Source organism: Dryobates pubescens, chromosome 27 (genome assembly GCF_014839835.1).
Source record: "Dryobates pubescens isolate bDryPub1 chromosome 27, bDryPub1.pri, whole genome shotgun sequence".
Taxonomy (NCBI): domain Eukaryota; kingdom Metazoa; phylum Chordata; class Aves; order Piciformes; family Picidae; genus Dryobates; species Dryobates pubescens.
Genome location: NC_071638.1, coordinates 10,267,668 through 11,400,640, shown reverse-complemented (window position 1 = coordinate 11,400,640; position 1,132,973 = coordinate 10,267,668). Strand labels below are relative to the sequence as shown.

The 1,132,973-nt window shown below is 46.0% G+C and overlaps 5 protein-coding genes and 2 non-coding genes across 23 annotated transcripts; 3 read left to right on the top strand and 4 right to left on the bottom strand.

The window, feature by feature from the left end:
• Positions 1-75,666: 75,666 nt before the first annotated feature.
• Positions 75,667-90,786, bottom strand: PTHLH (parathyroid hormone like hormone). Of its 6 annotated transcripts, XM_054173865.1 has the most exons (5): positions 90,763-90,786; positions 90,100-90,191; positions 87,371-87,493; positions 80,777-81,199; positions 75,667-75,857 (listed from the first exon to the last, which is right to left on the bottom strand). In XM_054173865.1, the coding sequence occupies exons 3-5, from the start codon at positions 87,469-87,471 to the stop codon at positions 75,848-75,850; spliced, it is 534 nt and encodes a 177-aa protein (XP_054029840.1). In that variant the 5' UTR covers positions 87,472-87,493; positions 90,100-90,191; positions 90,763-90,786; the 3' UTR covers positions 75,667-75,847. The 6 variants fall into 6 exon arrangements, with proteins under 6 accessions (XP_054029840.1, XP_054029841.1, XP_054029844.1 ...); XM_054173866.1 differs by lacking the exon at positions 90,763-90,786 and having other exon boundaries at positions 90,100-90,209; XM_054173869.1 differs by lacking the exons at positions 90,100-90,191; positions 90,763-90,786 and adding an exon at positions 88,652-88,689.
• A 104,596-nt stretch (positions 90,787-195,382) lies between these two features.
• On the top strand, positions 195,383-300,409 carry CCDC91 (coiled-coil domain containing 91). Its single transcript, XM_054173897.1, has 13 exons — positions 195,383-195,510; positions 216,730-216,772; positions 216,910-216,988; positions 218,771-218,928; positions 220,735-220,923; positions 223,304-223,408; positions 238,727-238,804; positions 249,932-250,039; positions 260,550-260,642; positions 260,822-260,890; positions 262,755-262,931; positions 275,921-276,034; positions 298,708-300,409. Exons 2-13 carry the CDS (start codon positions 216,743-216,745, stop codon positions 298,828-298,830), a joined length of 1,323 nt encoding a protein of 440 aa, XP_054029872.1. The 5' UTR covers positions 195,383-195,510; positions 216,730-216,742; the 3' UTR covers positions 298,831-300,409.
• Positions 300,410-465,260: 164,851 nt separating this feature from the next.
• On the top strand, positions 465,261-593,143 carry FAR2 (fatty acyl-CoA reductase 2). Of its 6 annotated transcripts, none has more exons than XM_054173827.1 (12): positions 465,261-465,390; positions 528,891-529,114; positions 563,385-563,560; positions 565,543-565,722; positions 572,096-572,273; positions 573,527-573,571; positions 579,478-579,596; positions 582,253-582,320; positions 583,187-583,358; positions 588,018-588,147; positions 589,915-590,042; positions 591,119-593,143. In XM_054173827.1, the coding sequence occupies exons 2-12, from the start codon at positions 528,926-528,928 to the stop codon at positions 591,279-591,281; spliced, it is 1,548 nt and encodes a 515-aa protein (XP_054029802.1). In that variant the 5' UTR covers positions 465,261-465,390; positions 528,891-528,925; the 3' UTR covers positions 591,282-593,143. The 6 variants fall into 6 exon arrangements, with proteins under 6 accessions (XP_054029802.1, XP_054029805.1, XP_054029804.1 ...); XM_054173830.1 differs by having other exon boundaries at positions 465,381-465,470; XM_054173829.1 differs by lacking the exon at positions 465,261-465,390 and adding an exon at positions 465,914-465,994.
• A 6,927-nt stretch (positions 593,144-600,070) lies between these two features.
• CDHR3 (cadherin related family member 3) lies at positions 600,071-651,147 on the bottom strand. The gene is made up of 25 exons (XM_054173789.1): positions 651,041-651,147; positions 649,136-649,238; positions 647,628-647,704; positions 645,943-646,240; positions 636,397-636,490; positions 635,377-635,579; positions 634,059-634,227; positions 631,576-631,661; positions 630,398-630,492; positions 630,188-630,292; positions 627,064-627,212; positions 625,820-626,003; positions 624,265-624,454; positions 622,934-623,033; positions 622,711-622,809; positions 619,914-620,140; positions 617,718-617,889; positions 616,032-616,276; positions 612,104-612,285; positions 610,214-610,227; positions 609,707-609,738; positions 608,848-608,890; positions 606,664-606,934; positions 605,459-605,462; positions 600,071-600,187 (listed from the first exon to the last, which is right to left on the bottom strand). The coding sequence occupies exons 1-25, from the start codon at positions 651,145-651,147 to the stop codon at positions 600,071-600,073; spliced, it is 3,366 nt and encodes a 1,121-aa protein (XP_054029764.1).
• A 1,023-nt stretch (positions 651,148-652,170) lies between these two features.
• Positions 652,171-1,103,980, bottom strand: NAV3 (neuron navigator 3). 7 transcript variants are annotated; one of them, XM_054173933.1, is made up of 39 exons: positions 950,135-950,462; positions 864,944-865,061; positions 864,160-864,212; positions 824,535-824,607; positions 821,755-821,932; positions 806,832-806,900; positions 803,410-803,549; positions 794,385-795,423; positions 786,581-786,696; positions 769,825-769,933; positions 768,286-768,669; positions 762,799-762,918; positions 715,752-715,890; positions 711,884-712,160; positions 709,787-710,492; positions 708,079-708,233; positions 707,745-707,958; positions 697,683-697,724; positions 695,326-695,486; positions 693,212-693,400; positions 688,628-688,680; positions 683,865-683,888; positions 682,007-682,084; positions 678,069-678,152; positions 675,571-675,682; positions 673,898-674,019; positions 671,915-672,087; positions 670,085-670,238; positions 667,097-667,271; positions 663,593-663,690; positions 662,847-662,942; positions 662,040-662,208; positions 661,076-661,311; positions 660,386-660,540; positions 659,442-659,513; positions 658,648-658,844; positions 657,872-657,990; positions 655,997-656,200; positions 652,171-653,448 (listed from the first exon to the last, which is right to left on the bottom strand). In XM_054173933.1, the coding sequence occupies exons 1-39, from the start codon at positions 950,375-950,377 to the stop codon at positions 653,329-653,331; spliced, it is 6,966 nt and encodes a 2,321-aa protein (XP_054029908.1). In that variant the 5' UTR covers positions 950,378-950,462; the 3' UTR covers positions 652,171-653,328. The 7 variants fall into 7 exon arrangements, with proteins under 7 accessions (XP_054029908.1, XP_054029909.1, XP_054029910.1 ...); XM_054173934.1 differs by lacking the exon at positions 950,135-950,462 and adding an exon at positions 1,103,580-1,103,980 and having other exon boundaries at positions 707,745-708,233; XM_054173935.1 differs by having other exon boundaries at positions 707,745-708,233; positions 950,135-950,571.
• On the bottom strand, positions 994,419-994,490 carry TRNAG-UCC (transfer RNA glycine (anticodon UCC)). The gene has a single exon. It is a non-coding gene; the product is annotated as a tRNA-Gly (tRNA).
• On the top strand, positions 1,027,909-1,027,980 carry TRNAG-UCC (transfer RNA glycine (anticodon UCC)). Its single transcript has one exon. It is a non-coding gene; the product is annotated as a tRNA-Gly (tRNA).
• Positions 1,103,981-1,132,973: the final 28,993 nt, after the last annotated feature.

Sequence of the window (1,132,973 nt, the reverse complement as noted above, 5' to 3'; positions counted from 1 at the left end):
AGGCAGCACAGCAGTTGCTTTCTTTCTGGGATTGCTCTGTGAGTTTCATTGTGAAACCTGAGAAGCTTCACTTCTATCTCCCTGGCAAGGTTCCTTAAGTTTCCCTTTCTGCTCAGTCAGCTGACCTTCTTGGGGCTTAATATTTGTGTTTTGCATTCTTTGAGGACTTTGCCTTTCTTCATCAATGTCCAGCCTGTATTGATGGAATGATTTGGTAGCAGTTTGTTGGCCTTTTCCATTTGTTAGTCTGATTGTCATGATGCTCTGTGACTGTCAAATCACCATGATGAAAAAGTCACTCATCATTGAGGCTGAATCTTTTCATTTGTTCAATTCTGGGCTCTTGGAAGAGAAGTCTGTGAAGTTACAAAAGTGGGGTTTTTTTATTTCATCCAAGTTTTAGTGAGGAATGCTGCTACAGGCATTCTGTGTGTGGAAGCTGATCTGCATCATGAAGGTGACAGCAGAAATCAGAGCACAAGGACATACCAAGCATGAGGGATGCTCAGAGCCCTGTGCAAGCAGAGATTGCTCAGCCCTGTCATCCCTGAAAGGTAAAGTACCCTCTGTGGCTGGTGGTGAAAGCAGAGATGAGCCTTGCACTGTCTGTAAGACTAATGAATGTGTAGAATTGTAGAATCAGAATTGTTAGGGTTGGAAGGGACCTCAAGGATCATCTAGTTCCAACACCCCTGCCATGGGCAGGAACACTCACACTACATCAGGTTGTTCAGAGCCACATCCAGCCTGGCCTTTGAAAGCTCCAAGGATGAGGCTTCTACCACCTCCCTGGGCAACCTGTGCCAGTCTCTCACCACCCTCATGGGGAACAATTTCTTCGTAACATCCAATTTGCATCTACCCATTTCTATTTTTCACAGTGTCACAGTATCACTAAGGTTGGAAGAGACTTCAAAGGTCATCGAGTCCAACCTGTCACCACAGACCTCATGACTATTCCATGGCACCGAGTGCCACATCCAATCCCCTTTTGAACACCTCCAGGGATGGCGACTCCACCATCTCCCTGGGTGCTCCATTCCTCCTAGTCCTATCACTACCTGACACCCCAAAAAAGTCCCTCCCCAGCTTTTTTGTAAGCCCCCTTCAGATACTGGAAGGCCACAATAAGGTCTTCTCTTCTCCAGACTGAAGGTGGTTCCAAAGGTCCCTCGCCAGACCCCTCAGCAGCTGTGGCTGGTTGTGTCGGGTGCACTTACAGCGCTGACCAAAGGGTGGCTCCCCACGCTCGCAGGAGGCCTGCGGAACCAGAGCAGATCTTATGTGGTACAGAAGGCTTACAAGTCCTCTACTGCGGTATCAACGGTGGCGAGCTCGGGCTGTGTTTTATAGCTGATAAACTTAGAGCCTGTTTTAGTATCATCTCTGTCTTTGTTGCCCCCGAAGGAGAGTGGAGTCTGGAAAAGGAGTCTGGATTTTGTGAACTGCTGGGGACCCTGCACTCACAGCTTAAAAATTGCTGTCCCAGTTCTGTTTTGTGGATATTTTTGTTTGTTTGTTTGTTTTTTGAAAGCATTGACATGGGGTTGTTCAGTCTGAAGAAAAGGAGGCTGAGGGCGGACCTCATTGCTCTCAACCTTATTGCTCCTGAGAGGAGGTTGGAGTGAGGAGGGGGCAGCCTCTTCTCCATGGTGTCAAGTGACAGGACCAGAGGAAATGGTTCCAAGCTGCTCCAGGGGAGGTTCAGACTGGATGTTAGGAAATATTTCTCCACTGGAAGGGTTCACAAACATTAGAATGGTCTGCCCAGGGCAGTGCTGGCATCACCATCCCTGGGGATGTTCAAGCAGCCTGTGGACCTGGTGCTTAGGGACATGGTTTAGTGTTGGACCCTGCAGTGCTGAGTTGAGGGTTGGACTGGTGGTCTTGAAAGTCAGTTCCAACCAGATGCATTCTATGACACTATGGGTGAAGAGATATTGCTGTGTCCTGTGAATATCAGTGCCTTCTGAAGTAAGTTTGAGTCTCTCTATTGCAAAAAGAGTGAAATGTTTCATTTCTGCAATATGAGTTGTCTGGTGTGAAAGGAATTGCTGCAGTTAGTCCATTGCTAGTGAAAGATAGATCAGAGAGAGTTCACTTTTGAAGAATGAATGAATGCAGATCACAGAATTACAGAATGTTAGGGACTGGAAGGGACCTTGAGAGATCACCCAGTCCAACCCCCCTGCCAGAGCAGGAGCACCTAGAGCAGATCACACAGGAACACAGCCAGGCAGGTCTTGAATATCTCCAGAGAGGGAGACTCCACAAACCCCCTGGGCAGCCTCTTCCAGTGTTCTGTCACCCTCACATTTGCCTCCTGTTTCCATGGAACTTCCTATGCATCAACTTCCACCACTGCTCCTTGTGCTGGCATTGGGCATCACTGAGCAGAGCCTGGCTCCAGCCTCTTGGCACTCACCATTTATGTATTTATAAATATGAATGAGGTCACCCCTTAGTCTCCTCCTCTCCAAGCTGAAGAGCCCCAGGTCCCTCAGTCTCTCCTCATAAGGAAGTTGTTCAACTCCTTTCATAATTTTGTGGCTCTGCGCTGGTCTCTTTCAAGCAGCTCCCTGAGGTCCTTCTTGAATTGAGGGGCCCAGAATTGGACACAGTATTCCAGATGTGGCCTCACCAGGGCAGAGTAGAGATGTATGAAGCAATGCACATCTGCAACTCATGGATGCTTCAGTAGAGAAGAAAGATGTTCAGCACATGAGCAAGGAGATTTCCTGTTTGTTGGTACTTGGAACATCATTTAAGATTCAGCAGTTAATGCAAACTCTCCAAGTCCTGCTTCTTTCACTGTGTTTTTTGAGCTGAATTTTATGGTTATTCAATCTGTTGATGATTTTTCCACTCTGTGATGTGTTCCAGATGTTTCCAAGGGTGTACCTTGTGATAAGACACCATTTATAAATAATTCTGAGAAATTAAAGTGGTTTACTCTGTGACTCACTATGAAGATTTTACCTAGCCACAGCTCTCTTACTTTTCTGCCAGCATGCTGCTCTTGTGCTGCATTTGCTCTGATCATGATAATGTCCAATATGTGTTCCTCAGACTGCTAGCATTCTTGGAGGAGGCTAAGTTGATTAGATAATAGCTTCTGTTTTGATGCAAGTCCTCAATTCATTTCCCTAGACAAACCTTTAATGCACTGTTTCTACTGTACAGTAACTGGACTTATAAACCACTGGCAGTCCAGAGACCACTGTAGAAAACAGGCTTCTCATGCAGCTGTTATCTTCCTCCTCTGTGCTGAAAGCTGCTTGTCTCTTTCAGAGTCATACCCAGCCTTTCTTGTTCTAGACTCCTGTAACCAAGGGCAAGTCAAGTGTAAGAGAGTCCTTCTGTAGGGAATTCCTGGGAATACTACACTCAAAATTCAAATTAGAATCACAGAATCCTACAATGGCTCAGGCAGGAAGGGATCTCAGGGCTCATCTCCTCCAACCTCCCCACCATGGGCAGGGACACCTCAACAAGGCTTGACTGCTCAAGGCCTCATCCAACCTGGCCTTCAACATCCCCAGGGAGGAGGCAGCCACAGCCTCCCTGGGCAGCCTATTCCAGAGTCTCACCACCCTTGTACTGAAGAACGTCTTCCTCAGATCCAGTCCAGCCCTGCTCTCCCTCAGCTTCAAACCATTCCCCCTTGTCCTGTCTCTAGACACCCTCAGGAAAAGTCCCTCTGCAGCCTTCCTGGAGGATTCCTTTAGGGATTGGAAGGCAGCTCTAGGGTCCCCCCAGAGCCTTCTCTTCTCCAGGCTGAACAACCCCAGCTCCCTCAGCCTGTCCTAATGTACATTATACTACTTTCTTTTCAAGATCTGTGGAAAATTTCCTAGGCATAGCCTGAAACTACCACACCTCATAGCAGAGCTGCTCCAGCCTTTGGATCAGCTGCTGTATAGTTTTTGATCTTCTCATTCCTCCCCTTTGTGATACCCCTTTGACTTATCAATGGACACACAGATCCATTCATGTCTTCTGTCTGCTGTTTTTTCCCCTCAGATAACGTTTTCCAAGAAAAGAGACCTTTTTTCCATTCACCTTCTATAACCAGAAAAACCTAAAATCCTTGTTCCAGCAATCTTCTTTATTCTAAGTCCTTGCATCTCCAAAATGCCTTAGCCTAAGCTTTCCTGTTTGCTTTTCCTGCTCCTGCTTTGACAAATGTTTCTGTAGAACTGTTAATGCTTTCCTGTACCAAGAATTCACAATATAAGTGATTTATACAGTGCAAGGGCAGGGAAGTCTTATCTGTAAGTCTTCAAGGATGCAACTTCAGCTCTGCAAGGTTTGAAGCATAAAAAGTGACATTATTAAGTCTCCTTTGGAATTTGGACCAATTTCCAGATGCACACTGTTCACTGAGGTTAAAAAACTTGTGCAGTGCTTTGGGGGGGAGGGGGAGGTTGCTGTTAGAAAAGCTCTGTGTTCATTTTGGGGTATTGGTATTAAAGTTTTCTTTCTCTGCTGGGGTTGTAAGGGAAGTGTTGCCATGTCACAGGCTGAGCCTTGATTTGCTGTGAAGACCCAAGCTGTGTCATTTGAGAGTGTGCATTTTGCAGTTGTAAATTATCAAGGGGTGCTAACTGTTCTGAAGCCTATAAAAACATGATTTTGGGTGGCAGGGGTGGAGATAAAGTCAGAAAGCAGACGCTTAGGAGCAGCCATTCTGTAACCTCCAGGCATAAGCAATTTTCAAACACATAAGCAGGCAGAAGTTTGATACGGGTTTGAAACAACAGCTCCTTTCCCCCCCTCTTCCCATCTCTCCCCTTGCAACTCAAACCCTTTCAACCACAATAATTTGTGGCAAGGCATCTGTGCACCTGGAGGAGAATGTGAGTGGTGAGGTCTGAAGGCACTGCTTGGGCAGGTGTTCCCTTATCAGGACTGCAAGAAGCCTTCCTGCAGCTTTTGTGACTGACAGCGATGACCCTTAATGACATGTTGGTTATCTGCTGGCATATGCAGAGTGACAGTGAGGCAGAGAGAGGAATCACAGAACCCTCATTGTTGTACCTAACAGCAAAGGCATAATAGGCTTGTGGAAAGAACAGAGCTGCATTCAAAGCCTTTTGATGTGAAGAAAAAGAACCAGCTCTGAACTAGGCACATACCTCAGTGAAGTAGAGAATTTTGAAGGAATCTGAAGAGATGGTAACTGTACAGTTGGCTGCTGAAAGAGGAGGCACAGACAGATGTCCTGCAGAATCTTGTGGCAGTGATCTCTGCCATGACCCACCTGTGCTCTCTACAGGGAATTTCAGTGTGAAGCTCTCCCTGTCTGTTAACATAAGTCTAAAGCAGGCAGAGGAGTGGTGTTTTCCTAGGCATGTGTGGGGAGAAGGTGAGCATCTCTGCAGGTATGCTTTTGGGAAGTCACTGAGAAAACATTGCTGATATTTCATGACTCTTAACAGCAGAGCCCTGCTCCTAGACTCTGTCCTCTTGCACCAAGAAATGTGTTATAGGAGTTTGACTTCAGATCATGTTGCTGTGAGATTTTTGTTTGGTTTAGCCATGGTTTAGTTAATCATGAGGTGCTGGGTGACAGGCTGGACTTGATGATCTCTGGGATCTTTTCCAACCTTGTTGATTTTATGATTCTGTGATTCTTTGTTTCCACAGTGTTCCTTTAAAACATAAAGAAAAAGTAGTATTTTGAATCTTAACCTATTGGCATTTGGATCCTTCTGTGCTATAGCAGTGCCACAGGGTATGGTCATGTGGAACAGCCAGGCGTCATTCCTGCTTGGCATTGTCAAGATTGGTTTGCATGAGGATTGCAGCTTTGGCTAACATTCCCTGCAAGGTGAAACAGCTCCAGGAACTGTCTGAAAGCAAACTACCTCAGGGATACAGCTTTACAGAAGAGATGAGGGTGTGTCCCAATTAGTGAGTTGAAATCCTTGAGGAAGAGAATGGACTTGGTCCCAAATCTCTTCAGTCTTGGCAAGTTCACTGAACACTGTCCCTTCTCTCTTCAGTTTGTAACTGTAACTAGTTTTTGTTACTTGCTTAAGCCATTTTTTTGGTCAGGCTTTATTTGTGATAGTCAGAAAAGTGTTTAAGCTGTCTGCATCCAACACCCCCAAAACAGGCTGTTCAAGCTTGATTTCCCATCTATTAATCTAGCTGTTTACCTTGTCAGTGTTTCAGCCACCAGTGTATTCAAATGAATCACATTAATGCTGTCTACTGAGTGCTTTCAAAGCAGCTGATAAAATGAGAGTGTCTTTCTGCCCACCAGCCTGGTACAGTTGTACCTGTCTCTGAGGAGCAGGTGTGGGCTTCACTAGCACAGTTGGTTAGAGTGGGTTGAACCAGCTGTTCAAGACTAACTGGAAAGACTATCTGTGATGTTGAGGAGTGGTTGTTGCTGAACAGTGTGGCTGTGGTGCCCCGCGAGCACCCCCTTTCCAAGCAGCATAATCACCCTCCACCACCTTTCAGTTGGAGAGATCTTCTGCCAGCTGGGTTACACAAAATGTTCCACTCTCTATGTGGCCTCTAAAATCTGGAATAAACATACAGGAGCATAAAGCCATTCACCTTTCCTGGGCCCAGTGCTCAGTGGTCACCTCACCACTCCAGTGGTCAATAGGAAAAAAATAGTAATAAAATCACATCCAACCTGGGATCAGAGACCCCTGAGTCACTGGCAGCCAGAAAGATGACTGATTTTCTGCCAAGCCTTCTTCACCACAGCAAGGCTTTCACTGGCAACAGCCTCCATTGCCTTCAAGCTGCTTGGTTAGCTGGGGACTCAGCCTGTCAAGCTCTTCCCTGTCAGCGTAACACCTACTTCCTTCAGGTGCTGCAAGGTGGGACAGATTAGGAACTCAGCAGCCCATTAATTCTTTCCTGATTTCTGTGGGAGGTCTTAGCAGAAGTTCAGGAATTTTTTCAGAGGGATTTGAGTTCCAGCCCCTGGCAGGGACTGTGCATAGCAATACACACTTGGACTCAATGATCCATGGTTGGACTCCAGGATCTTAAAGGTCTTTTCCAATTTGAGATTCTGTGAGTCTATGAAATGCAGCTACCTTTTTATCAGATTTGAAATGCTTTTCTACTTTAAACCAAATGAAGGCAAAGCTCAAGACACCATTGTGGTACGATGAAGACATGAACTGGGGTGCAGAGTGCCCTGGCAGTCGCTGCTCACAGGTATGTACAGCAATGGCAACTAAGGAGATGCAGACTGCATGAAAAAGGGGCAAAGGTTTTTCAGCATCATCTACACTGCCTTAAGCACTGGGGCATTAAATCTCAGGCACTTCTGAGTGGACTCGGATGTTTCCTAAGTATAGCACTTCAGTGCTTTCTGGAATTGTTTCTAATCAGGCCCCTGGAAGTTGCGGTTCCTTGCTCTGAGCTGTTGCTGTACAAAGCGGCTCTCTGGATCTTCCTCTTTTGAATGCCCTGAAACTTGAAAGCCCTGTTTGCTCAGTGGAACAAATTGAGCTGTGTGGGCTTCCCTCAAGCCATATTATCTGGAGAGAAAGAGCGAGGCACTTGCGTCACTTGCAGGGTGGAAGGCCAGTTCCTCCAGTCGACATCTCTGCTGGGGCTGTGCAACGTATTCCAGGGAAGGGACTGGAAAATGCACTGTGTTTGTACTGCCCATTGAGACCTCCTGAGCAGTGATCAGTCAACAAGAAGAGCATGACACAGGAAAACCTCTTGGCACTGATTTAGTTAAGCATTAAGCTGAGTACCAGAGAGGTGGTGCACACTGGAAAGCAAAGACAGCAGTGCTTGAAAGTAAAGGGTCTCTATCAGTGCAGCTAAATAGACCTGAGGATGGCTGCACACTGCTTTTGTGCAGGTGTTTGGCTACCCAGCCACATATTATCATACCTCCTTTAAGACAGAGTTTATTCTGTCAAATGCTGCACACTGTCTTTTCTTCTTTGACCCTCCCATTTCATCTTCCATGGCCTGTGTTCCTTCCTCCCATGATGTGGGTGGTGTTGGGAAGAGGGGGCAGCCTTGCACTTCTGTCTCACTAGTACTTTCATACTGCAGTAGCCCATTAGGGAATATTAGGGACCCAAACAAAGTTCTGTACTGCACTTTCTAGCTGTATTCAATTAAAGCTGCCCTTCTTTTAGAAGGAATGATCTCTTGATGGGTGACTCAAATCTGCAGGATTCAATTCTGATGTTGTGTGTTGCAATGCTGGTGGAAGCCCAGAACCGCCAACAACTGTGATAATTATTTAGCTGATAGTTTGCTACAAAGACCTGCCAGGGTGGTGGGATATTAAAGAGGCTTTCTTTGATGACCTCAGAAATACCTTCATGGGTGTTCTCTGTCTGCAGATGAGTTACATGGGTAAGAAGCCAACAGAGAGTACCAACAGCAGAAATCTGGGGCTGAATCTCACTGATTTGAACCCAGGAGAGTTGTTTTAAAGCAGCAAGGGGTGATTGCATGGGACAGGCAAAGATGTGTTTCCTTTCCTATAGCCCTGGAAGTGTTTCACAGTGGACTTTTTCCAGGTAGCTTACAGTTAAATCTGTGCTGGGTCAAGTAGGTTGTGTAGTGTTCAGGGGGTTTTGGTATGCAGAAATATCACTAGGCAGGCTCAGACAGGAATTAATCTGCCTTGGTGGAAGCAGCCCAGTGAAAGCAGGAGTGAAAGCTCCCTTTTCTGCATCTGTTTCAACCATCTCTGCTTGGCCATGGCACCAGAGTACCTTTTGTGTCAGTCTGTGGTATCTTTGGCTGTTTGGTCAGTGAGGGTCTATAGGAAGATTATGGTTTCGTTGCATTTGGTGTCTGTGAACGTATATAGATGAGTCAGACATTCATTCAAGCCCTTGCTCCAAAGATCTTTCTTAGACTGGTATCTCCACAAAGCTTTTCCTCCAACTTTTTGGGCAGTTTCATCTAGAAGAGATCCCTTTCCACGTAGTCTCTCACTCAAGCTGACTTTTAATGCCTAATTGCAAACGCCACACTTCCAGCACATCAAAGTACAGAGAAGCTAAGATACTCATAATCTGAAATAGCAAAACTTAGAAATGCTCAGATTTTATAGGGATCCACACCCTAAGTGAGATGGTTTAGTGGCTTCTCAGTGGCACAAGAGAAGGCTGAGAGGGGATCTGATCAATGTCTATCAATACCTGAGGGGTGGGTGTCAAGTGGAGGGGGCCAAGCTCTCTTTGGTAGTGGACAATAATAAGACAAGGAACAACGGGTACAAGCTTGAACATAGAAGATTTCACCTCAATATGAGGAGAAACTTCTTTACAGTGAGGGTGACAGAGCCCTGCAGCAGGCTGCCCAGAGAGGTTGTGGAGTCTCCTCTGGAGACTTTCAAAACCCCCCTGGAAGCATTTCTGTGCAGACTACCCTAAGTGATCCTGCTCTGGCAGGGAAGTTGGACTGGATGATCTCTGGAGGTCTCTTCCAACCTCTAATGGACTGTGAGACTGTGATCCCTGCCCCACACAAGCTTGCAGCTCCAGCTGTGGTTTTGACACAAACTGCCATTTGTCAGACGTTACAAAAGTGTCAGGCTCTGCATTGTTGAAGAGCATTCCCAAATGCAAAACTTGCCCAGCTTGGGTAAACACAACTCATTTATTCCACACTTCGAGCCTGCTGCTTTTGAGAAGCATAGACTGCATTCTGTAAACATTTATCATAGCATACATTTCCTTTAGTAAATATTTAAGTAGCTATCTAACCTATTCCAGCACAGATGGAGACTTCCCCATGGTTGGGAGGAGATGTTGCTAGGTGTTGCTACCCCAAGTGCAGAACCTGCTTTTGCAGTAGCAGAGCATTTATTACTTAGAATAATTGGGGGGCTGTTTCTGGGGCAAGATTCATGGTATGAAATGAAAAGCTTCGGTGAATGGAGGCCTATTTTAATTGTGTGTTTCTGCAGGTCTTGGTGGAAATCTCTTTTCTTAGGCTTTTCAGTAAAAGGAATAACTCCTGTTCAAGGAAAGAGCCAAACTGTATTAAAGCACACCAGGAGGGTTGGAAGGCACAGGTTTGCTCAACAGGACATGGCCTCAAATGCCATCTTCCCAGGGGTTATCTTACTGGCATTTTTGGCACTTGTGCTAGCAGTGTGGTGACTGTGTCCTGGGTTTAACTGTGTGACTGTTCTCTGCCCTGTGTGGCTGCTCTCTCTGCCCTGTGTGGCTGCTCTCTCTGCCCTGTGTGGCTGTTCTCCCTGTCCTACACTTCCATTTCTCCTCTTGTTTCTAAAGGTAGGCCTCTGACTTTCCTCAAGCAAAGCCACACCTCTTGCATGGAACTTGTTTATTGCTGGACTGTACAATCCTCAAAGGACGTTCAGGGAGGTTAGTCCTTGGTAGCTGTGGGAGACTGGAGATGACATTTTCTTTCCCCTCTAGTCAAAATATTCCAGAGGCTGGAGATCACTGACAAGAGCATGATGTGTCTGCCTGAGTTTTGCCATGATGTCATCACAGGCTTGTGATAGCAGCACTCCAGCAAGACACAATAATCACACACAGAAGGATGGTCACGGTCTGCTTTAGTTCTTGAGTTTATTCTGCTTTTGCCTCCAGCACTTTTTCTGTCTGATTGGAAACATTTCCAAGGGCCCAAGAGCAAACCCCCAGGCTCTGGCATCCCTGGCACTCTCTGTTCCCTTGCTGGCTTATTAGCAGAGTCTCTTGAATGTGAAGCTAATCACATTCTTCTGAACTGTTTATGACAACCAATTGGATGTGAAATAATAAACATTGGCAGCGCTTTGCAATAGGGGAGGTATCCTGGAACTGACACAGCTCCTAGTAGTTCCCTGAAGAAAGGAGGTGTAGCCTTTTAAAGCAGTTTCTCCATGAGTGAACAGCTTAAGAAACTCTCCTTGAGAAGGGCTTGAGAAGCTTTGCTTTATTTTTTTTTTTTCAAATCTAGAAAACCTTTCAAGAAAGATAAATATAGAACCACTCTTGAGTATTTATTCCATGTCTAGTAACAGTGTGTGGTTAACTGGGCACCACAAGAAAAATACCTTCATTTTCTTGCTTCAGGTTTGAAGGAGATTATTTCTTTCCACCTCCTTCCAGGATGGCTACAGAAATGTGCTCTTAACTGACACTGGCAAAGACATTCAGGTACAACAAGAAGAGCACTGTCAATACATAATGAGTTCAGAAGAAATAAGATTGCTATCATCTTTTCCAGTAGAAATATGGACTCTTACACTTCTCAGAGGGTTTGCCTGCTCTAGGTACCTCTGTGGTGCTTAAGCAGCTGGAGTCTGTGGTTAATACCAGGATATTTCTTCCTTATGTCTTCACAGTCTTCTCATGAAGATGATCATTAAAGTTGCTGCAAGCAACATCTCCTGCCCCCACTAGATTGCAGTGAAACTGTGATGTTTGGCAGAATTCACCTTTTGGTGCATAAGCAAACGTTGTAAAGCAGGCAAATATTGTCTCACAGGGGGATTTGAGTTGACCACAGACTATGGTAAATATCAGTTTAGAACCATGCCCCAAATTCAGATTTTCTCCTTACTGCTTAGGAGACTTTTTTTTTAACCTCACTAGCATTTTTAACACATTTCAGGTTAGTCTCAGCTCCAGATAGTATGAAAGCATTTCTGCTAGCTGTGCAAGCAGCACATCCTGCAATAACCTCTTCAAGGTTTGAAACTGGAGGTGTGAAGTGTTTCAGAGAGATTCTGCTGTGCTATGCTTGTAAGAGTGGCCTCAGTCTTAGTGGAAGCAGAGGCTTGTCTTGGTTCTGCTGTGGAAGGCAGTAAGCTGAGTAGTGCTGCTGCTGTTCCACAGCACTACCCACTTGGCTGTGCCAATGGACCACTTACAGAGCCACCCTGCAAACCCATTCAGAGAATCTGGGAAAGGAGCTGGCAAGAAGCAGGGGCGTGTGGAGGTGCTGATGATTGCAAGATGGCTAGCTGGTTTTGTCTGAGGGCATTGGTCTGAGAGATAGTATGGCAGCAAAGCTGGCTTGAAGTCATGCACCTCTCCCCTTTGCCCACATGGCAGCTATTCTGTGTTCTTCCAGGGGTGCCCTGTCCCCTCCACTAGGTCAGCAAAGCCATCATGCAGCCAGGCCTGCTGGCTGGGGTGTGATACTCTGGATGTACAAACCCTCATAATGCCATAGCAGAGCTGCCATGTGTAAGGCCTCTCCTGAATGGAAAGGCATGGTCTCTCCCATCAGACCACCTGGTGATTGGAGATGTTTGTCCTGTCATTTCTGTGCCAAGAAGGGACCTTGTGTCTTCTGACCTGAATCTTGAGGTCCTGCCAGTCTGCTGGCAAGCCTTCCCCTTCTGCGTCTCACCCTCACACAGCAGAAGCAAGACAGCCTGCTGCTGTTGTGGTACCCAGGGTTGGTGTCCAGACTCCTGGACTGCAGTGGGAACTGCAGTCCCAGCAGAGCAAGGGCCAAGGGCGAAGAGCCTGTGTGGGTGAGTCAGACCCTGATCATACCATAGCCCTACCCAGTTAAAGCCTGGATACTGAGCTGCTGAGTGCCTGCTTTGCTTCCACCCATGTGAGTGGGGCAGCTGCCACAGGCAGTGCTGATACAGGTGAGGATCCTGTCCTGTGAGCCACCCACTGCTCCATTCAGTTGCCCGGTTCACAGTGTCTTGTGTTTCTGGCTCCAGCTTTTCCACCTCCAGTTTTATGCTTTCTCTGAAGACAGGGCTGCAGGCTGCCCCACACGTTTCCAGGTTTATTCCTGGTTGCAGTTGGTCTCCCCAGGTAGGAAAGTCTGAATTTGCAACCCTGTGGTTATTTTTATGTAAGAAGGTCTTAGTCCATGGTGGATGTTTGAGTCTAGCTGGCGATGTTTTTCAAACGCTGTCTGTATTTTGATTTTTAATTTGCCTCTGAGCAAGACTGTCTACAAACACCGGCCAAATCTGCCTATCTGGGACCTGGAAGGGGTCCCTGGAGAAAGCACTTCAAGTCATTTATTCAGCACTGCCTGCTTTTACGTTTGGCTTCCAGTCCAACAACTTTCCACCAGACCTGCAGTGCAGTAAAGCACATCCTCTCTCCGACAGTGGCAGAGCCAAGGAGCTAGCAGGTTGCAGGAGCGGCTGCTATAAACCAGATGTTGTTAGCGGGCTTCGCCGAGGGTGGGAGGCTGAGCACAGTAGCCCCATTGCAGCCTCCGGGGTGGGCCGCAGGATGGCTGCCTTGGGAGCCAGCTGCGCCTGCAGCGTTTGGCTGGGCCTCGCATCCTGGAATTCCGGTGCTGAGGAGCACTTCTGCGCCGGCAGCTAACTGTCAGCTGCGGTGGAAAGGAAAGGGCTCGATGGAAATCAGCATTTCAGAGCCTTCGCCTGGCGGCTGGCACGGCCGTGGGGATGGACACCCTTGGAGGCTCTGCGGCAGAGAGGCCCCAGGGCTGTGCGCTGGGAGCGGGTTCTGTCCGGTTGCGATGGTGCTTTGGAGCAGCCAGACGAGAGAAAATGCTGCTGATTGTTTGCACGTGGGGACAGGTTCTGCTCCCATGAAAGCCGGGGGCAGAGTTCCTCTCGAGTTCCAGGGGTGCCTGCTTGGAGATGTTTGAACAGTGAAGACGTTGTGCTGGGTGGGAGAGCAGCAGAGGACCCCCCTGACAGCCTGCTCCTGGTGCGGCAGACCGCAGGGGCTTTCAGCACAGGCTCACACACCCACCTCTCATTTACAAGTCCTCCAACCACCATCTGTGGCCTTACTGCACAGCTGTCAATCAGAGCTGACAGCTGGGATGGTATTAGCCTCTGTTTCTCCCTGTTCTCCCTCTCTGTAGAATAGTTTTGTGTGTATGAAGATCAAACACAGCAGAGGCACAGGGAGCTCTAATGTCAGATACCAGCACTTGCTCCCTGACTGCTTTTCATCATGTAATGAACCTCCATGTACACTGGCTTCACTGACATGACATGAGCTGGTCTGGGATGGATTTTTTAGTGCTGTGGCTTTTGCTGTATATCAGAGTAGCTCTAAAGAAAGAGACTTGGGGGTGCTGGTTGCTGAGAAGCTACTCAGGAGCCAGCAGTGCCCTCATGCAGCCCAGAAGGCAGCTGTGTGCTGGGCTGCAGCCAGAGGAGTGTGAGTAGCAGGGCAAGAGAGGGGATTCTGCCCCTTGACTCTGCTCAGACCAACCTTCAATCCTGCCTCCAATTCTGGTGTCCCCAGCAGAAGGACAGAAAACTGTTGGAGAGAGTCCAGAGGAGGCCACAAAGATAATCCAAGGGCTGGAGCACCTCTGCTATGAGGACAGGCTGAGGGAGCTGGGCTTGTTCAGCCTGGAGAATAGAAGGCTCTGGGAGGACCCTAGAGCTGCCTTCCAATAGCTGAAGGGATCCTACAGGAAGGCTGCAGAGGGACTTTTCCTGAGGGTGTCTAGAGACAGGACAAGGGGAAATGGTTTGAAGCTGAGGGAGGGCAGGGTTAGACTGGATCTGAGGAAGAAGTTCTTCAGTGTGAGGGTGGTGAGACTCTGGAATAAGCTGTCCAGGGAGGCTGTGGCTGCCTCCTGCCTGGAGGGTCTTGAAGGCCATGTTGGATGAGGCCTTGTGCACCTGAGTCTAGTTGAGAGGTCTCCCTGGGCATCGTGGGAGATTGGAGGAGATGAGCTCTGAGGTCCCTTCCAGCCTGAGCCATTCTAGGATTCTGTGACTTCCCAGAGTGTGCTCCTGGCCATGGAGTGTCGTCACAGCAGAGGTGCTCCAGCCCTTGGTTCATCATTGTGGCCTCCTCTGGACTCACTCCAACAGCTCCATGTCCTTCTTATGCTGGGGACACCTTCTCCTCTTTGACAGATGGTGCTTCCCAGGGATACAATTGCATAATGGACAACCTGCATATCCCAAACTTTTTGGTCTTAGTAAACTAGATTTCTTCTATCTTCTGAAATATGCAGACAACTGTCCTGAAAGGGGAAAGAAATAGATGAGGAATGGAGGAAAGGTCTTTGATTACCAAGGTAACTAGAGGGAAAGAAGGGAAAAAAAAAAAAAAAGAATGGGAGAGGAATAAAAAAGAGATTAAAAGAGAGGAATGAATAAAAGGAACAAAATGCAAGTAATCAGCTCAGTTCCTGTGCTTCTAATACCACTCAGGTATCAACATGTCCTTAAGCCACACACAGCTGACAGTCAGTTGCAGCACCCTGGAAACTGTAACCTTGGAAATAGTTTTGAAAATGCTTCTCACACTTTTTTTTTCTTTTTCCCTTCCTTATTTTTTCATGCTAGTGGAATGCTAAACAAAGTGTGGAGCCTGTGCAGGCAGTTTGGAGTAGCCTAGGACCATTTCTTGTAGAGTGAAATCAAGCAGCTACGTCAAGCCAAGAGCTTAGCAGTCTTTCCTGGTCACTGCAATTAATTTGGCTGCTAGCTCTCATGTCTGCTGCAGCCACTCACAGAATCACAGAAACATTCAGGTTGGAAAAGACCCTCAGGATTACCCAGCCCAACCCAGAAACCTACTCTACAAGGTTCACCCCTAAACCATATACCCAAGCACCACATCCAAACACATCCAGGCTTGGTGACTCCACAATCTCCCTGGGCAGCACATTCCAATGCCTGACCACTCTTTCCCTGAAAAAATGTTTCCTAATACCCAGCCTAAACCTACCCAGTCACAGCTTGAGACCATGCCCTCTTGTTCTGTCACTAATTACCTGGGAGAAGAGGCTAGCCCCAGCCTGTACACACAGGATTGCTGGGGGTGTAGCTGCCTCGCATGTGGCTCTGCACTTGTGAGAGGGGAATGCCACTTCTGCTCAGAGGTGATGGAGCCCATGGACACCTCCCAAAAGGAAGCAGTGAAGAACAGAAGAAATCAGAGCAGAGGAGCAGAGGCTTTCATTTCCCACTGCATCTCCTAGGTCAGCTTATACTCCTCTTGGGATCATAGCAGCCAGCATGGAGACTGAGAAACCTTTGTTCCTTCCAACGTTTGATGTCTCAGAGGGTGCCCTTCCTGGGTGCTCCCACACTCCTGCCCTGTTCATTCCCAAGAGAGAGAGCCATGAGCACTGGCCCCCACTTGTTTTCTCAACACAGGAGGAAGACACAAGCCTCACTGCAGCTCTGGTGCTCTTGCAATGGAATGGTAAAGAAAGAACTCGCCTGGTTTACAGTGCATAAACAAAGATCTCCACAGGTTGTGGTAGCAAAGGTCCCTTTTACAGTTCAGCTCATAAGAGCAGTGTCTTCAAGTGGTCTTCAATACTTTGCAGAGTCAGATTCACATTTTCTTGTCAGTGCTGTCAGGAAGTGTAAGATAACCCCAGGGGTTGGAGCACCTCTGTTGCAAGGACAGGCTGATGGAGCTGGGGATGTTCAGCCTGGAGGAGAAGAGGCTCCAGGGAGACCTAAGAGCAGCCTTCCAGTACCTGAAGAGAGATACAGGAAAGATAGGGAGAGACTGTTTACAAAGGCCTTCAGTGACAGGATAAGGGGCAATGGCTTCAAACGAGAGCAGAGCAGATTTAGATTGGGTATTAGGAAGAAGTTCTTCACTATGAGGGTGGTGGAACACTGGAACAGGTTGCCCAAAGAAATGGTTGAGGCTCCTTCCCTGGAGATATTCAAGGTGAGTCTTGATGAGGCCCTGGACAGCCTGATCTAGCTGGGGATGTCCCTGCTGACTGTGGGGAGGTCAGACTGGATGAGCTTTGGAGGTCCCTTCCAGCCTGGACCATTCTTTGATTCTAGGAAGAGAAGCTCACATTTATTTCCTTACTTTGGCACAACTTGCTCCCTAGTCAGGGTTTTTCAATCTCTTCTCCTTTCTGAGGTAAATAAATGGTATGCCATGTGTCTCAGTATGTATGAGCCTTTCACAGAAGATGTTAAACCCTGCACTGTGCAGATGATAGGTGCATTGCTGAAGGACCAGGCTGGGAAATGGCTGTACTGGGTTCTTCTGGAGGTTCTCTCTCTGAGTGGCTCTGTGGGGGTAAGGAAATTGCTGAGCATTGGAGCCTCCATCTGTGGCAGCCTGTCTGCTAATAAAGCACTTGAGGGTGTAGATGTAAGAGTCACCACACAGGGACCCATCTTCCCATGTTGCTGTACAGGAAAATAAGGCAGGAGTTCTGGGTGGGGTTTTTTTGGCTTCTACTTTTCTTTTTTTCTTTTCTTTTCCTGAGCCTCCTTCCCTCTGCTGTGCAGTTTCTCCTGAAGTTGAATGCAGAGTGGCTTTCATTGATGGCTCAGCAGTTTCTTGGTTTCTCAGTCTATTGTACTGATTTCTGAGTGTCCTTATGACTGTGCTGGTGGCAGCTTGGTGTGAGAAGCACTGCTATGGCAGTCAGTGTATCAGGACAAAGCAGTCTCCCAGGGTTGCCTTCCTGTGCCCACAAAATGGCAACAGCACTTCAAGGCCACCACAGGGAACACTGAAATGTCCCTAGGGAAAGGTAATTGGATTAATACCACAGGTTAAAAGTTATTTGTGCTTGACTGATTTTCCAGCATCTTCATTCACAGCAGTCTGTTTGGGTATGATTGGCAGTTTGGTAGCTAAAAAAGAGGTACAAGCTACACAAATAATGAGGAGCACTTCTGCTATGAGAACAGGCTGAGGGACCTGGGCTTGTTTGGCCTGGAGAAGACTCTGGGGCTACCTTTCAATAGCTGAAGAGATCCTCCAGGAAGGCTGCAGAGGGACTTTTCCTGAGGATGTCCAGAGACAGGACAAGGGGGAATGGTTTGAAGCTGAGGGAGAGCAGGGTTAGACTGGATCTGAGGAAGAAGTTCTTCAGTCCCAGGGTGGTGAGACTCTGGAACAGGCTGCCTAGGGAGGCTGTGGCTTCCTCCTGCCTGGGGGTGTTGAAGGGCAGGTTGGATGAGGCCTTGAGCAGCTGAGTCTAGTTGAGAGGTGTCCCCTGGGCATGGTGGGGAGATTGGAGAAGAGCTCTGAGGTCCCTTCCAACCTGAGCCATTCAGGGATTGTATGAGTCACTGTGACACTGAAAATGTTATCTGTTTGGGGCTCTGTCTGAAATAGTTTAACTCCTTTTTATTAAATTTCACTTCTTTTTTTCTTTTAAATCAAGTGAAAAAGCTTGTTTTGAACTAAAACTCTGACATGTTTTAATTAGCATCAGTGCAAAACATTTCAGCTTTCCTGGGTTTAAATCTTTCTTAGTAAAAAGTATTTGTGTCATTCAGCAGAACGTTTATGAAATGTTTCAGCCTTCCCAGGGCTGCACAGTTCTGTGACCAAGCTATTGATCAAGAAGCAAGGAAATCAGTCTGCTGGGTTCTGTTTATCAACCACCCAGAGAATTCATTGTTGTTCTACAAAACTCAATTTCTAGAGCTGTATCTTGCTGCATAAGTTGACTTAATTTTCTGTGTCTGCTCAGAGTAACCAGAGCAAAAGGCCTGGATGTTTCTCATAGCTTGGAGCCTGTTGTCAGTCATGGCAGACTGTTTGCTGGCTGTGGTGGCCTGGGTATTCTCCACACTTCTCCCCCTTCATGAGGAGGAGGGCTTCACACTTCTGTCACTTAGGTTCAGGTTTTGCTTTCTTCTTTTCTCTGTTTCGTTCATTGAGCTCTCCTGATTGTGCCCACAAAATGGAGACAGTGCTGCAAGGTCACCAAGGAGCACTAAAGCATCTCCCAGGGAAAGGTAATTGGATTAATGCTATGGATTAGGATCTGTTTGTGCTTGGCTGATTTTCCACTGTCTTCATTAGCACTGGTGTTGATAACACGGCTTTTAATAGCTTTTAGAACCACAAATGTGGCGTGGAATGGAGCAAATAGGTCATTAATCCCTTAAAAGTACAATTTAATGCAATGCTTCATGACAGGAAGTGAAGAGGATCATAAAACCTTTACTGTTTTAAGCCACACTTAATATTTTTACGGTACAGTTGGCTCGACAAAATGCTCTTTGTGAGTCACCACTTCAAAGCAAGGTCCTGGGGACCAATTAAAGCTGTGTCTGCAGCCCTCCTGCATAACTGCATGCAAACATGGGGTATTTCAAAACATCTCTTGCAAGTAACAGGAGCTGTACCCAGAGGAAGCCAAAGGGACCTTTTGCTTCAAGCCTTGTAATTTAATATACCCCTGTGTGGAGCAACCCTCAGGGAATGAGAAATTGATTTTCATTATTTACATGGATCCTACAGTAATTTGCACTGTCAAAACACTCCTTGGAATTTGTCCTCCAGAAATTACATCCTTGACAGACAAACACCAGCCAAAGAGATTGGCCTTGATTTCAAGCTTTATCTTGTCAGTGGCCAAAGTGCCCCTATGACAGCTGAGTGAAAAGTAGGAAACCTGAAAGTAGCTGCCTTGCATCTAGCTTGTGGGTGCTGGGCCACTGGGACTGAGAGGTTTAAGGACAAATGCAGGGATCAGAGAATTTTCTGTTCTGATTTCATCTATGCCCATGACCTGCTGTTTGTCCAGGCAAGGTGTTTCACCACCATTGGATTGATTGCCACTTTAGTAGATTGGAAATATGTCTGTGTTTTTCTGGTGCTGCTGCTGTTACCACATGCCCAGTGTGAATGTTTTGTAGGTTTCTGGAGAGTCAGCTTGGATGCAAGCTCTGCAAGTAACCTGATGGTTTTCACACTGAACAGTTACCATCCATTCCTTTTGTTGCAGGAAGAATCATCCGGGTAGAATCTGATTCTGAGACTTAACAAAGCCAAGTGCTGAGTCCTGCCCTTGGGTCACAACAGCCCCAAGCAATGCTGCAGGCTTGGAGCAGAGTGGCTGGAAAGCAGTCTGGTGGAAAAGAATCTGGGAGTGCTGGTGGGCAGCTGAACATGAGCCAGCAGTGCCCAGTTGGCCAAGAAGGCTGAGGGCATCTTAGCCTTTTACCAAACCCAGTGTGCCCAGCAGGAGTAGGGCAGTGATGGTACCCCTGTACTGGGTCCTGGTGAGGCCACAGACTGAGCACTGGGTTCAGTTCTGGGTGCCACAGGACAGGAAGGACATTGAGGAGATGGAGGGTGTCCAGAGAAGAGCAACAAGGCTGGGGAGGGGTTTGGAGGACATTATACAAGGAGAGGCTGAGGGAGTTGGGGTTGTTCAGTCTGGAGAAGAGAAGGCTGAGGGGGAACCTCATTGCTGTCTACTGCTGCCTGAAAGGATGTTGGACTGAGCCTGGTGTTGGTCTCTTCTCCCAAGTAACCAGCAAAAGGATGAGAGGAAATGGGTTTGAGTTGTGCCAGGGGAGGGTTAGATTGGACATGAAGAAAAACTTCTTGAGTGAGGGAGGGGTGAGGGGTTGGAACAGGCTGCCCAGGGAGGTGGTGGAGTCACCGTCCCTGGAGGTGTTCAAGAAGCTGTAAATGTGGTGCTTCAGGAGATGGTTTAGTGGTCATGGGAGCTGGATTATGGTTGGACTGGATGATCTTAAAGGGCTTTTCCAGCGTTAGTGATTCTGTGATTCATTGCTTTGCAGACAGCAGGTGTGTGATGATAATTCATGAGAAAGCCAATCTGTTACTGTGATGCAAGCAGAGAATAAATGTAAGGTGGAGCTGTGTTTTCTGACAAAGCCCATGTGTGCATGGAGTAATCACTCTCTGCTGTAGCAGGATTTAATGTTTTCATTGTGTTCATGCTGCAGACAAGACAGCTCATGGCAACACCTTCACTGTTCATATAGCAAATCACAAGCACTATGAGGAGAGGCTGAGGGAGCTGGGATTGTTTAGCCTGGAGAAGAAGAGGCTCAGGGGTGACCTCACTGCCCTCTACAACTACCTGAAAGGTGGTTGTGGCCAGGAAGGGGTTGGTCTCTTCTCCTAGGCAACCAGCACCAGAACAAGGGGACACAGTCTCAAGCTGTGCCAGGGGAGGTTTAGACTCGAGGTGAGGAGAAAGTTCTTCACGGAGAGAGTGGTTCGTCGTTGGAATGTGCTGCCCAGGGCTTCCCCATCCCTGGAGGTGTTCAAGAGGAGATTGGACGTGGCACTTGGTGCCATGGTCTAGTTATGAGGTTTGTAGTGACAGGTTGGACTCAATGATCCTCAAGGTCTCTTCCAACCTTAGTTATGCTGTGATACTGTGATACTGTTGACAGACAGAGATAGAGGGACAGCAGGCAGGAAGGAATCAGAGGAGAGAATCTGTAATTCCTGGGTTCTAGTCTGGAGCTCTGTTTGTAGGACTGGAATATCTCAGATGCTTTGGCTTCTTTTTAAAAGCTTCTACACTACCTGAAAAAAAACAAACACCTGAGCAAGCATACACTGAATTATTTCAAGATCCACCCACTTCTCCCCACCAGCTCCTGACAGCTCTTCCTTTTCTTTCAGAGTTTCCTTGGGTTTGGGTTGTGGAGCTTGTTTGTGAGTTGGGTTGGTGAGACAGAACTGAAGAAGTGACTTACTGCTCTAATAGAGGAATTTTCTGTGTGAGCATGCTGACGAATTCGAAAGCCATGTGCTGTGGGGCCACAAAGAAAAGACACTTAATGAGTAGTAGATATTTGAGATGCAAATGAGAGAGCTCACATGGGAACCTTTCGTTTTCTGGCTTCTATCTAGGAAGCATTTTTGCAGGAGTGTTTCTATGAACAACCAAATATTATTTTTCCTCACCATTCTCCTCCTCACACTTCCTAATTATCCACCCTATCCATCTCTTTCTTGTGTCTCAATTCAGTGCTCTAGGAGCATCTTGGGAGCTTGCAAGTAGACAGCTGTGGTAATGTTTAGCAGTGGCTCATGTTCAGATTTTTGAATCCAAGGAGTTTCAACCCGTGGGAAAGTTTCAAGTCCCATCTTAGGCCTAAGCTCCAAGAATTGTTAAATGGCTGAGGTTAGAAAGAGTGAGAAAAGTGTAAATAGATGCAGAGCAGCAAGTCAGATCTGTACCCCCTTTTTTCTTTCCCCCTGCCCACAGCCTTGCCTCCTGCGCTGCTGTTACATGAGTCACTCTGTTCCTCCCTTTGCAACCCCCCTCTAAGTGGGAATGGATCTATAAAAACTAATAGAAACGGGGGGGGGGGGGGGGGGGGGGGGGGGCGAAAAACCACCAAGAACCCAACCAACTCTTGATCTTCAGACTGAGAGAGCCTGAGTGAGAGCCAACCCTTTCCAACAGCAGCCCTTTCATAAGCAGAGAGCTGGGGCGAGACCCACCAGCTGTGCGGCACAACCACACAGCGCTCAGCGCACGCCAGCAGAACTGATAACCAGGCTGTGCCACTCAGCCTGCCCTGCAGCACAGCTTGGGCAGCCTGCCAGCCTCTCAGTCCTCATTAGCATGCTGCCATGCTGCCCCTGCAAGGGCAAGGCCACAGCCTTATTTACTGCAGGGTTAACGGGCAAACAGGGCTTAATCAAAACGTGGTGAGACAAAATCCTTGCAGCACCTTTTTTGACCTCAGCTCTCCCAGCAGACTTCTTGTCATGTGGAATTCACTGCCTGGTCCCAAGCACTGATATAGGCTAGGCAGTAACTGGCTTGAGAGCAGCCCTGAATAAAAGGACATGGGGGTGCTGGTGGATGAGAGGCTCAACATGAACCACCAGTGTGCACTTGCAGCCCAGAAAGCCAATCACATCCTGGGCTGCATCAAGAGAAGTATGGTCAGCAGGGCCAGGGAGGTGATACTCTCCCTCTGCTCTGCTCTGGTGAGACTCCACCTGGAGTACTGTGTCCAGTTCTGGAGCCCCTATTACAGGAAGGATTTGGACGTGCTGGAGTGTGTCTAGAGAAGGGCCATAAGGATGAGCAGAGGGCTGGAGCTGCTCTCCTATGAGGACAGACTGAGGGAGTTGGGGCTGTTCAGTCTGGAGAAGAGAAGGCTCCAAGAAGACCTTCTTGTGGCCTTCCCATATCTGAAGGGGCCTACAAGACAGCTGGGGAGGGACTTTTTAGGGTGTCAGGGTGTGATAGGACTGGGGGGAAATGGAAAAAAAGTAGAAATGGTTAGATTGAGATTGGATGTTACGAAGAAGTTCTTCCCCATGAGGGTGGTGAGACACTGGAACAGGTTGCCCAAGGAGGTGGTAGAAGCTTCATGCCTGGAGGTTTTTGCAGCTGGGCTGGATGTGGCTGTGAGCAACCTGCTGTAGTGTGAGGTGGCAGGGGAGTTGGAACTGGATGATCCTTGAGGTCCCTTCCAACCCTGACAATTCTGTGATTCTATGATTCTATGGTTCACCAAAGGACTTTGGTGACACTGTAGATTTCCATCTCTGACCAAATGAAGAACAATAACAGCTTAACAGACACTTTTTTGTGCTACATCTGCATCTGATGACATCAGAATGCTGCTCCCAAGAAGCAGGGGATCTCTTTATTACCCCTGGACCTCAGTAACTGCTGTGGCCCATGCTGACCCCTCAGCTCTGGATGAAGTACAGGAGCCTAGTCCTGATCATAGGATGTTAGGGGTTGGAAGGGACCTCTGCAGATCATCGAGTCCAACCCTCCTGCCAGAACAGGATCATACAGCTGCTGCATCCAACTGGCAGCCAGTCACTGGTGGTGGCCCCCAGGGATCAGTTCTGGGCCCCATGCTCATTAATATCTTTATTGATGATCTGGATGAGGGCATTGAGTCCATCATCAGTAATTTTGCAGATGACACCAAGCTGGGGGCAGGAGTTGATCTGTTAGAGGGTAGGAGAGCTCTGCAGAGGGACCTTGATAGGCTGGACAGATGGGCAGAGTCCAAGGGCATGAGATTGAACACATCCAAGTGCTGGGTTCTGCACATTGGCCACAACAACCCCATGCAGTACTACAGGCTGGGGACAGAGTGGCTGGAGAGTGGTCAGGCAGAAAGGGACCTGGGGGTGCTGGATGACAGTCTCTGAATACGAGCCAGCAGTGTGCCCAGGTGGCCAAGAAGGCCAATGGCATCCTAGCCTTCATCAGGAGCAGTGTGGCCAGCAGAACCAGGGAGGTCATTCCGCTCCTGTACAGAGCACTGGTTCAGCCACTCTTGAGTCCTGTGTCCAGTTCTGGGCCCCTCAGTTTAAGAAAGATGTTGAGATGCTGGAATGTGTCTAGAGATGGGTAACAAAGTTGGTGAGGGGTTTGGAGCACAGCCCTATGAGGAGAGGCTGAGGGAGCTGGGGTTGCTTAGCCTGGAGAAGAGGAGGCTCAGGGGAGACCTTATTGCGCTCTACAACTACCTGAAAGGAGGTTGTAGCCAGGTGGAGGTTGGTCTCTTCTCCCAGGCAACCAGCACCAGAACAAGAGGACACAGTCTCAAGCTGCACCAGGGGAGGTTTAGGCTGGATGTTAGGAAGAAGTTCTTCATAGAAAGAGAGATTGCCCATTGGAATGGGCTGCCCAGGGAGGTGGTGGAGTCACCATCCCTGGAGGTGTTTAGGAAGAGACTGGATGGGGTGCTTGGTGCCATGGTTTAGTTGATTAGATTATGTTGGATGATAGGTTGGACTCGATGATCTCAAAGGTCTCCTCCAGCCTGGTTAAGTCTATTCTATTCTATTCTATTCTATTCTATTCTATTCTATTCTATTCTATTCTATTCTATTCTATTCTATCATAGACTCTAGCACAGGTCACACAGGAATGCATCCAGATGGGTCTTGAAAGTCTCCAGAGAAGGAGACTCCACAACTTTTCTGATCCTTCAGAGATGTAGGCATGTGCTTAACTTTCCATCTTGTGAACAAGCATGTAACCTTGATAAACTGACCACTCACAAAGGTTCCTACCCATGTGCTGTTTGTTTATCATGTTTGAAGCTTTAGAAGATACCTGGCTTGCTCAGTTTTAGTTTGTAAAGACTGTGGAAACCCACCAGTATAAAGTGATTCAGCAGTAAATTTCTTTTTGCTTAAGTAAGTTGGTGCCTCAATACCCAATTTATGGTTTGTCTCACACCCAAGCAGACAGGGAATCCTTTCAAGTAGACCCGGGGGGAGACCAGTCTTAATCTCAGTGGAACCACCACAGTACAGACAGGGTTGTGTTGTAGCTTGGTGGCCCACCAGCAGCACCTGCTTCATGCTAGACTGTTCATGAGCGAGGAGTGGCTTGAGAGCAGCCTGGAAGAGAAGGACTTGTGGGTGTCAGTTGGTGACAAACTCCCCAGGACCAGCAATGGTTGCTGGCAGCCCAGAAGGCAGCTGTGTGCTGGGCTGCATCCACAGCAGTGAGAGCAGCAGGACAGGGAGGGGATTCTGCCCCTTTGCTCAGCTCTGTTGAGACCCCACCTGCAGTTCTGCTTTCAATTCTGGTGCCCCAGCATAAGAAGAACATGGACTTGCTGGAGTGGGTCCAGGGGAGGCTACAAAGATGATCAGAAGGCTGGAGACCCTCCCCTGTGGGTACAGGCTGGGAGAGAGGGGGCTGTTCATCCTAGAGAAGAGAAGGCTTATGGGGAGACCTTAGAGCAGCCTTCCAGTATCTGAAGGGGGCTACAGGAGAACTGGGGAGGGACTTTTGGCAAGGGCTTGGAGTGACAGGATGAGGGGAAATGGATTGAAGCTTGAGCTGGGCAGATTTGGACTGGAGATTAGGAAGAAATTCTTTCCAGTGAGGGTGGAGAGATACTGGAAGAGGTTGCCCAGGGAGGCTATAATGGATGCTCCCTCCCTGGAGTGTTGAAGGCCAGGTTGGATAAGGCCTCAAGGAAGCTGGGCTGGTGGAAGGTGGTATTGATATCAACCACAGTGGGTCAGCAAAGAATTTTAAACACCCATTTAGACATGTTCCTGTATCTTACAACCTGCAAATTGTGATCCATACAAAAACTGATCACGAGAGAAAGAAAATGGTTCCTAGTCTGTTCCTGGAACTTACTAGAACTCTTGGTGCTGTTGCTACGGCCCAGTTTTATCATGGTCAGGTGTATGTCAACTCCTGGGTACCACAGACTCTGCAGCTTCTGCTGTGTTAGACTTCATGTGGGGGGTGATGACTAGGAGCTGATGCGTCACAGAATCAACCAGGATGGAAAAGACCTCAGAGATCAAGTCCAACCTATTACTTAACACCACCTGACAACTAAACCATGGCTCCAAGTGCCACATCCAATCTTCTTTCAAACACCTCCAGGGATGGTGACTTCACTGCCTCCCTGGGCAGCACATTCCAATGGCCAATTACTCTTTCTGTGCAGAACTTTCTCCTCACTTCGAGCCTGAACTTCACCTGGCACAGCTTGAGACTCTTATTCTGTCACTGCTTGCCTGGGAGAAGAGACCAACCCCCACCTGGCTACAACCTCCTAGAGAGCAATAACGACTCTCCTGAGCCTCCTCTTTTCCAGGCTAAACAATCCCAGCTCCCTCAGCCTCTGCTCATAGGGCTTGTGCACTTCCTGTGCTGTGTGAGGCAGAAGGGCAGGGTACACTTGTGAGCTGTCAGCAGAGCTGTGCAGTTTAGATGGGCTGAGCTGAGTACAGGAATCCCTGCGTGTCGGCTGCATTCCTTCCCTATCCCTCTTCCTGATCCTCTGAGCATCTCCCAGCCCTCTGAGAGGTGTTTCCTCTTCCAGTTCAGCCTGTGCTAAAGCTGGAATTGAGTGGGAGGAATTGCAGAATAAAGGAAGCTTTGTGGAGCTGGGCCTGGCCAATGCATTTGCAAAATTCCTCTGCCCTCCTACGCGTTGCTCCTGCCACTGCCTGTGGTGTTTACCACCTGTTTGGGTATGCCTTGTGACACAGGAAGAACCATTGCACCGCCTCAGGTGGGCATTCAGCTGGGGGCGTGAGACTGGCTTGTGAGGATGGGGTTGAGTGAGGAACTGGGAGTCCAACCTTCCACGTCCAGCCCTGACACTGACTTGTTTGCATGGAGGAGGAAATTAGTTCCTGCGACTTCCATGCTCCTCAGCTTTCCTGAGTGCAATGGAGCTAGTGGTGCTTATCAAGAAAACAGGAGTGGCTTGGACCAGTTGTGGTGTTTGGGGAAAGCTTCAGTTTCTTGGATTCCAGGTCCCCTTGGAAGTGTCAAGCAGCGTTAATGTAAAGGGAATCTGGTGGGGTTCGCTCACACTTACTGTGTGATTCACTGCTTGGCCTCGGCTCTGGTGTGCACATCCTCATGTGTGCCTGCGCCAGCTCTCGCCTGGCGCTGCCAACATGGGTTCTGTGTCTGTATTTACAGTGTGCAGCCTGCATACCAGCTCTGTGAGGGAGTGTGGCAGCAGAGTAGCAGGGGAGGGGGAAGGAGCTGTGTGTCTGTCTATAAGATCATATATTTGTACAAAGTGTGTGTCTGTGGGCTTCCGAGACTGAGGGGAGTCTGTGGTTCAGACAGTCTGCCTGCTTTTTTCTTTTTTTTTTCCTTTTTTTCTCTGAAGGCAGCAAAATATGTTGATAGGGAGTTTTTTTACAGGAGGTTTTTGTGTCGTGAGTTAATACATTTCCCTCGCATCAGATCTTGCCAAACATCGTTTACTTACTAGGGCTGTGCAAGCAGGTTACCCAAAGGCAGCGCCGTTCCCTGGCGTTTTCTCTTCTTCCAAGCTGCTCAGAGACAAGCTGTAATGAGACTGCTGGTTACAAACAGCAGAGTATCAGCATGAAAAGGGGAGCAAGGATGCCTGTGCTTGTGCTTAGCTGAACTGGTGCCAGGGCTGGGAGTTCATACAGCAGAAATACTGCCACTGGACCCAGGAGCTTTGCTGGTCCAGTGTGATATTTGTGTTCTGTATTTCTGCTGGTGGAGCAAGGCTCTTACCGTGTTGCACGTGACAGAAAAGTAAACAATGGAGTACACATTTTTCATTCATGGGAATGATGCTTGTGATTTTTTTGGTGTTTGTTATCTCCCAGAAAAGAAATGCCTGCAGTAAGAAAGTAGAACACAAAGGAAGTGACCTCTTTCTGACTGCTGAGGTTGCTGGTTGCAAGGAATGACCTCTTTCCAACCTCCCACCCTCCCTTTTCTATCTCCCCCCCACCTTTTCTGTTAGTGGTTTTTGTTGTGGTGTGGGGTGGTTGTTTTGGAGGTGGGGTTTTTTCTGTTGTTTGGGGAGGGGGTTGCTTGTGGGTTTTTTGTGGGGGGTTGTTTTGGGGTTTTTTGGTTACCAACTAGCAAGTCTCCGCAGTGGAAACAAGTTATTCAGTCTGTGTATAGATCCTTCATCAGAGGGACTGAAATGCATTCTTCAGAAGCATGCTGAACATCCCCAGCCATTAATAAAGCAATTTTTAGTGGTGAATAAAACAAAGGATATCACAGATTGCCAGCAGGGAAATGGATTTCTCTTGCTTGGGCTGTGTGTGTGTGTGTGTGTGTTCAGAAATGTCACGCATATTCCAAGTGTTTTGCATAGCTAGTGAGTGGTGTTTTGCAATATCAAAGTCTCTGCTAGACAATATTCTGGCATCTTTTTCTTGACCTCATGTCAGCAAGGAAGCAGCTACCAATGCAGTATGGTTGGCCATTTCAAGATGTGGATGGTTGTGCCTGTCCGGAGGGATTTTGATGAACTACAATCATAGAACTATAGCATGGCTCAGGTTGGAAAGGACCTCAGAGCTCATCTCCTCCAACCTCCCCGCCATGCCCAGGAGCACCTCTCAACTAGACTCAGCTGCTCAAGGCCTCATCCAACCTGGCCTCCAACACCCCCAGGCAGGAAGCAGCCACAACCTCCCTGGGCAGCTGTGGCAGGGTGAGGGTTGGTTGGACTGGACTGGATGATCTCTGGAGGTCCCTTCCAACCTCTGATATCTTGTGATTCCTTTTTAACAATACTTTTAACACTTCCTTTCAGATCTGTGTGAACACAGCCATTGAGCATCGTTAGGCTAATGGCTGGACCTGATGACTTCAAGAGTCTTCTCCCACCGGACTGATTCTGTGCTTCTATGCCAATGTAAGTATTACAAAAATTTCCCCAGTACCTCTTCAAAGGCAGAAATTGTCAAAGTTGCATCCTGAAATCAAAATTTAATAACCTTAATACATGAAAACTTCCTGCATTCAACAAATCCAAGTGCCAGGTGCTGCACTTTGGCCACAAAAACCCCATGCAGAGCTACAGGCTGGGGTCAGTGTGGTTGGAGAGCTGCAAAACAGAGAGGGACCTGGGGGTGCTGATTGACAGCTGTCTAAACATGAGCCAGCAGTGTGCCCAGTGGCCAAGAAGGTCAATGGCATCCTGGCCTGCATCAAGAATAGTGTGGCCAGCGGGAGCAGGGAAGTCATTGTGCCCCTGTACTCTGCACTGGTTCGGCCACACCTTGAGTCCTGTGTCCAGTTCCGGGCTCCTCAGTTCAAGAAGGACATTGAGACACTTAAACGTGTCCAGAGAAGGGCAATGAGGCTGGGGAGAGGCCTTGAGCACAGCCCTGTGAGGAGAGGCTGAGGGAGCTGGGGTTGTTTAGCCTGGAGAAGAGGAGACTCAGAGGAGACCTCATTACTCTCTACAACTACCTGAAGGGTGGTTGTAGCCAGGAGGGAGTTGATCTTTTCTCTCAAGCAACCAGCACCAGAACAAGAGGACACAGTCTCAAGCTGCACCAGGGGAAGTTTAGGCTGGAGGTGAGGAGAAAGTTCTTCCCAGAGAGAGTCGTTTGCCATCGGAATGTGCTGCCCAGGGAGGTGGTGGAGTCACCATCCCTGGAGGTGTTCAAGAGGGGATGTGGCACTTGGTGCCATGGTTTTGTCATGAGGTCTGTGGTGCCAGGTTGGACTTGATGGTCTTTGAGGTCTCTTCCAGCCTTGTTGATACTGTGATACTGTAATGGTCAGATTTGGGTGGAAGGGTTTTGTGGTTGGTTGGTCATTGTTGATTTCCCCCCCCCCCCCCCAAAAAAAATTAACACTTGGAAATCCTTTATCATGGATGATTTTGAGTCCATTAGAGCAGAACATACATGGATTTTTTTTTCCCCCTGTGGCTTTTTCTTTTTCTCTTTTTTTCCATTTTCAGTGCTAACATAAATAAACTGTTGAACTGATTTTTCATAAACTTTCCAAAAAAAAAATCTGAAGCATGGAAAATTTCAGCCCAAAAAGGAGTTTATTTCAGAAAATTACAAGCAACAGAAAGAGAGGGTTAGAATGGAAATCTGAACTCCTCATTAACTACAGTTAAGAGCCAAGTTAAATGCCAGGGGTTTTTGTTGTTGTTGTTGTTGTTTTTCTTTTTTCTGTTAATATTTGGTTTATAGTTACAAGTTTGGAAGAGCAGAGCTCTTTTTAACCCTTTTCTGTTGCTGCCCCTGACTTAGCATTGCTTGGAAGTGCTGGCATAGCTTCAGGACTCAGTAGCTGCCTTCACCACAGCAGGAGCCATACTTGCTCACTTTTCCTTTCAGTGCATCACTTGAGGCCATGTTCACACAGCCTTAAATTCCACCTAAATCCCTCTCTCTAGCACTGACTCTTGGCTGGCTGTGAATGTCTAGTGGCACAAGCCAATGGGGATCATTAGGCCGAGGCAGGCTTGAGGCTGTGAGATGATGGCTTTTGGTTTCCATTCCAGCTGTGTGGCAAAGAGAGGAGGAGACAGGAGGGGTGCCTAATGCGGCAGCAAGGTGTTCCTGAGAGTCAATGCAATAGCCTGGAGCTCTGTGCTTTCAGTCCCTAGCTGGGGCAGAAACCTGCACAGCTTCCTCTCTGAAAACAATGGCCAGGGATGTTTGGAGCATGTGGAGTCTCATCACGGGATCTCAGGAGAGGGAGGAGATATATCTTATTTGACTGCTTTTACTCGTGGTCTAACTAAATCTGGAGCTTGGTGTGGTCTAATGGACAGGACCTGCATCTAACTCCTCCTCAAGCAGCTAGCTCTGCTGCTGGCTGTGCTGCAAATTCCCTCTGTAACCTCTGGCAAACTTTCTCTTCCTCTGCTCCTTCCTTTGGAAAATTCCTCTGAATTCAGGGGGGCATTTTGCTGGGGAAACGCAGGATGAGGAGTCGCTTTACCAGATTTGGAGTCTCTTTTGCTGCTTGAAGGTTAGCCAGTTCAGTTCTGAGACCAACAATGAATGTCTCCATTCCAGTTCTTAAGAGAATTCTCTCTTTTTCCAGTGATGTAAATTTTGTTTACATTTCGTGCTTTCTACATTCAAAAACCACCCTGCTCTGTCTTTGTTCCCAGTTTCTGAGTCCAAAAGATCTTTATTAGATATACAGAAGAAGAGGTCCAAGTATGTATGAAAAACAATTTTAAGAACTCTTCATTTCCAAAGTGCTTGTTGCAAATCCTCAGCAAACACTGCAGTGGTTGGTGGCATTGCACTGAGTGTGGGAGTGCATGCTGCCTTGGCTCATGGGTGATGGAAATGATGAACTCTTTTGTAGCTGTGAGGAGAGAACTGGCAGCACAGGCACCTGGCAGAGCAGACACACAGCTTGGTGGTGCAGCTCTCAAACAGCTACCTGATGCTTCAAATTAGACAACAGAAAGGAGGCTGCTCTCAAGGACTGTCTGCAGAATCATACAACCCTGGAATTGTTTGGGTTGGAAAAGCTCTCTGACATCATTCAGTCCAACCATCAACCCAACACCACCATGGCTGTTAAACCATGGCCCAAAGAGCCGTGGCCACCAATTTCTTGGACGCCTCCAGGGATGGTGACTCCCCACCTCCCAGAGCAGCCTGTTCCAGTGCCTGACCATCCTTTCAGTGAAGAAATTTTTTCTACTATCCAATCTAAACCTCCCCTGGTGCAACTTGAGGCTGTTTCCTCTTGTTCTATCACTTGATACTAGGGAGAAGAGACCGACCCCCTCTTTACTCCAACCTTCTTTCAGTGAACAGTGGAAAGCAATGGTCTCCTCTCAGTCCCCCAGGTCCCTCAGCTGCTTTTCACCAGCCCTGATTTCCAGACCCTTCACCAGCTTTGTTGCCCTTCTCTGGACACTCTCCAGCACCCCAATGTCGTTCTTGGAGTGAGAAACATGTGTGCAGACTAGATGGCATGGTGCCCATGCACCAAGGCCATAGTCAGGCAGCCAAAGTCTCATGAGTGCCTGGGCCTGGGTTTTCCTATCAGCTTTTTTTCAGTGTCTCCACCTTTAGCTTACTTCAGTCCTCTGAATCATGCTTCATAGGCCTTCAGAGGTGCTTGGCTTTCCCCATGGAGTAAGCACAGGAATTTAAGTGGATTCTAGGCCTGAATGTGGTCCTTACAGCCTAGACTAAATGATACCAAATAATTTCTCTGTCACTAGTGAAAACTGAAGCGGGCTCTGGTTTCCCAGTGGCAGCAGCTGTCATTTGTTAAAATAGCCATAAGACACTGATTGTCATTTCTGATCAATTCAGATTCTTTGGAGAGGTTCACTGCTCCTTTAAACATATCTCTACATTTCTGAAGGTGCTCTAAAGCTTTCAGCTGTTTTCTCAACAGCACACCTCTGTTCAAGGGGATCTGGCTGCCCAGAAAGCTTGTAGGTGCTGTAACAAACTGCTTTGTGCTGTCTCCATTTCTCAGTACCCTGAACAAAAACACAATCTATCAAGCAAAATGTTTAGTTTGGTACAAGACTGTTCCTGCTGCTTAATGCTCTTTCTTGCTGCCTTTTTTCCCCCCTAGAGTATATGGGTTTTTCACATTGGCAGACCATGTGTGGACATGAGCTGAATATATCTTTGCTCTTAAACTCACTAGCAATCACTAAATTGTTGAACAACAGTGTCTGCATGAAGACAAAACTATGCCAGGCAGCAGGAACTTTGCATAAGGTAGTTACTGACTGCCTTGAGTAAAGGGGCATGGGTCCAGCATTGCCTCTGAAGCAGCAAGACTTGTGAGGTGAACACCTAGTTTGCACAGAATCTACAGCTCAGACCCTGAGGGTTGTTTTTTGTGTTGTTATGAAATGCAGGCTGCCTCTCAAGGTGCAGAGTGTTAACTTCACCATGCATCCTAAAGGACAGTCCAAGCTCTATGCTGTAGCTCCAATTGTACTTAATTTTTATTCCTGTTCTGGTGTCACCAGCATAAGATGGACATGGAGGTGTGGGAGCAGGTCCAGAGGAGGCCACAAAGATGATCAGAGGGCTGGAGACCCTCCCCTGCAGGGACAGTCTGGGAGAGAGGGGGCTGTTCATCCTATAGAAGAGAAGGCTCATGGGGAGACCTTAGAGCAGTCTTCCAGTACCTTAGGGGGCTACAGGAGAGCAGGGAAGGGACTTTTGACAAGGGTTTGTAGTGATAGGATGAGAGGGAATGGATTGAAGCTTGAGGAGGGCAGATTTGGACTGGAGATTAGGAAGAAATTCTTTCCAGTGAAGGTGGAGAGACACTCGAAGAGGTTGCCCAGGGAGGTTATGGATGCCCCCTCCATGGAGGTATTGAAGGCCAGGTTGCATGAGGCCTTGAGCAAGCTGGGCTAGTGGAAGGTGTCCCTGCCCATGGCAGGGGGGTTGGAATTGGATGACCTCTAAGGTGCCTTCCAACCCAAACCATTCTATGGATCTATGAATCTATGAGTACAGCCTTTCTTGTGGAGGAGATGCAAAAAACCCTCGACCCATATAAAAATACATTTTGGATATATTTTCTTCCAAGTCATATTAGCTCCTTGAATATACTGAATGCTGTTGCAGCATGGCATGATGATTAAAGTGACCTGCACTAGGAAATGAAGGGACAGTTCAGTGCTGGGAGACCACAGACTGGTGGTTCTGGAAGAAAACTCAAGATAAAAGCTCAGCCTAACCATGTCATTCTTAAATACTTGTCCAGACAGCAGCAGCTCCCTTCCTAGTGCAGACACAAACCTTAGGTTCTCTTTTTTTTCTCTCTGCAGGAAGCTCTCAAGCTAAGGACTGTTAGCAGGGACCTGTTTGCAGCTGGGAGCACTGCTGTATGTGGCTGCTCTCAGAAATGCTCTAACTGGCACAACATTGTTCTGTGACTGGCTCTGTGTAACATCCACAGCTGAGATATTTCCATGCTCTGAACAGAAAAATCTCAACTGAATCTCTTGATCTGCATGGAAGGGCCCCTTACAAAGGCACTCCATCCACGCTGAGGTCCACCTGAATGCAGAACTTCTTTGGTGCAAAGGTAAGCAGCCTGATGTGTTTACCCTACTGTAGATATTTCCTTCTAGTGGTGAAAACAACTCAGAATGGCAGACACCTTCTCTTCTTTCTCACAGTTTCTTCCTTTTTGCCCTTTAGGAGATGCTGATGCTGTCTATCAGCTTGGAGCTTCATCCTCCCATCAGTTATTTACCAGTCCTGCTGCTGCTTCAGCCTTGTGCAAATGGTGAGCCCTTGTATCACAGTGACTGAAAGGCAGGCAGGAGAGAGGTGACCTTGCACGAGCTCAGGAAAGAGGTAGGGTCTGGTGATGACACTCTGTTGATAGTTTCACATTTGCCGAGAAGCAGAGCATGGGTCAGTGCCTTGTCTTTTCTCTCTGTCATTCCTAAATCTCTACTTCAAGCCTATGAATCTTCCTTATGAGGAGAGACTGAGGGACCTGGGGCTCTTCAGCTTGGAGAAGAGGAGGCTGAGGGGTGCCCTCGTTTCTGTTTATAAATATGTGAAGGATGAGTACCAAGAGGCTGGAGCCAGGCTCTGCTCAGTGATGCCCAATGTCAGGACAAGGGGCAATGGTGGAAGTTGAGGCATAGGTAGTTCCATGGAAACAGGAGGGAAATGTGAGGGTGACAGAACACTGGAAGAGGCTGCCCAGTGGGGTTGTGGAGTCTCCCTCTCTGGAGATATTCAAGACCTGTCTGGATGTGTTCCTGTGTGACCTGCTCTAGGTGCTCCTGCTCTGGCAGGGGGTTTGGACTGGATGATCTCTTGAGGTCCCTTCCAGCCCCTAGCATTCTGTGATTTTGTGACTCTCTGACTCTGAGATTCTGTGATTCTGTTCTGAGAGCCCAAAGTGTTGAGTCCACTCTTTTGCAAATAGTGTTGCCCTCCTGCACGAGAACTCTTGGCTTTTGACTCAGGATGGTGGGAAGCTGTCATTAAAGTGTTTTGATCTTCACAAGCTTTTAGCAACATCATTGCCCTCAGCGTTTCCCAAAGTTCATTACAGAGGGTGTGCAGAGAAGACGGAAAGTCAAACTCAAAGAATATTTCCCAAACCCAGCCAAACTCTGATGCTTATTTAATGACAAACTCTGAAGCTTATTTAATGACATCTCCAGTTTATTAAAATGGACTCCATTTTAAAGGCTTTTGGTTTGTTAAAGTGTAGTAATTTACAAGTCCTAGTAGGCGCCTGGCTGCTTATTCAGGTGCTTAATTGCTTCTTAAAACCTGGTCATCAGAGCTTGCTTTCCACACAGATCTGGGGGCAGTTTTTGCTATGTCAGAGCTGTCCCCACCCCTTGTTTTTCTGTCACCTGTAAAGAGGAGGCTGCGTTTGCTGCTCATAACTACCAGATAACCTTTCAGAAAGCCTAAGGAAAGATGAAGAACTCTAATGGTACATAGTGGAAACATGGCTACAGCATCACTGTTGCTGTGGGTGCTGAAACCCAGCCTAAGGTGCTTGTTTTCCCTAGGGGCCTCTGAAGCTGACACTCCATAGGTGTAGGAATGAAGCCAAGTAACATGACAAGGGAAAGGTGGATCTGGGAATTTCTAGCAGGCTCCTGGCCTGCACATGTACTGCATGTGAAAGCGTGTCATGTGCCTGTCCTGGCTGATCCTGTATCCAGCTGTTCAACTAAGGTATGTGCAGGAAAGCTTGCATGCAAATCTCTCCTCTCTGCGCCAAGCAGAGGTGTTTTCTTTCCAGCTCAATTATTGGGGCTGGGCAAGGAAGTGCTTCCAGAGAAGGACTTTTGCTCTGAGGAATGGCAGGTTTTCCCAGGCAGAAAAATGAATTTTGAGTATGTCTTCAAGTTCTGTATTTTGGACTCGATCTTTGGAGGCCCCTTCCAGCCCCTAACATCCTGGGGTTTTATAGGGCAATTTGTAGTGCGTATTAGTGCTGCTATCAGAAAGCTTGGTGCCAAGGAAGAAAGCAACAGCCTTTGGGACAAGACAGTGAGGCTGAAAGTTTCCTGAGGTGTATTGGAATTTTGCTTGCATCTATCTGTTTGGTAGGGTAGAACGAGGCAATTACAGGGCTGGTACTGAAGGAGAGACAACTCAGTGCACGCTCCTTTTAATTGCTGCTTTTTAATTACCTGAAATTGAGCATGCCAGGCGTGACATTCTGCTCCCTACTTGTAAAGTTGCTCTTTCCTCCATCATCAACATTTCTCTGAAGTGACTCATTGGAAACTGCAGACACACTCAGAGACTTCAGTTTAATGCTTGCTTTGCTTATAAGGAATCCCTGCTCCTCGGTGTGCTATGGATTATATATAGAACTGCAAAGGTCACAGTGTCTGTGTCTGCACAGCATCAGACCATCAGCATGGCCTTGACCCCTCAGCTCCTCATGAATCCTGTCAGATGGAAATAAAGAGCGAGACATGGAATGAAGTAGTTTATGCTTCAAGCTGTTTTGCTGATTATGCAAAAATGATCTGGAAAAAAAAAGATGTGACTAAGACACTGCTGAAACAGGGATCATGCTTTTTCTTGAAGCTTCTGCCCAAGCCAGTGAGTGCATGGAGATTGGAACCATCGCTGGCCTGTGATTTTAGGGAGAGCAAGGGATGGTTTGAGACCCCTTCCAAAAACCTCTGCCATTTAGAGTGGCTTCAAACGGTGACAGAAGCGTTGAGAAGCTGTTTTATGGGAAGGTTGAAGAGGCAAATCACTAATAATGCATAGGAAAGAACATAACAGTGGATTTGAGACTTTGGTGCCCTCCCTTGAACAATAAGCAATCCATCCTAACAATCCTAACAATCATGAGGTGTTAGCCTGGTTCAAAACCAAAAGGATTCTTCCTTGATCAGTTAAGCACTGAGAAGCCTTGGTTTCTTAAGTTAAATTTTTCCCATGGCTTCTCTCACCTGCAAGGTTCTCCTGGCTTTTTTAAGTCAAGAGAAAAACAACATTCAAGAGTGGCTCAGCTCTGCTGATCAGGGAAGCAGATTAAGATGATGTCTCTGTCAGACAACAAATGTGACAGTTTGTTTTTCTATGGAGTCAATTTTAAGAAGTCTTACTTAAGAAAACACAAAGAAGAAGTGAAGCTTAGTCCATGACATTTCCTTCCTTCTCTCCCTAAATTTGTAGTCTGTAAGTACTCCCAGAAATCATTGCTTAGAGTGACCTTGAGTGGGTTCTCAACCTCTGATAAATTGCTTTCAGGTTTTCTTTCTGAGGACTTTGCCCAATCAAAGGAAAAAAATCTGTTCTCAGGGGATTCCCTAGGAAGATCTGTCTATCTTGTTACGGGATCCATTTCTTGTGCTGCCACAGGATGAAATGAAGGGCTCCCCTGACAAGTATAAAAGTGATGTGACAACTCATCTATTTCCACTTGATTTAAATCAGTGAAGAGGGGAAACCATTTGTTTCCAAGACTGTAATTTTCCAGATGACACCATTTTATTGCATGGTGCCATACCATGAGAAAGAGCATTCTTGTGGCTTTTGAACTGGAAATCCTGTAGGAATGCTATTTCTGGCATTTATTTGCTGTGAAGCCAGGCACACAGAAAGAACAGACAGGCTGACCAGATACAGTTTGTGGTGTTGAGGCATTCAGAAAAGTCCCTGCTGCACAGCCCTTTGCCAGCATGCAAAGTGTTGAGTGAAAGCTGAAAAATTGTCAATGAAGATCTGATCTGAAGGCCACGATCTGACCAGCCAGCCAGGCTTGCATGCCATTAATGTAGTCCTTCCTCTTTCAACAATGCTGTTTTGAACATTCAGCTTTTCTGTCTTCACACACTGGTGCTTATAAAGTCATTCTTGGTAGCCAACAGGACTTTGATACAAAGTGGGAGTGAAAGTTGAATGCAGACTGCAATGAAAACACCAAATGTGGTCACTCCAGCTGAAGTGGAAAGATGTTGGGGTTTGGATTTTTTTGGTTTTGTTTACCAGAGTACCATTATGAGCATGCAAAAAAAACCTGTTGAATGAAGAATGGACACAAGAATAGGCAGCTGGACAGCTTAGCTCCATTCTTTGGTAATCTCTGGAGGAGGCAATCATAGTGAATTCAGGATGACTGCCCATGCAAGGAGAGCTTGTGCACGGGTAAGTGCTCATGGGAAGCAGCCCCCTAGAGCTTCAGAAGCTGTATCTGCAGATACTTTCTGTACTAGATTTTTCCAATGTAGAAGAAAAAGAAGCATGCTGTGAATTTTTTTCTTGCCTCTCCTTGTGTCTCTTCAGAGCCTGTCTCACAGGAGCAGCTCCGCAATGATAGTCTGCCCGAACGGAGCAAAACCCCTAATAAATATGGTGCATTCCTCTTTCTAAAGTGTATTTATTTAGTAAGTTTAGAAACCACTCTGAGGTTAGGTTACAGCTATTGGGATTAGAGGGCGTCTGGTGGGCAGTTCAGACATCGAGCTATAGGTTCACGGAGCGAAGCTGAGCTGTTTCTAGGCTGATGTCTGAATTATGAATTAGGTTCACTCTAATTCCGATGGGGTAAACCTCAGAGCAGTTTATATACTTACGGCTAAGTGCTCCTAAAATACAGCCTATTTATTTAAAACATCCATAGAAAATGTAAGATGTCTGGCCTGGGGATGCTGCAGCATGGCAGCCCAGCCTCACGACATCTGAATTCCAGCTTCGGAGCTCCTGCAGCAGTGGGCGGCACGGCTGGCTCTGTGCCACACGCCGACCATCCCGGCTAGGCCAGATCCCTGCTTGGCTCAGGGTCGACCTCAACAGCCAGAAGACAAAATCCATTTCCCTCAGCCTGGGGCGCTTGCCTCTTCCTCAGCCATGCCTGTCATGCCGAGGCTGGGAAAGCCTTGGGTCACAATGTCCTCCCTTGACCAGTCAGGAGAGTTCCTCAGGCCAAGAATACTCTGCAGGGTTGGCTCCTCTCGCTTTCTATTGCTGGAGTTGTGCAAAGGAGCCCAAATCTACTTTTTAGGCTAGTTGAATATTTGGGGAGTAGAATAGAGTTGGAGGGTTGGACAGAAAGCACAGAATTTATTAATAGCATCAGCAACTGCTTCCATCTGGAGGCACCCTGCTCTCTGAGCTCATTCTAGCAGCAGTGCCAGCTGCTGAACCTTTCACCTTAATCGTGTGTCTTTGACCCCTGCTGCTAGCAGGCAGGTAGCTGTGCCAAGCAGCAGTCTACAGCTGGCTTTTACACTTCTGACTGGCTGTCTTGTGGGGAGTAGCAGTCAGTGAGGGTCTCTACAGGAGGCTAAGCCATCCCTTCCTCTATTCATTTTGCCCAGGCTACCAGAGAATCTCAAGCAGAGACAGCATCTGATGTTATTTTCCTGGAATGGGAGTGGAACAGAAACTCTCCACTATTTTAGGACAGCTGAGCTGGATCCATCACTACACAAAAAAAAAGAGTCAGTTTACACTCTGGTTCTTTCTTCCATCCTCACCATCCTCCTTCAATTTCCATTCCAGGAAATAAATGGGACAAAATACTTCTCATTGAATTACTCCTGCCTTGGCACTGAGAGGGATGTAGAGAAATCTCCTGGAAATTACTATTGCTAGGTTTGGTCTGAAAGCGCAGATGCCGAAGCAGCAGCAGAAATGGAATGGACACAAAGGGCAGATTTCTTTGGGCACTGAAGAATTCTCACAGGGCTGCAGGAGTGCATAATGAGCTCATAGGGGGATCCTGAGGCCAAAGATCACTTCATACAAAGTTGCAGGAGTTGGCAGAACTAAATGTCACCAGTGAGCTGGTGGGAGTTAACAACTGAACGTGGACAAAACCCACAGTTAGTGTTCTCTGTTTTCAAAGAAACTAAATCTTGCCATTCTGTGTGGCAGCAGAGTGCTTACTCACAGCTTCTGGATGCCTGAGGCTGACCATGTGACACTAACTATGCGTGAGTGCAACAACAATATTGGAATGGTTCTTCTCCCTCAGCTCTCTCAACCCATTCAGAAACACTTGGGAGACAATGCTTCATCTGGAATCACTGAACGTGGGGCTGGGCTGCACTCAGTACAGTGGTTTCAGTGGACTGTTGGGGTAGCAGCAACTTCCTGCCTCGCTGATAAGCACAAAGGGGACTCTGGTGGAGGGGTTTGCAGAGAGTGAATCCTGCCAGGAGCTGGGGATTGAGGGGTTAAACGGCATGAGGATTTGCCCACCGAAGCTCTGTGTCATTTTGACTGACCTTAGAGCAGCCTTCCCGTACCTGAAGGGGCTAAAAGAAAGGTGGAAAGGGATTGTTGTCAAGGGCTTGGAGTGATAGGATGAGAGGGAATGGATTAGAGCTTGAGGAGAGAAGATTTAAACTGGAGATTAAGAAGAAATTCTTTACAGGGAGGGTGGGGAGACACTGGAACAAGTTGCCCAAGGAGGCTGTGGATGCTTCCTCCCTGGAGTGTTGAAGGCCAGGTTGGATGAGGCCTTGAGCAACCTGGGAGGTTGGAACTGGATGATCTTTGAGGTTTCTTCCAATGCAAACCATTCTATGAATCTCTGAATCTGTAAGATCTGAAGATCTCCATCCTGTCTTGCTTCTGTCCTTTGATCTATGGTTCTAGCTGATGTCCCTCCGTGGGCACATCCAAATGTTATAAAGAGCCTTTCCCTGCCCTGTGGCCTTCAGCTTAGGTGGGCAGTAACAGCAAGGTTGTACTGAAGCCTTTTGTTCAGAGGCACTCCAAGAGAAAGATCATGCCTGGAGCTGCTTGACTTTTGGCTTGCTCTCACTCAAGAGTGTTTAGGCAGTAAGGTTTAACCAGGTGAATGTGTCTTTTGGTTTCATTTCCTTTTGACAGGCTGCTTACCTGTCCTCAGAGCTATCTGGGTTAGTATCTGGGCTACTTGGAGGAGGTAGAGCAGGTTTCTTGAGGTCTGATGGCACTGTGGAACAGATGTGATGGTCTGGGAAGGACTCAGATGTTGTGCCTGCAATGTGTTAGAACCAGCTGCATGCCTGGAATGTTATTTTCTTTGCTGATGACCAACACATATGGCGAGGGGGAAAATTCTCCAGGCAAGTGTCATAGGAGAATATGCATCAGACAGTAAAAGCAGAATAACAGAACTAAAATAAATGAAAAGCTCCTGCTGTAGCAGATTAAGGACCTATCAAGGGACAACAGCTAAGATAATGGATACACTCAGACATAATCCTGCCCTCGAGTGTTTCAATTCTGAGGGCACTTCTTATCGAGGACAGTTGTCAGGACGGCAAAGTGCACACAGATGGAAACAGTGTCCTAAAGCTGACAGGGTTTCTACAAGGTAGCCTGACACCTAAATTAGCTAAGGTGGCTTGCAACAAGATGGAAAAAAAATGAAAAAGGAAAAAAAAATTGCTATGAGTCAGTGTTTTTCTTATTTGATGTGTTTTGCAGTCTGTGTGTTCACAGCCAATACAAAGGGTGAGAGGGTTAGGACTTGTTTGTTTTATTCTGCCTCCCCAGTCTGTTAACTGGATAACCAAGAAAGCCCCAGGTCCAGGTGGGTGTTCACAGCCACTGGTAATTTCTCTTTGCCCTCCATGTTTTAATGGAAAATGTCCTTTATTAAGCTCACAACTCATCCTGTGCCCTTGAAACAAAAAAAAAGACAAATGGAACAGGGTTGAGCTTCCATGTCTCTTGGCCTCTTGCTGTTGATATTGTAGGCATTGCTTACCTGTCCAGGACAGAAAATATAGCAAATGCACTTCTATATTGTCTGCAGGTGACCAAAATCACATCTGTATGCTGATACATGGGATGCTAATGTGACCAGACTTGCTTCTGTATCTCCCTAATTTCATGTGTAAGGAGAACATTTTTTCCTAATCAAATATTTGCAGGTTATTAAATTCCCCAAGTAGGCTGTTGAGGCCTGCAGAGTGTTTCTATGGGACTGCCTGGGTATGTTCTCAGCCTAAGCAAAACCAAAGCTGTGTGATTCCAGGGCCACCCAAGGGGAAAATTGGATGCTTTAGAGAGGCACAATTACTCTGGTGCTGCCGACTTGCTGCAGGTGCAGAACGTATTGCTTTGGTGCTAGCCCACACTATCAACAGCCCTCCATGCAGGACATGAGATGCTGTAATGAGAACTGCATGTCTGCAGCCTGCATTCTTGGTTCAGCATGACTCAGCCAGGCTGTGTTCTAGGTCAGGTCTATGGATTTCAGAAAACAAGAGGCTTTGAGGTTGGAGAGCTCAGCTTACGTTCCTGATGTGTAGTTTTCCTTTTCAGCTCATATGAGATTTTATTTTCCTTCATTTGCACTACAAGTAGTAAGATTTGATTCTCTGTCTTCAAGGGAAGGGGAGGAAGTCAAATGTAAGAACTAGAGAAGGACATTGGCACACACACAACCCAAAAAAGGCATAGCCAGCCTTTCTGTGAGCATGCTGGTTGGAGTGAAGGATTGCAAGATCAGAGGATGTAAGGGGTGGAAAGGGACCTCCAAAGATCATCAAGTCCAACCCCCCTGCCAGAGCAGGACCATAGAATCTAGCACAGGTCACACAGGAATGCACCCAGATGGGTCTTGGAAGTCTCTACAGAAGGAGACTCCACAACCTCTCTGGGCAGTCTGTTCCAGTGCTCTGGGACCCTCCCAGTGAAGAAGTTCCTCCTCATGTTGAGGTGCAACCTCCTGTGCTGGAGTTTCTATCCATTGCCCCTTGTCCTATGCCAGGGTTCCAGTGAGCAGAGCCTGTCCCCTCCCTCTTGACACCCAGCCCTCGGATATTTAGAAACATTTGTTAAATCCCTTCTCAGTCTTCTCCAGACTAAGCAGCCCCAGGGCTCTCAGCCTCAGCCTGCTCCAGTCCCTTAATCATCCTGGTAGCTCTCCATTGGACTCTCTCCAGTAGATCCCTGTCCCTCTTGAGCTGGGGAGCCCAGAGCTGGATGCAATTGGGATCTTCACCTTCTCTCATGACATCCATGCTTTCAGTCTCTTCCATTCAAAACCTTACTATGACAGGTAGAGCAAGACAGTGTAGTTTGGAGGGGGGTGATGTTATGAATATAAAACTGAAACCATCTCCATAAGAGCTAACAGAAGAGCTCTCTGCTGTCTCTGTCAGCACGTCTAATGCGTTGAGACAGTCCGGAAGAGGTTTCCTAAAGCAGCCTTGCATGGCTCATTGCTTTAGGTTGATTACTCATTTCTCCCTTTTGTAGCAATGTTTTTCTAAATGCATTTCGCTCAACACAGTCTGTCTCTGGCAAAAAGGAGGAAAAGAAAAGGCAGCTTGTTGTTGAATACCTCGCATTGCTCTGATGATTGTACTGCCTTGCTGCCCGTTTGCATAGCAGAATGCTCAACAGAGCTAACGCAGCCAGCTCCGTGTGGCAACTGTTTCCAAAGGCTGAGCTTTGGGAGGGCAATGGCTTTCAACAGCAGGAAGATGAGTGCTTCACCTCAGAAAGTGTTTGGGACAGCCCAAGGAAAACTAAAAAGACCTCGTGAAATAGTTCCCCAACCATCACACAATCACAGAAACATTCAGGTTGGAAAAGACCCTCAGGATCACCAAGTCCAACCCAGATCCCTACTCTGCAAAGTTCACCCCTGAACCATATCCCCAAGCACCACATCCAAATGACCTTTAGACACATCCAGGCTTGATGACTCCACCACCTCCCTGGGCAGCACATTCCAATGCCTGACCACTCTTGCTGGGAAAAAAATCTTCCTAATGTCCAGTCTAACATGTGCAAAGACACCTTGGGACAGCTAAGAGCTACTCAGAGCACTTGTGAGGATTTGTGCAGAGTGGCCTAGCAGAGCTTAAAACCCAGTTTTTTACACCCCAGCTGACAGCCCCAAGCAGTAGGCTATTAACTAGTCTGAAGTGTGGTCAGCGTTTTTGGGGTCTCTTTCCTGTCTCAGAGCAATGTGGTCCTTGGTTTTCCTCCTTCCTAGGCAATCTGATCTCCTGACACACAGTAAGAGGATTTGTATGGTATGGAGCTTTTTGCCCTCTTCTGGGCTTGCTCCAACAGCTCCATCACTCCTTGTAATTTCTCACATCCATCTAAGATAACCGGAACTTGCCTCCTTAGCTTGAAAACCTCTTTGCCATTAGGAGCTCTTAGTTATATGGCCAACTCTTGTTCTACTAGGATGGGAGCTGGGTGCATTGTAATTAAGTGGACACTTCCATTTATCTCTTTGTGGTGGATCAGTGTGGTAAAATGATGGCTTGAAAGGCAGTAACTGTTGAAGAGACATCTAATCAACCTGTGGAATTTGTTGCTGTGGGACATGGAGGCAAATAGCTTGAGAGTCAGAGTGGGATTAAGCACTTAAATAGGAAAAATACCTGCAGTTAACTTGTGAGGTTAAAGTATTATGAGGTTTATCTTTTCTTCTTCTTCTTTTTTTCTTTTTTTTGCTTCTGGGTGTAAACTGCCATCTCAGCTTGTGAAAGAACTCATTTCTGCTGTGCCTTATTGCTCCAAGCTGTTTGTGAGATGTTTTCCCAGGGTGTGGGGCACCCAAGTAAGTTGGTGCTGGAGGGGAAGACAGCAAACTGGACTGGTCAATAGCCCTATTGTGGAGCAGGGGCTGCTGCTCTGGTTTTGATCCCCTTGCTTCTGAGGGATTCCACAGCCCGTGTGGGAGGCCAGCAGTGCAGCCAGTAGGCTGCCTCATATTGAGTTTTGTTTGCAGAAAATTGTCAAGGCTGGGAAGTGATTTATTGTCCAGTCATTGCATGGCCACTTCTCCATACCAAGGAGCAGCCCTCCAGTCTGTGTGTGTGTGTGTGTGTGTCTTCTGACACATGCCTGGAATAAAGGGAACTCAGATCCTCTCTCCATTTGCTCTGAGGTCACACCACTCTGCACAGGCTCTTTCTGTCTCTCTGGTAAATAAAAGCTAGAAGAAGGCAGCTTGAGCATTCCTGCCTTCTGCTCCCAGCCAGAGAGCATAACTGTGCATGTTGTGGCTAGAAGGGAAGGCACAGGCAGTGGCTGCAGCAGCAGGTGTCTGGGGCTCCCTCACCTCTGCTCACCACCGTTTGAACGATTAGCTGCTTGCCCTCAGGGGCTGGGGTTATAAAGTGGAACACTTCACAGCAAGGGTGCTTCTCACTGGAAATGGAGAACTTTGTTCTCAGACTTGAAGATGAAGATGAAAACATATACGTAGAATACATAGAATACATAGAATAAACCAGGTTGGAAGAGACCTTCAAGATCATCGCGTCCAACCCATCAACCAATCCAACACCACCCAAACAACTAACCCCCGGCACCAAGCACCCCATCAAGTCTCCTCCTGAAAACCTCCAGTGATGGCGACTCCACCACCTCCCCAGGCAGCCCATTCCAATGGGCAATCACTCTTTCTGTATAGAACTTTTTCCTAACATCTAGCCTGAACCTCCCCTGGCACAGCCTGAGACTGTGTCCTCTTGTTCTGGTACTGGCTGCCTGGGAGAAGAGGCCAACATCCGAAGAGACCAACATCCGTCTGTCTACAACCTCCCTTCAGGTAGTTGTAGAGAGTAATAAGGTCACCCCTCAGTCTCCTCCTCTCCAGGCTAAGCAACCCCAGCTCCCTCAGCCTCTCCTCGTAGGGCTTGTGTTCCAAACCCCTCACCAACTTTGTTGCTCTTCTCTGGACCCGCTCCAGCAAGTCAAAAACCTTCACTGCCTGGCTTGGAACTCTGAGTGTAGCCTGCAGATCTGTGTTTAGGCTGCCAGAGAGCAGAGAGGCTTCCTGTTGGTGACAACAGTACTTGAGAAGGCAGGGTTAAGAGTGGCTCTTGAGGCAGAGACATGATGTCTTCAGATAGCCTTGCAGGAGCATCCCATGCTCTTATCTCATAGAATTTAGAAACCAGGAGAACACTCTGCCTGCTTTGAAGGATCACCATAATCACCAGTGTTCCTAAGAGGTCTGGCTGAACCCAAACAAAAGCAAATGATCCTTTTCCTCCACTTGGCTTCATGGAGCCAGCCAAGACCTTAAATATGCTGATCTTGAAGATGAGGCTAAAGGGCTGAGAAACTCAGTGGAAATGTTTAATTTGTTTTCATATTTCTGCAAATGGCTGTCCTCCATTCACAGCTTTCTTCTTCAGGGGAGGAAGGTGTAGGAGATGCCACAAAATCTCTCTGTTGATCTATATGTCTGCAAAGAGATGCTGGGTTCTCTGTGTTTACCACTTGATTCTTGGGGGGAGGTAGATGGGAAAGCACTAGATGCATGCCTGACAGCTGCTGTCTGGAGAGTTCAGACATGGATCTGCTGACCTTACCAATACCTTGAGGAATCATCCCTTTGAGACTGTGCTGAGGTGAGTTGAGCGATGGGTCAGAGCACTGCTAAACCCCTGAAGGACAGTAATGCCCTCATTTTGCAAGCTCTGTTGCCAAGCTACCGAGGTCAGGGACCTGAGTGCACCAAAAGCAGCCACGCAGCCCCTGCCCATCAGTCCACAAGTGTGGACTCAAAGTGCCAGACCAGCTTCATTTGCTTTCTGATTTATTTACATTCTACTATTTTCTGTTCAAGATCTGTTGAAAATTTTCAAGGCACAGCCTGAAACTACCACAACAAGCTTCCTTAAGCTCAGTCCTGGGCGTGCAGGCTGCCTGAGAGATGTTGCATGTGTGCCTGCCTCTCACTATCCTGAGCTGCTGACTGGCATTCCAGGACTGACACCAAGCCTGTGTCCTGTTTCTGACCCCGTGCCTGATCTGAGCTGCACCATTGGTAGTCTTGTCCCTGGCTCTGTCTCCTGCCTTGACTAGATGATTTCCTGGATGCATCCCAGACCATGTAGGTAGCCTTGTCTCCAGCTCTGTCTCCAGAGACTCCTGTTAGGCAGTAAACATGGGATAATGCAAAGCACATTTGGCATTGTGCTGTAGCTGTGAGGAGATTCCCTGGCACAAAGTCAGAGAGGAAGGGAGAGAGAACTGCAGCTGTGGTGATGTGCTGGTCAAGGTACTGTAGACTGACTGACTTGTTTTGAACCACTGAGTGGCTTCCAGGTTCATTGTGTCACAGAATCACAGAATGCAGGTTGGAAGGGACCCTAAGGATCCTCTGGTCCAACCTCTCTAGGTGATAGTGGACTTGAAAGGGACTGACCCAGCATCCTGCCAAGCTGAGTCTTAAAACTGACCAATGCAGGGGAATCCACTGCTTCCCTTGGGAGATGATTCCAATGTCCAACTCTTCTCATGGTGGGAGTCTCCCCAGCAGTGACTTGTCCCCATCAGCCCTTGTCTTTTCCATGTGACTCCTTGTAAAAAAGGAGTCTCCATCCTCCTGGTAATCACCCTTTATGCCCTGGTTCATGATGATAAGGTCTCCCCTAAGCCTTCACTTCTCCAGGCTGAACAATCCCAGTTCTCAGCCTCTCCTCCCAGGGCTGCCAGGCCTCTGAGCATTCTCCTGCCCCTTCTCTGGACATTTCCCAGCCTGTCCCCATCTCCTCTGTACAGCAGGGACCAAAACTGGAGGCAGTGCTGACCAGCACTGAACAGAGTGGGACAATGACTCCTTTATCGCTGCTGGCAATGCCCTTGCTGATGCAACCCAGCATCCTGTTGGCTTTCTCTGCCCCTGCACCTCCCTGTTCACTTGTACCGAGCTTGTTACCCAGCAACACTCCCCAGGCTCTTCTCCACAGGGCTGCTCTCCAGCCAGATGGATCCCAGTCTGAGCTGCACTCATGGGGGTATGTCTTCACAGGTGCAAGGCCTTACATTTGTCCCCACTGAACTACATAAGGTTCTTGGTAGCCCACTCTGGCAGCCTGGCCAGGTCTTCCTGGAGGGTGTCTCTCCCAGGTGGTGGTCTTCCAGACAGTGTCTGGGCAGTCCAAGGCTCCCATAAGAACCAAGTTTGGCTGACCTGAAGCTTGCTTGAGGCACTCCAGAGGTTCCTCACTGGTTGTGTCAGCTTGGTTTGGGGGTCAGTAACAGGCACCTACTGTAAGGTCTCCCTTGGAGACCACCCCTCTGATGGTGACCAAAGGCATTCAGTAGGGCTTCCACAGTTCCTGTAGCTGACTTCAATGATTCCAAGGCTCTATTTAGTAGTGCAGCTCCACCACCTCTTCGACTCTGCCCATCATTACCAAACAGCCTGTAGCCATCTATCACGATCCTCCAGCCGTGCCTATTCCTCTGCCTCAGACATGTAGCTAAACAACATCCTGACTCTAGTAATGTGCCAGAAGGGCAGCTTATAAACCCTGCTCAGACAACGTACAACCTCCTGCTTCCTTCCTCTGGAACCTCCTGGGGCTTAGCATGTGCGGGGGTGATGGAAAGTAAAGGGAGGGAGAGAGGAGGGAGAGTGAGAGGAGCGACTCTCCATTGTCAGCCGTTCCTGCTGGAGAAACCAGGCTGTGACAGCAAACGGTGCATTTTATGGCAGGCAGGAAATGCCTTCAGCCCAGGGGCTCTGGAGGCTTCTGAGCACCCTGGCTAGGGTTCTGGCTACCTGAGGAGAAGGGGATAGGTCCCTGACTGTATTCGGGCAGATGAGAAGCCTGCAAGGTGGGAGGTGGTGTCCCTGGTGGCTGTGAAATACTTACAGGTGCTTCCTGCTGCCTGGTTCCAGCTCCAGCTCTATGTCAGGAGGCAGGAGAGCTGTGAGCAGATGGTAGAGTTGTATCTGGAAGTTCTCAGGTGGTAGATCACCCCACAGGGACTGTCCCAGCACAGCGAGCCGAGTGTGGGGCTGTGGAGGGCTGGAGCTAGAACAGGCTACCGAAAGGACACAGGCAAGGAATGTCTGCAGGTTTTTGTGTTTCTGTTGTCATTTCATGTCATCTGAGAGGCACTCCCAGCCTTATGTTGAAGTGAAACTTTTGGATGCTCACTTGGAAACATGCCAAAAGGATGGTCTGAAAGCCCTGCAAGGAAGATCTCTGTCATTGTAGCTCTTGTGAGGTCTGAACACAAAGGCTTGCACCAGGCCTAGCAAAGTTTGCAAGCAGAGCTTTAACTCTTTTGCAAGGAGGAACATTTTTTTTTCTCAGCCAACAGGGCTTTCCCCCCCCAAATTTCTTCTTCATTCTATTTATAGCCTGCTGTAGTTTAATTTTTCTTGGCCATCAGACAAGGAAGCAAGTCTTTTCTCTGCTGATGTCGAGGTGGAGATTGTTTATATGTACACAAGATCTGTAATTACATGGCAGTGTGATTCCCCACCAAACACCCCCCAGCTTCCCCTCCCCAAATCCATCCAGGACTTCTTTTCTGCAAGGCCAAACACACGGCTAGAATTCCTAGCCAAGGCTCTTTTGTGTATATATGTTCCTCCCATATCTGCACTTCCTTCACAAAAGGAGAAAAAGGACTGGGGGAAAAAGAAGAAAAAAAACTAAGAGAGGAAAAGACACAGGCAGGGCAGCTGGGAAATCTTAGACTGAAGGGCAGATCGCGTTTCAAAACAGGGTGAGCTAAAAATGACAACGATGATTTCCTCTTCCCTCTCTTTCTCTTCCCTTTCCCCTGCCCCTTGTGTCACTTCAGTGAGGCTGGCTGAACATGCAGGATGCAGTAGTGATTTGAAACACTTGGGAACAGGCTAAGAGCAAGCCCAAGACCGTTGCAGCTTCCTGCAAGCCTGCAGCACCTCTGCACACATGCGTGCGTGGGAGCAGCAGTGGTCAGGCTGGGACTCCTGTCCCACTTCAAGTCAGGTCAGGAGTGGGATGGTGGGGTAGTTTTAGGCTGATGCCTAAGAAATTTTCCACAGATTGAGTAGAAAGTGGTAGAATGTAAATAAGTGACCATTGGATGTAAAAGGGAAAATAATGCTAAGGTCTAAGTAATCCCATTGGTCTGATAACTGACATCAAGTCAGTTGTATAAACTAACTTCTTTTGGCTTCTCCGCTCTACTAGAGCAGATACTAGCTGGTGGCTTCTGATGGCTTGCTGACTTTGGCTTCGTTGCTTTGTTGTGGCTAAGTGCTAAGAAGCTACTCTCTGCTTTTCTCCTCCTTCTTTTACCCTTGTACAGTGGGGAAGGGAGCAGAGAGGGGAAAGCTGTCAGTAAGCCCCTGGATTTCTCCAGGGGGGTTCTTGTTTTGTTTCCACATTGTAAATACAAGGAAATGTTGTGCATTATGTACATATTCAATGCATTTCATGTGTCTAGGTTTTAGTTTGCTTGTAAATACAGCTTCATTTGCTTCCACAGAGCTAGTCTGGCAATTTTATTTTGGGGGGTAATTTCAACCCACCACAGATGGGTTTATGGATTTCACATGAATCCATATTAGATATTTTGGCTCTGTGGATTTCCTTGCGGCTCTCAGAGGCTACTCCTCCTGAAGGCAGCGGGTCTTCCCCTTCTCGTGTGAGGCTGAGAAGCTTTCAGTTGTGTGGATGAGGTGGGAGGGGCTGGGTTGTTGGGTTGGTGGTGTTTGTTTGGCCAGTTTAGCTTTCATTAGTGTTTTCAAAAGCAAAGAAGAATTTTGCACCTTTTTGAGTGCCACTCTGCTGCAGGTAAAGAATGTAACAGCTTGTGAGAGCGCAGCTAGAGCCAATAATAATCTGACTGACATGGCTTGGCACTGGCGTGCCCATTAAAAATCACTCCGGCCTTTCAAGATGGAGATGTTAATGCTGCCGCTTGTCTGAGAGCAAAAATTCCCTGCCTTTTATAGATCCAAAGGGCCTCCATCCATGGAAGGTTCTTGGAAAGATCTCCAATATTTCTATCGATGAGAGAATAAATCCTGCTATTGATGAGAGAATAAATCCTTCAGTGTCACAGAGTTTCCAAGCCATGGAAGTTTCCGAGCCCGGGTACCTACTGCAAACATGTTTCCCATATGTAACACTCCCTGCTTTTCCATACCAGATCCCAAAGATTCCTTGGAAAACCGCAGTGGACAGTTGACTAGGATAACCTGGGAACAGTTTAAGGGGGGAAAAAAACCCCCACATGTATTCACTTCTAACAATTTCTATGAAATATGGCTTAATCTCTTTAGGGGTTAACTGGGAATTCTCCCAACAGCACAAAGGTCGTCAGGGGAACAAATGTCTGCAGACAGCTGGCGGGCAGGGATCCTGTAACAAATAGCTTTGGAACAGTTGGGCAATTTCTACGCTCCCCTTTCACAGCAAGGCAACTTTGATGTCCTGTAAGATATTCAGGCTTTGAAAGCCAGGTCCAAAGTCAAAATCACTGATGCTCTTTCCATGGATTTGAGAGAGTTCCAGTGGGTGGGAGGTGAGCTCTCCTACCTACACTGCCAGGACCCAGGAGAGGTTTTTTTAAAGAGCTGTTTATTACATGGAATGGCAGAAGGTTTCTCAATACAACCCCCTGTCTCCTGCAACTTGCAGTGCTAACACAGGCTTGTGGTGCCTGCTGGAATGTGCCAGGATTTGAGGACAGAATTTTCACAGACTCAGGTTGGAAGGGACCTCAGAGCTCATCTCCTCCAGCCTCCCCGTCGTGGGCAGGGACAGCTCTCAACTGGATTCAGATGCTCAAGGCCTCATCCAACCTGGTCTTCAGCACCCCCAGGGAGGAGGCAGCCACAGCCTCCCTGGACAGCCTATTCCAGAGTCTCACCCCCCTCACACTGAAAGACTATTTCCTAAGATCCAGTCTAACCCTGCTCTCCCTCAGCTTCAAACCATTCCCCCTTGTCCTGTCTCTAGGCACCCTCATGAGAAGTCCCTCTGCAGCTTGGTGCCTCACACATCACAAGAGGTTTGATTTATCCCTTATTGAGAAGTCAAATGGAGTTATTGAAGAGAGTTCAGCATGCAGTTTTAGGGAAGGGTTGGAAGGGTAGTCAGGTCCCTGGAGCCTTTGCACAGATGAGTGTGCAGGATTCTTCTGAGACTGTTGCAAGAAGTACTTAACTACTTCCAGCAGCAACTGCAGCACCACCCCGGAGGAACTGGGTGCCCAGAATGAGATTGTACAATGGCTACTACTGGTGTCCAAATCCCACGTATGTGAGGGCTTCTCATCAACCCTCTGTGGATCCTACTGAGGGCTTGGCTTCTCACAATGGGAAATGCTGTTGGGGGAGCTGTAACCCTAATCATAAATGTTCAAGAATGAAAGACAGCACAGAAAAATCTCTTTGGCTAGGGAGCCTGGATCTTCTGCAGTCCCCCAGTTTGTCAAAATCCACATTTATGGAGCAGAGAAGAGCAATTCATGGATCCATAGGCAATTGTTCTCCCACAGCTGCCCACAGGGCTCCACAGTGCACTCAGACACAGGCTACCTCCCTGCTCTGCAGTTTGCAGTGCTGTAGAATATTGGCGTGGAGAACAGTGTAATAGTCTTGGTGATGTTCATGGATTGGATTCATCTTCCATGTACTTTTAGTTCAGGTTGCTCTCTGGAATTTCTGTGTGGTTGTGCCACAAGCAAAAGAAATTTTACCCTAAAGCAATAATGATAACTGTTGAAATTCATTGCACCTAAACAAGCCTTCCCTGAGGAAAATGTTGTCTTCCTTTGCCTTTCCAATGCACAGTTTAACAAACAAGTGTGTGTGCTGCACAGACTTCTTTGGATTGGGAACCCTTCTTGTCAGACCTGCAGCTCTGAAAATCATTCCTTGAATGAGCAGAAAGTGTTTTTAGCTGAGGGAAGGAGAAAAATGGCATAGGCTGAAAGTTAGGCTAAACTAGGAAGAACATTTTAAGGGGCTGTGGTGGGTTGAAAACTTCCCCCCAACATTAGATTGCCAGCCCAGCCCAGTTGGAAGCAAATGAAGCTGTATTTACAAGCCAAACTACAATCTACAATGAAATGCAATGAATATGTACCAAATACACAGCATTTCCAATAGTCACAGGTATTTACAGTTTATAAACAGCACAAGAACCTCCCTGGCCAAAAAAAACAGGGGAGCTGTTAGTAGCTTTCCCTTCTCTGCTCCCCTCCTTACCACCCTGGACACAAAGGGACAAGAGAAAGAGCAGAGAATTGGGGGTTTTTAGTACTTAGCCAAAACAAAGAGCACAGCCAGGGTCAGCAAAGCCAGCCAGAAGCAAGTTAGTGTCTCCCAGAGCGAGGAAGCCGAGAAGAGAAACAGGTAGTATATACAACCCCACTTTATTGATAGTGTGTCCAATGGGACTGTTTAGAACTGATCATTGTTTTCCTTTTCACAGCCAATGGTGATTTATTTACATGTTACCACTTTTTGTTCAAGGCCTGTAGAAATTTTTAAAGGTAGATGCTAAAACTCCCACGGGTGCTTGTGATTTCTTTCAAAGAACTCAGGCCAGGTTGTGCCTAACTCAACCTGAGCTCCAGGCTTTTTTGTCCTTGCAGAGGTCTGTGGGGTCTCAGAAGTTCCAGCTCGGTCACTGTGACTGTGGTTGTCACTGTCCTTCTGACAGCACTTCAATTGTTTCACAGGGTAGGTGAGAACCCATCCTAGCACTAGCCCTGCATCTCTAGCCCTAGAAAAGGGGTAGGAAGCTCTTAGCATACCACTGGTCTCTGCATGCCCACTTATCTTCCATCAGTGATTGCCCTGTGGTTGTGCTGGGAACCATCTCTGAGGTTTGGTTGGTGTGAATGGGGGTAAAACTTAGGCCTCATTATCCTTAACTCTGCAGGGAGAGAATCACTACAGAATTATTTCAGTTGGAAAACGCCTCCAGCATCTGGTCCAACCATCAGTCTAGCACCACAATGGCCATTAAACCACGACCCAAAGTGCCGTGGCCACAGGTTTCTTAAAGACCTGCAGGGATGATGACCTCCCTGGGCAGCCTGTTCCAATGCCTGACCATTCTTGCAGCAGAGAAATTTTTCCTAGCATCCAATCTAAACCTCCCCTGGTGCAACTTGAGGCTGTTTCCTCATGTTCTGTCACCTGATACTAGGGAAGAGAAGACCAACCCCACCTCATACAGCCTCCTTTCAGGGAGTTGTAGAATGTAGTGAGGTCTCCCTTCAGCCTCCTTTTCTCCAGGCTGAACAACCCCACTTCCTTCAACCACTCCTCACCAGCCCTGTTCTCCAGACCCTTCACCATCTTTGTTGCCCTCTGGACAGTCTAGCTCCTCAGTGTCCTTGGAGTGAGGGCAGGACATTAGCTGTCACTGAGCTTTACAACAAATGAACAGAATCTGTGAGAGTCTGCAGCCAGCAGTGGTGTGAGAGCTGCATTTCCCTTGCTACAAGTATGACAGGGCAAGCTCCTTCTGGGGTACCTGGCTGCAGCATTGAAAGACATATCTGAACTGGTCACACTGAGCTCCACATAACAGTCAGGATCAAATTGATGTAATTAATGGTGCCTAGCACAGAATCTATCCCATCCAAAGCTAGGTAACTAAAATGGGTCTCTAAAAGTGCTGCTTTCTCCTCACTGCTTGTCAGGGGAGTTCAGAGTGACTGGTTTGGCTATAGAATGAAATCTCCTGTGTGCAGTGCTGTGGAGGTGAGGGGAGATGAGCCCCACCTCAACTCTGCTGCTATTGGCAGGCACAGTGAACGTGAACTGCAAATTCAGCTTCCATGTCTGTCCCTAACACAGAGCATGTGGCAGAAAAAATAGCTGCTAGCACTGGCTGGGACAGCTGATGGTGGTGATTTGCCTTCTTCCATTAAACAGATGACTCATGTACAATTTGTTTTTAGCTTGTCTGGATTCCATGTACTTGAAGACCTTTGGGGGGTTGCAATTCTGCATTTCCTCTGTGACAAAAGAAAGGGCAGGTGTGCTGAGCACAGGGAGATGTAGAAAGGAAACCTGGAGCTTTCCCAGGCTCTGTGAAACACAGCCAGGTGCCCTAAGAAACCAAGTGGCACAGGGACAGAAAATCTTCTCTGGTGTCACAGGATCACAGGATGTTAGGGGTTGCAAGGGACCTCCAAAAGTCATCCAGTCCAACCTCAGGGATCTGTTTTCTAAAGCAGCAGTAGGAATAGGCAGGTGGGATTTCTGGAGCTGCTTTTGGGATAGAAGCAGCTACAGAATGAGTCTGTTGGGATCACTCTGCCTTGTGAGAAGAGAGAGGGATATATAATGTCTGCTTTCTGGGAGAATCAGCTGGTGGAGGAAGACTTCCTCACTTTTAGGATCAGAAATCCATACTAAGGCTCATCTAATGACAGCCATCATGCAAACCTTTACCTGTGCTCAAACACCTGTTTCATGGCATCCAGACACGAGCTGTACCCTGGGTGCTGAGTTCTCCTCAGCATTCTTTCTGTGGCTTCAGAAGTGTTGCCTTTCCTGCAGGAGCGCCTGCTTGAGACTGGAGCACATCTATCCACTGTCTCTCCAGAGACCTGCCTCTCTTTAGGAAAAAGGGGGGGGGGGAAAGAAAAAATACTGAACCTTCTTTCTTCCACACTAAAAGACCTTTGTCCCAAACCACACATGTAGATTTTAAACAGAAAATAATATGAAAGCACAGTGCTTCCTTTATAGCAGACCTTATGTGCCTTATGCAGCTTTCTGAGTTCCTGTGTCCATGGATTTATGATGTGCTCTACACTTTCCACATTCTCAGTGTTGTTTTCCCACATTTGAAGGAGAAATGATCAAGAGATTTGTGCTGGAGTGAAATTTATTCTGTCTTAAGCTGTGTAAAGGTTCCAAATTCACCACAGCATGGAAAACAGAAATGCTGTAAGCATCTTGGGCCCTCCTCAGCCGTGCAGACACGGTGCCTTCTGTAGAAGCGAACATTGCATTCTTGTCATTGCTGCTCTTGTCAGAACTGCCTCTGACAGAGAAGGCAAATATCAACTGAGCACATCTTGTAAAGCCCAGGGGGGTCGTTCCTGCATGGACAAATAGCCCTAACCCAAGGAAGAGGTGCACTCCTCTGCAGAGGGGTGCCTTGGGGAGCCTTTCTGGCCATTCGGAGTGGATTGCAGGGGTGCCCCACCAGCCCTCTGCAGCCTTTGTTTTAGCTGTAATTTAATGGGGGTTTTTTTTAGTGCTTTCAAAAGTGTTTCAGGACTGTGGTAAACAGGGTCACACTGTCCAGTTTCCTCTGTGTGTGCTAGAAATCTCTGAGTGACTATCAAGGCTCAAGTGCTGAAGCCACCTCCTGGCTGTGCAGAAGGCATGGTGAGGCCACCACTTCCACAGCAGGTTTGAATAGCAGCACTGCAAGACTCAGCTCCTTGTGCTGAGCAAGGAAGCCCCTCTCTGCCTCCTCAGTAACTTCAAGGATTCCTTGGAAATGTTGCTCATGACACTCAGAGTCCTTGCCCCCCATGCTGAGAAATACTCTAATTGTGCTGAACTTCCCCAGTGCCCTTTCCATGGAACAGACAAAAGCCACCCAAGTGAAAGCCAAGAATGGATGTCTTTTTCCTCTGAGATTAACAAGAGAGGTACACAGGAATGAAACTAAGCCACTCTTGGAATGATCCTTTCCTTATATTACCTGTGAGCTAGCTAACCAGCTTACATAGCTGTGATCAGTCCATACTCAAGATTCCTGGGCATTACTTAGATGGAAAGGAATTGGGAGCTGATGAGGAACTTCTCATAGTTCTGTTTGGTCCTTGGGCAAGTAGCTGCAGCTTGGAAAGCGGTTTGTAATTCATAACTTAATTAGGATGAAAACTTTTCTCAGTGTTATTCTAAGATTCCTGATTTGCCCTGCTTAATTTTAGAACTGCCAACATCTTTGTGGCATGTCTGGGTGGATCTATTTCTGATCAGAGCATAAAGATATCTCATTAATGACTGCACCAGTGCTTGCAGGCTGCAGGTCTACTGACAGCCAGGAAGGAAATCTTCCTGCCTTGGACTGTGGGATGTACACTGATGTTCAAACATCTGTGTGTGGTCAATGTACACAAAAGCCTAGAAGCCAGAGAAGCATAGAAATAGGTAACTATGCTGAATGCTCTGTGCTGAGATCGCATGGAGAGCCTGATTCACTGTTACTGCTCACCTCCCGACAGAACGTGACAATGATCGATCAGATCTGCAGTGAGAAGTGGGCTGGGCAATGGCCATGCCTTGCTTTGACTTTTGAAGTCTGATATGGTCCCCATTCTGTTCCTTCCTTTTTACTTTTTGTTGTTTTACATTCTACTCACGCTTCTGGAGTGAGGCCAGAGCGGGGCCACAAAGATGATCCAAGGGCTGGAGCACCTCTGCTGTGAGGACAGGCTGAGGGAGCTGGGCTTGTTCAGCCTGGAGAAGAGAAGGCTCTAGGGGGACCTTAGAGCTGCCTTCCAGTAGCTGAAGGGATCCTACCGGAAGGCTGCAGAGGGACTTTTCCTGAGGGTGTCTAGAGACAGGACAGGGGGGGATGGTTTGAAGCTGAGGGAGAGCAGGGTTAGACTGGATCTGAGGAAGAAGTTCTTCAGTGTGAGGGTGGTGAGACTCTGGAACAGGCTGTCCAGGGAGGTTGTGGCTTCTTCCTGCCTGGAGGTGTTGAAGGGCAGGCTGGATGAGGCTTTGAGCAGCCAAGTCTAGTTGTGATACAGTCTAGCCAGATTCTGGACAAGTGCTAGGTAAGTGCCTCTCTGGCTGCATGTGCCATGGTCAAAGATCAAGCTCCCTTGATCTTGCCATCAGAACTGTGAAGGATAAAGTATTGTCCTTTTCATGACATAAACCACTTATTTCTTAATTATATTTTTTCTTCCACATTCTAAGGCTAATAAACTGAGATCCTGAGGAAGCTTTTATTCCAGCTATGGGGTTGTGTTGTCAGCTGGTGATGATGTTCACTGACAAACATTCCTTGTGCTGTCTCACTGTGCCCTGCATTTTCCCTGAAAGACAAAGCTGGAAAATCAGCTAATCACAGAGTATTAACCCAAGGCCTCCACAGCCCACTTGCATCACACTTCAATACTGGCATCCAAATTCCTCCCTAATGGCACAAATAACAGTGTCAGAGGAAAAAGCATCACTTGTGAATCTTGGTCGCTCTGATCCCTGCTAAGCAAGGAGCTGTGTGAGGCCACGCTTAGGCTGGCAGTCAGCACTGGCACTGCTCTGCTGCTCTCAGGCTGAGCAGTGGTGCGTTGCTCTCTCCTCATCTCTTGCTCCCCAAGGCCAGCAGAAGCTGCAGAGACAACACATTTGGCTCCCTCAAGAAAGATGTTGGTGCATTGTTTGGTTTGAGTCTCTCACCTCACCCTCTAGCCAGTGAAAGTCATCATGGGTAGGCTCTGCAGGGAATTTTCTTGAGGTCTTCTTGAAGCAGAGATGGTGCCAGTGATCTGGCAAGGGGAAGCAGTCATGCCTCAGAAACCAACACGACTCTGCCACACCTACCCCAACCAAACAAATCATTACCTGGATGGTAAATTTAGGTTTGGAAATAAGCAGTGCAATACTGTGACCACAAATCTAGCACAAAAATGAGGTGGAGGAGCTGGCAGAGGTACAAAAAGTGCTGGGATCTGCCTAGAAGGAAAAGAAACTGGAACAAGTCAGGAAGGCAAGATCAACTGGGAAAAAAATAGCTACATTTTCCTGGCACTCTGCAGCAGATGGCACTGTGGAATTCCCAGGGGCCACCATGGCTTAGGAGACTGAAGGAGGAGTACCTGAAAAGGTTTTCTTTTTCTCTTCAAGGAATGTCATTGAGGACATGAGAAATAAAAACTAACCTAGTAAGATTTAATAGAAAATAAGTACTTAGAAAAAGCCAACCAACAAAACAACATCAAAAAACACCAGTCCAGAAGAACTTACAGAGAAGTAGCCTTCAAAGAAGGAACTGGGTGGATATCACTTGGTTTTTACATTAAGGTCTATCATGTGTGCACCAAAGACACTTTGTAGATCTCATCTGTTTGTGTGAGGAACAGGAAAGTAATCTGGTGCAGTTCAGATCAAAAGAGAAACGATAGCTTCAGGAGGCAGCATTCAGAAAACAAACCCTTTCTTTGTTTTTGAATGATGGGTTTTGAACTGCAGGGGCAGGCAAAGCTGGGCAAAGCTTCTCCATGACAGGTTTCCAACTGCAGCACAGCACTGCAGTCTCAGGCCTGCTGACTTCTGGAGCCCCGGGGGACATCATCTGTGAGACAGAAGGGCTTGCCAGAGCCCAGTGAGAAAAGTATGGTTTAGGTAGCTGAGACAGAGCTGGCAGCACTGCCTCTTGGAGTAACAGCCTGCAGTGAGTGGGCTTTGGATGCATAGAACTGCAGCAATTCCAGCTGCCACCTTCCACAGCACTCACCTGGCTCACTGCACAAGATTGCTTCTGAGTTTTATTGCAGGGAATACAGGAGCTGTGTGAGGTTAGCTTTTCCTGGACACCCAGTGCCCCATCAAGTGCCTTCCTTTGGTCTGCCATTGCTCACATGGAGGTCTCTTCCAGCCTGGTTGATTCTGTGATTCTGTTCAGGAACAGTGTGGCCAGCAGGAACAGGGAAGTCATTGTGCCCCTGTACTCAGCACTGGTTAGGCCACACCTTGAGTCCTGTGTCCAGTTCTGGGGCCCTCAATTAAAGAAGGACATTGAGACACTTGAACGTGTCCAGAGAAGGGCAACGAGGCTGGGGAGGGGTCTGGAGCACAGCCCTGTGAGGAGAGGCTGAAGGAGCTGGGGGTGTTTAGCCTGGAGAGGAGGTTCAAGGGAGACCTTATTGCTGTCTACAACTACCTGAAGAGAGGTTGTAGCCAGGAGGGGGTTGGTCTCTTCTCCCAGGCAACCAGCAACAAAACAACAGGACACAGTGTCAAGCTGTGCAGGGGGAAGTTTAGGCTTGGTCTTAGGAAGAAGTTCTTCACAGAGAGATTGGCCATTGGAATGTGCTGCCCAGGGAGGTGGTGGAGTCAGTGTCCCTGGAGGTGTTTAAGAAGAGACTGGATGAGGCACTTAGTGCCATGGTTTAGTTAATTAGATGGCGTTGGGTGATCGGTTGGACTTGATGATCTTGGAGGTCTCTTCCAACCTGGTTGATTCTGTGATTCTGTGACATTCTCCTCACAAACATTCCCTTGCATGCTAGAACTGTGCATGCAGATCAAGGGCAGCTGATTGCCCTGGCGCTTAAAGAAAACTCAGTTCCAAGGCAGAGTTTTAATTTGCTCAGTGCCCTCAATCTGGGTTTAAAGGCCTATCAACCAGATTTCCTGCAATGGTGATAATAACCTTTCCTGATTCTCTGGATTTTCTGATTGTCATGGTTTCTCCTTACCTGTGCTTATGAAAATCAAATGTCACCTTAAGAAAAAAGGGATCTGACTTTGTTTCTGACTGGCTTGACACCAGAGTTGGCTTTTGCTAGGGGAGCACATAATCTCTGCTGCAAGGAACTTGGCACGTCAGAGCAGCCAACATGACACTAATGTGAAGGGCATATGCACAAGACTCCACTTCTAACAAAGCAGGAGAACTTGGTGAGGGAGATGCAGGGCTTTTCTTGTCAGTCTTGTGGTTCCTTAATAAATTGTTAGTGTGGGAAGGCCTGTCAGAGCTGGGCTTTTCAAGAGTCTACTGGTTGATCAAGTGTGAGCGCCTGCTCATTTGTTTATAGCACAGGAGGTAAAGGAAGAGCAACAGATCCTAAGGCTTTTGGTTGGATCAATTAAGCCCTTGAATGTCATGGATAAATAAAACAATTTAAAAAAATAAATGCAGGGAATTTACAAACCTCATCTTCTAGTTGGGCAAGTGAAGCAGAATGAGGATGAACAGATTGAGCAGTGCTTTTTAGGGCAGCCCTCACCTGTCTGTCTGAAGTCTCTCTCCATGCTGTCTGTCTGCAGACACTATTTCCCATCTTTGTTTCTCTTTCACGTAGTTTTCATATGCCAGGCTCACAGGATGTTAAGGGTTGGAAGGGACCTCCAGAGATCATCAAGTCCAACCCCCCTGCCAGAGCAGGACCATAGAACTAGCACAGGTTGCACAGGAACGCATCCAGATGGGTCTTGAATGCAAGGCTGAAAGATCTGGGGCTGCTTAGTCTGGAGAAGACTGAGAGGGGATTTAATAAATGTTTCTAAATATCTGAGGGCTGGGGGTCAAGAGGGAGGGGACAGGCTCTGCTCACTGGAACCCTGGGATAGGACAAGGGGTAATGGATAGAAACTCCAGCACAGGAGGTTGCACCTCAACATGAGGAGGAACTTCTTCACTGTGAGGGTCCCAGAGCGCTGAAACAGGCTGCCCAGAGAGGTTGTGGAGTCTCCTTCTGTCTACTCATGAGGTCTGTGGTGACAGGTTGGACTTGATGATCTTTGAGGTCTCTTCCAACCTTGGTGATACTGTGATACTGTGTGACTTTCAAGCCCCATCTGGATTCATTCCTGTGTGACCTGTTCTAGATTCTATGGTCCTTCTCTGGCATGGGGATTGGACTCGATGATCTCTGGATGTCCCTTCCAGCCCCTAACATCCTGTGAGCCTGTGATCCTGTGGTGTGTCCTGAGATCCCCAACCACTTCTTCATGCTGCTTGTGTGACTCAGCAGTTGATGGAGCAACAGAAAGATTTCTTTCTCCTCATCCTATTTTAAAGCAATGTTTACTACAGGACCAAGGGCAACTCCTTAGGTGAGCTTGCCTCTGCTTTCTGAATGTTTACTATCACTGTTCAGTACTGAATTCTCTGATTAATTAATCCTCAGTGACAGCAGCTTCTGGAAAGAACTCCACAGCTCCAGAAAGTGTGTGGGCAAATTCATGGCAGAAAATTCTACTAACTGGAAAACCAGAGCAGTCCCTAAACTGCAAATTGCTGTAAGTTGGAAGAGTGTTCCAAGGAAGCATCACTGTGACTTTTGCTTACAATTTTCCCTGGGTATCTGCTTCTGGCCAGCTGTTGGAGACAGGGTGCTGAGCCAGGCAGAGCTCTGGTCTGACTCAGTGCTGTTACACTCTACACAAGTGTCCCAACAGAGGCATGATGGATGCAGAGCTGCAGGTGGAGAAGTGGTTTTGTGTGGGGTTTTTCTTTCCTTTCCTTTTTATTTCTTTTTGTTTGTTTGTTTATTTTAAATTTTTTTTCTTCCCAAGTAATTAATAAGCTGCAGCTTGCTGTGAAAAGCCATTTAGCTTCAACCTTTGTTTTGCCAGAGCTGGTCTTTGCAACTTCAGCCTCGCCGCAAATGTTGTGGAGAAAGAGGAATCTCTCTGTCCCTGGAGGAATTAAAACTCTCAGTGAGACTTCACTGGTTTGATCCTTTGTGTAACCACAGTGTTGTTGCTCAGCTCCTGCTCTCTATTAGCCTCCTGTGCAGGCTGGGGTTTGACTTGGCAGAACTCAGGGTTTTCAGAGCAATTGGTTCAGCTCCTTAACCATCCCATTTTGCAGCCCACATGCACAATCCCTAAACACCAGAAGCTGTGGATACTTTGAAAGCACATGAAAACCCCTGACTCATGTGACAGCTGTGGCAAAAATGCAGGCTGGCAGTGTAGAAGTTCAGGTCAATTTTCAAATCAATCACTTATGGCCAATGGCAACACCTTGAAACCTTTGCTATAGCTAAGATGCAGCTCTCCCTGAGTGCACTTCATCTGCAGATCTTTTGAAGTACAGAATAATATTTTTTTTAAACCAAAACATTTGCCTGAAAAATACTTTATTTTTAGATGTATTGTATTCATTTGTGGGTTGGAGAGGTCTTTGTGAATACCTGCTACTCAGAGATATACATTTTATCTTTTTTTTAAACCCTCCTTCAAATGCATTGACATGAATGCCAGCAACTGCTAAAAGGGGGAAGTCTTCAGTCAGCTGTTTGATGGGTGGTGGAAGCCCCATTCCTGTAGGTCTTTAAGGCCAGGCTGGATGTGGCTCTGAGCAACCTGATCTAGAGAAGGGCAACGAGGCTGGTGAGGGCAACGAGACTGGTGAGAGGCCTTGAGCACAGCCCTATGAGGAGAGGCTGAGGGAGCTGGGGTTGTTTAGCCTGGAGAAGAGGAGGCTCAGGGGAGACCTCACTGCTCTCTACAACTACCTGAAGGGTGGTTGTAGCCATGTGGGGGTTGGTCTCTTCTTGCTAGCAACCAGCACCAGAACAAGAGGACACAGTCTCAAGCTGTGCCAGGGGAGGTTTAGGCTGGAGGTTAGGAGAAAGTTCTTCCCTGAGAGAGTCGTTAGCCATTGGAATGTGCTGCCCAGGGAGGTGGTGGAGTCACCATCCCTGGAGGTGTTCAAGAGGGATTGGACATGGCACTTGGTGCCATGGTCTAGTCATGAGGTCTGTGGTGACAGGTTGGACTTGATGATCTTTGAGGTCTCTTCCAACCTTGGTGATACCTCCAATGATGGTGACTCTACCACCTCCCCAGGCAGCCCATTCCAATGGGCAATCACTCTCTCTGTGTAGAACTTCTTCCTAACACCCAGCCTAAACCTCCCCTGGTGCAGCTTGAGACTATGTCCTCTTGTTCTGGTGCTGGTTGCCTGGGAGAAGGGACCAACTTCTACCTGGCTACAACCTCCCTTCAGGTAGTTGTAGACAGCAATAAGGTCACCCCTGAGCCTCCTCTTCTCCAGGCTAAGCAACCCCAGCTCCCTCAGTCTCTCCTCATAGGGCTTGTGTTCCAAACCCCTCCCCAGCTGTGTTGCCCTTCTCTGGACACCTTCCAGCAAGTCAACCTCCTTCCTAAACTGAGGGGCCCAGAACTGGACACAGGACTCAAGGTGTGGCCTAACCAGTGCAGTGTACAGGGGCAGAATGACCTCCCTGCTCCTGCTGGCCACACTGTTCCTGATGCAGGCCAGGATGCCATTGTCCCTCTTGGCTGCCTGGGCACACCGCAGGCTCATGTTCAGCCTACCATCGACCAGCACCCCCAGGTCCCATATTCTTATTAAAGAGGGGTCTGAAATATCATTTTGGGCATTTCACCCCCAGGAGTAACATTTCCTCATTCCTTGTTTGATTGCTGTAGTTTTCTTCCTCTTGTGACTTCTCTTTTCCCTCATTCTGGGTGTCGGTGGAAGGTTCTTCTCCACAGGAGACATGAAGGCCGAATGCAGTTTTCTGCTTCCCATGTCAGTGTGTGGTAGAGCCACACACCTCCGAGCAGTCCCTCCTGAAGACCTGTTAGCTGCTTTCTGGCTTTGACTTCTCTTTTGGGGAGAAACTGTAACCTGTTGGGCCTTAATTATCATGACTCCAGGATTCTCCAGCTGCCTTGGATTTTATTATTTCCTCTTGCTGTGTTTCTTCCACTACTCCACCTCTTCTCTGCCTCCAGCTCTTCTGCTCCTCTCCTGATGCACTGAATCAGAACTTTCACTCGCAAGAATTACGGTGTGCAGCTGTGCACACCATTTGCTGATTCCAGAGTCTTTCCCTCTGTTTATCCTTTCCACACAGATTGTTGCTGCCCCTGGAAAAACAAATTCAATAAAGCTGGCACCCAGCTCGCTCGCAGTAAACAAGCTGGGGAGCGTTGGAGCCGTGCGATGGCCTTAAGAAAATGAAAGCGGTCCAGCTGCAATGAGCCGTCCGGCACAAATGCCTAGAAAGTAGTGAGAAGGTGAAGTGTCCCAAGGGGGGTGGCTGTGGGCTGATTTTTATTGAGCCTAATAAGCTCCAGTGTCTTTCTCCAGGTTAGGGAGCTGTCAGGTTGACTTGGAGGCCCTGGGAAGGAAAACTTGCTCCTTCTAACAGGGCAGGGTTTCTAGTGCAGGGCTTATTTCTCTTCTCCTGTCCCCAGCAAACTACTTTCCTTGCTGATTAGTTGATGAGTATGGAGAATAAGGGGAAAGATTCTCTACTCCATCTTAAGGTACACGGGCAGGGGGCTGCTGAGGCATTTCAAGCCTGGAGCCTAGCGGGCAGAGTGCTGGGTACCCTCCAACATGTGTCGCCAGCTGCATGTGAATATGCATCCCTGAAATGCTAGCATTTGGCAGCCACAGAGATCTGCAAATATTAAAGTATTCATTCTTGGATCTACCTATATGTTTATAACTTGCCTCCCCCAGCTGTGTGTGAGAGTCCAAAACCAAAGAATCCCCAAATACCCTTTATATGCTCTCTGGCTCTCACTCCCACACACACTCGTACGTGCATGTGCATGCATGCAGAGTTATTAGGCAAAAATACATGCAGGCAGGCACAAAAAACAAGGCAGAAAGGAAAGCTGCTCTTGAAGGGCTGTCATTTGCAATCTGCACTGCCTGTAGCTTCTTTTTCATTGTTTTATTTGGTAGCAGTTCTTTCACTTCTGCTCTGATAAGGTGTTCTGTGCTGAGGATGAGGTTCACAGCTTCACAGATTGCATTGGGTTGGAAGAGACCTCAAAGGTCATCTTGTTCAACCCCTTCCACTGAGCAGGGACATCCTCCACTATTCAGGCTGCCCAGGGCCACATCAAGCCTGATCTTGAATGCCTCCAGGGATGGGGCCTTAACCACATTTCTTCCTACGTCCAACCCAAATCTACCCTGTTCCAGTTTCAAACCATTGCCCCTTGTCCTATCCCCACAGGCCCTTCTGAACAGCCCCTCCCCAGCCTTCCTGTAGCCCCCTTCAGATACTGAAATGCAGCTCTATGTGTGGAGCCTTCTCTTCTCCAGGCTGAACAACCCCAGCTCCCTCAGCCTGTCCTTGTAGCAGAGCTCTTCCAGCCCCTGATCATTTTGGTGGCCTCCGCTGGACCTACTCCATCAGGTTCATGTCCTTCCTGTGCTGAGGGCTCCAGAGCTCAACACAGCACTGCAGGTGAGGTCTCACCAGAGCAGAGGGGCAGAATCTCCTCTCTCCATCTCTGCCATGTTGCTTTTGATGCAGCCCAGGCTGCCACTGGCTCCCATTGTGGAGAGCAATTGGGTGGATTAAGGGCACAGCAGAATCTGGTTTGAATGAGAGACTGTGGGCTAGAAAGGAGGCTGCAGGGTAAAGAGGAGGCTTATGAAGGGCAAAACCCCCAAGTCTTTGTATAGTTTTTTGCACTCTTATCCACATGGACTTGCAAACCTCTTATCCTGTGGGTTCAGCCAAGTGATTTTCAGCTGTTGCAAGTGATGACTGCTGTGTCACAGAGACAGCAGGTATCACTGCAGAAGCGTGGGACTTAGCAGCTGCTTGGGGGAAAGGTGGAAAAAGCACAAAATGACCTTTTACATTTGAAAGGCCTTGACCTCCTTGCCACCACCACACTTCCTTCCCTCCTTCCTACACACATTAATAAAGTGCAGAAAGATTTTGAGCTATGCAGCTCTTGGAAATAGGTTGGTGAGCTGGTGGGGCTGTAACCCATCTGTGATTCTGCTTTGAGGAGTAAGTCACAGAATGTTAGGGGACCAAAAGGACCTCCAGAGATCATCCAGTCCAACCCCTCTGCCAGAGCAGCAGCACCCAGGGCAGGTCACACAGGAACACATCCAGCTGGGTTTGCAATGTCTGCAGAGGAGACTCCACAACCTCTCTGGGCAGCCTGCTCCAGGGCTCTGGCACCCTCACAGGGAAAAAGTTTTCCCTTCTGTTCCCATGGTACCTCCTCTACTCCAGCTCGCCACCAGTGCCCTTTATCCTGTCCTTGGACATCCCTGAGCAGAGCCTGGCTCCATCCTCCCCACACTGCCCTGCACATCTTTATCACCAGGAATGAGGGCATCCCTCAGGCTCCTCTGCTCCAAGCTCAAGAGCCCCAGCTCCCTCGGCCTGTCCTTCCAGGGAGATGTTCCACTACCTCCAACAGCTTTGTGGCTCTGTGCTGGACTCTCTCAAGCAGTTCCCTGAGGTCTTTTTTGAATTGAGGGATCCAGAACAGGACACAATATTCCAGATGTGGCCCCAGCAGGGCAGAGCAGAAGGGGAGTCCCTCGTACTGTGTGCAGGGCTGGGACACAAAAGCCTCACTGCCAGCCAGGGCAGTGGCAGAGTATCTGGAGCCTTTGGTTCAGGTTGCCTCGGTGTTGGGCAGAGCAGCATTTCTGAGAGCAGAAGGGTGTCATGGATCTCGTGGGTACAATGGGAAGCTGTTTCTCTCAAAAAGCTGCTGTTGAGAGCATCGTGGAGCTAGGAGGGGTGAGCAGGGAGGGACACTTCACAGTCAAACTGAAGACGGTAAACACACACAGGAGATAAAAGCCTGAGACTCTGTGGAGGGAAAGCCAGTCAGAACCAAGGTGTTTGATGTGGACAGGAGCCTCATCTGCTGCCTGGCTCCTGTAGCCGGTGCCCCCGGGTCCCAGCACAGCCTCCGCCACTAGCTGTCGGCCGGGTGGCCGGGACGCTGCGGGTCCTGTTCCAGCTCCTTCTCCTTTTCTGCCACAGTGACCTCCAGCGGTTCCTTGCACTCATCTCCTGCCGGCTGTGGCCGAAAGACAACGGGCTCGTTCTTTGCTTTTATTCTTTTCTTTTCTTTCAAACATCCAGATAGGGAGAACCTGCTGAAAGGAAGCAACCGGGAGGCATCGGATTTGTAATTAGCCTGTTGTTGTGGCTGGTGTGGGCACCGGATTGCTCCTGGCTGGATGTGCAGGAAAGGCAGGCAGCTGTGAGGCTGGGGAAATAATTAGCTGGGGAAACAGACCCATTATTTGTGACTGTTACATGAATGAGTAAAACTGTTCTGGGATCTGCCAAAATGCTCACAGAGAAAAATCAGACTGCTCGAGGGGAGGGAGGGGGTGAGAGGCTTGGAAAATCTGATTTGCTCGAGTTTGAAGCAGGTCAGGGAAGACTGGGGGAGGGGAAGGGACTAACTTCATCTCTGAGGTGGTCTCACTTTCAAGAACGTTGTGAGCCCTTCTTTCTGGAAGTGCTTCTCTTTATACATTCAGACTTGGCTGGCAGCGGTCACCTTGCTTGGCCTTCCCTTATTTAAAGGCACAGCTGCCTGTGGCAGTGTTTTGGTTGCTGTCTCTTTGTAGCTTGTGCCAGGAGCTCTGAAGCTGTCAGCCTGCTCACCTTATACTACAGCACATAAATCTGCACTCTAGAGAGGGCTGATGGGACAATCCCAGAGGACAGGAATGAAAGGAAAGGGCATCAGTCTCTGGGACTGAGACAAGTCTGTACACAGAGAAGAGACAGATCCTTGCAGACTGGAGGAGGAATTGTGTTGAAAATTAGTCAAATAACTCTGAGAGGCCCTCCAGAATATTTTTTATTCAGGCAAAACTAGCAGTGAACTCTCTGGAAGATTCAGCTTATTAAGGGCAAAACTAGCAGTGAACTCTCTGGAAGATTCAGCTTATTAAGGGCAGCTGAATATAGCTCTGGAGCATCCCTTACCCTGCCTGCCCAAGCCAAACAAGAGAAGCAGAAGTCTGAATGTTAAAGACAATTACTGTGAATGAATTTGTAGTCTGCTCTTGAAATCAGTAGCAGGGAAAATCTGCACAGGGATGTCATTGCCTGGAAGTGCCTTGGGTGCTCACTTTTGTCCTGAGACAGCTGTGCATCTGTGCAATCTGTTCTTGCTAGCCCTGTCTAGCAGCAGAAGGAAAAGCACTGGTGAAATGCAGGATGGCTCCTAAGAGTCCACTGTGAGATCAGCCTCTGGTTTATGTGCTCGCTCCTGAAGGTTTTTTCCCAGCTGGATGAGGAGCCTGCCCTCAGACAAGCTGAGTCCACCTGTGCAGGTGAGGCAGGTGATGAGTAGGTGAGCACAGCCTGCAGTGCAGCATCTGATGGGCAACAAGGGCAACAAAGCTGGTGAGAGGTCTGGAGTACAAGCCCTGTGAGGAGAGGCTGAGGGAGCTGGGGATGTTTAGCCTGGAGAGGAGGAGCTCAGGGGAGACCTTATCGCTGTCTACAACTACCTGAAGGGTGGTGATAGCCAGGTGGGGGCTGGTCTCTTTTCCCAGGGAATCTGTGACAGAACAAGAGGACACAGTCTCAAGCTGTGCAGGGGAAGTTTAGGCTGGATGGTAGGAAGAAATTCTTCACAGAAAGTGATTGGCCATTGGAATGGGCTGCCCAGGGAGTCACCATCCCTGGAAGAGTTTAAGAAGAGCCTGGATGAGGCAGTTGGTGCCATGGTTTAGTTGATTAGATGGTGTTGGGTGATAGGTTGGACTTGAGGATCTCAAAGTTCTTTTCCAACCTGCTTAATTCTGTATTCTGATGTGTGTGCTGGCCCCAGGCATAGCTCCTGCTGCCATCACCAAAAGCTCTGGGGGGTGTTTATACACCTAGCAGACACTGGATTACACCACCAGAGATTGCTCCATCCAACCCTACCTAGGCTCTGCAGAATCAGTCCACAGCACAGGCTCCTCTTGACCAGCTTCTGACCACTTGCCCTTGTGTTCTCTTTCCTCTTAATGTGTTTAAACCACCTAGGATGAGCCACTCATTTTCCTGAGCTCTTTTTTTTTCTTTTTCCCTTCTTGTCAGAGAGTTGTAATTAGATCCCTGTGGTTGTTGTGCATTCTGCATGCATGTGTTCTTACTACAGTGCTGTTAAATAACAGCATGCACAACAAATTGCTCCTGTAAGTGTGTGCTAAATTTACTGTGACACTAGCTCCTGTTGTGTCTGTCTCTCTTGGTCTCTGGCTGCTGGCTTTTTTTTTAACAAGTGTAGCTATTAATAGTCCAAATGGCTTGATCTTTGTCTGATAAAAACATCTCTCCATCATTGGAGCTACAATCAACTCAAGTGTTCTCCCCGTGTCACTTCATCGTTATCTGAACAGCTCAAACGCGATGGTGTCTGTCAGGGATTTGTTGACGTTTTCTTTAGTCTCCTGCCAATAGTGAGCCTCTGAAACTGAACAAAGCTGGGAGCTCTGGATCTTCTTAGCCCTGTGAAGTCCTGACATGGGAGTAAGTGCACTGTGAAAACAAAAGGGAAATCAGAATCAGTGGATGTCAGCTGCACTTTAGTAATCCAGACCGCATTTGCTGTCTCTTGTTTCATGATCTGGTGTTTCAAACGTAAACACATCTGCTCTGTCCTGTGAGGAGCTTCCTGTGTCCATTGCAACAACAGCTAGACTACTTAGAATCATAGAATCATACAATGGTCCAGACCAGAAGGGACCTCCAAAGCTCATCCAGTCTGACCTCCCCACAGTCAGCAGGGACATCCCCAACTGGATCAGGCTGCCCAGGGCCTCGCCCAGCCTCACCCTGAATATCTCCAGGGAAGGAGCCTCAACCACCTCCCCGGGCAACCTGTGCCAGTGTTCCACCACCCTCTCAGTGAAGAACTTCTTCTTGATAGCCAATCAAAATCTTCTCTTCCATACTTGGGAAGAAGCCTTCGAAGAGCCTCTCTGTGTCTTTCATGGTTTAAAACCCCAGAAGTCTGTCAATTTTTGATACTGGTGCCAGCTCCTCAATGCATATTGCTTGGAACTGCCATCCAAGTGACTGTCAGTGATGCTGTCCTGCCCTGCCCCATTGTACTGAGAGATGAGCTTTCAGATCTTCCCAGCTGCTGCTGGTGGCTCTGCTCTGGCTCTTCTCAGGAGTGCCTGGCTTTGCTCATGGGCTCATGCTCATCTGGTGCTCATGGGCACCATCAACCTTTCCTTATTTACTGACTAAATAATCCCGTGGGATTCATATGGGTGCAAGAGGCTCAGACTCCTTGTGACTGCACAGCAAGCCTGTCAACCCAAAGTGCACTTAAGCTAACTTCTCAGTGAGTTACAAGGAGGCTTGTCCTTCATCTCATGTGATTTCTGTGTGACTGGATTGCCATCATCTCCCAATAAGACTCATCATTGTCCCCCAAAGCACCATAAGCTCATTTTGTCTTATAAGAAATGTGTGAAGTCTCTGTGCTTTCCTGGTAAATCTCTTGATTATTATTGGAACAAGAACTGGAGCAATGCAAAAGGTAGAAAGAAAAGAATCTATTTGCAGACACTTCTTGCCTGCTGGCATTGAGAGCTTCAGACATTTCATGTGGGTTCAGAAAGCACTGAATCTTCCCTGGTTTGTCTCATAGCTGTAAAAGCAGACTGCACTTAAAGCCTGACTGAGGAGTTGGTTACTAATACCCCCAGCTCTCAGGCTGAACAAGAGGACACAGTGTCAAGCTGTGCCAGGGGAAGTTTAGGCTGGAGGTGAGGAGAAAGTTCTTCCTGGAGAGAGTCGTTCGTCATTGGAATGTGCTGCCCAGGGAGGTGGTGGAGTCACCATCCCTGGAGGGGTTCAAGAGGGGATTGGATGTGGCACTTGGTGCCACAGTTTAGCCATGAGGTCTGTGGTGCCAGGTTGGACTCGATGATCTTTGAGGTCTCTTCCAACCTTGGTGATTCTGTGATACTGTGTGATGGGGCACTGCTCCTATGAGCTCCAGCCTGAACAGCAGGAGCCTTCTGGCAGTCAGCAGTTCATAGTGGGTTGATCTGGTTGCACAACTGAAGCATGGACAAAGCAGTCTGCAGCTACTTTGTCTTCCTGTTGGGAGATCTCATCTGGGCCAGAGTTTAGTGGCAAGCAGTGATTTCCTCTTCCGTGCTGTTGTGTTTCCATGTCATTTCAGCTATTGGAGGGTAAAGAGGGCAAGAATGGGTTCCTGACCCACAGGTACAGTGACTAACAGTAGTGTGAAGATTTGACCATGTATCAGAGCAGGTCTTCAGGTCCTCTTTACTCCTACAGAGTAGTCACAAAATGGAAAGTTTGGGTACATACTGGAAAACTCAGGTTACAAAGTAGGATACATCTGCCCTAGTCATGCCCTAGTTTTCTGTTTGAGTAATCCAGGTCTTATAAACTGTTGTTCTAATGACATTAATCCACAAAAGTCCCTCCCTCCTCTAACATGCTTGTGCATGCACAGTCATGGTGAGCAAAGGCTCCAGTATCTTGCTGTCAAAAAGGGATTTCCATTAGTGCATGTGGAGAGCTTCCCTTGTAGCTCCACAGCTGGGGAAAAAAGTCTCTTTGAATGTTCTAAAGTTTTCCTTAAGGAAGGCTTGCCCATGACACACAGAGTGGTCTTCCACATGCTTTCTGAAGTCCATACAGGGACACAGGGCAGCCAGTGAGGGGCAGGGAATGCTCACCTGCGTTGTCAGAGAACAGGATGGAGCTGTGGGAGCAGAACAGTCCGTGGCATGTGCATTGCACCCCACTCTCACCAACCCGTTCTGAAGGAGAGGCATGGAGAGGGTTAGATCATGGATATTTTCCACAGTAAATTAGTTAACATTGGCTGTAGGAAAAAATTACTTCTGAGGAGAAGAGTCCAGGAAAGCAATTAAAAGAGAGGACTCTAGGGGGTATATATTCTAAGAATTGTGTGGGAAGTTGTGTGCATAACTTCCACTGCAGGCAATGTCTAGAGGGGCATCGTGATGGATGGGTGATGAGAAACTCTCTTTAAGCGTGGCCACCTTCATCTGAGGGATTGCTGCAGCCTGTGACTTACCACCTGGTGTCTGTGCTCATAGCATGAGTGAAGGAACTGGGAGAGCCAACCAGGGGGAAAAAGCCTCCACAGAAACAGCCAGCAAAAGCCTTGAGGGGTGGGCAGGAGGAGGGCTAGCTGTATGATAACATTTTGCCTCTCTGCACCAAGCTCTCAGCAGAGCTCACAACAGTTTAGAAGAACTAGAAGATAGTGCTCTGGTGGCCTCCACAGAGCACAAATGTTGCTCAGGTGACCTGCCTCCTCCTGCTGATGGTTTCCATTTTATTGTGGGAGGAATTGTGATGAGGTGCTCCAAAGGGAGTTTGTGCTGCCTACCCTCTACCTGTATTGATTTTGTGATCCAGTAAAGACCGTTAGACACCAGAGAAACTACTCAGCACCTTTCCTCTGCAGCAAATGATGGCCAAGTAGCAGAATGTTTGAAACTCTGAGAGGCTGTAACTGAACACAGCCAGCATTCCCTGCTTTCTGAATTACTGCAAGGGAGCCAAACTCTCTGTGGTAGCTCAGCAGATCAAAGGCACTTACTCATCAACAAACACACATGCTTACTACACTGTGGGGGCATTGTATTGGGATGGTAAGCACCTAAAACTAAGCCAAATAGTTCCTGTGCCTGAAATCCTTTCCTTGAGAGCACAGAGTCATTTCATAGCTTAGGTGTAAACTACCTTGGCTTTTGGTCTGTCTTGAATGCCAAGTGAATGTCTGCACTTACAAAGGGCACGGAGCAAACTCTGAGTGCAGCTTTACTGGTAGTGAGCTGCCACTGCCATGTGCAGCTCTACTGAGAACCCATCTCCAATACTGCCTCCAGTTCTGGGGTCCCCAGGATAAGAAGGACGCAGAGCTGTTGAGGAGAGTCCAGAAAAGGACAGAAAAGGATCCAAGGGCTGGAGCACGTTTGCTATGAGGACAGGCTGAGGGAGCTGGGGATGTTCAGCCTGGAGAAGAGAAGGCTCTAGGGGGACCTTAGAGCTGCCTTCCAATCCCTAAAGGAATCCTCCAGGAAGGCTGCAGAGGGACTTTTCCTGAGGGTGTCTAGAGACAGGACAAGGGCGAATGGTTTGAAGCTGAGGGAGAGCAGGGTTAGACTGGATCTGAGGAAGAAGTTCTTCAGTGTGAGGGTGGTGAGACTCTGGAACAGGCTGTCCAGGGAGGTTGTGGCTTCTTCCTGCCTGGGAGTGTTGAAGGCCAGGTTGAATGAAGCCTTGAGCATCTGAGTCTAGTTGAGAGGTGTCCCTGGGCATGGTGGGGAGCTTGGAGGAGATGAGCTCTGAAGTCCTTCCAAGCTGAGCCATTCTAGGATTCTGAGTATGTTGCAGTTAACTTCAGTTATATAAATCCAAGCATTAGGTACTATAAATAGGAGGATGTGCAAGGAGGCCTGTCTGTAAACGTGCAGGAGCTATGCCCTTTATTGCTTTAATGCAGCCCCAAAGTTGTGCCACATTTCATTGTGTATAACATTTTTCACTGGAAAGGGGAAAAGACCTGCCCATGTGCTCTGTGGCTGCAGTGATGAACTGGAAACAGTGAAGCCTTGGGTTTTGCACTGTGGAGGAGCAGACTGGGGAGGGTTAGGGGGGGGCAGGGATGGGGGAGGGGGCAGGGTAATGGTGATGTGTGATAGCTCAGTTTTTCTCAAGTTTTCCTGCTTTTAGTGCTTTCTTGGAGGTAGTTTTCTGCAAGGTTGGTAGAAAGCAGAAATACATCTGGTTTATATTATATGATGGCTGTAGTTTGGCAGTGGAAAAAGATGGCACTTTAAAACAGAGGAAAGAAGAACACACACACACACACACACAGAGTAAAGCTTGGCAGCCAGGGAATGGAGCAACTCTTACAAGAACTATCTGAAAATTCCCAGGATTTGTAATTTCTTTTTCCACGCTTGCATTTTTCTGATGTTGCTGATGTTACAGTGAGACAGAGGAAATCCAGTGAGATTTGACAAAGCACAGATAGCTCCCTGGAACAATCCCCTTTGTTCAGGTTGCCCCCACAGCAGCTGCTGCGATTTACGTGGGTGGCAGAGAAAGGGGTAGGCAGCAGGGCTCCCATGCCTGGTTTCAAAAGGTTAGGTTATCATTTTTTCTCCTGTTGTTTTCTTCGGTGGCTGTGGCTGTGAAGTGATGAAAGTGGCCTCTCCCTTAACTGTAATTCACTAAGGGTATGAGGCAGAAGTAATATTAATGCACGCTTTTCACAAACAGAGCCATGTGAAGCATCTTCATGATGAGAGAGGGGAGAAGTTACCCAAGCAATGCAACAGCTCCTAGTGATGTGCCACCTCCTGCCTTTTCTACTCTTTCTTTCCTTTGTATAGTCACTCTTTTTATTATAGTTTGTTTCCACCCCTCACATTAACCCAAGGTGCTCCCAGAGTCCAAAGAGCTGAGATTCTACTCGTGTACTGCATCTTTGAGTAAAGCTGGTGGGAGCCCAGGATGCTGAACATCTGTCTTTACCTGCACAGGACTTGGGGTGTGACATGCGAGCACCTTCCAAGTGTGCAGTGAGTGCTGCATCCCATGGGGGTGCTTTTCACGTCCTCTCACTTGCGGATGCAATGCTTCAGCCTTTGCAGGGAGGGAGGCTGGAACTGTGCTGCCCCTGAGGCTGGGTCTGAGCTGTAGGACAGTATCTGTTTGCAAAGGTGATAGGCAATGGCTTCAAACTAGAGAAGGGCAGATTTAGATTGGATGTTAGGAACAAGTTCTTTACTGTGAGGGTGGTGGAACACTGGAACAAGTCACCCAGGGAAGTGGTTGAGGCCCCTTCCCTGAAGATATTCAGGGTAAGGCTCGAGGAGGCCCTGGGCAACCTGATCTAGTTGGGGATGTCCCTGCTGACTGCAGGGAGGTCAGACTGGATGAGCTTTGGAAGTTCCTTTTGGCCTGGACCATTCTATGATTCTATGATCTTCAGGTTGTACAGCAGCTTAGCTGACTGGAAATAGAGCCCTGGAACAAAATCTGTTCTGAGTGGCTTTTAAGTAAAAGCTAATGTGAAAATGAGGGAATTTGAACCAATGTAAACACATAAAATTGAAAACCATTTTCAAATACAGTAAAGAAAAAAGGGGAAAAAAAGAGAAAGAAATTGCTCCTGCCCTTGATATTCCTAAAGGAGACATTTTTCTTTCTGAGTCTTGATTTAATTAGATTATGTTTTATTAGACATTCTTTACAAATTTCAAAATACTGCTATTATACATGCACAAAGGAGAAGCAGTTGGGACAGCTGTCTGTAGGCATCGATGGGAGACAACCACAAAACACTTCCTAAGTCAATGTACACTCCATATGGACAGCTAAAGTGCATTTATGTTACACAAAACAAAAAAACCAAACCAGAGAAGGTCAGCAGCACCAAGATACAGTCACAAAATAAATACACCAGTCAACAAAATAAATTATGGTAGATGTGACAATGATAATTGTCTCAGCCATAGCAAACAAAAAAAAATAATAACCAAAACCCAAACAAAAAAGGAAAAGGGCAGGGGGGGAAGGGGGGGAAGAAAATTCACAATAACCAAATGTGCAGTTTCAGAGAGCAGGGGGGTGGGAGGGGGGAGGAGAAGGTTTTATTCTGAGCATTTACAGTATTTACAGGTAATAAATATTTTAATACTTCCCATATGTTCACTATTACAGAATACTGCAATAAGTCTTCCAAGAATCGCTTGCTGGAAACGTCAGCGCCTCCTGCAAAGGGGGAGGGAAAAAATAAACCATGAGAAAAATCAAATTTCACTTCAAATATGGAGACAGAAAGTGAACAGCAAGAGGGTCACAGGCTGCAAGGGGCGTGCTCTGCAGTCACAGGGCCTGCAGCTTTAGACGTCCCCGCAAGACCTTCAGCGCAGCTCAGCTGGCAGTGTGGAGCCCTGAAGTGTTGCCTAGACGCTGAGCCCCACTGCACTGAACACCCAGTGGGATAGGAAGGGGCTTGCTTTAGTTTTCTTCAGAGCCTAGGGCAAGGAGTTTCCTGAGTGCTACAGGTAACAAAGCAGTGTCAACCTCTAACAAATACAAGTGCTAAAAAGCGTTCCTTAAAAAGGACACAGGTTAGAGGAAGGAGAAATTTGGTTGAAAGAGAAGGAAAAAAAGGTACTTGTTGAAGTCTGTGGCAATCATGCACCTGCTGGGTGTAATACATAGAATACATAGAATAAACCAGGTTGGAAGAGACCTTCAAGATCATCGCGTCCAACCCATCAACCAATCCAACACCACCTAAACAAGTAACCCATGGCAGGCTTCTGACTTCAACAGTTACAGTATCACAGTATCTATCCCAGTACATTAGAGGTTGGAAGGGACCTGCAGAGATCATCCAGCCCAACCCTCTGCCAAAACAGGATCACCCAGGGTAGTCCCCTCAGCAGTGCATCCAGGTGGGATTTGAAAGTCTCCAGAGAAGGAGACTCCACAACCTCCCTGGGCAACCCGCTCCAGTGCTCCCTCACCCTCACCGTAAAGAAGTTTCTCCTCATGTTGAGGTGAAATCTGTGTTCAAGCTTGAATCCCACAGAGCTATTTGTTCTGCCTTTCCCCCTGGAAAACCTCCTGCCTCACAAGGCTCTGCTCATCACCGAGGTGTGACAGCTTTCTGTGATGCCATGTGCAGGAGTACCACAGGAGGTGTATAGTAAAGGCTGCTCAGGTCTGGCAGTGAGCGGCTGCTTTGTAGCCTGTTTCTTTAAGTGCTTGGAAAGACTATAATCCTGAAACTGCCCTCTGGGAGCCACCGGGCTTGGTCCTGAAAGAAAAGGAGCATTTCAGCCTGTTGAGCTCAGCCCAAGCTGACACAGTCAGCTGCCTACAGCCCTGAGGTGTGGGAGCTTTCTAAGGGATGCTGGCAGCCTGGAGGCAGTTCTCTGCTCCTCCCTTCCCTGTGAAGGCAGAAAAGCAAAGCATGCTCCTGTCTTGTCCTTGTGCACTTTGTGAAGTCTGCTTCTCTGAAGACTTTCAAAACCCATCTGGATGCATTCCTGTGTAGACTGCCCTGGATGATCCTGCTCTGGCAGGGGGGTTAGACTGGATGATCTCTTCAGGTCCCTTCCAACCTCTCATGCACTCTGATACTGTGATACTTACACAACAATATTATTTTAAGCTACTTCTTAGGGGTGCTGCAGGAAATGCTGAAGAGTTGGGTTTTTTTTTTCCTTCTGCCCCTGTGAATGGCACACTTTACTGCATGCAGGTTCCCTGGGCTAGAGCTGTAAGTGGAATGCAAAGCTAGAGAATGGAGCAGGATTCACTCTGCTGCTGGACTGAACATAGAGACTGCATGGAGATTGCAGGCAGTGCTCCACAGGGCAGATGTGTGTAGGCATGAGACACAAAAGAAAGCAATTCCTTGAGAATTTGGGAAGGGCTTAGTGCATTGAAAGCAGGACTATGTTTGACATGCAGCCTTCCAGGACCTGAAGGGACTACAGGAAGTCCATTTACAAATCCTGCAGTGATAGGCAGTGGTTTTAAACTAGAGAAGCGTAAATTTAGATTGAACAGAAGGAAGAAGTTCTTTACTGTGAGGGTGGTGGAACACTGGAACAGGTTGCCCAGGGAGGTGGTGGAGGCCCTGTTCCTGGAGACACTCAAGGTCAGGCTTGATAGGTCTCTGAGCAGCCTGGTCCAGTTGGGGATGTCCCTGCTTACTGCAGGGAGGGTGGGCAAGGTGATCTCTAGTGGTCCCTTCCAGCCCAGTGCATTCTGTGATTCTATGATTAGGGAGTTTAGGTTTCTTAGGGAATTAGGTAATACCAGCTTAATTGAATTAGAATGGAAGTGTAGCTGCAATACCCACAAGAAGGAAGTTTTTAAGCACCTCAGATGGAAATGCCAGGGTGAAGGTAATTACTAACTAGTAGCATTAGGGTGTTGTACTCAGTCTGCATTACAATAGGTGTAATAAGGGCACACAATTCCTCCAGCATGACTGTAGAGCTGTGTCTGCCACACACAGGCCTGGTTTTAAGAGGGAGCCATTTTCAATTTGGCCTCAGCCTCAGGCTTTTGTTTTAGAGTCTGGGCTAAGCCACATCTTGACATCGGGCTCCGCACTAATGACAGCTTTCAAGCAGCTTTCTTGTGATTTGGTCCTAGATTTTGCAAGACTGGTTTCTTCTATGAGATGCTTCCTGTAGTAAGTCAAAAGATCTAGACAGCACATTATTTTTAGTCTTGGTTGGTTCTGTGATTTTCTGACCTAAACCCAAAATTTTGGGATCAAGACTGGACAGAGGGAATGGGCACAAAGACCTTGATTCAGTGCGTGGAGCAGAAAAGAAGCACAATGCTACAGTGAAAAACTTGCTTCAAGTTTCTCTTCCATTGCCCTGACATTTACCCTACTGCATTATGCACATCCACTTCCCTGTAAGGCAAGAATGCTTCTTCTAAGCTGCAACTAGCCTGGGGGCGGTGTACAAAAGCAGCTTCTTCTGTCCAGGCCCATGGACATCCTGTCTGCACACCTTCCTTGCCCCTCACCAGTAGGTAGAGTAGAAGAATCAGCTTCATTCAGATGTGGTCACCCCTCCATTTCAAATGTGCTTGCCCACCTTGTGCTAATAACTGCATAGGCAACTCCCCCTACTTAAAGTCCAAGTCAAGGATCTGGTTCTTGCTGTCAGTTAAACTTTAGAAACTGCCTGTTCTGCCAGCCTGCTGGGTTAACTGCAAGCTGGCATACTAAGAGCATGGCATGCTCTGTACTGGTGAAGGAGGAATTGAATTTTCCTATTTCATGGCTTCTCTTTGTTTAATCATCTTTAGTTTAGTATCTAAGCTGTAGGTCATCTTTAGGAATCTCTTTCTTGCCCTGGAGAAACTCTGCACCTCAAGCAATAATATCAGTGCTGGCTTCAGCATTCTGGACTCCACAGTGAAGCTGCCTGCTTTCAGTCATCCAGCCATACTTGGAATAGAAAGGGTGAACTAGGAAAATCAGCAGAGTTATACCTGTAATTCTTCTGTGTGTTCCTTTGGATGTGCAACCAAAGGCAGTGTAGTGAGGAAAAGAAAGAAATGTTCAAATGCCCTACAATGTTTTCTTCCCTACATTGGAGGTTTCTGTGTGCCAAAGACAGATGTTATTTATTAGCCACCACAGTTTCTTAACATCTGTGGCAGTGGCAGGCAGGCAGCTCCTGACTTTTCCTAAGGTGCTGAGGCAAAGCAGCCTCTCTTAGTTCACTACTAACTGTTCAGCCATGCTGACTGCTTTATGGTCCCAAATGCTGATAACTCCTGTGGGATGCCAGCAGAAGCTGAGGCGATGGAGCACAGTGCAAGGATTAAGCCAAGACTGGTTTTAGTAAATCCCACAGCTGGCATCTCTTGCTAAGGGCTTTACTGTGAGCAAGTGGCATTTGTGTCTCTATTCTGCTGAAGTGGAGAGGGAGAGAAAAAGGTGGGGTTCTGCTGCTGAAAATGCAAACATCTGGAGAGAACTGAGGAGCAGACCATTTGTCTTTGTCTGCAAGCACGCAGGCTTCCCCTCAAGCAAAGATGGCTGCAAGGGGATGAGTCTTTTAGGAAAGCTAGGCTGAAGCCTCCAACTCATTACTGCCCTGCAAACCTTTCATTGGCACAGAGGAAGGAAGCACATCCTCTCCTACAGCAATGCTCAACATTTTTCAGTGGCAACGTCGTTGTGTCATGAGCTGACAAAAAAAACGATGGATCTGAACTAAAAAGTCCTAATGACAGGGAAAATGTGATGCTGAGAGGCTAGTCTGCCTTGCTTGCAGGTATTGCTGAGAGAACTTTTCCATGTTCTCCCCTAAGGTTAAACAGTAAAATGAAAAACTGTAAAGTAAGGGTAGGAAAGCTGCCAAAAAGGGGAGGTGTTGAGAGGCAGGAAAGAAAATTTCACCATTTTATAGACGCAGAGCCTTAAATAAAGCTTTCAATTGTCTGAGGCCCAAGTGTGGGACAAAGATCTGATGTGGGAGACAGAATCACAGAATCAACCAGGTTGGAAAAGACCTCAAAGATCATCAAGACCATCAACCTATTATCTAACACCTCCTGGCAACTAAACCATGGCTCCAAGTGCCACATCCAATCTTCTTTTTGTTAACACCTTCAGGGATGGTGACTCTGCCACCTCCCTGGGCAGCACATTCCATTGGCCAATTGCTCTTTCTATGAAGAACTTTCTCCTCACCTCGAGCCTAAACTTCCCCTGGTGCAGCTTGAGACTGTGTCCTGTGTTCTGTTGGTGGCTGCCTGGCAGAAGAGACCAACCCCTACCTATCTGCAACACATTTAAATGGGGGAAGGAGGTTTTAATGGCTATGGTGGGCTCTCTTTTTGCAGGAGTAGGTTGACTTGCTTTTCACTCAGCCTCCTTTTGACAGTAAACAGTTTACTTGGCTTGTTTGTCATAGGAAGGACAGACTTGGTCACCAGTGTCTGGTGGAAAGGGCACTCACCTACCTCCAGAAAGCACCTTGAGACTGTGTGCTGCCTGAAAAGCCACTGCCCAGTCATGAGCAAAAGCTGTGCTATTGCTCCAGGTTTGAGTGAGGCCCCGGCCTCTCACACCAAAAGGAGAACAGTTTCAGTGAACACCTGGCCTGACCCCCAGAAGGACATATGAAAATTACCTCCAGGTGTGATTGTGTGTAGGAGCAGAGCTGCCCAGGAGCGGGCTCACAGTCCCAGCTCTTCCCAGCGTGCTGGGGTTCAGCCGAGCTGAGCGGGCTCGCCTCTTCTTCTTCTCTTGCTCCTTGCGCTTCCCAGGCTTTGCTTTCTTCTTCTTCCCCGACACCTTCAAGGGCTGCTCCTTGTAGGTCTGGGATTTGTTTGTCTCCTGAGTTAGGTATCTGCCCTCGTCTTCGCTGCCGAAGCGGACAGGGTAGTTCTTTGTGTTGGTGGCAGGCTTGGGGTTAGGCGACACCTCGGAGGTCGCGCGGATTTCCGCCGTGTTGACGCCTTCGATTAAATTCTGAAGGAATATTCTTCTCCGTAAGTCTTGGATCGACTTGCCTTTGTCGTGCAACAGCTGGTGCTCCGAGACAGCTCGTTTGCTAAAGACAGGGAAAAGAGGAAGGGGGGAAAGGAAAGAAAAAAAACAGACAAACAAACCACATTTTAGATTTGGTTATTGCCAAGCACTTGGCAGAGGTCCTCTCTGCTCTGGCAGTGGCAGCCACAGTGACTTGTGGAGCAGCTCTTCAGCTTGGAGACATCCAGCTGAAGTCAGGCTGCTGGAGCAAGTCTTGCTTCTCAGTGTAGCTGCTCCCCACAGAGAAGGGAAAGACCTAAGCGGGTAATAATTCTCAGCTGACTGACTGCACACCACTGGACCTGGAGCTGGATTAGTCACTGCTCTGTTCTAGGAAAGCATTACAGCTCTTAATATATCACCCTTCAGGCAGGGAAAGCAGGAAGGCGGTTGTCAGAGATAGGAAAACTGAAAGGGTCAGGTGATGGAGCACCGCAGTCAAGTGAGAGGGAATGAGCAGGGCTGAAGCCGGAAGCAGTGTTTATACAGTATCATTCTAATAATTTTCTTCTGCTCAGTCATGCACTTCAAAAAGGTAAATAAACACACCAAAAAGTACATCTCCTTTTCTAAATTTAAATGAGGGCAACTGCAGGAGTGTAATGGAAAGCTGTTCCAATTCGTGTGTTTGCAACACGGGCACTTCAGTCCCTGATGAGCTATCCAGAGAGGCAGCCTGAGCATCAGCGCAGAGGACCCTCAGCCACCCCTGAGGGTTTTACTGCTTGGCCACTTGTGTCTAATTATGGCTTTCCATAACTTTCTAGTGCTCCTTCCAGTGTGAGCTGCTGCTGCTGCCAAAGGGCTTGTGCACTCTGCTCTCTGAGCTCTGCACTATCCCTCTGCACTGATCTTCTTCAAGAGCATGCTGGTTTGTTTGACTGGGATGTCTTCAGTCCTTGGGTTTGTGTCTGTTGCTTTGCCAGAGCTCCTAACCTTTGGGTTCAGTGACCTCTGTCTCATTTTCAAGGAACTGGGAGGTGGTTGGCTGGCTGTCTTTCAGAGAGGTTGCACTGCACTGCCAGAAGAAGATACAAGTGACACTTAGATAATAAAGAACCCTGAGGAAACTTCTGCTTTTTTCTTGATGTGGGATGGATGCAGAGCTGCACTTGGAACCACAGAAAGAGTAAAAGCTGGGATTTTAGCTGTGTTCCCATGAATTCTATCACCCAGTTTAGCCTTCCAATGCCCTGCTTCAGTGTGCAGAGACTGGCAATGTATCCCCTCCTCTTGCATCAGGGTACTGCATGGGACTGAGTTCTTGTTGGCCAAAGAAAATTAATTCAGTGCCTTGTCTGTCACTTGGGCAGTTAGCTGAATGAGAAGTTATATCTGTGTCTGGGTTAAGTGGGAGAGGGCATAAGTCTGAGTGAATATTCCTCCAATCTCAGCCCTACTTGTCCTGCTTTGCTACCAGGTTTCAAAGTGTGGAGGAAAAAGGTAGCATGCTAAATGGTTGGGGGGTGTTGTGCAACTCATTTTTTCCTCACTCCCTTCAGCTGAGCTCTCTAGATTTGTGATTTGATCAGTGCTGGAGCTATTTGAAACAGGCAGCTTTAAGCAGCACTGGTTTCAGAGCATCACCTTCATGTCTGTCACTGTAGAGTAGCACTTTTGGAGTATTGGCTTCAAGCAATGGCTTCAAGTGATGCTACAGCTCTGCTATTCGGTGTAAAATTCAAACAGAAGCTTTTCTGCACTCCACAATGAGACTGAAAGGTGACTGTTGTTTTTTTGCATGAAGTCAAACAGTGCTGACACTTGCTCCCCATCAGCCCTAGATATACTCAGGTTTGTGAGTTCACATTTGTCCAAACATTGGCCATGTTCTAAGAGTCTCCAAATCAGGTTCAGGTTACTTCAGGCTTTAGGGCAAGTATTTTATGCCCTTCAAATCAATGGTCCTGAGCAAAAATGCAGTGTGATAATGTGATCTGAACCCACGTTGTTTCTTTCTCTTTGGTGCAGCTGTGGCGCAAGCTCAAGATCTGCTTAGGGGAATGTTTTTTGGTCAGCACACTCCCTGAAGCTCTCCAGGAGCCATCTCTAACATCCTTCACACTAAGGTCACTCTGATTTGCAAGTAGACCAATAAAGCTAGCACCCTGAGCTCCTCTGAGTGGCCATGCTTCTGTGCTGCTTGTCAGGCTCTCCATTGTGGCTCATGTTACATTCCTAGCTTTGGTAATCTCTTTTCCCAGGATATCTGCATGGGAAATACAGTTTTCCTTTCACTCTTCTAGTTTATGAAAAGCATACAAAATCTCAGTGCTTTACTGAGTCTAAAACATGATGAGCAAAGCTTTCCTACTGCCCCTTGTAAACTACCAAGGATAATCGCCTTTATCACAGACAACCTAGATCTGCCTTGATACTGTAATGTGAATTTGGTCAATTTAGCCACCATGACAAAATCTTGAATCTCTGAAGCCTGTTATTAAAATTCTCTTGATTGAAAAGCTATTCCATGTTACAGAGCTGAAACCTAAGGATTTGGTTCCAGCAGGCGCAAGGCAGTTCAGGAGCAGCCTAAGAGCTGCATCCCGAGCAAGGATGCGTTGCCCAGCTAGTGCCAGGGCTGACGCATGAGGGCTTCCTGTGCCAAGGAGGGTGGGTTGGTGTTTAAATGTCTGTCTGATATTTAGCATCAGGTCTGGCCCCAGAGAACATACTGCTGTTCCAGATGATTGTATAACATTACATAGTGTTACGTTTCACATGACTCCGATTACTCAGCTGGGCTGGGGGATGACATTCTGCCTACCAGCTTCCTCTGTGTGCTTTGCATCAGAAATCCCCTTAAAACTAAGAAGATGTATTAGATGTGTATCTCCCTGACCTTCTGCCACGGTTATTCAAACCATTTCCGTGTTTGTAAATTGGGGGAAACACTTGCTCAAGAAGGCTGATGTAAGAAGAATGGAGATATCAACAGTATCTCACCCACACACAGAGAGCAGGAAGGCAATGGAAACCGGACTGATTGCATTCACATGTTGGCTAAGAGATGAGGCTGTTAGGGTTAAGACGACCCACTAGAGGTCCCTTCCATCCTGCTGTAAATGTACCTCTCGTTCAAGGGAAAGGAGCCCGTGCCCAAATCGAGTGCAGTGAGGGCTAAGCTTGCATGTGTTCGGCACGTCTGAGGGAACGATGTTGCTGGTGACCAGAGAGTCATAACTAATTGCTGTATGCAAGCACACTATGCATCTGTGAGACTCACTGTCTCATGAGGGGCAAAATAGCAGAAACTCTTAACTTGGGGTATCATGACTTCATGTCCCTCCAGATAAGCTGTTCTCTTCAAGCACATTCTTTCTTAATCTTTTGCACTAGATATCTAGCGTCACTGAGAGGCAGCATTCTTCAAGTGACAACTCTCTGTCAGAGGCAGTTCTCTTACTTAACTGTTGTTATCCTTGACTGTTCACACTGGGTCTCACCAGAAGTTCAGCAAAATAACTGCAAACAAGCAAAATAACTCGGTCATCTCTCTGCCCATAGTCTTCAAGACCGAGTGCCCTTGCCACTAGCTGCAAAACCTATCTCAGAGTTAGGAAAAATATTTTGGACAGATCTGGGGACATGATGCTGCAGTGTCTGGGCACACTGATAAAAATATCCAGCTGCACTTTGAGGCATTACTGGGTTTCTCAGAGGTTCATTAGCAGCTAAAGTGTTTCTGCAACAAATAACGAGCCTGGCAGTCTTTTCTGAGGACAATTTGCTCTTGCTCTCCGTGGGAGATTTCCCTCAGTACAGTCTGTAGAGCCAGGCCTCTGTCATTCTGATTATTTTTGCATAGCTATAATAATGTGCATCAGTATTTTCAGCCGTTGCTAGTTTAAGCCTTTGACTGAAAAAAAAAAAAAAAGGATAAGATCTCTAGGCTTAAGTGAGTTATTAACCATTAACTCTAGAAATGGTTTGTGGTGATATTAAAACAAGACACATGTTTGAGTGTGGTGTCTGTGTTTGTGCTCTGCCCACAAACAAAACTATGTGAATGCCACTAACTGACAACTGGCTGGTTTCTTGTGTGTGTTTTACATACCATAGCAAAGAGGGAGCTGAGAAATACATTCTCAATGTTTAGTTTCCACTTTTTCTCCTCTGCTCTCCCCCCCACTCCCCCCCCTCACCCCCCGTTGGGATGGAATAGAGATGTTGGGAAGACCTCTAATCCTGACCTGTAAAAACAAGTGTTAGAACAACACTAACTTCAAAAAGGGAGAGAGAGCATTTTGTAGCAAATCTATCTTTAAAAAAAAGGGAAGGGAAGGGAAGGGAAGGGAAGGGAAGGGAAGGGAAGGGAAGGGAAGGGAAGGGAAGGGAAGGGAAGGGAAGGGAAGGGAAGGGAAGGGAAGGGAAGGGAAGGGAAGGGAAGGGAAGGGAAGGGAAAGGAAAAGAAAAGAAAAGAAAAGAAAAGAAAAGAAAAGAAAAGAAAAGAAAAGAAAAGAAAAGAAAAGAAAAGAAAAGAAAAGAAAAGAAAAGAAAAGAAAAGAAAAGAAAAGAAAAGAAAAGAAAAGAAAAGAAAAGAAAAGAAAAGAAAAGAAAAGAAAAGAAAAGAAAAGAAAAGAAAAAAGAAAAGAAAAGAAAAAAGAAAAGAGAAGAAAAAAGAAAAGAAAAGTGAGAAGAGAAGAGAAGAGAAGAGAAGAGAAGAGAAGAGAAGAGAAGAGAAGAGAAGAGAAGAGAAGAGAAGAGAAGAGAAGAGAAGAGAAGAGAAGAGAAGAGAAGAGAAGAGAAGAGAAGAGGAAAACCAGATTGCCTTAGATCCAGTTCAGAGCTGTACTTATAGATATGGGGATTTTTTCTGAAACTGAAGTTTTGTCCCTCTATTTCCAAAGAGATGGAAATGGTCTCAAATGAAGGAAGTAGCTCAGCAACAGTTTGCAGCAGTACAAAAGAGCTGAGCATTAATGGAGTGGGAAGAATGCACCACAGCATTATCAGCACTAACATGTTCTACACAAATTGCTCTAGGAAACTTGTAATAACTGTCTGCCTGCTCCCAAAATTTAGGTGTGTCAGAAGTCACTTCACCTGGGGGATTTTTTTTTTTTTTGTTGGTTGCCTAAATGGCAGAGAAAGTGATATTTGGAGATCTTGTCCTTTGGTATGTATCAAAACATTTACAAGGGAAAGGCATCTGAAATGATTTGCTGTGATTGGATTTTCCAACCCTCTTTCTCCGACCTGACTTCCTTATGGGCTTAGCAACAATAGAGCCTCCACAGTATGACTGAGGTGTTTCTTCCTTAGAAAATCTGATGCAAGTCCAGTGAAAGCCAGTGAGTTAGATGTGTGAGACAGCTGCTCCTACATCAGCCCAGTGGCTCCTCTTCTGCACTTTGCGTAGGGGTATTAATATAAACCATGCTGATTATTTTGGAAGGAGCAAAAGAGTCACTTCCTGAACAGACTCTCTTAAGTTACATTATCATTTATCAAAAAAACATGCTTCTGCCTCCAAGCCAGATATCAGAATCCCCTCGGATTTTTCTTTTTCTTTTCTTTTTTTTTCTGAGATGGCAGATATCCAAAGAAATTGTCCAGTTCTTCATTTTCATGACAGCCTCGCTACTGAGTGTCATCCTTATCAATCCTGGCTCCATGCCAGGGCCAAGGGAGTATATGTTATCTAGTCTGGTATATAGCTGTCCGATAAAATGGGATGCCCCCTACCAGCACCCTCCCAGGGCACAGAAAGGTGCAGAGGCAAAGGGGCAACAGCAAATGCTGGACGAGCACACAGACGCACAGCTGCTACCCTCAGAAGACTGCGAGAACCTCATCTTTAACATCTTCCCAACAGAGTTATGAGGTCAGCCAGCTGCCAAGTTCCCTTGCCCCAGACGCCCTCTGCCTAGCGCCTAAACCCCGCCAGTGAGCACCTGGGGCAGGTAACCCGGAGCCGCTCGGCTTGCAAGAGCGGCGCCGGGAGCGCTGCTGAAAGCTGCAAACCTTCTCAGGATGCTCCCGATGGGGGGCCCGGTCGCCTCCCTCCCCACCCACACCGTCACCGAAACGACTTAAAACTCCTAAAACTAACCAACCAAACCAAAACCACAAATAAACAAACAACGATAATTTAAAACAAACAAACAAGCAAACAAATTATTGTTTAAAAAGAAAGAAAAATAAAAGAAAGAAAGAAAGAAAGAAAGAAAGAAAGAAAAGAGGCACTCACAGTCTGCGGCTGATCCCCTCTACTGATCTGCCGTAAGAGGGCACGGAATAGCTCAGCAGAAACACTGCAAAACTCCACTGCTGGAAGAGTTTAGTGAACATTGTATCCTCCGGGGCTTAGAACCTGCAAGGAAAGGGAGATCAGTCCCGCGGGACACATGCGCCAGCGCCGTCCTCAAGCAGTCTCTGCTTTCAGCTCTCCCAGCTCCCAGGCTATGAAGGAAAAACAAACTTTCTGAGCTCTCGGCAGCGGCTCACTTCTTCCAAACTTCGCTCCGTCTCTCTCTCTCTCTTCCTTGCTGTCTGTCTCTCCCTCTTTCCCTCCCTCCTTCCCACCCTCCCTCCCTCCCTCTCGCTCTCTCTCCCTCTCTGTCTCTCGGTGCCCGGAGGCAAGTTCTCTCTCAGTATGAGCTGAAAAGCCATCTAGCTCCTATTTGAACCGGATTAGAGAGCGCGTCGGTTTGTCTCCCTGAGCCCTGCTCAGTTCTAGTCGGCTAAGCCTCTGTCTCCGGGCTTTATGTCACAGGAGAAGCCTTCTGTGCAGACAGGGAAAGATTCCCGAAAGTTATCTCAGCTACCCTCTGCTCGCTAAATAGAGAGAGGTTCAGGCGAGGGGAGGGAGGATGTCTCTGTACATCTCTCTCTAAATACACCTCTACAATACAAAAAAAAAAAAAGGTCAAGTTCACGTCCTCTGCTTCCGGAAAGTTGGGTCCACAGCTGTGACAAGGGAAGGGAACGCAGCAAAGAGCGCTGCCAGGCTGGAGAGCCCGAGATGGCTCAGGGGAGCGGTAGCCCGGGGAGTCTGAGGGGCTGGGAATCACGCTTGGCTCCGCAGGTTGGACTGGGCTGAAGCCTGCCATGTTCACACGCCCCGAAGCAGCCTTCTGGGAGAGCTGCGGGAGGACGGAGAGGTTTGCAAAGAGATGGCGCCCTAGGAACATGTGCGGAGAGAGCCAGAGCCCGGGCTGGATACCCACAGCCAGAGAGGGGACTAGAGATCAGCGCTTCCCAGCATCGGCGTCAAAAAGGAGCGAAGCAAAGGGAAACACCCGGCAGCACTCAGCAGACCCTAACGACTCCGGCCAAGCTCTTCGCATCTTCTGCAGCCGAGCTCCTCTCGCTCTCTCCCGCTCCACCTCTCCCTTTTTGTCCTTACCCTTCTAGGTCAGCACAGCCCCTACCGTGCCAAGGGCGATCGCCCCATCACTGGGGACACTTTTCAGATCGAGCCCAAAAGTCCAGCCTGGGAGCATTGCCGCCTTTCCTTTCACACACCTACCGTTGTTCGTCGCAGCTGCCTTATTAATTGGAGGGTTGCTTCCTAATGATGTTAATTGTAGGCTAGAAACGGGGGGAGGGGGGGCGCTAAGGGGGAGGGCTGGGGGCAGGACTCGCAGTCTATGATCAGAGGCGCTCCCGGCCAAAAAAGTAAATTAGTGGAAAGTTTTCTCCTCCTCTCCCTCTTTCGCCTTCCACTTCGCCCTGCGTCCTCCTGACCAGAGCCTTGAACGTCTCCGTGTCAGGTTGCGCTGCCGGGCAGCGGCGGCAGTGCCCGGAGCAGCAGAAGCGCGTCTGGTCCCCCCCCAACCCCACGCCCCGCCGGCAGCCCCGCACCCTCCTGACGGAGGTACCAGAATTTTTTTCCATCACGGGAAAGCACTTATGTAAAAACCAAAGGCAACACAATCCGCCGCTTATACAGCCTGCTTGCGCAACAAACTGCCCCCGGCTGTTAGGAAGAGAGAAAGCCTGGGAGGCGGGGGGAGGTTGGTGCACCTCTTACCCCACCCCGGCGGCTCTTCGCAAGGTAGACACTTTGCAAGCCAATCTCTTGTTTAGTGCCAGGGGATGGGCTATCTTGCTGTGGCCCTGCCCAGGCGAGCAGCAATGAAGACCTGGGGGATGGCGGCTGTAGCATCCCGGGACCCCTTCTCAGCCCCTCCGCGACCGCTCACCCTCCTCAGGGCTCCGCTCCGCGTCGCGCTGGAGCCTCCCTGGAGAGATCCGCTGCCCCCGGGTACAGAGGGGTCGCTGGTTTTTGCCCCTGACAGTCTGATTTACAGCTAATTCTTTCCCAACGCCCTCACAAGCCGCAACAAAACACTGAGGTGTGCCTGCTGGTTGCTCCTTCTCATCCTCTCCTCGTATTAAGGGACGCTTTCTGCAAAGTCTAGGTGCAAAGCAAAACCCTTTTTTCTACCTGCAGGTTATTTTGCGTTACACGACACTTGCTGCCACGATTTAAAAGCCCAGCTCCTCGGCCAAATTTCATACCACACAGGCAAATAAAAAACGAAAACATAAGAGCTGAAAGAGAAATCATGCTGAAAACATTAAACCGTTTATGCTGTAAATAAATACCCTGAACACCTGGTAGGCTATAAACTAAAATGTGTAGCTAATAGGCTTCTTTGATTTACGTTGCCCTTTCGACCAATTAAAAATAATTGTGAGATCCCCTGAAAATAGCCCCCACACACTCACAGGTCTGTTGCTCATGTTAGAGGTAAAACGTCCATCAAATATTTTTAGAATTGCCTTTGCCCCAGAAATTAAATAAAAAAAACAAAATACACCACCACCACCCCCAAAACACCAACACACAACCTAAAACCCAAACCCAAACAAAAAAACCCCTCCAATGCCTCAATCCTTACAGGCTCAGGAAAAATAAATAGCCTTTATAAACTTGGAGGACTGAGGTTCCTTCGCAATTTATTACTTCACCTTTTCCTTGAATTACAGCCCTCTGTGCTTCTCAGAGATCAGTCTGGCCAACAGTGGTTGATCTTCTCAGCAATCGCTTCCAAAACTATGTTCTATCCTTGAGAAGAAAAGAAGGGAAGGGGGAAAAAAATGTAAAAAAAAAAAAAGAAAGAAAGAAAGAAAGAAAGAAAGAAAATAAAGGAAAGGGAAAGAAAATGAAATAAAATGTTTAAAGTAATAGTTTTTCGAAGGAAATCCAGCCCTAGGAGTTTTTATTCTGCCTGCAACAGATTAGTGCTAAACAGAGGCTGTTAAAAGCAGGTGCTTTCCTCCCTTGCTGCTCTTATTCATAATGAAGAACAGAAATTCTCCTAATATATATAGTGAGAGGGACCCTTCTCTATTGCTTTTATTGAAAAGACCAAACTTGTGACATCACTAACCACCTTCCTATGGCTGAGTTTGCCTCATCCCTGAAAAAAAAAAAAAGAAAAAAAAGGTACAACCCCGCCATGGCTTTGCTAATACAGCAGGAATTGAGCAGCGCCAAACCCGTTTAGGAGACTTACTATCGTACCAGGATACCGTGCACTTCCCACCCCCACCCCTCCCCGCGGCCCTCGGAAGACCGCTTGTCATCTCCAGCAACCGGAGCAGCACTTTTTTTTTTCTCGTGCCACCTACACAAATGCTTAACCCGTGAGCCAACTCCTCCTGGTACCTAGCCTCTCCGCAAGCCTAAGCCCTCCTCCTTGCAGGACGGGGTGAAAAAATCCCCTCTACCGGCGTTTAACGTTCCCCCGACCCCCCGCCCTTTCTTTGCAGGATGGAGCCTGGCCGGCGGAATGCGCACCCGGGGAAGCGGCTCCCGGGAGGGATCCGCCGCCACCTGTAGCATCTCACCCCGTCGGCCCCGGCCGCTCCCCCCTGCCAAGCCCAGGTGTCCTCTGAGCTCGGAGTGAGGGGGGTGTGAGAGTCTGAGGCTCGACGAGAGACAGGACCAGCGGAGCGATGCTTTTGCAGCGGCCGTGGCGCGGTTCCCGTCCCCGCACCTGTGCCAAAGCATCGCTCCGCCGACGGGGCATTCCCTGTGAGGCAAAGCCTTGTGTTTGCCTTTCTGGTCAAGCCCTCCCTGCCGCGACAAGGCGAACCTTATCATTTTAGGTTTTCTGCCTCGCCTTTCTCCCCTCTTCCAGCCTCAAAAACAATGAGCTTTTGGAGGGATGCCACGCTTGGCTTCTGCCTCCTTTTTCCATATGTATGAACAGGCATAAATCAGCTTTCCTATGAGGAAGCTGACCTGGGAGCTTGGCTAGGAAGAAAAGTCCCTGCTCCAGGTTTGGCACATAATTCCCGAGCGAGGAATAGGGCCAGGGGCTGTGAGCGGGCCCTTCTCAAAAGCCGCTCAGGAGCGAAATCTTCCCTTGAGAGAAATGTGGGACAAGTCCAGCCAGTTGGACAGGAGGTGCCATCGCAGCCTTGGAGAGACAGAGGGGAATCATAACTAACCCCCGCCCGGTGCTCAGAAACAGGCTAAACCCTCAGCTCTGCAAACTTCCCATCCTTCACCTATGTGAAGTTCCGCTTCTCCCTCCTCCCTCTTGTTTTATTCACAATAAAACGTTTTCGTCATTTCCCCTCCAGGAGTTCTATAACCTCAGTTGCACTCGTTCAGTGCTTCGGTTCAGACGGAGAGTTTAACCTCCCCAGTCTTCACAGGGTGGAAAAAGTGGCGCTCAGCAAAAATAACCAATCAAACACAGGCGTGCTGACTGCTTGGGAGCTTGGCGGGGAAGGGAGCGGCAGAGCAGCGAGCTCTGGACTCGTCCTGTGAGGACCCGAAATCCCCTGGGACGTGCACAGCCTCTCAGATCTTGCCAGGTTCAAAGCCAGCGAGCGCAGCTCTCTGCAGGCGAGGTGCGAAGTCCCAGAGGTTGTTGTTTGTTTTGTTTTCACCAAAGCTCCCAGGGTGGTCTTGAGGGCCAGGCTTTTCTGCAGCTAGCGGCAGACGCGATTGCTTGCAGGCTGAGGCAGGCGTTATAGCACATACTGGTTCCTGCCCGCAACCTAGCCCTGCTGTGCTCTGCTGACCCCTGCTCTCATTGCCATCCTCCTCTCTTGACTCTCCCGGGACTTCCAAGGATGGGAAACTCATTAGCACACCGCTGACGTGGTGTCATCTTCTAACTGGGTGGACAGATAGCTTGGGGAGAAGGAGCGAACCGTCGTTTTTCTTGTTTGCCTCCCCACCAGCGAGACCCAGGCGTTTCGTGGCGCTCCCATCTGCACACAATCAACTCCTCTATTAAACAATGATAGAGCGGCGGAGCAGCGCTGCCTCTCCCACCCGGGGCTCCCCCTGCTCGCCTATTGACACAATGCGGGCTTTATTTACACAATGTGCAGTTCATTTAATGCGCTCGGGAGAGGCGGGCGGGGGGAAACCCAGCAAAGCTGTGCAGAACTGCAGAGGGGCTTTGCCAGATCTTCCGTCTGGTTCCTAGAATCCAGTAGACACCGGAGGGAACAATTTTCAAATTTGAGGGCAAGGAGTCAGTTCTGAGTTCAGAGCAGAAGAGCGCGGGGCTGGCGGAGCCGGGCTGGCGAGTCCCAGGGAGCTGTGAGCTGTCCATGGTGGTGCCGAGACCGGCTTCCCGCTCCTCCCCGCCCCTCTCCGCCCGCCCGGCCCCGCCGCCGGTCACCTTGCCCCTGGGCGCCCCCCGCGGCTGACCCCCGGCGGGGCGCTGCCGCTCGGCCCCGGCTTGAACCCTAACCTGCAGAGAGGTGACTTGAAAGAAACAAGCAACTCTCTCAAAACCCTGTGGAAGGGAGACTTGCCAACATACCCCCTCCAAATGCTCCCAAGCAGTGGAAGTGGTGGAGTCATCAACCCTGGGCATATTCAGAAGTGTACAGATGTGGCACTTCAGGACGTGGTTTAGTGGCCATGGGTCGACAGTTGGACGTGGTGACCTTAGAGGTCTTTTCTAACCTTAGTGATGCTGTGATTCTATTTTTCAGTCATGCCAGTGTTTTCAGTCAGAGCTCCAAAACTTTATGCTGCCTCTCCCTAGATCTGCTCTTCAGCTTTAACTATCTCTTTCACTGAGTATCTGTTAATGACCAACAGGAACAAATGTGTCTGGTCTATTTAACTTACAGAAAAGTGTTACCAAGCTGGGCTGGCTGGAGAACAAGAATTCAATTTAAAGAGGGAGGACTGGGGGTAGAAAGAAGCTTTGCAATTTGTTTTTGTGCTCTGTTGGAACAAAAATCCATCCCTTTAGACATTTTTCTGAGAGGAGACAGACTCACCTCCTGCCGTGGAATAGCTTAGTGGTTAGTGTACTTGTTTGAGATATGGGACACCAGAGTTCAAGTCCTTTACTTCTCTGACTCAGTGCCCTAATCCATGGACTGTTGGCTTCTTTCAGTTCCATCCCAGGCCTAAAATCCTTTCCAATGACATTTGTGATGAATTAAGTATTTCCCAGTGGTTGAAAAATGAATATTAGATTTTTTTGTTTGGTTGGGGGTTTTTTTTGGGGTTAAACAAGGAGAAGTCCAGACTGGCATTGTCCAACAGTTGCAAGTTGTGGAAAAAACAAATGGTATTCTAGGCAAAAGGAAGGTGTCTCCTCCTCTGGTGAGACATGGGGCTAATGCAGTTAAGACATACTTTCTTTAGCTTTGGGTTTGCAGATTATCTTGGAAAAAGGAGGACCCTGTCCTTTCCCATGGCCACATGGTGCTCTGTGGTTAGGTATGCTTTCCTTAGATACAGTTCAGCTACATTTTTGCTATTTCTCTGGCAAATGGAACAGGAGAGAAAGTAGCACTTAGGATTGATAGGATTGAATTTCCAGCTTGGAAGGCAGACTTCCTTCTGCCTTGGAAGGCACACACTTGGCTGAGGGAAATAACTTGTTTGTGTGAGGTCTTGCCCATGAATCTGGATAGCAAGGTACTGTAATGCGCTCTGCTATGAGCGCAGCCTTTATTTCCTAGCATTTCTTTCATACATATCTTTGGTTTATGCATTTTGTTTGCATTCATCTAATTATATTTTTGTAATATCCTACATGCCTTCCAGGAACTCTGCTGCTTCTTGCTCTTTGCTTTAAAACACAGATGACTGGAACTGTGATGTGCATCCTCTGCTTTGACTTGCATCTGCTCTGCACCTTCCTCTGCTCCTTTACAAGTAAAATGATCCTTCATTCTCCCTTTTCATACCACAGCAATCATCCCTTTTCATATTTCTAATTCCCAGTGCAACACACTGCATCTTTAAACTTTTCCCAGAAGCCATGGGATCTGGTCCAGCTCTCGCTGAACCCGAGCTGATTCTCTTCATTCTGTTTATTTGGATGGTGGTCAGCATCTTACATGACCATCCCTTCTCCAGATTTTGAATGCTCTTTGATCTTGCAGTGTGGTTACTTTTCCAGACATGATGTCCCCTAGGGTGTGAAGGCTAAACAGGAACAGTCAAAGGGGAGTGACCACCTGACTTGCTTTCAGGAGGCTGAGCATAGTGAAGTGTAGCCCATAGGGTTGCCCATGGCATGCTGCTTAATCAGCTTCCACAGCAGGAAATGTGAGCAAACACATTTTTAGAGGAGCTTCAATTAGCCCTGGCAGGTTAGGGTTTTCAATTTACTAGGTAATCATTTATGAAATTCAATTAACCTGAAGGAATAAATAAGGACCAACGATAAAAGTTATACATTGGCTGCTGTTTGTTTATCCTAAGATGATCAAACGCTTTCCTATATCATTCTAATACCTCATCTTAGAAAACAGAAGCAGTACTCTGTGTGTTTGATCAGACCCATCACTGTTGCTCTCTAAAAGCCATCTTTTTGTTTCATAGCAATATTGGCTGCATCATTTCTGCCAACTGCGCGAGGAAATTTCACCGGGAGATGGAAATGCAAAGGTGTCAGAGAGTTGGTAAAGCAATGCTTGGCTTTAGCAAGCCAAGATGTCAAAGTCTGATTTTCTGCTAAAAAAAGAATTAAAAAGTAGTTAGTTTTGGCTCTGAACAGGACTGGACATTGACAGTCAGAGTTCTTGGGGTTTTGCTGCCCTTCTCAAGCTTGCTCCATGCTCCCAGCCCTGGAGACAACTTGAGCTGGTAAATGAGGGAATGGCACACAAGAAGGTTTTCTGAGAGCAACCCGTATGACTCAGGGGTGGCCTCTGTAGTCATAAGGCATGTGAAAACAAAGCAAGCTATACTTAGTGCAGCTCTAGGAAAGATCTCTAGGTTGCTGTGCTGGCAAGGACTGAGATCCAAGGGTGCAATACACCGCCTTGACCAAAGGAGGCTGCAGGCATCGTTTCAACCTGTGTAAACCAGAACAGCAGCGAGGGATTGGCTTCTGCTTTATCTGGAACATTTAAATTTCTCAACTGCTTTGCAGACTACCAGGTTAGAAACAAAACCTTTTACCGGTTTTCCCATCTTTACCCTGTCAGAGTATTGCACTTGCTGTCCAGCTAACTGTACCCTCCCAATAATCCTTGCCCTTGCAGTATGACAAGCATGCCTGAAGTAGCCAAAATGTGCCTGCTTGATGTTGCTTTCTGGAAAGTGCTGAGCGTGGCACCGTGACAAGCTTCTCACTTCCAGGTCTGAGTGCTGAATTAATTGTGAAGTTATGCACACACACAGACAGAACAGGCTCCTGGGCTTCTCACAAAGAGTTAAGTCATTCAGGGCATGTGGTTATTCAAGTCCTTTTCAGAGATCCTTTCAGACCCTAGTTATTGCAGAAATTCCTTATATGTGCCCAGACCTGACAGAGCTCTTCCTCACTTTATTATTTCCCATCTTTGAAAGCGCAGCACTGAAACTCCTACAAGAACCTCGTGCCAGGGCCAGCAGATCAGCAACACCGACATTAAAATTGAGAGATCCCATTTGGAAGAGCTTGCAGGACTCAAGGGAGAATGTTAGCCCTGATTAAATCTGTTTGGGTTTTCATTAACAATCCATGAAGTCACAGGCATGAATAGGGGAAAATTGTGCAACAGGTGGTGAAGCTTATCAGATGGTGGCTTATCACTAATTACCCCTGGGATGCCTTCAGCCTCTTTTCAGCAAATAGCGCTCTTTTTGCAGCAGCAGTCCAAAAGGTGATGAGTGACAACAATGGACAGTGCTGTCACAAAGGCAGGGTTTGTTAGACTTGTTTCTGGGGTGACAGTCACTGTCAGACTACGCCTGACTCCCTCCACCACCTCCTTTGAGGGCACACTCATAAACTCCTTCCATGAAACCAGCCAGCACCAGAGGCTGGGTCCATGTGTGGGAGGGAAGGAGGCAAGCTTGATTTCAGTGACTGTGGCTATCAGAACTCTGTGCAGCCATCTGCAGACTGTGCAATCTGTCCTCGGTGCAGCTTCCAGAGCAGGTGGCTTTTAATCAAGGTCTCCAGGTGCTTGTTTATGAAACACTGTGTTTGGAGGGACACGCGCGCCATGTGGGGAGGAGCGCGGGATCTGTGCAGCCCTCTGGAGTCATGTACTCATTAGTAAGTAGTGATGATGTGCTTGTCAGCACCTATAGAAAAGCCAATTTGTACTAAATTATTTAAACCCTACTCAAACAATGATGATCTTATTTAAGCTGCAGGTGCTCAGCTTCAGGCCCAGGCTTGTGTGAGCTGTTTACTCACTAGTTCTCAAAATGCATTTGCTGAAAAATAAAAAACAAAACCACTAAAAAAAACAACCCAAAAAACACACCCACCAAACCCAAAACAAACCCAGCCCCTGCATGTAAAAATGCACAGAACAACTTCTGTGTTAAATTTTAGGGCCTTTTCCCATAAATGCACAAATGCTGACATAAGGCAACCTTGTCAAGTTTTGCCAAGCACTAGAGCTTTAAAGATCCCAGGCATTCTCTATGGAACCTTTGCACAAGAGATAGCATTTGCAGGCTGCAGGGGAGCATTAGGGCTCTGCTTAACAATCTGGTTTAAGCACGAGTTGCAATAGGGAAACAAAACCAGCAAGCAGGGAGAGGACAAACAGAATCATAGAATCACAGAAATGTTAGGGTTGGAAGGGACCTCAAGGATCATCCAGTTCCAACCCCCCTGCCATGGGCAGGGACACCTCACACTACCTCAGGTTGCTCACAGCCACATCCAGCCTGGCCTTCAAAACGTCTAGGGATGAGGCTTCCACCACCTCCCTGGGCAACCTGTGCCAGTCTCTCACCACCCTTATGGAGAAGAACTTCTTCCTAACATCCAATCTGAATATACTCATTTCTAGTTTTGCTCCATTCCCCCCAGTCCTATCATTACCTGACACCCTAAAAAGTCCCTCCCCAGCTTTCTTACAGGCCCCCTTCAGATACTGGAAGGCCACAATAAGGTCTCCGTATTAGCAATAGCAATAAACCCAAATGCATCTCAGTTATCTTTGTGTTGGTCCAGCCTGCTTTCTGGGAGGCAGTAACCACTAGACATGGGGGCAGAAGGAAAGCTTCAGGTGGAATTTAGCAGTGTGTAAAGAAGTGGCTGAATGGTTCTGTGATTCTGTGTTAGGGAGGCCTCATACCATGGGCCTTCATCCACAGTTAAACTTAGCAAGCACATGATCATAAAGGAAGGGTTCAACAACAGCACAGTGTAAAGCCCAAAGGAAAGGGGGAAAAGAGATGTTGTGGATAAGGTTCTTCATGGCCGATTAAAAAGAAGCGCCCGGTGCAATGTGGAATTTAAACATAGAGTGAACAGCTCCCTAGGGAGGAGCTTTAGGAAAATCACATCCCTTAGCCAAGTGAGAGGCTGGAAACTTATCTGATAGCTGCATTAGTCTAAAGAAGAGGTTAGAAGCCAAACTAGAGAGAGACAGCTGAGGCAGCTGTTTAATAGTATTAGTGTGAAGGATTCTAGGAGTAGGATTTCACAGTATCACAGTATCACCAAGGTTGGAAGAGACCTCAAAGATCATTGAGTCCAACCTGGCACCACAGACCTCATGACTAGACCATGGCACCAAGTGCCACATCCAATAAAAGGCAGGCCTCCTCCTTTGAGGTGAGAAAGAAAATGGGAATATGGTCCAGCACAGGTTTTTAAAGACAGATAAAACAACAGCATGTTTAAAATAGTGCTGTGGCTTTGTTTGTGTTATTTCATCCCATTAGTGTAGGGCAGGAGTGTTCTGCCACATGCAAAGTCCATAGGTATATAAATTTGCTTGTAAGCTGTAATTCTTGCAATGAACGTCAGCCAGCTTCAGCTGGGTTACGACACAACATATTTCTGTCTTCCTGTTCCTGACCTTTTTTCTTTGGTATGAAAAGTTTGTCTTTGCTCTCCTTTTCTAACCCCTCAAGTCCATCATTGTCCTGTGCGGATGGATGTCTCACTTCTGTTACAAGTTTGTCTCCTACAGCTGGTTTATCCCCAAGCTTTCTGTTGTGGCTTAATTGGTTTTGTGTTCAGTTTGATGATGCCCCTCTGCTCTCATAGCTGCTTTAGAAACATCCTCAGTTTTACACTACTGTGGTGGGTGATGCTCATCCTGGGGAGGGTGGTGTTGGTGTTGTTTCTCCTCTGGGAAACTGACTTGGTCTGTTCCACTTCCCCCTCTCCTTGTCCAGCAGGGGTATAAGAGGGAGGAGAATTGTGGCCATTGCCCTCTTTCCTGCTGCTTCCACACTTTGCAAAGGACTGGTTCTGTAGCTCATAATTTTTTTCCCTTTCCTTTTCCTTCTCCCATCCATCCTTGTTCCTTACCCTTGTGAACCCTGCCTGTCATTGTTACCTATATACATATATATACACACATACTGTTTAAAGAAAAATTCTTTGTCTCTCTACTTCCAAGCCAAACCCAAATTATTTCCTGGTGGATTTGCTCCCCTCCCTTCCTTCTCTCTCCCTGTTGGGGAAAGGGATTCTTCTTGGCCTTGCCCCCATCTGAGCTTTTAAGCCCCAGTTAAGGCTCAAACCACCGCAATTACCACCTTCAGTAATTTGTATGGGTGATGCTGAGTCTTCCAGGTTGCCCCAAAGAAGCAAACCAAGCTGGCCAGTTCACTGACCTAAACTCCTTGCCCAACCTATCCTCTCTACTGAATGGTTCCCTAAGAATATTGCCCAGGGGGCACAGCTGAAGTCTTTTTCTGCATTTCTGTCATTATTTTCAGGGTCTTGCTGGAAGCACTTTTATAAATTACATAATGACACTTTGAAGTCCACCTACAAAGTTTCATGAAAACACTGCTGTGTGGAGTAGTCCTGGAAGGGTTTTTCCAGCTGCTTTTGCAGAAGTTCCATTCCAAGTTTTGTTATGTTAAGACAAGGCTCATGAATACAGCTCTTGGCCATAAAACACAGGGGCAGCCTTTGGAACAAATTGTATTAATTATTATTGAGTCATGTAATCTTCTTTATTTTTGCCTTATTCATCATGCTGTTATAGTTTTGATTCTTTTCATGCCATCACACAACAGACAAACTCCAACAGACACACTCCATCTTTCAGTCGTATGGAAAAGGCAGTGGATTGCTGTTTACTGAAGCAAGCGGTAGCAGTGGAGCTGCCCTTCACAGAATCATAGAATGGTCCAGGCTGGAAGGCACCTGTGAGGGTCATCCAGTCCAAACTCCCTACAGTCATTGGGGACATCCCCAACTACATCAGGCTGCCCAGGGCTTTGTCAAGACTCACCTTGAATATCACGAGGGAATGGGCCTCAACCACCTCTCTGGGCAACCTGTTCCAGTGTTCCACCACCCTCATAGTGAAGAACTTCTTCCTGATATCCAGTCTAAATCTGCCCTTCTCTAGTTTGAAGCCACTGCCCCCTGTCCTGTCACTGCAGACCTTTGCAAACAATCTCTCTTCCAGGTGCTGACAGGCTGCTATTAGGCCTCCCTGGAGCCTCTTCTTCTCCAGGCTGAACACCCCCATCTCTCTCAGCTTGTCCTCATAGCAGAGGTGCTCCAACCCCCTGATCATTTTTGTGGCCCTCCTCTGGACCCACTCCATCAGGTCTATGTCCTTCCTATACTGAGAGCTCCAGAGCTCCATGTGGGGTCTCACCAGAGCAGAGTAAAGTGATAGAAGCACTTCTCTGGATAAAGAATTAGATCCTATATTTGAAGTGAAAGATGAGCAAAACCACCCTGAACGCTTGTCCTTGCTTTACCTCATGTGTTCTCTGTCTCTCTAAGTATGCTACAGAGTAAAACATGGACAAGATTATTTGAGCTCTGTGATTAGAAACAGATTTGCCCAGCACCACTTTTGTTTCAAAGGGTTGAAATCTGTTTTTATTTGTCATATAGAAGAGCTCATTAGTGTAATAGAGGCTGCTTTGAAAGATGAAGCTATGCATGCTTCAATCAGGAACGAGAAGTAATTGAATCATTATTTATAGTATTGTCAAGAAGTTGATTATTTAAGCCAAATAACCTATTTGGTAACAATAGGAAATGCAACAAGGGTAACATGTAGAGAAAATTCTTTGCCAAAAAGGAAGAAGCCCGTTGAAATGGTTCCTTTGCTGATCAGAAACATGGCACATTTTCAGGCTCAGGAAGTTCATTTTTGTTGCAATAAGGCAACAGTCTAGAGATGTATTGTTCAGTTTCCCTTTCCCCAGAAGCAATTACACAGTGTGGCAGAATAGGAGGATGAGAAAAAATGACTGTACAGATCTCTGCCACCAGAAATCTATTTCTGATGAGGAGTGGTGAATCTGCAGCTGGAGAGTATTTTCTCTGAGCTCGCTGTGTGCCTACCCATTTGCAAAGTAATGTAAAGTGTTTGGAGATGTATCGCTGGAGCTGCTGACATAATTAATGACTTCATTAAGAGCATGAAAGGAGGCTCTTGTATTTCTCTGGCATTAGCAAGCCAAGTTCATGTCCAGACTCTAATAACCAATAATAACCAAAGTCACTTTTGCTGATCTAGGCTGTTGGTCCTCTTGCTGCAAAACAAAAATGCAAAGGCCAAATATTGTACCGGGCTGTGAGACTTCCCAGCGTGTCAGGAGCGTGGCGTGTCTCAAATCTGAGCAGCTCCTGCGGGTTATGGGCTGGCAGAAAACTCACCAGCGTTGCACACAACAATGCCCACGGGAAGGATGCTAACAGAGTAATGTGCTTGCAGAAGTTCAAAGGGAAGCAATTTAAAAATTCCCACTTATCCCTCCCAGTTTTCACCTAAGATCCTCACTTTGGCATTCTGCACTCCAGAAGCAATGCTGAGCCTAGAAAATGTGTGGCGTTCCGAAGGAAACTGCAGTGGGATTTGTTAAGAATGAATTATGAACCTTTTATTTACTTCAGTGCTCTTTTAGTTATGCCCTGACTGACTTTTCATCTCCTATGAGTTGGGCTAACATTCTGAATGAGTTGACATGAGTTTGGTTTCTTCATCTTGATACCTAATGAATAACAAAGATTCAGCTGCCATGAAATCCATACTTTGAGGCAGTCCAGAGAAGTGGAGCAGAAAGTGTGCTGAAAGCCAGATTTTTGTGTTAGACCTGTGAGAAAACAAAGCACATAGGAAGCACAAATAGCCAAACTGACTTCACAGAGACTACCCAAGTGCCTAAGAAGTCAAGGAAAGGCTGCTGAGCTTTTCTGGTTCAGAACCAAGCACAACAGTGGCTAAAATACTAAGAGGGCTGGAAGCTCTGTCAAGGTTGAGAAGCATTACAGGGCTGCATGGAAAGCTTCCAGTGCATACCTGGCCTCACACAGTATCAGCCTGTTCCATGACCGTGACGGTCACAAAATGTCCTGCATCACTCTAGGCTGTGTGTTTGGCAATTTTATAAAGAAGGCAACTCTTGGAGGATATTCAGCTGTAAAACCGAGGACACAAAGCAGCCTGAGCCCACACCCAGCACGAAGCCTGCAAATAGCTCTTTCTAAGCGGCATTCACACGTCAAAACATGCGCTCCTAGCCAAGGTGAGCAACCTGTGGAACTGCAGAGACTCAAGGGAGAAATAACCCTCTACCATGTCTTGGGAAGGCTTTTGCTGGTTCAGTCAATATGTGTGGGACCTTCCTCTCTTCATCAGTGTGGTAGTTTCAGGCTGTGCCTTGAAAATTTCCCGTGAATCTTGAACAGGAAGTGATAGAATGTAAATAAATCACCATTGGGTGTAAAAAGGAAAAGAATGGTAAGTGCTAAACAATCCCACTGGATAGATAAGAAATGTGACCTACTTGTGGCCTTCCAGTATCTGAAGGGGGCCTACAAGAAGGCTGGGGAGGGACTTCTCAGAATCTCAGGTAGTGATAGGACTAGGGGGAATGGAATGCAGCTGGAGGTGGGGAGATTCAGGCCGGACGTGAGGAGGAAGTTCTTCAGCATGAGAGTGGTGAAGCCCTGGAATGGGTTGTCCAGGGAGGTGATTGGGGTCCCATCCCTGGAGGTGTTCAAGCCCAGGCTGGACGAGGCTCTGGCCAGCCTGATCTAGTGTGGGGTGTCCCTGCCCATGGCAGGGGGGTTGGAACTAGATGATCCTTGTGGTCCCTTCCAACCCTGACTGATACTATGATAAGGTAAACTAACTCACTCTCTTTTTGCTTCCTCTCTCCAGCAGATACTGACTTATGCTTCTGCTGGCTTTTTGCTGACCTTGAATGCCTTCTAGTTTTGTCTGAGTATAACAAATAGCTCTCTGCTCTTTTCTCTCCTTTACTGTGTGTGGGAGGAAGGGAGCAGGGAAGGGGAGGCTATTAGTAGCTCCCCTGATTTGTCCAGGGGGATTCTTGTGCTGTTTATCAATTGTAAATACCTGTAAATATACATAAATGTTGTATATGTTATACTTATCCATTGCATTTCATTTTAGACTGTAGTTTTGCTTGCAAATACAGCTTCATTTGCTTCCAACTGAGCTGGTCTGGCAATTTAGTGTTGGGATATTACACTGCAACAGAAAGGAAAGGAAGAAGCTGTAGTTCTCTTGTCACCTGTGTTGTTTCGTAGGTCTTTGTCCTGGTTTGAGTCAGAACAGAACAAACTTTGGTGATTTTACTTTTCATCTCAGTCTCTTCTCAGTGACTGCACTTTCTGCAATTAATGGCATGAAAAGATTTTATTTGCTGCAAGAGTGGTCAGGCATTGGAATAGGCTGCCCAGGGAGGTGGTGGAGTCACCATCCCTGAAGGTGTTCAAAAAAGGTGTTGGCAGGACATCTTGGGATGTGGGTCAGTGGTAACAGTGGGTGTTGGGTTCATGGTTGGACTTGATGACCTTAGAGGCCTTTTCCAGCCTTAGTGATTCTGATTCTGTGGTTTTCACAGACAGTGCCTGCTTGATGTTTATAGTTAGTACCTAGGACTGGTGTGCAGGCCAAGGCCACTGCTGAATCATGGGTACCACACTGGGGCTCAGAGTAAACAGCCACACATGTGGGGAGGAGTGCACAGGCCAGGTGACCCCCAGGTATTGCGTTCCATACACATCAAATTCAGTGTAAAGCTGAGGGATTGTAGGATCAAGACCTCTTCTTCAATGGCTCATATCTGAGAAGGATTCTGTTCATTCTGCCTTCAATCTCAGTCATAGAATCATAGAGTTGTTAGGGTTGGAAGGGACCTCAAGGATCATCCAGTTCCAACCCCCCTGCCATGGACAGGGACACCTCACACTACAGCAGGTTGCTCAGGTTGCTCACAGCCACATCCAGCCTGGCCTTCAAAACCTCCAGGCATGAGGCTTCCACCACCTCCTTGGGCAACCTGTTCCAGTGTCTCACCACCCTTATGGAGAAGAACTTTTTCCTAACATCCAATCTGAATCTACCCATTCCTAGTTTTGCTCCATTTCCCCCAGTCCTAATCACTACCTGACACCCTAAAAAGTCCCTCCCCATCTTTCTTGTAGGCCCCCTTAAGATACTGGAAGAGCAGTATAAGGTCCATGAGTTCCTGAGTCCAGTCCCAGAATCCAGCTACTGAATCCAATTCCCATCTGTCCCTGACCCTTGTCAGGTACCTCTGCCAAAGCACCAGTGGTGATGGTGACTGCCATCAGGGGGCTGGATTCAGTCTTAGGGCTGTATGTAGTTCATTTTGTTGCTGTTCTTTCCACACAAGTAGTTTTGGTTTCCTTCTCCAGTGCGAAAGTCTGGCTCCCTCCTTCCCTTGCTCTTTCTCTTTGGGAAGGGGTTAAGCAGAGAGTGCCTGTCAGTGGTTGGGTGGCCAGCCCTGAAGGGCTCAGAGAGGCCAAGAATAACCATATTAGGTCAGAATCAAGGTGCAGCTTGCCCATTGGATTGCCTGTGGCAGGGGCCAGCAGCAGACACACAGGCTAATATAAAATGAATCACCCCAATTAAATCCTCCTGCCTCTCAGTAATCCCTGATTTAGAGAGCAACTGCGGCTGTGCTGCGCTAACCTTTTGAGCAGCCACCAGCAGGCTGACTTGCACTAAACTTTCTGAGCATTACTAAAGCCTTTTCCGACCTTGGTTACAGTGCTGGCCTCCACAACATCCTGTGGTAGGCTTCCACAGCTAAATTATGATGTTGTGCGAAGAAGCACTTCCTTTTGTTTGTTTTTAATGTGGAAGGAACTTAATTCTCCTTATTTTTTATGTTATGAGAAATAGGGAATAGTCATTTTCTGCTCATCTTCTCTTTGCCATTCATCATTTTGTAGATCCTATTATATTTCTACACTGTCATCTCTTTTTTTCCTTTTCTTTCCCAGCAAGGAACTTGTAGCCCATTTCTCTTCTCTTGCCTTATTTTTCTCAGAATTGTTATGCTCTGTGTCTTTGCCACTTTCCTGGCCTGCATCAGGAACAGTGTGGCCAGCAGGAGCAGGGAGGTCATTCTGCCCCTGTACACTGCACTGGTTAGGCCACACCTTGAGTCCTGTGTCCAGTTCTGGGCCCTTCAGTTTAGGAAGGATGTTGACTTGCTGGAGTGTGTCCAGAGAAGGGCAACAAAGTTGGTGAGGGGTTTGGAACACAAGCCCTGTGAGGAGAGACTGAGGGAGCTGGGGTTGCTTAGCCTGGAGAAGAGGAGGCTCAGGGGTGACCTCATTGCTCTCTACAACTACCTGAAGGGAGGTTGTGGACAGGCGGGGGTTGGTCACTTCTCCCAGGCAACCAGCACCAGAACAAGAGGACATAGTCTCAGGCTGTGCCAGGGGAGGTTTAGGCTGGAGGTTAGGAAGAAATTCTTCACAGAGAGAGTGATTGCCCATTGGAATGGGCTTCCCAAGGAGGTGGTGGAGTCACCATCATTGGAGGTGTTCAGGAGGAGACTTGATAGGGTGCTTGGTTGCATGGTTTAGTTGATTAGGTGGTGTTGGATGATAGGTTGGACGTGATGATCTTGAAGGTCTCTTCCAACCTGGTTCATTCTATTCTATTCACTTGGGCCCTGTCATTATCAACAAGGCACACTCAGAATTAGGACATTGTTCAAAAGAGTGCAAGAATGTGCAAAAGTCAGACTGCTTTTCCCTCACACACTTACAGCATTTCATCTCCACAGTAATGTCCAGGTCCTCCCTGTTCTACTGAAGCTCATGCATGCAGCTGCAGTGATCCTTGTCTTCAATGATTTCTGCCTACTCTGTGCTACTGAAGTATTTGCAAGGAAAATACCAAATCTATTGTCTCTTCTAAGCAACCCAAAGGGATGGAAAATAGGGATTTATTATTATTGTTGTTTATATGTCTGTTAGAATCAAATAAGAGAAGGAATAAATAAATGAATGTCTGCAATCTCTTGATGTCAGTTTCAAAACTCTTGGGGAGCCATCATCAGACATGACCTTTAGAGAAGCACTGAGATTTCAAAATCCATGTTTGATTTCCCTTCTTCAGCATGAGGGTGGTTACCCAGGAAGGTGGTAGAAGCCTCATCCCTGGAGTTTTTGAAGGCCAGGCTGGATGTGGCTCTGGGCAACCTGATCTAGTGTGAGGTGCCCCTGCCCATGTCAGGGGGGTTGGAACTAGATGATCCTTGAGGTCCCTTCCAAGCCTAACAATTCTATGATTCTATAAGTCCTGTTCCTAAAAATCTGTCTCTTGGGTTTTGCTTGGCTGTTTGGTTGTGTATGTGTGTGCCCATATGTGTATATGCTGGTGTCTGTGAGCTCATTCACTTGGTTAATAAGATATGAGGTCATTCTTTCTTGAGAAAGGGTTTTGTGGTCTGGCTAGAGAAAAAAAACCAAAACATGCCCAGCATTCTAAGCTGTGTCCTGCTGGGGAAAAGCTCAACCTTATTGAGGAACTTGGCACAGAAAGATTTCTCATGGAATGGAGTGCTGTGCTTCATGTTGCTCAGCACTGATCCCTTGACTGTATGGGAACCAATGTCTAAAAAGAGAATGTGATTTTTCCTAATCCATATCAATGTGTCCAGACAGGGTTTGCTTTAGGTGTGACAGGAAAAATAGTGTGTTTCATTTGGAGTGTGTGTAGCACAGACACACCTGTGCTCATCCTTGACACATGCATGCTGTGTGGGTATGAGGAGCTTTGCAGAGAGCAGTGAGTGTGGGAGCAACAGGAAGCTTTTCTGTGTGGAGAGACCCTCTTTGAGGTAAGCAGCTGAGCTGTAGTACTTGTGTTCACTCCACTTTTGAGGATCTGACATAAACTCACATACTGCTCACCAAAGCTGTGCTTTGGTAGTGCTAAATGCCTCACAGTTGCAGGATGCATTCACTCTCTTTTTAGTTATGGTTTCCCTCATTTAGGGTATTCTTTTATTCCCAGCTCCTGAGAGACAGAGACCTGCTGGAGAGAATCCAACAGAGAGCCACAAGGGGCTTGAGCATCTCCCCTGTGAAGAGAGACTGAGAGCCCTGGGGCTGTTTAGTCTTGAGAAGAGAAGACTGAGAGTGGGTCTGATCAATGTGTATTGATATCTGAGGAGTGGGTGTCAGGAGGAGGGGGCCAAGCTCTTTTCAGTAATATGCAATAATGAGAAAAAGAACAACAGGTACAAGCTTGAACAGAGAAGATTTCACCTCAACATGAGGAGAAACTTCTTTCTGGTGAGGGAGCCCTGGAGCAGGCTGCCCAGAGAGGTTGTGGAGCCTCCTTCTCTGGAGACTTTCAAAACCCACCTGGATGCATTCCTGTGTAGACTACCCAAAGTGATCCTATTCTGTCAGGGGAGTTGGACCTGATGATCTCTGGAGGTGCCTTCCAACCTCTAATGTACTGTGACACTGTGGTACTGTGATACCAGTTATACCATTTACTTGAGCTGTCCCATTAAATCTGTAGCATTATTTGGTGGCATTTTTCACGTCAGCAGGAGATGCAGGAACCTTTGCTTGCATCCACAGGCAAAGTTACAGCTTTGGGTCTGATTTTTAGCTATGAAAGTGCAAGACTTTATTTGGAACATAAGGGAGGCATGTGAGCTGAGAGAACAGATACACAGAAATGAGATTTGCATGTACAGAAAGGAGATTTGCATGTACAGAAAGGAGATTTGCTCAGACTGAAACTAAGCCACAGTGGTTGGCTTCTGGTAGAAATTTGGCACAGGGTATTTCATCCCAAAGTGAATTGACTTGGGAAAGTTTTAAGCAACCAAAGATCCAAGATTAAAAATGTGTCTAGAAGGAGAGGACTCTGGGCTGATATGGTTAGTGAGAAAGGGTTGGCAAGGGGTTATGAAACCTCATGTCTGAGACTGCATCTTGTGGTAGGGAAATATTTACCACACCAACCAGTGTGTCCTTGAGGGAGCTGCAAGTCCTTTCCCCTTTCCTCCTTTCCCTCACTAAATCCACTTAAAATGGACTTCAGCTTTTGCTCTCCACAATGCTAATCTGTGCTGTAAATTGCACATCTGCCTCTAGAAAGCATCCACTGGGAGTTTGTGCTGGTTTCTCCCAGCACATCACACACCTAGCAGTATGCAGTACTGGTGAGCCAGAAGATCAAGAGGTAGACTCTTCTGTGTGCTTAAATAAAAAATCCTTAAAGCAAACCTGACATTTAATGTGATAGTAGACTTTTCCCTTTTCCTTACTCTCCTTTTCTTTTCCCCTTCCATGTTTCTTCCTTTTCCCTCTTCCATGTTTCTTCTTTTTCCCTCTTTCTTGCTTCACCCCCCTCCTTTCCCCCCTTTCTCACTTTTTCTCATCCTTCATCCCTTTTCCCACTTTATCCTCCCTTTCCCTCACTTTCCCTCACTGACAGAAATAAATAATCAGTTTTTACTAGTGATGAGACTGGTGAGGGGGCTGGAGGGGAAGGCTGATGAGGGAAGGCTGATGAGGAAAGCCTGAGGGAGCTGAAGGTGTTCAGCCTGGAGAAGAGGAGACTTAAAGGGGATCTCATCACTCTCTATAACTACCTGAAAGGAAGTTGTAGCCAGGTGGGGATCAGGCTGTTTTCCCAGGCAACCAGTGACAGACAAGAGGGCATGGTATGAAGCTGTGCCAAGGGAGGTTTAGGCTGGATATTAGGAAGCACTTCCTCACAGAAAGGCTGATTGGGCACTGGGATGGACTGCCCAGGGAGGTGGTGGAGTCGCCATCACTGGAGGTCTTTAAGACAAGATTGGATGTGGCACTTGGTGGCCTGGTTTAGCTGACGTGGTGGTGTTAGGTCATGGGCTGGACTTGATGATCTCAGAGGGCTTTTCCAGCCTCAATAATTCTGTGATTCTGTGATTGATTGTCGGGTTCTGACTACGTGCCTCTTTCCACCGGCTGTGCCTTGGAGCTGCTCTGCTGTAGGCTCACCTTGGAGCTGACACATCCACGGAGAAACACCTCATATAACCGCACGCTGAGTCACTGCTAATACTCAATGGGAAAAGAGGAGCTGTTGCCTTTAGGTATTAAAACAATAGCTGAAGTATTAATCATTCTCCATTTAATGCAGAGCTGAACAAGCCCTTTCCCTAAAGTTAAATATATCTATTGAACCATTATTTCCATGCCCTAATTGCTCCGGGTCCTCCGCTATGCTCTCACTGCTGGATGGAAAGAATTAATTTGGAATTATAAAAAGGAGTGGGGGTTTTTGTGTGTGTGTGTTGTGAAATGATGATTAATGCGCACTGAAACAAACTGTGGGTTTGGGGGTTGGATTTGATGGATTGGAGGCTGCTTTGATTTTTCAGTTGAGAGGCAGCCCTGCCCATGGTGGGAAGGTTGGAGTAGATGATCTCCAGAGTCCCTTCCAAGCTGAGCCATTCTAGGATTCCATGAAAATTCATTATGTAAACTTTAAACATTATGAAAACTACAGTCTGTATTCTGTATTCTAGTCTTCAAGAGTGACTTATCCTGTAAGAACAGCTACACCTGGTCATGATTTCTGCTCTTTGCAGAGCACCTTTCTTCCAGGACCGTTTAAAATACCGTGCAGACTTAAAACACAACTTGCAAGTCTTATTGTGACTTTGATCTAGAGCCCAAGGATTGTTTTTTGACATCCATTAGCTTGGATGGCTCTGTCTTAAATATCATAACTTATTGTTCAAATTGGGATGCCACAGAGAAACATTTCTGCCTGGCAGTACTCAGTAACAGTGCAAGGAAATGCACACAGGGAAATGATCTAACACTCATCAAAAGCTGCACTGCAATTAAAGCACAGTTCCTCATGAACATTTCAGTGGAACATGGACATTGTGTTCTCCTAGTCTGCTTAACACATGCCATGGATAAAGAGGGTCAAATCTTTGTGCAGCCTTTGGCTAACCAAAGGATTAGTTCAGAAAACTTACATTAGCACAGCCCCTTGGGAAGATGGTTTGGAATATTCATAAAACCTCAGAACAGCACAGGTTGGAATGGGCCTCAGAGCTCATCTACTCCATCCTCCCCACCATGCCCAGGGACACCTCTCAACTACACTCAGCTGCTCAAGGTCTCATCCTTGTCAGTGACATGGACGGTGGCACTGAGTGCACCCTCAGCAAGTTTGCTGATGACACCAAGCTGTGTGGTGCAGCAGACACGCTGGAGGGAAGGGATGCCATCCAGAGGGACCTGGACAGGCTGGAGAGGTGGGCACAAGCCAACCCCATGAGGTTCAACAAGACCAAGTGCAGGGTCCTGCATCTGGGTCGAGGCAATCCCAGGCACAAATCCAGGCTGGGCAGGGACTGGCTGGAAAGCAGCCCTGAGGAGAGAGACTTGGGGGTGCTGGTGGAGGAGAAGCTCAACAGGAGCTCTCAGTGTGCACTTGCAGCCCAGAAAGCCAATCAGATCCTGGGCTGCAGCAAGAGAAGTGTGGCCAGCAGGTGAAGGGAGGGGATTCTCCCCCTCTGCTCAGCTCTGGTGAGACCCCACCTGGAGTACTGCATCCAGTTCTGGAGCTCCTATTACAAGAGGGATCTGGAGGTGCTGGAAGGTGTCCAGAGAAGGGCCAGGAGGATGAGCAGAGGGCTGGAGCACCTCTCCTATGAGGACAGACTGAAGGAGTTGGGGCTGTTCAGTCTGGAGAAGAGAAGGCTCCAAGGTAACCAAATTGTGGCCTTCCAGTATCTGAAGGGGGCCTACAAGAAGGCTGGGGAGGGACTTCTCAGGATCTCAGGTAGTGATAGGACTAGGGGGAATGGAATGAAGCTGGAGGTGGGGAGATTCAGGCTGGAGGTGAGGAGGAAGTTCTTCAGCATGAGAGTGGTGAAACCCTGGAATGGGTTTTCCAGGGAGGTGGTTGAGGCCCCGTCCCTGGAGGTGTTTAAGCCCAGGCTGGATGAGGCTGTGGCCAGCCTGCTCTAGTGTGGGGTGTCCCTGCTCATGGCAGGGGGGTTGGAACTAGATGATCCTTGTGGTCCCTTCCAACCCTGACTGATACCATGATACTATGATGGTACTATCCAACCCGGCCTTCAACATCCCCAGGCAGAAGGCAGCCACAGCCTCCCAGGGAAATAATTCATATTTAAGCATTGCTTGGAAAAGACTAAACAGTAATCCCAAAGGCAATCCTGATAGGCTGAGCCAGAATGGGAATTGCTTATTTCCACACTTTTAGTTGCAAATTCTTCCCTTTTGTTAGATAGTCCAAGGAAGTTCAGAAGGCTTCAGCAAGGTTTGTTTGTACATCTGCTTTTACAGCATGCTGAGTGTGAGATTTTAATAACATTGGTCTAGAAATGAGATGGAAAGCATAGGAACAGAGTTTTCCTGTCCTGTGCCAAAGCAGGCCACTCTTCCTTCTGCCTTATTGGAATGTTTTGAATTCAGCCCCTGCTGAACAACTACAAAATCTAACTACAGGCTATCGTCGTACGTAGAAATCTCAGCTAAACCAGATGTACTCAATGACTATAACTTCTGTTAGAGCAACTCCATAACTGGCTTCCCAGTTGGAAACATGCAGCTGAAGTCCTGGGGCTCCTGGATTTTGAAGACAGTAGCAGACAAGAAGTGCGTGCCAGAGTGCTGGGCTGGGGAGCACTGCTTGTTCAGGTTTGGGCAAGAATTGCATGTAGGCTGAAGCTGGATGTGAGTCCCCAGGGCTAACTGAGCTAAAAGCAGCAGTTGTGGCTAGTTCAGAGCAGACTAGGTTTCACCCCTGCTTCCCATTTTCTTAGGCATAGGTATTGTGCCTCATTCATGACGCTTTGAGGGTTTGCCATCACCTCCACTTTCCACCATCAATGTGACCGCTTCACAGTTCACTGCTTTCTCTTAAACATGAGCTCCGCTCTTCCTCTCCATCACTTTCTGTTGCTGCTTTGGGGTCTACCTTTAAGCACAAAAATGTATACAAAAGAAGCAAATGATGACCACATATGTGGCCTAAGGAGATTTGTTGTATTTCCTTAATTAATCCCCTTCCCTTCCCTTCCCTTCCCTTCCCTTCCCTTCCCTTCCCTTCCCTTCCCTTCCCTTCCCTTCCCTTCCCTTCCCTTCCCTTCCCTTCCCTTCCCTTCCCTTCGGTGTATTAGGTCCAAATTAATTTGGTGGACCAGATTGCAGTTGCCACTGGGTGACAAAGAGCTAAGTTGTTTTCCAGGCTGACACAGGATTCCTGTGAGAACATAGGACACCCTTCTATTGTTATGCAAGTCATTTGACTTACTGTCAACAAATTGAACACAAAAAGCTATCCTCTAACAGTCATTTATTGCTCTCCATTGATAAAAATCTGACCTCCAGTCATGAAAAACTAAACAACTTCTGACTGAACAACTGTCCTGGGTAGGATAGGGTTAAGGGTTTGTTTGTTTGTTTTGTTGTGTTCCTGAGAGGAGCCACAGCCAAGACAGGCTGCTGGGCCAGGCAGTGGAGACTTGATCCTATGCTGCCTGCTATATAAGGGAAGGGCTGGCTGTGACAAGTGTTTGTGATTGTGGGGTGATGGCTGCTGGGCTGGGGCATTGCATCAAGGTTAGTGCTGTGTTTTCTGTCCTTTGCAGTGTTTACTATTTCATTAGTGCTACTGTTCTCCCTAACTGTCCTTATTGTCCTTGTGCTGTTGTATTAAACTCTCCTTAGGCTTTGCCTGATTCTCCTTTCCATCCCACCAAGGTGGGGTGGTGGTGGAGCAGTTGTGTGAGCTGCTGTGTGGGGCCTGGCTGTTGGTTGGGCCTGAACTGTGAAAGCAACCTCAAACAGACAGGTTACTCAGCTTCTTAGACAAACTTTATTCCTGGTGTGAGATGGGCATTTGAGGGATGTGTATGGTGAGTTGTAGTTCCTTGGGTTAGCTTTACACTGAAGCCTTTGCCACATCTTTGCCCATTTCCCTCCTGTTTCCTTTCAGGCTCTTTTCTTCACCAGCTGCTCCCACACGCCACAGCTCATCCCAGAGACTTGTTCTTTCTTGTCTCCTTCTGTAGCTGCTAGTCTACCATGTCTTCATGCTGGCCACTATAATGTTGTGCCTATAGTCCACCAGTCTCCTTGGTGGACTGGTAGGGCTGTTCTGACCATGCCAGGCCAAGAAAGCCATACATGGAGATGTTGTAGGTACAGCACAAAAGCAGATACAGGAAACTTTCTGGGGGCTTTAGCTACTTGCCAACATAACCCTGGGTTCTGAAAAATACAGTGAAAAAAGTGGTGATTTTCAACACCTCTGTTACTTGTCCAAATCTGAATTTATTACCAGTACCAGCAGAAGGCATGACATTGGCCCTAAGGCAGTCTCTGCTGCTGCCAGGTTTCAAAGGCAAACAATAAGAGGTGTTAACATCACTCAAAAATTGATTGCAATAATCTTATAGTGGAAAGCACCAAGAGACTCGCACAGAGGGGCTGCTGCCAGCTCCTGCTACAATAACAGTCTCCTCTGTCTCACCATGCCCAGGCACTAGAGGCTCAGATTCAGGGCAAAGACTCACCTGCACTCTGCTTTTTACATCTCTTTCAGCATTTCTCATTGCTCACTTTGCTTTACCAAATGATCTAATCTTGGGGAGGAAAGTGGTGAGACAGAGATGTGAGGGACAGTTTCAGCACCTTGGAAGAATGGGCACTAGTGGGTTGTGTGGCATTGGATACCCTGTGGTGGGTTGGAATTAACCCCCAAAATAAAACTGCCAGACTAGCTCAGTGGAAGCAAATGAAGCTGTATTTACAAGCACAGCTACAATGTAGACATATGGAAAGCAATGAATATGTACAAAATATCCCATATTTACAATTTATAAACCACACAGGAACCCCCCTGGACAAAACCAGAGGGTTACCAACAGCTTCCCCCACCCTAGGTAAGGTAGAAGAGAGAGAGAAGGGCAGAATGTAGCTTGTTAGTAGTTTGCCACAACACAGAACACAGCCAAGTCAGCAACAGCTAAGCAAAAGCACCAGCTAGCATCTGCTAGAGCAAAGAAACCAAAAAGAGCTAGAGTTAGTTTATACAACTGACTTTGTTAGTTATCAGACAATGGTATTATTTAGACCTTATCATTATTTTCCCTTTTACATCCAATGGTAATTAATTACACTCTACACTGTCTGCTCAATCTAGGGAAATTTTTCCCAGCCTAAAACTACCACACACCCTGGCAGAGAAAACAACTTTGAAAGCTTTGTTAGGCTGCTTGGTGCCACTCTTTTTGAATGCTTTCTCCTCTCTGGCCTCCTTAGGACAAGAGTGACCGGTGACGTTCCATTGGAGTGTCATTGAGTTGCCTTCCTTTTGCTCTGTGCTTATGTTCTCTTCTCATGAATTTCAAAACTGCCTGGTGTCTAGGAGTGCTTTTTCCCAGGTGTACAAATGGGATGCCTGTCTAGGATAAATAGAGTTAGGAGATTAGGATCCCAGGATGTTAGGGGGTGGAAGGGACCTCCAGAGATTGAGTCCAACTCCCCTGCCGGAGCAAGATCACAGAATCTGGTGCAGGTTGCACAAGAATGTATCCAGATGGGACTTGAAAGTCTCTACAGAAGGAGATTCCACAACCTCCCTGGGCAGCCTGTTCCAGTGCTCTGTGACCCTCCCAGTGAAGAAGTTCCTCCTCATGTTGAGGTGGAATCTCCTGTGCTGGAGTTTCTATCCATTGCCCATGTCCTATCCCAGGGTGCAAGTGAGCAGAGCCTGTCCCCTCCCTCTTGACCCCCAGCCCTCAGATATTTATAGAGATTTATTAAATCCCCTCTCAGTCTTCTCTTCTCCAGACTAAACAGCCCCAGATCTCTTAGCTTCTCCTCATAGGGCAGTGCTCCAGTCCCTCAATCATCCTGGTAGCTGTATTTGAGCATCTTCACAGCACATTCTGACCAGCCTCTCTCCTGTTTTTTTGGGATGAGTTGGGATGACTCCTATCAGTCTCTATTTATTAATCTCATTTAGTGACAGGAAATGAGTAATGAAATGCAGCAGTGACAGGCTGCTTGCTTAGGCCAGATGGTTGACAGCTGAACAGAAATAGGCCCAAACCATCACCTCACTGAGAGATTTGTTCTGCTGATTGCTGTGACACATTCAAACAGATGAAATAGAAAATTGTTAATGACAATGTTGGAATATTACTAGGAAGCAATACTAGAAAGCCTCAGCTCTTTAGAGCCTACAACAGTGGGTTCTGATAGCTACATCATAGTATCAGTCAGGGTTGGAAGGGACCACAAGGATCATCTAGTCCCAACCCCCCTGCCATGGGCAGGGACACCCCACACTAGATCAGGCTGGCCACAGCCTCATCCAGCCTGGGCTTAAACACCTCCAGGGATGGGGCCTCAACCACCTCCCTGGACAACCCATTCCAGGGCTTCACCACTCTCATGCTGAAGAACTTTCTCCTCACCTCCAGCCTGAATCTCCCCACCTCCAGCTTCATTCCATTCCCCCTAGTCCTATCACTACCTGAGATCCTGAGAAGTCCCTCCCCAGCCTTCTTGTGTACTGGAAGGCCACAATTAGGTCACCTCTGAGCCTTCTCTTCTCCAGACTGAAAAGCCCCAACTCCTTCAGTCTGTCCTCATAGGAGAGGTGCTCCAGGCCTCTGCTCATCCTCGTGGCCACATCCACTGCCACCAGTGGCAATGGGATGCTGGCCAGAAAGAGTCTGTGGCATGATGGGCAGAGTTGAATTAGCAATATTTACTGCTTCCCATAAATTCCAATTGAAGCAGGCACACCTGCTGGGATAATGTCTAAAATAGTGATTTTAAGTTTGTTTCCACCCTCCTTCATCTGTTGTATGTCATTTCTGAGCCACAATGAAGGGGAAGGAGGAAAAGAAGAAGCCAGATGAAGTGAAATATTTTTTTTTCATTTAAATGTGAAGGTATTGCCTGAAGATATTTCCAGCTCCAGCCCAGGGTTTTGGAATAGAAGCTTAATTGATGTGATGTCATAAAATAAATAGAATAAATTTATGATTTGCTGGTGTCTCAGTCTGGGTCTCAGTGGGTGGCAGGTATCTACATTGCAAAGACCATCAGGACTGGCACCTCTCTTGGCAGTGTCAGCTGGGAACCTCAGCGTTCATTTGGCACGGGGATTACACTGTTCTTCAAGGTGGTCTCTCCAGATGATGGCTTCAGCACCATGTTGTATTCATGAGGGGAGGTCTGAGGGATAGCAGAGGATGCAAAAAGGACTATCAGTGTCTAACTGGAACCTGTGCATGCATCACTGAAAGCTTTCTTCTCCAATAGGGTCAATCTGACCTCAGCCCCCACCATCAAGTGAGCTATTAACGTTTCAAGGAAGATGTTTGTTTGTTTGCTTTTGTTAGGGTGTTTTTCAAGTGCTAAAAGGCCCCTTGTTAAGAAAGTGATGGTGAGGTCAGAAAGGTTCACTTTGCCATATTAAATATGGTCTCTATGATGAAGGACTCTGTTGTGTGACACCAAGTTGGGAGCAGATGTTGATCTGTTAGCAGGTAAAAGGCTCTGCAGAGGGACCTTGACCGGCTGGACAGATGGGCAGAGTCCAACAGGATGGAATTCAACAAATCCAAGTGCCGGGTGCTGCACTTTGGCCACAGCAACCCCATGCAGAGCTACAGGCTGGGGTCAGAGTGGCTGGAGAGCTGCCAAACAGAGAGGGATCTGGGGGTGCTGATTGACAGCCACCTGAACATGAGCCAGCAGTGTGCCCAGGTGGCCAAGAAGGCCAATGGCATCCTGGACTGCATCAAGAATAGTGTGGCCAGCAGGAGCAGGGAAGTCATTGTGCCCCTGGACTCTGCACTGGTTAGGCCACACCTTGAGTCCTGTGTCCAGTTCTGGGCCCCTCAGTTTAAGAAGGACATTGAGACACTTCAGCGTGTCCAGAGAAGGGCAACGAGGCTGGGGAGAGGCCTTGAGCACAGCCCTGTGAGGAGAGGCTGAGGGAGCTGGGGTTGTTTATCCTGGAGAAGAGGAGGCTCAGGGGTAACCTCATTGCTGTCTACAACTACCTGAAGGGTGGTTGTAGCCAGGAAGGGGTTGGTCTCCTCTCCCAGGCAACCAGCACCAGAACAAGGGGACAGTCTCAAGCTGCACCAGGGGAGGTTTAGGCTGGAGGTGAGGAGAAAGTTCTTCCCTGAGAGAGTCGTTCATCATTGGAATGTGCTGCCCAGGGAGGTGGTGGAGTCACCATCCCTGGAGGTGTTCAAGAGGGAACTGGACGTGGCACTTGGTGCCATGGTTTAATCATGAGGTCTGTGGTGCCAGGTTGGACTCGATGATCTTTGAGGTCTCTTCCAACCTTGGTGATTCTGTGATTGTGTGTATGTGTGTTGTTACAGTGGAGTGAGTTAGTACTGGAAGGGTGGAGGCCATTAGGCAGTGTAGCAAAGGAAAATCTCAAAAGGGGATTGTGGCCATCATGAAGAAGCGATCCCAAAGAAATGAGCTGGTCTTCAGGCAGGGGTGGACTGTCTGAGAAGAGAGCTGACAAGCAAGATGCTCTGGGGATTCCCACACAAACCCAGAACAGCTGGGCATTTCAATCACCTCCTGAGGGAATCTGTGGATTCCCCTACGTTGGTCAGTTTTAACATTCAGCTTGGCAGGATGCTGGGTCAGCTCCAACATCATCTAGAACGGTTGGACCGTATGAGCCTTGGAGTCTCTTCCAACCTGGCATTCTGTGAAGTTAGTTAAGCCTTGAAGGGGACAGGGTTGTGTGCAGAAGGACTGTTGGCCAGAACATACCCTGGGACTGTAACCATGCAGATGCCTACAGACACAATTAGAGCTAGCAGGGCTTATCCCCATTCTTGTAAGATGAAACTGTCTGTGTGGGTGGGGTCAGCTGTTGTGAAAGCTGAACTGTTGTAACCAAACCCAAACAGTAATTTGCTTTTATGGTATTACATTGTATACTCCAAATTAAGGTCTGCAATTCCAGTTGTTTGGAATGTGAAAGCAGGCTGCTGGTGCTCTGCACCTCTATGAAGTACCTGCCAATATCCTCAATCCACATGTACAGGGTGAGGTCCAAAGCTGCTTTCTTTGTTTTGTTTCACTTGGCAAGGAGTGAAATCTGCACCTTCCAGGGGAATTTTCCGGCAGTGCTCCTCACTCTGGCTTTTAGGTTATGGCAATGCTATGATAACAGATGATGAGGAAGGGGAGGGACACCATTTCCAACTAACTCCTGGAGCCTTAATGAGGGTATGTTTGAGAGTATCTATCTACACATTCTATCTTCCCCATGTTGAAAAGAATTTACTATCGAGCAACACATAGCACAAGAATTTTATGTAGCTCTATTACACTGAAGATCTTTGCCCAGGCAAGCATGATTGTAGGGGAAAACTTTGTCTGCCCATGCTCATTCATGGATTCCTCTGACTGTATCCACCATTATTGCTAAATATAAACAATGTCCCAACAGAAATCTTGATCTAAAGAGGTGATGGAGACAGAGGGCTTGTATGGTCTGGGACATTACTCACTGCCTTCTGAAAAGGCTGAGCAGCAATACCTGAGTGAGGAGACAATTGCCATAATTACCCCTGGGCTGCACTGCTATTTTATGCCTTCCCAGTACAAAGGAGAACGACAGGACTGCAGTCAGTGGGTGCTGTTGTGGCCATTCCAGCACAGAACGCTTGTCCCTTTCCAGCTTCATTCACTTTTGGTGTGCTCGTTGCTCTGCAGACTTTGAACAAAAGCAAATTGCTAGGAGTGGGATATAGTAAATCCTAGGTCTTAGCTGCACAGCTCTCACTGCCCTGCCTCTTTCCTCACGTCTTTATACAGTTAGCCTGTGGAGAATCCTTGTGAAGTGGCAATTACAACTTCTATCATCTGCACAATCAAAATAAAGCACATCAAACTTTATGAGGAGGGAAAGAAGCCCAGCCTGTGACAGTTTTGTTAAACCAAGCTGTTGCTAAAGCTCTCATGGCCAGGTCAGTGGACACATGCCGAGTCTTGACTTCTGTTAAGGCATTTATATGCTTTCAGTAGGGATTTTATTGTGGGGTTTTTTGAGGAGGTGGAAAGGGGCTGCCTCTGGCCATGGTCCACCCACATGAAAGGCTGGGAGAATTGTTTTATTTATTCCTTTTTTTGCCACACCTCTTCTGCTTTTTGTCTTCTGGAGTCTTAATCTTTGCAACAACTAATTGCTCTTGAAACTCTGCTTTGTGGCCGCTGTTATGAATTAACTAGTGAATATTTCCTTAAACATCCTGACATTTGCTGAAGTTATTAATGTGTGTGCATTTCCACGTCTGCATGAAGATTAGCATCAGAAGGAAACCATTTTATAAACATTCTATTCCAAATGCAGTGAATGGAACTGCTCGTGCTAAGGAAGGAATGAATACCTGTGCTGAAAGTCAGAGTGAGGCTCGTGCAACATCGGAGCCCCAAAAACAGTCTCAAGGTAGAATTTTAAAGTGAGATTTCACCATAGAAAGGTATAATGAGAACACAGAAATATTTATTTGCCTGCAGATAGCCATACACCAAGTTGGGAGCAGATGTTGATCTGTTAGCAGGTAAAAGGCTCTGCAGAGGGACCTCGACTGACTGGACAGATGGGCAGAGTCCAACAGGACGGCATTCAACAAATCCAAGTGCCAGGTGCTGCACTTTGGCCACAACAACCCCATGCAGAGCTACAGGCTGGGGTCAGAGTGGCTGGAGAGCTCCCAAACAGAGAGGGATCTGGGGGTGCTGATTGACAGCCATCTGAACATGAGTCAGCAGTGTGCCCAGGTGGCCAAGAAGGCCAATGGCATCCTGGCATGCATCAGGAATAGTGTGGCCAGCAGGAGCAGGGAAGTCATTGTGCCCCTGTACTCTGCACAGCTTAGGCCACACCTTGAGTCCTGTGTCCAGTTCTGGGCCCCTCAGTTTAAGAAGGACATTGAGACACTTGAACGTGTCCAGAGAAGGGCAACAAGGCTGGGGAGAGGCCTTGAGCACAGCCCTGTGAGGAGAGGCTGAGGGAGCTGGGGTTGTTTAGCCTGGAGAAGAGGAGGCTCAGGGGAGACCTCATTGCTCTCTACAACTACCTGAAAGGTGGTTGTAGCCAGGAAGGGGTTGGTCTCTTCTCTCTAGTGACAGCACCAGAACAAGAGGACACAGCCTCAAGCTGTGCCAGGGGAAGTTTAGGCTGGAGGTGAGGAGAAAGTTCTTCACTGAGAGAGTAATTTGTCATTGGAATGTGCTGCCCAGGGAGGTGGTGGAGTCACCATCCCTGGAGGTGTTCAAGAGGGGACTGGACGTGGCACTTGGTGCCATGGTCTAGTCATGAGGTCTGTGGTGACAGGTTGGACTTGATGATCTTTGAGGTCTCTTCCAACCTTGGTGATACTGTGATACTGGGCTGACAAGCCTACATTTTCTGTCAGATTACATTCTAAGCTGAGGCTTAGTAGGGGATGTGATGAAGGAAATTATTTCTTCTGCACGAGGACTTGTCCCTAGGACTACTCTTCCCTGGTAAAACCCTGTGTGATAGGTGACTAAGGGGAAATAAAGAAGGTGCTTACGTGACAGCAGAAGCTCTGCTATCAAAATGACATCTTGTTTTTGTAGCAGTCACCTTCCCATGGTGACTGATAAGGGCTTTATGTTGCAGTCTGACTATGTGCAATGCCTTAGTGTGTGCGCTGATCCTACAAGGATAAGGAGCTGTTGCACTAGAGAAAGGAGCAGTCAGGATCTACCTAGAGATATAAATGCAAACCCAAATGAGACCAAGCTGTATGGATTTACAACTTGTCTTGTTTGGAGCCTTGACTTTCCCAGTCTTTCTCCCACTTTCCCTTTTCCTTCCTCTCCTTTTCTTTTCCCCTTCCAAGTTTCTTCCTTTTCCCTCTTTCTTGCTTCACCCTTCTCCTTTCCCCCCCTTTCCTTTTGCCCCTTTTCTCACTTTTTCTCATCCCTTTTCCCATTTTATTCCCCCTTTTCCCCCCTTTCTCCTTTTTACCTTTTAAAATCACAGAATTGTTAGGGTTGGAAGGGACCTCAAGGATCATCTAGTTCCAACCCCCCTGCCATGGCCAGGGACACCTCACACTACAGCAGGTTGCTCAGAGACACATCCAGCCTGGCCTTCAAAACATCCAGGGATGAGGCTTCCACCACCTCCCTGGGCAACCTGTTCCAGTGTCTCACCACCCTCATGGGGAAGAACTTCTTCCTAACATCCAATCTGAATCTAACCATTCTAGTTTTGCTCCATTCTCCCCAGTCCTATTACTCCCTGACACCCTAAAATGTCCCTCCCCAGCTTTCTTGTAGCCCCCTTCAGTTATGGGAAGGCCACAATAAGGTCTCCTGGGAGCCTTCCCTTCTCCAGGCTGAACAGCCCCAACTCCCTCAGTCTGTCCTCATAGCAGAGCATCTCCAGCCCTCTGATCATCCTTGTGGCCCTTCTCTGGACACCTTCCAGCACCTCCAGATCCTTGTAATTATTTTCCTTTTTTCACCTCTTTTTCTTTTGCTTTTCACATCTTCTTTGAAGTCCAGCATGACTATAGTCCAGTTTAGGAAACTGTAGCTAGCTCCCCCTTCCACTAGTAATTCTTTGTGCATGTGCTGCATTGAGTATCAGAATTCAGAAGGACTGGGCCATGACTCCTTCCCTGAAGGTGACAGCACCCACTGTGGTTCTCACAGATGTATTAGTAATCTTGATGAAAGGAAGCATTTAACTCTGTGTCTCGGGGCAAGGGTGGGGAAGGTGTTTCGCTTAGTTCAGAGCACGATAAAATGCAAAACTTGGGATGATGCAAAAGTGTCCTGCTCGGTTTTCCTGGCTTCTAGAAAATGTCTGCCAATGCTCCTCTGCAGCCTTTCTCGGAGCACATGGAGGGACATGAACTGCCAAGAGGTATCTTCTGCGCCAAGGTGCCTATCTGAGCCCAGGAGATACAGCAGGAAAGCTTTAAGGACTTCCGCTGTCGTTCATCTGGCTCGCAGAAAAGGTGCTTGAATGTGTGTGAGCTGACATGTGACAATCTTGAGGCATCATGGAGCAGAGCACCTTGAGTGCCATCATGCAGTATGTGCAGGACAGCCAGTGTCTGGCAGAGACATGAGCGTGGTCATTTAACAATCCAGAAGTTCTGGTCCTAACAAGCCTCACTGCACAAAGAAGGGTTCAAGAAGGCTGGGGAGGGACTTTTTAGGATGTCAAGTAGTGATAGGTCTAGGGGGAATGGAGCAAAACTAGAAATGGGTAGACTCAGATTGGATGTTAGGAAGAAATTCTTCCCCATGAGGGTGGTGAGAGACTGGCAGAGGTTGCTGAAGAAGGTGGTAGAAGCCCCATCCCTGGAGGTTTTGAAGGCCAGGCTGGATGTGTCTCTGAGCAACCTGATGTAGTGTGAGGTGTCCCTGCCCATGGCAGGGGGGTTGGAATTGGATGATCCTTGAGGTCCCTTCCAACCCTAATAACTCCATGATTCTATGACTTCACTTGAAGGCTCTAGTCATGCCTCCATTGCAGTTTCAGCAGCTGAGTGGGACCATCTCCTCTATCAGATAGTTTTGCAGGCATTAAATGTGTTTACATTTGTGGTTCCTTTGAAAGCCCCATGGAGGCTCTTTCTTTAATTAAATGAGCACACATTCTCCTCAGTGAAACATGAGGTGCACTCTCCCTTTAGAGCCATCCTTCACCTCGGGCCATTTGGATAGCATGGTTAGGTTGTTAGGGAAGATTAGCTCCAGTAGGATTGTGCTAGCTCTGCGAAATGTCTGCTTTCAGATCTTTTGTGCTCTGCAGTTTGTTTGGTAGAGAATGAATCAAACAAATCATCCTGTAGGCTAGAATGCATCTAATTGCAGCCTCTCGGATTTCAAGGGAGCTCAGTCTAATGAGTTATTTCCCTACGCATTAAGCATCTTGCTTAACCTTTTAATTGCTTAAAACAAAAGGGGTTTCCTAACTGCACTCTGTGGTATAAATAAACCAGGTAGAAAACTTACCTTTGCTTCATGCTCCTTATCTTTTTTTTCCCCCCATATGAGAATATATTGATAAGTAATAGTTAGTGCTTAGCCTCCATTGGTGCAGTACAAGGTGAGCTCAGACTGGAAGTCTGGTGGAGTCATCATCCCTGGAGGTATTCAAGAAACATGTGGATGTGGCACTCTGGGGCATGGCTTAATGGCCATGGAGGTGTTGGTTGCTGGTTGGACTCAAAGGTCTTTTCCAACTGGAATGATAGGATCACAGGATGTTAGGGTTTGGAAGGGACCTCCAGAGATCATTGAGTCCAACCCCTCTGCCAGAGCAGTACCATAGAATCTAGCACAGGTCACACAGGGATGCATCCAGATGGGTCTTGAAAGTCTCCACAGAAGGAGACTCCAACAACCTCTCTGGGCAGCCTGTTCCAGTGCTCTGTGACCCCTCACAGTGAAGTTCCTACTCCAGAGTTCACAACTATCCTGATTTATTGCAGGTTTGTTATCCCTTTTGTAACATGCGCACACACACACATTTAAAAAGCAGGCAGAGCAATCTGGGTTGGCTGAAGCTGTTTCACTCAGTCTCTCAGAGTAGATGGAGCTGCCCATTTTCTTAGAGGAATGAAGCAACATTGGTCTGTACTTCACAGAAAGCATCCTCAAGCAAGGAAGAAACCACCTGTAGGAAGTGAAAGTCAGAGTAGCTTTGTAACAGAGAGAGGGATTGCCCATTGGAATGGGCTGCCCAGGGAGATGGTGGAGTCACCATCATTGGAGGTGTTCAGGAGGAGACTTGATAGGGTGCTTGGTGCCATGGTTTAGTTGATTAGTTGGTGTTGGATGGTAGGTTGGATGTGATGATCTTGAAGGTCTCTTCCAACCTGGTTTGTTCTATTCTGCTTAGGAGAATAATAACCTTGTGGCCAGGCATCAGAGCACTCTGTAAATAAAGGCTTGCAAATGGTTTTTATTCTCCTTCTTACTCAGCTCAAGGGGGCTATAATCCAGGTTGAAGAGTTAGCCTGTTTTGAAGTATTCCAGTTCCCCTTCAAATTTGCTCCTGTGGAAGTAAGCTTTCAAAATCTCTTTCCAGTTTTTGAACCTCACAGTGGCTATTTAAGACAGGAGCGAGGTCATTGCTCTTCTGAATGAGCACAGGATGATGGTGTAGGGAATTTTGTAACTAAGGCAATTTCAGTATGTGCAATCAATGGGATTTGTAGATGATACACTTCCTCTACTATGAAGTCAGTCCTTGGAATGGATGGATATAATCCCAAGGATTTGGTGTCCTTCCCAGATTTCCTGCTCTTCTTCCTCCTTTAACGCCACCACTGCCTCTTGTAAGCCTCTCCAAACACCCCCCTCCTGTTCACCTGTGTGTCCACTGCTTGTTCCTGCATGGAATTTGCATGCCGAACAAAAGAAGGGGGATTTCCTTGTGCCATTGCTTAAGCTTGAGGAGCAAACAGGTTTTGCAGCTCCACCTGTTGTCATTCACCAACCTTCCTCAACTGCAAGGGCCAGATTCTGCTCCCATACTCCAACTAACTGAAGTCGACACAAAGCTTCCCTCCAAGGGGTCACAGGGAGAATGTAATGTATCCAAGAAGAGATTTCAGGAGACATACATAAGAGAGCCAGCAGAGAATCATCTGAAACTACTGATTTTGTTGTTTATGGAAAGTGCTGATCTGCTGAAGTTAATCTTTCCATGAAATTACATCAGTTCTGAGTCAGGGGAGGGAAAAAAAAGTCTCAGGGTTTGAAAGAGGGATAGAAAAAGGGGTTGGAAGGATGAGGCTCCTTGGACCACATGGCTCCTGCTCTAACACAGTGTGTGTCAGGGTAGGTAAAAATAAAGCAGTGCATTCCTCTTGTGTGCTTCCTTTGCATCCAAAACTCTCTGGAGGAGATGTCTTTGAGCAACTGTTTGCTAAACCTCATAGACCAGAAATAACTTTTTCTCTTGTTGACCCTAATGTCTTTGTACTGAAAAGAGCAAACTCTTATGGTAGTCATTCAGCAGCACCATGCTAAGACGCTTTTAAAGACAGAACAATTGGTTTTAATCACTGGTGTTTGTCAAGGATCTTTTTTCATTTTCCTTGTGTTTTTTTCTCCCATTTTCACATTTCTCTGGGAAAAATAAATTTCAGAATGAAAGAGCTAGGCTAACAGTTTTCCCAATTTCTGAAAGGATGTCCTGAACAGAAGTATTTTATTGCCTTTAGTCTTGCTCCTCTGAAGAAGAAGTGGAGTCATTGGAGCCTAGAGAATGCTCACTATGATCCTGCTCTTTGCTTTATTCTTCAGGTTTGTTTTGTCACTATAACTCACAAGTACTTTCTTCTCATAGTGAAGGTCTGATTTTACTCACAACTTTTTCACTTTGCCCTCACATCCTTTCCAACTTGGAGTGTAAAGAAGCCCATGACTGTTTCTTGGAGGTTTGTGCAATATGTGCAGTTACACACTGAAATCTGAGGGCACTGACTAGTTAGAGTGAAATTGTTAAATAGCTACAAAGATACTTGGATAGGGTCTGTACTTCCAGAAGCTGGAGATGGAAGGTTCTAAGGAAATCTTTTGTTGTTTGAAGAACCCTACTCATAGAATCATACAACGTTAGAATGGCTCAGGTTGAAAGGGACCTTGAAGCTCCTCTACTCCAACCTCCCCACTATGGGCAGGGACACCTCTCAACTAGGCTCAGCTGCCCAAGGCTTTGTCCAGCCTGGGCTTCAATACCCCCAGGCAGGAGGCAGCCACAGCCTCCCTGGGCAGCTTGTTCCAGAGTCTCACCACCCTGGGACTGAAGAAGTTCTTTGTAAGCTCCAGTCTAACCCTGCTCTCCCCTAGGTTCAAACCATTCCCTCTTGTCCTGTTTCTCAACACCCTCTCAACCTCTTCAGCCTTCCTGGAGGATCCCTTCAGGTATTGGAAGGCAGCTCTGAGGTCCCCCTGGAGTCTTCTCCAGGCTGAGCACCCCCAGCTCCCTCAGCCTGTCCTCAGAGGTGCTCCAGCCCTTGGATCATCTTTGTGGCCTCCTCTGAACTCACTCCAACAGCTCTTTGTCATCCTTATCCTGGGGGCACCAGAACTGGGGGCAGGATTGGAGGTGGGTCTGAGCAGAGCAGAGTCAGAATCTCCTTTCTTGCCCTGCTGCCCACACTCCTCTTGGTGCAGCCCAGGACATGATCTTTGTTTAGTTATAGTGCTTCCAGATGACTCAGTCCCTAGACAAATGCCTCTGGAGTTTGCACATGTTGGAACTTTTTGGGGGTTGTTTTCAAAGTAGTCTGTTTCAAGTTTCAGCACAGAAATGGTCACCCACAGCACATCCATCTGCTGTGTGTGTGTGAATATCTAAGTAAGGTGTTTGCTTGTGTGCTATGGTCAAGTCCATGGGAACACCCAAGGCTGGATCAAGGGGGGGGGGGGGGGGGTGTAAGCTATATTAAATGTGTAGATAATCCTAGGTGGACAACCAAAACCAAACTGCCAATCTGTGCACAAATTACAAAAGTGACATTTTTGAAGAGCCTTGAATTCTTTTTGTTGAGCATGGACTCCCAAAGCAGAATAAAATAGCTGAGGGATTTCAGGCTGGGCTTTTTTTTTTTGGAGGGGGGGTGGGGGGTGGAGGGAGGGGGCTCTTTTTAGAGCAATTTTACTAACATTGGTCTCAATCTTTAATTAGTTTTATTTTGGGCCCTTACATGGCTAGAAGCAACAGTTGTGTGTTGTGTTGGGATGCTGGGAAATTCCCTCTTCCAAAAGATAAAGTTCCCTTATCTAACCCCAGAGGGCTTTAATTTATCAAACTTTAAGATAATTAAATGTTTCTGTGTGTATGGATTATGTACGTGTAGGTACAGAAGCTGTGGCCTGCCTCAGAACCTTGCCCAAGTTGAGCCTCCTGTAAGAATATCCGAATTTTTTGTGGTTTTCCATCTCCCACACTAAGGAAGATGGATTGGTGTGTTGGGAGCCAATTATCCAGCTGAAATTAGCCTGCTGCAGTACCTTTCATGATCCAGGATAAGATACTTCAGTGTTTGCTGAGGAATGAAATAAAGCTGGCATTTGAAAGGAACACAGAAGCACTATAGATAATAAATTGCAGGTTGAAAATAAGTCAGTAACAATCTAATGGTCTCCTGGGGTGCAGCAAGAAAAGTGTGCCCAGCAGGGCTAGGGAGATTCTTCTCCCCCTCTGCTCTACCCTGCTGAGACCACACCTGGAATACTGTGTCCAGTTTTGGGCTCCCCAGTTCAAAAGAGACAGAGACCTGCTGGAGAGAGTCCAAGGGAGAGCCACAAGGAATGTTAGGGGACTTGAGCATCTCCCCTATGAAGAGAGACTGAGAGCCCTGGGGCTGTTTAGTCTTGAGAAGAGAAGACTGAGAGGGGATCTGATCAATGTGTATCAACATCTGAGGGGTGGGTGTCAAGTGGAGGGGGCCCAGCCCTTTTGGTGGTGAGCCATAGTAAGACCAGGAGCAAGAGGTACAAGCTAGAACATAGAAGATTTCACTTCACCGTGAGGAGAAACTTCTTTCCAGTGAGGGTGAGGAGACACTGGAACAGATTGCCCAGGGAGATTGTGGAATCTCCTTCTCTGGAGACATTCAAACCCCACCTGGATGCATTCCTGTGGGGACTACCCTGGGTGATCCTGCTTTAGCAGGTGGGTTGGAACCAGTGATCTCTGGAGGTCTCTTCCAACCTCTACTGTACTGTGATACTGTAATTGCAAAACCAAAACAATCCCCCTCTCCACCAAACAAACAAAACCACAAAGGCAAAGGTCCCACTAAAGTTGTGTGAACCTGTGTGTGCACCTCCTGCTCTCTTTGGCTTTGCACAGGCAGAGGAAGCCAACAGGACTTCGACAAATATGATTTGGACAAAAAAAGTCACATACAGAAAACTGAGTTGTGGATGAGCAGTCTACAGAAAACAAACAAACAAACAAGGTAGCTCAGCTAGGGATTTTAAAAGGCTGCTGCAAGACCAAGGGAATCACTTCTGATGTCTCTGACAGATAGGACTAAAGGAGGCCAAGCTGGAGGGAGGAGCGTTCCATCTGCACACGAGGGAAAATCTTTCCATTATTAAGAGGAACAGCTTGTGGTGGTTACACTCTGCAACAACAGGTTGGAGGCACCTCAAGTCAAGGTTGAGTTGGTTGGTCGTGTTTTGGATTCTCTAACCCCCTGAGACATCTTCCAGGGTTATGCTTGTATGATTTTACCAGTGTGTTGAAGTGTGATCCCCTGGCCAAATGGTCCCAGGTAGTGAAAGGGGCCAGAGCTGCACTGATTTGCAGGCACAGTTCCCTTGCATTTCCTTTGCAGAAGGTCCAGTCTACTTGAAGACAGTAGAGAATGACTTTAAAAAATGTGCATATCCAGAGCACAAAACCAGGAGGGGAAGTCAGCTAAGATGCTGTTTTAACAATAAACCTTTGGCTAGGGCCTAGTCAGAGTTTATAGCTGTAATGCAGAGTTCTGACTGCCCAGCCATATGTGAGTGCTTCCCTGGGCTTCACTGATACTCCCAATAAGCTTCAGCTGCCTTAAGCTCTGTGCTGTGACTCTGTAAATGCATCTCCATGCACGCATGGATTTGTTAACACTCATGAATTTGATGGCATCGAGCTCTTTCTCCTGTCTACGAGGCAGGAGTATTGTCCCTGCAGCTTGAGCCTGTGTCATTCCTGCTTTTTGACCCCAGTGAGAGTCTCAATTATGAGTTTCCTTGAGCTGGAATGACATAAAACCATAATGGAGAAATATTACCTTTTCATTTTGTTTAATGGAAAACATCCAAGAGTGCCCCTTTGGGAGACAGCATCAAAATGCCTTGCTTCTGTTAATAAAGCATAGGATGGAAAAAGAAGTGTGCACAACTTCTGGGTTGAATTAGAAGGGGTGTAGAGGGCCTGTGGTCAGTAGGTCAAGAGAGGTTCTCCTCCCTCTCTACTCTGCCCTGGTGAGGCCACATCTGGAATATTGTGTCCAGTTCTGGGCCCTTCAGTTCAAGAAGGACCTCAGGGAACTGCTTGAGAGAGTTCAGTGCAGAGCCATGAAAATGATGGAGTGGAACATCTTCCTTATGAGGAGAGACTGAAGGAGCTGGGGCTCTGTAGCTTGGGGAGGAGGAGACTGAGGGGTGACCTCTTCAATGTTTATAAATATGTGAAGGATGAGTGCCAAGAGGCTGGAGCCAGGCTCTGCTCAGTGATGCCCAATGCCAGCACAAGGGGCAGTGGTGGAAGCTGAGGCAGAGGAAGTTCCATGGAAACAGAAGGGAGAATTAATTCACCGTGAGGGTGATGGAACACTGGAATGGGCTGCCCAGGGGGGTTGTGGAGTCTCCCTCTCTGGAGATATTCAAGCCCTGCCTGGATGAGTTCCTGTGTGACCTGCTCTAGGTGATCCTGCTCTGGCAGGGGGGTTGGGCTGGATGATCTCTCGAGGTCCCTTCCAGCCCCTAACATTCTGTGATTCTGTTCTATTGGAGCAAAGAGAGATACTAAAGCTGCTTTCTTTCCTTTTTTTATGTGAGAGTGCCCTTCCAGTATCTTGTCTCAGTAAGGTCCCACATGATTTTTAGATCAGAAGCTAAATGTAAAGAGCTGAGATCCAGACTGCGGAGAAGTTACTGGGTCACTGGGAGTACCCAGAGCTGCATGCTAGCATGCCTGTAGTGCAGCCAGCAACAGGAAATGCCTCACTGCTGCAGGGTGACAGAGTTCAGGGAGCTGAGCTGCTTGGTTTGCATGACACGTGCTAAATCCTTTGGAGGTACAGGTAGCATGCAGAGGCCTCACTCTTCTGCCTCCAGGCACATACATCTCTTGCCTTCTTTGAAAGCTACACTGTAGTTACCTGCATGGTATTTTCCAAGCTGATGGGGCTCTGCTTGTGTCATTCCAGGAGCATCACAAAGCTTCCTCAGCTCAGCTGGAAGAGAAGTGTTATTAGTTTTGGCATCGCTATATTAGCTTCAGCTCGTCACTGACTGCTTCTGGCCTGGGCAGCTCGGAGAAGGAGCAGGCTGGGCTGGCAGTGGCTCAAGATGCTTGCAGTCCTGGCTCTGGGCTGCACACTGAATGCCATGTTGGCGTTCCCACTGTGTTAGGTGAGGGCACGAAGGAAAAGCTTGCTCAAAGGCTTAAAGAAGTGGTTGACTATCTAAGGCTTGCTGTGGAGAAGGCAAGGGGTAATGGATATAAACTACGACACAGGAAGTTCCACCTCAGCATGGGACAGCTGGAACAGGCTTCCCAGAGAGGTTGTGGAGTCCTCTGGAGACTTTCAAGACCCACCTGGATGTGCTCCTGTGTGAGCTGCTCTAGATTCTGTGGCCCTGCTCTGGGAGGGGAGCTGGACTTGATGATCTCTGGAGGTCCCTTCCAACCCCTAACATCCTGTGATCCTGAGAGAGCCACAGAAGGTGAACCCGTGGTTTCACAGGCTGAGCAGTAGTTTACTGAGGTGTACTTAGAAGACAGGCTAGATTTGTATCATTACCAGCTTACCCTTTAGATCTTGTCCTGCTTCACTTGAGAAGGTTTCTTCTGAGGGGAAGAGATCTCAGTCTGGTAAAAAAGCAATTGTTCATTGTGTGGTTTCTTTATTGTGTGTTGGCATGAATCAGAGCCAAGCTTCCTCAGGTTTGATGGGCAACCAATGTCTCTGCTATTGTGCTTTCACCAGTCAAGGAGGATTTTCATAACCCTTGGTGTGCTAGATATCTAGGTGTGAAATCCGCTGTTAATCTGTCTCTACAAACACGCTAACATATCTCTAGCTAGACCTTAGGCGCTAATGCCTGAGGTAATGTCTGGATTTGGTGCCCCTCCCCTCCATTGCTTCCTCTTCTACACAAGCTTCTTGGCTCAGCAGTGAGTCTAGTCCTTCATCCTTACAAGAATCCTTTTATTCTCAAGAGAGCTTTCATTTCTTGTTTGTTTACAATGAACACCAGCAATGCACCTGCAGAAGGAGCAGATGTCAGTTTCTCTGATGAGACCTTATGGCCCCAGGGTGGAAAAGAGAAGGCTCCAAGGAGATCCTATTGTGGCCTTCCAGTATGTTAAGGGGCCCTACAAGAAAGCTGGGGAGGGACTTCTGAGGGTGTCAGGGAGTGAATGGACTAAGGGGAATGGAACAAAACTAGAAATGGGTAGATTCAGATTGGATGTCAGGAGAATTTCCTCAGCATGAAGGTGGTGAGAGTCTGGCACAGGTTGCCCGGGGAGGTAGTAGAAGCCTCATCCCTGGAGGTTTTGAAGACCAGGCTGGATGTGGCTGTGAGAAACCTGATGTAATGTGAGGTGATGGAACTAGATGATCCTTGAGGTCCCTTCCAACGCTAACAATTCCATGGTTCTAAGATACCTCAACCAAAGAAGGAAGAGCCTTTAGAGTGCCTGGTAAGAGTGCAGTATGCTAGGTACTGATACTTTTCTTAGATTATCTGGTGACAAATGTGTCCATAAAAGGGTTAATCAGCCCTCTGAAAATGGTCTAAGTATGCTGATTGGCTTTAAGGAGTCAGATGTTTGGCAAAGCTAATCACAGTGAGAAAGCAAAACTACCTTGATCATCACAGGTCTGGCATAGCTCAGGATTGGTTGGAGGTATCTGTTGGTAAGCACTGGGTTTTGGAATAAGCCAGCTCCAAGGACAGTAGTGCAGCAGGATCAGATGCTGCCAACCTTCTGCTGGAGCTTGTGAAGAGTAAAAAACGCAACAACGTTCTCTAGCCTGCCAATACAGGCAGCTGAAATGCATTCCAGTTGTTTTGTTGTCGAGTTCAAAGGCCAGACAGACAAACTTCACTTCCAGATGATGGGAAGGAAAAAAGTGGACCTCTGAGTAATTCTGGTCAGTTAGTACTCCCCACTTCCTTTTCTTGGCCAGCACAGGGTGGCATGGCTGTGGTACATTAGCCAGTTTGCAAGCCTGGCTCTTTAATTACTGCTCTACCAGCACAAGCATCAGGCTGTGTAAGCCTACGAGGTGGTGACTGATAGTGGGGCACATGCTGCTAATTAAGTGCTTGCTCTGCTAGTAAGGAGAAGGGTAGATTGTGCCTAATGAATGTAGTCAGTGCTGTTGTTACAAACAGTGCCCAGCCTTGCACACATGTTGTAACAGCAGCTTCTCATCACCCTCTCATTAATGCATGGAGAAAGCTTTAGCGGCTCCTGTGCTCTTGTGTAACTCAGCACTGACTAGCAGAAGCTGCTGTTGAGACAGTTGAATGTGGGCCATCTCTGCAGACACAAAGGCTCCTCTTTGACACCAGGTAGACTATAAAAGTTTTAACTCTTTCAAAGAACAACTGACTGCTGGCCATGGAGCTGGCAGAGCGCAGCACCTGGGAGCCAAAAGCCAGGCTGCTGTTGCTGCTTTCTGCTGACACACAAGAGAAGGCCTCAAAACCCAGTGGAGAGCTGGGGGTGGGGTTCAGATCTACTTTAGCCTTTTAGTCTAGAGAAGTGAAGACTGAGAGGGGAGGTAATCAATGTTTATAAATACCTGAGGGATGGTTGTCAGGAGGGAGGGGACAGGCTCTGCTCAGTTGCACCCTGGGATAGGACAAGAGGTAATGGAGAAAAACTCCAGGACAGGAGGTTCCACCTCAACATGAGGAGGAACGTCTTGACTGGGAGGGTCACAGAGCCCTGGAACAGGCTGCCAGAGAGGTTGTGGAGTCTCCTTCTCTGAAGACTTTCGAGGCCCATCTGGATGCATTCCTGTGTGACCTCTGCTAGATTCTGTGGTCCTGCTCTGCACTCAATGATCTCCAGAGGTCTCTTCCAAGCGCTAACATCCTGTGATCCTGTGAAAATGTAGTGGAGATAGACTGGAAGTCTTTAAGTCCTGTCAGGTAGTGGTCCCTGCTTGACTAAGCTTAGGAAAACTACAAGTTTGCCTATGTGTGTAATTGAAAGGGCTACCATAGACAAAGGAGTAGCTCCTGCAGCTCATGGGAGTTATCTTTGAAGCCTGCACAATTCCCCCTTGATTCGCCTGGAAGCCTTAACTGGCCTTAACTGCTAAAGCAGAATGATGGAAACGCTAGAACCACAAGACAACTTGGTGTAAGACACTCTTTATTATGGTAATTATTGTGTTGCTTAATGGCAGCTGGATAGCGTTGACTCTTACAAAATGTGTTTTTCTTTAGGAAATGTTTGTCTTGCCATCCAGAAAGGGGGTTGCAACCAAGATCTGTCTCACAGCTGTTACAATTCCTTAGACCTAACAGCACTTTATTGTGCAACAGCAGTGGATTAAAACCCAGCATAACCAGGCAATGTAAAATAATCTGCATGGTCCTTGTCAGTTGAATTGTACAATAGCAAAAGATGTTTCATGGAGCCACTTTCAGCACACCTTTTTTTATTTTTTCCTCAAAGAAGAAGGTAAAATATTGCACATGTCATCTAGGAGCACACAGAATCTCTTATGCAAATGAAGCAGATCCTTCCCAGTGGCAATTCCTGAACCTGAACTCCTTGGTTAGAATCTATAATGGCTGTGTAAACAAAAGCAGTTCTTGACACCCCCATGGTGGGTGGTGACCTGGCAGCATGAAGTAAGAGCAAGACTGCATCTGTGTGAAACACAGCCTGAGATGTGCTTAGAAGCAAATTCATCCCTTCTGCTGCTCAAGCAGTTAGGAGCAACTGGAAAAGTAGTTTCTGCAGAGGAGACTTTCATGGAGCACATGACCTTTTCTCACTAGTGGTTTCACTGCACTACGTAGAATCATAGTATGATTTGGGTGGGGACCTCCATAGTTCATCCAGTCCAACTCCCCTGCAGTCAGCAGAGATGTCCTCCACTAGAGCAGGTTGTTCAGAGCCTTGTCCAGCCTCACCTTGAATATCTCCAGGGATGAGGCCTCAACTCCCTCCCTGGGCAACCTGTTGCAGTGTTCCAGCACCCTCATGGTGCAGAACTTGTTCCTCACATCCAATCTAAATCTGCTCTGCTCTCATTTCAAACCATTGTCCCTCGTCCTGTCCCTGCAGGCCTTTGCAGACTGCCCCTCTGCAGCCTTCTTGTAGCCCCCTTCAGGTACTGGCAGGCTGAAGTTTCACTGTTTTGTGGAATTACTGCAAGTCGTTAAAGAATTTATCGACTGCTGAGTGAGATAAACCTGTGAATCTCTGAGGCTGCAGCTGGTGTGTAGGGAAAGTTGTTAAAATGCCTTAAGTACATTCACAGAGAGCTGCTGGGCTTCCTCAGGCACTGCAGCGAGGTGTCCTCAGGAAGAAAAGCCTTGCAGAGGTCACTGCAGTTGTTTTGCTAGGTCTTACGCAGCAGCTCTCTTGGGAGAACACTCCAGCAGTCTTAGGAAACTCTCTCTGCCCACATAATTTAAGATGTGAGTATGGAGTCTAAGGCAGCCTGTGATGTTAGAACTGAGAAAATGGGGATCCCCTTTGCTGATTTGGTTTGAGAGGCAGAGGAAAGCTGCGATCTCAGGAGTGCAGGAGCTGCCCCCAGCTCTTTTGGAGCTCACCTGGGGACTGGCAGAGGTAAACGTGCCTGCCACTGCTGGCTGCTCCCTGTGAAACCAAGGGCCTGCCAAGCAGGGAGTGCCTGTGGAGACTGCCCACCGCCTCTCAGGGGGAGTAAGTTGCTTTTGAGGAAACCCAGTTGTCATGGAAAGACCCAAAGCAGTAAAGACAAATGCAGATCTAACTGCAGAACAGGAAAGACATTAACCCTACTCACGTTTGTTGCCTTGCTTTTAAATAACAAGTGAAGTTAATAGAATATTCAAGGTCTGTGTGACTGAGAAGCAGGAAGACAGCATCCCCTGGGGTGTTTTTTGCTATCTGGCAGATGTGCAAGGTGCTACCTTGTGGTACCTTGACCACAGAACAGAACTGCATCTCTTCCTTCCCCTATCCATGGTCAGGACTTGGAAGAAGGCGTGTGTGAAAGGATTGCAGCTGCTGTGTGTGTCAGTGCAGTGTGTTGTCAGGCATGCTCTCCAGAGCGTCAGAAGCAAAGCTTTTTCCCTGGTTTTGTTCAAGTAGTAGAGTCCAAAAGGTAGCAAACAGTTTTCAAACTATGAAGAACTCTGATGGAGGAAGCATGGAACTCTGGCTCCAGCAGTGAGGCAACCTTGATTCCCAACATCGTGGCAAAGGAGGAGGGCATTTGGAGAAGCTGAGGAAAATGTGCTCGATGGAGGGAAAAGGAGGAGAGAGAAGAAGCTGGAGGTGAGGCAGGGCCAAGTTACGAGGCCATGACAGAAAGGTGCAGGCAAGCACAACAGCACATCAAGATACACTGCAAAGCCTTTTCTTGAGCAGAGCTACATCCACTGAGGACAACACATCCAAGGGCTCTGTCAGTAGGACAGGAGGGGTCTCCAAAGCACATCCAGTATTTATTCAGGTTGGACAGGTCGTCTGCTGTCACCATGATGGATTATAGAGAGAAGAGAAACTCATCACTGTGATCATACCAGTGCTCTTCTCTCTGCTGATGTCCAGATGACTAAATAGGAAGCAACATCTATCCTTGAAGACCCCACAGGTGTACTTAGGGGTCAATAGACAAAAGTGAAGGACCAAGCTGCACTATGTATTTGGGTCAGAATTGCCACAGTAAGCCCATAAGCAAAACCTGGCAGGATATTGGCAGACATGCAGGTACATGGTTTAAACATGATGCTGGTAGTGGGGATTGGATTCTCTCCTAAAACAGATATTGGATTTGGGGGCGGGGGGGGGAATGAAATCTAAAAGGTGAGCCAAGCTGTGGCAGTTGAGCAGCACAGGTTATTGAGATCCATAGATTCTGGCTCTGAGGTCAGAATAATTTGGAGGCCCTTTTGACATGTAGCAAACTGCAACTCATTAAAGCTGCTGCAGAGCTGGGTGTGCTGAATGGCAAGATGACATGGTCAGACCCACCAGCATGTCACCACCAAGACCTCCATGAAGAATTTGGCCATTGGGCAGTCCATGGCCAGCTGCTACATTGCTGAGCAACAAGAGCATGCCTGTGGAGTTACATCCATGCGCTCAAACTCACAACCTCTGAGACATGGTGAACATCAGCTTGGTGGGAGCACCCTGAATAACCTAGGTGAGCTTGTAACACGTGAGAGTGGCCTTCTTGGAACAGGCCAGAGCAGCAGTGTTTGAACTTCATGTTTTCTTGGTGCCAGTGTCCTATTGCAGTACAGTGCAGTGACAAGAGTTCTGTGAATCACAAGATCACAGGATGTTAGGGGTTGGAAGACACCTCAGGAGATCATTGAGTCCAACCCCCTGTCAGAGCAGGACCACAGAATCTAGCACAGGTCACACAGGAGTGGATCCAGATGGGGCTTGAAAGTCTCCACTTTCAAGTGGAAGGAGACTCCACAACCTCTCTGGGGTCCCTGTTCCAGTGCTCTGTGACCTTCACAGTGAAGAAGTTCCTCCTCATATTGAAGTGGAACCTCCTGTGCTGTAGTTTCTGTCCATGACCCCTTGTCCTATTCCAGGGTGCAAGTGAGCAGAGCTTCTTGACCCCCAGCCCTTAGACATTTATTAAATCCCCTCTCAGTCTGCCCCTGAGGCAGCACTGAATGGGGCTTCTTATAAAAGGCTCTGTAGCAGATCTATCATCTGAAGACAAAGGTAGAGCCACTAAATAAGAGTGCTAGAAGTGCTTTGTTCAGTGTATTGCAAGGACTTGCAGAGCAGTGGATAATCCCAAGGCCAGCTCAGCTTTTTACAGTGCTTCCATGCCTGAGGTACACTGGGGGACAGAGGCCACCAGAGGCAGGTTGGCAGCATTCACTGAGGCAGTTCTAGCAGAGGAGGCCAGATACAGCCAGGATGCCTGGGCCAGAAATCCAAAGCTGTTTTGATAAACCTGGTGGTTCAGATAGAAGCCAGGAGAATGCTGAACAGTAAATGCAAAGGACCTCATTGCTCAGTTTAGCAATGACAACAGCACTGGCAGGGCTTGTTAGCAGAGCCAATGCACCTACATAGAGAGGACATTTTCTGATAGACAGCAAGTGCTCCTGAAGACACCACAATGAGGTGATGAAACTGGATATGTGTGCTCTGGAAGTTGAGGGTGAGTTTTGGAAACAGCCTATCAAAGGTTTCCATGGATGGATAACAATCAGCCAAAAGTCCTCACAAAGCTGGATTTTGCTCTCATCCCTCTTTTCCCAGGGCTGTTTGAATACCAGTGTTACAGCATCTTTCTTCTATCAGCCTCTGCAGTTCAAAACAAAGAAGTGGAATCGACTTGCTAAGCTTGTCTGAAGATTTACATCCTATTAACTTCACATAAGCAGTGCCACTAACAGGAAAAGAATGCCTTTTCCAGACACTTGCTTCAGTACACCCCCTGTAGGAAATCAAGGTCTCTATTTTAAGAAAAGAACATAAAGTGATAATTTACAGGAGAGGCTGATTGCTTTACAGTGAGAGCCTGGAAGCTTCATTTCAAGAAAAGCAGGTGGCTGCTCTGGGAATGGGACTGTTACAGTTCTCAGTCAGAAAAAGCTGCAGGAGCATTGGTCTGCTCTACCAGCTTTTAGGTTCTACAGCTTACAGGTAATGCTTGCCAGGGATTTAAAGAGAAGCTTTTATGATGCCACCATTGGCACTAATCTGACTGTTAAAGTGAAAATTGTTGTTAGCCAGAAGCATTTCCAAAGGCTTGCACTCTGTATCAGTGAAGTAGTATACCTCTAGATGAGTGAATCACAGTACATTAGAGATTGGAAGAGACCACCAGAGATCATTGGTTCCAACCCCCCTGCCAGAGCAGGATCACCCAGGCTAGTCCCCACAGGAGTGCATCCAGGTGGGTTTTGAAAGACCCCAGAGAAGGAGATTCCACAGCCTCTCTGGGCAGCCTGCTCCAGTGCTCCCTCACTAGAAAGAAGTTTCTCCTCATGTTGAGGTGAAATCTTCTGTGTTCAAGCTTGGACCTCTTGTTCCTTGGCTTATTAGTGCACACCACCGAAAAGGGCTGGGCCCCCTCCACTTGACACCCACCCCTCAGATATTGATACATGTTGATCAGATCCCCTCTCAGACTTCTTAAGACTAAACAGTCCCAGGGTTCTCAGTCTCTCTTCACAGGGGAGATGCTCAAGTCCCCTAACATTCCTTGTGGCTCTCCCTTGGACTCTCTCCAGCAGGTCTCTGTCTCTCCTGAACTGGGGGGCCCAAAACTGGACACAGTATTCCAGGTGTGGTCTCATTAGGGCAGAGTAGAGGGGGAGAAGAACCTCCCTAGACCTGCTGGGCACACTTTTCTTGCTGCACCCCAGGATCCCATTGGCTGTCTTGGCCATAAGGGCACATTGCTGTCCCATGCAGCACTTGCTGTCCACCAGCACTTCAAGGTCTTTCTCCATGGAGAGCAGGGCAGCTTCTAACCTGTCCTGGTGCCTGCTGTTATTCCTCCCCAGATGCAGGACCCTGCACTTGTCCTTATTGAACTTCATAAGGTTTGCCTACACCCAGCTCTCAGTCTGTCCAGATCTCATTAGATGGCTGCACAGCCTGACAGGTGTCAGCCACCCCTCCAGTTTTGTACCATCAGTGAAACTGCTGAGGGTACCCTCAGTCCCCTCTTCCAGGTCGTTGATAAAGATATCGAACAAAACTGGACCCAGTACTGATCCCTAGGGAACACCACTGCCCACATGATGTGTTTTTCCATGGTCCAAGTAGAACCAAGATTCATTTGAATACATTGAAAGGTTGGCTGGCTTCTTAGAAGATCTGATCACACAATTGTGTTTTTCATCAAGTGTTTCCTGTCTTGAGAGTCCTGCTAACTGGGATGGTAAAGCCACTTCGGTTTGTTCCTCCATGCAGGCGTGCCAAGAGCACTTGACCGCCTGCACAGATTGGATTGCAGGCTTGGGATCAGCTATTTGCATTTCTATTTTCACTAACTTAAGGTCAATTCTTTCCCATTCCACCTTTCAAACTCCTGTTAAGAGGATGACTAGTTCATAGCATAGCAGCCTGTGATCCCTTCAGAGCAGTTGCAAGACTTCCTCAGTTAAAGGGAAAAATCGTTGAAGGCAGGGAAGAAAGAAATATTGTTACCATTCCTATAAAACTTCTGAGGCATTATCATCATCTGGGCCATCACAGACAAATGCTAACATTCCTCCTGGCCATCTGAATTTGTTATGCTGACACAAACCCAAGGGTTGTGACTGTTACTGCTTGTCTTGTACTCTATGGAGAGGATTATTACAGAATGTTAGAGGTTGGAAGGGACCTCGAAAGATCGTCTAGTCCAACCCCCCTGCCACAGCAGGATCTCCTAGGGAAGGTCACACAGGAATAGTGTCTCTAGTGAAGGAGACTCCACAACCTCTCTGGGCAGCCTGTTCCAAGTGTTCTGTCACCCTCACACCAAAAAAGTTTTTCCTTATGTTCTCGTGGAACCTCCTATACTCCAGCTTGCACCCATTGCTGTTTATCCTATCATTGGACATCACTGAGAAGAGCCTTGTTCCATCCTTCCAGCACTCACCCTCCACATATTTGTAAACATTAATGATATCACCCCTCTGTCTCCTCTTCTCCAGGCTAAAGAGCCTCATAGTATCATAGTACCAGTCAGGGTTGGAAGGGACCACAAGGATCATCTGGTTCAAACCCCCTGCCATGGGCAGGAACACCCCACACTACATCAGGCTGGCCACAGCCTCATCCAGCCTGGGCTTTAACACCTCCAGGGATGGCGCCCCAACCACCTCCCTGGACAGCCCATTCCAGGGCTTCACCACTTTCATGGGGAAGAAATTCCTCCTCACATCCAGCCTGAATCTCCCCACCTCCAGCTTCATTCCATTCCCCCTAGTCCTATCACTACCTGATATCCTGAGAAGTCCCTCCCCAGCCTTCTTGTAGGCCCCCTTCAGATACTGGAAGGCCACAATGAGGTCACCTTGGAGCCTTCCCTTCTCCAGACTGAACAGCCCCAACTCCTTCAGTCTGTCCTCATAGGAGGGGTGCTCCAGCCCTGTGATCATCCTCGTGGCCCTTCTCTGGACACCTTCCAGCACCTCCAGATCCCTCTTGTAATAGGGGCTCCAGAACTAGATGCAGATGGGGTCTCACCAGAGCTGAGTAGAGGAGGAGAATCCCCTCCCTTGACCTGCTGGCCACACTTTCGATGCAGCCCAGGATCTGACTGGCTTTCCAGGCTGCAAGTGCACATTGAGAGCTCCTGTTGAGCTTCTCCTCCACCAGCACCCCCAAGTCTCTCTGCTCAGGGCTGCTTTCCAGCCAGTCACTGCCCAGCCTGGATTTGTGCCAGGGATTGCCTCGACCCAGATGCAGGACCCTGCACTTGGTCTTGTTGAACCTCATGAGGTTGGCTTGTGCCCACCTCTGCAGCCTGTCCAGGTCCCTCTGGATGGCATCCCTTCCCTCCAGCTGTCTGCTGCACCACACAGCTTGGTGTCATCAGCAAACTTGCTGAGGGTGCACTCAGTGCCACTGTCCATGGCACCCACAAAGATGTTGAACAAGCCTGGTCCCAGGACTGATTCCTGAGGGACTCTGCTTGTCCCTGGCCTCCACTGGGACATGGAGCCATTGACAGCCACTCTTTGTGTGTGGCCATCAAGCCAGTTCTTTATCCATCTAGAGGGCCACCCATCAAACCCATGTGTCACCAGCTTGGAGACCAGGATGTGGTGCAGGACAGTGCCGAAGGCTTTGCCCCAGCTCTCTCAGCCTGTTCTCGGAGATATTTTCCACTCCCTTCATCACCTTTGTGGCTCTGTGTCGGACTCTTTCAAGCAGTTCCCTGAGGTCCTTCTTGAACTATTCTCTATCATATAGGATTCTGTTAGATAAATGCAATGACAAGTTGAGATGAAGGAAAAGCCATACAGATGCAAAGTAATGCCAAGGTAATTAAACCTAAGAAACAGACAAATAGATGTCACTCCATCTTTTCCCTTTACCCCAATTCACATTGCCTCCTTGTGCAAGAGTGTACTTGCCCTGCCCAAAAAATAAAAAATAATCCATGCCATGTGCAACACAGATGTTGAAGAAAACCATCCTTAACTGCAGGAAGCAGAGCATGCTGAAAGCTGCTGCATCGAATGAAGAATGTCTCAATTAGGCCTGCTGGCATCCAAGGAGCAAGCAAATTACTGGACCATTGTAAACAAAATGCTGAAGCTCTCCTTTACCTTAGGTTGTTGTCTCAGCAAGGAAAGCAAGCAGCATCTTCACAAGCAAGGCTTGTCTTAAAGCCAAATACAAAGAAGCTATGGAGTAGTGGCTTTTAAAGGCATCTGACAGCACATCAGGATAGGATAGAGTAGAGTAGAGTAGAATAGAACAGACCAGGTTGGAAGAGACCTTCAAGATCATCGCATTCAACCTATCATCCAACCCACCTAAACAACTAACCCATGGCACCAAGCACCCTATCAAGTCTCCTCCTGAACACCTCCAATGATGGTGACTCCACCACCTCCCCGGGCAGCCCACTCGAATGGGCAATCACTCTCTCTGTGTAGAATTTCTTCCTAACCTCCAGCCTAAACCTCCCCTGTACATTGGCTTGTGATGCATTTTGGGTCTAGTTCTATTGCTTTACCAGTGCAAATCAAGCATAGTGGCTCTTCATCCGCTGAGGGTCCTCTTTAGCACAGCGAGGTTGATAAGGCCTTTACAGGTGTAGATGCACTCCTGAAGACCAATGTCTTTATGATGTGTTTCCAGTAATGTTAAGCCAGGGTATTTTGGCATCTATTTTCTACAAAATACAGAAGCCCTTTAGGCAACATCATCAAATGAAAGAATTCAGCTCCCTTGACCTCTCCATTCATTTATCTTTCTACTATTAGTCGCTCAATGTCTGAGCTATACTCAAGATCCATTGGAATTTAAAAGGGGGGGGGGGGGGGGGGGGGGGGGGGAGGGGAATAAAAGCATTCTTCACAAGGGCTGAGTGCATTCAAGCAAGCTGAATTGGCTGTGTGGTCAGGCTTTCTAGCCAGGAAACAAATGCAGTGTCTGCTGCCAGAGCTGCTGTTGCATCACAAATCCCTGGGAAGCTGTTTAGTGCTTCTTCTTCCCACCCCTCCTCCCCCCCCCCCCCCCCCCCCCCCCCCATATTTGTCATTAGATCTTGTTGTTGCATCTTCGTTCATGCAAGGACACATCAGTGCATCCTGTTTTAATTATCCTAATATTCCTATCACTCACAGTATGATTGAAAATTTCCTGGAAGGATAGAGCTGAACTTAGGGAGGTGCCTTTTGTGGGCTCCAAAAATGCCAGTTTACATTTGGTTGATTTGTAATTGCAGAATGGGCATCTTTCAGCCCACAATTTTGAAGAGCTTAGGAGGTTTGGGGTTTGGGTTGGGTGCTTATTTTTTGTTGTTGCTGTTGTTTGGGGATTTTTGCTTGTTTGGGTTTTTTTTTTTAGGGGGAAGGTTTGTAAACTTGTTGAAACCTTTCTGCACCGCATTCAGTAGCACTAAGCGTGCCCCACTGTGGTGTTTCACATCCCCGTCGTAGCAGAGAGCAGGCTCTGTGGTTACATGAAAAATGGCCCCTCTGCTCCCCTCTGCGTGTGTGCCCCGTGGAGTGCTGACAAGCAGTCAGCAGCAGAGATGACACTGAGTTGCCATCTTGGTGTGTGCCTAGAAGAGTGATGAGAGAAGGAGGCTGTGCTGGCACTTGGGCTCAGAAACCTCTTTGGAGGTTGGTGGTGCTGCCTGCATCTCTCACCCCCAGCAGCCCAGACGCAAGAAAGAGAATTTTTGCAGATGTATCTTCTGAGAAGAATCTCTTTTTGCTGTGGTGCATTGCCCAGAGAGAGAAGAGCAGCTGTTGGAAGGTGCTGAGAAGAATGGAATGGTAGAAATAGTCCCAGGAGAGGCAGCTTAGTAGGGAAGGGCCAGATGAGGTACTCAGAAGCACATAATAAATTGTGAAGCCATCTAATAAATATTATTGAGTGCACGGCTCTGCAGTGTATCTCATTATCCTGAGCTCACCACGAGGATAACACCACTCATATATTCATGCATATACTGGAGAGAATATTTACACAGAGATGTAAAACTCTTCTGTAAATAGGACCCTGTTTCTACCTAACTGTTCTGCTGGCTTGAAACACTCCTGCCTCTTTTTTGTGTCATTAATATAGAGGCAACAGCACTGTGAATCCTCAGCGCTGGCACAGCTTCATCTTTGGCTGTTTACAACTTTTACACACTTGTGTAAACCAGCTGGGAGCGAGTTTGAAAGGAAGTCATATCAGTGACTGAGCAAAACCAAAACAGATGCTCGTTGCATTTCTCTGAGATAAAATTAGCTGAACCTGCCACAGTGCTTCTAACATCTGCAGAGCAAAGCAGATGTGCTTAATTCACTGCAGCCTTCCGTTTGTAGGGCAGACCGGGCCTCTCAGGGCTATTGGGTTTGTACCTCAAAAGCTTAGAGTAAGCTTGAAAACAAAGAGGTTGGAAATGTTTATTTTTGTGGTTTGAGATGCTCACCCATCCTGAGGTTCAGGGATTCTAATACAAGGTTTACCCTGGGATAGAGTAAGCAGACTCTGTGCAGCTGGGTGGGGGGAGAGGAACTCACGCAGGGAATTAATGAACTTTACCTCTTGAGACTGGAGAGGAGCCTCTGGCTTAAATAACTCTGTCTCAGAAGAAAGACATCCCTATGTATCTCCAGAGGAGGCAACTGTCTTTATTGCTGAGCAGTTTGTCATGATCCAAGGAAGGGCTATCTCTGCCAGACAAGAGAAAGGCATATTGGTGGGTCTGTAACAATGCCCACTCTTATTCTTCATGCTGAAGGTTTTCTAAGCAGTGGGACACTTCACACAATCATCTCTCATTAGGTATCTGGCCACTGCCATGCCGAATTCCATGTGGTATTGCTGTGGCTGGGTTCACACAGGGAGTTCAAGCACACTGAGATGAAACAATAAAAGGTGACACCTTCAATTCAGTTAGGGTTTCCACATAGCTTCCATAGCAGGCTGGAGAGGAAACTGCAGGAGAAGGGACTGGGTGTGCAGAGTGCAGGGTGGGTGAATATCAGCCTGGACTGTTCTGCTTGGAGGGTAGTGGTGAGAGGTTGGAAGATCAGGTGGTTGCTGGTTACAGGGACTGATGTTTTTCTACATCACTATCAACCAGGCTGTCAGGCTGGAGTGAGCCCACACAAAGTCCACAGTTTGAGCCAACATGCAGGAGTGAGTAACATGTTGGAAAGGAGAGCACCATGTCAACAGGCTGGAGAAAATAGCAGTCAGAAAGCTGATGCAGCACTAGTAAGAGCCAGACATTGAAGAGAATGTGAATACCAGTGCAGCACTCCTCATCCAGCAGGTCATGGAAAGGATTTGATTCCTTTTCATGGACTTTGGATCGTGTTCAGGGGGCCTTTGGCAACTCCTTTGGTTGGGTGATCACAAAGAGTTTTCTTTCTCATCCTTACAGGTACATCATCTGCTTTGGCAGACTGACTGGTGCTGGGTTTTGAAAGATCTTGTGAAACCCAATGAAAGGAAGGAAGCATGAGACAGGGTAATTTTCCTGTGATGAATTAGGGCTGGGCATTAATCTGTTCTGAGAAATCTTTGGTCTGAGTTGTCCTTGATGGGAAGCAAACTGAGACTTTGTCAGGTAACTATGAGTAGGGATAATACCTCTACCCTACCATGGCAGGAGGAGGAAAAGAAGGGAGCAAGAGTAGTACAGCTCAGCACTTGAGGCCATATTACAAACTCTGGCAATCTGAACTGCTGCATTTACTGCTAGGTTCTACCAGATGACACAGCCTGAATCACAGCATGCCTGAGTCTGCACAGCCCTCTGACTGCACTGAGCTCAGGGCAAGGAGGGGCAAAGGCATTGGGGATTCTCTTGTCTCCTTCCTCAAGAGGCCAAAATGTTGTGTCCAGATTTTTTACACCTCAATACAAGAGAGATGTGGAGGTGCTGGAGCCAGTGCAGAGGAGGACAAGGAAGCTGCTGAAGGGTCTGGAGAATACATCTGCTGAGGAGGACTGAAGGAGCTGGGGATGGTTAGTTTGGAAAAGAGGAGGTTGAGGGGAGACCTTATTGCTGTCTACAACTACCTGAAAGGACATTGTGGAGAGTTTGGTGCTGGTCTCTTCTCACAGGTGATAGAACAAGAGGGAGCAGCCTCCAGCTATGCCTGGGTAGGTTTAGACTGGACATTAGGGAAAAAAAATTCCCAGCAAGAGTGATCAGGCATTGGAATGTGCTGCCAGGGGAGGTGGTGGAGTCACCAAGCCTGTGAAAGTTCTGCCTCCTGCCTTTTGGTTCTCTGAGTTTTGCCACAGCTCACTCCAGAGGTTCATGGTTAGTGGTGTGTATCCATTTCCTTCTGTTGGTGTTTCACATATGTACAGATTTTCATACACACACTTGCTGGAGCAATACCCATTTCCTGACTTCCATGTTTTCAACACTGCTTACATATGTCAGGTGTGTGAGTGATGTTGTAAGGAGCATCACCGTGACTACTGGTTGACAGTAGGCTGAACATGAGCCAGCAGTGTACCCAGGTGGCCAAGAAGGCCAAAGGCATCCTGGCCTGGATTAGGAATAGTGTGGCCAGCAGGGAAGTCATTCTGCCCTGTACTCAGCACTGGTTAGGCCATACCCTGAGCACTGTGTCCAGTTCTGGACCCCCCAGTTTAAGAAAGATGTTAAGTTGCTCAAACGTGTCCAGGGAAGGGCAACAAAGCTGTGGAGGGGTCTGGAGCACAAACCTGTGAGGAGAGGCTGAGGGAGCTGAGGGTATTTAGCCTGGGGAAGAGGAGGCTCAGGGGAGACCTTCTTGCTGTCTGCAGCTACCTGAAGGGAGGTTGTAGCCAGGTGAGGGTTGGTCTCTTCTCCCAGGTGACCAGCACCAGAACAAGAGGACACAGTCTCAAGCTGTGCCAGGGGAGGTTTAAGCTGAATGTTAGGAAGAAATTCTCCCCAGAAAGAGAGATTGGCCATTGGGATGTGCTGCCCAGGGAGGCGGTGGAGTCACCATCACTGGAAGCATTTAAAAAGGGACTTGGATGAGGCACTTGGTGCCATGGTTTAGTTGATTAGATGGTGTAGGGTGATAAGTTGGACTTGATGATCTTGAAGGTCTTTTCCAACCTGGTTAATTCTGTATTCTGAAGGCAAGGGAATGAGCTGCCATTGCTGCAAGTAGGCTGCTGGTGAACCCTGCCTCTTGCCTGCTCAGAAGGTTATGTCACAAAAAGGTAGTGAGGAAGACAAAGCTCAGCAGCCTTTTCTGAAAGACAGTGTTGCCCTTTGGCTGATCTCATTGCTGTGCTTGAGTGACTGGCAGCACTAACCTCTTAAGAAACAGCGTGTGCATGTTGCACCCGAAGATCTTTCAGAAACACCCATCTCTCAGGGCTGCTTTGGAGGAAAATATTCTCCTGCTATCACACCTGGCACCTTGGAAGAACACTGCACACCGCTTGGTTCCCTGACCTCGCCAGCTGGGCCAGCTGTGTGGAGAGCTTGGGAAACCCAAAACATGGTTCAGTTTGGAGCCTTTCCCATGAACTCTTCTCTGCCTCCTTGGGAGCTGTTACCAACAGTCTTCTTTCATGAGCAAACATTTGTAGCATTCCTATGGCCTCATTCAGCTTTTTCCTGTAGGTCTTTTTGAGACAGGAGGGTGAAAACAAATACACTTCTAGGGTGAATGGATGGCTTGGAAATTTGCAGTAGGGCGTCAAAGATTTCTTTTTTCCTCTTCCTTGTTTGCAGTCCTGGCTAGACTCCTCTTGCATATGTAGCAATCACCTTCTGCCTGAGATGAGGACAGTAGTGTTTAAGAGTTTTGTGGATTCCCTCCCCTTCACAGCCTACAGAGCCCAGATCAAATATTCTTCTGAAAACACAAATGCCAGTCTTTGAGTTACGCCAAGCCTACATGAGAGCACAGGGAGGGAAAAGTCGAAGTCTTGATCTTAGCCAAAGCACATCAGGCACCCTCTGAAGGAGTTTCCTCCCCATTCTTCCTCTTCACCTCTGCTACTGCTGGCTGCCATCAGATGCTGAGTGCACTAGGCAATCACAGCTTCTTCTGGAGAAGGAAAGGGTAAACCAGGCCCCACAGAGCTCAGTTTGTACCCTGAACTCTGCTGAGGGCTGGGCTTACTCTAGCCCCGTGACAGCTTTTTCTTTCATCATCTGTTTTTCATATGTTCTATTTCCATTTAGCATTAGAGGGGCTTTGGAGGGGCTGCTCTCTGAGAGGGGGCTAAAGAATTCATTCTCCAGGCTGCCTTGAAAAAGATCCCAAGAGAAGCATATTAGCCTGAAAGCAAACGCTGGCTTTGCTTTAATGCCTGGAAATGGGGTAGCAGAAACAGAGGTAAAAATCTTCTTTGAGTTAGTCTTTAGTCTCTCTACTTCCCCTCTTACAGGAAGTCAGAAAGCTTGAAGCAAGTCTCTGGCAGCTATTGCCAAGCTGGATGGAGATACCCTTCCATAGCAGGAAGAACAATTCCATGCTATCATTACTTGATCCTTTGTAATTAGCCTTTGGATATCTATTCTAGAACTCAGTTTATCTTTGATGGCATGAAATGTTTGGGTCTGTTCTTCCCTTCTGTTCCTCTGAAAGCCTATCAACCCCACACACCCTCAATCAGTAAGGATGGAATTCTTCTCACCCCCCCCCCACCCCCCCCCAGTAGTTAGCCCTAATGCCATGTGTAACTAAATAAAAAGATCAAAATGTTGTGCTGAATTTGTAAGCCACTGCTTGAGCAGTTCAGGGTCACATGCAGGACTTTGCAGCCGCTCAATACTGTTCAGTTCTGTACCAAGAGGAAAGCTGAGGGGAGAAAAACACGAGGCTAGGAAATCATCTGAGGAAAGGTGTCAGGAGGAGTGGAGGCTGCTAACAGGAAGATAAGAATCTAGGGCAAGGTTTTGCTGAGGTCTGATGTCTTGGTTGTGTTTGTAAAGGCAGGCTAATTTTGTGTCAGAATGACCCAGAATTGCAGCCACTTTTCCATCCATGCACTAAGGAGCTATATTTTATCCAGTTTTTATGTATCGGAGTTCCTGTATCTCATTTCACTACCTTCTTCTGCTTAAAATAAGGCTTAGGCAGATAAATACTTGAGATTTATGGACTGCTCTATGGTTTCAAAAAGTCTGACAATGCACTAATCCTTAAAAGAAGGCAAGGATCTTTCAGAGCAGTTTTCTACATCACCACTCAGAAAAAGTCCCAGTAAACTCCACAGCTCAGACCTAATTAAAACCAGCATCAAACACAAGCCTCACCAGCTTTGATTCAAAAATCAAACTGGGTTCTGCTTTCCAAATCTAAATGAGAAGCTGATTCCATAATCACAAAGCACAAATGCGAGAGGTTCCAGCCACCAAACGTTTTCCATCTTTGTTTAGGACAAGTTAATAAATCAGACTCTGACCTCAAAGCGTAACTGGAAACGTGAAGTGGCAGTCAGTTACAGGGATACTCTGGAGTAATGTGAAGAGCTGGGTGAGTAAACAGGAATCCTTTACAATAGCAGTATGAAATACTGCTGCTCACTGATGGGAGCTTTGTAGTTCCAGGGTGGTTTACTCCAAGTCTTTTCCAGACTTTGCTTTGCAGCTGTGCTCCTGCAGTCTGGAGGCTGCACTGTTGTATCAGTAAGTCAGCTGGAGCTATTTGCAGAGTACCAGCTCTGAGAGGTCTTTTAAACCAGTGCACAAAGACTTGAGCTCTAAATGCCACTGGCAGTGTCTCTGAGTGATCACAAACTGGAGCTGGAGATGTCCCAGCAGCAGCAGGGTGATCCTTTATGGGTGGCATCTTCTGGGATCTCTGCACACTCTGCCAGAAATAGATTTTTTAATCTAACACATTTCCAGTCTTAACTGAGACAAGCAGAGTATCTCCATCTAGAATTCCCTTGTGGTCACTGTGTGCTGGAGCAAGTGTAGAGGAGGGCAATGAAGCTGGTAAAGGGCCTGGAGAATAAGTCTTATGAAGAGCAATTGAAGGAGCTGGGGATGGTTAGTTTGGAAAAGAGAAGGCTGGGGGGAGACCTCATTGCTCTCTGCAACTACCTGAAAGGAGGTTGTAGAGAGGCTGGTGCTGATCTCTTCTCCCAGGTAATAGTGATAGAACAAGAGGGAATGGCCTCAAGCTGTGACTGGGTAGGTTTAAACTGGACATCAGGAAACATTTTTTCCCAGCAAGAGTGGTCAGGGATTGGAATGTGCTGCCCAAGGAGGTGGTGGAGTCACCAACCCTGGATGTGTTTAAAGGTGCCTTGGATGTGGTGCTTGAGGATATGGTTTAGGGATGAACCTTGTAGAGCAGGGTTCTGGGTTGGACTTGGTGATCCTGAGGGTCTTTTCCAACCTGAATGTTTCTGTGGTTCTGTGTCTCAGGCATGGAATTCATCCCTCTGCTTCCCTTGTGCACTGGAAAGAGCCAAACCTGCTTTTTAACTCACTCAGTTGTTCCTTTGCAGCTCTCCAGAGAAAAGCAAGGGTTTCTTGCCAAGCACTGCTGTCAGCCTGACATAACTGTGGGCTTGATCACATGAAAACTGAAAGTGTTTCTCTCTTCAATTGATTAAATGATTGAACACAGGCTTCTTTAATAGAGCAGTCAGCATAATTCAGCCATAAACTCAGCATGGGGCCCTGTGTTCACCATGCTCTAAACTGCTGACAAACCCTCTATGGTTTGTCACACTTGGCAATTCCTGCACAGTCTTGGGCTGGAATAAAAATAGGTGCTTCAACCAAAACTTGGAAACAACTCTTAGGATGAGAGGTTGTACAGATACACACCAAACACGTTGAGCTTTTCATTTCTCACTTGACTAGCCGTGTTTTGTACATCATCACAGCTGTCCTCTCCAGCCATCACCTGTAGACTGTGTGGTGGAAATGATAGTGAGAATTGCTGTGGTGTAACTTGATGATGTTTCTAACATATTCCCTTAATGCTGGGCATTAGTCAAGTATGATGGGAGCTAAAGGAGTGGAGAAGGTGACCTCCTCCTCTACTCTGCTCTGGTGAGACCCCACCTGGAGTACTGTGTCCAGTTCTGGAATCCCTATTACAGGAAGGATCTGGAGGTGCTGGAACGTGTTCAGAGAAGGGCCACAAAGATGATCAAAGGGCTGGAGCACCTCTGCTATGAGGACAGACTGGGGCTGTTCAGTCTGGAGAAGAGAAGGCTCCAAGGAGACCTTATTGTGGCCTTCCAGGATCTGAAGGGGGCTACAAGAAAGCTGGGGAGGGACTTCTACGGGTGTCAGGTAATGATAGGACTGGGGGGAATGGAGCAAAACTAGAAGTTTGGATTGGATGTTAGGAAGAAATTCTTCCCCATGAGGATGGTGAGGCACTGGAAGAGGTTGCCAAGGAAGGTGGTAGAAGCCTCATCCTTGGAGGTTTTGAAGGCCAGGCTGGATGTGGCTGTGAGCAACCTGCTGTAGTGTGAGGTGTCCCTGCCCATGGCAGGGGGGTTGGAACTAGACAATTCTGTGATTCTATGTGTATCAAACGATCTTCCTAGGAGAATTCATCTGTGGCACAGGGCGGTTTGGACTCCATGATCTCTGGAGCTCCCTTCTGACCCCTAGCAGTCTGTGATTCTGTGATTTGCAAAGGGCTTCCTGTTTGGGAAGCTCCTATAGTTCTGAAATGACAGCAATTAACCTGATTTTGCTGCTGTTCCTCATAGTCAGCTGGACCTTCTTTGTCCTTTCTGTACTGCATTCCCTCATTTCAGTCTGGTACAACGGCTCTGCTCTACGAGACTTCTCTTTTCACATCTAACCCTCACACATGTAAGCAGAACACAGAAGGACATTCTTTGCCTCTGACACAAGAAGGAGGAAAAGCTCCATCACCGACCACTTTCCTTACATCGTCTATTTTTGAAGCAGTTTACAGATGCTACCAGAGTGTGCTGGGTGTCATCCAGATTCCAGTGACATAAGTGAAAAAACTCCCACCAGTCAGTGACCTCAGCAAGTTCTGGATGTTGGATGAGTAACAGTCACTGCATGAATCTGGCCAACTTCATTCATTAAGCATTTTTAGATGTCAGCTTTTCTGCACGATTCATTTTTGGAATGGATTCTCTTTCCTCTAGAATGTTCATGTTCAGCTTCTGGTGCAGGTCAGAACAAAGTCAGACAGCCTTGGTTATTTCATGACACTGATGACTTTCTCAGTCTGACCAGTAGAGCTACTACACAGCAAGAAACTAAAGTAGTCTAAGCCTCAGGTGGTTGGAGAGATGAAAATGCTGACCCTGTAGTCTCCCAGTTTTGTGTAAGATATTGCATTTTGCTCACAGATTGGTGAGTTTTTAATACTATGGAGTAGATGATCTCTGGAGTTCCTGCCAACTTTAAGCCATGCTATGATGTATTTCCATAGAAGAATTATATATGGACATGATGGAGGGTGTCCAGAGAAGGGCCATGAGGATGATTAGAGGGCTGGAGCTCTTCTCCTATGCAGACAGATTGAGAGAGTTGGGGCTGTTCAGTCTGGAGAAGAGAAGGCTTCAAGGAGACCTTCTTGTGGCCTCCCTTCCACCCCTAACATTCTATGATTCTGTGATACATCCAGGTTGCCGGTTGAGGCTCCTTCCCTGGAGATATTCAAGGTAAGGCTAGATAAGGCCCTGGGCAGCCTGATCTAGTTGGGGATGTCCCTTCTGACTGCAGGGAGGTCAGACTGGGTGACATTTGGAGGTCCCTTCCAGCCTGAACCATTCTCTGATTACAGTATCACAGTATCACTAAGGTTGGAAGAGACCTCAAAGATCATCGAGTCCAACCTGTCACCACAGACCTCATGACTAGACCATGGCACCAAGTGCCACATCCAATCCCCTCTTGAACACCTCCAGGGACGGTGACTCCACCACCTCCCTGGGCAGCACATTCCAATGGCGAACGACTCTCTCAGTGAAGAACTTTCTCCTCACCTTGAGCCTAAACGTCCCCTGGTGCAGCTTGAGACTGTGTCCTCTTGTTCTGGTGCTGGTTGCCTGGGAGAAGAGACCAACCCCTTCCTGGCTACAACCACCTTTCAGGTTGTTGTAGTAGTTGATTCTGTAGTTGATTCTGTCTCTAAAAATAACTCCTCTAAAGATGCAGCAAATACAGGCACGTGAATGCTGGACTTGTGTTAATTTAAATGTGTTTATTTTGTTGCTCTATTACCAAAGAGTTAACAGAAACTCAGAAAAGGGCAGCAGCGAATGAGAAGAAGACTCCTTTTGGAGTTCCCTGCTGTTCTTTAAATAGAATAGCTGTTTGCTAAGCAGTTTTGAAATGATTTTAAATCATAAAAGTTATTCTAGCAAACGTCGCATCTGCTTTGCAGCTTTGAAAGCATTCCCAAGTGAACTCTCTAATACCATGGAAAAATGTTGTTGTGGAATGTGCCTGCACCAGGACAGTTTCTGGATGGTAAATTGAAAGACTTCAGAAAATGCTTGCTGCATTTGATGGGAAGCCTTCAGGAATGAGGAGCCAGAGGTGGGGGTGTTTAGCCTGGAGAAGAGGAGGCTCAGGGGAGACCTTATTGCTTTCAACAACTACCTGAAGGGTGTGTAGCCAGGTGGGGGTTGGTCTCTTCTCCCAGGCAACTAGCACCAGAACAAGAGGACACAGTCTCAAGCTGTGCCAGGGGAGGTTTAGACTTGGTCTTAAAAGTTCTTCACAGAAGGAGAGATTGGCCATTGGAATGTACTGCCTAGGGAGGGGGTGTGGTCAACATCCCTGGAGGTGTTTAAGAAGAGACTGATGAGGCACTTAGTGCCATGGTCTAGTTGATCAGTTAGGGTTGGATGATTGGTTGGGCTTGATGATCTTGGAGGTCTCTTCCAACCTGGCTGATTCTGTGATTCTGTTTTGGTAACCAATTTTTCAGCCATAAGTCTTTGTGTAAGTTGAGCAGAGAGTGTCGCCGAGGACAGGGAATGGTTTTTGTAAAGGGAGAGCTCAACAGTGTTAAAAAGCTGGAACAAGATGGAATGGCCTCAGGCTGTGACTGGGTAGGTTTAGACTGGACGGTAGGAAACAAAATTTCACATCAAAATTGGTGAAGCATTGGGATGTGCTGTCCAGGGAGGTGGTGGATTCACCAACCCTGGATGTGTTTAAAGGTGGTTTGGATGTGGTGCTTGCGGCTATGGTTTAGGGGTGACCCTTGTAGAGCAGGGTTCTGGGTTGGACTTGGTGATCCTGAGGGTCTTTTCCAACCTGAATATTTCTGTGATTCTGTGAATTCTATTTAGGATTCAGTATCCTGTAGTCAGTATCTAGAACATTAGCAGATATCCTACACAAACAAGTTACTTTCAAAAGCATCCAAATAGGAAGAGTTGGAAGCAGAAGTAATAATACATTTCTGGTATCTCTTTATGGCAGCTGACAGAAAATGCTGACTCTTTTGGATTTATTTTAAATGCTAACCACCCAGTCCAGGTAACTCAACTAGAAAGACTCACTCCAATTTAGTCCAGGGAAAAGAAACTCAACATGGCTGTAGACATCTTCTGCTCTGAACTGAAACCTTGGAAGAGTTATGAACCATCAGAATGTGTAGGACACCTGAGAATAGTCTGAATCTGTTACAGGGTGGACACCACAGTAAACCCCTAATGCCTTCAATGCACTGGGCCTCTGACAATAGCTGTAGTGGCATGGGAAGTCCACAGGGTTTGAAAGGAGCAAAGCTGGTGATTCTTGTGGGTATACTGCTGCTGTTGGCAAGTGAAGCCTGGTCAGAAAAAGACTTCGGCACAGGCAGCTAAGGTTGAGCTTCAAAAGGATCCTACTTCGTGATGATGAATTCCATGTAAAGCTTTCTGTTACGGGTTTGGGTTTGTTTGGTTGCTTGCAGTTTTCTGTGGTTTTGTTTCTTTTGTTGTTTGTTTTTTTCAGTTTTGAACCAGAGCTCTCTTCAGCTTTGGCTTTGCTTCTTCTGTGTATCATGCACATGGCAGAATAGCACCTGGAAGTTGAGAGCATTGCTATGTTGTGCTGTGCTACGGAGCATCCAGAAGCAGTGGGCACTGAGCTGTCTGGCTCTGGCTCATTTGGAAGCCAGGCTTTTCCTCCTGTCCAGTAACTGAACCACATGAATCACAAAGGGGGAGAAGCTGTACTTGGCACTTCTTGCTTCTCTGCTTTGTATGTTATAGCATTCCTCTTCTTCAAACTCTTCATTAGGTCCTGCGCATGGGGGCTATGTGGTTCTGCTGACCTGCTGCTCAGGGCAGAGTCCTTGTGGGTGCCATCATGAGTTACCTGTCCAGGCTGAGCAGGCTTCAGGATTGCTAAAGAAGGAGGAAGGGAAGGGAGATGAGTAAGGGAGTGGCAAACCAGAAGTGTGCATAACTGGGGTGAATAGTACCTCCTCCTCCTCCTCCTCTCACCTTGCTGTTAATAGTAGTGCTTCTCTCACTTCTTTTCCTCATTAATTACACTGTCATGAGTGGAGTTTGGCCCTTTAGAAAGAAGTTTTCCCAGAGGGGCACCAACTATGTTGATGGGCTGAGATGTGTAAAGGGCAGCCTCTGGTCTGTTCCTACAGAGACCACCCCTGCAGCTCCCCTGTTGCAAAACCTTGCCACATGAACCCAATGCAATCACAAACCCAAGGAAAGGTCACTGCAGCTGGGAAAAGGTGGAGTTCTTCACTCACTCCCAGTTTTTGCTCCTTGAGAGTTACACATGGGAAGCTTCCTCCCAAGCCAAAAGTTACAGGTTGTCCTCACACTGCATTTCCCCATTCCTCTGGCTCACTCATGCAATGCTCTACAAGTGAAGTACCAGAAGGAGGGAGGCCTCTGGGAGAGTGGTCGTTAGACACTGCCAGTCGAAGACACTTCCAGGCAGGATTTGTACATGAAACAGCTGTTTGCTGTGCATCCATACTCAGGGGAGTGAGAAAATTCAGTTGGCAATCCCATAAGAATCAAATGTTCTGCAGAGAGGGACAGCACCTGACTTTACTCCTGCACCTCCAAAGGAAAAATGGAGCCACCTGAGACCACCCTGAATGCCTCTAACAAATCCTCAGCTTCTCTTCAAGCAGAAACAGCAATCCTGCTGTGTATAAGAAGTGTGTATCAGCCAGAACTGCTTTCCAGAGACTGACTTAAGTCTTCTGAAGCCATTTAAAGAATGCAGGCAGGAGCACTGGAAACACCTCTTCTAGTTTTGACTGCTGCCATCCTGATCCTTTGCGTGGAGGCAGATGCACTGAGCACCAGCTGCGATGAGATAGCTGTGCTTCCTCTTTCCCCATTGCAGATTATTGTTCAGGGACTTCTTTCCTCCTTCTGTACCTCCTGCTGCTCCAGCTGTTCTCAGCTCTGGGTTTCTGGAGGCTTTCCTCATCTCTACACTTTACTACTTGGTCCAACTATTTCTTATTTTTCCTTTTCCCTGGTGATCTCCTTGTTTTGTGCTCTGGTGTCTTTGCAGGCATTATTCTTCTCTTGCTCTTATTTGGCCACTTTCTGGCAAATCTTTCCTCTTTTCCAGCTCATATCACCCTGCTTTCCAGCCTCCACTACCTGCTTGGTTTGGCAGTGGCAGTTGGAGCAGTAAAGGCAAAGCAGGCATCATACATACTTACCCCTACATGGTATCCCTGGAGTGATGGTCGTGGTGTTTATCCCACCCTTGCAGAGGTCTGCTCAGGACACGTGTTTACACTGGCCAATGGGTCTAGAGAGAAAACAAGCCCAAGCCCCAAGCACTGTAAATCAGACCAATGCAGCAGGAGTGTTTCTGATCTGCTCCTGTCAGCTGCACAGAGCTGCCCAAAGCGGTGTCGGTCCTGGTTGAGCTGCTTGTATGTGCAGTTCCAACAACCAGCTGGGAAAAGGCACTGCCATGGAAGAACAAGGTGCGGTGGGGCTGAATTCCCAGCTCCAGCGTTGCACCAGTCCAGTGCCTGTGAGATCAGTGGCACTGCTCTAGCACACAGCTGTAACAAGCTGTGGGGAATGAAGTCCTGGTTTGTTGCTTCTGAGAGCTTTTGGAGGCTGCCCGATACAGCATGAGTCAAAAACATTTTGTTATTCACTGCTTTTTCTAATTATCAGATTTGTCTCCAGTCCATTTTGTGGTGTTGGCCAGGCACTCAGTTCTGAGTCAAATTTTCCATACAATCCACACTGCTTTATGTTTCAGTGTTGGGTTTGGTTGTTTTTTTTTTCCTCCTGCTGCCTTAAAACCAGAACAGAGGAGCTGGCTACGCGTGTGCAAACCTGCCTGATGAAAGGACTTGTTTTTCCTTTTCCCTCACCCCCTCTTTTCCAGCTAATCTTAGTTTCAGAGATGAGACACAGTTTAGGCAACACAGTGGTTAGGGTTCTGAGTTAGGGAAAGTGATCAGCATGTTTTCAATCTGCTCACTTGCCAGTGGACCACTTCATCAATGCAAGTCATCTTAATTAAAGAAGCCGATCTCTTGGCCACAGCATTGATTTACAGAACAAGGAGCTGTGCTGTGTGTCTGCTGGTGTTTGGAGAATGCTTCTTCTAGCCTCCCTTTTCCTTGCTGGGATTAGTCTATGGAGAGTTCTTGAGGGCTGAAAACCATTTCTAGTTGCATAGAAGCATATGTGAAACACACAGAAGTGGAAGGAGTAACAAATCCTCCCGTCCCTCATCACTGGGGGCTCTCATTGCGTGGCACAAGGTCCTCCTTAAAATATTCCTGTTTGACACTTGCTCCTGGCATTGTTTTCCCCTCCCATTCCTGCATTTCGAGAAAGGATGTCAGGAGGGACAGGCTGAAGGAGCTGGAGGTGTTCAGCCTGGAGAAGAGGAGGTTTCAGAGAGACCTAATAACCTTCCAGTACCCGAAGGGGGCCTACAAAAAGGATGAAGATGGACTGTTTACAAAGGCCTTCAGTGATAGGACGAGGGGCAATGGATTCAAACTAGAGAAGAGTAGATTTAGATTAGATGTTAGGAACAGGTTCTTTACTATGAGGGTGGTGGAACACTGGAACAGGTTACCCACGGAGGTCTGGAGGCCCCATCCCTGGAGATATTCAAGGTGAGGCTCAACCTGATCTAGTTGAGGATGCCCCTGCTGACCGTAGAGGGGATTGGACTAGATGGCCTTTGCAGGTCCCTTCCAACCCAGACTGTTCTATGATTTTATGTTCATTGTTGAAGCTGAGGTGAAATTTCACATGCAAGTTGCTTGCTGCCAGTTTTATGTGGCTCTGTGATGGATAATTTGGTGGAAGAAGGAGGTTCCTTGGTCTCTGTAAGATGATAGTTTCCCTGGGTTTTCTGAGCATGGGGTATCCCTAAAATGCCTCACTGCAGGTGTTGGTTCAGACAGTGAAGAGCACAGCCATAGCTATGTGGTCCCAGGCTTCCTATGTTGCCTTATTTAGTGGAAAATATGCATAACCCCCTACTTTGATTTCCAAGCCATGGCTGAAGGAGCTCCAGTGATGGCACTGCAGCTTCATGACCAAAGTCTCAAGCTGTGCCAGGGGAAGTTTAGGCTGGAGGTGAGGAGAAAGTTCTTCACTGAGAGAGTCGTTCACCATTGGAATGCGCTGCCCAGGGAGGTGGTGGAGTCACCATCCCTGGAGGGGTTCAAGAGGGGATTGGACGTGGCACTTGGTGCCATGGTCTAGTCATGAGGTCTGTGGTGACAGGTTGGACTTGATGACCTTTGAGGTCTTTTCCAACCTTGGTGATACTGTGATACTGTAAGATGGTCTCTTGCTTATGCATTATCCTGCAAAACTGCCCTGTTGCTGGCTTTGCTAGAACATTTCCAGTGGTGCTGGCTTTGGACACCAGAGATTATCAGAAGCCTGGCTTGAAACTCTGCTGTTGTAAACTGACTTTTCCTGACAGTTCCAGCTCACTGGGAATCAGAGGACCCCATAGCTGCAGTTGCACTTCAGTTCCTTTTTTTTTTTGAGTGTGTCTTGAGTTGTGTGCTGCTTTTTTCTCGTCCAGGGTCAAAGACATCAAAACAAACCAAATGTTTCTGAGGTTGAAAAAATAAAAAGCCCATCAAGCTTCTGCTCCAGGTGGAACCTCATTTTTTTGCTTTTTCAAGACACCAAATAGATCTGAGTGTTACATCCGGCCTTAAATGCTCTGCTTCAGCTTTACACTTTTGAACTAAAATCTTTCTCTTACCCTGACTGATGTCAGCTTAGAGGAAGTTCCAAGTAAAACGCCCTTTACAGTGCTATTTTAGGGCTGAGGCCATTCTTCCTCTCTTCTCTTAGTCTTTCCACTTTCCTGATGCAATCCTCAGTCTGGCCTTGGGCTCACCTCACAGACATTAAAAAACAAAACCAAAACCAAGGAAAACCAGAAGGGACCCTTCAAACGTCAAACTTTTGCTTTCATAATAGGCTCACAACCTAGTGATTAGTTTCCTCTGAAACAGCCTTTCTGATTCCCAAGCTTAGAAAAATTGGAATCAGGGAAAGGCCTGGTGGCAGATACAGATCTCTCCATTTTTTTCCCCTCTCTTTTCTTTTTTTTTCTTTTCTTGGAGTTCATAACTCAGTCTGGCAATGGAGAAGTCTAGAAAAGAAACACTGCAGAGAGAGGAAGTAGCTCAGTAAGGCTTGGCAGATACCTTCAAAGAGTAACTTTGCTTCCAAGTTTGATCACTACGGACACAAGCAAACACACATTAGGGTACTGCTTTATCTGGGATTTCTCTGGTGAGCAGAAGGGTTGCTGAGGGGGTGCTACCCTACCAAAATGACTCCTTGCAGCAATTAATCTTCCCCACTTGGCTTTACACTGCTATACAGTTGGCCTCACCACAGTGCCAAAAGGTCGAATTGCTTGTCTGAGGTCACCACATGACTCAGTACATTAAGTGAAAACTGAACTCCAAGGACCACCCTGTTTTGTGTTTTAGGGGCTCACCCTCCACAGTTTTGTGCATGCCACTAACCCCACTGGCTGTCAGCCAGGAAGATATCGCAGAAGGATGCAATACATGCAAATGTGCCCAGTGATCTGTAACTTCAGGCTTGGAATGGATGGAAATGGATGGAAAAGAGGTTGGACAGGCGTGATTTAGTTCCTCTGCAAATAACCTTCAGGCTCCAAAAGAAAAGAATGAGAATGCTCTTTGTGGCTTTCCCTGCATTTATTAAGATGAATAAGATGAATCTTTCATCTTACTTCAATCTTGCACTAACCACACATATTCAAGATCTCAAATTTTTGTCTCCAACTTTTTCAACTTGCTCCTATCTGAAAAGGAAATGAGTAGGTTTGACTGTAGTGACTGCTCTGCTGCTGATCTCCTCAGGGTGCGGAACAGATACATTCCCAGGATCAGGATAAGGTCTCCATTTACAGTTTCCCCATTTGTGAAAACTGAGGGCTAGAGATATGGTGAAGTTCTCAGTCCCTCAATAAGGAAAGCAAGGCAATCTGTCAGTGAAGAGCTTGTTCCCTAGCCAGTTGTGAAAGTCTTGCAAAAATGAGAAACTGCCTCATTCTGAAGGACATCAGAGTCTAAAGCAACGGGATTTGGACATGCAGCAAGAGAAGCACAGCCAGCAGGTCGAGGGAGGTGATTTTCCCCCTCTACTCCACTCTGGTGAGACCCCACCTGGAGCACTGTGTCCAGTTCTGGAGCCCCTGTTACAAGAATGATCTGGAGGTGCTGGAAGGTGTCCAGAGAAGGGCCACAAGGATGATCAGAGGGCTGGAGCACCTCTGCTATGAGGACGGATTGAGAGAGTTGGGGCTGTTCAGTCTGGAGAAGAGAGGGCTTGAAGGAGATCTTCTTGTGGCCTTCCAGTATCTGAAGAGGGCTCCAAGAAAGCTGGGGAGGGACTTCTGAAGGTGTCAGGGAGTGATAGGACTGGGGGGGATGGAAAAAAACTAGAAAAGGGTAGATTCAGATTGGATGTTAGGAAGAAATTCTTCCTCATGAGGATGGTGAGGCACTGGAAGAGGTTGCCCAGGGAGGTGGTGGAAGCCTCCTCCCTGGAGGTTCTGAAGGCCAGGCTGGATGTGGCTGTGAGCAACCTGCTGCAGTGTGAGGTGTCCCTGCCCATGGCGGAGGGGTTGAACTGGATGATCCTTGAGGTCCACCTTCCCACCCTAACAATTCCATGATTCTAAGAGTTAAGAAGCAGCTGCTTGTGATGACATTTCATTAAAGAGCAGCAGCAGCAGGTGACCCTTCTGAAGCTGGGTAACAGAACGAAGCCCTGTCCTGCTGTAGCTACGTCTGCAAGGAAGTCCCAGAGCACTAAGTGGCAAAAACAAAAGGAGCTTGCTTCTTTACAGCAGCATCCTTTAACTTCTCATAACCAGTGAGTGTCTCCCTGACCTGTCAGCTTGCAGAAACTCTCAAAATAGTTTTTAAATCATCTGGAATAAAGAAAGTTGTCTTCTGTATAATCCACTTTGCACAGCCCTCTGCAAACCAGTCCAGCCTCACTGGGAAGCTTCTTTCTCTTGGAACCTTAGGGAGAGCATCCCATGAGTGGGCTCCCTGCTGCCATTTCCAATAGTTCAAACTTTTCTTCTTCTTCTTTGGGTTCTGTGTCAGTTCCTGGCTAGTTCAGGTGTTTTCTGAGCCATTTTGCTGTCTGATTTCCATCCATAAGAAATGCTCCCATCAAGTGCGGGTGGTAATCAGCTCCTGGAGTCCTATACGGGAGTTTTTCTTACCTTTGGGTGTCCTTGTTGGTGAGAGGGCAATGAACACAGCACTAAAAGCATTTCGAGCATGTTGAATGGTCTGAAGGTGGTGACTTGTTAGCCAGAAGAGGGAGTCTCTGTGTGCTGCAGGAGTGCTCCACATCTGTGCAAACAGAACAGATGAGCTGCCAGCACTGGTAGCTGAGTTCCAGAGTTTCATGGTACCGTTGGATGGAACTTCCTGTGTTCGAGTTTGTACTCGTTGCCTCTGGTCCTGTCACTGGGCACCACTAAAGAGGTGTGTAAGGTGTATCCTTTGATTTATATCTGCATGCCTTCTCGGAAACCCCTTTGCTTCCTCTATCTCCATGAAGAAAAGATTGTCACTGACAATCTCTGCATGCACCCTGGCTGCATCTGTCTCAGATGTGCCCAGAGGGCCACAGTCAAAGCTCCAGGGGGGAACAGACTTGCAGGAAATCCTGCTGCAAGTTCTGTGGTCCTCCTACATTACGGAGCAAAAGGTATGTACAGAAGAGCTGCAGCAATGTGTGTGCAGTGAGAGTCCCACTGACAAAAGTGCTTAGGAGCTTGTGTGGATCCATCAGGCAACACTGCACCATTCACAGCTCTGTGCAGGACTCCGAAGAGTACAGCCTCTCATGGGATGTCAGTCAGTCAAAGAGGGCAAACTTGAGTGTAGCTGCTGCCATGGAGCCCTAGCTAGGAATTGATGATGTGGGGCAGAACCACAATCTTCAGCAGCATGGATCCCAGTTCCCTGCTCCATTTATTCTCTCTGGGACTCGATTATCTTGAGGTCTTTTCCAATCAGGTGATTCTAGGATTCTGTCTTTTTTAGCAGCTCGGTGGCTTGGGAGACACTTGCATGACTGACTGTTTGGTGCAAACATTTGTTTTGGAGACAAGTGGTGAATTCCAGTGATTTTTCTTGAGCACAGAAAAGTGAAACCAATGCTTGATTAGAGATGGTCTTTCCAGGACAGGCATGTGAGGACTTGTTAGAGAGAGTATGGCTGTGGAACGAGAAGAGGTGGGCTGGCCAAAGAACAGCCACGTTAGATGAGGTGGGCTGACCTGCAGGTGGAGCCTCCCAGGTCTACTAGGAAAGGCTTTCACTGCATTTATCCATTCACTTGCCTTGTTTAGGTTTTATTTCTTGGTAGCTCTGGAAAATTGTTTCAGTAGCCAAAGAATCTGTCCTCAATTGGACACACAAAACCCAGCAGACAGGAAGTCTATTTCCTCACAGATACTGTGGTTTATACACGCTGCCCTAATATGAACAACTCTGCTATTATTTTCTGATGTCCTTCTTGTCTGAGATGCTCTGAATTACATGGAAGCTGCTTTTTTTTTTTGTCAAGATACAGACTTGCTGGAAGTTTCAGTACTGGATGGTGCCTAATTCCATTTGAAAACCCCTTCTGATTTAATTTAGTAGGAATTGGTCTCGTTTAAAAGTATTTCAGTGTAACCATGAACATGTGTGCAAGCTCCGGGGCAAAACCTGATAATGACTCTGTACCACTGCTCCCACCCTGAATTTCATCAGCCTTCTAAGTGTTATTTTGTTTCCTTGTGACTTGGCTTTAGTCCCAATATTCAGTGACTGGAAGCCGTTCAGGACAAGGGTTACGTGTTCATGGAGCATCTCCTAGGAAGGGCCATCAGAAAGCTGATCTGATTGAATAACTAAATAGTCATCATCAGCAGTTCTCCTATGAGGACAGACTGAGAGAGTTGGGACTGTTCAGTCTGGAGAAGAGAAGGCTCCCAGGAGACTTTATTGTGGCCTTCCAGGATCTGAAGGGGGCTACAAGAAAGCTGGGGAGGGACCTTTTGGGGTGTCAGGGAGTGATAGGACTGGGGGGGATGGAACAACAAAAAACCCTAGAAATGGGTAGATTGAGATTGGATGTTAGGAAGAAGTTCTTTACCATGAGGGTGGTGAGACACTGGAAAAGGTTGCCCAGGGAGGTGGTGGAAGCCTCATGCCTGGAGGTTTTTCAGGCCAGGCTGGATGTGGCTGTGAGCAACCTGCTGTAGTGTGAGGTGTCCCTGCCCATGGCAGGGGGGGTTGGAACTGGATGATCCTTGGGGTACCTTCCAACCCTAACAATTCTATGATTCTATGAAATCCAGCCAAAACCAGGTGAGGTCTTACGAGGGATGTTGATTCTCCTCTCTTAAATGTAAGAGTTGTGTGGCAAAATTGAAATCTGTACCCAAAAGAATGCTTGAGGTTGCTTTAGGGATCAAAAAAATCTCAGAATTTCACTGTGGCTTCTGATTCTGTTCAGAAAGTGTCCAGATCTTAGAGGATGAGTGGCCATGCAACATCCAACCTCTCCAAGCAAAGGAGGAAATTGTTGTGGGTTAGAAACTAGCACAGTTTCTGAAATATGAAATGCAAATGAAGGTCTGGAGCAAGGCTTGCATGGCATGACAGATACAAATAACACACTCTCACTGTGCTATGGGTTTGGGGTTTTTGTTTGGTGGGTTTTGGTGGGGTTTTTTTTTGGGGGGGTGGTGGTTATCTTGGTTTTGGTGGTGTTGGGTTTTCCCCCATTTGAGCTTGTTTTCCCTAGGCTAATTATTAGAGTATCATTTGTTATGTCTTTGAATGGGTTTGAATTTTTTCCCTATGATTCCACAGACTTTCCACTCTGCTGTGGAAGTTTCTTTCATCCAATGTTTGCTCCACTTGTACTCCTCACTCTGTCCTAGCATGATGTCTCTGTTACTCTGTTCCTTCAGCCTCCACTGTTCTGATTTCAGCCTTCCTCCCACAGAGCTGAGACACAGAGTATATTCTATGAACACTGAGAAGGGAAAACAAAAACTGGCTTGAAGGTGAAGCCAGTGTTGACAGTGCTGGGACAGGAGCTCTTGACAATCTGACTCATGCCAGGAGATGTGGAAACAGAGGTGAATCTTTTACCCAGATCTCATCCTACTCCATCACTGCATTATCCTCAGACTAGAATCACCTATTTGATATTTCCTACCTGAAATCACAGCTTTAGGTATGTCCAAAGCAAGTCCTCTTGAGCATGTGGGACCCCTCTTCTCTCACAAATATATTCCTTTTCCAACTGATGCTGGCTGGCTGTGGAGCAGCCACATGGTGGGAAAACAGCTATGGCTTGGAAAGAGCCTGTGTTCATGGCTGCTCTGCAAGGCACTGCCACTGGGGCAGCCAGTATGACTAGAACACAAATGGTTAGTGAAGGTGATACAGCCCAGTGTCTTCTTTCATCTTACATCTGTGTGACGGGGTCAGGGTGAGGTACCTGCCCCATGCAGGGCAAAAGATGTGCATGTGGAAGCAGCATTTCAGTCTCTCAGTGGTTCTTGTCAGGCACATTTTGGGCTAGGTCCCATAAATTCTCAGACTTACTCCTCTTCATAGGTAATTCTTCCGGCAGGAAAAGAACCAGTGAAGCCCATTTGCTAAGTTCTGTTCGTGTCCATGCGTGATGGCAACTGACAGCTTCAGAAGACAGCCAGGTCCTTACCCATTGATGCGGAGCTAGCCCCCTGGAAGGCAGCAGACAGACAGGCAGTGCTGGGGCTGGGCAGTGCCCTCTCTCCATGTGGGTTTTAGATCCAGAGTGGGGTATAGCTGAGACTCGCTAAACAGCATTTAGCGCATCCAGCTTCCACCCTCTTTCTTTTTCCAGAAGAAGAGTTGGTGCTTGTTGATGGCATGTGAAAATCTAATCACTGCTCACCCTAGATTCTCCTTTTATGAGCAGTGAAGGAAAGATGGGAGAAAGGTAGAACTTTTACCCACATTGTCCTGGACAAAGAAGGAAAAAAATGTAGCTACTGAAATACCACTGGGCTCTACAGTCCTTAACTTGGTAAAGACAGTGCAGGCCAGTGACATTTCCTCCAAAGAGAAGCATGCTCTGAAGCAGACACTGAGGAGTGTTTTGAGGCTGGGTGTGCTGCAGGCTGCTCTGACAGCACCCCTGTGGTGTCTAATTCTGGTGTGTTCTTTGCCACGGGCAAGATAAGGGGCCTGAAAAAAACAGGCCCAGTGGTAACATTATTGGAAAGCAGATTCCTGTTCAAACATGCTGGAGATTAATAAGGCAGATTTCTAGTGACTAGACTCATCCCTGGGTTTTGTCTTCCTTCAGAGTAAAGCTGAAGACAGACAGCTTGATAACGGGAAGCTTGGCACGGGTGGATGGCAGCGGTGGAGTGCAGGAGCCACAGCATTCTCCTGAGCACTGGCGTGCAGAGGGAGCTGGAGGAAGGTGGCTGCCGAGCCGCCCCAAAGGCTGCTAGGAGCAGCTGCAGCACTCTCCCCCAGACACACACTTCAGGCAGCTCAGATCTTTCTTTTCTCTGCACAAACCTCTGTGCAACACATTTAGCCCCTCTCACAGAGGGATGTTCCCTTTCAGGGCCTCTTTGCCTTACCTTCTTTCCGTGCTTTGCAGTGAAGAAAGCAGGTTGCTGGTTGTGACTTTAATTAGTAAAGGTTTTTTCTGGTGAGTGCCAACATCTCACAGTCCTCCTGGGGAGCCTGTTGTCTTCTAATGAAAATGCCCTTCTCTGCCTGCAATTTACCAAAAGAATTACCACCTCCCTGTGTCTGTGCTTCAGAGTAACCTGACAAAACAGGTCCTATTTAATTTCCAATTAAACCTGCTATGCAGTAATTGCAGATGTGCAGACTGCACACTTGTCTTTCCTAAGGATATCTTCATGTCTAGAGGTAAGGCACTAAAAGGTGCAAAGCTGTTTGAAAAGCCACATAGCTGCACAAGTTTTACAGCCATCAGGAAAAGAGATTTGAAAATGCATTGGTGCATTTCCTGGAGAAAACAAAATGTAGATTTGACATTGAAGAGCGCCAAAGAAAGGTGGGGAGAGATAAGAATCTGGAAACTCAGAATCCACTTTCAGTGGAAAAAACAATAACACTTTAAGTATCTCCACTCAAGCTTCAAATGACATATGAGGTAACCCTTTCTTTTTCTTGGTGACAGACATCTGTGGTGTGAGGGGGAGGATATTTCCCATGCCAAGGCACTTCTGTGAGCATCAGAGCCATTTGTGCCATAGATAAGGCTGATTCAGCAGTAGTGGTTACAAAAGGTTTCTTCCTTGCCCTCTAGTAGCTGTTTCCATTTTGGAATGGGCAGTCTTGTTATCACATAGCAACTGGTTTAGTACTTCAGTTATCAAAAGAGACAAATGCAGAGAATAATCATTTTAGGCTAACTAGCAGGCAGGGTACTCCTGGTCAAGTAACCTGTTACACATCTACACTAACTGCTTAACATAAAGAAGAAGAATGCCACAGCAAGGGTTGTACTCAGCTCTGGTGAGGCCACACCTCAAGTATTGTGTCCAGTTTTGGGCACCTCAATACAGGAGAGGAGGTCAGTGAAGCTGGGGAAGGGCCTGGAGAATAAATCTTATGAGGAATGACTGAAGGAGCTGGGGATGGTTAGTTTGGAAAAGAGGAGGCTGAGGGGACACCTCATTGCTCTCTACTACTACCTGGGAGGTTGGTGCTGGTCTCTTCTCACAGGTAATTAGTGATAGAACAAGAGGGAATGGCCTCAAGCTGTGCCTGGGTAGGTTTAGACTGGACCTTAGGGGAAAAAAAAATTCCTAGCAAGAGTGGTCAGGGATTGGAATGTGCTGCCCAGGGAGGTGGTGGAGTCACCAACTCTGGATGTGTTTAAAGGTGGTTTGGATGTGGTGCTTGGGGATATGGTTTAGGGGTGAACCTTGCAGGGGAGGGTTATCAGTTGGACTTGGTGATCCTGAGGGTCTTTGCCAACCTGAATGTTTCTGTGATTCTGAAGGGTTGTTACATTGGTTTGTAGAACCATTGCATGAAAATGTGACCACTGTTCATAGAAGTTAACACAAGCTGAGGTTGCTTTGAACCTGAGGACCACATCACACTTCAAGAATCCATACATTTCCCTCACAACCCCTTAAATATTAATTGATTTGGGGAAAATAAGACTCCTACCTTGCAAATATCTTTGCATAGACTTCTGAGATGCTAGAGCTGGGATAAGGTAAGATAAATGAACAAATTAGTGTGCTCAAGGCTGAGCATGTGCAGTATTGCCAGTCCCAAATCTAAGATATCAGTACTAAGTCTAAGCCACCAGTGTTTGCTTTTAATTAGTGTAATTACCCCTAGATTCAAAGAGATACACTGGGGAGTACAAAAGGCATGAAGGTATCTAACTTCCGCTGAACTACAGCTTTAGAATGCCTTAAAAGGTAGGGAAATGAATGTCTGAAAGCTCACAGGAGAGCTGAGGCTGTGCTCAGACCTCATGACTTGGATTGCAAGCTTGCCCTAGGTGTGCCTCCCCAGACCTTTTCCCACTGCAGCAATGCCAGCAGGGCAAAGGATGGTTGCCATCTTAAGGGAAAGCTTTTGGCTTCCATAAAAACTGAGCAACTTTGTATAAGGGACAGCCTGAAATCCACCAGCTGTGCATGAGGTTTATCATTGGGCCTTAGCCTGCAGCCTCCAGAGTGGCTTTCTCTTCAGACATGTATCTGGTAGCTTAGAAATGTGTTTGATAAAGTAAGAGGCAGCCAGCTTGTGAAAGGAGGAGAAAGAGAAAAGTGCTCAGCAAATGAAAGGGAAAGGGCACCTGAAAGACTCCAGTTACGACAGACTCCCTCAGGCACACACCACTTCTGTGCCTGCAGGAGGAGTTAGCTCCAGCTGAGCTTTAGTTTGCCAGCTTACTGCAAGGGTACTGCTCTGAGTAGTATTAAACAGTCTTGACTGATGACCTCTCTCGTTTGCAGGGTGCAAACACTTCCTTTCGACAGCTGACACTTACTTTCTCTTAACCATCTCCTTATTTGAGAGAAAAGTCTATCGTGGCCTGTGCAGACAACCCTGCTTTTGAATTGTGTCAAGGGCTTCCTGCGTCTGCTAGACAGCGTGTGAGAGCCTTGAAACACATCACCTGGTTCCCAGGACCGGCTCCTAAGGGGTTTTGGTTCTCCTTTCAATCCTTGTTTGCCAAAAAAGCAATTCCTGGGAGCTGTGAAACCCCCTCACCTTCTGCAGTCTCAATTCACTTCCTTCGTTAATGTGTTAGGAATCCGAGCATGCTGCCTCCTGCTTCTTATCAGCTGCATACAGGCAATTGTACTAGAGAAAGAACCTGTGAGTGCTGCAGTGCTGCTTCATCAGAAGTCATCATGTAGGGAACACCTCTGCAAGCAAATGGTGCCAAGCCAAGAGACAAGGCTGCTCATTGACTTGGATTTAATAACCACCTTATTTATATCCCACATGCTAGGAAAAACACTGTCATGGGCTTGGATTAGGTAGAACGTGAGGAATGGAATAATTGGAATCATTAATGGAATCATTTTTTTGAAAGCACTCTGCTCCTGAGATACCTTTTGGAGACTGGTTGACTTGGTTGTAACAGTGGAATGCCATCAGTGTCAGACTCCTTTTACTTTCCTATGTGATACAGTATCTTTGCAGAAAGAACTTTGAACCCAGGACAGCACTAGAAGAGATTTCTTCGTCTTGCAAGCCAATCCGGCTTGCTCAAGAGTGTCTTGTCACACAGTGCCCCCTTCAGCAGCTCTCTTCCAGCAGGGCAGTGCAAACAATGTGCACTCTCTCTCATAGAATCATTTATGTTAGGATTGTTGAGTCCAATCATTAACCTGACACTGCCTAAACTATGGCCCTAAGCCACACATCCGCACATCTTCCAAATACCTCCAGTGATGGTAACTCAACCACTTCCCTGGGCAGTCTTTTCCAGTGCTTGCCAACCCTTTTGATGAAGAATATTTTCTTGATGTCCTACCTAAACCTCCCCCTGGCACAAATGAGGCCATTTCCTCTCTTCATATCACTTATTAATTGGAAAGGTGACTGATGCCTGCCTCACTCCAGCCTCCTTCCAGAGAGCTGTAGACAGCAATGATGTCTCCCTTCAACCTCCTTTTCTTCAGTTCCCACACCTGCTCCTCAGAGGACTTTTTCTCTAGACCTCTCATCAAGTTTGTTGTCCTTCTCTGAACATGCTTCAGCACCTCAATGTCCTTCTTTTAGTGAGCAGCTCAAAACTAAACCCAGTACTTCAGCTGCAGCCTGCCCAGCGCTGAGTACAAGGCCACCATCACTTCCCTGGTGCTGCTGGCCACACCATTGCTAAAGCAGCCCAGGATGCTGCTGGCCTTCTTGGCCAAGATGAGCACACTGCTGGCTCATGTTCAGATGATTGTCAGCCAGCACCCCCAGGTCTTTCTCTACCAGGCAGCTTTCCAGCCACTCTGCCCCAGGCTTCTAACATTGCCTGGGTAGCTGTGACCCAAGTGCAGCACCCCGCACTTGGCTTTGTTGAAGGTCACACCATTCTCCTTAGCCTGTCAATGCAGCCGCCTGGCCAGGTCCCTCTGCAGTGCTTTCATACCCTTGAGCTCCTAGCCAGCTTGGTGTTATCTGCAAATGTACTGAGGGTGCACTCAACTCCTTCATCCAGATCACTGATAAAGATGTTAAACAGAACTGGCCCCAGTACTGAACCTTGGGGAACAGCACTGGTGACTGGCTGCCAACTGGGTTTGGCTGTGTTCAACACCACTCCTTGGGCCTGGCCATCCAAGGCTTTGCTATAGTCCCAGCAGACAAAATCCACAGACTTCCCCTCATACACTAAGTGGGTCACCTTCTCATGTGTGCCCCAGTGCCTTAAAGCTCTCTGAGAGTGTCTTTGCGGCAGTGGAGGGCAGGAGGGTGATGTCCTGGCTTCCACATTTCTGCCTGTCTCTCTTTTGCAGATTAAGGGAATTTTTGTGTCCCTGACTGCCACTGAGACTTCTTTCATTAGTTCTAATCAGCTAGGAAACAATGAAAAGCATAAAATGTGTTAAGACTTGCAGAGGTATCTGATGCAATCTGAATGTGAGACAGCCCTGCTGCATTACCTAATATGTCTGCATGAAGGTCCCACAACCCATATGTTTGTGCTGGGGACCTGCTGATTGCTGGGGGTGTTCATTACACGAGGCTGTATGTCTCCAGGTGGCAATCCAGCCAATGTATCACTTTTTAAGCTGCTATATTTAACGTGCAGTTTCCTTGTTTAAGGACACCAGGAACACTGAGTGGTGTTCCACCAAAAGGAGATTTGCCCTGAAGTTCAGAGGGGGCACTTCAGCAGAGTGGGGATGAGCTTTGCACTTTGGTCACAATAACCCCACAGGCACTACAGACTGGGGGATGAGTGGCTGGAGAGCAGCCTGGCTGAGAGGGACCTGGGACTGCTGTGTGACAGTAGCTGAACATGAGCCAGAAGTGTGCCCAGGGGCCATGGAAGGCCAAGGGCATCCTGGCCTGGATCAGGAATAGTGTGTCCAGTGGCACTAGGGATGGAATTCTGCCCTGTACTCAGCACTTGTGAGGCCTCACCTTGAGCACTGTGTGAAGCTCTGGGGCCCTCACTTCAGGAAGGATATTGAGGTGGTGGAGCAGGTCCAGAGGAGAGCAACCAGACTGGGGAGGGGGCTGGAGGGAAAGGCTGATGAGGAAAGGCTGAGGGAGCTGAAGGTGTTCAGCCTGGAGAAGAGGAGACATAAAGGGGACCTCATCACTCTCTACAACTACCTGAAAGGAAGTTGTAGCCAGGTGGGGATCAGGCTTTTTTCCCAGGCAACCAGTGACAGACAAGAGGGCATGGTATGAAGCTGTGCCAGGGGAGGTTTAGGCTGGATATTAGGAAGCACTTCCTCATAGAAAGGCTGATTGGGCACTGGGATGGACTGTCCAGGGAGGTGGTGGAGTCGCCATCACTGGAGGCCTTTAAGACAAGACTGGATATGGCACTTGGTGGCCTGGTTTAGCTGATGTGGTGGTGTTAGGCCGTAGGCTGGGCTTGATGATCTCAGAGGGCTTTTCCAGCCTCAATAATTTTGTGATTCTGTGAACCCTGCACTGTCAGGTTCCTTTGCCCTGCAAAAGAGCTCAGACAGGCTTTAGCATAAATAAGAACCAAATCTTTATTTTAAGTACAAGTTGGAAAGGGCAGAAGGCTTTTGATAACCTAAAATAAACCCAAAGTAGGACACATTTAGCATGGTTTTCTGGGTGGTTTTCTTTTAAAGAGGAGCATGATAGAGCAGATTAAAAACCCAAACCACGCAGAGGTAGGTGGTGACTGTGCACTGAAAGACCCAGAGCAGTCACTGACTCTTTATTAACATGATGATTAAAAAAATCTACATTTTGTAATGCTCCTGTCTGGAATCCACACCTTGCTTTGTGTTGGAGACAGAGTATTAAAAAACACCCCCAAAACTACAGCAACAAAAAACCCACCCCAACAAATGAGGTATTTGATCCTGGAGCCCAAAAAGCAGTGCAAGCAGCGTGTGTGCATGCTGCAGTTGGGTTATCAGGGCTCTCTGCAATGTTATTGCAGGCTGGGCCAAGTTACCATGTATGAAAACAAACCACAGTGGTTCCAGGCCTCAAAACCAGGGGAGTTAGGGAAATATAATCAGTGCAGCTGTGGCAACAATACCATTGTTAAAGCACGGGGAGATTTCACAAACAGTGAGTAAGAAGTCAAGGAGGAAATAGCTGTAGACAAAATCATTGCAAGAAAACATGAAAGCAACTCTTTTTTTCCCATCCCATCCCCTCTCCACCCTGTGAAAAGATTATCCATGGAAGGGGAAAAAAGGGTGAGGCTGTGGGTGGTGTCCTACAGAAGGCCATAACACACAAAAACTATGTGTGCTTTTTTTTCTCTTGGAAGAAGATGAGGGAAAAGGAGGAGGCTGGAATTTCTTTTGGAATAGATGCTGTAGTTCCAGGTGCCATCCGTGGGCCATGTGCTGTCTGAAACAATCTGAGTTAAAATGAGCAGAGAAGAGTGAAAAGAATATTCCACATCCCACTGTAGCCATGGCTGGTGGCACGACAGAGAGGTTCCCCAGGTGGTGTTAAATCTGCCTAGGTGTAAGAGCTAGGGGCACTCAGTGTCTGTGCCAGCAATGTGTGACATGGGGCCACAAGCACTAATGTGGCCTGAAGCTGCAAAGGCCTTAGGATGAAAATAAAAAGAGAGAAGGCAGGGTCCACATCTGTGCTTTGCAGTGGGTTCCATTTACTTTGCTTTGGCATTACAGTTAGAACGACAGTGGCATTCCTCCTGCTTGGCATCACTGCAGAACTCAAGGTTTAATCCTAGTGGGCAGCAAGTTCTGTATGGGGCAGCAATGTGCCTTTGTGGCCAAGAGAGCCAGTGGGATCCTGGGGTGCAGCAAGAAAAGTGTGGCCAGCACGCCTAGGGAGATTTTCTTCCCCTCTGCCCTGGTGAGATCGTATCTGGAATACTGTGTCCAGTTTTCAGCTCCCCAGTTCAGGAGAGACAGAGAACTGCTGGGGACTTGAGCATCACCCCTATGAAAAGAGACTGAGATCCCCAGGGCTGTTGAGTCTTGAGAAGACTGAGAGTGGATCTGATCAATGTGTATCAATATCTGAGGGGTGGGTGTCAAGTGGAGGGGGCCAAGCTCTTTTTGGTGGTGCACAGCAACAATGAAACAAGGAACAACAGGTGCAAGCTTGAACATGGAAGATTTCAGCTCAACATGAGGAGAAACTTTACAGTGAGGATGAGAGAGCCCTGGAATGGGCTGCCCAGAGATGTTGTATAGTTGCCTTTCCTGGAGACTTTCTAAACCTATCTGGATACATTCCTATGGGGACTACCCTGGGTGATCCTGCTTTGGCAAGGGGGTTGGACCTGATGATCTCTGAAAGTCCCTTCCAACCTCTAATGTACTGGGATACTGTGATCCCCTGGTGATACCATTTCAGAAGGTATTGATGGTGCAGCTCCCCTTGGTACGAGGGAGGCAAGGCTATAACTCACTTCAAACTGCTTCCATCAGCCAGTCAGTGAGAACCTGATAAAGATGAACCTTGACTGCAGTATCAGCCATTAAAATAATCTTTCATCTGCAGGGAAATGCTCCTCAAGCCTGAAAGCATAGGGAATGTGAGAGTAGCTGTCTCCTTGTCCCACCAAAGCTGCAGATAGCTGGACGGAGATTTCCAGCCTAAGCACTTTTCACCTGAGAATTTCTGACAGTGCTTGGCTCCTGCACCTCAGTGTAAAGCATTTCTGGGCTGTACTTCACACTGCTGCTCTTCTCTGCCAAGGTAAAGAGAGGCTGTCACCATTTCTTTGGAAGTTCAGACTCCAATAAGCAGCAACATAACTTACACAGTCTGGAGAAAAGGGTTCTGGTGAAGAGTCAGGAAGCACAGGGTGACTCACTGGGCAATGTTTGCCTTTTGAGGTGTGCCCAGCAGGGCTGTATTGGTCGCAGCTAGGGATGTCCACTGAGCAGATGTGTCTGCTGCTGAGTGATAACAGGCTTTTGAAAGATAGAACTGTGAGTGTTCCTTCAGGTGTCATCTTTGACAGGGTGCTGGTATTCAAGGCTGGATCCTTGAGGTGAGATGTGCAATGCCAGTTCCATTTTGGAAGCTGAAAGGCTGGCTAGACCTTCATGCTGTAGACAGTCAGAGGATTTTCCATAAGAGATGTCTCTTGGCCCTCAAGATCACAGAATCACAGAAATATTCAGCTTGGAAAAGACCCTCAGGATCACCAAGTCCAACTGATAACCCTACTCTGCAAGGATCACCCCTAAACCATATCCCCAAGCACCGCATCCAAACCACCTTTAAACACATCCAGGCTTGGTGACTCAACCATCTCCCTGGGCAGCACATTCCAATCCCTGACCACTCTTGCTGTGAAAAATGTTTCCTAATGTCCAGTCTAAACCTACCCAGTCGCAGCTTGAGGCCCTTCCCTCTTGTTCTATCACCTGTGAGACTGTCACCACTATCTGTCCCTAGGACCTTCGCTTTACAGAGTCAGGGCACTTCCCCTCCTCCCCAGCCAGCGTGCAAGCTCAATGAAATAATTCCAGCTCTTTGTGATTGTGCTTTCTCTCCGTTACCTTCAGCATGTTCTCTGTCTTCTCCCTGCCAAAAATGTTTCCTGTTCCCCAGTCTGTAAAGCTGGCAGTGCAGAGGCTGGGTCAGCTGTGAGATGATCTCCATGGAATCGGTTAAAGCCTTCTGGCAGCGGGACAGCAGACACTGTGGGATGTGGTGGGACTCATTTCACACAGACTTGTGACCTCATCCAGGTTTTAAGAGTGCACTTTGACCTCCACCCCAGTACCTCCACCACTACCACTGCCCAGAAGTTCTGAACACAGAGTTCCCAGACAGACCAGGTGTGCAACCAGAGCTTTTAACCTCCCTTTGGTAGCGGAAACTGGCTGGGCTCAGTGGAGCCCCAGAGCAACAATTAACATTGCTAATTTTTCTGGCGTGAATATAAATGGCTTAGGGCCAGACCTAGCATCAATACAGTTATTGGCAACTATGAAAACCAAATAAATCAACCACACTTTACTAGAAGCCCTGTCTCCTTTTCTAAATGAGATCAGTATATTGTGAGTGTTCTCAGAGAACATCTGAGAGAGCTCATCTGGATGAGGAGCAAGAGTTGTTTCATTGACATAACTGACTGGGAGTTTTAGAGCACTTTGAAAAGTATACTCACAAGAGTCTAGTGAGGAAATGAAGAAGTTGTGAAGTGGGAAGTGCAGTTGTGTTTTGATCACAGAAAGGCTAAAAGAGAACAGAATCCCATGGCCAGCCTTCACTATGGCAGTGCTTAGTAACGGAGCACCTAGACTACCAGAACATCCCTGTTAATTAACCTTCTGGAGAAGGCTTAATCAGCATGGTGTCAAGATCTGCCACGGATGTGTTGTTTTAACAAGTGACAATCATTTCACTGAGCAGTCACTGAAGTTAGTCAAGACAAACCTCAGCAATTAGGCAAGACAAACCTCAGCAATTAGGCAAGACAATGGCAGAGGAAGTTCATGATGGAAAATCCAAAATAAGGTGTGTTGGGAGGGAGGATATTACTAATACACATTGTTGGAGCTTGCATTTACAGTAACCACCCAAGAACATGACCTGTGTGTCACCTTGGAGAGCTTCATGTGGAAAGGCCAGGAAAGCAAATGAAATGTCACCATGGATAAAGAAAGGGGTGTGGGCCCAGAGAACCTGCTCTGGCCAGGACTCCCCAGCATGCAGAAATACTCAGAGCACTTTCTCACCCCACTCCACAGTTCCTAGGAGGAGTTGGCTGTCCCCTGGAGGGAAGTGCTGAGGCTCTTTGACATCACTTTCCATTCTCTGTCCCCAGCTTTCTCCAAAAGGCTTTCCTGTTGCCGAGAAGCAGCTGTTCATAGACTTGTGCTGTTGGAAAGAAAGTGAGTTCAGAAAGCAAGCCCACTGAAATGTGGCTGTGTAACAACTCACAGCACTTCAAACCACACTGCACTCATGAAACCAGCTGGGGAAGCAGAGACACTTGGTGCAGTCGTGCTGGAAATGGATCTGAATGCAGTGGCTGATGCTCTCAGGTAGGAAGTCCAACAGTGATTTTGTTTTAATTCTCAATGGAAGCAAAATCAAGCAGCACATGGGCTCAAAAGGTAGGAATAGATCTTATTTTTGTGATGAATCATGATTAGCTACCACAGGGCAGTGGGTCTCACTCAGCTCTAAAAGCCTAAATTCAGAGATCCATAGAATTGTTTGGGTTGGAAGGCACTTCAAAGATATCTAGATCCAACCCCCCTGCCATAGGCAGGGACAATTTCCACTAGCCCAGATTGCTTGAGGCCCAATCCAGTCTAGCACTGAACACCTCCAGGGAGGAATCATCCACAGCCTCCCTGGGCAACCTGTTCCAGTGCCTCACCAGTCTTGCTTCTTTCTAATCTCCGGTCTCAACCTGCCCTCCTCAAGCCTCAAACTATTCCCCTTGTCCTGTCACTCCAGGCCCTTGTAAAATGTCCTTTCCCAGCTTTCTTGTAACCCCCTTCAGGTACTGGAAGGCTGCTCTAAGGTTTCACTGAAGCCTTCTCTTCTCCAGGCTAAACAGACCCAACTCTCTCAGCCTGTCCCCATAAGGGAGGTTCTCCAGCCCTCTGATCATCTCCAGGGCCACCTCTGGACCTGCTTGTAGGAAGAGGTTGTTTATGGATAACTTTGGAAGGCTATGGGGAAGATTAGCCTTTGCTCAAATTAGAGAAAGCTATGGTTTGTCTTGGACTCTGAAAAGAATTTAAGCACCTTGTAACTGAAGGAGAGAAACTAGGCAGAATATGGTTGGATGTGTTAAAATACTGTTTTGTTATTTTGACCTACTGTATGCCTTAATTACAGGCATGCCAGTAGAAAACAACCAATTCAGATGTGACACATGTGCCTTCTGAGAGACTACACAGCTTTGCTGTATAACGTAATAAACGACTTTGCCTGCTTGCATCTCGTCCTGGAAGCATTGCTCGAGGTGAATCTACCATCTATATAAAATCTATATTATAACACCTGCTGCCTTTCAGCTGCTTAGTGAGCATACTATCCTTGCCTTAAGTGTTTGCCTTAGGACTGATGCATTAATGCCTACACCTTGGACCATGTTTGACATGTATGGAACCTGTGCTTCGAGCACATTAAGCACGAGATAGTATCATAGTATCAGTCAGGGTTGGAAGGGACCACAAGGATCATCTAGTTCCAACCCCCCTGCCATGGGCAGGGACACCCCACACTAGATCAGGCTGGACAGAGCCTCATCCAGCCTGGGCTTAAACACCTCCAGGGACAGGGCCTCAACCACCTCCCAGGCCTTCACCACTCTCATGGGGAAGAACTTCCTCCTCACCTCCAGCCTGAATCTCCCCACCTCCAGCTTCATTCCATTCCCTCTAGTCCTATCACTCCCTGATATCCTGAGAAGTCCCTCCCCAGCCTTCTTGTAGGCCCCCTTCAGATACTGGAAGGCCACAATTAGGTCACTTCTGAGCCTTCTCTTCTCCAGACTGAACAGCCCCAACTCTTTCAGCCTGTCCTCATAATTCTTGATATTTTGAAAAGCTCTGCTCCTAGCCATACAAGACCTGGCCCACACCATCAGAGCAAACTTTTGACCTCAAGATCTTTGTGCTTTTATTCCTTACCTATAATCCTGTGTTCCCTGAGACTGTCTTGTGAAAATAATACCACAGACAGCTGCGAAGCACTCATAAACTGTGGACATGGATATTAAATAAAAAGCCAGAGAGAAATGAGCAATTCTGGTTTGACATCACAGATTGAACAGCTTGCAATACACAGCCCACAAAATCACCTGCTGAAAGAAAGCCCCCAGTAGAGATGCTCCATGGCTGTTCATTACCTGAGCACTGTCCACCCTGTGTGCTCAGTGAGACAGGGGTTCCCCTGGAGAAAATGAAAACCAATATGGTCTTTAATCTCCTGACCTCAATGGATATGCAAAAGGTCACCCAAAACTCTGCCAGTCTCTTAGTTTGAGCACTTTATGACTTTGCAATCCTCTGTGATCTTTTAAGCCTTTTAACTCAGTTTTCCCTGGGTGAGCCATGTGCAACAACTGCTTTAGTAACAAAGAACAATGGACACTTGAAGCCCAGTGACTTGATTAACTATCAACCTACTATTTGCATTCTGCTTTTCATTAAAAACACAGCAGAGGCTGTGTCAAAGGGAATTCCCCATGATCTGGTTATATCAGAGCACCTTGATCCTTCCCAGCCCCTTTATTTGCATGGGTAGGGGAGGAAATTGCACTGGTTCCATGGATGCCAAAATGAATTATGGCTGCATGTCTGTGGGTGCACTGCCAGACTGCTTGTCCCAGGCTCACTGCCTTCCATGTGACACAGCACTCGTGAGCACTGCCTTTAAAATGCTGATTTCTCTCCTAGTTTGCTTTTCCCTTAATGTGAAATTCATTTCTCTCCCCTCAAGGTACTGGGAAGGGGAGAGGGAGGGGTACACTGGAGATCTGTTTTGTCACCTTTCCTGTTCAGTGTGTATTTGAGACTGCTGAGTGGAGAAGAGGAGGATCCAGGTACTGTTTCTGGGACGTTAGTACTGTCATGCTCCTCCACCTTTCAGTGCAGTAGTGTCTCACCCAGGGTCTGGAGAAACTGCAGGCTGCAACTGAGATTAAACTGATGGCATTTAGGGCAGAGTAACTAAATTGCAAACCCACTAAATCCATCATCATCATCATCTCACTGTTTCTTACCTTTGGTTGCAAATTTATAGTTCTGTTGGATACCAGCTGCTCTTCCATCATGTAGCAGAAGCCACCAAAATTGCTGTATTTTCTGTGCTTGAACCTGAAAGTTGTTGCTGGGATCCATGATTCCATACTTCAGGACTGGATTACTTCAGAGGAGCAATCCAAAGTTCTGTAAAAGGCATTATACCAAGAGAAGGGCTGCTGTTGTCAGCAGCAATCTTTGCCCCTGGTGCTCCTTGCTGTGGGATGGCTCCTGAGCGGAATACAAGAAATTGGTTTCAGCTCTTAGGTGGTGGTGGTGGTGAGCCCTGAGTGCCTGAGGTCTTGTGGCCTGCCCAAACACATTGTCAACAAAGGCTGATTGTGTGGAAACTCTCCAGTGAAACCCTTCTTGACTTTAAAGACAGAAGACTAGGCACAGAGCATCTGTCCTCTCTAGGCATGCAGCAGCTTTTTTTCCTCTCCTACTGACCCCCCTTGTTTGCTAGAAGTAACATGCAGCTGGCTGCCATGGGAGTGGAATTCTGAGGGAGATCTGGGCCTTGACTCTGATTTGTGTAATATAACGTGTGGCCAGCAGGGCTAGGGAGGTTCTTCTCCTCTGCTCTGCCCGATGAGACCACACCAGTTTTGGGCTCCCCACTTCAAGAGAGACAGAAACCTGCTGGAGAGAATCCAAGGGAGAGCCATGAGGATGATCAGGGGACTTGAGCATCTCCCTTGTGAAGAGAGACTGAGATCTCTGGGGCTGTTTAATCTTGAGAAGACTGAGAGGGGATCTGATCAATGTGTATCTTGTTTCAGTATTCAGTATCACTAAGGTTGTAAGAGACCTCAAAGATCACGGAGTCCAAACTGTCACCACAGACCTCATGACTAGAATAGGGAGGACACTACTGCCCACTGCAGGCTTGAACTCACGACCTTCCCATTAAGGGTCTTATGTGCTACCAACTGAACCACACAATTTTTTTCTATCAATATTCTCCTGACAGCATCTTTCTAGTGCTGTGGTTTTTTTGCAGCAGTAGTTGACAACACAGCAGTGTTTTGGCTGCTGTCCAATCCAGTATCCAGGCTGTGTCCTTTCAATATTTCCCTGCCCCAAGAGTACATTGAGGGGTAGGCAAAATCTTGGGAGGGGACACAGCTGAGCCAGCTGACTCACACTGGCCAAAGAGGTATTCCATACTGTATGACATCAGCTCAGGTATAAGAATGAAGTGAAAGAAGGAAGTGTGGGGATTCATCCCCACAATGGATTCATTCCATTCCCCCTAGTCCTATCACTACCTGAGATCCTGAGAAGTCCCTCCCCAGCCTTCTTGTAGGCCCCCTTCAGCTACTGGAAGGCCACAATTAGGTCACCTGATCAGCCCCAACTCCTTCAGTCTGTCCTCATAGGAGAGGTGCTCCAGCCCTCTGATCATCCTCATACTCCAGGTGGGGTCTCACCAGAGCTGAGTAGAGGGGGAGAATCCCCTCCCTTGCCCTGCTGGCCACACTTCTCTTGCTCCAGCCCAGGCTCTGATTGGCTTTCTGGGCTACAAGTGCACAGTGAGAGCTCCTGTTGAGCTTCTCATCCACCTGCCTCCCCAAGTCTCTCTCCTCAGGGCTGCTTTCCTGCCAGTCACTGCCCAGCCTGGATTTGTGCCTGGGGTTGCCTCGACCCAGATGCAGGACCCTGCACTTGGTCTTGTTGAACCTCCTGAGGTTGGCTTGTGCCCACCTCTCCAGCCTGTCCAGGTCCCTCTGGATGGCATCCCTTCCCTCCAGCATGTCTGCTGCACCACACAGCTTGGTGTCATCAGCAACCTTGCTGAGGGTGCACTCAATGCCACTGTCCATGGCACCCACAAAGATGTTGAACAAGCCTGGTCCCAGGACTGATCCCTGAGGGACTCTGCTTGTCCCTGGCCTCCACTGGGACATGGAGCCATCGACAGCCACTCTTTGGGTGCGGCCATCAAGCCAGTTCTTTATCCATCTAGTGGTCCCCCCATCAAACCCATGTGTCACCAGCTTGGAGACCAGGATGTGGTGCAGGACAGTGTCAAAGGCTTTGCTGAGGTCCAGGTAAATTACATCAATTGCTTGTCCCTCATCTGTTAATGTAGTCACCTGTTCATAGAAGGCCACCAGTTTTGTCAGGCAGGACTTGCCCTTGGTGAAGTCATGCTGACTGTTCCAAATCACCTCTTCACTATTCTGCTATCATCTTTTCTTTCATTATTTTTACCCTTCTGCTGCTTTCCTCTATTATGATTATAGGGTCAGAATCTCTTTTATGGTGGCTGAGCAAGCTGTCTTAGCTATATTTCCTACCACACCATAAATTAGTTACTTTTACCCTAGGTTAACCTTGTACAAATATGTAAGTACAGATCTGTCACTTCCTACAGGATTATTTCAAAGTAACATGCTGCATAAATTAATGCAGGCTGGATGATCTGAGGTAAATCCAACAGGTTTGATCAGGTGAGACTTGATACTGCTGAAAGCGGAAAAAGTAATTTTGTCTTCAAATACTGGCAGTTGTCATCATGCTGGGTGCTGCTTCCAACAATGCTCAAAAGCAGCACAAATCTGAACAGTAGTTTCCTCTCCCCAGAGAAAGCTTTTGAATACTAAATCCACAGAATCACAGAATCACCAAGGTTGGAAGAGACCTCAAAGATCATCAAGTCCAACCTGGCACCACAGACCCCATGACTAAACCATGGCACCAAGTGCCACATCCAATCCCCTCTTGAACACCTCCAGGGACGGTGACTCCACCACCTCCCTGGGCAGCACATTCCAATGGCTAACGACTCAGTGAAGAAATTTCTCCTCACCTCCAGCCTAAACTTCCCCTGGTGCAGCTTGAGACTGTGTCCTCTTGTTCTGGTGCTGGTTGCTAGAGAGAAGAGACCAACCCCTTCCTGGCTACAGCCCCCCTTCAGGTATTTGTAGACAGCAATGAGGTCTCCCCTGAGCCTCCTCTTCGCCAGGCTAAACAACCCCAGCACCCTCAGCCTCTCCTCACAGGGCTGTGCTCAAGGCCTCTCCCCAGCCTCGTTGCCCTTCTCTGGACACATTCAAGTGTCTCAATGTCCTTCTTAAACTGAGGGGCCCAGAACTGGACACAGGACTCAAGGTGTGGAAATGAATAGTGCCTTTTAGAGATGATTTTCAGGGAACCTTTCAAAATATGTTTGGATAGGTTTACAAATTCATGTTTAGTATCCATGTGGGTTTACAAGGAAAGAGAATATCAGTAAATCCCAGGGACAGTTCTCCTTGCATCAGCCTCCTCCACATCAGTGCTCTTTAGGCAAAGCAGCTATCTCATGTTTTCCATCTCTCATGCTTCATGCACCACTCGCTAGTTTGGTTCTGTAAGTTGTAGCTCAGAATGGCAGTGATCAGTGCTTTTCTACTTGCACAGAATAGCCTGAAGGAGATGTGGATTTGTGGATTCATTCCCCAGTAATGCACAAACCTTACCTATCAACATAGAATCATAGAATTGTTAGGGTTGGAAGGGACCTCAAGGATCATCCAGTTCCAACCCCACTACCGCCATGGCCAGGGACACCTCACACTACAGCAGGTTGCTCACAGCTGCATCCAACCTGGCCGTCAAACCTCCAGGGATGAGGCTTCCACCACCTCCCTGGGCAACCTGTGCCAGTGTCTCACCACCCTCATGGGGAAGAATTTCTTCCTAACATCCAATCTGAATCTACCCATTCCTAGTTTTGTTCCATTCCCCCTAGTCTTGTCATTACCTGACACCCTAAAAAGTCCCTCCCCAGCTTTCTTGTAGCCCCCTTCAGATACTGGAAGGCCACAATAAGGTCTCCTTCGAGCCTTCTCTTCTCCAGACTGAACAGCCCCAGTTCTCAGTCTGTCCTCATAGCAGAGTAGCTCCAGCCCTCTGATCGTCCTTGTGGCCCTTCTCTGGACACGTTCCAGCAGCTTCAGATCCTTCCTGTAATAGAAGCTCAGAACTGGCCACAGTAGTCCAGGTGTGGTCTCACCAGAGCAGAGTAGAGGGGGAGAATCACCTCTCTTGACCTGCTGGCTATGCTTCTCTTGATGCAGACCAGGACATGATTGGCTTTCTGGGCTGCAAGTGCACACTGGTGGCTGATGTTGAGCTTAACATGCTCAGTTTTTTCCCTCCGTGAGCTTTATCCCTTCATTCGAAATACACAGGCAGCATTTTCTTAGCATACTCAGTGTCTGAGAACATAATTTTAACATGACCAGGTCCCATGGAGATGAGCTTCCTCAAAAAGCCATCTGTAACCTGTTCCTTAGCAATTTCCTGCTGTTATCACAGTGCCAGCTGAGAAGACAGCAGCAGTGCTTGGCTGGCTCTCTCCCATGAGCTCTTCAGTCAGTCATTCTCCATCTCAGCTTCCCCCCATCTTCACCCATGTCCATTTAGAAGTCACAGAACTGATCAGGAGCTCACTGACACTGCTGGCCTTTGGCTCAGGTCTCCCCTGCAAAGGAAATGTGTTCAGGTGCCAGCAGTGCTACCAGAACTGAGCAGCACCTGTACAGAAGGTGTGGTAACCTCACTGATGGTACCAAATCCTCACTTCCACACTTAGCTGAGCCTTGATGGGTGCTTCCACTAGACTAACATTTTTCTCTGGGTCTTGACCTTTTCTCCTCAGAACATTACTCCTAATTCTCAGTCATTTACCATGCAAGATAAAATCCTTACAGAACTCACACAGGACTCAAGCAGAGTTTCTGCTGCTGCTGTTTTCACTTGGTTTCAGTTTGTTTTTCCAAACCCCACATTACCTTAGACCTTGCCAGTGGAACTCGTTTGGAAATAACGGATTAATTCAAACACTGTTTGTTTGGAGGAGCTCTCTGATAGCTTTCAGCTGGCTAAACACACTTAGATAGCATCCTGTTGGCTTCCAAGACAGAAGTGAAAGGCTGATACGCTCACCAAGTGACAGCTTTGATGCAGTATCCTTACAATACATGAGTGCTTACAGCCCTGTATTACCAGTGAGAGCTTCCAGGAGCCCTTGAGTGCCAAAGTTCATGCAGTTCATGTTTATATTAAAGTAAAACCTCAACTAAAATATTTGCAGACAAATGCTGCATTCTGAAGCTTTACAGAAGCCATGCAGACACACCTTCTGCACAGATAACAGGGTGGGCTAAGGAGATAATTCTCTCTCAGGTTATCTGTACTGATGTTTATTTTGGTAGAAAGTACTTAACTAAAACTAGTTTTGTGCCTCTAAAATGAAATGTAACCTGGTAACACACACTGAAAACATGAAACAGTTCAGAAAAGGAACTTGAGGTCCAGATTTGGTTGAAAGCCTTTCATAAACTGCCTGATTATTTTTGTTTTGCAGAGGAAACAAAAGCCTAAGTGTGCCATATGAGAAACTCAAAGAAACTCAGTGTGCTTCTAAAATGAGCTGGAAATGCTAGCTGTTAAATACAGTGAATCATAACCCTGTTTTGATAGGGGTTTTCCCTTCTGTTCCCCGAGAGATTTGCAGAACCAATCAAGGGAAGTAATTAGACACAAATGGATGTTAAATGCATGAAGAATAGCAGAGTATCTCTTCAGGGTAACAGCCTTTGCCCTCCCTTTGAATAAAAGTGTGGTCATTTTACTGCTGTGGCAGCAGCATATCTTACTATGTTTTATCCAAGCTCAAACCCTTAGAGTTTAGCTAGAGAATGGTCTAACAATACAAAATACCTTTATTATGGCACACCCACACACCCAATATTTGCTTTTCTAGCTGCCTGCAGGAACAGCACTCCTTTAAAGTCATTTCAAAAAGGAAATATCTAATGATAAATATTTTAAGTATAGGGAGATAAAATAAATCTTACATCTCTGTGCTGCTTGCTGCTAAACCACTGGCAGGTCAGGTTGATCAGGGCAGCATTAATAGCTGGTCACTAATTAATCAGAAGTAATGTTATCTGGGTTCCATGGTGTTAAAACAAACTTATTCCAGAAAACTGGCAGATCTGGTATCATTAGACACCACCTCTCTGTCTTGCAAATGCCTTCTCCTGTTTGTGAGGCTTGCAGAGAAGGGCATCGTGTGAAGGGTGGTGGGCAGAGGCTTTGCTTCCCTGCCAGGGGAAAGGCTTCATCCAGCTGCCCTGCTCTGTGACCTTGCAGACAGCTCAGCTGTAGATGTGTGATGCAAACCATACAGAAGATGAGTCACATGAAGAATCCCCAGGTTGGGAAGAGGAAGACATTCCTGGAAACTGGATGCAATTTCTCACCAGACCCCTTCCCTTAGGCCTCTGACAGCTGTCCAGGAATGCCCATGGCATGAGTGTCCTGAAGTGCCGAGTCTCTTGCTTTCAGAGTCTCCATAAGAAGCCAGGATGGTCACTGACAATCCCCCACAACCAGACTCCACACTCACACATAATTCATGAAACTTTTCTTCTCTCATACAATCCTAGAATGGCTCAGGCCAGATGGGACCTCAGAGCTCATCTACTCCAACCTCCCCACTGTGGGCAGGGACACCTAGACTCAGCTGCTCAAGGCCTCATCCAGCCTGGCCTTCAACACCTCCAGGCAGGAGGCAGCCACAGCCTCCCTGGGCAGCCTATTCCAGAGTCTCACCATACTCCTACTTCTGCCTAAGCTCCAGTCTAACCCTGCTCTCCCTCAGCTTCAAACCATTCCCCTTTGTCCTGTCTCCAGACATCCTCATGAAAAGTCCCTCTGCAGCCTCCCTGTAGGATCCCTTCAGGTACTGGAAAGCAGCTCTAAGGTCCCCCTGGAGTCTCCTCCAGCCTGAACAACCCCAAGTCCCTCAGCCTGTTCTCACAGCAGAGGTGCTCCAGCCTCACAGCTCATTTAATCTTTTGGTTCACCACAGAATCATGGCTGGCAGTGTTGATGTAGACTCACCATTTCTTTCAAAACAATGTGCCTGATGAATGTCTTTGCTTTTTTTTCCTGGTGCAAATTTTGGCCGAAAAGAAACCTCACTGAAACCTCAGCACAGTTACTGGAGAAACCCACCCTAGCCAAATTGGCTTCTCTGAGAACGAGTCCCTTCCCAGAACTCACACCACCTTTGTTCCTGTGTTCCAAAGCTGCCTTCTTGCCATACCTGCTGTCACAGAGCAGTGAAGCTGGAGTGTTTCAGGGGCCTTCAGAATGAGAGCTGCCTGCTAAACAAAGGCTATTTTCTGTCAGCAGCCTCTGCTCTGGAGCATCACCTCTGCTGGCTCCTTGGGACAGGTCTGCACTGCCATGTTTGCACAGTCCCAAGCTGTAACAGCCTTATTAGCTGCATGCTGCTGCATGTTCAGACCCAGCTGTATCCCATGCCAGCTTGCTTACTGGCAGAGAAGCTCTGTGCTGGAGAAGGATCAATGACAAAGGCCTGAGAGCTGATCTCTGCTTCCTCTCTATTGCTACAGAAGGCCACAGGCATGGCAGGACCAAGTCACCCTGGCTCTGTTCCTCCAAAACTGCTTCAGCTTGCCGCTGCCTTCCATCACCACTCAATAGCAACAGCATCTCTATGTTCTCCTACCAGTCTGCCAGGTAGGATCAGCCTTACTTCTTGGAGCAGTCTTTCTGTAGTGCTGTAGCTGTTCTGGGATGTGGGGGTAGGAAACAACAGGACAGAAGGGAACACACAGGCTTAGGAGAACATCTGGAAATAGTTAAAGGAAGAGAAGGTTTTCTGGTAACAGATCTCTTACCAGGAGAGAGAGAAGGCCACAGAGGGAATATGACTCCAATCTGAATACAGCTACAGGGTTTATACCTGAAGGCTATGTCCTGGTACACACAGAACTTCAACTGGCCCTGCAGGGACGTCCATGACAGGCAGACATCACCTAACTCTTGAGCACCTTATGTGACTGAGTGAAACATGCAAGCCAAGCCACAGCCCCCATAATACATTCAAGGTGTGAGACCATAGGACCTTTGCCCCTAACCTGGGAGCCAGAAGGCTGAGTTTGGAAATCTTCTTGTCACGGGTGCATGTCTTATACTTTCTTCAGCTGAAGACACAGATGTGGGGATGTCAGGAAGACTGCAGTATAAAGGGAATAACAAGTCCCAACTCCCACTGTGAACATTCTCTGTCTGAGCTTAGGATGAGTCTAAACCTGAGCTCTGGGAGCAGTTTGTGCACAACTCCAGTGGCTGTACCTTTGCAGATCTTTGGTATCTCTGACAAATACACAGAGATGCAGACACAGGAGAAGGGCAAAGCACCAGAGAGCAGGTATCACAGGATAGGAAATAGGCATTTAAACAGCCACCTGATGAAAATTCCTTAGATACCTTTCTGAAGTTTCTTGCCATGTGCCTGAAAACGAATTTTTGGTAGTTCCAATTAGGACACCCCTATCACATACAAACCCCTGGTAAACTAAACCTGAGGGACAGCACAGGAATGGAAGTCACATCCCATTTTGCTTTATACATGTTTAAACACTGTAGAAGAGCACTGATAGTAATGTTGTCAGAACTGAAAATGCTCTGGCACACACTTAGCATGAATTAGCTCTTCACATTCCACAGTGAAACCGAGGTGGTGGCAAGTCTGACAGCCTGTGGGGTCAGTCTTGCCCCCAGCCACGCATGTGTGTCCTTTATCTGCTCCAGTTCTAGGCAGCTCTTGTGGGTTGTAGAAAGCATGTGCACACACCCGTGGGCAAGACCCAACAGTGACTTTGCAATCTGAAGTCTCCTTACACAAATGCAAACTCTTTTTGCAATTTGATTCTAATTAACAATGGAGTCATTCATCCATTCATCAGCAAATGAGCAGAAATCCCCTTCCTGTAGCAGTGCAGACATTTGATAGCAATGAAATATTTGAGGTGATTATGTGTTACAAGATCTGTCCTGGAGACTCAAGTCCCATTTCCATCTCGGCTCTAGACCACAAAACCACTATGCTGCGTTACTTGCTCAGGGGTGTTGGAAGGAGAAAGCTTCCCCCCACAGCTGTGAAGAAAGCAGTGGAACCATTTTGTTGCAGTGAAAAAAAATTCAGGGTTGTAGAATTATAGAATACCACCTTGGAAGGGACCTCAATCTGGTCCAACCTTTCTTGGCAAAAGCACAGTCTAGATGAGATGGTTCAGCACCATGCCCAGCTGTATCCTAACAGCACCCAAGGATGGGGAATAGAATCAAATCGAATAGAATCGAATAGAATAAACCAGGTTGGAAGAGACCTTCAAGATCATCGTGTCCAACCTATCATCTAACACCACCTAATCAACTAAACCATGCAATCAAGCACTCTATCAAGTCCCCTCCTGAACACCTCCAATGATGGTGACTCCACCACCTCCCTGGGCAGCCCATTCCAATGGGCAATCACTCTCTCTCTGTAGAACTTCTTCCTAACCTCCAGCCTAAACCTCCCGTGATGCAGCTTGAGACTGTGTCCTCTTGTTCTGGTGCTGGTTGCCTGGGAGAAGAGACCAACCTCTGCCTGTCTACAACGTCCCTCAAGGTAAACTCCTGAGCTAGTTCCTAATGTACAGAACAGATTTCTTGTAGGCCCCCTTCAAGTAGTGAACGGCTGCAGCGAGGTCTCCCTGGAGTCATCTCTTCTGAACAACCCCAAATCTCTCAGCATTTCTTCACAGCAGAGGTGTTCCAGCCCTCTGATCATTTTGGTGGCCCTTCTCTGGATGTAGAAGGCTGCTGAGCTGGTCAGGGAAGACTTGTCCTTGGCAAAGCCACGTTGGTCATCTCAAATCACCATCTTGTCCTGCATGTGCCTTAAGACAGCTTCTAGGAAGATCTGTTGCTGACCTTTTGTGACCGTTTCAACCCACCACACCTTTGCAGACACAGAGGTGAGGCTGACAGGGCACAGGTTGTCAGGGTACAGTGAGTCCTCTCTGAGTACAGTGTTTTCATTTCTCCAGTCATTACATAAGCTGTGTGTGCTGACAGAGCCACCATCAACAGAAGGCTCACTGGTGGCCGGGAAGCTTACAGCACACCAACCAGCAGCACTGCCGCTGCTGCTGTATGTTAGGAATGTCACAAGCCTGCAGCGCTGCTGGCATTCCTTTGCTTGGCAGTCAGGTCCTTGGCTTACACTTTGGCATTAGCAAACATTTGGTGCTTTATCTGTTTTCAATAAGGCAAACCAGCATCTTCTTTTTTATTTATTTATTTTTTGCATAGCAGCTGGGTTATTTAGAAGTGCTTCTAGTGGCAAACCAAGCTCCACTGGATCCATCACAATCAGGAGTTGGGTAGTAATCACCTGTGTGCTTGATGATTATTCCTAGGATGCTGTCCCAAAGCAGGGCTCATCACAGGGCTGCAGATACAAAGATGTGATTTATTCCAAACATTGCTGTGTGCATGTCAGGGGTTCTCTGTACCAGACAGGAATACAAGAAATTATTATTATTATTGCAGGTGTTCATGCCACAGGTTTTCTTGTTTTCCCTTCCACACAGACCACAGCTACATGGGTTACACAAGGCCTTTGCTAAGCCACATCGATTCACAGCACTAAAGTCACTTTAATTAATGGAATAGAGATTAATTGATCACAGAATCACAGAATCACCAAGGTTGGAGGAGACCTCAAAGATCATCTGGTCCAACCTGTCACCACAGACCTCATGACTAGACCATGGCACCAAGTGCCACGTCCAATCCCCTCTTGAACACCTCCAGGGATGGTGACTCCACCACCTCCCTGGGCAGCACATCCCAATGGTGAACGACTCTCTCGGTGAAGAACTTTCTCCTCACCTCCAGCCTAAACTTCCCCTGGCACAGCTTGTGACTGTGTCCTCCTGTTCTGGTGCTGGTTGCTAGAGAAGAGACCAACCCCCTCCTGGCTACAGGACTGAAGAATAAATGCAATTATCCACTGCTGCATTTCAGCTCTTGGCACTTAAAAGATAAGTTACTCCGAACTCTATGTACAAATCCTTCCTATGGCTAATTGGCAAGTGGGCAATCAGCAACAATAATTAACCTCTTTGTCTCTTTCCAGAGACAGCTCGTTATCCCTAAATGGTAGCGTGAGGAGATAGAAAAAACGATGCCTTCATTCAAGAAGCAGGGAGGGAATAGAAATTTGCCTTCTTACGGTATTGCAGTTTCCAGCTCAGTCTCTGCCTCTATCTAGCGACGGACACAGGCAGCCAGGCTGCCGCTCCGCGGGGCTCCCGCTGGGCTGTGATGCGCAGCTCACCGCCGAGGGAAGGAACGGTCGGGCCTCGCTGACGGCCGGCGGAAAGAATGCCACTGCCTGTGTCACACCTGGCCAGCAGCCAGGGCTGAGCCACCGCTGCTGACAAAGGCCAGCGCTCACCAGGGACCCGGGCGTCCTACCAAGGGAACTAAGTGAGGAATTCTAGCTGCAGTGTGGCGAGCTGCCTGCCTGCCTCTCAAACACAGAGCAGGGCCAGGGGGTTATAAATAAAGGCAGGGCTGCAGATTATAATGGGAGATAGTAAGGAACTCTCTTGGAGGCACTTGTGGAGTTCATCTGCAATGCACTTGGGTCTTACTGCAAGCTATTTTTAGGAGTGGCTGTTAAATAAGGAATTCTATGCTAACACACTGACCAGTGTGATTCAGTACCTGCTTCCAGAACCTCTGGTGAGAGAGGATTGAAGGACTAATGGGGTGGTGCCTCTGGTCCAGCTACTGCACAGGACTTGTGCTCTGCTCCGGAGGACGTGCAGCCCCAAGCATTTGTCCTTCTTTGGTCTCAGATGATGATCTTTACAGATTCCTGCCCTTGCTCACTTGTGGCATTCCAGCTCACCCCTGCCTTGGTAACTGGGACAGTTCCTCACTCAAGTTCTCTGAACAATCTGCACCTAGCTGTTAGTCGTTCAAGCACCCACCTGAGATCTCTGACATTCTGTCTACTGGAATTCTACAAATGGTGTTGTAGAATGTGTCCAGAGAAGGACAACAAAGCTGGTGAGGGGTCTGGAGCACAAGCCCTATGAGGAGAGGCTGAGGGAGCTGGGGATGTTTAGCCTGGAGAAGAGGAGGCTCAGGGGAGACCATATTGATGTCTACCACCTGAAGGGTGGCTATAGCCAAGTGGGTGTCTCTTCTCCCAGGCAACCAGTGACAGAATGAGAGGACACAGTCTCAAGCTGCACCAGGGGAAGTTTGGGCTGGATGTTAGGAAGAAATTCTTCACAAAAAGAGAGATTGGCCATTGGAATGGGCTGCCCAGGGAGGTGGTGGAGTCACTATCCCAGATTGTGCTCTAGCAACATGTATGAGTTTTGCTTTAGTGCCAGATGTGGTAACAACAGTGAGAACTTAGCCAGGTGGTGATGGGAGTAGTGTCCTCAGTGTGGGACAAATCAGAGATTTAACTGTGTCCAGTTCTGGGCCCCTCAGTTTAGGAAGGATGTTGACTTGCTGGAACGTGTCCAGAGATGGGCAACAAAGTTGGTGAGGGGTTTGGAACACAAGCCCTATGAGAGGCTGAGGGAGCTGGGGTTGCTTAGCCTGGAGGAGACTCAGGGGTGACAACTACCTGAAGGGAGGTTGTAGACAGGCAGATGTTGGTCTCTTCTCCCAGGCAGCCAGCACCAGAACAAGAGGACACAGTCTCAGGCTGCACCAGGGGAGGTTTAGGTTGGATGTTAGGAAGAAGTTCTATACAGAGAGAGTGATTGCCCATTGGAATGGGCTGCCCAGGGAGGTGGTGGAGTCACCATCATTGGAGGTGTTCAGGAGGAGACTTGATGGGGTGCTTGGTGCCATGGTTTAGTTGATTAGGTGGGTTGGATTGGTTGATGGGTTGAAGGTGATGATCTTGAAGGTCTCTTCCAACCTGGTTTATTCTATTCTATTTTTGGCTGATAGAATTAAAGTTGATGAAACAGACTAAATTAGCCTACACACGATAGGTAGCCTCAGGGTTGACATGGGAGCTTCTCCTGCCCATCTGAACCATTGAACAGCTTGGATCCTGTTCCTAATGTTGGCCATGAGAAGAGAATGTTGGTTCCTATCATGGAAATGAAGAACCATTCTTTCCCGCTGGTCTCCAAACAACAGATCCACAAAGACATTCGATGCTCTAAGCCTGGACTAGGTTTTAACACACTGAATGGCATGGTATTAAAACAGTGGTGATCTTTAAAGGACAGAAGGTTACTGTCCTGTGTCCCACTGTCTTTGCTTCAGAACAAGAACAGTGACTACTTCATTCTGTTGCCAGATGTATCACCAATTCCCCTCTGTAAGGAAGCTAGCCCTTTTGGTTAATGATGGCATTCAATAGTAGTAAATCCATCTATAGCCACTGCAGAAACCACCCTGGCTCAGCTGGGTTTTTCTTACTTCTCTCCAAAGATTTTCAACAGCATCCAGTCTGAAAACACTGCAAACATTGCTTGTTTTGGAAGACCCACAAATATGACTGGCTTCATACCACACAAAATGCAGGGTGCTATTACCCACTTATTTATAACCACCTCATCTGGCCATGGAAGGCTGAATCCCTTAAAAAAAAAAAAAAAGAAAAAGAAGAAAGAAAAGAAAAATAAAGTCACAGAAGTGACAGGAATCTCTATAAACTTTGCTCTCTAGGAGACATAACAATAACAAATTAGGAAGTTTTTGGTCTTGAATTGGTTCAAACTATTTTGGGTGCAGTTCTGCTGCTCTGTCTTTCAGGTATCTAAGTGTTATAAAAGGTCTTTTTTTCTCATTTCATCAAAGAAAGGTAAGAAAGGTGCACAGTGTGCAGCTGAGTGTAGCTATCAGTAGCTTCTGTTAACTGCTGCTTTCCATCTCAAGTCCCAACAGAAGCCTCCTTTACAACTTCTGCTGCCCGACTCCTTTTCCAAAACACAATCAGTGCACAGCTTTAAATGTGCCTCCTCCTCCTCTTTATCTTAACTTGCTGGGTTTACATTTTTTAGATTGCCCATGTCAGTCTTCAGAGAGTGAGCGAGGCAAGTGGATTTTCTTGTCTCACTTTGTTTCTTCGTCTTTTAGTTTCCCACAGCATGGTTGCTGTCAAGAACCCCACCTAGTCTGGACCAATGCCAGCAGATCATGCTGAGGTTCTGTCCAAATGGGGGTATTCAGGGAGCTGCAGTGCTAGGCAAGAAGAAAGGTTTTGTGCTGTTGCCTTGGGGTGCATTCTAATAGGAAATATTCCTAAAATATAATGGGCACTATCCAGGGAGCTTTCCCAAAGCAGCCAAGCAGCGCTTTCAGACGGGTCAGCTGAAGTAGCAGTTGAAGCGGCTTCACCAAAAGGGTACAGTGTGGCAGCCCAAAAGGGCAGATGATTATCAAAACAAAACCACATCAGACCCCAAGGAAACCATAAAATACAGACATTTAGAAAATTATAGACTTGAGGGACTTGTCCCACTTGAGTTGATCTGGGGGGGAAAAAAAACAAACAACCAGAGACAGGCTTGTGTTACAACAGTCTACAGATGATGTTGAAACTGACTTTGGGACAAGCCAAGCATTATTGTAGCTGAAAAACCTGAGTATTTTATTCCTTTTGGAGCCAGGGATTCCTTCTGGAGCTAGAGATTCCTTGTGTCCTAGCGATGCTTTCATGCCTTGAGATGCTGGTGCATCAGTTAAGGCTAGAGGCTGCTTTTGCACACTGCTTCAGGACGTGTTTGGAGCACCTGACATGAGGGAAAGAGACATTTGATAGTTGATAAACTTGACTCTAGACCAGGGTGAGTTGACTACACATGCACAGCCGAGTTGCCTAACCACAGTTTAGACACTAAGAAGGTTTTGAACATTGGTGATTGTTTAGATTGTGTGCTTCGAGGGCCTTTGCAAGACACGGTAATCTAACTGCATATCTGCTTCACCTCGCAGCATCACTTTCACCAGCCTTCTGCACCTACTGAGGGAATGGCACTGGTGGTGTCGTGATCTTATCATGGAGAAAACTGAGTGACTACAAGGCAGCTTTCATTGATCCTCATTACCTGTCGCTGAAACATTGTTCCAAAGCACTGAGATGCGATTGCTTTTCAAACCAAAAGTCACTGTTTTTTCTCATCTACCAAATTCTGACAAGAAAAGTCAGAGACCTCTGGTAATGGTCTCTATAAACCTTTAAACCTGGGTGGTGGTGGTGAATCTTGTAAGTTGTGCATTTATTGATTTTCAGAATGGAGAAAATGAGCTAATTAGGGAAGTTTGCAGCTGGCAGGGACATTTTCCCTTACAGAAGAAAAGTATAAAGTGAAGTGTATTATAAAGTAGTTCTCATAACCCCAAAGATACAGCTGTGCTTTAAAAACAGGGGAAAATGTAATTCCCTAATTTAGCTTGGTAACAGCTACTTTCTCTTGGCTTTTGGCCCAGAATACGCCCACTCCTTCTGCAGAAACAGTGTGGCAACCTCTACAAGAGAAAGTGTTGCAGAGAGGCAAACCATGACATGCTCATCATAAACCTGACACAGGTAAGGATGGCTGCCCGCAGCAACCCACGATAGAAACCTGCATGGATCTGTGCAAAAAGAGTCATCCCTTGGTAGTAAACCCAGCTCAGTCTTCAGAGCATTGGCACTCCTGGCCTGAGAGCATGTTTGAGCACCAGTCTGGAAAGGATCTCCCGAAGTCCTGAGAATCTGAGTAAGGTAACTGCTGACTAAATGTTCTGAATGTCCACATCCTAATTGAGAACAAGAAAAATGTTGTCTCAATCAAGAGTTTGTCCCCTTGCACATCTCAGCAGAAACTCTGTCCATATAATGCTGCAGTGGAAGATGAGCTGCTGCACAACACAAGAGCCCCTGGAACTCCCGCTTCCATCTAACACAGGTGAGTGTTTCCATTGTGCTTTTAGCTTTTCATGGACTCACAGAATGTACTGGGTTGGAAGAGACCCACAAAGGTCATCTTGTCCAACCTCCCTGCAGTGAGCGGGAACATCTTTAACTTGATCACATTGCTCAGGGCCCCATCAAGTTTGACCCTGAATGTCTCCAGGGATCACAGTATCACAGTATCACAGTAACTAAGGTTGGAAGAGACCCCAAGGATCATCAAGTCCAACCTGCTCCAACAGACCTCACAACCAGACCATAGCACCAAGCGCCACGCCCAATCTCCCCCTGAACACCTCCAGGGACGGCGATGATGCCTCCACCACCACTCTGGGCAACCTGTTCCAGTAATTCACAATCCTCGCTGTGAAGAACTGCCTCTTGATGTCCAGCTTAAATCTGCTCTAATTTCAAACCATTGCCCCTCATCCTATCACCACAGGCCTTTGTAAACAGTCCCTCTGCAGCCTTCCTGCAGATCACCTTCAGATACTGAAACATAGCTAAAGATCTCTGTGGTGCCTTCTCTTCTCCAAGTTAAACAACCCCAGCTCCCTCAGCCTGTCCTCATAGCAGAGGTGCTCCAGCCCTCTGATCATTCTTGTGGTCCTCTGGACCTTCTCCATCAGGTCCGTGTCCTTCCTGTGTTGAGGGCTGCAGAGCTGGATGCAGCACTGCAGGTGAGGTCTCACCACAGCAGTGGCAGTCAACTCTCTCATCCTGCTCAACAGGCTTCTTTTGATGCAGCCCAGGACAGAGCTGGCCTCTGGCCTGTTAGTGCACATTGCTGGCTCATGGAACTGTTTCAGCTGGAAATAAGATCAAGTCCAACCATCAATCCAACACCAGCATGGCCACTAAACCATGACCCAAAGTGCCATGTCCACACGTTTCTTGAACACCTCCAGGGCCGCTGTTCCCATCCCTGAAGGTGTTACAAGAGGCAGAGATGTGGTGGGGGAATGTGGTGGTTTAGCACCAGACTTCAGGTAGTTAGATAATTGTTGGACTCAATGGTCTTGGAGGTCTTTTCCACTTTAAATGGTTTTACGATTCTGTGGTCACTGTCCAGTCAGTTCCTGATTCCGGTACTGTGGTGCGGCAGGAGGCTGGCCGCTGGTGCTCACTGAACTTGTTCCTGCTGCTTGAGGACGCAGGTTGAGGTAACGAGCTTAGGGCAACGGTCGACACGAATTTCTGACCGCAGAACCGAAGGCCAGGAGGCAGGGGCTCCACCCACGGCCCAGGGCTGCTCCGAGCCCGGCGCCAGGCGGTGATTCCAGTGACGTTCCATCTCCGTGACGAGCCCGGTAAGGAGCAGCACGGCGCCGTGGCGGCCGGGAGAGCCGTTCGAGCCACTCCCCGCGACACTCACCAGCGACGGAGGCGGCCCATGCGCCGCCGCCGGGCACGGAGAGCAGGGGAGAGCAGGGGAGAGCGGTGGCAGCGGGCGCCGTCCCCGGCGGCAGCCCCGCGCCGAGCCCTCGCCGGCGCCCAACCGGCAGCGCGCGGCGGCGCGCGGGGCCGGCAGCACGTGACTGGCGGGCGTGGCACGTGGGGCGGGAAGTGTCGTGAAAATCAACTTCCGGGTGAGGCTGCGCGGCCGCGGCGGCTGTCTGGGAGCCGCTGTCCCGGGGCGGCGGCGGGAGCGGTAACCGCGGCCGGCGCCGCGAGGTGGTGGCGGCAGAGCTCGGAGCGTCCAGCGGTCCCGCCGGCTGCCGGGCGGGTTGCAGTGAAGAGGGGAAGCCGCTCCCAGCCCTCCTCTGCCGGTGGCTGCTCACCGCGTTAGCCTAGCGGGGGGAAGCGGCAGGTGCTGCTTCCAGCTGGGTCATTGCTAACCGGGATTGCGGGGAGTGTAGCTGGCCCCGTGCCGGCCGTGCTGGAGTCTGTTTGCCACGGTTGCTGCAGGTGGTTTCTCGGCGAGGGCTGACTCCTCCAGTGCTGCCCCCAGGCCCTACCTGTGCCCCAGCTGAGGCCCACCAGTATTGATACCCGTGTGCTGTGCTGGCTGCTTTAGCGGTGTAATTTAAGGGTTGCTACCAAGGGAGCTTTAAAAAGTAGCTTAGAAGAACAGCAGTTTCTCTTCCCTGCTCCAGAAAATTGATATACCTGTCAACAGAAGGGGAACGTCGTGAGTAGCTCTGTAGCCTGAGGGTTTGGAAGTCTTGGCTGTGACTTCTCTGCTCTTCCACTTGTGAGGCCAAACTGTGCGGCCAAATTTTCAAGCACTGTCAACAGTCTGAAGCTGTGGGGAATATGTGGTCTGGTGTTTCAAAGGTGCCTGTGTGCCTCATATCCATGACTAAAAATGGAGTTGGGTGCTGAAGTATTTCTGCAAATCTCTCTGAATCTTCAGGCTTCTAAACTGTTTTCAGTGAATCTGGGCTTTCAGGAGTGCCATTTTTGAGGCTTCTCGTGTGTAATAGGGTTGGCTGTATCCCTTTAATACCTCAGCACCTGAGCTTAGCTTCTTTTGCTCTGGGGTGCTGCCCTGATGAACTGTCTGCAGCTTTGTTTTTTTTCTCAGCAGGCTGTAGTTTATTTTATAGGCAGTTTTCTTACTTTAGCAATTCCTTGTGCCTATCAGTTACACTTTGTAAATGCCTTTCTTGCTGCCTTACTGCGGTGTTGCAGTGCATCTGGGTAGTTTTTGCCAGTGCTTGAATGTCTCTTTCTGTAGGCTTGCTGGATTGCTTGTTCTCAGCACTTTCTGGCTGTGTTGCTTTCTCCTACCCTTCATATTTTGCTCTTTTGCATACGTTTTTTAAGCTTAGGGGTTTGTTTTGAGTGCCTCCCTAGCTGTGATTTGTCACTAATGCAGGAAGCTGGCTACTGACTGTTTTCAAATGGTTTATAGGGTAGACAGTGCCTGTTCACGAGTGCAGTGATGAACTCCATGCTGGCAGAAAAGGAAAGGAAATGCCAGCCAGGTGGTACCTGGATGCTGAATGGGAGAGGATTGCAGAGCTTTTTGCAGAACCTTGTAAAGAGGTTCTTGAGAATGAGCTGTAAATTCATTTCATGCTGTTTTGAAAGGAAGATGACTAGGAGAGTAACTTCTGTCCCATGTGCCTCCACGTGTCTTGGCGAACAGCTTCACCAGTAATGCCTTCTGGTCTCAGCCTGGCATGGTACAGCCTCCACACACTGACTCCTTTTACCTTAAAGGTGAGGTGGTGGTTTAATGCAGCTCATCAGAGGAGGTAGGTGGATTTTATACACCCCAGATTGAGACAGTGGACCTGAAGATAGAGTTACTCACCTTTGGACATGTTTTAATCCAAATCTGTACCCTGACCTTTGCTGTTACTCGAGGCATTGATCAGGAGAGCTCTCAATGCAGTTTAAGTGTTTGTGCATTTAATTATGTGCTCCTTGCTTGTATTCTGCATGCCTTGGACACCATGGGCTGTTAGACCAGCTGCTTTGCATTTCTTTGCAATTGACACACCTACTGTCAGAGGCTGCTGAAGAATGTGTGTGCCTGGACAATGGTAGCTGCCTATGTGCTGTCAACTGGTCCTCAGGATGAGGAGGGTTCCATAATTTTGTAGCTGCCAAAGCACAGCTGTGCTGTAATGCACATTTCTTGTCCTTATTGCAGTCCTAAGGACCATGACTGGCACTTTCTAGGTGCTCACAGAACTTCTAGGATATGTTAGCATGCTGTGTGTCTGAGAAGTGGGCCAGATTCCTCCTGCCCTACTGAAAGCCAACTTCCAGGAAAGCCTGCAACACAAAATGGAAGAAGTTTTGTGGTGTGACAGAAACTTTTAGTGACTTTTCAGGCTTAGCAGTTCTCACTGCCTTCTGCCTGTGTTCTTCTAAGTACCTTCAGCTTCACAGGGTGGTTGTGTCAGTCTCCAGTGCTCTCATTTTCTTGTCTGGTTCGTAAACTGCTCTTGTCCCTTTGTGCAGTTTCTGATGCTTAAATCCCCTTAACAAGACAGTTCCTTCTGCTTATGTAAAACCAGTTAGATCATAGTAATGGAGCAAAAGCTGGTTAAGCACTCCTTCAGCTATGTTCTTTCTGTTGTGTAGGGTGCTTTCCCTAGCATGCTAGAGGTTTTGGGGTACAAACAGTGTAAATATGAAGTCATGCAAACTCCATCAACCTTTAAACACATTGTAAGGGGTAGATTTGTTAGGGCCTGGAGAACAGGCATGGTGCCCGAGAAGTGGAGGAAAGCCAATGTCGATGCAGCCTTTGAAAAAGGCAAGAAGGAAAACCCAGGGGACTACAGGCCAGTCAGCCTTGCCTCCGTCCCTGGGAAGGTGATGGAAGAGCTCATTCTGGGCATTTTCTCAAAGCATGTGGAGGAAAAGAAGGCTATCAGGAGTAGTCACCATGGATTCACCAAGAGGAAGTCATGTCTGAATAGTCTGATAGCCTTCTGTGAGGGCATGACTGGGTGGATGGATGAGGGGAGGGCAGTGGATGTTGTCTACCTTAACTTGAGCAAGGCTTTTGACAGCATCTCCCACAGCCAAGCTTAGGAAGTGTGGGTGAGATCAGTGGGCAGTGGGGTGGATTGAAAACTGTCTGAAAGACAAGCACAGAGCCAGGCTTTTGTCAGTGGTGCCCAGTGACAGGAGAACAGGTAAGGGGCACAAACTTGAATATAGGAAATTCCATCTAACCACAAGGAGAGGAGAAACTTAAGTTGAGGGTGGTGGAGCCCTGGAGCAGGCTGCCCAGAGAGGTGGAGTCTCCATCTTTGGAGACATTCAAAACCTGCCTGAACACTGTCCTGGGTGATGCTGCTTTGGCAGGGGGTTGGCCTGAATGACCTTTTGAGGTCCCTTCCAACCCCTGGCATTCTGATTATCTAAAGACTGTTGGGAGCTGACTCTCAGAGGTGGTGCTTTACCATCTGCTCTGTTCCACTGCTCTGCTGGTATTTGTAAGAGCAGCTCAGAAGTTCAGTGTGGGGTTGTTTTACCTTTTTGGTTATCTCATGCTTCTGAAGACTTCAGATTTGTGTAAAAATGCTCCTTGCTGTGTTAATAAAAATAAACACCTTGAAGTGTGAAGTTGGAGTTAGCTTTTCTGATGAGGCCTCTTTTGGTGTCCATGAAGGAGTGGTACCTAGGTAGCAGCAGGGAGCCTTCAGCAGTGGAAGGAATGGAGCTGGTGGTGTTCTCCTCAGTGCACAGTACCACAGTCCCCAGGCTTCCTTCATCTGTGACAGGATCCAGATTCTCTCTTCCTGGAGAGTTTGGGGATGGTCAGTGTGAAGTTTTGGTTTTCTGCTATAGCAGGCTTGTCTCATTTGTATTGTTCAGCTGACAGATTGATTTGCAGAGTAGCTGAAATGGATTCTGGGGCTTCTCTCCACTCTTCCAGTGAGACCAAGCCTTAAAAATGTAAATTGTCTTGCAGAGTGTGGCTGGAGAAGCAGAATTATGTGTGCATCATTATTAAGCAATTGCAGAAGACTTTTAAAAGAAAGTGAATTGGATTTATTACTTTCCATGTGCTGGTGTGTTTAAGTGCTGATGGCTGCTCCTAGACTGGTGTTTTCAGGGATCCTTTCTGCAGATTTGCAGCAGCTGGATGTGGCCTTTGTATGCAAAAAGGGCAGAGGCAGACACGAGGCTAAGATTTCCTGCTGGCTGCATCATTACAGATGCTGTCTAGTAAAGATTTCAAGCCTTTGTGACAGAGCTGCAGGGACAGACACAATGTCTGTAAAGGTATTTGGGGTCCTCAGGTAGAAACACATTCCCCATGCCTGTGTCATGCCTTGAAGGAATGCACCTTTTGCTGTTTGCCACTGAAGTGACCACAAGTCAGACTCTGTCTTCCAGAGAGAAATCTGCCCATGGCTTTAGCTTCACCTGCTGATTTCAGTCTGTTAAATGTGTCTGCTGACAGATCTGCACAGAGTTCTAAGCTTTCAGCTGCAGAAACTCAAGCCTAGGCTAATGAAAGGCTGGGTCAGGAAGAAAGGAGTGAAATCTCAGGCAGTTGTGGAGCGCTGGCTTCAGAAACCTGCACTGTCTGAAAGTGATACAGGGTTGGAATCCAGAGGTTTAGAGGCTCCCACTGGCAGCTCTGGTGACAGAATGGGAGGGTTTCATCAGTTCAGTGCTTTTCTTCATCAAAGAACCAAGTATGTGTGAATTAGTGTTTGTACATCTCTGCTAACATCTGGCATGCTAATGGCCCAACAGTAACTGCTCAGGCACACTTTTAGGGGCAGTGAAAGGCTGAGTCAGGTGTTGTCCAGCTCGGTCACCTTTAGACTCCTTCTAGTGCAGCCCTCCTGTCAGGTTTGTGCCTGTACCTAAGCTAATCCTAGGGGACTGCAATGTTAATGGCTGGGGCTTTCTGTTTGGCTTAGGAAACAGTAGTTTAAATAATGATATTGCTAGTCTTGGTGGTTCCAAATTGTGGCTCCTGCTTCTGTTCGTCATCCCTTGGGATCATAAAGCTGTAGCAGATGTGTACAGGGCAAAGCAATCTGTGCTGCACAGGAGACTGTTTGCAGTCTGTGCAATACAGGTGGAGCCTGGCACTGAGGGTTAGCATTACAAACTGTTTTCTTTGGAATCAAAAGAATAGAATGAACCAGGTTGGAAAAGACCTGCAAGATCATCGTGTCCAACCTATCAACCAACACCACCTAATAACTAAACCATGGCACCAAGCACCCCATCAAGTCTCCTTCTGAACACCTCCAATGATGACTCCACCACCTCCCTGGGCAGCCCATTCCAATGGGCAATCACTCTCTCTGTGTAGAACTTCCTCCTAACCTCCAGCCTAAACCTCCCCTGGCACAGCCTGAGACTCTGTCCTCTTATTCTGGTACTGGCTGCCTGGGAGAAGAGACCAACATCTGCCTGTCTACAACCTCCCTTCAGGTAGTTGTAGAGAGCAAGAATGTCTCCCCTCAGTCTCCTCTTCTCCAGGCTTAGCAAGCCCAGCGCCCTCAGCCTCTCCTCACAGGGCTGTGTTCCAAGCCCCTCACCAACTTTGTTGCCCTTCTCTGGACACCTTCCAGCAAGTCAACCTCCTTCCTAAACTGAGGGGCCCAGAACTGGACACAGGACTAAAGGTGTGGCCTAACCAGTGCAGTGTACAAGGGGAGAATGACCTCCCTGCTCCTGCTGGCCACACTGTTCCTGATGCAGGCCAGGATGCCATTGGCCCTCTTAGCTGCCTGGGCACACTGTAGGCTCATGTTCAGCCTACCATCGACCAGTACCCCCAAGTTCCTCTCTGCCTGGCTGCTCTCCAGCCACTCTGACCCCAGCCTGTAGCTCTGCATGGGGTTGCTGTGGCCAATGTGCAGAACCCAGCACTTGGATGTGTTCAATCTCATGCCCTTGGACTCTGCCCATCTGTCCAGCCTGTCGAGGTCCCTCTGCAGAGCCCCTCTAGATACAGGGGGTGCAAGCTCCTGTTGAGGTGCCAAGCTTCCGACCCCAAATTCTTCTGGTTGCAAATCTCCTAATTGTGAGCTTGAATCTGTTACCAGAGCAGTTGTTTTGTTCCTGGTGCTATTACCTCAGGGAATGTCCTGAGCATGCTGCTTGGGTTTCAGGTGGTGTAGGCCCAGAAGAGCTGTACTGCAGTTGTAATGCTTATGCTCCCAGGAGTGCTTGTGGGACAGCTCAGCCATGCCAGGGCACCATAGCTGGGTTTGGAGGGGTGGCATTTTTATCTGAATAGAAGCACGCAAATAGACCATTTGCAATCATCTGTTTCAACTGTCAATAAATGTGTATGAAAATACAAATTAAAATATATGAATATAATGAACTTGGAGGAATGCCTTATGAGGAGCAGCCAAGGACTGGATTCATCTAGTTTGGAGAAGAGAAGGCTGAGGGGTGGCCTCATTGTTCTCTACAGCTTACTGAGGAGGGGAAGCGGAGGGGGAGGCGCTGGTCTCTTTTCTCCTGTACCCAGTGCCAGCACATGTGGGAATGGCTCACAGCTGTGCCAAAGGAGTTTTAAACTGGTCATGAGGAAACATTGGGTGGCCAAACACTGGAACAGCCTTCCTCAGGGAGGTGGTCAATGCCCCAAGCATGATGGTGTTCAAGAAGCATTTGGACAATGCCCTTAATAACTGGCTTTAACTTTTGGTAAGCCCTGAAGTGGTCAGGCAGTGGACTAGATGGCCATTGTAGGCCCCTTCCAACTGAAATTGTCTATTCTGTTCTGTGAACACTCTGGGGAGGAGATGCAGCTCTGGGTGAGGACAGGAATAAATATGAACGGAGAGGGATGACAAATACTGTCTCTAAGCCTTTTTCAAAGATCCCTGCTGCAGACAGCCTGCTTCTTAGCCATGCTCTTATGGGCACACTGAACAAAGGTAAGAAGAGGGGCAGGTGAAGAGGCATTTTATCTGTTCTGTACTCAAAATAGGTACCTGCTTTCTGGAAAAACCTACTAAGGAGACATTGCTGAGGTTGGGTCTATGCTTCCCTGGTACTGTGTGGGGCTTTTAATCATCTGCAGGGGTTCTGTCTGTCAGGAGCTGCCTCCTGAGCCCGACTGCAGAGGATTGGGGATCTTTGTTACCATCTCTGAGGGCTATTTTGGAAGGACTGGAAATTGCTCAGTGGGTGCCCTGTGCCTTCACTGGGCAAAGTAAAGAATGGGGTATGCAGGTGTCTCTTGCAGATGAAGAGCTGGGCTCCTAAGTTCTCTGTCCATGTATTTGCGTGAGCTGTATCTTGTGCGCAGAGCCACACCAGCCCAGAAAGCCAATCATGTCCTGGGCTGCATCAAAACAAGTGTGGCCAGCAGATTGAGGGAGGTGATTCTCCCCCTCTCTCTGGTGAGACCACACCTGGAGTACTGTGTCAAATTCTGGAGCCACTATTACAGGAAGGACCTGGAGGTGCTGGACCGTGTCCAGAGAACAGCCACGAGGATGAGCAGAGGGCTGGAGCTGCTCTGCTATGGGGACAGACAGAGAGGGCTGGGGCTGTTCAGTCTGGAGAAGAGAAGGCTCCCAGGAAACCTTATTGTGGCCTTCCAGTATCTGAAGGGGGCTACAAGAAAGCTGGGGAGGGACTTTTTAGTGTCAGGGAGTGATAGGACTGGGGGGAATGGAGCAAAACTAGAAATGGGTAGATTCAGATTGGATATCAGGAAGAAATTCTTCCCCATGAGGGTGGTGAGAGACTGGCACAGGTTGCCCAGGGAGGTGGAAGAAGCCTCATGCCTGGAGGTTTTTGCAGCCAGGCTGGATGTGGCTGTGAGCAACCTGCTGTAGTGTGAGGTGTCCCTGCCATAGTGGGGGGCTCCTGCCTAGATGATCCTTGAGGTCCCTTCCAACCCTAACAATTCTGTGGTTCTATGATTCTCCAATGCTGAAGAAAGCTTAAAGCTTTGGACATGTCAGTGGAGAAATGAGGTTTCTTTGGGTTTAGATCAGTACCTAAAGGGTATGAAAACCTCATGACAATGAGGTTCTGCAGTGTATGGTTGTGTAAAGTGCTCCCAGTTTGACTTGGGCTACGTGGTGGAGCATTAGGGAAAATCTGAAGGAGCCAAAAGGGATCTCATTTTTTCTGGACACAGATTCATTCTGAGATGAGCTGAGTCTGTTTCAGACCTGGGTTGTTGAGCTGGGAGTTGTTCCCTGAGTGGATTCCAGTTAGCAGTTTGGTATTGTGGAGTTCTTATGGTCCCCATTTCCAGTCTGCTTTGCTAAAGTGTTTGTGTATCATTAGTGTGACTAAGAATGAATTCATGAAATGTAAACCAGAATCATTGGAAGGTTAAATAAACATTGTGATAGAAGTTAATAAAATGTAACTGAGTGTAAAAGCTATTAATAGATGTTTTGCTGATAGACAAACTCATTCATAGTGCCAGGAGGACTCCTGTTAGCAAGGTTCAGGACTGCCATTTGCATATGAAGATACAAAAAAGCCCTGGCAGGATCCTGTCATCGTTGTGCCAGTGCAGATCCTGCTCTCAGCAGTAAAGGACTCAAGCTGAATATCTGGGCACTGCTTTTCTGATTGCTGGTCTCCTGCAGTGGAGGAAGGGACTAAAAGGTTGCTGATCTAAGGTGCTTCTGACTGTGGTGGTACCTGCAATGTGTGGGCTGTGAAATGGAGGAGAACTTGCTGAAGTGACTCTGCCCTGCCTGTGGGTGTTGGATTCGCAGACCAGGGAAAGGCCATCAGAAGCATGCCTTGCTCCCAGGAGGGTAGCTGGGATTTAAAAGCCCATGGTGCTCAGTTTGTGGGTGTTGGATGAACAGTTCTGGTGCTGTGTGCTAGAAATGCTTTGTTCAGAAGTGGCAGCCTACTCCGAAATGACTCTCACAAAAAAGGCAGAAGAATGGTTTTCTGCTGAAGGCTGGAGTGAGCTGTGATACTGCAGTGCCAGATTCACTTAGGTGGGAAGAGACACAGGAGTTTGTGCTTCAGGATTTCTGTGAATGCTTTCTAGTTTGTGAGTGAGCCAGCTGTCCAGCTCTTCTGCTGTTGGAGTCACCCCTATACATGTAAGCATGAACTGCCTTTTAACATTTGCAGAGGGGCCTGACTTGCCCTTCCTTGGGGTTGAAAGAACAGTATTTAAGAGCTGTCTGCTTAAGGGGGAGACACAAGTGCCAATGTGCTTGAAGATCTCAAAAAGAGAGTTAAAGGGTATGTACTTTTTTTCTTCTGAAACTATTAAATTTAAGATTACTGTGTGCTGTAAAGACTTGGGTGTACAGAGACTTTGGGTAAGTGCATCCTGTCTTTTTTTTCCTATACATCAAACATACAGGCATGTAGTTTTATACATAGGTTCATAGAATGGTTTGGGTTGGAAGGGACATCCAAAGTTCATGCAGTCCAACCCCCTGCAGTCAGCCAGGGGATCCTCCACTAGAGCAGGTTGCTGAGAGCCTTGTCCAGCCTCACCTTAAATATCTCCAGGGATGGGGCCTCAACTCTCTCCTTGGACAACCTGTTGCAGTGTTCCAGCACCCTCATGGTGCAGAGCTTGTTCCTCACATCCAATCTAAATCTGCTCTATGTCATATCAAACCATTGCCCCTCATCCTGTCCCTGCAGGCCTTTGCAAACGGTCCCTCTGCAGCCTTCTTGTAACCTCCTTTGGGTACTGGCAGGCCACTCTTAGGTCTCTCTGGTAGTTTAAATAATGATATTGCTAGTCTAGGTGGTTCCAAATTGTGGCTCCTGCTTCTGTTTGTCATCCCTTGGGATCATAAAGCTGTAGCAGATGTGTACAGGGCAAAGCAATCTGTGCTGCACAGGAGACTGTTTGCAGTCTGTGCAATACAGGTGGAGCCTGGCACTGAGGGTTAGCATTACAAACTGTTTTCTTTGGAAACAAAAGAATAGAATGAACCAGGTTGGAAAAGACCTGCAAGGTCATCGAGTCCAACCTATCAACCAACACCACCTAATAACTAAACCATGGCACCAAGCACCCTATATCAAGTCTCCTCCTGAACACCTCCAATGATGGTGACTCCACCACCTCCCTGGGCAGCCCATTCCAATGGGCAATCACTCTCTGTGTAGAACTTCTTCCTAACCTCCAGCCTAAACCTCCCCTGGCACAGCCTGAGACTCTGTCATCTTGTTCTGGTGCTGGTTGCCTGGGAGAAGAGACCAACATCTGCCTGTCTGCAACCTCCCTTCAGGTAGTTGTAGAGAGCAATAAGGTCACCCCTGAGCCTCCTCTTCTCCAGGCTTAGCAACCCCAGCTCCCTCAGCTTCTCCTCACAGGACTTGTGTTCCAAACCCCTCACCAACTTCGTTGCCCTTCTCTGGACACCTTCCAGCAAGTCACCCTCCTTCCTAAACTGAGGGGCCCAGAACTGGACACAGGACTCACGGTGCGGCCTAACCAGTGCAGTGCAGGTTCCTGGTGACAGCCAGCCAGGCTGCTTTCTGAGCTGCTCTCATTAGATGCACTAGGCTTGAATTTCTCACCTTGGCAGTTTGGAATTGAAAAAATATTTTCTTTTGTTCTTCTGTAGTGAGATGTTTTATGCTAATAATTTTCTGTGTAAGTTGTGCACTCAGCAAGATTTGTCGTGGGAAAAGTGGTGGTTGGATTATAGAAGTAGCCCAATGTGCTACTTACTGTGAACAAAGGAGAAGAGCTTTGTTGATGCTTTTCCAACAGCCTGATACTTCACAAATGTCCAGAGCAGCTGAAGTGCTCCCTTCACAGAGGGCTTTTTTTTCTTCAAATCTCTACAGAAAATTACAGCAATTACCTTAAACTTGTGATTGTGAAATGCGGTGGGGTTTCATTGTTGTTGAGTGCAAGTGTAGGTATGAAATGGCTGTTGTTAGAGTAGTCAAGCTTTTTCTTGCTTGATTTAGTCCAGCAAGACTTGTCTTCCTTGGGAATTCTGCTGACTCAAGAGGATGTAATTGCCCAGCAATTAATGTAGTTAAAAGATACCACTCTACACATGGTTTAGTCTTTGGAATCTGAGCCTTCTGCCTCTGTTCTCAGGGTTGCCGGAGGGATCACTTCTGCCTAAGATTTTTGTTGGATAAATGTCAGTAATTCTCTTTTTAAACAGTGCTGGTTTCAAAAGGCATTGAGCTATGTGAATATTTGAGATCCTTGTTAATGAATTCCATGTATTCTCCAGCACATTATACACAGATTCATTATATCCATGTATCAATAAATAACTCTGCACTACAGCTTGGCGCTGTTCTTTTCTCCAGACATGATGGTTAGGATGACTATCTGGTAGGCATGCATGCTCCTGCCTGGGGCTGTTCAGTCTGGAGAAGAGAAGGCTCCCAGGTGACCTCATTGTGGCCTTCCAGTATCTGAAGGGGTCCTACAAGAAGGCTGGGGAGGGACTTCTCAGGATCTCAGGTAGTGATAGGACTAGGGGGAATGGAATGAAGCTTGAGGTGGGGAGATTCAGGCTGGACATGAGGGGGAAGTTCTTCAGCATGAGAGTGGTGAAGGCCTGGAATGGGTTGTGCAGGGAGGTGGTTGAGGCCCCATCCCTGGAGGTGTTTAAGCCCAGGCTGGATGAGGCCCTGGCCAGCCTGCTCTAGTGTGGGGTGTCCCTGCCCATGGCAGGGGGGTTGGAACTAGATGATCCTTGTGGTCCCTTCCAACCCTGACTGATACTAAAATATTTCCAGTTTAGGAAAGGGGTTGGGGGATATACCACACTGTTTTAAAACCGGTTCCATTAGTTTCTGTGAGCCTGGGAAGCTGTGGAGCCTTTTGAATTGGGCACGGTGGTGAGCAGAGGCTGGTCTGCATGGATTGCCTGTACCTCACAAGTGTCGTGCATCCAGTTGTGCTGCCAGCCAGGGCATGCTCTCTGAATTACCTGGGCGCTGTGTGTGCTGGTGTAATGTGGGCATGGAGCTCCTTACTCCTCTAACACCACTCTGGCACCAGTGCCCCCAGCGCTGCAAAGTGCTGTAGGAGGCAGAGGTGTTCTGATCCCTGTCTGCTTGGGGTTTGTTCTGTTTGTGGCAGGAGCTGCTTGCTGAAGCTTGTTGTTTGCTGATATTTTAACTGCTGATAGAATTGAGGAGAACTTGTGCAGAGCTTGGATAAAACCAGACATTTGGGTTGTGTTCTGGGGCATGCCTGACATGCTCCCTGCCTAGCTTTGTAGGTTAGCTGGGGAAGGAGATAGAATGGAATGGGGTATAAGGTGGGTGGAGAATCTGACTGGTGGCTTCTTGGCTTTTGGGGGGGAAGTTTAACTCCTCTTGAATGAGAAATAAGTTTTGCTGAGTTGTTAACTGATGAGTAATATTCATGATATCAATGCCCTTATCACATCCTTGGTACTAAAATGTCCTGCTGAATGCTGGATAGGAGAGCTTCCAGAGAATGCCTTCCTGAAATGCCCACAGCAGAGCCTGCACAGCTCTGTCAAATGCTGTGGGAGTAGAAAAGAATGTTCTAGGAATGTGCAGCGGGTATAAAGTGTCAGCCTGGAGAAAGGAATGGTTTTCCAGCATTGTGTTCTGATTGAAAGGGAAAGGGCTGAAGTGTTGAGGCTTAATCCCACCATCGCTGTGCTCTGATCCATGATCTCCAGTGCCAGCTTCCTCTCCACACTACAGAGGTGTTGGTGGCAATCAGCCTTTGCCACGGGAAGGAAACATTGTTCTTGAAGACAGCAGAGGATGTCAGTCACATCTGTTTGGTCAGAGGGCATGGGCTGGGAGCTTTGTTGTGTGCTATTTGTGGGAGCAGAGCAGAAGTGCAGGAGCCAGAAGGCAGGCTCATGTCCACAGCCATCCTGGCAGTGATGCTGCTGGAAAGCAGATGGAAGTTTTCCCGTTGCTGCTTGGAGGGCTGGGAGTTGAGCAGCCTGCAGCCTTTCCAGATTGCTTCAGAGGACTTGTATGGAAATGAATTTAAACATGTCTTGCTTCTCCATGAAGGGGAGTAGGAGAAGTCAGATTCATCTGCTTGATGTGTGAACAAAAAGGCATAGAGACTTCAAGTACTTAGCAAAGGGAAAGAAAAGTCAAGGATGATGCATTCTGCTTTGTGTGGGAAGGAGCAAGGCCTGGGCTTTCTGCTTCTGATGGTGCTTGCAAAGCAAAGGGTTCCAGTTTGTAATGAGCAGTCATGGCTTGTTTCAGTGGTTGGATTAAACCTTCCCAGGATCTGGTTGGGGCTGGGGGAAAAGAGAATATTATTGCTGTGATTGAAGATGTTCTGTTGTAAGACTGAGGCATGGAAATCACTAAGGCTTGAAAATATGAGCTGTAATTCTTACTCTTTTGGGTAGTAGCATCTCAGGCCAGAGAAACAGGTTAGCAGCTTTTTTTCTTGCCTCAGGTTAACCCTGTGACCTGTGGAAGGCAGGGTTTGGAGTAAGCTGACAGCAGTTTTGTTAGTTGGGAGAAGTCAGTCTTGCTCTCCACGGGAAATATAGGGTAACAAATGAATGCTGTTGACTTTCATGGAATCATGAAATGCTGGCATTTGGAAGGGACCTCCAGTGATCGAGTCCAACTCCCCTGCTGAAGCAGTATTACCTAGGGCAGGACACACAGTAGCACATCCAGGTGGGCTTTGAAAGCTTCCAGAGAAGGAGACTTCACAAGCTCTCTGGGCAGCCTTTCCCAGTGGTCTGTCACCCTCACTGTGAAGAAGTATCTCCTCATGTTGAGGTGGAACCTCTTGTGTTCTAGCTTGTACCTGTTGTTCCTTGTCCTACCACTGGGCACCACTGAAAAGAGACTGTCACCTTCATCTTGACATCTACCCTCAGATATTTATAGACATTGCTCAGATCCTCCCTCAGCCTTCTCTTAAGACTAAACAGTTCCAGTTCTTTCAATCTTTCCTCACAGGAGAGAGATTTTTAAGTCTCACAATCATCCTCATAGGTCTCCATTAGACTTTCTCCAGCAGATCCCTGTCTCACTTGAACTGGGGAGCCCGAAACTAGACGCAGACTTTGGTTTGGGGGCATTGCTGTCATATCCTGGCTTGCCTAATAATTAGAGCTATGCTAAGTGGCTTTGTTTTAACTTAGTGTGTGACTGGCCACCTGTCAGCTTTTCTAACAGAGGCAGAAGAATATTCTGTAAGCTGCCAGTCTTGCAAGCTCTGCTGAAGAGAAACAACAACCCTTCAGAATAGTTTACTGCCAGGCTTACTGAGCATCCCTTAGACTTGGACCTTTACTATTTTGTTTGTAACTAGGAGAGAGAGCCTCATTTAAGTGCTTAGCAAGCTGATCTACTGATTTAAGCTTTATTATTACTAATTTGTTTTTCATGAAAGATTCTTTTTCTGTTGAAAGTCATCTTGGTTTTTAGAATCAGTGATGTGTTCAGCACTGAATTCTCCTAGGCTGGGCTGACATGCCCAAAATCTAGTACTATTAGAAGAGGACTCCCAAGTTCTAAACCACAAAGTTCTTGTGCAGTGGATTTTGCAGACTCCTCTTTTTGTGGAAGGTCAGAGACTTTTTGCTCATACTAGCCCAGGGCTTTCCAGGTGGCAGTGACTTGCAAAGGATATTTGCATTCTAACTTCTTGTGTAAGGACTCCATCCAGGTAAGGAAGGAATTTCCTTCCATTTGTGCTTCTGTGCAGTTGTTGAAGGTTTTGCCACTCTTTTGCTTATAAAAGGTGCATTTATTGGTGTTCAGTTGTGTGCTGGGGATCACTGGTGTTCTAAAAATGTTCTTTGAAATACAAGACACTTGAATGTGTCCAGAGAAGGGCAACAAGGCTGGGGAGAGGCCTTGAGCACAAGCCCTATGAGGAGAGGCTGAGGGAGCTGGGATTGTTTAGCCTGGAGAAGAGGAGGCTCAGGTGAGACCTTATTGCTGTCTGCAACTACCTGAAGGGAGGTTGTAGCCAGGAGGGAGTTGGTCTCTTCTCCCAGGCAATCAGCACCAGAACAAGAGGACACAATCTCAAGCTGCACCAGGGGAGGTTTAGACTCGAGGTGAGGAGAAAGTTCTTCACTGAGGGAGTCGTTCGTCATTGGAATGTGCTGCCCAGGGAGGTGGTGGAGTCACCATCCCTGGAGGTGTTCAAGAGGGGATTGGATGTGGCACTTGGTGCCATGGTTTAGTCATGAGGTCTGTGGTGACAGGTTGGACTTGATGATCTTTGAGGTCTCTTCCAACCTTGGTGATTCTGTGATTCTGTAGTTTTAGGCTGTGCCTGAAAATTTTTCCACAGATCTTGTGTAGAAAAGTGGTAGAATGTAATTAAATTACTACTGCATGTAAAAAGGAAAATAATGATAAGGTCTAAATAATGCCATTGGTCTGAAAACCAACATGAAGTTAGTTTTGTATGCTAACTTTCCCTCTTTTTGGCTTCTTACACTCTAGCTAGCTGCTTCTGCTGGCTTTTCTGACCTTGGCTGTGTTCTTTTTGTGGTTAAGTACTAACAGCAACTCTCTGCTTTTCTCCTTTCTTTCTCCTGTCCTCTGTACAGGGGGAAGGGAAGGGAGCAGGGAGGGAGAAGCTGTTGGCAGCCCTCTGATTTCATCCAGAGGGGCTCTTGTGCTGTTTATAAATTGTACATACAAGTAAATGTTGTATAGTTTGTATATATTCATTTCATTCCATATTTCTAGATTGTAGTTGTGCTTGTGAGTACAGCTTCATTTGCTTTCAGCTGAGCTGGTTTGGCAATTTTATGTTGGTGGGAATTTTCAAGCCACCACAAAGTGGGAAAGGCATTTAGAGTGGTCCTGTGGGTTGCATGAGATGTTCCTCTTGTGTGAAACTGTGGCAGTTTAGGCTGGGTGCCTCCTGTTGCTGCCACACAGGTTACACCTCCAGTGTCTTGAGTGTCCAACCCCGTAGGTGGACACAGGACATAGTGTATTTCTACCAATAAGATCCTGCACCCTATAAATCCAGCTGCAAAGGCTTTCTCTTCCTCTTTCTTCCCTCTCTGCTCCCTATCAGGTAACCATGGGGGAGTATCTCAAGGCCTCTTAGGTCTGGCTAGGCCTAATGCCAGGAGGACAAGTTGGTGGGGGGAAGCATGGCACAGTCTCAGACCTGGCCAGCCTGAGAGTAGCCTAACAGTGGGGGGGAAAAGAGCCCTGGAGGGTCTTGGGTATACCCTCAGGTGGGGAGAAGGGAAGTGTTGGGAGGCCTTTGGGTGTACTGTAAGGGACTCTGTGCGCTTTGGGATTCTTTGCCACTATGCTTTATAGCTTCTGTAAAACACTAATTGCTTTTTGCCATTTAAACTTTCCATCACTTTGCAATCCATTTGTGAGAGTGTCATTAGGGCAATAGAGGATCTGTCCAGCCTCAAACCAGGACAGAAACCCCTCTAAACACTGCTGCTTTTGCTGCTTCTGGTGGGATTACAACATTGCTTCTCCTCCTGATGGTTGGAAGGGGGAAAAGAGACTTTTTTCCTTGCCTGTATTTTTCTGTCTTATTCCTTGTGAATGGCTCCTGCTCCTCTTGTAGTCAAAGCCATGATTTTGGTGTGACTGACACAAATCTGCATTCCACAAAGTCCTCTCTGACCTGTGTGAAGCTGATAGAATAGAATAGACCAGGTTGGAAAAGACCTTCAAGATCATTGTGTCCAACCTATCATCCAACACCACCTAATCAACTAAACCATGGCACCAAGCACCCTATCAAGTCTCCTCCTGAGCACCTCCAATGATGGTGACTCCACCACCTCCCTGGGCAGCCCATTGCAATGGGCAATCACTCTCTCTGTGTAGAACTTCTTCCTAACCTCCAGCCTAAACCTCCCCTGGTGCAGCTTGAGACTGTGTCCTCTTGTTCTGGTGCTGGTTGCCTGGGAGAAGAGACCAACCTCTGCCTGTCCACAACCTCCCTTCAGGTAGTTATAGAGAGCAATAAGGTCACCCCTGACCTTATTGACCACCCCCTATAGGCAGGGGCTAGTGACTGCATCATCAGTTGGGAAGCTTGCCAGCCTCTCAGCTCTGAGTTGCCTGTTTGAATATATCGGTTATGCACTTTATCAGCCATAGAGAAGGGGTTCTTGAGCATCCTGAGCTGAAGGCACTGCTGACCCTGCCTTGAGCAGGAGTTTGGATTGGGTGACCCGCTGCTCTGAACTCTGGCTTTGAAGTGTTTTGTGATTTGAAGAATAGAAATGTGCTGATAACATCTCCTGAAAATGCAGAGCCCTACCTGTTCATCATCCAGGAAAAGTTTCCCGCCTTCTACGAGAGTCTGACAGGAGACTTGCCTCAAGCCCCGTAGGATACAAGTGGCTTGAGGAGTAGCGTTTGGAAACGCCCTGAGCTGGATGCCCTCCTGTGTCTTTTCCAGTTATAACTTCTATGAATCTGTCATTTTAAGGCTGGCTTCTCCTTGCCCAATTTTACAGTTACTTAACTCTAGTATCAGACATATTTTAAGAGCCCACATTTAGCCGTGGTGAGACTGAGAGCTGTTTCAGGGTTTTGTGCTGTTTTGTAAGCCCTCCTGCAGAGTGTCAGCACTTAATGTGATTCTTCCTCTTCAGTGCCACAAAGTGTGTTCCTAGTCTGTGAGGAAAGAGAAGTCTGATTACTCCTTTTGGATTAAGAAGTGCTGCTTCCCAGCTCTGTGTGAGATGTTAGGCTGGTTCTGCTCTTGGTTTATGCCAGAAATATGGTTTTGGTTTGGTTTTTGACTTCACCAGAATAGGGTGTGGAATTCAGAGTTGAGTATTTGGCCATATTTTTAGCATTGTTATCTAGGTGATAAATGAGTCAAACATTTCTTAGAGCTAAATGCTCTTGTGCTGTTCAAGGCTATCAAAGTGTTCCCCTCGGTGCTTTCAAACACAGCTGAATGTACTTTCTCCAGTTCTGAGGCCATGGAAATCTTGCTCTGCTGGGAGAAAATCTGCTGTGGTCCTTTGGAATAACTCTGGGCTGTGGGAGCTGCTGTTGTGACCCATGCTGTGTAGGTGGATGCTTGTTTGCCTGTCTGAAGTCTCTCTACAGCTGCTCTGATTGCTGCTTGAGAGCTGCCTTCTGCAGACCTGTAGAAGTCACCAGTCTGGTTAGGGTGGCAGTTCACAGAATCACCAAGGTTGGAAGAGACCTCAAAGATCATCAAGTCCAACCTGTCACCACAGACCTCATGACTAAACCATGGCACCAAGTGCCACGTCCAATTCCCTCCTGAACACCTCCAGGGACGGTGACTCCACCACCTCCCTCTCAGTTCATAGCAGGCAGTGTGACAGCAGTGACATTCTGGCCTTGTTAACTCTGCTGTCTGCTTCAGCAAGGCTATTCCAGCTCTGCAGCTCCGACAGCAATCATTTGTGTCTGCATGGCTTAGTGTTTTGAGTTCTGTATTCTACCTCTGAATGGTAAGAGGATGTGTGAGGGTAGCACTGACGGGGAAAATACCCAGCTGCCTTCTTTCTCTCCTAAAAAAGAAGCCAGCACAAACCCAGCAGAGCTCTTCCAAGTCTCTCCAAATGTATTTACCTGCTACGTGATCGCTGGGCAACGCTCCGATTTCACCAAGTCTCTGCTTACACAGATTGAACCAAACCTGCTTGGAAGGGATTTTAATGAGTGAGGTCTGTCAATAAGGACTTGGAAATTCCTGAGTCACACTTTGGAAGATGCGTGTTTGGGTTCAAGTCTATCTTGATGGTGACTTTTGGCAGTGGATATAACCTGAGTGTCCCCTTCTGACATACTAACATTTCATTGGCAGATTTGCTCGAACCCCATTGGATTCTGGTGTTTCTGAACATGTACTTTCACAGTAAGAAATATTTCTCCAGCCTGTGGTGTATTCTAACTGAAGACAATTAACTTTACAGAGTTCAGACCTCCTCTAAAGACCCTGAAGGTTTTTTGGCTCACCCTTCGCACACCTCTCAGAGATTGTCACCATTTTTTAATACATCTGATGCCCTTCCTTGGCCAGCCATGAATATCCTGAGTTCCTGTCATTTGCTGAGAAAAATACCCTGTATTTTTTGTAACAGGAATTGCAATTTAAGTGGAAATAGATAAAAATTCAGGCTGCAACTCAAAAATGCTGCTCAGTTTGTAAATCAGCCCCTCCACAAGCCTAGGGAAGGACCTCTGTGGTAGCAGAAAAATGTCCAGAAATTCACCACAGGCTTTTTCTGCTGCAATTTGTGCTGATGCTGCCAGACAGCTAAGGAGAGATGGGAAAGGCAGGAAATCATTTGGATTTAATCACAGTGCTGATTTGGAAAAGCAGCTTTGCAATGGAAAATGTTTGGCTCTTTTTGCTGCTAGGCACAGAACTATGCTGCAGAGGGTAGGTCTGGGCTGCGCTGCTTTGGGTCATCTTCATTGCTGCTGCAGAAGGCTCCTCTGGGCAGAAGAACCTGCTGGGCAGCAATCCTGCTGCTAGATCTGCAGCCAGCCTGGGTTATTTCCTGCTTTCAGGGCCATGTGTTGAGGTACTGGGGACTTGACTGCTCTGTCTGAGAGCAATAGGTACAGCTTTTAAAGCACCATCTCTCTGTTTCCCTATCTTGGAAAGCTTTTTCTACAGTCTTAACTTTCACAAGATATCTGACAATCCTGATGGAATCATGGAATTGTTTCAGTTGGAAAAGCCCTCCAAGATCAGTGAGTCCAACCATCAACCCAACACTATTGTGGCCACTAAACTCTGTTCCCAAGTGCCATGGCCACATGTTTCTTGGACACCTTCAGGGATGGTGACTCCACCACCTCCCTGGGCAGCCTGTTCCAATCCCTCAACACTCTTGCAGCAAAGAAATTTTCCCTAACCTTCAACCTAACCCTTCCCTGGTAGAATTTCAGGGAGCTGTAGGGAGCAATGAGGTCTCCCCTCAGCCTCCTCTTCTCCCCCAGGTCCCACAGCTGTTCCTCACCAGCCCTGTTCTCCAGACCCTTTACCAGCTTTGATGCCTTTCTCTGGACCTGCTCCAGCCCCTTAATGTCCTTGTTGGACTGAAAGGTGCAAACTTGAACCCAGTATTTGAGGTGTGGGATTCCTAGTGCTGTGAGTAAAGGGGCATGATCCCTGCCCTACTCCTGTTGGCCAGACCATTGCTGATGCAGGCCAGGATGCTGTTGACCTTCTTGGCCACCTGAGCATGACCAGTGCTTGTTTTCCCCTTGAAGACATTCAAATCCCATTGTAAAATACCCTTTTTTTTCATTTATCTTGATCAGTTAAGTAGTGCTTTTCTAAGAGAAACTTTCTGGTGCTATCTGAGAAAGTTCTCATGCAAGCCCCTTGACTTTGGGAGACCTTGGAGATTAGGAAGACTTCAGGAAAGCTGTGGAGATGAGTGCTTGGGTGAAAGGCTGGATACTCATTTCTGATTGAGAGTGTGATGAGGTTAGGAGGAGCACATTGGTGAGCCAGGTAACATCCAAATGGAGATTCAGTCTGAAAGAGACTGTGGATGACACCATGCTGGGGGCAGGAGTTGATCTGCTGGAGGGTAGAGAGGCTCTGCAGAGGGACCTCAACAGGCTGGACAGATGGGCAGAGTCCAGTGGCATGAGATTGAACACATCCAAGTGCCGGGTTCTGCACATTGGCTACAGCAACCCCATGCAGAGCTACAGGATGGGGTCAGAGTGGCTGGAGAGCGGCCAGGCAGAGAGGGACCTGGGGGTACTGGTTGATGGTAGGCTGAACATGAGCCTGCAGTGTGCCCAGGCAGCTAAGAGGGCCAATGGCATCCTGGCCTGCATCAGGAACAGTGTGGCCAGCAGGAGCAGGGAGGTCATTCTGCCCCTGTACACTGCACTGGTTAGGCCACACCTTGAGTCCTGTGTCCAGTTCTGGGCCCCTCAGTTTAGGAAGGAGGTTGACTTGCTGGAAGGTGTCCAGAGAAGGGCAACAAAGTTGGTGAGGGGCTTGGAACACAGCCCTGTGAGGAGAGGCTGAGGGAGCTGGGGTTGCTTAGCCTGGAGAAGAGGAGGCTCAGGGGAGACCTTAGTGCTCTCTACAACTACCTGAAGGGAGGTTGTAGCCAGGCAGATGTTGGTCTCTTCTCCCAGGCAACCAGCACCAGAACAAGAGGACATAGTCTCAAGCTGCACCAGGGGAGGTTCAGGCTGGAGGTTAGGAAGAAGTTCTACACAGAGAGAGTGATTGCCCATTGGAATGGGCTGCCTGGGGAGGTGGTGGAGTCACCAACCCTGGAGGTGTTTAGAAGTGGTTTGATGTGGTGCTTGGGGATATGGTTTAGGGGTTACCCTTGCAGAGTAGGGTTATCAGTTGAACTTGGTGATCCTGAGGGTCTTTTCTAACATGAATGTTTTCTGTAATTCTGTGTAATACAAAGGCCTGGCCCAGTATGGCTTTGGGTCTCCCAGCTGACCACAAAATCGTCAGGTTCCTCTTACAGGAGTGGTAAACAAAAGCTCCTATTTCTCTGAAGTACAGTGCATGGTGTGAGCACACTGCTGGGGCTTGGGCACAGTGACTGCTTCTACCTGAGCCTCTCCTTGGAGACTCCCACCATGCCTGTAGCTGTGCTGTGTTGTGAGTGAAGGGGGTGTGACAACTCAGTGGGGTTGGGTTTGCATTGGAATCAAGATTTCTGCTCTCTTCCAGGGCCAGCTGAAAGATGGACGACGATGACTTCGGAGGGTTCGAGGTACGTCCCTCCAGTGAGTTAATTTGGAAATGCAACTGTTTTCAACTGGTTCTATAACAATTTGAGCCTTTGGTGAAACAGTTACCAGTTTTGGTGAAGTATTTACCATTTTTTGGTGTGTGTGTGTGTGTTTGTAGGCAGCAGAGAGTTACGAGTTTGGAGCTGGTGAGAAGCAGACAACATCCCCTGCCATTGCCTGGGCAGCATTTTCCACAGGTATTGCTAACCCTGATGTGAAAACCAGTGATGTTTGGCTGGCCTGTCATCACTGCTATTGTTAGCACACAGAAGAGTAACAGACAGTGGTGACAAGCTGCTGTATTTGTTCATTGTGCTGGAGGGCTTGCAGGGGGCTGGGCTGTTGTGTTTGGATGGTGATTTTCGCTTTTCTCTTCATAAGAAGTATTTGGCTTCTGCATAATACAGGGAGGTGGAGAAATGAGAAGCAGTAGCAGAAAGCTAATATGTCCTTAGGGAGACTGGACAGGGTTCCAGGGTCTCTGCTGGTAATGGTGCAGGGCTTCATTCAGTTCTGGACTGCTCTTCATTGCCAGGATCTGTGGGTTTAAATGTGAGCCACAGAGCTTTTCAGGTCTGGCTCTTTGGAGTTTACATACAGTTAAAGGATTGTCTTGGTGTGCCTTTACTGGATAACCATCTCCTCTGGCTCATCCTTCCAGCTGCCAAACTATCTTAAAAGACAATTGTTGACAATACTTGGGCAGCTCTCTGGAAACCAATTTCTTTAAACAAACCAACCAACCCCCCCAACAAAGCAGAACAATCCAGCAAAAAGCAAACCCCACAAGCAAGCAAACAAACCCCCCAAAAACCAGAAGAACCTAGCAAGAAGCAAACTCCACAAACAAGCAAAGCAAACTAACCCCAAAGCCACCAAGGTAACAGAAACAACAAATACAAACCAACCCCAAATAAATACAAACCAACCCCAAACCAAGCCAGGCCTTTTATGTTTTGTGGTCACTGGATGCTGAAATGTTTGTTTCTGAGCTTTAGCTAAATGGTTGCAGCTTGTAAGCATTTGGAGGCTGTTTTTAAGTGTTACTTAAATAAGAAGCTGGGAAATTAAATTTGCATTTTCATACAGTTCTGGATTTACCAAGTTGCAATCCTAGGCTAATTATTTCCTTGAAGTGTTTGGCTTTGGAAGAATAAAACCTGGGGGAGAGCTTTCTGCTGTGAACTGTAAGGCACCATCTTGAAAGTGCACCAGAGTGGTTTTCCTTCCTCCCTCTGCTGTGCTGCTGCAAGAGATGTGTGTGGAGAAGCAGCCAAGTGTTCCCTATGGGGGGGACCTTCATCCCAGCTGGAGTCCACAACAGCTGCTGTCAGCTTCAGCACGAAGGAGCATTTGCCTGCTGATCCTGCTGCTCATTGCCCATTAGCTGGGGAGATGCAGGTCGTGCTGGTGAATCCCAGATCTGCAAGCACAGTGATGGAAAGTGTTGGGTTTGGAAAGGGGAAAACTGAGGAATTTGCTAAGCTAAAAAAGGGGAAAATAGCTGAGGAAACCACTAAAGCTCCCCAGTTTTGCATAATGCTGTGCATGCCTTTGGAGGCTCTTTATGCACTTCTGGTGGTACTGCCTGTTAATTGATAGCTGTTAATGGAGCCACTCATTCTGTAAGCAGCTGATCACTTCCTAGCAGCTCTCCATTCGCGCTGAGCTCAAAGCAGTGTAAGCACAGGAAAGAAGTTTTCTATCCTCAATTAAATGTAGTACTTGTGGCTGATCTGTTTTTGTTGTGGTGGTTTTCTGTTTGGTTGGGTTGGGTTTTTTCTTTGGTCTTGGTGGTTTGTCTGGGAAACAAGATTATTTCTTTTCTACCAGGCTGTGAATTAACTTGCTTCTCATTGACAATGCTGAGTTGGAGTGGGAGGGCTTTTTCTTTTTTCAGTACAGGTGTCAGAAACAGTAAATCTTTGACTGCCTCTTCCTATTGTGCATGCATTTTCTGTTTCCATTCCTTGCATTAGTATCTGAAGTCCACGTGTCTCCTGATGTTCTTCTGGAGCACTCTGTGCCTTCTGCCTCCCTGGCTCCTTCTGACTCATTCAGTTTATCAAGTGATAACGTGGCTGAAGCTCTCCAGAGGGCCAGCAGTGCTACAAACCCAGCAGCTGTTGAAGAGCAGGTAAAGCCCCAGCTGACAGGGGACCTCGGTGTGTTCAGTGTCTTTGTTCTGCAAATGTAGGTGGAATTGCCTTCGAAGAGCACAGGAGTACTGGATGTCTAGGATGCAGGCTTTGAAGTAAAATGCTCTATCAGACACCCCCCTGTGGACTGCAAGGGGGGTCGGTGTGTTAAAGAGCTGTTCAAAGCTAAAAGCATGCTGCTAGTGATAGGGAACAACAGCAGGAGCTGTTCCTCTTAACACTGTAAAGATTCCAGGTATGTGTAGATGTCATACTTCTTCCCAAGGACTTTTAGGGTTAGAGAATTAGCATTTCAATCTTTACCTAATTAATTTAATGTTTGTTGTATTTTTGGGGTTGCTTTATTTTTTTTCTCCCACTGCCTCTGTGGTAGCCTCTGAACCATGGTAACAACTCAGCCAAAGACTGTTAGAAAATCAGTAGGTACCCAGACAGAGTTGGTGCATAAGCACATAGGTGTCCAGGCTGCTAGCTGCAGAGAGTGCTGGAACCTGGCACTTGGAATGGAGGGGGAAGGAGACAACACCTGTGTCAGGTGTGCCCAGGTGAGTTTTCTCCTTTACCTGGTAGCTGAGCTTAAGGATGAAGTGGCTGAGCTAAAGGATGAAGTATCTAGGCTCAGAACTATACAAGAATGTGAAAGGGAGCTAGATGTGTGGGAACAGGCTTTGCAGGGAGGTGAGGGAGGTGTCCCCAGAAACAGGGAGGGATGGATACAGGTCCCTGTTAGGGGAAGCAAGGGGAATCCATACTGGCCCTCCCTGCCCCTCCCATTGCCCTTGCACTAGAGGTATGAGGCCCTGCAGGCCGAGGGCAATGTGGATGAGAAGGTGGAAGAGGAACCATCTAAGGAGATACCTAAGGCAAAGCAGCCCCCACCAAATTAGAGAGGCAAAAGCCTGGCCTTAAACTCCAGGGATGGAGCTTTCCCCACCTCCCTGGGCAACCTGTTCCAGTGTCTCACCACCTTCATGGGGAACTACTTCCTAACATCCAATCTGAATGTACCCATTTCTAGTTTTGCTCCATTCCCTCCAAGTCCTATCACTCCCTGACACTGTAAAAAGTCTCTCCCCAGCTTTCTTGTAGGTCCCCTTCAAATACTGGAAGTTCACAATAATGTGTCCTTGGAGTCTTCTCTTCTCCATACTGAACAGCCCCAACTCTCTGTCCGTCTCCATAGCAGAGGAGCTCCAGCCCTCTGATCATCCCTGTGACCCTTCTCTGACATGTTCCAGCACCTCCAGATTCTTCTTGTAACAGGGGCTCCAGAACTAACACAGTACTCCAGATGGGGTTTCACCAGAGTGGAGTAGTGGGGGGAGAATCGCCTCTCTTGACCTGCTGGCTATGCTTCTCTTGATGCAGCCCAGGATTTGATTGCCTTTCTGGCCTGCAAGTGCACATTGGTGGCTCATAGCTTCTAGAATCCATCTAGAATTACTGGCTACATTGTTGGATATCTCAGCTCTGGAAGCATTTAAGCCCTGGCTAGATGGGGCCTTCAGCAACCTGGTCTAGTGGGAGGTGTCCTTGCCCATGGCAGGACCTGGAACCGGCTGATCTTTGAGGTCCCTTCCACCTTCAGCCGTTCTGTGGTTTCTTTCTGGCCAGTACTCCCTCAGTATCAGTGTGCAGGGCAAGTTTCAGAGACGTGTTGTCAAACACTTCTCACAGGATTTACAGTTCCTAGGTTCTGTGCTGGCATCTGAAATGCAATTTGACTTGGGGTGGTCAGGTCCCTTGACTCTCTCCTTTGCCATTCTGTTTCCCACACAAATTAGATTCCAGCAGACACTGGAGTTGCCTCTTCAAATGCGGCTGAGGACAAGGCTTCAGGTACACCCAGCATAGCTTTGGCTGATGCTGAGGCACAGAGAACAGGTGAAGCAAAGAGGTCTCTTCAACAGCCTGGTGCAAACTCAGAAATCAAGCTGTGTTCTGCTGAAGAAGAAAAGCTAAAAATCAAAAAGGTATGGGAAAGCTTTTTTAATGAAAGCCTTTTGCATTTATATAGCAGCCAAATATAGCCAGAGCTGGCAGAGATTTGCAAGGCATTTTCTTGTAGAAATGAGCCAAGTTTACCCCAAATACTGTTGTTAATGCCTGATTTCTTCTGAGATTTCAGGGAGAAAAAGCAAAGTTTTGTTAGCATGCAGCTGTTTGTTTGGTTGGAGGGCACAGTGATTTCTCCTGTGTTTTCTGTGTGTCACTGAAGCTGAAAGTGTGAACAGAACACACCAGACATTGTTCTCTCTCTCTTTTTTCTTCCTCTATTTTTTTCTTCTGGGAGCTCTGGTAAACTAAACTCTTGATGTTCCTTCTGACCTGGCTGTGAGGAATAGCAGGCAGGACTGTGGCTGTAGGTATGTGTCTGAGTTAGCAGAAGGTACCTGAGGCACAACGCAGTAAGTTTAGTTTCAGCTGTTCTTAGAAGTGCTTCTTGGTAACTATCAGGGTGTGCTAGGGAAGGAGGAAATGGCTTGTTGGAAGTGAAACTGAGGATGAGTAACTAGAGGGGAGGAGGAGGGAGTCTGGAATGGATTGGTTTTGCTAGGAATTAAGTGTGCAGAGGAGGGCTGGAAGGGAAGCACAGCTGCAGGCTGAAGAGGAGATAGTGGAGAGGTAGACTTTGGGCTGAAGTGTTGCTTGACCAGTTTATGCTTCTGTCTCCACTGTTGAACCAAACACTTTGAATCTCAAGAACTGATTTTATTATTTCATCCCAAAGCAGGACTGAATTAAGCAGACTTCTTTTTGTCCTTCTCATGACCTTCTCAGTTGTGCTGCTGTTTGATTAGCTGCAGCGTGCTCTGGCAGCCCCTTAGCTTCTATTCTGCCTTCCTGCATGGCTGCAGAAATCGTTGTTCTGGAGCAGCTGAAAGGGTGCCAGCAGCTTGTGTAGAGGAGGAGTGAGTTTGGTGGGAGCAGCAGCTGCAGTGAGAAATAATAAAACCCTTGAGCTCTTCATGTAGTAAGTAGCTGTGAAGTTGTCAGAGTATCTTTCTCCTTCCTCTTGACTGGTTCATGCTGGGCAGGCGCTAGAAGGGCGTCCTGTGAAATCACAGCATATTGAAACTGGGTTGAATATCGGAGCCATAGGTAGAGGTCCTGAGGACCCTGTGGCTTTTGAGTCAAACCCTGTGTTAAAAGCACATTTAATGTGCTGCTTTTCAAATGCAGACAGACAGAACAAGCTAGTACAGATATAAAAATGAGAACAGAATAGTGCCAATAGGAAGGGACCTGCAGCAATCATCTGGTCCAGCTGCTTCAGCATCTCAGGACTCACCAAAAGGTATAGCATATAATTAAGGGCATTGTCCAAATGCCTCAAAGACTTGGACAGGCTTGGGGCTAGCAGGAGTAGGGAAGTCATTCTTCTCTTGTACTCAGCACTGGTTAGGCCACACCTTGAGTCCTGTGTCCAGTTCTGGGCCCCTCAGTTTAGGAAAGATGTTGAGTTGCTCAAATGTGTCCAGAGAAGGGCAACAAAGCTGGGGAGGTGTCTGGAGAGGCTGGGGGTGTTTATCCTGTAGAAGAGGAGGCTCAGGAGAGACCTCATTGCTCTCTACAACTACCTGAAAGGAGGTTGTAGCCAGGTGGGGATTGGTCTCTCCTCCCAGGCAACCAGCACCAGAACAAGAGGACACAATCTCAAGCTGTGCCAGGGGAGATTTAGGCTGAATGTTAGGAAGAAATTCCTCACAGAAAGAGTGATTGCCCATTGGAATGTGCTGCCCAGGGAGATGAAGTCACCATCCCTGAAAGTGTTTAAAAAGAGACTGGATGAGGCACTTGGTGCCATGGTTTAGTTGATTAGATGGTGTTGGGTGATAGGTTGGACTTGATCTCAAAGGTCTCTTCCCACCTGGTTTATTCTGTATCAAGCACCTGTCTGAGAAGCCTGTTGCAGTGGTTGCCCACCCTCTGTAAGGAAGTGCTGCCTTATGCCAAGGCTGAAACTTCCCTGGTGCAGCTGGGAGCCATTCCCATGCCTTCTATCACTGGATCCCAGGGAGAAGAGACCAGGACGTCTCTCTGCATTTCCCCTTCTCAGGAAGCTGTAGAGAGCAAGGAAATTGCTGCTCAGCCTCATTTTCTGTAGGCTAGACCAAACCAGGGACCTTGGCTGCTGCTCACAGGGCTTGCCCTTGATTTTTATACACTTCAAAATACTGTCTCCATGTAAAGGCTGCAGGCAGAGCTTTATGGCCCCACCTTTTATCTCTGTATGATGGCAGATGTCACTGTCTTCAGAAATGAAACCTGTTGCAGCCAATAACTGCAGCTGGATTTGAAGCAGTTGCAAATATTTGTAACTGCCCATGTTTTATTTTGCAAACTTTCTAGGAGTTGGAACATTTGCTGGAAAAACACAGTGTTCTGGAGATGGATTTCTTGAAAGAAAAAAACCAAAGGGTAATTTCACACCAAGAGCATCACAGGACACTCCAGGTAACTCATTTCTTGTAGTATCTTACATCTTTTTCGGGAGGGTTTTGAGTAGAGTTAAGGATGAGGCTCTGGCCAGCTTGATCTAGTGTGAGGTGTCTCTGCCCATGGCAGGGGGGTTGGAACTAGATGATCCTTGTGGTCCCTTCCCACCCTGACTGATACTATGTACAGGCCTCCTCCAAAGCCTATGGAGGTTAAGGAATTTCTGAGGTCCTGGCTTTGGACATTAGTGGCAGTCTAGGTGTAATACCCACTAGCACAAGTCCCTTTCTGTTACTGAGACCACAACCTTACTATGATCTGTTTGAGAAGTAAACAAACCCCTTACCATAGCAGATGTGTCTAACAGGAATGACTTCACACCTTCTGGAGTAGCTGTGGGCAGTTATTTCAGCATTGGCTGACTGGAATATGGAAAACTTTGTGCTGCATAATAAAAATCGGTGAAATGCAATTAGATGATGGACAATGGAATTAAAATGTCTTCCCCTGTAAAAGTCCATGAGAGAGCTGTGAAGTCTCACATGCAGGACAAGTCTTTTATTGTAGTCTTCAGTCTTCTTCCAGTGTTACAGCAGGCCAAAGTCTGACAGGCTTGCATTTCAAAAGTTTCTTGTTGGTGGTTCCTCCTAACTTCACTCTTTTGCTTCTGTTGATGGTCTTTAAGCAGCTGCTGCGTTGCTGTAATGATGTGTCCTGGACTCTTGGCTGCTGTGCTTCCTACAACTTATGTTTATATAATCATCCAGGCAGTTAATGCATGTAACATCCTGCTCAATGAAAGAAATGTGTGCTTGGCTGTGTTGGACTCACAAGTTTTCCTTCAAAGCCTTCTGACTGATGGAATACCCAGGGGCTGAAGGTGATGGCCATCCTGTGCTCCTGGCAGCAGTCAGTGGCTGTAGCTTGTAGTGCTCACATGATGCTCTTTAGTAGAAGGATCAAGGCAGCAGAGATGCTGGTGGGGTTTACTAGGGCTGTCTCACATCTCTGAGTCAGGTCCTGCAGTTTTTCAGAAAGGCAATGGAAGGGTCATAACCTTTTTCAGAAAACTTCATGTAGCAACTCATGGCTTTTGGTTGCAGCCAGAGCCAAACCAGAGAGGAGGAGTCATTGAATTATTAAATTCTTAGGGTTGAAAGGGACCTCAAGGATCATCTAGTTCCACCCCCCCTGCCATAGGCAGGGACACCTCACACTAGATCAAGTTGCTCAGAGCCACATCCAACCTGGCCTTAAAAACCTCCAGGGATGAGGCCTCCACCACCTCCCTGAGCAACCTGTTCCACTGTTTCACCACTATCAGGGTGAAGAATTTCTTCCTAACATCCAATCTGAATCTACCCATTTCTAGTTTTGTTCCATTCCCTCTAGTCCTGTCATTACTTGGCACCCTAAAAAGTCCCTCCCCAGATTTCTTGTAGGCCTCCTACAAGCTTTCAAGAGCTGACAGTCAGAATTCCCTTTGTGGGACTGGAACACTGGGTGCCTTCTGCTGGCACAGCTTCTAATGCCAGCTCCTTTTGTCTGTCTCCTTTGGCTCCTCCACCACCAGGGTCAACACTTGTGGCCACACAACAAGTAACTGGCAGCTACAGAGCACATGCCTTGCTAGCATTTCTTTTTCCAGCAGAAACAGCTGGTGGTTAGTGCTGCTGGCTTGAGATGCTTCAAAGCAGACAGTTCTCATGGCTGGCAGAGCTTTGGGGACTCTCAGGGTAAGACTTCAAACTGAATCTGGCATCCTGAGCTGTAGGTGTGAACTGACATCAGCACTGCTCAGGCCACACCTTGAGTACTGTGTCCAGTTTTGGGCCCCTCAGTTTAGGGAAGATGTTGAGTTGCTGGAACGTGTCCAGAGGAGGGCAACAAAGCTGGGAAGGGGTTTGGAGCACAGCCCTGTGAGGAGAGGCTGAGAGAGCTGGGGTTGCTTAGCCTGGAGAAGAGGAGGCTCAGAGGAGACCTTACTGCTGTCTACAACTGCCTGAAGGGTAGCTGTAGCCAGGTGGGGGGTTGGTCTCTTCTCCCAGGTAACCAGAACCAGAACAAGAGGACACAGTCTCTAGCTGCACCAGGGCAGGTTTAGGCTGGATGTTAGGAAGACGTTCTTCACTGAAAGAGAGACTGGCCATTGGAATGTGCTGCCCAGGGAGGTGGTGGAGTCACCATCCCTGGAGGTGTCTAAGAGGAGACTGGATGAGGCACTTGGTGCCATGGTTTAGTTGATTAGATGATGTTGGGTGATGGGTTGGACCTGATGATCCAAGGTCTTTTCCAACCTGGTCTGGTCTATTCTATTCTTACATGGATTTTCTGTGTTAGGATTTGAGTATAACAGCATACAAAACAAGAGGTAATGCTGAGAGAAATGTCAGCTAAGCAGTCATTTGGGTGGTTTCATCCTTTCCTGTTGATTCTTGCCCCAGCCAGGACTGTCAGTTGTGTTACTTGCAGCTTTGTTGTCACAAATAGGGTTTCAATGACACATTCATAGGTGGTTTTTGGGTTTGGTTTGGTTTTAGATAAGAAAAATACTTGGAAAGCCAAGTTAGGAACATGAGCATCTTAATGCTGCTTGAGCAGGTTAGCATGCTGAAGTGAATTGTGCTCTGGACCAGGAACAATCTGGATTTGGTAGCACTGACAGTGGAAGACTGGAAGGGGAGTGATAATCACTGCTCCTGATCAGGGGGGCAGACCTCCAAGCCTCTGTTATGGTGTCAGCAACCAACCAAAGGGGGCCAATGGAGTGTTGTCACATTTATGCCTGTGTGCAAGAGAGGAGCAAAAAGCTCTGCTTTTCATCTAAATACACTTAGCTTTAAAACATCAGTGGTGAGCAGAGCTTGCAGTGTATTCATGTTTTTAATGCTGCCATATGTGACTACAAGGAGCAGAGACAGCAAAGAGAAGCAGTGGGTTAATAATAGGCTAAACATATGGCTAGCAACTGCTTTTAGAGTTGTTGGCTATTTAATGCAGTGGTCTCTTGGAGATCTGGACCTGGGAGTCCAGGTGGATAACAAGTTATCCATAAGTCAGCAATGTGCCCTTGTGGCCAAGAGGGTCAATGGGATCCTGGGGTGCATTATGAGGAGTGTGTCCAGCAGATCTGGGGCTGTTTAGGCAGGAGAAGAGAACACTGAGAGGGGATTTAAATATCTGAGGGCTGGGTGTCCAGCAGGAGGGCACAGGCTCTGCTCACTTGCACCCTGCGATAGGACAAGGGGTAATGGATAGAAACTCCAGCACAGGAGGTTCCACCTCAATGTGAGGAAGAACTTCTTCACTGTGAGGGTCACAGAGCACTGGAACAGGTTGCCCAGAGAGGTTGTGGAGTCTCCTTTTGTGGAGACTTTCAGGATCCATCTGGGTGTGTTCCTCTGCAACCTGTGCTAGATTCTATGGTCCTGCTCTGGCAGGGGGATTGGACTCGGTCTCTGGAGGTCCTTTCCAACCTCTAACATCCTGTGATCTGAATTTATACATTCTCAGGCTTGTGATTCCCACATTTGAGAGTGATTGCCCACTGGAATGGGCTGCCTGAGGAGGTGGTGGGGTCGCTGTCGCTGGGGGTGTTCAGGGCGAGGCTTGACAGGATGCTTGGTGCCATGGTTTAGTTGATTGGGTGGTGTTGGATGATAGGTTGGACATGATGATCTCGAAGGTCTCTTCCAACCTGGTTTATTCTATTCTATTCTATTGCAGCTTTGGTGTTGGTAGCATTTCAGAGGCAGGACAGCATCCTGCAATTCTCGCTTCATTCATGCAGAATGGAGCTGAGTTGTAGTTGCTGGGGGAAGTGTTGATTTGGGTTTTCTTCATTTTTGTGTGGTGGTGTAAATAGGAAGTTGCATAAATGCCACATTAGCCTCAGAATCCCCCACTTGGGAAGGAGGCAGTTGCAAAAGTGGGTCTGATTTGTATATTCCTTTTGTCAGTGTCAGTCTTTTTGCCCCTTCTTTTGATCACAGTCACATACACTCTCCTCAGCTTTTAACAGCTCAGCACCAATATAGGCTGGGCAAGGACTGGCTTGAGAGCAGCCCTGAAAAAAAGGACTTGGAGGTGCTGGTGGATGAGAAGCTCAACAGGAGCCACCAGTGTGCACTTGCAGCCCAGGCTCTGGCTTTCTGGGCTGCATCAAGAGAAGCATAGCCAGCAGGTTGAGGGAGGTGATTCTTCCCCTCTACTCTACTCTGTTGAGACCCCACCTGGAGCACTGTGTCCAGGTCTGGAGCCCCTATTACAAGAAGGATCTGGAGGTGCTGGAATGTGTCCAGAGAAGGGCCACGAGGATGAGCAGAGGGCTGGAGCTGCTCTGCTATGGAGATAGTTTGAGAGATTTTGGGCTGTTCAGTCTGGCGAAGAGAAGGCTCCAAGGAGACCTTCTTGTGAACTTCCAGTATCGGAAGGGGGCTCCAAGAAGGCTGGGGAGGGACTTTTGAGGGTGTCAGGGAGTGATAGGACTGGGGGGAATGGAGCAAAACTAGAAAAGGGTAGATTCAGATTGGATGTTAGGAAGAAATTCTTCCCCATGAGGGTGGTGAGACACTGGAACAAGTTGCCCAGGGAGGTTGTGGAAGCCTCACCTCTGGAGGCCCTAAGGCCAGGCTGGATGTGTCTCTGAGCAACCTGCTGTAGTGTGAGGTGTCCCTGCCCAGGGCAGAGGGGTGGGAACTGGATGATCCTTGAGGTTCCTTCCAGCCCTAACAATTCTATGATTCTTCTGCCTGTTTCCAAGACTCTCAGTGCTGGTAGGTAATCTGTGGCTTTGGCTGAATGTAGACTTAATGTGCATTTGAATCCTAGACATCTGAAACTGTTACTGCAGCCCCATTACAATTTGCTGGAGAAACAAATCAATGTGGCATTGGAAACAGGCCACCCCCAATCGGTACAGTAGTGAAACCCACACAGGCCTGCTCAGGGGGTGATGGCTTGTGTGCAGCGTGGGAGCATGGGACTGGAGAAGGGAAAGCAGTGCCTGGGCTCTGGCTCCCTGAGCAGGTGCTTCACTCTTTGGAGAGGTGTAGCTGCTAGGGCTCTATCTGCAGACAAGTGCTTGAGATCACAGTATCACCAAGGTTGGAAGAGACCTCAAAGATCATAGAGTCCAACCTGGCACCACAGACCTCATGACTAAACCATGGCACCAAGTGCCACGTCCAATCCCCTCTTGAACACCTCCAGGGATGGTGACTCCACCACCTCCCTGGGCAGCACATTCCAATGGTGAACGACTCTCTCAGTGAAGAACTTTCTCCTCACGTCCAGCCTAAACTTCCCCTGGCACAGCTTGAGACTGTGTCCTCTTGTTCTGGTGCTGGTTGCTAGAGAGAAGAGGCCAACCCCTTCCTGGCTTCCCTTCCCTTCCTACCCTTCAGGTAGTTGTAGAGAGCAATGAGGTTTCCCCTGAGCCTCCTCTTCTCCAGGCTAAGCAACCCCAGCTCCCTCAGCCTCTCCTCGTAGGGCTTGTGCTCAAGGCCTCTCCCCAGCCTTGTTGCCCTTGTTGATGGTTCACTAAGAACTGGATCCTCCTTTTCCTCTGCTGTTTCTGTGATGTACTACATTGTCACACATTAAGAAATACTGCACTGCTGCTGGAAAATTCTAGTTGTGGTTCTAAATATCTTTTCCCATCCTCAACCCTTTCTGGGAGTGCAGCAGGCTGGGTTTTAAGGGAGTAGTGCAGCTGATGGGGGGTGAGCTTCATGTTGAAATAATCTCTTTCTCCTTTTGGCCATTGACATCTCTTCTTCTCATGCAACAAGTCCACAGCTGCTTTGAAAGCACCTTTTGGGATCCTTTGTTTCTACTCCACTTTGTTTAGGGAATGTCTTGACAATTTTGATTGAAAAAGTGACTTTAAGGTTGTCTGTGTTATTTAGCAGTACTCCTGTTGCTGCAAAACAGTCATGGTTAAAAAAATCAACGAGCTTAGCTCTGTATTTTCATTTGTTAATGGTACTTTATAGATTGAAAATGAAAGCCAAAGACTCATTGCTTAAATCATGCCTTAGAAAGGTCAGAGAGGAGGCTGAAACTGAGGCAAACATGAACAGCTCAGTCCCTTATGATGCAAAGAAACTTGGCTAAGTCATGCTCTGACACCTAGCTGGCAATAAATGGCATCAGCACAGCCATCACTGCTTTTTGGATGCTCTTTCATTTCTCTGTTGCTGTAACTGTTACTGTGGGGGGGGATTTCTCATGTGCAGGTGTCGCAGTGAAACTATGAAGCTTCAAACTGAGGCAAGTATTTTAAGTGCAGTTAAGACAGAAAAAGGTAAAATGCATATTTTGGACTAATTTCTTCCCTCCTCATTCTGAGGGATGAATTTGTGTTCTGATGAGCACTGCTTGTTAGTTTTGGGGGCTTTATGTGGTGCACCCCTACATCACACACACAGTCATTCCTAACAGAATGTGCACTTAGCTGTGCCTGTCTCCATAGGTTTGGAAATAGTGCTTCAGAGCTTTAAAGTGTTTTATAAGGCACAGAGGAATGAAAACTTCACGTCAATGCCAGGTTCACCACACCAGTCTGCCTTGCAGTAGAAGTGTACAAAAAGGGATTTGGATGTACTTCCATGCAGGACTGAAGAGAATGTCATCTCCAAAACTGCACCTGGTGCATGTAAAAATCTGTTCCTCTTCAGAAGGAGTTGGAAGAGGAATGTTCAATAGTGTGGCTTGATGTGATCAAATTTTTGTCCCTTCCCCTGTCTTTGTATTCCTTCTCTCAGTGTTACCTAAGGGATAAACTTAGCCCTTCTGAGCCTTCTGTCTGCTTTCACAGAACCATAGAATGGCTCAGGTTGGAAGGGACCTCGGAGATCATCTACTCCAACCTCCCTTCCATGGGAGGCTCTCTATGCAGCATTGACAACTGGAGAGTACAATTTTGCCTCTAAATGGGTTCTTCCCAGCATTGGAGAGGACAACAACCTGGGGTCTCTGATCTCCCCAGCCTCTCCTTTGCTGTTGATACAGGAATGCTGTCTATCATAGACCTACAAAGTGTGATCTATCAACTGTCCCTGTTGTGTGGTGTTTCAGTGGCTGAAACCTGAGGACACAGGAGAGAAATCTGAGATGCTCACCTTCCTCAAATGACAGACCTGTTCTTGGTGACAATAGGAAGGTGTCAGTCTGTCTATTTGGAATAAACACAGGTGAGGCCAGGGAGACAGCTTCTTGTTCTGGAAGACCCTAGTGTTGTGCTGCTTCTGCACATAAGCAGTCCTGGGCATGCCTGAACATTCACCTCCCAAAGGAATTTCATGAAGCAATCTTGCAGCTGGAGGCTTGGCAAAAGTAGCTCTTGGGAGCACTTGCAGTTGAAGGATTGGGTTGGAGGGACCTTAACAGATCATGGCCCTGTTCTCTGATGCTAGCTGGCCCTGTGATGAGTAAGGTCTGCATTCTGTATTGGAAGGCATAACTTCCTCTGGAGGAAGCATTCCCTGGGGTTGGCACTCCAGTGGATGCAGTGTACCCCTTGCAAGCAGGTATTTTTTTGAAGAGACCAATTTTTATGTTTGGGGGCAGCCCTTGGGGGTGGGTGGGAAAGGATAGTGATGGAAGACAACGTCTCAGAATTCTTCTGTTGCCATTTTACTGAACCTAAAATAAAGGACAGCATGAGCAGTGGTGCTCCTCCTTCAGACTGCAGGTGGCCTTTGGAGTGAATTTGGTATAGTCTGACTGCAAAGGTGATCATCTGCCAGAGAGATGAGGAAGAAAAGACTGACAAAGTCAGCTGTTCTCCAGCTAAGGCTGCCTGCTAAGCTGGAGTTCTTTACCACCTAGCTTTTCACATTGGGATTGTCACTAGGCCTAGCTGCTGTAAAACCAGGATCTTGTGAAATCGTTGGGAGGGCAATGGAAATGGACAAGGTGTCCTGAAAATGAGGAAACCCAGACAGAAGAGAAGGTTGGGTAAGGGTAGCCACCAGGGCAGGTCTTCTGGGTCAGTTCTGTTCTGCTTGGAGTGCACTTCCTTCAATGGAGGAAACAGGTCCAAAGCAGCTCCAGGTTACAAGTCCTGTCTGTGTTCAGTGTAAGATACCTGAGGTAGTGTAACTCTCCTGAGTACTTGAGCAATGCATGCTAGCAAAAGACTCAGTTTTAGCCAATAGTAGCAATGTTTAGTCAATTTTCATATCATGTTTTTGGACTTGAGAAAGGTCAGATGCATGACAAATGCTGGGATACTGTTTGGGGAAGAAGAATTATCTTTTCATTGCCCCTGAACTGCTTAATCATCTTGTTTGGTTCATAGTTCACCAACAAGCTAGGAGTGGCTGCAGCACGCAGCTTACTGCATGGGTGGCAGTTGTATTGCCTAATTAACCTGTTACTGACACAGCTTTGCATCCATTTATTTAACCTGTATTGAATTTTATTGAGATTTAGTACACACTTGATGTTTGAGCAGGTTGATCAGAATTTGTCAAGCACTGAACACCTTTATTCCTATAAACGTGTTCTGATCAAATTCACACCGTGGAGGTTAGCACACAGACAAACTCTGGTGATTCCCATGTCAGAGTTAATTATTCTCCTGCATTCCCTGTTCACACCCTTATTAATTATGCCTTTGAGATTTAAGTTCTTTTTGCTTGAGTCAACTGCTGAAGTTTTAATCCCTGGGCAGAACACCCAGCACCTGAATTGCAGCGGGTCACTGGTGTTGTGAACTGCTGCCAAGGTGTGCAGCATCTCACTGATGCAGTGACGATGCATTAGTTGCTTGTGGAGATCACAAGTGTCCTCCCCACGTTGCCCTGCACATCTTTATCAACAGGAATGAGGGCAGCCCTCAGGCTCCTTTGCTCCAAGCTCAAGACCCTCAGCTTCCTGAGCCTGTCCTCACAGGGAGATCTTCCATTGCTTTCAGCAGCTTTGTGGCTCTGTGCTGGACTCTCTCAAGCAGTCCCCTGAGTTGTGAGAGAAGTCAGTAGAATGAAGTGACTTCTCCATTGAAAATCCAATTTCCATTCATTCAACTACCTGAAGGGAGGTTGTAGACAGACGGATGTTGGTCTCTTCTCCCAGGCAAGCAGTACCAGAACAAGAGGACACAGTCTCAGGCTGCGCCAGGGGAGGTTCAGGCTGGATGTTAGAAAAAAGTTCTATACAGAAAGAGTGATTGCACATTGGAATGGGCTGCCTGGGGAGGTGGTGGAGTCGCCATCACTGGAGGTTTTTAGGAGAAGACTTGACAGGGTGCTTGGTGCCGTGGGTTAGTTGTTTGGGTGGTGTTGGATTGGTTGATGGGTTGGACGCGATGATCTTGAAGGTCTCTTCCAACCTGGTTTATTCTATGTATGTATATTCTATGTATTCATTGACAGGGATTGAAATAAGGCTGGGTAATCTCAGGGAAGCTAGGAAGGAAAACCATGGTTTGAGCTCAGCAGCTGTAAGCAATGAGAAATATTCTGGATGTCCCTTACATTCAAACAGAAGATCCTCCTTGTCAGTGCTGAAGAGGAAAAGGTGATAGCTATTCCCACCCCTGTGAGCTAAAGCAGCACCTCAGGCTGTGGTTCAGTTTGCTGCTTCCTTTTGTGGCACTATTTTGTGAAACTGCTTGGTTAAAAAAAGCCAAAAAACCCCACACCCAGAAAATCCCAACCCCCAAAGCAAACCTAATAACTGCTGTTCAGAGCTACTGAGAATATCTTCATATCACAGGCCTACAGCGGTACAGTCCCTAAGACCCTTGCTAAGACTCTTGGTGCTTGCTTCCATTAAGGAATATTTAATCTCCTGCTTTTATGTAGCAGATGCAATTTCCATTGATTTGATTTTTAGTTTTTTTAGCAATGAGTGGTGCTGAACACAGGAAAATCACTACTAGAAGAGGGTGAGATCAGCTGCTTCCAGGGAGGTTTTGCTGTCCTTCCCTTCTTGAGTTTTCCAGTGTTTATTGGGTATTTTCCAGTATTATTTGTCCTGATGGGATGCAGCCATGAGAGCTGAAGGAGCTGGCTGAGGTTATTGCTCAGCCAATCTCCATCATTCTGAAATGTCCTGGAGAACAGGAGAGGTGCCTGAGGATTGGAGGAAAGCCAATGCCAATCCAGCCTTCCAAAAGGGCATGAAGGATGACCCAGGAGAGTACAGGCCAATCAGCCTCACCTCCATCCCTGGAAGGGTGATGGAGGAGCTTGTTCTGGAGGTCATCTCTAAGTACATGGAGGAAAAATTAGATTGTCAGGAACAGTCAGCATGGATTTTCAAAGGGGAAATGATGCTTGACCAGTCTATAGCCTTTTGTGATGGTGTAGCTAGCTGGGTAGATGAGGGAAGAGCACTGGTCTTGGAGCATCTGTCTTGCAAGTAGAGGCTGAGAGGCTGGAAAAGAGAAGACTGAGAAGGGATCTTATCAATGCTTATCAGTAGCTAAAGGATGGAGACCATGAGCATGGGGCTGGGCTCCTTTCAGTGGTGCCCAGCACAAGGGGCAGTGGGTACAAACTAGAATGCAAGAAGCTTCACTGGAACTTAAGGGCAAACTTTACTTTGAGGCTGCTGGAACAATGGAACAGGAGGTTGTAAGGTCTTCTCTGGAGACTTTCAGACCCCATTTAGATGTGTTCCTTGCAATCTGCCTTAGCAGGGGGGTTGGACAATGTGCTCTCCAGAGGTGCCGTCCAACCCACACCATTCTGTGAGGATTCCACTGAATCTGCTTCGTTGGGGAACTTCCCCCTTGCAAGTAGAGACAAAGGTAATTTTGCTCACTTGAGGACAGGTCCTGACCTTCGTATGGGCTGTGATCACTGTCCAGAAAGCAGCTGCACTGAACTGGAGTGGTGAGAAGTTGCTTCAGTGAATGAATGCTTAAGGTCTTCAGGTCTTTAAGACAAGACTGGATGTGGCACTTAGTGGCATGGTTTAGCTGATGTGGTGGTGTTAGGTCACAGGCTGGACTTGTGATCTCAGAGGTCTTTTCCAGCCTCAGTAATTCTGTGATTCTGTAGCTCTGCTGTAACAGCCTGCAGGAGCAGGCTGAAGAGATCTCCTGTTTCACACACTTCCATGAGATGGCTCTCACATGGACGAGGGCCCTCTTAAATCAATGCTGTCTGCCTTGTGCATTCTCGTGAGAGCTGAATATGCATGGAATAGCAGCAGGTCTTTGATCCATGCTGCAGTTCCTGTGACAGGATTTCATCAACTTTCAGCACATGTCTGTTCTTTCACCACCAGTTCAATTATCTCATCCTGTACCAAGTGCCGTCACAGCTGATGAGTCTCCCCTTGCACAATAGAAACCCAGTAGGATGTTTTTTTAGGGAGAAACCCTATTAGTAAGTAATTTGATGCTATTTTTGTGTATTTAGTCTGTGCTGCACTACTTCAGATTCGTAACTGTGGTCTCTTACACACTGTGCATATCCACTTGGGGAAGGCTGAATTCTAGCAGGCTTTGCTGTCGCTTGTTAGCCAAGTGGAGGCAGTGTCTGTGCCCTCCAAAGCTGCTCACAAGAAGAATGTGTCTTCAACATGACTCTTCTCATCTGGATCAGCCCTGCTGTGGGAGGTCTGTCGTAGCGCAGAACACCAAGGAGTCTCAAGCGAAGTTAAACACAGCTCAAGCTTTCTGTCAAACCCAGCCCAGCACTGCAGCCCTGTAAAATCTATTTGCATTTTAATTTGTCTGGTAGAACAAGGCAAGTGTGAGCCTGCTGCTGCAGCCCTGCCAGCTGGCCTCTGCAGAGGGACTGGGGGACTCCAGAGAGGGCTGCCAAATGGACGGGCTTGGGTTGGAGAGTCAGAGAAAGTGGTGTTAGGGCCCAAACTGGAATCACTTTGCTTATCCTTCTCACTTTTTCAGCAGCAGAAGGGTTCTTGCTGTCATTTTGTCCTACTCTTGTTTTTTTTTCCATTTTTTTTTTTTTGGGCTGGACAGTGTGATCTCTGATCTTGGTGGGGGGTGGTAGTTTCACTGTGGGGATTTGGGCACAGTGGGGATTTGGGTCTGCTTTTGTTGCTGGAGAGTTTTGTGATGTTTCGTGGGGTTTTGTTATAGCGTTTCCTTTGGGGGATTGTTGGGTGTTGTTTTGTTGTTGTTTTTAAGCTGCAGCATATTGAATAGATTAAAGACAGTTATTGGTGTCCACTGGGGGAAAAAAAAACCATGTGGAAGATGAGAGCTGTGGCTTAGCTGTCACTGGAGGGAAAAGGGACAGTGAGGGAGGGAAGAGTCTGTTCTAGAAACAATGTGGTAGCATGAAAAACCATCCAGGGTGAATGGATGTAGGGATCCAGGTTTGCTAGGCTTTTGGGACAGTCATGGCTCAGGTGCTCTTGACAGCCATTTCTGGGCACATGAAGAAGGTGACTGGGAACAGCCAACATGGATTTACCAAGAGATAAATTCTTCCTGAGCACCCTGACTGCCTTCTGTGATAAAGCGCCTAGGCTGTGAGTGAGAGGACTGCAGTGGACATGGTGTATCTTGACCTCGGCCTGAAGAGGAGAAGGCTTAGGGGAAGCAGAATGTCCAGTTCCTGCAAGGCTGTGGAGAAAAGCAGAGCCAGGCAGGCTGTGCAGAGATCCACAGCAGGAGGAGGAGTGGAAATGGTGATGAATTGAAGCATGGGAAGGAAAGGCACTGTTGTTTGGGATGTTGGGATATTGCAGACGCTGAGGCTATGACATTTCCCTTCTCGGAGGCTTTCAAGGTCTGACTGGACAAGAATCTGAACAATCTGGCCTGAATTCAGTGCTGCTCTTGCCTTCAGCAGGAGGTTCAGTGAGGTGGCCTCCAGAGGTCCCTTCCAACCTGAAGGATTGTGTGATGTTGTGATTTAATACTTGGGTCATAAACTGAGAAAAATAAATAGCCCACTCCCAATCACTGCAGTAATAACTTGGATCCAGGGGATACTCCCCAGGCTGAGTGCTTTGGAATATTTTACTCCAATCTGGCCCTCCTTACTGCCAGCAAAAAGACATTAGCAATGAAGGGCAGGGCAGCAAAGCCTGGACCAAAAAGCTGATTAATGCAAGTGTTTGAAAAGCTCAACCAATTGGAACATGCTACAGCAAACTTAAATCACTGCTGTATGGAATGGAACATTTGGGGCATTGAAAACTATCCCTGCCTGGTTAGAACAGGAGCTCACAGCCTGCATCCTGATTGTGTTCAGCAGGAAGCATCCTCACAGCTCTCTTAGGAAGCTGCTCATGAGAGTTTGTTTGCTGTCTCATCTCCTCCTTCACCCCAAGCCTTCTCTTGCTATATAACCCAGGTAGTAGTGATACTGACTGGTATCAAATAAATGGCATTTCCTGGTCCCTGTGCTGAGCTGGCCCTTGTGCACACTGCTTATTCTTGGGGTTATGGAGGCAAATCTGAAAGGTTTTCCCTTCCCATAAAAATGCTCTCTCTCTTCTTTAGGTTCTCAGCTGTAGCTTCCCCTAGGATGCTGGTGACCCTTTGCTGTAGACCTGGAGGCACTCCTGTGTCTGTGTTGTAGGGAGCTCACACTCCACACTAGAGCATTGGTGACCCCTCTGTATTTCATGTCCAACAGCACACTCTAGTGTGTAGATTAATAACCATTACAGAACCATGCTGCAGTCCTTTGGCTTGGAAAAGATCCTTAACATCCAGTCCAGCCATTTTCTAACCCTACCAAGGCTGGGGCTAAGCCACATCCCTCAGCACCACATCTCTGCCTCTTTTAAACACCTCCAGGGATGGCGATTCAACCATCTCTGTGGGCAGCCTGTGCCAGGCTTTGAGAACCCTTTCTATGAAGAAGCTTCTTTGGATGTCCAACTTAAACCTCCCTTGGTGCAACCTGAGGCAATTTCCTCTTGTCCTATCAGTTTTTTCTAGGGAGAAGAGCCCAACCCCTGTCTCACTGCAGCCTCTTTTCAGGGAGCTGTGGAGAGCAATGAGGTCTCCCCTCAGCTTCTTCATGTTAAACAACCCCAGTTTCCTCAGCTGCTTCTCACCAGCTCTCTTCTCCAGACCCTTCCCCAGCTCCATTGCCCTTCTCTGGGTGTGCTCCAGCCCCTCAATGTCCTTCTTGAAGTGAGGGGCCCAAAACTGAACACAAAGTAATTCTCATCATAACTAAATCAGGTTTTCAGTGCTTTCAGTGCTCTGTTTAGTAACAGAATCATCAGGGCTGAGAGGGGATCTTACTGATGTCTACAGTATCTGCAGGGTGGCTGTCAGGAGGATGCAGCCAGGCTCTTTAACAGTGATGCACAGCAATAGGATGAGGAGCAATAGATGTAAACTCAATCACAGGAAATTCCACCTCAACATGAGGAAGAAAAACTTTACTGTGAAGGTGCCAGAGCCCTCAAGCAGGGAGCCCAGAGAGGTTGTGGCGTCTCCTTCTCTGGAGATCCTCAGAATCTGGCTGGACATGTTCCTGTGTAACCTGCTCTAGGTAGGCCCTGCTTTGGACAGGGGTTTCTCCACACTGAATGCTTTCCCTTTAGCTTAGATGTTGTTGCTTTGGAGTTTTTTCACCTGGAATAGTTAATGACCATTGACCTTCTCTTGCTGTAGAATCCTTCATGTGTGTGAACCCAGGATGTGCTGCTCTAGCAGTTACAGCTTTTGCCCCGCCCCGATGCTCACTTCTCACAGGAAGGCTTCTGTGAATGATTTTTTTGAAGCTCTGGAGTTAAGCACTGGATCACAATTTTCCTCCTTGTACTAATTCTGTAGCCTTGTGCTGTGAAAAGTTTTCTGGCTCAGCACTTTTTTTTTTTTTACATCTACAACCTTCGAGCCTAACTGGTTTGGCACAGCTGTGAGAACGTTCATGTGGGTGTTATTTTTACACACTGCTATGAATGAAAACAAAGGAACCAGCAGAGCTTTGTTGGAAAAACGTTCAGGAGATCTTAGGCAAGAACCTTAGGAATAAAGAATGAAAATAAGGAAGGCTCTATGTCATGAGTAGAAGGGAAGCTGAATCCGAAACCACTCCATTCCAGCATTTTTCTTGATACAGGCTCTAAGTAACATTTGCTCAGGGAGTGATTCTGAAGTGCTGCCAGACAGGTATGCCAGAAACCAGAAAAATCAGAGTGACAAAGGGAATTTTAAAAGTGTTTGGAGAGGGATTTAGAATTGTCAGGTCTAATAAAGTTTAGTACTGGGACTAACTTGAATGGAGCATGTAGATAATATATGAAGAGCCAAGATGTCTGCATTTCTGCATGAAAGGTAACCCCAAATGGGGAAAAGAAGTGGTCTTTACTCTTCTCATTAAAATGCTGTTGGTTGCCTGTGCTGTGTATAAGGCATACCCTGTTTTTGTACAGGAAAAGCATAAGCAGGAGTTAGAAGACATGAGGAGAGCTGGACACGAAGCCTTGAGTATGATTGTGGAAGAATTCAAGGTAAGTAAGCTGCCAAGACACCCCAGTTTCCCCGTAACAGCATGACAATAACAAGCAAGCACTACGGGCAGTCTGCTTTAGCACTGCTGCTTCTGATTGCTCAACCCCCTTTCATTTCACACATGTCTCCTGTTGCTCCCAGTTCAGCCTCTTTGGGCTGCAATGTTGTGTGGCATGGTTTTTCACTGCGCTTTGGGGATGTTCAGACAAAGTATGTCAGCCATTTTCACTAAGGAAACTTTAAAGCTGCTGTGGTGAACTCTGGGTTTGACTGTTTAACACACAGCCTCATTTCAGACCTCCTCTGTCTCAAACTGCACTTGCAGGGAAGCAGCCTCAGAGTAACTGATCAGATTTTATCCACACAGTACTAAGAGGAGTTAAAGATGAAGCAGCTGCATCTGCAGTTGCTCTCACCTTGTTCCTCGTTGCTTTCAGCTGGTAAGATGAGGGAACTGGGTGTTGTGGGAACACTAAGAAACACACAGGACACAAACTGAGCCACTTAGGAGAAGTAATAGGTAAGGCTAAGAATTCCAGTCAGACTGAAGGAGGTGAAGCCTAGCTCCAGGCTAGCCACACTTGGATGTTTTGCAGGTTTGTGCTGACAATGTGAGCTGCTATTGGCCAAGCAGCTGGGCATGCTGTGTCTGCTGCCCAGGCATCCTGCCAGGGACCCATGGCAGAGGCTTGCAGGGCTTTGCTGTGGAATTCAGCATGCATGCATGCAGCTTGCTTTTCTCCATTCTTTATCTTCAGTTTATTATAGAATGGTTTGGGTCATCCAGTCCAACCCCCCTGTAGTCAGCAGGGACATCCTCCACTAGAGCAGGTTGCTCAGAGCCTTGTCCAGCCTCACCTTCAGTAGCTTCACAGATGTGGACTCAGCTACCTCCCTGGGCAACCTGTTGCAGTCTTCCTGCACCCTCATGGTGCAGAACTTGTTCCTCACATCCAATCTAAATCTGCTCTTCTCTCATTTCTAACCACTGCCCTTTGTCCTGTCACTGCAGGAATTTGTAAACAGTCCATCTGCAGCTTTCTTGTAGCACCTTTCAGGTACTGGAAGGTGGCTTTTAGGTCTCCCTGGAGCCTTCTTTTCTCCAGGCTGAACAACCCCAGCTCCCTCAGCTTGTCCTTATAGCAGAGGTGCTCCAGCCCCCTGATCATTTTTGTGGCACTCTACTGGACCCTCTTCATCAGCTCCATGTCTGTCCTGTGCTGAGGACTCCAGAGCTGGACACAGGACTGCAAATGAGATCTCCCCAGAGCAGGAGGGCAGAATCCTCTCTCCCTATGTCTGGCCATGCTGCTTTGGATGCAGCAAGTTATTCTTCAGGGTGCCAGGAGAGCTCTATTCTGCATTCCTTGGCTTTTGATCAGATACACTGATGCAGGTTGTTCCAAAGCAGTGCTTGCTCGTGGCTCAGGGTAGGTGTTGCTGGGCTGTTGGCATTATGAGCAAACCTCCCTGACACCAGCCAGTTATGGCTTTCTGCTGCTCCAAGCAGAGCTGGGGTGTGAGTGAATGTGATGCCCAATGTTGATTGTGTAAGGATAGCTGTATGAAAACAGAAACCATTCGTGGTGAGCCCCAGAAAATCCTCAGAACCTCTCAAGCCCCAGGTGCTCTAAATGAGGAACTGAAACTGCAGTGAACAGAAATGGTTTCTGTATTGCTGGCATAGGTGAGTCTTCCTGCTGGGAAGTTTGTGGAAGTGCCCCTCTCTTTTCATACAAATGAAAAAGAGAGTTGCCACTTTTTCACTTCTGTCTGCAGGGCTGCCAAGTTAGTCACCAAAGCCTCACTGTTGTCTTATTTGAGTGCTAATTACTGATCCCTGCAGACCTTCTGTTGCTGCATCTTTCAGTGCTTGAAAATGGGTTACACTGCTCTGTGGTGAACATATCTCTCTCCAGGCTGATCTGTCATTACCATGGTATCCCCTCAGCACACCATACACTCCAGTTTAAGACCAAATCCTTTCAGTTCCTGGTCATTTTTAAGAGAGCAACAGTGTTGAAAATGGAGTTTACACAAGAAGGGAGATAGTGAATGATCCAGTTTCAAGGACTCGAGAATTATTGCAGTTGTCTTTGCAATATTAACTTGACAAATATGCTGGGAAATCCATTAACAGGGACCACTAGACACTGCAGCACAAGCCCTCAGATCCATTGCTGAGCATCCTGCATTCTTATCCTCCTGTCAACAAATACACAATCTACAGCACAGGCAAAAAATTGTGTTGAAAACCATGAGAAAGCAAATGAAAAGTGAACTTGGTAACCTGTGGAGGCCAAGTTTCTCCTTCTCAGGTTCACCCAATGTTGTTTAATTTCTGCCTTTCATGTCAGTGTTTTTTTACACTTTTATCCCTGTAATTAACTACAGTAGAGAAAAGTAAATGTAGCTCTTGGAAAGGGTGCTGGTGGGATGGTGTCACCTTTGAAGAGATTTTCCACAAGCAGCATAAGGGTTTTGTGCTCTGCTTGTTTAGTCAAGCTTTTGTTCTGAAATGGTTGGAGTTCTGTAAATAGACAAGTGAAGATTTTTAATCTGCTTTGTTTAGATTGCTCACCATACAAAATACCCTCTAATGGAAGCTCTCAAGGAGATGAGGTTACAGGCAGGTGGATTTACTTGATGGCATTTCTTTCCTTAGATTCCTTTGTGCAATCATGAGTCTTCTAAAAACCAGCTTGTGTGAATCAGATGTCTCCTTTTATGGCACTGCACTTCACGATGCAAAGCCCTTTGCAGCCCTTCCTGCAGTGAGAGTCTTGGCTATCAGTTTTTAATGCTAGGTGGTCAGGTTTTCCAGCCTTCCAGAATCTCAGAACAGGCAGGTTTACAAAGTGTGGGACATGTGGGAGCCATTCCATTGTCTCTCAGAAATATTTGTCACTAATAGAGCTCTGAGCTGGAAGTTTGCCCTCTGATGAGCAAAGGAAAACGTCAAAGATTTCATTACAAAAGAAGATCATCTAAAACCAGGAGAGCTGTAACTAGTGGAGTTCCCCAGGGACCAGTTCTGGGTTCAGTCCTCTTCAACATCATCTTCAATGACATTGATGAGGGGGCAGAGTCTGCTCAGCAAGTTTGCAGATGATACCACATTGGGAGGCTTGGCTGAGACTCCAGAAAGCTGTGCAGCCATTCAGTGAGACCTGGACAGACTGAGAGCTATGCAGAGAGGAACCTAACGAGGTTCAACAAGGGTAAGTGCAGAGTCCTGCATCTGGGAAGGAAGAATAAACTGCACCAGTACAGGTTGGGAGGTGATCTGCTAGAGAGCAGCCCTGTGGAGAAGGACCTGGGAGTCCTAGTGTTCTCCATGGGACAGCAATGTGCCCTTGTGGCCAAGAGGGCCAATGGGATCCTGAGTGCATTAGGAGTGCATCCAGTGGATCGAGGGAGGTTCTCCTCCCCCTGTACTCTGCCCTGGTGAGACCTCACCTGGAGTATTGTGTCCTGTTTTGGGCTCCCCAGTTCAAGAGGGAGAGAGTCCAATGGAGAGCTACCAGGATGATGAAGGGACTGAAGTACTGCCCTGTGAGGAGAGACTGAGAGCCCTGAGGCTGTTTAGTGTGGAGAAGAGAAGTATGAGAGGGGGTTTAATAAATGTTTCTAAATATCTGAGGGCTGGGGGTCAAGAGGGAGGGGACAGGCTCTGCTCACTTGCACCCTGTGACAGGACAAGGGATAATGGATAGAAACTCCAGGACAGGAGGTTCCACCTCAACATGAGGAGGAACTTCTTCACTAGGAGGCTCACAGCACTGGAACAGGCTGCCCAAAGAGGTTGTGGAGTCTCTTTCTCTGGAGACTTTCAGGACCCATCTGGGTGCATTCCTGTGTGACCTGTGCTAGATTCTATGGTCCTGCTCTGGCAGGGGGGTTGGACTCGATGATCATAGAATCAATAAGGTTGGAAAAGACCTCGAAGATAGAGTCCAACCTATTATCTAACACCTCCTGACTACTAAACCTTGGCACCAAGTGCCACTTCCAATCCCCTCTTGAACACCTCCAGGGATGGTGACTCCACCACCTCTCTGGGCAGCACATTCCAATGACAAACGACTCTCTCAGTGAAGAACTTTCTCCTCATCTCGAGCCTAAACCTCCCCTGGTGCAGCTTGAGACTGTGTCCTCTTCTTCTGGTGCTGGTTGCCTGGGAGAAGAGACCAATCCCCTCCTGGCTACAACCTCCCTTCAGGTAGTTGTAGAGAGCAATGAGGTCTCCCCTGAGCCTCCTCTTCTCCAGGCTAAACAACCCCAGCTCCCTCAGCCTCTCCTCACAGGGCTGTGCTCAAGGCCTCTCTCCACCCTCATTGACCTTCTCTGGGCATGTTCAAGTGTCTCAATGTCCTTTTTAAACTGAAGGGCCCAGGACTGGACACAGGACTCAAGATGTGGACTAACCAGTGCTGAGGACAGGGGCACAATGACTTCCCTGCTGGCCACACTATTCGTGATGCAGGCCAGGATGCCATTGGCCTTCTTGATTGACAGTGGGTGTGCACTTTGCTTCTACAGGAGTCTGAGAGAACAATACGTGGCAAATATAAAGAACTTGTGCAATCCCAAGTCAGCAAGCCTGAGCTGTCTGGGTAAATAAGCAAGTTGTTGATCATTTCTAGTATAGCAGAAGAGGCTGAAAATAAAGCTGGAGGAGTTGTATTGTTGTCCAAGACAGATTGCTCTGTTCTTGTGTTTGGTTCAAACATCTGTTGCTTTGAAACACTCGACTAAAATTCATTGCCCACTGTAGAGCTGGCAGTGGGAAGTGAGACCATGAAGCTTCTTTATACCCTGATGCACATCAAAACGCATTGAGCTTTTGTACAGAACAACTTGAGAGAAGAGTTTCCCACAGAATCACTTTTTGAGTTGCTGGGGAAGATGCCACAGCACAAGCTGTGTTTCAGCCCTGGGTAGCAGGCTCTGATGAGGAGTGGAAACAGTGCAGGAAACTCAACTCAACCTTTTGGTGTATTCCACTGAGAACTCCCTTTGCTGTCAATTGCAAGCTAACTCTGACCTCAGCAGAGTGCAGACTTCTGCTGTTCCTGTTTGGTCAAATTCCACCAGTTGTAGTCCTGATGAGAGGAGCGTACAATAGTTTCTTTAATTTGTTCTTGAAAGCAAGATAATACAGCTGTACATCAGCCTGCAATCCATCTGATCCCTGGGAGATTCTGGGCAGGGGCCTGAAGGTGTGCTGATCCATCCTGAGAGCTCCTCATCACTTTTTTCAGTCATCTTTACTTCCTCTATTGAAACTGATAATACTGAGCTAGATAAACTGTTAAAATAGGAGAGATTTTATTCTGGTTGAATAAAGTCCACTGGATGCCTTAAGTCAGTGTGATTTTTGGAAGCAGTTCTGGGTGTAGAGGAATTAAATATAGATGTGTTAATCTGGCACACTTTTCTTCCCCTTAATAACTTTCCCACTGCTACTTCCTACTGTAATGTTCTTTTATTGGTCTAAAAGCCAAAAGAACTGTAGAGAGAGGCTTGAGGCTTCAGACTTGACCAAATTTTAGCTTTGATTAGCTGAGATTATGCCAAGTTGAAATTTGATTATAATGTAATTATAATTGAACCATATAACATAGAACGATGTCAGGGTAGACATTAACTCTTGGTTTTCTCAGTAAATGTTGGTTTTGGTGTCCACCCCCCCATTTTAGTGATGGTAAAAGTGTCAGATGAGATAAGGGGATGAAGGAAGTGTGAAACAGCTATGTGTGTATGTAAAAGAGTATGTTGGTCTGAGTAGCTGGAGCTGTGGCCATGTTGTTTGTTTCCTTTTCAGGCATCAGAGGAAGGATGTCCCTAATAATCTTGGTTTATTACACCTAACTAGACTTTATTTTGTACCTCAGCCTTGTGAATTCTGTCTTTTATTTTGCACCTGTGGAAAGGCATCAGCTCAAATGATGATGTGCTAAGGTCTGAACTCTGGTCATGTAGCTGCAGCTCGTTCTTGTGCTCATACCAGCCTTGTCCTTCAGTTGTAAGCAAACCACTTTCAGCAGTTGTCTGTCTAAGGTACCATGGCCCTTTGAACTGTTCCCTGCTGCCAGGACTTGCTTGGGAGGCAGAAGGTTTTTGTAAGTCAAGGAAAGGACAAATGGGTAAAGCAGATCTGGTAGCTGCCTGAAAGAGGTGACTTTATTTGACTCTAGGGTAGACCTAGAAGGGAACCTCACTTCTGGTTAAGGACAGTCACAGTTAGGACTTGTGAAGAGTGTTGAGCTGAGGAAGTGAAGGTAAGAAGTAGTAAGGGCTACTTGATAAATGTAAAGACCTCCCGAGTATCTGAACCTTCCACTTCCTTTTGACCATGATGAATAGAATAGACCAGGTTGGAAGAGACCTTCAAGATCATCGCATCCAACCTACCAAACCGTAGACTGAGGCAGCAGATGTGGTAGAAACAGTTCCACATTTTGGGTGTGGACACCTCTTGTCATCACAGTCCTGTAGTTGGCTGTTGGTACAGGATGACCTTTGCCACCCTGTGTCAAGGAATTTCATTACACAATATACAGAAGGACAAATTAATTGCCAAGAGCACCTGTATTGAAATCTTACCCTTTGACTTCAGAGAATCCTAGAACGGTGCAGGTTGGAAGGGGCCTCAGAGCTCACTCGCTCCAACTTCCTCACCATGGACAGGGACACCTCTCAACTAGACTTTGCTGCTCAAGGCCTCATCCAACTTGGCCTTCAACACCCCCAGGGAGGAAGCATCCAAAACCTTCCTGGGCAGCCTGTTCCAGAGTCTCACTACCCTCATACTGAAGAACTTCTTCCTAAGATCCAGTCTAACCCTGCTTTTCCTCAGTACTCCATGCAGCAGATGCCAGAGACTGCATTGCTGCTTCAGTGAACTGTTCAAAGGAGACTGCTTCAAGAATGCCAGCTTGGTATTAGGTCAGTGGCCACGGATCTGTGGAACATCAACCCTCCAGGATCCATTTGTAACTGGGTAAGGAGGAAAGAGATGCTTCACCGGTGGGCAGTAGTTGCTTAGAGGAGCAATTAGTCTGAAGAGCTCTGGTGCCATTGTCTGAAGGAGGTAACTACAAAAGTTAGAGACACCTGTTGGTAGGTAACTAAGTTTAGTAAATTATGTAACTTGCATACAAGGGTTTTTAATTAGTAATTAACATAGTTGATGATCTTGGAAGCTCTCTCTGAAGTCCTGTGCCACATAAGGGGATGCTTTTTCTCTCTCTGCTCAGCCAGCCAGCTAGTGGGACAGTTAAACCCGGGATCAGTTCTGTGGTACTAATTCCCTTAGTAGCATGTACGGTGGAAAGGGAAGGCTTTTCCTTCTGAATATGGAATGGATGGATTCTCCAAAGAAAATAATCATAAAAACTGCATTTAAAATGTATCAAACTCCACATCCCAGCCAAGGGACAATCATTAATTCCTTGGAAACTGGAAGTTCTTTATGCTGTTGAATCAAATTTAACAAGTTGCAAAGTGCACAAAGTGACTCAGCCCTTGGTGTGAGCAGGAAGCTGAGAAAGGGCACTGCTGCCTCATGACCATTCTGGTGCTTTTCTCCCTAAGATCAGGGTTTTGTTTGGGTTTTTTGCTTTCTGTTTTTCACTTGTGCCAGTTGTTTGAAACAGTTTTGTCACAACAGTTCAGGCAAGAACAGCCCCTCGCCCCAAAGGACAGATTTAGTTTGTGCAGTGATGTGTGGCAGTGGTAGTTGTGTAGACAGCAGGGTTTAGCAGAGAAAGTTTTGCCCTCCAAGAAGTCTGACTTCTGTGTGTGAAGGTTTTGGTTGCCTTCATTTCTGTCAGTAAAAGAACTAAAGGTGGAAAGAAATTGGCTTTTTTTTTGGGAGGGGAGGGGAAAGTAAACTTCAGGCTGCCTGCTGCCCTGCAGTGAACACATTGTGGCACTTTGGTTGGGTTTGTGGTAAGCAGCATTTCTTACCTTTTGAATTGCTGAACCTGTGCTGAAAAACCATTGCCACACAATTTCATTGCTCAATTCAACTGCTGCTGCTGGCAGCAGCTTCCCTGAAAACACAAAGGGTAACAGTTTGTTTATTTAATTCTTCTGGCGTGTGTCAGGCCTCAAGACATGAAAAATCCACTTGAGGTATTCCACCATTTCCCAGATGTTTGGTGGCTGTTTCCCTCTTCTCACCAGGTGCATTATTGAGCACTTCAGGGCTCCTCAGTTTAAGAAGGACATTTGAGATGCATGAATGTGTCCAGAGAAGGGCCTGGAGCACAGCCCTAATGGGGGGAGGCTAAGGGAGTTGAGGGTATGTAGCCTGGAGAAGAGGAGACTCGGGGGAGACATTATTGCCCTTTGCAACTGCCTGAAAGGAGGTTGTAGCAAGGTGGGGGTTGGTCTCTTCTCCCAGGTAACCAGCACCAGAACAAGAGGACACAGTCTTAAGCTGCACCAGGGGAAATTTAGGCTCAAGGTGAGGAGAAAGTTCTTCACTAGGAGGGTCATTCACCATTGGAATGTGCTGCCCAGGGAGGTGGTGGAGTCATCATCCCTGGAGGTGTTCAAGAAGGGATTGGATGTGGCACCTGAAGCCACAGTTTAGTAGTCAGGAGGTGTTAGATAATAGGTTGGACTTGATGATCTCTGAAGTGTTTTCCAACCTGGTTGATTCTGATACTCTATTACTGACGAGCACTGTTTTGGGCAAAAGAGGCTAATGAGTGGAAAATTTGGGAAGGTGTCTTGGAATTGTGAGCAGATATTTGGGGTTTATGCATTCAAAAGACTATTTACTGTGTGTTCTGTGCTGTTCAGTAAATACCTAAAATACAGCTACTTTGAAAGATGAGAGTCTTGTCTGTGTCTGCACCTGGGTCAGAGGCCTGTTGTCTACAAACCTCTGTCTGTTTGAACTCGCAGTCATTTGAGCCACTTCACCCTGTTGATTGCTGGGTAAAAATAGTTTGCTGCACAGTGTGTAAATAACCCCAGGAGTATTGGGAATGTGACATCAATATTTGATAATGCTGGGGGAAAAGGCTGACAGAACATGAGTAAATCCTGGCTCAAAGTAGCCCTTCTGCCTTAGAAAGCCTGAGGGGAATGCCTCCAATCATACCTGGGGCTTTTTCACCTGGCTGCATGGGTTGAAATTTCTTATCTTGTGGTCAGGTGCTGCAAATTCTGCAGGGCTCAGTCAAGCGCCTGGGGAGGCCCTCCTGTGCACGAGCTCACACACAAGCGCCTGGGAAGGCCCTCCTGTGCACGAGCTCACACACGAGCGCCTGGGAAGGCCCTCCTGTGCACGAGCTCACACACGAGCGCCTGGGAAGGCCCTCCTGTGCACGAGCTCACACACCAGTGCCTGGGAAGGCCCTCCTGTGCACGAGCTCACACACGAGCGCCTGGGGAGGCCCTCCTGTGCACGAGCTCACACACCAGTGCCTGGGAAGGCCCTCCTGTGCACGAGCTCACACACCAGTGCCTGGGAAGGCCCTCCTGTGCACGAGCTCACACACAAGCGCCTGGGAAGGCCCTCCTGTGCACGAGCTCACACACGAGCGCCTGGGGAGGCCCTCCTGTGCACGAGCTCACACACGAGTGCCTGGGAAGGCCCTCCTGTGCACGAGCTCACACACGAGCGCCTGGGAAGGCCCTCCTGTGCACGAGCTCACACACGAGCGCCTGGGAAGGCCCTCCTGTGCACGAGCTCACACACGAGCGCCTGGGAAGGCCCTCCTGTGCACGAGCTCACACACGAGCGCCTGGGAAGGCCCTCCTGTGCACGAGCTCACACACGAGCGCCTGGGAAGGCCCTCCTGTGCACGAGCTCACACACGAGCGCCTGGGAAGGCCCTCCTGTGCACGAGCTCACACACGAGCGCCTGGGAAGGCCCTCCTGTGCACGAGCTCACACACAAGCGCCTGGGAAGGCCCTCCTGTGCACGAGCTCACACACGAGCGCCTGGGAAGGCCCTCCTGTGCACGAGCTCACACACGAGCGCCTGGGAAGGCCCTCCTGTGCACGAGCTCACACACGAGTGCCTGGGAAGGCCCTCCTGTGCACGAGCTCACACACGAGCGCCTGGGAAGGCCCTCCTGTGCACGAGCTCACACACAAGTGCCTGGGAAGGCCCTCCTGTGCACGAGCTCACACACAAGAGCCTGGGAAGGCCCTCCTGTGCACATCCAGCCTGAACCTCCCCTGGCACAGCCTGAGACTGTGTCCTCTTGTTCTGGTACTGGCCGCCTGGGAGAAGAGACCAACATCCGTCTGTCTACAACCTCCCTTCAGGTAGTTGTAGAGAGCAATAAGGTCACCCCTGAGTCTCCTCCTCTCCAGGCTAAGCAACCCCAGCTCCCTCAGCCTCTCCTCGTAGGGCTTATGTTCCAAGCCCCTCACCAACTTTGTTGCTCTTCTCTGGACTCGTTCCAGCAAGTCAACCTCCTTCCTAAACTGAGGGGCCCAGAACTGGACACAGTACTCGAGGTGCGGCCTAACCAGTGCAGTGTACAGGGGCAGACTGTGCACGAACTCACACACAGGTTCCTAACTGAACCCTCTTCTATTTTTTTGGTGTTACTGTCTCGGTACCTTGCCTTTCCACACTTGGACGTGCACTGCTTCACCCTGGGGTGTGAACTTCCCTCGGGGGGTGGGGGGGGTGGAGTGCTCTTTTATATTTGAAATGACTCAGAATTTCCATCTGCTTTTACTTGCCTTGTGGTTGTGAAGATCATGCTTGGCCCATGGGGGCTCTGCCAGTGCCGAGAGGATGTGGAGTTTTGTCAGCCAGGGAAGTCTGTCTGGCTTTTTTTCCCCTTCAGCAGCTTTCATTTGCTGCTCTTCGTGTGTGGTCTCCCCTGGCTGAGTGTGCTTGTCAGAAATACTCTCCTCTATCTGCTCTCCACTGCTGCTTTTCAAGCAGGCTGTGCCTAAGAAATCTGAGATCCAAAAACCTGCCAGTCCTGGCTGAAAGCAAGGTAGTTGCACATAGAAAGGTACTTCAGCAGCTGTGCATTCCAAATCCACAACAACATTCCAGAATCGGGTTGCACACAAGCCTTAGGACACCGACACATAACAGTTCTGCCTCTGAATGTGCTCTGCTTTCCCTTTGCAGGCGCTGCTGCAATCCACAGTGGAGCAACAAGAAGCAGCTATTGCCAAGCAGTATCTGCTGGCCATTGAAAAGCATTCTCAGAAGTGTGAAGAACTTCTTAGTGCTCAGGTATGGATCTGCACAGACAGGCAGCTGTGATTTTGCTTTTAGTTTCAGCTCTTCCCTGTCTGAAAAAAATATTAACTTCTGTGACGACCAAAGAAGAGAAGCAGTCTGCACCTTATGTCCTCAGCACAGCAGTGAACACCTGCTTAAAAATGTAAAATAAATGATGGCTCTTGATCTGGGGGATCCAAGGAGGTTTCTAACAGTTAAACTTGTTTAGAACAGAATGGAGAAGGGAGAAGAGCTCTCAGAGTAACTCAGTTCTTTCTCCTTTGACTGCTGCCACTTTCTGTAGTCTTATAGAAAGCATTCAATTATTTGTAATGGGTGCAGTTAAGTGCAAGATCTGATTGTGTAGGATTTGGTTGCATTTTTGGTGTGGCTCAGGTGGTTGACACAGACATCTGCTGGCCAAACCTATTTTCATTTCACAGAAATCTTGCATCAACCAATAAAAAAACAGCTCTGGTGGATGAGAAGCTGGGCATGAGCCACCAGCGTGCACTTGCAGCCCAGAAAGCAAATCGCATCCTGGGCTGCATCAAGAGAGTTGTGGCCAGCAGGTTGAAGGAGGTGATTCTCTCCCTCTGCTCCACTCTGGTGAGACCCTACCTGGAGTCCAGCTATGGAGCCACTATTACAGGAAAGATATGGAAGTGATGGAATGTGTCCAGAGAAGGGCCACGAGGATGATCAGAGGGCTGAAGCACCTCTCATATGCAGCCAGACTGAGAGAGTTATTACCCTGACACCCTAAAAAGTCCCTCCCCAGCTTTCTTGTAGCCTTCTTCAGATACTGGAAGGCCACAATAAGGTCTCCTTGGAGCCTTCTCTTCTCCAGACTGAACAGCCCCAACTCCCTCAGTCTGTCCTTATAGCAGAGGAGCTCCAGCCCTCTGATCATCCACGTGGCCCTTCTCTGAACATGTTCCGGCACCTCCAGATCCTTCCTGTAATAGGGGCTCCAGAACTGGATGCAGTACTCCAGGTGGAGTCTCACCAGAGTAGAGTAGAGGGGGAGAATCCCCTCCCTTTACCTGCTGGCTATGCTTTCTTGATGCAGCCCAGGCTCTGGTTGGCTTTCTGGGCTGCAAGTGCACACTGGTGGCTCCTGTTGGGCTTCTCATGACCCAGCACCCCCAAGGCCTTTTCTTCAGGGCTGCTCTCAAGCCAGTCCCTGCCCAGCCTATATCAGTGCTTGGGATTGCCCCCAGGAAGAGTGTCTTGCACAGAGCTACCATAATCCAGTGCTTACTCTAAAGCTCTGCTTACAAAGCAAGTACAGATGAGTTTGCAGAAAACAGGTTGAGTTTTGAAATGAACATACTGCTTGCTAGCCTAATATCATTCTCTGAGTGTTGAAAAGGGCTGGAGCGCATGAAGTCTGGAAACATTCTGGGATGACACTGTGACACTGTGCTTACAGACTGAGCAAAAATACTGCTCCTGTGACTTGTTTTGTTGGCAGCACAGCCCAGAAGGTACAGCCAGAAATGCAGAAATGTGTTCAAGACACTCAGATGCACCTGGGGAGAACCCAACAATGTAAAGGCCTTGCTCTGGGTTGTAAGCAAGGGCCTTAGGATGTAACACAGTGCCCAGTTCACATCACATCTGCATTTAACATGTTTAATACTCCTTTGGATCCCAAAAAGTTCTGTGTTTTGTTATCCAGCTTTCAAGTCAGTTCTCACTCAACTCACTCAAGGTTTATCACCTTTAATTGTAATATAAAACTGGGGAGTTGAAGCCTAATCAAGCAGACAGGTGTGAGTTCTTAGGCCAGGATTTCTAGGTCTAATAGAATCTACACTGGCAGATTCTGTTCACTCACAAGCTGTTGTAGGAGCAGATCTGAGAGCTGTGTGGTATTTCTCCACAGTTTTAGTTTCTGTAGCTCATCTTTGGTCCTTACAACTGAGCTCTTGTAGAATGCTGGCCAGCTATAGGTGACATCATCCTCACCTGCAGGAGGACACCAGCAGCCCATCAGCACAAATTGTCTTCATGAGTGCTTCATATCAGATCCTTTCTTCTGGTCTGGCTGCAGGCTTGTGGGGTGGGAGGGGTCATCTTACGGCTGGCTGCTGCTGCTGCTTTTGCTTTTCTGTGAAACAAGGCAAGGTAAGTATCCATTATCTTAGCCCAACTCTCCTTATTTCGGCCCACAGGCTTTTCTGTGTCACTTTTGCTGCCGGTCTGAGGGGGAGCTTACTAGAGCAGAGGGCCTTAAACCAGGCCAGGTTGTGAAATGAGTTAGAATTCATTTCACTGGTCGTTTGGATGTGATGTTTGGGGGTATGTTTTAGGGCTGAACCTTGGAGAGTAGGGTTATCATTTGAACTTGGTGATCCTGAGGGTCTTTTCCAACCTGAATGTTTCTGTGATTCTGTGAACAAAAACACAGAAGGGCTACTTAATACTTTCTTCTTTTCCTTTATCTTTTCTTTATCCCTTCATCCTTAGTAGCTCAAAGTTTGTGGGATTTCTATAGTTTTCTGAGTTGCTCTAACTGCTTTCTGAGCAAAGCATTCTTGCTGGTGGATGGCCTTCTGTAGCTTCTTTGGTATACAAGCAATGAAGAAAAATGCTTTTAAGTTTCATTTCAGTTTCTGATAAATTATAGCCTCCATGTGCTGTCTGTATAGCACTGAGTGGAGCCCTGAGTCCAAGCCCAGACTGGGTTCTTTTATTACCATTTTTATCATTTTTCTTTGTATTTTCACTGTTTTAACTTTCCTGGTCTAATAAAGCTTTGCTGATTCCTCAGCTTTCTCTTAGTAAAGTTTTGCTGCTTTCTTAGCTGCTTGGACCTCAAACTGGCAAAAAAAGCTGCAGCTGAGCCATGCAGTAATAAGTCATAATTTGAGGAAGTGGAAATATGTAACAGATGTTGGAATTCTTCAGAGTGATTTTCCACCTTGCACTGCCAAGCAGTCAGATGCCACAGATAGTGAGGACAGTGTAGGAAACCAGTTTTGGTTGCCACATCTTGTCATTGGGCTGGGACAGCTTAGCAGTGGTGCAGCTGCCCTCTAAAAGAGCATGCTGGTAAATGTGGCTGGCCTCTGCACAGCAGCAGAAAGCTGTTGGTGTGGCAGTAAGGTGGATAATGTTTTGAATAGGATGTAGGACTGGGCATGTTTGGCTTAACATGACCGAGTCAGGATTCTGTAGCTGTGTGGTATTTGTTAGGTTATCTCCCTCCTTGCACATAGACAGTGTTTCCCACGACCTCTGTTATTCCATCTTTGGAATCCTTCATGAGGGACAGGCAGGAATGCAGAACTCTGTGGGTGAAGAAGAGTTCTCATTAAAATAGGTGAAAATGTTGGAACCCAGTGAGTTCTTCAAAAGCCTCAGTAGGTCATTCTGCATTGCTGCTGATGAGTGCAGTGCTGAAGCATTTTCCCCAAACCTCAAGGGACAGGGATTGTTCTAGGTCCATATATTATAAAGGTTAAAAATATCTATCTATTGGAGATGGGAAGTGAAGTTGTCTTCTGGCTGTGTGTTTTCTGTTAAGCTGCTAACTACAGTGCTATTTGATGAGATGAAACAATTCAGCAGGTCCTTGTTGCAAGAGCTGAGGGTGCATTTGGACACTGGGATGGACTGCCCAGGGAGTTTGTAGGGTTGCCATCACTGGATGTCTTTAAGACAAGATTGGATCATAGAATCAATAAGGTTGGAAGAGACCTCAAAGATCATTAAGTCCAACCTGTCACCACAGACCTCATGACTACTAAACCATGGCACCAAGTGCCACGTCCAATCCCCTCTTGAACACCTCCAGGGACGGTGACTCCACCACCTCCCTGGGCAGCACATTCCAATGGCGAACAACTCTCTCAGTGAAGAACTTTCTCCTCACCTCGAGCCTAAACTTCCCCTGGTGCAGCTTGAGACTGTGTCCCCTTGTTCTGGTGCTGGTTGCCTGGGAGAAGAGACCAACTCCCTCCTGGCTACAACCTCCCTTCAGGTAGCTGTAGAGAGCAATGAGGTCTCCCCTGAGCCTCCTCTTCTCCAGGCTAAACAATCCCAGCTCCCTCAGCTTCTCCTTCTAGGGCTTGTGCTCAAGGCCTCTCCCCAGCCTTGTTGCTCTTCTCTGGACATGTTCAAGTGTCTCAATGTCCTTCTTAAACTGAGTGGCCCAGAACTGGACACAGGACTCAAGGTGTGGCCTAACCATTGCTGAGTACAGGATGTGCACTTGGTGGCCTGGTTTAGCTGATGTGGTGGTGTTAGGTCGTAGGCTGGACTTGATGATCTCAGGTGTTTTCCAGCCTCAATAGTTCTGTGATTCTGCATTAGGCACACATGTGTCTTCACACCCTGGCTTTTCAGGAGGCTGCCATTAGAGGAAGATTCCATCTCACTAATGTGTGAAGATTGTTTCCTCAGATAAAAGATCTGTGAATCTGTGCAACAGCATTATTTCATTGCAGGGAGACTACAAATCATGCAAGCTTTATTTTCTATTTGGTGTTAGAGTGTGAATAGCTTTGATTGTTCCCTCATCCTGCTTGCAGGTTTGTTTGTTTTTTTGAATGATGATCTGACTGCTTATACAGAAGCTCTAATTAGCAGCTAACACCAGGGATTTAAACATCCTGCATTTGCTGAGCAGTGCATGATGGTTTATTCGGGATTGTGAAGGAACCAGTTTGCAGAAATGCAAGCTGGCTGCCTCTCAGTTACAGCAGGAGAACTGCACCTTTCTTTGTGGATAACATCCTGTACCTCACACCTTTCAAATGCAACAGAGCAGGACCCAGGGAGACACTACCTATCACAGTATCAAAGGTTGGAAGAGACCTCAAAGATCATCAAGTCCAACCTGTCACCACAGACCTCATGACTAAACCATGGCACCAAGTGCCATGTCCAATCCCCTCTTGAACACCTCCAGGGACAGTGACTCCACCACCTCCCTGGGCAGCACATTCCAATGGCGAATGATTCTCTCTGGGAAGAACTTTCTCCTCACCTCCAGCCTAAACTTCCCCTGGTGCAGCTTGAGACTATGTCCCCTTGTTCTGGTGCTGGTTGCCTGGGAGAAGAGACCAACCCCTTCCTGGCTACAACCACCTTTCAGGTAGTTGTGGAGATCAATGAGGTCACCTCTGAGCCTCCTCTTCTCCAGGCTAAACAACCCCAGCTCCCTCAGCCTCTCCTCACAGGGCTGTGCTCAAGGCCTCTCCCCAGCCTCGTTGCCTTTCTCTGGACACGTTCAAGTGTCTCGATGTCCTTCTTGAACTGAGGGGCCCAGAACTGGACACAGGACTCAAGATGTGGCCTAACCCATGCAGAGTACAGGGGCACAATGACTTCCCTGCTCCTGCTGGCCACACTATTCTTGATGCACACCAGGATGCCCTTGGCCTTCTTGGCCACCTGGGCACACTGCTGGCTCATGTTTAGGCAGCTGTCAGTCAGTACCCCTAGGTCCCTCTCTGTTTGGCAGCTCTCCAGCCACTCTGACCCCAGCCTCCATGGGGTTGTTGTGGCCAAAGTGCAGCACCTGGCACTTGGACCTGTTGAATGCCATCCCTACAGTTGTTTAAAAGCATTTCAGTCCCTGCAAGACATCCTGCTTGCTTTTTTTTTTTTCCCCTTTAAATATGCTGGTTAGGATTATTAGGAATATGCAAGGAATTGTAACTGTACTAAATTAGCTTTAGTTAGTAGTAGGTTTAATACAGGGTTGTAGCTGTAAAATAGGTCATATCCTGCATCACTATAGAATAAACCTGGTTGGAAGAGACCTTCAAGATCATCACGTCCAACCTATCATCCAACACCACCTAATCAGCTAAACCATGCAACCTACATTCCCTCCAGGAGTTACAGCCTGTGTAATCCTTCAAAAGATGCTTGCCTGAAAGAAAAATGCCAAAAATAAATCTAATCTGTAAGAATAACAGAAATAACCAACCAACCAAAAAACCCAACCCAACCAACCGAACAACAAGAAAACACAACAAAAAACCCACAAAACAACCCCCCCAAAAAAACCCCAAACCCTGACTAGTTGCTATTGCAATTAAAGCTGTTTACAATGTCTTCTGTGACTCACATTCCAGGGGGAAAAAAGGAAAGATTTTCTTGGGTTTTTTTAATTTCTTTTTTACAGGAATCAAGACAAACCACAGGACCTCTGTATTTATATTTGAACCTACATCAAAGGATTCTCATTTGGAACCATTGCCCAGAGAACTTCTGGCAGGGAGGAAAACGTTATAACCTATTTTTTTGGAATGCCTTTTGTTTTAAGCTGGTTTTTCAGAAGGCTCTTCTTGACCCTCTCCTGCTATTTTGCAGGGAGTATGGAAGGAGCAGGAGCACTGCTGTCCAGTTTGCAGCACTGTCTTGCTGTGAGTATGGCAGGAGTGGGAGTACTTCTGTCCACTTAGCAACATCTTGCAGGGAGTATGGAAGGAGCAGGAGCACTGCTGTCCAGTTTGCAGCACTGTCTTGCTGTGAGTATGGCAGGAGTGAGAGTACTTCTGTCCACTTAGCAGCATCTTGCAGGGAATATGGCAGGAACAGGAGCACTTCTGTCCAGTTTGCAGCACCTTTCTGTGAGTATGGCAGGAGTGGGAGTACTTCTGTCCACTTAGCAGCATCTTGCAGGGAGTATGGCAGGAACAGGAGCACTGCTGTCCAGTTTGCAGCACTGTCTTGCTGTGAGTATGGCAGGAGTGAGAGTACTTCTGTCCACTTAGCAGCATCTTGCAGGGAATATGGCAGGAACAGGAGCACTTCTGTCCAGTTTGCAGCACCTTTCTGTGAGTATGGCAGGAGTGGGAGTACTTCTGTCCACTTAGCAGCATCTTGCAGGGAGTATGGCAGGAACAGGAGCACAGCTGTCCAATTTGTGGCACCTTCATGCAGGGAGTATAGCAGGAACAGGAGCACTTCTGTCCAATTCACAGCACTGCTTTTCTAAAGTCTGGGGTTTTCCTTTGGTTTGTGGTGATGTTCCTGTGCCTCATTGGGACACCATATCTCACCACAACTTGCTCTTCATCCCCTGGAGGTGTTCAAGAGGGGATTGGACGTGGCACGTGGTGCCATGGTTTAGTCATGGGGTCTGTGCTGACAGGTTGGACTTGATGATCTTTGAGGTCTCTTCCAACCTTGGTGCTTCTGTGATTCAGAACTTTTACACAGCCCAGTTTTGCACTCTCAACTCTATACTCCCTAAGGAATAACAGGAAACAAGTGACAGCTCTGTAAGAAAGGTTCAAATGATGCATTTGATCCTTTATGTAGCTAGGAGGAAGGTCTTTAAATCAGGTGGAGTGTCTGCAGCTTCCATTTGGAACCTTTGTGGACACTGGCCGATGATCAGCACAGCTCAGGTTCTTGTTTGCAAATGTAAGGCTCCATAGCAGATCTCATCATAACTTCCACAGGAAAGCTGGAGTAGGCTTGATTTTTGTTTTTCACAGGAATGTAAGGTCTGATGAACTCACCCATTAGCCTGCTTGCAGGAGGCTGAGAACTCTTTCCTGGTTTGGTTTGTTGAAGCAAGGGCCATATCCTCTGGACAGGTCCAGTTACCATCCCTGACATCCAGACAAGCCTGAAAGAATGTGGCCTTTACAGTGCTTCAGAATCAAAATTCAGTGTCTGGATAGCTCAAAATGGGGCCTCAAGGCTCAGGTGCTCTTCTTTCACTCTAATGCTGGCTAAGAGAGAAAGGAAGTTGTTTATAATTCTTACCTTTGGAGACTGGAAATGCTGAATGAGATTCGTTCAACTTGCATCATTTTTGTAGCTTTTACTTCTGTTGAGCAGGGAAGTGGGACTGTCACCTTCTCTATGTTTTTAACCTTCAACTGATGTGAGAAGGAACTTTGAGGGTGTTAGAGCACTGGAACAGGCTGCCCAGAGAGGTGATGGAGTCTCCATCTCTGGAGACTTTCAAGGCTCCACTGAACGTGATCATGTTCTGGCAGGGGTTCTTGGACTCAGTGACCTTCAGAGGTGCCTTCCAGCCCCTAACCTGATGGTCAGACTGAAACTGGAATTACCTCTCTGCAAGCCTCACAGTAGAAATCCTAGTCTTGCCAAACAAGACTGCCGTTCTGTTGCAGGGACTTTAAAGGTGGAGGTGGTTGTCTCTCATGAGTTCTCCTTATGAAGGGCCTTGTTGATTCTTAACTGAAGCAGACACTTCCAGTCTTTTCACTGATATTGGTAAACTCTGATCTGTGGCATGGCCAATAAAGTATTTGCATTTGTTTGTCTTCTGTCATGCTGCTCTTTGAATGGGAGTGAAATAACACAGCTGTAGTCTGTGCAGTTGGTTGGGTGAGGGGGCTGGAGGGAAAGTTGTATGAGGAAAGGCTGAGGGAGCTGGAGGGAAAGTTGTATGAGGAAAGGCTGAGGGAGCTGGGGGTGTTCAGCCTGGAGAAGAGGAGGCTTAGAGGGGACCTTATGACTCTCTACAACTACTTAAAAGGAAGTTGTAGCCAGGGTGGGGGTCAGGCTCTTCTCCCAGGCAACTTGTGACAGGACAAGAGGGGATGGTATGAAACTGGGGCAGGGGAGGTTTAGGTTGGATGTTAGGAAGCACTTCCTCACAGAAAGGCTGATTGGGCACTGGGATGGACTGTCCAGGGAGGTGGTGGAGTCGCCATCACTGGAGGTCTTTAAGACAAGATTGGATGTGGCACTTGGTGGCATGGTTTAGCTGATGTGGTGGTGTTAGGTCATAGGCTGGACTTGATGATCTCAGAGGTCTTTTCCAGCCTCAATAGTTCTGTGATTCTGTGTAATGATGATGGAGATGACTCAGCTGGTAAAACCCATTTCTTGTTTAACCTCTGAGTTACTGGACAAAATGATTTCTGGAAGTGCCCTGACAGTTGAAGCTGATGGCTGCAAACAGCGAGTGCCTGAGAGCAGTGAGCCTGCCCTGCATCTGCCACAGGTGGTTCCCATTAGAAACTGTCTGCTTCCTGCAGCCCTGCTTTAAGGACATTCACAAGGAAATGCCTCTTTACATGTTTATCCTGGGAGGGCAGATAGCTGGTTTATTTTATACAGCAGCCTACAAGTTTGCTATTCTTCAGAAGGCTACAGTTTGGAAAGGGATTGCTGCTGTCTTGGAGGCACTTGTGATTAACACACAGTGAAGTCAGGAAAGACAAAGAGCAGCTTCCTACCAGTGCTGGGTGAAGGGGTGAAAGAAGCTTAATGTTTGTGTATACACCTGTGTTAAAGTCAGACTGTTATACTCTCCTTTTGGTGGTCTTGCAAAGAATTCTCAAGTATTGCTGCTAGAGTAAGCTCATTACTCTGCCCTGCTGAGGCTGCATCTGGAGTATTGTGTCCAGTTCTGGGCCCCTCAGTTCAGACAGGGAACTGCTTGAAAGAGTACAGTGCAGAGCCACAGAAATGATTAGGGGAGTGGAACATCTCCCTTATGAGGACAGACTGAGGGAGCTGGGGGCTCTTCAGCTTGGAGAAGAGGAGAGTGAGGGGTGGCCTCATGAACGTTTATAAATACATAAAGGGTGAGTGTCCAGAGAATGCAGCCAGGCTCTGCTTGGTGATGCCCAATGACAGGACAAGGGGCAGTGGTGGAAGTGGAGACATAGGAAGTTCCATGGGAACAGGAGAAAAAATTGTTTCACTGTGGGGGTGACAGAACAATGGAACAGGCTGCCCAGGGCGGGCTGTGGAGTCTCCTTCTCTGGAGATATTCAAAACCCACTCAGATGTGTTCTTGGGTGACCTGCCATAGGTGATCCTGCTCTGGCAGGGGGGTTGGTCTGAATGATCTCTCGAGGTCCTTTCCAGCCCCTAACATTCTGTGATTATCTGTAGCCTCTTAAATAACATGCAAAAGCGCACAGACCTGCTAGGAATTCTGTCTTGACAAATGCCCAGCATCAATCATATCCAGTTACCATTTTTAATTCTGGGAAACAGCTGAGTTCTTACAGCCAAGCCCACAGCTTTCAAGTGCTGCTCTTGGTTTAATGACAGGCAGATAGATGGGTGGTGCCTAAGGACAGTGACAGGTCATACCTCTGCACGCAGACTGCCTAGTACCTTCAGGGGTCATTTTCTCCCTGAAGAGTTTCTGATTACAAGGAAGTGGCATTCTCTTTTGCTCCCATTTCCTGGCTGTCAAGTTGATGGTCTCACAAATGGTTGAGTAAAATCCTTGTCTTCTTTTCCCTGTACCTACTACTGGGAAGCAGTAAAAGCATGTCATGAATTCTGCAGCTGTTTGAAGTGTGGTGTTGCTCAGGCCATCTTTACAAAGCTTGTAAGAGCTTTGCTTTTATACAGTAACTATTTTTTCAGCATCTTTCCTCATACTCTGGTTTTTGTTACAATCTTTTTTTTCATGACAAGAAATCAGTTAAAGTGCTGTGTGTCATGCAGCTGAATCTACATCTGAGGTCATTTTATAAGCAGCTGACCAACTTCTGTTCTTTGGCTATTCTAGTGGACTGTGCACAATAATGTGAACCTCTTCTCTCAACAGCATTGGAGACTTCTTGACATCTTGGAAGCTGAGAAAGAAGTGTTATCAGAAAAGATAGAGGAGGCTTTACTGCAGCAGTCACAAAAGCACAAGGTACTGCTTTTACCTACCCAAAAACTGGGGGTCTGATGTGCACTGTTGAGTCCTTTGGGCATGATCTTGTCAGACATTAACATGAAGAGGAAGCAATCCCAAGGACTTTGGCTGACTGAAATTACTTCCAGCCACTCCTGTGTTGTGTGTTGCAGTTGAATTTTTCATACCATTCGCAGGAATTGCTTGACAAGTGCTTGGATGAAGAGAGACAAAGAAGCAAGGAGGCCATAGCAGCTGCTGCAAAGGTATCTCTCACTGAGCAGTAGGTACACGGCGTGGGTTGCCTATGCGGCATCACAAAGTTCAGCAACTCCTGCTTGTTTCCCAGCTCCATTTGTAAGGCTGTGCTCTCATCCCTTTTTGAAAGCAGCTAGTTCTGTAAATCAGAAACACATCTGCCCCATCCTGTGCCTTAATGCAGCCACTCTGTAACTTCTGATTTACTGTGTAACAACTATTGGCATTGCAGCTGAATTGGTGGTGGTACCTGAATGTCTGGGCTCGTGCTCTTTGAGTTAACAATGTCAGTACACCTTGGCGAAGTAGGCAGCAGGGGCAACTGATGACAATTAGCATTATGTCTAATTTAGCACTTGTTAAATGTGGTGATTTCCAGGAAGGATAGGACTATTCTATAGATCATGTGTAAATGTTGACACTTTAACAGGCTTTCAATGATTTTATTTGTTGGTGCTTGACTAAAAGTGAGTGTTCACTCTTTTATACGATTTTCTTCTCTTTTATTAGGTGCATTTGAGTTAGGACAGTCATGCTGGAAATGGGAGGCTCTCTCATCTGTCTGTAGTTCAGTACAAAAGCTCAGCTGTGTGTGCTGGGAAAACACTGGTGTGATGATTTCATGTAATAGTTAAATAGAAACACCGGACGGGTGTTCTCAAACATCAAACCAATAAGATACTTATAAACTATCACGGTCAGAGTAGAATATACCAAATGCCACAGAATCCAAAATAGTTTCATTTTGCTTCCCTTATCTGAGCAGAGATAAATCAAGCAATCTTGCCTCACGTTGGGCACCAGTTCTTTTATGTGATGTAATGGTTTGGAACTTTACCACCACATTAACAAAAACTCGGCTCGCTCAGTTGGAGAAAGCAAATGGAAGCTCTTATTTACAAGCAAAACTACACTCTACAATGGAATGCAGTGAATATGTAGAAATATACAGTATTTACAATACTGAACAGGTTTTTACAATCAGAAAACAGCACAGAAATCCCCCTGAACTCCTAGTGGGATCTCCAAAAGGAGCGGGGGTAACTGCTCCGCTTTCCTCCTAATCTTTTCCCCTTTTTGTCTAATTAGAAGAAAAGAGAAAAGAGATGTTCAAGAGCTCAGTTAGTCTTGTCTGCAAGGTCAGCTAGTAGCAATAAAATCCTCCCAGCCAAAACAGAAGCAGAAAGCAGCATGCCAGCGAAGGAAGAAAGGAGTGAACAAAACTGTGAGACTGTTAGAATGCATCCCACACATCTGACCAAGGAAATTCGTTTAGAAGAATCTGTTGTTTTCCTTTTTACACCCAGCTGTGGATTTGTTTGTACTTCTTCACTCTTCTGCTCAAAAATCTGCAGCTAACTTTTAAAGGCATAGCCTGGAACTGTCACAAGGGGGAAGGGTGAAACTGCTTGTAGGACGCAGAGATAATGAGCTTTAAGAGGGAGGATGCTTTTGTTTTGTGCATTGTCTCAGTCTATTTGTGGACTGTAGATACTTGTAGCTAAGGCCAGGATTAATTCCTGTATCTGAATATTAAGCAGTGTACTGAGGCCAAAGCTGTCCCTGCTCCTGCATCTCTACTGTGTGGGTTTTGTTTTGGCATGAAGCAAGCCAGTGCTCATTATAACAGATTTTCAGTAGGTGGGAACTGAAGATCCTTGCTTTAGCTTTCTGTAACTAAGTCATTGTCTGGTGGTGACACCTGTTTAGTAGCACCTTTAGGTGAATCCAAGCTGATGGTTCAGGAGTGAAAAAATCTGTGTGACCCACATCTTGTCAGCTCATCCATCTCCTTAGAAGTAGTAATATAAGTGAGTTAGTCACCCATGTGGGCTGTTTTGGTCATGTATTTATGCTTGGTTTGTTTCAAAGGCTGAAAAAGAAGCAGTGCAGGAAGCTGTTCTGAAAGCTGTAGAAGAGGAGAGGAGAAATATGGAGAAGATTCACGCAGAAGAAAGAAAATCATGGGAAGCAGAACGTGACAGACATAAAGAGAAGATTGCCCAGGCTGTCTGGGAAGCCATGCAGGAGCAAAGAAAGCATAACCAGGTATATTGTACCTTTGATTGGACCTGCTGTGTGTCTATCTCCCTAGTGCTGGGGGGGATTCTTTTGTGACACCCGTCGTTCTTCACCGCACTGAGTTGATAGCTGCAGTGCAGAGCTCTTGTTACTTTCCCTTAGGCTCTGTGTTTGGGAAGAAATGACACACACAAACCCAACTTCTGCAGCCTTTTCAGGCAGCTATTGAAATTAGCTGACTTCTGCAGCATCTCTTGCAGGACAGGCTGTCCAGGTGCTCCCAGTGCAGCAGCAGGAGGCTTCAGTGCCCTGTAATCTGAGCTAGCAGTCAGTGGCCCAGAGCACCTGCTCTGGAACTGCCTGGCCCAGTAGTGCAGAGAGAGATCTTGGTGTACAGGGGGTTTCCTATGGTTGTCCTTGATTAGGAAGCATCAGGGAAGCAGGGAGACCTACCAGGAGACAGCAGCTCTCGTAGGCCAGGCTGATGAGGCATGGGTTTTCCCAGTGCAACAGCAGTGACACTCACACCATTATAAGGAGCCTTGAAGGGGCACAGTGATCTAGCTGCTGTGCTCTGAGCAAACTCACAGGGCATGTGACATCATCTGGGGTATGGCTGGGCATGGCACAGCAATTTGCAGAGAAGGATGTGCAAGGAAGGTGCTGAAGCTTGTCCAGCTCAGCCGGGGAGCGATGGTGTGCACCCAGCAGAAGGCCATGGCATTCCTGAGTCCTGCGGTGATGCTGCTTCTCAAAGATGCTGTGGGCACAGCTGCCAGCCAGGCTTCAGGCTGCAGGGTAGTGCCCCACTCTGACACCAACAGGAGCAGTGACACCTGTCAGAGCTGTGATCAGGAGGAGGACCTCCTCTGCTCAGTGGTGGAGCTCCAAGAGGAGGGAAGCAAGCTGAGAACCATCAGGGGATGCGAGGCTCTCGAGTGTCACCTTGTCCCCCATGAGAGAAACCCAACAGGCAGAGGCAGGAGACACAGGTATTAGGTTTATGTTTTCCCATAGGCTGGATTTTTCGGTTTCTGATGCTGAAAGACTGGGAGGAACAGCTTGCAAATTCATTGGGTTATTTGTGTTCTGCTATAGGCTGAGGAATTGGAAGCAAGATCTGTTTCATTCTGGTGTTGTCATTTGGTGTTACTGATTTGTAACAAAAACTTTTATGTCCTGAGTAACAGCAACTGAAACCAAAACATTTGGGATCTGAACTTAAAATGGCATAGCACAGAAGTCCTAAAACCAGCCCTTAGGAAACTTGGCACTGTTTCCCTTCCCAGAGTTACCTTCAAACCCAATTGTGGTGGTGAGTTTTGGTGCTAAGCCATCATTATACTCTGTGTTGGTTAGACAGCAACACCTGCCCAGTCAGCTCTGCCATGGCCAAAAGGGAAATACACATCTGACACCTTGGGGAAATGCCAGACTGGCCTTTGCCTCACTTAATTCTTTACACTGTGCTCTTGATGCTTCCTGCTTCAGAATGGTCGGTTGATACTACCGCTGTTTAGTACCAAGTCATGAAACAACTGAGTGTAGCTGAATGTGAGTGAACAAAGTGATCTTTTGCTATCAGATACATAACAAGAGCTTGAAGAGCAGTGCAGTTACCTCAAGAAAGGTTTCCTTCTGACTAACACAGAATTTTGGAACCTAATTTGAGCCTAAGTTGAGGAAGAAGAAGCCTTATGTATTTGTAACAGAATTGCTCTTCTCTGACTTGATCTTCTTCAGCTTCTCCCAGAGGAAATAATCTGTTATGTGAGAAAAAGAAAATGTGGGCTTGTATTTATTTTTCTATCACACCAGCAACTCTCTTTGCAACTTGGGTTAAAATTGAATTTTCTGCTGCCCTAAATTAATTTGAAGAGGCTTGCTTTACCAATTGGAACTCAAAGAAATGAAGTGGTAGTGTTAAAGAGAAGGAATTTTCCTTCCCTAATACGGTAAGGATGCAAAATGCAAAGCTCAGACAGAGACACTTCTGCAAACAGGTAAGGTGGAGTGGCTTCCGTTCTTGGTACCCATGAGTAACTCCAGGAATAATTAATGGAAAGATTCAAAGACACTCAAACTTCTTCAGTTTCTTTGAGATAGAAACCCACTTTGTGTGTTTTAAATATGTTTTGGTCTGTATCAGAGCTGGGTAAGACCAAAGCCTGTTGTCTGAATCCAACATGCAAACAGGAAGTCAAAAGAATTGACTCTGGAATACATAGAATACATAGAATAAACCAGGTTGGAAGAGACCTTCAAGATCACCGCGTCCAACCCATCAACCAATCCAACACCACCCAAACAACTAACCCATGGCACCAAGCACCCCATCAAGTCTCCTCCTGAACACCTCCAGTGATGGCGACTCCACCACCTCCCCAGGCAGCCCATTCCAATGGGCAATCACTCTCTCTGTGTAGAACTTCTTCCTAACATCCAGCCTGAACCTCCCCTGGTGCAGCCTGAGACTGTGTCCTCTTGTTCTGGTACTGGCCGCCTGGGAGAAGAGACCAACATCCATCTGTCTACAACCTCCCTTCAGGTAGTTGTAGAGAGCAATAAGGTCACCCCGGAGTCTCCTCTTCTCCAGGCTAAGCAACCCCAGCTCCCTCAGCCTCTCCTCGTAGGGCTTATGTTCCAAACCCCTCACCAACTTTGTTGCCCTTCTCTGGACTTGTTCCAGCAAGTCAACCTCCTTCCTAAACTGAGGGGCCCAGAACTGGACACGGTACTCGAGGTGTGGCCTAACCAGTGCAGTGTACAGGGGCAGAATGACCTCCCTGCTCCTGCTGGCCACACTGTTCCTGATGCAGGCCAGGATGCCATTGGCCCTCTTGGCCGCCTGGGCACACTGCAGGCTCATGTTCAGTCTACCGTCAACCAGCAGTAGTGGAAGTTAGAGTGATAGTGGAAGTTAGAGACACTGAGAACTATGGACCAAGAACTTACAGCCCTGGACTTCAGAAAGAGAATTTCTACCAAGTGGCTGCTAACTGAGAACAGAAAGTTGCACATCAATGTGCAACACTGAGCAGTAACACTCGATGAGCCAGTAGGGACAGGGTCCCTGTTCCATGCCATGGGCAAGAGTTGGGAAAGGCAATGTCAAAACATTGTAGCTGTAAAATACTTAAGGGATGGGAATGAGGGAAAATCAGTCTCTGTGGCTAATCTCATGAATCTGTTGCCTTCTCCTTTGTCTTCCAAGCTAGAAAATATTTGTAGGGGGTTCGATCCTTTGTTTAGAAGAAGGAATCCACTAATTTTCTTTACTTTATAAAAGATTTTTTTCTCGATTGTTGTTGTTTCCACCATTTTTAACACAAGCACTGGGAGAACCTTGTAGAACTTGGTTGGGAAAAAACCCCTTTAATTGTGCTGGTTCACATTTTTTTTTCATTCAGGCAATTTCAGCAGCAATCAAGCTGTGAGGATCACAGCTCTGTGGAATCATGTGGTGAGATCTCCCTTCCTCTTCTCAACAGCATGTTTGAAAGAAGAAAACTCTCAGTTTTGCTGTGCAGGGGTGGCACAGGGGTTTCCTTTAGCCTCTTCTGGTGGTTGATTTGTTGAGAGCCATAGGGGATGTAAAGCCAGAAGCTTTATGCACAGTTGGTAGCACATAAGACCCTTAATGGGAAGCTCGTGAGTTCAAGCCTGCAGTGGGCAGTAGTGACAGGTTGGACTCGATGATCTTTGAGGTCTCTTCCAACCTTAGTGATACTGAAATACTGAAATCTGAGTCTGCAGATTATTTCTGCCTGTCCTAAAATAGTCTCTCCTCAGCCAGATCCATGTTGAGGCCATGGAAAATTTAATTACTATAATGCTGCCAGACACAAATCCACAAGAATACATAGAACACATAGAATAAACCAGGTTGGAGAAGAAGGATATGGACATGCTGGAACATGTCCAGAGAAGGGCCATGAGGATGATCAGAGGGCTGGAGCTCCTCTACTATGAGGACAGATTGAGAGTTTGGGCTATTCAATCTAGAGAAGGATCCAAGGAGACCACCTTGTGGCCTTCCAGTATCTGAAGGGGGCTACAAGAAAGCTGGGGAGGGACTTTTGAGGGTGTCAGGTAATGATAGGACTGGGGGTAATGGAACAAAAATGGAAGTGGGACGATTCAGGTTGCATGTTAGGAAGAAATTGTTCCCCATGAGGGTGGTGAGACACTGGCACAGGTTGCCCAGGGAGGTGGTAGAAGCTTCATCCCTGGAGGTTTTGAAGGCCAGGCTGGATGTGGCTCTGAGCAACCTGATCTAGTGTGAGGTGTGTCTGCCCATGGCAGGGGGTTTGGAACTAGATGATCCTTAGGTTCCTTCCAACCCTAACAATTCTATGATTCTGTCAAGTCTGGGGATGGTTTATTAAATAATTCCTGATGAATATCAAATATTTTGTTACCAAATGTGAAGCAGCAGAGTAAAGATAAACTTCAAGTGTAAGTAAGGACAGAGCCATAGTGAGTTACCATGCAGCAACCTGAACGTGCCCCAGCTTGTTTTTATTACAGCAGCTGAAGAATTGGAAGTCAAATGCATGCTGGATTTCCTTGTAGAACAGCTTGGACTTTTCCAGTGACTGGGGGTCATTACTTAGGAGGCATGAGAATTTGGGGTAAATTGAAGATACCGTTCTTGGAAGGCATGTAGCTCTGAAGGGATAAATGAGCTGTGTGGTAACAGCTGTTCTTGGGCACTGTCTCTGGGAGCTGTGTGAGCTAAGAAAAGGCTTTCCTTCAGTTGAGACTGGCAGCATCTCCAGGTTCCACACACATGTTACCTCTCAGTGCCTCTGCAATAGAGATGGGGTTCTGTTGTTCAGAAGAGGACTCTTAGTTTTGGGACAAGTGGACTTGTGTTTGAGATCAGGGTGAGTAAGCTCTCCTTGAAAGACTTGAGGAGCCTTTGATGGAAGATGGAGTTAATTTGCACAGTAACCTCATGATCCTTTTACAGGACATTGAAAAGTCATTCTAAATGAGGAAATAAAGTATATATCCAGCAGGCTTGATGTAGCCTGGCCTTGCTCCAGGATTTTCTGTTCTATTTTTGTACATTGTGTAGGGTTTTTACAGTGGTAGCCTCCCTTCAAGGGAAGTTTTGTCTGTCTGGTAGTTAACAGCGTTGAGAGGAATGCTTGGTGAAACTCTTCTGCTAGAGCACTGATGTGTTTCTTCTTGAACACATCTTTTGACTAGAGAATTGGCCCCCCTCTAGATAAGGAGAAACTCCAGCAGGTTATTTGGCTGGAGCTTTCCCCAAGAATTCAAAACTGAGTGAAACTCCTGGGGTGTGAACTGCAGTGAACGAACATGGACAGTGCTCTCCACTGGCATCTTCTTGCTTTTTCTCTTTGGAATAAATAAAACCCACACATTCTTTGGGAATATCCATCCAGTTCTGCATAAACCAGAAGGCTGATTTGATCAGTGGGCAATGCAGAGCAGTTACTGCAGTAGCTGCTGCAGCTGTGACACTGTCCTGCACTGTCTGCATTTCACAAAGCTGAGCACTAAATGATGTAAATGAGGTGAACTCAAGGAGGAGGGAGAGGTAGCAAGAGAAGCTGAAGAGAATTTATGCCCCACAAGATTTGTTCTGAAGAAAATTCATTGCAAGTAAAATGAAAGCTGGCAGCTGCAGGGTGAGCCCTGGAAATGTAGGTCCATGGCATCACTTGAAATTAATAACTCTTGTGCAGCACTCGAAGCAGAGAATCATCTTTGTCATTTCCTGAAGGTTTAAGTTTTACAATCATGTCCTTTACCCTAATTCTCCAGGACAAAAGAGCCTGAGTTCAGCACTGCCATAATCCACGCAGCAGATACATTTGAGACTCGGTGTTCTGATGGCTGCAAAGAATTAGGAAAAATAAAGTCAGAGCTCCTTTAATTTATGAAAAGAACCAACATAAACTCGACTTCCTCTTGAACATGAGCAAAAAGCACCAAGGCAAAATGATCTTACCAATGGGAAAGCATTGCAGGAAAACTGAGGCTGCAGCGTTTCATTCAGCCAAGCCACAACTTAAATATCCTGAGATATGCAAAGAAAAATCACTTTTCACAGGGAAAGTTAACTGAAAAGCTTGGGGAGGGGGGAACCCAACAACCAAACAGGAATGTGACCTTCCCAATGGCCTTTGCTGTGCAGATCTGAGTGTTCAGGACAATGGGATGTGTTCTCACTCCTGAGGGTTCATGTGGTGGTGTTCTTTGCACAACGATACGCTTGTGATTTGTGATCTTGGAATGCATTAACATCATCTTATTGGCAAACATCAAAGCAGTTGGGGAAAAACATTGGCTTATCTGGACTGTGTGGGCTTGAAAGTGCTGAATGCTCTGCAGGAATTGATGAAGCAGGATAGGCTATTGTGCAGAAGGTGGAAGCAGATTGTCTGGGACATGTGGAGTGGCTGCCTACCTGCTGCCTCATCACCAATGCACCAGGCTGCTCAGCTGCTTCAGGCAGTGCTGCTGCTGACAGCTTTGGCAAGCTTCACTTCCTCTTCTACTCAATATCTTAAGGATTTCGTAGAATCATAGAATTGTTAGGGTTGGAAGGGACCTAAGGATCATCTAGTTCCAAGCCCCTTCCATGGGCAGGGAAACCTTATACTCAATCAGGTTGCTCAGAGCCACATCCAGCCTGGCCTTCAAAACCTCCAGGCATGAGGCTTCCACCACTTCCCTGGGCAACCTGTGCCAGTGTCTCACCACCCTCATGGGGAACAATTTCTTCCTAACATCCAATCTGAATCTACCCATTTCTACTTCTGCTCCCTTCCCACTAGTCCTGTCATTACCTGACACCCTCAAAAGTCCCTCCCCAGCTTTCTTGTAGCCCCCTTTAGATACTGGAAGGCCACAATAAGGTCTCTCCAGACTAAACAGCCCCAAATTTCTCAATCTGTCTTCATGCTCTCCAACTCTCTGATCATCCTTTTGGCCTTTCTCTGGACACGTTCCAGCACCTCCAAATCCTTCTTACAATAGGGGCTCCAGAAGTGGATGCAGTATTCCAGGTGGGGTCTCACTATAGTGGAGTAGAAGGAGAGAATTGCCTCCCTCGACCTGTTGGCTGTGCTTCTCTTGATGCAGCCCAGGCTGTGATTTGATTTCTGGCCTGCAGGTGCACACTGGTGGCTCCTGTTGAGCTCTCATCCACCAGCACCTCCAAGTCCTTCTCCTCAGGGCTGCTCTCAAGCCAGTCACTGGCCGGCCTGTACTGGTGCCTTCATTTCCACACTGTCATGTGGAAGTAAAAAAAACAAACACCAAACCACCCAAACAAACACACACAAACCCCAAAAAAACCAAAAGTGGGGAAGATGAAAGCATTTGGTGCACACTTAAAAGAACTGGCTTTTGTTTCTTTCCTGCTGTTGCTTAAACTAATTGTGTGGGGGTTGGATTGGTTGATGGGTTGGATGTGATGATCTTGAAGGTCTCTTCCAAGCTGGTCTGGTCTGGTCTATTCTATTCTAGTCTTCTCTATCTTCTACCTATACAAAGTTGTCATTGCTTTCCTTTCTTTTGTGGTGCTTTGGTATTTGGGGGGATTTCTGTGTGCCATATATTAATTTAATTCCCTTAAACATCCTCCAAACCCTTCTCATCTCTGCTATAGAGAGCAGTGAGTGTGCAGCCAAATGAAGTTAATTGAAACTAGTATCAGGTTATCAGTCTCTGTCCATTTGCTCTTTGTTTCTTCTTACAAATAAGTTACAGAATCTGACAGGGGAGGCAGGTTTGGAATGCTCCACTAGTTCTGTGTTTCTGCAGTCCCCAGCAGAATGGCAGATTTGGTGTTGTCTTCATTAGACTTTGTAGGGTGTTGACTGAGTGGGAGAGTGTTAATCTTTGAAGAACAGTAGCTACTGTTTTCAGCAACAGGCTTGGGCTAGCAGGACATTGCTGTGCATGTTCAGTGTCTTCTGGGCTGATACAAGACCTTTTGTGGTGGGGGTTTTCACTACCGTGATTCCCACCCAAAGAGGCTGTTGCTAGAGAGGACCTCCCCCTTCAGAGGACATCTATTTCAGTTCCTATTGCCTTTAACACGTTGAGTGTTGACTCACATTTCTCTGGAGGGGACATCCAACCGTTATTTTCAGCTTCATTTTCTCCTTTTGTGGAATTCCATCTTGCAGGCGTTTGTGTCCAGTGCTTCTGGAGACTGTGGTGATTCCATAAGGACAAGGAAAAGCATTTCTCATGGAAATAAAATGCTGTGCAGTCTTCAGTGTGTGAGGAAGCACTGAGTGGAGAGAGATCCCTCCCATTAGATCAGTTTATTTTTAATGTGGTGCTTGCAAAGACTGGAGAAGGAGCAGCCCACTGCATGCAGACTTTACCCATGTCTGCCTTCAGAAGGAGTCTGGAGCAGCCCATAACCACAGGCAGTATAACTGGAAGGTTGCTGTGTTCTGAAAAACCACAAACACTGCAGGCTGTGGTTGCATTTCCTAGATAAAATTCAGCACTGCCACCTGATCCTTGTGTGGAAACACCAGAATTTTCCTATGAAACTGCAAACCCTCATGAAGCTTTCTGATTCGAAAGCACTGCCTGGAGTGCCCTGCTTTGTACAGTGCCCTGGTTTTCCTGTCTGTCTCGCTGCAGATGGATCCTTTGTGGTCATACAGTTGTGATTCCTAATTGTTGAATGTGAGTTTTCAGCTGAGTGCTTGAATGACTTTATTTTCCTTTTCTATTAGCTTTCCTAATCCTCTGTCTTGTGTCAAGCACATGTGTGTAAAGGTCTGTAAAGAAGCCAAGATTATGTCTGATGTACTTCAGCCTCTGATCTGGGTTTTATTTCTAAAGTAAAGAAGGAGCTGCACATGAAGTGCAATTTGTGCAGTGTTCTTCCTCAGCTTCTGATGGGAAACTGGGCTTCCCTCTTTTCTTGAATCTATCAAGTATGGAGCATTCATGGGGTTCTAATAACCCAAGTGCAGGATCTCGTTGAACCTGATATGATTGGCCTTGTCCCCTTAATGCAGTCTGTCCCAATCCTTCTGGAGAACCTTCCTACCTTCCAGTAGATCAGTACTCTCACCCATAGAATCATAAGAGTTGTTAGGGTTGGAAGGGACCTTCAAGGATCATCTAGTTCCAACCCCTTTGCCATGTGCAGGGACACCTTATGCTGCATCAGGTTGCTCAGAGCCACATGCAGACTAGACTTAAAAACCTCCAGGGATGAGGCTTCCACCACCTCCCTGGGTAACCTGTGCCAGTCTCTCACCACCCTCATGGGGAAGAACTTCTTCCTAACTTCCAATCTGAATCTACCCATTTCTAGTTTTGCTCTATTCCCCCCAGTCCTATCACTACTTGACACCCTCAAAAGTCCCTCCCCAGCTTTCTTGGAGCCCCCTTCAGATCCTGGAAGGCCACAATAAGGTCTCCTTGGATCCTTCTCTTCTCCAGACAGAACAGCCCCAACTCTCTCAGTCTGTCTCCATAGGTGAGGTGCTTCAGCCCTCTGATTGTCCTTGTGGCCCTTCTCTGCATATGCTCCAGCATGTCCAGATCCTTCCTATAATAGGAGCTCCAGACCTGGACACAGTACTCCAGGTGGGGTCTCACTAGAGTGGTGTAGAGGGGGAGAATCACCTCCCTTGCCCTGCTGGCTATGCTTCTCTTGATGTGGCCCAGCTTGGGGTCATCTGCAAACTTGCAGAAGATACCCTCAATCCCCTTGTCCAGATCATTGATAAAGATATTAACAAGAACTGGTTCCAAAGCCCTGGGGAACACTGCTTGTCATTGGCCACCAACTGGATTTATCTCCATTGCACACCACTCTGCACCTGGCCATCAGGCCTGTTCTCCTACCCAAGCCATGAGGAGCCAGTTTCTCCAGGAGCATGCTGTGGAAAACACTGTCAGAGACTTGGCTCTTGTGAAGCTCTGGCTACTGTGTTCACTTAAAATTAACACTGGAGTGTGGTGTGGAGTTGTGCTCACTCAGCTGGGAGGCATCCTCTGGTAGTTTGGAAGAGCCGAGAAAGACCAGGGGCTCAGGTGGGAATAGCTCTTCAACATGCTCATTATCCCCAGCACCTTCAGGAAATAGGCATTTGCTTTTTGAACCTCTGGGGTTTTGGGAGTATCCCACTGATTCAGAATTACTCACATTTTTCTGAACTGCTGGATATTGATAAAATATAGGAAGAAAACCCCTCAATATTTCTGCTGTAGAGTGAGGCACTGAAAAGCAGTGAGGGACTGGGCTGAGTTCTTCACTCTTCCCTTGTTTTTGTTCTGTTTCTAGTGAAGCTGAGGCCTCTTGGATCTTTTTATTATAATATTATTACTTTGTGAGTATGATAAATGTCACAAACTAACAACTAAGGCAAATTCTTTGAATAGAGTAGGAGCAATCAGTAATCTTGGAGTCCTTGTGATAAAACAAATAAGAGGGTGCTTTGTATTTTGATCTGCTTGTAGCTCTTGAGAAAAGCTTGATTGCAAAGAGTGAAACCCAGTGTGGTGATGGAAGGTTTTCCTTCTCGCCTCCACGAGATGCTGCTCAGCTTTGCTTTCACTGCTATTGGTAGCTGTCTGCTCTTCAGAGAATTAACACTGCTCTTGATTCTGTGAACTTGCCATTGTAGATGGAGAAGGACCAAGTCCAGAGCAGGGCCACAAACATTATCCAGGGGATGGAGCACCTCTCCTGTGAGGACAGGCTGGGGGAGCTGTAGCTGTTCAGCCTGAAGAAAAGGCGCTGGGATGGGGACCTTAGGGCTGCCTTCCAGTGCCTGAAGGGATCCTCCAAGAAGGCTGTAGAGAGACTTTTCCTGAGGGTGTCCAGCAATAGGACAAGGGGGAATGGTTTGAAGCTGAGGGAGAGCAGGACTGGATCTGAGGAAGAAGTTCTGCAGTACAAGGGTGGTGAGACTCTGGAACAGGCTGCCCAGGGAGGCTGTGGCTGCCTCCTGCCTGGGGGTATTGAAGGCCGGGTTGGATGAGGCCTTGAGCAGCTAAATCTAGTTGAGAGGTGTCCCTGCCCATGGTGGGGAGGTTGGAGGAGGTGAGCCCTGAGGTCCCTTCCAGCCTGAGCCATTCTGGGATTCAAGGAAAGTATTATTTTCATTGTCATTTTCTGCTTTAATCTCTGTGTAGTAAAACCCTCTTCCATCAAAGTGTTGCTGCTTGTTTCTGTTTTCTTGCCTTTTTTTTTTTAATAGACTTGTTGACTTAAATTCTATTTTTATTTGGACTTTGGCTCATGTAGTGTTTCACATACCATGACAGCAAGGGCTGTCAGCACACTCCACTTGATTCTAAGTATATTTCAGTCATTTAACATTTTCTACATATTAATATCTAGCACCTTAGCAGTTCTGTAAGAGTTTAATGGGGTAACTGTTGGGATTGGGTTTTTTTTCCATTCCAATACAAGACAGCATTTTGGGAGCTTTTGACAAATGAAGCTGGCATGAGAATATCATTATGAGAAGGTTATTTCTATAATATATAAATTTCTGCTGCTTTTTCTTTGCAGTCTTGCCAGAGTTCTGTAGTGAAAGAGGCCTTTGTCTCAGGATTCTTCTTTGCTAAACTGAATTAAAATAGAAACAAAATCCTAACAGTTTTTCACTGCTATGGTTCTCATGTTTGCTGTACTCCAGAAAAATGGGGACCACATAGTTGAGCATTTCAAATTCAGGATTTGAGACTCTTTCTGCTATAAATACAGCAAAGTTCTGCTTTGGGTTTTGAAGGAAAAGAAGTAAATAGGAGGTTTTTCACCTGGAATAATGAGTGACCATTAGCTAGCTAAAGGTAAGAAATAACACTTTCTTTTATGAGTAGCAAGACTTCCACTGGAGACTCTTCTGGGTTTGGTTTTTGCTGTTGTGTATTTCTCTGACACTGTTACATTGCTCTCTGGTTTGTTTTCAGGAATCTTATCTCTGTCACTTCATTTTGCCTTCATTATGGGAACAAAACATATGGCTAAATCCTGTTAGTACCTATTTTGAGTGGATTTGGGAGGCTGGGACTTAAGTTCTAGGACAGTGACTTTGGTGCTAAATTTGTTCCCTGAGCTGATAACTTAGGTAAGTGGAGGATAGGGAGGGGTGTTTTATGAAGAGATCCCTGCCTTTCTCTGCTGTGATGTGTTTCTAGTGCTGAATCACATTTTCTGTAATGATAATTGGGGATCCAGAAATGCTAATAAGGATCTGTGGTTGCTTTTTAGTCCTCTGCACAGAACGGCCCTGGCAGGTCCCACGTTTTGGAAGCAAATTAATTGCCATTAGGATTCTGCTTAATATGATGTTAGAGTAGCCCTTGCAGTTTGGAGTAAGGAGGGCAGAGTGGTGACCTCCCTGCTCTCTATAGCTTCCCGAGGAGGGCAAGAGGAGGGAAGGTGCCAGTCTCCTCTGCTTGGTATCCAGTGATAGGATTCATGGGAATGCCTCCAGCCTGCATTGAAGAAGGTTCCTAACATCAGACTTGCTCTTAGGAAACATTTCTTTACAGAGAGGGTGATCAAACACTGGAGCAGGCTTCTTAGACAGGTGGTCAGTGCCCCCCTGTCACTGTTTAAGAGGCATTTGTCCAATGTCCTTTAGAACACGCTTTGACTTTGGTAAGCCCTGAATTGATCAGGCAGTTGGGCTAGATGGTCATGGTGGGTTCCTTCCAGCTGGAATTGGTTCTCTTCTGTGTTCTTCACAGCAACCAGTACACCCCTGCTTGTGTTGGGCAGCATTTGCCTGCACTGCTTCCTTACCCTCTGCTCCCAGGGAACAGCACCTTTCTGTTGCCAGAGCTGTGAATGGATCTCTGCTCTCTGTTGCAGGTCCTTTTGTGCTTGCGGGACTGAATTTACACATCCTTGTACAGATAATTGTGTGTGCTGAGGAACACTCATTGAGGCAGGAGCGTGGTCCTGATTAAAGAGACAGCCTGTGTTACATTTTGCAATTCTGCCAACATTTACACTTCTGTGTTGTCCTTTTGAAAAGGAGATTGTCAAGGAAGCCTTAATGGAGGAGCGAAAGCAAAGCGAAAAGGCAATTGAAGCAGCAGTGAAAAGGACAAGAGAGGAACTGATGGAGTACATTAAAGAGCAGAAAAGGGTGAGTTGCTACTGGCTCATTTCATACAGTGAGAAACTGAAGTTGGTTAATCCTGTCTTAAAACTCATAAGAAAATAGAATCAAGACTTGTGTCCCCAGATTTGGCACTCTGTTCTTCAAACCATTTTTTCACAGGGATATGTTTTATCTTAGGCGTTTGTAGAGTTTTAAGATGACCATAATACAAAGGGCAAGGGGGAATGCTTTGAAGCTGAGGGGGAGCAGAGCTGGACTGGATCTTAGGAAGAAGTTCTTCAGTATGAGGGTGGTGAGGCTCTGGAACAGGCTGCCCAGGGAGGCTGTGGCTGCCTTCTCCCTGGGGGTGCTGAAGGCCAGGTTGGATGAGGCCTTGAGCAGCTGAGTCTAGTTGAGAGGTGTCCCTGCTCTTGGTGGGGAGGTTGGAGGAGGTAAGCCCTGAGGTCCCTTCCAGCCTGAGCCAGTGTGGGAGTCTTTGATGATTCTATGACATTTTATTCTTCTTTTTCTAGGTCAGAGGAGGAACTTGGTTTAGTTTTATTTAATGCTCAATATGTTCAAATTCTCATTCACTTCTTGTTTTAGTACCTCTTAGATCATTTCAATCAATGAATGGAGCAGTTGAAATGCACAGTGTTTCTTTATTGCAGTAACTTAAAGATGGGGCCCAAGTGCAGTATTGTCAGATTGCACTTGTGATGTGAGTTCAGGTCACTGACAGCATTGCAGTGTTAACAGGAGATGCTGTTTTGAGGTCACAAAAATTAACTTCACTGTGCAGCTTGCATGCATGCAAAGGCCGTGAAATTTCCCCACCAGCATATGTTGGCTGACAGTGTGCAGGTGTCCTGGTGTTACGGTGAGCATGTTGTACAGCCACTGCGCTGCTGCTGGGAGATGGCACCTTCTGCATGTAGCTCAGCCTCAGATATTTCCTTAGTGCTGCTTAATGCTTGTGGGTCAACAATAAATGGCACTTAGAGCACACTTTGATTTGCTTTCAGTAGGAGGAGGGAAAAAAAGTTACCTGTGCTGAGGTTTGTACTGGGGGATCCTTTGAGATTAATGACTTGAATTCTTTTCTCTTTGTGATTACCTATGTGTACTGGATTTTGTGCCAGACTTTTGTGCAACATTTCCTCTTTGGGTTTCATTGGCTTTCCATTCCCATGGTTGACTTCTTGCTGTCTGCAGGAGTGTGCAGTTTGTGTTTTAGAAGAAGGATGCCTGGCAGTGTCAAATCAATGCTTGACCTGGGTTCCACAAGGGTGGCTTTGCAGGAACTTAAAATGGGAGGTTACACCAGAGTTAAACTATTGCAACCTGGTGAAGATATTTGTATCTCCTGTAGTTTTTCAGATTTCTACCAACTTTTCATGTACAAAACCTTCTCTTTATTTTTTAATTTAATTAAGCCAAGAGGAGGAGGAGATTCTGAGATATTCTTCCCACTTCCAAAACACTGGAAAACTGTTGGAAAAACAGCCTAGGATTCTTCTGTTCAGATATCTAAACTTTGATGCCCACATGCCATCTGAAATGCTCTTTTGTTTTTGTGTTTCTATCTAGACATCTTTATTCTCCTTTGATTATTTCATGTTTTCAAAGGAGCTTTCAGGGGGAGCCAGGAATTCATCTCTGCAGATCCCTTTCATCGCACTTTCTTTCTTTTTACAGCCATAGTTTTTATGTTTGATGAATAGTTGGGTTTAGTAAAGATTTAAAAGGCTGCAGAGAGACTTTTCATCAGGGTGTCCAGCAATAGGACAAGGGGGAATGCTTTGAAGCTGAGGGAGAGCAGGGTTGGACTGCATCTGAGGAAGAAGTTCTTCAGTGTGAGGGCAGTGAGACTCTGGAGTAGGCTGCCCAGGGAGGCTGTGGCTGCCTCCTCCCTGGGGGTACTGAAGGCCAGGCTGGATGAGGCCTTGAGCAGCTGAGTGCAGTGGAGAAGTGTCCCTGCCCATGGTGGGGAAGTTGGAGGAGATGAGCCCTGAGGTCCCTTCCAGCCTGGGCCATTGTGGGATTCTTTGATGATTCTATGACATTTTATTCCTCGTTTTCTAGGTCAGAGGAGGAATTTGATTTAGTTGTATTTAATACTCAATATGCTCAAATTCTCACTCACTTCTTATTTTAGTACCTCTTAGATCATTTCCATCAACGTGGCTGCTGCAGAGAACAGTCACAAATGTGAGCATTCATAAGTAAATCACTCAAGCTAGAGTATGATATTTTTATTGTGATTTTTTTTGTAAGATGAGCTGAAAATTGCTGCCATCTCTGTTACAGCGTGGCAATAATCTGTATGCCTCAGTTTCTTTACCAAGTGTTAATAAAGCAATTATTTTATGTTGAAATACACTCTCAAAGCTCCCCTTGCGTTGAGCACTCGGCAGTTGTGGTACTCTCAGCACTTTCACAAGCCGTTCTCATCCTGCTTGAATGACATTGTACTTCAGAGGAGGTTTCTCTGAAACAGATGCTTGGCACCAGCCGAGATGCAAGGTCGTATTTTCCATTCATTTCAATTTTATTGACATTTCTTGGTTTAAGAAAGAAGCATCGTTGTATGGTTTTGTTTTCTGCATGTTTCATGCAGCAGCAGCGCACAAGAGCGTGCCTTGGGCTCACCCCCTGCTTTGTGCTTGGTTGGGTCTTCTGTGCAATGGAAGCACTGAAGTTGCGCACTCTGATACTTGCTTTGTGTACGTGCTTGAATTTTCCTTCACCATTTTGATGTTCTTAGCCCAGATACCACACTTTTAAAGTAGAATAGAATAGAATAGAATAGACCAGGTTGGAAGAGACCTCCAAGGTCATCACGTCCAACCTATCGTCCAACACCACCTAATCAACTAAACCATGCAACCAAGCACCCTACTAGTGTGGCCAGCAGGAGCAGGGAAGTCATTGTGCCCCTGGACTCTGCACTGGTTAGGCCACACCTTGAGTACTATGTCCAGTTCTGGGCCTCTCAGTTTAAGAAGGACATTGAGACACTTGAACGTGTCCAGAGAAGGGCAACGAGGCTGGGGAGAGGCCTTGAGCACAGCCCTATGAGGAGAGGCTGAAGGAGCTGGGGTTGTTTAGCCTGGAGAAGAGGAGGCTCAGAGGTGACCTCATTGCTCTCTACAACTACCTGAAAGGTGATTGTAGCCAGGAAGGGGTTGGTATCTTCTCTCAGCCAACCAGCACCAGAACAAGGGGACACAGTCTCAAGCTGCACCAGGGGAAGTTTAGGCTGGAGGTGAGGAGAAAGTTCTTCACTGAGAGAGTCGTTCATCATTGGAATGTGCTGCCCAGGGAGGTGGTGGAGTCACCATCCCTGGAGGTGTTCAAGAGGGGATTGGATGTGGCACTTGGTGCCATGGTCTAGTCATGAGGTCTGTGGTGACAGGTTGGACTCGATGATCTTTGAGGTCTCTTCCAACTTTAGTGATACTGTGATACCTCCAATGATGGCAACTCCACCACCTCCCTGGGCAGCCCATTCCAATGGGCAATCACTCTCTCTGTGTAGAACTTCTTCCTTCTTCTTCCTCCAGCCTAAACCTCCCGTGGTGCAGCTTGAGACTGTCCTCTTGTTCTGGTGCCAATTGCCTGGGAGAAGAGACCAAAACCCAAGGAAAGGTACAAAGACTCAGAAGCAGTTGTGTCTTAGGCTTGCTCCTCTTGGGTCTGCTCCAAGGAATTCCTTTGACCTTATTTTACTGGAGGCCTCAAAGCTGCTGTCTGCTAAGATGCTCAGTCCCAAAGAATCTTCTCCATACTTGGTTCATTCTGTTTGGGTGCAGACTTGTTGCATTGCGCAATTAATTAAGGAAGTCCTGCAATTAACAATGCTTAAAATATGAGATTAATAATTATGTCTCAGAACAAGAGGACAGTCTCAAGCTGCACCAGGGGAGGTTTAGGCTGGATGTTAGGAAGACATTCCTCACAGAAAGAGAGATTGGCCATTGGAATGTGCTGCCCAGGGAGATGGTGAAGTCACCATCACTGCAGGTGTTTAAGAAGAGACTGGATGAGGCACTTAGTGTCATCATTTAGTTGATTAGATGGTGTTGGGTGATAGGTTGGACTTGATGATCTCAAAGGTCTTTTCCAACCTGGTTATTTTGTATTCTGTATTAAGTGGTCTAATAAATACAGCTTGATGTCATGTGCAAAACAAGCATGAGGAAATACTTCTTCCCATGAGATTCCTTGCCACTAGTTGTTGCAAATGCTAAAACCCTCAATGATTCTTCTCTTAAGAGAAAAACAAACAAACAAAACAACAAAACAAAAAACAACTCAAAATAAACACAATGACAACAAAACAACAAAACCCCCAACCAAACAAAAGGAGTGGGTAAAGGTATTGGGAATGCCCTTCCATCAGGAGCTGCTAAGTGCAGGTGTAGTTTGCTCTGGCTGAGGCAGCAGCTGTTGTTGCATGCTTCTGCTGCACTTCATTCTACATGGCTGCTGCTGCCTCTAGTGAAGGCAGATGCTATGCTAGGTGGGCACTGGTCTGAAAGGTACCGGCACGTTGAGGACAGCCTATTCTGGTGTTCCTGTGATGAAAACAAGGTGTTCAGGGGGTTGGAGCACCTCTGCTCCAAGGACAGGGTGAGGGAGCTGGGGGTGTTCAGCCTGAAGAAGAGGAGGCTTTGGGGAGACCTAAGAGTAGCCTTCCAGTACCTGAAGGGGATGGAGAGAGACTGTTTGCAAAGGCCTGTGGTGACAGGACAAGAAGCAATGGCTTCGAACTAGAGAAGGGCAGATTTAGATTGGATATCAAGATGTACTTCACTATGAGGGTGGTGGAACACTGGAACAGGTTGCCCAGGGAGGTGATTGAGGCCCCATCCCTGGAGATGTTCAAGGTGAGACTGTCTCAGTCCAGAGAGGGAAAGAGCCTCAGTTCTTTTGAATATTCCCATGTTACGAAACTAGAGGCACAAATGAGGCCAAAATATCAACAGCAAGGCTATTTTTTAACAGAATAAAGTGGATGGATCAGAAGGAGAGAGAGAGAAAAGAGAGAGTGAGAGAGAGAAGAGGGAGAGAGAAGAGGAAAGGAATTATATTACCACACCCCTCACCCTCCAAGACAGTTTGGGTCTGTGGGGGAAGGCTGCTGGAGTTTTGGTGTGGAGGAAAAGTCATCCTTGTTGTCTGTGCTGTCCTCTGAGTAGCCTCTTCAGCTCCATGAGTTGTAGCAGGCAGAACTAGGACACAGAGAGAGGGTTCCTCTTGGTCTGCTTCTTCCAGGCTACATGGTGATGTCTCTGTCCTTTTTCTCTCCTGGTATTCTCTCTGTTTTTCTTCAGAGCAGCATTGCCCCGGGCTTTTCCTTCTTCTCCAGCCAGTAGTTGCTCAGATCTTTTATACAGTTTTTTTAGGTATGTATATTCCAGAGAGTATGGATAGCAGTGGCCTCTGCCCATTATTTCCAGGGCAGCTGCAGAGTCTGGTGAGCAATCTTTATCTGTGCACCTTCCAGAGAGTTGTTATCCAATACACATCCGCTATTGTCTGGGCAAGCAGCAAAGGTGGTTTTATCTTTGTTGAGTCACATCAAGAGAGACAAGATTTAGTCCCTCACAGAGGCTCAAGGAGGCCCTGGGCAGCCTGGGCAGTTGGCGATGTCCCTGCTGACTCAGGGAGGTAGGACTGGATGACCTTTGGAGGTCCATTCCAGCCTGGGCCATTCTATGATTGAGCAGAGAGCAAAACCAATTTACACACCTGTGCATTTGTCAAAACAACCAGCCCACAAGATCATGTCTGTAAGAAGTGCCAACCCCACTGGCTTTGTGCTGTGTCATAGGGAACTACTAGGTGCTTGGTTGTTCTCCTTGAGGGGAGCAGGGCAGCAGCAACAGCTACCACAGCATAGGCCTGTGTACCATTTGTGCTAAATAGGGATATTTCTGGTTTGAGTTCTTAGTTTAGCATTTATGCAATCAACTCTTTTGTGTCTCTCAGAAAAGGGGGGGGGGGGGTGGGGAAAGACCGAAGATGCTAAAAAATGAAGTTATTGCCCAAGGTCTGATCATAAATCTTGCCACTTTTGTCTCAGGCAGCTTGGAGAAACAAGCTATTCATAAATCCATGATGTCTTCATGTCATGCAGCAATTCCATGTCATGCATGGAATTCATCAGGACTTTTTAAAAATGAAATGGTGGCCTTAAAACCTGGTACCTAGAAGTAAAAACTCCTGGATCACGTGCTTGCCTTCAGCACATCCTCTAGACCAGGAGAGTCACTTTGTACTTTCAAGCATTTCTGTAAACCTGCTGAGGGATGGAAACAAATAACAGTGTTAAAAGTTACCAGCTTGGCAGTCTGTTCTAAATCTTGCCTCTTCATGAGCCATGCATCTCCTCAGGCACTGTAAGAGAAGCTTGCTTGGAAAGAGAAGATCACGTCTCTGAGCGACTATCTGAACCTGGATGTGGGAGCACTGCCACAGGTGTTCCATGAATTCAGTCATTTTACTCTAGGCACTCTGTGTTTTCCATGGGAGATGCAAAGCCATATATGAGATGAATAAATGCACTTGGTGTTATTCCAAGGTGGTAGGCCTGCCACTGTCCTCTTTTTGCAGCAGCAAGTGGAGCTTGCTGTAGTTATCCCTGTGTGGTTCCCTGTTCTTCTTACCCACAAGCTCTGGAGCTGTCATGTATTGCACCATTTTTTGTGGGTGGAAAATAAGTAGGATTGTTTTAGGGTAAAAAAAACAGCACTTCCCAGGACCCATTTTGGAAATTACTTTCATTATAGGCTTAGTGCCACAGCTCCTGAGGAGGGAAGAGTTGCATGGAAGGCAGCTCTACACAGTGGAAATAGTGCTGGTCTTGGTCTTCCTCAGACAGAAGAGAAAAACACCAATAAAAACAGTAAAGTTCTTTCATTATGACAGCAGGAGATGGACTCAATGGATGTTTATGCTACCAAAGGATATCTTTCCCTGGAGAGCAGTCACTCAAAAAATCTGCTCTTCTAGGCTCCTAGCTGAGGCCCATTTGAAGCTGCCATGTGATGCCTGTTTGTCAGGGAAGAGAGACATCTGTGCAGACCAGGATGCCCCCCCAGAGAGCTCAGGCTGAGTTTGAGTTCCTCCTCATACTAATTCCTCTCTGTTGCATGAGATGGCTCCAGATGAGCACTGTGCTTGCTTCCCAGTTGTGTGTGTGCCATCTTTCTGCCCATGGCTACCTCCCAGCAAGGAAGGGCTCACGGTTTCCACAATAGCTGCCTTAGCAGCGAAGGAGAGCTGGGAAAGGGAGAACTTCACTCATGGGTTGTGCTTCTGGCAGCCACTTCTTTGGCTCATGCTGAACTGAGCAAAATCAGAGAATTTTTCTTTCAGCCTCTTCTTGTTCTTCCCCTGTGCATTAAGTGCAAAGCAGGAAGGTGTTTGGAGTTGTCTTTGTACAAAAGGAGTTGTTTGGGTTTTTTTCACTTCAGTGGTTGCTTACAAGTGAAAATGAAACTTTCTGACAGAAATTTGCTGGGTTTTTTCATGTTGATGATGTCTTTGTAAACAGACAGGGACCTGGGGGTGCTGATTGACAGCCACCTAAACATGAGCCAGCAGCGTGGCCAGGTGGCCAAGAAGGCCAATGGCATCCTGGCCTGCATTAGGAATAGTGTGGCCAGCAGGAGCAGGGAAGTCATTGTGCCCCTGGACTCTGCACTGGTTAGGCCACACCTTGAGTCCTGTGCCCAGTTCTGGGCCCCTCAGTTCAAAAAGGACATCGAAACACTTGAACGTGTTCAGAGAAGGGCAACAAGGCTGGGGAGAGGCCTTGAGCACAGCCCTGTGAGGAGAGGCTGAGGGAGCTGGGGTTGTTTAGCCTGGAGAAGAGGAGGCTTAGGGGTGACCTCATTGCTCTCTACAACTACCTGAAGGGGGGCTGTAGCCAGGAAGGTGTTGGTCTCTTCTCTCTAGCACCCAACACCAGAATAAGAGGACACAGTCTCAAGCTGCACCAGGGGAAGCTTAGGCTGGAGGTGAGGAGAAAGTTCTTCACTGAGCGAGTTGTTCACCATTGGAATGTGCTGCCCAGGGAGGTGGTGGAGTCACCATCCCTGAGGGGGTTCAAGAGGGGGATTGGACATGGCACTTGGTGCCATGGTCTAGTCATGAGGTCTGTGGTGACAGGTTGGACTCGATGATCTTTGAGGTCTCTTCCAACCTTGGTGATACTGTGATACTGTCCAGAAACTGAATAAGGCTGGAGTGAAAACAGAAGTGAAAAAGGTAAACCCCAAAATCTTTCCAAGTGTCTTATCAAAGTTCTAATAATTAAATCAGTTAATTGGTCACTGCTATACTTCATGTGAGGTGTTGCCAGTTACTCATTTTTAGAAAGAAAGGTCAGGAAATTCTTTAGTCTGCTTCCTCCTTTTTTCAAACTTGAATGGTGTTCAGGCAGCTTCTACATGATCTGCAAATGCCCAGGCATTGCTAACTCTGTAAATCACGCCAGTGTTGGCAGGTTTTGTGTGCAGTGGGCTCTACAAAAGTGCTCTGTTGTCCAGATGCAGCACTCTTGCTGTCGGTGTGCAGGCTGCCAGTTGTTTATAGGTCACCGGTCAGTAACTTCCTGAGTGCTTCAGGACACCTTCATTCTTCATGCTCCAGTCTGCAGTCTATGGCAGACAAAGCCAGAACTCTAATATTGTGCCTAATATTATGTATTTGTTCTGTTCTTGTCACCACTAAAGTGAACTTCCTGTAGTTGGCATGCACAAGAGAAACCCTTTTGCTGAATGGGTTATTTGAAAAACCTTTCTAAATGACAAGGATTTCCTTCAAGAGGTAAGTGCTTAGAGTGAGCCTTTCTTACGTGTGTCCTGCTGAGCTCCTACTCACAGAGCCAGCCAGCAAGCAGCCTGGGATTTCTCCTGTTTGCATCGACAGTCACCTTCCTCAGGACAGTGTCCTGCTTGTTCTGTGACAACAATGCTAACGAAGCAGCCACACTCTGTCTGCTGCGTTGTGCAGCTCTCATGGACTCTAAAGGGCATATTTGGGCCTACAGGGGAAAGCTTACGTGTTAGGTCTTGAGTAATCACTTAAATGTCAGGCTTGTTTTCATGCAGCTCATGTTTCCCTGAAAGACACAGTCACTTGTCACAACTGCACTCCCATCCCCACTCCAGGGGCAGAGATGCAGCCATTGTGATGGAATGCGCTGCACTGCTCTGTGGTCCCATATGGTTTGTGCAGCTGTGCCTCATAACCTTTAGAGGAGAGCACAACTCAGTGCTGCCTTTCTCTGACTAACATTTACCAACATGGAAGCAAACACTTCAGGATTAGAAGCATCCAAAGGAGATATCCTTGGAGTTTAATACTGGCCTGATTTCAGACAGCTCTTACAAGCCAGCCTCCCACACATAGATCAGTAGGGAAAGTAACACACAAAACCCTCCTGGGCTGAGATAAGGATTTGGATGAGATGATGCAGTGTTGCGGTACCTTAGCACAGCAAAAGCAGCAGCAGCAGAAGCCAGCCATAAACTGAGCCCCAGGCCCACAGCCAGCCCAGCTGTAAAGCCCAACACCCCAAAACCAGAAACCAGAAGCAGCAAACAAAATAGAAAGCCTCTTATGTTCCAATCTGAACTTCAGGCCCTGTGATGCTTTGCTCCAGCCTGCGCTTCCATGGTGAAACTGGCATGACAGCAGCCTGCTGTTGAGTATCATCAGCAGATCCAACTCGAGCCATGACAAATAATCAATACATGTATCTCTTTTTCCTAAGGACCTATCTCAGCCACAGTATTTCCTTTATATTTAAGAATCCCTGGCAAGCTGGCATAAGCCGTGTCTGTCTTACCATAAAACGAAGAGAAAGCTGGCACATTTCACAGGTGAATAACTCCTTTGGTTTGCTAATAACACCATTGCTTTTGGAAACATGATTTCAGGCTCTTGTCCTGCCTCCCTGACCAGGTGTTTGCTGTGCTGTTCTGTCTAACCAGCAAGATGCCTGGGAAGTTACCTCTATGGAGTTGTGGTATGGCTTAAGACAGTCTGCTGAGCTATTTACATGAAGTGGAAATATTTGTGCTCTTCATTGAAAAAATACACTTGGAATATTTGGAGAATGCTGGAGTTTGCCCTAGTAACACCCATTTCTAGAGTGGCTGTCCATAGAAGTGCCAAGCCCTTCATTTTCCCAGCTTCAGTGGGGTTCTTCTGGAAACAGGTCCTTAATATTTGGAGACAGAATTGTGCATTCCATTCTGTGCACAGGCCAATTGTAGTCACAGTGCTTTTTAGGGCAGGAAAAGCAGCGATCAACTTACACCTAAAGCAGCAGGAGTTATCTATTCATAAATGAAATTAACACTGCTGATTTCCTCCATGCCCAGTCCTGTGTAGCAGGGTTATTTTCGTTGATGTACTAGATCTGTGGGGTGTGCTTTCTGTGTTCATGCTGTCTGAAGAAACAACTAGACTGTTCTTCTGGCCTTTTGAGTAGTCATCTTCTTGAGGTGGGTTATGATACGAAATCAGTTTGTTGAAGTCCCATGTGTTACATTTCATAATTGCACATGGTCAGACAGATGTGATTTGGCATGAAGGCATTTCTAGAACATTGAGGTTTTTTAGCCTTTGATTTTATGGGTCAGCTGCAAAGCCTATACAGTCTTATCTTAAAAGCTTCTGTACTAATATAGAGTATCTTGTGCTCAGTTATTCAAGGTAAAGACTGTGAAAGGATGCTTGAAGTTCAGGATAAATGTTCACTCTTAGATGTGTCCACCCTGTTAAGGAGAGGCAGCAAATCTGTTTAGGTCATTCAAACTGTCTGAGGAACTGTCCTCAGTTGCAGTTGTAGGCTGTGCCTAAGAAAATTTTCCACAGATTGAGTAGAGGAGTGGTAGAATGTAAATAAATTACCACTGGCTGTAAAAAGGAAAATTATGATAAGGTCTAAATAACTTCAACCTACCACAGGCAGGTGTACCTCTACAGGCTTGCTGTGTTGCTCATCCATCGAAAACATCACAGAAAATGCTCAGTGAAGTTTTCCTTAAACATGTATTAGTGCTGCAGTTGGAGTCATAGTTGAGCTCTTGACCTTAGTGAGCACATGGTTCCTACAGCCTTCAGAAGGACCCTTTTGTAGTACGAACTAGATCAGACTAATAGGGAAGATCAGCACAGCAAAAGAGAGATAAGAAACCTGTCTGGTACCTGCCACTGGCTGTGTTGTAAGAAGTCCTTTAAACCCCATATTGTTAGCAGAAAACACCTCCAAACATCCCTTTAGTAGAAAATAGCAAGGACTTTTTAGCCCCTGCTCTCAGACAGGTACACATGTATGGTTGCCCTTGATATTTCTGGTTATGATTATCAATTTCCTACTTTCAAAGGTGGCATTACCTCTTCAGAAAGATCTGCGCATGTAGGTGGTGTTTGTGCCACTGAGAAAATGTCACAAGGCTGCAGCCATGCTCATCGTAGCTGTACCTCAGTCTTCAGGCTCATTATCGTGCCTGTGGCACATTGCATTTGAAACAATCTTTACAGCACTTTGGCTTTCCATCCAGCTGAGTTGCAGAGTCCAGCTATTCCTTTTCTGTGTTGTCTTTCCTGAAGCCAATCCTTTGGTGGCCTTCCAGCCCTTTGGTGTGTAGGTAACATCTTTCAGCTTTGTTTGGCTGAGAATTCCTTCACCTCTCATTAACTGCACCCTTGCTTCTGTGCAGCTGTTGACAGGAACTATTTGCCACTCGTGCTGCAATGTGAGTAAATCTCAAGTCAAACCTCCTGAAACTTGAATCCTAGCGTGGCTTTTAATCTGTGATAATTGGACTGTGAGAGCTCAGCTTCTCAGGCTGACAATTACAATTGGATTAGAAATTAGAAAATCTCCACTGTGCCCATGCAGTCTTGCTTTCTTTTTCACTCTTAACTAAACTTTCACAGTTTCTCAGAAGGTCTGTGTTTGTGCACTGCCTGGCATGGTGCTGAGGGGAAGTGAAGCCCTTTGCCTACCTTTCAGTGGTGTGCTGCATGTGAACCTGAGATTGCCTGCTTGGAAAGGCTTCTAGATACTGCCTGATGGATTGAACAGCTGTTACCAAAACTGCTGCCCTGGTGAAGGTGCTGACTTCCCCAGCTGGGCTGTGCACATATCATCTGCATGCTTTGCATTGACTTCATCATTCCGAGAGGTTCTGATGTGGTTCATGGAGAGCTGTCCAGCGGAAAGGGACCTGGGTGTGCTGATCAACAAGAGGCTGAATGTGAGTCATCAGTGTGCCCAGGTGGCACAGGAAGCCAATGGCATCCTGGCTTGGATCAGCAATAGGGTGACCAGCAGGAGCAGGGCAGGGATTGTCCCCCTGTACTCAGCACTGGTGAGGCCACCTCTGAGTGCTGGGTTCAGTTTTGGGCACCTCCATACAAGAAAGACATCGAGGTGCTGGAGCAGGTGCAAAGAGGACCAGCTAACGTAAGGAAGAGCCTAGAAAACGAGTTTGAGTTTTGGTTTGGGTTGTGTTGCAAGGATGCCTGATCCTGAGCATCAGGCACAGCCTTCCTCTGAAGGTTTGTTATTTGAAGACAAGTGTAAGTGGGAGCAGGTAGGAAAATCAGTTTCTTTTGGGTTATTAATCTCAGATAACTGATTTGACTCTGGGTTTTTTGTTTGTTTGTTTTAATACTTGTTATACTTTAATATGACTTAGAACAAAATAGGGTGTCATTACCATTCTTGTTCCTGAGTGTTTGCCTTGGCATTTGATGCAAGGCCTCAATTGCAGGCTGAAGTGCCAGCAGCTGAAGCTGAAAACAAGACTGCGGTGGGCAAACTCCAGATTTAATTTCAGAAAGAGTGTTTATATTTTCCCTGGAGCCACATTAATAAGAGTCCAAACCCTAAATGTTACCACCAACACATTTTAACAGACAAGCTTCCCAGTTTTTAAAATGTGGGATCACCTTGACTGTTTTGTTGGGTTTTTTAACTCCCCCCTCATCGTTCTCCTAACTTTGAGTGCAAGGCTGTAGCCCTTCCCATTTTGTGGTGAATTCAGTGTCACCTTCAGGGAACAGAAAGTTTGATGTAATGCCACAGAGTCACACTTAATGTTTAATCCTATCTCCTGTTTCTGCACCAACTCTGAGTAATTCAGCTTGAAATGTCTGATACATAACTTGATGTCACTACAGAACACACCTCCTGAGCTGTTTGTATATAATACCTCTCTGGAGATATTCAAGACCTGCCTGGATGAGTTCCTGTGTGAGCTGGTATAGGTGCTCCTGCTCTGGCAGGGGGATTGGACTGGATGATCTCTGGAGGTCCCTTACATCCCCTAAGATTCTGTGATAAAAGGAGTCTATGTATTGATGCCCTAAGCCAGCCTGATGTCAGAACATCCTTGCCATGCCTAGAATGAACTCGTAGCCTGCAGGTCAGTGCCAAGTGAGGCAGCAGTGATAGGGTCATGGAGAGTTCCGTAGTTCAGTTTCCTGCTCCTTTGTCTGGCTCTGTTTTGTTGTTTTGATAGGGTTAAATAAACATTTACATTGAGGCTTTTTAGGAGCAGTTTCATGTTGCTATTTTACCCAACTCAAAGAAGTCCAAAGGATTAAGTAAGAGATTTGTGTGATGTTGTAGTGTGAGGTGAATTGATGCACCTAGCTGTGCTTTGTCTCTTCTCTGAATATGGCATTGCAGCAGTGCACCCTGTGTGATGCAGAATCAACCAGGTTGGAAGAGACCTCCAAGATCAAGTCCAACTGATCACCCAACCCTAACTAATCAACTGGACCATGGCACTAAGTGCCTCATCCAGTCTCTTCTTAAACATCTCCAGGGACTCTGACCCCACCACTTCCCTGAGCAGCACATTCCAATGGCCAATCTCTCTTTCTGTGAAGAACTTCTTTCTAAGACCAAGCCTAAACTTGCCCCTGCACAGCTTGAGACTGTGTCCTCTTGTTCTGTTGCTGGTTGCCTGGGAGAAGAGACCAACCCCCACCTGGCTACAACCTCCTTTCAGGTAGTTGTAGACAGCAATAAGATCTCCCCTGAGCCTCCTCTTCTCCAGGCTAAACAGCCCCAGCTCCCTCAGCCTCTCCTCATAGGACTGTGCTCCAGACCCCTCCCCAGCTTTGTTGCCCTTCTCTGGACATGTTTGAGAAGGTACCTTGGCATTTCTCCTGAGCTTTGCAGTCTTTGTAAGATATGGCATTGCTTCTAAATAGTCAAGTGGAATGGGGGCTGCTTATGGAGGCAAATGGGATTGCAGTCTAGAGATGCTTCTAGACGATTTTCTTCAGTGGATTTTATGGCATTTTTCTGACACTTTTCAATACTGAAACCATGCATTTAAGAGAATTTTCAGTGCTGGAAGTGCTGACACTCTGTCTTTAGAAATGGGAAGGGGAAAAAAACCCACACAATTTTCTGCCACCTACTTAAATTCATTTAAACCCAACACAAAAGGTTAAATAACTGACATTTGAATTTTCAAACACCTTGAGTAATCATTTATGCTGATGAGAACAATCTAGTTGCAACTGCATAGGTAACCTGCTGTTGATTTTTTGCAGTTACTTTAGAGTAAAACTGCCAGAGTCTGATGTTCTTTGCTGAAGCTGAAACTGTTTCCTGTATTCCTTTGTACCTTCCTGCACACATCTACAGGCTGAGGTTGTGCCCATACTCTAATTTAGTCAGGCTAGGGTCCCATTGAAACAGCAGTGGTGGTTTTGCTGAGAAAATGTTGTACTGTCAAAGCCAAAAGGGGACAAAATAACAATAAACGAGACTGTGCAGCAGCAAGCTAAGTGGTTACCACACCACTTCTAAACTACTCTTGTCCTTTAGATCTGTGGTGGTTCTGATCCAGTGTGCATCACTGTGATCCCCATCAAGGGTGGACCAGCTTTGGCTTTGTTCTGCAGTCACATCACTTCTCAGCCTGCTTGCTGGATACAGACTGCTCACATTCATGAAGGTTTGCAGTGCACACTGTGCTGATGTCACCCAGATGCACCCAGCAGTGGACGGTGGTGCGGGTTTTCTACACCAGCATATGATTAACCATGGCAATAGAATAGCACTTTAACAACTGCAGGAAGATATAACTTGTGGTTGCCCAGCCAGGCAGCTTTAAGGGTGGTTTGTACCCACTGCAAATACTTGGGATGCAGTCATTATTTCTATCTCACACACTGACACCCTGACAGTGTAGAAGACTTTCTCCCAGCCATAGAAAATATTGTTCTTGTTAATGCTACTTGTTTTCTTTTTGGTTAGGCTTAATTGATGCAGGGGTGTAGCTATCGATGTGTAGCAAGGTGACTCTGTGAGCATGGCTCACCACTGGCCCTTCAGACCCCATTTGTGATTTGCTTTCAGAACCAGATCAGGTTTTATCATTTGGAACATGTATGCATGCTGACAAACAAAGCAGATCCTTGAGACCAGTCTAGAGCCCAGCACACAGGGTTTTCAGGAAGCATGGTCTGACGTCTTCAGGCACTTTTCTTGGAGGAATGGCAATGTGCAGTGATGAAGCTCCCCAGAAGCCCTGAGTCATCTTTGCCAAGTCCCTTACAAGTGACATGCTACCTAAGACTGACTTAGGTAGTTCAAGATTTAAAAAAGGAAAGGCTTCTGTCCTCTGTCAAGATTTCAGACCATCTTTGCAGCCCTCCTGTGGGCTCACTCCAGCTGCTCTGTTTTGAATCTGCTTGCTGCAGCACTCAAGCAGTTATGGTAACTCCAGGGTTTGTGTGTGGCTGTAGTCTACAAAAGGTTGAGGAATCCTGTGTTGCTGCCCGGGGAGGTGGTGGAGTCGCCATTATTGGAGGTGTTTAGGAGACTTGATAGGGCGCTTGGTGCCATGGGTTAGTTGATTAGGTGGTGTTGGATGATAGGTTGGACACAATGATCTTGAAGGTCTCTTCCAACTTGGTCTGGTCTATTCTAGTCTAGTCTAGTCTATTCACAAAAAGCAAGCAGCACAGAAATCCTCTTTGGGCAGGAGAATTCCACCTCACCTCCCCCCAACCTCTCCCTGCCTTTTCCCTCTAGTTAAAAGAGAAAAAGGAGAAAAAGTTAGAGGGATTTTTGTTTAGCTCAAAAGCATCATTAATATGTCAGTAATGCTTATCTCAAGGTCGTTAGATAACTCCTTTGCAAAGCAGACATGCCAGCAGAAAGAGATGGAGTGAGAAAAGAATGTAAGATTGTGAAACTACATCCCACTCATCTGGCCAGTGGAATTCATTGAGAATTATCTTTCTTGTTTCTACACCCTTTTTGCACCCAACTATTCAGCTAGAGAATTTGCAGCTATCTTTCTTGAAGGCACAGCCTGAAACTATCACACCATTTTACAGGAAGTTGGAGCTGTGTGGTAGAAGCTAAGAAAATGCAGAGCTAAAGTGGTTCTGAACTTCAGTTTGAGCTATGGCTTTGTGAAGCAACACAGGGGAAAGTGGAGTGACAAAATTCAATGGAGCAGCCTGGGCTGAAAGCAGTGCCCTGGTGGCCTCATTCTGCACAGTAACTCTTACATCCAGGTGTGTCTTTTTCTTTTGCTGTTTCCTGCTGAACTTTGAGTGGCAAAGGTAAATGGGGAAGTTGGCCTTATTGCGTGTTCTGATGAATCTCCCCTATGGCTCATCTGAGTTCTGCTGAGGCTGGCGCCTCCCTTCCAGGCATGGCTTGTGTGGTTCAAAGGCATGGGCTAGGGATGTGACTGAGTTGGGACCCCACAGGGAGTCTCATGCAGTCATCTTTGTCCAGAAGGATGCTGGAATCGCACTCAGACCTCTGAAGTGGACTTAAGGTTTAGGCAGAAGGGAAAACCCAGCAGTGAATGTGTTAGAATATCCTGCAAGAATCAGCTCCTTTTTGGAAAAGAAATGTCCTTCAGTGACTGTGGGAATTTCAGGAGGGGTGCAGACCCTGTGGTGTTCAGGAACTGCTTTTCCCAGTCTTGTAGAGCCAGCTGCTCACTAAATTCCATACAAATAGAGAGGCAATGCCTGCTTATTAGTAAAGAAATCATAAATAAATTCTGTACAGGGTGATAAAGATTCTGTTGAGTAACTTTAATGAATTCAGGAACTTAAAATGTGGAGCTCAGGAAAGCTGTGTGCCAATAGGATGCAGTGTAAGGAACTGAGGCCTTTGAGCTGCAGAGATGTCCTGTGGTGGAAGAGGAGCCATGGGCAGCAGTGCAGCAGGGATGGGGTAGTTGAGGAAGCTGCCCTGTGGTGGCAGAGCTGGCCCCCCACCATGTGGGTTCCAGTGTCTGTGGAGCTGGAGCAGCTGGGGCTGTGTGCGTGCCCCATCCCGCACACGTTAGTCACACCGGCTGCACTTGCACAGCAGCCCCATTGGCTTTCCACTTCCTAGATGTCCATTGATGTTTATTTAAATAATGAGATCATTCCCTGGAGTGAACAGGACCTATAAATACAGAGGGAAGGCTGTGGAGAAAAATAAGATTGAAAATGCCTTCCAACTTTTCCCATCTTGTAGTCTGTTCCGCAGGCAGCAGCACAGCCATGCACTGCCGCTTGCCAGCGCTTCATTAACCAGTTGCCTAATGAAGCTTCACTGCCTTTGCTTCTGTTGCCCAGTTTCTTCACTAATCATAGAATCACAGAATTGTTAGGGTTGGAAGGGACCTCGAGGATCATCTAGTTCCCAGCCCCTTCCATGGGCAGGGAAACATCACACTAGATCAGGTTGCTCAGAGCCACCCATGTGCAGCCTGGCCTTCAAAACCTCCAGGGATGAGGTTTCCACCACCTCCCTGGGCAACCTGTGCCAGGATCTCACCACCCTCATGGGGTACAATTTCTACCTAGCATCCAATCTGAATCTACCCATTTCTACTTCTGCTCCCTTCCCCCTAGTCTTGTCATTACCTGACACCCTAAAAAGTCCCTCCCCAGCTTTCTTGTAGCCCCCTTCAGATACTGGAAGGCCACAATAAGGTCTCCTTGGAGCCTTCTCTCCTCCAGACTGAACAGCCCCAACTCTCTCAATCTATCTTCCTAGGTGAGGAGCTCCAACCCTCTTGTGGCACCCTTCTCTGGACACCTTTCAGCACCTCCAGATCCTTCTTGTAATAGGGGCTCCAGAATTGGATGCAGTACTCCAGGTGGGGTCTCACCAGAGCAGAGCAGAGGGGGAGAATCACCTCCCTTGACCTGCTGGTCACACTTCTCTTGATGCAGCAATGTTCTCCTTCCTAATAGGCTCAAATGTACTGTTTTCAAAGGCAGCATCAGTTTACTCCTTCTCATTTGGTGCTATGTGGAGATCCCAAGCCCTTTCACAGTGTTTTGTCACCTTCTTTAGCTTTAAAATGCACTGCTGAAGGCAAAGCTTGTGCAGAACCTGAGCAAACGAGCATTCTCCATGTTCATGCTGTTGAGGTTACATAAACTGCTAACAGGCAATAAACTTTTCTTATTCACAAAGGGAGACTACCAACTAACTACTGGAGTTCAACAAAGACTCCTCAAATATGTACTTGATTCATTTGAGACCTTTGAAACTGTTCTCAAGCCTGGAGAAATGGTGTTTGCAGCCCCTGGCTGCACACATGAAACATTTGTATTTGGTGAAAAAAAGTCAACCATGTGCAGTTTGAAATTGCTGTCCTGTTAAAGGAAGTTAAAAGCAGCATACCAGAACACACATCTGGTGAGCTGCTTTGATCTCCTCAGAATCTGCTAGGAGAGTCTGCAAGAGAAGGAAAGGGAGGGTTTAGCCAAAGTCCTCGCTCAAAGCTCAGTGAAGAGCTATGCAGTAGTACAGATGATAAAATGTGCAAGCAAAGGAAACCATTGGCAATCAGCTTCATGCTAAGCTTCTCCAGCTGATACATCTACCCAGAGGCAGCAGAATTCAATGACATCATATGTTTAGAGAAAGAGGTTTCCCATGTTTTCTTAAGACATAACAGATGATATTCTGTGAATTGCACTATGTCTGCCCATTCCCAAGAGACGTGTGGCTTACACGCACAAAAACATCTCCTAGCTTCCCCAGATTCTGGGGCAGAGAAGAGGAAGGGGCAAGATCCCAGACTGAGAGAGCTTGGGCTATTCAGTCTGGAGAAGAGAAGCTTCCAAGGAGCCCTTATTGTGGCCTTCCAGTATCTGAAGGGGGCATACAAGAAAGCTGGGGAGGGACTTCTGAGGGTGTCAGGGAGTGATAGGACTGGGGGGAATGGAGTAAAACTAGAAATGGGTAGATTCAGACTGGATGTTAGGAAGAAGTTGTTCCCCATGAGGGTGGTGAGAGATTGGCACAGGTTGCCCAGGGAGGTGGTAGAAGCCTCATGCCTGGAGGTTTTGAAGGCCAAGCTGGATGTGGCTGTGAGCAACCTGATGTTGTGTGAGGTGTTCCTGCCCATGGAAGGGGGTTGGAACTGGATGATCCTTGAGGTCCCTCCCACCCCTAACAATTCTATGATTAAATGCACCAGCACAGCAGTGTCTTTCTGTTGCCCATTTGTTGCAGACTTGTCTTTTCTAGATGTAGCTTTCTTAGAACTTGGCTGCTGTTTCTGAGTCTTTCATTTTTGTTTCAGTATCAGCTGTTACTTAAATACATCAAGAAAATACCTTTCTGAAATTCGTTTGGCTTTAAAATCTGTTGTCACCAGTGGGATAGGTTCACACCAGGCTGTTTGTGGTGCACTGATGTCTGCTGTTGATAAGAGATGCAAAAATTTGCACACCAGCTGGAAATTTGCAGGAAGAGTGGCAGTACAAGCAGAGGTACTTGCTTGTAGAGTGTAGTGATTGTGTGGACTCTAGCAAGTAGCTGTCTGTTGGGCTTTGTGACTAGACTGGGCACAGCACAGTCTGTTCAAAGAAAACACCAAAATACTCCAGCTACCAGAGCCTGGCTTTGCATTTTAGAGGAATCTAAAGATCAGCAAAGCATGCTGTCATAGATTTGTCTCCCTTTGTGCAGTCATAGTGCTGCAGCTGTACCCTCAGTGCACTTTGGAAGGTGTCACCAAGTGTGCCTTAGGTTCTGGGTGATCTTTTATGAAGTCTGTCTTACAGAATTAACCAGATTGGAAAAGACCTTCAACATCATCAAGTCCAACCTATCCCCCAACACCATTTAATCAACTAAACTTTGCAACACCTAGTGGCAAGGAATCTCATCTTATGGGAAGAAATATTTCCTCATGCTTGTTTTGCAAGTGACATCAAACTGTATTTATTAGACCACTTAATACAGAATACAAAATAAACCAGGTTGGAAAAGACCTTTGAGATCATCAAGTCCGACCTATCACCCAACACCATCTAATCAACTAAATGATGGCACTAAGTGCCTCATCCAGTCTCTTCTTAAACACCTGCAGTGATGGTGACTTCACCATCTCCCTGGGCAGCACATTCCAATGGCCAATCTCTCTTTCTGTGAGGAATTTCTTCCTAACATCCAGCCTAAACTTGCCCTGGTGCAGCTTGAGACTGTGTCCTCTTGTTCTGTTGCTGGTTGCCTGGGAGAAGAGACCAACCCCCCACCTGGCTACAACCTCCCTTCAGGTAGTTGGAGACACCAATAAGGCCTCCCCTGAGCCTCCTCTTCTCCAGGCTAAACACCTCCAGCTCCCTCAGCCTCTCCTCATAAGGCTGTGCTCCAGACCTCTCCCCAGCTTTGTTCTCTGGACTCATTCCAGCATCTGAACGTCTCTCTTGAATTGAGGAGCCCAGAACTGGACACAGGACTCAAGGTGTGGCCTAACCAGTGCTGAGTACAGGGGCACAATGACTTCTCTGCTCCTGCTGGCCACACTATTCCTGATGCAGGCCAGGATGCCACTGGCCTTCCTGGGCACAGCGCTGGCTCATGTTCAGCTGCTGTCAACCAGTACCTCCAGGTCCCTTTCTGTGTGGCTGCTCTCCAGCTGCTCTGTCCCCAGCCTGTAGTGCTGCATGGGGTTGTTTCAGGGTCTGCTACAGACCAGAATGTTCAAGTGCCTGTTAGAACAGCCACCTGCGCTGCTGGATGGTGAGCATGTTGTGTGCAGAGAGATGGCCTAGGGCGAGAGATTCTGGTGATAGCCAGCAGTGTGCTGAACTGTTTGTTCTGCTCAGCTCAGGCAGCGTGGCCTCACACTGGCATTTTGCTGGTGTTACAGAGTTCAAGGCTTGGCTCATGGGTTTGTGCATGACAGAAGTGCAGGGCTGGGCTTCTCCCAAGGGGTGTGGCTTCCTTTCTCTTGAGTGGCAGAGCTCTCCTGGCCTCTGAGCCTTGGCCCTTCCAGTCTCATCCATGTCAGTGTCAGGCTGAAGATATTTCACTTGTGATAGTGTTTGACACTTGAACCTGAAAATTCAAAGGAATTCAAAGAAATTTCATTTCTTAATGTTGTTCTCTTGAGCAAGCTCAAGCACCTTTTCACAAACTCAATCTGTACGACAGTGGTGTTACTAGTGAGTGCTTATCTGTTGTGGTGGTGAAGAGAGGGCCTCTGTCTTTACTTGCAAGCGTGGAGTTCGCAGTTTGACAGCAGGGGACTCTGATAAAATGTTGGAATGAGCTAAGTATGCAGAAAACTCTGCCACGTGTCCTCATGGAGCTGGTAAAACCTGCTGCCACTCACATCAACAGCAGGCTTGGAGCTCTTGACTCTGCAGCTATCTGTAGCATTCTGTTCAAAGCAGCAGCTCCAGTTTGAAAGGATGCTGCAAGGCTTTACCCAGTGTGGCAGTCAGAGCCTGGTTGGCTTTTTCAGCTTTCTTGTGTAGAACTGGACAACTTTGGGGAAGTTCCTTTTAGCTTTACGTACATTTTATCTTCAAGAAACTGAAATACTTCATTAAGAGCTGTTAGTAAATTGCACATGTAGAGGTTACTTGGGTTCTTTTCTTGCTGTTGCATTTCCTTGTGGAATGTTGTGGAATGTTTGCCAAGAAACCTTGGCATTTATTTCCAGGTTTCCTTAAAATTGATTGTAGTATCATGGTATCAGTCAGGGTTGGAAGGGACCACAAGGATCATCTAGTTCCAACCCCCCTGCCATGGGCAGGGACACCCCACACTAGATCAGGCTGGCCACAGCCTCATCCAGCCTGGGCTTAAACACCTCCAGGGATGGGGCCCCAACCACCTCCCTGGACAACCCATTCCAGGCCTTCACCACTCTCATGGTGAAGAACTTCCTCCTCACGTCCAGCCTGAATCTCCCCACCTCCAGCTTCATTCCATTCCCCCTAGTCCTATCACTTCCTGAGATCCTGAGAAATCCCTCCCCAGCCTTCTTGTAGGCCCCCTTCAGATACTGGAAGGCCACAATTAGGTCACCTTGGAGCCTTTTCTTCTCCAGACTGAACAGCCCCAGCTCTTTCAGTCTGTCCTCAGAGGAGAGGTGCTCCAGCCCTCTGCTCATCCTCGTGGCCACATCCACTGCCACCAGTGGCAATGGGATGCTGGCCAGAAAGAGTCTGTGGCACGATGGGCAGAGTTGAATTAGCAATATTTACTGCTTCCCATAAATTCCATATTACTGTTGTTGTGGTGGTTATTGCTCTCACTATTGTTGTTGTTAGTGTTATTATTTCTGTTGTTGTGGCTGTTATTATTGTAGTTGTAGTTGTTGCTGGTTTTGTTGTTATTATTATTATTACTACTACTATTATTATTATTACTATTATTTCAACAGCTTGACCAAGTTGTCCGCCAGAGAAATTTGCACAGCTTGGAACTCTTCCTCTCCTGTGCTCAGAAGCAGTTAAGTGTTTTGCTGAAGGAGGAGCCAAGCACTGCAGAGGAAAGCAGAGACTGACCTCGGTACCACTGCTGCCATGTGGTTTGTGAGGCTGCAAATCTCCACCCAGCAAAATGGCAAATATCTTCTGATCTTGTGGGATTGTGTCATGGCTTCAAGGCTGATCTGAAATGATGCTTGATAGAAGTATTTGTGGTTGGTGTTCTTTATTTATCTTACAGGTGCTATCAGATTGCAGATACGGGAGAGGGATAAAAAAAGCTCTGGAAAACTTTGGGTTTATTTATGATTTTTCTTTCATTGTATTTTCTAGTAGCCCAGGGCTGAAGTTCCAGATAACTGCAGCAATGATCAGAATGGTTCCCTGTTCAGTCTGTTTTGAATTTGGCATCCTGTGTTGATGTAACTTACGAGTCTTTTTGATATCTCTAAGCTGGGTAAAGCACTTAACTGGCTGTAGATACAAATCTATCTTGACTTCCAAAGTGTGTGCCCAAGTGCATTGCCTCAGCTGAGCCTGAGGAGCTCATTGTTTCTTGCTGCTTGTGATGTGGACTGGAGCATAAGAATGTTGGCAGGCATTTCTGCACTCATTTATAAACAACCTCAGCTCTAGTAACATGTAGTTGAACAACTGAGCAGCGTGTCTTTTAGAGCAGTGCAAAACATTTCTATCGCTGATGTATGGCATGGGTTTGATTTCTGGTTGACAAAGCTAGTTTGGTTCCAAAACTCATTTTCTGATTGAAGCAGGATTAATGTGACTGCCCTCAGTTTCAGATGATGTATGTAATTATGTGGAGACTGATACTGCTCTGCTGCAGTGGAATTTCTGACAGAGGAAGGAGTGCAGCTCGTTGACCTCAGATGCCCTGTTTAAACTCCCCACCGATGCTGCTGGACTGTGGATCAAGCCGTAGGTGTTTCTAGTCTTGCCAACAGAAGGATAGAGGGAAATTTCTGTGCCTAAGCTCTGTTGATTGTAGATTTGGGGCCTTAGTTATAAGATCTGTAAATGAAATAAGGGAAAATAAATGTTCATGCTTGGGAATGTAACTGTGAATGTGAATATTGAATATGTGATACCATACAGCCCTACACATTTCTGTTCTATTTCTATGTGGTTTTGTTGGTTCTCTCTCTGCTTCCATTACAGAACTCTAGATAGCTCTGAGGCTGTGCACAAGTCATAAGCAGTGAAGAAATAATTTGCCCCACAGTTTCTGTATGCTGCCTATAGACAAATATCTTCAGATATTTGCATTTCTGCCTTGCTCCAAGAATCTCACTGACAAATGATGCTTGGATTCCTTCCCTCCATCATAAGAAGGCAAAGCAAAGCAGCAGCAGTAGCCATTCTGGAGGCTGAGATTGCCTTAGGGGGTTGAGATTTTGGTGCACCTTGACGTTGGCATCCGATCAAAAGTTGCTTCATGTTCTCCCAGTGTCACTTCCTGACTGGCTGAAACAATCCATGCAGGCCTGTCCTCAAGGGCCTGCTTTCTCTTTACACCAAAACTCCCTCACAGCTCCCTGCACCTTCCTCTTCTGCTCTGTATTTTCTACATCCACATACTTGAGCTTAAAGGTTTTTGCCTGCTCCTTGGGTGAATGGAATATGTGATAAGATTTCATCTCATTTCCTAGCAGGAAAGAGCTGCTAATAAGAATTGTTGTTCAAGACAAGACGTACAATTTATGCTCACTTTCAGGTCACAAACAGTGTCAGTGTAGTTATCAAATGGACTGGGGCTCAAACCCAATCTGCCTTCCAGCTTGTAGTTTTCTTGATGGGTAGGTGTTCAGTCATAGAGCACAGAGTGATCAATGGGCCAGTGTTAATGGGATGAGCTTCAACAAGGCCAAATGCCAGGTCCTGCGCTTGGGTCACAACAACCCCAAGCAACAGTCCAGGCATGGGGAAGTGTGGCTGGAAAGCCATCTGGCAGAAAGGGGCCCGAGGGTTCTAAGCAACAAGCAACTGAATATGAGCCAGCAGTGTGCCAAAGTGGCCAAGAAAGCCAATGGCATCCTGGCCTGTATTAGAAATGCTGTGTCCAGCAGGAGTAGGGAAGTGATTGTCCTCTTGTACTCAGCTCTGATGAGGCCACACCTTGAGCATTGTGTCCAGTTTTGAGCACCTCAATGCAAGAGAGATGTGGAGGTGCTGGAGCCAGTGCAGAGGAGGACAAGGAAGCTGCTGAAGGGTCTGGAGAACAAATCTGATGAAGAGCTGGGGCTGTGTAGTTTGAAAAAGAGGAGGCTGAGGGGAGACCTCATTGCTCTCTACAACTACCTGAAATGACATTGTAGGGAGGTTGGTGCTGGTCTCTTCTCACAGGTAATTAGTCATAGAAGAAGAGGGAATGGTCTCAAGCTACAACTGGGTAGGGTTAGACTGGACATTAGGAAGAATGTTTTCACAGCAGGAGTGATCAGGCATTGGAATATGCTGCCCAGGGAGGTGGTGGAGTCACCAAGCCTGGACGTGTTTAAAGGTGGTTTGGATGTGGTGCTTGGGGATATGGTTTAGGGGTGAACCTTGTAGAGTAGGGTTCTGGGTTGGACTTGGTGATCCTGAGGGTCTTTTCCAACCTAAATGTTTCTGTGATCTTGTGAACTGATGGCCTATCTGCTAGTACAGCTCCAGCACAGATTTCTTTATTCATTTTCAAGCCCACATAAAACTAACACCACCGCTGTGGGGTTAGGGTTGCACTGAACAGTTGAACATCCTGGTAGCCACATGAGTTGCACTCTCTTCTGCTCCAGTGTGATAGGTGCCTTTGAAAGCTTGAGTTTACTAACTAAAGGAGAACTTGAGAGATGTGTAGACATTACCTAAGCAGTTTGCTTGTTGTGGTGAGGCATGCCCAGCCTCAGTCCCTCAGATGTGGAGCAGAGGGTCAGTCTTGCTTGGCACCATCTACTACGTGCCCCAGTGTGGGCAACAGCATTTGTCTTTCTGTGAGAAGCATTGCTAGCATTCAATTATGCAGACCTGGAGTGATGTCCTGAAAGTGCTGAGAGCCAGCTGCAGGTGCTGGTGACAACACAGGATTTAGCAACAAGAAATACAGATGACCACAGTGGCCATGGCAGCGACCCTTCATTGGTTTGCTGCCTGCATTTCTGTTGCATGGGCGGCCAAACCAAGAATGAGAGACACCATTAATGACTCTGCTTGAAGAAGCCACTTTCTCTCTTCCACAGCTGTGGTCAGGTGAAGATGTTCTTGTCTGGATATGCCTCATTAGAAGAAAGAAGGCAGAGCCAACAAGCCTGAGAGACATCAAAGCCTGGAACATCCTCCTCTGCTCACTCCAAAGTAGCCTTCAGTCACTTGGTGACACAAGGATGGAAACAGAATTACCTGCATGAGGAGAGAGGGACTCAGATCACCTGGAGATGAAGGTGGGTCCTGTCTGCACACTCTGCTGACTTTGAGTGTGGACATCTGGTAGTGTCCAGCCTGGTGGCTTTTGGTTAAGTTGAAATAAACACATCTGGTATGCATGACCTCTTGGGTCTCCTGCTGACCACAGGGAGCCGAGTTCACCCTCAGTGAATTCACCCATTCAGTTGGCCTTGGTCAAGCAGTGGGGTCAAAGGGGAAAGGGTGGTGGTCACTCCTCTGTCACCCATCTGCTCTTCAGGGGTGCACTGTATGTGGATAAAGTCATACAGGCGGGCTATGAGGATGATGAAGAGACCTGAACATATCTCCTGTGAAGAAAGACTGTGAGACCTGGGACCATTTGGTCTGGAGAGAAGGCGGCTGAGAGGGGACTTTAGCAGTGTCCAGGCTTTTTTTGGTAGTGCCCAGTGACAGGACAAGGAACAAAGGGTACAAGCTGGAACCCAGGAGGTTCCACCTCAACATGAGGAGAACCTTTGCTGTGAGGGTGCCAGAGCCCTGGAGCAGGCTGCCCAGAGACATTGTAGAGTCGTCTTCTCTGAAGGATGTATTCCTGTGTGCCCTGCCCTTCATGACTCTGCTCTGGCAGGGAAGTTGAACTGAATGATCTCTGGATGTCCCTTCCAGCCCCAACCATTCTATGACTCCATGATTTTTTAGTTTATTTTAAACTTGTATCACCTTTCACTGAGACAACATTCCTGTGATAGTAATAGCTGTTGTTATTAGCCAATATGATAATACCAATAATACTACCACCCATTTCACAGAATCACAGAATCACCAAGGTTGGAAGAGACCTCAGAGATCATCAAGTCCAACCTGTCACCACAGACCTCATGACTAGACCATGGCACCAAGTGCCACGTCCAGTCCCCTCCTGAACACCTCCAGGGACAGTGACTCCACCACCTCCCTGGGCAGCACATTTCCAATGGCAAATGACTCTCTCAGTGAAGAAATTTCTCCTCACCTCCAGCCTAAACTTCCCCTTGTGCAGCTTGAGACTGTGTCATCTTGTTCTGGTGCTGGTTGCCTGGGAGAGGAGACCAACCCCCTCCTGGCTACAACCACCTTTCAGGTAGTTGTAGAGAACAATGAGGTCTCCCCTGAGCCTCCTCTTCTCCAGGCTAAACAATCCCAGCTCCCTCAGCCTCTCCTCACAGGGCTGTGCTCAAGGCCTCTCCCCAGCCTTGTTGCCCTTCTCTGGACACATTCAAGTGTCTCAATGTCCTTCTTAAACTGAGGGGCCCAGAACTGGACACAGTACTCAAGTGTGGCCTAACCACTGCAGAGTGGTGTCAGTGTTTTATCCATACCTTACATGCTGTATAACAACTCCAGTATGTGCCAGGGATTCACATTGGTTTTATATTGCTGTAATTCCTCCTATTTCAGCCTTACAAAGCCAGGGGGTTTAAGATGCTTCCTTCTGTCTGGCATGGATGATAACAATCCACAAAGGATTATTCAATACTTAGTGTTCCTGAAGGAAAAGCATGAGCTGCTTAGCACACCTATCTTACAGATACAGTTATCAAAATGCTATAGATTTATCTCTGGGTTTGGGTGGGATTTTTTCAGATTTGGCAATAAATCTGTATCAGTAGATTCAGGTCCCCACCAGATGATGGCAAGTCATTGACACTCATGCTCTTTCTCTCAGTTATTTTGTCTTCTCATAAAAGCCAAAGGGGTTTTCGACCACCAGTTTGATTTGACAAAAAAACAAAATCAAAACAACAAGAGGGTGAAATGCTCTGAGTCTCTTGGAAGTTCAGCTGGCTGAATTGTAGAACTGCATAGGAGTTTGAGAAAAAGCTAGGCGAATCTTACTAAGTTTGTCAGGACAAGGAAAAAGAGGGTCCAGGAGACTTAGAGGGGATTTTATCACTCTCTGCAACTACTTAAAAGGAAGTTGTAGTCAGGTGGGGGTCAGGTTCTTCTCCCAGGCAACTACTGACAGGATGAGGGCATGGTATGAAACTGTGGCAGGGGAGGTTTAGGTTGGATATTAGGAAGCACTTCCTCACAGAAAGGCTGATTGGGCACTGGGATGGACTGCCCAAGGAGGTGGTGGAGTTGCCATCACTTGAGGTCTTTAAGACAAGATTGCATGTGGCACTTGGTGGCATGGTTTAGCTGATGTGGTGGTGTTAGGTCATAGGCTGGACTTGATGATCTCAGAGGGCTTTTCCAGCCTCAATAGTTCTGTGATCCACATGAAAGCATATTGCTTTTATGGTGAATTGTTGTTAGAAAGAGCCAAAATCTATCTGGGAGTGCCTGTGTCCATGGATTTCAGCAGAACTGCCTTTGGTCTGTTTGAAACAATAGCAGTGACAGTAACATCAAGATTTCAGAAAGCTGCACATCTCCTTTTACCAGCTGGTGTCTTTAAGGGGGGATTGTGTGTTTTCAGGTGTTCTTGTGGCAAAAAGAGCAGTGGTTTCTGAAATGGTTGTGGGCCTGATGGTGAAATGAAAGAAGAAGCTGTAAGATAGGTGGAAGTTCCCCATACTCTTTTGGTAGTGAGGACAAGGAAATTTGAAAGAACATAATTTCTCCAGATGCAGAAAACACAAAACCATAATGTTGTGATTTATGAGTTGAAGGGGACTTGGCTGGAAAGAAGAGACAAAGAATTGTTCTGTTACGTGAACTTTGTGTTGTACTAAAAGAAAGCAAAGATGTGATGTTGTGGAACTGGGAGGGATGACAGGCTGAAAGAAGTGCAGACAGGAGGTTCTGGATCCTTTAGAAAATATTCCTCTGAACCTACAAACCCTTCAAATGTAAAGAGCAAACTGAGTCAAGAGGAAAAAAGAAGGCTGAAGAGTCCCAGTTCTTAGAGTAATTGGTTTCAGGACTCAGAACTTCTGCAGCTTTACAGCGGTTTCTGCTAGGACCCGGAGACTTCAAGCAGAAAGTCTCATCTCTCAGAAACCAGTGCTCCACAAGAACCTGTACTTCATATGATACCCAAAACCTCAACATAAAACAGAATAAAAGGTTATGTTTTGTAAAGCTTGCACATACTGCAAGGCTGATGTGTTGAGGCCTAGATAATATTAGCCTGACAAATGTCAGTTAGGTATTTCTGAAGGTCCTGGACAAAATGTTTTGGGACCTTCTCTGGAGGAATGATGCTCACTGCAGGTACCACTGTATCCTTGCTTGGCTGCTAGACTAGTATTAAACTAGTGACAAGGTCATCCTCCAAAGGGATGATTGATGGGTTTATTGTATATTGGGGCCAAATGTTTATCCCTCTTCTGATACACAGGCATCCAGAAGGACGTGCTGAATTTCACCCAGCAGTCCTGAGGCACAGCTGTCTGTACCCATTCCACCCAGCTGGAGTGCATGTACACTAATGCACACAGTATGGGTAATGAACAAGAGGAGCTGGAAGCTTTGTTACAGCAGGAAATTTGTGATGTAGTTGCCATCACAGAAATATGATGGGATGACTCACATGACTGGAGCATTATAATTGTTGGCTGCAGGCTCTTCAGAAGAGACAGGACAGGGAGAAGGGGTGGAGGGGTGGCCCTGTACATCAGGGACACCATGGAACTAGAGATTAAGGATGGTCAAGTTGAGTGCCTGTGGATGAGGGAAGGCCAACATGGCTGACATCCTGGCTGGAGTCTGTTATAGACCACCCAGCCAGGATGAAGAGGTTGATGAATTATTTTATAGGCATCTAGAGGCTGTCTCAAGATCGCCAGTCCTTGTTCTCATGGGCGATTTTAACTTGCCAGATATCTGCTGGGAACTTAACACAGCAGAGAGGAGGCAGTCCAGAAGGTTCTTACTGCTCTTTACAACTACCTGAAGGGAGGTTGTAGACAGGCAGGGGCTGATCTCTTCTCCCAGGCAACCAGCACCAGAACAAGAGGGCACAGTCTCAAGCTGCAACAGGGGAAGTTCAGACTGGATGTTAGGAGGACATTCTACACAGAGAGAGTGATTGCCCATTGGAATGGGCTGCCTGGGGAGGTGGTGGAGTCACCATCACTGGAGGTGTACAAAAAAGGCTTGGATGTGGCACTTCAAGCCATGGTTTAGTTGTCAGGAGGTGTTAGGTATTAGGTAATAGGTTGGACTTGATGATATCTTGAGGTCTTTTCTAATCTGGTTGATTCTGTGATTGCAGGAAGTCTCATTTAATACCATAACCAAACACAGATTCAGTACTGGAGTAAGACTGAGGGGAGAAAGTTAAGGGTGAAGATTATTTTGCCAACCCTCTGGTGTTTAACATGTGAGACCCTGCAGAATGAGGAGGCTGCACTCCAGAGTTGGTTTTACTCCTGTGCCAGGAGGCTTTGCTGCTGGACATTCCCATGGAAAGTAGCATTGTGGAGAGCAGAAGGGAGGTGGAGCAGGTGGCTCATCATCATTAGTGATCTTACAGGGACAGAGTAAAGGTAGATAATCTAGCTCAGAGTAATCAGGCTCCCCCGGTGTCCCCTGGGAGAGGCCTGTCTTCGTTCCCGCCAGGCCAGCCTGTGGACCAGTGTCATAATGCTGCGTTGTGCTGCACGTGTGAGGTCCACTCATTTCAAAGTGAATTCAGTGCTTGAGAGGTCCTTGGGCAGCAAGACAAAAAGTGATGATTGCAAAGAGTGTTCTGAGTTATCACAGGCTGTGCTTTCAGGGCTAGTGAAACCACAAGAAAGTAGAAGTAGTGTCAAGCAGATGAGGGAAATGGCAAGCATCCAAGGAAAAACTCTGCTTAGACAAATAAGATAGTCCAAGAGCTATGGAGTGGCACAGGCCAAAACTGGGGGGAATGTGAAATAAACCCAGCAAGGTTAAACAGCTGTAGCCAAAGTAAGAAACAAGCTGCTAGGCAGTGCTGTACATATATGCTTCAAGCAGGCTCCAGCGGACCCCCTGCAGAGCCTGTGAGGAAAGCAGTGGTGAGAAATGGCCTTGTGGGCACTAAGGTCAGAAGGAAGAGGCGGAAGATCTCCAGGCCCTGGAGCAGATTCCCCTGCAGGTCACAGAGAGGCCATGGTGAAGCAGAGATTGCTCTGCAGCCTGTGAAGAGGTTCATGCAGGAGCAGATACTCGCACTGCAATCCTTTCCCAGCCCCATGCTGGAGCAGATATTCATACTGCAGTCCTGCCCCATGCAGGAGCAGATGGATATTTCCTACAGGAACTGAGGCCTGTGGGGAGCCAACACTGGAACATACTTTTCCTGAAGGACTACAACTCATGGAGAGGACTCACACTGGAGCAGGGGACTGGTGTGAAGGGGAAGGAGCAGCAGAATGGATCTATTGTGGGCTTACTCCATAACCTGATGTTCTTCATCTTCCTACATTGCTTGGTGAGGAAGTGGTAGAGGAGTTGAGAATGAAGAGGTAAGGTAGAACCTGGGGTAAAAAAGAAAGAGGGGAAAGCAGTTTTAAGTTTTGTCTTTGTTTCTGATCATCCAGCTCCAATGGTATGAAGGTGGTGAGACTCTGGAATAGGCTGCCCAGAGAGACTGTGGCTGACTCCTCTCTGGGGGTGTTGAAGGCCAGGTTGGATGAGGCCTTGAGCAGCAGAGTCTAGTTGAAAGGTGTCCCTGCCCATGGTGGGGAGGTTGGAGTGGATGAGCTCTGAGGTCCCTTCCAACCTGAGCTGTTCTAGGATTTTGGCTGGCCATAAATTAAATTGATTTTCAGCAAGTTAAGTCTACTTTGCCTGTTGACAGTAAGATGACTTCCCCATGACCCGTTAAGGAAAGAGAGTGAGCAAAGCGAGGTAGTTGGCCAAGGTCAACCCATTAGACGTGGACTGACACTGGACCCTCAGTAATAACCTGTCTAAGTTGGTACCTCCTATGGTCATAGAATCATAGAATTGTTAGGGTTGGAAGGGACCTCAAGAATCATCTAGTTCCAAGCCCCCTGCCATGGGCAGAGACCCCTCACACTAGATCAGGTTGCTCAGAGCCACATCCAGACTGGGGCATGTCAATGGAGCCAGAAAACCAACACAAGTATCCCATAGGTCCTTCCTTATCTCACAATTGTTACATTGTCAGCAGGAGCTAGAAGCTTAAAAAGAGGGGAAGAGGGAGAAAAAGCAGAGCCTGGAGGAAGAAGCTGGTGTGCAGTGCCCATGGTGAGGAGAGGCTACTCTCAGCACTGGAGTGCTTCCAAAGCAGAGTCCTGGCAGTGCTAGAGAAGGGCAGAGGGAAAGCTCTCAACTAACATTGAGATACTCAGTCCTGAAGGTTGGAAGATAAAATAAAGAGGCAGAGCAAAGCAGCTGATAAGAGGAGGGAGCAGCACTGAGAGGTGACAATGAAGCCAGCAAAAGGCCTGAGCTGAAGGCAGAGCTCAAGGCTGCAGTGATGGAGAGCACAGGCAGAGATAACTGGGTGAGTAATGCTGAAAGGAATGGAGATGGAGGTCAGTGCAAGAAGGGCTGACAAGACTCATCAGGGAGGGAAACCAGATTTCAACCATTCAGATGCAGAGCTAGGGTTGGGGTGGGGGCAGGGAGGCAGGGGACCAGGAGGGGAGAATGAACCTCTGTGTAATATTTGCTTCCACTCACGCACTATTAAAACTGGAGAGTGGTGCTGAAAGAGACTTAAATAGAGTCGATTTCCTGAACTTGTAATGAGTCCATGCACTCTGGCTTTGGCTGAGGCTTTTTCCATTTTTTTTGTGTGTGTGGTGGGGTTTTTTTGTTTGGTTTGGTTTTTTGGTGGGGTTTTTTTTTTTGTTTCCACAGGAAGAAATAACATTTTCAAACTGACTGTAGTTCTGGTCCAAATCAGTTTTGAGATCCTAGTTTGGGAATGACAGGATCAAATTCTCAGAAGCCTTCTCAGGAGATCATGGCCTAGCAAAGATTAAGATATTTCTGCTGTCTTGATCTGGATCCAGAAATTCTTTCCACTTCTGAGTCTGCTTTCCAGCCAGTGCTGCTAAGGTGTATTTGAATCAGAATATTAGACTCCAAGCAGTTGTTTTTCTCTTTCTTTTGTCCTCTTCTCCTCCCATGTCCTAACCCCCTCCACTTGCCAAAGGCTCACTCCCTTCTGTCTCTACCTTGCTGCCAGAAAAAAGGAAAAAAAACAACCCTTACAGCTCACCCTCCTTTTTTTTTTTTGCATAAGATCAAATTTTGAGGGTTTGGGTTTGACTCATGTCTATATGAGGTAAAAGCCACTCAGCTTTTTCCCCCCAGTCTGAAAAGCCAATGTTGCTTTGGGTTTGTGGTGAAAAGGAGATTGATGTCTTTGTGTACTTCTCAATAACAAATCTTTTCTTTTCCTTTTGCATTGGTTCTACAGGAATCACACAACCTACTGGGCTAGATTGATAGCTGGTCTTAAGCCAACAGATTTTTTTCCTATGATCTTTAGCATTTCTGCTGACTTCTGTGTTCTGATGTGTCTTTGGGTTGCCGTGGTAGATGCTCTCAAGCAGAAATGTAATTGTCTGATTGGTTTAATTCTATTTTTTTAATCTGCTGTCAAAATGCTGCACAAGGTGGCCCTCAGCTTTCAAGGCAGGAAGCACAACTGCACATACAAAAGACACTCATGCACCCCTCTCAGAAGTTGTCACATTGAGATAATTATGCAGTCTGTTTAGGAATCTGAAGGCAGAATTGGAGGTTTGCAAATCAAAGCTTGACTGCAGAATCACTTGGGACAGTGACTCACTTGAGCAGTCATTGTGAACAAATCAATCTGTGCCTCAGTTTACTGCACTGTGAAAATCACATACCGTGGAAGGGTTTGGAAGCTGAGGCACTACTCTCAGAACGTCCCGAGGTGCTTTCTAATTCAGGTGATTATTGCTGAGTGTCATTTTGACTACAAGCTCCCTGAGAAATATACAGACTGGTGTTTGGAGAGCTGCCACTCCCAGTAGCCATGCACTCCGAACATTCCTGCTTCTCCACCATCTCAGTTTGTTTGTAAGGGACTTCTTGGTTGCTTTCCTTAAGGTGGAAAAGTTGAAACAGAAAACATGCACAAAGCAAAAAAAAAATATCTTTGCTCATGGGTGCTAAGATGAGCAAAACAGCCAGGATCTTATTTTAGGAAACATTTTCTCCATCAAAAAAATCTATGTCCTCTCTTTATGGGGGGAGGTAGAAATCAAGGAGTTTGGGAGTGAGGGGCAAGGGGCATGGGGTAGCTTCTAAATGAATGTTAATGGTTAAATATCAGCTTTGGGTCTGTTTTTTTTTAAGCCTGCTAGGAGCTATGTACCATGGTGATACATAAACAAGAAGTGACCAATTATTCATGTGAAAAGAGGTTTCATGAATCACAGGAAAGCTGTAAATTATGTGGAAAAGCACATTTCACACTCTTTTCAGGGTATAATTATGACAGCATGGAAGGACTACAATAACTATGCATATTATTTTTAATAAGGTTTGGAGGAGGTGGGAGAAGGGGTTCTGATAGTACTGGGATGGTTTGCAGCAAGCTCTCCTTTTGAGAAAGTAAAAAAGCCTGCTTGAGCTGCCTGCTGCAGTGAGGCTCATTGAAGTGTGTGCCAAGTGTGTAAACTAAACCCTGGCAGAGCTGGCAAGCCTGCAAGAAGGTCAAGCCCTGGAGCGTGTTGTTTGTTAGCAGAAGCTCTAGCAGAACACCACGGGGATGGCGGCTGCAGTGCCACCAGGCAGCTGAAGATGAAATAGCTCCTTAGGCAGTGCAGCATCTCTGCCCACAGGAGTGCATTTTTGCTTCTTTGGTGGTACATTGTAAGAGAGGATTCTTTCCAAGTACAGAGGAGAAGTCTCCTCCTGCTAGAGAACTTGCGTCGCGTGGGTTGTTCCTTGCTTGAGGGACTTGAGTTCCAGCCTCCTGCGCTGCAAGTCTGCTGGCATAAACACCCACACTCTTGCAATTGGCTCAACCTGAGGACCCACTTGTGCTGAGGTAGGGTCCCTCTTGACTTCACTGTCTCTAAGATGATGCATATCATAGAACCATAGAATGTCCACTAACCCCAGAGGCAGTAAGGAGCTGGTGCTGGCCAATACCTTTTAGGCAGCAAGGAAGTCTTTTCCCTTCTTCTTTTAATGATGTGCTACAGAAATCCGTCAGCTGGTTCACTGCGTGGATACCATCCAGCTAGAAGTAGCAGTGAACCTCACCCAACTGTGCAGCACCTCTAGCAGTGTCAGAACTGTTTGGTTCTCAGGCACTTTGTGTTAGCTGCTGAGATTGCTGTTCCTATCTGAAACACTGCTGCAGAATGCAGAGTCTGAGGAGCATTACCTGCCTGCTTGCTTGGAAAGCCAAGTGGCAAATCTGACAGAGTTCATGGTTCTGGAAGTGTCACTCCACTGACTTGATGGAGAAAATATACCTCATGGCAAGGGCTTCAGGAATAGTTTTTCCATTAGGACCTAGATTCATAGAATCACTAAAGCTGGAAAAAAAACCATCCTCACTCCAACCTCCTTTCAGGTAGCTCTAGAGAGCAATGCGATCTCCCCTCAGACTTCCCTTCTCCAGAATGAACAGCCCCAGCTCCCTCAGCCTCTCTTCATATGATGCCCTCCAAACCCCTCCCCAGCCTTGTTGCTCTTCTCTGGACACCCTTCACCCCCTCAGTGTCTTTCCTCTCCTGTGACACCCAGAACTGAACCCAGTGCTCAAGCTGTGGCCTCTCCAGGGCTGAGTAGGGAGTACCATCACTGCCCTACTCCTGCTGGGCACACTGGGTTCAGTACAGGCCTGGATACGCTTGGCCTTCTTGGCCAGCTGGGCACTGCTGGCTCATGTTCAGCTGCCCACCAGTACCCCAAGATCCTTTTCCACCAGGATGCTTCCTAGCCACTGTGCCCCAAGCCTGTGGTGCTGCTTGGGGTTGTTGTGACCCGTGTAGGACCCAGCACTTGGTCTTTTTAAACCTCATCCCACTGACCACAGCCCATGGATCTAACCATAAATGGCATCCATAAGGATGAGGTCAGAATGGACACAGAATATGTAGGATTTGAGACCCATCACTTGCCATAAAGTGGTAAGGAGAAAAGGAATGACTTTAGTCTTAAATCAGAGTGTCAGGACTTCAGAACACACAGTTTCTGGATCTGGGAGCTCCTCCCAGTGGAACGCTCATGTGCAGGGATGAGGATACAGAGAACTGTGTGCAGACAGGAAGCCTCCTGCTTGCAGCCTGCCATTGGAGGTTGCTCTTCTTTCTTGCTCTGTGTGCGTTGGTTGGCCAGCCATGGCTTTCAGCAGCAGGGATAAAGTTCTTCCTGTCAAAGGAAACTGATTGAGAGTCCTCATGAATTTTGTTTTACAGTGGCTTTGCCCAGGATGAAATGATTGCACAAGGTGCCAGTGACTAGACTGGAGTATCAGTCCTGTGATGTGACCTCCTTTGAACTGAGAGTCGGTGACAAGGAGAGGAGCAGCTAGCTGAAGGGGAGGATTCCAGCTGCTAAGGACACTCTTCACATCAGTGGTGCTGGCTCTTGTGCCATGGCTCATGAAGAGCAGCCAAGATGCCCACCAGTCCCCACTTTTTGTTCCTTATCACAGTTCATCAGGTGCCATGTCACATTTAGTGTTTTCCATCTGCTTATGGTCTGGTACTGCGCAACAGCGCGGTTGATTCTGGACTGCTAACTACTACTGGCTGGCACACCAAGGTGGAGGGTGACTTAACTGTGGTGGAAGACAGACAGAATTGTTTTCAATGTACACCTAAGGAGGCCCTCAGTAAAGCAAACATTGATTTTGGAGAAGGGCTTTTTGATATTTTTTTTTGACCTGTCTGCTGCCAGCAGGCTGTAAATAGGATCCCTATATTTTTCCTTGTTGATACTAACCCACATTGGAGCTCATCAGCAACTTTGATGCCAGTAGAAGTTGCTGAGCGCTGCTAGAAGCCTCACACACCTTGGAGAAGAGCAGGTCTGTACCAGTTGTCACGGCCCAGTTACAAGGAGTGAAGGCACTGCAGGCAGCCCATGGGTGGCCTGTGACTGCTGGTTCACTGGGTTCATCTTGCCTTCATGGACTACCTACCACTCTAATAAATCACATAGGTATGAGTTTCTTCCTGGAGCAACTTGTTTGCTTTATTTATTTGGAAAATTTCAGTCACTGCCCTCACCACAGCTTCTTTCCCTGCTCTGAACTTGCCATGGCTGTGCTCACTCAGGACCGCTCAGTCCCAGCAGCGAGTGATTTCCCCTGGTGGTTTCTGAACACTTACTCAGTAGCTGTGCTGCTGGGGCGTGCTGAGAGCATTTCCAGATCAGCTCGTGGTATCTCAGATCTGACCCCCTTCTCAGGAGACTGAATGCCGCTGATCTGAGGCACTGAAAAGCCCTGGCACTTCCTGTCCCATTCCCCTCCACCCCAGCTTTAAGATAGTTAAACATTTAGAACAGAAAACAATCTATTTTTAGCACAATCACACAGGCACTCTGGGTATTTATATTTAAATTAAAACCAGCTTGTAGGCCTTCAGCTAATCCAAAAACACTCTGAGTTGTTTAAGGAGGGCAGAAAAGATGAAAAAGGAAAGGAAAGAAGAAAAAAGAAAAAGAAGAAAAGGTTTAAAATAGCTAAATAATGAAATAATTGCTGTGAACCTGACATCACAGAGAGGGAGAAAAGCCCTAGCAGCTACTCAGGAGAGGTGGTGGGAAAAGCAGTCTGCTGTGCTGTGCTTTGCTGCATGAGTAGCTGCCAGCTATGGCTGGCAGCAACACCTGTGGGCTGTAGTGGCAAGGCAATAGTTAAAGCCTTGCTTGGGCTGAGTCAAAGGCCCGGTGGTGCCTGTTTGGAACATTTTCCTTTGAGTCACTTGGTTTGAAATGATCAAGCTGTTGTTAGAGCCTCTGTAGTTGTTGCCTGGAATATTATTCCAAAGTGTTTACTGCACAGAGGTGTCTCCTGAGCAGTGCCTCTTACTCATATTTGTCACTCTCTTAGGAGGGGTGAGTTGAGCTTGAGCTGTATTTTTGCCTGTTCAGACAGGCAGGGTTGTTTCCTTCAGTCACCCTGGCACTGCATTTACTTCCAAGGTGAATTAGGGGGCAGATGTAAAAGTGACTGAGGTGAGCAGGAAAACAAATTCAAATCAAGTACATTCACAATAACTAACTAACTTCCAGTACAACCAAGGGGTCTGTGAAAAGGGGAAGGATTTAGTGCTTGTCCTGACTGGTCATGAGAAAGGGTCAGTGGGAGGTCCAGATCCATTGCAGATTTGTCATGGAAGTCATGGAAGGCCTTGAGAGAACAATCTCTGGCATTCCCCAGCTTCCAAAGGTGTGAATGTGTTTTAGTGCAGTGTCAGGAAGGTTTGGTGTGTGTCTGAGGCAAAGGAGGCTCTGTGTGATTCAGCACTTGCTGGATCTTTACACATCCATCCTCTGTGCTTCTTTAACAGCCCACCTACTCCTGCCACGAACTCTGAGAGCAGAGGGCAATTGGGAGAAACACGGGGCTGATGTGTTAGACCTGAACCTTCAGATTGCATGCACTGCCAAGTTCTTCTGGTAGGTGATGGTGAGCTGAGGTTTGTGCTGGTGCACAGTGCCTGTTTGAACAGAGCAAGAGCTCCAGCAGCATGGGAAGCATCAAGACCTGGGATGTTCTTTGGCATACACAAAGGTAGGTACCGTCCTGAGTTGACTGGCAGCTTTTGAGGCTCAGGCTCCTCCTGTAAAAGCTAACATACATGCCTCACTGCCTGCTGGACACACTCTAGGATTGAAGACCTGGCTGTCATAGTCCTAGCAGACTGCCATTACTTCTGCCTTCAGAGTCAGGTTGCATTCACGATCTCCTCTTCAGTGTATGTGGTCATGTCTGTAGCTGCTTTGGTTTAGTTGTCTGCAGAAGTGTGCAGGGGACTCAGGGAACATCCTGCACTGCTGTCCCTCATGGCAGAAATAGCACTTGAATCTTCTGATTGCTTAGAAAGCTCCTCAGTTCGTTGCTGAGAAGACCACCATTGTGCAAGGAGTGAAGCAGAATGTGATCTTAGCTTTGCAGCTAAAGGCAGCTGCTGAGCCTGAGTGATGATGCTGCAAGCATTTCGTTCAGGTTATTTGCTGTAGCTGCAGAGAGGTTGGGCAGGAAGCCCTCTGTCCCCACAACATGTCATCTGTTTGCATTGATTTGGATCAGGTGGCCAACAAATATTCTGTCCATTCACTAGCTATCAGAGCAGTTTTCGCTGGGAGGTTCTTTCAGGTTGTTTTGTATTCAGAATCAGTCTCAGTTGTTCCTTTCAAAGAAGCTGTCACTTGTGCTTGATACCAGGAGTTGGGGTTGAATAACTGTCCATGTCAGGTAGTAAAATATTGGGGGAAAGACTGTTCTCTTTCCCACAAAAAATGCCATGGATTGCCATAAGGGACTCATTTTCTTCTGTCATTTTAAAAAATGCCATCCCTTTATGCATTTGGCTAGGATCTCATCTTGCTGGCTCAGGCAACTGGAAGCAGTGTGCCAAGCTTTGCAGGTGTAGCAGATGTCAGTGTCACACCTCCTAGCCTGGTCTGTCACAGTCACAGGGTCAGCTTGGTGGGGGGTATCAGCTGGAAAATGCTCTCATGCTGTTGGTGTTAAAGGCTGCCAGAGTTACGAGCTGTCTGTGTTACAGCAGATACTGAGTTAGTGTTGGGTTACACAGGAACTCTGGAGAGTAAAGGCAAGGTCCTCAGGTGAAATGATCCTGGAAAACATCCTGGGAAAGTGCTGGAATCTGTCCTGCTGTCTGCTCTGAGAGTAATGAAGTGCTGCAGTCTTGCTAGGAAGGGGAGATGTGAGCACCCTGGCAGTATCCCAGGGTTACACCTGAGGCCACGCTTGCAGCACAGGACTACAGACTGCCTCTGCTGCTTTCCCTCTGGGCATAAAGTTGGGAATTTTAGAGAAGTGTGATACTGGGTGAAGGACTGGTGTGAAGCCTGTGCTGTGGCAAGGGCTGTCCCTGGGGATAAAGCACCCTGAGACCCTGAAAAATCCACACCTGAACTGGAACAGCTTGCTTGGGAGGAGGGGGCAGCTGAAGGTGTCTTGCGCTGAGGGAGTGCTTGGAGGGTGACCATTTCCCATCTCTTGATCAATGCGCCCCTCTCCCACACACACTCACCCCTTTGTAAATCAAACAGCCACGCAAACAACAGAGAGCAAGTGTGCTGTCAGGCCTGTCTGTGAGCAAACTGTCTGGTAACCGACAGGAGGCAGTTGTAATTGACAGGAATTAGGTATAATTAACAGGAAGTAATTGTAATTGACAGGAAGCATTTGTGAGCTCATCTGGATAGGCGTGAAACCCGTTCTAAAACATGGTGTTTAAACCAGTGCCATTGAATTGGTAGCTGCCAGAGGAGGACACACACAGTCTTTGTTTGAGTACAACCTGATTTTCAGCATGAAGTATCTGGAGCTGTTTTGACATATTTATGTTGTGTGATGGACTTGTTAAACAGGAAGTGAGAAGTCAACATTTGTTCTTTAAGCCCCCTATTCATGTTTACATCTCTAGACACAAATTAACACTATGATAATGCCCTGCTCCACTTTTCCTTGCCAGGGTTTTGTCTTGTGTCTCTGTGGTTTCCCTTCCAGTTAATCTGGTGAATGAAGTCAATGTCCTCATTGTCCTTCCTCGTGTAAAGGCAACAGCAGAACTGTAAACTGTAGATTTATCAATGACAAGTCCAAAGCTTCCAAGGCCACCAGCAGTCAGGATGGGAAGATGAATCCTGCCCAGGCTGCAGGATTCCTTTCCATCTTTTGTATGCTGAGGGGAAAATGTCAGAAGATGTGGGCACCATCATGGAAGCCTGAGTCTGACATTCTGGGACAATATGCAGTGGAAGTAACAGCTTGGGGGTTAGCTGAGATGGGCTCAGGGCTAAGCTTGGGTTGTTAGAGCGGGAAGGTGTCTCTGCTTTGTCCTTATATCCCCTCAGCTGTAACTGGTTCTTATTTGGAGGTAGGAATGAGCTTGAGGGACATCTACAGCAGCTTAACTAAATCCTTTGCTAAATCCTTTGGGCCCAGGTGCCTGTTGTCTTTGCTAAGGATAGTCAGATGGCAAAGCATTTTTAACACTCTTCTGCTGCCACTGCTGTCTCCACATGCCTGCACCTCAGTGGCTGGTTCAATGGATACTCTACCTTTGTGTTTGGGAAGTTCTTGGCTTTCCTTACAGTAGCTCTGTCCTTCTTGTCCCACAGTGGGGAAAAGTGAAACAGGACTACTCTGGTTTGTTATTTAGAAAGTGGTTCAGGGTCTGCTCTGGAGTTTGAGCTCCAGATTAAAGAATTGTAGAAGCTTTCTTAATTTCCTTGTTCAGCTGTATCTCAGAAATATCCCCATCACTCCTTCATGACATTTGCATTGTTATCCCTGGATTTTAAGATGAGAATCTAAAGAATTATCTCATCTCCAGAGACAAACTCAGCTCTCTCTGACTAATGGTTCCCTAATTGTGAGCAGCTGTTGGTTCAAAGGGCCATAGGAAATACATGAAACCTTGCCCTTGTGCTGCAGCAAGCAGGGAAATAAAAGAAGGACTGACAGTTGTCCAGAAATCTCAGCAAGAGATAAAATGGTGGAGGCAGTTGCATGGGCAAGGGAGGAAACCACTGTTGGAAGCAGAGAGAGAAGCAGAGGCAGAAAAAAACTAAGGCAAAGGTGAAAGCCCCATTCCCATTGGGAGCACAGGTTAGAGAATGTGGAAAGAACAGTCTCTGATCATCTCAGTGTGAGGAGAGATGAGGCAAATTCAGAGTGCAACACAATCCCCACTTGCAGGGGACACTTTAATAAGCTGGAGTCTCAGAACCTTTGCTGCAGTGCAGAGATTTTTACCCAGGTTAAAAATAAATCCCTTGACCAAACAAAGGCAGAAGTGCCAACATGTCAGGCCGTGGTTGTGTGATGGAATGGTGCCCAAAAGCTGCCTGCTCTGCAGGAACCTCAGCTTCCAGCTGAAGTTTTCAGTGATGAACACGACTGTTTAGAAGCGGCTTCTAAGAGCATTTCCTCAGTGACCTTCCCAAGGACTGAGGTTATGATGCCCCCGAGTTCCTTGGATACTTCTTATACTTTTTGGGGTTGGTGCAGCATCTGCCTTATTCCAGGCATTAGGAAGCTTCTCCAATTGACATAACCTTTCAAAGGTCCTAGAGGTTAGTCCCGCAGTGACATCAGGCAGCTTCTTGCTCTCTACCTTATTGCTCTTTACAACTACCTGAAGGGAGGTTGTAGACAGGCAGATGTTGGTCTCTTCTCCCAGGCAACCAGTACCAGAACAAGAGGACACAGTCTCAAGCTGTGCCAGAGGAGGTTTAGGCCACAGGTTAGGAAGAAGTTCTACACAGAGAGAGTGATTGCCCATTGGAATGGGCTGCCTGGGGAGGTGGTGGAGTCACCATCATTGGAGGTGTTCAGGAGAAGACTTGATGGGGTGTTTGGTGCCATGGTTTAGTTGATTAGGTGGTGTTGGATGATAGGTTGGACGTGATGATCTTGAAGGTCTCTTCCAACCTGGTTTATTCTATTCTATTCTATTCTTTAGTCCCCTGTCTGGTCTGATGGGCTTGCACATGTCCAGTTGGGTAAAGTGATCCCCAACTTGTTTTCCTTTGGCCATATCTCTGGAATGTATTGGAGACTGAAACCTGGGAAGCCTAAGGACCTGGGTTACATGTGAAACAACTACAGAATGCTTGGGTCTTCACTGTAGGTCCCTTAACTGCCTGAGTAATGGATCCACAGTGTCTTTGGCCTTGCTTCCACCAATGCACACAGAGAAACTGCCAGTTTTTCCTTCCTTGCTAGTTTCAGCTGCAGCTGAGCCTTGGCTTTGGCCTGACTGCATTGGTGCATGCCCCACAGGCACGGCACAAGCAAGCTCAGCAGTTTGTCATTTGTGATAGGTTTTGCTGTGCTCCATATCAGTCCTATCCAGCCACACCAGCTGTCCAGAAATAGAATGGGGGGAAAAAAGGCTGTTGTGATTTAGCTGATTCAGGCATGGTGAAATGGCAGCCCATTTAGAAATGTAAATTAGTTTTATTTGCTTTGGTCTCATCTGTTCCACCTCCGAGAACTGAATCTACTCATCAGTCATGTCACAGTGGGGGCATTTCTCTGTATGGCCAAGAGTAATGTGCAGATCCTAACTGGTGCTGTCAGAGTGCTTCAGCCTCCATAAGATGCTGTGAACAGTGTGGCTTTACTGGTGTGAGCTACCCAGGTAAATCCTGAAGTGGGCCTGAAGAAGCTGAGCATCTTTAACAGAATCCATCTGGTTGCCTGCAGTCCATAATCCATCATCCTTTGCAGTCTGGTTCTGAGTCATTCAAACCAAGAAGCTCTCCCCATTGTGGTAGAAGTCCTGTTTTGAACCAGCCCAGTGTGGTGGTAGCAAGGGAGAGGCTGTTTGTCAGAGGGAAGGGAGCTGCTTGACAGGAGAAGGAACTGACTTGGAAGAGCAGATGAAAGGATATTACAATGTGTCAGTAAGGCAAAGGAGACCCCAGGCAGCTCTGATTTAGATTCAGTTGTTAAAGCTTCTGGAGGGAATCCAAGCCTCCAAAGCTTGAACAGAGATAGAAGAAGCTGTGTCATATTAGACAGGCATGTAAATCTCTACTGAGAGGGAAATCCAATTGGAAGAGGGCTTTTCACCCTCTCCAGCCTGTAGCTTGTGCTGGAGCGGTAGGAGACAGTCTTGGGCACTCTCTGGAGCCTACAAGTGCCCCTGCAGTTTGAGTAGAGAGAGAGGAATGCCTCTTCTACCTGGGAAGCCCTTGCCATGACAGGCACTTCTAATGACTTTCTGTCAGGCCTGCTCAGGCTGATTGTCACTTCAGACTCCTCCAGCAGCTTGTGTCTCTGAGCAGGAAGAACCAAGGTCTGCTCCTGAGTCAATGCACCTGACCCCCACAGATGGGCTGAAATGGTTTGCCTAGCATAAACACTGCCTGTCTCCTGGGGCTTTTGACTCTGCACTCCAGCAGCTCTGAGAATAGGAAACCACCACTTTTATCCACAAAAGCCTGGCCACACTTGCTCAGGAATGTTACAGGGTTTGTCTTTCAGGGAAGCAGCAAATGCTACCTCCTTACATAACAGCAATGGTGAAAGGGAAAAGGAAGGTGACTGAACCACTTGGGCAAGGCTGGGCTGAATCTCACAGACTGAAAGTGCCTATTTAAGTATCAGGTGTCCACTTGGAGAAGAAGGTGGGAAGCTGAGGATGTCAGTGTCAGGGGAGGGAAGAAAGAGAAGGAGACAGAAAGATAGCTTCCCCAGCCCCAAAACTGGGGCAGTTAAGTCAGAGAAGAGCTGAAATATAGTTTTGAGGCAAGCTTAAGGCCTGGAGCCAGGAGAATCCTAGTCGAGCCCTTTCCTTTATGTAATGCTGTGATCTGGATGCTAGGAGCTTCCCGGGGAAGGGAGACTGCTTTGTTTTGTTGATCCCAAGCCTTGAGAGGGAAATGGCTTATAGGTTAGAAAATGGGATCGCTATCTTGAAATCATGACCAGCCCCAAAATATTTGGTCCTTAAGTTTCCATTCATGGTCTCTAAGACAGCACTTGGGCCACAGCAAAAAAAAAAAGATAGAGCTGAAGTGTGGCTTACCACAAACACTCCTTGAAATACCAGCTAGCAGTCTGGCACTTTCTCTAGCTCACTTATGTCTCCAAGCCACTCATCTATCTGCTGATCATGTTAGGCACGAACAGCATCCAGAACTCTCTCCATCTGGATTCTCACATATGATTTTTAGAAAGGCTCCAACACAGACTCTGTTTCTTTTCTTTGTTTTTGTTTCTGCTTTGTTATTTTTTCCATGTCCAGATTCAGAGTTTAGATGTTGCTGTGGTTGCCTTTCTCACAACGACGCTCTCGTAATGAATCCCTACGCTTTAGAAGCACCAGTGCCTGGATTAGGGTACAGCAAGATCTCAGGCTTAAAATATTTACATGCAGAACTGCCTGCAGTTAAGGAGGCAGCACCGAAATCCCTCACCTAAACTTCTCCTCACGCAGGGACCTGCACAGAGTGCCAAGCCAGAATTCAATTAGTTGCTCGAAGACTTAGATTTTCCCCTGTTTTCTGTTGCTGAAAGGTCATGATGTTTTTTAAAGGTCTCTGCTGTTCCTGGGCTAGTTTCTTTTGCAGCAACCTGTAGGGAAGTCATAATGTAATGTTTATGGTGACATCCCTTCCGTGCTGTGGAAGGAATCTGAATGTCATGAGTTCCACCTTACGACTGGAGAGACAGGCTTGAGCTGGAACATTGCAATCACACAACCCCAGTCTAGGTGGAATTTGAATCCCCAGCTGAACTCACGTTTTAGGAGCCAAAACTCTGTTTTCATCCCCCATCTTCCAGTCTTTGAAGGAGTTTAGATCTGGGATTCTCTGGCTCGGATGCCTGTCTAATGGTAGCTTCAATGCCAGAACAAATGGCAAGGAGAAGGCAGGAAGCGTGGAAATAAATAGAGCCCCTAGATGGAAAAAGTGGTAATAAGATCTGTAGGATAACAATGGACAATGAAGAAGCTGGTTTTTTATCTGCTGTTCTTAGTGACACAGCTTTTAAGACCTCACCATGCCACTTTTTAGGCTTAGAAAAGCACCTGTGAGTTAAGGAAGGAGGGTGGCAGCATCTCCCCTTTACAAAGGGTAAACCACAGCATGGGGAGGTTAAACAGCAAGCCTAAAGGTCACACTGGGAGGCCGTGGTGGGGGAGGGACTCAGTCTGTCAGTCTCTGTAGCAATGTCTGAATGATGACACCAACCTTTATGGCTTTTCAGATGGGAGCCCCAGTCTTCACCTCGAGAGGGGACAGGTGGCCTGGTTGCCGTTCTTCCCTTTTAGAAGCCACTTAGCAATGTTCGGATTTCCTGGCAATGTTCATCAGCCAGGATCTGGCTGGGTGGGTTGTTTAGGGAAATGGACTCAGTAAGACCCAACAGATGACAGAATGCTATCCCTACAGGCGCACTCACTCTTCTGGGTACTTTGCCACATCTCTTCTTGCACAGTCTTCCATTAAAGTCCATAGTCAAGTTCTTCACTAAATCATGACTCCAGAAAATGAAGAGCTGGAATGACTTGCATTAGATTTCAACACTATTAAGAAAGGATACTTTCATCCCAGAGAGAAAGCAGTCCTTATTACTCAGCAGGGGGAGTACCCAGCAGTCCTAGGAGCTATTCCAATCCAAAATGAAGAACTGTAATGTGCTGTGCTAAGAGAGAATATACTTTTGGTGACATTAGGTAGTTAAAGGTTGACTTTTACACCTTGAGGACTGAAACATTGTAGTCTTAATATTTGGTTCTTTTTAATTCTGCCTCTTTGGTAGCTGCTTATCCTCAGTAGCACCACTGTGACTGAGCTGCCCAAGGAAGTGTGCAGTATTAAACTACAAAAGGGTTCATTTCATATTGGTGGATGTCCTCTAGGCCCTGTAAGCTGAGAACAGAGCAGCATTATTATTGCCCTTCCAGCTTTTGACTGTGTGCACATATGCCTACCCTCTCCTTACAGACCTTCTCTCTAGACTAGGCTCTCTCATAGTTCGCCCAGCAGGTGGTCCTGGATCCTTCATCTCCCCTGCTGCCTTCTGCTCAGAGATACAGACTTTAAAAAGGGCTTCACTGCCAGAAAGAATTCTCTGAGGGGAACACACATCTGGCTTTCAGGACACTTCACTCCCTCACTAGCAGTCCCATACTGACATGCACACCCTCCCTTGCTGCACTGGCTAGCACCAGGGATACAAAGCCCTCTGACCCACAGGCTCCTCTCAGAAGTTCCCCTTGGACCTGCACACACACACGCACACAGAAAAGAGAGCCTGGCACCCAGAAGCAGCAGCTTTTAGGAAGACAAAACAGATCTGTGCTGATCAGGCAGTGGGGCATGGCCAGACAAATGTACTGACAAGAAAGAGTTTAGACATCAGCAACCCCTTTTGACCCTATCAGACCTTTCATCCTCTTTTTTTCCCTGGTTTCCACACTTCCTTCTTCCCAAATGTCTTTGATCTCTCTCCTTTCCAGCTTTCATTTCTTCTGCTCAACATCCCATAGTAAATTTTGTTAATCCCAAGATTCCTCTTCATGTTGTAGTGTCTCATATCCCCAGGCTGTGACCCACCTTGGTCTGCGAGGTGACCAGGAGAGCTTTCCAGGTGATTCATGGTAATGGGTGTCACTGGTGGACCTTGGAGGTGATGCTCCTCTGTGGCAGCCCTTGGAGGGACTGGAGTGAGTGACTAGGTTTTTGGGATGCCTCCATGTGTTGTGTCTTCCTGTTCCTCCATGTGTGTGTGGAGAGGAGCCACTGCTGGGCTGATGACTCCTGAGCCGTATCAGGGTATTAGCTAGGTCCCCTACCTGCCTTTACCTCTGTGTGCCTCATCTGTGTGGAGATGAGCTTTTACCACATAAGCCAACACCAGGAATAAAACATTTTTAGTGTTACCTCTCACTTAGAGCAACAAATGGCTCTAAGGTGTCAAGAGCTTCCATGACTTTCCATCTTGCAGCTCTGCCTCTGCCGGGAGCTATGGAGGCCATCGTACTGTAGACAGCTACACTGCTGGTAACTTGTGTGAAGGGAAGGTGATGACAGAGACACAACACTGTTTCTCCTCTGATGTTTCTAAAGCCAAGTGATGGTTCCCCAGTCCAGACATTGCCAGCAGTGTTCTTGCATGCTTCTGAATTTGTCCATCACACCATGGTGATACTGCCTGGTCAGGGCAAGGTGTGGACAAGGTTTGTTCCTGAGCCATGCTGCTTCAAGGTACAAGCTACATGTCCAGATTCTTGTTTGGACAGCACCAAGCATCTCTCTTGCAGTGAAAACAAGTTTGGATACACACTTTTGTTTTATCCACTCTAAGCCTTTTGCATTGCTGGAGTGGGGCAATGCTAAACCCTGTTCATTACCTCAGATTCCATAAACCCCCTTCTTTGCCTCAGATTCCATAACCCCCCCTCTTTACCTCAGATTCCATAACCCCCCTTCTTTACCTCAGATTCCATAATCCCTGTTCATTACCTCAGATTCCATAACCCCCCCTCTTTACCTCAGATTCCATAATCCCTGTTCATTACCTCAGATTCCATAACCCCCTTCTTTACCTCAGATTCCATAATCCCTGTTCATTACCTCAGATTCCATAACCCCCCCTCTTTACCTCAGATTCCATAATCCCTGTTCATTACCTCAGATTCCATAATCCCTGTTCATTACCTCAGATTCCATAACCCCCCTTCTTTACCTCAGATTCCATAAACCCCCTTCTTTACCTCAGATTCCATAAACCCCCTTCTTTACCTCAGATTCCATAAACCCCCTTCTTTACCTCAGATTCCATAAACCCCCTTCTTTACCTCAGATTCCATAATCCCTCTTCTTTACCTCCGATTCCACTTTACCAACGTGCCTGCAGTCTAGAGTAGTTTTCTAGTTCCTGGATCATAAAGATCATTGAAAAAGGGGTTCCTTTTCCATCATGCTCAAATTGCAGTGACTTTCATGTTGCTTTAACTTTAATTTTTTTTCCCCTTCTCTGTTTTGTTTTTCTAAGAGATGTAATTCATGTAGGACTCAAGTGACCTTTTCTTAATCGTGTTTTGGTTTGCTTTGGGGTTTTTTTTTCTGTGTAAAATATCACACATGTTCCTGGTTTGTTCAGCTCTTTAGAAAAGCAGATGATATATTCTGGTGTCCCTGGCATGTTGCATCAGGCTCAGCTGTGAGCACAGAGACTCCATTTTGCCAAGCTCAAGGCATTCTCTTTCAGATCACGCCTGCAGGACACCCGAGATACGCGCGCCCATGTTTGCCGTGCACCGGTGCAGGGGTAGCTGTGCCCTCCATGAATGCATTAGCAAAGCATTAATGTTTAACACACATCACTGATGCATCCATTACCTTCATCAGAGCTGGCCTCTGGGATGATTGTGAGTACTTCCTTGTACAGAATGTTCCTTGCCTGCCTTTGGCGAGGGAGGCCAGCCAGAGGAACTGCCTGTTTATTTGTGAACCAGTGTAAGAGCAGACTAGCAGCAGACACCTCCTGCTGCAGGCTAGACCTGACAAAGAGGTCATCTTTGTTGCACATGGCTAAGGAATCACATCCCCTGCTGAAGATGGGGGCTATTTTTAGAAGCAGGCTAGAACCCTGCATTCTTGAAATTGTTTTAATTTCCATCTGAAGAGTCAGACTTCGTGGCTAGGGAAAAAAGAGGCAGGAGGCTGCAGGGCGAGTGTGAGCTGCAAGCCCCTGTGAAAAGAGACATGATGAAATTACTTCTCATGTTGCCCTGGTTGCCCTGTAGGCTGACAAAGAGCCATTGCCCAAAGGCAGCCTGTAACATTCATCTGAGTTTTACTGAAGTGCATATGATTACAAAAATTTCCTTGACTTTGAAGAGCCATTGTGCTGCCCTGTTTATAGAGCAGTGCAGATTTAGTGGCAAATTAAAGCTTTGGGGCTTGGGAGGGGGGAGGTGGAGGAAGGGAAATGGTTGGGCTTCACAGTGTATAACAGCCCCTGGAGTCATTCTACTGTACCTGTGATGCTCAATCATACAATTGTTAGGGTTGGAATGGATCTCAAGGATCATCCAATTCCAACCTCCCTGCCATGGGCAGGGACACCTCACACCACAGCAGGTTGCTCAGAGACACGTCCAGCCTGGCCTTCAAAACCTCCAGGGACGAGGCTTCAACCACCTCCCTGGGCAACCTGTTCCAGTGTCTCACCATCCTCATGGGGAAGAGCTTCTTCCTAACATCCAATCTCAATCTACCCATTTCTAGTGTTTTTTCCATTCCCCCCAGTCCTATCACTCCCTGACACCCTAAAAAATCCCTCCCCAGCTTTCTTTTAGCCCCCTTCAGATACTGGAAGGCCACAATAAGGTCTCCTTGGAGCCTTCTCCAGACCGAACAGCCCCAATTCCCATAGCCTATCCTCATACCAGAGGAGCTTCACTCCTCTGATCATCCTCGTGGCCCTTCTCTGGACACATTCCAGCACCTCCAGATCATTCCTGTAATAGGGGCTCCAGACCTGGACACAGTACTCCAGGTGAGGTCTCACCAGAGTGGAGCAGAGGGAGAGAATCACCTCCCTTGACCTGCTGGCTATGCTTCTCTTGATGCAGCCCAGGCTCTGGTTGGCTTTCTGGGCTGCAAGTGCACACTGGTGGCTCCTGTTGAGCTTCTCTTCCACCAGCACCCCCAAGTCCTTTTCTTCAGGGCTGCTCTCAAGCCAGTTGCTGCCCAGCCTGTATCAGTGCTTGGGATTGCCCCTGACCCAGTTGCAGACTCAGGTCTGTCACAGATGCACTGGGTTCAAACAATCCAGTGGAGCACCTTCCTTACCTGGCTCTTGCACTCTTCAGTCTGCAGCCTGCACTTCAGCAGCTGGCTGCATCTCTGCTGGAGACCCAAGAACTTTGGTCCTGTTTCACATGAGTAAACTGAGGTGGTCAGAGGGGAAAACTACAAACTACCACATGGGGAAACTGTAAACTATTCTGGCTCTTAGTGCAGGCTACAGCATCTCACCCAGAATTTTCTCCTTCAAGTCCCCGAGGACCCAGGTGACTGACCTCACATGTCCAGATCTGGGTTGGATTTCCAGTTCTTAGCTGAGAAACAAAGCTCCCTTCTCCCAGGCGGCCAGTACCAGAACAAGAGGACACAGTCTCAGGCTGCGCCAGGGGAGGTTCAGGCTAGATGTTAGGAAAAAGTTCTATACAGAGAGAGTGATTGCCCATTGGAATGGGCTGCCTGGGGAGCTGGTGGAGTCGCTATCACTGGAGGTTTTCAGGAGAAGACTTGATGGGATGCTTGGTGCCGTGGGTTAGTTGTTTGGGTGGTGTTGGATTGGTTGATGGGTTGGACGCGATGATCTTGAGGGTCTCTTCCAACCTGGTTTATTCTATGTATGTATTCTATGTATGTATTCTCCAGTGGCTGATTTGTCACTGTTACAAAGGCAAACTCCAAGCCTGGACTGTGTCTGACTGCAGCTTCTAGTCAACAAATCTTGTTTGTGTCTTCTGCTAGATTAGAAAGCTATGGGTTATCTGAAATTGTTTCCGGGCTGTGGTGGTTCCAAACCAGTCTCACACTGTGTTGTGCACTGCTTAATCTCAGCTCATTCTCATCACTCTCTCTAAACACTGTCTGAGTTTGCTGCTTTGTTTTGGCAGGGTCCACATCAAACTGGAGAGCTGACTCTGAAAATGCTTTCCCTTCTGCCAGAGGGGTCATATTCCTTTTCTTTTTTACTCAATAGTCTCCTTCTTCAAGAGCTCTGATAAAGACATCAGGATGCTTTCAGTACATGAGAGAGCAGTTGAAACAGCACTGCTTGCTGCTCCTTTATTTTGAGACTTCTGTAATCTGTTAAAACTTGACATATTCACAGCAGCTACACTGATGGTCACTTTTGCTGCATTATTTATTCCTTTTTTTTAGGTGAAAAGCCAAGTCACACAGGGCTGTATCAAGTGCTTTACAGAATGCTAAAAAGGATGCCTGCACAGCTCTTTCTAACAATGAGCCCTTTAAAAGAAAGGAAATCATCCCCAGCCTTTCCTGACAGCCTGTCTTTCATCGTGATGGTAACGTTTCTTCAGGCCTTTTGGACAGTGTCCCCTAGCAGCCTCTTTGTGATTTTGCTTCATCAGAAAGTCAGGGTCTGGAGTAGCTCTGGACTGGGTTACCCTGGCACAGCCTGGGTGGGAATGGTCCTCATCTGCAAGCCCTTATCACATTGTGACTTTAATGGGACATCTCAGCCATCACTTTCACTGGCACAGGGTTGACCTAGCTAAAAATGCAATCCAGTTTGTAGGTCAACAGATACTGCTTGAAGCAGAATTCCTGTTTTGCACAACTGCATGAGCTCAGCTCTTGCATTGCTGGAAAGGAATCCAGGGAATGGTTTGGGGTCAGTGCTTGAGTAGTGAGTTTGTGAGAGGCAGTGTGGCTCCCGGCGTTGCTCACGTACAAGGACCTGCCCCGGCTCCATAGAGCAGTTACGAAAGGAAGTTAAAAGAATGCAAGCAATGTGACAAAATAGGCAGAAAGAGCTCTTCAGGAGAGTTAAGGTTATTTCAAATTTGACAACCAATAGCTAAGACCAGTGTGATTATTCTAAAGTCATACACTCTTGTGGGAGAAGTGTGATTTTCCAGTTCTCTCTAGGATTTAAACTGGAACAATCCCATTCTTCCTCAGTACCTTTCAGCAGAAGTCTCCTTGGGGATGAATTTAATGTAAGATCTCTACACCAAGGTGCAGTCTTTCAAAGCAGGAATGAGACTCCTAATGTCACAGGACAGAAATGGCTGTGGGGGGGGCAGCAGTAAGGCTTTGGCCCTGCAGGTGCAGATATCAGTTGGGTTTGGCTTTACACATCTAGGCTTTGCTTATTCTTTTGCTGCATGTGCACGTGGTGCTGCTGCAGGAACCTTGGATGCTAGCAGCCTGACTTCCTGTGTCATGTGTGTGCCAGTGTGGTGCTGCTCATTTGATTGGAAGGATTTCTAACTTGTAAGGGAATTCCAGCTCAAAGGGGAAGGAGATCTTTTAGTTTCCTAGTTTTACTGTAGTCAATAATTGAAAGCAGCACTCAGAAATACTGAGGTGCTGTTGTGCTAGACATTCAGCAGTGTCAGGGTAAACAGTTCTTCTCTAATCATGCTGCTGAAAGAGATTCTGATGTGAAAATGGTCCTAAATGGATACCTTAAAAAAGATGAGGTCGAGTGAAAGGTGACCTGAGGATAAGATTGGAAAATGAAAGGAAATTAGAGGCAGCTGCTTCCTTTCTTTTGCCTAAAGGAACTCATTTACATTAGGCAGCAGAAGCAGCTGAGCATTGATGTCCTGGTGACGCTTTGGAACACCTCCTCTATGTATGAGTTTTGGTTGTTCTCTCTCTGTATGGACAAGTGACCACCAGGAGTTTCTGGAGAAGGAAAAGATGTTACAGCACAGTGCATTCCAAGGAAATACCTGATTTTACTTCCTGTCTATCAGTGCCCTTCATTAGCTGCTGAAGAAGAACTACACCGAAATGACTCCAGAGATTCTGGTGTTATGGGGGATTTTAACTCATGCAGATTCAAGAAGTGATATTTGTGCCTAGGAAAACATGGCCTACACACCTTGAAGCATTTGGAAACCCCTTCATGAGCTTTCTTTTGCAATATATACAGGTGAACATATGACTGGAGCAAATCATACCAACAGCAGTGGGAAGGTGCCTTAGCTGCTTTACCTGCATCTTAGGAAAAGCTTTGTAACTGGCATATGCAAAGAGAAAGAATGTTTGGGGCTTCTCTCCTGTCAAAGCAATGCATCCACTGTCAGCTCCTCTGGAGTCAGTGAAGGGAGACAAGAGCTGCGAGAAAATGATTCATCACACTTATTCTAGCAACCTATCTCGAGAGAACTGAATCAGCGTCTGGAAGGGTCCAATTCTTCCCTTTGATTAAAGGGATCATAAAGACAAAAATGACTCATTTATGTATACCCAGCAGATGATTTGTTGCCAAAAGTCAGTTATTTGTAGTGATTAAACCCATTTGTTTTGATTTTTCTGTCTTTCCTTTTCATTAATTTGATCCTAACTCCTCTTTCCCTTGGCCAAGGTCATTCACAGGCACACAAGACACTGACTGTTGCAGTTGGCTGCTCCTGTGTTGTTTTGGAAGGTGCAACAATTATATTCCTAAAATAAAAGAGACAGGATTTATAAGCCAGAGCACACAAGGGAAATCCACTTTCCTTGAAAGGCTTGGCTGCTATTTAAGTTGCCTCTTGACACAGTTACATAAAAGACCTACTTTATTTTTCCACTTTCTGAGTCAGAAGAGCTTTGGAGAAAATTCACAGTGGCCCTACTAAATGTATGGAGCTGGACTTCCAATGAGACTTGAAATACACTCAGAAATTTACATTCTACCATAAGATTTGTTTTGCAGGGGGAAAAAAAAAGGTGGTTTAAAGATAGTAGTCAAAGATTCAGGAGCTGTGGATGCATGGATTCATTTCCTCACCCTGCCACAAGCTTCCTAGATGACTGGGAAACTCATTTAATCTCTGCTTATCAGTTTCCTGTGGTAAAACTTGCCGGATGTCCATGAAGATAAACATATTAAGGCAGATCCTCTGAGAACAGAGCCCACATGTCTGCTGAAGAAAAGCAGACAGTTTCTAGTCAAATGTTATTTCCATATACAAATATTTGACTTATAACAAATGAATTTAAAACGATCCCCACCACCACCTCACACTGCCAGCATCGCAGCAAAGATTAAACTCTCGCTTAAGCAGCTTTCCCCACACACCAAGAGCTCCAGCCGCCATGGAGCTCCAGAGTGAAATAACCACACAGCAAAGCCTCTCCCTCCCTCCCCTTCTCCCCAGCAGAGAAGATCCACATACCTCACCTGTGTCCTGTGAGGAGCATCCCATCCCCTTGGAATTCTTCCTTGAAAGATGGCTGTTGCGATAAATCCAGGGGACAGACAAATACTCAGCAGGCTGACTCCAAAGGACTAAAGCTTTCCCAAGCAAAACAGTCATTGCACAACCCTGTGCCACCACTTCCCTCTCCTCTGGGCCGGCAGAGCTTGCCGTTAGCAGCTTGTGCTGCTCTCAGCAGCTTGGGGATGGACCAGGAAGATGCTGCCTGTCATGTGGGACACTGCAGGGCCACATGGGAGATGATCAGCTGGTTGTGCTGAACAGCAGCCCTTGGGCACAGCTCTCCTGTCAGTTTCTGTTCTTTTCCAGCTCACCCGGGAGGCACGCTCGCTGTGTTGGAACTGCTTTTATGAGGTGGGAACAGTTCACCTGGGGTAGGTCTCCCTGGCATGCTATGCGATTTTGTAATTTTTTTTCTTTCTTTTTAATTCAGAAGAGCTAAACACTGCCACTGTCACTGCCTCAGCAGGCTTTTCCCTTCTCCAGGTGCTAATGACACACCAAACCCATGGTCATGGCTGAAGGAATGTCAGCTGTTCTTCGCTGGGTTGGCACGTTACACACCTGTGGCAGCAAAGCTGAATCTTAACTCCAACCTATGCCTTTCCAAACCTACAATCCAGTTCTGGGAAACTGCTTCCCTTCACACAAAAGGCAGATCTCTCTTCTTTGGGTGGCTGGTTTTACTGAAAGAGGTAGGACCGTGCCATGGTGGCCAGGGGTGCTGATGAAGGGACTTAATGTTCAAGTCTTTTATAACATGGCCTCCTGCCTCAGATGAAAAACTCAAGGTTGGTGAGTGGCCTAGGTTATGTGATTTAAGATTTGGTACTTTTTGTTTCAGGGTCCACATAAACTGGAAGGCTGATCTACCTCTGTGTCTCTCTTTCTAGCAGGAGCAGAAGTGGAGGATCCTGACTCAGAATAATCTTGAGTCCTGATGGAAAAGCTACTCCATGGCAACCTTTGAACATCCCAAAGGAATCTTCTCCCAGGAAAATGTGTACAATTGAGGGATGCACTCTCAGGGGACCATCTACTGGTTAGAGGATTGTAAGAGTGGGAGAGGTTTGATGGAGCATCAGCGGCTCTGTATCCCCACACAGAGGGGTTGGGGCCTGGAGGGGCAGCACAGTGGAAAGAAGCACTGTAGAGCTAAGAATACTCTGGGAATGCAGCACTGCCTCTGATTTCTGAGCCACTGACTGCCAAATCAGATGTGGTTTTGAACAACAGTTTGGACCAGACTGGGAGCCCCCAGCACAAGAGACGTGGACCTGCTGGAGCAGGTCCAGAAGGGGCCACATAGATGATCAGAGGGCTGGAACACCTCTGCTGTGAACACAGGCTGAAAGAACTGAGGCTGTTCAGCCTGGAGAGGAAAAGACTCAAGGAAAACCTTATAGCTACATTTCAACAGCTGAAGGGGTTCTACAAGAAGGCTGGGGAGGGACTGTTTAGAAGGGATTGTAGCAATAGGATGAGGGGCAGTGGTTTGAAACTGGAGCAGGGTAGATTTAGGTTGGACATCAGGAGGAAGTTCTGCACAATGAGGGTGATAAAATACTTGAATAGGTTGCTCAGGGATGTGGTTAAAGCCTCATCCCTGGAGACATTCAAGGTCAGACTCCGTGTGTCTCTGGGCAGCCTAATCTAGTTGGAGGTGTCCTCGCTCAGTGTAGGGCATGATGACCTTTGAGAGTCCCTTCCAGCCCAGTGCAATCTGTGAAGCTGTGAACCACCCCACTTCCAAGAGAAGGTGGCTGAACTTGGGAGTTCAAATGCTTGTCTGTAGCTGGGACAGGGCTCTGCTGCCTGGTTTAGCTCAGAGCCTGTGTACAGCCTGTGGCATGTGGTATGTTCATGGGCATTAGTGCTCCTGCTTTGGAGAGGTGGCATGGGCTAAATCCATCAGAGCAGCAGCCAAGAGCAGTAAAGAGATTAAACAACAATGAAGTTAACTACTATTGCTAAGTATAAGGGGGGAAAGCATCGAGGCACTATGAACTGTTAATTATGAGCTGGCTTCCCAAGAGTCTATGAATTGGGGCATGAAGTTCGTCCCACCCAGTTCAGAGGCTATGGGTAGGAGAAAAGTCCTCAGCTAGCAAACAGAAAGACCTGAGACATTTCACTGTCTAACTTTGTTGATCTACTCCTATAATTTATTAGGCATGGGAGGATGGATTTGGATACAATAAGGACTGACCTTCCCATACTTTCCAGTGAATCCAAAGCCTCTTCACAGAATTCTGGTTAACTGTTTCCCCTCTTACTTTAATTTCCCACGCCTCTTGACTTCCAGGCCCCGCTTGTGACCGGAAGCCAAAATGCCATGAGAAAAAACTCTTCCTGTGGTAACCTCAGCCCTGCCAAGCATGAGGCCTACAAACCACATGGAAAGCTTGTTCACATACAATTCACTGCCCAAAAATATCCAAAAGCCTTTGGGAGAAGGATCCAACTTTAGACATTAATACAAACCAAACTTCTCAAATATTTCAGAGTCAGCCCTTTTTGCAGTTTTTATCCAGAAGTAAAAAGCACTTCCATTAACCATTTAAAATGTTTATTTGGGATGACAAAGCCATGAATCAAGTCATCTATTAAATATATTCCTCTGCTTAGTGTATTTCAGAGCACTGAGTGTTTTAAGCAGCATATTTTGATCTGTTTTGCACAGAGCTGTGGGGCCGCTAGTGAGACCCTGCAGATGTGCACAATCTAAGCACAGTTCCTGCCTGAGCTCCGTTCAGGCTCAAGCAAATCCCCTGTGCCTGAGCACTGTCTTTACAGCAGTATCACATCTTCCTTTACAGCAGTATCACATCTTCCTTTACAGCAGTATCACATCTTCCTTTCCAGAGAATGCAAGCTGCTTCTCAGGTTTGTCAGGTCACATACGAGCAGATGTGCTAGCAAGATCCAACAGTGGCCATATTGCATCCATTGTAGATGCATTGTAATTACCTTCAAATAATCACACTACCACAGTACAGTAGAGGTTGGAAGGGACCTCAAGAGATTATTGAGTCCAACCCCCATGCCCAAGCAGGATCACCTAGGATAGTCTGCACAGGAATGCATCCAGGTGGGTTTGGAAAGTCTCCACAACCTCTCTGGGCAGCCCGTTCCAGTGCTCTGTCACCCTCACTGTAAAGAAGTTCGTCCTCATCTTGAGGTGAAATCTTCTATGTTTGAGTTTGAACAGGGCATCTGCCTTGGCAAGGATTTTAGCACAGGCTGGGAAAAGTTAAAAAGAGCCCCTCAACCTCACTGGGGGCTCTGGTGTGCCAGGACTGCCTGACCAGTTGTTCTCAAGCTAACTAGTTACAGGTAGCTCACAGCTATATCAGAAGCAATTCTGATAGCACCTGCTCAGCAGGTCTGCTCTGAAGCAGCTGGTTTAAGCAAGTGACAGAGTTGTCTTGGAACCTACCCCAAGCCAGTGGGTTCATCAGATTCATCAGATGAATCAAAGACCATGATCAACCTCACTGTATCCCAGTTCAAGTGCAGAGAGTCCCCTGCTTTTATCTTCCTTCTCAAACAGCAGCTCTGTGTTGGAAATAAAAGAGCAGAAAGTCTGTGAGTTAGTTCAGCTTGCCTGTAGGAGCCTTGGGCAATGCTCTTCAGGGCTTCTTCCCCATTTCTTTGCACAGGCTTATGTCAACCGCTACTAGACTTTTCTTAAAGGCCTAGGAAATGTATCCTCAAGCTCAGGCACACCCATTCCCTAAGTCACTTGTTGGTTAAATACAAAAGATTTCTTATTCTCAGAGATTTACCTGGATTTCCCTGCGAATGATGTGCTTTGACTTGTCACGTTTACACCGCTGCTCAGATTGTAAGTGAGTAGCTGGTCCAAGGCACTGACTGGCTTAGGAAAGCTACTCTGGACATTGCTGAGATGCTGCTGGGAGTGGCATGTCCTTTTCCCCCTCTCCTTTGTTTTTACCTTCATATTCTTTTACCAGAGGGACACAGTCTCAGGCTGTGCCAGGGGAGGTTTAGGTTGGATGTTAGGAAGAAGTTCTATACAGAGAGAGTGATTGCCCATTGGAAAGGGCTGCCTGGGGAGGTGGTGGAGTCACCATCACTGGAGGTGTTCAGGAGAAGACTTGATGGGGTGCTTGGTGCCATGGGTTAGTTGTTTAGGTGGGTTGGATTGGTTGATGGGTTGGACGTGATGATCTTGAAGGTCTCTTCCAACCTGGTTTATTCTATGTATTCTATTCTATGTATTCTCATGGAGATGTCATTGCAGTTGCAGCCCTAAGGCTTTGGGGTTTGTTTTCTGTGATCATACTTCTCATCCTACTGCAAAGTCACTCCTTGGGAGTGTCCAGAACACAGACTTCTCTGGGTTGGGGTTTTTTTTTCAGTCTGGGGGAGGGTTCTGAGTCAAATACCTGTGTCCCCAAGGGTTTCTGCACATGGCTACATGCACTGAATGAAGGCCACATATCTATATCTATATCTATATGCCCTCTGCCCCATGAAGAGAGGCTGAGAGCCCTGAGGCTTTTTAGTCTGGAGAAGGTAAGACTGAGAGGGGATTTAATGCATGTTCATAAATATCTGAGGGCTGAGTGTCAAGAGGCTGGATTCCAAGCACATGCCAGGGTTATCTTGCTCTGCCCCTGGACAGTTTCTCAGCGTTGCAGGAGGAGCCAGACAGCATGACCCTTTATAGTCTCCTAGATTATTCTGGACTGGTGCAAGAAAATTATTCCCCAAATGAGGAGTAATAGAGATAGGCAGGTGAATTAAACTAGTCAGGTGATTTCATATTTGCTGCAGTGGAGATGTAAAGGTGGTCCAGTCAGGCCCTTGAGAACAAGACTTTGTTTTGGCTGCTTCAGAACCCATCAAATATTTTAATGGATCATTCTGTGAAATAATTAAATCCTTTAAAACAAACACAAAAGTAATTATATCCTTTAAACCACTCCACATTCTGCTAAGATCTTGCCAGCCAAAGTGTGGATTCCCCTGGTGGGACAAGTGGAGGAAAACCTCAGTGGTTTGTAAATGGCAATGTGCATTCTAGCCCAGGGTAGCACAAAGACCCTCACCCAACTGAAAATTAAAAACTAGATTGGAATGAAGTGAAGTGAAATGAAATGAAATGAAATGAATAGCCTTGGAAATGCAGCATGCACAGAATGGTTGCAAGTGGGTGGCAGTTTCACTCTCCTGGGCTGTCAGGACTGTTTGGAGGTGGTGTCGAGAAGGTATCATTCGAAATTACTTGGCAGCTGCTAAAAGTATTCTTGAGTAATTTGGCCTGGTGTCTAAAAGAGAGTGTTGGATTCTGTGTAGGGAAACGTGGAAAAATAAATGAGCAGCTTAGCAGTGATACCACAGAGTGTATCTCCAAGCCCACATCAGAGGAGAGAGAGAGAACTGCTAAGGTGGGAAAAAAATCCACTATGGATGTTGCTGACTGTGATTTTTGTCATGTGTTCGAATGGCTTAGAGCTGCAGAACAAGGCTGCAGTTGTCAGGATACGAGGTCCTGCTGCTTCAGAGGTGTCAAATTATTACTCCTCAGCTGGAATAAACAGGACCACAGTGCCAGGAGCCTGTAGACTTTGGCCTGTGTCTTATCCACTGCTGGCACGTGTTCTTTGTTGTTCTTAATTTGTTTTTTAGAGTTTTCATTCTGACGTGTAGAGGGGAGATCGTTGTTGGTGCTGCTGATACCCAGGGGCTGAAAGCTGAAGCCATGAGACCTGATAAGAGGTAAGGAACTTGTCTAGGCTGCCTGGTTTTAAACTAGCTCAGGTGAGAGCAACTGGAAGTTGCCTCCTTCTGATGAATGGTGTTGGCCTCCCATGTGTAAAACATCTCCATTCAGGTCATAAGTAAAATGTCCCAAAACAAGAGATGAGTTGTACGAGTGTGATCCTTGCTTTGTCAGCTCTGGAAGTGAAGAAGGGCTGGGCTGTCCAGTTCAGCAAAATGTATGTTCAGATTGAAAGACCTTTTCTGAACTCAGCACTTGACTTAAACTTACAAGGACAGAAATATTTCTGCATTGAATGTTTTCATCCTTGAGTCAGCCCCTGAGGTCATCCAGCTGCATAGCAATGATAGCATTAACGTCATCTATGGAAATAATTTCCAGTCATCCTCAAAAATCCATGGGAAGATGGACCTCTGCTGAAATGAGTGCAGGTGCTGTTAAAGCACGTCTCACTTTACACTCTGTGGAATTTCAATCATTGCCTAGCCTGATCTGAAATCAGCCAGGCCAGATAAACAAGATTTGCACACCCAGCTCATCCAGTATCATGAAGAACTTTCCACCCTGTGGTACCTCGACCCCAGCTGGCAGTTAAACCCCCACTCAGGGGCACTCCCTCCTCTGCAACAGGATGGGGAAGAAAATCAGAGGGGCAAACATGAGGAAGAAAAATGCCCTTATGGGCAGAAGGAAAAGCAGGTTAATAACTGAGGGGGGGAAGAAAGTAGAAAAGGAAACAAGTGGTGCAGATGTGATCACTCTCCAGCAGCAGGGGGATGCCCATGCAGCCTTGGAGAAACAGCTGCTTTGGAGAAGCTGCACCCCTCCAGTTTTATTGCTGATTGTCATACAGGGTGGACTGTCCCTTCAGCCAGTTTGGGACACCTGTTTTGGCCATATCCCCACTCAGGCTGTTGTCCACCCCCATCCTCCTCACTGGTGGTGGAGCAAGAAAGAAAAATGGCTCTTGGGGCTGTGCAAGGTCTGCTCAGCCATAGTTAATTACTTGGGGCATTATCAACACTGTTGTGGTCACCAGTCTAAAGCACAGCATTATGTGGCTGCTAGGAAGAAAACTCCATGACAGCCAGACCCAGGACAGAGATATGTCCAGAGATTACTAGGCAGCAGCCTAAGTGAGTGGCAGCATAGGGGACTGCTCACTTTCACTGGGCTTTCAACACAAAGGGCTTTGTCTGGGAGCTTTGCATTTTGGTTTCTGGCTTCAGGCTGGAAATGAAGAGGTCTGACAGTGATCTGATTTTTAGGCTAAGGCCTTCTGTTAACCAAGCTGAATAAAAACCAGTGGCTTTCTGTTAACCAGATCCAGTAGGCAGCAGTGTCTCTCAGAGCTGCTCTCCAGGCCCTTACGGCACATACCCCATTTGAGAAAGTTGCTTTGGTGCACCAGCTGCAGGAAGGAGAGGGAATTCTGCAGTGTTCTGTGTTGGTTTTATGTAGGAAAGGCAAATCAAACCTTCTTTGAGGCAGGTCTGCTGGAGTCATGAAGCTAATACTTTATTGGAGGGAAGATATGGAGACTTTTCTGTGAGCTTTACTCAGCATGCCCTGTTCCAGCTCTTACAGTCCTAGAACTGCCCAAGAGGGGCAGTGTTCCAGGAGTGAAGGTAAGGGGATCTTTTACTGTTTGACCTCACCTGAGCTGAAGTTTTGCTTAGATTTTTTCCATCCTAGGCTTGCCTTTGAAAGTGTTGCAGTGAATGGGATTTTTCTCTGCATTTATTGCATCTCTTCCCACCCCCCCAGGTGTTTAGCTCATACTTCCAGCTTCCACTTTCAAGCTCCCTGTTTCTGACTGCTGTGAATTCCTGCCTCCTCACGCAGGAAATTCTTTACTGCTTCCATTCCTTTGTCCCTGTCTGAAAACATCTCATTGTTAGCACTTCTGTATCAGAAATGCTGTGTCCAGCAGGAGCAGGGAGGTGATAGTCCCCTCATACTCCGCTCTGGTGAGGCCACACCTTGAGTATTGTGTTCACTTTTGAGCACCTCAATACAAGAGAGATGTGGAGGTGCTGGAGCCAGTGCAGAAGAGGGCAATGAAGCTGGGGAAGGGTCTGGAGAATAAATCTTATGAGAAACAACTGAAGGAAGTGGGGCTTTTTAGCTTGAGAAAGAGGAGTCTGAGGGGAGACCTGACTACCTGAAAAGATGTTGTGCTGGTCTCTTCTCACAGGTAATTAGCAATAGAACAAGAAGGAATGGCCTCAAACTGTGACTGGGTTTAGACTGGACATTAGGAAGAATTTTTTCCCAGCAAGAGTAATCAGGCTTTGGAATGTGCTACCCAGGGTGGTGGTTGAGTCACCAACCCTGGATGTGTTTAAAGGTGGTTTGGATGTGGTGCTTGGGGATATGGCTTAGGGGTGAACTTTGCAGAGTAGGGTTCTGGGTTGGGCTTGGTGATCCTGAGGGTCTTTTCCAACCTGCATGTTTCTGTGATTCTGTCCCTGTCTGAAAACATCTCGTTGGCATTCCACAGCTATAAGACAGGCAAGTCCGTTTGTAATGAAAGGGAGATTTTTCACACCCTGTCTTTCTCTTGTAGGCTGCCTGTGCCAGCATTATTTCATGCTCAGAGGAAGCTATAAATCCAGAAGGGAAGCCTTTTTCAGGCGATAGCCAACTGCATTTTTTTACTTTCTCAGCCATAGTTCAGTATTGCAAAGCACTGTGTTTAAGCAATGCAGATAGTGCAGGCAGTGTGTCACTTTAAATGGCTGGCAGCACAGCTTCTGCAGCCCTGGGTGACAGACCTAGGGCTGCTAAAGTAACTTCAATAAATGAAACACAGATGGGGCAAGGCTTATTAAAAATTACATCCTTCACTGTCTAAACATGAGTTTAATGTGAGTCAATGGTGTTTTCACAGCTTGCTTCATAGCCTGGCCATAGTGGTGGTCCAGTAAGGAAAGATAGAAATGATTAACATGTCTCTCTAAGTAGCAAAAAGCAGGTCTGCTTTGTGTCATGCTGTGGCTCTGTGGCCAAGGAAAGAGACCCATTGCAGTGTGTTCTATGAGCAGGAACGTCGAGCTGGGCAGCCCTGAATGACTGCAGGGCTCATTCTTTTGTCTCTACCAGAATATGATTAGTTCACAAAAACTGTAAATGGTTATTCATTGAATTTACAGACAAGATGGAAAAAAAAAGGTCAGCTCTGAAATAAAATGCTTCTGAATTCATTGTTTACATTTGGACAATTCTCACTTGCAGAGTGCATGTTGCTGCCAGACCGAATTGGCTGGTAGCTGAGCAATGGATTGGGTCGTTTCAAAAAGTACTCTGTTTCTCAAGAGCACTTACATCGAAAGCAGGAGCAAGAGAGGCTGAGAAGGATGGTTCCAGGAACAACCCACATGTTTCCAAACATGTAAGTACAGTTTTAAGGCATTTCCGTGGCCCTCCTCTGGACCCTCTCCATCAGGTCCACATCCTTTCTCTGCTGAGGGCTCCAGGCTAGACATAGCGCTGCAGGTGGAGTCATAGAATCATAGAATCAATAAGGTTGGAAGAGACCTCAAAGATCATCAAGTCCAACCTGCCCCCCAAGATGTCATGACTACTAAACCATGGCACCAAGTGCCACATCCAATCCCCCCGCCCCGAGTCTCAGCAGAGCAGAGCAGAGGGGCAAGATTCCCTCTCTCCACCTGCTTTTGATGCAGCCCAGGCTGCTGATGGCCATCTGGGCTGTAGGTGCCCATTGCTGGCTCCTGTCCAGCTTCTCACCCACCAGCACCCCAAGTCCTTACTGCATAGTTATTAGATGAAATAAGGAAACCTCCTGTCTGGAAACATTGTAGCCCCTGCACCAGGGATCTCATTCCTGTCCTTGTGTACCCAAGCAGTCTCATGCAAATGTAACTTGTGCTGCACAGCACTTGGTGCTTGCTGGGAGCTGAGCAGAGTACTCTGTGTTGCTCCATAGCTCTGCAGGCTCAGTGTATGGAACTACCTGAGGCATGGCACAGATTGGTCTAGAGGACACGTCCAAAGCCATACAGGAAACAACACAAAAGAATCTCTGTTCCTCACATCCATGTCGAGCCAGAAAGCCTTCCTCTCCTTCCAGCTCCTAAGGTCCTGTGGCTGGAGAGCGGCCAGGCAGAGAGGGACCTGGGGGTACTGGTCGATGGTAGGCTGAACATCAGCCTGCAGTGTGCCCAGGCAGCCAAGAGGGCCAATGGCATCCTGGCCTGGATCAGGAATAGTGTGGCCAGCAGGAGCAGGGAGGTCATTGTGCCCCTGTACTCAGCACTGGTTAGGGCACACCTTGAGTCCTGTGTCCAGTTCTGGGCCCCTCAGTTTAGTTTACCACCAAATAGTAAACCCACTGTTCCAATCTTTCCTTATCATCTTAATTATACTGAAATGGACACTATTTATTGCAGGTTTGTGCACATGCTCCTATAAAACATTCCAGTTCTGGGCCCCTCAGTTTAGTTTACCACCAAATAGTAAACCCACTGTTCCAATCTTTCCTTATCATCTTAATTATACTGAAATGGACACTATTTATTGCAGGTTTGTGCACATGCTCCTATAAAACATTCCAGTTCTGGGCCCCTCAGTTTAGGAAAGATGTTGAGATGCTGGAAGGCATTCAGAGAAGGGCAACAAAGCTGGGGAGGGGTCTGGAGCACAGCCCTGTGAGGAGAGACTGAGGGAGCTGGGGTTGCTTAGCCTGGAGAAGAGGAGGCTCAGGGGAGACCTTATTGCTGCCTACAACTACCTTAAGGGAAGTTGTAGACAGGTGGAGGTTGGTCTCTTCTCCCAGGCAACCAGCACCAGAACAAGAGGACACAGTCTCAAGCTGCGCCAGGGAAGGTTTAGGCTGGAGGCTAGGAAGAAGTTCTACACAGAGAGAGTGATTGCCCATTGGAATGGGCTGCCTGGGGAGGTGGTGGAGTCACCATCATTGGAGGTGTTCAGGAGGAGGCTTGATAGGGTGCTTGGTTGCATGGTTTAGTTGATTAGGTGGTGTTGGATGATAGGTTGGACGCGATGATCTTGAAGGTCTCTTCCAACCTGGTCTGGTCTATTCTATTCTGTTCTGTTCTGTTCTATTCCATTCCATTCCATTCCATTCCATTCCATTCCATTCCATGCCATTCCATGCCATTCCATTCCATTCCATTCTAAAGAGTTACGAGATTAAAAAGTGTGTGCCACCATTCTTTTGTCTGCTGGCTCACTGACCATCGGTGTTAATATCTGCAGATCACGGAGCTGGAGTGCAATAATCACAGAGAACCTCACGTGTTCGCAGAAGCTCAAGTGCATCATAAAACCAGGCACTCATCTGTGCTCCTTAGCCTCAGCCACCAGTCAAAAATATGACCACTGAGGACCTATTTATCCATGCCTATGACACAAAATTAATATATGTAAAGCCTAGCAATAGAATCACTTCATTTCAGTTCTTAACATCTCTTTTAATACTCTGTCAACACATTATGACTAGAAAACATGGAGAATATGGCCTGCTATATTTCAGTGGGCTCAGAATTTTACTGCTGTAAGAATCTGTGCCTCAGTGGGGAGAGCCAGTGGATGATGTTAGCTGCTTCCATTCAGCAGCAATTTTGCAGCGGAAGGCAGAGCACAGAAGTCATTTCTGCTGGGCGATGTAAGTGTCATGAGGCAATATGTTATTGTGTCCCTCCCTCTCTGTGCAGTGTGCCACACAATGGCCACCCAGACCAACCAGCCCCTTTTATAGCTGCCACGACGTGTAGAGTTGTTACCAACAGTCAGCACAGGAGGGTGTTACACTCAGCATTAAGTGCAGCTGGGGAAGAGAAGGCTCGAAGAAGACCTTATTGTGGTCTTCCAGTATCTGAAGGGGACCTACAAGAAAGCTGGGGAGGGATTTTTTTAGGGTGTCAGGTAATGACAGGACTAGGGGGAATGGAACAAAAATGGGTAGATTTAGATTGGATGTTAGGAAGAAGTTCTTCACCATGAAGGTGGTTGCCCAGGGAGGTAGTGGAAGCTTCATCCCTGGAGGTTTTGAAGGCCAGGCTGGATGTGGCTCTGAGCAATCTGATGTAGTGTGAGGTGTCCCTGTCCATGGCAGGGAGGTTGGAATTGGGTGATCCTTGAGGTCTCTTCCAGCCCTAACAATTCTGTGATTCTGAGCTTTTCCATCTTAATTCTATTGCTTCAAATTCATTTTATGTTGCAATTTGTTCTATTTGTTTGCTTAAAGAAAACAATATTTTGGCTGCATTACACTGTAAATTTTCAGCTGATTTGGTCTTGCAATCCTTTCTGATTTATTTCTCTATCAGGTTAAATGGAGGGATTGGAGAAGTGATGGAAACCACAAACTGAATCCGTAAGATTCCAAGTGAATAGCAGTGCAGCAGCCTCTTAGGCTGTTAGAGATTTGTCATAATCTGAGCCACAGAGCTGTAGACTTGATAATGGAGTGTATGAAATATGGTTTCTGGGTTGCAGTATGCTGCTTTGCTAATCATCCTGTGACAATGACTACAGAACAGAGTCATTGCCAAGAATTGCACTGATGGCAGCCACATTGCATCCAGTGCTGCATTGACCACTATTGCCTTTTGTTTTAAGACTGTGCCAGGTATTCCCTTCCTTTTCTCATTTTTTCCTTCCCTATTTCGAAGATCTCCGAAGTATTTTTACTTACATGATCCAGGGAAAAGAAAAAAAAGAAGGGGAAAAAAAGCTTGCCAGCAAGTCTGATAGTGCTGTTCACAATCAGAATGTTTACATATTTAAACCAGGACCATGACTAGAAAGTGACCTGACATTGAATTAACTCATGAATTATTTACCCATCAGAAAGAAAACAAATCTCTTTCCTTCAGGCTTCTTCTCATTAGTTCAGACTTAATGCTAAGTTACAAACAGCCACTCAATGCTCAAGGCACAGAACTCTTCAGCTTACTCCACCAACAGAACAGTAATTCATAGCACAGAGTCAGAATATGAAACTGCTTTAAAACTGATAGGATTTAAATCATCGAGAATCAAGGGGCTGTGATGAAAATAAGATTTGCATCTAAGTAAATTACCTGGATTTGTATTGAGGAGAAGAGAGCAAAAAGGATGAAGTGGGCACCATGTGGTAATTCTGTGCAGTATTTCCTATAGAAATAAGACTTACAAACTTGAGGGGAAAAAAAGTGGAAAGAGTTGTAATATTCCTTCCAGTATTTGAAGGGGGGCTACAGGATAGCTGGGGAGGGACTTTTTACCATGGCAAGTGGTAAGATGAGGAGTAATGACTTGAAGAAGCTCAATTTAAATTAGACATTAGGAAGAAATTCTTCCCCATGAGGGTGGGAGGGCACTGGAACGCTTTGCCCAGAAAAGTTGTGGAGACTCCAAGGTTGGATGGGGCCTTGAGCAACCTGGTCTAGTAGAAGGTGTGGATGATGGAACTAAATGATCTTTATGGACTCTTCCAACCTAAGCCATTCTATGAATCTAAACCCTATAGAAAACTTTGAATAAATGCAGGCATCATGTGTCAAGAAAATGTAGCCTACCACAGAAGGTAAGAGCCTGGTCAGTGCCAGGATGTGTTAAGAAGATCCATCAAGGCTGTATTGAGGCTTGCTTTATTGCAGGCAACTGCAGTATAATGCAGTGAAAATACTTTTTGTCCTTGCTCAGTTTGTGCATTTCAAGTCACACTCTGAATGCTGTCCATCCTTCACTCGAGTAGACAGGGGTTTATTTTTTTATTTCCCCTAGAAAATGATCTACCACTCTGAAAATCCTGACTCAGCTTAGGCTGATTTGGTAAGTGAGAGGACACTGCAAGTAGAGGATGCTGCTGGAAAGCAGCTCCATGGAGAAAGACCTTGGAGTGCTGGTGGACAGCAAGTTCTGCATGGGACAGCAAATGTGTCCTTGTGGCTAAGAGAGCCAATGGGATCCTGGGGTGCATCGAGAAGTGTGGCCCGCAGATCTAGGGAGATGCTTCTCCCTCTCTGCTTTGCCCTGGTGAGACCACACATGGAATACTGTGTCCAGTTTTGGGCTCCCCAGTTCAAGAGAGACAGAGACCTGCTGGAGAGAGTCCAACAAAGAGCCATGAGGATGATTAGGAGACTTGAGCACCTCACCTCTGTGAAGAGAGACTGAGAGCCCTGGGGCTGTTTAGTCTGGAGAAGAGAAGACTGAGAGTGGATCTGATCAATGTCTATCAATATCTGAGGGGTGGGTGTCAGGCGGAGTGGGACAAGTTCTTTGCAGTGGTGTGCAATAACAAGACAAGGAATGACAGGTACAGACTTAAACATAGAAGATTTCAGCTCAACATGAGGAGAAACTTTTCTTTACAGTGAGAGTGAGGGAGCCCTCGAACAGGCTGCCCAGAGAGCTTGAGGAGTCTCCTTCTCTGGACATATTCAAAACCCATCTGGATGCTTTACTGTATGGTCTACCCTGGGTGATCCTGCTTTGGCAGGGGGGTTGGACTTGATGATCTCTGGAGGTCCCTTCCAACCTCTAATGTACTGTGACACTGTAAAGGGAATGGCCTCCTTGGTGAATAAGGGTATTCTGCTTCTGTCTAGCAAATGGTTTCAAAAGGCACGCATTTTTATCAGTATTCTGAAAGCCACATATTTCATCATATTCAATATTCTATATCAATGCATAAAAAACTCCATCAAGCTCATTTCTCCTTGGAAAAATCTGAATTGAAAGGGAACTTGTCTCTATGGTCCAAATTCCTTTTGCTTGTTTATGCTTCAGCATTTTTGGTGTGTCTGTCTCATCAGCATCTCCTCACAAGGTTCTTGTTTCTTAAAGTGCAGCAAGGTTGCACACAAGCCTGCCTGCCTCATTAGCTGCAGTCATCAGGCAAGGTGCAAGCACTGGCACAGGGCACCAAATGCCTTCTTTTGATGCCAGGTCTTAAGTATTGTCTAACTATCTACTTCTAGTCACTTCTCCACAGCAACAATCTCTTTACTTCATATGGATACTAGAAAATTTTACATGGATAGTTGAAAGTAGGTAAAGAGCCTGTAATTCCTGAGAGCCTACAAGTGAGAGCTGTACTTCATGTGTTAAGGTATTTGAGATGTCAGTAGTTGCTTCAAGAAAACCAGGGCTTGTAATCTCCTAGATGTAGAGTCTCACAATTTTTGCTACCAAATCACAGAATCACAGAAACATTCAGGTTGGAAAAGACCGTCAGGATCACCAAGTCCAACCCAGAATCCTACTCTACAAAGTTCACCCCTAAACCATATCCCCAAGCACCACATCCAAACCACCTTTAAACACATCCAGGCTTTCACATCCTTTCAGGTAGTTGTAGAGGGCAATGAGGTCTCCCCTCAGCCTCCTCTTTCTCAAACTAAACAGCCCCAGCTCTTCATCAGATTTGTTCTCCAGACCTAGCTTCCTTGTCCTCCTCTGCCCTGGCTCCAGCACTTCCACATCTCACTTGTACTGAGGTGCCCAAAAGTGGACACAATACTCAAGGTGTGGCCTCACCAGAGATGAGTACAAGGGGACAATCAGCTTCCCCCTCCTGCTGGACACAGCATTTCTGTTGCAGGCCAGGATGCCATTGGCTTTCTTGGCCACCTTGGCCCACTGCTGGCTCACATTCAGCTGCTTGTTGCTTAGAGCCCCGAGGTCCCTTTCTGTCAGATGGCTTTCCAGCCACACTCCCCCAAGGCTGTAGCATTGCTAAGCAAAGTATTTTGTTTAGAAGCAGGCAGCATATCTGAGGACAGGAAAGGCTTCATGAGCTTTGAGAAATCTTAGGGTTAACCAGCACACAATTGTTCTTCTGTATTTGTATTTGGTTCTTGTCAGCATCTGCATTGCACCCACTGCTATCAGGGACTCTCATAATATCTGCACATAAGTCAGCTTCTCTCTCTTCCACTTCTGACCACTCTGTGAAAGTGTTCCCTTGGCATTGCAGTTTTCCAGTTCTTGCTGGAAAAATACTTTTCTACCAAAAAAAAAAAAAATGAAAAAAGAGAGATATTTGTTTGCACTTTGCTGCAGGTTGGTAAAAGCTTGGCAGGGAAGTGGGGACCAAAAGGTTTGCTGGAAACTGGAAGAGCCACGCTGAAAATGTCTCCAAATCAGTCAACTGGTTTGCAGTTGGTAGAGCACTGCTAACATTCCTGTGAAGGGAGGTGGCCTGCACTCAATTACAGCAGAGGTAACCAAAACCCTGGTTTGCTTCACTCAAAACTGCGCTTCCCCACAGGGAGGTCTTTCTGTTCCTGCATGCAGCACATGAGGCTAAAGAGCTGTTCTGATGTGAATCCCTCAACATACCTTTCTGACTGATGACTCTTCCTGTTGTCCCATCATCTGTGGGGGAAAAATCCAAATCACCTCCCGTTCTTGTCTCTGTTTGCCAATGACAAGGAGACAAAGCCTTCAGCAGGGGCTAGTGATCGGAGCAGGTGAAGGAATGAGCTTCCTAAAGAGCCTCCTTCCAGCTGAGGGAAGCTTCCCCTCTCGCTGGGGCTACTGTTCCTGTGACACAGAATCACCAGCATCTTCATCTGAGTCTCTTGCTGCTTCTTCAATGAGGTTGCCATGATTTTTTAATGTTTTCTGTATTTTTCTGACCATGCTGCAGCCCGGTTCCAGCACCATCGCTGCTCTTGAGAAGTAAATACGAACACAGGTTTAAGGCTTGAATAAATACAAATTTTCATGAAGAACAAGACGCTCATTGTCTGGGTTGGGAAATTTACCCGCAGCTGTTTTTTTGCTCCTTGATTGAAAAGCTGAGTCTGCAGTGGCCAAAACACACACTGGCTGCTAGAGACACAGGGGCACCGGCATCTCCAGGAACCCAGCAGCGGGGACTCCAGCCACCGGGCTGGCTTTTTACTGAAAGCCTGCCTTTGATTTATTTCCATAATAAAGAGCAAAGAGCTGCAGCATCGTAGTGATCTGAGATTTGTTTCTAGCTCACAGACTTCTGGTGGCCCATATAAGTTTGTTATGGAAGCACCTATTCCAGGAAATGGAACCTGTCCAACGGGATATCCGACATGAGGCTCAGAGGTGGTAGAAAACAGGCTTCTGACCACCTCCACAAGTAAAATTGCCCCAGCACGCCTCTCCCTTTCTAGACCTGTGATCTTGCAACCTTTCCATCACGCATGCTCTTCTCTACAGCTTTACAGGGAAGTATATGGATGAATTTCACGAGTTTTCACCCGGTAACACCCAGGCAGAGCATTCTGACTGGCTGGAGACAGCTCTACGGGAAGCTGAGAGGAAAAGAGGGCACCTGGAGTTAAAGGAGTGATTAGCTGCCCTCCCAAGAAGCCACCAACCTAATGAATAACTGTGGAAAACTCTCCTGCCTGGAATATGGATGTTGGAAATACCCAGCAGAAAATGAACCCTCTCTCCCAAAAGCAGTAACATTGCCAGGCTTCAGGTCATGCCAGCTCAGAGCTCTGATCCATAAATCTCTCTGAGATACACCTTTTTTTCTTTTTTTTTTCTTTAAATGCCTTAATTCTTTTTTATAATGAGTTGTACTTCTCAAAAAGCTTTTAACTCACACAGGGAGGATTCATGGGTGGCTGTGTGTCAGCACCAATGAGAACTGGGTCAAGCAAATGCAGAGCAGCTGAAGTTTGCTTTGGCCTGAAGCATCCCTGGGAGGAACATCATTTAAATCAGGTGTCTCCTGTGTTGTGTACTATTCATTGATGCATCTGAGGCCAGCTTCAGGAGCCTGTGTTTGCTTTTGTCCATTGCGTTCCCAGTGCTCTTTTGATTCAGCTAAGAAATCATGAGTTGAGCGCAGACACGGAGCAGCAGCCTGAGCCATATGAATGTGCACTGAGTTTCCTGACAGTGGTTAGCAAAGTCCTCTGTGAGGAGAGGGATGCATTAGGATCTCCTCCTCTTTAAAAACCAAAGAATTCATTAACGAGGCATGAGGCTGGAGGAAGCCAGGCTGTCTTTGTATCCTTCTGCACTCATTTACCTTTTCCTCAGCCTACAGTTCTCCTCTTGGTGGGAATGCACAGCTTGCTGGACAGTGCTTTATTACTTTTTTTCCCTTGTTTTTTGACAACAATCCAAAATAACCTAATTTAGTCTCTTTTTAATGTTTTTGGCATATCCATGAGGAACTCGGGGTGTTCTTTGGTTAGTTTGTTACTTCGTTGTTCTGTAAAGCCACGTCTTTATATGGCTTGGATGGCTGCTTGTCCTGGTTTGAGTTGAGAGAAGCACTGCTCTGTTCACTGACCTCCCTTGTCAGTTCAGTCTCCTTTCAGTGACTGCGCTTTCTGAAGTTAAGGGCGTGTTTTTGCAGACACTGGCAGCTTCTGGAAGTGATAATACTCGATGGTTATAGTTAGTCCCAAGGCTTGGTATGCAGAAAGGTTCTTGCTTGTGCTTTCTCCCACAGAATCCAAACCTGCTGCTAAATCTTGCATACTGCACTGGCATGCCCCAAGTTAAAGGATCCAGAATAAGTAAAACAGCTGCAGCTGCAGGGAGCAGTGGACAGGACAGGTGACCCAAACCTGAGCAGTAAGGCATTTCATTCCATAGCTGTTGTATTCGGTATAAAGCTGAGGGATCACAAGGGTTAAGCTCCCTTATTCAATGGCTGGCCTCCAAGGAGAGCTCTGTCCAATTCTGGGCTCCCCAGTTCAAGAGGGACAGGGATCTACTCGTGAGAGTCCAACAGAGAGCTACTAGGATGATTGAGGGACTGGAGCACTGGCCTATGAGGAGAGGCTGAGAGACCTGGGACTGTTCAGTCTGGAGAAGAGAAGACTAAGAGGGGATGCAATAAATGTTTCTAAATGTCTGAGGGCTGGGGGTCAAGATGGAGGGGACAGGCTCTGCTCACTTGCACCCTGTGACAGGACAAGGGGCAATGGATAGAAACTACAGCATGTGAGCTTCCACCTCGACATGAGGAGGAACTTCTTCACTGTGAGGGTCCCAGAGCACTGGAACAGGCTCCCCAGAAAGGTTGTGGAGTCTCCTTCTCTGGAGACTTTCAAGCCCCATCTGGATGCATCCCTGTGTGACCTGTGCTAGATTCTATGGTCCTGCTCTGGCAGGGGGGTTGGACTCGATAATCTCCTGAGGTCCCTTCCAACCACTAACATCCTGTGATCCCAGTTGGTAAGTTCCTCAGTCTAGTTCACAGTATCACAGTATCACAGTAACTAAGGTTGGAAGAGACCCCAAGGATCATCAAGTCCAACCTGTTCCAACAGACCTCACAACTAGATCATGACAGTATCACAGTAACTAAGGTTGGAAGAGACCCCAAGGATCATCAAGTTCAACCTGTTCCAACAGACCTCACAACTAGATCATGACAGTAGTTCCTGAATCCAGTTCCTGAAACCTGTTCTCATCTGGCACTGAGTCCAGTCTGGGACATCTCCAGTGCCTGCCCATGGCATCAGTGGTGGTACAATCATTACTGGGGGAGTTCTGTACTGGGTTTTGTATTTTTCTATGTATTTCATTCTTTTTTCTTATTAATGTTATTATCTTTTTCTTTTCATTTTGAATGTTTCACAAAAGCTGTTTCAGGAGGTATTTTTCCAGCCCATAAATCTCTCTCCCTTACTCCCTTTCCCTTCCCCTTCTGGGATGAGAGAGGTGTAAACAGAGAGTATCTGTCCTTCATTCAGTTGCCAGCCCAACCCCAGTCTGTGGTCCTGCTCTCTGCTCAAAATTTTAATCTCTTCTCTTCCAGCCCACTTTGGGTGCCTGAGTCTGATGGCATTGCTTGGTTTGGAATAGATCTGTGCAGAATGAGCATTCTGAATTCATTCAGCCCATCTGACTTAGGAGTTTGCCTCTTATGAGTACTCTTACGGTTCCTTAAAATCTATTGAGAATCTTCCTGGCAACAAAAGTGGTGTCCATATGGCACCCATGTAAAAAGCACCACATCCAGCACCAACCTGCACTGGAACTGCTGGCTTCAGCATTTAGTTGCCACACTGGTCTGTTACAGTCCAGAAGCCTCTACTCCCTGTTGCTGCACAGCATTAAACAAGATTCTTGTCCCAAAGGTAATACTCTCTGACTTATGTCTGTTATCTGTTTTATTACTTCTAGACCACAGGAGCCCTGAGTCTCTCGTACCACACTGCTGTAACAGAACAACAAATGTGTGCAAGAAACTTAGAAACAAAGATCTCTGCCTGTACAGAATCTTGGAGGTAATGCTCTGGTTAAGAGCTTCTCTTTGTAGGGCATTGGCTGGAATAGCTACAGAAGTAAAAAGATCCTTCTTCAAACCCCATTTTGAACCATTCTGGCTTAAAGGACTTTTCTTTCACATGATTATTCCCTTTTAGGAGTGTATCAGTTACTCTGGGGTGCAAGTGGCTTTCATTCCAAAATGATATCTACTGTAAGATGTTCCAGTACTACAGAATAATTGTTGTCACAATTGCTGGCTAGTTTGCTGCTGTAACGGAGAATTCTTTGTTTATGTCAGAATTCAGACTTTAAATCATCCAGGTTTTCTGCTTTCCATAAATAAGCTGTAATTGCAGATCATCACTGCAAATATTCCTTGAGGAGCTGTGTTGTGGATTAGAGCACTAGGAATTTGGGAAACAAGGAGAGAGAAGACCTAAGTGAGGGCCAAATGCTACATCCAGGTCTTCATAAGCCGACTCACAGTATCACAATACATTAGAGGCTGGAAGGGACCTCCAGAGATCATTGGGTCCAACCCCCCTGCCAAAGCAGGATCACCCAGGGTAGTCCCCACAAGAATGCATCCTGACTGGTTTTGAATGTGTCCAGAGAAGGAGACTCCTCAACCTCTCTGGGCAGCCTGTTCCAGGGCTCCCTCACCCCCACTGTAAAGAAAAGTTTCTCCTCATGTTGAGGTGTAATCTTCTATGTTCAAGCTTGTACCTGTTGTTCCATGGCTTATTAGTGTGCACCACTGAAAAGAGCTTGTCTCCCTCCACTTGACACCCACCCCTCAGATATTGATAGACATTGATCAGATCCACTCTCAGTCTTCTCTTCTCCAGACTAAACAGCCCATGGGCTATCATTTCTCTTCACAGAGGTGAGGTGCTCAAGTCCTCTAATCATCCTTGTGGCTCTCTGTAGGATTCTCTCCAGCAGGTCTCTGTCTCTCTTGAACTGGGGAGCCCAAAACTGGACAGTGTTCCATGTGTAGTCTCATCAGGGCAAAGCAGAGGGGGAGAAAAATCTCCCTAGCTCTGCTGGCCACACTTTTCTCGATGCACCCCAGAATCCCATTGGCTCTCTTAGCCACAAGGGCACGTTGCTGTTCCATGCAGAACTGGCTGTCCAAGGTCTTTCTCCTTGGAGCTGCTCTCCAGCAGAGCAGCCCCTAACCTGTACTGGTGTCTATTGTTATTCCTCCCCAGGTGCAGGACCCTGCACTTGTCCTTATTGAACTTCATGAGGTTTGCCTGCACCCAGCTCTCCATTTGTTTCTGTGTAAAGAAGATGTGAGAAGTGGATCAAAAGACTTGAGCCTTGTGATCTAATGAGCTCTCTTTCTCTAAAATACTTGATGCAGCTGCAGAAGTGTTCTGCCACAATCCTGTGTACCACCTTCCTGTGAAAATATCAAGGTTCAACATGAAGAACTGCTTGGGTGCATTTCAGGGGTGGGTTCTTTCTTATTAACTATTATCAGAGTTTCTCAGTTTTGCCTGTGTTGGAAAATTGCTTCAGAACCAACACTGAAAATGTTTTCACTGCAAGCACAGGCCAAGGTATGACCTAGTCAATATTTAGTCCAGAGCAGAGTTGTAAATATGTTTTATTCTCACCAACACTTTTGTCTAAACAGCATCCAGCCACCAGCTGTGTTCATTTTGGTGCCAATAGTGAGAGGCAGAGAACTCTTCTGCTCTAGACAAAGCTTGTACTAGAATCTTCTGATACTGAGATATGGCTTGAAAGCTCTAAGCTTTACTGTAATGTCATATTAATGGCATATTGATGGCATAATAATAATGCAACTTTTGAAAGAAAGTCTTGAGACTTAACACAGTCACACAACAGTTATCAGAATTATCTGAGGAATGTGCTGAAATGCATGAAGGCATCAATGGGCACTCCCAGGCAAGGCTGATTCTCCCCTCCCTAAAGATGTAGATTAGTTTTGGCATTGGGGAGGCCTGAATGTCACAGTTGACAGCTGTATTGTGGCCATGAGCAGGAACAAGTTATTTTTGCACCCAGCAGGAGGGGCTGAGAACTGCTCATTTTGCAAGAGAAGACAAAAATGTTAGTAAAAATCCTCAGGCAGAGATGTGAACATCACCTGGGGGCTAATAAACTTCAGGTTAAACTGCAGAATGCAGCTTAAAGCACAGTCTCAGTCACTGCCTCGTGTAGCAATGCAAAGCACAAAAACCCCCTCTAACATCAGCAGGTGCTCCAGCTGTTGTCTGGAGCTCTAACAGGAATTTGACATGCATCACAAACTGTTTCTTTCAATTGGTGGATCCTTCCCATCCCAAGAAAAAGGAAATGAAGCACTGAAAAAACAACCAGCTTTAACTCTGTCTTCCCAAACCCCTTCTTTTTTCCCCTTTTCTTGTCAAAGCTGGGTCAGAATTCGGCATAAACAATGAACATCTTGGGTTCACGTTGACATACCGGCCTCTGAAGTACAGAGAGAAGGAGGAAAAAGGAACAAGAGTGAAGTCTTCAGAATGACAGTAGGCAAGCTGTTTGCCTTAGCTGGGAGCTTTTGTGGCTTTTGTTGTTCTTGTGTCACTATTACTTACTCAAACATAAATTTGAGACTTTTCCTGCAGAAGAAAAAAAGTGTTTTGATTGTCAGGGTTTTCATGTTGGTATTTGGAGCTTGGAAAACTTGTTTTCCTCCTGGTTCTGCCAGGCTAGTAAAGAAGAAGAATTAGGTGGTGTGTACATTATATTTACTGGCAAAAGATCTCAAGAATATTGAAAGAAGCCACCGCTCTTTCTCTTTTTTTTTTCCCCCCTGCCTATTTCACCTCAGCAGGTAGAGCTCCATTTGTTCAGATGCAGGGTTAGTAGAAGGTGGGCTGTTAGACTGAGCGTGGCTGTCATGACACACAATCGCATTTCTGTGTCAACTCTGCTGGAGGAGCATGTTTTGCTATCAAACTACACAGCCCAGAGTGAGGGGAGTTGTCAATCTGCCGCACCACAAGCATCACGGGTAGCCAAATATTTTCTGTAACAGTACGTCAGTGTAATTAAGGCTAATTATCTGCAACTCCTGAGCTCTGCTATTGGCACAACAATCTGCTTCCATGACAACCTGAAATTTCCTTTGATCTTCCTGTGTTTTGAAAGCGTGGGGAATTGAGCTTTTCTCATGCCCAGGGCCAGTGGAGTAAAAGCTTTTACAGTTATTTAATTAGATAAAGACTGCGACCATCTCGTGGGCTTCCATCAGAAACCTTTCATTTGGCTGCTGCGGCTCAAAAAGATTCCACAGATGGTAAAATTGTTATGATTTCCTATTGTATGAAATTCTGTGGGTTTCCTGTTATTCTGCAGGTCTAGTAATCAACTCTGTTCCACCCAGGGGAGGGATAACAGTGTGTCTTTGGGCTCTAGGCCAAGTGTTCAGGAGAAGCACAAAATTCGGCCAGGTTCAGCAGCTGTCATGGAGAGAGGGCAAAGCAGTCTTGTTCACCTTGCCATGTCTGGCAGGGCCATATAAATTTTTCATCAAAACATGTCACTTCCAAAACAATGTGGGGAAAAATCACAGAATCACAGGAACATTCACATTGGAAAAGACTTTCAGGATCCCCAAGTACAACCCAGAACCCTACTACAAGGTTCACTCCTCAACTACATCCCCAAGCACCACATCCAAGCTATCTTGAAACAGATCCAGGGTTGGTGAATCCACCACCTCCCTGGGCAGCACATTCCAATGCCTGACCGCTCTTGCTGGGAAAAAATTCTTCCTGATGTCCAGTCTAAACCTACCCAGTCACAGCTTGAGGTCATTCCCTCTTGTTCTGTCACGAATTACCTGTGAGAAGAGAGCAGCACCAGCCTCTCTACAATGTCCTTTCAGGTGGTTGTAGAGAGCAATGAGGTCTCCCCTCAGCCTCCTCTTTTTTCAAATTGAACAGCTCCTTCAGTTGCTCTTCATAACAACTGTAAAGTTGGGTAAAAAGTGGTGTTCCTGGCCTGGCAAAATGCTGGATATTTCCAAAGTATTCCTAAAAGAGACTACAGGGCAGGGGTCATCTCCTTGATATCTCCTGTACAGAACAGCTTCTACAACCTGACTTACTCTGTCTTCAAAACAATAAACATGTTGAGTGTCCCAACTTTGAAATGACACCAGCTACAGCAGTTCATTACAAAAATTACTCCTGAGTTAAATTGATTTATTAACTGAATTAATGAGCAAAGCAGTGATGTCATTCCCCCTCTACACCGTTATCAGCAGTCTGATAGCAGCAGTGCTATGCCAAGCCACTACAGAGTGCTGTGAGTGCCTGCAAGGCAGCATCCCTGTGGAAATCTAAATCTGCCTTAAATTTGTCCACAGCCAGTTCCTAGAAGCTCTGCAATCTAGGCAAGGGGTTGGCAGCTTTTCACAAATGATGGGAAAGAAGACAGCTAAGCTGGATCAGGAGCTCAGAGAGGGTCCTGGCAGTAAGAGCTTCAGCTTGAAAGCATCTCCCATGGGAAGGGGACTGGTCCACCCCTTTCCCAGCAAAGTAGTCTGGGAGCAGTCCCCCAGTGTCATGCAGGCAAAGGGGCCACCCTGAGTTGTGCTGTTGCTGGGCTAACCCCAAGCCTGGGCAGCACTCCCCTGGGTAGACTAGAAACTCAGACTGAATGCATCCAGTCACTGCTGCTGCTCCACGCCGGTTCTGGGCTGCTTGGCTTGGGAATGTGGTGCATGGCCTCATACCAAGGTGGCTTTAGCTGTGCCTGCAATTTTCCAATTGTGTGAAGTTTTTCTAAGCTGTGGATCTTTTATGTCCACTTCTGCTTTTGGCCTTATTTTGCTAATTTTGGCTGAGTATAGATTAACATACCTGACTCAGCACCTTGTCTTGCCTTGCTTTAGGTCATTGATGGACCCTGTTATCAGCACCTTGCTCTGACCTGGTTGTTTAGAAGCTCTGGAATTATGCCCTGGTTGGCGAGGGCACCATCACTGCCTGTGCCAGGGTTGTCCCTGGATTAGGGCTTGTTCTGCCTTACAGAGCAGTCCCAGTCTTGCTGATGTCTGAGACCAAGAGCTCCGGCTCTGCTGACAGTGTTCGGTGGTAGGGGCAGAAGAGAGCACGGCTGGCTGGTGGAGGTCTGGCTGTGTTTGTGGTGTGTATTTACTAGCTGTGTACTACAGAGAGAGTTCTGTTATTCATTGTGACGTGATGTAATGTGTCAGCCTGGCCTTTCAGATCTTTTATGTTTTGAGACTATGCCAACAAATGATCTCACCTTTTGGTGGGAGGGGTTTTGTTAATGTACTGCTGGAAAACCCACCGGGCTCCTGCACACCTGGTGTAAATGGGGTGGGTGGCTCCCTCAAAGTTATTGGGGCTGTGCCAACCTATTCCACTTAAGAATGACTCAATGTAAGGACAAATCCCTTTTATGCCAGGTCCTTATGTGAAGGATACTGATCAAGAGATCCAGAACAGATCCTGAAGGTCAAACTGGAAGATTACCAGATAGGCAGGGAGCAACTTTAGACTCTGAATCTTTTTGTCCTGTAATAATTTGTAGCTGATGCAGGATGAATGTAAAATAACCCAAGCACCACAATGTCTGTGTGTTTGGAGGTCCCTTTCCAGCATTAGAAAAGAACTGCATCAGAGGGAGGGCAACTGAAGCTAATAAAATCAGTGCTGGTGTGCTGTACACAACATACAAGCAGACTCTTCTTCTGCAAATGATTCATCTGTTTGTTAGACATGAGTGACAGGGCTCAGGGACAGGGAAGTGTTTGCAAGCAGCTGAAACTACCACCCTTTCCTGAAACAAGCTCTGCCTTCTGCTGGGTGAGGTATGCCCCCTTGCTGGCTTTTGGCTTTTCAACAGCCGCAGTAAGGACAGAGCCAAACTATTCTTCTCAAGCTTAACTGTTCTTGGAGCTTTCTCTGGGGGATTCCTTGGTTGCAGCTGTAAGTCTCCTCTGTTTCAACAACCCACTCCAAATCCTCTTATATCATGCTTGGAATAAATAAGGTCTGTCTGCCAGCATGAGTCAGCTGTAAACACCATCCCTGTGCTATTTGGTGAGCAGCTGAGTGGAGGGTGGCACACCACAAGCTCACTCTATCTGTGTGTAGGGTCCCAGAAACTGCCATGTTCTTGGCAGTTTAGCTAATTCCCAACAGCATCTGAAGCTTGTTATTGCAGCTTTTCATTTGCTGTGTGCTTCTGGGTTGAGAAACTGCCAAAATACCACAAGCAGCAATCCTGGTAGCTCTATTCTCCTGAGAATTCCTTTTTTGCCTTCCTTGATCTCATGCAATTCCCCATCTATTTTTCACATGCTCGAACGATCCAGAAACCTTGGACAAGACCTGTCAGTTCTGAGTGCTCCTCCAGGATCACAACACAACATTCTTCACCCACCCTTACAGTGTCTGTCATGTGTTATTCCAGACCTGAGTAAATGAAATAAACCATCACCTGTCACATAGCCATTCATTTAACTGCAAGAATGTGCTCCAGGTCCCTTGCTGTATGCTTTTACTGAATTCTTGAGCTTTCCTAGCAGAATCCTCATGGAAAATGCTCTCTACAACTACCTCAAAGAGTGTTGTGGAGGGGCTGGTGCTGGTCTCTCCTCACAGGTAATTAGTGACAGAATAAGAGGGAATGACCTCAAGCTAAGACTGGACATCAGGCAAAAAAAATTCCCATCAAGAGTGGTCAGGCATTGGAATGTGCTGCCCAGGGAGGTGGTGGAGTCACCAACCCTGGATGAGTTTAAAGGTGGTTTGGATGTGGTGCTTGGGGATATGGTTTAGGGGTGACCCTTGAAGAGTAGGATTCTGGGTTGTACTTGGTGATCCTGAGGCTCTTTTCCAACCTGAATGATTCGGTATGTGATTCTGTGTGAGTTTTGAACTGTCCAGCAGAACCTGTAACTGCAGAGCCAAAAGCAAGGTGACTTTCCATTGCTCCATGCAAGTGTGCAGTCTGTTGTGTGTGCTGTAAGCGGTGAGCTCTGTAAGAGTCCTTGGAAGTGGTGTGCACTGCACATGATGACCACAGCAGGGACAGCCTGCTGATGTTACTCACAAATGTCTTGAATGAAAATAGAGGAGGAGTTTGTAAGCTGTACTCAAGCCTCTCATAACATGCAGAGAGGGAATTTGACAATGTGAGAGGTTTCTTTTGGTTTGCATGGTGAGCTCCTTTACTTTTGCACCTTTACTTCTATGATAGAAGAGTAGCATTTCTATATCCTTAGTAAAACGAGGAGCTGTGGCTTCATCTTGAAAACGGTACCTGAAGTGGCAAGCCTTCCAGAAGTCACTGGTGGTTAGACTCTTGTGTCACAGTTCCACAGACAACTTTCTCAGTGACAAAACCAATTTGAGCTGTTCCTTGCCCTTCCTTCCAACACCAACTGCTCATTTCCACTCCCTGACTGTTCTGTCAATGGCTCTGCACAGTTAGTTGTGGACTTTCTTGGTTGATAATTTTCAGCCAACTCTTCTTTTCCTTGATGGTTTCTTTTCAGTTTTTAGCTTTTCCCTAAATCAGTTCATCTGTTTCATTATGACTCTGCAGTACTAGCAGGGTGGGTTTGGGGCGGCTGCATAGGCAGAAGGAAAAGGAGTGAAGTATCACAGTATCACAGTATAACTAAGGTTGGAAGAGACCCCAAGGATCATCGAGTCCAACCTGTCTCCACAGACCTCACAACTAGACCATGGCACCAAGTGCCACGTCCAGTCCCCTCTTGAACACCTCCAGGGATGGTGACTCCACCACCTCCCTGGGCAGCACATTCCAATGATGAACGACTCGCTCAGTGAAGAACTTTCTCCTCACTTCAAGTCTAAACCTCCCCTGGTGCAGCTTGAGACTGTGTCCCCTTGTTCTGGTGCTGGTTGCCTGGGAGAAGAGACCAACCCCTTTCTGGCTACAACCACCTTTCAGGTAGTTGTAGAGGGCAATGAGGTCACCTCTGAGCCTTCTCTTCTCCAGGCTAAACAATCCCAGCTCAGTAGAGCTGAGCAAAAGCCTGGCTTTACCGCTGAGAGTAACTCTGATGAGGCAATGGTTTAAGGCACTGGAACTGATCTTTGGTCATATCTAGATCAAATTTTGGGAAGGATGGGGTAATTTTAATATTCATCTGTATGAAATCACCACTATCCCAGGTCTGAAGACCACTTCTCAAGATAAAGAGGGTGGTGAAAAGCAGTGCTGCACTGAGTGGACTCTTGTGTAGAAGAACATAGCCTTCAGGGTGAGTGTTTTGAGTCTAACTTGGACATGACCTTCTTCTGACAGAAAGTCCAAGTCATGCCTGCTGCAAAAGGCTCATGATACTCAGTCATAACCAGTGTGTTAAAATGTTACATGGCTGCTCTGGAACACAGAGAAGGATGAATGAGCAACAGCTGCTGAGAACACATTGCTGTGTTCAGCAGGTCTTAGTCAAGTCTATGGCTAAATTCCGTTTGGCTTTGATAATTAAAGGAAATGGAATCCATGTTTTCCTTGGTTTGTGCTGGGTTTTGGTGGGGGAGGTTTTCCAGATTTTTCCTTCATTGACTGGGCTCTTCTATTTTTTTCTCATCTGACTTAGCTTTCAGGGTCCTCAACTATCTGCCCAGCACAGAAGAGTCTTCTTCAGGTCTCCACAGAGCATGTGAAATGGTTCATGTGATAGATGGGAGTAATTCCTTTAGGATGAAGATACTTGTTTAATGCATCTGCCCAGCAGATTGCCGGGTTGTGAATCTCCCCTGATGATCACAGGATCACAGGATATTAGGGGTTGGAAGGGACCTCCAGAGATCATCCAGTCCAAACCCCCTGCCATAGTAGCACCATAGAATCTACATAGAATCAACAAGTCTCAGCTCCCTGCTTTGCTAGACCTTTGTATGGTGGAAGGCCCTGGCTACCTCACGGGCTTTGATGAAAACTTAAGAAGTGTGAACAACAGCTTCAGAAACCAAACAGATTGCCACCCCAAGACAGAAGTGTGGCTGGCAAAAGGAGATTCCTGGACTGCTATCATGTGTCCTCCAGACCCTGAGGCAGCTCTTGACTGACTGCAGTCTACCCATGCACCCTGCTGCTAACACTTCTGACATCAGATTTCAAAACCAGGACAGGCATTTAAATTGTCCCCATGCACAGGATGTTAGGGGTTGGAAGGGACCTCCAAAGATCAAGTCCAACCCCCCTGCCAGAGCAGCACCATAGAATCTAGCACAGGTCACACAGGAACACCTCCAGATGGGCCTTGAAAGTCTGCAGAGAAGGTAAGATAGGATTCCTACAGAATCAGTAATATTCATTTGTTCAAGATCACAGAATCCCATAGACTCTCATAGCAGAATTTATAATGGTGGTGATCAAAGGATGAAGTGATGGTAGGCATTATGAAGCTGCAAAGACAGGCTGCTCTTTCAGGAGCCAAGAGTCACAAAAAGGCAGGCAGAGGCACAGATCCCACCTACAAGGGAGATGACCCACCATACTCAATGAGGTCCAGGGACAGTAACCATGTCCAGCCAACAGTACTGATTGAAATTCCACATTGATGAGGCAAGCCAGGTCAAGCCAGAAAGTCAAATCAAGTGAGCTGGGATAAGAGCCAAAATTAGGAAGGTGTTCAACCTAGCACAGGTGTACCAGCAACATAACTCAGGTGAGCGACAAGGGCCTGGGCAGAAAAGTGGCCCCTAGGCAAAGCAGGGGAAGAGGCCCACAAAGGAGGACAGCTCCTTCTCCAGAGCTGCTCTTTCCCAGCTGTCTGAGCCAGCAGGCAACATGGCTGTGGCTGTGGGACTAGGCAGCAAAACGCTATGGGATGGGGTGATGCACTCAGGGACCTGACACATGGTTTTCTGGGAGCTGTGGCTTTCTTTTTCTCAAACCAAGTGGTGATGCAGAGAGAAAAACACATGGGCTTTTGTGTTCAGTTTTCCTGTCCACACACTGCATCTCCCTTTACCTCATCTCACTCCTGACACCAGTGATGGAGAATGGTGAAGTGAAATGTGGGGACACAGCTACAAAAGTGAGGCCCAGCAGACTGGGAACTTTAGAGCCCCAGCATTGGTATTAAATTGGTGAAATGATTCCAGTATGAGATTATGGTGATATTATGAACATCACAGCAAGATCTTGTGAGATCTCACAACATTGTTTTGGGGCCTGTGTTTTGATCAATAACCAAGCCAGAACAATCCTCACTATCAGTACAGACTGGGGGACAAGGTGATAGATAGCAGCCCTGAAGAAAAGGACTTGGATGTGCTGATGGACGAGGAGCTGGACATGTGTAGACAGTGTGAGCTTGCAGCCAAGAGGGAAATTGCATCCTGGGCTGCATCAAGAGATGTGTGGCCAGCAAACTGAGTGAGGTTATTCTGCCATTTTGCTCTGCTGAGACCTGACCTGGAGTACTGCATCCAGCTCTGGAGCCCTCAATATAAGAAGGACATGGAACTGATAGAGAGGGTCCAGAGGAGGGCCACAAAAATGATCAGGGGTTTGGAGCACCTCTGCTGTGAGGACAGGCTGAGGGAGCTGGGGGTGTTCAGCATGGAGAAGAGAAGGCTCCAGGGAGACCTAATAGCAGCCTTGCAGTACCTGAAGGGGACTACAAGAGTGGAGAGAGACACTGTGTTTTCCTTCTACTGAGCCAGTAGTTGCTCAGATCTTCTATACAGTTTTTAGGTATGAGTCCAGGTGGTGAATATGCATATTCCACAGCAGAGTATCAATAGAGGTGGCCTGTCCTCCCTGCTCTAGTCATGAGGTCTGTGGTGACAGGTTGGACTTGATGATCTTTGAGGTCTCTTCCAACCTTAGTGATACTGAATACTCTGCCCATTATCCAGGGCAGCTGCAGTCTGGTGAGCAATCTTTATCTATGCACCTTCCAGAGAGTCGTTCCAGTGGTGTCTGTCCAATACACATCAGCTATTGTCTGGGCCAGCAGCAAAGGTGGTTTTATCTTTGTTGAGTCATTTAGAGATCACAGAGTTACTTTGACGTGAGGAGAAAGTTCTTCACAGAGAGTGTCATTCATCTTTGGAATGTGCTGCCCAGGGACATGCTGGAGTTCGGGAGGGGATTGGATGTGGCACTTGGTGCCATGGTCTAGTCATGAGGTCTGTGGTGCCAGGTTGGACTCGATGATCTTTGAGGTCTCTTCCAACCTTGGAGATACTGTGTGATATTGTGTGATATCAAGAGAGAGACAAGATTTAGTCTCTCACACAATGGAGAACATGACAAATGCCCAGTTGAAAGATAAAACACTCCTGTTTATAATGGCACCTGGGGCAATGCCCTTTCACCCAGAGAACTGCCTTCTGTTTAAGTGTGGCAGCTGTGCCCACTAGCCAGGGGTAATTCGGGAATGAATACTTACTTTTTTCTCTTTTTAAACAAACAAACAAAAAAGGTAATAAATAAATCCTTCAAAGGAAGAGCCAGATAAATGTTTTGATCAAATTGAAGAATGCAGGAGATGCACTCATTCACAGTGTGAATTCTTTTGGAAGCACAGAGTCCTGATTGTTGGAATGGAAAAAAATCAACCATCCCAGAAATGTAAAAACCCACTTTTTATTTCAGTTTTGTAACACGGTGGTTCCCTGAGCCAGGACACACAACTTTTAGCTTCACCTTCCAGGGTTTGGCATCTCCTGTAGCCTGGCAATTAGTTTGGCCTCCACAGTAGGATTCTAGGGCCTGAGCTTGATTAAGAGAACATTTATGAATAACATCCGCAAACAAGATGAAGGCCACTGCCAGAGGAGGCCACAGTGGCGCTGAGGTAGATAGCAAAGCTGTTCTGTGGAGCAGAAGGTCCAGGCAGCTCTAACTCTTTACCCTGATGGCAGTCATCATGCTTCTTTCACAACCTGCTAAGCCCAAGTGGAAATTCCTGCATTTTCATTTCACTTCTTTCTAAGTGCATTTGCTAATTTCAGTGGAAAACCCCAGACTCTGTGGTGTAGTTATGAATCTGCTGCTATTGCCATGATGAATGAATCATGGTTTTACAGAGGGAGAGAAAGACCAACCTATTTAATCCCTCTTAAAAAAAAACCCCAAACCAATTGGAAATTAAAAAGGCAGTTACCCACACAGGGCATCTCATGCAACCCCTGCTCCCACAGATGTGATGGAGAAGCAAAGAGGACTCCCAGTCTGGTCAGTGTCTGGATCTTCCTGGATCTTCTCAAACTTTGATAGCCATTTTCTGCAAATGGTTTTCAGTCACCAGTGCTCTGTGTAATCCTTCATCAGTCTGGCTACTGAGCTGGCTTCTTTGACAGCAGATAGGTTTAACTGAACTGTACCTTCAGAAGTTGGCTTATTGGACAAAAAAGTCCTCAGAGGTGCCAGTGGGACACTCCCTGCAATCTGAAGCAGTCCTGAAATCTGCCTCACTGTGCAGAGCATAGTGAGGTAAGGGTACAGTGAGGGTGGTGATGCCCTCCAAACACCCCTTAAATCAGGGCACTGGCAAACAGCTCCCAGAGAGTGAGCAGCAAGGTTGCCATTTCTGAGCATCAGTTCCTTCCTCCTCCCATTGCACATTTGCTACATTAGAGGTGAGGGAGCCCTTCTCAGGTACTGCTGAATAATGAACTTTGGTGCTTGTTCTCATGCTGTGCTCTGTTAAGCTGCTCCTTCTGCCCTCAGATCAGAGGTGCTCTGACAGAAGGCAGAGCACATCTTGACAGTGCCCTGCTGGCAACATCAAATCCATTTGTAAAGACACACTAGTTATGCAAAAAATGCCAGAACTTCTACCAGGAGGGCAGGAGCTGTGCTGTACACAGCACTGCACATGAAAGATGTGGCTCATAGGACCTAGCTTGTGCCATTTTATGTTAGAAATCTTTTCTGCAGTAGTTGTGTAGAGTCTTTCTGTGCTCAATGAGGAGAAGTGGTCACTCTCCAGACCTTAGGATCCATGTCTGGGCTAGGAAGGCTCTGGGGTGTGTGTGCACCTCTTGGTTGACACAAAGACACAGTGCTTCACCTGAGCACCTTACTTTCAAAACCTGATGGCCTTGCTGCAGAGCTTTGATTGTAGGCAGTGGGGTAACACCAGCCCTTCCCACACTGCCACATGGCTCTGAGCATCACATCAGGAATGCTGCAAATACAGAGAAAAGGGTTGTGATGTGTTAACCCTGGCTGAACACCAGGTGCTAACCAAAGGCTCTCTATGACTCCCCCTCCTCAGCTGAACAGGAGAGAGAAAATATAACAAAAGGCTCTTGAGATGAGGTAAAACCAATTTTAGTTTCAGTCCTCAGATCTTTGTCTTTGGAAGGGCCTCAGGCACTAGTGGCAATTCAGTCTTTCCTTGGCTCCATTTGTGGTACTCAGACTTAATCTCTTGGAAACAGCAACTTCTCAGCTCAGGTGTCTGAGTTTATATTCTGAGTTTGCTGGGACAGATCCCAGGCCAGCTCCAGGCCATTGGCAGTTGTGAGTTACCCAGCACAGCTGACTTGAGTTGGCTACAGGTGTGTCCCAGAGCATCAGCACCACATAAAGGAGGAAGTTTGAGGATGAGAGGACGTTTGTTTGTTCTGCTTCTATCCCTTTCTGTTTCATGCTCCTGAGACCTGCCTTCCTGTTCAGGGTGAGTGCTGCACTTTGCTGGGCTGAGTATGACTTTTATCTACTTTGTATTGCCTTTGGTGCCAGCTTGGATATCCCATTAAATCCATTTTCAGGTCAACCTTGGCATTTTCTCTGCTCTTCCTGATCTCCTTTCCCTCCAGGGGAGGGGTCATCAGATGAGAGAGTAAATGCTGGAGTTTAGGCCCACATTCAAGCTGAACCTAGGCAGTTTGGTGTGAGAGGACTTGGGTGACAGTGAGTGGCACTGTACAGGAGAGAATTTGCTGGTCTCTTGTGATTTTCTAAATGTATAACAATCTATCTTGGTTTATCCAGCCCTCCAACCCTAATGTTATATCCCTGTTCATTATTATTCATATATAGATACATATAAATCTTGCTTACATCTTGTGAAACTCTTTGTTTCAAGCACTTTATGCAGCAGTGATCGGTTATGTTCTAAAGTGTTTGTTTCCACTGCATTTAAGTGACTCAGCTTTTAACTTCCCTGGGTGTGCTTATGCTCCCTTTTCAGAGCATCTGTCATAGTATAGACTTTCTTCTTGTCCCTTTTTACTACTTCTTTAAAATGAAGAACACCTTTCCTAAAACTGACCTTTGAGACCATCAAGTCCAACCACTTGCCTTGAGCTCCCAATTCCATGATTATTGCTAAACCACTACCATTGAGCCCCAACCCTAAGTATCAAGTGCACACAGGTTTTAAATATCTCCAAGGGTGGTGACTCCACCATCTCCCTGGGCATCCTGTTCCAATGTTTGATAACCATTTTTGTGAAGAAAATTTTCCCAGTATCCATCTTGAAGCCCCCAGGCACAACTTGAGGCCATTTCTTCTTGTCCTGTCAGTTGTTTCATGTGAGATGGGACCAGCTTTCAGGTAGCTGTAGAGGGCAATGAGATCTCCCTTCAGCCTCCCCTTCTGAAGACTGAACAATCCCAGTTCCCTCAGCTGTTTCTCATAAGGTTTGTGTTCAAGGCCTTTCACCAGCTTAGTTGCTCTTCTTTGGACATGCTCCAGCACCTTGATGTCTAAAACTGAACCCCATATTTGAGGTTTGGCCTCCCCAGTGCTGAGTGGAGGGTGACAATCACATCCCTAGACTTGCTGGTGATGCAGTTGCTCATACAGGCCAGGATGCTCTTGGCCACTTGAGCACTCTGCTGGCTCATATTCAGCCAACCATCAATCAGTCAACACCCTCAGGTCCTTCTCTGCCAAGTAGCTCTCCAGCCACTCTTCCCCAAGCTTGTAATGCTGTGTGGGGTGGTTGTGGCCCAAGGGCAGCCCATGATGCTTGACCTCGTTGAACCTCCTACGTTAGCCTTGTCCTGTCTATGTGGATCTCTCTGCAGAGCCTTCCTACCCTCCAGCAGATTGACATGCCCACCCAACTTGGTGTCATCTGCACACTTGCTGAGGGTGCCTCGATCCTTTCATCAGTGATAATGATGTTAAACAGAACTGGCCCCAGCACTGAGCCCTGGGGAACACCAAGGGTGACCAGCTGGATTGAATGCCTTTCACCATTCTCTTTTCACTAATTCCCCAGAACTGGAAGTTCTCAGATATCTTTGCTGGAGCAGGCCTGTTTACTGATAAGGCTGTGATGTACCAGGCATAGGAATTATTTATTGCTTGTGTCCTCAGGTTGCCCGGCTCTGCTGCCTGACAGCTGAACAATGCCCTCCCTTGCTATGAGAGTGGGGGCTGGGAGCACCAACCAACCTCAAGTATTTCACATGAACTCATTTAAAAGCAGAGCAAAGCAGATGGAGTATTTGAATAGCCCTGACCACTATGTTTCAGTGTCAGAATTTTTTGGTTTTTAAGGGGTGCACCCATGGCTTTAGTGCCCAAACCATCAGCCTGCAGGCTCCTGCCAATCCATAAAGCATGTGAAATGCTGCTTTTTATGGTTCTTTGTTTGCAGAGAAACTTTTGTCCCCCAGCTTCAAGCACAGTCCCATCTCTACAGCATGCTGCTGCTTCTTTAGAAGCTAACATTATAGGGGGGAAAAAATTACCAATAATGTTAATCTAGGGTTTTTTTTTGGAACTTGCAAGCTGATTCCCAGGAAAGAAAAGGATCTTTATTGCTAATTGGGGATGGGGTGGGAAGGCAAAAAGACTTTGCCTTTTTCAAGACCTCTCTAATTTACTAGCATGATTTACAGTGTCCTCAGCATGCAGCTGAGTCCAGGCTATGACACAGAATAAGACTGTACAAGAAAAATATTTTTCATTTGATCTCTTTTCCCTATGTATTTGGTTTATTTTTCACCCTCAGTTAATTACATTGTTGGCCATTAAGGGATGGCCAAAAGAAGATGGAACTAGGGCATGAATCTAGGAGCTGGGACTATAATGCAACTCCTTTCTTTTCTGTGGACTTCAGCTAAATCCTTGGCCTGCAATCCCAGTTTCTCAGATGTACATAAGTTATGAAATATTCCTGGAAAGTGCAGAAACTGGATGTTTCACCCAGATCCTGACCTTGAGAGCCTTCAGCCCTTCATCTGAGAAACAGAAATAAAATTGCTTTCCTACCTTGCAGAGCAGAAAATGTGGTTTGTAGAAAACACTTGATGGGTGGTGAAAACCTTGGAACCTGCTGTGATGCAGAACCAGGGTTTAGAGGGTCCTGCATTGTACCCATGCAAGGCATTCCTGTTTACACAGAAATGCCTCTTTAGGTGGAAAATCCATAGGAATCTAAACCTGTTTTCACTGATCACCCTGGCAGCCACCTCAGGGGACTCAGAAACAGATGAGCCTCGCCTATGTAACTTTAGTTACATGAATCTTAGGAGAAAAAGAATCCCCCTGTATCTGCAGCTGACTCAGTGCACCCGTGGATAACTGTAGTTTTGATCGGGGTCTTGACTGCTGATCTTAGAAGTTTCTGTGGTAGGGCTATTTTTAGGCTGATTTTGTAAGCAGGTAATGTCTCTGTGAACACATGAGCCATCCATCCTTCCCAAGAACCTTTGTACTCGATGCTCCATTCCAACTCAGTCTGGCAGAGGGGTAGAAGTGAAGACAAATGCCTCAGAATTCTCATGAAAAGTGGTGGAGGAAAAAGACTGAAATGAGAGCTTTCACTGAGGAAAAGCCAATTCAAACTTGGTTGTCATCCACCTGAAAGAGTATCAGGCGGCACGTGGATTGCCTTAGAACCAGGAGCGCTGCCCCAGCCGACTGCAAAGGCGTGTGGCATGCCACTGTGGAAAGAGGAAGGAAAGGAGATGCTGTGCATGTGATAAAAATGGTGGGGATGGGGAATATGTAATCAGGGGATGGGGCACTATTCCATAGGAAATCAAGCATCCAGAGCTGTGAGGACAAGGAGAAAGAAGAGTATAGCAGGTGCTAAAAGCAGGGAAGCAGAGCCAAGACTGGTGCCTGTGGCAGTGGTGGTCCTGGTTAGAGAGAGAAACCAGCTGCCCCGCAGGCATGTGAGTTAGAGGTCTGGTTGGAATGGGAGAGAGGATATGGTGGCAAGCCCCCTATGTAGTTTGTGGGACTCTAGCTTTGTTGTGTATCTGGGGCCCTCAGAGTATTGTCTGTGTGCTCAGCTCTTTCCTCAGGGTGAAGTAAGGACAAGCTTGCAGTCAGACCTTACCATGTTTCCCAGCATTTCTGAGCTGCAGTCGGTCAGCCCCTTGTAGTTGAGCAAAAGGGAATTTTTTGGCTGTGGTTGGAGTGCTTAAGGAATATGCTGTAGCTCACCATTGTCATTTCACTGGGTTTGCATGTTAGCCTGATTATATAAGCCTTTGTTTTTGCCTTCCAAAGGCAGGGAAGTTCATTAGACAGCCTGTAAGATTCACTCCCTCCATCTCATTCGTAGCCGCAGGGCGGGCAGAGGAAAGAAGAAGCTATTGTGTGAAGTAACAAGAGATCCTCAGTGAGATGTTGTGATGCATGTCACATTGCTGGAGGGAAGCAGTGAGAGCCCTGCTTAGAAGCACAGGGCATTTTTCGTATCCACTCTCAAGTCCCTTTTCCACCCTTTGTTCAGGCAGGAGCCTGCAGAGGCAGCCTCTGTACAAGAGGGTCCCAGCTGCCCAGGACAGGTCAGCCAGGGAATTTTTGAGTACCCAGCACTTCACGCTTCACGTTTATGGAGCTCAGGGAATAGCAGCAGTTGGCTTCTCACCTGGGGCTCACTTCTCTCAGGTGCTGCCATGCCGCTGCAGCTGCACAGTGCAATTGTGCCTGTGCTTGCTTTCAGCGGGAGCAGGGCCATTAGTGCAGGTTGCTCACTGCCTGGTGGTGCAAATATTCTTGGAGGAAGGATGCGCCCTTGCAGCACTGGGACTTCCAAGTGGCTGTGTAGCTCTGGCCTCTTCCACAGCATTGTCCAAATACACACAATCTGAGGATCGAGCCCAGAAATGCCACTTCTCCTATCACCTTCTCTCCCCACACAAAACATCACTCATTTTTATTGTCTTGGGAAGAAAGACTTCTCAGAATCCCCTTTCTACAGAAATGAAACAATCCTTTTTCCATTATACTGGCATATATCTCCATGGGAATTGCAAGGGAAGGAGCTCTGCCAAACATTCTGCTTTTTCTTTCTCTTAACACATGTTGCCTTGAATCAGTGAGAGGTCTCCTATGCCCAAACCTGATTAAAACTCATATAAGTTAAGACTTTTTGAGCTGAGTGCATGTTATAAAAGCTGCTGTGAGTCAACAGCAATTTTACAGTCGTAGTTTTGTGTGGTCCTGGTTTGGAGAGTATTAGGCATAAAGTTGTCATACTGCATCTCTAATGGGTGCACTCAGTAGGTGTAATTTATGGGACTTGTTGCCTTTGGAGAATGAAGTCATGTAGTGTATCAGGGGTGCCCTGCAAATAAAGCAATTAAATGTTGTCATCTTTCTCCCAAGGTGTCCCAAGCGGGGCTAAGAGCAAGCACAGGGGACGGCAAAGTGGGGAGGGAGGGAGGTGATCCAATTCTGTCGCTTGATCAACACTCGCAACGCTTTCGAAAGCCTTTAATTGAATTTCATTTGCTGAAGCCCAATGCTATGTCTGGAGGCAAAGAGCACATCTTTTCCTTGCCAGTTCTATTTATATGCCTGTGAACTAGATCATTGTAATGAATACAGATGGGCAATAACTACAAAGTTATTGCATAATTTTTCAAAACTTTATGATTGCCTTTCCTACTTCCTCTGAGAATAATGGCTCCACTGTACAGCCTGCAGACCATTCACTGTATCTTTCATACATTTTACCACTTCAGCAGATTTTAATTTATTGGAGACACACTAGAAGTGGTAGGTAAACAATCTACAGAAAGAATCCGATTTATAAGACAAGGAAGACTTGAACCGGTATTAGGTTGCTTTGGAGATCTCTTGGTGAATGCAGGTCTAGGAGTTTTCATCTTTCTGACTTGGCAGCCAAGGGCAGTGGATGTGTGTGGGGGGAGGAAGTCAACTGAAAGCCACCCACCGCCAGCTTTATGGAATATAGAACAGGTTTGTAACAGGATGACTGCTTGGATGGAAAGGGGTTTTGCACCGCTCGGAGGAACTTTCAGGCCTGTTGGGAGAAATTCAGTTCTCTTTCACAGGGATGATGCAGGCTCGCTTTTGCATCTTGGTAGTAGGTGGAGTAGTCTTGGCCTGTGTCTGGCATTCTGTGTTCTCTTCGCTCCAGTCCAATCCATTCTTCTTCTGCTTCTGAAGTAATGAAGTGAAGCCCTTTACCCTGAGCTGTGATTATGAGTAAGCTTACTTCTGAGAGTATGAGCCATTTCCTATTTAACTCAATGGAAGCCTCTGAGGTAATAAAATGAATTCTGGATGTGTCCTTAAAACAAATGGGTTTAAATCCTGGCCACACTGAAGCTGATGGCAAAAGGAACGCGGAGCTTGGCCTCAGTGTCTGTGCATTGGAAAAGGTCATCACAAAGTCTGCTTCCCCTCCAAGGCAGAGCTAAGTGCTTTTGAATCACTCAAACCTGTCCCAAGGCAAGAATATAGTCCTCAAGACCACCAGTAATGAGCTGTATGAATGCCAGTTAAGCTGGTCTTCGAAACATGTTTGGGGACTGGTTTGTGATTGCATAACTGACTCTCAGAACCAAAGGTCTTGGACCTCAATGTTCAGAACTGTGTTATCAGAGACACCATTTTCAGAACGGTCCCTGCATCTAAAAACCTCAGTTTCTCAAGCTGCTTCATGGCATGAAATAGGAAATGTTGCTACCTCAGCCGCTGTGACCGAAACATCCTTTCCTTTATCACATTTTCACAGGGCACAACACCAATGAGTGCTTACACTGCCGAACTATGCTTTGGGGTTGCATTCTCGTGTATATTTCTTTGGCTCATCCTTCTAAAGGAAACAACCAGGGCTGATAACTGATTTTGGTGGCAAAAATGGTTTGGTTAAGCTGGTTTTGCCAGCATGGAGAATGCTGCATCCCCAGCTAGCAATACAGTATTGTTGTCTACTTTTTGTTCAAACCTCGTATGCAAAAGACCGTTGCTCACTGGTGGCTGTTGTTTCGTTGGGGTTTTTTTGCTGTTCCCATCATTTCATATTTTTTTTTATTATCTATGATCATAATAAATATGACCCTCGGTACCCACTTTGAATAAAGGGCATCTGCTGTGTTTTGTTTGCCTTTCCCTGCAGCATGACTCCAGCTTTGCTGGCTGAATTGTCTGAACAAACCACAAGCACATACTTCATCCTGCGCCAGCAACTTCACAGCACTGTTGTCCAGAGAGCCAAAATCTCTTTTGATGTGTTGGTGTTTCGTTTGCTTGATTTTATTTATTTATGTCATTCTGATCAACAGTTTGAACTTGGAAGATGAATTCAAGACACCAGTTTTCACAGTCCTTCAGTGGCCTCCTGCCCTCTGACTGGAATCTTTCCTCCTTCGACCGGGATCATGTGTCAAGCAGAGGAAGGTGAGTCTGCCTAATCTTCACCCCTCCTCCAAACCCTAAGCCCTGTATTGTCAGCATTTCAAATCACGAGTTTCCCTATTTCATGTAGACAAACATTTCCTTTGCACCAGGTCACAAGCGTTTTTACATTCCTCAAAAGATTTTTGTCTCGCTTTCCCCCTCTTTTAATGCTTTTTAGTTACTTTTTAGTGCTTTGGCATAGTCGGTTCTTTCAGCATATGGAACCACTTCTACCTCCTTATCCCCTGTACCCACTTTCCCACTCAGCATGATGACATGTGACCACTCAACTCATAAACAGGAGTTAGGGAAACAGAAGTTAAACCACGGGCACCAAAAGTGGTTTTGAGCATGGAAATGTGGAAAAAGTGGGATACTGCACAGGCATGTGGTTTGTTGCCATCTGCCTGGCTCTCCGAGTGTGTGTGTGTGTGAGCACAGCCACCCAAGGTTACAATTGAAGGGATTTGGTTTTTTTCCTGGTAAAATACTGTGCATTTTGGTTTGAAAAGTATGCTTGCTTCCCTCCCCATGGTGAGATTACAGGTGCTGCACACTGCTATTATGGTTGATCTTTTGCAATAAAGATACCGCACAGGCCAGGATGCTAAATAGGCAACTGGGCTCGGCGCTGACAGCTCGCCTGCGGTCCCACAGCCATCTCATTCCTCCTGGAGCCCCATCTAGTGGCTCTGTCCTCCCGCACATCGACCGTGCCTGCCGGCTGAGGACCTGTGCGCTTGAGAAATGCATCAGTAAGGGCAGATGTCTGTGCTGAGAGAGTCATGGAACCGTGCACTGGGTTGGGTCAGAGGGCACCAGCCCCCCTGCCACGAGCAGGGGCATCTTCAGGGTCCTGTCCAACCTGATCCTGAATGCTTCCGTGGGTGTACAGTTGGGCAACCTGTGCCAGAGTTTCACCACCCTCACTGTAAAATATTTCTCCTTATCTAGGCTAAATTTCCCATCTTTCAGTTTGAAATCATTTGCCCCTGTCCCGTCTCAGTGTGCGACGCTGGCAGGTGTGTGGCATGGAGCAGATTTCAGAAGGTGGCTGGCATTACTTGGGCACTGTTTTAGTTACTGGTAGGTGCTGTGCACAGGCAATGAACTTGCTCTGCAGTGACAGGGAGGGACACAGCCGAGGCAGCATAGTCTGTAAGGTGCTACAGAAGCACCCCTGGGGTGGGCTGCTCTGGGGAGCGCTGCTGTGGCACTGGGGCTGCATCAGAGCTGGATGGTAAGGGGGGTGCTGAGCTGCTGGCCAGTTCTGGGGCTGTCTGCACCACTGCTGTGTGGATTCACCTCAAAACTGAGCTGGCTTTTCAGAAAGCCCATGCCCAGTAGAGGCTGATTGGCTTTGGAGCCACAGGGGATGTGTAGCTCTGAAAAGGAGTAAAAGTTGATGTGGAGCAGCGTGTGCTAAGAGGGGGAAAGAGGGACATCTGGAAAGGGAAGGAAGCAGCTCCTCAGCTTTGGCATTTGGACTTTTTTTTTCTGCTGTAGATGTCCATCCCACAGATGAGCACTGAGAGCTGAATGCTTCTTTCCTAACTGTTTTTGTTCTTTTATTAATTTAGAGTTTTCATTGAAAATCTGCTTAAGGTTATTAAACTGAGGAAGAAGACTGGCTAAGGTGATGGGAGAGTGTAGGGATTAGAGGGGTGTCTGATGAGATGTGTGGTGTCTAAGGACTTAAAAACAGATAATGAAACATGGATCTTAGGAGGAGCTGGTGAAACAGCTCTGCTTTGGGGAAGCAATGCTTGGTGCCTCTTCTCAAAGCATCAGTGCTCAGCTTTAGACTCCCAACTCTTTCAGCTGGAACTTGATGCCCAGCAAAGGTAGTCCTGGGAGCATCTCTCAGTATCAGCCCTCAGTACCTTGTCTTCTGACACTCAGCAACTATTTCAGCTGAGACACTTTACCATGGTCACTTATCTGGAGGGAGGGGTTAACTGGAAGCAGAAGAGGGAAGCTGTGTGAGGCACCTGAAACAGAGCTCTGATCACAGACTACTGGAACAGGTGCCCCCAGAGGTCGTGGAGTCTCCTTCTCTGGAGACTTTCAAGACCTATCTGGATGTGTTCCTGTGTGACCTGTGCTAGATTCTATGGTGCTGCTCTGGCAGGGGGGTTGGACTTGATCTTTGGAGGTCCCTTCTAACCCCTAACATCCTGTGCATGGGGACAATTTAAATGCCTGTCCTGGTTTTGAAATCTGATGTCAGAAGCGTTAGCAGCAGGGTGCATGGGTAGACTGCAGTCAGTCAAGAGCTGCCTCAGGGTCTGGAGGACACATGATAGCAGTCCAGGAATCTCTTTTTGCCAGCCATACTTCTGTCATGGGGTGGCAATCTGTTTGGTTTCTGAAGCTGTTGTTCACACTTCTTAAGTTTTCATCAAAGCCCGTGAGGTAGCCAGGGCCTTCCACCATACAAAGGTCTAGCAAAGCAGGGAGCTGGGGAGTTGAGACTTGTTGATTCAGGGCCATGGTGGGTTGAAAATTTCCCTCCCCCCCCATCACAACTCAGTTATCAGACCAATGGGATTATTTGGGCCTTATCTTTATTTTCCCTTTTACATCCAGTGGTGATTTATTTACATTCTGCCACATTTCTACCCAATCTGTGGAAAATTTTCCTAGGCATCAGCCTCAAACTATCCCAGGGCCTCAGGTCTGCTGGTGACAGACTTCACCCAGGTCATTTCATCCTGTGTCACAGCCTCCCGCTTGCAGTTAATATTTAACTACCTCGTGGGACTGAACTGCAGCTTAATTAATGGTTTGCAAAACACTTTGAAACGCTCACTTGACATAGTCAAAGGATGTTTAGCATCACATATTTGCTTAGTGAGTTTTCCTTGCCAGGTGCAATCTTCCTGAAATTCCCCTTGCAGTAACTGTTTGCACTGTTCTAGCAAAAGTCAAAATGGCTCAACCAGCCTGTTTTCTGGGGGGGGGGACTCAGGGCTGCAGGAATCAAGTGCTTGAAACTTGAGGAGAGCAGCTATCAAGGTGAGGAGCCAACATGGTCCTGGACAGGGCAGTGGGAGATAAGCAGGTGCCTTAAGTGTGTCTGCTCCTCCAGGGGTGAGTGCATTGGACCAGGCAACCTGCATGGCACAGCTATGAGGCTGTTGCTTACCCTGGCCAGGTGTGGTGGCTTGAGTGTTAACTGGAATGTTAGCGCTCAGATGGGGGTCAAGACTGAGAATCCCTCCCCTGCTTCCCACCCCCACCTCTGAAAATAGAGGAAAGAAAAGAGGATAAGGAAAAAAGGAGGAGGTGAATCTACCAAGAAATAATTTGGCATTGGTTTGGAAGTAGAGGGGTAAAATTTTCTTTGACCTGTATATATGGTGTGTGTGTGTATAACAGGAAAGGTTCCCAAGGGTAAGGAACAAGGATAGATAGGGAGAATATACAAAACCAACAATCCTTTGAAGATGCAGCAGGGAGGAAGGCCAGGCTCAACCATGTGGCAGAGAACTAGGAAGCAAGCAGCAACTATTAGTCCTTTCGTCCTGGTGAGGCAGAAGTCAAAGGGCAAATGGCTGCAGTGTCTTCCTTTTTATGTGCTTCCTGGACAGACAAGGGGAGTGGAACAGACTAGCTTGGTTTCCCAGGGGGAAAACCCCACCCTGGGGACAACAGAGTTCTCACAACCCCCTGACCCACTTTCAAAATGGGCGTAACCCATCACACCAAGGCAGACCCTGGTTCGTCTCGGGGGCTGCTGACATCAGCTAGACAGCAAGGTCTTTAGAGATGGCTTGTTTCTGTGAGAGATTTCATACCCTCCCCTCACTGTGCTTTCCAAATTTTGATGAGCACACAATGATGGCCTCCAGCCCAGGACTGGAAAAATCTTGTATCGGGCTCACTCTTAACCTCCTCCCGGGAGAAGACAGATCCAGACAGAGTGTGACTTGGTGTGGCAGCTGTTTGTGCAATGGATGTGGCACACATGGTGCTTATGATGCAGCCCCCAACGGCAAAGAAGACAGCAAACAAGAAAACACAGCCTGGCTGGGAGTTTCTGAGGACTCCCGAGTTCTAGGTGTGCCTGCAGTGTGGGAAGGAAGGCTAAGTGCTAAGTTTGCTTTGAAGGAGGAGCAAATAATTTTCAGTAGGAAGGTGTTTATTCTTGGGTAGGACTGTGCAGACTGAATTTTAGTTCACAGAATGTTAGGGGGTGGAAGGGACCTCCAGAGATCATCCAGTCCAACCTGCCTGCCAGAGCAAGATCACCCAGGACAACATCCAGGTGGGTTTGAATGTCTCCAGAGAAGGTGACTCCACAACCTCTCTGGGCAGCCTGCTCTTGGGCTCTGGCACCCTCACAGTGACAGTTTTTCCTTACATTCATATGGGACCTCCTCTGCTTGAGCTTGCTCCTACTGCCCCTTGTCCTTTCATTGGACAAAAAGTTCTGAATGTTGAGTTGACCGTGGAGAGGTCACAGTCACTCACTCCAGAAAGAAATTAATAACCTTTAGTAACTCCCTGCTGATGCTCTCCTTTTTCCTTTCCTCACCCCTGAGGTGAGGCTATTCTGGCAATTTTATTTTGGGGGTAATTCTCTCAAATTAGTTGGGTGGTAATTTCAACCCACCACAGGAGGAAATACTCAAAGAATTCCTACAACCATCTCTTGGCATTGTGAGTGAGAAATGGGAGGTTCAGAGCAAACAGGGGTTTGATGCTAGGCCAATAAGGTTTTGCCTGGTTAGTCTGTGCAATAATAAACACTGCAGGTTGCTCTTGAGGCATACTGTGAAATCTTGCCTCTTAATGGGGATAGAGGCTTAGGATAAACTAACTGCATCTCAGCCTTAGTCTGGGTTCAGGAGCTTAGTTCTATAGGTCAAGTCTTGAAGAATGGGGAATGGGAAATGAAGCCCCATGAGCTCACTGTGCATGTCCTACTAATTTTGTGAGACTCTTTCAAAAGGATCCCAGCACAAATTGTGCCTAGAGGTGTCTGGATAAAACTAGAGCCATTTCATTCAGTTTTGTTTGCTTCTGTCTTCATGTGTGACCTGAAACTTCTGTAAAGTGAGTCAGCATCCTCAAGATAAGGATTATCGGTTTAAAAATGATGGCGTTTCTAAAATAAGTATGGCTTGAGTTTTCACCTTCTAATTTTGAAGTGTTTAGATGTCCTCTGCAAGCTTTCCTCTATAATCACACAACATGCAAAGGTGGAGGGGGTTGTGGCTTTCTTTTTGGTGAAAGCAGAAATCATAATTTAGCCGGATGCCTTTGTCAACTGAAACTGTAAAAGGACCAAATGTAGTCAGACAGAAGACAAAACCAGTGAAGCTGTCAAAACTGTGACATCTGCCTGTTGCACTCCACATTTCGGATCCCCTACCTGCCTTTGATCCAGCACCCCCAGCTCCTGGGTTGGGAGATCAGAAACAGAGCCCCTTCAGTACAGGGACACAGGAATGCGGGGCAGGATGGGAGCCCACAGCTAACCTACTGACAAAGCATCAAGTCCCAATTTTCCCCTCACAGCAGGTTCTGCCTTACTCCAGCATCAGCTGTGATGAGATCAAAGAGGCTGCCTATAGAAAGAGTTATTAATCTGGGTAAGGCTGAAATAGATCTCAGGTTGCCTCTGAATTCAAGCATAATGCAGCCAGTAAGGTCAGATTTGTCTCTTTCTCTGACTTAAGCCTATCATGAAGCAGAAGTGCCCTCTGATGTTGTTCATGAAATAGAAGGCCTGCATGCTGCAGCAAAGCTCCTGATAGCTGCAGGTGTATTTTTCTTGGGCAGCTAAATTGCTAGAGAAACAAAAGTTTTGGTTAGTTTAATTTGGCAAGACAAAGATGCCATCCTAGGGGAAGACTTTATTTAGAAACTTTATTTTTCCCCTGTTAAATTATATATTTGGGGGTGGAGGGAAGAAAAAACCCAAAACTTTTAAAGGGTCAAAAGTTCACAAGAGACTTTTTTTTTTATTCCCTGTTATAACAGGGGGAAAAAAAATAAATGAATTCCCAGTTGGGCAGGATGAATTTGTTGTCAGAAAGCATGCTGAACCACAGTGACATCTCCTTAGTTGTTGTGCTGTAATTTTCGATCTGCTTCTGTATAACACATTTGTCTAAAGCTCAGCCGGAATCCGGAGGCTCAGTGCAAAGGAAAGGGGACTGCTTGCTTCTAGTGAACACTCCAGTTCTGCTAGCCTGAGGGGTGCCACCTAGCATTCTGCCAACCCTTCTTCTCCCTAAGTGCTGTGAGGTCTGATTTTAATTGATGTTTCCTGAGTCTAATTAAGAAATACTCTTCACCATTAGAATCCTGATCATGACATGAATGACACTTCTCCAGACAAAGTCAAGAACTTTCACCCAACCTTATGGGAAGCTACTAGGTGACAGCTTGAAACCAGGAGACAAAAATAATGCAGAGCCTTCATGTGTGACAAATGGGCAAGGTGGCTGCAGGCTGGTTTTGGTGGGGGGAATATGGAGGTCACCTTGGAGTGACTGCCTGGATATGTTCCTGTGTGATTTACTCCAGACGGTCCTGCTCTAGCAGGGAGGTTGTACTAGATGATCTTTGGAGGTCCCTTCCAACCCCTACCACTTTGTGATCACAGCCTGAGGTCACAGAAACTGAAAAATTGCTGCATGTGGTGCCTTTTAATATGACACTAACAATAAAATTCCCCTAGCAAGCACAACCTATCTCATACTGGGTACTTTGGCTGGAGGAATACTGCAAGGCAGGCTTTGGCAATTAAGAGAGAGCCCAGAAAATACAAAACTGGGGTTTACTACAGTCTTAGAAAACGGTCTTAAAGAAGCCATCACCATTACAGGTGTGAGCTGGAGCAGAGGAGGGACACAGGGAAACATGGGGAAAAACTCTTTCAATCTGAGGGTGCCAGAGCCCTGGAGCAGGCTACCCAGAGAGGTTGTGGAATTGTATTCTCTGGAGAGTATAGGGTAAGGCTTCTGGCCCTTTGCATAAATGGCAGGAACCATTTGAGCCACCTCCTCTGATCAAACTGGGGGTGAATGTCATGGGGAGCATGGGAAGCTGCTCCTTTGCGACTTGGGAGAACCTGGAGCTCTCTCAGAGGGAGCCCTGACCCTTGGCAGGCAGCTGGGAGGTATTGCTGTGGGTGGTTCCTCAGTTTGTTTCCTCAGAGAATCCTCAAATGCCTCAAGCAGCTTCAGCCAGCTTGGTTGACCTGCCAGCCTTTGCAATTCCCACCGTGCAGCAGGTGAAACAATACAAAAAGTATTGAGTAAGGAATCTTAATCTGTGTGCAGAGCTTCTTAATCAATGGTAAATAAATCGGGCTGCTCCGTCCCTTTGAATGCCGTCCGCTGGTGTTTAGCTGTGTGTTTTTAGTGGCAGTGCAGCTCCCTGTGCCGTGGGCCCAATCAAATCACGAGATATGTTTAAAAAAATAAAAATAATCTGGGCTGGGATTTCAAAAGGGTGTGGTGGAACAGCCAGGGTGAAAAGTTTTATGGTGTATCAGTAGGCAAGTGGGACCTGCTGGCAATCCCTTCACTTCCTCCTCGGCGAACACGACCTCTTCACAGAGGTGCGTTTTTTTGCCGCCACAGTTTTACGGCTTCCCGTCTCAGCCCTGGTTTCTGTGTTCCCCAGCATGAAAGCAAGGCTACCTCTTCCTTCTGAAGAGGTCCCATGTCGCCTTTCATCTTCTGAAGAAACCTTTTCCTCTCAGGTGCTGTGGCTGGAACAGAATGCCCCAGAGTTCTAAATTTAAAATGCGATTGTTCCCTTTGGTGTTAGGTTTAACTCCTTGTGGCAGAAGAGCTGGGAGGACAGTTCCAAAGTAGCTTCTGGCCTGCCTGAAGCACAGGAAGAAGACAATGTGGTACTCACAGGAAAGAAAGATGTGGAAGAAGGGATGTGAAACAAAGGGAGGGAAAGCTTTGGGGGAGATGGGGTAGGTCAGGGAATAGAGCATAGAGGATCCATCTGATGAGGAGGAGGGAAGAGGAATCCCAAAGGAAACCTTAGACACCAAAGCAATCTCACAGCACAGATGGGCCCCTTCAAGCCCTGTTTTCGTTCAGCTCCACCTGGATGAGGGGTGGTGTGAGTGCTGTGTGAGCTGTGTAGGGCAAACCAGAACAGCCCTTCTCTGCTATGCTTGTGGCAGTTTGTGAGCAGGTGTCAGGACCACAACTCCTGCCCTGTCTCCTTGAATACTATGTTGGTGTGGAAAACATTTGTAAATCAGTTAATTCGGTAAAAAGGTAGGGCTTGGTGGTTTACTCCTTTGCAGTCTCTCTTCCTTCTCTGTTCTCCTTCTCTTTTTACTTCCACTTTTCCCCTGAGCCACATCTGTGGGGCTCTGGCCTTGTATCTAGGCATGGCAAAGGCCAAAACAGAGGCAGGAAGAGTGATGGTGAAAAGGATGACATTTTATGAGGGAGAAAGGGAGAACCGAACGTGCGTCTCTATTTCACTGCTGTTGTGGGAAAGTGTCTTGTTTTTATTTAGGAAGCATTCCTAACATGCAGCATTTTTGTGTTGGCTGATGTTGGTATCAGTGAAATTCAATGCCATTGCTTAAAACATTTCAGTTATTTTTGGTGAACTGGGCATCATTTTAGGGTTGGGGGCGGGGGGGAAGCCATAGTGCTTCCAGGCAGCTATTTTTCCTGAATTCCCAGGAGCATATTCTTTTTCTCTAGGCAGGAAACTCTAACAACTCCAGGTGAATGGGCCAAAGGAAAGCAGTGGTTTTGTACACTTCCCTAACATTCATGTGGCTTGGGCCATTCCAGAGGCTTGGAAGTCTTGCCTGGAGACTTTGAAACTTGCATTTTCAGAGCACTCGACAGACATTTTGGATAGATGACAACCTCGTCTTTTCCCTAAAGCCCTTCTTTCTAACTTTTCCATTAATATTTACTCTTTGCAGTCACCACATCTCACAGAAGGGCTGGGCATGTTCCCTTGCTGCTGAAGCTGTCAGTCAGAATTTGCTGGGGCTCTTGCTTGTCTCTAGATGTCTCTTAAGTCCATCCTACAGTCTCCAGACATACAAATTGAAGCTGGTGACAAGGCTCATGCCCTTCAAACACTGCATCTTTCTTCTGTGCAGTCTCTCTGATACCGACACCTCCCCTCACACAGTTCAGGCCTTGTTTATCTCACATTCAGCTTTCTTCATGGTTTCTGGCCTCCAACATCTAGCAAGAGATTGTTGGCTCCTTTTTCATGCACCCATGGCAGATTAAGTACTACCATACTCAAACCTGGGGTGAGGCAGACACCAGTTGCCTATTGCCACCTCAGAAAGGAAGGTCCTGGTCTAGCAGGGCAGATCAAAATGAAGTCTTGGACACTTACTGAATACATCTGAACGCTATTCCAGCTCTCCCTCTCCCTCCCCTAGTGTCAAAAGTAATACCCTTTTTTCCCAGGTTCTCACCTCATTCCCACTGTCCTGAAAACATTTCTTTCTTGTGAAACTGAACACTTAATGAAAATGTTCAGAACTGATTTCTTAAGGCTGTAAGCCAGTTACAGAACCTCCAAGATGTCTCTAGGTTGTTTTAGTGTTTTTTTTAATTAAGCTGTGGTGGCCTCAAGAGAACTTCTTTCAATTCAATTGAAGACCATCAAGAGAAAACAGAATGCTGACAGCTGGGACTTTAGGTAAACCTTCTATAAACCTGCAGGCTCGGGAGAGCTCCAAGATGTGGCTTTGATTTCTTCTATGCTTTGCTTAACCCTTTTATTTACCAGGGCACCATGCTGCTTGTGTAACTGTCTCCCCCTCCATGTCTTTCAACTGGTGTACATTCTTACAAGGTGCTTTTGCAGTCAGAATCTTCTTTCTATAACAAAAATAAGAATGATTTAGAAGTGGCAACATGTGATGCGCTTCCAAAACTGTGACTAACACCAAAGTGATCATCCTGGTTCTGTCCTATATCTTGTCTTCAGTAAGGCTTTCAATACTGTCTCCCATAACATCCTCATAGAAAAGCTCAGGAAATGTGGCATAGATGAGGTCCATGAGGTGGATTGAAAACTGGCTTGACAACAGAGCTCAGAGGGTTGTCCTGAGTGGCACAGAGTGAACTTGGAGGCCTGTGGCCAGTGGTGTTCCCCACGGATCAGTACTGGGTCCAACTTTGTTCAATATCTTAATTGATGCCCTGGAAGAGGGGACTGAGTACTCTCAGCAAGTTTGCTGAAGATACAAAACTGGGGGAGGGGTGACTGACGCCTGTCAGGCTGTGCTTCCATCCAATGAGATCTGGACAGGCTGAGAGCTGGGGAAGGCAAACCTCATGAAGTTCAATGAGGACAAGTTCAGGGTCCTGCATCTGGCGGGGAATAACAACAGGCACTAGTACAGCCTAGGAGTCATCCTGCTGGAAAGCAGCTCCATGGTGAAAGACCTTGGAGTGCTGGTGGACAGCAAGTGCTGCTTGGGACAGCAATGTGCCCTTATGGCCAAGAGAGCCAATGGGATCCTGGGGTGCAGCAAGAAAAGTGTGGCCAGCGGGGCTAGGGAGGTTCTTCTCCCCCTCTGCTCTGCCCTGATGAGACCACACATGGAATACTGTGTCCAGTTTTGGGCTCCCCAGTTTAGGAGAGACAGAGACCTGCTGGAGAGAATCCAACAGAGATCCATGAGGATGATCAGGGCACTTGAGCATCTCCCTTGTGAAGAGAGACTGAGAGCCCTGGGGCTGTTTAGTCTGGAGAAGAGAGGGCTGAGAGTGGATCTGATCAGCATGTATAAATATCTGAGGGGTGGGTGTCAAGTGGAGGGGGACAACCTGGTTTTGGTGGTGCACAGAAATAAGACAAAGAACAATAGATACAAGCTTGAACATAGAAGATTTCTCCTCATGTTGAGATGAAACTTCTTTAGGGTGAGGGAGCACTGGAATAGGCTTCATAGAGAGCTTGTGGAGTCTCCTCTGGAGACTTTCAAAACTCACCTGGATGCATTCCTGTGTGGACTACCCTAAGTGATCCTGCTTCTGGCAGAGGGGTTTTACTTATGATCTCTGGAGGTCCTCTAACACTCTGTGATTCTGTGATCTTGCTCCACTGATCTGTACTTGGGCCACTTGTTAGCTGGCACAGTGTAACCTGTCTGGGCCATGATTAGCACCGCTTGAGCACCGGGAGTCAAGCATGTCTAGTAGGTGACCCCAGCTCTGTTGAACATGCTAATCCCTTAAAGTTTAGGGGATTGTGTAGAAGAATGGAAAAGCAAGGATCATCTTATAACCAGCTTTCAAAAGTTACATTGATGTTGTCTAGGGAAGGACTCATCTTCTCTCTGAGAATTGCTCTAATGCAGATGTGTGGGAATACTTAAACCACATGTGACATCTGGTGAGAATAAAGATTTATTTTGGCCAAACTGGCTGTATTAGCAGATAGAGATCCTGCTTTGAACTAGATCTTAGTTCATAGCCTGCTGCTGCCTTGGGATCAATTTCAGAATTTCTGTTTGTTTTTAATATGCAGAAATTACTTGCAGCTGATTTATTCAGGTCCCTGTGTTCTTCAGAAAGGCGCTACTGAAAAGAGATGGGTATCTCAGAAAAGACCAAAAAATGACAGTAATGTGAGATGATATCTACTACAACTTCTGGGTTTCAATTGTAAAGAAGGGTTGTCCTGATATGGCAGAAATTAACAGCTATCTTGGCAAGAGCTGGAGCTTCATGCATTTCCTCTCACCATGCTGTGTCTTCGCTGGACAATGCTTTGTGGTTGTGTTTGGGCCACACCACTTTCTTCGCAGAAGCTTTACTGTGACAATGCACAGATGTGTTTTTAATCTATGTCCCACTGTCTTTTGCTGTGAATCTCCTTTCCCAAGGCATTCTTTGGCCTGTTGGACCACCTTTGTCCAGTCTACACAATCCCAGCTATCCTGGGCTAGTCAGAGAGCAAGACTGGCTCGTTGGTGAAGAATCCTTTCTTGAGGGCCTTCTTAGATTGATCATATGCCACTGACAATCTGATAACTGGTCTGTCTGAAGACTTGCCTGTGTGGTCTGTATGAAATTAATTCATTACCTCAGAGTAGTTCCATATGAACAGCTGCAGCTTTATTCAAGGTACCATTTGGGGATGTATGCAGGAAGGCTGTCATTTAAGGGTTAGCTGTTGACAAGATTGTCTGCCCCTTTTCAGGGCACATTTGCTGGGGAGATAGAAAGGGTAAAAGGGTTTATGTGGAGAGTGATGAGAGAAGGGGATATTCTAAGGCTATCATTTCAGACAATCATTTTGAAATGCAATAACTAGATGTGGTCTTGTTAGAGGACTGGCCTGACTTGATGTTTTTACACTGAATTTAGAAGACATCAAAGAAAGAGACTGGACACTAATGAAAAACAAGGAATTCTGTTCTATGTTGCACTGTAGAGACAGGCAAGATGAAGATCGTTGGGGAAGACTAGGCTTAGAGGGCATGGGAAGAATGGGCTATGCTTTGCTCTTTGGCTTCTTGGCTGCTTTGTTGCCTACAAGTTATTTCTAGACATACCATTAACTCTTGAATGGTAGAGGTTTCTTACTTTAATTTGCATTTAAACTTCAATAGGTCAAAGACAGACATTTGCTGTAGTCCTTTTCACCCTGAAAAGAAACCTCACTGGCAAACACCCAAAGTGATCAAACAGACACAACAGTCTTATCTCAGGCTGACAGCCACAGCAGTTCATAACTGCTAAAACCAAACACAGAAGGAGACTTAGCAATTTACTCTTTTATTCTCACTCCTAGAATACTGACTCCATTTCAATCACAGCTGGGGACAAAGACAGCCAACAACAACACTCCACTCCTAGCATGATACCTTTTTATGTCCTCTTCTGGGATGCATCAAATGTTGATGACCAACTTATAACCTTTTCCACCTCCCTTCCCTTTGCCAGAAGCCATCTGCCAAGACTTTAAAAAATTTGAAGCTCAGGATTATACCTAAAATATTAAACACCTTCCACCCTATCAAATGAGGTGGTTCAGCTGCTGGTGACCTCAAAGCTGTCAAGTACTTGGCACCTTAAAGTTAAGATGACAGTTAGGTATTGGTACAAGTTGACTGTGTCAGTGTCAGGTTCCTTCTCTTTGAAAATTTCAGGCTGGTGGCCTTAACCCAACCTGTCACTTTCCTTACAGAAGGGTAGTAGCATTTTTAATCTGCACAGGAGGGACAGAGTCAAATTTTAACAGAGAAAATGTGGAGCACTCCTGTTTACTTAACAAAATTGTGGTGTACTTGTGGCTCAGCCAGTGACACATTCAATATTCCCTGGAGGAAAATGGGACAGGAGATGTCACTGAAGTTCATAGAACACTGACTGAGCTACTGGGATCTGTGTCATCCTGCTCTCAGAAGTGACTAAGCACTGATAATGAATGATCTGACAAAAGATGTAGAGATAAAGCTTAAAGAATAACTAAAACATTCATTTTAACAACCTTACAGGTTATTCAAACCTTTCAGCCTTTCTGCTTCTGCAGAATTGAGTGGAGGAGTTTATGGGAATAAACTTTCTCATGAGGTTAGAATCAAATTCTGCTGCAGCTACTGCAGAAAAATCTTCACATTTTCTTCACAGTATCACTAAGGTTGGAAGAGACCTCGAGGATCATTGAGTCCAACCTGTCACCACAGACCTCATGACTTAGACCATGGCACCAAGTGCCACATCCAATCTCCTCTTGAACACCTCCAGGGATGGTGACTCCACCACCTCCCCAGGCAGCACATTCCAATGACGAACGACTCTCTAGGTGAAGAACTTTCTCCTCACCATGAGCCTAAACTTCCCCTGGCACAGCTTGAGACTGTGCTTCTGGTGCTGGTTGCCAGAGAGAAGAGACCAACCCCTTCCTGGCTACAACCACCTTTCAGGTAGTTGTAGAGGGCAATGAGGTCTACCCTGAGCCTCCTCTTCTCCAGGCTAAACTACCCCAGCTCCCTCAGCCTCTCCTCACAGGGCTGTGCTCAAGGCCTCTCCCCAGCCTTGTTGCCCTTCTCTGGACATGTTCAAGTGTCTCAATGTCCTTCTTAAACTGAGGGGCCCAGAACTGGACATAGTCCTCAAGGTGTGGCCTAACCAGTGCAGAGTCCAGGGGCACAATGACTTCCCTGCTCCTGCTGGCCACACTGTTCCTGATGCAGGCCAGGATGCCATTGGCCTTCTTGGCCACCTGGGCACACTGCTGGCTCGTGTTTAGGTGGCTGTCAATCAGCACCCCCAGGTCCCTCTCTGTTTGGGAGCTCTCCAGCCACTCTGACCCCAGCCTGTAGCTCTGCATGGGGTTGTTGCGGCCTGCCACTTGGACTTGTTGAATGCCATCCCCTTGGACTCTGCCCATCTGTCCAGTCGGTCAAGGTCCCTCTGCAGAGCTTTTCTGCTCTCTAACTGACCAACATCTGCTCCCAACTTAGTGTCATCTGCAAATTTGCTGATGACTGATTCACTCCCCTCATCCAGATCATCAATGATGATGTTAAAGAGGATGGGGCCCGGTACTGATCCCTGGGGGACGCCACTTTGTTTTCAAAAATAGTCTGGGCTAAGGAGCAAGGCAGTGGTGGAAGCCAATAACCCAAACCTTCCCGAACAAGAAGGCATGTTGGCTTTGGCTCAGCATTCATTCTCCCATTTGCTCTGCTCTAGTTAGTTGTGAGAAGAGCTGTCTACAACCAGAAAATGTCGTTTTGCCTTTTTTTCAAAAAGCAGATGAAATTGTGTGGAAAACTCAGTGTGTGGTCAGTGAGATAGAACATCTTTGAAGGGCTTCTGAGGAGCAGGATTTAGGTTGTGGGGCAAAATCTGGAGTCCAATAAAGTCAAAAAACTCTTGACCTTTAAATTAAAGCTTTACACTTCTCTCTGCCATCTTGATACACTTCGTTTTACTTCCCAGCCTTTCCCAGAACAGAGCACAGAAGTAAACCACTCCCCACCCAAGGGATCTTTTACAGCTATCCAATAGGGGGGAAAAAAGAAACAGCAGAACAATGTTGAGTGTCTGGAGAGTGCAAAACCTCTTTGTAAATGATGAGTTGGTGCAGGCTGCTCTTTTTGCTTTCGACTGCTTCTCAACTTCTCGACTGCTTTGACTGAGTCTCAAAAAAATCTGTGATAGTATCAGCAAAGCTTCCCCAGCCAGCAGCAGGTTAATCAGGTCCATGCATCCTGGTGGTGTTTTGGCTACTGAAAGCTTTACTGAATAATGGCATAGGGAATCATTCAAGGTTTTTCTTTGATTTGTTCTTGGTGAAGTAGTTAATGATTCCCCACCCCCAGCTTCAGCCGTTCTATAGCAGCCCTTGGGAATCTTGACTCTGAAAATGTCTGTCTTTATAGAGCTGTGTTTCTCTCAATGAGCTACACACATTAGTCTGTCCCTGCAGCAGCAGTGAGCTGCTCCCCAGCTGCTGTGCTCTTCGAGGGCTGCTGTAGCACCACTCGTGTGCACTCAAGCGTGGAGATCAGTTTGGTTGAGGGACTGGTTACATGTGCTGAGATACATGACACATTGGCTGGCCTGGTTTTGATTTTAAAACATCATAACAGAGCAACCACTAACAACCTTTAATCAACGCCTCAGTTATTTAGAGTGCATAAAAAGAAATTGCAGAGAATTTGTGAACTACACAAAGCCCCACTAGAACGTCTGAATTTATTACAGCTGTGGGACTAGGAGTCAACTGCTTGAACTGAAAAGACTTAAATTACTGTGTTTTAAGTAAATTCAGATAAACTAATGTCTCAAATGCAGCAACATATGATGTCTGTCCCGTAAACTATCCGCAACAGATGTTGGCACAACCACTCTAAAGATAGGCCTCTTCCTTTAGTATGGAGCATATGCAAGAGATTGCAGTGTCAGAAGAAATCTGGAGAGCAAGTGCAAGGAGTACTGGATCAGGCTGCCCAGGAAGGTTGTGGAGCCTTCTTCTCTGGATGCATTCATGTGTGGATTAGCCGAAGTGATCCTGCTTTGGCAGGGGGTTTGGACTTGATGATCTTTCGAGGTCCCTTCCAACCTCTAATGTACTGTGATACTGTAATAAACAGGTGACATCTGAGCTGTAGTCCTGCCATTGCAGGGAGACTCACTGCCCACTAAGGAGATAAGTTAGCCAGGAGCATCCTTCATGACACAGCTGAAAAATGTGTCTGATGCATTGCTTTTTCAGTCAGGTGCCTACCACTGGACCTTCATCTTCATCAAGCACTGAACTCCTTCCTTGAAATAGAGTTGTTTAATTTTATACTTCCTACCCCTTTCCTGTGTTTTCCCTTTGAATGTGGTGTTTAGCTCTTTGTTTCGCATGGTCAGGCATACTTGCTTCTTCCATACATCCAGGGATTGCAGGGTGAGATTGATCTTGCATTATCACAGTACCACGTAAGGGTTTAAAAGGAGGAACAGAGCTGGACTGAGCTACCATCACCTGTGTTTCTGCCACAGAACAATACAGCATCAAATCTATTTATGAGCATAGATCAGATTCAAGAAACTTAATGAATAGGGCATGGCCTTGAAGTAGTGTAGTCTGCTAGTAGTGTAGCCAGAGGAGAAACACAACATAGAAAAGCGGATTGGTCCTGTTTGGACCGTTGAATGGAAAACTGTGGCCCTTCCATTCCTTTCTGTAGGAGCTCATACAGACATGAGACGTGAATGTCTTAAGGGAAATTTTTTGACAGCTGAGCTATTTGACTCATTAGGTAAAAATTTCTGTGCCCACCCCGATCTCCTCCTCTTTCTACTCCACTCCCTGTTTTCAAAATGGCATGCTGAACCTTAAAGCAGAGGCTACCTCTTGCTAAAACACAGCAAAAGGGGGCAAGATCCCAGCAGAATCAGAGGGACTGTAACGCATTCCAGGCTGCTGTTGCCCGATTCATTTTTGTTTGCTTAGAAGGAGGTGCAAACACTTGTAAGCTTTTCCTCAGGTGCAAACAGAAGGAAAATAACTATTCACTCAAAATCTGATTAAGGATATAAAGTCATCCAGCCATCCCACGCTAGACTGACTCAGCCTGGTCTGTAAAATCCATGTATGAGCTTAAGGAAGCCACAGACTTAGTAACACCCTAGTCCCGAAGCTTTATCTAAAGAGAATGTTGTTTGGTTATTTCAAAACCATTTCATCTTTTTTTCCTATTCCCTATGAAGTATGAATTTCAGAGGACATGAAGTCTCTTCCAACCTTGGTGATTCTGTGAAGGCATTTCAGGGTAAGTGCTTGATCTAAAGGCCAGATCTAAAAGGCATTTAGTCCCCTAATGTGCATTTGAATACTTTTTTCCACTCAGAAATTCCTGTTCTCCATGCTGAGTGGCAAGACAGTGAGAATACCAGTGGGAGAATTTTGAGGGGCTTTTACACGCACAGCTAGAACCTCCAATTGTTTGTTGTTTGGGGTTTTCCTCGCTGAGCCAAACTTCAGTAGTTAGCTTCCTTTTCTCCTAATCTGCAGCTGCTCTATAGACTATCCATCATCTTAATTACGTTTCTATACGTCATTCTCTTACACTAATCAGAAGCAGACCAAGTGGCAAACAAATTGCTCCACAGGGATGAAGCCTGTTGCTGTGAACGGTATGTGAATTAAGAGTGGAATTCAATGCAAGAGACACAATGCTTGTTTGCACATGTTCAGCTGATGTCATTTATCTGTAGGACATATTGCAGCTCTTTCTTGTGGTCATCAGTGGCCACAATCCAGCAGTGCTCTGCAGAAAACCAGCCCCACTGCTTCCACTATTGTTGTTAAATTGCGTGAAGCCAGTCACCCACCATAGTGCTGGGATGAGCTGGGGCCTAGTAGCTCGGAAACAGGGACTGGTCTGTGAGCACTCAGCCTGATGGTACCTAGTTTCTTACAAACACATGTTCTGCATGCCCTGTCTCCTCACTCTGTGGTTGCCCCAGCCTTTTCTACCACCTTGAATTTTCTCAAATGTCTCAATGATTTGTTCCACCTTGCTCAACCCACCCATTCCCATGATAACTCTTCAATCCTTTCCACCTCCTGCTAACTGCTGAGAGTGTTGCTAGCTCAGCAGGAGATGGACATTGCCAGGCAACTAGTGACAGGACAAGAGGCCATGGTATGAAGCTGCACCAGGGGAGGTTTAGGTTGGATATTAGGAAGCATTTCCTCACAGAAGGGCTGATTGGGCACTGGAATGAACTGCCCAGGGAGGTGGTGGAGTCGCCATCACTGGAGGCCTTTAAGACAAGGTAGGATGTGGCACTTGGTGGCATGGTTTAGCTGATGCCATGGTGTTAGGTCATAGGCTGGACTTGATGATCTCAGAGGTCTTTTCTAGCCTCAATAATTCTGTGAGAGCTCTAGACTGTTGCTTTTCTGATCGCTTGACTGACTGCTGCTTCTCACTTTGTACATACAGCAAAGGCAGCATGTAAAGGCCAAGCCCTTCCCTTAGGGCTCGGTCAGGGTGTCGCCTTTCTTCCTGCCCCCAAGATACCCGTTTTCACAAGTAATAGTAGCTTACTGTCTTTGAGACCATTATTTCTCTGTCAGGTTTACATGATGGATTCAGCCTGTGGGTTCAAAGGTTCTTAGAAAGACACAGCTGGTCCAGCAGATATCATGAGCAAAAAGTCCCATTTCTTTAGAATACCGGGCTTCATTTTTAAGTCATGGTGTGATTGAAAACAAGGATCAGCAAGACCAGATAGGACATTGCTGAAGAAATGGAAAGAAAAATCAATGAGGAATAGGAAGTAAAAATAATTAAACATCATCAGAAAGACAACCTTGGAAAAAACCAAAGAATTCTTTAGGCTGTGCTTTAGCTGTTTGGGCCATGACTGGCCAACTGCTACTTGGACAGGCTTCAAATATTAAGGAGAATAGTAATAATAGGTAGGAGCTTAATGCATATAACGCCCAGTTGTACACTTTCTTCATGGTTTGCGTGTTACTAAATAGAATGGCAATGCTTCCAGGCCTTCCCTGTGCTGTCTAAACCAAATCTGTTTTGTATAAACTCCCAGGTGGTGTTGGAGCCTTTCTATCTTTATGAACGAGTGAGTGACTCTTAGAGTGTAGCAGCAGTTCTGTGAAACTCCCAGTGCCATCTGTAAATAGGTGTGTAATTACCCACCTAATGAATATGGTTATAAATACACAGAATAACACAGGTAGAATACGGAATCAAGCTTACTCAGCGCTGCTGACAGGCATGCTGTGATCTTTGAGTTAATCACCTATGCTTTGCCACCCACTGCTGCTGACAAACCTTCAAAGCAAATACTCAGCTGTTAAATGCTGATCTTGCATTCAATTGGGCCCACTGTAAATTTGATTTGTTGCTGGAGTTCAGCAGTTTAGTCCTTAAAGGCTGGATGCATAGCAGGGGTATCTCTAGGATGTTCTTATTTACAAAACTTCCTGAAGACAGGTTTTAGTAAGGAGGGGGCAGCCTCTTCTCCTTGTTGTCAAGAGACAGGACCAGAGGAAATGGTTTCACGCTGTGCCAGGGAGGTTCAGGCTGGATGATAAGAAATATTTCTTCACTGAAAGGGTTCTCAAACATTGGAATGGTCTGCCCCGGGCACTGGTGGAGTCACTGTGTCTGGAGGTGTTAAGTGGCCCGTGGACCTGGCACTTAGGGACATGGTTTAGTGTTGACCCTCTAGTGCTGGGTCAAGGGTTGGACTGGATGATCTTTGAGATCTTTTCCAGCCAGTTATATTCTATGATTCTGTAATAGACCCACTGCCCAGTATAAGTGCAGAGAAGCAGTAGGACATCAGAAGGGAAAAAGAAAGCAGCAAGAAAAGCATACTACTCTCCTGGCTGTCTAAAGTCACAGCTTCTTTCTTGGGCAGAAATTATAACCTCATGCAAGATCACATTGGGCACACTGTCTAAAGCTGTAAGGGAAGACAGAGCTTTCCGTTCCCTTTCAGGAACAAAAGCAGGGAACGTGGGCGTGAGTGAAAAACTAGTAACATATCTGCTGAGGGAAGGAGACTCTTCTTAAGCAAGAGAAATGCCATGCCCTGAAGCCTGGGGGCGTGACATTAGGCTGCTCACAGAAAGAAGAAAGGAAATGATGTATGGGGAGCTCAGTGGTAGTCCAACAGCACTCACTCCAGAGTTTATTAACCTACAACACATTCTTCTAAAGACCACACCAGCCCCATGGGGCCTGTTTTCCTAGCAGGTGTCAGGCTGTTGTCTAGAGAGGCCGTGTCTTTTATGAATGGAACAAATGTTGCCTGACCACCAGCACAACGGACTTGCTCTCCTTCCTCCTCACTTTCATCCCCAAATTCTCACCAAGCAGCTCTCCTGCGCTGGTGAGAGTGCACTTCAGTCCTTGCACTGCAGCTGCCAAGGAGTTTGTAAATGGTGCTTGTGGTTTCTGTAACGTGGACACCTGCCCTCTAAGCTCTGGCCTGAGACCACCAGCTAATTCTGTGCTGGCCACCCGGCAGCAGCACACAGCCATTTGCCTTCCTGTTGGAGTGTGCCTGTGTGCGTCTGGGGGTGCGTGAAAGGCTTCATTTCGTCTCTTTTATTGGTCTTTTTTTCACCTGCTGCCAGACAAACAGCATGGGCTAAGAGTCTGTTTCATGCCTGACAGAATTTTGAATTTATTGACTTGCCATTCTTTTTAGTCTTGATAGAACTTGACAGGCGAGAAGACAAGCACCTAAATTATCTTAGCTCCTAACCGGCACCTCGGCAGGCCAAGAATAACAGATAAATTGGAGGGGTTGAGGATGGTGATGGAGGTGGGGGGGTGGGGAGATCATGAGAGAAGGGAAAACAGTGAACTTTGGACTGGAGAAGCTTTGAAATAATAATTTTACAAAGCATAACAACATGAGAGAAGGCTGCCAGAAAAACCTCATCTGTGTGAGAAGGGCAGTTGCATATGCAGTGGGGAAAATGCAGACGCACGCTCGCCTCTGGGACACCACGGGGTGAAGCAAAGGAGGCTTTGTAAAGGGAAATGAATGCAATGACCTCAGCTTGGGTCGCAAGAGAGTAGAAGCCCACCAGGCTGTGAAACTACTGCTGAATTAGGCATGTTTGGCAGCCCAAAGCGTTTGGGAGAGGCCCAAGGATGAGCAAGTTGTGAGGATTTGATTTCATTTTGGAGGGTGGTCTTTCCATTGCAGGGTCAGCAGCAGGACAGCCTAGTGGGTGTAGAGGTGGAAAGGGAAGCACGCAATTTGGCTGACTGTTGTGACCTCTGGATAATTGGAGATTGAACTTTCCATGTCTCAACACTCCCTAAATCTTCCCACACAAGCCAAGTCACAAAAAAAAAATAGAGAGGAAAATCTTCCTAGGTAGAGGAAGGTATGTAATGGATGTGCTGTGACATTCTTCCTTGTCACCTGTCCTGTCACAGCAGACACTAGGTATTGAAGTGTGTAATACAGGAGAGGGCATTTGGTGTTCACAAGTGAGGCTGTGGTTGATAACCATGTTGAACGAGAAGTCAACGTGAAGTCCAGTGCAGAGCCACAAAAATGATTTAAGAGAGTGGAACATCTTCCTTATGAGGAGAGACTGAGGGAGCTGGGGCTCTGTAGCTTGGAGAGAAGGAGACTAAGGGGTGACCTCATCCATGTTTAGAAATACATAAAAGGTGAGTGCCAAGAGGATGGAGCCAGGCTCTGATCAGTGATGCCCAATGAGAGGACAAGGGGCAATGGTGGAAGTGGAGGCATAGGTAGTTCCACGGAAACATGAGGAAGAATTCTTTCACTGTGACGGTGACAGAACACTGGAATGGGCTGCCCATGGGGCTTGTGGAGTCTCCCTCTCTGGAGATATTTAAGGCCTCCCTGGATGAGTTCCTGTGTGACCTGCTCTAGGTGATCCTCCTCTGGCAGAGGGGTTGGACTGGATGATCTCTCGAGGTCCCTTCCACCCCTAACGTTCTGTGCTACTTGGCACATGAGGGTAGAGCGTGCAGTGGGTTAGACTGGTAAAGAACAGCAGGTCATATGGAGCATGTACACTTGGGCCTACAAGTTGTTTGAAATGCATAGCAGCTCTTTCAGAGGGGTCTTTAGGACTTCATCCCATGCCCCTCCGTGCTAATAAAAGGCAAAAGCAGTTGCACAGTGACAATTACAGGGCACCTGTCCTACAGCTAAAGCAAAGAGAATGAAAAGCTCGGCAGATGCTGATCAGAAGCAAAACTCACAGCTTCACAGATTGCGTTGGATTGGAAGGGACCTCAAAGGTCATCTTGTCCTGCAGTCCCTGCAGACAGCAGGGGCACTCTCCAGCCTGTCCAGGTCCCTCTGGATGCCAACCTGTCCTTCAGTCTTATCAGCCACACCACTCAGCTTGGTATCATCTGCAGACTTGCTGAGGGTGCCTCAGTCTCACTGTATCATTGATGAAGATACTGAACAGCACTGGTCCCAGTACAGACCCCTGAAGGACACCTCTTGTCGCTTGTCTCCATCTGGACATGGAGCGTTTGACAACTACCCTTTGTATGTGATCTTCCAAGTAATTCTTTAATGACTGGACAGTCCACCCATCAAGTCCATCTCTCTCCAGCTTAGAGAGAAGGATGTGTGGGGGACTGTGTCAAAGGCTTTACAGAAGTCCAGACAGATGACATCTGTTGATCTTCCCTTGTCCTCAGAGCTCACAGAGGTTAGGATGAAAAGAGGGCTTCAGAACTGTTCTCTTTACTGTAGGAACACTGTAAGTTGGTGCAGTGGCTAGTGAAAAGCAGTGAACTTTAGTGATGTAGGTACATGTGAGAGAAGAGGTGGAACTTGAATTTTATGAAGAATGAGAGAAAAATGTCCTGGCCAAGTTTGTGAGTTTGCATTTGCAGGACTTGTATAAAGTACTGCCACTTTAAATGTTTTCTCAGGAGAAGTAAATATTTAATGTTATACTTAAATATCCTCAGTAATTACCCACCTTCCTTTAAAGAGTGCCCCACAGGGTGTCTCAAGACTGTCTCTTTCTGATAGAGGGTAGCTCTGCAGAGGCACCTCATGCTGACATCCTGTTTCAGGATCTGCCAGTGAGCTGGAGGGTGAGGATGACTGCTCCAGCAACAGCACATCCAGCTGCACACATACGTGCTCCTCTGAGTTTAAGCAGAGGACAGACAGGGAGGTACAAATACCTGTGGTGACAAATTACGCATGAGAAAATGAGTGGCCTCCTTCCTGTGGGTGCTGTCAAAGCTGCTTTGCCTCTGCCAGTAGCACATTGGATGTTTGAGCATGCACAGAGGCAAAGAATTTACCAGTTGGACACATGATACTTGACCTTTGTTACTTGGCAAACTGTGGAACCAGTCTTAAAAGACTTTGTTGTGCTCTGTCAATGTCTTGTGCTCCCTGAAATGCAGAGAGTTGTATCACTGTAAAGACAGACCTTGCAGCAGATGAGGCAGGTTCCCAAAATGTTCTGGTTTGCATCACCTGCAGTTTTGGTCTATTTCTGCCTCCCACCTTCTCCTTCCTTCATTCCCTACCAAAGTAATATATAAGGAAATTCAATGGCTAGCTCTACAGAACTTTTTGCAACTTGCCTCAGTGTACTGAGGCCCGAGAGACCCATCAATGCTATATGACACCATAGCTGGAGTGGTAGAGGGTAGCCCATGTCAGAGTATTTGCCTGTTTCTCTTCTGTTTTCCATCTCCACAAAAGGGCTGTCCCTCAGAAATAGGTTGCCAGTGGCATTACAGGCTTGCTTCCTCTTCTAAGGACAATGCTCACAATCTATTCCCTTCTAATTCTTGAATGTGACTCTGAAGAAGCCAAGCAAATGATTGCCCCTGGAGAGAATTCCTCCCAGGTTTTCTGCTAATTAAGTTCAAAGCATGCTTGGGCAGGTCTGGGAGAGTTTAATCGGTGCCATGTAAGAAATGGTGCAGGGCAGACAGAATCCTTTAATGCTTGTTCTGAACAATCTAGGATGTGTCTAATGCAGGAGCCCAGGGCAATCTTGCTTTACTTTTTAGCAGCAAAATTGTTAACTTATTCATCTGAGTATGGGGAGACACCAATGTCTTATTTGCACTTCAGCAGGTTTATTTTGATATACCAAATATTAGGAGGGGAAAAAAAGCTGATAATTCTTTTCCCCTTGCATGGAAAACTTTAATGATGCTGTCTCTTTATTGTCTTTACCTTCTTCATGGGAAGAAGACACACTGCACAGCAGTGATGTGTCACACTCCTGATACAAAAGAGCGAACAGAGAGCAAATGCAGTTTTAGGTCTTAACTTTGGCCCCAGACAACAAATAAGGAAACCCCACTGGTTCGCTGTGATGTTGCCTAATTTCTTATCTTTCTGGGAAAGGATTAACTAAAACAAGTGTCAGGGGGCAACATTTAATGGGACTGATATATCTGTATTATCACTGACTTGTATGTCCATGCAGTTAGAGAGTCAAAAGATCACAGTATCACAGTACATTAGAGGTTGGAAGGGACCTCAAGAGATCATCGAATCCAAACCCCTGCCATAGCAGGATCACTTAAGGTCACCCTTGAGTCTCCTCCAGGCTAAGCAACCCCAGCTCCCTCAGCCTCTCCTCATAGGGCTTGTGTTCCAAGCCCCTCACCAACTTTGTTGCCCTTCTCTGGACACGCTCCAGCATGTCAACATCCTTCCTAAATTGAGGAGCCCAGAACACAGCCTCTCTAGGCAGTCTGTTCCAGTGCTCCCTCATCCTCACTGTGAAGAAGTTTCTCCTCATGTTGAGCTGAAATCTTCTATGCTCAAGTTTGTATCTATTGTTCTTTGTCTTATCTCTGTGCACCACCAAAACCAGAGTGGTCCCCTCCACTTGACACCCACCCCTCAGATATTTATACACATTGGTCAGATCCCCTCTGTTTTCTCCAGACTAAACAGCCCCAGGACTCTCAGTCTCTCTTCACAGGGAAGGTGCTCAGGTCCCCTAAACATTCTCGTGGCTTTCCATTGGATTATCACCAGCAGGTCTCTGTCTCTCTCGAAGTGGGGAGCCCAAAACTGGACACAATATTCAAAGTGTGGTCTCATCAGGGCAGAGTGGAGGGGGAGAAGAACTTCACTAGACAAAGACACTTCTAGTCTTGACTGACTGGTACTGAGCTTGGCTTGAATAAGAGCTGGGCTTCACCCAGCTGCTCACAGACCGTTTGGCTGTCCAGACAATGTTGTTCTAAGGTACTGTGTCACAGGGTTCACGGCATGTAGAACAGCACGACATTCCCCTTGCCCTTCTTACACCTGCCATCTGGATCTATTTATAATTGATGTAAAGTTCCTAGGAAATTACTCAGTATCACTGGAGGTTGAATGTACCCTCCTAAAAAAGCCAATGTAGACAGCAACAAGTGATGAGTTTGACTGTTTGCGGGATCACAGGATGTTAGGGGTTGGAAGGGACCTCTGGAGATCAAGTCCAACCCCCCTGCCAGAGCAGGACAATACAATCTAGCACAGGTCACACAAGAATGCATCCAGACAGGGCTTGAAAGTCTTCAGAGGAGACTCTACGTCTCTGGGGACCCTATTCCAGGGCTCTACGACACAGTGAAGAAGTTCCTCGTCATGTTCAGATGGAACCTCCTGTGCTGTAGTTTCTATGCATTACCCCTTGTCCTATCACAGGGCACAAGTGAGCAGAGCCTGTCCTCTCCCTCTTAACACCCAGCCCTCAGATATTTAGAAAACATTTATTACATCCCCTCTCAGTCTTCTCTCAGCCTCTCCTCACAGGGCAGTGCTCCAGTCCCTCAGTCATCCTGATAGCCCTCTGTTGGACTCTCTCCAGTAGATCCCTGTGTCTCTTGAACAGGGGAGCCCAGAACTGGATGCAGTATTCCTGAGAGGTCTCACCAGGGCAGCATAGAGGGGGAGGAGAAGCTCCCTGGATCTGCTGGACACTCTCCTCTTAATGCACCCCAGGATCACATTGGCCTTCTCGGCCACAAGGCCACATTGCTGACCCACGGAAACCTGTTATCCACTAGGACTCCCAGGTCCTTCTCCACAGGGCTGCCCTCTAGCAGGTCGCCTGTGCATTTTCTTATTTCCACAGTTGATAGTTTAAAATGCTTTCAGCAAAGTTATAGGCAGAGTTAAATTCTATATCAAATCCACACCCTAGATTCAAGTGTTGGCTTTTCTTCTGTTTACCTTGTTAAAACTTTTGCCCCACAACTCAGCCAGCTCAGCTAGGCTCTGAAAATGGCTCACCTCGGGATCAGGACAGAGCACCGCCTATCTTGGTCTTGGCTTCACCTCAAGCATTCTGTTTCAAGTTGCTGCAGTCTGCTTTCATGGGGAATGTTTTCCCCATCAAATGTAGCTGTAGGAGAATATCTGGTTCTCAGTGATACTCACCTGCCACTTCTCACACTGTCAAATGCTTGTTCAAATGCAGACATATTAACTCTGCATGTAGTTGCCTTTTAAGTGTTTGCAATATCTGAAAATGAGGAACAACCTGCCTGGCCAATACTGCATAACAAACGAAGGGACTCAACACCTTATTGAAAATACTTAGGGGTAGCCACAACATTTGCTACTTTCTCTTCTGCTTTTTGTAGCCACAGCTGGCTGAGCTTCTGAGCTCAGGGCATGGTCTGCTAACATAACAAGTAGGTGAGCTCCATAGACACCTGTCGTGACACTCGCAGCATTTCTCGGGTTGTTGTGCCTGTTTACATTCATTTAGGAGAGTTTTACTCCAGAAGCTGACCTTTTCTGTTTCCATCTGGAACCATCAATGTAGAAACGAAGCACCACTCCCATATAGCCAGTGACTTAGAGTGAGGATCATTCAGAACTAGGTGGTAGCCGTGCTTCCTGAAATTTTCCATGACTGCTTTTGTTACATCTGGAGCCAAATGTCTGTAGCTGAAGGCGCTGAACCCATGCAGGGTTCCACTTAGTAACTCCCCTGAGTGGCCCTTCACTTGCCTTTGGTCTAGTCTTCACACAGGAACATTTTATTACTTGCAAAAGGCAATAAAAGTGCATTACTGTTCTGTGGCATTGTGAAATAGAGGGGAAGACATGATGCAGAATAAGCACTGCTTAGGCAGGGGGAACAAAGTGTAAATCATCTGTGCTCAAAATATGTGAGCGCATTTGCTCTCATGTGTGAAGGTACAGGGAAGAAAGCACAAAATCCAGAATAGTTATAGAAAGAATCAATTACTGTATGTGTGAAGATGCTAGAAGTTTAAATCTTGTGACAGGAATAAGGAATGCAGACAGACTCAACTATTTCTCAGAGCTTTTCCCCTCATCAGCCTCCCCAGATGTTATTTATTTTGCATGCCGTGGGGAAGGAGATCTGTTTTCCCTTCCTTCCTTCCTTCCTTCCTTCACTCAGCATTGACTTCCATCTGAGTGCCTGAAGAGTTGTGGTGCATCACTGTCACTTCTGCTGGTAGTGTCTCCAAGAAAAGCTGTGAGCTCCTGCATTCCCTACTGCCTCTGGCCCAGGAAACCTCCACACCACAAATTGCTGGGGATGTGGGAGGGTATTCTGAGGAAGTGTCATTGTATTGGCGCTATTACTCTCTTCCTTAGGGAAGTGGTTTGATTGCTGGTTGAAACAAGGTGCTGAGCCACTTGGCTGTTGCTGTGCCTGATTTTTGCTTCACTCAGATTTTAAATTCTAATAGAAACCCTTGGTTTATTTGCATGTTGAACAAAGGGGTATCCCTACCCCAAGGCCACCAAGAGATTCACCAGTATATGTTCACAAAACAAGACAGAGGTGCCTTCTGTTTGTTGTTGGAGGTGATTGCTCTTCCAGAAGAGGTATTAAATGGACAGCATCAGCCCTACCAGCACAGCTGCCTGGCTGAAAAGGCGCTATGACACCTGATAAATGGATTATAAAACCCTTGGGCAAGCCTGCAGGCAAGCAGAAGAGCAAAAATGCAGGGCACTTACTCCATGTCTCATGCATGTTTGAAAACACCTAGCCCACAGAGCCTTTTTTGTGCGAAGTGGGGAGTGGGTGCTAGCCAGTGTTTTTCCATACGTGGATTGACAGACAAATATACCATGTGTAAAGGCTGGATGATGAGGTAAAGCTGGATGATGTAGCAATTGCACAACTGCAGGACAGTAGTCTGACTGTGAGAAAGAAAGGGGCCTTGAATCTCTCCCTTTTCACATAGCTCTCCATAGTTATAATAAAGGTTGCATCAGAAAACCAGGCAGTCTATTTAAACTGGTTTCAGGCTGCACATCTACTAACACTTGTCCAGAGCTGTTTGTAAATGTCAGTTCAGTGACAAGAATACTTTCTTTATTTCTTATTATCTTTTCCCATCTGAATTTAATCCTATTACTCCACCATGTAAACCCTCTAAGTAATTTCTTTCCTTTCTAGGGTTATATTTTTCAAGCTTCTGTAGATTCTTACCTTTCCCCCCTAACACCCACCAACCAGTCCCCCTCCTTCCTCTCTCTTAGTTCTTACTAAAGCCATTCTGCAGACAAGTGTGTGTTTGAATCCATCAGGCAAGTTGTGGCAGACATGTCTGACACAAAGCCACGTTCACACACCCTGCACCGCCCAGAGCACAGACAGCATGCAGTCACAGCTCAGCAATTACTGCTCCTCACAGCCTCAGACCTCCACACCTAATAGCATGCTCTGACCTAGCTGGGAGTGCCCCACTAATCCTAGACATTTTTCAGTCTTTCACTTGCACAAATGTAAGAAGCTGACACCACTCCAGATTGTATTAAAATCTGGAGGAGGGAAAAAAACAACAAACAATGAACAACCCAACACTTAGAAACTATAATAAAATAGATAGAATGATAGACTACATCAGCTTGGAAGATCATCAGTCACATAAATATGCAGAGGCTGCTCAGGTGTCCGTTTATCTAACTTTCAAAGCTAGGCACTTCTGAAAAACCCATCTCAAAATTCACATTGGATCTCTTTTGGGGGCATTCACCTTTCCCCCTGCTGGCAAACAGGAGCCCCCAAGTTCTTTCTTTAGAGATGCAGAAACTACATGAGAAAGCTCACTGAGGCTTGAATCAAAAAGAGAAGCTTCTAATAATGGGTTGAGAAGGAGAGTGCTTGTATCAAGTGTGTTCTGTCTTGTATTGGGACCTTCACAGAGTGCTTTTGTTCTGTATTTATTTTTAGTTAATCTCTATGTAATTAGGTCACTGTGTTCACCTTTTTAACTAAAAAGTCTCTTATTTCTTCAGCTGCAAAAATAACTCTTATGACAGGGAAGGCTACCAGTGAAAGTCAACAGTGAAGTACGTAGCCTGATGCTTTGCTGAGAACACAAACTGCACAGGAAATTGGTTCTGGACTTGTATTTGTGGAACATGAGATCATTTCTCACCATGGCCATCCTTCTGGTTTAAGCTGGAAATCTCTTATCCACCCATTCCCTGCTTGATCTCTTGTCTGTTCCTAGGACTATTCCTCTTCCTCTTTTGGGTCCCAGCTGATTAAAGATGGGAAGTTAGCTGTGCCTGTTTCTAATTACAAAATCAGGTTCACCTCAGAACATTCATGCCCTATGACAAATGGCTCTTGAATGAATTCCAGCATGTTCAAATTGCTAGATTGCTAAATTGCCTCGTTCAGGCCTGCCTTGCTAGCTGCAGTCCTCAGGACTGCTAATAGCATTAACAAATCCCCAGGGAGCACATATTGGAGCTGTCTCGGGAGGAAGACCTTTGAATAAATAGCATCCAGCTGAAATGGTTAAAGCAGGTTCTAGACTTCAAGCAAATTCTCCTGTCAAACACAGATACATATGGAAGCAACTGGAATAAAAGCTGATCCCAAATTAGTCTTCCCTGGAAAACTAGAAAAGTCCTTACAGAAGGACTGTCTGTGAAGACTGCATACAGATTTCACTTGCTTGCAAATACACAGAGATGCCTTTGCTGTTCTGTGACTAGTTTGACTTCCCCTTCACTGCACATCTGTTTCAAAGCATCTGGACACGCTCCTCAAAAATGCAAGTAGGACCCACACTAAAAAGAAGAAAATAAAAGTCAGAGTGGGATCAGTGAAAGTCTAGAAGAGAAAGAAATCTGTCTGCTGTGAGTGCAGGCTTGTAAGTATATTGAAGGAATTTTCTAAGGCAAATGTGGTCCTGATAATGTTTATCTGGGGCTTTTTATTCTGGAGAAGAGTAGGAGGGGATTTAATAAATGTTTCTAAATATCTGAGGGCTGGGTGTCAAGAGGGAGGGGACAGGCTCTGCTCAGTTGCACCTTGTGATAGGTCAGGGGGTAATGGATAGAAACTACAGCACAGGAGGTTCTACTTCAGTATGAGGAGGAACTTCTTCATTGTGAGGGTCACAGAGCACTGGAACAGGCTCCCCAGAGAAGTTGTGCAGTCTCCTTCTCTGAAGACTTTCAAGCCCTGTTTGAATGCATCCCTGTGGGACCTGTGCTAGATTCTATGGTCCTGCTCTGGCAGAGGAGTTGGACTTGATCTCCTGAGGTCCCTTCCGACCCCTAACATCCTGTGATCTGCAAAAGTGTGATCAAACAGCACACTGTGCACAGCAGCCTTGCTGTGGTGGTACCCACAGACTGTGGGAACTGCGGTTCTTGCTCTGCAGCGCTGCCCTCTGCTCACTATCCCCTGCTCCCTGGATTCTCGTGGCCCTCCAACATCAACAGGGCTGTATCTGCCTGTACTTGCCCAGGTGCATGTGCTGGGGATGTACACCACTGTAGCTGTCCAAACAGCTGTTCCCTAGGGATGGCTCCTCTCCTGTGAAAAATGCAGATAAGAGAGATGATGTTGTTGTTTTCTCTGAAGATTTAAAAAAATACATATTCAGAAGTTTTCATTTTGTGGAGTTGTTTGGTTTGTTTCTTAATGTTTTAAAAATACAATGATGACTCTTTGATGAACACTTTCACTTTCTTGACACAAAGTTTTCCTGAAAAGTCAAAACTGACATTGAGACACTTGAACATGTCCAGAGAAGGGCAACGAGGCTGGGGAGAGGCCTTGAGCACAGCCCTGTGAGGAGAGGCTGAGGGAGCTGGGGTTGTTTAGCCTGGAGAAGAGGAGGCTCAGGGGAGACCTCATTGCTCTCTACAACTACCTGAAGGGGGATTGTAGCCAGAAGGGAGTTGGTCTCTTCTCTCAAGCAACCAGCACCAGAACAAGAGGACACAGTCTCAAGCTGCACCAGGGGAAGTTTACACTTGAGGCGAGGAGAAAGTTCTTCACTGAGAGAGTTGTTCATCATTGGAATGTGCTGCCCAGGGAGGTGGTGGAGTCACCATCCCTGGAGGGGTTTAAGAGGGGATTGAACATGGTACTTGGTGCCATGGTTTAGTCATGAGGTCTGTGGTGACAGGTTGGACTCGATGATCTTTGAGGTCTCTTCCAACCTTGGTGATACTGTGAAAATATGTGATTTGTTCCACTCACTGGAGGTAAAGTCCTATGAACATACTGACTGATCATTAGCGCTTCCTGTTGCCAGTAAAACAAAATCTTGTGATCAGAATTCTCTTTCTGTTTCTTCCTGTATGCAATCTTTCTGATGTCACTCGTAAGACCTGGAAAACAGTTGACAAAAATACATCTTTTTTTTTTTCTTTTTTTTTTTTTAAGGCCTATAGCCAAGCAAGAATAAAGATGGGTCTCCTTTTTTCTGGGACAAGAAAACTATGTCCAGTTCTGGGCTCCTCAGTTTAGGAAGGATGTTGACTTGCTGGAACAAGTCCAGAGAAGGGCAACAAAGTTAGTGAGGGGTTTGGAAGACAAGCCCCTTGAGGAGAGACTGAGGGAGCTGGGGTTGCTTAGCCTGGAGAAGAGGATGCTCAGGGGTGACCTGATCACTCTCTACAACTACCTGAAGGGAGGTTGTAGACAGGCAGATGTTGGTCTCTTCTCCTAGGCAGCCAGTTCCAGAACAAGGGGACACAGTCTCAGGCTGCGCCAGGGGAGTTTTAGGTTGGATGTGAGGAAGAAGTTCTATACAGAGAGAGTGATTGCCTATTGGAATGGGCTGTCTGGGGAGGTGGTGGAGTCACCATCATTGGAGGTGTTCAGGAGGAGACTTGATGAGGTGCTTGGTGCCATGGGTTAGTTGTTTAGGTGGGTTGGATTGGTTGATAGGTTGCATGTGATGATCTTGAAGGACACTTCCAACCTGGTCTGGTCTATTCTATTCTATTCTATTCTATTCTATTCTATTCTATTCTATTCTATTCTATTCTATTCTATTTTATTCTATTCTATTGCTGTATAGTAAGAAATTGGCCTGAGCATAGATGTCCCTTCTTGTCTACACTCCTCAAAGAAAATCTTTCCTGTCCTGCTCCAATTAATTCACACACATGCCCCCCCCCCCCCCAAAAAAAAATAGCCTTGTCACTTTTTTTTTTTTTTCCCCCAGCTGATCATTCCTTCATTCACAGGATGTTAGGGGTTGGAAGGGACTGATGGAGGTCATTGAGTCCAAACCCCCTGCCAGAGCAGGACCATAGACTCTACCACAGGTCACACAGGAATGCATCCAGACGGGGCTTGAAAGTCTTCAGAGAAGAAGACTCTACAACCTCTCTGGGCAGCCTGTTCTAGTGCTCTGTGACCCTTACAGTGAAGAAGTTCTTCCTCTTGTTGAGGTGGAACCTCCTGTGCTGTAGTTTACATCCTTGCCCCTTGTCCTATCACAAGGTGCAGCTGAGCAGAGGCTGTCCATTCCTTCCTGACACCCAGCCTTCAGATATTTATAGACACTCATCTTCCCTCTCAGTCTTCTCTCCAGATTAAAAAGCTCCAGATTCTTAGCCTTTCCTTACAGGGCAGTGCTCCATTCCTTTAATCATCCTTGTAGCCCTCTGTTGGACTCTTTCAAGTAGATCCCTGTCCCTATTGAACTGGGGAGCCCAGAACTAGATGCAATACTCCAGGTGGGGCCTCACCAGGGCAAAGTAGTTCCCCCAACCAATATTAGCAACAGTAGGCTTTACATGAAAGCACTTACTTTAAGTTGATGTTTTCTCTCAGTGTGAGTTAGCTTGTCATTTAGCCTGTTTAACTTCTGTTACCTCACAGCTTTGTTGCAAAGATAGAGTGGCTTTCTGTCTAGGCCATTAACAAGAAATCAATATCATTTGCAAGCTTGTGGCTCATTCCAGCTATGAACAGTTTGTCTGGCAAATGCAAGACTTTGAGTCCAATATCTCGGGGTCCTCTTGTCTTCTCCAAACACTGAACATTGTCTTAGACTGTGGTGCCTATCACAGCTCTGTTTACTGATTTTTGTGACTTCTGACAAGCTCTGTGAGGCATTCTGCCATAAATCTCTGCTTTCAGCACTCCCCCAGGCCCATTTTTTACAGCTTTGGTCCTTTGCTTAGAGGAGTCAAACTACATGTTTTATAGATTTGTTTTTAAACTGCTTTGTTTGTGCTTCCCTTTCTCATGTATTTAGTACTGCCCTGTAATTAAATAGCCAGAAAATACTGAAAACAGTAAATACACTAGAAGGAATTACTGTCAAAAATCATCTGGCTGGTATCTTTTGTTTACAAATCTCGACTAAGGCGTTGCTCAAAATATGATCAGTTGTCTGGCATGTACCTGAGAGACTCAGACTCCACCACAGTTGCTGCATTCTTAGTTACTCAGTTCATTTCACTGCTGGTATTATGTATTACCTAACATTGAAGTCTGCTTCAAATGTAAGCTTACTGGCAGCCCAGAGCATCCTTTTGCAAAGCAGAACTAGCAAACTTGAGTCAGTCTCTTGAAAGTGCAGACCCCTGTGGCTGCCCGGTTGAATGGTGACTGTTAGAGGTTACAGCAGGGATGCTGATGAGCAGTAAGAACCGAACTGTGAAAAGTCTGTAAAACAGTAAAATTGCATTCCATGGTGTCTGAAATGCCTCTGGCATAGCTAAAACTGGGCAGCTTTCCAGAAGGTTTGGGTAGATTTTTCAAAAGACATGGGTTTGTCAATCTGAAGGAAGGAGGGGTGTAGGAGTTTGGTCTTCTGTTCCATGTCACCATCCTCCACTTCAGCTTCCGGAAAAAGGGACAGTTGGGGCTGAGTCATTGCTAGTCTCCAGGAGAGCACTTGCCACATCAAGGCTGACTTTCAGGAGCTTCATTTGTAGACCAAAGGAACTGGTATATTTCAGCCTGGTGTCATGCCTGTGCCTCCTCTCACTTCAGCAATACCATTACGTGACAGTGGCATAGTCACTGGCTCTGGAGAAGAGAGTTTTGTTATGCAATTACAGCAGCTTGAAGCAGTTTAGTGAAGAGGTTGGTCAAAACACTCTTGGGTGTATTTAGGGAAGCATGAGAAATGTCCATATTCTATAAAGAAAAGAATGAAACAAGCCTTTATCTCAGTGACTTGGGCTATGCAAATAGAAGGTAAAGAGCTTTTAAAATGCTCTAGGAACAGCAAGGGGATCCAGTCTGTGGGGAGAGGGAGGTGAGGAGAGGGGAGTTTAAATATGTAATTTAAAGAGCTTCCAAGAAGAAATTGAGCTTTTCAGTGATGCTGGAAATGGCAGCTGCTTTTCTAACACCATACTGCCATAGCAGTAATGGAAAATATGCCTCAGTGGAAAAAAAAAAATAAATAAATGAAGGAGGTTTCATCATTAAAGGTGTGGCAAAAGGTTTTGTAAATTAAATCATAAATCAGTCAAATTTTACTTCAATTAACCCAGCCAAAAATACTCCTATTTAAAAAAAAAACAAAACCAAACCAAAAAAAAAGAGGCACTTCAGAGTTTAAAGAAAGCCATAAATCATTGCCTAATCACAGATTTTAGTACCTTAGAATGACGTGCCCTCCCAGTACTGCCCACCAGGCTGCCATGTGAGTGGGGTTAATAGGGAGATTGCCAAAAATTTGGAGTGAAAACCGTAGGGGTATTACTCTTTCATTCAAAAAACACATTAGAGACCTTGGCTATAAATCTCAGCATGACCTGTGGTACTGTTTAATCAATTTACTTTGTGTCCTCAGGGGAGATAGGGCACATGTTAGCCTGTGGTCCCTTTCTGAACATGTACAGTAGGCCCTTCTACCTTCCTGACAAATGCAGCTGCTAATTATTGAATCCATTCCCTCTAGTACTTTAATGAAAGCACCACTTCTTTTAACTTCTGACACTGCACCAAGTTCCTCAAGGCTCTGTGTAAAGTGTAGGGACTATGTGGATCAATTTGAGATGTTATGGAAGTCAGCAAGCTCCAAGACATAAAAGTTGGTTCCCTTTCCAGTTTGCACTGGTGTGTGTGTGGTGTGGACACCAGCCTCGTGTGCTGCTGGTGTGTGTTGTGGACACCAGCTTCATTCACTTGATTCTGGATAAAACCCACATCCACTTTTCAGAGAAAATCATCCACACCTCTGATGGTTCCTTGGAAGTGGATAATGGGTATCTGCCAAATAACATCAAACATTCTTCTTCTTGAATCCAGCTGGTTGGCAGAGATGAAAGTCACAGAAACACTGCAGAAAAAGCGACTGTTGTGTACTGTACCTTTGCTTAGTGACAGAGATGAATGTATTTGATCCTCTTGCTGACAGTGAATGTCAGCTCCCCATTCACTGCAGAAGGCCTGCAACAGTTATGCCTGCTCCTCACCCCGCAAAGCACCTGACAGCTAAGTGTTACTCTTTATCACCCAGCATGTATCTTCCTGCTCTGCCAATCACAACTTACCCAGGGCCACCTCCATCTACGCCTCAGTATTGACAGTACCCTAAAGCCCATATCCTCTGTCAGGACAAAGGAGCAAAAATGGGGGAACCTATGGCTCAGAGTCTCACTATGGTGCCAGTGCTGCTGAAATTTTCCTCAGATTTTTATACAGGACTCCACTGGCCTTCCTCAGGGCAATAGCTTCTGATTAAGCTGAGAAAAATGGTAATTTTTCTGTCTTTGCTCAGATTTATGATGAGCAACTTCCCCCTCTGAAGCCCTTGGGAGTGGACAGCATGTACACAATTTCACCACCTTGTTCTGCAATTAGAGAGTGTTCCAGATGGCAACATGAAACAGTAATGCAAAGATCCCCTACTCCTGATTGCTGTCACAGCAGACATGGATAATTTGCTATCTCTAAGCTCTTGGGGGAAAAGAAGCTCTTCAATAAAACCTGTCTTCTAATGTGATGTGGTCTTCAATAAAATAAATCTTGGTCTCAACATTTTATGACCATCTGAAAATTTGATTTTCTACTGAAAGACAGACATTTCTGACCAAAACAAATCCAACAAAACTACCAAACCCAACCCAAAAAAAACCCCAAGCAAGCAAAAAACAATCAATCCAACAACCAAAAAGAAAACCAGCACAACCAAAAATGAAAGAAAGAAAGAAACCAAACCCCATCCTTTCCATTTGCAAGTGGGGGTGGGGGGATTAAGGGCATCCTGATGGATTCAGGATTAGTCATGAGGATTCACCTCATGAAGAGCAGTCCTGGTTGTTGTAAATTTCCTATATCTAGCTATCCAGTTTCCTTCTAACCTATAGTTAGTCAAAAAATCTAAGGCTTCAGCCTTCATATTTGAGGCTTGATATTGAGTGGCAATTTATGACCCCTTCCTGGCTGAGGATCCATAACTTCTTTTCTGTGGAAAGTCCACCAAGTCCCTTCTGACTTTAACAACCATTAATCTTCAAAGCTCTCCATTGTTCTGCATTCCCACCAGGCAGAGAGCGCTGTGGTCGGGATAAGTTGTGTGCTGGTAGAGAAGACTGCAAAGTTATTGTTTGATTGGGTTTTAATTCCTCTTCTAACATGTATGGTTTTCAGCATGCAGCCTCCTTTTGTTTCAGCCCTAGGGCTGGGGGTTTCTTTCAGGCATGAATGACTTGATTTAGTTTTCTCTGTTTCTATTATGCTTTATAATACTGTTGCCTGCTTTGAAGGGAGATGGATTTCCTTCATGTTATGCTTCTAATGCTGGATTTCTTTCATAGTATATTTTTAAATATACTATGACTTTTGACTTTTTATTCTTTATAGTGGCTTGCAAAATGTATGTGCTGTTCATGAAAGGTACCAGACCATGACAGCACTGGAGGCAGAAATCTTCTTTTTCTGCTGCTTTTAGAGTACCTATTTGAATCCTGCAGCACCAGGCACTTCTGTAAAGTTCTCCATCTTTGCAACTACTTCAAACTCTGTATATTCCTCCACATGCTAAGGGTGGTGTCTTTTCCCTTCATGAACAGTGTGAAAGTAATTACAAAGACAATTATAAAAAGCCCAGCAAAAGTCTGTGTATGATATGAGATTTATTGACAGCCTCTCAGGGGAGGAAACTAATTGGGAAAGAAGGAATTTTAATAGTGAAACAGAGGCCATATCCAAGTAATTTTCTGACACCAAGTAGCCACAAAACGCAGCCCAAACAATCTATCTTGTCTTCTGTGGTAAGCAGAGAGGACAGGACTAAATGTCCTTTGCCTGGTAAATAGCTCTTCCCCTTATTCTGTGTGTAGCTTGGAAGAAAGTCTCCATTTTCCTTGCTCCAGTAAGTCCTTAAAGCCTTAATTACAGAGGTCTGAGAATAGGCTGAGAGAACTCAAGGAGAAAACAGAAGGAGGAGTTGTGATAAGTGTAGCACAGTACGCTTCTGTTTGGAGACCTTGTGTTACTGCACCAGCCAACGTGTGCCATGGACCTTGTGTGTCATTTCTCAGTAGAAAGAGTCTTCCTTTCAGGGGGCTGGGACCACCCAGGCAAGAGGGAAAGCACCTTGGGATATATGGTCACCTCAGACAAGCTTGCTGAACAGCATTTTCCTTACTGCTGCTGAGAATTGAATTCATATTCATAAAAGGCTCTCAAGACAGGAGATCTGGACACCCAAGCTGGAGAGGTGCCCTTTCCAGGAGTTTCTTAGGACTCACTTGTATAATTCAAGTTTCTGCTTACATACCACCAGTGAGAGTAAAGAGCAGCTGTTAAATTTTGTTTTTCCCCCTGTATGTGAGTAATAAAAACTCCTGGTTTACCTGGAAGCCCCTCTCTAACTGACTCTCTAACACTGCCAGTGAATCCTATATAATCCTGCTCTCTGCCTGCTGGGAAGTCAGCCGTGGAGTCAAGCACTGCAGGACTTTCCAAGTCTCTGCGGTCACCCTATTCATTACTCATGAAAGAGACAGCAAAAGACCCAGATCTCAGGGGACCCTCTCATCTTTGCTTTACTCTCTTTGTTTGTTTGTTTCTTTTGCCACAACACAAGCAGTCGCCCAGGCAGTCTCAAAGGAGACCGCTGCTCTTAAGACCAGGTTTTCTAGAAAGAGCATTCAACTCTTGGGTTGCTATCAACCTTGTTTCTGAAGTAGTTCATCCAGGATTTTCCTCCCCTCCACCACCTCTCCTTTCTTAGTGTGCAGTCTAATACAATCAAATTGAAAGTATCATAATTTAGTTGTTTAATGCATAAAAATAATACCAATAACACTGTACATAAATGAAGAGGAAAGGTGCTTCCTGTAAATTTCTGCAAGCTTCTGAAAATAGTCCTAGGAGTCAGCCAACATTAATACTGCTGTGCAGCCAGAGTTTCCATGAAAGCATCTGTACCTGGGTGTCTGGACAAGTAAAATTGTGCAAATAGCTACAGCCTCTTTGCTGGCCAAAGTTCTACTACAAATGAAACTCCCCTTTTTTTTCTTACTGGAAAAATGGCAAGAACCATTTTATTTTATTTTATTTTACTCTCCCCCCAAAGCAGCTCCATTGCAAAGCAAAATTTGTTGGTTCATTAAAAGTGGTGTTGCCATCATGCTCTACTCAGGGCAGTAGCCAGCTGCCACCACTTGGTTATTCGAGGCACGGACTCATGTGTCCTGATGGCCATCTGGTAGAGTTTGCTGCCAAGCAGAGGGAGTGGTGGGATAGGATGTATGTCCATACTCATTTCAGGGTCTACAATATGAGTGCAAGCTTTCCTTCTCCTACAGTGTAATAGGTGAAGATGATGCAAGGCAAAAACTTGCAACCCATTCTTTTACCACTGCCACAGAGCAGCAGTTTGAGATGGGCTGCCCATGGGAGAAGCAGCATCTCACATTGCCAGAGCTTGCTCACAGAAGACTTTTCTCTCAGTGTCTAGAGACAGATGGGTTGTTAAAACGTTACAGCATGAACCGAAGTGCCCAGAGTCACAAACAGAGAGTGTGGCACCCAGAATGCTGAGAAAAGGGTAGCACAGCACTGCAGTTGATGTGCTGCTCTAGAAAGGTTTGTATTGAGAAGTTGTGGCAGAAGCTATCCCTGCAGCCGCAGTCCCCTGAAATTTCATAGAATCATAGAATCACTAAGGTTGGAAAAGACCTCAAAGATCATCAAGTCCAACCTGTCACCACAGACCTCGTGACTACTTAACCATGGTGCCAAGTGCCATGTCCAATCCCCTCTTGAACATCTCCAGGGATGGTGACTCCACCACCTCCCTGGGCAGCACATTCCAATGGTGAACAACTCTCTCGATGAAGAACTTTGTCCTCAACTCGAGCCTAAACCTCCCTTGGCACAGCTTGAGACTGTGTCCTCTTGTTCTGGTGCTGGTTGCCAGAGAGAAGAGACCAAACCCCTCCTGGCTACAACCACCTTTCAGGTAGTTATAGAGAGCAATAAGGTCACCCCTGAGCCTCCTCTTCTCCAGGCTAAACAACCCCAGCTCCCTCAGCCTCTCCTCACAGGGCTGTGCTCAAGGCCTCTCCCCAGCCTCGCTGCCCTTCTCTGGACACAGTATCAAGTGTTCAAGTGTCTCAATGTCCTTCTTAAACTGAGGCGCCCAGAACTGGACACAGGACTCAAGGTGTGGCCTAACCAGTGCAGAGTCCAGGGGCACAATGACTTCCCTGCTCCTGCTGGCCACACTATTCCTAATGCAGGCCAGGATGCCATTGCCCTTCTTGGCCATCTGGGCACACTGCTGGCTCATGTTTAGGCAGGTGTCAATCAGCACCCCCAGGTCCCTTTCTGTTTGGCAGCTCTCCAGCCACTCTGACCCCAGTCTGTAGCTCTGCATGGGGTTGTTGTGGCCAATGTGCAGCACTGGGCACTTGGACTTGTTGAATGCCATCCTGTTGGACTCTGCCCTTCTGTCCAGCTCGTCGAGGTCCCTCTGGAGAGCCCTTTTACCCTCTAAATGATCAACATCTGCTCCCAACTTGGTGTCATCTGCAAATTTACTGATGACTGACTCAATCCCCTCATCCAGATCATCAATGAAGATATTAAAGAGGATGGGGTCCAGCACTGATCTCTGGGGCACACCACTCATCACTGGCCTCCAGCTGGATGTGGCACCATTTGCCACCACTCTCTGGGCATGGCCCTCCAGCCAGTTCCTAGCTTTCCCCTCCGTATTCCGAACTTTCCCTGTCTCTCACCACGTACTTATTTTTATAAACAGGAGCAAATAAATAGATAACTCCCCAGGCAAAGAGGAGCTCTTCCTCCCAGCAGCTTTCATAAAAAGTTGAGTCACCAGATAGGCATCCTGGCACATCTGAAGTGGGTCCTTTTTCAGCTCTCTAGATCACCCAATTCATGATTCACAGCTTTGATGTACAGAAGACAGCGCTTCATCTCTAGGTAGCAGTTGGCTCAAAACTAGAGGCTGTGCTGACTACTTCCTCTCCTGCTGTACTTGCAGATTTACATTCAGGAGCCACTCCTCAGCTTCTCTATGCATTGTCCAGGTCAGGAACATCTGGCAACATTCTGGGAAGAAGGAGCTCCAACTACAGTGGTCAAAGACAGCTATTGCTCTTTCCTAGCCAATAAATTAACAGCTTATTGTACAATGCTATCTTTCTCTTTACCATGCAGGAAGAAAAAAGTCAAATATCTATAAAATTATTTTGTGGGGATCAGACCTTTTGTGCTGGACCCTTGAGAGTGTATGAGGCAAAGGAAGGTGCCATGCCATAGCATGTCCTTGCACTTTTTCATTTGAAGCTGGACGGGAGGACATAGACACTGGTGCAGTTTTCCTACCTGAAGAACCTCACAGTGAGTAAAACTGAGGCTAGGGAAGCATCTTGCAAAGCCCTGCTATTTAGAGTAGGATACACTGGTCAGAACCTGAAGGAAGGGGGAGGGAGTCCTGTGTAGAGCATACTGTTTGAAAGGAATGGGAAATCAGGATCATTTTCCTACCTCCTGATGGGAAGCTTCTCTTTTATTTGTTAGCAGCATATTATTTCTGGGTACAAGGCAGTCTTCCTTGGAACACATCTTTAGGATGGAGTGCTTGGGCAATAGAAAGGAGAACTGCCCCTTTTCCTTGTCCTGACTGCTGGACAAGAAAAAGAGTGGGAAGATTACCCCTTCCTTGAAAGCATCTGGACCAATATATCCTGAGGTAGGGAGACTGGGAGCATCAGCTCTGAGAGGGGTTGAAAGTGTTGAGAAGAGCAGGAAGCAGACACAGAGAAAGATCTGCTGGGTGATGGGAAGAAAGGGACTGTTCCCAGGCACCCAGAGAAGCCTCTGCAGAGCTGCTGTATCTCACAGAGCAGAGATTGCACATCAAAATGATGTTGTCTGTGAAAAAACCTGAGGAAAACAGTCACCTTGCACATCCACCAGGGAGAATTCCTGTCAAATTCCTTTATTTTTAGTCAATTTAAGCTGAAGATCTTACTGCCCTACAATGTAAGAAGATCCCTACTTCAGTTTAGGTTCTTATAAATGCCAGCTTCAGGAAAATATACAAGAGAGGCTCCCTCAAATTTCTGGCTGATTGAAGGTCCTGTCATAAGCAGTTTAATCCTAACTTCTGCCAGGTCTAAGTCTAAAGTCAAAGATTGTTGTGGTTTTTGTTGCTAAAAGAGTGGTAAGAAATAGCTACCCTCCAAAAAACATCTTGAGAAAATATCTAGCACTGTATATAACTCTGTCTTAATAGTTTGAATTCCTTCTCCTTGTAGCAGCACTGACTTGAGAATTCACTTTTCTGTTCAAATGAAAGTCTTCAGCATAGGCCATTCCTGAAGGTGGTGAAAAGCCTGCTACAGAGCTATGATGGAAGCTGAAAAGCAGCTAGAACTTCTTCATTTATATTTTAATCTGCAAGACTTGAAAATGGTGTGAATGAAATATATGCTCAATAACAACACCAAAAAATAACTGAAAAATAAACCAAACAAACCCAAACAAAAACCAAACAAACACTCAAAACCTAAATAAACAGGAAAAGATGAAATGCAGGACCCCCACCCCAAGGATTTGGTAGCTTTGACAGTAAGAAAATGGGGAGACTTTATTGCTCTCTACAGCTACCTGAAGAGAGGTTGTAGCCAGGAGGGGGTTGGTCTCTTCTCCCAGGCAGCCAGCACCAGATCAAGGGGACACAGTCTCAAGCTGCACCAGGGGAAGTTTAGGCTTGAGTTGAGGAGAAAGTTATTCACTGAGAGAATTGTTAGCCATTGGAATGTGCTGCCCAGGGAGGTGGTGGAGTCACCATCCCTGGAGGTGTTCAAGAGGAGATTGGACGTGGCACTTGGTGCCGTGGTTTAGTAGTCATGAGGTCTGTGGTGACAGGTTGGACTTGATGATCTTTGAGGTCTTTTCCAACCTGGTTGATTCTGTGATTCTGTGAAAATGAAACTGGCCAAAATGGTTCCTAAGTCCTGGGCTTCTCGTGTCTGTCAGTAGGCACTTGTTTCTCCTTACAAAAAGGTACAAGAAGCAGGTGCCGATTTCTTTCCCATGCTGGCCCTTGTTCTGGCAACCCATAGTTCGGAGATGTCCTGGCCAGAGGATGAAATGACACTAAACATCAGATTCATACCAGGGCTTTCTTCCACAGCCTGCTCCGTCTGCCATCTATCCACCACGCTGCCATGATCTGCAAAGCAACACTGCCAAGCATTGCTGCCTGCAGAGCCGTTCGGAAGGATGCTGAGAACTTGCATTCAGAAGGACGTTCACAATGTGCATTCAGAAGGATGTTCACAGTGTGTAGTCAGACCTTGCGTTCAGAGGATGTTCAGAACTCATGCTACAGTATCACAGTATCACCAAGGTTGGAAGAGACCTCAAAGATCATCGAGTCCAACCTGTCGCCACAGAGCTCATGACTAGACCATGGCACCAAGTGCCACGTCCAATCCCCTCTTGAACACCTCCAGGGCATTCAGACCATAATAAGTTCAGATGAATGTTCAGACCGTGAATTCAGAAGGATGTCCAGAACTTGTGTTCAGAAGGATATTCAGACCATGCATCCAGATGGATGTTCAGAACTTGTGTTCAGAAGGACATCCACAACGTGCTTCAAGAGGATGTTCACAATGTGTGTTCAGGAGAACATTCAGAACTTGCATTCAGGAGTACATTCACAACATGCGTTCAGGTGGACGTTCAGGAGGACATCCAGACCTTGTATTCAGGAGGGTGTTCATACTGTATGTTCAGGAGGATGTTCAGACCACGTGTTCAGAAGGACATTCACAACATGCATTCAGGAGGACATTTACACTGTCTTTTTGGGAGGACATTCCACACAGAAGGAAAAGGCTCTATCACAATAGTGATGCCAGAAGACTCTCATGCAAGTTTGGTCTTCAGTCATTCCTTTACCTTAGAGGTACAGCTGCAACCTCACTTCCTAAGGTTTTGGTTGTAGTTTTAATGGTAGATTGCAAGCAGGACACTGAAATCCACCAGCCTGTAGAGCCAGTGAGACAATAACTATCTGCTGAAATACTCATCTGGCAGGTAAGCCTGTGACAACTGGAAAAGATTTCTGGAGTGCAACAGAGTTAAAACTTATTCCCCAAATTCCTTGGGAACTGGGAAATATGCTTTGAACAGAGGAACTGCAGCTCTTGGGCAAGAGGAATTCACTTGACAGCAATCAGTGGCTGTGCTGCAGAAAATACAGCACACTCCCGTGATGGAAGGAAACAAAAAAAAAGGACAATTTCTTATTCAGTTTCCTTCTTCTGGCCTGAATTTGCTCAGGAGGAGAAATGGGAGCTTCTGGGGACTTAGCTTAAAAAAATAAGTGAAGTCAGTTCTTTCAGCATCGTTCTTAAAAATTATTAAGCATAAAGTCAAACTTTTCTCTTTGCTATCTCCTGTTGAACCAGACCACCATGAGTGCTGTAGGAATATCAGCAGAAAGGTAATGAAGCAGACTGCGGTTTGCATCTCTTTCTCTGCCCAGTGATAAAAGGACTTTATAGGTTGTTCTTAAGCAAATGCTTCTTAATTGCCTTCTTTCTGTTACCCTTGTGACCGGGAGGAATGGGCCAATGTTTCAGATGGACTCAAGCAAGGGAAATACTGAGTGCAGAAGGTAGGCATCCCCAGCTGCAAGTAGAAAAGGGAGCCCCTTTTCCTGCTTCTCTGAATTTCAGTGCCAGTGTGAGGTCCTGCATTGCCAAGCCCGAGGACCCATCTCTCCTGTTTAGCTGCAGAAACACGACACTGAGGGTTGGCTTGCTGGGCTAAGAGAAAAAGAGGCATGACACTAGAAATACTTCAAAAAGGGAGGAGGGGAGAAGAGGGAATTGTACTGAAAGATAAGTATAACGCAGTGGGAACCAAAGGAGGTGAGAGCAACCCTGTACAACATCCCCAGTGGTGGGCTGAGAAACAGGAGCAGCTAGACCGTGTTCGCCAAGACACGGTGCAGACAGGAGGGCAGCTCAGGTGGCCAGGTCCATGCTGCAGGGAGGGCAGGGTGGGCTGTGGGACAAGGGGCTGTCCACAGTGACATGCTTTGGTGCCACCCAGAGCAGGGCACTGGGCAGACAGGTGAGAGGAAGTCGGGGGGTTGTGGGAGGCAGCATGGCTCCACCCGGTGTGTGGCAGAGCGAGGCAAAGCCAGGTTTCTCCATGCCCTCCCTGAGTGCTGCACTTTCTCAGCCTGCTTGACAGAAAGGAGCAGTTACATGGGAGGCAGGCTGGTCCTTGGAGCAGAGCTACAGATGATTAATTGTATCAAGAAAAAGAAACAGTGTCTCCTTGCTGAGCTTTGTAACAGGCTTCATATAAATTTGCGTGAAATATTATGTGGGATTACTGCAACCAGCCAGGAGTTCGGCTGCAGGAGCCAAGAGCAGGATGGGAGCCTGGCCAACAGGAGAAGCAGGAGATGAAGTGGATCATGTTTGCCAAGGCTAGGAGGAGAGCCAAACCATAGCTACAGTAGCATAGTAAAGAGAAATGGGAATTGCATTCAGCATCAGTTCTTATCATGATTGTTGTTGCTCTGAATCTTGTCCTGCCATCCTCCCCACCCTTGCTGCAGACCCCAGCAGAATGTAAGGTAGCAGCAGAAGGTAGAGAAAACAGCATCCAGGAGTTCAAACCCAATCCTGTTGGAGCCCACAGCTGGTGTGCATGGAACCACTTACCTAGCCACAAGTGCAGATCAGACTGTTGTAACAGATGATCCCTGGCCCAGGAGGGTTACAAGGATGGGGTTGGTGAGGGTTACAAGGATGGGGTTGGTGGGAGAAGGAAGAGGGACAACACCAGCTGTCATTTTCCACATAATAACTCACAGCAGCCTGTTGAAAATCAATAGGAAGAGTTAGGACTTCAGGATGTCATTTGTTGGACCTTTCTGCTTTCTCCCCCTCCTGCATATGGTGCTCACTTCCTTTCCCATCTTGGATCCTATTCCTGTCCAAGCAGATCCTGCCCTCCAAGGCCAGAAAGGGCTGCAAAGGAAGCTGGACTGCTGGCTGTTTTCCTGTCCCTGCACCCAAGGAATCCCTGGTTGATTTAAGCAGAGAGGTCTCACCTGGAGCTCTGTATCTACAAACAAATAAGGTGTGGCAAAATATGAGCTGCGTGTCTCACCCTTATTTCCTTTGAGGAACAGATTGCAGTCCCAGAATCCTCCCCAGAAAGCTGCATCTGGATCCAGACTTGGCATCCTCAGCCTGTAATGGCCTAACCCCAGCCTTTTCCCCCAGAAACAATTCAGATCCTGGAAAGCTTTGTGCTTTGGGACTCTTTCTAGGGTTTCTTCTGTGCAGGAATCCCTTGGCCTTCGTGTAACTAACAAGGGGTGAGGAAAGCCCCAGCCAGGCTTTGGGAATGTGCAGATTGTCACAGCTGAGCTGCACACTGGAAGCAGGCAGCAGCCCCTCTTGGCAAGCCCAAAGGGAACCTCAGCATTAGCTGTGCCCAATGGAATGGCACCAAGCCTGCCCTAGCCAGGCATCGCATTTTGCCTGCCTCTGAGGCCTTGACACTGCAGGATGTGCTGCTTTCAGCCGAGCCCAAGACTGTCTCAGCAAGGCTAGGCAGTGGGGCATGCTGGAGCTGTTGTGAAATAACTTACAGTCCCAGCCTGTGTGTGCAGATACCCTCCAGCCTGGCTAAGAGAAGGGTGTTTTTTCTCTCTCTTTTTCCCTCCAGCTGGAATGAAATGTGAAATCTTCTCATAAACCCAAACTGAGAGATTCTTGTTTTCTTGAAGGACACAGGGCAAAGACTTGAATTTCTTCTCGCAGCCAACACTGAGGGAGTTTCCCTCCTGAAGGGAGGGTGCTTGCCAGCCTCCTGGGGTGTCAAGAGTGCCTGGATAGGGCAGCACCAACTGCTGTGTCCCATTGCCTGGGGATTCATCCCCTGGCTCTCCAGCAATGTCTCTGCACCACCCTGGTCTCCCATTGTATGACCTGGGCTCTGTGGTTCCTCTCTTACCCTTTCCCAGGAATAAAGGCACAGCTCTTCTGACGTGCCAGCTCTAGGCTTTATTTGAGATCACCGCTGTCCAGGGAAGCTCAGAAGAGATCATATCCTGCTTTCATTAAATGTTTCAGGAACTGCTATGTATCCACATGCATAGAAATATTAACAAATTGGCCTATAGCATGTCTAGCTAGGGACAGAAATCACATTTTGTATGTTTAGCAGAAAAATCTACCACTAAAGTAGCTCCTTTTCAAAAAAAATATGATTTTTAAAAATTGGCTGGTGTGTGGTTAATGAAAAAGATTCCCTGTAGTAGACATTCTGAAAGACTAGAATATACACAGATGGGATGGGTCTCTTGTTTCGTTTTCATTTCCTTTTGCAGTCATTTTGCATTTGAAGACGTTAACTTGGGCACCGTGAGCCAGAGTCAGCTGCGTAGTCACCAGGGTACCTGGGGCTCTCCCCAGCCACACATCAGATCGACACCGAGCTGCTTAGAACCACCCAGACTCTGGTAGAGGTGATTTTCCTGGTTTGTTCTGTTCATTATGTTCTACCTGTTTCAGAAGAAAGGGTTTCTTAAGTTGCTCTGAACTGAGACAGAGTGAAAAGTAAATTGTTTGCTCTTTCACTTGAGACCGAGCCCAGAGTTTTGTTTGCTTAAAGTGTTCAAATGAGCTTCAGGTTTGGCAGTGTGGCCAAATACCATGATCTGTATTTCTGTTTAACAAAAGCAAATTATTTTCCACTCCCTGTATCTCTTACCCCTGCTCAAGATAGATAGATGTGTTTCTGTCCAACCGCTAGCAAATGGCAAACTTTGTTTCCACCTCCCTGGGCACCTCACCAGCAGCCATATAGCCTTCCTCTCTCTTCTTTCCATTTGACAGCCACATGTGTAGGGTTTCAGGCAGATGCTCCTCCAAAGCCAGCACCTCTGGGTAACTCAGGTCCTTTCTGTGCATCATGATGAGATACAATAGCAAAAATAACCTCTGCCTTCTTAGCAGCTCCTCACCCTTCTAGCTTTCCTCAAGAAGCAAAAGTCTTCCCCTTTACCTGTGAAGAGGGTGCACCCCTGCAGAGAGGAATGTCTCCACTGCTGGCAGGCATCAGCCTGATGCAAGCTGAGCTGAGCTATTGACAATTGGAGCTGGAAGTTAAGTGAGAAGCCCATTTGTCTGGGCTCCTCCATAGAAGAGCTGCTGCTGTGACACAGATGCAGCCTAATGACACTTGAAGGGGTTAACATACCTGGAAAGTGAGTTTTCAAATTAATTCCTTTTCCTCTTGGCCTCCAGACAGGGCAATGCTCTATTAGACTTGACCTTTCAGTGGAATAGGATCCAGAAATCAGAGTCCCTTCCTTCTTCACATCCATGCATTAATCTAACAAAAGTGAAAAGGTGTCAGGAAGGCTAAGAGTAACTGAACAGTTCTTGTTCCAGTGCAGAATGAAATACAGACCCTTCAGAAGTGGAAGTAACATGGTTACTTCTGAGCTCTAGGTATGGCAGGCATACAAAATAACCCCGAAACATGGACGTGGGCAGATTGAGGTACTGAATTTAACGTTTTAGAAAGTAATAAAATAAAAATGAACGAATCCATCATTTTGGTAAGACAAACAAGAGGGAAATTATCTCTCTAGGATACGTTACATTTCCCCTCCTGAACCAGATTTGCTCAAATGACTTTAAAATGTGGAAGTGTCCCCTTGCCCCATTTCCACTGCTGTCTGGGGAGGGTTTCCATGTCCATTCCCCTCGCTCAAAATGTTTCATTAATCTTGTCACCTTGGTCCTACCCTGTCTCATGAGGTAATGGATGGAGCCCAAGTAGACACGAAGATGTGCCATCCAGGAAACCAGACCAAAACTGGTATGTTTAAAAAGGTGTTTGAAGAGAACACAGGCTGAGGAGGGAGAGGGAGCAAAGGATGTTTTTCAGCCAATGCCTTCCTTCCCCCTTCTTCTCACAGACTCTTGCTGTTGCCCAGCAGCCCAGAGAAAGCAATGTGTATGTATATATATACACACACACACACACACACACACACACACACACACATATATATGTGTGGGTATTTCTTCTTTGGTGGGGGGTGGGAAGGAGGCACGATAGCTAGATCCTCACGGCACATCTGTCTTTGGGTCCTCATGGGAGCCACAGCTGTGTGAGGAGGGGAGAGCAAGAGGAAAAGGGGTGGGAGGAGCGGTGTCCAACTTCAACTTTCTAGAGATGGAGTTATTTTAAGCAATATCTGTGAAACAAGAAAACATGTGTTCTCCGCTCTGCAACGCGCTGGGCAAGGCTCGAACGCCAGCCTGGGTTGCCCAGGGTTGCAGGCCCCGCCAAAGCAAACAGAGAGCTCTGAGGTGGGTCTGAGGCAAAGCTGGGCAGCAGCGAGGGGCGGAGTGCCCAACTGGCAAACAGGGGCTGCAGTGTTGAGTGCCCCCTGGCATTCCCCTACAGCACTGCCACTGGCAAAGCTGCCCTGGGGCATGGATGAGGGATGGAGGCTCGCCTGCCGGGCACGAGCTTGGTGTGCCTTGCGGGCTGGGTTTGTCTGGGCTGAGCTGGGCACTTGCGACAGTGAGGGCAGTGGTGACATGTTGCACCCTGTTATGGTGCCACACAAGCCTCTGCACCCTGTTGCCTGGGCTAGCAGCTCACACCATCACATTGTGATGCCTCTTCTGCACCTATAAAAAACAGCTCACAGAGTCCCCGAGGGGAAAGCATTTAACTGCAGGGCACAGGACTGGGGATTAGTTTCCTCAAAGGGAAGAGGTCATTCAGTTGTATCTCCACAGGACAGGTGTGTGAGTTTTTAAGTGAGTTTTTTAAGATAGTCTCGGCCAAGAGGGGCATTAAGCTCCATTGTCAGTAAAAATAAACCACCTCTTTCTGGGAAAGGAACAAATACCCACACACACAAGGGAAGCTACTGTATTGCTTTTGACTAGGTGGAAAATGATGCTTACCCAGCACCTTGTGGAGAAAAACTGGTTTAAAAGGGAAGGATTCACATCTGCCAGTAGTTTTTGGAGTGTGCTCACATGCTGCTGAAGCTCTTGGGTCTCAAAGATGCATATGAGGGGGAAGAGGAGGCTGGAGATTTGAGAAAGCAGTGGCAAAATTGTCAGCCGCTCTTCCTTCCTGGCTGCATTCTTGGAGCCACACAAGGACATTTTCATGCATTGGGGGAACTATCAGGGAGAAGAGCAATAATCCCTACAGAATTTGGTACTTAAAGCTACAGATCTCCAAGTATTGCACCTATCAGGCGGGCAGATACACAGATAGATAGAGCTGATAGGTTCAGCAGCAGGTGAGCTTGGTGGGACTTCCTATGAAGTGTAGGCTGAGGGATACGGCTGTGTGTGTTCAGATGGTTTTTGTTCCCTACATGACTATTTCACATGTGAATTTGTGGAGTGCCCACAACTCAGAGCCAGTGGGGAGAAGCAGGTACTTGGCATTCCTGAGAATTAGCCCCAGGATGTGTAAGTATTGCATTAAGTCTCCTTAGCATTTTGCAGATTTGGCTGATTTTCAAGTTCTTTAAAGCATGACAACATCCATTTGTCCCATTTTCCCTGTTGGTATGGGTGTGTGCCCATGATGGGAGTGCTGCTATAGGAATTTACCTCAAACCTGACTTTTAAATGCAGCTTCTTGTTTTCCCAGGGCTATTTGTTTACGTGAAAGGCTTTGTTATGGCAGGAGGCACCAAGGTGTTTGAAATTTTGTCACACAGTAGTTAATTTACCCTTATTGCACCAAGCTACTAGATAGGTTAACATTATCCTCACATGAAAGCAAGAGAGGTGAGGAATAGAAATTAACCCATGAGGGGCCTGAGGAGACAGTGGGAGAGCCAGAAAAGGAACCCACATCTCACAGAATGAACAGGCTAATGCCTTAACCACAAGTATCTATCCTAGGGTTTTATTTGTTGCCTTATCTTTTCTGCCTGATCGCTTAAGACAAAATGACCTGTCCCTAGATAACACTGGAACGAAAAATATTAATCCTCTTGTCCTACCCTTAAATTGTAGCCTTGTAAGCATGGTAACTTGAGTGAAAAAGACTTCTAGAGATCAAGAAAAAACAGATAAGGACCAACTGTGGAGAAGGCAACAGCTATGGAGGGAAAGAACCTTTGGAAGTATCTGTGGGGGATTCAGCTCCAAATACTGCTCACCATTCAAGATTTTCCTTGTGACTTCCCTTTGTGCCCCTTGGAGGAATAAACATGGCATCGAAGAGCATTTGTTTTAATCCTCACCTGTGATGACAAGTGTGTCCAGCAGATCAAGGTAGGTTTTCCTCCCCCTCTCCTCTGGTAGAGACCTCACCTGGAATATTGCATCCAGTTCTGGATTCCCCAGTTCAAGAGGAACAGGGATCTACTGGAGAGAGTCCAACAGAGGGCTATCAGGATGACTGAGGGACTGGAGCACTGCCCTGTGAGGAGAGGCTGAGAGCTCTGGGGCTGTTCAGTCTGGAGAAGATAAGACTGAGTGGGGATGTAATAAATGTTTCTTAATATCTGAGGGCTGGGTGTCAAGAGGGAGGGGACAGGCTCTGCTCACTTGCACCCTGTGATAGGACAAGGGGCAACGGATAGAATTGGATAGATCTTCTCCTTTTGCATCATTAGTTTTTTGTCTTTACCTCAAAATACAGCTTTGTTTTAGTTTTCAAGTGACCTGAAAGAGCTGAAGAAAGCCTAAGGCTGGTGGTTTCTCTGTAGTCTTTGTAAGCATGAGGAGTACAAGACTCTATACACCCTGCTGTCACCTCAGGCTAATTTTGCAACTGTTTTGTCGTGCCAGCCAGTCCCAGACCTGCCAAACATCACAGTCTCTGCTTGAAGATGCACTCAGCTGGCTCCTGTCTCACAGCCCTTCATTGCAGGGCTGCCACTTCACTTAGCACCACATCACAGCCCTTTGGCTCTGGGAACCTCTTACACCGGATGGAGTCGACTGGCCTGTCAAACATCCGGTGTGGGATCTGTGCTTCCAAGCAACAGTGATTCACCTACCAAGACTGTGTCCCTCTGGCTCTATCATTCTAGTCTCTCCCAGGGAATGTGCATAGAGAAAACCACCTTTTGTGCAGGGTGCCTTTAGCCATAGCAAGAAAAGCCTGCCCTGCACCTGTTTCTGTTGTGTTTTCACTTTGCAGGAGCCTGGGCTGTGTTTAGGAGTCTTACTGTGCATTGCTCACTGGCAGAGCCTGTGATTGTGAAATCAGAGCTGCACAGAAGAGTGCATGCAAGCTGAAGTAACCTTCCTCAGAGGAAAAAATGGGATCCAGGTTATTTTTGGGTCTTGAGGCAAACACTGTCATTTGCCTGAGAGCAATGGTTCCCAAAAGCACATGGCTCTGGTTTCAGAACAGGCAGTGGCTGTCACATACATGCATGAGCAGGAGGAGACAGGGAGTACATCAGCTCCTTCACAAATGCCTTCCCATGTACTGCACACTGACTGCTCTCCCATCAGTGTGACTCTGCTGTGGGGGTTTTCATAGCAGCCATAGAACAGCTGCTGGCATTCTGCAATGGTGTAGCTTGGGTGGAAATTTCTTACTAACCGTTTGATCTAAACCAAGCCAGCTCTTAGCTGAGATAAGGCGCTCTAGGTACATACTCCATCAGGTAATCCAGCACACCTGCTGTCTTCAGATCACTACGATCCTCGTTTCAGCCTGCAAGTAACTGGCAGGGAGCACACCCAGTGTAGCACCTGTGGGATGCAGCCCACTAATTCACTTGCTAAATTTATCTTAGCATCTAACCACCAGATACAATAGTTGCCTTTGCTTAGGGAAAGGTAGGGCTTAGACGTTGTTACTGTGCTAGCAGCTGTGATGTCATGGATGAGAGTAGCTACAGCACATATCCTCTTGAAGCCAAAGTTCTAGACAAAGTATTTGTAGAACTGATATAAATGTAATTACTGGGTTCAGCTAAGGCTTTTAATGGGCATGTTTCACAGGATCACAGAATGTTGGGAGTTGGAAGGGACCTCAGGAGAGTGTCGAGTCCCACCCTGCTGCCAGAGCAGGACCATAGAATCTAGTACAGGTCACACAGGAACACATCCAGATGGGGTTCAAAATTCTCCAGAGAAGGAGACTCCACAGCCTCCCCGGGAAGCTGGTTCCAGTGCTCTGGGACCCTCACAGTGAAGAAGTTCCTCCTCATGTTGTGGTGGAACCTCATATGCTGTAGTTTCTATCCATTGCCCTTTGTGCTGTCACAGGGTGCAACTGAGCAGAGGCTGCCCCCTCCCTCTTGACACCCAGCCCTCAGATATTTATAAACATTTATTACATCCCCTCTCAGTCTTATCTTCTCCAGCCTGAACAGCCCCGGGGCTCTCAGCCTCTCCTCATAGGGCAGTGCTCCAAGCGCTCAATCATCCTCACAACCCTCCATTGGACTCTCTCAGACAGTCCATTAAACTCAAGATAAGCCCTTCTCTACCATACAGAAAGCAAATTTGTACCAAAAATACCTAAATACATTACAGAAGAATTTGGTATCCTTTGATAGTCAGTACAAGGTTTGTTACAGACTGAAATGGTGGGAAATTCCTCCTTTAGGGCCTACACAGATTCTAGTCCAACTGGTATGGCTGTGAGCAGCAAGTGACTTGACTGTTACATGTAAATGTTCCAAGATGTGGAAGAGATGAGCATGTCTTAGGCTTGTAGCTGAACCCTTTAAAAAGGAACCAAGAATCCACACATGTAGGTCCCTGGTCATTTAGGAGGAGCCCAGTCAAAGAACCTTCCATCCCATTAAAAACACACCCCCCCTCCCCCCCTCCCCAAGCTCTGTGATTGGCAGCAAGCAACCCGAAGGCAGCAGGTAACGCTGTCCTTCGGCAGGAACAGTTCATGCATAGTTAGCAGGGCTGGAAAAATAGAGCATAATGAGTTTTTTGTGTCTGGGTGGATAATGAATGTTTTTTTAATATCTACAGGGCTTTTACAGGTGAAATTTGAGCCAGAAGTTGGCATTATGCCAAACCCAGCTCGACTCCCCTCTCAAACTGGCTGCAAGGCACAATCATATTCTCTGTTCCTTCTCTCCCCTTTATCTCTTGAAAGGATAATTCCTGACAATTTACATTAACGGGCAGACCTGGGATGGGGAGTGGGTAGGGGGCTTGCTTGCTTACTTTCTGGAAACTGAGTAACTTGAGATCTTCTGTCTCCTCTCAGGAGCCATTTAGACCTCGTTTACTTGACAAAAAGAGGTGGGAACCAAACGAGTCTATTACTTGCTCTCTAGGCTATCTAAACAGGCTAGGGCAGAACATCTCACTCCTTCTTCAGGCTCTGTTTTGCAGAGCTCCCCTGACTGGCTTCTGAGCAGATGATACCACGGTCAGAGCTAGGGGTGGAAGCGGTAATGTGGAGAAAGAGGGATATTGCTTTTCAGTTTCATTGTAGGTGCTCCCTGCCAAGGTCATGGTGTGTTGTTCAGGGCTGCTGTTGGACATGCAGCCAAAAGCAATTTCCTTCTGAGACAGAAGCTCACAAGAGGTTGCAGGCACACAGTCTTCACGTGAGGATGTCACAAACATGCATGGATACTCTTGTTGGCTATTATGGATGTGGTGCTCAAGGCAGTGCTTCAGATGCTCCCAAGGACTTTAAAGAACTGACCTGGCAAGAGTATGCCTGGAGCAGGCACTGCTCTGTTCTTTGTTCCTCTGGTATGGCATGCACGGTGGTGTACAGGAACTGTGTTCTCTGCCAGAAAGCCAAGAAGGCTCCTAGAAAACCACCCACTGCCAGTGCTTCACAGTGCTACCCACATTATCCCTGGCACAGAAACTTAGGCAGCCTGGAAACAGACATTATGACAGAAAAATAATGGCTCAGCATTTCTGCCTCAGTGGTACAATGAGTTTATTTTCATTGTGCCATGGGTTGAGCAGGAGAGGTAGGGCTGCTGAGCTGTACTTTACCCAGTGTGTTCTCACAGGGAGGTTTTAAGCCCTTTGGATGTGCCAGCTTGACAGGAGTGGCATGGTGCCTTCTGCCATGTGCTGCCAGCCTGCTGCTGACAACCACATTCATGGCTTTGCTCAGAGTCTCCTCAATACCTCTGCCTCTCCACAGCAGCAGCAGAGCAGCCTTTCCTGCCATTAGAAAAAGATAATCATGTGCCACATGGGGCTGCTTCCTTCCTTCTGTACCAGCAGTTCTGACATTTGAAAGCCTCTCTCCCAGTATTCAACCTCAGTTAATCTTTCTATTTTACCAGAGGGTTTAGTCACCTCGAAGTCATGTTTTAGGAGACGGGTGGACTCTCGTGGGGTTTGGGGAACATCACTTTGAATGTGATGCAGAGGATGGCTGCTTTGAGACTGGTTCAAGGAACATGAGCTGGAACCTCAACCTCAGGTCAGAAAGTGGCAATAACTAAGTTACTTTCGTTTTAGTTCCTAGCGGGCTTGTGTTTTTCTGAGACGTTAAACCAGTTAGTAACCTCTGTGTAGGAAAGCCTGAGGTTTCAAACACCGAAGGAAAGCTTCTCATGTATTGGCAGGGTTGTGTGTATCTGTACACAAGCTATCCCAAGGCTTTGACAAGCTCTAGCTGCTAATCCTTCTCTTTCCTGTCCTAGCTAATAGAAATCAGGCGATCCCTATGCATGTCCAGCTCTGGGTGGGGTGCTGCCTTTGTGGTCTGAAACCCCGTCAGTTTGCTGTCTTGATATGGAAGGCATTCAAAATGGATGGAAACTCTGTTTCTGACCCATATGTCTGGTTCAGGAAGAAGGAATAATTTTTGAACCAGATCCCCCTAGCAGCCTGGAAAGCAGCTCAGAGGTCACTGCCTTCTGAACCGTGTTACGAGTTTTTATTTAAGCTCATTTGGCTTTGACCTCTGTGTCTCCCTACTTGCATCACGGGGAGTGAGGTTTTCTTTTATCCTCAGGGTAACCAAGATGTCTAGAGTAAATAAAGGAGCCAGCACACAGACAAACAGAAGTATCTGCTAACCTATTGGCCCACCATTTTCTGAAATCAGTGGGGAATTTTGATGTTGGAGATGGGAAAGCCCTGTTAAGTAATCTTATCTCTCCCACTGCCAAAGCAGTTTCAACTGTGGGATATTATTAGCCAAGGTGCTTTTCAATCTCAAGTTTGGTGTTTGAAGTGAGTTGATTGTATCTACATCAGATAACGCTACAGGAGAACAGCCAAAGATGACCTCAAAGCCAAAACACTTGCTTGGTTCTCCAGAGTCTTGTTTAGGAAGTTCACCTGATGAGGTGGTGGCAGGTGGTGAGCAGTGGCCTCGTGAGTAGGTGTTATCCTAAACAGTGCTGGTTAGCAGTGGTGGATTTTACAGTAACTGGCTGAGTATGAAAGGCAAAACCAATTAGCAAACAAGATAACAAAGCCAGAAATGGTTCAAGAGGAGCATAAATAAGACACAAACAGAACTTGATGACTGAACAGAAGCCAAATACAGTGCAATGAGGATTTGGTTTATTTCACATCAGTTAAACTTCAGCTGAACCAGTGAGCAATTGCAGTCATAGAAGCTTCACAGCAAGGAAGATTGCACTGGGAAAGCAATTCTGGCTCCAAGGTCTAGGGGTGTTCAGCTCAATAACTTTGTCCGCGTTGTTCTTACTGGGAATGTTCATTCCTGGTGTTTGACAGCTGGATCCAGGCTTTTCTGTTTGACATTGTGTGTTTTATTTCACATGAATTTAGAGCTGTTTTGTCATAGACACTGACTTCTCTTTGTACCTATGAGGTAGGCAGCAGCTCAGTAATTTTCCCATAGCTATCCTGCCAGGACATCCTAGTCCCAAGAACAGAACTAATTGCCCATCTCATCCATCCTCAAGCCAACAAGTCCACACAACAATTTCAGAGATCCTTACATTTAAAGGCCTAAAACTCCTTATGTTGTACATTTGCTATCATCTGCAATGTAGGATGTGAAACTATAAAAGGGATGTGACCAGCAGTAACTTCTGCACAGGTTTTTCTACCTCTTTCTCCACTCTCCGTCCCAGGCAGCAGCCACAATTATAATATAATGTATCAATGTCATGTAAACACTGCTGAGAAACTGCATATGGACTTCATTGGTCATTACACCAATTACCACTAATTGTAAAGGGGCTTCATTTTCATGTACAGCAGTGATGGAGACTTCTCCAGGTTTTCATTTGCAGAGGAAGAGGAAAGCCTGTTAGGCTGACAGCTTAGTCCAACAGGAAATACAGAGAGAGTGGCAGAGAAGACTCTGCAAGATCTGGTGCCATTGTTGTTCAGAGGCATCTCAGGGGCATGTTTCCTCTGTGCTGGTGCTTCCAAGAGGAGGAGTAGTCCCTGAAGGAAACATTGGAGGGCTACCAGATTCCACCAGATTGCAGGTATGATGATAAAAGGCAAATGAAGGAGAAATTTGTACTCTTTAATAAAAAGTCAGAAATAATTCATAAACAGAATGCCATAACCCTACACAGTGTCCATGGGACAGAATGTAGAAAGCTCTGGGTGGCTTTTTAAGCTCATGTGTGGAAGGAAATGGACCTTAAAAGGTTCTCTGTCAAAAAGGAAAAGCTCTTCACACCTGGAAACACCAGAAGGGTTGCTATATAGCTAGTTGCTTACCTGCTCATGTAAAGGTGCTTGAAAAGCACATTGGTGAAGCTGTCATGTTTCTTTCAGAACTAGCATAACTCTCCTGACTTCAGCCAAAAGCTATCCCAAAATCTTTAAATGCAAAGATTACAGCAACCTAAGTAAGGAGTAGGTGTAGCTGTAGGGCATATAGCTTACACCTCTGCTGAGATGAAGAAAAGTGCTCTTGGCTTTAAGGGGCAAAGGAGGAAACAGGAAAATATTAACTGATTCTGTAATTACCAGAGACTTTGGTTTCTTGTTTCTGCCAAGCAGGAATTCTTCAGCTACATTATTCCTTTGCCATCCATCCCAGTTTTCTTGGCCCAAGCCAGATAGTACATAAAATCATTTTATGCCTAGTTCTCCCATTTAGGTTTGCCTTCTAGCTGGAAAGAGTTGTCTCCTGAAAACAGATTTGCTTAAAATGTTTATACTCTTACATGCACAGAGGTGTTATGAAATACTGCATTTAGTAGCTATTGTAATGATACAGGCATGAGAAGGTGTCTTGGAGGCATCTGGCTGTCATGCACAATTTCCAGTATTGCACCAAAGTGAGAAGTTACTGTCACCTACTTGCTTCTGAGCCTGCTGTATGGCTTAGGTTCTGCACTCTGATGATAGCAGATCGCAGAGAACATCAGACACCCAACATAATCAGCCCTGATAAAGGATCTCCTAGGGAGCAAAGCATCTCCAGGGTTAGGATTACAGTCTGAGTGGGTTTTATTATTAAAAAGAAATGGTAAATTATAGGCCCCATATGTTCCTCATTTCACTGATTTTAAAAATAGAAAGTGAAAGCTCCCAGCTGGGGGCACAGCTGCTGCTAAATGCTACTAGAAATCGTAGCTGGGAGTGTCAGTTGTAAATGCAGCAGGCTGCAACTGAAGTGGTGGGAGAGTTTTGTTTCCCCTTAGTCTACAGCTGGATCTTGGAGGGAGGGGGAGTCTTCCGCAGTGCCTGAAGAGTCAGCTTCTCTGAGGCAGATGTAGGCATGTTTAGCTGTGAGATTCTCAAATATTGACAGTGCTTAGCCAAAACTGTACTTCCAGGAACCTTCTGTTATTGTTACTGACTTCTTTAAAAATGATTCAAGTTTGAGCATTTAAAAAAAGGGCAGCAGTAAGGACTGTCAGGATGGAGCTGGGCTGCAGACTTCATGACAAGCAGGTGATGTTGAGAAGAGGAAGGCCAACTTGTGAGGACAGCTGAGGGCAATTTTAATGATTTACAGGAACAGTGAAGGGAAGAATGGAAGTCAAAGGAAGGATGGAAGTGAAGAGAGGAATGGAAAGTGGATGTGTTGTGCCTTTTTTTTGCAAGTGCCAGCACCTTCCCTCAGCAGCGATGTGTCGGGAGAAGACTGTCCTGTATGGGCTGTTGGGAGGGACAGCCTTGGAGATCAAGCATCTCCTTTCCCAGAAGAGAATAGCTTGCACTGAGTCACTGTGGAAAAGCCTATCCTCTGCTCACTTGTGCTTTGGTTGCATTGTTTAAAATGCACCTATCTATAAAGACTCAAATACCAAATTCAGCTTCTTTCCAGCCTTCTGTACAAAGTGGGAGGCTTTTGTATAAATAGACTTTAAAATGCAAATGTAAACAGTCTTTTTGCCTTTCCCCTTTTAAAAAGGAGAAAGACTGAAACTGTGGAAAGTGTTTTTAGCCTGCTGGTGAGGCTCTGTGCAGGGTCTGTGAAATGAGAGACTCCAAGGAGAACAGTTTCTACACAGCTGCTGCCTCATGAGCTTTCATGTCTGCAGTACTCCTGACTTGTACAGTGGGGAAAATAAGTAATGCTATCTTGTTTAATCATGCTGTCTCCTACCTTGCTTAGCATTTAGCGACTCGACTGGACCACCTAACTCGAAGAGCTGCTTTAAAGGCAAGTCTTTGATGGCAGACCCCGGATGTGGGCATTTTTGAAGCAAGGGCACCCTCTGATGGAAACGGGAAGGGGAGAGCAGCCGAAAGCAGCTGCATCAGGGAGCGCACATTTTCTCCTCTCTGAGTACGTATGCTAACCTTGGTGCAAGAATCAATTCCTCTCCTGTTCTCAAAGGAGTGGTTCCATATTCTACACTTTTTAACGTAAAAGGAAGAAAATTTTTTTCACTGCAGATCAAAGCTTACAAAAAATAACCACCTTCTGCTCAGCATCAAAAAACACTTCACCAACCTAAAAGCTAAATAGCATCTTGGCATCTTCTGGTCCCAGCTGCGAGCTGGCACAGGCGCAGTGGCTGCCAAGGAGGCCAGAGCCCACCTTTAGCATGTTTCTGTTTAGGTTAGATATTTTTCTTCCTGCAAACTGCATCAGTAGCAAATTGGCTTCTCCTGAGCTGCTGCTGGTGCTCTAAGGGAGCAATAATAGTCGCATGGCATGGGAGGACACAGTAGTTGCTATTCTGTGGGTACTTACTCTTGCATAATTAATCTGAAGAATTCTTCCATGCCAACCAGTGTAAGTGTTCAGTGTGATTTTTAATCAGATCACTAAGGCTGTGTTAGCAAGTCCTTACTTATAGGCAGAAATGTTTCACAGGTGGCAAATAGCTGAACAGAAAGGCAGTCATACGTTTTGAGAAGCAAGTTTGTCCTTGTGGCCCTAGTTTCTATGTTCTTAGAGTATCAGAGGACTATTGCAGGGTGCCACTGCACATGCTTCCATTTAATCATTAGCAATCTGATCTTGCCCTGAGCACCCACAGGCCTGTGTGACACAAAGGATGTGCAAGCTCTCTGAAACCACATCAGACAGAAGCGGTGGGCGATGTCCAGGCATGCCGGCTGCACCTACTGCATGGAATGTGCTCCAGCATCTCCTGAGAAAGTCTGGTGAGTCAAATCAGGCCAGCAGCACATCTCAGCTGCCTGCATCTTCTGTTTCTTCTGCGTTACTGGTCAATAGAACGAGGAACACTGATTGCCTCAGCTCCAAACCCTGCACGTGCAAATAAATCAGCTCTGTGTCTGTATCACAGCCTCCACGTGGACACTGATGGAGTATTGTAGTTAAGACTGCAAAACAGTTTTTGCTCCAAGTCCAGTATTTGCTCTTGCTCCCGAGTTTCTGAAAGGTTCTGCTTTCTAGACTGAAATTTTCCATCACTGTGCTCAGCCAATGGGGTCTGGGAGAAAGTCTGAGGAAAATCCATCTGACCATTCTGTGAAAATAGAAAACAAAAGAAAGCTTCTCTGGAAAATGATTTAGAAACAGAATGATTTGCATATCCAGTGAGGAAAACAGGAGCAGAAAACATGACTTTGATTAGGAAGCTGATTAGCATGTTCTAAGGGCATGACTCTCTGGTCACTTAGATTTACCCTGATGTATCCATCCTGATTTCATTCTTGCCACATCCTGGTTTAGGTGACAGTGGAGTTAGACACTGTTTTACCCTGGTGGCATTGGAGTTTTCTGCTGGCATGTGCTTTGAGTGCCAGTGGGTTGTTACTTAGAAGAACATGAGTAAGCAACATGGACAGTCATTAGCCTTTGGCCTGTGCCATGAGGTGTAGGGGCTGCCCTACTTTGTGACACCACACCTCTGCCAAATAAATTGTCCTGTGGAAGGAGTCATTCAAAGCCTGGAAATCCAGAGAAGGTACATGAAAAAAAAGAAGCAAAAAAAATCCTTATGGGTGAATTATGTCTAATGCTGAGCTCTCATGCATGAGAAAGTAAAGCTTATTTGGTATCTTCTTGGTGTGTTGATGTTCTGTACATATGCTTATGTTCTTGCTAGGTAATGAGGGACACAAGAGGCAGATAGAAACTCCTGTAGAACAATACTAATTTGTTCACATTTCTACAGATGCCAATAATAGGCACACTAATCCTCTTCTTTTTGTCTGTTTGTGACCCTGAGCAAAAAATCCAATATTCAGATGACCCTTACCATAAAGGGTGAGCTTCCCACACTTTTATTTCGGTTGTGGAACTTCTCAGGTCACTCACAGAACAAGGCCAGCGGGTGGCTGTGGCATAATCCTTCGCTGCAGCAGACACTGTGGGTCAGGTCTGCAGTGAAGCTGGATTGGGTAACGCTGACGAATTGTAGCAGCTGCAAGTCTGGCTTGCTGCTGTATTTGGGAACTGTGGTGATGGAGGTGACTAATGTGTTGTAGTGTTTCTCAAGCTTTGAGGCTGAACATCCTGAGGAAACTCTGATCTCAGAGCAAACCTGAAGGAAGTGCCTTGTGTATGTTGTGGGAGAGGAAAGCTAGGAGGTGGATGAGAAGGAGAGGATTTTTTAGGGGATTTCTAATGCTCAAGACTTGGCAAAACCAGATCTTGGGACAAGCTCACATTAATAAACAGAGCTTGTTTTGCTGAGTCTAGAGAAAAACTGACTTAGTGAAAAAGAGGTGGAAAAGTGGTGAAAAAGCTCTTCTGTTAGAATTTTGAAGTTTTCATAAAGAGAAGAATAAAACCAAAACCAAACAAAACCCCAAACAGGCAAAAGTTCATATTTCCACATCTCTGCTTTCTGCATTTTGTCTCCTAGTCTATAAACAAATGAGCCTTCTCTGGAGAAGCTAGTTGGTGTTTACATCTTTGGACCAGGAATTGTGTCATGAAATCACTCCATGCAGCTAACCCTTACTGTGGGGATCCTGGGCCAGAGTCTTTGGTGTGGCTAAGCTCTCTTACCCTGTGGACAAACTGAAAAGACAATTGGGCTGCAGGGCTTTTGGAACTCCTTGCTGCTTCATTTGGCTGCTTCAAAGTGCTCCGCACAGTTAGTCCTACGGGATGGGGAGACAAGGGGAATAAAGCACTAGCATTTGGTTTACCTGGAGCAGGCAAGTTGCTTGGGCCAGTGAAAGCGAATCAGGCACGCTCATTTTGAATGCACTTTAGCATACATCCATCCTGCACTTTAAGAATAGCATCCAATTTATATCCCGAGAGTTTCAATCCTGGAAATGTGAAGAAACGCTGTAGGTCAGGAGAAGATGGGAGAGACATGAAGGGCAAGATTCAGTGTGACCTAACACATTGACTGCTCAGCCACTACGAGCGGCTCAAAGTTCACCAGCTGGCCCCCTGAGCTGCGTGCTGAAGATGCAGCTGAAGGACAGAGCGAGGCAAAGGCAGCCGGTCGCTGGTACCGACGAGAGCAGCCGTTCCCACCCGGCCAGCTTGGCCTTGGGCGCCCTCCTGTGGCAGTTCTCTGGAAGTGTGTTTTCCGCCGGGATAAAATGGTCTCCAGCAGCACGTTGAAGTCCACGTAGAAAACGACAAAGTTATGAAAGAAACGCGACTCTGTGTACGGTGGGTGTGAGTGTGCGTGTGTACACAGCTACTGAATGCTAGTGAGCAAGCCGAGCACATGTTGCTCATGTTGGGCAGATCATTACATTTAACCTGACCGACCCCATGGTAACTCAGCAAATTGAGCTTAAGCTTGAATGGTGAAGCCGTTTGCACCTGTGTGAGTCTTGCCTGCTGACTGCAAGCACAGAGCTGTTTTTCCTGTCTGTGTGAAAGGTTTGAGGGTAAGGCACCTTCTCTCTGTGCCCAGAGTGTCAAGGTGAACCAGCCAGCAGAGGAAGGCTGAATGCTGTGTGTGAAGTTAGCCCTGCAAAGAAGTCTGTTCCAAATCTAATGCATGGCTTAGAGGATTTAATTGAATCCTCTGAGAAATCCAGGTGGCCTGACTGGGCCTGAGGCCATTCCACATTGATGATGTGGTGAATTTGTGGACCAGGCTGAGAAGATGGGTGCCAACCTGTTGGGTGTCGATGCTGGTACTGCCAAGGGAGGCTCGTATGGTCACACATAGCAAAGCACTGCGGACTAAGCCAAAGAAAACCTCTCTTGAGGGCTCAGGGATTGCGACCCACCCACCAAGTTCACTGAGTGCTCGCAGAATTTACAGCTGTGATAATTACTGTCAAGTAGCACAGAATGGCGGCATGGGGGCACGTTTTGTTCACAGTGTTTTGCAGGTTTCTGTCACAGCTTCTCGTGTTATGGGCTGTATCAGTATCTGAGGGGTGGGTGTCAAGAGGCCAAGCTCTTTTTGGTGGTGTGCAATAATAAGACGAGGAACAAGAGGAACAAGCTTGAACAGAGAAGATTTCACCTCAACATGAGGAGAAACTTCTTTATAGTAAGGGTGAGGGAGCACTGGAATGGGCTGCCCAGAGAGGTTGTGGAGTCCTCCTTCTCTGGACACATTCAAAACCCACCTGGATGCATTCCTGTGCAAACTACCCTAAGTAATCCTGCTTTGGCAGGGGGATTGGACTTGGTGATCTCTTGATGTCCCTTCCAACCTCTAATGTACTGTGATACTGTGATATTTTAATCTCTCTGTGTCAATGAATTCAAATCTTTGGTAAAGCTAATTGAAGGTAAGATTCTGCCTGCTGCTGTGGATAAACACATGAACAAATATGTACGTACAAGGAGAGAAAGAAAAGCCTCTACGATGCTGTTTTCTTTTAACTACATTTTACTTTTTCTTCTTTGATGTCTTCCCTTGCTCTTGTGTTAAATGTATCTTGAGGAGAAGGTCATGCATGAAGAAATCCTATGCAAAAGGTCCAGGGATCACTGGTGGTTTGTAGCTAGGGGCTTCAGTGAAACTTAACTAATGCTCAAGCGCCGCAGCTGTAGAGTGAATCTGACCTATAGTGAACTAATATGGTAGGTCTTGGTATTTGGGGACTGGCAACAGCTGGCAAGTTAACAGTCACCTTCTGTGCAAGCCTAGGACATTTTTTTCCCAAGCAAAGTTTGACAGGGCTTCCTATTCTGAATTCACACATGCTAATAGCACAATTACATGTCTTGTTTGCTGCCACTGCCTAATTATGAAATGTAATTTTCCTCTCCTAACAGAGAAGAGGAAATAAAAATATTTGTATAAACATAAATCTTGATTATGCAGATTGATGTTTACAAAATCAGGGCTGATGATGCTGCTGTGCAAGGACAACTTTCCATCACACACACACACACAAAAGCAAGCTGTAGCACTGTGACAATAAAGGAAATCCTGCAGAGAGCCTAATGGCTCTGAAGAGTTCAGCCAGGAATGCTCCTGATTCCCTTGCCCAGGCAAAATTCTTTCTGAAAGGGCTTTTTGACATGTATGCTTCTTTTCAAAAAGTCTTCTAAAACTGCCAAATTTTGTGTCAAGATTTGACGATTCCACATGCAAAATAAAACAGAATTTAAGATGAAAATGCTGAAGCCAGGACTTAAAAAAAAAAAAAAGGTGTGAGGCAGTTGTCAGTTCCATGCAGTGCTGCAGTGACTGCAATTTGATCAAGTCTTTTTGATTTATGCAGTATCATCTCCTTCACACCATTCCTGAAGCTTTGCAATGAAGCTTTGACTTAATAATTTCATCAGGGAATAATTACCCCTTTGGTATAACTGTGATCAGACACAACCTTGTTAACTGCAGGATAAAGCCAGAAAAAGCCATTTGGCTTCCAAGAGAAGAAGCTCTGTTGCTCATGCAAGTATCTTTAATAATATTTACTTAGAAATGTAACTTACTGGCAAAGAGAAAGGTAAAATGTTTTCGTTTCTGTATGTTTGTCCCAGCATGAAAGTCCCTCTTTAAGGACTTGCTACAGCTAGCTCCCTGCCAAGAGAGGTGAGGAGGGTGGGGAAACAGGCACACGGGGGAGAGCTGTTTTAAAAAATATGAAAATGTGTGCAAGGCTCTTTTCCTATTGTTCTTTTGCTGTGATTTTGCTTCTTGAGAGGCTCCAGGGCAGGATGGGCTCTTTGCCACTCTCTGTGACAAATGACGAGCCATTCATCATCGGAATGTGCTGCCCAGGGAGGTGCTGGAGTCGCCATCCCTGGAGGTGTTTGGGAGGGGATTGGATGTGGCACTTGGTGCCATGGTCTAGTCATGAGGTCTGTGGTGACAGCTTAGACTTGATGATCTTTGAGGTCTCTTCCAACCTTGGTGATACTGCGAATGAAGTACCGAGCATGTCTATAGTGCTGCTGTGCCAAGGAGTGCTCTCACCCCAGCTGCAGCCTTGCGCTTCTCATTCTTTGACACTCTGCGTTCCTAGAGACTTCAAAAAGCTCAATGGCTATTCTCCCACAGTCTGTGCTAAATTCACAGAATCATAAAAGCAGAGCTTTTTTTTTTTTCAGTTGAAAAGCCTTGTAAGATCATTGAGTCCAATCACTGACCTAGCACCACCATGGCCACTAAACCATGTCCTCAAGTGCCATGTCCACAAATTTCCTGAACACCTCCAATGACGGTGACTCCACCACCTCTCTAGGCATCCTGTTCCAATGCCTGACCACTCTTGCAGGAGACAAATTTTTCCTAATATCCAAACTAAACCTCTCCTGGTGCAACCTGAAGCCACTTCCTTTCATTCCATCACCTGATACTAGGGAGAAGAGACTGACCCCCACCTCAGTTATAGAGAACAATGAGGTCTTCCCTCAGCCTCCTTTTCTCCAGACTAAACAATGCTACTTCCTTCAGCCACTCCTCACCAGACCTGCTCTCCAGGCCCTTCACCAGCTTTGTTGCCCTTCTTTGAATAGAATAGAATAGAATAGAATAAACCAGGTTAGAAGAGACCTTCAAGATCATCGTGTCCAACCTATCATCCAACACCACCTAATCTGGATGCACTCCAACACCTCAATATCTCGTAGTGAGGGGCCCAGGACTGAACCCAGTATTTGAGGCATGGCCTCACCAATACCAAGTATCCTGCACCTGTAGACTGCCCCTGTGGCCATGATAAATTCCCTGTTCCTGCTGGTCACACTGTTCCTGATCCAGGCCAGGATGCTGTTGGCCACCTGAGCACGCTGCTGGCTCACATTCATCTGGCTGTCAACCAGCAGCCCCAGGTCCTGTTCTTTCAGGCAGCTGCCAGCCACTGTCTCCCAAACCTGGTGCATTGCTTGGGGTGATTGTGACCCCCAACATTATCAAGGCTGAGCAGATACTGCAAAGCCCCTCAGTGCCACCAAAACTGCAAGACTGGAGCTCCTTAGACTCTTTCTGAGTTTCAGTAATGCCAGCTCCTTTTGCAGTGGTTTTTAACAGGCTGCATATTTCTTCTCTTTGTACAACCTGTACTTTCAGAAGCAGTAAGGTATTTGTGGGTGTGTGGCAAAGGGATCTCAAAAGCCCAGACAGAATGTAAACAAAATACAGTTCTTCAATAAAATTCAATAAATATTGGCCAATATAAATCTGAGGGGGAAAAAAAATAGGCTGTGCCATGCAACATTAAACCTTGTGAACTGATGAAATCCCTCACCTTAGCCTTTTTTTTCAAAACACTAGAAGAACCAGAGCCTGATGTACACAAACACACAGAGCCTGTGTTAGGAAGGGATGCAGAGAGCAGTGTAGTGTACTTGCTCCATATTTCAGGAAGCAGCTTTTTTGACTCTGTCTGTGCACTTAGAAGGCCCAGTCTGTAAACTCCCAATTCTATTGTCAACAGTGATTTCTTTGGAAAAGAAGCTGCCCTGGCTGCCTCTGGGACCTCTCCCAAATTCAGGTGAGTGCTCACTTCTGGGTAAAAGGTAGTAGAAAATGTAGACCAGCTAACGTGAATGTGGTTTTCCTGGGCACATTGAGCACTATGTTGATCCCAGACCTGGCAGTCTCAACACAGAGAGCAGAAATGCAACTGATAGAGCAGCTGCAAGGAGGTGACCACTGCTGCAGGGTGGGCAAAGCAGCCCAGAGATGTGGAGCAGTGGCTGCTTACTCAGATGTAGGTGAATGTTACAGTTCCACTTTTCCACAGTCTGCCTTGTTCAGTCCACTGATTTATCTTTGTTTTAACAGGTACCCTTCTCATTCCCATAGAATCATAGAATTTTTAGGGTTGGAAGGAACTTCAAGGATCATCCTGTTCCAACCCTGCTGCCATGGGCAGGAACACCTCACACTACATCATGTTGCCCAGTGCCACATCCAGCCTGGCCTTAAAAACCTCCAGGGATGAGGCTCCCACCACCTCCCTGGGCAACCTATGCCAGTCTCTCACCACTGTCGTGGGGAAGAACATCTTCCTTACATTCAGTCTGAATCTACCCATTTCTAGTTTTGTTCCATTCCCCCTAGTCCTGCCACTACCTGACAGCCTAAAAAGTCCCTCCCCAGATTTCCTGTCGGCCCCCTTCAGATACTGGAAGGCCACAATTAGGTCTCCTGGGAGCCTTCTCTTCTCCAGACTGAACAGCCCCAACTCCCTCAGTCTGTCCTCATAGCAGAGGAGCTCCAGCCGTCTGATCATCCTTGTGGCCCTTCTCTGGACATGCACCAGCACCTCCAGATCCTTCCTGCAGTAGGGGCTCCAGAACTGGATGCAGTAGTCCAGGTGGGGTCTCACCAGAGTAGAGGGGGAGAATCACCTCCCTCAACCTGCTGGCTATGCTTCTCTTGATGCAGCTCAGGATGTGATTGGCTTTCTGGACTGCAAGTGCACACTGGTGGCTCCTGTTGAGCTTCTTACCCACCAGCACCCCCAAGTCCTTTTCTTCAAGGCTGCTCTTAAGCAACACTTTGTTATTTTTTTTACTCCCATCCTTTTCCCACCTGGTTTGGAGGTACAACTTCTCTTATCACCTCCAGGGCCTCACAGACATGAAGGCCATCTAAACATTCCATTATCATTCCCTTTTTGGGTTCCCACAGTAAACATTGTCATCTGTGTCCAGAGAGAGAAATTGTGTGCAATAATAATGGGTGGACATCACTGAAACCCTTCAGTGATAGAATATTTATGCAGCGCTGAAAAGCAGCTTACCTGAGAAACCCAGCGAGGCTGGGGGGCAGTGCTGCTCCGGTGGCACTTACCTGGGTCCAGAACAAAAGTGTATTTTGCCCAGACCCCATGGAGGCCATATAAATGTCATATGTCCAAAATTCTTTTGGGGAAACTTACACTTCCTATTATATACTAATCTTTTTAAGGAACAGCTTGTAGTGCAAGGGGACGGTCACCCATTGGGGCAAGGCATGCAAAGTCAGGCAGAGCAGGAGATGGAGACAGCAGCCACTGCATAGCGATGGGATTGCTCATCTAGGCCCAACACCAGCTTTGTTGCTTTTCTTTGGACATGCTCAACCATCTTGAGATCATTCTTCATGGGCTGCAGGGAGGGGACAGCCTGCCTTGCTGTCTTCTCCACAGGCTGCAGGTGGCTTCTTCCTCTCCTTCCCTGACCTTGGTGTCTCCAGGGTTGTTTCTTTCACATATTCTCACTCCTCTCTCCAGCGCAATTGCTGCTGTGCAGCAATCTTTCCCCTTTCTTAAATATGTTATCGCAGAGGTGCTGCAACCATCTCTGATTGGCTTGGCCTTGGACAGCAGTGGGACCATCTTGGAACTGTCTGGCATTATAAACATCTGAGGGCTGTGTGTCAAGAGGGAGGGGACAGCCTCTGCTCCGTTGCACCCTGTGATAGGACAAGGGGCAATGGATAGAAACTACAGCACAGGAAGTTCCACCTCAACATGAGGAGGAACTTCTTCACTGTGAGGGTCCCAGAGCACTGGAACCAGCTCCTCAGGGAGGTTGTGGAGTCTCCTTCTCCAAAGACTTTCAAGCCCCATCTGGATGCATTCCTGTGTGTCCTGCTCTGGCAGGGGGTTGGACTTGATGATCTCCTGAGGTCCCTGCCAACCCCTAACATCCTGTGATCCTGCGATTAGTTCCGTCAGGCACTCTCAGACAAAGGAAGCTTTTACCATCTTCTCACAAAAGCCACCCCTGTAGCCTTCCTGCTACCAAAACCTTGCCACACAGAGCCCTTACCATCTAGGTTTCTTTGGCAAATTGGGTGCTGTTGGTGAGTGCTAGGAGTTGGCTGGCTCTCTGCTCATGCTGTCTTGAGAGCGAGTCTTCACTGAGCTGGATGCATGCCTCTACCCTGATGCCTCTGGAAATGAAAGACAACTCCAGAATGAAAAGGCCTCTGAGGAGAGGCAGTTGAGCATTTAAAACAAATATGGATACAAGGACCTATTATCCTTTTTCTTTTTTTTTTCCTGTGGTTGACAGTATTGCTGTTGTGTTGGCTCACCCAATACAATGCCTGTTTATGATGTGAAGAGATGAAAAATCTCTACTTGAGCATATGGTTTTCATTTTTTTTGTGGCATCTTGTTCTCTCTCCTCTTGTTTTTTTCCATGTCTTAGGTTTTTTTCCTCTCTCTGTTTTTGTTTTGTGTTTTTTTTCCCCCCCAATTGCCATTGCTGGACTATTAATTAACCACAGATGTGCTTGTTTATGCTGATTCTGACTGCTATTTAACATTTATTCTTTTTGTAGCTCCTGTGAAGGTGTCAGGACTGTTCTTCCACTTGGACACACAACTAAGAAACAGCCTCTCACCCCGTGACTGCATTTTGAGCAACCCTATCTATGTTTAGCTTGTCTCTAGAGCTACATTGCTTATTATAAACAATTACTCTATCACCCAATAACTAAATTAATTGAGTGAACCTTTTGGGCCAGGGGGCTACTCTCTGTGTGGATAAATATATGCATTGGGAGACAGGAAAAGCTAGAAAACTGGGGTGATTTGGGTGTGATGCGGATGTTACAGGATAAAGGTTGGGGTACTGTCCTAGTTTGGCTGAGACAGAATCCCAGGCCAGCCACAGGCTGCAGGCCATCAGCAGTTATGAGTCAGCCAGCACAACTGACCTGAGTTGGCTACAGGTGTGTCTCAGAACATCATCACCATGCTTAGTATAAAGGACGAAGTGTGAGATAAGCAGAGTCACCTACTACAGCTTCTTGTTTGGGCTTCTTGCTCTGCTCCATGCCCCTTTCCTGTTCCCGAGGTCTGCCTTTCTGCTTAAAGGTGAGTGCTGCACTTGCTGGGCTGAGCATGACTTTATATGTTTTTCTATTGCTGTCAGATCCAGCTTGGATATCTCCCTAAATCCATTTTTGTTTCAGCCTTCCCTCCTTTTCCTGATTCCCCTTTCCTGCTGGAGAGGGGCGTTTGCTGACAGAGTAACTGCTGGAGTTTAGCCCCAGATATGAACTGACTACAGATTAAAAACCAAGAGAACTGTCATGTGTAAATCAGAATGTCTGTAGGGTTGGGGTTTTTTTTTCTCCTAGAAAATTGCAGCCTTGTTTAATAAATCATGTTTTAGGATGCAGCACACTAGTATTTACAGTCTTAAGGGATTTAGTTTTCTGTGTGCATTTATAGGATTAGTATTTGAATAAAGTGACTCTGGTTCTCAGTGACTGGGAAACACTGAGATGATTTTATGGAGGTAAGGGATGGCTGAAGCAGAAAACTGGGTTTGCATTACCTAGTACTCATTTAGCAGCATTTTGGTTAATCCCACTTTCTTGTTCTTCTTTTTCCCCTTGTTTGACAGGGGGTTCATCCAACCTTCATCACATTTTCTTGTTCTTGCCCTGGCATTTGCATTCCAGGACTACTTATCCCTTGTAAGAAAGTTGTTTCTGGGTACCTCGCCAGTGAACTTCCCACTGAAGCTATACTGAGAACGGCTAGCACTTTTGAGCTGTGGCCTCCGTGTCATGGCTTGTCTATCAGCATCCTCAAAGGCTGTGCAAGCTTGCACTGCTGTGATTGTGTTAGTTTCACTTACAGAGCGTTTTACAAGTGGTTACTGAAAGGTAGGGTGCCTGTTATTTGTGTTCACCACCTGCTATTTGGTGGGGTGTGGGAGGGTGTTATTTAAAAGACGAGATCTCTCTGTCACTGACAAGTTTCATTACTTGTCTAGTTTCCCTCAATTAAAACTGAGGCTTGGCCTTTTAATAACAAGTGTTAAGACTAATGACTGCCTTTGATGCATTTTTTTACTGTACAGAAGGGTTTGTCTGCTCTACGAGCTTATGCTATTTTCCTAATGTTCCTAAAAGCATGCAGGTAAAGAATAGAGTCTTCTAATTATGGACTAATGAGTTCAAAGTTCAATTTTATGCTCAAATATGCTTCTTCCCGTGCTATTCAGTAGCACAAGATTTTTATCTTGTACGCTGTATACCTATAAACTTAGCAGAAAAAGCTAACACAGTAAATGAGCCTACTGAATTTCATCCCCAAAGGCATATTTGTTGGGGCTCCAATCTTGGCAGTCTTCTAAGAGCAATGTTCTATATACACTTCCACAGTCATGGAATTGAGGGCTGGAGGTGTAATAAGATCTGACAACAGACCTAGTGCTTTAGTCAGCCACCTGTGAGGTGACCTGATGCAGCAGAAAAGAGGCACATCACTTGCAGAATATAATCTCTTCTTCTACCTGTGTGGAGTCTTCTGTCCAGCACTCCCCTCCTGCCTGTCAGAAGGCAACTCTTGCTTGTCAGTTGTTTTTGGTTTTTTCTCTGGGGGCTGTTCTTGAGCCTTTGTGAGGCTTTTCTCTGTTTTGGGGAGGGTGTATGTGAGTCGCTTCGTTGTTCTTCCTCTCACCCCTATCATACACATCCTGTAAAGAAGCTGTTCATGTCCAGATTTTCATATGCTGCAGGTACCAAGCTCAAATCGGGAAGGTTAAAAGGCAGGGCTCCTTGCCAGCATTATCATAACTCCTTCAGTGCCTGGGTAGACAGAACACCCCAAGAATGTTTCTTTGTCTTTGGTGCTGTTCCTTGACACATACAACAGATAATGGTGGCACAGGCAGCATGTGTGTTATTGCTGCCATGCTGCCCTTGTGCTTTTTAGGCTAGGAGATCTTGCTGGAACAAAGCAGTCTTCTGAATGTCATTTAGAGAACTCATGGTAGTCTGCACTACCCCTAAATAACTCCCCTACTTACTTACCTGATTTGAGTCCTGCCTTCCTGTTGAAGGGAATTTACTTATGGGAAAGCAAGCTACAAAGAGTGTAGGAGGACAATCTGTTAGCTCCCTCTAATCCATTGGGGTTATTTGCTGGGGTGCATGTAGTGTTGCACACTAGAGCTGGGTCTGTACAACTTTTTTCACGACCTCTGCCCATCAAGCACATCAAATTGTGACAGCTCAAGCTTCTAAGCCTAGATTAAACAAGAATTGCCTTATCACTGTCATTTAATGGCTGATAAGTTATCTAATATGAACACCCCAGGTTGGGTTTTTTGTTGGTGGGTTTGCGGTGGTGGTTGTTTTTTCTTGGAGGTTGTTTCTTTTGTTTGCTCTAGTTGCTAAACAGCCATATTCTGAAACACTGCATTTCATTCACCCTCTTGTGTTCTGAGAATAAGCCACAGACCTCAAGCAGGGTTGTTCTGGCATGCACTGAGTGTTGCGAACAGATCTAGCAAGGAGAAGGAGACGTTTGTTTGTTTGTTTTTTCCTCAATGTATTTTGTTATGAATCGTTCAATTGGACCTTACTGCAGAAATTGACAGGGCCAGCTGTACTGACAGATGAGGGAGCTAGAAGGCTGGTGATCGGTCTGGGCTGGAACTGTTAACTAGAGAGACTAAAAAGAGTTATCACCCTTCTCATCCCTCATTAGCATTTCCTGAGTGCACGTCCAGGGCCATATGATGGCGTAAGTAGTTCATTGATGAATCCCTTGCATAGACTGTGGCTACACTCCCGTGTGCTGGTGAGTAAGGTGAATTAACCCCTCTGATGCATGATCTCCTGCCTTTACAGTACTACTAGTTTGCATCATAGAACCATTAAGGCTGAAAAAGACCTCCAAGATCAAGTCCAACTGTCAGCCCACCACTACTATGACCACTAAATCACATCCTGGAGTGCCATGTCTACATGTTTGGTTTTTTGACACCTCTAGGAATGGCAATTCAACTTCCCTGGGCATCCTGTTTCAATGCTTGACGACTTTTTGAGTCAAGAATTTTTTCCTGATATCCAATCTAAACCTCCCCTGGTGCAGCTTGAGGCTATTTCCTCTTGCCCTGTTGCTGGTTACTTGGGGAAGGAGACTAAAACTTCACTACAATGTCCTTCTAGGTAGTTGTGGAGAGCAATAAGATCTCTCCTCAGCTGTCTTGCATGTGCAAAGGAACTGGTACTGTGGCTCAGAGGAATATCCTCACCAAAAGTTGTTTAAGCACTAAGCCTTCTGTCTGATAAAATCTAAGCAAACAGCTTGTGGTGCAGCTTAGAGCACCTTGCTTCAGAAACATAAAAAGGGAAAAGGAAAGTTCATCTCCTCAAATCAAAAATGCATGAAGCAACTAAACCATAGGCTTCAAAGGTGGTATGCCCTACTCCAACACTATCAAAACCTGTTTTGGATGAGCTATGCAGCAGCACAGTCACCTCAATGTTCTGCTGAGGAAATTAAAAGGAGTTCAAGAAAAGAGGGGGAAAAGGAGGACTTTGTGCCATTGCTTTGCACCTTATTAAAGCTGAGGGAAGAGGCTGCTTTTCTGTAGCATTTTGTAGTGCTGCAATTGACTGTGTAGAGTACAGGTCAGCAAAGAATGCTTTTGAGAGATAAAATAAAAGGAGAGAGAGAGTCTACCAGAGCATGGTGATCAGCTGAAACCAGACCACAAAAGGTGCTGGCAGCCGAAACCATCCTAGAACTGCTGTGGAAGGGGGTCAGACTGTGCAGTGCATTGCAGGATCTGTGCTCTCTCCTAACAGAATTGATGAAATCTTTTATGTTTGCATAGCTTTAGAAATGGAAAAGGGCCATTCTGCTTTCATAGCAGCTAACTTTGGACCTGCAAGGACAATCACTACAGCAGTGATTTCCCCACCCCCCCCCAAATTCTTTTGCTTGCAGTCCTTAATGTTCACTGCAGGTACAAAACCCAGTGAAAAGGCTTGCTGCTCCTGGGTAGACTGCAGGAGTATTGCTATAATGGTTGAGGAAAAGGGAGAGGTCTGCTCTGCCTGAATTTACCCATGGCAGGTGGGGAAGAGACTAAATAGACCATTGGCTATTCTAATTATTCATTCTGCACCTCACAGAATGTTAGTGCACAGACATGGGTACCACCACCACTTGCATCCCTCTCTTTCCCTGAAAAGGAACAATTTGCTCACAGGTTATCTACATGGAATCTGAATGGCAGAGAGGAGAGTTTTCCTGCTTTGCTCTTCTAGGCTTTTTGACTTTATTTTACTTACCAGAATAGAGATAGGACTCCATAATCCCTTGGATAAGACAGTTTCTTGACTAGTCATGTTTTGCAAGATGCAGAGAATATATGAACCCCTCCTGAACTATTGGCAATTAATGGTGACCTTGCTGTTTTCTTGCTGCTCTGTAGTGTGACAGGCTTGCCTCCCTGTAAAGCCAGTATGGTAAGAGGCATAAAGAGGCTGAGTGGAGATTCAGAGGTGAGATTAAGTGGCTGCAAAGAGGCTTGTATGGCATCTTGGGTTATCGCTTTCCTGCTTAGAAAGCTGTACTGGACAATTACTTGTGGGAATCGGGATGTGAATGCCATACACTCCAGCTGAGGAAACTTTTGGAGCCAGGATTGAGAGGAAAGAATGAGTGGAGCAGCTCAAGAAGAGTGAACAAACCAGATAAAAGGTCTACATTTCCAAAGAGTTGTCTTACAGAGATAATATTAAGTCCAGAAATAGATGTCATTTTTTATGCATGAATCTTTATAGTTACATTATTTGTATTACAATGATCTATTGGATCATTTCAGTGTCTTTGTGTAATGTTAGACTATTTCACATGGTACTAAGGAATTACTGTAATTATCTTGTTAAGAACAGAAACACTTTTCCCCCCTTCTAAACACCTGCACGCTTATGCTGTAGTAAGACTAGCAATAAATGGTCTAACAACCCAATAGAGAATTACTTTATTTAAAGACATCTCAGTCATCAAAAGACAGCCACCTATAATGTTTAAACTCTTCCACTATTGTATTTCACATGAAGTTAGATCATCATCAGTACTACTCAGTCTAATGTTGCTTTGTTGCTAATGGAAAAATCATTCATACCTTTAAGATAATGCAGTGTTCTGGTTGACACTTCATATTTCAAACTGCACTTCTGAAGATGGCACATTCCCTAAAGCAGATTACTGATGTTTTCTGAGGCATAACTGATTTTTTTCACTCCCAATCTGAACAAAGATAAACATGAAAACTGCAGAAAATAGAAATCCAAATTTCAGTCAGCTTGATTAATGAAGCTCTCTGGAGCTCTCTATTATACATCTTTATTACATGATCCCTTCTGGCTTTTTTTCATACAGAGGAGCTGCAGTAAACTTATCACTTGTGAAATGTCCTGAGATCTGCACTGGGATTTGGTATGATGAGATAAGAAATACAAGACAACAATTTATTTTGTTTTGTAATTTATGAACTACCACAGGCTAGATAAATTACAGTAATGTCTCACACTGTACACAATTTGTAAATGAGCAGATTAAGCACTCCGTTCTGTCATTTATAGCCTGCTAGGATAGGATTAGAATAGAATAAATCAGGTTGGAAGAGACCTTCAAGATCATCGCATCCAACCCATCAACCAATCCAACCCACCTAAACAACTAAACCATGCAACCAAGCACCCTATCAAGTCTCCTCCTGAACACGTCCAGTGATGGTGACTCCACCACCTCCCTGGGCAGCCCATTCCAATGGGCAATCACTATCTCTGTGTAGAACCTCTTCCTAACCTCCATCCTAAACCTCCCCTGGTGCAGCCTGAGACTGTGTCCTCTTGTTCTGATGCTGGCTGCCTGGGAGAAGAGACCAACATCCACCTGTCTACAACCTCCCTTCAGGCAGTTGTAGAGAGTGATAAGGTCACCCCTGAGTCTCCTCCTCTCCAGGCTAAGCAACCCCAGCTCCCTCAGCCTCTCCTCATAGGGCTTGTGTTCCAAACCCCTCACCAACCTTGTTGCCCTTCTCTGGACAAGCTCCAGCAAGTCAACCTCCTTCCCAAACTGAGGGGCCCAGAACTGGACACAGTGTTTGAGGTGCAGCCTAACCAGTGCAGTGTACAGGGGCAGAATGACCTCCCTGCTCCTGCTGGCCACACTGTTCCCAATGCAGGCCAGGATGCCATTGGCCTTCCTGGCTGCCTGGGCACACTGCAGGCTCATGTTCAGCCTACCCTCAGCCAGTAAAGCTGGCATCACAACTTCCAAATCTTTGTTTCTTGGCCTGGTGATTAGGGTGCAGGTAGTAAAATCAAATGGACCATGAGGAAGCGTAATATAAATGCCATACCTCAAGAAATAAATGTATTCCAATTTGGAGGAGGTGTTTTGGCATTAAATAGAATTAGGAGTGATGCATGTGAAATATTTCTTCTCTAAAAAGATTTGTGTTGACAGTATTGAGCTTTTAACACTCATGGTTGTATCACTATCCCCTACCGGGATCTAAGCTTTGGTGATAAAAAAAGCTGTGTTCAACACAGAGGCATGAAACTAGTTGTTAGGTGAACAAGGGGGGAAAAGAAAATCATTAAATCAAGCAGAATTCAATCTGGCATTTTAAGCAGAACAATGTAGTGCATTTTAATGGTATATTTTATTCATACCACTTCCTTTCCCTCTCACCATCTCCACTGAGAATGCACAAATGGCTGAGTCACAAAAGATCTCCTTCCTACTGATCCAACTCACAGCAACCAGCAGAAATTGGGGGGGTGGGGTGGGGGTGGGGATGCATTAAGATATTAATCTAGAGAAGTACTTTTCTTGGTGAATATGGAAGAGTTGGGCTGCAAGGGGAGAGGATGAGCTAGCCCAAGGAATTTAGATGTGCCACAGCTTGTGGTAGCTGGAGGTCACCACAACAGCATGCCTAAACACCACCGCTGATAGCTGTGTATTTAACTTGCTCTGCTAACTGTTCCCTTGAAGTCATGACGAGAACTGAGAGCTTTTTCATCTGGTATTTCCTTTGGGGGCTTGTTATCAAGACATAGGCATCTTTTCAAGCTTGCTGGTCAGTGTTTTGTTTTCTTTTTCCTTAATGCACAGATTTTTAATTTTTATTCTTTTTTTTTTGTTACTCCATTTAATTCTGACCTCTGTGTGGAGCAGCCTCCTTTCTCAAGCTGCCAAATCTACCAGAAGGCGGGATTTGAAAGCCCCAGGTCCAAAAACCATGGCCAAGCTTTACCTTTTGTCAACATTCCCACTAAAATCCTATGACTTGTACCCTCCCTTTCCCTAGAACTCTGCTGGGACAGACATGTCTGTATATGTTCACTGACTTCCTATAGAAATTTCTTTCAGTTTCAGAAAGAGTTATGCAAAATACTTCACAGGGTTGTTTTTTTTTTTGCAAAATACTGGGAGCCTGGTAGCTTGGGCATGTGCACAGATTATATTTGTGTAAAATAGAGGTAGTCTTGCTTATTAATAGCAAATTGGGTTTCAAAAAGCAGCTAGACTTTGCTCCAACAGACCTTTAAATCCACGTGAACTTGAACCTAGCTGTAGAGTTTCAGCCAATGCATTTGTCAATACACTGCTTGCAGCTTGGTGTTTGCCAGGAGGAGCATAAGTCAGAAAAATGTCTGTGAGCCTTCATGTATATTTTTAGATCATTCCTGAAGTGCTATTGCTTCAGTAAATACAGCTAAGAAAATAAACTTTGAGGGACTGTATTCACACTTGGAGGGTAATTTTAGAACTTTCCCCTGCTTCAAGTTATCTGCAGCCTTCAAAAAGTGTTCCTCGAGCTGAAGCAGCACATTTGAAAACGGCAGGCAGCTACTCAGGAAAGGTTTCTGGTAAACAAGGGGTAAAAATTCCTATTCTTTCATGTTCCATCTGAGGACTTTTGTGAGAGCAGTTTGATTAATCCTTCTGTCACATTTAGAAGGCTCACATTTTAATATATTCACTTTGCAGAGGAAGAAGCTGAAGTTTAAGCAAAACAAAGTGAGGAGAATCACAGTAGATGTACAACAATGTTTGCCTCCCCACTCACCATATAAAAAGGCTCTTCTGTGCTCAAGAGTGATCAAAGCTTTGGCTACCAGTCAGACAAGCTATGTGTTAGAAGCAATTCTTTGTGAGCATGCTAAGCAAGGGCGTATTTTTCATCACGGTACAAAGATGCTATTGCTTTGCAGCCCCAAATACTGACAGCTCATCAGCCGGGAAATATAAGAAATGCTGCTCTGGAATTGGCAAAAAGCTCAAAGTGCATCCTCCCCCAGTGGACTGATGCCACCAGAACCCTTACTGAAGATAATGAATGCTGCATCATAATCTTGCAGCCCACTGCTGTGTGTGTGCACTGTTCTGTAGCATAAGTGCTGGTTTATATGCAGGAAGTTTTACATTTCTTCTTCATGTGGCTTTGACCTTTGCAGTGATGAATAGAGACGGCAAAAATTTCCACTGCAGTTTAAAGTCATGGCAGGAGTGCTCTTGTTTTCCCTTCCTTCAGAAACCCCAGAAGCATTATGTTAAATTTTCCTCCCTCTGCTCCTTGGACTGCAGCAATTCACAGACGTGCTCTGAACCCTCACATTTTTACCGAAGCGGTCGTGATGATAAGAATTTAGCTCCGGTATCTCCTCATGCAAATGAGCTCCATCTTGGTAGCAGTATGAATGAAGAAAGGCTGATTTTAAACATTTTAGCAACCTTGCCTTACATTTTCAAGACCATACTAATTCTCTACTGTTCCATATGAACCTTTCAAGTGTGAGATGCTAGGACAATTTTAAAGGATACTAGCTCTAAGTGGATGAAGCTAGAAAGTTTTCTATATAAAATCTAGAGATTTTTTTTTTCCCCTTGGTTAATATTTTTTTTCCCATTCTCTTTACCTCAGAAGTTCAATTTTTGCCTTGCCCCCACCCACAGTTCCCTTTATGAAAAAAAAAATCCTATAAACATTTGTAAAGGGGAAAAAAACCCCAACAAAATGCCACAGAAACTGTATGAAATCCTGCTGAGGGAAATATTCTGCCATGAATACACTGAATAATGATCACAATGTTTCAAAGCCCATGCCAAATGACTGGTAGGGCTGAGGATCGTGAGGAGGCTGGGAAAAGAGAGAGACTACTGTTGCCAAGTTATTCCCCCTTCAGAGTGGAAAGCTGTCATCCTGCTTCTGTTAGGACTTACTTACCTTCCTTTCTGCCGAACAATGATGAGCAGCCAAACAATGCTTCTCAATGCTTTGGAGGACCTCTACGTGTGTCCTGAAGACTCAAATCCCCTGCACTTCACCTCGCCACAAGAAAGGTTTAGATGATATTCAGCTGCTGGCTTTTTTTTTTGGCTTGATGCTTCAGCATTGCTGTCTTCAGATCCAGGCAGCCCTCAGCAGCTGAACAGGAAAGCTGAGTCATGCAGTGTGTTTTCCTTCTGAGGGGTAGGGGATTGTTTTTTCATACTTCTGTTCAAAGGTGGATGATAGATAACCCTGGTTTTTTGCGTCAGGCCCCATACCTTCAGGCAGGAGAGCTCTTGGCCTTTTACATTGCAGATTTTAAGGGGATGATTTCTAAGCCATATTTTGCAAAGTCAGACCTAGCTGTGATCTGAACTAGAAGGGGTGGATGGAGGTGGGGCACTCTGCCTATGTCAGATAATGTAGAAGTCCATCAGTCATCCCAGGTGGGGTTTAACAGTTTCTATGGGTCTCTTCAGCACACACACCCTTCCCCCTCAACCTCCTCCCCCATTTAAATCTGAATTGATCTCTTGATTCTTGTTCAATTCTGGTTTACGCATTGATCTTTGACAGTCTGCCCCTTGGCCATTAGGCAGAACAAAACTTTGTTTTCACAGAATCACCAAGGTTGGAAGAGACCTCAAAGATCATCAAGTCCAACCTGTCACCACAGACCTCATGACTAGACCATGGCACCAAGTGCCACATCCAATCCCCCCTTGAACACCTCCAGGGATGGTGACTCCACCACCTCCCTGGGCAGCACATTCCAATGGTGAACGACTCTCTCAGTGAGGAACTTTCTCCTCACCTCAAATGTAAACTTCCCCTGTCACAACTTGAGACTGTGTCCTCTTGTTTCTAGTGCTGGTTGCTTGAGAGAAGAGACCAACCCCCTCCTGGCTACAACCACCCTTCATGTAGTTGTAGAGAGCAATGAGGTCACCCCTGAGCCTCCTCTTCTCCAGGCTAAACAACCCCAGCTCCCTCAGCCTCTCCTCACAGGGCTATGCTCAAGGCCTCTCCCCAGCCTCGTTGCCCTTCTCTGGACACGTTCAAGTGTCTCAATATCCTTATTAAACAGAAGGGCCCAGAACTGGACACAGTACTCAAGGTGTGGTATGCGACTACTTTGCTTTTGCAACTGAAACCTACTGACTGCCACTGGTAGCTGTTGGATGTTCAACACGGGCATCTTACCAGGACATCTTAAGATGTCCTGGGGATCTTACTTTGATTTTTACCAGGTCAAAACCAAAGCCCTTCAAAAGAGAAGAGCTGAAATAGCTGAGAGGCCAGCACAGATTCTGGAAAACTGCAAACCAAAACCCCTTGCTCTCAACTGTGTTTCTGACAAATTATTTCCACAGTCCTGAATAATTAGCAGTTTAAGCCTGCAGCTACCTTGGCTCAGCTCTGTTTACTGTAATCTGCACAAGGACGGGATATTTTACTGCAGCGGAAGCAATGAATGAAATTCAGCAGAGCAATTTAAGCTGCCTGAAAATCTGACCTCAGGTTCAATCATACTCAAGGATTTTGTTTAGCCAAGTTCCTCAGGCAGCTTAGGGATTTGACTGTTGGGATGCAATTTAAGTTAGCAATGGTCTTTGTCCCATTAAAACGATGAGCAGTGCTGCTTTAGGATGTCCCTTAAGACATAGAGGTTTTTCACCGATTTAAGTGGGTTTTTTCTTGTCAATAACAAAGGATAATGATCTGCTTGAACATGAAAGAACAAAAATTTGCTTTCCCTGCTGTAACCTTTTACCAATTGATTGCTTTCATTTGAGCAACTTCTCAGAGTCTCTGCAAGCAGGATTATACTTTCAGGTACACATCAATCACTTATTGACTAATACAGATCATAGACAGCTAGAACCAATGTAACACTAGGCTAAGCACCAGCATGCCTGCCACTCCTCAGCAGGCAGGTTCTGAGTCTGCCAGCTGAGTAGCTGACAGTCTGATGGGAAACTGCTGGCCTGTGCTATTTATAGAGAATTGTCCTTGTTCTTGCTGAGTTGCCTTCTGACTTAATGATGTTTTATCCTGAGGACTAACACTTTGCTGTGTTGATGTTTGGTTTTTTTGGTACTCTTGAGTCCCTATCCATGTCTCAATTTTACTTTCAGTCTTCATTTTACCTTTTCTTACCTTGCAAAAGGTGCTCTTCTACAGCCCTACCAAACAAAAAAAGATCTTTTTGCAAAGCTCAGCAAGGTCACGCAGCCTGTGCTTCTCAAAGAGGTTGCTAGTCATGGAAAAGTGATCCTCTGTGCTGCAGTCATGCAACAGGCCTCTGTTCTGGAAATTCATAGGTGTGCTGAAGCCTGGCCATTAATAGTATTTACCAGATAATTGGGTTTTAACTTTGCTTCTAGTGGCTTACCGTTTGTCACCCTCCAAATACTGTTGCTGAAATACTGGACAGCCTGGATCAATGGACCAAGGCAAATTGCATGAGATTCAACAGGGCCAAGTGCTGGGTCTTGCACTTTTGGTCAAAGCAACCCTAGGCGGTGTTCCAGACTTGGGGAAAAGTGGCTGCAAAGTTGTCCAGCAGAGAATGATCTGGGGGTGTTGATCAACAGCCAACTGAACCTGAGCCAGCAGTGTGCCCAGGTGGCCAAGAAGGCCAACAGCATCCTGGCCTGGATCAGGAAGTGTGGCCAGCAGGAGTGATTGTTCCCCTGTACTCAGCACTGGTGAGACTGCACCTTGAGTACCGTACTCAGTTTTGGGTCCCTCACTACATGAAGGACATGGAGGTGCTGGAGCAGGTCCAGTGAAGGGCCTGGAGAAGAAGTCTTGTGAGGAGCAGCTGAGGGATGTGGGGTTGCTCAATCTGGAGGAGGCTGAAGGGAAACCTCATTGCTCTCTACAACTACCTGAAAGGAGATTGGAGTGAGATGGGGGTTGGTCTCTTCTCCCTAGTATAAACTGAAAGGAAAGGAAGGAGTGGCTTCTAGTTGCACTAGGGGAGGTTTAGGTTGGACATTAGAAGAAACTTCTTCACTGAAAGGGTAGTCAAACACTGGAACAGACTGCCCAGGAGGTGGTTGAAGCCCCGTCCCTGGAGGTGTATAAAAAGATGCATGGATGTGGTACTAAGCGACATAGTTTAGCCCCAGACTTGTTAGAGAATGGCTGGACTTGATGACCTGAAATGATTCCATGAAATGCAATCGAGCAGCCATCCCCTGATTGATGCTCCTACTGACTATCTCCCTTTAGCTGCCTTTTGTGCTACCACTTACTCATGTTTGTCCCTTGTTTTACAATGGAATTACAAGCAGCTGTGAAGGGGCTTTCAGACCACCATGCGTGGCCTGATCTGATGCCAGTGTGCTTACTGGACTATGATCTACTTGTTTTGTGCTGTTCTGTCCTGCCTTTGGCTTCCTTCACTTGCTTCTCTGCATCTAGCTTATCTAGACACCACTGCACTGGCATGGAGGATGGCTCCATTGTGTTCAAAGACCTCCTTGTCTAAACATGGCACTTCTGCACAGTTGCCTTCAGCTTCATCACTGTTTCTCTTCCAAATCTGGAGCTATGAAGTGCATGTAGCAGCTCACTGCAGGTTGTAGTGTCTTGCCTTTGCTCCATGGGGCTTTCTCATAGCTGGGTTCAGTCTTGCTTGCCAGTTTGTAGTGGCCTTGCATGCTAAGCCCCTTTGTTGCAAAACAACTGCTCATGCCCAGGCGTGCCCAGCACTCTGCAGCAATCCAGAGTGTGCTTGCTCCACTTTGGTTATCACAGTGTCTGGAACTTTCTCCAGTTTTTCCAAGGGACATGTGGCACTCAGTGTCATGACCTAGACAGACTCCATCAGGGAATGAAGAATATCTCGAGCTCCTCAGCACAGCCAAAGTCTGAGTTTCTGCAGAGTACCACTAGGTGTCCTCTCATAGTAACTTTACTCCTCTGATAGTATCCGATTGTGTTGAGGGATGGAAAAAATCCTGCCAAACAAATAAACCCCTTGGCTTTTCATACCCCAGAACTGATTTTTGGCTTGACTTCCAGCAGCTTTTTAAAACAGTTTCATTTCCAAGACAAGAAATATTGTCAGCTCACATTTCTGTGCAGTATTGATCTGATTTCCAGATCATACTGTTATGGATAAAGATCAAAGTAACTTGGGGAAATAATGGAAGAGATGCTATAGCAGAAAACTGCTAATGTGTCTGTCACCTGCAGATTCACGAGTCAGTGGATCAGGAAATGACTCATTCCACATCTGGATTCCTAATAAACCTGAAAGATTACAGTGCAGGCACTGTAAGGACTCTGGTCAAAAAAGCAGGCTAAGGCTCACATGACAGAGGATGCTGTTTCTGGCTGCCATCACTTACTACTTGCAAAGTGGCTTGCCATTTGGTGACACGAGGGACTTCAGACATGCACAGAGACCTTTATTCAGGCATAATTGGATCTGAAGTCGGGACGTACTTCATTAATTCTTTGCAGCACTGTGACGTTTTGCTGCTCGGTGCCAGCACTGCATCAGGGACACCTAGCAGCTAATTTTAAACCACAGAATCATGGAATCATTTGAGTTGGAAAAGACCTTTAAGATTGTTAACTCCAACCATTAAACTGACACTGCCAAGTCTACTACTAAATCATATCTAAGCACCATGCCTACGTCTTTTCTAAATACCTCCAGGAATGGTGACAAACCCACATCCCTGGGCAGCCTCTTCCCATGCTTGGCAACCATTTCAGTGAAGAAATTTTTCCTAATATCCAACCTAAATCTCCCCTGGCACAGCTTGAGGCTGTTTCCTCTCAATCTGTTACCTGGGATAAGAGACTGATTTTCCCCCCACTGCCCTCAACCTCCCTCCAACCTCCTTCCAGGGAGTTGTAAACTAAACAACGCTACTTCCCTCAACTACTCACCATAGAGCTTGTACTCTAGGCCCTTCACTAGCTTTGCCCCTGTTTTGGATGCCCTCCAGCACCTCAGTTTTGGTCCTCTCACTACAACAAAGACATTGAAGTGTCTATTTGAAGTGCATCACAGTATCACCAAGGTTGGAAAAGACCTCAAAGATCATCGAGTCCAGCCTGGCACCACAGACCTCATGACTAGACCATGGCACCAACTGCCACGTCCAATCCCCTCTTGAACACCTCCAGGGATGGTGACTCCACCACCTCCCTGGGCAGCGCATTCCAATGATGAATGACTCTCTCAGTGGAGAACTTTCTCCTCACCTCCAGCCTAAACTTCCCCTGGCGCAGCTTGAGACTGTGTCCTCGCCAGGGGAGGTTTAGGCTGGAGGTTAGGAGGAAGTTTTACACAGAGAGAGTGATTGCCCATTGGAATGGGCTGCCCGAGGAGGTGGTGGAGTCACCATCATTGGAGGTGTTCAGGAGGAGACTTGACAGGATGCTTGGTTGCACGGTTTAGTTGGTTGGGTGGTGTTGGATGATAGGTTGGACATGATGATCTTGAAAGTCTCTTCCAACCTGGTCTGGTCTGGTCTATTCTATTCCTATTCTATTCTATTCTTCTGGTGCTGGTTGCCTGGGAGAAGAGACCAACCCCTTCCTGGCTACAACCCCCCTTCAGGTAGTTCTAGAGAGCAATGAGGTCACCCCTGAGCCTCCTCTTCTCCAGGCTAAACACCCCCAGCTCCCTCAGCCTCTCCTCACAGGGCTGTGCTCAAGGCCTCTCCCCAGCCTCGTTGCCCTTCTCTGGACACGTTCAAGTGTCTCAATATCCTTCCTAAACTGAGGGGCCCAGAAATGGACACAGCCTCACTCAGGCCAAGTACAGAGGGAGAATCTGCATGCTGGGCCCCCCAGTGGGTTCACAATGACCCCAAGCAACATTCCAGGCTTGGGGCAGAATTGCTGGAAAGCTGCCCAGCAGCTAAAGACCTGGGGGTGCTGGCTGAACATGGGTCAGCAGCATCTTGACCTGTACTGGAAATAGTGTGGCCAGCAGGAATGCATCATGGTACATCAGTCTGACCTCCTCAGATTTCTGATTTCCTTAAAGGCTTTCAGCATATAAATGCCTATGCACTGAAATTCTTGTGCTGGTAACATTCTTTCTAAAAATCAACATTTGTCCTTTATTTACACTCCAAAACTTGCCATCTGTCTCCTTGAGTATTATGACCACGTGAGGAAGTTGTGAGTTAGATTACTGTCATTCAAGAGACCTTGGCTCTGTTAGTCCAGGCTCCTTCATGGACAAGAGCAAGGCAGAAATTCAGGGGAACAAGTCCCAAGTCAAGCTTGGCTTGCTTCATTTTTCTTCATTTGTGCCATCACCCAGGAACAGAGACCTAATAAAAATGGTATTAACAGCACTCTAAAAATCAAGGTTGGTTAATTTGGTACGCTTTCTACTATGCTTCTTCTCCCCTCTGGATGCTCAATAGAAGATGATTGCTTTGCTCAGAGAGCTTCACAAAGATTGGATCACTCTCCTTGACAAGATTCCAGAGAAACCCTGACACCTAGGAAGGAGCCAAAGAGAGCTCATCTTGATAAAATGAAAATGAAGCAAGAGGAAAAACTGATGCTCAAGAATGAGGTTGGAGAATCTGTAGATTGAGTTTCCTGGTGTATCACAGCACTTGCAGCCCTCCTCAGAGGAAACTGCAGATCATAGAATCATAGAACAGTTCTGGTTAGAAGGGACCTCCAAAGATCATCTAGTCCAGCACCCGCCATGAGAAAAGCTTGCTCAATATCTCCAGGGACAGGGCCTCAGCTACCTCCCTGGGCAGCATGTTCCACTGTTCTCCTGCCCTCATGGTAAAGAACTTCATTTTAACATCCAATCTAAATCTGCTCTTCTCTAATGGCAAACCATTGCCCCTTGTCCTATCGCTACAGGCTTTTGTAAACAGTTCCTCTCCAGTTTTCTTGTAGACCCCCTCCAGGTACTGGATGTTTCAACTCTTGCCATGTTGATACCTTGTTCAGCTTGAGGCCTCTTCTGTTTAGCTCTGGCCTTGGATACAGAAGCAGGATGAACTCTGGTTGTAACAAATAGGATTCACATAGATATTAATGGCATGTAAATATTAAATACTTCCTTGGATGGTGTGAGATCTTCTTGACAGGCTATGGTTGAAGACCCCAGTTTTGACTGGTTTTGAGGTGTGCGTCTGCAATACCAAATTCAGTCTGTGAAGTACTCATACCTGGGAGAATCCTGCTTTACAGAATAATCCAGCTAGATTGCCTCAAGCTTAGGCATGAAAAAGGCAATCTTAAAAGAAATTGTTGAAGAAGGTTTAAAGTGCAAGTAAAAAGGAGGGATAAAATAAATGTCAGCAGACAACTTCAGCAATTCCTACCAGGAAAATAATCACTAATATTAAAATGGCTGCTGAACTTTTATCCTTAGATTCCTGATATGTTGATAGCCTTTAGGATGATTTTTTGTTTGTTTTTAAGTTTACTTATCTTCTAGGCTCTTGTGCTGGTTCTTCAGACTAAGCTGCTTTGCTTGTGTTTAAAATAAAAGCCCTGTATCTATGCTTATTATTTCCATAGTTATTTAAAAGATTGGGGGGGGGGGGGGGGGGGGCTAATATTAATTGCATGCTCAGGATAACAGCCAGTCTGAAAATAAGCAATAGTATTTTTCAAGAGCTAGTCACAAATGCTCTAGCCAACATTTTCAGACTTGAGATGAGGCCTAAACTGATTTTTTGGGAGTTCAAGCAAGTGTGGGCACCACACAGAGTTGCTGCATGTAACAGCAATGAAGTTCCACCACACAGAGTTGCTGCATGTAACAGCAATGAAGTTCCACCACACAGAGTTGCTGCATGTAACAGCAATGAAGTTCCACCACACAGAGTTGCTGCATGTAACAGCAATGAAGTTCTTTAGTGCTTCATCTACTAAAATACATCAGTATCAGAGTGGTTTTTAATCTAATAATATTTTGTGGATTTTTTTTTTGGTTTGGTGTTTCTTTTTCTGTTAAAACTAAGATGTGCCACAGATAAACTGCAACTAGATCAGGTACTTGACTATAAATTACAGTAATGTCTCACACTGTACACAATTTGTAAATGAGCAGATTAAGCACTCCGTTCTGTCATTTATAGCCTGCTAGGATAGGATTAGAATAGAATAAATCAGGTTGGAAGAGACCTTCAAGATCATCGCATCCAACCCATCAACCAATCCATCCCACCTAAACAACTAAACCATGCAACCAAGCACCCTATCAAGTCTCCTCCTGAACACGTCCAGTGATGGTGACTCCACCACCTCCCTGGGCAGCCCATTCCAATGGGCAATCCCTTTCTCTGTATAGAACTTTTTCCTAACCTCCATCCTAAACCTCCCCTGGTACAGCCTGAGACTGTGTCCTCTTGTTCTGGTGCTGGCTGCCTGGGAGAAGAGACCAACATCTGCCTGTTTACAACCTCCCTTCAGGCAGTTGTAGAGAGTGATGAGGTCACCCCCGAGTCTCCTCCTCTCCAGGCTAAGCAACCCCAGCTCCCTCAGCCTCTCCTCATAGGGCTTGTGTTCCAAACCCCTCACCAACTTTGTTGCCCTTCTCTGGACACGCTCCAGCAAGTCAAAATGACATGAAGTTTGTTGTTAGGAAATTCAGTTATTGCTCTTAAGTGCTTTCTTGGTTTTGTGCTCCTAAGGCATTTTTTGACATTCACTTGAGAATTCCAAATTTTTAATAGATAGAAAGGTGTGTAAATCAAATCAGAGCAAAAGTTAGTTTCTTGAGGCTTGTTTCTTTTTCAAGGAAACAGTACCTACAAAAGTGCTATGCTTAATGTTGCACCCTTAAGCTGTTCCATACAAAACATTTCACACCTAAAGCATGCTCCTCAATTTGGCTTATGAAGGGAGAAAGAAACACAGGTCTTTGCCAGGCAATGTGTGTGCCTGGCCCTCTGTTGAATTGGCACACTGGATAAGACTCAGTCAGCAGGTTACAGTCAACAAATCAACAGGCAACATTGCACCTGGTACAGATCTGCAGTTATAACAGAAAGATTGAGTGGCCTTGCAGCAATGATGCTGCTTTGCTTCCCCTCTTTTCTGTGAGCCCAATGTAAAGTTTGTTAGTTCATCATCCCTGAAAGATGAAAGGGGGTTTATACTCAGACTGATATGTCCCAAAGATACTCAGTGAAGTGTTTCAAGCATGTGACTCTTCCATTCTGAACTATTCCATTAGGCACAGAGTTAGGGCTGTTCCAGTTCTTCCAGTATTAGTTTTGTGGACTCTCAGGCAACTTCCTTCAAGCAGTTTTGTATCAAATGCTTCAGTGGTAGCTTCTGTCAGTTGTAATTTTCCTACTTTTACATCTTTCTTACACTGTATTAGAAGTTCAGGTATGTTCAATCTCTGGAAAGGTTAGTTTGATTTGGGCCTCATCCTTGTGATATGCATTTAAGCCCTAGGTTTGCAACAGCTCTTTCTCCATCTCAGTCACTGCATTGAATGATGGAATTAAGAAGGTTACCCAAGACAGAGTGATGAAGGGCGGTATCTCCCAGTTTCCCTGTAAAGTTTACATTTGTAACTCCTTTTAAGCCTTTATAAGTACTACTTCAGCTAGCTAAAAGGCCTTGCTTTCACCAGAGCCTCACAATTTCCCCTAGCTCTTGACGCATTTGAGAGCTCCAATACCACCTTCAGTTCAGTTCACCAGGTCAAAGGGCAGCCTTTTCAGGTTGGCACTGTTTCAATGATTCTTCATTGTTTCTTTATCTCCTTAATGACATTACCCCCTCTTTTTGCTAGAGAGTTTTGAGAAGCTGTCATGAAGTCTCTGTGAAAGGCTACCTGTTTAACATCCTAACTGGCTGTTAGTTGGGAACTATGCTTCAAGCCTGTCTGCTTTTCTGAACGTCACAAAGGAATTTCCACATGTTTGTAGATATGAATGTACTTTGTCTCCCATGGAATGTCTCTTGAAAAAGTTCTGCAAGAAGTGAAACTTATCAAGTTCTCTGATCAATGTCCTGAAAGATAATGCTAGCACACTGATGATGCCACACTGCGTGGGGAGCTGTATGCTTTGGAAGGGAGAGCAGGAAGACCTGGATACACTGGCAGAGTGAGCCAATAACACCATGAAGTTCAGCAAGGACAAGTGTAAGGTCTTACACCTGGAAAAAACATAATCCAGGAGAGCAGCACAGACTGGAATCTACCTGGCTGGAGAGAAGCTCTGTGGAAAGGGACCTGGGGATGCAGAGTTGCATCAACAAAAGTATCAGTCAGCAGAGACAAAGAAGTAGTCATCCCACTCTGTTCAGCACTTGCCAGGCTACACCTGCAACACTGTGCTCAGCTTTCTACCCACTATACAATAAAAAAGAAAAAGAAAAGAGATGTGGACAGGCTGGAGAGGCTCCAGAAAAGGGCCAGAAAGGTGATCAGAGACCTGGGAAGCTTACTTGATAAGGAAAGGCTGAGAGAATTGCCTTTGTTCAGCCTTGAGAAAAGGCTTAGAGAAGACCTTACTACCATGTTCCAGTATTTAAAGGGTGGCTACAAAGAAGATGGAGCCTTCCCTATTACAAGGAGTCACATGGAAAAGAGGAGGTGCAAGTTACTCCTGGGGAGATTCTGGTTGGACATAAGGAAAATTTTTTCCAGTTAGAACAATCAGCCATTCAACAATCTCCCCAGGGAAGTGGTGGAGTTCCCAACACCAGACACTCTGAAGATCTAGCTGTGCAGTGCTGGGCCATCTGGTCTAGATAATGCTTTTGCTAAGAAAGGTTGGACCAGAAGACCCATGACATCCCTTCCAACCTAATATTCTATGATTTTGTGATTTAGTCACTTGCCCTCATTCAGTGCTTCTCAGAAACTGTCCTAGTGGTTTTAAGACTGCAAGATCATGGGTTTTGCACATAAATCACTCCTGACTCCCTGGTCTATGAATTCACATCTTTGTCTACCTCTTCCCAGCTTTGGTGCCAAGCAGTTGCCTTCAGCTAGCAGCTCAGGTATGGCTTTTTCTGTTTAGACTGAGGCCAGTCTCTGAAGGCAGGTGTTTATGTTATGCCTGACATGTAAGCAACCAAAATCATGTTTACTCAGAATTGTCTCAGGAATCATCTGTCACAAAAAGTGGGGACTTCCTTGGGTAAGAGCCACTTCCTATGATTTCCCTATTTTCAGGTTCTCTCTCACTGCATTTCCAATGACTGCATCTGAAACCCCTTTCCTAGAAGCATGAAGTCATTGAAATTGGCGAAGACCCTTGAGAGTGGCTGCAAACATAAAAGAAGCTGTAGGATGTTTTCCCTTGTAAAAGAACAATCAAAGAGGAGCTTTGGTTGGAAAAGAACTCCAAGATCGAGTCCAACCATCAACCCAACACTAAACCATGGCCTGAAGTGCCACGTCCACAGCTTTCTTGAACACCTCTCGGGCTGGTGACTCCACCACCTCCCTGGGCAGCTTGTTCTGCTGCCTGACCACGCTTGCAGAATAAAAAATTTTCCTAATACCCAACCTCAACCTCCCCTGATGCAAGCTGAAGCCACTTCCTTTCATTCTGTGATGGTGAGAGAAAGCTCAGTTCTCCCCTCACACACAAAGAAACCACGGCTAACTCAGGTGGAGAAGCAGAAATGAATTAAATCTATATTTACAAGCAGGATGAGATGCAGTGAATATATACACAATATACAGTATTTACAATATATACAGAAATATACAGCAAAGAACGTAATACAGAACGAAACTCCCTCCTCCAGCCAGGAGGGTGTCCTCCCCTGTACCCTCTCTCTCCCCCTACCTCCCTTTTTTTCCCAAAAAAGGGTTAGAGAGAGAAAAAAGGTAATTATTAAGGAGGAAATTCTGTTAGCTCAAAGTATATGCAAGAATTATTCTTATCTGTTAGTTCAAGGTTGACTCCGTCCAGCAGCTGCTGCTCAGAGAGAGACAGAAACAGGCTGGAAAAGAGACAGACCAGACTGAGACTCTAACTGAACTAAAACTTAAAGTTGCATTTTACCTGTCTACCAATGAAATTCGTTTAGACTTTATCTTTGTTTTCATTACATTCAGCCAGAGTTCCAGCAGCTGCCCCTTCCTTAAAGGCACAGCCTAAAATGGTCACACATTCCATCATCTGACACTAGGGAGAAGAGATTGACCCCCACCTACTTTCAGGTAGTCATAGAGAGCAAGATGATCTCCCCACAGGTTCTTTTTCTCCAGACTAAACAACTCCAATTCCCTCACCTGCTCCTCACCAGACCTGTTCTCCAGGACCTTTATCAGCCTTGGTCTCTTCTCCCAGGCAGCCAGTACCAGAACAAGAGGACACAGTCTCAGGCTGCGCCAGGGGAGGTTCAGGCTAGATGTTAGGAAAAAGTTCTATACAGAGAGAGTGATTGCCCATTGGAATGGGCTGCCTGGGGAGGTGGTGGAGTCGCCATCATTGGAGGTGTTCAGGAGGAGACTTGATGGGGTGCTTGGTGCCATGGGTTAGTTGTTTAGGTGGGTTGGATTGGTTGATGGGTTGGACGCGATGATCTTGAAGGTCTCTTCCAACCTGGTTTATTCTATGTATTCTACTGAGGGGTACAAAACTGAACCCAGTATTTGTGGTGCATCTTGACCAGCACCAAGTACAGGGATGTGATCACTTCCCTGTTCCTGCTGGCCACACTAGTCCTGATACAAGCCAGGATGCTGTAGGCCTTGCTGGCCACATGGGCACACTGTCAGGTTCAGCCTGCTGTCAACCAGCAACCTCAGTTCCTTTTCTGCCAGGAAGCTTTTCAGCCACCCTGATCCAAGCCTGTAACATTGCATGGGGTTGTTGTGACTGAAGTGCAGGACCTGGTGCTTGTCCTTGTTAAACCTCATACATGTGACCTCAGCCCATCAATCCAGCCTGTCCAGATCCCTTTGCAGAGCCTTTGTACCTTCAAGCAGATCAACATTTCCACCCAATTTAGTGTCTTTTGCAAACTTGCTGAGGGTGCACTCAATTTCCTCATCCAGATTCCTGATAAAGATATTAAACCACACTTGTCCCAAATCTGAATCCTGGGGAACACCACTAGACTTGACTCAGTTCAGCACTGTCTCTCTGACCCTGGCCAGCCAGCTCTTTACCCAGCAATACTGAAGCCAGAGCTTCCACTCCCATGCCGAGTCCTCAAATCCACTGAGATATCACATCCTTCCCTGTGAAGGCAGCAGCCTTTCTTCCATCTATACAAATGATTAAGTCCTACACCCCATCCCATTGTGTGGGTTCAGTTCCTACAACAGCTGTCTGACCTCACATGTAAGAATTGCTCCAGCTCCATAGCTGCAGCATGGAGAGAAGTTAACATAGATCTTTTGTCCTGAACAATTTAGACTTCTGTGATCCACAGAGCTTTATGCCCAAGCACCACAAGTACAAGCTAGGACACAGGAGGTTCCACATCAACATGAGGAGACACTTGTGTATGGTGAGGGTGCCAGAACCCTGGAGCAGGCTGCCCAGGGAGGCTGGGGAGTCTCCTTCTCTGGAGACATCCAAAAACTGCCTGGATGATCCTCCTCTGGCAGGGGGATTGGACTAGGAGATCTCTGGAGGTCCTTTCTAACCCCTGTCATGCTGTGATTCTTTGATTAGGAGTAGTGGGATGTGTACTGTAAGAGCACCAGGCAGGAGGAGGTGAAAATGTGGCTACTTTGGAGACTCCACCTAGTCGTAGGCTTTAACTACTAGTGTGCAGTTGTGCAAACAGACTTGCAAAAGGAGATCCCATGTGGAAATGGCAGGCATCTGCAGTCTTTAAGCCTCTCAAGTAAGGAGCTGGAGACTGGAGAGCTGTGAGTAGGTGTAGCTCCTAATTCCTTTGTGTTTGGAGTTCTGCTGCCAGCTCTGACACTGATTCAGTCATCAGTGGGCATCTTACCCAACCTCTCTGGGGCTGGTGCTTTTGCAGCACTAATAAATTGAAGATGATAATTAGATAAACACAACTTTGTAATATTGGGGTTTGTACCTATCATAACAAGAGGATATAAAAGCACGGTATCTTGCTGACTCTTATGTTGGGTTGCAAAGATCTTTCTAAGGGTGTTACCTGCAACAGCTGAAGTGAGAAAATCAATGTTCGTGGCACAGGTAGGTACCGGTGGCTGAGCAGTAGCTATTGTTGCACGGCTCGGTTTCTCTTAATGCTTGTAAGACAAATTGTGTCATTAATATGCTGATTTTATAATTCTCATTTCTGCGTACAACATCCTTCTTGAGCATTTGAAACAGGCAGGTTAAATTCTGCTTTAAGCTGAGAAGAGGAGGAAGTGTAATAACCTTGGAGGACACCCGAGGGACTGCTTACCTTGCCCCTTCGTCATGGATTTAAAATGCTTTGGGTTTCACTTCTCTTCCCTGGACGTCTCCCCTCCTGGCCGCAGGCAGGGGCTGCAGCCCAGCCTGCCTCCCGCTCCCGCCCAGCGCTGCTGCTCTCCGCGACGGGCGGAGGCGGGGGGTGAACGAGGGCCGGTCAGGGGCTCGGGGAGGCGCTGAGGAGCCGCCGCAGTCGCTCGCCCCCTTCGCCCCGGGGAGCCAGGAGGCAGCCGCACCGGCAGAGGAGCCTCGCTACGCCGGTAAGGAGAAGGAGCACTCGAGGAGGGAGTTCTGACTCGCCAGCTTTGAATTCCTCCGAGGGCTGCTGCGGCGTGCTCGGGTACTCTGCGGCACAGCTAACGGGGGAGCGGCTGAGGCAGGCTGCGCAGGGAGGGGGCAGCCAAACGTGGCATTGCTGGGCGATGCCGGCAGCCGCAGGGGCTGAGGAAGAAGGGGCGGCCTGAGGCAGGACCTGTCCGAGTCCTGTCGGGGGTAAACCCCTGTCGCCTGCCCCTGTTGTGCCTGGCTCCCGCTTGCAGAGTCGTGCCGCTCGCCGTTTCTCCTGAGCTCGGCAGCACGGAAGCAGGGCCAGGCAAGGCGGAGGCGAGGAGCCGAGCGCGGGCGGCCTGAGCTGGTCCGCATCCCTCGGCAGAGCCGCCTCTCCGGGAACCCCCGGCCGCAGCCGCTGGGTGCGAGAGGCGGCGGAGGGGGAAGGCAGAGCCAAGCTGCCGCTCCTCCCTCCCTCCCCCGGCCGGATATATAGTATCAGACGCATAGGGGAAGGAGACCGTTCTGGTTTTTATTTGCATTTTCTTGTTTGCCTCCTGCTTTTCATTGCCGGGAGTTGCTTGTGCGCTAGGGAAGGTGGGGACAGCGTTTTGGAGACAGGAATTGGTTGGGAAAGCGGTGATTGAAGGTAATAAACCCGCTGGGGGACATTGCAGGGGGGAGAAGCAAAAAATAAATGGAGGTGGGGGAGAGGAGGCGACGCTGTGGAGGATGATGCCCAGGAAGTAAGGAAGACGGCAGGGGTGCAGCCGGCCAGGGGCGGCGGGGCCGGGCCGGCTGCGGCTGCCGCGGTTGTGGGAGGCTCGGCTGGGGCCAGGCCGGATCGCGACGGGCAGGTACGGCGAGCCCGGGGGCAAGCTCCGACCCGCGGCTGTGGGGAGCGGTGCGTGGCTGGCGCAGAGCTTGCGGGGATGCGAGCGGGGCTTGGCCGGCCCCCGTGGCGCTGGGTGGTGCCCCGAGGGGAGCGGCGGCCCCAGCCCAGCCTCTCTATGGCAGAGTTGAAGATGGAGCGCAGCCCTGCGAATAAGGAGAGGATGTGGTGAGCGGCTCCTGCTAGGTTTCACAGCTCTGGGTGGGGGCAATCGAAAATAGAAATGGGAAGATCTGGCATAACTGCCCCGGAGGCTTGCCTTTATGTCTTCCCTGCTGTTAGGCCCATCCGTTTTCCTTTTCAAAGAAGTATGGTATTATAAAGAAATAGAGTTTTAATCGTATGCGGGGGGGGTGGGGTGGGGTGGGGTGGGATGGCTCCTTATTCTGAGCCTTGCTAGTGTTTTCTGTCTCTTGATTGGGAAATTGCTGGACGCTCCTGCTGCCCACACATTCACATGACACCACAGAGATTCAACTCCAGTTTTGTTGGAGGTTCCTGTGAGGATATCCTAGGTTTTCTAGAAATTAGAGACTGTGCCCTTGTCTTGTCTTCTAGAGCCCTTCACAGTAGCGTTGTTGCTCAGAACAATTTGCTTTGTGTTTGCCTCTAAGCCTTTTAAGGGCATAACCAGACGAATGAATAATGACAGCCCACTGACTTGCAGTAGGAAGCAGTAAAACTGAATAAGAGTTGCTTCTCCCAGAAATATTTCACTAGAAATTAAATCAAAAGACTAGCTTTGCATCTCCATTTAGACTTAAGACTTTGCTATCTGTGAAGGTAGGTGAGAAAAATGTGCTGCGAGGTCCATATTTGTTCTAATCCTGGTTCACTTGAATATGTATTAAAATAAGTATACAACTGAACTGTTGGGCAATCCCAAAGATGTACTAAAATGCATGGCCTTTCAGAAGGTTTTAATACCAAAGCTTCCATTGCTTTGGTGTGCTACTTTTAGACCATAACTTGCTGCTTGTGCTGGTGTTCTGGGAACCTTCATGCCTGTATGATAAGAAGCTGCTGGCAGTGCAGAGATTTGCTGCTGGAGTTTGTTTTCCTTTGCATCTCCTATATCAAAAGCATCATCATTTTGTGCTTACCTGTTCTTGAAGAGGGCAGTGCAAGTTCTATTTATTACTGTATAATCTGCTCCTCTTCAAAGTAACTACAGCATTTAAAAAGTATGCTAGTAGTTGCTGTAGGAAAGTTGTAAAGTTCTTCTTATAACATAGTGCTTTAATCTCCTAGATCTGTTGTGTTTTCTTCCTCTGATAAACTATAGTTGTGCAAAACCAAGGTGGTTTTTCCCCCTTGTTTTGGGGTGTTTGTCAAAGTTGAAGTCACTGTAAACATGAATACCTGGGTGATGAGAATAGAACATTTGAGAGAGGGAGGAGAGATTCACTCACTCAAAGGTATCTGAATTAAAAATAGCTGCAGCAAATTGAGGACAGACTTTTACTATATTTAGAGGATGTTCAAGGATGCATCTGATACTGTAACAAAACTGCAAATTCTTGCCAGTTTGAGTTTTGATTCTAATGCTTATTAATGCTTGTTTAAATTAGTAGTGGAGAACTGTACTTTTAAAACATCTTGATGATCATGTGAGAAAAGCCTGAATAAATAAAAGCTGTAGTACATCAGCTGGGCAAAAGAAGAGCCTAGAGACAGACTGCCAGAGAAGCAGGGAACGACCTGTTAGCAGAGGCACCAAGTTTGCAGCTCTGCTCTGGAGACAGCTTTGACTGATAAACTTCCTGTGCTTTTTCCAGTCAGTTCAGATCTGACTTGTCACAAACTGGATGCTTACAATTTAGTTTCTACAGTTGTCTTTCAGCCTTGCCCAGATCCGTGTTTTATTGTCCTGAAAGATGAGAGGCAATTTTACTGTGTTATAAATCAGGTCAGTGGCAGAATTGTCCTGAAACCTTAATTCAGAGCTCTGTGCTCTGAGAAGAGGAGGTGGTTGTTTGGCATGTCAGAGTAAGGCCCCACCTCCTTCAAGAATACACTTACTTAACTTTTTGGCCTTAAAGTTTCCTGGTATGCTTAGTTCATCAGGTCCTTGATTATGTGTACCTCTATAACAAACTCAGTTTCCACTGCTGTTTTTGCAGTGCTGTACAAACTTGGGGCCAGCTGGACTGACAATTGCTTCTTTTTGTTTGATCTTCCTCAAAACAACCATACACCCTGATTTGAAGGAAAGAAACATTCCCTGACTTTACCTAAAGAATGTAGATTTATTTTGTCATAGATGTTTAAGAAGGGCCTTTTCTTACTTGGGGGATGCTGAACATAAATACACTGTAGTGTCACACCCTCTCTGGAATATTCCTTCAGAAACTGTCTTGCTTCTGTGAGTGAAATTATAAAAAGGTAGCTTTGTTGCAGCTTTGTAGACAATGCTATAGGTGAATGAAGGAAAGATTCTTCCAAAGCTACATCTGCTAATTAAAGAAATGGAAAACAACAGTAAGTGTTACACTGACATTGGGTGAATCAGACCTGTTTCTGAGAAAAATCTGCAAAGCAGAAATACTGTGTGGAAAAGGGCTCAGTCCTTTTCAGAAGTGTAATTCCCACAGCACCCCTTAGTATGTCCTAAAAGAGGGATTCTTAATTTATTCACAAAATGTGTTGGCACTAACAGTCTTCCAAGAGGTTCTTCGAGATGGGTGTGCTGTGGAGTTAACAAGGGGCTATACATATGAATTTGATAGTAGCCAGAGGTGGTACCATTTGACTTATTTTAGTGGTGGTATATGAAATTGCCTGAGTCATCTTTATAGGTGTGCTGTGATACCTCAAAAGAGCTGCAGCTGACCTCAACTAGTGATGGGCTTCAGCTAATGCAGCATGAAGAAAATGATGGCCTCAAGCTGGCATTGTTTGCTCATTAGGAGTGGCTCTTTGCTCTTAAGCACAAGTACAATGATATGAAGAAGGTTGTGGCCACAGCAGTCAGCACTGTTTTAGCCAAAGGCACAACAATCATTTGGAACTGTACTTTTCTGTTACTGCTTTCATTGACATAGGAAAGAATTTCTTTGCCTGCTGCCTTTACTTTGAGATATAATGTGAATAATTATGCCTGTCTGAGCTTTGCTTCCCATGTGGCTAACGACATAAGGTTATTCACCATTTGTGGAAGTTTGGTTATGCAGAGTTGAAGCATCTGAGATACCTCCTCCTTTATCACCAAGGCCTTCAGAAATGAGCCAGTGCTTTCCGCAGAGGTCTGTGCTGGAAGGTGTGTTGTTGTCTAGAGCATTCAGTGATGCTCACATTTAGATCTTTCTCTGGCATGGTCAGAAGCAACAACTAGAAGCAAAGTGATTGCGTTCTGTGGTGAATAACCATAGTGCTAGGCTGTTGAAACCAGGAGCATTGCCTGCTCTGTTTCTGGTTAGGACCAGCAAACACGGAGGTGATTTTGTGGCTCCTATCAGCTGACCACACAGCTGCTCAGCCTGTATCAATCACTTGTGTTTGGCTGCAAGGAAGAAGCAATTTGGAGTGGGATGAAGAGTGTGACTGAGCATGCTTTGCCAGTCTCATCCTGGCCTTGTGGCAACCAGCAAGGTTTTCTTGAGTGAGGCAAAGAAAGAAGAGGAAGGGAACCGCTTATTTCTGCCAGAATCCTGTGGATTCTGTGTCAGCAGAGCCAGGGACTGATGCAGATCTTTTCAAAACCATCTGCTTTTACCACCTGTCTTTGCTTATTCACAGTCTTATTGGACATCAGTATTCAAAAGGTTTCTCTTTAAGCATAAAAACAAACAAGTTTCTTCTGAAATTCGTCTATTACATGCTCATAACTCAATCATGAGACTATCAAAGTGCTCTGTTGTGAAGGGGAGAGAGAAAAAAGCCTTGCCTGCCCAAGATAAACGCCTTCATAATGTGCACACTCACAGTGCTGTTAGTGAAACTTTTTTTTTGTTATTAGCTGGTCTGAAATGGATGACATGATTCTGTTTAAACCTCAGTTTAAGGACAGTTTTGAAGGTGAAATTTTGTTGCAGAATTTTGTTGGCAAAACTTCTATTGCGTGCGCTGACATCAGCTTATTTGTTGCTTCTAGCTTTAAGTCAAGGGCAATATCACAGTCTTGGACTGATTGTAGATTTCCTGTGGCTGTTGAAGTCAATGTCATTGCTGTAAAGCACCCAAATTCTTTACTGGACAACAAAATTTTTGAGGAGACCGAGACTGTTGGTCCCCAGAACACTAATAAGACACCTAGTCTCATGTAGTCATGTTTCTAAACTGAATGTGACAGAATAATGCTCGTAGTTAATCCTCACTTCATATATCTGTAAAGAAAAAGTTTGCAAACCTGGAGCTCTGATAGCCATGTGGTCTAATATGGCATGCAGTAAATTCCCCTTTGTTCCAGAGGCTGCAGCTCCAACTTCTCAGCAAAGCTTTTTCTGTGCCCTCTGATCCTTTCTTCAGTAACATACATTATTGCTTTGATGCAGTTCTGCTTGTACTTCCCAATGGAGCCCATCCCTTGCCATCTGTGGGAAGAAATGAAGTCCCAGATCACTGAATCATACTGTCTTCTACCAGTGACCTCCTTTGAGCTGTCATTGCTGCTATCTTTATCAGATACTCTAGAGTAAACTGGCTAAGCTAATACACTCCTAGTATGGGTCAGAGTGTCAGTGATCCCCTCTGCAGATGGTTTTTTGTTTGGTTTGGGGTTTTGTGTGTGTGTGTTTCTTTGTATCTGAAATAAACTTGATGACACTGTGGCAGAGAGGAGAGGGCAAGGAGCCCAGAGATGCCAGAGTGTTTATGCCATGCTCTGTTGTATGTATCAAAACAACCATCAGATCTTGCATCTAGATGTAGTCAAACCTGTCAACTCAGTGGAAAACCTTTGGGGTTTTGCAGTGAACCAGTTTATTTTGCCATAACACTGTCTGTCAGTAGCTCTAATTGTTCATTATTCTTATGCTCAAGTTCAAAGACTGCTGTTTTTTCCCATGTATCCTCCAAACAGCCTGTGGGGCAATACTGTGCTTGAATTCAAGGTTTCAGGGCTTGCTGAACAATGGATGGGTTTGATGGTAAAAGATGGATGCCGATGCGTTTTTCTGTTATTATCTTTTTTTCATCCCCCCTATTTCCCAATCTCTTTATTCTCTCTCAGCCTTCACTAAGCAGACAGAGGAGATAATGAAGCTGTGTGCTTAAAGACTGATTTCACCTATCACTTCATCTGCATTTTGGCCTATCACTGACCCTTCATTGCTACGCAGTCTCAGGCAAACTGCTGTGTATCAATCCCAGTGGCTCAGAAGAGAATTTCACCCCTCTCCACCATGTTCTGAAGCTCTTGTGTATTTATGCTATAATTAGTGCTTCACAGGCACTTGGCTCAAATCCTGTGTGCTGCCGTTTGCTACAGGGTCCAAGTCAGTTGATATGCAGGGAAGGGATGTTCAGTTGTTGGTACTGGAATGCTCCATGCATGGGGCATCAAGTGGTTTTGGCCTGGTGTTTTTTTTCTGAGGAATATTTCTGTTGGACCATATGCAATTGAGATGCAGGCAGTTGTTTATGTACAGAGGGTAAGATTGAATTCTCTACCAGTGGAAAGACTTTTGCTTTGGCTAGCTCAAGGTGTTTCAGGGACTGCTTTGGCATTGCTCATTGCTGGCTGCTGCCCTCCAAGAGTTTGCAGCAAGCAGGTGAAACTATATGCTTCCAAGATGGTGTGATAACTAAACTGATCTGACAGTAGGTCAATCACAGCATACAGATAGATGTGTATGAGCTGCTCATACTCCACCACTTGGAGGAGGTGGGGGTCTTACTTCTCATGTTACTGTTGGAAACTTTTTGCCTGTTAACGTTACATTTACTGCAGCTTTGTTTGTCGAGTAAGAAATGGTTTCATTTCGATAGCCACCTTTCTGCTGGTGAATCATACCCAGGCTGAAGTTGCATTAATACTGAATGCATTTCTGTCATCTTTCTGAATGGCTGGATTTCCCCAAGAGCAGGATGGTGACATATGTAGGAGGACAGGTTGTTTTGTGACTGTCTGCTTTGCCCTTGAAGTTAAATGTGATTTAAAACTTCCAGTCTTAAAGGTTATAGACTGGAATGCCTACCTATCAGTATTTCACCTTAAAAAATTGGATAGTCCTCTTCAAAAAAATAATATGCAATGCCAGAATTTCCATCATTGACCATAGATTGCAACCTTGAAGATGGGCAAGTTCTTGCCTTCTCAAATGAAATAATGAGTATTTCTCAAACCACAAGTTCCCTACTTGCCACTAACATTTAATTTCCATGGCAACCCATGTAACTCTTGATTAGAAAGATCAAGTAAGGTGATCTAGAGCCTTTTGTAGGAGCTCCTCTCTGATCTAAGGTTCATGTGTTCAAAATGGTAAACCAGCCACAGTGCTGTGAAATTAAAACTACCTTTCATTATATGACAGGGTTCCAGCAAAGAGAATAGTTCTTTTGTTTTCCACATATGCCTACACCTAATGTGACTGATGGGGTTGTGACTGTGAGCCCTTAAAGTGCTAGACAAATAAAAAGCAGAATTATGCAAGTACATCTTGTGAAAGTATAAAAGGACAAACAAAAGTGCAATCAAACACCTAGAGATACAGCAGGAGGCTTGTGTCTTGTCTCCTGTGTTAGAGTAAGCTAAATTTATTATGCCTGCTAGTTGCAAGTAATCAAGACAACAGGATTCTTTTTCATCTGATGCGTGCAAGTCCCTACATATATTTTTACTCTAAATGCGTATCTTTTCGGTGTGTTCTCTGTATTTGCAGTCAACTAGCGTTGGCAGTGTTTGATACTTTGTAGTTTTGTACAAATATCCCTCAGTCTGCTGGATTGTTTATACAATAAAATGGACACTTCCTCACGCTTGTTTTTTCCCCCTGGTTTGTTTTGTTTCCTCTTTGTGTCTCTTTCAAACTCTCACCTGCTATGTGCAACATTGTGTCCTGTCTGTGAAGAACAGAGTGCCCCAAATGTCAGGATTGAGATACTTGTAATCTAAAGTGCTGCTAATTGCTGGCTTATAAATGCCAGCAGCACCTTCCTTTCACCATGGAATCTTCCCTAGGGTGTCCCATAGGTGGTTGGGGTTTTTGTGTTCTGTACAGCATTATGCAAAAATCTCACCAGACCAGGACTTTCCACTTGCACCAACAGAGGTATTTCATCTATTTGACAGTTGTTGTGAAGGTTCAGAAAGATTTAAGGGCAGGGAAATACAATAAGGATTGCTATAGTTCTGTGATGAAAAGGTCATACTTCATTGCCTCTTTTTTTTTTTTTAAATGCCACATTTTCCATACTTTATGGAAATGTACCTTCTTGTATTTAAAAAGAAAATTCTGAAACAGTCTGGCTGAAAACTTAAGATAAAATATATCAGCTTTGTCATCTTTGTCCTATTCATAAATTATAAACCTACAACTGCAGAAGCCACTTTATGTGAGTGTTTATTCTTTGATTAAGTAAGTATCTGGTGTGGTGTTAGCAAGGGAACATATGTTCTGATGTCTTGGGATAAACACAAAAGTTATGCATCTCCCCCAGAACTACATGTTATGAAGAAAAAAATATGTTGGGCCATACAATTTATCAGGAACAGTGTGGCCAGCAGGAGCAGGGAGGTCATTCTGCCCCTGTACAGAGCGCTGGTTAGTCCAATACCTTGAGTCCTGTGTCCAGTTCTGGGCCCCTCAGTTTAGGAAGGAGGTTGACTTGCTGGAACGTGTCCAGAGAAGGGCAACAAAGTTGGTGAGGGGTTTGGAGCACAAGGCCTATGAGGAGAGGCTGAGGGAGCTGGGGTTGCTTAGCCTGGAGAAGAGCAGGCTCAGGGGAGACCTTCTTGCTGTCTACAACTGCTGTCAATCAGTACCCCCAGGTCCTTTTCTGCCACACAGCTGTCTAGCCATTCTTCCCCAAGCTTGTAGCATTGCTTGAGATTGTTGTGGCCCAGGTGCAGGACTCTGGTGATATGTAGCACTCAGGAAGGTCACCTGGCAAGTTTGTCAAGAGAGCAGTGAGATCTGTAATGTCAGTGAGGACATCGCATTAATGGGTTTCCCTCCTTCTCCTGAAGGAACCACATCCTAGCACAATCCAAATAGTAATTTTAGTCCTGTTCAGTGAGTATAAGGGCATGTGTCAGAAGGGTGAGGTACTGCTTTTCTTCATTCCTTCAGTTACTTTGGAGATAGTGTTAAAGGAAGGGTAAAAATATTTCACTTTGCACTGTGGGTATTTTTTGTATCTCTGTCCTTCTCCCTTAGTGTTTGGAGGCTTCATGCTCTGATGATTTGGATTCTATTCTTTCCAGCATCTGCTTGTGAGAACTACTTTTTGCCAGACATCTGCTGATTAAGATCAGGGGGTAGGGCACTTTCTTATTTCAAAAGAGTGAAGTGAGGATAAATGCTGGGTTCTGAGAATCCAAGCAGTGTGGAGTTGAGTGTGTGGGCAAGAGGAGACCACCTTGCAGTGTGACCTTCCAAGAAAGAGGCATGATAAATTCCTGCTCCAAATATGATTTTTGTACAAAAGCACAGATTGCCTAGGAGAACAAAGCTAAGCAGGGTTGCACAGGAAACAAAGCATTTTTTTTTTACTCTTCAGATGTCCTTAGAAAAGCCAGTTGCACTCAGAGCCATCGGGTTGGGTGAGATTTATGCTAGGAGGCTGAAGGACATGGGTGATAAAATTGCAATTCTGGTTTCTTAAAAGAGAGAGCAGAGAAGTCCTTGAAGGCTAGAGAAAGGCTATCATTACACCCATCTTCAAGAGGGATAAGAAGGAAGAATTCAGGGAACTTTGGTCAGCCACCTTTACCACAGTCCTTGGAGGTATTGTGTATCATCTCCTCAGCGACTTTTTTTCAGGTTGAGAAGATAATCAACAGTTGACCCAGATGTAGAAAAGGGCATGTTGTATTTGACCAGCCTCAGTTACTTTTACAATGAAATGATTATGTAGATGAGGGGACAGCAATGGATATAGCATTTCTTGACTTTGACTTCAGTGAGGTTTTTGTTATCATCCCTCGCTGAAGAAGCTGTGGGAATAGGGGCTGGAGATACAGATTGTTAGAATGATTGAAAATTGCATGGATTTCTAGGTTGAAAGGGTGGTCTTCAGTAGCTCAGTGTCTCATTAGAGACAAAAGACAAGTTTGTGAGAGATTGGGTCAATAAATGGTTACCTAGAAGGTGGGACAGAATGCACCCTGAGAAAAGCTGTAGCTCACATTAAAGTGACAGGAGAGGTTAATAAACCAAATGGTGGAAATTCACTTCAGCTAGATCTTGAGAAACCTGAACTTGGGACTAACGCAAACCTCATCAAGTTCAGTGGCAATAATGGTGAAGAGATGTAGAAATGTACAGAAATCTGTTGTCCAAACTAATTTGTCAAAAATAAGAGAGACGTGGGAAAATCAGCTGTGAGGATCATAATAGATCTGTTTTCACAGAACAGTGTTGATGATTGTTTTCTGTTGAGTCAATTCCTTCTTTTAAATTTGTATCGCAGTATCACTAAGGTTGGAAGAGACCTCGAGGATCATCGAGTCCAACCTGTCACCACACACCTCATGACTAGACCATGGCACCAAGTGCCACGTCCAAGCTCCTCTTGAACACCTCCAGGGGTGGTGACTCCACCACCTCCCTGGGCAGCACATTCCAATGGCGAACGACTCTCTCAGTGAAGAACTTTCTCCTCACCTCCAGCCTAAACTTCCCCTGGTGCAGCTTGAGACTGTGTCCTCTTGTTCTGGTGCTGGTTGCCTGGGAGAAGAGACCAACCCCTTCCTGGCTACAACCACCTTTCAGGTAGTTGTAGAGGGCAATGAGGTCATCCCTGAGCCTCCTCTTCTCCAGGCTAAACAATCCCAGCTCCCTCAGCCTCTCCTCATAGGGCTGTGCTCAAGGCCTCTCCCCAGCCTCGTTGCCCTTCTCTGGACACGTTCAAGTGTCTCAATGTCCTTCTTAAACTGAGGGGCCCAGAACTGGACACAGGACTCAAGGTATGGCCTAACCAATGCAGAGTCCAGGGGTACGATGACTTCCCTGCTCCTGCTGGCCACACTATTCCTGATACAGGCCAGGATGCCATTGGCCTTCTTGGCCACTTGGGCACACTGCTGGCTCATGTTTAGGCAGCTGTCAATCAGCACCCCCAGGTCCCTCTCTGTTTGGGAGCTCTCCAGCCACTCTGACCTCAGCCTGTAGCTCTGCATTGGGTTGCTGTGGCCAAAGTGCGGCTCCCAGCACTTGCATGGAGCAACCATGGAAAGGGAAAATGGCAGTCAGCTAAAAGGTAGGATAATTTGGAGTGTGATTTTATCAGTAATCCAAGGTAGGAGTGGAGACAGACAGAATGGGGTCAAGCTTTGCACAAGAAAGAGAGAAACACCCAGGTTCTGGTTCCCCAAACGCACAGCCAAAGCCCCATTGTTGGAAGCCTGTGGGTGGGAATGTTGCAGTGTGCCCCAGGCACCAGCCCTCCCTTGCGGCTGGCCAGATAAAGCTGTTGCAGTCATACGCTGGTCATCCCTTGTGGGTTTGCTGACTCCCAGGTGAACACCAATGCCAGCTGCATCAGGGCTAGGGCCATGTGGCTTCAGGGTTGATTTCAGTCCCAAATCAGTTTTGTTTCTTTCATTTAATGTCTAAGGCAAGAAATCCTTCAGACCTGAGATTGCTGGGAGTCAAACCAGTTTGGAGGTATCAGATGTCGCTTAGGTTGCTCATGATTACATAGAGAGCAGGGGAGAAAAACAGTCCAAAACATTGTGTTCTGAATCTAGGAGGAGTCAGTTTGGAAAAGCCTGGATTTAAGCTCCTGACTTTAGCTGATGTAAGCTTATTCATGGAACAGCCCAAGTAACTAAAACAAACAAAACCGTATTTAAGATGTGGCCATGGTCTTTTGTTTCCTTGTTCAGCGTGTTTCTGCAGAATACTTCTCTGACCTGTGCCTGTGTGATTAAAATAGGCACTGCCATTGATTTACTGCCCCCCACCCCGTGCTACTGGAGTGCTGTGCCACAAAAATAACACCATGTGGAAAAAATGCTCTTGAGTAGATGTGAATTTCCTTCCTGTGGTTGGTAGTGCTCTGGCAGCGCTTCCCTCCAAACCATGACTGTAATTACAGCAGCTGCCATTGATCTTGTATGTGGTGAATGATATCTGTATTTAGCAATGAACACCCAAATGGCAACTGACAGAAAGACTTGCTTTTCCTGTTCAGCCCTCCCTCCCCGCCCTCCACCCCCTTCATTGTTATTTCAGCAAAATAAAGTCATTTTAAGGAAATTTCCTGTATTGGTTTTTCAGGAAGTTGTTGCTAGACGTGAACACGGGTTTTTTGTTCCCCTCTCGGGCTTCGATACTTTCGTTGCAGCCTAGTTTAAGCAGCGGCGTTCATGGCGGCAGTTTCCACTGGAAAGATTTTTGGCAGGGAAGTCTCTGCTTCTGCTGGATACATTTTCACAAGAGGATAATTAGGACCTGGTCTAGGTCTCCGAGGAGACAAATATGGAGAAAAAGAGAAATTATTTGCATGTTACAGTATCACAGTACTGTGAGACTGTAACTGTTATACGTCTTGAAAATAGATTTCAAAGAGAGCATGCTTCTGACAAATATTTCTCATGTAAATTTAAATCTTGTGATTCATGCCATAGGATGATGTGTGTGTGTGTGTTCATATTTGCTTTCAGCTGAGAAGTAGAAGCGGCAACCAGGGATTAAGTGTGTATGCACAAGAGCTGTCTAAATAGGGAGTGTGGGAAGCTAATCAGCGCCGAGAGATTAGATTTGTTCTAGTGATCTTCCCTGGACCTTCCAGATGCTGTTATGCATGCCTGAGCAGTGATAACTTTGCTGAGAAATGTTTTCTTGTGAGCTTCAGTGGCAACGCAACAGTGCAGTGAAACAATGCTCTGAGAAGGCTGCATTCCTCAGCTTTCTGTTTTGGCTAAACCCTGCCATGGAGGCATGCTGGCTCCTATGTGTGCTAACTCATTGCAGTGCCATGTTGGTACGTCTCTTTGGATGCTGGGGCCAATGTTAGCTCAAAAACAGTTTCACAGCTTTCTCCTGCAGTCTAAGCCAAAGCTTTCTTCCAGCTGGGGAGCTTCCATACTACAAGGGGAAAATGCAGATCTGCAGTTGTTGTGTATTGATCTACATGTCATCAGCCTTTAGTGGGGACTATTAAGTTCAGCCGGCAAAAATTCAGGCTCTTCTGTGGTATGCTTTGGTTCCTTGGGGCTGTATCAGCTGACAGTACCTGTAGGCAAGTGTCTTTCAGTAAGTTAAAGCTGGGAGCAGCTCAATCACTTCAGCAGGCACCAGCCTACTTTTGGCTGGGTTTGCTAATTCATTTGTGCTGCTTCTCCTGTTTGGGTGACTGCACTGTTGTCCCTGATGTGCCTTTTACCTCTCGTCCTGGATATGCTGCCTGAAAGTGAACTACATTTGCCTGGAGCCAGTGAATCCGAATCACATTGTTAGACTGCATGTCTAAACTGCCCAGCCCATAGAAACTGGAGTATAGAACCCTAATTCTGATTAAACCCTGCATGTTATGCAAGAGCATTTATGAAATGAACTTAAAAAATACAGAACAACAGCATCTCAGGTATGAGTGCAATAGCCTGTAATTACAATTTGACCTAGAAGATGAAGGATCATTGTTATGAAACCAAAAGCAGAATTGAATTGAATTGAATCCCTTGGATGTGATCTGCTGTTTCTTCCATCTCTGGGCAGCCTAGCTGGTAAATGCCGGCTGGTTTTGCAGTCGTGAGTGGTGGACATGGATCCTTGAAATCCATTGGGACTCTACCTGGATTTCTTGCTCCTGTATTCATAGTATGTGGCTGTTGGTTTGGGCTGCTTTGAATTCCATCTTGTGCTTAGAATTTGGACTGGGTTTTATTTGAAAGGCTGAAGGCCCTTAAGCTGGGACATGGATACAGTTTACTGAAGGACCTTTGTCTAGATAGTACAGGTAAGAGTAAGTTCATTTGTGCTTTCGTTTGCCATTGGAATGTGCTGCCCAGGGAGGTGGTGGAGTCACCATCCCTGGAGGGGTTCAAGAGGGGACTGGATGTGGCACTTGGTGCCATGGTCTAGTCATGAGGTCTGTGGTGACAGGTTGGACTTGATGATCTTTGAGGTCTCTTCCAACCTTGGTGATACTGTGAAGTGTTCCTGGGTCCCTTGTACCAAACGCTGTTAATATGATCCCACTCCTGCTCTCTGTTTTCAATGAGTTACTGAGAACAGGCTCATACAAACCTCAGGTTGGAACTTAGTTACTCCTTTACTGAAACTATCCCTGTAGAAGAGCCCCAGTAATACCTCTCTCTTAATCTGCCTGGTGTTGACCACAAGAAAATAAAGAGACTTGCTATGCTATGTAAACATATAAAGCAGAGGTAAAGTCACTCTGTCTCTGAAGACAAGGAGAGGCAGATCAGAACATGGCCATCGTTTCATTGTCTGGGAGGAGCACATTGCACAAATTTCTTTAATATCTTTTTTTTTTTTAACTTGGAAATGTTTAAAATGAAGCTGGCTGCTGTGTGATTAGTGGCATCACTGTGTGAACATCAGAGTCACTGGAAGCACACCGATGTCTCTAAATCTTGTGGTTAAGCTAGTTAGAATAGAGTAGGATAGAGTAGAATAGAGTAGAATAGAATAAATCAAGTTGGAAGAGACCTTCAAGATCACTGTGTCCAACCTATCATCCAACACCACCTAATCAACTAAACCATGCAACCAAGCACCCTATCAAGTCTCCTCCTGAACACCTCCAATGATGGTGACTCCACCACCTCCCCAGGCAGCCCATCCCAATGGGCAATCACTCTCTCTGTGTAGAACTTCTTCCTAACCTCCAGCCTAAACCTCCCCTGGTGCAGCTTGAGACTGGTGCTGGTTGCCTGGGAGAAGAGACCAACCTCCACCTGGCTACAACCTCCCTTCAGGTAGTTGTAGAAAGCAATAAGGTCTCCCCTAAGTCTCCTCTTTTCCAGGCTAAGCAACCCCAGCTCCCTCAGCCTCTCCTCATAGGGCTTGTGTTCCAAACCCCCCACCAACTTTGTTGCCCTTCTCTGGACACTTTTCAGCAAGTCAACATCTTTCCTAAACTGAGGGGCCCCAGTTACAACCACTTACCACAGGAGGCAGCATGGACTTTGTAGTAAGCACTCAGTCTGCTTCGTGTTTGAAGCACTGTCCATGATGGAAGATTTCTATGAAGAGCAGCCTGGGTTTACAAAGTATAACACAGCATTGTTGGCAACAATTTTGATGAGAAAAAAATGTGGTAAGAGTGAGTCCCAAAGACAGTAAGCGACCCACCACATGTCTGTCTCATGCTTTGTGTGCAAAGACTTGGTCTGTGGGTCTCTCTTCCCTGAAATTCTATATTTGTGGATGGCTTCTCTCTAGCTCCAGGCTACACCTACTACTGAGAGTTGGCAGAGTTGGAGCAGCATCATTACATGAGACTGTGCTGCAGGCTGGATTTTATCTTCCAAAAAGCCTACCAATGTGATATTGGGCATTGAATAGTCACTTTCTTCATGATGTGAAAACTTAATGAATGCATCAGAGCATTCTGGATGAGATCTTTTTCTCCATGCTAGTGCAGTGTTGGTCTTTTGTATTGGTGTTGGAATAACCTAGAATCATAGAATCACTAAAGCTGGAAAAGACTTCTAAGATCATCAAGTCTAACCATCAACCCAACACCATGATGGCCATTAAACCATGTCCCAGAGTGCCATGTGGACATGGTTTTTTTGAACACAGGGATGCTGACTCCCCCACTTCCCTGGGCAGCCTGTTCCAGTGCTTGACAACCCGTTTGGTGAAGAAATGTTTCCTAATGTCCAACCTAAACCTTTCCTGGTGCAACTTGAAGCCCTTTCCCCCTCATCTAGTCACTAGTTACTAGGGAGAAGAGACCAACAACCTCCTTTCAGGTATTTGTAGAGGGCAAAAAGGTCTCCACTTGGCTTCCTCCAGACTAAAGAACCTCAGTTCCCTCAGCCACGGGAACCTGGATCATGTTACGTAATATTTCATTATTATTTTTAGGAGTCATGGATTAGATGTGCAGTGGAAGTTCAGCAGAATGTATGAGCTGCGTTGGTTTATGGTAACTGAAGATTTTTGGTTTACTTTTATTATTATTATTTATTTAATGTGGTTAAAAAAGGTATTCTCTGCAGCTGGGGAGAACTTGATGACCAGAAATCTTCTTTGTGCAATTGTGCAGAATGACTTAGGGAAGCAACAAAAGGTGAATGTTTGTTCAGATTTCCTGCTAGAGAATACAGTGTTTCTAACTTTAATATCATGGCTATAGCAATATTCTTCTAAGGACTTCGCTCTTACTACAAAAGGTAGGGCTCTATGCTTAACATTTGCTTAGCTCACCACATTTCTTGGTTATGAATTCTGGCTTTGTCAAGTTGATTGTTTTCATAACTGCTAAGCAACAGCAAAAATCCAAATCACAAAGCGTCATTAGACCAGCAACCTGCGTTTCTGTGGCCTCCTAGCATGAAATGGAGCCAGCCTGCACACTGCAGCTAACTGCAGAAACACAGTCAGGCAAAGATTTTCTTTGTTAGACTGCCTTATTAAAGCTCCTAATTGTGAAGGCAGTCAGTGTGTTTTTCTGGGCCAGAGTAGTTCAGAGCTCAGTAAAGGGAGTGTACTGTCCTGCCTGGTAGTTAAATAGATAGATTCAGTGCCTTACACTTCCACCAAATCCCAACAGGTGATAAATAGTTCCTGTATGCTGCAGATAGGAAGGTTAATGCATGAAAGTGCTGGATGTGGCTGTATCAAGTGACTCAAGTAAATGGTTTTCATTTCGGTATTAAACTGGGTCAAATACAGTACTTTGGGGTTCTTTTTAAGTTGTTGAAAATGCATGATCTTCCAGCTCAAAGAAATGTATCAAATGCTGTGTAAATGCAAGTGGGAAGTAAACTGTCACTTTATTTTTTTTAACACTTGTTCACTGTAAATTTTTCTTTGGTTAATGAAGCCCATGAGCTGAGCAGAAGAATTGGAAGCACATAACCCTGAAACACTTCCTCTGTGCCTGACTCGCTCACATTCTGATTTAGCTTCAGGGGTGATTCTCCTTGGATTCTGTTATCCTCTGGCTGCGCTGGTTTTGCCAGAGACGTGGCTTTGTTTTATTTTCTGAGTTATTCTTGGTGCAAAATACAATAGGGCTGACTCCAAAAAGACTGTGACAAGGGATAGCTGAACTCTGTATAGTTTTCACTGTCGTCTTTCTGGTTTGTTTGGTTTAGGGAAAGCTAAGTACCTTGTTTCCTTTGAGCACAGTGGACTTTGCCTCAGTGGTGCTAGCTGATGCTATAAATAAGACTGGATTTCTGATGGGATGCAGTCATGTGCTCTTGTGTGCCCTAGACTTTGGCTTTTTACACATTAGAGGTAGAAAGGGATGAGAAGAGGTGGTTGTTGCCAAGTGGTTCACACATGAGCAAAAGCCCTACTTTGTCATTCTCCTTTACAACCCTTTGTTTTCCTGGTTTTGTTTGGTTGCCAAAGGTGGAAAGGGAAGTTTCACAAGTTTTACTCAGCCTGTGTGTAAACATCAGATCTGAGAAGTGCAAGTCTGAACACTTTTTAGCAGATTTGGTCTCTAATTTCTTGTGTCTTGTATGGTGAGATTGTAGCCGTTGTGCAACTTGGGTTTTTTTCTCCCCTAATGAACACCATTTAGCTGCTGCTGCTTTCATCTGGATTAATCCTAGCAGCTCCTATAATCATCTGTTTCAGTATAGTCACGGTGGACTTTGCAGTTAAGATCTAACAATCCTGTATGTAAGTATCTCCTGAGGGGTTTGTTTTGTGTTTTTTTGTGTGTGAAGAGAACGTTTATTGTCTCTTTTCCAAGCACTTCCACATCTGCTATGTAGTGTTTTGATTTACAAAACAATTTATTTGCATTTTCTTTATCGTTGACAAAAGCCTTTGAGTGTGAAGGGGTTTAGTTGCAAATTTCTACCAAACACAGTGATGTAACCTTTATGTTTTACCATGGCCTAGGTGAAATGAGATTTTTCTTTGAAACATATTGTTTTTGCTCTCTGACAAGTTGCCTGTAAGAGAAAGCAGACTTGCATGCATCAGTAGGAATATGAAACTAAAGGGGGGATTGCACAGCAACCATCGCTTGGAGTGTCAGCATTGTTCTTTTCATGCAGACTTGTTCGTGTACTTGTGGTCTGTATCTGACTGCAAAGTGCAAAGATGTTGAAGTTAATTGGAAGTGTAAATTATCATAGGAGTCAAAGGCAGTGTTATATTTTATGTTTAAGCATCTTGGGCTCTGGAATATTCTGTACCTTTGTGTACACCTGCAATTCACAATCAGATAAAGTCCTGATGTCTCAAAGGGTACATGTAGTTCCAGTTCTCTTTGATGTGATAACCTTTTAAAACTTTATAATTTGTTTCCATGTGAAAATGTGCTTCAGGTGCTGTCCTGAACAGGAACACATCCCAGAATTGTGGACTCTCTGATTCTGTCCTGACTTATTCCTTGCTGTGGCACATGTTACATCCTCATAATTCTCTTGCTAGCTCGTTGATTCTAAAAATCTTGCAATGATTTTTTGGGTATGAGGCCAATGAAATTAAAGCAATTTCACAGTATCACCAAGGTTGGAAGAGACCTCAAAGATCATTGAGTCTAACCTGTCACCACAGACCTCATGACTAGACCATGGCACCAAGTGCCACGTCCAATCCCCTCTTGAACACCTCCAGGGATGGTGACTCCATCACCTCCCTGAGCAGCACATTCCAATGATGAACAACTCTCTGTGAAGAACTTTCTCCTCACCTGCAGCCTAAACTTCCCCTGGTGCAGCTTGAGACTGTGTCCTCTTGTTCTGGTGCTGGTTGCCAGAGAGAAGAGACCAACCCCTTCCTGGCTACAACCACCTTTCAGGTAGTTGCAATGAGGTCACCCCTGAGCCTCCTCTTCTCCAAGCTAAACAATCCCAGCTCCCTCAGCCTCTCCTCATTTGTAGTTCCTGAAGTGGAGTCGAGCAGAAAGAAAGAATGTGCCAAAAATGAGTGTTACGAGATTTCTCTATAGTTGTTTTGAAGCTGTTTCCCAGCAGCGGAGTCCTTTCTGTAATGGTGCTTTCTTTAAACGCTTCATGCTCATAGAAAGATTCAAAAAATACACTCTAGCATGGGTTTCAGATGTAAGAAATTTAGGTGCCATCTTTTCCTTTAGAAGAAATGAGTGAAGAAAATAATATTTGAAGTGGAAAGCCATCCTGATAGTCATGGGGCATCTAGAGCAGCTGTGTATAATGTTACCTCTCTTTAAAAAAATGATTGGCAGTCTGGCCAGAAGTAATTAAAGACAGAACATCCCTTTGTAGGAGAAAGAACGTGTTACCAAGCTGGCTCAAGGATGGAGCTACAATTTTGGTATTGCAATTGAACCCGTGGGAATTGAAGTACTACAACTGTAGACTACCTGGCCCCGTTTTCAACAGATTTTAGTTCTTATCCCCATGTGAATTCTGTCTTCTTCTTTTTTTCCCCCCTTATCTTTTGCTTAGCGCTGAGCTTAGACATTCAAGATATACTTGGAAACATCTATTAAATGCCTTAAGGCCTCCACCAGCCTTCCTGAGACAAGCTTGCTGCTGCTCACATGTTTGTTTCTGCTGTGTTCTTCCAGTGGAATCAGAGTTAACCTGATGATGAGGTTTTCCTGTTTTGGTTTGAATTTTCTGTAATGGGTAGTGTGCTGTTATGTAGGCAGGGCACGGTCTATGACATGCTTGAATTACTTACAGGGCTTGATTTTTATTTTGATTTTTTTTTTTTAACCTGGCAGTTGAGAAGTTTGGAATGCTTTGCCAAACAAAAAAAAAAGGTCAGTTTAAAGGAAATACATGCACATAATTTCTTGTCTCTTAATTGTGGTCAGCAGTGTATGTAATTAACTCACAAAAAACCCCCTGTGTTTCACTCCAGAAAGAGTGATACATGCTCTACCCTAAAATGCAGAAAACAGTTTCATTAACTGTAGAATTACATCTCTTGGGTGACTCTCTGGTGAGCCATTGACTCTGCTACCTTAAATTGTGGCTGCACTTAATTGCCACTCAACTGTCTTTGCTAATTTGCAGTTAGGCTTAGTTTTGGATGTGGTTTGCTTTGGGGTTTTTGTTTGTTTTCTTGTTCACTTGGGGTGGGGTTTTTTTTGTGGTTTGCTTGGGGGTTTTGTTGGTGTTGTTTTATTCCTTTTTAGGAAGAGGTTGTTTATGGATAACTTTGGAAGGCTGTGGGGAAGATTTGCCTTTGCTTGAATTAGAGAAAGCTATGGTTTGTCTTTGACTCTGAAAAGAATGTAAGCACCTTGTAGCTGAAGGAGAGAAACTAGGCAGAATTTGGTTGGATGTGTTCAAATACTGTTTTGTTATTTTGACCTATTGTATGCCTTAATTACAGGCATGCCAGTAGAAAACAACCAATTCAGATGTGATGCATGTGCCTTCTGATAGACCAAATAACTTTGCTGTGTAACATAATAAACATCTTTGCCTGCTTACATCTTGTCCTGGAAGCATTGCTCGAGGTGATTCAAACATCTATGTAACAACAAATGGAAGCAGTGCAAGAAGAATAAAAAAAATCTATATTATAACAGACCACAGAGAGGAATAATGCACTGTGGTCCTTGAGTTAGGAAACTTTGGGTACCACAGACAGTCTTGTGCAATGGGTGTTAAAAGCAACCAGCTTTCACTGGGCATCACAGTCCAAGGCAAAAATCAAGGGGCTGTGAGAATAGAATCGAATAGAATGGAATTAACCAGGTTGAAAAAGATCTTTGAGATCATTGAGTCCAACCTATCATCCAACACTATCTAATCAACTAAACCATGGCACTAAGTGCCCCATGCACTCTCTTCTTAAACACCTCCAGTGATGGTGACTCCACCACCTCCCTGGGTGTCCTCTTGTTCTGGTGCTGGCTGCCTGGGAGAAGGGACCAACCCCCACCTGGCTACAATCTCCCTTCAGGTAGTTGTAGACAGCAGAAGATGCCTTCCAGCTGATCAGAGCTCTAAAAATCCTACCAGAGCACAAGCTGCTCTAGGTCGCTGCAGATATTTGCAGCTATATCTGGATACAGCTCTGAGAAGAGAGGAACTGGAAAGGTCGAGGCCATCAGTTGTGCTCCTGTCGGCAGCATCTTCTCTTGCTGAGTGCTGGAGGCTGAGGCTCACGGGAAAGCAATTGGCATAAGCGGAGCACACTTGGAGCTGCCTGTGCCAAGAAGTGATTCTTCTGAGGCCTGGATAGAGATGCAACTTGAGGGCAGTTCTGCTGACATGACAAATAACCAAACTGCTATTCAAAGCTGAACAGTTGCTATAAACTGGAGAGTGCAGTGCTTAGCAAAATCCATGTACTTAGCTCTCAAATCCAGTTTTGAGAAGGGAAGAAAACAGACTGAAGATGCCACTTCCACTAAGCTGTATGTCTGCAAGGTTTAGAGTTAAAACTTCAGCAGGCTGTAAGAGGCCCACAGGAGCTGGCAAATATGCATCTGGAAATTTGAAAGGGCAGTACCCTCACCGCAATTCCTAACTGAGTTTGAAGCTAAGCACTGCTGTATTACTTGTGTGATTAATGCCAAAAGCTAAAACCTAATAGCATTGTGGAACATGGTCATATCTCTAGCAGGCTTCCTTTCAGACAACTGAACAGTTTTTTACAGCTACTTCAAAAAAAATCATTTCACAAGTCAGGCTCTGAGTAGAGGTAGAAAAGTTATATTTTACTAACTGTAAGTGGAACTGTGCAGAGGGACCAATTCCTTAAGTAGATCAGTTTCCAGTTTGAGTTGAAGAGGACTTAGTAACTTAGTTTCTGGTACTGTTTTTCTGATTTTTAACTCTGAACAGTTCCTGAATGTAAAATCAAGTGATTCCTTGGCATAAATTCCATCTGATTGGGACCTGCACCCTGTAAGTGTCAGAGAGGATCAAAACAATTAGCTTAACTTCAAAGTCACTGTTAGTCAAGACGTTGCCTTTGAAACCATTTGGACGGTACACTCACAGCGCTGTGTTTTACAGCCTAAGCCAGTGCATTACAGACATGGTGCAAGGAAATGTAGCTGGAAAAATCCCAATAAGACAAGTTTTGCAAACTGTCTGCCCTGGCACATTCCTGCCTGCCTACCAAGGATCTGCATCTCCTGAATGTTGTTGCTCTGTGGGCAGTGTCCCAAGACCCAGGGCTGCTTGCCACAGAGAGGGAAAGGGACAAAACCCTGTGAGCAGTAGCTTGTGGAGGGGCTTGACCCTCAAGCAGTAGCTTGTGGCCTTGACCCTCAAGTCTGCAAGCATCTCCCCAGCCTGGAGTGATGGAGTGGAAAGCTTGAAGTGTCCTTGTTGAGGATCCTTGACCTGCTTAGTAAGATATTTCTGTTTTTTATTTTTTTCTTGCAAGGGACAGACTGAATCAAAACCTGAAATTACTGGTGTTTGGCATCATGAAGTAAATAAATAAATGGATTTGGTTATTGCTGTCTATCAAAACAAAACTAAACATTTTGAAGGGTTATTTTGTTCCTAGCACCATGTATTAGTCTTCCTGGGTGGGCACCTCGGCTCAAAGTTGCTGGATGTTCTCTACATCTTGCTGCAAATATAGGAAAGAATTTTGAATGCAAATACTGATAAAAGCAGTAATTACAGGTAAGTAGAAACTAAAACTCTTTGACTAGCGATTACTGACTATCCATGGCTAGGAATTACTGATTATCCATCTGCAGGAGCATAGTAATGCTGCGAAATAGCACTGAATGGAGCATTTGCTCTCTACAACTACCTTAAGGGAGGTTGTAGCCAGGTGGAGGTTGGTCTCTTCTCCCAGGCAACCAGCACCAGAACAAGAGGACACAGTCTCAAGCTGCGCCAGGGGAGGTTTAGGCTGGAGGTTAGGAAGAAGTTCTACACAGAGAGAGTGATTGCCTATTGGAGTGGGCTGCCCAGGGAGGTGGTGGAGTCACTGTCATTAGATGTGTTCAGGAGGAGACTTGATAGGGTGCTTGGTGCCATGGTTTAGTTGATTAGGTGGTGTTGGATGATAGGTTGGACGCAATGATCTTGAAGGTCTCTTCCAACCTGGTCTATTCTATCCTATTTTATTCTATCACCCTGCAGTGTATAAATGCACCTGCCAGGTATGCTAAACACTTTCTTTCTGATTTGTGTCACGTCTATAGGAAGGTTGAAGTTGGGGGTTTTGATAGCCCTGCCAGGCTGCTAACCCTTGTTTCTAACACAGAGAGGTTTTGATTCAGTTGAACAGCTCTTGGGATTGGTGTTTATTGGAATTAGAGAAAGTACCCCTTAAGTGCACTGCAAGCACGATGATGTACGCAGGCTGCTGTTACTTTCATCTGTTCTTTATCAGTGATCATGCAGTTTGGGGCATGCTGCTTTGTCTCTCTTCTTTGTAAATCTAGATAAAGCTTTAATTGTCCCATTATCCTCCCACATCTTGCTCTCTAGCAGATCTCAGGGATGGAAATGCACTTGCTACAAAAGTAAGAGGTTGAACTAGGAGGAGCGTATGCAAATTTGTTGATTTGGGTATGTTCCACATTTGTCATGTGTCTTGTCTCTCCTCAGGACTTGTTATTATGGGATTTCAATTTTTTTTGGTACTGGTGAGCATAAGATTACCAACAAGAATGTTCTGGTTTACTGGCTTTTTAAGACTTTTCACCATAGAAAGGTGACACTTTTTTTGGCCCCAAACATTATGCAGTAAGAATTGCCTTAGCTTCTGCCAAACCTGGCATTTTACCTTTCTTATGAAGAGCACTGACTTTTAATATTTGTGCAGCATCCCAGCATGACAGGATCAACAGAGTTAAACTGCATATAACAGGAACACCAGGACAACTTTATCTTCTATCTCAGTTTTGGTAATACTTTAAGGTGGTTGTGACCCCACTTTTGGAGAGCTCAAAATGGTAACTGTTTATACATAATGACAGATCTTTGTTGTGCTGAAGTTTATGCCCATCTTGGAATCTATTTTTGTTTCATATTTCTCTCTTAACTGTGTGTCTACCAAAACAGAAGAATTAGAATATTTTAATTTGAATTTATGAATAAATGCTGGCACAAAAATGGCAAGGGAGGTTGTGTTTAGGTAGGGTGTGTGATAACATGAGAGCAATCTGGAATTACATGAAACCTAAGGGCAAAGCCCTAGCCCTATGAGGAGAGGCTGAGGGAGCTGGGCTTGTTTAGCTTGGGGAAGAGGAGGCTCAGGGGTGACCTTATTGCCCTCTACAACTACCTGCAAGGTGGTTGTGGCCAGGAAGGGGTTGGTCTCTTCTCTCAGGCAACCAGCACCAGAACAAGAAGACACAGCCTCAAGCTGCACCAGGGGAGGTTTAGGCTGGAGGTTAGGAAGAAGTTCTACACAGAGAGAGTGATTGCCCATTGGAGTGGGCTGCCCAGGGAGGTGGTGGACTCACCGTCCCTGGAGGTGTTCAAGAGGAGATGGGAGGTGGCACTTGGTGCCATGGTCTAGTCATGAGCTCTGTGGAGACAGGTTGGACTCGATGATCCTCGAGGTGTCTTCCAACCTTAGTTATACTGTGATAAAGACATGGGCAGTTCACATAAGTGCCAAGCCTTGTCATCTACTCAATTTACTGCTGTTTTGTGTGTTTCATGTTGCCCCAAGCAAGGATGACGTGGAAAGGAGCAGAAGGTACTGGCACCTATAAACTCTTAAGATTGGTGTTTAATGTTGCTCTGCCTGCAACACCTAGTAATTCCACTCATTTCCCAAGCAGCAAACTGATCAAATTGGCAACACTTGATTTGTGAAAATTAAAATATATACAACTCTGTATGTTCTTCCTACCTCTCCATTTTTGCACTCATTCGCATCCCCCCCTTAGGAGTAATCTTTGGCCACAGTCTAGGGCATCTGGATCAGTGGTGGCAAACCAGGGAAGAGAAGTCATGAAAGAAGAGTGTTTGTTGTTGACTAGTTTGATGGTGTCAAGCTTAAGAACATTTTTGTTGTGAGATATGTGAAGAGCAATTTCCAGCAGAGAAGACAGAACAGCTGCTTCTCTCCTGGCTCATCCTTTAGCGTCACTGATTTCACAAATCAAAGGCTACTACCTAGAGTCTTACTGTCATTAAATGTGCAGAATGAGTAGGTAACAAATCCAACGGCTGGAAATGATGTGGGATGAACTGTTTCAGTCACCTGTCATGCCTGCACAGCAGATGGAAGGGAAAAAGAGTGAGAAAAAGAGTGATTGCCTTTTTGAAACTTCAGAGCTAAGCCAAGTTACTTTTGATAGTAGCTGGAGAGCCTCTGTGAGGGGTGAAACCTGAAGAGCAGCCAGACAGGGACAGCTGGAGGCATTTCTTGAATACAGCTTTAAGGTGCTCCATGGCAGTGCGGTAGAAGAGTGGGAGGATTAATTACATGTTGTTAACAGGTCATAAATCTTTCGTAAAAAAATAGCTCCTTATGTGTCTCCTTAATTCTGCCTGGTCAGGTACAAGGAGTAGGAACATCTAGTGGTGTCTGAGAAGTGGACAGTATCCTGCTGTAACTGGCTTGCTGTGTAATACCATGTTTTTCCCAAGTGAGGTTTACAGAACGCTTTCTCTTTGGTCCCCTCCCTGGAAGAGTGTGTGTTGTACATTGTGAGCTTGTGGCTCTTCTTACTCATTGTTTGATTTTATTGAAGGGCAGATATCAAACAGATCTTCCCTTTTTACACATGTCTCCCTACTAGCAAAAGATTACAAACGCAGGGTATTTACATGGATCTTTGTTTTTTCCAGGTAAATACTATGAAAAGCTTGTGTGATATACTGTGTCATACTGGGAGCATCAAATAGGTTCCCACAAGTAATTGGAAAAGCTGCTATACAGGAATTATTGTTCTTGCTACAAGGTGTTAGGTAGAGCTAATTGGAATCTATTTTTCCCTAGATATCCATACTTTCCCTGTCAAGACTTCCTTCCAGCTACTGTTTTAAAGCAGTTGGGCTCTTCTGGTCAAGAACCATCTCCTTCCTTTATGTTGATACCTATGTATCAACACACCTATGTATTCCCCTATGAGGAGAGGCTGAGGGAGCTGGGATTGTTTAGCCTGGAGAAGAGGAGGCTCAAGGGTGACCTCATTGCTCTCTGCAACTGCCTGAAGGGTGGTTGTAGCCAGGAAGGGGTTGGTCTCTTCTCCCAGGCAACCAGCACCGGAACAAGGGGACACAGTCTTAAGCTGCACCAGGGGAAGTTTAGGCTGGAGGTGAGGAGAAAGTTCTTAACAGAGAGAGTAATTTGTCATTGGAATGTGCTGCCCAGGGAGGTGGTGGAGTCGCTGTCCCTGGAGGTGTTCAAGAGGGGATTGGACGTGGCACTTGGTGCCATGGTCTAGTCATGAGGTCTGTGGTGACAGGTTGGACTTGATGATCTTTGAGGTCTCTTCCAACCTTGGTGATACCGTGATACTGTAAATGATGAGTTCTGGGCTCCTGGCTGCAATTGGGCAAATGAGAATTTGAAAACAGGGTTTTGTTTAATCCACTTCCTGCATCAAGCAGACAATTTGTGAAACAGGTTAACAGAATGAAAAACATGGTTTCTCTGAGGGGAAAAAAAGTGTAAAAGGAGGAAAAAAAAAAGCAGGGGTTAATTTTCTGCCGACCATAATGCCACTTCCTTTGGGTTTGGATTTGTGTGGATTCTTGGAGAGCTGCAACTTTTCACCTTGGAAGACACAGTTTCACTCCTGTAAATGTATCTGCTAATAAACCAGGTCCTAAATCACCTGAATTCATAGTTACTTTTGTTAGTTACTGAAGCCTGAGTACACACAGAATACTAAATTGTTAGAAGGGAAGCTTGTTCAATGACTGAAAACCACAATATTAGGACTCTTCAGTTTTGTCTTTCCTCTGAGAAGAGCCTGCAAATTAAAGGTCTTCTTTGGGGAAGGAGAAAAGCCAACATATATAAGCATCCTCACACTTTGTGCACTTAGAAGCCATATCTTACTATTGTTTTCATTGTTCTTTTTTCTTGAAACACTGATGGATTTGTGTTTGTATAAAAACTCTGCCTGACAAATATTGCTGCTCTTCCTTTCCCACCCAAACACTCTACTTCATAAGACTGTAATTAAGGATGAAAGTTGCAGGGGGTATGAAGTGGGAGAGACTATGCATCCTATATCAGATATTTATAATATATTCTTCCACCCTTTTTTCTCCTGATGTCAGATCTCATCGATAACAAAGTGGTGAAGATCTTGTCACCCTCCACCCTTCCATATGCGTCACTGATTGTTACGCATGGTCTTGCCACTCTATGCCTTTATCAGCTGCTATCATCGCACCCATTATATCAGCCTCAAAATGTTAATCTTCATCTTGGATATTGTTGTACTGATTGCCTGCATCTGTCAGTGGCACAGTGACTTCCTTTTGAGAAGTGCATGGCATAAGGTCATGTTGCAGTACAGAGACGTGCTAGCACAGAGCCTAAGGGTGGGTCTGGTAACAGCAACCATCGGTCCCAAATCACAGGATCACAGAATATTAGGGCTGGAAGGGACCCCAAAACATCATCCAGTCCAACCCCCCTGCATAGCAGGATCACCTATACCAGATCACACAGGAAGGCATCCAGGTGGGTCTTGGATATCTCCAGAGAGGGAGACTCCACAACCCACCTGGGCAGCCTGTTCCAGTGTTGCATCACCCTTACAGAGAAATAATTCTCCCTCCTGTTTCCATGGAACTTCTATGCCTCAGCTTCTACCTATTGCCCCTTGCCCTGTCATTGGGCATCACCAAGCCGAGCCTGGCTCTGTCATCTTGGCACTCACCCTTCCTATAGTTCTAAACATGAATGAGGTCACCTTTTATTCTTCTCCCCAAACTGAAGAGCCCCAGCTCCCTCAGTCTCTCCTCATAAGGAAGATGTTCCACTCCCTTCATTGTTTTTGTGGCTCTGCACTGGACTCTCTCAAGCAATTCTCTGAGGTCCTTCTTGAACTGTGGGGCCCAGAACTGGACACAATATTCTAGATGTGGCCTCACCAGGTAAGAGTAGAGAGGGAGGAGAACCTCTCTCGACCTACTAACCACAGCCTTTCTAATACACCCCACAATGGCATTGACCTTCTTGGCCACAAGAGTACATTGCTGGCTTGTGGTCATCCTTTTGGCCACCAGGACCCCCAGGTCCTTTTACCCTTCACTGCTCTCCAGCAGATCAGTCCCCAACCTATACTGATCCATGGAGTTGTTCTTTCCCAGGTGCAAGGCTCTATACTTGCCCTTGTTGAATTCCATTCAATTTCTCCCTGCCTGGCTCTCAGTCTGCCTGATTCTCACTGAATGGCAACATAACCCTCTGGTGTGTCAGCAGCTCCACCCAGTTTTGTGTCATCAGCAAAGTTGCTGATGGTGCACTCTGTGCCCTCATCCAGGTTGTTGATGAATATATTGAGCAGTACTGGTCCCAGTACTGACCCCTGAGGGACTCCACTAGATAGAGGTCTCCAACTAGCCTCTGTCCTATTGACCACAAACCTCTGACTTCTTTTCTTCAACCAGTTCCCATCCACCTCACTACCTGATCATCCAGGCCACACTGCCTCAGTTTAGCTGCAAGGATGCTGTGGGAGACAGTGTCAAATGCTTTACTAAAAGCAAGATAAACCACATCCACTGCTCTACCATCATCTACCCACCTGGTTATGCCCATATAAAAGGCTATCTGGTTGGTGAAACATGACTTCCCCTTGGTAAAACCATGCTGACTGTTCCTAATGACCCACTTGTCATTGGAATGCCTAAGGACAGCACCAAGAATAAGTTGCCCTATTCCCTTTCTGGGGATGGAGGTGAGGCTGATGCAGTGGTTTGTTATCCTGCTTTTCCATGAAGGGAGAAAGTGATCCAGATGTAGCTGTTGGGAAGAAACTGCTCACCCCAGCAAGACAGGCTGCGGTAGCTGGACTGTGTGTGACAAACTTTGCATTACAAAGACAGTGATGTGTGGATTCAGCCACCCCTCTTGGGATTGCTTGGGAAAAAAAATTGCCTTTCTGTCTATCTACTTCTTGTGGGTGCAGCAGCACACACCCATGATAAGGCAGAGGTAATTTGGGGCACTTATGAAACCGTGGAGGATGTAACAAATACTCTTAAGATACGTGTGGACCAAACGAGTTTCAGACACTGTGTGAGCTATGGAGCTGTGTCTGTGTTTCATTGAGGGTTTTCAGGGAAGTGCCACAATCATTCTTTTTCTCCATGCTTCCACATGCCCTGTGAAGGGTTCAACTTGATCTGTTATTTTTCTCACTGTGCTTCAGGCATGATGGCATGGAGAAACAATGCAATTAGGGAACCTGCTCCCAGCATTTTCTTCTTGCTGCAGTCTCCTGTGGTGATACTCCTCTTGTATGCCATATCTGGTTTGGGGGAACCTGTGTGCTTAGTGAGGAAAACAGTGTTGGGAGACCTATACTCTGACAGTCTATAGTCAGCTAGCTACTTTGCTCAGCAGATACTTCCCAGATTTTAGATCTAACAGTTGGGAACAGGTACTTCATCTTTCAAAAACCTTGTCACTGAAAGCTATGCCAAAAATGAGTTTCTCTTCTGTAGCCTGGGCAGCAGTATACAAATGGAAATGAGTGGATAAATGTCTGTAACAGCTGACCTTGTTCCAGTGGAGATGAGTCTCACTCTACTTTTGTCTGATTGTTACTTCAGAAAACTGGTTATGTTATGGACTTAACATGTAGTGGTCATAGTTGCTATCACTATTTCTTTGCTGAAGGCCTTGAGACCCCATGCCTCAGCTAATAAAGCCTGTTAAAGGCATCCAAGTCCACCTGGAGCCTCTCAAGTGTTTATGGACTGGGTTTCCCCACCTCCCTGTTTTGGGGAGTGCAGTACAGGTGTTTGTATAACGTTGCAGAGTTCCTCCTGGCCGGAACTCTGCCACACACCATACTGGCAGCATCCTCATGCGCTTGGGTGAGGGTCTCTTTAGCCATGGAGACCATCTAGTCAGTGAAAAAGTGTCCACACAAATGAAGTGACATAACCATTCACCTTTGGCCTGTTGTTAGGGGGGGTGGGTGATAGGCAAGGGTGTCAGAATGGCGCCAGCAAAGCTGGTTACAACTGGTGGCACTTCAATCACTGTGTAAATACATGATGGAGAGTTAACCTGGGTGTGTTTGATGAGTGTTCTCTTTATAGATCACTCATTTCAGAGGAATGCTAAGAAGTAAAGATTTTTACATTTCAGATAATTAAGCACAAGATGTAACAGTCAAGGAAGGTTCAGGTGAGTTGTGCCATCATGGCTTTTACCTCAGAGCAAAGTGTGCACCCAGATGTACCTGCCTATAGCTGTCTGTGCAACAGCAGAGAGACTGCAATGGTGTCATGTTAATAGTATTTAAAGGTAGTATCATTGGAATCAAGATTCACAGAGCTGTACTTTATTAAAATTATTGCACTTTTGGAGTCTCCACTATCTCAAAGTAGTTGAAGGCCCATATATAACATAAGCCTATTGTTTCAAGAAGCCAAAGCAGCAGAAGCAATAGCACACAGTTTGTAAATGTTCTGTTGTCTGAAGGAATGTTTCATTAACACAGGAGATAGAGAAAGGGAGAGTCTCTTCACAGATTATTTAAGAGATTGCAGCTCATTATAGCATGTCTGTTAAATGTTCTCCACCTTGCTCCACCGCTGGTACTTGCACTGGCAGATAACAAAAGCCTGGAGATAAATGAGGCAGCTGTGTTCCTGTGTGGATGAGCTGGGAGAGGCCAGAGCCCAAGCAGTTCTTCCATGTTCGGGTTTTAATGCCCATCAGAGCAGGAGTAGGGAACACGTTGCAACTCGGATGCACAGGCTGGAAACTGTTTCATCCTTTGTTCTGGGTCAGTACTCCCAGTTCTGCTCTTGACAATGTCTCTGTGCAGCTGGGAGCTGGGCAGAAGGAAAAGGAGCTACTTCTGTAAGCCCTCCTATTCTTTTCCCTTCCTGTGCAAGCGAATCTTTTCTCCCAGCTGCATTTTTCCTAACTGAGCTGCATTTGTTTGCCTTGAGAGAATATTTTGTTCTTTTCTCACTGCCACTGCAAACACTCATACCCGCAGTGAAAGACTTCTTAGTGTGCAGAATTTACCCATGTAGTTGTACCCTTTTTCTGATCACAACATTTACCAGATTCAAATAAAGCTGTGAGGGAAAGTGGGGAGCGGGGGCAAGCATGGGGGGAAGGCTTTATTGTTTAAACTTTGCCTGAATTGCCCACAAACCCGATCCTGACAGTGCAAAGAGGAGGAAACGCCACCACCTCTGTTTTGTTTGCCAAAATCCCTGGCAGAGTCTGGCAAGATGTAGTTTTGTTTGTGTGTGCTGGGTTTTTCAGCTGTCTTTATAAAACTTTTCTCTGTGGTGTTGCTGGTGAACAGAGCATGCTGACATTCAGCAAGGGGGCCCAGGAAATTACAGAGGCACGGAATTCATCTTGATGGCTTTGTAAAGTAATGGTGTCATCTGTTCAAAGAATGGTTTGACTGAAATAGGGATTTAAAATTAGGGGTCTCCCTGGTCATGAAAACAAATTGTCTCCCTGTTGCACAGACCCATTTCCCTGAATGTAAACCAGTCAGAATAGAGTTGCCCACAGCTCAGAGTCTTTTGCAGCCCAGGACGTTGTACATATTTACATTTGTTTTTTTCTCTCTCAAATCACATCTAGTTTCTTCTCCTGCTGTAATATTTTTCATCCAAATCCTTTGCTCCTCTTAACTACAGGAGGATCAATCTGTTCCATGTCTGTTGCTTCTGTGACACTTGCTGGCTGAGGCGCTCTCTGTGCCTTGTGCAAGATTGCTGTTGGATCCAGATGAAAAAACAGGACAGCTAGGAGGTTCTCAGGTGAGGGTATGTCTGTGCTGCACAGTGGCCTGCTGGGTGGAGAGCAGTCACTGGGCTGGTACTTTGGTGTCACAGCAGGACGTTGGGAGCTTAGACACTCAAAGTGTGTTCCAAGGTGGCAGCACTGCACATGGGTGACAGGAGCAATGTTAATTAAAGCAGGGTGCAGCGCTGTCTAGAGCTGATTTTTGTCTCTGCTCAGGTTTGGAAGCAGCTTGCTCATAGCTAGACCAGGCGTGTTAGTTTTAGGCTATGCCTTTAAAATATTTTCACAGATCTTGAGTAGAAAAATAGTAAAATGTAAATAAATCACTACTGGGCATGAAAAGGAAAATAAAGGTAATTCTAAACAATCCCATTGGAGAGGTTAGGAACTTAAACTAGTTGTACCAAAGCAATTTCCATTTTCTGCTCGCTTCTTTGCCCTGGGAGAGGTACTAACTCCCTCCTGCTTGACCTTGGCTGCATTGTTGGCAGGGACCTGTTCTGTGGGCATGTCAGCAGTCTGTAGCTGTCATTCTGCAGATAAAAGGGTTCTGCAGAAAGCCAACCCTGTAAGTGGATGGTGTCTTCAGGGTACTGGCAGCACTGGGATAGCCTCGACGTATATGTGTTTTTTGGGGGAGAAGGGCTTGCCTGGTCTGTTGATTTCTTACACTGCTGCTTTGGGGGCTTATTAAAATGCAAAAGATCAGGGGTGTATATGTAACAGAAGAGCATTGTGTGAGGAGTGCTGTGAAGGATGATGGATATGGAATGATGCGTGGGGGGGTTTGTATTTTATTGCTTTGAAGACAAACATGCCCCTCCTCTCTAGCTGCATTCTGCTTACTCACTTGAAGAGCAAGGTCAGCTTTCATCCCTCATCTCTGTTCCTTTCTTCCTATACTCTAGGAGCATTTTAGAATATTCCTTGTTCACTGCCAGAGAGCTTCATGCTTGTCTTCTTAGCTTTGCAGTCACATAGGGCTCCTGGGTGCTTCCCATTACATCTGCTTCACTCCCCAATGCATTTTGAGCTGAGGCAGATAAAAAGATCTAATAACTGGGAAGGAAGGAGACCTGGAGAACAGGTCTTATGAATAATGGCTGAGGAAACTGGGATTGTTCAGTCTGGAGAAAAGGAGGCTGAAGGGAGACCTCATTACTTACAACTCCCTGAAAGGAGTTTGGAGTGAGGTCAGTGTTGGTTTCTTTCCCCTAGCAACAACTGACAGGACAAGAGGAAGCAGCCTCTAGTTGCACCAGGGGAGGTTTAGGTTGGATATTAGAAGAACCCTTCACAGAAAGGGTTCTTAAACACTAGAACAGGCTGCCCAGGGAGGTGTTTAAATGAGGCAGAGATGTGGTTCTGAGGAGCATGGTTTAGCACCACACTTGGTAGAGTTAGAGGATAGTTGGATTCAATCTTGAAGGTTTTTTCCTTCTGTGAAGGTCACAGATGTGCTAACAGAGTAGGCAGGACTGCCAGCAGCAAGGGGACATTGAATGGTCTCACATCTGTTTGTGTGACAGATTTTAAAGCTAGCCAGCTATCATGATGGCCACTCACATGCAGTTATACTGGACTTGCCCTACCTCATGCTGTAAGGGACTGCAGCTGATTCACTGCAGAGAATCACAGCAATTCAAGCACTTTTGGTGACATTAGATTTCTGAAGCGTGCAGCTGGTGCTCAGCGAAATGAGTGCATCTGCTGCATGAGAAGAGACAAAAACGTGCACCAACTGAAGACCACTTCAGAGTGGATCAAGGAGGGCCCACTGCAGAGAAGCAAAAGTAACATCTTCAGTGCTACATGAGCTGGTTTTGGACATGAAAGATTTTCAGACACCTCTCAATTAGATGACTGTTGCACCTTTTGTTTCCAGGCCATTGCAAAACACTGAAGAGGAGTTAGTGGTGGTGACACATGTCAGGTGGCTTGGAGATAGGGTATGAATCCTTGCTTCTGTTGAAAGCAGCAGTCTTTCACCACTGCACTGAAGCCAGGATTTTTGTTTCTTTATGTATTTCACCATCTGTTAATCTCAGTAAATGATTGAGAGAGGAAGCATTGCTAGTACTTGCAGTTACAGTTGAGCATTGTCCATGGGCAGCTGTAAGATAAGAGCAGTTTTCTCTCAGGAACTTCCTGGTCATTCGCAACCTTGGTGGCAGGTGATGGGTAATAATGTTGCTGTTGGGGCAGCCAGACAAATGAGCAGGTTTGGAAAGCTGCCTTGCCTGAACAGATGTTTCTTGCACAAAGAAAGTTGGGAACCCCCTTTGAGCAGGTAGTGTGACCAGATCACCGTTTTTAATGGCTTTAATTTTTGTGGCAGAGAAATCGACAATTTTGAGATGGAAAACTTTCCTTTCCTGCTGTTCTAATTTAATCAACAAGAAATGTAGCGAGCATGCAATCATGAAATACGTAAAAATGGCAAATTTGTCACAGCATTTTATCCTATTTCTATCCCTTGCCAAGCACAGCAAGAGGACTATTTTGATGAGGTAACGAGTATTTAATTTTGTGGTAATATTTGGAATAGAGAAATTCAAGGAAAGATTGAGAATACATGCTCAGAGGAAATGGAAATTATGAAGGAAATACATTTTTTTCAGCTTTCCAGTGTTTGAAGTATTTCTTTACAAGAGCCATATGCTGCCTATCTCTGTTGGCACTGGTAAAGGCAATACCTCGCTGTCTTGGGTACACTGCTACCAGCCAAACCTTTGCAGTGAGTTCTAACTGGCAGACCTGATCCCCTGCATCCCTCAGATGTCCATGGACAGTGTTACCTTTGCTGATGTGCGTGGATAGCCCTGGACTCAAAGCTCTGTGTATTTGCTGTCTGCAAACTGCTAAACACCTGGCCTGTGGAGGAGTTCCTTTGGTCTCTTTTAGGAGCTGGCATAGAACATTCTCACTCCTGTTGTTGCATTTCTGTGAGCTTATATGGTAGATACTGGGTTTGAGAATAGTGAAGCAAGGTTGAAATGATTTACTTAAGGATTAAATATTTATATTCTATCAGATTTTTTGAAGAGCTTCCTACTTAACTGTTCCCATAAAAAAACCCCACCAACAACTTAAATGAATCTGGGCCATTTAGAAAGATGTTCCCCTAGCACTGCCAAAAGATTAAAAGCAGCATTTTTCATGTAGACTTGGTTACACAGAAAAGCCTGGTTTCTCCAGTCCTACCTTCAGCATACAGGCAGTCTGAGCCATTTCACAGGTGGTGGCTATCCAGCAAATTAGAGCCATGGAAATGATGAAGGGAGTGGAATTCCTTATGAGGAGAGATTGAGGGAGCTGGGGCTCTTCAGATTGGAGAAGAGGAGACTAAGGAGTGACCTCATTAATGTTTATAAATGCGTAAAGGTTGAGTGCCGAGAGGATGAAGGCAGACTCTGCTCCACAATGCCCAATGACAGCACAAGGGGCAATGGGTGGAAGCTGAGGTATCTTTCCGTGGAAAGAGGAGGAAGAATTATTTCTCTGTGAGGGTGACAGAACACTGGAAGAGACTGCCCAGGTGGGTTGTGGAGTTTCCCTCTCTGGAGATATTCAAGATCTGCCTGGATGTGTTCCTGTGTGACCTGCTCTAGGTGCTCCTGCTCTGGCAGGGGGGTTGAACTGGATGATCTCTTGAGGTCCCTTTCAGCCCCTAACATTCTGTGATTCTATGAACGTCTTACTTCTAAATATAGGCATTTCTGAGCTGCCACAACCACAAGCTTAGGCTGGGATTCATTAAAGCAATTGACACAAGAGCATTCCCAGGCCTGCCTGAAGCTCAGCTCTGGGTGGTGAACACCCCATGTGAGGGAGTTTGAGATGATTGCCTCCTGAGCAGCTTTCCTGGCAGTAAACGTCAGGCTTCTCAACCTTCTTGAGTTTCCAGTTGAATGCTGTTGAGCCACTCTATATTTTCCCTCTATCAAATGTCTCCTCACCTTGCAGGCTGCTCTCCTTATCCTTCTATGATCTCTTCCCTCTCCTCAGCCTTAATGCAGTATTGGTGCTTCCGCTTCCCTTCCTGACGCTGGGCTAAATCCATCTCATTCCTCACTGAAGGGAGAGGCAGCCTGAGAACAGGTTTGATGCTACAAGTGATCTGAAGGAAACATTGCTCTGATCTCACTGTGCCTTAATGTTTTGCTGATTTTATTAAAAAAGTATTTTATTCTTTAGTATCTGCCAATTTTTCTCATGCCTCTGTTAAGTTTGATGAAATCTGGTTATATACCAAGCATCTTGAAATACCAACAACCTCCCTGAGAAGGAAGGGCTGCACGTCCAGGGTTAGTTTAGACGGCTGGCTTTCATTGTGTGTAGTGCTGTGATGTGCTAACCAGAAGGGCAGGTGAGGAAATCCTGTTCAGATTACAATTGTTCAGTGTTGGTTGCAGCTGAACACCAGTCTCTGTCCTTGCCTTTTGAAGTTAAGCATGACTTTGTGGAAGCAGTGGACAGTACCCACCTTGGCCAGCTGTGCTGGCAGTTTTGGCTCTTTTCACATTTAAAGTTAAAAGCAGTAGGGTACACAAGGCTCAGCCTCTACACCTACAGGACTGTTGTACCTAATATTGGAAAGTTATGAGTCATGTTATCATCCTGTTCCCATTTTCCTCCCTCCAAAGAGATCTGAAATGATAAGAAGCTGCATGCCTAATGGTGCCTTTGGAGTTTATTAACTTTGCAAGACAGGCCTTTTACGTTGTCTTTTTATGATTAGAAAATAATTTTTTCCCTGCAGATTTCTTGGAGGTCAGTCACTTTACTCATCCTCCCTTAGGCCCTGAGCTTCATTTAATCCCTAGCAAGCTCTGGCTGCACTTACAGTCACCCTCTCTTTTCCTGTTCTCTTGCCCTGTAACCTTCTGCCCCCTCTATTCACAGTTCCCCAAAATGCACAGCTGGTGTGTTAAACTGTCTGTCCTGTTAGCACTTCCTTGTTTCCTGCTTCTCACTCCAGATTTATTCCTCCTCCAGCTTAGTCTGGGATCCCTTCCTAAAACCATATTTGTTGAACACCAGGCTCTCTTTTGCCCAAAGTCTCCTAGTTTCACACCAAGTCCCCGTAGTAGGTTATTATCCTCAGGCTTTGCCCTCAGATTTCTGTTTTCTGTGGCATTGTTCTGTACTGCTGCACATTCTCAGGCCTTCTCTCCAGGATATAAACAGGTAACAGTAAGCCTCATTGTACTGTTACCAAAAATGGATGTTAAGAATTTTCTTAACAGGGCTGGTCCCTTCCCTGCAAGGGAATCCAAGCCCATTTGGTCTTTTGACCAAATATTGCCTCCTTTAATTATATATAGAAAAATAAAGGATACAGTGAGCATTTGAAACATGTATGGGAAGAAATAGTAAGTTCTTTCCTTTATTAATAACACCAGTAATAACAAAAACTACTGCCTAAATTCGGATGTGTGTGTGGACACTCTGAGGGGTCAGTGAGGAGCTGATTGTTACAGGCAGTTTTGAAAATGCTTGTCTTTTTACATCTCCACTATTTTTTTGTGGACCCCACTTACAGCTGAAGTTTGGGGAAAAAGTTGTAGGGGAGCACATTTACTTGATTATAATTTTGTGTGAATTTTCCTCACTTCCCCCTCTGGCTTCCTCCTGATGCCTATGATTTCCTGATTTCATTAATGGCCATCAGGATTTTACCAAGCAATATCCCAGCAGCTGTTTTTGTTTTTTCTGAGGAGCAAAGAAGGAGGATTTACTCATAGCTGAGCAGCAACTAAGAAATAGTTTTGTGCATGGTGTGAGACAGCCCCCTCTTAAAAGCAAGCCACCCAACACAGACAGGAGGGAAGGTCACACATAGAAGCCCTGAGCTGAGATACAGTGTTTAATGAAATGAAAGGAGTAGAATTATCTTAGCCTGTTGCAGAAAAGCACAGCAAAATCAGCAGCAGAAACCAGCCATAAAATGACCACTTCCACTCCCCAGCCCTGCAGCCAGTCCAGCTGAAAAGACCAACATCCCAAAACCAGCACCAGGAAGCCTCCCATGCTACAATCTGAGCTACAGCCCTATGGTGCTTTGCTCCAGCCAGCACCTTCCTTATACAGCTGGTGTGACAGCAGCCTGGTATTGACCAGGCATCATCAGATTCACTTGGCTAAACCCACGAGTTTTGCAGAGGTTTCTTGCTCTACAGTGTTCCAGATACATCAAAGGAACGCACCCCACAGCAGGCACATCCTCATCCCAGCCTGTAGGACTGGTGCTGAATGGGTTCTGTAAGAGAATGAAATTCACCAGAGCAGAGCTTTGCTCTGTTTTCTCCTGTTTAGGTTTCCAACTGTCTGCTGAATTATTTCTGTGCAACTTTGATCAGATTCTTAATTTCCAGGTGTCCACATCTAAATTAGGTGCAGCACTCTTTCTCTGCCTTGCAATGAAGCAGTGAGATGGAAAAAGCTTTGCAGGGCTTGTATTAGGAAAGAACAAAATAAGGGAGGAATTAATAAAACCCACAAACTTCTGTGGATTTGGATTTGTGTAAGGGCATCCAGGAAGCCTGCAATGGATAGAACTAGAACCCAGTTGTTGTAGGGTCTAGTCTAGCAAAAAGGCTATTCCTGAAGTAAAAGCCCACATAATGAGGTCAAATTAATTCTTGTAGTGTGTATTGTAGTAACTACAGCCAGGTATCCTGTGCCTTTAACAGTTATGAAAGAAGATGGACTTACATTCCCATATTCCTTAATGATGGCATTCCTCGAAATATGTGAGAAAGTCAGAGGGTGAAAATTTGAAGCTGTGGTGTGAATTGAAGTTACTTTAATCCAAATTTTACCCTAGTATGTTGCACTTAACAGAAAAAAGATGTGTTTAAAGTCATTTGATTGAAGTGTACCAGAGCTATTCAGTCTACCTGGAAACTCAGCTTTCACAATTTATTTTGGTACCATTCCTCTGCAGTCTTCTTTCACTGAAAATTTGAGTTCCGAGTTTCAATCATGCAGGGTTCTCTGTTTCAAAAGGCTTTCAAATGCTCCACCATTTCTGGTTTGACTTTAGGAGGAAAAGGAAACATGGAAAGGGGCAGGGGTGGGGGGCGGGAGGGGATACATGTCAGGCTGATGACCCAGGAAGGAGCATTTCATTGAAACTGCCCCTGGGAATGCTCTAGAGAAGGAGCAGTTTCTCTGTATGTATTTTAAATGTGGAATATTACAGAGCAAAGGGGAAAAAGCACTTATGGGAGAAGGAAAGAGAAGGAGAGAGATGCCCAGAGAAGCAAAAGTGTCATGGCCAATAGACAGACCGAGAATGAACAAGGCAACTAGTAAACATTTCACAAAGCCAAGAGAAAATCTCTTAATTTAATTTTCACAGGCCAGGGAAATATTTTCCCTTTAAAAAAAGTTTTCTCAGGACTACTCAGAAAAACAACTTGCTGACCAATAGCATTTTGCTTCTGGTATTTTGACACTTCATCATATCTTCAATGAAACCTTCTCTTTATATAGTGTCTGCCTGAAACTTGCATTATCTGTAATAGAATAGAATATGTGAGCCAAAACCTGATTTATTTCTTCTCTTAGCAATTGTAAGTCAGTATTCCCTGGCAGTTTTATCTTTATTGGAAAGATTTCCTTTCTCCAAATCTCATTTGTTCTTTTCCCCTACTGCAGTAGCTGTTCTTTCTCTCTTAATGTATGTGTTGAGTGAGGAGCAACGGTCCTTCATTCCCAACTCCCAGTGAGCAATTCAGGCAGCACCTCCTTGAATGTCCTTTGGCTGAAGTTGCCTTTTGCAGGTGTGCTCTAGGATGGTTATGCTTTCCAGAGCTCTTGGTTTCTTACTTTGTGTACTCCTTCCTCCTCACTTGTTGGTCCTTTTTGAGTGGGGCCAGAGTCATTGCAGTACAGTAGTAGCTATAGTTACTCTGCCTATGAATCTGAGCCTCTGTAGACTTAAGGGCCAAGTAGTTCTTCCTTCTCTTATGTTCAGTCTGGCGAGAGAGATGTATCCATTGAGGAGAGTCAGACACCCTTTCCATGAGTTTTTGCTGTCTTTTCACCTCCCCCCCCCCATTTATTTTGGGGTCTTTCCCCATACTGACCTTGAGGGAGCAAGCAGAGTTACTGACACAGGCAGCCAGGAACACCGGCTTTGTGTGCAAAGGAGCCACTGTTTACCCCAGCTTTCCACAGAAGCTTGCATAGAAATATGACTGGACAAAGAAGAATACATTTTGGGTTATCATTCTGATGAAACAGCACTTCAGAAAGATGTAAAAATCCGCTCCCAGGGTGAAAGGAACAGAACAAGCCAGTTCACAGGCTGTGGCTTCCAGAGAGTGAAGGCAAAGCTTTTTTCTTTCTGAATCAATCTTCCTGCTTGGACACTCCCTAATTTTAGTCATTCAGTAGTTATTTGGAGACTTTGCCAATGTTGGAAAGATAAAAATATTTCATTTGAGTTTTCATAACCCTATCATTAAGCAAGCAATGTTCACTTGATGAAAAGGAATTGTTTTCTGGGGAGCAGGTTGAGGCAGGAGCCTGAGACATCTCAGGAAAGCCTCTCTGGCCAAAATAATTACTAGATTCCACGGCAAGCTATTGTCCAGACCCAGGATTTGTTGCACTAAAAAGCCAGTTTGATTAGTGCACTAAGAAAAAAAATCTGTAGAGAAGTTGTGTAACCCCATGAACTCCCGTGGAGGGGCTGGGTAGAAGGGCTCGTAGTGACAGGATGAGGGGCAGTGGTTTGAAACTGGAGCAGAGGAGACTTAGGTTGGATATCAGGAGGAAGTTCTGCACAATGAGACTGGTAAAATGCTGGAACAGGTTGCCCAGGCATGTGGTTGAGGCCCTGTCCCTGGAGACATTAAAGATCAGACTTGATGTGGCCCTGGGCAGCCTGATGTAGTTGGAGTTGTCCCTGCTGACTGCAGGGGATTTGGGCAAGGTGACCTTTGAGGGTTCCTTCCAGCCCGGTGCAATCCATGAAGCTGCGAATGAAATTCAGTGAGTTTGAAGGTATTTTTATTTCTTTCTAGAAAGAGTTCTTTATGAAGCTTGGAAAAACTAGGTGCTTTTATGTCCATCTATAATGTTTAAGTTGTTTTTTGGCTAAACTACAGGATCATTTATACTGAGCTTTGATTATTTATTTCTCATCATTTTCATCAGTGTTAATGAGAACTGTTTCTAAAGCCTGCACTCGGGGATATTTGCCAGAGGTCAGTATGCCATTTTCAGCAAGCAAAATCTGAATGCCAGCTCAGGAAACAAACGGATCTTCAGCTATCCTTCCCCTTTTATGTGTTTGTCTACTTCTTCCTTGTCTTTCTCACAAGAGAAAATTATACAAACTGTAGTTCTAATCATAGTATTCAATAATTTGTATATTCATAGAAAAGTTTAACTTGGAAGGGACCTCAAAAATCATCTAGTTCCCAACCCCCTTGCCGTGGGCAGGGTCACCTTCCTCTAGACCAGGCTGGTCAAGGCTCTATCCAACATAATTCTAGAAACATGGAATAGTTCATCTTCCACCTTTGGCAATTTCTTTCTTCTTGGCCATCCTGGAGATGGTCTTGGCTTTTGCCTTTCCTTGTCTATAGGTCTGTTCAGTCTCCATGTCCTTCCCAAAATACTGGGCTCTTTTCTCCTGTTGACATGGGCAACATTTTTCAGCCCTTTTAAATGCATCCTGTCCCATCCCACAGAGCTGTGTAGATCTGCTGTGCCTCAATTTTATCTTCCTCTACCAGGCATGACATTTTGCTCACCCAGACTCTGCTATGCACCTAGGAAGTATCACAGTATCACCAAGGTTGGAAGGGACCTCGAAGATCATCAGGCCCAACCTGTCACCACAGACCTCATGACTAAACCATGGCACCAAGTGCCACGTCCAATTCCCTCTTGAACCCCTCCAGGGACGGTGACTCCACCACCTTCCTGGGCAGCACATTCCAATGGCGAACAAGTCTGAGGGCAGCACTTGCAGGTAAAAACTGTACATTTATATTCTTCTACAGTCATAGCAGAAATGTAGAGTATTTCCTCTGCTGAAGTTATGGCTTGCTATCCAAACATCTGCATATGGTCATCTGGACTTCAGTAATTAAGCAAGAAACAGAAGAGTAAAATGATGGAATCCTAATGTCTCAGACTCCATCCATCAGGGTGTGACATTGACTGCAAATCACCCAAGTTTATTCTCCTCTAACTGGACAACACCAGGGGTTATTTCATCAGGTGTTTTGGCAATGCTGACATTGTACTGGGAGAGTAATGTAATCAGAAGGGAAGGAGAAGTCTGAAGAGGAAATGGGGAACCAAACAAGAAAGGTATTTAGACAAAGAAGACATCTTATGTGCTTTCACATAGTGTATAAAACTCTGCTATTTAGAATACTGTATTTTAAATGCAGATGCTTCTGTGTGAACTTGGTCTAAAGAAACTTGCGAAATAGAGAATTTAATTTGACCTTTAAGTTGCTGGAAACCTCAAGTGGTTTTAAAAGGCTTGTGAAACCTTTTTTTTTTTTCCCAGTTCCAAGGTGAAGGTTTTTAGCTGCAAATCTCCCTTTGCAGCTCTGGCTAATTTTAGTCCTGTGATTGCAGTATGCCCGGAGAGTGCAGTAGTCAGAGCATCTCTTGATTCTCTGTAGCTTGTGTGTTGTCTGCCATTACACAGGGGATGTGTCCCTCTGAGAGAATGGATTTTATGGGCAGACTAAAGCAATTTCATTTCCTACACAGGCACCTCCAGAGAAGTTAAGGGTCGACAGCAGATAATAAAATGAAGTTTGGTTTTGTGGCATGGTGGTGAGAGAGATGCAGAAATGATGAGGAAAAAGGTAGATGCAGCTCAGTGATGACTGGGCAGGAGAACTGTCCAGTCTGCTGAGGGCAAAATGTGATACGGAGGTGCGGACACAATTTCATCTGCTCAGGCTAACACTTTGTGATGCTTCCTTGTGAGGGAGAGCTGTGATGTTCTGTCTCCTCTATCTCTGATACTCAGCAAACCAGAGAGAGTTTCTAAAGAACAGCTTAAATAAAAGATTTGGCTGTGAAAGATATATGAGGAAAAAAATCAGTAGTAGAATACATAGCAATCAGTGATTAACTGAGGAGTAGTAACTAAAGCTGATTTAAAACTCAGGGAATTCTGCTACCTTCAGCATTTATCTTTGTGCTAGATAGGAATAATAATAAAAAAAGTCTCATTTTTGTGCTAGAATGGGAGGTTATGAAAAGCATTGGTTTTTCACAAGGCCTATTTGACATTATCTCTTCTGCCACTGCTTTTGATGAGTCCTGGGAACCGCAGTTCAGAGATGACTTCTTTGATCACTGTGAGCTGGGGTCACTGGCCGAACACTTTTGTCTTGGTGAATCACATTTATGTGCCTCTTGCTGTGCATCCAAAATGCTCTAGCAGAGTTGAAGTCACAATATGCAACAGAATTTCATAGAATCGTTAGGGTTGAAAGGGGCCTCAAGGATCATCTAGTTCCAACCCCCCTGCCATGGGCAGGGACACCCCACACTACAGCAGGTTGCTCACAGCCACATCCGGCCTGGCCTTAAAAGCTTCCAGAGATCACAGTATCACCAAGGTTGGAAGAAACCTCAAAGATCATCGATTCCAACCTGTAAAAAAACTATGGGAACACAAAGAGGCTTCTACCACCTCCCTGGGCAACCTCTTCCAGTGTCTCACCACCCTCATGGTGAAAAACAGTTTCTTAACATCCAATCTGAATCTACCCATTTCCAGTTTTGCTCCATTGCCCCTAGTCCTATCATTTCCTGACATGCTTTCTTGTAGCCCCCTTAAGATGCTGGAGGCCACAATAAGGTCTCCTCAGAGACTTCTCTTCTCCAGGCTGAACAACCCCAACCCTCTCAAACTGTCTTCATAGGAGAGGAGCTCCAGCCCTTTGATCATCCTTGTGACCCTTCTCTGGATGTGTTTTAGAATGTCCATAACCTCCTTGTAATGAGGACTTTGCATGCCTGTGTCTCTGTTGAGATAGAGCCCATCAGGAGGCCCAGGTAGTGATAATGAAATCAAGACCTACATAAGCTGGAACTGTCTTTCGGCATAAAGGCAATACAGGCGGGTAGAGATCAGTGCTGAAAGGAGACGAGATTTGTCAAAATGACAGTAGGAGAAACATTTTACTTCAGGATTTTTGGATGGAAAGAAATCCAAATATTTCAGTAAAATGTCTGAAAATATTTTTGTAAATTGATGAGGTGGAGGGGGGTGGAACTGGATTCCCCATGTAAATGTAGCAATTCCCAAGCTGGCTTCTCCGTATTAGTAAAGTTATTTCATGTTGTGACATGGTGCAATACTGTCATGGTGTGTATAACACATTGAGGGAGCTGTGCATGCTCTTAAAGAAAAAGTGTGGCACCTGTGTTGGTCTGTGCAGAAAAAGGAACGTAAAATAGTGTATTGGAGCTTATTGAGTTGAAAACCAGGTTTTATCCAGAGAGATTTGTACAGCACTTGAGAAAGCTCAGGTTTAATTTAGCTGTATCTCGGAGATCTCTAGTTCAGATGTGTACTTCATCCATTGCCTGAATAACAGCCATCAGCTGTTATCCTGCAATAAATACTTCTGTGAAGGGGGTTTTTATTCATGTGGGATAGTATTTAACCAGGATGGTCTCTGGGGGAGGAAAGGCCTCCATAGTAGCTTGTAGAGATTTCTTGCCCTGTCGTCAGTCTCTAAACACCTGCTGTAGGAGTCACAGTAACAGAGAATAATTACACCATTTCAAGGGTAATTCTTCAAAGATATCAAAGTGGTATTTGGTTATTTTTCAGCCTGTGGACTAAAGTGACTCCTGTATGACAAATGGAAGTTGTGTTGGATATAGAATAATGAAATGCAGAGAGGTCAGAGCCAGTCCCTCAATACACAGCTTTGCTTGAGTGGAGCAGAGCTCACCCAAGCTCTTGAGAGCCCCAGTGGAAACAAGGGCCCACCACACTGGCTCTCTGAGTGGGGAGGTTTCCCGTGCTGATGGGCAGCCCAAAATGTAGACCCAGGGTGGAGTTCATTGAGCTCTTTTTGCGAGGTGGTTCCTGCCCTTCTTCCTCCTTACAACCCACTGTGAGTCAAGGGAGGCTTGTTTCAATAGGAGATTAGGAGCTATTCACTGTTCTTTTAGGACTATAGGTTTAAGGTCTTTGTGTAAAAAAGAGCTTGTCACTTTTGCTGTGCCTCTAGCTGTGTCAATATTGTCCTTTGCAAGTGAGAGGACAAGTTACACGAGTCAAGCATAATGTATTTTCTCTTGTAGTTTACCAAGCTTTCCAAGAAAACTCCTCTGGATACAGCTGAGAAAGGTGTGTCCTTTGTGGGGAGAAAAAGTAATGGTTATTGTGCTGAGTTTCTTCTTTCTTGCCAAACTGAGTGTTTTGATCTAGGATAGGGCATGAGGAAGACCTACAGCCTGAAATCTGTCTGCTGTGAGGTGGAGAACAGTGAAGCATCGTATTAGGCTATTTCAGTGCAAATGAAGAGATAATAAACTCTGCAATAAAAAGGCCTTAGGAAAGGAGTGCTGGGTTGTCTTACTGGATTGTATTGTATACACAGTAGTTCTCTCACAGGCTGAAACCTGAGGTAGGAAGAAGCTGTTTTGTGATTGTGACTCACCTTGCCATTCAGATGCAACTGAACAAAAATGTTACTCTCCTTGTGCAAAGAGCAGGCTCTGTCTCCTGGGAATAGCTGTCAAATAAAGCACTGCCCATGTTGCCTCAGCCTAGCAGCTGTGGCAGCTTGTCTGTCGGTGTTGCAGCTCTCCTCCTGTGTTCTGTAGGGTGCAGTGACTGTGTGTGTCCAGTGTATCTTGGAGCGAGTTTATTTCCTAGTAACTGTTGGCTTCCCTGCTTCCTGCCAACCTTACCGTACCTCCCTTACAGCAAATAGAAAGGAGGGACCTATGTCCTGTGCTGTTGAGTTCCCTGTGTCTGGCTGATCTTCCTGACTAAACTAACTGTGTGCAGGTAAACTGATGTTTTTTTTTCTTTTCAGATAAGCCATGCTCACATGTCCTTGCTTTGTACTAAACCCTCTGAGATTCTCCCTTTTAAGTAATCTTCCCCAGTCCTCACTTCTCCATTACCATCTCCTCGTTTGGAACTCTCTAACAGAAGTTGTGGATTAAGGCTAATGGTAGCTCCCAGGGTTTTGGGTTATCCCTCTTTTCTTGGTGGTCATGGGGGTTGTTATCCTGTTTTATAAGCTTCTCATTTCAGAGGACAACACAGCAAGTCAGACTGAAGCATAGAGAAAGGGAGAGAAAAGAAGGGATTTGAAGGGGAATAGCGGAGTATGGGCAAAACACCCACAAGTAGCTGGAGAAGTGGCCAGTAGTTACTCAGGTGAGGCTTCATGCAAATCCTGAGAGAAATCCCTTTTAACTGTTAGGATTGTTAAATTTGAGGAGCGGATTCCTTCCTACAAAGGAAGATGGAATGTTTCAGTCAGGAGGCCAGAGTTTCACAGTACAAAGCCTTGGCAACAATAGAGGACAAAGGAATTCTTGCCTTTTTTCCTGCCTCTGCCTCTCATCCCACCACTGCCTCACAACGGCCTCAGTGGTGCTGACACAACTCTTTCGAAAGACACATTGTCAACCAGTCCAATGAATTTAACTCACAACTTTCTCTCACAAGGATTCTTCCAGCACATGTGAAAGGGCAGGAAAAATATGGCCTGAGATGCTGAAAGTTTCTAGAAAAACTAAAGCTGCTGCCAAAACTTTTGCATTTAGCCACTGTGCAGCACCAGAGGGCAACTGAGGATCTGTTTTACCCTGTGAACTACGCTGCCTTGGTGGTCTCTTACTGTTAGAACTGAGGAGTGTTGCAATTAAGTTTTTTGTTTGTACACATGGAGCAAATTAATTGACCCAGACTGTCTCAGAAATAAACTGCAGGTGTCTTAAATTTGAAAGGATGAACCTCCTAGAAATTATTTGTTCCTGTAGTGTAAAGATGAGCTTGGTTATCACCTCTGGACACCTCTGTGCTGTGTAGTGATGAGTGGTACTAAAAGCTTCCACAGAGCATTTGCTCCCTGGAAAAGCTGGCATATCCCAGCCTGCTGAACAGCCTGGCAGGGCAGAGGTGCCTTCTACTTTGCAGGTCATCGTTTGTCTTTTAGATTTTAGTGAAATAAGATTAAAACTCTTATCTGAGATATAGATACAGAGTACACTATTAGCCAGGTTGGAAAAGACCTTCGAGATCATCCAGTCCAACCTATTACCCACCACCATCTAATCAACTCAACCATGGCACCAAGTGCCTCGTCCAGGCTCTGTTTCTAAAGTCAAGAGAGGGAGACTTTGAAGACCAGTCTGGATGCATTCCTGTGTGGTTATATGGTCCTGCTCTCAATGGGGGTTGGACTCAATGATCTCCAGAGGTCCCTGCCAACCCCGAACATCCTGTGATCCTGTGATCTTATCAGTGCTTATAAATACTTAAGATGTGCCTTTATATCTATGCCTATCTATGAAGTATGCCTATAAATACGTAGAAGGCAGGTGTCAGCAGGATGGGCCCAGGTGTTTTGGGTTTTTTTTCAGTGGTGCCCATTGACAGGACAAGAGGTAACAAACACAAACTTGAATGTAGGAAGTTCTATCTAAACTTATTCACATTGAAGGGGGTGGAGCACCCCCCAAATTGCCCAGAGATGTGGTAGATTCCTTCTCTGGAGCAATTCCAAGCCTACCTGGGCACCATCCTGTGTAGCCTGCTGTCTGAAGTGATTGCCCCCGTCTCATTTTCAGGATGTATTCCTGGGTCTGTAACTCACCTAAATTTAAGTTATTCCAAAAGTTAAACTGGGGGTTGACTTTTAAGAGGACCGTGTGGGATTCCATGGCAATAAGGATTTGTCTGTTTTGTAGGTCATAATAGGATGAGAACTGGGCTGCGAGGGAAGCCTGCGTTTGAAATGTGTGGATATTTTTCTTTGCCAGATAATTTAAGACTTTAACTGCTAGTCACTGAAACAAACAACAACATCAAAAAAGTAATAACCCCCCTTTATTCAGTGTAGGAGCATGTAAACTTTAAATGCAGAGCTTCTTCAGGACCAGCAGGTAGTTTGTTATTCAGGAAAACGTGTGTGCTAATTTGAACGGATTACAACAAGATTATCCGAGTGCTTTAAACGTAACCTTTTCTTGAAGGTTTGGAACTGAATTGTTGTTGAATTGCGTCTTTTCGTTCCCTCCTTTCATTTCAGAGTGCAGAGGATGACATTAGCACAGCCTGACCATCCTTTTCTGATGCTGCACTTATGTTTTATTCAGTGCTGGGGTTTTTTTTAACTTCCATAAATATGCCTTGTCATTTCTCATCAGCCTGACTTCTAAATATTGGAGAAGGGGGGAAGAAAAAAAAATTCATTCCTCTTTGCAGAAAAAGAGTAAAAAAAAAAATTTCTTTGCACCAGTATATGCCAGCCAAGGAGCATTTTCTATTTATGTTTTATTATCTTTTCCTTCTGGAGAAGTCAGTGTGTTTCAGAGGCTCTCCATGCTGCAAAGCTATCTGCTGCCTCATTATTGAGAGCTGCTGATGTGCTGAGCAAAGTTCCTTAATGCAGATTTCAGCAACTCCAGGGAATTCTCTTTTGGTTTCCTCTTCTTGCTCTTTTCCCTCTATCTGAAGAGTAAATGTTTGTGTTTCTTGGAGAGCTTAGGGGAGAGAAATTTACAGACACTGCTGCCTATCTTCCATAGAAACTGAATGAAGAAAGAGTTGTATTTTTCTTGCAGTTTGTGAGGAAATTTCATTTGGAAGGGTACTAATGTTTTGATCTTTGGCTTCTTCCACATATAATGGTGATTTCTATTCTGAATCCACAGTGTGGTCTGTGTGCTCTTGAGTGGCAGGAATAATTGTGTGACAAAATCACCACAAACACACACAATGCCAAAACCCACCAAAACAACACACCCAAATAACAAACCAAACCAATCAACCCCAACAACAACAAAAAGGTAAAGACTTTTTGTTTACATATGCACATGAAATTGCAATGCTGCAACAACTCTTTTGGTCAGATCAATGTATCTTGCAGCACAGATAGTCTTTCTTGCTGCTGTGCTCTGTGGCTTGCAAAATGGAAGCTGCAATTTCAAAGAACTAACCACAACTCACAAAAAGAGGGAAGAAAGGACTCCTTGATGCTGCATTGTTTAACTCTCAATCATTAACAGCCCCTGTGAATTGCCTTGCTTCTAATCATGACAATAAGGAAATGTACATTGGTGTAAATGAATACACTAAACGCAATCAGCAGCATAAGGGAGGGATAAACATTGTTGTGCTGTGTTTGCTGTGCCTGCCCTCACTTTATGACTGATTTACATACACAAATCCAGAAGAAATATTTCCTCTCTGGTGTACCACCTTCTGGAACCTGGGTGACTCAGCTGTGGTGACAGACCTGTTCTGACTGCACTTGCACAGTTCCCATCCCAAAGGGCTCAGGATGCAGCAGATCTGTCCTTTCTACTAGAGGGTTCTATGTTTCAGAATATTCCATCTAGCTCTGTATTTTCAAGCAACATACAGACTTGCTTCATGTTTACTTTTCAGTTTTATTTCTCTCTCTTTTTATCTGCCCTCCCAGTATGTTTATCCTGGTACAAGAGGGAGAGCTGTATTAACTAGAAGACCTGGAAAGCCTTAAACTCCATCTGATGAGAATCAGCAAAACCACCTCCTGAGAGTAGCTAAACTCTTAGATATTAAGATAATATTTAGTATCAAGAGTGCCAGAACTATGAACTATTTTGTGAAAATGCTCTGACTTTCAGAGGGATGAGGGATGCTCACAGCCCATAACTGGGTTTCAAGTAAGGGAAGAGCTGGTGAGAGGTAGAAAAGGTTTAATACGTTTGTAAGAGCAAATAAGACCATGATGTCTGCCTTGTTGATACCTTCTTAGAAACTGCACCTTTAAACTTTTATCTTAAAATATTGTAGCATTGGCTTCTTGCATGGGAAAATCTCTTAGGGACTGATATTGGTTAAGTTTTCAGAGATGAGATGATCTCAGTCCATTTTCTCTGAACTAGCTCCTGTTTGACAAAAGCCTCCCTCCTCTGCAAGCTTTGACTGGCGTCCATGTTGCCAAGTAGCCACAGTGTGCCAGTTGGCAGATTCTGTGAGAAGTAGAAACTTTATCAGGCACATGAGGAGACCCTTGTAAGTTGTTTTAAATTCCATTCAGCTATTAGTGTTAAGGAAACTGTTTTTTGGAGGAGCTCAGTTTCCGTATCATTAGCACTGGAGATCACTGTGATACCACCCAAGAGGAATTTTCCTCAATGCATTTAGAGATCATAGAGTTACTTCGAGGTGAGGAGAAAGTTCTTCATGGAGAGAGTCGTTCATCATTGGAATGTGCTGCCCAAGGACGTGTTGGAGTCACCATCCCTGGAGGTGTTCGGGAGGGAATTGGATGTGGCAGTTGGTGCCATTGTCTAGTCATGAGGTCTGTGGCGACAGGTTGGACTCGATGATCTTTGAGGTCTCTTCCAACCTTGGTGATACTGTGTGATACTTTAAATTTTAAGGTGCTGTATATAGTTTTGGGCATAGTGTGGTGAGGTCTCTTGGGTTTGCATAGGTGGTTTGTTGTGAGATGCAGGCCTAGTGGTAGAAGGTAACTGGGAACATCTCCATAAACAAACTGACTCAGTAATCAGAGAGTCCTAAAATCTCATCCCTTTGCTGCTCTCTTGCTTGTACTGATTTTTAAAAGAGAAGCTACAGTCTCATATTTCTTTTTCTGTTGGTAGCAGTTAGCACCCCAAATATGTTCACTGTCAGCTCACCCATGTTCAGTAAATGTTCCTCAGTTTTCCTCTTTGATCAAACACTGATTTACTCTGTTGAAAATCCTAGCAGCTACCTCGGAGCTGCCTGTTAATACACATTGTGTGTTTTCTTGTGGCTAGTGAAGCTTCTGACTTGGCTGGGCTTCTTTATCCTCTGTTAAAGTTTCCAGAGAAGGAAGCCCTCTTGCTCATCTGTCCACATGTGCTGTGTTTGTTAAACTCAGCCACACTCTGACAATGGCATTGGTTGTTGGAAGGGGCAGAGGCAAATCCAGTAGTCTCACTATGCATAGGCAGACTGAAGCTTTTATCCCCTAGCCCCAAGCTGTCCTGCAGCCTCACGAGAAGCAGCAGGAATCAGCTGTGCTTTCTACCTTCATACTTCCCTTGTTTTGCTAGAAGCAGAAGATCAAGGACTTGAAGAGGTTGTGAGTGCATCTCTGCAGGGAGAGGCAAAGTGGGGGAAATGTCTACCCAAAATGGTAAGGTGTGAGGAAGGCAGAACCGCTGCTGAGTCTCTGAAGTGCCTTCTGGCTCACTGACTTATGTCTTAAGAATTAATATGCTTTATACTAAAAACATTAATTATATACATAAAGTCTAAAGGATTTATGTTGTTATATTTCCTCACCCTCTCCTGGGAAGCAGGCAAGTCCTATACTGCTGTCTCCATTGCCTCCTCCCAGCACTCCATGCACAGGTACTGATGGCATTGGCCTGCTAAATTCTTCTCACAGTGGTATATGTGCATTTGCAAAGTATGAATGAGATGTTTGTCAGCTGATCACATTTGCACAAGTCACAACATGGCAGCAAACTGCCAGCTGGAAGAGCTGTAGCTTTGCAGCTGTAACTGCCTCACTGTGCACCTTTACACCGCTTTTGCAAGGCCATTCTCTTAGGGCCAAGGCCTCTGGCAGCAAATATGTCAGTGTAGCGTAGTTGCGATCCACATAGTCCCAGATTATCTCCATGAAAGTAAGGGCTGCAGGGAATTAATGAAGAGGTGGGCACTGCTGCTGGTGTTCTGGCTTGCTGCAGACTAAGCCAGCTAGTAGCATGCACTAAGCAGCAAAGAACTCCCAATGGAATTCCTGGAACAAAATAAGCTTCGAACAGAATAGAATAGAATTAACCAGGTTGGAAGAGACCTTTGAGATCATTGAGTCCAACCTATCACCCAATACTATCTAATCTACTAAACCATGTCACCAAGCACTCCAAGTCTCCTCATGAACACCTCCAGTGCTGGTGACTCCACCACCTCCCTGGGCAGCCCATTCCAATGGCCAATCACTCTTTCTATGAAGAACTTCTTCCTAATATCCAGCCTAAACCTCCCCTAGCTGGCTACAACCTCCCTTCAGGTAGCTGCAGAGAGCAATAAGGTCTCCCCTGAGCCTCCTCTTCTCCAGGCTAAGCAACCCCAGCTCCCTCAGCCTCTCCTCACAGGGCTGTGCTCCAGACCCCTCCCCAGCTTTGTTGCCCTTCTCTGGACACCTTCCAGCAACTCAACATCTTTCCTAAACTGAGGGGCCCAGCATTTCTTCCCTTTTCCTAAAGGGCTTGTCTGTAGTTTGTCCGCTGAGAACTGAACTTGACAAGAGAATTTGCATAGCAGAAGTCTGGATAGCTTCTGTCCTATTTCAGTAACTAGGTAGCGCAATGAGACTACTGCTCTCGTCTGATGGATTTTTGGGTGCTCTCAAATCCTCCAAGTGTGAACAACAGAGAATTTTTAAAAATAGAAATAATTACTAAAATAATTTACATTTTGGGGGTATTTAGCCTGGGGTTTGACACAAGGATGAGGTAGATGTACAGGCAAAACTGTAGTGTTTCCATTGATAATACTTCCTGTTAGGTTTCAACATGAAAATAAGACCTGTTTGTGTCTTGAATCTCTGGTTTTGAAAACACATCTCTATTTCTGTATTCTATGGAATTGATAGTACAAGCTCCCACGTCCATCTGCTCATCCTTTTAAGAAGATTTCTCTTGGTGGGAAACACTCCCAAGCATTTTCATCTTTCAACCCCAGCAGAGTGAGGAGTAGGGTTCTAGGCTGCAGTTCTTAATAAAACCGGAATATAAAAATATTCAGACTGCTGAGCGTAGCTTTATGTTGGAAAGAAAAATAATTACAGTTATTCAATTAACCTTAAATCTCAGGCCAAATACAGCAGGTAATTTTTCATGCTCTGTTAGCTCTGATACCTGAGGTGTGAAATTTCATTTGAGCTTGCTGTCGCAGGACTTCGAGGCTTCTCAGTATGGTAACCACAGTTTTCTGTCAAGCAGCATACACCGTGCTTCTACCTGATATTGGAGGGAAGAGGGGGCAGCTGCTTCTCCTTGATGGCAAGTGAGGGGACCAGAGGAAATTAATCCAATCTAGAAGTTCCTGTTCACAACAAAGAGGAGTCTTTTAAGACTGTATGTGAATAAAGGGAGAGTGCAGAGAACAATTCTCTGTGGTGTCTCTCAAATTGCTGGAAGGCATGGCTTCCCTTTTATCCTAAATTCCCAGATGGAAATTTCCCTCTCTCTTTCCCCCACTGGCTAAGGTGCTCAGGATCTACAGTCTTCCCCGATACGCCTCCTCTATGTACCCCTTCACATGTACCTCCCTTGCATTACACATCGTATGTTCATTTAAATTCTGCTCTTCACTTCTCTGGGTGGAGAAGTTAATACTCGGTAGTCTGTTAAGCCTGTGCTCTGTCCTAAAAGTTTAGAAGTTCAGGCTGTGTCCAGTGTCTGCTGTCTTCAGACAGCGCCCCACTGATTTACAGCAAGATCCCAAGTGAAGCACTTAGCAGAGGCTATTCGTGATTTACATACACATAGATAAGGTGAACTGTCTGGTTCTTCCTTTGTTATTTCAACTCTGCCTTAGCCAACTCTGTCAAGGCACTACCTGCTTTTAATCCCATCACTGCTGAATCTGCACAGGAGAACAAAGTAATGAGTCTTTGCTATATGCAGCTTCTCTTGGATATAGCTGTAGAAAATGGGGTAGGAACAGAAAGGGAGCATGGCTGAGATAAATGCCCACTGATGACCCTTAAGGAGGCATCACTGTGACCGCGCCCCTGGTGCTACTCTGCTGCTTTTGTTGTGTTGTGCTTTTTGTAGGTTTTGTTATGCAAACATAAATGGAGTTCCGTTTTATTTCATTAAGACTTTTTAGGCGTCATGACAAGGCAGCAGGATGGAGACTACGGTGACAGAGGAGAGAGAGTTTTAAGACTGAAGGAGGAATCCCTCGGGAAGGCAATCTCTCTCCAACGTTGCATGACATAGATTTGCTTATTGATCCAAGCAGAGCATTATATGGTATCACTGCTTAGTCAAAATCTTGAGTGAAGACCATTCTTCTTTACGTGTTGACAGTGTGTAGAGCATGGTTGCTGCAGACAGATGAATATTTGCATTGCTCCCAACCCCTACAGCAAACTCCTGACCAAGCTGTCAGCTCGTGGCTTGGACAGCAGCACTCTGTGCTGGGTTAGGAACTGGCAGGAGGGCTGAGCCCAGAGAGTGGTGGTGAATGGTGCCACATTCAGGTAGCAGCCAGTCACTAGTGGTGTCCCCCAGGGATCAGTGCTGGGCCCCATACTCTTTAATATCTTTATTGATGATCTGGATGAGGGGATTGAGTCCATCATCAGTAAATTTGCAGATGACACCAAGCTGAGGGCAGGTGTTGATCTGTTAGAGGGTAGGAGAGCTCTGCAGAGAGACCTTGACAGGCTGGACAGATGGGCAGAGTCCAACAGGATGACATTCAACAAATCCAAGTGTCAGGTGCTACACTTTGGCCACAACAACCCCATGCAGAACTAAAGGCTGGGGTCAGAGTGGCTGGAGAGCAGCCAAACAGAGAGGGACCTGGAGGTGCTGATTGACAGCCACCTAAATGTGAGCCAGCAGTGTGCCCAGCTGGCCAAGAAGGCCAATGGCATCCTGGCCTGCATCAAGAATAGTGTGGGCAGCAGGAGCAGGGAAGTCATCTTGCCCCTGTACTCTGCACTGGTTAGGCCACACCTGGAGTACTGTGTCTGGTTCTGGGCCCCTCAATTTAAGAAGGACATTGAGACACTTTGAACGTGTCCAGAGAAGGGCAACGAGGCTGGGGGAGAGGCCTCGAGCACAAGCCCTACAAGGAGAGGCTGAAGGAGCTGGGGTTGTCTAGCCTGGAGAAGAGGAGGCTGAGGGGAGACCTTATTGCTGTCTACAACTACCTGAAAGGAGGTTGTAGACTGGTGGGGGTTGGTCTCTTCTCCCAGGCAACCAGCATCAGAACAGGAGGACACAGTCTCAAGCTGCACCAGTGGAAGTTCAGGCTCGAGGTGAGGAGAAAGTTCTTCACAGAAATAGTAATTGGCCCTTGGAATATGCTGCCCAGGGAAGTGGTGGAGTCACTGTCCCTGGAGGTGTTCAGAAAAGGATTGGATGTGGTGCTTGGAGCCATGGTTTAGTTGCCGTGAGGTGTTAGGTAATAGGTTGGACTTGATGATCTCTAAGGTCTTTTACAACCTGGTTAATTCTGTGAAAACTATTTTTTTGTTGTTGTTGTTTGTGTGTGTGCTGTTGAGTTGGAAAGGTAAATACCTCAACAGACAAGCTTCTGAAATGTCCACTGTGCAAGTTGAGGCACTAGACCAAACAATAGTGAAATATGAACATGCTCCAGTGTGCCTGTCCGTCATGGCTAGGGCTTAGTTGTGCCATCTCACATTGACACCCTGCAGCCACAGATCCACTCTGGGCAGCAGAGACGCACTTAGATAGAGATATCCGTTTAGATTCTGATAGATGTTTCCCTTCCCGTTGCTCTGCTTTTGGTAGGTGTCTGACTCTCAGCATTACACTGTTGTAATCTGAATACAGATTTGGCATCATTGAAATACGTGAGGATGAGGACAATATATTAGAGTTTTGTTTGTTGGGGTTTTTGTGTGGTGTTGATGTTTTTGTTTGTTTGTTTTGCTTTGTTGTTGTTGTTTTGTTTTGTTTTAAGATCAGCTCAATTGTATCTGCTCTTGCTGGGGGAAAGGTCTCCTTTGCTCTTCTGTTTGAGATATGAGGGCTTTGTTTCACAGGAGGAAACTTGCGGGCTGGTAGGCTTCCCACCTTTCACTTAGCTTGTCCTTTGGCATAAGGCCTTGGCGCAAGATCATGGCTTTCTTTGTAATGCAGCAGTGTAGATCGCCCTGTATGTCTGATCCAGAGGAGACTGTTACAGGCATCAGTAAGAGATTTACTCTTAAAGCAGCTTGTGTGCTTGTGTCTGCAGAGATGCTCAGCGTGATTCCTGGCTGACTGTCCAAAAGGTGTTATTTTCACACTACAGTTGGAGATGAGTCACCATAAGTGAGATGCATACGGCTGCAAAGATGCTGTGTTCAGTAATTCAGATGGCACCGGTGATTGCTTTCCTGCTCCGATTAGTGCCTAAGCCATCAATGTAGCCTGTAATTACTCACTTGAATTTGGATTCAAGAATCCCTTATGTGGGTTCTTCTCCACTGTTCAGTGTATTTCTCATCTTTAGTCAGTTCTGGAAGAGACAGGAACCCCAGGTTCTGAAACAGTCTTTAGCCTTTATTTTAGGTAAGGGTCAGCTCACTTCAGCTGCTGACCATGTGTCTCGGTTCAGAGAGGGAAAGAGCCTCAGTTCTTTTGAATATTCCTGTGTTATGAAACTAGAGGCACAAATGAGGCCAAAATATCAACAGCGAAGCTATTTATTAACAGAATAAAGTGGATGGATCAGAAGGAGGGAGAGAGAGAAAAGAGAGAGTGAGAGAAGAGGGAGAGAGAAGAGGAAAGGAATTATATTACCACGCCCCTCATCCCCCAAGACAGTTTGGGTCTGTGGAGGAAGGCTGCTGCAGCTTTGGCGTGGAGGAGATGTTGGGTCTGTGGAGGAAGGCTGCTGCAGCTTTGGCGTGGAGGAGATGTTGGGTCTGTGAAGGAAGGCTGCTGCAGCTTTGGCGTGGAGGAAATGTTGGGTCTGTGAAGGAAGGCTGCTGCAGTTTTGGTGTGGAGGAGAGGTCATCTTTGTTGGCTGCACTGTCCTCAAGCAGAGGAGAGGAGGGAGAGATCCCAAAGTCCAAGTCCAAGCCCTTCTTGGAGCAGCCTCTTCAGCTTCATGAATTGGAGCCAGCGGAACTTAGGACATGGGGAGATATTCTCTCTGTTTTAATTCAGAGCAGCATTACTCTGGTCTTTTCCTTCTCTTGTGTTTTCCTTCTACTTGAGCCAGTAGTTGCTCAGATCTTTTATACAGTTTTTAGGTATGAGTCCAGGTGGTGAATATGCATATTCCAGAGAGTATGGATAGCAGTGGCCTCTGCCCATTATTTCCAGGGCAGCTGCAGTCTGGTGAGCAATCTTTATCTATGCACCGTCTAGAGAGTTGTTATCCAGGGGCATCTGCCCAATACACATCAGCTATTGTCTGGGCAAGCAGCAAAGGTGATTTTATCTTTGTTGAGTCACATCAAGAGAGATAAGATTTAGTCTCTCACACCGTGGTTCAGAGTTTGAATAGTTTTCTTTTACCAGAGACTTAATCCCTTGCAGCTTAATTTACTGGGGAATAGTTTAATACTCATTGTTGGTTGTCTATTCCTTAGATTGAAAGCAAAGTAAAAGATTCTCTAAGAAACATTTTTTTTTTTCTTCATTTGACTGAGTGCCAATTTTTTTTTTGTTTAAAAGAATGTATACAGTTCCTTGCATTTTGAAGCAGACTTCCAAATGGTCAGGTCAGCAGGTTTTACTTAGATCACCTTAGAAATCCTCTTCCTTAAAATCTTTGTAACTTCTACCCTCCTTTCTTTCTGAATGCCAAGCAGAATCTTTACATTTACCTGTACAGTGGGGATTCAGGCATCTGTCTGAAGGTAGTAGATTGCAGCACTGTGGCTTTTATATCATGATTGCAAAGCTTCCATTTCTTTGTGCACATTCAACAGGTGCACAGATATTTTTTTTTGGCTGATAAATTAGTGTGGCATTAGGTGGATGCAAGGTTATTGTCTTTTCTTATAAAGCTAATTTTGGAAAGAAGGAAAATGAAATGCCTCAAGGACATGCAAATCTGATCCCATAATAATCAAAACAAACCAAAATCTCACTTTCTCATGGCTCTTTCTTGTGGATGAGTCCCTGAGCAACCTGATCCAGCTCTGAAACTAGCCCTGTGAGCTGTGAGCTGCATGCTGCCTGAGGTAGGCTGCTTTACTATGGAAAACAGAAAGAATGTGGTTTTCTTACCTTTTAACACTTAGAAGGGTAAGTCAATAACTGAGAGGAACAGCAGATTGCCACAGAAATTCAGTTTTCTGTGGCTGTCTCCGGTGTTTTAGTTGTCATCATATTGGAGTGGTTTGAAAGATGCAGTTGATTTCCTAACTTTTTGGAGTCAAACATTCACAACGGTCTCAAAACTGCATGGGGAAGAATTATCAATTGTGCCTGCAGTTCTTGCCAGGAATAATGAAACCTATCTGCATAGCTCATTTTAGGGACATTTTCGATTACTTTGATTTTATTTTATGTTTGTTTTGTTTGTACGTTTTTTTTTTTTGACTGTTCTGGTAGGCATCCAATGTCTGGCCAAAACAAATCACAGTATCACAGTATAACTAAGGTTGGAAGAGACCTCAAGGATCATCAAGTCCAACCTGTCCCAACAGACCTCACGACTAGACCATGGCACCAAGTGCCACGGCCAATCTCTTCTTGAACACCTCCAGGGATGGTGACTCCACCACCTCCCTGGGCAGCACATTCCAATGACAAACGACTCACTCAGTGAAGAACTTTCTCCTCACTTCGAGTCTAAACCTCCCCTGGTGCAGCTTGAGACTGTGTCCCCTTGTTCTGGTGCTGGTTGCCTGGGAGAAGAGACCAACCAATTGTAGAGGGCAATGAGGTCACCCCTGAGCCTCCTCTTCTCCAGGCTAAACAACCCCAGCTCCCTCAGCCTCTCCTCACAGGGCTGTGCTCAAGGCCTCTCCCCAGCCTTGTTGCCCTTCTCTGGACACCTTCAAGTGTCTCAATGTCCTTCTTAAACTGAGGGGCCCAGAACTGGACACAGTACTCAAGGTGCAGGAATGAAGCCTCATTTGGATAACTCAAACACAGACCCCAAGTGAAACAAAATAATAATGTGATGTTCGCATTCTCAGCAGTTGTTTTTGCAGTAGTCTGCAGCTGTAATGCAGAGCACTAATTATCAGTGATGCAGGTTGGGTCTGTTCTCTAACTGCTGAAGAAGAGTGGTTCCTGTTTAACGCTGCTAATATCCGAGTCTGTGGCATAAAGTGATTTATAGATGTGGAATATTAGGTGAGGTTAGGTAGATAGGATCTTCTGAATACAAGTTCAAAGCAGGTATCCAGTGGCTGGTAGTGGTCTTTTACTTTGTATTTTCTTTGCATATGTTCAGTATCATTTGTATGGCCTCTAGGGACTAAGAATTTTGCTCAGTTTTTCTGCTTTTTAGGACATGTTTTGTACCAAATTTAATTTTTTTTTCACCTTCATCTGGCTAAACTAATACCTATTTTTGAACTCCCGTTCCCTTTCACACACTTTTGGGTTCTGCAAGTCCCTGTTTTCTAAATCTCACTCAGCTTTTCCAAACTTGAAGGAGATGTGACATTTTATAATAAATAATTATCTAATAGTTTAACCTGTTTGGCTAACATCCCAAGTGCCCAGCTCCTTGATAAAAGCAGGTTTTTAATAGGCCTAGATGAGCTTGTTAGGGTCATTTAAATTGTGATCTAGGCCATATCTGAAAGTAGGCTAATACCTGAATTCACTGAGCTAGAATACCCACAGCTATTAATTTGTCAAATAATGTCCTTCAGAAGTTATGTGCTTGACCTGCTTTATAAATTGCATGGCACACGAAATGTTTTGTTTTAGAGAAAGGAGTTTGGGATTTTCATTTGTTTGATGAACATACTGCAGTTACAGGCAGCACTGGGAAAGAATAACAATGTTTTGTTGGGCTTGAGTCTCTCATTTATGTGTCTGTGCTGTAGCCTGTTAGAAACATGCATTGAGACTCTGGAATAGAATAGAATTAGAATTAACCAGGTTGGAAAAGACCTTTGAGATCATCGTGTCCAACCTATCATCCAACACCAGCTAATCAACTAAACCATGGCACCAAGCATCCCATCCAGTCTCCTCCTAAACACCTCCAGTGATGGTGACTCCACCACCTCCCTGGGCAGCACATTCCAATAGCAAATCTCTTTCTGTGAAGAACCTCTTCCTGACATCCAGCCTAAACCTCCCCTGGTGCAGCTTGAGTCTGTGTCCTCTTGTTCTGGTGCTGGTTGCCTGGGAGAAGAGACCAACCCCCACCTGGCTACAACCTCCCTTCAGGTAGTTGTAGACAGCAATAAAGTCTACCCTGAGCCTTCTGTTCTCCAGGCTAAGCAACCCCAGCTCCCTCAGCCTCTCCTCATAGGGCTTGTATAGGTTGTGGATGGCTGTGTTCAAGGCCAGGCTGGATGAGGCCTTGAGCAGCCGAGCAACCCCATTGCAGGGAGGTTGGAGTAGATGAGCTCCAGAGCCCCTTCAAATCTAAGCCATTCTGTCTTTATACGATTCGCTGTTTCCATGCAGCAGTACAGTGATTGTGAAAACTGGCAGAGAGTTAGGAATGAAAAATCAGGTCTGGGTAGATGCATCAGCTACAGATCCAAATGATGACAGCACATCAACACAGACTGTGGATCACCTTTCACTGCTGTGAGTGGTAACGTCTTGGGGATCACAGCTAAGCACAATCCTGAGTGTTGCAATGACCGTCGTACACCTTGTAAGTGTACGATGTAAAGGTTGATCTCTCTTGAGCACTGTTGTAGGATAGGATTTGTCCCTTTCCTCCCCTCCCAACAACCAGAGATTTATCCACAGAATGGAACTTTGCCTCCAGAATAAATCACCAGACTAGCTCAGAAAGTTTGGAAACAAAAATGAAGCTGTATTTACAAAATGTGAACTAAATGTGAAATTATATAAGGTGATAAGACATGTACAAAATATATTTACAGCTCAGCAATCACAGAAGCACCCCCCTGGAATGATTCAACCCCCCCGGGCAGCCCAGAAAGAGACTGCTTTGCCTCCCTTTGCTGTACCTCACTGACACAATAAAAGTCAGTTCAGCCAACAGAAGGTCAAAAGGGAGATACAGCAGCCAAGCCAAAGCACCAGCCAGAGCGAAGACAAGAAGAGAAAGAACTGTCTGTGCTTTCAGATACATAGAAAATTACAGAGCAAATGACATGAAATAATTTTATCACTGTTCACTTTGCTTAGCCTCTTAGAAAAATTCTTCCAGCCCCTTAACTGTATTCTCTGGGAGAATCTAATTCTTATTTACAGTTTAACCATAGCTTGTAACTGTAACAACCACATAGCTGACAGTCAGTTTTCTGGGATAAGATATCTCACTACATCTTGAGGAAGGCATGTGCTGTAGAACAAGCTTTATTTCTCTCATGGTCCCGTGTGGTGAAAGGAATTCTACCTACTATTGCACGTAGCCAGGGTTCTTCCAGTACATAAAGCTCTGTGTTCGTTTGTCTTGGTCCAAGCCAAGCCTTGCTCTAAGTTAGGCTACTTCGGTGTCCCTGAGTAGTTTACTAAGTTTCAGAAATGCAGAAGTTGGTAAGAACCCGGAACCTTGGAAGGCTGCAAAAATACTTTGAAGTATTTGCATTTTATTAGTATGCAGTTGGCTCATGTCATGTAGAGAAACTTGAAATGGCTAACAATGTTTCTGAAGCTTCTGCAGGAGGAAGAGAAGTTTTTCTGGGGTGCCTGAAGATCGTTGTCCTGGTTTTTGAGTACTTGATTGACAGTGTTCAATCGTTCCTGTTTCTTTTTGTTTCAGATTTAGTAGGCTTTTCTCAAAACATTTATTTACATTTTTCATGAGCCTTTCCCTTGCAATGTAAGTGGTTTGTGCATGCTGTGATCTGCAGCACCTCAAAGATAGGATTTTTTTCCCCATCTGTTAGTCTGATAAAGAGAGGCAATTCTAAGAGGAGTCAGTCAAGACTTGTCATTCAATCAGCTTAAGAGTTTGAATCAAGATGGCTGGGGCTATATAGACCTGAAACCATTGTATCTAATTAAAGTACTTAACTGGGACACTTCATGTGGGAGCCTAGGCATGTCAGTCCCCGAATAGAATAGAATAGAATAAAATAGAATAGAATAGACCAGGTTGGAAGAGACCTTCAAGATCATCGCATCCGATTATACAGTCAATAGATCTCCAAAGGGAAGTTCAAACAACTTATTCTCTCCAGAGAAAGCATTATGACATCTGTGCTCATTAAACTGGATGAATTTTGGCCTTAGCAGACAGTAATGGGTGGTTATTTACACACAGGAGCGTGGCATTGCTGTCTCGCAGAGCAATGTCATTGCACTGTGTCTTACATGAAGAAGAGCTTTCTTCGTGGTTTTATTTCAAGCCAAGACAGAGGAAAAGACTTGAGCACATTGCTGATTAATGGCTGGCAAGAAATGCAGTAGCTCAACACAGTGGAATTAAAATGGAAACAACAGCATTTGTACCTGCAGTGCTTGCAAGGAGACCTGTTGATCTGTTGCTACTTTGTCTTGTAAGGCTGACTGCCTGTCTTTATGGTGGCCACTTCACAGTGTGGTAGGTAAATACTATTCTGCATCTACTTTCAGGAGTCTTGGACAGCACAAGCTGTGTTCTGAGCTGTGACAGCTCATTATAGCTGTGTTATAACATTGTGGTGGGTTGAAATTTCCCCCCAACACTAAATTTGCCAGACCAGCTCAGTTAGTAGCATATGAAAGCTGTATTTACAGGCAAAACTACAATCTACAATGAAATGCAATGAATAAGTACAAAATATACAGTATTTACAATATTTACAGATATTTACAATTAATAAACAGCACAAGAACCCCTCTGGCTAAGGACCAGAGGAAGGTAATAGCTTCTCTCTCCCTGCCTCCCCCTTAACCCCCTGTACATAAAAAGGATGAGAGAGAGGAGCAGAGAAGTTAGACTTAGCCAAAACAAGGCAGCCTAGGTCAAGCAGAAGCAAGTTAGTAACTCCCAGCCTGAGAAAGTGAGAAGAGAGGAGGATTCTTTTGGTACAACTAGTTTAAGTCCCTTATCTCTTACAATGGCATTGTTTAGAACTATCATTATTTTCCTTTTTATGCCCAATAGTGATTTATTTACATTTTACTACTTTCTGTTCAAGATCTGTTTCAGGCATAGCCTAAAACTGCCACAAACATGGAGGATAAAACTGGCCTTGATGTCTTAAGGTTCTCAGATGAACCTTTTTTGATTTGTGTGGTGCTTTTTCATATGAAAGGGGTTTTTTTCCAAACCATTTTTAAAATCACCATTGACTGACCTAACATGAGCTGTCATAGCTAACTAGGAAAGGTTATCTCAGACTGTAGTTCCCAAATAACTGTTCTGTGTCTTGATTCAGAAGGCCTTAAAGCTTTTTTTTTCCTTGCATCTTCTCAGGTACCTGCTATAGGAAGTTAAAGGAAGGACAGAACATGTCTTCAGTCTCAGCTTTTTACAATGGCAAGACCATACTTATCACAGGAGCTACGGGGTTCATGGGCAAAGTGCTGGTGGAAAAGCTTCTGCGCTCCAGTCCTGAAGTGAAAGCAGTTTATATACTTGTCAGGCCAAAGGCTGGACAATCAATGCAAGAAAGAGTGGCCAACATGTTGAAATGCAAGGTAAGTTTTCTGGTTTTTATTCCAGAGTCCAATCTCAAATCCATTTAACTGTGTGAAGCAAAGGACTTCTCTTATGCTGAGCTCATTAAGGACAAGCTGCCATCTTTTGCTGAAACCACTGTGTGTTTTTATTGTGCCTAAATTGAACAAACAGATTGTAGATGAATGAGCTTGTAGCTGCCTGATCTCTGTCTTTTTGCATGAAGGGCAATATTTGCTTCCATGAACTTTTTTCTTTCTCCCCCTTTCAACACTGGATGTTTGAGCAGTAGCATTCAAAGCTGAAGCAGCATGAGTCACACCCTGCTGCTTGCTTTTGTTTGGAGCATTAATTTCCTAAGACAAAGCCTAGTGGCAGTGTATAGTGGGCTGTGCATTGCTGCAGTCAGTAGGGCAGCTGCCATTTTCTCATCTCCAGTTTAACCTTATTTGTGAAGTGGGAAAATACTTCTGCATTTGCAGAGGGTATTTCCAAATCTGCTTGCAGCAGAACACGAAGGCTAAGACAGGTTTGTGAGTTAAGAGCAGACCTGCACAACTTCCACTCTTGTGGAAGGCTTGTGGCTTGTTTTTGAGCTTCCTGCTTGCTGCTCCTGTGTGGAAGTTCAGATCTCTGGTGTCAACAAGGATGTCAAAGCCTTTTGCTGCATTTCATGTAAAGATTTGTAAGGAGAGACTACTAAACCAGTGTGGTAGTGAGAAAGTTCAATCCTCCCACCACACAAACCACAGCTAACTCACTCAGAGAAGCGAATGAAAAAGGCTGTATTTTACAAGCAGAATGAAATGCAATGAATATATACAAAATATACAGTATTTACAGTATATACAAAAATATACAGGAAAGAACGTAACACAGAAAACCCCTCCAGAGGAGAATACCCCTCTGGGTTCCCCAAAACTCCTTTCCCCCCTTCCCCTCCTTTCCCCCCTTCCCCTCCTTTCCCCCCTTCCCCTCCTTTCCCCCCTTCCCCTCCTTTCCCCCCTTCCCCTCCTTTCCCCCCTTCCCCTCCTTTCCCCCCTTCCCCTCCTTTCCCCCCTTCCCCTCCTTTCCCCCCTTCCCCTCCTTTCCCCCCTTCCCCTCCTTTCCCCCCTTCCTCCCCTTTTCCAAAAAAGGATTAAAGAGAGAAAATGGATATTAAGGGAAATTTTCTTAGTTCAAAGTAGTTGTTAAGGGAAAAAAACACACGTTAGTATTCTTATCTCAGAAGTCCAAGGTCAGCACTGGCCAAGAACAGAAGAGAAAAAGCAGCTGAACAGACTGAACTCAGACTAAATCCTTAGAGTTACATTCCTACTGATCTACCCATGAAATTCATTTAGGATTATCTTTGTTTTCCTTTTTACACCAAAACATTCAGCTGGAGTATTCTGTAGCTGTCCTTTCCTTAAAGGCACAGCCTAAAACTGTCACAACCAGTTTCTGGAGTTGACTTGTCCTGAGGACCTCAAGGTCATGAACTTGTGCAGCCTCCTCCAGCTATGATAGGTAACAGAGTTCAAGCTAATGCTTACTGCTGTTGTAAATTTGTACACAGCTGATGTGAAGTGAGAGGAAGGGACAGATCTGTCCCTAGTAGGCAAGGAATTACTTGGGATTAATCTGAAAAATGTCAACAGATCTTTAGAGTATTGATCTAAATCTTTGAACTAGATTTGACTGGAAAAGTACTCCTCTTTGAGATGGAGTTAGAAGTTTAAAAGGTCTAGAGATAACTTACTCAGAGACAAGTAGCTCTGGGCGAAGGCATGCATTTTTCCTCCTAATGTTTGGAGGCATCAAGCAAGAAAAAGTCTTAATTATGTCCAACCACAGAGTTTGTTGTTTATGTTTTGGTGTGTTTTCAGAAAAGAGTAAGCTATTCACATGTTCAGGAAAATTTGAGTGATATAAAAGGAAACCATCACATTGATTTTTGCCGGTCTGTCAAGTGCAGTTTTTCATTATTTTTGCTTTTAATGAACATTTTTCAGTTGTTTCTACAACTTTCATCAGTGAAGAGGATGTGTTACGGTTTTCATGAACAAACAACAAACCCCCAAATGTGATGTATTTGCATGGGGTTCCCCCTTTGCCCCCTCCCTTTATTTTAGCTACTAAGAAAATGACAAACCCTGCTATTTTTCAGGATTTCTTTAAGCTTTCTTTGCATTTAATGTATAAATATTACTGGTTTATGTCTTCAGCTGGCCAGCACAGCTTCGTGGTGCTGTTAGCACTGGGTGAGATTGCCTGGTTGCTGTCATAATGTTGAAGCTGATCGAGATGTACCCTTTTTGTCCCTAGCCTGTGTCAGCAGTTTTAGACATGCCAACAGCAAATAGGACTTGATAACCTCTCCTTGAACCTTTGACAGACTGCTTCAAGGTGTTTCAGATGAACACAAGGAGGAGGCAAGACTCTAAATTATGTTGTTGGAGACTTGAGAGGAATAAAGGCTCTGGGGGTATGCTCAGAACTCATCAGGACCTCTCCAGGAAGAAGAGGCCCTTTGCAGGTGTTCTTTTTAAGTAAAACAAAAATCCTTTCCTAAGGTAGGAGCTCAGCTTGGGAAAGGCAAAGTGAAAATCTCCAGCAGGTGTTGATCTGTTAGAGGGTAGGAGAGCTCTGCAGAGGGACCTTGACAGGCTGGACAAATGAGATTTAACGTATCTAAGTGCCGGGTTCTAAGTGTTGGCCACAACAACCCCATGCAGTGGTGCAGGCTGGTGTCAGAATGGCTGGAGAGTGGCCACAAAGAGGGGCAGAGAGCTGGAGTGCCTCCCCTTTGGGGACAGGCTGAGAGAGTTGGGGATGTTCAGCCTGGAGAAGAGGAGGCTCTAGGGAAACCTTAGAACAGCCTTCCAGTACTTGATGGGGGTTACAGGAGAGCTGTGGAGGGACATTTTACAAGAGCTTGGAGTGACAGAATGACGAGGGGCAGTGGCTTTGATCTTGAGGAGGGCAGATTTAGACTGGAGATTAGGAAGAAATTCTTTGCTGTAAGGGTGGTGAAACTCTGGAATAGGCTGCTCAGGGAGGTTGTGGATGCCTCGTTCCTGGTAGTGATCAAGGCCAGTTGGATGAGGCCTTGAGCAAGCTGGTCTAGTGGGAGGTGTCCCTGCCCATGGCAGGGGATTGGAACTGGATGATCTTTAAGGTCCCTTCCAACCCAGACCGTTCTATAAATCCTTGAACTATCTTGTTGACAGTGTGTACATGCAAATATGCTGGAAGGTGACTCCTGTTAAATAAAAAAAGCAGTTGCAAGTCACAAAAGGATGTTGAGATGGGGCAAAATACCTTAGTTTGTGTTTTTGAAACGTTTCTTATCTGGAATTTAAAAAATTCTGCATCCAACATGAAGAGTAAAGTACAAAACAAAACAAAATAAAATTGTTCATGAATTGGAATTTTTCCACTGTATTCTGGAGCAGCTGAACAGATGGCATTGAAATGTAATATAATGCTGGTTTTCTTCAGATCCTGTATAATTATTTTTACATGTGGGTGCGTTATTGCATTAACATGAAGTGTGTAATGAACAGATACTCAATTAGCTCAGCACCAGCTCCAAAATGAGTGTATGCATTGAGAAATGTGTGGCACATGGTGACCTTGCCTGTTTGTGCCAGGATATGTTCTGTTATCCAGCAGCGATTCCCAAAGGGAGTCAAGCTATTACCCTGTGCTTAATGAAATGCCGTGTCTGCATGACACGGGGCACAGCTGCTACACACAAAAATGTGCTTGCTTCATGCTTGGATGTGTCCATGGATCACAAGGCAAAGCTTGATAGTTCTCTTTGCTCATTAGTTGATGGGAGATGTGTATTTATCAGAGGTACAGAATGGTTTCAAGAAGTCCTTTTTTGTTGTCTGGTTCCTCTGTGCAGAAATAGGCAGAAATGCTTGGAGAACTTGTCCCAGATTCCCTGGAGGGCAGCTCCTGGGCTCATGCTGAGTCACTGGTTGTAACTTTTACATTGCTCCTGGGAGAGCAGAGCTTTTTCCATGCCCCTGCATGCAGCAAACCAAGGCTGCTTGCTGCTTTCAGGCTATTTCTCAGATTTGTTTGCTCAGTGCTCCTAACTAGAAAGATCAGTCAAAGGGGAAAGTAGAAAGAACTCTTGTTAATGTTTTTGATAATTCAGAGAGAAAATGGGGAGGCTGTGAAGCTAATGAAAAGGGGGAATAGATACTGCTGGGTATGACCAGAAATAATTTAAATAAATTTTACATAGCATTCAACCACAGTTAACAACTCTTATGGTTCCAGTGGGTGGTACAGCAGAGCTTCTCTTCCCTGCAAAGCTTTGGAACTATGCATATGTGGTGGTTTGGCCCTGGCCTGGAGGCCAGATACCCACCAAGCCGCTCTATCACTCCCCCTCTTAAGTGAAGAGGGGAAGAAGGGAAAGAAAATATAACAGAAGCCGGGGATAAGATAAGAGCAATTTAATAACACTAATAAGCAAATAGCAATAGACCGCGCGGAAGCAAAGAAAGCAGAGAGAGAAATGTTAGTCTCTACTTCCCATCGGCAGGACGGTGATCGGTCTCGGGAAGCAGGGCTCTCTAAGCTTGATGGTTCCTCGGGAGGATAAACGCCATAGACGAATCCCCACACTTCCTTCTTTCACTTCCTACTTATACCTGAGCTGATGTCATATGGTATGGAATACCTCTTTGGCCAGTCTGAGTCAGCTGGCTCAGCTGTGTCCCCTCCCAAGATTTTGCCCACCCCTCAATGTACTCCTGGGGCAGGGAAATGTTGAAGGGACACAGCTTGAATACTGGATTTAGCTGTAGCCAAAACACTGCTGTGTTATCAACTACTGCTGAAAAAAGAAACAAAACACCACAGCACTAGAACAATACTGTGAGGAGAATTAACTCCAGCTCAGTTCAACCCAATACAGCATAATGATGGGGCTGGTCCCTGGAAACAGCAGAAGTCCAGTGTTACCAGACCCCTTTGCCTCTTCAGTATTTCCTTGTCAAGGGTGCTGTGCTTATCAACAGACATACAGCAAGACCCTCCATTAGCTGTACCAGTTTTGCCAAATCATGCCAGATTTTCCACCTGCCTTGACTATTCCTTTCTCCACTCCCTCACTCGTGCATCTTTCTCATCACCATAAACAATAAAGTTCTCCACACCATACCAACGCAGCACCACTCCCTATGGAACAGCGTCTCCTAAATCTGTTGTGACTACAGACTTCTGTCCTTTATTTTGTGCCGTTCCTGACATCTGGCAGAACTAATATTTTGCAGGGCAAACTGTAAACTCTGTCAGCTTCCTTCAGCCAGTTAAATTGTCCATTTTTCTTCTGCTCTCTGTGTCACGACATCATGTAGACATCCCTGTGGCTGAGTAGTTCTCTCAGCCACCAATCTGAGGAGTCTGAAAGAGGTACTGTTTTCCAGTTTCAGGGTAAAATAAAATCACCTTCTTGTCTTCTAATTAAGATCAGCCTTTGATACAGCAGCTATTGCCAGGAAATGTCATCTCCTATTTTAATCAGTAGGGAATATGATAAGGCCTCTGTAGTGCTCTTTATTATATATGTAAAAGCTAATAATTCTATACACTCTAGTTTCAGCTAGTTTTTTATAAGCTTGAAAAATGCGGAGTTCCTTCTTTTCTGCTTTATTTTTCAAACTCCTCTCTCTGCAGCTTTTCAAAAAATCACAGAATTCCCATACTTGACAGGGACCACTGGAGACTGTCCAGTCCAATCTCCTGCTCAGAGCAGGTCAGATAACCGCCCAGAACCGTATCCATCTGGGTTTGGAATCTGCAAGGAGACAGACTCCACAACGTATCTCGACACCTGTGCCAGTGCTCCATCACTCTCACAGTAAAAGAATTGTTTTCTTACTTTCAGGAAAATTTCATGTGTTTTGGTTCTTTGCCCAAAGAACCAAATTCTTTTCCAGAATTTAACCCAGACTTTCCTTAGCTGTGGTTTTTGTTCTGTCAGCCAAGTATGACCAAATTCATGTCAGAAGAGCTCGTGAACAAAACATTGTATTTTAAGAAGAAATCTGAGATATAGTGGGGTAGAGTCTTTAATCTTCTGCTTTGGCTTCCCAGTCAAGACCCTCAGAGTGGGCAATATTCTTTACAAAGACAGTTAAAATACTGAGGAGAGTACAGTGGCTGAATGCTTGGAGCCTCAGGGCTTGTAAGGGCTTGTGACATAGTGGTGTGTGTGGATATGGAGTCCAGATTGTTTATCTTCTAGGTCTCCTGCCTGCAAAGACTCTCTGGCTCAGGCATTATCCTCCTTTCAGTCCCTGGCACTGAGCCATAGCTGGCAGGGTGGAAACAAGGTAACTGTATAGCAGAACGCCATTGATTGTCAGAAAGCACTCAAGAGTTTCTTCATACAGATACTGCCTGCCGCATTGTATGCCAAACAACTAACCCTAAAATTGATCTTCCAGAAACCAAACAGATTAAAAGTTGGCTGAAGGCCACCTTTGGCTGCACCAAGCTGGTTTTATTTCATTTACAAAAAAACATGAGGACTGCCAAGTGTGAAGCTCTGAAGCACACCAATCACCCACAAGTCAAAACGTCTGAATTGTGCTAAGGAACCCAAGTGTGAAAATGGGATTTTAGTAATTTTCTGAGGCCATGTACTAAGCCTTTTGTTTTCTTTTAAGGGAGCTGGAGGTGAGACTATTATTAGCGTTAGCCTGTCGCAAATCGGTTTTGCTTCCTGAAAGAAAGAACTGCTGTGGTTAGCATGGTTAACATTTACCTTAATGTTAGCAAAGCCTTCAGTAGCATCCACACTGGAATATTACAGTCAAGACAGGGGAAGAAACCTGGCTGGACAGTCAGACTGCCAGGATTTAATTGCTCAGGCCCTGCCTGGAGGCTAGTTAGAAGTAGAATTCCATAGAGGTTTATCTGGGGACCTGCCCCGTTTAATGCCTTAAGAAAATGTATCTCCTGGCTATATTGCCTTCTTGAGGCTTGCCTACTGATGCTTGTCTGTGCCTTCTAGAAGGAAGATCTTGTTGAAAAAGCAGAGAGAGGAAACAGAAGAATAACAAGCCTTGGGCAGATAACTGCTTCAGAGCACACCAGGCACGTCCTGGTGGTGCTTTAGTTCACAGGAGTTAGTGTAATTGGTGATGGAGAAGCAGCTGCATGAGGCTGGCAGTAAAAGGGATAAAGGAGATAGAATAGAATAGAATAGAATTAACCAGGTTGGAAAAGACCTTTGAGATCATCGAGTCCAGATGTAGTGTATATGAAGACTTATATGTGCTAAAAATACATTGTGGCATGTTCTCTGGAGATACTACACTCATGCTAATATTTTTAACCCAGTATATCTGCTCCATTAAAAGCCTGATACCTGCTGCAAATCCTGAATGCTGATTTTGCTTGTCTCTGTTTCAGCACGAGCAGAAACACAAACGGTGATCAAAGTCAGTGTATTAGTTTTGGTAGTGATGTCCAAAGGACATCAGGACTCTGTACACTGTAGCCTGAATACTGAAGAAATAAAGAATAAATCAAGTTTACAGCAGTTCAGAATGGTTAATGTAGTGCCTCCATGATTTTGATGGAGTTTTATTCATGGAGAGTCTCTGAGCCTTCAGGGAATGATAATTAGATTCTTGTCAGATTTTTCCATGTGCACAGTACATTGCTTTGAGAGGACAGTAACTGTTCCTGGCAGCACAGAGACCTTGAGCTTCAATAGGGCATGGAAACAGTAATTCATTTTATCATCCTTTCAAAATTCTTCCTTTCAACCCTTCCTTTTGAAGCTTGGAAGATAACCCTTCTTTCTACTTTTCCCCTGTTACTACTTCCATTTCTTTCTGACAGCTTCAGGGCCTAGCAAGCCGTTTCCCTGCTGTCCGCTAGCCCCAGCAATCTCCAGAGCAGGTTTTGATCACACCTTCACTCTGACATGGGCAAAGCCAGTTGCATCATTACATTTCCAAGGCAAGTCCAATCCAAGTATTGTGCCCAGCCCTAAATCTAATTTATAGTTAGTGATCAGTAGAGTGTTACAGCCATCATCTGCTCAGTTCCTTCTTCACATACTTCCTTCACCTCCTGCCTTTGTCAGGTCACTTGTCCCTCCCATGTACCTCAGCAGCTATAGTCAACAGTAAGTAAATTGTTTGACCTTTTCCATCTTTGCAGATGCAGAAAGGGGGGGGGGAAATAAGACACAAATTTGCTGAGATTCAGTGCCTGCCAGCTGTGTGTTCCTGCTGAGAGTGAGCCACCACCATATTTGGGTGATGGCCAGCAGTGTTTCCTAGTTACCTTTCCTCACCAATCTGTATTTCCACAGCTCACTTTTCTCGCTTTCAGAGGCTACCCTTTGAACAGGGTGGTAGAGTTGCACTCTTCCCTGTCAGCAGCGTGGAATTTTAAGTGCAGTCTTTGTGAATGTTGGAAGAAATCAGTATATATCTGTATCTTGGATTTGAACTGGAGAGTGCAGTTCATCATACACAGGTGAGAGTTTGCACCTACCTGCTTGATCACTCACATTGCAGAGTCTGAAGAACTGAAATAAAGCTGCTTGCCAGGAGACCTGACATCTAGACAGCTTCCATAGCCGCTGCTGGTTAGGTTGGGCTGCTCAGTCTGAGTGTGCCTGCCCCTAAGCGTTCCCTGAAGAGCCTTCCTGACTCTTTGATGTACTGGAACAGCTGCTGGCCAGGGATGTTCAGAAGGAAAATGCTTGGTTTATCTCTTAGCTTGGCAGTTGTCTCAGCTGGTGCGCTCTGCACCTATGGCCAGACATATGTCACACTTGAAACAAGGTGACTGAAGTGCTGTCCCCTGACAGCATGATGTGGCGTCATCCACCTTGCTGAGACACTGCTGTCCTCTTTTCTTTGGCTATGAACCCATGCCCTGGCAAGGGTCAAACCATGTTTTTGATACCCTTGTTTGCAAAGCAAGGGGCACCTGCTAGATCCTTTCATATTTTTGGAGAGTTGAGTAAAGCAGTATGTTTAGTGGAGGAAGAGGAGAGTTACCTGAAGTGTTCAACAGCAGCCCCTTGTCAAAACAAAGTCTTGTAATAGTGATTTTACAGCTGTATTAGGCATCTTCTGTAAGACAATACTAAATCATCTCAGGCTTAGTCTTATGGATTGTGGCAGTTCGAGACTATGGGAGCCTTTAAGAACCACAAGGTTACAGACCTCCAGAGGGGCCAGAATGTCCAGGAGGTGGACCAGAAGATGTATTTCATTCCCTTAAGACCTGCATCCCTATAAAACTGGCTGAAAAATCAGTTTTCTTCCCTTTCCCCCCTCCCTCTCTCCTCCTGGGAAGGGTGTCCAGGTTCTTATCTCCTTGATGGGGGAGTGAGGCCTGGTGTTGACCTTGGCAGTGTTGCCAATTAGGCCTGGAGGAGCCAGGCAGAATTTTGTGCTGCGTCACAATGGTGTAGTATGGAGGGTAGAGAGGCTTGGTAGGGAGGGGCATGAAAGCTTGGGTTTGTTAGCCTGGTTTTAAGGGAGGTTTGTGTGAAACTTTGGCTTAATGAGCTTCTGCGTTAAACCCAGACTATGGAATTTGTGTATTTTGTATGTTGTTGTAAACAGCATTTCCATTTAAACTTTTCAATCCTATCCAATCCTTTGGGTGAGTGGTTTTCTTTTGCCCCTTTTGGAAGAGGTAAAAGAGCAATCTGTCTTGCTGTAAACCATGACATGGATGCTGATTAAAGAGTACCCAATAAGAGCATGTCTAGAACAACCAGGCCAGCTGACCATAAAAACCATCTACCTTTAGGAAGTAAAGTCCTTTATTCCATACCTCTTTGTATGTATTTTTTCCCTCTCAGCACAATACACATCCCTTACTCCTGAAAGCTTGTCCTCTCCTTTTCTTCCTCTCTCAGGTAAAGGATTTTCTGCGTGCCTCTCTTTCTAGCTCTAGGGTGAGCATGCTAGAAACTTACTCCTTACTATCCTTTTAATCTTTTGCTTTTAGCTTCTATTTTAATTGATATGGTTTTGGTCTGCTTTAACCCATGTGAATTGTTATGAAAGAGTTGGGACTGTTCAACCTGGAGAAGAGGTCTCTGAGGAGACCTTTAGAGCTCTATTTCAGTATCTGAAGGGGACCTACAGGAAGGCTGGGGAAGGACTGGTTAGAAGGGCTTGAAGTGATAGGACAAGGGGCAATGGTTTGAAACTGGAGCAGGGTAGATTTAGGTTGGACAACAGGAGGAAGTTCTTTGAGATATGAGAGTGGTAAAATACTGGAACAGGCTGCCCAGGGATGTGGTTGAGGCCTTGTCTGTGGAGACATTCAGGATCAGACTTGATGTGGCCCTGGGCAGCCTGGTGTTGTTGGAAGTTTAAAAAGATGACCTTTGAGGATCCTTTCCAACTTGATACAGTCCATGAATCTTGTTGTCTTCTGTGTTTATGTATTTCACTCCAGAGTACAAGCATCCCAACTGATGTTTCAGAATAGAGTAAGGTTTGAGTAAGATTTCAGCTGGCATTGTAATGTCCACAAATCAAACAGCTTAAGTACACATATGTTGTTCAGCTGCACCTGCAAAGTGAACCCCACATTCAACAGTGTCAGTTTGATGACTCACTGGGACAGAGGATGATCTTAGGAGGTCCATTCCAACACTGTTTTTTTCATCATTTATGCCTGTGACAAACAGTGCTGTTTTTAATAAGAACACATGCACAGTGAGCCTACAATCTAACCATGCAAGATGCTGTACCATTTACTAGAATGGCATAACATTCAGGCTGAGAGCCTGTGGCAGTTCTAGGGGCGAAAAGAGAACTTGAAAAATCTATTGCCTTATTGAAAGGAAAGCAACAAAACTCCAAGTCAAATACATATCTGAAGTGCACTACAGGTATAGTAACCATTTGTCCCATGCATACTAATAGGAGTAATGCTGTATGTATCAGCTTTTGTCCTGTCAAGAAGACTTATCCACAGAACTACATCAGTATCTTGATATTCTGAGCTAATCCCACCATCCCACCTGGGGACCTAGAACTTTTCCACTTTTGCTTCTGTCTTTCTGAGGGTGATTTAGGCAGTATATATATATATATAAAACAAGATGTAGTCATAAAGATATAGATCAGTTGTCAAACTGCCTGATGGAGACAGTTCTCAATTTTTACATCAGGCAGCTTACTTGTTTCAAAGGTTATCATTTTACTTGGAGCCTTGAAAGAGAAGGTGTTGCCCTCAGATTGTTTTACTGACAAGGAGTGTATTTAATGTTAATGTGCTGTAAAATATTAACCATAAACAAGCTAAAGTAGAATTTGTTGATGGACTTGTTCCCATCTCCTGAGGTAGACTGTAAATACACTCACATCTCTGGACAGGAAGCATGTCATGCTGAGAGCTGAAGTCCATAAAATAAATAAACCTGTGTAATGCAGATTTTGCTGCAGGCTTTAAGCAAAATGACTGATTTCTCTAGCAGTTTCAGTGTTGGTTAGTATCAAATGATGATACTGCTCTTATACCATACTCAATTTTTTCAATGATACTTTAATTTCTCCACTTAGTTTAGTTCGGGACAGGAAGGTCAACCCTGGTGATGTTCTGTTGTTCCTGTTTGGATGACATGACTGGAAAAGTTTCACCTTTACCCCAAGCAATCTAAGTGGGTTCTAAGTGGGTTCACACTAGAATAAAATAGAGCAATGTTAGAATTTATCAGGACCTCCATTTTTAATTATGCTGCTGTGACCTTGTGTCAATTTGATAGGCCAGCCCACAAGCCCACAGAGATAAAAATCCTTATATGTAAATCAAGCTTTAGGAGCTGCCAGTTTCTGAGCAACATCTCAGCTGCATCCTGTCTGTAGGATGTTTTTCCGTGCTTTTTCTCCCTCAAGCCCATGTGCCTTTAAGCCTTGGGAGCAATGCCCAACCACACAGGATCGCTGCAGCCCAGCCCTCCTGCTTGTGTGTGCTGTGCCTTCCCATCACCCTCACACACCTGCTACCGAGTAATAAAATAACGTTTATTACCATGAAGCAAAGGTGTACCAAGGGCTTTGAGGGAGGAGTACCCTGGAACAGCAATAACAACAAAAAGCAGTAAAATGCCTACAGGGTGGGGTGGTTGGAGCCTCAGTACACTGTACCGCAGGAGCTGCTGCTGGGCAGGGACCTGGCTGGATGGCACTAGCGAAGTGCTAGAGGTGGGACAGGTCAACCCCCATGCAGGTGGGGAGGGTAAAAGATGAGATCAGTGGCACCGTGAAATGGTCTTTATCCAGGTTGCAAGCAGCTTTTCTTCAGTACTGCCTCTGGATGCAGGCTCTCTGCTTACAGTGATGTGCTAATTCTGTCAGCACCCTGTGAAACAAAGTGCTGACATCAGGTACCTGCTTGGCACCTCCGGCCTGCACTCCTTCTCAGCCATCCTCCTGAAAGCACCCATCATTTCTGTTGCCTTCAGTGTCTAGCACCATGTCTTCAGAGGAAAACTTCTGCATGAGTTTCTGGCAGAAATGAAAAAAAAAAATTATCCTTTCTCCTATTCTTTTCCTAATTGATTTCCTAATTTTCCTGTGTAGACCACAAAGGAAGAAATACAGTCTGCATAACATATAGTAGGAGGGAAGGGATGGAAAAACAGATCACATGTTTGAGGGACACTTTCATAGCAAGGGGAAAATGCACAGTATGTGTTGCTCTGAAGCAGTAAAGGTCAGGTTCAGCTCATAGCAGCCTCGGTGTTTGTGCTTTTACACAAGCAGAGCGTGTCTTGCTCCAATTTTGAAGCTATTAAGCCTAGTTCATCACCTGGTTATTAATATAAAACACAGCCTTTTATCTCTGCTGCTGGTTGCATGATTGTGAGCTGAAGTTGTCCTGGAAAATAGGGTGGAAGGACACTGGAGATATTGTGCATGACCAAGAAGAGAAATTTTGAGGATTTTAACCAAATGGAGGTGGCATTGTATTACAGAAAGCAGAGGAAGGTGTTTACTAGTATGCAATTTAGATGGGAGGAAAGGGTAGGAGAGGGGTAGAGGAAGCATGAGCAGAGGCAATTGCAGTGCAAGACATTTCTAGAAAAGAACATATTGCAGTCCAGAGAAAGATGAATTATAGTTGTTTAAAAGAATCCAAAGAACACGCTTCTGGGTGTCCATATTTTATAACTGATGTGTCTCAGGAGGAAGACTGGGTGTCACTTGGGCAGAGAGGCACTAGCTCCTAGAAGTTTTCTCTGGTCTCCAGAGGATATTATTAGTAGTGTCCTCAAAAAGAGCCATATTAATCTCCTGCCACTACAGCAGCAAAAATACTGCACTCTGGACTCACGCAAATGCCCTGGGAAGAAGAGAGGAAGTCATAACCCCCTTCCTCCTTGGAAGAAGAGAACTGCCCTAATCCCCCATATTCTTCATTGCCAAGGCACAAAGAAAGAGGAGCAGAAACTCAACTAAGGACTAAAGTAGAAACAGCAGCAGTGATACATCTCTGAGTATATCTTTCATGAAGCATCGTGAGTAACACTTCATTTCTGCATGTGTGAAAATATCCAGCTGCCCTCTTTTCCGGTGTACCTGCCAAGAATGGACCAGACCAAGGCAGCAATGCCTCCAGCCTGGGTCTTTGCCTGCCTGTGGGGCTGTTTTCTGTCCTAGACTGTACTCCAGTGTGTATTGCCCCTTGTCTTGAAAAAGCAATGGCATTGGTGATTGATCTTTCTGCAGTCGTCATCATCTGCAAATGCTGTAACTGTGGAAACTGCAGGTGTCCTAAAGGGTTACAAAATCTCCCCTTACTAGTGGCACATTTGGTTAAAAACCTGCACACAGATTCTTAAACTCCTCCTTGTTTCATTTTTGTTTTCGGAATGTGTTTGTGCTCCTGAAAATAGCAATGTGGGATCCCATCTGCTTGTTAGGGATAAACAGTAAAATTGCATTTTTTATCCCCAGTAGATATTTATCAACATTGCCTAGACTTGTATTTATACAAATCTGGATATCACATTTACTCAAATGCGCTTATTTAATTGATTTTTCTTTAGTTTCTGCTACTGCTTTTTGAGTGTCTCTCTTTTGGGGAGGCTGTTTGGGAAACAGTGATTATTTTGCATGTATTAAGAAATCCTTCCCCCTCTATTAGGACGTGTTTCAGTAGGAAAGACCAGATGATAAAAGAAATCAAGCTGATGGACCAGGAACAAAGGAAGTCATAGGCTTGGCAGTCAACCCGTTACCTCCACCAATTGTAGCTGGGAATGTTTCCTTGGAAACCAGGCTGAAAAACTAATTCTCTCCTGCTAAATTTTCAATTTCACTGAATAGCCAATTGTACACAATATTAACTCTCTGTGCATGCCATTTTGTATTTCAAATAGCAGTGAATAACCTGATGTAGGTGCATGTAAATGGGGCCAGGTATCTGTGAAGTTGTAGTTTGTCTTTGGTTCAAAGGTGATCATTTCCCTGCTGGCCACGGCAACCCCATGCAGAGCTACAGGCTGGGGTCAGAGTGGCTGGAGAGCTGCCAAACAGAGAGGGACCTGGGGGTGCTGATTGACAGCTGCCTAAACATGAGCCAGCAGTGTGCCCACGTGGCCAAGAGGGCCAGTGGCATCCTGGCCTGCATTAGGAATAGTGTGGCCAGCAGGAGCAGGGAGGTCATTGTGCCCCTGGACTCTGCACTGGTTAGGTTGCACCTTGAGTCCTGTATCCAGTTCTGGGCCCCTCAATTTAAGAAGGACATTGAGACACTTGAACGTATCCAGAGAAGGGCAGCAAGGCTGGGGAGAGGCCTTGAGCACAGCCCTGTGAGGAGAGGCTGAGGGAGCTGGGGTTGTTTAGCCTGGAGAAGAGGAGGCTCAGGGGAGACCTCATTGCCCTCTACAACTACCTGAAAGGTGGTTGTGGCCAGGAAGGGGTTGGTCTCTTCTCCCAGGCAACCAGCACCAGAACAAGGGGACACAGTCTCAAGCTGCACCAGGGGAGGTTTAGTCTCGAGGTGAGGAGAAAGTTCTTCACTGAGAGTCGTTCGTCATTGAAATGTGCTGCTCAGGGAGGTGGTGGAGTCACCATCCCTGGAGGTGTTCAAGAGGGGATTGGATGTGGCACTTGGTGCCATGGTCTAGTCATGAGGTTCGTGGTGACAGGTTGGACTCGATGATCCTCGAGGTCTCTTCCAACCTTAGTGATACTGTGATACTGTAACAGGAGAAAGCAAATATGTAAAATTCACAACTTTTGCACAGAAGTGTGTGCTGCTAAATTGCCCTTTGTGCTGGACAGAATCAGTTGCAGAAAAAAAATGCATTTGTGTGTTGTCAAAGTAGAAGACGTGGTTAGTTTCCTTGGGAGGTTCCAAAAGGGTATTTTAGCAAATGTCCTTGATTCATAAGAGTTGGAAGGGCAGAGTAACTGCAGCAAGAGGGAGCAAGCATTTTTGATGCCAGATGCCCAATGGTGAAGCCTTGCTTAGGTCTGTAATAAAGTGCAAGGATGAACCTCCCGCTGAAGGGGACATGAGGAGATGAGCTCTAGCAGTCTTGAGGCATTGGTTCCTTGCTGTGACATACATTGAGCCTAACCCAACTGAACATTATCCATCCACAAATGGGCAATAAGAAAATCTCTTGAAAGGTGCTTTTGAGAGCTGAGATCATTCCTGTAAATGTTTTTCATATACCACTATGCCCCTACATCAGCAAATGAGGGTGGCACAGCTACCTCTGTGTTGATTTGTTGATTGCAGAGAGGATTCTTTTGCATTTCCACCTTATTTGCTACACATATATTTATTTTAATTGCCATGATATGCCTCAGTCACTCCTTCCTAACCCTCAGATGGGTCCCCTTGAGGCCACTTTTCACCCCTTTCCTTTTGCTTACATGAAACCCCTGGATCACAAAGTAGCAATTTCCAGATTTCCTGACTATGTTAACTGTGCAGGACATGTTAGAATTGCCACCCCTAGGCAATTTTCCTCCAGATAAATGTTAGGCCCTGATTAGAATGTGTCAGAACCAGTTTATGGGGGGCAGAGTAAAGGCACAAAGAGCAAAGCAGTTACATACCGTCTTTGTTTGTAAGCTTGGTACTGTAAAGAATGATTTTGCCAGCCTGCCTGGAGGGAAGCAGAGGCATTCTGTACTTAACAGCATCTCAACATTTTCCCCTAAGGGCTGATACTCTCTGGGGGTGACATTACTCTTCCTCACCCATGTGCTTTCTTCCTTCTCCCTGGGGGCCTGTGGTCTCCCTACATTCAGACAGATAAACAATGAAGAGAGGAAAGCACAGGGTACCTACAAAGAGATTCTTTCACAGGCCTGTCACCCAAGTTTGTTAGTATTCACTCCAATGCATCCTGTCTCTATTAAATACAATTTCTTACACTTCTGTACAAGGATTGAATATTGCAAATCCTAAAATGTGTGATGGATTTTGTTGGGTTTTTTTTAACCCTAAATTAGAGTCAGTGTCATAATTTTAATGTTACTTTGGCACTCAAGTGGCAGCTCTCAGGAAAGAGACTCTTGGTTAAGGAAAGAGTATGACCTGTTACAGAGCTTTAAAATAGCTATGTTCTCCTCCCAGTTCTTCCACTGCTTAGTTGTGTGACCTTGGGTAAGCCACTTCACATCTGCGTGTCTGTTTCCTCCCTGAAAAATTATATGGCACTTCTTTACAAAGAATGTATGAGTAATACTTAGGTGTTAATGGAATATTTTATCCAAAAAAACCTATTTGCAACTCAAAATATACACCTGGAGACCTGTAGTTATCCTTCTGTCCCTTCTGCCTCTAATCTGATCTGGAAGGTTTGGGGACATCTAATTGGTGCCATTCCTTGGCCCCTTACATAACTTTTGAGATTGCTCTCTTTAAATTTGTTTTCTGTGGGCTGTGTGCCTCTGGAAACAGTGAGTTCCTTGGAATGCAGATGCTCTCTAGGAAAGCAATCAGATCACTCGTGTACTGATAGACGATCAGGAGGATCAGCAGAACATGAAACCAGCATGGCCAAAGCCATTTATGCTAAAATTAAACAAAACAAAATAAGATAACCACAGTGTCCAGAAAAGGAGACAGTCAGTGAAAATAAAAGCACATTCAGTGCTAAAGAAGGAAAGACTACATTACTAAAGAGTAACTAGATTTTGAAATCAATCGTGCATGCTGTTGTTGAGGCAACAAAATGAGACTTCAGGCTGTACTGAACATTTGGGATGGAAAAAAATAGTATTCTATGTAAAAGATATATATATAAACAGTGTTGTAACGTAAACACCTAAATCAATTCCTTCTTCCTATAAACTACAATGAGACCTAAGTGGAAAGAGTTCCCAGCAGCCTGATCAGGTTGCTTAGGGGGTTGATTGAAACATCCCTTGCAGATCAACATCCCTGTTGTCAGACAGGGGCTGTGAACAAATGCACCTTACATTTGCTCCCACATGGTAGTTCTTGTGCCTCTGGATGATTTCTCTGCCTACACCTCACTTTGTGTTCCTGTCCTCTGACAGACGCTGTATTTAATGTACTCAGTGCTCCTTGTCTCTTCTTCCCATTAACTTTCATTCCAACAGCAAGGCTGGCTGGATTTTGACTCCAAAGGCAGGTCCCTGCACTGCTAGGATGCCTGGGCTCCTGAGGTGTAACACTGGAAAGAGGAAGTGCCATGAAATGCCATTTCTGGTCTGAAAACTTGAACGTTTTGTTCAAAGAGGTTAGATTTTTCTCTAAGGCCAGCAGCATGCCTCCAGGGAGTTAGATCAGCAGATCATACTGGGGACTGAATGGAAATACTGCTTAGGTAAAGTGCAAGAGAAATTATTTCTTCAGTAGTATCCCCTTTGATCTGAAAACAGAACTTGGTTTTCATACTCCTCAGATTTCTGTTGAAGGCATGGCCTGTATTTACTCACTCACTCCTTCACTGCAATTTGCATTCCTGCTGGAGTGATATAAGTGAAGGTGAGAGCTACCCAGGGTGCACTTGATCCTAGTGTTGGGTGAAGCATGAACACATAGTGCAGGCTGTGGCCCATCTTCCTGTCTGTCATCTGCATCTTGCACGTTGGACAAAGCCCCCAAGATAAGGCTCACGCTTCATTGTTACTATTTGGCAGATGTAATGGATGTGATGCAGGATGATACTTTCATAATAGATGTATTAGCTCTTTCACTTTAATCTGATTAAACTCTCCCAGGCAAGCAGTTAGTTAAGGTAGCTGAATGAGTCCGAGTCTGAATGATTAGGTGACTCTTACATGATCATGAAAAGGTCAGAGGCAGAGGAAGTAATTTAAAGGGCTTCATCCCTAACTTGCACATAAAACCACTCAGTGAAATCAGGGCTCAGACTGTGGAAGGGGAAAGGGAACTGGCACAATATCATTCACTCCCTTCCTATCCCCACATCTTGCACAGGTCTTGCACGGTTGGTATTGTAGCAAGAGAGTGGGAATCAGCAATCACTACAGAGCAGTGAGCTGAAGCTGGTAAATCTATACCTATATCTCAAGTCAGCCTCAGGTCGACCTCTGGGCCAGCTGCCCTCCTTAAGTGTGAATATGTTACTGCAGGAGAACCCTTAAGATGAACTTTCACATAGGAAAACTAAGAGCTTTGTCGTTAGCTAAAGTAGGCAATGTCAGTGGGACTACTCCCATTTACACTGAATGAACATCGGCACAGGCTCTGTCATTTAACTGCCGCCATTAGGCTTGAAGGGGAGGGCAAAACACAGTGTGTCCTCTCTTAGCTGTTTCTCAGATGACTGACAAAAAGAAGTTGGACAGATTTTCCCATTTGCTGCTTGTGATGATACCACCACATCTTAGAGCATTATGTTTAGGATTAACTTCTGACTCTGGGAGAGTAGACAGGTTTGCTTACTCTCCGGAGTCAGTCTTTGAGTACTGGGAATTGCACAGAAATGCTTTAATCATGATAATGAACAGAGCCATGAGTACTTATGTTGTCTCCCCAGAGACTCATATCACCTAGCTTCCTATAGCCATTTCTTTCCTAATAGAAGAAACTCATTGTAGGCGTAATTCTGCCATGGTGTGTGGGAGGGAAGTCTTGGGGAACAGATGGTTCTTGGTGAGCAGACTCTAGTGACTAAGACCAACTCTCAAAAAAAGAATGAATCTAACCAGCTGATTTGATGAAGAATAGGAATATGAAAGATAACCATAATATAAACACAAAAATGAACTACAAAGCAATGCTGCCTGTTGTATAAATAGAATAGAACAGAATAAACCAGGTTGGAAGAGACCTTCAAGATCATCATGTCCGACCCATCATCCAACACCATCTAATCAACTAAACCATGGCAACATGCACTCCATCAAGTCTCCTCCTAAACACCCCCAATGATGGTGACTCCACCATCTCCTTCTCCCTGTTAAAGAAATAGCACTCTAGTAGCTCTCTTGTGTAAAAGGTCTTCTAAGCTGTTTCTTTTTAAAATGCTGATGTATTTGTCATTGAGCACAGGAGTGCAGGAACCCAAGCAGTTAAAACTGGTAAATAAAAGGAAGAATTCTGCACTAGCAGGAATTTTGCTTCTGCAGATTCATATCTAGCTTCTTGCAGGTGGTGTAGGAAACCATTGAGAATTTCTGATGAAAGTCAACTGAAGTCTAATTTTCACATGGTGTCACGAATGATTGGAGTGTACCTTGCTCAGAAGAGAGAAGCAGCAATGTGTTTTATAGAGGTAAAATAATAATTGGACAGAGTTCAATAATGTTGATGGAGTTTAAGAAAGTTTAGCAGTGGTTTACCACAGTTCAGTAAATTTGATGGAAAGATTCACCTTATTAATTACTACATGGAAGAAAGATACAAAGGAAAATGGAGTTAGAACCAAGTCAGAATGATTGACACAGAATCTGGAGCCGTAAAGGGTGAGGATGACACTCCCATTGAGTCATGAGTTCAGACTGAGAACAGAATGCATTGAGTCAGAGGGGACCCTCAGAAGTAATCTTGTACAAACTCCCTGCAGTGAGCAAGGGTGTTAACTAGATCAGGTTGCTTTGGGCCACATCAAGTTTGTTCTTGAATGTTTCCAGCAATGGGGCCTCCACCACATCCCTGGGCAACCTGTTCCAGTATTCCATTACCCTCACTGTGAAGAACTTTCTCTGTATGTCTAAGCTACATCTGCCCAGCTCCAGTTTAAAACCATTGCCCCTTGTTCTTTCGCTCTGTGAGTAGACTCCCTTTTCTAAGCTCCTTTTAGAGCTTCGGTGTTGCAAGGCCAAATCTTAGTCTTAGGCTTTGATGATTTCTCTGCAATGTTTATAATAATATTGAGTAGCTATGTGGATTAGCAGTGTTGCATTAGTATTTATTCAGCATGCTATTGGTCACTTACTGAGGATCCATTGCAGGTAAGGGATAACTCTGCCTTGATCTAAGGAAGATATTTAGTGTAAGGTAAGGAATCTCAAACCTTGCAAAGTGTCTCTGCTCAAGGGGAGAGTCACCTGTCCTGCAGTCTGGCTGCAGTTCAGGGAGAGCTCAGATTGGGTTAATTTTGATGTTAATGTTTACTAGCTGGCTGCTAGTCAGTACGATAGACAAGACAGATGCCTTCATTTTAGCTATGTTATCTTGTTTGTTGGTTATCTTTGCATTTTAGGGCTTCAAAACCCGCCTTTAAAATATTTTTTCAAGGCACCTTCATTTCCTTGCACTTGAGCCAGGAACTCTCCAGCTTGCACGTTGTCCACAGGGCATAAGTTGCTCCTTAGCCTGAACCATTGTGCAGCTAGGGGTCAAGTGTGTCTGTCATACATGGTACCTTCTAAGGTCTTGAGAGAAAAAGGAGAGTGGTAAACCATACCTGGGATGACTGGTAGGTACCTTTGAGACATTGGTAGAGATTCAGATGCATTTGCCTTGCCTGGGCTTCCTTTCACAAGCAGCAGTACAGGTCTGTTCACCAGACAGCTGCCCTGTTAGGTGTATCCTCAAACATTGGAGCAATTGAAGCAGCAGGAGACTGTGCTCCATGTCTGTCTCAGATGTGTCCTGCTGCTGAGTGATGGGAGCTGCAAAGATACCATGCTAGGGGTGCCTCTCTCTTCATTTCCCTGAGGAGGAGGCAGTTTGCATAAAGAAAGATTCATAAAACATCATCCTCTAGAGCCACTAATAATACGTACGGTTAGAATGGACTCATTCTTCATTTAAGCTAATTTCAGTCCACAGGTTCTTGATAAAAATGTACTTATGGTTTACTTATCAGTGTTGATAATGACTGTCATGACCAATGCAGAACAATTTCTGACAGTAGGTTGCTGACCGGGTGGATTAAAGTCTCTCCCCATTTAGTAGGGTTTTCTCCTACTAAAGAAGTACCCAGTACTGTGGGCTGTTTGCTCAGTCATCAGTAGTCTCTTAATGCCAGCCATTTGATAAGTTGGTGTTTCGTTTTCAGCATGTATCAGCAGCCCACCAGCTAGGAACTAGATAAACAGCATCTCAGTTTTACCAGTGCGAACACTGGAAGTGGTTCAGTAAGTGCCCCCTTCTTATCTGGCAGTACTTTTTCAGGATTTACTTGATCACTATTTTTACTGAAGTGCCATGGTAGGTCTGCCATGGCCTGCAGACCCAGCACAGCTCAAGGGAGGTAATTTTGTAGTCTGCATCTATAGGGAGCTTTTTAATATGGAGTGGGCCACAGTTATTGGGGAATTCTCACCCAGTTGTCCAACAAGGATAGTTTAGAGGGCACAGTCTCAGGCTGCGTCAGGGGAGGTTTAGGCTGGAGGTTAGGAGGAAGTTTTACACAGAGAGAGTGATTGCCCACTGGAATGGGCTGCCTGAGGAGGTGGTGGGGTCGCCGTCGCTGGGGGTGTTCAGGGCGAGGCTTGACAGGATGCTTGGTTGTATGGTTTAGTTGATTGGGTAGTGTTGGATGATAGGTTGGACACGATGATCTCGAAGGTCTCTTCCAACCTAGTTTATTTTATTCTATTCTATTCTAGACAAAGCTTTGAAGACAAAGCATAGTTTAATAGAATGTCTGGGGTTTAAAAGAAGCAGTACTAAGCAGTCTGAAACTTAATTCTGCTCCCCTTTGGCATTACAGTAAAAATGTCCACTTTAAAACTAAATGTCCAGTAAATAAAACTGCAGAGCTACCCACACAAAACATCCTGCAGTAATGTTTCAGCACTGGCATCTGCCCTTGTACAGTTATATCTAAACTGCCAAGATCCTTTGAGCAACATGCAAAGAAATGCACATTTCTGTGGCTGCAGCCACAGACATTCATTAGCATCCCTTCAGAAACGGGCTTTAATCTTGGAGATTATCTCCTCAGCTTCATTTTCTACAATGGCACATTGCTGATCTCCATACCTCATAAGATGTAGATGGCTCCAGCTTTTATGGCCAGCAGGAGCAGGGAGATCATTCTGCCCCTGTACACTGCACTGGTTAGGCTGCACCTCGAGTACTGTGTCCAGTTTTTGGCCCCTCAGTTTAGGAAGGATGTTGACTTGCTGGAACGTGTCCAGAGAAGGGCAACAAAGTTGGTGAGGGGCTTGGAACACAAGCCCTATGAGGAGAGACTGAGGGAGCTGGGGCTGCTTAGCCTGGAGAAGAGGAGACTCAGGGGTGATTTTATTGCTCTCTACAACTACCTGAAGGGAGGTTGTGGACAGGCAGAGGTTGGTCTCTTCTCCCAGGCAACCAGCACCAAAACAAGAGGACACAGTCTCAGGCTGCGCCAGGGGAGGTTTAGGCTGGAGGTTAGGAGGCAGTTCTGTGTAGGAGGTTAGAAGGAAGGTCTACACAGAGAGAGTGATTGCCCATTGGAATGGGCTGCCCTAGGAGGTGGTCACAAGTCGCCATCACTGGAGGTGTTCATGAGGAGACTTGATGGGGTGCTTGGTTGATTAGGTGGTGTTGGATGATAGGTTGGACACGATGATCTTGAAGGTTTCTTCCAACCTGGTCTGGTCTGGTCTATTCTATTCTATTCTGCATTAGTTGTTTTTTCTGTTGGTTCAGATAGTGATGATCAGATATATAATGTGAGCCTCTTCAGGAGATGCTTTTAGGCATGTGGGAGGGAAGGAAACACAGTGTTTTGAACAGTCACCTCACCTGGTGTAAAAGGGAAGAAGATATTCTTGGTTTAGTACATCTTTACTCACTCTGAAGTAGATAAAATTGCAATGCTGTAAGTAACAAATTGAGTGAATGATGGGGAGATAACAACTGTGCTATTATCCCTGGAGAGAAGATGCCAAAACTGCTTTTCATTTGAAGGGGATGAACTGCCATAAAATGTTCAATGTAAGGAAAATTCCACAGACTAGAATTTTCCTTGTTCTGTCCTTAGAGCCCCACTAACCTAGTGAGTTAGACACTATTGCTGCAAAAATGGGTCTGAAAACAGCATACCTCTGAAGTTAGAGGAATCCATACATGAGATACTTAACCATTAACTGATATTCTACTGGATAATCAAAGACAAAAAAAGACACAAGCTCATTATTAGGGCATGTGCCACCTCAGAGACTATCTTCCATAGCTGTAGCACAGCAGTACTTTCACTTTCCTGCTTGGGCACTCCCACAGGGCTGCTCAGGGTTATTGGAATCCTGGAGAGGTAGAAAGTGAGTGATACTGCAGGACCAGGAAATGGTACTGCAAAAGGAAAGCACAAAGGAAAGCAGGGGACCAAGAGAGTATGGGAGTCCCTCTATTACATTTATGAGTCAGTGAGGAAGATCTGCTCATGCTGTCATGGTTCCCTCAGGTTGACAAGAATGGCCTTGTGAAGCAGTTGCAGAATCTCTTTAAGATGGAGAACAGGAACTAGTTGAGTGGGGTGGTGCTGCCCCTGTTGATTAATGGATAGAGCTGGGCTTTCAGGCTGCTGAGCCAAAGGCTGTACTCGTGTGCTGTTCTATGAGTCTGCCACTCCCCTTCAGGTTGCACGCTTGAGGCATAGCTGAATGAAGAGACTTAAATTAAGCAATAGAGTGCTAAGAGACTAATAAAGTAATTAGATGATAATTAATGTGAAAGTACACACACAAATACAAAGCTACTAATTATCATTCCTAATTCTTATGAATCACACCCAGCTGCTATGGAATTGCAATTCTATCTCCCTTCCCACTATAATTCTGTCCCCTCTTTTTCCATTCTTACACCCCCAACTCATTCACACAGAGACATGGTGCAGGTTTGAGCAGGTTATCGACAGGAGTCCCTCCAGCACTGCTGTGAACTTGAATTCAAAGGTCAGCTTCATCACCATGTGTAGGTGTCCACACTCCTACTGACTGATCCTGTTCTCCTTTATTGTGTACCAGATTTTACATCTTAGCTTCCAGTTTTGTATTTTTGTATGCATCTTTTCACCGCCCTTGCACCTCCTTCTCCATCCAAACTCCTCCTCTGTCCCCAGTTCCTTTTTTTTTTTCTAGTTGGTCCCATTTGTGCTGCATCCATACCCAATTTTGGTGTTTTCTTCAGTACAATCATAAGCAATCTTGACTTTATATGGTATTACCTATACAGTTGTCTGGGTGCAAGTGACTTTGGAAAACTTTGCATCCCCAAACTCCCCTACCTGTGTCCCAGTTAATCCTGAAATCAGACTGTTTACCATATGCAAACAAATCTGGGAATTGATGGGCTGCCTCTAGCCAATATGGCAGAATAGGTGGAAACTGAATGTAGTGGTGAGTTGTACTTCCCTCTGTTAAATACATAGTTAGGCTGTGTCTCCTCATGCAAGTAGCATTTGCAGAGCATGGTGTATTTCTTCTTTGTGAAAGCACTGTGTGGGATGAGAGGCTCATTTCAGTACCTGTAGTTGGTTGTGGTACATTCTGCTTGCTGATTCTTCACTCCTTCAGCCAGGGTTTTTCACTAGTAGATTAAAGCATTAAAGTAGTTTATATCCTCACAGGACTAGGGCCAAGGACACAGGCTCATTAATGGTAATCCCTGCTCAGACAGATGAAGAGACTTTTGTGTACAAACAACGTTTTGCTGTTCAACCTAGTTGGAAACATTGCTTATTCTGGTGATATATGTACAAGTGATTTGTTACACTCAAGTGTAATTAGCCCAAGTACTCACCTTTCTGCCTTTTATGTACTGGGTAGCATAAAATTAATAGGTGCAATCTAGATCTACAAGCCAAGGACAGAGCATGCAGTAAACATCGATTGCATTTCAGCTTAGATGAATGTTTGGTTTCCATTGGAAGCAGCATGAGCTAAAAATATACTTGCAGGGAAAAGTGACTTTTCTGTTAATAATTGGACTGTATTTGGAATATTTTGTGAGTGAGGTGAGCACTGCATGTCAGTGTGAAAGATGCCTGGAGTCACTGATCCTCTGATAAGATAGCTTGAACTTTGAGCTAGATGGTCATTGAGGTCCCTTCCAACCCTAATAATTCTATGAGTAGGCCTTTGGCTGAAACAATAGAGAGTGTCAGAGATGGTAAGCTGGGCTCGCGCTGGTTGATTCCCTTCAGCAGTCTCTGACAGATGTCAGAGTGAGCTAAAACCTGAGCTTGGCTTAGGGACACTTGATCTGGCTTTCCTGATCCTCTTTAAAATGCATGTGTGTTTCCTTACGTACTAAAATATCTGGATTTCTCTACTGTTAAGGGGGAGGGGGGAAAGGTAAAAAAAAAGAAAAAAGAAGCAGCAAGATAAACACCTATCTAGCTGCAAACAAAAATCATTCTTTTACCACCTTAAAGAAGAAAAGTCTTGCAGGATGCATGAAACATCATCTGGCTTGACTCTCACCATCAGCCCTGTCAAAGCATTCTAGTCAGGTACAACTGCAATGGAAGGGGTAGGCAGAAAATTTTGGTGTGGTGTAACTGAGCCATCTACAGCAACTCTCTGATCTTTGCACCAGGAACTAAATGACATCTGCTCCTGGGAGAAGTGTTACTATCACAATCTGACGTGATGTGGCCCTCTGAACAACAGGTATCTTTATTTTGAAACAAGACTGTGCCTCCTGCTTGATGACACCCAGGCTTCTGCCACTGTTTCTGAAGGGTCTCCATAGATTTTTCTGAGAACTGAACATGCTAAATGAATATTAATTACAGCTGGACACTGGTAAGAGCAGTCCTTGCAGAGCCACACTGTGCAGTAAGTAGCTGGACACTGTTTGGACAGATGGTTCTATCTTCTTAAGGAAGTTTTAAATTCATAAGCTCCTTGGGTGGAAATCAAGGATTACTTGCAACTCTCTACTTCTCTGCTTGCTTGGAATAGTGACACTGTAGAAAATCAGTTTATGATAGTGTCAAGGGTTAGGGGTCAGCCAGCCACTCAATGAGGGGCAGATGCTTCCCAAAAGGGGAGAAAAAACATAATATGGGAGAGAGATTTAAGAGCTGGAAAAGAAAACTAAAACAGCTTTAATGAAAATAACAATAAAATTAAACGTATGCAAATAAGAGGACACAGTCTCAGGCTGCGTCAGGGGAGGTTTAGGCTGGAGGTTAGGAGGAAGTTTTACACAGAGAGACTGATTGCCCATTGGAATGGGCTGCCTGGGGAGGTGGTGGAGTCACCATCATTGGAGGTGTTCAGGAGGAGACTTGATAGGGTGCTTGGTTGCATGGTTTAGTTGATTAGGTGGTGTCGGATGATAGGTTGGACATGATGATCTCGAAGGTCTCTTCCAACCTGGTTTATTCTATTCTATTCTATATTCTGCTAGAAAGCTCCTTTGGCTAGAAAGCTGACTCGGGTCCAGCACCTGGGACCAACAACCTCGGAAGGCACTTCACTCTATGTTCATTTTCAGGCTATAGGAGCGGGAGCACCCCGGCAAGCTCTGAGCAGACAGTGAGGTCCGGCATAGCCGCCTTCTCACGTGCCTGCCTGCTCGTGGTCGTGACGTCAGCCGCGGCAAATTTCAACCGGGCCGGGGGCTGGCGCGGGCTGGCCTTTGGCTGGGAGGCCGGTCTGCTCGCTCGGCTGCAGCCAGCCGCGCGCGGCGCCCCACGGTTTTGTTTCTTTTCCCAGTAGGTCACGTGGCCAGGGATAGAAGCATGGTAACAAAAGGTGAGGAAAGGTCCAGCGGCATGAGATTGAACACATCCAAGTGCCGGGTTCTACACCTTGGCCACAGCAACCCCATGCAGCGCTACAGGATGGGGTCAGAGTGGCTGGAGAGCAGCCAGGTAGAAGGGGACCTGGGGTACTGGTTGACAGTAGGCTGAACATGAGCCAGCAGTGTGCCCAGGCAGCCAAGAAGGCCAGTGGCATCCTGGCCTGCATCAGGAACAGTGTGGCCAGCAGGAGCAGGGAAGTCATTCTGCCCCTGTGCTTAGCACTGGTTAGGCCACACCTTGAGTCCTGTGTCCAGTTCTGGGCCCTTCAGTTTAGGAAAGATGTTGACTTGCTGGAACGTGTCCAGAGGAGGGCAACAAAGCTGGGGAGGGGTTTGGAGCACAAGCCCTATGAGGAGAGGCTGAGGGAGCTGGGCGTGTTTAGCCTGGAGAGGATGAGACTCAGGGGAGACCTTATTGCTCTCCACAGCTACCTGAAGGGAGGTTGTAGACAGGCAGGGGTTGGTCTCTTCTCCCAGGCAACCAGCACCAGAACAAGAGAACACAGTCTCAAGGTGTGCCAGGGAAGGTTTAGACTGGGTGTTAGGAAGAAATTCTTCATAGAAAGAGAGATTGGCCATTGGAATGGGCTGCATGAGGAGGTGGTGGAGTCACCATCATTGGAGGTGTTTAGGAGGAGACTTGATGGGGTGCTTGGTGCCATGGTTTAGTTGATTAGATGGTGTTGGATGATGGGTTGGACATGATGATCTCGAAGGTCTCCTCCAACCTGGTTAATTCTATTCTATTCTATTCTATTCTATTCTATTCTATTCTATTCTATTCTATTCTATTCTATTCTATTCTATATACAAATCCAATATCAAGGTCCCTCCCCCAGATGGCAATGACATCACCATCACCACTGAGGCTGTGAGCAGGCACTGGAAACGTCCCAGACATCAAGAAGAGTTTGGCAAGCTCGTTGAGTGGGAGGTTCTCTTCCACTCTGCTCTGTCCTCTAAGGCCTCATCTGTATCCAGTTCTGGGCTCCCCAGTTCAAGAAAGAAACTTCTCTAGAGGAAACAGCAAAGGGCTTCAAAGATGAATAGGGGACTAAGAACAAAAAGCTGAGGGATTTGGTACTTTTTAGGCTAGAGAAGACTGAGGGGGGATTTTATCAATGCTTATAAATAAGGGTGGGTTTCAGAAGGCTGGGTCCAGCCGTACTGCAGTGGTGCCCGATGACAGGACAGGAGGTAACAGGGACAGACTTGTACACAGGAAGTTCCATCTAACCATGAGGAAGAACTTCTTTACTTTAGATCACTGGAATGGGCTGCCCAGAGAGATGGTGAAGACTCCATCTCTGGAGTCATTCAAAACCTGCCTGGATAGGCTCCAAGTGTTGCTGTTCTCTTTCCCTGTGTTCAACTTCTTCCTCTGTTTTAAATGTCAAGCATACCATCAAATGCTTATAGTGATATCCGAGTACCACGCAGGGGCACAGGGAACATCTGTGATGAATGCAAGAAAGCTCCATATTCCGTCTGTGGGTTGTCCACCCACTTACAGGATGGTACTGGAGACCACAGAAAGCTTTTCCATGCCTGTCAGGCCCCTAGTGCTTCTGCCTACAATGCCTGACTCCGAAGTAGCTCCTTTTACCACTGCAGATTAACTTGCATGTTACTCAAGTACTCTATTAAAAAACATCAGGCTTTGTCAGCAGCCAGTGTTCAAGGAAATTGGCCACATAAAACCACATCCTAAGTTGCTGGTTGTACATATTAGCCTTAGCTGACCTATATTGAAATTTACCACCTGTCATCTCTTTGTTTCTGTAGTCTTTATCTTGAAATAATCAGCTGTTTTGTCTGCTAGACATTGGTCATGGACACTGTATTTCCACTACATTAGTTCTGCTCAGGGGAAAGCAATAGCTCTAGGTTGAAGCATGCGCCATTTGTCTCCCTGCAATGGGGAGTGCTAAGCCGCCTGCTTTCTAACTGATTAGATGAATTATGCTTTATTGGCCTTGAGAAGAGCCATACTCCAAAGCAACTTTCTGAGGACGAAATGAGGCAGAGTGTGCACAAAAGAAAGAAAAGGGTCTATCCCCATTAGTGCTGCCTGAGCAGCATTCTCATGCATTTCTTGGCTGAGCAATGCTGATGTGTACTGCTGGAAATGCACTGGGGCTAAACAGTCATTGCAGGCTCAACATTTCTCCTCAAGAAACTGCCCTGTTACTTCTCCAGTTCACTGCAATGGCAATTATAAAAGTAGCTCTGTACCTTCCTTCCTTCCTTCCTTCCTTCCTTCAAAACTGCGTTGTGGAGAACACAAGTAGGGCAAGTCCTTTCCCCTGAATAGAACTGCAGGGATCAGGTGCTTTTTAAAGAGCTACTTTCATCACTTTGGTGCCTTCAGCCATTTAAATTTGTGGTGGTTGCTTGTATACATTTATGATGCTGTCATTGAAATCACAGAGGGATGGAGATGTACTCCAGGGTGTTGAGCTGTTTATCTAGATACAGTCTGTTCCCTAGCATTTATTCACAAATGCTCTGTCCAAAAGAGGGATTTCAAACATCTTGTTTTGAAAATCATGCTGCACACCCTATGAACACCTTGTTCTTTAAAGGGATTGCTGCCACAGTGTTTTACCCCTTGGCCTATGTCTTACTAAGAAGAAATTGTATTTCCTTTACAGAGGCAGTTCATGCTTATATTCTCCTAAATTATGTTAAGCAATCCCTTCCATTTCTTCATCTGAAAGCATGGAAGCTTTTTGGTTTAGTGCTTTCCTTCCTTGCTTAATTGAGCTCTCTCAGCCTTAATCTTCTCACTAGTTCCACATACATGAGGTACACTTTGTGGTAATTCTCTGATTTGTCTCCATTTTAAATGTTCTCATGCAGTAGTGCCTTGAAATGGGCATACTCTAATTTAAGTTGCCATCTTTTGTTAATCCTCCTAGAGAAGACATCTAAAATCCCAGTGCCTATTAAATATACTTGGCCCCTCTGTGCACCAGAGGAGACAATTTTTTATTAGTGTTAAAAAAAGAAATAAAAGGCAAACAGCTGGCAACATCTGGTGAAAATTGTGTGACTTGGGTGCCTGAATTGATTGTTGGGTTTGTACCACAAGAGGAAAAAAGGTTACCTCTTTAGGCCACACTTAAACACTTGATGCTTCCTGGGTCATTCAGAAGGCATTTGGCCTTGTTCTGGTGGAGGGAGAGCTGAGAGTGCTATCACTGAAGGAGCTGCAGTGAGTTACAAACTGCTGTTAATGTGATGAAGAGCAGCAGTCCACCTCCACCACAGCTTGCATTGCTGGGATGTGTTTATTCAACACTTTGCAAGATGAACCCTTGACAGCAGGGAGGAACACAGGAAATAGTGTTAGGTAACTCACCAAACAAACAGGAGACCTCGTTTCTCTCCTCCTTGTGTAGACCATGACTTAGGCACTCTGTTTTTCAGTAGTTTGTATTTGCTTCACTGAAAAAGTGTCCTGAGGAAGAAGCAAAGCCTTTGACATTTTGCATTGCTCAGTGGCTTCTTTATTTTTCAGCCGTGCTGTTCCATAAATGTGCAATTTGCCCTTTCTTTGAGGTTTCTTTGTCTCTGTGGTATGGGAAAAACCTCCAGTTAAAGATTGATAGCCAGAATTCTTTCTGAACTATGACATACTTTAAGGCAAGAGCAGAGAACACAGAGTTACAGATGCCCTTTGGGATGGGAGGTCAAAGCTTAAGAGCACAGGAAGAGGGAAAGAGATGCCTATCACCCAACAATACTGCTAGGAGAAATTCTAGGTGTTCTGTTTCAGAGTAAGTGCTTGACAATGTTAATTTGAATCACAGAGTATTATTACTATAAATGGGGAGTGCCTGAGAAAAAATCAGCAGATTTCTCTCCTCTGGTGAGGGGCAGCACAGGCTGTGCAGAAACTGCATCTTGTTTGAGGTTCAAAATTAGAGTAGCAGCAATTTGGTTCATTTCCTCTGTTTTGGTCAAGGCAACAGTGTTGCCCCGGGGATACGTTGCTCTAAACCACACTGAAGTCAGGATACATTATTACTGATTCAGTTTAGTATTAGCCAGCTTGAAATCAAACATGTTTCCTTTCTCTTCACTATAGTTTTCTGACAATGTCATACGTCGCTTGTGGAGTACTGGTGACTTGGCCAGTGTTTTCACCCAGCACAGCACATCAGCCCACTTCTGTCCATTCAGTATATTCTGTATTGGCAGATGGCCTCTGAAAAGAAAAGAAGGAACAGTCCTTAGGCCTCAGGTCCTTATTGGGGATTTATCATATATGCTCTGGATGAGTTGATCAGAACTTAGAGAGGCGGTTACTGTTTACCTGCAGATTAAGCATCACCTCTCTGTTAAGCACTCCTTGAACTATAGGAGACCGTATCAAATAAGCTGCATCTGCCCTGTCTAAATTTCCTGTGAAACACTGGCAAGTCTGAAATCTTCAGAGTTGACAAAAGAGACAGCAGACTTTGATTAAGCAGCTGATCCTGTTTTCTGATTTCATGGTGACAATGAACTGAATGTTCTTGTGATCCAGAAGGTTTCCAAAGCAGTATGCTGATTTGGGAGCTTGCATTTAGAAACTGCCATCAGTCCTTCAGAGAAATGCAGTGAATCATATTTGACCTCCAATTCTGTGTGAGTGCTTTTATTTTACACCTTTGGGGGGGGTAAAATACCTTTCTGTCCACTCAAACCAAGACAGAAGAGAAAAACTAAAGCTGTTGACTGGCAGGTGGTAGTAGGCAATGCCTAGCAGTAGGCATGGAAACTGAAGGGGATATTATCTGCAGTAGGAAGTGTCAGAAGGAGATGGTGTGTTGGCAAAATACTACTTTCCAAGTTAAAGTAAGGTTGGCACTGCAGAAATACTACTCTTCTTTTTATATGCCATGACTGAAATGGAGAAAGGGCTGATTCATTCTTTCCCTGCATTAGTTATGCCAAAGTAAAGCAAATACAAAGGAAACTTTACATTTTGTGTCTTGAGATTAGTTGGGTAGAGTCTCTCATGAAATGATGTATATTTGGACAGCCAATCTAACATCCTTTTATTAGGAGGTGAATTTTTACAGTGCTGCTAGGACCTGGTTCTGATCATAAGTCATTAGAAATTGAGTCCATCTGTTTCTCACAAACATCTTTGTCCATGATTAGCTTTGTCTGTCTAGAAATCTGTTCTCTCACCTAGAGAACATTGCTGATACACCTCTGTAGTGGGGTGCAGCTGAGAGCAGTTGACATTATCATACCCTCATTGATGGTAACTTGCTCACCTTTAAGGTTCATGAAGGATGTGCAGCTAAGTGTTAAGGGAAAATATAGGTAGTCAGGTACAGTGGCTACATAGTGGGGAAGGCTAATAATTTTCTTACCACTTCTTCATCCCTTAGAACATTGAGGTTTATCTAGTTTTGGTTGTCAGATAAGCAGAAAGATGATAATCCCTTAGTTAAACAATAAAATACTGTTGTTAGCATTGATTTAATCTTTCATGCAACTTTTCTTTTACTATGTTTAATGTCACACAGTTTCCACTCTTACATCAACACTGGGCAAATCAAAGACAGAACAGTCTCTAGGAAAACATGATCCTAAAGAGATTTGAAAAACTTGGTGTTTCCAGTGAGTAAGCTACAGAATAGAGGAAACACCCAAGAAAAGTATTGCTTCTCAGAAACCAGCTGGCCTGTCCTCCAGCTCCAGGGCAATTTCATCCCTAACCCTAACCCTGCCCTTCCTGGCAGTGCTTATCTAGACAGTTCTTAAATGCTTCCAAAGGTAGTGGCCCCCAGCATCCCCCAGCAGTCTTTCCCAGTCCTTAGTGATTCCTGTTGGTAATCTGGTTACCTTTGAAGTGTGGTTATCCTTTGAGATTATACCTCTGCAGATCCCACAGCCTCTAGATTGTATTTGTACTTTCTACCCTTCTTCTTTTGGTCTCTACTCCAAAAGGGGGGAGCTTTTTGGATTTAACTGTTACTACTATTGTGGGTAAAGTTGCTCAAACACTATAGTGCTGGCCAGCAATACAAAGCCCTTAGAACAGTTGCTTCTGAAACTTAAGATGATAGCTTTTAATCATCCAGCAAACTCACATAGTGTTTTGAAATCCAGGCTTCATCTTCTTTGCCTATGAGATGTACCAAATGAAAGCTCTGCAGGCAGAACCCACAGCAAGCAGAACTGCATCCACACCTGCTATGTCAGTGACACTGAGCTACTTGCTGATCAAAAATGGGAACTGAGGAAACTGCTGTTTTCACTGAGATACTTTTCAGGTGATGGCAGCATCGATTTCCTTTTTGCTTCAGCAGGTTTGTGCACAGTTGTTGCAATCGCAGGCAGAACAGGGTACCAGATGCTGATTTTGGACAAGTCTTCAGACAGAACAATATATGAAAATATCCTCTTATAGAGGACAGATGCACAGTCTTGTCATTCTGCACAAGGCTGGACAGAAACTGTGTGTTGGAAAGAGGTGTGGATCATAGTGATAGTGCTGGAAGACAGCTGGAGAGGCCAGCTAGCTGCACACTTGTCAAGCAAAATTGCAGTCAAGGGCTTAAAGCAGTATGGGTTATTGAGATTCCTCACCTTTCCACCCCAAAGGCAGGTCCCCACAAGAGTTATCTAGCATGAGCAAAGAGTAACAGTAGAGAAGGAGCAGCAAACAAAGAGCAGAATGTGTCCAGTTCCCTTCCTCTTCTCAAGTCCTTTGTAGAACCATCAAGAAAATTGCTAAGTCTAATGCTTCATAGGCTTTCCCACTCTATTCTTTTTAGCTCCTTACAGGCAGTCTTTGAGGTCAAATAGCAAGTGATTGCATGAGATATGGAGATAAAGGAATGTCAGTGGCTGTCCAGTGAAATAAGGTACACAGGAGATTAATTTGTCCCTTCAGGACAATGCACTAAGTCCTTTATTTTTGTTCTGTTTCCCCTGTGAAATTTTCCTGTGAGACAAAACAAGTGAATGAACTATTCTAGCATCTCACCTGTGCCCTCCTGTTGAAAGAACCAGGCATTCTCTTTTGTGCCATTTTCATTGACTGATGTAATCAGGCTGGCTTCTATTCAAAGTGATCTCAGTAGCCTAATTCTGTACCTGATCTCTCTCTGTTTGTGCTTCAAGGTCTTTGACAGGGTCCGAGAAGACTGCCCTAATTTCCATGAGAAGATTAAGCCTATTAATGCTGAACTCACTCAGCCCAAGCTGGCCATCAGTGCTGAAGATGAGGAGGAGCTTCTGACCCGGGTCAATATTGTCTTCCACTGTGCAGCAACAGTTCGCTTTGATGAACCCTTGAAGTATGTCCTGCTTTCTGCTTTCTGCATGTGCCCAAGCATGATTCAGAATGCACAACAGCCCATAACACACCATTCAGTGCATCTCTTGTCTGGCTGTGGTAATAATGCTCCACTTAACGTTTTCACGCTACACGTGGTTCTGTGCTGAATGTGCAGTGTAAATGCTCTGAAAATGTCATGTGCATGTATGCACGTCAAAAGTGAAGTATCTTGGCAGATTTCCATGGGAACAGAAGGAACTACTACAAGCTTTGGTTGTAAAATAGTAGTTAAGTGTGACCTAAATTTGGGGAAGGGAAAAATGTGGTTTAGGTCAAGAGGGACATGTTTTGGAAGAACTAGCTGAAGACAGCTTGGAGCGAAACCATGTTGTGTCTGTCTCTGAAGTTAGTGTTAATGGCCTTTCTTTGTCACTGAGTAACTGAAGAGAGAAATGAAATGTTGTTTAGGAAAATAGTCTATCACAAGCTTTAAAATACCCACCACTTGTTGTAATTAACTGGTGATGATAATTGTGCAGTTTCTCAAGGAGCTCCCTTGGGAGTGCCTGTCCAGGCAGGCTTTCCATTAAGAAAGAACAGCAGAAATAAGCCACTACACCAAGATGAGATGTGTAAATGCTTCTACACAAATTGTAACCATCAACAGACCAAGAGGGATAGTCTGGATCTTCAGAGTGTTTTGAAAAACACTAAAACACATCAGAATGATGTGCAGATCAGAAAGAGTGCAACAGAATATGTAGAGTCCGTAGGTAAGGGAGATGCAGCTTTTGAGATACTAGTAAAGCAGCAGCAGAATGAATTACTGGTATCAACATACAGAACATTTAGGGAGTTCTGCAGACAGAACTCTTGAGGGCAGAAATCTGAGAAATTGTGTTATATTGAAATATTAGTAGATGCCATTTTAGTACAAACAGAGAAAACAGAGGAACACACCACTGAGCTTTGGTGATATTCTCCTAGAAGGCTAAAGGAACTGTGAATGCTGGGCCTGTATTCTGAGCACAGTTCTGTTCATCCCCTGTCCAAAGGATTACAATCAAATAGAAGACTAACTTTCATATGAAGTAGAATCATCCATCCTGCTGGAAGGGCAGGAGGAAGAGAAGTACGTAGAAAATGCTCTTCTTTTACAGCAGCATGCTAAAAGAACCCTTTTTGGGTTTAAACACTGTGATCCAAATAGTCTCAGCTTCTGTTTTTTTCATTCTGACTATTTACAGTTACTCTTTGATGATAGTGTAATTACTTTATTTAGTGTACACTGCATTACTCTTAATCTTGTATGTGTTGTTCTGGGATGAACAGATTACCTGCTCCTTAGCCTTTTCCATTGTGGGCAGAAAAGTGTCTTTCTTCCAGTTCAACGCACACAACGAATGTGACCATCTGTTCACTGAGATCCATTGTAGATAATCTCTTGGACAACGTCTAGCTATGCTAGGTGCTTCAGGATCAGCCTTGCTAACCAGGACTCTTGCACTCCTTGGGAATTCAAGCTGTTATTTCTAATTGTGTCTTCTTTCAGTATAAGCCTGTTTTTTCTGGGCCCAAGGACCCTTTGCAGTTTACTGAAACTGTGTCTTTATCTGGTTTAGCAGTGGTCCCTTGAGGAGAAAGCTGAGTGGGTACTGTAGGAACCGTAATGCCTCAGTGGCCACATGTATTGGAAGTGTTTGTTCCAAGACAAGGTAGAAAATACATTAGATTTAGAGATGTTAGCTCAATGTTGCCGCTGATTCTTGGGATGAATTAAAAATATCAGAGAGATGTTCTGTGGCCAGAACAGCAAATCCAACAGCACTGCTCTGAAAAGCTGAGCTTAGCCCTTGCATCCCAATGAAGGTCCCTGCTCTGCTGTCACCCCCTCTTCTTCCCATACTTGCCATTTCACTGTGTGGGGTTTGGATCATGCTCAGCCCCAAAGTAATCTTCCCAGTGACATGCATTTTGTTTCTTTCCCCCTGTCCTCTTCAGGCATGCCCTGCAGCTGAACGCCATGGGCACACAGCGGCTCCTGGAGCTGGCGCGGCAGATGCAGAACCTTGAGGCCTTCATCCACATCTCCACCGCCTATGCAAACTGCATCCGGAAGTGCATAGACGAAGTCATCTACCCACCCCCAGCTGAACCCAAGAAGCTCTTCGATTTAGTAGAGTGAGTGGGAATGTGGTGGAATTCAATGAATGTGTACAAAATATGCAGTACTTACAATATTTACAGATATTTACAATTAACAAACAGCACAAGGACCCCCCTGGTCAAAGACCAGGAGAAGCTATTAGGTTCTCCTTTTCTCCTTAACACCCTGTACAAAAAGAAGGGAGAAAGGAGCAGAGAAAGTTGCTGTTAGACGTAACCAAAACAATGCAGCCAAGGTGAAGCAGAAGCAAGTTAGCATCTCTCCAGAGCGAAGAAGCAAGAAGAGAAGAGGAATTGTTTTGGTACAACCAGTTTAAGATCCTTATCTTATGGTACTGTTTAGAACAGAATAGTATTAGAATAGAATAGAATAGAGTAGAGTAGAATAGAATAGAGTAGAATAGAGTAGAATAGAATAGAATAGAATAGAATGATTTTACTTTTTACACCCAATAGTGATTTATTTACATTTTACTACTTTTCTGCTCAAGATCTGTGGAAAAAACTTCAAAGGAATAGCCTAAACATACCACAAGGAACCACATTGCCTCTTCTGACATTGGTTTTGCTTCACTTGCAGAAGACCTCCGAGCACTCACCAACCTGGCCTGTGTGATTTCTGCTCATAGTTGCTGTGATTGTTGTGTGGCCTTGTCTGGGTGTGCTCATGCCAGCCAGAGGTGCTTGCTGTAGTACAAGTGAGACACAGGAAGAGCGAGCTTTCTTTCTGGGTTGTTTTGAGGGGCACTTTCCACAGAGTGCCTCCCAGCAAGTCTGTCTTTCTGGATGTTGTCTTGCAACTACTGAGGTCTTCTGAAAATACTAGAAATAGAGACTCCATTTTGGAGCCTTTTTATCTGGAGAGCTACTGAAGTCATGCTTTATAAACATTTGGTTGAGCTTAACAATACTCTTCCAAATACAAAACAGCATAAGTGATACTTAATAATCTTGTGATTTCAGCCACCTCTCTATTTTTCCACACATCATTGTAAAAGAGGCCGTGATTTCTGAATAAATTCTCCACGAGTGCATTTGCTGTCAGGAACAGGTCTTGATACATTCTCCTGTCACACTCAGCTCTGTTGCCACCTTAGTAAGAACTGAAGTTTTTCATATACCTTATATTAATTTCTTTATCTCTTCAGCTCCCCATCATTGTTTCCACTGTTTTCAACAATCCTGGGGTATGAAAGTGGAATGATATATGGGGGTGAGCCAGAAACAGGCTATTGTAGAAAGACTTCAGTGTGGGAATCCAGGACTTGGAGAGAAAACCAAAAATGTGTAGTTCAGTTTACTGAAATGAAGACTATCTAAAGAGAACAACAAAATCTGCTGATAAAGGGCTAAGGCCACTCTTGCATTAACATTTGTATTAAGGGAACTTATTTTGCTGATGTTTGTAAGATTAAAGAGATGTGTAGAATTTCTTTTGCTTTGCAGAACAAGGTGTTTTTCAGCTGCAGTACTAGATGCAAGTCATTAAAACCAGACCTGTAATCTAGATCTGGCTCATGGTTTCATGGCTGTGGTGGTCTCAGGCTGATGGTGGGACTCAGTGACCTTAAAGGTTTTTTCCAACCAAAACAATTCTATGACAACTTCCTTTTAGGAGAATCTTCTCACAGCTGCAACTTTGTTTTCATTTCTTTTGTAGTGGTACTCCACGTGTATAATACAAGTAAATTACCTGTGAACTAGTTACTTGAAGAACTGGTATAAAATGATTCTTTCTTTGATTTAGGGGTAACGGGAGATGAATTCATGTCCAGCAGGAGAACCACTGAGATCTTACATTACAAAATTATGTGCAACCCCCTTGATAATTTGATTAAGCACTGTTCTAGAAAATTCATTACAGATCAGTGTTTTCCTTTTTTAATTTCTCCTTTAGCCCGTATTCTTGGATGTGTTTACTTCCAGTTAGAAGCCACCTATCAATGATGATGTATTCAGCAAGTGGAGCATCATAAAAACATGAGAAATGCCCTTGTGCACCAGAGCAATGGTCTGCTTGGCCCAGTAGCCTCCCCTCAAGAGCGGCACTGGGAGATGCTGCTGAGCGTTACCTAAACACGCCTGGCTAATTTTGTAGTCCATTCCCCTTGTGGCCTTCCAGAAAGCAGAACTGTAGTATGAGAGATGTTACATTCTATTATTTTGGACTCATTTTAAAATCCAGTAATTTGTTTAATCTCTTTTTAAACTTTGTGCTACTCCAGTAGTTTTGTTCACACTCATAGTTTGTTGCCTCTCCAATAGCTGCATCATTGCACTGCAGTACTTACCCTATTCACTACCTCTGCAGTTCTGTAAATCTGCACTGCATTTACCCTGGACCTTCTTGGCCACAGCCTGAAGAGTTCCAGTGCTTTTAGTGGTTCCTCATATGTCAGCTGATCTCCTCGATGATTTCTTTGCCTTTCCTCTCTGTCTTTTTTAACTCCCTCCTTGAGGTTCAGGAGCCAAGTAGAAGAACTGCACGCAGCATTCAAGATCTGGTCACTCAAAATATAATTGAAATAGCTTCAAAGTGACACCACTGATCTTGTTCTCAGTAACTGATGATATCCACTATTTCACTGACTTCTTTGTCTGCTGCTACTCATTGACCATGTAATTAAAGATGGAGTTTCTCACTTTCTACCAGATTTTTCATTTTGTTTTACTGTTTTTCTCCTGTCTCATGCTCCAGAAGTTTGGTGTCTTTCAGTACATTTAGTGAAACAGAAAACAGAGCATGCCCTCAGCCAGTAGGCCTTTACAGTGTTTGCAGGTAGCATTATAATTGCTCACAGCAAAGACAACTATTCCATTGGAATCGGGTGAATCTTGTTGGAAGTCAGTCTCCAGGGTCATTGGTTTGGAAGGTGTTCTGCAAATCAAAGGTAGTATATGAAAGAGATGCAGGAGGCTGTAGAGTGTGTGAGGGAGTGGGATGGCGAAAGTCCTTGGGATGGCATGAGGTGGCAGAATGGAATGAGGAAAACTCTGAGGTTGTCAAGCACAGGGGGTTACTTGGAGGAAGAGAGAGAAGGCAAAGCATGATTGGCAGATGAGAGCCATGCACCTTTTGTTATACATCATGTAAGTAAAAGAGATAATATGTGGGTATCCGGGTGCAAAAAGTTTCAGAGAAAGGAGATCAACAGATACAGAATGTTACCTTCAAAAAGGTGTAGTAGGGGGATCAGACAAGATGTTATAAACTCCCTTCAAAAAGGGGGAGGAAATAAAGGTCATGTTTTGCATCAGCCAGCTGTGAGAGCTTCCCTTCACAAACAATCCTTGTCTTAAAATGCTTTTCTGCAAGTGCAATAAGAGGCATGATCATACAACTGGACACAAACCCAGATCCATTTAACGATGCTTTTGGCCACACACTTGATACATGCTTATGATTCTTTATTTAGCTGAAATCCCAATTAGGATTCCCAGCTGTTTCTTTTTTTTTTCCGTTCTTATCCTCCTATTACATCCCTGCTTTCCAGTATTTTGATATTTAACCTGCAAGTAAAGCCTTAAACTTAATCTGTGTCAACCAAAAGTCACACTTGTAAGTGCTGCCAGGCCAATAAAGGAAACATGTGATCTGCCACATCAAGCAAGGTTTGCTTTAATCTGAAGCTGAGGGAAATCAGCTTTGAAGGGTATGCTGAGGTAAGGAACACAATACACAGTGAAGTGATGGGCTGAAGCAGAGCTGTTTCCATTCTTGCAGAAAATGTAGATCTGTCATCACTTTCAGGAAAGAGTTTCTTATTACTACAAAGTGCTAAACACAGACAGCTCTGTTTTGCTATGGCAGGGTAATTTGGTGCATCTGTGTGGTGAGAGGTTACTAATTGTTTAATTTGAGGCAATTGCAGCACTGAGCAAAAGCACAGTAGCTTTGTGATTTAGCATTTCAAAATCTTCAAAGTAGGTCACAGAGGAGTAAGAACAGTTCACCCCACTGAACTGTCAGCTCAGTGCTCCTGTGATGGTAATGCTGGTAGATCAAATCACCTGGTAGGATGGTACCCTAGAGGCAGTCAGGAGCACAGTCCTTTTAATGACCACTTAAAGTGATGCAGAGGCCTGTCTGGAAGGATGGGAACAAGAGGAAATTTCTTCTCCTTGTATTTTTACACCTGTCTTTGCTTTATGAGAATGCTAAATTGTGAACTCCTTTTTTAAAGAAAATAAAAGAGGAAGAAAGGAATAAAGGAAGAAAGAAAGAAAGAAAGGAATAAAGGAAGAAAGAAAGAGAGAAAGAAAAAGAAAGAAAAGAAAAAAAAGAAGGGAACAAAGCCTTGTATGCAGCTCAACCTGAGTGCCTGAATGACCCTGGTCTGCCTCCAGGGTCCACAGAAGCAGACAGCTCCCTTTAGTAGGCTGGTGATAATTCTTGACAGACTCAAACAGCAGCAGTTTAGCTGAGGCTCTTAGGGGGCCAAGTTCAATGGCTGCCTAAAAAAGCTTTGTAAATTAAGTCAATATTGTGTGCTACTTATAGCCACTGCGGAGCTCAGCTTCATATCTTATGTTCAAACCATTTTCCTGCCTTGTTTATGAAGCATGGCACTAGAGTTGCAAAAGGAAGTATTTGTGCCGCCGTAAGAGGGGTTTTTGTGTAAAAAGAAATAATTTCTATATTCTCATCCTGGGTTAAGTTGAGTATTTGCTGCTGTTATTAAAAAGCATCCTGCCTCATACCAGCTTCAAATAGAAAGTGCTGGCTGGAGGGAAGTATTATGGGGCTTGAAGTTCAGCTTCCTGTTCCGGCTGTGGCTTTTGGGTTCTGGGTTTTGGGTGCTGGTTCTTTTGCACAGGGATAGCAGCAAGATGAGTGGGAGTGGGGTAGCTGCTGGGGTTTTTTTATGCTGGATTTTTTTTCTCTGTATTCTGCTGTGTTTTTTCTTCAGATAGGCTAAGCTAAGCTCATTTATAGTAAACTCTTACCTCACTCTGTCTTAACCCGGAGGGTGTTTTTGTGTGTTGGGGGAAACAGACAGGTTAACCCATTGCTTAAAAACTGTCAGATTCTTTTTAATATGTTCCAAAACTGAAAGATTTCACTGGATTCAGCCCTCCCCTGCAAGCTCTGTGGCAGTTTCATTGAATCAGGGTTTTCTCATACAACAGTTTTGTGTCATATTTCCATCTGTGTCTAATGGGAGCCATCTGAAAAGCAGTGTGCCACCTGAGCCATCAGATGTTTTCATGTGTAAGTTGATGTGATCAAGTAATTTTCCAGGTGTGACAGCCTCTACCTTACTCCTCTCCTCTTGACCTCTACCTGGTCAGGATAAGGAGGGGTGAAGACAGGTAAAGACACTGTATCCTTGAAGTGCCCCTAGAAGAGCACACCTATTCAGTCTGAACTAGGATTGCAAATTGGATTATGGGAGTTAATCTTCAATTCTGTGCTGTAACACCAGGCTGCTGAAAGCCTGTTGGGGATTGGCAGCAGTGTACAAGGGCTCTGGAAGTACAGCCAGTTCCTGCCCTCTAGACCCAAATGCTGGCAGAACCAGTGAAGTCTTGATGGAGTGCCAGGGAAGAGCTTTTGAAACTTACTCCTCTGCTGCAAAACTACAGTGGTGAGGGCCACGTTGTAGAAGGTACATGCACACCTACTTCTGATGTGTTAGCTACTTGAATACCAAAAAAACCCAGCAAAAAACCCAAACAAAAAATCTACACACACACACACACACACACACACACCCAAACCAAACAAAAAACCCCACAAACTTTTGGATGTTTTTGGTTGGTTTGTTGTGGTTTTTTTTTAAGCAGCTAGCACTGATAGTTTCCTAATTTCTTATATAAAGAAGCCCATGGAAAACAAGTAAGAAGGAATGTTTAACACTGCTAATAGCACTACTAGAACAGTACCCCTGTAGTACATTGTTCTAGCTTTTGAGACCTTTGTGATGCTACTCCACTCAGTAACTCAAGGTTACCAAGAATCTCCTGAAGTGTGCCTGGGAGTATATAAGAACTGTGTTGCCTGAGAATGAGCACTGCCTGGTAAAAGTGCTAGGTTGGAAAGCTCCATCAATCTGTAGGCTATGGCTATATTTATATTACAGATATCAGTGAATCATAAAGCACACAAGACTGCTGTAAAATTACATTGTATACATTCCTGAAATTGAGCTGGACATCATAGCATGAAGCTCACCAGGGTTATTCTGCACCTGAGAGAAAAAAAAATGTACCCTTTCTCCCACAGAGCTATTTGAAATCCAAACTGGTTTGCTCTTGCCTTTTCTTTAATGGCTTTGATTTGTTTATCCTTTTGTTTCAGATGAGGGTTCCTGTCTCAGTGGTCTTCTTTGCCTCACTCTTTTTTTTCTCTCTGCACAGCAGATAACATTCTCATTCTTTCCTGTAGGTGGTTGGATGAATCTATCATTCAAGACATCACACCCAAGCTACTTGGGGCCTGGCCCAATACTTACACCTACACCAAAGCCTTGTCAGAATACCTGATTCAGCAAGAGAGAGGAAACTTGAACATTGCCATCATCAGGCCATCCATCGTGGGAGCTAGCTGGCATGAGCCTTTCCCTGTAAGTATGAATACATAGCAGTTCCCTACCAAGAACCCTTTGATACAGCTGTAGTACTGTCAGGAAGCTGTTGCTACTTGTATCAGTAACCACTTGCAAAACAGGTACTGCAGTTCATAGATAAGCACATGGAAGAAGCAGACAACCTTTACTGGTCTTTTTCAGCATCCTCAGGAAAGAGTCATGTCCCAAGTGAAAAGAATTTATTCAAGGAATAATAGCAAGAGCTGGGATAGTAATGGGCTTTTTACTGACAATCTTGTACACAGCAGTTTTAGTGCTAGCTGGGGAAACATGAGACCTGAGGGTCGCAGTCATGCATTGATACATTCTAGTTTGACTCTTTCCGTGTACTAGACAGGCTATTAATGAAGTCCTGATGAGCGCCCTACACCTCACAGGGTCCTTGCAAGCATTCAGTGATGTTAGGTATCTCCATCTTACGTTGGTAGTCACTGAATTTTCTGGATTCAAACTTGTATGGGCCTGTTGCAGATGCAGATGTCAACCACAGTTGCAGTTGCAAACAGCTGAATATACTGGTAGGAATAATACACCTTGACCTTGCAGCCAGATTGGAAAGACCACATAAAGTCACCTTTGGCTGTCATGCTGCTTGAGGTGTGACAGTGGTGGCTGAGATACAGCCAAGGCTCTAGCTAAAGCTCCCCATATTGGAAAGATAGAGCAAACTGTTAGGTGTCATAATCTGTTTCCAATCAAACAGCTCATCACTGCTTTTAACTCCAGCTCCCACAAGCAGCAGTTTTTCTGACTTAAAGTAGGATGGGATACAAAAGTGGAGTGGTTTGGAATTTTTGTTCTTCCTCACCTTAGAAATTAGCTGTAATGAGCAAATCAGTCTTAGTGACATCTGTATGTTGTATACCAGAGGGTGCACAATGTTTTCAGCGAGTGTGACAGCACCAAGACGCTGTAGTGTTAGATTTTATTCCTGTGGCCAGGTTATTATGGAAAAGAAGTGGCTCTGAAAGCAGGATCAGATTCTGTTGTTGATGGGTGAATTGCAGGCAGAATGAGCTATCATACAATGCATATTGAAAATCTATTGGGTACTTTGTACCAGTTATCTCCCTGGCAGCTGTCATGGATAGGCTGGTGTCCTTCTTAACTGGTGTCTTGTTGCTTCTTTGTCTACACCCCAGCATTGTAGCCCTTCCACCATTTCAAAGGCTGTAAGCAACATGTCATTGAAAAAAAAAATAGTAATCATTCTTCTTTTTGTTTTGCAGGGTTGGATTGACAGCTTCAATGGGACAAGTGGAATATTTATTGCGGTACGTCTAGTTACTACTTAAGGTGCCCTTAAAGTGGAGTTTGAGCAACTAAAATAGCAACTCCAAAGTTACTCTGCAGTCCCACTTAGAAACTGTGTAGAAAAATACCCCAACAGAATCACAGCAATATTCTGAGTCTTGTAGAAAGATGTCACACACTTTATGCCTATACGACCCAGAAGACAATTTATGCTGTGCTCAAAAATAGGATGTTGAAAGAGCATTCATGTTGCTGGTTCACTAATTGTTAATTGCAGTTTCTAAAAACTCTGAAAAAAAAAAAAGAAAAAACCCACAGTTTTGGACAAGTTTGGCCAGATTTTCAAAGAAAGGGCAAAAGATGCATCCTCAAAACTAAGGTAATTCACAGATGTCAAAGCCTGAATCTTATAACAGAAGTTAATTATCCAGGACACATTACCATACAATCAATACAAGGCAGCACTGTTTTCCTTTCTTTTATCTTCATATCTGCTAAGCTTGCTGATGTAGTTTGTGACCACTCCACAGTAACAAAGACTCTGGGTCTCACTTGTCACTGCTTTGCCCAGGATTTCTCCATGTGCAGAGGGCACTGAAATAATGCCCCTCGCTATCAACTCAGGCTCTGCCAGGAACGTGGAGAATTCATTGCAGTCTTGCTTAACATTCACCAAATGTGCGAAACAGTGAGGAGCAAATCCATGAGATAAATAATGAATAACTTGATAAAATATTCCCTGTAATACAAAAACAATCATTACAATTTAACATATAGAATCATAGAATGCCTTGGCTTGGAAGGGGCCTTTAAAGGTCATCTAGTTCCAACCCTCTTGCGGTAAACAAGGACATCCCCAACTAGATCAGGTTGCTCAGAGCCCCATCGAGCCTGATCCTCAATATCTCCAAGGATGGAGCTTCCACTACCTCCCTGGGCAGCAGTAAAATTACACACCTTTTCTTTTGGCTTTTTTTTTTTTTTTTGGTCCCCTGAACTGAAATGACTGCCTTAGGTCTGTTTGTCAATGCATAATGCTGTATAGCTACGAGCAGATATTTTTGTTCATGCATGATTTGTCCAACTTGATTACCTTGGAAAAACTGTATTGTAATCAGCCCAATGCTGCCTATAAAAGGATTAGCAGTGTACAATCATAGGAGAGTAGAATAAAATCCAAATCTCATCTTGTTAAAAAAGCTCTTTTGTACCTGGAAGTCGAGCATAAATAGAAACTGTTACAGTTACTTCTGAAATCTACAGGAGGGGTGAAATTAGTGGGTATGTCCTAGCTACTGCTTTTATCTGTGAAATCCCAGTTACACGTTTCACAAACAGTCCAAAGCCACCAAATGCATCCTCTGTGTGTTCACAAAGTGTTGTTAGTTCCAGTTCATGTCAGTTTCTTTAAAATAAATCTCTCACACCCTTTTACTCATTGCTGTCTTCCCATAAAGCTTGCACTGCCTCTCTGCCCTACTCCCAGCATCTTGGGCTGTTTTCTTTCATGACATCTTGAAGTCATCATAATAAAGGTTTTGCAGTTCCTTAATTTTGCAGATCCAGTGCTTACATTTTCATGTGACAGATTCTAACTTCTGTTGTAAATGTGAGGTTTCATATTTCTCCTGATTACTTTTGAGTGTGGAGGTTTTACTGGGGCCAGGTTTCACATGCAGATGCAAGCCTGGATCTTTATCTCCAGATTAATTCTGTAGAAAGTAATGATTTTAAGATTCTCAGGTCACTCTAGTAAATAACATCCTTTCCCTTCTGTATAAAAGGCTTTGACTTGTTCTGAAAGGCTTTTCAAATAGAGATGGTGTATTTGGTTCAGGATTGCAGCTCTGAGGTTCTTCAGTGTAGGAAATGAAAAGACAAATTGTTCTCATCTGCACTGAGCTCTTCAGTGATTAAATATGATGATTTGATATGTAACTATATTGAGACTTAACCAAGAAATTACAATAGGGACAGGGTGTAAGGACCAGGCTGTTTTTCATGTCCAATGGCTTTTTTTTTGTCCTGTGGAAGGCAGTGGATCTGACTGGCATCAGACAGGAGCAGAGACTCTGAGGTGTGGAGAAACCACTGTTGATGGACACTATTTGTCTTGTACCACTACCAATTGCTACTGAATGTTGTTGGGCTGGTACTACTTTTCTGGAATTGAAAGGTATTCACCCTTAGGGAGGCCAAGAGGCTTTTAGTCTTCCAGGGGGAAATAAATACATTATTTGAATTAATATGCCAGGATATGGTGAGTTGGTAAATCCCACCTGGTAGCTTGAAAATTAACCCTTGAGCATGTAAGCTGCACATTGGTTTGAGTGGCTGCAACCAGCTCTTTCAGCCAACTGTATTTCAATGTTTATTTATTAGTCAAGTGCCTTTAGTAGCCTTAATGAAGAATGGTTAGTGTTTTGGTATTTGTGTGTTCAGTCCCTCTCATACTAAAATACTGATTTACTGCTGCTAACCCAACCTCATCCTGTATGGGGAGCAACTGCCAGATTTTAGTTTAGGAAAGATGTTGAGTTGCTGGAATGCGTCCAGAGAAGGGCAGCAAAGCTGGGGAGGAGTTGGAGCACAAGCCCTATGAGGAGAGGCTGAGGGAGCTGGGCTTGCTTAGCCTGGAGAACAGGAGGCTCAGAGGAAAACTTATTGCTCTCTACAGCTACCTGAAGGGAGTTTGTGGCCAGGTAAGGGTTGGTCTCTTCTCCCAGGCAACCAGCACCAGAACAAGAGGGCACAGTCTCAAGCTGTGCCAGGGGAGATTTAGGCTGGATGTTAGGAAGAAGTTCTTCACAGAAAGAGTGGTTGGCCATTGGAATGTGCTGCCCAGGGAGGTGGAGTCACCATCACTGGAGGTGTCTAAGAGGAGACTGGATGAGGTCCTTGGTGCCATGGTTTAGTTGATTAGATGGTGTTGGGTGATAGGTTGGACTTGATGATCTCGAAGGTCTTTTCCAACCTGTTAATTCTTTTCTATTCTATTGAGATTTGGTGCAGATGATGCTTAGAATCATCTGGGCAGAGTCTAAACTCCAAACCTTGCTAGGTTGTTTTGTTGTTTTTTCATTCCTCAGTCACCGCATCAATACTTGAGCCTGATAATTTAATTCCACGAATAGATAGATTAGTTTGAAATATTCATGAAATATGTGAGTTGAAGTTATTCTCGATGGTCTAATTATGTTTCTTTTGCCTGCAATTGCTCCAGGTGCTGTGAGGAGAAGATTTGTTGATTGAAATAAAAATGAAATTAATTATATTTCCACTGGCATTTTGTCTTGCTGTTCTGTGTCACGTGGAAAAAGATTTCTTTCCTTGCAAGGCAGTAAAGCTGGAGGGCAGAAACATGGATTAATTCATCTTCTGGACAATGACTGGCCCCAAAGCTCTTCAGCTGGGAGGCTGTCCAGAAACATCAGACTCAGACCTGGAAATTATTTTGGAGGCTTCAGCCACAGTAGCTTCTATTTCAGTAAAGAGAAAAAAGTCAGCAAGTATAAATAGAAATAAATCTATACCTGAAAAAGAACTATAAAATAATTTCCAGTGTAAAAAGTTAACTTTAGAAGCTTAAACCTGCAGTCTTTAGTAAATACAGAGTATTAAATATTGAAGTCATCCATATGTATATGACCATCACACACACTGCTTTGAATGCAGGCATGTTTGCTGCACATCCATGAAACTTCCTAATTTTGATGACCTCAAAAAGGTATACCTGTTAAAATGGGATAGCTGATCACACAGTAGTCTCTAGTGGGCATGAGTTCACTGCAGTGGAAAATTCATAGCTGAGCTTGATTTGCTGCTTTGGTTCTTTTTTGCCTTCCCCCCTCCCCCCAGTTATAAAAAATCAGTAGTAGGAGCAACAAAAAAATCATAGTTTTCATGACTAAGCATAACTGCAGTTCAGCTTAGGGCAGCAGAAGTTAACTGCATGGTATGGGTTTGACGAGGATGAAGTCATGTGAGGAAGCTTTCATGGCTGCCTGTGTCTGAATGTTGATCTGTGATCCCTCTGCCAGCTACACCAAGGATGAGAGGTGTCTTAGCTCATGAAAGTTAAACCAGTCATAAGTGGTATTTACCTTGCAAGCTCTAAGGTGTAACGAAACTGTCTGATTATAGAAGGGGAAAGGTGGGGGAGAGAGGCGGAACAAAAAACCCCAAACCCCTCCCAGACAGGCAGCGCAGTGTCCCTTCAAATCCACCAGTGACCAGTAGACAATGGCCTGTGCTTTACAAGTTTAGTAACAAATCTTAAATGCTTTTTGCATCACACCTTTCTTCTCCCCAGACTTCAGGCAAGGGCTTTTGCACAACTAGGCACTTTCTGTCTAGTTGTTGTAGTTCTGCCTAGTTGTTGCAGTAGTTTGACAGCTGGAGAGCTATTTTGCCATGAAATGTGAGTCTCAGATGGAAGAAAATAATAATTAAAAGAGCTATAACGTTTTTGTTGCTGTAACTTTTAAATATTCATGGCTCTGTAGAGCATATTCCTTTACTCCATCGCTCAGTCCTTCTCTCTAAATTATAGGTGCTTTTCTCCTTCCTTGCTTCACTAGCACTTCCATCCTCCTAGCTTTTTCACTGAGCTCTCAGCTTCCACATCAAACTCAACTTCATTGCATTTTATTTCCCCCATGCTAGGGAGCTTGACTGCAACCTTGACTCTGCCACTGGGGGTTCTTTCTCCATTTGCTCTGTTCAGGTCTCATACGTGACACACTAGGTAAAGCTCCTTCACGCATTTTCACCTCCATGTTTCTATGTTGCTGAACATGATGGTGTCCTCTGTGATTAAGTCTGCCTTGTTGTTACTATCTGTTGCTGTTCTGGAACCTCCAAAGAATAAATGGTCATCAGGGAAACCCCTTCCTTGATAAGCATTCAGGTTATATATCTCTTTGGTTGTCAGTACTTTGTATTTTCGCTCATTTCCTGAGTTTCATTGGGCAGTGAGCTCTACAAGGCAGGGGCCATATCTTGTCTTCATCTTTGGATGTGACACACAGCTTTGGAAAAGAGCAGGGTGTGAATACGTCCAAAAGCATGGGAGTAAACTTTTCAGAAGGCCTATTTGTGTCATTTTCAAAGTGATCTTTGAGGGACACTCAGACCTCTACCTGTGTCATTTCAGAAAACGTAACTTAAGGTATCACCATGAATTTTACTTCAGAAAATTAAAATAGTGTGTCCAGCAGGACTAGGGAGGTTCTTCTCCCCCTCTACTCTGTCCTAGTGAGACCACATCTGGAATACTGTGTCAAAATTTTGGGCTCCCTAGTTCAAGAGAGACAGGGATCTGCTAGAGTCCAACAGAGAGCCACCAAGATGATCAGGGGACTTGAGCATCTTCCCTGTGAAGAGAGACTGAGACATCCAGGCCTGTTAAGTCTTGAGAAGAGAAGACTGAGAGGGGATCTGATCAATGTGTATAAATATCTGATGGATGGGTGTCAACAGAGCACTGGAACAGGCTGCCCAGAGAGGTTGTGGAGTATTATTCTCTGGAGACTTTCAAAACCCAGCTGGATTTGTTCCTGTGTTGATGCCCTAGGTGATTCTTCTTTCCCAGGGGGGTTGGACTTGATGATCTCTTAAGGTCCCTTCTAACATTCAATCATTCTGTGATGATTTCCTAGATGTATTTCTTTCATCTTGAGTTAGCCAAGACTCACAGCTTTTCTTGTTACACACAGCACAGACACCATTGTGTTTTGGGCCTCCTCTGAACACGCAGAGCAATGGGATCCACATGAGTTCTGTGTTTGTTTTCACAGGAACCAAACAATCTTCTGCAGCTGGTGCCAGGCTTGAAGAGTGCTGACATGTCGCTCTGTCTTCAGGATAAGCTGATGAAATCATATCCATGGCATAATGTCAGTGACCATCTTCCTCTGTCTTGCAGGCGGGCAAAGGGATTCTGCGGACCGTGCTTGCCAACAATGAAGCAGTGGCAGATATGATTCCAGTAGACGTCGCCATCAACCTCACCCTTGCGGCTGGGTGGTACACTGCTGTGCACAGGTGGGAAGGCACCCCTATTTTGCCAGATTTGGGACTTTAAGGGGAGCCAAAAGCTAACTGAAAAGTTGTGCAAGAGCCCTTGTTCACTGATTTTTCTAATTCGTTTGGTTTGGTTTGTGTTTTTATTTTCCTGGATTGGCAAGGATTAAGAATACAGAGAAACAATTGAGTTAGGAGATCTCTGAAGCTACAGGTGAGACCTGTTTCTCTGTACAGTGTAAGCTCAGCTCTGTCTCTCAGAAGTCACTTTTCTGAAGGCCAAGAGCTTTACTGCAGCTTCAGTATGATTGCTTGCTACAACTACCTGAAGGGAGGTTTTAGACAGGTGGAGGTTGGTCTCTTCTCCCAGGCAGCCAGGACCAGAACAAGAGGACACAGTCTCAGGCTGTGCCAGGGGAGGTTTAGGCTGGATGTTAGGAAGAAGTTCTATACAGAGTGATTGCCCATTGGAATGGGCTGCGTGGGGAGGTGGTGGAGTCACCATCATTGGAGGTGTTCAGGAGGAGACTTGATGGGGTGCTTGGTGCCATGGTTTAGTTGATAAGGTGGTGTTGGATGATAGGTTGGATGTGATGATCTTGAAGGTCTCTTCCAACCTGGTCTGTCTATTCTATTCTATTCTATTCTATTCTATTCTATTCTATTCTATTCTATTCTATTCTATTCTATTCTATTCTATTCTATTCTATTCTATTCTATTCTATTCTATTCTATTCTATTCTATTCTATTCACAGCAGCCATTTTTGGGCATCCTTTCTCAGGCAGTTGTATTAAGTTGCTGTTCAAGTGGCTTCTAGAGCTTTCTCAGTGAAAATGCTCTGTGTGTTTTCCTTGGAAAATACTGCACATTGTATTATGGTCTTATATGATATGATTAAAAAAACCCCACAGCATTCTTTGTGTTGGTGAGAAGGGTGTGCATAAGTGACATTAAGCAGTTAAGAGCTTTTTCTGTGAACCTCTGACTCGGACCTTAAGTCATTCAGTAGGAAGTGTAAGCCACATGAATTTCTGGGGGTTTATGCATCTCTGAGAAGTCAATGGTTGCATGGTTTAGTTGATTAGGTAGTGTTGGATGATAGGTTGGACATGATGAAATTGAAGGTCTCTTCCAACCTGGTTTCTTCTATTTCTATTTCTATTTCTATTTCTATTTCTATTTCTATTTCTATTTCTACTTCTATTTCTACTTCTATTTCTATTTCTACCTGGCAAATAAAGTCAGAAATATTTTACTTTGAAAGACAGAGTAAGACCTCTGAGCTGAGTAGAAGGAGTGCTGCATACAGCAACCTAAATATAAAGAACATAAAAGGATCACAGAAGACGGCTCATCAGCTTTCAGATTTATTTTCCTCATGGTTTCATCCCTATCCATCCTGTCCTTCAGGAGAGGTGCCATTACTGGGGGAAATTAGAGTCTAAAACTTTACAGAGAATTGCAGTCTTCACTCTGTAGTGTAGAAGCTCTACAAAGCTCTATACTAGGTGAGTTTGCTACATGGACATGTGTTATGGGTTTAGTCCTTAGTGAGTTGCCGTACTGAGTTTCTCACATTAAGCACTAGTGTGCACATTTATGTTTAACACTCTGTCAGACTTCTACTCAGTGATTCAAAGTCACAGAAGGTCAGGGATTCATTGCTTGACACATCTTTTAGTCCTAACCATCCCTAGAAGTCTGTGGGGGATTAATAATAATTAGAATAGTCAGTCAAAGGCCATTATTTCACAGTGCTCTTTTTAAAAAGCACCATTTAAACTGTGCCTTATTCAGCTGCAGTTTTCAGGCATTACTGTGAGACATTTCCTATCCCAGTATCTCAGTCTTAAGGGTCCTGTCTCCTGGTCACTTTAGTCACAGGAGTATTTAGAAGAGAGGTGCCTCACAGGCAGCCTCCTCTAGTGCAAAAAGGCTCTGAGCACCACAGGCAACCTAGAAACAGAGCACTGTATCCTTGAGCCAAGCTGTTATCAAGGCCAGATCTTACTTCTTTTAGCATTTTGGCAGATGGCTCCAGCTGCTAATCTGGAGTAAGAAAAATGCTGTATGGATGGCATCACTTGCACCCTTGGCAAGGCAAGCTTAGAACAAAAAAGCCATCTGACTAATTCCTGCCTTACAGCACAGGAAGAAAGAAAACCACGGTGATCTGTGTTTATTTCCACACCCAAACAACCACCAAAGTTTATTTGGTAGTAAAGTAAGGATCTTGTTGAAATGGACTGATTTATAATTACCACCCTAACAAATGGAATTTAATAGTAGCACAAATGGAACTTCTTAGTAGTACAAACCACAAAGTGATTGTGAAACACCCAGTGTATCCCTGAGGTTGGTTTGCAGCATATTAGGAGAAACTATAAAAAGAATAAATCAGGAACTTGCCAATATGCATGCTTTACTCACTGCTTTTACAGTCTTTGACAGGTGATATGTGGATGCTTTTTCTTATGCTTCATATGCTTTCCAGAGTCTGACTGAACCTTATCAAAACTTGGAGTTTTATGTGGTGGTTTTATGTTTATGAGAGATGCCCTTTTTTTCATGAGCTGAGCTTACAGCTTCTCGGGCTGTTAGCGTTTGTGCTCCATTAATAAAGCTTTGGGGACTTTTCTTCACACCTTAAAATAATGCTTCCTTCTCTTTTCCAGACCAAAAAACACGTTGGTGTTCAACTGCACAACAGGTGGAATCAACCCTTTCTTCTGGGGAGAAATGGGTAAGGTCTAATATAAACCTAAAAGGTGTCAAACATCAATAGCATTCCTTGGCCAGGCTTTGAAAAAGTGATTTCCTCTATGTGGCAGTCAGCATCTGCCGTTAAAACTGTGCTGCTGGGCTTTCAGCTCAGGAAAGCGTCTATTCAGTTTTCATTGTGGGTGTAATCACATAATGACCCAGTGAAGTGTGTGCTTTGCTGCATTGAGGTGTTAAAGTGGTGGGAAAAGTAATAGAAAACCAGCCTCTGAATTCTATGGGAAGGTGCTCTGCATAGCTATAACAGAACACCTGACTGAGAAGCTTTTCAGAATTTTGCAGGGCTGGGGGAGGCGTGAGTGCTGTGTGCATTGAAATCCCTTGGGCAGCCTTGATAGCCACTGAAAACTAATGCATAAAGGAAGTGGAGTAGCCTTCCTTCCTCTTTCTCTGAAGAAAATTCTGAGGGAAGCAATTGGTGTAAACTTGAGAAGGCAAACAGGCATGCCTCAAGGGCTCATTGACCACATTTTGTTTCACCACAGTCCTGGGAAGGGGGAAGGCTTCCCAGCTGATTGCTGGAAAACGCAGCCAGCCTTCAGAACGTCAGATCTTCTGTGGCTTTTTCACAGGAGTAAAAGTTTTTGTCTGCCATTATTAAGCCTAGAGTTAGATTGTGTTTCAATTAGGCAACCAATGGAGTCATCAATTTCAGTGCCAGAAGGGGGACCATGAGATGATCTTGTCCAAGCCCTGTTGCACAGGTCACAGAACTCTGAGCACGTTAAGCACTGTAACTTGGGCTTTACTGCAGCCTGATGATGTGGTTGTGCCAACCTAGCTGAAGTTCAGTGCCTGAGTGGAATCTGACTGCCTGTTCCCTTGCAGAGCGGTACGTCATGTCCACGTTCAAGAGGAACCCTCTGGAGCAGGCCTTCCGGACACCCAACGCACACCTGACCTCCAACTACCTGATAAACCAGTACTGGGTAACTGTCAGCCACAAGGCGCCCGCCATACTCTACGACCTGTACATGAGGCTCACAGGGAGAAAGCCCAGGTAAGACATGGCACGTGCCCGCAGCTTACTGCACACCTGCTGCTCTTCTGGAGAGCAGGCCTCTGACAAGTTCTCAGCGCTGGTTGCCTCAGCCTGGAGTGTTCTTCCCATCTCCCTGTCTTGAGGAGATAGTTAATGTGGTTGCTTTTCTTTTTGAGCAAAGTGCAGTCTGGGGTTCCCACACTTTCCAGTAACCGAGGGACAGCAAATCTTCTAAACTCAGCTTCACTCACTGCAGAGGTTCTTAAGACAGAAGATGAGGATTGGTAGTTACACTCTCCTCTCTATAGCAAGGCTGCCACCTTTGCAAATTTCCTGCAAAAGGACTTGAGATTGGCAAGATTCAGATGATTCCAGCTGATGTTTCTTTTCCTGTAAATCAGATACGTAATTAGTCATTGCCAGCACTGTCCCAGCAGCCTGTAATCTTGAAAGCAGTTGGTTGAAATCTAGAAAGCAGTTGGTTGGAACCTAGAAAGTGGTTGAAATCTAGAAGGCAGTTAGTCGGCATCTAGACAGCAGTTGGTTGGCATCTACACAGCAGTTGGTTGGAATCTAGAAAGCAGTTTTTTTTCTGAGGGTGAATAAATTCAGAGTTGTATTTATGAGGACAGGTTACCTTTACATGACCATTATTTGAGCTTTGGCTAGGAGGAGCCTGGGACATGCACATGTCCCACGTGGAAGAAATCCTGGTATATATGACGTAACTCAGCCAACATCCTCCTTTATTCCCTGCAACCACAGGAGAGAATTTATTGTGCAACACAAGAACAGTCTTTGCAAGACTCAGGTTTAGTACCCTGCTGGATCTATATTCAAGTTACCATGAAGTGATGGGTTATCATGGGGAATAAGTGTATCTGGGAGCTGGCGGTGGTTTTGCAAGTCTAATGTTTATTAAAGGTCAGCCCATGACCTTCACTAATTTGAATTGCAGAATATTTTGGGAGAACTGGATTGTAGTTCTTCCTGTAGTTATCATATGCAGTACCCCATCTACCAAAGGGTAGGTACAGGACTCATCTTTCAGTTGCAGACTTTTATATATTGCCTTTCCTGAGAAGCTTACTCTAAGTGTTGGCGCATTTCACATAAATTGCCAGCTGCCTAGCAAAGCTGCTGTAAATGGCTTACTGTTATTGCAGCACATCCATCCCTGACTTGGAAAATAATATGGTTTATATCATTAGTAGTCTCCTAGGGCAATCTGTTGCACCTGAGAGTCGGCTCGAGGAAATAAAGAAATCATTGCTGTAAACAGTTTTCTGGAAGACAAGATTCATTTCTGAAGTCTAACTCACGAGGCTATCAGTGGCAGCTAATACTTGCATTATTCCTTCACAGCAGAGAGTGAGATTGTCTATAAGAAGCCTTTGCCAAAGTTTCTCAGAAGCTGCAGAAAAGCAAGTTTCCACTCAGTTGGTATTTTTCAGTAGATCATTCCTTCAGCCAAATCAGTCAATATTTTGAATGCGGTCACGTTTGAACTCAGTCAGTTAACATGAAAACCAGTATCCATGGGTACCTCTTTGGATGCTTCATTTCTCTTTTTTACTCTTACTTTTAGCTACTCAGATATGTTGCTTTGAGTAGATCTACAATCAGAGCTACTCTACCCACATTGGTAGGAGGCTGTGTGGATAGCCTATTTTAAAAACATAAGTAGAGACACAGTTGAATAGTGATTATTGGGTGTTTTTTTTTCTTATAGATTCCATTAGCTCTATGCATTCTAAAAACAATGATGGTTTTGGGGATCTGGTTTGAGGGGCAACTTCAGATCACAGGATGTTAGGGGTTGGAAGGGACCTCCAGAGATCATTGAGTCCAACCCCTCTGCCAGAGCAGGACCATAGAATCTAGCACAGGTCACACAGGAACACATCCAGATGGGTCTTGAAAATCTCCAGAGAAGGAGACTCCACAACCTCTCTGGGCAGCCTGTTCCAGTGACCCTTACAGTGAAGAAGTTCCTCCTCATGTTAAGGTGGAACCTTCTGTGCTGTAGTTTCTATCTATTGCCCCTTGTCCTATCACAGGGTGCAACTATGCAGAGGCTAAAAAGAAGGGGATTGGACGTGGCACTTGGTGCCATGGTCTAGTCATGAGGTCTGTGGTGACAGTTTGGACTCAATGATCTTTGAGGTCTCTTCCAACCTTAGTGATACTGTGATACTGTCGCCTCCCTCCTGACACCCAGCCCTCAAGATATTTATAAACATTTATTAAATCCCCTCTCAGTCTTATCGTCTCCAGACTCAGCAGCCTCAGGGCTCTCAGCATCTCCTCAACAGAGCACTGCTCCAGTCCCTTCATCATCTTGGTAGCCTTCCATTGGACTTTCTCAAATAGAACCCTGTCCCTCTCAAACTGGGGAGCCCAGAACTGGATGCAATATTGCAGATGAGGTCTCACCAGGCAGACTAGAGGGGAAGGACAACCTCCCTGGATCTGCTGGTCATATTTCTCTTAATGCACCCTGGAATCCCTTTGGCTCTCTGGGCCACAAGGGCATATGGCTGACCCATGGATAACTTGTTATCCACCGGGACTCCCAGGTCCTTCTCTGCAGGGCTGCTCTCTAGCAGATCACCTCCCAACCTGTACTGATGCAGTTTATTTTTCCTTCCCAGTTGCAGGACTCTGCACTTATCCTTGTTGAACCTCATCATGTTCCTCTCTGCCCAGCTCTCAGTCTGTCTAAGTCTTGCTGAATGGCTGCACAGCCTTCAGGTGTCTCAGCCAAGCCTCCCAGTTTGGAACCATCAGCAAAGTCGCTGAGCAGGCACTCATTGATGAAGACAGATCTTTGCAAACTAGCCATATGCTTTGTTTCCAAGTTCCTAATAGGTACTAAAATATTCACAAAGCTTTACCCCATCCTATTTGCCTACACAGGCACAACTTGGGACATTAATATGGAGTAATTTTAAAGCAGTTTAGGTTAAATGCATTCGATCAGCACGCACATAATTATTCAGAGTGAGGGTTGCCTTAATCTGGCAGTGCTCTTCGCTTCTGAAATGAAAGCCACCTTAATTCTGTGTAGCAGTGCCTATGTAAGGTTTTGGTGCCCTTAGAGTTTGCTTTGGGTAAGCTGTGCAGTTCTCTTACGATGTACTCATTGTGCCTTTTCTGCTGTGCTCAGTGCTTATTGTCGTGGCAATCACATCTGCACACGGAGAAGCCAGCCTGGCACCATTCTTCCCCAGACTGCCACTTTTTATTTGTCATGGCAACTGTGCAGCCCTCTGGGCAGCTCAACATTTCTCATCAAAACAGCTCTGTTTTCTAAAGAAACCAGCCTTTTGATGCTCTCTCTTGCCCTTACCCAGTCTGAGAGAACATGGTGTTCTCTCAGAACTGACCAAGTGCTGTATGTCATGCTTTAAAACAGCTGCCTCCCAGAGGCCTTTTGTGCTCTGACTGCAGGGAAAACTGGAAAACAGTGCTGCAAGGCAGGATGGCATTACTGTCATCCCCTTTCATACAAAAAAATGAGTGATAAAAAAGGCCCAAGACATGTGAGAGACTTGAACTTAACTTCCAAAGTCCCTGTTAAGTGGACATACCTCTGAAGCAGCTTTCATCTTTAACAGAACACTCATGCTCCAGAAGAAATTCAAAGAGTTCCTCCTCCTCCTATCTCCCAAAATAAAAGCCTATGGACTTGGATGATTTTCAAGGAGCACATACTATCAGACCCTGCATGTATGATGAAGAACACAAAAAGCAATCCAGACTGCCACTATCTTACAGAGGGAGAGGAACAGCTTCTAGGAAATAGGATATTTTTTTTTGGTGAGAGATCAAAGAAACCCAAAGACCTGAAAACCACACCACAAAGCTGAGTGGTGTAGGTGGTGCTCTGCAGGGAAGGGGCGCAGTCCAAACGCAGAGACCTTGGCAGGCTAGAGAGCTGGGCCCATGTGAGCCTCAGCAGGTTCAACAAGGCAAACTGCAAGGTCCTGCACCTGGGTCAGGGCAATCCCAAGCACAGTTCCAGACCAGGTGATGAGTGGATTGAGAGCGGACCTGCAGAGAGAGATGTGGGGGTGTCAGTGGCTAAAAAACGGAGTATGAGCTGGCAATGCGCATTCAGCCCAGAAACCCAACAGTGTCCTGGGCTGCATCAAAAGAAGTGTGATGAGCAGGTCAAGGGAGGTGATTTTGTCCCTCTACTCTGCTTTCATGAGACCCCACCTGGTGAACTGTGTCCAACTCTAGGGAGTCCAGAAAAAGACATGGACCTGCTCAAGCAGGTCCAGAGGAGGACCACACAGATGATTAGGGGCTGCAGTACCCCTCCTATGAGGGCAGGCTGAGAGACGTGGGGTTGTTTATCCAGAGAGACCTTACAGTGGCATTCTAGTACTTAAAGTGGGCCTACAGGAAGGATAGGTAAGGACTGTTTATCAGGGAATACAGTGATTGGATGAGCACTAATGGTTTTAAACTGAAAGAGGGTAGCTTTAGGTTAGATATTAGGAAGAAATTCTTCCTAGAGAAGGTAGGCTTGCTGAGCAACTTCTCAGCCTGATGAGCACCAGTGCAGTGCTCATCAGGAACTACAATTTTTAGTTTTGTGGCTTGGTGAAAACAATTACAGAGCAAATTGACAGCTTTTGCACCTCTGATGCTTCCCCTCTGTTTCAGAATGATGAAGATTATCAATCGACTGCACAAGTCTATGATGCTCCTGCAGTATTTTTCCACCCAGTCCTGGGATTGGTCTTCAGATAATATGAATATGTTAATGAGTCACCTTAACACAGAGGACAAAAAGGTAAGTATGTCTTGAATATGGATTGCCAATCTCCAGTTCTCTTCAAGTGCAGCAATTATTTGTGGTGTATTGTTGAGCTTTTGAATGACATTCAGAGTGCTGGAACTGACTTTAATCTCAATTAATTTATTTCCTCCTTTGTTTATTAAATAACCTATCAGGAGACTTCTGTCTGTTACAGTAGAATGTTTTCTCCTGAGGTGTATTGCTTGTTCTTCTGAGGGAGCTCAATCACTGAAGTCTTTCTGGTTAATATGGCAGTTGTGGTGGATGATCTACAATGGAAACTGCTTGAAAGGTTTTAATGGGCATTGCACAGGGAAGCTGCATTAACACATAGAGTCTAACCCTGAGCAATATGAGAAAAAGTTCTTGTTTTATTTAAGTCCCTGAAGAGGAATTAATTTGCAGGATGCCAAGCTCTGTTGTAATCTTTATAGGTTTGAAATACTAGTCCTCAAGAATGGGATTGTTAACTGAAACACTGAAAGGAATACAAAGAGAAGATTAGTGATAAGCTTGAGTGCAACCTTGGTCGGTATCTCCTTGCAAAGAGGTACTTAGGCATTCACATCAAACTGGTCTCACATCATGAGATTTTTGCACAGATTCCTAGGAGTAGAATCAAGAGTTTCCTTTTCTAATCTGCAGTGAAAGTGCATGCAGCGAATTCTAAGGGCACTGGCACTGATGTGCAGCGAATTCTAAGGGCACTGGCACTGATGTGAGTACAGCAGATCATGAGAAAGATTAAAATAAGAAATGAGCATCAGAGAGCTAGAGAGTGGGTTTAGTCTGGCCAGGCTGCTTATGATAACTTCATGAAACGCATCTATAGTGCAAGCAGTATTCAGGCTTGGTAGTTTATGGGCAGCAAAGGTTACTGTACAAATCTGACAGACACACCAGGATCTGTACAGTAGCTAATCCATCTCTGCTCAAGTTAGTGCTGATCTGATACCAAAGCTCTTGCACCAAAGTAAGTGGCCTGGATTGGCTTGTGGGTGAGAGGAGGGTCTTGTTCTGAGTGTCTTCCATTTGAAGACCCTGTAAGTAAGAAATGCCATTCACTCCTTCATTTAAATAATAATAATAATCATTCTTGACAGCAAACCATCTCCCTCTTTGCAAATCTTTTCTTTGCTCTAATAGAACAACTGCTTGAGAGCACGCTAACACTTTTTCCCAGTATAAACATCTGAATTTAAATGGAGTAATTAAAAAATAGAATCTCATTGCAGAACTAATGCCAAACACCAGGGTAACCCATTCCTTGGGCTTCTGTCAGTCTAGCTGCTGAGAGAGAATGCAGTACAGCAGAGAGTAACACTGATGCAGAGGTGTTGACTCAATGTCCAACTCATTTATTTACACTTAATTCTAGTGACACATTAAAAACTGCTTGGAGGTTTTCATATGAATCCATGTAGCTGTATGGAATGCTATTTTCCTTCCACAGTTGTGTGTGTGCATAAATACATGCACTTATGCAAAAATTGCCACCTGAAAGGCAAACTTGCCTTTATTTTCTGCCAGCTAGCAATAAATTTCTGCTTGTCTTGCTCTAATTCCCAGCTGGGTAAGATATTAATTGACAGCTCTGTTAGTGCCCATGTCTTCTTGGAAACTTGGTGGCTTTAACTTCGGTGGGGGGCAGGGCTTGTCAAGAATGAAGGTCAGTGAAGCATTTGTGCTTAAAGTGAGCTCGTTTTGAACTTGGGTATTTAACTTCTGTCTGGGTTTTTTTTTTGTGTCTTGAAATCCTAGTTATACAACTTCGATGTTCGTCAGCTGCACTGGTCAGAATACATTGAAAGCTACTGCCTAGGTGCTAAGAAGTACTTGCTGAACGAGGACATGGCTGGCATTCCAGCAGCAAAGCAGCACTTACGAAAGTAAGTCATACCCAGTGACAAGGGCAAGAGTTCCTTGTAGTTATAGATGTTGTCTCTTCCCAACAAATGACCAAGTAATGAAGCTGCAGTGCATAAGAGGGGAAAAAAATCAATGCAGAAGATCTTTGTCATTCAGAATCACAATAGAAAAGGGTCAGACTTGGATTTCGTGAAGCTCCTAGAAGTTTTTAGCAATTCAAAGACAATGCATAAGAAACTTAAGCATGTTTATGTTTTTATATTTCAGTTTAAAGTGGAAGTGTCTAATTGCCTGGGGGGAATGGGTAAAACTTCTCCAAAATCGGTAGAGAGCTTATGCATTCAGTCCCTGGTGACAGTTTAAGAGTCTGAATGAGCAGTTTGAGATTGTCCTTCTATGCAGTTAAAGACTGTGCTCCTCCTGTCTTCTCCAGCCGTTTCTCTGTGAAGTGCAGGCAAAATGAGAAGGAGCAACTCTCTTGGAGTAAGAACCTGGTTGCTTCCTTCAAGAAAGCCATTCTTGTGCGCTGTGAATGCTAGAAGCATAAATCAGCCTGTTGCCAAGCAAGGAATCCTAAACAAGTGTTTCCTTTATGGGTCACTTTTAAAGGATTCCCAAGAGCCTCTGTAACAAGCCAGTAACTCCCTCATAGCCAAAAGTGACAGTGTAGTATAGTGCAGGGGTAACCATTTACCAAATTAAAGTGCTCCTGCAAAGGTCCTCTAGCCTGGCACAAATCCTGCTAAGTGAAAATAGCCAATATACCAAATCAAAGCAAGAAAGTATTGGACCTAGACTATCATAAAACAAGAGAGACCTCTCAGTGTGACTTCTGTTCTAGTTTGGAATGAGAGTGCACAGAACATGAGAGACTTGCAGTGCAGGTATTCCACCTACTCCCATAACTCTTCACTGTACCCTAGCTTCAACACAGTCAGGGCTGACAATAGGGACATCTGAGGTGTCTTCAATAGGAACAGCAAAATGCCCAAGGGCCACTTGAAAAGAGGATTTTGCACAAGATTACTAGTAGCAACTGAAGCAAGCTTTAGTTGTTGGTTTCCTCCTCTGTAAGATGCCTCTTTCTCTTCCTCAGGCTGAGGAACATCCGATATGCATTCAACACCACCCTTCTTGTGATCATCTGGCGCATTTTCATTGCAAGGTCACAGATGGCTCGAAACATCTGGTACTTTGTGGTGAGCCTCTGCTACAAGTTCCTTTCCTACTTCAGGGCATCCAGCACCCTCAGGCACTGAAGCCATCCATCAGCAACCAGCCTCTTCTAGAAGGACCTCCATCTCCTCTAATCAGCAACTATGGGCATCGGGGTCTGAAAGTAGCAGGAAAATCCACTCCCTCCAACAGCAGCCTGCATTTATCATGCACTGTTATATGTTCACCTTTAACTAATGCTTTAATACATGGTGGTCTTTCTTCCATAGGACGATGCCAATTTTTAAAGCCATAACTGAAGCTTTAGGAACAGGTCAAGCTGGAACCATTCATCTAGAGTCTGATGTGCAAGAGTAAGGATTAACCAAAGTCATTGTCTTCCCATGTATTACCTAGGCTATCTTAATCCCATCTTCTTCCTCAAAAGAGGCAAATGTAAAGCCTTGGGAGGAAAGAATGCCATCAGAGAGAAGACCTATCCAAGGAAATTAACCTGCAAGAGGTCTTCCTAAGAGGCTATTCCTTCATTCTCATGCAACGAAATGGTACGTTGTTGAAAAACATCATTTCACAGTTTCGGTTTTTCAGAAGAGGAGGTGGGGACAGGCAGTTACACTAGGCCAGTGAACACTCTGAACACTTTTCAGATCTTGTCTCATATTGCTACTGAGGACTGCTGCTTTCAAGCCATAACTGAAGACACACATATAATTCATGTATCTGTGTTAACTGTACTCACTTGCAGGCTACTTTCTCCTGGAGAGGTATTTTTTCTCTCTGTGGTTAAGGTTGCAGGCTGTTAACCCCCCCTGTTCTTGTATTCTCACTTTTGCCTGGAATTTTTTTTTTTTTTGCTTGAAAAATGCTGTATTTATTCTGAGAATGAAGAGATGACTTCTTAAAAGATTGAAAAAGAACTCAGAAGCTCTATTATTTTTGAGGGATAGGTCTTTTCCTCCCCTCTTCAATTTGTCTGCAGAAAACTTTTCTCCCTGTAGAGCAAAAACAGCCTGATACTGTCCTTCACACTTTCATTACAGCTAAATCACTTTGCAGTTGATCACTTCCACTGGCAAAGAAAGTGCAGACCCATGTGGAGGAAATCCCATCAGGCCAATTCTGCTGGCACTCTTGTCAGTAGGAATTTAAAAGTCAGAAACTTGGTTTTCATTGAGAACAGAAAAGGTTTCGTTGACTTCTGTGTTACAACCATCATGCAATGCGTTTTGTCCTACAATGCAGTTTAGAAAGGAACCCAAGGATCTTCCTGATGCTCATGGCTATTTCAGAGACTTGTTCCACCAAAGTATGAATTCCTGCAGGAGGAGAGAGAAAGAGAAAGAGCCTTCTGCAAAGTAGCTGGTGCAGCAAGGGCTTTAGCGCAACAGCAGCAAACGTATCATGCTATCAGATTTTCAAAAGCAAATCTAGTACTGGAATATTCTTTATTCAGATAGCACCAAATCAGTACTTTAAGATTACCAGTTTTTAAAGCAGCTAGTTTTGGAGATACTGCAGTATCCATTTTCTCTCGTCTTTTGTCATGCTAGATGTCTGAAAAAGTACCGTTACCAAAAAATGGCAGTTGCTCTTGTGGGAGATGAGAATAGCAGAGTATTTACAAAGCTGGCATTCCTCAATAACACTGTGTTTTGGGTTTTGGCAGCAAAGATGAGAGCAAGTTATGGTGACAATGTATTCCTAACTTAGGCGTCCAGGCTAGCACAAAAGACTTTCTAAAGGTGCAAAGAATTAATCTTCCTCCATATGCTCCAGAAATCTATTGTTAAGCAATTACCAAAGGATCACAGGATGTCAGGGGTTGGAAGGGACCTCTGGAGATCATTGAGTCCAACCCCTCTGCCAGAGCAGGACCAGAGAATCCAGCACAGGGCACACAGGAACACATCCAGATGGGTCTTGAAAGTCTCCAGAGAAGGAGACTCCACAACCTCTCTGGGCAGCCTGTTCCAGTGCTACGTGACCCTTACAGTGAAGAAGTTCCTCCTCGTGTTAAGGTGGAACTTCCTGTGCTGTAGTTTCTATCCATTGCCCCTTGGCCTATCACAGGGTGCAACTGATCAGAGGCTGTGCCCTCCCTCTTGACACCCAGCCCTCAGGTACTTATGAACATTTATTAAATCCCTTCCCAGTCTTCTCTTCTCCAGACTAAACAGCCCCAGGATGCCTGCAGCAGAACCTGAGCAGAAACATGGTGTCCAGAATGGCAGCACTCTGGCATTCCCTAGCAAAGACCCCAGTGTTTGCCATGTATTCCTTCTGATCTGTGCTTAATTAGGTCAGGCACCCAGTTTATAAAGATGCAGATTTGTTTAAGCTCTTGCCTTGAAAACACACTTCCAAAATCAAGCCATGCTGATCATTAGATTAGCTGGTTTCCAACTTCAGAAAGCTGGCAGTGCATGCTTTGCACTGAACATTAGCAAAGTGCCACTTCCTGGAAAGCTAGGAGCTGTGAGTTCAGTTGCCAGGGACCAGGAATTTCATGTACAGCGTTGCTGTAGCAGTGTGTATGGTGAAAGTTAGCTGCATTATACTTGGCTAACTTGGCAGGGTGAGGCAGGTTGCTGTAGGGATTCCTCTTGAAAGACTGCATTCTCTCAAGTATGATGATCAGGTCATCAGCCAGCTTCTAGTTTTCTCCTATGAAAGGTGAAAAAAGCAAAACAGATTATTTTGAAACAAACATCCATGAAAAAAAAGAAACCAACCAACCAACCAGTAAATAATTCTAACTCATGTCCTAAAAGTCTTCTTAAGTGCCTGCCTTACATACAAAGCAAAGCAACAGCTAACAGGCTCTTAAGTCTTATGCTGTGCACATATGTGGTGAGTTGGAATTACCCCCCAAAATAAAATTGCCAGACTAGCTCAGCTGGAAAGCAAATGAAGCTGTATTTACAAGCACACTAAAATCTAGAAATATGGAATGCAATGAATATGTAAAAAATATACAATATTTACATATCTTTGCACCTCCCTGGACAAAACCAGGGGGCTACTAATAGCTTCCCCCTCCCTGCTTCCTTCCTCCACCCTATATAAGGTAAAACGGAGAGAGGGAAGAGCAAAGAGTAGCTTGTCAGTTCTTAGCCACAACAAGAATGCAACCAAGCAAAGACCACCAGCTAGTATCTGCTAGAGCCAAGAAGCCAAAAAGAGAGAGTTAGTTTGTACAACTAACTTTGTTAGTTATCAGCCCAATGGGATCATTTAGACATTATCATTATTTTCCCTTTGCATCCAGTGGTAATTTATTTACTGTCTATTACTTCCTACTCAAGATCTGTGGAAAATTTTCCCAGGCATCAGCCTAAAACTGCCCCAACATGACAGACAAAAACTTGAGTCTCACAGAAAAGTCAAATACTGCAGACCTGCTACACCTACCATGCCTGGTCTACGTCATTCAGCTCTATGATGAGAAAAGTGTCCTGTCTTCCCCTCCCCAGTTCTAGTCATGCCATGCATTCCTCGTATATCCCTGGAGACATTCACAGTTCTTTGAAAGGCTGCATTGGCCCAGCAAGTAAGAGAGGTATCTTTTCTCACCTGAGCATATCCAGACCTGTTTCCTGCACATACAAAAAGATGCTACAGGTTTCACTTAGAACAGTGGTGGTATTATGTTTTGAAGCTCTTCAGTGTTTTGCTGAAGATAATAGCCACAGCAAAGCTACCACTCAGCCCTAAAAAAAACCCAGCAGGAACTGCTTGGGATGTTGAGGAAACATTGCTCCTGCAGATGGTGTAAGCTCTTCTGGAGACCTTTCATGGCCCTCACTGCACTGAGAGCAGCTGGCTCCAGAGCTCTGGCCTTGCCTGAGGGGAAATCAAGCTGTCCGCTTTTCTTAACCCAGACATAACGTGCAGTGAAGCTGAAATCTTTAATCTGTTTTCTTGTGGCTCGAGATGTTTTCAGGTGGTTGGCTGAACCACAGAAATGTTTCAGAAAAACCTCAGTGCAGAGTCTGGTGCCTGGTAATGGCCTTTGAGTGGCAGTCGTGACTGGCATCATCATGGAGAGCTGGACCTGGCAGAGGAACTTGTACTCACCTCAAGTATTGGCTTACCTTTGATGTTTTAGTCTGTGCTCTTGAGTGTATTTGTATGTGCTCTGAAGAAACACAAGCCTTGAGGAAAGTATCTAAAACAAAACAATGAGCCACAGCCATTCCTTTTCTTCCCTGTTCCCTCTCTTGCTGATTCATGTACACTGACCAGCTTTTGACAAAAGCCAAATGCAGTTGTTAAATCAGAGGTCCTGTGGTGACCTTGTACCAGTTAACACAAACAGCTCAGGAGTGGATATTTGGATGTTGCTCATGGTTGATGGCTAAGAACTTTTACTACCTGTAAGATTGAAGCAAGACCAATTATTTTTTAGCCTATGAAGGGGAGGACAGAGGAACAGAAGCCTTTCTGCAGCCTTTGCTGATAAGCAGCTGAAGCGTTGGTAGGCGCAGAGTATCCAGCTCAACCAGCAAAGGGCAATTCAAGGGACCAGAGAAGTATGAGCTGCCAAACTCAGAGGACTCTTCTTCCCAAGGAGATGGGGAAGAGGTCAATCAGCATTTTGTTATCAGCTTGGGTTCTTGTAATCAAATGTTTGAACTAAAGGCTCCTCGATCCTTCTGCCAGCTACCAGTAGGCAGCGTGGAGGACAGCAATTAGCAGTCATTCCGCACAGCCACAACAGAAAATGCAACAAGTCTAAGGGGGTTAATTTGTTTCTACCCTGTGAACTTGCAGTGTATGTACCCCCTCACAGTGTCAGAAGCCTGGAGTGCTCCTACAGAAATAACATGTAGCACTGCTGAACCCCATGCACTGAGGTGTTGTTAATGCTCTCCACGCACACCTGGCCGTGGGCTGTAGCTGTGAACTGCTGTGTGAAAGCAGCTGTCAAAGGGCAGTGGGCATAAACTTGCAATTAAGAAATGTGTTTTATTAAAATTAAATTGCAATAACAGCCCAAATCCCTAAAATGAATCCAAATTTAAACAGCCTGTTGACTGACAGCTGAAGATGTTGATCCCCGGCATGTCTTCCCAACACAACGAAGCGTCTCACCCTTCCACTTTCTGTTCTGAAAACTTTGTCAAGACAATTCTTTCTTGGCAGAGATGGGGGATGATAGACGTATTGGTCTATATTACAGGTTGTTTGCCTGTTAGCACCTCCTCAAGAAATTTGTTGTTTTATATTTAAAGCATGATAATGTATGCCTGTGTATATAGTGACATCTTTCAGCACCGAGCTTGTCATGCAACATACAGAGATGGTGAAAGGTAGTGGAGCTCCTCTTGAAAGGCCAGGCTTTGCTTGTGTGGTATGCACTGTTCCAATTCAGTTTCAGATGAGGTGATTAAAACCTATCCCCTTAACGCTTACCTTTCCAGTGTACAAGAAGCCTAACCTGTAGTACTCTTAACCAAATCATCATCGTGAATAAGCAACTGGGAAAAGAGGGAGGGGGGCATTTTTGTTTTGGTTTGTAAATAAGCTGCAGCTTCATGGTTGAAAGCATGCTGTTGCTTCTCCAGCATTGACATTCTACTGCAGAAAGCAAGGACAAACTTTAATTACAATTGGACCCTTTATTCTAGTGCAGAGTAGATAACATGCTGCACGTTCCCCAGGAGCTAAATGGTGAATATCCCATTACATGGTGCTAAATGTCAGTGTGAAGGTGGTACAGACTTAATGAAGAGAATTTGTGTGTGCACACACACACACACATATGTATGTGGGGAATAAATAAAGATGTACTTATCCCACTTTATTGCTTAAAAGTCAGCTATGAAATGAGTTGGTTTGTTCAGATTAACCTGGAAAAGCTTATAAAAGGTTTCTTGTCCTTACATAATCTTGGAAGACCTCTTTATAGCCAAGTAGGTACTCTCCCACTGTCCAAAGTTTATACAGTTCTATCTGCTATTTCTATCCTCTTGTTAGCTCTGAGACACCTGTTGTAAATCTTGATTACAAAATTTCTAACGTTGAAAGTGTGTAATCTTTTCAGCTCTCAAATCAGAGAAAACGGTGAAGTCAACAAATTATGAGAACCTCAGCCATAAGATTGTTAATATGATGTTTATGTTATTTTAAACATACAATAAACCAAAATATTTTAAAACTACGATCCCTTTGCACCGCTTTAAGTTGCTGCAGCTGCCCCGCAGCTGCCGCCGTCCCAGCGCGCGTGGAGTGGCAGCCCCACCTATAGGCAGCTGCCGGTACAAGGCCCTTTCGCGCAGGCAAGGAGGGGGAAAGCAAGAAGGGGGAATTCACAAGTTTTGAAAGCAATGGGAGACTTCAACCCAGATACCTGCGTCCTGGAAAGGTCCGCCTCTGATATGCATCCTTCAGAAAGTGATAGGGATGGTTCTTCATCAAGAACAAATTGGTAATAGCCCAATCAGCTTCCTGAACAACCTATCATTGGCACCTGAGAATGTTAGCCACAACTGGTAGTTTTACAAGGTAAAGACTTTTAATTTACACTTGGTGTTAACACCATGATGCTTTCCTGAAGTAAAGAGCTTTAAAAGTCCAGAGAAATATGGCAGGCTTATATTTCGAGACCCTACCTTAGAGCAAGACCAGTTTAAGGATGTTATTGCATTGGCACACGTGGGTGGGAAGTAATCATGGTTTAAACATGTTTCCAAGACCTGTACACAATAATGCTTCAGGCTGTTGGCTAAGGTCTTAAGCTAGCAGTTCTCAGGATTGCCAAGAACATTCTGACTGTGTGACAAATACTTCAAATTGTGTCTGCAAGGCTAATTGGAAGCAGTGGCATAGTAAGATAATGAAATTACCTTCACAAATACCAGAACTAACTAGAAAGTTGTTTGGTTTTTAAGTAGAGCAGCTCTTACCTTTTCCCAGTTCTGGGGGGTGGGGGGAAGAATTAAATTACAAACAAACAAACAAAAAACCCACCACAAAACCAACACCTTTCATGTTGAAATAAAATCTTCACATCTGGGAATGTCAACAGTCAACAAATCTTCAGCTGCCTAAAGCAGAGGCAATGTCTCAAGGTTTGGGTTCGGGTATTCTATCAGAGTGTCTGCAGACAAAGAGAACATCGCGTTTTCCAGAGGTCTCTTCTGTCAAGCCTTTGGGGTGAGGGGGTAGCATTTAAAACCACCACTCAGCAAAATCCACCCTTCCTCAGTTTTCCCTGAGCAGGGTATGTAGAGAGATTTGCGGAGGGTGTTCAACAGAAATTCCCACCTCAGCTGCTGACCCGAATTCTGTATTTCTGAGTCACTTCTCACTGCAAGCTCCTCCTCTCAATAAAATAAAATAAAAATGTTTAGGAAGGTACTTGGAGAAAGCTACTGCATAATTAGTTGGACTCAATGTGTATAAACTACTTGGAAAAATCAGGGCTGGTGAAAATGCCATCAACAATAGCAAAAAAGGTGCATAGAAAGACGTGCTTGTATTTAGATGAGTAGATGTAATCAGAGAACACGAAAGATTTGAGGCAAGCAAGGCAAATATTTTGCTAGTTATAATGCCCTTGTCAGTTGCCATTGTTTCTGACAGCATTTGCTGTACAAGCCACTGAAAATCCCCTGAAAGAAGGAGCAAATACCCCAGACATTGAGTAGGTCACATCTTGAGAAGGAAGGAATAGAAAGCTCGTAGTGGTGCTCACATCTTGAGAAGGAAGGAATAGAAAGCTCGTAGTGGTGCACAATCTTGCAGAGAAAGGAAGGTGCGTTTAAATGCCTGTCTTGTTCTTTCTCATTGCCTCAGGCCTTCATGAGTGAACACATTTTGCAACTTGAGCAACTGAAGAAAATTTTACAAGCAGAAGTAGTAAAAGCTAGCACTGCTAATTGTAGAGTAGTGAATAAAAGTTTGGCTACTTGGAAGTGTGTAAGTTACTCAACAATGACTGTGTTTATGCAACACTTAGGTTTAAGCAGGAATGTTCCCTCCAGTTAGTAATGTCTTCACAATCCATGATCATTGATCATTTTAGCAGATCCTGTTGCTCTCCTCCCAGCAGAGGCTGGTGTGCCACTTCCTCTGGGAAAAAACACAGTCACCTACTTACCATGTTACACCTCTGGAGAAACTTCGTGGATAATTCAATGCAAACACTTATTTTGTATTGGAAATAATCAGTGTAAGAGCTGTGGGCTGGTGGGATCCAAATACCTTTTGGGGAGGGGAGGTGGGGGGGGGGATAAAAAAGGAGTGTGTGTGGGGGGGGTTCTGGGTGAAGTAAAGGGGAGAATGGTGGTGCAGAAAAGGAGCAGGTGAGCGACAGATGGGGGCAGCCTCTTGCAAAAGAGTGCTTACAGCCCTGAATGCTGAAAACACTTCGAGGGGATTAAAAACTATTTAAAACTTAGTGTCAGTGTGAGGTGCTCCAACAAAGAAAAAAAATCCCTCATTTTTATATGTATAAAAGAGTTTTAAATGACCTTCCCCCTGTATCTGGGGAGTTGGACTGGATGATCTCTAGAGGCCCCTTCCAGCCCCTGACATTCTGTGATCTCTATTACAGAAAGGCTTTCAGAATATTTTTTATTCTGAAAAACCCACCTAGGGTTTTGAAATATAAATATCAATTGTGTATAGATAAATTAAAGATAGTGGATTTTTCCTTTGTGTGTGTTGGTTTTTTCCTAATAATTTAAATAGGAGAAAAAAAAAGCCGAGCTGAGCTGCTCCCCACGCACAGAATTCTCAGCGCTGCTGCCTTGCGTTTAGTTGCCGGCGCTGCAGTTGTGCAGCGCGCCGCCTTGTCTGTACTTAGTGCTGCCACCGTGTGTTCATTATTCGGTACTGCAGCTCTGCGGCGGTGTGCGCCGCCTTGTCAGTGCTCAGTGCTGCCACCGTGTGTTGTATTGTCGGTATTGCAGCCGTGCAACTGGCGTGTGCCGCCCGGTCGGTCCTCAGCGCCGCTGCTCAATGCCCTAAATGCTTGAAGCGCCTGAACAACGTTAGGGGAGGGGAGGGAATTGGGAGAGAGCTTAAAAATTGTTTAAACGTGTAGGTATTAGTGTGAGGAGTGGGACAGAAATATCTTATTTTTTATGTAGATATTTTAAAAATTGAATTAATTTAGTGTTAATTTTAAAATAATAGGCCAGTATCTACTGTAGCATAAAAAGGATTTGAGAAGATCTAAACACGTGCTGCAGCAGCAATGGAGCCAAGCTGAGCCAGAAGTAGCTGAGTCTGATGGGGCCAAGCTGGAAGGAGCAAAAGCAAGATGAGTTGCACTTCTGCATCCCTTGTCTACAGAGGCCTGCATGATAGCTTTACCTTGGGAGCAGAGGGGTCACAAAGAGCCTGAGACTCAGCATCTGACAGACTTCTGAGCAGCCCCTGGTGCTTGTGAGGCATTGTCCTTTCTTTTTGGGGAAGTGTCTTGCAGGATCTAGGGCGGTCTCACTCTGGTTTTCAGTGCTGCTGCAGTCCCAGAAGCCCCAGCCATGTCTTCCCCAGGGTCTGGGGGCATCTAAATGGGTTTTGAGGGTCACAAAGGAGGTCTGGGGACATCTGAAATGGGTATGGGGAGATGAAAAACTCTTTTGGGGGCATCTAAAGTGGTCTGAGGTCCAGGGGCCTCTGGAGGATTCCTTGGCAGCTCCTGGGGCATCTCTGCAGGGTCCTGAAGGAGTTGGGGTGGGGGGAGGGGGGCAGCCCTGCGTGGTTTTCGGGGCTATGCCAGGTCTCCACAGTGTCCAGATTCTTCCACGGCGTTGCTGGGGGTTCTGCGCTGAAGTGCCATGGACTCACTGCTGCCGCCTTGTGGATCTGGTCAGGAACTGCTTGCTGCTACATGCTGCTAAGGGGTCTAACGGGCCTCTAAAGTGGGGGGGTAGGGGGGTTTGGAGGTGTCTAAAATGGGTCCTGGGTCTTCTGGAGGCTCCCTTGGGCGCTGCAAGGTGGTGGTGTGTGTGGGGGAGTGTCTCTGGAGGGTCCCAAAGGAGGTATGGTAGGGCTGTCAATGAGGTTTAGGGGTCTCTGTGGCATTTCAGGTATTGGGGTCCCACAGGATTTGGGGAGGTTGTCACTCTTGTTTTCAATGTCCCTGCAGGCCCAGGACCCCGAGCCAGGTCCCCCATAGCATATGAAGGGAGTCTGGAGGCAGCTAGAGGGGTTTTGAGTGTAACAAAATGGGTCTGGGCATTTGAGGTTATAAGCTCAAGGAAAGAGCCTAGCCCCAAAATCCTTTTTCCTGTGGCTGAGTTCCCAGGACACTGTCAGCATGATACTTAGAATTCAGGGCTACCACTTTCCTTGCAGAATCTTGAACCAGATGTGCATTTTTAAAGCAGAGCCTTTCCTTAGGCAAATAGCAACAAAGCCAAGCTTTTGAGGTTACAGGCTAAAGCCCCAAGTTCCTTTGCTCTATGGGTGAGTTTCAAGGAGGCTGTCAGAATTCCAGGGCCAAGAAGGATTTGGTTAGATACTAACCATCTACCCTACTACTGGCCATTGAAACTGCACATCCTTACCTAAGGGGAGACCTGCTCTTAGAACATCTTATGAGCACCTATCTTTTAGTGGCTGCAAACTGTGACTTTGCACTTAGGTTGGCACTTGGAAAATAGCTAGAAGCCTGAGCAACAAGCTACAGCCCCAAGCCAAATCCTTCCAGTTTATATACTGGACACGAAATCACATAGTATGGAATATTCCTTTGGCCACTTTGGGTCCTGGCTGTATCTCCTCCTAACTTCTGGTGCTCCTCCAACTTTCTTGTTGACAAATCATTGCTGTAGTATAAACACTACATGGCAACAACTGAAACCATCAGTGTGTTATCAACATTATTGTCATAGTAAATCCAAACCACAGCACTGTACCAGCTGCTGCAAAGAAACTGACTTTATTCCAGCCAAACCCAGCACGTAAGGTAAAAACTGAACTTGCTAGGTTAGTTCTTAAAGACTGGCATCAGAAAATGAAGTGGAAAGTTGTTCTGATGTCTAGATTCATCAAAAAGCAATTTGATTAATTAATATACTGCAGAGGTGTGTTGTGCCATGTGGTACAGGTCATAGAATCATAGAACTGTTAGGGTTGGAAGGGACCTCAAGGTTCATCTAGCTCTTGCCATGGGCAGGGACACCTCACACTACATCAGGTTGCTCAGAGCCACATCCCACCTGGCCTTAAAAACCTCCAGGGATGAGGCTTCCACCACCTCCCTGGGCAACTTGTGCCAGTCTCTCACCACCCTCATGCTGAAGAAGATCACATGTAGCAGTAAATGCTAGGCTTTAATGAGCTGAATGCAGCTTTAGGGAGGCACACCATGCATAAGTGGCCTGGCAGAGAGTATGTTCTTGCACATTTTCTTCAGGGTTTCCATTTAAAATCAGCATTTATGGCATTCTTTTTCTGTTCCTTTCATCCAAGAAATTATGTTTGGCCTGACAGATTACAAACATAATAATAATAATAATAATGTGTTGAGTTATATATATATAATATTTCATACATATATATAAAACTAAAAATTAAAATTAATTTAATTGATTAAATTAATAACAGCCCCATTATCCTGAAAATGGGCAAGTTCCACACTGTGCACTATCATGCACAATTCTGCAGCCACTTGGCGTTCATAGTATCAGTCAGGGTTGGAAGGGACCACAAGGATCATCTAGTCCCAACCCCCCCTGCCATGGACAGGGACACCCCACACTAGATCAGGCTGGACAGAGCCTCAGCCAGCCTGGGTTTAAACACCTCCAGGGACGGGGCCCCAACCACCTCCCTGGACAGCCCATTCCAGGGCTTCACCACTGTCATGCTGAAGAACTTCTTCCTCATGTCCAGCCTGAATCTCCCCACCTCCAGCTTCATTCCATTCCCCCTAGTCCTATCACTACCTGAGATCCTGAGCAGTCCCTCTCCAGCCTTCTTGTAGCCCCTTCAGATACTGGAAGGCCACAATGAGGTCACCTGGGAGCCTTCTCTTCTCCAGACTGAACAGCCCCAATTCCTTCAGTCTGTCCTCATAGGAGAGGTGCTCCAGCCCTCTGCTTATCCTCGTGGCCCTTCTCTGGACACCTTCCAGCACCTCCAGATCCCTCTTGGAATAGGGGCTCCAGAACTGGATGCAGTACTCCAGGTGGGGTCTCACCAGAGCTGAGGAGAGGGGGAGAATCCCCTCCCTTGACCTGCTGGCCACACTTCTCTTGATGCAGCCCAGGATCTGATTGGCTTTCTGGGCTGCAAGTGCACACTGAGAGCTCATGTTGAGCTTCTCGTTCAGCAGCACCCCCAAAGTCTCTCTCCTCAGGGCTGCTTTCCAGCCAGTCCCTGCCCAGCCTGGATTTGTGCCTGGAATTGCCTTGACCCAGATGCAGGACCCTGCACTTGGTCCTGTTGAACCTCCTGAGGTTGGTTTGTGCCCACCCCTTCCCTCCAGCGTGTCTGTTGCACCACACAGCTTGCTGTCATCAGCAAACTTGCTGAGGGTGCACTCAGTGCCACTGTCCATGGCACCCACAAAGATGTTGAACAAGCCTGGTCCCAGGACTGATCCCTGAGGGACTCTGCTTGTCCCTGGCCTCCACTGGGACATGGAGCCATTGACAGCCACTCTTTGGGTGCGGCCATCAAGCCAGTTCTTTATCCATCTAGTGGTCTAAAACTGGTTGTGTGCATTTTTAAAGCAGTGGTCATGTTAAAACACTTCTGGTAACTGACTAATTCTGTTTAAAGATTGGTTAGGTTTAGTTGGGATTTTAATTGCAAGTGCATACATCGTATTCTTTGTCATTTACTGCTAACTGGCATGTTCCAGAACGCTGGGTCTTCAGCGATGGCTTTCCAAGGTGTGGTTACAGAACAAGGCACATAATCAACGTACTGTAAAGGATAGGTCTCACTTAACACCTCTGAAGTATCACAGTATCACCAAGGTTGTAAAAGACCTCAAAGATCATCAAGTCCAACCTGTCACCACAGACCTCACAGACCATGGCACCAAGTGCCACGTCCAATCCCCTCTTGAACACCTCCAGGGATGGTGACTCCACCACCTCCCTGGGCAGCACATTCCAATGCCTAACAACTCTCTCTGTGAAGAATTTTCTCCTCACCTCGAGCCTGAACTTTCCCTGGTGCAGCTTGAGACTGTGTCCTCTTGTTCTGGTGCTGGTTGCCTGAGAGAAGAGACCAAATCCCTCCTGAGCTTCAAAAATTAAGCTAAAGAGTTCATTTGTAGATTGCAATACCACACTGCCTGGGAGGCAAGAGCAGCTACAAGAATCTTCTGCCCTGAAGCACCCTCCAGAGGAGCTACATCCTCTCTGGGAAGCACTGCTTTCCCTCTTGCCCTTCAGAAATGTACACAGAAATATAGGGGTAGGGGAAATGACTGCCTGGCCTTCAGTCAGTTCCACAGGGATCAAGGAGAATAACAATTTTTTTAGACATGCAGCAGTTGAAAACTAAAACTGAAGAGAGTAAGAATATTAATCAAGGGCACCAAGGCTGGTGAGGGGGCTGGAGCACAAACCCTGTGAGAAGAGGCTGAGGAAGCTGGGGGTGCTTAGCCTGGAGGAGAAGAGGCTCAGGGGAGACCTTATTGCTGTCTACAACTACCTGAAGGGAGGTTGTAGCCAGCTGGAAGTTGGTCTCTTCTCCCAGGCAACCACCAACAGAACAAGAGGACACAGTCTAAAGCTGTTCAGGGGGCAGGTTAGGCTGGGTCTTAGAAAGTTCTTCACAGAAAGAGAGATTGGCCATTGGAATGGGCTGCCCAGGGAGGTGGTGGAATCCCCATCCCTGGAAGTGTTTAAATAAGACTGGATGAGGCACTCAGTGCCATGGTTTAGTTGATTTATTCAGGTTGGGTGATAGGTTGGACTTGATCTTGAAGGTCCTTGCCAACCTGGTTAATTCTGTGATTCTCTAATAGTTCAGAGGTAACTAATCTGCTTTGAGTAAATGAGATAAAAACAGTGGAAAGCACTTAGAATTTATTTTCATTTTTTTCATAGAGTATCTCAGAAAAATCTAACTTGTTTTAACAGCAGAACCTGAAACTTGCTCGAAATAGATAAATGGCACATGCAGTGAAACATTGTCTCAAGGCTTTTTAGAAAAGGCCAACATGAAGTCTTGCTGATAAGGCAAAGGGACGCCACAGAAACCAGGGGGAAGGAGCAACATAACAGTGCCATTATTACTAGAGAGGCAAAAGAGAAATAAGTGTAATAATAAAGATACTAACCTGTCTAAAAAGGAAAGATTTGAAACATCAGAATGCACAAGTGAATCAAACAATGCAAAGAAACCAGCAACCAGACAAACAGCTAGTAATGTGGACAGAAAAATGCAGCCTCTTGCATCGCAAGACGGAGACATCTGTTTGGCAGGTGACGTTTATTTAACAAGGGAGGCTGAGAACCAGTTCCCCACCTAGAGTTTCCAACATTACAGCAAAGCTGATGAGTGGACACTGTGATCCCATGCAGTGGTGTTTCCTCTGCCTTAATCATTCCCCTGACTTAATCATTCACTCTTCAGGTAACACAGATGTAACACCCCTTGGGTAGCTTGATGTCAAAGTGATACAAAGAACAGTTACTGCAGTACTACCAGCTCCCACTTAATTTCTCTGTGTCACTGGAAAACCACCTGCTTTCTCTGTTGGAGTATATTGTATTTGCAGCAAATGAATGCAAGCAATGATGAGCTGGAGCTCTGAACTAGGCCTATTTGCTACCAAAGAGTCAAGCAGCACTGTAACAACCACCACAGACACAGTAAACTGACAGCATGCTTGGAGTATGAAATTACTCTTTCCTGTTTCTGTTACTGTGGTGTTACCTTGGTGTTCATAGCTTGCTGCATTTCTGATTGTGCATTGAAACTGCACCTTATGTTTTACAGGTGAGCTATATAGAGAATAGGATAGGATAGGATAGGATAGGATAGGATAGGATAGGATAGGATAGGATGGGATGGGATGGGATAGGATAGGATAGGATAGGATAGGATAGGATAGGATAGGATAGGATAGGATAGGATGGGATGGGATGGGATGGGATGGGATGGGATGGGATGGGATAGGATAGGATAGCATAGCATAGGATAGCATAGCATAGCATAGGATAGCATAGCATAGCATAGCATAGCATAGCATAGAATAGAATAGAATAGAATAGAATAAACCAGGTTGGAAGAGACCTTCAAGATCATCGTGTCCAACCTATCATCCAACACCACCCAACCAACTAAACCATGCAACCAAGCACCCTGTCAAGTCTCCTCCTGAACACCTCCAGTGAGAAAAATCATACCTAACTTGCTGTTCAGAGCAGGCATTATTTGGGAGATGCCTTGGGCAACAAAGTGCTCCTTTGGAAGAGGACATCAGTACCTACCTACAGGAGCTGGTGACAATGACTCTCCTGTCCTGACCCATCCCCCCACCCCTGCTTTTGTAATCTCCTTCTATCCTGGCCTGGTGTTTCAGCTTGCCCTGCCAAGGGCTTCACAGTAAATTTTGTTTCTGCAGTCAGCTCTTTCCTCTTCTCTGAATGCTCCTTCATGCTTGGTGCCTCTCCTCTGTCTGTCCCTTGGCCACTGTTGTCGATGGCACTGGGTGTTACCTGCCTGACCAGTGCTGGCTGAAGGGCTTCACCGCTGTTCTTCCACCTCCGAGCACCCGACCGTGTATTAAATTCATACATTCTGCCAGTAACTTGCAAGGGAGAAAAGAGAAGTGATTCAAATCACTCCTGCCTTAGTTAAAAGACATGAGAGATTTCCTTGGGATTGAGTTGAAATGTGAAATGGGAGGCACCTAGAAAACCAGCTGGTTGGGATGAAGCTCAAGAGGGGAGTCCTCTTGCTTGGGTGGGGATCTGGGCATCATGGTGGCCACTCAGGGGAGACAGTATTTAATCAGTACAAAAACTGGCTCTGCAGTTGGTGGAATATGAATATTGAAAATATCCCTATTCCAAAAGACGGGCCTTCTTATCATCCTGTATCTCTATCCATGGGCATTGCAACAAACACATCAGTAACTCTTAGTCTTTAGGAATAATTCTCCCAAACCTTTTGCCTTGGACTATGATGGCCAAGGCCTTTGCATTTGTACGTTGTTATTTTAACAGGTAGAGTGTTAAAATACAGAAAAAAAAACAGAGGAAGGTGAGAAAGCTTTTACACTGCAGTGGGGCATTAAAATACATGGCACCCCACCCAAGCAGTGTTATTAATAATCATCATGAAACACAACTGTTTATAGAAAATACATGCAGCACGTAAATAATTTTTCCAGATCCTATAGGCTTGTGATCACGCTAATCTGTTTCACTTGAAGGACTCATCCCTTATCGAGGAGGTGGGTGTCAGGAAGATGGGACCAGCCTCTTCCCAGTGGTCACCAGTGACAGGACAAGAGTTAACAGGCATAAACTTGAACAGGGGAAGTTCCATCTAAACATGAGAAGGAACTTCTTTACTTTGAGGGTGGCAGAGCACTGGAACAGGCTGCCCAGAGAGGTGATGGAGTCTCCATCTCTGGAGACTTTCAAGGCCTGCCTGGATGTGTTCTTACGTGATCTGCTCTAGGTGATCCTGCTTTGGCAGGGGGGTTGGACTTGATGATCTTCAGAGGTCCCTTCCAACCCCTACTATTCTGTGGTTCTGTGGTTCTGTAGTTTCCTGCCTGAGGTAGCAAAACCTGCTAGGAGCACAAAATGCTACATAAATCTTGCAGACCATGTCAGGTCACATAATCTGACCTCCACTTGGGTGTAAGCCTGGCCAGACAAATCAGAGCACTCAGTCAATCCTGCCTCCTTCTAGACTGTTTTTAAACATATTATTTGGGACCTATTGGCTGCCCCCCAGTCCCACCCTGTGCATGCTGAGGCCCTCAGCCATAAGACACAGAGCTTGTCATGATAATGCCAGGCCAGGCATTGATGTGTGGGACTCAGGCAGGAGCTGCTTGAGCATCCAGGAGCCTCCTCTTCACCCTAGGCCACTTCTCACAGGACCCCATCACCAGCTTCATTCAGCAGCAAAATGTCTTTCTTGCAGAGATGGGCCCAGAACTAAACACGGTATTTCAGATGCGGCATCACCAGTGCCAAGCACAGGAGCACAATCAGTTCCCTACGCCTGATGGCTACACTGCTCCAGATACAGTCCAGGGTACTGTTTGCCTTCTTGGCCACCTGAGCACACTACTTGCTCATGTTCAGCCAGCTGCTACCCCAAGATCCCTCCCTGCCAAGCAACTTTCCAGCCACCCTGCCCCAAGTCTATAGCATTGCATGGGATTGTTGTGACCCAAACACAGGACCTAGCCCTTGGCCGTGCTGGACACTATACATTTGCCTTCAATTCATTGATCCAGAGTGTCCAGATGCCTCTGCAGAGCCTTCCTGACCTCCAGCAGAGGGACACTCCTTATGTGCAAACTTACTGAGGTTACACTTGATCCCTTTGTCACTATCTGTGAAACAGAGCTCCCGCCTGCTCTACTTGGGAACAGCAAACTGGAAACACGAAAAGCAAATGTTGAACCATATTTAAATGAAGTAATCCAGCTAGTTTTCAGCCAAACATTCACATCCACTGGTAACTACTTTTTCTTACCTGGGTCTCTCACTTCTCCATCAAAGACAGTGTTTAGCTTTGTCTATGAAAAGAGACAAAATACGAAATTAACTCTCTGAATTAGTTTAGGAGGAGCAGCCACTTGGAAATGGTGACCTGCATGGATGGAGTTGAATTTGTACAACCTGCATATGCCATTCCCGTAGCCTGGGTTTAATCCAAACTGCCAACAAAATCCATTTGTGGTGTAGGGTGTTGCCACTAGATTTTCACAGGAGGGATTTTACAATTGAATTACCTGGTGGGGATGGGCGAAACTGGGTTTTGTTTGTAGGTGTCACAGTTTGAATGGGGAACTTCTAGCGTAGATCCTGACTGCAGTGACTGAATGTAAAATAAATTACCATTGGATGCAAAAGAAAAATAATGATAAGGTCTATATAATTTGTTGGACTGCTAATGGAGATACAGAAAAGAGGCAGAAACAGTTGTTTCTCTCACTTTTCTTCTCCTGTCACTTGGGCTTGCACTTCTCTATCTCTCTCTCTCTCTTCTCATGGCCTTGCCAGTGGTATCTCTGTTTTGACTACTGTGTGAGTTAACAGGAAGGAGGAAGGGAGTTGTGGAGGAAGGTGAATGGGTCCCCTGTATCCATCCAGGAGGGTCTGAGGACTTTCTGTGTTGTTTATAAATGGTATATATAATATTGTATGCATATTGTATATTTTGTACAAATTCATTACATTTCATATTTCTGGACTGTAGTTTGCTTGTAAATAGAGCTTCATTTGCCTCCATTCCAAACTGAGCTGCTCTGGCAATTTATTTTGGGGGGTAACTTCCTCCAAATAAGTTGGAGGGGGGTTTCAACCCTCCACAGTAGGCCAGCAGTACTTACCACAAACACTTCTTTCTTAAGTTTCTTCTTTTCTACAGAAAGAAAAAATACACATTATGAAAACCCAGATTCTTCTGACAGTGTTCCTCAAACATATAGACAGTCTTGTTGCTCACATTCTGAGATAGCTCAGATTGATCTCTTTTCAAATGCTGCTCTCTCATACTGTTTGAAAAGCAAACTTTCTCACAGTATTTTGGAGTAAGAACACACAGTTACCAATGACTAATCAGAAGTTTAGCCTTGAAAAGTCTTATTCCTTGAGAATGGTTTTTACCTAAGTTAATATGTTAATACAATTAATTTAGTAGATTTATAGATCTCAAGACTGAAATGACCATGAAATCACTTAGCCAGTCCTCCCATCAGTCAGCCAGTGTTATTTAGTCTCAGTATTTTCATAGCAGGTCAGATTTATCTGTCTAGAAATGACTATACAAGCTTTACAGCAAACCCTAAACAAGGCTTGTTGTGAAGTATTAGACTTTAGGAAAAAAAAGTACATACCTGACACATTTATCCTAAGATTAAAAGAAAAATAACAATAAATAATTAAGCATGCAGTTAACAACCATCATAGTTTCACCTCCATAAAAACAGACAAGTTACATCCTGTGGAATTCAGCTGGACTTTTAATCACCAATTCCTGACTTTCTTGCACAGACCATTTGCTTATCATCACAGTTATATTTCCTTACATTTGCTAGAATTTCCAAATGTGTGTCCAAATCCCCAGAATATCCATAGAAATCCTCATCTTAATTTTAAGAATGCCAGATGCTCCAGACCACTGGACCTCAGCTGCTCCCCACAATGAACCAATGCCACTTCTAGGTATTCCCATGCCTTTTGCCAAGCACAAGCTGGGCAAAATCCAGGAAATCTGCAGTTGTTTTGCCAGAGGAAAGAATTTGGCATGACCACCAAAGTTTGGAAACCACTCTGGGATCTGTTGCTAAGACAGAGCAAAATGTATCCTGTAACTACCTAGATGAGAGCTCCCCTGGACTGGCAGCCAAATACTAACCAAAAACATTTGTATTTTTGTTCAACACAGTTAGGCTGAGGTACTGGATGCTCCTTACAAGCACAGATACCTTTAGAAGACATAAGTGTTCCTTTTACCTTCAGCAAATGATAATGTTAATAAATCTATGCACATTTTATCTCATTTCATATAATTGAGGTGCTGGAGTGTGTTCAGAGAAGGGCAACGAAGCTGGTGAACCATCTGGAGAACAAGTATTATGAGGAGCAGCTGAGGGAAGAGGGATTTATTTTAAGTCTGAAAAAGAGGCTGAGGGGGAGATCTCATTCCTCTTTACAACTAACTGAAAGGAGGTGGGTGTGGGTTACTTCTCACTGGTATCAGGTGATAGAGAGGAAATGGCCACATGTTGCACCACAGGAGGTGCAAATTGGAGATCAGGAAAAATTTCTTTACTGAAAAAGTGGTCAGGCATTAGAAGACACTCAAGGAGGTGGTGGTGACACTGTCTCTGGATGCATGTCCTAGCTTAGAGCTCTATTGCTCCAAGAGGGGCAAAAGAACAATGTTCACACAAATGTAAATAATGGTAAGTTTGTAATGGGAAGTTGAAATGAAAAATCAATTAATATACTATGAAAATTGCAAAGCATAGTGGTCAGCATTGTAAAGCTCCTTTATACCAGACCAAAAAAACCCCCAAACAACAACCCTTCCCTTCTCCCAACCTGAGGTTCACCAAAACTACCAGGGCTCTTTCTTCTCTCCCCCACATTGCTAGGCTAGTTTCAGTTTGGCCAGGCCTGAACTGCCCCCCCCCCACCACCTTTTTACCCTCACATTAGGCCTAAACTGGCCAAGATTGCACAGGAAAAAATAAATTACTCAGGCCGAAGAGGTCTGGGATACTCCCCCATTGTTACCACATGAGAGTATCTCCCCCCCATGAAAGCAGAGAGGGAAGACAGATAAAGACAACAGCTTTGCAGCCAGATTTATAAGGAAGCAGGATTTCTGGGTAGCAATACACTATTGCCTGTGTCCACCCACTGAGCTGGGTACTGTAGACACTGGAAGTTTCAACTCTGTGGCTTCCTTTTTGGAGGCACACAGCCTAAGCGGCCACAATGTGTTAAAAAAATGTGTAGACATGTCTCTATGGGACATAGTTTAACAGGCATGGTGGAGTTATGGTAAAGGATTCACTGATCTTAGAGATTGTTTCCAGTTGAAACAGTTCTACGACCGTAAGGTTAACACCAAATCACAGCATAGCTGTATCGAAGCAGTGTGCCCTGTATCGAAGGGCACACCGCTAGAAAATCATCAAAGCAGAGACTTCATTACAGACAAAAGTTACCCTGTCATTATCAAGTGTTTCTCTAGCATGGCATCTGGGAGGACTCACAGATGCACGTTGTCTACTTTCCCTGCCGATGGGCATAGAGTGTGGGTCCACGTTGAGAGCAAGATCCCCAGGTAACCCAGCAGGCCGAGGAGCAGCAAGCTGCCGAGGCTGATGATGAAAGGCACGTACCACGCCGACTCAGAGTAGACATTTTCTCTTTTTGTCACAACAGTGAAGGCAGGCTTTTAAAACAAGATAGGAAAAGTTCTTGAACACTGACTCCAGCAGCACCTTCTTTCAGGTTGAATTTCTGCAGTGAAAGACCTGGCCCAAGATCAGCTCAAGTCTATGCAGAGGGTGATAGCATCTGCTCTAATTCACAGAATCAGCCAGGTTGGAAGAGACCTCTGAGATCATCAAATCCAACTGATCACCCAACCCAAACTAATCCACTAGACCATGGTACTAAGTGCCTCATCCAGACTTTTCTTAAACACCTCCAGGGACATTGACCCCCACCACCTCCTTGGGCAGCCCATTCCAATGGCCAATCTCTCTTTCTGTGAAGAACTTCTTTCTAAGACCAAGCCTAAACTGCCCCCTGCACAGCTTGAGACTGTGTCCTCTTGTTCTGTTGGAGGTTGCCCAATACAAACCCAGAACAAGTCCTGGGATATCCAGACATGATCCCACTCTCTCCTGCAGGAGTCCAGGGGAATAATAATAATAATAATAATAATAATAATAATAATAATAATAATAATAAAAACCAGTTTGGAAGAGACCTTCAAGATCATCATGTCCAACCCTTCAACCAATCCAACCCACCTAAACAACGAAACCATGGCACCAAGCACCCCATCAAGTCTCCTCCTGAACACCTCCAGTGATGGTGACTCCACCACCTCCCTGGGCAACCCATTCCAATGGGCAATCACTCTCTCTGTATAGAACTTCTTCCTAACATCCAACCTAAACTTCCCCTGACACAGCCTGAGACTGTGTCCTCTTGTTCTGGTGCTGGCTGCCTGGGAGAAGAGACCATCATCCGCCTGTCTACAGCTTCCCTTCAGGTAGTTGTAGAGAGCAATAAGGTCACCCCTGAGTCTCCTCCTCTCCAGGCTAAGCAACCCCAGCTCCCTCAGCCTCTCCTCATAGGGCTTGTGTTCCAAACCCCTCACCAACTTTGTTGAATGCGGGAAAAGGACACAAGAACCAGGAACCAGAAAGTTTGGTAAATAAAGGGATATGTTCTCCCTTTATGGTAAAAGAGCACATGCACTGGCCATGCTTCTTGGCAATTTTTCATGTCAATAAATAGTTATTAACATGTGTATTAATATTTGCCATATTAATTTTGTCATAATCATAATAGCTGGTCAAATGGAGTCCAGCTGCAATACAAAGAGGATATTCCACCTTTTCCAAACATAGGTTCAATATCTTACATTAAAAGAAGTATGCCTCCTTGGGGTGTAAAAGCCTCTGATGGCCTGAGATGATGAGCACATGCTATTTTAGTTCAGAGATATCTGCCTCTGCTAAGATAATGATTTTTTGTTGTTGTTTCATTACTTTAAGGCAAAACTGGAAGTAGGTCATCTTCACTACAGTAAACATTTTGGCCCTCTTCTTCAGAGACTTTGATCCCACTGAGGAACTGGATTATGGTATTAAAAATAATGACACCTTTTGGTTTTTTTTTCTGTCTGTGACTTGTTCCAGTAAGGGCAAATTTGTTCAGGAGCTGGAATCTCCCACATCTTTCCAAGTGCCAGAGGAGATGCTTCCGAGCTGATAAAGTGCTTGGAACTAGTAACTAGTTTATTAATAGTCCCATCATGAAAATGTCCTCAAACAGATCAGAAACTACTCATTTGTTCTGCATGGGTCATTAGCTATTGTGGTACTATTGGTGTTGATAATCTAATAAACTCTTAATGCATTTCTTTTTTGTAGGAGATTTCTAGTCACATTGCATATGAAAATTAGTAGGGTATCTACTTCTTTCCTGTGTAATGATACTTTTAGCAAGCCTAAATAGCCTTGTTCATCCAATCATTAGATAAGATCTCAGATAATTTCAAGATCACCATCACAAGTCTGTCCTCACTGTGACTCATTACAAGTTAAGTTTTTCTGAGGAGGCTTCTTTTCTACACTACCAGTTTTCCAGTATGTGATGCCTCAAGCTGCAGCACTGAATACATGCAAGTAACAGTGATGAAAGAAACTGCTGTAATGGAAGTGTTCTTCTGGAAAGTAAAAGGTCTCTTCCAACCTGGTCTATTCTATTCTATTCTATTCTATTCTATTCTATTCTATTCTATTCTATTCTATTCTATTCTATTCTATTCCATTCCATTCCATTCCATTCCATTCCATTCCATTCCATTCTAAACTGGAAGTGGAAGGCTGATCTCACAGAATCAACCAGGTTGGAAAAGACCTCAGAGATCATCAAGTCCTAATACCTAACACCCCATGACGTGGTTCCAAGTGCCACATCCACTCCTATTTTGAACACTTCCAGGGATATCCCTGGGGAAGCAGATTTAATACTGTGAGATATGGTCTAAACTCTTTGTATTTGGGGTAAAGGACAGGAAAGAAATGCAGTATAAGTTTTGTTATTTAGCTTAACTTTTCATTTCCAAATCACATACTGGAAGGAAAAGCATTAGATAATAAAAGGGATGTAAATCAGTCTGGATGTTTGGATTTAAAGTGTTTCAGAGCAAAATTTTCCAGACTTTCTTGTGCTCTTTGGTTTTGTGCTCATCTGGTTTTGGTTGAATAGGCTCTACCATATCCAGGCCATTATACAGTCACTAGCTTTTTTTCTCCTTCATCAGCATACTCATATTTTCATTCCCACATGCAAGAGAAAAAAGAAGAGTGATGCCAAATAAAAAGTCCAATTCTTTACAGTGAGGGTGATGAGGCACTGAACCAGTTGCCCAAGGATGTTTTGGATGCTTATCCTTGGAGGTATTCAAGGACAAGTTAGGGCAATCTTTTCTGGTGGAAGGTGTCCCTGCCCATGGTGGCGGGGTTGGAACTAGATGGGCTTCAAGGTCCTTTCCAACCCAAACCATTTCATGAGCTGCAATCAGGTAGAAAATGGATTGGTGATTCTGTGATTCTGTGACTCTCTGCTAGTACAGCAGCAACTGGCAAAAGTGTGGTCCATACCACTTCTGCAAGGAGAGTGAAGGAAACTCTGATCAGTTTCTGCACCAGACTGATACACTCAGCTCCCAAATGAGACTGGTGAGTCAAAGATTACCTGGGATGGTTGTTTGAAGAATGTCAAACGTTGTGCAGGCTTCCACAGCTCAGCTATGGGCTGCTATGTGAGCAGAGAGCTCTGAAAAGACCACATCCCTGCATTTTCTGTGTGAAACCTCAGTTTGATGATGAGCTTGTACATGACTGCTTCAGTTCCTGACTGGCAGCCTGAAGTTTTACATGACAGGATGGGAAGGAAAAAAAGGCCCCTCCAAATGGTGAGGATTTCTTGTCATTGCCTGTTTCAACTTTTCTATCCACAAATTAATGTGCCTCAGTGCTAAAGAAGTGCACAGATGTACAGAGCAGCTAGGAGAGATAATAGCTACAAATGCATGAGGTAATTTTATGGTTTCAGGTGAACTTTAACCATTTCCCTTTCCTTATAAAAAAAGCTGCCAAAATATTTTCAGCTGTGTGGCAGTGGCATCATGCCCAGCTACTTTCCTTTTTATTTTAGAACCTGAAATATATAACATATTATGAATCTGTACCTGGGACCAATGCTTTATGGTGCAAAGCGTGTCAGCCATCTCTGGCTTCAATGACAAAAAAGCACAAGGCTCAGCAGCTCTCAAGACTGGACACCCTGTAGGGATTTTTTGGTCCTCATACACCTACCCTCTGTTCTTTGTGAAGACTCAAGATCAGCACCTAAAAGAAATGTGGAACTGTACATGAATTTCATTGAACTTACTGTTGTGGTAGCAACAGTAGTTGGTTTTGGGATAACTCTGATGCTTAAAGTCACCATTCCAGTTTTAATGAGGTGTGTAGTTTTGTCCCTGGCAGATAGTAGATTGTCATCTGTTATATAGACACGTAGCCTGTAGATCCATTTTGTATCAAGTCCGCTCTCGTAGTCAAACCTTGATGCAAGGATCAGTCGAGATGTGTTGGAGCCAGCACTTGGTGAAAAGGTGAAATGGTTGTTCATATTGCCTGCAAATAATGACATCAAAACTCAAAAACAGTAATTATTTTAATCCTATATTAAAGATCATTCTCTGCTGCCAACTCATGATGGTCACTATACATCTATGCAGTGAAATACCATGACAAGGAATGGCAGCTTGATTTTACAGCTGCCGTATAGAATAATGCGAAACAATACAATCATGATGTAGAATAAGGCATATATGGGGACAGAGCTGAGAGAGGAATGGGGAAACAGCTCATCATCACAGGGCACACAAGAGATCACCTGAATGACCTAGAGAGCATCCAGATGGAGCAGCACATAACTGGGATGAAGACCTTACACTGTTGCACTACAGGAGTGTAACCTAGGACATATGGACACAAGTGGTATCTCCAGAGGCAACTTCAGCCTCTAACCATGGTTTCTTCTGCTGCCTTTAAACAGGTCCCCCAGAAGAGATGTAATAACATGAGAATGTTAATTGTCTCCAGAAATCCCCAGCCATCATGTTCTTTCCATTTAGTTGGAGATCAGCTATTGGCTTGGGCTGCGGGTAGGCCAGCACCATCTATTGGTCTCCAAAAAGACTGCATGGATCAGAGCTATGAAAAGGCACCACATGTTATTCGGTTTTCATCTTGTTGCCCCATAGACCTGCAGAGAAAGCAACATTTGTACAATACTAAATGGGCTGCTGCTTTGTGGCTCAGAGACCAATTACATGGTACAGTTCACATGCATACAGCCCAAACTGGACCTGTGGTCGGATCTCGATCTATTAATGCAAACATGACCTTGTGTGGCTTTGTATGCAAAGCTCACCTGCAGCTTTAAGGGGCTGCAACAGGACAGAAACTCTCTTTTTTTATGCTCACAGATGACACCTGGACAATCTGCTCCCTCCATCTCAGCAGTCACTTCAGCAGCAATAAAAGGAATTGTGCCAGGAGAACATGTTCCCTTTTTTGTGAAGCCAAAGTTGTCCCACACTACTGCTGTTCCCCAGAAGAATGCACAGTATGACTAGGTTCAAACACCTATTCTTGAAATGGAGGTTTAATGCATATAGCATGGGTCTAGAAAATGTGGGTTTAAAAGTGCACAGTAACAGAACACAGTATAGCTTCTCAAGATTTCAGCTGTAATTGGGAGGTAAATTTGACCTTGCATACCACTCTAGCTCATTCTTCTGACATCTTTGTCAACCGTGTAATCAATTGCCAATCAGTATTATAGGTAATCCAGTCTTGCAATGGAATAGTTCTAGGTAGTGGCAGCAGTAGCCCACTTGTGCAGAGACATCTCTTCATAAGCAGCAAAGTAATGATATGCAGAACTTGTGGATCAAAGCTGCCTCACTATGAGAAGAAGCACATGAACTGCTAGATGCTTATTTACAAATCAAAGCAAGCCATCAGCATTCACTAGTATTTGCACTGCTCACACTCCCTGACACAGTACCTTCGTTAATGAAGTAACGGAAAGACCTAGGATCAGAGTCACGATCTTGACATTCAATCTTGAAGCCATTAATATTGGTCCCAACAGCTAAAGTGTCTGGGACTTGAAAGGAGTAGAAATTTGGTGAACAAACTGGTTCTTCATCATTTACTTCCAAAACATTGACAGTTACCTGAAAGAAAAGAGCAACAGCAAGCCAAAGCTCCTCCACTGTGCTGAGACAGAAACTGGTTGGCTTTCTCCAGTTGGCCTTTTGATCAACAGCAGTTGAAAAGAAGAGAATTTTCCAGCTATACCAGCTTCTACTTCCAAAACATCTCTGATAATTTGACCTTCAGTTCTTGTAATCGACATTCCTCTGGTACCAGTTTCCTTAGCCTGACCAATATTCTCAAACTCTGAGGGTTTGAATCACTTCAATTATGTCATAGGCAGAATAAGAAATAACAGTATAGTAAATAATAAATAGTAAATAAACAATAGTATGGCAAATAATAGGATTAACGTTAAACTTACTTTCAAACCTCTCAAATTGTTTCAGAGTCTTTAATTAGGGATCCTGACATATTTAATAATTTAGGTCACCAACAGAGGGAAGGAGGGAGGGAGGGAGGGAAGGAGGAAGGGAAGAAGGAAGGGAGGAAGGAAGGGAGGGAGGAAAGAAGGGAAGAAGGAAGGGAGGAAGGAAGGGAGGGAGGGAGGGAGGAAAGAAAGAAGGGAGGGAGGGAGGGAGGGAGGGAAGGAGGGAGGGAGGGAGGAAAGAAGGGAAGAAGGAAGAGAGGAAGGAAGGGAGGGAGGGAGGGAGGAAAGAAAGAAGGGAGGGAGGGAGGGAGGGAGGGAAGGAGGAAGGGAGGGAGGAAAGAAGGGAAGAAGGAAGGGAGGAAGGAAGGAAGGAAGGAAGGAAGGAGGACTATAGTCTGCTGCCTGTGACAAAGAAATGCTGATAATGGCTTTCTGTGTGGCTAGGAGCATCACAGGTATCACTGAATGTGCTTAATATCACCTGGGATTAGCTAGCTGAAAGGAAATGAGTATGATCCTCAAAGCTTTTTCCCCTAATGTCTGTTAGACTTTAATACACAACAGATGAACTTGTCATTGTTAAAAGGTCTGGGTGCTGAATTTTCTTTAGTCATCACCTTAATAGCTGTTCTGTCTGGTTCCTGGCTGGACTAGAGAGGAGGCCTGTATTTTCAACAGATGTGCAAAAGTCAAATGTGAGGCTTTCATGAAAGAGGAAATGTGAAGAGAAGTATGTGAAGCATTGCAGGCTTCGTTGAAAGAAGTGACTATACAACACCTCTGTGAACACACAGTCTGTGTATTTTTCTTCTGAATAAAGTAGGTGTGGGCAGCAAACAAGCACACCCATACTGTTTTATGTTACCATGGTCCTTAGCACGCTCTTGACTGTCGGATAGCAAGGCTTCATCTCTACTGGTTGTGTCCATAAGGACACAGCTCTGTTGGGCTAGCCTCTGACAGATTTCACAGTGTCACAGTATCACAGTATCACCAAGGTTGAAAAAGACCTCGAGGATCATCAAGTCCAACCTGCCACCACAAACCTCATGACTAGACCATGGCACCAAGTGCCACGTCCAGTCTCCTCTTGAAGACCTCAAGGGATGGTGACTCCACCACCTCCCTGGGCAGCACATTCCAATGACGAACGACTCTCTCAGTGAAGAGAAGGTTAAGAGGGTTAACCTCAGTGAAGAGGTTTGGGAAGCTTTCATCCCATCCCCAAAGTTTTCAGTATTTCCCCTTGATTCTTGCATTATTTTGAGCACTCTAGAGTGAGAAAAGATCACATATAAAATCAAATGTAAGTTTGAAACCCAACAAGCATTACGAAGGATGCAAAAAGGACTTAGCTACATGGCGACAACTAGATTTACTACCTCACCTCAACACTTTGTCCTTTCTCTAATTTATAGCACATTTGTAGCCATAAATAATATCTTTTATGGTCTAGGGCACAGCAAACAATTCTGTACAGAACCCACAGAGTTAAAAATATTAAAATATTATTTTCATCCTTTTTGTAAAGAAATAAATACTGAATTAATATCATCTTATTCATTTTACTAATATACCTGTCTGTGCAGGGGTGGAGTTGTCTATTTTCAGGCACAACATTGTTCTTGCCAGGAAGAAAGCATAGATAATGGGAAGGAGGGTGGATTTACTCACAGAAGCTGTTGCAGTCTTCTCTTGGTCAGAGGCCTGTACTGTGAGAATGTGTTTCTTTGCTGTTTCATAGTCTAATTGACCCAAAATTTTCAAGTCTCCTTTGGTTGGGTTGATCCAGAAAATACTTGTATAATCCCTGGTATCACCTTCAGACACAATGGAATAAGTGATGACACTGGGTGGCCAGTCCTCGTCTGTGGCATTCACTCTTCCAATGCTGGATCCAACTGAGAGACACAAAATCTGTATTTCAGCAATATTTTAGGGAAAAGGAGGTACAGAGTACTTACTCCAAATGAAAACTGATTGAACTAAACATTTGGTTTAGTGTTTGTTGCCCCCAAAGCATAAAGAAATGATGTGAGAAATACACGCCGTGCTGCGTAATGACCTTGTCTGGTATCAATTGTGATAGTTTAAGGCTGTGCCTGGAAAAATTTTCTACAGATCTTGAACAAAAAGTGATAGAATGCAAATAAATTGCCAAATTTATGCAAAAGGAAAATAATAAGGTGTAAGTAATCCCATTGGTCTGATATGTAACATAAAGTTCATTGTGTACTCTTTCTCTTTGTGAGTTCATTGCTGTAGCTGGCGCTTCTGCTGGTTTGTTGACCTTGCCTGCGTTCCTTTGTTGTGGCTCAGTACTAACAGCTACTCTGTGATTTTTCTTTTACTTTGTGCTGGGGGAGGGAAGGCAGCAGCGAGGGGGAAGCTGTTGGTAACCCTCTGGTTTTGTCCAGTGGGCATTCTTGTGTTGTTTATAAATTGTAAACATTGTATATTTTGTACATGTTCATTGCATTCCATATTTCTAGGTTTCAGATTTGCTTGTGTGATGGGCTGCGTCCATCCAGGAAGTAGGGCGGGGAGGGCTTGTGAGAGCTTTTGCCCTCCTTGAAGGGTGTTTTCCCCCTGGGAAACTAAATTAGCCTGTTCCACACCCCCTCCCTGCCCAGCAAAACTATAAAAAGGAGGATACTGCAGTCATTAGCTCTCTTGGCCCCTGCCTTATGCCTGGACGAGGACTGCAGCTGGTTCCCCTGCTTCTCTGCCATGTGGTCCTCCCTGCTGTACCCATGCCTTTGCAAAGGACTGGGTTTGTGTTTCATATTTCTTTTTTCCAATCCATCCTTGTTCCTTGCCCTTGTGAACCCTACCTGTTATTGTTATACATATATATGCATGTATATATATATAAATATATATATATATATATATATATATATATATATATATATACACTGCTTAAAGAAAATTCTTTACCTCTCTACTTCCAAGCCGAATCCAAATTATTTCTTGGTGGATTTGTTCCTTTCCTTTCTTTTCCTCTCTATTGGGAAAGAGGGGGTGGGGGGTGGGGGGTGGAGTGGGGGAGGGATTCTCAGCCTGGCCCCCATCTGACCTCTTGAGTCCCAGTTAAGGCTCAAACCACCACAGCTTGTAAATACAGCTTCATTTGCTTTCAAATGAGCTGGTCTGGCAATTCTATGCTGGGGGGTAATTTCAACCTACCACATTAATAAGTGCCAGCATGTGAGGACTATGTAAAGAATTACAAAAGAAGTGGTCTGGCATTAAGGGCAAATGCAACCCCTGCACCAACACAAGTTCTTTCCTTGTGACACACCAAGTGTGCTTGGAGGGAGGAAAAATGGTCTGCCCTGCAGACAAAGAGTCCTGCCCTGCAATTGCTGCCATTTCTTCTGAGGGGTTTGAAAAGCAGATTAAATTACTTTTATTTTGAAAATTTATGAAGCAAACTGCCATTTGTAATCTGGAACTGGGGGTCAGAGACACACTATAGAGTTCCCAACGCTGGAGCTTTTCAAAACCCCTGGATGAAACCCTGAGCAACCTGAGGTAGCTTTGGAAACTAGCTTCACTTAGTACATGAGCTGAACTTGGTATCTTCAGAGATCCCTTATGTAGAGATCCCTTAGTGGCCATAGGAGGTTCAGAATAAGGGTCAAGACTGATCTAGCATAAATCTGATGAACCTCTTGCTTCTGCCTCAGACTAGAGAATAAAACCTGTAAATGAGATCCTGGGGCAAAAAGGCTGTGTTTGATACATTTGGTCATATGAAGGAGATGATGAACCTGGGGAAGCTGCTCTGCTGACTAAGCAGCTCAGCACAGAGCAGGCTGGCTGTCATACCTGGTACCCATAGATTACAAAGGAGACAAGGTGTTTTCTCACTGCTCTGCAAACATGAGATGCAGGTCTCACCAGAGGACAAAGAAGGATGCTGAAATAGCATGTGAGCAGTTTCAACAAATTCAGTTTTTAGACTATGATTGCAGACATCAGCCCCCAGACATAGGAGGAAGCCTCATTCTCTCTGGGCTCAAGGAGCTGCTCTGACTGCTGAGTGGCTGAAGGCAGCCTCAATACCCTCCTTTCAAACACCTTTTGTACTCAAGATGAGGTAAGCCTAAGGGTGAAACCATCCTGCACCATGCCTAAGCCAAGGGAGTCCTCGGCAGCCTGCGTAGGTCTGTAACAGTTTCCTTGCACCATTGCAATCCCTCCAAAAGGCTGATTTAGCAAGAGCAGAAAGACAATCTAAAACAAGACATCTGAGTTCAGTTCCTGGCTCTGTCACAGATTACTTGTGCAATTGCTGAATTTGTCTGTGTCTCAGCTTCTGGCTCTGCAACTGGGGTTGGTGTTAGCTTTGTGTATTTAAGGGTAGTAGGTGGTGGGTATTGTCCTCATTCAAATACATGAAAATCCATTTAGAACACAAAGTTGCTTACCAAGATTATTTCTAGCATATAGGTTCTTACAGTACCTTTAGTAATTTCTGGAACATTAAATTCATAAGGTAAGTTACTGAAGACTGGAAAAAATTCATTCACTGGTTTTATCCTGACGTAAATGTAGATGATACCTAGAAATAGAAGGTTAAATCATAGTTAAAAATGGCTGTGAAATTTTCTCATGCATATATTCAAAACACATTCCCCTCGTGAGCTCACAGGAAAACCCAACATAATTGCAAAAGGGATACTTGCTTGAATAGTCAGGATAGGCAATATCTTGCACCCTGACAGTCAGAGAATAAACTTCAACTCCTAGATTGGCTGGGTTTTCCAAATCAATACTTTTAGTCATCTAAATCAAAAAGAAAAACAATTACATTTAAACATTGTTACATAAAACAATGACAAACATGACGGCCTGGTCTCCCCTTTGCATTCATAGAATGGCTCTGCAGGATTAATACACATGTACTGTCTGATGTTGCTTGAAAGTTCAAGACTATCCTTCTGCCAAGAAAATTTCTTCCCCTTTTGTGCAGGAAGTGCTCACGTTAGATCTCTGCCCTTTGTTGGCTATGCCATAACCTGTTATTGCTAAATAGTAACAGCTGAGCTCCTGCTGGCAGAATTGTTAAAGGTAGGAGCAATCAGGTTGTTATTAAATGGTGGTTTCTGCAGATTTAAATTCTAATCTCTTGAATACCTTCTTCAGGAAGGGGGCAGCAGGACTAAAGCAAAGGCATTTGCTGTTAATCATCTACAAGATGAATAGGAGGATCTAGTGGAGGAGAGGACACTTCAGATAGCCTGTTACACTATAGATTCATGATGGTCACCTGTGCAGCAGTGAGGATTATTATGCTAAGGACAATGGTCATTGAAATGTATACTTCAGGTCAAAACCTAAGGCAAGCTGTAATGAAATAGTTTCATTTCTTCTGTAGCAGCCTCATAATTTAGACAGAATACTTACTTTTATTGTTTTCCTTTTACTATAGTTGCCTAAAGTTTAAAGATCTTTTTAAAGCAAGAAGAAAAACACAACATTACATTGCATCCAGCAAATGGGGAGACAAATGTAAAGGGGGCAGCAGTTACCAACATAAGGAACCCATTCTGACATGCAAAGGCACAAGTCCAAATTCATGTGAAAATGTACTGCTGAAAGCAGTGGTGGTATGATTTTAAGCAATGAAGCTGTAAAGTAGATACAGAGTAAGCAAATTCTCCAGTATCTAAATTCTTCATGCTGAACAGCAAAGATTTTGCAGTCTGTCATGAATAAATATCAAAATTATCAGATTACCCATATCAAAATAAGTGCTTCATGCTCCCTAAGAAAAGGATAGGGTTGGCTTGGGTTTTTTCCTCAAGTCTCTCTACCACATTTAATTTAAACTGGAGAAAACAGTTCTTTGTTAACCAAATTCTGTAGAATAGAATTAGTCTTATGTAGTATGTAGTTTAATCAAGACAGTAATTCTCCAGGTCACACCACTGTGACATGAATTACAGTTTTAGGCAGGAGGTTTCTTGTACCTATGCTATGTCATAAACTGAATTCTGAAATGGTACAAGCTTACATAAAGCTGCATAAGACTGACCACAAGTCTCCCAGACACAGCAGACTCCAGAGCGAAGTTATTTCTTCCAAAACCAGATAATCCAGTGAAATTAAATTGATTGTTTGAAGGATCAACATCAATATCATGACAGAAATCTCTAAGATGAAAAAGAAACGTCCCAGCAATTGTATTTTCATTTGCCTCTTCCCTGTTTAAAACAAACACATTTTCCATGAGAACAGCTCTTGAGTTCTTCACAGAATCAACCAGGCTGGCAGAGATCTCCAAGCTCACCAAGTCTAACAAATCACTCAACCCTAAGTAGTCAACTAGACCATGGTATTAAGTGCCTTATCCAGCCTTTTCTTAAACACCTCCAGGGACATTGACTCCACCACTTCCCAGCATCAATGTTCATTTATTTTCTATGTGAAATCTATACCTGACCAGACAGGAATTGATGAAGTAAGCCAGGACCAGATCATATCAGTACATATTACACTGGTCTCCTGATGGGATGCTTGCTCTCTTATCACTAACTAATAGTTGGACCATTTTGATGTTTTGTAAAACCAGCATTAATGGCCTTGTCATGGATAATGAAGGTTGCTGTGGAACAGCTGTGAGTGAGACCTTCATATTTTGAAACTGCAGAATTATCTTGTTATGATTCTGGGTAAACTGGTTTGGGTTGTTTTTTTGGGGGGTGCTGTTTGTTTATTTCATTCCCCCCCCCCGTTGCTTTCTTTTCCTAAAAAAAAGCAGGCATGCTAATGGCACTGCTAAAGTACAAAAATAAAAGTGTATTTGGTCCTGTATTACAGAATTACACATCTGAAGGATCCTGCCTAACACATAAAATTCCTTCAAGGAACAAACTTAGGAACAGCGCTGATTTTGAATTCAAAGATCCCATTCCCAACTAGGAATATGTATGAAACTCTTTGATGATTCCCCCACCCTCCCTGCCACCCTGAAGATTTTTGCCTCTTTTATACCAAAATTGAAGCCTACTAGGTAACAAAGAGAGTGTTGTGTTACTGTCACAGATATTATAACTGTGTTGTGGTTTAAGCTTTTCCTAGAGCCCAAAGGCCCAAGTGGAACAGACTGAGATTGCCTCTCCTCTCCCCCTTTCCCGGTAGGGAAAACAAAATAGGCAGGAGGAGAAGAGAGAGGTAAAACTATGAAAAAACACTCTTGAAACAAGTTGGAAGTAAAAAGTTAAGTTTAACAAAATATAGAAGGCATTTGAGTGAAAGGAAGGTTACAAAAATATAAGGAAAAAGGGTAAATAAAAATATATACAAAATCAGCCACTGGTAGCAAAGGATTCTTTGGATGTAAGATGTATTCTGTCAAGATGCACTGCCATTAGGAGTCTGGAACCTAGTTTCTTTGTCCACCTGAGGCTAGGTTCTTCTCAGCCCACCCCCTCCTGGGCTGGGCTTAACCTAGCACACAGTGCTCAGAGAACTGGATTCTCTTCCTGCCAGTACATAAAAATATGTGTTTTAAATGCAAAACATTTCTGCTAGATAATATGTGAAAACTTTAATCAGACCCACAATACCTGAAGGTAGAAGGATTACATTTGGGTGAGTTGTCATTGATATCATCAATCATGATTGTGATCTCCATTTCACTGTAGTGACCAGTGCTGGGACTGTCCTCCGCTCGAATTATTAATGAGATCTTAGGTTGGAACTGATTAGCATCTCGGTCGATTCTTTCAGTCACCTGCAACACTCCAGTTGCTAGACAGAATGCAGCCAAAAGTTAGATGTTTGCCACGGAGAGGAGTAACAAATGCTTATACTGTGCACACAAAAGGACAGGGAAGCTCAGCAACAGGTGACAGAATAAAGTCTCCTATTATATGCTAATCATGGCTGGTTTTGTTATTTCTTTAATTTATACAAAATGGGTTTGGAAGTTCTACTTAATGACTAGACAAACATTGCTCAAAATATACCATAGGAGGACTCTGCAGATGGCTTGGAAGGCAGCCCTCAAAGAGCTTGTGCAAGTCAAAGTAGAAGTCTTTAGCTCCTTCACTTTCTACCATTACTGTTCAAGCATCCTTCAGCACCTCTAAATCTACTCGCACTTCAACAGTATAACAGTATAGTAGAGAGTACAAAGGAGGTTGTATATACTTTGCCTTTCAGAGTATAATTGAGGTAGAAGGTGGAACTACATGTCCCAATAGAAAATCCAAACAATTCGTGTCCCAGTGGAGAATCACCCTAAGGTCACCCTAAATCCTCACCATACTGTGTTATGTGGCACCTCTGACAGCTGTCATGAGCAGTTCTAAAGTAACAGCAGATTGAGCAAAGAAGTCTCTGAATGCCAGCCTGGGTGTATGCACTCCAGAAAGCACAGGGAGACATGACTAGCACTCTCTTGGAGGGTCTAGCATGAAAAGTGTCATGAACTGAGCAATGAAGCTGAGGTGCAGATTTGCTGTGTGCCTGAGTACTTGAGTGGATTTCCAAGAGGAGAGAGGATATTAAGGTCTAACTATGTGCAGCTGTTTCAAGAGCTCCAGAAGGACCACTGCAGCCAAGAGATCATCACTCTCCAGCCATAATTCAGTATTTGTGAAGAAGTTGCCTTTCTTCAAGAAATCTTACTAAATCTTGGCCAAACAACCCCACAGTTTGATCCTAATAACATACCAAGCATTTCGTATTTCCAGGGCTATCCATAGAATAAAGCAAGTAAATTTAAAACCAAGGAAAAACATTCACTCCAGAGTAGCCACTCATTTTGGGTTTTAAGCATCAGAAAGCACATATATGTTTGCCTTACATGGATTTATGGAGAAATATCTGTTAGAAGATGGGATGCTGAAGAAAAGTCTGCCAGGAGACTCTTCATCATCAGGATCTTTAGCTGTGATATGGGCAACAATAGTGCCTGGGCTTTGCTCCTCTGGAATCCTGTAGTTTCCTTGTTTTCTACAAGATAAAACAAAATTCAACACAGTGAACATCTGTGTTTTCAAGGGCAGCTGCTTGCAGAGTTATCTGAGCATCCACTTGTATCAGGAGAGCCCTGGCCAAGCTGAGCTCAGAAATGGCAAATGTATTTCAGAGTGAATATCCCAGTCACTAGCTCTGCCAGCTGAATTTGGTATGTGGTCATAAAGCATGGTACAGCCATACACCTGACTGTCCTTCCCCCACAACTTTTTCTCTGTAAAAATATTTTTGTTTTCACAAACTCATGGAAACAGAAGATGGAAGGGGCTGTTAAGTTATGCATTCCACCACCCTAAGGAGCCATCAGCTTGTAAAGCTGTTTGCCTTAATTTCCTCATTTTTCCAAGAGGAAAACAAAATAGATGCAGTAAAGAAATTAGCCATATTCTGGAATGAATGCTGAAGGCTCGTACACTGTATTAAAAAGCTGAGTTGCCCCTGTAGTAGGTGGAGGCAAGGAGGAGCAGTCTCATGGTTATCCAACAGATGAACACACTCCAACATTCCAACAACATCTTGCTGTCTGATTAATTTTTTACATAAAGAAAAATGTTTTTTACTGCTGCTGTTTTGTCCCACAGCAGTCAAAAATTTCCTACGAATTAAGGGAGCTTTATAGCTCAGGTGTAGCCTGGCACATAATTGTACGTGATTGCCTTATAGTCAATGTGAGAAGATGCCCGCTCGCATTGGTATAAGGTATGCAATCATGGCATTTGAACCACATGCCAAATCAGGCATGGACAAGCACATAAAAACTGTGCAAGGAATTTCTGACAAATGCTTTGCACCACTGTAACATACATTAACAATTCCTGCATGGAGGAGGGTGGTCCTCAAGGGTACAAAAAGGCATAGGAAGCATGTTTTAAGGATCAATTATTTTCAGACTTCTTATGCCATCACTTAGCTAATTGGCTAGTCTGTAATGCCCAGTATAGCAAAGCATGAGCTCTTTGTTGCTCTCTGAACACCAACATAGTGACACATGCAGCAGAGAATCGCAGAAATGGAAGGTCTCCACTTGCAATTGCAGAAATGGCTAAGAAGAAACAGTATCTTCAACTGTTTTGCCAGCTTATGTGGAAAGAGGCAAGCAAACAGGAGAGAAATCACATAGGGTTTTCAGAGTAAAAACATCTAACCTACAGAAGGAAGTAAAGGAGCAGTTTGTGAAAGCTGCATAAAGAATGTATCTTGTTATTCTATTTTGCTCTTGGCATTGGATCTCTTACTTCCTCGTTCTCCTGTCGATTCCAGAGTTGCTCAGAAACAGAGTAGCTCTATTAACATTGCAGACATAAAAATAAATAAATAGAAATGGCAAAATATGGAGGAAATTGTCTAGAGCACAAGGTGCAAACAGGGGCACAGGAGGAAGATTGATCCTGCATGTACCACTACAGTAATGGGGAGCAAGCTGTTAACATTATTGGCTATTTCAAATGAGGTTCAAGTAAAAATAACAACAACAAATCCATGTCTGTTTCTAGCATTTCATACTACCGTTTCTTCAGATTATCTACTCCTTTACCTAGCAAGATACTTGGCCTTAGCCCAGGAGCTATGCATAGCTCTGGTTCCATAAAATATTTGGATGATTGCTCCAAACAATTGTCTGGAAACATCATGGCGTGTCCCAGGAGCTACCAGGTATCCTGTTTTACATAAATGACATAATAAACATTCTCAGCAGGGACCTTCTAATGCCACAGGATCAGGAGATGTAAAGAGTGTCTTGTATCCAATGAACATCTCACGCAAGTGAAAAACATACCAACAACACAATCAGAACTGTGATAATTCCCAAGCTTCTGCTTCAGCAAGTAATTCACTGTGTCTTCCACTGCAACAGAGCCTGCTGGTGACACATAGTGACACATATTCTTTCCCATTTCTCCAAAGTTTCAGCAATATTCCTGATTCCATTAGACTTCAAAACCATTTTTTACTTGTCTGACACAATTTCCTGCTTATGTTTCTAAGGTCAATGGGGGGTTGCTAGAAGTGTGTCTGGAACACAGATCAAAAGTGAGCCCTTCTTTTGTCTAGACAGTTCAGCATCAGTATGGTGATATACACATCTGCATGATTCATTCTATATGATCATATTCACACAAGTTTCATTTGCTTATTTGAACATATCCAAAGGTCTTTGCACAGCTTTAACTTCTCTAAATACTAACAAACACAACAAGCTTGTCTGGCTGTTCTCCAGGATGAAGGCAGAGCCTTGAAACTCTTAAGAATATAAAAATAAATAATAGAGGGAAATTAGGCTAAAGCTTTGAAGTAAAACTACAGGAACCATTAAAAAAAAAGCAGAAGTATTTTCCTATTGTATTTATTTGCCCTTACGTTATGCCCTCACATCAGTGCCTGTAGCAGTTAGGGCTGGATGCCCTCTGCTGTGTTCATACATGGGGTACTTCCTGTGTCCAAAAGTCCAACCCAGTGGGTGGACACAGGAAACTAGGTATTTCATACCATCATTCCCTGTGCCACAATAAAATCTCAGGGGGGGTCCTGGCACTTCCTCTTTCTTTCCTTGCTGCCACCCGGTAACTTGGGTGAGATGTCTCCCAGCCTTGGGCCTGGCTAGACCCAAGGCCGGGGGGATGAGCAGTCTTAGATCTGGCCAGCTGAGACTAGCCTAGCAGTGGAGTGGGAGGCAGGGGAAAGAAGGAGCCCTGGGGGTCTTGGGTGTACCCTCAGGTGGGGATAGGATATTTCTGGGTCTGCTTTGGGATTTCTTTTGTCACTGCGCTTCCGGCTCTCTGTAAACATTCACCGCTTTCCATTTAAACTTTCCATCACTTTTGCAATCCGTTTGTCTGAGTCGTTATTTTTGCCTGTGGTGGGGAGGGGGTCTGCCTCAACCCATCACAGTGCCAAAGCAGTAAACCTGAGAAAAAGTCTACATTTTTAATACAAGGGGAGATTTTACTCACGTGGTAAAGTAAGGTCTTTCATCATTGACATTAATTATATTTACTTGCAGTGTTCTAGTCGAGGTGAGTCCGCCTGGATCTGTTACCGTTATATTGAAAAAGTAGCTGTCAAATAAGAAAACAAAATAAGAGTGGCTCTGTGGCTTGCAGGAGAACATTTCTCTGACTACTGTAAGCTAACAGACAACACGAGTAAAAATACATTCTCACCAATGTGACCCATTCTCATAATCAAATTCCTCTGTAGAAAAAATGGCTCCACTTTCCATGACCAAGAATGGCACTTGTGCAGGCAGCAATGAATACTGAAACGAAGAGAGCAAGAAATTAGACTTTGGAGCTTTAAACACTCCTCCACCTGTTCCTTGCCTTGTTATAGTACAGCATTTGCCTCAAACACATGGTGACGTGCAGTTGCCAGCACAAGCATGCATCATCCAAGTTGAAGGGGTTAAGTCATATGCACTTTTCATGCCAGTGGCAGTTACAGAGACTGAACTACACTAATGCCCATTGCCTTAGATTGGGAGAATGGGTTCTCAAAACACAACTTATGCCCAAAACCACTGTGGCTGGGTTGTCTTGGTTTCTTGCTGAAAATGCTCCTTCTTTTCCTAACTTTTCCTGTATTCCTTATAAGGAAGGTAGTTCTTAAAAGATGCTGCCAATTAGCACTGCATGCATCTCCTGAGAGGAACGTGGTAGGCCAGAATTACAAGCCTCATTTGAACTCTCTCCTGCAGAGAGATCAAGTGGAAAAAGAAATTTGGTGCTAAACTTTTCTCCTTAGGTTTTACCCCAACAATGTTTTGACTAGTTTCTATTCATCTCAGAAGCGAGCTGTTTCCAACAGCACAGAAATGTGTGCATGTCCCCACAGGAAAGTGGTAGGCCAGAATTCCAAGCCACATTTGAAGTCTCTCCTGCAGAGAGATCAAATGCAAAAAGAAATCTAGCACTAGGATGTTCCCTTTAGGTATTTCCTAGGCACTGTTTTGATTAGCTTCTATTCATCTCAGAAGCAAGTGGTTTCCAAAGCATAGAACTGCATGCATCTCCTGAGAGGAAAGTGGTAGGCCAGAATTCCAAGCCCCATTTAAACTTCTTCCTGCAGAGACATGAATTGGAAATAGAAAATTGGTGTTGGGCTTTTCCCATTAGGTATTTCCTAGGCACTGTTTTGATTAGTTTCCATTGGTCTCAGAAGTGAGCTGTTTCCAACTGCATAGAACTGCATGCATCTCCTGACTTTTCCTGTATTCTTTATAAGGAAGGTAGTTGTTGAAAGATGCTGCCAATTAGCTGTTCAGATACATTAGATTATATCCTCTCTGTGGTGGCTTGGTTTTGGGGTTGTTTTGTTTGTTTGTTTCTTTAATACAACTTACTTTGAGTTTAGCATTTTCAGGGTCAGCTGCATCAGTTTGGTAAATGCATCCTGGAGGGGTTCCTTCCAAGACATAGATAGTGACAGCTGCATGGATAGAAGTTTACTTATTGTGAACCAGATAGGAAACATCAAACATACAGAAGGTGTCCACACATATTACTGCCTGTGTCTTTTCACAGGTATAATTCTAAAATCATCCCAAAGAGAATAGAATAGAATAGAATAGAATAGAATAGAATAGAATAGAATAGAATAGAATTAACCAGGTTGGAAGAGACCTTCGAGATCATCATGTCCAACCTATCATCCAACACTACCCAATCAACTAAAGCATACAACCAAGCATCCTATCAAGCCTCGCCCTGAACACCCCCAGCGACGGCGACCCCACCACCTCCTCAGGCAGCCCATTCCAGTGGGCAATCACTCTCTCTGTGTAAAACTTCCTCCTAACCTCCAGCCTAAAAGAGCACAAAGATAAAAAAGAACCAGCTGCTAGCAGGCAGCCGTCACTGAGAGCAGCCATACGTTTGTGCCTACAGGAGAAAGAATGATTTTTAAATATGGCCTGTTTGGAGCTCCTCATAAAGAATGGAGTAAAGTGATGATTTGGGCTACAACTGTGTCATTCGTTGCTGTGCAGATGGAGTGAATGTAGCTCTGTGCTATGTTGTCATCATCACTCCTCCCTCTCCCCTGCCAGGAGAGCTCAAAGCCTCTGTTTTCCCTTTATACATATAAGTTGAACAACTTGTTGAAGGTTTGGCTTATTAAGGCTGTACTGAAGTGCAAGGTGTACTGCTTTACATGCCAGGAATTCTCACAGGCAGCTTGTCCCATACTGACCCACTCTCAACTGGCTTGTCTTTCCTTGGCTAAAGGTGTTAACAAAACAACAGATCTTTAGACATTATTTGCTTTATGCCCTTTTGTATCTGCTGGACCTGCTGTTTCCGGACCATTAATTCGCACTGTGAGCCCCACTGACTGCTGCTGCTCTTTAGAGCAGTGGGAATCCCAGATTAGTGTAAGGAGTTGTTCCCAGAGGACAAGATCACGAACATGAAGTTTTATGAGAGAGAGATGCTTTTTCATACTTGGCTAATGTGCAAGTACTGCGTAATTGTAGCTGGTGCTGTAAACTAAAGCCACACAGTTAGACAGATCAGACATTTGTGTTCACCCTAGCTGACAGTTTAGATGGTGCACTTATTCCTAATGAGCTCCCACACAGAGTATGTTTCATGCTCTGCTGATCCCCTGAAGTGTCACATGTAATTATTATTAGATTCCTGCAGCACCCATGATATTCAAGACAGCAGCTACACGCAGAAGATGACACAGCCTCTTCCTGGAGGAAGATAATTTGCTTTACAAACTAAGCATTTTATGGAAGCAGAAATACCAATGTGCTTAAGATGCATTTGTGAAGCTGGCTGAATTTGAGCAGGCCTGGTTTGAACCTGTCAGAGTTGACAAGCCCTGCCCTCTGCAGCAGGCAGAAGTCAAGGCTGCAGTCACGTTGTTCTGCTTGACCACCTCATTACCTGTGGGTCACAAAGCAGTTCAGGGGCATCAGCAGCCAGCTCCAAAAACCTACAGATCACAGTTTGATGTTTTCAGATTCAAACAAACAAACAAACAAACAAACAAACAAACAAAACCCCTCAAACAAAAACAAACAAACCAACCAACCCCACAAAACCCTAACAACTGAATATTGTATTACTGAATATTTTTCTGTACAGTGCTGTCTGGACTTCAAATGGGATCCCACAAAATAATAAGTGCACATTTTTTACTCACTGCCTGAAGGGATTTGTCTCAGTGTGAAGACAGAATATAATGAAAAGGTTATTAAATTTCTGAATATGAAAAATGTTATTTTTATTAATTATCAAAATTATTAATAACCAATGAATCACTAACTTATACACATGTTCTAGTGCATGTTCGTGAAATACATTCCGTAAGTGGCTTAGTGTTATGACTAGAACTCAACTGAACAGAATTATTTCTGTATTTACATAACCAAGGGTGCAGTTCCGCCGCTTGGCCACGAGACGGCGACTCGACGGAGTGCGGGCGGCTATATGTAGCCCTATTACAATGTTTCTATGCGTCAGAGATTACTCTGCTAGATGCAGGTACTTTGAACTGAGAGTTACTGGATGGATACTTTGTAGCTCTTGATTGCGGCAAGGTTGGGTTCCAGCAGGCTACTGTCGCTGGACTGTTTCCTATCTTTATCATTCAGGTGCTTCAGGATGGTGAAATCATTTCAGGTCAAAGCCTCAAGAAAAATAAAAGGGTATTTCCAGAGATGAAACATACCAAACACTTGTGTAAAATAAGGCTCTGATTAAAAATAATGTGTTTTTCTCCTCCCATGTTTTCCCTAAGGAGAAATGTTAGCTATTTTGCTACCACTGTACACAGCTATAGGGTTGGGGTGTTTTTTTCACTCCACCATGATCTTACGTTGAGTTGCCATATTTCCTCGAAACACAGGGTCTTCATTTTCATCTGTTACTTGGACAGTCAGTATGCTAAGGTCAGTTGTCCCATTTCTGTCTTCAACGAAAATCTGTAAATCAAAGGTCTTTGGCATAGTTTCATAATCTAGGATAGGGTTTCCTGTGGTAACAACCTGAAAAGGAAAAAAGAAATTTATATATATATATATATATGTGTATATACACACACACACATACATACATATATACATATATATGTATATATGTGTGTGTATATATATATAACTAGCACATGAAGCAAGAGATACAAATTATATTCTGTACAAGTAAATGCAAGTAGTGAGCATTTCAGATGATCTTCTACTGGCTGGAGTATTTCTTGGCAGAAATGTTAGGAAAAACTCAGTAGAAAGACCACAATGTTGTGGCTTCATGGAGTAACTCAGGGACTTCTTGTGTGAGGGACAGTTTGAGAAGGCAAAAGCCTGGAAGGAGCTTTCCTGCCTCACAGGCAACCCTTTGCCTTCAAAGTCAGGACTATGTCTTGCAGCTGCTTATCTCTGTGAAGGTTTCAGTCTTCCACACCAAGCTCCAGGACCAGTTGAGGTATGAGAAGACTGAAAACTGGGAGAACCCCCTACAACACAGAAGGGCATCTTCCTTATTGCTACAAGTCAGGAGCATGAGAGGGAGGAACTCTCACTTGGAGAGTGAGGGCAGAAAATTGTATAGTGGAGAAAGCAGCAGTCCTTTTCTTGTATAAGTCGTGTCAGAGAGAAGTCTTGTGGGAAACCACATCAAGAAGGCACTTGGATGAGCACACCATATGAGAAAGGGCCCAGAATTATTTGGTGAAAATGTCAAACTGATTAAAAAATTTACATAGGTGGTGAGCTTTGCAAGCCTCAGATTACTTTGTTTTGGAAGTGACTCAAAATCCTTTTAATCCTAGATGAGAGTGGCCAAACAGGAGCTGTACATGGGTTAACTAAGGCACTTTAAATTCACAGTTTCTTCACATAAATTAAGATGTAAAACCACTGGGGGGGATTGGGGAAGGAAGAAATTTCTACACACCATTCTTCACCTCTTAGTTTGCAACAACCACATCTTTTCTTTCACAGAATAAATATGATTGTGATAGCTGGTTTTTGCACAGATGCAATTAAAACTCATCATTGCTTCTGCTATTCATTTGTGATTATCTATTACTGTCCAAATACTACCTCAGTCTGTATTTGCAACTCTTTTCTTGGTTTAAGGTAAGATACTGTGCACTGTCAGCTTACATGACTGAAGCTCAGATGAAATGTAAAACTCACCGAGTATTCCAGACCCCCGTTTGGTTTAATATCAAAAGCCTCTGTAAGTGGATTTGAATTTACTATGGTAGGAATTATTGCAACACCTTCAGAAGACAATGGAGAAACAGATACATTAAAGGTGTAAACAGAAATACCAGCTGCTGCATTCTCTTCAACAGTGCTTGTTGCAGGTAAGCCCTTAAGAATCTGGGTTCTTTTTCCTGCAAGATGAAAAACAAAGGTAAAATTAATTTTGAGAATCTTAGGCTAGTGGCAACACACAGCTTATGCCCAGAGCACAATTAGTGGACACAAAGTGGGATGATTCCCTTTTTGCTTATGAATGGTGACATCATGTGGTACTAAAACTAGGGCTAATGGGGGAAAAAAAAAAGCAACCCCAAACCTTTTCTGTAATTCAGTACGGTAATGTTGTCATCTAGAGTGGCTATTGTTATTTTGCCTTCACACAGGATGTTAGGGGTTGGAAGGGACGTCCAGAGATCATTGAGCCCAATTCCCCTGACAGAGCAGGACCATAGAATCTAGTGCAGGTTGCAGAGAAATGCATCCAGATGGGGCTTGAAAGTCTCCAGAGAAGGAGACTCCACAACCTCTCTGGGCAGCCTGCTCCAGTGCTCTGTGACCCTCACAGTGAAGAAGTTCCTCCTCATGTTGAGGTGGAACCTCCTGTGCTGGAGTTTCTATCCATTGCCCCTTGTCCTATCACAGAGTGCAACTGATCAGAGGCTGTCCTCTCCCTCTTGACACCCAGCCCTCAGATATTTATTAAATCCCCTCTCAATCTTCACTTCTCCAGACTAAAAAGCTCCAGGTCTCCCAGCCTCTCCGTTAATCATCCTTGTAGCACTCTGTTGGACTCTCTCGAGTAGATCCCTGTCCTTCTTGAACTCACTGTCAGTTGTGAAGGCATCCTGCTTACTCTAATGAAACAGGTGAAATGGGACTGCAGTGCCACCAAGAGAGTCTATTTTGATCCCTTATCTTCACAGAAGCCGGTCTAATGTGTTTGATTACCCTGTTTCAGAGCACAGTGGAAGAAGCCCACAAGAAGAAGCAGCTGCTGCCTGAGCAGTTCTAATGATGGAGTGGTGTGCACAGGTGTCGGATACTGGAAAGGAATATAGGCAGCACAAAGATCTTTGGAAAAAAAATAAAATCAAAGCAACAGACCTTGTCACCTAACTTCTACTTTTGTTTGCTACAAATATGCCTTTATGTAGAAGCCAAGAAAATGAGCATGCTTCTATTACTTCATTGCACCATCCCTGTGCTGCCACCTCTTTGCACTAATCACATTAAAAAAAAAAGCAAGCAACTTTGTATCACACAGACCTGGACATGGACCTGGAAGCAACCTTTTTGTGGATTACATCATCTGCAGCACCCTTTCTGTCTCAGTCTTTCTAGGATACCTATGTGCACTCCTGAGTAGTGTGAGCTGGCAACAGCTCTGGGGGTTGTGTTCTCTGCTTTCAGCACGGAAGAGCGACCTCAAGTTCTCGGAGGAGAAGCAGGCCCAGAAAGCATTTAGAAGGAGAACAGACAGCTGTACCATTCAAAAGCTTGGCATGAGCTCCTTCCATCTCAGTCATATCTCTAGACTTCCCCTTCTAACAACCTCTGCCATTTAGCTTCTGGTTTGCATTGTACTTTATCTCATGAAGAGTGTCTAGAAAACATATATCAGGACAACTTTTAAGGCACGTCCTGAAACAACATTGTAGTAACCTCTCATTCCTAAACTGGTAATGTACTGTAGCAGGGCTGACTGCTGCTTGGGAGTCTTTACTGGCTTACCAATGAAGCTGGCTGTGCTCAGAAATATAGAATAGAATAGAATAGAATAGAATAGAATAGAATAGAATAGAATAGAATAGACCAGGTTGGAAGACACCTTCAAGATCATCATGTCCAACCTATCATCCAGCACCATCTAATCAACTAAACCATGCAACCAAGCACCCTATCAAGCCTCCTCCTGAACACCTCCAATGATGGTGACTCCACCACCTCCCCGGGCAGCACATTCCAATGGGCAATCACTCTCTCTGTGTAGAACTTCCTCCTAACCTCCATCCTAAACCTCCCCTGGTGCAGCCTGAGACTGTGTCCTCTTGTTCTGGTGCTGGGTGCCTGGGAGAAGAGACCAACCTCTGCCTGTCTACAGCCTCCCTTCAGGTAGTTGTAGAGAGTAATAAGGTCACCCCTGAGTCTCCTCTTCAAGCTAAGCACCCCCAGCTCCCTCAGTCTCTCCTCATAGGGCTTGTGTTCCAAACCCCTCACCAATTTTGTTGCTCTTCTCTGCACTTGTTCCAGCAAGTCAACCTCCTTCCTAAACTGAAAGGCCCAGAACTGGACACAGGACTCAAGGTGTGGCCTAACCAGTGCAGTGTACAGGGGCAGAATGACCTCCCTGCTCCTGCTGGCCACACTGTTCCTGATACAGGCCAGGACGCCGTTGGCCCTCTTGGCCACCTGGGCACACTGCTGGCTCATGTTCAGCCTACCATCAACTAGTACAGTTGCACTGCCCCATAGTGCTTTTCCACAGTGTCACAGTGGCTTCTGATACAGCTGATCCATGGATGACTGATTTGGATGGGATTACTGTGGCATTCATGAAAGAAAAAACAAACAACCCAAAACACAAACAACAGCAAAACAAACAAACAAACAAACAAACCCACAACAAACCTCAAACTTGGCAGATGCGCTGCAGATGGGTGAGGTACAGGCTGTGATGTAGTTTTTGTCACCAGCAAAAATCACTCACAACTCAGAGCACCTGCTCTGAGAGGGCATTCTGGAGATAACATTTTGATAAGTGAAACTGCTTTTTTAATATAATCTTTGGACAGTACCTGATATATCTTTTCCCTTTAACAAGCTACAGTTCATTAATGGAAACCATTCTTTAAGCTGGTTAAATCATTCCTAACACTTAGAACAGTAGAGAAAGAGTTGATGCTTTTATATTATCTCTAAATATTGCATTGGTTGTTTATTTAGTATTCATCTTTCTAAATCTTTCTTTGGTTTTAACTGAAATTTTTTTGCATTCTTCTTCTTCTTCCAAATGATTTTACAAAAGCCTTCCTTCTGTATTCACAAGAGCTTGATTACCTGCTTAATTTGTGGAATGACTGTAGCAATTTAATGCATGCTTTAACCAAATCACCAACTCTAAACTTTGGCAAATGCTGAGTTCAAAACAAAACACTCCTGAGACTGACTTTGAGAAATATGTGTATTTCAGTCTTATTTATCTGTGATTTGATAATCTTTATCATGTACTTGCATCACACCTTCAAACTTTTCCCTCTCAATATCGACATGGGTCAGAAAAATACTTCAAGGAAGCTTGAGATTCGCATGCAGTGTTCTGATGACAGTTTTGGAGACACAGGGAAAATAATCAAACAACTACAAGGTAACTGAGGTTTGGCAGGTCTTTCAGTTCTTTCAGAACAAAAAATCACCATACCCAACCAGCTAGCAACACTAAATGCTCCCAGAGACAGAGAGGTATGCTGTTTGATGATCTGCTTTAATTTACTAACATACATAGATGGTCATATAGTCAAATGTCCCATGTTTTTGCATTGGGCAAAGGTTACCTTACTAATAATCCTCACAAGTGTTTTCCTGCTTGGCTGCTTGTTTTACTTCCTCAAAGTAAAATGCTGTCAATATTGGAAAAGAGAACACTGGAATATTAATACAAGATATTGCTACTTGGAGAGCTGACCTCCTTTCCCAATGCTTTCACATCAAGTAGTGGTTATTGATCACAGTATCACAAGGTTGGAAGAGACCTCAAAGATCATCAAGTTCAACCTGTCACCACAGACCTCATGACTAGACCGTGGCACCAAGTGCCTCGTCCAGGAAAGTGTCTTAGCAAGAAGTTATACACTCTTCATTGTACTGCTGTAATGACAGAGCCTGTACCTCACCCACCTGCAGTGTACCTGCAAGGTTTTGGGGGTTTGGGGTTGTTTTTTGTTTTGTTTTGTTTTTCATGAATTCCACAGTAATCCCATGTAAATCAGTGATCCATGGACTTCTATTTCAGTTGGAAAATAATTGTTGCTTGATCTTTTTCCCATCCATGTCTGATCCCTAAATATGTATTATGAAGCTCCCAACAGAAAGTACAACAGCCAACAGTGTTCTAAAGTTAGCAGTATAATGAAATCATGTTCTTACCAGATACTACTCCTAGCAAAATGAGGAGAACCATGCTCTTCATCTTTATGCCACAATTCTTCATGGTCCCAGGATGCAAACTGAAGGAAGATTATGGAATATTTTTCCTAGTTTATGTTGGCTCCACCTAATTTCTTTGTTATGTGTAGAGTGAGAAACAAAACAAAGAACCTGAGTTTCTAAGGGAGTTTCTAAACACTGTCAGCTTGATTGTTTGTCAGCTCTGTCAGCTCCATGTTGACACTGCATCCACAGACCTAGGCAACACTTGAGGAAACAATCATCAATAGTTCCTTCACAGCAATTATCTTATCTATGAAAATAATCTGCTGTGTTCTAAATAGGGAAATATCATGTTGGCTTCATCTCGCTGGCAAATGAGGTGCTCTCTTCACACACCAGAATAAAATATTCATGCTTTATTAAATTCAAACAGGATCCTGGCTATCAGAGAGTTACTTAGACCACACACACTGCATACATGGAGGTAAGATTGCAGCAGATGTATACAGCAAAGTTAGCTTTGCTGTATGAGTTTCAGGAACAGAAAGGACAACTACACAAAATGCACTGGCTCCCTTAGATCAGGCATTTAGGTTAAAGGGGACCTCTGGAGGTCATCTCAAAGGTCTTTTCCAACCTGGTTAATTCTATTCTATTCTATTCTATTCTATTCTATTCTATTCTATTCTATTCTATTCTATTCTATTCTATTCTATTCTATTCTTCTATCTAGTCAAAACACTGCTCAAAGCAAGATAGCATTGCTCAGTGATTTGTCTAGGTCAATTGCTTGTCCTCAGGAGGGTGAGTGATTTTAACAGAAGCAAGCTTCACAGAAGCAAGTTTATTTGTGCAACAAAATGTGCAGGTTCAGGACATTAATCTTTTTTATGATTCCAAATTGACTTCTAGTCTGTCAACAGGAAAAAAAAACAACCTCTCACTTTTCAAATGCATCAGAGCTTCAAGACATAATTTTTCCATTTCCATTTCCAGACTATTTCTGCTCAGCCCACTCACAGGAAAAGAGACATTTTGCTCAGCCTAAGGAGAATTTTCACACCCCTGATCCAACCTCAGGTCAAGAGTACTATTTTTATTTAATTAATTAAATTAACCTAGTCAAGTTTTATTTCCATCTCTGCTCTCTTTAAACAGTGCATCTCTATCCACTGCTTTGGTATCCTTTCCTAACATGTAAAAACACTACCTTAGCATTCTTCACACACACACACACACACACACACACACACACACACACACACACACACAAAACACACAACAAAAACAACAACAAAACCCCCACAACATTATGCAATATTGCATTTGATTTCTCAGCTAAAATCTTCCCCTGTACCATTTATGAGTGACATGTTATAAGTTAGTAAGCCATGTGATTATGTTGAAAATCTAGACAGGTATCCTGGCTATCTATTATCTAGCATTGATTTGTAGACACATAAACCCATTACCTCCTTCATAATTAAATTGTGTTGTCTGCTAATAGGAAGTGATTCTATCACTCCAAGAGCATTTTTAGGGGATCCAGATTTAAGAACAGCCTAAAATCCAGGTGTGTCCAAGCAGGAGTCTGAAAACATTCTTTTTGTCAGTGCTGAAATCAAGTTCTCCTATTGCTCCAGAAGTTGCTCACCTGAGATGTGAAAGGATTTTCCAGAGAAGAAGGAATCCTGAGAGCTTGTTTTGCTACAGAGAATTTCAGCACTTCTTTTAGAAGGACTGGGCATACATAAGGCCTTAAGATAAGGGTGATTGTTCTGATCCTTCCCCATTCTCCCTGCTCCATTGTGACAAATGTGGACTGAGGCAGACAAAGGATTACAAGGACCTAAGTTTAAAAAAGTTAAGGATCTAGAATAGAATAGAATAGAATAGAATAGACCAGGTTGGAAGAGACCTTCAAGATCATCATGTCCAACCTATCATCCAACTTCATACTTGAATCCTCCCTACAAAGAAGTCAAATGACTTCTCCAAGACCATGCAGAATGTCCAGAAAAGCCAAAGTTCTTGGTCACTCTCCCAATCTCAATCATGAAAACTGTAAGGCATTCATTGTGTCTGTACAAAGCATGCTGTTGCAAAATGTGGTTTTTTCTTTAGGAAGTTCTTGTGCTACTTAAAAGCATTACATTTTGTTCTGCGTGAATACAACATGAAAGTCAGTGAAACACCAGCCTCAGCAGCCATTCACTTAAGCAAAAGTAGATGGTATCAGCAACTGCATTGTGTTTTGTGGTTCAAGATCAAAAACATATGGTGGTGTAGAACACTCAGTACTTGTGAGAAATTATGTCACTTGCCCCTTTCAGTCACATATGTTTCTTGAATTTTAGTAACGTGGTTTATCTTTCAATATAAGTTCTAGTACAAGTAAAGATTCAGCGAGATACGTGTTGAGGCCAATTGAATCTTCTGTTGAATCAGGGTATGAACCCATGTGGCAATACTTTGTACCTCCTGATGCAGTATTTGTCTGCTACTGTAATTGCTTGGCCACCTGAGCTGATGGGTAAACAAGGATGTGAAACATTAAATGATGCAAACGCAACAAGAAAGAATGCTCTGGGGAAATATAGGTACAGAAACGGAGGTTTCTATGTACACAGGGTGATGCACTTCACTTAGTCAAGTATTTTAGCATCTGAACAACAATTACTTAATCATGCCTTTCCACCATGAAACATACTGTCTCTTACATACTTTATCAGAAAAAAAATGGATTTCATTATGTTTTACAAAAGCAACTTTGCATTTTAGCACAAATGAAATCTTTTCTGTTGGCTTTGAGAAAAAACCAAACCAACCAACAAACAAAAGAGTATCACAATTATCACCTAGGTTGGAAGAGACCTCAAGGATCATCAAGTCCAACCTGTCACCACAGACCCCATGACTAGACCATGGCACCAAGTGCCACGTCCAATCCCCTCTTGAATCCCTCCAGGGACGGTGACTCCACCACCTCCCTGGGCAGCACATTCCAATGGCGAATGACTCGCTCAGTGAAGAACTTTCTCCTCACCTCCAGCCTAAACTTCCCCTGTCACAGCTTGAGACTGTGTCCTCTTGTTCTGGTGCTGGTTGCCTGAGAGAAAAGACCAACTCCCTCCTGGCTACAATCCCCCTTCAGGTAGTTGTGGAGAGCAATGAGGTCTCCCCTGAGCCTCCTCTTCTCCAGGCTAAACAATCCCAGCTTCCTCAGCCTCTCCTCATAGGGCTTGTGCTCAAGGCATCTCACCAGCCCTGTTGCCCTTCTCTGGACACATTCAGACAAACCAACCAGACAAAACAAAAACAAAACACCCACAACAACAAAAGTGTATGCAATTTACAGAAGGAAAAACAAACCAAACAAACACCCACCCTCCACAAACAAACAAAAAAACCCAACAACCCAAAACACCACCCCATGGATGGCTACAGGGTACATGGAAGTGTACAGGCCAGGATGTACACTTTATCAGCTAGTACAAACCAGCATATTTCTACCAACACTTGTGCTAGTTGAGCCTTCACCCCAAGACATGCAGCTTTTTGATGCCAAGACATAAATTAACAAGTTTTTGTCCCAAGCTAAGAGGCAGCAGTAAGATGACTTGCCCCTCTTTCAGATTCCAGAGATGGACACCCTAAAATCTTCTCAGACCCAGCAGTTCAGTTGGATGGCCAGTCTTAATGCAAGGAAAGGTGATGTCCATACATGTCTAACAACAGCACTGATTTCAATTTATGCCAATGGCAGGCAGTGGATTTTGGCCATTTTACTTTTGCAAACCTCTGAGACTGTTTTCTTGTATAAACCATCTTTCAGAGCCCAAGCATTATTTTTTTTTTTACAAAACCAGGCTAAGATGCATAAGGGATCTAGGCAAGGCAGTGCCTGTGGAAGTGCAGCCCAAGCCACTCTCTTCTTTTGTGTCCAGGTTGAAGAAGAGACTACAAATGGATTCTACAAACACTTCAGCCTGTAGTGTGGTTGCTGTTTTGTGATTACAGGAATTTAGCCTTTTCTTTTTCTGTGAGCACTCTTTTTCTAAGCAAACTTTGGGATAGAACAGCTATGACTAATACAGGAATTGTAATGTATACATTAAATTTTATATATCCCTTCTTAACTTTCTAAACATTTCTGAGCTGAGCTCACTACATTTGACTCCGGCTTTCAAATCCCTCAGAGTTTTGTTTGGTGACTTCTATACAATACATGGCAGATGTGCTCATGTGGGCTCTTTGATACTGTCTTCTGTGTGTGACTTATTGTGGTGGGTTAACACCCTTTTCTGAAAACAAAGAAACCAAAGCAGGGTGGAGGGTACTTTACCCTCCCTGCAGGACGTTTTCCCCTGGGAAGCTGAGTCTGTTCCACTCCCCCCTCCCTGCCCAGCTAGGGTATAAAAAGCAGGACATCGTAGCTGTTGGCCCTCCTTTTGGCTCCTGCCTCTGCTGGATGAGAGCTACTGCAGCTGCCCTCCTGCTCCTCAGCCATGTGGCCAGACCTGATCCTTCTCCCTGCTGCCTTCGCACCTCCTCAGAGAAAGACTGGTTTTGTATTACTCTTTCTTGTCTCCCTCCCATCCATCCTTGTTCCTTGCCCCTTGTGAACCTTTCCTGTTATTGTGTTATATATATATATATATTGTTTAAAGAAAATTCTTCACCTCTCTACTTCCAAGCCGACTCCAGATTATTGTTTAGTGGATTTGCTCCTTACCCTTTCTTACCCTTTTTTGCCCCCCCTCTCTGTCTGGGGGAAGGGAGGGAGGAGTGTGGGAGAGATTCTCAGCCTTTCCCCCATCTGGGCTTTTAACTCCCAGTTAAGGCTCAAACCATTACACTTGTGCTGCTCTAACAAAAGCCTTTGAGTATTAGTTTAGATGGTGGTATCACCATCTCAGACAAAGAGAGAAGTTTATCTTCATCATCCATTCATTCTGCTGGCATCTGAAAGGACTAGAAAACACACAGCTCACCCTAGCCAGGGAGAAAACATGGGTATTTGCATTCCACCTTTTCCCTCTCTGCAAGTTGGTTGTGTTTTTGGTGGGATTGGATATGTGGGATCATGAGGAAAATAACTCTTCATCCATGAAACAGCAAACCTTCTGCTCTTCAATGTGTGAAGTCTAAGATCATCTAACTTTGAAAGTAAAGAAAAGCTTAATCTAGATAAATAATTAAGCAGTAGGGCATTTCCACAAATCCCTATTTACAGCAGGTTCAAGGTGGGCAGTTATCTTCATGTCATTTGATAAAACCTTGCTGAGTGATACATATAGACTCAGTACTTCGTAAACTGCTAGAACAAATAATAAAGCAGATAATTTGTCAGCAGCCAGAGAAAAATGACTTGTAGGCAACATGGGCTCATCGAAACCAAATCATGCTGAACTAACCTCATTTCTTTCACTGATAGGATAACAAGCTTAGTGGATAAAGGAAATGCTGTGGGCATTCTACATCTTGATTTTAATACAGAATTTGATTACAGTTCCATGTAACCTTCTTGTAAAGAAACTAGATAAATGTTGATTAAATGCAATTGCTGCTAAATAAATACAATGCTAGAGAGAAGGGGAAAAATAAGTTACAACAAAACATAAACCACAAACACACACACACACACACAAAGCCCCCTGCCACCAAAAAAACACCAACAACAATCACCCACCCACCCACCCCCCACCCCCAGACTCCCAGCCCCGTTGTCTGTCTGGAGCCAAACAATCCCCTAGAGGGAGGGGGAAGAGTGGACCTGAGGGGGACATGTTCTGGGCCTCTTTGGCCCTACCACCACACCCCCAAGCTTCCACATGGCCACCATGGGGACAGAAGGAGAATGTTGGGTGGTGAGGTGCTGGGGGGAGCCTCCCGCTGCTCCCAGTTGGACCTCCCTGTACCCGCCTGGGCCAACTTCATGCTGTGGGCAAAGACGTGGAGGAAGCTGACAGCGTCCCAGAGGCAGCTTTGGGCCAGGCTCTGCTGGTTGCCCATGCAGGGACCCTGGGGACATGGCACCTCCAGAGACCACGGTGGGGGCCCTTGGGACCACCAGGGAGGTCCTGAGACCAGCAGGAAACTGGGGATACAGGGAGCTGTGGGATGGTGAAGCTCCAGGTCTGGGGACCTCCAGGAACATTGCTGTCCTTGGGGTCCACTAGGACATCAGGAGGTCTTAGATATTGAGGGCTTAGGCAAATTGGGACCTCTGGAACCTCAGTGTCCTTGGAGGACCTCCAAGGGACACCAGGATCTCTGGGACACCAAGGCTTCTGGAGACCCTGAGGACCTAGGGAGATGCTTTGGGAGGTCCCTGGGGGGTCTCACCTGGATGTACTCAGTTGGGCTCTGGAGGATCTGCTTGGCCACGGCCATGGCCTTGGAGAATTTGCCTTTGCCCTGCTCGTCGATGACATCCTTGCCCAAGCAGTACCAGTAAAATTCACTGGTGGAGTCCTGCCACCACCAGATGGGCACCAACAGCCTTGAGGGGACATTGTGCGGACCCACCAGAAGCATGGGGATGTGGATATGAGGACAGGGTGCAGGCTGGAGGCCATGGTGTGGAGTTGGGCTGTTCTTGGGTCCCCACGGGTGGCTGTGGTGGCTGTGGGCGTCCAGGTACCTGCAGGCACAGCAGGTAGTTCACAGTGCAGATGATGATGATGTCAATGGTGGTGGTGGTCCCTGTCTGGGCCCTCAGGTAGTTCTGGAAGTCTAAGGTAGGTTTGGGAACACACTGTGAGGTGACAACCGGCTCCCATGGCCACCTCATGGCCATCTCACTGGTCTCCATAACCACCCCATGGTCCTCTCCACCACCCTAAACCTTCATCTTCTCCACAGCTCCTACCCCATGGTCCTGCAAAGCCCCTTCCCCACCCCTTGAGCCCCATAAATTTTTCCCCATGGCCAAGTGCTCTCCACCCCATGTCCCCCCTTGATGTCCCCTGGTGTTACCTCACTGTTGCTGTGTCCCTCACAGAGGAGCTGCAGCAGCTGGAAGAGGTCCTGGGTGAACTCATCAGACATCACCTTCTGCCCTGGGGACAAGGACATGATGGGGACACCCAAGGCTGGCAGGAGAACAGTCAAGGGTGGCACTGATGGACCAAAGTAGCATGGAGATGCCCCAGGGTGAGACTGGGTGACACCAGGGGTTGGCAGAGGGGACACCTACGGGTGACCCCAGTGGGCGGCAGTTGGGTTAAGCAGGGAGTGGTGGCAGCCAGTAAGGCCAGGGTGGATGGGGACAAGCAGGGGATAGACCAAGTGTGTGGGGGGTCCCCTTCCAGTGCCCTACACCCTATAGAGCCCTGGGGACCCTGTAGAGCCTATAGAGCTCCTACAGAGCCCCTGTAGCGCTCATAGAGTTTATAGAGCCCCTTCAGAGCCCTAAAGAGCTCCTATGGACCCTGTAGAGTTTATAGAGCCCCTCTAGACCCCTATAGAGCCCCTGTAGAATTCTTCAAGAGTCCTAGAGACCCTATAGAGACCCCATCATAATGTCCCCCAGCCCTAGAGACCCTGAAGAGTCTATAGGCCCTATCATATAAACCCCTAGCCTCGTAGCTCCTATAGACCCCCTGTAGGGTCCCCACCCACTCGCTGGTGCTGCCTTCTGTCACCATCCCCAGGCCCTCTGCTTTGTTCTGCCTCTTGAAGGTGTTCAGATCCAGGACGCTGGGGGGGACACATTAATTAACCACTAATTAACTCCTCATTAACTCCCCAGCTTTGATTACCCCAGCCCCTAATTAGCTCCACAAACCCTAATTAGCCCCACCCCAAACCCCATATAAGGAACCCAAAACCCATAGTGGGACCCTATGATGGGACACCAAATCTCATGGTAGGACCCCAGTGACAATGGTGGGACCCCAGAGCCCGTGTGGGGACCTCAAAACACATGCTGCAACCCCAAAGCTCATCTGGAGACCCCAATGTCTGTGATGGCACCCCAAACCCCATGTGGGGACCTTGAAGCCCATGGTGGGATCCCAAGATGTCACCTGCAGGTCTGCATCAGGGCCTGGAAGCTCTGGAAGAAGCCGACCTCTTGCTTCTCCTTCAGGTAGTGCAACATTTTCTGGGGGAGAAATGGGGACATGTGTGGGGATGTGAGGACATGGAGCCACCTGGACATGGAGACATGGGACCACATGGCCATGGGGACATGGTGGTACACACGGCCATGGGAACACCTGGCCACATCTCCCCACCTGTGTTGCCCCCACTGAGGATGGAGATGCCCAGCTTGAGGGTGGAGAACACCTGTCCCCTTGCATCCCTGCCAGCATCAGTCACCATCAGCACCCTGCTACTGCTGCCACCGTGTCAACGTAGCTCTGTGCCCACCTGAAACTGTGTCCCTTCCACGCTTCACCAGCTGCAATCAGGTCAAGTTCCCAGTTTCAGCAATCTGAACCGGTTTGGGCTGAGTGGGAACAGAGAGGGAGGGAGGAGCTGTGTCTGTTGCAGCAGATGCTGAGGCTGGTTGCTGCCCCTCCTGCAGACATTGCCCAGCACCTCTGCTTCCAGAGGCAGGAGGACCCACGAGTTTCTGCACTACACCATTGATGCCATGCAGCAGGCCTGCTGGAATGGCTGTGCCTAGTATGTGTGGCACTCCTGCCCTGTGCCCTCACCAGTGCCCCGTGCCTTCACCAGTGCCCCGTGCCCATGGGAGGTGTGAACGTGTGCCCCAGGTTGAACTCTAGGAGCTGTGGCCCTGTCCTCCCGATCCTGAGGCTGCTCTGGGTCTGGATCCTGTGCCAGCTGCCGAGGAACCCAGGCATGCAGCTGGCTCAGGTGCAGCTGTGGCTGCTTCTGGAGATCTGCAGCCTTTCTGCTGGCGAGAGCACACTGGAGGGAGCTGTCCTGAGGACATGGGGAGCGGGCCCTCGGGGGTGGCCATGGTGGAGGGGCAGTGTGGTTAGGCCTGGCAGATTGACTACATCACTCTACCTCATTCTCATTTTGGTAAGCAGTATGTGCTGACTATGGTAGAGGCACACACTGGATGGTTGGAAACTCATCCAGCTCCATATGCAACTGCACCTGACACCATTCTTGGTCTGGAGAGACAAATCCTGTGGAGACACAGAACTCCAGAGAGGACTGAGTCAGACAACGGAACTCACTTCAAAAACAACCTTGTAAAGAGCTGGGCCAAAGAGCAGACATGGAGTGGATATTCCACATCCCCTACTACGCACCAGCTGCAGGGAAGATTGAACGCTACAACGGTTTGCTGAAGACCACTCCCAAAGCCATGGGGGGTGGATCTTTGAAAAACTGGGAGAAGCATCTAGCACAAGCAACCTGGCTGGTGAACAGTAGAGGTTCAGTGAACCGAGCTGGACCGGCACATTCAGATCTGCTACAGAAAGTAGAAGGTGATAGAGTTCCTGTTAGAGAAAAGAATCTGTTAGGTAAAACTGTTTGGGTATTTTCTCCCTCAGGAGAGGCTAAACCTGTCCGAGGGGTGGTTTCTGCTGAAGGTTCTGGTCACACTTACTGGGTAATGCAGGAGAATGTGAAATTCAGTGTGTTCCACAGAGAAATCTAACTTCAGCTGAGAGAGTTTAACGCCAGAGTGTTGTACCGATACAACATCGCACCTAAAGGAAGAATCCATGAGGAGTCCACAGAGCACAAACCCTGAGAGCCCTGAGTTACCTGAGAGTCCCTGTTCCTTCTCTTTGCTTCGTCTGCAGAGAGACAAACTGCTTTCTGTTTTCTTGTTTCCTGGTTCTTGGACTTCTGAATCATCTACATCTGAGGACAGCCAGAATGGACTGCAAACTTCATTTACTCATTGCAGATATTCTTTTAGATTAGATGGACAGTATTAGCAGCCAATGGAATTGCCTAGAAGGGGTGGATTGGTAGTTTCAGGCTATGCCTTTAAAAGTTAGCTGCAGATTTCAAACAGAAAAGCAGAAAAATGCAAATAAATCGCTACTGGGTGTAAAAAGGAAAACAAAAGATTGTTCTAAACAGATTCACTGGATAAATGTCTGGAACAAGAGAAGCTGTATGATAACAATTCTTCACATTTCACTTCCCTTTTCATTCCTTTTCTCTCTTCTCCTCCAATCTTGGCTGTTCTGCTTTGCCCAGGAGAAGATACACTGAGGTCTCCCCTCAGCCTTTTTCACATTAACCATCCCCAACTCCTTCAGTCACTCTCCATCAGATTTATTCTCCAGGCCCTTCACAGCTTCCTTGCTCTCCTCTGGCCTGGACCTAGCACCTCCACATCTCTCTTGGATTGAGCTGCCCAAAACTGGGCATAACACTTGAGGTGTGGCCTCCCCAGAGCTCAGTCCCAGGGGACAATCCCCTCCCTGCTCCTGCTGGACACAGCATTGATGATCCCAGCCAGGATGCCATTGTCTTTCTTGGCCACCTGGGCACACTGCTGGCTCCTCTTCAGTTGCTTGTCCATGAGCACCTCCAGGTCCCTTTCTGCCAGCAACTTTCCAGCCACACTGCCCCAAGCCTGTAGCATTGCTTGGGGTTGTTGTGCCTCAAGTGCAGGACCTGGCACTTGGCCTTGTTGAAGCTCCTCCTGTTAACATAGGCCACGGATCCAATCTGTCCAAGTCCCTCTGTAGAGCCTCCCTACCCTGGTGCAGATCAACACTGACACCCAACTTACTGCTGACACACTCTGTGTCTTCATCAAGGCCATCAATAAAGACGTTAAAACAGTATCTAAGCATTCAGTGGTCCTGACTGCAAAAACACCAGACTGTGTTTTCAATAAATAATTCCACTTTAATGGCAAAGTAATAATTTAGACAGATACAGTGTGCACACCTGCAAAAAAAAAAAAAGGAAAAAAAAAAGGAAAAAAAAAGAAAGGAAAAAAAAAGAAAAGTAGAAGAAAAGGAAAAAAAAAAAGGAAAATCTCTATGCAAGCTGGTTTGCAAGATAGAGGAACAACAAACCAATAGAAAATACATTATCCAGTTAAGTCTGATGACACCAAATACTTATTATCAGGGCTTTACAAAGACTACAAAACTTTTCAGATGATTTATTTCACTGTTTCTGTCTATTTACATGATATGTTACATCAAAAATGTACAAAATATAAAATGTGTACAGACAAATGTTTCACAAACAAGGTCTGGGCTGTAAACGAGGGTGGACTCACTGAGATGTATTGCAGGAAGTTTCGTGTCTGCAGCGGTGTGTGTTTGCTAGGTATGGGCAGGAAAACTTCCCTTGGGCTTGCTCAGAGCACAGGGACAGGATAGCTTTCCTCTCCCTGAGTCAGGCAAGGTGTGTGGGTCAGAAATGGATCCAGACTCGGGGGCGTGGTGGTGGTCTGACTGAACCCTACATGCATCAAACCAGCTGGAGTTGTATTCGGGCAGTAGCACCGTGTAGGAACCTCTAGATTCAGCGATACAGCTCAGCGCCCTTTGGAAACTTGCACCGATTGATCTTTTGTTCGACAGCCAGGGTGGCTATGAAGAGTGAATAGCACCAAATACACAGCCCGAAGGTAACATCCATGGAGGTGTACAGTAAGTTGTCTACACAATGCCAAAGCCCTTAGGTACCTTCTGGTTTTTATATGCACCTATTTCAGCCGGCTGCCTTCGGATTACTCTGAGCACTTGGAAAGAGATCTGGCTGCGGCCTGCCCTCACAATATGCACTTCAAACTTATTTTCAGGTCTTTAAGCCCCCCACACACAATGTATTGGCTTCATATAGATATTGTAACATGCTGACTGTAGCATGGATAGCTCCTGCATAGTTGTAACAACTGTAAGTACAGGACAAACACACCAGGTAAGAACAGCTTTGAAGATCTGCATTCTGTATTTGTTTGCAACACACAGGAAATCTCAGCAGGTGAAACATCTCTTAACACCAACAGAATAAAATACAAGCTTGTTTGTTTGTTTATTTTCAATTTCATTTGTGCAAGGCTTTTTTTCTCTTTTTCTTTTTTTTTTTTTCCTGCCTTTTAATTTTTTTCTTATTTTTTTCCTCCTTTTAAAAATTTTTTTCTCCTTTTTAATTGTTAAAATTTTTTTCCTCCTTTTAAATTTTTTTTCTCCTTCTCAAAATTTTTTTTCTTCTCTTCTCTTCTTCTCTTTTTAAAAAACATTTTACTTTTTTTTTTAAACTTTTTTCCTCCTTTTTTTTTCTTTTTTTTTTCTTTCTTTTTTTTTTTTTTCTTTTTCTTGTTTTCTGGTTTTTTTTTTTCCAATATTTACAATACCCACCCGGTAGACTGTGCAAAACCAACCCACTTTTACAGTATAAACTCTTCCTCTTCCACAGTGGACATCACTGCTTCAGTGTTCTTTTATGCTGAATTCTTCATGTACAACAATAGCAATCAAAACAACATGCTAAAAACTAGAAAAAGGGGAAAAAAACCAAACCCAAACAACCCAAACCAAACAAACAAAAAAACCAAACCAAACCATATATTTGTGCTCATGCTGCATCAAGTGCATCCAGCTCTGCTGGATAAGAATTCAAAATATCTATCCTCCAAAAAAAAAAAAACAACCAAACCAAAACCAAAACTCCATTCCAGGGGGCCAAAAACAGATTTGAGCATTTAGGTGGCAGTGGAAGTGGGTTTGGGTTCCTTGTGTGTTTCTGAGGGTAGGCAGAGCAATCTATTCACAAGATAAAAATACTATATAGCAACTGTTCTTTCTCCTGTCCATTGCTTTAAAAAATCATGATATACAGAGGTGAGGCTACTGTGTTAACTGACCTTTTCTCATTAGTAAATGAAGAAAAAAACAGTGTCAATTACCAATGGTTTAGGAATCAAACCAACTGTAAAACCGGTCTAGAAATCTGGTTTAAGGCAGTGAGACAGCACCATAAGAAATGTTCCTTCTTTCACTGAAAAGGCTCAAACAAATGAAGCCCTAAAAAAGCCTTTCATCAGTGTTGGCTAATAATTGGTAGAAAACCGTTGTTAAGGAGTGGACAGGTGGTTAAAAAAGACCTTTGTGGTAAAAAGAACTTTATAAAACCTGTGAGTCGTGTACTAAAAACTTGATGGAGCGCATCACCATGACCATGGCAGTTACAATTAAATTGGCACTTATCCAGCATATCACAGTCATGTTTTCTGGTGATTGCACAACACTGTTTGTGCTTTCTGAGTTACCATCATCATCCTTGACTCCTTTTGGAAGGGGCAGTAGCATACAAACACCACTGCAGTCCTGTGACCAGCACCATGTGGCACAACAGAGGTTAGAAGAGAATTAGAAGACCGCATTTGTTCATGCAGTGCCTCAGGGTAAACTAAAGGAAAAAAAAAAAACCAACAAAAAACCCAAACCAAACAAACCAGAAGAAGTTGCACTGTAAACTTGTACAGAGAAACAGAGACAGAGAGAAAGAGGGAAAGGGGCGGGGGGGGGGGAAATCCAGTTTGGCTAACACGTGTGCAATCTGCTTAGATGCCCTCGGTCTAGGGCCCTTTCCAGTTGACAAATGGAGTCTCACTTGACTCCATAGGTATTGAAATGCCTTAAAATTAAAGTAATTCAAGCTTTCCACTTCAATTTTTCCTCTTGATTTTGCAGTTAGCTCTCCTGCCTACCTACGACACACCATTCTCAACCAGGGATCTCGGCGTGCTGCTTTAAGAGTGGCAGTGGTCTAGTGGCAACGGATTTTACCATAATCCTCCACCAAGGTTTGTCCCTCTCAGAGAGCTGATTCCAGGGATGAATCCAAAATGTCATCGTGGTGGCTGGTGCTATCACTGTCACAGCTTTGTGCGCTCGAATAGTTGGCTGCCTCTTGAAGCCTCATTAGCATATTCATCTGAAAGGAGAAAGCAATGTTTACATCATCTCATCTCATCTCATTTAATGCTGCAGTGGCCATGTTAAAATTTAATTAAGGTCCCTTGCTGTAGGAGATGTGCTGGCATCTAGATGAGAGGACCACACAAAAGGATTTCAGAAAGGGCAGGGTATCAGCAGTTCCTCCTGGCACCCTTTTCATCACCTTCTGGACGTTAAATCAAAGTTTAAAGGTCCAGAGAGCAAGAGGGATACAATGGAGCTGCCTGATAACTCTCTTTAATTCAGAGGTGACACCGGCTGCAGCTGCAACAGTATCAGAGGAAGGAAGCCATATCACAGCTGGACATCTGGACCTGTATTTGGAGACAGTCAGGCTTCCAGATAATTTTTGGATGGCATAGACACACTACATTGAAAAGAAACTGAAATCATAATCACACTGACACACTAAAAAGGAGACTCCTCACATAATTTGGTGATTAATAGGACCTGAAACCCACTCTGGAAAAAATCATCAAAAAGCAGCATTAAGCCTTAGAAATTTACTTGCATACTTGATGTCCAACTGTGTAATGATCAGGATCATCCACTTCTGCCAGCATGCTTAGGGCTGCAAGCAATAGTGACATTGTTTCAGCATTTGTCAAGGAATAAATACGCTGTCATTACCCAAAGTCAGGCAATGAACAGCTAAAGAGGAAGAGGCATTCTGGGGTGCTTGTGTGTTAAGCCCCTTTTTCCAGTTTGCTCAGCAATCCTTACATCTCTCTGATTTCAACCGGCAGTCTTCTCTGGGCATTGAACAGTGTTTAACACTCTCTAATGCTATCACGTAGCTGTTGGTGAAAGTTTCATCCAGTTCTGGAGCCCCTATTACAAGAAGGATCTGGAGGTGCTGGAAGGTGTCCAGAGAAGGGTCACGAGGATGAGCAGAGGGCTGGAGCTGCTCTGCTGTGAAGACAGACTGAGAGAGTTGGGGCTGTTCAGTCTGGAGAAGAGAAGACTCCCAAGAGACCTTCTTGTGGCATTCCAGGATCTGAAGGGGGCTACAAGAAAGCTGGGGAGGGACTTTTGAGGGTGTCAGGGAGTGATAGGACTGGGAGGGAATGGAGCAAAACTAGAAATGGGGAGATTGAGATTGGATGTTAGGAAGAAGTTGTTCCCCATGAGGGTGGTGAGACACTGGCACAGGTTGCCCAGGGAGGTGGTGGAAGCTTCATCCCTGGAGGGTTTTAAGGCCAGGCTGGATGTGGGTCTGAGCAACCTGCTCTAGTTTGAGGTGTCCCTGCCCATGGCAGGGGGGTTGGAACTGCATGATCCTTGAGATCTCTTCCAACCCTGACAGTTCTATGATTTGTGTTCACTGTCCAATACAGGCTGCATGTGACATGTCTTGTGTCCACAAGCACAGTGCCTGTCTCCCCTCCAGCTCCACTGGAGGCAGAGGCAAACCTTCCATTCACAAAGCTCTAGCCTCTGATGCTTAGTCAGTTATAGATATTGATCACAGTGTGCAGAGAACAAGAGTGATAGGACACTGAACTTGGGCTGCTCAGGAATTTTCACCTTAGTGGAGATGATGCATATGTAGTGGGAGCATGGTCAAGACACTCACTGGCAGTCCAAATCATAGATCAAACTGTCACAGAATCACAGAAACATTCAGGTTGCAAAAGAGCCCCAGGATCACCAAGTCCAACCCAGAGCCCTACTCTACATGGGTCACCCCTAAACCATAGCCCCACGCACCACATCCAAACCACCTTGAAACATCTATCTTTCTTTCTCTGGAATAATTTCAATTAATGTTAGCAGTGATACTCTTGAGAAATGGATGAATATAAAGTGGATATCCTTAATTGAAAAGCATGTAAGAATTTGTTATTATTATTTGTTATGAATTACAAATAGAATCATAGATTTGTCAGATGTGGAAGGCACCTCAAGAATCAGCCAATTCCAGCCCCCAGCCATGGGCAGGGACACCTCACACTACAGCAGGTTGCTCACAGCCACCTCCAGCCTGGCCTTCAAAACCTCCAGGGAGGAGGCTTCCACCATCTCCCCGGGCAAGCTGTTCCAGTGTCTCACCACCCTCATGGGGAAGAACTTCTTCCTGATGTCCAGTCTGAATCTGCCCACTCCTAGCTTTGCTCCAATATTTTAAGGATGGCTGTCTAAACTGCATTTCCACTGAATGTGATAGACAGGGACGATAATGTGTTTCTCAGTCCTTCCTTTATAGAAGGTAGATGAAGGACTGCCCAACTTGGAAAGGTGTTTGTCGAATAAGTAGCTGAAACGTGGTACCAAACATTACATTTATGAAGACCAGATACACCTCTGGGCAGAAAGGGAATGCAAACAATGCAGGGACATATTAACATAATGGTGATACTAGAGTAGATTTTCCTTTTATTTTCAAGCTTTTAAATGAATTCTAGTAGGGTTCACTTTAAAGCCCATTTTGGAACAAGTGCCTTGTTTTTATTGTACAGTGTACAATTTAACACATGGTAGTCAAACACATGCTGAAAAACTTTTCTTCAAAGTTTAAATCTTACCAAGGGATCTCCCTCTGTATCATTCTGTGGAACATGCTTTGAGGTTGTCCCTTCCTTTGCAGATGCATAACCTTCATAACCAACATCTTCTGGTCTTAAGTGAAGTAGTGATGGCCATTCATGCTGTAAAGATGCAGAGCTCCATGGATAGGTATCAGCTACCCACTTGGAGGGATCTTCCCAGGGTGCCCTCTTACCATACATCTGCATTATGGATATAACACAGGTAAGTATCCTACAGTTTTCAGTACCAGTTGTAATAGCAGACAAAAGTAATTAAAAACCTCTAAACTATCTTAGCAAGTGTTTTGTTTTCAGATGTGCTCAGCATTTGGATATAATAAGGCACTCAAAAGACCTCATCTCCATTAAAACTCCTTCAATATGTGGAGTATGGAATAGGATAGGATAGGATAGGATGGGATGGGATGGGATGGGATGGGATGGGATGGGATGGGATGGGATGGGATGGGATAGGATAGGATAGGATAGGATAGGATAGGATAGAATAGAATAGAATAAACCAGGTTGGAAGAGACCTTCAAGATCATTGTGTCCAACCTATCATCCAACACCACCTAATCAACTAAACCATGCAACCAAGTACTTGCAAGTACTTGCAAGCTGAAAAGCATTCTGCAACCAGTGACACTTGTAGGCAATGTTGGGAGCTACAAGTTCTTAATGCAATGTGAAATGAGACCTTTAGATAATTTGCTTAAGGTGTATTGGTGAAATCAACTTAGATCTATCTAAAGCATTCAAGTTGATTAGATTTTGGTTGAACTGCATTAAAAAATGCCAGTACAGATTGCTCTTTTCTAGCAGAATGGGACACAGAAGCAGATGTCTGTCCACGCCTCAAGTCTGAGATCATTCACAAGGTTAAGAGATGTTCACAAAGGATACATTTCCTTACTACAAAGCACAAAAATGCTCACAAATCTGGAAGGAGGTCAGAGGAAGGAAGAATGATAATATTGTAAGTTTATGAGGTCTGGTAACTTCCTCACTAAAATGCACCCTTCTCCACACTGTTGTTCATAAGCAACATGTTAAACAAGGCGTCCCTTCCTTGGTTGCTGTTTTACAGATTTCCTTTAGCTGTGACAATGACTCATCTGGATAGGGAACCATTCACTAGGGCTTTCTGTGATTTCTCCCAGCTCAAGCAGCCTCACATGTTCCAAGGAGCAGTATAATATTGGCAAGGCATACATTCCTGGAGGATTTAGATGGGCTGCATCCCTAAAGGGAGGAAAACACTGAAGGATATTTGTACTGAAGCCAGGGAGATGAGTTGTGCTTGTCACTGCAACACCTGCTCCCAGGCATTTGCTGAATCCACAGCTCCAGGTTAGGCAGCCAAGTTCTCTGTATTATGTACAGAGATACTCAGACTCCTTCTGCCCTACACTGAGGTTAGGATGCTACAACAGGGATCTACCTAACTAAACCAAGGGGAAACGTTTCTCAGGAAGGCAGCAGACTAACTCCGAGCAGCACTTCCTCTCCTCTGAGATTAACAGCCATTAAGTCCTACCTGGAGTCTGCTTGTAAATAGTATGTCTGACAAGTAAGTTTGCAATGTGCCAAGCTAGAAAGGCATTTTCCACCTGTCTCATTCCAGGAATATCTAATTATCTCTCAGGGGAGACCTTCTTGCTTTCTACAACTTCCTGAAGGGAGGGTGTAGCCAGGTGGGGACTGGTCTCTTCTCCCAGGCAACCAGCACCAGAACAAGAGGACACAGTCTCAAGCTGCACCAGGGCAGGTTTAGGCTGGAGGTTAGGAAGAAATTCTACACAGAGAGAGTGATTGCCCATTGGAATGGGCTGCCCGGGGAGGTGGTGGAGTCACCCTCATTGGACATACCTGAAGTCCTTCTCTTACAGCTTCCAGAAGATATGGCACTAGTGAATAGTTCCAGAGGTCTGTGAACCACACTCTGGAGCCATCAACATCCATAGGGCAAGGGAGGAAAAGGCGGGGACCTGAGAAATCAAACTCTGTGTTAAAAAAGGTAGAACTGGGGAACACACTAAAAGTAATCCTCAGTGACTCAAGAGTAGTATTGGAGCAAACTGAAGGCAAGATGCTATTAGAGGACCAGATCAAAGGAGGTATCAGTCTTCTGTTATTAAATATGAACTAGTATCATTTCATCCAATTCTAGGGCCTGATGAACACTTGGAAGTTTTATGGGCAAAGGTATGTGAGAAGATGACTTCTTTGCTACCATAGCTACTCCACCAGACGATTTCAGGTCCATGGGTATCTCCCACCTGCTAATTTCATGAGCCGTTCTATTAGGGTAACGGTGTGGGCGCAGGAGGGAAAAAAAAAGGGTGGAACAGCTTAAGAAAGCTGCTGTTGAGCTAATTTTTTTGTACATCTAATTTGTAAAAACCATGATCATTTACCTGCAAGTCTTTATCAACCAAGGCAAAAATACCAGGAAATAAATACTCACTTGTTACATGCGCTGGTGTAATGTCAACCTCGCTGGCAAGCAGGCAAATTCCCCACACTGATGTTGTGCATCTCACTGAGAGAGGACGAGTTTCAGAAACACAATATACCCTTCACAAAACCTCTGAAAGGCTCAGCCTGCATCCCCTCAAATCAAACCACTCTGCCAATGGACTCACCAATGGTTACATCTGAAGAGCTGTGCGTTTCTAGGAAGCTGTTGAGATGATGCCACGTTTTGGGGATCCAGTCAATGATTTTCATGAGCTCGTTATTGCGCATGTTCTTTTCTATTTCAGTCTCAATCAGTTTCCTTCTCAAATATCTGCCCAAGAAACCTTTAACAGGCTCTGTGTGATTAGCACACAGCACCCACCTGGGTAGAAAGGATAAATGTAAGCTAACAATGAATAGCAAACACATCACTTCCTCTTACAAGTACAGATGAAGGTCAATGTCATAACCTTCTGAGTCTCATTAGCGAGCAGGTATTAAATTGCTCCAATGAACTTCCCACTGCTCCAACACAATCATTAGAGGTTTCAGCAGAAATTCAAAACACTGCTGAAGACAACTGGAATTCAAGAGTGCAACTGTCTTGAGCAACTGGCTAGAGGTACCTTCCCGGTACCTTTAGCAAGAGATACTCGTAATGAGAGACTTGTCAATACAGGAGAGGGACAGACGTTAAAATACTTTCACAGAATCACAGAATGTTAGGGGCTGGAAGGGACCTCGAAAGCTCATCCAGTCCAACCCCCTGCCAGAGCAGGGTCACCTAGAGCAGGTCACACAGGAATGCATCCAGGAGGGTTTTGAATATCTCCAGAGAGGAAGACCCCACAACCCCCTGGGCAGCCTGTTGCAGTGTACTTCGCTGTGATGAAACACAAGAACAATGTTTGTCAAAGAGCTGGGCTAGGAAGCACGGAGCTGTGCGGAGACAGCCACAGTACATACCGAGTGGACATACCTGAAATTGTGATGCAGCTCAAGGTTTGGTGAAGAAGAAACTCCCTGGTTCATAGTTCCAATAATGTAGGGACTGAAAAGGGAAAAGTAGTAGTTCGTCTGAGGGAGAATCCATTCAGATATGCAGAGAATAGTCTTTCTTCTTCTCTGCTCTAGGCCAATTTTAAGAGTTTTTGGACATCTCAGATTTAAAATATTTCTAAGGAACCCTTTTAAAATGTTTGTTCTTGTATGATTCCCTTTTGTGCACAGTTGTGGTTTACTAGTACTTATCTGTAATACAGAAATAAACGAGGCAAGACTGTCCTCATGCTCCTCATAATTTCACTGTATGTGGAGAGTTTTCATTTCAAAGCCAGTGAACCTCATAAACAAGACTTAGCATGCAGGGATTTTATGAAGGGAAGTCCCTATGATGACATTGCTACAGGCCAGTAGAAGTTCCAGGACACGTTATTTTTGTTCTTGCTTGGCAATAAAGGACAGCCAACAACTTTCCTGCAGTGCTGCAGGAAAGCTGTGGGAAATACAAGACAAATTCTGCACAGCATCTTTCATGGATTCACAACTACCCCAAATTCCACCACTATAAAGTGAATTTCTTCTCACTCTCCCTCAAGCTGTCCTCATGGTGCTAATGAGCTTGTGTGATCTGACATGTGAAAGGGCTAAGACTCTAACTCAGCCAAGTGTTTAAGTACTTTCTTAAATTCTGTGGTACTTTTATACTCCAATGAGATCCATGGGAGTCATATAAACAAAGTGAAGATACTCAAGTACTTGGCTGAAGAGGGTTAAAGGTACTCAAGAGCATAAGGGCTTTGCTGGCAGTCTGTGGGAGTCTTAAGTTTACACTGGGACATTCTGTTTTGCAAAGGAACTAGCAGGTGTTACTGCTTTAACTGCAAAAGGTGTCTGAAAGGGGAGAGAAAGGTTTCTACCTACCATTTATTATATTTACAGTTGAGGAAACCATTGAAGATATCACTTAATGAACTGATGTGGTGGAGGTTATCAAGAATTATGACCACAGGGAGATCAGCACCATTGTTGTCAGCACTGCATTGCTCAGCTAGGTTTGCTAGGTATTGTCGCAGATCCTTAAGTGGAACAATGAAAACAAAACCAAGAGAAGATTAACCTAATTAAACCATAGATATGATTTCAGTGGAACAGACTCTCAGAAAGATAAACAGGCTGCTACAGAGCTTCCCCACTGCAGACCATTCAGCTGGATCAGCACATGCAGGAAGACTTGCTTCTGAGATAGGGCAATGCTTTTCTAGCCATGTGCTAGGAAAGACAATGTCATTAAACATAAGGCAAGTGACTGAAGTAGCCACATTCCTATTTGGTGGCTGCATTCCTTTCACAGAATCACAGAATGTTAGGGGCTGGAAGGGACCTCAAAAGCTCACCCAGTCCAACTCCCCTTGTCAGAACAGGATCACCTACACCACATTACACAGGAACACTTCCAGGTAGGTCTTGAATATCTCCAGAGAGGGAGACTCTACAACCCCTCTGGGCAGCCTGTTCCAGGGTTCTGTCACCCTCACAGGGAAAAAATTCTTCCTCATGTGGAACTTCCTCTGCCTCAACTTCCACCACTGCCCCTTTTCAGCAGTTCCCTACCTTGCTTGACTTGTGATCCACGTTAAAAGTTGCAATTGCATCCTCAGTTTTTTTCCTGCCAGATTTAGTTATAACATATTCAGCCAGTCTGTTAGCTAAGTAGGTCTTTCCTGTGCCACTGGGTCCTGACAGAATAATTCTGCGATGCTCCATCAGTAGATTAAAATACCGCTGGGTAATTGGCTTAGGAATTAATGTGTCAAACACAAAACTATCCAGACTGTTTTCTTCCACTCCTGGAAACAGAAGAAAAGAAAAATGGACTGTCTTCATTCTGGATAAAATAGGCATTGGCTTGACCCAACGCCTGATGCCATGAGTGTTATGCTCAAAGTAAGGGAAGACTCTTTTGTCTAAATGAAATTCCTATCAAGGGTTTCATGAGTGTAGAAATGCTTCTGTCCTCTCACCAGGCTGGAAAATTCAACAGTGGTGCTTGGATGAGGTGGGTGGAAATCAAACTAAGCGTGAAGAGAAGGCTCACTGAGGCAAAGCTGTGTGTTTCTGACACTACAGTCAACCATGACAAAAAAAAAAAGGTCAAAGTAAAGCGACATCCACAGGATTTACTGGTTGTTGGAACAACGTACACATGGCTCTTCTGAAGGCCCCCCTCCAACAGAACATCCCTACAGATTTTGCACTGGAACTGGGCAAGGCATAAATGTTTCTTGTCATAATCTGTTTTAGGGTTGTTTTTTTCTTTTCTTTCTTATTTTCCCCCCCTGCTATTCAGACATTTTTACTTTTCTGTGCTTTGTCAGGCAGGCAGAGGACGGAGATATTCTTAGATTTGCCTCAAAATGCTGCACCGCTGTCATTTGTGAGATAAATGAGTCCTCATACTGGAGACAAAATACAAAATGGTCCAGTATAAGGAAAAAAAGATAAAAATTAAATGAAGGGATGGAGGACTGCAGTGAAAACTCTACAGTATCTACAAAAAATATTCTCGGGGTTTTACCTTTCAGGTTCACAGTGATGATGTTATTATCTCCAACCAGATATCCACAAGGCAGCAGTTCAGGCACTTCTAGGCTATGGCCTCTAATTACATCCCCTATACAATAGCTAGCAATGCTGTCAGAGCTTAAACCCAGGCTGGTAGTTGGATCCACTCGGAAAATGTATTCCTGAAATGATATGAAAACGTAAGACATAGAAATGGTTATTGAATGAAAGCAGTCTGAAAAATATTCAGGTCCAGGTGAAGCCACTTGGCAAGTGACTTGCAGTCACATTCAGTAAAGAACTGCCTACAATCATGGGAAAGAAAAAAAAGATAGCCATGTGGGGATTGGAACAGAATAGCAGATGAAACAAAGACAACTCTCTGCAAGTAAGCTCAAAGCTCAAAGCTTACTTGCTGTATAAGAAAATTTACTATCCAAGACAGTCCTGATCTTGCAGAAAAGAAAGCAGAAACAATTTAGACTAGCAAAAGGAATTTGTTTGTCATTTTAGTGTAGCTGCAAGACTAGCTGTCTTTACCTATATGTCAATGTTAGAATGAGCTAATTGACACAGCTCTGGTCTTTGTAACTTTAGTGGGTTACAACACCGATCTTCAGGCAGGTATAAAAGGCCCCCAGATGTTCTAATAAATGTCTTTAGTTATCGTATTGGAGTCTGTGATCAATCTGCCATGTCACAGCCATATTAAAATGAAAGTTTAATAGTGGTGTTAGCTGCATGTCAACCCAAAAACTTAGCAAGCCTAACCAACAGAAATACAGAAAACGGAATGAATATCAATCTTTCAGTGTCTTACCTTAAAGAGACGTCTGATCACACCATCTAAAACATCCCATTTTGTTTTTCCACTGACTCCAATTGATCCTATCAGATATGTATGTGGCTTTTGATCCTACAAAGACAGAATTTTGGAAACTGGACTAAAATGGCTGGCAATGAGCTTTCTGTGAAGATCCACAGTTTCCCCAGTGACAAAAATTATTTGGAGTGTGCTGTTACAACTTTGCTCATCATCTCTGTGCCAGAAATAGGCAGAGATAATATTACTTTGGTACATCTGTATGAGGAAGGATGTTCAGTGTGTCGTTCTGCATATTGATGGCATCTATGCTTATAAAGTGCTGAAGGTAAATAAAACTTCCACTGTATTTATACTACTCTCTAATTCAGCACATGAATACATGACAATGCAGTTCTAAATTGATTACCTCAGCAGCATATTCACAGTTGCACCTTAAAGGGGTCCAAGGCATAGATCTAATAACTTTTAAACGGAGACAGCAAGTTCTACAAGTTCCTACTACTTAAACTGAGACTTGGTTGTGTCTTAGCCACCACAATGGCAGAAAGAGGCCATATGTCATTAGGCTATGGAGACTGGTAATCATATTGAGCATGGATGATATAGAAGAGAGCTGCTGCTATTTTTAGGATGCTTCCCTTTATTTCTTGGCTGAAAATACTGGAATAAGTTGAGCTACAGTGCTGCAAGACTTGCCCGAGCTGTAATTCTGCATCTTGACCTTTGGGTAATGAACTCACCTTAGCTCGACCATAGCCCTTGTTTATAGTGACTAAAATTTTCACGCTGTGACCTTCTTTGTGGGGTGCTCCATCAGTGGCATCATCCAACAAAATATCTGCAGTAAAAGAAGGGAAGTCATCAACCTGACAAGTCATAGCAGTTACAGTCATACAATCAGTTCAGTATTTGTTCAAAGGGTTTTCCAGTCAAAAATGTTCTATCTTTGGACACTCACTGTGCCCTTTAGAACATTTTAAGGAGAAAACCATGAAATCCTTACATCAAAGCATTTGTTACTAAGTAAAAAATAATTTAATTTCTCTTTCCAGCTCATTTCTTTACCTTCTGTTCACATGGCATGGAGAGAGTCCTTTTTAACTCTCAATATACAGGCTCACAAACAATATCCATTAGAAAATTCCTTTGCAGTCCTTCAGAATATGAGAGGCTGCATTCAGTCATTCCTCTGAGGAAAGGTCACATTTTTCACTGAGGTAAAGAGTGATTACGATCTACTCTGTGCCTCTGTTTCTACCTCCTTACTAACTCCTAAAACAGGAAAGCAGGAGGATCTGTTTCTTAATGAAGGCTGAGCCTGCAGCTATATTCAAGGGATAAAACTGCTGTCTTCCTCTAGAAGTTCTCTCACAGACTTCACTGTTAGACATTTAAACTGATCTTCAAATTAGGACAGATTATGGATTTGCATCTTCTTCACAGGCCAGCACAATAATCCACTACCCTAAATTCCTCTCTTTCTTATTGTGGTGACTGAAACAAAAAAAAAGCATCAACTTTATGTCACAGTCTGCACAAGGTCAGAGTTCACCCAAATGAAATGAGGTGCTAGTAAGATTCAGTCATTTGCTCAAAGCAAAACCATAGAAGACTTAGATACAGAACTAGATATAGATATAGAAATAAGCCTGTGCTTGATAACACACACAGATCAGAAAGTAGATTCTTCTGTTGGATTGTGCTGTGGGGTTATTTTTGTGGGGGTTTGTTTGTTTATTCTGGTTTTGGTTTGTTTGGTTTGTTTGGTTGGGTTTTTTAAGTGAGCAAATGTATTTCTGTTATGAGCTCAAACAAATCCATGCTTGTTTTGTTCTGGGCAGACAGTTGTGGGTTTTTCTCCTGCCACCAACACTTAAGATATTGAGTAATTTACCTTGTGTTTTGGCATATTTGACAAACCCTAAGAGTCTCCATGATGTCACTGTTCATCTGAGGGCAGTTTACAATGTACCTGATCTTCCTGTGCATTTTTTTCAATCTCTAAATGACCCTCATGCAGCCATCTTAAATATGTTCTTCCATAAGTCTTTAGGAATGAGGAATTTCTTTGTGGCTAGGAAAGCTGTGCCAGGGGAGGTTCAGGAAGAAATTCTTCCCAGACAGAGAGATTGGCCATTGGAATGTGCTGCCCAGGGAGGTGGTGGAGTCACCATCCTGGGAGGCGTTTAAGAAGAGCCTGGATGAGGCACTTGGTGCCATGGTTTAGTTGATGAGATGGTGTTGGGTGATAGGTGGGACTCCATGATCTCAAAGGTCTTTTCCAACCTGGTTAATTCTGTATTCTGTAAAAAATTCCACTTTTGTAAGAGCAACAAAACAACACTCAAATGATCAGAAAGGCTGGAGTCATAATCAAATTAAATCCTCCACTCCTCATTAGGCACTCTTATTTCTTTCATTTCTCATCCCTTTGTAGTTACTTTGCATGCTAGAAAGGCATTTAGAACCACCAACAGAAAACTCTGTAAAGCTTATAGAACATGAGCATCATTCTTATAGAATCACAGCATCATGTAGGTTGGAAAAGACCCTTAAGACTGAGTCCACTCACTTCTCCCAGTCTTCCTCTTCTTTCTCCTACTCCTTTCCCCCCTTTCCTCCTCTTCCTCTTTTTCTTTCAGCTTTTATTTCTTCTGTTCTTTTGCTAAACATTTCCTGATGATTCTATTAATCTTAGTTCTTTTTTGTCATCTTTCACCTTCCTGTGTTCTTCTCCCTGCTTCTTTTCTCTCATCTTATTCTCCTCCTTTTCTTCAGACTCCTCCTCTTCTTATTCCTACATGTTTATTCCTGTATCAAGACAGAGTTAATGCCAAGTGACAAAGCTAGTAGCTGCTGCTCATGAAAGAGATTCTGTAACTACCATTAAAGAAAAAAATAATAATCTTCTGGGTTTAATTTTATTTTAAGTGTGTGTGGATGTGTGAGCAGGAACCATGGTTAAACTATTTTTGCCCTCTCTTTCTGCAACACTTCTTGTTATACTGAGGTCTGACCCAGGCTCATCCACTCTGAAAATTGAACCTGACATAAAATAAAGCAGGATAAGAAAAATTTTTTTAAAGTACCTATTTTCATACAAAATCTGGTATCAACCAGAAGAAAAAAAATAATCAAATATCTGTATAATCAATGCTTGGAAAGATAATGTCACTAACTGCCAATCCAAATTATAGTCAGGCGGCTTGGCACATTCCCAGCTGTACTCTTGCCTAGACTCGTTCTACAATTATTAGCCACATTTTTATTGCTTCCAGAAACTGCATTATTCTTTGTGTGGAGTCTATGTTAACGAGAGCTGCTTTGCTTCTGCTCTGCTCCTGGTTCTAATGTTACAGACAGCACTTCTGTTTCTTGGCTACATTATCAAAACAAGTGTAGAAGCCTTATTATCATAAACCCTGTGGCACGGAAATTAATGGAATGTTAATGTTCAGGAGGCAGCCCAAAGTTCTGCTTGCTTTCTCTCATTCACTGAAGACAATGAGATTGCTTAATAAGCCAGGCAGGGTTTGGCTCCTGTGGTAAATGGTGATTTGGTCCAACACAGGCTACCCAGGTATACAGCATTTAAAAAGACTAAGGGGTAAAGCTGAGACCAATTTCTGCCCCAGCTGCATATATGACTTGAAGCTAAGGAAGCTGAGTGATAAAAGATCTATAAGCAACAAAAATGAAGTTTCATGTACAGTGCTCATATTTATCCCACAGGCAAAAAAGAATATATCTATCTATCCATCCATCTATTTATCTGTTTATCCATCTGTCTATTTATATATTATCTATCTATCTACTTCTCTGTCTGTCTATCTATCCATCTATCTATTATTCTTTTCAAGTAAACTGTAAACTCGATGATCAAAGAGTGTTATAAACCAGGTAGGAACTAAGCAAACATAACAAGCAGTCTGCTACTGTCATTCAGAGCCTTCTCAAATCTGCATTTTCAGAATTTACTGCCAACATTCTTCCTCATTTCCATCAGTGAATGTATATCTGATTTTTACTTAAGTCTTATGAAGTCTCATAACTTGCAGGCATACTTGGTGTAAGAGATTTTAGTTTGCTTATAAATATACCTTCCTTTGCTTCCAAAACCATCTGAGCTAGTTGGGTGATTTATTTTGGGGGTAATTCTCCAAATTAATGTGTGTGTGTGGTAATTCCTAAATCCACCACACTTGCTAATTGCTGAGGCATGTATGCATGCAAAATACATTTACCTGATGTTACAGATTCAGTGATGTTTAAATTGTTCAGAGAAAGCCCTAGCGACTGCCGTGAGGAAGAGGATGATGTGCTGCTCGAAGACTCTGATGATGGCCGGGCAGGCTTGCCAGTATTTCCAGTCTCTGCCTTTAAACGATCATTTTCAGCTTTCAGTATCTCAATTTCATTCTGGTGATTCAAGAGAAATCAACATCAAAGCACAGGAAGTTATTCTTTTGGAAAGACACTGGAGGCAGCTATCGTGGTGCTGGCTGCTGGCTGCTTGCCGTTTGCCTGCAGTTTGCAGCCTTCATGGCACGATGTAGTACTATATATTGTAAGTATAATGCTGCCTGTGAAAACTGGATTGTCTCCAATTCTGAAATGAAGGGGGGAAGAAAACCCTATAACCTTGCTTTAGCTTTTGTTTTCAAGACAGGGGGTTGGAACTAGACGATCCTTGAGGTCCTTTCCAACCCTGACAACCCTGCCTTTATTGTACATCAGACCATACTACAAGTGTGGTGAGAATTTCCTGAGCTATTTTCTGCTTTATAATATACTTTATATTGCCAAGTATCTTAGGAAACAGGTAAGAAAGTTATTGTTAAACTCTTGGACAGGTCAATGTTTCTAAAGTTACTGAAAAATTACATGCAAGACATTAAATGCAAAACACAAGCAGCAACTTCACAGAGGAGACATGAAAGGAAAAATGGACAATTAGAAACTGATGGTTTGTTTCATAACTCTTCTTGCTGTCTGATAAGAGACTTCTGATCAAACATGAAATTGTTCACATAAAAACCAGCAAACTGTCTTTGATGACAACAGACAGAGACAGATGAATCAGTAAATCCTGAGAACAGCCTGGTACCAGCTAAACAGAGCTGCCAGTTGCTTCACAAAGCATGGTACGAAGCAACTGCTTATTCTAGCAGGAGGTTTTGCACAGCACATTTATTTCCGCATTCACTGACACTCTGCTAAAAGTCTTATTCTCTTTTGAAGGCTGTACAGCTACATTATATGAATAAAAAGATAAGGGATATCCTTGCAAAAACACCCCACCCAAACAACAAACAAACAACCCTGCAACAGCTACAAAAAGATTAGATCATATGGGCAAAGGTAAGGAGACAGTGAAAGGGAAGGAACAAACCAGCCAAATAGTGAGGGATGGTAATGGATGACTGCAACAGTTTAGCCTGGGGTTCAAATCAGAGGTTATGGTGAAATGAATCATGCAATCTCCATCCATTCTGCATTACACATTCAGCTGAGCTTTAGATTTTTAAGGTGCTTTGAAAACACACAGTATCCATATATTATTCCCACAAGTCCTACTTTCCCTCCCTACCAATCCTCATCAGTGTTGCAAAACATCAGATTTTAGCAACTCCAAGGTGGCTGGGTGTCATTTTGGTGAACTAGTTGCTTCTGGCCAGCTTTGGTGAACTTCAGCCTGTGGCTACAGCAGGGAGTACACCTGGTATAGGCACTCACAGGTTAGTGTAAGAATATGACCAGCCGATAAGCTTTAATGTCTTGTTCTCCACCATTAACTGTGTTCCATCCCTTACAGCCCCTGAATACATTTTAGTGGCTTCAGATAGAATTCTTTACTTATGCCTTGACAACTGAACCCTTATTTATGGACAAGTTCTTCATTACATTCCAAAAGAGCTCAGATCTGCTAAAGGACCCACATGGCATTGTGTGGATGTTGCAGATACTTTTGGGTACCAAATGTGATACTAGGCACACGGACATGGGCAACAGAGTTGAGTTCCATAAAGCTCAGTGCTCCCCTGCTTAACATTGCCATTATTTCTGCTTCATTTCAGCCTCATGAAAGGAAAAACCTGAAGAAAAATGTGTTCAGGAAGGATTTGGAGAGGTGTCAAAAGATAATGCAATGAAATTTTAGTGATGCTGGGTATAACAATTTAGTTCAAGTTTACATTCTTTGCTTCAACAAGGCATGACTGGCTTTGAACTCAGAAATGATGACAGAGTAAGAACATATATTCCACACCCCACCCAGGCCCAAGGATTGAAAGCTCTCTAGAGATCGATTAATGATCTGATGGTCTGTCTGGTTGCTTTCCCCAGTCATAGGCTTTGGATAACAAATATCCTTTGGGCAGGGATTATGTATCTCTTAAGGTGAACACTTCTCATACTCATACCCAGGGAGAAAGGGACCTGGGGGTCCTGGTTGACAGCAGCTGAACATGAGCCAGCCAGGGGGCCAAGAAGATCAAGGGCATCCTGGCCTGTATCAGGAATAGTGTGGCCAGCAGGAGCAGGGAAGTCATTCTGCCTTGTGCTCAGCACTGGTTAGGTCACACCTTGAGGAGTGTGTCCAGTTCTGGGCCCCTCAATTTAAGAAAGGTGTTGAGACACTTGAACGTGTCCAGAGAAGGGCAACGAGGCTGGGGAGGGGTCTGAAACACAGCCCTGTGAGGAGAGGGAGCTGGGATTGCTTAGCCTGAAGAAGAGGAGGCTCAGGAGAAACCTTCTTGCTCACTACAACTCCCTGAAGGGAGGTTGTAGGCAGGTGGGTGTTGGTCTCTTCTCCCAGGCAACCAGCACCAGAACAAGAGGACACAGTCTCAAGCTGCACAAGGGGAGGTTCACGATGGATGTTAGGAGGAAGTTCTTCTCAGAAAGAGAGATTGGCCATTGGAATGTGCTGCCCAGGGAGGTGGTGGAGTCCCCATCCCTGGAAGTGTTTAAGAAGAGCCTGGATGAGGCACTTGGAGCCACGGTTTAGTTGATTAGATGGTGTTAGGTGACAGATTGGGCTTGATGATCTCGAAGGTCTTTTCCAAGCTAGTTAATTCTGTGTTCTGTATCCTTAGGAAGTTGTGTCAATCTAGTGAGTTACTTTCTACCAACAGTTTTTTTTGGTACCTGGAACAAAGTACTGGGAAAGAAAATACAGCAGGCACACATTTGGTGTGCACCCCTGCCATCACTCCAGCTGCTGCACTAACCTGCATGCGGTTCATGGCTTCCCGGATCTGATCCAGATGGTGTGCAGAGCTGAGGGCTTCAAGACGAATGTCTGTTAATTTTAGCTCCTTCTCCCTCAGCTCACTTTTTAGCTGAAGAATAATTTCAGCCTCTGCCTCTGTGCACTCGCAGATCCTAAAGAGGGGCAGGAAACAAGCAGGAGATTAGAGGAAGGTTCTCCCCCAAGGCAGCATCAGTACTAAACACCAGGGCACAGAAAACGCTCGCTGCTGGTGATACCTAGGAGTGAAGAGAGAATGCTAATAAATATGAAAAATCTCAAATTGTGAACTGAATAAAGAAAAAATAACAATTCTCTCCAGATGCAATGATCAGCTTGCATTATACCTTTCCAGTTTTGTCAGACATTTCATTATGGCAAAGGAAAGTTGTTCAAATACATTCAGAATATTATTTTTTTTGAGTGCATATAACCCATTGATTTTCACCCTTAATTCCTAGGTGCAAAGGTTGTGATTTGCCCCCTCTACTCTGCCCTGGTGAGGCCACATCTGGGGTATTGTGTCCAGTTCTGGGCTCCTCAGTTCAGGAAGGACCTCAGGGTACTGCTTGAGAGAGTCCAGCAAAGAGCCATGAGGATGATGAAGGCAGTGGAAGATCTTCCTTAGGAGGAGAGCCTGAAGGAGCTGAGGGCTCTGTAGCTTGGAGAGGAGCAGCCTGAGAGGTGACCTCATTGCTGTTGATAAAGATGGGCAGGCTGAGTGCCCTGAGGCTGGAGCCAGGCTCTGCTGGGTGATGCCCAATGCCAGTACAAGGGGCAGTGGTGGAAGCTGAGGCAGAGGAAGTTCCATGGAAACAGGAGGAATTTTTTCCCTGTGAGGGTGACAGAACCCTGGAGCAGGCTGCCCAGGGGGGTTGTGGAGTCTCCCTCTCCGGAGAGATACAAGCCCTGCCTGGATGCGTTCCTGTGTGATCTGTTCCAAGTGACCCTGCTCTGGCAGGGTGGTCAGTCTGGACTATCCTTCGAGGTCCCTTCCAGCTGCTAACACTCAGTGATTCTGTGACTCCTAAGCAACCAAGAACAAGAGGACACAGTCTCAAGCTGTGTCAGAGGAAGTTTAATCTCAAGGTGAGGAGAAAGTTCTTCACTGAGAGAGTCGTTCGCCATTGGAACCTCCCTGGATCTGCTGGACACACTCCTCTTGATGCACCCCAGGATCCCATTGTCCTTCTTGGCCCCCAGGGCACATTACTGTCCCATGGATAACTTGTTATCCACCAGACTCCCAGGTCCCTCTCCACAGGGCTGTTCTCCAGCAGATCACCTCCCAGCCTGTGCTGCTGCATCCTGCCTAGGTGCAGGACTCTGCACTGATCCTTTTTGTTCAGTCTCGCTGAATGGCCCCACAGCCTTCAGGTGTCTCAGACAAGCCTCCCAGTTTGGAGCCATCAGCAAACCTGCTGAGCAGATTCTCTGTTCCCTCATCAATGTTCAGGGCAAATAAAAAAAAAAAGAAAAGGAAAAATTAAGAAGGAAAACCATTAATGTAATTCATGACATGCATAAATGTTTAAAGGTGAGTAAGAATTAATAAAGGGCTATAGTAGGAGATTTCTGAAACATTATGATAAGAGTTTAGACTGGGCATTAGGAATAATTTTTTCAGGGCAAGAGCAGTCAGGGATTGGAATGTGCTGCGCAGGGAGGTGGTTGAGTCCCCAAGCCTGGATGTGTTAAAAGATCACAGCTTTGGACAGGTGTTTCTGAACTGCAAACAGCCACACTTGAGGAGGTCTTTTTCACAGTCTATCTCATTTGGGAAGAAAGGTCTGCCAAGGGAAAGACTTACGCAGAGGTTGACTGTGATGGTTTCATCGATGTTGCCCCACACTCTCCTGAGCTGTGGGGCAATTTAGGTGATGAAGGAAGAGAGGAATCTGTCAGCTCTTCTATGTCTGAATGTGAAGAAGGAGGCTTGGTGGACTTCTTCTTTCCAAAGGCCTGTTTGAAAGAGCTTCTTAGCTGGAAAACAAACACAGAAGAAGATTATTTTCCTCATTGTGGTAATGTGTGTGTAGCTCATGTTTCAAAGAGTTAGTTTGCAGATGCCATCCTAGCCACTGCCTGAGGTCAGTATTCAGAAGCAAGGTATTAACATATGCAACACAGTATCTCTAAAAACATGATACAGTGCTTTGATTTGTCTTTATTAATCCAGCGCAGCGCAAATGCAATGGTATGGAAAAAGTGCAGGATCAGGTGGGAGAGAGGTGCTCATTTAAAGCCATCAAGCCCTAGGGGAATCCCATTCCCATGTCATTCCCTTCAAGGGCTGGCTTTAAATAACCACTTTGCATCTAGGTACAGGCAGAACCTGCTGCTGCTAAATGCTGAAATCAGAAGAGAAGTCCAGCTCGCTGGGTTGGCCACTTTACTTTGCCCATTGAAAACCGAGTAGCCAAACTGTGCCGGTGCTATGGTTTGGATCACAAGCAAGAGGGTTTAAGCTGGGACGTGAGGCTTACTTTGCTGTACTGCTGAGAAGAGTGTTAGCTGAAAGGCATGTACTCTGCTGCAGTTTCCTTTAGAGCAGTAAGATCTCTGAATGTACAAGCACTGCCTTTTCCCTCTAGAAGCTCTTACCCAGTATTGAAAAGGGACAGAATAGCCAAAGAGCCATTTATTTCAGGAGCCGAGAAGACAACAGTTTTGTCTTAGCCCATTGGTTTATACCCTTGTCTAAATACCAGAGTTATTCATCTTAAGAAGAATGTGGTTGTTTTCTATTGTTTTCTGGAAGTTGCTCTAATTAAAGTTGGATGGAACTCAATGAAAAAACTGGTTTCTCTATTTAAAAAAAATGAGGTATTCGAATATGTTATTTTCACGATACAATTGGAGAGTGGGGAGTGTGACCAGTGGAAAAAGGATTGAAGTCCTTTCCAGCTCATAATATCTAATGAGAAAGAAATGGATTTTGGCTACACTCCCCCTTTCTACAGTCTAAACTTCGAAATTAAAATGAATAAAGGCAAACTGAGAAGACATAGAAGATAATCCATTTTTAGAAGGTATAAAAGCCTACTGCCAAAATAAATAGCAATCATGCCAAGATAGGGTTCTTTAGAGATGCATGCCAAATTGTCCATGGTTTATATTCACCTCACTTCCTCTAGAGTTCACCTTGCAGAAACATGAAAGAGTGTGGAATTACAAATCAAGGGAGTGATCAGTATTTTAAAACAAATGTTTATGCAGGTAGTATTTATCAAACAACAATAACATTTTCTGATCATTAACTGAAAGCATTTGATGGAACAAACGGAGCAGGCAGATGCCACGGAGTGCTATGTGGCATCTGTGCGTTCCGTTTCACAAGCATCTTAATTTCTCTAAACACCATACCACTTCTACATGAGAACAGATTTCAACTCTCTTCAGAGCTGAGTGACATATTTCAGTCAAGCCTTTGAATCAAACTCTTGATTACAGAAATGTCAAACAAGGTTTCAGTGTAGCCCAGAGGTAGATTTTGTCACAACAGTTATTTTAAGGCTCTTTCTTTGTTTGTTTGCTGCTGGTTTTGTTGTTGGTGGTGCTGGTGGGTTTGGTTTTGTTTTGTATTTAATTACTCTGATTTATGAAATAATTCCCCACTGATATTTAACAGTTTTTCATTTGCTGGTAGTGTCACAGCATGGATCCACATGAATTGCTTCAGATCCATCTGGCCCCACAAGCATATTGTTGATTAAATGGACCGTTAGGATACTCAGGCACTAAGAAACAACATAATAGCTAAAAGATAGGTTTAAACCTGCTGAGCACTTACCCAGTTTTTCTTTTTCTTTTTCTTGGAGTCAGCATCATTACCACTGCCAATGCTTGAATGGCTGGTAGCACTGTTGATGCTGGAAACACTTTCTGAAGAGTGTTGACGCCTTATACGTAAATCTAAAGGAAAGAAATTACTGTGAAATCCATCTGGCTCTCAGTACAATCATAGAATCAATAGGGTTGGAAAAGACCTCAGAGATCATCCAACCTATCACCCAACACCATCTAATCAACTAAACCATGACTCCAAGTGCCATGTCCAATCCTTTTCTTAACACCTCCAGGGATAGAGACTCCACCACCTCCCTGGGCAGCACATTCCAATGGCAAATCACTCTGTCTGGGAAGAACTTTCTCCTCACCTCCAGCCTAAACCTCCCCTGGTGCAGCTTGAGACTGTGTCCTCTTGTTCTGGTGCTGCTTGCCTGGGAGAAGAGACCAACCTCCACCTGGCTACAAGCTCCCTTCAGATAGTTATAGAGAGCAAGAAGGTCTCCCCTGAGCCTCCTCTTCTCCAGGCTAAGCAACCCCAGCTCCCTCAGCCTCTCCTCACAGGGCTGTGCTCCAGACCCCTCCCCAGCTTCACTGCCCTTCTCTGGACACATTCAAGTGTCTCAATGTCCTTCTTAAACTGAAAGTCTCAGAACTGGACACAGTCCTCACAGTGTGGCCTAAAATAATAACCATTCTTATAGCTGTGTAGCATCTTCCTCCTCAAAACGGAGACCAAAATAACAGAAATGGCATTAATGCTTGCAATGGCTTCGTGAGGGTGTCAGGTAATGATAGGACAAGGGAGAATGGAGAAAAACTAGAAATGGGTGGATTGAGATTGGATGTTAGGAAGAAGTTGTTCCCCATGAGGGTGGTGAGAGACTGGCACAGGTTGCTCAGGGAGGTGGTAGAAGCCTCATCCCTGGAGGTTTTTAAGGCCAGGTTGGATGTGGCTCTGAACAGCCTGATCTAGTTTTTTTGTATATACAATTCTATTTTTACTTCCAAATTCTGAGTGTGGTGAGATAGAATAGAATAGAATGGAATGGAATGGAATGGAATGGAATGGAATGGAATGGAATGGAATGGAATGGAATGGAATGGAATGGAATAGACTTAACCAGGTTGGTTAATTCTTTTGAGATCATTGAGTCCAAGTATCACCCAACACCTCCTGACAACTAAACTATGGCACCAAGTGTGTCATCCGGGCTCTTCTTAAACACCTCCAGGGATGGTGACTCCACCACCTCTCTGGGCAGCACACTCCAATGGCCAATCTCTCTTTCTGGGAAGAACTTCCTCCTAACATTCAGACTTCACTAGTGTCTTGCCTGAGAGGGATTTCCAAGCCATAACCATTTTGCACCATAGACTTCACTAGTGTCTTTCTTGGGTGTACCTCAGTACATAACTGCAGTGACAGGGTTAACTCTTACCACCTAGAAGTCAGTTCCTGGCTACCCAGTTCTGAGAAGACATGCTCCATGAAATCTGATCAAAAGGAAGCTCATGCAAGGCTTTCAGAGCTGGAAACATCATAAGTATCCCAACCAGGCAGTGTAGAATGTGCTTGGCCTTTCAACAGACTTCCCAAACCAACAAAAAAGTAGCAATTTAGCCTTCTTTCTGAGGAGAAATTCTGCATTTATTGCAATAGCAACAAAAGCCTACCTTTGTGGGTATGATCGGGACCGTTCAAGGCTCCTTGAATAGCAGCTTGTGCAGCAGAATTCTGGGCTTTCAGCATTTCAATGGTTTCCCTTAGCTCTATAAGCTCAGATTCCTGCATGAAGAGCAAAGAAAAGAGAGCTTAAAATGTATGGCACAAGTGCAATGTCTGCCTAAGCTAAAAGAAAATTGCAAGACTGGTGAAATTGAGGTTTATGTGACTCTTTGGGTAAACATGAGGGTAATACCAAAGCAGAATGCATTTCTTCTCTCTCTCAAAAAAAAAAAAATATTAAAAAAATCCATTGCATCTCTATGTTTCTATATAAAGCAATTATTTTATTTTTATGGAGAACAAAATATAGAATCACAGAATGATCTGGACCAGAAGGGACCTCCAAAGCTCATCCAGTCCGACCTCCATACAGTCAGCAATGACATACCCAACTGGATCAGGCTGCCCAGGGCCTCCTCCAGCCTCACCTGGAAGATCTCCAGGGAAGGAGCCTCAACCACCTCCCTGGGCAACCTGTGCCAGTGTTTCACCACCCTCATAGGAAAGAACTTCTTCCTAACATCCAATCTCAATCTGCTCTGCTCTAGTGTGAAGCCATTGCCCCTGGTCCTGTCCCTGCAGGCCTTTGCAAACAGTCTCTCTCCATCCTTCTTGCTTCAGGTCCTGGCAGGCTGCTCTTAGGTCTCCCTGGAGCCTCCTCTTCTCCAGGCTGAACAGCCCCAGCTCCTTCAGCCTGTCCTTATAGCAGAGCTGCTCCATCCCCCTGATCATTCTCGTGGCCCTCCTCTGGACCCTCTCCATCAGCTCCAGGTCCTTCCTGTGTTGAGGGCTCCAGAGCTGCACACAGTACTCCTGGTGAGATCTCAGCAGAGCAGAGCCAAGTGGCAGAATCACCTCCCTGGCTCTGCTGGCAATGCTTCTTTGGATGCATTTAATAAATCATCACCATCATCATCTTTAATAAGGCCTCATTTAAAAGGAGTCTCAATTGAAAGCATAAAGTTAAGAGAAATCCAACCTATCTATTGTGAAAGAAAGCAAAACCATTTGAATTACATGTTCTGCTAAGTAAGGCTACTGTTTAATGGAAGAATATCAACCTGAGTTTGTGTTTTTTCCAAAATATTTTATCACTACATTATAATTCAATTAAATACCACTACATTATAATTCAATTTTAAAAGCCTGTTTCATAGCAACTGCCCTGGAAGCTGAAATAAAATCCCTCTGCTTGAGCACAGGGAGTTTTATATTAGAATGCACAGCCAATTTAAATTAAAAAAAGACTTTTTCTTCTTGCTGCCTCAAACTCATCCTCCCAGCCTGTAATTATATAATGAGGAATTTACCCTCAACCATATAGAAAGAAGGGAAGGAAAACAACATCTTTTGGGGAATGAAGCTTGGAGGCGATCTGTTTCGATATCACTGCTTAACCTCCTCTGGAAAGGAAACCTTCTGAGGGATAGCTGAATTCATAAGCAGTTTTGGTTTCAAGGAAACACCATTGTGGGTTTTCTGTTGTTGTTTGGTTTCTTAAGATTAAAAAAGCAAGCAAGACAAATATTTTCTATGTTGTTCACAATGAGTCTCAAAATATTTCACCTGTTGGTGCTCCACCAAACTGTGGAACTTTTTTTTAGTCACAGAATCACAGAATTTCAAGGGCTGGAATGGACCTCGACAGATCATCCAGTCCAAGATCCCTGCCAGAGCAGGATCACCTACACCAGATGACACAGGTTACAGTCAGATACTTTGATTGCAGCAGTGACTCCATACTGATTTATTTGTACTCCTATATACTGAAACTGATACACAATTTCTTGCACAGTTTGACTCAACAAGGTCTTTCCATTTATAGGATACTGTTCATAATGAGTGAGGGCAGAAAGCTGCAGAACTGAAAGCCTGGACGGTGCTGAACTCCTTTATAATTGTGAGATTAATACAAAGGCTCACATTAAATCTACTGGCTATCAGGTTTAGATTTTGCCCCCTCCAAGAGTCAAAACAGCACAGTGAAAAGCATGACTGTTTACTCATGAATAGGTTACCTGACCTCCAGGAACTGTCTGAATTGAGTCATTTTTCTCTATTTAGAAGTTCTTTCCTTCCCATAATTCTATTACTCTGACACTGCTGGCAGGCTGAAATGAAGCACTCCAGCAGGTTCTGATCAGTCTTTGTTACAGGATCTTTCAGTGTGGATTCAAACTAGACTCCCATATGTTTTAATTACAAGCTGGAAACTAAAGCTGTTGTCCTCCAACTGCTCTGTGATGTCGTCCATGTAAACCTGATGCTGCACAGTTGCACTCGCCTGGAGCTTTATGAAGGTTTGCTCACAACAGCCATTAAAGAAAGCTCTGCCTGCTTCACTGTCACAGCTGCCACTGTTTCCTTTCAGTAGTTTTAAAAACAAATCTCTAATACAAGCTGCTGATTGTGTCCCACATTAAAGCACCTGCTTCAGTACAGCTACCTTTTGTTCAGCTGTCATTGTTAGGCTTTGCAACCGGCCTGTCATGTTGCCCAAGCTTTTTTCAAAAGCTGCTACTAGATGAGCCTGTGAAAGAAACAGAAGACAACATTTATGGTGACAATGGGACAGTATTCCCACATCTGCAAGGTTTTGACAATTCCCCCCCCCCCCCCCCCAATTCATATTCATCTTCTGCATCACTTTTCTATTAGTTTCAAATGCAGACTGAGATATCTTGGATAGGTGGAGCAGAAACAGGAAAGTGAGCCCGGTGTCCCTCAGGCTTCTTTAGCTTCCATGGAGATTGGCTGAGGTGTCTCTACCTGGAAATGAGTTATGGATTTAATAATCCATCTCAGTTTACTGATATATCGGCCAAAAGAAGTCTCTGGTCAAGTCTGGGTGCAATTATTTCCAACTACTGAACACTTCCCAATGGAAACTGAAGTACTTTATCTTAAAAGGTAAGTTTTAACCTCACAAAGACAAGACTGCAGAGGAATACTGAGACTTAAACAAAAAAGTATCACAGTTAGTTAAGGCCATTACTTAGTCTATTCATCTTACATTGATTATATGTGTGTGTGTTGCATATATAAAAGTAATAAGAAGCCTATATAAAATAAAAATAGAGTATTTACACACCTGCCAAAATGCATACGTAAAAGACAGGCTTGTAAACTCTGAGTTCCACTTCTCAAGAAGTGAAGCAATAAACATTTACTGATGATGGACTCAATCCCCACATCCAGATCATCAGTAAAGATATTGAACAGGATGGGGCCCAGCACAGGATGGGTATCAGTCACCACTAGTGACTGGCTGCCAGCTGGAAGTGGCACCATTCACCACCACAAGGAGAAGGAAAAGAGCCACCTTGCTCTGTACATTATTCCTCACATAAAAATACACAAATTATATACATACATATATATATATATTAGCCTATTGTGTCCTCCACTTCCAGTGGCTTTTGTGTTTTGTAAATCATTTTGGATGATCACAGGCTCACAGGATGCTAGGGGTTGGAAAGGATCTCTGGAGATGATGGAGTCCAACCCCTCTGCCAGAGCAGCACCACATCATCTAGTGGAGGTCACACAGGAATGCATCCAGATGGGATTGCTATAGACATTTCAGGATATTGCAAGCTCCTGATTTTATACTTAATAAATTTACTACAGGATTACTCCTTGTCAATTCTATTCTTTGTAAATAATACATTTACTTGCTTATAGTTAAAGTGGTCAATCTTTCTGCATTCTGCAGGGGTGCCTTAGACAGCTTATGTAGTAAAGGATTCATACCCCAGGGACTAGCTTTTGGTAAACACAGGACTAGATACATCAGCAGTTTCCTAAGGATTTAACTAGAAATCATGTGTATTCCTGTTTTAAATGCTATAACTTAGGCTTTATCCTCAAAGATACAACTTTAAAGAAAATGAACCTAGAACATGTGTCAAATGCACCTCTGAAACCTGTTAATCAATATAAAGTTTTTCTAGTTTGGAAACTGCAACCTCTGGTTGTTTCCACTACTCTACTCCTTGAGTATTTCACTTTGATAATTAGCTACATATTATAAACATCCAAACTAACTGATGGGGTTTAAAATCAAAAGGTGATGACCAGCAGCCCAGAACACAATCAGAGGCAAAGCAGATGCAGTAAGAGCCAAATGCTTCTTCATTAGATGTGTTTAAACTGGAAACTAATGGAGCTCAGTGTTCCCTGCCTCATAGAAGAATCAATGGCTTGGCTGTTCTGTTGTACCATGGGAATAACAGTGGGGACTGAGGGTTTGAAAAGGGCAATCATTTGATTAATTATGCATTGTTTTGGTCTGCTTTTCACAATCAGAAAGTAATAACCACTTTTTTTTTGGGTATCTAACTATGCATATTTGTGCAATATATTTTCCTACTGCATAGCCAGAACTTCAGCTTATAATGTACATCAATAAGCGACAAGGAACTTAGAAGACAAAATAAGGATTTCATGAAAAAACATGTTAAGAACTAAAAAGCATAATTAAAAATGTCAAAGTTCACTGAAACCATGAAGTTATTGTTGGATGGTCTTTACATCTTCTGTACCAGAAAAATCAGAGGATTAACTCAGAACCAGGCTTCTTGTAAAATACTCTTCAACCTTTGGTTTTTAAAGTGCACATCTCACGAAAGTATGGTAAAAACCCAATTACTTATAATATATTGTAACAACTATTTTTCTTTTGAGATCAATTTTGAAGGTGCCTAACTCCCTTGTTCATGCCTGGAGAATGTGAAGTCTCTACATTTCACGCTCCTGACACATTTAATTTTGAAGGAGTTTCCACATGTTGGGGATTTGGGAAAAGGGAAAGATTTCTCTGGTACCCTTTCAAAAGCCCACGTGCTAAAAGGATCAGCTTCAGGCTTGCTTAAAGAGTGCCTCCATGGAGATGGATTAGAAGGTGAGTGACACAGTGGAGAGAGTGTGATTAAAATGACCATTATATAACATATGGCATGCATACATCTCCCTCTCTCTCCCTACCAATGTATGCATACAAGCAGATACAGGTTTACAAACGTGGTGCTTCTGGATAGACAAAACCAAAACCAGATCTACATGTGTATGTTTTCAGCTGTCCTGTGGAAAATGTTACCTTTCTGATTCAAATAGCAGAAAAGCTACGGATATTCTTACTGTGCATTCAGAAGTCCAAAGGCAATACAGAGGACCAGATGCCCAACCCTTCCAATGCGAGTTGTACAGGTTAAACCCATTGGATTTCTCATCCATGCAGCAGAGTTAGTTTGAGTGCAAACCAAGTCAAAAATGCAACTGCCCATATTTAGCTTGCCTGAGTTTCTTTGAAATATGAACCACATCTGATTGCAACTTGGAGCTAACTTTGACAACTTGCCCAGAATAGGTAATATTATTTTAAACCAGTCTGTATGATGTTTACTCCACACAAAGGAATACTGGAAAAGATATAAGCAATGACTTCCAAATAACACTGGGGAGGGATTGGACAAAATTTGCCCAGACAAACCTCATTGCTTCAGGTGCAGAGAAGAATGTTCTGCTATTCTCATTCTGTTGGGCTTGTTGCTGTAATGTAGGCTACAGCATTGATGGAGAGACTGGAAAAAGGATCAAGACTAAGTAGAGCCATGTTTCAACTCTTCCTTTCAAAGCATTATCCAGGAGGGATATTTTGGTGTTTTCTGAACTACTGGGAGAAGAGAAGGGTGAGGAGTATGAGGAATGGTACCAAGAGCCTGAGTTAGCACCATCAGAGTGGCTCCCACACCAGCTCTAGTATGGGCACCTGAGCACAATCTCATCACAGGCAAACAATTTAATCTTATAGATGTGGCACCGCAGCTCAGAATCACAGAATGGTTTTGGGTTGGGAGGGACATTTAAAGATCATATAGCCAGTCCAGTGCTCCAGTTGTGGGGGCTGAAGATTAGATCAGAGGATTGCAGGAATAAAGCAAACTCCTCTGGATAACACCAGCTGCTGCTGTGTGGACATTAACAGGGAACACAGAGTGGATGTGGGGATGCCTGTGCAGCCACAGCCTGACTTCCTTTGCTCCTCACTGCAAGGCAGAGCTGCTGCAGACCTGTGTGACTGATGGAAAGACAAATGTCCTGTAGAAAGCAAAAGTCTTGTTAGAAAACACTACCCAAGAAATACTAGATTAGCTATTCTAAAATCTCAGCACTGGTTTGAATTTGTCACCCTCAGGATGTGTGAGTGAAGAACTACCCAACATGGCAAACATGAAGATCAGTGTTGAAAATATACATAAAGGAGCCCCAAATCCAAGATCATAGAATCACAGCATTTGTAGACCATGTGTTAAGTAGGAGCTACTAACCAGTCTGCTAATATATTCTTTCATACTCTTTATGAACACAAGGAAAAATACTTACATTTGCTGAAAGCTGAGATGTAAGGGTAGCAACTTTCTCTTGTGATGCAACCAACTCTCTCCGTAGTTTCTGAATTTGCTGAAAAAAAACACAGCCAATGTGAGCATTGCAGCAATTTCCTTTTGTGGTGCTTCTCCTTGTTTGTTTAATTAATCAAGGGATCACTAATAGGGTTTGCAATGGCTCAGTTTCACATTTTACTTTCAGAACTACTCAGAAATACAAGTTATTAAGAGGTGGCACTTAGTCCTGCTTCAACTCTTTTCTTGCAGTAACTAAGGTATGACTAAGGTATGAGCTAGGATCCCAGTGAGGACATATGGGCAAGTGCTTTGTTATTTCATATGTGCAGTCCTTTTGTAGATAAAAATATTTATTTATTTATTTATTTACATTTTTATATGTGTCTCTCTATATATGTATTTATATATATATATATATATATATATATATATATATATACTTTCCTGCCATGGCCAGGGACACCTCACACTACAACAACTTGCTCACAGCCACATCCAGCCTGCCCTGAAAAACCTCCAGGCATGAGGCTTCCACCACCTCCCTGGGCAACCTGTGCCAGTCTCTCACCACCCTCATGGGGAACAACTTCTTCCTAAGATCCAATCTGAATCTACAGCCCTAGAGAAAGGGCAATGCAATAGGGAATTGTCATCCACACTACAGAGCTGTGGCATACTTGTCTAGAATAGAATAGAATAGAATAGAATAGAATAGAATAGAATAGAATAGAATAGAATAGAATAGAATAGAATAGAATAGAATAGAATAAACAAGGTTGGAAGAGACCTTCAAGATCATCATGTCCAACCTATCATCCAACACCACCTAATCAACTAAACCATGGCACCAAGCACCCTATCAAGTCTCCTCCTGAACACCTCCAATGATGGCGACTCCACCACCTCCCCAGGGCAGCCCATTCCAATGGGCAATTACTCTCTCTGTGTAGAACTTCTTCCTAACCTCCAGCCTAAACCTCCCCTGGCACAGCTTGAGACTGTGTCCTCTTGTTCTGGTGCTGGCTGCCTTTGCTTTAACTTTCAGAGAAAACAGCTTAGTAATTGCAGGTAGAAAATATACTGAAAGTACACTGCAGCAAGTAAGGAAGATGATGTCTCCTCAAAATATCTTTCAGTTGACTTTGGTTGGAGTAGTAAAAATAGCAGCAGAATTTGGAAGGCATGTAGCTCTGCGGAGTAAAAGTGGCTCCCTTGGTGCTGCACTTTATTGCTGCCACTCCTTGCTGCCCTTTTAACACAGCCAGGATTTCATTTTGAGAAAAGGCTGTAATTGTACCCAGCTGCTGACCTGGGCTTGTCACCCATTCCCATACACTGCAAGCAGAAAGAAGCTGTTCTCCGTGTCATTTTTGACTTATATCTGAAATCAACCTGCACTGTTCTGAAACTCATCCAGGTGGTCAGTTTCAGAAATTTAATATAATGCAAAATGTGAGGGGGAGAATTTCAGAGTGAACATTTGCAAGGCAGAACATTACTTTCAATTGCACTGTCCCTTAGATCAACTATAGAGTGGCATTAGGTCTCAAATCAAAGGTATCATAACTCCTCCATCACAAAGCCCGGTTCTCAGTGATCCTTTTCACCCTTTCAGAACCTCAGTCAGGAGGCATTCCTCAGCACACTGCTATGAAAACACCTTCTAGTGCACCAGAAGATGCAGCAGCTTTTTAACAACCCTTTTTAAAGAGTGGTGCAAAGTCACAGGCTGTGCTGTGCCCACAAGCTCAGCAGTTTGGCCGTAGCAGGTAAACAACAACCTTTAAAATAACATCATGTGATATACAGCCATAAAAGTGAAGAAAAGTTCTTACCTCTGAATGTGCCTTTTCTTCTGCCTGGAAGGAAACAAAGAAACAATAGCTTAGAAGCAGTGTGCAACATAATTGTGATAATAGAAAATAGAAGCCAGCTATGCTGAAGTGAAATGAATAGCTTCATGGATCTGTTGCATTTAAGGCAGATATGCAGTAAAAACATCAAATGGAATTCTTTTCAACTCACATGGTGAGGCTCCAGCTGAAACCTGAGAGTTTGCCAGCATGCTGACAACATGAAACAGTAGAGGAAGGGAGAACAGGGACAGAACTGCAGAAAGGGCAGCTACATTTCTGAGACATAGAAGAAAACTTGCTGCATGGACCTTAGCCTTTGCAAGTTACCAGCAGACCTTTACAACATAATCATAGAATCACAGAATTGTCAGGGTTGGAAGGGTCCTCATCAGGGATCATCCAGTTCCAACCCCCACATCCAGCATGCCCTTCAAAACCTCCAGGCATGAGTCTTACACCACCTCCCTGGGCAACCTGTGCCAGTTTCTCACCACCCTCATGGGGAACAACTTCTTCCTAACATCCAATCTCAATCTATCCACTTCTAGTTTTGTTCCATTCCATCCAGTCCTATCACTCCCTGACACCCTCAAAAGTCCCTCCACAGCTTTCTTGGAGCCCCCTTCAGATACTGGAAGGCCATAATTAGGTCTCCTGGGAGTCTTCTCCAGACTGAACAGCCCCAGCTCTCTCAGTCTGTCTCGATAGCAGAGCAGCTCCAGCCCTCTGCTCATCCTCGTGACCCTTTTCTGGACACCTTCCAGCACCTCCAGATCCTTCCTGGAACAGAAGCTCCAGAACTGGACACAGTGCTCCAGGTGTGGTCTCAGCAGAGTGGAGCAGAGGGACAGAATCCCCTCCCTGGCCCTGCTGGCCACACTTCTCTTGCTGCAGCCCAGACTCTGCTTGGCTTTCTGGGCTGCAAGTTCTCGCTGCTGGCTCCTGTTGAGCTTCTCATCTACCAGCACCCTCAGGTCCTTTTCTTCAGGTCTGCTCTCAGCCAGTCAGAGAATAACCTCAAGATTTTCAGCTACCCTTTAGCAGTAACACATAGAGATCTTGATCTTTAGTTAGCACTTTGTCTGAATCTCTCTAGCAATCAGGCTGCAGAAAACCACTAGCACCAAGGCCTAAGGTGATGTTTGAGAAATCTCATAAATATGTTTGATTGCCATGCTTATGGAAAAGAAGCACCTTTGGTACTCCTGCTTAACGATTTTAAGTAAGCTAAAAAAGCTCTTGTACTCCTCCCTGAATCTAGTAAGAGCTGCATGCAAGTTACACGTGCCATAACCCTGTGAAGCTATCCCTTTCTGGAGGAAACGGGACACTGTACCTTATCATGGAACAATTAAAAGCTCTCTGCTTTCAGCTCATACTGATTGCCAGTCTTTCTGTACTCCACTTGTGCATCATCTTCTCAATAATTGCTGAAAAGTTTAATATTTTGTTTTCTCAGTGGATGAGAGGGATCAAGCAGACGAAATTCTGATGGATCAGAAATAATCCCTAAAGGTTGACCCAAGCAATTTTGTCATACCAATTCCCTTCTTGCCATTTAGAGAATTCTCTATAACTTCATTAACTTGTCTACATAACCAGTAACTTAGGGATTAGCTGCATGTGAATTCACACTCAGACATTTTAGAAGATACCCCACTTACTGTGTAAACTTGGATAAAAAGTATAGTTTGTTTTGCAGGAAAAATGCTGTTCTCTAATATCATGGGTTTAATAGTTCCAAGATACTGTATAATATTGAATCACAGAATCACAGAATGTCAAGGGCTGGATGGGACCTGGAAAGATCATCCAGTCCAACCCCCCTGCCAGAGCAGGAGCACCTAGAGCAGAGCACACAGGAATGCATCCAGGCAGGGCTTGAATATCTCCAGAGAGGGAGACTCCACAGCTTCCCTGGGCAGCCTGCTCCAGGGCTCTGTCATCCTCACAGGGAAAAAAAATTTCCTCCTGTTCCCATGGAACTTCCTATGCCTCAACTTCCACCACTGCCCCTTGTGCTGGCATTGGGCATCACCCAGCAGAGCCTGGCTCCAGCCTCAGGGCACTCACCCTGCACATCTTGATCAACAGGAATGAGGTCACCTCTCAGGCTGCTCCTCTCCAAGCTACAGAGCCCTCAGCTCCCACAGGCTCTCCTCCACTCCCTTAATCATCTTTGTGGCTCTGCGATGGACTCTCTCAAGCAGTTCCCTGAGGTCCTTCCTGAACTGAGGGGCCCAGAACTGGACACAATACTCCAGATGTGGCCTCACCAGGGCAGAGTAGAGGGGGAGGAGAACCTCTTAATAACCACAGCCCTTCTAATCCACCTCAGAATGCCATTGGCCTTCTTGGCCACAAGAGCACATTGCTGGCTCATGGTCAGCCTCCCATCCACCAGGACCCCCAGGTAATATAAACAAAAATTATTAGTAAACTCTTGCTACATTACATGACATCAGAACAGAGAGATTTCAGATTTACTGACTGGGTGCTGCATGCCTCCTGTACACATCATAATCTGATTTTTAGCATCTCTCAGTTTCATAACATTCTTCTAAAATTCGGTATCAACATTTGTGTTGCGATTTTGGACACCTCACCCCTTGTGAATTGATTGTAATGTCTTGCACTCAGGGGAACAGTAGCAAAGATTTTATAGAATAGAATAGAATAGAATAGAATAGACCAGACCAGACCAGGTTGGAAGAGACCTTCAAGATCATCGTGTCCAACCTATCATCCAACACCACCTAATCAACTAAACCATGGCACCAAGCACCCTATCAAGTCTCCTCCTGAACACCTCCAATGATGGTGACTCCACCACCTCCTCGGGCAGAATGGGCAATCACTCTCTCTGTGTAGAACTTTCTCCTAACCTCCAGCATAAACCTCCCCTGATACAGCTTGAGACTGTGTCCTCTTGTTCTGGTGCTGCTTGCCTGGGAGAAGAGACCAACCTCCACCTGTCCACAACCTCCCTTCAGGTAGTTGTAGAGAGCAATAAGGTCACCCCTGAGTCTCCTCTTCTCCAGGCTAAGCAACCCCAGCTCCCTCAGCCTCTCCTCATAGGGCTTGTGTTCCAAACCCTTCACCAACTTTGTTGTCCTTCTCTGGACACACTCCAGCAAGTCAACCTCCTTCCTAAACTGAGGGGCCCAGAACTGGACACAGTACTCAAGGTGCGGCCTAACCAGTGCAGTGTACAGGGGCAGAATGACCTCCCTGCTCCTGCTGGCCATACTGTTCCTGATGCAGGCCAGTATTTTGACTCTCAAAGCATGAGCGGGGAGCTTTGGTTTGAATGTTAGTCATATCTCCTGTGCAGCCAGTCAGTAAGTACATTCTGGCCTCACCTAAATAATTCATGAATGGTCTGGATGGATTGGAATTGCTTGCAGCTTGCTGCTTAAGGCCTGGACAAAGCTAGTATGTGTATACATGCTGACATGTGTATACATGCACTTCAAATGGTTCAAGAGAACTAGGAGAGGCAGTGCCGTGGTAGGCGCTGTGCATGGATGCAACCTATTTCCCAAGCTAACATGAGTTCAGCATTGAGACAAGGCTACCGAATTGTACAAATGCATCAGACTGCACGGGTTCAGTATTCCCAGGCAAGAACTGGTGTGGGCTCTGGGCAGAGGACTCCATGTCATTCCCAGGATATCAGCTGACACTGTTCAACACCTGAAAATCTGGAGAGGAGACAGACTATTCATGGTATGAAAGCAGAAAAGTGGGGTACTCTCCCATGAGCAAGGACTACTACGACATACAATTAGTGTTAGTGAATAGGTTGCAAAGCAATTGTTGTGTATCAGCAAGGGAATGTCCAAGGGTTTAACTCTTCCTGGTTGGGAGAACAACTGCAGCAACCAATTATGCAGAAGAGCACAACAAAAAGATACCAAAACAGACAATAAATGAATGAATGAATGAATGAATGAATGAATGAATGAATGAATGAATGAAACCCAGAACTTCTGCTTGTGCTAGAATCAAATTATTACCCAATCCAATTAACCAGGATTAATCTTTTTCCCTTCCCTTCCCTTCCCTTCCCTTCCCTTCCCTTCCCTTCCCTTCCCTTCCCTTCCCTTCCCTTCCCTTCCCTTCCCTTCCCTTCCCTTCCCTTCCCTTCCCTTCCCTTCCCTTCCCTTCCCTTCCCTTCCCTTCCCTTCCCTTCCCTTCCCTTCCCTTCCCTTCCCTTCCCTTCCCTTCCCTTCCCTTCGAGGAAAAGACACTCTTCTCTTTGGAAATCACATCTTGACCCTGTTCATTGCCACAGAAATCAGTACACACATTTAATCTGCAAATGGCCTCTCCCTTACCCTGCAGCTCTTTTGTGTTTTTCAAGAAATGTACCTCCCAGGGCAAGAGGACAAAAACACTTAGAAAATTGTGCAATAAGTGAGCTGAAAATGAGCAAACTCACTCAAAATGATCAACTACAGCAGAACATCCCCACCCACCCCTTTAAGGAGAGACTTCTAAAACTACTGCCTTCTTTTTTAGCTTTCAAAATGTGAAGCAGTCCCATAAAAAGATGATGATAATGCCTTCTAAAAGCAGCACGATAATAAGAGCAGAGTTGCAAATAAATGCTCCTGCTTTATGCCAGTACAATTCCAACCCTTCTAAACACCCAAGTGCTAAAATTTTCATGAACAATGAACAAGAACAGAGGCAGGCAGAAGGTTTTTGTTTTTTTTCCCCATAATGTCAATACTCACTGTAGAGTAGAGAGAGGAGGTGCTGGAGACAAGTGATAATGAGGACCCGTGCACTTTTAAAAGAAAGAAAGAGAGCAGCATGAAATATTGATGAAAGCATAAAATTTCCCCCCTTGTAGCTCAACAGCTAAACATCTTTTAAAAATGAGAACCAGTCTTCCACAGAGAGCAATTATCAGCTATCAGCACAGAAAGGCTACTGATAGTTTTTCCTGCACTTGAAAAGATTACTCTATAGAGAAAAAAAGCTGGTTCCTGCATATGAAGTAGGAGAGCAAGTCAGTGAGATTCTGTATTCTTAGCAGCGAACTAAGCATTACTTTTGTTGTTCTGACAAGAAATCATTTGGTAAATGCACTCTTTAGAGAAACCAGAGGCTGAGCTGTATGTACACCTGCCCAAAGCTGAGCAAACTGGTTTTAACAAGAGGCTATGCTTTGCAAAACGGTTGACATTCCCTGGGGTGAGCTCCCAAGCGTTGCTCAGCTGGTTACTCCCCTCAGCACAATGCAGACCTGTGAAGGGCTTACTGCCAGATGTAGTGCCATATTTCTACTAATCAGCAGCAGTCAGCTTCAGGAGCACTGAGTGACTGTTGCAGGACTTCAGCTCAAAGAGGTGGAGTACCTGGCCTCCCTGAAAACGGAAAGTAAATACTAAGGTGAAATAGAATCGCCCCCTTCTGCTTCTAATAACTCTCCTGAGGAAGGATACATCAAGATTGAATTTTAACTAAGATTATTTATTTCATTAGTCCTTTTCATTGTTGTTCAAAACAAATTTTCTCAATATTTGTAGGCTGCCAGGGTTAGGTAAATAAATAATGTTGCTTTAACAGCTACCTGGCATCCTAATGCCAAACTGACAATACCAGAACATTTGGATTATAGAATTGTAGCGTTGTTTTGGTTGGAAAAGACCTCTAAGATCATCAAGTTCAGCCATCAGCCTAACAGCACCATGGCCATAAAACTATGTCCTGAAGTGCCACGTTCACCTGTTTCTTGAACACCTCCACAGATGGTGTCTCCCCCACCTCTTTGGGCAACATATTCCAATGCCTGGCCACTATTTACATAAAGATTTTTTTTCCTAATATCCAATCTTAACCTCCCTTTGCCATTTCCTCTCATCTTACCTGGTACTAGAGAGAAGAGACTGAACCCCAGTTCACTACAACCTCCTTTCAGGTAGTTATAAAGAGCAATGAGGTCTCCCCTGCCTCTTCTTCAGTACCAGGACAAGAGGACACAGTCTCAGGCTGCGCCAGGGGAGGTTCAGGCTAGATGTTAGGAAAAAGTTCTATACAGAAAGAGTGATTGCACATTGGAATGGGCTGCCTGGGGAGGTGGTGGAGTCACCATTGTTGGAGGTTTTCAGGAGAAGACTTGATGGGGTGCTTGGTGCCGTGGGTTAGATGTTTGGGTGGTGTTGGATTGGTTGATGGGTTGGACGCGAGGATCTTGAAGGTCTCTTCCAACCTGGTTTATTCTATGTATTCTATGTATTCTTCTCCAGACTAAACAATCCCAGGTCCCTCAGCTGCTCCTTACTGGCCCTGTTCTCCAGACCCTTCACCAGCTTTGTTGCCCTTCTCTGGACATGCTCCAGTACCTCAATGCACTTCTTGTAGTGAAGGGCCCCAAACTGAACACAGTATTTGAGCTGTGGCCTCACCAGTGCTAAGTGCAGGAGCACAATCACTTCCCTACTGCTGGCCACACTACTGCTGATGCTGTTGGCCTTTGTGGCCACCTGAGCATGCTGCCAGCTCATTCAGACAGAAGTGACCAACAACCACAGATATTTTTCTGCCAGGGAACTTTCCAGCCACTCAGCCTCAACCCTGTAGCATTGCATAGGGTTGGTGTGACCCAAATTTCTGGACCCAGCACTTGGCTTTGTTAAACCTCATACAACTGACCTTGCCCCATTGATCCAGCCTGTCCAAATCCCTTTGCAGAGCCTTCCTACCCTCAAGCAGATCAACACTCCCACCCAATTCAGTGTCATCTGCAAACTTACTAAGGGTGCACTCAATTCCCTTGTCCAGACAATTGATTAAAATGTCAAACAGAACTGGCCCCAGTACTGAGCCCTGGGGAACACCACTTGTGACTGGCTGCCATCTGGATTTAACTCCATTGACCATCACTCTTTGGGCCCAGCCATCAGCCAGTTCTTAACCCAGAGAATTATCCACCCATCCAAGTCTTAAGCAGCCAGTTTCTCCAGGAGGATGCTGCGGGAAACAGTGTCAAAGGCTTTACTACAGTCTAGGTAAACAACATACACAGCCTTTCCTTCATCCACTAAGCAGGTCACCTTGTAGTGAAGGAAGATCAGGTTCTTTAAGCACGAACTCATGATGACTGGGCCTGATCATCTGCTTGCCCTGCATATGCTGCATAATGGCACACGGGATGACCTGCTCCATGACCTTCTCCAGCACCAAGGTCAGACAAACAGGTCTGTAGTTCCCCAGGCTCTCCATCGAGCCCTTCTTGTAGATGATGTAGATTAGCCAAATAGTCTTTAAATCTAGTTTTATAATTGGGCAAATATTTACAGATGTGGTACATTGACCACTGAAACTCTGTTGGCTTCAGCCTGTCTTTGGTTTTCGGTCTCTGCTTTAAATTTCTCAGCTAAACTCCTATTCTGTTCTGGCACATGGCAGCTCTACCCATTACCTCACTTCTTTCACACTAACTTTCCTCAGAACTCCTATCTTAAAGAAAACACATTTGGCACAATTTCATTTTAATCTCTAATGATCATAAATTGCTGAAAGCTGCTTATTATTGCTGCATTGACTTTCATGTACTCAGGTTGATCATCATTATCCACTCCAGCTGGATATGGAACAGGACCAACGAGAAAGCTTTCGTCAAAGCCACTGGTGACCATGACTGAAATTCTAGATTTAACACCTCTTTTCCTATGCATAAATTATTTTCTCTGTTAATTCTTCCACTGTTTCCTTTGATAATTCTCCTGCTGCTCAGCAGAGGGTTTGTAGTCATCTCTGCCCTTGAGTCATGTGGAGTGCTTCTGTGCAGTCAGCCATCCGCTCTGCACTGACAACTCGCAGCTTGATCTGCCCTGCACCCTGCTGCTAGTGTTACATACCCAGATGTCTGCCTGACACACCATCTAAAATGGAGAAGGATTTCAAAAGCCAAAGTATTAGTTTTTCCAGCCCTCTAGGACTTTTCCCCCTGTTTATCTTGTAACTATGAGCTCTGGGGATAGGGAAAGTTCTGTTGTTCTTCTTTTTTAATTTGCCTGGTTTATATTTATATTGTCATCACATGCCAGTACAAGATTGCTGTGATAATGTCATGTGTATGAATCTCTATGAGGTTTTAGCGTGGGGGGTGTGTCTGAGTGGGGTTTTTTGTAGGTCTGTGGCTTTATTTTTGAATGAAAGGGTGTGAGAGCTTTGTGCTTATGGGAATTCTGCAAATAATTCACCAGAAATGCTGACAAGAGACAATGTTACAGTGCACAGAATTAGTTGTCAGGTAATCTGTGGTTGAAAAAAAACCCCCAAACATTAAAAACAACCAAAACCAAACCAGACAACATTCCCAAAATTCCAGGTGTTGTGCATAGCATTAAAGAAACCCGACAAACAGAAATAATCTGCATAAAGAAAGTAGTGAGGTCAGATTGAAGGACAGAGTTTCAATATAGAAATTCCCACAGTGTTTCCTGTAGGAGGCTGTAGGAAAGTGGGGAAATGAATCATAGAATCATAGTATCAGTCAGGGTTGGAAGGGACCACAAGGATCATCTAGTTCCAACCCTGCTGCCATGGGCAGGGACACCCCACACCCCACACTAGATCAGGCTGGCCAGAGCCTCATCCAGCCTGGGCTTAAACACCTCCAGGGATGGGGCCTCAACCACCTCCCTGGACAACCCATGCCAGGGCTTCACCACTCTCATGCTGAAGAACTTCCTCCTCACGTCCAGCTTCATTCCATTCCCCCTAGTCCTATCACTCCCTGATATCCTGAGAAGTCCCTCCCCAGCCTTCTTGTAGGCCCCCTTCAGATTCTGGAAGGCCATAATAAGGTCACCTTGGAGCCTTCTCTTCTCCAGACTGAACAGCCCCAACTCTTTCAGTCTGTCCTCATAGGAGAGGTGACACAATTACAAAAGAAAGGGCATGCTAAGTAGCATTGGCATTTGGAAAAAACCCTGAAATAGAGAAGTAAAGAAGGACAGAATCATAGTAGTCAAGGTATGCTCAGACACTTCAAATTCAGAGCCCAAAATAATAGAATAGTTTTACAAGAATGGCTTCCATTCCTGCCAAGTTTCTGATAAAGGATTTGTCCAGGTTATGACATGCATAGCACAGCACAATATTGGGTGAGAGAAATATCTTCCATGATTGAGGACAAGGATGTCCTGTGAGTCCAACTCAACAGAGTTTTTAAAAGGCTTCACAAAATGATTCAAGTTTTTGTCTTGCAGAAGTAGTATTTTTAAATATTGCTCCATTTTGAAGGCCTATTTTGGAGGCCAATTTTGGGGCCTATTCACTGATCCAAACAGGAACTCAAGTCTTACCTTCTTCCATGCTGTCCCTGAATGAACCTGAATGGCTAATTGCTCGTGGCCTCTCTTCTAAGGATGTAGCACTGCCACACAGCTGGGAGTCATCATAAAGATCAAAGGAAGTGTCTTGTGCAGGGATGCTGTTTGAACGCATCATGCTGGGTCCAGGCAGGTTAAACTGAGATAGGTTGGTGGGACTCACTGAAATACAAAGCTTTATTAATGAAGCACATTGCCGTCACAGGAATTTCGGTGCTGCACAAAATTGTCATGTAGGACTAGCGTGGTTAGGTGGACTTTACACTGCTGAGAAAACGAAGGCTTTTATTCTTACATACAATGCCACAAGAAGAGATGAAGCAGAGGATCTCTAAGGAGTTGGAGTCAGATGATACTAATCCTGTAAGACACATGGTGGCACTAACGCCAGTGTCTGAATGCACACTTATTCACTTGGTCAGCCCAAGACAGAAAAATGAATGGGAAAGATTGAGAAGCTAGAAGTTAAAAAAAAATAAGAAGTCATAAGTATTTTGTATAAGCCAAAAGTATTTTGTATAAGTCATAAGTATTTTGTATAAGTCATAAGTACTTTGTATAAGCAGCTCTCATAATAAACCAGTATCTGTATTTTATTGTTCTACACCTATGTTACCAGCTGCTGCTAAGATCATAGTTTATTGGCATATGCAGGATACATTTTTCCCTTGGTTTTCCAGACCAGCACCTACAACTATATTAGGTTAAAATTCCTCTACAGGCTAATTGAATCCCATCATAAGAAACAGGAGCAGTCCAATCACTCATGTCTGAAATCCAGAAGAGTGCTGACAAACCTTCTGTAAGTGTTTGTGGTTTGTTTGCCACCAGTAGGAAGGAAAGCCTGGTCGTGGTTCACATGGACTAGATGAGCTCAGTACCTAGAACAAAAGCTAATTTTCCATTCAAGTTGAACCTCAATGTCTGAATTTTTTTTTTTTAGATCATGCAAGATGTGCCTTAAGCCATAAACTACCAGAACAGCTGTGTTGTGAGAGCAAATTATTCCACAGGGCTATGATAATGGAAAGAAGAAAAGGACAATGACAACATAAATTTTAACACCCTGCTGCCCCGATCTTATTGCTTTCTGTTGTAAATATGAGAACTGTGAACAAAAATAAAAAGAAGAGAACTGTAAGCAGAAATGACAGTGTGAAAGGAACATTGCTTTAAAAGAGATGTTTTTAAACCTCCAGCAAGAGCATAGAGGAACTCCAAAAGAGTGGCTTGCTTAGCCATTGTCCAATTTGATTTGTTAAAGTGGCTTTGCTCGACTTCTTTACCTCTATGTAATACAGACCAATGTTTGTATGTCTGGTCAGATTTCATCTGAGTGACTGCAACCTACAGATGCCATAAACTGTGCCAGAGTGATGGAAGTGGAAATGTACCAAAGGCTGCTGCCTCAAACACAAAAGCTCATTGTGAACTTAGGTATGTGCCCAAGTGTGGTGCAAATAAATGGTTTTCTAATCTGCATTAAATTAAAACCAAACCAAACCAAACCCCCTTCATTAACAACATTAAACTTGTGTGGGATTAACTTGAAACAAGATCCAGGCGAACCAAATCTAAACCTGGACTTGTAATCAGGTAAACCTGAAATGTGACTCATCCCAAAATATTATATTGCTTAAAGGCCAGGATTTGCATTGAGACCAGTTAGAGCCAGGTTCTAACTGGAAAGGCCTATCTCAAAGCAAACCTGTATATGGGGGGAAAATAGCGTTTAGTGTTTGGGTTGACATTGTCTAAAATCACTGGCAAGAAGTCCAACTGTCTGTGGAACCTAAAAGGTGAGCACCTTTGAATTAGAAGCTAATTTCCAACTCTGCCTCACATTTTCTTCTCCTTGGGCAATGTCATAAAGAACTGGTGCTTTTTTAATGTATGCCAAATAGGAAGCACCCATGGCTACTGGATGAAAACCACCATGAGCTTCCCTTCAGCAGTGAGGAGCCACGATACAATGATGGAAATGTAAAAACAAACTGTCTGGCCTGGCAAACTAAGAAACACAAGCAGCTGGATTTTTACAGTCCTATTCTACAGTGGGAGGAATAGTGAAGGAAAATGGCTTTTACCCAGGTTGGAAAAGTGATATTTTCCAGTTGCTGATGAAGACATAGCTGAAGGAGAAACAAGCGGGGACTGACTGCCAGTGTCCTGCAGGCCTCCAGTCGAATGGGAGCGTAGCCATTCTTTGCCTTCCTCCTGACTCGTCTGCCGGGATGATGGAGCATACCTGAAAAACCACAGCTGACATGCTCAAAACAATGACTGGGAAAGAAACAGTGTCACATGAACACCCTTCACCAGGTAGAACAAAAGCAGCAAGTCTAAGGTAAGATTTTCCATCTTATTACAACAGAAAAAGTACGGGATGGAAACCCTTTCCCTCTTCATCCCCCTCCCCAAAACAGCATTCCCTTCCTTTGAGGAAGTGTGATGATAAACTATAGAAGACAGACAACTGAACTGACAGGCAAAGATCTCTATGCTATAAAAGTGTACAGGCTGATGCAAAAGCTTGGAAGCTGTATGGCTAGGACAGGGAATGGGCAGACTAGAAGCCAAGAAATGTGAGTAGCTGTTTACAAAAGGGCATCTGCCACAGATCATGTGGGCAATTGGTTAGATGAGAGGAATGAAACAGATCAACAGCTCTGCAAAAGGAGTTTGCATCGGTCATGACAGCTACTCGTGGTCATTGGTGTGGTCTGCCACTCTAAATGCTGCTTGACATGGTGTTTGGCCGCAAACTGGGGGGAGGGACAGGGACAAGAAAAAAATCCACAATTAGCAGAAAGAAGTTATCTGGAAGAAGTCTGACAAATAATTCATCTGCTGCTTCCTTTGGCAAACCAATAAAACAAACACCGCTTGACACATGAGCTAGGAGGGAGAACTGGTAACTTGCTGGCCCAGCCTCTTGCCTAGGCTGGAGGGCTAGGGCAATTTTGGCAGGGGCTAAATATTAAAATGTGCAGACAGTGTGGGTTTCAACCAAGAAACTGTTTTCATCAATGTCTGCTTCATTCAGCACAATCTACTGCTGAGAAATGAGTACCGTCTTCACCACTGTCATGAGCCATTAGTGTTCCCCAAACAGCAGAGCAGAAGGGATTTTTGATTTTCTGGCTTCAGGTTTGCAAGGCAGCAGCATTTCTGCTTAGGAAGCAGATTAAATGAACATGTAAGTTCTTGTGTTGTGCTTGGGGTTTTGTACCATATTTAACAACATTAAAAACATCTTGTTCTGATTAAATATTTACTTCCTTTCTCCTTTAAAAAAGGCAGACATGGATCTTTGCTTGTAAATGTGGTAGAGCAGAGCTACCCACTGGTTATCAGATCAGACTGATGGAAAAGGGAGTGTTCCTGCTCTGGGGCTTGGACTGGCATCTCTGCACATTCAGTGAAACTGATGGACTTTATGGGACAACTGACCAGCCTTATATGCCCAGAAACTGCTTTCAAACTCCATTTCACTTTCAGGCATCATTACAGCTGTAAAGCCACAAACGTCAGTCATTCTATTGTACCCTTGCAGGGTTCCTTTCATGCCTTTTTTATGTCTTCCACCTTTTTCCCCCATTCTCTCAGCATGCAAAATTTTTGGTTTGAGATAACGGGAAATTGGCTTAATTTCTTATTAAGGAACAGCTAGTGCAGAAGGGTAGAAGGTGCTTGCTAGTGACAACACTTTAGTGCTGTCTTAAAGTTTCATAAAATATTATTTATCCATAACTCAAATGATTTAACTGTGTAATTCCAGTGACTGGGAGGCTGCACAGAGGCTGTGTTCATGCACATATATCCTTGCTTGATGCATCTCCTTTCTGGATTGGAGAGATGAGACCAGACAAGTTGCTTAATACTCCCCACTTTTAACCATGGAGTGGAGAAGAGGGTGGATGATTTCTGTTTTCTGATGAAGACACCTCTAATTAGTGGGGAATTAGCAGCTAAGTTGCACACAGTATCACTGGGTAGGGATCAACAAGACTAACTTACAAACCTTGGCTACAAAAATCAGCATTTTTATAGCCCTGCCCTTTAGTAGATCTTCAATCCAAATTGCACAAGACTCTGCATTTAGAGTTTAAGCTCAGATCCACATCTAAAACCTTGTTTTTAAAGTACCTTGGTCTGTCTCTTTTAGCTCTCCAGGATTCAATGCCTTTTAAGATTCACTGCATAAGAAAACTAACAATGTTCATTCTCCATGATGTATCTTGCAAGAGAATTTATTCACTAGGCAGACTTGGAAGGAAAAAGCCCATTGTTAAATTTGACGTTTTCTGGTTTGAATCTAAATACCAAGAACTCTGTTGTAATCAGGATCAACAAAAGGAGAAAGAAAAGGAAAGACAGTGTAGAAAAGGTTACAGCAAAACAGAGAGGCAGCAGTCATGCTTAAATATATATATATATATACCTTAATCCCTTTTTGGGTAGTGTATTTCTGTCAAGATGCATGCTGTTAAAACAAAACAAAAAAACCCTAAGGACATACAGCAAACAGCACTGCTCAGAATGACAACTTTTAAAGGTCTAGAGTTCTGTGCATAACAGAAGGTCATTTGATGCTTTTTTATATATCTTTCATGACAAATCCCTGACTTATTGGAGGGGAGAATAGGCCATGGACTGCTGCACACTCATTTTTCACCCAGATGTGCTCTGGGCTGGGTCAACATCAATTTGGAGACCATCCAAGTCAGAAGGAAGTCCTTCCTTACCATTTCTAACCTTCCTACAGCCTCACCCTGCAATCTGTGTGAGAATCATATGGTCACAGCATGAATCTTTATTTTTCACAGGGGCCTACAATATGGCAATAGATTTCCAAAAGAAAGGAAGGTTGTGGCACCTGCTATGAGACAGCGTGGCCCCGCCAGAAGCCAAATGACAGCTCTGTGTATAGAAAGATGTGCTGAATATATGACCCCTTGGCTTTCTGTTCCTGCAAGCTTCATATAGGAAGGTGATGGTGAGGGCTATGGAAAGTGGCACCAGAACAATGTTCACACACACTGTGGCAGATTGGCTGCTCACTAGAAATCCATGGCTGGAGTTTTCCTAAGTTAAACTCCCATCACTGGAAGGGCACTGGTTAATCTTCCTTCAAATAAATGTAATTTATGCAATACCTGATTAAAAACATGGTAGATCTGCCCCTGACTAAAGTGGGTTGAATTGGAACTAGTCATCATTAAGTAAGTGTTGCAATGTTTTTCCCTTCAGAATATAACTTAGTCTCCCAGCATGAATTAATTTGCAAAATGGCTTTAGAAAGCTTCTGTGTTACATATCATAATCACACCTCTAAGAGCAACACTAACTTATGATTCTTCCTACACAAGAAACCTCTCACACCTTTCTTAAAGGCAATTTTCCATTGTGCTAGGGGTGCTGGGTGCCTTACTGCTATGTAACCTTGATCCAAGTAGGTAAAGGCACTGTTGGCATGGACAATCCATTACCATTAGGGCTCAGATTAATGGAAACAAACCACTCTTAGAATCATAGAATCACAGAATTGTCAGGGTTGGAAGGGACCTCAAGGATCAGCCAGTCCCAACCCCCCTGCCATGGGCAGGGGTCCCTCACATTACAGCAGGTTGCTTACGGCCACATCCAGCCTGGCCTTCAAAACCTCCAGGGATGAGGCTTCCACAACCTCCCTGGGCAACCTGTGCCAGTGTCTCACTGTAGCAGAAGGCTGGGAAGATTTGCCTTTGCTTGAATTAGAGAAGGCTATGTTTAGTCTTTGACTTGGAAAATAATGTAAACATCTTGTGACTGAGGAGAAGAAATTGGTCAGAATTTGGTTGGATGGGTTAAAACATTGTTTTGTTACTTTCGCCTATTGTATGCCTTAATTACATGCATGCCAGTAGAAAATAACCGATTAAGATATGACACATGTGCCTTCTGATAGAGTATCAGAAGACACAGAGTATCTTGCTGTATAATGTAATAAATGTCTTTGCTTACATCTTGTCCTGGAAGCTCTGCTCAGGGTGGTCGAACACCTATACAACAACAAACGGTGATCTCCGACAACAACACTATATGACACCTCACCACCCTCATGGGGAAGAATTTCTTCCTAACATCCAATCTGAATCTACCCATTTCTAGTTTTGTTCCATTCCCTCCACTCCTGTCGCTCCCTGACACCCTCAAAAGTCTCTCCCCAGCTTTCTTGGAGCCCCCTTCAGATACTGGAAAGCCACAACAAGGTCTCCTGGGAGTCTTCTCTTCTCCAGACTGAACAGCCACAACTCTCTCAGTCTGTCTCCAGAGCAGAGCAGCTCCAGCCCTCTCATCATCCTCATGGCCCTTCTCTGGACACCTTCCAGCACCTCCAGATCCTTCCTGGAACAGAGGCTCCAGAACGGGACACAGTGCTTCAGGTGTGGTCTCAGCAGAGTGGAGCAGAGGGGGAGAATCACCTCCCTGTCCCTGCTGGCCACACTTCTCTTGCTGCAGCCCAGGCTTTGCTTGGCTCTCTAGGCTGCAAGTGCTCACTGCTGGCTCCCATTGAGCTTCTCATCCACCAGCACCCCAATTCCTTTTTTTCAGGGCTGCTCTCTCAAGCCAGTCCCTGCCCACCCTGTATTAGTGCCTGGGATTGCCCTGAGCCAGCTGCAGGACCTTGCACTTGGTCTTGTTGAACCTCATGAGGTTGTCACGGGCTCAGCTCTGCAACCTGTCCAGGTGCCTTGTCACCAGGAAGTTTTATAGGTGATTTTACTGCTTTAAGCAGGGCCTTGCTCTGCATGGGGGTAAAACAAACGCAAAGGGAAACTTAGCAGGATTTCAGCTACCATGGTCCATGTGGTCTCCTCTAGAAGAAGGAGGACTGCAATTTCAGCATTTTGCTCCCAACATAACGAACAGCACCAAGAATGGTTGCTGGAAATAGAAATTTGAATGTACAATCCACATGTTTTTAGTTCCTTACAGAGAAGAATGGGGCGTTGATGAACCAACAGGATCGTCATTAACACCACCGGTTTCTTCTGCAAGTACTTCAAACGTCCTAATGAACAACACTTTAACTTGAAATACTTTAACTTGAAGCACATTAGTAAAAATAAGGCAATCAGTCAGTGCTTCCTTAATGGAATCCTTAAGCCAAAAATTGTCAGTCAGGTGAACAGGCTAATAGTGACCACTAGATTTCCCCAGAAATCTTTTGAATTCCCACTCTCGACTGGAATAGGGTTGAGTGTTCCTCAACAAGAGCATGGGTTTACTGCAACTGCATAAAAGTCAAGGCAGCAAGCCCTCATCCTGTGGTTTTAAAATACTAAATCTTGCAGAGAGGCTCCAAGCTTTCAGATCATAGCATCATGGAATATTAGGGGTTGGAAGTGATATCTGGAGATCACTGAGTCCAACCCCCCCTCAGCAAAGCAGGATCACCTGGGGCAGTCCTCATACAAATGCACCCAGACAGGTCTTGAAAGTCTCTGGAGCAGGAGACTCCGTAACCAATCTGGGCAGCCTGTTTCAGTGCTCTGTCACCCTCACCAAGCAGAAGGTTTTCCTCATGGTGAGGTGGAACTTCCCGTCTTTCACTTTGTGCCTGTTGCCCCTCATCCTATGATGAAGGGCATCAGTGAAAAAAGACTGGTCCCTTCTTGGCTCTTACCCTTCAGATAATTGCACGAAACCAAGAATAAAGGTTCCATGTAACTGTTAATTCAGACTGATAATTGCCCTTATCTTTTTAGTATCTGAAAGCATTCCCTCGCCTTAAAGCTTCCACAGAAAGGGGTCATTAAATAGAACCTCAATGCTCAAAAGATCTCTAAAGATGATAGGAAAAAGCATCAGTTCTTTCCTGAAAGAAGTGATGCATACATGGAAATCTGTCTCTGGCTCAAAATCAGTACCAATATAAAGTGAGAATGACAATACTCCATCATTCTCAATATTTGCCTCTCTCAGGTCAATTGCCAAATGTTGCAGCCACTGTGCTGAGGGCAGCTGCTGGCCACGTGCAGGTGCAGGATTCCTTAGCTGACCAATTCCTTAGCAGGCTGCCTAGAGCAAAACAATCACATTCCATGGGTGCCAAGAACAACATCCTCACGTTGGCACCCTGGGATTGGAACATGCTGCAGAGGCCACCTCCTGGGCACGCTGGCACCTCTCATTGGGAAAAGATTGTAGCTTACAGATGTGGTTGGGTTTCACTGATTAAGGGATTGATAGCAGAGTATAGAAACAGCCACTCTGAGCAATGGTTACTGGGATTAGGGTCCTAGGATAGGAACAGCTTGGGGGGGTTGAGCTGCTAGGGGCTTCTGCTTCTGTTAGTGAGCTACTTCTGGCCAGGGCTTGGGTGCAGGGATGATGCTAGGGATCTGCTCAGGACTTCTGTTAGCTGCTTCATCTGTTCAGGGCTTCCAGGACTCTTGCAGTTAAGGACACTGAGACTCTGTAATGTTGGGGATTCCACAACACTATAGTAAAAGGCTTGTAGGGACTTTTGAGATTCTCTGCTCCCTGCATTTCTGGAATCTTGTTGCTATACAGCAGTGGGGTTTGTGCCATCATTCATCACATAATGGCCCCCAAATCAGGGGAAGAACTACAGCCAAAAGCAGTCTTGTAGGAAGACACAGGTAGATGTAGGCTCAAGTTATAAGGCCCACAGTATCTCTCTTCCTTTTTGTTGATTTTGCACTGCTGAAACCATCTGCAAGTTCTCTGGGGAAAATTACAGGCAGCCTTACTGTTCCCAGTTTTCTAGCTGCTCTTGGCATTGAGAATGACTTGGGAAAGAGCCAAAATGTCATGTCCTTGGGCTATTCCTAACTGTTACAGAGCTGTTAGGGAATAAAACAAACTACTGAAAATTGAGAAACACCTAGGGAGGTCTAGGACAGGCTGGGCCAAGCTGATATGAGTCTTATAAATGAATTTATATAAATGGCTGAGCACACAAGAAAAATCTGATACATGAGGCACTGTTTCACACCTTAAAACCACAACCATCAATTATGATGATCATTTAAAACCGTTGAAAGCCTTGAAGAAGTTAAGTGGCTTTCAATGCACTTTCACAGCCCTCAAAAATGAAATGTTCTTTGAAAGTAAACCAGAGAAAGGTAGTTGTGTAATCAGAAGCCACTTCAACTCTGCTAACCTTAAAATGAAGCCACTACTTCTGATGAGACCACTGTTAATTCCTCTATTTCTGCATTTTTGGTGCACCCCTTGCTGCGCCACTTGGACCAAGACCTTAATCTGCAATGCCCAATACCTACAAAGGGGTTACAAGACACATTGGTGATGCATCCACCTGTAAAATGTTATCAATTAAAGCAGTGATATCTCACCAATTAACCCCAGACAGTTTTATTTTAGAGCACAAACACCTGTATGATTTATTTTAATCCCTCCAAACTGTTGTAGAGTAAAAAGCAAGTGCCCTGCCATGCAGGGAGTTAACACTGCTACAACAACAGAAGGAGAACGACAACAGGAGACTTCTTTAGCTAGTGCAAAGCTTGCCAAAGATGTGAGGGAGATGCACATTTTACTGAAAGATTGGATATTTGCTAGCATTTACTGCATCTGTTTGCTGGCTATTACAATGCCCAACAATCTCTTTGAATGCCATAAAATTTGGCTGGGGTAAACTTCGACAATGAGTTTGCATGAGGTCAGTGTTTGTGCTATACCATTGCTGGGTGCTTAGCCCAAAGACTAGGTGTGGGCAACATCTCATCATCCCTGGAGGGATGTGTGGGCAAATATAGCAGAGACATTGAAGATTTGCTGCAGGTGATCACCTTTTGTTTTCCTGGAGGCGGTCAAGGGCTACACCCCTTAGCAGGAAACACAAATGTACCCTGAGATTTTGGTCTCATTTTCTGGGTTCTTTCTAGCTGCATCAAATATTTTCTAAAACTCAGTGTCCCAAAGTCTTCAAGTTGCAGCCCTAACAAGAAAAAGTAGAATATGGCAACCGCTTTCTAAGACTTGGGATACTTTAACTTTCAGACTAATGGCACCACCCCTGAGACACTGTCTCCTTTGTGCAATATAGCCTCTGCATTTTCCACTTTGCATCTGCCTTGCTGTGTCCCATCAGGATAATAAACCTCTGATAGCCAGTTCTTGATAGCTCTTTACCACCTGGTCAAGCACCTTACCTCATTTCCCTCATTTGCTTCTGAGGCTCTCACTGCTTAATTGAAATGGCACCCAAAATATCACCTAAAGCTTTACTAAATTCAGGATTTTATACTGTAACTACTAATTCCTTTCCTCTACTCACGCAGCCTGTTTCCCTGCAGATGAATTAAATCAGTTTTACTTAGAAGGCTGTTAATGACTAATCCTGTGCTGTCGGTCACTTAACCCATTTGTTTAACATCCTCTGTATCTTTCCAGGAGCCAAGGCAAGGCAAGGTAGCCTTGCTCATAATGCCCTCATTCTCCATCCTAGACTTCCTCCTCATTCCTCCTTCCTCAGCACAGAGTTTATGAAAATTCTTCTCTAGCCCTAAGGACTTCAGGGTGATTTTAGTTTCTGTCTGAAAAACAAAAGTTCATCAGGACCTGTAATATGCTAGTGTAACCTTTAACCTTTTCATTGCCTCTTAGAATCCTTGCCATTAGTGATGTTTATCTATCAAGCTGCAGTGCAACAAAACAAAGCCATATTTATTTGTATTGTCTGTTATTAGCTCTCTCTTATCTTTTAGTTTTCCCCAGGCTTTCTCTGCACAGACTTTGTGCCACTTGCCAGTTGTAATCCCATTTAGTGCTTCAATCTGAATTTCTTACCCCCCCTCCCCCATTATATATCTCAGCAGACAGACTGCTCTTTGACTCTTTCTCAAGCTCTAGAGTGAGAGAGGAGAAAGAATAAGCCTCATTGCAGATAATTTCTTATGTCATGCCAGGCTACAACTTGTATTTCCAGAGGCAACTCAAATATAACCTGAGTTTACAAGAGAAACAAAAGACATAATCTGTTGCCAAACGTCTGTCTCTAACATTGCAAGACAATGCTTTTCCTGTGAAAAAAACACTTTGCTACATGTAGGTTTTACTATATAAAAGAGTTTAGAACTAATACAGCACTTGGAAGAGACCTTTCAGAAACACCTAACTGCAGAAACCCTAGTGGGGCTATAATTCAAGGAATTACACCATTTTCTCTGGGTACATATATTCATTTTGAGGCCAGCTAGACATGATAAATGGCCCCCTCTGGACTCAATCACACTATTCCCACATGGACAAACCTGAAACTTAAAAATATTACCAAAGGCAAAGTATTTGGAAACACTGGAATTAAGTCACTGAACAAATACATGAAGTAGTAGTAGTGGGGGTTGCGTGGGAGCTTATGCCAAACCATTACTATTTTAAAGATGATGTTTAACATCCTCTGTATAAATATGAGCTTTGGCATAAATTCCTTCTCTTCCACATAATGCTCATATTCACCATAGAATATGAGTCAGTGAATTGTCAGGATTGGAAGGGACCTCCAGGATCATTCAGTTCCAACCCCCCTGCCATGGGCAGGGACACCTCACACTACATCAGGTTGCTGACAGCCATATCCAGCCTGCACTAAGAATGCCTGAAGGTCTTTATGAGGCTAAATATTACTAACTAACTTCCTAAGAAATCTCATCCCATTCAGCTGATGGCACGCCATGCAAAGTGACTCTTTAACAATTCAAGGCACATGTAAATTGCAGATGACTCATGTATCAGTTAGCTGCTGATGCAGAGGTTATATTGGCACATACTCATGGTGCTGCACTTGCATTAGCTGTTGTGATGATACTAGCAAGAGGTGTGATTGTAGCTGATATAATAACACGTAGGAATGTGACATCAGAGAGTAAAATATGCAGAGTTTCCACCTTGTGGCAGTTTGGGGCTGATGCCTAAAACATTCCATGGAAAATAGTAGAAAAGCAAATAAATTGCCATTGGATGTAAAAGGAAAAATGGTAAGGTCTAAATAATTCCATTGGGCTGATAACTGGCATAAAGTTAGTTGCATAAATTATTCTGTCTCTTTTTTGTCTCTAGGTGCAGCTGCTACTAGCTGGTGGCTTCTGCTTGTTTGCTCACCCTGGCTGCATTCCTTGCTGTGGCTAAGTACTAACAAGCTACACTATCTGCTTTCCTCCTTCTTCTCCTCTTTTCCTTGTACAAGGGGGTGCAGAGAGGGGAGGAGTTGTTGGCAGGCTCCTGGCCTTGTCCAGAGGAGGGTCTGTGTTGATTATAAATTGTAAGGAGATATGCATTTTTACACATTCACTGCATTTCATATTTCTGGATTTTAGTTTGCTTGTAAATAGAGCTTAATTTGCTTCCAAAACCTTCTGAGCTAGCCTGGTGATTTATTTGGGGGATTCTGGTTGGGGGGGTGATTACCTAACTCACCACACATCTATATTTGGCAAAGAGTTGTTTAGGAGTTTTGGGGGGGTGGGGTGTTTCTGGTGGGGTTTTATTTTGGGTTGTTTCAAGGTTTTCTTCTTCTTTTTTTTCTTTCTTTCTTTTAAAATGCTGATTCACCAAAAGTGAAATCTTTCCATGGAAAGCACTGGTATTGATCAGTTAGAGGGTAGAAGGGCTCTGCAGAGGGGCCTCAACCGAATGGACAGATGGGCAGAGTCCAACAGGATGGCATTCAACAAATCCAAGTGCTGGGTGCTGCACTTTGGCCACAATAACCCCATGCAGAGCTACAGGCTGGGGTCAGAGTGGCTGGAGAGCTGCCAAACAGAGAGGGACCTGGGGTTGCTGATTGACAGCTGCCTAAACATGAGCCAGCAATGTGCCCAGGTGGCCAAGAAGGCCAATGGCATCCTGGCTTGCATTAGGAAGAGTGTGGCCAGCAGAAGCAGGGAGGTCATTGTGCCCCTGTACTCTGCATTGGTTGGCCGCACCTTGAGTACTGTGTCCAGTTCTGGGCCCCTCAGTTTAAGAAGGACATTGAGACACTTGAACGTGTCCAGAGAAGGGCAATGAGGCTGGGGAGAGGCCTTGAGCACAAGCCCTATGAGGAGAGGCTGAGGGAGCTGGGATTATTTAGCCTGGAGAAGAGGAGGCTCAGGGGAGACCTCATTGCTGTCTACAACTACCTGAAAGGTGGCTGTAGCCAGGAAGGGGTTGGTTTCTTCTCTCTGGCAACCAGCACCAGAACAAGAGGGCACAGTCTCAAGCTGCACCAGGGGAAGTTTAGGCTGGAGGTGAGGAGAAAGTTCTTCACTGAGAGAGTCATTCGTCATTGGAATGTGCTGCCCAGGGAGGTGGTGGAGTCACCATCCTTGGAGGTGTTCAAGAGGGGATTGGATGTGGCACTTGGTGCCATGGTCTAGTCATGAGGCCTGTGGTGACAGGTTGGACTCCGATGATCTTTGAGGACTCTTCCAACCTTGGTGATACTGTGATACTGTGAAAAGACTTTTTTTTTCCCCTTAAGATCATTGTGTTTCTAAACAACTAGGTTTAACTTTAAAACATTTAATGTATTTCTGATGGGCTCAGTACAACAGTCTTCTCTTTTTTTTGGGGGGGTGGGGTTGGGGAGAATCAAAGGAAATTAAGGTATTTAATATTGACTTTTCAGCACTCCAGGAGTTTCACTGTCAAATACCGACCATTTTCACCAGAAATGAAAATTACTTACTGCTGAGTACAGATCTTTTTTTGTCTCTTGTAAACATCAAATAAATATTTCACACACACACACACACACACACAAAACAAAAATGTATCTTGGTATAACTCTGCCAGGGTGACTGCACCTCTTTATAATTTAAACAATCTGCATATCAAAAAGGCCTTTGTCTGTTCCAGACCAGAGAGGTGCCCATCTCCTAAAATGTTTCCCTGCCAGTGAAACTGCATTTTAATAAATGCAGTTTATCTGTGTAGTGATTGCCATGTAAGAAGCAGCTTCTTAGGATTGAGTATTTCAAGGCAGGACTGGCCATCTGAAGGCTGGGGCCCACCAGGTCTGCCTGTGCTTTGAGCTATTGAAAAGAAAACTGGCTGAGTCCCACTGCTAGAGAAGGTTTGGACACAAGAAGGCAGCAACAGAGCTTTGGGGCTGCCAACTGGTGGGACACCGAGTAGATCCTGGATGCAGGAATCAGCATCTGGCTGTTTAGATTTGCATTCAATTAGTCAATTTTCCCCTTTCCTCTGGTTGTTCTCCAGAGCAAGGGACCGCCAAAACAATCTTCTCAAGATAGAAGAAGTGCTTGCAAAATCTTAAAAGGCAGTTGAGTCCACATCCAATGCCTTTCAGCTTTCTTTTCTTCCCTCCTTCCTTCCTTCCTGCCTTCCTTTTTTTTTTTTAACATAAAGGACTAAACTGCTGGTTAAACAGTGTCCCTTTAGGAAAACAGGTGGAGTGTTTATTTTTTGGGGCTCCTGTCCTTTTGCCTCTCACTGGTTTCATGGTCACTGTATCTATAGGCAAGCTCACCTTTCCGAAAGAGTAGATCTGACGCTTCCAGTCCTCATGAGCAGGCTCTGAACCTCCTGAGTGCTTGTTGTCAGTCCAGAGAGAGAGCCATGATGGCTAAGAGGAAGGTCAATAGACTCGGAACTGGTGTGAAGGCTAGTCATGGACTGGTAACTTGGTGTGTCCTTACTGCCCGCTGAAGAGCTGCTCAGGTTTGCAGCCCACACAAGACCACCTGATGTGAAAGAGTGCACTGAGGCAGGACTGGAAGCCAAGGAGTGACTTAAGCTTACAACATCTGCATTTAAGTCCGAAGGTTTATTGAAGAGGGGGCTGCTGCTACCACTTTGCCCACCTGCACTGCCCATGCTGCCTGTGCCCGAGGATGGCGATTCCAGGCTGCCTTGCCGTGCCAATGTGGTACTAGGGCTGGGCATTGCCGATGTGGGTTTCACACCTTCAGTACTGGGTGCAGAGGCAGCTTTACCACTTGCCTTGGCACCAAACAACCTAAATGTAAAACAAATAGCTTTAGAGAAACTGAGAGCCACATTAAACATTCATGGCTTAACATCCTAAGAGCCAAACCACACATTTTTAATTACTGATACTAGAATCATGCCGACCTAGTTGACCAATCGCATCGCGAAATTCAATCCACGTAACCACATCGAGCAGGCTTTGTTTCATTAGCAACAGACCTCATTCACTCCTGTTCAGATGTGCCCTTCACACACACAGACCCTCCCAGGGAGAGGTAAAATAATCCCATTTTTTGTCTTATTAGTGCATAAATTGGTTATGCTTTCACCCAGATTCAGTAATTTAAGCATTCCCACAACTTAAGCCATTAGCTTTTAAAGCCCTTGCTTCTCAAATCAGCTACAATGACTGCAGCAAACCCTTGCAAAATCCTCCACAGTTTAATTGACATCTAAGTATTTGTGTAAAATTTCCCCTCTCATTCTTTGGCACAGTGGTCGCTGGTCATGCAGTAACCACTCAGACAGAATAAACTGCACCAGGGTTAAATGGGCTCAGTTTGTCTCCAAGGGCAGTTATGACAGAGGTGTGTTTCACATCACTGCTTCTAGCAATTCCAGAGAAGAAAATTCTATAGTGATAATGGAAACAGGCAAACAAACAAATAAATAAATGCCAAATCAGCTCAAGTTGTTGAAATAAAATATGTGATGGCTTCATGTCTTACTGGAAAATACTGGTAAGATGCAGTTAAGGTGCAGATCATGAATTAATAAGAAGTAAATGCAAAACTCAGTGTGATGGTTAATAACATAAGAATCCATTTTACACATTACCAAGCCAACAAAAAATCAACTGCAGCACCCTAGCAGCCTGGAGATGCTGGTTTGGTATCTATGCACAAGAGGGCACTATTGGCTTTTTCTTCAACAGCGTCCACTCCATCCCAATTTAGTCTTCATCCAGATTTATGCTCCCAGAAACATTACAGCAGAGCATTTCCAATTGCAGTTCAGCTTTACTAATGTTTGCAGTGAAAGATGCAACAAAGCTGCTAAGATAACGAAATGTTTGTAGCTGGAGCTGCCAACAAGGTGAAAGCAGATTCTTTATTATAATCTATAGAGCTCTTCAGTTCTCTGGCCAGGCTATGGAATTTCCTGCACCAGTAACAGACTGCACCTCAAATGCACCTGGAGTTTATCAGAGTATTGAGAAGGAACTTCACATGTTCCTGAACTTAGAATCATAGAACACATTGAGTTGGAAGGGACCCACAAGTATCATTGAGTCCAACTTCCAACATTCAGTCTCTTAGGGGAATGTACCTAAAATGCTCACAACTCAAGGAGCAGCCATTGCAAGTCTGGAAAGGTCTTTAGATCTTAAGAGAAATAACTGCATTGTGTGGGGGAAAAAAACCCAAACCAACACCTTTTATAAAAATTGTTTTTTTCTACTTGGTTCTCTCTTAGTGGCAAAATATACCCTGGGGAAAGGCTTTTTGCTCAGTACCTCAACATATTGAAAAGCTCTGCTTTATATCCTGTAACCTGATAGGATCACGGGAAAGCACTGACCTGCGGAAGGTGGGGGAGGCGATCTCTGGGTATTTGGAGCCTGGCTGCCTGAGTCCCGGCGTGCCAGAGGCGCTGGCTGACGTTGGGCTGGATTTGGGAGAACCGGAGAGCGAGACGCTCTCTGAATCCGACACGGCCACTTTCTCCTTTTCCTTGTCGGTCTGGTTGACGGTGACAGGGCTGGACCGCCCCGACCCGATCTTGCTTGGCTCTCGCAGTTTGCTGGCAGCAGCACCTGCGGACTTACTGCTGACATTGGAGTCGATGCTGCTGGTGCTGGAGCGGTGGCCGCCCCTGCCGGGGATGCCGCTGCCGCTGGATTTTGATGGGCGAGGCAAACTTCGGTACTGCAGAGTGGTCTTGGAGCTGACGTGCAGAACGCCGTCGTCCTGGTTCTGGGAACCATCTAAGCTTGTTTTCCGCCCTGCGCTGGACTTCCCGCCGATGGCGGAAGACTTGGGCATTTTTCCCAGGGTGGCTGACCCGCTTGTGATAGTTGCACCGCTTGTGGTGATTATGGTAGAAGACCCCATCCCAGACTTCTTGAATCCAAAGGACCCGGTCGCAGTGGATCTCCCAATGCCCGAGGGTGGCTTTTTCCCTTCGTCGCCGCTGCTTTTCCCTGCATCTGACGGAGAGCGCTGGATGGAGGGTCCTTTCAGGGGAGTTTTCACCTTTTCTGAAGCTTTGGCATCATCTGTTTTTCCTGAATAAAAGTACATGTGAAAAGGTCAAAACTGAAATAAGAAATACACACACACAAAGTTACTCTAAGGAAAACAAAACCAGTTTGGTCTTTAGTCGCCCATCAGCAGTCAGGAGCAGGTATGATACATTACTGCTAAAGATAAGTATCAGAAAAAATAAGCTAATAAGCTTGAAATTCTCTTGAGAACTTCCAGTTTCTTACATAGCTGGAGAACATTGATGTATAAAACTAACACAGAATGTTAGAGATTGGAAGGGACTTCCAGAGATCGAGTCCTACCCCTCTGCCAGAGCAGGACCATATGATCTAGTGCAGGTCACACAGGAGCACATCCAGATGGGACTTGGATGTCTCCAGAGATGGAGATTCCACAACCTCTCTGGGGAGCCTGCTCCAGGGCTCTGTGACCCTTACAGTAAAGAAGTTCCCCCTTGTGCTGAGGTGGAACCTCCTGTGCTGTAGTTTGTCTTTTTACTCAACTTCTAATCTTTGGCCATTTCTATGCATGTGCTCAATTACCAAAGGTAGAAGTCTTCTAGAGAACAAGGAGAAAAAAAAGCACAGATGAATCACAAAATACTTCTAAGAATTCCTTGAGAGAAGTTGATGTATTCAAATGCCAGGAAACCCAAATGTTGTATAGCCTGTGTACCCAAATGTGTAGCCTGTTGTGGCTACATCCATGCATGATTAATAAATTATGAGTATGCAATACAGCAAACTAACAGTCACAGAGGTGAACAAGTTAGGATATCATTCCAACATTGGCTTGCAGCTGTTTATTATAGAATCACAGAATTGTCAGGGTTGGAAGGGACCTCAAGGATCAGCCAGTTCCAACCCCTCTGCCATGGCCAGGGACACCTCACATGACAGCAGGTTGCTCACAGCCACATCCAGCCTGGCCTTCAAAACCTCCAGGCATGAGGCTTCTACCACCTCCCTGAACAACCTGTGCCAGTCTCTCACCACCCTCATGGGGAAGAACTTCTTCCTGACATCCAATCTCAATCTACCCATTTCTAGTTTTGCTCCATTCCCCCCACTCCTATTACTCCCTGACACCCTCAGAAGTCCCTCCCCAGTTTTCTTGGAGCCCCCTTCAGGTAGTGGAAGGCCACAAGGAGGTCTCCTTGGAGCCTTCTCTTCTCCAGACTGAACAGCCCCAACACCCTCAGTCTGTCCTAACAGCAGAGCAGCTCCAGCCCTCTGCTCATCCTCATGGCCCTTCTCTGGACACATTATAAGAAGAGCTACAAATATGCTTACAGTTCCTCATCCATTAATTCTTTTTTGCTCACTGAAGATTCTTTACTGCTCATAGATGATTTATAGGTATAAAACCTTAATTTTCAAGGCTGTAATCTGAAACTATGGAAGTTTCCTACCTGGGGTCTTGAGAGCACTTGTTCCTACTTTGTGCCTGGACTGAGTTGTTCCTACTTGTGCAGTCATGCCTCTCCTCCAGGATCCGGTCTGGGAAACAGGGAGAGATGCTTTCTGCCCTCCCTTCTCTGAATCTTCAGACAGCCCCGAGGGAAGGCCTTTCCACTTGCCACTGCTCTCAATGCTGCTGTCAAAATCTTCCTCTGGTTTCTTCAATTCTTCTGTGCTGCCCCAAGTTTCATTGTCCGTAACTGAGCGCTTCTCTGAGTCTGTCTTCAGCTACAAGAGAGTTGCATGAGAAATGGTCAGTCTCAGCATTTGCAGTGTTTGCTGAGTTCTTAAATCACAGGAGGGAGGAAAATCACAGAATCACACAACATTAGAGGTTGGAAGGGACCTCCAGAGTTCATCCAGTCCAACCCCTGCTGCCACAGCAGGAGCACCCAGGGTAGTCTGCACAGGAATGCATCAAGGTGGGTTTGGAAAGTCTCCAGAGCAGGAGACTCCACAACCTCTCTGGGCAGCCTGCTCCAGGTCTCTGTCACCCTCACTGCAAAGAAGTATCTCCTCATCTTGAGCTGAAACCTTCTCTGTTCAAGTATGTCTCCATTGTTCCTTGTCTTATTGCTGTGCACCACCCAAAAAAGCTTGCCCCCCCTGCACTTGACACCCATCCCTCAGCTATTGATAGACATTGATCAGATCCCCTCTCAGCCTTCTCTTCTCCAGACTAAACAGCCCCAGGGCTCTCAGTCTCTCTTCACAGGGGAGATGCTCAAGTTTCTTAATCATCTTTGTGGCTCTCCCTTGGACTCTCTCCAGCAGGTCTCTGTCTCTCTTGAACTGGGGAGCCCAAAATTGGATGCAAAATTCCAGGTGTGGTCTGAGCAGGGCAGAGTAGAGGGGAAGAAGAACTTCCCTAGCTCTGCTGGCCACACTTTTCTTGCTGCACCCCAGGATCCCATTGGCTCTCTTGGTCACAAGGGCACATTGCTGTCCCATGAACAAAGGTCTATTCCAAGCCTTTCCAAGGTAAAGCAGCTCTTGCAAGAAAGCAGCATTTGAACATGTGCTGCATCTCAGTCCATCACTGAGCAACCTGCAAACTGTCTGGTTGAGCAGCTAGAACAATAGATCACTCCAATGAAAAACCAACAAAGAATTAAATAGCCTGAGATTTCACAGTCATGATGATGGGACAGTGGAACAAATGAGCCAGGACTAGCTGGCCCTTGCTTTTTGTGGGAGACCCTGAAGAGCTGGCCAATGGTGCCAAGTCCAGCTGGAGAGATGTAACCAGTGGAGCACCCCAGGGATCAGTCCTGGGTCTGGTCCTGTCCAACATCTTCATCAATGACATTGATAAGGGGACAGACAGACAGTATTTGCTCAGCAGGTTTGCTGATGATACCAAACTGGGAGGCTTGTCTGAGACACCTCAAGGCAGTGAGGCCATTCAGCAAGACTTGGACAGACTGAGAGCTGGGAAGAGAGGAACCTAATGAGGTTCAACAAGGACAAGAGCAGAGTCCTGCACCTGGGAAAGAAGAATAAACTGCAGCAGTACAGACTGGGAGGTGATCTGCTGGAGAGCTGCCCTGTGGAGAAGGACCTGGGAGTGCTGGTGGACTTCATTTGCTTCCAACTGAGCTGGTCTGGCAATTTAATATTGGGGGGAATTTCCAACCCACCACAGAAACAGCAAAGGCTGAAGGATGCTGGCATCTGTGCAAGTATCTTTTTATGAGTTCAGCATTGGTCTGAAGTCTGTCTTGATGCAGATGGAATTAATTTCTAGAGTAAATTTATCTACTTATTATCTAGTGGAAATGACAAATTTTTCTCCTGTTGGCAAAGGCTGACACAATGTACATCTACAAAACAGATCTCTGTGGCTGCCTGCAGGAGTCTCAATGGAACTGGGAGTGTCAGTCTTATGTCCTGACTATTTGACATCAAATCACTGGAGGCAACGACTCTTCCTGCTGAGTGTTCAGTCTTGAGTTTCCTTGCTTGTAAAGAGGAGATGGCAAAGCAGAGAAGAGCTTTCTATTGGGACTAACTCTTCTGTTTTAATTCTGCATTTGGGGAAACTGAGTCCTGAAAGCATTTGTATTGTCTTGTTCATCACTTGGAGTTTTGAGGGTAGCTGGGAAGAAAGGCTGCAATACTTGCACAAGGGATTTATATATACAAGGGATATATATATATACAGCCTGTGAAAGTACACTGCTCAGAACTCTATTTTGACACTATGCATTGTCAGCTTATGGGCCCTGAGATACCCAGACCTAAACAGGGAGAAGAGAAGCTTTGCCACCTGCAGGCTTCTTCCTTCAGCCTCTTTGTCCCAGTGGAGAGAACAAGGGAAGGGCACAGTCTAAGCATTTCTGGGCTGATTTTTGTCAGCTCATAGAAGATGAAAACTTTCTTATTTAAAGTTGTGCTCTCTGTTGAAAGAGACACTCCTAATGGGATGAAGTGAGTAGAAATCCACCTGTCCTGCAGGCTCAACCCCCAAAATATGCCCTAGCCCAGCACCTGTGAATGTGCTAACCTGGCCGGTTCCTGGGGTTCAGATGGGCAAGGCAAATGTGCAGCACATGTGATTAACCTTGTAAGCATCCCTGAATGTGCAAACCTGGACACTTCCTGGGGTCCAGATAAACATGTACCACCTGTGATTAACTTTGTGACACAGCTGTGAACTGTGTGTGCCCCTGGCCATGTTCGGATATGCTCCATCCTGTGGGTCCAGTTATCAGGGTTACCAAAGGGCATTAATTGTCTTGGGACAGTGTTTAAACCAGAGGAGAAGGTGGCAATTGTCCTTGTGCTCACCCAGAAAGCATCAAGAGCCAAATGCTGCCTGAGTAGCAGCTGAAGAACCTCTTCTAGCAGACCAACAACTTCACCCAGGCCTTGCACCTGGACCAAGGCAGAAAGGGGAAAAGCTCCAAGAGAACTGAATCTCAGAAGAGGCTATAGCCCAGCAAGGGAGCACACAAGAGAGAGGCCCTCAGCCCTCTCTGAGCCAAGGACTGCTCGAATCATAGCCACAGCATCTGGAAGATACCAGACAGAGGAGCAAACCATGAGTCCCTGGCTATCTGCCACAGGATCCCACTTGTGGGAAAACCACAGATCACAGCACCTGCATTTCCTATTTGAATTGCTGCATTGGAAATGTCAGATCTGTGCTTGAATCGTTTCACTGTCTGGATGTGTGGAATGCAATACCCACAAGCAAATAGCAGAACCTGTAAATATACTTTGTAAGTAAGTTACAGCAGTGTTTGAAGATAACACCTCCCAAGATATTAAGTATTAAAATACATAAAAATATACATTTTATTACACCACATCTCACAAGTACAGTCATATTGTATGGTAAGGTGCAGCAGGGGCTGGGACCAGTGAGGACTCTCCATAGGCAGGCAGAGCAGGGTCTTGCCAGCCAGCACCTTCAGCAGTGGGATGCCTCAGGAGCAGGGCATCTGAAGCATCAGCCCATGAGTCAGAGTTGAGTCAGTGGGGTCCATGGGCTTCTTCCCCATGAGGGTGATGTGAGACTGGCACAGGTTACCCAGGGAGGTGGTGGAAGCCTCATGCCTGGAGGTTTTTGCAGCCAGGCTGAATGTGGCTGTGAGCAACCTGCTGTAGTGTGAGGTGACCCTGTCTGTGGCAGGGAGGTTGGAACTGGATGCTCCTTGAGATCCCTTCCAACCCAAACAGTTCTATGATTCTTCCAGGAGTTAATGAAATATGAATATTTTATTAGCTTCAGAGGCATTGATACCAGCCCTTTTTCTTTGTTATCCTGCACACCTGGGGGGATGTTACAAGAAAGTGCAAGGAAAATCTACTCACCTGGGCATGAGTGTTCTTCCTTGAAGAGGCAGTTATGTTGGAATAAGAGCTGACAGATGAGGTGGTATTCAAATCATCTGTGCTGAGGTTGTCGAGAGTGTCACTGAGGCCACTGCTAACGGAGCTGCTGTCATCCCAGCTGCAGAGAAAGAAGCACATGTACTTTACAGGTGGCATTTCAATAGGCAGAAAGCAGCTCAAAATCCTTAGATGTGATGACTTATTCTTCATGAGGTTTACCAGAAAAATTCCAGTAATATTTCCTAGTGTACAATGAATATTGGTTTTCAGACTTTTTAATGGTTCACTTACTGTCGAGTGGCTTCTTGTTTGATTAATGAAAGACTCAGGTGCCAGGCATCTGGCCCAAGCAAGAAGTAGTGTAAGTCATTAAAATAGGTTTTTTCATGCTTTATTGCAATCACATTCAGCACACTGGCAGGGAAATCCATTAAATCTATCTGGTGTTGCTAGCCAAAGCATTAGTAATAGCTTGGAGAAGACCTGATGGATTTCTGGACCACAGAAAAATAACTGGAGTATCTCTTCTGCAGCCTACTCAGCTGCCAGCAGGAAGTCACTATTTCCAAAAGCTTTATTTTCTTGTCTCTAGATTTTGTCTAGTGAGTGCACTGTCATCAAAACCGGATTCCCTGACAACACAGTCACCAGAGCTGACAAAAACCAAGTTATACATCTCTCAAGAAACACTGGCTGTCAGTTCTTCTGCTTTGGGAGATTGAGGCAGAGGATGCAAATGAGAGAAAGGCTACTTTTGTCTCCATGTCATTTACCTACTCTCACAAAGGGAAAGGAGGTTGATCTGTGTTTCTCAGACCTTTCTCTACAAAGTTGGTTCTCCATGGCATAGCTTTATGACTCTTAACTTATTGCTGTACACAGCAGTATGCTCCCAGTTGCACTACATCTTCACCTGCTAATCTTGTTTTGGATTATTCCCAGGCCACAGTTTGAAAGACACAATTAATTTTGTAACATGGTGGGTTGACATTCCCCCCCAACATTAACTTTGCCAGACCAGCTGGAAGCAAATGAAAGCTGTATTTACAAGCAAAGTTACACTCTGCGATGGAATGCAATGAGTATGTACAAAATATCCAGGAGTTACAATATTGACAGGGATTTACAATTGATAAGCAGCACAAGGACCCCCTGGTCAAAGACCAGGGGAAGCTACTGGCTTCTCTCTCCTTGCCTCCCCATTACCCCCTTGTACAAAAGGGAGAAGAGACAGAAGCAGGGAAGTTAATACCAGTCACAACAAAAGCAGTGCCACCAAGGTCAAGCAGAAGCAAGTTAGCATCTCTCCCAGAGCGAAGAAGCCAGAAGAGAAAGAAATTGGTTTGGGACAATTTAGCCCCTTACCTCTTCCAAGGGGATTGTTTAGAATGATCTTTATTTTCCTTTCAACACCCAACAGTGATTTATTTACATTTTACTACTTTCTGTTCAAGATCTCTGACAAAAAAAATTAAGGCATAGCCTGGAACTACCACACTCACCTTATCATCTGCACTTAATCTCCTATAGTTTTAGTTACATAAAAGATACCTCATTTGAAATGTGTCCTTTCTAACCACTACAAAGAAGCTGACTCCCCTAGGAGCTAACTCACCTTGCCTTAAAATGTCTCAGGTTTGAGAGATGAGCTCTCCACTGAAGATGTCTCTTCATGCATTTACCTCTCCTAGAGAGGAAAGGTTTGATAAAGCCTGTTCTAGACACATAACTTCTGGAGAGAGACAATTTGGTATCTCTCCTTTTTTAGGCATGCTCCTAAAGTTCAACACACAAGATGATATACTTAGCATCCTTGTTTTGCTGTAGCCTACATCATGAGATTCCTTTTACACATAACCTAAAATCAATCTCATAGTCAAGTTAGAACTCAGTACTATTGCTACCAGGCATTCAGAGCCAACAGAGAGAATTTTTGTGCATCCTTATTTCAGATGTGGGGGTTTGGGAGATTAAATTCACTTGTGTACCTCTTCATGGAAGGATTTAGAAAGTCATGGCAGCAGCGTGACACAAAAATACATGCTGATGCCCCAGGAAGTTCAGTGCACAAGTCTCATACCACAGCAAATGCAGAAAGCATTACCTTTGCCTTGTGAAAGGTAGAAGATCACACCAAGTAAGTTAGCTCAGGGACAAGATAAACATATTTCAGAGGCCAGAACAGTCCTCATTGTCAATGCAGACTAGGGGAGGAGGTGATAGAAAGTAGCCCTGAGGAAAAGGACTTGGGGGTGCTGGTGGATGAGAAGCTGGCCAGGAGCAGGCGGTGTGAGCTTGCAGCACAGAAGGCAAATCACAGCCTGGGCTGCATCCAAAGCAGCATTGCCAGCAGAGCCAGAGAGGTGATTCTGTCACTTTGCTCTGCTCTGCTGAGACCTCACCTGCAGTACTGTGTGCAGCTCTGGAGCCCTCAGCACAGGAAGGACATGGAGCGGATGGCGAAGGCCCAGAGGAGAGCCATGAAAATTATCAGGGGATTGGAGAAGCTCTGCTACAAGGACAGGCTGAGGGAGCTGGCACTGTTCAGCCTGGAGAAGAGAAGGCTCCAGGGACACCTAATAGCAGCCTGCCAGCACCTGAAGGGGGCTACAGGAAGGATGGAGAGAGACTGTTTGCAAAGGCCTGCAGGGACAGGAGCAGGGGCAATGGCTTCAAACTAGAGCAGAGCAGATTTAGATTGGATGTAGAACAAGTTCTTTCCTATGAGGGTGGTGGAAGACTGGCACAGGTTGCCCAGGGAGGTGGTTGAGGCTTCTTCCCTGGAGATCTTCCAGGTGAGGCTGGAGGAGGCCCTGGGCAGCCTGATCCAGTTGGGGATGTCCCTGCTGACTGCAGGGAAGTCAGACTGGATGAGCTTTGGAGGTCCCTTCTGGCCTGGACCATTCTGTGACTATAGTGATGCACTTTTCATTGATGAGCACAAGGACTACAGCTAAATATGCCTTCTGCTGTATTTCCAGATAATAGACACAATAATAATAGAATTTAATATAAAAGAAATTATAATATCATACCTTATAGGCTGCCCACAATCATCTAAGAACCACCTCTGAAGCACTACTCATCTATACTGTTGCTTTGTGGGGGGGTTTGCTGGGATTTTTGATTTCTACATTTTTCATTGAGTATTTTTAATTTTTCAAGGAGCTGATAAGGGCACTCACTCCTGCTGCACATGGAGCTTCCCCCCATGCCATGTGAGATTCCTGTGTTATGAATCCCACACTGGGTTCTACTCGGCTGACTAATTCCTACTCAGTATTTAAAGCCAATGGTCACATTTGTCTAGACAGGTAATAAATGGAGTGATCTAAAAGCATGCTGTGCTACTCTCCGATTTAGAATCATAGAACTGTCAGGGTTGGAAGGGACCTCAAGGAGCAGCCAGTTCCAGCCCCCCTGCCATGGCTAGGGACACCTCACACTACAGCAGGTTGCTCACAAACACATCCAGCCTGGCTGCAAAACCCTCCAGGCATGAGGCTTCCACCACCTCCCTGGGCAACCTGTGCCAGTCTCTCACCACCCTCAGGGGGAAAAACTTCTTCCTAACATCCAACCTGAATCTACCCATTTCTAGTTTTGCTCCATTCCCCCCAGTCCTATCACTCCCTGACACACCTCGAAAGTCCCTCCCCAGCTTTCCTGTAGCCCCCTTCAGGTATTGGAAGGCCACAATTAGGTCTCCTTGGAGCCTTCTCTTCTCCAGACTGAACAGCCCCAACTCCCTCAGTCTGTCTCCACAGCAGAGCAGCTCCAGCCCTCTCATCATCCTTGTGGCCCTTCTCTGGACACCTTCCAGCACCTCCAGACCCTTCCTGGAACAGAGGCTCCAGAAGTGGACACAGAGCTCCAGCTGTGGTCTCAGCAGAGTGGAGCAGAGGGAGAGAATCCCCTCCCTGGCCCTGCTGGCCACACTTCTCTTGTTGCAGCCCAGGCTCTGGTTGGGTCTCTGGGCTGCAAGTGCTCACTGCTGGCTCCTGTTGAGCTTCTCATCCCCCAGCACCCCCAGGTTCTTTTCTTCAGGGCCGCTCTCAAGCCAGTCCTTGCCCAGCCTCTATCATTGCCTGTGATTGCCCTGAGCCAGCTGCAGTTCAGATCTCTTAGCCTCACTTTCCTAAATTTTCTGGGATTCAGCAGGCTGATTTATAAGTGGGGAAAAGCTCTCCTGTGTGCTTAACCTGTCCAACTTTTCTAAACTTTCTAAATTGTTTGAAATTGTTAATAATCCCTTATTGTGATAGCATCTCCCTACTAAATATCTCAACCTGAAAATAAACATCTAAATGTTGGACATATTTCAGGGCAGATTTTTTCTGGGACAATAAAAATTATAGTTTAGTAACTCCTGCCTCATATGCATAGAATCATAGAATTGTCAGGGTTGGAAGGGACCTCAATGTTCATCCAGTTCCAACCCCCTGCCCTGGTCAGGGACACCTCACACTACATCAGGTTACTCAGAACCACATTATGGTTATTATAATTAATAACTATAACAGAGGTTATTTGCAGTAGCTAAGCCTCCTCTAATTCTGGCCTTCATCTTTTAAATCTGAACTGTTCTTGCCTGTTCTGAAGCAAGAGCACAGCCCTGTGAGGAGAGGCTGAGGGAGCTGGGATTGCTTAGCCTGGAGAAGAGGAGGCTCAGGGGAGACCTTATTGCTGTCTACAACTACCTGAAAGGTGGTTGTAGCCAGGAAGGGGTTGGTCTCCTCTCTCTAGCAACCAGCACGAGAACAAGAGGACACAGTCTTTGAGGTCTCTTCCAACCTTGGTGATTCTGTGAAGAAACAACACTTCTGCTGGAGAAGACTTCTTAATTGTCTCTAATTGCTGAAGGTGGTTGTGGATGTTGTACACATTCTAGTGCTTCACCAACTGCTGCAAATGCTTTAAGCAAAGTTCCAACTCCTTGCTTACATCAAGTACTTGATGAGGTTGAGGAATTCACAACTTGCCATCTGCAGAATTGGTTAGTCTCCACTCTCACTCTGTCTTGCTTTTTAGTCTGTGTTAGTACTGAAAAGGTCTCTCCACAACAGTCCTCACATTGACCTTTCTGCCACGCAGATGTTCTGGAAATAGCAAGGTGTCTGGAGACACAGTACCCAGCGCTTAACAGCAGTATCTAGAGCTGAACACAAATTAGAAATGTATTCCCACCAGTATTGCCTCAAATGGAAAGATAAATTGTACTCAGCTGTGCCTGTGACACTTCTGTGTTTGCATTCCACAAGTTCTTGGTTTTTTTTGCTTGAAAATAATCCAATTCTGAGTGCACAGGCTGAAGAAAATGAACTCTAAGGCATCATTTCACACTGCAGGCAGAAAAGCAAAAGATCCCTAGGGCAAGGATGCAATTAATAGGCCAGGCAATACTTGATCACACCCTACATAATGTAGGCCTGCAGTAATATGCAACGAATTTTCCTGTATGCTTTGTGTGATGGCTGAAGATACCAAATGCACTGCTATAGGAGGGCAACAAATCCTGAAGGTATATGACAAAAGAGGCACTAACAGTCTGTGTTAGCTCCATGGTTACCTATAATATTCATATTTCACAGTACTTGTTTAATAAAATTGAAGTAGCCTCTAGTTGCAGACAGTTCTGCATGGGACAGCAATGTGCCCTGGGGGCCAAGGAGGCCAATGGCGTCCTCAGGTGCATTCAGAGGAGTGTGTCCAGCAGATCCAGGGAGGTTCTCCTCCCCCTCTACTCTGCCCTGGTGAGACCTCCCCTGGAATATTGCATCCAGTTCTGGGCTCCCCAATTCAGGAGGGACAGGTATCTACTGGAGAGAGTCCAAGGGAAGGCTACTAGGATGATGAAGGGACTGGAGCACTGCCTGATGAGAGGCTGAGAGCCCTGGGGCTGTTCAGTCTGGAGAAGACTGAGAGGGGATTTAATAAATGCCTATAAATATCTGAGGGCTGGGGGTCAAGAGGGAGGGGACAGGCTCTGCTTACTTGCACCCTGTGATAGGACAAGGGGCAGTAGATAGAAACTCCAGCACAGGAGGTTCCACCTCAACATGAGGAGGAACTTCTTCATTTTAAGGGTCACAGAGCCCTGGAACAGGCTGCCCAGGGAAGTTGTGGAGTCTCCTTCTCTGGAGACTTTCAAGCCCCATCTGGATGTGTTCCTGTGTGACCTGTGCTGGATTCTCTGGTCCTGCTCTGGCAGAGGGGTTGGACTCGATGACCTCCAGAGGTCCCTTCCAACCCCTAACATCCTGTGAGCCTCTGATGCTGTGATCCTGTGAATCACCCCCCTCGACTCTGCTCTGGGGAGACCCCATTGCTGGTACTTTTCCCTTGGTTCATTAGCCATTTTTGCAAGCAGAGGCAGGAGTCACAGCTTGAAGAGTACAGCTTTAAAAGAAAAACAAAATTAAAAAAAAACCCAAACCCTTCCCTCAGAGTAACTCTTCTGCCTAGGGAGGTTTGTAACTCTGAATGAAAAATAATCCTTTATTTGTCACATGCTTTGTACTGCACAAGAAGGGCTTCAGACCACAGTAGAAGACCTATGATCCTCATGCATCTTGCTTAGGAATGAGAAACCCTTGTTCATATTTTTGCTAATGCCAGTGGAATTCACATAACCCCAGGGACCTGTCTATGGATTTGGCATTCAGGGAATCCGAACAAACACATTTAGCCGAACAACCTTTTACTTGCTTTCTGTAGCAGCTCTTGAGCTTTCAACATGGGAAAAGACTTTTAAGCACTTCTACATCATTCACTGCTGCAGTGGAAACAGACAGGGCACTGCCCACGTGTGGTTTTGGTGCTAGCAGGAATGGTCTCAGAGGACAAATAGGATAACCAAAATCATGACAAAAGAATAGGGTTTGAGGTGAAACAGAATCTGAAGTCCTGAGTGTATGTTTGTGACTCTACAAATCATACTAAGAGCAGATCAAAGACCAGCAATGAGGTGTTATTTCTTCCTCTGGGTGGTCGTTGCTGGCTGTGTTATGTTAATACATATTCTCAGATGATGCAGGTCTCCATGGCCCTCTTATAGACCCTCTGGATGTCTCTACACCATTGTTCATAGAAAGAGTAAAGGTAAGAGGAACATAGGCAATTGTTTTGATTAATACAGCCTGCTTCCATGACTGACAATAAAATGCCAGTAGACCACTCCAGTGCAGTGGCTAGGACTGGGATGCCCTCACTTGCACCCTGGGATAGGACAAGGGACAGTGGATAGAAACTCCAGCACAGGAGGTTCCACCTCAACACAAGGAAGAACTTCTGGGTTATACTGGGTAGCTAATCAAATTGGCCAGTAGTGCCCTAAAAACCAACATCCCCAAATTTAGCCACCTGCAAAGTGAGCAGTGGCTACCAGGAGTGTAAGACATTTTGTGTCTGTCATGCACAAGGTGTCTACATAAAATGTGAGTAAGGAAATCAAAGGTTGACATTAAATGTCCTAGGTAGTAACCAGACAAAAGCAGCTACATCCAAAGGGTAAGTAGAAAAGACTGGAGAAATATCAGCGAGGCAGAGGACTTAGATGCCCGCAGTAGAAAGTTTGAGCTTAGTTCACCTTTACCTCTGTAAGAGATTAAATCTTGTCTTTCTTGATGTGAATCAACAAAGACAAAATCACCTTTGCTCCTTGCTGCCCAGGGAGGGGATGGTGAAAAGCCCCTCTGGAATGGCCAACAGAAGATATGATTGTTGTGAAGGACCTGCCTGCTGGGTCAGCTCTGCCCACTGATAGCGCACCTAGCTGTCACATAGGCATTGATGTGACTGGGCTGTGGGACAGGGGGAACTGCCATTAACTGAATAAGACACTAAGCCTTAGCAGCTCAGGGGGAGAGAGAAAGAGACATCACTATGCAGCCTGGAACCCACAGCCCAGGAATCCTATCTTCACCATGAAGAAAAGAAGAACTCCTGGAGAAGACATCTTTACTGAAGACACCACATGCTAGAGGCTGCTCAGAGAAAGCCTTGGACTTTAGGATCTCTCCCTCCCCTCCTCCAGAGGAGGACAACAAAAGTGAACAAGGATGACATCTCCTCCAAGCCAAAGTGGCAGCACCCTTCCTCAGGCCTAAATTGTCTTGGGAGGGGACATGGTAGTGGGTGGTGTGGTAATAGAATTCCTTCCTGCTCTCTCTCTACATTTTTTTCCTCTCTCTCCCTTTCCCTCTCCCTCTTTCTCTCTCTTCCTCTCTCTTTCCTTCCCTCTCTCTCTCCCTCCCTCTCTCTTTTCCTCCCTTTCTCTCCTTCAATAAAGGACCTCTTTCTCCTTCAATAAAGGACCTCTTTCTCCTTCAATAAAGAACCTCACTTTTGATACTTGGCCTCGTTTGTGCCTTTAATTTCATAACACAGCAATGTTCAAACAAGAACCAAGTCTCTCTCCTTCCCCTGGACCAAGACACCCTCATCTGTTCATACACACCCTGCATGTGGAAGACACAGCTCACTGGCCATCATTCTGTCCTTAAGTTAGTCAGACCTCCCCCCAAAAAACCCATAAGTGTTGAACATAATGTATAAATCAGTTTCCACAACACCTCCCTGGAGGTGGATGTTGCTTCTCTACAGCATAGCAGTAAAGGGAATATTAACACACAGGCTGCCGCCATGAACCATCCTCTCTGGCACCTGTATCTCAGGATGCATTTCAGAAGACTAAGACATGATGCAGCCTAAAATAAAGACTTTAAAACTGCTCCCCTCATTGACTTTTCAGAACAGAACTGATCTCTTAGCTCATTAATAAGAAGAGACAAGAAAATAATTGGACTGTTTTCCTCAAAGCAACTCCTTCTTAGCGTGCCAATACATCAGCTGGAAAATGTTCTCCTTCAATTCATCACGAATGAATTAGTTTTAAATCTTTCCCTGTGAGTTCAGCTGCCTATTAGTCATAAAACAACTACACTGAGCTTGCACAGACACCTTCAAGATGGCACAGAATTCATGAAATCAATACTTTGTTTCAATCCACAGACTGTGAGAGCCAAAGTCCAAGCCTCCAATCAAAGCAAAAACTTCCAGAGGTTGTAAATTTCGTAACAACAATTCTCTCCTCATAGCTAAATGAAAACACAGCCAGTTGGACTCATACATCACCACCTTCTCCTTGGCAAGAGCAATGCATTACCTGTCATACCCACAACAAGGCAAGCACTGAAGCATTAATCCTGAACTACTCTGAGGCCATGGACAGAGCCTCACGCCACGGACATTTCCAGATGGATGCATTCAGCATATCCCAAGTAAAATCCTTCACAGCTAAAAAGACCAGCAACGCATCTATACTTCTGCTTTTGTGCAGTGGGTATCACTTTGGGAGGATTTTGCATCTCCCAATTGATTTGGCCACAACAACCCCATGCAGTGCTACAGGCTGGGGACAGAGTGGCTGGAGAGCAGCCAGGCAAAGAGGGATCTGGGGGTACTGGTTGACAGCAGCTGAACGTGAGCCAGCAGTGTGCCCAGGTGGCCAAGAAGGCCAATGGCATCCTGGCCTGCATCAGGAACAGTGTGGCCAGCAGGAGCAGGGAAGTCATTCTGCCCTGTGCTCAGCACTGGTTAGGCCACACCTTGAGTCCCACGTCCAGTTCTGGGCTCCTCAATTTCCTACTCAAAGTCTCTGGTATTTTTCTATTCTTGTTTATAATTAAGACACCAGGCTGATGCCCTCAAACCATAACAACCTGCCACTACTATTTTGCAAGCACATGTGCACAGCTGAGGTGCTCTAGGGAAGACCAGCTAGAAGTCTTTTGTCACTACCATTCACCCCTTCCTGTTTGGCCTCACTACCAAATTCTCTTTCTGCCCATTGGTGCTGACCTTAGCATGCTCCTCAGTCGTCCAGAATGCTTGAGAAACAGCCAGGACACAATTCCTTAAACATTTGCTCTCTCCTGGCATGTTAAGAGAGTGAATACACTGGCTATTTATGTGCCCACAGGGAGATCAGACACTACCCTGAATTACAGAGTCAGTCAAGCTGGAAGAGACGTCCAAGATCAGCAAGTCCAGCCTATCACCCATCCCCCTAATCAACTAGACCATGGCACTAAGTGTGTCATCCAGGCTTTGCTTAAGCACCTCCAGTGATGGTGACTCTACCACCTCCCTGGGCAGCACATTCCAATGGCCAATCTCTCTTTCTGGGAAGAACTTCTTTCTAACATCCAGCCTGAACCTCCCCTGGCACAGATTGAGACTGTGTCCTCTTGTTCTGGTGCTGCTTGCCTAGGAGAAGAGACCAACCCCCACCTGGCTACAACCTCCCTTCAGGGAGGTGTAGAGAGCAAGAAGGTCTCCCCTGAGCCTCCTCTTCTCCAGGCTAAACAACCCCAGCTCCCTCAGCCTCTCCTCACAGGGCTGTGCTCCAGATGCCTAGAGGTTGAAAGGAGTCTCCCTTTTAAAACCTGCAATCAACACCATGCTGACAAGCTGCGTCAAGAGCAGCTTCAAACTATGGACAACATTTTTCTCTTGCAGTCAATCAGCAATTTTGTTATTTTCATCCCTTGGAAAGAGAGAACTCACAGTGAGATACATTAGTGCTGCCTCCCTTTCAGCTGAGAGGGCTGCTTTTAATCTGCTGCTTCCCTCAACGCTGAGCTAAAAACAGCCAAGGGAAATATTCTGATTTCCAGAAGAAGGCCTAAAACTTTCTAAAGGCTTTAAAGTTCTTCTTTCTTTTTGAAGCAAATTTCTTTACAAAATAGAATGCAGCAATGCCTTCAGGAAACATCTGTCACTGTGCTAGGAAGAATGTTGACAATTTTAGGGTGCATAAAAATTAGTTATTCTTTTTAATTTTTGTATCTTTAGAGATTTGAGCAAAATTTGCCTTTTCTTTCCTTTTTTAAGTCTATGATTCTATGATATTTTAACTCTAATTTTGCATTAAATTACGAGTTACAGTAAAGTTTTGATCTGTCACATGAAATATGTTTGACTTAAGAAAAAAGCAAGTTTCTTTGTTAAAGATTTGTTTCAAGTATCTATTTTATATTATCCCTTATTATTGATACCTTTTTCCCCCATATGATTAGCATATGGTGTAGTATTTCAATGATAGAATAGAATAGAATAGAATAGAATAGAATAGAATAGACCAGACCAGACCAGACCAGGTTGGAAGAGACCGTCAAGATCATTGTGTCCAACCTATCATCCAACACCACCTAATCAAGTAAACCATGCAACCAAGCACCCTATCAAATCTCCTCCTAAATACCTCCAATGATGGTGACTCCACCACCTCCCTGGGCAGCCCATTCCAATAGGCAATCACTCTCTCTGTGTAGAACTTCTTCCTAACCTCCAGCCTAAACCTCCCCTGGTGCAGCCTGAGACTGTGTCCTCTTGTTCTGGTGCTGGTTGCCTGGAAGAAGAGACCAACCTCTGCCTGTCTACAATCTCCCTTCAGGTAGCTGCAGAGAGCAATAAGGTCTCCCCTGAGCCTCCTCTTCTCCAGGCTAAGCAACCCCAGCTCCCTCAGCCTCTCCTCATAGGGCTTGTGTTCCAAGCCCCTCACCAACTTTGTTGCCCTGTTTCATTTAAGAAAATGGTAGCCTTTTTTCTGTATTCAGTTGACATTTCCACAGTGGTTTGAAATATCAGATACATTGGAATGGCTGAAAACTAAGACACAAAAAGTATATTTCCTGTTACCTGATTTTAACATGACAATGTAACTAGAGATTGACTGAAATTCATAACTTTGTTCCTAAGCTGTTCCATTCTTGAGCAAGTATTTGGGTTTATTTTGTTCATGTTTGTGAGGTGCTTTCAATATCTATCAAAAAGTCAGCACATTGCCAAATTGTTTAGCCTGGAGAAGAGGAGGCTCAGGGGAGACTTTGTTGCTCTCTACAACTACCTGAAGGGAGGTTGTAGCCAGGAGGGGGTTGGTCTCTTCTCCCAGGCAAGCAGCACCAGAACAAGAGGACAGTCTCAAGCTGTGCCAGGGGAAGTTTAGGCTGGAGGTGAAGAGAAAGTTCTTCACAAAAAGAGTTGTTAGCTGTTGGAATGTGCTGCCCAGGGAGGTGGTGGAGTCACCATCCCTGGAGGTGTTCAAGAGGGGATTGGACGTGGCACTTGGTGCCATGGTTTATTAGTCATGAGGTATTGGGTGACAGGTTGGACTTGATGATCTTTGAGGTCTTTTCCAACCTTCTTGATTCGATTCTATGATTCTCTGTTATGACTGAAAGTTTCCAGCTAGCTCTATATCCTCATAGCTCCATAGTATCTTCCTCGGTCATAGCCCAGAAACCTAAGCGATTTATCTCTGCTGCAACTCATTGCTACAATCCTCTCTTCTCCAGTGTTATGGGTTGAATTAGATCCCCTCAGCAACTTAGCTGTTTGGAAATCTGCCCCAGGGAGCAAATCTCACTACACTCAGAACTTGGAAGCAAAAATGGAACTGTATTTGCAAAAGAAACTAAATATAAACAGTATAAAAGGCAATAAACATATACAGAGTGTATTTACATATATATGCACAGCATTGCAACAGCACAGGACCCCTCTGTACCTTTGATTCAGTTCCTTGTCCCCTCTTGGGGACAAAGGGCCCCTGGACAGCTATACAGACCATACACACCCTCTCAGCCTGCCCTGTACCTTTAGAGAAGTAAAACAGAGGCCCAAGGTCAGAGGGAGGATAGCACAGCCCCAAGGCCAGAAGTAGAGCAAGCAGCCCAGAGGGAGCAGGCAAAGAGAGCAAACAAACTGCTGTAGATACAAGGTTTTCAATACACCAATGCAAGTACATTAACCTATCTACTGTTCTCGTTCTGTATCCCATCCCTTATTATTTCTCTTATACTCAAATGTCTCTGGACTCTTCCTAATTAAAACTAGTAGCCAACCTAGGGACTCTAGGGACTGACTCAAACCACTACATCCAGACTCCTAAAACTTGTATGAGGATTAGGCTGAAATCCAAAGCAATATTTTCATTAATGAGCCCCAACCCTCATGGGCAGGATGATAAATACATGGCACAGGTTCTCTTTAAGAGATTTTGGGATCAACAAAGATTGGGTACCAGTGATATATGGAATAACATCTCTCAGTTGTGATCTCTGAGCAGAATTAATATGCAATGGCTCAATGATTGCTTCTAATGACCATCTTGTGCAGCCAGACTGAGACAGGCTGAGAGTTGGCCAGGGAGAAATGGAAGGAAGTTCAACAAGGGCAAGGGTAGAGTCTTGCACCTGGGAAAGAACAAACCCACCTCTACTCTGCATTGGTGAGGCCCCATCTGGTGTATTGTGTCCAGTTCTGGGACCCTCAGTTCAAGAAGGTCCTCAAGAAACTGCTTGAAAGAGTCCTGCACAGAGCCACAAAGATGATTAGGAGAGGGGAAGATCTTCCTTAGGAGGAGAGCCTGAGGGAGCTGAGGGCTCTGTAGCTTGGAGAGGAGGAGCCTGAGAGGTGACCTCATTCATGTTGATAAGGATGTGCAGGGTGAGTGCCCAGGGGCTGGAACCAGGCTCTGCTGGGTGATGCCCAATGCCAGCACAAGGGGCAGTGGTGGAAGATGAGGCAGAGGAAACAGAAGGAGGAATTTTTTCCCTGTGCGGGTGACAGAACACTGGAAGAGGCTGCCCAGGGGGGTTGTGGAGTCTCCCTCTCTGGAGATATTCAAGACTTTCCTCGATGTGTTTCTGTGTGCTCTGCTCTAGGTGCTCCAGCTCTGGCAGGGGGGGTGGACTGGATGATCTTTCCAGGTCCCTTCCAGCACCTATCATTCTGTGATTCTGGGATAATGTGTAAAGGAACAGCATTTCAAAGTGCTGCAAAATCCTGGCACAAGTCAGGATTAAAAGTATCATAGAACTCTTCAAACAGAATGTATCTAAAATTACCCAGTGCCAAAAATCCTAAGAGCCATATAGCTATTTACTACAGAACATACAATTCTTGAACATTTGAGGACCTCAACAAGAGACCAAAATAAATGCTAGGATGCCTAAACCTTGTCAATTAATTTTGATTCCAACATACATGTTTTCTAAACTCAGATGCCTGTCCTTCCTGGCCCATTCCAATGGCCAGTCTCTCTTTCTGGGAAGAACTTCTTCCTAACATCCAGCCTAAACTTCCCCTGGCACAGATTGAGACTGTGTCCTCTTGTTCTGGTGCTGCTTGCCTCGTTGTCCTTCTCTGGTCCTTCTTAAACTGAGGGGCCCAGAACTGGACACAAGAGTCAAGGTGTGGCCTAACCAGTGCTGAGCTCAGGGCAGAATGACTTCCCTGCTCCTGCTGGCCACACATTCCTGCTCTTCTCTCTCTCTCTTCCTCTCTCTCTCTTTCTCCTTCAATAATTAGCTTTGCTTTTTGATATTTGGCCTAATTTGTGCCTTTAATTTTGCAACACGGGAATGTTCAAAACATAACTGAGTCTCTCCAGTCCTCCAGACCAAGACAAACAGGAAGGACAAAAGTCCATTTTACCAGCTGCTAGGAGAACTAAGAATGAAAATACACATCTATAAATATGGCAGAAAGAATTAGGATGCAAGAAAGACATGAAGAGACTAGACAGCAGAGATCGTGGAAATATGATGAATTGGAGTGGAGAAGTACACTAAGCTCAAATCCTGCATGAAAAAGGGGTGGATGTTATCTACAAAGGTCAGAGCTCTAGACATGAGCTGGGAGCATAGAGTTTGGAGAGCTGAACTGCTGCATTGTCTCTACCCCAAACATAAACGACTGAGACAAAGGGCACCACAAGTAGTGGCAGAGGGCCTGCAGCAAAAATCCTCCTGTGCAGTTCTAGCAGAGAAAGGCTGCTGTCTTGATTCATTGTGTACTTGCCTTTCACCCGAGATTGCCCTCTTAACCTCAAATTGAGATAATCTTTGCTCTCTGACAGACAACACAAAATTATCAGAAGCATCAGAAATTAAAGGGCAGAGGGTGCTGCCACAGTGAGGACAAGCTGCTGCAGGCTGGAAACCAAGGGAAAGGTACCTCCTGAAATCCCCAACGCAGAGTACACAGTAGGTACTACTACTGATCACAGCTCCTCTACAACTAGCCAGTGTTTGTAACAACTAGGGGGTCTTCCCTTCAAAAAAGCTTTCATTTTCATACCTAAGATCCTCCCCCAATCAGTTTCAGTTCCCAGAGGAAGGTACAGGATTAATGACATAAAAAGAAATCACAAAATGTCCTAAAATGGTTCTGAAGGACTACAATTGGAGTAAAGGTATAGCTAAACTTTTGCTGAGTAACAATCAAGACTGCTGTGCAAAAAAACAACAGATAGGACCAACTATGAGGGGTAACTTTCATGTAAGCATTTAATGTCTAAGAAACAAGCCAAGACTGCCATTGCCCTTTGCAGCAATGCAGAAGAAATACTTGTAAAAAACACTGCTCCCTTTTCTCAGCCCTATGGCTTCAATCTTCAGTTGCTGTAAATGCAAAGGAGCAGCAGCAACTTGAAAGCAATTCTTCAATCACCTCACTATGCTTTGTCACTTTTTCCACAGAAGGACAAAAACAGGGAGGTCAGAGGACATCTGACCTTCCTCGACCTTTTGCTAACTCACTGGCTTAATGAAGACACTTTTGTATCCTTTGTTCAGTTCTGATCTTCAGTTGGCACCTCCAGTCACAGAATCACAGACTCATAGAATCACAGAATGGTCTGGACTAGAAGGGACCTCCAAAGATCATCCAGTCCAACCCCCCAGCAGTCAGTAGGAACATCCCCAACTGGATCAGGCGGGATCAGGCTGCTCCTCCAGCCTCACCTGGAAGATCTCCAGGGAAGGAGCCTCAACCAGCTGGCAACCTGTATCAGGGTTCCAGCACCCTCATAAGAAAGAACTTGTTCCTCACATCCAATCCAAATCTGCTCTGCTCTAGTGTGAAGCCATTGCCCCTGGTCCTGTCCCTGCAGGCCTTTGCAAACAGTCTCTCCCCAGCTTTCCTGTAGCCCCCTTCAGGTACTGGCAGGCTGCTCTTAGGTCTCCCTGGAGCCTCCTCTTCTCCAGGCTGAACACCCCCAGCTTCAGGTTGTAGAGTCTCCTTCTCTGGAGACATTCAAACCCCACCTGGATGCATTCCTGTGTGGACTACCCTGGGTGCTCCTGCTCTGGCAGGGGAGTGGGACTGGATGATCTTTGGAGGTCCCTTGCAACCTCAAAAGTTCTATGATTCATTATCAAGTACTTTTGATACACAATTTTCTACCACAGTTTGTCTGAAGAAAGTGTTCACTGTGTTATTTATGGTTCTATTACTAAAAGTCCTTCCTCTGCAAATCCCTTACTTGGGACAGGGGCAAAAGCAGAAGTCTCTTGGGGAAGAAATGAAACAAATTGTGATACAAACCACTCTGACAAAATAACTTTGAAGTTGAGAAGAAACCACAGCTGACAAAACTGGAATATACCTCATAAAGCAGAGCACAACTATGGGCTGAGCCTAGTTGGCCTTTTAAATGGAATTAGGAATTCATAAGGATCATGCAAATACACATTTGTATATTAGAATAAACATAAACACACTTCTTTGTGTTCTAAGGTACAAATTAGTCCTAGACCTCTTTGCCTTAGAATTAGCATTTTCTTAGGACTTTCCCTTAGAGAAATGAGATTTGCTTTGTTATTAAACCATGACTTAGAGGGTTTTCAGCACTCCTGAGTGGCTTGAAATACTTATTTTCCTTACATTATGTGGCATCATTTTTCCTTATATGACATGTAGAATTTGGATAGCTATCAGCATTCAAGCAGAGATGTCTAAAAATACGATGCCTAAGAAGTTAAGGACATCATCAAATGCCCTGATTGTCCCTAATTACTGCATATTCTTCACTCTCTTGAGAGGCAGTGTGCCAAAAATGATGGTGAAGAATACATCTGTGCAGGGAAAGCAAGGAAGGCCTCCTATTGCCTGTGCTTCTATCTAACACTCCCAGATATGAGAGAGATTAATTTACCTTTTTACATTAGCTGAATGCATTTTTTTTTAAGCCTCTTATAATTTTCAGAGTTTGAAGGGGGAAGGAGTTGATTTATTCCTGAGTACTAAGTCTCCATCTTTTCCACAGTACTGCTTTTTATTTCTCTGAAATCAGTGAACTTTACAAATACTGAAGAAAATTTAATGGGAAACTGCCAGAATGCTCTGTTCAATGCTGCTTGAAAAGCTTCTTCCATTTCCAAGTGAATCATTCCCAAGCCTGGGTCTGAGTGCACGGTACGTCAAACCCGACAGCTCTTCCCACAGCAAGGTTGTGCTTGATTATTCTAGGGGAGCCAGAACTGATGAATATTCATGTTCCAAACCTAACATCACTGCTTCCTAGCTCTTCAAACTAGTCATTTGGTTTCCCCTACCTTTTATAATGTGTACTCAGGGCTCCTTGCATCAAGGCTGGGTGTCAAACCTAAGATGAAGACTTTTCAAGACTAGATCTTCTCTCCTGAATTCAGCTTTACAGTTCTCTAGCAATATATATGTGGGTTCACCCAAATGATGTCTGGCTTAACTAGGCTGTTTCCTTGATTAGTTATATAGCTAAACTGATTCAGAAGCTGTATACAAATCATGAGGACTCCTCAAGCAATCTGTCTTTGTGGCCAAGAGGGCCAAGGGGATCCTAGGGTGCATTCAGAGGAGTGTGTCCAGCAGATCCAAGGAGGTTCTCCTCCCCCTCTACTCTGCCCTGGTGAGACCTCACCTGGAATATTGCATCCAGTTCTGGGCTCCCCAGTTCTGGAGGGACAGGGATCTGCTGGAGAGAGTCCAAAGGAGAGCTACCAGGATGCTGAAGGGACTGCAGCACTGCCTGGTGAGGAGAGGCTGAGAGCCCTGGGGCTGTTTAGTCTGGAGAGGAGAAGACTAAGAGGGGATTTAATCAGTATCTGAGGGCTGGGGGTCAAGAGGCAGGGGACAGACTCTGCTCACTTGCACCCTGTGATAGGACAAGGAGGTTCCACAGGAGGTCCAGGGAAGTTGGACTCAATGATCTCCAAAGGTTCCTTCCAACCCCTAACATCCTGTGAGCCTGTGATAGTATATATGTGCTAACTATCTGCAGTGCCATTACAATCACTGGAAGTTTGTGCTATTCTTCTTTTAACAGGTCACTCTCCAGGATGAAATTTAGGTTTTGGGACTGGGTAGGAGCATCTATAATGATCTGCAGTTGCTCTCCTAACAGTTAAGGAAAATGTTGTTTTCTGTTGAATAACAAGAGCGTACAGAGCGAGTAAAAAGCCCCAGTGTCTGGACCCTCTGAATGACTGAAGAGACAACACAGCATAAAGCTGGTATCAGAAAAAAACAAATGCATCCCAGGTGGAGGAATATGGTGCAGCATTGAGGAAAATTATTAGTCACCTTAAGTGAGTCTGGTCAGCTCATCCAATTCAGATTGCACTCTTCATGCTGCTGAGGACAAGGCTTGGTAACCCAGGAGCTGCTAAATGCAAATCAGAAGCTGGCAATCACTACATATTCCTTATCATTCAGGCCCCATTTTGTGAACTGCTGCTTTCTTGTGCACTCTCATTTACATATAATATCCTTCCTGTGTATGCAGGCTCCAGTGTGCAGCCTAGGAAGGTTGCAGTGTGCAGCACTGTGAGAGCTAAGTCTTTCAAATGGCATGAGATTGCAGGGTGAACTGCTGAACCATCATTTTTCCAGCAAGCTGTACTTCATAGCTGATATTACCTTGTGCGACTGAGCAGGATCAGTGTTGGGCCCAATCCTGTTCAATATCTTTACAGATGATTTGGATGAGGACATAGAGTCCACCATTAGTAAGTTTGCAGATGACACCAAGTTTGGGGCAGGTGTGGATCTGTCAGAGGGTAGGAGAGCTCTGCAGAGGGACCTTGACAGGCTGGACAGACGGGCAGAGTCCAACAGAATGGCATTGAACAAGTCTGAGTGCCAGCTGCTGCACATTGGCCACAACAACCCCATGCAGTGCTACAGGCTGAGGAGAGAGTGGCTGAGAGCAGCCAGGCAGAGAAAGACTTGGGGGTACTGCTTGATAGTAGGCTGAACATGAGCTAGCAGTGTGTCCAGGGGGCCAAGAAGGCCAAGGGCATCCTGGCTAGAACCAGAAATAATGTGGCCAGTAGGAGCAGGGAAGTCATTCTGCCCTGGACTCAGCACTGGTTAGGCCACACCTTGAGTCCTGTGTCCAGTTCCGGGCTCCTCAATTTAAGAAGAACATTGAGACACCTGAACATGTCCAGAGAAGGGCAATGAGGCTGGGGAGGGGTCTGGAGCACAGCCCTGTGAGGAGAGGCTGAGGGAGCTGGGGTTGCTTAGCCTGGAGAAGAGGGGAGACCTTCTTGCTGTCTACACCTCCCTGAAGGGAGGTTGTAGCCAGGTGGGGGTTGGTCTTCTCCCAGGCAACCAGCACCAGAACAAGAGGACACAGTCTCAAGCTGCACCAGAGGAGGTTTAGGCTGGAGGTGAGGAGAAAGTTCTTCCCAGCAAGAGTAATTTGCCATTGGAATGTGCTGTCCAGGGAGGTGGTGGAGTCCCTGTGCCTGCAGGTGTTCAAAAAAGGCTTGGATGTGGCACTTGGAGTCATGGTTCAGTTGATTAGATGGTGTTGGGTGACAGGTTGGACTTGATGATCTCAGGTCTTTTCCAACCTGGTTGATTCTGTGATTCTGTGAAACTGTCTCCTAAGGCCACTATATGCTACAGTATTGTTTGAATCTTTAGAGAACTAATAATTTAAAGTCCCAAGTAATGAGTTCTTCAGGTGCTCCCATTCAAGCGGGAATGCAAATGTTATTAGGATTGAGCACAGATTCTCAGTGAGATATAGATAAGCACAGAAAACTGTATGCAACTTCAAAAAGAAAGAAAAAAAAAACACAAAAAATAACAAAACCTGGTCCTTGATTTTCCCTTGCTTGGGTAGCAGTGCCATGCTTGCTCCAGATTTTCTATTTGGAAACATCACAAACAAATAATGTTGGGAGAGGACGAAGGAAGGAGAGCAGTGACAATCCCACTGACATGACAGCCACCTGGCTGCAAGGATTAGAAGCCAGGAGCAGTGTTGGTAGGCAAAGACAAGCAGGAGGTAATTAAAGCAAGTCCTACTTATACCTGCCAATGACTAGTTTGCCCAAGTCCAAACCTCTTTGTAGGCTACATGCAGCACCACCTCCCTCAGTGACAACCTTCCCTTGTGTACTGCAGCAGTGACCTTTTCCTACAGGGCTCAGCAGCACTAATCTACCCTGTCAGCCATTCCAGGAACCACTTCTAACTTTTACCCTCATATGAAAAACCTTAGGTCTCATGGCAGGCAGAATTAGCAGCTGCTGTCAGAATCAAATCATTAAGGCCAAATGAGTTCATCGACGTTGTTGTCACTACAATGAATAACCTAAGCTCAACCGCTGCAAAAAAACATTGATCAAAAAGAAAAGATTTTAAAGGGGCTGCACTTATTTTCAAGAAAGTGCCTGCAGAAAAAATGGAACCTGAAGTCAGCATTAAAAAAAAAAATCACCTCATTTTCATTCAAGTAGAAATGTTTTACCTAACTGTTCTCCTTGATCCCTAATCAGTTTACCGTGGATTGCTCTGATTTACTTCAGCATTCAGATATTTGATGGATGAAAGCAGTCCTAGACACTTCTCTGCCCTTATAGAGAGCATTTTGTCATTATTCTAGGAATATTTCAATTAGACATAATGCAGTTCATATCAAAAGCATCATCGGTGACAACAATCACTGTTCAAGTGATTGTTTCAAGTTCCTAAATCTTGTTTCGCTTCACCATTTTGTCTGGCAAAAGATTCATTGCAACTTCCTCTTGGGGGTTGAGATTCAATAGGGAGACCACCTACAGAACGCACATGCAGAATCACAGAATCACCAAGGCTGGAAGAGACCTCAAAGATCATCAAGTCCAACCTTTCACCACAGACCTCATGACTAGACCATGGCACCAAGTGCCACGTCCAATCCTCTCTTGAACACCTCCAGGGACGGTGACTCCACCACCTCCCTGGGCAGCACATTCCAATGGCGAACAACTCTCTCAGTGAAGAACTTTCTCCTCACCTCCAGCCTAAACTTCCCCTGGTGCAGCTTGAGACTGTGTCCTCTTGTTCTGGTGCTGGTTGCTTGAGAGGAGAGACCAACTCCCTCCTGGCTACAACCACTGTTCAGGTAGTTGTAGACAGCAATAAGGTCTCCCCTGAGCCTCCTCTTCTCCAGGCTAAACAACCCCAGCTCCCTCAGCCTTTCCTCATAGGGCTGTGCTCAAAGCCTCTCACCAGACTTGTTGCCCTTCTCTGGACATGTTCAAGCATCTCGATGTCCTTCTTAAACTGAGAGGCCCAGAACTGGACACAGCACTCAAGGTGTGGCCTAACCAGTGCATACCAAGGAGACCCTTCTGATTGATTAGATAAGGAGCTCTTTCTGAGTTCTCATGGAGCAGGTCTGGGGAGGCTTCTCTATTACTTTATGGTAGAAATTGACTATCAGCAAGAGGAAGCATTGAAATCTTTATTAAATTGATTTTTTTTCCCAGAAATCTCTTGCAAATACAAAGGCACAGCACTACTAGAGAGCTGCACTAGGCCTGGCACATTCTGTTTCATCACGTCTTGGATGTTTGTCAAATAGAATTGTTAGGGTTGGAAGGACCTCAAGGATCAGCCAGTTCCAGCCCCCCTCTACTTAGCACTGAGTTGCTTTGTTTGTTTGTTTTTCATTCCCTGTATATCATATTCTCACAGTGTGGCTCTGCACTTCGCTTCAGGAATTGACTGATGCTGCCTTCTCACATGCAAGAATTTACTGAGCACCATTTTTTAGTGTTTCCTACTTGTCCTGTTAAAATGCTAGGAGGTCTTCTGTCCAGGTACCTCAGATTATACAGCTATCAGGAGACATTTCTCCTCTCATTGCTACCAAGTGCTGATTTTACCTTGACCATAAACCACTTCCTTACAGAAATTCGGTGGAATGGTTCATCAAAACAGACACAGCAGTGCTCACTGCTGGCTCCTGTTCAGCTGCTCATCTATCAGCACCCCCAAGGCCTTTTCTTCAGGGCTGCTCTCAAGGCAGTCCCTGCCCAGCCTGTAGCAGTGCTTGGGATTGTCCCAACCCAGATGCAGGACCTTGCACTTGGTCTGTTTGGTCTGTTTACTGCATTATGACAATTTAAAACCAGTAAGTGACACAATATTAACCTAGGAACTTTAGACCTTTGCCCTGCTTTCCTGTTCAAGTCAGACTAATGTCTGGTTTAGTGCTTTGGTGGTGTCCTGAAATAAAGTATGCTTATTTAATAGTGATTTCATGATTCCATCAATACTCTGTGGTGTTTCCTGTAAGGCTGGGCTGAAATAACAGCTGCAAGTTTTCTACTTTGCATTAGCTAAAAGGTGAAAGCTCATTTTTATTGCAGAGGCAAAGAGAATCCACTTCGTAGTAATTTTCCTGCCTTGACCTCTGGTTCTTCTATTAAAAGGTGCCCTAGTTAGTAAAGCTCCCAGAGCACCTGCACATAATACAAAGAGTTTGGCTAAAACCCATAAAGTCTTCATCCTTTTCCAATAATACTACAAAATGTATCTTATTTTGTCTGAGAAAGCAAAGCAGACTCTGTTTACATGATGCAAATGATATGCATCCAAAATGGTTATTGCTGCAAGGAAGGTCCACAGTTTAGTTGGAACCTATCAATGGATGATATGAAAAAATGAAATAGTTCTTAGGCTTTGAAGTTCAAAGTCTGTGACACAACAAACTTGCTGAGAAGGTAAGGAGACTTCTGGATAGCTGGGTTTATAGCAATAAATACACCAGGATCTCTCTCAGGGAGATAAGGAGAGTTGCACGAATAAATCACTGCAAACCAGCAGCCAATCACCCTGGATATCTCCCTGGTATCCTGAAGCTCTCTCATCTCTCCTAAATGTCAGCTTGAGTTAAAGCCAGAAAAGGCTAGAAAAACAGGGCTACTGCTTGGCTGAAATTGAAGACACACACACACACCCTCAACCTTATCATCTAGAAAGCTTTAGGAAGTCATGGCAGCAATATGGTATCTCACTTACCCCACACATTATTCCAGTTAGAATCACAAGATTCAGAGGCAGATCACTAATATAAATATTTAGCTGGCCCTTAATGGCTTTGCTGCATATGGGAGAAACACACCTCCCCACCCCCCAGCTTCTTATTACAAAGAAACTGTTTACCTGTTTTCTCCAGTCATAAATGATGGCAATACTGGGGCTGGAGAGCAGATTAGCAAGTGAGAGGAAGCAAAAGCATTGCTGCAGACAGCAAAACCATTTCAAGTCTGTTGCAATAGATGAAGTTCCTGCCAAGCTGGGAAACTTTGTCCCACTCTCATGCTCCAGTCTCCTTGGCTATAGTGTTTGCTAGCACTCACTTTGCAGGAGTGAAGCAATTTCTTTGCCTTTTCCACATCAGCAGCATTTTTCAAGATGTCAAGGACTTCTTTCTAAATGGCATACTGACAACAGCCTTTTGCTGGTTTTTTTTCTTGCTCCTGGTTTCTGTTCCTCTCCCCCAAGATTCCAGCCAGTGCCCACTACACAACTTTAACAGGATGAACCCAATTTTCACAAGATCAGTAGAAGAGGTCGAAACACAAGCAGGAGAAAGACAGAGCCATTGAAACTGGTCTACTGGAAAACTATATGAGACCATGAATGAAAACCTGAAAAGGAGTGGCAACCATTGTCATAAATGTAACTGAGATAACAAAAATAGGTTCTCATATTTACCAAAGAGACAGAGAGGGAGTTGCAACAGGGTGAAATTCCAAAATGGAACCAGCACTGAGCTAAAACCTCACCACAGAAAATGCAGTGGTGATAGATTTGAAAGAGAGGATTACTAGGGGAAAGTCTTACTGAATGAGTCAAAGAATCACCTATCTATAAGCAAAGAGAACTGGAGCTCATTTTGACTTAGGCTACTACAGAAGGGTCCCTACAGAGAAGACCTTGGCATTGTCTTGTTTGGAAAAACAAAGAAACAAAAATCCAGAGATGTTCAATGGAAGAATGAAAGGAGATGAAAAATGTGGGGGGGAAAAAAAGAAAACCAAAACAAACAAAAAACCCCAAACCAAACAAACCCAAACCAACCAAACAAAACCAACCAAACAAAACCCAAACCAACTCAAACCAACCAAACAAAACCCAAACAAAACCAAGCCAGCCAAACAAAACCCAACCCAATCCAAACAAACCCAACCCAATCCAAACAAAACCCAAACCAAACCAAACAAAGCCAAACAAAACCCAAACCAACCAAACAAAACCCAAACCAACCAAACCCAAACCAACCAAACAAAACCCAACCCAAACAAAACCAAACCAACCAAACAAAACCCAACTCAACCAAACCCAAACCAACCAAACTCAACCCAACCCAAACAAAGCCAATCAAAACCCAAACCAAACAAAGCCAAACAAACCCCAAACCAAACAAAACCAAACCAGCCAATCAAAATCCAAACCAAACCAACCAAAACCAAACCAACCAACCAAAAACCAAACAAAACCCAAACCAAACAACACCCAAACCAAACAAGCAAAACCCAAAACAAACAAAACAAACAGCTGCTGCCATATAGTTTTGTAGAGCCTCTGACACTCGTCTTGCTTTGATTATGATACGAAGCCAGGTTCTCCAGGCTCAGCCTGGCCAACAGGTCACTTTCTGCTGCCCATGACAGCAACTATTCTGCATGTTACTGCAACACCAAGCATGTAGGAAGCATAGAGTCAAGCTGAGCACCCACACAGGCTACTGAGTTTTGAGTTTTCCTAAGGAAAAGCCCAGAGAATCAGAGAATCATAGAATTGTCAGGGTTGGAAGGGACCTCAAGGATCATTTAGTTCCAACCCCCCTGCCATGGACAAGGACACCTCACACTACAGCAGGTTGCACACAGCCACATCCAGCCTGGCCTTCAAAACCTCCAGGGATGAGGCTTCCACCACCTCCCTGGGCAACCTGTGCCAGTCTCTCACAACTTCTTCCTAACATCCAATCTGAATCTACCCATTTCTAGTTTTGTTCCATTCCCCCCAGTCCTATCACACCCTCAAAAGTCCCTCCCCAGCTTTCTTGGAGCCCCCTTCAGGTACTGGAAGGCCACAATGAGGTCTCCTGGGAGCCTTCTCTTCTCCAGACTGCACAACCCCAACTCTCTCAGTCTGTCCTCATAGCAGAGCAGCTCCAGCCCTCTGCTCATCCTCATGGCCCTTCTCTGGACACCTTCCAGCACCTCCAGATCCTTCCTGGAACAGAGGCTCCAGATCTGGACACAGAGCTCCAGCTGTGGTCTCAGCAGAGTGGAGCACCTCACCCTGTTGGCCACACTTCTCTTGCTGCAGCCCAGGCTCTGCTTGGCTCTCTGGGCTGCAAGTGCTCACTGCTGGCTCCTGTTGAGCTTCTCCTCCCCCAGCACCCCCAAGGCCTTTACTTCAGGGCTGCTCTCAAGCCAGTCCCTGCCCAGCCTGTATCAGTGCATGGGATTGCCCTGACCCAGCTGCAGGACCTTGCACTTAGTCTTGTTGAAACTCATGAAGTTGTCATGGGCCCAGCTCCACAGAAGTTGTGGATGCTCTCTCCCTAGCAGTGTTCAAAGCCAAATAGGATATGCCTCTGAGGAATGTGGTCTATTGAGAGGTGTCCCTACCCATGGCAGGAGAGTTGGATCTAAATGATCTTTAAGGTCCTTTCCAACCCAAACCATTCTATGAATTTTCTGACTGACATTCCTTTTAAAGCACTGCTTAAGGAAAGTATGAATAATTTTGAGTACTCTCTGGCCAGCAGTAAAGAAAATTGAGAGTGAGCTAATGCAGTCATTTTTTGGAAGCTCTTAATGACAAACACAATATTGCATGCAGGGCATGCACTGGAGGCCCACAAGCAAGCAGGCATTGTGGGGGGCCCAGGATAGCAGCTGTGCCATCTTTTTCATTGAGGCCAAGTATTAACATGTATATATAATAAAATTTAGGCTGATTGAATATATTACAGACTCATAATGGTCTCCTGAAACTATTCCAGCAAAAATACATACTCCTCTTCCAAAACCATAGAAGTTCAGCATACTGGTGATTATTCTCCTATTGGGAAAAGAAAAAGCCAGGAAACAAGAGTAAGATTTATATCTAATTGAGTTTCCTTAGAGTGTGAAGGCTTCCTGTGACACACCCATTAATCCACAGCATTCTCCTGAGGGAATTCTTGAGGGTTAAATGAAAAGAGAAAGCAATTTGTTAACTACAAGCCAGGTCCTGCACTTGGGGCACAACAACCCCAAGCCATGCTACAGGCTTGGGGCAGTGTGGCTGGAAAGCTGCTGGCAGAAAGGGAACTGGGGGCTCTAATGGACAAGCAGCTGAAGAGGAGCCAGCAGTGTGCCCTTAATCATCTTTGTGGCTCTCTGCTGGACTCTTTCCTGAACTGAGGGGCCCAGAACTGGACACAATACTCCAGATATGGCCTCACCAGGGCAGAGTAGAGGGGGAGAACCCCTCTTGACCTACTAACCACAGCCCTTCTAATCCACCCCAGGATGCCATTGGCCTTCTTGGCCACAAGAGCACATTGCTGGCTCATGCTCAGCCTCCCACCCACCAGGACCCCCAGGTCCTTTTCCCCTCCACTGCTCTCCAGCAGCTCAGTCCCCAACCTGTACTGCCCCATGAGGTTGTTCTTTCCCAGGTGCAAGACTCTCCCCTTGCTCTTATTGAATTTCATTCAGTTTCTCCCTGCCTAATTCTCAGCCTGTCTCAGTCTGGCTGAATGGCAGCACAACCTCCTGTGTCAGCCACTCTGCCCAGTTTGGAGTCATCAGCAAACTTACTGAGAGCCATCTACCATTAAACTTTCTGTGATGCTGACTGTTACTACTTTCCACACTGGAAATCTGCAGAAACCGAGTCAGGGTTCTTGAGGCTCACTTACCTCTAGTCAAAAATTCAGTGGCATGCTGTAATGGCACGACCTCAGTCCTCTGACAATTTCCCACCTTACCAATCCAATAGAATCCTTCCCAAAGAAGATCTGATACGTAATTTTATGGCAAATATTCTGATTAGGATATTAGCTTTCACAACAACATATGTCCATCATCAACATGAAACACAGCCAACAGGTCAAGGGAGGTGATTGTCCCCCTCTGCCCTGCTCTGGTGAGACCCCACCTGGAGCTCTGTGTCCGGTTCTGGAGCCCCTCCGGATCTGGAGGTGCTGGAAGGTGTCCAGAGAAGGGCCACAAGGATGAGCAGAGGGCTGGAGCTGCTCTGCTATGGAGACAGAGCAAGAGAGTTGGGGCTCTCCAGTCTAGAGAGAAGAAGGCTCCCAGGAGACCTAATTGTGGCCTTCCGGTATCTGAAGGGGGCTACAAGAAAGCTGGGGAGGGACTTTTGAGGGTGTCAGGGAGTGATAGGACTGGGGGGAATGGAGCAAAACTAGAAATGGGTAGATTGAGATTGGATGTTAGGAAGAAGTTGTTCCCCATGAGGGTGGTGAAAGACTGGCACAGGTTGCCCAGGGAAGTGGTGGAAGCCTCATGCCTGGAGAATTAGAAGGGCAGGCTGGATGTGGCTGTGAGCAACCTGCTGTAGTGTGAGGTGTCCCTGCCCATGGCAGAGGGGTTGGAACTGGCTGATCCTTGAGGTCCCTTCCACCTCTGACAATTCTATGATTCTATTTGTAATTCATAACAAATAATAATAACAAATTCTTACATGCTTTTCAATTAAGATTACCCACTTCATATTCATCCATTTCTCAAGAGTATCACTGATAACTTTAATTGAAATGATTTCAGAGAGAGAAAGAAAGAAAGATGTACAAAATGAGAGATCATAATTTTCTTCCTAGACTGGACAGAAAGAGAAAATACTTCTGAAATAGAGACAACTTGGTTATTTTTCTATCCTGTGGAAGATTTGGGTCAGATGTGGCACACTGAGGTAATTCTTTGCAACCAAGGGAAAGATTTTAACTCAAAGAGGAAATAAAAAGCATAGTTCTCTAACCTTAAAGAACCATGCTGTTTGTTCTTTCAATAGCTTTGCTGTATAGAAACTGGTTTGTCTAAAATGGAGCCTTTCTAAAATACCTTAGAAGATAATTCCTTCCACTGAGGGACTATCCAGTATCTGGAGGGGACTACAAGAAAGCTGGGGAGGGACTTCTGAGGGTGTCGGGGAGTGAGGGGAATGGAACAAAACTAGAAATGGGTAGATTCAGATTGGATGTTAGGAAGAGGTTGTTCCCCATGAGGGTGGTCAGAGACTGGCACAGGCTGCCCAGGGAGCTGGTGGAAGCCTCATGCCTGGAGGTTTGGAAGGGCAGGCTGGATGTGGCTGTGAGCAACCTGCTGTACTGTGAGGTGTCCCTGCCCACGGCAGGGGGGTTGGGACTGGCTGATCCTTAAGGTCCTTTCATGCCTGAGAATTCTGTGACTCTATCCCTGGATAACATGCTGTCATTTCATGCTGTGCTGATGTAACAGAGGTTTCTCACTGCAGTGCAGTCTTCCACTTGAATTTACTTTCAAATAAAATTTAAAAATCATCTTAAAAAGTAATTTAAAAAATACTATTTGAAACAGTCCAGCTTACTGTAACCCAAAAGCTGTCTGTCCAGCTGTGTTTCTGGCAGGGTTAATAGACTGAGGCAAGAGCCTCCAGAAGGTGGAGAAGATTATACACCTTTATTGATCGCTTGCCTCTCATAAAGCATTTCCTGTCCTCCAGCAACCCCAGACGTAGATCACTCACTAAATTTCATCTGCCTTTATATTTGATTTGGTAATAAACATCAGGTAGGAAGATCTAGTCTTGATTTAAAAGCATGCAGGTAAGTACTGCCTACCTTCAATTCTCATGTCTGGTTTCTAAAGTTCACCACCTCCCTTCTAAAACCCTCTGTGTGTTTCTAGTTTGAATCAACACCATTCCAGGGTTTGGGCACTGTTCACTGAGGAACAGTCAAATAATGTGTAATATACAACTTAATGTTTTCCATCTTTGTAACTTTGTTTCCAGAAGCTGGTTCAACTCCTGTCCATTTGAAACATCCAGTTTGCTTTTCATCCAGACAGTGTCTGATCAAAAATGGCTGGATATTGTAATGAAAAAGACTCTAGCTTATATCAGTAATCACTAAATGTTAGGGAGGCTGGAAGGGACCTCAAGAGATCATCCAGTCCAACCTCCCTGCCAGAGCAGGGTCACCTAGAGCAGATCACACAGGAACACATCCAGGCAGGGCTTGAATATCTTCACAGAGGGAGACTCCACAACCCCCCTGGGCAGCCTGCTCCAAGGTTCTGTCATCCTCACAGGGAAAAAATTCTTCCCTATGTTCACATGGAACTTCCTCTGCCTCAGCTTCCACCACTGCCCCTTGTGCTGCCATTCGGCATCACCCAGCAGAGCCTGGCTCCAGCCTCTGGGCACTCACCCTGCACATCTTGATCAACAGCAATGAGGTCACCTCTCAGGCTGCTCCTCTCCAAGCTACAGAGCCCTCAGCTCCCTCAGGCTCTCCTCCTAAGGAAGATCTTCCACTGCCTTCATCATCTTTGTGGCGCTGTGATGGACTCTTTCAAGAAGTTCCCTGAGGTCCTTCTTGAACTGAGGAGCCAGAACTGGACACAATATTCCAGATGTGGCCTCAGCAGGGCAGAGTAGAGGCGGAGGAGAACCTCTCTCCACCAACTGACCACAGCCCTTCTAATCCACCCCAGGATGCTCTTGGCCACAAGATCACATTGCTGGCTCATGGTCAGCCTCCCATCCACCAGGACCCCCAGGGCCTTTTCCCCTTAAATAAATAAGATTTATTTCTCAATAAAACATGTTGAGGAGTGATGAATACAAGTTCTGCCAATTGTTGTAGCTGCCAGGCCGGTGCAATTATTGTCAACACAACTTTTAAAATGCATTAGAGCATTGTTGCTCTCCTGAGTTTCCCTCCACAGCAGCTAGTAGGGTTAGCAGCCAGGCTACATTCTGTTCTGCAGTACGTAACAGATATAGAGCATAAGGTATGTAAAAGGAATATATGAGAATTTCCAGCATGTTGGAAATTAAAGCTGATGCACAGAGGCAGCAGATTAAAATCTTACTTGTTCAGAGAAGTTGTAATTTGGCAATTAAGTTTCATTGGAACATATTTGAGACTGGTCAAGACCGTAAGCAGGCTTGACTTATCTGTTGTAAAGGGCTTCTCTTGTCAAAGGCATTGAGGGTTCTACTCCATGCTTAAACATCTGATCCTGCTTAGATTGTCATGACAGTATCTTGTTTAAAGGAAGCCTTTGAAGACTTGAATATTTGAACAATTAGATACAGATGAGATCAGTGCTGCAGCTTCAAAAGCCAACAAAGGCCAGGCACGTCGCTGCATCAAACATGTCTCCTGTGCAGCGCGGAGGTGGTCACCAGGGGCTCAGGAGGGGCAGGAAGCCTCCATGAAAGCATTCAAAGAGCAGATTGAAGAGGGAGCCTTGTCTTTTCCTCTCTCCATCAAAAGAGGACTCAGAGGTGACACAGTTAAGATTTATGAGTAAAGTGTTGATACAAGCAAACGGAAGGATTGGGTTTTGTCAAGGACTGAGGTCAGCACATCCTGCACAGCACGAGGAGCACCTTGCAGCGAGATGCATTCTCTGCACTGGTTAGCAGATATTCTGTCACACTTGTATGCTTCCCAGCTTTTCTTTCATGCTCTCTGTGTTTGAACGTTGTCTTTGGCCAGTCTGTAGGGTTAAAAATCCATTTCTTTTCCAGAAAATCAAAGACTCCCCTTTTTGCTTCCTTTTTTTGTTGTTTGTTTTTGAATAACCTGTGCTGCTTTAGAGAAATCCTTCTTTAAACGTTATCAAATCAGAAACAACTCATGACTAGCTTTCAGCTGGATTCCAGCTATCTTATTTTAGCCACTAATGATGTAGTTACCTCAGAAAGTAATTGCCCCAGGAGAGAGAGCAGTATAGTTTTGCTTTCAAGAGCAGCACATTGCAAGGAACAGTAGAACATTGAGACTCTTGAACGTGTCCAGAGAAGGGCAATGAGGCTGGGGAGGGGTCTGGAGCACAGCCCTGTGAGGAGAGGCTGAGGGAGCTGGGGTTGCTTAGCCTGAAGAAGAGGAGGCTCAGGGCAGACCTTCTTGCTGTCTACACCTCCCTGAAAGGAGGTTGTAGCCAGGTGGGGGCTGGTCTCTTCTCCCAGGCAGGCACCCAGCACCAGAACAAGAGGATACAGTCTCAAGCTACACCAGGGGAAGTTTAGGCTGGAGGTGAGGATAAAGTTATTCCCAGAAACTGTAATTGACCATTGGGATGTGCTGCCCAGGGAGGTGGTGGAGTCACCATCCCTGGAGGTGTTCAAAAAACGATTGGATGTGGCACTTGGAGCCATGGATTAGTCGTCAGGAGGTGTTGGGTGATAGGTTGGACTTGATGGTCTCTGAGGTCTTTTCCAACCTTATTGATTCTATGATTCTATGATCAGTGCTTTCCTGCAGTCACAGGAGAGACAGCAGGATTGTTTTGCTTCCAAGAGGGTCAAACCCTTATAATTTCCCTCTTTTGTATAATAAGCAACACACATGCACTTATACCCTTAGGATGCTAAGCTTCATTTAAATTTACCCTTCCTTTCACATCCCTGTTTTGTTCACCTGCCAGCTGGGAGGGAGAGGAGGTGCATAAAAGAAGAGCAAGAGTAGATCAGAGTACTGATCACAGTAGATCTTTTGACATCTTTCTTGTTTCATTTTGAGAGTACAAAAAAATAAAAAGCCCAACAGGATGCACTTAGAGGTTTGCTGAAGCTGCTAAATTCAAATGTTCTTAAAGTTAACACAAAGTGAAATCTGAAGCAAAGGAGTTCTGTAGTGTTGCAAATGAATTGCTTTCTATGAAAGTGTTAATTGGAACATTCTGATAACTTAATATTTTGTTTGCCAAGCATGTCTGCATGCACAGGCACCACCAACCACCTTGATCTGATAAGCAGCTATTATGGAAACAGTTTCTTACTAAATGAATTAAGTGAGAAACAAGAATAATTTACTCCACAAGGAAAGAGGAGTTGCTGAGGCAATTTAGAACAAATCAGAGGATCACAGAATGTTAGGGGCTGAAAGGGACTTCAAAAGCTCATCCAGTCCAACCCCCTGCCAGAGCAGGATCACCTAGAGCAGATCACACAAGAACATATCCAGGGAGGGCTTGAATATCTCCAGAGAGGGAGACTCCACAACCCCCCTGGGCAGCTTCTTCCAGACCTCTGTCACCCTCACAGAGAAATAATTCTTCTTTCTGTTTCCATGGAACTTCCTCTGCCTCAGCCTCCACCACTGCCCCTTGTGCTGGCATTGGGCATCACCCAGCAGAGCCTGGCTCCAGCCTCTGGGCACTCACCCTGCACATCTTTATCAACAGCAAGGAGGTCACCTCTCAGGCTCCTGCTCTCACAAGTTGCTGCGTCTCCAACACTAAATGATAAAAATAATAACATTTATATTCAGTTCCCTCAAGCACTTTGTTTACAGAATGTTAATTAAGGACTTGACTGCCAATCAGTTCTTCCAAGATTCAGGAAGCCTGCAGTTAGAGTTACAAGGCAAGAGTAGTTCCTTCACCAATCTGCCTTTATCTAGGGCTAAAGCATGGCAGTTGCACTATCAACTGATGCTCTCTCCCCTTCAGAGAAGGGCAATCAGGAAAACAAGAGAAGGCCCACCAGTTAAAATAAATAATAATAATAATAATTAATAATAAATAAATAATATGTAATAAAATAGCCAACTTAATACTCAGCCCAGCAAAACGGCAGCAGTTGTACTAACAGGCAGACAGTGCTCAAGAGCAGGGTGAGAAGGTGGGAGCAAGGGGATCATAGAATCACAGAATGTTAGGCTTTGGAAGAGACCCCTAGAGATCCTCCAGTCCAACCCCCTTGCCAAAGCAGGATCAGCTAGGGGAAGTCACACAGGAACACATTCAGATAGGTTTTGAGAGTCTCTGAAGGAGACTCCACAAGCTCTCTGGGAAGCCTGTTCTGGTGCTCTGTCACCCTCATAGTAAAGTTTCTCTTCATGTTGAGGTGGAACTTCGTGTGTTCCAGATGCTGCTGCTGAAACTGTCAGATGAGTCTTAGGTAGTTCTTATTAAATACTTTGGTACTCTTTTCAGAAGTAGATTATAATCAAAATAATCCATCTGCATTATTCCTGAAGGGAAGCTTTACCAATCTATTACCAAGAATTTGGCTGGGGTCAGAGTGGCTGGAGAGCTGCCAAACAGAGAGGGACCTGGGGGTGCTGATTGACAGCTGCCTAAACATGAGCCAGCAGTGTGCCCAGGTGGCCAAGAAGGCCAAGGGCATCCTGGCCTGCATTAGGAATATTGTGGCCAGCAGGAGCAGGGAAGTCATCGTGCCGCTGTACACTGCACTGGTTAGGCCACACCTTGAGTACAGTGTCCAGTTCTGGGCCCCTCAGTTTAAGAAGGACATTGAGACACTTGAACATGTCCAGAGAAGGGCAACGAGGCTGGGGAGAGGCCTTGAGCACAGCCCTGTGAGGAGAGGCTGAGGGAGCTGGGGTTGTTTAGCCTGGAGAAGAGGAGGCTCAGGGGAGACCTCATTGCCCTCTACAACTATCTGAAAGGTGGTTGTAGCCAGGAAGGGGTTGGTATCTTCTCCCAGGCAACCAGCACCAGAACAAAGGGACAAGGGTAGGATGTTAAATGTGTCAGCTGCAAACAGCCAGCCTTTGGTTCAATAATGTGTGGTGGGTTGAGACTAACCCCCAACAAATTTGGAGTATTACCCTCCAAAGATAAATCACCAGGCTAGCTCAGGTGGTTTGAAAGCAGAATGAAGCTGCATTTACAAAGCAAGATAAATCTAGAAATATAAAATGTAATGGATATGTACTAAATATATTCACAGATATCTACAATCAGGAAAACAGAACCACAAAAAACCCACAAACCAACAAACAAAACCAACAAACCACAAATACAAGGGTCCTCCTGTACAGAATCACCCTCCTGGATGGGCCAGGTGGACCATTTCAACCTCTTCCACTTTCCCTTCCCTGGTACCTTCAGAGACATGACACAAAGTCAGTTCAGCCAGCAGAAGGTCAGGAAAGAGATAAGGGAGCAAGCCTTGCAAGCCACAAAGAGCAAGAAGTGAAAAGGGACAGAGATGTTTATGCAGCTAACTTTAATCCTAGTCAGCAAAGCCAATGGAGTGATGTAGACAGATCACATAGTGTCACAGTACCACAGTATTTTAGAGGTTGGAAGGGACCTGCAGAGATCATCCAGCCCAACCCCCCTGCCACAGCAGCATCAATCAGGGAAGCCCACACAGGAATGCATCCAGGTGGGTTTGGAATGTCTCCAGAGAAAGAGATTGCACAACCTCTTTGGGCAGCCTGCTCCAGGGCTCTCTCACCCTCACTGTGAAGAAGTTTCTCCTCATGTTGAGCTGAAACCTTCTCTGCTCAAGTTTGTCTCCATTGTTCCTTGGCTTATTGCTGTGCACCACCCAAAAGAGCTTGGCCCCCTCCACTTGACACCCATGCCTCAGCTATTGATAGACATTGATCAGATCCCCTCTCAGCCTTCTTTTCTCCAGACTAAACAGCCCCAGGGCTCTCAGTCTCTCTTCACAGGGCAGATGCTCAAGTCCCCTAAGCCTCCTCATGGCTCTCCTTTGGACTCTCTCCAGCAGGTCTCTGTCTCTCTTGAACTGGGGAGCCCAGAACTGGACACAGGATTGCAGCTGTGGTCTGAGCAGGGCAGAGTAGAGGGGGAGCAGAACCTCCCTATCCCTGCTGGCCACACTTTTCTTGCTGCACCCCAGGATCCCATTGTCTCTCTTGGCCACCAGGGCACATGCAGAACTTGCTGTCCACCAGCACTCCAAGCAGGACAGCCCATAACCTGTCCTGGTGCCTGCTATTATTCCTCCACAGATGCAGGACCCTGCCCTTGTCCTTATTGAACTTCCTGAGGTTTGCCTGCAGCCAGCTCCCAGCCTGTCCAGGTCACATTGGATAGCTGCACAGCCCTATGGGCTGTCATCAGTTGGTGCTATTTTGCATCCAGTGGTAATTTATTTACTTTTTTACTCAAAGATGTCCAGAAAGTTCCTGCTCTTGCTTTTGCAGTTAGGAACTAGGCAAAAGTTCCACCTTCAAACCATAACATAATGCTACAGCAAACGATGTGCTTAGCTCATCTAGCATCACATCACAATGCAATTTGCTCCCTTCCTTGCAAAAGTTTCAAAGCCCCATGAATTGTCTTTATATCAACTGAAATTAGTTGATGTTGTCTCTTTCTGCCACTTGACAAACACTGAGAAAGAGAAAGCTGTTTTGTCATCCCTTTCATACAATCAACTGCAGCTCAGTCTTGTTTTAAAGCAAAGGTCACTGTTCTTGTCTTTGCTGAATGTCATTCCCTTTGGTAAGCTGGGTGCAAAACCAATCATGCCTACAGACGTGATGTGGCAGGATCATGAGACTTTACCATGCTAACCACAGCATGCTAACAGTGTAGTTTGCTTATGTCACTCACATTAATAAGCATCTGAACCTAAAGCCACACAGCTGCTAACGTTCCCACGTTTTGATTTGTGGTTCTGTGGGCAACTGTTACGGATATGTGAAGACACTATGAGGAAGGGGAGAACGTCATAAAGTTATATCAATTGCTTTCCTTACTTTATATGGTCCAAATCCTGACTTTTGAAAGCACAGAATCATAGAATTGTCAGGGTTGGAAGGGAACTCAAGGATCAGCCAGTTCCAACCCCTCTCCCATGGGCAGGGACACCTCACACTACAGCAGGTTGCTCACAGCCACATCCAGCCTGCTCTGAAAAACCTCCAGGCATGAGGCTTCCACTACCCACCTGGGCAACCTGTGCCAGTCTCTCACCACCCTCATGGGGAACAACTTCTTCCTGACATCCAATCTCAATCTACCCATTTCTAGTTTTGCTCCATTCCCCCCAGTCCTCCCTGACACCCTCAAAAGTCCCTCCACAGCTTTACTGGAGCCCCCTTCAGATACTGGCAGGCCACAAGGAGGTCTCCTGGGAGCCTTCTCTTCTCCAGACTGAACAGCCCCAACTCCCTCAGTCTGTCTCCAGAGCAGAGCAGCTCCAGCCCTCTGCTCATCCTCATGGCCCTTCTCTGGATGCCTTCCAGCACCTCCAAATCCTTCCTGGAACAGAGGCTCCAGAACTGGGCACAATGCTCCAGGTGGGGTCGCAGCAGAGTGGAGCAGAGGGGGAGAATCCCCTCCCTGGCCCTGCTGGCCACACTTCTCTACCTGCAGCCCAGAAACAAAACCATACTCTATTCAAACCCCACTCTTCTCAAATTAATCGTGTACAAAATCATGTGACTTGAAAGTTTATTTCTAATTCTGCTTTTGGAAAAAAAAAAAGAAGTTAATTCATCCTCATAGGAGCCTGAATACTTAACAACATCATGAGCTAAAAACAAACCCTGAAGTGCTCCTTTTGAGGCAATTATTCTGCACTCCATGCATGGATACACACACATTTAGGCTTTAGGTAGTTAAATCTAGCATCTGTGATTTGCAGAGACAACAAAAATGAAGAGACACATTGAAAGAGCTTCTTCTAACTTGTGCCTTTCTTGATAGCCTAGCAGATGCCAAAATGAGTAAAGATTTACACCAGAGATCAGGAAAATCCAGGATCATTTGAGAGAGGTAATAGCAAATGGTGGAGAATGTTAACAGCAACAGCTGGGGAAAGAAATTATGGAAGACTAAAAGCACAGAAGAGAGCAGCAGCAGTAAAAACAGTTTAAAATTTAAATTGCTTCATATGAGAGATCCTGGAGCTATTTGAGTGGCAACTGCAAAACCAACAAAGTATAAGTATTTGTTATTATTGCAGTATTTCTGCACCAATCTGGGGGCAGGAGTTGATCTGTTAGAGGGTAGGAGAGCTCTGCAGAGGGACCTTGACAGGCTGGACAGACGGGCAGAGGCCAAGGGCATGAGACCTGAAGAAACCTGGTCTCTTCTCCCAGGTAATCAGAAGAAACCTACACGTTGCCCACAACAACCCCATGCAGTGCTACAGGCTGGGGACAGAGTTGCTGGAGAGCAGCTAGGCAGAAAGGGACCTGAGGGTACTGGTTGATAGCAGGCTGAACATGAGCCAGCAGTGTGCCCAGGCAGCCAAGAGGGCCAATGGCATCCTGGCCTTCATCAGAAACAGTGTGGCCAGCAGGAGCAGGGAAGTCATTCTGCTCTGCGCTCAGCACTGGTTAGGTCACACCTTGAGTCCTGTGTCCAGTTCTGGGCTCCTCAATTTAAGAACAACATTGAGATGCTGGAAGGTGTCCAGAGAAGGGCAATGAGGCTGAGGAGGGGTCTGGAGCACAGCCTTATGAGGAGAAGCTGAGGGAGCTGGGGCTGCTTAGCCTGGAGAAGAGGAGGCTCAGGGGAGACCTTCTTGCTCTCTACAACTACCTGAAGGGAGGTTGTAGCCAGGTGGGGGTTGGTCTCTTCTCCCAGGTAATCAGCACCAGAACAAGAGGACACAGTCTCAAGCTGTGCCAGGGGAGGTTTAGGCTGGATTTTAGGAAGAAATTCTTCCCATAAAGAGAGATTGCCATTGGGATGTGCTGTCCAGGGAGGTAGTGGAGTCACCATCCCTGGAAGTGTTTAAGAAGAACCTGGATGAGGCACTTGGTGCCATGGTTTAGTTGATTAGATGGTGCTGGATGATAGGTTGGACTCGATGATCTCTGAGGTCTTTTCCAAGCTGGCTGATTCTGTGATTCTGTATTCTCAGGTGCACTGTCACTGACCACTCTGTATTCTGTACTAACAGCTTACTAATAGTGTAAAATCACACCCAGGAAAATGATAGCATCACACAACTGTATGAACCATCCTGATATTAAGGTCTAGAATGATTTTTTTCTAGGTTATGAACAGAGTAGCAATCAGAGGCACTACTTGATGGTAAAGGCAGGGGCAACAGTACAGGAAGTCTCCCTGCAGAGTGCAGCAGATTGGCATCAAAAATATGTTTTGCCCAAGAAAATCTTAGCAAGAATTAGGTAAATCTCTTTTATGATGGATTAGTTACCATTTTGCATCTATGGGATGAATATGCATATTCTTGCCATTGACACTGCTGTGCAGAGGTGGACAGAGTTGGGAGACAGAGGAAATGGTATAGGACTGAATGTGTGCACATAGAGCATAGTTCAAGAGTGTGGTACTTTTGCCCAGGGAGGTGGTGGAAGCCTCATGCCTGGAGGTTTTGAAGGCCAGGCTGGATGTGGCTGTGAGCAACCTGCTGTAGTGTGAGGTGTCCCTGCCCATGGCAGCGGGGTTGGAACTGGATGGTCCTTGAGGTCCCTTCCAATCTTGACAATTCTATGATGCCTGTCCACTGAACAACATCCAAAGGGGTTCCACTCCAAACAGCACCAGCAACTTCAGTGTGCTGCCAAAACTTTACAGGATAAGAAGAGGCACAGTATTCTGTTAGGATTTTATGTTACTGTTCACGACCTCTCTCCACCTATTCTGATACTGACAACTCTATGACAAAGGGCTCCCAGTTCCACCTGACTCCTTTGAACATTGCAAAGTTCCTTTACCCAAAAGCACAGTATTCCAACCCAGGGCTCATTTACTCAGACAAACACTAGAAGAAGACTTCTATTCATTCATGCAGGAAGTTAGTGAACTGCAAAGAGAGAATTGGAATTGCTTTATTGTCATTATAATTAATAATGTATTATGGTGGTTATGGTTTGGCTGAGAACAAACTGGCCAGCCTGAGCTAGTCTGAGATAACTGCCAAATCTTCTGCACATGTGGCAGATGGTGGAACAGCTTTAAAGACTCTATGTGCATAAGATATGTGTGTAATGAGGGCTCAGATTCAATGCAGCCATAAAGTAGCTGAAGTGGGTCATGATAAAAGCACACTAAGCAGCACAGGCTAGCTGTAGAGCTTTGGGAGAAAAGCTGGGGAAGAAAGAAAAAAGAAAAGAAAGAAAGAAAAAGGGTATTCAAGGGATGTGAACTGAAAGTCATTGCATGATTTATGTTGACTGCTGAACGATGAAAGTGAAGGAAATTCTGCCTTTGAAACAGTGAACTAAGTTCAGTAAGTACAAGGGGCAGGAGGATAATGGTTGAACTCAGTGAAGCTGTATTCCCTTCTGAAAGGGCTTGTTGCATGCCTAACAGCTTTCTATGGACAACACAGGCTAGTTTGCCAAAGAACATAGCCAGTTTGAGAACTCAGCTTGACAGGTTGCTGAGCCATCTCATTTAAAGTACACTATCGTCTAGAAAGGTTGGATCTGATGATCCTTGGGGACTCTCTCCACCTGGCATTCTGTGATTCATTCTGAGTACTAATGTAGAAGGTCTTTGAAAAAGGTTTTGAACTCCAAGAATGTTCCTCAAATACTCCCTCTAAGAGTCCCAGAAGGCAAATGCTAGAGTGCAGAGGAGGAAGACAGAAGAATAAATGAAAAGTAATATCGTACTGGTGAGAACTCTCAGCCACATCTCAAGTTACACACACTGCAGAGAGTGCATCTTAGACTCATAGAATTGTCAGGGTTGGAAGGGACCTCAAGGATCAGCCAGTTCCAACCCCCTTGCCATGGACAGGGACACCTCACACTACAGCAGGTTGCTCACAGCCACATCCAGCCTGGCCTTCAAAACTTCCAGGCATGAGGCTTCCACCACCTCCCTGAGCAACCTGAGCCAGTCTCTCACCACCCTCATGGGGAGCAACTTCTTGTTAACATCCAATCTCAATTTACCCACTTCTAGTTTTGTTCCATTTCCCCCACTCCTATCACTCCCTGACACCCTCAAAAGTCCCTCCACAGCTTTCTTGGAGCCCCCTTCAGGTACTGGAAGGCCACAATTAGGTCTCCTGGGAGCCTTCTCTTCTCCAGACTGAACAACCCCAACTCTCTCAGTCTGTCTTCATAGCAGAGCAGCTCCAGCCCTCTCATCATCCTCATGGCCCTTCTCTGGACACCTTCCAGAACCTCCAGATCCTTTCTGGAACAGAGGCTCCAGAACTGGACACAGAGCTGCAGGTGGGGTCACAGCAGAGTGGAGCAGAGGGGGAGAATCCCCTCCCTGGCCCTGCTGGCCACACTTGTCTTGCTGCAGCCCAGGCTCACTGCTGGCTCCTGTTGAGCTTCTCATCCACCAGCACCCCCAGGTCCTTTTCTTCAGAGCTGCTCTCAAGCCAGTCCCTGCCCAGCCTATATCAGTGCCTGGGATTGCCCCAACCCAGCTGCAGGACCTTGCACTTGGTCTTCCTCCCTGATTAACTTCTTATGGTATCTGAAGCAAGGAAAGTTGCAAGGAATAAGCATTTATAGAGCCAGGAAAAGAGTTCAAATTAGAAAGAAAAAGGTGAAAAGGAGAATAACACAACCACTGACATATGATGTTGTCAGTGTCCCTTCAGCCTTTCACTGAACCACTGCAATACTAGAACAATGCTGTGCTCCTCTCTATACCAATCTGTCCTCCACAGCAGCTCCACATGCACATGTAAGAGACTGAATCTTGTCTCTTCTCATGTGCACCAACAAAGATAAAATCACCTTTGCTTCTTGCTGCCCAGGGAGGGGATGGTGAAAAGCCAACAGAAGAGAAGATTATTGTGAAGGACCTTCCTGCTGGGTCAGCTCTGCCCACTGATAGCACACCTGGCAGTCACATAGGCATTGATGTGACTGGGCAGTGGGACAGGGGGAACTGCCATTAACTGAACAAAGGACACTGAACCTTGTCAAGGGGAGAGAGAAAAAGACATCACCATGAACATCCAGCCTGACAGTCTCTTCACCGTGAAGAAAAGAACAACTACTGGAGAAAAGAAGAGATCTTTACTGAGGACACCACATGCTGAAGGCTGCTCAGAGAAGGACTTGGCCTTTGGGATCTCTCCCTTCCAAGGGCATCCTGGCCTGCATCGGGAACAGTGTGGTCAGCAGGAGCAGAGAAGTCACTCTGCCCTGTGCTCAGCAATGATTAGGCCACACCTTGAGTCCCGTGTCCAGTTCTGGGGTTGCTTAGCCTGGAGAAGAGAAGGCTCAGGGGAGACCTTATTGCCATCTACAACTACCTGAAAGGAGGTTGTAGCCAGGGGGCAGTTGGTCTCTTCTCCCAGGCAAGCAGGACCAGAACAAGAGGACACAGTCTCAAGCTGTGCTAGGGGAGGTTTAGGCTGGATGTTAGGAAGTTCTTCCCATAAAGAGAAATTGGCCATTGGGATGTGCTGCCTAGAGAGGTGGTGGAGTAACCATTGCTAGAGGTGTTTAAGAAGAGCCTGGATGAGGCACTTGGTGCCATGGTTTACTTGATTAGATGGTGTTGGGTGATAGGTTGGACTCGATGATCTCAAAGGCTTTTCCAACCTGGTTAATTCTGTATTCTGTATCTGCAATTTAGCCTGGAATCAGGCCAGGCACCTGACTGTCTTTTTACACCAGTTCCATGCCCTTCATTTCAATGAATCATTCCTGATTTATCTGTGAAATGTCAATCAGTCTGAAAAATACATATTGGCCAGAAATAGCATTACCTTTAGAGATATCATCAGCCCAGCTCTCTGAAAAATACCATCCTGCCAGCTCACAAAAAAGAAAAAAAGATTTAAAATATAAGCAGAAGCTGTAATTTAGGTTGTCAGAGAAAGCCCAAGTTCAGCTCTCAGGAAGAACATGGGGTTGCTGTCAGCAATAGTTGCTGGCTCTAGTGATGGACAGAATACTGAAACTTCTCTCCTGCCTGAAATGCAAATCAGCTCTTTGCAGCATATAATTTATTTCCTGCCTGCACAAAGATGCCAGCAGAGTCTTTGCAACAGAAAGGCCAGGACAAATCACACCAGCTGTGAAAAAGCTTTATCCTAATGATACCATGAAGAAAATGCATATGGCCTTCACATACCTACAAAGACGACAGGAGAAAAAATCCTCTTCCACAGAAGTTCATCAGACCAGAGGCAAGGCACACCTTGAAGCCCTGACACAGATCCTATTGTTTGTTTAGTCAGGGCAGAAGAAAAAAATGATCTAAAATGGGATCTCAGGTACCCACAGCTATGAATGTCCAAAACTTATTCCACCAAAGCAAGAGGGTCAGCAATCTCTGTACTGATTTTCCCCACCTGATTTCCTATCATAAATGTGATGCATGAACAATTTGGTTCTGACCTAATACAGGCCTTTTGTGACCCATTTGCCCATTGGAATGTGCTGCCCAGGGAGGTGGTGGAGTCACCATCATTGGAAGTGGTCAGGAGAACACTTGATAGGGTGCTTGGTGCCATGGTTTAGTTGATTAGGTGGTGTTGGATGATAGGTTGGACACGATGATCTTGAAGGTCTCTTCCAACCTGGTCTATTCTATTCTATTCTATTCTATTCTATTCTATTGAACATGTCTTTTGTTATCAGAACTCACAACATTTGGGTTCTTTTTCACTTCTTAAACACCCTTTTGCTGCTTCAAGGAATAGAATGCACGCACACTGTGGTAGTTTTCCTTGTAAATACAGCTTCATTTGCCTCCAGCTGAGCTGGTCTGGCGAATTTAATGCTGGGGGGGGGGGGGAATTCCAACCCACAGTGCATACACAAGACAAATTCATGTCAAGAAAGGATGATTAAGGTTGTAAAAATCAAGGACTGAAAGGTCAGACAGTGTCAGAACTGCCTGAACATCCATCCTTTAAATCCCTCATTGCCTGTGCATTATGATAAAGTGTTTAATTACACAAAAGCATATGAAATGTTCAGTGACACTGTTTAGAGGGTCCAGAAGAGCACAGCAGTCCAGCTTTCTCTCTTTGTGTAAAGGAAAACAGTCATTACAAAGTAAATCCTACTATGCATCTGCAGGCAGTAAGCCAAAAAAAATGACCCTGGTGTTTGCTTATGGAGTTTGCTAACCTCAAAGAGCACCTTGCTAAAGCACAGTCAAGATGGAGACTTTAGTTGTTGAGATGAAATATGTATTTCTTGAATATAGGTGAATTTCACTGTTTAAGAATGACAGCATCACAGAAGGTTAGGGGCTGGAAGGGACCTCAAGAGATCATCCAGTCCAACCCCCCTGTCAGAGCAGGAGCACCTAGGGCAGATCACAAAGGAACACATCCAGGCAGGGCTTGAATATCTCCAGAGAGGGAGACTCCACAACCCCCCCTGGGCAGCCTCTTCCAGGGCTCTGTCACCCTCACAGAGAAATAATTCTTCCTCCTGTTTCCATGGAACTTCCTCTGCCTCAGCTTCCACCACTGCCCCTTGTGCTGCCATTGGGCATCACCCAGCAGAGCCTGGCTCCAGCCTCTGGGCACTCACCCTGCACATCTTTATCAACATGAAGGAGGTCACCTCTCAGGCTGCTCCTCTCCAAGCTAAAGAGCCCTCAGCTCCCTCAGGCTCTCCTCATAAGGACGATCTTCCACCGCCTTAATCAAGAATGTGTATCTGGAACAGTGTGGCCAGCAGGAGCAGGGAAGTCATTCCGCCCTGTGCTTAGCACCGGTTAGGCTACACCTTGAGTCCTGTGTCCAGTTCTGGGCCCCTCAGTTTAAGAATGATATTGAGGCACTTGAATGTGTCCAGAGAAGGACAACAAAGCTGGGGAGGGGTCTGGAGCACAGCCCTATGAGGAGAGGGTGAGGGAGCTGGGGTTGCTTAGCCTGGAGAAGAGGAGGCTCAGGGGAGACCTTCTTGCTCTCTACAACTACCTGAAGGGAGGTTGCAGCCAGGGGGCTGTTGAGCTCTTCTCCCAGGCACCCAGCACCAGAACAAGAGGACACAGTCTCAAGCTGTGCCAGGGGAGGTTTAGGCTGGATTTTAGGAAGAAATTCTTCCCATAAAGAGAGATTGCCATTGGGATGTGCTGCCCAGGGAGGTAGTGGAGTCACCATCCCTGGAAGTGTTTAAGAAGAACCTGGATGAGGCACTTGGTGCCATGGTTTAGTTGATTAGATGGTGTTGGGTGATAGGTTGGTCTTGATGACGTCCGAGGTCTTTTCCAACCTGGTTAATTCTGTATTCTTGTTCTGTATTTTTGTGGCTCTGCTCAGAAACCTTGTATCCTGCATAAAATTGGTCAACTTTTCACTCAAGACCCAAAAATAATCTCATGACAAATTTGAATTCACTGCTTCGCCACTTGAGAAGTGATAGACTCAGAGACGAACAGCTCAGAAAGAGCAGAGCAGTTTTTAGCACAGCATTTTTAGTCAGTCTGACAAAAGCTGCATAAACAACCCAAACAGATTTCTGTACTGGGAAGTGTTGGACAATGTCATTAAAAGAAAAGTGATGAGAGCCTCCCTGGAGTTTCACATGGCAAACGTGTCCGTACCTGCATGCGATACAGAATGTATGAGCATCTAACTTAGTAAGTAACACCCCAAAGGAAAACATACCCAAAGTGTGGAGTGGCATCTAGAGCTGGAGGAATACCAAGAAAAAGATTTTTAAACTGTTTTATGTGTTTATGTAGTAGTTTATTTATTGCTTTATTGATTTATTTCCCCTAGGGAAAATGTATGTGGTTCACAGTATCACTGTATCACTAAGGTTGGAAGAGACGTCAAAGATCGAGTCCAACCTGTCACCACAGACCTCATGACTAGACCATGGCACCAAGTGCCACATCCAATCCCCTCTTGAACCCCTCCAGGGATGGTGACTCCACCACCTCCCTGGGCAGCACATTTCAATGACGAATGACTCGGTGAAGAACTTTCTCCTCACCTCCAGCCTCAACTTCCCCTGGCACAGATTGAGACTGTGTGCTCTTGTTCTGGTGCTGGTTGCCTGGGAGAAGAGACCAACCCCTTCCTGGCTACAACCACCTTTCAGGTAGTTGTAGAGAGCAATGAGGTCACCACTGAGTCTCCTCTTCTCCAGGCTAAACAATCCCAGCTCCCTCAGCCTCTCCTCACAGGGCTGTGCTCAAGGCCTCTCCCCAGCCTTGTTGCCCTTCTCTGGACACATTCAAGTGTCTCAATGTCCTTCTTCAACTGAGTGGCTCAGAACTGGACACAGGACTCAAGGTGCGTCCTAACCAATGCAGAGTCCAGGGGCACAATGACTTCCCTGCTCCTGCTGGCCACACTATTCCTAATGCAGGCCAGGAGGCCATTGGCCTTCTTGGCCACCTGGGCACACTGCTGGCTCATGTTTAGGTGGCTGTCAATCAGCACCCCCAGGTCCCTCTCTGTTTGGCAGCTCTCCAGCCACTCTGACCCCAGCCTGTAGCTCTGCATGGGGTTGTTGTGGCCAAAGTGCAGCACCTGGCACTTGGACTTGTTGAATGCCATCCTGTTGGACTCTGCCCATCTGTCCAGTTGGTTCAAACCCTTGGTATGAATAGTACCTGGTGGGAAGAGCTCTAAAAACCTCACTCCCAGGTATAAAAGAGATATAGAAACATATAAAAATGTGGCTCTAGTGGCATTCACTCCCTTTAATTACATGACTCCCAGCCTCTAAATTTTCTACCCTCTTTCCCACTTTGAGTTTAAGGTTCTTGTTCCCACATAGAAAGCTCCACAAATGTCCTTCCTGCCCACATCTCATTTGTGATTTTCTCCTTCTGTTCCTGCCTGAGTTCTACCCAAATGATTTTCTTTAACTCCTGCTGCACACTTTGATCTTTGCATCACATCAGTGCCTGCATTCCAAGGAACTGAGCCCTGTTCATTGCAGTTACCATCTAAAATTGGCTTTTTCTGCAAGGTCCACAAAAGCTCATTCCAGTCAAAGCAAGCTTCTTTTTTAAGCAACTGGTTCTCTAGGTGGTAATTATCTTCTTCATCCTGACACATTGCAGGCACTCTTTGACCAATGCGGACTACCCCTGACCTGGGTCACAGGCATGTTTCTACCAGGAAATGGTGAAAATTAAGAAGTATACCATACCCAGGTTAATATCCTAGAACTTCTTCAACTAATTTACTGGGTTTGTAAAACTAAAGCCTCTCCATGAACATTTTTCCCTTTCCTGATTAAATATACTTCCCCTTCCCCCTGCCTTTTATTTTTTTGTGTGTCTTTAAAGGGAACTCATTTTTAAAAAGATGGGATGAAATCAATTCCCTAAACCCAAACCCTGCCAAATTTCACAGCTGCTCCTTATCTCTGTGATGGTCTGACCAAAACCCTCGCAGCTAGAAGCAATAAGTTCTGCAAATGTTGGGTTATGAATTTTCACTTCTTAGACAAGCTACCAATATGAATCTGCTTTAAGCTCAAGGAGAAGAAACAGAAAACCTTTGCCTGATCTGCAGAAGGACCAGTGGGAGTGCACTTTTAGGCTCACAGACAAGTGTGAGACAGGGTTGTTGCTTTTGTCACACTGCATAGACAAAGGAATATTACCCTAATTCTTGCTTCCCACTGCTCAAGGTTACTGCTTTCTTCTGACACTCACAGAGGGCAAAAGGGGTAAAGATGATCAGGGTTCTTGTTCCAGCCAACCCCAAGGATATGTTCTGACATGGAAGCACATGCTTTCTGATGGCTAGAGAGCAAGTGTATTCTTCCTGCACCCATCATGTGACAAAGGGATCTGTAAAAATCATGTCCCATTTCAGGGATTCAAGATTGCAAGTAGGGTCTGAGCTTCTCTTATACCTTTAACAATATTTTTTCCCCTTCCCATGTGAGAAATCTACTATTTATCCCCTTCATTGTGTATTCTCAGAAGCCTAGCAGTTTCCTCAGAAGCTTGCTTTCTCTTGCTGTTTCTTAAGAACAAAATGGAGATGAAGGATGAAAAATATTTGTAAAGCTCAGATAGCTTTTTCCTCAGCACAGCTTTGTTACCTGTCTGCATCCACAGTCACGTCATGAACCCCTCTCTGAATGATGTCTCGAGATGCAGTTAGGTCTGGGATCCGGTTCAGACTTCTTGTATATAAGTTGAGTCCTCCATCTGTCATGTACCTGAAAATAAATGTCTGGTCAGTCAGAGGGAAAGGCAGCCATCTGGCAAACACATTTCACTTGAAAGCTAATGGGGTGTGGAATTCAAATGCTTAAGATAGGGGCTGGCATATTAGACAGTAGGCTTATACTAAATAGGCTTATTCTATGTGCTCTGTTCATGGAATCATAGAACAGTCTGGGTTGGAAGGGACCCCCAAAGGTCATCCAGTCCAACCCCTTCTCCAGCCAGCAAGGGCATCCTCAACTAGATCAGGCTGCCCTAAAAATAAAGATACAACTCAGTTCAGGGAGATCAGACAATATGCCTGTTTCCTAGCATCATTTACCTTTTGTCTGTGACGGTTTACAAGCCAACCTGTTCTACTAAAAATCTGTTTAGACCAAAGTCCTTAACTATCTTTTAAAATTTTAAGTACTCCTGTGTCAAGGAATAGCACCAGATGAAAGAATCATAGAATGGTCTGGGCCAGAAGGGACATTCAAAGGTCATCCAGCCTGACCTCCTTCCCCAGTCTGTAGGGACATCCTCAACCAGACATGGCTGCTCAGGGTTGCCCAAATCCAGAGGGAGAGGGAGAGGGAGAGGGAGAGGGAGAGGGAGAGGGAGAGGGAGAGGGAGAGGGAGAGGGAGAGGGAGAGGGAGAGGGAGAGGGAGAGGGAGAGGGAGAGGGAGAGGGAGAGGGAGAGGGAGAGGGAGAGGGAGAGGGAGAGGGAGAGGGAGAGGGAGAGGGAGAGGGAGAGGGAGAGGGAGAGGGAGAGGGAGAGGGAGAGGGAGAGGGAGAGGGAGGGGAGGAGAGGAGAGAGAATAATTAGCATTCATTTAAATGAGAACAAAAATTGAGAAGCCAATTCCATAGTCCCTGCTAGGATGCAGTTATTCAGGTATGTCAGAGATATCCACTGAAGAGCTTAAAATGATATTTAATAATATGTTTCTCTCTGTATTCCTTTTGCTTGATTCCCATCACTTTACATTCTAATGAGTGACTAATGAAGCAAACAATGAGTACAGTGCTGCTTACTCACCAGAAAACCATTAAAAGTTCCTGAATTGCAAGCAGCAGCTATGATTTTTGTAATGTCTACCTCCAAGGGAGTTATCTCTATGAGAGGTCCTGGTGCTTATGACTGAGCAGTACCACAAGCCTGTTCTACTCCCAGGACTTGTTCATTATTTTCTCAAAGGTCCTTTCATTAAATTGTCTTTTATTCATTAAATTAGAATAATAGAATCATAGAATTGTTAGGGTTGATCACAGCCACATCCAGCCTGGCCTGAAAAACCTCCAGGCATGAGGCTTCCACCACCTCCCTGGGTAACCTGCGCCGGTCTCTCAACACCCTCATGGGGAACAAATTCTTCCTAACATCCAATCTCAATCTACCCATTTCCAGTTTTGCTCCATCCCCCCCAGTCCTATCACAACCTGACACCCTCAAAAGTCCCTCCCCAGCTTTCTTGGAGCCCTCTTCAGATCCTGGAAGGCCACAAGAAGGTCTCCTCAGAGCCTTCTCTTCTCCAGACTGAACAACTCCAACTCCCTCAGTCTGTCCTCATAGGACAGGAGTTAATTAAATTGGCCTCTTGTCCTAGAGGCTGAGTAGAGATCTTACTGCTCTCTACAGCTGCCTGAGAGGAGGTTGGAGTGAGGCTGGTGTTGGTCTCTTCTCCCAAGAAAGCAGCAATAGGACAAGAGGAAATGGGTTTGAGTTGTGCCAGGGGATGGTTAGGTTGGACATGAGGAAAAACTTCTTGAGTGAGAGGGTGGTGAGGGGTTGGAACAGACTGCCCAGGGAGGTGGTGGAATTGCCATCCCTAGGGGTGTTCAAGAAGCTGTAGATGTGGTGCTTCAGGAGATGGTTCAGTGGTCATGGTAGCTGGGATGTGGTTGGACTTAATGATCTTAAAGGTCTTTCCCAACCGTCACAATTCTATGATTCTGTGATTGTCTTGTAGTTTTTGGTAACTCTGGTGTAGCAACTTAGTACAGAGCTTATTTGTGGAAGTATGCAAAAGCACAGAGATATTCATGTGCAGAAGGAAAAATGATTGGTAAGCCTCAGTGACCCTACTCAAAGCAAAATTACAGGCTCACTGAAATAAGTATAGTCCCAATGCTAGCATGATGGCTCAAACGATCTACTGGAGTTCACTTTCAGTTCCAACAAGCTTTAACACCAGTCCTCCCTGAGCCATGAAATGGTGACAATCAAACCCATCTTTCAGCTGAAGCACGTGTTCAAGCACACAGGCATTTAACAAGCCCCCCGGCACGAGCCAAGGTGCTCACACACTGCTGCTGCTCCAGATGTTCCGCTGGCCCTCTCCTTGTGGTTCCTTCTGGGAGCTGATTTAATTGAGAACAGCTGTCCCACAGACCTTGGAGCTAATACAGCAGTCTGGTAGCAACCAGCCTCGCCCTCTCCAGTGCAGGGGGGTGAACAGATGCAGAGTTTGAGAACAAAGATGCAGTAGGGCAGTCCTGCACTGCAGGTATGTTTGAGATGGCAGCGTGTCCTGGGGTGCAATCTGGATCACAGAATCACAGAATTATTGAGGCCAGAAAAGACCTCTGAGATCATCAAGTCCAGCCTATGACCTACCTGCCAGCAGCACATCAGCTAAACCCTGCCACCAAGTGCCACAGCCAACCTTGTCCTAAAGACCTCCAGGGGTGGTGACTGCACCACCTCCCTGGGCAGGCCATCCCAGTGCCTGATCAGCCTTTCTGTCAGGAAGTGCTTCCTACATCCAACCTAAACCTCCCCTGGCACAGCTTCAGGCCATGCCCTCTTGTCCTGTCACAAGTCGCCTTGGAGAGGAGCCTGACCCCCACCTGACTACAACTTCCTTTTAAGCAGTCATAGAGAGTGATTAGGTCGCCTCTAGGTGTAGGTCTCCTCCTCTCCAGGCTGAACAACCCCAGAATGCAGCCTCAAGTGCATTTAAACACAAAGGGCTGGTTTGCATGTTTTTAACTGAACTCTGAAGCGTTTCATGCACTGGCAAGCTCTGGCCTGCAGCTCAGCAAAAGATTCCTGGAACCTTGCTTTCTAGAGTCTGCAGGAGGTTACTTCCCATTTGTTTTCAAAGGCACAGGAATGGTCACACTTACACACTAGACTGATCCCTTCATTAAAGACAAAATGTAGACTTCAGCAGAGACTATTGAGCTAGAGGTGAAATATGCAGTATCCAAGGCTCTGGAACTGCATATCAAATTTAGCTGTGGTGTGAATGCAATCCTGACTATATGGTTTTTTTTTTCCCCTCTATAAGTAAGGCCTGAATGGACAGACTTAAAAAATTGCAACAGGCCTTCCTCACGCTAATTTCTAATTACTGCTTCACTCCTGTCCCCAAGTGCTTAAAGTAATTAAACTGATAATGGAAAAGGCATAAAGCAGATAAGACTTTACGTGCCTCACTGAATCCTGAAATTTCAGAGCTTATTAACTTGTTTTTAACATTTACCACACCTAAAATGTTAACTGAGCACATTGCAACTTACTGTCTGTTGAATCATCCTTATTACAGATGCACAGAACAGTCACACAAGATTACTCTATTCATCCTCTAATGTGATAAGCTAATTAATACCACTCATCAGGCACTGTAAAGGACTCCCCTCTCTCTCTCTTTTTTTCCTAAATTAAACTCATGGATTTGTCAAAGGCAGCATTTATATTTCCTTTATGATAAAAGGTCTTCAGACTCTAAAGTACTACACTTTCCATATATCATTTCTCTGTTCTAGCACAGATGAATATGGCATCCTACTTGACAGCCATTCACGCTGTGCTGGGGTCAACCTTGTCAGCAGTGCTCCATTCACAGATCACTGAAACAGGGCACCAGGGGGATGGAAGAAGATGTCTCCTTTATAGTTATGCTTTGTCTAGCAATCTATCTTTGGATGGTGCTTGAGGTGAGACACTATTCCAGAGAGAGCTTTGATCACAGACTTGAACGTGCTCTAAGCAACATACCATATCCAATTTAATCAGCTGCCATTCCCTAATCATAGGATCATTGGATGTTAGGGGCTGGAAGGGACCTTCAGAGATCATTGAGTCCAACCCCCCTGCCAGAGCAAGACAATAGGATCTATCAGAGGTCACACAGGAATGCATCCAGATAGGTTTGGAAAGTATCTAGAGAAGGAGACTCCACAACCTCTCTGGGCAGCCTGCTCCAGGGCTCTGTGACCCTCACAGTCAAGAAGTTCCTCCTCATGTGGAGGTGGAACCTCCTGTGCTGGACTTTCTATCTATTGTCCCTTGTCCTATCCCAGGGTGCAACTGAGCAGAGCCTGTCCCCTTCCTGACCCCCAGCCCTCAGATATGTATAAACATTGGTTAAATCCCCACTTAGTCTTCTCTTTTCCAGACTGAACAGCCCCAGGGCTCTCAGCTCATGTGGTTGTATAGCTGTCTTGTATAGCTTGTCTCCTCTAGCTTGTCAAGAGGGGACAAAGAGCTGACTCAAAGGTACAGAGAGGTCCTGTGCTGTTGTTATGCACTATATATATATATATATATATATGTAAATACACTCTGTACATGTTAATTGCCTTTTATACTGCTTATATTTAGTTTATTTTGTAAATACAATTCCATTTTTACTTCCAAGCTCTGAGTGTGGTGAGATTTGCTCCCTGATTTCTGATAAATAAGTGTGGTGGGTTGAAAATTCCCCCACCAACATTAAACCTGCCAGACCATAGCCTAAAATAATAAGTTGCTGGGGGGGGTGGGGTGGGTAGGGGAGAATCTAATTCAACCCATAACAAATCTTAAGGCAACTTCCACTATGACAGAGTGTGGTAGTTTCAGGCTATGGCTTTAAAATTTTTCACAGATCTTGAAGAGAAAAGCAGTAAAATGTAAATAAATCATTATTAGCTGTAAAAAGGAAAATAAAGATAATTCTAAACAATTCCATTGGAGAGATAAGGAACTTAAACTGGTTGTACCAAAATAATTACTTCTTCTCCCTTCTTCGCTCGGGAGAGATTATTAACCTGCTTCTGCTTGACCTTGGCTGCATTGTTTTGGTTAACAGCAATGTTCTCTGCTCCCTTCTCTTCTCCCTTCTGTACAGCATGGGTAGAGGGGGAAGCAGAAAAGGAGAAGCTAGTAGCTTCTTGCTGTTTATCAATTGTAAATCCCTGTCAATATTGTAACTCCTGGGTATTTTGTTCACATTCATTGCATTCCGTTGCAGACTGTAGTTTTGCCTGCTTCCATTTGCTTCCAGGTGGGCTGGCAAAGTTAATGTTGGGGGGGAAATTTCAACCCACCACACAGAACCTGTTACAAAACTCCTGCGCTAGTTCAAACAGGGCAAAAGTGTTCACTTACCCACTGTTGATGTCATCAGCCCTGAGGCTTTTCCCCAGGATGTCCCCGTCGCTCATGTAGCCACCGACATCCACTTCCGAGCCCATGTCCAGATCACCGCCGCCCTTCTCACTCATGTCCAGCTGGGAGATGTTCCCAAGCCGAGAGACAGCTGCTCGGCGCAGGGGGGTGGTGTACATGAAGCGGGAGGGGTCTGTGTGCATGAAGCGACTCGCGCCGCTGCGAGGGTACCCAGCGCCCAGGGAAGGGGCATCTCCCGCCTGCAGCCGGGGGCTGGCCTGCCCCAGCCGCCACGTCACCGGCGTGGATCGGCCTGTCAGGCTAGGGATGCTTCTCCCGTTCACCTCTGTCGTCACAGTGCTGTCAAAGGTTGTCTCCAAGGTGCTGCCAAGGAAAAGGGGGAAGTCACTGAACTCTGCTTTGTCTGCTCCAGAGGAGCAAGGAGAAGCAAAGGCTGGAAGAATGCAGATCCTATTCAAAAGGTCTCCGTGTGCACGTTTCTCCATGCACACACCTGTGCTTGTGTCTACAACAGCCCTGACTTCCAAAATAGAACCATAGGGGTAGGGTTGGAAGGGACGTGAAGGATCATCCAGTTCCAACGACCCTGCCATGGACAGGGACACCTCACACTACAGCAGGTTGCTCACAGCCACATCCAGCCTGGCCTGAAAAACCTCCAGGGATGAGGCTTCCACCACCTCCCTGGGCAATCTGTGCCAGTCTCTCACCACCCTCATGGGGAAAAACTTCTTCCTAACATCCAATCTGAATCTACCCACTTCTAGGTTTTTTCCATTCCACCCAGTCCTATCACTCCCTGACACCCTCAAAAGTCCCTCCACAGCTTTCTTGGAGCCCCCTTCAGATACTGCAATGCCACAAGGAGGAGCCTTCTCTCCAGACTGCACAGCCCCAACTCTCTCAGTCTGTCTCCATAGCAGAGCAGCTCCAGCCCTCTGCTCATCCTCATGGCCCTTCTCTGGACACCTTCCAGCACCTCCAGATCCTTCCTGGAACAGAGGCTCCAGAACTGGACACAGAGCTGCAGGTGGGGTCACAGCAGAGTGGAGCAGAGGGCGAGAATCCCCTCCCTGGCCCTACTGGCCACACTTCTCTTGCTGCAGCCCAGGCTCTGCTTGGCTCTCTGGGCTGCAAGTGCTCACTGCTGGCTCCTGTTGAGATTCTCATCCCCCAGCACCCCCAGGTCCTTTTCTTCAGGGCTGCCCAGCCTATATCAGTGCTTGAGATTGCCTCGACCCAGCTGCAGACCTTGCTCTTGGTCTAGTTGAACCTAAACCAAATCTTATAGGAACCTAAGTAGATGCATATGAAGCAATAACCATCTTCCTGAATGATTGTATAAGACACTTTGACAGTAGAGGATATTAAAGTCATCTTTAAGTTGTTGAGTCAGTCTGGCTAACAGTATGGTTAGTGTCATAGCTAATTTTCCCCTGCAAGTCTCTAATTCATTCAGCAACTAGCAATACTCTCCTACAGTTCACATTTTTAGCAGTCTACACAAAATCGATGTACCTGTGGCTTATCTGTGTCCCTCTAAGGCTGGACATAGTTTCCTCCAAATTCTGCCTCAGGTCTGCTATGTTCTTTACAGTTCTCATTCTTCTTGTTTCAGGGTCTTCCCCTGGAAGAAAACAGCGAAACCAACATCAACTCAGTTCCACGAGTATGTAAGGCTGAATCAAGTGCAGCTGAGAATGCACAGAATAGACCTGCCTCTGTAACCTTTTAACAAACAAAGCCTCATCCTTTCAGTAAGAAAACACACAGATGATTATAAATAACAGACAGTATGCACAAAAAAAAACCACCCCTCAAAAAGCTCTGGCAAAGTGTTCCTCCTAGGGCCCAGATCTGTTAAGGAAACACAGATTTACAGTGTTGGGATTTTTATCCTCTCTAATCAAGGAATGATGCAGCCAAGACCACTTGATACATTGCACGACCTCCTTTTGCCTCCTTGACATTTTACATGACTTGGTAGGACATAACACCACAGATCTGGAGAGAATTGGGATATTGAAAAGATATTGTTGAAAAGAGTTGTTACAACAACTCTTCAGTATGCACTTGACAGCTAGGATATTCCACAGAATCACAGAATGTTAGGGGCTGGATGGGACCTCAAAAGCTCATCCAGTCCAACCCCCTGCCAGAGCAGGAGCACCTAGAGCACATCACACTGGAACACATCCAGGCAGGGCTTGAATACCTCCAGAGAGGGAGACTCCACAATCCCTCTGGGCAGCCTCTTCCAGGGTCTGTCACCCTCACACGGAAAAAAAATTCTTCCTCCTGTTTCCATGGAACTTCCTCTGCCTCAGCTTCCACCACTGCCCCGTGTGCTGGCATTGGGCATCACCCAGCAGAGCCTGGCTCCAGCCTCTAGGCACTCACCCTGCACATCTCTCTCAACAGCAATGAGGTCACCTCTCAGGCTCCTCCTCTCCAAGCTACAGAGCCCTCAGCTCCCTCAGGCTCTCCTCCTAAGGAAGATCTTCCACTGCCTTCATCATCTTTGTGGCTCTGCGCTGGACTCTTTCAAGCAGTTCCCTGAGGTCCTTCCTGAACTGAGGGGCCCAGAACTGGACACAATACTCCAGATGCAGCCTCAGCAGGGCAGAGTAGAGGGGGAGGAGAACCTCTCTCAACCTACTAACCACAGCCCTCCTAATCCACCTTAGGATGCCATTGGCCTTCTTGGCCACAAGAACACATTGCTGGCTCATGGTCAACCTCCCATCCACCAGGACCCCCAGGTCCTTTTCCCCTCCACTGCTCTCCAGCAGCTCAGTCCCCAACCTATACTGCTCCATGGGGTTCTTCTTTCCCAGGTGCAAGACTCTCCTCTTGCCTTTGTTGAACTTCATTCAATTTCTCCCTGCCTAGTTCTCAGCCTGTCTAGTCTGGCTGAATAGCAGCAAAACACTCCTGTGTCAGCCACTCCACCCAGCTTGGTGTCCTCAGCAAACTTGCTGCCAGTACTCTCTGTGCCCTCATCCAGGTCATTGATGAATACATTGAACAGTTCTGGTCCCAGTACTGGCCCCTGAGGGACTCCACTAGACACAGGCCTCCAACTAGACTCTGTCTTCATTGACCACAACCCTCTGACTTCTTTTCTTTAACCAGTTCACATCCACCTCACTACCTCATCTTCCAGACCACACTGCCTCTGTTTAGTTGCAAAGCACTCTTTAAGTTAGGCACTTAATAAGGCATCTTCCCTGAACTGTAATGCTCTCCTGAATGGGGAGATTATTCTTCACAGTTTTGACAAGAGGGTGAAGCCTTAGAGCCCACTGACAAACTGAGTTGTTACTATACTTTCTTCAGGTCCTATGGCCCAAATACTCTGCAGGAAGTTAAGAACAATCCAAACCTTTGACATTATGCTCCAGAAATACACACTTTGTTTCTTCCCTGATAGGCCAGTGATGCATGGCACTAGTCAATGTACCTTGCAGCTGTGGTTTAGTGTCAAGACAGCTTTCAAAGCAATGCCATTTTGAGGGTTTCCTATCTACTCTGCATCAGTTGTCTTCTGTCTTCTTTGCTGCAGCCAAACAGTCCTTCAGGAACTGCTGTTTGCTTGTCTGTTTGATCACTCCCAATAAATTCTGCAGTAGTTTAATGATCCAGCAGTCCATAAATCTCTGGGTTGGCATCATTGAACTGACAGTGGGATCAGCACCCAGACAAGGTGAAGACAAAACTGGGGATACAAGTTCAGCACTGCTGCCAAGCTCTCCATTTTCTCCAGCCACAACCTGAAGGCATGTCAATTCACATAACTGCTCCTCCAAATGAACTACCTGTGTGCATTTTAGAATCATAGAATGGTCTGGGCCAGAAGGCACCTCCAAGGGTCATCCAGGCCAACCTCCACACAGTCAGGAGGGACATGCCCAACTAGATCAGGTTGCCCAGGGCCTCGTTGAGCCTAACCTTGAATATCTCCAGGTATATGGCCTCAACCACCTCCTTGGGTAACATCTTCCAGTGTTCCACCACCCTGTTATGAAGAAATTCTTCCCTGTGAGGGTGGTGAGAGACTGGCACAGGTTGCCCAGGGAGGTGGTGGAAGCCTCAACCCTGGAGGTTGTTCAGGCCAGGCTGGATGTGGCTGTGAGCAACCTGCTGTAGTGTGAGGTGTCCCTGCCCATGGCAGCGGGGTTGGAACTGGCTGATCCTTGAGGTCCCTTCCAACCCTGACAGTTCTATGATTGTATTTGAAGAACTGAATTTAAATCATATGTGCAGAGACTTTGCCCTTTCCTTCCTTGTTTATCCTTGTCAGCTGTCCTTTGCTGTATGTTAACACTGCAACTTCTTGCAGCAAAAAAATAACAGCAGCTGTCTTTTTTAATATCTCTGGTACAGTAAATAGCATAACAAAGCCTTAAGGTATAATTCCAATACAAATAAAGGGGAAAAGTACACACACACATATATATGGCAAACTGCCAAAATATTTCTTTTGCAGAGAAGAGCATTTCCCTTTCAGTCAATTTGTACCATTATAATGGTGTTACTCTGTCCTTGGAAGGTGAAAAGTTTGAGGTCTAATCTTTTTTTCATCTCTCAGTGACACAAAGGGTAATTTTAAAAAAAGGAAAAAAAAAAATACAGCTGGAGTTTAGTGATCTTAGAATGCTACATAGTACTACATACAAATCCCTCCTAATTGCAGCTGTTGGACCCTTCTCTTAAGGTGGTACCAATGGACTGAGACTGTTCCACAGCTGAAGAAACAAGAGAGCTACACACCATGATAGAGGAATTTTCTCCTCTGAGTGCAGTATCCTCAGGCTCAACTTTCAGGACAGCACTGTGGCTCCTCACCTACATCAAGCATCCTCCCATACAGACTAGACTAGACTAGACTAGACTAGACTAGAATTAGACTAGACTAGACTAGAATTAGAATAGATTAGAATAGAATAGAATAGAATAGAATAGAATAGAATAGAATAGAATAGAATAGAATAGAATAGAATAGACCAGGTTGGAAGAGACCTTCAAGATCATCGTGTCCAACCTACCATCCAACACCACCTAATCAACTAAACCATGCAACCAAGCACCCTATCAAGTCTCCTCCCAAACACCTCCAGTGATGGTGACTCCACCACCTTCCTGGGCAGCACATTCCAATGGGCAATTACTCTCTCTGTGTAGAACTTCTTCCTAACCTCCAGCCTAAACTTCCCCTGGCACAGCTTGAGACTGTGTCCTCTTGTTCTGGTGCTGGTTGCCTGGGAGAAGAGATCAACCTCTGCCTCTCTACAACCTCCCTTCAGGTAGTTGTAGAGACAATAAGGTCTCCCCTGAGTCTCTTCTTCTCCAGGCTAAGCAACCCCAGCTCTCTCAGCCTCTCCTCATAGGGCTTGTGTTCCAAGCCCCTCACCAACTTTGTTGCCCTTCTCTGGACATGTTCCAGCAAGTCAACATCCTTCCTAAACTGAGGGGCCCAAAACTGGTCACAGGACTCGAGGTGTGGCCTAACCAGTGCAGAGTACAGGGCCAGAATGACCTCCCTGCTAATGGTCAATGTGTTTTCTGCTGCCTGCTAGAAGAAACACCACAGTGCTTATTGCAGCAGAACTGGAATGTAATGAGCGGGACCAAAGAGAGGCCAGATTCTTCCATGCACCTTGTCTCTTGTTACTTTGGCCCATTGCCATCACACAGTTGTTCCATATTTGCATGGCCTAACATCTCAGAAATGCTCCCTGACCTGTGATCTCAAGTGATTCAGGTTTGCATGCTGGAGAACAGCCATTCTCGTTTATACGTGGGGAGACTGCAATGATAAAGGCTAAAACTAGAGTACCTTGAAACATCCTGTCAAAATGTTGTTACTCTTCCAGGAAAGGCTGCTGCAGGTGCTTCACTGGCCCCACATAATATGATCAGCTGAAATTACTTGCAGCTTCATTGTTTATGGGAAACATGAATATTCCAAAAGCTTGTCCCCAGATTCTTGCTTATATATAGTAAAAGACTACAGGTTACCTCAATCAGAGAATCACACAACAGTTTCGGTTAGAAAGCCTGGAGAAGAGAAGGCTCAGGGGAGATCTCATTGCTTTCTACAACTTCCTGAAGGGAGGTTGTAGACAGGTGGGGTTGGTCTCTTCTCCCAGGCTCCCAGTGACAGAAGAAGAGGACACAGTCTCAAGCTGTGCCAGCGGAAGTTTGGCCATGGGATTGTGCTGCCCAGGGAGGTGGTGGAGTCACCATCACTGCAGGTGTCTACAAAGAGACTGGATGAGGCACTTGATGCCATGGTTTAGTTGATCAGATGGTGTTGGGTGATAGGTTGGACTGGATGATCTCAAAGGGCTTTTCCAACCTGGTTAATGCTGTATTCTATATTCTGTAAAAGGCCTCTAAGATCATTGAGTTCAACTGCTGACCTAACATCACCGTGGCCATTAAACCACATCCTGAAGTGTCATGCCCACATGTCTTTTGCACACCTTCAGGGCCAGTGACTCCACCACCTCCTGGGTGCCTGACCATTATTTCAGGAAAGAAATTTTTACTACTATCCAATCTAAGCCTCCCCGGCACGATTTCAGGCCATTTCCCCTTGTCCTATCACTTGGTACTAGGGAGAAGAGACCAAGCCCCTACAATCTCCTTTCCAGTAGCTGTAGAGAGTGTTGAGGTTTCTCTTCAATCTCCTCTAGGCTAAACAATCCCAGTTCCCTCAGACAATTATAAGACTTGTTCTCCAGACCCTTCACCAGCTTCACTGCCCTTCTCTGGACATGCTCCAGCAACTCAATGTTCTCCTTGTAGCGAGGGGCCCAAAACTGAACACAACACTTGAGGAGTGGCCTCACCAGTGCAGAGCACAGGGGCACGACCACTTCCTGCTAGCCACATCATTCCTGATCCTGGCTAGACTGCTGTTGGCATTTTTGGGGTTGTGACCCAAGTGCAGGACCTGGCAGTTGGCCTCATTGAATAAATTTCTAGAGAGCATAGTAATTTCTTCCCTTGTGTGAGATATGTACATAGGAATTAAAAAACATTTCACAGACATCATTAAATGCCCAGGTTAAACTTTTACCATAGTAACTTCTTCCATTGTGTGAGATATGTACATAGGAATTAAAAAGCATTTCACAGACATCATTAAATGCCTAGGTTAAACTTCTACATTCAGAGTTCTGAATCTCACCCATAACTGCCCATTTAATAATGCTGTTCATGTCAGTACTTCTGCACATATAATTAAAGCCCAAACCAGATAAATGGGAGAAAAATAATTCTGTTCATTGTCTGATTGTGGTAGTTAATGCTGGGGGGGGGGGGGGGAAGAGGAATTTCAGCCCACCACACTGATTTGCATAAAAGGATTTACAAATACTAAGCATCTCCCCAGAGCACTGGCCTCTCTTAGATATTAACTCCATTCACAAAGCACCAGCTTCACTCTGCAGGCAAGGAAAGTGAAGCTCACAGGAGAACAGGGATTTGCTCAGTGACACAGCTGAAGAGGCGGAGAGGCAGGTGGAGAGCCCAGCTTCCTTTGCTAACAAGCCCTATTTAGCATGCTTGTATAGTCTAATAATAAAAGGTATGGGGGGGGGGGGGGGGAAAGACAACAAAAAACTAAAAAGCAGATGATAGCTTTTTGCAATATATATACACAGCAAAAATGTTATCCTGAATGTTTAAACACAGACTAACATAACCACTGGCAAAGAAGCTCCAGGCTAGACACATGCCATCTAACCTTGGAAAAGCAAGCAGCCACTTCAGCCCTTTGGCTGTCTGAAGAACAAAGCTTTGGAAATGAACACTTGTGAAGGGCTGAGAGATGAAAAGTACAGCCAGGAACAGAGAAATCTTTTGAAGCCCCTATGGCAGTGGACATCAAATGCCAGTGGTGTTCACTGATATAAGAAAATTGGTTCTTCAAGCTAGACTGAAACCTTGGCACTCACAGCTCCCTGTACAGGGCTGAAATTATCAGGGGTGAAAAGGAGAAAGAAATACTGGAGGCACAGTTTGTAAGTAGGCCAAGACATTTTCTATCTAAACTGAACCTTGGGCTCAAGATTTTAAATTGATAAGAACAAATATCATTCAAATGAAATTATTTAGGAGTAAACTAATACTTAAATGCTTCACCTTTATTTTTTTTAAGCAATTAAGCAAACTACCAAATTATTCACAGGCTGCTGCTGCCCATGCACCCACCAAAAGTGATTTAAACACTTATCTGGTCTTCCGAGGTAAGCGTAAGCAAACATGCAAGAAATGGCTAGACCCTATTTTTGCATACTACTGCAAATAAACCCAGTTCTGTCTCATGAAATCACTGTCAAGATCCAACATCTGCTCCATGCAGAGATGTGCTAACACTTGGGTCTCCTCCTGCCCTTCCTGATGCCAAGCCAAAGTTAACTTACCTAAAATATCACTATAAAGGACCTGTTCTAGGTCCCCCAGCATTGTTATTATGACATCTTCATCCAGATGTGCAGTGCCTTCACGCAAGCAGCCTTCCTCCTCCTCCTCTGCCCAGTTCCTGCTGGGGAAATGGGATGTACAGGATGCATTTTCATCATCTGATTTTCCCCTCTCCTCATTGTCAATCTCAAAGCCTCCACCAGTACGCTGGGTCCCTGACCTTCTGGATGTCCTGCTTCCAGCAGGTGGTGTCACCTGAAATGCTTGGGGTGTGGTGAGGCTGAAGTGGCAGAGAGAGTGCACCGACTGTGACAGTGCCTTGGAAAGGGAGCCTCTGCCCCCAGCTCCTGCCCCACGCTGATGGTAACTCTGGCTGGACTTGGAGGCGTTTCCAAACCAGTTCTCCCTGCATGAGTATCGCCTCTTCTCCCCTTCGCTGATGAGCGTGAGGTTGGTTAGAGACTTCTGCTTCTGGAGGCGAGCACCCCCTCTCCTGACCTCCGTGCCTTTAAACACTGACAGCTCAGCAGCTCGCTGCATCTCGCCGGCTGGGGCTGCGCCTCAGTCAGATCTCATATGTCGAAGCAGCGCAGCAGTTCAGCTCTCCTGCAAGCTCTACCATCCAGCATCGCTCGCTGCACATCCCGTGCAGCACACGCTTGCATCCGCCAGGAAAAGCACAGCTCAGACACGCAGTGCAAACCACCAGGCAGGCACAGTCCTTTTCTTCAGAGTCACGCTGCTGCCTCCGCTCAGCCACTTCTCTCCCATCACATTCATCTGCTGCACTCACAGGCGTTTTCACTTGGATTTCTCTCCAGCAGAAGAGAGTTGATCAAACACTCTGCTCCAGCACAGAAGTAATCCCAAAAGCCAACTGTGGTTTCCCCTCTCCATCCAATCACCGGGCTCATCCGAGTGGTGGGCCCGCATCTCTGCCTACAGCTGCTGCCTTCTGCAATCTAAAGTAGGCACAAGTGCTGGCTCAGGCTTTCCCTCCTCTCCCTCCCCCTCCCGCCCCAGCCGCCAGATCATGCCTGATCCTGGTGCACAGCTCTTCACTTGCGATGAGCTGACACAGAACCGCAAGCCCGGCCTCCCCGTCAGAGCTCAATAAAGAGCCCAGATGAACCACTGCCGGCAAAGCTCTGCACAAGCCTCCTTCCATGTTAGTATTCAACCTGCATTCCCAGATATATGACTCTTCCCTGCTGCTGCAGCGAGCGCCGCTGGCTGCCATGGCAGCAAGCATCCCGCTGAATTAAACCCCAGCCGCAGAAGCCTTTGCCTAGCTCACAGTGCCACAGGTTACAAGACAGAGCTTCACCCAAGTGGGAGGCTACAAGAACACACCTGGCCCACAGGCAAATCCTATTCCCCCCCAAAAAAAGGTAAGGATGGCAAACTATTTCTTCCCACATCACTTGCTACGCCCTGTGCAGGAAGCTACAAGCAGGTTTGAAAAACGGATCTATGGTCCTGCAATTTCTGCTATAAATAATACAAATAAAATAAAATAAAATACTAAGAAAAAAAAGGGGGAAAAGGTAAAATAATATTAAAATTTAAACATTAAAATTAATGATTAAATATGAAAAAGTAAAGTATTAAATCTATTAAATAAAAACATTAAAAATCATTTTAAATGTATCAAAATATGTTTAAAGTAGGTAAAACAATTAACATAATTTTAAAAAGAATATTTAAAACCATTTAAAATCATTTAAAAATAATATATAGAATAATTCTCAAATGATAGAGAAATAATATTAAATAATTTAAAAATAATATGTGGACTAATTCTCAAATAATATAGAAATAATTTTAAATAATTTCAAAATAATATAGAAATAATTCTCAAATAATATAGAAACAATTTTAAATAAATAAAAATAACCATAATGCTTAATTGTTTTAATTAAAAAGCATTTTAAAATTAAAACATTTCATTTTAAATATTAAAAATATTTAAGTTTAAATACTTGTAAATCATATATTTTTAAAAAATCTTTTAAAAATCATTCAAAAATCATAGACAAAATAATTAAAGCACAATTTTGATATTAAAAAGTATTTTTCATTAAAATATTTAACTTTAAATATTAAAAATATTTACCTTTAAATATTTAATTTTAAATATTTTAAAATCATATATTTAAAAAAGTCTTTTAAAAATCATTCAAAAATCATAGACAAAATAATTAAAGCACAACTTTGATATTAAAAAGTATTTTTAATTAAAATATTTAATTTTAAATATATTAAAATTATTTACTTTTAAATATATCATTTAAAATATTTAAAAATCATATATTTACAAAAGCTTTTAAAAATCATTAAAAAATCATAGACAAAATAATTAAAGCACAATTTTTACATTAAAGAGTATTTTTAATTAAAATATTTAATTTTACCTATTAAAACTATTTAATTTTAACCATTTTAAAATCCTATATTTAAAAAAAAATCTTTTTAAAATCATTTGAAAATCATATACAAAATAATTAAAACATCATTAAGGTAATACTATTTAAAAATCTTGAAAATAATCTCAAAGTCATTTAAATAGAATCAAAATATGACAGCATTCTAAAGAATTAAGTTAAAAACCACTTTTTTTTTTTAAAAAGGGATCTTCAAGAAGCCACAAAAATGAAACACAACAGTACCGGCCCAGGGAGGTGGTGGAGGCACCATCCCTGGAGGTGTTCAAGAGGGGCCTGGACGTGGCACTTGGTGCCATGGTCTAGTCATGAGGTCTGTGGTGACAGGTTGGACTCGGTGATCTTTGAGGTCTCTCCCAACCTTGGTGATTCTGTGATTTTGTGACCCAGTAAGGATAATAAAAGGAAATATTTAACTTCTTCTTAAAATACACCTTGTGTGCTGTGCTGAGCCTGGGAGGTTAGCATGGAATTAAAAAGCTGCGATAAAAATCATATAAAAATCATTGTTTCACAATCTCCTGACCAAAAAAAAAATCTATTAACTGAATCTCAATTTTTCTTTTATATACAGCAGCTCAATATTGCCTCTGAGCTAAGCTGGCCAGTTCTAAATGTTCTTTTAAATATGTTACCAAGAGAGAAGGGAGACTTATGTTTATGCATAGGCATCTTTTCTGGCAGGGAAAAAAGATGTTAGTCCCTGAGATAACAGACAGAGGAACAAAGGATGAGCTGAACTGCATTCTGATCTTGTAGATACAAACTTCTTGTTGAGAGTTAATGAACATAATGACACATGAAGTAGAAATCTCCAGACATGAAAATGACTGTGCAACAAAACCCTGCATCAGGAACAGTATGGCCAGCAGGAACAGGGAGGTCATTCTGCCCCTGTACACTGCACTGGTTAGGCCACACCTCGAGTCCTGTGTCCAGTTCTGGGCCCCTCAGTTTAGGAAGGAGGTTGACTTGCTGGAGCATGTCCAGAAAAGGGCAACAAAGCTAGTGAGGAGCTTGGAACACAAGCCCTGTGAGGAGAGACTGAGAGAGCTGGGGTTGCTTAGCCTGGAGAAGAGACTCAGGGGTGACCTTATTGCTCTCTACAACTACCTGAAGGGAGGTTGTAGACAGGCAGAGGTTGGTCTCTTCTCCCAGGCAACCAGCACCAGAATAAGAGGACACAGTCTCAGGCTGCACCAGGGGAGGTTTAGGCTGGAGGTTAGGAAGAAGTCCTGCACAGAGAGAGTGATTGCCCATTGGAATGGGCTGCCCGAGGAGGTGGTGGAGTCACCATCACTGGAGGTGTTCAGGAGGAGACTTGATGGGGTGCTTGGTGCCATGGTGTAGTTGTTTAGGATGATAGGTTGGACATGATGATCTTGAAGGTCTCTTCCAACCTGGTCTGGTCTATTCTATTCTATTCTATTCTATTCTATTCTATTCGTACACATACGCTCATCCCAAATCCCACCTGCGAGATACTGGCAGGGAAGTAACCTTCAAACATGCCACTCCAAGAATTGCACACTGCTGGCAGGTCTCCGGGGTGAATACAGGGGTTTTGACAGGAGCCTCAGTGCACTTCTTGCTTTTCACAGGCTCAGAGGCTCACAGGATGTCAGGGGTTGGAAGGGACCTCCAAAAATCACCGAGTCCAAGCCCCCTGCCAGAGCAGGACCAGAGAATCCAGCACAGGTCACACAGGAACACATCCAGATGGGGCTTGAAAATCTCCAGAGAAGGAGACTCCACAACCTGTCTAGGCAGCCTGTTCCAGGGCTCTGTGATCCTCACAGTGAAGAAGTTCCTCCTGATGTCGAGGTGGAACCTCCTCCCTCTTTGTACTATTTCTTTAATTAGAGGAATTATAAAAAGGATTTTAAGAGCTAATAGTCTAGCAAGGAATTTTGCTGTCAGATAAGACTTTCTTTGAAGTCTCAGTGCCTAGTTTGGAGCCTTACGAATTAATTATGTAATAAGTCTGCAAAGTTCCTTCCAAATTTACTTGAAAAAAAATAAACCAATTGTAAACTGTTTCCAAGAGAAGCACAGTAAACAGAAAATCTTGGAAAGGGATGTTTTTTATGCTACTCCTACCACTGATACTGCCCTATGACTTTAAAAATTCCTCTTTCATTTCTGCTTCATCTCTTGGATCTTTTTTTTATGATTAGTCACTATTCAAACTTGCAGCAGAGACTGAAAAATGTCACAGCTATTAGAAGGAGAAATACTGAGTAAGGAAGCCTGAAAAAACTTATTGCTAGTCATACCATGAAAAATCAGAGCCAAAGTGGATAATATTGTCTTTCCTTTCATTCCTCTTTTAAAATCTTCCCCATAAAGTTACAATCCAGCTTTGCAGAACTACAGAATAGTAAGATCCTAGAATGGTTTGTGTTGGAAAAGCCCTCTAAAGGTCTTCTACTCCAATCTCCCCTGCAGTCAGCAGGGACATCCCCAACTAGAGCAGCTTGCCTAGAGTCCTGTCCAGCCTCACCCTGAGTATCTCCAGGGATGGGTTCTCGACCACCTCCCTGGGCAACCTGTGCCAGTGCTTCACCACCCTCATGATAAAAAACTTGTTCCTAACACCCAATCTAAATCTGCTCTCCTCTTGTTTGGAACCATTGCCCCTTGTCCTATCATTACAGGCCTTTGTCATAGAATCACAGAATGGCTTGGGTTGGAAGGGACCTTAAAGATCATCTACTCCAACTACTCTGCCGTGGGCAGGGACACCTCACAACTACAAAGACACTGAGGAGTACTGTTGGGGCAGTTGGTTCATAAAGTACATGCAAGAAAGAGTGTTCATACAGAACTGCAGAAGTGGTCCTTACTTAGGAATCCCAAATTTCTGTCTGAGATTTCCTGGACAGAAGTCCACACATCTGTGTGCCACATGTGCAGCGAGCCTACTGTATGAAGGATGTATGGAAGCTCCTGCAGGGGTGACTCACACCCACAAATGGGATTCATTTGGCACATGTGAGGGTACCACTGGCACCCTGCATGCAGAAGGAATTCAAGGTGTGCAGGAAACCTTACAAATACTGTGCATGTGCTGTACTGCTGCTCTGCATGTGCACCATGGAAACATCTGGGATTGCTCTGGCTGAGCTGTGGAATATTCAGAGGAGTAGAAAAAGAGTAGGAAAAAAGTCTGAAGCACTTCAGATCACATCTGGAACAAATTCCCACCAGAGCTGGAGTAAAAGTGAAGAAACCCAGATTTGCAGTAGCTCTACCAAGAGGCAGAACTGGATTTAGACATAAACCATGTAGGAAATTACCCAGGACAGCAGATTTACAGGGACAAGCTGAAAATAAAGACATCAGGTTCACCATTCTGGGCACATGCCTACACCAGCCTCACCATCACCCTCACCTTCCAGAACCACTGTCCTGTCCTGGCTGTGCAAGTGAAAACCAAGCGATCATCTGCAGAGTAGTTAGCAGGAAACAAGTTGCTTGCACTCTGAGTTTGCAATATCCTTTCACCAGCTCTGAGGTGGAAGACAGGAGAGGTGTTAAAGGTGACTGGCTCCCTTAGAAACAGGGAGGAAGGCAGAGCAGAGACTAGCTGGAAACTACCTGTACAGCTCCACTCTTTGTCTCTCTACCTCCCCATTACTGTTGTTGAAATTAGCAAAAAAGATGTGAACTGGCTTCCTGTGCACAGAAACAGAGCCATGACTGCCCACCACCACAGCAAGGAAATTAGCTTGGTTTTGGTGTCCTGAATCATTCAAGGAGAATGGTGCCTGACCAACCACTCCTAAATTGAGACCTTGCAAATTATTTTCTCTGCATCCAAGTTTTTCCTGTATGGTAGAGAAACCTTGAACCAGCTGTGCTTACAGGGTTAGGTCAAGACTGATTGGCTGATTTCAGAATCACAGAATCATAGAACTGTCAGGGTTGGAAGGGACCTCAAGGATCAGCGAGTTCCAACCCCCCTGCCATGGCCAGGGACACCTCACACTACAGCAGGTTGCTCACAGCCACATCCAGCCTGGTTGCACAAACCTCCAGGCATGAGGCTTCCACCACCTCCCTGGGCAACTTGTGCCAGACTCTCACCACCCTCATGGGGAACAACTTCTTCCTCACATCCAATCTCAATCTACCCATTTCTAGTTTTGCTCCATTCCCCCCAGTCCTATCACTCCCTGACACCCTCAAAATTCCCTTCCCAGCTTTCTTGGAGCCCCCTTCAGATCCTGGAAGGCCACAAGAAGGTCTCCTGGGAGCCTTCTCTTCTCCAGACTGAACAACCCCAACTCTCTCAGTCTGTCTCCATAGCAGAGCAGCTCCAGCCCTCTGCTCATCCTCGTGGCACTTCTCTGGACACCTTCCAGCACCTCCAGATCCTTCCTGGAACAGAGGCTCCAGGACTGGACACAGTGCTCCAGGTGGGGTCTCAGCAGAGTGGAGTAGAGGGGGAGAATCACTTCCCTCAACCTGGTGGCTCTGAAGTGGACCAGGAGCCCTGCTGTGATCGGCTTGGCTGTTTACAGGAGCAGTTATCTTCAGGCAAGAGACAGTAACAAACACAAATCTGCAAATATTGTGAATGCAGAGAAACAGTTTATAGTGATATGGGCTAAGGATACAGCAGTCCTGAGCATGCTAGCTTCAGCTGCAAATATTTGGCAATGAAAAGATAATAAAGACTAATGAAGCAGAAACACAGTGTGCATGGAACAATGCTTTATGAGACACTTCTCCAAGCCATTAAGAGGTTTCCACAGATGCCAGAGTCTTTGCATGATCTTTATTGATCTGCGGGAGAGCTACAAGGATGCTTAGGGGACTTGAGCATCTCCCATGTGAAGAGAGACTGAGAGCCCTGGGGCTGTTTAGTGTGGAGAAGAGAAGGCTGAAAGGGGATCTGATCAATGTCTATCAATAGCTGAGTGGTGGGTGTCAAGTGGAGGGGGCCAAGCTCTTTTGGGTGGTGCACAGCAATAAGCTAAGGAACAATGGAGACAAACTTGACCAGAGAAGGTTTCAGCTCAACATGAGGAGAAACTTCTTCACAGTGAGGGTGAGAGAGCCCTGGAGCAGGCTGCCCAGAGAGGTTGTGGGGTCTCCTTCTCTGGACACATTTCAAACCCACCTGAATGCATTCCTGTGCAGGCTACCCTGGGTGATGCTGCTTTGGCAGGGAGTGTGGACCTGAGGGTCCCTTTTAACCTCTAACATTCTGTGATTCTGTGGTACTGTGATACTGCGTAACAACATAGTGTGCTAGTGCAGGTTGCAAAAGAAACTTCAGGTAAGTCACTCTGGCCTCAGCTCTTAGCATCCTAAAAATAAAAGTGACCAGATCAGAGAAATAACCCTCAGATATTTCATTGCTACTACTGGAATAATCTCTTGATCATACTAGAAAAAATGCTCCTAAATAACAAGAGTTCAGTTGTCCTTTCTCATGAATGGTCTATCATGGGATACTGCCCTAAACAGCCACCACATGAATCACAGAATCACAGAAACATTCAGGTTGGAAAAAACCCTCAGGACTACCAAGTCCAACCCAGAACCCTACTCTAATGAGGTTTTTCTCCTTGCAGGTTCACCAATGACATAACCACCAACGACTTGGTGATAGGTCACCAACACAGATGACTACTTTCTCATCAAATGCAGTACTTGATCCATTCATTCTTTATCCTACTAATAGCCAATTATGGGTGACACACATTGCTTTTCTTCTGTTTACAACAAGCCCCTGACTACATTTTCCCAGTGGTCCTGCTTTGCAGCCTCTAATGTCAGTCAACTGCTGATGCCAGAGTTGAAATAATCAGATGAGAAGCATCTCTGATGTCTAGGGACCTTCAGGGCATCTTTTTGATGTTGTTCCATTTCTGTTCCAAACAGTAAAAGGCCAGGAGATGTGACTGGATGTAAGGAACAAGTTCTTTCCTATGAGGGTGGTGGAACACTGGCACAGGTTACCAAGGGAGGTGGTTGAGGCTCCTTCCCTGGAGATATCCAAGGTGAAGCTTGACAAGGTCCTGGGCAACCTGAACTAGTTGAGGATGTCCCTGCTGACTGCAGGGGGGTTGGACTGGATGACTTTTGGAGGTCCCTTCCAGCCTGAACCATTCTGTGATTCTATGATACCCTATTTGAGCACTCCAGCAGGTGCTGAATTGATTTTCTTTCTATTTATTTTTTTTTTCAGCATAGATTGTTGCTTAGAGCATCTTTTGATCCATGTGTTTCAATCATCCTTTAAACACATGCAAGAACAGGGAGTTTGATTTCTGGATGAGCTGTACATAATTTTTTACTTTAATTTCAAAAGGCTTGCAGCACCACAGGAAACATTTCAGGGTGACATATTTATCACAGAAGCTGGTTGTGCAGATTCAGGGATGTCAGACTCAGGAAACTTCCAAAGGGGCTGAGACAAACTGGGACAAAACCTCCATTTCAGTGTGAGTCAGCTAAATGCCAAGGCACTCCCACCAAGCTTGGGCATCTGATTTCCCTTCTGGTGGAGAGATAATTTTAGCCTGATGTGTTAATGCTTTCAGTGAGGAAAATGCTGTGTAAGAAGACCTACATGAACTCTTAAGATCCCTTAGAATGTTAAAAATTTGGTGTAAAATGGGGAAAAACCTACAGGCAAACCCAGTGAGACAGGGATTTTACCTTTTCTTCTCATAAAAGCGGTAACACAAATAAAGATGGTGACAAAAAAAAAATAATAAAGCAAAACAGCAACCACAAAATAACCCCCAACAAAGCAGCTCTGGTATGGAGTCCCTTTGAAAGCACTCCCACACAACCTTGACAGCACAGTTCATTCCTGATGAGCAAGTCAGCTGTGACACACTTCGCTTTTTGCCTTTCTAAGCAGAGTCAAGCCCCAACCCTGGGCTGATGTCAATCAGCATGGCTCAGATGACTTCAAATTAATCATTCCAATGCAATTAAAAAAATACCACCAAAACTTACAAAAAACCCCTTCCATATATTTGTAACTTACTAAGGATTTGACTCCAGGTTTGCAAGGATTTATAGAACACAACATTTAGCAGCTACCAAGGCCTTGACTCCAGGTTGGAAAGGACTTGTAGAACACAACATTTATCAGCTTGTAAGGACTTGACCCCAAGTTTGCCAGGACTTCCAGAACATAATATTTAGCAGCTTACCTCTAGCAGCAGCTCAAAAGTTAGATGCAATAGCAAGGACTTGTTTGCAACTTCTATCTCAAGTCTGATGTTTTGATTTAATTAGATGATCTTACAGGCAACCCACACACACACACACATTCTGGATATTAACAGAATGGTCAGAAGTACTGCTTCAAGCCATTGCAAAAGAAACAGAAGTTCACAGGCTTCTCCTGATTCATTGCTACTCACCAGATATCTCCTCTAAGCATTGCTTGGCAGTCTTACTGAAGGACAAATCCAGTTTAGTAGGACTGGTGCAGGAGTCAGCAGGTGGTAAAGAGGAACTGTCGTTTTCGGAGAGGGTTCTGCAATCAGGCAAGAAGATTGGTTACTATTAGCCATCCTTCCTGCACTAATGGAACCAAATGTTACTGGTAGCTCCACCTAGAACTGTGTCACTCCATGGTGAAAATATCATGGCTGTCACATGCTTACTGCGTTAGCTTGACTCCAGCTAACACAAATTAGCAAGCAAGCAGGAAGTCCCAGTCTTTATTTTCAGGAGCAACTCACAGTTAATCTCTGGAAATTCAGAGTTATTTTGTTCCCTCACTTTTTCCCAGCAAGGGGTGTCAAGCAGATACAGACAGAATCCATTTCAATTGCTTAAGTTATGTCCCTACACATATATAAGGGAAATGAAAACTTGTAATTGCTGAAATATTAAGTGAGAAAGGCCATGTGGGAAGAAGCTTATGCAAGCCTGGAATGGAAATCTGGCCCAGATATTTAAATCTATGTGCAGCTTCTTTTGATAATGCCCCTTATATAACTCTGGGGAAATGGGATAATGGAATTTTCCCCATTAACTTGCTAATAAAAAGCTCTTATTTCCTTTGATGGTATATTTCTGTGGACATCATTGATGAATTATATTGAGTACCCTTTGCTGAATACAGAACTGCTGAATTATCTTGAGTACGCTCTGCTGAATGCTGTTTGGCATTGCATAGTGATGAATTGCCAGAAGTACATGAACACATGGGGTGCAATACAAAGTAGATCACACAGCCCCTGCAGCTTCTTAAGGAACAGCTGGGGGTCAGGAGGGAGGGGACAGGCTCTGCTCAGTTGTGCCCTGGGATAGGACAAGGGGCAATGGATAGAAACTCTAGTAGGAGGTTCCATCTCAACATGAGGAGGAACTTCTTCACTGTGAGGGTCACAGAGCCCTGGAACAGGCTGCCCAGAGAGGTTGTGGAGTCTCTTTCTCTGGAGACTTTCAAGTCCCATTTGGATGTGCTCCTGTGTGACCTGCACTAGATTATATGGTCCATAGGGAGCTTGGATTTGATGATTTCCAGAGGTACCTTCCAACCCCTAACATCCTGTGAGCCTGTAATAACCAAGAAGATACACTAAAAAAAAAACCACCACTGTGAGAAGAGGCACTTGCAAAGGTTTCCATCCCAAATGTTAAGAATCTGATGGGTGGGGTTAGCACAAAATCCAGTTTCTGGGACATAAAATGCCATTAAATCCTAAGCCTTAAAGAACAGCAAAGTTCAAGTAACACTAATAATGTTTGATGTAATTTGCAGAAAGAAAATGGTGGAAACATAAACCAAATGCAAATATGATGTGGGCTTCTTAAATTTACAGGCAGTCTGAAACCACAGATCCAAGAAGCATGAAATGCCATACTTGTATCATGCCTGAAACTTCAAAGTCTGAATGTAACTTGAAATGTGACTTGCCATTGAAACAAATAACAAAGAACCCAGCTATCCTGACTTCACTCAGCATTGTTCTCTTTCACTTGGTAAAAAACATCAATGATTCTAACTATCTGAGGCAACAGCAGAAACCCCACAGAGGACCACGGATTTTTCAGCAGCTGAAGTTCTGCTTACTAGAGAAAGCTGTTTATTTACTGTGGTAGTGATGGGCCAAGAAGCAGCCGCCCAGCCCTTGAGCAGATGTGATGGAGGTAGCTGAGGTTCTTAATAGCTCTTCTCTCACCAGGTCTCACTGGGTTGCCAGCTGCCAGCATTTTCACAGCAGCCCTGCCTTTTGGTACACGATCATGGAATAACAGAATAGTTTCAGCTGGAAAAGACCTCTAAGATCATTGAGTCCAGTTGTTGACCTAATACCATGATGACCATTAAACCATGTCCTCAAACAGCCATGTCTACATGTTTCTTCCAGGACCTCCAGGGATGGTGACTTTGCCACCTCCCTGGACAACCTATTCCAATGTTGAACGATTCTTTCAGGAAAGAATTGTTTCCTAATATCCAGTCTAAACCTCCCCTGGCATAACTTGAAGCCATTTCTTCTCACTATGTCACTTGGCACTAGGGAGTAGAGACTGATCCCCACCTCATTACAATCTTCTTTCAGGCAGCGAGGTTTCCCCTCCACCTCCTTTTCTCCAGACTGAACAATCTCAGTTCCCTCAGCTGCTCCTCATGGCACTTGTTTTCCAGGTCCTTCACCAGCTTTCTCACCCTTCTTTGGACATGCTCCAGCACCTCAATGTCTTTCTTGAAGTGAAAGGCCTAAGACTGATCACAGTGTTCAACATGCAGTCTCACCAATGCTTACTAGAGGCACAACTGCTTCCCTACTCCTCCTGTCCACACTATTGTTGATAAGACTCTGCTTCCTTCTGGAGCTGAGCTTAGCGCCGATGGCCTGAGAATGCTCTAGGGGTGAAAGACTGCCTAGGAAAATCACAGAATGTTAGGGGCTGGAAGGGACCTCCAAAGCTCATCCAGTCCAACCCCCCTGCCAGAGCAGGAGCACCTGGAGCAGAGCACACAGGAACACATCCAGGCAGGGCTTGAACATCTCCACAGAGGGAGACTCCACAACCCCCCTGGGCAGCCTCTTACAGTGTTCTGTCACCCTCACAGGGGAAGAAAAATTCCTCCTCCTGTTTCCTTGTAACTTCCTCTGCCTCAGCTTCCACCACTGCCCCTTGTGCTGCCATTGGGCATCACCCAGCAGAGCCTGGCTCCAGCCTCTGGGCACTCACCCTGCACATCTTTATCAACAGCAATGAGGTCACCTCTCAGGCTCCTCCTCTCCAAGCTACAGAGCCCTCAGCTCCCTCAGGCTCTCCTCATAAGGAAGATCTTCCACTGCCTTCATCATCTTTGTGGCTCTGTGTTGGACTCTCTCAAGCAGTTCCCTGAGGTCCTTCCTGAGCTGAGTGGCCCAGAACTGGACACAATACTCCAGATGTGGCCTCAGCAGGGCAGAGTAGAGGGGGAGGAGAACCTCTCTCAACCTACTGATCACAGCCCTTCTAATCCACCCCAGGATGCCATTGGCTTTCTTGGCCACCAGAGCACATTGCTGGGTCCTGGTCAGCCTCCCACCAACCAGGACCCCCAGGTCCTTTTCCTCTTCACTGCTCTCCAGCAGGTCATACCCCAACCTATCCTTCTTGATCACAAGAAACATTGCCAAATGCATGGCAATGCAGGTATCAGCAACAAGATTCCAAAAGCACTTGCTTACTTATTCTGGTGCTATCAGCCTAAACTGACCCCTGCAATGTATTTCAGTAGTCTGCATGACTCTGGAGAAAATACACAGAAAATACACTGTACATTCACTAAATTAGATTGAAACTTTTTACCTTGAGGACTGTGTCCAGTTCTGAGCCCTTCAGTTCAAGAGAGATGTTGAGTTGCTGGAACATGTCCAGAGAAGGGCAATGAGGCTGGGGAGGGGTCTGGAGCACAGCCCTGTGAGGAGAGGCTGAGGGAGCTGGGGTTGCTTAGCCTGGAGAAGAGGAGGCTCAGGGGAGACCTTATTGCTCTCTATAACTTCCTGAAGGGAGGTTGTAGCCAGGTGGGGGTTGGCCTCGTCTCCCAGGCAAGCAGCACCAGAACAAGAGGACACAGTCTCAAGCTGTGCCAGGGGAGGTTTAGGCTGGAGGTGAGGAGAAAGTTCTTCCCAGAAAGAGGAATTGCCCATTGGAATGTGCTGCCCAGAGAAGTGGTGGAGTCACCATCACTGGAGGTGTTTAGGAAGAGACTTGATGGGGTTCTTGGTGCCATGGTTTAGTTGATTAGATGGTGTTGGGTGATTGGTTGGATTTTATGATCTCAAAGGTCTCTTCCAACCTGGTTAATTCTATCCTATCCTATCCTATCCTATCCTATCCTATCCTATCCTATCCTATCCTATCCTATCCTATCCTATCCTATCCTATCCTTCTCTATTCTATTCTGCAACTCATCCACAACGCTAGTCTAGCAGCTAGTAAGTGCACCTGGAAATTCTGTGTACAAACTGTGGTGACTGTTCACAAACCAGCTACGTTTAAGAGCAAGAAAACATAAATACAGTGCCCCAGCTCCTTGCACAGTTCCACTTGCCATATGTCCACAAAAATAAGCATGCTGACTGGGGAAATGTGAATATTTTATCCTCAGCTGTATTACTATGCTTCCATGAAATCATTGCCTACCAGTGCAAAGCCTTTGAGAGTTGTAAGGGATGTGGTTACTGTGTATTTGTGGGGTCAGATTCTGCTCTCAGTCTGGGAGCTGCACATTGAAGCAACCTCATCAAAGTCACTCAATTACTCTGGGTTTCTGGCATTCTGAGCTCAGACCTCGGCTCTGAGAATTCTATTTTCATGTGAGATTTAACTTCAAATACAGTCTCCTCTGCTGTTTGTTTGAAGCAAACCAGATGCTTATTAATACCAAATTTTGCTGGATGATGCCTGCTTCTGTGGCCTTTTAAAATTCAAACTGCATTTTGATTTATGATGAAGCTTAAAAGGACAAGAAGATATCTCCCTCCTGCACCGAGATGTCCTCAGCATGAGGCAGAATTGCCATTAAATAGCACATGCAGGAAGGAAAATCACAGCTTGATGTTCTCTCTCCTCATACACACACTCTCAACACACATAGGCCACCCTATGTACCATGCTGCAAATCATCTGCATCCTGAGACATGAATATTAAGTGATACATTTAATTGAAACTCAAGAGCCTACTCACTGCATATTACAATAAATATAACCTATGTTATGCCTTTCACAGAATCACAGAATTGTTAAGGTTGGAAGGGACCTCAAGGATCAGCCAGTTCCAAACCCCCTGCCATGGGCAGGGACACCTCACACTACAGCAGGTCACTCACAGCCACATCCAGCATGCCCTTCAAAACCTCCAGGCATGAGGCTTCCACCACCTCCCTGAGCAACCTGTGCCAGTGTCTCACCACAGTACCACAGTACCCTCATGGGGAAGAACTTCCTAACATCCAATCTGAATCTATCCATTTCTAGTTTTGCTCCATCCCCCCAGTCCTATCACTCCCTGACACCCTCAAAAGTCCCTCCCCAGCTTTCTTGGAGCCCCCTTCAGATACTGCACGGCCACAAGAAGGTCTCCTGGGAGCCTTCTCTTCTCCAGACTGAACAGCCCCAACTCCCTCAGTCTGTCCTAATAGCAGAGCAGCTCCAGCCCTCTGCTCATCCTTGTGGCCCTTCTCTGGACACCTTCCAGTACCTCCAGATCCTTCCTGGAACAGAGGCTCCAGATCTGGACACAGTGCTCCAGGTGTGGTCTTGCAGAGTGGAGTAGAGGGGAGAATCACTCAGGTCTGAATCTACTCACACCTATCATTACCTGACACCCTAAAAAGTCCCTCACCAGCTTTCCTTCCCCCCCAGTTTTATGAACTGCTTTTGTTCAGAACTGATTAAACAGTTTATCCTTCACTCAGACTGGTTTTGAAGCCACTCACTAGTTGTGAGTAAAGATACATAGCATATAGTCCCTTAGAGACTACACCAGCACCTCTTTAATCTTCAGCCAACATTATCTGGAGTAGAGCTCACTCACAAAACCTGCCAGTATACTTTGCTCAATAATGCGTTCCTCACTTTATCAGATGTTAAATTTACCCACAACTGCAGCTAAAGCCCTCCAGCAGCTGCCATTTGAAATCATTGCTCAAACCAGCCTGCCAGTTTTTCAACACTGACTCTGTCTTCTGAGATGTGCCACAATGAAATCTCACATTCCCCTCAGTTCCTCTATCAAACAGCAAAATAAATTCAGACAAAGGCCAGTGCATTTAACTGTACCTTCATCTATTCCAGAGCCCTGGCCATCCAAGGGGTTTATATCACCTCCAAAAATCAGCTGCCTCCATGGAGTTAATCCATAGTTAGTTCATGGATAAAACTAAACATGACTGAACAAGTTCTGCATGGGACAGCAATGTGCCCTGGGGGCCAAGAACTCCAATGGGATCCTGGGGTCATTGAGAGGATTGAGTCCTACAGATCCAGGCAGGTTTTCTCCCCCTCTACTCTGCCCTGCTGAGACCTCCCCTGGAATATTGCATCCAATTCTGGGCTCCCCAGTTCAGGAGGGACAGGGATCTGCTGGAGAGAGTCCAATGGAGGGCTACCAGGATGATTAGGGGACTGCCTGGTGGGGAGGGCCTAAGAGCCCTGGGGCAGTTCAGTCTGGAAAGGAGAAGGCTGAGAGGGGATTTAATCAATGTTTATCAATATCAGAGGGCTGGGGGTCAGGAGGGAGGGGACAGACTCCTGTCCTCTTTTCACCCTGTGATAGGACAAGGGGCAATGGATGGAAACTCCAGCACAGGAGGTTCCACCTCAACATGAGGAGGAACTTCTTCATTGGGAGAGTCCCAGAGCACTGGAACAGGCTGCCCAGAGAGGCTGTGGAGTCTCCTTCTCTGGAGACATTCAAGCCCTGTCTGGATGTGTTCCTGTGTGACCTGTGCTGGATTCTGTGGTCCTGCTCTGGCAGGGGGCTTGGACTGGATGATCTCTGGTGGTCCCTTCCAACCCCTAACACCCTGTGAACCTGTGATGAAAAGTGCCTGCAAAAAGCAACCTTTTCTCTTTGCAAAGACTTTGAAATAGTTTTGACTACTTGCAGAAGTTTGTGTGCGGCTTTCCCTCAAAAATCCCATTAGTCCTGTCACACACATCAGCAATCTATTCTTTTATTCTTTTACTCTTTGATTCTTTTATTCTTATCTTTATTCTTTTATATTTTCAAGAGAATAGCATATTTTAAATGAATATTCTTGAATAGCAGCAAATAAATGCTGAGGTTCTTCGACTGCCAACAGGAATATTCACACTCGAAACCTGACTCAGCCGTGACCTTTCAAAAGTGGCCCTGGGAATGTGCTGTGTGATTTGCACTTCCAGTCAAAACATCCTGGATTTTAAATGGCAAATATTTACAGTGGATTGCTTCGGTGCATGGTAGAGACTTGGAGTACCTTGGAAGAAATTTATTGCATCATTAATTTTAAAACAGTGTGAGGCAAAAATGTGAATGGTGTGAATGATCAGGGGGTTGGATGCACTGCCAGCAGAGTCAGAGGGGTGATTCTGCCACTCTGCTCTGCTGAGACCTCACCTGGAGTGATGTGTGCAGCTCTGGAGCCCTCAACACAGGAGGGACATGGAGCTGATGGAGCAGGTCCAGAGAAGGGCCATGAAAATTATCATGGGGTTGGAGCAGCTCTGCTACAAGGACAGGCTGAGGGAGCTGGCACTGGTCAGCCTGGATAAGAGGAGGCTCCAGGGAGACCTAAGAGCAGCCTGACAGTACCTGAAGGGGGATACAGGAAGGATGGAGAGAGACTGTTTGCAAAGGCCTGCAGGGACAGGACCAGGGGCAATGGCTTAAAACCAAAGCAGAGCAGATTTAGATTGGATGTGAGGAACAAGTTGTTTGCTATGAGGGTGGTGGAAGACTGGCACAGGTTGCCCAGGGAGGTGGTTGAGGCTCCTTCCCTGGAGATCTTGCAGGTGAGGCTGGAGGAGGCCCTGGGCAGCCTGATGTAGTTGGGGATGTCCCTGCTGACTGCAGGGAGGTCGGACTGGATGACCTTTGGAGGTCCCTTCCGGCCTGAACCGTTCTGTGATTCTGCGACAGCAGTGTGATCCACCCTTCCTTTATCTGCTTTAGCTCTCTTTTCTACATTGTAACACAACCCAAATTTCCCTCCAGGATCTTACCTATATATGAAAGGAGCTACTGTGGCAGTGTTGGGGTGACTGTATTGCTGTTGCTGAGGAAGGTGGACAGCACCATTCCCTGTGCCTTGGCCGCTGCTCGCAGACATTGAGGCTGGCAGGGGTGCGGAGGACCCTGTGGGGACAGCTGCACTTGGTTCCTTCCCTTCAGAAGAAGCAAGAGCAGAGGAAGGAGAAGCCTTCTCATTAAGCTGAGATTTTGATGTCGACTGGGACTGGTTTCCTTTTGTAGTCCTCAATTTGTCAAGCTCCTTGCTCCCCGTGCACCCCGAAGAAGCGCTCTGCTTTGCGGTCGGCACCTTCGAGCCAGGTTTGGGGATCCCACTAGAAGACGGAATTAAGCTTTCCTTCTTGGCTGCTGCTGTCTTGTTTCCTTTTGGGATTAAGCTTGCAATTTTGGAGCTCTTTTTTGTAGATGCCTCAGTGACCTGGTCCTTCTCTTCCTTGACTGTTTTCTCAGTGCAAACTTTGGTTTTGTCCCTGTTCTTTTCCTCTTTGTCCTTTGGCTGTAGCAAAGACTTTTTATTGCTGAGATTTTTGCTTCCAGCTTTTGGAGGGGCTAACTTCGGTGACACTTTAGGACTGCTACTGGTGGAGCCGCCACTGTTGACCCCACTGCTCAAGACCTCCATCTCCCCACACTCTGAGAAGGTATCATCCTCTCTCCCACTGTCACTGGGTCCTGAGCTCAGCGACAAAGGGGGCCTCAGAGCAGTCCTAGCATTAACCAGCTTGAATTTTTCCAGCATGGATTTTTGTCCAGATGAAGGAGGCTTGATGCCTTCAGAAGGGGGTGGCTTGAGCCTCTCTGAAGATGGAGTTGGGGAGGTTGCTGGACTTGGTTGCTTCACAGACAGCATGGTGGAGGTTGCGCTGTGTTTGACATTCATGGATTTGCTCCGCCAAGGCTTGCTGGCACTTGGAGAGGGTATGGCAGAGACCTGCTGCTGCCCAGTGCTGGTGGGATGCTGCACATTTCCATTCATGCCTGCAGATGGGTGAGGGCCTTTAGGTGAATCTGCTAAAAAAAACACAGGAAGAATCATAATCAGAATCACAGAATCAAGTAGGTTGGAAGAGACTTCCAATATCTTCAAGTCCAACCAATCACCCAACCCTGCCTAATCAAATAATCCATGGCACTAAGTGCCTCATCCAGGCTTTGCTTAAACACCTCCAGGGATGGTGACTCTACCACCTCCCTGGGCAGCACATTCCAATGGGCAATCTCTCCTGCTGGGCAGAGTTCCTTCCTACCTTCCAGCCTGAACCTCCCCTGGCACAGATTGAGACTGTGTCCTCTTGTTCTGGTGCTCCTTGCCTGGGAGAAGAGACCAACCCCCACCTGGCTACAACCTCCCTTCAGGGAGTTGTAGAGAGCAAGGTCACCTCTGAGCCTCCTCTTCTCCAGGCTAAACAATCCCAACTCCCTCAGCCTCTCCTCACAGGGCTGTGCTCCAGACCCCTCCCCAGCCTCATTGCCCTTCTCTGGACATGTTCAAGAGTCTCAATGTCCTTCTTAAACTGAGGAGCCCATAACTGGACACAGTACTCAAGGTGTGGCCTAACCAGGGCTGGCACAGGGCAGAATGACTTCCCTGCTCCTGCTGGCCACACCATTGCTGAGCCAGTTAATTCTCCCATATTCTGCTTGAAGCTGATACCATATTCTTCTGGGTTACATGTGACTTACAATAAACACAATTCACATCTGCACAGAACATGAAAAGATAGAGAGATTTGGGTTTTCCCCTCCTGCATCAAAGGTCTACTCTACTCCCCCTTCCTGTCCAGCAAAGCCTATTTAAAGGGGGCCATTTTTTGGTTTGCTCTCTTTCCCCCTGCTTTGCCTGATTGACAGCAGGTCTCTGCTGCTCCTGTTTCCTGAGCTACCACATGGCTTGCCTCCATGCTGCATCTGCACTTCTAAAGAACTGAATCTAATGCCAGCTGGGCCTGGTTTTGTATATTTTTCTATTTACCTTTCTCCTTATACCTTTGTAACATTCCCTGTTACTCAAATGCTATAGATATATGGTTTAAAATCACCTTTTTTACTTCCAAACCAATTCCAGACCATTTCTTTCATGAATTTTACCCCTCCTTTCTCCTGCCTGATTTGCTTTTACCTTACCTCAAAAAAAGGGAGAGGGGAAGGCAATCTAAATCTATTCCATTTGGGCTTTTGGAGTGCTTGGTGTGTTGTGTACACGCATGAAGCCACGTGAAGCCATGCCTTGGAGACTTTTCATGACTGAATGAAAGAGTAGATGAAGACACTGAAGACATTTGTCTCATCAACACAGTCTGAAGCAATGTATCAGTCTAATCTTTGTAGTCCCAGCCCTAAAGTCCTAGTATGGATTAAACTAGCCACCTGTAAGTTTGAGGGCCATTAATACACACAGGAAAGGAAGGGCTGTGATCATTCTGAAAGGGGAGCTGTTTTTTTCTTTAAAAAACACATTGCAAACATAGCCAAATGTCCTTCCCTCAATAGCACTAAGAAGACCTGGTTAAGAATCATAGAATTGTCAGGGACCTCAAGGATCAGCCAGTTCCAAGCCCCTCTTATGGGCAGGGACACCTCATACTACAGCAGGTTGCTCACAGCCACATCCAGCCTGGCCTTCAAAACCTCCAGGCATGAGGCTTCCACCACCTCCCTGGGCAACCTGTGCCAGTGTCTCACCACCCTCAATAGACACAAAGCAAAACATTGGGGCAAAGCCTAAAGGGAACAGCCTAGCCCCAGATTTCTTTTTCCTTTAGGTATATTTTCATGGGAGAGTCAAAATGTTGCTTGTCTTTCTGGGCTAGCCCTTTCCTGGCAGGAGTTGCAGCCATTCCTAAGTATCTTGAAACAGGTCCCTTTCTGAGACTAACAGACACAAAGCAAAACATGGGGGGGGTAAAATCTGAACGAGAGCTTCATGACACACACATAACAGCTTTTACTTGCTTGACACTCCTAAACTGGACCCCAGAAGGCCTTCAACAGATGCTGCATAACTCCATCTGCCCAGAACGTTTTATGTGTGCTCCTCAGCCTGAGATGCAGACCTTACAGTGCTAGGTGAACTCAGTCCACCTTCACAGAAGTTTTCAAGCAACTCTGCTCTGTCCAGTTACTGGGCAAGAAAAGAAAGGGGGGGGAGGAAAGCATTCTGATTAAAAAGAATAATATCTGCCCTGCCATATTTCCTGCTCTATATTATTAAACAAAGTAAGGAGGGAAATTGTCAAAGGAAGAGTATTTACTGTTCCATTAACAGCTTGTCTTGCTACATCTATAATCATAATGCCTTCAAAGAATGTGGACTCCATGCTATCAAAGAAAAAAAAGGGTAAACAATTTAAGAGCCTATCTGTATGTTTAAAGAGATGGAATAAGAAGATTTTATTTCCTCCTGAGCCCAAGTGCATTACTTGAAGCTGCACATCATTGATCACTCAGCAGGTTCAGCTGGACATAGCTTTACCTGTTGATTACATGAGATCTGTCCCCACCTTGTGGTGGTTTTGATACAGAGAGATTCACAGCATCATAGAATTAGCCAGGTTGGAAAAACCCTTGAGATCAAGCCCAGCCTATCACCCAGCACCACCTCAATATGAGCCAGCAAGGTATACTTGCAGCCCACAAAGCAACCCTATCCCTGGCTGCATCAAAAGAAGTGTGGCCAGCAGGTTCAGGGAGGTGATTTAGAAATAGGTAGATGCAGATTGGATGTTAGGAAGGAGTTCTTCCCCATGAGGGTGGTGAGAGACTGGCACAGGTTGCCCAGGGAGGTGGTGGAAGCCTCATGCCTGGAGGTTTTTGCAGCCAGGCTGGATGTGTCTGTGAGCAACCTGCTGTAGTGTGAGGTGTCCCTGCCCATGGCAGCGGGGTTGGAACTGGATGATCCTTGAGGTCCCTTCCAACCCTGACAATTCTATGATTCTCTCCATCTACTTCATGACCTGCAAGATCACACATGGAGTAATGTGTCCAACTCTGGAGTCCCCAATAGGAAAAGGACATGGAATTGCTGGAGTGGGTCCAGAGGAGGACACTGAAGATAACCAGAAGGCTGGAGCACCTCTTCTACAAAGACAGGCTGGGAGAGTTGGGGTTGCTCAGCCTGGAAAAGAGAAGGCTCCAGGGAGATCTTAGAGCAACTTTCTAGTATGTGAAGAGGGCCTACAGGGTAGCTGAGGAGGGAGTGTTTAGAGAGGCATGCAGTGATAGGATGAGGGCTAACGGGCTTCAAACTGGAAGAAGCTAGATTAGACATTAGGAAGAAATTCTTCACCATGAGGTGATGAGGAACTGTAACAAGTTGTCCAGAGAAGTTGTGGAGGCTCCAACTTTGAATGTGTACAAAACCTTGTTGGATGTGGCCTTGAGCAACTTTGTCTAGTAGAAAGTTTCCTTGCCTGGTGCAGGAGCTTGGAACCAGATGACTTTTAAGGTCTCTTCCAAACCAAACCACTCAATGATGCTATAAATAAAAAAAGGCCTATGTCACATGATACTTTGGAAGATCTTCAGGTCTTCTTTAACTCTGTGACTACATATCCATTCCCCACTGGGACTGAGCTGGAAACAGTGCTGTGCAAGAATAGATTTCAATGTTACATGTAATTGACTTTTAAACAAGCCATATGCTCTGCATCGTTTCTGAGCTCTCTTATAGCACATACCGAACTGTGCAGAGCAGAGGAAAATGTACCAAAAATCACAGAAGGTTAGGGGCTGGAAGGGACCTTGAAAGATCGTCCAGTCCAACCCCCCTGCCAGAGTAGGGTCACCTGTACCAGGTCACACAGGAACACATCCAGGCAGGGCTTGAATATCTCCAGAGAGGGAGAGTCCACAACCCTTCTGGGCAGCCTCTTCCAGGGTTCTGGCACCCTCACAGTGGGGAAATTCTTCCTCTTGTTTCCATGGAACTTCCTCTGCCTCAGCCTCCACCACTGCCCCTTGTGCTGGCATTGGGCATCACCCAGCAGAGCCTGGCTCCAGCCTCTGGGCACTCACCCTGCACATCTTTATCAACAGCAATGAGGGCACCTCTCAGGCTCCTTCTCTCCAAGCTACAGAGCCCTCAGGTCTCCTCATAAGGAAGCTCTTCCACTCCCCTAATCATCTTTGTGGCTCTGTGTTAGACTCTCTCAAGCAGTTCCCTGAGGTCCTTCCTGAACTAGACACAATACTCCAGATGTGGCCTCAGCAGGGCAGAGTAGGTGGTCTGCCCTTGAAGGGGTCTGGAAGCCCCAATTTCTAGTGACTATTTACCTCTTTTCCCACCAAAGCTCATGCAGCCATAATACAGAGTTCCAAGCTATTTACTATAGGACCTATATCTCAGAAATTAAAATGTGTGGACTGCATATCCATTCAGTGGTGACTGTAAGAGTTTTCTTACTCCAAGCATAGAATCATAGAACTGGTAGGGTTGGAAGGGACCTCAGGGATCAGCCAGTTCCATCCCCCCTGCCATGGACAGGGACACCTCACACTACAGCAGGCTGCTCACAGCCACATCCAGCCTGGCCGGAAAAACCTCCAGGCATGAGGCTTCCATCACCTCCCTGGGCAACCTGTGCCAGTCTCTCACCACCCTCATGGGGAGCAACTTCTTCCTAACATCCAATCTCAGTCTACCCATTTCTAGTTTTGCTCCATTCCCCCCCAGTCCTATCACTCCCTGACACCCTCAAAAGTCCCTCCCCAGCTTTCTTGGAGCCCCCTTCAGATACTGGAAGGCCACAATGAGGTCTCCTGGGAGCCTTCTCTTCTCCCGACTGAATGTCCCAACTCATCAAAGTTTGAAACAGAAGGATTATTATGTGCCACATTGTTAGGAAAAATAAGTTTTTCAACTCACAGTGATACCTTTTTTTTGGTTTGGTTTGGTTTCCAAGGGGTGTTTGTTATTACTAATACTACTGGGAGGGTTGAAGCCTGCTTCTAAACAAATTCTTCACAAACTCAGGTTGCAGAACATTCTCAAATACTGGCAAAATAGTAATACTCAGAAGACTACTTGGCATTTTAAGTGTAGTATTAAAAGGTTAGCCAATATAACAATCAGGGGTTTTTTACATAGCATGGTTCAGTTGTTTTCCTCTGTAGGCAAAGAAGTAGCATGGCGAAGTCACAGAAAACTTCTTGTGCATTCTTTTAGGGTATTACAATTAGTACCACTTCACTGTCCTTGCATTCATAGTAGTTACTTCCTCTAATAAATACATTAAAACAAACAAACTTGCATTTGGTTTATATTCTCATGTAGAAATCAGTCTCCTTTCATCCATTCCTCTCTTTTGAAAACAAGGTGAAAGAGCAGACAGAACCATCTCAGATATAGGACTCTGTAGATAGGCAACATTACATTTGCTATCTCCTGTAAAATGAATGTAATGATTATATACCCAAAAAGAAAGAGAGACAGACTTCTCCTCCTCTAAGTGATGACTTGACTAAAAATCTCATCAAGGTTCTCATTCTCTTCTATAAAGAAATGGGAAAGCAAAGAGATCCATCGTGCAAAAAGCCACATCAATCTGCAGCGCAACGCAAACCTCAGCAGCCAAGCCACAGTTAATAATCTCACCTTGAATCATTTCACTCTCACATTTCTCAACTTAGGTCAGCGTGATGAAGCAATTCCAAGACCTAAACTGCTGTACATACCTTCACCCAAGCAGCCACATCTCCTACTTCACAACTCATGGCATTTGTGAACCATACAGGGCCTGTGCAGTTTTCACTCTGATCTTTCTAGCTTTAGCCTGGACGTCTTGCCACAATCGAGTCCCTGGCAAACTAAATCCTACTTTAGAAGTATCTGAAACATTCAAGCCTGACAGCAGAAATACAGAAATCACTATTGAAAAGATGGCTTTATAGCTTCAGAGGCAGCTAGGGGCAAAAGTGTGTTCATCAGAATTCCATAGAAAAGTCCTGGCGAGCTGCCTGTGGCTTGGATGAGGAACATTCACTGCATACTTGTTCCTCCCACAGACCCCAAGGATGCAAACGGGCACTATGCATATTGTATCATTTTTAACTGTATTCGAACCCAAAGATATGAATAAAATGTTGGTCATTACACCAAGGGAGAAAGAAAGGGGGAAGGGGCTGGGTTAGTTACATAACTCAGAAGGATGAATTTTTAAATGAATTTTTCCCAGTGTTCTTTCTGAGATAAAGCCTCAAGAGGCACATTTCCCAGGGAGACTCTGTCGGGATCATAGAACCATAGCATTGTCAGGGTTGGAAGGGACCTCAAGGATCAGCCAGTTCCAACCCCTCTTACATGGACAGGGACACCTCACACTAACAGCAGGTTGCTCACAGCCACATCCAGCCTGGCTGCAAAAACCTCCAGGGATGAGACTTCCACCACCTCCCCGGGCAACCTGTGCCAGTCTCTCATTACCCTCATGGGAAACAACTTCTTCCTAACATCCAATCTCAATCTCCCCATTTCTAGTTTTGCTCCATTCCTCCCAGTCCTATCACTCCCTGACACCCTCAAAAGTCCCTCCCCAGCTTTCTTGTAGCCCCCTTCAGATACTGGAAGGCCACAATTAGGTCTCCTGGAAGCCTTCTCTTCTCCAGACTGCACAACCCCAGCTCTCTCAGTCTGTCCTCATAGCAGAGCAGCTCCAGCCCTCTGATCATCCTTGTGGCCCTTCTCTGGACACCTTCCAGCACCTCCAGATCCTTCCTGGAACAGAGGCTCCAGAACTGGACACAGAGCTCCAGGTGTGGTCTCAGCAGAGCGGAGCAGAGGGGGAGAATCACCTCCCTCCACTTGCTGGCTATGCAGGATGGGAGAAACGAAAGGACTGAGAGAACTCAGATTGTCTCCATAACAGTAGTTCATATTTAAAAGGGATAAAACACAAACACTGAGTTCATATCCCTGCGAAATTTAATTACATTTGACTTTATTCCCAATCCTAGAGGTTCAGATGTATAGGTACACCAGGTGGGGTTCTAAAGGAAAGCATACATATGATATTCTGATGCAAATGCCATATTCTGTTGCTTCTCCAATTAGAGGCAAAGATGGAAAGTCCCCCAAAATTATCGTGATCTTCCTTTGAATGTGGATCAAGATTATAGGCATCCAGTATGGATTAGTTTTCACTTCAGAAAAATCACCCAGTGATATTTCCATCAAAGAGGGATAAAATACAGCACCTCAAAAGTTTTCAGTTCTGACCTTTAATCATCACTCAACCACAAGGCCTAATTCAGAGCTCTGTCTTCATAGCTTTTCTTTGTAGTGCTCCCCAGTTTGGGGTGATGAATAAAGGCAGGAACCCTGCTGCGATATAGCAATGAGATTCCAGACACGCAGAGAGCAGAGAATCTCAGAAGTCCTCCCACGAGTCCTTTATTGCTGTGTTGTAGAATCCCCAACTTTATAGTCTCAGTGTCCTTAACAGCAGAAGTCCTGGAAGCCCTTAACAGATGAAGCAACTAACAGAAGTCCTGAGCAGATCCCTAGCAGCATCCCTAAGCCCTGGCCAGAAGTAGCTCACTAACAGAAGCAGAAGTCCCTAGCAGCCCTAACCCCCCAAGCTGTTCCTATCCTAGGACCCTAACCCCAGTAACCATTGCTCAGAGTGGCTGTTTCTATACTCTGCTATCAATCCCTTAACCGGTGAAACCCAACCACATCTGTAAGCTACAATCTTTTCCCAATGAGAGGTGCCAGTGTGCCCAGGAGGTGGCCTCTGCAGCATGTTCCAATCCCAGGGTGCCAGCATGAGGATGTTGCTCTTGGCACCCATGGAATGTGATTGTTTTGCTCTAGGCAGCCTGTTAAGGAATCCTGCACCTGCACGTGGCCAGCAGCTGCCCTCCGCACAGTGGCTGCAACAATCCTTACCAAGTCTGAGTATTACCTTCACTTCTTTGACCTTGTGGACAGGTTCTTTGGGTGATTTTCTTTTTCCCTCTTGTGTGTTATGTAAAGCAAGCTTAGCAGCTTCACTCACTTACCTTTCTCATTTCCATTTGCATATTGTGGAGGCTTGTTTTTGTCAATGCTGTTAAAGCTCTGGCTTCTCCGATTTAAATTAGAAGCTCCCTGGACTTTGGTACTGCTGCCTGCAGCTGGCACCCTTGAGGGTCCTGGAAGCCTGGAATGGTGCAATCAAAAAAATCAATCAATGTTATGTAACACAACATACAGAGGAGGCAGTATGCAACTATCAGAGCAGGTTTTAAAGCCAGTAGCTGAAAACACGGCTCTCAGAGAAGCAACAGTGAACAGGAGGATTCAAATTAGTTAGACTCCACAGATGAAAGTCAAGGCTTACCCTTATGCACACAGAAGGGGAAAAGATGCTCTCTAGAGCCACAGGACATGGAAGAAGATGCTTTGCATTTGCCATTAACATTGCTAGAACAGATTCACCCTAATAAATCATTACAGTGCAATGCCAACTTCTTTGGAAAGCTTTCCCTTTTGAAGAGAAAATGTTACAGAAACTGATTAGAAAGCACAGCAAAATAGCTGAGGAATATTTCCTCTCTCTTACTCTAGTAAATAAACATTTCACTCTTGTTTTTCGCATAGAAGCTGGGGTTTTTAGTGATCTTCTTTGGCTGTTTTTCAGAGGGCTGCTGGCTAAAGCACAGCCACCCTCTATTTTAAATGCAAAATACCGACAAGACATCTTTTTTGCTAAGTGCCATGGCATCATGTGCTTGTTCACATGTACTTCAGATAGAAGTATATAAAGGAAACTATGCAGTCCATTTGTTACAATTTTCTGCCACCACCTGAACCTTATTGTGTGGCTATGCTAAGGGAAAAACATAAGTCCCTGGCTTTTGTAAGGCTGTAACCCTTTTTGTTCTGTTGTTCCTGTCTGAATCTGTCCTGTAACAGCTTGGTCAACACACTCTCGCTTCCAATTCTCTGCAACACCTGTCTGCAACTCCTACTCTTTGCCATTTTTCTTATCCTGCAGACAAAATGAAATCCTGGAATCAGCATGATGGTTTTAATAGCTGCTATATTAGTTACCATAACAGCTACTCCAACAGTTAACAGTTACTGCGTTCTCTTGTCGCACCAGCTTACAAAAGAGCTACCTCAGAAGGGAGAAAGAAATTGTGTTATAAAGAACTACAAAAGGTTTCAAGCCTTCAAAACTTTTAAGATGTTGTGGTGGTGGTTGTTGGTTTATTAATGTATTGGCATAACAATATTGCTCAAAGAATTTTCTTTTCATGAAAGAGCATATGCAAACAACTCCATGGTCTCTTCCTTTATCAGGTTAAGCCTCAGAGAGATAAACCATTAGTTATGTTTATGGCTCATTCTGGCTGCCAGCCTGCCCTGCTAGTCTCTGTGCTGAGCCCTGAGCAGACCCTCTCTGCTCTGCAGCTGTACATATGCTAACCTTTGCCATGACCCACGAATTCAAGTGATCCTCTGGTCCCTAAAGAATGCACTAAAACAAACTTAAAAATCCATTTGCTCCTTCTCATTACCCTAATGTGACAGGCAGTAAGGGTCCTGAGGCTGTTTGGCAAAGGTAATGAAAAAAAAAGCAAGGAGGAGGCAACACTTGGGAACTCATCTGTCCTCTTAAAATATGAAACAGCTCTGCACAGATTCTGTATGCCAGAATTTGAGGACTTGCCACAGCAAGCACAAAATACATGAGGTCATTTCATAGAACCATAGCATTGTCAGGGTTGGAAGGGACCTCAAGGATCAGCCAGTTCCAACCCCTCTTACATGGACAGGGACACCTCACACTACAGCAGGCTGCTCACAGCCACATCCAGCCTGGCCGGAAAAACCTCCAGGGATGAGACTTCCACCACCTCCCTGGGCAACCTGCGCCAGTCTCTCACCACCCTCATGGGGAACAACTTCTTCCTAACAGCCAATCTGAAGCTACCCATTTCTAGTTTTACTTCATTCCCCCCAGTCCTATCCCTCCCTGACACCCTCAAAAGTCCCTCTCCAGCTTTCTTGTAGCCCCCTTCAGATACTGGAAGGCCACAAGAAGGTCTCCTGGGAGCCTTCTCTTCTCCAGACTGAACAGTCCCAACTCCCTCAGTCTGTCTCCATAGCAGAGGAGCTCCAGCCCTCTGCTCATCCTCGTGGCCCTTCTCTGGACACCTTCCAGCACCTCCAGATCCTTCCTGGAACAGAGGCTCCAGAACTGGACCCAGTGCTCCAGGTGGGGTCTCAGCAGAGCAGAGTTGAGGGGGAGAATCACCTCCCTGCAGTGCTCTAATACACTTTCCAGTTTACCTCATTTGCTGTTCGTTTTGGGCTTTTTTTAAAGTTGAATTCAGGTTTTTACACTGCTCTTGCAGAATCGTGTTAAGCAGCTAAGGAAATGCAAAGAGGAGAGCAACACACAAGGGACAAGGTCACATACCTCTGAAAAGGCTTCGGAAACACTGCCACAGATTTAAAGTATTAGACAATAAGACTGTTAACTCTGACATGTTGAAAGTGGACAAGACAGGAGCATCAGCAATAAGGAAAAGCTGAAGAGCTATAAATGCAGGTGCAAAGCAACTGGACTGTGCTACAGAGCTCATTCCAAGAGAGAATCATTCAGCAACTCGAGTTGAGGTACTGTGCTACACTGCAAAATACAGTCCTTATTGGAGTTATGCCACTGAGAGTTCATTGCTCCCACCAATGAACTGTACAGCAAAGGTATAATTAATGAACACATTAATTATCCCAGCCCTCCTCTCCCTCCCCTCCCCCCCGAAAAACCCATCCAACCAAGCAAAAAAGGTATAAACAAGAGTAAGCTTTAGATCTCAGTTTGCTTCTTCTGCAGTCTGGCTTGTAGATTTTAGTGCTCATGGTAGTGATAAACTAAAAGTCCTGATGAAATCTGAGACAGGTCAGCTCTACACACGCCTCTGTCAAATTCACTGCCAAAACAAAGCATCTCATTAGTGGGGACTGTGTGCAGGCTACCTCCTGATGGAGCAGAAGTCTTGGAAGTGGTTCTTTTCGTTCTGCTTTGTTTTGCTGCTGTACAAACTTGGCTCTGAACTCAGCTTTTCAATACACGCAGAACATCTAGTGGGAATTGGGATGGACTCTAAGAATTCTTTTCACTCTTGACTGCAGTTTTGAGCCAGAGAGCACTAAAATCACCAACTGATCTTCCACATCCAGTATGTGACATGCAGGATACAAAGATGCAGGATACATTCCCACCAGAAATACTGCTGCTATGCAATACAAGTCAGGTCCTTCCAGTCCACAGATGGATTCCCAAGGGCAAAGCTCACCGTGGCAAAGCTTGCACGCATGACATCAACACACACTGTTAAATGCCTGCTTATGGCCAAAGGATAAAATACCAATGGGCATATACTTGCTTGAGTACCACTAACGAGCAAGGAATGAGAGATATTTAACTGACCTAGATGTCTTTTTTTGACTGGTTGCAATTCCACTGTGATTAGACTGAGTTGCATATCTGGCTGTGAGACTGTATGAGAAGAAACAGAGAAATTGAATTAAAGAAATTTGCTTTGAACATGTTTAGAAAGAACACACTTACCAGCAAACTATGAGTTAAGGAATGCAAATTGAACATGGAGAGAAAACACAAATTAACTGGCAAAAATATGGAATAATGCAAACATGCAGATTTTTTTTTAATGACAGATGCAGTGCAAGGATCATGAAATAATGGACATTGCTGCCATGACTCATCTGCTAGGAACTGTCTTAGGAGTAGACAATGAGGCTACATTTCTACAGTGATTGAGTTACTACAGCCTAGATCAGCTGACAGAGTGTACCTTAAAGCTTTGTGCCTTTTTTATTTCTTTCATCCACAAAAAGTACTGAGTACAAACACAGAGCTGCTCCAATGGCCTGGTGTGTTCACAGTTTAGCAGTTAGGAATCATAGAACTGTCAGGGTTGGAAGGGACCCTGATGCACTACCCAGGCAATGAATCAGAGGCTTCCTTAGGAAAGCCACAGGAAAATGCACCATTGTCTACTAAGGCATCCAAGGAGTGTTTCTGTAACAGAAGATGTGCTGTGCTGCAGGGATAAGAAAATGTAAGCTCCTTTTGACACTCAACAAGGCATCATTACTACATAGCAAAGTTTTGTTACTCTCCTTTGAGATATTTGTACAGGGAATATCTCAAATATACAGCCAAGCTGAGGCAGGCCTCCTGCCAGATAATTTCAGTTCCTGTAAACAGGTACGTCCTTTGGGATCCACGCAGCTTAAGGATATAGATGGGTGTTTGAGCCAGGGGTAACCAAAACATCACATTCCTTGTGTCATTAAGGAAGTGGAGGAGAACTGACTAATCAGAAACTCATATGGCCACAGATTGCTTTTATCTCTTACAGTTCCGCAGCTTCCAGAGTTATTCTGAGTAGCAGCAGAAACTACAGCGTGCTAGTCCCAGCTTTATAGACCTGCTGCTTTTACAAGAAACACCTGGGGGCACTGAGTCTAGAATCACAGAATTCTCAGGGTTGGAAGGAACCTCAAGGATCATCCAGCCCCAACCCCCCTGCCATGGGCAGGGACACCTCACACTACAGCAGGTTGCTCATGGCCACATCCAGCCTGCCCTTCAAAACCTCCAGGCATGAGGCTTCTGCCACCTCCCTGAGCAACCTGTGCCAGTCTCTCACCACCCTCATGGGGAACAACTTCTTCCTAACATCCAATCTCAATCTACCCATTTCTAGTTTTGCTCCATCCCCCCCCCCCCCCCCCCCGTCCTATCACTCCCTGACACCCTCAAAAGTCCTTCCCCAGCTTTTTTGTAGTCCCCTTATCTACTTTTCTACCAGAAAAGTATTAAGCCATTTCTGCCAGCCTACTGAAGCAGACAGCCTGAGTATAGACCAGATGGGAGAAGCCTTAGAGGGAAAAAAATCTTCCCATAGTGGCAGAAGAATTCCTGAAAGCAAGGCAGAAAAAAGACACAAACCAAGGGAAAACACGACACCTGAATGAGCTGCTGATTATTGCTAGTTGACCAAATTACACCCCAGAAAGGGGGGCAAGCCTCTGTGCCTGCAAATGGCAAAGAGCACGTGTGCACAACATTCATGTGCATAAAGAAGAAGAGTAATTCGGTGGTAGGAGGGCAAAAAAAAAAAGAGGTGTGGCAGTTTCAGGCTGTGCCTGGAAAAATTTTCTACCCCATTGAACAGAAAGTGGTGGAATGTAAATAAATCACCACTGGGTGTAAAAAGGAAAATAAGGATAAGCTCTAATCCCATTGGGCAGATAACTGCCATGAAAGATGGTTTGGTAAACTAACTTCCTCTCTTTTTGCTTCCTTTGCTCTGGCTGGGACTCACACTGGCTCTGCTGACCTTGGCTGTGTTCTTTATTGTGGCTAAGTACTAACAAACAGCTCTCTGCTCTTTCTCTTGTCCCTTGTGTACAGAGGGATATAGAGGGAAGGGGGCAGGGAAGGGGAAGGTATTATTACCCCGCCTGGTTTTGCCCAGGGAGGGGTGCTTGTAAATTGTGAATACCTGCAAGCATGTGCAAATGTTGCCTGTTTTGTACATCCTCATTGCATTCTGTTGTAGATTGTAGTTTTGCCTGTAAATACAGCTTGATTTGCTCCCAACTGAGCAGGTCTGCCATTTAATGTTGGGGGGGAATTTTCAACCCACCACAAAAGGAATCATTCACTGTATGAAAGCAGAGTTAAATTCTCAATGTATCACTCTTCACAGGAATGCTGGCAAAGTCCTCTTTCATGTGGCCCTGAATTCTGTGGGAATTGTAACATGCTATAATACAATCTTCATCAATACAGCTTCTATATTTGAAATCTATCTAGTCATTAGGCTGTTGCATTGTACTTCACTTGCAGCTATCTGTCTTAATAATGTCTGGGGAACATGAGGGAGACCTCATTGCTGTTTACAACTACCTGAAAGGAGGTTGTGGAGAGGCTGCTGCTGGTCTCCTCTCAAAGGTAATTTGTGACAGAACACGAGGGAATGGCCTCAAGCTGCCACTGGGTAGGTTTAGACTGGACACTAGGAAATATTTTTTTAGGGCAAGAGTGGTCAGGGACTGGAATGTGCTGCCCAGGGAGGTGGTGGAGTCCCCAACCCTGGATGTGTTTAAAGGTGGTTTGGATGTGGTGCTTGGGGCTATGGTTTAGGGGTGACCCTTGTAGAGTAGGGTTCTGGGTTGCACTTGGTGACCCTGAGGGTCTTTTCTAACCTGAATGTTTCTGTGAAACACACAGTGCCAATGTCATGTGGCACAGGATGTTTTGGTATGCTTCTACATTTGTGCCTGGCATAGAAGCACAGATTTTGCTAAGATCTTCCCCTCTTTTGTAGCAACATATTTAAAATGAAGGAATCTAGAACTGCTCAGCTGGTTCTCTGCAGTGACTAAAGGCAGAGACCTGTGTGAGAAATGGCATGTTAAATAAAACCTTAGTGCAGTTCTGTTGTAAAAGGTTAAATGATACATGGTACAATTAACACAGACAGTGAGCTGGAAAAACAGAGTGAGTAAGATGCATCTAACCACCTGCTGAAAAGACTGAAGGCTCTGCCTTGCCTTAGCATATCATAGCCCTTCTGCATCATACACCACAATTCCAAAGTAGCTTGAAACATCAAATAACTTAATCACAGTGGTGTTGATAAGGTAGCCCATGGATTGGAAATGCTTGCCAGAATGCTTTCCTCCCCTGCCTGCTATTACTTCAGACTCCATCCACTAGCTACAGCCTGCTTTCAAACTTTACAGATAGGCTTGAAAGGCATTGATGGATCTGCAAAAAGCACAACAGGTAATATCCTAATGTTCAGCTGTTCCAAATCCCAGGAGTGCCCAGAGTGATGCCATAGGAAACAAAAGCTTCCAAGAGTTGGAAGGGACCTCAAGGATCAGCCAGTTCCAACCCCTCTGCCATGGCCAGGGACACCTCATACTACAGCAGGTTGCTCACAGCCACATCCAGCCTGGCTGCAAAAACCTCCAGGCATGAGGCTTCCACCACCTCCCTGGGCAATCTGTGCCAATCTCTCACCACCCTCATGGGGAACAACTTCTTCCTCACATCCCATCTCAATCTACCCACTTCTAGTTTTGCTCCATTCCCCCCAGTCCTATCACTCCCTGGCATCCTAAAACGTCCCTCCACAGCTTTCTTGGAGCCCCCCTCAGATACTGGAAGGCCACAATTAGGTCTCCTGGAAACCTTCTCTTTTCCAGACTGAACAACCCCAACTCTCTCAGTCTTTCCTCATAGCAGAGCAGCTCCAGCCCTCTGCTCATCCTCGTGGCCCTTCTCTGGACACCTTCCAGCACCCTCCAGATCCTTCCTGGAACAGAGGCTCCAGAACTGGACACAGAGCTCCAGCTGTGGTCTCAGCAGAGTGGAGCAGAGGGGGAGAATCCCCTCCCTGGCCCTGCTGGCCACACTTCTCTTGCTGCAGCCCAGGCTCTGCTTGGCTTTCTGGGCTGCCAGTGCTCACTGCTGGCTCATGTTGAGGCTTTTCATCAACCAGCACCCCCAGATCCTTTTCTTCTGGGCTGCTCTCAAGCCAGTCGCTGTCCAGGTTGCAAAAGGAAATTCTGAAAGCCTCTGCTTCTCAGCTGTCTGCCCCCAAGACCTTTCCCACACCATCAGTTTTCTAAATGTGGCCAAAGCTTTGACTCTTCAGAGAAGCCACAGCAGTCACCTAAGAAGCCCAGCCACACAGTGCTGGCTGGAGTGGGAAATACCATCTTGGAGGAGACCAACCCTGACTGCAGAGCTTGCAGGAAATCCCATTGCTCCTGCAGCTCCAGCCCTGTCTTGCAGTCCTGGGAGCAATTGCAGCACTGGACCTCGACCAGGAAGAGGTGTTCTGGCTTCTGGCATCATAGTTAGCTCTCCCCTTCCACCTACTGCATACAGGAAGAGAAGGCAGATGCTCCTGGTAAAGCAAACCCTGCTCAAGGGAGGTAAGATGGTATGAATACATTTAATCCCAAATTCCTAGAAATAGCTGGAGTTCTCAAACTGTCTTCCAGGTGGAAATCAAGCCCCCATCTTTCCTCTTGCTAATCAGAGTAACACTAGGCAACATGGCAGATAGGAAACAGTGAGAATGGGTAATTCCTGTTGCTGGTCCCTTGGTTAAATGCTTTAAGAAAATGGAATCAAATATGCTGAGACTGCCCAGAAAGCAGAGAGGCAGCTGGGGGGAAAATTGAGAAAGAAGCTGAAGATATGTTAGAGATGGACCTGAACCGCTGATGGGGAGCACCACTGCTGTTCTGCAGCCATGCTGATTTCAGGAACCAGGACTCTGTGCTGTGTCATATGGCCATGCAGCACAGCCAATCACACTGGGGTTCTGAGCAGCACAGAAAGAATACAGAATTAACCAGGTTGGAAAAGACCTTCCAGATCATCAAGTCCAACCTCTCACCCACGGGGTTGTTGTGGCCAATGTGTAGAACCTGGCACTTAGCACATTCCACCCAGCCAGGGAACTGGTGGAGGGCATGTAGTTGCAGGCAGGGTAGAGATGAAAAGAGAAGGAACTGACTGCTTGACACCAGACTAAGCTGGCAAAAAGTCTGTCTTGTGGCTGTACAAACAGCAAGGTACATCAGGAAAGAAGCAGCTCCTTGAAAATGTGTCTACCATGCAAAGCTGCAGGATGGAGCTCCGCAAACCTGGCCGAAGAGCATGAATCAACCTGGAAATATCTGAACCTCCTCTGTCAAGAAGTAACCCATGGGCTGTCACCCTGAACATCATTAAGTCTTTTGAAAGATCAAAAGGATCCTGTTACATCACAGCCATTTCCCTCTAAGGTTGAGTCACTTGGTGGTTTTAAACTGCCAGCTATGTGATCTGTTAGACAAAAGGCAAAGAGGCCTGTGGCATGTAATCAAAGCCTTGCTACCTTCCTGGCATGCTTGAGCTTTAGCATGCTGTTCATTTTAGAAAGAGTATTTGTATTACTAGGGTGATTGCACTTCAGAAGGGTTCAAGAGGCAGCAGTGAGCGCTTGCAGCCCAGAAAGCCAAGCAGACCCTAAGCTGCAAGAGAAGCATAGCTTCTTGAGGGAAATGATTCTCCCCCTCTACTCCACTCTGCTGAGACCACACCTGGAGCTCTGTGTCCAGTTCTGGAGCCTCTCTTACAGGATGAATCTGGAGGTGCTGGAAGGTGTCCAGAGAAGGGCCACGAGGATGAGCAGAAGGCCGGAGCTGCTCTACTATGAGGACAGACTGAGAGAGTTGGGGTTGTGCAGTCTGGAGAAGAGAAGGAGACCTCATTGTGGCCTGCCAGTATCTGAGGGGGGCTACAAGAAATCTGGGGAGGGACTTTTGAGGGAGTCAGGGAGTGATAGGACTGGGGGGAATGGAGCAAAACTAGAAACAGGTAGATTCAGATTGGATGTTAGGAAGAAGTTGTTCCCCATGAGGGTGGTGAGAGACTGGCACAGGTTGCCCAGGGAGGTGGTGGAAGCCTCATGCCTGGAGGTTTTGAAGGCCAGGCTGGATGTGGCTGTGAGCAACCTGCTGTCGTGTGAGGTGTCTCTGTCCTTGGCAGAGGGGTTGGAACTGGCTGATCCTTGAGGTCCCTTCCAACCCTGACAATTCTGTGACTCTATGATGCTAAGATGTTTTAATTAGAATGACTCCTTGATGAAAAAATGGTTTAAAAAGAAGGCATTTTCCATGTAAATTGACTGGTGTATAGAGACATTTGTTTGCTCCAACCCCCTGATAATTTTTGTGGCCCTCTTCTGGACCCTGTTCATCAGCTCCATGTCCTTCCTATACTGAGGGCTCCAGACCTGCACACAGTACTCCAGGTGAGGTCTCAGCAGAGCCTGAGTAGCAGAATCACCTCTCTGGATCTGCTGGAAATGCTGCTTTGGATGCAGCCCAGGCTGTAATTTGCCTTCTGTGCTGCAAGCTCACACTGCCTGCTCCTGTCCAGCTTCTCAACCACCAGCACCCCCAAGTCCTTTTCCTCAGGGCTTCTTTCTCTCATCTCCTCCCTCAGTCTTCAGGGAAGTAGCCTCAGCCACCTCCCTGGGCTACCTGTTTCAGTGTTCCTTTGAGATCATCAAGTCCAACCTATCACCCAACACCACCTAACCAACTAAATCATGCCTCACCCAAGAAGATGCCCAGTTACGCACAGATTCCCTTCTTTAGCTATGCCAGGGCAATGCACGGGGTGTAGAATGTTAAGATTATACTGGAAACATCTAAACCCACTAAACAAAGACCTTTTTCTGGCATAACCAGGACTGGTTTAGAGCTTGCCAGTATTCTGGCATGTATCTATTTAAATTTATAGCCCCAACCACTGCATTTGCATTACTGTATTTGACACAGCACAAGCAGTGAGTCCAAATGTATTTCATTTCCCCCCTAGTACTCTAAACAGGAGGGAACATGAAACCCAGCTCCTTGCAGTAGTTATGTATGCAGCTGCCTGTAGAAATCAGCTACCTTTGTTTACATGCCTAGGAAAACCAGGGTGCTCTTTCAATATAACATCTTTAACCAAACCCATCTGGACCCCAAGCTGAGCTCGCCATTCCCGTACGTGCTGAAGCAGTTTGTCCGTCCCCGGGAATTCTGCTGACAGGCTCACCGAAACCACTCGCTGCCCTAATCCATAAGTGAGACAGAACTGCTTTCATCCACATGTGTTTCCCCTTAGGAGCTGGGTGGTTGAAAGATCATCACTGCAGAAAGTTCAGATGTATTGCTGTGATAATGGAATCCACCAGCAGAGCCAGGCATAAAAATATAATGTGACCATTGTTGTCATCTCTCTGTGCTGACAGAGAGAAATCAGGCCACCGGCGCTGCGTTTTTGTTTGGGTTTCTCATTAACTCAATCTCAAAGCTGCAACAACAGCAAAGTGCCCACCTTACATTTTGGAGTATTCAAGTCCCACAGTTAGTCATGCAAGAATACAGGAAATTTTAGGATAAAAAGAGATAGCACATCCCATCTAAAACCATTCTCTCCCTTACGCTGCCACTTACTGCTTTCCACTACTAATCTAAAGGACTTTAGGATGTTTTTGTACTTAGTGGTAGGAAACTATAATCTTCCATAAATAAAGCATATTCTTTGCAAAGAAATTTCCTTCATTCTTTTTGCAGTTAATTGGAAATGTTGCTGTTGGCTCTAGGATAAGATAAGCTGATGATACTTTTTACATGCAGAATCTTGCTGCCCCTTTCTGCACACTGTTTTTACAGTTCTGAGCTTGGTTACAGACAACATAGGATTGGGAATGGTAAAGTACTGCCAAACTGACTAATTTTACATAACATTGTTCACAGAACCACAGAACATTAAAGGTTGGAAGGGACCTCCAGAGACTCCAACTCCCCTGCCAGAGCAGCATCACCCAGGGTAGTCTGCACAGGAATGCAGCCAGGTAGGGGTTTGAATATTCCAGGGCTCAATCACACTCACAGCAAAGAAGTTTCTCCTCATGTTGAGCTGAAACCTTCTCTGGTCAAGTTTGTCTCCATTGTTCCTTGGCTTATTGCTGTGCACCACCCAAAAGAGCTTGGCCCCCTCCACTTGACCCCCACCCCTCAGCTAGTGATAGACATTGATCAGATCCCCTCTCAGCCTTCTCTTCTCCAGACTAAACAGCCCCAGGGCTCTCAGTCTCTCTTCACAGGGCAGATGCTCAAGTCCCCTAAGCATCTTCGTGGCTCTCCCTTGGATGCTCTCCAGCAGGTCTTTGTCTCTCTTCAACTGGGGAGCACAGAACTGGACACAGGATTGCAGCTGTGGTCTCACCAGGGCAGAGCAGAAGGGGAGCAGAACCTCCCTATCCCTGCTGGCCACACTTTTCTTGCTGCCCCCCAGGATCCCATTGGCTCTCTTGGCCACCAGGGCACATTGCTGTCCCATGCAGAACTTGCTGTCCACCAGCACTCCAAGGTCTTTCTCCATGGAGCTGCTCTCCAGCAAGGCAGCCTCTACCCTGTCCTGGTGCCTGCTGTTGTTCCTCCCCAGGTGCAGGACCCTGCCCTTGTCCTTGTTGAACTCCATGAGGTTTGCCTGCAGCCAGCTCTCAGCCTGTGCAGCTCTGGCTGGATGGCAGCACAGCCTGGCAGGTGTCAGCCATCTCCCAGTTTTGTGTCATCAGCCACTTGCTGAGGGTACTCTCAATGCCCTCAGCCAGGTTGTTGATAAAGATATTGAACAAAACTGGGCCCAGTACTGATTCATTGGGAACACCACTGGCCTCAGGCCTCCTAGCCGACTCTCTGCCACTTACCACAACCCTCTGAACTCTGTTGTGGAGCCAGTGTGTAACCCACCTCACAGACCAACTGTCTGTGCCACTATGTTAAGAGCCTACCACAGAAAATTGATTATTCTCCTGGGCAAACTCTACCTCGCCTCTTCCTGGGTATGTGTTCTGGGTTTGCTTCCATTTCTATGCACATCCAAGCACACACAAACAAAACACTCTTAAATGTATACAGTGCCTCAAAAAAGACAGCTTTATTTCTCAGGAGTCCAACACAGCAGGAATATGTGAAGCCACCAGTAGAATAAAATATGAAAAGACAATTTTCACAATACTCTTGAATATTTATTCAGACCAGGTCTGAAGATTTTTGCAGTTCCTGAGTAAACATTTGAGTGTGCACTACTGCAGTCATTATCTGCCTTCTTGGATTAGAAGGACTTTTCTTCTTCCACTTGGAAGCATGAAAGAGCAATTTCCAAAGAATCACAGACTAAAGGAATGAAAAACAATCTCCTCTAAATACTTGCCAACTAATTTTTCCAGCGTCTACACCACGAGTGGTTTGCTGTCATGAGGCTTCTAGATGCCAAACGCACTCACAGTAGAAGACATCAGAAAGCAGTAAGTATATAAAACCCCAAAACTTTAAAGCATACCTTAAACTACCAATTCAGAGCAGGTTAAGAAAGCACAGCATAGCTGCACAATAAATGTGTATGAATAAATTACCTTAAAGATTAACATCCACTGCAAAAAGGTCAAATAGCTCACTTCCTCACCACTACTGATAGTAGTTAGATTATCTGTTGAGTTAGTAATGTCACATGGAAGAGGTGAGGAATGAGACATTATTTCATGCCTTAGATACTTTTCACTATGCATCATTCAGTGAAAGAAAGAGGAAGGGTTAAGTATCTGCATGAAGCTAGATGCTTGCCAAAATAACTAAAGCCCTCTGGTATCTCATGGAGCAGCCACCGGAGTTACTTAGGATCCTCTAAACCATGAACTCATGCCCTTTACATAATATCATAGTATGTTGAAACAGTTCTATAGTATCACAGTATCACCAAGGTTGGAAGAGACCTCAAAGATTGAGTCCAACCTGTCACCACAGACCTCATGACTAGACCATGGCACCGAGTGCTCTTGAACACCTCCAGGGATGGTGACTCCACCACCTCTCTGGGCAGCACATTCCAATGGCGAACAACTCTCTCAGTGAAGAACTTTCTCCTCACCTCCAGCCTAAACTTCCCCTGCCACAGCTTGAGACTGTGTCCTCTTGTTCTGGTGCTGGTTGCTAGAGAGAAGAGATCGACCCCTTCCTGGCTACCACCACCCTTCAGGGAGTTGTAGAGAGCAATGAGGTCTCCCCTGCGCCTCCTCTTCTCCAGGCTAAACAACCCCAGCTCCCTCAGCCTCTCCTCACAGGGCTGTGCTCAAGGCCTCTCCCCAGCCTTGTTGCCCTTCTCTGGACACGTTCAAGTGTCTCAATAGTAATCCACCTTGGTAGTCATGAGAGCTACCTGTGCACATTTCAGATGGGAAAAGGCAGGCAAGAGGCTCAATAAATCCCATGAAAGGCATCTTGTTTTGTTTTGTATGGGGGGGGGGGAGGGTTGTGTGTGGTTTGTTTGTTGTTTTCTTTTGGTTTAAGTTTCATACTTTTGCTTCTTACTAAACAGCAGCCTTTGTTTACTCATTAACAGCATAACCCTAAAAAAGCTGCCTAGAAGATAATTGTGAATTATTTTCCAAAATATTTCTTTTGATGTGATTAAAAAGAGTTCACTAAACCAAATGACAGTGCTACATTTTGAAGGTGTACTTCAGCCTAGTTCCTAACTGTAAAGGCTCAGAGTGAACAAAGGTAAATAGATTATCATGGGACACAGAACAGTAACAACTGATAGGTCTGCATCATTCCATTCCTCATTGAATAGATTGTACTTGGCTGCACAGAGAGTTCTGGGTTTAGGCTGGATGTTAGGAAGAAATTCTTCAGAGAGAGAGAGAGATTGCCCATTGGAATGGGCTGCCCAGGGAGGTGGTGGAGTCACCATCACTGGAGGTGTTCAGGAAGAGACTTGATGGGGTGCTTGGTGCCATGGTTTAGTTGATTAGATGGTGTTGGGTGATAGGTTGGACACAATGATCTCGAAGGTCTCTTCCAACCTGGTCCTATTCTATTCTATCCTATTCTATTCTATTCTCTTTTTCTTCTTCTGTCACTTCTGCTTGCAACTTCTCTCTCTCTTCTGTGGCCTTGCCTGGATCATCTCTGTTTTGGCTACTGTGTGAGGGTGCTGGGAAGGAGGGAGGGAGGGAGGAGGCTGTGAGCAGCCCCCTGGCTGATTCTGCACAAGGGGATCCTTGTCTTTTTGTTTTCCTGGATTGTAAATACCTGTGAATATATTATGCACATATTCATTGCTTTCCATTTCTAGATTTTTGCTAGCTTTTAAACTATAGCTTCATTCTGCTTCTGCTGGTGATTTATTTTGGGGGCAATTCTCCAATTTGCTGGGGGGGGGGTAGTTCCAACCCACCACAGACAAAGTATTAAAAAAAATAAAATCCAATCAGTATTTAAAGTATCTGCAATTCTCTTCCTTTCTAAGTCCTGCAGCTCCTTGCTGTGCTAGCAGCTCACAACATTAGACATATTTATGGCAGGTGATAGAAGTCCTTCATACAGAAGGAAGCTTTTAGAAGCAGAGACCTTTCTTTCCCCTTAAAGACAGATGCAGACAACCATAGTCTGTCAGGCAGGCTGTGGTGACAAACACTGAACCTCTGAACAGGTGACAGCAAGCAGAAAAAGAGATCTTGCTTTCAGTTTACTGCTAGGAAAGAAGAAAGAGGGCATCCAGCTCAGGGCAATCATTTGGTTTTTTTACACAGAAAGATTTCACAGCAGAAACAGCTATGAAGAGAAGCTTCATCAAAGAATGAAATGATTTTAAACTCTTGGCATTGAAGTAAGAGTTCTGAAGCAAACTGATGGAAGTAGGAATTCCCTTAAACCAGCCTTAGATGTCACTTGAATGCTAGGCTTCTGGGCATGAATGATTGCCTTTCCTCGTAATGGTATCTACATACACACATGTGTGTATATGTGTGTGTGTGGATATACATATAAATAAAGACATGGCAAAGTAGAAGAGGGGAGGAAAAAAAAACACTAAAGAACTGCGAAATCTTGGGGAATTATAATGAAAACACAGCTGTAAAAAGAAATTTCTCTCCCCTTTGCCTACCATCCCCGAGCAGACACAGGACTAGTGTGCAATCACTGACTTCTGGGTAGCAAACAATTGCTTTTGCTCCAAGCTTCTTTGGACTCAAATATTTAGAATAGAATAGGAATAGAATAGAATAGAATAGAATAGGACCAGGTTGGAAGAGACCTTCGAGATCATTGTGTCCAACCTATCATCCAACACCATCTAATCAACTAAACCATGCAACCAAGCACCCTATCAAGTCTCCTCCTGAACACCTCCAGTGATGCTGACTCCAACACCTCCCAGGGCAGCCCATTCCAATGGACAATCACTCTCTCTGTGTAGAACTTCCTCCTAACCTCCAGCCTTAACCTCCCCTGGCGCAGCCTGAGACTGTGTCCTCTTGTTCTGGTACTGGTTGCCTGGGAGAAGAGACCAACCTCCGCCTGTCTACAACCTGCCTTCAGGTAGTTGTAGAGAGCAATAAGGTCACCCCTGAGTCTCCTCTTCTCCAGGCTAAGCAACCCCAGCTCCCTCAGTCTCTCCTCATAGGGCTTGTGTTCCAAGCCCCTCACCAACTTTGTTGCCCTTCTCTGGACATGCTCCAGCAAGTCAACATCCTTCCTAAACTGAGGGGCCCAGAACTGGACATTCCTTGCAACAGTACAAAGGAACATGATAACATTTTTATTTATTTGTTTATAAATTAAAAATCCCCTATGGGTAAAGTATAAAAGCAAGAAGTGTTTCATTTATGTTACTAAATCATGAACAAACACCAATAACCAAAGGTATTTACATGGAGCGAGCTAGGACTTTGATTCCACTGATGGAAGCAATGAACACTTGAAGAGCTACATTCAGAATGCCTTCCTTAGGATAGAAACCCATTTGATTTCTGAGTAACAAGATGTTACTGCCTCTTATGGAGTATTAAATATCCTTCAGAAAGCTTCCTTCAACTTCAGAAAATATTGTGAGTGGTCAAATCCTTCTAGGCTCACTCCATAATCCCCTGGATTCCATTTTCAGAGGAAACTTCATGGAGAGAGCATTCAAATACTTTGGTTTGCAGAGGCAGGGATAAAGAAATGCATTTCACATGGTAATGCCCAAGGCAAGCATAAATGTATCTTAATGTCTCTATCAAATGAGGTAACTAAAATGCCATCAGCAACAATTTCTTACAGATCTACAACATTCCTACTTTCAAGACAGGGATTTCCATTAGGCTGAAGTGTGAAAAGTTTTCTCAGCTGAAGGAGAAATATATTTATGACAAACATGAAAGGGTATTTTAGATAGGAATGGACTCCAGAGCCAATATTATATTAGTGCAGTCTGATACTTTTAACCCATCCTAAAGCATCAGCTTATCCCACTGTAGATGCACAATTAAGTAAACAAGAAACAAACCCCAACAACCAATAATGAATCAGACAAATGTTAAACACAGCAATATATAGAAAGCTTTTCACTAAGCTGTATTTCACATGCTCCTAACATGTGAATGGCTTAAGGTCCTCAATGAAGTAGAAATGCAACGTATTGCAGGTAAATAGATTCTGGTGTTTCAAAATTATTCTTGTGTCAAAGTAAGTTTTCAGCCTCAGTCTGAAAATAATTTTATCCACCTCTTTAGGATTCCAAGAACCTCCAAAGCTCATCCAGTCCAACCTCCCCGCAGTCAGCAGGGACATCCTCAAGTGTATCAGGCTGCCCAGGGGCCTCCTCCAGCTTCACCTGGAAGCTCTCCAGGGAAGGAGCCTCAACCACTTCCCTGGGCAACCTGTGCCAGGGTTCCGCCACCCTCATAGGAAAGAACTTGTTCCTAACATCCAATCTCAATCTGCTCTGCTCTAGTTTGAAGCCATTGCCCCTAGTCCTGTCCCTGCAGGCCTTTGCAAACAGTCTCTCTCCATTCTTCCTGCCTGCTATTAGGTCTCCCTGGAGCCTGCTCTTCTCCAGGCTGAACACCCCCAGCTCCCTCAGCCTGTCCTCATAGCAGAGCTGCTCCAACCCCCTGATCATATCCATGGCCCTCTTCTGGACCCTCTCCATCAGCTCCATATCCTTCCTGTATTGGGGGCTCCAGATCTGCACACAGTACTCCAGGTGACGTCTTAGCAGAGCCAAGTGGCAGAATCACCTCTCTGGATCTGCCATTGGCCTTCTGGGCTGCAAGAGTGCTTTGCCTTCCTAAAACTAAATCATAAACTGACCACTTAAAAGAAACTACTAGGTGAAGGCCATTTCTACACCCTTCCAAATAAAACATTCAAAGGGAATTAGGCACTCAAAGGCAGAACACATAGGGATGCCAAGAGCTCACAAAGACTGAAATCATTAATTATGCCTTTTCCCCATGTATTTTGATAATTTTTTGAAATTAGAATCATAGACTTGTCAGGTTGGGAAGGGACCTCAAGGATCATCCAGTTCCAACCCCCCTGCCATGGGCAGGGACATCTCACACTACAGCAGGTTCACTTAGATGCGAGGAAAATGTGAAAACAGCCATAATATGCTGTCTCTTACTGTGCAAAACCCAGTCAAAGCAGTAATAAAGTGGAGGAAAACAAGAAAAAGGCCTTAAAATGAATTACAACTTTTAACAAAATACCATTTGGAACATTCTTTACTCCCAAGATAGGCAAGATCAGCACCCAACACACACTTCCACTTTCCATTGTGGAAAATAGCTTAAAACCAAAAACAAACCAACCAACAACAACAAAAAAAGAAAGTCTTTTGCAAATAACTGATTTTTTTTTTTTTTTTCCTTGAACAGGCATTAAAAGCTTTTGCTCCTGGGAGAATTAACTTTTTAACCTACCTTGACTGCATATCTTGGTGCGTTTTGGACTGGCTAATTTCCGCTGGAGGTGAAGGGACTTGCTGCTGTAGCTCCACTAGAGACTGGTAGTACTGCTGCTGATGATGCTGCTGCTGTTTGTACCGAGACAAACTGAAAAACAGCCCTAAAATGGCTTTCAAATTTCCATTCCTTATTTCTGTTGTAAAGAGAAAAACAAAACAAAACCAAACAAAACCAAGAAAATGAAGTGAAAACACTGTGGGTTTAGACTTCAGTTTTATACTAAAGCATCTATGTACACACTTCATAGAACCTTAGAATCGTCAGGGTTGGAAGGGACCCTCAAGGATCAGTCAGTTTCAAGCCTCACACTACAGCAGGTTGCTCACAGCCACATCCAGCCTGGCCGGAAAAACCTCCAGGCATGAGGCTTCTACCACCTCCCTGGGCAACCTGTGCCAGTCTCTCACCACCCTCAAGGGGAAGAACTTCTTCCTCACATCTAATCTCAATCTCCCCACTTCTAGTTTTTCTCCATCCCCCCCAGTCCTATCACTCCCTGACACTCTCAAAAGTCCCTCCCCAGCTTTCTTGGAACCCCCTTCAGATACTGGAAGGACACAATTAGGTCTCCTGGGAGCTTTCTCTTCTCCAGACTGCACAGCCCCAACTCTCTCAGTCTGTCTCCATAGCAAAGCAGCTCCAGCCCTCTGCTCATCCTCGTGGCCCTTCTCTGGACACCTTCCAGCACCTCCAGATCCTTCCTGGAACAGAGGCTCCAGAACTGGGCACAGGGCTCCAGGTGTGGTCTCACCAGAGCAGAGCAGAGGGGGAGAATCACCTCCCTTGACCTGCTCATCCTCCTATGTCCCATTCCTTTCTTAGTCTTTCCCCACCCTGAGATGAAGGTTTTAAAAGGATGATGTTATTCTTTGCTCATAGATGATGTCCATGTCTAAAGAGAAGCCTCAGGAGGCTTCAGTGAAATTAACTGCAGCACTTAGGTCTGTTCACAACCTCATTATTAAATTTTTTGGCACTGAGCTCCTTGCGAAAGGTTTTCATTGCGCCTTCAGCCTTGTGATCTCTCTTCCTTCCCTGCAAATGTAAACACTGAGCTGTATGTGCTGCACAGCCTTCCTTGGGTAGTGTTGAAAAGAGAATTTATGAGCAATACCTCCTCATATGCACACACTCTAAACCATACTTATTTTACTTCAATGGGATTAAGAGAAATGTTAGCACAGACACTAAGAGACCAGCAAACAGCAGAGCCCTTTTGCTTTCAAATCACTCTTCAAAGGCAAACACAACTATGGACACTGGAATATGTTTGGCAAAGGGGTAATTTGTTCTAAGTATCCCTGCTCACTCATTTTCCCTGTGAAGATGCTGCAGGGCCTGTGATTCACCACAGCACCTCCAGAGATGCACAGAAGCAGCTGCTCAGAATTAGAAATGCTTTTTAGAAGCAGTGACCTTTGCAGGCTTGTGGGTTTCCAGGAAGGTCAGTATCAAGTGAGGCAGGGAATTTATTGCTAAAATTAGCTTTTTCATTTCCCCAACAAAGGCAAAACTCTGCATCTTCAAGCTGCTCTCAAAGATTTCCTCTGTGTTAACACCACTTTCTTTACTCTTATGATTTTGCATCACTTAATGCTCAGGGGGAAAAAAAGAAGAAGCCTTTGTTGAATCCCACTCATCATCTTTTTTTGGTTTATTTTTTTACCTTTTTTTAACCAAAAGTTGGTTTTTTTCCTTCTGGCTTTTAGCTGTGCTACAAGGAAAATAGAATCATGGAGTTCAGTCTTCTTACTACCTATTGCCTTGGGAGCCAGGGGGATTTTGAAGGTACACAGCACCAGGACAAACACCTGTACACATTTGACTGATCTTCAAGCTAAAGTATCCACCTGACTAAACTTTCCATTAGTAAGGCAAATACTATGTAATGATTAAAGATAATTGGTGTGTTAATGGTTTTGATTCAATACAGTTATCTACCTAGTTGTTCCTGCCTTAGGCAGTCACTTAAACTGAATAATACAGCAAAAAGAGGCTGCAATATGGCAGTAAGGCCACTTACTCTTTCATTTAATAGATGACACCAAAGCCAGTTTCTTTCAAAGAGCGTTACCATTAATGATGAAGTTGCTTAAACAGATAATCTTTCTTGGTTCACTTAACTGAGCAGAACTCTCATATTCTTTTGTTGTTGTTGCTGTTGCTTTATATCCCATATATGAATGAGTTTAAAAGTACAGCTGGGAAATCCTGTACCTATCCAAACCTCGTCCAGTCCAACCCCCCCTGCCAGAGCAGGTCACACAGGAAGACATCCAGGCAGGGCTTGAACATCTCCAGAGAAGGAGACTCCACAACCCCCCTGGGCAGCCTCTTCCAGATATAACATGAAAAGATTAATAGTATTGGGAAAGAAATTCTTATTTTAAAACACTGTCTCAGGCTTTGTTCAATTTCAAGGGGAAATTGAAAGGAAATCTAAACTTATTTCTCTCTCTCTAATTTTCTATCACTGTTCTATATTTCATAGAATCATAGAATCAACCAGATTGGAAAAGACCTCAGAGATCACCAAGTCCAACCTATTCCCTAACACCTTGCACCTCATGACTAACTAAACCACGGCTTCAAGTGCCATGTCCAACCCATTTTGCATGGTCTTCAAAGCAGCTGGGGTTTGGTATTTAGGTGCAAATAATTTGCCTTAAGCAAAATGAATTTTCATCAAAAAAGAAACAATCTCATTACTTGTCCTGATGATTTGTTTCTCTTACCTTCTGCAGACAGCCCTTGGACATTTACACCTCTGGCTGCCAGGAAGCTCAGGCAGACATCAACATTCTCGATCTGCAATATGAAGAGAAGCAGCATAAGGGCTAGTTGACAAAATGTAGAAAAGCAAAGGAAAAAGGAAAAAAAAAAAAAAAAGAGAAAAAAAGAACCAGCTCAGGAATGAATACTTTACATTCATTGCATACTGCAGCTCTTTACCAAAGTCTGACAAGAATGATTACTGCTAATTGGGGGATTGATATAAAGCTTTCATTGTCCACTTTGCTGCTTAAAAACAATTCATGAATGCCTGATCCAGAACGGCATGCTGGCAAATCAGCATCCCCACCTACTTAACATAAAACTGGATTTCATCCCCTGCAAACAAGCAGCAGTGAAAGGATCTACAGAGGATTAGACACTCAGCGTCTGCCTGGAGATGTGGGGGGCTGAGTTAACTAAGATCTTCGGCATGAGCCTCCAGCAAACATGCTAGCAAAGATATTTCCTTGGGAGGTCTGTGAAAATGATGCAACAGCAGTGGTTTGTTCTCTATTTCTTTTTTCCCCCTTCAAATCTTATGCTAAACAATTTGAATTCATTTAGTGCCTATACTTCCTGTGAGAGGGAAGGACACATCGGTTGTTTAGAAGTGATCTGCAGATATCACAGGGATCTTTAGATAAGAGAAGAAGATGTAGCCTGCAACTTCTGCCTAGAAACCAAGTAATTGCTTCCTCAGCACGTTTGCTGATGACACCAAGCTGTCTGGTGTAGCTGACAGCTGGAGGGAAGGGATCCATCCAGAGGCACCTGGACAGGCTGCAGAGCTGGGACCATGACAGCCTCATGAGGCTGCAGAGCTGGGACCATGACAGCCTCATGAGGTTCAACAAGACCAAGGGCAAGGTCCTGCAGCTGAGTCAGGGCAACCACAAGCACTGACATGGGCTGGGTAGGGACTGCCTCGAGAGCAGCCCTGAAGAAAAGAACCTGGGGGTGCTGGGGGATGAGAAGCTCAACAGGAGCCAGCAGTGAGCACTTGCAGCCCAGAGACCCAACCAGAGCCTGGGCTGCAGCAAGAGAAGTATGGCCAGCAGGGTCAGGAGGGGATTCTCCCCCTCTGCTCCACTCTGCTGAGACCACACCTGGAGCACCGTGTCCAGTTCTGGAGCCTCTGCTCCAGGAAGGCTCTAGAGGTGCTGGAAGGTGTCCAGAGAAGGGCCATGAGGATGAGCAGAGGGCTGGAGCTGCTCTGCTGTGGAGACAGAGAGAGTTGGGGTTGTTCAGTCTAGAGAAGAGAAGGCGCTGAAGAGACCTTCTTGTGGCCTTCCAGTATCTGAAGGGGGTTACAAGAAAGCTGGGGAGGGACTTTTGAGGGTGTCAGGGAATGATAGGACTGGGGGGAATGGAAAAAAAACTAGAAATGGGTAGATAAAACAGATTGCCCAGGGAGGTGGTGGAAGTCTCATTCCTGGAGGATTTTAAGGCCAGGCTGGATGTGGCTGTGAGCAACCTGCTGTAGTGTGAGGTGTCCTTGCCCATGGCAGGGGGCTTGAAACTGACTGATCCTTGAGGTCCCTCCCAACCCTGACAATTATTTTATGATTCTAATTAATTACTTTCAAGCATCTATTTCAACAGATTAGGGAGCCAGAATGTTCCAAAAGATTCTCTTGGGTCACCATCCTAAGCTGTTTCCCACAGCCCTCCCGAAAATCAATGAAGCAAATACTGAGCTATACATGAAAAATGTTTTAACTAACAGGTTTGCCCAGGAAGATGCTGCTATAAAGCCAGAAAAGTGATTTGGAAAGAAGCATTCCATGTCAAATGCCTTCAATAGACTTGATTAAAAACACATTTTTTGGTGTAGTGGATATTTTCAAGGCCATTAGGACCACAAAAATAACCCCAAACAGGAGGGCCGAGCCCAGAGAGTTGTGGTGAATGGTGCCACATCCAGCTGGCAGCCAGTCACCAGTGGTGTGCCCCAGGGATCAGTGCTGGGCCCCATGCTCTTTAACATCTTTATTGATGATCTGGACGAGGGCATTGAGTCCATCATCAGTAAATTTGCTGACGACACCAAGCTGGGGGCAGGAGTTGATCTGCTGGAGGGTAGAGAGGCTCTGCAGAGGGACCTCGACAGGCTGGACAGATGGGCAGAGTCCAAGGGCATGAGATGGATGTGTTCAAAGTGCTGGGTTCTGCACATTAGCCACAGCAACCCCATGCAGAGCTACAGGCTGGGATCAGAGTGGCTGGAGAGTGGCCAGGCAGAGAGGGACCTGGGGGTGCTGGTTGATGGTAGGCTGAACATGAGCCAGCAATGTGCCCAGGCATCCAAGAGGAACAGTATAGCCAGCAGGAGCAGGGAGGTCATTCTGCCCCTGTACACTGCACTGGTTAGGCCACACCTCAAGTCCTGTGTCCAGTTCTGGGCCCCTCAGTTTAGGAAGGAGGTTGACTTGCTGGAACGTGTCCAGAGAAGGACAACAAAGTTGGTGAGGGGCTTGGAACACAAGCCCTGTGAGGAGAGACTGAGGAAGCTGGGCTTGCTTAGCCTGGAGACTCAGGAGTGACCTTCTTGCTCTCTACAGCTACATGAGGGGAGGTTGTGGGCAGGTGGAGGTTGGTCTCTTCTCCCAGGCAACCAGCACCAGAACAAGAGGACACAGTCTCAGGCTGCACCAGGGCAGGTTTAGGTTGGATGTTAGGAGGAAGTTCTACACAGAGAGAGTGATTGCCCATTGGAATGGGCTGCCCAAGGAGGCAGTGGAGTTGCCATCACTGGAGGTCTTCAGGAGGAGACTTGATAGGGTGCTTGGTTGCATGGTTTAGTTGATTAGATGGTGTTGGATGATAGGTTGGACTCAATGATCTTGAGGGTCTCCTCCAACCTTGTTTATTCTATTCTATTCAAACATTTACCAATACATTTTAAATACCTATTTTCATTGGAGAACACATGAAAAAAAGAATGGAATACTCAACAATGAAAACATAATTCCATAATAGAACAAGTCCTAGCCCTTCACAGAATACAGAATTAACCAGGTTGGAAAAGACATTCGAGATCGAGTCCAACCTCTCCCCCAACACCATCTGATCAACTAAACCACTTTATTTTATTGGAATGTTTACACTGTTTTCAACCATCAAAACAAGCTGATTTTTTTTTTCTTTGAATAAAAGCTATTTGTTCCTGGGCAGTATCTTGTCTGGCCTAGGAGGAGAGCACATCATTATTGTCATCTAGGCCTGTTACTCTGCTATGAATCTCAGATAGTGATATTAGCTAAAAGAAATAGAAATGCAGTTTTTGCTATTCATAGAATCATAGAATTGTCAGGGACCTCAAGGATCAGCCAGTTCCAACCCCCCTGCCATGGCCAGGGACACCTCACACTATAGCAGGTTGCTCACAGCCACATCCAGCCTGGCCTTCAGAACCTCCAGGCATGAGGCTTCTACCACCTCCCTGGGCAACCTGTGCCAGTCTCTCACCACCCTCTTGGGGAACAACTTCTTCCTGACACCCAATCTGAATCTACCCATTTCTAGTTTTGCTCCATTCCCCATTCCCATTGCTACTAGGTAAAACAAATGGAAATACACTTTTGTGCTACTGACCTCAGAAATCTACATTAAGAGCTCACACCTCCTGATCTAGAGGTAGTACTTAGAAACCTATAAGCGCCTGCAAAACTTTGAGAGATCCACTCTTTAAGCAATAAACTCCAGATAATTAGCAAAGACAACTCTGATAAAGTCTTTTCAAACACTTATTCTCAAAGACATGCCACCACTTACAGGAATGATAAATAATCTACCTTCTGAGTCAATTAAAACCCAAACACAGACTCTGAAGTTTACATGAACTGGAGTTAACCCAAAGTTAGGGTTTACCATAAAGCTTTCATAATTCATTTTAGAACTTGTCCCCAGACTTGCACAGCAGTGAATTTGCAATAACAGAATACAGAATTAACCAGGTTGGAAAAGACCTTCGAGATCATCCAGTCCAACCTATCACCCAACACCATCTAATCAACTAAACCATGGCACCAAGCGCCCCATCCAGTCTCTTCCTAAACACCTCCAGTGATGGAGACTCCACCACCTCCCTGGGCAGCACATCCCAATGGCCAATCTCTCTTTATGGGAAGAATTTCTTCCCAGCATCCAGCCTGAACCTCCCCTGGCACAGCTTGAGACTGTGTCCTCTTGTTCTGGTGCTGGTTGCCTGGGAGAAGAGACCAACCCCCACCTGGCTACAACCTCCCTTCAGGTAGTTGTAGACAGCAAGAAGTTCTCCCCTGAGCCTCCTCTTCTCCAGGCTAAACAACCCCAGCTCCCTCAGCCTAAGATTACTGAGGGTACTCTACCTTTGGCCCAGCACAGCAATTGCAGAAACTCAGGCACTGAAAATCACTTTCTTAAATGTTTCACAGCACAAACCCCAGCCAAATTAACTAGGTGATTTTGTAAAGTGTAGAGATTTGACCCAGCTAAGGCAGCTGAAAGTTGGCTGTACCTAAAATAGAAAGTTCTGCTTCTTCCTCACCTCCTCTTCCACTCAGGATGTAGGGCCCTGCCGCTGCCACCTCTGCTGAGCTTCCAGCACTTCTCTGAGCAAACCAGGAACTGGTTCCACACAGAAAACTCACCCAGCAAAGGGGTGAAGGTATTTGTCACTCTGGCTTACCGTGCACTCTCATGAGCACAGGAGTCAGCAGAGGGTAGGGCACATCCAAGTATGAGTAAGGCATAGTTTGGGAGAAGAAAGAGGAGGTGGGAAGGAGGGACAGGCAGCTGGTGCCACTCCTGATGGCAATGGCAAGGCGCTGCTGGGCTGACTCAGCCCTGACCTCCAACAACACCACTGCATCAGTTGTGAAAATAATGCAGCTGAGGAGAATATTTCTACTGGACCTTTGAACTACATAAGAACACAGTCTGAAGGGAAATTTCCTGACTGTATGAATTGAAATGCACTGAAGATCTGTTTGGATATTAGCTGCATAACAAAGCGTCTCCTTGAACTTTCAAGTCAACCATGATGCAGAATCAGCTACTTCAAAACGTGGGAAAATTTGCTCTACAATTGAGCCCTGAAAGCCAAAAAAAGCACAAAACAATACAACAACAACAACAAAACAAAACCCCAAAGCAACACCAAAAAAAACCCCAACAAAAAATCCCCCAAACCAGCCAACCAAACACCCCCAAACAAACAAAAAATTCCCTCAAACCAACCAATTCCCAACCAACAAACAACAGGTGAAAAATCAGACTGATGGCAAAAGCATCCAAAATTACTGGAACAGTATTTCCTAGTAGGCCTCCTAGGGGAGCCAAGATGTTTTTCATAAAGGGCATCTGTCCTCATCAGTAATCCAGGAGATTATAGGCATACAATCATAGAATTGTTAGGGTTGGGAGGGACCTCAAGGATCAGCCAGTTCCAACCCCCTGCCATGGCCAGGGACACCTCACACTACAGCAGGTTGCTCACAGCCACATCCAGCCTGGCTGCAAAAACCTCCAGGCATGAGGCTTCCATCACCTCCCTGGGCAACCTGTGCCAGTCTCTCACCACCCTCATGGGGAAAAACATATTCCTAACATCCAATCTGAAGCTACCCATTTCTAGTTTTGCTCCGTTCCCCCCAGTCCTATCACTCCCTGACACCCTCAAAAGTCCCTCCACAGCTTTCTTGGAGTCCCTTTCAGCTACTGTAAGGCCACAAGAAGGTCTCCTGGGAGCCTTCTCTTTTCCAGACTGAACAACCCCAACTCCCTCAGTCTGTCCTCATAGCAGAGCAGCTCCAGCCCTCTGCTCATCCTCGTGGCCCTTCTCTGGACACCTTCCAGCACCTCCAGATCCTTCCTGGAACAGAGGCTCTAGAACTGGACACAGAGCTCCAGATGTGGTCTCAGCAGAGTGGAGCAGAGGGGGAGAATCCCCTCCCTGGCCCTGCTGGCCACACTTCTCTTTCTGCAGCCCAGGCTCTGCTTGGCTTTCCGGGCTGCAAGTGCTCACTGCTGGCTCCTGTTGAGCTACTCATCCAGCAGCACCCCCAGGTCCTTTTCTTCAGGGCTGTTCTCAAGCCATTCCCTACCCAGCCTATAAACCAAACCTAATTTATCAGAGAACATGTAAGCCCTAATATGCTGCAAAAACATGTCAATACCTATCTGCAACGCTGAATATTTAGTAAATAGTAGGCCTAACACCTAAAGCTTGGCATACATTAAAGATGCCAAGTACCCTATAGAAATGCCCCCTGGTTATTTCACATGTCTGCTTTCCCATCATGTATCTTTGAAGTCCCATCTCTTCAACTCTATGAGAAGAAAAGTTGGTACCATTAATGCCAATGACTCAATATACTGCAGAACTACAAAGTACATTCTGTTTCCCTTCCCAGTTCACCAAGGGAACTGCAGCAGAAGCCCTTGACATCCTTCTTGGTGGTGGTGTATGAAGTAATAGCAGTGGCCAGCTTTCAGACAATAGACTATGTTTGCACTGTTTGCCTCATAATAAAGTCTTGTTTTGACTTGTGAATTGAGCAAGTTTGGTGTGGCAACCCACAGCCACATAATACACTCAAAATGTCAGAATATGACTCTTTGGAGTCAGTTTTCTCCTAATAACTGCAGTTAACTCTGCAGCTCTCAGCAACTGCTAGGAAATTCCATTGGACATGCATTGAGATATTCTTAGGTTGTCTTCACTTTCTTTCCTCCCCAGTCTAGAAAACATTAGCCTTAAAGTTGTCTCACTTTGAAGCTGTCAGTGGGCCTCTAAGCATTGTTCCAATCACTCTCTTCTTGCCCTGGCAAACCACAGTTATTCTTTGAACTCAAACTCTGGGAGCCCCCAAACACTTTTCATTCAAACTTACTACCAGATGAGAGCCACTTTGCAATTACAGAAGTTCTCAGAGATTTCAAGCAGCTTCTTCTCCTCAGTATTGTTTCAGCCAAGAGTGGCATGAACCCCTGAAGTCCAGGTTTATTTAAACAGCTAGTGGTGGGGTTATTATCATATATGTTAGGGTAAACTCTTCCTAGAGGTGGCACTGCATAGCTGGACTCCACCTGCTTACATACCAAGGGCTGAAGGTTTTGCACCATAACACTTCACAGGCATGCCAGGCTTTTTTTTTTTTTCTTTAATCTTATATATGCCCATAAATCTGTAGTGAATTTTGCCTGCAAAGGGCAACAGTTTATAACAGAGCTGCTGATCCTCAGTAGTGCAAAGAGTGTTCTCAGAATACGCCACAGCAGAAGGCAGCTTATTACAGTGCAGAACTCGGAATACACAGCTTGACCACAAATCTCACATACTGAGACACAGAAAGTGACTCCAGGCTGGAAATTTGCTTCTACAGGTTAGATGTCATTGCACTTCATGAGATTTGCCTGCACCCCCCAACCTTCAATAAGGACAAGGGCAGGGTCCTGCATCTGGGGAGGAATAGCAGCAGGCACTAGGACAGGTTAGGAGCTGCCCTGCTGGAGAGCAGCTCCATGGAGAAAGACCTTGGAGTGCTGGTGGGCAGCAAGTTCTGCATGGGACAGCTCCCCCTCTGCTCTGCCCTGCTCAGACCACAGCTGGAATCAGTTTTGGGCTCCCCCAGTTCAAGAGAGACAGAGACCTGCTGGAGAGAGTCCAAGGGAGAGCCAGGAGGATGCTTAGGGCACTTGAGCATCTGCCCTGTGAAGAGAGACTGAGAGCCCTGGGGCTGGTTAGTCTGGAGAAAAGAAGGCTGAGAGGGGACCTGATCAATGTCTCTCAATAGCTGAGGGGTGGGTGTCAAGTGGAGGGGGCCAAGCTCTTTTGGGTGGTGCACAGCAATAAGCCAAGGAACAATAGAGACAAACTTGACCAGAGAAGGTTTCAGCTCAACATAAGGAGAAACTTCTTTGCTGTGAGTGTGATTGAGCCCTGGAGCAGGCTGCCCAGAGAGGTTATGGAGTCTCCTGCTCTGGACACATTCAAACCCCACCTGGATGCTTTCCTGTGCAGACTGCCCTGGGTGTTTCTGCTCTGGCAGGGTAGTTGCACTGGATGATCTCTGGAGGTCCCTTCCAACCTCTCTAATGTACTGTGGTACGCCAAATTCTGAAATGTAGCTCCAGCATGGCTGGAAATAAACTCAGCTAAGAAGATAATAATATAGAAATTACAATTTGTGGGTATCATTAGACAGATTACATCACTTGATGCTTCTTAGATTAAGGCTGCTGAGTTATGCTTACAGTGTATTAAGCTTGTTTCATAAACAAAATCCTTTTAATCTTGTTCATACACACAGCTTCATGACACAACCATCTGAAATACTTACACCATAAATGTTGGTAAGAACCAACATATCTCTACAGCCACATTTAAAGGGTTTAGAGTCCAAACAATGATGCTTAAATAAGCAGAGATATCACAGCTCTGATCCTATTAATTCATGGCATGGCATACAAAGAGGATATGTTGCAAATCTGCAATGACATATTACACTGAGCAGTTGTGGGCAATCTGCTTCTGACTGGGAGCTATTTGAAATGTACTGACAGGAATAAATCATTAAACCAGACTGGGAGACTCTCATGGAGACAAACAGCAGCACTTAAAATATTCAGCAGCTAGTAGACATTCAGGAAGAATGTCATTTGTGGGCTGGTACTTACCAGTGATTCAACATATAGACTATGTTTCATTACTTTACTTAGCTTTCACCTCCTGTGTCTGGCAGGCAAAGCTTTCCTCACTTCCAAACATAAATTTAATGGTGGGATGCTGAGGGGACAAGTACTGATGACATTATTATTATTAGAACATTATGGTGTACTTTTTCCCCCCCTGAGTTTATAAGAAGTTCAGAAAAAATACCTTGGTTTGACCAACTCTTTTGGGATAAGTATGTGACAATAGAGTTCACATGAACATATGAGGTCCATGAGGTGCAAAAAGTGCAAGGTCCTGCAGCTGGGTCAGGGCAATCCCAAGCACTGATACAGGCTGGGCAGGGACTGGCTTGAGAGCAGCACTGAAGAAAAGGGGGTGCTGGTGGATGAGAAGCTCAACAGGAGCCAGCAGTGAGAAATGGCAGCCCAGAGAGCCAAGCTCTAGAGCCTGGGCTGCAGCAAGAGAAGAGTGGCCAGCAGGGCCAGGGAGGGGATTCTACCGCTCTGCTCTGCTGAGAGCACAACTGGAGCTCTGTGTCCAGTTCTGGAGCCGCTATTACAGGAAGGATCTGGAGATGCTGGAAGGTGTCCAGAGAAGGGCCACAAGGATGAGCAGAGGGCTGGAGACAGCCTGAGAGAGTTGGGGCTGTTCAGTCTGGAGAGCAGAAGGCTCCCAGGAGACATAATTGTGGCCTTCCAGCATCTGAAGGGGGCTCCAAGAAAGCTGGAGAGGGACTTTTGAGGGTGTCAGGGAGGGATAGGACTGGGGGGAATGGAGCAAAACTAGAAGTGGGGAGACTGAGATAGGATGTGAGGAAGAAGTTGTTGCCCTTGAGGGTGGTGAGAGACTGGCACAGGTTGCCCAGGGAGGTGGTGGAAGCCTCATGCCTGGAGGTTTTTCCGGCCAGGCTGGATGTGGCTGTGAGCAACCTGCTGTAGTGTGAGGTGTCCCTGGCCATGGAAGCGGGGGTCGGAACTGGCTGATCCTTGAGGTCCCTTCCAACCCTAACAATGCTATGATTCTAATTCCATATAGAGTCATACAGAAGTTGTTATTTTCCTGCATGGAGAGCAGGACATCTTCAGAAATATGACAGCTTTTTATTACAAACCCATATGTATATGTTACATATATTCCCTTCATCTGGAAAGGAAGAAAAAACTGCTCCAGTACAGGCTGCAGGGAGGTGATCTGCTAGAGAACAGCCCCAAGGAGAAAGACCTGGGAGTGCTGGTGGGCAACAAGTTCTGCGTGGGACAGCAATGTGCCCTGGGGGCCAAGAAGGCCAATGGGGTCCTGGGGTGCATTCAGAGGAGTGTGTCCAGCAGAGCCAGGGTGGTTCTCCTCCCCCTCTACCCTGCCCTTGTGAGGTCTACCCTGGAATATTGCATCCAGTTCTGGGCTCACCAGTTCAGGAGGGACAGGGATCTGCTGGAGACAGTCCAAGGGAGGGCTATCAGGATGCTGAAGGGACTGGAGCACTGCCTGATGAGGAGAGGCTGAGAGCCCTGGGGCTGTTCAGTCTGGAGAAGAGAAGACTGAGAGGGGATTTCATCAAGGTCTACTAATATCTGAGGGCTGGGGGCCAAGAAGGCTTCCTGTTCAGAGCTGATTGATAAGTGAGTGCATTTTCCAGATAGGCTTTATTGCTTTTTTCCCTCCTTTCCTTCTTAATTTCTGGAAAGCAGCAGTGAGGGGGAAGAAAGGGTCTGTAAATGAGGCAGAGATGTAATTAGCATCTTATCAAATGACTAAACAGCTCCTGCTCCACCACCACCAGCCTCGCCAGCCAAGATACCACTCAGTGGAGCCCAGCCCCAGTGAGAAGGCTCAGCCAGCACCCATGGATGGGATTGGAGGAGTCATCAATCATAGCCCTAACAACCGGGGGGCCACCAGGCCCCCCGGCCTTTGTTGTCACCACCACCATCACCCAGTGTGCACCAGGGGCACTCACCAGAGTGAGAGGAGGATCCTCAGCCCAGATGGGCTCAGCTTGGGGCTGCTGCCTTGCCTGGTGGGATTAAATAGGGCAGTGGGTGGGGAGGGCCAAGTGGTCACACCTGGGGTGGGAGGAGACTCCAACAGAGTCCAGGTGCTCTGGGTTTGAGAGGAAAAAGGGGGAAATTGGGGTGGGTGAGGGACTTCTAGGGTGTCAGGTAATGATAGGACTCGGGGGAATGGGAAAAAAATATACAGAAATGGGTAGATTTAGATTGGATGTTAGGAAGAAGTTCTTCCCCATGAGAGTGGTGAGACAGTGGCACAGGTTGCCCAGGGAGGTGGTGGAAGCGTCATCCCTGGTAGTTTTTAAGGCCAGGCTGGATGTGGCTCTGGGCAACTTGGTCTAGTGTGAGGTGTCCCTGCAGCTGGCACTGGATGATCCCTGAGGTCCCCTCCAACCCCAACAATTCTATGATTCTATAACAATCTTGCAGTTTACGCTGGATATTAGGAGGAAGTTCTTCATAGACAGACAGATTGGCCATTGGAATGTGCTGCCCAGGGAGGTGGTGGAGTCACCATCACTGGAGGTGTTTAAGAAGAGACTGGATGAGGTGCTTGGTGCCATGGTTTAGTTGATTGGATGGTGTTGGGTGACAGGTTGGACTCAATAATCTTAAAGGTCTTTTCCAACCTGGTTACTTCTGTGATTCTGTGAGGGAGGGCACAGGCTCTGCTCACTTGCACCCTGTGACAGGACAAGGGGCAATGGATAGAAACTCCAGCACAGGAGGTTCCACCTCAACATGAGGAGGAACTTCACTCTGAAGGTCACAGAACACTGGAGCAGAGAGGTTGTAGAGTCTCCTTCTCTGGAGACTTTCCAACCCCATCTGGATGTGTTCCTGTGTGACCTGTGCTGGACTCTATGGTCCTGCTCTGGCAGGGTCTTAGACTCGATGATCTCTGGAAGCCTCTTCCAACCCCTAGCATTCTGTGAGGCTGTGATATGTATGTGTTATATATACATATAATAGAAATGAATGAAATGAAAATAAATAAATAACTACATTTGTGTATGTGTATGCTCTTAAAACTTTGATGCTTTGGCAGCAAAAGTAGCATAGTCATTTCTGTTAGCACTTCATTCAGTGCTATCTTCCACAGCCCTGTGTGTGTTTTGACATCCCGATTCATGACCCAAAGCCCCAGGTAAAGTCTGGTGAAGAATTTGCTCTGTAGAAGTTTTCTAATGTTGCTAATGGCTGATAAGGACATTCATGGAAAGAGTCTGCAAGAGAAAGCCAAAGACTCACACACATTCTCACCTTCCAGAGCACAGAAACCTCATAAAGAGCTCTTTAAGAGTTTTCTCCTCTTTGTTTTCCAACGGTGATATTAAATAGCAGCCCTCTGAGGTTAGTATAATGGATCTGAGATATTCTGTATCACAGTAACTGTATTTTAAATACACTTTACCAGCAAATTTTCCTCCTGAACTTCCCCAGAGTCTTAACCTGAGTTGGATGACCTGAATTTGACTCTTCCTTTCCCATGGATATTCCTCACTACAACTCAATAAATCACAAAGGTGAATGGATTGACATGAATGCAGAATTAGAGAAGAATTTGTTGTTGTTGGGCAGCTTATTCTCATTCAAGTCCTCTAGTAGAATCCAAATCAATCAAACATACAATTCAGGCCTGACAGGTAGCATCCAGGAAGCTAAATATTTACAATACACTTCTGTACAAAATCAGTAAAATGATTTTTCAGGCTCTGCTCACAGTGATGCCCAATGCCAGCACAAGGGGCAGTGGTGGAAGTTGAGGCATAGGAAGTTCCATGGAAACAGGAGGAAGAATTGTTTCCCTGTGAGGGTGACAGAACACTGGAAGAGGCTGCCCAGGGGAGATGATACTCAAAACCTGCCTGGATGTGTTCCTGTGCAACCTGATACAGGTGCTCCTGCTCTGGCAGGGGGGTTGGACTGGCTGGGCTTTTGAGGTCCCTTCCAGCCCCTGACATTCTGTGATTCTGGGAATCTGTGACAAAAAGGAACAGCAGGTACTGTGTTTCTGCGTGAGCCGAGCATGCAAGAAGACACTATTTGAGAGCTGGCTGGTTACTTAGTAGCAGGAGAGGCGCCAGGTTGCAGGCTCTAAAAAGCACAGCGATTCAGGCAAGCAACCAAGCTACCTTCATGTGTGAATAAAAGCATGTTTGGCGCACATAGAATCAGAGAATAAAATCATGGAACGGTTTGGGCCAGAAGGGACATCCAAAGGTCATCCAGTCCAACCTTCCCACAGTCAGCAGGGACAGCCCCAACTGGATCAGACTGCCCAGGGCCTCCTCCAGCCTCACCTGCAAGATCTCCAGGGAAGGAGCCTCAACCACCTCCCTGGGCAACCTGTGCCAGTCTTCCACCACCCTCATTGGAAAAAACTTGTTCCTAACACCCAATCTCAGGCTGCTTTGCTCTAGTTTGAAGCCATTGTCCCTGGTCCTGTCCCTGCAGGCCTTTGCAAACAGTCTCTCTCCAGCCTTCCTGTAGCCCCCTTCAGGTACTGGCAGGCTGCTCTTAGGTCTCCCTGGAGCCTCCTCTTATCCAGGCTGACCAGTGCCAGCTTCCTCAGCCTGTCCTTGTAGCAGAGCTGCTCCAACCCCTTGATCATTTCCGTGGCCCTCCTCTGGACCTTCTCCATCAGCTCCATGTCCTTCCTATACTGAGAGCTCCAGAGCTGCACACAGTACTCCAGGTGAAGTCTCGGCAGAGCAGAGCAAAGTGACAGAATCACCTCTCTGGCTCTGCTGGCAATGCTGCTTTGGATGCAGCCCAGGCTGAGATTTGCCTTCTGTGCTGCAAGCTCATGCTGCCTGCTCCTGGCCATCTTCTCATCTACCAGCCCCTCCCCAAGCTACCTCTAACGCTTCATCCCCCATCCTGGATTGATAGTGAGGATTGTTCCAGCACATGCTGGAGCTGGTGAGAGAATGAATCCACCTAAGCAGATTTATTTATATAGAATGATGTGGAAGAAACTGGAAAACATTTCAGGGGGGGGCACAGCCTAAACTCTGATTTTTCTCTTACCTAATAGAGAACAGTGTGGGAGTTTGTCACATGCACTCTTTGTAGACACCTATTCAAATCTCACACGCAGAGAACTTTTTCTGACCTGTTTTTTTGGCCAAATGCATTATCTGCTACGTGCAAAGCTGTTCCCAGAGACTGAGGACAAGTTCATTTTGCTTTCTGTTCTTAATTGACTCGTAGGTTGCAGACTTTGTGACTTGTTGACAACTCAGTTGTGGTGTGGGGAACACCCTGGTTTTCAGCTTGCCTTGTAACTTTGTTCCTTCTGGGTTTTCTTCCCAGCTGGTTTTGCTAGTTTTGTGTTCCTGTTTTGCCTCTCCTTAAAGCAAAAGGTTAGAAAGCTACAAGGTAGAGATGTAAAGAGCAAATGCTCGCAGTTCTATACTGACACAAGCTTTTATCCTCTGTTTTACCACTAAGGGTATTGTCCCGGTTTAACACAGTCTGCTCTAACAAGACTCACTCTCTGAATCATGAGGTGTGTCAGAAAGAGAGATAAGAAATCAAAAGCCCTGTGGGCTGAGACAAGGAGAGTTTAAGGAAATGGCAGCATGCACAATGCTGTGTACCCGCAAACAAGCCAAGCCAGCAAAAGACGATCAGCAAACAGGGCAGCCGGCTGCATAGGGTAGCATCCATGCCAGCAGCCAGCCAAGCGGAACAGACCCACTCCCAGGGCTGGAAACTGGAAGAAAGCCAGCAAAAACCTGGAAAAGGAAGCTTCTCGTGCTACAGCCCAAACTCCAAGCCCCATGATACTTTGCCCCAGCCAGCACTTTCATTATAGACCTGGCATGATGGCAGAGTGGTATCAAATACTCAGCAGCAGCCTCAACTCAACCCATGACGAATGTTTACAAAGACCTCATAAACACAGCAGCTGGACCTTCAGTTTTACAGGCAAAGGTCCAATCTTCCTTCACCAAAAACCAAACAGCAGGCTGAGGGAGCTGGGGGTGTTCAGCCAGGAGAAGAGGAGGCCATGGGGAGACCTAATAGCAGCCTGCCAGTACCTGAAGGGGACTCCAAGAAGGTTGCAAAGGGACTGTCTGCAAAAGCCTGCAAGGACAGCAGCAGGGGCAATGGTTTGAAATGAGAGAAAAGCAGATTTGGATTGGACCTTAGGAACAAATTCTTTACCATGAGGGTAGTGGAACACTGGAACAGGTTTCCCAGGCCGGTAGTTGAGGCCATATCCCTGAAGATAATCAAGGTCAGGCTCAACAGGGCTCTGGCCAACCTGATCTAATGGAGGATGAGCTTGCTCACTGCAGAGGGGTTGGACTGGAAGACCTTTGGAGGTCCCTACCAATCCAAACCATTCTATGAGTCTTTGATCAAACAACTCAAGGACTTTCTCCATTTCAGACAAGTGATGACTGAATATGCTGCCTGCTACTCACTATCATGCTTTCATCATACATATCTACAAGCACTATGAGTTGGTCAGGCTGAACATTAGGCACTGAATATTAGCTCTTTTTAGCACTGGCTTAAACCAAGGAGGTGCAACAACAGTCAGCATTCAGAGTCCTCTTTTATCCTTCACTTGAAATGGATCTTTGGCACACTTGAAGTTCTGCTCACCTCATTGGAAAAACTGCAAAGGGCAATACAATTAAACCATTAAACATCTCTGATGTCTTTACAGCTGGGTATATTTTATGGGATAGAATCTATACCATATAAAGGAAGTGAATCTTATTTATTTGTTATAAAATATGGCAAATTCAATCATAGAATTGTAGAATTGTCAGAGGTGGAAGGGACCTCAAGAATCAGCCAGTTCCAACCCCCCTGCCATGGCCAGGGACACCTCACACTACAGCAGGTTGCTCACAGCCACATCCAGCCTGGCCTGAAAAACCTCCAGGCATGAGGCTTCCACCACCTCCCTGGGCAACTTGTGCCAGTCTCTCACCACCCTCATGGGGAACAACTTCTTCCTAACATCCAATCTCAATCTACCCATTCCTAGTTTTGCTCCATTACCCCCAGTCCTATCACTCCCTGACACCCTAAAATGTCCCTCCACAGCTTTCTTGTAGCCTCCTCCAGATCCTGGAAGGCCACAGTTAGGTCTCCTGGGAGCTTTCTCTTCTCCAGACTGCACAGCCTCAACTCCCTCAGTCTGTCCTCAGAAAATATACATTAAACCATAAATATAAACCATTAAATATATATTAAACCATCAATAACACCTCTGCCAGGTACTTCATTCCACGTGGCACTGTTGTTGATGTAGCTGTTTTCTGTCAAAAGCCGCTGTGAAATTTTGTTTACAGGATTTTTGCCGTATTTTCATCGCACCCTATTGCAGCTGCACATTACCCACAACAGCTGATTCCTAGATGTTCCAAAAAAAAAGGAGGATCCTGATGCAGAAAACATTTCTTTATTCTCATTTTCCCCCTCTACTATAGCTGGAACAAAAGAGTAGTGTTAAAGACGTGCAAAAGGAGCAATGTGAAAGCAATTCCCGTGGGCTTGTTTCACAAGTGTTACAGCGGTGCTAACAAGCTCTTGCTGCTTTCTTTTGATACTGCACAGGTTAAACAAGTTTTGTGCCTCTGAAAGCAAGCCTGCTGCTTTCTTGTCTCTTGCATATTTGGAGATGAATATGCTCATTAACATATCTATGTGTTCATAATAACTGTCATGGTTTGAGGCAGGGGGCCTTGGAAAAAAAACCATAGAGTTGAGTCCTCCAGGAGGACCAGAATAGCACAGTATCACAGTATCACCAAGGTTGGAAGAGACCTCAAAGGTCATCGAGTCCAACCTGGCACCATAAACCTCATGACTAGACCATGGCACCAAGTGCCACGTCCAATCCCCTCTTGAACACCTCCAGGGACGGTGACTCCACCACGTCCCTGGGCAGCACATTCCAATGGCAAACGACTATCTCAGTGAAGAACTTTCTCCTGACCTTGAGTCTAAACTTCCCCTGGCACAGCTTGAGACTGTGTCCTCTTGTTCTGGTGCTGGTTGCTAGAGAGAAGAGACCAACCCCTTCCTGGCTACAACTACCTTTCAGGTAGTTGTAGAGAGCAATGAGGTCTCCCCTGAGCTTCCTCTTCTCCAGGCTAAACAACCCCAGCTCCCTCAACCTCTCCTCGTAGGGCTTGTGCTCAAGGCCTCTCACCAGCCAGGGATGGACTGGAAAATGGTAATTTGTTATTCAATATCATAATTCTGCTATCTCTTTATCAATTGGCAGCAAGGCCAACTCCATCTCTCCTTTCCTCCCTTCCTTTGGCTCTCTGGAGGGGGTCCTTATCAGGTAAACCATAGGGGAGGAGGTCTCATTATGGCCTTCAGCCTGCCTAGGCCAGGGAGATGATGAGGAGAGGGGGAAGAAAAAAGGAGTAGCTGGGGTCTGTGGTTTAGCCTGGTTGGGGGAAGGTTTTTGGTTTCTTCTCATGTATCCTGTGTATATATTAGGTGCTAAGGATTCATGTACTCTGTATTTCCCTTTATACGTTTGACTACTTTTCTGTATTTCTCTCCAATCCAACGAGAGCCTCTTCATTTTGCTTCCTTTGGCAGTAAGATCATTTCTGTCTGCTCTTTAAGACAACAACATAATACTGAAAGATTTTCCTGAGCAAGACTGAACAATTTGTATTTCATACATTGGACAATGCTTTCTAGTCAGTCTCTTTATTTTGCTTCAAGAAGCTTTAAACTTAGAGCTTTTTTGTTTTATGGTGCTGAGTACTGTGAGTTGTTCTGTAGGTGGGGGTTGGTCTCTTCTCTCAAGCAACCAGCACCAGAACAAGAGGACACAGTCTCAAGCTGTGCCAAGGGAGGTTCAGGCTGGATGGTAGGAAGAAACTCTTCCCAGAAAGAGAGATTTGCCATGGGAATGTGCTGCCCAGGGAGGTGGTGGAGTCACCATCCCTGGAGGTGTTCAAGAGGGGATTGGATGTGGCACTTGGTGCCATGGTTTAGTCATGAGGTCTATGGTGACAGGTTGGACTTGATGATCCTTGAGGTCTCCTCCAACCTTGGTGATACTGTGATTCTGTGGAAATCATGCTTCTCCACATTATAGACTTTGCACATGACAGTGGGGAAAGAAGTACCGAACCTGTGCCAGTGTCTCCCCATCCTTCCTCCGAAGAAACTGTACATAGTACTGTTACATAATTTAAAGCCCAAACATTTTACTACTGCTCAATAAAGACCACTTTGAAGAGCAGAGAATGCCCCCAGATTCTTTGAAGTCCTGAAGTAAAAAGCAATGGGAAGAACAGGACTCAGACTAAAGCAAAACATGCAGTGTCTCAGTGGAGGAACCTCTTTGGTTCCAAATTTCAGTCCCCATGCAGGCTGCTGTTAGGGCAGGCTGCATGTCCCACTGCTCCCTTGACTACTGAGAAATGAGGGAAATCTGAAGTGAAATTTGGGAGGTAATGAGCAAGACTTGCAAAAATACTAAGCAAAGCAGAGAGCCTTGAAAAAAAAAACCCAAACCCTCACGTTATTTACGCTCTGATAATCTATTTCTCATCAGCCCCTCACGTGACAGTGTATTGCAATAGGGTTTGGGTTTGCTTCGTGACTGTACTGTACTGTACTGTACTTCAATCTGAAGTTTCCATGGGTGGTGCAAATTTGAAAACCCACCAGGATGGAGCAGGTGTTAGCAGTCCTGCTGGGAGATTGCAAGTGGCTTCTGCTGACTTTCTGCTGCACGTGGCTCAGTCCCTCTGCCCAGGTGCAAGGCATTCCACTGCCGTGTGGGATTTGCAGTGCATTTCAGGGTGTGCAGCAGAATGCATGCAAATGTACACATGTGTGAGGTTTGGGTTTGGGTGTTTTGTTTTTTTTTCCTAAACAGCTACTTGGGGTAGCTTTAGGCTATGCCTTTAAAATTTAGTTACAGATTTCAAGCAGAAAAGTAAATGAATGTAAATAAATCACTGTTGGGTGTCAGAAGGGGAATTAAAGATAATTCATAACAATTTCATTGGAGAGAGATCTGCTATAAGACTAGCTGTACCAAAACATGAGCCAGAAGTGTGCCCAGGTGGCCAAGAAGGCCAAGGGCATCCTGGCCTGGATTAGGAACACTGTGGCCAGGAGGAGCAGGGAAGTCATTCTGCCCTGTGTTCAGCACTGCTTAGGCCACACCTTGAGTCCTGTGTGTAGTTCTGGGCTCCTCAGTTTAAGAAAGACATTTGAGACACTTGAAGGTGTCCAGAGAAGGGCAACGAAGCTGGGGACGGGTCTGGAGCACAGCCCTGTGAGGAGAGGCTGAGGGAGCTGGGGTTGCTTAGCCTGGAGAAGAGGAGGCTCAGGGGAGACCTTCTTGCTCTCTACAACTACCTGAAGGGAGGTTGCAGCCAGGGGGCTGTTGGGCTCTTCTCTCAGGCACCCAGCACCAGAACAAGAGCACATAGTCTCAAGCTGTACCAGGGGAGGTTTAGGCTGGAGGTGAGGAGAAAGTTCTTCCCAGACAGAGAGATTGGCCATTGGGATGTGCTGCCCAGGGAGGTGGTGGAGTCACTATCCCTGGAGGTGTTTAGAAGAGCCTAGATGAGGTACTTGGTGCCATGGTTTAGTTGATTAGATAGTGTTGGGTGAGAGGTTGGACTTGATCTGGGAGGTCTTTTCCAACCTGTTTAATTCTGTATTCTCTATTCTTACCACTTTCATAGTGAAAAACCCCCAAACCCAGTCTTTCCTCTTCTGATCTCTTCTCTGCTTGCTTTGTGCTCTGAAGGGATACTAATCTGCTTCTGCTTGACCTTGGCTGCATTGTTTTGGTAAAGTCAAGCAGCTTCTTTTTCTCTGCTCCTTTCTCCCTTTTGGACAGGGGGGAGAGGGGAGGAGCAGAGGGACAGCTTCCCTGGTCTTCTTGGCCAGGGGGATTCTTGTGCTGTTTATCAATTGTAAATCCCTGTCAATATTGTAACTCCTGGATATTTTATACACATTCATTGCATTCCATTGCAGAGTGTAGTTTTGCTTGTAAATACAGCTTCCATTTGCTTCCAGCTGGGCTGGCCTGGCAATGTTAATATTGGGGGTTGGAGGGGGGGATGGGTAGAAATTTCAACCCACCACAACTACCCACCACTCTAAAGAGCATTTCATAAAAGTAACTGTCAGTGAACCATGCAACATCAGTCCAAACCAACACTCCTCCAAACTAAGTATTGACACTGCCACAAGAGCCCAGGCATGCACACTAAAAACTGATTCCCCGGAGGCATCAGGGGAGAATTTTACCTTAGAGGATAATAACTGCTGGTATGTAGAAGGCCTACCAGGCAGAAAAAAAAATACTTGTAGGAAATGATGCTGGAGTTATTTCATTATTAGGGTTGGTTGTTTTGTTGGGGTTTGGGCTTTTTTTTTCCTGAGGAAAGGATGGTGGTGGTATTTAAAACCGTAATACCTTCTGCTTCCTTTTCCAACAGAGAGACCGAGGAGCACGCACATCACATTCCTCCAACGTGCACTCCAAACGTGACATATGGCCAGTAAACCCAGAAATGGGAAAACAAATTAACTTCTCAAATACCTGGAGAATTCAACAGACATATACACACTGACCTGCTGATAAAAGAATGTATGAGGTCGCTGCTGAGGTCAGGGTATGAGCTGGGCTGCTTTTAAGACAATGCTACAGTGGGAATTGGACAGCTTTGGATTTGTAATGGCAATAGAATCATAGAATCAGCCAGGTTGGAAAAGACCTCAGAGATCATCAAGTCCAACCTATGACCCAACACCTCCTGACAACTAAAACATGGCTCCAAGTGCCACATCTAAGCCTTTCCTGAACACTTCCAGGGATGGTGACTCCACCACCTCCCTGGGCAGCACATCGTAATGGCCAATCTCTCTGTCTGGGAAGAACTTTCTCCTCACCTCCAGCCTAAACTTCACCTGGCACAGCTTGAGACTGTGTCCTCTTGTTCTGGTGCTGCTTGCCTAGGAGAAGAAACCAACCCCCACCTGGCTACAACCTCCCTTCAGGGAGTTGTAGAGAGCAAGATGGTCTCCCCTGAGTCTCCTCCTCTCCAGGCTAAGCAACCCCAGCTCCCTCAGCCTCTCCTCATAGGGCTGTGCTCTAGACCCCTCCCCAGCCTTGTTGCCCTTCTCTGGACACCTTCAAGTGTCTCAATGTCCTTCTTAAACTGAGGAGCCCAGAACTGGACACAGGACTCAAGGTGTGGCCTAACCAGTGCTGAGCCTTCCTCACAAGGACCATGCCATGCCCTACATTGTGCCTGCAGTAAGAAGAACTCCTGAAGAAGAGAAAAGAACTCCGCTGAAGTCATCACATGCTGGAGGCCGCTCAGAGAAGGGAAAAGCATCACAGGACTTGGATTTGGGATCTCTTCCTCCCCTCATCCAGCCAAGGACAGCACAAGACAGGGACATCTCTCCCTCTCCCTCCTCTCCTTCCAGCTGAAGGCCAGCACCCTTCCTGGACCTCCTTCAGCTAAAGAAATCATCTTGGATGGGGGTGGTAATATAATTCCTTTTGTGTTCTCTCTCTGTCTCCATTATTTTTTCCTCTCTCTCCCTCCTTCTGTTCCATCCACTTTACCCTTTCATAAATAGCCTCCTTTTTCATGTTTGACCTCCTTTGTGCCTTAATTTCAAACCATGGAAATGTTCAAAAAAGAACCAAGTCCTCCCTCTGGACCAAGACAAGCAGACATTGTAAAGCACAGCTTACAATGATGGGCATTTCTGGAGGGCTTCTGCGCTGTTATAATAGAAATTGGGACAGGAGAGTGTTGTGATTGTTATTGGGATATACTGCTGGATTTGGTCCTGAATAGACTCCACTGCTGGATTTGGTCCTGAATAGACTCCTCTTTGGATTCAGAAAAACTTGAAAATGTTTCCATATCTTGCATGAGTTTCTTAGAAAGCCTGGGCTGCATCCAAAGCAGCATTGCCAGCAGAGCCAGAGGTGATTCTGCCACTTGGCTCTGCTCTGCTGAGACCTCACCTGGAGTACTGTGTGCAGCTCTGGAGCCCTCAGCACAGGAAGGACATGGAGCTGATGGAGAGGGTCCAGAGGAGGGCCACGAAAATGATCAAGGAGTTGGAGCAGCTCTTCTACAAGGACAGGTTGAAGGAGCTGGGGGTGCTCAGCCTGGAGAAGAGAAGGCTCCAGGGAGACCTAAGAGCAGCCTGCCAGTACCTGAAGGGGGCTACAGGAAGGATGCAGAGAGACTGTTTGCAGAGGCCTGCAGGGACAGCTCCAGGGGCAATAGCTTCACACTAGAGCAGAGCAGATTTAGATTGGGTGTGAGGAACAAGTTGTTTGCTATGAGGGTGGTGGAACCCTGGCACAGGTTTCCCAGGGAGGTGGTTGAGGCTCCTTCCCAGGTGAGGCTGGAGGAGGCCTTGGGCAGCCTGATGTAGTTGGGGCTGTCCCTGCTGACTGCAGGGAGGTTGGATTGGATGAGCTTTGGAGGTCCCTTCTGGCCTGGACTATTCTGTATTTCTGTGACTCCACAGCAGCTCTGATCAAAAGAGAAGAACAGGCAGAAGCTCTCTTCCAGACTCAAAGTCACTTCTAACTTCAACAGCCTCATCTTCAGAGGCCTGTGGTGACTGGCACCATGAAAGAGCCCTACACATGCACTAAGAACACAAAATTGAAGATAAATACTACCCTGGGGGGATGTTTTCCAAGGCAGTGATAAAAGGGACCCTGTTTAAACACAGTGCTTTTGAACGCAGAGTGGCGCTTCAGCGAGCCTCACCACAATCGCTTCCCAGTCGTGCGATGCTTTGGAGTCAGCAAGCTACCAACATCCAAATGTTTATGGGCCTTGGTACCTTCTGCAAATCAGGAGGGAAATGTGCAAAAGCACACTCCTTTAAAATGGAGGAGTTGATCTTCAGCAGGTCAAGAGAGAGTCTACCACAGAGTGGTCATTTACTAAGCTTAATTAAAGATTGAAAGCGTTTCCGTTCTCTCCTTCACCCCTGTTTTGGACATAGGAATTTCACTCAGCTCATCAAAAAAGAAGCTTCCTGAATTCTCCCTCTTGACTACACCAGAAGTTAGAGTGCTACAGCGTGTGGAGGAGAGACACCAGCAATTTCTTGTCACAGTATTACAGTGTCACCAAGGTTGGAAGAGGCCTCAAAGATCATCAAGTCCAACCTGTCACCACAGACCTCATGACTAGACCATGGCACCGAGTGCCACATCCAATCCACTGTTGAACATCTCCAGGGATGGTGACTCCACCACCTCCCTGGGCAGCACATTCCAATGGCCAGTCTCTCTTTCTGGGAAGAATTTCTTTCTAGCATCCAGCCCAAACCTCCTCTGGTGCAGCTTGAGACTGTGTCCTCTTGTTCTGGTGCTGCTTGCCTGGGAGAAGAGACCAACCCCCACCTGGCTACAACCTCCCTTCAGGGAGTTATAGAGAGCAGTAAGGCCTGCCCTGAGCCTCCTCTTCTCCAGGCTAAACAACCCCAGCTCCCTCAGCCTCTCCTCACAGGGCTGTGCTCCAGACCCCTTCCCAGCTTTGTTGCCCTTCTCTGGACACGTTCAAGTGTCTAAATGTCCTTCTTAAACTGAGGAGCCCAGAACTGGACACAGGACTCGAGGTGTGGCCTAAGCAGTACTGACCACAGGGCAGAATGACCTCCCTGCTCCTGCTGGCCACACTGTTCCTGATCCAGTCCAGGATGCCATTTGCCTTCTTGGCCCCTCTTGGCCCACTGATGGCTCATGTTCTGTTGCTGTCAACCAGTACCCCCAGGACCCTTTCTGCCTGGACATGGTATCTTATCATGGTATCTTATCATGGTATTTTAGACCATGTGTGGCATAATATACAAAGAAAGATTAGTCTTGCTCCATGTGCTTTCACACCACGCTTACAAACAGCCTTCACAGTCACCTGGCTCTTAGCTCGATGTCCATAACCACAGGAAGCCTTTTCCACACTTTCCCAAGATCTTGTCCTCAAGATTTCTCAGTCAAGGAAAATGAAGGCACCTGGAAATGCTCTGAAGTTCAACAGGGCCAGGATTTTTTCTGGAATTCTTATCCAAATATTATCATATCAGATGTGCACATGGCTGAAAAAATGAGCTCTGAAGCAGCATTTATTGCTTGTTGTCACTTCACTTCCAGTTGTAGCCAACGAAGTGGGAAGTGTAGGAGGAAGCAATGTTTTAAATAGCTGTCCAAGTGTTTTCAAATTCCCCAATACAGCCCAGCATTACATGAAAAAATTGTATTTGCTGCCCTTTTGGGGAAGGGGGCATATCTTCAAATAGATTAATTTATCTGATGTGACAATATAAATCTTCCCAAACTGTTTATGCTAAGAAATCCAAATAGAAGCTTTATATATACAAGAACTGTGAAGACATCCTTGCACATATGTTTACTGGGGACTGTTGCTGCAGATCTATTGAAAAACTAAGTGAGAGCTTTTGGGGGTAGGAGGGGGGGAGGGGGAAGAAAAGGCAATTTGAAGTTATTAATGGAAGGAATTACAGAGAAAATCTGTGTCAAACAAAACAGATCTGGAACCCTGTGCCCAGTTCTGGGCTCCCCAGTTCAGGAGGGACAGAGACCTGTGGGAGAGAGTCCAAGGGAGAGCCAGGAGGATGCTTAGGGGACTTGAGCATCTCCCCTGTGAAGAGAGACTGAGAGCCCTGGGGCTGTTAAGTCTGGAGAAAAGAAGGCTGAGAGGGGATGTGATCAATGTCTGTGTGGACTGCCCTGGGTGACGCTGCTCTGGCAGGGGGATTAGACTCGATGATCTCTGGAGGTCCCTTCCAACCTCTCATGTTCTGTAGTATTGCAATACTGTGGGTGGGATGCTGATTAGCCAGTTAGGTGTGCAGTTAGAATAGGCAAAACTGCAGCTATCTAACTTCATGAACTATCATTTATTCAACATGCAAATAGCACCTGGAAGAACTGGCAAGACAAATGTTTGAAGCTGATGCAAACTCTTCAGAAAGCAAAAAGTATTTGTCATCAGTTTATGATATTTAATACAATTGAGCCCTAGCCAGGAAAGAAAACCAAAACAAACCAAAGTTCTATCTTGAACTGACTCTGAAACTGAACCCTGCCCAGAATATTTCATATCCAGACACTGGGCCAACTTAAAATAATTTCAACTTAAAATAGTATAGCTGTGATTTATGTCAGAGGATCATCTGTTGGCCAGCAGACCCGACCCCTTAGACTGGGAGTGTTTCAAATCATTCCTGCACACCAGAAAGCTGCCACATAGATGACTGTATTTATTCTATGTATTTCTGATGAAGCCAACGTGGTTGTAGCATAGTCTAACAATTTGTGTATGAAGTTTCAGGTCACAGGGGGATTTAAACAGACAAATTACATTAAAAAGGGGGAAAAAAAAAAGAAGATTGTGTTAATATTTTAATTAACCTGATCAGGAGCCTTTACATGAGAAGGAATTACTTCATGCTGTTGAAATAAGCAGCTTTTGTGATAACTTGGCCATTCTACTGCTGGCTTAAGCCAATTTACCTTTAGATACCTTAACAGTATTACTTATAACTAGGTCATCAGCTGTAACAGTTTCTATTTAGAGTTAACAGCAGCATTTAAGCCCAGACCAGGTCAATGACTTGAAAATCCTTGTTAACATAGAGCTTCAGCCACCCAGCGTTCTGGCTTGCACCTGCATCCATGGGCTCCCAGCAAGAGGAGGAGGCTGGCAGAGCAGTAATTGCAGGCAGTGAAAGAAACACTGCCTGCTCTGCACCCGGTCCCAGGGCTCTGGATATGATTATATGAGACAGAAGATGCTTTCCTGGCCAATCTAGAATGCTTCATTAGGAAATGTCATGGCAAAAATGGTGCTCACAACAGTTGAGTCCTGCACAAACAGTCATCACAGAGCCTAAGTCATCACAGGATGGTATGGGTTGGAGGGGACCTCTGCCAGAGCAGGGCCACACAGGGCAGGGCACACAGGAACACATCCAAGTGGGTTTTGGAAGTCTCCAGAGAAGGAAACTCCACAACCTCTCTGGGCAGCCTGCTCCAGGCTCCAGCACCCTCACACCAAAGAAATTTCTCATGTTGAGGTGGAACCTCCTGGGTTCCAGTTTGTGTCCATTGACCTTGTCCTGTCACAGGACACCACTGAGAAGAGCCTGTCCCCTTCTTCTTGACATCCACCACACAGATATTGATAGACATTGATCAGATCACTGATCTCAGCCTTCTCTTCTCCAGTCTAAACAGCCCTAGAGCTCTCAGTCTTTCCTCATCACATAGATGTTGCAGCCCCTTCATCATCCTCATAGCCTGCATTGGACACTCTCTAGAGTCATAGAATCATAGAATTGTCAGGGCTGGAAGGGTCCTCAAGGATCATGCAGTTCAAATCCCCTGCCTTGGGCAGGGACACCTCACACTAGATCAGGCTGCTCAGAGCCACATCCAGCCTGGCCTTAAACAGAAAGAACAGGCAAGAAATAGCCTCTAATCCTTCTAATACAATAACTTGAGATAGTAGGGAAAGAGAAAGAGAATGGAGAGAAAAAAAAAAAGACATATTAATGTCACTGGCTCTTGCTAAGTCACCTCTCCCATTGCCACCCTCAGAGAGGGAATGTGGACCTGATGGACCACTGCTCTGAGGCAGCAGTGTGTGCTCATTCATGTGTGCCAGCAATAGGGCACAAGGGAAAGGCTGTAGGTAGAAGGGATTTGAAGGAGGGTTCAAAGAGGAGTCTACTCTTTGAGGAAAATTACTGCCAAATAAGAGGGCAAGGTTAGATGGGTTAGTGTCAGGCTGGTGAGCTTGTAAAAGATGCTGCAAAATAAAGCAGATCTGGCATTCTTTCCATGAAACAGGTGAGCACACAGCTTCAGTAGATCTATGCAGCTCCTGTTCCAGCAAAAATCAAAGGTAGAGTGAGAAAATAGAAGCACAGAATGGTCCAGGCTGGAAGGGACCTCCAAAGCTCATTCAGTCCAACCTTCCCACACTCATCAGGGACATCCCCAACTGGATCAGGCTGCCCAGGGCCTCCTCCAGCCTCACCTGCAAGATCTCCAGGGACGGGGCCACAACCACCTCCCTGGGCAACCTGTGCCAGGGTTCCACCACCCTCATAGCAAACAACTTGTTCCTCACATCCAATCTCAATCTGCTCTGCTCTAGTGTGAAGCCATTGCCCCTGGTCCTGTCCCTGCAGGCCTTTGCAAACAGTCTCTCTCCATCCCTCCTGTAGCTCCCTTCAGGTCCTGGCAGGCTGCTCTTAGGTCACTCTGGAGCCTCCTCTTCTCCAGGCTGAACACCTCCAGCTCCCTCAGCCTGTCCTTGTAGCAGAGCGGCTCCAACCCCAAATCATTCCGTGGCCCTCCTCTGGCCCCTCTCCATCAGCTCCCTGTCCTTCCTGTATTGAGAGCTCCAGAGCTGCACACAGTACTCCAGGTGAGGTCTCAGCAGAGCAGAGCCAAGTGGCAGAATCACCTCTCTGGCTCTGCTTTTGATGCATCTTTTGATGCAGCTGAGGCTGTGATTTGCCTTCTGGGCTGCAAGCTCACAATAGCCTTTCCTAACCAGCACATAGCACACAGAGTTACAAAACAGTCTGAGCAGAAGCACTGTAGAGGAAGTGGTTAGAAAATCTTTAAGGAGAACTAAGTCTTCAGCTGCAGCCAGAAGAGAACTGGCGCTTTGCCAGAGTTCCAACAGACTCAGACATTTGATAAAAATCTAGAGAGCTGACAAAAATCTCAGAACTACCAGAATGCCTTCTTTGGATGTACTGTAAAATAAAACCACTTCAGAGACCCTGTTTGTTTTCCTGTTCAGCTTAAATATGCATTACTGCTATTCAGCTAAACATCACGCACTTTCTCCTCTATTTTTAAGTCCAGTAAACATTCTAGACATTCCTAGTATGTATCACAGGCTCTCCCTATAGAAGATGATAAAAATACACCACTGTGCAGCACACAGATTCACTGCAACCCTGCTGCTGCTATCTGAGGAGAAAAAGACCATGTATTAATGCCTATAACCAACAGGTGCTTTCTAACATGCATCTCAGAGCCAGTTTGTGTCTGTGTGTATTTTAACTGCATTGCTGCGTTAAACTTTCCAGTGCCTTCCAAGCATCTGTATCACAAATATATACTTGACCAATTCCAAAACTTCAGGGAATGTTCACATGGGGTCAATGGTGCCAGGCCCAGCTGGACAGCTGGAACCAGTGGATCAGCGCTGGGTCTGGTCCTGTTCAACATCTCCATCAATGGCATTGATGAGGGGACAGACAGACAGAGCCTGCTCAGCAAGTTCGCTGAGGATACCAAACTGGGAGGCTTGGCTGAGACACCTGAAGGCTCTGAGGCCATTCAGAGGCTTGGACAGACTGAGAGCTGGGCACAGGGGAACCTGATGAGGTTCAACAAGGATGAGTGCAGTGTCCTGCACCTGGGAAGGAAGAATGAACTCAGCAGGACAGGTTGGGAGGGGATCTGCTGGAGAACAGCCACAAGAAGAAGGACCTGGGAGTGCTGGTGGGCAACAAGTTCTGCATGGGACAGCAATGTGCCCTGGGGGCCAAGAAGGCCAGTGGGGTCTTGGTGGGCATTCAGAGGAGTGTGTCCAGCAGATCCAGGGAGGTTCTCCTCCCCCTCTACTCTGCCTGGTGAGACCTCCCCTGGAATACTGCATCCAGTTCTGGGCTCCCCAGTTCAGGAGGGACAGGGATCTGCTGGAGAGAGTCCAAAAGAGAGCTACCAGGATGCTGAAAGGACTGGAGCACTCCCTGGTGAGGAGAGGCTGAGAGACCTGGGGCTGTTTAGTGTGGAGAAGAGAAAACTGAGAGAGGATTTAATCAATGTCTATAAATATCTGAGGGCTGGGGTTCAGGAGGGAGGAGACAGGCTCTGCTCAGTTGCACCCTGGGATAGGACAAGAAGCAATGGATAGAAACTCCAGCACAGGAGGTTCCACCTTAACATGAGGAGGAAGTTCTTCACTGTGAGGGTCACAGAGCACTGGAACAGGCTGCCCAGAGAGGTTGTGGAGTCTCCTTCTCTGGAGACTTTCAAGTCCCATCTGGCTGTGTTCCTGTGTGACCTGTGCTGGATTCTCTGGTCCTGCCCTGGCAGGGGGCTTGGACTCAATAATCTCCAGAGGTCTGTTCCAATCCCTAACATCCTGTGAGCCTCTGATCCTGTGATGACTGTTTCAAGTTAAAAAGAAAGCAAATCAAAATAAACTGAAACACACAAAAAAACCCACCCAATGAATAACAGAAAAATTAAGAATATAGAAAGCTAATTACAGGTGGGGAGGAATGGGGGAGACTGCTGACTGTACCTCTTCAAACATTAAATACTTCAGAGTGTGTGTCACCCACTACTCTTCATGCATAAAGGGCTTCACTACCTACTCTCTGCACAGCCTGCCAATACAGTTTAACAGAAGGAGTTTCTCACAGAATGAAGCTCTTGACAGCTGAGGAATGGGGAGAAGACTTGGGTGAGATAATGGAATCACAGTCCACAGTCTCTCTCCATCCTTCCTGTAGCCCCCTTCAGGTACTGGCAGGCTGCTCTTAGGTCACCCTGGAGCCTTCTCTTCTCCAGGCTGAACACCCCCAGCTCCCTCAGCCTGTCCTTGTAGCAGAGCTGCTCCAACCCCTTGATCATTCTTGTGTCACTCCTCTGGATCCTCTCCATCAGCTCCATGTCCTTCCTGTGCTGAGGGCTCCAGTCCTGCACACAGTACTCCAGGTGAGGTCTCAGCAGAGCAGAGCCAAGTGGCAGAATCACCTCTCTGGCTCTGCTGGCAATGCTGCTTTGGACGCAGCCCAGGCTGTGATTTGCCTTCTGTGCTGCAAGCTCACACTGCCTGCTCCTGGCCAGCTTCTCATCCATCAGCATCCCCAAGTCTTTTTCCTCAGGGCTGCTCTCTCTCACCTCCTCCGTCAGCCTGTATTGAGAGTGAGGATTGTTCCAGCCCAGGTGCAGAACCCTGCACTTGCTCTTGTTGAACCTCATGAGACACCATTTCTCCAGCTTCTCCAGATCCTTCTGGATGCCATCCTGTCCCTTTGGTGTATCAACACCACCACTCAGCTTGATGCCATCTGTCTCAGAGCCATGAAATTACTGGTGTATCCCAGCTATTGATTAAAGGGAGGAGAGTTTCAAAGAAGTAGGGAAAACTACAAGGAAGTAGTGTGAACTGCAGTCTTGGTCTACAGAAGCAAAATGTGCACAACCCTAAGCCTAGCCCCAGCCAAGCAAAACCAACCCTCACCTACTTTCTCAGTAGATTTCATTGACTGATATCATCCCAACAGAAGCACTTCTTGTGACATGATTACTTCATTAACACCCACATGAGTTTTCTCCTGCGATTCCACATATTAAACAGGACAAGGAACTTGTAAACTTAATAAAAAAAAAAGAGACTAATCACCACCTACAATTTATACTTAATGAACAATTTACATCTTCCTGAGGAGTAAAACTGCATCCAGGATGGAATCCTGTGGCATTTTCTTTTATGACTTCAGACAGTGCAATGCGAGTGGCTGAGGGGAATGTGTGTCTCACTGCCTGATGTGAGTGAGTAACTCTGAGCTGTTCTGTGAACAGCAGTTGTCATAAATCCTGTGGTTCTTTTAATGTCCTCAGACCTTCCCTGGATGTAAAGAGAACTGCTTGTTCCAGTGCAACGTAAAGAGGCCTAACGAAAAGGTCAAACCAGACTCCAATCCTAGCCAAAAAGTGATGATTTGGTTGCCTTCTGCCCTTCCTTTCCAAAGCCATAACTTCTGTAGGCAGGATGGATGATTTTTCCCCTCCTTTATTCTCTACCAAGTCTAACCTGGAGGTGTCATCTTCATCAGTGGCCCCAGATTTCTTCAGAACACAACTTCAGTGAGGATGGCTGAGGAGGCTTTGGGCCAGGGAGGAGCTCAGGAGGGTTTTAAAGGCCAAGGAGGAGATGAGAGGAGGGTTTGGGTCAAGCTGAAGCTCAGGACAGTTGTGGCTTCATTTTGGGCTGCTCACTCCAAAGCTGCTGCCTGGGGCGGGCAGGGCAGGTGACTTTCTGCACCTTGCCTCTGCTGCCAGTTGGCAGGTGACCCATCCTTGGTCTTCCAGGTGTTCAGAAAAGGCTTAGATGTGGCACTTGGAGCCATGGTTTAGTTGTCAGGAGGTGTTGGGTGACAGGTTGGACTCGATGATCTTTAGAAAGTGGGAAATCTGAACCTCTGTCCTGCTGAAGAGTGTAATTTCCTGCAGGGATAAGCATTTGCTTAGATCCTTTCAGAATGGAGCTGTATCAGCCTCGCCCAGTTCAGTCCAGGGCTCTCACTGCTGCAAGGCAGGAGAGGACAGACTTACAAGTAAGTGTTTGTCATCAGTGTGGCCCCAATGAGTATCTTACATTCCTGAAAGCATGAGGCTTTGCTCCACCAAACCACAAGAGCTGGATTCAGAAACACAGAAGTAACTGGCAAGCAAAGCACTGGGGAGCAGGGACATCAAAGAACATAAAAGCCATGACAAATTATTCCCAAGGAATAGAGAGCATGGAACTTCTGCCACCACTTACAAAGTCCCAGGAAGAGCTGCAGTTGCTGGGAGCTGGGAAACGTGAAGAGCTCCCAGCTACACTGAGGGCAAAATGTCCTTATCAAACTTCCCTCTGGGTAACACCCTGGCTGCACAAGGGCATGGACAACACGGGCAGTTATCAAGAGCACTTTAAACCCTATTTATGTATGCATTCATTTATTTAAATTATTTATTGGTTTGTTTATTTTGTTGTCCAGATTCTGCCTTCATCAATGGGAATGGAAATTCAAGTGCAGACTCCCAATGAAGGTAGATCAAGGTCTGTTCCAAGAGGCAGCAGCTCTCCAAGAAGAGAGGATCTTTCACTTTGCATGAGAAAGCTTGTAAGAGAAGGCTCCCACTGTAATACAAACAGGGTGACCAGGTCCTTTAAAATACACCTGGAAGAGAGGGAGACTTGCAGAGAAGGAGCGAAGTTTCAGATGATACTGGAGATACCCATGCTAAGGGCACCCAAGGCAAAAGCTTCCCTGTTCAATCTGTATTGCCAGGAAGGTGGCAGAAAGGACAAAATTCCTGCTTACCAATTCTCTGGAGCCTGTACACACCCTGGTTAGAAAAGGTACACAGCTTCAACATCCTCATCAGTGACACTGATGAGGGGACAGAGAGCCTGCTCAGAAGTTTGCTGAGGATACCAAACTGGGAGGCTTGGCTGAGACACCTGAAGGCTCTGAGGCCATTCAGAGACTTGGACAGACTGAGAACTGGGCAGAGAGGAACCTGATAAGGTTCAACAAGGATCAGTGCAGAGTCCTGCACCTGGGAAGGAAGAATAAACTGCTCCAGTACAGGCTAGGAGGTGATCTGCTGGAGAGCAGCCCCAAGGAGAAGGACCCGGGCGTGCTGGTGGGCAACAAGTTCTGCATGGGACAGCAATGTGCCCTGGGGACCAAGAAGGCCAAGGGGATCCTGGGGTGCATTCAGAGGAGTGTGTGCAGTGGATCCAGAGAGGTTCTTCTCCCCCTCTACTCTGCCCTGCTGAGACCTCCCCTGGAATATTGTATCCAGTTCTGGGCTCCCCAGTTCAGGAGGGACAGGGATCTGCTGGGGATAGTCCAAGGGAGGGCTAACAGGATGCTGAAGGGACTGGAGCACTGCTTGGGGAGGAGAGGCTGAGAGCCCTGGGGCTGTTCAGTCTGGAGAGAAGTCTGAGAGAGGATTTAATCAATGTCTATAAATATCTGAGGGCTGGGGGTCAAGAGGGAGGGCACAGACTCTGCTCAGTTGCACCCTGTTGTAGGACAAGGGGCAATGGATAGAAACTCCAGCACAGGAGGTTCCACTTCTCAAAGAGCACCATGTAACCCTACTCCACACATTTTTAGGAGGAATTCTTTGGAGCTAAGTAGAACTTGCAATGCTTAGTTTATATAAAATTCTCCTGGTTTTCACAAAAAGAAAAATACATATAGATTTAGACACAGAATGTTAATGCTGAGCTTCTTGCCATTGGTTATCGACATTCCTGGATACCGAGGGATGCTACTCAACAGTGTCTGCCCGAAACATCTGTGTCACAGGGAATCTGAAGGCAAGTGTCCATACTGAATGGAAGTGTGCATACTCTCAGGCAGGCATACTCAGGCACAAGTAGTAGTTTCTACCTATTGTCAGTAGAGCAGAGGGACAGGATGGCATCCAGAGGGACTTGGACAAGCTGGAGAAGTGGTGCCCACTGGAACCTCATGAGGTTCAACAAGAGCAAGTGCAGGGTTCTGCACCTGGGCTGAAACAATCCTCACTGTCAATGTAGACTAGGGGAGAACATGAGAGAAAGCAGCCCTGAGGAAAAGGACTTGGGGGTGCTGGTGGATGAGAAGCTGGGCAGGAACAGGCAGTGTGAGCTCGCAGCACAGAAGGCAAATCACAGCCTCAGCTGCATCCAAAGCAGCATTGCCAGCAGAGCCAGAGAAGTGATTCTGCCACTTTGCTCTGCTCTGCTGAGACCTCACCTGGAGCACTGTGTGCAGGACTGGAGCCCTCAGCACAGGAAGGACATGGAGCTGATGGAGAGGGTCCAGAGGAGGCCACAAAAATGATCAGGGGGTTGGAGGAGCTCTGTTACAAGGACAGGCTGAGGGAGCTGGGGGTGTTCAGCCTGGAGAAGAGTAGGCTCCAGGAAGACCTAATAGCAGCCTGCCAGTACTTGAAGGGGGCTACAGGAAGGCTGGAGAGAGACTGTTTGCAAAGGGACAGGACAAGGCACAGTGGCTTTAAGCTAGAGCAGAGCAGATTTAGATTGGATGTTAGGAACAAGTTCTTTCCTATGAGGGTAGTGGAAGACTGGCACAGGTTGCCCAGGGAGGTGGTTGAGGCTCCTTCCCTGGAGGACAAAAATATTCACTACTTCAGCAGAGGCTTACTCCACCTCCTTCTTGCTAAATTCATTCATATCTGCTCACTCAGGATGGTGTCAGCTCTGCTAACTGAAGCTTTTTACATCCATTTGACAACGTGCTACAGGTCCAATGCCTTTTCCAGCCTCCTGGTTTCCAGGATGCGGCAAGCAAGTCCTGCATGTCTACTGACCTCAGCTCCCTCTGTTGGACTACAGCATGTCTGTATCCTAAACCAGAACAATTTCCTTTGAGGCATATGTGGACAAAATGGTAGAAAAGTGTTCCAAAGATAAGATTAACAAAATGAAATCTAGTCTTCATCAAATTCAAGCCCTGTTAATCAGAATGGTCTCCATCCCTTTGATAACTATGAGAAAAGTACTGCTACCAGCTGCTGCTAAGGATGCTTTTGTACATGGACAGCTCTCATGGGAATTAGTAGGAGATCATTCTGAGGAAGAAAAAGCAGCTAATAAGACAAAACTAATCTCTGCAGGAAAAAAAACTCAACTTGAGGAGCAATATTATAAAAATCTTTGGCACCCCTGAATGCATTTTTACTCCTTATGAAGCTATAAAGACTGTAGGGTGCACAAGGGGAGAATAAAACATTACTTTTGTAAAGTTCTCTAAGGACAACACTGCAGATGTCACCACAATAAAGATTTTCAGGCCAACAGTTTTTGATCCTCCTGCATTTTCTCTGGCAACCCCCAGGACTGATTTAATTTGACACTGTATGCTTGCTTTCTATTTGCTATGATTTGTTTACAGGCAAAAACACTAGAGATGTTTTTAATATGTTCAAGAAGAAAAACAATCTGAACTTGAGTCCTGTGTCCAGTTCTGGGCCCCTCAGCTTAAGAAGGACATTGAGACTCTTGAACGTGTCCAGAGAAGGGCAATGAGGCTGGGGAGAGGCCTTGAGCACAGCCCTGTGAGGAGAGGCTGAGGGAGCTGGGGTTGCTTAGCCTGGAGAGGAGGAGGCTCAGGGGAGACCTTCTTGCTCTCTACAACTACCTGAAGGGGGGCTGTAGCCAGGTGGGGGTTGGTCTCTTCTCCCAGGCAACCAGCACCAGAACAAGAGGCTTGAGGAGGCCCTGGGCAGCTTGATCTAGTTGGGGATGTCCCTGCTGACAGCAGGGAGATTGAACTGGATGAGCTTTGGAGGTCAGTTCCATCCCAGACCATTCTAGGATTCTATGATTCTAAGACTCTACATCACAAGGCAGACCATGTATGTTAGAATATACAGAGTTTTAAATCCTTGTTATCCTCATCAAAAGCATTTGTGAGAAACAGCAAAATCTTTTTTACCACAGTGCATTTATTTAAAGTTTCTGAGATTTGAATAGGAACTAATAGATTTCCCAGGATATCTGATGTTCCCCAATTCCCTGTGTGACATCAGAAGGCACAAATCCAGGCTGGGCAGGGACTGGCTGGAAAGCAGCTCTGAGGAGAGAGACTTGGGGGTGCTGGTGGACGAAAAGCTCAACATGAGCTCTCAGTGTGCACTTGCAGCCCGGAAAGCCAATCAGATCCTGGGCTGCAGCAAGAGAAGTGTGGCCAGCAGGTCAAGGGAGGGGATTCTCCCCCTCTCCTCAGCTCTGGTGAGACCCCACCTGGAGTACTGCATCCAGTTCTGGAGCCCCTATTACAAGAGGGATATGGAGGTGTCCAGAGAAGGGCCAGGAGGATGATCAGAGGGCTGGAGCACCTCTCCTATGAGGACAGACTGAAAGAGTTGGGGCTGTTCAGTCTGGAGAAGAGAAGGCTCCAAGGTGACCTAATTGTGGCCTTCCAGGATCTGAAGGGGGCTACAAGAAGGCTGGGGAGGGACTTTTGAGGGTGTCAGGTAGTGATAGGACTGGGGGGAATGAAATGAAGCTGGAGGTGGGGAGATTCAGGCTGGATGTGAGGAGGAAGTTCTTCAGCATGAGAGTGGTGAAGCCCTGAAATGGGTTGTCCAGGGAGGTGGTTGGGGCCCCGTCCCTGGAGGTGTTTAAGCCCCGGCTGGATGAGGCTGTGGCCAGCCTGATCTAGTGTGGGGTGTCCCTGCCCATGGCAGGGGGGTTGGAACTAGATGATCCTTGTGGTCCCTTCCAACCCTGACTGATACTATGATACTAAGTGTGAGCATAATGACTGCCAGGATGTAAAGCTAACTATGCAGACACTGGATGCTGCTGGGCTGCACAGGATTTGTTTTGCATGAACTATGACATCTGGAGCCAGTTCAGCTTGTCTGCAAATACTTTATATATCACTGCCAAGATGACCAGAGAGTCATCACAGACACTGAAATAGACCTAACTACAAGGAAACACTGGAAGAGGCTGCCCACGGGGGGTGTGGAGTCTCCCTCTCTGGAGATATTCAAGCCCTGCCTGGATGTGTTCCTGTGTGATCTGCTCTAGGTGCTCCTGCTCTGGCAGGGGGGTTGGACTGGATGAGCTTTCGAGGTCCCTTCCAGCCACTAACATTCTGTGATGCTGTGAAAATGAAAAAACAAAAGTATTTTATATATATTTAAAAGAAACATGAAAAGATGCACAATGCAAATATCCAAGAAGCCACTGCTCCCAGAAGGGAACTGGCCTATCATTAACTGAGTGGGCTGACAAAACTGAGCACTTCCAGGGGAAAGTAGCTGAAAATGGGACAAGATGGTGCCCAATGCCAGCACAAGGGGCAGTGGTGGAAGCTGAGGCAGAGGAAGTTCCATGGAAACAGGAGGAAGAATTTTTTTCTCTGTGAGGGTGACAGAACCCTGGAAGAGGCTGCCCAGGGGGGTTGTGGAGTCTCTCTCTGTAGAGATATTCAAGCCCTGCCTGGATGTGTTCCTGTGTGATTTGCTCTAGGTGCTCCTGCTCTGGCAGCGGGGTTGGGTGGATGAGCTTTCGAGGTCCCTTCCAGCCCCTAACATTCTGTGATTTGTGGAGTCACTGAGGTATTTTGGAGAGGAAAGCTGCAAAGTTTGAACTACTTTCAGATTTTTAATTTCCAAGCTCAGCTGAAGAAGTCAGCAGTGTAAAATTAGTATGTCAAAATGTGGGAAAATCAGACTGTAGAGAGGGAAAATTCCATCAAGTTTAAGTTGCTAAATGTGAGAAATGGGATGTATGCCTATGCACAAGATCATTTGGAGGGGGACAATCAGAGTACCTGAGAGACAGCCTTTGGCCTGGCTGAGCTGAAAGATGTGCTTACAGCAAGAGGAAGACAGAAAGAGATTCCCACAGGTACTGTTGCAGCATCATACATCAGCATTGCTTTCCCCGTAACTGCAGTGGATCTAGAGGTAAAATCCAGAATCCCTATGACCCATCAAGATTCACCTATGAACAGGGAATGTACACAAATGTTGTCTCTTTGGAGAAGCAAACAGAATCACAGAATCAACCAGGTTGGAAAAGACCTCAGAGATCATCCAGTCCAACCTATCATCCAGCACCATCTAATCAACTAAACCATGGCTCCAAGTGCCTCATCCAGGCTCTTCCTAAACACCTCCAGGGATGGTGACTCCACCACCTCCCTGGGCAGCGCATCCCAATGGCCAATCTCTTTGTCTGGGCAGAATTTCTTCCACCATCCAGCCTAAACTTCCCCTGGCACTGCTTGAGACTGTGTCCTCTTGTTCTGGTGCTGGTTGCCTGGGAGAAGAGACCAACCCCCACCTGGCTACAACCTCCCTTCAGGGAGTTGGAGAGAGCAAGAAGGTCTCCCCTGAGCCTCCTCTTCTCTAGGCTAAAACTCAAAACATTGCTAGAGTGAGCAGTTCTCTCTGCAGCTCGACTCTTGTCATGGAAATGAAGCTCAACAGACACCAGAGTGGCGAGTCCCTCAGCAATCCTGGTTGGTCACTATCCCTTTACAGAACCTTGGGAAATTATCCAACTTTTCCGTGCTTTTGTCCTTCCCTGTTTGCCTTGCCTGTCTGGAACGGCAGGCTTTAATGTGATTGAAGTAGAGAGTGATTATCTCTTTATCTGTGTAACACTAGAGGTCCGTGCTGGAGTTCCCAACATTCTCAGCCGGGGCCACTAGGTGCTGCTGTAATATGAGTAATTAAAGTAATAGCTATTATCAAGGAAATTTCTGCTACTCTAACTGTGGACTGTTTCAAACATCCTGTAAGCCAGAGGGGAAAAAGCCCCCAACAACACAAAAAACCCAACAAAACCTATTGTAAAGCTGCACATCTTTTGAAAGGGGAGAACCAAGAGCCTCAACTCTTCATTTTCCCTTTCACCTTTTGCAGCTTTGCAGAAAAGAAAGGGGGAAAAAAGAGCTGAAATTCCTCCCTCCCCCTTTGAAAAATGCACTGAATTAATGTAATTGTTCTTTTTTTTTCTACTCCATTTCTACTTTTAAGACCAGCTTCAGCAGTCTGCTCTTATGCAAGCTCATCCAAACCGTTAGACTTCAAAGCCCCTGCCAGCCAATCGTGCACCATAGAATAGAATAGAATAGAATAGAATAGAATAGAATAGAATAGAATAGAATAGAATAGAACAGAACAGAACAGGTTGGAAAGACCTTCAAGATCATCGTGTCCAACCCATCATCCAACACCACCTAATCAACTAAACCATGCAACCAAGCACCCTATCAAGTCTCCTCATGAACACCTCCAGTGATGGTGACTCCACCACCTCCCCGGGCAGCACATTCCAATGGGCAGTCACTCTCTCTGTGTAAAACTTCTTCCTAACCGCCAGCCTAAACCTCCCCTGGCGCAGCCTGAGACTGTGTCCTCTTGTTCTGGTACTTAACCACATCCTATTTAGGTGTGAGCAGGAGGGCAAAGTCCCCAGCTCAGGGGAGCACCTTTGGAACTGCAAATTACTCAGTAAGTGCATGATGGTGTTCCTGAGGCTCAGATTTTGTACCTGCCAGCTCCACTGCCTTCTAAGAGGGCTTTATCTTAAACGCAGTTGACTAGCCACAAACACAGAGGGAGATTAATAAGACTCCATATGAATCACAGCCACAAAAATGCTTTTCGCCTGAGAGTATTAAAATGTCTTTTAAGCAGCTGCCAACTATAGCTCAGAGACCTATATGACTAAAGTGCTATTTCTGAAAGGCTTGGAGTCAGTGCATCTAACTGGACTTTGCAGTGGACAATCCAAAAAGGCTATTTATATTCAAAAATAATTTGGCAAGCCTTGTTCATCATACCACTTTTCCAGACACTAAGACTCCATTTAAAAATTTACTCTTGGATTTACTGCCCTTAAAACACAAAAAAACCCACAAACAACCCAAAAACCCAACAAACCCACCCAAATCTAAAGGAAAATTAAAAGTGAAATGAAATGAAAGCATGAAATAATGAAATGAAATAATGAAATGAAATGAAATAATGAAATGAAATGAAATAATGAAATGAAATGAAATAATGAAATGAAATGAAATAATGAAATGAAATGAAATAGTGAAATAATGAAATGAAATTAAATAATGAAATAATGAAATTAAATGAAATAATGAAATTAAATGAAATAATAAAATTAAATGAAATGAAATGAAAATGAAATGAAACGAAATGAAATGAAATGAAATGAAATGAAATGAAATGAAATGAAATGAAATGAAATGAAATGAAAATGAAAATGAAGTGGCTCATCAGAAGTCCAGGTCTGCTGAGGCACTTCTGGATTAATTAGAAGTGAAGTTTTGCTGCTGGGCTACCTCAAGACCCAAAGTTAAGCAAGCATAGAAATGAAGTGAAAAACACAACATGCATGGGGGAAGGGGGAAACCCCCAAACTACCAGGTACACAAGATGACAATTAGGGCTTTGTCATAACTGTGGGACAGAATATTCACAGCCTAAATAACCCACATTTAAAAGCATTGTAGGAAAGCGCAGAGGTGCCAACACAGATGAAAATTGCATTTTAGTCTTACCATTTGAGACTGGCTCCGGGGACAGCCATTGATAGCTTCAACCTTTTCATTTGCTACATAAAAACAGTGAGGAGAAAAGCAGAAGTAAACAATCAGAGAAAACTTTCCTTTCCTCTCTCTGGCCAAAAAAAATAAAAGCCCAAAACAAAAACAAGCCAAAAAAACCCCAAAACCCACCCCCAACAACCCGAAACCAGAAGAAGAGCAGAAAAGACAGAGCACTGAAGTGCCCAGGGCTCTGTTGACAGAGAGCTGCTCTCTAAGTGCAGCTCAGCTGTACAGTAACAACACTCTGGTTAGCAGCAGTTGCTGCCACATGCCAAATCATGCGAAGGGGGAAGTGCGAAGGAGGTCGCTGCTAATTCTTCAGCCCCCTGCAAAATAACTGCTGACATGAAACCTTCCACAATTGTCTTTTCAGGGTCAGGATACAGTTTCAAGGCATCCCAGAAAGTATGAGCTCTCCAAGTAACGAAATGCACACATGGGAGACATATGGCTTAATGGAGCATTCATTTCTGACAATTCAAAGTGTGCAAGACACAGCTCTGGCCATTTAAAGTACAGTTCGGCAGCCGCTTCCAAACATGCTCACACAAACATCTCTTTTAATTAAGGCGAGGATGAACCACACAAACATCAGAGACATATGGACCCAGTCAGACTGCATTATTCAGGGTTCATCTTATTGTTAAATACATTCAGCTTGAATTATATATACCCCTCCCCCCCCCCCTGCCACGAGGAGTCAGCTCGCAGTGCTCCTCTCAGCCCCGGGTCTTACCGATGATCTGGATGATTTCTGCTAGCAGAACTCCATCTGCAATGTCCTGTTGCAAATCCTTGATCAGCCGCTTGTGGCCAGATTTTGCTAGGTAGTGGTTAGCCCAGTCAGTGTAAATCTGCAGAGCAGGGGGGGGGGGGGGAGGGGAGGAGGGCACGGGGGAGAGGGAGAAGAGGGAAGAGAAGACAACGAAACTTTTTAAAACAAACATTGGCTTGCACACCAGAACTATACTGGATCACATTCCCATTTAAGAAGTCAGCACCAAAGGAAACTATTTTAGTGTTGAAGTTTTGGGCCATTAAAAAAAAAAAAAGAAAAGAAAAGAGAAGAGAAAAGCCCCAGCCATGTCCCCCCCCCCCTTCCATTCTCTGTTTTATTTTAACTTCAAATGATTCAGACTGTTTCATGAGGGTTCAAACTTGCTGTGACCAAGCAAAATTCCCCTTATGACTACAGAGGAAACTCCTGTCATAAATCAGCCACATCCACTGCAATTCCACCTCCCACCGTGTTTCTACCTCTCTGCACACCCCCCACCCCCACCCCCCCCCAAGCACCAACTTCCACCCTCTGGGGCTGCCGAAGGGACAGAGACAGCAGAGACGTGTGCCTGTGTTTTGGTAAGACTTCAGCAAGCTGCTGCTGGGGATCTTGCCCCTGGCGATGGCTCTGTGGCAGTTTCTGGAGTCATCACCGTGCCTCCCTGCACAGGGCCAAGTCATTTGTCCCCCTGTCTGAGGTGCAGCCTGCTGCCATGTGCACAGAGCAGACTGAGAACACCAGATGTACAGTAGTCTCATGGCTGGAATTAGAGTATATATGCTGGAAATACACTGTGCTCTTCCTCTGCCAAAAGAGGAGGGGGGAGAGGGAGGAGGGAGGGTGAGACTGAGCAGCACCAAATACTTAGCAACAGGCAGCACAGAAATGGCACTTATCAACAAAAGGTTGAGAAAGACCAGCTGAACTGCAGCCTCCAAAATAAGGGGGGATGGGGGAGAAGGGTGTTAAGAGAGGGGTTGAAGGCATGATTCTATGGGTAGATTCAGACTGGATGTTAGGAAGTTGCTCCCCATGAGGGTGGCGAGAGACTGGCACAGGTTGCCCAGGGGGGTGGTGGAAGCCTCATGCCTGGAGGTTTTTGCAGCCAGGCTGGATGTGGCTGTGAGCAACCTGCTGTAGTGTGAGGTGTCCCTGGCCATGACAGGGGGGTTGGGACTGGATGATCCTTGAGGTCCCTTCCAACCCTTACAGTTCTGTGATTCCATGATTTCATAAAGCATACCCAGACACTGAGAGAGCTTTCAGTAACACCTACAGCACACCAAGGGGAACCAGGTTCCCTTTGGGTGAGGAGAGGAATAGACTTCACCTGTGGAAGGAAGAGTGCCCCCCGAGGAAGGGCTCAGACCATTCTGCTGTGCCCCAGCACGCAGAAGCAGCTCGGACTAGCAGAGCTCAGTGCAGGGGTGGCACACAGCTGGAGGTATCAATGGCCCTTGGCAGCCAGCACTGGCTCCCTTTTCAGGATGTCTGTGGCCTCTCCTCACTTCACAAAAAAATAGAAAAGGACTTCTGCAGAACCTCCCACTGTGCAGGGTGCTGCCACAGAGAGAAATCAGAGATATGTGACAATGCCACTCTGTAGGTACATGTAACAGCTAGGGCTCTGTCTCTGCTGAGAACATGGTTTAAAAATGTGGGAATTGCACCTCTTCCATAACACCAACATGAGATCACTTTATAAACATCCTTTTATTTCATCTCATGGACCCTTGGGAGAGAGGGGTTAGAACCCAACTTGTGACCAGAAAAACAGAGGCCAAAGTCATCAGCTACTTGCTTAGGACACCAAAGATATCTGTGGCAGAGCCAGGGCAGAGAAATGACCAGCCCAGAGCTTACCTGGAGAATCAGCATCTACTTTCATAGAATCACAGAATTGTCAGGGTTGGAAGGGACCCCAAGGATCAGCCAGTTCCAACCCCCCTGCCATGGCCAGGGACACCTCACACTACAACAGGTTGCTCACAGCCACATCCAGCCTGGCTGCACAAACCTCCAGGGATGAGGCTTCCACCACCTCCCTGGGCAACCTGTGCCAGTCTCTCACCACCCTCATGGGGAAGAACTTCCTCCTAACATCCAATCTAAATCTACCCATTTCTAGTTTTGCTCCATTTCCCCCTTTTCCTCTCAAACCCAGAGCACCTGGACTCTGTTGGAGTCTCCTCCCACCCCAGGTGTGACCACTTGGCCCTCCCCACCCACTGCCCTATTTAATCCCACCAGGCAAGGCAGCAGCCCCCAAGCTGAGCCCATCTGGGCTGAGGATCCTCCTCTCACTCTGGTGAGTGCCCCTGGTGCACACTGGGTGGTGGTGGTGGTGACAACAAAGGCCGGGGGGCCTGGTGGCCCCCCGGTTGTTAGGGCTATGATTGATGACTCCTCCAATCCCATCCACGGGTGCTGGCTGAGCCTCCTCACTGGGGCTGGGCTCCTCTGAGTGGTATCTTGGCTGGTGAGGGTCTTGCCCCCAGCTCTGGGCTGGGTGCAGGAATGGTGGTGGTGGAGCAGGAGCTGTTTAGTCATTTGATAAGATGCTAATTACAAATTTTTTACCTGGAGGTCCCTGGAGCCTGCTCTCCTCCTTCAATAAATCTCTGCTTTTGTGCCTCATTTACAGACCCTTTCTTCCCCCTCACTGCTGCTTTCCAGAAATGAAGAAGGAAAGGAGGAAAAAAAGCAATAAAGCCTATGTGGAAAATGCACTCACTTATCAATCAGCTCTGAACAGGAAGCCTTCTTGACCCCCAGCCCTCAGATATTAGTAGACCTTGATCAAATCCCCTCTCAGTCTTCTCTTCTCCAGACTGAACAGCCCCAGGGCTCTCAGCCTCTCCTCATCAGGCAGTGCTGCGGTCCCTTCAGCATCCTTGCAGCTATCCCTTGGACTCTCTCCAGCAGATCCCTGTCCCTCCTGAACTGGGGAGCCCAGAACTGGATGCAATATTCCAGGGGAGGCCTGGGCAGGGTAGAGGGGGAGGAGAACCTCCCTGGCTCTGCTGGACACACTCCTCTGAATGCACCCCAGGACCCCATTGGCCTTCTTGGCCCCCAGGGCACGTTGCTGTCCCATGCAGAACTTGTTGCCCAGTAGTACTCCCAGATCCTTCTCCTTGTGGCTGTTCTCTAGCAGATCACCTCCCTGCAGCCTGTACTGGAGCAGTTTTTTCTTCCTTTCCAGATGAAGGGAATATATGTAACATATACATATGGGTTTGTAATAAAAAGCTGTCATATTTCTGAAGATGTCCTGCTCTCCTTGCAGGAAAATAACAACTTCTGTATGACTCTATATGGAATTAGGATCATAGGATTGTTAGGGTTGGAAGGGACCTCAAGGATTATCCAGTTCCAACCCCCCTTCCATGGCCAGGGACACCTCACACTGCAGCAGGTTGCTCACAGCCACATCCAGCCTGGCCATCAAAGCCTCCAGGCATGAGGCTTCCACCACCTCCCTGGGCAACCTGTGCCAGTCTCTCACCACCCTCATGGGGAACAACTTCTTCCCGACACCCAATCTGAATCTGCCCATTTCTAGTTTTGCTCCATCCCCCCCAGTCCTATCACTCCCTGACACCCTCAAAAGTCCCTCCCCAGATTTCTTGGAGCCCCTTTCAGATACTAGAAGGCCACAAGAAGGTCTCCTGGGAACCTTCTCTTCTCCAGACTGAACAGCCCCAACTCTCTTAGTCTGTCTCCACAGCCAAGGAGCTCCAGCCCTCTGCTCATCCTCGTGGCCCTTCACAGGGCATGTTCCACACAGCAAATGCTCACTGCTCAGCCCATGTTCACATCCTAAGGATTCCTTTGCTCTCTGAGTACCTCTGTCACAAATTTTATCCTTCTTCATTAAAAGAGGCAGAAAATAGGTCTACTCATTTCTTCCCTTTTCCCTGCAGAGGATCACCAGGTGGTTTGCCATTGTTTTCTTGGCAGCTTTATATACCTCCACAGAATTAAATTGTGGAAGTGGATTCAGCTACCCTATAGCCAAAGGATGCTGCTGTTAGAAGGAGCCCTAAATTTCCCTGCTGCACCCAGAACTCTGCTTCAGTAGCCTGTGTTTTCACTCTCCAATACCCTTTTTTTAATGAGTGATATGAAAGGCTCCATTGAAATGCTTTTTAAAGCCAGCTGTAGCTCAGGAAGTTTCTTCATCAACTATATTTAATGAAGGCCAATGACGGGGGGGGGGGGGGGGGGGGGGGCTGTCTCTAAAGATTTTTGTGGGCACTTTTAATGCGAGGTGTCCCTGTCTGTGGCAAGGGGGCTGGAAATGGATAGTCCTTGGGGTCCCTTGCAGCCCTAACAATTCTGTGATTCTATGATGATAAAAGAGACATCCCACACCCACAGCATCATGCACTCCCTGCTACTACCACTGCAACTTCAGCCATTCTCGTACAGTAATGTCTCAGCTATGTTTTCTGAGCTATCACTATAAGCAGAACTATCTTCTGTATTCCAATGAAACTGATGTCCTGGAACACACAGAATTTGATACCTACTAATATTAGTTTAGTTTGGTTTCATATTACAAATAAAAATACTCACCAAGCATTTCCTTTTTCACTTGTCACACCCACACACAATTTCTTGAACCCATCCTAATTCTGACTGCAATTTGAACTATGCTCTCCATATGAGCAGCTGCTTTGCAAGTAGCTAATACTCAAAGAATGGACTTCCCCCACCTATTCCCTTCATAAGTTTCTTCTCTCATTAACTGAAAAGTGACAAGCACAGAGAATGTAAGCAGTGTTCTGTAAACCAAAGATTAATAGAATGGAATAAACCAGGTTGGAAGAGACCTCAGAGATCGTGTCCAATCTATCATCCAGCAACACCTAATCAACTAAACCATGCAACCAAGCACCCTATCAAATCTCCTCCTGAACACCTCCAATGATGGTGACTCCACCACCTTCCCAGGCAGCCCATTCCAATGGGCAATCACTCTCTCTGTGCAGAACTTCTTCCTAACCTCCAGCCTAAACCTCCCCTGGCGCAGCCTGAGACTGTGTCCTCTTGTTCTGGTGCTGGGTGCCTGGGAGAAGAGACCAACCTCTGCCTGTCCACAACCTCCCTTCAGGTAGTTGTAGAGAGCATTAAGGTCACCCCTGAGTCTCCTCTTCTCCAGGCTAAGCAACCCCAGCTCCCTCAGCTTCTCCTCATAGGGCTTGTGTTCCAAGCCCCTCACCAACTTGGTTGCCCTTCTCTGGACACCTTCCAGCAAGTCAACATCTTTCTTGAATTGAGGGGCACAGAACTGGACACAGGACTCAAGGTGTGGCCTAACCAGTGCTGTGTACAGGGGCAGAATGACCTCCCTGCTCCTGCTGGCCACACTGTTGCTGATACAGGCCAGGATGCCATTGGCCCTCTTGGCTGCTTGGGCACACTGCAGGCTCATGTTCAGCCTACCATCGACCAGTACCCCCAGGTCCCTCTCAGCCTGACTGCTCTCCAGCCACTCTGACCCCAGCCTGTAGCTCTGCATGGGGTTGCTGTGGCCAATGTGCAGAACCCGGCACTTGGATGTGTTCAATCTCCTGCCCTTGGACTCTGCCCATCTGCCCAAACACTTCATACCAAAACTTCAGTGATGGTATTTTGATACTCATGCAATAGTAGGGGAAAAAAATATAAAATACTGGGAGGAAGGAGTGGCAAAAGTGGAGGTTGGTCACTTCAGGAGTATTCCAAGAAAAACACAGTGGGACCCTGTTGTTAACAGAGACAATACCAACACTCAGCTGGCAGTGGAATGTCACATTTAATTCAGCCTCTTTCTGTAGGGATTACAGCTTGCATCTCTTTCTCCCTGTCACCATAGCATGCCCCTTCTCATTCATCATCAATTATAGGTTGGACATGATGCTCTCTGAGGTCTTTTCCAACCGGATTGATTCTATGACTCTTTGATCTCACTCTTCCACAGACCCAACTGCTCAAGTGTCAGCTGTACAAAATGAAAAGCATGTAGACAGACCTATGAAATGGTAGTGATATGTGTGCTGTAGATTAAATTCTCTGATGCAAATATAAGGAGAAGCAGAGCCTCCCCTCTCCACACTTTTGCTGTGTCACTGTAACTACACCTCTTTGATATTTTGTCTTTGACTCCTTGGGATGACACAAAGCTGCAGTGCACATCGTCACCAACAATACTCAGTTTTCAAAGGACAGGAAAGTCACGCAGAACAAAAGGCAAAAAACCTTCATGCAACAGTCTGCTTTATATAGGTGCCCTCCTTTCAATGGGTGCTGAACACCCCCGAGGAGAAGCTGTGAGCAGCGCTTCCCCCTCCTATTCAGACCTGGCGGCGGTCCCGTCCTGCACTAGCTATGCAGTAATGTTTCCCCCAAATCCTCATATCTGAGATTTTTCTGTGATGTGTCTGTTTCAGAGAAGCACACAGACGTGAACGTTCGCCGTTGCCACACTTCCTCCCCGCTCCGCTGGTCGCCCCAGTAACCTCCTGCCTTACAGCTGCGCCCGGGGCCAGCCGCTGCAGGCTTACTCATTTCCTCCCCAAGCTTCCTCCCCTGCCACCCTCGCTCCGCAGCCGTGGCTGACCAGGGAGCAGATGACCTCAGCGCCAAGCTCCGGTCGCGGACTGCCTCCGGGAGAGCCACGGCTCTCTGCGACGGGGAGGAGCGGTGGGGAACGCGGCAGCCCCGACCTTGCGCCCGGGTGGTCCGAGCCCCGTCCTGGCGCCCGAGGGCTGAACTGCTTGCAGCACCAAGCCGGGTTTGACAGGGCAACCCCCAGCTCGGCCACAGCCTGCTCATGTTAACAACGCTTTCCCCTAACATTCCTCAACCGCTCGTCATCCTAACCTTCGGGAGAGCAGAGGAAATCAGCTCTGTTACCCAAATATAGTTAGGAACTTCACCTCCATGCTTCACAAGGAGCTACAAGCGCGATAGAGCTGCTTGGCAGGAGCTGTATAGAACAACGCACTTCGTAACGCTGTAGTTTAAGGAAGTCAGAAGGGGGGGGAGGGGGGGGGCGGAATCTCGTAGGTTCCTGCCTGGCTTGGAAAGTGATTTAGTCATAAACCATGTAATTATGCATCAGGCAATGCTATCGTGCATCCTCTTTAAAATTAATCCAGAAATGCTACCACCCACAACCAGTGCCAAGTGGGAAATGTCAGATGGGTTTCAGAAGCACAGTCGGCCTAATGCAATAATAATGCATGACACTTCATTAGTGTCTTCCACTAAATCAGCTCAACATGCCTCCCTGACACAAATGAGATTGCTCCTATTATTTATTATTTCTTTGGATGTGGAGAAACTGAGGAATAAAGGCTTTCTTGGCAGGTTTTGTTATTGCTGGTGGGGTGTTTTTTTTTTGGTGCTTGTTGGTTCATTTTGGTTGGTGGGTTGGGATTGTTTTGTTTTGCTTTGTTTTGTTTTGCTTTGTTTGTTTTGCTTTGTTTCAGTTTTGTTGTATTTTTTGGGGGCTGGTTTGTTTGTTTGTTTGTTTGTTTATTAATGTGCTTCACTCCAGGGCAAGCAGAGATGAGAACACAGCCCAAATACTCTTGAGTTGCAATCATTTCTTCTATATGCCTTTTTGCTTTATAATCAGACAGTTTTATAAATAGGCTTGGTGGGAAACGGCATATTCCAAGAATCAGGATCCTTCTGCATATTTTTTGCTTGTCTGCTGCAGAATATAGAGTTTCAGATCTGAAAATGGTCTCCTGTTGCTATCAAGAAGACAGATTTCCATACTTGGAGTATGTCTCTGCCACTCCCTTATGTGCCAGTGCTGCTGCTTAGGAAGGACAACAGTTGCTGCCAGCTGAGTTGCCAAGAGCTGATGGCAGGTCTCCATGTCATTTAGGAGGACAGGTTATGTTTGAAAGAGTATTTAAAGATTCTTCCACTACATGAAAAACTTTCCTGTCTAGGTATGTGGCAATAAACAGGCAGTATCCTGTTCTCGTCCCTTACCCTTCAAAATAGGGAGACAACTCTAGGAGACAACTCTGTCCTCACTCATTAGCATGCAAGAATCTAATTGCTGTCCTCCAGTGATCAATCTCATGCTCTCATCTGTGCCAGATATCATCCTGAATACCTCTGGGGCTGGGGAGGCTTTGTAAGAACTCTCTGTCTCTTCAGGGCCTCCATTTCCCCAAAGAAACCTTAGGCAGCAGCAAACTTCCCATAGTTGTTTTTGTTTTCCTGATTATCTTGTAGCAAAAACCAAACCCCCCCAAAAAACCCCAAACCAAACCAAACCAAACCAAAACCCCAAACAAACAAAAAAACCCCAACAAACAACAACAAAACCTCCAAACTAAAAGAAAAAATAAGAATTGGAGAAACAGAACAAAATGTCACCTATTACAAAATCTGTTGCCAGCAATATACCTGGGCTGCAAATCAGAGCAATACTGCTTTTAACACAGCAGCATTCTGCCTGCATTACAGAAATACATTTAATAATCCTTTGTTGGTGGTTGTTGTTGCTTTTGTTTAACCTTTAAATTCATCTGGAATAAAGGAAAATCAAAGAGTTCAAAAGCACCAAGATCAGAATTTTAAGTCAGCCAGGAGAGTCTGAGAGCCCTGGGACTGTTCAGTGTGGAGAGGAGAAGACTGAGAGGGGATCTGATCAATGGTTATAAATATCTGAGGGCTGGGGGTCAAGAGGGGAGTGGACAGGCTCTGCTCACTTGTGCCCTGTGACAGGACAAGGAGCAATGGATATAAACTCCAGCACAGGAGGTTCCACCTCAACACAGGGTCACAGAGCACTGGAGCAGGCTGCCCAGAGAGTCTCCTTCTCTGGAGACTTTCCAGCCCTGTCTGGATACATTCCTGTGTGACCTGCACTGGATTCCATGGTTCTGCTCTGGGTGGGGTGTTGGACTCGATGATCTTTGGAGGTCCCTTCCAACCCCTAGCACCTTGTGAGCCTGTGATCCATAGTGGAAATGTGTCACTGTTAACTGAATAAAAGGGCTGTGTAAATTTCTAGTGTATTTACCAGACCTAAAATGCTGCTGTTGGAGACAACTCAGAGTTGACAGCACTTAAGAGATTTTCACCCACAGATGCTTGTTCAAATCATGCTTGCAGGAGGAGAGTTTGATGACTTGTTTCTGTTACTCTCCAGTATGCTACCAAATGGGCCACAGGGGCTGTATATCTATTTCCTGGGCCATGTTCCAGTTGTGTGGCCCACCCTGGATGTTGAACACACCCCAGAGCCTATATAACAGTCCCAGAGGCTCTGATTAAGAGGATTTTCTAGAGGAGAGGGCATGACCACAACTCTATTTCAACGTAGCTATTCTTGGCTAGTAAGTTGTGGGTAGTAAAACATGTGTTAAGAGTGTCCTTGAAGCTATTTGTATTTATAAAGAGAAGCTGAGCACTGACTAGCATTAGCATAGGGTGAGGAAGTCAGACTGCCATGAGATGCCTTTCCCCTTCCCACTGTCTACACTAAGGAAGATATAACTGGAAGGCAGGATCTGACCTTCTTAATGACGATTATTACTCTGGGTTGAAAAAGAATTATTTCTTAGTTGCAGTTCTCCACTTAGCAAGGAAAAAGGCTAACTTTGAACACAATAGTTCACATCTAGACTGCCACAAGAGATCAAGCACAGGAATCATGTCCAGATTTAACTGCCTACAGAAAACACCTCGTGACTCACTTGCTATAGGGTAAAGCTTAGGGTTAGAGGTGGCTTTTCTTTTGGTTTGTTTTTAATATTAAGCAAATTACATGCAAAGGAAAAATATTTATGCAATTAAAGATATATGGCCAGAAGATGGAACTAGAACAACTTAGTTTTAATGCAAGAAGGTGTGTCCAGAGAAGGGCCACGAGGATGAGCAGAGGGCTGGAGCTGCTCTGATATGGAGACAGACTGAGAGAGTTGGGGCTGTGCAGTCTGGAGAAGAGAAGGCTCCCAGGAGACCTAATTGTGGCCTTCCAGGATCTGAAAGGGGCTACAAGAAAGCTGGGGAGGGACTTTTGAGGGTGTCAGGGAGGGATAGGACTGGGGGAGATGGAGCAAAACTAGAAATGGGTAGATTGAGATTGGATGTTAGGAAGAAGTTGTTCCCCATGAGGGTGGTGAGAGACTGGCACAGGTTGCCCAAGGAGGTGGTGGAAGCCTCATGCCTGGAGGTTTTTCAGGCCAGGCTGGATGTGGCTGTGAGCAACCTGCTGTAGTGTGAGGTGTCCCTGCCCATGGCAGGGGGGTTGGGGCTGGCTGATCCTTGAGGTCCCTTCCAACCCTGACAATTCTATGATTCTGTGTATGAAAATGCAATGAGTATTTAATGGCATTCCACAACATCCTGCTTCTGAACCGTGCTGAGCAAACCAGAACAATTATGAATTAAGGACTGGAAACCATTTAGGAGGGCACATCCCAATTAATCAAAATGTCAAAATCCCTGTAGTATGATTCTATTTTGCAAACAGCAGCACACATCCCTCAACATCAGGCAGCAATTTTAAGATAAAAATATAATTAAGTAGAACTGTGCTAAGCCCAGCTACGGAAATGAACAGAAACAATACTCTTCAACAATCACTGGCGAGCTTTAGCTGACTGACCCAGCTTTAAGGGGGTGATTTATGTTCCCAAGCTTCAATTACAGGTTGTGATCTAATCGGATTCAGAAGATACAGAATTAACCAGGTTGGAAAAGACCTTTGAGATCATCAAGTCCAACCTATGACCCAACACCTCCTGACAACTAAACTATGGCTCCAAGTACCACATCCAAGCCTTTCCTGAACACCTGCAGGGATGGAGACTCCACCACCTCCCTGGGCAGCACATTGCAGTGGCCAATCTCTCTTTCTGGGAAGAATTTCTTCCTAGCATCCAGCCTGAACCTCCCCTGGCACAGCTTGGGACTTTGTCCTCTTGTTCTGGTGCTGGTTGCCTGCCTGGGAGAAGAGGCCAACCCCCACCTGGCTACAAGTAATCACCCAAGTAACATTTACACTGACTTACTGTGTTCTCTTCCTTCTCATCTCTTAACACATCCTAGCTCAGAATGCATTTCAATCGTGTGTTTGAGGCTGGTATTCACCAGTGCCATGAGGGCATGATCTGTGATGCATCTGTGCCAGGTGAACAGGTAACTGTTTATAAGCCACTTGAAGTGTGTATTTTTGTGTTGGGTTTGCTAAGTGATTTCTGTCTTGCACAGCTAAAACTACCTCTCTCTCTAGAATTAAATAACTCGGGCTGGCTTTGAGAATAATCACACCCATTTGCACTACAGTTCAGTTGTGTTGTTCTGTTACTGGCTTGCTGCAACTGCTCCTCAGCCCTGTGCAATAGCAATAAAGAACCACAGGAAGGAGCCAGATACTCAGCCTGCAGCTGCAGGGGATCCAACCAGGCCTCTGCTTCTCTGCAGACCTGTGCTGCTTCGAAGCCATCCATGCAGGTTAAGGGAGCTGACCACAGTTATTAGTATTGTCCTCCAGCTTCCTTTAATTATCAGGAGACTATACTAAGTGACACACAAATTGATGCTCCAAAACTGCCAACCTTCTGTTCTAAATGCTCCATACACTTGCCTGTCCAACTTTGGAATTAATTGCCTAGATATATTCCCTAATGTGTATTTCAGCAACTGTTTAGTAAAGCGCAGTAGAAGACAAGAGCCATTATTCAATACAGCTTTTTACATACAGCATTGATTAAAACTCTTATCTCAGTTTGGTTTATAACAGCAAGGGAGAGTAGAATTCCCTTGTTGCTGTCTACAACTGTCTGAAGAGAGGTTGTAGCCAGGAGGGGGTTGGTCTCTTCTCCCAGGCAACCAGCACCAGAACAAGGGGACACAGTCTCAAGCTGCACCAGGGGAGGGTCTGGCTGGAGGTGAGGAGAAAGTTCATCTCAGGAAGAGAGACTGGCCATTGAGATGTGCTGCCCAGGGATGTGGTGGAGTCACCATCCCTGGAAGTGTTTAAAATAAGACTAGATGAGGCACTTGGTACCATTGTTTCGTTGATTAGAGGGTGTTGGGTATTAGTTTGGACTTGGTGATCTGGAAGATCTTTTCCAAGCTGGTTAATTCTGTGATTCCCTGCTGGATAGAATGGTTGGTTACACCTAGGGACACTACTCAGAAGGTGAATCTGTCTTAGCATTTTAGCTCAGATAAGGATTGTGCTTTTTAAAAGTCTCCTGTTACTTGTGCTCTCCCAGAGATCATTTGCACATTTGTTTCTATGGCTCCAAACTAGAGAGGAGGAGATTTAGATTGGATGTTAGGAACAAGTACTCAACCATGAAGGTAGTTGGACGCATTGGAACAGGTTGCCCAGGTAGGTTCTTGGGGCCCCATCTGTGGAGACATTCAAGGTGAGGCTCAACAGGGCTTTGGGCAACCTGACCAGGTTGAGGATGCCTCTGATGACTGCAAAGGGGGTTGGGCTGGATGACCTTTGGAGGTCCCTTCCAACTCAGGCCATTCTATGATTCTATTAATCATATGGCTCATGCATATCTTGTCACTGCTAGGTTAAGTTTCATGACTAGCCAACCGCTCACATAATAAACAAGCCCATAGGCACACCTCACACTACAGCAGGTTGCTCACAGCCACATCCAGCCTGGCCTTCAAAACCTCCAGGCATGAGGCTTCCACCACCTCCCTGGGCAACCTGTGCCAGTCTCTCAGGACCCTCATGAGGAACAACTTCTTCCTCACATCCAATCTGAATCTACCCGCCTCTAGTTTTGTCCCATTCCCTCACAGAATGGTGTGGGTGGGAAGGGACCTCTGAAAGTCATCCAGTCCAACCTCCCTGCAGTCAGCAGGGACATCCTCAACTAGAGCAGGTTGCCCAGAGCCCTGTTGAGCCTAATCATGACTATCTCCAGGGATGGAGCCTCAACCACCTCCCTGGGCAACCTGTTCTGGTGTTCCATCACCCTCACAGTAAAGAACGTGGTGTGCACAGTCCCTCCTTGAGCTAACTTTGACAGCCAGGTTTATATCCTCTAAGCAGTTCCTAATGTTCAAAGTTAGAGAGGAGGAGGTCATCTTGCCTGACTTTTTCTACCATGTCTCAGCCCCGACTGGAAATACAGAATCAACCAGGTTGGAAAAGACCTTTGAGATCACCAAGTCCAACCTATCACTCAGCATCATATAATCAACTAAACCATGGCACCAAGTGCCTCATCCAGTCTCTTCCTAAACACCTCCAGTGATGGTGACTCCACCACCTCCCTGGGCAGCACATTCCAATGGCCAATGGATGCTGAGGAAGGATATGCAAGCACTGCTGGCAAAGAGAATCATAGAATCAATAAGGTTGGAAAAGACCTCAGAGATCATCAGGTCCATCCTATTAAGTAATACCTCATGACTAACTAAACCATGGCTCCAAGTGCCACATCCAAGCCTTTTTTGAACACCTCCAGTGATGGTGACTCCACCACCTCCCTGGGCAGCACATTCCAATGGCAAATCTCTCTTTCTGGGAAGAATTTCTTCCTAACATCCATCCCAAACTTCCCCTGGCACAGCTTGAGACTGTGTCCTCTTGTTCTGAAATCAGGGAGCAATTCTCAGAACAGGAACATCCTTACGTTGCTGATTCCTTTTCGTCGTTGTTCATCAGCAAGAAGCTGCTCTTGGTATCATCCAGACCATTCCTGGATGGAGCGGGCACATGCCTTAGAAAAGCAGCAACAGGGCTCCCCTCACATGGAGCTGAGGAGATTCCACTGTGAAACTCCTCCAGATTTTCCCATCAAAGCTCATTTTAAGGATTTATAACTTGGACCGAGACATTCTTTCCACACTGTGATTTGGCATTAAAGAACTTGGCCCAAGGATCAAAACAAGCCTCTTTTCCAGCTCTTCTTTTCAAGTGTGGGAAAGCAAATTTCTGATATGTAAAGATGCAAAAATATTGAGGGCATACTTTTGTTCTCTTGTTGCAAGAAAACAGTGGCAAATGAGACCACAACTGGCTTTAAATGCAAAAGTCTCCATCTAGCTTGGACTTTTCGAGGCTTAGAAACTGATTTGAATTGTCTGGCTTCCTCTCATGTGGAAGAATGGCTTTGCAAATCAAAACAAACAAACTAAACTCTTTGCTTTCTGAGCTGCATATATTAGAGCAAGGCACTCTGGCTCCTGCTTATTTCTTCTCTGGGCTTTGATGTTTAAAATTTGTTTGTCACCAACTCGTATAATTTCACTATCGGTAAATGCTTTGCACATTCATCACGCCAGCCAGGTGCTAGAGTGAGACAACATTCATCACAGCATCACAGAGTGGTAGGGGCTGGAAGGGACCTCCAGAGATCATCCAGCCCAACCCCCCTGCCAGAGCAGGAGCACCTAGAGCAGATCACACAGGAACACATCCAGGCAGGGCTTGAATATCTCCACAGAGAGGGAGACTCCACAACCCCCCTGGGCAGCCTCTTCCAGGGTTCTGTCACCCTCACAGTGGGGAAATTCTTCCTCTTGTTTCCATGGAACTTCCTCTGCCTCAGCTTCCACCACTGCCCCTTGTGCTGGCATTGGGCATCACCCAGCAGAGCCTGGCTCCAGCCTCTGGGCACTCACCCTGCACATCTTTATCAACAGCAATGAGGTCACCTCTCAGGCTCCTCCTCTTTCAGCTATAGAGCCTTCAGCTCCCTCAGGCTCTCCTCATAAGGAAGATCTTCCACTCCCCTAATAAGTTTTCTGGTGATATTAAGTAAACATGGCAATGATTTCAAACCCAAGGGATCTGGGCCTCTTCTTCCTGTCATTAAACTTCTGTTAAAAGAGGTCTTGGTGGTGAATGTGGGAGTGGTAATGGTTGTGTGTGCACAACCATTTTACCTTTTGCTACCCTGATGGAGATTGGGGAAATTAAATCATGCTTGCATAGCTATATATTTATAGATATAGATATAGATATAGATATAGATATATAGATAGATAGATAAATTTATATACACTTATTCAGTTCAAGTCATGTAAACCAGTGTTTTAGAACTTGAAAGCCTAAGGATGTAGCTCACTACAATGAAAATGCCAGTTTAAGACTTCTTTCCCTTTGAGCATGTTTGAGGGCCTGCCCAAAATGAGCATCTGCTCATTCTGATGATAAGATTTACATCTGCAATCATCCAGCACAATACATTTTATGAGTTAAATTCTGCTAGAGAGTAACCTGAAACAGCAAAAGGAAGACAATCCTTTCAGGCTAGTTTTTGACAGGAGAAGATGTCCCAACCCCAGTGAGATGCCATGTTACAATCTTCCCCATTTCTTAAGAAATCACTCATCTTATGTACAGCTTTTGCAGCCCAACCAAGGCAGGAAGAACCATACTATGGGAAGAAAAAAAGAGTTGTAGATTCCTACCAAATCCTACCAGATTCCTACCTTTCATTTCTGTTACAGAAGGGAAGATTTGCCTCAGTGCCTCTTGTGAAGGTTCTGGCTGCGTATCACATGGGAAGAGGGAGTGTCTCAAGACAGGAGGTCCCTCTGAGCTGGGGACTGTCCCTCATGTGTGATCAACCTGCAGCCTCTTGTGCAAATCTTCTCCTGTGTGTCTCAGCTTTTCAGTTCTGCTGCACACCTCTGCAGGACTACACCACAGTCCAGAGTAACATCAAAGATACGTCCCTCACGACATTCCTGACCCATGATTTACTACTGGAGATGATGAAAAATGTCTCTTAACTCTGCATTAAAACAGCAAACTCAAGATCCACCCACTGTGCCCTCCACACAACAAAAGTAGATCTAGCAAGAGATAAGTGCACCACTTCCAATTAAAGAGGATTTTAATACCCAACTAGAACATTCTTATGTTGATTATTAGCATACTTCTATGTGAATTTTAGGTCTATAGATCAAGGAAGGAATCCTAGATAGTGGTAATAAAGATGGATAATGATCTTAAGCTTCTATGTGCTATCTTCCATTATATTGCAAGTTCTTTTATGAAGGGTCAGGGCTTAGCCATGTAAAGATCCACCCTGACTGAAGTGAAATCAAGTTCTTTATTGAGGCTTTGATGCAGGGCAAGTTTGCAGCTGTGCTCATCACACAATCACACAGAATCAGAGACTGTTAGGGGCTGGAACGGACCTCCAGAGATCATCCAGTGTGACCCCACCTTGCCAGAGTAGGCTCACCTAGGACAGGTCACACAGGAACACATCCAGATGGGTCTTGAAAGTCTCCAGAGAAGGAGACTCCATAACCTCTCTGGGCAGCTAGGCTGCTGCAATGCCAAAATCACTGGCCATCAGGCCAGCCAGTTCTTTTCCTGGTACTCATCTGTCACACCCTGGATTTACTCAACAGGAAGATGCTCATGTTTTTTGTTTGCACCTGTATGCCACCAAGAGAAATAATTCATATGGACACCTGGACCCAATTGCTTCAAAGTAGTATCCAAACTATGACATCTGTATCTCTCCTTCAAAGATGCCTTTTTTTTTTTTTTGCATCACAAGAATATGCCATGAATATCAGGTCACAGAGAGAAATGGCTAGATGATGTGGGACTGAAAACTAGAAACACTTCCCAGTCTTACAGGCACATGCAAACAGCCTGTCATCACCGACTCCAGGCACAGAGAAGTGTCTTAAAACTGAATGGAAATCAAATGATCACAGAATCATAGAATTGTCAGGGTTGGAAGGGACCTCAAGGATCAGCCAGTTCCAACCCCCCTGCCATGGCCAGGGACACCTCACACTACAGAAGGTTGCTCACAGCCACAGTCAGCCTGGCTGCAAAAACCTCCAGGCATGAGGCTTCCACCACCTTCCTGGGCAACCTGTGCCAGTCTACCCATTTCTAGTTTTGCTCCATCCCCCCCAGTCCTATCACTCCCTGACACCCTCAAAAGTCCCTTCCCAGCTTTCTTGGAGCCCCCTGCAGATCCTGGAAGGCCACAATTAGGTCTCCTGGGAGCCTTCTCTTCTCCAGACTGAACAGCCCCAACTCCCTCAGTCTGTCCTAATAGCACAGCAGCTCCAGCCCTCTGCTCATCCTCGTGGCCCTTCTCTGGACACCTTCCAGCCCCTCCAGATCCTTCCTGGAACGGAGGCTCGAGAACTGGCCACAGTGCTCCAGGTGGGATCTCAGCAGAGTGGAGCAGAGGGGGAGAATCACCTCCCTCTGTCAGTCTACTATGTATGTGGAAGATCAGAGGCTGGTATGAGGAGAAAGTTCTTAAGAGAGTTGTGTGAACATGGAAGCTCAGCAGCTACCTGTGATTTTTTCTTCACCCCACAGTCACTACCTGGAAGGTAAGTGTCAGTTGTTCTTCTCAGCCCTGGGCATATGGATCTTTTACCACTTCAAGGTCAGCTCTTTCTTATAAACCAGTTTGTGCTTTTGTGTTTGAGGGCACTTTGCTGGCTCTTCATGTCTGGCCCTGCATGGGGTACCCAACACCTTCTTCATTCAGGGACAGCTTTCTGCATCTTCAAATCTTCACTTACTGTCACAGGATCATGGGCTCACAGGATGTCAGAGGTTAGAAGGGACCCAAAGAGACCATTGAGTCCAGCCCCCCTGCCATGGCAGGACCATACAATCCAGCACAGGTCACAGAGGAACACATCCAGATGGGGCTGGAAAGTCTCCAGAGAAGGAGACTCCACAACCTCTCTGGGCAGCCTGCTCCAGAGCTCTTTGAGCCTCATAGTGAAGAAGTTCCTCCTCATGTTGAGGTGGAACCTCCTGTGCTGCAGCTTACATCCATTGCTCCTTGTCCTAGCTTCCTTTTAAAACACACACTCTGGTGATATCCCTGAGTCTTGGATAACAGACTAGGAATGGAAGGACAGGGATTGACTAGCTCACTTTAAAGTGCCACTGCCTTTAAATTTAATTAAGTCCATATCTTCTACCTCCCACACAATCACCCCCTGGGACTAGAGGCTTCTGTAAAAGATTAGGAAGGGGATATTCTCACTGCAGCCTCACCACTATCAAGTAAATAATTCAAGATTTAGGAAGTTGTGAGCAGGAAGCAGAGGATGAAGAAGAAAGAGCTTCACTGAAAACACAAACAAATAACTCTGCTGGCTAGAGATTACAGCCCTCATTTTGGATAGAGGAGATTGTTCTCCAGCCTTTCCTTCCCAAAGGCCTTCTGCATTTTGTCATAACAATGTAGGTTAAAACACAGAGATTCTCCTGGTGAAAGGACCATTGTGTCTCCTCTCCAGGGAGCCCTAAGCCAGTAGGCTGCTACCTTGTATCCCACATTGTGCTCGGTTGTTACTCGGGCTCTGGTGCAGGGTGGCACTGAAGATCCCTCCAGCCCCTTGGCTAGCTCTGCCTGAGAGGGCTGGCACACCAGGAGAGCTTCTTTCATGTGGAGTGTTACTTTGGGGACTTCCACTGACAGCTCTCCATTTAGTTTGCTTCTTCAGAACAAGCAGAAGTGCTTTTCCTGACCTTTCCCAGTACCCTTCTAATTTCTTGATAAAATACTAAGAAAACTACCAAAATCATGCTAGCTTTTAAAACTTCTTTCATTTTCTTTTAATGGGAAGTAATTATTGCCAGGGAACAATGCAATATTTCATTCTGAAACACTGCCTTGGGTTCTTGGGGGTGGGGGGATGTGGGGTTTTTTAATTGTTTTTTATTTCATAGTATCATAGTATCAGTCAGGGTTGGAAGGGACCACAAAGATCACCTAGTTCCAACTCCCCTGCCATGGGCAGGGACACCCCACACTACATCAGGCTGGACAGAGCCTCGTTCAGCCTGGGCTTAAACACCTCCAGGGATGGGGCCCCAACCACCTCCCTGGACAACCCATTCCAGGGCTTCACCACTCTCATGGGGAAGAACTTCCTCCTCACATCCAGCCTGAATCTCCCCACCTCCAGCTTCATTCCATTCCCCCTAGTCCTATCACCCCCTGATCTCCTGAGAAGTCCCTCCCCAGCCTTCTTGTAGCCCCCTTCAGATATTGGAAGGCCACAATGAGGTCTCCTGGGATCCTTCTCTTCTCCAGACTGAACAGCCCCAGCTCTTTCAGTCTGTCCTCATAGGAGAGCAGCTCCAGCCCTCTGCTCATCCTCGTGGCCCTTCTCTGGACACCTTCCAGCACCTCCAGATCCCTCTTGTAATAGGGACTCCAGAACCGGATGCAGTACTCCAGGTGGGGTCTCACCAGAGCTGAGTACAGGGGGAGAATCCCCTCCCTTGACCTGCTGGCCACACTTCTCTTGATGCAGCCCAGGATCTGATTGGCTTTCTGGGCTGGTTTTGCCAGCTCTACCTTTTTGTTCCACTGGCAGGTGCTTATTTCACCTGCCCTTTAAATAAACCCTGCTGGTAAAAGGTTTAACTTTGCTGAGCCAACGCAGCTTCTGAGCACTCTCAGAAGTACAATTTCAAGTCTGTACAGATCCTTAATGCAAAAACCTGGGATGGCTGTGGACGGACTACAAGTGCTGCCAAAAGTAGGCAGCTGCTGAGTGGGAGTTTAGAGGATGAGAATGATGGATAGAAGCACCCAAAATGCAAGGGAGGCAGGTCATAGGAACATAAAATTCTTTGGGGGGGAGGAGGGAAGGTCTCCTGTTTCAGGAATTACAGCACAAAGGAAATCCTTTGTTAGAATTCCAACCACTCACTGCATTGTTTAATGCATAAAATTAATGTGGAAAGAGAATAGTCCTTAAATCAGGTTTTTCCTTGAATTCTTACAGTTGCAGGCCTCTGATAATAGAAGACTGACTTTTTAAGTAGGACTTCTTGAATGCCTCTGATTTCTGATGCAATGTAAGGAGCAGTGCTTTGGAGGAACTTCCTGAGAACCTATAGAACTTTAATGCACTTCTATGCTTGCTTTTTTTTTAGGAATCTGTACATTTCACAGAGTCACAGAAACACTCAGGTTGGAAAAGACCCTCAGGATCACCAAGTCCAACCCAGAACCCTGCAAGGGTCACCCCTAAACCATAGCCCCAAGCACCACATCCAAACCACCCTTAAACACGTCCAGGCTTGGGGACTCCACCACCTCCCTGGGCAGCACATTCCAGTCCCTGACCACTCTTGCCCTGAAAAAATATTTCCTACTCTCCAGTCTAAAGCTACCCAGTAGCAGCTTGAGGCCATTCCCTCTTGTTCTGTCACTAATTACCTGTGAGAAGAGACCAGCAGCAGCCTCTCCACAAGGTTCTTTCAGATAGTTGTAGACAGCCATGAGGTTTCCCCTCAGCCTCCTCTGTTTCACACTAACCATGCCCAGCTCCTTCAGTTGCTCTCCATCACATTTCTTCTCCAGGCCCTTCACAGCTTCCTAGCCCTCCTCTGCTCTGGCTCCAACACCTCCACATTTCTCTTGTACTGAGCTGCCCAAAACTGGACACAATACTCCAGGTGTGGCCTCCCCAGAGCTGAGTCCCAGGGGACAATCCCCTCCCTGCTCCTGCTGGACACAGCATTGCTGATCATTAATATGCCACACTCCACCACCTCCCTGGGCAGCACATTCCAACCCCTGACCACTCTTGTCCTGAAAAAAGGTTTCCTACTGTCCAGTCTAAACCTACCCAGTGGAAGCCTGAGGCCATTCCCTCTTGCTTGGGAGCTACAGGTTGGAGACCCAGGCACAGTTTGACCTTTTGTCAAGATGATGTACTTCCCAAGTTCTGCAGGCCCCCAGAAAAGCTTCTCCAACATCCCTCCAGATGGCTTTGTGTTCAGCTTCCCCGAGCAGATTCATGTTACCTCAGTAGCAGTACTAAACCCCCATTGTTAACATCAGTGCTTCATTTTATGTTCCTGTCATGATCTTGTTACAAGTTGTAGTGGTATTGGCATTATCTGCCTAATAACTATTCCCGAGTCACAGCACTAAGTTTTTTAAGACTCGAGCTCTGTTCTAGAATCTGCTGAATCACTTAACTTTCATCTGTGTCTCTTTGACTGAAGGAGATGTTCCATGCCACCTCCCTGGGCAACCTTTTCCAGCAGCTCTTCCCCATGAGGGTGATGAGAGACTGGCACAGGTTGCCCAGAGGGGTGGTGGAAGCCTCATGCCTGGAGGTTTTTGCAGCCAGGCTGGATGTGGCTGTGAGCAACCTGCTGTAGTGTGAGGTGTCCCTGCCCATGGCAGAGGGGCTGGAACTGGTTGATCCTTGAGGTCCCTTCCAACCTTGACCATTCTGTGATTCCAAAATATGAAAGGGGGCAAACAACTTCTCTAGCGTGTGGCTTTATAGCAAAACAACCTCACCTAGATTTAGGTGAATCTCTTCCAGGATACTTATGTATCCCTGCATTGTGTAGAAAAGATCTTTTCCTTCATCCATTCTCACAGTCATACATTTCTTCATACATTGCTGTTGCTGTGATTGTGGAAGTTTTAGAGGCACAGTCCAAGACACAAGGTGGCCTGGCCCGCTCCAAACATGACCACGTGCCCTGCCCAGGGAAAGTGGCCTCTTAAACCCTGGCAGTGGTCCGTGTGGAGCTGCAGAGCCTCTGTATTCACCTCTGTTGGGTGAGCAGATTGGGTGTGATCTGTCCCTTTGTATACCACATTCCTTTTGTAAAGAGCCTCAGCAACCTTTCCAAAATATGATCTATCCTAGTTGTGTCCTCCTGTACCTACTAGCACTTAGTGATGCTTCTCCTTTCTAGCACCACCATCTTTAAGCTTTAGGATATCCTCTGGTCCTACTCTCTTCTTTCAGCTTTGGGAAGAGCAAACTGCCCTCACCCTGAAGAAAATCAGGACAGAAAATATACTGAGAATTAAGAAATAAACTAATTAGGAAATAAGATATCTTTTCATCAAAGATCCTCATATCAAAGGGTTCATTACTGTTCTGTCCCTTGTGAGAGAAGGTTGATATCTCTTAAGAAGTCTCTCTGAACCCATTTCCAAATTAAGAGAAGAGATAAACCTCTCCTCAGGAGACATCTAAGCATCCAGTTTTACTTGGAGCAAAGGCAAATGCAAGGCCTCTCAGACATTTAAATAAGTCTGGCAGAATGACTTGTGTTCAAGAGGGGATTGGAGGTGCCACGGTTTAGTCATGGGATCTGTGGTGACAGGTTGGACTTGATGATCTTTGAGGTCTCTTCCAACCTTGGTGATTCTGGGTGATTCTGTGACTTTGATAAAATTGTTTTGGTGGAGGTGATGAACAAACAAAGAAACAAACAACCAAAAAAGAGCTGACTAGAATATCAGAAACAAAACTCAGGAACAGAAAAATACTGGAAAAAACCAAACCAAACCAAACCACACACCAACCAACTAAACAAACCAACACCACCACCTCAAAAATCAGAGAGTAACTGGAATGGTATCGATGTATAGAATAAAAAACATTTCATGGCAATGTTATGGCTGAGACAGGCTCTGGATATGGGCAAGGAGATTGCCCCAGACTGGGGGAGGAGGTGAGAGAAAGCAGCCGTGAAGGAAAGGACTTGGGGGTGCTGGTGAATGAGAAGCTGGACAGGAGCAGGCAGTGTGAGCTGGCAGCACAGAAGGCAAATCACAGCCTGGGCTGCATTCAAAGCAGCATTGCCAGCAGAGCCAGAGAGGTGATTCTGCCAAAACCTCAAAACCTCCAGGGATGAGGCTTCCACCACCTCCCTGGGTAACCTGTGCCAGTCTCTCACCACCCTCATGGGGAACAACTTCTTCCTGACATCCAATCTCAATCTACCCATTTCCAGTTTTGCTCCATTCCCCCCCCCCCCCCCCCCCCAGTCCTATCACTCCCTGACACCCTCAAAAGTCCCTCCCCAGCTTTCTTGGAGCCCCCTGCAGATACTGGAAGGCCACAGGAAGGTCTCCTGGGAGCCTTCTCTTCTCCAGACTGAACAGCCCCAACTCCCTCAGTCTGTCTCCAGAGCAGAGCAGCTCCAGCCCTCTGATCATCCTCGTGGCCCTTCTCTGGACACCTTCCAGCACCTCCAGATCCTTTCTGGAACAGAGGCTCCAGAACTGGACACAGTGCTCCAGGTGGGGTGTCACCAGAATGGAGCAGAGAAGGAGAGCAGGGAGAACCACCTCCCTGGCCCTGCTGGCTGCACTTCTTTTGGACATCTTTAACTGCTTTTAGTTCTGGGAAAACAAACACAGGCTATTCTGTTCTAGGTATAATTCATCACAGGCAGGAATTAAACTTAGAGCACTTTTGTGGGAAGTACTAAGATGATTAAGTCTTACAGCCCAAACACCACCACACTGCAGTGAAAGTCAGACAGCACAGTGGCAGCAGTGTTAACCTAACAGCATCTAAGTGCAGTCATCTGCTTCTAGCAAGATCTAGGTAAAGAAAAAAATAAATCTGAGAAATCAAGTAAGAGCAGTAAACTACTCCAGAGCTCTCCATCCTTTCCATGTGAAAATATGCACATGTCCAGCTGCATTAATATATTTGTATGACATACAGGGATCACATACAGGTGAACACAATAAATTGCTTTCATTCTCCTCTGATCCTGAGCCAGCTCTGTAGCAGGCTGATATTTTGGCATTAATTAACATAGCCCTAAAATTGCTCCACCTTGTGCCAGCTGCCTAAAGTGTCCTACAGTTCTCACAAACGTCAGGTTAGGAGCTGCCCTGCTAAAGAGCAGCGCCATGGAGAAAGACCTTGGAGTGCTGGTGGGCAGCAAGTTCTGCATGGGACAGCAATGTGTCCTAGTGGCCAAGAGAGACAATGGGATCCTGGGGTGCAGCAAGAAAAGTGTGGCCAGCAGGGCTAGGGAGGTTCTGCTCCCCATCTGCTCCCCAGCTGCAGTCCTGTGTCCAGTTCTGGGCTCCCCAGTTGAAGAGAGACAGAGACCTGCTGCAGGGAGTCCAATGGAGAGCCAGAAGGATGCTTAGGGGACTTGAGCATCTCCCCTGTGAGGAGAGACTGAGAGCCCTGGGGCTGTTTAGTCTGGAGCAGAGAAGGCTGAGAGGGGATCTGATCAATGTTTATCAATAGCTGAGGGGTGGGTGTCAAGATGAAGATGCCAGGCTCTTTTCAGTGGTGCATAGTGACAGGACAAGGCACAACAGGTACAAGGTAGAACCCAGGAGAGTTCACTTCAACACAAGGAGACAATTCTTTATAGTGTGGGTGACAGAGCAGAGGAACAGGATGCTCAAAGATGTTGTGGACTCACTCTGGAGGCTTTCAAACCTCAGCTGGATGCATTCCTGTGATCTGGGCAGGGGGGTTGGACTCCGTGATCGTCTCTGAAGATCCCTTCAAAGCCCTAACACTGTGATTCTATGAGTCAGTAATTACCTGTGATTTATTCAAATAGCAATGACAACCTTTTTCTTTTTTTTTAACAGGTCACTAATTTATAGGCATAAATGTTTGGCCACACCTTCAGGCCTGTGTCCAGTTCTGGGCCCCTCAGTTTATGAAGGACTTTGAGACACTTGAACCTGTCCAGAGAAGGGCAATAAGGCTGGGGAGAGGCTTTGAGCACAGCCCTGTGAGGAGAGGCTGAGGGAGCTGGGGTTGTTTAGCCTGGAGAAGAGGAGGCTCAGGGGAGACCTTCTTGCTCTCTACAACTACCTGAAGGGAGGTTGTAGCCAGGAGGGGGTTGGTCTCTTCTCTCAAGCAACCAACATCAGAACAAGAGGACACAGTCTCAAGCTGTGCCAGGGAAAGTTTAGGCTGGAGTTGAGGAGAAAGTTCTTGACCGAGAGTCGTTGGCCATTGGAATGTGCTGCCCAGGGAGGTGGTGGAGTCACCGTCCCTGGAGGTGTTCAAGAGGGGATTGGACGTGGCACTTGGTGCCATGGTCTAGCCATGAGGTCTGTGGTGACAGGTTGGACTTGATGATCTTTGAGGTCTCTTCCAACCTTGGTGATACTGTGATACTGTGATATTCCCAGCCTGGTTTACTAGGACTTCTTTTGCCCTATGCACACATTTTAGTTACCCAAGGGAAAACTCCTACAAGCCTTTAAAAATTACTACCTACGCAGACAAACAGGAACTGCAGGGCTCCTGCTGTGCATTTGTTTCTTACACTGTGGACAAGGAAACTGCACACAAGTTGTGGTTGCTTCTTGGAAGAGTCAAAAATGGGGGGAGCCTGGTATAAAAACCCTGTTACGTGGCATCTTGGAGTATCATGGGAGTGGTGTATTTGATTGGATTGAATCTTTGGCAAAAAGAATCCAGAAAGGTATCTTGGGCAAAATCTTGACTCCATAACTGTTTTTAATTGCAGAGTGATTCACATGAGGGAAGAGCTATATCAGAGCACTCACAGGCAAGAAGTGCACTGTGCTGACATCCATTTACAGTCCCAACTGAAGTGTTTCAGAGTGTGGGAGAGAATGGCACTATTATCCCAGACGTACTGAAGAGGTAACTCACTGACACATTCTGGCTTCTGTTGACATGCAGCTGTATAACCTTTTTCCTACCCTCAATTTCCTTTTCCAAACAGTGGCATCCTCTGAAAGTGCAGCAATTCCACTTGCTGTCAGACTTCTGTTCTCCTGACTGTTCCCACACCCTCATTCACTCCTGCTTCCAGGGCACTTTGGTCAAGACATTTGGCACTTCAAAGCCACAGATGGTTACAAAACTTCATTAACTCTAAAGGGGCTCTTTCCAGAGAAGCTTGATGCAAATAAAATGTGTGGCATCCATAACCAGCTCAGAGCCCTATACAGGTGCCTTTAGCCAGCAGTATGTATTTGCCATTGCAACTTAACAACCCAGAGTACAGCCCATGACATCCTATTAACAAAACCCCATCTACTTTATTTTCATTACATACCATCCCTTTTTGCATCAGACCAAACAAAATCAAGCACAAAGTGAGGCAATTGACTGTTCCGCAAGACTAAAAGGATTTATCAAAGCACCTAAATGGCATATGGAGAAATCTATTGACAAACCTCCCAGGGCATACTGTAAGCCAGAATCTCATTAAAGCTGATGTTGAAGTTTAGCAGAGTGCCTGCTTCTCTGCTTGGAAAACATCAGTGTGAAGAGAGAGCAGACAGAAAAGGAAAACCTGCCCCAAACCAGGGCAGAACTGTTTTGTCAGCTGCTACCTTTTGATTGTGAAGCAAGAAATTGGTCTTGACCCATGAAAGGACCACTGTAAATTGTACAGCTCTCTGTTTGATTTTGGAGTTTCCCATAGAGTGCACATAGCAAGAAACATGTTTGCCATTTGCATGGTGATAATAAGAATTCAGCAGTCCTGCCTTGTTACGTTTTTCACAGCACAACAAGTAAAAACACCTGATCATCACTACAAGTTAACACTTCTTAAAGGCTTTTCTTACTGCCTTTAAAGTTTTCTCTTCAAAATCTTTACTGCCTTATAGCAAATGTGTAGTTTCTCTCAACCTACTCAGCTCAGGGAATGATGTTTTGCCACTGGGAAGAGGCAGAGCCCAATCTACTTTGTGTATTTCTTGTTACTGTGCTGTTATTCTGTTTGGTAGCACAGAAATGGGCAAGAACCCACACAGGTGTGCAGTACTGTCCTGCCAGTCAGTGATCTTTCATGAAATGACTTTAAATTAATCTTCCCCTCTGCCAGCAATCTTCCTTAATGGCAGACTGAAATGTAATGTTCCATGCAGAGATTATCGTCGAGCACAACCCCCCCCTGCCAGAGCGGTAACACCAGCCTGCACAGGAATGCATCCAGGTGGGTTTTGGAAGTCTCCAGAGAAGGAGCCTGTTCCAGTGCTCCACCACCCTCATCATAAAGAAGTGTCTCCTTGTGTCAAGGTGGAACCTCCTGGGTTCTACCTTGTATCTGTTTTTAGAGAATACAGAATTAACCAGGTTGGAAAAGACCTTTGAGATCATCAAGTCCAACCTATCACCCAACACCATCTAATAACACCATAGTTTATGTCATTGCCTTAAGAAGCTTCTTGGCATTTAAAGCTTTTTAAAAAAGAAATATATACAGATAGCATTGCACTCATGAGTAAATAACAGAGAGTCTATACAGAAAAGGCCACAGAGAAATGCAAGCCTGCCCACTATTTAGAGCTGGACAACTGCATGCCACAGAAAACAGACAAACCTAAGGCTAAACAATGGAACAAACTCCCTTATGAGCTTCAGCTGCAGTTCTTTGCCTTCTGTATTTCGGAACATGTAAGGATCCTGCTTCTAGACCATAAGAAAATGCATCCAAATGGGAAAATGCAAAGTCCTACAAAGGGTGCACTGGGGATTCAATTAGCAAGAGCTGTGTTAGCACTGGTACGATCAGAAGACTGATAGGAAGGAAGTTTAGGTGACTTATTTGAGATCTGAATTCATAGGAGTGAGGTTTTTGCTTTATATATTTTAACTGCAGGTAACTAGTGCATATCACCTACCCTGACAGGAATCATATTCAAGATAAGGCACTCATCTTTTCTGTAAGGTCAGCTCACAGGGCTCAGGTAGGAAAACTCTACTGACCTCAGCAAATTTGCAAGAGGATTATAGATGTCCCCCTCTTGATCCTGTGATTGTGCCTCGTCCTATCACTTGGCACCACCAAAAAGAGTCTGTCACCTTTATCCTGACCCCCACCCCTCAGATATTGATAGACATTGATCAGATTCCCTCTCAGCCTCTCTTCTCCAGACAAAACAGCTCTGGGACTCTCAGTCTTTCTTCACAGGAGAGATGCTGAAGTCATTCTCATTCATGCTTTGTCTCACTGCTTTTGGATTAATTTTCAACTATATTTAAATGCAGCTTAGCCTTCCTGAAAAGGACTGAGTTTTTCTAACCATGCTGATCACCTTTTGAAATGTCCTTCATTCCAGTTCTCACATCAGGAGTGGCTTGGCACTGAATGTGATCAAATTATTATATTAAAACACTGGAATGGATTATCCCCAGTAGGTCACCTAATTAGTAATATATCTTATTTTACAGTTTGTCACTAAAAATGAACATGTTGGAATTCCACTAAACACTCTGCTAAGACAGTGCCACAAAGGGGAAGAGCACAACAACTGGCAGAGCAGCAGCAGCCTGTCCTAGACCTAAAACCCCAACAGCTGGTACACCACCTGAGAAACCACCACTGAAGCTGTTTATCTACAAGATGGGGGGGGGGGGGGAGAGAAAGGAAGGGAAGGGAGGAAGGAAGGAAGGAAGGGAGGAAGGAAGGGAGGAAGGAAGGAAGGGAGGGAGGAAGGAAGGGAGGGAGGGAGGAAGGAAGGAAGGAAGGAAGGAAGGGAAGAAAGGAAGGGAAGAAAGGAAGGAAAGGAAGAAAGGAAGAAGGAAAGGAAGAAAGGAAGAAGGAAAGAAGGAAGGAAAGAAAGAAGGAAAGAAGGAAGAAAAGAAGGAAAGAAAGAAAGAAAGAAGCAAAGAAAGAAAGAAAGAAAGGAAGGAAGGAAAGGAAGGAAAGGAAAAAAGAAAGAAAGAAAGAGAGAAGGAAGAAAGAAAGAAAGAAGGAAGAAAGGAAAGGAAGGAAAGGAAGGATCATAAACAGTTCCTTTCTTAAGTGAATTATTACAATGATTTTGTGTGTGTGAAGGAGAAAGCTCCAAGTGCCTGGAGAATGGCTGCCTGCAAGGAACAGCTTCAGCAAGAGCCAAATTCTTCCAACAGTTTGTCTTTTAAAACCTGTCCCTTCCCTCCCTCCAGTGCAGCTGTCCATCCCTGTAGCTCATCCATGCTTCTGAGTTAAGCAGAGACACCCTGTGACTGTTCTTTTGCCTTGCTGCCAACAGCCAGGAAACTGAGACAGCCAGAAGTTTGGTCCTCTTTTCCTCCATCAGGTAGAGGCCTCCATCAGGGTAAGGCCTCTGGGCAACCACGTGAGTGGAAGGTATGTAAAGAGCAGAGGAGCAAGAAAAACACAAGAAGAAAACAATATGAATTCCACTCACTCTTCTGGTGTTAGGCACCAGACACTACAAAAGAGGATCCAGGAACAAAGTAAAGCAAAGAAACTGTGATTTAAAGAGTCATGAAGGAGCTAGGTACTCCTTCACCCCAGCAACTGCTGCATGATATTCCTAACTCTTAAGGGCTCTTGTCTTTAGCTCTCTCTCTCTGGTGATCCAGAATACTATATAGATATAAATAGACATAGAGAAATAGAGATAGAGATAGAGATAGAGATAGAGATAGAGATAGAGATAGAGATAGAGATAGAGATAGAGATAGAGATAGAGACGATAGAGACGATAGAGATGATAAAGATAGAGATTGAGAGATAAATAGAGATGGAGATAGTGATGGAGATGGAGACATAGAGATATATCTTTCTCCTTTCTTTCCTTAAGCTAAACAACAATCTGCAGTGAAAGAGACAGCTGTCTGCACAGCCTAAACATCTCCTAAACATAACAGCAGCATCTTGCTCAATGCTTACTTTAAAGTCCCTCTTTTCAAAGCATGCTGAAGCCAAGGAGATATTTTTTGAGGCTTTTAACAAGCTTTGGGTAAGAGGCAACTGGTTTAGATTACTGACTTCTCATGCTCCATGGGCTTCATTTGATGCTCAGAAAGAAATACTACTTTACTGAATAATCATATACCATGTAAGCAGTGATGTAGCCTAAAACACAACACTCAGCTGGTTTCCATATCAAAGCTCAGCAGCTTAGAATAACGCAAAAGCCAGGTGTATGGCGCTGGGCCAGACCTACAGTGTCAGATCTAGCTTCAGTAAAACAGCCCAGCATGCATTTTATATCAGTGTTACAAAATTTGATACCAGAAGTGGTAATGGCAATCTTCAACATCTAAAAATGCATTTAGCAGGGGTTTGAAATGACTAATTTTTTCCATTAGACACTTTTACAGACAGACCTACTGTAATAACAGCAATCTCATCCCAGTGTGTGCAGTGCTACCCATTTGTGTTGAAGCATGCCAGTGCCATGTGAAATTAATATTACCTTTGCACTGTTATGTGTGATACCTTCCCCTGTGAGGAGAGACTGAGAGCCCTGGAGCTGTTTAGTCTGGAGAAGAGAAGGCTGAGAGGGGATCTGATCAATGCCTATCAATAGCTGAGGGGTGGGTGTCAAGTGGAGGGGGCCAAGCTCTTTTGGATGGTGTACAGCAAGAAGCCAAGGAACAATGGAGACAAACTTGAGCAGAGAAGGTTTCAGCTCAACATGAGGAGAAACTTTACAGTGAGGGTGAGAGAGCCCTGGAGCAGGCTGCCCAGAGAGGTTGTGGAGTCTCCTGCTCTGGAGACTTTCCAAACCCACCTGGATGCATTCCTGTGCAGACTGCCCTGGGTGGTGCTGCTGTGGCAGGGGGGTTTGGACTGGATGATCTCTGGAGGTCTCTTCCAACCTCTAATGTACTGTGGCACTGTGATTCTAACTTTCTGTTTATTTTAGCCCTGATTTCACTCACAGTTTATAATGTGATGAGCCTTCAGGGCCATCAGATCTACCAACCTTCATTTTGTCTCTCTACACAGACTCATATAAAGGAGCTTTAGGCTTCTGTGAGACTTCTTGATCGTTTGCAACAGAAATAATAACTGAAAGCCCCCTCTTGCACTGGATATCTAAATCCAATTAAAAATCTGGTTGAACCTTTAAGCACACAAAAAAAAAGGTAATGCTTTTGTACCTATTAATTCTTAAAATGCTTTTGCTGTTGTGATTTACTTGAAAGAAGTACTTGAGGATTCCTGTGGTTACAGTTCCTCGTTCTGTCTGAAAACTCAGATGGACAAAGAGGGGTGCTAGGAAAGCAAGGGTGGAAGATAAGCTTGACCATTACTAGCTGGCCCACCTCCTCCTGCAGAGGACATATGTTTGGCAATGAAGAGAAATTCCAATAGCATTTCCATCTGCACAGTAAATATGGCCCAGGTCACAGTATCACAGTATCACCAAGGTTGGAAGAGACCTCAAAGATCATCAAGTCCAACCTGTCACCACAGACCTCATGACTAGACCATGGCACCAAGTGCCACATCCAATCCCCTCTTGAGCACCTCCAGGGATGGGGACTCCACCACCTCCCTGGGCAGCACATTCCAATGAGAACGACTCTCTCAGTGAAGAACTTTCTCCTCACCTCCAGCCTAAACTTTCCCTGGCACAGCTTGAGACTGTGTCCTCTTGTTCTGGTGCTGGGTGCCTGGGAGAAGAGACCAACCCCCTCCTGGCTACAACCACCCTTCAGGTAGTTGTAAAGAGCAATGAGGTCTCCCCTGAGCCTCCTCTTCTCCAGGCTAAACAATCCCAGCTCCCTCAGCCTCTCCTCATAAGGCTGTGCTCAAGGCCTCTCCCCAGCCTCATTGCTCTTCTCTGGACACCTTCAAGTGTCTCAATGTCCTTCTTAAACTGAGGGGCCCAGAACTGGACACAGGACTCAAGGTGTGGCCTAACCAATGCACAGTATTCTATGCTATGCTATGCTATGCTATGCTATGCTATATTTGTCTGCTGCTTTAATTATCTTCCTAACTGTGTTTGGAGATATTCTCAGAGAATGTGTCCCTCCAAAAACAGAGATCAAGGAAAACAAAATGGAAAAACAAACAAAACAAAAACACCAAAACACAATACCAAACAAAACAGAAAACCCCAAACCAAACCAACAAGCAAACCAACCACAAAACCCCAAACCCAATCAAACCAACCAGAAACCAAACCACAAACAGGCAACAACAAAACCCCAACAAACAAACACCGAAAAAACCCAAACCACACAGACACACACAAAGTGTAAATAAGCAAAATCAGAAATTACAAATAGGAATTCAAGTGGAATTGACAGGAACCAGTAATTAATGCAAAGCCAAACTAACAAGAGCTGCATGGAGACATTTTGTGTCTAGGAGGCTGTGATTCAATTGAAGTCCAGATCGGTTGTATCTAGCTGTGCAGTGGCCCACGCAGGACAAGTGTGTGGTCTTGCATGTGAACAGATGTTGATATTTCAGAAGTCCACACTACAACTGGAACCAATTAATACCATGCTGGAGATCACAGCAAGGAGGCCAGTGGCTGAGATAAGCTTGGAGACTAAACTGTCCTCTGACCCAAGCAATGGCTTTGCCAGCGGGAGCTGACGTAGTCATTGTTAAGAAACTTGCAGTCTTCCATATCTTATTGAGGCTTTGGGTAAGCAGAGAAGTTCCACATTTTCCAGATTTCAGAGGCCTTTGATGACTGTTAGAATAATTTTAAAACAGGATGTATAAAAAAAGTGAATTCCAGGGTCCTTGGCTTGGTTTCACACAGCAATATTAATGATTTGCATCTTTCTAGTAGCCCTTGCAAATTCAAGTACTCACCTCCAGATATTTCTTTATAATGATGGCAATAAAAGTCCCATGGCTACTTCACCTGTCTTGACATGTATGTTACCTTTTTGAGCCCAATATCTATACAGAGAGATGTAAACTGCAGCACCTTATTACAGATCCCTTGGTTTGCAGAGACATGAAAAGCTGAATTTATGTGGCTGGAATACCCTGGTCACAGAATCACAGAGCTTAAGGGACTGGAAGAGACCTCCAGAGATTATGCCAGAGCAGGATCACCTAGACCAGATCACACAGGAACACATGCAGATGGGTCTTGAAAGTCTCCAGAGAAGGAGACTCCACAATCATTGGAGGTGTTTAGGAAGAGACTGGATGGGGCACTTGGTGCCATGGTTAAGTTGATTAGATGGTGTTGGGTGATAGGTTGGACTTGATGATCTCAAAGGTCTTTTCCAACCTGGTTAAGTCTATCCTATCCTATCCTATCCTATCCTATCCTATCCTATCCTATCCTATCCTATCCTATCCTATCCTATCCTATCCTATTCTATTACCTCTCTGGGCAGCCTGCTCCAGAGCTCCGACACCCTCACAGTAAAGAAGTTCCTCCTCACATTGAGGAGGAACCTCCTGTGTTCCAGCTTCCAGCTGTTGTTCCTTGTCCTATCACTGGGCACCAACAAAGAGAGCCTGGCTCCTTCATCCTGAGACCCACCCCTCAGATATTGATAAGACAGTCTTTTGAAGAAAAGCTTACCCTGGTGAAAGATCTCAGTGTGAAGAAGTTGAGATGCTTGATGGAATCATTTGTGTACATTTCCATGCAGGGACCTACTTCAGAAAGCAACAGATGTACAAGACCATGAAGTTTATTGTTCTTGACAGTGTGTTAAATTGCAGGTTGCTCCCTGGGACCTGAGATTATCTGTAACATTTTCAGGATAGTGAGAAGGTCTTAGTCTCTCTTAATATTATTTGTGTGAGATTCACGCTGCCAGTGGAATGTAGATGTGTGATAGAGGAGGGACTGATTTCCTGTGTGGGCATTGAGTGTATTATGCAACAGTAATTACTCATTCCTTGTCTCAGAGCTGCAGTATTCCAGAGGCAAAGGGTACCAACTGAGTATATCCCTGCTGTCAGAAGAAGCAGCTTTGAATCACAGAATGGTCCAGGCTGGAAGGGCCTCCAAAGGTCATCCAGTCCGACCTCCCCACAGTCAGCAGGGACATCCCCAACTGGATCAGGCTGCCCAGGGCCTCCTCCAGCCTCACCTGCAAGATCTCCAGGGAAGGAGCCTCAACCACCTCCCTGGGCAACCTGTGCCAGTGTTCCACCACCCTCATAGCAAACAACTTGTTCCTCACATCCAATCTAAATCTGCTCTGCTCTAGTTTGAAGCCATTGCCCCTGGTCCTGTCCCTGCAGGCCTTGGCAAACAGTCTCTGTCCATCCTTCCTGTAGCCCCCTTCAGGTCCTGTCAGGCTGCTCTTAGGTCTCCCTGGAGCCTCCTCTTCTCCAGGCTGAACAGTGCCAGCTCCCTCAGCCTGTCCTTGTAGCAGAGCTGCTCCAACCCCCTGATCATTCTCATGACACTAAGCTGCTGTGAGTCAGCAGCTATGTGCAGGTACAAAATAAATGTGGAATATTAAAAAAAGTAATTATGAGTATGATCACAGAATCATCCAGGTTGAAAAAGACCTCAGAGATCATCAAGTCCAACCTATTACCTAATACCTCCTGACAACTAAACCATAGCTCCAAGTGTCACATCCAATCCCCTCTTGAACATCTCCAGCGATGGTGACTCCACCACCTCCCTGGGCAGCACATTCCAATGATGAACGACTCTCAGTGAAGAACTTTCTCCTCACCTCCAGCCTAAACTTCCCCTGGCACAGCTTGAGACTGTGTCCTCTTGTTCTGCAAAGGAGGTTTAGGCTGAATGGTAGGAAGAAACTCCTCCTAGAAAGAGAGATTGGCTATTGGAATGTGCTGCCCATGGAGGTAGTGGAGTCACCATCCCTGGAAGTGTTTAAGAAGAGACTGGATGAGGCACTTCGTGCCATGGTTTAGTTGATTAATGGTGCTGGGTGACAGGTTGGGCTTGATGATCTCAGAGGTCCTTTCTAAGCTGGTTGATTCTGTGATTCTATGACTGTGTGCAAATAAGGTAATTGCCTGCCTTCTGAGGAAGGCAAATGTTAGCTCAGTTGGTAAGCTGCAGGGAACTTCAGCATTACTTGCTGACTGTAACAGACCAATCATATCTGCTATTTGCACAGCAGATTAATCCTTCTGAGCTGCTGGCACTTAGGAATGTTGGCTCATTGGAATAATTTTCTAGCAGGATTCTACAAATAGTCAAGCCATTTTCTGTGAGAATAAGAGATTAAACAATTCACCTAGGATCACCTTCACCTCTGTGCAGCCACCCATTTTTATCAACTGCCCTTACTAGAGCTTATCTTGTCCCATGCATGTCCCCTGCAGGAGAATGAAGTACCACTCACACTGCAGAAAGCAAGCAAACCACAAATGGGTTTCCAAACTCCTGACATGTTAATAATCACAGTACACTGAATTATTACTTTGGGATGTCATGGTTTAGAGTGGGACCAGGGAGGTGGTGGAGTCACCATCCCTCAAGGTGTTCAAGAGGGGATTGGATGTGGCACTTGGTGCCATGGTCTAGTCATGAGGTCTGTGGTGACAGGTTGGACTCGATGATCTTTGAGGTCTCTTCCAACCTTGGTGATTCTGTGATTCTGGTACAGATTGTTCTAATGCCCCTGGGGCAAAAGCAAACTGCTTCTCCCACAGGATTGGACTATTGGAAAGTTTACACAGAAAATCTGCTCACAAGCTACAATCCTACAGTGTTACAATGCATAGTGGTGAGCATTGCAAAGCATAGGAAGTGCAAAGGAATTAATGTTCTGGGTTTAACAGAGAAGCTCATTAAGCCAGAAAACTTCACACAGAACCTCCACCAAATCAGACCAAAAGACCAGTAACCTTTTTCTCCCCACCTGGGGTTTAACATCCACCCCAGGGCTCTTTCTTCCCCCCCATAGCTAGGCTGGGTTCAGGCTGGCCAGGCCTGAAACAGCCTACCTTTATTCCCTGGCATTAGACCTAAACAGGTGAAGATTGCACAGTAAATATTAGTTGGGCTTTGATAGCCACAGATAAGACTGGAACCACCCTGCCCCCACACCAGATGAGGAGCTCACTGCGTCCAGGGAGGAGAAAGGGAAGAAAGAGAAAGACACTAACTTTACAGCCATATTGATAGAGCTGCAGGATTTATGGGAGGAAATACAAAGACTGCGCCTCCTGGAACACCTCCTGGGCACTCTGCACCTTCTAGAGGCTGGCTTTGTGGTTCCTTTTTAAGGGCACCCAACTCAAACTGCGACATGGGATGAAAAAACAACCATAATGCTTCTGTCTGCATAAGGATAATAGTAGATATTTTGGCCTGGGCTTTCTTAAAGACAGAAGTTCTGGCCTGCATCAGGAACAGTGTGGCCAGCAGGAGCAGGGAGGTCATTCTGCCCCTGTACACTGCACTGGTTAGGCCAAACCTTGAGTCCTGTGTCCAGTTCTGGGCCCCTCAGTTTAGGAAGGAGGTTGACTTGCTGGAACGAGTCCAGAGAAGGGCAACGAAGTTGGTGAGGGGCTTGGATCACAAGCCCTATGAGGAGAGGCTGAGGGAGCTGGGGTTGCTTAGCCTGGAGAAGAGGAGACTCAGGGGTGACCTTATTACTCTCTACAACTACCTGAAGGGAGATTGTAGACAGGCAGAGGTTGGTCTGTTCTCCCAGGCAACCAGCACCAGAACAAGAGGACACAGTCTCAGGCTGTGCCAGGGGAGGTTTAGGTTGGATGTTAGGAAGAAGTTCTATACAGAGAGAGTGATTGCCCATTGGAATGGGCTGCCTGGGGAGGTGGTGGAGTCACCATCATTGAAGCTGTTCAGGAGGAGACTTGGTGGGGTGCTTGGTGCCATGGTTTAGTTATTTAGGTGGGTTGGATTGGTTGATGGATTGGACGCGATGATCTTGAAGGTCTCTTCCAACCTGGTTTATTCTATGTATTCTCTGTATTCTAAGTTGTGCAAAGTTTATTAACAGTAAAACATCCTGCAGAAATTAAGTTCTTTATTGGAACAGTTATTTTTAGCTATCTTACTGGGCTGTTGCACTGAATGACAAAAGTATGCCTGACCCTAAGTGAGTCCAAGCCAATGTATTCTTGCTGCAAACAAACCAAAGTGTAAAAACTGTGTCCCCATCTACAGTGAGCACTTCTCCCAGCCATGATATGCTCATGGAACAGTGCAAAACTTGGCCTTGATGAACAGCACGTGACACAGCACGTGCAGGATAGACTCAGAAAAGGGAGAAAGAGCAGTGAGGTACATTGCTGTTTCTGCTGCTGGGGGCTGTGCTTCCTGCAGTCATGCCAGCAGAGCTAGCCAAAGCCTGTCCCAGGCACTGATAAGGAAAGAGAGTTGGCATGATGAGCAGGAGAGGGATGCTTTGAACACTTCACAGACGAATCTCTCTGAAACAGAGCGCTTTATGGTCCTGCAGAATATTGATGCTCCTAGTTTTGACACAAGTTTCACATCAGCATTGTCTGTTTCAAGGCAAAACAGTAACAGCAAGCACGATCCAAATGGAGGCATTCCATTAGGCATCCAAAGATCAAACACATTTTAAAAACATGGGGCTGTGAGCAACTAGACAGCTCTGTGGAATGAAGCCAGCCTGCACTTATTATTTGCTATCTGTATTCCACTAAGTTTGGAATGAATATTCGAAGGTGGTGGTTGGTTTTTTTCCCCCCATAGATTCATAGAGTCATAGAATGGTTTGGGTTGGAAGAGACCTTAAAGATCATCCAGTTCCAACCCCCCTGCCATGGGCAGGGACCCCTCCCACCAGCCCAGGTTGCTCAAGGCCTCATCCAGCCTGGCCTTGAACAGCTCCAGGGAAGGGGGCATCCATGCCCTTCCTGGGCAACCTGTTCCAGTCTCTCACCACCCTTAATATAATGAATTTCTTTCTAATATCTAGTCTCAATCTGCCTTCCTCAGGCTTCAATCCATCCCCTATTGTCCTGTCACTACTAGGCCTTGTGACAAGTCTCTTCCCATCTTTTGTGTAGGCTCCCTTCAGGTACTGGCAGGCTGCTCTAAGGTCTCCCTGGAGCCTGCTCTTCTCCAGGCCAAATCCTGTCCTCATAGCCTGCCCTGACCTGGTTATCTGCTCTCTGCTAGTTTCTAAGTAGCCCATGTTTGGAACAACTGGGACATCTTAACATTTTTCTCAAGAAAAAAAGGGTTTGGAAAGGTGTAGAAGCACTTAAACTGAGTGTTCTGTTCGCTCGCTGTTTCTCTGGGAGTGGAAAAACAAAGTCGTTTTCTTTGATCAAAGATCTTCAGTGGAGGATTATCAGGAAAGAAATCTTCAGCACAGTGCAAGTGGTGTAAAATAAATTGTATCAGGTGAAAGGGAAATCCATTGCCATGCAATAAATTAGTATTATCTCTTGATCCCCTGAATGCTAACTTTCTGCCTCCTCATTCCTCCTCATTTTGCCAGAGGTTCCTGCAAGAGCTGGATCCTGCTTTCACTCGTTTGTAAGAATATCCTGAAGACCTCGGAAGAAGCTCTCTCTGCAGTGCATTTTTTTTTCTCTCTCAGTAAGAAATTAGTCCAATGTAGAGGTTATAATCCTCAGACTCAAGGAGCATACTTTCATTGGAGGACTGTAGAATACTCCTGTTTCTGGTCTTGTTTTATGCAGTGCATGGTGTGAGCAGCATAAAACACCAAATGCTGGATGATGTGTTGTATCTTTGGGGATGGAGAATCCTGATCACATCTCTTAAATATTACTGTCACTTTCTGGTATTCTCAGACTAAGATAACTGACATTCTGCTTGGCAAGTTTGAAACTCCACATCCACCTACCCAGACAACTTTCCCATATATTTACATTATAAAGGAGCTCAAGATTCGTTGAAGAGCAGGGCTAACTTTTACATTGCAGTGGGAAAAGCAAAAGCCTATAAATGTTCGCTTTAGCCTGGTGGCAGAGCCCAGATTTACATGTCTATGGGGAGTCCATTTTCACAGATGCATCTGTCTTTAAAGCAAGACTATTGATTTACATCCTGCCCCTGTACTCAGCAATGGTTAGGTCACACCTTGAGTCCTGTGTCCAGTTCTGGGCTCCTCAGGTTAGGAAACATGTTGAGATTCTGGAAGGTGTGCAGAGAAAGGCAACGAGCTTGGGGAGGGGTCCGGAGCACAGCCCTGTGAGGAGAGGCTGAGGGAGCTGGGGTTGCTTAACTTGGAGAAGAGGAGGCTCAGGGGAGACCTTATTGCTCTCTACAACCCCCTGAAGGGAGGTTGTAGCCAGGTGGGGGTTGGTCTCTTCTCCCAGGCAAGCAGCACCAGAACAAGAGGACACAGTCTCAAGAGGTGCCAGGGGAGGTTTAGGCTGGAGGTGAGGAAGAAATTCTTCCCAGAAAGAGAGACTGGCCTTGGAATGTGCTGCCCAGGGAGGTGGTGGAGTCACCATCGCTGGAGGTGTTTAAGAAGAGCCTGGATGAGGCCCTTGGTGCCATGGTTTAGTTGATCAGATGGTGTTGGGTGATAGGTTGTACTTTATGATCTGGAAGGTCTTTTCCAACCTGGTTAATTCTATTCTATTCTATTCTATCCTATCCTATCCTATCCTATCCTATCCTATCCTATCCTATCCTATCCTATCCTATCCTATCCTACCCTACCCTATCCTATCCTACTCTCTAAAAGTTAGCCACACAGTGTATTGAGTAACCAAGCATAAAGTCTCCAGCCTTATTCTAGGAAGATGAAGTACCATCATTCCCCTTACGGCTACAAAAAATACAGATTGGAAGACTTTAGTCAAGAATCCCTCAGTTCACATGACCCTTTCTGTGAACTATTTCAAGTTAACACAGCTCATGATGCCTTTCTATCTCCCTGTGTCCAATGCTTTGAACTCTCATGGAGGTTTCTGGCATCAGACCTACTTATCAAGCAGGAAGAAGAACAGCTACTATTTAATTCATTCTCATAGAATAAGAGAATCAACCAGGTTGAAAGAGACCTCCAAGATCATCCAGTCCAACCTATCACCCAGCCCTATCCAATCAACCAGACCATGGCAATAAGTGCCTCATCCAGGCTTTTCTTGAAGATATCCAGTGATGATGACTCCACCACCTCCCTGGGCAACCCATTCCAATGGCCAACCTTGACCCCCAGCCCTCAGATATTGATAGACATTTATTAAATCCCCTCTCAGTCCGCTCCTCTCCAGACTAATCAGCCCCAGGGCTCTCAGCCTCTCCTCACCAGGCAGTGCTCCAGGACCTTCAGCATCCTGGTAGCCCTCCCTTGGACTCTCTCCAGCAGGTCCCTGACCCTCCTGAACTGGGGAGCCCAGAGCTGGATGCAATATTCCAGGGGAGGTCTCACCAGGGCAGAGTGCAGGGGGAGGAGAACCTCCCTGGATCTGCTGGAAACCTCTTCACGCACCCCAGGATCCCCTTGGCCTTCAAATCTCTTCATCATTTGTCACCACATTTGTGAGCACTTTCTAAAATTCAAGCACGTGTGTTTTTATGATAATGATGATGGCTACATGGAGCTTGCATTGCTCAAGTCTCTTCTTTCACTTATGATCATGAGCCAAATTCTGTCCTTTGGATGTGTATACGCTACCCCCTTTTCATTCATTGCAAATCATCTATAATCAAGAGCAGATTTTGGTTCCCTTTTTTTTAATGTTTTAAATTATAGCTTTAAACATTCAAAACTGATCTTCTCCTTATTTCTGTTGATTTTTTTCTTTTCTTTTTTTTTTTTTGTTTTACCCTATTAAGACAGAAAAAAATCATAGACTCACAGAACTGTCAGGGTTGAATGGACCTCAAGGATCATCCAGCCCTAACCCCCCTGCCATGGCCAGGGACACCTCACACTACAGCAGGTTGCTCACAGCCACATCCAGCCTGCCCTTCAAAACCTCCAGGCATGAGGCTTCCACCACCTCCCTGGGCAGCCTGTGCCAGTCTCTCACCACCCTCATGGGGAACAACTTCTTCCTAACATCCAATCTCAATCTACCCATTTCTAGTTTTGCTCCATTCTCCCCAGTCCTATCACTCCCTGACACCCTCAAAAGTCCCTCCCCAGCTTTCTTGGAACCCCCTTCAGATACTGGAAGGCCACAAGAAGGTCTCCTGGGAGCCTTCTCTTCTCCAGACTGAACAGCCACAACTCTCTCAGTCTGTCTCCAGAGCAGAGCAGCTCCAGCCCTCTGCTCATCCTTGTGGCCCTTCTCTGTACCCCTTCCAGCACCTCCAGATCCTTCCTGGAACAGAAGCTTCAGAACTGGACAACAAGCTCCAGGTGGGGTCTCAGCAGAGTGGAGTAAAGGGGGAGAATCAAATCCCTTGACCTGCAGCCCAGGAAGCTCATGTGGAGCTTTTCATCCACCAGCACCCCCAAGTCCTTTTCTTCATATTTCCCAGCAAGAAGGGGTTTGGTTTGGTTTGGTTTTTCCAAAGCCCCAGATTTTTAGTACCTTCATGCTAACCAGCTGAGGAATGGTAGTTACTCCCTTCACAATGTGGTTTGCATAAAAACCCATCTAATCACTGATTATAGCTGAATTTTCCCCTCCTCACACAGACATTCCGTTCTGATCTTTCCTAACTGAAGCAGAACAGAGGCAGGTGACATAGACATTGCCTGCACAAGCTCCCTTAGCTAAAATATGTGTGCTCCAAGCCAGTTTAGCTAAACTCATGCAGCCTGTGCTCAAACACATATTTTCATTTACAGATATATCAGAAGGAACTCTGCAAGGGCAGTCAGTTGGATTATAGATCCTTATTTAAGGAGTGTGGCTGAGATTGAAACTGGAGCCAGAGAGAACATATTTCTAGTATTAAATCTGCTTCACCCTACTGGAAAACCAAAGAGCACACGGAGGGATCGGTGGTGGAAATCTGTGTTCTCAGAAGGGAGGCTCTCCCTTTCTGTTCTTTCCTACACAGCATTACAAAAGCTGTCACGTCATCTAACCCTGCAGAGCTAAAATGTTTGCCATAAATCTTCTCAAGTTGTTCATTGGTGGTCTGCCTCTTCACTTTTACTCTGCAAGGAGCAGCCTCTGCTGGCCTCTTCCCTTTTATTTCATCAACCTGGCTTCCAGGCACCTAATCCTCCAGGGACACAGTTTTGTACTGGGGACATTTTCAATATATTCAGTTGCTATAAACATGTTTCATCTTCTGTAGAAGCATCTAGTAACACTACCTAGGAAATGGGAGATCATATCACTTGCACAAAATTCAAATAAACTCATTTCCCCTCTGTATTGTTAGGAGCACATCTAAAGGGAATGGGCTTGCTTTGCTTTTTAATTAAACACTGAACCCCTCCTAATCTATGCTGTGCATGGAGTAGTCTCACATGGTGACAAGGAGCTGTGTGAAGCATACCACAGCTATGTGCTCTGGAAATTCACAGAATCATTGTCAGGGTTGGAAGGGACCTCAAGGATCAGCCAGTTCCAACCCCCCTGCCATGGCCAGGGACACCTCACACTACAGCAGCTTGCTCACAGCCACATCCAGCCTGGCTGCAAAAACCTCCAGGCAGGAGGCTTCCACCACCTCCCTGGGCAACCTGTGCCAGTCTCTCACCACCCTCATGGGGAACAACTTCTTCTTAACATCCAATCTCAATCTACCCACTTCTAGTTTTGCTCCATTCCCCCCAGTCCTATCACTCCCTGACACCCTCAAAAGTCCCTCCACAGCTTTTTTGGAGCCCCCTTCAGATACTGGAAAGCCACAATTATGTCTCCTGGGAGCCTTCTCTTCTCCAGACTGAACAACCCCAATTCTCTCAGTCTGTCCTCATAGGAGAGCAGCTCCAGCCCTCTGCTCATCCTCACGGCCCTTCCAGCAACCCTTTTACTCTCATTCCTCAGGCTGGCAGATGCAGCCTATGGGAGTCTTGACTCTTCCCTTTGTTAGCTTTCTTCTCATCTGGCAACCTAATAAATCCCAGTTAACCTTACGCTTGTTCCTACAGGTTGATCCTACCAACCAAGCAACCAAAACCTCATTCACTCACAGAATAGAAACAAAGAATTTTTCTCTGAATGTTGTCAGAAGGGCTTTCCCAGTGTCCTCTGACCTTGACTCCACTGCATTCCAACATAGAAAGTATTGGATATTCCCACAGAAAGCAAGCAGGCCGGGAGGGGGGGGACACCTTGTCACTTTTTACAGCTCCCTAAAAGGAGGTTGGAGCCAGGTGGGGGTTGATGTCTTCTCCTTAATAACAAGTGATGGATGAGAGGAAATGCCTTCAAGTTGCACCAGGGGAGTTTTAGGTTGGGTATGAGAAGAAACTTCTTCCCCTGAAGGGTTCTCAAAGGCTGGAGCAGGCTGTGAAGGGAGGTGGCTGGCTCCACAGCCCTGGAGGGCTTTCAAAGACTGTGAGATGTGGTGCTGAGGGACACAGTTTAGTACCGGGCTTGCTAGAGTTACAGAATGGTTGGACTTGATGATATTAAAGGTCTTTCCAACCAAAATGATTCTATGCTTCCAGGACACTCTTCAAGGAAATGGGTGTTTGTGCAAAGCCCAAACCACCTCTGTTTGTTGCTTCTCGCTGTAAGTACAACATTTAAGCAAAATATTCAACTATTAAGCAAAAAGTAGTCATTGTCCTCCTTCTGCAATAGCTTGAAAGAAACAAGCAAATGCCACTATGTATTAAAGCCACTATGGCCAGTGTGCTGTGAGATGTTTTTGGAGCTAAACAAAAGAACTAACAAATCCTGGGTACTGAGGCAAATCCCTGAAGACACCAAGTTAAAAAACCATGGGTCTGTTCAGTTCAGCTAAGAGGAGCCACTCTGAGGCACCCACAAAACCAGAGATAGAATAGAATAGAATAGAATAGTATAGAATAGAATACAATAGAATACAATAGAATAGAATAGAATAAACCAGGTTGGAAGAGACCTTCAAGATCATCGTGTCCAACCTATCATCCAACACCACCTAATCAACTAACCCATGGCACCAAGCACCCTATCAAGCCTCCTCCTGAACACCTCCAGTGATGGTGACTCCACCACCTCCCTGGGCAGCCCATTCCAATGGGCAATCACTCTCTCTGTGTAAAACCTCCTCCTAACCTCCAGCCTAAACCTCCCCTGGTGCAGCCTGAGACTGTGTCCTCTTGTTCTGGTGCTGGCTGCCTGGGAGAAGAGACCAACCTCTGCCTGTCTACAATCTCCCTTCAGGTAGTTGTAGAGAGCAATAAGGTCTTCCCTGAGTCTCCTCTTCTCCAGGCTAAGCAACCCCAGCTCCCTCAGTCTCTCTAGGGACCTTGTCAGGCTGGGCAGATGGGCAGAATCCAAGGGCATGAGATTGAACACATCCAAGTGCCGGGTTCTGCACATTGGCCACAGCAACCCCATGCAGAGCTACAGGCTGGGGTCGATTTTTACTTCAGTAAATCTCTGAGGGGAAAAAACCACCACAACAACAAACCCAAACCTAAGCATGCCTGTCACTGGCTAAAAAGTGAGGTACAATTGGATTCTTTTCTTAGGTCCCTAGGGGGTGATCCAATTTGCAATCTCACTGTTAGCACTACTTTAATGGTTTGTTTCTACCTCTAGCTCTATTCATGACAGAGCTTTGGATGAAGTCCTCTACTTAAAGGATCATCCTCTCAAACACATGGGTTGCCAAGGCACTCCTTTTACTGTAGGAGGGTTTTCACTTCCCTCATATCAAGCTGGATCACCTCACATTTTCTTAATGTATCTGTGGTGGCGAAGAAAGTTCAGTTCTCCCCCCCTCCCTCCAGAAACCACAGCTGACTCAGTCAGAGAAGCAGAATAGGAAAGAGCTGTATTTTACAAGCAGAATGAAATGTGATGAATATATATACACAATATACAGTATTTGCAATATATACAAAAATACACAGGAAACAACATAACACAGAAAACCTGCCCCTCCCCCCTCGACAGAGGAGGGTCCCCCAAAACCCCCTTTTCCCCCCTTCCTCCTTTTTTTTGCCCCAAAAAGGGTTAGAGAAAGAAAAGTAATTATTAAGGGGAAATTCTGTTAGTTCAAAGCATATGCTAAGGGAAGAAAAAGAATTGGTTATCTTATCTCATTAGTCCAAGGTCAGTGCCAAGCACAGAAAGAGAGCAGCTGCCCAGGCAGACTGAAACAGACAGACTGAGACACAAGCTAAAACTTAGAGTTACATTCCCACTGATCTACCAATGAAATTTGTCTAGAACTAACTTTTGTTTTCCTTTTTACAGTATCACAGTATCACCAAGGTTGAAAGAGACCTCAAAGATCATCAAGTCCAACCTATCACCCAAGACCTCATGACTAGACCATGGCACCAAGTGCCACATCCAATCCCCTCTTGAACCCCTCCAGGGACGGTGACTCCACCACCTCCTTGGGCAGCACATTCCAATGATGAACGACTCTCTCAGTGAAGAACTTTCTCCTCACCTCCAGCCTAAACTTCCCCTGGCACAGCTTGAGACTGTGTCCTCTTGCTCTGGTGCTGGTTGCCTGGGAGAAGAGACCTAGCCCCTTCTGGCTACCACCACCCTTCAGGGAGTTGTAGAGAGCAACAAGGTCTCCCCTGAGCCTCCTCTTCTCCAGGCTAAACAACCCCAGCTCCCTCAGCCTCTCCTCACAGGGCTGTGCTCCAGACCCCTCCCCAGCCTCGTTGCCCTTCTCTGGACACCTTCAAGTGTCTCAATGTCCTTCTTCAACTGAGGAGCCCAGAACTGGACACAGGACTCAAGGTGTGGCCTTACCAGTGTTGAGTACAGGGGCACAATGACTTCCCTGCTCCTGCTGTCCACACTATTCTTCATGCAGGCCAGGATGCCATTGGCCTTCTTGGCCACCTGGGCACACTGCTGGCTCATGTTTAGGCAGCTGTCAATCAGTACCCCCAGGTCCCTTTCTGTTTGGCATCATCCAGTTCCAACCCCCTGTTTTACACCAAAACATTCTGCCAGAGTGTTTCAGTAGCTGTCCTTAAAGGCAGAGCCTAAAACTGTCACAGTATCAAAGATCAGCATCCCACCAGCAGAAACCAGGCCAGCACTGTGAAGAAGGTTCCATGAGTTACATTTAGCTTCCACATCTGGGAGTCAGAGCATGCATCTGTATCTCAAATCCAGACTCATGCTCAGTTTGCACTTTCACAAGCATGTGGCTGGCTCTGACCACAGCTCGATCCCCTGCTCCACTGCTCATCTACCATATATTCATTCCTGAATAAAAAATTCCACTCCAGAAAGTTGAATTATTTTTTTCCCCCCTAACTTGGCATTATCTTTCCATATTCAGATCAAAATGCATTGCAATACTCTGTGTGTTCCATGCCAAGACCTAATTTAAAGTATGTTCCTCTGAGATATTAGAAACGTTTTCCTTTGGTTGTCCCACTTCATCTCCTGCCAATCTCTGTTCTGCGTAACCAACTCTTCTCGTCTTTTTCCAAGGCCTCCCTTTGTCTTGCCACTTGAATAGAATGAATTCTCCCTCCATAATATCTCACAGAATCACAGAATCACCAAGGCTGGAAGAGACCTCAAAGATCATCAAGGCCAACCTGTCACCACAGACCTCATGACTAAACCATGGCACCAAGTGCCACGTCCAATCCCCTCTTGAACACCTCCAGGGACGGTGACTCCACCACCTCCCTGGGCAGCACATTCCAATGGCGAACGACTCTCTCAGTGAAGAACTTTCTCCTCACCTCCAGCCTAAACTTCTCCTGCTGCAGCCTGAGACAACCCTTCGGCTTTTGACTGGCTCTCTAATTTATTCAGCTCCTCTTCAAGCCCTTTTCTTCTCTCCCTTCCATGATTTCTAAAAATAGCTCTAAAAAAATTAAGTAACTACATTCTGTGCCCAAACCTCAGACAGGGATTTTGCATTCCTCTCACCTCCCATTCTATGATATGTTATATTTTTTAAGTGTGGGGAATTTGGAAGTATGTTATTTTGGTAGTTACTTATTCATTGGTCCAGGAAGGTTCTGCTCCCCCTCTGCTCTGCCTTGCTGAGACCACACTGGCAATCCGGCATCCCGTTTTGGGCTCCCCAGCTCAAGAGAGACAGAGACCTGCTGGAGAGAATCCAAAGGAGAGCCAGGAGGATGCTTAGGGGACTTGAGCATCTCCCCTGTGAAGAGAGACTGAGAGCCCTGGGGCTGTTTAGTCTGGAGAAGGCTGAGAGGGGATCTGATCAATGTCTATCACTAGCTGAGGGGTGGGGGTCAAGTGGAGGGGGCCAAGCTCTTTTGGGTGGTGCACAGCAATAAGACAAGGAACAATGGAGACAAACTTGACCAGAGAAGGTTTCAGCTCAACATGAGGAGAAACCTCTTTACAGTGAGGGTGAGAGAGCCCTGGAGCAGGCTGCCCAGAGAGGTGGTGGAGTCTCCTGCTCTGGAGTCTTTTCAAACCCACCTGGATGCATTCTTGTGTGGACTGCTCTGGCAGGGGGGGTGGACCGAATGATCTCTGGAGGTCCCTTCCAACCTGTTACATAAGGTCATGGTATTTCCTCTTCACAGTGGATACAGAATCATAGAACTGTCAGGATTGGAAGGGACCTCAAGGATCAGCCAGTCCCAACCCCCCTACCATGGCCAGGGACACCTCACACTACAGAAGGTTGCTCACAGCCACATGCGTTAAACACCTCCAGGCATGAGGCTTCCACCACCTCCCTGGGCAACCTGTGCCAGTCTCTCACCACCCTCACGGGGAACAACTTCTTCCTAACATCCAATCTCAATGTACTCATTTCTAGTTTTGCTTAATTCCCCCATTCCTATCACTCCCTGACAACCTCAAAACTCCCTCCCCAGCATTCTTGGCGCCCCCTTCAGAGACTGGAAGGCTACAATTAGGTCTCCTGGGACCCTTCTCTTCTCCAGACTGCACAGCCCCAACTCTCTCAGTCTGTCTCCATAGCAGAGCAGCTCCAGCTCTCTGCTCGTCCTCGTGGCCCTTCTCTGGACACCTTCCAGCACCTCCAGATCCTTCCTGGAACAGAAGCTCCAGAACTGGAGGCAGTACTCCAGATGGAGTCTCACCAGAGCAGAGTAGAGGGGGAGACTATTAGAGCTCCTGCAACTATATTGTTTTACTGCTGTGATGATTTGAGGTTCTGGTACCTTTAAGAAGATCACAAAGCCATAGCCCTCCAAAAAGACAGAGTCCTAAGGGCTGGACCTGGCCATCCCATTTCCAGTATCACTCTATTTAAGGCAGTGCTGAGCTGATGTTGCTCTCCTCCTCCTGGAGAAGAGCTTTCATGACTCTTTATCTCATGGTTTGTCTGTGGGAGATGGCTCTGGCTAGCAGGGAACTCTGAGCTGCATCACAAGTCCGAGGAGGTGAGGGAGGTGCAGTTGTGACCTACTCTTGGGCTGCTGAGGCTGGCAGGAGTGGAAGATTATGGAAAGCTTTGGCCAGGCAGGCTCAGCCTAGTTTGTGAATGTATTCATTCTACCTGAGTGCCTTCTGTGTCTACATTTGTAAATAGATTATCCATTTAAACTTCCAGTCTAGTTGTGCAGCCTTTTCATTTCTGCTCCTCAAGAAGGGGCAGGATATCTTTCTGCCCTCTGGTCTGGAGAAGCTCGTGGCTCTAAACCAGGACATGCACCATATGCCTAAGACATGCATTGTAAGTCACCTGCCTTAGTGTACCACAAATAGCTTCTTCAACTTTGTGCCTAGGATTTGAGTTACTACGGCTCTCATGTTCATTAGCTGTGCTTATTCTAGCTCTCATGGTTACCTTTTGAAGTCCTGATCTTAAATAAGTTACTTCTCATGGATGGACTCAGCAGCTTAAACAATTTGCATGCTGCAGGAAGAAAATCTGCAGTGAGTTGCTCCCCTCGTTTCCCTCTTGTGAAAAGCTCCTTCTGAAGCTCTTCTAAAGTCAAGCGGTCTTAATGCCTGTAGTCTTATCAGAACTTAGACAAAAGTGAGTTTGAAAGTGGCTAGAGGCACAGAAGCCATTTAGAGCAAGTTCAGAGCCTGCTCATGAAGGGACAGAGAGTCCACTTAGCAAGTTTGCTGAGGATACCAAACTGGGAGGCTTGGCTGAGACACCTGAAGGCTATGAGGCCACTTGGAGACTTGGACAGACTGAGAGCTGGGCACAGGGGAACCTGATGAGGTTCAAAAGGATGAGTGCAGAGTCCTGCACCTGGGCAGGAAGAATAAACTGCAGCAGGACAGGCTGGGAGGGGATCTGCTGGAGAGCAGCCACAAGAAGACGGACCTGGGAGTGCTGGTGGGCAACAAGTTCTGCATGGGACAGCAATGTGCCCTGGGGGCCAAGAAGGCCAAGGGGATCCTGGGGTGCATTCAGAGGAGTGTGTCCAGCAGAGCCAGGGAAGTTCTCCTCCCCCTCTACACTGCCGTGGTGAGACATCCCCTGGAATATTGCATCCAGTTCTGGGCTCCCCAGTTCAGGAGGGACAGGGATCTGCTGGCTATGAGGATGCTAAAGGGACTGCGGCACTGCCTGGAGAGGAGAGGCTGAGAGCCCTGTTTAGTCTGGAGAGGAGAAGACTGAGAGGGAATCTAATTAATGTTTAAAAATATCTGAGGGCTGAGTGTCAGGAAGTGGATAGGCTCTGCTCACTTGCACCCTGGGATAGGACAAGGGGCAATGGATAGAAACTCCAGCACAGGAGGTTCCACCTCAACATGAGGAGGAACTTCTTCACTGGCAGGGTCCCAGAGCACTGGAGCAGGCTGCCCAGAGAGGTTGTGGAGTCTCCTCTGGAGACTTTCCAGCCCTGTCTGGATGTGTTCCTGCATGACCTGTGCGGGATTCTATGGTCCTGCTCTGGCAGGGGGCTTGGACTCAATGATCTCTGGAGGTCCTTTCCAACCCCTGACATCCTGTGAATTAAATAGCTATGAGAAAAGATGTTTCTTTGGTGAAACAGAGAAAAGAAATGACAGTTGTGTGGGTAACTGGCGCCAGGTGAGAATTCAATGAATGAAGGTCATGACACAATCCCACTGTTTCAGAATGTTTGTGTATTCCTTTGCGTCTGATATACTCACACAGAAACTATAAAGGCCATGAAAAAAACCCCCAAACAAACAAACTGAAACACATTCTAATGAACAAAACACCTGCATTGCTTTGAGTAAGAGGCTAAATGCTGTTCTTGAAATACAACATGTATCAGTGACCTGAGACAGTTAGTTATGAATCACCCCAAAGAGCTTCCATGACCGTGAACAGAGAATGAGCGTTCTGCCACAAAGCTAATCCTAAATGGTGTGATTCCCATCTGCATTCAGTTTTACCTGGATATATCCCTGTATATACCCCTGCACTTATCACTGGTTAGGCCACACCTTGAGTCCTGTGTCCAGTTCTGGGCCCCTTAGTTTAAGAAGGATATTGAGACACTTGAATGCATCCAGAGAAGGGCAAGGAGGCTGGGGAAGGGTCTGGAGCACAGCCCTGTGAGGAGAGGCTGAGGGAGCTGGGGTTACTTAGCCTGGAGAAGAGGAGGCTCAGGGGAGACCTTCTTGCTCTCTACAACTCCCTGAAGGGAGGTTGTAGCCAGGTGGGGGTTGGTCTCTTCTCCCAGGCAGCCAGCACCAGAACAAGAGGACACAGTCTCAAGCTGTGCCAGGGGAGGTTTAGGCTGGAGGTGAGGAGAAAGTTCTTCCCAGGAAGAGAGATTGGCCATTAGAATGTGCTGCCCAGGGAGGTGGTGGAGTCACCATCCCTGGAAGTATTCAAAAAAGGCTTGGATGTGGCACTTGGAGCCATGGTTTAGTTGTCAGGAGGTGTTAGGTATTAGGGAATAGGTTGGACTTGATGAGCTCTGAGGACTTTTCCAATCTGGTTGATTCTGTGATTCTATGATTCTATCACATCCATTTAGAACCTCAGGCATCTATTAGTGGCAACAGCTCCATCTTTTCATAGTGCTCACTACACAGGGGCTGCAGGTGGGAGGAAGTTATAGATTCATCACAGAATCATAGAATGCTTTGCTTAGAAAGGATATTGAGGTGCTGGAGTGTGTCCAGAGAAGGGCAACAAGGCTTGAGAAGGCCCTGGAGGAGCAGATGAAGGAGCTCAAGTTGTTCAGTCTGGAGAAAAGAAGCCTGAGGGGAGACCTCATCACTCTCTACAACTACCTGAAGGGAGGTTGGAGTGAGGAGGGATTCCAAGCTGCACCACAGGAGGTTTAGAGTGGATCTTAGGAAACACTTCTTCACTGAAAGGGTAACCAAGCATTGGAATGGTCTGCCCAGTGCAGTGGTGGAGTCCATCCCTGGAGGTGGACCTGGTGCTTAGGGACATGGTTTCGTGTTGACCCTTCAGTGCTGGGTCAAGGGTTGGACTGCATGATCTTGGAGGTCTCTTCCAACTGGATGTATTCTATGATTCTGTGTTGTCAAGGGTAGCACTTCACCTAAAGTTTTAATCTTCAGTACCGACATTCCCAGTCTTCATGTGTGCTGAAGAGAACCTGATTACTTCAGTGAGATTTGTGAGGTATACAACACCTGGGCTTAAACAAAAGAAGGTTTTGAGAACTTGCTTGATAAAATCTGCTGGATATCGAGACACTGTTGTTAAAATGAAATGGGATTTTTCAGTGTTCAAAGCAAGATCATGACTGAGCTGTTTTCTGCACAAATTAGCACTAGTGGCAATGTTCTCAAATGGTCAGATGAGACCAGGCTGTAAGCATCTCCTATATTTAGCAGTAGCATGAGAGAAGTGGTACAAATCAGTCAGAAAATGCCAGCTGACCAAAATGGTCAGGCCCATACATTCCTCAGCTCTTACATCTGAAAAACCAGTGTAATGATAGATGCTAATAGGACATTTAGCAGAGCCAGCTGGCGTTTATTACACCATCTGTTTCACCTGCCTAGTCAGGAGAATGCAGACCATAATCAGTCAGGAAGAGCAGGACTGTTCATCATTCAGTATCATTTGAGGTAAACCAAGGAAACTTGGAGCTCTGCATTAATCACCACGCTTTTCTTTGTCCTATCTCAGCTGTTTCATCTTTGCCACACTTTAAATGAATCACAATTTGACTAAGTGGTATCTGAAAAAAACCCCAACACTGTCTGTTTGCAGTGTGAATCTGCAGGGGTCAGTGCTAGATCCTCTCCTGTATGAGGGAAAAAGAATCATAGAACCATAGAATTATCAGGGTTGGAAGGGACCTCAAGGATCAGCCAGCCCCAACCCCCCTGCCATGGCCAGGGACACCTCACTCTACAGCAGGTTGCTCACAGCCACAACCAGCCTGGCTGCAAAAACCTCCAGGCATGAGGCTTCCACCACCTCCCTGGGCAACCTGTGCCAGTCTCTCACCACCTTCATGGGGAACAACTTCTTCCTAACATCCAATCTCAACCTACCCATTTCTAGTTTTGCTCCATTCCCCCCAGTCCTATCCCTCCCTGACACCCTCAAAAGTCCCTCCCCCAGCTTTCTTGTAGCCCCCTTCAGACCCTGGAAGGCCACAAGAAGGTCTCCTGGGACCCTCCTCTTCTCCAGACTGAACAAACCCAACTCTCTCAGTCCGTCCTCATAGCAGAGCAGCTCCATAGCAGAGCAGCTCATCCTCATGGCCCTTCTCTGGACAGCTTCCAGAACCTCCAAATCCTTCCTGCAACAGAGGCTCCAGACCTGGACACAGTGCTCCAGGTGTGGTCTCAGCAGAGTGCAGTAGAGGGGGAGAATCGCCTCCCTTGAAAATACATGAAACTGAAACAGTACTTTATTGATTCAAGAGGAAATACTTAATATGAAGACAGACACCTAGACTCAACCAAAGCATACCAGCTTGCCTGCTTTAGACAGCACTGCCATGCTGTTTGTAACACATAATGAAGCTTCATGCTCCTTTTCAGAAAGTCTTCTCTAGAAAGTTTAAATTAGGGTTAGTGACCCAGACAGTTAGCTTCCACTGCAAGATTAATGTGAGCTTCCCTGGAGACCCTCAGGAGAGGACAGGCAAAAACCAGAAAAGCAGCCAACCCCTTTGTTGAAGCCTCTTTCACTTCCTGCTGTGTGGGGAGCAAACGGAGGAATTGCCAAAGCAACTGCTTCCAGCTCCCAAGATACCATGAAGACAGCTCTAAGCTCTCTCTGGAGTCGTGCTGATCCATGAAATTATAGCAGGTCTTTAAACAGATGTGAGTGGGTGGTAGAGAAGAGGGAATCATGTCATAAGCACACAGGAACTCTGAAAGGGTTGATGCCTGCTAAGGTCATCCGTCCTCACATCTGCGGCAAGATGAGGTAGACCATCTCCAAACTTGGCCCAAAGCAATGCTAGTCTGAATTACTGCTCCATCCCAAGGCTACCATAGGGATCAAAGGCCATCAGCCTTTCTAATTTGCTGCAGTAGCAATCTCTGTCCAAGTCTCAGTTTTCCTTCTGTTCAAGAGACAGGCATGCAAAGACTGTTTGGAATAAATTTGTTATCCTTTGGCTGTGTAATGTATCAAGCCTTGGTTCCAAAGTCATTTAGCCAGAATTATAAATTATTAAGCCTACAGATTTTGCAGGACCCTGATCATGGAGCTGCTCAGTTTTTACAGAGGGCCATTCAGTGCCTGCAGATCTGCATCTCCTGGCAACCTGCTGTACGTAAAGGTCAGGCATGCATTCCGACATTCTCTTCATAAGATTAAGACCACAGAGATACAGAGATGCACAGGCATCCAGAGCACAGCAGTAAGATCTATTCCATCCTTTAATTACTTGCCCTACATTGACAGGAAAGGAAATGAAAATACCTTTTGGATCACAGACATTAGAGGTTGGAAGGGAACTCTGGAGATCATCGAGTCCAACCCCCCCTGCCAGAGCAGGACCATAGAATCCAGCACAGGGCACACAGGGCTTGAAAGTCTCCAGAGAAGGAGACTCCACAAGCAATCTGGGCAGCCTGCTCCAAAGCTCTGTGACCCTCCCAGTGAAGAAGTTCCTCCTCATGTTGAGGTGGAACCTCCTGTGCTGGAGTTTCTACCCATTGCTCCTGTCCTACCACAAGGTGCAAGTGAGAAGAGCCTGTCCCCTCCCTCTTGACCCCCAGCCCTCAGATATTTATAAACATTTATAAATCCCCTCTCAGTCTTCTCTTCTCTAGACTGAACAGCCCCAGGGTTCTCAGCCTCTCCTCACCAGGCAGTGCTGCAGTCCCTTCAGCATCCTTGTAGTCCTCCCTTGGACTCTCTCCAGCAGATCCCTGACCCTCCTGAACTGGGGAGCCCAGAGCTAGATGCAATATTCCAGGGGAGGTCTCAGCATGGCAGAGTAGAGGGGGAGAAGAACCTCTCTGGATCCACTGCACACACTCCTCTGAATGCACCCCAGGACCCCATTGGCCTTCTTATTCCCCAGGGCACATTGCTGTCCCATGCAGAACTTGTTGCCCACCAGCACTCCCAGGTCTTTCTCCACAGGACTGTGCTCCAGCATATCCCCTTCCAACCTGTCCTGCTGCAGTTTATTCTTCCTTCCCAGGTGCAGGACTCTGCACTGATCCTTGTTGAACCTCATCAGGTTGCCCTGTGCCCAGCTCTCAGTCTGTCCAGGTCTCTGAATGGCCTCAGAGCCTTCAGGTGTCTCAGTCAAGCCTCCCTGGGCCAGTTGGATGAGCCAGGGAATTATAGGCCTGTCAGCCTGACCTCAGTGCCAGGCAAGATTATGGAACAGGTCGTCTTGAATGAGAAAGTTCTTCCCAGCAAGAGAGATTGGCCATTGGGATGTGCTGCCCAGGGAGGTGGTGGAGTCACCATCCCTGGAAGTGTTCAAGAAAGGCTTGGATGTGGCACTTCAAGCCATGGTTTAGTTGTCAGGAGGTGTTGGGTGACAGGTTGGACTTGATGATCTCTGAGGTCTTTTCCAACCTCGTTGATTCTATGATTCTGAGAGTTGGCCTTGCAGCCAACTAAGAAAGAGACAGCAGAATTATGGGATTGAATAACAAAAATTACAATTTCTTGAGTCCACCTCCTGCACCCTTCTGGTCCTCCTGGAGGACTCAACTCTGTGGCTGTATTAAAGGGCAACTAGCCTCAAACCATGACAAGCACAGTCTGTTAAATTACTGTGTGCCAGTGTAAAAAGGAGAGGAAGCAAGATACAGACTCTGATCTTCAATTGACTTCCTTCCACTGTGAGACGCTCTTACTTTATGTGGGATTACCCTGCTTTCTAAATGCATTTTAGAAGCTGACTCTCACTCTTTATTTTCCTCCTCCCAAACTTAATAAAAACAGCCAATCTAAACATGCTGAAATTACTCAGCAGATTCAGCAATATCTGGTCCTGTTGTTGTTTTGAACTTCTCTCTCCAACGGCAGAAAACTTGATCCTGTCAGCGTGGGTTTAGAAGCAATTCATCACTGGTGCCTCAGATTCACACAACAATGACTGAAGGAAGCAAAAAGCATCCTTTATCTTTACCACCAAAAAAACCCACCCCAACCAAACAAACAAAAAAGAAGAAAAAGCAAAAAGTAGGCAATTTCAATAGCACATAAAAGCCTTCTTTAGCCAAAAGCACTGTTGAGAAACAGCTGCACATTTTTACTTGCTGAACTGAAGTCCATGAAATGAACCCAACGCTGAGTCTAATATGAGAGAATCAATGGACTGTTGCCTTACTCGGTGCTTCTCCAAAGACTTTTTAACTGGAACAGAATTCATTTTAATGAGCATCCAACATCTGGAGTAAGTCCCTAAAGAGTTGCAGAAAGCCAAGTTTAAAAAAAAAAAAAAAATTAAAAAATCAAATCAAATATGCAAGAATACCAAATCTCTGCTGAGAAAATGCCAGAAAGAAGGAAAAAAGATAAAAAGGAAAGAAGGAAAAAGAAAAAAAGGAAAAGAATAAAAAAAAGAAAAAAGGAAAAGAATGAAAAAGAAAAAAGTATAAGAATGAAAAAGAAAAAAGGAAAAGAATGAAAAAGAAAAAAGGAAAAGAATGAAAAAGAAAAAAGGAAAAGATTGAAAAAGAAAAATAAGGAAAATAATGAAAAAAAGGAAAAAAGGAAAAGAATAAAAAAAGAAAAAGAATAAAAAAAGGAAAAGAAAAAGAAAAAAGGAAAAGAATGAAAAAAGGAAAAAAGGAAAAGAATGGAAAAAAGAAAAATAATTAAAAAAGGAAAAGAAAAAGAAAAAAGGAAAAGAATGAAAAAGAGAAAAAAAGGAAAAGAATGGAAAAAAAAGGAAAAGAATGAAAAAGAAAAAAGGAAAAGAATGAAAAAAGAAAAAAGGAAAAGATTGAAAAAGAAAAAAGGAAAAGAATGAAAAAAAGGAAAAAAGGAAAAGAATAAAAAAAAAGAAATAGAATGAAAAAAAAGGAAAAGAAAAAGAAAAAGAATGAAAAAAAAGAAAAAAGGAAAAGAATGAAAAAAAAAGAAAAAAGGAAAAGAATGACAAAAAAAGGAGAAAAGAAGAAGAAGAAAAAAGATTAAAACAGGAAAAGGAGAAACAAAAGAAGAAAGAATTAAAGAACAAATCATACAGATTTCTTTGGGAATGAAGAGTGAATCACTTTATTATTTGGAGCATCAGAGATTTCCTTTTAAATCACTTCAGACCTGGCTGGCCCTTTGATCATCTGATAAAAATCAGTCCACTCATAATCTGCCATAGCTTTTTGGACCACATCCATGTGACACTTTTTCGTATGGCTGGGAGGAATATTGTCCTGCTCTGCTCTGCAAGACCACAATTATACCTTTTGACAGTACCGTAAACAACCATGAGGAAAACCATTTCAGCCCTCTAGAGGGTTTTGTTCTTATTGCCTTCTTTCTCTATCCTGCTCAGTTTTCATCAATTGGCTGCAATGCTTTTCTGTCTGGAAACTAAAAAGAACAGGATGCTTCTGCAACTGTATTTTACTGGTCCTATAGCTTGTGCAGCAGGTGGCTAGTGTCAGAAGAGTTCAAGTCAGATGGTCATAGAATACATAGAATACATAGAATAAACCAGGTTGGAAGAGACCTTCAAGATCATCGCGTCCAACCCATCAACCAATCCAACACCACCCAAACAACTAACCCACGGCACCAAGCACCCCATCAAGTCTTCTCCTGAAAACCTCCAATGATGGTGACTCCACCACCTCCCCAGGCAGCCCATTCCAATGGGCAATCACTCTTTCTGTATAGAACTTTTTCCTAACATCTAGCCTGAACCTCCCCTGGTGCAGCCTGAGACTGTGTCCTCTTGTCCTGGTACTGGCCGCCTGGGAGAAGAGACCAACATCCATCTGTCTACAACCTCCCTTCAGGTAGTTGTAGAGAGTAATAAGGTCACTCCTGAGTCTCCTCTTCTCCAGGCTAAGCAACCCCAGCTCCCTCAGCCTCTCCTCGTAGGGCTTATGCTCCAAACCCCTCACCAACGTTGTTGCTCTTCTCACAGTATCATAGTATCAGTCAGGGTTGGAAGGGACCACAAGGAGCATCTAGTTCCAACCCCCTGCCATGGGCAGGGACACCCCACACTAGATCAGGCTGGCCACAGCCTCATCCAGCCTGGGCTTAAACACCTCCAGGGACGGGGCCCCAACCACCTCCTTGGACAACCCATTCCAGGGCTTCACCACTCTCATGCTGAAGAACTTCCTCCTCACCTCCAGCCTGAATCTCCCCACCTCCAGCTTCATTCCATTCCCCCTAGTCCTATCACTACCTGATATCCTGAGAAGTCCCTCCCCAGCCTTCTTGTAGCCCCTTTCAGATCCTGGAAGGCCACAATGAGGTCACCTGGGAGCCTTCTCTTCTCCGGACTGAACAGCCCCAACTCCTTCATTCTGTCCTCATAGGAGAGGTGCTCCAGCCCTCTGATCATCCTCATGACCCTTCTCTGGACAACTTCCAGCACCTCCATATCCCTCTTGTAATAGGGACTCCAGAACCGGATGCAGTACTCCAGGTGGGGTCTCACCACAGCTGAAGAGAGGGGGAGAATCCCCTCCCTTGCCCTGCTGGCCACCCTTCTCTTGCTGCAGCCCAGGATCTGATTGGCTTTCCAGGCTGCAAGTGCACATTGAGAGCTCATGTTGAGCTTCTCCTCCACCAGCACCCCCAGGTCTCTCTCCTCAGGGCTGCTTTCCAGCCAGTCACTGCCCAGCCTGGATTTGTGCCTGAGATTGCTTCAACCCAAATGTAGGACACTGCACTTGGTCCTGTTGAACCTCCTGAGGTTGGCTTGTGCCCACCTCTCCAACCTGTCCAGGTCCCTCTGGATGGCATCCCTTCCCTCCAGCGTGTCTGCTGCACACTCGTGGGCATCCAGAAAAGCAACACACTAAACAATTCAAAGAATCACAGGATCATAGAATCACAGAATCACCAAGGTTGGAAGAGACCTCAAAGATCATCAAGTCCCATTATTATTTCTCTCAGTATTTTGTGTTGACAGTTTTTCTGGTGCTAAATTGGTATTTTCTTACACATCTTCAGTAAAATGTTTGGTATGGCACTGAAGAGAGCAGCTTCATGAGACCCCACAGAACCACTGAAACGTTCAGGTTGGAAAAGACCCTCGGGATCACCAAGAGTGGGTCTCAGGAGGATGGGGCCAGTCTGCTGTCAGTGATGCCCAGTGACAGGATAAGAGGGAAGAGGCGCAAATTTGAACGTAGGAAGTTCCATCTAAACATGAGGAGGAACCTCTTTACACTCTGGGTGGGAAGAGGAACTTTACTTTGAGGGTGGTAGGACACCAGATAAGGCTGCCCAGAGAGGCGGTTGAGTCTCCATCTCTGGAGCCATTCAAAACCTGTCTGGATGCTGTCCTGTGCACCCTGCACCCTGCTCAGTATTGGGGACTGGACTAGATGATCTCCAGAGGTCCCTTCCAACCCCTATCATTCTGTGACTCTGATTCTTTTCTAACTCAGAGATAAGTAGGTGTATGTGCATATATTGGACTTCTGGCCTCAGTTCTCCAGTAATTCAAGTTAGGACCCCAAAAGCTAGAAAAGCTGCACCTATGAGGTAACCTTCAGAGTATATCCAGATTGTACACCCAGTGAATGCTGTCTGCTCTTCTGAGGAAGACAACTAACAGCATCTCACAGGCTAGTAATTTGAATCTTCCAGAACTTGCCTTCACTACTGTAGCCCAAAGACGAAGAGTTGTTTGCCCAGCTGAGCTTCTCTTTTTTATATTACTACTACTACTACTATTACTACTACTAATAATAATAATAATAAACCAGGTTAAAAGAGACCTTCAAGATCATTGCGTCCAACCCCTCAAACAATCCAACCCACCTAAACAACTAACCCATGGCACCAAGCACCCCATCAAGTCTCCTCCTGAACACCTCCAATGATGATGACTCCACCACCTCCCCAGGCAGCCCATTCCAATGGGCAATCATTCTCTCTGTATAGAACTTCTTCCTAACATCCAATCTAAACCTCCCCTGGTGCAGCCTGAGACTGTGTCCTGTTCTGGTACTGGCTGCCTGGGAGAAGAGACCAACCTCTGCCTGTCTACAATCTCCCTTCAGGTAGTTGTAGAGAGCAATAAGGTCACCCCTGAGTCTCCTCCTCTCCAGGCTAAGCAAGCCCAGCTCCCTCAGCCTCTCCTCATAGGGCTGTGTTCCAAACCCCTCACCAACTTTGTTGCTCTTCTCTGGACTCGTTCCAGCAAGTCAACATCCTTCCTAAACTGAGGGGCCCAGAACTGGTCACAGTACTCGAGGTGCGGCCTAACCAGTGCAGTGTACAGGGGCAGAATGACCTCCCTGCTCCTGCTGGACACACTGTTCTTGATGCAGGCCAGGATGCCATTGGCCCTCTTGGCCGCCTGGGCACACTGCAGGCTCATGTTCAGCCTACCATCGACCAGTACCCCCAGGTCCCTCTCTGCCTGGCCGCTCTCCAGCCACTCTGACCCCAGCCTGTAGCACTGCATGGGGTTGTTGTGGCCAATGTGCAGAACCCGGCACTTGGATGTGTTCAATCTCCTGCCCTTGGACTCTGCCCATCTGTCCAGCCTGTCGAGGTCCCTCTGCAGAGCCTCTCTACCCTCCAGCAGATCAACTCCTGCCCCCAGCTTGGTGTCATCAGCAAATTTACTGATGATGGACTCGATGCCCTCATCCAGATCATCAACAAAGATGTTAAAGAGCACAGGGCCCAGCACTGACCCTTGGGGCACACCACTGGTGCCTGGCTGCCAGCTGGATGTGGCACCATTCACCACCACTCTCTGGGCTCAGCCCTCAAACCAGTTCCTAACCCATCGCAGTGTGCTCCCATCCAAGCCATGGGCTGACAGCTTGGCCAGGAGTTTGCTGTGGGGGACGGTGTCTGACAAAGGTGAAACATTAACAGACCTGCTATCTTTCCCCCCTCCTCCTCTTTGTATTTAACATAATATATATATATACTGATAGTTGAATAGATAAATAGGATGGATGTTGAAGGGAGGAGAAATGAGATAAAATTTTCTGAAGAGCTTTCTTTTTCTGCTTGCTATGATTTTAATAAACTGTGGCCCTATTAAAATCACCACTCCATATACTTCTGTAATCAGTTCCCTTTTTGTGACTGTGCCAGGGCTGTATCCACTGTATATGAATTGATGCCAGAGAAATATGGCTATGCTTCAAGAAGCACTATTTTTCAAAGTGTTGCCCTGAACTCTCTGGCTCAAGTGCACAAACTTGAGGGACAAATGTCTCTGAAAAGAACAGTCTAGAGCACTTCCAACCCCTCTCTCCTACACGACTCTTCTCTGGTTGTACAAAGGCCAACATCAAATGCGACATGCAGGCTGAAGCCAAATAATTCAGACTAAACTGATCAAGCTTACCCACTCACTGCAAGATGTTTTCAGTTCCTAAGATTTCTTTCTTCTGCAGGCTAATTAAAACAGCTTGACTAAGACTTACAGAAGTATTCTGCTCCTCGCCATTCAAAGCTGGTATGAGCCAACGCCAGCGCTCCTCCCTGTTCGCTCTTAAAGCCGTGTGCCCTTCTCTCGAGGCTTGAAACCTGCTTGAGGTATCCACAGCTGCTTCTAATATTTTGACCGTTAGACTCTCTTCTTCCTCTCCAACTGAATTGCTAGAAAGTATGCCAAACACTTAATGTTCTTTTGTTGCTATGAATTGCTACGGAGCGTGCCAAACGGTTAACCTCCTTTTGGTTTCCTTGGCTCTGTGCAACAATGCCGCGGAATTCAAACACAGGAACTGTGGGACCCAACAACTAGAGGCTGTGTGTCTACATGCAAGATGGAGCAGTTCGTCCCTAAAAGCTCCTCCCTGCCTCTTGAGCTAAGAGCAGTTCATGTTGGCATTACCATGTGCAGGCAAAATAATGAATACTCCAAAAGAAACAGATCTATCTGTGTTTGGAAATAAAACATCTAGTTGGCACTTAAGGTTTATTCTGGTAATAGGAAAGAGAAATCAAATACTTTCCCCTCCCCACCCCCCCTTTTCTTCTTTCCCTCTTTTTTTTTCTTGTTTTGTTTTGTTTTGCTTTGCTTTGCTCTGTTTTGTTTTGTTTGGTTGGTTGGTTTTGTCTCACTTGTCCTGTCTGGGTTTCAAGAAGTCTAAATAGTTTTCACTGATTTGGACAAAAGTTACAGGAAAGAATGAGGCTTTTAGGCTAACGATATAAACTTTGCAGATAAGAGTTTTCTCTTGTTACTGCTCTGGGAAATATGTGACTTTCCACAAGCCAGATGCTTGCTCAACTTTGATGAAGCCTTGTTAAATGTCGAGTGAGAGTTTTCCATCAACTGGGTCTAGGACCTTGCAGTTTCACACCAAAGATAAAAACTGCTCCATGACAAGCACATAAATAAGAAAATACACCAAGCCTTGGAAACACATTTTCAGGGGATTTGATAAATAACAGAGCAGCTGAGAGAAAGATGGCAAAAATATGAACTATAAAAACTGTAGGGACTATATATGTATAAAATATATATATACATTTGGTTGTACATCTCCATATATAGTGTGGATACTGTATACAGACAAGGTGGCCAGCGATGAGGGAGAGGGAAAATAGAGTGAGGTTTTTCTCCCTGCACATATATTACTCTGACATCAGATGATAAATTGATTTCGTAATTCAGATAGGATTATAGTATTGTATTCCATTCATGTACACAAGCAACAGAAGGCAAGTGAGAGCTCCCACAGATTTTGCATTCTTACCTTTGGTTGGTTGGTCGGCTTTTAGGCAACCATGGAAAATGAAAAAGACTCTTAATGAAGACTGCAGTATCATAGTATCATAGTATCAGTCAGGGTTGGAAGGGACCACAAGGATCATCTGGTTCCAACCCCTCTGCCATGGGCAGGGACACCCCACACTAGATCAGGCTGGCCACAGCCTCATCCAGCCTGGGCTTAAACACTTCCAGGGGTGGGGCCTCAACCACTTCCCTGGACAACCCATTCCAGGGCTTCACCACTCTCATGGTGAAGAACTTCCTCCTCACATCCAGCCTGAATCTCCCCACCTCCAGCTTCATTCCTTTATATAAGTCACCCTAGAGTATAGATCTCAGCACACCATCAGCAAGAGGATGATCAGAGGGCTGGAGCACCTGTCCTATGAGCCCAGAGAGGTTGTGGAGTCTCCTTCTCTGGACACATTCAAATCCTGCCTGGATGTGTTACATAGAACTTATACATAGAATAAACTACGTTGGAAGAGACCTTCAAGATCATTGCATCCAACCCATCAACCAGTCCAACCCACCTAATCAACTAAACTGTTCCTGTGTGACCTGCCCTAGGTGATCCTGCTCTGGAAGGGGGGGTGGATTGGATGATCTTTCAAGGTCCCTTCCAACCCCTAATGTTCAGTGGTTCTGTTATTCTGTCATAGCACAGACTGTGTGAGTGAACCTTTTCTCTTGAGGGCTGGGATGCAGAACCCTGTCCTCCATTGCTATGCTTCCCTTCTGTGTCCTCAGGGTCTCCATCCTCCCTTCCTGTGTGCCCCTCCTTAGCATCCCTTTGATTAGTTTGAGCCCCAGAAGTTGTCAGCAAAATCATTGAGAGGGACATGCTAGTTGTAAGCACAGTGGCTCACAGACACAGCACAGAATAAGATAAGAGGATTTACTAATTTTCTGCTTTCTCCACCTCTTCCCTCCTGTGGAATTAAGGAGAAAAGCTCTCTTTCAGGGAGGCTGGTCAAGGAAGTGAATGTAGTGACTGTGGCATTTGTGTTGCAGCCATTTTCAAACAAACAGTTCCAGATAACTTTGCAGTATCAGCCTCAATGTGTACTTTGTTTGGGAAAGACTCCCCTAATCATCAAAGCACTGAAGAAAAAACAATCACAGCACTGAGGGCATGCCAAATAGAAGAGACAGCTGTGAAGACAGTTTTTTGTCCATTTCTCTGAACATCCTTCCTTTGATTCACTTGAGTTCAAATTTCCATCCCTTTAACTTCAAGCTCTTTCAAAGAGACACAGCCCTTACACATCTATCAGTTGTTAACACTGCTCCACTGTCTGCAGAGCAATAGCAGGTCCTCTTTGCTCACTCATCTACTCCACTCACATTGGAATGTGCTGCCCAGGGAGGTGGTGGAGTCACCATCACTGGAGGTGTTTAGGAAGGGCCTGGATGAGGCACTTGGTGCCATGGTTTAGTTGATGAGATGGTGTTGGGTCACAGGTTGGACTCGATCTCGAAGGTCTTTTCCAACCTGGTTAATTCTGTAATCAGTAAGTGTAACAACAAGCTTTCCTCACCCCATCCCTAGGGCACTGAAAGCCTATAAGGCTCTCACTGCCCCTCCTGAAGAGAGGTTTCTGCTGTGGTATCTTAGAAGGAATGATTTAGCTTGCTACAGCAAGGCCAGGAGAAGTTCAACATTTAAACATTTACATCTTCTAACATAAACTTAGATAAAAATTTCTATTTCTCTGTGAGCTGCTTCTCTCTCTCTCCTCTTGCTTACTCCAGGCTGTTTTTACAACCCAAGTGCTTCAGAGTAGGATATAGATCACCCATTCTGCTGACCCTCATTTGAGTACTTGCATTTAGTAGCTGGTAAGCCATAAGATGTTGGAACATAGAGGCTGATTTTTAAATCAAGTTTAGGGGTTGGTCTCTTCTCCCAGGCACCAAGCACCAGAACAAGAGGACACAGTCTCAAGCTGCACCAGGGGAGGTTTAGGGTGAATGTTAGGAGGAAATTCTTCCCAGAAAGAGAGATTGGCCATTGGAATGTGCTGCCCAGGGAGGTGGTGGAGTCACCATCACTGGAGGTGTTTAGGAAGAGCCTGGATGAGGCACTTGGAGCCATGGTTGAGTTGATTAGATGGTGCTGGGTGATAAGTCAGACTTGACGATCTGGAAGGTCTTTTCCAACCTGGTTAATTCTGTATTCTATATTTTCACCTGAGACACTGTCTATTATCATAACTAATAAAAATCATAGGTCATTTAGGACAGTTTGAAGAACTATTTAGAAGTCTCCTAAACACAGGGACAATGCCACTAGAACAATAACAGCGAAAAGTGGAGTCTATGCAAAGGAGTCATGCCACAGCAGGCAGGAAATGCAAACCATCACAACCACCAATACATTTCACCAAATGCAACCAAAACATTTCAGAGGAACTGTAAAAAGGACTGAATTCAGCCTGCTGCAATTTAGATTGGTGGTGGTGGTTCAAAACCAATCCCAAAGAACATAAAAATAGTAACAGCTTGGGGATTTGCTTTTCTGTAAGTGAAATTATTTTCTTCCCACACTTCTAATGCAATGGGAGGGGCAAGAGAAAATTAACACAGTGCAAGTATGGCAGCTTCTTTAGGATGATCAATTGTGTTCTGTGTGATTAAAAAGCTACAGGAGAAACAATGCCCCAGGTAAAAATTGTAACCTCTACTGACCTACAGGCTGGTTAAGTTATTAAAACTGTTGATATTAAAAGTCCTTGCAGATGATTCTCTTGAAACTGTCACAGATGCTTTGTGCATGCAAACTACTCCTAAATTAACTGATTTGGGGGTAATATTTCAGGTTGGATTTACCAGCAACAGTTTCATTGCATGGAGTGGAAGTCTAAATAATCCTTTCCAAAAAAGTAAGATGGACAAGGAGAGCTGAAGGAGTTGGTAGAAGTAAATCACAGAGTCATAGAATGTCAGGGAAAGCTCATTCAGTCCAACCCCCTGCCGGAGCAGGGTCACCTAGAGCAGGTCACACAGAAACACATGCAGGCAGGGCTTGAATATCTTAAGAGGGAGAGTCCACACCCCCCCTGAGCAGCCTCTTCCAATGTTCTGTCACCCTCACAGGGAAAAAATTCTTCCTCCTGTTTCCTATGCCTCAACTTCTACCACTGCCCTTTGTGCTGTCATTGGGCATCACCTGGCTCCATCCTCTTGGCACTCACCCTTCACGTATTTATAAACACTAATGAATCACCCCTCAGGCTCCTCCAAGCTAAAGAGCCCTCAGCTCCCTCAGTCTCTCCTTGTAAGGGAGATGTGAAACATCTCCTTCAAAGAGCTCTCTCCATTTCCTACACAACAGGCTCATTTTATCATTATCTTTGCTTGCCCATCACTCCTCCTCATTCCTTCTCAGGGACTTTCCATAACTTTGTATCATCACCAATCTGCTTTCAGAATCAAAAAAGGGATGCTCCTCTGATAAAAGCATGCCCAGAACCATCACTCTCGGGGGCTATATCTCCACTAGCTTTCAAAGGAGCCTCAAGGGATTTAAATGAAATAATTTGGAACACAGATGTACAATCTGTAGCAATACTGATGGCAGAAGTAATAAGTGCATGAAAAGAGCATATCTTCCCAAGCAGAAGTTCTGTAATATGGGTGAGATTCAGCTCAGCTAATTTCAGGCAGTCGAGAGGTAGATGTTTAATTAGATGGTTCATCTCCCCTTAATTAAGTAATAGAAGCTCATACCTCCAGAGGGTGAGTCATTCTACCTTTACATAAATACCTCAGAAAAGTTAGAGGAATTGCCCTCAAGAAGCATTTTTTTCTACCAGCTGGCTATAGCAGAAGCCCAAGCAACCAGCCTGGCCTAGACACAAACCTTTTGTGTCTATAATGAGGAAAGGTGAATTCCACCCTGACTGGAGCCTCCATATGGTCTCTGAAAATATCTTGACACTAGCTTCTCTCATGTGCTGTCCACTCCCAACCTCCAGCAGTCCTCCACCTTTACTGGTCTGACAGATTGCACTGGGTTTGGCTGAGCTGGAGTTAGTTCTCCCCATAGCATCTTTCCTAGCGCTGTGTTTTGTAGTGGTAGCTGGAAGGGTGTTGATAACACACAGGTGCTTTGGCTACTGCTGAGCAGTGCTTGCACAGCATCCAGGCTGTGCTTTTCCATTCTTCCCCCCACAACAGTAGGCTGAGGGTTGGGCAAGATCTTGGGAGGAGACACAGCTGGGCCAGCTGATCCAAACTGACCAAAGGAGTATTCTGTACCATAGAATCACAGAATTGTCAGGGTTGGAAGGGACCTCAAGGATCAGCCAGTTCCAACCCCTCTGTCATGGGCAGGGACACCGCACACTACAGCAGATTGCTCACAGCCACATCCAGCCTGCCCTTCAAAACCTCCAGGCATGAGGCTTCCACCACCTCCCTGGGCAACCTGTGCCAGTCTCTCACCACCCTCATGGGGAACAACTTCTTCCTCACATCCAATCTCAATCTACCCATTTCTAGTTTTGCTCCATCCCCCTAGTCCTATCATTACCCAACACCCTAAAAAGTCCCTCCCCATATGACATTGGCTCAGAAGTGAAGGCCAAGGGGAAGAAGGAGGGTGTGGGACATTTGTTACTGGCATCTGTCCTCCAGGGAAGCCGCCAGGCGCATGGAAGCTCTGCTTCCCGGAGAGAGGCTGGAGATCAGCTGCTGATGGGAAGTACGGAGCAACATCTTTGTTTGCTTTCCTTCTGTCCATGGCCTTTGGTTTTGCCTTTGTCTCTGCCTCTATTAAATTGTTTCCATCCTGACCCATGTGCCTCTTGTTATCTTTTCCCTCTCCCCTGTCCACCTAAGAAAGAGAGTGCTAGAGCAGCTTTGCTAAGCATCTGGTGGCCATCCGGGGCCAAACCACCACACGGATACAGCTAACACTGTTTCAGTTTTCAGCACAGGCAAAACTACAAGTCAGAATTAATAACTTTTTGCCTCATGCAGGTTTTGGTTTTGCTTTCTTTCTGTGCTCCCCCCTCTACATTGATGCTGCACTTCCCTGATCTCCCATGCAGGTAAAAGAGCTGGGACTCTCTTGAAATTTCCTGATGTTTCCATTGGTCCCAAGCTACCTGCAGACAGTAAAAAGCAGCCCCAAACAGCCTGTCCCCTGTGCTCTACATTCTGACTGCTTGTCACATGCACTTAATCTTGACTTAAGAGAATTCAGCTACAGGACACCAAGTATTACTAACCTCAGAAAGAAAGACTTCATTAAAGAAAAACTTTTCAGAGCAATGCTCTATATACGACCCTGGACTCCTTTGGTAAGTAGAATGAGAGCAGACAGATATGGATTGGCGATGAGGATTGTGAGTGGATGTTTACTGAGCACATTGCTACTGCCAAAAGTAGTTGACAGCTGGGACAGAAGGAGCCTCAGTTTTAATCTTTGGGGCCATGAATGCTGAACGATTCTCTATGCAGAATTTATGAGCTGGTGTACTTATCAGTGTTTCTTCAGAGGTTTCACACTGTCAGATTGATTACCCCTCTCTCCATACTGTTTGTACACACTCAAGCTTGGCTATAGAGTGCACAAAATGGACATGGACCACATACTGCACCATACAAGGAAATTAAAGGCAAGTGACCTGCCAATCTAAGTTATTATTGGTTTTGCTCCTAAGCACAATATGGTATCAGCCATAACAAAAAAATCTGCATTTCCAAACACTTTAGGATAGGATAGGATAGGATAGGATAGGATAGGGTAGGGTAGGATAGGATAGGGTAGGGTAGGATAGGATAGGATAGGATAGGATAGGATAGGATAGAATAGAATAGAATAGAATTAACCAGGTTGGAAAAGACCTTCCAGATCATCAAGTCCAACCTATCATGCAGCACCATCTGATCAACTAAACCATGGCACCAAGTGCCTCATCCAGGCTGTTCTTAAACACCTCCAGGCATGGTGACTCCACCACCTCCTGGGCAGCACATTCCAATGGCCAATTACTCTTTCTGGAGAGAACTTTCTCTTCACCTCCAGCCTAAACTAATTGGCCATATTTGCAGCAGTCACCTCAGCATTTCCCAACCAGCTTCACACTCCAGAGGAACTAGGGACAGCAAAGCAGCCTGGGAGAGGGACAGACCACAGAGCTGGCTGCAGTCTCAGGCTGTGCCAGGGGAGGTTCAGGCTGGATGTTAGGAAGAAATTCTTCCCAGAGAGAGAGGTTGGCCATTGGAATGTGCTGCCCAGGGAGGTGGTGGAGTCACCATCCCTGGAGGTGTTTAAAAATAACTATCCTAAAAGCAACTGCAGAATGAGCACAACAATTATTAGTTTAAAAGCTTTTCTGAAGGCTTGGAGGATTATTAAGGACAAAACCCCCAAACTGTGCTCAAATGAAGACACTGTTGATCTGACAAATGCAAAACCAGTAACACTGCCATGCACAGGGCTTAAATCTCCCCCTGGAATTATATCAATTATATGAGTTAAAATATCATCCTTCTTTGAATGTACTTGAGATAACTAAAGGCAATTACAGGAGAGCTGTTGCACTTCCATTAACAAAGTGTCTCACTGCACCTCTCTGTTAAATGTATCAACACTGCAGAGATAGTTGTACAATGACACAGTACCTGACAGAACCACACCACTCATACCAAGGCAAGGACACAGACAAGAACTAATATAGGCTGGGCAGGGACTGGCTTAAGAGCACCACTGAAGAAAAGGACCTGGGGCATCTGGGGAAGACAAGCTCAACAGGAGCCAGCAGTGAGCACTTGCAGCCCAGAGAGCCAAGCAGAGCCTGGGCTGCAGCAAGAGAAGTGTGGCCAGCAGGGCCAGGGAGGTGATGCTCCCCCTCTGCTCCACTCTGCTGAGACCACAGCTGGAGCTCTGTGTCCAGTTCTGGAGCCTCTGTTGCAGGAAGGATCTGGAGGTGCTGGGAGGTGTCCAGAGAAGGGCCATGAGGATGAGCAGAGGGATAGAGCTCCTCTCCTACGAGGACAGACTGAGAGAGTTGGGGCTGTTCAATCTGGAGAAGAGAAGGCTCCCAGGAGACCTAATTGTGGCCTTCCAGTGTCTGAAGGGGGCTACAGGAAAGCTGGGGAGGGACTTTTGAGGGTGTCAGGGAGTGATAGGACTGGGGAGAATGGAGCAAAACTAGAAATAGGTAGATTTGTATTGGATGTTAGTAAGAAGTTGTTCCTCAAGAGGATGGTGAGAGACTGGCACAGGTTGCCCAGGGAGGTGGTGGAAGCCTCATGCCTGGAGGCTTTGAAGGGCAGGCTGGATGTGGCTGTGAGCAACCTGCTGTAGTGTGAGGTGTCCCTGCCCATGGCAACGGGGTTGGAACTGGCTGATCCTTGAGGTCCCTTCCAACCCTGACAATTCTATGATTCTTTCATAAAATCACCATAGAATTAACCAGGTTGGAAGGGACCTCAAGGATCAGCCAGTCCAACCTATCACCCAGCCCCATCCAACCAACCACACCAAGGCACTTAGTGCCTCATCCAGGCTTGTCTTGAAGATCTCCAGTGATGATGAGTCCACTACCTCCACAGGCAGCACATTCCAATGGCCAATTCCTCTTTCTGTGAAGAATTTCTTCCTAACATGCAGCCTAAACTTCCCCTGGCACAGCTTGAGATTGTGTCCTCTTGTTCTGGTGCTGGTTGCCTGGGAGAAGAGACCAACCCCCACGTGGCTACAACCTCCCTTCAGGGAGCAATAAGGTCTCCCCTGAGCCTCCTCTTCTCCAGGCTAAGCAACCCCAGCTCCCTCAGCTTCTCCTCACAGGGCTGTGATCCAGACCCCTCCCCAGCCTCACTGCCCTTCTCTGGATACTGCTTGGGGTTGTTGTGGCCAATGTGTAGAACCCTCATTTAGCCTTATTAAATCTCACCCCATTGGCTTCTGCCCACCCATGCAGCCTGTCAAGATCGCTCTGCAGGGCCCTCCCACCCTCTAATAGATTGACACCTGCTCCTAACTTGGTGTCATCTGCAAATTTACTGATGATGGACTCAATCCCCTCATCCAGATCATCAATAAAGATACTGAACAGGATGAGGCCCAGCACTGATCCCTGGGGGACACCACTGGTGCCTGGCTGCCAGCGAGATATGGCACCATTCACCACCACTCTCTGGGCTCAGCCTCCAGCCAATTCCTGACCCATTTCAGAGTCACATAATCTCATGAATGAACAATCTCTCCTATGTTGCCTCCTAGCAGAACTACAAGAAGAAACACCCACATTTTTCCTAAGAGATCAAAAATATTTTGTGCTGAGATGCATACATTGTGAAAGCCTCCACTCAGGCTCCTGTTCAGGTTAACCAACCACTCCAGTGAGACAAATGTTACAGTTGAAAGTATTGACTTGATTGTCATCCAAGCTGAAATTTTTAATGGAAAATGAAGAAAACTTGAGTCCCTCTCGACTGAAATGTGACTACTATCACTCTGCCTTTGCTGGCATCTTCACAATGAGACCTTGCAACTTCTCTCAGATTAAATGATATCACATCCAGTGTTCAGGAGAAAGAGGATTGAATTTTCCACAGATGCTAATATGTCCCTAATCCTCTTGCTTGTAGGATGTCTGAGTTCTCCAGTTTCTCTTTTGCTGGTCTAAATCTTCTGTATTGGATTATTTTTTTGTCTCCAAACCCCCTTTATCTAATTTCTTTGAATGACAGTGTTGAGCCTGACACACTGGCTCCCAGTATGCTGAGTTTTGTGTGCTCTCTTCTCTGAAACTTACCTTCACAGAATCACACAGGCTACCAGGTTGGAAAAGCCCTCAGAGATCATCAAGTCCAACCTATCACCCAACACCTCCTGACAACTAAACCATGGCTCCAAGTGCCACATCCAATCCCCTCTTGAACACCTCCAGGGACAGGGACTCCACCACCTCCCTGGGCAGCACATCCCAATGGCCAGTTATTTGATTTGCTTTTTCAGTTTCCCCCATGGCTTTGTATCTCCTCTACATCACATCCACAAATGAGGCAGAATAACCCAGAGAAGTCCTGCACTGACATGGCAAGGCCCTGGGAAGCAAGTCTTGTTTGCATTTCCACACATTCTTCTTTTATTCCCCACTCCCTTGTGCTAACAGCTTATCTCAAAAAGCAGAACTCTGTAAGGATGTGACTGACACAGCTACCCTGGGCTGGGAGGGATCCTCTGCCCTCATTCATCAGCGACACAACCACCAACGCCTTCCAGAAACTCAGCTGAGGAGATCTTTTCCTTGCTCAAGATTGGTCTGTCCTGAAAGTTTTCCAAATTAGCCTGTATTCACCAAAAAAGTGCATCTGGAGATGGCATCACCCAATGAACAGAGCAACTCACTGTCAATCACTCTGCAGTGAAACTGCAGAGTAACCTACTTCTTAGGTTCCAGCTAGTAATACAGAACTGCACCAGCCTTCAGCACTATGCTGCAATGGGTTAAAGAAGACAGTGCAGATGCTGTTACTCCCCTCTCACTTTTGTCAGGATCACAAATTGACACAGGGAAAGGTATATGCTGTTTATAAAATGCCTTCCACTTCTCTCTTGCTAGTAGTACAAGCAAGAGCAAAGAATGGATGCATTAGCACATTGATAGACAAGAAGCTGTTAATTGTTAAATGATGTTAATACCAGCAACTGATTAGGTGAAAAATCACCCCCAAAACAGGTTTCCTAAGGTCAAAGTAGCCTCAGTAACATTCTTAGAAGTAGCTAACTAGATAATTTCTTCAGTATTATACTGCATAGCCACTAAACAACATTGCTCTAGCAATAATGGCATTGTTAGTATTGCACACATGAACTGAGCTCATGGAGGTACCTGAGAGAAACCAGCAGGGGATAACAGGATCACAGGCTCTTAGGGGTTGGAAGGGGTCTCTGCAGATCTTCCAGTCCAACCACCCTGCCAGAGCAGGACCATGGAATCCAGCACAGGTCACACAGGAACACATCCAGACTGGTCTGGAAAGTCTCCAGAGAAGGAGACTGCACAACCTTCAGCATCCTTGTAGCCCTCCCTTGGACTCTCTCCAGCAGACCCCTGTCCCTCCTGAACTGGGGAGCCCAGAACTGGATGCAATATTCCAGGGGAGTTCTCAGCAGGGCAGAGCAGAGGGGGAGGAGAACATCCCTGGATCTGCTGGACACACTCCTCTGAATGCACCCCAGAGGAACTACATTGGGCCTTCCCTTGTGAGTCACTGGGCCTTACTCTCTCCAAAAAGCATTTCAAAAGCAAATCTGAAACTGAAGCTCTCAAGCGTTCAAATCTGTGCTGCTCCTTCATGAGAAACAGATTCCTTCAGCTCCTCCTTCCAGCACTCTGTCTCTGGCTGGTGAGCTGGCCAGCAATGACTAAAGCAGGCAGACTGATCAGCTGAGGAAACTTCTAAACTCCTTTTGAACTTTTATTTGTTATTTCACATTCTTATTTAATGCCTGTTCATTTCCACTACAGAGACAGTTCACACACACACACACCAACCAACCCAAAACCCCAACCAAACAAACCCAAAAAACCAACACAACAAAACCAAGCCATGAAAACTGAACCAGAATAAAAATACCTCTCAAAGGAAGGCAAGAACTTGTTTACTTCATAGATGTGTTGCCAGGAAATTCCATTGTTGTAGTGGTGAGTAAAAGCCCTGCAACCTGACTTATGTCTTACTCACTTTAAATCATGCATGAGCCATGCAGCCTTTCCTGATTAATGAAAGTGGCCAAACGCTTTACACCACTTGCTAAGGAGTCATCTCTCTGTGCATGACTGCTCTGATTACTAAGCTGTGATGGCTTTACACATGCCCTGTAAATCAAATCCTGATGCACAACAGGAAGTCTTCGTGGCCAGATTTTGTGGAGTTTAACATAGCATCGCCTTGATACACAGCCAGGTGTTAAAATGGTCAGAAAGAGGTACTGTGAAATGGGAAGCACAAGGGAGAGGAAGCACAAGAGAGAGAGAGGAACATCTACTTTTTGTTCTAGCTTTTAAAACGTGCTGCAGTTCATTGATTACAGAGGCTCACAGGGTGTTGGGAGTTGGAAGAGGCCTCTGGAGATCATTGAGTCCAACCCCTCTGCCAGAGCAGGAGCATAGAATCCAGCGCAGGTCACACAGCGATGCATCCAGACAGGGCTGGAAAGTCTCCAGAGAAGGAGACTCCACAACCTCTCTGGGCAGCCTGTTCAAGTGCTCTGTGACCCTGCCAGTGAAGTTCCTCCTCGTGTTGAGGTGGAACCTCCTGTGCTGGAGTTTCTAACCATTGCCCCTTGTCCTGTCACAGGGTGCAACTGAGCAGAGCCTGTGCCCTCCCTCTTGCCCCCCAGCCCTCAGATATTGATAGACATTGATTAAATCCCCTCTCAGTCTTCTCCTCTCCAGAAGATTGGAGACTTCCACATGAACAAAATATTCTGAAGTGCTGCTGAGAGATGTGTAAAAAGATTAAATCCCTTCCACTACACTAAGATCAGAGGGGCAGAGCAATAAGGGAGGGTTTACAGGAAACTAAACATAACTAAAAAGAGAAAGTTAGGCCAAATATCATGCAGAAAGCAGGTTAGGACAATACTAATATTATACTTGGTTAACTTCTCTTATGTTTTATGCAGAGTTAGTACAGACAGTTAGTGGCTGGCACCTTCTCAGTTTATATATCCAGAAATATGATGATCCAGCCCTAACCACTTTAAAATCATGCTTCCCTTTGAGTTGATTATTTTCCAAGTCCTCTCAGCTTGGTTCAACACAGAACATAACCAAAGAGCCATAACAAATCTGCACATCTCACAGGAGGGAATTATCCCTTCGCATTCAGCAGACAAAACACCCTGCATTCCTTCCCTGAATTTTAACCAGGGTGTGCTATCTTTCAGCCAGTGAAAATGTTGCCAGTGAAAGCAAAACAAAACAACAGCAAAGAAAGGTTTGTGACATTAAAAACATCACGGGCAAGTGAAGACTCACACTAAATATTCCACTGGTAGGTTTGGGAATAGATAGATGCTTCTCCTCCAGCTTAATCCCCAAACACTCTTGCTGTCAAAAGGCTATTGTTCAGGCATGGGCTTCCTCCAAGACCACATCCTGTGAATCAGGTCAAAGTGAAACACAGAGCTGCTTTAAATGAACTACTCCTTGCATGCCCTGTGTGCTAACTGCAAAGGATAAAAAAAACAACAACTATGCAACTCAAAATATCAGTGGACTGGGGAAAAAGGGAAAAACCAGAACAGAACAGAAGACCCAGACCAGGATGAACAACATAGTTAAAAAATTAGCAGGTTCCATCTGTAGTTGATGCCCTTACTAAACACAAGAATTTGTGATACAGAGAAGCTAGGCAGTGCATTCAAAGGCAGGAATTAGGATCAACATGGTCTAGTAGTCGTGAGGTGTTGGGTGACAGGTTGGACTTGATGATCTTTGAGGTCTTTTCCAACCTTGTTGATTTTATGATTATCCACAGTCAGGACCATGTAAGAGATACTGTAGGGAAGGCAAACTTCTGATGGGCTCCATGAGCATGAGGGGGTTGCCCTCAAACTCCCAGTTAAAAACTCTGGGAACAAAGGGAAATTTGTGACAGTATGGGAAGAAACCTTGGAGGACTGCACTTGAGTGTCAAAGGACTAGTGGGATATAGGAGATCTGAGAAGGGGGTCACAAAATCTAAGAGATGCCCCTCACCACAAGGAACACATTGAGTTGCTGGAGCACATCCAGGTATCAAAGCTGATGAAGGGTCTAGAGAACAGATCTTATGAGGGACGGCTGAGGGAATTGGGATTGTGTGACAGGTTGGACTTGATGATCTTTGAGGTCTTTTCCAACCTTGTTGAGTCTATGATTCTATGATTCTATGACCTCACCTTAAAAATAAAAGGCTTTTATCCTACTTTTCCATAGCTAGTTATTTATCCTGTTATTCCATAACTATTTATACTTCCCACACCCTGTTTAATAAATGAAAAGTCTCTCAACAACACAAGTGCACACAGGACTTCTGATGAGTGTTAAACCGCTGCACAAAGGCCACAGATGTATTCTGCACCTCTAACAGATCGTGCCAGAGGATGTGTTGATTGGATACATCAAAAGAGCGTGGCTCCCAGAGGGAAACTCCACCAGCAGCTCAGAGGTAGGCCTGCACTGCTGCTGGCCACTGACACTGTAATGAAGAAAAAAGCAAAACTGTCCTTGTGAAGCAAGCAGGAAAAATAACTCATCACAGAAGCACAGAGTGCCAGGGGCTGGAAGGGACCTCGGAAACTCAGCCAGTCCAACCCCCCTGCCAGAGCAGCATCACCTAGAGCAGATCACACAGGAATACATCCAGGCAGGGCTTGAATATCTCCAGAGAGGGAGACTCCACAACCCCCCTGGGCAGCCTTTTCCAGGGTTCTGTCACCCTCACAGGGAAAAAAAATTCTTCCTCCCGTTTCCATGGAGCTTCCTCTGCCTCAGCTTCCACCACTGCCCCTTGTGCTGGCATTGGGCATCACCCAGCAGAGCCTGGCTCCAGCCACTTGATTGCACCAAGCAAATGTTCCTGCCTCGCTTCACGTTCTGGAGCTCCTCTGCACAGTGCAGCAAACCCTCTCATTTTCAATGAAAATATTTCTTAACACAAAGTTGTTCTGTCAGGAAATCCCCAAGTAGCTTCCCTGGCCACTGATGCAATACAGAAGAGTAATTGTTTTCTGTTGATGCCCAATATTAGCTCAGGACACGCAAATTACTATGAAATATGTTGAGTTTACATTCTTACTTTGTGACAGAAATAGAAGAACAGCAGTAGAAAGGTAGGCAGAGGTCTTAAGCTCCGGGTGCCAAACCCCCTCCTATCCATGATTCTAGTTGCCAACTACAAACAAAATGTATCTTTCAGCCTACAGCTTCCTCACAAATACTGAAGCTTTAAGAGCTTCACGTTGTGTTACCAAGCTGTGTGGTGCAGCTGACAGCTGGAGGGAAGGGATCCATCCAGAGGCACCTGGACAGGCTGCAGAGATGGGCCCAGGACAACCTCATGAGGTTCAACAAGACCAAGTGCAAGGTGCTGCAGCTGGGGCAGGGCAATCCCAGGCACTGATATAGGCTGGGCAGGGACTGGCTTGAGAGCAGCCCTGAAAAAAAGGACCTGGGGGTGCTAGTGGATAAGAAGCTCAATTGGAGCCAGCAGTGAGCACTTGCAGCCCAGAGAGCCAACCAGAGCCTGGGCTGCAGCAAGAGAAGTATGGCCAACAGGGCCAGGGAGGTGATTCTCCCCCTCTGCTTCCCTCTGCTGAGACCACAGCTGGAGCTCTGTTCTGAAGCCTCTGTTCCAGGAAGGATCTGGAGGTGCTGGAAGGTGTCCAGAGAAGGGCCATGAGGATGAGCAGAGGGATGGAGACAGACTGAGGGATTTGGGGCTGTTCAGTGTGGAGAAAAGAAGGTTCCCAGGAGACCTTCTTGTGGCCTTCAAGTATCTGAAGGGGGCTCCAAGAAAGCTGGGGAGGGACTTCTGAGGGTGTCAGGGAATGATAGGACTGGGGGGGATGGAGCAAAACTAGAAATGGGGAGATTTGGATTGGATGTGAGGAAGAAGTTGTTCCCCATGAGGGTCATGAGAGACTGGCACAGGTTGCCCAGGGAGGTGGTGGAAGCCTCATGCCTGGAGGTTTTTTGCAGCCAGGCTGGATGTGGCTGTGAGCAACCTGCTGCAGTGTGAGATGTCCCTGCCCATGGCAGGGGGGTTGGAACTGGCTGATCCTTGAGGTCCCTTCCACCCCTGACAATTCTATACTATACATTCATCTTAACTCTATGCAAACTGGCTTGTTAGACAGGATTAGAAAATAAACACGGAACAGTGAAGTCAACTCCAAGCTCATACAACATGAGGCTCTTAAATCAGATACAAAGCTGCATGGGCAGATGGTGCTGGCTGCACAAAGCACATTAAAGCCATTGTTATCTGTTTGATACAGAAACAGCTCCGAGCGCACGGCAAGAGGCTAAAATTGCTGACAATCTGACCTCCTGCCAAGTGTCCTGGCTGCACTGGGGCTGTGTAAATTTTAAACACAGATATTCCCAGGTGTCAGCAGTGCTGACTGACACTTCTGGCAGCTAGTTTGGTGCTTTTTGCAACAGTGCTGGCTTCCCATCACTATTGGTCACCGTGGGGAGAAGCCGTGCAGCCTCTGGCTGCTCCTGCTGCCCTTTCGGCTGCCTTGGCCACAGTGCTGTAAGCGAAATGCTCGGCACAAGGCGAAGCCTCCTTCTTTGCCAACCCACAAGGCAGACATCTCCGATGTGCTAGCAGTGAGGAGAGGAAGGACATGACAAAATGGGGAAATAAACTCATTTATTCATGTTCCCTAGATTCAGTGTGGCGAGAAACTCGGCGGAGCTTGGGCCTAAGGGGCTGCACAAAAAGGTATCCAAGAAATGGAAAGGTCAAAGAGATGTGGGGTGGCAACAGATGCTCTGCTTGGAGAGATGTAGGGAATAGGGGGAAAGGGTCACACAGAGCCTAAGTGCATGGTGTGGAAGGTCAGGTGAGGAAAGGCAGAGATATGGAAGTTGTTCATGACAAACATCTGGTTTTGCACTCTGCTCAGGGCGGCTGCCGGCGGGAGCTCCACCCAGGCACGGAAAGCAGAAACATTTGTCTCTTGATCTGTCTGCAGCTCTAGCCATCCTCCAAGCCTGGTGTCTGCTGAGGGATAGAGGTTACCACATCACTGGCAAACTGTTTACCATTGAGGACAAAATGAGAGCTTTCTGCACTCTACTGCAACAGGGACGGCTGAACGACCCCAGACCAAGACTGAGATGAAATGGATGACACTAAAAGAAATGGACCTCGAGAGTCACTTGGGGTCACTCGAGGCAGCAGTGTGCTCTTTTTTTTTGCCTAATCACAGAAGAATCACAAAATTGTTAGGGTTGGAAGGGACCTCAAGGATCAGCCAGTTCCAACCCCCCTGCCATGGCCAGGGACACCTCACACTACAGCAGGTTGCTCACAGCCACATCCAGCCTGGCTGCAAAAACCTCCAGGCATGAAGCTTCCACCACCTCCCTGGGTAACCTGTGCCAGTCTCTCATGACCTTCATGGGGAACAACTTCTTCCTCACATCCAATCTCAATCTACCCATTTCTAGTTTTGTTCCATTCTCCCCAGTCCTATCACTCCCTGACATCCTCAAAAGTCCCTGCACAGCTTTCTTGGAGCCCCCTTCAGATCCACAAGAAGGTCTTCTGGGAGCCTTCTCTTCTCCAGACTGAACAGCCCCAACTCCCTCAGTCTGTCCTCATAGGAGAGCAGCTCCAGCCCTCTGCTCATCCTCGTGGCCCTTCTCTGGACCCCTTCCAGCACCTCCAGATCCTTCCTGGAACAGAGGCTCCAGAACTGGGCACAGGGCTCCAGGGGGGGTCTCAGCAGAGTGGAGCAGAGGGGGAGAATCACCTCCCTTGCCCTGCTGGCTATGCTTCTCTGACTCATATCAAGATATTCAGATTTCTTTTGTGACACTGACATTCATTTTAGATTACTCTCATGGTGCTCGCAACCATTTCAGGCCCCATTCTTTGTGGCCGTCCTCCTGTCTTGATCCAAAGCTTGGGAAGGAGAACGTTCCCTTGAGTGAAATTAAGGCACCCATGAGGCCATATATCAAGATGAGACTATTTATTAAAGAGGTAGAGTAAACAGAACAGAGAAAGGAAGAAAAGGGAGAGAGAGGGGGAAATGGAGAAAGAGCACGCAGGAGAGATAGTTACCACCCCACGGTCCTTCTCTGGTGGGGGACGGAGGGGAAGGGGAGAGAGACATTCCTAGGCTGCTGCTTCCAGGTTGAGATGATGTCCATGGTGATGCTCCCCCCTAGTAAGCTGGTATACCTCAGGGCTTTTATACTGCTCCTGGTTCATTCATCCTAGCTCCATCTGGCCCTCAGCCTAGTCACTTTACAATGCAGATGTGACTGCCAGGTGTGCTAGCTGAGTGGGCAGAGCTGACACATCAGGAAGGTCCTTCACCATGATCTTATCTTTGTTGCACATTCCAGGGGGGTCTTTACACCACAGCCCCTGGGCAGCTGCTGTCTTTTCAGGTGAGACATCCAGCATGAGCTTATCTTAATGCAATCATCATCTCCCCTGGTGATTTGCATGTTCAAGAGAGGGTTCTCTCAGCTCCCCAAGTAATCATAGAATCAACCAGGTTGGAAAAGACCTCAGAGATCATCAAGTCCAACCTATTACCTAATATCCAGCACCTCCTGACAACTAAACCATGGCTCCAAGTGCCACATCCAAGCCTTTTTTGAACACCTCCAGGGATGGGGACTCCACCACCTCCCTGGGCAGCACATCCCAATGGCCAGTTGCTTTTTCTGTGAGAACATCTATTCTTTGTTCTGTCCATTTACAGCCCACTTCCCCAGCCTGACTGCTCATGTTCCTGTGCTCCATAAGAAGCCAGCTGTGTTTCTGTCCTCAGGTGTATGCATCATGTTCTTTGTCATTTCTTCCTGAAGGCCTTGCAGCAGATCCATTTCCTGACTTCTCCCAAGCTCTTCCACTATCAAAGTCAGATTGCTTAGTGATGAACTTGGTGGGGCTGGAGAGCCTGACTAGCACTTTCCAGTAATGAAGAGTGATATGAAAAGTATAGTAGTCATGACAGGAAAACTTGATTAGTGTATACAGAGAAAAATAAGTCATATGCAGAAGCCTGTAAAAATGTCTGCCAACAGGAAGGAAGAAGCAGATAAAGCAGGCAGCAGCAGACAGATAGCACAGACAAAGGAAAATGAAAACAAGAGGAAGAAAAAAAAGAGAAATGAGATAATATGACAGTAAAGGAATGAATCAACTCTGGAAAGAAGGCTAACATCTTATCATCCAAGTCATATAACCAAAATGCTACATTGCATCTATCAGATTCAGCTCAGGGAAAATTCCATTTGCAAGTATAAATGATGGTGCTCTTGAAAGAAAAAGGCATGATGGTGGGAAGAAAGTCCTGGGAGCACAGAGCAGAGCGCTGCAAGGAGCAGCCCCAGGAAGCCAAGCCAGAAGGCTGGGATGCCTAGCAGGGATGCAGACTCCCAGCAGCTGCTCAGCTTCACACCAGGAAAAGATTCATGGCAGTGGCTTTGCAACTGCACCATCAAGTGTGCGGCAGCTGAAATCACTTGTGGTGACCTGGAGTAAACCACTATTGACAAACAGTTCATTACAGGACACAGTCATCATTAGGTGACCTTTCTGCAATACTGCTTGATAATTTTTCATTTTATGAGAGTTTAATAACCTATTCTACATCTAGAACACTACCACAAGGCAACCTAGTGTAATGCAAGAATTTTGGTCTTGTTAATTTACCAAGCAGACTAATCATAGAATCACAGAACAGACTGGGCCAGAAGGGACCTCCAAAGCTCATCCAGTCCAACCTCCCTGCACTCAGCAGGGACATCCCCAACTGGATCAGGCTGCCCAGGGCCTCCTCCAGCCTCACCTTGAAGATCTCCAGGGAAGGAGCCTCAACCACCTCCCTGGGAAACCTCTGCCAGTCTTCCACCACCCTCATAGGAAAGAACTTGTTCCTAACATCCAATCTAAATCTGCTCTCCTCTCGTTCAAAGCCATTGTCCCTGGTCCTGTCCCTGCAGGCCTTTGCAAACAGTCTCTCTCCATCCTTCCTGTAGCCCCCTTCAGGTACTGGCAGGCTGCTCTTAGGTCTCTCTGGAGCTTCCTCTTCTCCAGGCTGAACAGTGCCAGGTCCCTCAGCCTGTCCTTGTAGCAGAGCTGCTCCAACCCCCTGATCATTCTCGTGGCCCTCCTCTGGACCCTCTCCATCAGCTCCATGTCCTTCCTGTGCTGAGGGCTCCAGAGCTGCACACAGCCCTCCAGGTGAGGTCTCAGCAGAGCAGAGCAAAGGGTCAGAATCACCTCTCTGGCTCTGCTGGCAACTTATCTTTGATTGGCCTTCTGTGCTGCAAGCTCACAGTGCCTGCTCATGTCCAGAAGTGGTGGCACAGCAACATGAGCAATGCCATACCCACACTTAGAAAAATATTGCAAAACACATCGGTGCTTTCAGGAGTGGATCTACATAAAAGCACTCTGTGGCCCAACTGAACAGCAAAAATCCATCTGCTTCAAAGCCAGCCAGCATTTCACCTCATGAATCCAGCAGCTGGATTCCTTTCCTATGTACATATATAGGAATAAACTTTTGTCTATATGATACTCAGGGAAAAAGAATGTGCTCTGAATGCTTGTGCTCAAATACTTTGCATGACTGTTCCCATCGTGTGTGCTCTTGCCATTGGTTTAAACATCAGTGGGTTTAGGTGGAAAGCAGATGGACCTGGATGTGACTTAGGCACCAAAGCACAGAGGATGACATTTGTGAACAAAAGTGTACTCGAATGAACTACACACAGAACAGTTGAAATTATTATCCACTCATCATTTCCCTTCCCAGGCTTGACTGCATCCTCTCCAATTAAGAACACAGCTGAACCTAATCACCTCAAATGCCTTCTACCAGTTTTCATTAAAATGATAATATAGCTTTTCTTAAACTTCTCTTCTTAAACTTGGAGGGACTCTTTAGGAAGTCAGGCAATGACAGGACAGACTGAGGGAGTAGGGGCTGTTCAGTCTGGAGAAGGCTCCAAGGAGATCTTCTTGTGGCCTTCTAGGATCTGAAGGGGGCTCCAAGAAAGCTGGGGAGGGACTTTTGAGGGTGTCAGGGAGTGATAGGACTGGGGGGAATGGAGCAAAACTAGGAATGGGTAGATTGAGATTGGATGTGAGGAAGAAGTTGTTCCCCATGAGGGTGGTGAGAGACTGGCACAGGTTGCCCAGGGAGGTGGTGGAAGCCTCATGCCTGGAGGTTTTTAAAGTCCAGGCTGGATGTGGCTGTGAGCAACCTGCTGTAGTGTGAGGTGTCCCCGGCCATGGCAGGGGGGTTGGAACTGGCTGATCCTTGAGGTCCCTTCCAACCCTGACAATTCTGTGATTCTATGATTCAAACTGCACCATGTCCATAAAAAAGAAAAGCAAGCAAAATCATGTGATATAGGAACAGAGAGCTGATGTTTGCAGCTGTGTTCCTAACCAGCCTTGGCAAGGCAGTTGTGCTAGAAAGCCAACACAAGTGTCAAAAGTTTTGAACAATCAGGTGGGCTGAGGCTGAAGGCCATAGAGGAAACAGCTGGGTAGCAATGACCTGCTGTATAGACATGTATAACCCAAATTTATCTTGGAATTCTGAGCACTTAAAGCAACATTATATGTCCCAGTGACTACATGTGTCAATCCTTAGTGTCTTCCAGACAGGATGAGAAAGCTGGTGACCCAAAGTGCAGTGTATGCAAAACACAAACGAAAGCAATGCTAAAGGCTGCACTCCGACAGGCAAGGGCAAAAGTTAACCAGATGATTAATCCATATATTCTATTGTCTTTTGAGGATAGATATCCATGATTTCTCTTGCAAAGATCAGTGCTGTCTTATACCACAGGCTCACAGGATGTTAGGCATTGGAAGGGACCTCCAGAGATCATTGAGTCCAACCCCCTGCCAGAGCAGGACCAAAGAATCCAGCGCAGGTCATGCAGGAACACATCCAGACAGGGCTGGAAAGGCTCCAGAGAAGGAGACTCCACAACCTCTCTGGGCAGCCTGCTCCAGTGCTCTGTGACCCTCACAGTGAAGACGTTCCTCCTCATGTTGAGATGGAACCTCCTGTGCTGGAGTTTTTATCCATTGCCCCTTGTCCTATCCCAGGGCACAACTCAGCAGAGCCTGTGCCCTCCCTCTTGCCCCCCAGCCCTCAGATATTTATAGACATTGATCAGATCTCTTCTCAGTCTTCTCCTCTCCAGACTCGCAGCCTCTCCTCACCAGGCAGTGCTCCAGTCCCTTCAGCATTCTCATAGCCCTCTGTTGGACTCTCTCCAGTGGATCCCTGTGCTGGGAAATGATCTAAGCCTTGATACAAGCAGTAAGCTATACAGGCAAACTTTACTCTCAGTTTGAACCTCAGACTAGATATTCATTACATTTTGACTGAAAGGCATTCTATCTCTTTACTTACAATGAAGCATTCCCAAAGTACAGGACTGCATGCCATAGAGCCATGGAGGAATCACAGAATCACAGAATGTCAGGGGCTGGAAGGGACCTTGAAAGCTCATCCAATCCACCCCCCTCTGCCAGAGCAGATCACATAGGAACACATCCAGGCAGACTTTGAACATCTCCAGAGAGGGAGACTCTATGACCCCCCTGGGCAGCCTCTTCCAGTGTTCTGTTACCCTCACAGGGAAAACATTCTTCCTCACATTCACATGGAACTTCCTATGCCTCACCTTTGACCCATTCTGATCATAAGAAATAATTGAAAGCATAAGAAATATTCAAACCCAGGAAACAAGTGGCAAATGGGGATCACAGCTTGGGTCCATCTAGCCCATTGCTTTACACACTAGCCATTCAGCAGGCCTCAGGACCAGGTACTTGGGAAGAATATGACTCCCATTAGTTCTTGTGCCAATCACTAAGAGCTCCCAAGTCTTTCAAACACTTAAGGCAAGATACTTCCCATCTCCCTCCACATGTTTTTAGAGTTAAGAAACATCCTTCTGTAGGCAATGTAACTGTGTTCTTTTTCTCTGAGAACAGCCCTTGCAAATCTAAGTTACTTGTCACACAATATCCTTTACACAACAGTACTAAAGAGGCAACAAAGAGTGTTTTCTGTTGAAAATAAGCAAGCCACCAGGAGTCACACTGATGAAAACTTGTATGACTGCCATTACATAGAGAGATTGGAGGTGGACAGCCCTTCATTGGCTTCCTTCATTGGCTTTTCCCAACCCCTTCGGTAGGAAACAACATCCTTACAGATGGGAATAAAGAGGTCTGGGGAGAAATTATGACTGTGCTTATATCCCAAGAAAGGTTGGACCAGATGATCCTTCAGGTCCCTTCCAACCTGTGTTCAAGGATACTATATTGACTCAAGTCACAGAAAAAGGGCTGCTCATCACTTCTGGTAATCAGGAGCTGGAAAAGTCTGCTCTGCCTTTGTATTTCTACATGTGGTGGTTTTAGGCTATGCCTTTAAAATTGAGTTACAGACTTTGAGCAGAAAAGTAGAAAAATGTAAATAAATCACTACTGGGTGTCAAAAAGGAAAATATGGCTGAGACCACCAGTGCATCATCCCGGGAAGGCAGAGAGAGGTGACACAAAAAGCTCCAAAGGAAAAATTATGTGACGTGACCAAAAGCTCACAGGGAAACAAATGGCAGGGGTTGAATAGGAAACCAAATGTTCAGAACCCCAAGCCTGTGCTCTACCCACAAACCCAACTTTCTCCACTAACACTGAATTAACCCAGTAACTAAAACCAAAGGAAACCCAAGTACATATATTATGTCTATCTTGCCACTTTAACAACTCTGATGACACTCAAGTGTCCCCAAGCCAAGGAAGAAGCAACTGCAATTATGTGTTCCATCCCAGCCTGGTAATCAGCCCCACAGAGCAAAAGCACTGGGAAGGCAAAGGGAAGTTACCTCACCTAACACTGCTTGCTGGGACTGTTAAACCACACATGCAGTCATAATGCTGCATGTCTGAAAGACCTGGATGAATATACACTGCTGACCAAGAAGGCACTCAATACTCATGTTTAAAGCATGAGAAATGTTCCAGACTGCAGCAGAAAGGCAAGGAGAAAACCAAGCAGAGTCGTTTTGATTTTCAAGACCTCTTATACAACAAAACCAAACCAACCAAACCCTAAGCACCTAGAAAATGCCACGGTATCCTACTGCAGACTAACTTGTTCTTTTGAAGATCACCATGAACGAGCTAGGTTGGGGCTAGGAAGGAGCTGCTTTTCAAAAGAGAGCAGCAACAGGCTCCTCTCAGCAAGAAGCTGCTTTTCTGGTTCAGCAGTTCTGGAGCAAGAGTAGCCAGATCATTTGAAAAGAGAAGAAGAAAATCAATTACTTGTTGGGTTTGGGGTTTTTTATTTTCTTTTAAAAGAGCCTCCCTGTGGGAATAGGTGTGGGTGTGAGAGCTCTTTTTAAAGTTCATAATATGAGATGGAGCAGCCAAGATTATGTTGTTAGGGCTTTTTTAAAGGACTGTCATGCCATGGCTCTGCTTGCCTGGTGGAGGAACGATCTCTCTCTCCTTATCAAAGTGCATCATCTATGAAGCGTTTAATGCTAACACTCAGACACAGAATGTGGACTCAAACAGCAACACTCAGCAAAGCAACATTTCAAGGCTGCTGTGTGAGTTCACTGATGACAGCCAAAGTCTGTCTCCCCAGCTCCTCCCGAGCAGGATTCTAACAGCAAATCAACAATTTTGCAAGAACTGAGCTCCCCAGAAAAGTTTGCAACTAACCTTGCTGTCTTCCATCTCCTGGGTTTTCCCTTGAAGTCCTCTCCTCTCTCCAAAAGTGCAGGTGGGCTTTAAGGTAAGCTGACAAGAAAGCATCGAGCCCTCTGCCCCAGTAAGCTCCAAAGACTTTGGTGAGTACTGCTGCGAGCCAGCAGGGCCAAGGCTGGGGATCGGGAGGGCAGTGTGAACAGGCTTTGACCCTCCGGCTGGCTGCCTGAGCTTGGAGGCAACCCCAAGTACAGGCATGGCTTCTAGAAAAGTATCTTCTTTCCGCCAAAGAAAATGCTCCTGACCTCGGTGTGGTAGACTCCAACTCCAGCAATCCCAGAACAAATACTTGAAACAGAAGGAGCAGTCACCGGTTCGAAAACATCTTAAAACAATGACGTTGCGAGTTCCACGAGGAAGCAAAACTCTGCCTTCATCTCTCCCCCTCTGCCTCTCAGCCACTCACATGCACTGCTCGGTGAGTCAGGGACTCTGGAAGACTAAACACTCCTCTGGGGCGTGAACTTTTCTGGAAGGTAACTGCCACACAGCTGCCTGCCTGCGATTAACGAACTCATAAATTTCCTCTCTCTCTCTCTCCTCTTCTTCTTCTCCTCCTCCTTCCAGCACTTTGCTGTTCAGTGAATGAAGGGAGGGAGAGAAGAAACGAAACCTCCCCGTAATCCAACTGTCAAAACAGTTCCGAGACCACAACACTGAGGCAGAGACTTCTTCCTGTGTACAGAAATAACCAGCCCACGACTTAAAAAAACCCAACAACCAACCAAAAAAAAAAAAACCCAAACCCCAACCCACCAAACCTCTTTTTCTCTTCTCATTTGAGGGGGAAAAAAATAGAAAAGAAGAGAAAAGAGGGGGAAAAAAAGGACCTGAGTAGTGGCCAAAGCAAACAGCTGTTGGAGGAGTTTTTTATCCCGGAAATAATCTCAGCAATGAAGCTGTTTGTCTGATTCCTGGCTATTTTTCACTGCTGACAAGCATGAGCTACGGTGTCTCACTCCCTGTTCCTCCCGTGAAATCAGGTTAGAACAGAGCAAGAGCATGGCTGGGAGCTGAGTTACAGCATGGGGAAGGGCTGCCTGTGCTGTGGAACAGCCACACAGAAACACAGGGCAGGGTACAGGAAAATCACAAAGCATTGGTAGGAGATTTGCTCAATACAGCTTCTCAGAGGGTTGGGGGCAGGGGGGTGGTGTGTCTTTCTTCCTTTCTTCCTTTCTTCCTTCCTTCCTTCCTTCCTTCCTTCCTTCCTTCCTTCCTTCCTTCCTTCCTTTCTTTCTTTCCTTCTTTCTTTCTTTCTTTCTTTCTTTCTTTCTTTCTTTCTTTCTTTCTTTCTTTCTTTCTTTCTTTCTTTCTTTCTTTCTTTCTTTCTTTCTTTCTTTCTTTCTTTCTTTCTTTCTTTCTTTCTTTCTTTCTTTCTTTCTTTCTTTCTTTCTTTTTCTCTTTCTCTCTCTTTCTCTCTTTCTCTTTCTTTCTTTTTCTTTCTTTCCTTCCTTCTTTCTTTCCTTCCTTCTTTCTTTCCTTCCTTCTTGCATTCCTTCTTTCCTCCCTTCCTTCCTCTCTTCTTTCCTTCCTCCCTTCCTTCCTCCCTTCCTTCCTAGCTATCTTGGTGCTGTTGCTAACAACATCATCTATTCAATGTTAACACTTCCCTCTCTAAAAGCATTTAAAGCTCCACGAGGTCCGTGGCCAATGCATCGTTTCTGCTTGTTGCCTGTAGAAATGTTCTTGCTGGCAGCCTCAAGTCCTTGTACTTGGAAGCAAAAGGACAGAGACAGATAGGTAAGCAGAGCAGGATAGAAAATGAGTCACGATGGAGAGTCCAAACTGCTGAGCATCCTCAATACTTAAAAGGACAACTGTAAATTTCTTTGAGAGTATATGGCAGGGGGACCCATTTTAAATTGATATAAGACAGAAAAAAAAAATGTGCAGAAATGCCACAGCATTAAGCTCCTAAGGAATTTTATCACCCAGAATTATGGACAAAAATCACAGAATCACAGCATTGTCACAGTTGGGAGGGACCTCAAGGATCAGCCAGTTCCAACCCCCCTGCCATGGGCAGGGACACCTCACACTACAGCAGGTTGCTCACAGCCACATCCAGCCTGCCCTGAAAAACTTCCAGGCATGAGGCTTCCACCACTTCCCTGGGCAACCTGTGCCAGTCTCTCACCACCTTCATGGGGAACAACTTCTTAACATCCAATCTCAATCTACCCATTTCTAGTTTTACTCCATTCCCTCTAGTCCTATCATTACCTGACACCCTCAAAAGTCCCTCCCCACATGTTTTTCTTGTTATATATTCCAAAACAAAACACAGAGATGTAGGATGACCTGAATCCTCTTCTGCCACTAATATCCTACACATTATTAACTATGTCTTCCCTGAATAGTATGTGCTGTAAGCACTAGAGATCCAAGCTCCAAAGGAAAAGCCTTCTGAACTTTTAAGTTCTCAAATTAAGAAGGGTAAGAGATAAAACCAGAGAAAAGAAAGCATGGTAAATGAGCCCTATGAGGAGAGGCTGTGGGAGCTGGGATTGCTTAGCCTGGAGAAGAGGAGGTTCAGGGGAGAGCTTGTTGCTCTCTACAACCACCTGAAGGGTGGTTGTAGCCAGGAAGGGGTTGGTCTCTTCTCCCAGGCAACCAGCACCAGAACAAGAGGGCACAGTCTCAAGCTGCACCAGGGGAAGTTTAGGCTGGAGGTGAGGAGAAAGTTCTTCACTGAGGAGTCATTCGCCATTGGAATGTGCTGCCCAGGGAGGTGGTGGAGTCACCATCCCTGGAAGTGTTCAAGAGGGGATTGGACGTGGCACTTGGTGCCATGGTTTGGTCATGAGGTCTGTGGTGATAGGTTGGACTTGATGATCTTTGAGGTCTCTTCCAACCTTGGTGATACTGTGACCAATCCAGCCCACAGGATCCACCATGCTCCTCCAGTGAGTGGAAGGTTCTTGTTTGGTGGGATGTCTCAGGTCTCGAGCAGAGCAAAGGGGAAGAAAGCTCCTTGGTGCGGTCTGCATTTGTTCTCCAGCATCACAAAGCACTGTGGCTGTGAAAAGGAATTTAGGTTTCTTAGGCACAACTGTTAACAGTTAAGCCTTTAGGAAGTGCACATATGCAAAGGCTGAAGTGGACCACAGGAAAAGAGGGATTTGTTTCTTGCAAGGTTTGAGGAGATGAAAAATCCTCATGAGGACTCTTAAGCAATGATCCAAACAAAGAATAAACTGGAGTCAGGAGACAGTCACTTACTTGAAAAAAAAAACCCAACTAATTGAACCTTATTACTTCTCAGGGTTATAATTTCAAGGAGTAATGCATTATGGTAATCCTGCTGCTCTTCTTTTGAATAGTAACGATGAGGTCATGGTACCCACAGGCTCATTTGCAACCCAGCATTGAAAGCCTGAAAGTAAAGAGTAAGCAAACTCACTGGGAAAGAGTCATCTGTGATGCATGACCAACATGGTTTGAAAAGAATAAGGTGAAGCTGGAATTACTCTTTCAAAACATGTATTATGCTTTCAAAACCAGTTATTAATTGTATCATGACTTTTAAGCTACTACCAGGTCAGGGTCATCAACACCAGAACCCCTTTCAGCTAGAACTTTTGCAATGATAAAACCCTGTGCTTGTGCTCCACTGAACATTCACAGAATACCTGAATCACAGAATCAGCCAAGCTGGAAAAGACCCTTCAGATCATCCAGTCCAACCTATCACCCTACACCATCTTACCAACTAAACCATGGTTGCCTGGGAGAAGAGACCAACCCCCACCTGGCTACAACCTCCCTTCAGGGAGTTGGAGAGAGCAAGAAGGTCTCCCCTGAGCCTCCTCTTCTCCAGGCTAAGCAACCCCAGCTCCCTCAGCCTCCTCCTCACAGAGCTGTGCTTCAGACCCCTCCCCAGCTTTGTTGCCCTTCTCTGGACACCTTCCAGCACCTCAACATTGTTCTTAAATTGAGGAGCCCAGAACTGGACACAGGACTCAAGGTGTGGCCTAACCAGTGCTGAGCACAGGGCAGAATGACTTCCCTGCTCCTGCTGGCCACACTATTCCTGATGCAGGCCAGGATGCCCTTGGCCTTTTTGGCCCCCTGGACACACTGCTGGCTCATGTTCAGCTGCTGTCACCCAGTATCCCCAGGTCCCTTTCTGCCTGGCTGCTCTCCAGCCACTCTGACCCCAGCCTGTAGCACTGCATGGGGTTGTTGTGGCCAGTGTGTAGAACCTGGCACTTGGATGTGTTCAATCTCATGCCCTTGGCCTCTGCCCATCTGTCCAGCCTGGCAAGGTCCCTCTGCAGAGCCTCTCTACCCTCTAACAGATCAACTCCTGCCCCCAGCTTGGTGTCACCTGCAAACATATTGATGATGGACTCAATGCCCTCATCCAGATCATCAATAAAGATATTGAACAGGATGGGATCCCTGGGGGACATCACTAGTGTCTGGCTGCCAGCTGGATGTGGCACCATTCACCACCACTCTCTGGGACTGGCCATGCAGCCAGTCCTTAACCCAGCTCTGAGTGAGCCTGTCCAAGCCATGGGCTGACAGCTCTGCCAGGAGTTTGCTATGGGAGATGGTAAAGAAGAATTTGCTCTCTTTAAAAGTCACTTAGCTACACATTTTGCTTGAATCACTCTTGTGCACTTCATGATGAATGTGGGGTTTATGAAGGATATGAGGGGAAAAGAGTCCTTAACAGCTAAGCTTCAGTAGTATTTCCCCTACTAACAGGAAAAGCACAGCACAAAGCTTCTATGGGCTACATGCATGAACTGGCACTAGATGCAGGTGGGAGTGGTAGAGCAAGGCAGGGCATTGTACCACAGGTAGGAGTTGTCTGGGACCACACAGATTCTGTAAAGGGAGGAACAGAGCATAATTGAGTGCTGCATCCAGTTTGGGCCACTCAGTTTAAAAAAGATGTTGAGATGCTGGAAGGTGTCCAGAGAAGGGAAACAAAGCTGGGGAGAGGTCTGGAGCACAGCCCTGTGAGGAGAGGCTGAGGGAGCTGGGGTTGCTTAGCCTGGAGATGAGGAGGCTCAGGGGAGACCTTATTGCTCTCTTCAACTCCTTGAAGGGAGGTTGTAGCCAGGTGGGGGTTGGTCTCTTCCCCCAGGCAACCAGCAACAGAACAAGAGGACACAGTCTCAAGCTGCACCAGGGGAAGTTTAGGCTGGAGGTGAGGAGAAAGTTCTTCCCAGAAACTGTAATTGGCCATTGGAATGTGCTGCCCAGGGAGGTGGTGGAGTCACCATCACTGGTGGTGTTCAAAAAAGGCTTGGATGTGGCACTTGGAGCCATGGTTTAGTTGTCAGGAGATGCTGGGTAATAGGTTAGACTTGATGATCTCTCAGGTCTTTTCCAGCCTGGTTGGTTCTGTGATTCTGTCCAGTAAAGTAGTCTCCACATCCCAGAACAAACTGTGGCATTTATTTCATACAAGAAGGGTAAATACCCCTGAAAGCCAAACCACTTCACACAAGAAAGCATCTGTCACTTGTAATATTAAGGCAAATTTTTGTTGTCAAGACTTAGCAGGAATAAACAGTCACAGCACAAAATGCCAGCAATAAATCTGCTTTCCTTCCCTGCATCTGATATATCAGGAAAGTCCAGTGAAAATGGCCCCCCTTTTGTGCCCCCATCCCTCAGACAAACTGCTCACATGAACTGAACAGACAGCTGGCAGTGTCACCCAGAGCACAGGAAATATCAAGAGAGGGGACACCTGCCTCAAAAGTGGAGCCAAGAGATTTGTTTGCTCCTTCTGGTCTATGATCTTCAGCAAGGAAGCTGTTGCATGTGTCCAGGGTCAAACAGGATATGTCAGGGGTCCAGAGACTGCAGAGGTCTGTTTGGAGCTGTTTACCTACTTCATCCCCCTGGTTCAACAGCTGTGTCTATAGCTTATGTGAGCCAGGCCAACTTCTGAATGAGCTTGAGTGTGCTGATGCAACCACATGATTTTGTGTGTGCGCTGACCAGGTGGAGCATAAAGCTTTCAAACCCAGCTGGGGACAGAGAATTCTTGCAAAAGCTAGCAATGGCACTAAAACTTACCCAAAACACAGCTTTTACGAATTATTCAGCAACCCAAACCTTTAGAGTGCAAGTTAGAAGCTTGCCACAAGTCTGTCTGCTGTAACAATATATCCTCAGTCTGTCAGACAAGAGGCAAATTTTCAGCTCTGACTCACGTTCCCTACTGACACTGGGGTTGGTATTGAATCAGAGCATTGAATCATACAGCCATAGAATTGCTAGGGTTGGAAGGGACCTCAGGGATCAGCCAGTTCCAACCCCCCTGCCATGGCCAGGGACACCTCACACTACAGCAGGTTGCTCACAGCCACATCCAGCCTGGCCTGAAAAACCTCCAGGCACGAGGCTTCCACCACCTCCCTGGGCAACCTGTGCCAGTCTCTCACCACCCTCATGGGGAACAACTTCTTCCTAACATCCAATCTCAATCTCCTCATTTCTAGTTTTGTTCTGCCCCCCCCAGTCCTATCCCTCCCTGACACCCTCAAAAGTCCCTCCCCAGCTTTCTTGGAGCCCCCTTCAGATCCTGGAAGGCCACAATTAGGCCTCCCGGGAGCCTTCTGTTCTCCATGCAGAACAGCCCCAACTCCCTCAGTCTGTCCTCACAGCAGAGGAGCTCCAGCCCTCGGCTCATCCTCTTGGCCCTTCTCTGGAAGCCAGTTCAATCCATTGCTGTCAAGGCAAGACAGGTGTCAAGTATTTAATGCTATCTGTAAGCGTATCATGGTACTGAGTAAGCTGCTATTGTAAAGACAATAAGAGCTCAGAACTCCAAAGTTCTATACTCCACAGCCCAGTTACAGTCACAGAGAAAGGTGCATCCGGCTTCCTGAAGGAAATCCTTCTGCACTGGCTCAGTGTTTGGGGAAGTTTTTCAAAGGCAACGACTTTTAAATAAGGAAAGCATTTTAATCCCCTGAACAATTTGGCCCCTTCAGAGCTCAGCCAGCAGTTTGTGGAGCTGAACGCATTAACTGCTAGCAGTGACTGCTTCTTTTGGAGTTCTCATTCGTGCTATATGCACTTGCAGCATCTGCCACCAGACAGTTTCAAGCCTTCATGAATACTTTAGTACCACATCTCCTTGGGAAGTTTGTAAGGTATATGCTACAGTTTGAAGGGAACTTCAGCCTAGTCCCTGACTGCAAAAACTGAAAGCAAAAATAAAATTACCATTGGATACTAAAGGAAAGCAATGCTAAGGTCTGCAGAATTCATTGGCTTGCTAATGGGGATAGGGAGCAGAGGCAGAAACAGCTCCTGCTCTCTTTTCTTCTTCTGTCACTTCTGCTTGCAGCTTCTCTCTCTCTCTCCCATGGCCTTGCCAGGGGATCTCTGTTGTGACTCCTGTGTGAGGTAACAGGAAGGAGGGAGGTAGTGGGGGAGGAGGTGAACGGTCCCCCTGGGCCCATCCAGGGTGGGGAGAGGAGTTTCTGTGTTGTTCATAAATTGTAAATGTACCTATACTGTGTGCATCCATTGCATAGTTGGTACACATTCACTGCAGTTCCTATTTCTAGATTGTAGTTTGCTTGTAAACAGGGCTTCATTTGCTTCCACAGCCTTCTGAGCTGCTCTGGCAACTTATTTTGGGGACAGTTTTCTCCCAGTTCAGTGGGGGTGGTAATTTCAAGCCACCACAACATGCAACAACATAGCCAAGCAGAACCATGAAGCTAAATGACTTCCCCAAGTCCATATGGGGCCTCAGTACCTCTCTTTCTTGAGCAGGGACCTTTTTGATTTATACATCTGTGTGGGTTAAAAATGATTTCTCTGTGTTATGTATGCACTGCATTCAATCACCAAGTGTTTGGCTCAAAGGAATCAGGCTTAAATGCTGCAGCACTGGGAAATGTTAACAAAGATTTTGTGAGGATAAGAAAGGACTAATAGCAACTGAACACAGTATGTAAGTATTTACATACTGACGTACTGACTAGACCATAAACCCAGATGGCAAAGCTTAATGAAAGCATCAGCTTTCCTCTTTGGGAGGTGGAAGAGGAACAGGAGGGAAAAAAAAAATAAATCAAAACCTGGATAATCCATTTGTTCCTTTCTAAGAAAATAAACCAAACAACAAATGCTGAAAACTCCCCGCATGGCTGTTAACTGCAGAGAGCAAGGAAGATCCCCGGGAACGAGAAGGATCCCCTGGTTATTGCACCCTGCATAAATTGCTCTGGAAAATGACACTCATCCCAAGAATCAAAATGTTAGCTTCCTCCTTCCCTCAGCTACTCATTTACAAACGCTCTCAGGGCTCAGTGTGTTAACAGCAGGCAGCGTACCCTGGCTTCTCATCATAGAATCACAGAATTATCAGGGCTGGAAGGGACCTCAAGGCTCAGCCAGTTCCAACCCCCCTGCCATGGGCTGGGACACCTCACACTACAGCAGGCTGCTCACAGCCACATCCAGCCTGGCCTGAAAAACCTCCAGGCATGAGGCTTCCACCACCTCCCTGGGCAACCTGTGCCAGTCTCTTACCACCCTCATGGGGAACAACTTCTTCCTCACATCCAATCTCAATCTACCCACTTCTAGTTTTGCTCCATTCCCTCCAGTCCTACCCCTCCCTGACACCCTCAAAAGTCCTTCCCCAGCTTTCTTGTAGCCCCCTTCAGATACTGGAAGGCCACAAGAAGGGTCACTTGGACCCTGGACACCAGCAAGTACTTTCTCCCTCTTTCAGTTTGCTCTCTTCTTTGTCAAGCTTTCTGTCTCTGAAAGGATTTCTGGCTTTGTATCACATTTGGTGAGTTTCTCATTTCAACTCATGCTTGCCCTGTATCTTTCTGTCTTAGAGTACATCACAGGTACATGATCTCAGTGCTGCATTGCCACAGGTGCATTTCCCTCACTTCTCAGGGCATTTAAGAGTGTTTAAGCTCTCTCTAGAGTTACTGGAGAAATGGCCAAGGTAGACACCATGAAAAATTGACATTTCTAGAATGTGTGATGAAGTTCTTAACTGTTACTATTACTTTCAGTGGATGTGGCAAGGGGCAGGACTCCTGGCCTGTTTTTACTAATGCTATTAATAGATGCAGCTTTGCTCCATTGAAATTTAGAACAAGGTTTAATTTATCTTTTGTTCCCCCCTCCCAAAAAAAAAATAGTCACAGTATCACAGCAGGTTAGAGGCTGGAAGGAACCTTCAGAGATTGAGTCCAACCCCCCTGCCACTGCAGGATCACCCAGGGCAGTCTGCACAGGAAAGCATCCAGGTGAGTGTGGAAAGTCTCCAGAGAAGGAGACTCCACAACCTCCCTGGGCAGCCTGTTCCAGGGCTCTGTCACCCTCACTGGAAAGAGGTTTCTCCTCACGTTGAGCTGAAACCTCCTCTGGTCAAGTTTGTATCCATCGGTCCTTGCCTTATTGCTGTGCACTACCCAAGTGAGCTTGGCCCCCTTCACTGACCCCCACCCCTCAGCTATTGATAGGCATTGATCAGATCCCCTCTCAGCCTTCTCTTCTCCAGACTAAACAGCCCCAGGGCTCTCAGTCTCTCTTCACAGGGGAGATGCTCAAGTCCCCTAAGCATCCTCCTGGCTCTCCCTTGGACTGTCTCCAGCAGCTCTGTGTTTCTCTTCAACTGGGGAGCCCAAAACTGGATGTGGGACTGCCAGTGTGGTCTCAGCAGGGCAGAGTAGAGAGGTATAAGAACTTCCCTAGGCCTCATAAATTCCCTCCAATCACTCCTACTTTCAACACAGATCCTAAACCAAACCTCTCCTAATGCACATACAGTCTAACCCTGCTGACAGACTAGTTTATAATGCTAAGGAGACATGTATAAGTAGTGATCAGATGAGAAGGAAGCTGGCAGTGTGTGGGGGTTAATCAAAGCTGTTCAGGCTTTTTACATGACGTGTGACTTGTTCACAACTCCCATCTACAATTTCTTCACAGAATAAATTGACTATGCCATTTTCTAGTGAACTGGAAAAAAACCATCTACCCATAATAAGGCAAATAAAGTGGGACTAAATAGGAGTCTGCTGATTAGCTGCCATCAGGGAGCTGGCAGAGCGGAAAACCTCCACCACCATTTGCTGCAAAGGGAAACTTTCCTCTCACAAGGACTATGGAGCTGGGAGAAGGTTTCAAAATCAAGCTGTACTGGCATTCACTTCAGGATTGCAGTGAAAAACTGCTCCATAAGGTTCCCATCAGTCTATCTTGAAAAAAAAAATCAGCTTAAAAAAAAAAAAAGAGAGAGAGAGAAAAAGCTTAGAAACATCTGCTGCAGTCATGAGCAGACTCTTGGCCAAGTGCAGCTACAAGACTATGAGACTTTGAAGTCAATCAGCTTTGCTATCACCAGCAGATACCCTTTGCAGTCAATGGAAATGACTGCACAGAGAGTTTGGGAGATAGGAAGGAAACTTGCTCTGCCTGAAGTGTGAGACAGACAGCAATGAAGGAAAGGGCATTTCGGTAAATGGCCACTCAAATGGCTAGAAGTGGAAAGCTAGCAAGAGGTGTTTAAAAAAAACAGTTGAAGAACTAGACATTAATAGTTAAGGAATACCTCATGCTAACAAAGATAGACAGATTTTCAGGGACAGGCTGTGAGATTTGACTTTAAAGAAGTGTGAGCTGCGCTGCAGCTGGAGCACCACTTACTGATTCCTAATCTACTGTCTGCTTCCTTCTTGTTTTGAGACTGCAAGCAATCAGTGCTGGCTTGCATCACTCAGGACTTCCAATACCTGCTTTGCTAGCTAGACCACCTCTACCCATCTGCTTCACCATTCACACACAGAATCCCACCCAGAATCAACCAGGTTGGAAAAGACCTCAGAGATCACAGTATCACACAGTATCACCAAGGTTGGAAGAGACCTCAAAGATCATCGAGTCCAACTTGTCACCACAGACCTCATGACTAAACCATGGCACCAAGTGCCACGTCCAATCCCCTCTTGAACACCTCCAGGGATGGTGACTCCACCACCTCCCTGGGCAGCACATTCCAATGACGATCATACAATCCAACCTATTACCTAATACCTAACACCTCCTGACAACTAAACCATGGCTGCAAGTGCCACATCCAAGCCTTTTTTGAACACCTTCAGGGACAGTGACTCCACCACCTCCCTGGGCAGCACATCCCAATGGCCAATTACTCATTCTGGGAAGAACTTATTCCTCACCTCCAGCCTAAACCTCCCCTGGCACAGCTTGAGACTCTGTCCTCTTGTTCTGGTGCTGGGTGTCTGGGAGAAGAGACCAACCCCCAGCTGGCTACAACCTCCCTTCAGGTAGTTGATCTGAGTCACAGCTATTGAGCAATGTGTCCTCTTCCTCCTTGCTTCTCAGGACAGGTGAGTGTATCCAAGCCTGGTGCCTTTTTGCTGTTGGTTGTTGCAGATAGCCATTGTAACTGAACTTGTTAACCAGTAAGCCTTCCACACTGTGTTCATTTTCTTTAACCACATAAAGATCTCACACTCATCCCACATTTCCTGTGATTTACATTGATTCAGGAAATATTGACAGGCATTTTATAAAGGCAAAAATTCCTATGGCAATCTTAACATCTCAGTACAAAGTCAAGACAAACGTGGTAGCTCTTAGTGCAGACTTACAAGGTCACCATTGCATCACCTTTCCTGACAACTGCCATTGGACAAATCTGGCATTTAGACTGCTCTGATGCTGGACAAGTGTGCTAGGGCAGCATTATGACTCCTGGCAGAGTTAGGTTTACAGATGGACTCGATGCTCTTAAGTGTCTTTTCTAATGTCAATGATTCCATGATTCTACATGCCCCATTTCCATACATCTTCCTTGCACATCTTCCAGTGAAAGTGGTCAGAAGCAGGAGGCTGAGTGATAAATCCTTACACTGGCACTATGGCCAGTTTGGAATTACCATAGAATCACAGAATTGTCAGGCTAGGAAGGGACCTCAAGGATCATCCAGTTCCAACCCCCCTGCCATGGGCAGGGACACCTCACACTACAGCAGGTTGCTCACAGCCACATCCAGCCTGCCCTGAAAAACCTCCAGGCATGAGGCTTCCACCATCTCCCTGGGCAACCTGTGCCAGTCTCTCACCACCCCCATGGGGAACAACTTCTTCCCAACATCCAATCAATTTCAAGGTGAAGAGCAGATATAATGCAGTACCTTGAAGGCACAACCAGGGCTTTTGTTCCACTGGGATTAGCAGAGGTGTTCCCTCTGCCCCATGCCTTTGTGCTGTTTGCCAGCTCTGGCTGAGGAGTTACGCTATCCAGAGCCCACATTTTTTAGCAGTGTTTCTTCTCCAGGGCTTGCTTCTCACCAGGCTTGCTGCAGTGTCCTACCCTGGGGCTTGTGTGGGGCCAGCTTGGAGATCTGGTAGAGCTGGCCAGGACTCTCTACTTGCAGACAGGCCTCTTGTGTCACAGGATCACAGAAACACTCCATGATAAATACCCTCAATCACGTGCAATCTGGCTGGCAGTGGATGTTCTTCTCTTTCAAATAAAAATTGGCCTAATGCACATACCAAGACCTTCGACCATCTGTCTCTGTCTCCTGCTGGCCATATGTGAGCATTTCCTACCCTTAGCCTTGGAAGCTTGTGGCTTGCTCCATTCTGTTGTGATCAGTGCGTGCTCCAGGCCAACTGCTGAAATGGATTCTGTGTGCTGCTAGACCAAACCCTTCAGCTTTTTGATCAATAGGTGTCAAGGATGAACTGCTGGTTCTCATTACCAAACACCTCCACCTCCACCATATGGTATACTTTGTGCCACACACAGGACATCAGAATCACAGAGTCATTGAGGTTGGAAAAGACCTCAAAGATCATCAAGTCCAACCTTCCACACAACACCTCTATGACCACCAGACCGTTTCTTCATCTCACCCAGCAGTGAGGCCACACCAGCTCTTAAGGCTTCCAGGTACTTCTGAAGACCTTGTGCATAGTTCACAGTTTAGCTTTGATTTAGTTATAAAACAAACAAACAAACACAACAACAACAAAACCCCCAAGAAACAAAAGGATAAATCATAGAATCACAGAACTGTCAGGGCTGGAAGGGACCTTAAGGATCATCCAGCTTCAAGCCCCCTGCCATGGCCAGGGACACCTCACACTGCAGCAGGTTGCTCACAGCCACATCCAGCCTGGCTGCAAAAATCTCCAGGGATAAGGCTTCCACCACCTCCCTGGTGCTTTTCAGCCCCTTACAAAAGAGTTGATGGGTTGTGACCTTCCTCTTAACCATCTCCCACATCAACAGCACTCAATGCTGGTTGTGTGCTGAGCTCCTTGGAGGCTCTCACCCCACCAAGGGCAGGCTCTTGCTGGGCAGAAGGAAGTGGAGGCTTCTCCAGGAGACTGGAGAGCTATGCTGGGGACAGCAGCAGATCTATCTGATGGGACAGAGGGAGGCTAGGACACAACTTGCCTGCTCCAAACAGGGCTCTGTGTGCAGGACTGGCCCCAGATCCAATGGGGACACCAAGCCTCCAGATGTCTTATGGTCCATTACACCAGCACCTTCATTTCAGCTCAGCAAACTGTATTTCCCACCACCAACCACTCTGCCTAGGGATGCCTGATTTTCTCTTGGTGTGTGTTATCTTTATGTAGATGTGAGTACACATGTTTAACATGCCTGACAGTCATGAATGTCCTTTGAGCAATTCACCTGGGTTGTTTCATCTTTCACCCCCTCAAAAAAAGAGTAAGAACCCCCCCAGCACTCAATAGCACACAGCTGTCAAAAATAACTTCAAATCCTGCAGATGCTAGATGCTTCCTTCCTGCTTCTTAGCATACTGGGGAGAAATATTACATTACAGATGTGGCATGTTAAACAAAAAAGGGAGGGGGGGTGGGGGGGTGAAAGCAAGAGGGCTATGATTATTTATTATACTGAACTTACCTTCAAGTGCAAGAAAAATGCTAGCTGGGAGACAAATGATAAAACTCCTCTCCCAGCTTTCATCTGTCAGTGGGGCTTTTAGAAGTGACACATGGAACAAGCATATGGCAGCCATAAAAGCAACCTCAGCACTCACAAATTACAAAATGAAGTAGAAAGCCAAAATAATTCTGTTCCACCTACAATAACTCTGGGATGAGCTCTGAAGAAAGCAGAGTTTTATGAAAACCAGAAGGGAGACTGAAGTGGTTGCTTAGCTGGAGCACCCAGCTAGATAGGTGCTGGTGGCTGAAAATCAGAATACAGTAAGTGAAGAGCCACCAGTGCACAGGTCAGCAGTGGCATGCAGGCTTCCAATGGTGATAGAATCAGAGACCATCATTTACAGAATGTGGCATCACCACACATTCATGCAGCACCCCAGCCAACAGTTCAATAGCTTTGTTGATAGAAAGATTTGCTGCTGCTACAAAACTTCACCATCCCAGCTACTACTCTCAGCCAAGTTTGGGACACCTCTGCTGTCTACAGCTGCCTGAAAGGAGGGTGTGGAGAGGCTGCTGCTGGTCTCTTCTCACAGGTGATTAATGACAGAACAAGAGGGAATGGCCTCAAGCTGCCACTGGGTAGGTTCAGACTGGACATTAGGAAACATTTTTTCCCAGCAAGAGTGGTCAGGGACTGGAATGTGCTGCCCAGGGAGGTGATGGAGTCCCCAAGCCTGGATGTGTTTCAAGGTGGTTTAGATGCGGTGCTTGGGGCTATGGTTTAGGGGTGAGCCTTGTAGAGTCGGGTTCTGGGTTGGGTTTGGTGATCCTGAGGCTCTTTTCCAACCTGAATGTTCCTGTGGTTCTGGGACATTGTAGTGCAATCTCACTCTCTACACTTTGAAAAGGTATAATTAGATTCCACACATTATTCCTTTGTATTCCTTTATTGCTTTCTTTTACTGCCTTTGACAGTCTTATTTTTCATTCCATTCCTTTCCCTGCACCCAGTCAGGGAATCAGAACAAGATGTGCAGGCAGTGTTTTTATTTTCTTTTGCAGAAACCATCATAGCACAGGATTACAACTTCTCCAGTACAAAGCACCTGGGCAACGCTGCAGTCTGTGGCTAGCAAAGGACTCAAAAGCCTGCTCTGAAATCCTGTCCAAAGATTCTGGTCTTTCAACACTGCAGTCTGTAACTAGCAATGCATTAAAAAGTCCCCTCAGACACCCTGTCAAGAGATCCTGCTCTTTTCTGAGACCTGCTTCACAGTATCACAGTATCACTAAGGTTGGAAGAAACCGCGAGGATCATCGAGTCCAACCTGTCTCCACAGACCTCATGACTAGACCATGGCACCAAGTGCCACATCCAATCTCCTCTTGAACACCTCCAGAATTTAGAAAAGATCTCCCCCTTTCCCAGATTTCTACAGAATGGGATTTAGATTCCAACTTTTCCCTCTTCCTGTTCTCCCGTGGTTCTCTGAGTTCTTTCAGAACCCTTTCCAAGTCTCTACACTTTATGCACTTTAATCTGCTAACTTTGGCTTGCATTGCCCAGATTCCCTTTGGCCCTCTGTGGAGCTTCTTGACTCCACCACATCTAAGCACTGTCATTCTGTCTTTCATGGTAAAACTGGAGTGGTCCAATGCCTAAAGACAGGAGATGATACTTGTTAAAGGAGAAAAAGAAGCAAAAGCAAAAGAAGAAGTATCACAGTACCACAGTACATTAGAAGCTGGAAGGGACCTCCAGAGATCATCCAGTCCAACCCCCCTGCCACAGCAGCATCACCCAGGGTAGCCCTCACAGGAATGCATCCAGGTAGGTTTGGAATGTGTCCAGAGCAAGAGACTCCACAACCTCTCTGGGCAGCCTGCTCCAGGGCTCTGTCACCCTCACTGGAAAGAAGTTTCTCCTCATATTGAGCTGAAACCTTCTCTGCTCAAGTTTGTCTCCATTGTTCCTTGGCTTATTGCTGTGCATGACCCAAAACAGCTTGGCCCCCTCCACTTGACCCCCAACCCTCAGCTATTGATAGGCATTGATCAGATCCCTCTCAGCCTTCTCTTCTCCAGACTAAAGAGCCCCAGGGCTCTCAGTCTCTCCTCACGGGGGAGTGAAAAAAAGAAATCTTAGAATGGTTTGGGCTGGAAGGGACCTCCAGAGCTCATCCAGTCCAAACCCCTCTGCAGTCAGAAGGGATATCCCCAACTAGATCAGGCTGCCCACAGCCCTGTCCAGCCTCACCTTGAATATCTCCAGGGATCAGGCCCAAAACACCTTCCTGGGCAACCTGTTCCAGTGCTCCACTGTGGTAAAGAACTTGCTCCTAATACCCAACCTAAATCAGCTCTTCTCTAATTTAAAGCAATTTCCCTCATTCAATCACTGCAGGCCTTTGTAAACAGTCTCTATTCTTCCTATAGCCCCCTTCAGCTACTGGCAGGCTGCTATTAGGTCTGCCCAGAGACTTCTCTTTTCCAGGCTGAACACCCCCAGCTCCCTCAGCCTGTGTTCCTAGCAGAGATGCTTCAACCTTCTGATCATTTTCATGACCTGCTCCATCAGCTCCAATTCCTTCCTCTTAGTAAAGAGAATACTTTGTATTAGGGAAGTGTTCAGGTCCCCTAATCATCCTGGTGGCTCTCCATTGGATAATAATAATAATAATAATAATAATAATAATAATAATAATAATAGTAATAATAATAAACGAGCTTGGAAGAGACTCTCAAGATCATCAAGTCCAACCTATCAACCAATCCAACCCACCTAATCAACTAAACCATGGCACCAACCACCCCATCAAGTCTCCTCCTGAACACCTCCAACGACGGTGACTCCACCACCTTCCCAGGCAGCCCATTCCAATAGGCAATCACTCTCTCTGTGTAGAACTTCTTCCTAACATCCAGCCTAAACCTCCCTTGACACAGCCTGAGACTGTGTCCTCTTGTTCTGGTACTGGCTGCCGGGGAGAAGAGACCAACCTCTGCATGTCTACAACCTCCCTTCAGGTAGTTGTAGAGAGCAATAAGGTCACCCCTGAGTCTCCTCTTCTCCAGGCTAAGCAACCCCAGCTCCTTCAGCCTCTCCTCAAAGGGCTTGTGTTCCAAACCCCTCACCAACTTCGTTGCCCTTCTCTGGACACCTTCCAGCAAGTCAACCTCCTTCCTAAACTGAGGAGCCCAGAAGTGGACACAGGACTCAAGGTGCAGCCTAACCAGTGCAGTGTACAGGGGTAGAATGACCTCCCTGCTCCTGCTGGCCACACTGTTCCTGATGCAGGCCAGGATGCCATTGGCCCTCTTGGCTGCCTGGGCACACTGCAGGCTCATGTTCAGCCTACCATTGACCAGTACCCCCAGTTCCCTCTCTACCTGGCCACTCTCCAGCCACTCTGACCCCAGCCTGTAGCACTCTGCTGTCTGACCTCTAGAGGTTTCTTTCTGTGACCAGAGTTTGGGTTCCAAAACAGTTCTATTCTGGCCAAACTGATCTCCCCACCCTCACAGAACCAAACTCTGTTCTTCATTATAGGGGTGTAAATCTGCAGCAAAGGCTTTGAACTTCCCATGAGTAATTCTAGAGCACTGCCAGAGTAATTGAGAGCAGAATGCAGCCTTCTGGTTGCCCATAAATATTACACTGATCAAGATTTCTATCTTCCAACACATCCATGACCATTCCGGCTCTTTACCCTAACCCTGTTTTGTGCTTTAGGCTCTCCTATGAGCTGACATCATGAATATTTCTAGAACTTTCAGCATAGATAAAATTTGCAATTATTTTGCTTTCAAATAAAGGAAAAATCTAACTACTGAGAATGTAAACATCAAAAGAAGCTGGGGGGTGGTGGTGGTGGGGTGGTGATGGTTGGTGTTTCTTGGTTGGTGGGTTTGGGGATTTGTTTTCTTGTTTTTTTTTCTCCTGGGAAACATTTTGGGAACAACACAGAAGCAGCATTTGCCTGTGCTGACACAGGCAGCAAGCATGACTGTCCAGCTCAAGCCTGCAGGTATTCTTCTTATTATTTTAATGATTTCTAGACTGATGTCACAGGCTCACAGGATGTCAGGGGTTGGAAAGGACCTCCAAAGGTCATTGAGTCCAAGCCCCCTGCCAGAGCAGGACCAGAGAATCCAGTGCAGGAACACATCCAGACAGGGCTGGAAAGTCTCCAGAGAAGGAGACTACACAACCTCCCTGGGCAGCCTGCTCCAGTGCTCTGTGACCCTCCCAGTGAAGAATTTCCTCCTCGTGTTGAGGTGGAACCTCCTGTGCTGGAGTTTCTATCCATTGCCCCTTGGTCTATCACAAGGTGTAATTGGGAAGAGCCTGCCCCCTGCCTACTGACCAGATATTGCTGAATTATTAAATCCCCTCTCAGTCCTCACTTCTCCAGACTGAACAGCCCCAAGTCTCTCAGCCTCTCCTCCCCAAGCAGTGCTCCAGTCCCTTCAGCATCCTGGTAGCCCTCCCTTGGACTGTCTCCAGCAGATCCCTGTCCCTCCTGAACTGGGGAGCCCAGAGCTGGATGCAATATTCCAGGGGAGGTCTCAGCAGGGCAGAGCAGAGGGGGAGGAGAACATCCCTGGATCTGCTGGACACACTCCTCTGAATGCACCCCAGGACCCCATTGGCCTTCTTATTCCCCAGGGCACATTGCTGTCCCATGCAGAACTTGTTGCCCACCAGCACTCCCAGGTCCTTCTTCTTGTGGCTGCTCTCCAGCAGATCCCTTCCCAACCTGTCCTGCTGCAGTTTATTCTTCCTGCCCAGGTGCAGGACCCTGCACTGATCCTTGTTGAACCTCATCAGGTTCCTCTGTGCCCAGCTCTCAGTCTGTCCAAGTCTCTGAATGGCCTCAGAGCCTTCAGGTGTCTCAGCCAAGCCTCCCAGTTTGGCATCCTCAGCAAACTTGCTGAGCAGGCTCTGTCTGTCTGTCCCCTCATCAGTGTCATTGATGGCGACATTGAACAGGACCAGCCCCAGCACTGATCCCTGTGAGTCGAGGAAGCTCAAAAGGTTCTCTAAATGTATAATTTTAAAACCATTACACAAATATGTTGGCATCGTTCAACTCATCAACAAATGAAAAGCATTTCAATAAGGTGCACTTTCTGTGCTTTGGATAGGCCTCACCCCTGGCATAAGTCTAATCAATTCCAGAGAGTCTTCCTCCAGCAGGAAAGAATTTATTTTGGGCCTTATATGCCAACAATTTGTTAGCTTTAACAAAATATGAATCCTTCTCATGCTAGAACTTCTGTTTAAAAATTTATCCCAGTGAGTTTTCATTGGAAACAATTTTGCTGATAAAGTCACCCTTTCTTTTTCTTTTGCCTTTTTCTTTTTCCTATTCTTTCTTTTTCTTTTCCTTTTTCTTTTTCTTTTCTTTTTTCTTTTTCTTTTTCTTTTTATTTTTATTTTCCTTCTCCTTTTCTTTTTTTTCTTCCTTTTCCTTTTCCTTTTCCTCTTCCTTTTCCTCTTCCTTTTCCTCTTCTTTTTCTTTTTCTTTTTCTTTTTCTTTTTCTTTTTCTTTTTCTTTTTCTTTTTCTTTTTTCATTTTCTTCTTTTTCTTTTTTTCTTTTTCTTTTTTTTTTTTAATTTTCCTTTATTTTCCTTTTCATTTTCTTTTTTCTTTTTCTTGTTCTTGTTTTTCCTTTCCTTTCCTTTCCTTTCCTTTCCTTTCCTTTCCTTTCCTTTCCTTTCCTTTCCTTTCCTTTCCTTTCCTTTCCTTTCCTTTCCTTTCCTTTCCTTTCCTTTCCTTTCCTTTCCTTTCCTTTCCTTTCCTTTCCTTTCCTTTCCTTTCCTTTCCTTTCCTTTCCTTTCCTTTCCTTTCCTTTCCTTTCCTTTCCTTTCCTTTTCCTTTTCCTTTTCCTTTTCCTTTATTTGTTTTTGCTGTCCACAGAAGGCAGCAGAGCCTCAGAGATGTGCCTGTGCCTCCTAGTGGCCTCCACCCACCCTGTTCATCTATCTAACACCAAAGTACCTCAGAAATTTTGACATTGTCCAACTGGGACTGGAGGATTACTTTGCTTTGATCTGGGATTTCACGAGTCCCACACTCCCCTCCTCTAATGAGAGACAGTTGAGTCAATACAAAGAAAAGAAAAACATTCAACAGGAGACTTTCCCAACAGGAAACAGAGTTAAAGGGAGTGGAATCTTAGCACCATACCTTAGCTGAGTATGAATATTCCCAGTCGTTCCAGACTTCTTCTTAGGCCACCCCAAGTTCTCACTAACTATACCTGGACTGACAGAATGGTGGTGCACAGTAATGAGACAAGGAACAACAGGTTTCAGCTCAACATGAGCAAAACTTCTTTCCAGTGAGGGTGACAGAGCCCTGGAGCAGGCTGCCCAGAGAGGTTGTGGAGTCTCCTGCTCTGGACACATTCCAAACCTACCTGGATGCATTCCTGTGTGGGCTACCCTGGGTGATGCTGCTGTGGCAGGGGGGTTGGACTGGATGATCTCTGGAGGTCCCTTCCAACCTCTGATGTTCTGTGGTACTGTGATTCAAGGGGGAAGAAATGCTCAGTGACCTGATGTGGTACTGTGATACTGTGGCAGTACAAATGAAAGCAAAAGCTTACAGACAAACTAGTCCTTAACAGAGCTTCAAGTCATTCTGTCCAAAAATAGAATTCTAAAGGTCTCCAGATAATCAATTCTCACTGATTTCAATAAAAGGGAAGGGGGGAAGCCATCTCTAATTGCAGTGGTGTCAGGCAACCCAAGAGCCAAGCCCAATTTCCACAAAGATCTTTCCAGACAGAAATCTTTTCATAAACTTTGGTGGCCACATGTGCTCTCCAGTTCTCACTCAAGGAGCCTAAGCCTGAGGTTATGTTACTCATTTCAGGCACTGGAATGTGCTGCCCAGGGAAGTGGTGGAGTCACCATCACTGGAGGTGTTTAAGAAGAGACTGGATGAGGGACTTGGTGCCATGGTTTAGTTATTAGATGGTGATGATCTCAAAGGTCTTTTCCACTAGCTTGATTCTGTGATTAAGAGACCTGAAAATATCAAGCAGGTGATGACCTGTAAGCCACCACAGCTGTGACTGTGAGTGAATATGATCTTTAGAGCCAGTAGAATGCAGATGGACCAGAAAAGTAGGAAAAGCAAGATGGTAGATTATCTATCTGTCCATCCATCCACCCATCCATGACAAGAACATATAGCTATGGGTTGAACAAGTAAGCAGTACTCCTGTGTAAATAAACAGCACTCCTCTATTCCCATGTGTACAGCAGTGGCAGTGGTGTCCCTCAGGGGTCAGTCCTGGGACCTGTGCTCTTTAGTATTTCCATCAGTGCTACAGACAGGGAGATTGAGGCACCAGCAGCAGTGTGCAGGTGACACCAAGCTGAGTGGTGTTGCTGATACACCAGAGGGACAGGATGGCATCCAGAGGGACTTGGACAAGCTGGAGAGGTGGTGCCCAGGATAATCTCATGAGGTTCAACAAGAGCAACTGCAGGGTTCTGCACCTGGGCTGGAACAATCCTCACTGTCAGTACAGGCTCGGGGAGGAGGTGGGAGGAAGCAGCCCTGAGGAAAAGGACTTGGGGGTGCTGGTGGATGAGAAGCTGGCCAGGAGCAGGCAGTGTGAGCTTGCAGCACAGAAGGCAAATCACAGCCTGGGCTGCATCCAAAGCAACATTGCCAGCAGAGCCAGAGGTGATTCTGCCACTTGGCTCTGCTCTGCTGAGACCTCACCTGGAGTACTGTGTGCAGGTCTGGAGCCCTCAGCACAGGAAGGACATGGAGCTGATGGAGAGGGTCCAGAGGAGGGCCATGAAAATGGTCAGGGGGTTGGAGCAGCTTTGCTACAAGGACAGGCTGAGGGAGCTGGGGGTGTTCAGCCTGGAGAAGAGTTGGCTCCAGGGAGACCTAAGAGCAGCCTGCCAGGACCTGAAGAGGGATACAGGAAGGAAGGAGAGAGACTGTTTGCAAAGGCCTGCAGGGACAGGACCAGGGGCAATGGCTTCAAACTAGAGCAGAGCAGATTTAGATTGGATGTGAGGAACCAGTTCTTTCCCACGAGGGTGGTGGAACCCTGGCACAGGTTGTCCAGGGAGGTGGTTGAGGCTCCTTCCCTGGAGGCATTCCAGGTGAGGCTGGAGGAAGCTCTGGGCAGCCTGATCCAGCTGGGGATGTCCCTGCTGAGTGCAGGGAGGTTGGACTGGATGAGCTTTGGAGGTCCCTTCTAGCCCAGTCCATTCTGTGATTCTGTGATTCTAGTAAGGGGTATTTTGAGTCATGACTGGGACTCTCTGGCAGTTTTATCATTACCCATGCTACTGTCCTTCAGCTGATCAGTGTAGGAAAAACCCCAGATGCTTATGCATAGCCCATGACTCCATTTCACTTAAAAATCCTATGACTTAAGTTTCCCTCTAATCCTTCTAAAGCCCTTAATTATATAGATTGGAAAATGCACCCTGTAACTATTATGTGCTCAGATTGAAATTGATATCTGGGTTTCTTTTCCCCTTTAAAAAAATTCCTTACTTGCCCTGGTTAATCTTTTTTTTGTTTTGTCTTGTTTTCATTTTCAGGATTCTACACTGAATGAAAGTTTTATTAAGAAGCAGCTCATAAAGAGAACAGAAAGCCACCAGAGCGGTTTTTTCTCTCCTTCTAGCACCATCTCTTTTGAAACAATCTGTGTCTGTATAGTTTACTTGATCTGTGCATGAATTACTGTACTTAATAAGCTGGTTTTCATTTTGCTTTCTCATATGAAGCCAGGGATGATGAGGGGGTGCATTCAGAGGAGTGTGTCCAGCAGATCCAGGGAGGTTCTCCTCCCCCTCTGCTCTGCCCTGCTGAGACCTCCCTTGGAATATTGCATCCAGTTCTGGGCTCCCCAGTTCAGGAGGGACAGGGATCTGCTGGAGAGAGCCCAAGGGAGCGCTCCAAGGATGCTGAAGGGACTGGAGCACTGCTTGAGGAGGAGAGGCTGAGAACCCTGGGGCTGTTCAGTCTGGATAGGAGAAGACTGAGAGGACATTTAGTTAATGTCTACTAATATCTGAGGGCTGGGAGTCAGGAGGGAGGGGACAGGCTCTGCTCACTTGCACCCTGTGATAGACCAAGGGGCAATGGATAGAAACTCCAGCACAGGAGGTTCCACCTCAACATGAGGAGGAACTTCTTCACTGGCAGGGTCACAGAGCCCTGGAGCAGGCTGCCCAGGGAGGTTGTGTAGTCTCCTTCTCTGGAGACTTTCCAGCCCTGTCTGGATGTGTTCCTGCACTGGATTCTCTGGTCCTGCTCTGGCAGAGGGGTTGGACTCAATGACCTTTGGAGGACCCTTCCAACCCCTAACATCCTGTGAGCCTGTATAGGTTAAAATACATGAGTTCAATTCTCCTGAATCAAGCTAAAGTCTGCAAGTAGCCTTCACTTAGGAAACATAGTTCCAAAGGGCGTTGATCCTGTGGCTATGCTACATGCTCAGTAATCACTCTCATTAGAAGGAGTTCAGTCATCAGATGCAGGCTATAAAGGAGTATCCATTTCAAGCCAACAAGCAGATATTGCAGTTTGAAGCTGGTGAAAGTTGTGCAGATACAGAACAGTAGCTGGCTCTGAGATTTTTGCTAATTCCTTCACCATCCTTTGGAGAACAAAAGCAGGAAAGGAAACCACATGAAATATTTAACCATCTCACATCTCCAGGAAGGTACTGAAATAGTTAAAAACTTCCAATGCATCGTCCAGAGAAGGGCCATGAGGATGAGCAGAGGGCTGGAGCTGCTCTCCTATGAGGACAGACTGAGAAAATTTGGGCTGTGCAGTCTGGAGAGGAGAAGGCTCCCAGGAGACCTTCTTGTGGCCTTCCAGTATCTGAAGGGGGCTACAAGAAAGCTGGGGATGGACTTAAGAGGGTGTCAGGGAGTGATAGGAGTGGGGGGAATGGAGCTAAACTAGAAATGGGTAGATTGAGATTGGATGTTAGGAAGAAGTTGTTCCCCATGAGGGTGGTAAGAGACTGGCACAGGTTGCCCAAGGAGGTGGTGGAAGTCTCATCCCTGGAGGTTTTGAAGGGCAGGCTGGATGTGGGTGCAAGCAACCTGCTGTAGTGTGAGGTGTCCCTGGCCATGGCAGGGAGGTTGGAACTGGCTGATCCTTGAGGTTCCTTCCAAGCCTGACAGTTCTATGATTCTATATATGTTGTTTCTCCAAGGGAAGAACAGAAAAAATATGTTACAGAAGGCATAAACTCTCCTCTTAAAAGAGCAGAGGACGTTTGGCTGTTATCCACTGGGTGACTGAACACATACTGAGCACTTCAGAAACAGCTTTAAAAGCAGGGGCTGTTATATTCCAGGCAATGGCAATTTCACTGGGAAGTTAATTTAGACATTCCTCCAACACTGAAGCCATACAACTGTCACAGCTTTAATTTATCAGTGGGACTTGACAAAGAGAAGTCACAAAAACATGAGGAGAAAGATGGCAACAAAGGAAAGAATGAATACATAAATAAAAACAGGAACAGGAGCAGGCTGCCCAGGGGGGTTGTGGAGTCTCCCTGTCTGGAGATACTCAAAACTTGCCTGGATGTGCTCCTGTGTGATCTGGTCTAGGTGAACCTGCTCTGGCAGGGGGGGGTGGGTATTTTGAGATCCCTTCCCGACCCTAACATTGCTTCTGTGATTCTGGGAGCAGCAGATAAAACACATGGAAGAAGTCTGTACTTCAGCCTGAAAACTGTTCAGAGCAAATTCGTCCTTCTTCAAAGAATTCTCAGTCCCTACTTGTCTGCAAACTACTTTATTCTCTTTCAAAACAATCTTCTTTCAAACTGAGCTGTTTAAATCCTATTTTAAATCAGGAAGTGATCAATTTCAGTGATTAATTACAGCCCCCCCACCCCCCACTTATGTCCTCAGTCTCTCTCTTCCAAACATTTAACTCTTAATTAACTCAAAGCCTTTCATTTCAAAACACTCCAGAGATTTTTACTTCAGGATGTAAAGAAAACCATTCAAAACATACTAGATCAAACAAGATTTCTTATTTATTGTGGTGGTTGTTTTGTTTTTGTTTTTTTTTTCTTCTCTGTAAAGCAATTTAAAAGGAAGGCAAAAAAAAAAAGAGGAGATGGAAATAGATTTGCAGAGCTGTAGGGCAAAAGAAGGGTGGCTGATGTTGGCAAGCAGCTGTTGTGCAACACACGCTTCCCAAATGAATCATAATTGTTTCTCTTGAAACTTGTGCTCCCCCATCTGTCTGTTGCATCCCTTACAGAGAGGCACCCAGCTCTGGCAGGATTATGAGCTGCATTTTGTGTGGTGTCACAACACGTGTCTGAACGTGCCCAAAGCAACCTATCCTATTACTTCCCAGACAGCTGCCCTCCCTGCAGAAGATGTTTGACATCTTAGTGGGAGAACAGCATGGAAAAGCCATTGAGGCAGCAATTTGAAACCTGCTTACTCCTTAAAGTGTCTGATCGTCCACATTAGCCTATGGAAGAGTTATGTGGTGTTGAGCAGGGTGACAGTAGAGCTGGGGAAACGACTGGACGTGGGAAGGGAGCGTGGTGGTTTGGGCCCTGGCCAGAGGCCAAACGCCCACCAAAGCCACTCTATCACTCCCCCTTAGGTGGAGAGGGGAGAGGGGAGAATATAACAAAAGCCAGTTATGAGATAGAAGCAGTGTAATAATAATGATAAGCAAAGCAATAAACCACATGGAAGTGAATGCAGAGAGAGATGTGAGCCCCTGCTGCCCATTAGCAGACGGTGGTCAGTCTTCGGCAGCAGGGCTCTCTGTGCTTGGTGGTTGCTCTGGAGCACAGATGCCATGGATGAATCTTCTCACACTTCCCTCTTTCACTTCATTATTATATCTGAGCTGACATCCTGTATCATGGCATACCCCTTGGGCCAGTTTGGGTCAGCTGGCTCAGCTGTGTCCCCTACCAAGATCTTGCCCACCCTTCAGCATTCTCGTGGGGTGGGGAAATGTTGGGAGAGCACAGCCTGGATACTTGCTCAGCAGCAGCCAAAACACTGATAATGTTACACTACTGCAAAACACAGCACTAGAAGGATGCTTTGAGAATTAACTCCAGCTCAGCCAAACCAAATACAGGGAGCATTTCAGAAGACCAGCAGAAGTCCCTGCAGGGGAGATTGGACATGGCACTTGGTGCCATGGTCTAGTTGTGGGGTCTGTTGCGACAGGTTGGACTTGATGATCCTTGGGGTCTCTTCCAACCTTGGTTATACTGTGATACTGTGATACTGTCCCCATTAGGACCTGATCTGTACTGAGAGAAAGGAATTACTCCAGGGAATAAAAAGATTAAAGGAGGAGAAACGATTCGTCCTGTTCTAGGACACATACAAGCAAAGATTCATCTCATGCACTGTTATAGATCTGTGTCTGAACAGCCCAGCCCCAGCTCAGGAGACAGAAACTGAAGCCTGGCTTAAGGATGAGAATAATCACAGTATCACAGCATCACAGAATCAAGAACATTGGAGTTGGAAGGAACTTCCAGAGATCAAGTCCAGCATTGCTACCAGAGCAGGATCACCCAGGGGAGTCCACACAGGAATGCATCCAGGTGGGTTTGGAAAGTCTCCAGAGCAGGAGACTCTACAACCTCTCTGGGCAGCCTGCTCCAGAGCTCTGTCAGCCTCACTCTAAAGAAGTTTCTCCTCATGTTGAGCTGAAACTTTCTCTGCTCAAGTTTGTCTCCATTGTTCCTTGTCTTATTGCTGTGCACCACCCAAAAGAGCTTGGCCTCCTCCACTTGACACCCACCCCTCAGCTATTGATAGACATTGATCAGATCCCCTCTCAGCTTTCTCTTCTCCACACTAAACAGCTCCAGGGCTCTCAGTCTCTCTTCACAGGGGAGATGCTCAAGTCCCCTAAGCATCCTCCTGGCTCTTCCTTGGGACTCTCTCCAGCAGGTCTCTGTCTGTCTCAAATCAGCCTCCAGAGATGGCTGTTTCCTGCCACTGATCATACTGTGACTCTCCCTTTAATATGAGTGGATTTTGGACAAGCCTGCAGAAACTCTGCAGAAGCAATTCAACTATCCATACCTTTGACCTCCTGCCTCCAATGCCATTCCCACTTCCATGCCACAGCTCTCTGCCCCTTGCATTCCCACTTGTGAATTGAAAGGATCCATTTTTAAACAGAAACAAGTGGGGTTTTAGTTGGTTGGATTTGGTTTTCTGGTTTTCTGGTTTGATTTTGTTGTTGTGGGGTTTTTCTTGGGGGGTGTGGGTGTGTGGTTTTTTATTTCTTATAGTTGTTTGGTTGGTTGGTTGGTTCTTTTAAGAGAGAAGAAATTGCCTAATCTGACATCAGCACAGCCCACAACATTTGGTAAAGAATGGAAGATGTGGCTTCAGACCACGTCTTGTAGAAGAGAGAATTAAACTTGGATCAGCCTGAACCCAGACAAACATCCCAAACCTTGCATTCTGTCTGAAAAAAAGGGCCTCCTGCCACTGGCAGATTGAACTTAGTAACATTTGTTTGCTTGTCTCAATTATCCAAGTGAAAACCAAATGCCTTTTACTTCTGGGACTGGACACTTCTAAAAGGGAAAGCAATGCTTTTCTTACCTGAGCTGGGTTTTATCCTTTTTACTTTGGCAAGGCAAGACTGACAGTGTACTCTGAGTCTGCCTAAAGTCAGTCTCAAACTTAATACCATGAGCTCTATGGTACACTGCAATTACCCAAGACAGCCCAAACTTTGGTGCTGTGGGCAGGAACATCCTACATCAGTAGTCTTCAAAGATGCACTTTGAGACTGGGACTGTGTACCAGGCACAGATATATGGACAGTGACTGTGTTCCATCCAAAGCTAGCAGAGATGGGACCACTTGGTCCCATTCCCATATATTTGAACTTCCAGTTATGTAGCTGAATAGATCATAAATGTTTATCACTAAATCAATGGCTCCCAAACTCTCTGGTGAGACTCCACCTGGAGTACTGCATCCAGTTCTGGAGCTTCTGTTTCAGGAAGGATGTGGAGGTGCTGGAAGGTGTCCAGAGAAGGGCCACAAGGATGAGCAGAGGGCTGGAGCTGCTCTGCTATGAGGACAGACTGAGAGAGTTGGGGCTGTTCAGTCTGGAGAAGAGAAGGCTCCCAGGAGACCTAATTGTGGCCTTCCAGGATCTGAAGAGGGCTACAAGAAAGCTGGGGAGGGACATTTGAGGGTGTCAGGGAGGGATAGGACTGGGGGCAATGGAGCCAAACTAGAAATGGGTAGATTCAGATTGGATGTTAGGAAGATATTCTTCCCCGTGAGGGTGGTGAGAGACTGGCACAGGTTGCCCAGGGAGGTGGTGGAAGCCTCATGCCTGGAGGTTTTTGCAGCCAGGCTGGATGTGGCTGTGAGCAACCTGCTGTAGTGTGAGGTGTCCCTGGCCATGGCAGGGGGGCTGGAACTGGATGACCTTTGAGGTCCCTTCCAACCCTAACAACTCTTTGATTCTAGGATTCTATGACAATTTTTAGCCTACAATATTGCCACAAACTTCCATGTACCTTCATCATGAAGCTTAGAATCAGACACAGTGGAGATATTCATGGCTTTGCTGTAACCTCTGTGAATATGTGAGAGCTACAGTTCAGGTAGCACAGTGAGACTTGTTTCACTTAGGCACAGTACTACGCCCAACCAGCAATAAAATGAGAAGGCCATTATTTTATTCTTCACCACAGACAGGAGACCATTCAAGTGGTGAATGCCATTAGGAGTGAAAGTAGAATTATTGCCAAATCCCTGTGCAGGAAAAATTGTCTCATGTTGTGTAATATCAATATTGACAACTTTTGAATGTAGCCACAGATTTGGACATAGATTCAGGCAAGTAAATAATTGGTTCCAAAGCAGTCTGAAGATCAGGCAATCACTCCTGTTCTCAGCACCATTCATAGGGAAAATTGTTCCCCAAGTGCTTCCAATCCAACACTGATCTCTTTGATCAACACAGGAACAACATAGGCACACCTAAAACTCTTTTTCTTTTACAGAATTTCAGGAATTAATCACAGAATGTTGGGGGCTGGAAGGGACCTCCAAAGCTTAGCCAGTCCAACCCCCCTGCCAGAGCAGGAGCACCTAGAGCAGATCACACAGGAACACATCCAGGCAGGGCTTGAATATCTCCAGACAGGGAGACTTCACAACCCCTCTGGGCAGCCTCTTCCAGGGCTCTGCCACTCTCACAGGGGAAAACTTCTTCCTCCTGTTTCCATGGACCTTCCTCTGCCTCAGCTTCCACCACTGCCCCTTGTGCTGGCATTGGGCATCACCCAGCAGAGCCTGGCTCCAGCCTCTGGGCACTCACCCTGCACATCTTTATCAACAGCAATGAGGTCACCTCTCAGGCTCCTCCTCTCCAAGCTGGGGAGCCCTCAGCTCCCTCAGGCTCTCCTCCTAAGGAAGATCTTCCACTCCATCAGCAGTCAGGCAGGACAAGAGATATCTGTGCTTGGGCAAATTTGCCAACATTATCTATGTTCATTTTAACCATCTGTTGAACCTCTAAAATTTCTTTAAGGTACTTCAGCTCTGGAGTATTTCAGCAGAGTGACATCAACACATTCCATAAATTATATGGCTGAAGGACACAAGGTTATAGGAAAACCCAGAAACCACTTCTTTTTCTTTTTTTTTGGTCTTGTGAGTAGCTTGTATGCATTTAGAAGAAAAAAATAAATACAAAAACTATTAGTAGGTCAAATGACTGCTTTGTCACTTGTGGTTGTGCTTGAGCCATTTAATTCTTTCTGCACACATCCCACTCCTTAGAAGTAGTTACCTATGTAGGCATCTAGGTCAATATTTCAAAGACTCTTAACACACATTTATCCTTCAGTGTTGTTGCTTATGGATGGTCCTTCCTGGCCTGCATCAGGAACAGTGTGGCCAGCAGGAGCAGGGAAGTCATTCTGCTCTGTGCTCGGCACTGGTCAGGCCACAGCTTGATTCCTGTGTCCAGTTCTGTGCTCCTCAGTTTAAGAAGGACATTGAGACACTTGAAGGTGTCCAGAGAAGGGCAACGAGGCTGGGGAGGGGTTTGGAGCACAGCCCTGGGAGGAGAGGCTGAGGGAGCTGGGGTTGCTTAGCCTGGAGAAGAGGAGGCTCAGGGGAGATATTGCTGTATACAACTCCCTGAAGGGTTGTAGCCAGGTGGGGGTTGGTCTCTTCTCCCAGGCACCCAGCACCAGAACAAGAGGACGCAGTCTCAAGCTGTGCCAGGGGAGGTTTAGGCTGGAGGTGAGGAAGAAGTTCTTCCCAGCAAGAGAGATTGGCCATTGGAATGTGCTGCCCAGGGGAGGTGGTGGAGTCCCCATCCCTGGAGGTGTTCAAGAGGGTAATTGGATGTGGCACTTGGAGCCATGGTTTAGTCGTGAGGAGGTGTTGGGTGACAGGTTGGACTTGATGATCTCCGAGGTCTTTTCCAACCTGATTGATTCTATGATTAAATCCATATACATTACATTTATTTGTATATTTAAGTCTTTTATCATTTAAGTGGCAAACTTTAGCAAACTCAGTTCATTGGTGGGAATTATTCAAGTAGCTCTTCTCTTTTTTTTTATTGTTGGGGGGGGGGTTGGAGAGGGCTCTTAAAATTCCTTTTTGAATTTCTCCTACAGGATCATGTCAAAGGAAAAAAAAAAAAAAAGAATAATTTGATGAGGCTTCTATTTTGAGATGCAGTTTCATCAGTTTTTGTGTAAGTGATGTGGGGTCTCATCAATAACGAAGTAAACTTCCATGATTAATCAATAATGCATGCAAATGGATGATTATTTTAAAACACTTCAGAGCTCAGAGCCTTGATTAATAATTTAAAACAAATAATAATTAAAGAAACAGAATGCCTTTATCTGCAGCCCTGGCAGCTTAATAGTGCCAAACCCTGGCATGCCTTGGTAGCTCAAATAGATGGATCTTAGTTCTCACACGAGGCAGTGCTGCCCCTCAGTGTAATCTGCAGCTCTTGGCAGGCCTGAGCACAGGTGGGACTTCTCCTGCAATGCCCCTTTTTGCCTTTTAAATAAGACATTAAGACCCTTTCCCATTCCCTACTCCACAGAAGCAGACACTTCCAAGTGTGGACAAAAGCTGCCTCTAAAGAAGGGACCCTCAGAAGCAGCTCTGTGCTCCCATACCCAATAGTGAGTCACTCACAACTCCATATTGTTCCAGGCTCTCAGCAACTTTCTCTTTCTCCCCCCCTTTCCTACCTCTGATGTATTTCAATGAATTCCCACAGTATCACCAAAGTTGGAAGAGACCTCAAAGATCATCAAGTCCAACCTGTCACCACAGACCTCATGACTAGACCATGGCACCAAGTGCCACGTCCAATCCCCTCTTGAACACCTCCAGGGATGGGGACTCCACCACCTCCCTGGGCAGCACATTCCAACTCCAAACAACCATGAAAGCAGGATCCTGGGAAACAGCTCATCACATATTCACAGACAGGTTAGGATGCTACCTAAAAAGTAGACTGTGGCCCCAGAAACCATTCTAGTTACACATAACCAAGTGCCACAGTTGAAAGCTAAGTGCCTTAGCTTAGTGGCCTAACTGTAAACAAAGAATGGGAACTTTCTGGACACCTTTGACTACAAAAGTAAATAAAATTGGCCATTGGATGCAAAAGAAAGATAATGCTAGGTCTGTGTAATGCCATTGGTTTGCTAATGAGGATAAAAGTTAGCTGCATAAACATTCCTGGCTCTTTCTGCTTCTCTTCTCTGTGACCTCTGCTTTTGCATTGCTCCCTTAGCTCTTTCCTGACCTTCTGACAGCCTCTTTGTGTCTGTGAGGCACTGAGAAGGGAAGGACAAGGCAAGGAGAAGGAGAAGGAGAGGGGAGGCTGTGAGCAACCCCTCTCACTGGTTCAGAGGGGTCTGGGAACATTTCAAGAAGGTCCCTGTGTTGTTCCTAAATTGTAAATACATGGATATATATTTTGTACATATTCATTGCATTTTATACCTTACATTGTAGCTGCCTTTGTAAATATGGCTTCATTCTGCTTCAAAACCATCTGGGCTAATCTGGTGAACTACTTTGGGGATAATTCTCCACTTTGTTGGGGGGGATAATTCCAACCCACCACACCAAGGAGCAATGCCTTGTTGGTCTGTCTTCACATCAAGCAGAGGTTCAGTGCAGCTGGCAGACCCAAAGGCCAGTCTGATGATCACTAAAGAATAAGGGATTCCTCAGTCTGTTCTAATGCCCACCAAAGTCAACCTACACTAGCTTCCTCTGCAGTCAGGTCTGCTGTGTTTTCAGTTGCCTCTGGGTTCCCATCAGTATCAAATTAAGAGAGTTTGGCTTATAGGCAAGAAACTTCTTGTGTTCCTTTAATATGTGCCTCAAGAGACTGGGAATATCTGAGTGTGTGTAAGTAGGTTGTTTTCATTCCTACCTTAAGAAAAACCCCACCACTAACATAACACTGAGTTGTGGGTTTCTAATATTTAATTCTAGGACAATTCAATCTTGAAGTTGTCCATGCAATTACACTCAGGCACTCCAGAGTAATGCACTCATTTTAATAGAGATTAGAACTGAATCAAAGGAAAAACCAGCATCAATTTAAAAAGCTGCTTGATAGAGAAGCCTATTTTTAGGCTCAGTAGTGAAAAGTTCACTAAAAGGAAGAGTAAATATTAGCATAGCATCTTTACTATATAGCTAGGTGTGAAATCACTGTATCACAGAATCACAGAATTGTCAGGGTTGGAAGGGACCTCAAGGATCAGCCAGTTCCAAGCCCCCTGCCATGGCCAGGGACACCTCACACTACAGCAGGTTGCTCACAGCCACATCCAGCCTGGCCTGAAAAACCTCCAGGCATGAGGCTTCCACCACCTCCCTGGACAACCTGTGCCAGTCTCTCACCACCCTCATGGGGAACAACTTCTTCCTGACATCCAATCTCAATCTACCCATTTCTAGTTTTGCTCCATTCCCCCCAGTCCTATCACCCCCTGACACCCTCAAAAGTCCCTCCCCAGCTATCTTACAGCCTCCTTCAGATCCTGGAAGGCCACAATTAGGTCTCCTGGGAGCCTTCTCCTCTCCAGACTGAAGAGTTCTGACTTTTTATCCATTCCACCATGAAAAAGTGAGAGGTAGCATTTGTAGTGCCTAAGGAATTCTAAGAGGAGGCAGGCTGATTTTGAGAATTAAGCAAAAAAGCAATGAATGAAACCCCAGACATTCACTAAAATGACCCCATGCACGTATCTGCAATACACATTTAGGATTTTCAGGCATTTAGAATCTGTTTTTAATGGATTCTTAATGCTTTTATAACAATAAAGGTGACAAGCCAATAAAAATATTTGGCAAGGCCGTTTTTGCTAGGGTGCAACATAGAGAACCCAAGTTGAGACAGATACAACAGCCTAACCAAATCCATGTCTGCTGTCCTTGAAAGCAAACCTGAGCTGTAATTCACCATGGAAAAAAAAAAAAACTACACAACTGTGGCTTTGCTATAAAACTGGAGTGAACATTTCAACTGAAATTTGGGCAATGGATTAAAAAAAAATAAAAACAAAAGAAGAAGAAGAAGAAACAAAACAAAAAGAGGAGAGGAGAGGTTCAGAGAGGAGAGGAGAGGTTCGGAGAGGAGAGGTTCGGAGAGGTTCGGAGAGGTTCGGAGAGGTTCGGAGAGGAGAGGAGAGGAGAGGAGAGGAGAGGAGAGGAGAGGAGAGGAGAGGAGAGGAGAGGAGAGGAGAGGAGAGGAGAGGAGAGGAGAGGAGAGGAGAGGTTCAGAGAGGAGAGGTTCAGAGAGGAGAGGAGAGGTTCAGAGAGGAGAGGAGAGGAGAGGTTCAGAGAGGAGAGGAGAGGTTCAGAGAGGAGAGGAGAGGAGAGGTTCAGAGAGGAGAGGAGAGGTTCAGAGAGGAGAGGAGAGGAGAGGTTCAGAGAGGAGAGGAGAGGTTCAGAGAGGAGAGGAGAGGAGAGGTTCAGAGAGGAGAGGAGAGGTTCAGAGAGGAGAGGAGAGGTTCAGAGAGGAGAGGAGAGGAGAGGTTCAGAGAGGAGAGGAGAGGAGAGGTTCAGAGAGGAGAGGTTCAGAGAGGTTCAGAGAGGAGAGGAGAGGAGAGGAGAGGAGAGGAGAGGAGAGGAGAGGAGAGGAGAGGAGAGGAGAGGAGAGGAGAGGAGAGGAGAGGAGAGGAGAGGAGAGGAGAGGAGAGGAGAGGAGAGGAGAGGAGAGGAGAGGAGAGGAGAGGAGAGGAGAGGAGAGGAGAGGAGAGGAGAGGAGAGGAGAGGAGAGGAGAGGACTTCAAGCAAGGAAACTTTCTTCAGTTTGGCTTTGATTTACTTCAAAAGCAAAAGAATGTAATCCACTCAGTCTTGGGAGAGTGAGAGTTCAGGCATGAGAAAGGAGAGGAAAAGGAATTCACCCCTCTTTGAAACAGTAAATTCCTACTCAGCCATTGCATCTATCTAGACCTGTTTCCAAAATGCTAGATGGGGAAAGCAGTGCTGCAGGATGGGGACAGAGTGGCTGGAGAGCAGCCAGGCAGAAAGAGACCTGGGGGTACTGGTTGACAGCAGCTGAACATGAGCCAGCAGTGTGCCCAGGTGACCAAGAAGGCCAATGGCATCCTGGCCTGCATCAGCAATAGTGTGGCCAGCAGGAGCAGGGAAGTTATTCTGCCCCTGTGCTAAGCACTGGTTAGGCCACACCTTGAGTCCTGTGTCCAGTTCTGGGCTTTGACCTCCTGTAGGAGAGCTCTCTTTTAAAATGACAGATCTGACCTTCAAAGTTCAGCACTGATCTCAGGAGCTTAGCATAAGATTGCATGCACAGCTTACAAAGGTCTGCAGTGATGGGATGAGGGGCAGTGGGGGGTTTGGGGTTGCTCTAGGTGACCTTTGGAGGTCCCTTCTGACCCAAACCATTCCATGATTCCATGATTCTATGCATATGCACAGAATAAAAATGGTTTCATATTGCTGCAACTATTCCTCTAGTAATCTGTACAAATAGCATATAACAAAATCATGTCTGAATCTGGCTTTAAGTATCCACCAAATAACCAATCTGAATTAACAATGACTGAGTTCAGCCTGGAGAAGAGAAGGCTCCAGGGAGACCTAAGAGCAGCCTGCCAGGACCTGAAGGGGGCTACAGGAAGGATGGAGAGAGACTGTTTGCAAAGGCCTGCAGGGACAGGACCAGGGGCAATGGCTTCAAACCAGAGCAGAGCAGAATCAGATTGGATGTGAGGAACAAGTTGTTTCCCATGAGGGTGGTGGAACCCTGGCAGAGGTTTCTCAGGGAGGTGGTTGAGTCTCCTTCCCTGGAGATCTTGCAGGTGAGGCTGGAGGAGGCCCCGGGCAGCTTGATCCTGTTGGGGGTGTCCCTGCTGACTGTGGGGAGGTCGGACTGGATGAGCTTTGGATGTCTCTTCTGGCCCCTATGATTCTGTGATTCTATAGTTAGATCCCTGATTGTCCTGGAGGGTATGAACAAGTTTCAGCCATTACTGGGATCATTTACCACTACTGTATTGTTGTTTCATTTTCTGCTTATCAGAGACTATTAATGGAATATCAAAGAGCTTCTGTGTTTTATTTACTTCTTTTGTTCACTTTAGCCTTTTGCTCTTCTCAGAAGACAAATTAGATCAACAGCAACATGGTAGAATGAAAATAAAAGGAAAGTGTCTCTTTTAGAATCCATGCAGGAGTTTACTGGAGTTACAAAACTGCTGCTTTTTTCCCCCAATGTTCTCCTATCGAGATGCAGAATTTAGAAACATGCCAAAATGTTTTCCAATTGGGAGCACTTTGTCCAAATGCCTTCTGGAAGATGCCTTCCTCAACATTTCAACTTTCCATGGAGCAGTGCAGCTTTGACAATGTAGGAAAATATGCCACAGCGAAATGGAAAGAAAACATTGCTGGCTTGCTGTGGTTCAGCTCTAGTGCACTGAAATGAGACCTTAACATCTTCCTTCCAATCCCTCCAAAATCTCATCAAGCTGCCTTTCCCAGGCCTGTTCTGCAGTAAGTGCCGGGTTCTACTCATTGGCCACAACAACCCCAGGCAGAGCTACAGGCTGGGGTCAGTGTAGCTGAGAGCAGCCAGGCAGAGGGGGACCTGGGGGTATTGGTTGACAGCAGCTGAACAGGAGCCAGCAGTGTGCCCAGGTGGCCAAGGTGGTCAGTGGCATCCTGGCCTGCATCAGGAACAGTGTGGCCAGCAGGAGCAGGGAAGTCATTGTGCCCTGTGCTCAGCACTGGTTAGGCCACACCTTGAGTCCTGTGTCCAGTTCTGGGCTCCTCAGTTTAAGAAGGACATCACAGTATCACAGTATCACCAAGGCTGGAAGAGACCTCGAGGATCATCGAGTCCAACCTGTCACCACAGACCTCATGACTAGACCATGGCACCAAGTGCCACATTCAATCTCCTCTTGAACCTCCAGGGATGGTGACTCCACCACCTCTCTGGGCAGCACATTCCAATGGCGAATGACTCACTCAGTGAAGAACTTTCTCCTCACCTCGAGTCTAAACTTCCCCTGGCACAGCTTGAGACTGTGTCCTCTTGTTCTGGACATTGAAACACTTGAACGTGTCCAGAGAAGGGCAACGAGGCTGGGGAGGGGTCTGAAGCATAGCCCTGTGAAGAGAGGCTGAGGGAGCTGGGATTGCTTAGCCTGGAAAAGAGGAGGCTCAGGGGAGACCTTATTGCTCTCTACAACTCCCTGAAGGGAGGTTGTAGACAGGTGGGGATTGGTCTCTTCTACCAGGCAACCAGCACCAGAACAAGAGGACACAGTCTCAGGCTGTGTCAGGGGAGGTTTAGGCTGGATGTTAGGAAGAAATTCTTCCCCGAGAGATTGGCCATTGGAATGTGCTGCCCAGGGAGGAGTCACCATCCCTGGAGGTGTCTAAGAAGAGCCTGGATGAGGCACTTGGTGCCATGATTTAGTTGATGAGATGGTGTTGGGTGATAGGTTGGACTCGATGATCTGGAGGGTCTTTTCCAACCTGGTTAATTCTGTATTCTGAATTAGGTGGGACTGCTGGTTTTGCAGAGAGCATGGCTTGCTGCAGCACTGCTTCTCCTGCAGTAGAGGGCACAGAGCCATGTGCATCACACATGGGCAGGGGAGAGAGCTGGGGACAGCAAGCAGCTTGACAGTTGGAGGTGAGCAGCAAAATGGCCACTGTAAAAGGTTGTACATAGCAAGGATGCCAATGAGCCGAGCCAGCGCAGTGTGTGTGCTCCTAGCAGGAAAACACAGTGTCTTAATCTAGGGCCACCAAATTAAATGTAGCCTGCCCCCCTGCTTGGAAGGGACCTCAAGGATCAGCCAGTTCCAACCCCCCTGCCATGGCCAGGGACACCTCACACTACAGCAGGTTGCTCACAGCCACATCCAGCCTGCCCTGAAAAACCTCCAGGCATGAGGCTTCCACCACCTCCCTGGGCAACCTGTGCCAGTCTCTCACCACCCTCATGGGGAAGAATTTCTTCCTGACATCCAATCTGAATCTGCCCATAACGACACTGAGCGCAGACCCTGCTCTTTAAGGTTTAAACCCTGCCAGATGCCTTTCTGCTACTGCTACCACTGGAATTCCAATAGAAGCCATGCAGAAAGCGTGGCTGTGCCATCCCATGCCAGGCCTGGCTGACAGCAGCACCATATGGTCAGAGGCTTTCTCTTTATTTTCACATTTAGCCAGACTGCAGAAAGAAAATATGCTCTGTTATGGCACTGATTAAATGATGAGATATCTTGATACCCCTGAAATGCCCAGAAGGAGCAACTTGGGGTTGCTTTGATGAGAGGAGATTCTTGAAGCCGAGGTGAAAACAATGAATTGCTGATAGGAGCAGCTGGTGGGTGAGAGGAGCCCTGCAGCCCAAGGAGAGAATCAGGATGGAGTGCTATCAGGTAGCATGGTGCCATCTCAGTGTCACCAAAGACCATTTCAGCCATCAACAGCAATCCTGGAAACCAGGGAAGAATGCAGCTTTGTTTCTGGTTGCCTGAACTGACTCAGGCAATTTAGCTTCAGCCCAGCTTCTCAAATGACTTTATGCCTCTGACTTTAATCTCATAATAGCAGTCAAAAGGGACAGAAAATTAAGATCAGAATATAACATCTGAACATAAAATACAGCTCTGCTTTCAAAACCTCCCTGGCAAGATTTCAACCCAACTTTGCCCATGTCCAGCTCTATTTTTTTCCTCATACTAAGCAGCAGCACAGCCCTGTCAGCAGTTTGAAAACTGTGCTAATTCTGGAAAGGAACAGCACACAAAAAGGGACTCTCAGCTGGTTCCTAAAATGAGCTGGTTGTGAATTGACAGAGTTATCTCCCCCTTCCACACCCCCTTTCTTCTTCTGAGCGTAGAAAGCTCTCACGAAATAAACTGCAGTATGAACCCAAGTGGGAGGAAGGCTTTCTTCAGAACCCAAAGCAAACAGAACTGAATGGATTTGGTGGCTTTCAGTTGGATTCCACAAATCAGGATCGATTTTTGGCTTTGCTTAAGGAAATAAAAGCTGTGCACTCCAAACCGGGCACACCAACACCCGCCTGGGGGCATTCCTCTGTGACCTGCTCTAGGTGATCCTGCTCCAGCAAGGGGTTGGACTGGATGAACTTTGGAGGTCCCTTCCAGCCCCTACCATTCTATGATTCCATGATTAGGGTGAAATTCACTCTAGCACAGAAGGCAAGTAGAAGATGTGGTCCCTCCATTCTACTTAGGTCCCACTTACATCCTCGAAATATGCAATAAGGTGCACAGAAACCCTTGGGTTAGATCTCCTATGCTTGGACCCAAAAATCTAGTGAAGCAAGATCAGAATCCTTTGTGGGCTTTCAAGGGATGCAGTAGATCCAGAGTTCTTGTGCTCTTGTATTATTGGTTCACCTGAGACCATTAACCACCCAGGAGAGTAGAGTCTTGCACCTGGGAAAGAACAACCCCATGGGGCAGTGTAGGTTGGGGACTGAGCTGCTGGAGAGCAGTGAAGGGAAAAAGGACCTGGGGGTCCTAGTGGGTGGGAGGCTGACCATAAGCCAGCAATGTGCTCTTGTGGCCAAGAAGGCCAATGGCATCTTGGGGTGGATCAGAAGGGCTGTGGTCAGTAGATCAAGAGAGATTCTCTTCCTCCTCTGCTCTGCCCTGGTGAGGCCACATCTGGAGTATTGTGTCCAGTTCTGAGTCCTTCAGTTCAGGAAGGACCTCAGGGCACTTCTTCAGGGAACTGCTTGAAAGAGTCCAGCACAGAGCCACAAAGATGATTAGGGGAGTGGAAGATCTTCCTTAGGAGAAGAGCCTGAGGGAGCTGAGGGCTCTGTAGCTTGGAGAGGAGGAGCCTGAGAGGTGACCTCATTGCTGTTGATAAAGCTGTGCAGAGTGAGTGCCCAGAGGCTGGAGCCAGGCTCTGCTGGGTGATGCCCAATGCCAGCACAAGGGGCAGTGGTGGAAGCTGAGGCAGAGGAAGTTCCATGGAAACAGGAGGAAGAATTTTTTCCCTGTGAGGGTTACAGACCCTGGAAGAGGCTGCCCAGGGGGGTTGTGGAGTCTCCCTCTGTGGAGATATTGAAGCCTTGCCTGGATGTGTTCCTGTGTGACCTGGTCCAGGTGCTCCTGCTCTGGCAGGGGGGTTGGACTGGATGGGCTTTTGAGGTCCCTTCCAGCCCCTAACATTCTGTGGTGCTATGACCTAGCCAAGACCCTATCTTTCCCCCCATATTCTTAACTTTTTAGGTTTTGAGGGTTTTATTTTACTCATTTAAATTGAACTCAATGTATAGCTAAATATAACCTTCACCATTGCTTTTCAACTGTGGTCACATTGAAGACCATTTTTAAAGAAAGAAATACCCTACAGGCACCTCTCCTGGAGCCAACTACCCCAACATATATTTTCTTTTGGAAACATAATGCTCAGTTGCATCAAAAATAGTATTAGAATGGTAGGAATTCAGCTAGATGCAATAGGTTTCTATTAATGTGGGGTGACACTTCTTGCTTATGACTCTTCTTTCTTTCATAGAATCATAGAATGGTTTGAGCTAAAAGGGACCTCCAAAGCTCATCCGGTCCGACCTCCCCACAGTCAGCAGGGACATCCCCAACTGGATCAGGCTGCCCAGGGCCTCCTCCAGTCTCACCTTGAAATTCTCCAGGGAAGGAGCCTCAACCACCTCCCTGGGCAACCTGTGCCAGTCTTCCACTACCCTCATAGGAAAGAACTTGTTCCTCACATCCAATCTAAATCTGCTCTTGCTCTAGTTTGAAGCCATTGCCGCTGCTCCTGTCCCTGCAGGCCTTTGCAAACAGTCTCTCTCCATCCTTCCTGTAGCCCCCTTCAGGTCCTGGCAGGCTGCTCTTAGGTCTCCCTGGAGCCTCCTCTTCTCCAGGCTGAACACCCCCAGCTCCCTCAGCCTGTCCTTGCAGCAGAGCTGCTCCACCCCCCTGATCATTTTTGTGGCCCTAATGATCAGGGGATTGTATCCATCAGGCTTACATTTCATTCCCTGGTTATTGGATTTTACATTGTCACTCATACCATTCTTTACAGACCACCACTTCTACGCTTGTCCTTTCCTGACTCTTTCAAAACAGTCTGACTGCCGTTACCTCTGTTTCCATAGTCCTAACACAGAAGGATTTGATCTAGGAACAAAGCAATATTCATATTTGAAAATGCAATTTCCCCCAAAGGTTTTGGAATTTAAAGAGTTATGAATGGGGCCACAAGAGATTGGATCAGTCTAGGATTGCTGCTTTGCTAGTAAGGAAAGACTCTCTATAAACAACCTGGAAGTACTCCTTCAACCACTTGAAGTATATTGGAGGCCACCTCAACAAATCACAGACCACAGACTGAAAATCTCTCATCTGCAGCAATCACATCTTAAATGTCCAAAGTCCTCTGAAGATGAATTTATATCCAGTTAAGATGCAAAAGCTTTATCACACTTTCTGTTTCAAAAGAAGGCTTTTACAGCACAAGCCCACAGCGAGGCACACACCAGGAGTGAAACTTGTCCAGCCGCTGCTGCGCCACTGAATGGGGAAACAAGCATGGAAGCTTTGAGTCAGTCAAGAAGTGCACTCTGAAATAATGCAATAATTCAGCATTTCCCATCTGCTCTGTCACCACAGGACTAGGCCACATCTCTTTCCCAACACACCATCTACGAGAGCAAATTGTTGTCCACCGAGAGCAGTGTGCCAGAAAAAATATGCAACCAGCCAACTGAATAAGTATGGGGTTTACTCTGTATACTTAAAATGTTAAGCAAAAAAAAAAAAGAGAGAGAGAAGGACGATTACATTTCCCCCCACACTCAACTGCTGCCCCCAAAGCAAAATAAATACACTCAAGAACCTATCAAAAACAAAGAAAGGCTTTGCAAACGGCCAAGAACAACAGAGAACTTCATATAAAACCTGAGTTTACATAGATATTCTGGAGAGCCACATCATTTACTTTTCCATGTCCTTATCCTGCCTGCACACTCACTCCCATACCTAGTCACAGTGATTCTCTGGAGTATTTGCTGATATTGCTTTTATTAGCTGATTTCCAAGAGCAGGAATTTCTGCTAGCCTTCAGTGCAAGCATGTATGCTCCAGCAGCTTAAAACCCACTTACCAGCCCATTGAACCCAAAGGGACTCTTTACTTGCTTTAAGTTAAGCTTACACATAAATACAGGCAGAATCAGGACCCTCTGTCCTGAGCAAGGCAGGATGTCCTGCTTTATGTGTCTCTATATATATCTGTATTATTTCTTCAATGTTTTCTTTTCCTTATTAAGAAGTAGTTCTGGAGCAATGTCAAGTCCTTAGTTTTTAGTATTACTTTTGATTTTAGGTCATTCCTACGGTGCTGGGTGGCTTCTGGGAAACAGAAGGATCTTTGTTGAGCTCACATAATATTTTCCCTTAATGGCATGGTAATTATTTCCTCTTCACTATTCTAGTGTGTTAGGAGGAATCTCAACCATTTTAGCTTATCTCCACTGCCCTCAGCGATGCAGTATAGGAAGGATGTTGACTTGCTGGAGCGTGTCCAGAGAAGGGCAATGAAGTTGGTGAGGGGTTTGGAACACAAGCCCTATGAGGAGAGACTGAGGGAGCTGGGGTTGCTTAGCCTGCAGAAGAGAAGACTCAGGGGTGACCTTATTGCTCTCTACAACTACCTGAAGGGAGGTTGTAGACAGGCAGAGGTTGGTCTCTTCTCCCAGGCAACCAGCACCAGAACAAGAGGACACAGTCTCAAGCTGCACCAGGGGAGGTTTAGGCTGGAGGTTAGAAAGAAGTTCTACACAGAGAGAGTGATTGCCCATTGGATTGCCTGAGGAGGTGGTGGAGTCACCATCACTGGAGGTGTTCAGGAGGAGACTTGATAGGATGCTTGGTTGCATGGTTTAGTTGATTAGGTGGTGTTGGATGATAGGTTGGACACAATGATCTTGAAGGTCTCTTCCAACCTGGTCTGGTCTATTCTATTCTATTCTATTCTATTCTATTCTATTCTATTCTATTCTATTCTATTCTATTCTATTCTATTCCATTCCATTCCATTCCATTCCATTCCATTCCATTCCATTCCATCCTATCCTATCCTATCCTATCCTATCCTATCCTATCCTATCCTATCCTATCCTATCCTATTCTACACATGCTCCATGCCTGATTCTTTCCTTTGCAGTCAGAAGATTGCCTCAGTCTATCCTTGAGCTACCTGAGGAGTAAGAAATAATTACAGGTTCATTTCCCATGGTGTAAAACTGGAGTCATTATACCACATGTCTAAGACTTGGATATTTGCATCACATTGATCACTGTGGAGCATAAAGAAATGCAAGGGGCTGGAGCACAGCCCTGTGAGGAGAGGCTGAGGGAGCTGGGGTTGCTCAGCCTGGAGAAGAGGAGGCTTAGTGGAGACCTTCTTGCTCTCTACAGCTACTTGAAGGGAGGTTGTAGCCAGGAGAGTGTTGGTCTCTTCTCCCAGGCAAGCAGCACCAGAACAAGAGGACACAGTCTCAAGCTGTGACAGGGGAAGTTTATATTGGAGGTGAGGAGAAAGCTCTTCCCAGAAAGAGAGACTGGCCATTGGAATGTGCTGCCCAGGGAGGTGGTGGAGTCACCATCACTGAGGGTGTTTAAAAAGAGACTGGATATGGCACTTGGAGCCATGGTTTAGTTGTCAGGAGGTGACAGGTTGGACCTGATGATCTCTGAGCTCATTTGCAGGCTGGTTGATTCTGTGATTCTGTGAAATGAAATATATGTTTGAAAGCACTGAAATCTTTCTATCAAAAAAGACTGTAGTAGTTGTATGTAATTGTGGGCAGCAGACTCTTGCTATGGCTTAAAACATTTGGCCAAACAAAGTAACCCACACAGAGCTTGGTTTTGCCACAGCTGGTCCACTTCCAATACCTTAGCTGTATCACTCCCTTACTGCATAGCTCATTTGCTGCAACCCAGCTGGAAACAGAACCATTAGATAAAGCTTTCAAAGGTGTTCCAAGAAAGTACTGCAATTTAAATGCAGTTTAAAATTATACCCACAGAAATCCACTGAACACACGTGAGATGAGGAAGGACATGAACCTGATGGAGCAGGTCCAGAGGAGGGCCATGAAAATGATCAAGAGTTTGGAACACCACCGCTATGAGGACAGGCTGGAGAGCCCAGAACTGGATGCAGGACTCAAGGTGTGGCCTAACCAGTGCAGAGTCCAGGGGCACAATGACTTCCCTGCTCCTGCTGGCCACACTATTCCTAATGCAGGCCAGGATGCCATTGGCCCTCTTGGCCACCAGGGCACACTGCTGGCTCATGTTCACCCTACTACCAACCAGTACCCCCATGTCCCTTTCTGCCTGGCTGCTCTCCAACCACTCTGTCCCCAGCCTGTAGCACTGCATGGGGTTGTTGTGGCCAATGTGTAGAACCTGGCACTTGGATGTGTTCAATCTCATGCCCTTGGCCTCTGCCCATCTGTCCAGCCTGCCAAGGTCCCTCTGCAGAGCTCTCCTATCCTCTAAGAGATCAGCTCCTGCCCCCAGCTTGGTGTCATCTGCAAACTTCCTGATGATGGACTCAATGCCCTCATCCAGATCATCAATAAAGACATTGACCAGGATGGGGCCCAGCACTGATCCCTGGGGCACACCACTGGTGCCTGGCTGCCAGCTGGCAACTGCCAGCAGCACCATTCAGCACCAACAAAAGCTGCAGCTGCGTTGGCCGGGAATCGAACCCGGGTCAACTGCTTGGAAGGCAGCTATGCTCACCACTATACCACCAACGCCCTGGTGCCTACACCTGCCCTTGCACATCAGGGATGAAGGCAAACTCACGGTCACCTGGCGACTAAAAGAACACTCTGAGCTGGGTTTTGTTAAGGGTATGGATCTTCTGCATGGGGCCAAGGCCTGGCTGGCTCACTCACTGCAATGAGTGCAGCAGATGCACATTCACATAGACAGAGCCAATGAGCTCTGCATTCTCTGCACATGCAACAGAGCTTTTTGGTCATAAACTACTGGGTGCGGGCAAAAAGCAAGTCTGCCACATGCCATGACTTTTACTGACTCTCAAAGCAGGCCTAGGACCAGCTGAACAGATAGGAGCAAGGCTTCTAGAAATGTTGCAAGAGAAAAAACATTCCAAGAAGAGATAAAGCTTCCTGAAATGCTTTGATATGTTCCAGAAGAAAGGTACATCCAGAATGAGATAGAAACCGACATGGATTTACCAGAGGTAGCTTATACCTTCTGCTCTTGACAAGAAAGATGCCACAAAAAGTCAGCAACATTCAACTTGCAAAAGAGTTATTAAGGCAGAGAGAGCAGCAATTGGTGCATGGTGAGAAAGATGTGTAAGGAACATCAATAAGGAAATGCCAAACTAGTCTTGGAAATTAGATGCTTTTAGCCTTGCTCTAAGCTAGGGTTAGGAGCAGATTTATTTGACACTCTCATTAACAAGTGTGGTACAACAAAGGTTTTGCCCGTGGCATTTGTGGATCCCAAAGCTGAGATGCATCACCAAATGAGGATCAAAACATCAGGAAGGAGTCTCTGAGGTCCACAAAGCTACATAAACTGAGGAAGAGATGGAAACTGGCTTGCTTAGTGACTCTGTGTGTGTAGTATATATGACGCTTCACCTGAAAATCACACATGTTCATCAGATGAATATCATCTCTCAGTGGATGGAAAAGCCAAATGTGATCCTACAGTTGTGGACCAAAGTTCAGTGGAGATGGTGGAATGAGAACTTGCCTATCTGTAAGGCCTCCTGCAAAGCCTTTGACAGGGTGCCCCAAAACATCCTGCTCACCAAAGTGGAGAGAGAGAGAGATTTGCTGGGTGGGCTGTTCAGTGGGTAAGGAATTGGCTGGGTGGTCACATCCAGAGGGTGCTGCTCCCTGGCTTGAAGTCCAGATGGAGAGCAGTGGCTCTCTGAGGTATCCCTCAGGGGTCAGTCCTGGGACCTGTGCCCTTTAATATTTCTATCAGTGCTACAGACAGGGAGATCAAGGCAGCAGCAGCAGTGTGCAGGTGACACCAAGCTGAGTGGTGCTGCTGATACACCAGAGGGACAGGATGGCATCCAGAGGGACCTGGACAGGCTGGAGAGGTGGTGCCCAGGGGAACCTCATGAGGTTCAGCAAGAGCAACTGCAGGGTTCTGCACCTGGGCTGGAACAATCCTCACTGTCAATACAGACTGAGGGAGGAGGTGAGAGAAAGCAGCCCTGAGGAGAAGGACTAGTTGCACTCATGCTCCTGCTAATTAGAACTGTGTTCGGTCTTTAGAGAGTGAAAGAAGTGTGGAAGAGGAGTTTTGCATCACTAAATAACTATCTGAAGGAATGACAGCAGCAGGCAGAATTCATGCATTCAAACACAGAATCATAGCATGCACTGGATTGGAAAGGGACCTCCAGAGGTTATCTACTCCAACCATCCTACAGTAATCGGGGGCACCCCCAACTACATCAGGTTGCTCAGAGGCACATCAAGCCTGACCTGGAATGTCTCCAGGGCTGGGGCCTCCACCACCTCCCTGGTCAAACTGTTCCATAACCATCAATATGTTTTTATAGAAAACATTTAAGACATGATTTAATATTCACAGTTGTGGAAGCCATTTGCTTCTCTATAAATTGATTGTTCTTGGCAATCAAGCATTCTGCATGTGCCAAGGAGGTCTTGTTCAAACCCCAACAAATCAAAGCCAATGCACAGCAGCAGTATGTCAAGACTGATTTTTAAGAGAGAGATAATGAGATATCATTGCACTCTATAATTTTGATAGGTTCTTTTAACAATTCCTTTCATTGCATTTGCCAGAGGAACCATTTTTAAAAGGCAATTGATTTCTCATCACCATTGCTGCAGTGACAGACCCAGATAAAAGCCTTCTTCCCTTGAACCAAGCACGATTCTTCATGGCAGAGCCAGAGCTTTTGAATCTCTGTAGCTTATTTCATGATCTTTACCACAGACCATGGCTATTTTCTGTACTTTGTTTAAGATGAGATAGTCAAACCACCTCAACAGGCTGGGCTTTTAATTGGATTCCTACCCCAAGCCTACCCTTGCTTCTTCAATAATAATAATAGTAAAAAGGTTTCTAATAATAGGATAATATTGAATGTCCTGCTTCTAGGGCTAAAGATTCCTGAATGCACTATGCAATGACTTTTTATGTTTTGGTAATAATATTGTAGACTCATTGTTTTCTTTACTACAAAGTAAGAGGCCTCCAGCACAAGCCCTGTGAGGAGAGGCTGAGGGAGCTGGGATTGTTTAGCCTGGAGAAGAGGAGGCTCAGGGGAGACCTCATTGCCATCTACAACTACCTGAAGGGTGATTGTAGCCAGGAAGGGGTTGGTCTCTTCTCCCAGGCAACCAGCTCCAGAACAAGAGGACACAGACTCAAGCTGCACTAGGGGAAGTTTAGGCTGGAGGTGAGGAGAAAGTTCTTCACTGAGAGAGTCGTTCACCATTGGAATGTGCTGCCTGGGGAGGTGGTGGAGTCACCATCCCTGGAGGTGTTCAAGAGAGGACTGGACGTGGCTCTTGGTGCCATGGTCTAGTCATGAGGTCTGTGGTGTCAGGTTGGACTCAATGTCCTTTGAGGTCTCTTCCAACCTTGGTGATTCTGTGATTCTGTGAAAATCAGCATCCCTTGATCATTGTTCCAGTGCCAGCACCACCTAGCACAACCTGCATCCTGTTTAAGGCTCAAAACACCTCAGAAAATTGCCAACAGAATCATGGAATTGTCAGGGTTGGAAGGGACCTCAAGGATCATCCAGCCCCAACCCACCTGCCATGGGCAGAAACATGGGCTATTATGGGAGACAGTGTCCAAAGCCTTACTGATATTCATAAGATATTCATAACTGAGAAATGAAAATGCTTTTAGGTGTGCTGTAATTGGGTCCTGCTATGTTAATCCTCTTGAGTAAATCAGAAGTATATCACCCAGCAGTTTGATGCTAAATGCTTCAGGGCTGTCATTGCTACCCTGCAGTGGGAAAAACAGGATGAAATTGAAGGATCAGAGCCTTCTTTCAGGGGAGCAGAATGGAACTGTAGAGATGTATGCCAGAAAACAGTTCCTGTCCTGCCCACCCACTCACCCTATTAGCTCCATTCCCAGCAGCCTACATGTGGAAAGTCCTCTCCTCTGAAACCCCTATTCAAACTATAAAATGAGGGGGAAACTGTTTTGTCTGCTTTTAAAGTGTTTTCTAGCCATTCATTTCCACCTGGGACATCACCTCAGTGAAGGAGTAGCAAAGCCCTTTCTTTTATGAGCAATAATGGAAATAATATCCATGAAAGAGTCAACCCCCCTGTCCCCCAAACCCTAAATTACTTTTCCAAGCCCAAGTGATGGCCACACTGCTCTCAAAAGGAGCAAGGTAAGTCTTTGTGTGGATGTAAATATAGCATTGTTCACAAGGCACTTAAGGGTCATGCTGGCCCTTGCTTAATAAAAGTAGCCAGTTAAGTGTGAAATGCAATATACTGGGTTTTGATAAGACTGCTTCTGTCTCATGGGGTAGGAATGAAGGAATGTGTTCTGGCATGGCCCAGAGGTTTTTGATTTCTAATGTTTTAGACATATTTAGAGAGAGAGAGAGACAGACAGAGATGGTAGAGATAGAGAGACGAGATATATATATATATACATATATATAGAGAGAGAGATGAAATAGAGATAGAGATAGTTATATAGATAAAGATATAAAGATATAGATATATAGAGAGAGGTAGAGATGGTAGAGACATATATATAGAGAGAGATGATAGAGATGATATAGAAAGATATGAGAGAGAAAGAGAAAGAAACAGATAGAGATGATAGAGAGATAGATAGTTATACAGAGAGACAGAGATACATACAGATATGATAGAGACAGAGATAGAGATAGAGACAGAGATAGAGATAGAGAGATAGAGATTATAGAGAGATGATAGAGATAGAGAGGGAGCTATAGATATATAGATATATAGACAGAGATATAGAGATAGATAGATAGATACAGATAGATATAGGTAGATATAGATACAATTATGATGCCAAAAGCCAGGTAGTGACTTAGGGCAGGACTTCAGCAATTGTTCATTGATGGAAAAAAATCTCCACCTGAACATCTAATTAAGGACTGTCCACCAACAGAGCAGGTGAAATGAAAAATGAATGTTTTATCCATCCACATAATCAGAGCAAATCAAGCAACGCTTCCTAACACACATGAATTTTACTTAGGCCTAACTTCATGAACAAGAGTGGCTTTTTAAATGGTAAAAGCTCCTATGCTGATTTTACACAGGAGAATGCTTATGGCTTTAGCAGAGTTCAGGAGTCTAGAAGGCTCAGCTTCTCAGCTCACTACACAACTGGTTGTGTGAATCAATTTCTGACACCTGGACTATTTAGGCAATTCTTACACTTTACATTTAGAGAGCAGCCTCAAGAGAAATAAGTCTGGCCAAAGCAAAGCAAGGCCATAATTACTTCTGTGCCCCCAGCTGTATCAGGACGCATCTCCTGCAGGTTTAAAAGTCATGGGAAGAGGAAACATCAGAAGAATGATAGGGTCTGCAGCCTGAAGGAATTCCTCAGCTGGGAATTTCCTGGGAAATTAAGCTACTCCATGCACATGGAAATCACAGAACCATGTGTATGTGTGCATGCAGGCTGCAGAAGGCTCTGAGCACTGTCTGTGTGCAACAGGCAGCAATGCAAACTACTAAATGTTATGCAGGTGTGAATGAAATGACACCACCATCCCTGGAGGTGTTCAAACAAGGCTTGAATGTGGCACTTGGAGCCATGGTTTAGTTGTCAGGAGGTGTTAGGTATTAGGTAATAGGTTGGACTTCAGGATCTCTGAGGTCTTTTCCAACTTGCTTGATTCTGTGATTCTATTATGGAGTGGCTTCTACAGGTGGCTTTAATTCCACAGCTAAAGATTAAGTCTAGGAGATGGGAAATTCCTGCTATTTCCTATGCCGATGCTGAAGCTTCCTGGCTCTGTGACTGACATTTCACCTTTGGAACACATGCTATGGCTGTCAGAAGCCCCAGCAGGAGTACTCCAATGGGAAGACCTGCAGCCCAGAAAGCCAGTCACATCTTAGGCTGCATCAAGAGAAGTGTGGCCAGCAGGTCAAGGGAGGGGATTCTCCCTCTCTACTCCACTCTGGTGAGACCACACCTGGAGCACCGTGTGCAGTTCTGGAGCCCCTATTCCAGGAAGGATCTGGAGGTGCTGGAAGGTGTCCAGAGAAGGGCCACGAGGATGATCAGAGGGCTGGAGCTGCTCTGGAGACAGACTGAGGGAGTTGGGGCTGTTCAGTCTGGAGAAGAGAAGGCTCCCAGGAGACCTTCTTGTGGCCTTCCAGGATCTGAAGGGGGCTCCAAGAAAGCAATGATTCCGTGAAGGAAGTTCCACCTTTGTGTACTCCATGGACTCATCATGGAACTATCTAAGTGTAATATTTAACATAAGTCTGTATATAATCAGGTAAGCTCATTAGGTCCAGGTGGTTCCAACCAGACCATTTTATAGCCCCCTGTGTAAGTTTGTGCACAGGATAAGTTTTCAGGGCCTCAAGACTGTTCTCCAAAGTATCTTGTTTGAGCTTTCACAGAATCATAGAATCATAGAACTGTTAGGCTCAGCACTGGTTAGGCCACACCTTGAGTCCTGTGTCCAGTTCTGGGCCCCTCAATTCAAGAAAGATGTTGAGATGCTGGAAGGTGTCCAGAGAAGGACAACAAAGCTGGGGTGGGGTTTGGAGCACAGCCCTGTGAGGAGTGGCTGAGGGAGCTGGGGTTGCTTAGCCTGGAGAAGAGGAGGCTCAGGGCAGACCTTCTTGCTCTCTACAACTGCCTGAAGAGAGGTTGTAGCCAGGTGGGGGTTGGTCTCTTCTCCCAGGTAACCAGCACCAGAACAAGGTTTGGGCTGATGGCAGGAAGAAATAAGTCCCAGACAGAGCGATTAGCCATTGCCTGGGGAGGAGGTGGACTCACCATCCCTAGAAGTGTTTAAAACCAGCCTGGATGAGGCACTTGGTGCCATGGTTTGGTTGATGAGATGGTTTGGGGTGATAGGTTGGACTTGATGATCTGGGAGGTCTTTTCCAACCTGGCTGACTCTGTGATTAAGCTGCCTGGGAGCGTGTTTATATGCTGCTGACAAGCACGCAGAGTATGGAGACAGGATAACGCACTGCTCAGATTGTGTGGCTTGATGGGAGCCATGGCGGAGAACTTGTTTATGGATAACCCCCCCTGCAAAATTCTTTCCCTGCTATTTAATGTTGATGAGATCTGCAATGTTTTTTTATCTGGAGAAAAATGTATGAGCCAAGAGCTGTGTCAGCTGTGGAAAGGATAACTTGCAGCATCTCCAAACGGAGAACTGTGTAACAGACAAATAAATCACTCCGATGATAAACACTGGATACAAAAGTTTAATGTGGTGCCCCAGGGAGATCCTTGTAGCCTCAGCATATCCTTGGCTTTCATGGCACAACATGACCCAGGGCTCTAGGGAGACACAGATTTTAACATATTTCAGTAGTTATTATGGGAAGGGAAGGGAAGGGAAGGGAAGGGAAGGGAAGGGAAGGGAAGGGAAGGGAAGGGAAGGGAAGGGAAGGGAAGGGAAGGGAAGGGAAGGGAAGGGAAGGGAAGGGAAGGGAAGGGAAGGGAAGGGAAGGGAAGGGAAGGGAAGGGAAGGGAAGGGAAGGGAAGGGAAGGGAAGGGAAGGGAAGGGAAGGGAAGGGAAGGGAAGGGAAGGGAAGGGAAGGGAAGGGAAGGGAAGGGAAGGGGTCTGAATTCAATTCCCTGATCTTAATCATTCCCTTATTAAATGGTAGGGCTGTGCAAACTCTACACATTACTTGGAGTCACTTCCAGCAGTTTTATTTTTCTCTAGTTTTGTAAAGAAAGTATTTCAGTTTCACAGCACTAAAGTCCTGGACTGAAATATTCATTCAAAAGTGAATTGTCGAAGAAAGAACAGATATTTTTAAAGGAAAATGAGACTAACTTCATTTTCTGCTGCAAGAGACAGCAGCACAAATTCCATCCTGACAAATACATTAGAAATATTTGCTCACTTCTTTCAGAAATTGTATTTTACCATAAGGATTAAGTGTTCCACACCTGGAGTATTGTGTCCAGTTTGGGGCACCTCAGTACAAGAGAGATGTGGAGGTGTTGGAGGCAGGGCAGAGGAGGGCAAGGAAGCTGGGAAGGGCCTGGAGAATAAATCTGATGAAGAACAACTGAAGGAGCTGGGGATGGTTAGTGTGAAACAGAGGAGGCTGAGGGGAGACCTCATGGCTGTCTACAACCACCTGAAAGGAACTGTGGAGAGGCTGCTGCTGGTCTCTTCTCACAGGTCATTAGTGACAGAACAAGAGGGAATGGCCTCAAGCTGCCACTGGGGAGCTTTAGACTGGACTGTAGGAAAAAAAAATTCCCAGCAAGAGTGGTCAGGGACTGGAATGTGCTGCCCAGGAAGGTGGTGGAGTCACCAAGCCTGGATGTGTTTGAAGGTGGTTTGGATGTGGTGCTTGGGGCTATGGTTTAGATATGACCCTTGAGAGCAGGGTTCTGGGTTGGACTTGGTGATCCTGAGGGTCTTATCCATCCTGAATGTTTCTGTGATTCTGACTAAGAATCTTTTCAAGGGCACCTGAAGACAGATCTGCCTGTAGATTTGTATGCACTAATTTGTTGAGCTAGCAAAAACCCTTTGCAGCAGCAACCATATACTTCTTGCTGACAGCACGCAGGAGGTTCCACCTCACCACGAGGAGACACATCTTTACTGTGAGGGGCACAGAGCCCTGGAGTAGGCTGCCCAGAGAGGTTGTGGAGTCTCCTTCACTGGAGACTTTCAAAACTCCTGGGTGTGTTCCTGTGTGACCTGCCCTAGGTGATGCTGGGGGGTTGGACTCAGTGATCAACCCCTAGCATCCTGTGATTGCGTGAGTAAGAAACAAATGGTTTAATCTGAAGAACACTGGACTGAGGGATTGCAGCATGAACACAAGAGTGCAAAATGCTGGGAGTGGTCAGGAAGAAACTGTCCTGTATGGAAGTTCAGCATTTGCTGCTTTATATCTTTTAGGAATTCTGACTGACAGAACTTGAGGATTCTTTAAGAAAACCCCTCAAGCTGAGGCTAAAATTACCAAGAGTATTAAGAATTTAGGGCTGATGAAGATGTTTCAATCTCACGGTATCCTTGGAACCATTTGTCTGCCCTTTTCCTAACAGCCCCCCTCACTCCCCCCCCCACCCCCCCAAAAAAAACCCCAACACCCAGTTAAATGTGCACAGCACAAAGCAATGTGACAGTTCTCACGATGAGGTCTGGGGAAAGGGGAATAAAGGAGTCACTATAATGAATGTGATATGTGTGAGGGCTGAGCATGACAGGATCCTAATGAAGGCTAAAGCAAAGGAGGACACAATATAAACACAACCGAGTTGGTTTTGGACGAGAGCCCAGTGATGCAGGCAAGGAGAAAGGAATGTGTCTCGGTGAAAAAAATAAAGAGCCGATGGCCAAGGCCACCACAGCTGCACTCCTGTTTCTCAGCTAAGCCTTAAGAGCAGCATGAAAACAAAAGTTCATTTTATAGAGCTGAAAAACAACTTGGATGGGATTAAGGGGGGGAAAAAAATATAATTGAAAATCGAGGAACTTTGGAGCAACAAAGCAGAAATGTAACACACTGGGGAGGTCACTGGACTTCAGCATCATCTGACTTGCACTTAAACTCTCATCCTGGTTGTTGTTTTAATTGATCCTGGTTAAGCAAAATTCCATTTCCTTTTTCTGTTGAGTGAGGATGGAAATGCCTGCTGATATCATGTGGCTGTCATAAATCTGGTATCTAGGGCATACGTGGAGCCCTCACAGAAACAGTCATGGCAAAAAAGGAAAGGCTTTAATTTAATAAGTTATGCTGCACATGGTTTATGTGTGATTTAGAATCATGGAATTGTCAGGGTTGGAAGGGACCTCAAGGATCAGCCAGTTCCAACCCCCCTGCCACAGCCAGGGACACCTCACACTACAGCAGGTTGCTCACAGCCACATCCAGCCTGGCTGCAAAAACCTCCAGGCATGAGGCTTCCACCACCTCCCTGGGCAACCTGTGCCAGTCTCTCACCACCCTCATGGGGAACAACTTCTTCCTAACATCCAATCTCAATCTCCCCATTTCTAGTTTTGCTCCATTCCTCCCAGTCCTATCCCTCTCTGACACCCTCAAAAGTTCCTCCCCAGCTTTCTTGGAGCCCCCTTCAGATCCTGGAAGGCCACAAGGAAGTCTCCTGGGAACCTTTCCTTCTCCAGACTAGTTCATTTGTATGATGAACTCTCTGTAGTGATCCTGACGAAATCAAAGTGGCAAAGCATTTGGAGGCCTTTTCATAAGGGGGGGTGGAAATAATCTAGATTGCCATTTCATTTATGTCCCACTCCATCTTAACATTGAAATAATAACATTTCACATTACTACCTTTTCACTGCTGGCTGTCAGCACAAAAAGGAGACCTCAGGATTTTGTGATGCAGGCAGTAAGTCACTGCTTTTGCACTTGAAAACCCCAAAGCAATAGAAATTACTGATACAAGATGTGAGACTTCCAGAGCCAGAGCTGTAATTGACAGAGTGATGCCTTCTGGGTCTCTTTTCTCAGGCTTTTCAGGCAAGCTCCTTTCAGCTGAAGTGCACAGGTATCAGGATTTTAAACTGTTTATCACCCTGATACTAGAAAATACTGGAGCCTGAGAACCCCAGGACTACTTAGTCTTGGGAAGACTGAGAGAGGATCTGATCAATGTCTATCAATAGCTGAGGGGTGGGGGTCAAGTGGAGGGGGCCAAGCTCTTTTGAGTGGTGCACAGCAATAAGACAAGGAACAATGGAGACAAACTTGAACAGAGAAGGTTTCAGCTCAACATAAGGAGAAACTTCTTTCCAGTGAGGGTGCCAGAGCCCTGGAACAGGCTGCCCAGAGAGGTTGTGGAGTCTCCTTCTCTGGACACATTCCAAACCCACCTGGATGGATTCCTGTGCAGACTGCCCTGGGTGATGCTGCTGTGGCAGGGGGGTTGGGCTGGATGATCTCTGGAGGTCCCTTCCAACCTTTCTAATGTACTGTGGCACTGTGCAAATCATATCCTGCACGTCAAAAGCACTGTTTGGCTGTGTTCTTACTTAAATGGGAAAGCTCTTCCCTTTATTTGCAGTGTAGACTACTGCTGACTGAAAAATAGTCACAAAAAATTGGGGGAAAAAGTCATTAAAATTGGATAAAAAATGGTACACTACAAAATAGTTTTGCTTTTCCAGCATATCCAATCCGACTGTGACATCCAAGTCCTGATATTAAACCTGTGACAACTGGTGCTGGGGTCTCTTGTGTGTGTTTTGCTTTGAAAGCTGCAGAAAACACTTGCTCAAATTGTTAGCAGGAATGAATGAAGGTGGAATTACTTCGACCAACAAACACCACAACAGCAAGCACACAGACACCTGGATCCTCACATCCATATGGGAAGGCCAAATAGCAGATTGCTGTATCTACCTCTTAGGAGGGTTTAGGTTAGTTGTTCAAATTGTTGTACTGAAATACCTTTTTATTTACAAAACATATGACACTGCCTTAAACCCCAGGCTGACACTGTCCATTGCCATCTGAACTGAGCTCCTCTAACAAATAGAAAGGTGAGGCTGGAGGAGGCCCTGGGCAGCCTGATCCAGTTGGGGATGTCCCTGCTGGCTGCAGGGAGGTTGGACTGGATGAGCTTTGGCGGTCCCTTCTAGCCCAGACCTTTCTGTGATTCTGTGATTCCATGTTTCTATGATTCTATAATTCCATGATTCCATGTTTCTATGATTCTATAATTCTATGTTTCTATGATTCCATGATTCTATGTTTCTATGATTCTACATTGCTGTAATTCTATGTTTCTCTGATTCCATGATTCTATGTTTCTATGACTCTATATTGCTATAATTCTATGTTTCTATGATTCCATGTTTCTATGATTCTATAATTCCATGTTTCTATGATTCTATAATTCTATGATTCTATGTTTCTATGATTCTATTATTCTATGATTCCATGATTCCATGATTCTATGTTTCTATGATTCTATGATTCCATGTTTCTATGATTCCATGAATCTGTGATTCCATGATTCTGTTTCTATTATTCTATGATTCCATGATTCCATGAATCTGTGATTCCATGATTCTATGTTTCTATGATTCTATCACAGTATAACTATGATACTGTGATACTGTGATAGAATCTATGTTTCTCTGATTCCATGATTCTATGTTTTTATGACTCTATATTGCTATAATTCTATGTTTCTATGATTCTATAATTCCATGTTTCTATGATTCTATAATTCTACGATTCTATGTTTCCATGATTCTATGTTTCTATGATTCCATGATTCTGTGATTCCATGATTCTGTTTCTATGATTCTATGATTCCATGATTCTATGATTCCATGAATCTGTGATTCCATGATTCTATGTTTCTATGATTCCATGATTCTGTGATTCCATGATTCTGTTTCTATGATTCTACGATTCTATGATTCCATGAATCTGTGATTCCATGATTCTATGTTTCTATGATTCTATCACAGTATGACTATGATACTGTGATACTGTGATAGAATCATAGAAACACAGAATCCATGATTCCATGATTCCATGATTCTGTTTCTATGATTCTATGATTCCATGATTCCATGTTTCTATGATTCCATGAATCTGTGATTCCATGATTCTATGTTTCTATGATTCCATGATTCTGTGATTCCATGAGTCTGTTTCTATGATTCTATGATTCCATGATTCCATGATTCTATGATTCCATGAATCTGTGATTCCATGATTCTATGTTTCTATGATTCCATGATTCCATGTTTCTATGATTCCATGAATCTGTGATCCCAGGATTCTGTTTCTGATTCTATAATTCCATGATTCTGTTTCTATGTTTCTATGATTCTATGTTTCTATAATTCTGTATTGCAGTAATTCTGTTTCTATGACTCCATGATTCTATGATTCCATGATTCCATATTTCTATGATTCTATGATTCCATGAATCTGTGATTCCATGATTCTATGTTTATATGATTCCATGATTCCATGATTCTATGTTTCTCTGATTCTAATTGCTATAATTCTATGATTCCATGATTCTGTGATTCTATGTTGCTATGATTCTATGATTCTATGCTCTCTCTGCTTTCTTCCCTGTCTAAAGGCAGGAATAGCAACATCTTTGTAATGGTTTGGAGCTGGTAGCTTAGCTTAGTCTCTTAGTTATAAACAGGAACAGGAACTTTCTGGACATCTTTGAGTACAAAGCAAATGAAGCAGGGGGTTGAACACAAACCAATGACATAGGTAAGTCTGTATCATTCCACTTGTTCGCTGACTAGGATAAAGTTTGCTACATAAACTATCCTTTACCTTTTCCACTTCTGCTCTCTGTGATTCTGCTTGGCATTGCTCTCTTACCTCTTTCCTGACCTTCTGCTGGCTGAACTGACTTGTGCTGTGGCTCTGAAGGTACCAGGGAAAGGAGGGTGGGGAGGAGGCTGTAAGCATCCCCTGGACCACCCGGGGGGTGTGATTCTGTACAAGGGGATCCTTGTATTTGTGTTTTCCTGGCTGGTAAAGATATGTAAATGCATTTTGTACATAACCATTGCATTTTATACTTCCAGATTTGAGTCTACCTTTTGTAAATATATATAACTTTCATTTTGCTTTCAACTTCTGACTTTGTTTTTTTGGGGGGATGGAATTTACTCTGTGGATTGATACCACTTAGTTGGGAGGTATTTTCAACCCACCACAATCTTCAGAACCAGGCAGGGAAAGGAAAGGCAAAAAGCAGCACAGACTGCAGAACTCAAGCCTCCTCCATTGTCCATATTCTGCTTCTCTCATCCACGCTAAGAGCACTAAAGAGCTCAAACAGCAACTTACCTCTGCGTGGCTAAGACAACACAAGCTAAAACAACAGCCTTGTGCTGTCTGTAACTTGCTACTCCTCCCTCGGGACAAAAGCAATTAAAAAGAGAAAGGTAGGTGATTAAGAGCTAGTTTGTGATACTCTCTACAAAACAATGACTAATCAGTGAATTCATACTGGCATCAGTAACAGTGAAGGTCTGCAGAAAGCCAAAGGAAGTTGCTTTCTCAGCTTGTTGTTAGAGGAACCTCAGCAGATGATGCCTCAGGTCGCAGCACCACCCGCTGCAAACAGACCACACAACCATGAGCAGGTAGCAGGCTCCACGGCCCACAGGAGGAAAGGAAGATCAGAGTTTCATCAACAGGAATCCTCTTCCCAGACAGCTTTGGATATCATTGGCTAAGACTGCACAAGGTAAAGCACTTTTGTTGTAATTTCCTTTCTCTCCAGGGTGAATAAATAAACTGGTAACTAACTAACCAGTAATACAAGATGAAACACAGGGAGCTTTTGTGCTTCCAAGTCTATCAGTTCCCTGTGATCCCCTCTTCTACATCTGCTACACTTCACTCCCATTTGGCACCTCAAGTTTATTAGAAGGAAGGAAGTGAAGAAAAGAAGGAAGTAAAGAAAGATGGAAAAGAAAGAAAGAAAGGGAAGGAAAGGTAGAAGGGAAAAGAAAAATGAGAGAAAGGGAGAGAAAACTCCTTAGATGCTGTCATATTACAGTGAACTTGCTATTGCCATTGCTGCTGCACAGACACCAACGTCTGTTCCAGGATGTTTTCACCTTTCAGCAACTGGAACTGATTTTTTTTTCCCACTTTCACATATTTCCAGATTGCTGCAAGACACTAAAGCTCATTCAGATTAGGAAAAGCAGAAAGAAAGGGTTGGTATGGAACACCCTCTTCAAAACAAACTGCTGCTTCCCCACATTTAAATTTTATATTCCTGATGACAGACTTCCCATTATACTCCATGACAAAGACTGACCTCACTGAATATCACAGAGTCACAGAAATATTCAGGTTGGTTGGAAAAGAGCCCCAGGATCAGCAAGTCCAACCCAGAACCCTGCTCTCAAGGGTCACCCCTAAACCATAGTCCCAAGCACCACATCCAAACCACCTTGAAGCACATCCAGGCTTGGTGACTCCACCACCTCCCTGGGCAGCACATTCCAGTCCTTGACCACTCTTGCTGGGAAAATTTTTTTCCTACTGTCCAGTCTAAAGCTCCCCAGTGGCAGCTTGAGGCCATTCCCTCTTGTTCTGTCACTAATGACCTGTGAGAAGAGACCAGCAGCAGCCTCTCCACAACATCATTTCAGGCAGTTGTAGACAGCCATGAGGTCTCCCCTCAGCCTCCTCTGTTTCACACTAACCATCCCCAGCTCCTTCAGTTGTTCTTCATCAGATTTATTCTCCAGGCCTTTCACAGCTCCCTTGCCCTCCTCTGCCCTGGCTCCAGCACCTCCACATCTCTCTTGTACTGACCTGCCCAAAACTGGACACAATACTCCAGGTATGGCCTCCCTAGAGCTGAGTCCCAGGGGACAATCCCCTCCCTGCTCCTGCTGGACACAGCATTGCTGATCCCAGCCAGGATGCCTTTGGCTGTCTTGGCCACCTGGCCACACTGCTGGCTCCTCTTCAGCTGCTTGTCCATTAGCACCCCCAGGTCCCCTTCTGCCAGACAGCTTTCCAGCCACATTGAAGAGACATTGAACCATCATGTAAACAGTCTAGCCCCATCCTTTTTCTCTCCCCTCCCCAATATAAGGAAAGTAGAGAAGTTCCCTCCCTACAAAAGAACCCATACCCAATCTCAAAGGAAGGAGCTACCTCCTTGCTTTTATGTTAGAAGGGATTTTGGTTTATGCACCAAAGGGACACGCTGTGCCAAGTTTAAATTAAGAACAAAAGTCCAAGCAATGGTGCATCACTTATGGGTTTGGCAGTGGTTAAAAACAAAGTGGGGGAAAAAAGGAAAGAGGAAAAAAGATAGGCTCCAAGCAAACATACCTTTTATGGAACCCAAATATAGACCACAACTGGCAAAGGGAAAACTGCAGGGACAAACAAAACTGCTGGATAAACAACTCAAAATTACACAGGAAGCTGACACTCAGCCATTACAGCGGAAAACCAGAGATAAAAATGAATCATGTATCTTATGTTTTTGGGGTGGGCAAACCTCCATCTGTCTGATTTATATTCCCAGAGTCTAATATTTCCAATATTGCCCCCTACATAACTAACCAAATCATCAAGCAGGAGGATCATTTAAACAGTTGAATGTCGTGGAAGAGCTGACTGCTGGCCTTGAGCTGCAATGTGCAATTTGCATCTAATTGTTAGCATGTAGCTAAAAAAAAATCAGGGAGTGAGTGAGCAAGAGGAGTGAAGGGAAGAGAGGAGTGAAGGGGAGAGAGGAGTGAAGGGGAGAGAGGAAGGAAGGGGAGAGAGGAAGGAAGGGAAGAGAGGAAGGAAGGGAAGAGAGGAGTGAAGGGGAGAGAGGAAGGAAGGGAAGAGAGGAAGGAAGGGAAGAGAGGAGTGAAGGGAAGAGAGGATGGAAGGGAAGAGAGGAGTGAAGGGAAGAGAGGAAGGAAGGGAAGAGAGGAAGGAAGGGAAGAGAGGAGTGAAGGGAAGAGAGGGAGGAAGGGAAGAGAGGAGTGAAGGGAAGAGGAGTGAAGGGAAGAGAGGAAGGAAGGGAAGAGAGAAAGGAAGGGAAGAGAGAAAGGAAGGGAAGAGAGGAATGAAGGAAAGAGAGGAGTGAAGGGAAGAGGAGTGAAGGGAAGAGAGGAAGGAAGGGAAGAGAGGAGTGAAGGGAAGAGAGGAGTGAAGGGAAGAGAGGGAGGAAGGGAAGAGAGGAGTGAAGGGAAGAGGAGTGAAGGGAAGAGAGGAGTGAAGGGAAGAGAGGGAGGAAGGGAAGAGAGGAGTGAAGGGAAGAGGAGTGAAGGGAAGAGAGGAAGGAAGGGAAGAGAGAAAGGAAGGGAAGAGAGAAAGGAAGGGAAGAGAGGAATGAAGGAAAGAGAGGAGTGAAGGGAAGAGAGGAGTGAAGGAAAGAGAGGAGTGAAGGGAAGAGACAAAGGAAGGGAAGAGACAAAGGAAGGGAGGAAAGGTAGAGAAAGAAAAAGAAAGAAGAAGAAAAGAAGAGAAAGAAGGGAAGAAAGGGAAGGGAAAAAGTGAAAGAAGGATAAAAGTGAGAGTGAGAGAAAGAAAGGAAAAGGTAAAAATCCTAATATTTAAAAACCTATGTCTGCTTTAACCAATTTTTTAATATTCTTTTAATTCCAATACATCTTCTCTCTGATTTGTTTTGCATGTGAGGTACTGTTTATAAACACTGTGAGTCATTCCTCTGGAAGGAGTGCCACTGCATCAGTTTCAATAGGAAGAATAAGAAAGTTGGTCCCATTAACTGAGTGAGGAGAAGTGGAACAGTCCAGAATGAGCACTCCTGCCCCACACCTCTAGTAGTCTCTGAAAGCCCCAGCACATCTTGTACTTTTATATCATAGAATTATCAGGGCTGGAAGGGACCTCAAGGATCAGCCAGTTCCAAGCCCCCTGCCATGGCGAGGGACACCTCACGCTACAGCAGGTTGCTCACAGCCACATCCAGCCTGGCTGCAAAAACCTCCAGGCATGAGGCTTCCACCACCTCCCTGAGCAACCTGTGCCAGTCTCTCACCACCCTCATGGGGAAAAACTTCTTCCTAACATCCAATCCAAATCTACCCATTTCTAGTTTTCCTCCATTCCTCCCAGTCCTATCACTCCCTGACACCCTCAAAAGTCCCTCCCCAGCTTTCTTGGAGACTCCTTTGGATACTGGAAGGCCACAAGAAGGTCTCCTGGGAGCCTTCTCCTCCCCAGACTGAACAGCCCCAACTCTCTCAGTCTGTCTCCATAGCAGAGCAGCTCCAGCCCTCTGCTCATCCTCGTGGCCCTTCTTTGGACACCTTCCAGCACCTCCACATCCTTCCTGGAACAGAGGCTCCAGAACTGGACACAGAGCTCCAGCTGTGGTCTCAGCAGAGTGGAGCAGAGGGGGAGAATCCCCTCCCTGGCCCTGCTGGCCACACTTCTCTTGCTGCAGCACAGGCTCTGCTTGGCTTTCTGGGCTGCAAGTGCTCACTGCATCCCATCCACCAGCCAGTCCCTGCCCAGCCTATATCAGTGCCTGGGATTGCCCTGACCCAGCTGCAGGACCTTGCACCTGGCCTTATCGAACCTCATGAGGTTGTCATGGGCTCACCTCTGCAGCCTGTCTGGGTACCTCTGCGTGGATCCTTTCCCTCCAGCGTGTCTGCTGCACCACACAGCTTGGTGTCATCAGCAAACTTGCTGAGGGTGCACTCAATGCCACTGTCCACGGCACCCACAAAGATGTTAAACAAGCCTGGTCCCAGTGCTGATCCCTGAGGGACTCTGCTTGTCCCTGTCCTCCCCTTGGACAAGGACCATTGACAGCCACCCTTTGGGTGCGGCCATCAAGCCAGTTCTGTATCCACTGAATGCTTCATCCATGGAACCCATCCTGCACCAGCCGGGAAACCAGGATGTGGTGTGGGACAGTGTGGGAGGCTTTAATCAGCATGTTTTCTGAGACACAAACAACTCAAGCCTTCCTATTCACTGCAACACACAGAAGTTACAACATGTGTTTCACTGCTGAGTGAAAAACTGCAACTAAATCACATACACAGCTACCAAATCAAAGAGAGATGCTTTACAAATCCCTGTAAGACCTGATTGTGAGAGCACCTCTGTCACCTTTTAGTAAGGGAACTATGATTCATGTCAGATGAGGCTGTAAGCCTCAGCAGAACATGTGGGTAATAATATATTTTGGTATGAAATAGGCTGAGCAAGATCTTTGTGCTCCAGGAAACAGAAATAAATGTAATGATTCCCAACATCTTTTACAGTACCATGAGCATTGACACAGCAAAGTTCTCTCTCACTGCTGTAGCAACAAAGCATGGCAGAAAAAATAACAATCCCTAAGTAGATTGGAATAGCTTGGGAGGTAAAAAAAGGCCAGAGAGAATTGTAAAAAGCCTTGACAACACCACCTGCATTTCTCAGACTTACAGTGTCATAGTATCAGTCAGGGTTGGAAGGGACCACAAGGATCATCTAGTTCCAACCCCCCTGCCATGGGCAGGGACACCCCACACTACATCAGGCTGGCCACAGCCTCAGCCAGCCTGGGCTTAAACACCTCCCTGGACAACCCATGCCAGGGCTTCACCACTCTCATGCTGAAGAACTTCCTCCTCACATCCAGCCTGAATCTCCCCACCTCCAGCTTCAATCCATTCCCCCTAGTCCTATCACTACCTGATCTCCTGAGAAGTCCCTCCCCAGCATTCTTGTAGCCCCCTTCAGATACTGGAAGGCCACAATTAGGTCTCCTGGGATCCTTCTCTTCTCCAGACTGCACAGCCCCAACTCCTTCAGTCTGTCCTCATAGGAGAGGTGCTCCAGCCCTCTGCTCATCCTCATGGCCCTTCTCTGGACACCTTCCAGCACCTCCAGATCCCTCTTGTAATAGGGGCTCCAAGAGAAAGGCAACCCCCCCCCACATCATTCCGTTTTCATTTTCAACCCCTAACATCCTGTGAACCCATGAGTCTGTAATCATGCCTAGAAAAATCTCCCAGTTCAACCAGCACACAACCACGTCCCCATCTCAGAGCTGTGACTGAACAAATTAAGTTGACAAAATACAGGCTACTAAATGCATCTTGAAAATTATGTCCATTTTTATTACAAGCAGAAGTTATTCTCAGAGCTTATCAGCCATCTGCATTCCTTCTTCCCTGTCTTCGGATTTGCTCCCACTGGGTTACAGTTTAGGATGTAGATGGCATTGTGCTTACAAGCTCCAGTGTGTAAAGGATGTAGCCTCATTTCTTTGCTGTAAACACACAAAGAATGGAAGCATCACATCTTTAAGGGTCAGGATAGCCAAAGTTTCTCAGAAATAGCCTGTTCAGGCCCAGCCTGAACTAGGACAGACGTGAATCTCACAGAGCAAGCACACCATAGCTCTTTGTTTCATAGCCAAATGTCAGCCCGAGCACATGCACTGACTGAATTGGGCTTTGAATGGCAACTTATCACTATGAAAACAAAAGGAACTGCATGTCTGTTCAGGTCTCAGCAATCTATCACATGGCTATGATCACAGGTTCACAGGATATAAAGGGTTGGAAGGGACCTCCAGAGTTCCAGAGTACAACCCCCCTACCAGAGCAGGACCACAGAATGTAGCAGAGGTCACACAGGAACACATCCAGACAGGGCTGGAAAGTCTCCAGAGGAGACTCCACAACCTCTCTGGGCAGCCTGCTCCAGTGCTCTGTGACCCTCCCAGGGAAGAAGTACCTCCTCATGTTGAGGTGGAACCTCCTGTGCTGGAGTTTATATCCACTGCTCCTTGTCCTATCACAGAGTGCAACTGACAGGAGCCTGTCCCCTCCCTCTTGACACCCAGCCCTCACAGATTTATTAAATCCCCTCCACTTCTCCAGACTGAACAGCCCCAGGTCCCTCAGCCTCTCCTCTCCAGGCAGTTCTCCAGTCCCTTCAGCATCCTGGTAGCCCTCCCTTGGACTATCCCCAGCAGATCCCTGTCCCTCCTGAACTGGGGAGCCCAGAACTGGATGCAATATTCCAGGGGAGGTCTCAGCAGGGCAGAGTAGAGGGGGAGGAGAACCTCCCTGGATCTGCTGGACACACTCCTCTGAATGCCCCTCAGGACCCCATTGGCTCTCATGTCCACCAGGGCACATTGCTGTCCCATGCAGAACTTCTTGTCCACCAGCACTCCCAGGTCCTTCTCCACAGGGCTGCTCTGATTATGATAACCCAGTTTGCAACCATCTACTGCTAGGCAAGGTGTCAGTGAACATTAAGGCTGGCTTAAAGCTTCAGCACATAGTAAAGACCTCTCAGTTACTCTCTGTCAGAGCTCTGACGTTAGTAGGCATAGTAAAAACGGCTCCAGGTTTCCCACCAGGTATACAAAGCCCTGATCTCCTGATTGCTAGGCAATCATCCAAGCCCAGTGTCCTTTAAGAGAGCTAACTCTGTGCTTTATCCTGGAATATGTAGAAAACAGCCTAATTGCCAACATCTTTCCAGCAAAGGAAGTATGTGCAGAGTGTTATTAGTCAGGCCAAGATCCAAGGCACAAGCTCTCTTTCTCCAGGATCAGATGGCTCTGTTCAAAGGCCAAATCCAAAGACATCTAAGTCCAAAGGCAGCAAACACAGTAGATGTTGTGTAACTCGCATAGAGATCATATAGCATGCATCCAGATACTCATGGGAACCCTCCTGCTTTCTCATCTAAGGTCTGCCTTGGTGTGAAGAAATTATTCTGTATTCATTTCTGTGCTGCAGTCACTCTCTTCGTGTCCTGGGCCCTGTGAACATTGAATTATGGCTACAAAGCAGGAAAGCCTTAGTAGAAGGAGGAGGCTCACCTGCCTGAGAGCTAGGTGGCTTTAAAATCTTTGTTAGCCAAACCAGTACAACCTTAACATCAGCTGTCTTCCTCAGGGCTGCTCACTATTCTGGAGTCTTTACTTTTATGCTCCAAGACAAGACAAGTGGTGCCCAACACCAGAAGAGGATACCAGGCAGAAGGAACTTTGCATTTTGCCCTCTTCTCTACCAAATTTAATTCACAGAATCACAGTATCACCAAGGTTGGAAGAGACCTCAGAGATCATCAAGGCCAACCTGTCACCACAGACCCCATGACTAAACCATGGCACCCAGTGCCACATCCAATCCCCTCTTGAACACCTCCAGGGACGGTGACTCCACCACCTCCCTGGGCAACACATTCCAATGACGAACGACTCTCTCAGTGAAGAACTTTCTCCTCACCTCCAGCCTAAACTTCCCCTGGTGCAGCTTGAGACTGTGTCCTCTTGTTCTGGTGCTGCTTGCTTGAGAGAAGAGACCAACCCCCTTCTGGCTACAACCACCCTTTAGGTAGTTGTAGACAGCAATAAGGTCTGCCCTGAGCCTCCTCTTCTCCAGGCTAAGCAACCCCAGCTCCCTCAGCCTGTCCTCATAGAGCTGTGCTCCAGACCCCTCCCCAGCTTTGTTGCCCTTCTCTGGATACCTCCAAGTGTCTCAATGTCCTTCTTAAACTGAGGGGCCCAGAACTGGACACAGGACTCAAGGTGTGGCATAACCAGTGCTGAGCACAGGGCAGAATGACTTCCCTGCTCCTGCTGGCCACACTGTTCCTGATGCAGGCCAGGATGCTATTGGCTTCACAACGAGTTAAATACTCTTCTGAGGATTCACTGCTTACAGATTTACTCACACATTGCAGGAGTGTGAATCAGGGGTAAGGACTGCTCCTACCAAGGACAACAGCCTAGGAAGAAGGCTCATCTGCGTAGCCATCTATCCTTATGCTTTTAGCCTCCCTGCCAGCACCAGCAAGACCTGGCAGGGGTCAGCTCCATTGTATGCATCATGCCACTGAAATTCTCTCTGAATATAAAAAGCAGTTTTAAGTATCTTCAGAAGAGTCTGCTCACAACCCTCAGCTCATCATTGTTTCGTTGGTGTGTGTTTTAGAGCGCTTTGTTTCATAGGCTTGGACTTGATGTCTCAGAGGTCTCTTCCAGCCTCAATAATTCTGTGCTCCTGTGACATCTAATGCAATATTTTACAGCTTCACCAGCTACACAGCTCAGTGTCACAAGGCTGCTGTCAACAATCCTGGCAGAAAGAAATGGCTTTTGCTATAGTGCTAGAAAAACATACAGGTGGTGAAAAAAAATGTCCATTTCTTCCATGCCAAAAGCCCCAGTGAGAGAATGTTGCATGGATAAACAGAGAAGCTCCTGAATGGTTGGTTGGTTGGTTGGTTTGTTTTTCACTGATACATACCACCATACATACCACACCCTCATTCTTTACACTGCTCTGTGGATTCACCTTTAACTCACTGCACCAGAGGCTGGGCCAAATGCTGACCACGCAGAGCTATTCTGGATTTCAGTTAACTGAGCAAAAGTAAACATCCTATCCACAAACAGCAATGACAACTGCAGTCACACATCACCCTCCAGCTGCCTGTCAAAAGCACATGTGATGAGACACATACTTTCAGCACTGTAGAATACAGAATACACAGAATACAGAATTAAGCAGGCTGGAAAAGACCTCTGAGATCATCCAGTCCAACCTATCACCCAACACCATCTCATCAACTAAGCCATGGCACCAAGTGCCTCATCCAGGCTCTTCTTAAACACTTCCAGTGATAATGACTCCACCACCTCCCTCGGCAGCACATGCCAATGGCCAATCTCTCTGGGAAGAATTTCTTCCTAACATCCAGCCCAAACCTCCCCTGGAGCAGCCTGAGACTGTGTCCTCTTGTTCTGCTGCTGGGTGCCTTGGAGAAGAGACCAACCCCCACCTGGCTACAACCTCCCTTCAGGGAGCTGTAGAAAGCAAGAAGGTCTCCCCTGAGCCTCCTCTTCTCCAGGCTAAGCAAGCCCAGCTCCCTCAGCCTCTCCTCACAGGGCTGTGCTCCAGACCCCTCCCCAGCTTTGTTGCCCTTCTCTGGACACCTTTGAGCATCTCAACATCTTTCCTAACCTGTGGAGCCCAGAACTGGACACAGGACTCAAGGTGTGGCCTGCTGTTATTCCTCCCCAGGTGCAGGACCCTGCCCTTGAACTCCATGAGGTTTGCCTGCAGCCAGCTCTCAGCCTGTGCAGCTCTGGCTGGATGGCAGCACAGCCTGGCAGGTGTCAGCCACCCCCCAGTTTTGTGTCATCAGCAACTTGCTGAGGGTACTCTCAATGCCCTCAGCCAGGTTGTTGATGAAGATATTGAACAAAACTGGGCCCAGTACTGATCCCTGGGGAACACCACTGGCCACAGGCACCCAAGCTGACTCTGTGCCACTCATGAGAACCTTCTGAACTCTGTTGTGGAGCCAGTTTGCAACCCACCTCACAGACCAGCTGTCTGTGCCACATCTCTTGAGCTTTCCCATGAGGATATAGAATATCTAGACAGACAAGTAGAAAACAGAGAACAGAAAGGTTCCATGGTCTAGCACCAGGCAATAAATCAAGTTACTCAAAATTTAAATTGAACTGTCAAAACATGCTGAGATAACTATGAAGAGGAGATAGTGCATGAAATTACTGTGCTAAGAAATGCATGGATTGTATCCTGCTGGGTATCAAGCTTTGAAGAGCTACTCTAATGAAGAAACATATTGGGGAATGAAGGGAAATGAAAGAGGCAATAGCCTACATTTTTTTTCTAAAATGATACAGAATCACCAAATGATTGAGGAAGGTCCTGGGGAGAGCATAGAGTCATAGAATCAATAAGGTTGGAAAAGACCTCAGAGATCATCAAGTCCAAACCGTCACCCAGCACCTCCTGACAACTAAACCATGGCACCAAGTGCCACGTCCAATCCCCTCTTGAACACCTCCAGGGATGGTGACTCCACCACCTCCCTGGACAGCACATCCCAATGGCCAATTACTCTTCCTGGGAAGAACTTTCTTCTTACCTCCAATCTAAACTTCCCTCTGGCACAGCTTGAGACTGTGTCCTCTTGTTCTGGTGCTGGTTGCCTGGGAGAAGAGACCAACCCCCACCTGGCTCCAACCTCCCTTCAGGTAGTTGTAGAGATCTAGTCAAACCCTCTGCCCAAAGCAGGGTCACCTAGGTTGCTCAGAGCCATGCACAGTCATAAATACCTCCACAGATGGTGATTCTGAAACATCTCTGGGCAAGTGCTTGACCATCCTCATAGGTTCTGGGCAGCCTGGTCTGGTTGAGGACGCCCCTGATTACTGCAGGGGGGGTGGGCTAGAAAACCTTTGGAGGTCTCTTCTAACCAGGACCATTCCATGATTCTAGGATTCTAAAAGATGTGCAAATGATGCAAGCTGTAGTGGTTACAGACCACATTAATGCGTTCTCCTTTGTACCCATCATGAAAGAAGACTCAGGACAGCAAAACTGAGGATAATTATTGGATGAGACACAAAAACTACAGTAGTCATCTTTTAAGACAGAATGGGCCAATTGTACATAGCCAATAGTATTACAGCAAACAAGCTTTTGGACTTGCATAATACAGATGAGCATTTATGAATCAATTCTACTGTGTTTAATGGTCCAGGATTTTAGCAGCAGATCATAGAATCATTAAATCAGATTCAGAGAATGATCCAGGCTGGAAGGGACCTCCAAAGATCACCCAGTCCAACCTCCCTGCAGTCAGCAGGGACATCCCCAACTGGATCAGGCTGCCCAGGGCCTCCTCCAGCCTCAACTTGAAGAGCTCCAGGGAAGGAGCCTCAACTACCTCCCTGGGCAACCTGTGCCAGTCTTCCACCACCCTCATAGGAAAGAACTTGTTCCTCACATCCAATCTAAATCTGCTCTGCTCTAGTGTGAAGCCATTGCCCCTGGTCCTGTCCCTGCAGGCCTTTGCAAACAGTCTCTCTCCATCCTTCCTGTAGCCCCCTTCAGGTATTGGCAGGCTGCCCTTAGGTCTCCCTGGAGCCTTCTCTTCTCCAGGCTGCATCAAGAGAAGCATAGCCAGCAAGTCAAGGGAGGTGATTCTCCCCCTCTGCTCCACTCTGCTGAGACCACAGCTGTACCTCTGTGTCCAGTCCTGGAGCCTCTATTCCAGGAAGGATCTGGAGGTGCTGGAAGGTGTCCAGAGAAGGGCCACGAGGATGAGCAGAGGGCTGGAGCTGCTCTGCTATGGAGACAGACTGAGGGAGTTGGGGCTGTGCAGTCTGGAGAAGAGAAGGCTCCCAGGAGACCTTCTGGTGGCTTTCCAGTATCTGAAGGGGACTCCAAGAAAACTGGGGAGGGACTTTTGAGGGTGTCAGGGAGTGATAGGACTGGGTGGTGGGGGGGAATGGAGCAGAACTAGAAATGGGTAGATTGAGATTGGATGCTAGGAAGAAGTTGTTCCCCATGAGGGTGGTGAGAGCCAGGCACAGGTTGCCCAGGGAGGTGGTGGAAGCCTCATGCCTGGAGGTTTTTGCTGCCAGGCTGGATGTGGCTGTGAGCAACCTGCTGTAGTCTGAGGTGTCCCTGCCCATGGCAGGGGGGTTGGAACTGGCTGATCCTTAAGGTCCCTTCCAACCCTAGCAATTCTGTGATTCTATGCTTAATCATCACACCTTGGGTGTGCCTCTCTCAGGCAACCCAACACAAACAACTCCTCTTCTTTGACGAAAGAGTGCCAGCAGCAGGGGGGGTGTGTCTAAAACTGCTTCTATGTCTAGTTACAGCCTCAGTTAAGAGCTGGGTGACAAATTTACCCCCCAGAAATGAGAAGACAGTGTGATAAGAACAGAAGCTGAGGTACCAGAACCATTGCCAGCCTGTGCAGAACTTGTTCCCTGCCAGAGTCTGCAGGGCCTCTCCCAAAATTGTATCCCAGTTGGCTGGATGCAATCTGCAAGTCAGAAGAACAAAGCCTCTCGCTGATTTTGTGGTTAGGCTGCCACAGAACTCCAGGCGTTAATATTTGCCTACTGCTTCTCTGCTGGGTTTGGCAAGACCCTGTCTGCCTTTTTTCTTTTTCTTAAATTATTATGATTATTTTTGATTCCAATTCGAAAGACAAGGCTGGGCCACAATTTTCTCCCCATAGAACTAGGGTGTATGTGCCAGGGGGCACTGCTCTGCCAGAGCTTTGTGCGTCCCTGCAATACCCAACGCGCAAAAGTAGCAGGGCTGTTGCAGAAAATTCACAAGGGGTTTAGCACACCTCTGTATGGCTGCTTTGAATTCATAGAATCACAGAATCATAGAATCAGTAAGGGTGGGAAAGACCTCAGAGATCATCAAGTCCAACCTGGCACCCAACGCCTCCTGACAACTAAACCGTGGATCTAAGTGCCTCATCCAAGCCTTTTTTGAACACCTCCAGGGATGGGGACTCCACCACCTCCCTGGGCAGTACATCCCAATGGCAAATTACTCTGTCTAGGAAGAATTTATTCCTAACATTCAGCCTAAACTTCCCCTGGCACAGCTTGAGACTTTGTCCTCTTGTTCTGGTGCTGCTTGCCTGGGAGAAGAGACCAACCCCCTCCTGGCTACAACCTCCCTTCAGGTAGTTGTAGACAGCAAGAAGGTCTCCCCTGAGCCTCCTCTTCTCCAGGCTGAGCAACCCCAGCTCCCTCAGCCTCTCCTCATAGAGCTGTGCTCCAGACCCCTCCCCAGCCTCGCTGCCCTTCTCTGGACACCTTCAAGTGTCTCAATGTCCTTCTTGAACTGAGGAGCCCAGAACTGGACACAGGACTCAAGGTGTGGCCTAAGCAGTGCTGAACAGGGAATGACTTCCCTGCTCCTGCTGGCCACACTAGTGCTGATCCAGGCCAGGATGCCATTGGACTTTTTGGCTACCTGGGCACCCTGCTGGCTCATGTTCAGCTGCTGCCAACCAGTACCCCCAGGTCCCTTTCTGCCTGGCTGCTCTGCAGCCACTCTGTCCCCAGCCTCTAAAGCAGGTACTGGAAAGCTTCATTAGCAAAATGAGGCCAAAAAACCTTGAGGGCAGCTGGTTATATATAGCAGGTTAATTAGAATTCACAGAGAGGCATAGCTGAAACCTGTGATATCTGATAAACATTTCTAGTTTCAAAGGAATGGGGATGTGACATTCTGCCAGTAATGACAATGTATGTGGCTGAATACAAGAACAGTTCTGATAGTTCTTTTATTTAAACCATACCCCTATAAAAATAAGTGTGGAAACAGCTTGGATGCTCTTCAAAGGACTCAATGGGCTGCATAATAATATAAATTAAGGCCATTTCAACCAAATTGGAGGAGAGTATTTTCATTTTCTTCCATTTCTGTATTTTCTGATGTAATTTGAGCACTCTTGCAGACAGAAAGTAAATCTCATTAAGTCTAATCAAAACCTAATGCAATACATCCTTAATATGAAGTATCCATATCTATCTTGCACAATCAGCAAAAAGCTTGTTGCAGGCTGTCACCCCAGATTCCTGCATCTCCTCACGTAGCTTCCATTAATTAGAGGCTTCTAGACCTTTATAACTCAGCCACAGCCCAATTGTACTAACATGAGTAATTAACTAATAACATTTACATAGGTGAGGCCAAGAATTAGTTGCAAAATAATTTCCTATGGAGCCCCCATCTGGTTTGCATCTCAGAGCGGTGGAAACCATATCTGCAGGGAAATATTTCTGAGCTATTCACCCTCTGGCTCTTCCCAAGCTGTAGTGGCACCACTGAAACTCTTCACAGCTTCAAAAAGTAAAAACAGTGCCTGTCCCTCGATTTTGTGATCATTTCTGGAAGACTTGCTATCTTGTTAATCTCAGCCTAAGTAAAGACAGCACAAAGATAGACCAGACTGGACTAGACTAGACCAGGTTGGAAGAGACCTTCAAGATCATCGCGTCCAACCTATCATCCAACACCACCTAATCAACTAAACCATGGCACCAAGCACCATAGCAAATCTCCTCCTGAACACCTCCAGTGATGGTGACTCCACCACCTCCCTGGACAGCCCATTCCAATGGGCAATCACTCTCTCTGTGTAGAACTTCTTCCTAACCTCCAGCCTAAACCTCCCCTGGCGCAGCTTGAGACTGTGTCCTCTTGTTCTGGTGCTGGTTGCCTGGGAGAAGAGATCAACCTCTGCCTGTCCACAACCTCCCTTCAGGTAGTTGTAGATAGCAAGAAGGTCACCCCTGAGCCTCCTCTTCTCCAGGCTAAGCAAGCCCACCTCCTTCAGTCTCTCCTCACAGGGCTGTGTTCCAAGCCCCTCACCAACTTTGTTGCCCTTCGCTGGACACCTTCCAGCAAGTCAACCTCCTTCCTAAATTGAGGGGCCCAGAACTGGACACAGGACTCAAGGCGTGGCCTAACCAGTGCAGCGTACAGGGGCAGAATGACCTCCCTGCTCCTGCTGGCCACACTGTTCCTGATTGAGGCCAGGATGCCATTGGCCTTTTTGGCCACCTGGGCACACTGCAGGCTCATGTTCAGCCTACCATCGACCAGTACCCCCAGGTCCCTCTCTGCCTGGCCGCTCTCCAGACACTCTGACCCCAGCCTGTAGCTCTGCATGGGGTTGCTGTGGCCAATGTACAGAACCCAGCACTTGGATGTGTTCAATCTCATGCCCTTGGACTCTGCCCATCTGTCCAGCCTGTCTTGGTCCCTCTGCAGAGCCTCTCTACCCTCCAGCAGATCAACTCCTGCCCCCAGCTTGGTGTCATCTGAAGGGAGGTTGTAGACAGGCAGAGGTTGGTCTCTTCTCCCAGGCAACTAGCACCAGAACAAGAGGACACAGTCTCAAGCTGTGCCAGGGAGGGGGTTTGGGCTGGAGATTAGGAAGAAGTTCTACACAGAGAGAGTGATTGCCCACTGGAATGGGCTGCCCAGGGAGGTGGTGGAGTCACCATCACTGGAGGTGTTCAGGAGGAGACTTGCTAGGGTGCTTAGTTGAATGGTTTAGTTGATTAGGTGGTGTTGGATGATAGGTTGGATGTGATGATCTTGAAGGTCTCTTCCAACCTGGTCTATTCCATTCTATTCCATTCCATTCCATTCCATTCTATTAACTGTATCACAACTGCCACATTTCAACGTTTATTGTTATCCTCCACTGCCACTAATGCCAGAGTGCTCTGCAAGAAAGCCACAAGATACTGTAAAAAGGCTTTGTGTATTAAAAGGCAGCATTTTAAGGGCAAAAAGGGCTTTTCCAAGTTGTACAGAAGGCTGTAATAACAGCCATTGGACAGTTTCTGGGGTTTTAGTAAGAGCAGTTTAATTCTGTGTCAAATCCACATACCCTCAGGAATACAGAGCACAGCTGGTTAGATGCTGGCCAGCCTGGATCCATTCTGCACTGTATCTGCTTAACATTAAGATGCTAACAGCTTCCCTGTCTTCAAAGTATTGCATATGCTTAAGGCACAGAATGCTGTGCTGCATTAGTTAACAAATTGTGGGCAAGGGGAAGAAAGTCTTTATACACACGTTTCTTAAATGTCAATTAAACTACAAGGCATTCTCCAACTCCTGTCAGGAGGAAAATAGTCAAAGTGAATTTTAGTGGCAGGACATCTCTGTTCCCTAGCCACAAGGGTGTGGGGTGACATTATTTCCTAATCTTGAGGAAGGAAGGCCCTATGAGGAGAAGCTGAGGGAGCTGGGGTTGCTTAGCCTGGAGAAGAGGAGGCTCAGGGGTGACCTTATTGCTGTCTACAACTCCCTGAAGGGAGGTTGTAGCCAGGTGGGGGTTGGTCTCTTCTCCCAGGCAACCAGCACCAGAACAAGAGGACACAGTCTCAAGCTGCACCAGGGGAGGTTTGGGCTGGATGCTAGAAAGAAATTCTTCCCAACAAGAGAGACTGCCCATTGGAATGTGCTGCCCAGGGAGGTGGTGGAGTCCGCATCACTGGAGGTGTTTAAGAAGAGCCTGGATGAGGCATTTGGTGCCATGGTTTAGTTGATTAGATGGTGCTGGGTGATAAGTTGGACTTGATGACCTTGGAGGTCTTTTCCATCCTGGCTGATTCGGTGATTCTGGGAAAAGGAACCTTAGGGATAGTTTAGACTAGTCATAGGCACACACACACACACAAAAGGTGGAGTCCAAGGCCTACACCATGGGTTAAGGACTTAAAACCTACTTAGTCCTACAGCAGCCTCCTGTTTCCAGAGTGGAAGCTCTCCATAGTATAACCATACTTCCCTGTGTGTGCATTCTCTAGAGTCCCTTCTTGGAGAGAACAAGAGCCTCCCTTGGGGCTTCTTGCCAAAGCTCAGCCAAGCAAGCACACAAGTTGCACTCCAGTCACTCAGAAAGCTCCCTTCAAAAGAGATAATGTCAATACTGTGGCTAAAGGTTCTTATTTCATCCCTGAAGCAGGAAGGTCTGGGCTTTAGATGTACTCAGTTTGCACAGCAGTAAACTCAGACCTGTAACAGAGGACTATGTCAAACTACTGGGGCACCAGCAGATGCACTAGCTGACAGCACTCTGTTCCTCAGCCCACCTCTGCTCCTCTTCAGGCAAAGCCAGTGTGATCAGCTGAAGAGCAGATCAAATAAAACCTGGCCCAGTGATGAGGACAATCGACTGTGAGAAGAGACTCAGCTCCCTGGAAACTGCATGCATTTTACATGAGACTGCCATCAGATGGTAACACCAAAAAAGCCCAGAGAGCAAAGGCCAGTGCTGCCTGCTCTGCACCTCTCCTTCAAGCACCCTGTCTGCACAGCTCCATTCAAGCTCTTTCTTGTCTACTCTGTGTTTTCTCCTGCTGGGATGTAGGTGAGTGCTAAGATGGAAACGAACTGCTAGTGCTGCCTGTCCATAGCCTGGTGCTTACATTGTGAAGAAGCAGTAATACTCAGATATTAATCACACACTGTGGTGGGTTGAAAATTCCCCTACAACATTAGATTTGCCAGACCAGCTCAGTTGGAAGCAAATGGGAGCAAACTACAACCTACAATGGAATGCAATGAATGTGTGTGAGTTACAATATTTAGAGGGGTTTACAATTGATAAACTGCACAAGGACCACCCCCCCCACCTCCCGGGCCAAGAACCAGGGGAAGCTACCAGCTTTTCCCTCTCTGCTTCCCCCTTTCCCCCCTGTACAAAAGGAGTAGAGAAAGGAGCAGAGAAGTTAAGACTTAGCCAAAAGAATGCAGCCACGGTCAGGCAGAAGCGAGTTAGCATCTCTCCCAGGGCAAAGATGCAAGAAGAGAGGAAGAAGTTGTTTTGGCAACCAAATCTTAGGGAAGATCTGTCTCCAATGGGATAGTTTAGAATGATCTTTATTTTCCTTTCTACACCCAGTAGTGATTTATTTACACTTCACTACTTTCTGTTCAAGACCTGTGAAAAAATCTTTAAAGGCACTGCCTACTTCTAGGATCTTCAGAAATGCTCTCACTGGGAACACCAGTGGGAAACCTGGATACCAGAGCTTGTACTCCAAACCAGTCTAACCCCAGGAAGCTGAGGTTGCTGCCATGCAAGCCTCTTTGTTAGCCAAGTCTTAGTTAAGAATGTCCAGCATTCCAACAACTTTGCTTTATGATAACTATAGTGCAAATAACAATTACTCCCAAAACAAAGGAGGCATCAGAAGTGGTAATTATGCTCATTCCCAATTTCATTGTGCAGTACAAAGCAGTTCAGCACTGTAAGAGTACTTTACTTTGGTTATTTCATAAGCCATTTGATTTGGAAATCAAACTAACCAGTATAATATTCGTGCCAAGGCAGAAAATCCAAACAAGAACGAAGCCAAGATATTTCAAACAAGATGCAAGCAGCTGCCAGAAGAATCCACATCAATACAAACCCCAAATCCACTAAGCTTAGCTTCATGCACTCGTCCTGATTTAGACCAGGAAAGGAAATGAAGCAGAGTGAGGACAATGTATTGACAGGAGCAAAGTGCAGTTCCATACAGCAGCGCTGCAATGCAGAAATGACAGCCCAGAAAAACAAGTCATGAAGGTTTAGGGGACAAATAGTCAGCAGATGACCTTTTAAAGGACCCATTTAGTCTAAGAAAATATCTGTTTCATTTAAAGCTTAGCCTAATGCTTCAAATATGTATCAGCAGCAGCAGGGGAGGCAAGAGAATAAGCTTGCTTGGAGTCTAACTGATGACCTCGTACTCTTATTCCCACCCTTCCTGACGTATTTTGTCATGACTCAGCACTGCTTAGTCCTTGTCCTCATATTGTTGTGAACAACCACCACGTTGAAATGTACACCCCAAGAGTGGAACAATTGACTTGAGGAGAGAAAGGAAGACAATCATAGGACATTCCCACTGCTGCTGCTGCCTCGATCTCCCTGTCTGTAGCACTGATAGAAATATTAAAGAGCACAGGTCCCAGGACTGACCCCTAAGGGACACCTCGGAGAGCCACTGCTCTCCATCTAGACTTCAAGCCATGGAGCAGCACCCTCTGGATGTGACCACCCAGACAATTCCTTACCCACTGAACAGCCCACCCAGCAAATCTCTCTCCAATTTGGTGAGCAGGATGTTTTGGGGCACCCTGTCAAAGGCTTTGCAGGAGGCCTTACAGATAGGCAAGTTCTCATGCCACCATCTCCATTGAACTTTGGTCAACAACTGTAGGATCACATTTGGCTTTTCCATCCACTGAGAGATGATATTCATCTGATGAACATGTGTGATTTTCAGGTGAAGCATCATATATACTGCACACACAGAGTCACTAAGCAAGCCAGTTTCCATCTCTTCCTCAGTTTATGTAGCTTTGTGGACCTCAGAGACTCCTTCCTGATGTTTTGATCCTCATTTGGTGATGCATCTCAGCTTTGGGATCCACAAATGCCACGGGCAAAACCTTTGTTGTACCACACTTGTTAATGAGAGTGTCAAATAAATCTGCCCCTAACCCTAGCTTAGAGCAAGGCTAAAAGCATCTAATTTCCAAGACTAGTTTGGCATTTCCTTATTGATGTTCCTTACACATCTTTCTCACCATGCACCAATTGCTGCTCTCTCTGCCTTAATAACTCCTTTCCAAGTTGAATGTTGCTGACTTTTTGTGGCATCTTTCTTGTCAAGAGCAGAAGGTATAAGCTACCTCTGGTAAATCCATGTCGGTTTCTATCTCATTCTGGATGTACCTTTCTTCTGGAACATATCAAAGCATTTTAGGAAGCTTTATCTCTTCTTGGAATGTTTTTTCTCTTGCAACATTTCTAGAAGCCTTGCTCCTATCTGTTCAGCTGGTCCTAGGCCTGCTTTGAGAGTCAGTAAAAGTCATGGCATGTGGCAGACTTGCTTTTTGCCCGCACCCAGTAGTTTATGACCAAAAAGCTCTGTTGCATGTGCAGAGAATGCAGAGCTCATTGGCTCTGTCTATGTGAATGTGCATGTGCTGCACTCATTGCAGTGAGTGAGCCAGCCAGGCCTTGGCCCCATGCAGAAGATCCATACCCTTAACAAAACCCAGTTCAGAGTGTTCTTTTAGTCACCAGGTGACCGTGAGTTTGCCTTCATCCCTGATGTGCAAGGGCAGGTGTAGGCACCAGGGCGTTGGTGGTATAGTGGTGAGCATAGCTGCCTTCCAAGCAGTTGACCCGGGTTCGATTCCCGGCCAACGCAGCTGCAGCTTTTGTTGGTGCTGAATGGTGCTGCTGGCAGTTGCCAGCTGGCAGCCAGGCACCAGTGGTGTGCCCCAGGGATCAGTGCTGGGCCCCAGCACTGATCTGGATGAGGGCATTGAGTCCATCATCAGGAAGTTTGCAGATGACACCAAGCTGGGGGCAGAAGCTGATCTCTTAGAGGGTAGGAGAGCTCTGCAGAGGGACCTTGGCAGGCTGGACAGATGGGCAAAGGCCAAGGGCATGAGATTGAACACATCCAAGTGCCAGGTTCTACACATTGGCCACAACAACCCCATGCAGTGCTGCAGGCTGGGGTCAGAGTGGCTGGAGAGCAGCCAGGCAGAAAGGGACATGGGGGTACTGGTTGAAAGTAGGCTGAACATGAGCCAGCAGAGTGCCCAGCACATCCTGGCCTGCATTAGGAACAGTGTGGCCAGCAAGAGCAGGGAAGTCATTCTGCCCTGGACTCAGCACTGCTTGGGCCACACCTTGAGTCCTGTGTCCAGTTCTGGGCCCCTCCATTTAGGACAGATGTTGAGTTGCTGGAAGGTGTCCAGAGAAGGGCAACAAAGTTGGTGAGGGGTTTGGAACACAGCCCTATGAGGAGAGGCTGAGGGAGCTGGGGCTGCTTAGCCTGGAGAAGAGGAGGCTCAGGGGAGACCTTCTTGCTGTCTACATCACTGATGGGAGGTTGTAGCCAGGAGGAGGTTGATCTCTTCTCCCAGGCAACCAACATCAGAACAAGAGGACACAGTCTCAAGCTGTGCCAGGGGAAGTTTAGGCTGGAGGTGAGGAGAAAGTTCTTCCCAGAAAGAGAGCTTGGCCATCGGAATGTGCTTCCCAGGGAGATGGTGGAGTCACCATCCCTGGAGGTGTTGCAAGAAGGCTTGGATGTGGCACTTGGAGCCATGGTGCAGTTGTCAGGAGGTGTTGGGTGGCAGGCTGGAACTGATGATCTGAGGTCTTTTTTGCAACCTGGTTGATCCTGTAATTCAGTGATCTCCCATCCTTCTCCTCTTTCTTCTCATGTGACTGAAGGACCTACCACAGTTTCTTACAGGCTTTTGAAAAATGCCTAACTTAGCTTCACATTCTCAAAGCAATTCCTGACTTTAAAAGTGGACTTGCCTTGCTGCCTGCTCGATTCTGAGGTCTCTGTACATCTCCATATCCCTTTGAACCATCAAATTATCCACTTCAGACACAAAGCCCACAAAGCCCACAAAGTGGGTAAAAGTTCTAAATCCTTTAGCAGTTTTGCCTTGAAAACCCCCAAGTTCTCCAACTCCAAAATAGAGCTGACCTTGCTAGGAAGCTTCCTTAAATCCTCAGAATTAACTGCTGTAAAAATGAAAGCTGCTATAAATCTACCCTTCATTTGAAATGCCATCAATGGGTGACCACATCATCCAGGGACCTTTGCTGCTAGCAGTGCCCCTGAAATGTCTTCATGGCTTACCAATATCAAATGTTAACAAAGAAAATATCTTCTTGCTGGTTCAAGTGGCAAAACCACTGCAGTGGCAAAACCCTGCTTTCATTGCTAGAGAAAATTGGCCTTTGCCTCTCCTTGTAACATTTGTTCTCAGGTTTCTAACTGGGGGCTGATCTTCCATGCTGACCCAGTTTCCAGAAGTCCTGTGTCCAGTTCTGGGCCCCTCTGTTTAGGAAAGATGTTGAGCTGCTGGAAGGTGTCCAGAGAAGGGCAACAAAGCTGGGGAGGGGTCTGGAGGGGTCTCTCCACCAACCTCAGAGATACCATGCTCTGCACAAGAATTTGTATCTTGGCATGATTGCATTTCAAACTCTTTTGTGTAAGTGATATTGATTTAACCCCCCCCAAAATGCTTCATCTACACTCTCTTGTCTGCAACATAATTAGCATGCAATGAATCCTTTGGTGTCTGTGCCACTTGTGTCACAGAATCACAGAATGTCAGGGGCTGGAAAGCTCATCCAGCCCAACCCCCCTGCCAGAGCAGGAGCACCTAGAGCAGATCACACAGGAACACATCCAGGCAGGGCTTGAATATCTCCAGACAGGGAGACTCCACAACCCCCCTGGGCAGCCTCTTCCAGGGTTCTGTCACCTTCACAGGGAAAAAATTCTTCCTCCTGTTTCCATGGAACTTCCTCTGCCTCAGCTTCCACCACTGCCCCTTGTGCTGCCATTGGGCATCACCCAGCAGAGCCTGGCTCCAGCCTCTGGGCACTCACCCTGCACAGCTTTATCAACAGCAATGAGGTCACCTCTCAGGCTGCTCCTCTCCAAGCTACAGAGCCCTCAGCTCCCTCAGGCTCTCCTCCTAAGGAAGATCTTCCCCTGCCTTCATCATCTTTGTGGCTCTGTGCTGGACTCTTTCAAGCAGTTCCCTGAGGTCCTTCCTGAACTGAGGGACCCAGAACTGGACACAATACTCCAGATGCAACCTCATCAGGGCAGAGTAGAGAGGGAGGAGAACCTCTCTCAACCTACTGACCACAGCCCTTCTAATGACTCATGGTCAGAATCAATCAGACTCAAACCATACTGATTAGATAAAGAAAGCAGCTCTTGAAATGACATTTCATTTTACCTCCTTTTTGGTCCTATGGTTGCCTCTAAGTCCTTCCTCCCTTTAGAAACCCTATACAGCATCTATAGGGTAGAATGTCACTCCTGCTCTGCCTTCTGTCACAGAATCCTAGAATTGCCAGGGTTGGAAGGGACCTCAAGGATCATCCTGTTCCAACCCCCCTGCCATGGCCAGGGACACCTCACACTACAGCAGGTTGCTCACAGCCACATCCAGCCTGGCCTGAAAAACCTCCAGGCATGAGGCTTCCACCACCTCCCTGGGTAACCTGTGCCAGTCTCTCACCACCCTCATGGGGAACAACTTCTTCCCAACATCCAATCTCAATCTCCCCATTTCTAGCTTGGATTCATCCCCCCCAGTCCTATCACTCCCTGACACCCTCAAAAGTCCCTCCCCAGCTTTCTTGGAGCCCCCTTCAGATCCTGGAAGGCCACAAGGAGGTCTTCTGGGAGCCTTCTCCTCTCCAGACTGAACAACCTGAACTCCCTCAGTCTGTCTCCATAGCAGAGCAGCTCCAGCCCTCTTGATCTGGGGAGCCCAGAACTGGATGCAATATTCCAGGTGGGGTCTCAGCAGGGCAGAGTAGAGGGGGAGAAGAACCTCCCTGGCTCTGCTGGACACACTCCTCTGAATGCACCCCAGGATCCCATTGGCCCCCTTGGCCAGCAGGGCACATTGCTCACCCATGGGTAACTCAGACCTCTTTTAGTCTGTATTTGCCACGTGCAACATGAAGAGTTAAAGAGAAGACAATTTGGACTCCTTCAACTTTGACAGAGCAAGAGGGAAAACATTCCCACTACAGCAAATACCAGTTAAATATAACATGAAAGTGAACCTAATTCCATATGCTTGCTTTAATGTGGTACATCAAAAGTGTTAGTGGCAAATGAGTTGACTGTATCTAATAACCTATTTACTGGCTACTCCTCTGAGAGCAGGTTTTGGGGTGGTGTTATTGCTTGGTGTTGTTTTTGTTGGTGCTGGTGTTCTGTTTGCTTCTGTTTTTCTGATGTTGCCTTTTCATTCCAGAGGATTTCAACAGACAACTCTGAGTTGATTGTTTCCCTCCCCACCCCCGAGAGAGGTGTGGTTTGAGAATTGACATGGTGTTGTTTTCACCCCTAACTTCTGCATTGTGAACAGTTCACAATTCGTGGATGCACATCACTTGGCTAACAGTCTTTGGGGATGAATTCTGGTTTGCATTTGAGTGAAGAATGCAACCAAACCTCCTGGGAGACACACACACACTTAAGCCGACTCTTGCATTTGCTGCCACATCAATGACATGCATGTTAGAAAGCAGAGATGTGCTCCAGACTTCTCTGTTCAGTTGAAGAAAGGTCTTTTACCTTCGATTTAACTTAAAGTCCAAGTGCCAGGTTCTACACATTGGCCACAACAACCCCAGGCAGTGCTTCAGGATGGGGACAGAGTGGCTGCAGAGCAGGCAGGCAGAGAGAGACCTGGGGGTACTGGTTTATGGTAGGCTGAACATGAGCCAGCAGTGTGCCCAGGTGGCTAAGAAGGCCACTGCATCCTGGCCTGGATCAGGAATAGTGTGGCCAGCAGGAGCAGGGAAGTCATTCTGCCCTGTACTCAGCATTGGTTAGGCCACACCTTGAGTCCTGTGTCTAGTTCTGGGCTCCTCAGTTTAGGAAGGACATTGAGACACTTGAAGGTGTCCAGAGAAGGGCAACGAGGCTGGGGAGGGGTCTGGAGCACAGCCCTGTGAGGAGAGGCTGAGGGAGCTGGGGTTGCTTAGCCTGGAGAGGAGGAGGCTCAGGGGAGACCTTATTGATCTCTACAGCTCCCTGAAGGGAGGTTGTAGCCAGGTGGGGGTTGGTGTCTTCTCCCAGGCAGCCAACCAGCACCAGAACAAGAGGACACAGTCTCAAGCTGTGCCAGGGGAGGTTTGGGCTGGATGTTAGGAAGATATTCTTTCCAGAGAGATTGGCCATTGGGATGTGCTGCCCAGGGAGGTGGTGGTGGATTCCCCATCACTGGAGGTGTTTAAGAAGAGCCTGGATGAGGCACTTGGAGCCGTGGTTTAGTTGATGAGATGGTGTTGGGTGATAGGTTGGACTGGATGATCTGGAAGGTCTTTTCCAACCTGGTTAATGCTGTAATCTGTATTCTGTAATTCTCCCCAAAGACTGAGCAGAGGAAAACTTCTGATCAGAGAAGAACTTCCCTAGGGAGCACATGCTCAAAGCTGTGCTGCATAAATTTACAGGGGTATTTGGTCTTGGATGTGCTTTGCAGCCTGACCTGAATCCTGTGCTGCATTGTGATGTTTACTTCAATTCCATGTCCCTGATTTTCATGTAGGCACAGGATAGAATCTCTTGCAGTGCAGCGCCTCTGACTGCGTGGCCTGAAGTGAACTGCTGACTATTGAGGGCAGCTTTATCCTAGGGTTTTACTTGTCCTGCTCCACTTACACACCAATCATTTTAAAGCTTCTCTTCTTTATAATACACCTTATCATCTTTCTCCTTCCATCTCATGTTTCATTCAGAACAGACATCTAGATGCTTGAAAAGGTTAAATGAAGAAACACACACACACAGAGGCTTTGCTTTTAAGCCTCTTGCTCTTTCATTAGCTTCCTATTTTGCATTAAATATATGTTGAAAAAGAGTAAAATAAATCAAGTGAGTTCATTTAGGCCTATCTCAAGGGCAGAGGTATTTTCCTTTCTCTTGCAGTTAACAGGGTGTAAAAATCCCTCGGCTCATCAGGCAGTGTTTGGCCACTAGGGAAATGAGAGGGGGGGTGGGGAAAAGAAGCAGCAAAAACCCACAGCATTTTGCCTGTGTGAACTGGAAGCTGAAATTCCCAAGGGAAGACATACTTTGGAAAAGATCTGAGAGAAGTCATTTCCAGCTGCCACGAGGATTTTGACAGCCTGCACACAGAGCATATCTGCAGCAGTTTGGAGAAAGCCTGTCTGAAGGGACAGCTCCGAAAGCTGACATCACTTTCACGCATTTCTGCAGTGAGCTTCTGCTGTGTCATGTCAAGCGGCAAGGTTTGCCTCCAGACTGCCTCCTCACCACCCATCAGACCTGAGGAAGCTCATCTTCCAATTATCTTGGAGCTTTTATGTAATTCATGTATAAAATCCTCTTTGGAAGTCAAATCTTATTAAAGAGTGAGAGCTCCCAACAGCAAACAGACAAAAGGGGGAAATTAAGCCTGTTAATAACAACAAATGAAAATAGGCAAAAGCCTGCAATAACAAAGAGATCTGACTGACATCACTGCACCAGGAACGCTGAAGGGTTTTCATTTGCCAAACTGCAAGCCACAATTAGTGAGCAGCATCACTGCAAAACCTGGCCCAAGTAGTCTTGCACATAAGAAAACAAAACCCATGCAGCCCTGCAGGCTGGGGACAGAGTGGATGGAGAGCGGCCAGGCAGAGAGGGACCTAGGGGTACTGGTTGACAGCAGCTGAACATGAGCCAGCAGTGTGGTCAGGTGCCAAGAAGGCCAATGGCATCCTGGCCTGCATCAGGAATAGTGTGGCCAGCAGGAGCAGGGAAATCATTCTGCCCTGGACTCAGCACTGCTTGGGCCACACCTTGAGTCCTGTGTCCAGTTCTGGGCCAGTCAGTTTAGGAAAGATGTTGAGATGCTGGAAAGTGTCCAGAGAAGGGCAACAAAGCTGGGGAGGGGGTTAGGAAGAGCCTGGATGAGGCACTTGGTGCCAAGGTTTAGTTGATTAGATGGTGTTAGGTTACAGGTTGGACCTTTTCCAGCCTGGTTGATTCTGTATTCTGTGTGCTGTCATTTTAACCCAGCAAGGCAGCAAGTGATCATTTTGCAGGTATGAGACTGAGAAGCAGAACAAGGATAGCAAGACTTTACCAATGCCAACACAGGCCTCTGAAGGGCAGTTTACAAGCCTGGGTGTATTACTGTTAGGGAAAAGGTTATTGCAAATTAATACAAGTACGAGAAAGACTGAGTTGTGACAAGGGCTATGAGACACTGAAATGAAGGAATCTTGACAAGGCACCCTAACTCATCTTTAGCCTCCATAAATTAAACCCTACTTCCCTTTTTTACTACCAGCTACACACAAAAACCTGAGAATCCTTCCCAGAATATTTAACTCCTTTGAATATTTTAATTATACTTTAAAAAATTCTGCTGCACTCTGCTGAGACCACAGCTGGAGCTCTGTGTCCAGTTCTGCAGCCTCTGTTCCAGGAAGGATCTGGAGGTGCTGGAAGGTGTCCAGAGAAGGGCCATGAGGATGAGCAGAAGGCTGGAGCTGCTCTGCTATGAGGACAGACTGAGGGAGTTGGGGCTGTTCAGTCTGGAGAGGAGACCTTCTTGTGGCCTTCCAGGATCTGAAGGGGGCTACAGGAAAGCTGGGGAGGGACTTTTGAGGGTGTCAGGGAATGATAGGACTGGGGAGAATGGAGCAAAACTAGAGATTGGATGTGAGGAAGAAGTTGTTCCCCATGAGGGTGGTGAGAGACTGGCACAGGTTGCCCAGGGAGGTGGTGGAAGCCTCATGCCTGGAGGTTTTTGCAGCCAGGCTGGATGTGGCTGTGAGCAACCTGCTGCAGTGTGAGGTGTCCCTGGCCATGGCAGGGGGGGTTGGAACTGGCTGATCCTTGAGGTCCCTTCCAACCCTAACAATTCTGTGATTCTATGAACTTCTTGCAATTGCCTAACTTCAAAAATATTTCCAATTCTTTTGCCACAGAGGCATGTTCCTTTCCCCACCTGAACAGCTGTGTATGTTTCTCAACTTCTTTTTTTCCTTTGTGTGTTTTGTTGTTGTAGTTTGTTTGTTTGCCTTACTGTTTCTATTTCCAGTGTTGCTCAATCCAAAGGTTAGAATTTGTTAGAATGATGCAACCCCCACCAGTTGCAACCCCCCTGCCATGGCCAGGGACACCTCGCACTACAGCAGGTTGCTCACAGCCACATCCAGCCTGGGATGAAGCTTCCACAACCTCCCTGGGAAACCTGTCCAGTCTCTCACCACCCTCAAGGGGAAGAACTTCTTTGTACACCTTCAAAGTATCTGGCTGAGAATTGTGTTCTGTTTCCTCGGGTATGTTAACCTGTGCATGGATATCAGCTGCTCTCATTTCTGTTCCAGATACATGGAAGATTAAACCACTTTCCCCTGCTTTTCAGGGTGGATTAAGGAGCTGGCAATACTGGCAGTCTCCAGGAGGTGGCATGGGCCACATGCAGTACAGGGGAAAGAAACAACTGCAGAGAGGTCCTCTGAAAAATGCTGCTAAGATTTACAGAAAAGATAAGTTGTCCGCATAACACAATTCTTAATTATGTAAAGTACTGGAGTGGGAATCTCAAAGTGATTAACGAGCAGACATGAAACACCAATGTAAAAGACTGAACAGCCCCAACTCTCTCAGTCTGTCTCCAGAGCAGAGCAGCTCCAGCCCTCTGCTCATCCTTGTGGCCCTTCTCTGGACACTTTCCAGCCCCTCCAGATCCTTCCTGGAACAGAGGCTCCAGAACTGGACACAGAGCTCCAGCTGTGGTCTCACCAGAGTGGAACAGAGGGGGAGAATCCCCTCCCTGGCCCTGCTGGCCACACTTCTCTTGCTGCAACTCAGGCTCTGGTTGGCTTTCTGGGCTGCAAGTGCTCACTGCTGGCTCCTGTTGAGCTTCTCATCCACCAGCACCCCCAGGTCCTTCTCTTCCGGGCTGCTCTCAAGCCAGCCCCTGCCCAGCCTAAGCCATGATTAACCAATCTGCCTTCTTGGTAGCAAAGATGCTTGTAATTAAGACCAAAAAAAATGAAAACCCCAAGCCCAGAACACACATTTGACACTATAATGATTTCAGAAAGCCTGATGCTAACTTTCAGGCCATTGTAACATTCCTCAAAGCACAATGAAACAAAGGGAGTGTTAAGAAGAAAACCAAAATCCTGACTTTTCATTCACATCATAAATTCCCTTACTTTCAAGAGTATAGAAGAGGGCTCTCTTTAATACCTTATGCAGCTGACTCTCCAAACCCAGGCTGATAGTCTCCTGCTACGTGCCAAAAGGGGATGTCTGCCCTAATTCATTTCCATTTAAGAGGGAAACAACTATTCTTTAATAGCTGGAGATGTAGACATTGCTAATGTGGGCAGAAGTAACTGATGAAATGAAGAGGGGAAGGTCACAGACAGTAACTGAATTGCCCAACCATGACTCATGGCATTAATTGAGTTTTTAATGCCCTTTTGGGATCAGGATTCATAATTCTCAAATCCCACTTGACTCTCTGCCCCACCTGTCCGTATTCTCAACTGGGAAGACAGGATGGAGCCTCTCTTTGCTGTAGTTCACAGCCTTCCAAAGGCACTTTTTAATGCTGAACTCCTGGCTATGTAAGTATGGGACACAATAATAAACACCTCCTGACTTTCCCACATTTCTAAGCCTTTATTAACATGCAAAAAAAACCAAAACCAAACCCAACCAACCACAATAACAACCAAACACAAACAAAAGAAACCCCACCAAACACCAAAGAAAAAAATATGTAACTAGTACCAAAGAAAACAGGTTTTTAACCTATTTTCAGCTGGTGTAGTTTATGGCTACTACACTAATCCAATTGCTCCAGAGTAAAACAGCCTACTGAGGCTGCTGTCCCTCAGCAGAGTAAAATTCCCCTTTAAGCTATGAACTTGCATAGATCAGGTTGTACAGGAGGGATCTGGAGGTGCTGGAAGGTGTCCAGGGAAGGGCCATGAGGAGGAGCAGAGGGCTGGAGCTGCTCTGCTATGAGGACAGACTGAGAGAGTTGGAGCTGTTCAGTCTGGAGAAGAGAAGGCTTCTTGTGGCCTTCCAGGATCTGAAGGGGGCTACAAGAAAGCTGGGGAGGGACTTTTGAGGGTGTCAGGGAGTGATAGGACTGGGGGGGGATGGATCCAAGCTAGAAATGGGTAGATTCAGGTAGTGATAGGACTAGGGGGAATGGAATGAAGCTGGAGGTGGGGAGATTCAGGCTGGAGGTGAGGAGGAAGTTCTTCAGCATGAGAGTGGTGAAGCCCTGGAATGGGTTGTCCAGGGAGGTGGTTGGGGCCCCGTCCCTGGAGGTGATTAAGCCCAGGCTGCACAAGGCTCTGTCCAGCCTGCTCTAGTGTGGGGTGTCCCTGCCCATGGCAGGGGGGTTGGAACTAGATGATCCTTGTGGTCCCTTCCAACCCTAACTGATACTATGATACTATGATAGATTGAGAGTGGATGTTAGGAAGAAGTTGTTCCCCATGAGGGTGGTGAGAGACTGGCAGAGGTTGCCCAGGGAGGTGGTGGAAGCCTCATGCCTGGAGGTTTTTGCAGCCAGGCTGGATGTGGCTGTGAGCAACCTGCTGTAGTGTGAGGTGTCCCTGGCTGTGGCAGGGGGGTTGGAACTGGAATATCCTTGAGGTCCCTTCCAATCCTAACAATTCTATGACTTTATATCATTTATATGATATATTTATGTGATATATGATATGATACATTTATATTTATCTATGACTTCATAGCATTTATATCACTGTCTTCACCAAGAGCCTTCAAACACCTGCTTCTGTGTATCAGAATACAAATTTCCTAACTCTTAACAGGGCTTGAAATGAGAAATGATGTCCTGCTCTGTGTAAGCTCTGTTTCTGAGATGGAAAAGCTGTTGTGGGCAAAGGTGATGAAAGGGTGAAACACATTAGATTTGCTTAAGCCTGTGGGGCTTGGAAGAAGAGACCTAAAAGTAATTGTCTGGATCTGGTTTTTTTTTGTTTGTGTTTTTGTTTCTTCTTCTTCCTGCTTCTAAATATTCCATCAGACCTACATGGAACCATTTTTTCTTTAAAGCTCCAGCTTTTCCAGTTTCAAGAACAGAGCTTTTGATGTTTCTTAGGTGCTACAGGCTAATAAAAGTCAACTTTGAATAAAGCCTGTGTTTCCCTTGCTGAAAACAAAACAAAACAAAACAAAACAAAACACAACCATATGATCTCTTTGCTCAGCAAACAGAAGTCACTGACAAACCTCATTCATTTTGCATGAGGGAGGTTCCTCCTTTTCAACATGACCACAAATAATTAGCCCAGTGGCGAAGCAGCGGCATAGCTGCTTCTGGGGAACTGACATCTCACAAGCATCTAGTGGTGCAAAGAAACACCATTCAATAAAGACCTTTGGTTTGGTTTGGCTTTGAGTAAATAGGAGCAGTCAAGGAACATAATCAAAATTGTTTAAGGGATCATGAAAACTAAGCAGCTCTTCACTGCTCACTGCAAAGCCATCCAAAGAGAACAACTGCTTGGTGCTCCTCAACAGCGTATTGAAGCCTCTGCACTGAAGAGAGAACACTTGAGTCTTGTGTCCAGTTCTGGGCTCCTCAATTCAAGAAGGACATTGAGACACTTGAAGGTGTCCAGAGAAGGGCAATGAGGCTGGGGAGGGGTCTGGAGCACAGCCCTGTGAGGAGAGGCTGAGGGAGCTGGGGTTGCTTAGCCTGGAGAGGAGGAGGCTCAGGGGAGACCTTCTTGCTCCCTGAAGGGAGGTTGTAGCCAGGTGGGGGTTGGTCTTTTCTCCCAAGCACTCACACCAGAACAAGAGGACATAGTCTCAAGCTGCACCAGGGGAAGTTTAGGCTGAATGTTAGGAAGAAATTCTTCCCAGCAAGAGACATTGGCCATTGGAATGTGCTGCCCAGGGAGGTGGTGGAGTCACCATCACTGGAGGTGTTCAAAAAAGGCTTGGATGTGGCACTTGGAGCCATGGTTTAGTTGTCAGCAGGTGCTGGGTAATAGGCTGGACTTGATGACCTCTGAGGTCTTCTCCAGCCTGGTTGTTTCTGTGGTTTTGCACCCAGCTGCAGCTCTGGCAGATAGCTGCATGTTCTCCTCTCAAAAGAGATTAATTGCAATACTGCTTCTGTTGCTGCAGTAATCCTGGAGCTAAGTGACTGAAAGGTGAAAAGCACAGGCCTAATCACAGCGCAGTCTAGATGATGAAAATGGAAGATAAAATTGTTCAAGGCATTCTAGCTGCCAGTGTGACATGATTCAGACAACCACCACTGAAGTCAGGCATCAAAGAGCCAGATCCTGCAAGGAGGAGCTGCTTCTGTGTCACTGCTCCTCAGGGCACCGTGAGGTCTCCCCATGACACTAACAGCTCAAATATGAAGGGATTATAACTGAAGGCATCACAAAGAGATGAGCCGCAAACGTGATTAAGGGAGTAGAACATCTCCCGTATGATGAAAGGCTGAGGGAGCTGAGGGCTCTTCAGCTTGGAGAGGAGGAGCCTGGGAGGTGACCTCATTGCTGGTGCTAAAGATTTGCAGGGTGAGGGCCCAGAATGCTTGAGCCAGGCTCTGCTGGGTGATGCCCAGTGCCAGCACAAGGGGCAGTGGGTGCAAGGTGGAGCACAGGAGGTTCCACAAAACACTGGAACAAGCTGCCCAGCAGGGTTGTAGAATCTCCTTTTCTTTAGACATTCAAAACCTGCCTGGACACATTCCTGTGTGACCTAACCTAGGTGATCCTGCTCTGGCAGGGGAGTTGGACTGGATGATCCCTGGAACCCCTATTACAGGAAGGATCTGGAGGTGCTGGAAGGTGTCCAGAGAAGGGCCATGAGGAGGAGCAGAGGGCTGGAGCTGCTCTGTATGGAGACAGACTGAGGGAGTTGGGGCTGTTCAGTCTGGAGAGGAGAAGGCTCCCAGGAGACCTAATTGTGGCTTTCCAGTATCCGAAGGGGGCTACAGGAAAGCTGGGGAGGGACTTTTGAGGGTGTCAGGGAGTGATAGGACTGGGGGATGGAGCAAAACTAGAAGTGGGGAGATTGAGATTGGATGTTGGGAAGAAGTTGTTCCCCATGAGGGTGGTGAGAAACTGGCACAGGTTGCCCAGGGAGGTGGTGGAAGCCTCATGCCTGGAGGTTTTGAAGGGCAGGCTGGATGTGGCTGTGAGCAACCTGTGAGGTGTCCCTGCCCATGGCAGGGGGGTTGGAACTGGCTGATGCTTGAGGTCCCTTCCAACCCTGACAATTCTGTGATTCTATGAGAAAAGAGTAACTGCTTCAACCTTCCTGCTGTGGTGATGGGTGTGTGCTAACAGGAATCTAACAGAAGGGATATGTGTTATGTATGAACACAAAGCAGTTTGTCTTCTGTATAAACTCTCACTTGACACTACTGATTAGTTTTATGTACAGTAATCAACATTAGCTGCAACTGTTCCTTAAAAAAAAACATTATTAAGTGTTCTTTGCAGGCTGTGGTGCCCCACATGTTTTAAATGGCCTGGAAGAGTAGAGAGAGACATGTTTTGATTGTCCTTAAAGGTCTTCATTCTGGGATACAATGACAGAGCTGGAAACAGTTTATTTGCAGAGAGTAAGCCTGCTTAAAAATGCCCTTTTTGGACATGGCCAAATAACCCACAGTTTTAAGCCAGTTTGGGAAAAGATTCTGGCTGGATGAAAATCCTGGGATAGCTTTTTGGGGTACTTTAAAAGCAATCATCTAAACAAATGGTTTCAACCTCTTGTTTTGAAAGGGGATTCTCATTTCAGGCTTGAGCTGAAACACAGGAAATATTCTTGGAGTGAGATTAATTTTGTTCATCCAAAACAAATGATACACTCTTTTTTTGTCATTACAGCTTTCACACCACAATCTGTGCTCTTCTACACAGAAACACTGCATGTGTCGCATGACCCAAGAGGCAGGAATTAAAGACAAAGGATTGGGTAACACATTACAGGATCATAGGATGTTAGGGTTTAGAAGGGACCTCTGCAGATCTTCAAGTCCAGTCCCCCTGCCAGAGCAGGACCATAGAATCCAGCACAGGTCACACAGGAACACATCCAGATGGGGCTTGAAAGTCTCCAGAGAAGGAGACTCCACGACCCCTCTAGGGAGCCTGTTCCAGTGATCTGTGACTCTCCCAGTGAAGAAGTTCCTCCTCATGTTGAGGTGGAACCTCCTGTGCTGGAGTTTACATCCATTGCCCTTTGTCCTATCCCATGACACAACTAAGCAGAGCCTGTCCCTGCCCTTTCCTTCCTGCTCCCCAACTCTCAGATATTGATAGACTTTGATCAGATCCCCTCTGTCTTCTCCTCTCCAGACTGAACAGCCCCAGGGTGCTCAGCCTCTCCTCCCCAGGCAGTGCTCCAGTCCCTTCAGCATCCTGGTAGCCCTCCCTTGGACTCTCTCGAGCAGATCCCTGTCCCTCCTGAACTGGGGAGCCCAGAACTGGATGCAGTATTCCAGGCAGGGTCTCACCAGAGCAGAGTAGAGGGGGAGGAGAACCTCCCTGGCTCTGCTGGACACACTCCTCTGAATGCACCCCAGGACCCCATTGGTCTTCTTGGCCCCCAGGGCACATTGCTGTCCCATGCAGAACTTGTTGCCCACCAGCACTCCCAGGTCCTTCTTCTTGTGGCTGCTCTCCAGCAGATCCCCTCCCAGCCTATCCTGCTGCAGTTTATTCTTCCTGCCCAGGTGCAGGTCTCTCTCCCCAGTGCTGCTCCCAGGTAGCTTTATGACCCTACATAGTCAGTTACAGCAATAATATTATTAAACCAAAACTCACACTTGAAACAGTTGACTGAAAACATTAAACACTGGATGGTATCAAGCCTACAGATTCTTCCTCAGCAGCAGATAGCTTCTGAGATGAAAACAAATGCTAAGAGCTCTCTGTAGTAGGGTTTTTCTAAATGCAAAATGAAAGGGAAGGTTGTAAGGAATGGCTCATAACTGCAAGCATACATTTTAATGAAGCTTTTGAATGTGAAGATATTCACAGTTTTTTATTAGCTGCTTTTTTTTTTTTTTTTTCCAAAGGAACCAAATTGAAATAAGTGTTGCCATCTTCCAAGGAACAATAGCATTCCTCATTGGCAATTTAAATATTCAAGGGAATGATAATTAAGAGAAAGCACTCCGCTTCCTTACTGCTCAATTGAGAGCTACTTCAAAATCCTTGGCACATAAAGTTTATGAAACATCAATCTGCCTTAATAATTGTTATTTCCATGAGCTATTTTCATTCCCCCAGTTGCTGATAACTCTATCTGTCCTCCTGAGAATTCAGAAGCAGCAAACGTGATAAGTGAGTACAAGACAAGAAAGGACCTCGACAGGCTGGGCAGATGGGCAGAGGCCAAGGGCATGAGATTGAACACATCCAAGTGCCGGGTTCTGCACATTGGCCACAGCAACCCCATGCAGTGCTACAGGCTGTGGTCAGAGTGGCTGGAGAACAGCCAGGCAGAGAGGGACCTGGGGGTGCTGGTCGATGGCAGGCTGAACATGAGCCTGCAGTGTGCCCAGGTGGCCAAGAGGGCCAATGGCATCCTGGGCTCAATCAGGAACAGTGTGGCCAGCAGGAGCAGGGAGGTCATTCTGCCCTGTGCTCAGCACTGGTTAGGCCACACCTTGAGTCCTGTGTCCAGTTCTGAGCCCCTCAGTTTAGGAAGGAGGTTGACTTGCTGGAACGTGTCCAGAGAAGGGCAAAAAAGCTGGGGAGGGGTTTGGAACACAAGCCCTATGAGGAGAGACTGAGGGAGCTGGGGTTGCTTAGCCTGGAGAAGAGGAGGCTCAGGGTGACCTCTCTACAACTACCTGAAGGGAGGCTGTAGACAGGTGGAGGTTGATCTCTTCTCCCAGGCAACCAGCACCAGAACAATAGGACACAGACTCAAGCTGCGCCAGGGGAGGTTTAGGCTGGAGGTTAGGAGAAAGTCCTACACAGAGAGAGTGATTGCCCATTGGAATGGGCTGCCTGGGGCAGTGGTGGAGTCACCATCACTGGAGGTGTTCAGGAGGAGACTTGATAGGGTGCTTGGTTGCATGGTTTAGTCGATTAGGTGGTGTTGGATGATAGGTTGGACACGATGGTCTTGAAGGTCTCTTCCAACCTGGTCTATTCTATTCTATTCTATGCTATGCTATGCTATGCTATGCTATTCCATTCCATTCCATTCCATTCCATTCCATTCCATTCTATTCCATTCCATTCTTTATGTGGGAGCCAGTCCTACATTTGTATCACTCTTATGGTCGGCCCAGGGGGTACAGCATTCTGTGTGAGCTGGCAGCATTCTGGGCTCTGCCACGGTGCTTGTGCTGGCACACTCATCATGGCCCTTGCAGAGAACACTGCAAGGGATATGCACCCATTGAATACTTCATCCAGTTGGGGTGTCCCCAGCAGAAGGAGGACACAGAGCTGTTGGAATGAGTTCAGAGGAGGGCCACAAACATGATCCAAGGGCTGGAGCACCTCTGCTATGAGGATAGGCTGAGGGAGCTGGGATTGTTCAGCCTGGAGAAGAGAAGACTCCTGTGAGACCTTAGAGCTGCCTTCCAATTCCTGCAGGAAGGCAGGAAAGGGACATTTCATGAGGGTGTCTGGCAGCAGGACAATGGGAAATGGTTTGAAGCTGAGGAAGAGTAGGTTTAGACTGGATCTTAGGAAGAAGTTCTTCAATGCAAGAGCAGTGAGACTCTGGAGTGGGTTTCCCGAAGAGGTTGAGCCTCCTCCCTGAGGGTATTGAAGGCCAGACTGGATGAGCTCAGCCTTGAGCAGCTGAGTCTAGTCGAGAGGTGTCCCTGCCCATGGTGGTGGGGAGGTTGGAGCAGATGACCCCCCTGAGGTCCCATCCCACCTAAGCCATTCTGTGATTCTGTGAATTGAAAAATGAATCGAGTGCCCTGTTCTTCCAGTGCAACACACAGCTCTTCACATGATGCCTGCACTGCAGATCTTGCATCAACAATACTCAAAAAGAAAAGAAAAGGGTCATGGAAAATGTGCTTAGCACTTGCCACTGATGTTTACTAATGGGATCTCTTTCAATGATTCATAAGAAATTACTAAGGTAGCTATTAAGATCCACTGAATCATTTATGGAACATGCTAAGCATAATTCCCTGGTAATGCAAGCTGATTTGAACAGATTAAATTTTAAACTCACAGAGCATGCCAGCTGTAAAAGAAATTACTCAGTGTCAGTGAAGCTCACCTTTCCATGGAAAACACCAGAAACTCATCCTTTATTTATTGCCACAGTCTGGGGGGAGGAGAGGTGGGAGGGAGGAAAACAAACCAAAAGGGGGAGAGAAGACTGGGGCTGGAGTATTCTGATGATTATGTTTGCATCATGGAATGCTGATTACAGAACAAAATCCAGCTGCCTAGGGAAAAATGTCCTGCATTCCATTCAGATATACAGAACACAGAGTACAGAAGTAACCAGGTTGGGAAGGACCTTCCAGATCATCCAGGCTGGGCAGGGACTGGCTTGAGAGCAGCCCTGAAGAAAAGGACCTGGGGATGCTGGTGGATGAGAAGCTCAGCATGAGCCAGCAGTGAGCACTTGCAGCCCAGAAAGCCAAGCAGAGCCTGGGCTGCAGCAAGAGAAGTGTGGCCAGCAGGGCCAGGGAAGGGATTCTCCCCCTCTGCTCTGCTCTGGTGAGACCAGGGGGGTTGGAACTGGATGATCCTTGAGGTCCTTTCCAGCCCTAACAATTCTATGATTCTGTGTGGTGCTTGGGGCTATGGTTTAGGGGTGAACCTTGTAGAGTAGGGTTAATGGTTGGACTTGCTAATCCTGAGGGTCCTTCCAACCTCAACGTTTCTGTACATTTCTTAGCCTTAGCCTTCTATTCCTTTTTCTTTTTCTTTTTTAATCTGAGTCTACTCTTGAGGTGTTGGATTCATTTGTGGCCTTACAATGTTCCACTTCAAGGAGATAAGATGTTGAATCAATCTAGGCAATACCTCCAATGTGCAGAGTTCCCACCCTACAATATCAGGGTTTTATTTCCTAATTCCAGATAATACTCTAAGCAGTAAATGTAAAGGATTACACATTGACAAGTTAATTACTCCACAGTCTAAGGATTCATTTGCAAGAGTGTATCAAATTGTGACTATCATCATAGTGGGGTAATTTTATCTCATTAATAATATGTCTGACATTGATGACTCTGAATGTTGTGGTCATCAGGTCAAACTACAGCATTTGCATCTATAAGCTAAGCAGTAACTCCCCCTAATCCAATTGGTACACAGCAAATGCCATGTTCCTAGCACTCACACACCTTTCAGAGTTAAACTGTGCACAACAGGAAGGACACCAAAACAGGGAAAGGTGAGAGAAGAACACCAGCCAAGAATAACTTACATAAAAGAAAAGGTAAAGCCCATTTGTTTGTTTGTAATCTGTTCTTGACCTAACTGGATGATATGTCCTAAACACATCCCAGTGAAAAAAGGGAGGAAGAGAGAAGGGGACGGAGAAAGGGAGGGAGGGAGGAAGGGAGGGAGGGAGGGAGGGAGGGAGTGGCCCATAACTGGACACAGTATACCAGATGTGGCCTCACCAGGGCAGAGTAGAGAGGGAGGAGAACCTCTCTCCACCCACTAGCCACAGCCCTTCTAATGATTCATGGTCAGAATCAATCAGACTCAAACCATACTGATTAGATAAAGAAAGCAGCTCCTGAAATGACATTTCATTTTACCTCCTTTTTGGTCCTATGGTTGCCTCTAAGTCCTTCCTCCCTTTAGATGCTACCTATACAGCATCTGTAAGGTAGAATGTCACTCCTGCTCTGCCTTCTGTCACAGAATCACAGAATTGTCAGGGTTGGAAGGACCTCAAGGAGCATCCAGTTCCAACCCCCCTGCCATGGGCAGGGACACCTCACACTACAGCAGCTTGCTCACAGCCACATCCAGCCTGGCTGCAAAAACCTCCAGGGGTGAGGCTTCTACCACCTCCCTGGGCAACCTGTGCCAGTCTCTCACCACCCTCATGGGGAACAACTTCTTCCTCACATCCAAGCTGAATCTACCCATTCCTAGCTTTGCTCCATTCCCCCCAGTCCTATCATTCCCTGACACCCTCAAAAGTCCCTCCCCAGGTTTCTTGGAGCCCCCTTCAAATACTGGAAGGCCACAATTAGGTCTCCTGGGAGCCTTCTCTTCTCCAGACTGCACAACCCCAACTCCCTCAGTCTGTCCTCACAGCAGAGCAGCTCCAGCCCTCTGATCATCCTTGTGGCCCTTCTCTGGACACCTTCCAGCACCTCCACATCCTTCCTGGAACAGAGGCTCCAGAACTGGATGCAGTGCTCCAGTTGGGCTCTTACCATAGGGGAGTAGAGGGGGAGAATCACCTCCCTGTCTGGACTCTCCTTCAAATCCTAACCTGACTCTAGCTTGGAAATGTAGATTTGTGGATGACTGTACCAAAGGATGTTGTCATTCATTACTTAGCTTCACATTTCTCAGTGTGAGCTGGCAGCTCTGTTTTATTCACATTTACCATTGTAATTAGGAAAGCACAAGGGATGCATGTGTAAGCTAATTTCTTCCTATGCACATTTGTAGCTGCTTTGATTCAGGATACTACTATATATTTTCATGACAAATAATTAGGAAAAAAAACAACACATTATTTGGTCTCAGACAAGAAAATCAGTAGGTGTTCAGACAAGAAAATCAATGTGTGTTCTGTCTAAGTGAGATTTATCAGACCAATGCCTGTTCATTAAAACTGCATCAGCTAATTTCCCTCTTCTGTTATTTATTTGCAGTTTTTAACACTTTGTGTGAATAGAATAGAATAGAATAGAATGGAATAGAATAGACCAGGTTGGAAGAGACCTTCAAGATCACTGCATCCAACCTACCATCCAACACCACCCAACCAACTAAACCATGGCACCAAGCACCCCAGCAAGTCTCCTCCTGAACACCTCCAATGATGGTGACTCCACCAACTCCCTGGGCAGCCCATTCCAATGGACAATCACTCTCTCTGTGCAAACCTTCCTCCTAACCTCCAGCCTAAACCCCCCCTGGCACAGCCTGGGACTGTGTCCTCTTGTTCTGGTACTGGTTGTCTGGGAGAAGAGACCAACCTCTGCCTGTCTGCAACCTCCCTTCAGGTAGTTGTAGAGAGCAATAAGGTCTCCCCTGAGCCTCCTCTTCTCCAGGCTAAGCAACCCCAGCTCCCTCAACCTCTCCTCATAGGGCTTGTGCTCCAAGCCCCTCACCAACTTTGTTGCCCTTCTCTGGACACCTTCCAGCAAGTCAACATCCTTCCTAACCTGAGGGGCCCAGAAAAGGACACAGGACTCAAGGTGAGGCAGAATCACCTCCCTGCTCCTGTTGGCCATACTGTTCCTGATGCAGGCCAGGATGCCATTGGCCCTCCTGGCTGCCTGGGTACACTGCAGGCTCATGTTCAGCCTACCATTGACCAGTACCCCCAGGTCCCTCTCTGCCTGGTGTGGTTTGGTACTTATTCAAGTCCCAGATCAGACTGAAAACTGCAGATAACAAAATCTCACTGCAGCTTACTTGATGGGGACAGCATTCTGCCAGCCTCAGTTAAACTCCTGCGGTCCCCCCTGATCTGTTAGGAGAGTGAGATTCATCACCTCCATGAGCTTCACAGTATCACCAAAGTTGGAAGAGACCTCAAAGATCATCAAGTCCAACCTGGATGAGAGAATGAATGAGAGAAAAATAACATTGCCAGAGCAAAATATCTATTTCTTTCCTATAAAGTCTGCTCTTGCCTCTGTTTTGTCATCATTTGAGTACGTGGTCCCCTGCTTGTGACAGAGGCTAAGAAACACAAACGTGAAGTATTAGGACATCTCACATCACCGACCATGCCAGCCTGAATGACTGGAATACTGCTGTCCTGAGGTCCCTGCATTTAGAGACTTTAATTCTGGTATTTGGGCCATGAAGAGAAGACTGACCCAAGAGTGGTTGTTAAGAGTTTAAAGCTAAGTGCTTTAACTTAGTGTCCTAACTGTAAACAAGAATGGGAACTTCCTGGAGATCTTTGGGTATAAAGTAAATAAAATCGACCATTGGCTACAAAGGAAAAACAATGCTAGGTCTGTATAATGTCATTGGTTTGCTAATGAGGATAAAAGCTAGCTGCATAAACATTCCTGGCTCTTTCTGCTTCTCCTCCCCGTGCTCTCTGCTTTTGCATTGCTCCCTTAGCTCTTCCCTGACCTTCTGCTAGGGTAGGTTGTGTCTGAGAGGTACCCAGAGAAGGGAAGGAGAGGGAGAGGGGAGGCTGTGAGCAGCCCCTCTCGCTGGTCCAGAGGGGTCTGGGAACACTTCAAGAAGGGTCCCTGTGTTATGTCTAAATTGTAAATACATGGATATATTTTGTACATATTCATTGCATCTTATATCTCTAGGTTTTGCTTGCTTTGCAAGTACAGCTTCATTCTGCTTTCAAACCAACGGAACTAGTCTGGTGATTTGTCTTGGGGGTAAGTCTCCAGTTTGCTGGGGCTAGTTTCAACCCCCCATGGTGGTATACTGAAAGGGTTGAAAGTGGCAGAAAGGCACAAGATGTCCTCATGTCTGTCTTTGAATTATCTGCTGTCAGTCCTGAAAGGACTAGAAGCAAAAGGCAGAGGAAACACAGCATGAAGGAAAAGTCCAGAACATCCCCCTTCTGTTTCTGCCCACCCCCAAGGGAGATTAGCATCCATAATGATGGTCAGAGTAAAGGTTATAAAAACATCCAAGTTTTCAATCTACATCACATGCAAAGGTGAATTATTTTATGCTAAACTCAAACAGGGTGACTTTTCCAGAGCGGGCAGCTGGCGCTCCCCAAAACTTCCACTTAGCATTCCTGCTGTTTGGTGGTTTAAGTCTCTGAGGAAATAAATCCCTTTCATTAACCTGTGCTGCCAGCTACACCTAGAAATGCTGCAGTTAGGAGCTCCATCATCAGCTCTTCAAGTTGTGAATTGCCTCACTGCTGCTGTGACCTTAGCTTCCCACTATTCACTTCTTTAAGTACAGCCAGCTAAGTAAGGATGCCACGAGGACTACATCCTTACAGCAGGGACTGTAGTACTTTTCACATCACTTGTATTTATTTTCTCAATTTGAAGGCCATTAAAACAATATTCATCTCCTATGGCTTAGGAACACATTCCAGTGAGGTCAAATGATCTCTTTCATCATACAAAGCAGACACTTTAGATATATCAAGTCCTCCCTCTCTGTTTAAGATGCAGCTCACACTGACAGCCAAGCACTGATGTGGAGATCTAAAGACACCCAACACAGGCTTATTTGTTTGATTTCTGCCTCTCACACAAAGTGAATTAGCTGTTGAGGTTTCCATCAGGGGTTCAGCCAGTGGGTTGCTTGGCTTGGTGGAGAATGCTTCTTTGGCTTTGGAAAATTGTTAAGAGGGTGAAAGGAGGCAAATTTGAAACTGTGATTTGCAAATTTGGATTGTCCTGCACAATGCTACTTCAAATCACTGGGTTTGCATAACTGTATATTGCCACAACAGTTCCCAGAGCTTGCACCAAACCCTCTTTCCAAACTGCTGTGAAATTTGAGTAAAACAAGCAAAAAAATCATCAGTTTCCAGAGCTGGTGGCACAAGTGGTTATCAAGACAGCCAGAAAATCCCAAATTCTCACTGCATTTCTATAGCAACCAGTATCAAAAACATCATGGCTCAGTTCTTTTATATATCACAGAATTGTCAGGGCTGGAAGGGAACTCAAGGATCAGCCAGTTCTAACCCCCCTGCCATGGCCAGGGACACCTCACACTACAGCAGCTTGCTCACAGCCACATCCAGCCTGGCCTGAAAAACCTCCAGGCATGAGGCTTCCACCACCTCCCTGGGCAACCTCTGCCAGTCTCTCACTGCCCTCATGGGGAACAACTTCTTCCTCACATCCAATCTCAATCTACCCATTTCTAGTTCTGCTCCATTCCCTCCAGTCCTATCACTTCCTGACAACTTCAAAAGTCCCTCCCCAACTTTCTTGGAGCCCCCTTCAGATCCTGGAAGGCCACAATTAGGTCTCCTAGGACCTACATATAGTCCTTGATATTATTTTAACTGTAATTCAGTGAGCATTTGCTGAGTGGATTATCCTGGCCAGATCAAATCATTACAGCAAATCATGCTAAAGAGGAGGATTTGAAAAGGTTATTTCTTTGGCTGCCTGAACTACTCAAATATTTATCCCACTCATCACTGTTGCCATTCTAAAATAGCCTTTGCTATTTCATGCACATCTTTCACCCCGTTATAGCTGCAGCTCCTTCTCTCATGCTTTAACTCACTTAGCTAGAAACAAATGGATTGTTCCACGCTCTTTTTGTAGCTCTTCATTGGCTTTTGTTTTCCAGCTGTGCCAGTGTTCATGGGCATCTACATAGTGCTCAGCAGGGAGGGGGCCTACAGGAAAGCTGGGGAGGGACTTTTGAGGGTGTCAAGGAATGATAGGACTGGGGGGAATGGAGCTAAACTAGAAATGGGTAGATTGAGTTTGGATGTTAGGAAGAAGCTCTTCCCCATGAGGGTGGTGAGAGACTGGCACAGGTTGCCCAGGGAGGTGGTGGAAGCCTCATGCCTGGAGGTTTTTCAGGCCAGGCTGGATGTGGCTGTGAGCAACCTGCTGTAATGTGAGGTGTCCCTGTCCATGGCAGGGGGGTTGGAAGTGGCTGATCCTTGAGGTGCCTTCCAACCCTGACAATTCTGTGATTCATTGATACGTGGACTAATCCCCCAAAAAATCCAGCACAAACACTTTATGCTTCTATCTGAGGTCTCATTTATGCTGGAGGTGTTTAACACTGCACAGAGAATCATACCTACCTACCTACCTATCTATCTATCTATCTACCTATCTACCTATCTATCTACCTACCTATCTACCTATCTATCTGCCTACCTACCTACCTACCTATCTATCTATCTATCTACCTATCTACCTATCTATCTACCTACCTATCTATCTATCTATCTACCTATCTACCTACCTACCTATCTATCTATCTATCTACCTACCTACCTACCTACCTACCTATCTATCTATCTATCTACCTACCTACCTACCTACCTACCTATCTATCTATCTATCTACCTACCTACCTATCTACCTATCTATCTATCTACTTACCTACCTACCTACATATCTACCTATTTATTTTTGTGTTCCAGAGATGCAAGGCTTGAGGGACTCCAGCTTCCACTTTCCAAATGATTGCTTAACATCCTACTACACCGAGTGCCTCCTCGTTCAGCACTTCTGAATTCTTCAGTGGGCAATCACAGAGCACACTCCCTGGCTAATCTACCATGAGCCTCATCCTCAGAACTTGTGAGGGAGAAGTGTGAAATGGCAGCTGGCATGAGAGTAGGACTCTGAATGAAGTTACATTAAGATGATTACACAAAGTAATGCAGACAAGGACATGGCTTGCTACAAATCATAGTGCTGCTTCTGCAGGCTTGCAAGGCAATGGTCTGCTGCACAGGGACTGGGTTGCTGGGGTTTATTTTTAGGAGCAAAAATTGATCCTCTCTTCTTCATTAGTGGCTCTCAGCTTTATCCTGTGAGAATAACTCTGCACTGGTGCATTGTTACTCCATAATTCAGACAAATTCTATGTAATTAGTTTTTAATGTGTCTTCATGAAATCTAAATCTTTAATCAGTATTGATGGATTTCTTTGAATTCTTTCCAACCTTCTGGTGCCAGCTTGTCCAGGATTCAAACTTACCCCTTCCAGCACTGCAGAACAAAAGGACAACTTGCTTCTGCAATACAGTGTGATCCAGCAGGGAAGATGTTAGACTGGGTACACTGGTGACCAAAACATGGAGTGTGACTTACATTTGCATTCTGATGCATACACTCCATAATTAGAGAACATGAGGCTTTTCCAGGCTTCAAATTGATTTAATACTGATAAAGGACATTCAAAAGTCAGAAAGGCTGGCATTGCTTGGTAAGAATAGAGCTCATGCATTCAAATGTTCCACTTACACCAATGGCAAATAATAAGGAGAGAAGGTTAACAGCAGTGCCTCAGTGTACAATGCTGTATCACACACAACACTTCTGTCAAGTGGATGTCAATTCCCTTTTACAGACCTAGCTTGCACATGGACACAGAGTCTTAAAGCCATCAGCTGGAGGCCTGCCTACCATAAAAAATAGCCAAATGCTTCCATACCAATTGTTATTCTGTCTTGCATCCTTTATGCCTCATCTCCTTTGGAAACCTTTAATGAAATACCTTATCAGACATCTACACAGCTATGGCCTGCCCTGCTCTGCAGGGAGCAGACTAAAGCAGTCTCTCAGGTGAATCCCAAGGGAAGATGTGTCAGCTGAGCCGGAGCAGCCTTGCAAGTTGGCTGCTCTTCATTTGCACCTCGTTAATATTTCAAGCAGGAGGCTTTGTCCCACAAAATGCCAAACACAGAAATGGACAGCACTGAGTGAGCATCTGGGAAGCTGCAGTGCTGGAGAGAAGAGTTAGGCACAGTCTTGGGACTTGACAATTTCTGGTGCAACAGGACTGGTGGCTCTCCACAGCCTTCCCTCCACAGCTGTGACCTTTCCTTCCCCACTTTTCCTTGGCACCACCAAGGGGAAGATGTGTAGCAATATGCCAGCCATGCTACAGAGGGAAACCAGTGACACAAGAATGGGAACTCCAAAGTCCCCTCCCTTGTGCTGATGGAACAGGCAGGATATGGAGTGGTAAGGTGTGTTTATTCCAGAGAGAGGCAAGAGCTTGCTTGCTCTCCTCTGCTAACCACATCACTGGAAAGGAAGCATTGCAATTTTTTTTTTGTTATCTGAGTGCTTCTGAACTGAATAAAAGATCTCTTTGATGTTGGCATGGATGCAGGCATAGCTGGATATCTACCTCACCAGGATAATCTGTCTTTCCTTCCTGTAATGCCAACTGAGCAAACCACTCCTCCAGACAACAGCGAGCGTTAAGTGCGTGCCTAAGTCGTGCTGAGTTTAGCCTTCAGCACACAATTAAATGCCTTGCAGAAGCCAGATGTAAGCATTCCTGGCTGACCCGAGGCCACAGCAAGGGCTGCAGAAGCTCCTGGAACACAATAGCAACTACAGAGCAGATTCCCTTGCTGCAGACACAATTGAGGAGCTCTCTTCTCCCTTTATGCTCAAAGCAAAGCCCTGCTCAAAGGCAGTTTGCAGCAGCTTTTCAAAGGAGAGAGTGTTAGGGTTTGCATCTGTCATATAGCTAAGCATTTTTCTGCAGAAATGGGTGCAAGGCACCCATGAGGGTGGTGAGACACTGGCACAGGGAGGTGGTGGAAGCCTCATCCCAGAGGGTTTTAAGGCCAGGCTGGATGTGGCTGTGAGAAACTCGATGTAGTGTGAGGTGTCCCTGCCCATGGCAGCAGGGCTGGAACTGGACGATCCTTGTGGTCTCTTCCAACCCTGACAATTCTATGCTTGTATAACTGTGATGGTTGGGCAGGAAGGCAATTCTTCCATTTGGTAAAAAAGAAAACCTTCAACAGCCATAGCCATAGATCAGTCTCCTCTAAACCACTAAAAATAAGGAAGAGTTCTTCAGAGATCCCCCATGAACACAGTGAGTGAAGCCAATTAAAAGGCCAGCTGCCACTTGCCATTCCACGCATGAACCTAACTAGTCTCAGTGTGGAGGTTTTAGGCTATGCCTTTAAAATTTAGCTGCAGATTTTGAACAGAAAAGTAGAAAAACATAAATAAATCACTATTGGGTGTAAAAAGGAAAACAAAAGATTATTCTAAACAAGTTCATTGGATGGAAGTCTGGGATAAGAGAAGCTGTATCATAACAATTCTTCACATTTCACTTCCATTCCCATTCCTTTTCTCCTCTCCTCTGAAATAGATATTTTGCTCTGGCAATGTTATTTTTCTCTCATTCATTCTCTCATCCAGGTTGGACTTGATGATCTTTGAGGTCTCTTCCAACTTTGGTGATATTGTGATACTGTGATCTTGGCTGTTATTGCTTTGCATGGGAGATAACGTGCTGCTTCTGGCTGGCCTTGAGATAAGCTAACCCACTGCTCTCTCAGCTTCTCTCTCCCTTGGTACAGGGGGGTCTAAGAGGTTGGGCAGTGGAGCAGCTTCCCTGATCTCTTTTTGTCCAGGGGAGTTTTTCTGTTGTTTGCTAATTGTAAGTATCTGTACAATATTGTAACTCCTGTGTATTTTGTACATATTCATTGCATTCCATTGCAGAGTGTAGATTTTGCTTGTCAGTACAGCTTCATTTGCTTCTAACTGAGTTGGTCTGGCTTAAAAGTTAATGCTGGGGGGGGGGGGGGGGAACTTCAACCCACCACATTAGACTCAGGCTCTAGAATGGATGCCTTGTAGCATCTGCCTAATCACATGACTGCGACCGAACATCTCCATCGTCGCAAAGAGGTCTTTAAATGGCACCACTCTACCTCTCTTCTTACAGATGAGAGCAACCATAATGTCTGTTGTGTCAGAGGATGAATAAAACATGCAGCTGATTTCAGTGACATGGGGACAGGCTGTCTCAGGCACTCCAGTGACTAGAGGACCAGCGCTGGAAAAATGAAACCTTAATGGTTTATGAACTCCCTTGTGCCTCTCCAACCATCAGCCCAAACTCCCCATGCCCAGCTCAGAGTTTTCCATGCAGTTGTCCCCAAAATACAGAACAACACATGCTGATAGTGTTTTGATTTCTTGTGCCACTGTTAATGCTTTAGTTTCTTTAAAGCAGCTCTCTCATTCCTGATACATGTTCTTGCTGTGTGGGAACGGTGGAGCTCACTTCCCTTACAAGCATGCAGTTAGGCACAATCAAGCCAGCAAATGGATTCTGTAAGATCTAGGGGGGGAGTGGGTTGGCTTTTTATAGCATTTATATTGCATTCTTTGTTCCTGGAGAATACAAATACAGATTATGACTATGATTTACCTAAAGATGGAAGCTGTGCATATATCTTTTCTAACAAGATGAGAGGCAATTTCCTAAGATCATTTATATACAGTGTGTGAAAACTGCACTTATCTTATGAAAGGAAGTCATTCCTGTTCTGAAGTGGAAGAGAATGCTTTATGATGCAGAGCAAAGGTGGCTTCTCCTCCTTTTTTAGAGGCAATTATTATTTTTAATTAGAAAGCTGACCTTTAAATTTTTCTTTCTGTTCCTCAACTACATCTAGTATGTCCTGTCCCCCCCCCCACTATAATTACTTTCCTCTGCAGACAGCAGGGGACTATTGTCCTTGACCATTCACAGCTATGAACCACAACCAGAGTAGTAAAAGCATCAAGTGTGCAAAATTGAGAGGATTTATTGCTAGTGAAGTTGATTTGATTCTTCAACAGAGAGTTGGGGTGGTACACACCTTCCTACCCTAGTCACACAGGTGGCATATTTTTCAGCAGGGTAAGAGGGAGGTGCTTATCCTTACTTGTCCCCATATCACAGGATCACAGGATGTTAGGGGTTGGAAGGGACCTCCAAAGATGCTTCAAGTCCAACACCCCTGCCAGAGCAGGACCATAGAATCCAGCACAAGTCACGCAGGAACACATCCAGACGGGGCTGGAAAGTCTCCAGAGGAGACTCCACAACCTCTCTGGGCAGCCTGCTCCAGGGCTCTGTGACCCTCCCAGTGAAGAAGTTCCTCCTCATGTTGAGGTGGAACCTCCTGTGCTGGAGTTTCTACCCATTGCCCCTTGTCCTATCCCAGGGTGCAAGTGAGCAGAGCCTGTCCCTGTCCCTTCCTTCCTGCTACCAACCCTCAGATATTGATAGACATTTATGAAATCCCCTCTCAGTCTTCTCTTCTCCAGACTGAACAGCCCCAGGGCTCTCAGCCTCTCCTCACCAGGCAGTGCTCCACTCCCTTCAGCACCCTTGTAGCCATATCTTCTTAATAATTAGACATGTAACAGTAATAATAATAATAACAGCAATAATAACAACAAAGTTGTAACAATAACTATAGCAATAATAATAACAATAGTAATAACAGACGTAGGTCTTAGCTACTGAAGTAGTTTCAGGAGATGTAATTTAGAGTCTATGAAAAAAAGAACCCCCCACAACATAATCCTGGACTCTTCACGTGCTAGCTTGCTTTTTTCTTTCTTTAGATTCTAAGGGGTGAACATAGAAATACATCACCCAAAGTTCACATTGGACAACTCATCTCAAGGAAAAAAAAAAAGAGAGGAGTCTTTTTGTATAATGAAACTGTTAGGAAGCATAACCCTACAAATCCCTGCCTAAGCAAACAGCATCTGCTGCAACATCAGTTCATGCAAAACTGAAGGCAAATAAGCTATGTGTTACATGAAGAAACAAGATAATGATAATAATAAATAAATAAAAATCCATAAGAGTTGAGATTACAGAAGATAGGATGATCTGGAGCACCTCTCCTATGAGGGCAGACTGAAGGAGTTGGGGCTGTTCAGTCTGGAGAAGAGAAGGCTCCCAGGTGACCTAATTGTGGCCTTCCAAGATCTGAAGGGGGCTCCAAGAAGGCTGGGGAGGGACTTCTCAGGAGATCAGGCAGTGATAGGACTAGGGGGAATGGAATGAAGCTGGAGGTGGAGAGATTCAGACTGGATGTAAGGAGGAAATTCTTAGCATGAGAGTGGTGAAGCCCTGGAATGGGTTGTACAGGGAGGTGGTTGGGGCCCTGTCCCTGGAGGTGTTTAAGCCCAGGCTGGATGAGGCTCTGTCCAGCCTGATGTAGTGTGGGGTGTCCCTGCCCATGGCAGGGGTTTTGGAACTAGATGATCCTTGTGGTCCCTTCCAACCCTGACTGATACTATGATACTACTATGATACTATGAAGATATAGGGGAAAAAAGACCCAAGTGAATAACAGACATAATGGAAAATGAAACAGGTATTAGCCATCCACCCAGCAGCAATTTCTTAAAGGCACCATAAAGCATCCAGAAGAAGCCATTTAAGTCAGAGCAAGAAAAATCTCATTGTCATGAGTCATTGTTGAACTGCCTGTGAGAAGGGACACATGTCCGTGCTTGAGAAGAAACATCAGGATTTGTGTCTCCTAGCCCGAAGGTAACAAGCAGCTTTGCAAGGTAAGAAAGCAATCCTGCTGGCAGAACACCCTCCTTATGCTTTTGCAGCGCTGGAGCCCGAGGTGGCAGTGTTACCTTCAGGGACCGCTCTCTGCAGCCCGGGAAGGAGGCAGGAGCACCAGACTGCAAGGACCCAGCACACTCCCACCAACTGACTTCACTCTCTTGTAGAGCAAGAGGGATATTGTCTCAAACAGAACTTTGGTCTCAATAGCAATTTTTCAGAAGACAGGCTTGCTAGAAGGCATAGAATCATGGAATCACAGAATGGTCCAGGCTGGAAGGGACCTCCAGAGCTCATCCAGTCCAACTTCTCAGCAGTCAGCAGGGACATCCCCAACTGGATCAGGCTGCCCAGGGCCTCCTCCAGCCTCACCTGGAAGATCTCCAGGGATGGGGCCACAATCACCTCCCTGTGCAACCTGTGCCAGGGTTCCACAACCCTCATAGGAAAGAACTTGTTCCTCACATCCAATCTAAATCTGCTCTGCTCTATTTTGAAGGCATTGCTCCTGGTCCTGTCCCTGCAGGCCTTTGCAAACAGTCTCTCTCCATGCTTTCTGTAGCCCCTTCAGGTACTGGCAGGCTGCTCTTAGGTCTCCCTGGAGCCTCCTCTTCTCCAGGCTGAACACCCCCAGCTCCCTCAGCCTGTCCTTGTAGCAAAGCTGCTCCAACCCCCTGACCATTTTCATGGCCCTCCTCTGGACCCTCTCCATCAGCTCCATGTGCTTCCTGTATTGAGGGCTCCAGACCTGCACACAGTGCTCCAGGTGAGGTCCCAGCAGAGCAGAGCAAAGGGTCAGAATCACCTCTCTGGCTCTGCTGGCAATGCTGCTTTGGATGCAGCCCAGGCTGTGATTTGCCTTCTGTGCTGCAAGCTCACACTGCCTGCTCCTGGCCAGCTTCTCGTCCACCAGCACCCCCAAGTCCTTTTCCTCAGGGCTGCTTTCTCTCACCTCCTCCCTCAGTCTGTATTGACAGTGAGGATTGCCCAGCCCAGGCATCACCATTTTCAGTAGCAATCACAGGTGCACTGTTATTCTAATGTTGTGCTTCTTCCTCCTGTGTCTGTAAACAAACTGCAGGAGGGAGCTCAAAACATTTGAACCTGACCCTGAACACGGAGAACTTTTGAGGACACCTCCACTGTATTTATAGAAACATAGAATCACAGAATTGTCAGGGCTGGAAGGGACCTCAAGGATCAGCCAGTTCCAACCCCCCTGCCATGGCCAGGGACACCTCACACTACAGCAGGTTGCTCACAGCCACATCCAGCCTGGCCTGAAAAACCTCCAGGCATGAGGCTTCCACCAGCTCCCTGGGCAACCTGTGCCAGTCTCTCACCACCCTCCTGGGGAACAACTTCTTCCCCACATCCAATCTAAATCTACCCATTTCTAGTTTAGCTCTATCCCTCCCAGTCCTATCACTCCCTGACACCCTCAAAAGTCCCTCCCCAGCTTTCTTGGAGCCCCCTTCAGATACTGGAAGGCCACAAAAAGGTCTTCTGGGAGCCTTCTCTCCAGACTGCACAGCCCCAACTCTCTCAGTCTGTCTCCATAGCAGTGCAGCTCCAGCCCTTTGCTCATGTAGAAGCATTCATTCTGCTAGTGCAGACAGACTAGACAGTGATTTTGCCATCAGCTGCACAGGAACCAAAGGCTGGCATGCTCCATTTCTTCACAATGTCTTTTAAAAGTGACAGCCATAAAGAGGAGCTAATGTTTCAAAGCCCTAGCCACCCACAAAATTGATGGAGAAAAAGATAATTGCTAGGAGTATGTTATCAGCAAAACTGCATTATGGCTTGAAAATGCACAAACATTGTCTGCATTCAGCAGACCTCACACTAATGAGATTGTCTCTTGCAGTTGCAGTTGATAGGGGAGCAGAACAGGTCTCTAATTAGGTTTACAGACCAGGGGCATACATTGTCTTCTCAGCACTAGCCACAACCTGCTGCAGAGAAAGGAAATGAGACACAAGGTGATTAGGGGACTTGAGCATCTCCCCTGTGAAGAGAGACTGAGAGCCCTGGGGTTCTTTAGTCTGGAGAATAGAAGGCTGAGTGTGGATCTGATCAATGTCTATCAATAGCTGAGGGGTGTGGGTCAAGTGGAGGGGGCCAAGCTCTTTTCAATAGTGCATAGGAATAAGCCAAGGAACAACAGAGACAAACTTGAACAGAGAAGGTTTCAGCTCAACCTGAGCGGCCCAGAACTGGACACAGGACTCAAGGTGTGGCCTAACCAGTGCGGAGCACAGGGCCGCTCCTGCTGGCCACACTGTTCCTGATCCAGGCCAGGATGCCATTGCCCTTCTTGGCCCCCTGGGCACAGTGCTGGCTCATGTTCAGCTGCTGTCAACCAGTACCCCCAGGCCCCTTTCTGTCTGGCTGCTTTCCTGCCACTCTCTCCACAGCCTGTAGCACTGCATGGGGTCATTGTGGCCAAAGTGCAGAACCCAGCACTTGGACTTGCTAAATGCCATCCTGTTGGACTCTGCCCATCTGTCCATCTGTCCAGCCTGGCAAGGTCCCTCTGCAGAGCCCTCCTATTTTTTTGCTGGGATAGAAGATAAGGGAGGGCAGTTACAGTGGTTGCAAAGCTTGTGATGCAGCAAGAGCATGAAGAATTACGTTCTGCTTCTATTTTGAAGAGGCAATCACAGCATTCTTTTGGAAAGCATTAAGAATGCAATGTCACAGCATTCAGAGAAAAAAAAAAATAACATGAATCCAAACCTGACATTTTAAAATCAATGCCAAATATGTTTTCTTCCTGAAATCAGTCATCAAAACCAACAGATTAATTTCACTCACAGGGTGTTCCTGCAATGAGTTTTTCAATTAACCATCACTTGCTGAATAAACCCCGAAGGAGAACTGAGTCTATCTTACACTTTACTACACAAATAAACGTGTCAGAAGCTGGAAAACCAGCAGGACAAAGGTTCTCCCAGGGTTATCAAAGAAACCCATTACCTGTGAAACCCTTTCATTCACTGATTGTCATTTTAAATTGCTGAACAAGCTTTTTGATGAAGTCAGTCACCACATGGGGACCTTCTAGCACGCTGAGCACAGTTTCAGCCTGAACCTGAGAGCAAGGGCCTTCTGTTGCCACACAAACCTCTCACCACAGCATCATATTGGTGTGAAAGGCTTCAGAAGAGGCACTGGAAGAGATGAACACAGCTGAGCAGCTGGGGACTTGCTCTATAGAGCCCTGTGGTGGGCTGAAATTTGCCCCCCAACATTAACTTTGCCAGACCAGCTCAGTTGGAAGCAAATGAAAGCTGTATTTACAAGCAAAACTACACTCCACAATGGAATGCAAGGAATATGTAGAAAATATCCAGGATCTGCAATATTTACAGGTATGTACATTTAACAAACAGCACAAGAACCCCCCTAGCTTCTCCCTCCCTGCCTCCCACTGACCCCCCTGCACAAAAGAAGAGACAAGGGAAAGGAGCAGAGAAGCTAATACCCAAACAATGCAGCCAAGGCCAAGCAGAAGCAAGCTGGGAGAGCAGAGGGGAGGGGAAGAGAGGGAAATTGAATTGTTGTGGTACAACCAATCTTATGGCAGGTATCTCTGCAATGGAATTGTTTAGAATGATCTCTGTTTTCTTTTTCACACCCAGTAGTGATTTATTTACATCTTACTACTTTTCTGCTCAAGATCTGTGAAGAATTTTAAAGGCATAGCCTAAAGCTCCCACAAGCCCTTTCCTGAGCATTGAATATGGAGATGAGCCATATATATGCTGCACCTCTTCCTTGGTGTACCTTGAACACAGCCAAGCCAACACAGCCCCAACTCCTTCAGTCTGTCCTCATAGGAGAGGTGCTCCAGCCCTCTGCTCATCCTTGTATAATTGAGTTGTCCTGGTTATCCAAGAATCAAGCTTAACATTCTTAACCAGGCAACACATGTAGCAAACCTCCTGGCAAGTTTGCCATCTGCTATAAATCATTTCCTCAATGTTTGTTAGTTAGCTGCAATACCTTTCATGAGCTTTCACATTGCAGACAGATATAGACATATAGTGCAGCATTTAGTAGCAAATGCATCTGTTAACACCTACCAATTAATTTGTCAGTCCTTACACTTTCAAACTCTCTTTTTTTTTTCCCTGCTGTCAATTCTAATTATTAAAAATAAATAAAAGCCACCTAGAGTCACAAAAACATTCAGGTTGGAGCAGAGCCTCGGGAAAGAGTTGGGGCTGTTCAGTCTGGAGAAGAGAAGGCTCCCAGGTGACCTAATTGTGGCCTTCCAGTATCTGAAGGGGGCCTACAAGAAGGCTGGGGAGGGACTTCTCAGGATCTCAGGTAGTGATAGGACTAGGGGGAATGGAATGAAGCTGGAGGTGGGGAGATTCAGGCTGGGTGTGAGGAGGAAGTTTTTCCCCATGAGAGTGGTGAAGCCCTGGCATGGGTTGTCCAGGGAGGTGGTTGAGGCCCCATCCACGGAGGTGTTTAAGCCCAGGCTGGATGAGGCTGTGGCCAGCCTGATCTAGTGTGGGGTGTCCCTGCCCATGGCAGGGGGGTTGGATCTAGATGATCTTTGTGGTCCCTTCCAACCCTGACTGATACTATACTATGATACTATACTATAATATGATCAGCAAGTCCAACCCAGAACCCTACTCTACAAGGGTCACCCCTAAACCACAGCCCCAAGCACCACATCCAAACCACCTTCAAACACATCCAGGGCTGGTGACTCCACCACCTCCCTGGGCAGCACATTCCAGTCCCTGACCACTCTTGCTGGGAGAAAATGCTTCCTAATATCCCGTCTAAAGCACCCCAGTGGCAGCTTGAGGCCATTCCCTTTTGTTCTGCCACTAATTACCTGTGAGACCATCAGCAGCCTCTCCACAACCTCCTTTTCAGGTATTGGAAGACAGCAATGAGGTCTCCCCTCAGCCTCCTCTGTTTCACACTAACCATCCCCAGCTCCTTCAGTCTCTCTTCATCAGATTTATTCTCCAGGCCCTTCACAGCTTCCTTGCCCTCCTCTGCCCTGGCTCCACATCAGTCCTATATCCTTAGCAGACATTCTTGCTAACCAGCTCTACACCATGTCCAGCAACTGCGATGCAGGGATCTTTCTGGCATCTCTCAGAACACGCACTGCTTCCTTCCCCTCACAGCTTTTCAGCTCCAATATACTTTCAACCACTCCTTGTGCTGCTGCATCGTAAACTGTCTGCACTCAAGATGTTGTAATCCGCGAGGTCAACGCTTTGCAGATGCTGCCACCCAGCTAGCAGCAAAGGGCTACGGTTTCTTCTAGTAACTAGTGGCATTCCCTTTAATGTCTTTGCTAACCTTTGCAGTACTTGGAATGTCCATCTGTGCTCTGGGATTCAACTTCAACATTTCCTACACTAAAGAAGCTAATAAACTGACATCAATTCATTGCGCGCGCTTTGTTGAGAGGCGAGGAGCATAAATCTCCTGTGTCAGCACGCGTGTGTGTGCATGGCTACACAGATCAATGTACAGGCTAAACGTGTCTGTGTTCCAGGAAGAGAATGGCTTTTCTGCAAGCAAGATACCAAAGCTATAAATCTCTCTTCCTAATTATCATCTGGAAAACTGAACAGCCACCTAAGACCGTGGGACTCCCTAATCCTTTAAGTAGTGACACACTTTCCCTGTAAATCCTGACAGCATGAGGTTTCACAGTTGTCACAGATTGAAACTGATGTTGAGCTGTAAACAGAATTTGCCTGAGGTTTGGGACAGTTCAGGAGGGGTGAAGGGAGGTTGTAGCCAAGGGGGGGGTTGGTCTCTTCTCCCAGGCAACCAGCACCAGAACAAGAGGACACAGCCTCAAGCTGCACCAGGGGAAGTTTAGGCTGGAGGTGAGGAGAAAGTTCTTCCCAGAAAGAGGAATTGGCCATTGGGATGTGCTGCCCAGGGAGGTGGTGGAGTCCCCATCCTTGGAGATGTTCAAGAAAGGACTGGATGCGGCACTTGGAACCATGGTTTAGTTGTCAGGAGGTGTTGGGTGATAGGTTGGACTTGATGATCTCTGAGATCTTTTCCAATCTTATCAATTCTGTGATTCCATGACTCCTCAGGGTTTACATTATAATAATGATAAATCCATCTAACTCGATTGGTCTGAAGAATAGGTGAGGAGAAAGTTCTTCCCTGAGAGAGTCGTTCGCCATTGGGATGTGCTGCCCAGGGAGGTGGTGGAGTCACCGTCCCTGGAGGTGTTCAAGAGGGGATTGGATGTGGCACTTGGTGCCATGGTTTAGTCATGCGGTCTGTGGTGACAGGTTGGACTCGATGATCTTTGAGGTCTCTTCTAACCTTGGTGATTCAGTGAGTCTGTGAATAGGTAGGTTAGAATAATTCCACTGGAGTATTGAACACCTTCTATCTTGCAGCAGAGTTGTTTTGTGCTCTCTTGGCTCTTGGCTGCTGCATCTTGCTGCTTCACTTGTGGGGGTTCAGGCTGTGCTATCTTCCTTCTGACCTTGGGCCTTTTCTGTTTGGTTTGTGTAAGAGGTACAAGGGGAAGGGGGAGATCGAGCTTGGCCTGGGGCCCTTTGTCCCTAAGGAGTAGGGGCAAGGGGAAATTGTGTGAGCTTTTGTACTGTGTATATATGTAAATGCACTCAGGACATGTTAATTGCATGTTTGACTGCTATATTTAGTTTCATTTGCAAATACCATTCCATTTTCATTTCCATACTGTGAGTGTGGTGGATTTGTTCTCTGGGGTAGCTTTACCAAAAGATAACGGACTGGGGGGGGGATCTAGTTCAACCCATAACGAAAGTGCATGCTGCAATTCCTAGTCCATGAGTTAATGAAGATGAAGCCTTTGCCACATAAAAAGCTTCCCAAGACACCACTATTGAAATGAGCTGAACTTGCTGTAATTTCAAGCCATCTTCCTACCCCTTGTATCACCACAGAATGAGTTCTTCAGAAGTCCCTTCTGCCCATGCTGCCCACTGTATACTCCTAATGCTGATTGGAAAGGTGTAAGGAAATGTGACAGATGGAGGCTGTGCATTTGTGCATTTGTAAGCTGAGCAGTTGAGATAATGGAGTGCCAGTGGAAATTGCTTTCTGGTGATGTACACCAAGGTGTAAGTATATTAGTACAGGACAGCAGAGTCAATCTGCCTTTCACTTCCAGAGGGAAGAAAGGAAAACTTCTTGACTACAGCAAAGCAGCAATCTTCTTCTGAAAATGAATGATTCAGTGCCATGTAATAATATATAGGAAAGCAAGGCATGAAAATGAAGTCTGGAGCTTGGCTCCACTTTAGGGGTATGCAAAAAGATTGAGCATGTCCTGCTGTAGCATGAATTTCATTCTGAAAGTTATCCCTGTCAAAGGCTTTTATTCCCTGGGAATTCAAACTTACTCTTATCCCTTTACACTTGTCAATGAATAATCTGACATGCTTCTCAGAGAAAGACTGCACATCCTGAACTGCTGCAAAAAACACCTGCTAAAAATAGTGTGTGATAATAGAATCATGGAGTCACAGAATGGTTTGGGTTGGAAGGGACCTCTGAAGGTCAGCTAGTCCAATCCCATCTGCAGTCAGCAGGGACATCCTCAACTAAATCAGGACGCTCAGAAGCCCTGCTGCGACTCACCTTGAGTATCTACAGGGATGGGGCCACAACCACCTCCTTGGGCAACCTGTTCCAGTGTTCCACCACCCTTCATGGTAAAGAATTTTCTCCTAATATCCAACTTAAATCTACTCTTCTCTAGTTTTAAACCATTGCCCCTTGTCCTATCACTACAGGCCTTTGTGAACAATCCCTTCTTGGAGGCCCTCTTCAGCCTCAGTGATCAGGGCTGTAGCATCATGCAGATGCACAGGTGCAAAATAAAATAGCAAGAGCTACCTTAATTCCACCTCTGAAAGGTTGGCATCGTACTCATGACACCATGTCCTTAATGCAATTTGCCTGCATTTGATAATAGCCACTTCAGAACAGCCCTCAGCTATGAGCCCAGCTGATGACCAGTGCGGCTGCAGGACCTTGGCCACTGAGCAGACAGACTCTGAGCAGAGCCATATTTGAAGCCTACTGCTACAACTGCCAGCACATTTATCAAGCCTCATCATGAATGTGAAGATTGCAAGAAGGCACAGGAATCAACTCTGAGATAGCCATGATACAAAGGAGAAAGACCAGGAAGGGGCTGGCTTGTTTTGTTTAGGTGGATGGTTGGGGTTTCTTCAAAACCCTTATTTTACTGAAGAAAAGCATGCACAGAAAACAGCTGAAATCTTTACCCCCAAATCACATAAGAAGTCTATGGGACAGCCAAGATTTGAACTCAAGAGTTCTTAGAATCACAGAATCAGCCAGGGTTAGAAGGGACCTCAAGGATCAGCCAGTTCCAACCCCCCTGCCATGGCCAGGGACACCTCACACTACAGCAGGTTGCTCACAGCCACATCCAGCCTGGCTGCAAAAACCTCCAGGCATGAGGCTTCCACCACCTCCCTGGGCAACCTGTGCCAGTCTCTCACCACCCTCATGGGGAACAACTTCTTCCTAACATCCAATCTCAATCTCCCCATTTCTAGTTTTGCTCCATTCCCCCCAGTCCTATCACTCCCTGACACCCTCAAAAGTCCCTCCCCAACTTTCTTGTAGCCCACTGCAGATAATGGAAGGCCATAATTAGGTCTCCTGGGAGCCTTCTCCTCTCCAGACTGAACAGCCCCAACTCTCTCAGTCTGTCCACATAGCAGAGCAGCTCCAGCCCTCTGCTCATCCTCGTGGCCCTTCTCTGGACACTTTCCAGCACCTCCAGATCCCTCCTGGAACAGAGGCTCCAGAACTGGACACAGTGCTCCAGGTGTGGTCTCACCAGAGTGGAGCAGAGGGTTAGTCTTTCCAGCTTTTTGTTCACAAGCATGTTTTCTTGAGATTTAAATGAGGTGAAATACTAATTAAAGTGTAGGACTACACCCATTACCCCCATATTCAGCATTAGCAACCTAAGCTGAAATGGGCTTCACCTTCAAAATGTCTCAGACATCCATCAAGTCACAAGGAGAGAGCCAGTGTCTTTCATAGCATTCATTTCAAATACAATGTTTCTAATGTTTTAATGTAGCACAAACGTTTCCAAAATTAATCCAGCACTGAGAGGGGATTCTATAAGTATCTGAGGGCTGGGGCTCAGGAGGGAGGGCACAGGCTCTGCTCACTTGCACCCTGGGATAGGACAAGGGGCAATGGATAGAAACTCCAGCATAGGAGGTTCCACCTTAACATGAGGAGGAACTTCTTCACAGGGAGGGTCACAGAGCCCTGGAGCAGGCTGCCCAGAGAGGTTGTGGAGTCTCCTTCTCTGGAGCTTTTCCAGCCCTGTCTGGATGTGTTCCTGTGTGTCATGTGCTGGATTCTCTGGTCCTGGTCTGGCAGGGGGCTTGGACTCAATGATGTCCAGAGGTCCCTTCCAACCCCTATCATCCTGTGATGCTGTGATTCAACCACATTAAATCCCACTAAATCTCGAACTGGCTCATTTGCTCTCTGGCTACCTGCATCACAGCACCCCACTGTGATGCTGCAACCCAAACCAGGCAGCCCCAGCTCCGGCTGCGCTCGGCGCTCTGTGCTGCAGCAGGTGAACCACTGCCTGCCTGGAGCCACTTCCTGCACATCCAGGCTTGCATTCATAAATTCACACCAGGCAGTTGATGGGACAGGCTCGGGGTTGCCATGGCAACAGTGTGATGGGCCCTAGCACTTCAGTGAGGAAATGAACACTGGCAATTATCTTCCAGCAAATGGCATTTCTGCCTTTTGTTTTGGGTATCTTCCCCACGCTGGGCTCAGCTCCTGAAAGGGTTTGTGACGTCCTGCAAAGGCGGAATGAAAGCCAGCTAACAGGAGCAGGACCTGATCTCCTGGTAAAAGTGAAGCAGAGCATGTCACTGAGCAAAGCCCACGAGACTCACACATCTGTAACCAGCACTGACAGGATTACAAGGACATCAGGATGCTACAGCTCTGAGTTCCACAGCAGGGTATATTATATGCCCCTGTACACTGCACTGGTTAGGCCACACCTTGAGCCCTGTGTCCAGTTCTGGGCTCCAAAGCTTAGGAAGGATGTTGACTTGCTGGAATGTGTCCAGAGAAAGGCAACAAAGTTGGTGAGGGGTTTGGAACACAAGCCCTATGAGGAGAGATTGAGGGGGTTGGGGTTGCTTAGCCTGAAGAAGAGGAAGCTCAGGGGAGACCTTCTTGCTCCCTACAACTACCTGAGGGGAGGCTGCAGCCAGGTGAGGGCTGGTCTCTTCTCCCAGGCAACCAGCACCAGAACAAAAGGACACAGTCTCAAGCTGCACCAGGGGAAGTTTAGGCTGGAGGTTAGGAAGAAATTCTACACAGAGAGAGTGATTGCCCATTGGAATGTGCTGCCTGGGGAGGTGGTGGAGTCACCATCATTAGAGGTGTTTAGGAGGAGACTTGATAGGGTGCTTGGTTGCATGGTTTAGTTGATTAGGTGGTGTTGGATAATAGGTTGGACATGATGATCTTGAAGGTCTCTTCCAACCTGGTCTATTCTATTATTCTATTCTATTCTATTCTATTCTATTCTATTCTATTCTATTCTATTCTATTCTAGGTGGTGGCTTGTGCTTGGCTGCTGCTGACCTTGGCTGCATTCTTGTTGTGGCTAAGTAACTAACAAGCTACTCTCTGCTCTTCTCTTTTCTCTTGCCCCTTGCATAGGGGGAAAAAGGGTGGAGGGGGGGAAGGTATTGGTATCCCCCTGGTTTTGTCCTGGGGAGGTCCTTGTGTTGTTTATCAATTGTAAATACATGCAAAGGTTGCATATTTGGTACATATTCGTTGCAGTTCCTGGTTCTAGATTATAGTTTGTTTGTAAATAGAGCTTCATTTGCTTCCAGCCCAACCTGAGCTGGCCTGGCAAATTTATTTTGGGGAGCAGCTCTCCAAATTAATTGGGGGAGGTAATTTCAACCCACCACATCAACACATTTTGTGCACTTGCTTTCCTTTCCTAGGGGGGGCAGAGGGCTCTGCCTCTTGTGTAGAAAGGGACAGGCACAAGCAGAATACAGCTGGACTGATATTCAAACCTTAAATACTAAGAAACTCATGGTCTTACAATGTCTGCCATTTCTAATTTTATTTACTCCATGTTTGCTTTAGAATCTGAGATATTTAACTGAATGTCTTAAGAAAAAAGAAGAAGAAAAAAAAACACAAATCTGTTCACATTTAAACTCTCAATCTTCCACTGTTAATTTGCCTCCCTTTGGAGGTCCAGAAGCCTGGAGAACCGCTCTTTTAACCATGCTTAACCATGTCAGCAGATAATTTGAAGCTGCTCCTGTTTTCATGGACACTGGGTACAGAAGCTGCCATTTTTATCTACAATAGCCTGAAAGAACAGACTGCTGCTCACTGAGATGCAGGGATACCTTAAATAAGCACAGCAGTGTAACCTGCCTTCTGTCCCAACAGGAAACTAGGGTGTGATTATTTAAGCAATTTTCAAAGGGCCTGTCATTAAAGTACTCTTAACCTGAACCTTTAGCATATCATTACAGTTATGAAAATGTATTGTTATTATTATATATTAGTAGCACAGAGTCAGCTTGGAGGCCTGTGGCCAGTGGTGTTCCCCAGGGATCAGTACTGGGCCCAGTTTTGTTCAATATCTATATCAACAACCTGGCTGAGGGCACTGAGAGTACCCTCAGCAAGTTGCTGATGACACAAAACTGGGGGGTGGCTGACACCTGCCAGGCTGTGCTGCCATCCAGCCAGAGCTGCACAGGCTGAGAGCTGGCTGCAGGCAAACCTCATGGAGTTCAACAAGGACAAGGGCAGGGTCCTGCACCTGGCAGGGAATAACAGCAGGCACCAGGACAGGTTAGAGGCTGCCCTGCTGGAGGGCAGCTCCATGGGGAAAGATCTTGGAGTGCTGATGGACAGCAAATTCTGCATGGGGCAGCAATGTGCCCTGGTGGCCAAGAGAGGCAATGGGATCCTGGGGTGCAGCAGGGCTAGGGAGGTTCTGCTCCCCCTCTGCTCTGCCCTGCTCAGACCACAGCTGCAATCCTGTGTCCAGTTCTGGGCTTCCCAGTTGAAGAGAGACAGAGACCTGCTGGAGAAAGTCCAAGGAGGAGCCATGAGGATGCTCAGGGGACTTGAGCATCTCCCCTGGGAAGAGAGACTGAGAGCCCTGGGGCTGTTTAGTCTGGAGAAGAGAAGGCTGAGAGGGGATCTGATCAATGTCTATCAATAGCTGAGGGGTGGGTGTCAAGTGGAGGGGGCCAAGCTCTTTTGGGTGGTGCACAGGAATAAGCCAAGGAACAACGGAGACAAACTTGACCAGAGAAGTTTCAGCTCAACAGAAGGAGAAACTTCTTTACAGTGAGGGTGACAGAGCCCTGGAGCATGCTACCCAGAGAGGTTGTGGAGTCTCCTGCTCTGGAGACTTTCCAACCCCAACTGGATGCATTCCTGTGTAAACTGCCCTGGGTTACCCTGCTCTGGCAGCAGGGTTGGGCTGGATTATCTCTGGAGGTCCTTTCCAACCTCTAATGTACTGTGTACTGTGACAATGTGATATCCTACCTTTCCTCATGAGGAGCTTAGGGATCATAACAAAGGCACAAATCCCAAGATGGACTTTGTAAGTTGAGACTTATTACAGGCCTGACCCATCTTTGCAACCAGTACTATTCCAAGAAGCATATCTCATGTCCGAGGCAGAGCATAAAGTGTGCATGCAATTGCATTTCTACCTTCACAGACTCTCATTCTTGAAACAGCCTCAAGAGACTTCAGTATGAGGTGGTGAGACTCTGAGTGGTTGGGGATGCTCCCTCCCTGGAGGTGTTTAAAGCCAGATTGGAGAAGGCCTTGAGCAACCAAGAATAGGTGAGAGGTATCCCTGCCCAAGGCAGGGGTGTTGGGGTAGATGCTCAGAGGTCCCTTCCAGCCTAAGCCATTCAATGAGTCTATGACATTATGAGACCAAAGTGGGAATTCTTGTCCCATAGTAACATCAACCTTCTACATAATACAGGTTAAGTTTAGGAGAGATGGCAGAAACAAGAACAACACTTCAGTGATAAGCAATACTGAAAACAATAAGAAGACTGAACGGATGCAACCACCACCTGCTACGTCCAGCACTGCAAGACAACAGCAGTTAGAAACCTGATGAGGAACAGCCTGGATTCAGTGCACTGCTATACTCTTTATATGTTGTCATCAAACAATAAGCTTCTAGGTAGTGCCAGATGTGGATGCTGCTAAGCGTGGGGTGTGGGAGAAAGAGGAATCAGTTCCACTGTCTCTGGAAGATACAAACCTAAAACCAAACCACCACCACAACAACAATCAAACCACAAACACATGATCAGATAGTCAGGGATTAACACATTTCCCAGCTTTCCCCAACAGCCAGTGAATTAACAGCTCCTAGAAAGTTGAGTTCTCTTTCTCTCTCTCTCTCTCTCTCTTTCTCTCTCTCTCTCTATACACATATATATCCAAAGATGATTTTCCATTTAACCAGGACTTGCTGGGTTTAAGCAGAGCTTAGCTGCAGCTACTCTTTATTTTTTTTTTCCCTCACTCAAAATTTGTTATCTGCATGCTTGCAGGAAATCTTTTTCCTCAGATTTCAAAGCAAAATGATGTGATTTGCAGTTCTAATGCTGTCGAGGGGGGCTGAGAAGATTTAAGAACTACAAGTCAGATAAGCAATCTCTATTACATGACCTTGTGATCTGCAGCATTTCTAGCCTGCACTGCAATTCTCATGATGTCATTGGAGACTCAGTTTTTCACTCTTCATTGCAGACTCCACCAGGCAAATTATAATGGTTGATGTTCTTCTGTGTACTTAAATATTTAAACCACAGCCACTCAGAGAGGCAGATGATAGAGGCTGAATTCTCACATAGAACTTGAGCAACATCTTGTAAACAAGCAAGAAATGAATTGAAATGATGTGAAGAGTCCCCTGCTTCTCCCTCAATGTGGACATCTCTCCCTGCATCCTAATTCTACCCTTCTATATTCTACAATTTCTTCCCTTCATCAAACTGAAGGTAGCTGCATCTCAGTTCTTCTATGAGAAATGGAAAAGTTCTAATATTGTGACCTTCAAGAGGGGCAACATTCAGATTTATCCCTCTGAAGCGAATGCTCTTGAATTAGCCACCAGCTTGTGTTGTCATCATGCTCTTCTCACCCCAACATATGACCAGTGGCAGAGCATACTGTTAGGGGGGTGGCACATGGCAAGAAGGACATGGGCCTGATGGAGAGGGTCCAGAGGAGGGCCACAAGAATGATCAGGGGGTTGGAGCAGCTCTGCTACAAGGACAGGCTGAGGGAGCTGGCACTGGTCAGCCTGGAGAAGAGGAGGCTTCAGGGAGACCTAAGAGCAGCCTGCCAGGACCTGGAGGGGGCTACAGGAAGGATGGAGAGAGACTGTTTGCAAAGGCCTGCAGGGACAGGACCAGGGGCAATGACTTTGAACTAGAGCAGAGCAGATTTAGATTGGATGTGAGAAACAAGTTCTTTCCTATGAGGGTGGTGGAAGATTGGCACAGGTTGCCGAGGGAGGTGGTTGAGGCTCCTTCCCTGGAGATATTCCAGGTGAGGCTGGACAACCTGATCCAGTTGGGGATGGCCCTGGTCACTGCAGGGAGGTTGGATTGGATGAGCTTTGGAGGTCCCTTCCAGCCTGGACCATTCTGTGATTCTAACTGTATGTCTTGCACAAACACACATTCTGCTGCACAAACACAGGGTCTGCTGCACAAACACACGTTCTGCTGCACAAACACATGTTCTGCTGCACAAACACACGTCCAGCTGCACAAATAAATGCTCTGCTGCACAAACACAGGGTCTGCTGCACAAACACATGTTCTGCTGCACAAACACATGTTCTGCTGCACAAATAAATGCTCTGCTGCACAATCACATGTTCTGTTTCACAAACACACGTTCTGCTGCACAAACACATGCTCTGCTGCACAAACACATGTTCTGCTGCACAAACATATGTTCTGCTGCACAAACACAGGGTCTGCTGCACAAACACACGTTCTGTTGCACAAACACAGGGTCTGCTGCACAAACACAGGGTCTGCTGCACAAACACAGGGTCTGCTGCACAAACACAGTCTGCTGCACAAACACATGTTCTGCTGCACAAACACAGGGTCTGCTGCACAAACACAGTCTGCTGCACAAACACATGTTCTGCTGCACAAACACAGGGTCTGCTGCACAAACACAGGGTCTGCTGCACAAACACAGGGTCTGCTGCACAAACACAGTCTGCTGCACAAACACACGTTCTGCTGCACAAACACACGTCCAGCTGCACAAGCACATCTTCTGCTGCAAACACACGTGCTGCTGCACAAACACATGTTCTGCTGCACAAACACAGTCTGCTGCACAAACACATGTTCTGCTGCACAAACACAGGGTCTGCTGCACAAACACACGTTCTGCTGCACAACAAGGTTGGAAGAGACCTCAAAGATCATCAAGTCCAACCTGTCACCACAGACCTCATGACTAGACCATGGCACCAAGTGCCACATCCAATCCCCTCTTGAACACCTCCAGGGATGGGGACTCCACCACCTCCCTGGGCAGCACATTCCAATGGTGAACAACTCTCTCAGTGAAGAACTTTCTCTTCACCTCCAGCCTAAACTTCCCCTGGCACAGCTTGAGACTGTGTCCTCTGGTTCTGGTGCTGGTTGCTTGAGAGAAGAGACCAACTCCCTCCAGTCTACAATTCCCCTTCAGGTAGTTGTAGAGATCAATGAGGTCACCCCTGAGCCTCCTCTTCTCCAGGCTAAACAACCCCAGCTCCCTCAGCCTCTCCTCACAGGGCTGTGCTCAAGGCCTCTCCCCAGCCTCGTTGCCCTTCTCTGGACACGTTCAAGTGTCTCAATGTCCTTCTTAAACTGAGGGGCCCAGAACTGGACACAGGACTCAAGGTGTGGCCTAACCAATGCAGAGTACAGGGGCACAATGACTTCCCTGCTCCTGCTGGCCACACTATTCTTGATACAGGCCAGGATGACATTTGCCTTCTTGGCCACCTGGGCACACTGCTGTCTCATGTTTAGGTGGCTGTCAATCAGCACCCCCAGGTCCCTTTCTGTTTGGCAGCTCTCCAGCCACTCCAACCCCAGCCTAGACACCACCAACAGTCTCTTATTGTTTGCTTCCAGACTGAGATTCTATTTTTTCCTTCCTAACCTGAAAACAGCAGCGAACTGCAGTAGTCCTCTGTTCTTTGAAGTGGATTTGAATGCTGATTTTGCACCTTACTGAAAGGTGTTATCACAAAGGCAATTAGTCTCTCAATCTTCCCACCCACCCTGGCTCCTTCCTTCAGACCTTTGCAGAAACATTTTATCTGTCTGAGATACAACAGTTGCTGGGAAATTATTCTAGCAAATGATTCCAGCAAATGCTGCTCAGTAAGCAAAGAAGCTCCTGCAACTTGACAGAATACCAAATCACTGTCTCAAAGGTGAATATTGAAGTTTAATACTCCTAAAAGAACAACTCCATCAGCAAGAAACATTTAAGTAGAGCAATTACAGTTTTAATCAGTCCCAGCTGTCAGACATCTAACATGTGACCCCCTGATCAATATTTTATACATAGAATACATAGAATAGACCAGGTTGGAAGAGACCTTCAAGACCATTGTGTCCAACCCATCAACCAATCCAACCCACCTAAACAACTAAACCATGGCACCAGGCACTCCATCAAGTTTCCTCCTCAACACCTCCAATGATGGTGACTCCACCACCTCCCCAGGCAGCCCATTCCAATGGGCAATAACTCTCTGTGTAGAACTTCCTAACCTCCAGCCTAAACCTCCCCTGGTGCAGCTTGAGACTGTGTCCTCTTGTTCTGGTGCTGGTTGCCTGGGAGAAGAGACCAATATCTGCCTGCCTACAACCTCCCTTCAGGTAGTTGTAGAGAGTAATAAGGTTACCCCTGTGCCTCCTCTTCTCCAGGCTAAGCAAGCCCAGCTCCCTCAGCCTCTCCTCATAGGGCTTGTGTTCCAAACCCCTCACCAACTTTGTTGCCCTTCTCTGGACACGCTCCAGCAAGTCAACCTCCTTCCTAAACTGAGGAGCCCAGAATTGGACACAGTACTCAAGGTGTGGCCTAACCAGTGCAGTGTACAGGGGCAGAATGAAATAATTCCTCCACCCCCACTTCCTCCACAACTCTTCCTGAGGATGGCCCTCAGCCTGCAAAGCCCACAGTGTCACACCTTGCCCCTAGCACAGGCAGCAGGACTGGGCTTGGGGATTGCTCCTCCCCTGCTAATTCTGAAGCTTCAGACAAAGCATAAGGCTCTGTGCAGAGCAGAACCAAAATTCACACTGAAATAACTCTTAAGACAACTTCTTCTTTTTTTTTCAAATCTGAAGTTCTCTCTGGATATTCTGAAAAATATCTACAGAACAGCTTACATTTTGTGCTACACAGTTAGTACATCTTGGCTGAACAGCAAACAGTAACACAGCTTATTGTGACTATGAATGAAACATCTGGGAAGCACAGATCACATTAGGTCATGTCAAGAATGGAACACAACACATCCTAACCCATTCTGCCACTTGGCTCTGCTCTGCTGAGACCTCACCTGCAGGGCTGTGTGCAGCTCTGGAGCCCTCAATACAGGAAGGACATGGAGCTGATGGAGAGGGTCCAGAGGAGGCCATGAGAATGATCAGGGGGTTGGAGCAGCTCTGCTACAAGGACAGGCTGAGGGAGTTGGGGGTATTCAGCCTAGGGAAGAGGAGGCTCCAGGGAGACCTAAGAGCAGCCTGCCAGGACCAGAAGGGGGCTACAGGAAGGCTGGAGAGAGACTGTTTGCAAAGGCCTGCAGGGACAGGACCAGGGGCAAGGGCATCAAACTAGAGCAGAGCAGATTTAGATTGGATGTGAGGAACAAGTTCTTTCCTATGAGGGTGGTGGAAGACTGGCAGAGGTTGCCCAGGGAGGTGGTTGAGGCTCCTTCCCTGGAGATATTCCAGGTGAGGCTGGAGGAGGCCCTGGGCAGCCTGATCCAGTGGGGGATGTCCCTGCTGAGTGCAGGGAGGTTGGACTGGATTACTATAGGATGTTCCTTCCAGCCTGGACCATTCTCTGATTCAAAATCTTTAGGGTAATTTCCCTTTCAGTCTCCATTACTCATAGTATCTAAAGAGACAAAGAGTGACTTTTAAAGGACAGGAGTAAATTAGTCAAATCAACTTGCATGAGCTGTCTGGTAAACTAAAGCCAGTCAGTTTTCCCTACCAGTGTTCATAAGAGTCTATTTGTACTGTTAAGATAGCTTTAATAGGAAAACCAGAATTCTTTTAGCACCTTATAATGGATATTAGAACTACAGAACTCAGAAATAGGGACACAGATCAAAGACAGCATTTCAAACAGTCATTTTGGTTCTGCCATACAGCTAAAGAAAAGAAGCTGGGCTCCGTCAAGAGAAGTGTGGCCAGCAGGGCCAGGGAGGGGATTCTCCCCCTCTGCTCCACTCTGCTGAGACTACACCTGGAGCACTGTGTCCAGTTCTGGAGCCTCTGTTCCAGCAAGGATGTGGAGGTGCTGGAAGGTGTCCAGAGAAGGGCCACGAGGATGAGCAGAGGGCTGGAGCTGCTCTGCTATGGAGACAGACTGAGAGTGTTGGGGCTGTTCAGTCTGGAGAGGAGAAGGCTCCCAGGAGGCATTCTTGTGGCCTTCCAGGATCTGAAGGGGGCTACAAGAAAGCTGGGGAGGGACTTTTGAGGGCATCAAGGAGTGATAGGACTGGGGGCAATGGAGCAAAACTAGAAATGGGTAGATTGAGATTGGATGTTAGGAAGAAGTTGTTCCCCATGAGGGTGGTGAGAGACTGGCACAGGTTGCCCAGGGAGGTGGTCGAAGCCTCATGCCTGGAGGGTTTTGCGGCCAGGCTGGATGTGGCTGTGAGCAACCTGCTGTAGTGTGATGGGTCCCTGTCCATGGCAGGGGGGTTGGAACTGGATGCTCCTTGAGGTCCCTTCCAACCCTAACAATTCTATGATGCTGTGAGATAGAATGTGGGCCTGGACTCCAGTCTGCAGAATGTAAAATACCTATCACAGATAAGTGCACCTTTGAATAAGACACAAATAATTTGTGTGCTGAGTGGAAGTAGCAGTTGAGTTAAGCCAAACCAGATGTGACATATAGTCAATTTTCAATCAGTCATGGGAAAACTACCCAGGTTTCAGCCTAACCATAATACATGCACAGAAGATCCAAAACTTTCTTCTTTTCATTCTTAATCTCACTCCATATCTCTATTTCATGTTTAAGTATGTTATGTACACATTGTTCTTGCAGCTCTTTAACATATGCTTTAGATCTGTGGGTTTGCTTTATCTTCTTTATCCCTCACTTATTATCCAGAAGAGCAGCCTTGATTGTAAACAAAAACACTGCCTGCACTTCTCATTTGCCTTTCTTTTCAGTGGCTTTAGTTGCTGTGATGATGAATCCCAGCAGAACCTGATTTCTCTCTCCTTTACTAAGAGACTCAAAAGGTCGTAAATGAATTCTCAGCTACATTATGTACAGAGTGCAGATCTGTTTGAGATGTGTTTAAGTGGGAAAGAGGATTTATTCTGCATTAACAGAATTTCTGAATGGCCTTTAGATGTTGCTGCAACATCATAATCCAGTCTGGTTGTGATAAAGAGGATGATACACACTGTAAAGACTGATCCAGAAGAATAGGTCACCCTCTCAGATAAGGTACAATTAAGGACACATCTAAAGCATCTATTTCAGAAAAAAAAAAGAAGATAAAAATGTGTGGAGTATTCATTAGGACTTATACACTCCTCATTTTATGGGAAGTAATTGGTAAAAATCAATGTCACTTATAAATAGTCTGGTTGCCTCTTCCTTTGATGTGTTCCAGACTGCAACTGCATTGATTAGATGGATTTGGATGATAGGTTGGACACGATGATCTCAAAGGTCTTTTCCAACCTGGTTAATTCTATTCTATTCTATTCTATTCTATTCTATTCTATTCTATTCTATTCTATTCTATTCTATTCTATTCTATTCTATTCCATTCTATTCCATTCTATTCCATTCCATTCCACTCCATTCCACTCTATTTTACTCTATTCGATCCTATTCTACTCTATTCTATCCTATTCAATTCTACTCTACTCTACTCTATTCTATTCTGTTCTATTCTATTCTATTCTATTCTATCCACTTACACAACAGAAATCTCCTATTCAATGAGGTCTCAGTGAGGAGACACTCAGCTCTATCCAACTCCTTCCCAGAATTATTTTGCAGAGGTTAATTACAGGTCTGAAATGTGGTCCACCTAACACTGCCATTGGTGGGGGTGAAAAGGTAAAGTCTGAGCTGATAGGAGTACTTGCAGAACACAAACAGGCCATCAAAACTTTTAACTCCTTCAGAGTGCAGAGGATGGAAATATTTAATCACAACCCCCTTCCCCCTTGTTGAAATCTAAGATCACAATTAAAACCTGAAATGAAAGGAAAAAAACCCCAAACAACAAACAACCAAAGCAGAGATTACAAAAGCAATGACAGCTCATGGAGGACACAATTTAGACCTACTGGACTTCTGAAGCATTCATAAACTGCAGAAATAATGAACTGCAAGTTGGCAGCACTCCCAGCTTTCTCCTGAAGCACAGCACAGCACACATCTGCGTGCACAGACAGGCCTGTGTTGCTAACAGGCACTACACTAAACCATAATATTTATTCTGAGGGTGTACAGCCTCACATTTATGCAGTACAGGATCTGAGAAGGATCTGTCTGTCTGAGAATATCTGCGTCTCAGAGAGAGATCTGATTCCTTTAATAGCCTACCTGGAATTCCCAGGACATTAATGATAAACCTAGCTGTGTGCAACAGCAACAGGACAGGCTGAAATGCAATGCCAGAACCAGGCAGTACAAAAAAACAAAACCCCAAAATACCCCAACCAACCAAAAATCCCCAAACACTTCAGCAAACCAATTGCCTGCATCTTTGTGAGACACAGAATCACAGAATAAATCACAGGATGTTAGGGGCTGGAAGAGATCTCAAAAGCTCGTCCAGTCTAATCCCCCTGCCAGAGCAGGAGCACCTAGAGCAGATCACACAGGAACACATCCAGGCAGGGCTTGAATATCTCCACAGAGGGAGACTCCACAACCCCCCTGGGCAGCCTCTTCCAGGGTTCTGTCACCCTCACAGGGAAAAAATTCTTCCTCCTGTTTCCATGGAACTTCCTCTGCCTCAACTTCCACCACCGCTCCTTGTGCTGGCATTGGGCATCACCCAGCAGAGCCTGGCTCCAGCCTCTGGGCACTCACCCTGCACATCTTGATCAACATGAAGGAGGTCACCTCTCAGGCTCCTCCTCTCCAAGCTACAGAGCCCTCAGTTCCCTCAGGCTCTCCTCCTAAGGAAGATCTTCCACTGCCTTCATCATCTTTGTAGCTTTGTGCTGGACTCTTTCAAACAGGTCCTTCCTGAACTGAGTGGCCCAGAACTGGACACAATGCTCCAGATGCAGCCTCAGCAGGGCAGAGTAGAGGGGGAGAAAAACCTCTCTTGACCTACTGACCACAGCCCTTCTGATCCACCCCAGGATGCCACTGGCCTTCTTGGCCACAAGAGCACATTGCTGTCTTATGGTCAACCTCCCATCCACCAGGACCCCCAGGTCCTTTTCCCCTTCACTGCTCTCCAGCAGCTCAGTCCCCAACCTGGGGGACAGCCTGGTTTGCAGTTTCCTACAGGGATCAGCATTATATGCCTAACTGCCAGTTCAAAGGTGGTGTTTTGATACCAGCAGTGAGCTAAATTTTCAGTCCATCAAGGAAAAAATGTAAACTGTTTTCAGCCCAATTTGGAATACATTTATGGGGGCAGGCAATCTCACCTCCACACGCTGAAAATGTGCACCCATTTCTTGCTTAGGAGCATAAAACTCATGATGATGTAAGTAAAAGTGAAACGCATCACACCTCACAGGAGTCTGAACTCTCTGGCAAACTCTGGGTATTAGTGTGGAAGCATGCATGGTATATCCCACATGCAGCAAACCCGGCTGTGTTGGACCCACTGCAGTGGGAAATCAGTCAGTCTATTTGTAGTGGCTATTTCCCCAAGGTTTCCAGATGTTTGGAAACCCAGAAAAACTCCATCAAGAAACAGTATTTGCATAAGGAGGAAATAGAGACAAAACAAAGAGGCATCTGGAAGACCCAGATGTTTATTTTCCCTATTATTGAACAGTTTATAACAGTTCATAGCAGTATCTGAAGGGGGCTACAAGAAAGCTGGGGAGGGACTTTTGAGGGTGTCAGGGAGTGATAGGACTGGGGGGGATGGAGCAAAACTAGAAATGGGTAGATTCAGACTGGATGTGAGGAAGAAGTTGTTCCCCATGAGGGTGGTGAGAGACTGGCACAGGTTGCCCAGGGTGGTGGTGGAAGCCTCATCCCTGGGGGTTTTTCAGGCCAGGCTGGATGTGGCTGTGAGCAACCTGCTGCAGTGTGAGGTGTCCCTGCCCACGGCAGGGGGGTTGGAACTGGATGATCCTTGAGGTCCCTTCCAACCCTGACAATTCTGTGATTGTAATTCTATGATTATTTTATCCTAAAGAATGAAAGTGAAAACTTCCTCATCTCACTAAAGGGAAGGCAAACCCATCATATCTCATCAAAGCATTACGAGTTACTTGCTTTAGGAACCCAAGAGTGCAAAGCAGTCCCAGTGAAATCGTAACATCTGCCACATAAACACGAAGGGAATAATGGCAGGTATGAAAGGATGCAGCTTATAAGATAAACATGAAAAAAATAAACTAAATTAACTAAATAAAATGAATAATATCAAGTTAAATTAAAACTAACATGAAATACAGTAAAATATAAAGCAACTCCCCTGCAAATCGCACACATCCCCCAGTTTATGCTTTCCCAGTGCCCACAGATTCTCTTTGTGAGCTGTAACACAGGGATTACACATGATTAGCTGCTGCAGTCATTGTGAGAAGAGAGGCAGAAGCCCTCCAGCACAGTCTGTCTGTGAGCAGAATAGGAAAGTGTTTCCTTTCCCTCTGAAGTAGACAGACCTCAAACTACAGCTAGCTTCAGTTCAAAGACTTCAAAAAGCACACGCCGTGGCTCAGGTTTTAGATGGATTTCAACACAGCAGCTGCAGCAGGGACTGGGGGGGGAAGAGATTTTCCAGGCAGGCAGGACTTAAAAAAATAGTAATTAAATGCAGCAATCCATGTAAGTGTCATGTTAAATTATTAGTATCACCACAGAATCGAGACCATCTTAAGCTAAAGATTACATCAGCTGGCTGAGGAGCTCACCGTGCCCCTGCTTGTAATGCTTATGTTCATGTCAGACAATCTATGTGGTACCTGCACACAAGGCCCAGGTGAATGCAGTTTGCTATGACCCCTTTACTATTACATTGTCTGGATGCTCTGATGCAGCCCGGCCATTTAGCACTGCCAGATGGCATTTAGGAGCCTCGTCGTACCTGCAGGATATAATCACACAGGCACGGTGCCATGCTAATCCAGAGCTGTGCCTTGCCAGATGAAAGCATACACAGCCACAAATAAGTAGCTATGCCTTCAGAAAGCTGGCTGGAAAAACACAGGGAAGCTGTGCTACTGACCACAGCACAACTCTGCCACTCACCATAGCACAGCCCTGGGTGTGTGGCCACACTTTCCTTGCTGCACTTACAAAGCATTTTTAAATCCATACATGCATTTTCCCCTGAAGATTAAATTTTTACATGGCTGAAACTTTAAATCTCTATTTCCATGTTTGTCTCAGTTGTAAGCTACTAGAAGTTTAAAATACAAACTCAAAAGGGCTATCAGCAAAAACCAAATCCAGAAAAAGACCATCTTTTGTTTTCCCTTGAGACTCCAGCCACACATAAATAGATTAGGAGCAGTAAGGCAAAATAGATTTCTAATGTCATATCTTAGCTAGAAAGTGACATTCCAGAGTAATGATCATTGACAATACAGATGAGGAGTTCAAATACAGTGTAAAGCATGGAAAATTGAAACCAGAAAGTTAAATTCATTTAATAAAGGGCAATTTGGACTGCAGCTATCAAGCCCCAGGGGAGGGGGAAAAAAAACACACCAAACTCAGCACATAAAACCCTTTAAAGCCAAAAGACTGAATGTTGTGCAGAAAGATTAGAAAAGCATTTCCAGCTCAGTGATCGTAAGTCAGCTTCTCCACTGAATGCACAGAAGCCACTCTCACTGTTGTTTCATTGATTTGATTATCACAGTATCACAGTATCACAATATACCTTAGCCTGTTTCACAGAAAAGCACAGCAGCAGTAGAAACCAGCCATATCACAGAATCATACAATCACTAAGGTTGGAAGAGACCTCAAAGATCATCGAGTCCAACCTGTCACCACAGACCCCATGACTAAACCATGGCACCAAGTGCCACGTCCAATCCCCTCTTGAACACCTCCAGGGATGGTGACTCCACCACCTCCCTGGGCAGCACATTCCAATGGCGAACTCCCTCAGTGAAGAACTTTCTCCTCACCTCCAGCCTAAACTTCCCCTGGTGCAGCTTGAGACTGTGTTCTCTTGTTCTGGTGCTGGTTGCTTGAGAGAAGAGACCAACCCCTTCCTGGCTACAACCACCCTTCAGGTAGTTGTAGAGAGCAATGAGGTCTGCCCTGAGCCTCCTCTTCTCCAGGCTAAGCAGCCCCAGCTCTCTCAGCCTCTCCTCGTAGGGCTGTGCTCAAGGCCTCTCCCCAGCCTCATTGCCCTTCTCTGGACATGTTCAAGTATCTCAATGTCCTTCTCAAACTGAGGGGCCCAGAACTGGACACAGGACTCAAGGTGTGGCCTAACCAGTGCAGAGTACAGGGGTACAATGACTTCCCTGCTCCTGCTGGCCACACTATTCTTGATACAGGCCAGGATGCCATTGGCCTTCTTGGCTGCCTGGGCACACTGCTGGCTGAGTGTGTATACCTGTCAAAACCTCGCTGCTTTACTTCAAGAGGCACAACCACTATTCTAAAGGTTAGAAGCCTGAACTAGAAGGCTGTTTAAAGCTCTCATTTCCCTTTTATTCTCTCCTTTCGTAGGAAGGGAGTCAGGGGAACTATGAAAGCTACACAGATTTTAATTCAGTAGCCAGCTAGATAAATGATAATGAGCAATCTGTATCCATACATGTGTGCATGCTGTCTTGACTGGAGAGGAGGTGAGAGGGGTATGAAATGTGAAAATTGTAGAACCACCCAAGAGATGTTTCAAAAATGCCTCCCTGTGAGTTTTATATGCCTCTCCAATAAGAGAGTCACAGAATCAATCATGGAATATTATAAGCTTTGTTCTCTTTCTGTTCTTCTCAATATGTTTTAAAAACCATGTAGTAACATGCTGATGTATAATGTATTAGGCACAGAGAGACCTTTTGTAGAATCTACCCATTTCTAGTTTTGCACCATCCCCCCAATTCTATCACTCCCTGACACCCTCAAAAGTCCCTCCCCAGCTTTCTTGTAGCCCCCTTCAGATACTGGAAGGCCACAAGAAGGTCTCCTGGGAGCCTTCTCTTCTCCAGACTGAACAGCCCCAACTCTCTCAGTCTGTCTCCATAGCACAGCAGCTCCAGCCCTCTGCTCACATAGGAGCATTCATTCTGCTAGTGCAGACAGACTAGACAGTGATTTTGCCAGCAGCTGCACAGGAACCAAAGGCTGGCATGCTCCATTTCTTCACAATGTCTTTTAAAAGTGACAGCCATAAAGAGGAGCTAATGTTTCAAAGCCCTAGCCACCCACAAACCTCCCTGGGCAGCCTGTGCCAGTGTTCCACCACCCTCATGATGCAGAAGTTGTTCCTAACATCCAATGTAAACTCTGTTTTTCTCTAGTTTGAAGCCATTGTCCCTCATCCCATCTCTACAAGCCTTTGTAAACAGTCTCTCTCCAGCCTTTTTGTAGCCTCCTTCAGACTGGAAGGCTACTATTAGGTATCCCCAGCCTGATTGACCCCAGGTCCCCAGGCCCACCCCTGCAGGCACATCCTGTCCCCCTGGTGTATGGATAGCACCGCTCAGCTTGGTGTCATCTGCACACTGCTGCTGCTGCACTCGATGCCCCTGTCTGTAGCACTGATAAAATTATTAGACAGTATAGGTCCCAGCAATGAGGGACACCACTTGTCACTGCTCTCCATCTGGACTTGGAGCCATCAAAGCTGATGTGTTCAGCTATGGCAGGAGTGTAAAGTGGCTGCCCCTGTACGCTGAAAGGGTTAGAAATGCTAAACTGTGCCTGTTTCCATCGCTGCATTCAATGACACTGCTTACTGGCCCTCTTGAAAACTAAATGCTAAAAGAGTTTTTGCTTTTCCCATGACATCCACATCAAATCTATGGGCTGGGGGTGGGGGGAAAGTTTTGCACCCTGTTTGAAACTGGAAATTAAGCCCCCCCTTTTTTTTTTTTTTCAGCTTGTATTACACCAGCTGCAGAAAATAACTTCTGCAGATCAAATTTTACCCCCAGTGGCATATGCTTGACTTAAAGGTCTTTATGCCTGTTCTCAGCCAACAGGCTTTCATCACACAGCTTTAGCTAGAGGCAAAGTATCCTCAAAGCAGTACTAACAATTCTACAGTGTATACTTCACTGAATCAGAGAATCAGAGAATTGTCAGGGTTGGAAGGGACCTCAAGGATCAGCCAGTTCCAAGCCCCCTGCCATGGCCAGGGACACCTCACACTACAGCAGGTTGCTCACAGCCACATCCAGCCTGGCTGCAAAATCCTCCAGGAATGAGGCTTCCACCACCTCCCTGGGCAACCTGTGCCAGTGTTTCACCACCCTCATGGGGAAGAACTTCTTTCTAACATCCAATCTGAATCTCCCCATTTCTAGTTTTCCTCCATTCCCCACAATCCTATCACTCCCTGACACCCTCAAAAGTCCCTCCCCAGCTTTCTTGGAGCCCCCTTCAGATCCTGGAAGGCCACAATTAGGTCTCCTGGGAGCCTTCTCTTCTTTAGGAGCCACTGAGTAATAACATTTAAGCCAAAACATTCAAGATTGTTTCATTGTAACAGCCACAAATAAACACAAAAAACATTGCAGCAACAAAGATGCAGAGGGGAACAAGGTCAACAATGAAGCCTCTGTCTTCCACTACCAGGGCGAATTCTCTTACAGTTGACCATTCCTGCGCTGGGATCTAACCTGCAGAAGCTTTTCTTGTTCTCATCAGTGCTAACATCTTCCAAACTCAACATCACATCATTTGGTTTTCTACACTATGACTTCCTCAGATCCAGGGAGGTTCTCCCCCTCCTCTACTCTGCCCTGGTGAGACCACACCTGGAATTTTGCATCCAGCTCTGGGCTCCCCAGTTCAGGAGGGACAGGGATCTGCTGGAGAGAGTCCAAAGGAGAGCTACCAGGATGCTGAAGGGACTGCAGCACTGCCTGGTGAGGAGAGGCTGAGAGACCTGGGACCGTTTTGGCTGGAGAGGAGAAGACTGAGAGGGGATTTAATAAATATCTATAAATATCTGAGGGTTGGGGGTCAGGAGGGAGGGCACAGGCTCTGCTCAGTTGTGCCCTGTGCAGGACAAGGGACAACAGATCTAAACTCCAGCACAGGAGGTTCCACCTCAACACAAGGAGGAACTTCTTTACTGTGAGGGTCACAGAGCCCTGGAGCAGGCTGCCCAGAGAGGTTGTGGAGTCTCCTTCTCTGGAGACTTTCCAGCCCTGTCTGGATGTGTTCCTGTGTGACATGTGCTAGATTCCATGGTCCTGCTCTGGCAGGGGGTTGGACTCAATGATGTTCAGAGGTCCCTTCCAACCCCCAGCATCCTGTGATCTCTCAGCCTTCAGAACAGCAGTAAGACAACAAGGTAAGGCTGACAGAAGAAACATTTAGTGACAGAATTTACTATGTGACTCCCATGCCCTCAAAATGCTTCCTTAAGAAAGGAAATTGAATTAAGGCTTCCAAGACTACAAGGTCCATAGATGAATCACAAGAGGAATAAGAGAACTTCATTAGAAACACTTACAAGACAATAATAAAACTCACATTAAGATGATTCTTTCTTGCTATATAGAGACTCCTATGCTAACTGAGAACAGATGACAGCATACTATGTGTTCCCATCAATTATACAAATCTCTTCTGCACTTGAATTTCTTCAGACTCTTCTGTATGTGCCTTTAACTACAGGGTCATCTCCCTCCAAACACCAGGGCTGCCTACTCCTGCAGGGAGAAGCTCATCAAACCTGTTGACATTTGAACAGATGTTACTTTAATTGTGGGGAAATGTCGTGAGAACACAGCACATCCATCAAACCATACCCTGCACCCTTGTCCTTTTCAGTAGATTCAAAGATCTGTCTTTCCCAATATCTGAAATGTTTCCCTTTCCTCCTCCCCTCCCCGCTAGCTCAAGCTTCTCATGCTTACTGCTTTCAAAGCCAGGGATGCTTGAAGTCCCTTGCATTTTAATCTCCCAGACAGACTCCAACTGCAACCAAACCTTTGCATCATGACTGAGAGAATCCACTCACTGGAAAAAAATACTGAGGAATCACAGGCTTTAATTACAACTTCCCAATCTACTCACATAGATTTGGGGCTAGCAGACTGATTCCAGTGCAAGAAATCATTGCTCTGTAGAATTGTGTATAGAATCAGAGAATCAATAAGGTTGGAAGAGACCTCAAAGAACATCAAGTTCAACCTGTCACCCAAGACCTCATGACTACTAAACCATGGTATCAAGTGCCATGTCCAGTCCCCTCGTGAATACCTCCAGGGACAGTGACACCACCACCTCCCTGGGCAGCACATTCCAACAGCTAACAACTCTCTCTGTGAAGAACTCTCTCCTCACCTCAAGCCTAAACTTCCCCTGGCACAGCCTGATATTGTGTCCTCTTGTTCTGGTGCTGGTTGCTTGGGTGAAGAGACCAACCCCTTCCTGGCTACAACCTCCCTTCAGGTGGTTGTAGAGAGCAAGAAGGTCTCCCCTGAGCCTCCTCTTCTCCAGGCTAAACAATCCCAGCTCCCTCAGCCTCTACTTGTAGGGCTTGCGATCATCCAGCTCCAAACCCCCTGCCATGGGCAGGGATACCTCACACTGCAGCAGGTTGCTCACAGCCACATCCAGCCTGGCCTGAAAAACCTCCAGGGGTGAGGCTTCTACGACCCCCCTGGGCAACTTGTGCCAGTGTCTCACCACCTTCATGGGGAACAACTTCTTCCTAGCATCCAATCTCAATCTACCCACTTGTATTTTAGTTCCATTCCCCCCAGTCCTGTCATTACCAGACACCCCAAAAAGTCCCTCCCCAGCTTTCTTGGAGCCCTCTTAAGATGCTGGAAGGCCACAAGAAGGTCTTCTGGGAGCCTTCTCTTCTCCAGACTGAACAGCCCCAACTCTCTCAGTCTGTCCTCACAGGAGAGGGGCTCCAGCCCTGGAGAAGAAGAACTTCCTAACATCCAATCTGAACATTCCAGCATTCATTTATTTTTTTTATTTGAAAAAAAGCAAGCATAGAAAAAAAAAAAGATGTTGCATCAAAGATTGAAAGACTTTGCAGAAAGCCTGCCAAAAAAAATCACTGGAAAGATTCCCACTGTTATCCAAGAGGTCTGTGTAATTACACCTTCAGAGTGCAACTGTGAAGTGTTTCAGTGTAAATCTAAACACAGCATCAACCATGGGATTGCTGCTAATACCACACACTCCTCAAAAGAATCAACGTGCAGCCAGTGATTGGATTTGGAGAACTGCTTCACAGCATCGTTCTGTGATCGTTTGAGGCTGTGCCTTTAAGAACAAACAGTGCTGGGACACTCTGGCTAAATGTTTTCGGTACTAGAACCAAAACATTCTGATATTCTAAACGAATTTCATTGGTGGATGGATAAAATGCAACTTTAGATTGTGGAGCAGTTGGAATTTTTTTTCCTCAGTTCAGTTTGGTTGGGGAGTTGGGGGAGTTTGGGTATCAGCCTGTTCTTCCTGCCTGCTTCTTCGCGAACTGCTGGAGTTGGCCTTGAGATAAGCAAACACTAATCCTGCATGGGCTTTTGAAGCTTGCTAACAACTCTTTCCCTTAATAACTTGCCTTTCTTTCTCTCTAACCCCTTTTTGGGAAAAAAGGGAGGTAGTGGGGGAGAGAGGGGGTTACAGGGAGGGAATCCCTCCTTGGGGAGGGATTTTTGTTGTGTTATTTCTCTCTGCTGTATATTTCTGTGTATATATTGTAAATAGAATACACAGAATACATAGAATAAACCAGGTTGGAAGAGACCTTCAAGGTCACCGCGTCCAACCCATCAACCAATCCAACACCACCCAAACAACTAACCCACAGCACCAAGCACCCCATCAAGTCTTCTCCTGAAAACCTCCAGTGATGGCGACTCCACCACCTCCCCAGGCAGCCCATTCCAATGGGCAATCACTCTTTCTGTATAGAACTTTTTCCTAACATCTAGCCTGAACCTCCCCTGGTGCAGCTTGAGACTGTGTCCTCTTGTTCTGGTACTGGCTGCCTGGGAGAAGAGACCAACATCCGTCTGTCTACAACCTCCCTTCAGGTAGTTGTAGAGAGTAATAAGGTCACCCCTGAGTCTCCTCTTCTCCAGGCTAAGCAAGCCCAGCTCCCTCAGCCTCTCCTCGTAGGGCTTATGTTCCAAACCCCTCACCAACTTTGTTGCTCTTCTCTGGACTCGTTCCAGCAAGTCAACCTCCTTCCTAAACTGAGGGGCCCAGAACTGGACACAGTACTCGAGGTGCAGCCTAACCAGTGCATATATTGTGTTATATATAACCTGCTTTCCATATATGCTTGTAAATGTATAGCTTTGCTCCTCTGACTGGGTTAGCTGTGGTTTCTTACTCTGTGGAGGAGAGAGAGCTAGGCCCTAGTTCCCTTGCTAGGCACTTCTGCCTGTCCTATCCCTTCTTCTTCTTTGCTTTACTCTACTGTGCTATACTCACACCACAGGCCTGCATCATAGGCCTGCAATACTGAAACAATAAAGGAACAATACTTGATCATATTGGTCAGCTGTATTGACTCCAATCTCCGTCATCGATAACCAGCATGCATTTACACAGCCCCAAGACAGCCACCAGGCAGCTTGCAAATACAGCAAGTGCATTCCTGCTCCACCAGTGACCATGTATGGTGTTAAAGTCTAAACGTTCTAAACATCATTAAAAGCACAAAATGCCCAAGTCTAATGTGGCTTGAATATTCAAGTCTAGGGTGAGCGGTGAATGGTGCCACAGCCAGCTGGTGGACAGTCACTAGTGGTGTGCCCCAAGGATCAGTGCTGGGCCCCATGCTCTTTAACATCTTTATTGATGATCTGGATGAGGGCATTGATTCCGTTATCAGTAAATTTGCAGATGACACCAAGCTGGGGGCAGGAGTTGATCTGCTGGAGGGTAGAGAGGCTCTGCAGAGGGACCTCGACAGGCTGGACAGATGGGTAGAATCCATCCAAGTGCTGGGTTCTGCACATTGGCCACAGCAACCCCATGCAGTGCTACAGGCTGGGGGCAGAGTGGCTGGAGAGCAGCCAGGCAGAGAGGGACCTGGGGGTGCTGGTTGATGGTAGGCTGAACATGAACCTGCAGTGTGCCCAGGCATCCAAGAGGGCCTGGCCTGGATCAGGAACAGTGTGGCCAGCAGGAGCAGGGAGGTCATTCTGCCCCTGTACACTGCACTGGTTAGGCCATACCTTGAGTCCTGTGTCCAGTTCTGGGCCCCTCAGTTTAAGAAAGATGTTGACTTGTTGGAGCGTGTCCAGAAAAGGGCAACGAAGTTGGTGAGGGGTTTGGAACACAAGCCCTATGAGGAGAGGCTGAGGGAGCTGGGGTTCTTGTGACCTTCTTGTGGCCTTCCAGTATCACAGTATCACAGTATAACTAAGGTTGGAAGAGACCTCGAGGATCATTGAGTCCAACCTGTATCTGAAGGGGGCTCCAAGAAAGCTGGGGAGGGACTTTTGAGGGTGTCAGGGAGTGATAGGACTGGGGGGGATGGAGCAAAACTAGAAATAGGGAGATTGTGATTGGATGTTAGGAAGAAGTTGTTCCCCATGAGGGTGGTGAGAGACTGGCACAGGTTGCCCAGGGAGGTGGTGGAAGCCTCATGCCTGGAGGTTTTGAAGGCCAGGCTGGATGTGGCTGTGAGCAACCTGCTGTAGTGTGAGGTGTCCCTGCCCATGGCAGGGGGTTTGGAACTGGCTGATCCTTGAGGTCCCTTCCAACCCTGGAAATTCTACAATTCTACGAAATGTTCCCAAAATTCTGTATTTTTCTTCCATTATTTCTTTCCTCCATCTCCCTGACTGAGCCATTTGCTCCTCTTGCAGTGATCTCTGGAAATTACCATTTGTACAAAGAGTAAGTGTCTCTGTATGCATTCACGTGGCAATTGACAGTATCAAGTGTCTGTATCTACTTTAGCTGCCTCTTAAACAGAATGAATTAAAAATTCATTCCCCTGCATAATGCACAGCCAGAAAAGGCTGATGTAGTCCTGAGAGCATGTTTGGATTACTGTGATGGAGAAAAAGTGGAGAATTAGGAGAAAACACAGACACAATGCAGTAATAGCTAGGGCTTTGTAAGTTCTCATTCAGCATGACAGAAGGGGAAAAAGTCTGCATGTTCCTTCCTCCTCTCCCACGCAGAGTACCACTTAGTTCCTGGGTGTCTTGGTTTAAAGAGCAGACAGAAATACTTCCACTCCCAGAGGAAGGAAAATGAAGAGGCTCTCGCTGAATTGGAGAGAAATACAGAAACTGTATTGAGAAATATAGAGGAAAACACAGAACACCTGAATCCTTAACACATACAGGATACATGGAAATCCCCCAAACCTTCCCCCAGCCAGACCAAGCCACAGACCCCAGCGCTCCTTTTCTCCCCACCTGGGATTTAACATCCACCCCAGGGCTCTTTCTTCCCCCCATAGCTAGGCTGGGTTCAGGCTGGCCAGGCCTCCCCTTATTCCCTGGCATTAGACCTAAACAGGCCAAGATTGCACAAAAATATTAGTTTGGCTTTGAAAGCCACAGCTAAGACTGGAACCACCCTGTCCCCACACCAGATAGGGAGCTCACAGCATCCAGGGAGAAGAAGGGGAGAAAGAGAACAAGAGAAGAGGAGGCTCAGGGGAGACCTCATTGCTCTCTACAACTACCTGAAGGGTGGTTGTAGCCAGGTGGGGGCTGGTCTCTTCTCCCAGGCACCCAGCACCAGAACAAGAGGACACAGTCTCAAGCTCCATCAGGGGAGGTTTAGGCTGGAGGTAAGGAGAAAGTTCTTCCCAGAAAGAGTAATTGGCCATTGGGATGTGCTGCCCAGGGAGGTGGTGGAGTCACCATCCCTGGAGGTGTTCAAGAAAAGCTTGGATGTGGCACTTGGAGCCATGGTTTAGTTGTCAGGAGGTGTTGGGCATTAGGTGATAGGTTGGACTTGATGATCTCTGAGGTCTTTTCCAACCTGATTGATTCTGTGAACAGCAGCAGCACAACTGTTTCCTCACTCATGACTTGGAGGGGTTATTTATTTTAAGCACCAGGCAAATATGTTTGATCTTCCATCTAAGACTCTTAATGCTCTACAAGAAATGAATGATCAATGACTCAGAAGATCTTTTAATTTTACAGATGGATAAAACTGAATTTAAGCAATTTCCCTACGGGTAACAAGAACATTGACAAAGCTGGAGCAGAAATTGATCTTTAGCCCTTTTGCCCCAACCTGTGGATACTTCATCCTTCCTAAAAGTGATGCAGCAGCAATTGTAATGCAGCCATAGGCACTTTCATATTCTTGATGAACTATTGCAGAACACTTAGGGATACAGCTGATCCTTGACAAATCAGCAACTGTTCTACTCTGAGCACTGAGTACGTTCAGGCAAACTAAGCTAACACCTTCCAGAATTTAGGTTTTAATAGTGATCTGCTACCTAAGCAGCATTAACAATGACAGCTTCCAAGGCAATTTCTTTTTAAGGAGTCAGCATATTTTTTTAAAAATATATATAATTAAAAGATAAAAGAGCTGACAAGAAGTCAAGGCACACCTCAATCACTGCACACTGAAAGTAAGAAATACTGTCACGATACATGAGCATATCTTGCAGCAACCATAGGTAAATGCTGGTTTTAAGTGGTGCTCACCATCGAGGGCCACACAAGGGGAAAAGGACCTGGGGGTCCTAGTGGAGGGGAGGCTGACCATGAGCCAGCAATGTGCTCTTGTGGCCAAGAAGGCCAATGCCATCCTGGGGTGGATCAGCAGGGCTGTGGTCAGTAGGTCAAGAGAAGTTCTCCTTCCCCTCTGTTCTTGCTGCTGAGGCCACATCCGGAGCATTGTGTCCAGTTCTGCGCCACTCAGTTCAGGAAGGACCTCAGGGAACTGCTTGAAAGAGTCCAGCACAGAGACACAAAGAGGATGAAGGCAGGGGAAGATCTTCCTTAGGAGGAGAGCCTGAGTGAGCTGAGGGCTCTGTAGCTTGGAGAGGAGGAGCCTGAGAGGCGACCTCCTTCATGTTGATCAAGATGTGCAGGGTGAGTGCCCAGAGGCTGGAGCCAGGCTCTGCTGGGTGATGCCCAATGCCAGCACAAGGGGCAGTGGTGGAAGCTGAGGCAGAGGAAGCTCCATGGAAATAGGAGGAAGAATTTTTTTCCCTGTGAGGGTGACAGAACACTGGAGCAGGCTGCCCAGGGGGGTTGTGGAGTCTCCCTCTGTGGAGATATTCAAGCCCTGCCTGGATGTGTTCCTGTGTGACCTGGTCCAGGTGCTCCTGCTCTGGCAGGGGGGTTGGACTGGATGGTCTCTCCAGTTCCCTTCCAGCCCCTAACATTCTGTTATTCTGTGACTGTGATATTTACCTTGAATGAAGATTTTGACGTAAGATCCTCCACAGGACTTAAAGAAATAATAAAGTTTCAAGCAGGACAGTTGACCCCCTAATGCACTCATTATGGGACCATCCCTATTTCAAAGGTCAGATTTCAAACTGCAGAAATCTCAACTGATCCTCAGGAATCCCCAGAAATCCCCAAATAATGTCACAGTTCAAGATCACTGAGAAAACTCCCTTTGGATTCTCCACTGTCCACTGCTTTGTGCAGCTGCTTCTCAAGTTTTATGCTCCCTCATACAAAGGAAAAGATAGGGCATGGTTGTATGAGTCCAGCCCTGACTTAACCTGCCTTTCATCCTTAAAAGTACAACAGATTTTCCCAGATGACATAGAATCATACAGTCACAGAATTGTTAGGGTTGGAAGGGACCTCAAGGATCAGCCAGACCCAACTCCCCTGCCATGGGCAGGGACACCTCACACTACAGCAGGTTGCTCACAGCCACATCCAGCCTGCCCTTTAAAACCTCCAGGGGTGAGGCTTCCACCACCTCCCTGGGCAACCTGTGCCAGTCTCTCACCACCCTCATGGGGAACAACTTCTTCCTAACATCCAATCTCAATCTCCCCATTTCTAGTTTTGTTCCATTTCCCCCCAGTCCTTTCACTCCCTGACACCCTCAAAAGTCCCTCCCCAGCCTTCTTCTATGTCCAAGGCACAGAGTTTCCTGTACCTCTTTTAAAAAAACAATAATAAAAGCAGAGAAACACTAAACAAAAACTACAGTGGCTTCCTAATTCTGCAGAGCCACTGCAGGGAAACAAGAAGAAAGTTTTGTGGGTTTATTTGCTAGTTTAACTGTTTATTACCACTCAAATCCTTCCTTGTCCTGGGGCTGGCAAGAGCTTTCTTTGTGAAAGCTAGAAGCAATAGCAATCAAAAGCCAGGAGTTATGGCAGGAAGCCTCTAGCCTCTTTTTTTTTTCTTTAATGCTTGACAGATGAAAAGCTCAGAGAGAGTTTGTGAGCATCAAAGTGTCCTAGAGCAAACCGCATAATCGTGAGGTATTACCTCCACGAATATCACTGTTCTCTGCTGCTTAGCCATTTTATCTCATTCCAAATCAGATAAGACCACTTGAGACAAGATGCTTCAACCTGCTTTTGCATACAATTGGCAGAAATGGGAAACCGTGCCTTTAGTGGTAAGGGAAAAACCAAGGTGTGTGAAGCAACAGAATTACTGCTTTATTTGGCCAGGCTTTTTTTACAGGGCAGGGGGCAGACACCCAACCCAAATGAAAAGCCACCTTCTTCCTCTCACTCTACTCTCCCATGCATATCAAAAATCATGTTTTCTGTATTCACAGGCTCACAGGATGTTAGGGGTTGGAAAGGACCTCCAGAGATCATTGAGTCCAAGCCCCCTGCCAGAGCAGGATCATAGAATCCAGCACAGGTCACACAGGAACACATCCAGATGGGGCTGAAAAGTCTCCAGAGAAGGAGACTCCACAACCTCTCTGGGCAGCCTGCTCCAGGGCTCTGGGACCCTCACAGTAAAGAAGTTCCTCCTCATGTTGAGGTGGAACCTCCTGTGCTGGAGTTTAGATCCATTGTCCCTTGTCCTGTCACAGGGCACAACTGAGCAGAGCCTGTCCCCTCCCTCCCGACCCCCAGCCCTCAGATATTTATAGATATTTATTAAATCCCCTCTCAGTCTTCACTTCTCCAGACTAAACAGCCCCAAGGCTCTCAGCCTCTCCTCACCAGGCAGTGCTGCAGTCCCTTCAGCATCCTGGTAGCTCTCCATTGGACTCTCTCCAGCACAGCCCTGTCCCACCTGAACTGGGGAGCCCAGAACTGGATGCAATATTCCAGGGGAGGTCTCAGCAGGGCAGAGGAGAAGGGGAGGACAACCTCCCCGGATCTGCTGGACACACTCCTCTGAATGCACCCCAGGACCCCATTGGCCTTCTTGGCCCCCAGAGCACATTGCTGTCTTGTTGCCCACCATCGCTCCCACATCCTTCTGCATGGACCTTCATTTCAGCTACCCGATTCCACAAAAATCTGCCAGGGCCAATGACTGCAAAGCAGCTGAGCTCCTGGCAACCAAGCAGCCATGGCATCCTGTAAACATTTTACCTGGCATTCCTAAGTAAGGTTTATTCAGTTATCAGGGAGCCATTAACAGCAACAGCATAAAGACAGCATTGAGAGGGAAGAAAAGAAACCAGCTAAGAAACCCAAGCACACTGCTGAAATGCAAGATGCAGCCAGCAAGTACTTTTTAAACAAAAGTAGGCATTAATTGGTAGTTAATATTCTCAGCTGTTTTGGTGCAGCACTGAGTGAAAACACTGCTCTGTCATTGAGACTTTGTGTTGGGAAAGAACAAAAAAAGCAAAAGCATAACAAAGAAATGTGCACTGCCCTGTTTATATCCCAGCACTCTTGGAGGAGCGGGGAGGAAAGCCCTGCAAACATATACAGAATACAGAATTAACCAGGCTGGAAAAGACCTCAGAGATCATCAAGTCCAACCTATTACCTATCACCTAACACCTCCTGACAACTAAACCATGGCTCCAAGTGCCACATCCAATCCCTTTTTGAACACCTCCAGGGATGGTGGCTCCACCACCTCCCTGGGCAGCACATTGCAAAGGACAATTACTCTTGCTGGGAAGAACTTTCTCTTCACCTCCAGCCTAAACCTCCCCTGGCACAGCTTGAGACTGTGTCCTCTTGTTCAGGTGCTGGCTGCCTGGGAGAAGAGACCAACCCCCACCTGGCTACAACCTCCCTTCAGGGAGTTGTAGAGAGCAAGAAGGTCCCCCCTGAGCCTCCTCTTCTCCAGGCTAAGCAACCCCAGCTCCCTCAGCCTCTCCTCATGGGGCTGTGCTCCAGACCCCTCCCCAGCCTCATTGTCCTTCTCTGGACACATTTGAGCATCTCAACATCTTTCCTAACCAGAGGAGCCCAGAACTGGACACAGGACTCACTGGACACAGCCTGACCAGTGCTGAGCACAGGGCAGAATGAGTTCCCTACTCCTGCTGGCCACAAAGGATAGGAGTTTCCTTTCTGAATTATTAACCCTGGGTTTCATATTTCATAAAATGATCTTTCACACCCCACTTACTGAGCCTGTAAAGAGGGTGGTTTGTTTCTTAATCTGAACAACTGCACTAGCAGAGGGCATGGAGCAATTTCAGTGAGAGAGAGGAGTCAGGTGGTGAGGCCCCAGGGAGGAGTTTGTCAAAGAGGGAGACAATTCCAGTCATGGAATTGTTCATGGAGCATATTGTGAGAGTGCTCAAGAGAGTAGCAGAGGTAACAGATGACACCTAGATACAGCAAAGAATTTGTAAAGCAACTGTAGTTTTGTTCCCACAGCTCATTACTTCTTATCACCTGGGTGAGTTCTGCCTATTTCTGCCCATTTCAAAGACATCTCTGAAAAAACAACAGCAAAGCAAAAAGAGCAAACTTCTCCCTTCAGCCCTGAAGACCCCTCACTATCTCTTCACCTTGCTGGGTTTGGTTAAACAGGGGGTTCATGTCCTGATAAAACCAAGTCCTGCCAGCTGTTGTGAGATAAGCAGCAACAGTGACCACTGGGCTTCAGCAGATCTTCAGCCTCCAGCTGTTTGCAAAGCATCCCCTGACTGAGACATGGATGGGCAGATGTACAAAAGCCCATGGAACACACACACACACATATTAGAGCTGCCTCAAAGGGAGAAGTAAGAACAGGATGGGAGAAATGTTTTGTTGCAGTAACAAGCAGTATCATCCAGCTCCTAGGGCGCCACACAAAAATGAGCTCTTAACCTTAGTTAACTTCCTTGGCCTACCCAATATTTATGGCCATTACTTTTAAAGATAGTCTCTTGACAACCACAGCATTAGTTATGAAAATGAGAGCTGAGACAGGAAAATGAAGAGCACAGAGCAGTGCAAGCCTGTTCACAAGGATCAATTGTGCTCCTGGCCCAGCTGCCTCATGGAGCTGACCCTTGAAATACTCTCCCATGCGCTGGATACTGACTGGAAGGCAACAGGCAGCGCTGGAGGGCAGTGCAGCGTACATGCTGATTACCCACATTTCATCTGTCCCTGCTAAACCATGCCTTCTGGTTTGATTTTTCAAGGGTTTAATGCTCAGGCTGCACGATGCTAAATGACTATCGCTTGCAGCCCGGAAAGCCAGTCAGATCCTGGGCTGCAGCAAGAGAAGTGTGGCCAGCAGGTCAAGGGAAGGGATTCTCCCCCTCTACCCAGCTCTGGTGAGACCCCACCTGGAGTGCTGTGTCCAGTTCTGGAGCCCCTATTACAAGAGCGATCTGGAGGTGCGGGAAGGTGTCCAGAGAAGGGCCACGAGGATGAGCAGAGGGCTGGAGCACCTCTCCTATGAGGACAGACTGAAAGAGTTGGGGCTGTTCAGTCTGGAGAAGAGAAGGCTCCCAGGTGATCTAATTGTGGCCTTCCAGTATCTGAAGGGGGCTACAAGAAGGCTGGGGAGGGACTTCTCAGGATCTCAGGTAGTGATAGGACTAGGGGGAATGAAATGAAGCTGAAGGTGGGGAGATTCAGGCTGGACGTGAGGAGGAAGTTCTTCAGCATGAGAGTGGTGAAGCACTGGCATGGGTTGTCCAGGGAGGTGGTTGAGGCCCCATCCCTGGAGGTGTTTAAGCCCAGGCTGGATGAGGCTGTGGCCAGCCTGATCTAGTGTGGGGTGTCCCTGCCCATGGCAGGGGGGTTGGAACTAGATGATCCTTGTGGTCCCTTCCAACCCTGACTGATACTACTATACTACTATGATACTGTTTTGCACCCTCAGGCAAACCCTGACTGATTCTTGGACATGCAGTTAATATTGAAACGGCTACTGGGGAAACAGCAAAACGTCCAAGAGTAGACAAGGCTCATTTGGGCTTCCTACTTATTAACTATGTTAAATTACTGCCTACTGATAGAGGCTTGGTGTCTGATAAAAACCCCTCTTATTTCAGTGGCTCACCTGCCTGCAAAGATTGAACGAAACATTGTCATTTCTTTGGAAAGAAACTGAGATACAGAATTAGCCAGGTTGGAAAAGTCCTTTGAGATCATCAAGTCCAACCTATCACCCAGCACCATCTAAACAACTAAACCATGGCACCAAGTGCCCCATCCAGTCTCTTCCTAAACACCTCCAGTGATGGGGACTCCACCACCTCCCTGGGCAGCACATCCCAATGGCCAATCTCTCTGGGAAGAATTTCTTCCTAACACCCAGCCTGAACCTCCTCTGGTGCAGCTTGAGGCTGTGACCTTTCACTTCCTCATATTTAACTTTAAAGCATATAATGGAGGGAATGGTGGTGCAATACTAAAAACTGTCCTTATTTTCCCTTTGATTTGGATCAGCCTGTAAACAAGAGGACCAAAGCCTTTGGTTGAGAGGCATGGTAAGTAAATGTGAGGAAAAGCTACCCCCGTGACCCCAGCAAGCACTCTGGGTGCACAGAATGTCGAAGGCACATGGCAGCAGTGTCAGTGGGAAAGGCAGAGGTTTGCCCCTTGGATTACCCAGCAATTATGCAAGGTTGTCACTACTGTAGTATTCTTCATGATGGACTTAAAATCTAGATGCACATTATTTGGTGTGAGTCAGGAGAGGGATTCAGTGTGCTCGCCTGAAACACCCTCCGCACTGTAGAACAGAAAGCAGTAAATCAGCAGACAAAGCAGACACAGCAAATCTTTTAGGCACAGAGTGCCATTGGTACTGGGAAGCATTTTCACAGAATCACAGAATATACCCAGTTCAATCCTCAACCCAGCACTAAAGGATCATCACCAAACCATGTCCCTAAGCACCAGGTCCACAGGCTGCTTGAACACCCCTGGGGATGGTGACTCCAGCACTGCCCTGGGCAGAACATTTCAATGTTTGATAACACTTTTCAGTGAAGAAATATTTCCTAAGATCCAGCCTGAACCTCCCCTGGTGCAGCTTGGAACCATTTCCTCTGGTGTTGTCTCTTGCCACCAAGGAGAAGAGTCTGCCTCCTCCTCATTCCAGCCTCCCTTCAGGGGGCTGTCGAGAGCAATGAGGTCTCCCCTCAGCCTCCTCTTCTCCAGACTGAACACCCCCAGCTCCCTCAGCCTCTCCTCACAGCCCAGGTGCTCCAGACCCTTCTCTAGCTTTGTTGCCCTTCTCTGGACACTCTCCAGCCCATCAATGTCCTTCCTGGAGTGAGGGGCCCAGAACTGAACATGATACCTGATGTGTGGCCCCAGCAGTGCTGAGCACAGAGGGATGATCACCTCCCTGTTCCTGCTGCCCTCTGTGTTTCTAACATGAGCCAGGATGCCACTGGCTTTCTGGGCCACTATTGTAGTTGTGCAACAATGTTCAAGGGTTACAGAAGGTCCATAAACGACACTTGACAGTAATTCAGTCTGTGCCATTTGCCTGCATGCTGCCTCACACCACCTGCATGCCAGCAGTGAAGCACAGCCTCAGGCTCTCGCCCTCAGTCTCCAGATTTTCACAAGGCCACAGCTGCAGTACCACTCAAAGGCTTGGCTTTGCCTGCCTGCAGCAAGCAGGTGCTTTCTGGAGATACCAAGCAACCTGGATAGCCTGTCAAAGAAATGGCCACAATGGGACTTTCTTCTGGGGGAAACATTGGATGGCAGAGGGAGACAGGACATTTAAGATCTGCACTTTACATCCTGGAGTAGCATAAATCATGCATCTGGCAGCACGCCACACTATATTTATGCTGATTTTGAGAACACAAGAACCCTGCTGAATGATGAAGTGCAGACAGCTAAGACAATCTCAAATGCAGCCTATAGAGTCTTCAGACTGCTAGCTCATAGCTATCTCTGCCATTTATCACGTGCTGAAATCATGAACCTGCACAGCATACTGCAAACAGCAATACATGCCTTTGTTACTTCCCACCTTTCAGTCTTAAAGCCTTGAATATCACCACTTTTGGTCTTTAGCTTTGTTTTGTTTTAAATGAAAAATGGCAGTACACTGTGGCAATGTCTGTAGAAGCACAGCATTTTACCTGAACTCTCTACATGGATGGAACTGGAGGTCTGGCACACCCAGCTTGGAAGAAGAAAGAACAACTTTGGGACAGTGATAGCATGGACACATAGTCCTCAAGCAGACAAAGATGAGGGACTGTTCTTTCCAGCTCATTGTCAGTTTCCTGAGGCTTTGCACCCAGCTAGAAGAATTTGTAGGGGGAAATCCTGTGCTCACTCTCCCCAGATGGCCAAGTTAATGGATTACAATAATCTTGCTAAAATATTTGCCCTTCTGCACTGTTAGCCTGCCTCCCTCCCTCCTTTCCACGGCACTTCAGCCACAGAAACCAGACTGCTGCTTCCATGCAGCTACCAACAACTCGGTGCCTGAGACTCATTTTATTGTCAGGAGGGTCAAACATCTGAGCATCAGCCCAGGGACACCTGCCAGAAAGCAAAAAAACCCAGTCACTGCATCTTGCAGCTACAGAACAAAAGAAGCTTCATAGATCTACAGCCATAAAAGGAGAACGCACTTATTTAAAATGCAGGTGAGAGGACTTGATGGGTATCAAGATAAGGAGCCTATCTGAGTGCCCTGCAGACAAGACATCAGATATGCTACTCCTGATAGTTCATATTCTAATAACATGAAAATTACATAAACAGAGTCGTCCTGGCCCAAATCGAGATCCTAGGAAAGCAAATATGCAGCAGTAGTGCCAGGAAATCATTAGAACAAATAAATGCAGTCTGCATTTGGAAAACTACCTGAGCAGTTTTTATATCCTTCAGTAGCAGCCATTTGATTTTTCTTCCTAAAATCCTCCTGCAGACAACACAACACAACCCCCTGACAGTGGAGACTTCACAGAACACAGCACGGTTCATAGATCCCCATGAGATTCTGCCTGACTTCTGCCTGATCTCACCCAGGCAGAGCACCACCCAGGCATCCACATGAGCCAGCAAGTCAGATAACGTTTCCTGAAGTGGTCCACCCTCATTTTACTCAGTTCTGCCCAACATGCTTCCAAATTTGCCTTACAACTAATGCAACATAAAGAGCTATCCACATTACTACTCCTCCTGTTTCTCCATGACTTTGAAAGCCTTCTTCTGTTAACTTATTAGCCTTCCACAATGGACTCAATACTAGCATATCAGTGACACTAGATTCCTAGGAAGGATCTCTGAATGCAGTGAAAACTACCTAGACTTCTGTTTATTATCATCACATTTGCTTCTTCTGCACCAACCACACCACAGGAAGAGCCTCTTAGCAGCTACAGAGGCTTCGGTGGTTGCTTAGCTCTACAGCTGGATGAAATATCCACAGAGTGCCTCAAAGGAAACGTTTGACCTTGAGGTACAACAGAGCCTCTTTGGAAAGGAAAAACCAACACAAACTTTCTCCTCCTAAGCAGTCTGAAGAGTCAGTCTCTAGAAGTGAATCTTGCTGGTATTAGACATGAAGGGGGGGAAAAAAATGCCTTTTGAAATATCAGGGGGGCTGAGGGAAGAGGGAGCCGGAGCATACTCAATTCCAGATCAAATAATCACGGGTCAGGAAACAGTTCAGCAGATGGTGAGATTAATGCTAACAGCCCTGGGTTTCTCATGCGCCACAGAAGGCTGGGAATAATGAGTTGGAGAAAGTCCTGTGCTCCAAACCCAGTTATCTCCTATCACACACCTCTATGGGCTTCGTACCACAACGCTCACTCCGTTCTCACAATGATTCCATCATGTGTATTGCTGGGGGATATTTCCTGCGCTTCTCTGCACTTTGCAGGACCCTTTGCTCAGAGCAAATGACTTAGAGTAACACAGAGAGAACTCAGAGGCACAGAAAAATCAAGGATGATTTTTCTAGGTCTTACCACTGTTTCATTTACCTTTCTCTTCAATTCCCCTAAGTTTGGATTTTCACAGTATCACAGTATCACCAAGGTTGGAAGAGACCTCAAAGATCATCAAATCCAACCTGTCACCACAGACCTCATGACTAGACCATGGCACCAAGTGCCACATCCAATCCCCTCGTGAACCCCTCCAGGGATGGTGACTCCACCACCTCCCTGGGCAGCACATTCCAATGGCGAATGACTCGCTCGGTGAAGAACTTTCTCCTCACCTCCAGGGTGAACTTCCCCTGGTGCAGCTTCAGACTGTGTCCTATTGTTTTGGTGCTGGTTGCTAGAGAGAAGAGACCAACCCCTTCCTGGCTACAACCACCCTTCAGGTGGTTGTAGAGAGCAATGAGGTCTCCCCTGAGCCTCCTCTTCTCCAGGCTAAGCAACCCCAGCTCCCTCAGCCTCTCCTCACAGGGCTGTGCTCAAGGCCTCTCCCCAGCCTCGTTGCCCTTCTCTGAACACGTTAAAGTGTCTCGATGTCCTTCTTAAACTGAGGGGCCCAGAACTGGACACAGGACTCAAGGTGTGGCCTAACCAATGCAGAGTACAGGGGCACAACGACTTCCCTTCTCCTGCTGGGCACACTATTCTTGATGCAGGCCAGGATGCCACTGGCCTTCTTGGCCACCTGGGCACACTGCTGGCTCGTGTTTAGGTGGCTGTCAATCAGCAGCCCCAGGTCCCTTTCTCTTTGGCAGCTCTCCAGCCACTCTGACCCCAGCCTGTAGCTCTGCATGGGGTTGTTGTGGCCAAAGTGCAGCACCTGGCACTTGGATTTATTGAATGCCATCCTGTTGGACTCTGCCCATTTGTCCAGTCAGTCAAGGTCCCTCTGCAGAGCCCTTCTGCCCTCTACCAGATCAACATCTGCTCCCAACTTGGTGTCATCTGCAAATTTGCTGATGACTGTCTTAACCCCCTCAAGGGATTGCCCAGAAAGATCAAAATCTTTTTAGATGAGCCAGCAGATTTTTATACCAAATCTGCAGGATTCATTATGATAAACTTCTGTCACCATACCTTGCACTCTACTACATGATTTGGCCATTCAACAGCCCCACTGAACCCATGCAGCAATTCAAAGAGGCCACTCAATCTCAGTTTAAGACCTACGATGAAGTGCATCACAGGCACAGAATGGTGCAGCACAATGCCCTCTCTCTGCTGGGTGCCATTCAGTGCAGAGCTTATGTTAGAGCCCAGGCAGGTGAAGCATCACAGAGTTTTGAACCTTTAAATAAACTGGAGATCCACGACAACCAAGGTCCCAAACAACATCACCCACAAAAATGAACAACCAAAAGATTTTTCAGGCAATCAAATCTAGGAGTGTGATACCAAAAGACCAATAAAGAATGGGAAAAACAGAACAAAGGCTCAAAGATAATAAGAGGCATCAAATTGTGGTTTATAAAATGAGCATCAGAAAAGCTTCCAGACCATAATATGGGTAAGGAAAGGATATGAGCTGGGGAGATGAGCCTTTTGGGACAGATTGTTGCAGAGGCAGGTTATCCAAAAGGGTTTCCCAAAGTGTGAATTTCTGTGCTTAAAAGGCCTTGGGCACTGAAGGGTGCAACTTGAGCAACAGCTAATTGGCAGAAAACCAAATGGTGCAGAGCTGCTGACAGGAAACAATAGGAAAGGTTTCCACACATCCACCGTAAAAGGAGACAACCTCAGCCTCAGAGTCGTCTCAGGGACCTGGCTCAGAGCAGCAGATCACTGACAGGCGAATTCAGAATTGATAGCAAGCAAAGGTTTTGCCAAACAAATTGCTAGACAAATTCAGGGAGCTTTTGACACGAAATTGCCAGGCAATCAAGCAGTATTAGGAAGAAAATCACTAGATGATGAAGAAATTGAGTCCCATAACAGCAGTTCACTGTACTGCAGATCGCTTTATCCTCAAACACACGTTCATTTCCAGTTTATTACAAGCCACCAGTGTTTGCAAGTGCTACCAATACAATTAAGTACAATTTTAAACAGTCTTACCTTCTTTTGATCTTCTAGTTTGTGACTGATTGGATTCCTTCCATGCTTGCTCATCTCTGAAGATAAATCCATCACATTCGCTCCTTGCTCTTCAAACGAAACCGGTTCACGCGATTCAGCAATCTAATCCAAACAACAGGGGCTACACACCCAGAGACCTGGTGCTTTGCCCATCACACACCATCTCTGAGCATCAGTGCCTGGGAGAAACGACTGAGGAACCCATCAACTGAACGGAGGAAAACCTTGCAGCTCCCTGTTGGGGCTCTCCAAATCACCATAGTGTTTTAAAGAGTTGATGCTTCAGGAGAGAAATATCCATCCGCTATGTCTATTTCCAGCTGCTATCTGTGTCTTTCTTCACAGGTTTCCATGGTAGAGAAGGTCACATCCTGACTGTGAACCTGTTGAGAGAGGGGGGGAAAAAGTAAAATAAAATATCAAATTGTCCTGAAGGGACAAACAGCTAAACAAGGCCTAACCCAGGGTGGTGGCTTTAGGCTGTGCCTTCGAAATTCAGTTACAGATTTCGAGCAGACAAGTAGAAAAATATAAATCAATCACCCTTGGGTGTAAAGAGGAAACTAAAAGATTGCTCTAAACAAATTCATTGGGTAAATATCTGGAACAAGAGGAGCTGTACCATAACAACTCTTCCCTTTTCTCTTCTCTTCTGATCTCTGGCTGTTTCGCTTTGCCCAGGAGAGATAAGCTGCTTATGGGCCTTGGCTAAGTCTAACTTCTCTGCTCCATTCTCCTGTCCCATTTGTGCAGGAGGTAAGGGGTAAGGCAGGGAGGGAGAAGCTGGTAGCTTCCCCTGGTCCTTGGCCAGGGGGTCCTTGTGCTGTTTATTAATTGTAAGTATTTGTCAGTATTGTAACTCCTGGATATTTTGTACACATCCATTGCATCTCACTGCAGAGTGTAGATTGTGCTTGTAAATACAGCTTCATTTGCTTCCAGCGGAGTTGGTCTGGCAAAGTTAATGATGGGGGGGAAACTTCATCCCACCATACCCAGACAAGGGGCTAAGCCCCTGTGAATTTGCAAACCTGGACATTTCCTGGAGTCCAAATGGCCCAGGCAAATGTGTAGCATGTGTGATTGTCCTTGTAACACACCTGTGGAGGGTGTGTGCCCCTGGCCATGTTTGGATATGCCCCATCCCACAGGTTCAGCCATCGGGTTTCTCTGTTACCAATAGACATTAATTGTCTTTGGACAGTATCTAAACCAGGCAAGATGGTAGGCAAGTGGCCTTGTTCTAACCCAGACAGCAACAAGAGCCAATAACACAAAGAATCACACAATCACCAAGGTTGGAAGGGACCTCAAAGATCATCAAGTTCAACCTGTCACCACAGACCCCATGACTAAACCACGGCACCAAGTGCCACGTCCAATCCCCTCGTGAGCACCTCCAGGGACGGTGACTCCACCACCTCCCTGGGCAGCACATTCCAATGATGAACGACTCTCTCAGTGAAGAACTTTCTCCTCACCACCAGCCCAAACATCCCCTGGTGCAGCTTGAGACTGTGTCCTCTTGTTTTGGTGCTGGGTGCTTGAGAGAAGAGACCAACCCCCTCCTGGCTACAACCTCCCTTCAGGTAGTTGTAGAGAACAATGAGGTCTCCCCTGAGTCTCCTCTTCTCCAGGCTAAACAATCCCAGCTCCCTCAGCCTCTCCTCACAGGGCTGTGCTCAAGGCCTCTCCCCAGTCTCGTTGCCCTTCTCTGGACACGTTCAAGTCTCGATGTCCTTCTTAAACTGAGGGGCCCAGAATTGGATACAGGACTCAAGGTGTGGCCTAACCAGTGCAGAGTCCAGGGGCACAATGCCTTCCCTGCTCCTGCTGGCCACACTATTCTTGATGCAGGCCAGGATGCCTTTGGCCTTCTTAGCCACCGGGGCACACTGCTGGCTCATGTTTAGGTGGCTGTCAATCAGCACCCCCAGATCCCTCTCTGCCTGGCTGCTCTGCAGCCACTCTGACCCCAGGCTGTAGCTCTGCATGGGGTTGTTGTGGCCAAAGTGCAGCACCTGGCACTTGGATTTGTTGAATGCCATCCTGGAATATTCATGTCTTCAGTGCAATTGAAAGTCAGTTGTGTTTAAATTGAATTAACTGAGGAGACGAAGCCTACATTAGAAAAAATAAATAAAATCATCTGAATGCCATTACAATTAATTTTAAATGCATAATGTTCCCAACATGCTTCACTAATGCATATGGAATAAGAAAACTGTCTAGAGAGTGCCCTGCATGACACACGCTGGGTCATGAAGTCTGTCTCTAATGCGACGACATTGCAAAGGTTATTACCTCCTAGCAAAATAAATCAATCCCCAAACCCAGCAGAGCCATTGCCAGCACTGCTATCAGCTTAAACTGTCACTTAATCAGACCCAAGCCACAAGTGCTGCTCTGCTGTAACTAATTTCTACTTTATACTGATTTAGACAAGATAGAAGCCTGTGTCCCAAACCCAGCTGCAGCCTGGTATGTCTCACCTAAGCGTATAACCAATTTTGTTTGCTGTTCCAGCTTTCAAGAACCACCTCCTCTTGCAAATCACACAGGTAAGCATCACATTACAAATGCACTCATCAAAGCAGGCTGAAATGCTTGGAGAGCATCTTCCTAATAACTATTTAGAGTCAACAGGAGAAGCCTGTGAAATAAAAACCAAGAAAGCAATGCATGTCAACTGCCCAGAAAATAGAAGCCATCAAAATTCCACTGTTCAAAATTGCCATAACTTAGAATTATTATTGGATTAAGAAGTGTATCAGCTTCAGCTGTCTGCGGTAACCTCACCAAGCACACACAGCTTTTCTCACTGTTTCCATCAAGGCTGAGGTGCAACAGGGCAGAGCCAGACACTGCTCTCAGGACAAGACCTATCTCTACCAGGGGCCTCACAGGCACAACCCACGATTCACTCTGTTTGATGGTTTAAAGGCCTCACACAAGCCACAAGTCCATGACTGTGGTAGCTACAACAAACCCAACAAACACAAAAGCCTGGCCGCTGGCTGAAGCTTGCTAGAATATCAGCTAAAAGATCAGCTCTACACAGCTCCACATCTGGAAGTGGCTCTCAGCTCTATCCAGCTCCATGCCTGGAAGTGACTCATCTCCAGAGCAGGGATAAGGAGTGGGTGCAAGTGCTGTGTCTCAGGCAGGTAAGCAGGTAGCTGGTTGGCTTCACGGTGGTTTGCCCCAAAGCCTGTGGGGCAGGGCAAGAAACCAGTGGCTGGTGGCCGTCACTGGCATGCAAACACCAATAGAGCTGTAGGGAAAAGGTGAGGTGCAGGTCCAGCCTTCTCTGCTGGCTTCCCCAGCCCTGGAGTAGGTTTGATGATGGCAGCTGGCTGGAGGGGTGTTGGGGTGCTGTGTATTCTCCAGGCCTTCCCAAGAGCCCGGTGGTGGCACAGCTTTCTGAGGCAGTGTTTGCCTCAGGCTTTTGCTGGTGCTGCAAGTCCCACCCTGCAGAGGGCTTCCAGTGCCCTGCACAGGCTTGCTGCAGTCCAGAGGGCTGGGTGGTGACTGCGTGAGGCTGCCAATCCCTCATTCTCCGTGGCTCCTATCAGACACTGACTGGCACCTCTCGACTCAAGCTATTACCCTGATTCGGTGTGGTTCCATCAGCTCAGCCCTCCAGCTAATGAGAAATGATCACAGTGCACCCTTGGCTTAGGTATAAATGGAGTTCCCCTACAGAGACATTTTGAGTTGGTCTCCACACAGCAGGCAGCTTGGCAGTCAGACCCTCTCCCCTTAGACTGGGATGCCATCTAAGGGTACCCATGTGGACTGAGTGAGTCCTCACCCCTGCTTTGGTGAGTGTGTACTTTGGGTACTCTTGAGTGGGAGTTTCCTTCATGTGAGCAAGGGCGTGTACATTTTGGTTCATCTTCCTGGTAAGAGTGCTCCTTACAGCTTAAGGTTAAAGCTTAAGTGGCTGTGTCCAGTATGTTCTCAGCTGACATCTGAACTTGTAATTTAACAGCACTGGAAGCAGTGCAGAGAAATTTTGATTACAACCAATCCACATTTTGGGGTAGCTCTTGCTGTCTGTTTTGTGGATGCCCCCCTCACACCAGGACGCAGGATGCTGAAACGTGAGGTACCACTGCAAGTCATCAACACTGGAATTTGCATTTATAATAATCCTGAAGCTCAGATAAGTAAAAACCAAGCTGTTAAACCCCAGCAGCTTCCCTGGTTCATTTCATGGTCAGACATGTAAATTATATTACTCCCCATGCCTGGCAATTATGCTGTACCAGGCAATTAAACTATTCTGTGGAACTGCATGGTGTTTTCAAGCCAAAGTTGGGCAGAATGCAAATAAATTTGTTTGGACTGCCCTCATTACTTTTAACATGCAAAGCACAGGGTGGCAATTCTTGCTCATTCCATTCAGCACATTGTTCCATGGTCTTCAGCCTTTTCAGCATGAACAGCTGTAATTAAATGCTCTTGGCTGGGGCTTTTTGGATTTTTTTCTTTTTATTCTTTCTCTCTCTCTCTTTCTCTCCTTCTCTTTCCTTCTCCCCCTCTTCTTTCTCTTTTACTTTCTTTCTCTCTCTCTCCTTCTCTTTCCTTCTCTCCTCTTTCTCTCTTCTCTTTCTCTTTTATTTTCTCTCTCACTCTTCTCTTTCTCTTCCTCTCTCTCTCCCTCTCTCTATCTCTCTTCTCTTTCTCTTCCTCCTCTTTCTTTCTCTCTTTCCCTCTCTCTCTTTCCTTCTTTTCTCTCTTCTCTTTTTCTTCCTCCTCTTTCTTTCTCTCTTTCTTTCTCTCTCTTCTTTCTGTTCCTCCTCTTTCTTTCTCTCTCTTTCCCTCTCTTTTGTTTGTATGTTTGTTTGAAACAGTAACATGTGATTTCTTTTTCACCATTTTGCACTGGTCTGTAACACTGAAACAACAACAGAACAAAACACCCAGAGTCGTGGGCAGCCTAACAATCACACACTGAGTAAAACAGAGTTTATCAGGTTTATCTACAAATGTAAAAGGGAAGATGAATTGGAGCTGCTTTATTCCCTCAACAGACACATAACAGCCATTTGATAATATTCTCTAATCATTGACACACTCATAATAGATAAGTCTGGCAGATCAGGCATTAAGCACTGCAAGCACAGGCCTGAAGGAAGCGAGCTGCTGCGTAAGACAGGAGATACTTAGGGTGCCTCATTAAACAGCACAAGAAAGAAAATATTCAGCAGAATTCTTTCTGACTGGGGGTTAATGACTTCCTCCTCTAGAGACACACTACAGAAGCATTCAGTGTGATTAAGCTTCTGGTTTAGGTAGCCCTATGAGCTGCCCAAATTCAGGTGAAATGTGCCTGAAAGCAGCTTTGGTGTGGTTTTTGTTTTCCTCCCTTCATTATGAGCTACAGGTTACTCACAGACTAGTGGAGAAAGAATATAATCTGGAGTCAAAGTATTAATCAGGACTATTCTTTCTGTACTATCCTTATTATCCACGCAGGTTGATGCTTGCTGTGTTTAGTGGCTGAAACACTTTGTGTTATTGGCATTTCTTCATCAGGCAGAACTCCTCTTCAGCACAGAATGCTGTGCTGGAGTCCTCATATTATCAGTGAGGATGGAATTACAATTGTTTCCATTATTCCTAGCAGTAGCTAATATCAATTAATATGTTTCAAATTTGTACACATTGAGGTAGGGAAAAAACCCCAAACAACAAAAAAACACAAAACAAAAAGAGGACCTTAAAGCTTACATTCTTGCAGTGCTGTTCTGCAAAGCAGGATGCTGATTATCTCTACATCATCAGACTGAACACACAACTGAGCACTGTTTCACACAGTGATTTAGCAAGTAAAGGTAAAAGTGATTGGTTACATATATATAGAATCACAGAATCAATAAGGTTGGAAAAGCCCTCAAGTCCAACCTATTACCTAATACCTAACACCTCCTGGAAACGAAACCATGGCTCTAAGTGCCACATCCAAGCCTTTTTTGAACACCTCCAGGGATGGGGACTCCACCACCTCCCTGGGCCGCACATTCCAGGGGCCAGTTACTCTTTCTGGGAAGAACTTTCTCTTCACTTCCAGTTTCTCTCACATGAAGCAGCTAAATCCACTTCCCCTCCCTGGCTGGACATGAGGACTCCCTGCTTTGATAAATCTAAATTCTTAAGGTTTAAAAATGACATTAAATCACACAGGTTCTCTTGGTCTGCCATGACTTCCTAAATAACTTCATCAGATTGGAGCTGCTGCCTTCAGAACATTTTTAACTCTTGGCCTGTTACAAGTGATAGAGCAAGAACAAAAAAAATCACACCTACCTTTGCAGAACATGTCTCTGACAATTTCATGGGTGCTTTTAAAGTCACCAGTTAGTTATTTCAGTATTTTTTTAGTGACAGCCTTTCAGTTGAATCCCATGCAACCCTCTCCTGGCCTTGCTGCCTCATGTCCCTGTTCAGACAAGCCTCTTGCAATTAATTTGATTGCTTCAAACAAGTGTGCAGCTGAAACTACAAAACAGCTCCTGGAGACTGCAAAGCAGAGAGACAGCTGACTCTCTGTGTTGGTTTAACACAGCCTGCTCTCACAAGCAAGCCCCCAACACACAGACAGGAGGGAAAGTAACACAAAAATCCCTGGGCTGAGATAAGGAATCTAATGAGATGATCCAGCCCACAATATACCGTCGCCTGTTTCACAGAAAAGCACAGCAGCAGCAGAAAGCAGCCATATCACAGAATCACAGTATCACCAAGGTTGGAAGAGACCTCAGAGATCATCAAGTCCAACCTGTCACCACAGACCTCATGACTAGACCATGGCACCAAGTGCCACATCCAATCCCCTCTTGAACACCTCCAGGGACGGTGACTCCACCACCTCCCTAGGCAGCACATTCCAATGGCGAACGACTCGCTCGGTGAAGAACTTTCCCCTCACCTCCAGCCTAAACCTCCCCTGGCACAGCTTGAGACTGTGTCCTCTTGTTCTGGTGCTGGTTGCTTGAGAGAAGAGACCAACCCCTTCCTGGCTACAACCACCCTTCAGGTAGTTGTAGACAGCAACAAGGTCTCCCCTGAGCCTCCTCTTCTCCAGGCTAAACAACCCCAGCTCCCTCAGCCTCTCCTCACAGGGCTGTGCTCAAGGCCTCTCCCCAGCCTCGTTGCCCTTCTCTGGACACGTTCAAGTGTCTCAATGTCCTTCCTAAACTGAGGGGCCCAGAACTGGACACAGGACTCAAGGTGTGGCCTAACCAATGCAGGGTCCAGGGGCACAATGACTTCCCCACTCCTGCTGGGCACACTATTCTTGATGCAGGCCAGGATGCCATTGGCCTTCGTGGCCACCTGGGCACACTGCTGGCTCTTGTTTAGGCAGCTGTCAATCAGCACCCCCAGGTCCCTTTCTGTTTGGCAGCTCTGCAGCCGCTCTGACCCCAGCCTGTAGCTCTGCATGGGGTTGTTGTGGCCAAAGTGCAGCACCTGGCACTTGGATTTGTTGAATGCCGTCCTGTTGGACTCTGCCCATCTGTCCAGTTGGTCGAGGTCCCTCTGCAGAGCCCTTCTGCCCTCTACCAGATCAACATCTGCTCCCAACTTGGTGTCATCTGCAAATTTGCTGATGACTGACTCAATCCCCTCATCCAGCTCATCAATGAAGATATTAAAAAGGATTGGGCCCAGCACTGATCCCTGAGGGACAACACTAGTGACTCCCACTCACTCCCCAAGCCTGCAGCCAGCCCAGTGGAAAACAAACATGACCCCAAACCCACAAACTGAAAGCAGCAACTGGAAACAGGAAGCCTCTCACACCAGTCTGAACTAGAAGCCCCAGGTATTGTGCTGCAGTCAGCACTTTCATTTTAAAGCTGGCACGACGGCTGCACGGTATTGAGCACTCCCCCACAGATTTGGTTGGCTAAACCCATAACACTGACCAAGTGAGAGGGGCTGTTTGAGGGGGAAAAGAGAAAGAAAAGTAAAAATACCAAAAAAAAGAAAGAAATGGGGGGGGAAGAGTGATGTAAAAAGATTATAAATATACAGAATTAACCAGGTTGGAAAAGACCTTTGAGATCATCAAGTCCAACCTATCACCCAACACCATCTAAGCAACTAAACCAGGTCCTGCCCCACATCCACTAGGCAGTCACCTGGGCATAGAAGGAGATCAGGTTGGTGAGGCAGGACCTGCCCTTCCTGAATCCATGCTGGCTGGAAACATATTCAAGTAGCAAGAAAACATTCAAATATTTGAGGGCAAAAAGCAGCAGTAGCTGGTACACCTTGAACATGAAATAAGAAGATGACCATTAATGGTGGGAGTTTATTCATGAGCACAAACTTGTTTAAATTTGAGCTGTTAAAGGTCTTGTAGCTAAGGTAGCTTCCTGATCTGCCAATGCAGAATAAATTACTACAGTGTATTTTCCAATGTTTTATTCTGGCTTTCCTTTAAATCCCCAAGTGACACAGCCCACACTGGAGAATATTAAACAGCTCAACAGTTCTCAGAGCTCTAGCAAGTTCTGTAAAGGCTAAGCATATCCAGTTGAATTTTGAGATGAATTTAACATTCTTCAACCATTGTCTGTCAATCTTTGAAAGCCCAGGCAATTGCACACTCCATATATGTTTACATACTGTGTGTCTCCTCACGAATTTAAACACATTTGCAGATTTCTTCTGTTAATGTGAGTGTCTTAATCCTCATTTAGGCTCAAGATTGGCTTCACAGTATCACCAAGGTTGGAAGAGACATCAAAGATCATCAAGCCCAACCTGTCACCACAGACATCGTGACTAGACCATGGCACCAAGTGCCACATCCAATCCCCTCTTGAACACCTCCAGGGACGGTGACTCCACCACCTCCCTGGGCAGCACATTCCAATGGCAAACAACTCTCTCAGTGAGGAACTTTCTCCTCACCTCCAGCCTAAACTTCCCCTGGTGCAGCTTGAGACTGTGTCCTCTTGTTCTGGTGCTGGTTGCTAGGGAGAAGAGACCAACCCCTTCCTGGCTACAACCACCTTTCAGGTAGTTGTAGAGAGCAATGAGGTCTCCCCTGAGCCTCCTCTTTTCCAGGCTAAACAACCCCAGCTCCCTCAGCCTCTCACAAGGCTGTGCTCCAGGCCTCTATCCAGTCTCGTTGCCCTTCTCTGGACATGTTCAAGTGTCTCAATGTCCTTCCTAAACTGAGGGGCCCAGAACTGGACACAAACTGGCTTATTGAGCTCTCAATCCATTCAAGTAAAACTCCCTGCCCATGGCAGGGGGGCTGGAACTGGATGATCCTTGAGGTCCCTTCCAGTCCTAACAATTCTGTGATTCAGAGACTGGTTTAGGGTGGAGTTTGCCATGTGAAAGGAGTAGCAGAAGACTTCTATGATGCAGCCACTGTGCTGCTGGGACGTGCTCCCAGCATAATTCTCTAGCCGGGGAATTGGACACTGTGAGGAGCAAACCAGGAACATTCCTAAGGAACACCTAAAGGTAAAAATGATTGGTTACATATATACAGAATCATAGAATCAGTAAGGTTGGAAAAGACCTCACCAAGTCCAAGCTATTACCTAATACCTAACACCTCCTGGCAACTAAACCCTGGCTCCAAGTGCCACATCCAAGCCTTTTTTGAACACCTCCAGGGATAGTGACTCCACCACCTCCCTGGGCAGCACATTCCAATGGCCAATTACTCTTTCTGGGAAGAACTTTCTCCTCATCGCCAGTTACTCTTATATGAAACAGCTCAATCCACTTCCCCTCCCTGGCTGGACATGAGGACTCCCTGCAGCAGCAGCCAGACCCCTCACATGGTGGCACCTTTGACTGGAACATGCTGCAGGAGCCACTTCCTTGACATGCTGGCACCTCTTACTGGGAAAAGATTTTAGCTTAGAGATGTGGTTAAGTTTCACTGGTTAAGGGACTAATAAGAAAGAGAATTTAAGCAGCTACTCAGAGCAATACTGGAGACTGGGGGGTTAGGGCTTCTCTAGGGGCGTTGGTTAGGGATTTGACTGGGGCTTTGCTTTAGGGATGCTGCTAGGGACGTACTCAGGACTATTTCTGTTAGCTGCTTCTTCTGCTAAGGGCTTCTGGGACTTCTGCTATTAGGGACACTCTGAGCCTCTGTAATGCTGGCTCTCTCCTCTCTGAATTTCAGCAATCTCATTGCCAGAGCAGCAATGAGGTTCCTGCCTTCATTTGCCACTCAATGGCACCTCACTATCAGGGGCTGCAACTACTTTCAGCTACCCCAGAGCAGGGGAGGGGAGATACTATATCACTGATGGTAACTTTATCTTGCCTGTAAAGTCAAGTCTGATTGAGACCTGTATTTCCAAAGCCACACTTCTACAGTCTGTGGTCTGCCTGTTTCAGATTCCCTACTGGCTTTACTAATGTTCAATATTCTATGAATAATGTTTTCATCCTCCTTTAGGAGTATCATAAACAAACTGCCCTTGCAATGCCACTGTAGAAGCTTCAAATTAAGAAATAACTACAATTTATTCCTAAGCCTATGAAAATATTTAGGAATATAAGCACTAATGTGTACAGAGCACCAAATATTACCCTTAACAACCTCTCCTAAAGGAGTCCAGTACTTCAGAAAATAATACTGCTACATCTCCCTTCCCTCTGTAGCCACAAGGGCTACACAGAGAACATTGGTCTCTGGTGTGTCCAGTTTGGAAGCTTACCATCACAGAAGCAACCAGGCTGGAAAAGACCTCAGAGATCATCCAGTCCAACCTATGACCTAACACCCAGCACCTCCTGGCAACTAAATCATGGCTCCAAGTGCCACACCTAATCCTTTTTGGAACACCTCCAGGGATGGGGACTCCACCACCTCCCTGGGCAGCACATTCCAATGGCCAATGACTCTTCTTGGGAAGAAAGGTTTTGTTTCTCTTATTTTTAGAACCCAGATGTTCTGGCCCTTCAAAATTGTCAAGAAAAATCCAACCAAGTGTGTTTGAAATATGTGGTAATGAAAGGAAGGAAGGGGAGGGAAGGAAGGGGGGAAGGAAAGAAGGGGGGAAAGAAGGGAGGAAGGGAGGAAGGAAGGAAGGAAGGAAGGGAGGAAGGAAGGAAGGAAGGAAGGAAGGAAGGAAGGAAGGAAGGGAGGAAGGAAGGAAGGGAGGAAGGAAGGAAGGGAGGAAGGGAGGAAGGGAGGAAGGGAGGGAGGGAGGGAGGGAGGGAGGAAGGGAGGAAGGGAGGGAGGGAGGGAGGAAGGAAGGAAGGGAGGAAGGGAGGAAGGGAGGAAGGGAGGGAGGGAGGGAGGAAGGGAGGAAGGGAGGGAGGGAGGGAGGGAGGAAGGGAGGAAGGGAGGGAGGAAGGAAGGAAGGGAGGAAGGGAGGAAGGGAGGGAGGGAGGGAGGAAGGGAGGAAGGGAGGAAGGGAGGGAGGGAGGAAGGGAGGAAGGGAGGGAGGAAGGAAGGAAGGGAGGAAGGGAGGAAGGGAGGGAGGGAGGGAGGAAGGGAGGAAGGGAGGAAGGGAGGGAGGGAGGGAGGAAGGGAGGAAGGGAGGGAAGAAGGAAATAAAGGAGAAAGGAAGGGAGGGAGGAAGGGAGGAAGGAAGGGAGGGAGGAAGGGAGGGAGGAAGGGAGGGAGGGAGGAAGGGAGGAAGGAAGGGAGGAAGGGAGGGAGGGAGGGGAAGGAAACAGAAAAAAAAGCTCATTAACAATGCAAACAATTCTTATTGTCTCTGTTGGGACAGCTGTGATGTAACTTGCCATCCCACTTCTTATAATGTAGTGATGTAATTTGCCATCCCGCTTGTTAAAACGTGGCTCGAGCCACAGACACGACGCCGAATTAGGCGGGGAAGGGGCACTGCTGCCCTGCTGTATTTACATCTCAATGTTGTCAGCCTCGCAGAGCTGATTGGTAATCACCACACAGAGCATGCATCGTTCAAAAGGCAAACAAAGCTGAAGGTCGGAGAGCATCCACGTTGACAAAATGAAGCACAAGCGCTTCGTGTGGTCAAACACATGCAGACAGAGTCTGCCGGCGACCGTGAGCGGCGCTTAGCTGGACGGTATCTGAACCTCCGCGGCGCAAAAAAATCTGGATTCACCATTTGCATCCCGATGGAGCACGAAGCATGTGTGAAATGACTCAGGGAGAGAGATTCAGCAGCTGGGCTGAGCATGTATTTTAAGAAAATCTGGCTGCTGAAATTATAGATGCAGATTTAATTAATTTGTTCACCAGATGCTCAGACTGGCAAAGAAAAAGAAGGCTGAGAGAGTTTTCTGTAGAATGCGCTATACACCCTACCACAGAAGATCTACATGAAGAGCTTTTTGCCGTTAATTGCATTATATAATTAGCCACAAAAAAAAAAATAAAAATAATGAAATCTGCGAGTTTCAACCCAAAATCATGCCCCATCATTTTAATTGTTGTCGGTTGCTGACAGCCGATAGCGTTTCAAAGGGTAAATTGTGAGCGTATTGCTGCCCCTACAAAGATAGACGATATCCACAGAACTCCACTCCTATTCACCAAAATACACCCTGCTTTTCCTGCTTTACCCTTCTGCTTTTACACCACCTCACCAACCCAGTGCCTAATTATTACATAGCACGCACACAGCCCACCAGACCGATCGCAGCATCTCAATGCTGGGCATTCGCTTCAATTGCTCCCCCACGGTTAGAACTTTCAGCCGCTTAGAGGGAGCAGCCTAAACAATCCCAGTCACAATCGAGACTCTCACATCCATTACCGCGCATCACTCAACAGCCACCTTGAAATACTGCCGCGGCACCGAGGTGTTTATAGGAAGCAGCAACCAGAATCCTGCGCCTTCGCACAAAGCATGAGATGAGCGGTCTGATTGTCAGAAAGGCTTCATACATACCGGCTATGCAGCAGCAATGTGCAGCTTTTCATCTTGTCACTGTCAGGCTCTGCATGGAAATGCTGCACTATGAGCACTTAGATATTCCTACAGTCTTGCTGTTTGTAGGTTTAAAATATATATATATATAGAAAAAGAAAGAAATCACAGAAGTGGAGGTTAGGGTAGAAGAAAAGGCTCAGAAAACAATGTCTCTACCCAAGGAGCAGATCACGTTGCACTGATAGAAATTTAATGGTTCTTCAGGAAGCATAATGAACAACCTCATCTCAGGAGACCTCTGTTCTCTACACACATCAAGAGTGGTGACAGCTCATCCTTCCCAGAAACCAATACCGTGAGGACAGCGCGCTGCCTGAGAGCGTTAAGCCTACAGAAGGCTAGATGCCTCCTGTCATCAGAGACAAGTGTTACCACGCAGCCTACCAGTCGAGCCAGGAGCCTGCGATTCACACACAGAGACCCCGCGCACGTTTCTCAGCAGCACGGGTGGAGAACATCTCTGCTCCGTTTCAGCATGTCCACCTTAACTAGTCTGGCAGCCCCACTGCCTAATTCCCTATCCCGCTGCATCACAAAGCCAAGCCTGGCCTTTTCTTGGCAGGTGGCTGGGAGTTGCAAAGGCAGCCCCCTGAGGTGGAAGGGAATACACAGCTTTATCCTGCCAGATTAGTAGTGTCATTGATTGGCTGCGAGATTCTTTTGCGCAGATGCCCTCCAATCGAAGGCAGAGCTCTAATACCGAACGCTTGGGGACACAAAGAAGAGGGAAAGCTGCAAAATATTTGGAGTTACAGAAGCATTTGAGTACATTTTCTCCAAAACAAGAGCAGAAAGCAAAACAGCCCAAGTCAGCAACTCTGCCTTTGTGCCTACAACATTCCTAGATAATAAGAAGCAGAACATACTCTTCTGCACAAGCAGCAGCATGAAAATTCATGACCTGGTCAGCTAACCTAACTGAAATAAGCAAAAGGCTCTGTGCTCGGTATGGAGGTGGTGGAGTCACCGTCACTGGAGGTGTTTAGGAAGAACCTGGATAAGGCAGTTGGTGCCATGGTTGAGTTGATGAGATGGTGTGGGGTGGTAGGTTGGACTCGATGATCTCAAAGGGCTTTTCCAACCTGGTTAATTCTGTATCCTTTATTCTGATCTTGAGAAGGGGACAGCTAAGCAAGTCTGGTAAGTAATAAGGCATAATCAAAGCAAACATTCAACAAACAAACAAACAACCCAACACCAAAAAAACCAAATAAGCAAAGAAACAAACAAACCCCCCACAAGCCCCCAAGCCCCAGCCACCACAGCTGACATTTCTGTGAATAACTTCTCAGTCCTGGCAGTAAGTTCAAACTGCAGTTGATGATTTGCAGTCTAGAGGAAGTGATTCTTGTTGCTGTAGGATAGGCAACAATTCACTCAAAGCTTAGCTATACTGCCTCAGATGCTGTTAGCAGCCTCAGTGTGATGCTGGTCACCCAAGCAGAGCATCAAGACCTTCGCTGGAACAGTTGCCTTCTACTTTTACTTTATCCAAACTTGCAGGCTAAGGAAACCTCACTGAGCACAGCATCGGGCTCCCTCCTCCTGAATCATAAAAGCAGCTATTGCTCATCACAAATTGAACAACCAACCAGCCAAAAAAACCCACCCCAAAAGTTATGCTTAAAGCATGTTTTTAAATGTGGTTAAGTTGCTGGGGTCTCTGCATTACGAATGCATTCATTTACCTTGAACACACCTACCTGTTTCTAAGAGCACAGGAAAGAAGTGTCAGGATTCCTCTCCCTCAGCCCCTTTTCTCCTCACAACTTAATGAAATTAGTTGGACTTAATAAATACAGCCCATTCTCCTGCCTGCCTCATAAAAATAGCAGCAGTAACAAAGAGAGCTTATCTGTGTAGCTTACCACAGCTGTTAGTAGCATAACAAAGTCAAAACACAGAAGCTCATGATTTATGATCTGAAAGAGTTTTCATTAAGTACCCACGGTGATATTTCTCTGCATAATATTTTCAAGCACAAAATATAACCAAAACAATGCCAATATTTTAGAAGCAAACCACTTCCTGGGCTAGCTTTTATAAACAGGTTAAGAATCATAGAATCATAGAATGGTCAGGGTTGGAAGGGACCTCAAGGATCAGCCAGACCCAACCCCCCTGCCATGGGCAGGGACACCTCACACTACAGCAGGTTGCTCACAGCCACATCCAGCCTGGCCTTTAAAGGCTCCAGGGGTGAGGCTTCCACCACCTCCCCGGGCAACCTGTACCAGTCTCTCACCACCCTCCTGGGGAACAACTTCTTCCTCACATCCAATCTCAATCTACCCATTCCTAGTTTTGCTCCATTCCCCCCAGTCCTATCACTCCCTGACACCCTCAGAAGTCTCTCCCCAGATTTCTTGTAGCCCCCTTCAGATCCTGGGAAGGCCACAATTAGGTCTCCTGGGAGCCTTCTCTTCTCCAGACTGAACAGCCCCAACTCTCTCAGTCTGTCCTCATAGCAGAGCAGCTCCAGCCCTCTGTTCAATCTTGGGGCCCTTCTCTGGACCCCTTCCAGCACCTCCAGATCCTTCCTGGAACAGAGGCTCCAGAACTGGACACAGTGCTCCAGGTGTGGTCTCACTCCCCAGAAGCATCTTAGCAGCCATTTGCACTTAGAAGAACACAATTTTCTATCTCCACATGAAATGGTGAAAGAATTAATGGCAGTGACTGCAAGACTCACATTTCATCACCTTGGTCTGCGAGCTGTCTCTTTCCTTTACATAAGAAATGTTGTTGGTCTGGATAAACCATTTTACACCGTGCTCCTTATTACTGCAGACTGAAACATGAAATGGAGAAAGAGAGTCTCTCCCTCCTGTTCTCAGCAGGCAAAAAAACCCCAATCAACCAAACAAGCAGCTACCATTGCAAAAGTCTGAAGTGGCAGCTTTAGCAGAGGCAAGAGGAGACCTGGAAGCTGGAGGCAAGTCATCTAGGACAGGGCATAAGCACCAGCGAGACAACCTGCAGCACTGCTGCCCACGGTGCATATGTTCTGTGGGCAACAGAGCTGTCAATCTGGCACCACAGAGGAGCCCTGGTTCCTCTTGCACAAGTGGTTAAAAATAGTTCCCTGTTTTCACTTTTCTCCATTTCTCTGTTCCATTTATATCATGCCTTTCACCAGGCTCTTTTTTTCAAGTGGATAGTATTAATTAGCTCTCAAAAGGCTCCCGTGAAGCTGTTTCAAGAACAGGGACAATCACTTCACCCACACTCCCATCCTCTGCGGCCCAACGGGGCACTTTCCTAAAGAGCAAAACACAAGAATGGAGAATCTAAAGCTGCTGAGGGTACTTTTTTTTCCTTCAGCTCAGATTTTCAAAGCCCCAGCCGGGCTCCTGTGGGCTCCTTTGAAGATTCCAGCTTTCAGAACGAACCCAAGGCTCCTTCTTTTTCCAAGATAAAACAAAAGCCTTATCAAGTTTTATTAAACCATAATAAGCATGTATCTTTGTCCCATCCTTGGGCTGTAGATGTCTGGATGTGGTTTGGGTTTTTTAAGCTTGTGTACAGCATTTATGTTGTCTTCTCTTAACGATGTGGCACTCCTCTGCTTTCCAGAAGGGAGACCTACTGCTACACAAGGGCAACGAGGCTGGTGAGAGGCCTTGAGCACAAGCCCTATGAGGAGAGGCTGAGGGAGCTGGGGTTGTTTAGCCTGGAGAAGAGGAGGCTCAGGGGTGACCTCATTGCCCTCTACAACTACCTGAAGGGTGGTTGTAGCCAGGAAGGGGTTGGTCTCTTCTCCCAGGCAACCAGCACCAGAGCAAGAGGACACAGTCTCAAGCTGCACCAGGGGAAGTTTAGGCTGGAGGTGAGGAGAAAGTTCTTCACTGAGCGAGTCGTTCATCATTGGAATGTGCTGCCCAGGGAGGTAGTGGAGTCACCATCCCTGGAGGGGTTCAAGGGGAGATTGGATGTGGCACTTGGTGCCATGGTCTAGTCGTGAGGTCTATGGAGACAGGTTGGACTCAATGATCCTTGGGGTCTCTTCCAACCTTAGTTATACTGTGATACTGTGATATTGTGATACCTTAGACTCAGCAGTATTGGACTGGATGCCTCTCAAGGTCTCTTCCAGCCCCTAACATTCTGTCATTCTGTGGAAAGCAGGGACAAATCGATGCCAGAAATTACCACCACCATCAGCACCCTGGGCAAGAATATTTACAGCTGTGTTTTGGAGTCTGGGAATGTTTGCTTTTAGATGGCTACTGCTAATGTGACTTATACTGCCGAGGAGCAATAATTCCTTATGTTTGATTGGTAGTGCAGGGATGTAATAATACAGAACCTCTCATTTTCTCAGCAAAGTGTTACCTAATTTGTGCTAAATTTTGCACTTAAGCTCCACATTGAGATGGCTCAGAGGTGTGCAGCTGGGAGATGTGCAGATGTTTGGCTTTTCAATAGGGACCCTGACTTGCCCTGGTGCCTGTGCATTGTTTTCTGTGTGCTGGCTGCCTGTGGTGTCTCCTGCACGTGGTGGTGAAGCAGTCTGCCCGAGAGCTGCTACAGTTTGCATGGAGAGAACTGGTGTTTGTTTGGATGAAGATCAGTTGTTGGTGCAAAGCTTGAAGCCATGGTTTAGTCAGTCATGAGGTGCTGGGTGACAGGTTGGACTTGATGATCTCTGAGGTCTTTTCCAACCTACATTGATTGATTCTATGAATTATATGATTCTGTTTGCCCACATGTAAAATTCAAAATACTAAATGAAGATCATACACAAACCCAGGATGGGTTAAGAACAAGGAAGAGGGGAAAAATTGCAAGGCTGTGTCTTGAAAGTCTGAGAAATGTACAGCAAAATAACATCTGGCATAGGTATATGGCACAGTTGGTTTGCATTTAAAAGGTTTAGTGTATCAAGGATGCTAATTGATGGATAATTACTTGCCATTAAGGCTTTTTTTTTTTTTCATGTTCATCTGTGATATTAGGATAGATGAAGTCCACTTTTTCAAATGGCAAACACTGCAGACTTTATCCTGAGCACCAGGAAGCGCTCTGGAGGAGCAACAGGAAAGGATTTCAGCCTCTTCAAAACAGCAAAATACTATTTGCAAAGATCTACTCTGGGTATGGAGATGGCATAGATGAATTGCCACTAATGAAAGGAGTAGCTGATGCTAATATCCAAGTTAAAATGGTAGAATAGCCAATTAAAATGTCATCTTTAATTAAAATGCCAATTAGAGCTAAGGGGTATTAAGATACATGTCAGCTGCTGGAAGTGATGCATCCTAATGCTCTTCTATGGCGTCCTTTCTTCCCACATCACCCAACAGGAAGAGTTTTCCACCCAACATTAAACCCAGGCTCTCCCTGCCTTACTGTAATTTGAAAGCACCTGGCATCCACACTGTCCCAAAAGGCAAAGATGAGCTCTACCACACACACACACAAAGGAAAAGGAAAAAGGAAAGGAAAGGATTAACCAGCTATTAAGACAGAGAGATATCAAACACATGCAAAACTGAAGGAGTGAATGTGCTAGCCTGGGGGTAGCTTGGTACAGCAGCTGATACAAAATGCAGATCCCCCTTCCCAGACCCCTCCCCCCGCCTCTGGAAAGAAATCTTCCTCAGATGTCAAAGCTTGTGCTGTGGGGAGCCAATAAAGCAGCAGAATCTTCTATTGCCTACTACCACTGATTTGCAGGACTTCCTCTCCCTTCAATTACCTTGCATCAGCTAGATCACCATGGTTGACCAGACAGTGCATGAGGATGGGCATTACACAATTGACACAAGATAATAACACACACAGCAGAAACAGAGCAATAACACTTCCACCACCCCCTGCAATTGGAGCTGAGATGCTGTGATGTCAGAGCTGTCACCACCAGGTCAGTGGAAAACACTTAGGATTCAGGCTTACAAGGAGGAGATATTTTTTTAGGCCTGATCAAAAGCTCATAGTTCTGCGGTTCATTTTTTTACCCTGTGGGTCTCAGTGAGCTTTGGATCACAGGCTCATAGGGTGTGAGGGGTTGGAAGGGACCTCCAAAGATCATTGTGTTCAACCCCCCTGCCAGAGCAAGACCATAGAATCCAGCACAGGTCACACAGGAATGCATCCAGATGGGGCTGGAAAGTCTCCAGAGAAGGAGACTCCACAACCTCTCTGGGCAGCCTGTTCCAGTGCTCTGTGACTCTCAGAATGAAGAAGTTCCTCCTCATGTTGAGGTGGAACCTCCTGTGCTGGAGTTTCTATCCATTGCCCCTTATCCTATCCCAGGCTGCAAGTGAGCAGAGTCTGTCTCCTCCCTCTTGACCCACAGCCCTCAGATATTGATAGACATTGATCAAATGCCCTCTAAAGTCTTTTCTTCTCCAGATGAAACAGCCCCAGGGCTCTCAGCCTCTCCTCACCAGGCAGTACTCCAGTCCCTTCAGCATCCTGGTAGCTCTCTGTTGGACTCTCTCCAGCAGATCCCTGACCCTCCTGAACTGGGGAGCCCAGAACTGGATGCAATATTCCAGGGGAGGTCTCAGCAGGGCAGAGCAGAGAGGGAGGAGAACCTCCCTGGATCTGCTGGACACACTCCAGTATCATAATTTTTGGAATCTTAGTATTGCTACACCAAGCAACAATATAATGTAGTCCACCAGTCCAGTAACATGCTACCTGTGAGCTTCTAGTTTGGGGCGGGCTGTTTTTAGCCTTGTGAATGGATTCATAGAACCATAGAATTGTCAGGGTTGGAAGGGAACTCAAGGATCAGCCAGTTCTAACCCCCCTGCCATGGCCAGGGACACCTCACACTACAGCAGGTTGCTCACAGCCACATCCAGCCTGGCCTTCAAAACCTCCAGGCATGAGGCTTCCACCACCTCCCTGGGCAACCTGTGCCAGTCTCTCACCACCCTCCTGGGGAACAACTTCTTCCTAACATCCAATCTCAATCTCCCTATTTCTAGTTTGGCTCCATTCCCCCCAGTCCTATCACTCCCTGACATCCTCAAAAGTCCCTCCCCAGCTTTCTTGGAGCCCCCTTCAGAGACTGGAAGGCCACAATTAGGTCTCCTGGGAGCCTTCTCTTCTCCAGACTGAACAACTCCAACTCTTTCAGTCTCTCTTCATAGCAGAGGAGCTCCAGCCCTCTGCTCCTCCTTGTGGCCCTTCTCTGGACATGTACAAGTCAGTCTGATAGCTCTTTATTAATTGTGTCATCAACTGAAAAGAGGACGCAGTTGTTTCGTCTCTACTGCTAACTTCCTTTAGCAGATGCTTTCTGGGCACCATAATAGCTGACAATTTACTTTTGTACTCATTTAGCACCACTGTTGCACTTAACACTCTGTCCCATGGGGCTACAATGGAAGTTCAGACATTGGCTCAAAATATGCTAACCATGCTGGCCAGTTCCTAGGTCTGAAAATGGTCCTTTCAAGACTCTGGTCACTTTGAAACATACTCAAATTCCATTAGATTACACCTTCCAAGCCAGTCCAGCACAAGCAAAGGAGAAGGGGTAGAAGTCACACTGGCACTCAACAGAACCTGACTGGAAATGAAATCTTTCCAGAGGTTGGTTAAATTTGCACTTAACTCCATGCAACTCAAAGAAGCCTGCTTATGCTCTCAGCCAAGGATCTGGAAGCATAAGCATTGCCTAGCCAGAAGTCCTGTTCTGTGAAAATGTCTCTCTAAACCATGACCTGTCTATGACCACGACCAAAACAAACCAACCCTCGAGCAATTCTCATCTTTCAGAAGCAGAGGAGCATTGGGCTTGCAACTACCTACCTGCTATGATACAGAATTCCCTACACCCAACATATTTATTAGATAGTAGAAGTCTCTTCAGGCCATTTCACCTTGTCCTACCACTTGTTAGTTGGAAGAAGAGACCAACTAATCAGTGCCATGACAGCACTGATGGATCCTCTTCTCATGATGGACTGAATCCGTCCTGCTTGGTCACTTCCCTGCTCTTTTGACAGATGAGCCAGACCCAGGCTGGAATGAAGAGGGTTTGTCCAGCTGAGATTTTGGTTCTAGGAAACTGAAAATTCAGTTCCTACAAGGTAGCTGATCTACCACAGAAGGCCAGCATTTTGGTTGCAAGATGTAAACTTAGCACTACACTGAGTCACAATGAGGGCTGTTAGCAGCATTTCTTCTCCATCCCTTTTTTGCAACATAATTCTCTTGGGAAACTGACCAAACCCCCTCCCCTTCTCCACGTGAGAGTTGCTGAATTTCAGTGGAGGGATCACTCCCTCCTCCTCCTCCTCCATCTCCATCAGGGAAGTACAGTAAAATGAAAGAAAATGCTTTTTGAGTTGGACGTGATGCAGCACCCCAGATGTTAATGCTTTGGAGAACACCACCACAGAACAGTTTATTCCTCACTGGTTACAGCGATGTAAAGTCTAAGGGGCACACAACCACTGCCAGAACATCCTCAAATAAAACTAACACAGAAAATGAAGAAGCTGACAGCTCTCTCTATTGCCATAAATGCTCTGAAAATTACTGCCAGCAGGCAAGTCATGTGTTGCCAGGATAGAGCTGTACCTCCTCAGAATGCATATTCACACAGCAGACACAGAGCCGGTTTGCAGAGGCAGCCTGTGACAGCAGCGTTGAGAATCAAGGCACACGTCCCACACGACAAAGCTGTTCACAACAGCATTATCCCACAGGCTGACAAGGAGGTTATTCACTGGCTCTCCATTACACACTGGCTGGACCGTGCTCCAAAGGAGAAGAGTATCTCTTTATGTCCTTGCAAGTAAGATATTAAGAGTTTAAAAAATTCACATGAGTGGTGCAGTGAACTGAGCACGAGGCTGAGCTGCTCTTTCCGTTGCAGATAAGCACAAAGGTGCATTCATGTTTGCCACTGGAATGGGCTGCCCAGGGAGGGGGTGGAGTCCCTACCCCTGGAGGGGTTCAAGAGGGGATTGAACGTGGCACTTGGTGCCATGGTTTAGTCATGGGGTCTGTGGTGACAGGTTGGACTCAATGATCTTTGAGGTCTCTTCCAACCTTGGTGATTCTGTGATGTCCTCAAAGCGGTCCTCACGCCAGGGTAAACCAGCACATTTTCACATGAGCTCTGCTACAGAAGAAGCCAAAACCAAAACCAAACTAAAACAAAACACACACACACACAGAAATTCAGAGCAGAAATGCATTGCTTTCAAAGAATGTCTTTATAGATCCTGACAGAACTTTATAGGTATTTATAGATCAAGAGAAGTGTGGCCAGCAGGGCTAGGGAGGGGATTCTCCCCCTCTGCTCCACTCTGTTGAGACCACACCTGGAGCACTGTGTCCAGTTGTGGAGCCTCTGTTCCAGGAAGGATCTGGAAGTGCTGGAAGGTGTCCAGAGAAGGGCCACAAGGATGAGCAGAGGGCTGGAGCTGCTCTGCTATGGAGACAGACTGAGAGAGTTGGGGCTGTGCAATCTGGAGAAGAGCAGGCTCTGAGGAGACATTCTTGTGGCCTTCCAGTATCTGCAGGGGGCTCCAAGAAATCTGGGGAGGGACTTTTGAGGGTGTCAGGGAGTGATAGGACTGGGGGGAATTGAGGTCCCTTCCAATCCTAACAAATCTATGATTTTATGATTCTATGATCCTCAGGTTTATTAATAAGACATTCCTTGTAGCTACTACTGCATTTCCCTACCAACTATACACATCAGCTAAAACCTGCAACTTAACAACCCCACACTTTTCAACATTGTGTTTCTGTGTAATTAAGCATATAAACTGAGGACCTGTTTCTCATGTTTTTATTAATAACCATATGAATCAGAAGTGATTGCTCTATCAATCAAGGGTGGGAAATAAATAAGTGTCCAGTCTAAACCTATCCAGGGGCAGCTTGAGGTCATTCCCTCTTGTTCTGTCACTAATTACCTGTGAGAAGAGACCAGCAGCCTTTCCACAAGGTCCTTTCAGGTAGTTGTAGACAGCCACAAGGTCTCCCCTCAGCCTCCTCTGTTTCACACTAACCATCCCCAGCTCCTTCAGTCACTCTCCATCAGATTTATTCTCCAGGCCCTTTCAGAGTTTACTTGCCCTCCTCTGCCCTGGCTCCAGCACCTCCACATCTCACTTGGATTGAGGTGCCCACACAATACTCCAGGTGTGGCCTCCCCAGAGCTCAGTCCCAGGGGACAATCCCCTCCCTGCTCCTGCTGGACACAGCATTGCTGATCCCAGCCAGGATGCCTTTGGCTTTCTTGGCCACCTGGGCACACTGCTGGCTCCTCTTCAGCTGCTTGTCCATCAGCACCCCCAGGTTCTAATCAGACAACTCTGGCAAGATGACTCTGACCAAGTGACACAGTCAAATGAGTAAGGAAAGTGGACAGAAGAGATTTTACTCTGCCTCCAGTTCTCTGGAGGAGCATTTGATAGATGATGCTCCTGAGTTACACCTGCTTTTCAGACTTGCCAGACAGAACAGTGATTCACAGTTGTCAAATGAACATGAGACAGGAGCTCTAACAGCCTCACTGCTGACAACTCAAGGAAAAGATGCACCTTCCCAGGTCTGTTGTGAAGCCTGGAACAGTAGTGCAAACACTCCCACCCCATGTGAGAGATTCACCATTCACACACCACATTCTCCAGCCTTTATTTTGTACAAAATCCTGCACTGGACCCACTGAGCACAACACTGCAATAGATATGGAGGGAGGCTGCCACTAGAATAGAATAGAATAGAATAGAATAGACCAGGTTGGAAGAGACCTTCAAGATCATGGTGTCCAACCTATCATCCAACACCACCTAATCAACTAACCCATGGCACCAAGCACCCCATCAAGTCTCCTCCTCAACACCTCCAATGATGGTGACTCCACCACCTCCCCAGGCAGCCCATTCCAATGGGCAATCACTCTCTCTGTGTAGAACTTCTTCCTAACCGCCAGCTTAAATCTCCCCTGGCACAGCTTGAGACTGTGTCCTCTTGTTCTGGTGCTGGGTGCCTGGGAGAAGAGACCAACCTCCGCCTGTCCACAACCTCCCTCCAGGTAGTTGTAGAGAGCAATAAGGTCTCCCCTGAGCCTCCTCTTCTCCAGGCTAAGCAACCCCAGCTCCCTCAGTCTCTCCTCACAGGGCTGTGTTCCAAGCCCCTCACCAACTTGGTTGCCCTTCCAGCAAGTCAACCTCCTTCCTAAACTGAGGAGCCCAGAACTGGACACAGCACTCAAGGTGTGGCCTAACCAGTGCAGTGTACAGGGGCATAATGACCTCCCTGCTCCTGCTGGCCACACTCTGCCTGGCCACTCTCCAGCCACTCTGCCCCCAGCCTGTAGCACTGCATGGGGTTGCTGTGGCCAATGTGCAGAACCCAGCTCCATCTGTCCCATTCAAAGACCATTCCCAAAATGTTTCGAAAGCAAAGAGTCCTGCAGGTTGCACAGACAGTCCTGAGCAAGGATACAGACCAACAGCCCCTGAGCCAGAGCCTGGGCCTTTTCTGGTCTAAAGTTGGCAAGAGTTTGAGAGACCAGTCAGGGTAAAGCAGGAAATACAACTCCTCTCCAGACAGGTGACACATCTCGCTTGGTTGCTGTAACTCCCTGCTGCTGCAAGGGTAAAGCTGATATTAATTGATTTTCTAAGGCTTTCTGTCACTTTTCCCTCAGATTTATTTATCTACTAACACATTTTTTTGGTTTCTTTTTAAAGCTGCCAAGGAGACAGAGAGAAAAAAAAAAGAAGATAAAAATAAAAGGAATATTATTTCTGAATAGAAACTTTTAGTCTGGGTGAAATGGAGTAATATTTCTGAGGATTCCTCAAGGCAAGCATCAGGAAAGTGGGCTAAAGAGAAGGCAAACATGCATATCTCAGCAGGAATTTCTGCTGATTAAAGAACACTCTTCATACCAGGAAATGAGTTAAAAGTCCCTGAATCTTGTACTGCTGTATCTCTCCACACTTCCAGCAGGGCAGATGTCCCTGCAGCTACATCAGTGCTCTGATTTGTCAGTGTGCTAAAGAAAATCATTTAGGCAGCATGGGAAGTAGTTACTGTTAGCACACATCCAGAGTTGTGTCCAGATCTGGGCTCCTCAGTTTAAGGTGGACATTGAGACACTTGAATGTGTCCAGAGAAGGGCAGCGAGGCTGGGGAGGGGTCTGGAGCACAGCCCTGTGAGGAGAGGCTGAGAGAGCTGGGGTTGCTTAGCCTGCAGAAGAGGAGGCTCAGGGCAGACCTTCTTGCTCTCTACAACTCCCTGAAGAGAAGTTGTAGCCAGGTGGGGGTTGGTCTCTTCTCCCAGGCAAGCAGCACCAGAACAAGAGGACACAGTCTCAAGCTGTGCCAGGGGAGGTTTAGGCTGGAGGTGAGGAGAAAGTTCTTCACTGAAAGAGTAATTGGCCATTGGGATGTGCTGCCCAGGGAGGTGGTGGAGTCACCATCCCTGGAGGTGTTAAAAAGGGGATTAGTTGTGGCACTTGGAGCCATGGTTTAGTTGATTAGATGGTGTTGAGTGACAGGATGGACTTGATGATCTCTGAGGTCTTTGCCAACCTGGTTGATTCTGTGATTCTGAGTTCTTGCCCAGCATTTGAATCATTACTCTGCAACCTTTCCTGACTGGCAGAAGAGTGGAAATGGAACAGCTGTGAAACAGGACACATTCTGAAACATGCTAGAGTGATGGGCAGAGAGGAACCTCATTCAATTTAAGAGTCTAGAACTTTAGGGAGGAATAACCCCATGCATCAGCACAGTGTAGAGGTTACCTGCTGGAAAGCAGCTCCATATTTCACAGAATCACAGAACCACAGATTCAAGCAGGTTGGAAAAGACCTCAGAGATCATCAAGTCCAACCTATTACCTAAAACCTAACATCTGGACACGTTCAAGTGTCTCAATGTCTTTCTTATACTGAGGAGCCCAAAACTGGACACAGTGCTCAAGGTGTGGCCTAAGCAGTGCTGAGCACAGGGCACAATGACTTCCCTGCTCCTGCTGGCCACACTATTGCTGATGCAGGCCAGGATGCCATTGGCCTTCTTGGCCACCTGGGCACAGTGCTGGCTCATGTTCAGCTGCTTTCACCCAGTACCCCCAGGTCCCATTCTGCCGGGGGGCTCTCCAGCCTGTAGTGCTACATGGGGTTGCTGTGGCCTCTATGTATATTTATAGGCATCCTGGTTGTGAAAGACTTCCATCCTCCACCCTTAGGCTAAAACTAGGTTCAATGCCTTCTTCCCCTACCCTGTAGGGATGGAACCCACTTGGAGGAGGCCAAACTTTCACTTCATCTGTGATGTGCAAATTCAGTTCCTGCAAAACACCTAGCAGAGCAATGAAAGAACTCGTGGAGAAAACACTGCTGACAAAGGCAGTGCTTAGAAATTATTCCTTTAAAAACATCCCCTCCATGTTGCAGTGAATGCAGCATTAACAAGCAAGTCTGTATTTTGTTCAGCTAAAAGACTTTTCCTCTAAACAGAGGAGCACCAGAATGGGAAGCAGTTTCCTGGTGTGCCCTGAGACAACCAGAGTTCATGACCTGTTTCCTCTCTATTATATCAGCAGATTTCTTTCTTCTGAAGGGCGCAGCAGCCTGCTGTCAAACCTCACCAAGGAGATGAACTGCCACTGAAGCTTACAAAGCATATTTAAAAGGAAATGCTCACGCTGTGAGACACACAATGCACTGTAAGGTAACTGGGGAGCTCAGAGTGGTTTATCACCTACCACCAAACTGAGCTACCTAACCCCATAAAGCGTAGTGTGGTAGTTGCAGGCTATGCCTTTAATAATTTTTCACAGATCTTGAGCAGAAAAGTAGTAACATGTAAAGAAATGTCACACACTTGGGTGTGACAAAGAAAATAGAGATCATTCTAAACAATCCCATTGGATAGATATCTACCCTAAGCTTGGTTTTAATAAAAGAATTTCCTCCTCCTCTCCTCTCCTCTCCTCTCCTCTCCAAACCTCTCCTCTCCGAACCTCTCCTCTCCTCTCCGAACCTCTCCTCTCCGAACCTCTCCTCTCCTCTCCGAACCTCTCCTCTCCTCTCCTCTCCGAACCTCTCCTCTCTGAACCTCTCCGAACCTCTCCGAACCTCTCCTCTCCGAACCTCTCCTCTCCTCTCCTCTCCGAACCTCTCCTCTCTGAACCTCTCCGAACCTCTCCGAACCTCTCCTCTCCTCTCCTCTCCGAACCTCTCCTCTCTGAACCTCTCCTCTCCGAACCTCTCCTCTCGTCTCCTCTCTGAACCTCTCCTCTCCTCTCCGAACCTCTCCTCTCCGAACCTCTCCGAACCTCTCCTCTTCGAACCTCTCCGAACCTCTCCTCTCCGAACCTCTCCGAACCTCTCCGAACCTCTCCTCTCTGAACCACTCCCTCTCCTCTCCCTCTCCGAACCTCTCCTCTCCTCTCTCCTCCCCTCTCCAGAGAGATACCAACTCACTTCTGCTTGACCTTGGCTGCATTGTTTTTGGTGTTAACTTCTCTGCTCCTTTCTTCCTTCTTTTGTGCAGGGCTTAGGGGGTAGCAGAAAAGGAGAAGCTAGTAGCTTCCCCTGGTCTTTGACCAGGGGGCTCCTTGTGCTGTTTGTTACTTGTAATACCAGTAAATATTGCAAATGCTGGGTATTTTGTACACATTCATTTCATTCCATTGTAGAGTGTAGCTTTGCCTGTAAATACAGCTTCATTTGCTTCCAGCTGGGCTGCTCTGGCAAAGCTACCATTTTTTGGGGGGGGGAATTTCAACCCACCACACACAGGTACAGGTAAAAGCAAAGCTTGTCTCTGTATTTATGTACTGCATGGGATCAAAATTGCCAGCACTGAGTGGGAGCAGAAACTCCCAGGATAAATACATAGCAGATGGCTGGGACTGCACCATACACGCAGCATTCATTCACCCTTTTATTATGCATCCTGAAGTCCCACTTGACTGAACTATAATTTTCAGGAAATTGCAATGATAATTGTGAGCAAAGGAACAAAAAATTAAACCTAATGCAAATGAACCTCATCCATAAAATATGATCCTGTATGTTTTAAAGAAGAAGAAGAAAAAAGACACCCCCCCACCCCCCAAAAAAAACAAACAACCAGAAACTGCAACTGATCTGTTTCTGCATGCAGATAGGAGCAGATGCACAAGTATACAAATGCCACCAAAGCTCATGGTGGTGGCTTTACACACTACAGGGTCAACCACTTGCATCCAAGCCTTCTTGAAAGTCACCCCCTTCATCTGACAGACCAGACCAGCCAGAGGTTTGTTACTGTGCCACTTGAATAAATTAGTATGGTGGGTTGAAATTTCTCCCACAATGTTAACTGTGTCAGGCCAGGCCAGGCCATCTCAGTTGGAAGCAAATGGAAGCTGTATTTACAGGCAAAGCTACAATCCACCATGGAATGCAATTAATGTGTACAAAATATACACCAGTTACTATATTCATAGAATCAATAAGGTTGGAAAAGACCTCATCAAGTCCAACCTATCACCCAAGACCTCATGACTAACTAAGCCATGGCTCCAAGTGCCACATCCAATCCCCTCTTGAACACCTCCAGGGATGGGGACTCCACCACCTCCCTGGGCAGTACAGCCCAATGGCCAATTACTCTTCCTGGGAAGAACTTTCTCCTCACCTCCAGCCCAAACTTCCCCAAGTCACCTCAGGTTTTCCCTGTCAAAGTTTGCAAGGCCTTCCACATATTGATGTTTTCTCTCCCTCTCAGGATACACAGATTTTAAAACACCTCTCCAAGGCAGCCTCAGTTCTGAAGGAAGTGCTCAGAAGCCAAACAAGTCTCCACACTTCTCAGCCTCTGAAGCAGGTTGTATTCACCTGATGCCCATGTCCAAAGGTGGTCAAGTGAAATAAACAAACCATATGCCTGTGTTCTCCTGAGCCCAACTTTTCCTCTTGCATCCAGCAGGCAAAGATACTATTCCCTCTTCTGCCTGACTTGGAGCATATGCACTGGAAATGCTACAGAATTTATGATTCTGCATAGAAATGAGGGTTTCTGCTTGTTGCATCTCCCACAGAGCAGGAAGCAACCTAAAAATAGAACAACCAAGTAAAGTGTACAGATTGATTTTGGCAAGTGCAGCCTTAACCTCACCAAGGCTTTTCAGGAGAACCACAAGACAGGAGAAAACAGCTCTCACATTAACCAAAGCAGATGGAGAGACCATGGAAGAAAGGTCAGGCAAGGGGAGAAAGTTAAACTGCCAATAAAATTTAATTTATTAAAACAAAAAAGGGGGGGGGGGGGGAGGTGGGGGGGGGGAGGGGGGTGGCTTGCACATAAGCAAGCAAAGAGTATGAAAAAAACCAAACAGCCAAACAAAAACCTCTAGATTATTTTTCCCTTCAGTAGCCCAATGTATTTAAGCATAGCCCTGTGTCTCAGAGAAGAGCTACTCATAGAATCATAGAATTGTCAAGGTTGGAAGGGACCT

Bases quoted from the DNA above. Each gene is read 5' to 3' on its own strand.
- FAR2 (XM_054173827.1), top strand. From the start codon at position 528,926: ATGTCTTCAGTCTCAGCTTTTTACAATGGCAAGACCATACTTATCACA. The intron at 529,115-563,384 runs GTAAGTTTTCTG...TTGTGCTTCAAG, and splicing joins CCAACATGTTGAAATGCAAG to GTCTTTGACAGGGTCCGAGA. The intron at 579,597-582,252 runs GTGGGAAGGCAC...TCTCTTTTCCAG, and splicing joins TGGTACACTGCTGTGCACAG to ACCAAAAAACACGTTGGTGT.
- CCDC91 (XM_054173897.1), top strand. From the start codon at position 216,743: ATGGACGACGATGACTTCGGAGGGTTCGAG. The intron at 223,409-238,726 runs GTAACTCATTTC...GTTTTTGTACAG, and splicing joins AGCATCACAGGACACTCCAG to GAAAAGCATAAGCAGGAGTT. The intron at 276,035-298,707 runs GTGAGTTGCTAC...TTATTTCAACAG, and splicing joins ACATTAAAGAGCAGAAAAGG to CTTGACCAAGTTGTCCGCCA.
- NAV3 (XM_054173935.1), bottom strand. From the start codon at position 950,377: ATGCCTGTACTTGGGGTTGCCTCCAAGCTCAGGCAGCCAGCCGGAGGG. The intron at 768,670-769,824 runs GTACATCGATTT...TTTCCTTGGCAG, and splicing joins GGGACACAGATAAGCCACAG to CACCTTGGAGACAACCTTTG. The intron at 693,401-695,325 runs GTAAAAGCCATT...TTTGTATTTCAG, and splicing joins ATATCACTTTTCCAACCTGG to TGAGTCCCACCAACCTATCT.
- CDHR3 (XM_054173789.1), bottom strand. From the start codon at position 651,147: ATGGATGTTACCTTCGGGCTGTGTATTTGGTGCTATTCACTCTTCATA. The intron at 646,241-647,627 runs GTGACATCTTGG...CTGTGCCTGCAG, and splicing joins GCCCTGATGCAGACCTGCAG to GTACCTGGACGCCCACAGCC. The intron at 623,034-624,264 runs GTAAGCTTGTAC...TTTTTGATTTAG, and splicing joins TCAGTCTTATGCAGCTTTAT to ATGACTAAAAGTATTGATTT.
- PTHLH (XM_054173865.1), bottom strand. From the start codon at position 87,471: ATGTTCACTAAACTCTTCCAGCAGTGGAGTTTTGCAGTGTTTCTGCTG. The intron at 81,200-87,370 runs GTGAGTGCCTCT...CCCTGTCTTTAG, and splicing joins GAGGGGATCAGCCGCAGACT to CAAACGAGCTGTCTCGGAGC.